The 1,153,433-nt window shown below is 42.0% G+C and overlaps 14 protein-coding genes, 1 long non-coding RNA gene and 2 other non-coding genes across 33 annotated transcripts; 8 read left to right on the forward strand and 9 right to left on the reverse strand.

Annotated features, from left to right (window-relative positions):
• Positions 1 to 3,198: 3,198 nt before the first annotated feature.
• Positions 3,199 to 260,237, forward strand: RAB26 (RAB26, member RAS oncogene family). Its single transcript, XM_063430498.1, has 9 exons — positions 3,199 to 4,254; positions 44,136 to 44,246; positions 181,238 to 181,279; positions 189,176 to 189,242; positions 195,771 to 195,823; positions 254,326 to 254,391; positions 256,851 to 256,907; positions 258,907 to 258,983; positions 259,596 to 260,237. The coding sequence occupies exons 1-9, from the start codon at positions 4,081 to 4,083 to the stop codon at positions 259,696 to 259,698; spliced, it is 750 nt and encodes a 249-aa protein (XP_063286568.1). The 5' UTR covers positions 3,199 to 4,080; the 3' UTR covers positions 259,699 to 260,237.
• Positions 260,238 to 261,769: 1,532 nt separating this feature from the next.
• On the reverse strand, positions 261,770 to 263,694 carry LOC134570941 (uncharacterized). Its single transcript, XR_010085173.1, has 4 exons — positions 263,526 to 263,694; positions 263,271 to 263,422; positions 262,849 to 262,885; positions 261,770 to 261,959 (listed from the first exon to the last, which is right to left on the reverse strand). It is a non-coding gene; the product is annotated as an uncharacterized LOC134570941 (long non-coding RNA).
• LOC134572132 (small nucleolar RNA SNORD60) lies at positions 262,713 to 262,794 on the reverse strand. Its single transcript, XR_010085245.1, has one exon. It is a non-coding gene; the product is annotated as a small nucleolar RNA SNORD60 (small nucleolar RNA).
• On the reverse strand, positions 262,971 to 263,056 carry LOC134572131 (small nucleolar RNA SNORD60). Its single transcript, XR_010085244.1, has one exon. It is a non-coding gene; the product is annotated as a small nucleolar RNA SNORD60 (small nucleolar RNA).
• Positions 263,695 to 265,301: 1,607 nt separating the features above from the next.
• Positions 265,302 to 314,714, forward strand: TRAF7 (TNF receptor associated factor 7). Of its 3 annotated transcripts, none has more exons than XM_063430486.1 (22): positions 265,302 to 265,359; positions 272,674 to 272,783; positions 283,018 to 283,137; positions 287,987 to 288,044; positions 291,657 to 291,748; positions 293,291 to 293,407; positions 294,090 to 294,182; positions 297,320 to 297,353; positions 302,990 to 303,173; positions 304,622 to 304,756; positions 305,491 to 305,708; positions 306,108 to 306,181; positions 306,287 to 306,335; positions 307,466 to 307,593; positions 307,693 to 307,775; positions 308,149 to 308,188; positions 308,286 to 308,402; positions 309,130 to 309,252; positions 309,521 to 309,640; positions 309,892 to 310,023; positions 312,595 to 312,714; positions 312,805 to 314,714. In XM_063430486.1, the coding sequence occupies exons 3-22, from the start codon at positions 283,060 to 283,062 to the stop codon at positions 312,817 to 312,819; spliced, it is 2,010 nt and encodes a 669-aa protein (XP_063286556.1). In that variant the 5' UTR covers positions 265,302 to 265,359; positions 272,674 to 272,783; positions 283,018 to 283,059; the 3' UTR covers positions 312,820 to 314,714. The 3 variants fall into 3 exon arrangements, with proteins under 3 accessions (XP_063286556.1, XP_063286557.1, XP_063286558.1); XM_063430487.1 differs by having other exon boundaries at positions 265,337 to 265,359; positions 272,677 to 272,783; XM_063430488.1 differs by lacking the exons at positions 265,302 to 265,359; positions 272,674 to 272,783 and having other exon boundaries at positions 283,051 to 283,137; positions 287,931 to 288,044.
• Positions 314,715 to 321,017: 6,303 nt separating this feature from the next.
• On the reverse strand, positions 321,018 to 492,521 carry CASKIN1 (CASK interacting protein 1). 5 transcript variants are annotated; one of them, XM_063430492.1, is made up of 22 exons: positions 491,969 to 492,521; positions 389,733 to 389,784; positions 379,769 to 379,866; positions 378,629 to 378,774; positions 378,432 to 378,527; positions 377,771 to 377,901; positions 369,514 to 369,622; positions 366,073 to 366,181; positions 365,150 to 365,244; positions 362,292 to 362,409; positions 357,306 to 357,497; positions 356,857 to 356,880; positions 353,380 to 353,478; positions 352,154 to 352,260; positions 351,492 to 351,561; positions 346,924 to 347,021; positions 337,632 to 337,742; positions 335,664 to 335,765; positions 334,651 to 334,789; positions 331,828 to 333,840; positions 325,738 to 326,122; positions 321,018 to 324,474 (listed from the first exon to the last, which is right to left on the reverse strand). In XM_063430492.1, exons 1-22 carry the CDS (start codon positions 492,060 to 492,062, stop codon positions 324,378 to 324,380), a joined length of 4,485 nt encoding a protein of 1,494 aa, XP_063286562.1. In that variant the 5' UTR covers positions 492,063 to 492,521; the 3' UTR covers positions 321,018 to 324,377. The 5 variants fall into 5 exon arrangements, with proteins under 5 accessions (XP_063286562.1, XP_063286563.1, XP_063286565.1 ...); XM_063430493.1 differs by lacking the exon at positions 356,857 to 356,880; XM_063430495.1 differs by lacking the exons at positions 356,857 to 356,880; positions 357,306 to 357,497.
• Positions 492,522 to 511,148: 18,627 nt separating this feature from the next.
• On the reverse strand, positions 511,149 to 546,670 carry LOC134571856 (hexosaminidase D-like). The gene is made up of 14 exons (XM_063430489.1): positions 546,551 to 546,670; positions 542,241 to 542,334; positions 539,538 to 539,772; positions 538,291 to 538,400; positions 537,023 to 537,110; positions 533,368 to 533,532; positions 532,034 to 532,217; positions 524,004 to 524,075; positions 519,607 to 519,814; positions 517,822 to 517,904; positions 517,663 to 517,741; positions 515,101 to 515,202; positions 513,673 to 513,762; positions 511,149 to 512,683 (listed from the first exon to the last, which is right to left on the reverse strand). The coding sequence occupies exons 2-14, from the start codon at positions 542,330 to 542,332 to the stop codon at positions 512,491 to 512,493; spliced, it is 1,701 nt and encodes a 566-aa protein (XP_063286559.1). The 5' UTR covers positions 542,333 to 542,334; positions 546,551 to 546,670; the 3' UTR covers positions 511,149 to 512,490.
• An 18,555-nt stretch (positions 546,671 to 565,225) lies between these two features.
• Positions 565,226 to 587,905, forward strand: MLST8 (MTOR associated protein, LST8 homolog). 2 transcript variants are annotated; one of them, XM_063430490.1, is made up of 9 exons: positions 565,226 to 565,330; positions 572,690 to 572,826; positions 575,254 to 575,305; positions 575,515 to 575,677; positions 579,201 to 579,276; positions 583,922 to 584,074; positions 584,163 to 584,287; positions 586,147 to 586,310; positions 587,189 to 587,905. In XM_063430490.1, exons 2-9 carry the CDS (start codon positions 572,695 to 572,697, stop codon positions 587,305 to 587,307), a joined length of 984 nt encoding a protein of 327 aa, XP_063286560.1. In that variant the 5' UTR covers positions 565,226 to 565,330; positions 572,690 to 572,694; the 3' UTR covers positions 587,308 to 587,905. The 2 variants fall into 2 exon arrangements, with proteins under 2 accessions (XP_063286560.1, XP_063286561.1); XM_063430491.1 differs by lacking the exon at positions 565,226 to 565,330 and adding an exon at positions 569,008 to 569,082.
• Positions 587,906 to 588,229: 324 nt separating this feature from the next.
• Positions 588,230 to 618,015, reverse strand: BRICD5 (BRICHOS domain containing 5). The gene is made up of 7 exons (XM_063429539.1): positions 617,965 to 618,015; positions 615,759 to 615,968; positions 612,418 to 612,558; positions 594,415 to 594,552; positions 593,855 to 593,962; positions 590,732 to 590,885; positions 588,230 to 588,724 (listed from the first exon to the last, which is right to left on the reverse strand). The coding sequence occupies exons 1-7, from the start codon at positions 618,013 to 618,015 to the stop codon at positions 588,630 to 588,632; spliced, it is 897 nt and encodes a 298-aa protein (XP_063285609.1). The 3' UTR covers positions 588,230 to 588,629.
• A 2,228-nt stretch (positions 618,016 to 620,243) lies between these two features.
• On the reverse strand, positions 620,244 to 623,621 carry PGP (phosphoglycolate phosphatase). Of its 2 annotated transcripts, none has more exons than XM_063428963.1 (2): positions 623,010 to 623,621; positions 620,244 to 622,347 (listed from the first exon to the last, which is right to left on the reverse strand). In XM_063428963.1, the coding sequence occupies exons 1-2, from the start codon at positions 623,602 to 623,604 to the stop codon at positions 622,022 to 622,024; spliced, it is 921 nt and encodes a 306-aa protein (XP_063285033.1). In that variant the 5' UTR covers positions 623,605 to 623,621; the 3' UTR covers positions 620,244 to 622,021. The 2 variants fall into 2 exon arrangements, with proteins under 2 accessions (XP_063285033.1, XP_063285034.1); XM_063428964.1 differs by having other exon boundaries at positions 620,244 to 622,343; positions 623,006 to 623,621.
• Positions 623,622 to 628,012: 4,391 nt separating this feature from the next.
• Positions 628,013 to 647,866, forward strand: E4F1 (E4F transcription factor 1). Of its 3 annotated transcripts, none has more exons than XM_063430499.1 (14): positions 628,013 to 628,192; positions 636,802 to 636,944; positions 637,464 to 637,560; positions 638,326 to 638,531; positions 638,857 to 638,977; positions 641,974 to 642,126; positions 642,339 to 642,514; positions 643,746 to 643,940; positions 644,506 to 644,611; positions 644,706 to 644,923; positions 645,115 to 645,313; positions 645,534 to 645,700; positions 646,354 to 646,416; positions 646,919 to 647,866. In XM_063430499.1, the coding sequence occupies exons 1-14, from the start codon at positions 628,093 to 628,095 to the stop codon at positions 647,261 to 647,263; spliced, it is 2,289 nt and encodes a 762-aa protein (XP_063286569.1). In that variant the 5' UTR covers positions 628,013 to 628,092; the 3' UTR covers positions 647,264 to 647,866. The 3 variants fall into 3 exon arrangements, with proteins under 3 accessions (XP_063286569.1, XP_063286570.1, XP_063286571.1); XM_063430500.1 differs by having other exon boundaries at positions 637,467 to 637,560; XM_063430501.1 differs by lacking the exons at positions 628,013 to 628,192; positions 636,802 to 636,944 and adding an exon at positions 637,313 to 637,362 and having other exon boundaries at positions 637,467 to 637,560.
• A 15,750-nt stretch (positions 647,867 to 663,616) lies between these two features.
• ZDHHC4 (zinc finger DHHC-type palmitoyltransferase 4) lies at positions 663,617 to 734,827 on the reverse strand. 2 transcript variants are annotated; one of them, XM_063430503.1, is made up of 7 exons: positions 734,616 to 734,827; positions 670,403 to 670,532; positions 669,726 to 669,775; positions 667,883 to 668,061; positions 667,654 to 667,779; positions 665,295 to 665,539; positions 663,617 to 664,761 (listed from the first exon to the last, which is right to left on the reverse strand). In XM_063430503.1, the coding sequence occupies exons 2-7, from the start codon at positions 670,523 to 670,525 to the stop codon at positions 664,510 to 664,512; spliced, it is 975 nt and encodes a 324-aa protein (XP_063286573.1). In that variant the 5' UTR covers positions 670,526 to 670,532; positions 734,616 to 734,827; the 3' UTR covers positions 663,617 to 664,509. The 2 variants fall into 2 exon arrangements, with proteins under 2 accessions (XP_063286573.1, XP_063286572.1); XM_063430502.1 differs by lacking the exon at positions 734,616 to 734,827 and adding an exon at positions 670,678 to 670,759.
• Positions 677,357 to 782,055, forward strand: GRID2IP (Grid2 interacting protein). Its single transcript, XM_063430504.1, has 23 exons — positions 677,357 to 677,494; positions 678,549 to 679,132; positions 683,996 to 684,150; positions 731,318 to 731,569; positions 732,903 to 732,988; positions 734,757 to 734,826; positions 736,227 to 736,321; positions 740,058 to 740,238; positions 741,062 to 741,210; positions 744,981 to 745,085; positions 747,487 to 747,587; positions 754,287 to 754,392; positions 764,218 to 764,486; positions 764,833 to 765,294; positions 765,920 to 766,007; positions 766,669 to 766,746; positions 766,874 to 767,070; positions 767,879 to 768,034; positions 777,623 to 777,709; positions 779,038 to 779,167; positions 780,116 to 780,234; positions 780,899 to 781,063; positions 781,943 to 782,055. Exons 1-23 carry the CDS (start codon positions 677,425 to 677,427, stop codon positions 782,009 to 782,011), a joined length of 3,774 nt encoding a protein of 1,257 aa, XP_063286574.1. The 5' UTR covers positions 677,357 to 677,424; the 3' UTR covers positions 782,012 to 782,055.
• A 6,401-nt stretch (positions 782,056 to 788,456) lies between these two features.
• Positions 788,457 to 813,101, forward strand: SLC5A11 (solute carrier family 5 member 11). The gene is made up of 16 exons (XM_063428965.1): positions 788,457 to 788,645; positions 792,273 to 792,458; positions 795,516 to 795,587; positions 795,963 to 796,067; positions 802,002 to 802,061; positions 802,470 to 802,574; positions 805,574 to 805,679; positions 806,105 to 806,185; positions 806,796 to 807,001; positions 808,192 to 808,327; positions 808,452 to 808,559; positions 809,059 to 809,209; positions 810,282 to 810,450; positions 810,880 to 811,095; positions 811,455 to 811,617; positions 812,349 to 813,101. Exons 2-16 carry the CDS (start codon positions 792,327 to 792,329, stop codon positions 812,564 to 812,566), a joined length of 2,028 nt encoding a protein of 675 aa, XP_063285035.1. The 5' UTR covers positions 788,457 to 788,645; positions 792,273 to 792,326; the 3' UTR covers positions 812,567 to 813,101.
• Positions 813,102 to 821,426: 8,325 nt separating this feature from the next.
• On the reverse strand, positions 821,427 to 916,427 carry ARHGAP17 (Rho GTPase activating protein 17). Of its 5 annotated transcripts, none has more exons than XM_063430508.1 (21): positions 916,194 to 916,427; positions 860,961 to 861,000; positions 847,118 to 847,222; positions 846,794 to 846,870; positions 844,196 to 844,307; positions 843,471 to 843,547; positions 841,588 to 841,699; positions 841,440 to 841,508; positions 840,906 to 840,987; positions 839,574 to 839,701; positions 838,350 to 838,461; positions 837,160 to 837,241; positions 835,494 to 835,574; positions 833,108 to 833,221; positions 831,384 to 831,475; positions 831,006 to 831,165; positions 828,906 to 829,115; positions 828,499 to 828,644; positions 826,893 to 827,474; positions 823,639 to 823,687; positions 822,026 to 822,113 (listed from the first exon to the last, which is right to left on the reverse strand). In XM_063430508.1, exons 1-20 carry the CDS (start codon positions 916,244 to 916,246, stop codon positions 823,680 to 823,682), a joined length of 2,442 nt encoding a protein of 813 aa, XP_063286578.1. In that variant the 5' UTR covers positions 916,247 to 916,427; the 3' UTR covers positions 822,026 to 822,113; positions 823,639 to 823,679. The 5 variants fall into 5 exon arrangements, 4 of the variants coding, with proteins under 4 accessions (XP_063286575.1, XP_063286578.1, XP_063286576.1 ...); XM_063430506.1 differs by lacking the exon at positions 823,639 to 823,687 and adding an exon at positions 826,073 to 826,096 and having other exon boundaries at positions 822,029 to 822,113; XR_010085211.1 differs by having other exon boundaries at positions 822,046 to 822,113; positions 823,335 to 823,687.
• A 52,189-nt stretch (positions 916,428 to 968,616) lies between these two features.
• LCMT1 (leucine carboxyl methyltransferase 1) lies at positions 968,617 to 1,011,820 on the forward strand. The gene is made up of 11 exons (XM_063428966.1): positions 968,617 to 968,794; positions 974,906 to 974,997; positions 976,302 to 976,423; positions 982,960 to 983,036; positions 989,383 to 989,444; positions 994,094 to 994,196; positions 1,003,180 to 1,003,300; positions 1,003,418 to 1,003,519; positions 1,005,579 to 1,005,670; positions 1,011,077 to 1,011,174; positions 1,011,574 to 1,011,820. The coding sequence occupies exons 1-11, from the start codon at positions 968,712 to 968,714 to the stop codon at positions 1,011,594 to 1,011,596; spliced, it is 975 nt and encodes a 324-aa protein (XP_063285036.1). The 5' UTR covers positions 968,617 to 968,711; the 3' UTR covers positions 1,011,597 to 1,011,820.
• A 90,748-nt stretch (positions 1,011,821 to 1,102,568) lies between these two features.
• Positions 1,102,569 to 1,119,215, forward strand: AQP8 (aquaporin 8). Of its 2 annotated transcripts, none has more exons than XM_063428968.1 (6): positions 1,102,569 to 1,102,697; positions 1,106,470 to 1,106,728; positions 1,110,115 to 1,110,241; positions 1,112,128 to 1,112,342; positions 1,117,630 to 1,117,764; positions 1,118,545 to 1,119,215. In XM_063428968.1, the coding sequence occupies exons 2-6, from the start codon at positions 1,106,478 to 1,106,480 to the stop codon at positions 1,118,585 to 1,118,587; spliced, it is 771 nt and encodes a 256-aa protein (XP_063285038.1). In that variant the 5' UTR covers positions 1,102,569 to 1,102,697; positions 1,106,470 to 1,106,477; the 3' UTR covers positions 1,118,588 to 1,119,215. The 2 variants fall into 2 exon arrangements, with proteins under 2 accessions (XP_063285038.1, XP_063285037.1); XM_063428967.1 differs by lacking the exon at positions 1,102,569 to 1,102,697 and adding an exon at positions 1,105,770 to 1,105,843.
• The last annotated feature ends 34,218 nt before the right edge of the window (positions 1,119,216 to 1,153,433 follow it).

A 1,153,433-nucleotide genomic window follows, 5' to 3' on the forward strand; every position in this document is an offset into this window, starting at 1 on the left:
TCTAAAATTCCCAGTAATGTTGTATTACATGGGTGCATAATTATCTCACTTTTTAAAAATTAATTTCTGATGGAAATTGGTGAATTAGTCACATATTGTCCTTCAGTGACCCTTGTCCTTAATATGGATCTCAATTCGACTTCATGTCTCCTTGTCTGTTGCTAATTTAAAGAAATGAACTAGGGTGAGGTTTTCCCTAAACTACATCCATTCTGATTAACCCTCTGGACCAGAGACTGGCCCTGCATCTTAATATATTAAATTAGCATAGACACGCAAGGCACATGGAACCCTCATCCTTCCTCATGCAAAGATAAGAAGAAAATTCCTGGCCAAGGATTTTTTTTTTTAATTCTTTATTTTTATTGTGCAAAAGCTTGACAGACATGCATATTTTGCCACGGCAACAAGTACAGGTTTTTCACATGGCATAATACTGTGGCATACAAAGGAACCGCACATGTTTATGTAACTAACAGATTAATACAGGTTGTGTCAGAGAATGGTATGGCTTTAAGCTTGATGAACAGAAGTGTAGGCTGACATTAACTCTGTCATATGAAAACAAATGGTATAACATGCTAAACTCTGATTAACGTTTGCGTGTGGGAGCCACTGGGTACTTATTTTCATACTATGTGGAGGTAACATATATTCATACAGGAGTAATTGCTAAGCATCTTATATTTTCAGTAATCATTTTTAAAAAATGAAAGTTTTCCTTTAAAAGCAAATCTGACAGCATCACAACTTATTTTTCTATTCTTTTTTTACCTCCTACCTGTCAACTGCCTATTCAAATTCCTTGCCTAGGAGAAAAAGCCTATCGATGCACGAATGTCGATCTCCGAATAGTGGCTTTTTCCAATTCAAATGCGTGCTTCCTGCACACCTGTTATTAAGATAAATTTGCATTTTACACAAGTTTATCGTTATCACATGCAAATTACAATTGCATATAATGTTATAACATGCTGCATTAAGCAATGGGAAAACCGACTTGTCTTTCCTGCAAACACGGTTAATTAAAAAGATGTTTAATATATTCTCTTAGCACGGTAAACTAAGGGGAAAGCTGTGAACTGGGTACATTTTTTGCAAAAGCTGATACATTTTTTTTGGTTTTTGTTTAATTACCAAAGCCATTTTAAATTTTTTTTAAAAAAAAAATATTTTATTATAATTCACATTGTATGTCTGGCTGTCCTGGCACAGAGAAAGGGTACTTGTAAATTAATTTAAACCCAGCAGTGTAATGCGTGAATACTGCACTACGTAAGGTATTCCAGAGCAGGTGCGTGCTGGTAAAGAATTTTTCCGTAGACGTCAGTGCGTACCCAGATCATTTTGAAGCGATAATGTCGTCATAAACAGAGGAGGTCTTTACAGGTAAGTGTGCACTTTGTTTTTTACTAACCCAGGAAGCTATCCAATTATGTTTACTGGGGTGACGGGAATGAAGAACTCTCACTTTTACTTTAAATATGTGACAATGTAACCAATTAACAGCATTGTTTGATACTGGAGGGTAATCTCATTGTGCACACATTAACACACACACCTCTATAAAAAAAAACTCATTTTATGCAACAACAGCAAAATAAAAAAAATCCCAACAACAAAAATGCAAAATAAATGCAAAACTAAACACTCGAACAATTAGATTTTGAACCATAGCAGGATATATATACAGTAATTATTATCTGCATTTTTATAGCGCATTTTTATAGCGCCAACTTATGCTTTACAGCGTTATAAAGAGTTAACAATGTTAATACTGGGCTGGCTCTAGAAAACATCAATAATATACACAGCTCATGTCTCAATAATGAAATAAAACAGCAGTTCGGTGGTTTAACTTTTTTATTTTATTTTTTTAGTCATTTTCATGATTTATTGTCATTTTTTGAGGTCTTATTGTCATTTTAAAGGTTGTATTGTAATTTTGATGATCTATTGTCATTTTGTTATTATTTTTGGTAATTTGGGGGATTTATTGTCATTTTGCTTTTGTTTTTTGTAATTTTGAGGATTTGTTGTCATTTTGTTAGTTTTTTGTTAATTTTGAGGATTTATTGTAATTTTGTTTTTTTTTGTTGTACTTTTGAGTAATTATTGTGATTTTGTTTGTTTTTGTGTAATTTTGAGGATTTATTGGCATTTTGTTATTTTTTCTGGTACTTTTGAGGATTTTGTGTAATGTTGAGGATTTATTGTGATTTTGTTTTGTTTTTTGTAATTTTGAAGAATTATTGTAATTTTGTTTGTTTTTTTGTAATTTTGAGTATTTATTGTGAGTTTGTTTTGTTTTTTGTAATGTTGAGGATTTATTGTCATTTTGTTTTGTTTTTTGTCATTTTGAGGATTTGTTCTAATTGTTTTGGTTTTCCTGTCATTGTGAGCTGCACCATTAGACAGAGAGGACCCAGAGATGATGAGAGAGGAGCAGGAGGAGGATGGGGAGGGATAATGAGATGAGAGATAGCTTGCTGTAGGTAGCTACTGGGTGAGATCAAGGCAACAACATCTGTCCTACCTCATTTACATAACCACACCCAAGATAGATTTCTATTGGCTATTCTCCGCCTCACTAGCCGGGACTGAAATGTTTAGAGAGCGGCGATTGGTTGCGAGCGCTGTCAGTGACGGCTGAAGTTCCGCCCAGTCGATAGGGCTGCTGCCGGTGCTGGAGAGGTGAGCAGTGAAGTAGCGGCGGGCGCACGGTGAGGATCGCTCCTGGGAGACAGACACCAGGCACTCAGTGCGGGACCAGCTCCAGCCGGGGGGCCTTACCAGAGGGGGAGTGCCAGGCTGCCAGGAGACTGTGTGAGAGGGGGCTGCTGGGTAACACAGGTATTGGGGTACAGGAAGGACTGGGGTACAGAGATTTGTTGTCTGAGAGAGACTGCAGAAAAAGAGGGAAAGGAGAGTGCTGGATAACACAGAGAGACACCCAGGCGAGTCTACAAAAGAGAGGGCAAGGAAAGGTGAGTGCTGGATAACACAGAGAGACACCCAGGGGAGTCTACAAAAGAGAGGGCAGGGAAAGGAGAGTGCTGGATAGCACAGAAAGACAGACACCCAGGGGAAGAGACATTGGGAGGAAATAAGAGACATACAGCACCAGGCAGGAGAGGCACAACTGGAAATAAAGAGACAGCAGGTGGGAGAGGAGTAAGAGGGAGAAAGCAGGAGGGAAAGATACAGCAGGCGGGAGAGGAGTAAGAGGGAGACAGCAAGTGGGAAATAGACAGCAAATAGGAGAGAGTAAAATAAAAGGCTACAGGAAGAATAGGGGGGTAGAGGAGAGAGGCAGCAGGCAGGAGAACAACATTAGGTAAGAGACTACAGGTAAAAGGGGACAGCAGGAAGGAGAGAGAGAGAGAGAGAGAGAGAGTAAAGAAAAATATAGGAGACACACAGGTGAGCTGGAAGCAGAAAGTGAAGTGTGCAAGAAAAGGGAGATTAAAAGACAGATCAGACTTCAAAGATAGAGGCATACCCTTGCGAGACATCAGACTGTACAGATCAAGAGAAAGCAGAGAGAGATTACTCTGCATAGAGAGCATTGAACAGAGAGAGACATCAGACTGCTGTGAGAGAGAGAGAGAGAGAGAGAGAGACAGTGATACAGAATAAGAAGGAAGGAAAAGAAAACGGCAGAAAAAGTTGATAGGATAGAGATCTAAGGGAAGGATTTACAGGAGAGAAGGTGAGAAAAAGAATCAGAGAGAAACAAGAAAGGGGGGAGCAGGGGGTTTTGAGACTGAAATTAGGAGCGCACAGACGGTACAAGATAACAGAAGAAGCAGCACACACAGACGTGTGGCAGCTCAGGGCGATCAGTGAGAGAGAGGGTCGGACATTAAGGTGGACCACACTGAAGAAGACCTTATAAAGTGCTGTGGATCCAGGGTGAGAGAATAGATATGGTGCCCGACTCAGAACTGCAATAATCTGGTGACCCTCTCTCCAATATCACAGCTCTCCCTGAACTCAATAACCCATTCCACCCCCTATATTCAGTGACTTACCTCACTGACCCACTCCGGAGAAACACTGCCACCCAAACGCCGCACCATGTCCAGGAAGAAGAGTCAGAGGAGTAAAGGCAATAGCTCCCCTTCTTCCTGCAGTATCCCACCCCCAAAGGAGAATGGCAAAGTTGGCAATGATTCACACACCAATGGCATGGTGATGGCAGGACGCCCGTCCCTCAGCAACAGTGGAGAGTTCTATGACATCTCTTTTAAGGTGAGAACCCCAACAGCGTGGCACCTAATAAATACTACCCCCCATCCTATATGTGCTCCTGAATCAATGTCCTTTATGAGAATGGTCCGTTTTAAAACCCTCTAAATTAATGTCCATTTAGCCATGGGCTTCCATCTATTGCTGGACTATATTTCCCATCATTAATTGGCAGAGAGTCATGGGATGTATAGTTTAAGAGTAGCAGGAGGACAAGAATTGACACCCCATTTTAAAATGTTAACCCTCCATTGGTTGGCTGGACAGATGTACCTTATTTATTTTTAGCCATTTCTTGTGTAAATTAATGAAAGTCCAGTGATTTACTTGCTCTTGTGTGTCACCAATACCCCTATTTCTGTCTGGCCACCAGAACTATGAGACAATTGAGTTAAAACCAAAAATATTATGGCAATTTCTCCATGTTCAGAAACGTCTCTATTTTTATTATCCCGACTTGTTTTTGGAACTTCTTCACAAGGATTATTCAGAAATCTAGCTGATATAATGTACTCTGCCTCTGCTGGGAGGCTACACCAGGGATCCACCGTGATTGGACAGTTTTTTTATATTTAAAAAAAAAAGAAAATAAACCCTTCTTCTGTAGAATTTGTGGTGCTGTTTCTGTGGTCTTGTCAATTATATCCTTGCTCTTGGATTACCAGATTACCTTGGGTGTGTAGTTCTCCAAAACCATTTGGGACTTACCAACTTTTGTTATTTTAGAATTCATATAATCCCCACACATTCTGTTTCTGAAAAAGTTACACTCCCAGAAACGTTGAGATCACCTGTCATTGTCCACAAGATGTCGAAGACTTATGGGACTCAACTTGACATTTTAGTTTAAGCATTAACCCTAGATTTAAATGCCATATCTTATACGTATTAAATCTCTAACAACTGCCATTTCCTCATGGTCACTCTTTGCATTTGACAAATTGAGTTTTGTTTTTCTTATTTACTCTTATCTCCCGTACTTAATTTATATGCATGAAACGTGCGATCTTACACCTTTCAAGTTTTTTCACCTTGAGCTGAGAGCCATGCAAATAATCACCGACGACTGCTTACAAATTTCCCATATATTGTGTATGCCATGGAATAATGTAAGAAGAATTCTTTGTTAGCGAACGCTTTGATATATGTCTTAATCCTTGAGATGTGGTCTTCAGAGAGGCATACATGGCGTAGCTGATGGGTCATATTTGTTTGATGGTTTGGAGGGTCTAGATCCTGTTTAAAGATCCAAAATGAGGACTTTCTCATCTTGCGTTGCTATTCACACTCGTGGTGTGAAATTATTGTTGCATGAAATCTGTCAGTGTCTTGTATACCCTTTCCTCTTTTTAATCCTTTCCTCCTTTTCATAAGCCGGGAGACGGATTTTACAATGCGACTTCTCAAATGTATTACTGTCTTAATTATGGATCTTGTGTTTGGTGCAAAGCTTTAACTCAAAAGCTCGTTTATGTGGCTTTCCTTACGAATAGTGTTAACATACATATAGAAAAAAATGTTCCATATTGGGGCAGATTTATCTGGACAACAGGTGCTATTCTGGGGGCAAATAACTCAATAAAAAGCATTCACCGTAGAAACTAACATAATTTCTCTCATCAACATTTAGCAATTTACAACCAAAATAACATCTATTTTTGCAGATACATTTTCCCCTTTGCGTAGTACCAGGTCATTTTTTTTAATGCAAGCCGGAAACTAGTTGCGTCACAGAGAGGTCCATCCCTTGTGCCATAATCTACGAAGGTTTTTCATACTGAGCAATTGTTTTATGATTGAGTTCTTGATTGTACATGAAGAAATACAAACTAATCTTTGGTCAAACTGTATTGCCATAAGATAACCATATGTTCAGTTTAATGGACTAAATAACATCTCTACCAGGTACCGGACTTTGACCTACTTTGCCCTCAACCAGCAAACTACCTGTCTCTCCGTAGTAGCATTGTAGCTGGTCAGATTTTGTAGCTGGTCCGATTTGTATATATCAACAATTCTTAGCAGGTTGTGTCGAGACTAGGCAGTGTCTTCTTAAATGCAAGAACATCATCAATAGTATGGCTGACTTCCTTACTGTCAAGAACAATAGATGCAATTATGAAGATAAATGATTCATCTGATTTTTGTGTTCACTTTTATTAGACAAGGAAAAATGATGCCGGCTTTGTAGACTAAAGAGAGCCTTCAATTTTGCTTCCTTGTAGGCTAAATTAGCACAGCATCTTCTCAAATCCTTATTTTTCAATCTTGAAACTTTTGATGATGAAGTGGGGATTGAGACCTCTTTTGTAATCTTCAAGTAAATGGCTGAGGGAGTTTTAACAATCGTCAGAGATGGAAAAATTATCTTACAATCTAGCTCAGACAGCATTTTGAGAACATTAGGTGCTGTTGGGATTTAACGGAGGGGTGGGGAGGGGGGATAAATCCCAAAAAGACATCTTGGCGAATTGAAAACAACATTTCTTACTGAGCTTATAAAGAGCCATTTTTTTTATGTGAGTTAGGAATGCAGCAAAAGCGAACTATATTTAAGATTGCATTATGGGGTGTTAATCTTAAAAGCATTTTCTGCCAACAGGACAATTACAAGACAATCAGCAGTAAAGATCTAACCCTCACCGGCTTAGAGAAAGTAAAAACAAAACACAAAAGGCAGATAGACCCGATTTACTAGAATTCTAAAAATATCTGTAACTTTTATAGAACAGCTGTCACTGTGAAATTCAATAAACATTACAGACAAAAGGAGGTGATTGAGTTATTAACTATTATTGTAGACCACAATTACATGTATCTATTATTATTTTGTATTTAATTTGACGGTTGAACACCAGTAAAGATTAAAACTTTGCTACTCCAGGGACAATTTGGTTATAGACCACTCTGGATCGACATGCATACCTATTTAACATGTTTTTGGGTCAAACTGTTATGTGTCATCATGTGAATGACATTAACGCATCGCAATGTTTGGAGAGAGGGTCATGTGGCCACTTGGATGCTCGATAAGAAGAAACATAATTTAATTTAACCAATCAATTATTAGGGAGAAAAAAGTCATATTACATGGATTCTGGAAAATTAAAAAACAAAATTGACTCTGGAGTCAAAACCAGTGGAGCTGGTTCATAGGGACATTTGGGCCCTGTCCCCCTCTGATAAATGTGTGTTAGAAAACCAAATGTGTCTGTCATGAATATATCTGCAGCTTCCATTCTCCTCCTGGAGATGCAGCTGGTTTATAACACGGCATGCCATCTGATGGAGTTTAGTGGGGGGAGCCCAACAAGTCCGAGAGGGCAATGTCCACCATCTTTAAACTTCAGCAACCAACACTTTTCTACCCTTTTCCAGCAAAGTTACGGTACTTTGATGAGTCCAGTTATATCTTTTTGTGTCTTTATGTAGCCCAGTGGTTCTGAATCTATTGGCCAGGGTCCAGCCAGAGTCCTTATTTTATTTTTGTGGTTCTTAATTGGTTGGAGTGAGCACATCATATTCATCAGCGCATAAGCAACTGCCTATACCAGGGGTAGGCAACCTATGGCACGTGTGCCATGCACGGCACTCGAGGTGTCTTTGCACGGCACTCAAGACTGCTAGAGCCAAACAAGTGAAACTTCAGATATCTGCTAATGTGAAAAGGTGGTAAAGGGCAATCTCCAATTTATTCATTGCAGCATATAGATGAAGTGAACTCAGATACCTTCATTCCAGCACTTGTGAATGGGAATCCACACTAGAGTACAGCAGCCCGCAGCTGCTGTAGCAGCTCCTGTCCTTGACATGTACCTGGCCAGCTTGGTCCCCACTGGAACCCAGGGAAGCTACCCACACTGTGTAGATCTACACAGAAATGCAGAATAACCCTCCTCACATACAAATAATACGAATAGCCAACACACAACCCCACACACAATCCGCACAAACTCAACACAACTGACAATCCAAAAAAATGCACACAACGCCAAATGCAATCTCTGACATGCAATAACCCAAACAGCCCCACACATACACACACAGTGGCGTACATACCGGGGTCGCAGGGGTCGCGGCTGCGACCGGGCCCGGCCCACCTGGGGGCCCGGCCGCCCTGCGACCCGGTATGTATGTCACTGGGCCAGCCTCTTCTCCTGGGGGGCCCAGGAGCCGGCCACCTCCGGGCCCCCCGAGGCTGGCCCTGCTGTCATCCGGCTGGCCGGTACTGCGGGCGCGCGAGGGAGCACTGTCTCCTGGGTGCTTCCTCTTCAGCTCCCTCGCGCACCGCACTGATACCGGAGCCGGAAGATGACGTCATCTTCCGGCTCCGGCATCAGTACGCGGCGCGCGAGGGAGCTGAAGAGGAAGCACTCAGGAGACAGTGCTCCCTCGCGCGCCCGCCAGCCTGCCTGCCCACCGGGTGACTGGCCCCCCAGGAGCCCAGCAGCACCACTGGACCCCAGGGAATCCCCTCAGCTCTCCCACAGGTAAGGAGGCTGGGGGGATTTTAAAAAAAATGTGTTTGTGAGTGTTAGTGTTAGTGAGTGTGTGTTAGAGTGTGAGTGTATGTTAGTGTGTGTTTGTGAGTGTATGTTAGTGTTAGTGAGTGTGTGTTAGAGTGTGAGTGTGTGTTTGTGAGTGTGAGTGTATGTTAGTGTTAGTGAGTATGTGTTAGAGTGTGAGTGTGTGTTAGAGTGTGTTAGTGTTAGTGAGTGTGTGTTAGGGTGTGAGTGTGTGTTTGTGAGTGTGAGTGTATGTTAGTGTTAGTGAGTGTGTGTTAGAGTGTGAGTGTGTGTGTGTTTGTGAGTGTGAGTGTATGTTAGTGAGTGTGTGTTTGTGAGTGTATGTTAGTGTTAGTGAGTGTATGTTAGTGTGTGTTTGTGAGTGTGAGTGTATGTTAGTGTTAGCGAGTGTGTGTTTATGAGTGTGAGTGTATGTTAGTGTGTGTGAGTGTATGTTAATGTGTGTGAGTGTATGTTAGTCTGTGTGAGTGTGTGTTAGCGTGTGTGTTAGTCTTAGAGTGTGTGTGTGAGTGTATGTTAGTGTGTGTGTGTGTGTGTGTGTGTTAGAGTGTGTGTTAGTGTGTGTGTCTGTTACTGAGTATGTTTGTGTGCATCTGTTAGTGAGTGTGTATGTATGTCTGTCACTGAGTGTGTGTCTGTCAGTAAATGTGTGCGTCTGTTCATGAGAGTCTGTGTGTGTGTCTCTTAAGCACTTACCTTTCTCCAGCGCCGGACTCCCTTGGCGCTGGGAATCTCTCCGCCTCTCAGCTCCGAATACGCATGCGTGGCAAGAGCCACGCGCGCATTCAAACCGCCCATAGGAAAGCATTATTCAATGCTTTCCTATGGACGTTCAGCGTCTTCTCACTGTGATTTTCACAGTGAGAATCGCAGAAAATCCTCTAGCGGCTGTCAATGAGACAGCCACTAGAGGCTGGATTAACCCTCAGTGAAACATAGCCGTTTCTCTGAAACGGCTATGTTTTCAGCTGCAGGGTTAAAACTAGAGACCTGGCACCCAGACCACTTCATTGAGCTGATGTGATCTGGGTGTCTGTAGTGTTCCTTAAAGTGTATGTGTTTATGCATGCACTGGCGTACATACCGCGGTCACACAGGTCGCAGCCCTGCGACCCGGTGCCCGCCGCCATGTGTTGCGGCCCCTGCCCGCGCAGCGTATGCGCGCGCGCGGGGGGGCCCACGGATCAGTTTTCGCACCGGGGCCCCATGGGTTGTGTGTACGCCACTGTACACACACACTACCAAACCAATGTGACATATTCATCCACATTAAAAATTCCACAAGCAGCCCCCCATACACAGCCCACATTCATAAGTATCATACACGATACCACAAACTGCTCATGAACATATACAATATAACAGCTCATATACGCACAAATACAATGATACAAAGCAACTATTGTATAAATAAATCAAGCAGAATACGGCAACATACACACCTCAATAAAAAAAAAAAAAGACCGGCACGCTACGGGCCATCACAATCTTATTTCGGCACAGTGCTGTTAAAAGGTTGCCTACCCCTGGCCTATACCGAGCTGTTTACTGTAGTGTCGCTGTTTTACCTAGTTAAGTGGAGGCTCTTTTGCCACTCGGAAGACATTAAGTTGTTTTGCAAAACATATTTTAATTTTAATTATATTACACTTGAAAAATGGATCACAGCGCAAATATTTGAAATGAAGAGTGGGTCGTTCTATTAATACCATCTATGATTTGACAAAACTGATAATTAACTAATTAACTTTTGACTAATTATCCAGTCCTATTTAAAATGACGGCTGTGTTATGAAATGTATCTTTAAATCTACTTAACCACTTAGAAAAATAGTATGCTTGTTAATGTGTTTATATATAGGCAGAGGCTTTTTATGGTATTGTGATTAACGTCAAGTTTATTTCAGTAGATACTTTTCACATTATCAATAAAAATAACATTCCCCCCTCCTCATTTATAATGCTTGAATATACAAAACATCGATTATCACCCTCTTTTCAGTCTGTTTTCTTTTACAAACTGCTAAGTAGACATATAGCTGTTGAGTAAAGGGCACTATTGCACCTTAGGCGCAATATGAAAGTTGGGTTATAATTTACTTATTTTTTTATTAAAGGAACACTATAGGGTCAGGAACACAAACGTCCCTGGCCCTCCTTATCCCCTTAAATATTACAAATATTTTTTTTATTTTTTTTAGCGTCGCGCGGGTCTGCCAGTGCTGGCTCTGCCCCTGATCCGCCTCCCTGCCTGACATCATCAGAATTTATGTTCTCAGCCAATAAAATGCTTTCCCTTAGAAAAGACAATGTTTAACTTAAAAAGCCTGCAGGGACTGACTATACTCATCAGAACAACTGCATTAAATCTCTAGTTGTTCTGATAACTATAGTGTCCCTTTAATTGTCTTTCTTTCCTTTTAAAACAATAATTAGCTTTGCTCCATTGTTCATTTTTACATTCCTGCCCCAATGTGTAGTGTTTTTCTTTTGCACAAGAAATACAGTCGGACAAATTTGCAAAAGCAAATTCAGCATTTAGTGAAGTACCCCAAAGTGAATTTAAAATTTTAGGGAAAAAATATCGCTGACTTGAGAGCTTCTCCAATTTGACATTTCTTTGGCCCCAAATGTAAAATCTACTTTAAAGAATAATTCTAATTAGAAGGGTTTTCAGTAAAATGCAATATATAGTTTGGCCAACCCTTGTATCTGTTGAATGGGTTAATACCCAGCTTAGTACTGTACACACAGTTTTTTTTGCCAATGAATGTGAGAATAAGGAATATAAAATGTGTCAGACAAGGAAGCTTTCTGGTGACTATCATTCTTGACGCTTTTTGTGTTGCATACAAAAGCTGCAATACAATCCATTGGACATATTTAACGCGTTCTATGCTGTGGCTGTTCCCATACTTTTCTTAGTACTTAAAGGGACATTTTAGGTGAGATAATAATGGGTGCTCATTACACAGGATATAGTGCAAGGAGCTCTCCTGTGCCTGACTCCTCCGTCAATTGCTGCAGCTTTAAGGCTGTCATCTTTTACTCTTAGCCTTTTAAGTCGTAAGTTAAAGGGAAAAGTTCTGCTTCACACTGTGATGATTGAAGTTGTGTGAACGCCTTGCAAATCTTATCTCCATTTAACTCATGGCTGCACTGCACACATGCGCGGTTGGAGGGTTGTAGAAAAACTGTTGTGTGCACAGCTCTGTACACAAATACTGTAAGTGTGTCTATAACTGTGTATCATGTTATGTTAAAGCTTTATGTGATAAGTGGAGCTATAATGGGGTGCTGCTGCACTAGATGTCCCATAAACCCGTGCTGCACTAGATGTCCATAAACCCGTGCTGCACAGCAGTTTATGTAACAAAAGCAGACCCCATAGTCCAGACTGAGAGTCTCCTGGTTGGTAGAAATTATTCCTGGTCTAGAGGGGGTCTCTCTGTTGTTTGTCTTTTGAATTAGCCGCAGCCTAGCCTAGTAAAAGCAGATGTGTCCATTCTATTCAGTCCAACTTATCTGACTTTTTATTCATACCCTGAGGTTTCTAATCCTATATAAATAAAAGAGATTCTAGCGTTGCTGTGGCAACAGGTTCTATTCATCTTTCAGTAAATTACACCATATATGACGTCACTACAAGCTGAACTGTAACGACCCAATCACTAGTAGGTTGGAGCATCATGTGACACAGCATTAGGGAGTCTGGACAGACAGAATAAAAGTGGCTTTAGGCAGAAATTAACTTATCTGCTCTTTAATACGTTTTATATACAATGCACTAAAATAAAATACGATACAGAATCATACTCACATCTGAATATGCTGTGTTTGCAATGCCTTCCCAGACGAGCAAGTGACCAGCAAGTCAGGTTGCTAGTCTATGGCACATTTTACTTTGCCTTTCTGGGAGTCGTAGTTTATCAGTTTTCTATAAGCCAATCTACAATTCTCAGAAAACTTTGCTATGCTTCCTGGTGGTATAAATAACACTGTAGGATAGAAGGTCTGGTCGGAAAGGGAGCTATGACATGATGTACACACGTACACTAACCAGCAAGAAGGAAGTATTTTAGAATGGAAAGCGTGCAGCAGAGGGGCGGGGTTAAAATATATATATATTTTTTGTTTTTTATCTTGTTTCTTTCTATGTGTTTCTTACATCACATTCGCTGAGAACAACAGATGCAGCTTCATAATGTTAAAACTACTTTCGATCATTTCCGTGCTTAGGCGGTGTTCAACCAAGGCCCTCGAGGTACTGACTGGCAAAGAATTCTGGGAGCTGTTGACCTCAGTTATAAGACTGCTCAATGGATACCCTCAATTTAAATCTTGTAGTAAATTGCAAAGTGAATGGTTAATAAACACACCCAGGATTATGTATTTTTTACTCAGAATCCTTTCTTTGGTTCTCAGTGCTGTTTTGGATCAGTGCCCCATAAGATGGTTCACTCCCTGAAACATAATGTATATAGTTAATCCAATCAAAGTTGTTCTGATTTAACTCACGAGTGTCCAATCACTAGGCAGTGAATTACACGGAGGTGAAATTGAAGGTGCAACATTTTGGTTGAAATAGCAGTTGATTTTTGTTTAACCGTTTTTACCCCAAGTTGGACTGTAAAATTGATGAAAGTAGCATTTTTATCGTCCTTAGAAATACGGCAATGTGTGTGGTGATTCCACACGGAAAAAGCAGAGAGCTGGATATTACAACATTAAATGGCTCCGTTCATGCCAGGGTAACTCGGTCTACAAGAAACTACTATAAAAGAAACCTGTATGCTATACTCTGTGTCTCTTTATAGTACATAACACTACTCTGACTTTAGAACTATGTAGCATAAAACCAGTTCTGTCCCTCTAACAGTTAGACCTCTTAATGATTTTGCTGGGGACCTGCAAATTTTGGCATTCTGCTTCCTTAACGTAAAAAGAAGTAACCGCTTTTTTTTTCTTCAGCTAATGCATTCATACCTTAAAGGGACACTATAGTCACCAGAACAACTACAGCTTATTGAATTTGTTCTGGTGAGTAGAATCATTACCTTCAGGCTTTTTGCTGTAAACACTGTCTTTTCAGAGAAAATGCAGTGTTTACATTACAGCCTAGTGATAACTTCACTGGATACTCCTCAGATGGCTGCTAGAGATCCTTCCTGGGTCATGGCTGCCAAAAATGCATCCAAACATTCTGTGTCTCCTCCCTCTGCATGCAGACACTGAACTTTCCTCATAGAGATTCATTGATTCAATACATCTCTATGAGGAGATGCTGATTGGCCAGGGCCAGGGCAACAGCATGCAGAGTTACAGCTTCAGGCTTGAATACAGTAAGATTTTGCTATATTTATGGAGGCATGAGGGGCCCAGGAGGGCTAGATGGTGGTTTTAACCCTATAGGGTCAGGAATACATGTGTGTGTTCCTGACCCTATAGTGATCCTTTAAAGTTTAAATGTTACCCACAATGCTATTAAATCTTTACATGCCAAAGCATTTAACCATAGATGTCCTCAATGCCTCATATCAACTGCTTTTTAAACTACGCCAGGACACATACATTATTTATTATTATTTTTTTAAATCTTTATTTTTGCATTGATGTAAGATGTGGCGTAAAGGATAACATTAGGCTTATGCAAACGCCATGTTATAATGCATGCAATCACGACATGTTATTACAGAAAGGAAGCTGTGGTTAGTTCGAGCAGATATTATGTCAATCATTGTTGTCTAGCTGAGGCACAATTCGTCAACATTTTTTAGTTATATATAAATATAAACATAAACAGTAACCGTAATCCATTCCAGTAGCGCTGTTTATTCATTGGGAGATGTGCTATTCATGAGTTTCCCCGTCAAGCCTGTCTTTTAGTTGTGTCACCAGTTGAGGGTGGGGACATCTCCATTCCTCCCCTCCGTCTGGAGAGTCGATTTACCCCCTCCTCTGAGCACCCCCTCCGGGAGCCCTCCACCGGGGCTCTCCTGTGCGCTGTACGCCACAGCCTGCTCAGCCGCCCTCCGAGAGAGTCTGTGAGGTTGTGACATGGTGGGCCCCCCACTTCTCTAAACATACCCTTTGTGATTCTGTCTCTCTGGGCGATTGGTTGTTTTGGCCTTTGGATTGGTTGTCAGGCTCAAGAGGGTTATGATCAGATAGATAATGTAAAGGGCAAATGTGACCCTCTTAAATATTTTTTTTTAAAATTCTTTATTTTTGTAGTGCAGGTGATTACATACAGCTTGTCATGCCACAATAGCATTTAACAAGAAAGTCTGGATACATAGCTTACATGGTATAAGGCATTGAGTTAGTCTTGCACTAATTTTTATAAGGGTATAATAACAGGTTTATAAACAAACTTGTGAGATCTATCTAGAATCCGATTACAACATCAACATTCCTGGTAGGTGAGGTTATCTAGATATTAGGTGAAGTGTGTTCATACAAAAAGGTTATCCTTAATCTATGGCATTTCAGTGAAACAGTGGCAGCAAAGAGCATTGCATATTTTTATGTTCTGAACAAGCTTAAACATTCTAACACGTTACAAGTTGAAGAGTCGGGTAACAAGATGTAGAGGGCATGCGTGCGTGTAGGTTTATGTTGGGTAAATGTAGTTAGGTCCGTCTAGCCATCCTTCCCGTTACAGGTTAGTTGCATATAGATTATGGTGTATTGGATGGCCAGGCGGCAGACTGGGTTAAATATTTTGGGGTTGACAGCTCGGTTAGATTAAAGTCACAGTAAATAGTTTGGAACAATCTTAGGTACCACTACACTGTGTAATGCTAGCTAGTAGTTTGCATGCATGTCTATTGGGTGTATAAAAATATTTAAGCTATGCCCAAAGGCTCAATGTATACGCATGCTAAGGCTAAACAGCATTCTACTTGTTAAGTATCACCCTGGTTGTTCTAAAGTTCGTGAGCTGGCACACGTTCCAGGGACCTTCCACAGGACGGGCCCGATGCTTCGCGGGTGGTAGTAGACACATGATTAGGCAATGCCTGTTCTGCTCTGTCGGCTTGACGGGGTACTAGTGTCCTTCATGGCTGGGGTTCGGGTGTTGTCTCTCCAGGCGCGTCTCTCGCTGGTTTCCTGTGGGCTTCTTCCCTGTCTGGTTAAGATTGCCTCTTCTGGGCAGCAGGAGGTGAGTGTTCTCCGGGCTTAGCGTTCGGGCGCTGATTATCCTGGCTTGCTGCTGGGAGTCATTGTTTGGCCCTCTTCTGGGCTGTCGCTTTGCAGGAAGTGCGTAGGGCAAGTGTGCGGTCGGCCCTGCTGTGGATGTGCTCCGCTCGGCATGGCTCGTTGCGTGGACGGGTATGATATCGCCTGTTGGGCTGCGATAACGGTTAGGAAGGCCATGAATTCCTTTAACTTGCTGGGCCCGTGTCTGGGGGCTTCGCTGGTTGCTCTGAGCTTCGCAGTAGAGCCTTCCCCCCCTGCCGACTCCGACGTACATGGCATCCGCCATCTTGTGTAGTGCGGTCGGGCCCTCGAGCGTGGCGGTGGCGCCTCCGTGTTCTGGCTGTCTAGCCTCTGGGTGAGGACCGGGATCACCCCCACCGGTCCATAGGGGGGGGGGACAGGGCCGGGTCCCTCCGGGTCTGGGCCTCTGGTCGGGAACCGTTGGGCAGCGGCCATCCGTCCCTCTCACCGCCGGCATAGGCCCCAACGTGGTCGTCGAAGGCCTCACCTCCAGGGGACTGAAGCTTGATGAGCCAGCCTCACCCTGGATCCAGTGTCCCCGTGGTACCGAGGACCGGTGCTGTCGGTCTGTATTCAGGTAGTTTTCCACATTTTTGACACTTAAATGTGTGTGAATTGCAGGAGCTGGTCTAGTTTGCGACCGTCAAGCTCGGCGGTCCGGCCCCGCCCCCCACCCTCTTAAATATTGTGTATTGTGTTGAATATTACTTTTACCCGTCACTATTTTAGAAAAATATGTATTTGGGAAGTGTGAAAAAAAAAAATGAATGTAAAAATCCACACCTCTTTATTATGCAGCTGGGTGCGTTCATCTTAGCTCACGATCAATCATTGTTACAAGCTGTCACCCAGCAGTCAGCATAGAGAAAGCATCGAGAGAAGACGAGAAATTAAACAACACTGTCTAAATTGGATTATGATGGCATTTGCTAAATCTTTAATATAAAATCACCTTCTGGGGTCTTGGCATATTTAGCAAAGTCCCCCGATGGTGCCCTTCCGCGCTTCCAGTGTGGTGGCTAAAGGGTGCGGGGAATGGTAAATTTGACTTACCTGAAGCAGTATCTTGCAGCAATCGTCATTTCCATGCGGTGCGTCCTCTTCGGCTACTGGTGCTTCATCAGACAGGTGCCTACGTCAGTGCTGTAATCTCACGCATGTATGAGAATACAACACTCGTGTCTATGTAGGATTCAGCAAAATCATGGGAGCCTTCATAGACAATTCCTTTTCCCCCATGTCCGGCACTAGTCATGGCTGAAAAAAGGTGACAAGATTTGACGGCAGTAGCTCCACATTTGTCAGGCGTAGGGAGAATATAGAAGGCAAAATAGTCTCTACTTTAACATATGATATATTTTGACAATCAGTGTGAGTGTTTTATGACAAATATTGCCTGTAACAATTTATTTATATCTGTGGAACAGTCAGTGGGGTAAATGCAAAGTTGAGAGCGCACCCTATATTTACCTCTGGTTTCTCAAAAGGTACTTTACACACTATATTCGGATAAATGCATCGCATTGCATCGATCAGATATGAGGGGGACAGCAGTGACTCCATCAAGTACATACTTGCTCATAGTTTACATTTATCATTTGTGTTTACCTTTTTTCAAGAGGTGCTCAATTTTCTTCCCCTCAATTTTTTTAAAATTTTGCTAAAACACTCACACTGATTGTGTTGGAATTCCAAGGCAGTCAAACTTTATCATAAGATAAAGTAAAGACTACTTTAACTTCTATATTCTCCCTACGCCTGGCAACACACGACAAAAGGCAGAGCTACTGTGGTCAAATTTTGTCATTTCCCCCAGCCATCACTAAAAAAAAAGGCATTGTTTATGAATGCTCCTGGGATCTTGCTGAACCCTCCATGGATATCAATATTGTATTCTCATGCATGCGCGAGACTACAGCAATGACATGGGCTCCGGTCGTATTAAGCACCAGGAACTTAAGAGGATGCGAGATAGGTACAGCTTCCGGTAAGTAAAAATTACCGTCCCCTGCACCACTGCGCCACCACCCTGCAAGCGGCGAACACACCATCGGGGGACTTAGCAAAATATGCCTAGACCCCAGAAGAAATTATATTAAGATTTAGCAAATGCCATCATAATTAGTTTAGACAGTATAGTTTAATTTCTCCTCTTCTCTCAATGCTTTCTCTATGCTGATTGCTGGGTGACAGAGCTTGTAACAATAATTGATAGGGAGCTAAGAATAACACACTTAACTGCATAATAAAGAGGTGTGGATTTTTATATTTAATTTTACAGATAAAAGTAATATTTAGCACAATACTTAACAGGGTCACATTTGCTCTTTAAATGATGTACGTGTGCTGGTGCAGTTTAAAAAGACTCGGATTGTATGGAAAATTGGTGAAAAGAAAGGGTAAACCTTTAAAATAAAGATTAAAAAAAAAAAAAAAAAGACTCGGATTCTTTAAGTTCACTTTTCCACGTCTGTGTTTTTGTGATAAACCAAATGTATTGATTTATTTATAAACTATTTTACCAGGATGGATACATTGAGATTTCTTTAGTTTTCAACTATGTCCTGGGTCCACAAAACATTGCATTGTTACAATAGGATACAATATTACAAAAATACAATATACAAACTAAATGTTTAATACATAAAAGGTAATAAATATATTCAAGCATGACAGATGCATTCTCTTAAAATATTTTAGATTGAATGAAGATTTGACTGTGTCCCTGAGGTTATTCCATAATTGCGGTGCTCTATAGGAAAATGAGGATCGAGCCACTTTATTTTTGTATTGCGGTATGCTAAATATCGTGCTCGTACTGGATCGGAGGTTATAGGAGGTGGGAACAGCTGGGGAGAGCATTCTACTCAGGTAGGGTGGGAGCTTCCCAGAAATGCTCTTATGCACAAGGCTGGAAAGATGAAGAGTGCGTCGGGATTCTAGCGACAGCCGGTTTAGCTCTTTTAACATGTCACAGTGGTGGGTAAAGTAATTACATTCTAGTACAAAGCGGCAGAACGAATTATGTAACGTATTAAGTTTATTAAGGTGGGTTTGCGGTGCGGGTGCATACACTACATTCCCATAATCAATGACAGGCATTAGCATTTGTTGCACTATCTGTTACTGTAGGGCTTAGGCAGGATTTGTTTCTGTACAGGGCACCTAGTTTTGTGTAAAGTTTTTGTAACGGATCAACGGGCACCCCGACTGGGTACCTCCGTTGATGGATGCTCCTAGCGCTCCCTGAGGGCTCCAAGCACTCTAGCAGATACCACAACCACCAAATCAGAGAAGCATACGAATGCTCTCAAGCACATGAATGCTGTAAACAGCTGAACAGGAAAAGCATACAATCAGCTTACACTCCTGGCATTCAGCATACAATCCAATTTCCCCAATAACGAGACGACACTTCGTTTTGAGGTCAAGCAGAACTGACTGTACTGGCACATACAGCCTCTTTTTTTTTACAATCCACCAACATAGTACTGCCCACAGGGTTTTGAAATACAACCAATCAATCCGTACAATACACACAGACACTCCCACACAAAATCCTCCCCTCTGCCTGTGATATGATTACTGAACACAATGGGTAATATAATTATCACAGGCAGAGAAATACAGTTTTATAAAACATATCACAGGGACCCCAAAACATGCAATAACCCCATAAAGTAAGTATATCATTGGAACTGGGGGATCTGGGTGAACCACATATCCAAAATTCACCCAGATCCGTTCAGTAGTTTGGAAGATACAGTTTAATGCAGATTCCGCAGAACATATACAGGCTATATGAAAAATATTTACTGTATAATGTGTCCCCTGTTGTATAGTCTAAAACTACTGCACGATGTCTTTGTGCACCAAACACCGGCGAGATGGCACCGTGTAGAAAAGTCCAAACTGTGTCTGTGAGTTAAAATGGCCACCATCCATTGTTCTCACCATGTGCTTCATCCATTGTTCTCACCATGTGCCTCTGATAAATGAAATGGTGGCCACCCAGTAACTCCACAGTATGTCCCCCAGATGGTCCTTAAAGGGCCAGTAGCGGCATAATAAAATACAACATGCCCAAATCAGTTCCTAGAAGGGCAATACATCCCAGGGCCATAGTTGCAGGGCAAGAGGCTGGCAAGCAGTCCTCTCCAGGCACAAGTGGCGGGGTTGGTTCCGCCACAGTTTTGAAGATATTTTTTTCAATGTGAAGGCCAAAGGATAGATTGGGGTCTAGCAACATACCTAGATATTTAAAAGAACAGACTGCTGTCAGTGTGCTATTTGAATTTGTTCTGATACACAATTGTTGATTTTGTAGTTTATGTGACTGGAAGAGGGAGGGAAGCGCTACCAGAAATGTCCACATATTGCAATTGGTCTGAAACATACGATCGAAACCAGGTTAGCGGATGATCACCAATGACTGAGTTTTTACGTTTTTGCTAAATAATGCCATGGTCTACTGTGTCAAAGGCCAAGAAAAAATCAAGGAAAATAACTCCAGTTAAGTCTCCTTGTTCCATGCCAATTTGGATGTCATTGCAAACTTTTAAGAGGGCAGTCGAAGTTGAGTGATTTGGACGAAAGCCTGATTGATCACGGGTCAGATAATTTGTGTTGATAATATTCATAGTTGCGTGTGGACACATTTTTCCAAGATTTATGACAATACCGGGAGCAATGATATTGGGCGATAGTTGGATATCAAAGTATTGTCACCACTTTTATGGATAGGTACAACTTTTGCAGTCTTCCAAAGTTTGGGTATGTATCCTGACACCAGGGATTCATTGATAAGGGTAGTGACAGGTTTAGCAATTGCTGGCGCACTGAGCCTCAGCAACATTGCTGGGATTTGATCAGGTCCACACTGGTTTTTCATTTTTTAATTATTAAGATGTTTATTAACAACACTAACAGGGACAGGTCTAAAACTGAATTTCTCTATAAAATGATTTTGAAGATTTGGCAGGGCCTGATTTTTATTTGTTGTCTGAAAATGAGTGTCATTTGTTATCTTAGCAACCAGGGTCCAACAAAAATCCAACAAAATAATTAATAAAGGCAATTGCTACATCTAGGGGGTGTTGCAGTGTTTGGTTGTCTATTTTGACAGTGGACGGTTGGGAGTAGATTGTGGGGGTTTGTATACTATTTATGATTTTCCAGAAGTTTCTCGGATTTGATAGGTTGTTGTTCAAATTTTCACTGAAATATTTGGCCTTTTGCCATTTTTGTTTGTTTTGTGCATGCATTTCTCCATTGTCTGTAAGTACAGTGATCGTTCATGAAGCCAGTACGCTTGAACTTTGATCACAGTGAATCTCTAAACTGGTACATTTGAATGAGGTCAGCTGTAACCCAGGGCAGGTGTGTCCCTTTTAGTCGCACTTTACTTAGAGGGGCATGCAAATTCCAAACACGCAAGAGCTCGGACTGAAAAAATGCAATTGCAGAGTCTAGATCTGGTATTAGACCTATTCTGTGCCATGGTATGTTCTTGAGATCATTTAAAAAGGATTCAAGATTACATTTTTTTGAAAGACCTGGTGATTAGAATCTTGGGAGGGGATTTGGTGGCCTTTATTCTGCGTATGCAGTACACTAGGCAGTGGTCACTGAAACTGTTACGGAGAACGCCCACCTCCTGGATTCTGCCAGGACAACTGGAGAGAATCCAATCGAGCAAGGTATGGTTCTAGATTAATTGAGGAAATTAATTGTGTTAGCTGCAAAGTCTTAAACAGCCTACATAATTTATTATTTTTAGGATTCAGCCAATCAATATTAAAATCTACAAAAACCAACAGTTCACTTTTTTTGGTTTTGACCTACAGTTTCACTTAGTATTTGGGCTATGTCAGAAAGGGGGTGCACCGGAGAGCTAGGTGGGCGGTAGATTCTAGCAACAATGATAGTTTTACTGAAAGGATTCTAAATTGTGCCATAAAGGAAATCAAAGTCAGAAGAGGAGTTATATTTTTTTTAAAGGAGTTCATTTTATGGACTTGTCAACATAAATAACAACGCCTCCTCCTCTCTTTGCTCTGTCATTTCTAAAACAGGAATACCCCTGTATTGCAATGGCGGTGTCTGGTATTTTAATCGTTAACCATGATTCTGAGAGCACAATGGTTTTTGGTTTGTAATGGGAACACCAGGCTTGCAGTGCATCCAGTTTAGGGAACAAGCTACGGATGTTGCAGTGCACAAAAGAGAGGCCTTTTTGAGTGGGGAGATTAGGACTAGAATTAGCTGGGGGACCAGAGTTAGACTCCACATCATCAGCAAGGGCAAGTAACATAAGGAATAGGAATTTGGACATAACTTTTGATTGGCCATATAGTGAATGTGATACTTTATAATTTAGTGAGGTGGGAGTAGGAGGGCTATTTTTTTTATAACTCCCCACCAGCACTCAGCAGATAAGTTACAGCAACAGAGCAGGCCATGGTGTATGATAATTTGTTTTCCAGTTTGTGTGTGCTTATGGCGGTAGTGATGTGAACAAAATTGGAGTGAGAAAAAGGTTATTAAGATTTACAGTATGGTCATACTTGGATTTATGTTAGTGGTATGAGATGTGTCACAAATAGGGAAAAACAAAAAAATTAAAAATTAATAAAAGTATATAGTATTGGTGTGTGATATATAGCTATTTGTAGGGAGAGAGGGTATGTATTCTATCTATAGGGTTAAGAGATTGGAAGGATGTGCTGTGCACCTGTCATTTCAGGAGAATGAAAGCTGTATGGGAGACTATATATAAATGAGGGGATGAGCTAAATATAATTAAATCACCTCTTTAGGCAGAAAATACCACGTATTTATTGTTTGTACTATAGAGAACCATTTCCTCTGCTGTAGGCAAAATCTCATTTTTTCAAGTATCTATGGATGGCCTCTTGTCCTCTTGTCCTTTGTCCAGTCCTGCTGATGAACAGGTTATCAGAAAACTCTTTGTTTTCTACCTTTTTCTCCTGTGTATATTTGTGCGATGTTATTATATCACTCCTAAGAAACTTGTTTTTCCAAAACTGAACAAATGCAGATTACCTGTTCTTTCTTGAAAGGTATAATCTTCTATTCCCCTTATTCATTTTGTAGATCCCCTTTGCACTTTTTGTTTACAATTTCCTTAGTACCTTTCTTTTAAAGCAGTTGACTCAAATTTCATAGCATATTTGAGGTGGTGGGGGTCTTCGAATTCATTTAAAAATAAGCAAATTTATATTTTGGTCACTTGAAATAATACCTTTTTTATGCATCACAGTTCTGTAAGTTGTACAGTTGAAGACTTGTCAACCTGCTTGTAAACATTTAGTATCTCGTCGCTAACCGCACACATTATAAAATCAAAATGACTAGCATGCTTTTTATTGACCACCATAAGTGATTGTAATTCATGCCATTTGCCATGTATTTTTTTTCATTGTACAACTACTACTCAAAGTGATGGTCCAACCACCAGATAGACACAGCTCAATCATTACTGGTCGAAAGGTCCAGTGTTCCAGTTAATACACTACTGCCTGTTAATCTTTCCCATGTAATAATGTGATGTGAGGGCTTTTGATAACCCGTACGACGCTGTCAATTCAAACCTGGTTATTTTATGTTTTACATAAAAGAAATAGACTGCATGAACTGTAATGTGTTATCTCATTTCTTTTGATAGCTTAATGCTACTTTATGATTTCGTATCCAAGTCTGTTACTATGTATTGCAATATTTCATGGCTTATTTCACTTATACTGCAATGTAACCTGATACAACCTCTTCTACGGTATTATATCCTAAATTATAGTAGATATTAATATCTAGTTCCCGTGCTGTATTATAGGCTATGCAATATGCTTTGTTAACATTATATCCACTATAACCCCCTTTCTGTACATTATCTAAAATGATATCCCCTATACTATATTCCCTTACTAAATTATATGTAACATTATACCCCCTTACTGTATTATATGTAACATTATATCCCATATAAACCTGTTACTATATTATATGTAACATTATACCCCCTTACTGTATTATATGTAACATTATATCCCATATAAACCTGTTACTATATTATATGTAACATTATATCCCCTATAGCCACCTTACTATATTATATGTAACATTATATCCCCTATAGCCACCTTACTATATTATATGTAACATTATACCCCGTTACTATATTATATGTAACATTATATCCTATATAACCCCCTTACTATATTATATGTAACATTATACCCCATATACCCGGTTACTATATTATATGTAACATTATATCCCATATAAACCTGTTACTATATTATATGTAACATTATATCCCCTATAGCCACCTTACTATATTATATGTAACATTATATCCCGTTACTATATTATATGTAACATTATACCCGGTTACTATATTATATGTAACATTATATCCCATATAAACCTGTTACTATATTATATGTAACATTATATCCCATATAACATCCTTACTATATTATATGTAACATTATATCCCATATAACTCCCTTACTATATTATATGTAACAATATATCCAATATGCAGCCTTACTATATTATATGTAACATTATATCCCATATACCCCGTTACTATATTATATGTAACATTATACCCCATATACCCTGTTACTATATTATATGTAACATTATACCCCATATACCCTGTTACTATATTATATGTAACATTCTATCCTATATACCCACTTACTGTATTATATGTAACATTATATCCTATATACCCTGTTACTATATTATATGTAACATTATATCCTATATACCCACTTACTGTATTATATGTAACATTATATCCTATATACCCCGTTACTATATTATATGTAACATTATATCCCATATACCCTGTTACTATATTATATGTAACATTATATCCCATATACCCACTTACTGTATTGTATGTAATATTATATCCCATATACCCAGTTTCTGTATTTTATGTAACATTATATCCCATATATCCCCTTACTATATTATATGTAACATTATATCCCATATACCCAGTTACTGTATTATATGTAACATTATATCCTATGTAACCTGTTACTATATTATATGTAACATTATATCCCATATACCCAGTTACTGTATTATATGTAACATTATATCCCATATACCCTGTTACTATATTATATGTGTAACATTATATCCCATATACCCTGTTACTATATTATATGTGTAACATTATATCCCATATACCCCCTTACTGTATTATATGTAACCTTATATCCCATATACCCTGTTACTATATTATATGTAACATTATAGCCTATATACAGCCTTACTATATTATATGTAACTTTATATCCTATATACCCTGTTACTATATTATATGTAACATTATATCCCATATACCCACTTACTGTATTATATGTAACATTATATCCTATATACCCCGTTCTATATTATATGTAACATTATATCCCATATACCCCGTTCTATATTATATGTAACATTATATCCCATATACCCCCTTACTGTATTAAATGTAACATTATATCCCATATACCACCTTACTATATTATATGTAACATATCCCATATACCCCCACACTATATTATATGTAACATTATATCCCATATACCCCCTTACTGTATTATATGTAACATTATATCCCATATACCCCCGTACTATATTATATGTAACATTATATCCTATATACCCGGTTACTATATTATATGTAACATTATATCCCATATACCCAGTTACTGTATTATATGTAACATTATATCCTATGTAACCTGTTACTGTATTATATGTAACATTATATCCCATATACCCAGTTACTGTATTATATGTAACATTATATCCCATATATCCTGTTACTATATTATATGTGTAACATTATATCCCATATACCCCCTTACTGTATTATATGTAACCTTATATCCCATATACCCTGTTACTATATTATATGTAACATTATAGCCTATATATAGCCTTACTATATTATATGTAACTTTATATCCTATATACCCTGTTACTATATTATATGTAACATTATACCCCATATACCCTGTTACTATATTATATGTAACATTATAGCCTATATATAGCCTTACTATATTATATGTAACTTTATATCCTATATACCCTGTTACTATATTATATGTAACATTATATCCCATATACCCACTTACTGTATTATATGTAACATTATATCCTATATACCCCGTTCTATATTATATGTAACATTATATCCCATATACCACCTTACTATATTATATGTAACATATCCCATATACCCCCGCACTATATTATATGTAACATTATATCCCATATACCCCCTTACTGTATTAAATGTAACATTATATCCCATATACCCAGTTACTGTATTATATGTAACATTATATCCCATATACCCTGTTACTATATTATATGTGTAACATTATATCCCATATACCCCCTTACTGTATTATATGTAACCTTATATCCCATATACCCTGTTACTATATTATATGTAACATTATATCCCATATACCCTGTTACTATATTATATGTAACATTATATCCCATATACCCACTTACTGTATTGTATGTAATATTATATCCCATATACCCAGTTTCTGTATTTTATGTAACATTATATCCCATATATCCCCTTACTATATTATATGTAACATTATATCCCATATACCCAGTTACTGTATTATATGTAACATTATATCCTATGTAACCTGTTACTGTATTATATGTAACATTATATCCCATATACCCTGTTACTATATTATATGTAACATTATATCCCATATACCCAGTTACTGTATTATATGTAACATTATATCCCATATACCCTGTTACTATATTATATGTGTAACATTATATCCCATATACCCCCTTACTGTATTATATGTAACATTATATCCCATATACCCAGTTACTGTATTATATGTAACATTATATCCTATATACCCCGTTACTATATTATATGTAACATTATATCCCATATACCCACTTACTGTATTATATGTAACATTATATCCTATATACCCCGTTCTATATTATATGTAACATTATATCCCATATACCTCCGTACTATATTATATGTAACATTATACCCCATATACCCTGTTACTATATTATATGTAACATTATATCCCATATACCCTGTTACTATATTATATGTAACATTATATCCTATATACCCCGTTCTATATTATATGTAACATTATATCCCATATACCCCCTTACTGTATTAAATGTAACATTATATCCCATATACCACCTTACTATATTATATGTAACATTATATCCCATATACCCCCGTACTATATTATATGTAACATTATACCCCATATACCCTGTTACTATATTATATGTAACATTATATCCCATATACCCTGTTACTATATTATATGTTACATTATACCCCATATACCCTGTTACTATATTATATGTAACATTATAGCCTATATATAGCCTTACTATATTATATGTAACTTTATATCCTATATACCCTGTTACTATATTATATGTAACATTATATCCCATATACCCACTTACTATATTATATGTAACATTATATCCTAGATACCCCGTTCTATATTATATGTAACATTATATCCCATATACCCCCTTACTGTATTAAATGTAACATTATATCCCATATACCACCTTACTATATTATATGTAACATTATATCCCATATACCCCCGTACTATATTATATGTAACATTATACCCCATATACCCTGTTACTATATTATATGTAACATTATATCCCATATACCCCCGTACTATATTATATGTAACATTATATCCTATATACCCTGTTACTATATTATATGTAACATTATATCCTATATACCCTGTTACTATATTATATGTAACATTATATCCCATATACCCTGTTACTATATTATATGTTACATTATATCCCATATACCCTGTTACTATATTATATGTAACATTATATCCCATATACCCACTTACTATATTATATGTAACATTATATCCTATATACCCCGTTCTATATTATATGTAACATTATATCCCATATACCCAGTTACTGTATTATATGTAACATTATATCCCATATACCCTGTTACTATATTATATGTTACATTATATCCCATATACCCACTTACTGTATTATATGTAACATTATATCCTATGTAACCTGTTACTGTATTATATGTAACATTATATCCCATATACCCTGTTACTATATTATATGTAACATTATACCCCATATACCCTGTTACTATATTATATGTGTAACATTATATCCCATATACCCCCTTACTGTATTATATGTAACATTATATCCCATATAACCCCTTACTGTATTATATGTAACATTATATCCCATATACCCTGTTACTATATTATATGTAACATTATATCCTATGTAACCTGTTACTATATTATATGTAACATTATATCCCATATACCCAGTTACTGTATTATATGTAACATTATATCCCATATACCCTGTTACTATATTATATGTGTAACATTATATCCCATATACCCCCTTACTGTATTATATGTAACCTTATATCCCATATACCCTGTTACTATATTATATGTAACATTATATCCCATATACCCTGTTACTATATTATATGTAACATTATATCCCATATACCCACTTACTGTATTGTATGTAATATTATATCCCATATACCCAGTTTCTGTATTTTATGTAACATTATATCCCATATATCCCCTTACTATATTATATGTAACATTATATCCCATATACCCAGTTACTGTATTATATGTAACATTATATCCTATGTAACCTGTTACTGTATTATATGTAACATTATATCCCATATACCCTGTTACTATATTATATGTAACATTATATCCCATATACCCAGTTACTGTATTATATGTAACATTATATCCCATATACCCTGTTACTATATTATATGTGTAACATTATATCCCATATACCCCCTTACTGTATTATATGTAACATTATATCCCATATACCCAGTTACTGTATTATATGTAACATTATATCCTATATACCCCGTTACTATATTATATGTAACATTATATCCCATATACCCACTTACTGTATTATATGTAACATTATATCCTATATACCCCGTTCTATATTATATGTAACATTATATCCCATATACCCCGTTCTATATTATATGTAACATTATATCCCATATACCCCCTTACTGTATTAAATGTAACATTATATCCCATATACCACCTTACTATATTATATGTAACATTATATCCCATATACCCCCGCACTATATTATATGTAACATTATATCCCATATACCCCCTTACTGTATTAAATGTAACATTATATCCCATATGCCACCTTACTATATTATATGTAACATTATATCCCATATACCCCCGTACTATATTATATGTAACATTATATCCCATATACCCACTTACTGTATTGTATGTAATATTATATCCCATATACCCAGTTTCTGTATTTTATGTAACATTATATCCCATATATCCCCTTACTATATTATATGTAACATTATATCCCATATACCCAGTTACTGTATTATATGTAACATTATATCCTATGTAACCTGGTACTGTATTATATGTAACATTATATCCCATATACCCTGTTACTATATTATATGTAACATTATATCCCATATACCCAGTTACTGTATTATATGTAACATTATATCCCATATACCCTGTTACTATATTATATGTGTAACATTATATCCCATATACCCCCTTACTGTATTATATGTAACCTTATATCCCATATACCCTGTTACTATATTATATGTAACCTTATATCCCATATACCCTGTTACTATATTATATGTAACATTATAGCCTATATACAGCCTTACTATATTATATGTAACTTTATATCCTATATACTGTATTACTATATTATATGTAACATTATATCCCATATACCCTGTTACTATATTATAGGTAACATTATAGCCTATATATAGCCTTACTATATTATATGTAACTTTATATCCTATATACCCTGTTACTATATTATATGTAACATTATATCCCATATACCCACTTACTGTATTATATGTAACATTATATCCTATATACCCCGTTCTATATTATATGTAACATTATATCCCATATACCCCCTTACTGTATTAAATGTAACATTATATCCCATATACCACCTTACTATATTATATGTAACATATCCCATATACCCCCGCACTATATTATATGTAACATTATATCCCATATACCCCCTTACTGTATTAAATGTAACATTATATCCCATATACCACCTTACTATATTATATGTAACATTATATCCCATATACCTCCGTACTATATTATATGTAACATTATACCCCATATACCCTGTTACTATATTATATGTAACATTATATCCCATATACCCACTTACTGTATTATATGTAACATTATATCCTATATACCCCGTTCTATATTATATGTAACATTATATCCCATATACCACCTTACTATATTATATGTAACATATCCCATATACCCCCGCACTATATTATATGTAACATTATATCCCATATACCCCCTTACTGTATTAAATGTAACATTATATCCCATATACCCAGTTACTGTATTATATGTAACATTATATCCCATATACCCTGTTACTATATTATATGTGTAACATTATATCCCATATACCCCCTTACTGTATTATATGTAACCTTATATCCCATATACCCTGTTACTATATTATATGTAACATTATATCCCATATACCCTGTTACTATATTATATGTAACATTATATCCCATATACCCACTTACTGTATTGTATGTAATATTATATCCCATATACCCAGTTTCTGTATTTTATGTAACATTATATCCCATATATCCCCTTACTATATTATATGTAACATTATATCCCATATACCCAGTTACTGTATTATATGTAACATTATATCCTATGTAACCTGTTACTGTATTATATGTAACATTATATCCCATATACCCTGTTACTATATTATATGTAACATTATATCCCATATACCCAGTTACTGTATTATATGTAACATTATATCCCATATACCCTGTTACTATATTATATGTGTAACATTATATCCCATATACCCCCTTACTGTATTATATGTAACATTATATCCCATATACCCAGTTACTGTATTATATGTAACATTATATCCTATATACCCCGTTACTATATTATATGTAACATTATATCCCATATACCCACTTACTGTATTATATGTAACATTATATCCTATATACCCCGTTCTATATTATATGTAACATTATATCCCATATACCTCCGTACTATATTATATGTAACATTATACCCCATATACCCTGTTACTATATTATATGTAACATTATATCCCATATACCCTGTTACTATATTATATGTAACATTATATCCTATATACCCCGTTCTATATTATATGTAACATTATATCCCATATACCCCCTTACTGTATTAAATGTAACATTATATCCCATATACCACCTTACTATATTATATGTAACATTATATCCCATATACCCCCGTACTATATTATATGTAACATTATACCCCATATACCCTGTTACTATATTATATGTAACATTATATCCCATATACCCTGTTACTATATTATATGTTACATTATACCCCATATACCCTGTTACTATATTATATGTAACATTATAGCCTATATATAGCCTTACTATATTATATGTAACTTTATATCCTATATACCCTGTTACTATATTATATGTAACATTATATCCCATATACCCACTTACTATATTATATGTAACATTATATCCTAGATACCCCGTTCTATATTATATGTAACATTATATCCCATATACCCCCTTACTGTATTAAATGTAACATTATATCCCATATACCACCTTACTATATTATATGTAACATTATATCCCATATACCCCCGTACTATATTATATGTAACATTATACCCCATATACCCTGTTACTATATTATATGTAACATTATATCCCATATACCCCCGTACTATATTATATGTAACATTATATCCTATATACCCTGTTACTATATTATATGTAACATTATATCCTATATACCCTGTTACTATATTATATGTAACATTATATCCCATATACCCTGTTACTATATTATATGTTACATTATATCCCATATACCCTGTTACTATATTATATGTAACATTATATCCCATATACCCACTTACTATATTATATGTAACATTATATCCTATATACCCCGTTCTATATTATATGTAACATTATATCCCATATACCCAGTTACTGTATTATATGTAACATTATATCCCATATACCCTGTTACTATATTATATGTTACATTATATCCCATATACCCACTTACTGTATTATATGTAACATTATATCCTATGTAACCTGTTACTGTATTATATGTAACATTATATCCCATATACCCTGTTACTATATTATATGTAACATTATACCCCATATACCCTGTTACTATATTATATGTGTAACATTATATCCCATATACCCCCTTACTGTATTATATGTAACATTATATCCCATATAACCCCTTACTGTATTATATGTAACATTATATCCCATATACCCTGTTACTATATTATATGTAACATTATATCCTATGTAACCTGTTACTATATTATATGTAACATTATATCCCATATACCCAGTTACTGTATTATATGTAACATTATATCCCATATACCCTGTTACTATATTATATGTGTAACATTATATCCCATATACCCCCTTACTGTATTATATGTAACATTATATCCCATATACCCAGTTACTGTATTATATGTAACATTATATCCTATATACCCCGTTACTATATTATATGTAACATTATATCCCATATACCCACTTACTGTATTATATGTAACATTATATCCTATATACCCCGTTCTATATTATATGTAACATTATATCCCATATACCCCGTTCTATATTATATGTAACATTATATCCCATATACCCCCTTACTGTATTAAATGTAACATTATATCCCATATACCACCTTACTATATTATATGTAACATTATATCCCATATACCCCCGCACTATATTATATGTAACATTATATCCCATATACCCCCTTACTGTATTAAATGTAACATTATATCCCATATGCCACCTTACTATATTATATGTAACATTATATCCCATATACCCCCGTACTATATTATATGTAACATTATATCCCATATACCCACTTACTGTATTGTATGTAATATTATATCCCATATACCCAGTTTCTGTATTTTATGTAACATTATATCCCATATATCCCCTTACTATATTATATGTAACATTATATCCCATATACCCAGTTACTGTATTATATGTAACATTATATCCTATGTAACCTGGTACTGTATTATATGTAACATTATATCCCATATACCCTGTTACTATATTATATGTAACATTATATCCCATATACCCAGTTACTGTATTATATGTAACATTATATCCCATATACCCTGTTACTATATTATATGTGTAACATTATATCCCATATACCCCCTTACTGTATTATATGTAACCTTATATCCCATATACCCTGTTACTATATTATATGTAACCTTATATCCCATATACCCTGTTACTATATTATATGTAACATTATAGCCTATATACAGCCTTACTATATTATATGTAACTTTATATCCTATATACTGTATTACTATATTATATGTAACATTATATCCCATATACCCTGTTACTATATTATAGGTAACATTATAGCCTATATATAGCCTTACTATATTATATGTAACTTTATATCCTATATACCCTGTTACTATATTATATGTAACATTATATCCCATATACCCACTTACTGTATTATATGTAACATTATATCCTATATACCCCGTTCTATATTATATGTAACATTATATCCCATATACCCCCTTACTGTATTAAATGTAACATTATATCCCATATACCACCTTACTATATTATATGTAACATATCCCATATACCCCCGCACTATATTATATGTAACATTATATCCCATATACCCCCTTACTGTATTAAATGTAACATTATATCCCATATACCACCTTACTATATTATATGTAACATTATATCCCATATACCTCCGTACTATATTATATGTAACATTATACCCCATATACCCTGTTACTATATTATATGTAACATTATATCCCATATACCCTGTTACTGTATTATATGTAACATTATAGCCTATATATAGCCTTACTATATTATATGTAACTTTATATCCTATATACCCTGTTACTATATTATATGTAACATTATATCCCATATACCCACTTACTGTATTAAATGTAACATTATATCCCATATACCACCTTACTATATTATATGTAACATATCCCATATACCCCCGCACTATATTATATGTAACATTATATCCCATATACCCCCTTACTGTATTAAATGTAACATTATATCCCATATACCACCTTACTATATTATATGTAACATTATATCCCATATACCCCCGTACTATATTATATGTAACATTATACCCCATATACCCTGTTACTATATTATATGTAACATTATATCCCATATACCCTGTTACTGTATTATATGTAACATTATATCCCATATACCCTGTTACTATATTATATGTAACATTATACCCCATATACCCTGTTACTATATTATATGTGTAACATTATATCCCATATACCCCCTTACTGTATTATATGTAACATTATATCCCATATAACCCCTTACTGTATTATATGTAACATTATATCCCATATACCCTGTTACTATATTATATGTAACATTATATCCCATATACCACCTTACTATATTATATGTAACTTTATATCCTATATACCCTGTTACTATATTATATGTAACATTATATCCCATATACCCACTTACTATATTATATGTAACATTATACCCCATATACCCTGTTACTATATTATATGTAACATTATATCCTATATACCCCGTTCTATATTATATGTAACATTATATCCCATATACCCCCTTACTGTATTAAATGTAACATTATATCCCATATACCACCTTACTATATTATATGTAACATTATATCCCATATACCCCCGTACTATATTATATGTAACATTATACCCCATATACCCTGTTACTATATTATATGTAACATTATATCCCATATACCCTGTTACTATATTATATGTTACATTATACCCCATATACCCTGTTACTATATTATATGTAACATTATAGCCTATATATAGCCTTACTATATTATATGTAACTTTATATCCTATATACCCTGTTACTATATTATATGTAACATTATATCCCATATACCCACTTACTATATTATATGTAACATTATATCCTAGATACCCCGTTCTATATTATATGTAACATTATATCCCATATACCCCCTTACTGTATTAAATGTAACATTATATCCCATATACCACCTTACTATATTATATGTAACATTATATCCCATATACCCCCGTACTATATTATATGTAACATTATACCCCATATACCCTGTTACTATATTATATGTAACATTATATCCCATATACCCCCGTACTATATTATATGTAACATTATATCCTATATACCCTGTTACTATATTATATGTAACATTATATCCTATATACCCTGTTACTATATTATATGTAACATTATATCCCATATACCCTGTTACTATATTATATGTTACATTATATCCCATATACCCTGTTACTATATTATATGTAACATTATATCCCATATACCCACTTACTATATTATATGTAACATTATATCCTATATACCCCGTTCTATATTATATGTAACATTATATCCCATATACCCAGTTACTGTATTATATGTAACATTATATCCCATATACCCTGTTACTATATTATATGTTACATTATATCCCATATACCCACTTACTGTATTATATGTAACATTATATCCTATGTAACCTGTTACTGTATTATATGTAACATTATATCCCATATACCCTGTTACTATATTATATGTAACATTATACCCCATATACCCTGTTACTATATTATATGTGTAACATTATATCCCATATACCCCCTTACTGTATTATATGTAACATTATATCCCATATAACCCCTTACTGTATTATATGTAACATTATATCCCATATACCCTGTTACTATATTATATGTAACATTATATCCCATATACCACCTTACTATATTATATGTAACTTTATATCCTATATACCCTGTTACTATATTATATGTAACATTATATCCCATATACCCACTTACTATATTATATGTAACATTATACCCCATATACCCTGTTACTATATTATATGTAACATTATACCCCATATACCCCGTTCTATATTATATGTAACATTATATCCCATATACCCCCTTACTGTATTAAATGTAACATTATATCCCATATACCACCTTACTATATTATATGTAACATTATATCCCATATACCCCCGTACTATATTATATGTAACATTATACCCCATATACCCTGTTACTATATTATATGTAACATTATATCCCATATACCCTGTTACTATATTATATGTTACATTATACCCCATATACCCTGTTACTATATTATATGTAACATTATAGCCTATATATAGCCTTACTATATTATATGTAACTTTATATCCTATATACCCTGTTACTATATTATATGTAACATTATATCCCATATACCCACTTACTATATTATATGTAACATTATATCCTATATACCCCGTTCTATATTATATGTAACATTATATCCCATATACCCCCTTACTGTATTAAATGTAACATTATATCCCATATACCACCTTACTATATTATATGTAACATTATATCCCATATACCCCCGTACTATATTATATGTAACATTATACCCCATATACCCTGTTACTATATTATATGTAACATTATATCCCATATACCCCCGTACTATATTATATGTAACATTATACCCCATATACCCACTTACTATATTATATGTAACATTATATCCTATATACCCTGTTACTATATTATATGTAACATTATATCCTATATACCCTGTTACTATATTATATGTAACATTATATCCCATATACCCTGTTACTATATTATATGTTACATTATATCCCATATACCCACTTACTATATTATATGTAACATTATACCCCATATACCCTGTTACTATATTATATGTAACATTATATCCCATATACCCACTTACTATATTATATGTAACATTATATCCTATATACCCCGTTCTATATTATATGTAACATTATATCCCATATACCCCCTTACTGTATTATATGTAACATTATATCCCATATACCCTGTTACTATATTATATGTAACATTATATCCCATATACCCACTTACTATATTATATGTAACATTATATCCTATATACCCCGTTCTATATTATATGTAACATTATATCCCATATACCCAGTTACTGTATTATATGTAACATTATATCCCATATACCCTGTTACTATATTATATGTTACATTATATCCCATATACCCACTTACTATATTATATGTAACATTATACCCCATATACCCTGTTACTATATTATATGTAACATTATATCCCATATACCCCCTTACTGTATTAAATGTAACATTATATCCCATATACCCTGTTACTATATTATATGTAACATTATACCCCATATACCCTGTTACTATATTATATGTAACATTATATCCCATATACCACCTTACTGTATTTAATGTAACTTTATATCCTATATACAGCCTTACTATATTATATGTAACATTATATCCCACATACCACCTTACTGTATTAAATGTAACTTTATATCCTATATAGAGCCTTCCTGTATTATGTGTACCATTATATCCCATATAGCCCCATTACTGTTTAATATGTAACATATGCCATATAGCCTATCTCTACCTTGGAAACATAGGTTTAATAAAGCTGCAGTGGAGGAGGGAGAGTGGATACTGTAATACTCTGCAGATTCCTAAACTGTAGATTGGTAGCCTTTACCTTATGTTAATCATGTCTAGTTCTGTTAAGATCAGTATGTACATTATCAGATAAACATGTTCTTGGCTATTAGTCTGTACATGGAGACACCTTGCTGCATAACAATTCAGAATTATGGAATTGTAATTCTACTAATCTGTGGATTATGTATTTAATGATTATCGTATCACAGCCTCAGAAGCACAAAATGCACTTTTTATACCTTTTTATTCTAGATATATATTCTTATTGCATACATGAATGCACGTCATATGACATCTTAAAAAAATGTACACCAAAAAATCCTTAATGGCTTGCTTTGAATTAAACTATTCTAAAGCTGCTGAAAAATAGATTTAATTTTTACTCCTCAATACTCCATTTACTGACCTCTACAGATCAGTGAACCCTACCAGGCCTTGAACCTGTGGCCCCGAGGTTTGAGCAGCTGGTCCACAAATGTAATTTTACAACAGCTTTCTATTGATGGGACTTGACGTAGCGAAGGTTGTTGCAATGGCTCAGACAAGTTAAAGGAGATTGTCTTTGTCTTCTATTAATAAAAATAAAATATAATATATTGTAAAGCATGTAAAACCCTTGTTTCAGTATAAAATGGTGGCCTGATTTAAGGATCATCAGCTCTTCAAATGTTTAACATTAAGCAAAAGACAATCTAGAGTTAACTGGAAACTTCACGATTTAAAATTTTCATGAGTTTTATATTAATGTACTGTGTAAGGATATATATTTTTTGTGTTGAGGCAAATTTTACATGTGCAGTTAGTTTTGTGGAATAATTGCTCAAATAATTGAAATCAGCTGACTAATTTTAAACATTTATTTTTATATAATTAATATATATTTTTTTAAATTAAATATTTTATTTAAATGGGGTCTGGCCCCTTTTATAAGATGGTTCCAGCAGAATATCAGAATTTGCATAAAGCATACTGATTTGAATAAGACCTTATGAATTTTTAAAGCTCAGATTAACTCTGTAACTCCTGGTTTGAATAATTATCTATATACATTCCTTGGTCTTAGGTAGAACATTATAACGCACTAGTTGGGGCATATGTCATTGTAGGCAGCACTTCCTCACCTGAGAAAGGTGAATAGCTGTCTATCCTAGTGGTAGTATTGACTATTTGAAGCATAACGTTTAATAAACTTATCTTTGATGTTGCAGGACATGTTCGATCAGATGATGACGGCCTGTGCAAAAAATAAATACTTAAAGGAACATTGTAGGGTAAGGAACACAAAAATGTGTTCCTGACACTATGGTGTTAAAACCACTATCTAGCCACCCTCCTTGCCCACCTAAATATAGGAAAATCTTACTTGTATTCAAGTCTACAGCTGCTGGCTCTGCCTCTGATCTGCCTGCTTGGCTGACATCATCAGAGCCATTCACAATGCTTTCCTATAGGATTGACTGAGACTGTCAAGCAGGCAGATCAGAGGCAGAGCCAGCAGAAGTCAAACTCAGCCTTGGCCATTCCGCATCTACTCATAGCATGGGCAGACACAGAGCCTGATTTCAGGAGGGGCACTTGTAGATTATTTAAAGTAGTGGTTATGGTGCCAGGAGTGCCGAGACTCCCTCCCAGAGTAAGTAGTCACACCGTTTAAGAACAGTTTGACAACTTACCTGGGGTCTACTGGGATCTGGCACTGTAGTAGGGCATCAGAGCAGTGGTGTGTGCGTGAGTGGTGCAATGTGTGAGGCGTGCAGTGTGAGTGTCGCAGTGTGAGTGTATGTGTGAAGAGTGCAGTGTGTGTATGTGCGGGACAGTGTGTGTGTTGGGTGTAGTGTGTGAGCGGTGCAGTGTGGATGTGGGAGGGTTGTAGTGTGTGAAGAGGACAGTGTGTGAGCGGTGCAGTATGTGTGTGTGTGAGGGGGCAGCGTATGTCAGGGGTGCAATGTTTGTAAGGGGCGCAGTGTATGTGTGGGGCAGTGTGTGTGTGAGAGTTGCAGTGTGTGTCTGAGGCTTGCAGTGTATGTGTGTGTGAGGGGGCAATGTGTGTAGGGAAGCAGTGGGGGGTGTAGTGTGTGTGTGGGGGGTGTGTAGTGTGTGTGTGAGTCAGGCAGTGTGTTTTTATGGGAGTGCAGTTAATCTGTATGGGGGCAGGGTGTGTGAGTGAGGGGTGCAGTGTGTTTGATGGGTGCAGAATGTGTGTATGAGGGGCATTGTTTGTGTGTATGGGGGCAGTTTATGTGTGTGTAAGGCAATGTGTGTATGGGGGGAGTGTGTGAATGTGTAGGGTGTTATTGTGTGTGTGGTGTGGAGGGAAGCAGATCAAAGAAAATATAACTTTTTATATGTTTTTTAATTTAAATAAATAAATAAATGTGTTGTATACCCCCCCCCCCTTTCCCCCTCTTCCTTACAATTGCCTAAGAGGGGGGTTCATTGCTTTCCATCCCTTTTGGTCCGGTGGAAAAGCACTGGCAGTCGTAGTAGTCCATGGTAACCGAGGCAAAGCTCTGCGATAGCACCAGCCCTGCATGTGCTGCTAGAGGAGAAAAATCAAGAAAGAGAGTAAGCGCGAAATAACAATAAGGCTGCAACCCTTAAAGGGGATCCCTCAAAAACCCTTCAAATACAATAAGGATAAAAAACAAACAAAGAAAAAGGTTGCGCCAAAATAGACAAATATAAATATGTGAATAAAAGTCTTAACCGAAAAGATCTTCTTTAGATCAAATAGTCTATAAAGTGCTTGATCAGGAACAATGTCCTCGCTGTCCTTCCCCAGGGGGATCCAATATTATGAAACGATAAAACAGATAAAAAGACCAAATAGTGTAGTACGTCCAATACGGTACAGGAAATAATAAAAGATAAGTAGTGCACTCACATGTATTAGAGCTATAGCTAGCTCTAGTATGAAAAGCGTACAGCGGTATGATTTCCGCTTATGGGATATGGTGCAGGCTTCTTCTTCCAAGGGTATGTTCCACACTCAAAATAAAAAGAGAGACGACCACGAGTGCTCACTGGGTAAAATAGTATAAATAAAATACATAAAAAGGTACTCACAAGTGTGGAGCAGACAAACTGATCCTTGACGACAGCGTTGGTGGTATGATCTCCACCTCAGGATTACTTGGAGTCCAGAAAGATAAAATGCCATGTAAAAATAATGAAAAATATATATAAGGTGTATTAAAAGATGATTGGCACAATAAAAAGTGACCAAAAAATCTTTAATAGCATAAAATACACAATATAAGTTTCCACAAACGCGTTTGTGGAAACTTATATTGTGTATTTTATGCTATTAAAGATCTTTTAATACACCTTATATATATTTTTTATTATTTTTACCTGGCATTTTATCTTTCTGGACTCCAATTGGATTACCAGACGGTGCTGACGGATACATCTTCCCACATCCCATAAGCGTGGATTATACCGCTGTATGCTATTCACACCAGAGCTGGTCATAGCTCTTTAAAATGTGAGTTCTCTACCTCTTGTTACTTATTGCATTTTTGGACTCTAGACGAACTGCACTATTGGTTGCTTTCTGCCTCTTCTCTGTTTCATATATGCGAACTAACACCCTGAGACGTATCCACTCCCATTGAAGAGAATACGTCTTATAAAATTTCCCTGATTATCTACTGCTACTCTAGTGAGACCTCCTACCCTCTCTAAGATTATTGTATTTGTATTGGCGCAGCCCTACTCCATCTTTTTTGTGTTGTAATGTAAACATTCAATTTTCTCTGAAAGACGGTGTTTACTGCAAAAAGCCTGAAGGTAATGATTCTACTCACCAGAACAAATTCAATAAGCTGTAGTTGTTCTGGTGACTATAGTGTCCCTTGAAGGATATCCAGTTCAGCAACCTTAGAAACTAATCAGCCAGCAATATACACAAGCCAGCTCACATACAAAGACTGTAGAGTCCCCTTTCCCTTCTTCTCCCTTCTTCTTTCTCTTTCCCGATGCTTGTCTTCTGACCTTTTCTGCCTCATTCCCTCAGACCTCTGACATCACAAATTCAGCTCAGGGCTGAGGATCTATCTTTTGGTCACCCCTGACGCAAGTGGCTCCAACATAATTCACCAACACGTGAAGTTGTAAGTGTGAAAACCCACTATTCACCAGATTGCACAACTATGCTACCATGCGAGATCTAGTTGGTCTCCCCAGAAACCGAACTGCCCTGCTACAATCTGTAATGAATGCTGCCGCTAGGCTGTTCTTCACCACCCCTCACTCCTCCCATACCTCGCCCCTATGTCGATCTTTACACTGGCTTCCTGTAGGTGTCAACTCAAAATACTAACCCATACCTATAAAGCTCTAACCAACTCTAGCCCCTCTTACATTTCTTCCCTGATTCATAGATATGCCCCTTCTCGGTCTCTTCGCTCTGCCGGTGACCACCTCCTATCCGCTGCTCGCACTCTTACTGCTAACTCGCGCTTGCAGGACTTCTCGCAGACGGCTCCCTTCTTTAGGAACAGCCTGCCTACCCCCATCAGACTCTCCCCTAGTCTTCAATTGTATAAAAAGTACCTCGAAATGCTTATGGACTCCCAGAGTAACTAAGCTTTACCTGTCTCTTGCTCTCCTAAAAGAGCCACACTCCACTCTCTCCACCAGCTCTGCTACTTTTCCACCTTGTTTGGTGGCTGTCACCCTTGCTGCCCTGTTGTGAATTTGTACCCCACCTTCTCTAGACTGTAAGCTCATTTGAGCAGGGCCCTCATCTATCTATTATTCCCATGTCACTGTGTAATTGTCTCATTTATTGTATCATAATATTGTAAAGCGCTGCGGAATTAGTTGGCGCTATATAAATACCAATAATAATAATAATACTAACAATAATAAAGGATAGCATCGCCACTTATCCAAACGGCACCTTGAAAAGTTCAAACCACTATGTACCTCCAAGAGAATTTAGTGTCTGTTTTTGCCTTGGATATCGACAGAGAAAATCTTGGCTGACAATCAGAAATGGAGCTTGATGAGGGAGGGAACAGAGATGAAGAATAAATGATTATTTCATATAAGCCAAGCATCTCTTCCATCTGCGCAGTTTACATAGAAACGGCTCCAATACCAGTTCAAAATTATGAATATTGGTGTTTGGTTCTAACATAATTGTTTGCATGTGATGTGTATACAGTGTGTGTAGAGGGAAATAAATGATGCAGGAGATCATTTGTATTTGCTAAGAAAAGGTTATTTAATTGCACTTCAAGTCATTTATAATAACTTAAGATTTGCTGAGGCAGGTCCCATAAGGATCTTTTATTATTTCGAGACTGCTGTATGATAAATTATTTGCGTGTGGTTAAAGGATGATGAATTCTTAAAACCAACGCCGTAATGATTTTTTTTTTTTCCCCACAACAACATGGTTTGGGTTTAACCACAACAGTACCAAATGATTGGTGTTTAGATGCTTGCACAACAGCTGTCATTGGAGAAAGAACTCGTGAATCCTCAGAGCGGGGGACAATTTGTTAACCTCTACCTCTGAACAGGTTAAATTATCATGAATACTTGCGAACCACGAAAAATCCATCATATCTTTTGCGATTAATAGAAACAAATATATCAATAAAATTGACAAGTTAAAAGAGTGATGTTTTCCGCAGAGAGGTGATTTTTTTTTCTAAGAAAGGTTGGTGGGTGCTTGGAATGGCCGTCCAGCAGAGGTGGTAGACTAGTGATTAATACAATTGAAGATAGAATGAATGCGTTAATTACACACATGCTGACCAAAATGTTATTAAAAAAAAAAAAAAAAGACATTTGGAAGCTTGACGGTCGAATCACAACTTTTAGACCAAAGCAGCCGAGTTAGAGATTTTTTCGCAATTTGACTATTTTGGCCTAATCTTTGTATTTTCCTTTACAGTTCGCAGTTTAGTAAATAACCACGACACCTAGAGTGAGCAATAACATCTTAAATGAGTAGTTTGTGTTTTACATGAGACAGTTGCATTTTATCTTACATTAATATTGATATTTATTTATATACCATTACCTTTCTAATGTGATTTAGCCTTTATATCATACAAGTAAAAAATATATATTTTTTAATTTGCAGGATCTATAAAACAAGGTATACTTGGAGTGTTTTATACCACCATGCATTGGTCTTGGCATTATTGCATTAATAAGAGCTCCGTTGTAATGTAACCATTATCTTGTTTTTTAGGTCATGCTCGTGGGCGATTCTGGTGTGGGAAAGACCTGCCTGCTTGTGAGATTTAAGGACGGCGCGTTTCTCGCCGGCAGCTTTATTTCGACCGTTGGGATTGATTTTCGGGTAAGAGGTCTCAGACAATATTGGATTCCTGTACACATGCTCGATGCGGAGTGGCTAATTATATCCCTATGAAAACTTGTGGCTTTACTAAACTTGCTATCGTGTATTAGTTTCATATTCATATTAAACACTCTAATTTGCTTTCTAATTTAGAGATTGTACCATGTTAAGATTCATTGTGTGGTGAGGTGAAAAATACCCAATGTATATTATAGTAACGAGTTAAAATCAAGATAAAGGACATAGATTACTCTTGGTATCAAGATCATTGCATCTAAAAAGAACATTCTGCTTTTGTGATTTTATTTTCTAAATCTATTCTGCCTATAGTAGAGGTAGGCAACTCCAGATGTTGTGGACTACATCGCCCATAATGCTCTTGCAGCCATAATTTTGGCAAAAGATCAGGGGAGATGTAGTTCTGTAACATCTGGAGTGCCGAAGGTTGCCCACCCCTGGTCTATAGGGTAACCGCTGCCATGATCACAGACACTGGCTGGCTGAATGTTTTGAGAATTGTAGTCAATCTGGACAGTTACAGGATATGCACCCCTTCTCTAGAGGTTCCCCTTGAATTTTCTGCATTACCATTTTATCCTTAACTTGGATCAATGTGCTGATGGCCTGCTAATGGGAAAATCTGCCCTGTAATATGTATAAGTCATATGCTGCAGGGGGGACGACGACTTTTCAGGAAAAAACTGCCTTGATAAGTAAATTGTTATTGTTTCATGTACAATATGAATTCTACGTATTGCAGAGAAGCACTTTTCATGTCCCGTACATCAGCGCGAAGAAGTGATGTGTGTTCTGAAAAAGTGTGCTGTATTTGGGGACTCTAGAGCACCTTAGCCATGTGCCTTACTGATCACATTCTATTATGTTAAGATAAAAAACAACAGATTTTTTTTTTATCTATCCCTGTTCTTTGAGCGCTGGCTGCGTCGGTACTTCGTAATGAAGGAGTTAAGTCAGAAAGTAGCAGACGTCTAGCATTATTGACTCAAGTGCCTCGGGCAGTCTGCATGACAAAGGCTCAGATACAAGCAAACACCAATCGCAATGAATGGAATATTGTGTCTGCCCTGTTATTAACATCTCCCTAGTGGGAAGAATCTTGCACAAAGATATATACAGGGATGGAATCGCAATGGGCCATCGCTGCAGTATATAGCAAGAAAAATACGACCGGCAGATACCCCTCTTCAAGCAGCCATGAGTGAATGAATATTAATAAAAGAGCGCTTTATATATATTATTTGGATGTAAAAAAACACAAGCGTTTTATTGTAGTGGCACTCTTTCTGTAGGGCACTCTCTTATAGTGTTTATTTAATTTTTTTAATTTTTTTTGTTATTTACGCACCACAATTAAAACCTTCTGCTATTTCCCAAGATGGATTCCAACGCCTATGGCTGGCAAGGCCTCATGGGAGATGTAGGTGTATAGCATCTGACAACCTTTTTATTGGTCACTATTACATTGATATTTCAAAGTATTCTGAGACACCACGTGTTACTGTGTTGCATCTAGTCCCAACGTGACCTTTTAATTTTTTTCTTTAATTTACATGGTAAACATCACATGCCTTATATTCAGCTTTATAAATGTTAGCACAATGCTGCAGGGTGTGCCAAAGCAGTTTACAGGTCTATTTACTGAAGTCGAGTCATTGGGAGTTGACAAGAAGCTGCCCCATCTGTTCCAGATCTGGTGGATAGTCCTGGTATTTTTTAATTTCTGGTGTTTCACATGTGGGACACAAGAGAAGTGTCCCCAAAAAGGCCAGAGCGAGCCTGTCATTCAGTGTGCTCACCCCAATGCTGGGGCATTTCTGCTTGTAAGAGAACACGTATACAGAAATCTCTGCATCGGCATCCCTGATTGGCTAGTTTGCATCCTTGCACTCCCCATTTTGTCTGTAATGTGTCACCACCCCTCCTATCTAGGGCTTGATTAACATGCTGCAGCTCTAGGCCTATGCCCATGGAATAGGCTCATTGTTAAACATTTAAAAAAAAATAAATGATTTTTTATTTTATTTTACTCTTCACATGCTCTTGCTTAACCCCTTAAGGACCAAACTTCTGGAATAAAAGGGAATCATGACATGTCACACATGTCATGTGTCCTTAAGGGGTTAAAGGATCACTCAACACTTAAAAAATAAAATAAATAAAAACACCCAAAAACTTAGTTTAGTAGATATACCCCAAATGAATACATACATGCATATTTTTATGCATGTATTCATTGGGAGTATAGTCTAAAAGAGATTACAAAAGCCGCAGGTTCTTATGACTGCAGCCTTTTTAAGTCCTTCCCTTTTTTGCCTGAAGACGCTTTCAGTCTCTTCACAAGGAAATAACCAATCAGAGGATTCTCTATGAGAAGCCTATGACTTGGTCCCCTAGCTGAGGAGGTGGTCTGAGGCCTGGGAGGGAGGCTAGCAAACTCAAGTAGAGAGTGCCTGCTACTTTTGTTAGCTCAGGGGAGCTAACGGAAGTAGGAAGGAATTCTCCCTGGCTGTTTGATTGACAGCCAGGGAGGAGTTCCCTAGTTAATTTAGAAAAGTGCTGATTTTTCACAGAAATTAACACTTTTATAAACTGGTGTTAAGCTAGGGTACACCTAACCCATAAAGCATTTCAGCACGCGGAAGTGCTTTTAGGGTGTGGAGTGGTCCTTTAAGTATGAAAACTTAAGAGGGATGTAGGGGAACAAAACCTGTGAGTCCTGGCTGACAATAAAATTAGTTAAGATAAAGCTGACTTTGCTCACTATACAAATGCTCTTGCTCCTTCAGGCTCTCTAACACTGTAGCATGTCCCCTTTCTTCTACACTCGCTACATACACCTTTCATCTGTCCCAGACTGTATAGCATAAGCTTCTGCCTGCTAGTAAGCAGCTTAGGAGAGGGGTGGACCAGCGACTGCTAGGGGACAGTTCTTAGAAAGTATGAGCTCAGGGGGGCGGAGCTCAGCCACCAGCCTGAACGGACGCCATACATGCAAGCTCCTCCAAGCGACAGAGAAAAAACCCTAAATAAACCCAAAACGAACACCCAGACGGAACCCAAAACCCGCCAGTCACGTTCCCCAATATCCCACAAGGCGATAGATGCCTTTTTTTCAGCCAAAGGCCCAACCCGGACGAAAACGGAAAACCGGGGCCTACCCCACGTTGTCCCTGCCAAGCCTAGAAGCACTCCTCCGGCAACGGGCGAACGACTGCTCTCCCCAGGCACCACCGGAGGCCTCACCCCACACGCCAGCGATGGGTCGCCGATCGCAAAAGACGGCAGTGGTGGAGCACAGAGACATCGGAACGATGTTCCAGAGGCCCATGCAGCTCCAATCCACACCCGCGGAGCCCGCGCGACAGGCCGCTGATACAAGGCCTGAAACCCACACTAACTCTCACGAACAAGAAGGAGCGGAGGGGGCGATGGACACTCACCTGCAGCCGTCAGAAGCTCCCACAGACACTTCACCAACGACCAGGCAAGATCTAAAGGTACTACTGATGGACTTTCACAAAATACTAGCTGCCGAACTAGCTCCAATTAAAAATAGCATGAAGGCCATCACAGACCGGGTACAGGCCTCGGAGAGGGACATAGCAGAAGTCCAGACACAGGTACATGAACTCCAGACCTCGGTCCAACAATTATGGTCTCACCAAAGGGCTGTCACCTCACACATCACAGCAATGGAAGATCGTCACCGCCGCACCAATGTTAAGATAAGGGGTGTTCCAACTGCAGTTACAGCAGATGAGCTCCCTCACTATGCCAGACGGTTGCTGACTTCCCTCTTGTCCCCTGCGGTAGCCAAAAAAATGATTCTTGAAGGAATATACCGCCTACCAGGACCCAGGGGGACACCGACAACGGCACCAAGAGATGTGATACTAAGGTGCTCTACAACACAAGATAAAATACTCATAATGTCATCTCTCAAGGGCAAAACCCCCCTGCAATTTGAGGAAGCCTCCCTGTCGTTTTACCAAGATCTCAGTAAAACTACCCTCCTGTGGCGAAAAACGTTCCAACCGGTGACCAGCCAGCTTCAATCAGCTAAAATAAGCTATAGATGGGGAGCAAACGGATCCCTGACGGTATCCAGGAACGATGGCGTACACACGCTCACCTCCATGGAAGACACTGCATCATTCCTAACGGCCCTGGGACTGGCACAGCTACCGGACACCACAAGACAAAGAGCCTGCACCTCAACGTCGACCTGGAACCCGGTGCATGCAACACCCTTCATCCCGAGAATGAGGAATGAGAGGACGGCAGAACCAGGAACAAGCACCAGTGAGGACCCAACATAAGACGACAGCCCGGCCGAAGACCAGCCAGCCACACCAGCCGGTCTCTAAGTTCACCTTGAGACTGTCTCAGGACATTATGTATATCCCATTGTTCTCCCAGTTCCCCCCCCCCCCACACACCCTATACCAAGGGCCGTGCAACTGTTTATTCACACCAATAATAGGGCACTGCAGATACATAGGCAACCACACCTAAGGTTGGGGACATCACCAGCACTCTACCCCCATAACGGGGAATAGCAGCACCCCACCACATTCACACATGTGGCAACCGCCACACTTCTCCCACACTCACCCCCCCCCCGCAGCTCCCATGGTCAGGAGCCACTACACACTACACTAGGCGTACTTTATATACTCAACACCCCCACGGGACTCACACAACTTACGCCTTGTACCGAAGAGGCTACAAAACACGCTACACCACAAGCCCATAAGCTGCACGAACAAACCATAGGACCCTCTACGAACAACCACAGCACACCGACTCTCACCCATAGATCAGCTAATACACAAACACCTCAGAACAGAGTGATGACACAATAGCGATCAAGGCTTACACAAACATGTTAAAAAAATAAAATAGTGCGAGAAAGTAATGTGACCCTGCTCAAACGCAAAATGTCTAAGTTCCTCTTACCGAATGCTGTAACGACCATACTTCGCACTGAAAAATAAAGAATTAAAAAAAAAAAAAAAAAGAAAGTATGAGCTCAGGGTGCTGTCTGCATGGTATGCCTTTTGTTGGCCAGTCTGCATGATTGGCAGGCAGCCTGTCATGCATTAACACCAGGTTGACCTAATTCTTCGGGCAGACTCTGACCCTTTTTGGGCAGTTCTGGTTAAGTGATTTGTGTCAGTGGCCCAGCCTTTTACTCTGCTGACCGACATTCTGCTTCACTGGACACTGCTGTTAGGGGGTGTAACGGATCACCTGGCACCCCGACTGGGTACCTCCGTTGAAGGATGCTCCTAGCGCTTCCTGAGGGCTCCAAGCACTCTAGCAGACACCACAACCACCGCAGGCCGAACGTCTCTTCCTTCAGAGCGAAGCAGGAACAAACTTTTAAAAGAGCTTAGGAGTGATTATAGCAAGGGAATATGCAGAGCACAGCAATCCCTTGTAGCAGATTCCCCCAATAAGAGACGGCACTCCAAATTGAGGGTGAAGTAGAACTGTTTAATGGAAGCAAGCACTCACAAGTTATACAATTCCTCAGGCCAGAGGCACACCCCCTGGACCTGATGGAACACTGGCACACAAAGGACACGAACCAATCAAAACAATACCCAGTCATTACAGCAAAATCCTCCCCTCTGCCTGTGATATAATTACTGAACACAATGGGTTAACGTAATTATCACAGGCAGGAAAATACACAGTTTTACACAATATTCATAACTTTAAAAGTATGCATCACCTTCACATAAAACTTACATTTTCAGAATCTGCATACTCCAAATACAAACATATGTCAAAATCATACAAATTGTCCAGTGGTTCAAAAGTTAGCTGGAAGTCCCTTTTTGACCGACTGCAAGCATGGCTTGGCTGTGGTTAGCCAATTATCTCCAGCATACAGAAAATATCTCTATTCACAACAACAGTAAAAACACATACAAATACATAATTCCTATTGTACTGAACAGAACCCCCACGCTCAATATACCCCAACAGCGCTCAGATCCCACGAACAGAATAAAATCGCCATGGGGTTAAAGTTTAGCAAGGGCCATACACAGTCCAATAGAAGTCCATAAGCCCCAAGGCTGTTGTTAAAGGGCACAATCTCCCAGGAGCCATAGTCAGAAGGTAGGAGGCAGGCAAACAGGCCCCTCCAAAAACCAGTGGCGAGGTCACAGGGGGTATGGATTTACATGAAAGATGAAAGTGATAGATTAGCATAGGGTATGTGTTTTCTAAAAGCTATATCCCGTGAGTTTCCCTCCAGCACCACTACCACCAGATACATGACCATTGGGAGGTATGACTGTTTTAGTGTTTTCTGTCGATAAGATTCTGTACTTAGAACCATCATTATTGTCAGCACCAGGCCCAATGGGCTCTTTATCTGACCCTGCTCCTATCCCAATTTAATATCTTTTTATGATGGAAAGTATGACAATAGCCAGGTAACAAAAATGTTTTACATTTATTTGTTTGCCATCTTGCCAGAACTCTCTGTCTGGCCATTAAACCTTTTCTTTCAATATAATTTTGGTTTGGAAAACATGGCCTGCACAATATAATTGCAAATTCCACTTGTTTTAGAGAAATGATTAAAACGATAGCTCTTAGAAGAGGCAGTTGATATCCAATATGTACTATATGGATTGTTGTTACATTCATTGTTGATTATTGCTGTATATTTATTTAGTGGTAAATATTACATTACAAGTATTTTATGGTGGTGGAGGGGATCATTGTAACAATTTCCACCGGCTGTTGAAAGTCACTAGTCTTACGATAGATCAACAATGTTTGTCTTATTCATGCAAATTAATGGCAGAAGTCTAATTAAAATATTTATCATCCTTAAATGCATGACTGGGATTGCTGTAGGATAGCTAATGAGTGCACATTAATATGTATAAAATTCATATGAGAGCAAATAGAAACTCACAAGATAAATTAGGTTTATTCAATAACTCTGAGTTCTGGCCAATTAAAGGAACATTCCAAGCTCCGTGACCGTTACCGCTTATTATAGCTTGGGAGGCCTCCGAGTGACCATTACAGTTTATTGTACCTAGGCAGACTCTGCATCCTCCCCAGCTCCCTCCTCGTCGTGCGTGCTTGCAGCCAAGAATCAGAAGATTCTAAGTGTGAAGCCTCTGATTGGTCGTTTGCCCAGCGTCTTTTCTGGGGGAAAAGTGGAGGATTTGCAAACGGCTACATGCAGAAGATATCCAGCTTTTGCAAGCTTTTTAAAGCTATACTCCCAATACTAACGTGGCTAAAAGAATGCAAGCATGTTTTCACTGGGGGTATTGTAGCGGAGCTCCAATATTCAGCATCAATATCTCCACTGTAGACTCCTTGTAGCTGAGGAAGCAATACAATATCCAAGGCACAATCCCCCCAGTAACTGGACGACACACAGTTCTGGGAGTCAACAGATTTTTATTCAGCCATAGCTGGCTTTTATGCAACTCCCCATGCAAGAGGTTTCTTAAATTACATTCCAGGGGTTTTCCATTGGTGGACCTTGTTGGGGACAGGGGACAAAGAAACATTTCCCAGACTCCTCCTCTGTACCTGGGAGATAATTGAGTAAGAACAACTCTTTAATTATATTATCTCCCAGGTACAGAAAATATACAATATTGTAAAGCCATATAAAATATATATTAATATCTCAGAACTCCACGAACGTTGGTTCACCGAATAGCAGGGATCTGAGCACCCACTTTGTCCAAATATCACTCAGATACGTTTAGTAGATTAGGAAAGCCATTCGAGTGAAGTTTAGATTGGTTGACCACGAGGTGAAGTCCCAAAATAGTTCCAGAGGATTTTAGGTTTTGACTGGTCTTCTTTCAGGAGTTCTTGCACAAATACCGATGGCTCCACCTGGCTGCTAGCATGCGAACGTTCCCCTTGTTCGGTAGTTTAGGTCTCCCGAACGCCGTTCTACTACTGGTTCGGGAAGGTGAGTGGGCAGCGGTCAGTACCGGGTGTTCGCGGAGTTCAGTAGCAAAATTAGTCGTCGACCATATACCGCTGCCCACGTTCAAGAGACAAGATGGCCGCCATTTGTTTGCACACGTGCGTTCGGTAATACACAGGGGATCCCTCTTTTAATGAGCAATTTTGAAGTTAACAGCCAGGGATGGTCAGTTGTTAAAATAACCGAACTGAGGGTAAACGAACGAGGGGTACGGACAGCCGAACAAAGGAAGGGAAAAGGAGCCATTCTGTTACAGGTATATCTGTTAAACAGATATCTCCCAACTGCGCCATTCAGAAAGCAAGGCACCTATGGGAGGAGGTAAATGGGGGGCGGGTCAGTGACATAATTGCATCAATGGCTCCTCCCCAGAGGAACACACAGATTTATTCATTAAACTTTGTATTGTAGCAAAGTGATAATTTTAAGGGAATTTCAACTATAAGGACAAAGTAACATTGCTGATTTAGAGAATGTTTCCTGTTTGACTGGTTTTACCTTGAATTTGAAATTCTCACTTTGTTAAATAATCATTGTTAGTGAACGTTCCTGTCGAGTGACTGATATTTCACATTTAGGCCAGAATAGGGAACTCAACATATAGCTGGGCACTTTGAATTCGCAATCCACACGTTAGTGAATAATCCTTTTAATTTTAATGAATAAACTCACATTTTAAAATCACTCTTCCATATCATCATTGTAATTTTTTGTGAATTTGGTGGAAGATACCAGAGCAAAGACAATGAAAGTAAAATTGTGTTTCTCAGATCTAGCACCTGTTTTTTATTCTTCTCCTTCCGCTGAAACTATACTGCCATGTCTTTGTGGATAAAGTGTAGTTTGATCCCGAGACCTGCGTCTCAGACACATGATTTTCAATGTTTAAGTGCTCAAACTGATCAGGCAGTTACTCAATATTTTCTCATCTAGAATGTGCATTGGGCTGAATATTTAATATATGCCTTTGATGGGTTTCCTAGACAGGATAGGTCATTGATGGCCGAGACCCATTGCTTCGTGATATAATAAATATGTAGATAGGCGTTCGGGAAAGACGACAAAGTAGAATGTTGCACATTTTGCAAGAATACAAGGTATACAGATTGCTCTAAATAGCCTCGACCCTTATGAGTAGGGTGTCAGAAGCCATTCGTAAGCAATCCGTTTCACTGCTAAAGAGCAATTCATAAGTATTTGGACATTGACAAGCTGTTTCTCGTTTTGGATCTGCACATTAATACATTGCATTTAAAATAAGATAATGACTAGGAGGATAAAATATGGACTGTCAACTTTAATGACTGGGTTTTCAAATCCATAAACAGTGCACTGTCGAAGAATTAGAATTCTGTTTATACATAAAGCGTCCATCATGATCTTTACCAAAATTGTCAGAGGCCCTTGTCCAGGCTCTGTGCTTTTTGAGAGTTTGTGGTTAGTGTTTTATCCATTTTTTCAAGTGGCTCTACTTAGAGATGTACAACCTCCATGGTGGTCTATACACCTTCTATGGCAGTAGCTAGGCCAAAAGTGACCAAATATTTGCTGCACATGGCGCGGTTAATGCCAGTGGCCAATCACGACTTTTAAACTTTGAGTGCTTAAAGGGACACTTTGGGCACCAAAACAACTTTATCTAAATTAAGTTGTTATGGTTCCAGGAGGCCCCTGTAGGAACTCTTACCTCAAGTTGCCTCCAGCGGCTTCAGAAAGTTCACATTCAGGAAGTGCTGAGTTCCACTGAACAATGGCGTGGCTGATAGCGGTCAGCTGACGCTCTCAGCCAATCTGTGACTCCCCATTCACAAAGCTTGCTTGCAAAAGGTACATTTCTTTCCAAGCCAATTTCTGTGAATGGGGAGTCACAAATTGGCTAAGAGCGTCAGCTGACCTCTCTCAGCCAATCAAGGAATCTAAAATTTAAACATTTGGAAGCTGGAAGCCTCCAGGAGGGAGGGGGCATCGCTGCAGGAGGCAACTTAGGGTTTAAACTGTTAGAGAACAGTTTAGCCCCATGAGGTGATCTGAGCAGATTCAATGTTTCTGTACATTTGAAAATCCTCCTGCTGCTGCAGTCAGCTGTCACTGTCAAATGAGCTCAGCACCTGCCAAGCACACAAGGATGCAAGGAATCCAATTTCGCCCAAACCAGAACATATTCAGAAAAGTATAACAATAAATTCCATAACACCCTTCTGAAAGTAGTGTACCTTTATTCAGGTGATCAAAGTGTACAACAGCAACACTTCGACCGCTGCAACGGTCTTCATCCAACTTGTTGTATTGTCACCTCCATCATGTTTCACAGATGAGGTGGCATGCTACGTTTGATGTTTCTAACTTGTCAAAATGAAGCTGAAACACTGGGGATCTTTTTTTTTGTAACAGGAGTGGTTGTCTGATTGACAGCCAGGGGGGGTGTAGCAATGTTAATTTATAAAAGTGCCAATTTCTACTGAAATTGCCTTTTTTTTTGTAAAATGAAAATAACATGTTTTCAGACATAAAGGAATTTAGTAAGCTAAAGCAGCGTGTTTTTTTCCAGTCTTTGTTTTCTATACTCTGACCACTGAATTGTTTGTCATTGTCATATTGAGATGTTTTAACCAGTACAGTAGATTTCCAATCTGTCTTTCTATTGGAGGGACCATGCCTACTGTTTTCTATTATAATGTCCTTGTTTTCTCCGTATTGCTGATGTGTCTGAATGTATTAGCCCAGTGAAGTTAAACTCAGGACGCAGCAATTGCCAAGAACACCTGCTTTGCAAAGACTTCTCATTAGGCTGCATTGGGAAGTCTGTGATTGGACAGCCACAGAAAGTCTGGGCGGGGTTAGAAGGGGAGGGCTTGCAAAGGCAGCAGACAAGAGAACTAAAGCTTTTGCAAGCTGTGTTTAGATATACCCCCAATAAAAAACCGCATAATTAAATACATACATATCTGCCCGAAAATGGGAGAGATAATTACTTTTAGGCTTAAACACTTCTTTGTAAATTTCAAATTTATGATTGGCATAGATGCATTTGAAAATAAAATCTGAAATACATCTATTTTTAACCCCTTAAGGACACATGACATGTGTAACATGTCATGATTCCCTTTTATTCCAGAAGTTTGGTCTTTAACCCCTTAAGGACCAAACTTCTGGAATAAAAGGGAATCATGACATGTCACACATGTCATGTGTCCTTAAGGGGTTAAGGGGTTAATCATCTAGTTAAATTTAAATTCTCCCCCAAAAATCAGTGTATGGTAGTAAATTAAACCCCATATCAAAACACTGCTCTTAGAGAAGAACCACATTTTTAAAGGATGTTACTTTCTTTGATAAGATTTAGCACCTCCCCCCTTAAGAAATAAATAAAATAAGTAAAAACAACGCCATTAAACTCACCGTTAATCCAGCTCTAAGACTATTTTCTCTTGACATCTTCTCTGCCCTGGACAAAACGGTGCACGTGCAGAAATGGCTGTGCACCACGAATCCGATGCATCTCAATTAAGATGAAGTGGTTTTGGTGCTTAGTGTGTCCCTTTAAATGACAGGTTTTATTGATCTTGTGTTTTATGCTATTTAAGTTTCCAGATTGTCCCCTTGTAGAATGTTCTTGTTAAACACAGTATCAGATCATGGAATGGTATTCAAAATGGACTTGGCATCGGAGAGCTCCTAAGAGACTCTCTTTCTTTTCCTCACCATTTACCAACCTCTGATTAGCTTCTTTTTTTTTTATACACACCATTTGTATCAATTAAGAGTGTAATTACTTTTCAGTCCTGCTTGTGTCAGAGGATAATATCCCGTAGGATCAGTGGTTGGCAGGGAGATATTATTGGAAAGTTACTTTGAGTTTTAATTTTTTTTTTTCTTGCTTTCATGAGATACAAGTCTCGGATATTCCCTAAACTATGAATTGTGGACCTTTTTGACAAGGGAATTTGGGGTCAGGCCAAAGTAGAAAATGCCCTCTTCATTTTTCCAGGTCGGCTGGTTTGCCCTAAATGGTGTAACTTCCTTCTCATTTTTCCACAGTTTCCCGTTCGGTTAATAAACTCATTGATGTTTAGAAATAGAAATATGTGACGAGACGATGATCTTACTTGAACCATTAAAACGGTGCTTCAGATAAAATCGTTTTGGAATCCAAGATGTTGGCATAACTATTACTCATTGCAATTATTATTTTTCATACTTGACATCATTTTTAAAAATGTTATTTTAGTACATTTTAATGACATTATGTCCTGGAGCGTATTTCACTTGTTTTCACAAATTTAACTTCATTATGTTGGGTACCATCGCTGAGATCATCATTAATGATTTGCATAACGCCAGATACACGACTTGCACAAAAAACAAAAAAGGGAAAAAAAATTGTTTTTCGTAATAGAACTACCTGCAGCTATATATATATTCCCGTAAACCCCTGCACAGGATTTGCATTGTCAGATAAATGAAAAATGTGCTCATGCTTGAAAATAATGGATGAGAATTGGTCATACAAATGAATGAATATGCAACTGTTCATCTTTTTTAAAAAAAGAAACTGTTACAATACTAGGATTTTTACACGATTGCTCCAAAAAGCAGTTCGGTGACTTGAAGTGGTCATGGTGTTTGGAGTCTGAATGTTCAGCGTTTCAATATGAACACTGCACATAGAGAGATAAATTCCTCTGCTGCTATAGGTGTACTGCATCATTGGGGCGCAATTACACATTGTGGAATAAGATGTGCAATATTGACCTCTTTCCCCCTCTAGTAAGGGGAAATGGTATCAAAGACGTTCAGACTGAAGGGAGAACGTGGACTCATGGAAAAGAGGTAAGTTCCACCATGGGAAGAATTACTTTAACCAAAACAAGTGTTTTATAATTGGACAGAGTCACCCTTTAATATGTTAATTATTTCTTCTAATTCAAAGAAATTACATATAAAAAACCAGAACGGTACATATATCTCTACACGGGGCGCGAGTGCCTTCCTTTTGGTGCCATGTCAATCATTTGTAGAAGGTCTTTCCTCTTATGCTATTGAGCATAATATGGTTAGGAGCACACATTATTATTATTACCGGTATTTATATAGCGCCAGCATATTCCATAGCGCTTTACAATATTATCAAAGGGGGAGATTTAACAATAAATGAGACAATTACAAAAACTTACAGGAACAATAGGTTAAAGAGGGCCCTGCTCAAATGAGCTAACAGTCTTACAGTCCAAACAATGCTTCTGTTCCTCTGCTTCCAATGCAAGGTATGCCTCGGCTGTGCCAGGACTGAACTTGATTGTGTTGGAATTTACGAAATCTGTAATCTAAATTTAAAAGAAAACGGAGCATCGCATTAAAAAAAGGTTTTTCCAAGTTATTGGTGATTTTCAGTGTTTTATTCAACGGCGTAATTTTCAGGTGCAATGCCTTTCTCGTTCTCTTCAATAAGAGATAACGGAATATGCCAGTCAGCGCGAGCACGCTTAGTAATTCTCCCACTGAAAGCAACGGGAAAACCGGGGTTACCCGAGGGAGCTCAACCAGTTCCTGGTTTAGTAAGATAGCGCTGGGGAAAGATCAGCGACAACAGATTTTCTACATAAATGGACATTTAGAGGTATATTTTTATTGATTGTATATATGTTACATAATACTTTTTTGTTATAATACATAGAAAATGAGTGGTAAATCATTCTAACTCTGACTAGCATTTTAATCTTTAATCACAGTAAACCGTATTTGACCCAGATATTGCAGTGTATTGTGTTTAGAGAGTTCGATAATCCACAATACAGCAGTTTTTTTTTGTTTTTTTTTAACATTTTTAATAAATCTGGACTGTTTTTACAAAGGTTGTAATACAACACAAACAGAGGATGTACTATATTGCAAAATTCAAGCTGAGATAGCCAAGCTGTGTCTTTAGTTTAATTGGAGAATTTTTCCAAAGCAGCTGTTTTGGGCCTAAATGTAAAAACCTCTGTTTTCAGATATTTACAATTCACTGTTTAGCAAATAAACCACTGTAATCCTCAGTTACAACATTAAAATTCAAGGTATCTTTGATCATGGTAATATATAAAAGAACAAACCAGCTACCAAGGCTAAAATAATTGTAGTGTGTAAGTACGAATGTATTGAATGTGGAGGTGGGGTGAGCCAGCAAGGGATACCATATGGGATGGTGTCACAACAGAAGTAGGACACAAGAAAGTAGAACTGCACAACAGGACCATAATATATGGACTGTGTCGTGGAATGTGGGACACTTGGGAGGTATGTAATTGGACAAATAAACAAGTTTGAGGTGCTTAGATTTATTTGAAAACATTCTAGTCTATTTCTTCCATGTGGCTTCTAAAACAAAATTAAGGCTCTCAGTTATGCATGATTGAGTCTCCGCTCTAAAAACATTTTCCAACCCCAGGGTTTTTCAGAAGTAATACAAAGCTCATCGGATACAGAAAACATTAGCAGGGACGTCCACTACAGTAAGAATGGCTGGGAGCTCAAAGTGAATTTAAAGTCAATTTCCAATGTAAGGTTAAAGTACCTGAAATGGAGGCATAGCTAGTTTGGAGAATTTTTTTAACTTTACATTAACTTTGAATTCCCAACAATTCACTATAGAAAATAACCCTGTAAGTTAGATTTATCAAAGTATTATGTCCATGAACATAAAGCAAACTTGTAAAAAATAGTGCAGTCACTATGGAAACCTGTTACTGGCAGAGCCAGTCAGATAGCTCATTTGGTTAATGCACCAATGTGGAACCTTGTCAGATCTTAAAAAGGCAAGTTTGATTTTTAAAAATGCCAAGTGAGCATTTCATCCATTGATTACAATTCATTTTCGTAATAGTGAGATTGATATGATATACTTGAAATTTAGATAAAAATCTGATTACTGTATTTTCCGGTGGATACGACGACTGGGCGTATACGACGACCCCCAACTTTTTCCAGTAAAAATATAGAGTTTGGGGTATACTCGCCGTGTAAGACTACCCCTCTTCCAACGCACACCAAATAAAAATTTAAAAAACATTGGGTGTCTGTGAGGGGTGCAGTGTGTATGTGAAGGGTGCAGTATATGTGTGTGATGGATGCGGTGTTTGAGGGGTGCTGTGTGTGATGTGAGGGTGATGTGTGTGAATTGTGTGTGAGGGTGCTGTGTGTAGAGGTGCTGAGTGTGACGTGTGTTAGAGTGCTGTGTGTGAGTGTGATGTGTGTGAGAGTACGGAGTATGATGTCTGTTAGAGTGCTGTGTGTGAGGGCGCTGTGTGTGATGTGTGTGAGAGTGTTGTGGGTGAATGTTAAAAGGGATTGTGTGTTGGGGGGGTAAAAAAATAAAATAAGCAGGCATTATATCCAAGTCAAATTCCCAGAATCCCACAGCAAGATACCACTGGTAGAGCATGCTGGGGTTTTTTATTTTTTCAATTGATCTGTGGGTGAAAGGTCGGTTACATTCATGGCTGCTTAAACCAGGGATCCTCAAACTCCGGCCCCCCAGTTGTTGCTGAACTTCAACTCCCATGATTCTCTGGCTATCTATGTAATTCAAAGAATCATGGGAGTTGTAGTTCAGCAACATCGGGGGGGCCGGAGGTTGAGGACCTCTGGCTTAGACAGTAATCCCAGCCCCAATTACGCATCAAACAATTAATAAAAATAATATATATTTCATGAAGCCGTGCATTGACAAAGCTATTGTACATTTTTTTCCTAATCTTTTTCCTTCACAATTACCCCATTAAAATTCATTAAACAACATTTCTCCAGTTATATACTTGTACGACATGCCCGGCATAGCAAACTTCATGTTCTAGTGATTTTAGTTAAGAATTCTAAAAGTGTTTTGGATCCAGCATTCACAGAGCTTCTGAGTGCCTCGGTATCCCCGTGGGCACTATCTCTCTTGGTATGTGACAGAACATTATTTTTCTGGGTTTCTTTACAAAGATGCCATATACTGTGCTCACTAGGAGAGTCACAATGTTAATTAGCAATGGCAGACTGTTTGATTTAAAAATGTAATCTCATTTTTTTTTTTTTTTAAATACATCAGTGTGTTTAACCCCTTAAGGACCAAACTTCTGGAATAAAAGGGAATCATGACATGTCACATATGTCATGTGTCCTTAAGGGGTTTTGCAGCATCCCTTCAAAAATAACCTTTTTTTCACTTACTGGACGTATTGAGTTTTTATGTTAGAATTCCCTGAACCGTAAATAGCAAAGGGTTAACTAATATGGTTTCTATTGTATTCTGCCCTGTTGTACAACACTACAGAATATGATGGTGCTTTTAAAAACAATATAACAATAATTAAAGGGACACTATTGTTAACAGAACAACTACAGCTTATTGAATTTGTTCTGGTGAGTGGAATCATCCCCTTCAGGCTTTTTGCAGTAAACACTGTCTTTTCAGAGAAAATGCAGTGTTTACATTACAGCCTAGGGATACTCCACTGGCCACCCTCACATGGCTACTAGAGGTAGCCAATTCTATGGGAAAGCATTGTAATTGGCCCAGAACAACACTTTGGATGATGTCATCCAAGCAGGCAGATCAGGTGCAGAGCAAGCAGCAGCAGATTTGAACAAAAGATTTTACTATATTTAGGGGGCAGGGGGGCTAGATGGTGGTTTTAACAATCTCGGGTCAGGAATACATGTTTGTGTTCCGACCCTATTGTGTTCGTTTTAAGGAACACTATAGTCACCTAAATTACTTTAGCTAAATAAAGCAGTTTTAGTGTATAGATCATTCCCCTGCAATTTCACTGCTCAATTCACTGTCATTTAGGAGTTAAATCACTTTGTTTCTGTTTATGCAGCCCTAGCCACATCTCCCCTGGCTATGATTGACAGAGCCTGCATGAAAAAACAACTGGTTTCACTTTCAAACAGATGTAATTTACCTTAAATAATTGTATCTCAATCTCTAAATTGAACTTTAATCACATACAGGAGGCTCTGGCGGGGTCTAGCAAGCTATTAACATAGCAGGGGATAAGACAATCTTAATTAAACAGAACTTGCAATAAAGAAAGCCTAAATAGGGCTCTCTTTACAGGAAGTGTTTATGGAAGGCTGTGCAAGTCACATGCAGGGAGTTGTGAATAGGGTTCATAAACAAAGGGATTTAACTCCTAAATGGCAGAGGATTGAGCAGTGAGGCTGCAGGGGCATGTTCTATACACCAAAACGGCTTCATTAACCTAAAGTTGTTCAGGTGACTATAGTGTCCCTTTAAGTATTGCGATTGATTCTATCATTAGAAAGTCCGATTTGGGATTGACAGTCAGCCTAGCATGCATTCTCGTCAGGTTGACACCAGGTGGTACCAGTGATAAGGTTTGCATCACTGGTATTCTTCTTGGATTTAAGGAGAGCAGCTGCTGCCACAGAGACCCAATGTCAGCTATTGGTGAGCACATTTCTGTAGGTTCTACTTTAAAAAGTAAGTGAATTTGGTAGGCGGAGCCTGCACGCTGAAGCGACTGGACGCATGCTAAGGGAGCTCCGAGCCCCAAATGACGAAAAACGAGCAAAATACCCCCCAATCCTCAATCTTGCTTACCAGCAAACACCCCAACACTCAATGGGGAGAAAGGGGAAGAAATCAGTGCCACACAGACCCACCCCGGGCCTCACAATAGGGGAGATGTGGATGCAGGCACGCGGTAACACTGAAGCCAACATGGCGGCCCAACACGGCGGGTGCTCGGATTTCTCTGAGGACCTATCCGATGCAGACGATGGGGTATATCAACGGCCCCCAGACCCACCACGGAAGGCACAACGCTGTGGTAAAGAGGTTGAAGCTGAACTGCTCACTGTGGCGGTCATGAAGGAGCTCATGGCGGACCTGAAGCATAGCTTTCACGAGGAAGTCCGAGTGCTCCGAGCAGGGCCTGACAGGCCGCATCTCCCAACTGGAGGGCTCTACACTGACCCAAGCCCAAGACATCTCCGTCTTACAACACACGGTACAGGGCCTGGAACAACACAACCGGCAACTTGAGCATCGCCTCGCGGCGCTGGAAGATGCCAAGAGGGCACCCAACATTAAAGTCAGGGGAGTCCGCGAGGACATTGCTGAGGCCGAACTACCTAAATTGATTGAACGCATGCTACACGCTATATTGCCACATGGAAAATGCACAACGATCGCCCCGGAAGGGATATTCAGAATCCCCAAACCAACAAACGCGCCTAATAATACCACAAGAGACATCATCCTGAAACTCAACAACAGCGGACATAAGGCGACGATTCTATCAGCCTTCCGACCCAAAACCCCCTTCCGATTTGAAAACATGGACATTTCGCTCTTTCCGGATCTGTCCAATAGCACCCTAGCTTGGCGCAGATCGCTAAAACCACTCACCTCGATCCTCCGTGAACACAAAGTGGATTACAGATGGCGACCTTCCAGGACACTCACAGTCACGAGGGGTACGGAATCACACAGCATTCAGGACATCCAAGCCGCCCCGGCCTTCTTGCAACTTCTGCACTTACCCCACAAACAGCTGACCCTGACGGGGCCTGTCAACACGAGCGACCACAGCCCTCCCAACCGCACCCATACATGGGACCCGGATAGGAGTGTCCCATTCGTCCCCCAAAGCTTCACACCGGAGGCATACGCAGCGATCACCACTTAGAGACATTGGGACTGTCGCAGCCTGCAGCTGGCTGAGCTCGCTGCCTGCCCATATACACATCACGGGGCAGTTGTGACCATACTCCCAGATAGCACCAGTGCATACCCCTTCGGCACTTAAATGCCTAGGACCCGGGTCGGCGCGGACAGCCTGTTACTTAAACTAATCTCTGAGTGAGAGACCCAACTCTCCTTACAGGCCGGTCCCGCAGGTCGGCAACATGTGTTACCATTACACACAGCTCACTCCCCTGTAATGCGGGCTCTACTGTTCATTGCCCTGTTGCACGTTATGTACTTTAAAATCGCCCGAATTGCCACAGACCATCTTCTTTCCACAGGGAGCACCCTAAACTCCACGAATCGACCATGGCTATCTAGCAAGAGGACCCATTAGTCCCTGTCCTCTAGGTCCCCTGCACAGACGTGCCACCCACCACGCTGCCCACATACTCATAACTAACAGCACTGAAAGGGCTGCCAATGACTCCCCCTTGCATACCCCTATGATATGACGTCTATGGGCTTTTACTATTCGTCCTCTAAGCTAGGTTTTCACATTGACTCTTACAGGAGCTCACAGAAGGGACTGACTAGGGGACTACAGCGCGACGCAGCTGCTAGTGATTGGCCCTACACATGTACACTAGGGAGTTAGAGCTAGGACTGATACTGCACTTGAGGCGGCCATCCCTTCACTCTAAATGCCCTTTCTAGGCATCCTTTCTTACTCTGATGTTGATGTTAGCCAACGTTGACTGAACCTGATTTTGTCTACATACTCCAGGTCGAATAGACCAAACATATGTGATTTCCTCGGGTTCTCCGCAGCTAAACTGTCAGGCTGGGTACCCAGTTTGAACGCTAAGACTGCTTACCCATCCACTGACATACCCTGTGTAGGCATGTCCCATTTATTTAGCAGTGTGCAGTCATAGCCAGTTATATTTTGCTATCATGATGCAATTTTATTCTATTAACTAATACGCACAGACCACCCAGCATGCTCCTGATATTTGTTGGCAATGTTTTGCCTAGTGTTTTCCTTTTTGTTTTTAACTCATGTACACAAAATGTGCCTTGGTTAACTAAGCTGATAACACTAACACCTTACTAGGTCAGTCTGTTAATCTGAACCAGAAATTCGTCTGCCTTACCCTACAACAGACGTGTTGATTACACCACTGAAACTACTATCTAACAAAAACGGTACTATGGTCATAAATAGCCACGACTTGCATATAACCCCACGTTTCACCTGCAATACCGTTCGCTCAGGTCTTGTACGGCCCATTTTAGATATGCACACGTACACCTAGCGCAACACTGAAGACACAATGAAACCTTTACCTGCTTGTTAAATTCTTAGCCTATTTTAACCGCATCATGAAACCACCTGAACGCTTCTCAGTAGCTTAGCCTGAGTGGCTATGAATGGTGGCACAACATAAGACGAGCCACACATAGCAGGGCAGCGCATAGTTGTGACGAAAGTAACACATCTTTATTCAGACTAGTTAGTCGTGCGAAGACTTATTTTGCAATCACAGCAATGGTTTTCCTATTCATGTCTCACTGCACCTCATGTTTTATTCTTACTGATGTTCACTTTAAATATAAAAACGTGCACATGTTACTGTATACCCCCATGTAAGAAATGTCATTTATGTAAGCGAGTGGACTGCCTTTGAGGTACCACGAGATTTTCTGTTGAACCTATATGCACGAAAAAATAAAGAATAGAAAAAAAAAAAAAAGTCCGATTTGGTATCCATTAACTGACTTTTCTTCATTATCCCGTAAAATAATGAGCATTTTAGGCTGAACCTTTCCAGAATTTTTTATTATTCTGTTTACTTATCTCTATATTTAACAAATCTATATTTGTGAGTTGTGAGAAATAAAATGAAATGTAGAAATATTGTTCGTTTTTTGACAGCCTTTCTTTATAAAATTTTGGATAATGCAAAAGTCAGAAAGAGGACAAGGTAGACAGTATCTCAAAGAACCATTACAACTGCAAGATAAACAAGAGGAAATGGAGCGCACAAAACAAACATGATACACCAAATCCATGTCAAAACAATGGCAGTTTGTGATGAGCTGCCACCACGTCATAGAAAATAGAGTGATTGGCTCAGATCATCACTTCTGATGATGTCAGCCAAAGAGACAGATCAGGGGCAGAGCCAGCAGCAGCAGACTGGAATAAAGGTAATATTTTACTATATTTAGAGGGGCCGGGGCAGGCCAGGGGGACTAGATGGTGTTTGTAACACTATAGGGTTATGAATAAGTTTGTTCTCAGTTGTTCTCACAACTCGGAAAACCAGTTAGTTTTAAAAGTAATTGGAGAGACATTGAGGAAAAAAGAGAGATTGAGAAGTAAAAAAAGAAAAAAAGCTCAGGGTGAAAGTGAAATATAAAAATGCCGAAGTTGGTAAGGCAGGAAACAATCTAAATAGGCCGTTTGCTAATTCCAGTAGGGAAAGCAAGCCGCCGTCAGAACATAGGGAGAAGAGGAGTAATGAGACAACAGGGGATATTTATCAAAGTCTTATGAAAAGTGTCTTTTATTTCTGGTCTGTAATCTATTTACATTAATTAAAATGGTCTAAAAGGTCTTGGCATTTTTCTTCCAAAATTCTGCGATTTTTGCACAGAAATATTCATATCAGACCGGCCAAAACAAAAGAGGATAGAAACAGAATAGTTTTTTTGGCAGAAAAAAAAGTGTTGGAAATAATTATACATTGTTGCATGAGTGAAAAAATGGCTTCAATTCAAATATAACATTTACGTCACAAAAAAAAAATCAACTGATTAAAAACAACCCACAACTCCTGTAATGCAATATGTGCCCTGCGATTTGAAAGAAAACGCTCACATAAAAAATACTAGTTGATAGGAAGTTATAGGTGATTTCAATGTTTTATTCAATGCTGTAACACAGACAATTCCTCTTTATATGTTTTTAATATTTTTTTCAAACTTTGCATTAAATTATTCTGTCGCTATACGCTCACCCGCTGAGTGTGGAGTAATGATTGAGACTTTTTTCTCATCTCGGTGGTAAATTACTAACCTTAAAAAAAAATAATAATAAGTTTAATCAAGGCAAACAAAGCAAGTTTTCTAAGCGAGTTCTGGGTAAAACAATAAGCCTTCCTACCTCGTATCCAGACGGTAGACTTGATTATAGGAGGATAAGTGTGTGGGTAGTCTGCAAGGCCTGAACCTCAACCTGGTGTCTTAATCATTTCCCATCTGGGATTGCTAATAGACCGGCTCTGTGAGTTAGATTCTGCTTATTGATTCTTGCTATATAAAAACACACATAGATTCATCAGCGGTAGGTCTCAAGATATGAGCACTGTTCTTTGATAAATTAATAAGAACTAAGAATAAGAGGTCAGTGTGTGAAGTACAGGTTAGTAATCTCCCCAGAGGGCAGTTCTAGGTTAGTAATCTCCCCAGAGGTCAGTACTAGGTTAGTAATCTCCCCAGAGGTCAGTACTAGGTTAGTAATCTCCCCAGAGGTCAGTACTAGTTTGGTAATCTCCCCAGAGGGCAGTTCTAGGTTAGTAATCTCCCCAGAGGTCAGTACTAGGTTAGTAATCTCCCCAGAGGTCAGTACTAGGTTAGTAATCTCCCCAGATGTCAGTGTGTGAAGTACAGGTTAGTAATCTCCCCAGAGGTCAGTACTAGTTTGGTAATCTCCCCAGAGGTCAGTTCTAGGTTAGTAACCTCCCCAGAGGTCAGTACTAGGTTAGTAATCTCCCCAGAGGTCAGTACTAGGTTAGTAATCTCCCCAGAGGTCAGTACTAGGTTAGTAATCTCCCCAGAGGTCAGTACTAGGTTAGTAATCTCCCCAGAGGTCAGTGTGTGAAGTACAGGTTAGTAATCTCCCCAGAGGGCAGTACTAGGCTAGTTATCTCTCCAGAGGTCAGTACTAGTTTAGTAATCTCCCCAGAGGGCAGTACTAGGTTAGTAATCTCCTCAGAGGTCAGTGTATCAAGTACAGGTTAGTAATATCCCCAGAGGGCAGTACTAGGTTAGTGATCTCCCCAGAGGGCAGTACTAGGTTAGTAATCTCCCCAGAGGTCAGTGTATCAAGTACAGGTTAGTAATATCCCCAGAGGGCAGTACTAGGTTAGTGATCTCCCCAGAGGGCAGTACTAGGTTAGTAATCTCCCCAGAGGTCAGTGTGTCAAGTACAGGTTAGTAATATCCCCAGAGGGCAGTACTAGGTTAGTGATCTCCCCAGAGGTCAGTGTGTCAAGTACAGGTTAGTAATCTCCCCATAGAGCAGTACTAGGTTAGTAATCTCCCCAGAGGTCAGTGTGTCAAGTACAGGTTAGTAATCTCCCCAGAGGGCAGTACTAGGTTAGTTAGTGTGAGGTACAGGTTACTAATCTCCCCAGAGGGCAGTACTAGGTTAGTAATCTCCCCAGAGGTCAGTGTGTGAAGTACAGGTTACTAATCTCCCCAGAAGTCAGTAGTAGCAGTACAGGTTAGTAATCTGGGAAGGTTAGTAATCTCCCCAGAGGTCAGTACTAGTTTAGTAATCTCCCCAGAGGTCAGTACTAGTTTAGTAATCTCCACAGAGGTCAGTGTGTGAAGTACAGGTTAGTAATCTGGGAAGGTTAGTAATCTCCCCAGTGGTCAGTGTGTGAAGTACATGTTTTTTAAATGGCACCATGTATGCAGGTTATTTTTTGGTACGAGTCGAATTATGATTTTTTTTTTTTTAAATATGTTCTTTTATTCTTTTGCCTAACCCACAATGGGACAGATTTATCAATGCAAGCCAGGTGCTATTTGGGTGCAAAATGCAAAATGTTTCCAAACATTGGGTCTCTATGGTGATTGCTCTTTATTAAGCAATTTACCCCAGAACTGCACCTTTTATTGCCTTGATATCCCCCCAGCGTTCTAAAGAGCTTACAATCCTTCTGTGTAGTAGGAATAACTACTGCACAAACCTTTTATTTTTTATTTATATGACCATAACCACTTCAGTATAAATGTTGTCATATTTCAGTTTCCCCATCTTACAATGAGGTGCTGAAATTACATTTCAAGAATTCCTGTAATATGCAACGGAAAACAGGTTTAGTAAATAGCTTCCAGTGCAGCAGGTTGTGTTGCGTAGGTTACTGTTTGATGACAGCAGCTCCCCACTCACTGTTGCTCGAAGTTATGCTGCAAACTATTCCTGAAAAGACACCCTGGCAGACAACACAGTTGATAAAACCTGCTTCGACAAGAAACAGTATTAAACATCCCAAATAACTACCTAGCACATCTCTTATTTCTTTAATCTCCAAATCAAACAACAGTAGTTGCACCTGTGCAAATAATTGCGAAGGATATTACGTTAAGAATATCCCATGCATGAATACTGTGTCAAGAGAAAAACTGATGTGTAGAGATGAACCCAACAAGCAAAAAATAAGACTTGCTTTTCTGTCAGTACATTATTAGCAAAAAAAATTCCTATGTAAAAAGCATATGTAGTATTTAGAGACGTGCCAACGAGCATTGTGGGTAATGTTTGGATACCCCTGAATCATACTAAATAGACCACGAGAAATATTATAACCTATACAGTTGCTTCCGTTATCACTTGCAAAATTGATGAATTGCTCAATATTTCCTGAAGCGAGTCAGCTTTCTAACTCATTAAAGACCTTGTTTGGTTTTTGGCCGAAAACTAAAATCAACTTTTTCTCCTGTGGCGTATTTAACTGGAAAGGGCACTCTAGTTACCATAACCACTGTAGTTATTTGTAGTGGGTATGGTGTAATTAGTCTGAGTGCCATTCCTTTCGTTTTTGAAGTGGTCTGACAAAAAAAACAGAGCCACTTCTGTTACATTGATAGAGTGCAAATCATATTTGCACATTATCAAATAGGATTCCATTCTTACCAGACAGCAGTGATACGATGAGAGCGCTAGGGGCGGAGCTTAGTGTGCCACTAATTTCTGATGACCCAGAAGGTGACTTATATGCAAAACGAATAAGGTTATCAAAAAAATTATGTTACAACGATTTCAGCTGTGCTTATTAAAAAAAACAGAACTAGACAAATATTCAGTTTTGTTTTAGTTTTGTCCCCTGCACGTTTCATTTTGTACAGGATTTTCACACCTTAAAGGACAGAATCCATCTGTTTAGTTTTTCTGTTCCAAGCACATATTGCCATATGCATATTTAAATGCCAGCATCTCCCCCCCCCCCCCCCCCATCTGAGCCTCAACCAAGTAAAAATATGAAAGGCACGACCTGTATTACTTTATCCATGATCCAATTGGTTCAATATAATACCGAAGGGTTAGAGAAGTTCACTAACATTGTTTCGCACACATAGACCTCAAAACAGTTTGACTATTGCCGGTAATTCAAGTTGAATTTAAGTGAATTTCAAATTTTAAACCAACATAGCCAAACTAAGTCAGTTATGGTTTCAGTTCAGCTATTATGGTCTAAAAATTGAATTTGTGACAATTCATGCATTAGGAAATAACCGTGTCAATCAGATTGCTGGAGGTTTTAACTGCATGCCCCCCCTTCCCCAGTCCCAATTCATAAAGGTCTCGACCTTTTCTGAGTTGATTGGCGGTCAGTATGGCTTCTGATTTAGTCTGCTTGAATTACCGTGAGCGCTTCTATAGGCATAGACCCATGACCTTAAAACCTCCCAATTATTGTACTTTTATACATAGTAATTCGCAAGATGGCTTGTGAGCTTACAAACTGGTTATGATGGGAATTTAAGACAGGAGGTTTAAACTTACCTCCCAACATTGTTAAATCGTGATGGGTGGACGGGCCTTTGGGGGTGGGGGTGTGTCATCTGTGGTGCGAATTGCACATTATGGATGGGCCTGCCTGAACAGTGGTCAATAAAAGGGTGTGTCAGCCTGGAGACAAAAACACCAGGCTGACCGACAGCCCCCACTATACAGGACTATGAAGGGAGCGCTGGTGAAGCTCTCTCTGCTTGATCCTCGTCCGCACTGTGTCTGATGCTGAGTTACCTGTGACTACACGGCTATCATTGTGTAAAGCTACGTGTGACTACACGGCTATCATTGTGTAAAGCTACGTGTGACTACACGGCTATCATTGTGTAAAGCTACGTGTGACTACACGGCTATCATTGTGTAAAGCTACCTGTGACTACACGGCTATCATTGTGTAAAGCTACGTGTGACTACACGGCTATCATTGTGTAAAGCTACGTGTGACTACACGGCTATCATTGTGTAAAGCTACGTGTGTCTACACGGCTATCATTGTGTAAAGCTACTTGTGACTACACAGCTATCATTGTGTAAAGCTACGTGTGACTGCACGGCTATCATTGTGTAAAGCTACGTGTGACTACACGGCTATCATTGTGTAAAGCTACGTGTGACTACACGGCTATCATAGTGTAAAGCTACGTGTGTCTACACGGCTATCATTGTGTAAAGCTACGTGTGACTACACGGCTATCATTGTGTAAAGCTACGTGTGACTACACGGCTATCATTGTGTAAAGCTACCTGTGACTACACGGCTATCATTGTGTAAAGCTACCTGTGACTACACTGCTATCATTGTGTAAAGCTACGTGTGACTACACGGCTATCATTGTGTAAAGCTACGTGTGACTACACGGCTATCATTGTGTAAAGCTACGTGTGACTACACGGCTATCATTGTGTAAAGCTACGTGTGACTACACGGCTATCATTGTGTAAAGCTACGTGTGACTACACGGCTATCATTGTGTAAAGCTACGTGTGACTACACGGCTATCATTGTGTAAAGCTACGTGTGACTACACGGCTATCATTGTGTAAAGCTACGTGTGACTACACGGCTATTATTGTGTAAAGCTACCTGTGACTACACGACTAACATTGTGTAAAGCTACGTGTGACTACACGGCTAGCATTGTGTAAAGCTACCTGTGACTACACGGCTATCATTGTGTAAATCTACGTGTGACTACACGTGTGATCATTGTGTAAAGCTACCTGTGACTACACGGCTATCATTGTGTAAAGCTACCTGTGACTACACGACTATCATTGTGTAAAGCTACCTGTGACTACACGACTATCATTGTGTAAAGCTACCTGTGACTACACGGCTATCATTGTGTAAAGCTACGTGTGACTACACGGCTATCATTGTGTAAAGCTACCTGTGACTACACGGCTATCATTGTGTAAAGCTACCTGTGACTACACGACTATCATTGTGTAAAGCTACGTGTGACTACACGGCTATCATTGTGTAAAGCTACGTGTGACTACACGGCTATCATTGTGTAAAGCTACGTGTGACTACACGGCTATCATTGTGTAAAGCTACGTGTGACTACACGGCTATCATTGTGTAAAGCTACGTGTGACTACACGGCTATCATTGTGTAAAGCTACGTGTGACTACACGGCTATCATTGTGTAAAGCTACCTGTGACTACACGACTATCATTGTGTAAAGCTACGTGTGACTACACGGCTATCATTGTGTAAAGCTACCTGTGACTACACGGCTATCATTGTGTAAAGCTACGTGTGACTACACGGCTATCATTGTGTAAAGCTACGTGTGTCTACACGGCTATCATTGTGTAAAGCTACGTGTGACTACACGGCTATCATTGTGTAAAGCTACGTGTGACTACACGGCTATCATTGTGTAAAGCTACGTGTGACTACACGGCTATCATTGTGTAAAGCTACCTGTGACTACACAGCTATCATTGTGTAAAGCTACCTGTGACTACACGGCTATCATTGTGTAAAGCTACGAGTGACTACACGACTATCATTGTGTAAAGCTACGTGTGACTACACGGCTATCATTGTGTAAAGCTACCTGTGACTACACGGCTATCATTGTGTAAAGCTACGTGTGTCTACACGGCTATCATTGTGTAAAGCTACGTGTGACTACACGGCTATCATTGTGTAAAGCTACGTGCGTCTACACGGCTATCATTGTGTAAAGCTACGTGTGACTACACGGCTATCATTGTGTAAAGCTACGTGTGACTACACAGCTATCATTGTGTAAAGCTACCTGTGACTACACGGCTATCATTGTGTAAAGCTACGTGTGACTACACAGCTATCATTGTGTAAAGCTACGTGTGACTACACGGCTATCATTGTGTAAAGCTACGTGTGACTACACAGCTATCATTGTGTAAAGCTACCTGTGACTACACGGCTATCATTGTGTAAAGCTACGTGTGACTACACGGCTATCATTGTGTAAAGCTACGTGTGTCTACACGGCTATCATTGTGTAAAGCTACGTGTGACTACACGGCTATCATTGTGTAAAGCTACGTGTGACTACACGGCTATCATTGTGTAAAGCTACGTGTGACTACACGGCTATCATTGTGTAAAGCTACGTGTGACTACACGGCTATCATTGTGTAAAGCTACCTGTGACTACACGGCTATCATTGTGTAAAGCTACGTGTGACTACACAGCTATCATTGTGTAAAGCTACGTGTGTCTACACGGCTATCATTGTGTAAAGCTACCTGTGACTACACGACTATCATTGTGTAAAGCTACGTGTGACTACACGGCTATCATTGTGTAAAGCTACGTGTGACTACACGGCTATCATTGTGTAAAGCTACCTGTGACTACACGGCTATCATTGTGTAAAGCTACGTGTGACTACACAGCTATCATTGTGTAAAGCTACCTGTGACTACACGGCTATCATTGTGTAAAGCTACCTGTGACTACACGGCTATCATTGTGTAAAGCTACGTGTGACTACACGACTATCATTGTGTAAAGCTACGTGTGACTACACGGCTATCATTGTGTAAAGCTACGTGTGACTACACGGCTATCATTGTGTAAAGCTACCTGTGACTACACGGCTATCATTGTGTAAAGCTACGTGTGACTACACAGCTATCATTGTGTAAAGCTACCTGTGACTACACGGCTATCATTGTGTAAAGCTACCTGTGACTACACGGCTATCATTGTGTAAAGCTACGTGTGACTACATGGCTATCATTGTGTAAAGCTACGTGTGACTACACGGCTATCATTGTGTAAAGCTACGTGTGACTACACGGCTATCATTGTGTAAAGCTACGTGTGACTACACGACTATCATTGTGTAAAGCTACGTGTGTCTACACGGCTATCATTGTGTAAAGCTACCTGTGACTACACGGCTATCATTGTGTAAAGCTACCTGTGACTACACGGCTATCATTGTGTGAAGTTAAGGGTAAATACCCAATGTAACTCCTCAGTTAGGATTATGTGTAGCCGTGGGCAAGCAGATGTTCTTCGATAAAGATATTCGACTACATTGTAGCAAAAGTGTCGCCATATTGTCTGAATGGTAAAGCTTTGCCGCACACATTTCTTTCCACCGTGGTGTGTTTTCACAGCAATACATTCCCTAGCTGGTAAAAATATAACTGTTCGGCAGTGCATAACAGAGCAGACATTATAAGAGGTGCTTGTGCGCCAAGTTGTAAAGGTGCATTTAATGGGCCTTCGAGTCAGCGGCATTGACATGCGTACCAACCATTGTCATTGTGTCATACTGTGTGAGAGATGACTGATTAACATGGTCGGCAGCCTTTCAGTGTGGATAGTTGTCACATTTCACTTCCTGGTCTGCACTTCCTAGCATGCCTGCTGTTTGCTGATCTCAAAATCCACAGGGTCCCCACAATACCGAGAGACAAAACATCCTCTCCAGTTAAAACAAGCAAAAAAATAATAATAAATAAAATATAGCAACTAGCCACTGAAAGGCAGCTGGCAGGTGGGTACATTTGAGGGCTTATTTACAAAAAAAAGTGATTATCAGATTATAAAATGTAGAATAAAATATACAGACTGTGACTTTACATGAGATGGAATTTTGCAGTTCAATTTTTATATCACTGCAATTCACTGTTTTGCGATACAGCGAAGCATAAAAACAGGTCTGAAACTCTGGATACATTTGCTATTAATGTGGTAATGCATTAATTTGCTTTAACTGGGCAACCAAGAATGCTTTGTAGACGTTTGATGACGTAGATTGAGGCCTTAGTATGTAACAACTGCTGTAAGTCGAAAGGAGATAACTGAGCTTCAACTTCCAAAGTCCTCTGCTCACCCTATAAAATAGTGGTTTATGGGATAATCTCCCATACTAAACTGTCAGAATATCCTGATTAGCTGAACACGTCGTCGTTTGGCTAGTATATTTAAAGCCAGGAAATGCATTGCGGATGCAACAACTTCAAATACGTGTATCTTTTTTTATTATTATTTTGTTTTAGTTGTTGTGCATATATTTTTAATGCATTATCACTACAATGCATTACAAAAACAAGTTAGTAACAGCCTGGAGCACCCATTTAACCCCTTAAGGACACATGACATGTGTGACATGTCATGATTCCCTTTTATTCCAGAAGTTTGGTCCTTAAGGGGTTAAATACTTACTACTGTGAGTTTTATTGCTGTAAAATCCCGTTATATACTCAGACACACAAACACTATGACGCTTGTAGAAAGAATGGATATGAGGAAGAAAAGAGGGAGGCAGTAAATAAGGGACTGTCTCTGCTAAATAGGGACTCTTGGGAGGTACTGCTACAAGGTAGTACTTAATGGCTTGTCACGTAACAGTAACAATGACACTGAGCGTCCAAGATCTACGTCCTAATGGACTAAACAAAGTTTAGCTCTATATATTGTGACTAATATGAGACAATCACTCTGTGGTGTGTAAGGCTTTTATGTAGCAATGCATCTACCTGATTACTCATCCTCATACAATACTTAGCCCAGGGGCTCTGCATGCCAGCTGTCTTGCTGATACTTTTTATATCCTTGGCAACTTTGCCGGTAATAAACTCTGAATTATCTGCGCCATTTTCTCATGAGTAGGTGTACAAAGTTGCTTAACATGCAGGTCTTTAAAGACACAGCCTCCAGAGTTCCCAGGGTCAGCTGTATATAATGTTTAAATTTGTTTAAAAAAAAAGATTTATTCTCGTGTGGTTCTTTCTACGTGAGCATGTGCCAAATTACTGCTGATGTCTGTGCAATTTATGTTTTCATGGCTAACGATTCAGGCATTCATTAAATTAGAAGAGAAAAAAAAGTCTCTTCCTGTCTATAATGTCACCAGTTCTCCTGGATTTAAGGTGATCACATTTCCCCTTTAACCCGTCAGTACATAGTATTATTTTTAATATAGTTGGCCTCCCGCACTCCGTACTTGCAAGAATGCCTTGATGTGTTTTGAGCCATATTGGATCCCAGACTTATAGAATGATAGAAGTAAGTATAAATATAGTTTTTCTTATCATCCTTCCCTTGCAAAGCTGGAATGCAATTTGCTCATAACTCAAAAGAGTTTATTAATTAAATATCAAATTGTGGTGAATTGAAAACTGAATTGCAAAACTTCAATATTAAAGGGTCACTTCATCCATCATAACCATTATTTCTTCCAATCCAATGTTTCCCCATAGGGGATTTGCATTTCAATCAATTTATCGCTATGGGGAGCGCTTAGTGTCTCCATGCAGAGCAGAGCATGGAGACACTGAACATAGGTCTTGAAAGATTGCAGGACCTCATCCAGGAAGTCCCTCTAGTAGCGGCTATGAAAAGGCGGTGCTTACACTTCTGAGTTTGTAGGAACAGGCTATCTGCCCTAGAAACACAACATTAAGTTGTAGTGGTTTGTAGTGGCTATAGTGTCCCTTTAATTTCTTCACTGAGTGAGGACCAGGTTTGGAGCCAAGGGGAAGCTATGAAGGATTTAATGTGCAAAAACTAATTTTGCATTGCAGAGCAAAAAGAAGCAGTAGGCGTGTCAAGCTAACATGTCCAGCTTTCCCCTTTTAATGTACTGTACCATAGCTCAATGATAGCCATAGGAAAGCCGTGATCATGTGTGCATGGGCTTACTGCTCCCGCCTCAACTGAGTGGACTGGCTGAAAAGAGGGGAGGGCTTACAAAGGCTGCAGACAGCAGCTCTGCAGCTTTTGTAAGCTGTGATTCATATACGCCCAATGAAAAAAAAAATGCTTGAAGCAATACATATGTTTTCTTTGGGGGTATATTGGCTACATTTTTGAATAAAACATTAGTGGAACTCTTATAGAAAATGCTCCATCGATCTTATCACAGCTCAGTATGCATCCGTTTTCCATATATGTGGACGGTGCCTTTCACTCTCGCTATAAATTATACAAACAGTGTGACAGATGTTTTTGGCTGTCAGAGCCATGTGTCAAGGTGGCAGAGGGAGGGCTGGGGAGTAGCTAACATAACTTGTAAAGGAAATATGTAGATCATTTATCTTTTTAGGAAATTACACGTCAATTTAGGGCACACAGTCCCTGTTTTGGGACTAGATCCCTCTGTCCATCTATCTATCCTAATGTACCTCTTTTCTAGGAGCTCCTTATTGTTGGTGTGTCTTTATACTACAATAAGTCAGTCTGTCTAAATAAGATACATTGTTCTTCTTATAAATTTCATTTTAATTGTAGAAATTGTATTGCTAAGTCATCTGAAATTCCTGAGAACAGCCCTGTCCCTGGCCAAATTCCTTACTCACACTCCTAAAATTAAAGTGGGCCTAGTTTTCCATTTTGGGATTTAAAAATTTCTTTTTTTTTTTAGGTTATTGTGCAACAAGCAATACATACAGATGCATCGTGTTTTGGGATTAGAACGTTCTAAAAAGGGGAACCAGATAGAATATGTATGCATTTATTCTATATCTCCTACAAGATAGTTGTTTTACCTGGAATTTGGCATTTATCACCTGTGACATCTGCAGATCACCGTTCAAGAATCCTAGGTGGGGATTATACGCCTGAATTATAGAGCAGCCTGTCTGCTCATTTTATTATGGATATCCCACAATGGGAGATTAAAAACCACTCTATGCGGTTTTTTTTTTTTTTAATTCTTTATTTTATTTGTGGATGTGCACATATAATGTAGCGTTACAGTAGTTTTGTAATCCACTTTTTTGTATTAAAGGTAAGAATATAGTAGCTAAAACATGCATAATCAACTTTACATCATAAAAATAGCGTAATTGCGGTGTTTGATCATATGGTAAATGGTATTCTTGTGTTATATGTGAGTTTGTCTCTATGGGGCCTGGTTAGAGATTCGGGAGGGTGTCCCTTGGTGAGGCAGACGTGGTCCTTTGGTCTGGGTAGGTGCTAGTGTGTATGCTGGTGTCTGCCCGCAAGTGTGAGTTGGGTGATAGCCTGGTTATTATGGCTCCGGGTTGTACGATGTGCGATTTGCTTATGCGTGTTTGTAGCTACCAGCGGGGGGCTCAGGTGTCACTGTCAAAAGGGGGTGTCACTGTCCAGTGGTGCCCTCCTGAGCCTTGGCTGGGGGTCGCCAGTGTTGTCGTGTGGAGGTGAACGGTTAGTCGGTGGGTGTGTGGGGGGCTTTAAGTTGGGTGGGGGACGTAAGTATGCTGGCTTACTGGTATGTGTCGCTATCGGGATGTGTTCCGGCCACAGGCGGTCCGCGCTTCGTGTGGGTAGTGCTCGATGTGAGCTCTGTCAGTGTGGTCTTGCATACATTCATATACATTAAACATTCCCATAGGCGTGCGCACGGGGTGTGCCGGGTGTGCCTGGGCACACCCTAATCCCCGCAGCACGCCTCTGGAGTGAGACCGGCAGGGGAGAGATCTCCCCTGTCGGCTCACTGTTCCCGGCAGCTGGGGCTCCACAGTGCAGCAGCAGCACACTCACGCTGGGGTCCTGGAACAGCCTTCACTGTGTTTCCACTCACAGCAGCTGAACATATGAAGCAGGCAGCCAGGAGGATCGATTCTGGAGAGAAACCACCCTGGTGATCCTGCTCCGTCTGACAGCCTTTACACACAGGAAGCATGTGACCTGTTATTCAGGCACAGACGGGCAGCCCAAGCGGGACTTAAAGGTCTGTTTCCTGTCTGTGTGAAAGGCTGTCAGGCAGGGAGGTGAGCAGGGAGTCCAGAGCTGCTGGCAGGGAGCAGGGAGTCCAGAGCTGCTGGGAGGGAGGAGGGAGGGTGAGCAGGGTGTCCAGAGCTGCTGGCAGTGAGGGGACTGGGGTGAGCAGGGAGTCTAGAGCTGCTGGCAGTGAGGAGAGGGGGGTGTGAGCAGGGAGTCTAGAGCTGCTGGCAGTGAGGGGAGGGGAGGGGAGGGGGGGGTGAGCAGGGAGTCCAGTGCTGCTGGCAGTGAGGGGAGGGGGGGGTGAGCAGGGAGTCCAGTGCTGCTGGCAGTGAGGGGAGGGGGGGAGGTGAGCAGGGAGTCCAGAGCTGCTGGCAGTGAGGGGAGGGGGGGGGGGGGAGTGAGCAGGGAGTCCAGAGCTGCTGGCAGTAAGGGGAGGGGGGGGGTGAGCAGGGAGTCCAGAGCTGCTGGCAGTGAGGGGAGGGGGGAGAGCAGGGAGTCCAGAGCTGCTGGCGGTGAGGGGAGGGGGGTGAGCAGGGAGTCCAGAGCTGCTGGCAGTGAGGGGAGGGGAGGGGGGTAGCAGGGAGTCCAGAGCTGCTGGCAGTAAGGGGAGGGGGGGGGGGGTGAGCAGGGAGTCCAGAGCTGCGGGGAGGGGGGGGGGGGGTGAGCAGGGAGTCCAGAGCTGCTGGCAGTGAGGGGAGGGGGGAGAGCAGGGAGTCCAGAGCTGCTGGCGGTGAGGGGAGGGGGGTGAGCAGGGAGTCCAGAGCTGCTGGCAGTGAGGGGAGGGGAGGGGGGTAGCAGGGAGTCCAGAGCTGCTGGCAGTGAGGGGTGGGGGGGGGTGAGCAGGGAGTCCAGAGCTGCTGGCAGTGAGGGGAGGGGGGAGAGCAGGGAGTCCAGAGCTGCTGGCGGTGAGGGGAGGGGAGGTGAGCAGGGAGTCCAGAGCTGCTGGCAGTGAGAGGATGGGGGGTGACCTTTGACCCACAGTGTACCATTTATCACTGTGCTCTTGATTTCTCCCCTTCTGTTGGAAGCAGGAAATTCAACTATTTAAGCAGAAGTTTCAGTCAGGAGCTGAGCGCAGAGCTTTCAAGGAGCAAAGTGGGCAGTGGCACCCAGGTATTCATGTTTATTTAACTGATTCTTAAGGTGTAATTGTATGTATGTTTGAGGATGTAATTGTGTGTGTGTGTGTGTTTGAGGATGTAATTGTGTGTGTGTGTGTGTATGTATGTTTGAGGATGTAATTGTGAATGTGTTTGGTGTGTAATTTTAAAGGTATTATGTGTGTGTTTGAGAGCGTAATTATGAGTGTGGTTTTTATGGCTGAATGAGTGATAGGTGCCCAATACCTTATGGATACACTATACACGCCTTGACACCCATGCTTTGACACTCACATTCCCAACTTTCCATGTACATACATACACACACACACACACAGTGATTGTGCTTTAGGGTGCACACCCTAATGCAATAGGCTGCGCACGCCTATGATTCCAACGTGTGAAAACTTTAAAGCACTGGATCTTTGTGGGTGTCCCCAACTGGGGTGTAAAGCTAGCCGCTGGTAAGGAGGAAGTGTAACTTGGGTGAATGTCCCGTGCCAATAGTCACTGGGTTTTAGTCCCCTGGGTCTGCTGTGGATGGGCATGGACCTCTTCGTGGTTCGAACGGGTTGATGTTGTCCACATCCCACTGCTGCCTCCGCGAGTCGCCCTTCCCTGGTTCCGTCTGTGTGGTGATGCCCTGCTGGGTCAGGAACAGTTGGCCCTCCGCTGGGGAGTGTAGCGTGTGGACATTCCCCTCCACAGTGACCTGCAGGGAGCGTGGTGTGCTCCAGCGGTACAGTGTCTTTCTCTGCCTCAGCATGCTCGTGATCGGGCGCATAGTTTGCCTCCATAGCATAGTAGGCTTTGAGAGGTCATTATAAAATGACGGTGTGCTGCTCAAAGGACAGGGAGGGTGAGTCCCTGACTGCTGCCATTATTGCCATTTTGTCCAAGTGTGTGACAAGTTGTAGGATGACATCGCTGTTCGGTTGTTGGGGCAGTCTGCCCTGCCTGCGGATTCTGTAGACATTATCTATCGGTATGTGTCTGGCCTGCCTGTGTGGAAGTATGTGCTGAATCAGGCGTCTCATGTATTGTGGCCTTTCCGGCTTTTCCACTGAGGTAGGGATACCTTTAATCTTAATATTCTTGCTGCGGTTGCGGTCTTCGTGTTCCGTCATTTTTGTGTGATTGTGGCTTGTGACTCTATGAGCCGCTTCTGCTCTGCGGCAAGTGTGGTTTGCTCGGCTTTGAGGTGAGTAGTTGTCTCCTCTGCGGCTTTGATTCGCCCTGTGTGTGAGAGCATATCTTCCCTCAGTATTGCTAGGTCCGCTTGGAACATCTTGCGGATGTCACGGAGGAGCAATTTGATGTCCCCTTTTGTGGCTGGGGTGTTGTTCTCTTCATCTGAAGATTCCATATGAAGGCCGCCAGTTTGGGGGATCTCATCCAGCGTGTCTAGAGAGGCTTCCTCCTCGGACGACGAGATCTCAGCATGTTGGTCCGCCATTTTGGGCGCCATGCGCGGGAGATTACCCTGCATGTATTCCTTGATATTTCGGGTTCCTGAGGCCAGGGCTGCTTTAGCCTTCTTGGCCCGCTTTCCCATTGTGGTATTGGGGTACTGGGCGATGTTCCGGGGTTTTTTCACCCGGTTAGCTGTGGTCTTTTAGGCTTATTAGCACGGAGCTACAGTTCTGCATGTCCGTTCAGTTTGCTGGCTTGGCTCCGCCCCCACTCTATGCTGTTTTATCTAGTGCTGGATTAAGCTCCATCAAATTGGAGCCCAATCCAAGAGCAACGTACAGAAATTTGTCACTAGAAGGACTAACAGTTTTGAACTGTGCCCTGAACTGTATCCAGATACCTGGTTACCACCATATTTTTCTTTAAGAATTTTGGCTACATTTGTTCCTTGTATCTGTTTTTATAATTTGGAAATTCTCATTACTTTATATCGACACACCCTTTACCTTTGTTTGTTTTTCTGTTTAATTGTTTTATTAGGGTTTTTAGAGGGATACCCTATCTTAAGAGTGCTGGCTCTTGTTATTTGATTAATTTTGGATCAGTTATCTAGCCCTGTCTCACCTGTGCTGTCTTTGTATTTCTTTAAACACGTACCTGATCAGTCTCCTTCTCCTCCGACATCAGTGCGACCCGAGAACCTAATGTGCTCAATTGGTTCCTATTTGGTTTTGAAGACGCTGGACGTCCTCATGCAACGTGTGAGAATGTCCATCATCGTTTCATGGAGTTAAACTCTGTGACACGGCAGGAAGTGACTCTAGTGGCTATCTGGGAGACAACCACTAGAGTCACATCTATAGGAACCTAGAGAACTTCAGGACGTAAAATAGCACTCTTCGTAATTTCAGGTGTAAATTCCACCTAAAACATAGCAAACCCCAAATTGTACTATTTTATTTAAAAAATAAATAAATAAAAAAAAACCAGTTTGTAAATTATAGACCCCTAAGCTTAACATCTGTGCTTGTAAATTACTATACTTGAAATTGATTAAAGGCTAGGATTCGGTAATCGTTTTGAGAAAAGAATGCAGTTCATGTGAGTCAGCGGGACATTATAAGTCATGGATCAGACTTAACTAATGTACTTGCTTTCTAGTAGTGAAGCAGACTAGGGCTTTTTGAAAAGCTTTTAATAGTATTGCACAGGGGGCGACTGTGTAATGACAAAAATATAAGCCTTGTAGAAATGATTTGTATGGGAATAAAATAAAATGGAAAAAATACACAGTTCAGAGAATGGCTAGAAATTAACACTTGCGAGCTGGAGAGGAGCTGGCTTCTCCATATAACACATTGTAAAATCCCTTGTTATTAATATTTCTATGCCATATTTTGCCAAGTACAAGCAGGGGATGGGCCATGCCACTGTTTGCACTACTAGGTGTGTGCCAGGTTGCCAGGTGGTATATAAGGCTCTCCAGGAGGATAGTACACACACCCAGCAAAGTCTGTATATGCACAGAGTGATTCTGAGGTGTCCGCACATGGCTCAATATGCCCTGGAATTGTTTTTTCCAGCTGTGAGCCTGTGCAATAATCATGTGCCTAAACCACACTTCCCCCTAGTCTCCCCAGAAGTGGAACTCAAGTGAACAAACCCAGAATGGTAGGACAAGACCTCAAAACAAAACCATGACTTCTGTTCTGGATTCAGGACTATTGGCATGTATGTGACAGACGCGAAACGAGTCGGATGGCTCACTGTTTTCTGTTGGCTCTCTGCTTTATATTTCTGCTATATTTCATGAGCAATAAATAGTTACATTTTATAAACCATTTTTACATGAAGTTACTTGTTCTGGATACATATTTCCCTAGGGTGAATCCAAATAAACCTTATCAAATTCACAAAATTCTCGAGTGAGGCACCAGTCATCACCTTGGTTAACCATGAAAAAACTCCTTGTATTTGTCTGTAAATATATGGAATTTTAACCTTTGTATTTCTTTACCCTGATATTAAAACCAAAAAGCCATAAAACGTACATTTACTCCATAATGGAGACAGACTCCTCTCTGCACAACTGCTCTGCCTTCAATAAGGTCGTCAACATTGTTAACATTTGTCCAATGCTTCTCATAGACAAACTACATAGTAAGAGCGGCAACTGCAGAATTCCACCAACTAAATGCTTCTCAATGAGAAGACTACAATCCAGTGCTTCTCAGTGAGAAGCATTAGCAGTATTTGTCATATTGAAAAAAGCAAAGAACAGAACGTTCTATGTCCCTGTGTATCCACCATCCACACCTCCCAAAGGGGGCAGTGGTGACCGGTGTTGCACAGAGACAGTAGTACCAGTATGAGATTCCAGAAATCTCAATGGGGCATAACCCCAAATATCAATATAACAAAAAACAAGAAAGTATGCAGTCAGTTTCAGTATGTAAATGAAGCTTACTGCAACATCTGGAAAGATATATATAGCGCTATTGTGTCTAAATATAGAACCTGGCTATCAAAAATAATATGGTCAGAGACCCCAAATAAATAAAGTATATACAAGTGATCCTGCAGTCCTATGCCAGCCCAGGATAGTAGAGATAAGGAGATAATAGACCTAATATTCACACTCACCCCTAATAGTACGCTTTATTGTGATCTGCCTTAGGGATGAGAGTATTGAGTAGCTGAATCTCCATAATCAAAACATCCTAGGGAATATCCTGTAAGCCTAGGAGCATATTTCAAAACAGAGAGAGATAGGAACTGAAATAGAAGTGTAAAGTCAGTCAAAATCAGACTGATATTTTAATTTTAAAAGCCTCTCTCCCTGTAAAGCTAACTAGACAGGCATAGGAAAGAAAAAAGAAAAACAAATAGAATTCAATTAAATTAAATAGTGATCATGGTGCTCCAACACCAGTGCCCAGTGCAGAAAAAACGCCCAACGTACGTTTCGGTGCTAAGGAGATGCACCTTCGTCAGGGCCCAACAAATAACTGAAATGGAGCCTCTTAAATACCTCTTAAATAATAAGATTCTTAGGGAATACACACTGTGATTTTGCCAGGACCTAATAGGGAGATGTGGGTGTCTAGCTACAATAGCGATAGTCTCGGCATTTCCTTGCACGGAGACTACTCAGCTCCGCCCGTATCGTCACATGGGGTCCGCCCACGTAAGCATGATGGACAGGAACGGATAGATGATGACGAACACTCCCATGTGAGGCTGAGGGGCGGTAGCATTTGGGGAGGATAAGCTACGCCCAGATAGGTTACTGCCGGATACGTCATGTGACACATGGCGTAATGAGTCAGGTGATCCCCCTCCATTCCCGCAATTAGTATTGGCGGCAATAGTCTTCTAGCCAAGATATCCCAGTCAGCTGTGGACACACACACCCCCACATCCTATTGGACATAAGGTAATCATGTCTTCTGATAGCTAGGGTATTTAAGAGGCTCCATTTCAGTTATTTGTTGGCCCCTGACGAAGGTGCATCTCCTTAGCACCGAAACGTACGTTGGGCGTTTTTTCTGCACTGGGCACTGGTGTTGGAGCACCATGATCACTATTTAATTTAATTGAATTCTATTTGTTTTTCTTTTTTCTTTCCTATGCCTGTCTAGTTAGCTTTACAGGGAGAGAGGCTTTTTAAATTAAAATATCAGTCTGATTTTGACTGACTTTACACTTCTATTTCAGTTCCTATCTCTCTCTGTTTTGAAATATGCTCCTAGGCTTACAGGATATTCCCTAGGATGTTTTGATTATGGAGATTCAGCTACTCAATACTCTCATCCCTAAGGCAGATCACAATAAAGCGTACTATTAGGGGTGAGTGTGAATATTAGGTCTATTATCTCCTTATCTCTACTATCCTGGGCTGGCATAGGACTGCAGGATCACTTGTATATACTTTATTTATTTGGGGTCTCTGACCATATTATTTTTGATAGCCAGGTTCTATATTTAGACACAATAGCGCTATATATATCTTTCCAGATGTTGCAGTAAGCTTCATTTACATACTGAAACTGACTGCATACTTTCTTGTTTTTTGTTATATTGATATTTGGGGTTATGCCCCATTGAGATTTCTGGAATCTCATACTGGTACTACTGTCTCTGTGCAACACCGGTCACCACTTCCCCCTTGTTTTTTGGTATTTGTCATATTGAATTAAAACACTATAGTCACCAGAACAACTACAGCTTAAAGGGACAGTATAGTCACCAGAACAACTACAGCTTATTGAATTTGTCCTGGTGAGTAGAATCATTACCTTCAGGCATTTTGCTGTAAACACTGTCTTTTCAGAGAAAATGCATTGTTTATATTACAGCCTAGTGATAACTTCACTGGCCACTCCTCAGATTGCTACTAGAGGTGTTTCCTGGAGCAGTGCTGCACAGTGTGACTGCCAGTCAGTGTCTCCACCCTCTGCATGGAGACACTGAACTTTCCTCAGAGAGATGCATTGATTCGGTGTATCTCTATGAGGAGATGCTTATTGGCCAGGGCTGTGTTTGACTTGTGTTGGCTCTGCCCCTGATCTGCATCCTTGACAGTCTCAGTCAATCCTATAGGGAAGCACTGTGATTGGTTCAGACCACCACTTCTGATGATGTCAGCATACAACAGGCAGGTCTGACAGGGGCAGAGCCAGCAGCTTCAGACTTGAATTCAAGTGTGGTTTTGCTATACTTAGGGAGGCATGGCATTCAAATGCTGTGTGTGCCTTGGCTGTGCCAGGACTGATCTGGATTGGGACCTAAATGACTAGATCCTTCATCTATATTCAAAAAGAAAGTAGAGCATCACATGAAGAAAAGGTTAACATAAATCATGGGTAATTTTGGAATATTTTATTCACTGGTTGATTTCTACAGAAGTGACGGGTCCTCTTTAAAAATGTCACCGTGAAGCATTGCATTCATATAAATCATTTGTGATGACAGCCGGCGTCCAATGAGAATTTTAAACAGATTTTCTCCTGTTTATGAAAGTACAATTTTGATGCACCAGTTACATTTTTTTTTTTTTTACATTTTTTATTAAATACTTTTTAGAGACGTGATCTTGGGGGAAATGTTTATTGCAGACCTCACCCATTTCCTGGTGTAGAAATGTGTAATTTGACAGCAGATAGAAACCATCTGTCTACGTTCTTGCCTGCGCCCTTTTATAAACAGCTCCTCTGGCTCTATGCTTGGCTTGCACGTTTTACTTGCTAACCTTGAGACTGACAGATGTGAGTTTGCAGTTGGTTGTGGTGCCTGGAGTGTTCTGTAAACCACTGCAAAATTCGTCATGTGGTGGTGCTTAGACATCGTAAAAATATGTTTAAAGTTTTACCTTTTTTTTCTTTTCTGCTGTCTCTTCTGTGCTTCCAGTCTATTTATCTAGAACCTCTTTAATGGAGCATCTGTGCCCAACCTTTACCCAAAAAGTCAGAAAGCGTTGTTTTCCAGCACTAGTGGTCGCTTGGGATTCACTGTGTTCTGGTTACGAGGAATAGAAAGAAGATCAGAGAATTGCCCACGCAGCAAGCATGGGTTATGTAATGTAAACACTTTGCTGATAGGAACATTATTTACAGAATGAACCATGAACTACGAGACAGATGTTGCTTATGGTAGTAGGAGTCTATACTGAGCAGGTGGCAAAGAATTTTAACCCACGAGGGGCATGCGTTTCCTCTAAGAGCAATTAGTGTGCATGGCTTAACAATGAAACAGAAAATAAATTATATCACAATGCAGTCTGCCAAGAACCACGGGATAGGTACTCAATGCAAACTACAGGATGTGTTGTAAAGATTATGTGTGAAAGTATCTCAGTGCTGGACCACACAACAAAATGTTGCTTTGTGAGGACATTGTGGAGATGCCCATTTGGATCTCTGTATTATAGTTTATGAGTTAGTTAGAGCAGTGGAAACGTCACTGCCTGAGATCGGGGAAACCCAAGGTTGAAATCCTAATCGTTTGAGGCTTTGAGCAGGGCTTCTTTACCACTCGTCTTTGTTGTCTAATATCCCCTTTTTAGAATAGAACCACCAGTACTTTATTCAGAGGGAAGAATAATTTCAGTGCCCCCTTATAGTCAAACGTTTTGCTACTATGATATTGCTAGCTGTGCCTTCAGGAGGGTGTCTGTGTTCTGTTGAGAAACTTCTGAATGTTGCGAAGAAATTCTAACCACTCTAGGAAAATGTGTGTGTGTGTGTGTATATATATATATACCGTATATACTCGAGTATAAGTTGACTTTTTCGGCACATTTTTTGTGCTGAAAAACCCCAACTCGACTTATACTCGAGTCAATGTCTGTATTATGGCAACTTACATTGCCATAATACAGACAAGGGGCTGTTGGGGGCTGGCAGGAAGCGTTTACTTACCTTTCCTGCAGCTCTTGTCAGCTCCCTCCTCCGCGCCGGTCTGGTCAGCTCCCTCTGCAAGTCCCAGTGTAAGTCTCGCGAGAGCCACGGGGTCACCAATGCTCCATGCGGCCGCGAGACTTACACTGGGACTTGCAGAGGGAGCTGACCGGACCGGCGCAGAGGAGGAGGGAGCTGACAGGAGCTGCAGGAAAGGTAAGTAAACGCTTCCTGCCAGCCCCCCTCCTACACAGCCCACCCACTGGACCATCAGGGAATGACAGCCCACCTCCCTGGCCATGTATCAAGCAGGGAGGGGGGACAAAAATAAATAACATAACAATTAAAATAATTAAATAAAATATTAATAATAAGATAAAATAAAATAAATATTAATAATAAAAAATAATAATATTAAAATAATAATAATTAAAAAATAATAATAAAAATGCCCACCCCCCCCACCAAGGCTCTGCATCACACTCTGCATCACACACATACACACACTGCACTCATACACACACACTGCACTCATACACACACACTGCATTCATACACACACTGCATTCATACACACACTGCATTCATACACACACACACATACACACACTGCATTCATAGACACACACTGCACTCATACACACACTGCACTCATACACACACTGCACTCATACACACACTGCATTCATACACACTGCATTCATACACCCACACTGCACTCATACACACACTGCATTCATACACACACACTGCATTCATACACACACTGCATTCATACACACACACTGCACTCATACACACACACTGCACTCATACACACACACTGCATTCATACACACACACTGCATTCATACACACACACTGCATTCATACACACACTGCATTCATACACACACACTGCATTCATACACACACACTGCATTCATACACACACACTGCATTTATACACACACACTGCACTCATACACACACACTGCACTCATACACACACACTGCACTCATACACACCCACTGCACTCATACACACCCACTGCACTCATACACACACTGCATTCATACACACACTGCATTCATACACACACTGCATTCATACACACACTGCATTCATACACACACTGCATTCATACACACACTGCACTCATACACACACTGCACTCATACACACACTGCACTCATACACACACACACACTGCATTCATTATATACACACACTGTAAATAAATATTCAATTAAAATAATTTTTTTAGGATCTAATTTTATTTAGAAATTTACCAGTAGCTGCTGCATTTCCCACCCTAGTCTTATAGTTGAGTCAATAAGTTTTCCCATTTTTGGGGGGTAAAATTAGGGGCCTCGGCTTATATTCGGGTCGGCTTATATTCGAGTATATACGGTATATTATATATATATATATATATATATATATATATATATATAAAGCAAAAATGATTTTCCTTGCACTCAGGCTAAACTCTCTTGTGCAAATGCCGGTTGCCAGTTCTGGGGTTTGCTGATACCAAAACAAATGAACATATGGGCTGCACTCACGGTCTTCCGTTATAGAGTTCCCTTTATTCCATAGAACAAATCGATTTAATAATAAATAAAGGGAACTCTATAACGGAAGACCATGAGTGCAGCCCATAAGTTCATTTGTTTTATTTATATATATATATATTGCTGCAATTTATGATAACAATTTTGTTTTGTTTGTTGCCCAATTCCCCAGAGTAATTGTACGTATTAAAACCTGCGGTAGTTCTGAAATTGTAGCATGTTTTTCTATGATAGTCTAAGAACAGTCATGTCTACTTATAGAATTTATGTAATTGAATTGGAATTCATTTTAACACAATGCTGAAAGTAAAAACATTAAAAAATTGTAGATTATTCCAGCTTTCGTGAAGAACTAATCTTAATTTTTATAATGACAGGAGGCTAACATATAGAATTCACTCTTTACTGCTCCTCTTTAGCCGCAAATTTACTGTAAATTAAATCACCAATCAGAGAAAAGCAACACCAATAAAAAGGGTCAAACCAAATTAGCACTTCTCTTTTCTTTGCCGCAAAATTATCCTTGGGAACTTTCAATCGTCCAATAAGACATAAGCAACAAGTACAGCTTCAAATCAGAATCCACAACCAAGACGAGACATGATAAATAAGAACGTTACAAAGCAAGAGAAGAAAGAAAAAACGTGCATGGTGTAATATCGTAGTGACATCTGCCGTTAACAAAATGATGTAGTAAAATACAAATAACTAGGCGCAATGAAAAACAGATATATAGTAAATTATAAGGAAGAACATATATATATAAAGTTGTAAACCGAATCAGACAAATTAAATAAACAAGGGTGGGAAAGTGAATGGCGAGCAGCACCCATATAGATCGGCCATCCGCCACCGGTATCCTAATATAATAAGGCGCAAGACAGTCGCGTATCAATTAAACTAGCTCCCGACTGATTCCTCTCTTGCAACTGGCATTAGTCTAATACTACCCTTACCTTTTTGTGTCTTTTTACCCCACTCCCTCTAGCATGTAAGCTCATTGAGCAGGGCCCTCAACCCCTCTGTTCCTGTGGGTCCAACTTGTCTGGTTACAACTACATGTCTGTTCGTCCACCCACTGTAAAGCGCTGCGAAATTTGTTGGCACTATATAAATAATAACATAATAATAATAATAATAATGACACAGGCGGTAAAAGGGAAAACAGGAACATATAAATTAACTGATTAGAGTGGAAATAAAGCACTCTAAGTGTAAGATAGAAACAAATATTATCAAATTGATAGCACGGTATAAATCAAAGCAGGGAGCAGCATCAAAGGAAGTGCATACTCCTAAAGTACTCTTGAGAACGAGAAAGTGCTAATTTGGTTGAACCCTTTTATTGATGTTATTTTTCTCTGATTAGTTGTTTACGGTTGTTTGCCTCTATGGAGGTGCTGTAATGTGGTAAAATTAAGAATACTGGTCCATATAAATATATATATATACATCCAAGGCACTACAATGAAGCATGTTTGCTGCTCAGCTTTTTATGCTGAGATGTAAGATGACGAAGAATTGGAGATCAATAAATTGATCTTAAAAAATAATGTTGTTTTGCAGCTGTTTTTTTTAATTTAATTGGCAGTGAATAAGTAAATAATAATTAGATCACTTTCCTGTTTTGTAGCTCAGCAATAAATTTATCCGATTTTTTTTTTTTTTTTTAGGCGTGAGGATAAACAGTAATTATGTTGTGATTGCACCACGTTACGGAAACTCTTTTTGTACATAACCCCCGTCCTCTCATGCACACAATGGAATGAATACAACCACCGGAATGCATCCAGTCCGAAAATAGTCAATAATAGAGTGAATAAACATTGAAAAGCCAGTCTTTGGGAACAAAAAAGCATTCATTCCACCATCCTAGATTGACAGATACAGCATCATTTTGACCTACATGCATAACTTGACAAGGATCTTGTGAAGGTCAAAAAAGTCGTTGTATGTACAAATTTATATTGGTGAGAGAAACCCCTTTTGTATCTAGAGTAGATTGGTGTTACATGTTACATATTTACTAATGGTACAGTAAGGTGACAGTCAGCAGCTATATGCCCCCTAAAATAAATATAGCCCTTTCACACGATGTATGGATTGTGGGTAGGATTATGCAAATAAGCCACTTTATGTCCCATGAATGCCTTTCACTTTAAGGATAGTTACGGTATGTTCCTTTTTCAGCGTGATACAGTGTTGGGATGGTTGCTATTTCAGACACAGAATGTCAGCTGTCTTCCTTACAGATGGACATTGTTCACATTCTAATAAATAAATTGCCATAGCGATGCTTAGATGCTCCCTTTAACCTTAACGGTTTCAGACTACAGTCTCTATAAGGTTTGAAATACAAAGCACATATCATAACATGGTCTGCGTGAGGGTGGGCGGGGTACGAGGGGTTGTAAAACATCAATTGCTAGATTAATGAGGGCTCTTTCATACTCCTATTATCTGATTGATGCTTTGATGTTCAGCGAAGTTGAAATTAATGTCTGAATTTTGTTCTCATTCCTCAGAGTGATGACTCTTCTCTCCCCCAACCCCCTGTTTGTCAGAAGACCTTTTTTTTTTTCTCTCATTGCATGCCTGCTGTCAGCATTCTGCCTAATTAATAAGCTTGCAGGCGAGTCTGTGCCACAGCAGCTCCTAAATAGGTGCAGCATTGGCCATAAATTATTTAGGAGCCAAGAGCCAACAAAATATGTTTTGCTTAGTTGCAGATAGAGAAATTGAACATGTTTTTTTTTTTTTATGGAAGTCCCACATGTAGAAATAAGGTACCAGTGATTCATCACCCAAGCCAGAGACACGTGGGGTTACTAAATGGAGATTTTTGGAATTGATAAATAAATGCAAATTTGAGGGCAAAACAGATTGGAAAGCTCTCCACGTGAATTGTTTCTTAAGCTCAAGCAGTTTGACCTAACATTTCCTATTCCTAACAGCTCCCTGTATAAAGTAGCTCTGTCACTGAGTGGGGTGCGGTGTAAAGAGTGGTGAGTTTTACTTACCTGAAACAGTCCCTCGTGGCTGCCGCCATCTTTATCTGGTTGTTCTTTTTCATCTCCTGGCTCTTAATCTGTCATTAGCCAATGTCAGTGCTGTACTCTCGTGCAAGCGCTAGAGTTCAACTCTGAGGTTTATGAGGTCATCCACATGGTGTATCTCCCTCCACCTGAAAATTAGCCAAAAGACTGCCCTCCATAGTCTGACACTCGGTAGAATTTGCCCTCGGCCTGTCAGCACTGGGTGGAAGGAATTGGCGCAGTATCAACAAAGAATCTCTCTGGAATAAGGGTCACCTGCTTCAGTCCCCTGTGAAAATCCTAATGCTTAGGGACGCTGCCCCATTTACCCTGTTTAAAGACTGTTTAAAATAGCAGGTTATTATTAAATATATTTTGTTGGAGGTACCAAAACCATTTCAGTGCACAGTAGTGGTTATGGTGCCTGGAGTCCATGGGCACCAGGTACCCCATCACTGCTATATGGCTTAATCTATGTTTAGCAAAGATTATTGGTTCATTTAAAGCCTGCAACCAGGCTTTCAATGACTATGTTCGACTTCACACCTTACCAGGTGTACCATGCAGTGATTGGATGAGATTGTCAGCTAAGTCCTCTCAGCCAATCACTGACACAGTTGTTGGTATAACTTGGTATGGCTTGAGGTGCAAACATAGCTCCTCCTATACCATATCTTCACTACACACCAGGCTGCATCCTGCCAGGGGCCGAACATCTCTGCAGTTAACCTTTTAGCAGTGATGCGGGACACAGCAACCACAGACTCCAGGCACCATAATCAATTCAATTTGTTAAAATGATTATGGTCCTTACAGTGTTCCTTTAACCCCTTAAGACATGTGTGACATGTCATGATTCCCTTTTATTCCAGAAGTTTGGTCCTTAAGGGGTTAAGGGAACGTATAGAAGTGTGAGCTGGTACACACATGAATTGTCCTAATTTGATTGTCTTGCGTGGTATTTTGTTTGCCTTTGTTTTCATTTAGAGTTGCATTTATTATATAGGACTTTGCACTGTTTATTGCGTCTTTTACTCAACATAGCCCTGAAACATGCATTTTTAATACATTTATATGATTGTAACAGAGATATAAAAATTGTTCTGCCGCCAAACTACAACTCATTAAAAAATGTTAGAAAGGTCAGATTTTACATATCTATGGAAAGAGAAGCAGCCACACACTCGATTTAGTAATCCTACTGAAAACATGACACTCGCAAGGACAGTTTTTTTTATTTTTTATATTTGTGCATTATAAATGCAGTATTGCATATATTAAAGAGGAACTGTCACTTTTCAGAATTTTTCACATTATGTTTATTTTACTTTTAACAAGTATGTGTTTATAAGGTCTGAAAAATAAAATAAAATTTACAAGTTCACACTTATACATATACCTCCGTCATGCAACTGACTGCCTCCATCTTGTGTCCTTGTTATAAGGTCTGCCATTTGAACATAATTTTCTGTCATTTAAACAAACTACAACCATTGCACCTACCAATCAGCATAGACCTTCTATATCTTGGAAGAATTCCATTGGCTTCACAAGGAGCTTTGGATTAAACCATCACCCTGAAGGTTACATCTCCGGGGGGGCCTAAAATTAACTAGCGAGAGGAAGACTATAGTGTAAGGAATACATGTTTATAATCCTAATGCTATAGGGTCCCTTTAATGGTCTGTAGGTGGCTTAGTATGTGGAGCAACAGAAACAGTGCAGGATATTTAGTAAAGTATCAAGTAATATAAAACATTTCAAAGTCCCAAAAGTTGGGAAATCGCAATTATACCAGTGCAACCAACAGGCATGTTGGATTGCCAGCTCCTCCTCTGTTACATTGTTGCACCACTTTCAAATCAAAACACTAGTGATTTCTCATTTATCCCCTGCAATGTAAGCTGTGCCTTGGCTGTGCCAGGACGGAACCGGATTGTGATGTTGTTTGCTAAATCTTTACGAGGCATTAAAAACACAACAGTCTCACAGGTGACGTACGTTATAAATGGTTTTAAATATATTATTCAAAAGTAATGGGATTTCCAGAGAAGTGATGGCTGCCCTTTAGCATCGTGGGGTAATAATTCTTGATTTTATCTGTGTGTGTCCTCTTAGCAGCGTGCCTGCCAGCTAACCATGTTATCTAGTGCCTTGCTAAACACAACACAAGCTTTTCCTATGGTAGCAGCAGGCATATAGTTTCCAGTGCCTTTTCAGAGCCCTGTACTCGGAATACATTGTATAACTGTAGAGAAACATTCTGATAAGTATCAGTTATTTCGAGGGGTATTAATACAATATAACCTCCCGATCCCTGAAACTCTTTCATAAGATAACATGGGCGGCTGGGAGAGCTCGGCCTGCAGTCAGGTTGAGAGATACCCACAATGCAATAGCTGAGAGCTAAGGTCGATGAATAGGCTGATGGCCGTAGTTCATAATTCCATGGGTTGGTATAACAAGGTCTGGGCACCATGGGAAATGGATGTGGTTTGATATGAGAGCACATGTTTCCTTACTTTATGTGTCTCCCACAGAGGGAGTGCTAAGTTCTTTGTCAAAGTTTTAACCCTTTTTTGTTCCATTAAACAGAGCTGTACTTTATACAACTACACATTTGTTTTGCAAATTGCTAATGCTTCAGCTAATGCTACAATGTTAAGTTATGGTGTGTTTTGCTTGTTTAGGGGTATACTACACATGGGATAAAAACATACCAACTGGCCATACTGTAACGGGAGATGTTAAGATTGGATGTTGTCTTGCGATCATGCCTAGAAAATCTTTAGAGAACTTTGGGTACTCCAAGCTATTTTTTACTTATTGGGATTGTACTGCTTTTTGCTTATTTTCGTGGCTGTTTACAATTATAGAATTTCTTGTGAGTGGTTGTGGTGTAAGTTGTCTTTTGTGCACAGTTCCTGGTTTTCTGTCACACAGTTTTGAATGGTTTTGCAGTAAGCGATCTTTGCCTAAGATCAGGCCTTTAGCTTCCACCAAGATACAGCAGTTTCACTTTTTTATTTATTTATTTTTTTAATTCTTTATTTTTGTTGTGCGTAAGCTTATAACAATCGCTCGAGAGGTACCCCAAAGGCAATCCTCCAGCGCATTAAAACAGTCAAACATAGAGGTACATAATAAAACAAGCACATTTTTATAAACAGTTATAAACAATCTGGTTTTAAGTTGCTTAGGTATTGTTAGGATATGACAGAACTTTGTTAGAAGGTTGACCATCAGATTTAACAACTAGTTAATGTTTGTACAGACTTAGACATTTCTATAGTAAGTTAAACTGGCTTAAACTTCGTTTGTTTTAGGTTCGCTATATTATAATATAATTTTTTTATTTTTTTTATTTTTTGATGATGAAATCAAAATAAGGCAAAGACAGTTGGTTGATATATCGTAGAGATGTAGGCATGCCTAACTGTCTGTGGTGATAATGTATGCTAACGGTCTAAGTGTGTGGTAGATGCTGACAGAGTTATACGTTCACACTTATCTGTATGAGCTTGTTAGGATATTTCCTTCACTTTTAAGATATGCTGGGTGTATTGATGATGTCCCTGCTAAATGTCTACCAGCTAGAACAAATAATACAGAGTTATCAGGCTAATAATGAAGGCGTCATCGTAAAGCTTAAAACATATGCAGGTTTTTCAACCCCCGGTTCATCCCCTATCAGTCAGGTGGGAGTCTGTGGCTGTGTGCTATGAAGCTCGCCCGTGAGTTATGGTGGAGAGTGGTGGCGGCAAAGGTGCGAAGGCTTACGTATTGCCAAGCTGAGCGCTGTCCAGGCAAGTGGTAGCGCAACAGTGCCCACATGGTTTACTTGCGGTATAGTCCAGTGTCTGTCCCAGGCGGGAGCTGGTTCCTCGCTGCCGTTCCGTGTCCGTGTGACCTTTATGATTGCGGGCTGTCGCAGCATTTTCCCGATGCTTTAAGATGGTTGTTGTGCAGGTCTTCGTCACTGGGGTTCTGTTTCTCCCTTCGAGGACACTTTTAGTAGGTCCACGTGGGTGTAGTAAGTCGCTGGTGTCGTCCTCCATTGCTGGCTTGTACCTGTGCCCGAAACGGCCCAGCGCGGTCCCGGCTTCTCCGCCGCCGTCTGTCGTGACCCGATTTGAATCTGAACAGGTACTTGCCGGTTTCTTCTTGGCCCCTGTCAGCTTCCCTTCAGTGTGAGGTATGTGCCTCTGACTTTCCGCCTACTTAGGTGCCTCGGCATGTGGTCTCCGCCATCTTGTTTGCGGCCTCCGGGTTTTAGAGCTCTGTCACAGCCCGCTGTGCAGGTGGTGCTGCACCTTGGCGGGCCCAGGGTGAGGACCGGGATCACCCCCCCAGTCCAGGGGGGGGGGGAACGGGGCCAGTCCCCCCTAAGCTCATGTGTCTCTCGCACCGCTGGTGAGCAGGATAGCGGGGCAGCGGCCGTCCACTCCACTCACCGCCCGAACACTCCCCATCGCGGGAGACGGATAGCACTCCTCCGAAGGACTAAAACTGAGCAGCAAGCCTCTCCTCGGGACCAGGGTGGCTGCTTACACAGGGTCGCCGTTTCTTATCGTCAAGTGGGTATTAAATCGATTTTTAGCGTTAAAATTCAGAGAAGTTGCAGGAGCTGCTCTGTATGGCGACCCTGCTTGCATGGCGGTCCGGCCCCTCCCCCAGCAGTTTCACTTGTAATAAATATACTATTATATAATTCTGACGTGGTAACAACTTTCCACCTTCATTCGGTTTACTAGACCCCCTCCAAGCCATTTCTGCTAAACATGTTTTTATTTTCCTTAATTATATCCCTAATTATTTTACCCCTTTTTCTCCTAATTTTGTCTTTTCTCCTACCTAGTCATCATCTTTATTTCTCTCTTTTTTTGTTATACAGAGGGCATAGGCTAGAAGATTTTTATACATTCTGACTACTTATTTATTGACCCCTGTACGGTCTTACAGGGGTCTTATTTGCTGTTATTCCTTGTGATACTGTTTTGTAATGTTGAAAAATAATAAAAAAACAAATTAAGTACAAATAAATCATACTTGATTTTAATAGCATTTGAAACAAAGTGTGTGTGTGTGTGTGTGTGTTCGTGCCTGCGTGTGTATGTACCTCTGGATGGCTCAACCAGAATTTACAGCTTTTAAGCCCTCTCGTTTACATCCCCTGTCAGTCACTGACAGCTCATGTGAAAGGAATTAATAGCCTATGGAAATATTTCACACATGAGCAAGAAGATCTGTCGCCATATATCTAGCAGTAGAGTGCCATTCAGCATTCTCATGTATGGATGAAAATCTAAGGATGATGAAGACTATGACAACTTCAACAGTTGCGTCAAATAGACAATGGCAAATATAGAGTAGGTCCAACCAGGAAATTTTGTCCCTAGAATTTAAAACATTTCTGGAGATGAATCTGCAGAATTCTGCTTTTAATGTGCTTGTAAAACTACCTCTAGTTTGTGTTTTGGGATTTTTAATCCCATTGGGGGTATTTTGTTTTTAGAGATATGGACTATTTTACCCGAGTGTATCAAAATTCCATGTCATGCGAGTCAAATCCGGAATAACACATTGCCTCCGTTCCCTTGTCTCTTCCTGTTTCCTTCTCCTAAGACTGCCAGAGCCAATTAGCTCTCTTAGAAACATCTTAACGGGAGGGATAATCTCTCAGGTTCATTGATAAGTAGCTAAGATGGCTGCTACCTCTGTCAAATACCAGTGTTATTTAGTAAAGTGAGAATTTCCGGGAATGCAAAGTGAATTTCAAAATGAACGCCAAAGTAGCCAAACTGAAAGCTGGCTGAGAGAATTCTTCCGGTTCAGCTGTTTTGAACTTAAATTTGAAATTCACTTTTAATTCCCTCTAAATTCCCTGCAATTCTCACGTTAGCGAATAACCCGGAAAGTATTGTTCTATTACAGACATATACCTTTTTCTAAACGCATGTGAACACTACTACACAGAATTAGTATATACCGATCTGAAAGTTCTAGAACTTCCGAGCTAAAGTGTTCCTTATTAATTTATTTTTTTATTCTTTTATTTTGGCATTTGAAAGTTTTATACAGGTATTCGGTATAAACGTACCGAGACATGTTGTGATTGAAGTTCACCTTTACATATAATATAATATACTTTAAAGCATAGAGTCACAGATATAATGCAGCGTACATTTGACTGTTTTCGTTATTGGCATGGACCAGTTTCATGACAACGGGTAAAACGAAACGTAACAAAACATTTCTTGTCGTCGAACAGACTGTTCCTGTTAAATTGCTAGTTGTTTAAAGGTTCACCACCAGTCAGGTGGAGAGAATTGCTGAATGATAAGTAGATAAGTGAGGAGGAGAGTCATATGGCCTTGTCTACCCTCATTAGAGAGGTGGCTAGGTGTTTTCCCAAACCTCCAGCCATCTCTGTGTCGACTCTAGTCAGATGGGCGCGTTCTGCTGTCATCAAACAAACTGAGATATAAAATCTAATTTTCTCATAATCTAAGGAGTCAGTCATATGGGCTGAAGTATTTTCAAACTGGCATGTACCTTTTCAATAAAAATATACTAACTTCCCTGTGTCAGGTACAGAGTACCGTAATACTTATAAAAACCTGCGTAGTGACTGATAGAAGCACCAAAACATTTATTACAAAATGCACGGTAGCAAAGCTTCGATCCCAAATCGGCTTCTAGTTAACGTTGTCATGATACATTAATAATACATTATGGTACATTTCCCAGCTCCACATTAATCATGGAGCAGTTCTTTGCATGGATACATATTGTTTGTTTTGAAGAATTCTTAGGAATCTCAACTAATGATCGCTGTTTATCAGCGAGTCCACGCATTATTCAGCTTAACAGAATCAAGAGCTTGATCCAAATTAACTCAATCCATATAAAAGGTAGAATTTGAAATCATTGAAATAATTTTTGGGACTTTCAGACAAATTTCTTGTGTTTTTCAGTATTTAAAGGGACACTATAGTCACCAAAACAACTTTAGCTTAATGCAGCAGTTTTAATGTATAGATCATGATCCTGCAGTCTCACTGCTCAATTCTCTGCAATTTTGGAGTTAAATCCCTTTTGTTTGTCCATGCAGCCCTAGCCACACCTGCCCTTGCTGTGACTCGCACACCATGCAAACAAAATGGTTTCACTTTCAATTAGATGTAACTTACTTTAAAAGTAATTTTTGCCTGCTCTCTAAAGCGAACGTTAATCATAGACAGAATGCTTCTGTTGGGTCTAGAAAGCTATCAACAGTTCAGGGGATAATACATTTTTATAGAGGATTTGCAAAGAAGGAAGTATAAACATTAGCTGACTCTTTACAGGAAGTGTTGAGGAAGGCTGTACAAGTCACATGCAGAGAGGTGTGACTAAGGTGAATAAACAAAGAGATGTAACTCCTAAATGGCAGAGAATTGAGCAATGACACTGCAGGGAAATGATTTATACACCAAAACTGCTTCATTAAGCTAAAGTTGTTTTGGTGACTATAGTGTCCCTTTAAACACTTCTTTGTTGTAAAGTGCAGTGGAATATCCTGGCATTCAATAAAAGCTATGAAGCAGTGATTGATAGGAGTTAGGCTTCTCCTTAATGGAGGAACCGGACTACCATCAGTTAATGTTAAAGGCGAATAGGCAAAGATAACATGTAATTCATTGAACTTCTAATTCCTTGGTTTGAAATATACAAAATAACAATGTAGCCCAGATTTAAGTCTGCCTTAACGGAAATTAACTTCTAAAATCCAGAACTGAATGGTGGAATTACGCAGCCAAACTTCAAATACAGTGATAATTAGCGAGGATTGGCAACTGTCTGACTACACATTTGGTCCCACTGAATTTCCACAATTCGATTGGACCATATTTGTAGGCGGATGCTGGTTGTAATACAAGCTAATGCATTGCAAAAATCTGTCATCAGCATCTTTTTTGATTGCTAACTAAATGGTAAAAAAGAGTTAACTCCATAAAGGCATCTAATACTCGACAATAATTAAAGAAATGTTCTAACTTTAAAAATTAATATGTTTTAAAGTTTGATGTGTTACAGTGTTTAGATTCAGGGCCCCTCTTTGTTTAAAGTAACACTCAAAGGAAAGCACGTCGTAGTGGTTATGGTGCCAGGAATACTAATTTAAGCAGTCAAACCATTTTAAATCAGGTGCCCCTCCCTGTCTCCTCACAGCCAGAAGCCTGAGATAAGCAACATACGGGGTCCTTACCCAGAACACAAAGTCAGGGGACACAGTGAGGGTGTCATTCCTCTGGATGTAAATATTACCATAATAAAGTCTTATAGTCTGATAAACTACAGCATTGCTCAGAGGGCACGACTATTAAAAACTTTTACTTAATGTAAAACGACGTCCAAAAAATACTTACGCAAACCCACGTGATTGATGGCTGTGTTCTAACGCAAACTCTGTAACGCAGACTGATGATAAAGTCTATCAATAGTCATCTCTCTGGCACTGACAGGGTTAAATGAGTGGCAGTGCCACTTGTGCTCGCTTGGGCAGAATGCGTGATCCGATGATCATGGCAGCCAATTATTGTTTCCGCAGTCGGATTTTTGGAATGCATTCCGCCAATTAATAACAAAGGCTGGTGGTGGCTGTACTCCCAAATGGGCCCAGGCTGATACCATGTGTTTTATGTTTAAGCCCAATTAAGAAGGGTGACAATAGTACCAGTGGAGTGGGACTTGTGCCACGTCGTCTCTATCTCCGTGGTTTGGGCGTTCATTATTAAACAGGAGGTTTTGCGATTTAATGTCAGAGCGTGTTTGTTTTATCGGCTTTAAATTAATCGGACATCTCTTGTTGGGAATGAAGACAGCAATTGCTAGACAAGTCCCTGCCACTTAACTCCGAAATTAAGACTAAAATAGATTCTAACTGACAAATAGAAGAATTGAAACATACAATTACGAGAGACAATATATACACTGTTTCTCATAATAATTTTTTATTCTCATCAACCAAATTGTTTCATATATCTTTATATCTATATCTAATATAGTATATAAACAAGCAGTGTACGCATACATACATATTTTGTTTTATAATTTATATCTTATAAAATAGCCAGCATACAGTTTGTTGTGTTAATTGGGGAATCATCACTTCCCTGGAAATTATACCATTAGATCAAGTATTGAAAATCGTCTATAACTTGTTAGAAGAACAATGCCACCACCATAACAACTTCAGCTCAGTGAGTGTCTGGGCTCCGGTTTACCTTCAGGGGTTAAATCACAGAACACTTTGATGAATCTCCTCCAATGTTACTGTTTCTCCTCCCCTCCCTGTGCTGAATTACAGGTGCAAAGGTCCGAACTTATAACAATGATTGACAGGGAGCCACAATGGAGACACCCAGTTCCAGGATAGAGCTAAATACAACTGTGAGGATTTCTATATTTATTAATTAATTTTTTTCGTTTTTATACTTTACAAAAACCTATTTGTTCAACATAGGGGTTAAGTAAACATAATCGTAAAAATCCTGGGACATCTGCCCTTTAAGTGTTTTTTCATGTATTAAATTCTCTTCAGTCTGTGTATACTTTTTGTTTAAAGAGAATTTTTATATTTGTGATTAGCTCAAGGGTAGTTATTGTGTTAAACAGCACCTGACACGACAGGTTCAACTAAACACAGAAAGCTACTACAGAAACATATACACTGTATATTTATCATCAAGATTAATGATCTGTGTCATTGCTTTATGAGCTGTTAATATCTGACCTCTGCCACCAGGACTGGAGGTCCATGGGTGTATAGATCAGTCCTCCGGTTCCACAAGGCTAACACCCTTTTTCCGAAATGGCTGGTCCTTCTTAGGAGAGTTTCCCCAAACGCTTCATTGCCAGTGTGTCAGTGACTGAATGGAATGTCCGTTCCTCGATTCCCCTTGAAAACACAAGATGTTTGCGTAGGGAATAGTATTACGACCAAGAGCAGGAAAACCACCAAGTTGACTTCTCCTGCTCTCCCATCACTTGTTGGAGTAGAGGTCGTTGATTTTCCAGAGACTAATTGACAGGTGGGGGAGGGATCACATTTTAAAGAATATTAAATTTAAATCAATACATTTCCAAGCATTTTGCTAGTTTAATGTATAGATACCATTGTCTCTTCTTTAATTTAAACATTACTTGCACAGCCATGGCATGTTCTCTTTAATTGTATTCTCAAAGTGCTGAATTCAGCCGTTATTGTCCTTTATTTAGCTGACTCGATATTAGGACAGTACGACTGTTAGACAATCTATTCTAGTCCTTTAGGCGAGTTACTTCCCTTTTATTTGCTGTCTGGTATCTCTTACATGGTGAAGTATTGGCTAATCTAATATAAATGAAACCTTAAGAGACCAGAAGACAGGAAGGAAAACCTCAACTCTGTCGCCGACTCAAAAGGTGAAAAGTGGTCACCTAGACTGGGTAAAGAGGGGATAACCCTCGGGAAAATGACACAAAATATAAAGAAGAGATCTCCTTAGGTTGTCTAACTAAGGGACAGCCATATGGAGAGGTACCCAGTCCAATTCCGTAAGTATAATAAGAAAAAAATAATAAATAACTTTATTTGATAGAAATTGTATATAAAAGTACAAATCTAAGTAGATAGAGAATTGCCTACCATCAGAACATAGACAAAGTGGCTAAAAATTAGCCTACTATGACTATATATATATAGACCTTCTAACTAGAAGGAAAAAATACTGAATAGTACTGGGGGTACTCCTGGAAAACCCACAGGGGTATATAACTCAGGACTCTATCTAACATAGAAAAAAGCACACAAAATTAAAACATAATAACTAATGGAAAACGATCTCAATTAAAGGAGCCAGAGAGAACAGTGGGGAGACCAGGCACAATACAAAGGGTGGCTAAAATAATAGCCTACCATAGAAAGTACTCACTTTCAAGACTCAAAAGGAAATGAGTACACTGGTGCTGGGGCTAAAAACGCAATGAGAGGGGAGGGGAGTATGAAAGGAGAGAGGTAATGTCAAAGTAATAAATGACTAATATAAAGCAATCATGAAACATTAAGCACAGAGATGGTTGTGTGGGATCTGGCAAGTGGGGGGAGAGGTATATATGTTTCATGATTGCTTTATATTAGTCATTTATTACTTTGACATTACCTCTCTCCTTTCATACTCCCCTCCCCTCTCATTGCGTTTTTAGCCCCAGCACCAGTGTACTCATTTCCTTTTGAGTCTTGAAAGTGAGTACTTTCTATGGTAGGCTATTATTTTAGCCACCCTTTGTATTGTGCCTGGTCTCCCCACTGTTCTCTCTGGCTCCTTTAATTGAGATCGTTTTCCATTAGTTATTATGTTTTAATTTTGTGTGCTTTTTTCTATGTTAGATAGAGTCCTGAGTTATATACCCCTGTGGGTTTTCCAGGAGTACCCCCAGTACTATTCAGTATTTTTTCCTTCTAGTTAGAAGGTCTATATATATATATAGTCATAGTAGGCTAATTTTTAGCCACTTTGTCTATGTTCTGATGGTAGGCAATTCTCTATCTACTTAGATTTGTACTTTTATATACAATTTCTATCAAATAAAGTTATTTATTATTTTTTTCTTATTATACTTACGGAATTGGACTGGGTACCTCTCCATATGGCTGTCCCTTAGTTAGACAACCTAAGGAGATCTCTTCTTTATATTTTGTATTGGCTAATCTATCACTGCATCACAGCCTTGTCTCTCAGTGTAAGTCGTGGTAATTGGTTCTAAGGCTGCAGACTCCAATGCTCCTTCTAATTCTAACCATTAATCAATACCGACCAAATGAGTGGTGTCTGTAAGTAACCTTCTCATCAAGAATGTGAATTTCTACGTCAACAGGCAACCAGCTCCAATGTTTCTCTTTCACTCTCTACAATATTGCAGCATTGTAAATAAGCATAGTGTACTTAATTTGGTTTGCTTGCCTCAAATCAATAACCAGGACGTGGCTATGAATCCTCAGCTATTATTGGCATTCTTTTTGTGCTGAATATATCTGCCTAGCGGTTGCAAGTAACGTCATAAACCTGTACAGGGCATAATATGGTATGTGGAGTGGTCACCTAAAGGTTTTTGTTAAAAGGACAAACAATTGTAATAACACATAAGATATTTCTTTTTACACAGATGTGTCTATAACACTATCCATTGTTCATTATCTTATGATTCTCAAAGAGTTATACAATGCTGTTCCATCATCAAAATGCCAGTCCACCCTTCTAGCTATATTTGGAGATCCTTTCCGCTCTACACAGGCGCAATCTGGTTTATTGGCTGAACTCAAAATTGTGATGAATTGAAAAGTGGAACCACTCACATGTAATAGAGCCCCATGAAGTTGGTTCTCAACTGTAACAGTGCATGACTCTGCCGACTTTACATGTGAGTGGTTCCAGTATTCCCTCTAAGTATACAGTTATACGCTATGAGATCTGTATTTGCAGCTTTGAAGAATTCTACACCAATAAGAACTGCCTCTATCAGTCCAGCTTCACTTCACTCTAGAGGCTGCTGTTTATTTTCTGTGGCTCTAAAATATGTGAGTTCTAACTTGTTATGTTCTGCCCCATATATTTTTGTGAAGTATTACACAAATAATGTTTTTTCCTTATTTTGTTTTATTATGCTGAAGGCTTGAAACAATAATTTATTGAACAACCAAGTATTAAAATAAAACTTCACAGCAGTAGATATTTTGAGAAATATGAATAGTAAAACAACGGAGAAAGGGACACTGGCTTAGCATGACGGAAAATGTGATCCAGAAACGTTTTTAAAAATGTAGGTTACCAATAACCAGCCTACAAACTATAAAGGGAACAGGTTATTACCAATTCCACCTTAAAAGGGACACTCCGGGCACCAAAACAACTTCATCTGAATTAAATTGTCATGGTGCTAGGAGACCCCAGAGGCACTCTTACAGCGGCATCAGGGTTTTGAGTTTTTAGATTCAGAAAGCGCAGAGTGCCGCTGGGCAAGGGCGCAGTTGATTGGCTGAGAGCGGTCAGATTATGCACCTAGACAATCAATGACCCCTATTCACAAAACTGCCTTAGAAATAAACATATATATTCCTAGGCCTCCGGGGGCCTCCTGGCACCATAAAAACGTCATTCAGATGACGTTTTGATGCCTGGAGTGTCTCTTTAAGTATCTTATGTGCTTTCATGGAGGAAATTTAAAATGGATCTGCTTTGTTATAACAAATAAATCCACTATACTTTTTGCCTGTGTTTTTTTTGGGGGGCTTTTATTTGTTTTAGTTTATTCAATCCACCCACTTTAATGTTTTTGCCACGGGGAAGTAATCACTACTTGATCTTAGCTTTTTACTCGAAGTTCAATAAAGCAGAATATTAAAGTGAATATTAGTTAATTACTGTTTACTTCTTGTTTGTTCATTACTAAAATTTTATGTCAACGTTAGCTGTCATGAGCCCTCAATCAAGATACCCAGTTGGAAAAATAAATACGGTAACCTTCTGATATTTCATTAAGGAAGAGGAGGCCATGATTCTAATTCATTACATTTAACATTAGTATCTTGTAAATTTGACATTTCAGAATGAAAAAAACAATACAACTGGTAGCATGCAGAAATAAGACAAGAATTCAATTATGTAAAAAATATAAATATACCCGCTTTAAACTGCCGCAGGTGCTATATTGAAAGCGTTTGTCAACCAGACGTTACTTTATAGCACAACACAGAGCTTGTCCATAAAAACAACATTTTGAATATCAATACACACTAGCATGTTACGTCGAGGTAAATCGTGAAGCCAAGAGCATGTATTTGTTTAAATTTCCTATTAAATGGTGGTATTTTTGATTTGCCGTGAAGGGCGCTTTGATTGAGCTGTCACAATTTGTATGCATAAACATAGTTACATTTTCAATTCTTCCTGTTTTTGTCTCCTGAGGTTATTTGTGTACCAGATGCTTAAGAGCATTGTTGGTTGAACAAATGAGAGGCAGGCTCCGTGACCGGGGCTCTGTTAATGTCCTTTGTCCAGAAACAGAATTATTCTAGCTCCGGGCGTAAGGGGTCAGGAGTTCTCTCACAAGGATAGGGAGGGACTTGTTATACACAAGCAGCAACAGTGTGTTGGCTTAGCGGAGCGGCTGTATGTTGTAAGGGCTTTAAGAGATCTACGCAAGGGGGCTACTTTAGGTTATATATATAATGCAGTACAATATGCATACTAAACAAAATGCAAAGTAATATCTCACAGCAGTCTTAGGACTGGCAAAACAGTGCTGGTATGGGATATCTGTCCTGTTTTTTTCCGTTATATTCAGAAGACTAAGAGGATGAATGAGGACTTGTTCAGGATATTACGACATGTTTCAAGACCACCTCCTTCTTTTAGAGCAATAGCATAAAAAAAAAAAAAAAAAATGTATATATTTTTTTAATGATTGACTTGTATCTTTCTACAACCTAGTTTACGATATGTGTAACCTACTACACATCTCACGAGTGTCCTTATTTAGGAAGGACAGTCTCTATTTTGGGCCCAAATCCCCGTTCCCTTCTTTTCTATCCTAATGTCCCATTTTTTCTAGAAACTCGATATTGTTGGTTTATCTGAGTGTACCACGGTAATAAAACTCACAGTAATGGGCCTTTAAATTACAATACATCTGTTTAGAAATCAGTCTGTTTAAATAAGAAACATTGTTTTTATTTTAAATTATATTTGAATTGCATAAATTGTTATTAGTAAGTCATCTACAGCTACAGCTTCTAAAAACAACATTTCCCCTAAAATGAAAGTGCCCCTCAACGTGCATATGGAATGGTGAGAGGTTTGTTACTATAAATAATCTATTTTTTTAATTGGAATATATACAGTGGAAACATTAGAATGTATCTTGATCTGTATCTCGATTCTAGAATGTGGTTCTTTAATCTTAACAAGGTTATCTGGGAAGGGTGTACCAATCGCATTTTGTCTAAATGCATCAGTCTGTCTGTCACATTTAGCCAGAACATAAAGAAGGATAAATTAATTTTGTGTGAAGTCTCTTGCTTTACACTGAGTTGAATGGGGGCACTTGATTCCCACAATGTCAACTTAATGTAGTGGTTCTGGTGTCTACAGCCTGTCCCTACAGTCTTAGCACTGTAAACACTAAATTTTTCAGAGAAAAGGCTGTGTTTATATTGCTGGCTAGTTACACATCTAAGTGCAGTCACTCAGACGGCCAATAGAGGTGTTTCCTAGTTCAGTGATGCACAGTGGATAATTGCCTGGGAACTGATAAATATTATATATTTGTACTATCATGTGAGGACATGAAGCATGGAACACCCAATTTTGGTCCAAATACAGGGGTTATGGAAGACTGCTTTACTCAACCCAGATATTAACATTATCATGGGTTGGACCCGGCAGAGATGGTAGCAGATGCCTAATAGCCCACGAATGGTGAAAAAATGAGCTTGGAGCGGGGGATCTAGCCTCCACTTCATGTTAAGCATTCAACTTAACAACAGCTTCCATCAAAGCTGGAATATCTGGAGTCGAAATTACAAATTCTACACATGCGCTGTTTGCAATTGTTTCCTGTGCCGGCACACACTGTAGGATCTGTATGTTCTGACTCACAATGTAGACACATTAAGACCAAGTATGTCCAATACTGAATGCATGTGGTGAAGCCAACTCTCACCAGAACAATTGGTTTTCTGTGTATCGAAAACTGGTCAAGGTAAGACACATTTGTGAAACCTTGCATACGAACAAGGTGAGTGTCCAACCTTGGACATATAGCTAATATCACACAATGTTTCCCAGAATTCTCTGCCACATAGCAAATTGTAGTTCCACCACAGTTTGAGTACCAAGGTTGGACAGCCACCCATTAGAATGCATCAGTCTAATTATCATATTGACAAGGCCTGTTGCGTGGAGGCATCTAGGGATTTGCAATGCTTTCTTTGGGCTCCTGAGGTCTTGCACGGCCTGCTTTCTGGCCTTGCATCGTTTCTCGCATTCGGAAATGTTTAAAGCGGAGAGGCCTTGAAACAAGGCTGAAAGCATTTCTGTGAAACTCATGAAAGGAGGATAATTCGAATCCCATTATTATTACACCTGCCTGTAGTTGTTGTTTATTTGCATTTTATTTTTTTCATTTTGTACAATAATAATCTCCATCAAGGACCAGCACTACCAGCCCTTGTTCTCTTGTCTTTGTAAAAATGTGGATCTGAAATAAGATATTATTTAGCGTGTGATACATTTTATTCTCTGCGTTTCTGTTTGTTCACATTTTGTTCCCCACACATTTTTTTATTGATCATTTTTAGAAGTCAGTAATAAGGAGTGATTCTCTGAACAGTGGTAAACAGAATGTTTGCAAAAATATATATGCAAGAATATGCAAAAACAATACTAGAATTTCAGAGAAAATCCAATAAAAAAATAATGATATCTCTAATGGAGAAAAAGAAGAAAGTGGCATGAATAAATTTAAAAATTGACAGATTAAAATTCTGCTTTTTCAGTTTTTTTCATACGTGTGATTTCCAGTTTGCTTTCTTAAAATATTTTGTTCAGCATCCAAATGCTGTTTTTGAACGTTTGCCCACTGACAAGGAAATGATCAGTCTATAATTTTAATGGTAGGTGTATTTTAACAGTGAGAGACAGAAAAAACTAAAAATCCAGAAAAACGCATGTCAAAAAAGTTATAAATTGATTTGCATGCCCATGAGGGAAATAAGTATTTGACCCCTTTGACTTAGTACTTAGTGGCAAAACCCTTGTTGGCAGTCACAGAGGTCAGGCGTTTCTTGTAGTTGGCTACCAGGTTTGCACACATCTCAGGAGGGATTTTGTCCCACTCCTCTTTGCAGATCCTCTCCAGTGACGTTTGGCAACTCGAACCTTCAGCTCCCTCCACAGATTTTCTATGGGATTAAGGTCTGGAGACTGGCTAGGCCACTCCAGGGCCTTAATGTGCTTCTTTTTGAGCCATTAGCAAACGGTTTGACTAGAACTTTAGTTGCACCAGGGCACTCCTGTTACCCTAACGCACTGTAGTAGTTGTGGTGCCTGGAGTGTTCCTTTTAGGTAATTTCAATAGAAATTTTAAATTTTGGACCAAAATGGAAAAGAAATCGCCAAATTTGTTACCAAGTTAGTTATTTTAGCATTAAAAAAAAACACTTTTATTTCCAACAATTCACACTTTGGGGAATAATCCTTCTATTTCAGAGATTCTATGGAAAAAGGGGCCCAAAACAGCTTGCAGAGGCCCGCTCTGTGGCATTCCAGTTAAAATAAAACAGCCTTTGTTAATGTTTAATATTTAATAATGATAATAATGAGGAAACAATAAAATGTTGGGGATTGTAAAGGGTTAAAGGCATTTTCAAAGCACCTGCGCCTTCTTTTTCCAATCTCCCACGCTTCATCTATATGGTGTCACAATGATTTCATTTTTCTGTTTTATCTTTAAGAAGGTGAAGGTTTGATGGAGTTCATCTTTGTGTTAACTGTTGACTTACCAGACCAGAGATCTCTAGTGTACCCTTTTTAGTTAGAGGTGAAGACCCTGGAATCTAGGAGGATTAGAGTTAGGCAGTTATATAAATATCATTAGGAGTACTTACTGGTAAGGTAGACTGACTGCGTTACAAACCTGGGTTTCCCAGCTCTAAACCTTATTACTGCTCTTACCAGTCCATTAGGACTCTAACCTCCCCTTTATCAACCACAGGTAATTTTCCTGGCGTAAGTAATAAATTACGGGAGAGATTGATCGTTCCACCAGACTTTCCTAAATACACATATACTGTATATCGTGTGATCTGCCTGTTATTTCAGTTCATATCATGTTTTCAAACCCGTAATGGTGACATCATCGCGCCATGCATTACGAGAGTACCCTTATCTCAGGGCAGAGGTTAGTGGGAGTCAGCAGCTATTTGGAGCTTAGACCATTTATTTCATTCATATCCATAATGATAAGGTGGGAGAGGAGCTGACATGATGAGGTCGAGTTTTTCACATCAGGTGTATTAGAGGAATATAATGCCATCTTGGGTTCTGGAGACATTTATAAACCACTTGACCCACCCAGCAGTAATACTTGGTTATACAAGGTACTATACAAATGCCCAAGGGGGGGGGGGGGAGATTGTAGCTGTCATAGCTGACCATTTACAACACAGACAATTAGTCTGGATTAGTAATTAGGTACTGGTCATTATTTATAAATAGCACAATTATCTCGTTATTTCAGTCGGCAAATCGTGTTCTCTAACTATTCACAGTGGGTGGTGATGTCACCCAGGCAAATATTTCCTGTAAAAATTGGGGAATGGTGAGACGATCACTTCCACGCAGTCATGGCCTCAATGTTTAACTTACCCCCCTTGGAACTTTCCCCCCTTTAAAGGACCACTCTAGTGCCAGGAAAACATACTCGTTTTCCTGGCACTAGAGTGCCCTGAGGGTGCCCCCACCCTCAGGGACCCACTCCCGCCCGGCTCTGGAAAGGGGAAAGTGTTTAAAACTTACCTTTTTCCAGCGGTGGGCGGAGAGCTCTCCTCCTCCGATCCTCCTCTTCTCCTCCCCGTCGGCTGAATGCGCACGCGCGGCACGAGCTGCGCGCGCATTCAGCCGGTCACATAGGAAAGCATTCATAATGCTTTCCTATGGACGCTTGCGTGCTCTCACTGTGAAAATCACAGTGAGAATCACGCAAGCGCCTCTAGCGGCTGTCAGTGAGACAGCCACTAGAGGAAATAGGGGAAGGCTTAACCCATTCACAAACATAGCAGTTTCTCTGAAACTGCTATGTTTATGAAAAAATGGGTTAACCCTAGAAGGACCTGGCACCCAGACCACTTCATTAAGCTGAAGTGGTCTGGGTGCCTAGAGTGGTCCTTTAACTTTCCCCCCTTAGGTTACTGAAAGTTCCAAGGGGGGTAAGTTATACATTGTCTTAAGCGCTCCACCTTACACTGGGATTGGTTTTGTATATCACTCAGTTTATCTAACTAACTTTGCAAGTGCCGGGTTGTGAGAGGACGGCACAGTGGTGGTAGCAGCTCCACTGATCTGACTATTTTTGCACTATCTTTGTAAGCGCCACTATACACATATTCCACTACTTCATGACCTCAATGTTAGCAGCCAAAATAAATTCCGCCCTTTTAGTGTAGCTCCCACTAATCTAGGGCAACACAGGGACATATATATCCCTAACAGTAAAGCTAATCTGTGCACTACATTAATAAACATTAACACTAACCATTAACCATTTCTCTGCCCTAACACTAACCCTTTACCCCAATATAACAATCCTATTACTTTCAGTGCCCCTAACTCTTAACTCCTTTTTTGCGCTAACATTCACCTTGGCCATAACCCTAACACTTGCCTAACTTTAGCCCTAACCATAACTTTAGGATTAACACATAAAACAGACACTATAGGCACCACATTGCGGTGGTCTGGATACATTATCCCTGTCCCCTTAATCCTGCAATGTAAAGCATGCAGTTTCGGTGAAAGGGTTAAGACTGCCTCTAATGGCTGTCTAACAGTCAGCACTAGAGGCTTCCTGGGTTTTCATGTAGTTTAACTCCCTGAAATGACGCTGGACGTCCTCACGCTTTGAGGACATCCAGCGTCTTGCAAAACCCCATAGGAAAGCACTGATTCAATTTCCTATGGGGAATGTGTAATGCATGCGCGTGAGGTTCCCCCTGACATCGGAGGAGGGGGAGATGGAGCCAGTGCCAAGGAACCACGGCGCTGGAGTAGGGTAAGCGTGTAAAGGATTTTTTAACTCTTTGATTGCTGCTTTGTGTTCCTAACACCATGGTGTTCCTTTAACCCTACCCTGTCATCTGTGTATTAGTCGAACAGCCTGAGTTATCATGGTTTGTTATGATGTCTGTCGTGGAAGGATGAGTCGCTGAATTATATAAAAGAAGCCTTAATGTTCGGAATTCTTCTTTGAAATCTATTCTTTGATGAAATGTCAGGTATGTATAAAACACAAAACCTAGTAGCATATGGTGAGTTACATCAAGGCTTCAGCGAGCGGCACAAGAAACCACAATGCTCGGAGTGTCTGTTCTTTGTAAGAGTCCTACTTGACATCAGGTGCAATGTTTGTGTACCCATGCCTTTAACATTTTAAAAAAAACTATTTTATTTTTTTTTACATTTAATTTTCAGGAATGTATTATTTTAAATATTTTCGGAAGAGAAAGAACAGAAAGTGTTCACCACAAAATATAACAAAAAGTACCTTTTACCAAGTTTTTCCAGGAATCCTAAATTTTACCTAAACTTTTATAAACAACTAGCGGCAACAATGTATCACTAAAAAAAATACAGATCTTGGCAAATACAAATTGTGAACATTTTACCCAACTTCTATATCGTTTTATAGACAAATGATTAAAAATAAATTTGCTGAAAAAAAACAAAGGAATTGATATAAAGCATATAGAACTAAAACACCCACAATGCTTTGCCAACCAATTAAGGGGCTCCCATTTGCCTTCTCCTCGACCTGTGTTTGTACATGTGTTTTTATCTCTGTGAGTGTGTTCACAATATACAAACATTTTGCTTATGTGTATTTAACATATGGTTTGTCACATAAGTGGTATATTTTGCTGGTAGGCTGGTGAGAAAATAACTATTAATAATGTTTGGGAAGCAAAAATGTCTGGTATTTGTCTTTTATTTTCCTGAACACAGGGAAACATAGTTTAACCTTTTTTTTATTTTTTTCTTAGCAAGCAGCACAGTGTGGTTCACTGGGAGTGAAGAGGTTAAAGTCCCCCTACTCCCAGACTGTACATGTGCCAGTCACACATTTCACTAACCCTCCATCTTTGTGTGTTTCAGCTTTGCTTGCGCACGTGTTTCTATAGTAACCACTTCGCTTCTTTCTGTTCCATCCAACCCCCCCTTTTCCTCCCCACTCTACCTAGTAAAACGCTCTAATACTGTTGCCGGGAGAGCATGTAGAAACCGTCTGTGTATAAAGGCCTGGTCCAAAGAGCTTGGCTGAGAGGCCTTTGTCATGTGTTAAAAACCCTTGACAAGGGTGGAAAGGTGAAATAGGGGGGTTTGTAAGTGCTAGGGTAGGAGGGTGTGGGAGAGCGCAATCAGCAAACACACAGGGGGTCTCGAAAGAAGAAAATTGGGGCAAACCTAGAAAAGGAAATGGCTTAATTGCACAATTGCAGTAATGGCTAACCTAGTCAGATGTTTTCAACTAAATCCCCCTTGATGCTCTGCCAACCATCACTCCTCTTTGTGAGTAATTGGGATTGAAAATGGGCCTGCTTTTTGTTGGTACCCCAGGCAACCACACAGTTTGCCTCAAGGATAGGCTAAACTTGGCCCTCAGCAGAGAACTACTTAAAAGCATTTTGCCGAGCAGTATACGTAAACCTGTACAGAGCTCACAGATGGCGCAGGAAGGGTTTAAAGGTTAATGAAAGGTTTCGCAAATGAGGCGCTGTCCCCAAAAAGGATTGACGCATTGCTAAATTGCAAAATGCTTAGCACTTTTTAAAACCTGTAACTTTACACTTGGCTGAAATTTTTTATGAGCGTGAATGTGCAAAATGGGGAAAAAAATGTATTAAAAACCAATAAGTCTGATTTATTCTCATAATTGATAACATTCATATGGCACCAACGTTGTCTGTAGCGTTTTCAAATTATACATTGGCAAAATATAACAGCAAGCCATAAACAGACAAAAATTATATTGACAGCTTCAGGACGTGCTTACAATCTAGGAGAAATATATTTTAACTTTTGAAAATTGCATTTATTTAACTTATTAAGTGATAACTTCATTAGCTCAGGAAAAAAAACAAACCACAAACTACTACCCCCCTACCGACCACCACAAAAGAAAATGTGATAAATTGAGGAATTCCAATGAGGTGGTCTAGGTGTGCAAATGTGAAGCGGAATAGGGATTTATTCTCTAAACAAACAAATGGAACAACCGATTTTTAAAATCTAGGATAAAATAGCCGTATTGGCATGAAAATGTAATACATGTCTTAGTCATACATGTCTACTTTGTCCAAGTCTCTTCTCTAAATAGCAAATTGTAGTAAGTCCAAAACTGATTTGCAAAATTAAAGGTACAATAGTGACTATAAAGGGAAATGGAGAATTTTTACAAATCCGTAGAAATGTTTAGTGAGTAAACCCCTTGAGGAGTAATGACCACTCACCAGGATTTTTATTGTCTGTTTACTTATCTCGCAACATTTAGAAAATATGTTTTGTTAAATAAAATGTCGAAATATACACTATTGTATTTACCTCTGGAGCCGGGCACTTCCATCCTGGCTTCCTCTCAACTATTGTTATAAATGTTGCCCTTTTCTGTCACTTAAAATTCTATGTTCTCATCATTTGCATCGTGTGCCCTGACTGTGCCAGGACTGGCCTGAATAGTGATGTCACATGCTAAATCTTTTATATATTCAATTTTAAATAAATCCAAGCTCTCCCATGCTCTTTAGTCTGTTTACATGAAAACATTGCTTATGCCACTGTAAAAGACCCTGTCATTTTCCTGTTATTTTCTGCTTGAAAATAAAATAAAGTTTTTTCCTTTCAAACACTTTTTCAGACTTTTCCTCCTCTGCGCTGAGATTTCAGAGGCACTGTGCCTAGTTCTAACTCATTACGTCCATATCCTGCTGCCCTGGCTGTAGTCCCAGTTTTGCAACCCTGTGTGCTGTGTAGTTGGAATACACCATGTACCTATCATTATTGAAAGGTTAATGGTCTATTCATTTCCTAACACGGTTCAGGGCTTTTAGATATTACATATATACCATTTTTATTTATTTCATTTTGCTGTGATTGTGCTGTATAGAAGCCGTATTAAGCAGGGCTAGGTTATGTATAAGCAATGCCTTACACTATGAGATAATTATACTGGGTTATCTATGAGGTGCAGTTGTGTAACCGAGTTCTAAAATGGAACAAACCATTGGTTTCTATGGTGATTGCTCCAATAAAAGTACCTCATAAAAAACGGTTAATGTCAAGGTTGCAAAAGGCTAAGTCTTCAACTGATGCAGTTCTGCCATGCATTGCCAGCATTAGGACCTTATGAAGAAAAGTTGGCTTTCGAGGGGAATAATGAGGAATTAAAAACTCATCAAAGTTCAACATGTGTAAAACTATATGATATATATATGTTAACTCCTGAAATTCCTGCTCTTGAATCATGGCAATACATTGCCTTAACTTAATAGAGAGTCACTATAAAATTATTAATAGATGGCACTACGTATCCTTCAACACAACACACATGCTGGAGATGTGGGTCGATCAGGGCTGACTGTCCATGTCTGGTGGTCTTGCCCGAAAATCAACCAACTCTGGATTAAAGTAGCAAAAGTCTGGAAAGACCTTAGAAGCAATCTTATATTTTTCATGTACATCAATGGTTTTGCACATAGATTGGCCCATGATAGCTATATAAAAAAGGTCTAGGGGTACATACCTTGGTAGAAACCAAAGCAGCATTAGCTAGACACTGGAAACTCCAAGATGCTCCCCCTTGGGACGTGATAAAACATCAAATCTTGAACCATTGCAAAATGGAGATGGGTATTTTAAGGCAGGAGAATTACCTTAATCCCAGAATAGAATTATGGAGAACGTGGCTAACTAAATTAGAGTCCACATGAGGAAGGACGTTTTTTCCACCTTTTTTCCTTTTCCTGTTCTTTGTCTTTTCTTTTTAATTTTTGGGCTTTTTAACTCGGCACAATGTGTGAATGTATGTCCAGTTTGTTAATCAAATTTTGTGAAAGTATTAAAAGGTATATAAATTCACAAAACATTTTTTTTAGATAAGAATGGATAAGCATCTGATGAATTAATAAGATAACCCAATAGATGGCATAATAGCCATTTTACGGCACTTCTAAAACCAGATGTATCTACCTGGATTACCGTTTATGTATGTACTTGTTACTTATTTTTATACCTATTTATTTAGGTTTTGTTGTTGTTGTCTTATGCCAATACCTGTATGTGATGATTTGTACTAAATACAAAAAAAACAAAACCTCGTCAAAGTAAATTTTACATTAACTGGATGACATTGATCGCCTGAGAGTGCTGGGGTGGGTAGCTTAGACCTATCAATGCTCTTGTCAGGATCCCTCGGGCGGCTGCGAGGGGAGGCTGCAGTCCGCTCACGGCACTCAACCCTCCAGCCGTCCGCGGTCCCCTTCCTGCCATGTGTTCGGCGGGCGGCATCCTCCCAGCCACGGATGCCGCCCGCGTCTTCCTCCAAGTCCCCCAGCGGCAGCATGCATGACGCTGCACGCTGGGAGACCGCCCAATTTGTTACACGCCGGGGTCAGTCACCTGACCCGGCGTTAAAGGCACAGTGCCTCAATCACAGTGGGAGGTTTAGATATCTCCCACGTGTGATTGTTAATTCTGATTGGAAATTATCCAATCAGAATTAACCTTCTGGTTTAAATACTTACCTTTCCTGTTCCTCCCTGCCCTGTTGTGGTCTTTGCTTTATAGTATTGATTCTGAACGTGTGCTTTCTGGTTACGTACTCTCTGGCTTGTTATACTGACTTTGTGACTTTCTCCTACCCTTTGACCTCGGCTTGTTTCTCGTTATTCTGTTTTCTGGTTCCCCTTACTCGGCTTGTCTCCTGACTATTCTGTGTGTGCTCAACCCGGCCACTCTAAGGACCGGTACTGCACACTTTCTGTGTGTGTGTTAGCGTGTTGGGTTCCCCGAATCATGACATTACAACAGGGCCATAATGGAACCTGCTGACATACCACAGCTCCTAGTTAATCAGGAGGCTAGAATGGATGGCTTGGACCACCGTATGGATCAGTTTGCTCAAGCTTTGCAAACCATACTGGCTCGTACTGCACACTTGCAGCCTGCCATTCAGGAGGCTGCTGCTGCTGTGCCCGAGCCCATTCCCAGTCCGGTACCCGTTCCTGCTCACATAGTGCATATGACACCGCCACAGCGCTACAGCGGTGACCCAGCATTGTGTCGTGGTTTCCTCAACTAAATCGACATCCATTTGGTGATGAATCCACGTTCCTATCCCACTGACAGATCTAAAATAGCCTTTTTGATAAACCACTTGTCAGGGAGAGCTTTAGCATGGGCTAATCCCATGTGGGAGAATGCTTCCCCAATGTCCTTTGCAGACTTTTTGACCGCTTTCAAACGCACATTTGATCAACCCGGTAGGGTTGCTTCTGCTGGCAAAGCTCGGCTTAGGGTACGACAGGGTAATAGATCTGTAGCAGATAACACTATCGAATTCCGCACTCAAGCAGCTGAAGTGGTTTGGAACAATGACGCCCTCGTAACAGCCTTTCAGGAGGGTTTGGCCGCTTACATACTGGATGAAATAGCATCCAGGGAATTGCCTGTTCTTTTAGATGATGTTATAGACTATGTGATCCTTATTGATAACCGTATTAGAGAGAGGCGTAGTCAAAGACGGCTGGATACACGGGTGTTACCTGCTCTACCTAGTACTGCACTACTAGCGTTACCCGCTCCTAGGCAACCACCCCCCGAACCCATGCAATTGGGTGCTTCGGGGTTAACTGAGGCTGAAAGAGCGTACCGTAGAAGGGAGGGGTTATGCCTTTATTGTGGAAAGAGGGGGCACCACTGTAATGCCTGCCCTAAGGTACAGGGAAACTACAGCACCTAAGGCCTAGAGAGGGGTCGGCCTCGGGTGTTATGACTTTGTCCCCTCATGTGTCCATCTCCAGACCGTTTATTACGGTTTCTCTTTTGGTCAATAAAACCACCATAACAACTAAAGCCTTGATCGATTCAGGTGCGGCAGACAACCTTATGGATGAGAACTTTGCCAAAACCGCAACCTTGACTTTGATCCAAAAGGCCACACACTTGGCTGTTGAGGCCATAGATGGTAGACCGCTTGAGAAACCTCTGGTAACCCATGAAACCAAAGAAATCATTATGTCTGTGGGTGCTTTGCACAAGGAAAGGTTAACCTTCCAAATAATTGACTCCCCTACTGCTTCCATCGTTCTGGGTTTTCCCTGGTTAGTTAAGCACAACCCGGTACTTGACTGGGGTTGTTTAGATATACTCTCCTGGGGGGAATCTTGTCAACGAGACTGTATGGCTCATGTGCGTCCTGTTTGTTCACTCAATGTGCCCACGGCTAAACCACTTTCTGTTTCTGTCCCTTCTGTATATGCAGACCTTGCATTGGTTTTTTGAAAAAAAGGGAGGCAGATAAGCTCCCCACATCGGGAGTATGACTGTGCCATAAACCTGTTACCTGTTACTATGCCTCCTAGGGGTAAGGTCTACCCTCTTTCTGAGAAAGAAAACCAGATCATTTGGTATACAATACGAAACAACACATGGTTCCCTTCCCCTATGGAAGATTCTCAATGGACACTGATCTTCAACAAAATGTTGAAATCACACTCTAGTATAACACTACAAGAAATAAATTACAAATTCTTGTCCCAATGGCACACCACCCCTGTGGATATCAACAAATTTGACCCAAGCACTTCCCCTAGTTGTTGGAGATGTACAAAAGCACAGGGCACCTATAAACACATCTGGTGGGAGTGCAGTAGGGTGGAGGGATTCTGGAGAGAAGTACAGAGAGTCACAGAACTTACCAGTGGTATCCGTTTACCTTATACCCCTGAGACACTTCTATTCTACCACACTCCTTTATCTATTTCCAAATTCAAAAACTCTCTGATATTTTATCTGCTGACCGCAGCTAAACTAGTTGTTGCAGGACTCTGGAAAACCAACACAAGACCATCTAGGAGAGAATGGTTTCAGAAAATTGAAACAATCCATAGAATGGAGGAATTGAGAATGTCCTCCTTAGGCAAGTCCAAAGTACATAAATCAATCTGGTACGCATGGAACTCCTTCTTATTAGGCCTAAAATAAATCAGAAACATACCAGGACTAGTGCTAAGTCAGGAAAACATAATGGTACACTCACCGTATAACGGTCAGGTACAAACACAACTCCTACTCAATTTCAACAACCTATACACAAAGGCACAAGCTGGAGAACCATGTTACTCCCTCGACAACAAGGAAATATTATATGCATGTGTAATGTGAAAAAAATTTAACCACAGTTGTATTGCAAACGAATTGTATGTAAGCAGTATGTATTATGTATAATGTTTATTCATATATTTATACTTTACCTTTATACCTATGTCTAACCAAAGTTTGTAACTCAATAAGCTTAAAATGCAAAACGAAATAAAAAATAAATAAAAAAGAAAACCAGATCATGGAGGAGTACATACGGGAATCCTTAAGTAAAGGTTTTATTAGAAGGTCCTCCTCTCCTGCTAGTGCTGGTTTCTTTTTTGTGGCAAAGAAGGAGGGCGACTTTAGGTCATGTATAGACTACAGGGATCTGAACAACATAACGATTAAAAACGCCTATCCTATCCCCCTCATCACTGAGTTGTTTGATCGTGTGAAAGGTTCTAAGTTCTTCACCAAATTAGACCTCAGGGGGGCTTATAACCTCATCCGTATAAAGGAGAATGACGAGTGGAAAACAGCGTTTAATACGCGCAGTGGGCATTACGAATATCTGGTCATGCCTTTTGGACTGTGTAATGCCCCTGCTGTGTTTCAGGACCTCATAAACTATGTCCTTAGGGATCTTTTGCATGTCTGTGCCGTGGTGTACCTTGACGACATACTTGTGTATTCCCCTGATTTGAAGTCACACCATAATCATGTTAGGATGGTGCTCAAGAAATTATTACAGAACGGACTCTACTGTAAGTTAGAGAAATGTTTGTTCGATCAAACCTCTGTGCAATTCCTTGGATATATAATTACTGAACAGGGTTTCAGTATGGATCCTGCTAAATTGGAAGCCATACTGTCCTGGCCACTTCCCCAAGGACTTAAGGCTATCCAGCGTTTTATAGGATTTGCCAACTATTATAGGAAATTTATAAAGAACTTTTCACCCCTTATCTCTCCTATAACGAAGCTGACTAAAAAAGGTCTACACCCTAGGGTTTGGACTCCCGAAGCCCTTAAGGCCTTCGAAACTCTCAAGAAGGCATTTGCCTCTGCTCCAGTACTGCACCACCCTAATCCTTCTCTTCCCTTTGTTATGGAAGTAGACGCTTCTGAATCGGGTGTGGGAGCAGTACTGTCACAGAGGTTATCGCATGACGAACCCCTCCATCCCTGTTGTTTCTTTTTAAAAAGGTTGTCCGATCCAGAAAATAATTACGATGTTGGGAACAGGGAACTATTAGCTATTGTGTTAGCTTTTAAGGAATGGAGGAACTTATTAGAGGGTTCTAGACACAAAATCATGGTTATTACTGATCATAAAAACCTCTCCTATATAGCTGACGCTAGAAGGTTATCTGCCCGGCAGGCTAGATGGTCTCTATTTCTTTCACGTTTCCAATATGTTATTACCTATAGACCTGGTTGCCGTAATGCCAAAGCTGACGCTATCTCCCGACAGCATTCCTTTAGAATTTGTTAACCCGACTCCTGTACCTAATGTTCCTGCGTCTCAGATAATAGCTGCTACCCGTTTGGTTCTTTCGTCTCCTTTTCTTGATAGTATTAAGACATACCAAACCCAAGCACCCCCTGAGACGCCGGCTGGTAAACTATATGTCAAAACAAAGGACAGAAAAAAGCTGTTAACTTTATTTCACACCGCCAAAACTGCTGGTCATCCGGGGGTAACCAAAACCTATAAGGGCCTCCTTCAACAGTTCTGGTGGCCTTCACTTAAGCAGGACGTAGTAGATTTTGTACAGGCTTGTCGGGTCTGTACGCAGTGTAAGTCCCCTAATGTGAGACCCCAGGGTCTACTCTTGCCTCTGTCTATACCAAAGAAACCATGGACCCACTTATCCATGGATTTCATTGTAGACCTTCCTCTTTCTGATGGTCAGACAGTTATATTGACTGTGACGGATAGGTTCTCTAAAATGGCGCACTTTATTCCGCTTAGAAAGCTCCCTTCTGCGGTTCAGTTGGCTCAGGTGTTTGCCAAAGAAGTGTTCCGCTTGCATGGGGTTCCTCAGGATATCGTGTCTGACAGGGGTCCTCAATTTGTCTCTCGGTTTTGGAGGGGCTTTTGTGCTGAGATGGGGGTCTCCTTGTCGTTCACTTCCTCCTATCACCCGCAATCTAATGGTGCAGCCGAACGTGCTAACCAGTCTGTGGAATTGTATTTGCGCTGCTTCACTAATGCGCACCAGGACGACTGGTCTCACCTCCTTCCGTGGGCTGAGTTTGCCAGGAATACGGTGTCTCACTCGTCTACTGGCTTAAGTCCTTTTGAGGTTGCTTATGGGTTTCGGCCTTCCCGGTGCGTTCTCTGACAAGGGAATGCCCGCCTTGGACCAGCACCTCGCCTCTTTGCGGAAGATGTGGGATCAGGTCCATGTTGCGCTGTCTCGTTCAGCAGCTGCTCAGAAGAGGTTTGCTGATCGCCGTAGGGTTGCGGCCCCTTCTTATGTTCCGGGTGATAGGGTATGGTTGTCCTCCAGGAACCTCCGTCTCAAGGTTCCCTTGATGAAATTTGCTCCCAGATTTCTTGGTCCCTACAAGGTGTTACGTAGGGTTAACCCCGTTTCCTACTCCCTTGACCTGCCTCCTTCCATGCGTATTCCGAACACGTTTCACGTCTCGCTTTTGAAACCCTTGCTGTGTAACCGGTTCTCTCGTCCCCTCAGGCGGCCCGTTTCCCCTTGCGCAGTCCCCAGTGACGTGTACGAGGTGGCTGCCCTTCTCGACTCTCGTGTTTCTAGGGGTCGGCTGCGATATCTGGTGGATTGGAAGGGGTACGGCCCTGAGGAGCGGTCTTGGGTTTCGAGCTCTGATTTGCACGCTCCCTCTTTGGTCCGCTCCTTTCATGCCCGGTTTCCTTTGAAGCCTTCTGCTTCCCGCCCTCCGGGCGGTCTTCGAAGGGGGGGTAATGTCAGGATCCCTCGGGCGGCTGCGAGGGGAGGCTGCAGTCCGATCGCGGCACTCACCCTCCAGCCGTCCGCGGTCCCCTTCCTGCCATGTGTTCGGCGGGCGGCATCCTCCCAGCCACGGATGCCGCCCGCGTCTTCCTCCAAGTCCCCCAGCGGCAGCATGCATGACGCTGCACGCTGGGAGACCGCCCAATTTGTTACACGCCGGGGTCAGTCACCTGACCCGGCGTTAAAGGCACAGTGCCTCAATCACAATGGGAGGTTTAGATATCTCCCACGTGTGATTGTTAATTCTGATTGGAAATTATCCAATCAGAATTAACCTTCTGGTTTAAATACTTACCTTTCCTGTTCCTCCCTGCCCTGTTGTGGTCTTTGCTTTATAGTATTGATTCTGAACGTGTGCTTTCTGGTTACGTACTCTCTGGCTTGTTATACTGACTTTGTGACTTTCTCCTACCCTTTGACCTCGGCTTGTTTCTCGTTATTCTGTTTTCTGGTTCCCCTTACTCGGCTTGTGTCCTGACTATTCTGTGTGTGCTCAACCCGGCCACTCTAAGGACCAGTACTGCCAGGGCCGGCCTTAGGCATTTGGGCGCCCTGTGCAAAAAATCTTCACAGCGCCCCCCCTTCCCTTCTCACCCTCCCCACTCCTTACCCCTTCCCACACACCCTGTCACACACACACACACACACAGGCAGACAGCCATACACACACACACACACACAAACACACTCAGGCAGTCATTCACAGACAGCCACACACAAACACACACACAGACATAGAATGTGACGGCAGATAAGAACCATTCGGCCCATCTAGTCTGCCCAGACAGTCACACATAGGCAGTCACACACAAACACACACACACACACAGGCAGACAGCCACAAACACACAGGCAGACAGCCAAACACACACAGGCAAACAGCCACACACACACACACAGACAAACAGTCAAACACACACTGTCAGACAGCCACACACACACAGTCACACACTGTCAGACAGCCACACACACACAGTCACACACAGACAGACAGACACACACACACACACTGGCAGACAGTCACACACACACACATAGGCAAACAGCCACACACACACACAGGCAGACAGCCACACACACACAGTCAGACACACACACACTAACATACACAGACACACACTAACATACACAGACACACACTAACATACACAGACACACACTAACAGACACACACTAACATACACACACACACTAACAGACACACACTAACATACACACACACTAACAGACACACACTAACAGACACACACTAACAGACACACACTAACAGACACACACACTCACCCACATTAACACATTTTTTTACATTTATTTAGACACCCCCCCCAGCCTCCTTACCTTTGGGAATGCTGGGGGGGGGTCTCTTCCTCCCTGGTGGTCCAGTGGCTGCTGGGCGGCGCTGGCGGGCGGCTTGCGAGGGAGCACTTTCTCTGAGCTGTATGCTCAGCTCCCTCGCGCGCCGCAGAGTGAGGCTGGGAGCCGGAATATGACGTCATATTCCGGCTCCCAGCCTCACTCTGCGGCGCGCGAGGGAGCTGAGCATACAGCTCAGAGGAAGTGCTCCCTCGCCAGCCGCCCGCCAGCGCCGCCCGACCGCCCAGCAGCCAGGCATGTCTGTTAGCCGCAATGCTAACAAGACATTTGCCTTCGGCATTTGGGGGCGGCTTTTTTTGCCGCCCCCTGGAAAATGCCGCCCAAGGCAAATGTCTTGTTAGCATTGCGGCTAACAGACATGCCGTGTGAGCTATGCGGCCGCAGGGCGCCCCCTGCACCATGGCGCCCTGTGCGGCCGCACAGCTCGCACACCCCTAAGGCCGGCCCTGAGTACTGCACACTTTCTGTGTGTGTGTCTGTGTGTGTGTTAGCGTGTTGGGTTCCCCGAATCGTGACAGCTCTCTCCTCCTCGAGGCAATCTCCAAGTGCCTGGTTTATATCTTAGTGTGCTCCTTTTATAAAATAAATAATAATATATACATATTTTAAAAAAATGGGGCCACAAATTGTAAAATAAATTATATGAATAATTGCAGCAATTGGAACTTATTATGAGCGCATTCCAAAAATACTCTTCTCAAACGTGACAGTTTGACACATTTAAAACAGATTAAAATAGATCATGATTTTCAAGATAAAACCTGCGTTCTACTTATTTTAGACTTTTCTAGATAGTCTGTAGATCAAATCAATAACCATCCGTTCAAGTTTTTTTTAGATTTATTTATATATTTTTTGCTCCACGAAAGTGGTTGAAGATTTAGATTGTGCCCTCTGGTTTTTCACTACAATTAGTGAAAATCAATTCGAGAACATTGAACATCAAAGATTCTCTCTGTCACTGAGCACAGCCAGCCCTATCGAAGCAAAAAAAATTTTTTTTAAACCTACGGTACTTTTTTTTCTTTTATTGGATCGGTGAAACACTTTGATGATTCATATCCTGCAAAAGATGTGCAAAAATAGCACTATATTTTGGGAATTAATTAATCATTAAAAAGTTTCCACTGAAGAATGAAAAGCTTTCTCTAACACCCTTTTAGCTGAAAAAAAAAAAAAGAAAGAAATGGCCGTGAATGTCGTTGCAACTGTGTCACAATTTACGATAGCTAAATATATTCCAAAGTAGCTATCATGGTAGTCAAATCTGGAAATAGGGCTAAATTAAAGTGAGGTTGATATATACATGTGAAAGGTCCTCGTGAACAGCATAACTGTTACTGCAATATTAATTTCCGCCCCAATTTGGATAGCATTAATTGGCTGAGGAGTGTCCACTGACGTTCTCAACCAATGCTCTCTGTCTAAAGATGAATGTAATTGATATGGATAATGTGGACATAGGAACCATAACTTTAGCAATATTACCTAACGCAGAAATCAACGAGTATCTACATACCCAACAACATTCTAAAGAGAAACCCTTTTTTTTTAGAGAGTTTGGCAGGAGGTCCTTTTCCAGGATGCTTTTAGAAGAATGAATTACCTACTAATTACCATTTATGCAAATATGTAAATATTTTATTTAAAGGAACGTGTCAAGTTGGCAATGATTCCCATTTGTTCAGACTTTTTATACTAAATGTATGCATTTTTTTTATTTTGCATGAAAACTAAATATATTTAAAAAAGTAAAATGAAAAGATACTTTTCTTTGAAGTTCATGTTTTTATTGTTAATCCATGAAGACATTGTGAGTAGGGCCTCAGGACAGGGTACTCTTATCTAAGCAAGCAATCAAATATAATGCTTGGAGTGTCGCTTTAAACAATGTACTCTCTGCATTACTGTTCTGATCATGCATTCACCATTGAAGAAAAGCACAACAAACCAGGGGTAGGGGGTTTGGATCAGTCCCAAAGAGGAACTGTCTTTCCTACAGTGGAAACACAAACATGTCCTGATATTTGTTCATGCTTTACCTTAGTAAATACAACTGACAGAATTCCACTCCCCCGCTGAGGTATATTAATGCTGTCATTGTCTGTGTCACCTATTAATAGACATAACCTGTAATCATTGTTTAAATATTATGTCCAGGATTCCACTGGAGTTGTTTTTTAATGGATCTTAAGTTAGAGCTCCGGTTAACCTATTGAGTACTAAATGGCAATCTCTATGCAAGTTTTGGATGGAAGGTTTATAAGTGATCAATCAAAATGCATTTTGCTAGGACTAACCCCCTAGCAAAATGACTAACTAAACAAACATGTTTTCCTGGCACTATAGTGTAAATAGGTCCCCCCCACCCTCATGGTCCCCCCTCCCGCCGGGCTCTTCGGGGAGGAAGGGGTTAAAGGCTTGCCTTTCTCCCTCGGCTCTGGGGACTCTCCACCCTCTTCCGCCAAATGCGCATGCTCGGCAAGAGCCGCACGCGCATTCAGTCAGTCTATAGGAAAACATTTTTAATGCTTTCCTATGGACGCTGGCGTCTTCTCACTGTACTGGTGGTTTATCAGCAAGGAAGAGTAGAAAGCACAAGTAGGCACTTCTTGAACAGTTTCTGAAGATTAGGTACTTTTGGCTCAGAAACATTTTCCATCCTCGGTAGGGTCCTAGATAATTAACAAAAAAAATCCTCTGCACAGCTCTGGATTTATTGAATCAATCTCTTGAGTGGAGATTTGGACTTTTGTGAACAGGCGTCAAACTTGACGATGTACCTCATCTTGTCAGCAGTGTTCCAAAACATGGTTTTCTATTATCTAAAAGGAGCAAATTATCATCGGCATACAAATGTCCACCTGCTGGCTGTTACGTATCCCAACAGATTTATGCATGGATAACCTCAGGCTTTCAGCTTGTCCGGCCTGTGAACATAATTTGGGTTTTTTAGTGATATATTCATAGCTTTTGAGAGCAAAGTACCTGAGGATGTAAATATCATCTGCACCCATATATAAAGGCTGTCCGCCTGTCTCTGCTCTTTAAAAGAATGTTCTCGGCAAAATGTATCCGTGGAGGATATAATTCTATAGGGAAAGTTTCTTCCTCTCCCCTGCTGGTGAGTGGAACGTGTTCTCTGCACTGGCAGGCGGAGATGTTAATCATTTCACAAGCCAGATGGAAGCAAGAAAGCATCATTACCTCCCAATAGGGAACTTGTTGATCTTGCCAACCTTAAGTCACTTTTGGAAAAGAGGAAAAAATAGACCAGAAACCACATGTTAGAGTGTGGTATCCTTAGTAAATAGCAGGATAGTGCCGAAGCAGAATTTTGTATGCACACAACACTGTTCTGTTTTGTTGCAAGCACATGGCTTTAACCATCACCTACTTCTTCGTTATCACGGTGCTTACCAGTATTTTTTGTCCAAATCACACTGGATACTTAAAGGGACACTCCAGGCACCCAGACCACTTCTACCCATTGGAGTGGTCTGGGTGCCAACTCCCACCACCCTTAACCCTGCAAGTGCAATTATTGCAGTTATTATTATTTATTTATTATTTACAAACTGCAATAATTACCTTGCAGGGTTAAGTCCTCTTCTAGTGGCTGTCTAATAGCATTGTATAATGCTTTTTTATTGGGAGTTCTAATGCGCGTGCGCTGCCATTGCCGCGCATGCGCACTAGGTCTCCCCCGCCGGCTGACGGCGAAGGAGGAGAGTAGGCGGAGCCTGACCCAGCGCCGAGGGACATCGACGCTGGACTCCGGTAAGTCACTGAAGGGGTTTTAACTGTAGGGTCCTGCAGTGCCAGGAAAACGAATATGTTTTCCTGTCACTGGAGATTCCCTTTAAAGAGTCTCTTCCATAAGAAATTGTCATTATCGCAAAGAGGTTAGATACAATGTTCATGGTGTGTCATTTTCTAAACTGTTAAAGCAGATCTGTCACTTTTGGGGTCTGTTCTTTTTTTTTTTTTTTTTTTTATCAAAAAATCACGTTTGCTTCAGTGTGGAACCCATACTTAGAGGTAAACCTTACCTGTACTTCCCACTCCTCTGTGCCATCAGTTTTGGCCTGATATCTTCATCTTGCAGGAGGGTAAAACTATGTGATCTTCCATTGATGATCCTCCACAAGTAGAATAAGTAGAGTGGCCCATCTTATGATATCCTATAATTGTGTTTGAATTTAAGGGAAATTAAAATTTGTTTGTGGGCTTTTTTTTCCCCTTGAAGATTCTGTTACACTTGGAAAAAACAGAGGTAAATGATATATTATGATATAATGGATTCCCATCGCCGTTTGCCACTACCCATAAAACATGCTATGATTTCCCCAAAATAGGATATTAACCTTTGTCATGAACCCTTGAATTTGTACTATTTCAAAGGCACTCAGGATGGGTGTCCGCTATTGTTTCCACTTTATGCTCTTTCTTTAGAGCCCCTCCTTCACCATATTAGATTGGCTTCAAATATTAAAGGGTCACCTTGACTTCAGACAAATTGAAATTCTCTGTTTATGCCAGTCATGTCTTATTTTCTGTTATCCATGTTCTCAATTTCATTCCTTCCTTATTGTGCATTTTGGATTCATTTTCCCTGTTAAAATTAGTCTATGTACATATTTATATATATATATCTCTTGCCGCTTATCCTTTTATCCGGCAGTTTTAATACCAGTAATTTACTGCAATCTAGTGCCTGATAGGTTGCTTAGTACCAATCTACATAAAAGAAAACATATAAAAAAAAGGAAACCGGCAGGTGGCTTCTAATATATCACAATAAAAATATTTTATGTATGTAGCACAGTCAAATAACATGGATAATTTCAACTTGGAAAATATGGAAAAATCTTCTGAATGTGATACATATATACAGGAATATATTAAGCACAACCAGCCAATTTTCTTTTATGTGTTTCAGTTTGCCTTGATAGCGGGTTACAAAGTGAATATAGATATAGCTAGGGCCCTTCCCCTTATGCGTTTCGCAGTGGGTTAAGATTTTTAAAAGCTTAACATTAGTTTGAGTTTTGACATGCTGAAATACTTCTAAGTGCAGATTGAGATAAGATCTATAATGCAGATCACTCTCCGTTTAGAACTCTGAAAGGGACACGTCTCATTTTGAGACAACTGTCTCATTAAAAAGCTTTATCTTTTAATACGATTCTGCAGGCTTGATGCTTTTTTGTTTCATATTTACCTGTTTCTTCTTTCTTATGCTTTCCACACTCACTCCAGGGGAGGCACTGATCTAACCAATCAGTGTCCTATCCCTAGGAATTCTGGAAAAATGCACTGGGCAACATCCTGACCCAGGGAGAAGAAAGGGCGTCTGAGCAGTGTAATTCATGCAGAACAGGCTCCACTGTCGGACTTCTCTTTCCTACTGCTGCATAATGGTGCCCTGTTTATGTTATTATTGGACTGGTCTGAACTGAGAATAGTAAGGGGGTGTTAAGGAAAAAAAAATTCCTCTATCTTAGAGGCTAGTCCAGCAATGCAATCTGGCCAAGTTTTTAATAGGTTTATAAACTTTTATGACATATTTTGCAACGTTTTTTTTTTTTCTTGCCTTATTTTGGTTTGTATATTTGTTTAAATGTGTTTGCTTGCTGGTTTAAAAAAATATTGTCAAGTGATGCATGTCCCTTTAAAAAACAACACCTAGATACATTGAAGCATTTGTATAATATAAAACTGTTCAGCTATCGCACATTCAAATTTTACATTCTCCTCGGGGACCAACACAGATGGCTAGAATCTGAATCTCTTTTAATGGCTTCTGGCCTCCTTCGGTGTTATTTTTGGTTAGCCAAACACCATCATTCTTTGCTTTCTTGCCCAGCATTCCTTTAGAGTATGGAATAAACTTTGTTTACATTTTGAATTGGCCTCTCTGTTCCTTCTCCTTTAAACCCCCCCAATTTAAAAGCTCTTTAGGTACCAAGACTTTTCTCCGTGCCTGTGGTCCCAGCCTTTTCCTGAGATTGAAGATGCTGGTTTGCAGAGATCTTGTCATTTGTACGATAACAATATATTGATTATATGCGACAAGGAGCTCATCTCGCACCTGCTGATTTTTTAAGACTTTTGCTGAGTTTAAGTTTTGTTTTCCCTAGATTTGGTCTTTTGACAGAACTTCATTGATCTTTTTTCGAGAGGTTGTACCTCCACCTTCATTTATCTCTCTTCTTTATTCTTGTCTCTGCTCCCATCTCCCAGATAAACCTCCATTTGGTAAATGGATATAGGAAAACTGCTGGAAGGATGCGTTTGGTGGTATCTCTGGGAGTCTCCTTCTATGATGTCCATCTATATTGGCTTTCAAAATAGTAAAATGTTTTTTTCTCTGTTATACTAATCCTTTTAAATTGTACAAGATTGGCTGCACCTCTGCCGATCTGTGCTCAACATAGTTGTTGTTTTTTTATCCCATATGTGGTGGAGCTACACTTAGATATTTCAATTGTGGGCTAAAAGTGGTAGTAACTTATCATCGACCAATAAAGACTGAACCTTGGGTTTTCCTTGTATTTCGCTCGCTTGAACAGCATATGAAAGCAGAAGTTACACTTGTCTTCAAAATTTTATTGGGGGCACATAGGGCTGTTGCTTCTCCATAGCCTAAAGATATCAAGTTAGAATTATGAATACCGGACTGATCGACAAACTATTAGTGGTGCTTCCCCACACAGATAGCATCTTTTAACAACTTGGGATCCTTGGTTTTTGATAAATGCTGTACTGTAAGCAGCTTGCGTTCATTTTTGTCTTTCTTTTTTCATATTTGAGATGTATATACATATATGTTTTTAATATCCTTAAAATCCTTATAAAAGTCTGGCAGCTGTCCTTTGCGATACATTGTGAGTTGATACATGGCTTTCTCAGTTTTTTTTGTTTTTTTAATTTGACCATTTTTATTTGTTTCGGGAGTAGGGTAAAGAAAAGAAGAGGCGAGGCAGGTAGGGGACGCATAGATCAGTAACTTTGTCAACACTTTAGTCTTGTTGTTTGTGGCATGTGAAATAATATTACTTTACAGTAAAATGTAATACAATAGAATAGAATAGTAGGCAGAGTCATCACCATCGCTCTTCAAAAATACTGTTCCTGTCTGGCTGCTCGCTACTGTGGGTTCACCACGGTTCTTATCCCATCCAGGGCGTACCCAGGATGTCAACTTCAACTGTGCGCTTATTTTGCACCTTGTACCTGTGTTGCTCACTTCACCCATTGTGTTTGAAACCTGCTGTGAGGGCCTTGAGTGCGCCCTGGGGTTGTGTGTGCAGCTTTACAGACCCTGTTATAGAGATTTGTATAATAGGTGTGGTTCATGTGGGCTGCCAATAATTTGTCCCAGGCCATTTTGCCTTGCCCGTTTGTCCCTTCCCCCACATTTGTTGTGCTTATGCCTTCTCTCGGCTGTATTTCAGGTTGCAAGGTGTGGGTATCGATACGCAGGGAGGGGTTGAGAGGAGGGGGGTGTAGTTAGGGTGGTCTTTTTGTGGGTTGCATGCCGTCTTTTTCAAAATAAAGAATTCTAAAACGTGAGAATGCTGCTTTTAGCATTTTCTTATCTTACAAAAACTGGATAAAAATGCTTAAAATAAATTGATCTTAATTTGGGTACGATGAGCATATTCCATCATAACCATTAAAAAAGGAAAAAAAGTTCCTTTTCACTTCATTGCAATCTCGAATGCTGGGCACTAACCAATTCAACTAAGAAAATATTGGGTCCTGATTGGCTGATAGTGAAGGAAGGGAAGAAATGGATTTAAGTTTCATAGAGAGGGACCGACTGCAAAAGAGGAACATATGGGAGGTGAAAAGTTAAACTGTCACTGTACTTAAGGGTATTTAAAAATGTTAAGGAATTAACCTTATTAAAAAAATGCAGGTTTCACATTTAGATAAATATATTTTTTAGTGCAAACTGCTTAATTGATAGTTTGTGCTTTATCTCGCATTGTATATGGAGCCTCCTAAGTACGAATTAGATTTGGTTTGATATTAATTAATATCCTGGTAAATTGCTGTGACCCTGTGTAACTTAATTAAATTATAGTTCAGCTTATTCCTTTGTGGATCACAGTAAATACTCTGACTGCTTATGCACATTTTAGAATGTAATATTTTTCCAAAAATATGGTTTTAGAATATAGAAAGTTGGGGTCCTCTAAACCGTGCAAAAAATCTCAAACTATGCTGTAGTCACAGTTTGTCTGTTTCAACCGTAATTTTGCTATTTGTTTTTTTTTTAATTTCTGGCAGTTCTCTGTTTATTGAATAAACTCTTGGGTTTCTCAACTTTTAATTGGCGAGCCGAGGAGAATAGTTTAAGGATCTGTGTTGTGAAGGTTATCCAGTCTGGGGAATGAATATCATGTGTATAGTGACATGCGCACACGGGTATTAAATGCCAATAATTTTCAGTGGCAAGCATGTGAGCAAGTGCTAGGCTGCTACAAGTGCTTTCATTGAATTACTTGAAAACTGTAGAAGAAATGAGCTGGTAGGATTATCTAGTTTAACAGTTCATTTCAACACCGTGTTTCCCATTTTGTTGTTTTTTTTCCCCCAGCGGTTTAGCAACAACCGGCATGCATTTGTAAGCACAAAGTTTTACTTTAAAGTTGAATATGCGTGAACGTTGTCCAGGTTCCTTGAGTGTTCCTTTAACATGCAGCGCTGTCTGCTTTCAATCTTAAAAGCTTCCCTTCTGTACAAACAGGATTGATCAGTATTCCTCCCTCGTCGCTAATGAGGTACGCGGGCAGGTTCTCTCAGTGATTTCACTAAGTATGAAGTGTCCAACTTTTATCATCAGAGCACAAGACGAACCTGGCTCCTTCTTCATTACCCAGACTCCAGATTTGATTTACTTAAAAACACAGTTCCTTCGACTTCTACTTGGCTCGCCATTTACAAGCTGAGAGATCCAAGTGGGCTTATTCACTAAACAGAGTTACATTTTTGGGAAAAAAATTGTGTGTAAAATAACCAAGCTATGACTATAGTGTAGGTGGAGAATTTTTCCAAGTTGGCTGTTTTGACCTACATTTTGTGAATCGTTTTTTAATTTACCGCATTTCGCTTTTGAGTGATAAAACCCCTGCATGATTCGGCCGTGATCTGTATCATGAAAGGGACAGTGTGAATCTAGGGTTGTAGAGCGTACAAATGAAGACCGCACACTAGAGGTCTATTCTTCAACTTCTACTTAATCTTGGACTACATTTCACAGAGTTCTCTGCCAGCTGATTTCGCCATGTTTTTGCCCTGTGAAACGTAAAGGTCACTTTCATTGTTTGAATGAATAAATTCTATGTGTTCTTTGGACATTTGCAATGATTTGCATTTTTTCTTTGCATAACGACCAGGTTATATTTTATGATTTTATTTAGATATTTCTATGAAACATGGAATGTTACAAGACTAAAATATTACTGAAAACATCACTATTTACTAAACAGTGAATGGAAAACAGATTTAACGCAACTCAACGCATTTTACTATTTAGTGAATGAACCCCATTTCTATATTTAATATAAAGTGCGCAGGGGCGTGGACAGAATGGAGTAAATAGTACGCATATTTCCCTCAAGTGTTCATTGTCGCCAATTGAATTTACATTTTGAGGACAAAATAGCCAAACTGTAAACTAAGAGAATTTTTAAACTTTTCCTATCTGTGGCCCTAAGTTGAAATTCACTTTGAATGAATGATTGAATACACTCTAGGTAATAATTCTCTAAACCTGTAGAAACTAACATATGGAGCCACAGAAGTTGTTGAACTGGGATATTTGCCATGACGCAAAAAGCCATATATGAAAAATACATTAAAGGCTGGTTAATGATGTGCAAATGCACAATAAGGGACTAATTACAAAAATTCAACAAAATCAATTATTATGAAGCAATAAGACATATCGAACAATTAGTTCACAATTTGCTGGATCTGACAATAACAAGAGAAAATTAATTACTATTCTATCTCTGGAATTCTAGTATTATCACCACCGAAGGACTGCAGAATGAGAAAGAGACTGCAGAAAGTCAAGTCACAATGATTCTATGAACTGGCATAAAAAATAAAAATTTGGGAGAGACACTCGAAGCACTATTACCACTACAGCGCACAGTAGTGATGACCATTCCAGGATTAAAACCATTTTCAAATAGTTTGACACCCATATTGCAGCTCCTCTTCACAGATATTATTGATTTCCCTAATTCTGCATTAGCTATATAGAATCCACCTCTTTAGATCAACTTGTTAGGCTGAGAGCAGTGGCATACACACCCCCCTCTACCCTGACCCTCCCCCCTCCCCTCTGCCCTGACCCTCTCCTCCCTGACCGTGGGCCCCCCGACACACATATACAGACACAAACACAGACAGACACACACCCGACAGACACATACATACACACACACACACACAGACACATACATATACACACATGCAGACACATACATACAGACACACACACATACAGAGACACAGAAACGCACACACATACAGAGACACAGACATAGACAGACACACACAAAACATACACACATGCAGACACATACACACACACACACACACACACATACAGAGACACACACACACATACATACAGAGACACACATACAGAGACACACACACACACACACACATACACACATACAGAGACACACACACATACATACAGATACACACACACACATACACACGTACAGAGACACAGACACACACACGTACAGAGACACAGACACACACACATACAGATACACACACACACACACACACATACAGAGACACAGACACATACACACACACATACAGAGACACAGATGCACATACATACAGAGACACACACATACATGTACACACACACACACACACACACACACATACATACACAAAATGTTTCCTACCTTTTGTGACTTTCCCTGGGGTCCAGTGGTGGCTCAGCCTGATGGGAGTCAGAGTTCCCACTCTGACTCCTACTTCCTCCTGCGCGGGCTCTGATAGCTTGGAGGAGTGACCGGGGAGTCACTTCCTCCCAGCAGTGATGTCATCACAGGGGGCCCGGTCGCGCTGTTAAAGCGCCCAGCGTAGACCTGGCTCCCCCTGACAATCCAAATCCATTGGTTGGCCCTGACAGCATGAGCCACCCAATGGACTCCTTAACATGCTGGTACCCGGTCGCAGGGGTCCGCAGGGCGGCCGGCCCCCTTGGAGTGATGGGTCAGGTCGCAGCTGCGACCCCTGCGACCGCGGTATGCACGCCGCTGGCTTAGAGTGTCTCTGTCAGCGGGACAAAACCGAGATTTGTACAACGGAAAGGGAATGTCTGCTATTTTTGTTGTTCTTATTTTTGTAGTGCATAGAAAGACAAACACAAATGAGCTACAATGTCAAGGCTGCAAGAGCCAATACAGCAAAACACACAGTGGGAATGGTACATGACATTGTGATAAACTGCACAATTTTATAATGTAATATAGGTAGGTGAGTGGGAGTCAGGTTAAAAAAACTGGAGAATCAAACAAAAGATATACAAGATATGTTATCTGATTCCACTAGGAGTAATATACCAGGATATGACCACCGAGCAACTGTCACGTCCTGTTCCGTTCTGGCCTTGTCTGGCCCTGGCTTCTGGTATCCAGTACTCTTTTTACAATTCTTCTTTAGTTTTTCTTGTTTTTTCTGATTCTCTATTCTATGTATAGTTTTCTTTATTCTGGGTTTTCTGGGTTCATTCCTTTATTCAGTTCCTGGAATTCCCAGTCTCCTGGATTCCTTTTAATGTTTGTTTTTTTTGTTGCCACACCCATTCCTTTGCCATTAATACTTTTTGTATCAGTCTGTTCCTGCAAGCAGTGGTCTAATTTCCTCTGCTCCTTTCTTTGCAGGTAAGTACTGTGTGTGTTGTATTGTTTATTTAGTCATGCATATCTAGTCAGTTTGGACCCACCATAATTGGAGTACTTTGGCGCAGTTGTGGGCTGCATTCATCTTGGCCATTTATGTATGTCTAAATCTCCAGTGTTTATTATATATATAGTAATTAGTTATGTCTCCTCTTGTTTTGCCTTGAATCTATTGTCTTGTCTCAGTTCATGTCCTGTCCATGTCCTGTTCTTGTTTCTCTCATGTATTGTGTACATGTTCTGGGTTCCGCTTTCTGTCCTGCTCCAGTTCTGGGTTCTTCTAGTCTTGTCTTGTTTTCTTGTTTGTTGCCTGTTCTAGTCTTACCTTGTTTCTAGTACTTGATACATATCAGCATATCATCTAGCTCCTGGCTTCCTCTAAGCTGCATCAGGGCTCCGGTATGTGGCCGCGCAAACCCTGGTGCTCAACACCAGGGGGCGTGTGGTTACCCTGCACCAGACCCTGATTGTCCATTTTCACGCATTATCCTCATCAGGAACACAGGGGTCCTGGTCTTCGGACCGCCACCCATGACAGCAACTTAGGTCGCTATTCATCCAGGAGCACGATGCAACCGTCCGGCATGGCATTCAAGCCCTGTCCCCGAACTGGCTCTTTTGTGATATCTGTGAGGAGGAACAGACCGTGGGCTCCCAGGGGACTTAGGTAAGTGTCAAACCTTTCGAAGAAGGGTTTGGCTCATAAACGTGTGATGGGGCCGGAGAATGGCTTGCACTATAGCCATTAAAGTGCGCCATAGTGGTTATGGTGCTTAGATTATAACTTTAACTCCGTGGCAGCTTCAGAAGTTCTGCTTTAGCTACACTGTAGCTGTAATGTCACAACTGTAATGTCACAACTGTAAGCAATGCTACAGCATTTACAAAAGGAAATTATTCTGTGTCCAGGTGTTAATAAGATGCTTCAGACAGGCAATGTCCAAATATTTATGCATCATGTAGGTAATGTATTGGAGAAATAAATTAAAAAATCAAAAGGAATAATAATAATAATAGTAATAAAAAGGGCTTTCTGTCAGTTAAATCCAGTTATCATCTTTCTATTGTCATAAATCATTGCTGTCCCATTTTTGTCCAATACTTTGGTCTACTGTCCTCGTAAAACATATTCCAGGACCTGTACCACATTCCACAAGCTGCCTGGCTGTTCTTTGCTCAGCATTGTAAGATTAAATTCTAAGTTGATTCTTCTGGTAATAAGTCCTTCATTGCTGAGGCTTGAACATATTGTATAGTAGCCAAGTAGAAGTAGCCAAGCGACCTCTGCAGACTATCATGTCTCCCGAATGTCCCAGATCTAGTGGCTTTCTGAGAACGTGAGATGTGTTCTGACCAATGTTAATTTTGTCAACTAACCATTTTAGTCGACTAAAATCTTTGAGATTTAGTCAACTAAAACTAACACAATTCAGATGACTAAAATACGACTAAAACTAAATGGAAATTTGCTTCCAAAATTAACACTGCACAGAGGGGCTGTGAAAGGGGCAAAAGAGACAGACCAGCGCTTGGAAGAGCACCTAGAGGGGCTGGGAGGACACAGAGGGGTGGTGGAAGGAGCAAAAGAGACTGACCAGGGCTTGGAAGAGCACCTAGAGGGGCTGGGAGGACACAGAGGGGTGGTGGAAGGGGCAAAAGAGACAGACCAGCGCTTGGAAGAGCACCTAGAGGGGCTGGGGGGACACAGAGGGGTGGTGGAAGGAGCAAAAGAGACTGACCAGGGCTTGGAAGAGAGACACCTTGAGGGGCTGGGAGGACACGAAGAGACACAGAGGGGCTGGGGAAGGGACCAAAGAGACAGACCAGGGCTTGGGAGAGAGACACCTAGAAGGGCTGGGAGGACACAAAGAGACACACAGAGGGGCTGGGGAAGGGGCCAAAGAGACAGACCAGGGCTTGGGAGAGAGACACCTAGAAGGGCTGGGAGGACACAAAGAGACACACAGAGGGGCTGGGGAAGGGGCCAAAGAGACAGACCAGGGCTTGGGAGAGAGACACCTAGAAGGGCTGGGAGGACACAAAGAGACACACAGAGGGGCTGGGGAAGGGGCCAAAGAGACAGACCAGGGCTTGGGAGAGAGACACCTAGAAGGGCTGGGAGGACACAAAGAGACACACAGAGGGGCTGGGGAAGGGGCAAAAGAGACAGAGGCCTTGACTAAACCCATTAGATTTTAGTTTTGTTGACTGGAGATTTAGTCGACTAAAATTAGACCAAAACTAAAACAGTTCAGATTACTAAAATACGACTAAAACTAAAATGTTTGTTTGTTTTTGCCAAAAGACTATGTCTAAATCTAAATAGAAATTTTCCTCCAAAATTAACACTGGTTCTGACATTTGCTCTATAAATCCTTCATGATATCAAAGAGTCAACGATTTGCCGTGTTGTTCTTCCAGGGTCAAACAATGCTTCAATCTCTCCGTTCCGTGTTTGCAAATCTATGAAAATTCACAGCTTAGTGTTCACGTGCCCACATGTTAATCAAATGTAACCGCTTTGTGAAAACCCGTAATTGGGTTAGATGCGCCAACAGTGAGATTTAACTACTGGAGGCCCAGGAGAGCTTGAACTACATTGTACTGTTTGTTTTCTGATGCATATATATATATAATTTTTTTTTTCACTAGCGAGAGTCAGTAGAAATGGGGAAATTAGAAACTGATTAGTTGTGCAATTAGTTAATCAAATAATTCATTTCTGCATGCGGAACGTTGAGAATCCCTGCCAGCATACAGCACTGGAGGGGGACGTATTAGTCTATTATACATAGGAAATTGCAATAAATTAAAGGAATAGGTTAGTCCCAGCAGACACTAGCAACGTATTTAATAATAGGGTACACAGGCGTTATTAACTGGACTCCCCACTGGCTCCAATTAGCACTGTTGTACATGTGATGGAAATCTGTCTGAGATGTGAACTTACGGTAACTATTTCAGTGCTAATTTGTAGGGTACTGATGTGCTCCTGGTGCAATGCCAGCGATCATTTTGCTACACACCATTCTGTGCTGAAAGGGTTACATACTAAGACTAATGTACAGCTTTAGGGTTGATTCCTTAAACCTGAAACCTAGGTGTAGGCTCGTTAGGGAGCAGGCAGGCAAATGCCCCTCCTCCTCCCCTAAAATCGAGTTCACTAGGCCAGCATCATAACCTCAAATATTACCAGGAGCTACGAGAGATGACACTTGCTAACGCAGCCGCCATTTTTTTCTACTTGATTATGATGTTCTGTTCCCTTAACAGTGTGCTGCGCTGGGTCTTATAATACATTCTATGAGTTGCCAGACCCACAGCTGTTAACTGGCAGAGACAGCCTGCATAAATGAATGTGAGTATGTATTATTGTCTGTGAAGTGTGTTGTCTGTATGTCTGTATCTCTATTTCACTGTATGTGTGTCTGCATGTATCTTTTTTGTGGATTTGTGTGTGTTGACATGACTGTGGATATGTGTGTATCAATGAGTTTGTATCCATGTGCTTGCCTCTCAAACTATATTTATGAGTATATGTGTGCTTATACATAATTATGTATGTATCTTGGTATGTATGTCTGTGTGACTGTACCTATGTGTCTGTATGTGAGACAGTGCCTGTGTGTCTCGATGCAAGTGCATCTATTCATTTTTTCTGTCTGTGTATCTGTGAATGTATGTCTGTATGTTCGTATGTGTGTCTGTGTGATAGTGTTTGTGTTTGTCTGTTTGTGGTAATCTGTGAAATTTATTTGGTAAGTCTGTGTGTCTGTGTCTATTTCTTGGTCCGTGTCTGTGGTTACCTGTTAACTCTCCAAATTATAAAGTCTAGAACCAGAGAGGCCTTGGTTCTCAGTGTATGTAGTTTTATTTGTGGGTAAGAACCAAACTCTTCTTGTGTGTTTTTAGTAAGCTAGTGTAGGTATTTGTTGTAAGTATTTTATGTCTAGGAAGATGTGAGAAAGTGTGAGAAACTGTGTTTGAATATTTGCTATTGTGTGGAAAAATGTGTGTGTATAGTTTTGTACAAATCAGTGTGTGTATAGGAGTGCCAATGTAAGAGAGTATGGATGCCTTTCTCTGCATGGAATTATATAATTTTGGACAAAGGGAAAGTATATATATTTCTATATCTCCAAAGTGAAAAAATATCTCCTTCTATATGTTAAATCAGCAAACTAGCTAGGTTATCCACTAAACAGTGAATTGTGCCAAAACTGAAACGCAAAGTTAATGCTAAAATAGCCAAACTACAAGAAGTGGAGAATTTTTCTCTGTCAGCTATCTTGGTCTAAATATTGTAATATTTGTTTGTATGTAACCTGTACTATGTGTGTGTGTGTGTGTGTACGTGTGTGTACATTTATACATATATATTCATTCAACAGGGCTTTCTGGTGACAGGTGTAAGAATTAAGATGGAGAGTAGAATCTGTTTGGCATTGAATAGGGTTAATTTTTGTCAAAGTACTCAGCAGCAATTGTCTTCGGAGGAGCTGTCAGACGCGTTTTCATTTCTTTGACAGTCACATTGTTCAACACCTACATCACAATGAAACGGTGTGCCTTAAATGCGACTGCACCCCCCCATGACTATACCCTGGGAGTAATTAGCAGCTCTCAGCTCGACTGTCAAACACTCCAACTCAGAGGGAAAGAAAGAAAAAAAAAAAAAGCAAGATTTATTTTGTTCTCAGTAACGGTGGCGCATTTTGAGAAGCTGGGGAAATGCACAGATATGGCAAATAGTTGGGGAATGGGAAGGTGAAACGTGCGGTCTGCAGTTTAGCTTGTGCCCTAAGCAGGGAATAATGGGGACTGAAATAGCATTTGCAAATTGTAAGCTAAAAAAAAAAGCAGAACAGGTTGGGGATTTTGAATTTTTATATATATATTTCTTAATTAACACTTTGAGCACCATAACCAATAAGCTCACTATGAGTCCCTGTGCACAATTCAGCTGAAATCCCACAAACTGTTTAAAAACATTTTTATATTTACCGTGGTGTGTCGGATGTCCGAGATCCTTTCTGTCTGAAAAGTGACAAATTGCTTGCTAACTCTGCCCCTAGTTTCCTGGTACCATAACCACTAAATCACACTGTAGGAGTACAAATAAAACCTACAAAACTGGTTAACTGTGACTTGACACTTACCTTGTGTCGGGCGGCCATGGTCCTTCTGGTCTGAGTTGCTGTGATAAAGCGGACGTTCATTTTTAAACTGTCTGTTTGTCTATCTGTGTCTCTGTCTTTATGTCTATCTCTGACAGCACAGACCAGAGTTGAACAAGCATTTCAATATCAATTGCATCAACTTACAATGCTAACATCATGACCAGCGCATCTCTTTCCTCTCACCGGACCATTCACCGCGATCGTGCAATAGTCATATTGCTTTGTTGCTGTAAATCTCATTTAGTAAGCATATTTAGAGATTATTCTTGACATCTGTAGTCCTTGTGTATGTCAAGCAACAATATTAACTCTCTGCCGATCACGGGCCCCTGATAGACAGTCAGACTGAAACACAGACGGACAAACAGATATAGACAGAGAGACATAGGCAAAGATACAGACATAGACAGAGAGACAGACAAACATATATAGATAGATAGATAAATAGAGATATAGATAGATAAATAGAGATACATATTGATAGAAAGATAGAGATACAGATAGATATATAGATAGATAGAGATACAGATTGGTAGAGATACAGATTGATAGATAGATAGAGATACAGATTGATAGATAGATAGAGATACAGATTGGTAGAGATACAGATTGATAGATAGGAAGAGCATAGGCTCTCTTAATGTTTTATTTTTTATTTTTCTATGTTATGGTTTATATTAGAGGAGACCTAGTCCAGATGTTTATGACTTATGACCCAGCCCGGTTAGACGGACTATGACAATTTTTAGGTCATCCCTACAACTGTTGTCATTGCAAGACTACCTCTTGGTAAATTCCAAGAAACCTGTGGTGCGCCTATCCCCATTATTTTACGCTAGAATACTATACAGCCAGCCCTGTGTTGACAACATATTGTGCCACATCATGTTAAATAGAGATCTTGCCATTCCAGAATACTGCTAAATAACGTCTGTGTAGATGTATTTACAGTGTTTTATAAGAAAGCTGAAATTCTGGCAGAAATCTAGTTTCTGTCGTGCCGAACAAAGGCTTTGAAGTCTTGTCTCAGTCCTTCCCTCATACTCAGCACCTCCAGAAACAGAACAAAGGTTTCGAATTGCTCTTGGAAGCTTCAAATCTTTTCCCGACATCTTGTATTGTTACTTTGTACGTAGCAGGAACGCCTTAACCCGTTCCCCCGAGATACATTGATTCTTCCATTGTACGACTCCACAGACGATGCGTGTTTTCAGGAATCCCTGAACATTAAGGATATTAATATAGCAGTTAACTGTTATGAATGTGGAAATTACTTATTGGATTTGCAGTTGACATCGTTACATTTCTCTTTAAGTTGCCTTTAAAGGGACACTATAGGCACCCAGGCTACGTCAGCTCATTCAAGTGGTGTGGGTGCTGTGACCCTTTTGCACTTAGTGCTGCAATGTAAAGCATTGCAGTTCCAGAGAACGTTTACATTGCACTAAGTCTACCCTCAGTGGCTGTCTACCAGACAGCCACTAGAGGGCTTTCGGAATCCAAACGGACTTTTGGTCTGTTATCTCACTCTGGACATCCTCACGCTCTGCATGAGGACCTCCAGCATCAGATTTCCCCCATAGGAAAGCATTGATTCAATGCTTTCCTATGAGGAGGTATAATGCGCGCGGCATTTGCTGCGCATGTGCATTAGACCTTGCTTTTCACGCCAGCGGAGGAGGGGGCAGAGCTTTGACATAGTGCCTAGGGACATCAGCCCTGGGATCAGGTAAGTAAATAAAGGGTTTTTAATCCTTTATTTACCGGGGAGGAGGGGGGGGGGGACTGATAGTGCCAGGAATACAGCTTTGTATTCCTGGCACTACAGTATCCCTTTAAGTGAAAGATCAGAAAATATCACCTATAGATTGCTAGTTAATGTATAGATTTTATTAAAAATCTATAGAAAAGTATGGTCACTTTTCGCCACTAGATGGCACCTTTAGTGTTCAGCCCAGTATACAAGACACCTTGCGTTTCCTATAGACTGCTGGCACAGAGCGGGTGTTCATGTTTGGGTGTTCTAACATCTGTCAGACAGCTGGCTTATTATAACACTGGACGACACCCTTATATGATTTATTTCTTGACAGCTGTTAGTATACAACATAAAAGCTAATTTTCTATTATAATTGGTTCCTTTCATTACACAAATCTGAATATTTTGAATAATATTGTTATTGTCGTTCACTAAACACCAATTACAGAGAATTGAAATCTGAATGGCAACATTTGGGCAAAAAAACCTCTCTAACTCAGCTCTAGTAACAGCTTGACTATTCCGGTATACATTTTGCAATTTAATTTTCAATATGTTATAATGTGTTGTATGTTTCATGAATAAACCCCTTTGCATTCGGCAGGCATATGCATCGCCGTCTGTTTCTTAATCGAGTTAATTATAGCAACATTAAACAGATACATTGCTCTAAAGTGATAAAATGTGAAACTGGCTGCCTGTGCGCATGTTCCCAGCAGTGAGGTGTCCGCACACCCCGTCTCACTTGCCCTTGCCATGGACGGATAGCCACAGGGTTGCATGACTCCTAACTTTTGAAATGGACAAAGAAGGACACTTTCTTTTTAGCGTTGTGTGAGGGGGGGGGGGTGTTGGCCAGGGGTGGGCTGTTCTGAGAAATTTTAGGTGAACGTCTTATAATTTGACAACTAAAATGTAATTCAGAACAAGAACAATGTATCTTAACCCCTTAAGGACACATGACATGTGTGACATGTCATGATTCCCTTTTATTCCAGAAGTTTGGTCCTCAAGGGGTTAAAGGGACACTATAGTCACCCAGACCACTTCAGCTCAATGAAGTGGTCTGGGTGCCAGGTCCCTCAGGTTTTAACTCATTCAGAGAAACTGCTATGTTTACATTTGAGGTTAATCCAGCCTCTAGTGGCTGTCTTCCGGACAGCCACTAGAGGCGCATCTGCGACGCTGGAGTCACATTTCACCTCCATCGCGTAGAGCGCCCATAGGAAAGCATTGAGAAATGCTTTCCTATGGACACTTTGAATGCACTTGCATTCGGCTCCGCTGACGTCAGACGGGGGAGCTGACGTCGGCGGGGGAGGAGAGGTCACCAGCGCCGAGAGAGCCCGGCGCTAGATTGTAAGCTGCTGAAGGGGTTTTAACACCTTCAGCGCCACGGGAGGGGGACCCTGAGGGTGGGGGCACACTCAGGGCACTATAATGTCAGGAAAATCGCTTTGTTTCCCTGACACTATAGTGATCCTTTAACTACACAGACTGATTTCTAAACACATTAACCCCTTATGGACCAAACTTCTGGAATAAAAGGGAATCATGACATGTCACACATGTCATGTGACCTTAAGGGGTTAAAGTTGTAATCAAAACAAATCCTGGAATTTGACTATATGTCTGTTTAACCCCTTAAGGACTGAGCCAAATGTACACGTTGTGAACAAAACAAAATGTAAACAAAACCTGGCATTTGCGCTATATGTCTGTCCAACCGTAATTCACCTCTTTCATATTAAATGCACCCCCCCTTATTATATATCATTTTATTCAGGGGAAACAGGGCTTTCATTTAATATCAAATATTTAGCTATGAAACATAATTTAAAATGAAAAAAATGGGAGAAATGTTTTTTAGTTCTACATGACATTTTAGCTGTCAGTGTCATAATACTGTTTGCTTTTACTGCAATAAAATACACATATCTGTATTCAGCAATGTCTCACGTGTAAAACAGTAACCCCTATGTACAGGTTTTATGGTGTTTTGGGAAGTTACAGGGTCAAATATAGCACGTTACATTTGAAATTAAAATTCGCCAGATTGGTTACATTGCCTTTGAGACTGTATAGTAGCCCAGGAATTAAATTTACACCCATAATGGCATACCATTTGCAGTAGTAGACAACCCAAGGTATTGCAAATGGGGTATGTCCAGTTTTTTTTAGTAGCCATTTGGTCACAAACACTGGCCAAAGTTAGCGTTAGTATTTGTTTGTGTGTGAAAAATGCACACACACCATCATAGGGGTAATTTTCATTCTTGGGCTACCATAGGGTCTCAAAGGCAACGTAACCAATCTGGCGAATTTTAATGTGAAAAAAATGAAACACAAGCATTATATTTGACGCTGTAACTTTTGAAAACACCATAAAACCTGTACATGAGGGGTACTGTTGTACTCGGGAGACTTCGCTGAACAGAAATATTTGTGTTTCAAAAAGTAAAAAGTATCACAGCAATAATATTGTCCGTGTAAGTGCTGTTTGTGCGTGAAAAATTCAGAAAAATTCACTTTTACTCACGATATCATCGTTGTAATACATTTTACTGTTTTGAAACACTAATATTTGTAGAACAGTACCCCCATGTACAGGTTTTATGGTGTCTTGGAAAGTTATAGGGTTAAATATAGTGCTAGCAAATTAAATTCCCTATACTTTCGGCATGGGTTGTCAGCCAGGTCCCGCTAATTGTAATTACTTAAGATACCCAATTAAGTAAAAATATTACATAAATATATATGTAGAATTAATATATATATATATATATATATATATATATATATATATAATTTTTTAAACATATTTGTATTTATATATAGGTATATATATAGTGATATATACGTATATATTTATTATTTCATTCTACGTGTATTTTGATATAATATATATATATATATTAATATCACAATACAGTTAGAACGAGATAACACACATCTATATATTTTTTAATAATTTTTTAAATTTTATTTTTTAACGTATTTACATATTTTTTTGATATTATATATAAATATATATATAACAATAATTATATATATATATTTAATCAGTATCAGTCTACGTGTAATTTGATATTAATATATATATATATATAATTATATATATATTAATAGTAAAATACACCTAGACAGTGTATGTGTGTGTATGTATTTGTGTATATTTATACTTACGGTAGATCATATATATATAATATATATATATGTGATCTAAGTATATATATATATTTTATTTTTTTACACTTATTTAATTTATTTTATTTTATTTCCAGCCAGCAGGGGGACTAACTGTCATTACAGTTAGTCCCCCTGCTGGCAATGCAGCAGGCAGCTAACCCGGCCATGTGATTGTGAGGTCCTCGCTGCAGGACGTCGGATGTGCTGCGGGGGGCTCCCTGGGAGTCCCCCCAACCGCGATCGCCGGCGTGGGATCGCCGGCGACCGGGTAAGTTAAAAAAAAAAAAACAGAGGGCGTACTATTACGCCATGCGGCGTTTAGAGACGCTTAGAATAGGGTTTTAAGGGGTTAACCATAATTTTCCTCTTATTATATATCACTTTGTTCAGTAGAAACAGGGATTTCATTTTGTATCAAATATATATGAAACATAATCTAATGTGAATAAAATAAAAAAAATAATAAAAGTGTGTTCTGAATGACATTTTAACTGTGAATGTCATAATACTGTTAGCTTTTGCTGCAATAGAATACTCATATTTGTGTTCAGCAATGTCTCACAGTACCCCCCATGTACAGGTTTTATGCGCTTTTGGAAAAGCACAGGGTCAAATATAAGGCTTTCCTCATTTCAGTTTTTACACATTGAAATTTGCCAGATTGGTTTGCTGCCATCACAGCCCAGGAATGAAAATGACCCCTATCGTGGCAGTATACCATTTGCAAAGGTAGACAAACCAGGGTATTTAAAATTGGGGATGTCCAGTCTTGTTAGTAGCCACTTAGTCACAATCCCTGGCCATATTTAGTGTTATTTTGCATTTTTTGCATTTTTCACAAATAAACTGCCCTTTCTCCGATGATATCATCAGCTCAATGCATTTCACTGCTCTAAAACTCTCATATTTGTGCTCAGTAATGTCTCATGACTACAACTAACCCCCTTCCCCCACTCCCCCATGTCCAGGTTTTATGGTGTTTTGGAAAGTTACACGGTCACATATAAGATAGGGATCGACCGATTATCGGTTTTACCGATATAATCGGCCGATATTCGGTATTTTCGGCAATATCGGTATCGGCCAATATAGATACCGATATTGCCGATAATACCTCCCAGGACCGCCAGGCTCATTACAAGCCCGGCGGTCCTGGAGGGGCGGGCAGCAAGCGTTTACTCACCTCCCAGCAGCTCCTCCAGCTCCCCAGTGTAAATCTCGCGAGACCCGCGGCCAGCTCTGACGGCCGCGGGTCTCGCGAGATTTACACTGGGGAGCTGGAGGAGCTGCATGGAGGTGAGTAAACGCTTGCTGCCCACCCCACTTCCCTCCCCTCCCCCAGCTAAGCCAATGCCACTGGACCACCAGGGATTAACATATCCCCCCTCCCTGGCAAGGCAACAAGCAGGGAGGGGGGACAACAACAAATAAATGATAATAATTCAATATATAAAAAATAAATAAATCATTTAATATAAAAATAAAAATAAAAATGTTTTAATAAAAAATGCCCCCTCACACACACACTATAATTATACACATACACTACACAAACACACTGTGTTTATAATTCAGTGTGTTTGTGTAGTGTGTGTGTATATATAATGCAGTGTGTGTATATATAATGCACACTACACAAACACACTGCATTATATACACACACACACTATACAAACACACACACTGCATTATATACACACACACACTGCATTATATACACACACACACTGCATTATATACACACACACTGCATTAATTACACACACACTGCATTATATACACACTGCATTATATACACACACACTGCATTATATACACACACTGCATTATATACACACACTATACAAACACACACACACTATACAAACACACACTGCATTATACAAACACACACTGCATTATACACACACTGCATTATATACACACTGCATCCACTACACGCACACACACTACATCCACTACACACACACACTGCATCCACTACACACACACACTGCATCCACTACACACACACTGCATCCACTACACACACACTGCATCCACTACACACACACTGCATCCACTACACACACACTGCATCCACTACACACACTGCATCCACTACACACACACTGCACAAACACTGCATCCACTACACACACACTGCACAAACACTGCATCCACTACACACACACTGCACAAACACTGCATCCACTACACACACATACACAGCTCCCCTGTCTAAACACACTGCATCCACTACACGTGGCATATATATTTTGTGCATTTACCTTTAGAAATAGTTTTTTATTTTCCAAAATGGTAAATGTACAGAATATCGGCAAATTATATCGGCTATCGGCCTGAAAGTTCACAGGATATCGGTATCGGCTCTAAAAAATCAATATCGGTCGATCCCTAATATAAGATGTAAAAACATAGTTGACTATTAAAAGCTATTTTGACCTAAAGTTGCAGTTCACAATGAATTCCATAAAATCAGCACTTCAGTGAATAAGATTGTCAGAGTGTGAGCCAGTTGTGAAAGCTCTGAGCTATTTGACGAATTTCATGAAGCTGTTGCAGAATAACAATTTTTTTGCCAAAATAACCCAGTGGGAATAGTACCTTCTAAGTAAGTTTTTTTAAAGATGAATTAACTCACTTTGGCTATTAAAAGGTGCAGTTCTCAATCAATTCTCCATAGTTCATTTAGCACTGGGCATTTTGATGTAGCTGGGCACAGGGGTATAAGACAAGAACGGTAATGTATGGGTTGCCTGCCCACTAAATCAACAAAATAAATCACTCTCTACAAATTAGGAATTTCTGGTCCACTTGTACACGTTGAAAATAAAACTAATTCCGACCTTATTAAGGACCAAACTTCTGGAATAATAGGGAATCATGGCATGTCACACGTCATGTGTCCTTAAGGGGTTTTTAAAGGACCACTCTAGGCACCCAGACCACTTCAGCTCAATGAAGTGGTCTGGGTGCCAGGTCCCTCTAGGGTTAACCCTTTCTGCTGTAAACATAGCAGTTTCAGAGTTAAAAACACTAATGTTTACATTAATGTTAATCCAGCCTCTAGTGGCTGTCTCATTGACAGCCGCTAGAGGCGCTTCCGCGCTTCTCACTGTGATTTTCAGTGAGAAGACGCCAGCGTCCACAGGAAAGCATTGAGAATGCTTTCCTATGGACTGACTGAATGCGTGCGCGTTCAGCCGATGACGGCAGAAAAAGGAGGCGAGTCCCCAGCGCCGAGGGAGCCCGGCGCTGGAAAAAAGGTAAGAGGTCATCGAAAAAAGCTAAGGGAGGAAGGATTAACCCCTTCCTCCCCCTAGAACCTGGCGGTAGGGAGGCCCAGAGGGTGGGATGGACCCAAGGACCCTATAGAGCCAGGAAAACGAGTATGTTTTCCTGGCACTATAGTGGTCCTTTAATCTTCTTAAAATATGCAATCCAATACATTAAAAAAATATGCAGAATATACTGACGGCAGTAGTTATAGGTTTTACGTACAGTAGCATTTTCGAACCAAATTTATGCAAGATTAAGAAGATAAATAAAATATTGAATTACTTTACATTAGCAGTATACTAACGGACCAGAAATGATCAGTTTGCCGGAAACTGGCTTTTAAAAATAAATAAATAAATATATATATATATATATAGTTTTTTTTTTTCTATCACATTTTGTAACAGGCCACCGCTGAGCTTGGGACACTTTAGGTGGGAGGGAAACGTATTATGACGTCTCTCCCCCCCCTCCCACCCCCCATCGCAGTCTTGTCTGTGCCAGTAACAAGGCAGAAGCGTATGCTTGGTTAATATCCAATTGCTGCCACTTTTCCACTCTTTACAGTTTAATGACTCCAAAAGGATAAAGGTCAGGAAGAGCGAGGGGCGCTTGAGGGGAGAAGATGGATTTCTGTCTAATTGCACTGAAGGTACATCTATCTGCAGTTACCAGGAATTAGCATTTCCAACACGTTGCAACCTAACTCAAGTGTCGAATGGATTTAAATTAAGCAGCTGGGAAGCAAGCTTGAGTACATATCGAATATATAATATACATATAAATACCCGAGAAAGTACGGGCACTTAAAATTCACGTAAACTTTGCTTGTGGAAATTGGGGTCATGGGGTTGCTTTGCTTGGTGTGATAAAGAAACAATATATCTGAAAACACTTACGACTTATCTTATAGTCATTTTTTTTTTTTTAATTATCACTTGCTCTCACGGTGCTACTGCTGCATGGCACAGTATTTTAATTTAATATGATATACGACTGTTAGCTGGACGCATGAACACTCACAGTAGTCTAGGCTCTTAACCACTTAAAGGACCACTATAGTGCCAGGAAAACAAACTTGTTCTCCTGACACTATAGGGTCTTTAGGTCCCCCCCACCCTCAGGGTCCCACTCCCGCTGGGCTGAAGGAGTTAAAACACTTACAATTCTCCAGTGCCGGGCTCTCTTGGCGCTGGGGAACTCTCCTCCTCCTGCCGACGTCAGCGCCGCATACGCGGCAAGAGCCGCGCGCACATTCAAACAGTCCATAGGAAAGCATTTATCAATGCTTTCCTATGGACGTCTAGCATCTTCTCACTGTGACTTTCACAGTGAGAATCGCGGAAGCGCCTCTAGCAGCTGTTAGTGAGACAGCCACTAGAGGCTGGATTAACCCTAGTGTAAACATAGCAGTTTCTCTGAATATAGTAATGACATTCTCTGAAACTGCTCTGTTTACAGCTGCAGGGTTAAAACTAGAGGGATCTGGCACCCAGACCACTTTATTAAGCTGAAGTGGTCTGGATGCCTATAGTGGTCCTTTAAGGACAAGTAATAATGGCTATCAGCCAGCCCAGAGTAATAGTTCCGGGCTGACTGTTGTCAATTCTGTACAGAGTTGCATTCATTTTCTGACAGTGGTCAGCTGAAGATCTCAGCAACGAGTGGCTGAGGGATCACCTTCCAACTTCTGTAGAATACAAATGTCTCTCGCCACAGTAGGACTGTCAGTGGCCAGTGGACACCAAAGTAAAAGGGCAAATTGAGGCAGAACTGTTTGCCCTATTACTAGGAAACGGGCCAGGGTACTCTTGGCATCTTGTCCTCTACAGCTTACTATTCGGACTATACTGAAAGCCAGTAGAATCACGACTTACTAAACATTCGAGGAGAAGGCCGTAACATTTTACAACAATTCACTACACTGCTTCATCTGCATGTTCTAAGAAAGTGATATTGCATACAGATAGGGTTCCCCTATTCATGGATGGTGGTACCTTGTGGTCACAATGTTTAGTGATATTGAGGCTCCTTCCTTCCTTTGATCACTTGGATTGTGTTTCCCAACCACGACGTTCCCGAGGGCGTCTGATCATGCCTTGGGATATATACGTCCATCAAAACCACAACGAATAACATCATAGCATTCTTGTAGATACTAATATTAACTGTGTTGAAGTATCTTGGGCTGCAAATTGCTTGCTTTTTGCTTATTTCAAAAGGTTTTTAGGGTTTATTGTTACAGCATAGATATGTATGTGCTTTATACATATTGCTACTTTGTCAAACAAAAACTATTTACAAAAACAGAATGGGTTGAAGAAAAATGCGTTTCAAAAGCATATGATCCCTCTTCATTTTCACTTTATCCTGTGCCGTTCCTATATTTAAATGGCAGATATATTTTTTTTTCACATCTAAAATAGATGTAATATCGTTCACTATGAACATGCCAGGGCAAACAACTAATATTTTAAAGGGACGCACTTATCTACCCAGGGATTTATAAAGTGACAAATCAAAGTGAATGTCAAATGTTAGTCCAAATTAGCTTCAAGTAAAAGCATAGCTGACTTAGAGAGTTGTTCCAGTTATGTTAGACTTTAATTTGAAAATCACTTTAAATTCTAAATACTGACCTCTGTTCTTCTGACACAAGTTGTACAGTAGCCAAAGATAGGAATCTTAGTGGCAAATGATGGCCCCATTTGTGTCTAGGTTTGCCAAACATCAATCTAAAGCCAAGTGGCTTTTGGCATATACAATGATTTTTTGTTGTTGTTGTAATTTTAACATGTTGGTACTCCAATTCATCACAAAGATAAGGATGAGGTATGAAAGAAATTGCTTCTATAATGCTGTATATTTCTGGACACGAAGCATCAGGAGGTGATTGTGGAAGAAGGGGACCTTGAGACGACGTTCCAGGAACGGCAAAGCTTTTAGCAAAGGATCGTTATGTAGATAGTGTTACCAGCTAAAGCCTTGGGTCCTACATTGTTTTCATTCAGATGCAATTCTATAGCACCATCTCCACACATTCAGTTTGTTGTCTTTCAAACGTTCTCTACACAGAGGTCACGGACATTCAGTGAGCGTATTTAAAAAGCAGTCATGCACATTTGCTCCCGAAAGATCTGCTCTCTCTGCTAATGTTGTATTGAACATACAATATTTCTTCGAACAGCTCAATGGAATTATATTGAGGCATTTAATCGAAGAACATACATTTTACCTTCCAAGGCCTTTTGCAAAAGACGAACATGCTTTCCATCTGCTAACGTTGTGGATGGATGCTAAATTTATGAAGTTAAAGCTGTTGTTATTGATCTATCTCTATGTTATTTAAATTTAATTTCCTGTGTCATGCTTGTTTCCCGAATATCTGTGCCTTTACCATGAGAAATTGGTAGTGGGTTTTGCGTGAAAAATTTGTGGCTTTTGTTTACCGTACCAATATAGGACTCTTGCAAACCAATTGGTCAAGAAAAAACCAAACACGTTATTGAAAAAGCGGTGAGAATATTGCTATAAATTGTACAGCAGGGCACAATGTTAAAAGAATTTGATTCTCTGGCAAGCAAAGCAACCGAGAGCACGGCTGAATGGTGTCATTTGTAAAGGCGGTGAGAAGGAACATGCTGTTGTGAATTTTAAAACACAACAACTTACTAGGCACAATAGTATAAGAATTGATTTCTCGGATACAATTCTTGACTTCCCTGCAGCTCTGAGCTGTAGGGGGTTGGATGTTGGATTTCCACAATTTGTGTTCATTTATGGCGATTAAATAGTCCGTGCATGGTACCTGTGCTTTCTGTGAGTAATCCGTCTGTTTTGCGTGCGAAATGTAAAGCAAGCGGGAGATAGAAATGACCCGTTGCATTTTTCATGACTATTGCATCCTATGGGAAGAAAATTATTAAAGGGACACTATAGTCACCTGAACAACATTAGCTTAATGAAGCAGTTTTGGTGTATAGAACATGCCCCTGCAGCCTCACTGCTCAATCACCTGCCATTTAGGAGTTAAATCCCTTTGTTTATGAACCCTAGTCACTCCTCCCTGCATGTGACTTGCACAGCCTTCCATAAACACTTCCTGTAAAGAGAGCCCTATTTAGGCTTTCTTTATTGCAAGTTCTGTTTAATTAAGATGTTCTTATCCCCTGCTATGTTAATAGCTTGCTAGACCCTGCAAGAGCCTCCTGTATGTGATGAAAGTTAAATTTAGAGATTGAGATACAATTATTTAAGGTAAATTACATCTGTTTGAAAGGGAAACCTGTTTATTTTTCATGCAGGCTCTGTCAATCATAGCCAGGGGAGGTGTGGCTAGGGCTGCATAAACAGAAACAAAGTGATTTAACTCCTAAATGGCAGTGAAATTGCAGGGGAATGATCTATACACTAAAACTGCTTTATTTAGCTAAAGTAATTTAGGTGACTATAGTGTTCCTTTAACTTTAAAAAAAAAAAAGCATAATCATATTTTGTGTAATTTGTGCTTTTCGCAGTCCGTTCTAAATCAGGCTGTTAATTCGTTTGCAGAAATCCAGTTCTCACCTCTGCCTTCTTCTCTTAAAAACCCCTTGGCAGCCTCGCTCATCAGGAGTTTTAGCACTACTGCATGGCCATGATTTTGACACTGATGCCTGTGTGAATCCTGATACTACTGGGATCTTCTCTGGCCTTATTTACTAAACAGTATATTGAAAACCAAATTGTGAAATCTGGGCCAAAATATCAGATCTGTAAAAATTCACCAACTCTCTATTAATCACGTCTTTATTATTATGGTGTAAATTATTCAATTTGAATTTCAGTTCACTGTTTAGTAAGTAACCCCTTTGCCTTCCATCGTCATAGTGAAAAAGATAAAACAGCACTGCTTTAAATGCTTACCCTCTGTGCTTCAATGCTACAAGACTGCAGAGTTTATTCCCACGTATTTTCCTATGCAGAATGTTTTTTCCAATATTGACTTATCGGCATAATAAATAGCCATCTTGCAGCAGGCCTGTTATCTGCTGTTTGGTGCCTACAATGTGTGAAAAGTCCAATGTGCAACATGATAAATTCATTCTCTGCTTTGTAGCTTCAACGAGCCGCGATCAAAAAATGTCACTTCAAAATGTGCTGCAGTCAGTCAAATTTGGGAACGTAAACTTAGTGTGAAATGTTTTCTTAAGCCTTAGCAAAGAGAAATGTCCTGGAAAAGACATAAATTGGATTTTACTTGTGATTGCAATTCTCTGTTATTCGTATTGGTATTCGGCCACAGAAATTGCCTTCGGTGAGTGTCCCTTCAATCTTGTGCCATTTGTATACCGCAGTCCCTTTTAAAAAAGTACTAGGTGCGCAAACTTTATTTGGTGTCCCAGAAGTTTATTCACAAAGAGATTGACCAACGTGAGAAATGTCTGAAATTCAAATGGAATTTCATATTTCAGACCAAAATATCCGAAATGGGAAAAATTCTCCAAGTCAGCCAGTTTGGCTATTTTGGTCTGAACTTTGAAATTCATGTTGAATCCCAGACATTTCTCCCGTTATTAAATAACCCTGTAGATTGAAAATAAAGCAAACGTGGAGAGTTTTTCTAACTGCCTACATTTGACTTTGCATCTACTTTGAATCCATTACAATTCACACTTCACAGTTAATAATCTTGGTTTAGCCACAGTTTGGCTATTGTAGCAGAAATATAGCAATTCTATTTCCAGTTCACCACGATTTTTGATGTTGAATGATGCATACAAAAATGATCTCCTAGGTAGGTACCTGTTGAGCAGATTAAAGTGGAATGTATTGTATAATATATTTATATATTGGATAAAAGATGAGTGCACTCTGGGGTTTGAAGTAGGTACAAATGTATGCTTTTATTCAGCGCAATAAATCATCAACGTTTCAGTCCTTCCAGACTTTTCTCAAGAGGTCTTGGGTTGTACCGGGGCACACTAAAGACCGTTAGACCGGGGAACTGGGGTCGTGGAAATTTATATATCTTTCACCAATACTGGTTGGGTTATCCATTAAATGAGGAATTTCTCCATACAAAATTTAGGAAAATCATTTTAGAAGTCGTTACTGATTTGCTACCCCTTTAAATGACCAAGCTGACTCTGAAATGATCATGTTAGATCCTCCAACACCTGTGTGATTCACACATGACCCCGGACATGCGCGGCTCGGGCTTGACTCTCTTCTATACAGACCAGCTCGTTAGTCCATTGTGACCATGCGCATGCAAAGCTCAATAACGAACCCGTGCATCTACACTAGTTTAACACCGGACATTCTCAGTTCAAGTGTGACACCACGTACCCAACTGACCACACATGCATATTCTGGGCATGGTCTCTGATTATTTTAAGCCCTTTTAAGGCAATGGTTTGCTAAATATGTTATCACTGGTGCTGAAGGGGTTATACTAATTAAGAGCCCTCCAGCAGGCTGAAGAAATAAATGTAACACTGACATTTATAGAATTTTACAAGTGTTGGTCATCTGATGCTAGAATAATTTTAAAGGTCATTGTTTGGACATGACATATCTTATAATGCCTCAAACTATGCAAACCAAGTATCTGTCTCTACAGCTCAAACTGGATTTTATTCCACTCCACAAAATATTTCATATTGTGATTTTTAGGCTGACCTGCTTGTTTGATTTTTCGACCCCTGAACCTTTCCCGTGTAAGAACCCATTTTCTAGCTCCGGAGATTCTTTAATATTCCTTCAATACTTCCTAGTACAATATTCTGTCTATGCACAAGAGACCTGCCCTTATATCCAGGCCGTCTAGAGCCCGATTCATGAAAATTAATCTACGCAGGGTATCTCTCATCATAATATCCCTCTTGGCAAATCATCACGGGTGTTGTAGTTTTAAAACAACTCGGGATCTATCTCTTAGCTACCTCTGATTGCATTGCTATAAAAAGCGTACTCCATTAATACAAAATATTCTTCTTCCTGTGGGAAACGTGGCCTTTTTAATTAAAGCTTTTATCCCCCTTCCCTGCCACGCTGTGCAGCTATCCAGCTTCCTAAATTACTGTGAAAGAGGAAATCAAAGTTTTTACTGTAATTTTGGTTCTCCGACCACTGCAAATATGCTAGTAAGGGAGGGACTGTTAAAAATTGAGTTTTTTTTGGCAGCTGAGCAGTTTAACGCGTGCGTGTGATTGCTGAGTACTGACATTCCCAATAAAGCAACACTAGCTTTTCAAATAACTATGATATTTGAAGTTTTGTGTGTTCCTTATTGTATTTAGGTTCAGAGTTTCCCTTGTTAAAAAAAAAATCTGTAACTGAGATCCAGTGCTGTGATAGTCTCCTCCATGTAGTATACTTTACAACAATTCTTATGGGGTAAATGGGCATGGGGTGTTTGCGGGGCACTGAGTGGCATTGCTGGTTACGTGAGCAGCATCACTAGTGCCTAATGGGCAGTCACACCTGGGAAGAGGGGAGCGGACCCACCCACTGATGGCTCCCGGCCTTCAGGACCCTGCAGAGAAGGTTGCGCAGCAGGAGTGCGTCTAATGATGCTCTCGTGATTTACTGCCAGGGGACAGTTTCCTAGTGTGTCCCTGATGCAGGACACCTGGGAACTAAAGTGGAACAGGAATCCGAAATCGGGTCTGTCCCGGAGAAAGCAGGACTGTTAGGAGGCTTGCCGTAGCCTTCTGTGAGATCACGGATCTCTGTCCAATGCAATGATTCTACTAGAGAAGCAAATGGCGCATGTCACAATCACTGCTCTCCACCAATCCAATGCTTCATCCATTGCATGATGACACTATACGTAAAAGATCTTTTTAGAGGTCTTAAAGCGGCACTCCACCTTCAAAATAACTTAATCTCAGCTAACACACTTAGCCAATCAGGTGCACAAGGCAGCAATTCCTCTTCTTTACAGAGGGGAGGTGTAAATGGGTGCCCAGGGGACAAACTTTGCTTTAAACAGTTTAACATCTTAGGGTAAGAACAACGTCCGTGAGAAGAAGTTGCTTTGAGGGTAGACAGTCTCTTGAAAAAAAGGAAGAGCCTCTAGAAGCCATCAGACAGGAATGTTCTCAGACAAATGTGAACATGTCGTTTCTCAGAAATTAAAATGCTTTATATTGCCAGAGAAGGGGCAGCATTCTATTCAAATATAGTGGTTTTGGTGATTAGTGTTTCTGTGTATATGCTGCACTGTTTGCTTATTGTTCAGGTATTTAAATGGTTAAAGTGGACTGTTCTCCATAAATATCTGTGTGGCTTTTGTAAACGTCATTGAGTTCAGCTGCATTCTGGGACTGCAAGTCGCAATAGGACTGTAAGTGTAAATTATATTTCTAATGATCTATTGCTAAGGCTCGTATTGATCTTTTGGTATCATTCATAGACATGTCCACATGCTCATTAGTCCAGATAATGGGACTAAGCAATTGCGTTATAATGATGAACATGTCACTCGCATGCAGTAAGGCGTACAGAATTTGTGAAAAATGATTTCCTCTGGAAGAGCAACACATCTGGAAAATGAAACGATCGAACGTCTTTCAGCTCTGGAAAATTATGATTTAAATGTATTAATGTATATTTCGCATGTACATTACTGCCGGTTATGTTGCAGAATTCAGAAAATGTGACTGTATCTTTCAAGGGGTCTTTGCCAAAAACATCAAAGCGTACATCCCTGAGTGCGGAGGCCAAGTGGGCGAACTAAGACTTAGATATACTTACCTGAAGTTCTCCCTTGTGGACACTGTTGTCCTCTTTCAACAGCTCCTGACTCTTCATCCATCAGGAGCTGCGTCATCACTGTACCCTCGTACATAAGAGAACCAAACAGAGATATATTGAGCATACGGCAATAGCGCAGGATCCTAGATAGACCAACCCCCGCGACACACAAAAACAAACCTGATATCAGTCATCACTAGCAATGTCAGTGGGAATTGACAGAAATTGATGGCAAGAGCTCTGCCTTTTGTCACTTTTTTTAACTACTATTTTTTACAATCTGGTAAAATAGACCCTACTTTTGCTTATGATATCTTTTGATAAGTTTACCGTTCAGGTATTGCGTACATGTGCGTTTCTTTTGTTATCAATTTTGTACTTTTGTAGCTACAGCTCTTATGTGTCCTTTAATTGGTTTAATTAACAAAGATTTGATAATTAACATTGGTTGTTTGCACAGTTTTTAATGTTAGGGGTTATTTGTGGAAGTCGTTATGCTCATGTCTAAACACTGTAACATATAATATTCAATCATTTTCTTGGGGTGTTGGTTAATTATTAGAAAAGGCGTTTTCAAGTCCTATTTAAAGCCTTTTAGGTGTTGAATTAGCTAAGTACTTGATGATTCTGTTGATCTTTGAAATATGAGTATTATCATAAGGTATAGGTCCTCTTTGCATCGGAATTCTGACCATTATCAGTTTTGTCAGAGTACGGGAATTGTGATCTCCTCAATGTTTTTAACAGATTGTCGGTAGCCATTAACATGTCAAAAATATATTGAAAACAAGATTGTATGTGCAAAGTCTCAATGAAGAAATTCCATGAATGTGCGTATTTCTGATTTCAAATGATGCTTGATGCAAGTTAGTAACGCGTTAATCAACCTTTTTTAACCAGATCTATTATTGCACATAATTATGTCTTCATGTATGTTTATCTCTAGAATAGGAATGTCACCTAGGAAATTATTGGAAATGGAGAGGGATGGCTGGACATCTTTGCGCAAGGTTTAGTATAAATTGTGCATAGCTAAGTTCGGAAAAGGTTTTAAAAGTGGACTAACCATGGCAACCATGATGGAGTGTGTTTACAGATTCATCTGGTTTCTACAGTAATTGCATCACTTTTAGGACTTCACTTTTCTTTTAGCAACCTTGTTATAATTCACACCCTGTGCTGAAGGGCACTTGCTGAGTGAGGACACTTGGAGTTGCAGTGCACTACAGCTAGAGTGCCAGTGGTTTTTCTATACTTCTGTGAAACGCGTTGCCATCTATCATTTCGGCATTGTATTGGTGAAAATAACCTTTATCTCAAAGAATGTTCAGATTGTTCAAAGGGTTGTCTAGAGACCAAAATACAGGATATATTTATGGTGCTTTAGTAAAAACAAACTTGGCTGGAGCCAACTGATGTTTTAGAAAGAAATGGGATTTTGTAAGCACTAGACTGTCAATCTTTGTATTTCACATAAAAAACGCAGAGAGAATTGTATCACGCGAGCCAGCTCTGGATTTTAAATCTCTCATCCATCACTGGTTGAGGCCAAGCTGACCTTAACATTGGCCTATTCTGCTAGTTTATTAAAGTAAAATTAGGGGGTCTGCACATTGCATTCCCTTTGCTACAAAAACGTGGCTCAAATGTCTCTGGATAAAAATATAACCTCCCTGGCTTGCTCTGGTCATCAATAAATGACACAATATACTAGAAAAAACTGCTATTACCTATGATTGAATGTCAAAATAGGTTGAAAGCAAAAACCAAGTAAATAACTGCTTGACCGAAATAAATTCAAAAGAACGATTTTGAATGCTGACTTTGGTTGTGGGTTAAAGGGGCACTCTAAGGAACATTAACCGTTATCTTCCCCTTGTGTTCTGCTACCCCTGGCACCCATACTAACGCACAGATAATACAGAATTAGTTATGGTGCTTAGTGTCTGTGTAACATAAGGGTTTAAAATTGTGGTTAGTGATTGGGATTACAATTTGAGATTAATGCTATAGTTTAAGGTTTAATAGTGCCTTTTTTGGGCTTGGGATAAGATTTAGGGTTTATGATACAAGGTAGCGTTTATATTTAGATCTAGGCATTTGAGCTAATGTTGAGGGATTTGAAATAAGGGATAGGTTCTGGAATTTGATTAGGGATAAAGGGTATGGATTGATGAGGTTCACAATTCTTGATAGGCGTTAGGGTTAAAGGGACACTATAATCACCCGAACAACTACAGCCTAAGGTAAGTTGTTCTGGTGAGTATAGTCTTTCCCTGGTGAGGATAATCTTTCCCTGCAGGCATTTGCATGCCCTAGGGACACCTCCAGTAGCCACTTCTCAAATGGCCACTGCAGGGGGCTAATTGAATTCATCTCTGTGAGGAGGTGCTGATTGGCCAAGCCGGCGTTTGGCCCTGTCCCCGCGCCGCCTTCTTGATGATTTCAGCCAACCCAGTGCTTTCCCTGTGGGTTGAAGTTTGGGATTGGATTTTGGGGTAAATGATGGGGTTTAGAATTACATTTAGAATTTATGATATGGGATAGAGATTCATATAACTCTAACCTTGAACTAGTCTTCAAAACGACACCTTTATTCATTTTAATAATCTTAGCAAAAAATGTATAAAAGTCATTATTTTGTTACTATTTTTTGCTTTCCACCGAACCACAATCTAGCTTTTTGGATGAAACCAAGCTTGCTGAATGGATCAAGAATATAAAGGGTTGTATTCACTAAACACTGAATTGGAAAAAAAGCTCAGCTACTGCCAAAAGTTCATAACTATTCTATTTCAGTTTGAATTTTACAGTTTGTTTTTATAATATAGAGTGTTTAGTTAATGAACTCTTAAAATAAGCAACAAAACTCTTCTACCCAAATTTTGTCTCATTGCAAAATGATTCCGCAGATGTCCCTGGATGGCTAGAATTTTGCAAGAATATCTCACATTCCAATTGAGAAGAATCCTTTAATCCAAGATAACTCTCATAGCACCTATTGATACAAAACAGGTGGGCGCACTGTGTACTTGCTCTCAGCGCCATAGCTAACCTGGAGGATAAATATCATGTTAGAGCCTTGTACAAAATACATGGGGTTATGGCAGTCCATCTGTGCTCAATCGCATATTGAGGTAAATACATTTTTGCAAACGTCTAGATTGGAAATTTGTGATCCAACCTACTATTTTAGGAGTTAATAGATAAAAAAATATTTGCACAAAGAAATTTAAACATGTGTGAAAAGAGTTTTTGAGGAATAGGTACTGGGTGTCTTCGGTAGTTTAATCCAACGAGTTTTATCGTTTTCTAACACATGACTATTTGTAGTATTTGGGTACCATCAATATTAAAGGAATATTTCATGCTGAACGCCTTATCAAGATGTGTTATTAATGATAATGTATTGGAAGGCAATCCCATGGGGCTTAATCACAAATCAGTAGACCAAACTTTGGTTATCGTTGAAGCAGAGAATGTATCCAAATCGACTGTGCTGCGACTCTATATAGGTTTCAAACCTTTACATAGAGGTCATGGCGGACGTTGGATTACGCTGGTACTGTTGGAGGGCCCAAAAAAGTAATACAAACTCACAGAATGAGTGAGCTGTGCTGAGTGATTGACAAGTGAAAACATCTCTGGCTGTATTCTTCTATCTGCTCTAGATCCCAGAATGTCAGTGATGGCTTTATGGCTTCTCTTCATACTCGCACAATTCCTAAAAATGATGGATGAATACAAGAAAAAATAATCTTCAAATTTATCTCATGTTTATACATATGTTTAGATACTTAGAAACATAGAATGTGACGGCAGATAAGAACCATTCGGCCCATCTAGTCTGCCCAACTTAACAATTGTTGTTTCATTTGTTTGCTGTGTATCTTGATTGTCATGTAGCTATTACGTCGTAAAAATATATATTTTTTTCCTAAGACGTGGTAGTGAACGCATTCAGGTGGGTCTGTCTCTATATCTGCTGGTACCCAGCCAACAACTGAACTTATGATCAACAACATTACTCAATAGATGTAGTTTTCTTCTTGGAAAAGGTGCATAGACTGGGATGTACAGAAGGCTCCGTCTGTGAATGTGGACAATGCCTACTGGTCCAAAGCTCATTGGAATGTGAGCTTATTAATTGTAGCTGGCACGGTATCCTAACCAATTTGTTGCTTTGCATTTAATTTAAGGACACTCCATAGCTTATTGTGTAGGAAACTGTTTTCAATTAGTTTGACAAAAACAGCAGGAATGTCCAACACCAAATACCTTACCTTGTGATAATGTGAGAATGGGGAAATATTACTTTGCCATTTCTGTCCAGGTTTTTGTACATAATACATGCCAGCATTGGCAAGAAAGTTAGGGTTGGGGTATGTAGGAGATGCAACTAATTTATTGGTCATCACTAGTGATGTCCACAGCCACCATTTTATTATGGTGGCCGACCAGAGTCAAAAAGTCCTGGGATTGTCTAGCATCACTACAAGCCTGTTAAACATACAGTGATGGTTTACTTTATGGAAATTCTCAGTGGAACAGACGCTCAAAATTAGGACGGTCCTGTTGACGTCAGGAGTGACCTCTGAGGTTCACAAAGCTTTGACAGAGGACAATTTACCCAATGCTTTATCAATGCAGGTATTGATATTGTGCAATTGTCCTACAAACACTCACAACTGCTCACTGCGCTACATGCAATACAAGAACTAGTATTGATAAAATAGATCTCCTCGTTATGACCTTACAAGATAAGGGGGTGGGCTTTGGGATCTGGGGACTCCTGTTTTTTGTCAGACGGATTAAAAACAATTTGACAAAAACCAAAGACCTGCTCCCTATTGCTCCCAGTAGCTTCAGTTTACCATAACCACCAAAGTAAACTGTAGAGGTTATAGGGATTGAAATGCTCCTTTAATTCCCACACTTCTAAGGCAGTCAGTGATTAATCCATAAAGATGGATTATCTAGTAAAGAGGTTGGTTTTCATTGATTTTCTTCTAATGATTTGTGTTTACTGCTGTCCAGATCCACTCCCTCCCTGTAATATCATCTTAGCTAATCGCGTGTTTCACTGCTCAATGGACCAAGGACGCTTGTCATGTCTGCCCCAAAGATCGATTAAACTCTCCTGCAAATATCAGCCTGTAATGTGATTGCAACCGAAATAACATCTGCTACCCTGATTGTTGCGATTCTTTCTCAGGTATTAGTCTTGTGAAATAGAATGGTAATATGGCGAATCGCTTGTATAAATTGTAAAGTCGGACAGTGTGTGGATATAAGTAAACAAACCATTTTCCTGTAATGTAGGCTGTAAAATATACTGATTCACTAAAGGGTGAATCAGAATAAGAGTTCCGATTTTACTCCACATTCATTAGATGAATTGAAAGAATTCTACAAATCAACTATATTTTCAGTTCATCTTTTTTTAGCTGAAAATTTGAAATTCACACATTCTCAGCAATTCTCAATTTAGTGAAAAACTTTTAAAGATATTGCACTGATGACACCATTGCAAAATGTTTCATAATAATGTATATCCACAGCAATAAAACCTATTAGAATGTTTAGTGTGTATGAATGTATTACAGAGCTCCACAGAAAAAAAAAATAGTAATGTGCAGGGGTGTCCAGAATGGGGGATGAGGCTGAGTGGGCCCCAGAAAAGCTTGGGTCGCAAAAATTTAACTATTAGCCCCGAGTCTCAAGTCCTAGGGCTGGCTGGCTCTCACCCTCTGCTGGTTACAGGCCCTGTGTAATGACTTCCGTGAGCCCCAGGCAGGTGGCACAACACTCTGATAACATGGGTTTGGAACTCACGAGAGCCATTACACAAGGTCTTCTACCAGCATAGGGTAAGAGTAAGAGGACGCGCTACGCACTGAGCCACCAGGGATCTGAATGATTTCCCCCTTCCCTGTCTTAAAGGAACACTATAGGGTCAGGAACACAAACATGTATTCCTGACCCTATAGTGTTAAAAATACAATCTAGCCCTCTGGCACCCCATATAGTATAATCTTAGCTTTACTCCAGTCTGCTGCTGCTAAAACCTGCTGGCTCTGCCCCTGATCTGCCTGCTTGGCTGACATCAGAAGTGGTGATCTCAGCCAATCACAATGCTTTCACAGAGGAAAGCATTGGATTGGCTGAGACTGTCAAGGAGGCAGATCAGGGGCAGAGCCAGCACAAGCCAAACACAGCCCTAGCCAATCAGCATCTTCTCATAGAGATACATTTAATCAATGCATCTCTGTGAGGGAAGTTCAGTGTCTCCATGCAAAGGGTGGAGACACTGAATGTCAGTTACACTGTGCAGCACTGCCCCAGGAAGCACCTCTAATAGCTATCTGAGGAGTGGCCAGTGGAGTTATCACTAGGCTGTAATGTAAACACTGCATTTTCTCTGAAAAGACGGTGTTTACAGCAAAAAGCCTGAAGGTAATGATTCCACTCACCAGAACAAATTAAATAAGCTGTAGTTGTTCTGGTGACTATAGTGTCCCTTTAAAAAAATGGAAAAACCCCATCTCACCCCCTCCGCACCAACAACAGCCCTTCTCCGATAATATATCCCCAGAAAAACACAATTATGCACACTGCATCCCCAGCACACACTGCATCTCCAGAAAAAAAACAATACTACATCCCATACACACTGCATCTACTACACACACTACATTGAACGCACTTGCTGTCTATGCCTGTGTCTGTCTGTGTCTATCTGTATGTTTCTGTGTATAAGTGTCTGTGCCTGTGTGTACCTGTCTCTGCCAGCATATACTTGCTTGTGTGCCTATGTATGCCTATCTGTGTATGTGTGTGTCTGTGACAGTATATGCTTTTGCATGTTTATGTGTGTGTGTGTGTCTGTAAGTAACTGTGAGTGTGCCAAAATACATGTTAAGTGGTAAAATTAGGGAGGGACAAAGGGTGGAGTTTGTAGATGGGGCAGGGGTGTGGTTTTAGGTTACAAATTATTTAGGCTCAGTCCCTGGGTGTTTTTTTGACCCTAGCAACACCTCTGGTAATGTGCACTGTGTTTAATATGTGTATAACGGCAGTCTACAAACAATGAGTGTTTAAACTTCAGGAAATGTATGTTCTTATTCTGAGTAACTGAATTACATTTCCAGCTATAACTGGCCATGGGAGCCATCCAGAAATGGTTAGTATGAGTTAACCATGCCACCTTGAAAGTCACATTTGATATATGACATGGTTTGAAAAGATGGCATCTGTTCTATTCAGTATATTATTGCTGTATCACGAGCCGATCCATCAAACATAGGGTTTCATCTTTTTTGCATCTGCGGAAGATGTATGATACAATTCCAATGCTAAGCACCAGCCTCTGGCCCTGAAATTTATATTTTCACATTAATTGGCACATCTGAATCTACATGTGTTTTTACAAACCTCCCCGTACCATCCCACCCAGGTAATGTCTCATTATCGGTCTGTGTCATGCAAAATATGACAGATTTATTATTTGTCTTCATGTAAGTTAAACTAGCGAAATACCTAACGTGTGTATTAACATCGGGGTTTATACAGTAAACTGAACTGCGAATTGAAAGCTGCATCGCAACTTCAATGGAAAAATTCTCCCAGCTCAGCAATAGTGACGGCCTGGCCATTTTTGCAGCCCAAAAAGTGTGCAATTCAGTTTCCAGATGATTATAGCATTTAAATGGACTTTTTGGTACAGCTTTCATTGTTGGCACTGTCCATGTGTCCACATTGTCAGTGTGCATATTTGTGTTGTTCTGGGGATATATTATTGGAGAAGGGCTGCTGTTGGTGAGTAGGGGGTGAGAAGGGGCATCAATTTTATTTTCAATTTGTCCACACTGCCAGTAGCTTTGCCAAACTACAAATATGGCCTCCGTTTCAGATACCTGCTCACATACATAGTATTCTTCAGGTGAGTTGGCTGAAACGTTGAAACATTTACATCAACACCTATTGCTTACCTCCCAACATTCCAAATGGACAAAGAGGGACACTTTAATTTTAGGGGTGTGGGCGTGGGCAGGGGCGGGTTGCTCTGATAAATTGTCAGAGACTTACAAATAAATTATATACAACTAAAATGTAATTTAGAACAAGAACAATGTATCTTATTCACACAGACTGATTTCTAAACACATTTATTTTAGTTTAAAGACACATCACTGGGAGTATTATGGCAGTGGAGCTCTGTTATACACGCAGACACACCAACAATACGGAGCTCCTAGAAAAGGACAATAAAAAGTGGCAGATAAATTTGAGCCCACAATAGCAACAGTCCCTCCTAAATGGGGAGGTGGGGAGTTAGGAGGAGACATCTATTGTGTATCGAAAATGTTACACATAAACAACCTGAAGAGTTTGATAGACCGCGCCATGTTGATAAAGAAGAATTGTATGGCACGTTCTATTTTATTTTAATTTTTACAGGGGTATGCAGTGGAGTCCTTTGCTGTTTTGATTTTGATTGGGTCACCTGGTATTTTCCATACGCTCGTGTAAAGGAAGCAGGCCCGATTGTTATCGTCAAGATAAACAATTCCAACTGTCTAGAACTCGTCCAGGGTTCTTCTCTAAATGGAGAGTTCAAACTGAATTTTACATTTAAGGCAAAAGCAGCCAAACTGGAATCATAGCTAAATTAGAGAATTTTTCCAGGTCAGCTATTTTGCCCTTAAATTTGGAATTCACTTTGAATTCTCAATTTAGTGAATAACCCTGACAATACAGTCTTCTGGAACATTGGTGCCAATCAGGCACTTTCTATTTTGTTCTAGAACATTAAGAACCCTGCAAATCCTGATTCAAACTCCCCAATCTTTGCATTCATTTTGAAATGATTTGCAGAAACTGACAGCCAGTTTTTGCTTACATAAAATCCAGATGATTTACCAAAATATCCAGTTGATTTTCTGTGAAATCCAGATGATTTTCTCCAAATGACTCGACTACATATGTATTATTGCACAAAGTGTGGCCCTCAGACTCATCGTTAATAGAAAGGGTTTTTTTTCTTTTTTTTTTTTTACTCCCAGAACCTAATTATATTAAAAATGATTGTGTGGGATAAATGGTACCTTGAGAGAAACTGGCAAGGCTTTGAAAATACGATCTACAACACCTTTGTTTTGCTGAGTACGGCCTTTTCTAAGACATGATAAATGACCCAATATATTGTATAATGCAGTGCGCACCTCTCTACAGAAACTACTGTGTATGTATCCAGTGCGTTACTGAACCTCCATCCAATGCTCTGCAATAACACATATCAGGCTGGGATATGCAAATAAATGGATGGATTTGTGTGCACCCAAAGTTGCTATTTTTAGGCGTTGGAGGAGGAGATATCTGGGGAACGTGGGGATTTTTGTTTATTTTTGCAGATCAGTTGATGTAATTGACTTCTATCTATATGTTTGCAGTTCTTTATCTACTTTGTTTTTTTTTGTTGTTTTTTTTATTCTTTGTTTTATTCAGGCATTACAGAGCCATAGTAAGTTTCATACAAGCTTGGTAAACAAAGATAGGAGATAACTCCTACCAAAATCTGCCTTTTTTTTTTTTTAAGAAGATAAACAAGAACAGTTGAGCATTGTATAGCAAACATGAGTTTAAAGACATTTCACATGAGTTTGGTCAGCAATAACAGGTGTTAGCATTAAATGAAAAGGCAGGAAGGACTGCTCTTTTCTTTTTGGGGAGAAACAGGCATTACAGAGCTGCAAGTTAGTTACCCCAGGAGGCCCCATAGTAAAAAGAGTAAATGAGACATGTGAGCAAGAAATTGATACCGGAGAAACTGACGGAAGCGAAGCACAGAGAGATGGACACAGGTTTCTTCAGGAAGGAAGAGATTCTTTATTGGATCACCGATCGGGACTCAGAGGGACTAACGTCACCAAAATACAGCAAGTTCTGAGCCCCGGACAATAGTGCAGGCTCCTTATATAGGCACATAACTCCTCCCATATTAAGCTCCACCCGCACATTCTCTTGACCAATCAATACAAATAAGAATTAACTTCCTGCTTGACCGCATGGCTTGTCCAGCACAATGGAGGAGGGGAATACTACATCCTGTATTCTTGCACATGCTCCGTACACTACTGATCGTATCTTGCCTCGTGCAACCAACTGATCGATACGTCAGCATATGCACGTACACATGCCACGTGGTAATCTCGGCCTACTAAATTTATTTTTACCGAGATTCCACCACATTCCCCCCTTTGATGCCTCTTGATATTTCACAATTACTTGAGGCATCACTTAACCTTAGTTTGCATACACCGCAAGTTACCTTGAACCAGACCAGACTTATCTTATGATGTGAATCTTCAACACTCATCTTCCTGCATTGGTTCTCCCTGATCTAGAGCCTCATATTTATAAATTGCCATTATCTGTGCAGCAGCCTTCCTCTCTGCTATATTTTCTATCAGGCTTTGCACAGACCTAACTACTAAAGGTATTAGACACGGCAGGAGTAGACACAACATTAAAATCAGTAGGACTCCACCTACCACTGCCTTAAGCCCTCCAAACCACTCATACCAGCTACCAAACCAACTACTTGGATTGTACCCTTTCCATACCTGAGTAGGCACATGCGCTAGTTTAACCATATGGCTAGTAAGCTCAGCTATTGCTTGCCCTTCGTCATCTATTTGAAGACAGCAATTGCTCAGGTTAAACTTCCCACATACACCTCCCTCTACTGCCAAAAGGTAATCCAAGGCTAATCTATTTTGGTAGACTGCTGTCCTCATCCTGGTATTATGCTTCGCTAGAAGATTGAGCGCTTGTGATGTCTCGTTAGTAATAATCTCAACCACCGCCTGTAATCTTATAATACGGTTGAGCATATAAATAGGGGTTCTATAACCAAAGGTACCATCTTCTGCCCATGTGGCTGGCCCATAATAATCTATAATACGCTGGGGAGGCCATTCATTATCTTCCCAGGCGCCTATCTCTATGGGTCCCCTTTTCTTCCTATGATTCACATCATATACTTTAACACCTAAAGTCTCACCTGTTTCAATAGGTAACAAGAAGAAGGATGGTTTGAGCATACCCAACACACATGCCCCTTCCCAGTCCTGTGGCAACTCCGAATAGGCTTTCTTACCACAGATCCAGTACAAATTTGCTGGGGCTCTCCAGATAGATGTGATGGATAAATCAAACCACACATCCTTTAAATTGGCGTATCTAGCAAACGGGTTAGATGGTTCTGAGACAGTTGAAGCCGACCACCAAGTTGTATTCTTTGTATCATCATCATAAGCTTTTTGCCCTAGACAAGTTAATTCTCCTACAGAAGTATTATACATTATTCCTTTCCTTGCTATGCAAACATAACCTATGATGGAGGTCTTTAATCTCCACTCAGATTTACCTCTAACACTCATATGATAATCCGCTTGTGTAGATATTAATTGGTCAACTGCCTCAGAACCGGACATTACCTCCTTTGCTTCCCAAGGCCATTGGTCTCCCATGTTAGTACCTCCACACACATAGCAGTTGGTAACATTAAGACTACCGGCAATACTTTCGGCTAAATCGATGAACAGGTTTTTAGCATTATGGGGGATCTTATTATCTATACTCATCTCTTCATAAAAGGAATGGTATACTTGATGAGTTTGGGAGGATACCGTATCAGTCTCTATCCCTATAAACAATACTGTCCCAGGATCTAAACCCGTCCCGTATATTTGAAACCCAAATAAATTGCCATACTTGTCTAAGAACTTGTCGGGGTTATTTATAAGTATATGGACTGGATTGCATTCCATAGACTTACAATATGGGCTGGTAGGCAACTTAGTCACTATCATGTCCTTGTCTACTGTCTGTCCCCAAGTTGCCCACCCCACACAAGACCAATATGGGCAAAAGTTATAATCTCTATTTGGGCATCTAGGACTCACATATTTATTTTTACTACTGGGACAAATATATTTATCATTAGACCCATACGTCCTCTCCCATCTAAGATCCCCACATACATTCCACGGCTTTCTACCACTTGATATCGCCTTACACGCATCAAATAGCAAAACACCCGAAGAATGTACGGATTCTAACACCGTCTTATTAATTAGGGTCCCCTGAGGATCTCCATTCCTGAGAGTCAACCAAATTGTACGAGGTTGATACTCCGGACTGAAGCACTTAGGTTCTCCTACTCCTAAATGGCACACACTATATTCTATATTTAGGTATCTACATCTCGATACATCTCCTTTACACTCGTATTGTGAATGCCAAATTAGGGTTTGGGAAATATGGTTACCTGTTCTTGTAGTCTTAATGCATACCTCACAGCTAGGAGTGTCGGTACCTCTGCCTTCCTGAATATAAAAATACACATAAATAAACATTATCATCAACACATCTTTCGCCGTCATCCTCAGTCTTTGTCCGTGCGAAGGCACCTCAGCTTCCAGGATGTAAGGGCTGCAGGGAATGGAGTTCTGCTCGTCTTCACAGGAGTCTCTTCGAGACTTTCCCTGGCTTATACACTATACGTCGGTGGGCGGACAGGCTTTATTATGGCCTTCTCACTCACGCACCAAATCCCTAAAATAATAAAATTTTGTAATCCACACAAGTTCCTCGTTACTCCGACTGAGTCGTGCGTTTTAACCGGATCTTGCAGGGATTCTCTGGATCTGCTGTAACTTGCCAAGAATCGACTGCTGCTGGTTTAACCCTGGAGTGATGTATCCACGGAGTCACTTCGGCTACTTTTATCGCTGTAGGGGTAGACAAAAGAACAACATAAGGACCTCTCCACTTGGGCCCTAACGGTACATTATTCCACTCTTTAATCCACACTTGGTCTCCTGGATGATAACTATGAACTGGGGGATAAATATTCACAGGTAATCTATCTTGTACCCATTTCTGTACCTCCTCCATAGTCTTACCCAACTCTACAACCTGCTGCCGGGTAATTCCTTCTCCCAACTGACTCAAGTCCCCCCTTAAGTTACCAAGTACGGGAGGTGGTCGCCCATACATGATTTCAAAAGGAGAGAGGCCCATCCTTCTGGTAGGGGTACTGCGGATTCGCAATAAAGCTATGGGTAAGAGAACGTTCCACTTAAGTTGGGTTTCCTGACACATTTTAGCCAACTGATTCTTAATAGTTCTATTCATTCTCTCTACCTTACCAGAACTCTGGGGTCTATATGCCGTATGAAGCCTCCACTTTATACCAAGCATATGAGTCAGTTGTTGTAGGCACTGATGAACAAAAGCTGGACCATTGTCCGATCCTATAGAGCAAGGTAGTCCATATCGGGGTATTATTTCTCGTAGCAGGAATCTCACAACTTCTCCTGCTTTCTCTGTACGAGTAGGACATGCTTCTACCCAGCCTGAATAGGTGCACACAATTACCAGCAGGTAACGATGTCCACCTGATTTAGGCATTACTGTAAAGTCAATTTGTAAATCGGACATGGGGAGTCCCCCCATAAACTGGACTCCTGGTGGCTTTACTGGTCCTTGTCTTGCATTATTCTTAGCACACGTTACACATCTTCGTACAATGGCCTGAGTCAAGTTGGACAATCTTGGTATGTAGAAATGTTTTCTGAGAGATTCTTCTGTGCTGTCTCTCCCAGAATGTGTCCCGTTGTGATAGTTTTGGACAATTTCTACCGCTAGTGATGCTGGAATGACTATTCTTCCATCTTCTAGCTGATACCATTTGTTCTCCAAATACTTTCCAGGTTCAGTCTTTAACCACTCCTCTTCTTGAGCTGTATAAACTGGAGTCCATTGAGACAGTGGAGTAGGTATAAGGGCAGCTATATGCCCCACATACTCCTGTCTTCCCGATTCAGCGGCACGCTTAGCTGTACTGTCTGCCATCCGATTTCCTTTGGTTACATCACCATCTCCTCTCAGATGCGCTCGACAATGTATGATACCGACTTCTTTCGGCTCCCACACTGCTTCCAATAGTTGTAGGATTTCAGCTGCGTACTTGATTTCTTTGCCTTCTGAATTCAATAGTCCTCTTTCTTTATACAAAGCTCCGTGGGCATGAGTGGTTAAAAACGCATACTTGGAGTCCGTGTAGATGTTCACTCTTAAACCTTCAGCCAATTGTAACGCTCGTGTCAGTGCTATCAATTCTGCCTTTTGTGCTGATGTTCCTTTCGCCAGTGGCCGAGCTTCTATCACCTTGTCTATTGTTGTTACTGCATATCCTGCATAGCGAATCCCTTCTTTCACATAACTACTGCCGTCGGTATAATATTGAACATCGGGGTTCTGGATGGGAAAATCACGAAGATCTGGTCTACTTGAGAATACTTCATCCATTACTTCCAAACAATCATGTTGACTTTCAGTAGGTTGTGGCAAAAGGGTAGCTGGATTTAAGGTGTTTACAGTCTCTAAATGCACTCTTGGGTTTTCACACAACATTGCTTGATACTTGGTCATACGGCTGTTACTAAACCAATGATTTCCTTTGTAATCCAACAACGTCTGTACTGCATGTGGGACTCGTACATAAAGGTCTTGACCCAGAGTGAGTTTATCGGCTTCAGCTACTAGCAGGGCGGCTGCAGCTACGGCTCTTAGACAAGGTGGAAGTCCGCTGGCCACTGCATCCAGTTGCTTAGACATGTAGGCAACAGGTCTTTGCCATGATCCCAAGTACTGTGTCAATACTCCCACAGCCATTCTTCTTTGCTCATGTACATACAGGTAGAATGGTCGTGTGTGATCAGGTAGACCTAATGCTGGGGCACTCATCAAAGCCTTCTTCACATCTTCAAATGCTGTTTGCTGTTCTTGAGTCCATAAGAAGGGGTCGTGCTCTGTACCTTTGATAGCTGCATACAGAGGTTTTGCCAGTATCGCGTAGCTGGGAATCCATATCCTACAGAAGCCTGCTGCCCCCAAGAATTCTCGCACTTGTCTTCTATTCTTGGGTATCGGTATTTGGCACACAGCTTCTTTTCTCTCTGGCCCCATAATTCTTTGACCTTCAGAGATATGGAATCCCAGATATTTGACAGTTGGCAAACACAACTGAGCCTTCTTTCTAGACACCTTGTATCCTGCTTTCCAGAGAATGTGTAGTAGATCGTGCGTTGCTTGCTGACATATTTCTTTTGTAACTGCTGCTATCAACAAGTCATCTACATACCGTAACAATACACACTCTCCTGGGATGGACTCGAAATCCATTAGATCTTGACTTAGAGCTGAACCAAATAGGGTAGGTGAATTTTTAAACCCTTGGGGCAGTCTTGTCCAGGTCATTTGGCGTTTTGAGCCCGTTACAGCGTTCTCCCATTGGAAAGCGAAAATACATTGACTTTCTGCGGCAATTCGGAGGCAAAAGAAGGCATCTTTGAGGTCTAAGACTGTAAAGTAAGTAGCCCCGCCCGGAATTAAAGCAAGCAGGTTATATGGATTGGGTACAACTGGATGTATACTAACAACCGCATCATTGACTGCTCTCAAGTCCTGCACAGGTCGATACTCATCTGTACCGGGCTTTTGAACAGGCAGCAATGGGGTGTTCCAGGGGGAAGTACAGAATTTTAGGATACCATACCGTATGAACTTATCCAGATAAGATTGGATGTTCTTCTTAGCCTTCTGCGGGATGTGATATTGTCTTAGGCTCACTGGATAAACCCCAAGTTTTAGTTCAATTTTAATAGGTGGAATATTGCGGGCCAGTCCTGGTGGGTTGTTCTCTGCCCAAATTCCTGGTATGTTGAATAAGGACTCATCACTCCTAGGGTTTTGGCTAGTCAACGCTGTATGAAGTCGCCACTCTTCTTCCTTTGGTACGGATAATGTCATAATACCTGAAGGTCCATTAAACTTTAAGGATGTTGTTCCATTTGGTAGGAACGTAATCTGCGCTTGTAATTTAGATAGCATATCACGTCCCAGCAATTGGACTGGACATTCAGGCATATAAAGGAATTGATGTTTTACTACGTGGCCTCCCAATGTACAGTCGACTTTTAAGAACCGGTTTTTCAGCACTTCTTCCAGTTGCTCCTATTACAGTAATAGTCCTTCCAGATGGAGGAGCAACTAGATTAGTCACCACTGAATGTTCAGCACCAGTGTCGATCATGAACGCACTCCTTTTTCCCCCTATTGATACATCGACCATAGGCTCCGCTCGACCAAGGGGGATGGAGCCCGGTCGGTATCAATAGTCCTCCATGACCGTGTCAGCCAATCCTACAAAGTCCCTACCTTCTCTATCGCGGGTCCTTTGCGCTGCTGGAAAATACCTATCTTCCCTAACACTTCCTCTGTTCCCATTGCTCCCTCTATTACCATTACTCCCTCCGGGGCCTCCTCTACCTCTCGCTCTGCCTCTAAAGTTTCCATAACCTGTCCTAGGTCTGTCTCTCTCAGACTGGTCTCTTCGCGGACACTCATTTCTCCAATGCCCTTCTTCCCTACAGTATGCGCACTGATTTCTACTTAGAGGTTCCTCATTCCACTTACTATCGCCTCTATCTGGGCCCCGTCTATCTACGCCTGCGATCGCTACCGCTAGCATGTCTGCCTTTCTACGCATCTTGCGCTCTTCCTCTTTCTTACTTTCTGTTTCCCTGTTCATATACACCTTATTCGCTACCTCCATTAGTTGGGTAATAGACATACCTGCAAACCCTTCTAACTTCTGTAGCTTGCGCTTAATATCTCCGTAAGCTTGGCTGACAAAGGCGGAGTTCACCATTCGGAAATTATCTGCGTCTTCCGGATTAAAGGGGGTATACAAGCGGTATGCCTCCAATAATCGGTCCTAAAAGACACTGGGCGCTTCATCACTTTTCTGAATCACCTCAACTGTCTTCGACATATTAATGGCTTTCTTTCCTCCGGCTTTCATGCCAGCAATTATAGCGTCTCTATAGGCTCTGAGTTGAACCATATCAGCACCATTTACATTCCAGTCGGGATCGGTGTTAGGATAATGTGTTGCGGCCCATGCTGCTGGATTAGCTTGATTCAAAGCACGGGCTCTATCCTCTAGCGCTTTAATGGCCGCTTGGTTAATCCTTGTCCTTTCCTCATTGTTAAACAAAGTCATTAATAACTGCTGGCAATCAGCCCATGTCGGGTTATGTGTCTGTACTATTGAGGTGAACAGATCAGTCATAGTTTGTGGTTTCTCAGTATACGAGGAATTGTGGGTCTTCCAATTTAAGAGATCGGTTGTCGTGAACGGGACATATACGAAGACTGGGTCAGCATGTGCCATTTGGCCTGCGGCATCGATATAGGCTGACCCGGGATTCAGACGAAGAGGCATCTGATAATGTTTTAATTGTTGGGTACCGGTCAGTTGTCGGGTTTGTATGGGGCTACGTAGAGGGGCGTCAGTTAGAGGTTCCAGTCGGGGAGAAATAGGGCATGAGGATGTGGGAGCTTGGTTTTGGGAAAAGGTAGTAAATAAAACACTTCGAGCCGAGCTAGAAGAAGCTTGACCGGAAGTCTGAAGTGGCGCCAAATCAGGATATTCGGATCTAATGGGGATTGGCTCTGGTTCCGGAAGGGGAGATTTAGTACGAGAGGGGGTGGATTCTGTACTAGAGGAGGAAGCGGAAGTGGATGAGGGCAATGAGGGAAGGGGTGCAGGACTTCCTGCATTTACGTCACTTCCTCTTAAAGGAAAGTAAGGGGGCGGCAAAGGGATCTCGGACTCAGGGGGCGTGTCCAAAATGGGCCTAACACCAGTCCTAGTGGACAAACAAGTCCTAGCCACCATGAGGCGACATTGCTCCTCGTGGCATGTCTGGATCCATTTTGGCGAGTCATTTACGGCCTGTCTCCAACAATCAATATAAGGAAACTGCCCGTAAAGTTCAGGCCTACCCGATACAGCCACGTGTAAGCGCTGTACCAGAGTTGGATCCAAACTGCCACGTGGCGGCCATGCCGCAACCAAAGTAGGCCACTCCCTAGTACACAAAGTGACCAAACGTACAGGAGACATTTTAACCCCAAAATCACAAGTTTTGAATCCCTTTTTAAAATTCTTCACCATACAACCTAAGGGATCCGGAATCGTTGACTGCGACGCGCCCATACTTATCATTGGAACGTCGTTGACAACGAATACTATGCACGCGTACTATTCAACAGTCACACCCGTTTCCTCTGGCAACAGCACCACGTGGTACGGTTACCAAGTGAAACGTATACAATAACACAATAAACACTCAGGGAATTCCCGTACACACACAGCTGTTACACCAGTCACTAAATAATCAATATTATGCCCTTTGGTGAAACTATACAGTCACCCACGCTATAATTCTCTATATATGAATTACCCGTCTATAACACACCCCAGTAACATCGTCTTTTACAAATAGCGGTTACAGTACGGTTAGCATAGGTCAAAGCACAATTTAAGGTCACAATACAATTATTAGTGGTTATGGTGTTAAACATGCAATAGACGACAATGATTAGTACTTATATACAGTGTCAGTAAATATACAGGGTTATGGTACCGTGCACTATAATACAGCAACACACTATTAACACTCTCGCTCGCGCTATCTAACAAGATATACACTTTACTAAACAATCTTTATCACATTTACAATTCCCAACTAAACTATTGGCCAGTACCTTGAATGGACTACCAGAAACAATCTACATACGTTTTGGTTAGCCACACTGCCCAAGCACCACATATAGCGAGCTAGAGGACCGAATTTACACAGACGCCTCTTAGTCGATTACTATCAAGAATCTAGTGGGTTCCAAATTTACACGCCTTCCCACTTAGCCAAGATAGGTTGAGAGCTAGCGAACCGAATTTACACAGACGCCGCTTAGTCTCCCGGTCCCTCCGACCTAGCGAACAAAATATACACCCTAGAACGCTAGTCTAGACAAGACACCGGTGTCCGGCTAGGGCTATTTACACCAGAGCCCCGCCTGACTAACCAAATCAAACGGTCTGACTAAAGAGCGTTCGATCGAGCGGTGCGCCTTCGCTCCTTCCCTCCGACAGAGGGGGCAGATTCCATACACAAATAACCCCTTATGGGCCTACCGCACAATCGGTATACCCCTAGTGGGTCTGCCGTCTAAAACAGCAGTTGTCTTACCTCCTCGTTCCTGAACCTGAGTTCACACTCATCGACGGGGACACCCCAGCACTTCTTACGTAGAGGCCGATGATCTCCTGGACAACAGACCAGTGGCGCCGAGACGAAGGGAGGTCCACGCAGAAGTTCAGGGGTGCAGCCGTAGAGAACGTGGGCAAAGATAGACCGTCTCACGCCTCTGCCTCTCAGCTACCGTTGAACGATGAGCTTCCCGGCCAATGCACCAAATGATACCGGAGAAACTGACGGAAGCGAAGCACAGAGAGATGGACACAGGTTTCTTCAGGAAGGAAGAGATTCTTTATTGGATCACCGATCGGGACTCAGAGGGACTAACGTCACCAAAATACAGCAAGTTCTGAGCCCCGGACAATAGTGCAGGCTCCTTATATAGGCACATAACTCCTCCCATATTAAGCTCCACCCGCACATTCTCTTGACCAATCAATACAAATAAGAATTAACTTCCTGCTTGACCGCATGGCTTGTCCAGCACAATGGAGGAGGGGAATACTACATCCTGTATTCTTGCACATGCTCCGTACACTACTGATCGTATCTTGCCTCGTGCAACCAACTGATCGATACGTCAGCATATGCACGTACACATGCCACGTGGTAATCTCGGCCTACTAAATTTATTTTTACCGAGATTCCACCACAAAATAACAGGCATAACTAAACTTTGGCAGCAGTAGGAGAATATGCCTCAAAATTAGGTAAATAACTGTTTCCCCACTACAACCATGCTGTGATCCCCAGTCACCCTATGCCTTTACTTGGCAAAGCACTGTTTCCCCACTACAACCATGCTGTGATCCCCAGTCACCCTATGCCTCTCCTTGGCAAAGGAGTGCTTCAGGCGTTTGGTGCGGTATGAATGTCGGCTGATCAGGACATACATCAGGAACAGGGTTCTCCGCTGCTTTTCAGGCTTGTCTCTGGGCTTGGGCTTGGTCTGAGTGGTCTTCAGCATATGTGCCCCTTTCAGTTTCGGTGAGCTCCGCTGCTTGTGTTGCTTGCGCCTCCGCCGTACTTGGGCTTTCTTCACTGGTAAGAGTGATTCACGATGGTGATCTGGAGCCTGCAGGTCTTGTGGGAGGTCCTTTGGCTGCGATGGTGCACGGTGGAGTTGTCTGCTTTCCAACCGCTGCCAGAATCTTTCGAAGAGGCTATCCAGCCTGGATTCCACGTCCAACCATAATGTGCTGGAGTTAGGTAAACACGCGGGTTCCGACATTTTGCGTTGGTCGTAGTGGTGTCTGTCAGCTTGGCTGGCTTCACCCTGCGTGTCTTCCTGTGCTGGGTTCCCTCCCAGGGGTGGACCGGGATCACCCCCACCGGTCCAAGAGGGGGGAGAACGGGCTGTTGCTGGCAAATAGCGTCCTCTGGGCCCCTCCGGTCCGGGAGATCGTCCGCCTCTCCCGCCCGGCGACACCACATGCAGGTACGAAAGCTCCGTGCGGCTCTTTATCCACTCCTACTCCTATCAGGTAGGTTGGAGGGCCACAGTGTTGCAGAATTTGCTTCTAATCAGGCTTATTAAGCTTGTCAGACGTGTGTTTAAGCTAGGTAATGGAGGAGCTCACTAGAGATGCATCTCACCTCCATGATGGTCAGGCCCCGCCCCCCTTTATCTACTTTATGTCATTACTTATATCACTTTTGTCTTCTTTATATCTTCTTATTTTGGTTTTCTTAAAAAACAAAACAAACAAAAAAAACTAATAATAATACATAGCAAACTGCACACTGTGCTGTAGTGGTTATAGTGCCTGGGGTACCCTGACCCACATTGTATATGGAACCAAACAGTTTTTTTTAATGTTTTGACTTCTTACCGGGGACTGCCGGGTGTCGCTTTCTGCCTCCACTACATCTCCCGATAGCAGAAAGTTCCTCAGCAGGAGCTTTTATTAGCTTATTGGTGCAATCAGTTGATGCGCTTAGCCAGTGAGCTAACGGAAGCTCCTGTTCAGGACTTTCCAGCCCTTGGGAGATGGTAGTAGATTCAGGTAGCAGAGCCAGGGAGACCACAGGTATCTAGTCAAACCTTTCAAAAAAATGGTTTGACTACTTCCGATGAGGGATGCTAGGGCACTCCTGACACCATAACCACTACACTGTACTGCATGCTGCTATGGTGTCATATATATTATTGTTTTAACTAAATAAATACGAATATAAGCACTGCAATCATTGTTTCTATTGCATGTTAGGTTGTATTAAAACCTTTTTGTTAGCGTTCTAAAATCTAAGTTTGCCCCCTGAATTTGTACTAGAAATGTTTAGATTGCTTAGCTAAGCACTTTAACACGTGCGGTTTATTTTTCCAAGTTAGCCCCTTTCTGTGAAGGATAGAGGAACACGCTGAGGTCACAAATAACAAGATGCACAGTAAGGTTAGTTGGAAAATGAGCAGATCCTCTTAGGCGAAAGCTAGTTTTCCTTCTAAATTAGCTTAATTATCGAGCTAGCTGGTAAATAATGCGCGGCCTATACTTTAAATAACATCCCTGGATCAAGTGGTGTGTAATAGGTCACCTTCCTAATTGGTATTTAATTAGTGTGGAGGACACAATATTATAAGCAGTCAATTAGGTTCCGTATAAAATGTAATTTTCTTTATTTTGTGCATTAATTGAATAATGCGCACACACAAAAATGATTTACTGAAACACTGATCATTATTATTTTATTATTTATATAGTGCCAGGAAGTTCCGTAGCGCTGGCATAATCTTCTTCTGTGTGCCAGTGTAGGATGGCAACTAACGCAGACTGTCAAATTCTAAATTCAAACTTGGAGGTATAGAGTAATCTCTGGGCAGTGGGAGCTGTCTACTAAAACGTGCTCTGAAACCCTCCATATACACACCGTAATTAAAATACGTCCTCAAAATTAAACTAGGAGCTGGTAAATAGAAAAAAAAACAAATAAAAACTTAGAAGCAATTTGTAAACCTAATGTAGCAATTTGGTTGAAAGGCTGATAAGTGTATAGACACTTCAGCTACGATAAAACACAAAAATGTGCTAAATATTCTATTACTTATAATAATGCAATCACTTTACTAAGTACATTGATTTACCAAAAATCTTCCAAATGGGTATTTCCTAGGTATGTATACACATCAGATTCTGACGTAAAGTTGATAATGCAGTGAGTACATCTATAAAGACAAGAAAAAAAGGAACATAGACTGTAAGCTCGTTTGAGCAGGGCCCTCTTCAACCTATCATTCCTGTAAGTTTGCTTGTAATTGTCCTATTTATGTTTAAATCCCCCCTCTCATAATATTGTAAAGCGCTACAGAATCTGTTGGCGCTATATAAATGGCGAGAATAATAACAATATTAGTGCTCTCTGTAAACATAAAAAATTATTGTAGAAAATAATTGAAAACACTCACAAGATTTCAAGATCAATAATTTATATCAGGGAACTTCTGATGATGATGTTCTGTTATCCCAGTCCCAACCACGTTCTCTCGGTTTTTGTAAAGCTTAGGATGACTGGTATATTTATTTCTGATTTATGGTTTATAGACGTTTGACATTTATTGATGTGATGTACCAATTTGCGACTGTCGATTTAAAGCAAGCTCAATGATCCGAAGGTGGCCTCTGAAGAAGTGAACCTTAGTTCACGAAACGTGCATAAGGCGATAACTTCAGTCAAAGACTGAGTTTAAGTCTTTAAGGTGGAACGCAGACTGTTGGCGAGCAGTGGAACGCACGCCGACCCATGGATAATAGACTTTATCTTTACAGCAAAATAGAGCTACCAGCTTTTCCATGTATGTGCCGGCTTAACATTGGGACTGGGATGACAGAACATCAATATCAATATGCATTCTTGATCTTGAAATCTTGTGTGTTTTTAATTCTTTTCTATAATATTTTTTTTTAGGTTTGCAGAGAGCACAGTATACCTCATTTTCTTGTCTTGATAGATCCACTGCATTTTCCAATTTGCCCTAAGAAAGTGATGTGTATATAGACATAGGGAATACCCCTTTAGATGATTTTTGGTGGATCTATGTAAAGAGGTGGTTACACTACAGAGGTAATAGTGGTTGCACTACAAAAGTGAATGAAGTGTTTATAATCTTATCAGCATTTCAACCAAATTGTTATAAATTGCAACACTTGGATTAACCCATATTTTCAACCAGCATGTGTGTATATAAAATACTGCATAAACGCGATACCTTATTGTGGAAGCTAAAAGATCTAGAGACCTATTGTGTTTCCTATTTATGTATCTGACTATTTTGTCATTTGCATATTTAATTCTTCTAAGTTTTTTTATTTATTTCTTCATTTGACTAATTCTATTTACCCGCTCCTTGTTTCATTCCCAGAGTTATAACCTGGGGTGTACTGAACACAGATTTTCATTGCCATACAGAGTTGCTAATTGATTAGTAGCGATTTTTGTCTCTTAGATGGTATCGTGCAGCACTCATCAAATCGATCGCAACATAAATTTCGCAAACCTTTTTCTGCCGTAACTCCACAAAGGCAGAATATTTCAGTTTCTTAAAACCCGGGTCTAAATTGTGATTTTACCTTAAATCTCAACATTGAGCTTAATAAGTAATGTTGCTTTTGCACATGAAGTCAGGAGTGTTTGTTCTGTTTATACTCTAACGTAGAAATCTTTTTTTTTTTTAAAGTCTTTTTCAATTATTAGAATCTTTGATGGTTTTGTTTAAAGTGTCACTAATTCCTCCCTGTGAGGATTGTATTGGCAGATGTAACACAAGGCATGGGACCCATGTCCACTGATCCAATGATAATAAAATTGTTGTTGAAATGTTTTGGAACGGTAAGATTGTGCTTACTTCGTTAATAGTCCATTCTCATCTCAAAAGAGCGTCATTTCTTTTGGTGTTCTATCGTGGGGAGACGAGAACTGACATATCAGCGCTTCGGCTCATTTTATCCTAAAAACACAACTGTAAAAAAATTGTAACCTGCTTATATTTTTTTGTGTTTCAGAACAAAGTGCTGAATGTCGATGGGGTGAAAGTCAAGCTACAGGTAACACCTTATGTTTTTTTTTTTTTGTAAATATGATTTTTATTTCAAAGTTATGTGGTTCATTCCGAGACGTGCAAGTCTCCACGCACAGTTATTAGCAATATTTAGGACTCAACGTGAGTCCAACCATAGAAAAACAGTAAAGCACAAATATAAACTTGTGGGCGCGCAGGCCCCATGGAGCAGTGGACTCGCAGGTCCTCGTTAGTGATCAAAACTTCTGTGTCATACTTCACATAACCATATTATCAGTAAACAAAGAACAATAACATAGTCTTGTGGGCGCGCAGGCCCTATGAAGCTCAGAGCTCACAGGTGTACTTCAGATGTCTACAAGCAACATTTGTCTGGCCAGATCCGTAGCTATCATGAGTTAGGTCTGGTGGCATATAGGATCGTAATGGGCATTGCGAGTTCGGCTACCGACCAGGTCTTCAGGTGTGCAGGTCGGTTAAGCCGATGGGCATAGTTGTGTACGTTAGTCGTCAGTGCCCAATGCTCGTGTTCATGCAGCCTAAAGTGTCTGCTTGCTCTTGGTTACGGGTTTCCGTCTCTCTAGTCGGTGCGAAGTAAGGGAGTCAGGGAAAAGGGGGGCAGGGTCCAGGTAGGGAAGGGGGGATAGGGTTAGTCTACTGTCTCTGCTTTTGTTGGTCTTGGGGTATCGGTCGTGTAGTCCGTTAGTATGGACTGGAATTCCGGTTTCGTTGTCGTCAGTATCCACTGCGTCCATATGTCTAGGTAAGTCTGCTGTTGTTTTTGCGGGCCAGCCGCGTACATGATAAGTTCCTCAACTGCTCTGAGGTCCTCCATTTGGGCAAACCACTGGGATAAGGGCGGGGCCGTTTTTTTCTTCCAAAACTGTGGGATTAATTGTTTTGCTACATTAATGATCCGGATCGTGAGTGTCTTTTTATATTTGGACGTGGGGGTGGGTGTGTGGTGGAGCAGCATAGCTGCTGGTTCAAGAGGTGGGGGGTTATCTGAGAAGCGGGCTATGACTTGGTGGATAGCGTGCCAGAACGGTTGGATCAGTTCACAGTTCCACCAAATGTGTAAGAGTGTGCCTATCTCCTTCTCACACCTCCAGCATAGGCGGGAGTCTTGAGAGTTTATGTGGTGCGCAGTAGCTGGTGTGTGGTACCATCTCGTGAGCAGTTTATAAGCAGTCTCCTGACTCTTGCTAAATGTTGAGCAGTGGTGAACAGTATTGCAGATCTTCTCCCATTCAGGGGCGCTAAACGTCTTATTTAGGGATACCTCCCATTTCCCCATAAAGTTAGGTGTCTCTACTGGAGTTTGCATTTGGAGAAGGGAGTAGAGGTGTGAAATTCCATGTGGTAGTGGGTCAGGGGCTGAGCATAGTCTCTCAAAGGTTGTGAGATCTCTGCCCAAAGCCTGTCCCTGTGGGAGGAGTTTTATGTAGTTGCGTACCTGTGCATAGCGAAAACGCGTCAGGAAGGGCTGAGGGGTCACCCCACGTAACTCTGTCAGGTCTTTCAGTCCCCGGTTGGAACAGACATGTCTCAGTCGGGGTAGGGGGTCGTCTACTAAAGTTCGCAAGGCTTTCGGGTCCAGGCCTGGTTGGAAGTCCGGATTATGGGTGAGAGGCAGTAAGGGGGAGGGGTACGTACTAAGAGCATGACGCCCTATACTCCTTCTCCATACCGTCAGAGTCGCTCTTGTGTAGGGTGTGTAACGGGCTTCCCTCCCTGAACCTCCCGCTGGGAGCCACGGGAGTAAGGCGGCGGGGACACCCGCTGCGTGTCCCTCTAAGGACTTCCACAGCTTGTGTACCCCTAGTTTGGACCATTCCACTACTCGTTGTAGGTGACACGCTTTGTAGTATAGCAGAAAGTCTGGGAGGGCTAGTCCTCCTTTGTCTTTGGGCCGTGTGAGCAGTGAGTATTTCAGTCTGGGTCTCCTCCCGTTCCACACATAGGACCCCAGTGCTCCCCGGAGTGTCGTGAAGAAAGATGTTGGGATCAGGATAGGCAAGGCCTGGAAGAGGTAGAGCAGTCGTGGCAAAAAATTCATCTTCACCACTTGCACCCTACCCAACCAGGATATGTGGGGGAAGGCCCATTCCCTCATCTCTTTCCGAAATTGGGTCAGTAATGGGGTGAAGTTTGTCGCGTACAGGTTGGTTGCGCTCACTGTCAGCCAAGTACCCAGGTAGCGTATCTTGTCCGAGGCCCATTGGAATTTGTAGCTCCTGCGCAGTTGGTCTGCGCGAGGTGTGGGTACACTAATGTTTAAGACATATGATTTCGAGAAATTAATTTTCAATCCCGAGAGGAGTCCGAATGTGTGGAAGGCCTGCACTAGGTTGGGCAGGGAGACCTCTGGATGTGTGAGGAAAAACAGTAGGTCATCCGCGTAAGCGGCAATTTTGTGGTGCGTGTCTCCTGTGTGAATGCCGGTAATGTCGGGGTGATGTCTGATGGTGTTCAGGAATGGCTCCAACGCTAGGACGAAAAGTAACGGGGAGAGGGGACATCCCTGACGCGTACCGTTATATATAGGGAACGGGTCTGTTAGGGCCCCGTTGACCAGTACGTGTGCTGACGGTTTGGAGTACAGGGCTTTAATCCAGCCCAAAAGGTGTGGTCCCATTCCCAGGTGTGTCAATGTCCGGAACATGTATTCCCAATTGACCCTATCAAAGGCCTTCTCCGCGTCTGTGGAGAGTAGGAGAAGGCCCGTGTTCGTCTCGGTGTTCCTATGCATTAGTGTCAGGGCCCTGATAGTATTGTCCCTAGCCTCTCGACCCAGTACAAACCCAACCTGGTCTGCGTGGACCAGGTCGGGAACGTGCGTCTGGAGTCTAGTCGCCAGGACTTTTGCCAGGAGTTTAATGTCTGTATTGATGAGGGATATGGGTCGGTAGCCGCCACAGTGCTCTCGATCCTTCCCTTCTTTGGGGATGATAGTAATGTGCGCCATTAGAGCCTGTCCGGGGAGTTCGTGTCCCTCTCTGATCGCATTGAACATGTCTGTCAATGGGGAGTAAAGTACGTCAGCGTATGTCCTGTAATATTTTAGTGGTAGCCCGTCGGGGCCCGGGCTTCTCCCTGATTTGGAGCTTTTAATCGCTAGCGCAAGTTCCTCCGTGGTGATGGGTTCTTCTAGTCGGTTTGATACGTCTGTCGCTAGGGCGGGGAGAGTATGGGCCGAGAGGTACTCATCTATAGAGTCGCGGAGTCTGAGAGTGTGCGTGTCCGTGTGCGGTCGTGGTAGGGAGTATAAGTCTGCATAATATGATCGGATGATCTCCTGTATCTTGGTGGGGTGTCTGTGGAGGTTCCCGTCCTTGTCCCGAATGCGGTCTATGTATGTGTCCCGCCTTCTTTTGTTGAGCATGCGTGCTAGGAGCTTCCCACTCTTGTTACCGTTTACATGAAAGAATGCCTTGTGTCGTAGGACTGCCCTATGGTGTTGGGACTGTATGAGTGTGGTCAGTTCCCTCCTCAGACCTAACAGCGTGGCTTGGTGTGTAGGGAGTTGGAGGCGTTTGTTGAGGGTATCTAGGCGGTGTATGTCTGCCAATAGTGTAGTCATGCGTGCCTCCCTCTGTCGTTTCAGGAGAGCGCCCTTTTGTATGAAATGTCCCCTGATAACACTTTTGTGTGCTTCCCATCGTATGGTGGGGGATGTCTGGTCGCCATTGTGTGTAAAGTAGTCCCGGAGTGTGGTGTCTATGTCTGCAGTCAGTTCTGGTATGGCAAGTAGGGCTTCGTTCAGCCTCCACTTAGAGACCTTAGGTCTGAAAAGGGGAGACTCCAGGGTGACCGACACCGGTGCATGGTCCGACCACGTTGCGGTGCCTTGGTCAACCCGGAGAGCCAGTGGGAGGTGGTATTGTGAAAGAAAAAGGTAGTCAATGCGAGTGTAGGAATTGTGCGGGTGAGAGTAGAAGGTATAGTCCCTTTCGTCAGGGTGTAGTGCTCTCCAGCAGTCCACTAGTCTCTCCCTCGTCAGTAAGGCCCTGATTGCCGCGATGTGTTGGGTAGGGACGGGTGAGCGTCCTGAGGAGGAGTCCCATTTGGGGTCTGGAGCTACGTTTAGGTCGCCCCCTAGGACCAATACCCCTTCTGCGAAGTGCCGCAGTGAGCGAAGTGTCCGGGCCAGGAAACGGTATTGTCTGCGGTTTGGGGCATAAACGTTAGCGAAGGTGTAAAGCGTGCCCGCTATCTCCCCCTTTAAAAAGGTATATCGACCCTCCGGGTCGGTTTGTACGTCTTTTTCTGTGAACGGAATGCGTCTATGAATGAGGATCGCAGTTCCTCTGGACTTTCCCCCCTGAAAATCGCTAAAGTATCCTACGGGGTAGGGGTGGTTCGTCAGTGTGGGACGTGACCCCTCCCTGAAATGTGTTTCTTGTACAAACACAATCGATGCTTTACGGGAGAGAAATTCCCTCACCGCTCCCGACCGTTTCTCGGGTTGATTAAGGCCTCTGGCGTTCAGGGATAGTATCGTGATGGGGGCCGGGGCAATGGACATGACCGGGGCTCTTCTAGCAGTCGTGTATCAGCGTAGGCTTGTCCGTCTGGCGGACAAGCGGGAGGGTAGGATAGGGAAAGGGGGGGGCACAGGAAGGCTTGGGTCAGGCGGGGAGGGAAAAAGTCAGGAGTCAAGAGTCACAGTCGGTAAGTCTGTACAAAATCGCTATAACCAGCGGTATCGGAAAAGAGCGAAGGGGGGCTGGAACCCCCCCGTCCGCTAGAGGGCGGAGGGGGACCGCTCACCTGATTCTGGTCGCTCACTCCAGTAGGGCAGTCGAAGGAGTTCCGGGAATCCCAAGTGAGTAGGGTCCAGGGGGTCAAGTGCGCTCTCAAAAAGGTCGTCACAGACCACTGTGACCTCTCGGGGCACCACCCAGTTAGGATCCATCGTCTCCCCGACTTACGGCACAATCTATATAAAATTCAGCATAAATGTCAACCTCACCATATAATACAGTAAAAAAACAGTAGCAATAGTATTAGCCATAACACAAAACATATCAACATTTCAAGATTACCCTCCCTCCCCCCCCCCCCCCCTGTGCGGCAGAACCTGGCAGGTCTACAGGCCTACTATGCCGCTTCCCTCCCCCCTCCCAAGTCCCCGTCACCTTCCCCCCTCCCACTCCCAAAGCTAGACACCCCCTTCTTCCCCAGCCTAATGTACCGATCTCAGCTAATATAGAGGGCCCTTAAGTGTTAGAGTGTGGGGGGCCTTGTAATGGGGCTGTGAGGTGCATTGCTCCTATTGTTTTTCCTCTCGGGCCTAGGCCCTTCGTGGGTCCCCTTCCTCTCTGTGGCAGTGTGGGTATAGTACCCCTTTCACCCCCCAGGGCAATCTTAGCTAGGCCTAATATTCCCCCCACGCCCAAAGTGGAGCTTCAGTTCCCATAATACTTGCTGTGATCAAATGATAGTCAAAGTTCACAATAGCGGTGAAGTGCCAAGGGTGGTCTGCTGTGGGTGGTACAGTTCATAGTCCGCTAGTGGAGTCAACATGGCGGTGTCGGGGGGGGGGGGTAACCTCCCAGGAATGGAGCGAGTTTCAGTTGGGTGTCCCCACTGGTCTGGTCGTTTGAGTACGGGGGGGACGAATTCTCTGAGGGCGAGGGCCCGTGTCCTGCGATCTGGGGGCAAAAGCGTAGAAATTGAGTGGGTTCGGCCATGTCAGAGTTTCCGGCGAAAGGTGCAGCTCTCTTTGCAGCGCCTGGGCGTCTTCTTCCCCTAGGATCGTGAAGGGGCCGTTGGGTGTTGCAACCTGTAGGCCCGTGGGAAAGCACCAGCGGTACCTTATTTGGGCTGCTTGTAGCTGCCTTGTAAGGGGTTTCAAAGCTCGTCTAAATGATAGCGTGGCTGGGGACAGGTCAGGAAACAGGTGGACTTCAGAGTTTTCCAGTATTATTTTATCCGTGCCCCTTGCTTTGCGGAGGATTTCCTCCTTCAGTGGAAAGTTTTCCAAACAGCAAATAATGTCACGGGGTGGTCCGTCTGGGGGGCCCGGAGGCCTCAGGGCGCGGTGCGCTCGTACAAAGCTAATGGGTGTCTGGAGAGGTCGCATCAGCAATTTGTTAAATAAGTCCAGCAAGGTGTCTTGGATTGGGCTTTTCCTGTCCAGCGCCTCTGGCACCCCTCTGATTCTGATATTTTGTCTCCTACCCCTGTTGTCCAGGTCCTCAATGTGAAGCGCCATTTGTTGCAGTATCTTGGTATGGGATTGCAGTCTGTCTGTGGTTGCTGCCTGAACCGCAGACATGTGGTCGCTGTCTGCTTCTAACTGAGTCACCTTTTGGCTGAGGCCTTGTATGTCCTCTCGCATGGCATGTAGCTCAGCGGTAATGGACGCGCGGAGTTCCGCGTTTGCAGTCTTCAAATCCGCTTTCGTGGGTAGTTGCTGCAGTATAGACATTATGTCGGGTAGGGAGGCTTGGGAGGTCGGTAGTGGATGGTCACCCTGTGGGGATCGCGGGTGGGAAAGGCCGGAGGCCGTGGAGTCGTTTGAGGCCTGGTCTAGGTCCGCCGGTGCCACGAGGTACGGCTTCACGGAGGGGGTCACGGTGCGTTTCGGGGTGTCCCCGGGTCTTTGGGCGCTCGATGCGCGGTGTGTTTTCCCCATGTTCGGCTATTGTTAGTGCAGTCGGTGAGGTTGAAAGTTAGGCCGGCGGGGAGCTCTCAGTTTATGCTGCCATCTTCGCGGACCTCCAAGCCACGCCCCACACCTTATGTTTTAACTATTTTCCTTGATTAAGCTGGCCACCTTGTAGTTGTGTATGTAAAAAGGTACTCCAGACTGAAAGTATCCCCTTTTTTTATTGCATTTAATAGTCAAGCTAAATAATAAAATATAAAAAGATTTGAGCTATTAAACACGCTAGGTAGTAGGTCAGGAGCGTCTCCTTCTGGTCCGCAGTTTCCGAAATGTTTAAAGGGAAGCCGTCACATTTCCGAATTTAACTCTGTCTTGGAACGGAGTGTCTACCTTTTAAAGGGACTCAATAAGGTTTGTGTTTTTAATCAAGGCACCTAGCCTAATACCTGTTTAGTTAATTCCAAAAAGGGTAATAGGATTAGTATTGGTCTTGTTTTTGCAAGTCTAGTCTAATCTTTCTCTGTGTCTCCATTTTAACTCGCTGTCGGTTATTGTCATAAGCTCTGCTCTTTTCTGTGATTAAGCTTAGTGAGTAGTATTTTTTTAAAACGTGCTTCCTCTCCCCCCCCCCCCCCCCCCCCCCCGTGCACTGGGTGCCCTGGCTATTCCGGGACTGAACTGTATTGTACCGTCATTTTTGTAAATCTTCAATGTACAAATAAACTGGAGCATCACATGAAAAAATTAACATGATTTATGGATCATTTTCAATGTTTTGTTAAATGGTATAATTTCCAGAGAAGTGTCAGTTCTCGTTTAGCCCAGCTCTACAAGGGTTAAACTGTATGGAGGAAGGATGATTGGCAGATTTTAAAGCCCTCTGTGCACATCCTTGCTATGCCTCCTATTGTCATTTAACACTATGTTACTGAACACTGCAAACCAGGAGGGACAGATATATAACTGTATGCAGGTGGAAGTATTTTAAGAGGAAGGAGCATGGTGAAAGTATTTTAGTTCAGAGGATACGGTACAGATGTGCAAAAAATCTTTTTTTACAAATTCTAAATTGTCTTAATTGTCGTATAACTGTTTAGTAATGTATAAATCCTCAGGTTTGCAGAGTTCTGTAGATGAACTATGACCCTCCTCATTTTATGGGTTAGGGTTGGGGTTGCAGGTGAGTGATAAATAATCACATTTACTGGTTTTATTAAATACCTTGTCTTCGCTATTGCTGACCGAGAGATAATGATTGTCAGCTCTTCTGTTCCTCTGTAACTCTGTACCTTTTCTTAATTCTAGATATGGGACACTGCTGGACAGGAAAGATTCCGCAGTGTTACCCACGCCTACTACAGAGATGCACATGGTGAGTTATCTGATTATTGGATTATTGTCTTATATATATATATACAAAATACTGAAATACTTTTGGTCGCATTTTACGGCCCTGATTGAACTTGGGCAGAAAATCTAATGGTCCATCCTTTGTCTGCTTGTAGTATGCCTGCAAATTGGTGGCACACATTAATAGGGAGCCCAACTGAAGAATATTTGTAGAACATCTTTACCCCTTATTTTTTCCGACCCACTTCTTATCGGCACCGCAAGCTTTTTTACACTTTCCACAATCATTTTATAAGATATATATGGGACCTGCCTCTTGGTTTTTTTTTTTTTTTTGTTTGTTTTTTTTATTGCTGGGACGTGAGCAGATGACATTGTAGAAACCCACGATGCTAAAATAAATATAAACCTTTAAGCAAAAATCAGTAACATCAGTTTGAAAGGGCTTATAAATACCTAGTTCATTCCATGTGTTTGTGTCCACAATGATATAGGTATAATGATATAGTTAGATCCAATGTCATGCATCAGAAATAAGCTTTAAGTGGAGCAATCATCATGACCACCGGGTTTCTGTGGTGACTGCCCACATTTAGAACTTTGCACCATCATCCTTGGCTTCCATCCATAATTAGCCTTCATCCCTTTATATATAAATGAATGATGTATAACACTCTTTGTTACAAAGTAATCAGCTCTGAATGAACTGCGTGACCCTGAGGGCTGCTGATTATAAAGTGATATATGGATAGATTGTCAAGGCAGATAGGAGTCAATCCCTCTCAAGTCGCCCATTATGACATCCCAGATCGATTTTGCTTGTTTGTTTCTAGATTAAGTAGAACTAAAGTAGAATTGAAGTTTTCGCCACCTAATAATACACCACTTTAGAAGGAGCTAAAATGCTGAATGCGTGGAATCACCATGGAAACCGATAGAATGGTGGAATGTTCCATTTTTAAAAATGTTTATTTAGCACTTTGCACCGTAGTGCTGCACATGGTCCAATGTCTTCTTTCACTGTATTAAAAAAGAAACAGGGCCCTGCAAATCTCAGATTTTGGTCTGATCTTGATCTAATCCAACGAAATTAAATATCAAATTAACTGGTATAAAAAATAAAGACAAAAGCAGAAGTTTACGAGAAATTTGAAAACAGATACTGTTTCTGTTCTCTCCTGTCTCAGTTTCTTGTACTCTCTGCTGCCATCGTATTACAAAACAAAAAAGAGAATTGTGAAACTGCATGTCTACAAAGTTACCGGTTTGGAAAATTTGACATGTGCCTTGTTCTAAGGCACTGCTCTGTTTGAATGTTGTGATTGCTGCCATGGGCATTGAATATAAAGGTAAAATCAGAGGATTCATTATATCTCGCTGTTGCCATTGAATTATGAAAGTCCACCTAGGGGAAATTCTACTTCGTCGCATTAAGTCATCCTCTCACATGGCATGTGTTGGTTAAGCAGCAAAGTTTTCTTGGCTTTTACGCAGTAAGTGTGGTAGAGAAAATGTTTATGAGACTATCCTGATTATCCTAAGTTACCAGAGTCCAAAGTTAATATCAAAGTTTGGAGGACTCTTGAACGATCCATACTGAATTCATCACACTTGCACTTATTTCCCGGGTGCTGTATCTGGGTTGCATTACGGTGATCAGGAGAAACATGATAAATATCCAGAACTTACTCGATTGTGGCATCTCTGAATCTTCCTTTTTTTTGAAGATCTAATCTTCTTTCCTCCCTTTTCTCCTGTAAAATCTTTTGAAGAATACGGTCATTGGGTTTTTGTGACCTGTAGGGAGTCCTTAAACTGATGTTTAAGATACATTCATTATGGAATACTGAGAGTTTCTATAGGATGTGTTGAACCATTCTCTTTATGATTTCTGCGTGAACATCTGTGATCTAAGTGGGAAAGTGCAGCAAACGCCCAACTCAATTCCAAGGTTGTAGCACAGCTTAAACTGAATTAAATATAATGTTTGATTCACTACAACCTGAATTGTAGTGAGTTGAAGACCAAATTGTTGAGCTTTGACTTTGAGGCAGATGGACTCAAAAATATAATAGTCCATCTCTCATCACAATCATGGTCCAATCATGGACCAGTGGTAACATTGGAGCCACAATGCTATATTATGTACAAATTAATCTCGATATTTACCCAACTGATAGACCACCAGATGTGGTCAGACTACTTCTGCCATGAGCACCACCTTGTTCTGCTACCCAAAAAGTGTCGTTGAGGAACATGTGGAGAAGATCTGGAAACAAACTAGCAAAATCGATCTGGGATGTCAGAATGGGCGACTTGAGAGGAATTGACTCTCAGATCTCCAGATGTTCCTCAAGGACACCTTTTGGGTAGCACAACAAGGTGGTGCTCAGGGCAGAAGTAGTCCAACCACATCTGGTGGTCTATCAGTTGGCTAAATATCAAGATTAATTTGTATGTAATCTCGCATTGTGGCTCCAAAAAAATGTATCCCCCGTATTTCTCTTAAAGGGAAACTCCAGTGCCAGAAAAACGATCCGTTTTTCTGGCACTGGAGGGTCCCTCTCCCTCCCACCCCCCAATGCCCGGTTACTGAAGGGGTGAAAACCCCTTCAGTCACTTACCTGAGGCAGTGGCGATGTCCCTCGCCGCTGTCTCCGCGACGCTCCTCCTGGTGATTACGTCGGCCGGTGGGCGAGACTAATCTCGCTCACCGGCCGAGGAGACCTAATGCGCATGCGCGGAAATGCCGCGCACGCGCATTACGTCTCCCCATAGGAAAGCATTGAAAAATCATTTCAATGCTTTCCTATGGGGAATAGAGCGACGCTGGAGGTCCTCACACAGCGTGAGGACGTCCAGCGACGCTCTAGCACAGGAAACCTGTGCTAGAAACTAGGAAGTGACCTCTAGTGGCTGTCTAGTAGACAGCAACTAGAGGTGGAGTTAACCCTGCAATGTAATTATTGCAGTTTATGAAAAACTGCAATAATTACACTTGCAGGGTTAAGGGTAGTGGGAGTTGGCACCCAGACCACTCCAATGGGCAGAAGTGGTCTGGGTGCCTACAGTGTCCCTTTAACGCTGTTCCTTTTCTGTCCGATCCTGCAGGTTTTAGGTTGCACAGATAATAAAAGCGCCGTAACAATAAAACACATTCTATTAATTGCAAATAAACAAACATAACATGCGTCTTTTACTGTGTGTTGTACTTTAATGAGGGAATACACAATAATGTATTGCTGTTTGTTTTTGAATTCTCATTTATGTTCAACTGCTATAAACCAAGAGAATCTAACCCTTATTGCTTACTGATTAGCGGGTTAATGTAGCTTCAGCACAATGTAATAAATACAACGCTTTAAAAGCGAGGGGGGTGGGTGGGACGGGTCACTGTCGGCCACATTCATGAACCACGTCTGCTAATTCCATTCTGTGGGTTATATGGTCCAGAACATCGAATTTTACACTCGAGGGAAAAAATAAATGTGTATTCATTGTCATGCCTGTTTTTAAAAGGAATATGTACCTAATCTTGATGATTTATGCTGTTTGTTTTAGTAAACGCTATTCATATGGATGATTTTTTTTAGTACCTAAAAAACAAATATTATTTTGCTAACTGTCAATGTGTGCCACCACGTTAAATATTTAAAGTTCACATTTTTACATTCTTTACGTAAATATATTTACTCTTAAAAGATTCCTTTGTTTGAGGAGTTTTCTTGAGATGTGATAGGAATCGTGAGAAATGTAAATTGTATTGCATTGAATGCCCTGTGCAGGAGGTATTTGTAAGAGCGCATTGACATATTGTTTCTGTATTGATAAAGATACATTAGCAAATAAAACACGTAATAGCTACATTTATTTGTTGAATTTAAAATTACTCTTATCTTAAAACGGAACTGCCTCTGGCAGAGACAGTACTTCATTCCCACAGTACACTAACTGCTATTGAAACGTACGCATGGTTTATATCATGATAGCCATGCATGCAATGTAAATTTAAAAAATTAAATAATGGAGGTCCAAAATAAGCAAGCCATAGCCAACGTTGGTGCAAAGCCTGACATGTAACAGGTCCACTTGGAATGTGCCATTCAGGGCCAGATTAGGAGACCAGTGAACCTGGTGCTAACAATTATGAGGGGCATAAGTACAGAATCTTATCGACCAAAAACACTAAAACAGTCATACCTGTCTAGCGTCATGTATCTGGTGGAGATATTGCCAGAGGGAAACTCATAGGATGTAGCTATAAGAAAACTCAGATTCTCTTAAAATATGCTAATCTCTCTCTAATTCATGCTTTCATCTTTCGAGTAAATCCATACCCCCTAACTGCAGTGTCCAGTGAAGCTGGAAGTCAATGGGCGGTGTAAAAGGGTGGGCCACTGACGCGGATCATGTAACCAGAACTCCCGAAAGGGACGAACATGCCCAAAGGAGGCATGTCTGCCCAAAGATTTGGAAGGCTAGCCTGGCATGAATGCATGTAAGGCTGCCTGCCAATCATGCATGCTGGCCAGCAGCATCCTGAGCTTGGCATAAATGCATCTAATGATGCACTCGCTCCATGCTTTCCCCTGGCACTCACATGTCCACTTGTCTCCTTACCTTCTTACTAGTAGGCAGAAGCTCTTGGTATACAGTCTGAGACAGAGAAAAGCTGTATGTAGTGAGCGTAGAAGAAAGGGAACATGCCACAGTGTTAGAGAGACCAAAGTCAGCATTACCTGAACTAATTTAATTTCAGCCAGTCCACACAAGTTTTGTTTCCATATACCCCTATTAAGTTTCCATTTTAAGCAAGAGTATGCGAAGAGTAGTTAGGGTTGCCACCTTTCTTGGAAAAAATAAAGGCCTTACTAATTTGCATAACTAATTATGTATGCGTGACATCACATGATGTAAATCACAAGACGTAAGAGAAAATTCTGTGAAATCACCTAAAAACTACTAACAGTTTGATTCTGCTGTATAGATGGATTGCTCCCAGTGACCCCATGTCTCCCAGTGTCCCCTAGTGTCTGGGTCCCCATGTCTCCCAGTGTCCCCATGTCACTAGGGGACACTGTGAGACATGGGGACACTGAGACACTTGGGAACACTGAGATACATGGAGACACTGAGACCCCAGGGACACTGGAAGACATGGGCACACAGACACTAGGGACACTGGGAGACATGGGGACACTGAGACGCTTTGAGACATTGGGTCCCTAGTGTTCCCATGTCCCCAAGTGTCTCAGTGTCCCCATGTGTCTGTTTCCCCATGTCTGTGTCCCCATGTCTCCCAGCGTCCCCTAGTGTCTCAGTGTCCCAATGTATGTGTCCCCATGTCTCCAAGAGTCCCCAAGTGTCTCATCATCCCCAAAGTTCTCTCTGTGTACCCATGCCTCACAGTGTCCCCTAGTGGCTCAGCGTCCCCATGTCTCCCTGCAGCCTTTACCCATCCCTCACTTCCCTGAGCTGTAGTCTGTCTCTGCAGGCTGGGAGCTGCTGTCTGGAGTCTCTGTGCTGTGTAGCTGCTCACCCGCGGATCAGTGAGTAGAGAGATGCAGGTATATGCTGTAACTTCCTATCCCTGCCTCTCTCGCCACACAAACAGCGACCCCTACTGGACGGTGCTGGTATTGCAGAGTAATCTCTGTTTATACTGATTAACCCCTTAAGGACACATGACATGTGTGACACGTCATGATTCCCTTTTATTCCAGAGGTTTGGTCCTTAAGGGGTTAAAACATCTGCATTTGTATTGCAATACTGCAATATCGACACCTGCCAGGCAGCCTCAAATAAATACCGGCCAGGGGGCAACCCTAAGAGTACAAGTACAAAAAAAAAAGATTTTTTGGGGGGGGCGGGAGAGAATCAATGGGACTGGGCCTGGGCCTGGGCCTGGAGCTGCAGCACCATCAGCCCCTATGTTAATCCGGCCCTGGGTGTATTACAAGAGTGATTCATACTTCTTTTGAAAGCATGACATACGATATTACCCGCTAGAGGTAAAATGTCTGAAAAGCTTGTGTTCTATGCAATAAAATGTATTACTTTGGTCTTCCTTGCTTTTTCACTCTGTAAGGGAGCCAAAGATCTAATCTGTCATATGATTAATATATTTATGAAATATATTTGCACAGAGGCAAGTTGTCCAGAGATATATCTAGAGATGAAAAATTGCAAAATATGAATGTTGTAATATTTAAATGTTCCGTTCACCTGGGGTGTGGGGCAGAGCAAGTCTCTGGGGTTCCTGCAAATTTTGGGTTATGGAGACATCATTCCAAAATACATTGAGACCTTCAACAACTTTTTCAAGTGTAACTAGAACTGTGGACCCCAAATGTTTTTCTAACTAATCTCTCATAATCCTCTGTCAGCCTTTAGATTTGCAGAACCTTGTGAGAGATGTAGTCCTGAGGGGAGGAATGGCAAAGATACATCAGGGATGGAGCAAAATAATGCACATGGACCAGGGTGGTGTTACGCCACCTTGCTCCTCTGACAAGTAATTTAAGACTGTTTTTCTTTGTGTTTCCCCAGCCCTGCTGTTACTTTATGACGTGACAAACAAGTCTTCATTTGACAATATCCAGGTAAGTGGTAACATTTTGAAAATTACTAGTATGAATATGAATGGATAAGACCTTGAAAAATGCTTGCCAGTACAGGTTACTCTTATTTTATAAAGAGAAATTCTACAGCAAAACAAAAGTGGAACAGTCATTGGAATGTTCTTTTTGTGTCCATGGTGACTGGTCCATATTTAGAACTTTACCTCCCAATTCCTGTAGGAGCAGGAATCCCTCATATTTGGACCACACTGGATGCATCCGCCAATACCCAATATGGTGTGGAGTAGGCTGAGCTAAAGTATGGTAGTAGTTTTGTTCTTATGATAATGTAAAAGTCTAGATTTCATTTGCATAAAAGGACAATCTCTCTCTCTAGAGTCCTTGCGTGCCTAAAGGTGTATGTACTGTTACTTGCAATGGGCAATCAATAATAGACTGAGGGTTCTCAGCCAGTCACCGGTGCCCAATGCTTCTCAGTATTTTCCTTCCGTGCTCATTATCGTGACGGGAGCAAAAAGGAGACGGGAGAAAAATCCTGTATTTTGAAATACTCATATCTTCAACTGTTGCAAATTTAGGGAGACAGTTCACATTATTATCCCCCCGTACCACTACCCCAAGATTTTTCTATGACGTCTTACTCCTGGGGACACATTACCATTCACACCCCACTTTTTCGTCCATTAATGTCACCAGTAACATGTATAGCATAATACACCCCTTCATCTTGGCTTCATACATGCCAGTTTTGGCATGTAGGTGTTTTATTGAAATGCAGAATTTCTTTAAGTCCCAAGAAATACATAATAATAAACAAAGGGAATAATTAAAAAAAAAAATCCAGATGGCTGTGATAGCTTTTAAATGTATTTTTAGCAACACAAAAGGAAATAAATGATTTAGTCATTGTGTATTTGAGCTGCCAAAGAACTCTCACTGTGTGAAAAATTCCAATAGTGTATACAGCTGTTGTAGCCATCAGATCTATATACTGCCATTGAAAGTCTGTAGGTTTATTGGTTCAAATTATAGCACACCGCAGGTATAGATAGATGGAGGTACTATAGAGAATTATGGTCTTTTTTTTTTTTAGGCTGGATAATTGCTGTGGTCTGTGGCTGACAGGAGCCTGTGTTGCCTTAGGGAATTTAAAAAAAAATAGACAGGTATTAAACTTAAAAAAAATGACAAGAAAAATAGTAGGGACATTTTTGTTTTGCAAGGCATGATTGGCAATAAAGTTGCACTCAATAAATTCAATAAAACCATTTGACATATTCTTATAAATTCTGTGTTAATAAAGTTTTATGATTTCTATTGTCTTCAAAGATACATTGTAAATATTGTTAAAACAAACCACTCACCTTGTTTTGTATTGCATGTGTATTATTTCTGATCAGGGAGTAGGGGCATGCTATAAAATGTGATTTGTTCACGTATATGTAGGTTACAGTGAAAATAAAATATATTCTTTTTCCTTAAAATATTTTATAACAAGTTTTTTGGGGGTTTTGTTTTTGGGGCGGGGAGTTGAAAAACAAATGAGCGCTTTCTTTGAATCATGGGTTCTATAGTGAGCTTGGTCAACGAGCTCAAACAGTAATCGCCAATCGAATGGTGGACCATCAGGACTTTGCTGAAATATGTCTCCTTTCTCTATTCGATGCTCCAGATGTCTATTTAAGGGAGTGTTTAAGTTTACCCCCATCTGAAGCTCAGTTGTGTATCATTTTACAATTTTCTACGCTTTTTATCTTTTGCCATATCCAGGCGTGCCCGTACATTTTTCAAGATCTGGTAAAAGTTCTCACCCCCTCTACCAGAGTCAACATGCACTTGTCACTCTTTTTTTATTCCCCTTTGCCTTCTTCTAACTTACTTTTTACTTTGAACCTTTTCCCATTTTTCTATATCTTCTCCGTATCCATGGTCCTTTTTTGTTTTACTCTTAAGTTACATACTTCCTGACAATATGCTCTGTACCATGGTTAAGGCCTCTCGATTTGTTTCCGTGTCCTACATTAAAAAAATTTCTCATTAAATACTGAATACAAATATAGTATGTGCTATTTCTCTCAGTGGATGTCCATTGATTGGCTGATAGGCTGAGACTGTCAGGCTATCACTGGCCACCTGCCTAGCCCTTCCTCATACTGCAGTGCCGAATGGGGAGAAGCTTGGAGGCAGACATCCCAAGGCTCCGGAGACCAAACTCCGGGGTTAAACCATTGCCTATTGGTTTAACCCCTGACACTCCTGCTCCCACTTAACAACCTAAATGGTGTTTGCAAAGAATCTTCTAACATTTATGGTAATCATTTTTTATTTTGTGTGGTAATTTTATAATATTTTTTTAACCATCTTTTGTGGCAATTTTATGATATTGTTTTTACCTTATCCTGTGGTCATTTTATTATAATTATGCCTAGAGGCTTTCATGACAGCCAGTCATGCAAATAACTGATGTGTGTTTGAGAACTCTTTAGGAAACCGGGCCAAAGGACCATTGGGATAATATAGCAATAGTCAGTACTTTAATGAGTTTGGGGGATAATAGGGGTCACTGTATATAACATGATTAGCCACGATTATAAGTTCTGGCTCGGCAGATACAGTTACATCATGATACTAAAAAAGAGTCTCCCAATTTCAGTGCTACACCTGATCTCTGTAAAGCTGTTACCTGTCCAAGATTAGCGCTCCAGCTATTGTCAGACCGATGTTCCCAGCAGTCTCTTCCACCTAGTAGCTCTATAACGTGCTATTTACTGCAGAAACGAGATATTTTCCCCTGGTGCTATTCTTTAGAAAGGATAAAGTCATAGAGTTTGAATGCCTGCGAACCCTTTTCAATCTAAATCAATTTAATGCTTCAGAAAAATAAAGGTGGTATATTAAACACCCACGCATATCCATAGAATGTTTTGCATCCATGATTTCATATCAGCCGAAAGACAAAATGTTCTTTGCAGAGTGAATTGATACAGGGGAAAACGCATTGTGTGTCTGGGCTTCGTAGAACAACTGGATTGTGTTCTGACGCTCAGGTTGTGAATCTAGGTATGAAGTTAACCCTTGCGGCAAAAACAGAGAATGTGAGAGCTGTGAGTGAAAACTTAGAGCAACCTCAATAGCTTCCCCTTTGGTGAGTCCCCACTCAGGTCCCAGCCTTCTACGGGGCTCATTAGCTAAGTGTAGCTGATACTCCTCTAGATAATAATAATAATAATTTGCGATTTTTATAGCGCTTTTCTCCCTGTGAGACTCAAAGCACTTTACAAATATACAAACATAAAGACATAAAAGTTAGGAGTTTCTGAAGGTCAGCTGAGCGGACTGAATGCCTGAAGGAAGAGGTGGGTCTTTAGCTTTTTTTTTTTTTTTTTTAAAGTCTGTAAGGACGGTGCCTCTCTGATTGAGCAAGGTAAAGAGTTCCAGAAGGTAGGGGCAGCGTGGCTGAATGCCCAGGAACCTTAGTCTGCCTTTATTCTTTGCACTGACAGGAAGGATTTTCTGGCTGACCGAAGTGAACGGGATGGAATGTAGTGTGGCAAGAGCTCTTTCAGGTACCATGGGCCGTGATTGTTTAAGGCTTTGAAGGTCAGCAGGCCAATTTTAAAATATGTTCGCCATTTAATTGGAAGCCAATGCAGGGAGTGGAGAACAGGTGTTGTGGCAGGAGCGAGTTTGATTGGTCAGTAGTCTGGCTGCTGCATTTTGTACAGTCTGAAGGCGATGGAGTTCTTTTTCTGGGAGGCCCAAGTAAAGTACATTGCCGTAATCTAGCAGAGAGGATACAAATGCATGGATTAATGTTGGCATATCATCCGTGGAATTAAATGTTGTTTCCTGGCTATGATTTTCAGATGGAAGTATGCAGATTTTATTACGGAGGAAATCTGCTGTTTAAATGTTAGTCCAGATTCAATCAGCACTCCGACATTTCATACCTGTGATGAACTGATGAGTTCAGAGCCTCCAAGCTCCAGGCCAGTTGGGTGATCATGGGATATTCTTGTTGCCCAGGGTCCCCTCACCAAGAGTAACTCTGTTTTGTCCGGGTTCACTTTAAGTCAACTAGCATTCATCATTTCTATGAGGTCTGCTAAGCAACTGCTGATGCGGCATGTTGGGTCTGTGTTATATGGAGCAAAGGAGAAGTAGCGTTGTGTGTCATCAGCGTAACAATGATACCTTAGGCCATGTCGCCTAATGATGTCCCCCAGTGGTAGCAAGTAAATTGCGAATAGCATGGGAGACAAGATGGATACTTGTGGAACTCCGCAGGCCAGTTCTGTTGGTGACGTTGAGCTACCAGTGAGGAAAGATTTAAACCAGGTAAGGACTGTGCCTCCTAGACCACAGATGTGCTGCAAGCACTCTATTAAAATCCTGTGGTCAATGGTTTCAAATGCAGCTGAGAGACCCAAGAGGATTAGGATGGAGTAATCACCTTTGTCTCTCGCCATAAGGAGATCATTTAGCACTCGGACTAGCACTGTTTCAGTGCATGACTGGAAAGGAGCAAAGATGTTCACGCTTGAGAGATGGGCCTCCAGTTGAGTTGCCACTACTTTTTAAAATTATTTCCCCCAGAAATAGAAGCTTGGTCTGTAATTAGCCATGCAGTCTGGGTCTAATAACGGTTTCTTTAGGAGTGTTTTTAACACAGCTTCTTTTAGAGGATCTGGCAAATCTCCAGTTTTTAGTGAACACTGCACTATTTCTGTGAGGGCTTGGGTGAGTGTTTCAATGCATGCAGATGTAAGCTGAGTTGGAGCAGGGTCTAAGTCACATGTAGTAAGGTGTAACTTTTGCATGGTTCTTTTAACTCCCTTTATATCCACATTTGTAAAAGTGGACCATAAACTGGGGCATTCTGGCATTTCATTGTAGTGGTTCTGGTGTGCAACTGTTTGGCCTGCTGTGATAGAGGCTCGGATTGAGGAAATCTTGTCTCTGACACTTATTCTGAGAAAAGTTGGTGGGGATATGCATGCATGCTGGTTTGCAGAGTCTTTATGTGGTGTTCAGCTAAAGGTATCTCCTCCTGGTAGTAAGATGGTCCAGTGGAAGTACATTTCAATCCGTTGTGTGTCTCAGTTTAGTAATGCCATCCGGTCAATTTTGGCAAATCCAGTTGTGTGAAATGTGGAGTCGATATTGGTTCTTGAAATATTTGTGATGAATGATGAGTGTAAGGAGATTAAAATTAAGATAATTCCTAGAGAGGTCAGGAGCCTGGGAAAAGTGTGGCAGCCAGCAGGGGCGCCTGGCAGTAATTACAGGGTCCATGATTGGGGATTATTACACTAAACTGGGGACCTAGTGTCCCACTCCGGCCTCTTACCCATTAGCGGTGGGTGGAGGCCCTAATTGACAAGGGGGGAGACCTTTTGCTCCCCTCCCACCCATGAGCTGTGGGTGGGGGCCCTAAGTGACAAAATGTGGCAATTTGTGACCATCTTTTGAAATTCTATATAAATTCACAAAGAGGGAGGGGGGAGCTACTGTCTCTCTTTATTTTGTAATACCTTTTACGTGACCCACAGTACCATAGCAAAAATGGTATCAGGATATTTTAAATAGTTAAAGACGGGGGGGAAATGCCCACAGTGCGTAGACTCTTACATAATGCAGGCATGTTCCAACTGCAAGGATTTGAAATATTTAGGTTCTAATTGTCTACAAATTTACTAAAGTGTTCTGCGGTAGAACAGACAGCGGGCATTTCTCGACTGTAAAATGTTTCAGTGTGTTTTTAATGCACCCAAGGAATTGTGACAAATAGCAATTACAGTCTAAACATGCCGGTGTGTGGCCGTGCGTGATGTAAGTTGACACATTTAAATGTGTGTCTGGGAAAATGACTTCACATTAAATCCTCAACACAGTGGGGTTTATTAACTAAACAGTGACGTTCTGCCATAATACACATTTAAAGAAAAATAGATACATTTGTTTTATTTTATTTTATTGTTAAGTAAATATACAGCTCACATGCTCTGTGGTAAACTGACCAGGGAACCTCAGAATTTAGACTGGGTTAATAGAGATTGAATAGAACAGTCGGGCATATTTAAAAAAAAAAAAAAAAAAAAAAGTGCAATTGTCAGAAATTTGAGTGATTTTAAAGAGAATTTTACATTTTAGGCCAAAATAATCGAATTGAACCCATCGCTGACGTAGAACTTTTTGCGTTCCTGACAAATGACACTCATGAAGATTCCTGATATATAGATCATGACCACGAGGTCTAGTTTAGGGCACTCTGCTGCTCCTCTCCTTTTATCTAACAACAAACTTTAGCAGGGTTATCAAGGTGAATGTCAAATTTAAAGTCAAAATAGCGGTAATGGAAAAAGCCTCAAAGTCAGCTATGCTTTCAGTTCGGATACTTTGGCCTTAAATTTTTAACCAGACCAGTTTTGTGTCACATTCTACAATTCTATGAAATTCTATTTCCTGTTAAATCATAAAGGCCTCTCGTTTTTCGTTGTGCTATGGGTGTGATCGCCCACCAATTTCCACCAAGGATATTTGAGAGAGGGATCAATACTAATCTACGTTTACTCTTGATTGTTTCAATCATATGCCATTTCAAGTCTTTATGGCCAGCTGGTTAAGCCAAATGGTCCACACTCAACACCAAAAACCTTGTTGTACAGATGTTCTAATAGTGTATATTGTTGGCTCCTGTTAGGTATATCCAGCAAGCCTGCAGGTGTTTGGCTTGTAGTTTAACCCCTTAAGGACAGAGCTTCAGAAGCTTGTCTTTCACTTAATGACAACAGCATTTTTTGCATTTTTTGCTATTTGCGTTCAACTGCAATTTGCTTTTTACTTATTCATTGCACCGACACATATTATATACCGTTTTTTAAAGGACAGAAAGGGCTTTAATTTGATGTAACACATATATATATAAATGCTTATTTATTATTAAAAAAATACAGAAATATGCAAAAAAATGATTTTTTTGTGTGTTTTTTTTACAGTTTTTGCAATAATAATGTGTACATAATTAGTGCAGGTTAAGGAAAGTAATTAAAAATAAATTCATTTAGTTGTTCTGAATTACAGAATATATAATGTGTCTGGGATTTTCAGTTTTTTTTGGTAGTTACAGGTCACAAAGCACAAGGAGTAAAATACACTTTTTATGTGGAGCGATTTTAGAATTTGGTATGTTTGTCTTGTAAGCCTAATAGCCATAAAAGAAAACAAAATTGCCACACAAAAGTATATATTTATATAAAGTAGACACCACAGGCTATTTACCTAAGGTTGTTTTGACACTTTCTACGTAGCCATTTTACCGCCAACCTCTGCTAAATATTGGAGTAAAATTGTGTTTTTTGGGGGTTTTCGCACACAAACTTATAACAAAGAACTTCTCATGTGTATTTTGTAAAGTTGGTGTGTGCTATTCCTGTACAAAGTTTTATTATGTGTTCAGTTACTTCTGCTGAGTACAACGGTACCCCCATTGTATGTCTTTGGCACTATTTCGTGAAGCTACAGTGCCATATAGGAGACCTGTCCTTTTCAGTATTCACAGTAGAATTTTGAGAGACGGATTTAATGAGCCTATGCTTCCATTTGGGGTATTATAACAGTCTGTCTGTTCGAAAAAAAACCCCAAAGGCCTACCATTTGTAAAAGTAGACACTCCAGGGTATCTCATAAGGTGCATATTGTGCCTTAACATGCCCCCATTTTTTTTACCAATACATGCCAAAGTATGTGGTAAAAAATAATTTTGTGCATTTTTTGCATATGGATTGCATTTGTGCTGGGCATTTTGTATATTTCACATGTGCCACTAAGTTCAAACCCCCCAAATTATGTTCAGCTAAGTCTTCTGAGTAAAATGACACCCCCATTGTATGTCTTTGGCACTAGTTCGTGAAGCTACAGTGCCATATAGGAGACCTGTCCTTTTCAGTACTCACAGTAGAATTTTGAGAGACGGATTTAATGAGCCTATGCTTCCATTTGGGGTATTATAACAGTTTGACTGTTCAAAAAAAACCCACAAAGGCCTACCATTTGTAAAAGTAGACACTCCAGGGTATCTCATAAGGTGCATATTGTGCCTTAACATGCCCCCATTTTTTCACCAATAGTTGCCAAAGTATGTGGTATAAAATAATTTTGTGCACTTTTTACATATGGATTGCATTTGTGCTGGGCATTTTGTATATTTCACATGTGCCACTAAGTTCAAACCCCCCAAATTATGTTCAGCTAAGTCTTCTGAGTAAAATGACACCCCCATTGTATGTCTTTGGCACTAGTTCGTGAAGCTACAGTGCCATAAAGGAGACCTGTCCTTTTCTGTACTCACAGTAGAATTTTGAGAGACGGATTTAATGAGCCTATGCTTCCATTTGGGGTATTATAACAGTTTGACTGTTCAAAAAAAACCCACAAAGGCCTACCATTTGTAAAAGTAGACACTCCAGGGTATCTCATAAGGTGCATATTGTGCCTTAACATGCCCCCATTTTTTCACCAATAGATGCCAAAGTATGTGGTAAAAAATAATTTTGTGCGTTTTTTACATATGGATTGCATTTGTGCTGGGCATTTTGTATATTTCACATGTGCCACTAAGTTCAAACCCCCCAAATTATGTTCAGCTAAGTCTTCTGAGTAAAATGACACCCCCATTGTATGTCTTTGGCACTAGTTCGTGAAGCTACAGTGCCATATAGGAGACCTGTCCTTTTCAGTACTCACAGTAGAATTTTGAGAGACGGATTTAATGAGCCTATGCTTCCATTTGGGGTATTATAACAGTTTGACTGTTCAAAAAAAACCCACAAAGGCCTACCATTTGTAAACGTAGACACTCCAGGGTATCTCATTAGGTGCATATTGTGCCTTAACATGCCCCCATTTTTTCACCAATAGATGCCAAAGTATGTGGTATAAAATTATTTTGTGCGTTTTTTACATATGGATTGCATTTGTGCTGGGCATTTTGTATATTTCACATGTGCCACTAAGTTCATACCCCCCAAATTATGTTCAGCTAAGTCTTCTGAGTAAAATGACACCCCTATTGTATGTCTTTGGGACTATTTTGTGAAGCTACAGTGCCATATAGGAGACCAAGCCATATCAGTTTTTACCGAACTTTGAATTTTGACGCTGGGCCTATGTGCAATTTCCAAGCATCTTAGCATGTTTTAAATTCAAACTACCCCACAAAGGCCTACCATTTCTTAAAGTAGACACTCCAGGGTATCTCATAAGGTGCATATTGTGCCTTAACATGCCCCCATTTTTTCACCAATAGATGCCAAAGTATGTGGTATAAAATTATTTTGTGCGTTTTTTACATATGGATTGCATTTGTGCTGGGCATTTTGTATATTTCACATGTGCCACTAAGTTCATACCCCCCAAATTATGTTCAGCTAAGTCTTCTGAGTAAAATGACACCCCTATTGTATGTCTTTGGGACTATTTTGTGAAGCTACAGTGCCATATAGGAGACCAAGCCATATCAGTTTTTACCGAACTTTGAATTTTGACGCTGGGCCTATGTGTAATTTCCAAGCATCTTAGCATGTTTTAAATTCAAACTACCCCACAAAGGCCTACCATTTCTTAAAGTAGACACTCCAGGGTATCTCATAAGGTGCATATTGTGCCTTAACATGCCCCCATTTTTTCACCAATAGATGCCAAAGTATGTGGTATAAAATTATTTTGTGCGTTTTTTACATATGGATTGCATTTGTGCTGGGCATTTTGTATATTTCACATGTGCCACTAAGTTCATACCCCCCAAATTATGTTCAGCTAAGTCTTATGAGTAAAATGACACCCCTATTGTATGTCTTTGGGACTATTTTGTGAAGCTACAGTGCCATATAGGAGACCAAGCCATATCAGTTTTTACCGAACTTTGAATTTTGACGCTGGGCCTATGTGCAATTTCCAAGCATCTTAGCAGGTATTAAATTCAAACTACCCCACAAAGGCCTACCATTTCTTAACCCCTTAAGGACCAAACTTCTGGAATAAAAGGGAATCATGACATGTCAGGCACGTCATGTGTCCTTAAGGGGTTAAAGTAGACACCCCAGGGTATTTCAAAAGGTATATTCTAAACCTTAGTGTAGGATCATTTTTTTGTTAGTTTGTACCAAGTCTAGTTGCAATTAGCATTTTTTCTGCCTTTTTGACACACACTTGGAGATGTTACTGTATATTTTGCTATCCTTATGTGTGCTACGGCAGTATAACACCTAATATGTTGCTCAGCTATGTCATCTTAGTGCAATGATACCCCCATATACAGAATAGTTGGGGTAAACTTATCCGGGGGTAGTACACAGTTATCTGCGTCCCGGGCAAAGCTGTCATGGATTCCGAAACCAAAACACAGACAGACCACAAAGAGAGAGAACACAGAGAGAGAAACTTGTAATACCGGTCCTTAGAATGGCCGGGCTATACAAGCAGAGAATTGTCAAGGTACAAGCCGAGGTCAAAGGAGTAAAGAGAAACGGAACAACGATAGGACAAGCCGAGGTCAAGGATCAGAGAAGACAGGATAAACGGTAGACAAAGCCAAGATTCGGTAACCAAAAATCACACCCCAAAACTGGTCTACTTATTCGGCCTGGGTGTGAAAAATTTTAAAACAATGGCTAATACATAGGCCGGGCTGAGAGGGGCAATCAGGGCAGTAATAGCTGTTCTCAACTCTTACGCCCCTCTTGTAACACACCCTGCACCTTTTCTGGGGGTTTTGTTTTTTAGGGGTTGGTGGAATCTTAAAGCAGAAGTGACCTGCCTCCATTCTTCTGCTAGGCTCCACTGATGGTCTCCTTGTGTGGCATTCTAGCAGCTTAGAAATTAGCTCAAACTGGAAAGAAAGAAAAGTGCTTTTCAGCCCAGCATTTGCCTTTTTAAAAATAACAAAGGCATTGTGGATTGCCATCTGCAAAAGGTATATGCCCACTTTTTTATACCATGCCCTGGTCTTTCTCATGATCAAATATGGCTGCATCAGTTGATCGGACAGGTCAACGCCCCCCATATGCCGATTATATTGCCTTATGCAGACTGGCACCCGTTTATATTCGTCTCTGCCACGAACTGCGACCCTCCGAGTGTTTTCACCATGGATGGTGGTTAAGATGAAAACATCCTTTTTATCCCTGTACTTGAGTGCCAGCAGTTCATTCTGGCAGAGAGCTGCTGTTTCCCCCCTTTTCATTTTTTTGTTCGCTAGAGCCTTTGGGAAACCTGTGCGACTCTTCCGAATAGTGCCACAGGCCACGGTCTCGAAGCAATACAACATTTGTAACAGTGGGATGCTATTATAAAAGTTATCGATGTATAGATGATAACCTTTATTAAGTAGTGGCATTATTAAGTCCCAGACAATTTTTCCACTTGTCCCTACTGTATCTGGGCAACCTGGGGGATCAAGGTGGCTATCCCTTCCTTCGTATACACGGAAGGTGTATACGTAGCCACTGCCACTTTCACATAGTTTATAAAATTTGATCCCATATCGGGATCTTTTGGATGGGATATATTGTCTAAACCCCAGTCTTCCCTTAAACTTCATTAGGGACTCGTCAATGGAAATGTTTTTATTGGGGGTATATATAGCGGCAAATTTACGGTTAAAGTGGGCAATTAAAGGGCGTAGTTTGTAAAGAAGATCATACTGCGGATCACCTTTTGGGGGGCACTTGTTGTTATCACTAAAGTGCATAAATCTTAGTATGTCTTCATATCTTTCCCTTGTCATTGTCTCGGCAAAAATAGGAGTATTGCAAATAGGATGTTTAGCCCAATACATCCTAATTGTGGGCTTTTTAATTAGCCCCATTAACATGGTCAGTGCCCAGAATTGTTTAAATTCTGGCACACTGGTTGGGTACCATCTCTCTTTCCTAGAGATAAGAGAGTCTGGATTGCGTGCCAGATATTGCTCCGCATAGAGATTAGTCTGGGTGACTATCTCCCCAAAAATCTCATCCCCCAAGAACAGCTGCATAACATCCAGCGCACTATAGGCAGACAGGTCCGCCTGTATGCCAGGATTGCCTGTAAACACTGGGATGTCTGGGGAAAAATTATTAGGGGGTACCCAGTCATCTGCGCCATGGTCAGCATTAGGGGAATCGTCGATTTCTCCTGATGGTCCTGCAGTATCTGGCACATAGTCCATGTCCCCTGCATCCCCTGCGTCACTCCCTGCTTCACTCTCTGAGGCAGTGTCAGTCGCCTCTGAGTCTGCCGCTAACAGGGCATAAGCCTCCTCCGCGCTATACTTTCTAAACATTGTTAATACAGCTAACACAGCTAACAAAACTCTAACCAAAAAAAAAAAATATTTTTTTTTTTTTTTTTATACCCCAATTCCCACTAAATTCCACCCACCAAAATAACTAAATCACAAATTAATAAAATCAAATAATAAAATTTAACCCCTTAGGGTTACAAAAAAACCTAAAAATTAACCCTTGAAAGTAAAAAAAAAAAAATAGATCACAGTAGAGTACTGTGACCTGTATATTGATCACTGCTAGCAGTGATCAAGCAGCAGGGAAAGGGTTAATTTTTTTTTTAACTCCACAAAGGTGAATTTTATACTTAAGTATAACTCTGCAATAAATCAGGGACACAATGTAGCACCGATCCGTCTCTCTCCACTTCACAAACCCACACGAGGTGGAGGGAGGCGGATCAGATATCCCAGCAGCATTGTGACCGCTGTGACTGGCTATCACAGCGATCACATGGGCTGGGATATCCGGATTTGCTGCTGCCGGTCTGCCCCTGACTCGGAGGGACCCAGCAACAGCATTAACCCCGCGATCGCCGGCACTGCGCGATCGCGGCGTTAATTTTAACGCGTGACGGACGAGGTCCGTCACTCGTCATTAACGCATTCCCCCGTGTGACGGACCTCGTCCGTCACTCGTCGTTAAGGGGTTAACACTGATCCAGATGTGTTTGCTTTCCCAGAATGCTAGATATTTAGAATATACTCTGTTTTTTCTCTCTAGATATCTACAATAGCTGAGGGAAGAAAAAACAAATTAGTGTTGATGGGATATATAATTATGTAAAAGATACAATGAAATACTGACACAAAGCATTATTGTACAATTCCGAACGAGAATGCCTGATGAGGAGGTGTATTCTATGAGCCTCTTATTCTGTGACTGCGTGTGATTGTATTATCACTATATAAATGGTCTTGATTAAGGGCACATAATTGCATTCAATAGAAGCACATTCTAATGAGCAGACTGACATTTTTGTATACCTTATTGTTCATTCGTGCAGCTCATCCTCTAAGGGGCAGGAAAACTGAAAACACAGATTTTAAATTTCGATTTTTGTTTCATTTTTTTTTTTTTCTAGCATGGAGTTATTGAAAAAGGAGACAAGAAGAAGAAAAAAAAAAATTAGCAATAATTTTGTTGAATAATTTGTCAATAATTTTGTCAAAATAATCTCCTAATATTTGCAGTGTCTTATATTTGCCACGATCCTTCGTCAATGAAAACATGCTGGCTCACTGCAATCTAAGTACCACAAGGATCCAATCTTTTCCCAAAAAGAACAGATGTTGCCGAAATTAAAGCATCCAGATGTTCTCTGTAAAAACTGATGGTTATAGAAAATGCAGTTGACGGGCTCCGTTAAAATAATTGTTAATTCACTATGGTCCATTCTATTTGTATTCAACCCACCAATAAAATACAATTATTATATCTAATTTTATTTTAAAAAGTAGCATTTTAATTTTTTCCTCCTAGATTGGGTTTAAGGTGTACGTTAAATTAGGATTAGGTTTACTTACGGTCCGGGATACTTTGTCACGGGAGTCGTACCCCAACACACAGGGAAGAGGAAAGATACACAAAAGGTGGATCCGAAAGGGTTATTACCGAGCCAGGGTCAGGATACCAGAAATCACGAGTTAAATACGAAGCCGGGGTCAGGATACCAGAAAACACGAGTCAAATACGAAGCTGGGGTCAGGATACCAGAAAACACGAGTTAAATACGAAGCCGGGGTCAGGATACCAGAAAACACGAGTCAAATACGAAGCTGGGGTCAGGATACCAGAAAACACGAGTTAAATACGAAGCCGGGGTCAGGATACCAGAAAACACGAGTCAAATACGAAGCCGGGGTTAGGATACCAGAAATCACGAGTCAAATACAAAGCCGAGGTCAAACACAGGAAATCACAAAGGAATCACCAGCAGCACTTAACGAGGATCCAAACAGAAACCAGGATAGTGCAAAGAATGGAGACTAAAACAAGCCTTAAATAGGCTCAGAAGAGTTCCCATTGGTCCACGTCATCTCTGCGAGCCCAAACAGCGTTGGGTCGCTTAGATGACGTGGTCCCTTTAAGGTAATGACGACATGGCTGTTACTTTTAGTTTTAGGGGTTGCAGTTCGTCCTGCTAACCAGCAGAGGGAGCCATTCATGGGACCGAAGGTAAGTACTGTATTCAGGCTGCGCGGCCACATGGTGTGTTCTGCCCGCGTGGCCGGAGGAGAGGAGCGGCGCGGACGCTGGGTATAGGTAAGTTTGTGACATACTTATAGTTAAGATTAGATATACATAGGGATAAGGGTACTTAGAGTTAGGATTATAGTTACTTAGGAATAGGTGTTCCTGGGTTATGACTGGGGGTGCATAGAGTTAGGTTATGGGGTACACAGTGTTAGGATTGGGAGTACAAAGAGTTAGTGTTTGGGGTATTCGGATTTGGATTGGAGGTACATAGAGTTAGGATTAAGGTATACAGGTTTAGTGAGGAATTTACTTAAGGAATGCTTATGGTTAGTGGTACTTAGAGTTAGGACTGGGCATACTTGGTGTTAGGCGTAGAGTTAGGATTGGGGTACAACTAGGGTTAGGTGTATTTAGAATTAGAGTTGGGCTTAACTATGATTAGGGGTATTTAGAGTTAGAAAAGGACATACTTAGGGTTAGGAGTATTTAGAATTAGGATTGGGGCATACCTATGGTTAGGGGTGTTTAAAATTAGAATTGGGGCATACCTAGGTTTAGGGACATTTAGAATAAGAACTGTGTATACGTAAAGTTCTGGGTATTTAGAGTTAGGTTTGGGGTATAGTTAACGTTGGAAGATTCTTAGGGGTAGCAGATAATATTTAAGATTGGAGTTAAACATGTGCCAGTGGGACATGAGTAAAATGTGTGTGCTAAAGAACCAAGAGTACCAAATGGGGTGTATTAAAGGACCACTATAGTGCCAGGAAAACATACTCGTTTTCCTGGCACTATAGTGCCCTGAGGGTGCCCCCACCAGTCAGGGTCCCCCTCTCGCCGGGCTCTGGAGAGAGGAAGGGGATAAAATCTTACCTTTCTCCAGCGCCGGGCGGGGAGCTTTCCTCCTCCTCTCTTCCTTCCTCGCGACGTCATCGGCTGAATGCGCATGCGCGGCAGGAGCCGCGCGCATTCAGCCGGTCTCATAGGAAAGCATTCGCAATGCTTTCCTATGGACGCTTGTGTGCTCTCACTATGATGATTTTCACAGTGAGAAGCACGCAAGTGCCTCTAGTGGCTGTCAATGAGACAGCCACTAAAGGCTCTGGAGGCTGGATTAACCCTCAGTATAAACATAGCAGTTTCTCTGAAACTGCTATGTCAGGGGTAGGCAACCTTCGGCTCTACAGATGTTTTGGACTACATCTCCCATAATGCTTTAACAGCCATATTGCTGGCAAAGCATCAAGGGAGATGTAGTCCACAACATCTGTAGAGCCGAAGGTTGCCTACCCCTGTGCTATGTTTATAAAAAAAAAGGGTTAACCCTAGCTGAACCTGGCACCCAGACCACTTCATTAAGCTGAAGTGGTCTGGGTGCCTATAGTGGTCCTTTAATAAAAATGTAATGTACGGACAGGCCATTAAAATACATTGCAGAGGTAATGGCTGCTCTGTGTTTACGAGTTTAGTGCCATTGTACCGTTTCCGTAATGATACATGACTTTTTAATATGAATCCTTCATAGCCTTTGGTGACATCTCAAATAGCCGTTTCAGTGCAGAATGGATCCTGCTGTAGACTTGTCTGCATGTTTTAAGCTGGGAGCGGTTTTGATTTGTGCTACAGAAATCATGGTATCCTGTATTATATAATTTTATGCATTTACTGATCCGAGACAAATTGAGCTGATTTGCAAGACTAATTTCAGTTGCAAGGGATTTATGCAGGTGTGAGATTTAGCAGAAACCCCTATCAATTCATGTTTTACCTTCATTACATCTTTTTATCTGTCCTAAATGTTCAACTAGTAACTATATTTTAGTGGTTGTAAAGAAATATAGGCTATATTTTATATGAGAAGAAAAAACAAGTTTTACATTAACTAGAAAAGGGTAAAATCTAGACATGTGCAATTTGTTTAGTTCCGAATGTACATTCTTACAAATTTCAATCCTTTCGGATGCTTACGGATGTTCGAAATGACGAAGTTCGGTAGTTCGGAAGAGCCGAAGTGATTCAGATTTCTGAAAAGTGACAAAACAAGAGAGAGGAAGGGGAAATTACGTGAATGATAGCAGGAATCTTGACCAATAAGCTAATTCCTTTTGTGCAATGTAATGCTTGTTGCCCAATCCGGTTTTACTATTCCCTGTCCAATGAGATGAGCAATAGACGTGTGCAGTTCGTTTCGTTCCGAATGTACATTCATACGAATTTCATTACATTCGGACATTCGGACATTCGGATACTTAGTTCCGAAGTAACGACGTTCGGCAGTTCTGAAGTGCCGAACCAAATGCCATTGGTCTGAGTTGCCGAAGCAGACTTTTTTTACTTACCCAAATTAAAAAACCGAACCAAAAATCTGCATTAATGGGCTTTTAATGGCGAAGCAGTCTACACACTTTAAAAGCAATCTATCTATACAATAAATTGACCTGTTGTAACCATTTCTTTAAGGAATAAAAGATAAATATGTTTGGATAATATTTATATTCATTTTTATTTGGAGCATTATAGAAAAGTATTATTATTATTATAAGTGTTATTTCTTAATTTAACATTAATTGAAAATATAAATAGAAACAATAAGCACAATTTTTATACTTCATTTTCTTTCATCCATTGATACGTTGATCCGTTTGAAATATTTAGAGCAGTTCGTATATATAAAATACTCAGTATGCTCAGTTTAACAATTGTTTATATTTTGAATGTATTCCCTTATTCCTGCAATGGGGGTGGTTTAGTCTAGCGCCCTCGGCCTATCAACACCGTCCAAGTTGGGAAAAATTGTAAACAACTGTAAGCTAGTGCTGAAGACCAAAACTAATCATAAAATGATATATAAAAGTGTAACTATTATATAGAAGCTATAAACCATAAAACATTTCTCATCAAATGCTAAAAAAAATGATTAATAATAAGACAATGTTAGCACTATTTTTGCAGGCTGTCTTCTTTGACGATACCAAGTAACAAAAGGGAAACTTTTTAAGTAAGAAACCAAAGTCTTTATTGTTGCAGGATTGTTATGCTATTTGCATGTTTCAAGTGAATTTATTTACAGTGTTTATAGGTAATTTATGTTATGTTTTAAGCATTTGGGCGAAACTGATATTTGAGTCATTTAAACAGGAGATGGTCTCTGGGTGCTGATTGAAGCCACAAAATTGGTCGACGCACTCCTGAATGGTTTGACAAAAGACAGGGATGTTGCCTAGAGACTCATAACACCATCACCACTACACTGAGATGTGCGTTGGATATGGTGCTTAGAGTGCTCTTATAAGGCAGAGGATATGAGCTGAAGATTGGGGAAGTGGAATTCACATTGTTACGGACGGTATAACATGTATAGATGATTTTGCAGCCGCTGATTAGGCAGCATGTTTCGCAGATTCCTCCAGAGATGTGCCTGGGGCACAGTCTGTTACCAGCTTCCTGTACTGCCTTGAAAATAATATACCCAAAGGCAAAATCTAAGAATACCCACTTTTTACCTGCTGCTTCCTCCAGTCCTCTCTGTTTGCTCAGCTGTCTGAGCATCCTTCTTTTCCAAGCCTGTTTCTCTAAGGGAAAGGATGACGTGTAACAGATCTACTAAGCACTGTTACGTGATAACTCTCGACAATAACTCTCCTACAGTATTATATGGATGGTGAGGCTCTGCAGGGCTTAAGTGGCAGAGCTAAGCTCTGCATGCATTAAGGAGAAAGTGCTAGGCTCTGCAAGTAGAAAGGAGGCAGAACCAGGCTGTGCATGGGGGCAGGAGGCAGAAATAGGCTTTGCATTGGGGAAAACAGGCAGAGCTGGGCTCTGCAAGGAGAAAGCAGGCCAACTAAGCTCTGTATGCGGGATGGAGGCAGAGCTAGCTGCTAGGCTCTGCAAAATGAAAGGAAGTCGGCTAAGCTCTCCATGAAGGAAGGAGGCAGCTAGGCTCTGCAAACAGAATAGAGGTCGGCTAAGTTCTGCATGTGGGCAGGAGGCAGAGCAAGGCTATGCAAAGATAAAGCAGGTCGGCTAAGCTCTGCATGTGGGAAGGAAGCAGAGCTAAACCCTGCAGGCTGAGCTGTTCATCCTCTATGGGCAGAAGCAATGGACTCTGCTGTGTAGAAGTAGGTAGCACAGGTTTCTATGTGGGTAAAAGGAGCCAGGGCTGGGCTCTGTCTATTAGGCTGGCATGGAAAGAGTTTGTAATCCATAGGGTAAATAGCAAGGGGTAAATTTCATTCCTGGAGAGGTGCACACTAGGTTCACAGCAGTTCGTATCAGAGCCCCGAATGCAAAGCAGACAGTATATGATCCCTGAGGGGCAATATATTAGCAGGCTGTATTTGAGTTCAGGATGGGTGCAGGAAGTGAAAACCTGGTTACTACAAAGTGTATTTTCATGTGTAGAATACGATTCTGCATTCTCATTTTCTGTAATGCCTTTACTTTCAGTTGAATTAACCGTATTCTATGTCTAAGCACATATCACAGAGACTGCCCAGTGCAGGGTCCCCCATGCGTCTCATTCCCCCTTCCCCCAGCCCCTCCATGTGTCTCATTCCCCCTTCCCCCAGCCCCTCCATGTGTCTCATTCCCCCTTCCCCCAGCCCCTCCCTGTGTCTCATTCCCCCTTCCCCCAGCCCCTCCATGTGTCTCATTCCCCCTTCCCCCAGCCCCTCCATGTGTCTCATTCCCTCCCCCCTTCAACCCCTACATGTGTCTCTTTACAAATCCCCCTCCTGTACCTGGTCACCACTGAGTGGATTGCTGTGCCTGGTCTGCTTGGCCATGCTACATACAGTGACAGGCAGGAAGGGAGTACTGTGCTGTTTGCTCCCCTCCTGCCGGTCTTTAGGCCACTGTGCTCCCCGAAGTGATGCCAGCCTATGGTCGCAGGGGTCGACAGGGCAACTGCGACCCCTGCGACCGTGGTAGTTACACCACTGCTCCTGGAGCAGACTCTGGAGCATGTAAATGTAATTATTTTATAACCTGATTTATATGTACACATCCTTATTCATATACAGTGGAATCTCGGAACTCGAACTTAATCCGTTCCAGAAGGCTGTTCGAGTATGTTCAGTGGAACCGAATCAACATTTCCCATAGGAATTAATGGAAATGTGATTAATCCTTTCCAGACATATCATGTACCAGATGTGATCATGTACATCCAATCCTTCCTGACTACTGTATCGCCAACATGCAGTCACTACAGTACTTGTGTTCACTTTTACAAAGAAACCTGCCAGCCACCTGAAAGCCTAACGTGGAACAGCGGTGTCCCAAAAGATTGCTCAAATGACACTCACCTTCGTCATGACCCCCGAGTTACTGCCACTCATGTGGACAGGACTCGTCCAGTCATATTTTCTACCTGTCAATGGCTGACCTGGCAGATAGATCCCCATCACTTACACAGAGTCCACTGCAGAGAGCGACCGCCACAGTAAGGGCACTGCCCATTGAAGTCAAAACCCCGACACGAGCAGCTCATCCACCGTATCCATCAACCTCTCCAGAATACAGCCTGACTACTGACACTCACGTAGAACCAGCAGGGGTCACTGCTTAAGATTACCAACGAGATTACCATAGAGGTTAATGGCGCGCGATGTGTTGGGTTATCAGTGTATGTTCACATCATTTATCCCTTACATACAAAATAACTCCAGATTCTGTCACTTTCCAGTCTGTATTTATTTTATCATGCAATGCGCTTGTCTTATGTTTTATGGTCATTTTTGTATTAATACTCATTATACACATTCTTTCAATGAATTTGTGATATTCCAGACAATAAGCTTATTTTAAATAAAAACTATTAAAAAAATAACATAAACATACTGGGCTGGATACTGAGAGCAGAGTAAGGGGTTAATCTACATACTGAATAGGAAATCATCCATTGAAGTCTATAGGAATATTGCTATTCTGTAAGTAGAGTATAAACTCTTCCTCTGCTCAGATCGTCCGACCATTGTATCTACAGCAAATATTGAAAATGTGTACAGTGAACATTTCCCAAGCACACACTGCTTGTATTTCTATTCTTTCTCATATACAGCTACAGATGTCCAGTGTTTGAAAAGGAAAAAATAACATTTTATTCCAATATAACTTTATTTATTAAATATTATAGAAATGATACATCACAATAGAATGCGAAAAATAAAAGGTTCAACGGAAGGTGCTTCGAAGAATGCAACAGTAATCCGTTCGGGTGACTTATATAATCACATTAAATTCGTTAGATCCCATGCGTCCGTAGCATACTGAAAACTGAAGTGTCAAGGCACCTGTTATTTCCTGTACGCGAGGCGGACTGGGGTTCTGTGGGTAACATTCTGCACTTTATAAACTAAATTTTTTTTTATATATTTTTTTTTTTTTAAGTTGTTAGCAGGAGCTATAATATTATAGAATCAGACAGTTAATACTCTGTTGCTGCGAGAGTCACAATGTTGAGAAGAATCCACAAGCGATAGACGCTGATAGGAAGCCAAACGGTCGGAAACCAGAAGCTGAGACAAAAGTCAGACTTGGAGAAATTTGTAACCTGTAACACGTCCATCTTAGCTGCATAATTCGGGATGAGATTAGTATCGATGATCGGTGCTGGAGTTCATATTTCAATTAACTGTAAAGAGAGAAATAAAGTATTAACAAACCCTTGCATGTAATGATAAATCTATAACACTGAAAGTGCAATGTAACTATGATGTCATGCATTTAATATGTCAGAGAGAACAGGAAAACGTCAAGGTTTTGGTAAAGGTCGACACATATAAGTAGAATAAAGAGAAAAAAAATATTAAAATAGCCGTATATACAATAATAGTAAATTAATAACGGGAGGTAAAAAAGACCTTAAATACTTTTGCTCTTTTATAAAAATATAATGTGTCACCACCTACATTCCTGACTTACATTACAGAGCCGGATGGGTGTCAGACAGGCTCTGTGTTACCCAAGGATAAGACAAACATAACGCTTTAGTAATAGCATAATATGATACTATGCAGAGAGCTGGAGAACTCTGCTTTAATGGGTTACTCCAACCACCAAGATCACTGCAGTGATTTAAAGTGGTTATGGTGTCTGGAGTCTGTTAGTGTAGAGTTGAAATGCTATGAAACGCTGCACATACATATGGGGTGTCATTAGCCAGCTGAGAACAATAGAATTGGGCTCGCTAATATCAATTCTGTGCAAAATTGGGGTCTGATGCCAGTGCGTACACCATGCTGGCACCAGACAGCCAATGGCATCATGTCCACATTCCATGCCACTCCAATGATGTCAGTCGAGGAAGATTGGGCTTAGAAAAAAGTTGCCCTAGGTGAAGGAAAAAGGTTAAGTTTATAGATTTATTTTTTATTTTTTTTTGACGTTTGGGGCAGTTGTGGACAACCACATAAAGAGTTACTCCAACTAAAATCAGTGCTTTATGAAAACACTGGATTTTGGTTGGAGTAACCCTTTATTAAATAAAAATGTTGCTATTGAAAATAAAAGCTTTTAAAAGATTAACCAAATAAAGTGAAAAGAAAAAGAAAATATGACGAAAAAATAAAATCTTACAGACTGATTATAAAAATAATATATGGCTACCTACCTTTTTACTGTCAGATGAAATTCTCTAATCCGCGGTTTGCAGGGTGGATACTTCATTTATCGACTTTCAACTAACTTCAATAGAGGCTCATCCATAGCAGTACTTTGGTCAGCGTCTCACCAATTTTTGTTGCAACAAAAATTATAAAAATCCAAACTGTTGGCAGTGGAGAGGACTACTGAGATGTTCATAGTTAGTTTTTAAAGTTGTTTGTTTGCAATTTTCAACAATAATACAAAAAGTGGGTAGTTTCGGCAAATGGGAAAAAAATCTGATTTCTGGGAAGTTTGACTGAAAAATGTTCATGAAAAAAAAACATAAATCTAGACTTGAGAAAAATGTGAGACTTTGAAAAAAAGCTGTGTAGTATCTCTGGAATGATAACAGTTTTCCAGCTTCCCCTGCCCTTGGCTGATGACAGTCTGGACAAGCTGTAAAGAACAACTGGGCATGTCAAGATCTTGTTGCAATTGCAAAAAGTGCCCCTTCTGATTCTACACCTCAGATGTGCCCTATCTGCTCCTAGAAGGGCTTTCTGATGTCACCTGTTCACTTTCCATAGGGACAGCTGATCCTGGACACCCAAGGAGAGAGGCATGGACATTGCTTTCTCTTCTAGAGGTCCCATTGACTCTCAGCATCAGGAGAGCAGGGTTACAGTACCTGGACGTCTCACAAACAAGGAAGAACTCTTGGAAGTAAAGCAAGCGGCATCGTTACTATCCGCAACACCTGCCTATAAAATTACTACCATTTTACCATCTAAACAAAACATCTGGTGGGAGGGAGTAGAGGACTCAGTGGCCTAAGTTTGTGGACTAATTGTGTATCTGTGTCAGTGAGTGAGATTTTTATTTATATTCACTGTTCAATTACTTGAGTTCTATACATTAAATTAAAGGAGCTATCTAAACACTGTAACCAGAGGGTTGGTTAGCCCAGCGCTCTGAGCAATTGATTGCCATTCAGCTTGTTTAGTTACATAGTAGTCTAGGTTGAAAAAGACTAAAGTACATTAAATTCAACCTTGAAACCCATTCTTTTATGATGTTGATCCAAAAGAAGGCAAAAAAATCAATTTGTAGCCATTTCCCCTAATGGCCAGACAATAAATGTCACCGGCATCTTGGGGAAGGCACTTGCCATGATCCTCCCTAGCCAACAAATCGCTTAATGGCTTCTCGGGTGTGTGGGGGAGGCATTTGTCCTGGTGCCCCCCCCTGGATCCACTGGTGACAGCTTGCAGGACTGGCTGCAGGTTCGCACAGCGCGGCAGCCAACCCCACCTGAACCACCGTGCGCTCGCTATCCAGCAAGCAACAGGGGGAGCAAGCAAAAACCCGCTTGAGCTTGGAAGATGCCAGCCGTGAGGCTGTGCTGGAGTCTGCTATATGGTTACGTAGATGGCAAGAGGAGGTGGGAATAGCTGCTCATGCTGCTAATTGTAGGACAGAGAGAAGCTATCCTAATATTAGTGTTAGGAAAGTGGTAAATCCCAATGGCGGTGGGATTGTTGTGATGCCTAATGGAGACTGATGTCTGGGGATGCCTAATGGTGATAGGAGTTAGCAGGGTGATGCCTTATGGTGATGTGAGAGTGAAGGGGTGATGCCTCATGATGATGTAAATACCACCATGAGGAATCACCCTCCTCCCTCTTCCAACACCACTTGGCATCACCCTCTCCCATCACCTCTAGGCACCACCCCACCTCCTTCTCACTTCGTCACTAGGCACCACCTCCACCACCATTAGCAATCATCCCTCTCCCACCACCATAGCGCATCTTGCCTCCCACTACCCTCACTATTAGGAATTATATTCCCTCCTACTCCCATCACTGTTAGGAATCACCCTCTCCCCCTTAAAAAACCCTAGTAAACCCAATTCTATTCCTACCTACAGCATTCTCCCTGAGCCTCGCTCTCTCCTCTGCTGGCAGATGGGAGATGGAGGGGGAAGATGCCGAGTTGTGGTGGCAAAGGGAAGGAGTTATGGTTGCCAAATAGTGGTGAGAGAAGTGTAGGGTGATGCCTAATGTTGATGGGAGGAAGAGGGGGTGACGACTATAACTGGGTATCATCCCCTCCCTCTAACACCACCATTAGGCATAATCCCTCTCCTATTAGCATTAGGAATAAACCTCTTCCCTCTCTCACCACCAGAAGGTACCAGCCCCCTCCTTCTCCCATGATGATTAGCCATCAATTACCGCTCCCATCACCATAAGGCAACCCCCTTCATCTAATCCCACCACCAGGATTAGTTTCTGTATTTCCTTAGTAACCCGCAAATGGTAGATATGAGATAGAGGGGTGAGTCTAATGGAGATGGGAAAGGGAGGGGGGCTGATGGATGCCTAATGGTGATGGGAGTGGGAGAGTGTGACACCTGATAGTGATGTAAGAGAGATGGAGGGTGTCACATAATGGATATGGGAGAGGAAGGGAGTGGTGCTAAGTGGTGATGGAAGAGGAGGGTGGTACCTTCCTTCTTCTCCCATCACCATTAAACAGCTCATTTCCTCTCCCATCATTCATCAGCATCTCATCTCTCTCCCATCACCACAAGGCATTACTCTCCTTCCCATCACCATTAGACATCGGCCCTCCCTATTCCATCGCCCCCTACTTCTCTCAGCACCATTAAGCATCAAGTCCTCCCTCTCCCATCACTATTAGGCAGCCTTCCCTCACGTACCGCTAACATTAGGCTCCATGAAACCCTTTCTTACTCCCATCACTAACGTATAGGAGAGGAGCCGGATAGTGAGTGGAGAGAAAGGGGTGATGGCTGATTAAAGAGAAACCATAGGTGGAAAATGTCCCTCCTTTTACTGCATTATATAAAACAGGGGTCTCAAACCACTGGCCCATGGACCATGTCTTGTGCCCAAGCTACTTCTTGCGGCCCGTGGTGTAGGAGATAAACTGCCGGCAACTCAATTTCCAGACTGTCTGGTTAGACACTGGACACTTGGTAACTGACAGTCTTTTAATTGAGCTGCTAATCTACTGACCAGCATTGGAGAGTGGTGCCCTGAGATCTGTGTGTATGTGAATGTCTGTGAGTGTTTGTGAGTGTGTGTCATTGGTAATCTGTGAATGTGTCCGGCAGTACGGATCTGCGTCTGTGTGTATCCATGAGTGTTTGTATGCATGAGTTTATCTGTGAGTGTGCGTCTATATGGTATGGCACCGATTATCTGTGTATCTGGGTGTGCGTCTGTTTGTCAGTCAGTGTGGATCTGTGTGTGTTTCTGGAAGTATGGATCTATATGTGTCTAGGAGGTTGGATCTGTGAGTAGAGATCAGCAGCACTCCATATGAGAAGGCACCTCTGCCATAGGTCCTCACGAAAATTTGCATTGACACCCCTGATATAGATAATGCAGTAAAAGGAAATAATATTACCAAAATTACCCCAACTTTTAATATTGTAAAAATAAACTCAGAAATAATTCATTATTATAATAAATTTAAATAAAAGCAATACTTACCATGAACGATCCCGGCAGAGGCTCGGTTTAGTGGGACTGACTGCAGTTACAGGCTGGACCCTATTTGAGCAGGAAGAGGCTCCAGTCAGGAGCATCTCATTTTGGACTATACCCAGCCTGGGAATATGGGATAAGAATATTATCAGTTCCAAACATCACATATGATGATCAGAACTGTTCTGTATACAGATAGCGGCCATACCACCATTGCTATCAGTTTATACACATTCCAGCTCACTGTTTAATGAATTGGGCTGTGTGCACATCTTGGCAGAGGAGAGAGATTCCAGTTCAAGTTCTGTGTGTCGTATGGATGTCACAGACACAAATTGGACAAATTTGATCTTCCTTACCAGGATGTCAATCAAACAGCCAGTGGAAGGTGGAGCTTCATACTCCAAATCTCAAAAGATAAGATCTGAAAACTGACATTGAAGGTGAGTCCCTGCACAAGAACTACTTCAACAAGATAAAATAGTTTTGATGCAAGGTACAGTGTACATGTTAGGACATATTTCTTCTCACCTCCAAACACTGTAATGAGAGCTTAGTCCAAGTTCTGCTTGCAGTTCATACATACACTCTACGTGCTTGTGGCTCGTACATGCCATATGCACAATGTAGACTACAATGATATCAGACGGACAGTATTGAGAATTCCAATTGCTGCAACTGACAGATCTGTGGGACTGGCTTATTGCAGATATAAGCCACTCACAGAGATCGACTCTATGCACCATCAATATTGCAGTGATGCAAAGTTGTGATGGTGCTTAGACTGATCCATTAATGACGGTGGGAGAGGAAGTTGGTGATGGTCAGTAGTGACGTGAGAGAGAGAGGTATTGATTAATGATGGGAGAGAGTGAAGTCTAATGGTGGTCGGAGAAGGCGTTGATACGTATGTTGACAATACTCTCCATTAGGCATCACCCCCACCCTCTCTGATCACCATTAGACATCACCCCTCCTTTCTCCCATCACCATCTGACATCAGACCCTCTCTCTCACAGTTTAATTAGACGTCTCCTGTGTCTGGGTGTGTCTGTCTGGGTGTGTCTCTGGCTGTGTGTATGTGTGTGTAATAGTGTGTATCTGCCAGTATTTATATGTATGTGTGTCTGGCAGTGTCTGTCTTTATGTAAGTCTGTGTATCTGTGTGTGATGTGGCAGTGTGTTTCTCTGTGCATTGCAATATGTATTTGTTGTTGCATGTGTCTCACGGTGTGTATGTCTGTGCATCTCACAGTGTGTACATGCGTGTGTCTCACATTGTGTAACTGTATTTGTGTGCCTGTGGATAGATATGTAAGTGTGTGTGTGTGTGTGTGTGTGTACATGGAAGGCTATATATCTATGTGTCTGGGAGAAAGTGTCCCAGTCAGTGGGGTTGTATGCATTCTGATGTCAGTCCTGATCATCCTATCCTTCTCCCGCTTTCATTAAGATTACTAAGTGCAGCAATTGGCTGAGCCATAGTCTGTGCATGGCAAGTTGGCTCTCAATCTCTGGGAAGAAGACAGAGCTCAGTCCGAATTCTGAACGCGACATAAGCAAGCCACACGCACAATGTGGACAAAATTGATATGAGGAAGTTGGGACAAACTGCTGATTGACAGCTCTGAGGGGCCCGCTTATAACTGTGTGATTTTTACAAATCTCTGCAGTTCTAAGTTACTCAAAGAGCTGAGAGCAAGTTCAGGGTAATCTATTCACCATTAACACTGCAATGATGCAAAGTTGTGATGGTGCTTAGACTGACCTTTTAATGGTGGTGGGAGAAGAAGTTGGTAATGACCGATAGTGATGTAAGAGGGGGTGGTGATGCCTAATGATGGTGAGAAAGGGAAGGGGTAATACACATTACCCCTGCATTCTCTCATCACCATTAGACATCACTTTCTCCCTTCCACACCTTCTCCAGGGCTGCCATCAGGAGCGTATCTGTCTGTTTCTTTATGAGTGTTTCTGGCAGTGTGTATCTGTCTGACAGTGTGTTTCTGTATGATTGTGTCTTTTAGTGTGTATCTATCTGGCAGTGTGTATCAGATTGTGCGTCTGTCAGAGTTCATGTCTGTGTGAGTTTGTGTGTAATGCAGTATTTTAGTGTGTATTTGTAATGGGCCGCCAATGGGCCGTCTGGGTATATTTGTATGTGTGTCTGTGAGTGTATATTTGTACGTGTGTCTGGCAGTGTATATTCGTGTATAAGAGTGTGTATGGCAGTGTTTAGATATGTATGTGACTGTCAGAGTGTTTCTTTTTTTTGTTAAATTCTTTATTTTTAGGTATGCAGGTAGGTACAACAGTGCCTGTGTCACCACAACAGCGTTAGCAGGCTCGTTTCACATATTTATATTAGTACAATAATGTGGCATGTTAGGTATGCATACATTTTTTAATTCTTAATTTTTCATCTGGACAAAGGTAACATGCAAAATGTGTGCATTTACGGCTTATGCAAAAGCCCAGTATTTTACATCATAGATGAATGTAGTTATACAGTTGCCTATACTATACATGTAACAACAAGCGCATCTGACATTAGGCTTATTTAGCTACTTGCCAAGGATTTTTAAAATTATATGAATTTTGTATTTTTCAATGTAATAAATTCGGCGCAAACAATAAGACAAACGTTATAACATTCCGGCGTGTGCAAACGCCTGTGATACAAGTTGGTCAATGGAACATCAGTATACGGTGGGTAGGTCAGTACCCAATCTCTTTTTACTCATCTCTTTTCTACCGTCAGCCAGTGGAAATACACAAAATATTGCTACGACCGACTGTCTATTTGCCTTTCCGTCATCCTTCCTTCCGAAAGGAAGGAAAAGAAAGGAAATTATAGACATATAAAAGGAAACGAGGGGCCCCTGTAGCGTGCGGCGGGGAATATGGGCGACCCGGACCATACCGTTTGTAACCACGTTGCATTCCTATAGGCACTTTCTATAGCGACTGCCTATCCTGCCATCTAACTTCCCATAGGGCTCCTCTCACTCACCTCCCTGTCCCAGTGGGCTGTTATCCCAGGGTTCCCAAATTTTTTGGAAAGCTGCTGTGGTGCCTTTCACCCTGGCTGTGAGGTCATCCATTAATCTACTATCCCTAACCGTAGAACATACTTCTGTAAAACTCGGTCCCTCAGGCACCAACCACGCTGTCGCTATCGTTCTACGTGCACTTAGAGTGATTTTGTGCAATAATTTTTGCTCCCTCCTAGTCCACCCCTCCACTGACCTATTCAGGAGGTATACTCACGGGTCCAGAGCTGGTGATCTAGAAAAGATCTGTCGCACTAAGTTCTCTACCGATTTCCAAAATCTATGCACGGTCGGGCATTCCCACCACATGTGAATGTACGTTCCTCTATTACCGCACCCCCTCCAGCAGTCATCAGTGGTTATTTTATGCATTCTTAATAGCTTCACTGGGGTGGTATACCATCGGAACATGGTTTCCACGCCTGTTCCTGAAGCGTCACGCATATTGATGTATTTTTGTTGGCCTCCCAGATCTCCTGCCATTCAACACTCTCCCACTGGTCCGTGTAAGTCAGTCTGCCCCACTCCGTGTTTTCAGAGCTAAGGTGGGCATACAGCAACGTTATTAAACCCTTCGGTGCTCTCTCTGCCGCGCACAGCCCCTCAAAGAAGGTCAGCTGTCTACAGACTGACGTTTTTATGTGGGGGCGGTTAGCAAAGTCTCTAAGTTGCGTGTATCTGAAAAAGTCGGACGGTGATAAGTGATGATGTTGCTGAAGGTCTGTGAACTGCACTATTTCTCCCCCCTGGAACATGTTGCCTATTCTCTGTAGACCGACCCTTTCTATGTTCCGAAATTCCCTCGCTGCCATACCCGGGGGGAAGGCTCTGTTTCGAAGCAACGGCGTTAGTGGGGACGGGAACGATGCCAGACCGTATTTGACGTTTGTTGCATCCCATATACGTATTGCGTTCAAGATTGCTGGGCACGTCGCCCTTATTATAGGTCTGTGTTCCCTCGGTACCCACATCGTAAACTGTGGAAGGTCCAATCCTGCCATGAGAGCCTCTATGTCTACCCATTTCCGTTCGTCCGGTGGGGAATGCCACATCACCACCTGTGCCAGTTGGGCCGCCAGGTAATAAAAATAAAGGTTTGGTAATCCCAGTCCCCCTCTATCCTTTCTCCTGTACAAGACCTGTCTGGAGATCCTATGTCTCCTGTTCTGCCATATGAAATTTCCAATTGCGCGTTGCAGGGGTACTAGTTGTGTTTTTGTAATGCATATGGGCAGCGTCTGAAACAAAAAGAGGATTCGTGGGAGAATATTCATCTTGACGGAATGAATTCTTCCTATCCACGAGATTGTTTTTTCCACTCTCTTTTCTAGATCCCCTATCAGAGTTCTGAACATCGGCGTATAGTTTGCAGCATATAACGTGCTAGGGTCCGCAGTCAAGTTTATTCCCAAATATTTTAGGGAGTCAGATTCCATTCGCACCTGATGTGTGTCCCGCAGCCTGGTCACCGCATCCAGAGACATCCCTACCGGTAGGGCACTAGACTTAGTGATGTTTCCCTTGTACCCTGAAATCGCCCCATATTCCTTTATCACTTCCCGTAGACCTCCCATCGAGTCCATCGGGTTTGTTAGGGTCAGGAGAACATCATCTGCGTAGGCGGAGACTTTGAACTCGCTCCCGCCCAGCATTACTCCCCGAATATTCGGGTGTCTACGTATCGCTTGTAAAAAGGGCTCCAAGGCCAGGACAAATAATAGGGGGGAGAGTGGACACCCCTGTCTAGTGCCATTGTGCAATTGAAAAGGGCGTAACCGAGCCCCTGTGATCCGTACCTGTGCCCTCACGTTGCTGTACATCGCTATATATTCTGCCGGGAATCCCATGTGTGTGAGCAGGGTGAATAGGTATGGCCACCTGACTCGATCAAAAGCCTTCTCGGCATCCATGGAAAAGACCAACGTGGGTGTCCTCGTGACCGTTTGTTTCCAGATAAGATCTATATTCCTCCTGGTGTTTTCATAATTTTGTCTACTGGGTATGAATCCAACCTGATCTGCGTTGGTCCAAAAGTGGGTTCAACCTGTCTGCCTGTATTTTGGCTAGTATTTTCATGTCATGGTTGATGAGAGAAATCCGTCTGTAATTTTCCGGTTGAAGCGGGTCCTTGCCAGGTTTTGGTAGCAGTACTATAGTGGCCAGTGACATTTCCTGGTCGGGGGCCGACGTCCTTCTCCACTCCGCGAACAGCTTCACCAATCTCGGCGTGAGTTCTTCTCGAAAAACCTTGTAATAAGCTCCGTCGCATGCGTCGGGCCCGGGCGCCTTATTCCCACTCAAACCCGAGATAGCTCTATCCACATCTTCCTCTGTTATATCTGCCGCGAGACTGTTTATAGCCTCCCTCGACAGTTTAATCAACTCCAGTCCCTCCAGGAATCTTAATATGTGTTCTTCTTCACGTCCGTCCTGTTGTGCATCTTCTGGGGTATGGTTGTATAATCGTTTGTAGAAGTCTTCAAATACAGAGGCGATATCTTGTGGGTTTGTTTTTATAGAGCCGTCTGGGTGTTTTATGGCCGTTATATGGGATCTGTCCTGTCTAGGTCTGAGCGTTCTGGCCAGGAGTATGTCCATTTTGTTGGCCTTCTCGTAATATGTCCTCCTTCCCCACAGCATTGATTTTGCCGTGTCGTCTAGCAGTAACTTGCGGATGGACTGTCGTACAGATTCTAATTGACGATATGTTCCTTCTTCCGGTGTCATTTGGTGCCGCTGTTCAAGATTTCTGAGTCGGGTCATGAGAGCTTCCAGCTGTTGGAATTTCAGTTTCTTTTTCCAAGTTGCAATTTTGATAAGGGCCCCCCTAATCACTGATTTATGGGCTGCCCATACCGTGCTCATCTGCATGTCAGGGGTATTGTTTAACCGAAAATATTCCCGTATCTCGGTCCTTATTTGTTCCGTTATCCGTTCATCCCTAAGTAGTTGTTAAGTCTCCACGTCCAAGGGGTTGCCGCGCATAGGTTTCCTAGAGTGATGAACACCTCAGCGTGGTCAGACCAGGAGATATTTCCCAGTGCCGTCCCCGTTATCCGAGCCATGCTGATTATATTTACAAGGAACAAATCTATTCTAGAATACGTCCCATGGGGCGCGGAATAGTAGGAATAGTCCCTTTCCCCTGGGTGTTGAGCACGCCACACGTCTATCAGGCCTGTTGCTGCTATAAAGTCCCGAAGCAGCTTATCCTGCTGTCAGAGTGTTTCTGTGTGTATGTGGCAGTATGTATTTTGTGTGTGTGTCTCACAGTGTGTTTTGTATTTGTGTCTCTGCAGGTATGTATGTATGTATACATTTGTGTGCGTGGAAGCTTGTGTATGTATTTGGTAGAGTGTGTGTTGTGTGGTTCTCAGTGTTTTGTATGAGTTCTGATGGCAGCCCTGATCACCCCATCCCTCTCTCAGTACCATTATGAATGTTGCATGCAGCAATCAGTGGAGCTACAGTCCATACATGTACGGTCTACAGCTCTTCTCTCAATCTCTCAGAAGGAGAGAGAGCTCAGTCCAAGTTGTGCGTGTGGCGATGGGGAAGAAATTGATATCAGACAGCTGGAACTCTCAATTCCAGTTTACAGATATCAATGTTGTCTGACAGTTCTAAGGAAAAAAACAAATAAGGAGCGCCTGCACACAAGTAGTGATGGTTAGGAGGAAGCAAGTAATGGAGTCGCAAAACCAGCAATTAAATAAAGAAGGAGTTCATTCACCAGCACGTGGACCCAGCAACGTTTCGACACACAGTAGGAGTGTTTGCCAAGTCTGGCTTGACAGACATCTTTTCCATGGGTTGAAATGTTGCCGAGTTCACGTGCTGGAGTAATAAACTCCTTCTTTATTTAATTGCTGGAGTTGTGAATCCATTACCCGTGTTTCTGTAGATAGTTCTGAGGATCCGGCTTATAGCTGTGTGATTTTTACAAATCGCTGCAGTTCTAAGCCACTCACACACCTGAGAGCAAGTACAGAATACTCTATTAACCATCGACTTTGCAATGATGCAAAGTTGTGATGGTGTTTACAATGACCCTTTAATGATGGTGGGAGAGGGAGTTGGTGATGGCCAATAGTGATGTGAGAGGGAGAGTACTGATGAAAAATGATGAGAGAGAGCGATGACTAATGGTGATGGGAGAGGGAGGGGGTGATGCTTATGTTGATAACAATCACCATTGAGCATCACCCCCTCCCTCTCCGATCTTCATTTACCATTAAACATCACCCACCCCTCTCCTATCACCAGTAGGCATCAGACCCACTCTCTTACATCTCCATTAGGCATCTCCAGGGCTGCCATCAGTGGGGTAACTGTGCGTGTCTGGCAGTGTGTATTTGACAGTGTGTATCTGTGTGGTGTGCTGTCTGTGTGTGCTTTTGGAATGTATCTCTGTTTGTGGCATGGCAGTGTGTATCTGTGTGCATGGTAGTGTGTTTATATGTATTTGTCTCACAATGTGTATCTGTGTGTGAGTATGTATGTCAGTTAAGCAGAGTGTGTGTATGTGAGGGAATGTAGGAGTATAGATGTCGGTATGTCTTTGAGATTGTGTTGGGTGTAGGGTGTATATGTCAGTGGTTTTATAAAAGACACCACAATATCTGATGGCAGCTCATGGTCAATCTCCCCATCTCTCTCCCACCACCATTATGCATTGACCCCACTCCCATCACTATAAGACAACCCATCTCTTCCTACCATCACTAGGCTAGGCATCTCCTTGAGCCTTTCTCTGTCTCACAAGCAGCAGCATGAGCTACCACCCCATCCCTCTCACCATCCATGTAACCACACTGCAGCCTCCACCAGCAGGCCCAGGCAAGGATTAGCCGCGCTCTGAAGGCCCCCACTTACCCCGCCCTGGTACTTAGTGAACAGGGAACGCAGAAGCAGCCCAGATGAAGTCAGCCGCCGCACCATGCGCCCGTGGCCGGCCCCACAAGCTGCTACCGGTGGCGGAGCTAAGGGGGGAGCAACAGGGCGGATGCCCCACCCCCCTCACCCGAGAAGCTAGGGACCAAATTAACCCTTGGACTAGATTTGAGGTTTTATTCTAAAGACTTTGAATTAGGCTGTCTGATATTCTAGTATTTCCTAATTAAATTAAGTTATTGAACAGTGAATATGCCTGATTGTTTAAATTAGTCCTACATACTAATCTAGTTGACTCTAGTTGTCCTACATACTAATCTAGGGGGGGGGGTGCGGGGGGGGGGGGGGTGCGGTGGGGGTGGGGGGGAATCCTTCTTGACTCCATAATAACAATCAGATTTCTCAGAGGATAAAGAATCTTGGATCATCAATTCAAGTACAGGTTACATACATATACACTCGACATATACTCTCAATCTTTATAGGCAGTGATGTGGACAGTAACTCTGACACTCAAAGTCCAGGGAGTAGTCCCTCCTCCACAAAAGGCAGTTGGTGGGAGTGGAGTACACTGTTTGCTTTATTTCATGTCTATACTGTTATCCTGATCCCCTGATGATAGCAATGCCTTTCTTCTACGGTGTACAGGCTCAGACATCCCAAAGAAAAGTGAATAGGTGATGTTAGAAAACCTTTCTAGGAGCAGACTGAGCATGTCTGAGATTTATCCTCAGATGGAGCAATTTCCTACACCGTTCCAAGATCTTGACATGCCCAGTTACCTCAACAGCTAATCCAGGCTACCATTAGCCAGGGGAGGGGAAAAGGTAGAACTGATATCATACAGTTAGATACAAAAGGCAAAGTCCTCCCTTTCCCCCTTCCCCAGGAAAAAAATCTCAATAGTCCAAATCACCGCTAATAGTTTTTGTGTTTTTTTGTTTTTGTTTTTACAGTTTGGGCCATTGCAACATTTATCCTTAAACAAATAGACCTGGGCTTCTTGAAGAACATCTGATGGTACATTGTCTGAAGTTAAAAAAAAAGTATAAAGTCACACTTGCTTCTATAATGGAGATACCACTGAGACTTTTAGTAAGAAATGCACACTATTAAAACACACCCATAATATAAATATACAGTTCGGATAAAAGCAATGATTTTTCGAAAGTAAGTAGAGCCAACTCCCATTCTGACAAAGCAAAAGATGTTTCTATTTTTTAAAGTCTCATTTAACCCCTTAAGGACCAAACTTCTGGAATAAAAGGGAATCATGACATGTCACACACGTCATGTGTCCTTAAGGGGTTAAAGAAACACTTTAGGGTCAGAAACACAAACCTGTGATCCTGACCCTATAGTGTTAAAACCACCATTTAAGTGGCTTGCCCCCTCTGCACCCCCATTAGCCCCCCTATAAAATAATAAAACCTTCGTCATTTCCGTGCTGCGCTGGCCACGCCCCTGACTCGCCTCTTTGCTGACATCATCAGAATTCGTGATTTTAGCCAATCCAATGCTTTTCAGTAGGGAAAGCATTGGATTGGCTGAAATTAGTAAGGAGGTGGGCAGGGCCAATCAGTACCTCCTCATAGAGATGCATTTAATCAGTGTATCTCTAAGAGGAAAGTTCAGCGTCTCTGAAAAGGCAGTGTTTACATGAAAATGCCGGCAGGGAATTATTATACTCACCAGAACAACTGCATTAAGCTGAAGTTGTTCTGGAGACTATAGTGGCCCTTTAAAACTCCCGGTATATGTCTCACCATCAGAATATGCTGCACGTTGCCATTTGTAACTAAATCCACTCACTGTATTCTGTAAGCGAGATCAAGAACGGCCTTCGTATCTTTACGAGTTTCCTCAATACCAGATTTTGATTGGTTTCATTTCTTTGTATGTTTTATTTCCATTGCAGAATATGTTAAAGGAACATTATAGTGTTAGGAATACAAAGCTTTACTCCTAACACTATAGTGTCCCTCTGCCCTCCCCCCTTGTGGCAATGTAAGGGTTAAATAACCCTTTAACCACTTACCTTATCCCAGCACTGAGGTCCCTCAGCGCCAGCTCTGATTGGCCCAAAATGTAAAATTGTCAAACTCTTACCTAGCTGTTCATATGTGTCTTCTTTCATCTTTCACTGGCTCCCAGATCCATCCATGGTCAGTCTCCAGGCTGGGAATACTTTTTTTTTTTTTTTTTTTTTTTATGTATATATTATTATTTTATTTATTTTTTTGTGCAGAATGCTATTGTGTATGATGTCTCTGCAATTCAAATATAAACATGTTTTACTGAGTGTTCTTTAGCCAATATGGTCCATGTTTGATTGACTTAATTAGCCCAAACCCTAAAAGCTTAAAATTCTTACTCAGTAAGTAGCTGTCAGACCCCAATGGTTACTCAGGTGATGGCTCCACATACATGTTTTCTTAGATCTTCAACCTGTTCCTGAATCCATCCATGGTCAGTCTCCAGGCTGTGTATCTTCCACTGCGGAAACTTATTGGGTCGATGACTCTGCAATTCAAATATAAACATGTTTTAGTGAGTGTTCTTTAGCCAATATGGTCCACGTGTGATTGAATTAATTAGCCCCAGACCATAAAAGCTTAAAATTCTTACTCAGTAGCTGTCAGACCCCAAAGTTTACTCAGGTGATGGTTCCACATACGTGTCTTTTTTCCATCTTAAACTGTCTCCTGGATCCATGCATGGTCAGTGACCAGGCTGTGTATCTTCATGTGGAGAAATTATTAGGTACAATGTATCTGTAATTCAAATATAATCACCATTCTCTGAGCATTATTCTACCAAAATGGTCCATGCATTACTGAATTATCTAGCCCCAATCCCTAAAAGCTTAAAATTCTTACTCATTAAGTGGCTTTTGGACGCCAAAGTTTAGTCAGGTTACGGCTCGAAATACATGCCTTCTTCCATCATCAACCGGCTCCTGGTTCCTTCCAAAGCCAATCACCAGGCTGAGCATTCTTCCGACCACCAGGTAGACACACCAGCAGAAGTTGGTTTTCATGGACTAAAAAAATATGGAAGTGAAAGTGAAAGAGTTAATTCATTTGGTCCTTTCCATGTGATGCCCGTTGCTAGATCCCTCCATGCACGTCGTACAATGCTAACATGGGGACGCACACTTACCCACTGCTTGGCATAGTTTGATTTTTATATCTGTATACTATAGGCACAGAAATACTGGCTGCAAACGTCACTAAGAGTGTAATTTTATCAGCACATTATAGATAGATACATTGCTATTATCTATAAATGGCACTATATTATACATGGCTGTAATGCCAAAGGTGAGAGAGCAGTTTCTCCATTGCAGAACCCCCAGATCAGCTCTGCTCACTGTCTGTAGAGATATTACGGTTTCTGTATAATGAAACGCTAAGATATGACTTAATACTTAGTTGCCGTCAGCCAATCAGATCATAGATCAGCCAGGGAGCGGAGAGTTTAGTGTCAGATTTAGAACAGATTTCCTCCCAGCCCACATTATACACTGTGTACAGGGCTGGTGTATAAACCCAGATCTCAGGTTAGAAGACGGGTTACAGAAATGAAGTTATTCTACAAATATGGTGTAAATCGCAGCTATCTGTGTGTAGGATATACTTACTTCTAGAATCGATGGTCTCAGATATCCAGAGGATGAAATTAATAATGAAAAGAAAAGAAAAAACAGGACAGTCTTCATGGCTGCACTGTCTTCCTCAAACCTTCTGAATGAATGAAGTGAAAAGGACAGACCTGGTGTGATGTCAGCTTTAGCATCATGACATCATAACTGCTGCACAAAGCAGACAATGAATGAAGTCACAATGCAAGGATAGAGGAATAAAGCTGCAGCTAATACAGAGTAAAGGGCTTTAACCCTTTCATGACCATGGCCTTCCCAGGATTCCGTGTTTGTGACAGAGCTTTCTAGAACCGTTTCTATATGTTAGTTCCACTGTAACATATCTGTTTCTATTTACATGTACCCATACAGTTTATATATCATTTTTAAAGGACAGATAGGGATTTCTTGCAATGCCCACTATGTATACGTAATAAGTCGGAATAAAATATTTATTGAGTGAATTCTTGTCAGCAGACCAAATATTGCAAAGGTTTAGCCTTAGATCCCTATCGGGTTATTCAATAAATCTTGAATTCACAGTGAATTTCCAAATTCAGGCCAAACTATACAAATTGGAAAAGGTGAGATATTTTTCCAGTTCGGCTACTTTGGCCTAAAAGTTAACTTTGAATTCTCACTTTAGTGAATGAACCTGCATAGTCCGAATATCAGTCACAGCATCCAAAACTGCTAAACAAAAGTATATATTTGTGCTAAGTAGATTCTCAATGTATTTAACTTTTTTTAAACTCATTTCGATTTTGTTTGTGATTTTCACACTAATGCTTCATTGTCATTAGGAATGTAACAGACCATGTGGGTCTCACTAATGTAAAGTCCCTACATTTGTATTCGCCTATTGCCCAAGAGTGCCCAAAAAGGATTCCATGTAGACCTTTAGCGGATTAATGAGAAGTTATACGGTCTAATTACAGACATGTCGATTTCAGTTTTTAAATTTCACCTATTGATTTATTGGGCCATGTCTTTTTCAGGACATTATAGCTCCCCAACTGCACATCATTCACATTATAGGGGTGCGGGGCCCGACAGCTAAGATGGCCAGACGTGTTCCTTGAGAGCTCGGGCACAGTTGTACATAATTACGGCTTTTACTGCCTACAGTCAAGTTACTTACAGCCTTGTAAGAAGGTGGTTTGATGCTGCACTGAGTGGAAAATCGTGGATGCACATACGATATCAATCTGCCTGAGATTCACACTGCCTGACCATATGGCCTAGCGTGAATGGCGGTCTGGTGTCCAGGGGAGGTGGCCGTTCTCCCGTCTCTATGCTCGCCCTGAGCAACAGCCTTTTTGCCCTTTTGAATCACCCCCTGTGGACCGTTGGGGGGTTATCCCGGTCCCCGCTGGGGAAAGCTACCAACTTGAACCAATGCCATCTTTTGCCGAGCCGACAACTGCATGGGGAGCCCAAGATGGCCACCGCACCACGACCTCCACCGCCTCAGGAGGTCTCAGAAAATCAACAATGGTGGAAATGCTTCGAGGAGCAATTTGACAAAACCTGACAAGCGTTCTGGAGGCGCGTTCAAAACAGGCCTCCCTCCCATACTCTACCTGCTATGCCAGATGTACTGCTATGGTGGCGGGTCACCGTTCCTGCTCAGGGCCAGAGGTCTGTTAAGAGGTACGTCCCACCAGCCGCCCAAATTACCAGGGGGCTTCACAGAGGCCGGTGCGTATAAGGGCCCGTGTTACTGCCCAGAGGAACTGGAGGGTCCTTGGATGTGCAGCGCTGACCCCCCTCAAGACCGGGGCTCAGGGAGAAGAAAACTCTGGGTACAAGAGACCTTCCATGGGTCCTATGGATGTAACTCGCTGTACTCAAGGGACTGTGGGAGGGCTGGAGGCACACTCAAAACTGGCTTGGAGAAGGACTGTGTCCTGAGGCCTCCTTGTGTCATTAAGTGGTTGCAAAAGTAAAAATGGAATGTGGTCACATTTTATTAATACCTGTAACAAATGGGTTATTTGTAGCAGTTATAGTCCAGCAAACACTGTAATTTAGCAGAATTAGCATATTTTTGTTTTACAGACATAACCCAGATCACAAGTGAAAAGCTGGAGCAGTCATTGTCCCAGAAATGTTGGCATTTTTGGTGTAATAAAGTTGGTCTTTGTGGCCTGTTGTGTACACGAGAGACACAGACAATGAGAAGATACCTGGGTTCCTGTCACTCTGACAGCTTGGACAAACAGCAGCTCATCTGTTCATATTTACACAGCAGACCTATCAGACTTCATCTCTTGTTTGACTTTCCAAATGGGTTTTACCGTGGCCCCAGAGAGCACGGGACAAACAGAGAGTTCTGTTTGTGTATGATTAATTCTGGAAATGGAGTGATTTATACAAGAATCCATTAAACAAGGGAGGTCTTAAAATGGAACTTGTGCAGTGCGACGTTTGTTTTAATAATCACAGTTTGTGGTTGTCACTGAAGACATTGTTGCTGGATCATAGCAGAGGATAGTGTTTTGGGCATCTGCGTCTTATAGAAGGACCCACTGGCATTCTGAGATGGACCTCCAGTGATTGTGTAAGCTCTCAACACCATGATAGCCAAGATGATGTACAATTGGCAAAAGACACGAAAGAGGTCAGGATGTTGCCAGTCAGGGAGTTATGCGAAGGTTAGATTGATCTCACGGAGGTCGAAGTAGAAGGTGTGTATCGATGCTCATGAGCTGGCTGGTCGTGTTCTGCAGGAACAAAGTCTATGGGGTTATGTGTGGTTGTCATTGGCGATAAAAAAAAAAACGGCAATATTGGCACACACAGATAGGCACAGTCTGGTAAATGTGGGGCTAAAGCTTCAGGCATAAACTAGTAGAAGAGGGGTGTAACCACAAGGTGACAGAGTATAGAGCCAAGGTTTCTTATAAGACAGACTAGAACTGGGAAACTAATGAACTGAGGCTACTGCCTAACCAGGCCGCAACTGTCTCTAAATGGACGGCAAATAAAGTCTATGACAAACCAGCTTGGGATTAGAAAAACAAGCTGGAACTGTGATGACACAGGTTTCAACTGGACAAACAAAGCTTGAAGGAAACAGTAGAATGTCAGTAGTGGGTACACGGAGAGGGATGTTTAAGGGGGAATTGCTGCTTTTCTGGAATTTACACCATAATAATAATAATAATAATAATAATAATAGTGATGTTTTTGTTTTCTTTTTGACTAATACAAAAGACTTCGCAAAATACATCACAATCCAGTTCAGTCCAGGCATAGACAAGGCACACAATGCAAATAAGGAGGGGAATAGAAACATTGTTTCATTTATCCTTTTCATCTGTCAGTTAGCATAGAGAGGGGATACAGAGAAAAGGACTGAGACCGGTAACACTGATTGGCAGAGAGGTGGAGGTCCAGATTGCAGGGTAAAAAGGAGTACATTTCTTCATTTAATTTAATTTTTCACACCTCACAAATACATATTTATTAAATATAGGGGATAAGTACCACCACCTAGTAGCCTTCTCTACAAAACATTGCTCAGCCTAAAGTCCCCCACCAGAGCTATCAAGAATAATTATCTTGGAGCTCACTAAATAATGACTGGGATCTGGGGGGATTTCAATATGTTCTTTCTCTTTAAGGGGCACACTGTTACATGGAATCTTGCCTTTCAAAATTCCTTGAAACAGTTCTCTCCGGTCTTGTTTTATATATATATATATCATTTTAAAAAGAGGGTGTCTCTAATTTTGGTTTTGAGGCATCATTTTAAAATAATAATACAGTGGATATAGTAATATTAAGGTTGGCTAAGGCTGAGCATCTAAGGAAATGTAGTTCACAGCAGAGCCAGATTTACATTTGAGGTGCCCGTGGCTGCAGAATTCTCAGATGACCTATATGCCCCCCAAAAATACAGTTCTCTGCTGCTGGCTCCATGATTTGGAGGATGCACAAAAAGTGCAGGAAATACATACCTCACTCAGTCAGGATTATTCACTAATGCCTTTTTTCCAAGGCTATTTTACATTTTTTTTAATTCTTTATTTTTCTTGTGCATTTGATTACATAACAGAGGTACCTGCAGTGCCACAACAGCAGTTACAGGCATTTCAATGGCATACATTGTAGTTTATTGTCATGGCAGAAATAAACAGCACATTTTTTATGAGAAAAATAACAGACTGGGAACACTTTAAAGATTTTAAACATGCTATATACAGGCTAGCTTTGTATGACTTTTACGGTGGGTCACGATGGGGGTTTCAAGCTTGAGACAGTAAACATACAGTGGTTCTAGCGTATATAGTAGTGGTTGGATATGATTAAACATTGCCTAACTAGCTAAGGATATCGGTCGATGCCATGACAGATTAGGTAAGTACTGCATCTTCACTGTAAATATTTTAACTTTAAAGGGAAACTTTAAATCACCAGAACAACTACAGCTTAATGTAGTTGTTCTCATAAGTATAGTCAGTCCCTGCATGTATTTTACTGTAAATATTGTCTTTTCATAGAAAAGGCAGTGTTTACAATACAGCCTAGGGACACCTCTAGTGGCAGTCACTCAAAAGGCCACTAAAGGTGCTTCCTGGGTCAGTGCTGCGCCCAATCAATACATGCAAGAAAAATTCATTCATGTAATTAATTGGGGTTTTTGGCTAAACAGTGATTTTATAGGGGGTGGTGGGGGCTTTGCCCATTTGGGCAGAGTGTTCCTTTGATTATTGTTACTAAAGCGCTTCAGTATATTTAACTTTTTATTGGTGTCAAAAGAAACAGGAGTGAAACGCAGCTTATTGAATTTAATTTTTTACCCATTTTAAAAATATATACTTTTATTTTTTGGGAGGGTGCAGGGACGGAGTGGGATCTGTGGAGGGAGGGGGATGGTGCAGGGGAGAAGGGATCTGTGCAGGGAAGGGAGGGGGACTGTCAGTGTGCTGGGGAGGCAGGGGGAGACTGGATCTGTACCGGGGAGGGAGGGGATCTGTACCGGGGAGGGAGGGGTTGTGTACTTGGGAGGGGATATGTACAGGAGAGACGGGATCTGTACCGGGGAGGGAGGGGATCTGTACAGGGGAGACGGGATCTGTACCGGCGAGGGAGGGGATCTGTACAGGGGAGACGGGATCTGTACAGGGGAGGGAGGGGATCTGTACAGGGGAGACGGGATCTGTACAGGGGAGGGAGGGGATCTGTACGGGGGAGACGGGATCTGTACAGGGGAGGGAGGGGATCTGTACAGGGGAGGGAGGGGATCTATACAGGGGAGACGGGATCTATACAGGGGAGGGAAGGGATCTGTATGGGGGAGAAGGGATCTGTACAGGGGAGGGAGGGGATCTGTACAGGGGAGGGAGGGGATCTATACAGGGGAGACGGGATCTATACAGGGGAGGGAGGGGATCTGTACGGGGGAGAAGGGATCTGTACAGGGGAGGGAGGGGATCTATACAGGGGAGGGAGGGGATCTATACAGGGGAGACGGGATCTATACAGGGGAGGGAGGGGATCTGTACAGGGGAGGGACGGGATCTGTACAGGGGAGGGAAGGGATCTGTACAGGCGAGGGAGGGGATCTGTACAGGGGAGGGAGGGGATCTGTACAGGGGAGGGAGGGGATCTGTACAGGGGAGGGAGGGGATCTGTACAGGGGAGGGAGGGGATCTATACAGGGGAGACGGGATCTATACAGGGGAGGGAGGGGATCTGTACGGGGGAGAAGGGATCTGTACAGGGGAGGGAGGGGATCTATACAGGGGAGACGGGATCTATACAGGGGAGGGACGGGATCTGTACAGGGGAGGGAGGGGATCTGTACGGGGGAGAAGGGATCTGTACAGGGGAGGGGATCTATACAGGGGAGGGAGGGGATCTATACAGGGGAGACGGGATCTATACAGGGGAGGGACGGGATCTGTACAGGGGATGGAGGGGATCTGTACCAGGGAGGGAGGGGATCTGTACAGGGAAGGGAGGCAATCTGTACAGGGGAGACGGGATCTGTACAGGCGAGGGAGGGGATCTGTACAGGGGAGGGAGGGGATCTGTACAGGGGAGGGAGGGGATCTGTACAGGGGAGGGAGGGGATCTGTACAGGGGAGGGAGGGGATCTATACAGGGGAGACGGGATCTATACAGGGGAGGGAGGGGATCTGTACGGGGGAGAAGGGATCTGTACAGGGGAGGGGATCTATACAGGGGAGGGAGGGGATCTGTACAGGGGAGACGGGATCTATACAGGGGAGGGACGGGATCTGTACAGGGGAGGGAGGGGATCTGTACGGGGGAGAAGGGATCTGTACAGGGGAGGGAGGGGATCTATACAGGGGAGGGAGGGGATCTATACAGGGGTGACGGGATCTATACAGGGGAGGGACGGGATCTGTACAGGGGATGGAGGGGATCTGTACCAGGGAGGGAGGGGATCTGTACAGGGAAGGGAGGCAACCTGTACAGGGGAGACGGGATCTGTACAGGCGAGGGAGGGGATCTGTACAGTGGAGGGGGGGGATCTGTACAGGGGAGGGGATCTGTACAGGGGAGGGGATCTGTACAGGGGAGGGAGGGGATCTGTACAGGGGAGATGGGATCTGTACAGGGGAGGGACGGGATCTGTACAGGGGAGGGAGGGGATCTGTACAGGGGAGACGGGATCTGTACAGGGGAGGGAGAGGATCTGTACAGGGGAAGGAGGGGATCTGTACAGGGGAGGGAGGGGATCTGTACAGGGGAGGGAGGGGATCTGTACAGGGGAGGGAGGGGATCTGTACAGGGGAGATGGGATCTGTACAGGGGAGGGACGGGATCTGTACAGGGGAGGGACGGGATCTGTACAGGGGAGGGACGGGATCTGTACAAGGGAGACGCGATCTGTACAGGGGAGGGAGGGGATCTGTACAGGGGAGGGAGGGGATCTGTACAGGGGAGACGGGATCTGTACAGGGGAGGGAGAGGATCTGTACACGGGAGACGGGATATGTACAGGGGAGGGAGGGGATCTGTACAGGGGAGACGGGATCTGTACAGGGAGGAAGATGGACTGTCAGAGTAGAGAGAGGAGTGGCTGTGCAGGGAGAGAGTGAATCTGGGCAGTGGAGGGAGGGCGGAGAGGGGATCTGTGCATATAGGGGAGCTGTCAGGGAGGGAGGGGGATCTGTGAGGGTGCAGTGAGGAGGGGGCTGTGCAGGGTAAAGCCTACCTGGTGTGTCTGCCAGGCTGCTCTTCCTTTACACTCCGCAGGACAGGAGAGCACAGGAGGTGACCTCACTCCCATCCTCCTCTTCCCCTCACTCACCGCACCGCACAGAGGAGACCTGGAAAGCAGAGCAGGATCGCCGCCAGGTCTTCCTAAGAAGGTGGGAGCAGGGACCTTGCCCCCCTCCCTTGCTACCCACTGACTAATTGGCTGTTTCGTTAATCAGCTGGCACTGACATATCATAATTATGATATTTTGTAACGCTCCAACATATAGTACAGTTCTCAGGGCCGTCAATAATATGAATAGGACCCTGGGCAAAGCATTTTCTTGGGCCCCCTAGGCCCTGCCCCTTCCCCCCCCAATTACGCCCAACCCCCAATCACACTGACAGACCTTCTGATACATACACACACAGACAGATATATTAAAACATTCGCAGATACATACTGACACACATACACTGACACACAAATATATACTTATATACATTCAGACATACTGACACACACACACATACATACATACAAACACACACAGACACATACACTGACAGATATACTGAAACACACACACACATACACTGACAGATGTATTGACACACACAGACATTCTGACACACAGGGGATACTGACACACACAGACATACTGACACACACAGGCATACCAACATACACACCGACAGGCATGCTGACACACACACACACACACACACACGGACATACACACAGACATAAAACACTCTGCTATAGTTGTGCAGAAACCAGGAGCTAACCTATAATGCTGGCTGAGTGTAGTGAACGGTGAGGGATTGTAGAATAAAAGGTGGACTGTGCCTTTAAGGTGTAAAAAATATGTACTGTGCCTTTAAATCTCACATAATGTGTGTGGTAAGTCTGCTGGTTAGAGAGACAAAATGAGACAAAACAAAAAATGGATAATCTAATAAATCACAAAAAGAAAAAAGGATGGGAAAAAAATGAGGAAGAGGGATGAAGAGAAGAAAAAAGTGAAATGGAATGGAATACGGAAAATGAAAAAAGGAGAAAAGTAGAGTCTGGAAAGGAAATATAAATAAAAAATGATAATAGTAAAGTGGATGGGTAGTGGAAAACGCAGCCGATGATATGTGCAGTGCAGATAACTCTATCCCTAATGGGGTATAGGGTAGATGGTATCTGCTCCAAATATTATACTTTGTATGTGTCAAAGATCTGGTTCAAATAATAATAGCAATACAGTATATGGAACTGGATGCTAAGGTGATAAAAAAGGGTCACTCGATATAGAAAGCAATGGTACAAACTGGATGTAAATAACAAAGCCAGTTTATTGGTAAAATTATAAAAATATAAAAATATATAATACAGGAACTGTTCATACAGAGGTTACCAGTCTAATGAGTGTCAGAAAAGTGCAGGAACCCTTGGATTTGGCTGGGATTGGTGTGGATTGACTCGGGCCGATGAGCTTCAGAAATCCTGCTGTCGGTAAGGACGGCGGGCTTTTCGGTGTGCGTCCCGATAAGGATCTCTCTCCAGGGGACGTGCTCTGTAAACGGCTCCACTCGGCAAATACACAAAAGGTCCTGTGCGAGTACTGTTCTCTGCTGGTAGGCGCTCTGCAAGTTGGAACTCGGTCCTGATGAATTGCTGTGCTTGTCTAACGCGTTTCGTAGGAGGTTGCCCTACTTCTTCAGAGACGGGATATCGACCATTGCTATCTAGTTGTTTAAATATACATTTTGTAATTGCTAATAAAAAACTTATAATCATGTACTGTTTTTTCATTATTGCGAGGATTTGTAAGATTCATCGCTCTATATGCAATACATAAACCTCACATAAATTTCATGTATGATATATATTAAAAATATAGATTATGACACAATTAAATGGGAATCCGGACTAAATTGGTAATTCAGACCGCATCATTGGTGGTACTTAATAGTCATACAGATATACAGAATGATGTTATTAATGACTCAATCTTGTTACAATGCGTAATTGCTCAGTGTACAAAAAATGTTACAGAAGGATTACAGTAGTGAGGTAGATTAAAATAAAATGAAATAAAACGAAAAGATTAATGGAAATATAATGGATGGAATGAATCTGAGGGTATATAAATATATGGCTACCTTATAATACAATTATATCGATAAAATATGACAGTAAATGTGACACAAAGTTGAAAAATGGCAATATCAGTTAGGCATAATGGAATAATGGGGCTGCCTAGTGTCGAATATTAGAAGGTTATGCAAAACAGAGACACAAACATTTGTCGTCCTATGTATACAATAAACTAGGAGAAGGAGTAAATTGCTATACAATAATATTAAGCAGATGGAGTATGGAGTATAATATGCATATTCTTCTTATCTAAAAGGGAAACACATTGGTTAGTAATCAATAAATATATATAAAAATATAAATATAAGGTCCAAGACTGGAGGTGGACTCATAAAAAGGTACATTAAGTAAGAAATACATTAAGTAAAAAATAATAATAATAATAGTAGTAAATTGGGTCCATTTCAGGGGCAATGATTAAGGTGCCATTAGTGAAGAAAGTGATACGTGCATAGTGTGGTGCATATTGAAAAAGGAATGACCAAGTGTATGGTATCAGATTGGGGGAATCAAATTATAGGAAAGCATGTAGCTCAAAATCAATGTTCAGTCCTTTAGGGGCTAGGGTGTCTAACTCAAAGATCCATTTTGCTTCAGTCTGATCTAATAGTTTATCAATACTGCCACCTCTCCAATGGACATTGACTTTTTCTATAGGTAGAAACTCTAGACCTGTGGGGTCTCCCCCATGTTTCTCTTTAAAATGCTTTGAAAGGTTGTGTGTTAGAAGTCCTTTTTTAATGTTTCTGATATGTTCAGCAGTGCGTACTTTCAGAGGTCTTTTCGTCCGTCCCACATATTGCTTTGGGCACGGGCAGGTGATGAGGTATATGACTCCTGAGGTGTTACAGTCCATTCTGCTTTTCAAGTCATATTCCTCTTGGCTGATCAGTGAAGTGAATCCAGTAGTAGTTTCTCTCACTATGAGAGAAACTACTACTGGATTCACTTCACTGATCAGCCAAGAGGAATATGACTTGAAAAGCAGAATGGACTGTAACACCTCAGGAGTCATATACCTCATCACCTGCCCGTGCCCAAAGCAATATGTGGGACGGACGAAAAGACCTCTGAAAGTACGCACTGCTGAACATATCAGAAACATTAAAAAAGGACTTCTAACACACAACCTTTCAAAGCATTTTAAAGAGAAACATGGGGGAGACCCCACAGGTCTAGAGTTTCTACCTATAGAAAAAGTCAATGTCCATTGGAGAGGTGGCAGTATTGATAAACTATTAGATCAGACTGAAGCAAAATGGATCTTTGAGTTAGACACCCTAGCCCCTAAAGGACTGAACATTGATTTTGAGCTACATGCTTTCCTATAATTTGATTCCCCCAATCTGATACCATACACTTGGTCATTCCTTTTTCAATATGCACCACACTATGCACGTATCACTTTCTTCACTAATGGCACCTTAATCATTGCCCCTGAAATGGACCCAATTTACTACTATTATTATTATTATTTTTTACTTAATGTATTTCTTACTTAATGTACCTTTTTATGAGTCCACCTCCAGTCTTGGACCTTATATTTATATTTTTATATATATTTATTGATTACTAACCAATGTGTTTCCCTTTTAGATAAGAAGAACATGCATATTATACTCCATACTCCATCTGCTTAATATTATTGTATAGCAATTTACTCCTTCTCCTAGTTTATTGTATACATAGGACGACAAATGTTTGTGTCTCTGTTTTGCATAACCTTCTAATATTCGACACTAGGCAGCCCCATTATTCCATTATGCCTAACTGATATTGCCATTTTTCAACTTTGTGTCACATTTACTGTCATATTTTATCGATATAATTGTATTATAAGGTAGCCATATATTTATATACCCTCAGATTCATTCCATCCATTATATTTCCATTAATCTTTTCGTTTTATTTCATTTTATTTTAATCTACCTCACTACTGTAATCCTTCTGTAACATTTTTTGTACACTGAGCAATTACGCATTGTAACAAGATTGAGTCATTAATAACATCATTCTGTATATCTGTATGACTATTAAGTACCACCAATGATGCGGTCTGAATTACCAATTTAGTCCGGATTCCCATTTAATTGTGTCATAATCTATATTTTTAATATATATCATACATGAAATTTATGTGAGGTTTATGTATTGCATATAGAGCGATGAATCTTACAAATCCTCGCAATAATGAAAAAACAGTACATGATTATAAGTTTTTTATTAGCAATTACAAAATGTATATTTAAACAACTAGATAGCAATGGTCGATATCCCGTCTCTGAAGAAGTAGGGCAACCTCCTACGAAACGCGTTAGACAAGCACAGCAATTCATCAGGACCGAGTTCCAACTTGCAGAGCGCCTACCAGCAGAGAACAGTACTCGCACAGGACCTTTTGTGTATTTGCCGAGTGGAGCCGTTTACAGAGCACGTCCCCTGGAGAGAGATCCTTATCGGGACGCACACCGAAAAGCCCGCCGTCCTTACCGACAGCAGGATTTCTGAAGCTCATCGGCCCGAGTCAATCCACACCAATCCCAGCCAAATCCAAGGGTTCCTGCACTTTTCTGACACTCATTAGACTGGTAACCTCTGTATGAACAGTTCCTGTATTATATATTTTTATATTTTTATAATTGTACCAATAAACTGGCTTTGTTATTTACATCCAGTTTGTACCATTGCTTTCTATATCGAGTGACCCTTTTTTATCACCTTAGCATCCAGTTCCATATACTGTATTGCTATTATTATTTGAACCAGATCTTTGACACATACAAAGTATAATATTTGGAGCAGATACCATCTACCCTATACCCCATTAGGGATAGAGTTATCTGCACTGCACATATCATCGGCTGCGTTTTCCACTACCCATCCACTTTACTATTATCATTTTTTATTTATATTTCCTTTCCAGACTCTACTTTTCTCCTTTTTTCATTTTCCGTATTCCATTCCATTTCACTTTTTTCTTCTCTTCATCCCTCTTCCTCATTTTTTTCCCATCCTTTTTTCTTTTTGTGATTTATTAGATTATCCATTTTTTGTTTTGTCTCATTTTGTCTCTCTAACCAGCAGACTTACCACACACATTATGTGAGATTTAAAGGCACAGTACATATTTTTTACACCTTAAAGGCACAGTCCACCTTTTATTCTACAATCCCTCACCGTTCACTACACTCAGCCAGCATTATAGGTTAGCTCCTGGTTTCTGCACAACTATAGCAGAGTGTTTTATTTTTCATATAGGTTTTAGTGAATCCCTATTTTTCCAGTTTTTGAGTGACCTATCGTTAGTCATACTCCCTCTCCCCTGGGTATTACATTAGGTATACCAGTACTATCCTTTTACATACACACAGACATACTGACATACACACACACACACACAAACATACTGACACACACACACACACGCACACAGACATACTGACACACACACACACACAGACATACTGACATACACACACACACACACACACAAACATACTGACACACACACACACACAGACATACTGACATACACACACACACTGACACACACACACACTGACACTGACATACACACACACAGACATAATGACACACACACAGAGACATACTGACACACACACACAGACATACTGACAAACACACACACAGACATACTGACATACACACACACAGACACTGACATACACACACAGACATACTGACACACACACACACACAGACATACTGACATACACACACACAGACATACTGACACACACACACACACACAGACATACTGACACACACACACACAGACATACTGACACACACACAGACATACTGACATACACACACAGACACTGACTGACACACACAGACATACTGACACACACACACAAACATACTGACATACACAGACATACATAGTTACATAGTTACATAGTTACATAGTTAGATAGCTGAAAAGAGACTTGCGTCCATCAAGTTCAGCCTTCCTCACACCTGTTTTTTGCTGTTGATCCAAAAGGCAAAAAAAAAAAAAAAAACCCAGTTTGAAGCACAATTTTGCAACAAGCTAGGACAAAAAAATCCTTCTTGACCCCAGAATGGCAGTCAGATTTATCCTTGAATCAAGCAGTTATTACCCTACATTGAAAGATTATATCCTTGAATATTCTGTCTTTGCAAGTATGCATCTAGTAGCTGTTTGAACATCTGTATGGACTCTGATAAAACCACTTCTTCAGGCAGAGAATTCCACATCCTGATTGTTCTTACAGTAAAAAAACCTTTCCTTTGCCTTAGACGAAATCTTCTTTCTTCTAGTCTAAACGCATGACCTCGTGTCCTATGTAAAGTCCGGTTTGTGAATAGATTTCCACACAATGGTTTGTATTGGCCCCGAATATATTTGTATAATGTTATCATATCCCCTCTCAGGCGACGTTTTTCTAAACTAAATAGGTTTAAATTTGTTAACCTTTCTTCATAGCTGATATGTTCCATTCCTTTTATTAATTTTGTAGCCCGCCTCTGCACTTTTTCTAGTGCCATGATATCCTTCTTTAGAACAGGTGCCCAAAATTGCACAGCATATTCAATATGTGGTCTTACCAGTGATTTATAGAGAGGCAAAGTGATATTCTCGTCCCGAGAATGAATGCCCTTTTTCATGCATGACAATACCTTACTGGCCTTGGCCACTGCTGATTGACATTGCACATTGTTGCATAGTATGTTGTCTATAACAATTCCCAAGTCCTTTTCGTGTGTTGTTATCCCTAATTCACTTCCATTAAGGATATACACATTTAGCCACCTTCCAGGTTCTTACCTTTTTCTGGAGGGTGGTTTCCCTGGGGTCCAGTGGCAGGCTGAGGCAGATGGGAGTTCTCCTCTGGAACACCCCTCCTCCTGCCTTTCTCCTCCCGCGCGGCTATTATCTCCGGTGGGAGGAAGTGACGCGCGGCACTCACTTCCTCCCAGCCGGTACAGGAAGGGGCCCGGTCGCGCTGTTTAAGCGTCACAGCGCCCGACCGGGCCCCTGCTCACACATGCTTACCGGGTGGCCCTTAGTGCATGGGCCACCCGGGGGGCCTCCTTAGTTGGCGGGCCTGCTCAAATCGCGGGGCCCACGGGGCAGCTGCTCTGGGCCCCCCAGGAGCAACTGGGCCCGGGGCAGCTGCCCCGTTTGCCCCGCGCTAAAGACGGCCCTGACAGTTCTGTAGATTGTCAAAAAGCAAATATTATAAAAAGCAACACAGTGCTGGAAAAAACAAGGAGATCTTATCTGTCTGAACCAACCCCAAATAAGTAACAAAAAATAGTTACATAATTATTTGTATTTATATAGAGACAGCATTTTCCTGGCATTGTACAATACTCGTATGACAGATATGTTTTACTAAATGCCCCCTGGTCCTGTGCACCTGACATTTGCAATCTTTAGAGATCAATAGATTGAGCCAGCTGAGTGTGATTAATCATTAATAAGAGGGTCTGTCAGTCTGCTGGCAGATCTGAGAGGTGGGGGGAGATGGGGGTCTGTGTCCTGTGGGATAAGCCAAGTGAAATGTCATAACAGATTATTAAAAGTGCAGAGGAATGACAGCTGCGCGTGGAGTAGTAGGTAATAATTGTGGCATATGGAAACGAAATGTGTCAGAACAATATCCACAGGCAGATGGACGGCCTAGGATAAAAAACAAAACAAACCTGTAGGTCTGGGGTTTCTAGAATAACGAATACTCTAGACTCTAGAGGTTCTGGAATAATGCAATCTTAAACTTCTAGAATAACAAATAGTTTGTAGCCTGGGGTTCTAGAATAGCACATTATCTCTGGGTCTGGAGGTTCTCGAGTAACATAATCATAGCTCTAGGTGTTCTAGAACAACAAATAATGTGTAGATCTGGAGGTTGTAGAATAATCTTTGGAGCTGGTGGATTTTAGAATACAACACGTGGAGCTGGAGGCTCTTGAAAAAGGGTGCCCAAAATGTAGATCCCCAAGTGTTTTAAAACTACAACTCCCATGGTACTTTGTTATTCTAAAGCATCAAGGAATGTGTAGTTCTACAACATCTGGAGACCTACCTTTTAGGCACCCCTGCTCTAGCAGGGCTTGAGAGGGGTATGTGTGTAGGTTCTTGAATATCGATTGGTTCTAGTACAACAAAAATATAGTGCTGGCGGTTCTAAAATAAAAACTTGTGGATCTGCATGAACTAGAATAACAAGGGGTGAGCTTGGAAGTACTAGAATAACAAACAGTGGGACTGGAAGCACTACAATAACAATCGATGGGGCTGGAGGCACTACAATATTAAGCGATGGGCTGGAGCCACTACAATATAAATTGATTGGGCTGGAGCCACTACAATATAAATTGATTGGGATGGAGGCACTACAATAACAAGCGATGGAGCTGGAGGCACTACAATGAATATCAATTCGGCTGGAGGCACTACAATATAAATTGATTGGGCTGGAGGCACTACAATAACAAGCAATGGAGCTGGAGGCACTACAATGAATATCAATTTGGCTGGAGGCACTACAATATAAATCGATTGGGCTGGAGGCACTACAATGAATATCAATTTGGCTGGAGGCACTACAATATAAATCGATTGGGCTGGAAGTACTACAAGAACAAGCGATGGACCTGGAGGCACTACAATGAATATCAATTCGGCTGGAGGCACTACAATAACAATTGATGGGTTTGGAGGCACTGGAATCAAAAGTGGTGGGGCTTGAGGAAGTAGAATAACAAGCGGTTGGTCTGGAGGCACTGGAATAACAAGTGGTGGGTCTGGACGCATTAAATAACACGTAGTGGAGCTGGAGAAAGTAGAATAACAAGTGGTGGGTCTAGAGGCATCAAATAATAAGTGGGGGGCCTAGAGCCAGTACAATAAAAACAGGTGAGGAAATAATACAGAGTTTATAAATGTAGTGGGCAAATAGGGCATTTGTTGTGTAATGTTTGCCTTGTTGAAACGTTGACTTCACTTGATGGCTACCAAAGCTTTCCATTTGCCAATGGTTTATTTTTGGAGTCAAATTGGCATATTCTCATAAAAATTTAATAAGTAGAAGACAAACGAAGCTGCAATACTGCCCTGTTCCTCTCTAAAATAAAGTGTTTTTATTCAATACAAGAGGCTGAAAAGCCGAAGCTAAACAGAGAGCCATAAAACTTATGTAGATTTTTTTTGTTTGTACTGTAATTAGACTTAACGCAGCATGCCTGTTTTCATTGCAGCCATATATTTTAATATATTGCTGCCACAGACCAAGAATAAGGTTTATTTGGTTGTCCATTCAGAGTTGCTCTGTGCAGTAAAATCAGGAACAATAAAAATGGCTCTGAGTACTTGTTTAAATCAGACACAAAATCGCTATTTTTTTTAAATCACAAAAATATTTTATTTTGGCATTTATTTATGTACACACATAAAAAAAATCTATTTATATATGCACAATATATATGTTAGCAAAGAGAAATGTGTGTATGTTCTATATAGCATAAATACGAAGCAAACTAATATAAAATATATACTAAATCTAATAAAACAAATAGCAAATGACTGCTTGGTGTTCATTTTACATAACCGTATACAACATTGCAGCATCTCTCGAAGCTAGACCATCACTTGCACCATTCCTTTAGTGGGGTTTATATGTTGAGGTCTAAGTGACTCACTAACATGTGAACAGGCATTTGTTAACTCTATTTTTGCACTATGCTCAGTTACCCAATCACCCCTTGCTTTTGTCTGTTTGCCTTGAGACTACGACTACCACTCTATCCTATTCTGATGTCTGGATTTCACCTCTGAAAGGCCCTTTTTCCGCTGTTGACAATTCTGCTTTTTTGGCCTAACATTTCAAATTCACTACAAATTTCCAGCAATTCAACCATTAGAAATAACCATGAATTCAAAGTGAATTCAAAGCGGATTACAAATGTAAGGCCAAAGTAGCCAGACTGGAAGCACAGCTGATTTAGAGAATGTTTACGTTTGGCTGTTTTTGCCTTGAATTTTAGATTTATTTAGAATTCTCACATTTAGTAAATAACCTTGTGTGTGTGTCCTATATTTTCACCAAGTTAGATATGGCAGTGATGGCTCACCTCGACACCAACATGTTTTGGGGCTGTTTATGAGCAACATGTGAAATGTAGTTCAGAAACCTCTGGAGTTTCCAAGTTAACTATCACTACCTTGTGGTATCTTTTTCAATAATTTCAATAAATATATAAACTTTTTTTTTTTTTAAAATTCTTTATTTTTATCGTGCTTTGAGTGGATAACAAACAAGCTCATGGAGCCCCAAAAGCATACCCCGAGCATATTTTTCAAGCTTAACATTTGGAACAAGGAACTTATCAGCACATTTTATAATGTTAAAATAATGTCGCTCAGAACAGGATGTTAGCAAAAACATGTTACATTAGCATGGGTTATGATCACAAAAGGTGTAATAACATGTCTATCTTAGGTAGATCAAGCGATATCTGCACTCAAGTGTCGGTTGTGTAAGCTTTGCCCTCCTACCCAGGGTGGCCTTTGTGCCTTTGTGATATATAAACTTAATAGTTAAGTGCCTGCAATCAGGTTAAGTCTGTCTCCTTTACAAAAAACAAAAACAAACGTAATACTCCTTGATTTAATATTTATGGATACATTTTAAAATTTATTTTTATTTATTTTTTAATATTAAAATATCAAAAATATCATATATATATATATATATATATATATATAAATAATGTATTAATATATATTTTTTAAAATCTTAATATTAATCATTTGAGAAGTTCATCCAAAAATATTGAATAATTTGCAAAGCTTTTTCAGAAATTAAATCATGGCCATTGATTGTTAGATATGTATTTATGCTGCATAACATTCACGTTTTCTTTCCTTGCTGACATGAATACCAGTCCAATGATGTAAATGTAAAAAACAGATCAAATTCTAATCTCATTTTTTTATTGACAAGCTTTCGGGAGAACCTCCCTTTCTCAAGTCTAAAGCATTTCTGAGTAAGGAGACATATAGAATTAAAAGTTGAGTTGTGATATAGGGGTTAAAGTGACATGAGTGCAGATACGACACAGGTTTGATAGAAAATAGACACCATTCTAGCAGAGGGTCGTAAATATCTTGTGTGAAGATCACAGAGTGAGGGGGGTTGTGTTCCAAAACGTATGTGCGCACCGATGGCGTGGTGACGCACGCACCTCTGCTTGAACCCCAGCGCTGCCAGAGGTGGGGCTACAAAGGACCGCGGTATTGCACCGGTCGGCGTCCATAGGAATGCTGTGCTCGCTGGGAAAGGACGCTCCGGTGGATCAGGCTGTGATCCGTCGCGTCTTAGGTGAGTGTTTAGGGCCTTTGTCACTTGCTTTCCCGTATCTAGAGCTGTGGCACCAGCTTCCCGTGTGCATTCTGCTTATTGACTGGTAGGTTCTGCTTGGAATCCTAATTTGCTTTATATAGTTTTTCTATTTATATATTTAGTTTGCAATATTTTTTTTAACTTGTTGTGTTTAGGGTTACTGTTTCCTTATGCATAAAAAAGTATAACGTTAAAATGACTGTATCTGTCTATAACATCGACTGTATAGTACTGGATCATGTTGTTTTACAAATGTGGACACTTTATTGGATAAAAGATTTTAAGGTTATCCGTATTTGCTCGTATCTTTTGCTGCTCAGCAAATTTTATTTTGGAGCGCCTCTCTGAATGTCCTTGAGTTGTTTAGAGCTGCCTTTTGACTTCCAAGAGGACTCGGCCATGGAGCTCAAATAAAGAACATCTCTCTGAAGTACAGTTACTGGTGGGTGTCTGAATACATTTATCATCAAGCTGGCCGCGGTTCACATTTGTGATGTTTTCTTCGATTATTTTCTCCCGCAGACACGCTTAAAGAAAACTAGGAAAAACCTTTGTAGATTCCATCTAAGGATGTATCTCGGGCCGACTCAGACCTTTTTGAATAGACTCCTCGGTGTGTTGGGTTGAGTGTTTTTGTGCCGCAAGGTTCTATTGAACTGAAGATATCTTCCTGCAAGATATATAAAACCTATTTGGACAAATAACACAAGAAGCAATTGAGATGGTGTGAAAACAGAGCAATTAACCATGATTTTTAATATCTTTGTTTGGAAGAGATATTTCCCAGTTGGAATATGGCTATATTTGTTCGAGCGTGAGCCTGTATGTGTCTGACACCTCACGGTGAGATCTTGTTCTCGTACAATGAGACATTTTTGTGACGTGCCTGTCACCTTTCATCCACTTAGAGACAGAGATTGAAACAGCTATGTGGACTGGGCAAACGGTTTGAATTAGACGACAAATCCCACTAGATTCAGGTAGCTTGTATTACAGTCAATTGGATCTGCATCAGCAGAATCATACAGGGCAGGAGTGGGAATAAAAATCACATCTCTCTGTGGCAACTGATTTATTAAAATGCAGCATGTTTTTCTCGTTATTTGCAATGGTATTGATGCAGTAAGCCATTTTTCTGGACTGCTCCATCAAGGCTCTCATGGGTCCCGAGGTCCTATGCCCCTAATCACAGGGCAGCACCAGGACATACACTAGGGGGATGGCAGCCGATATATACAGTTGCTGCTGTTTTAGTTTGACCCTCTCCTGATTGGGGCTGAATTAATATCAGCAACCATTCAACAGCCACTAGGACCATTGGGAGTCCAGGCCACCCATGTCTCCATGCTACCTTGAGAGTAGACCCCAGTACTAACGTGTGTGTGTGTAACTGTCTGCCTGTACGTGTGTGTGACTGTCTGCGCGCGTGTGTGTGTGTTGCACTGTATATATTATGCAGAGAGAGGGGGTGTGTGTATGTTTTTATCTTAATGACCAAAAGTGAAATAATTTAGAGGGGCCCAACTCTAAGAAAATCAGATGTAATTACTCACAGACTAAAGGACGGCTGTTCATGTCTTTACTAGTGTTTTATTTTAATATCACTTCCATTATAATGTGATAATGTCATACTCCTTGTATCATGGTGCCCTCTATGGATCATCGACATTTAAGCATGAAGTGTAAATCGGCAAAAAAAAAAAATGTTTCATGTTTAATACATTTAAACTGAATTATTGCGTGCTGTGATATTTTAACCCTTTGGTTGCTTTGCAATATATAGCACGGAATGCCTTCTGCACGTTATATCATCATAATTTGGCTTCATAAATCAGTTTGCAATATGTTATTGTAGTAAACAAAAAAAACAAAAATATAATACAAAATCATCTCCTCTGTAAGAAGCTATATTATTATAGACTAACTATATTGTTATATAGCTGTGTTTGACAGTGCCCACACAGGCATGAGGAAGGCTAATGATTGCTGCATGCCCACTGCCACCTAGTGGCAAAATGTAAAACTACAGACAGGCTGGAAAACAAGCTTTCATTGTGACCAATGAGTTCTATTCCACTAAACAGTGAACGTTGCCAAATAAAAAAAAAAAACACGTGCCAATTTTAGGCCAAAATAGTGGAGCCAATTCTATATAGTTCTGTGTTTATTCTATCATTTCATCCTGGTGTGATGCTTTTGCAAATCTTGTTACTAAAAATGATTTGTTGGTTAATATTTTATATTAAAATTATCTTATTTTTCTAATAGTTGTGATGTATAATAATATGCATGCTGCACAGTAAAGGGGTTATCTAAACACCATAACCACTATAGCTCATAGTAGGGGTTATGTTTCAGTTAGTCTTTGGGGAGTTTATGCCCAAATAAGGCAGTCTGGCAGTGTTTCCCAGATCTGACCGCTATGCCGATGCTTACTTACAACGATGGCTGAGAATGACGTGTCAGTTGTGTTGCTGAATGTATACAATGGGGTTCTAATATTTTCTCTCTTTGTTTCTGGAATTTGTATAGTGTGTCTGATATCCTTCTGCTGGTGATAATAACTGTGATTTATTCGTAGGCCTGGCTAACCGAAATCCATGAATATGCACAGAAAGATGTAGTCATCATGCTCCTGGGAAACAAGGTGAGCTCTGACTTTGATACCAAGTAAATAATATAGGGATTGATGTTATCATTACCCAGCAATACTAAATGTAAAGTAGCAGCCTAAGTACCATAACTACTACAAATCGATGTAGTGGTTATGGTCCCTTGGCGGACCACATGAAAGTATTCAAACCATTTTAGAATGGTCTGACTTCTTACCCAGGTTCTGTGGATCTTACAACTCTGCTTTATAACATAGTATAAAAAAAAAAAGCACTTTTCATTTTCGAGTGAGTTATTCATTAGTTGAAAGTTGTGGAAAAATAAAAAGGGAATTAGATGATATCGGCCAAAATAACACGGTGGAAAACGAGTAGAGAGGAAGAATTTTACACTTTGGCCTTTTCTGTCTAAAGTTAGCAATTCTCGGAGGTTCCACGCTCCTGTGTTCAGAAAGAAACAATGATTGCTGCAACCCTCTGAAGAATCTTCATCAGAAATCATATTAAAACTAAAATGAGAGAATATATAACAATCTAAATGCATCATGCCCACTGCCACCGTAACTAATATTATTTTGTAATATCCCAGTGAGCAGCTGATGGCACTGTGAGGGCACATGCATGCGCACAGCCGCTAGGAAGGAATGCCCAAACTCGCGTGCACACATGGATACTTTACTAGCACATAAATGAATTTTGACCATTGTGGCGTGATGATGTTACCCATATCTGAATGTACTGTATCGATACTTCAGTAGTATTTACCCTCAGAGAAGTGATACTACTCCTTTAAGCAAAAAAATAGTTTCACAGAAGCTTGTAACGATTTCAATTTAAAGTTTACAATTCCCTTTCAGTTCTTCGCAGTCCACTGTTTAATAAATAAACTCCAATAGTGGTTTCGAAATAAAAAATAGACTTTGTTTGACGACAAGAAACATGGCGTATCAACTTAAAAATCACATAGTTAGCGGATATCCCACTGCTTGGAAGAACAGTCAGATCCATTGTATTTATCCCATTAAGTTGTAGAGCGTGATTTAAGATGTTAAAGTAAAATCTCCCATCCTGTACTAAAAGGGTTAACAGAGAAATCTTCTGTCCGTGTTTTTCCTAACGCCGTAATAGATTTACCAGGCAGTCGTTGTAAAATACTTTAGCTTCTGTTAAATATTCATCATTTATTTGAAAGCTCGCTATGCATAAAACATGTGTTCACGCGTTACATCGAAGTGGAGACACTCGTGACTAGTCACTGAATTGCTGCTTTGGAGAGAGATCATCTATGTTTACAGCTTGCTGGGTCTGCAGACGCAGATTTTCTATTTTATGGTCTCCTGGAGTCCTGGCACAAAAGTCTTTTTAAAAAAAATAGTAATTTAAAAAAACTTATACCCATAAGACATAGATGTGGGTAGCCCCTTTTCAGCTGTTAAAGGACTATAACTCCCATGATGCTTTGCCAGTCCGTATGCCACTACTGTGAGCAAAATGATTTCTCTAAGTGCAAAAATGTTTTTAAATGGTTAAGAACGTGCAAAAATGGTTTTAAATGGTTAAGAACTAGTTGAGTAGCCTGGATTTGGGAAGTTGGACATTTGATGACGGGGTGATCAGTAGTTTTCTATTCTTTGCTGAGTTGGAGAGAGTGGAGATCTGTGTCTATTTATCTGGTACAGACTCTTTCCTTCTGTGCTCTTGTATAGTCATCCTGTTCCAGCTGCAGAACACATATTGTGAACATTATATTCCTTACTATTCAGGAGAACAAGATAGATCTGAGCCTCCTCTGGCATACACCTCCCTCCTCTGACACACATCTCCCTCCTCTGGCACACATCTCCCTCCTCTGGCACATATCTCCCTCCACTGGCACACATCCCCCTTCTCTGGCACACATCTCCCTCCTCTGACACACATCTCCCTCCTCTGGCACACATCTCCCTCCTCTGGCACATATCTCCCTCCTCTGGCACATATCTCCCTCCACTGGCACACATCCCCCTTCTCTGGTGCACATCTCCCTCCTCTGGCACAATCTCCCTCCTCTGGCACAATCTCCCTCCTCTGGAACATATCCCCCTCCTCTGGCACAATCTCCCTCCTCTGGCACACATCTCCCTCCTCTGGCACACATCTCCCTCCTCTGGCACACATCTCCCTCCTCTGGCACACATCTCCCTCCTCAGGCACAATCTCCCTCCTCTGGCACACATCACCCTCCTCGGGCACACATCTCCCTCTTCCCGTATACTGCACCAGGAGAGACAAACAAACAAACTCCTGTTGGCATTATTATAACTCTTCCAGTCTACCTGCAGAACATGACAATGGTTCTCATTCATCCATGACCACATCTGATCATACTTCTCCCACAAATTGCTAAAAAAAAAAAAAAAAAAAAGTTAACCTAAAATGTAGGCAGTGATTAATTATTGGATGTCAGACGCAGCTCAGTATTGACTTCACATTCCCTGAAATCTTCTTACCATAGGTCGATTCTGCTCATGAACGGGTGGTGAAGCTTGAAGATGGAGAGAGGTTAGCAAAGGTGAGTTCAAGGATATTGCTCTCTTTCCTGGAAGCTGGACTATTTTGGCTGATCCCTCCAGTTCAGTCTAGTTTTTGAGTGACCACCTTGATTCATTTTGCCACCTTATCTGGAAATGGCAGTCACACATAAAATCTCTGCCAAGTACGTGTATCATCTGGACATTGCAGTCACACATAAACTATTCCTACGTGTACAATTTCCACATACGTAATTAAAATAGACACTATTATGTCAAGGATAATAAATGTGGTTCTCCTGTCTAGGGCACTAAAAGATCCCCACCTGCAACCGTTAAAGGGACACTTTAGTCACCACAACAACTACAACTTAATGTAATTGTTCTAGTGAGTATAATCATTGCCTTCAGGCATTTTCTTGCAAACACTGCCTTTACTGGGCCACTGGAGGTGCTTCCTGTGGCAGTGCTGCACAATAAGCAGCTCTGCTGTTCAACGTCTCCGCGCTCTGCATGGGGACACTGGATTTTCCTCATAGAGATGCATTGATTCAATGCATCTCTATGAAGAAGTGCCCCCATCCTGCCTCCTCGCCGATTTTACCCAGGCCACCTTGCCGATTTTAGCCAATCCAATGCTTTCCCTATGGGAAATCATTGGATTGGTTAAAAATTGGCGATTCTGATGATGTCATCAAGGATACGGATTGGGGGCAGGGCCAGTGCCGGTGGACCCGTGCGGCACTGGAAATTAAGTGAGTTTTAATTCTTTTTAAGAGGGCTGAGGGGGGACAGGCCACCTAAATGGTGGGTTTAGCACTATAGGGTCAGGAATACATGTTTGTGTTCCTGACCCTATAGTGACCCTTTAATTAAGAAAATAGTTAAACCAGAAGGGAGATACCATACATGCCACTAACCTGGTAGCGAAAGCCTTTCAGGATTATTACTCTAGAGATTAAAACTCTAGATTAAGATTATTACTCTAGATTAAGGTTATTCCTCTAGAGCAGTGGTTAGACAACGTTTGGAAGTTTGGAAGAAGTTGTGGACTACATCTCCCAGAATGCTCTTACAGCCATAATGCTTAATGCAATTCCCATTCTTTACAAACATGTTTAGAAGCTCACCTTCAGCCCTCCCTTCCAGACAATATATTGGACATGCTAGATGCTCTGTTTATCCCCGGAGAAATTCCAAAGGCTCTCAAGTTAGCATCCAAGGGGAAAGGTCCAGATCCTGATGGTTCCACTGATAAATACTAAGTATTTCCCCCCGATATTCAGTATAGTATTTAATATGCCCTGAAATTTAGTAAGAAAATCAGATATTAAAGATAGAATGTTAGCTACGTATACAAAGCTGAAGTTGCCATCTTGCCTGTTCCACCTTTACCATTTGCCTGTCATGTACTCCTCTTTTATGGTTGGTGAGGGTGTTGGGTTTAACGCAGTAGTTCCCAAACCAGTTCTCATGACCCACCAACAGTCCAGGTTTTTTTCAGTATCTCATTGGAATTAAACAGGGAAAAACTTAAATCCGAGATTGTTGGTGGGCCACGAGGACTGGTTTGGGAACCACTGGTTTAAAGCATTTACTGACCACTAGATATATGAGACTGGGACTGGCGTACAGTACTGACCACTAGATATATGAGACTTAGACTAGCGTACAGTAATGACAACTAGATATATGAGACTGGGACTGGCATACAGTACTGACCACTAGATATATAAATACAGGGACTGGCATACAGTACTGATCAATAGGTATATGAGACTGGGACTGGCGTACAGTACTGACCACTAGATATATATATAAATACAGGGACTGATGTACAGTACTGACCACTAGGTATATAAGACTGGTACTGGCGTACAGTACTGACCACTAAATATATGAGACTGGGATTGGCGTACAGTACTGATCACTAGGTATATGAGACTGGGACTGACTTACAGTACTAAGTACTACATACATTAAGGTGGGGACTGGCGTACAATACTGACCACTAGATAACCAACATGCTGTGTTTTGAAGGAATATGGTGTGCCATTCATGGAGACGAGTGCCAAAAGTGGGCTGAACGTGGAGCTGGCTTTTACTGCTATAGCAAAGTAAGTTGATGCCGTTGTAGGTCTGATGGTAACAAGTATCAATCCGCTAAAACTGTCCAACCAACCGCCACACACTGGTGAAATGAAGAGGAATGTCACTAGAGCAGTTGGCAGGAGTGGATCTTGGACTGATAATTCTTGGTTTACTAAATTTAATTTCGAATTCTCCCTTTAGTGAATAACTCTGTAAATATTTGGGAAATTTAAACCGAATTTAACATTTTAGTTCAATATAGCTAAAAATATGTTCAGTTTGTCTTGAAATGTGAAATTCATTTAGAATTCCTGACAATTCACATTGGTGAAGTGAGCACCAAAGGGCAGTATTTAATGTTAGGCATGTTATCTTGGCATAGCTAAACTCAAAAACTGTCTTTAAGACACAGTGCTCATGACCTATTATGTGCCCATCCAGCCTCAGGGCTATAATATGCCAGTTGATTATAAATAATATTTTCCACAGCATTGTACAGTGGGTAAATAAAATGTACCAGTAATTGTGACGCAAGCTAGACATACAATAAGAGGTCACCATGTCTCTGCTGATAAACGTAATTTTTTTTTTTCCCCCTCTACTTTTGTCTTTATCTGGGATGATTCCACCTCTACCAGAGAACTGAAACACAGATCAATGAAGACCCCCAATGAGCCTAAATTCAAACTTCACGACTACGTTAAAAAGGAGGTGAAAGGTTCTGGTTGTTGTAAATCCTGATTGGATGATCTCCAGGGGAGCCGGAGCACCGAATTCTGTACAAAGACTGATTTGAACACGTGGCGTCTCCACCGGAGCCTACAAAAGGCCATCTTGCACAGCGTCTGTCCGAGTGGGAAGCATCTCTGTTTATATATCTGTGAGGGTAGCGATCTGATGTGTTGCATAAAAAGACATCTAAATCTGTTGTGGGCCTTAGGTCCAAACATGCACAGCCGACAAAATAGATCACGATGTCTAGAGCGGTGGCTTGTCTGTTGGGTTTAAACTTTCCGAAGAGGAACATTTTATCACGCTAACATTTTGCATGCAGCGGTATACTTGTTTAGATATGCCACAGGCATGAACGTGATGTGTTGCTTGCCTATCTGGCTCTCTGAAGGGTTTAAAGCATTTGTAGCTGATTGAATTGTAATCCAGCAACGAATACTGACCTAAAATAATCATTTTTAATGTAGGAGCATGAGAGGCCCAACTCTAGGAGAAATTTTGGCAAGCCCAGCACTTACTGAACTCAGTTCTGAATATGGAGATTTTTTTTTTTTTTATAAAGTAACCATCTTCAATTGCAGGCCTGTAACATCTTATTGTTTTGGGATGATGAGAGCCATGCTAAGTCAATAAGTGTTTCACAATTTAGGCTTTTCAATACCCATGAATGTACTAGTCTGCCTTGTCGTGTACTGACATGAGAATCAGGAACCGTAGTTGCAAACGTTCTCAGTTGCAGCCATATCTGCGCTTTTAACAGTACTTCCCACCATTGCTTGTTCTGTGTTTAGATGTCCTTTTGCCAGCACAAGTAGTGCATATTTGGCTTCTGTGTTCACAAAAGAAAAAGTTCTGGGCTTTAAAACAGACTGCTAAATAGCTTTTTTTGCTGCACACTTTTTTTAATGCAGTTCTGTTAAATCATTGTCTGTTGTAAATTTATCGTAGCTTCTGTTAGTGATCATGCTATTTACAATCAGCTGTAATAAAGTGTGTACACAATTAATACCTTGAAAAAAATCTGAGCCACCTCCCATCATGGCTGCAAATAGGTCTTAAAACCCCCAGTATGCATTTAAATGCACTTTTAAAACTAAAGTTTGCCCCAGATACTCAACATTCACACCACGGATGCACAGACTTAGCATTTGACTTCGTTTTAACAGCTACCCAGTTGGTTAAAATCCAACCAGTGAAGAACAGTAATTCAAAGCAAATTCTTGTTTAAAGGCCACATTGGAAGAGGTCTCCAAATCACAATTGCTTCCAGTGTGGCCATTTTATCTCACTGTAGTGAACAGCTCTGATAAGTCTTCACTTATGAAATTATCCGAGAAGGCATTTAGGCCACAGACTTCCTGTTAAGATATTCATTCTGAAATTACATTTTCAAGTGATGTGTACACTAGTTGAAGTTATATAAAGGACTTTTTATAAATATTTTGGCACACCTTCCCTGCAGAGGTCATTTTAATTTGGCTGCTGGGGCAAGAAAGAAGTGAAAAGGGGCAGATAAGCCCTTTACGAACCAGTTTTAACAAAAGCCACTGCACAGTTCCATCAAAACTAAAGGAAGCTTCACACTTTAGAATTGGCCCTGCTCCATCTTCAAGTACCAATTTCACATCTGTTCCCGCTACTGTCAAGTAACCCAACAATGCTATCCAGAAGACTAAACTTCTGCAGTTATTCTAATTAAATAGGTGTGAGTTTTAATAATGTTACAGAAAACCAGATATAAAGAGTAGATTCCCCAGTTTAATGAAATGTATATGGTTCCTTAGTGCAAAGTATTGCTGTGTCCATTTTAAGGAGCCACCACCAAGTAATGGATCACAACCACAGAAGGAAGTCAGATGACTGGATGCCTCTACCAAGATGCTAGTGTTTTAACAGTGCTCAATGTTCATACCATTGTACATATTTCAATAAATATTTAAAAATGTTGTGCTTAAAGAGAATGGATTTTGACTGATTTGTAAAGTGTCAGGGGGACCATGGATGGTGGCAAAGTCATATTGCTCATGAGTCATTAGAAATTAAGATTCAGCTAAGATAAAGGCAGCAATAAGCAGTTGGGAAATATGCAAGTTTAATGGAAGTCAATTACTTTTACACATTCTTAGGGAAACGTGTCCTAAAAGATTAAAAAAAAGTTATTTTTCTCTCCAAACATTGGGGTTCACTGGTACATCGGTTGAGTTCATAGATGCAGTTTCAGCAGTGTTCAAGCTTCAATTTCAGTATCAAATCTTCAAAAACCTCACTTCCTGAAATAAAATATATAGAAGTCATGTGCATGTTGGGAACAGTGATGCAGCCCTCTACAGAAGCAATAATGTCTGATCTAGTCAATGCTGCTTCATATAGTTACACAAGGGTCAATAAATAGAGAAACGGTGCAGGGTTTGCCATTTGTACAAATGATTACATTTACAGCAACATTGCCTGGATCTAGCATTTGCTCCCCTACGTATATTAAGAAGACATGAAATACATTATACACTTTTATGTATAGTAGTCAGGGAACAAAGACTTGTGCAAAAATCAATTTGAGCCACTTTGTCCATAACAAAATTCTTTTTATTCCACATATGAAGTAGATTTGTCCTGGCGAGGATTAAAGGATTGATTTGGACAGATCGGCTCAAACCGATTTTTGCACAAGTCAATTACAAAGTTAAAAAAAATATATATATATATATATATATAAAGTTATTTTACAACACTATCAGATCTTTCATAATTATTGCCCCAGTAAGAAAGTTTTACACAAGTGAGCAGATTGGGACGTGTCCAACAACCAGAAGGGGCCGAAATATTGTTTGAAGTTAAGTCAGAACTTTATTTGCTCTGGTGAATGCAGCAATTGGTACTGGGCAGTTTGGCATTCCCTGACAGCATATTTATCCTATGGACCAGAAGATCGGTTGTGACTCACTAAGACCACACTTATACATACAACATTAGACATTCTGTTGGAGTTTTAAGTTTTATAACAAAAGAAACAATGTTTTGTTTTAGAGCCTCAGATATAGGTCATCAGCAAATGCATAAAGCACTCAGATGAGGTGTCAGAAATTTAAAAAGGAATCATCAGTGGCTCACACGGGGAAGATAGAACAGTTTAAGCCCATGCACGGTCTTCAATATTCTTACCTCTGATCAGCCTGACTGTTAGATCTCCACTGGAAACCTTAAAAAAATATATATAAGAGAAAGGCTTTAAGTGGGCAAGTCCACATTGAAATCAGCATAAATACTAAAATGTAAGAGTGTGCAAGAACTTCAGATACAAAGAGAAATCAGGTACTGCTCAAGCAATACTCATACGAGGTGTCAGAAATTTTATATATCATCATAGTCTTGCAGATCAATAGTTCTCCCAGATATGTTTAACTGTACAGATACGGATTTAAAAATGTTTCTTTCCACGATATCTGCTCTAGCATTTTAGCCCAAAAGATCAATTCCTAAATGAAGCAGTAGCCAGTTACAGTTATGGTGCTAGGGAGACTTATGTCTAACACAATCCTGGCACCTTTTAAGAAAAAAAAAAAAAAAAAAATTAGCCTGCTTACCTCTAATTTCCACTCGACAGACTGCCCTCCGAAACCACGGATCTGAGCTCTCCATTTTTGTAATGGCAATGAAGTCCATTGGGATATCAGCTAAACCAGATGCACTGGCGTCTTTTGTCTGATGCCTCAGTCCAGTGCACAGAAGCAAGAATCTGTACATATATAAAAAAAAAAGTTTATATGAGGTTTTAGAATTTTGACTACATCAGTGGCAAGATACTTGCAGTGTGTAAGACTGCAATCAGATCACATTACTAACCTTAAGGTGGGTCACATCGGCCCCCATCCACATGGATGACTTCATGTTCCTTCAAAGAGGTCATGGTGAATACTAGAGTCTCTTGAATCACTAAAAATAAAGTTAATGGCTTTTTAATATTGCATACAATCAAACATGGCTCAAATTTCAGGCACTTTTATTACGGTATCAAATCTTACTTGATAACAAGAACAGTCTAAATTGTAAAAGTTTAAAGCACATCTAAGCTTTAGAGCAAAAGCAGCATGAGGGGGAGATCTAGATTGATATAGCTAGAGTTGGCTTAGCACACATTTGCTATTATGTAAAATAGTTGCATGCATAAAAGGGTAGTAAAAGAAATGTCATTTATACACCATCATTATTATTTTAATGTTTTAAAGCCTCCAGGATAAATCAATACATTTTGAAACGGTGTTTGTCAAGAACAGGGCAACAGTATCTATTCGTGCAGCTCCAGAGAACTAAGCTGAAAGCCAGCAGTGGGGAGACCCAGGTAAAGAGGACATTTGTGATATTTGCATCGAAATAAATAGGTTTCCTTGGCCTTAGTCCCTAGTTAGCCATCTTCCTGGTAAGAGATCAAGTAAAGCTTTGAGAAATCAGGAAAAAAAAAAAAAAAAAAAAGAGAAAGGAAACTGACAGCCCCCCACGTGGAATTAAAACTAGCATTTTTCTCCATGCTCAGAACGTTTTTAAAAGTACATTTAGAGGGTCTTTCATGCAACATTAGAGTTTAAAGTACTGGTGCAGGAATCAAATCAATCCGGATACAACTACAGCACAGTAGAGAATACCTGGAGTTTACATGACCATAGTACAAGGGGGGGAAATAAACCCGGACAGCTTCGAGTTTAAAATACATCAGTTAGCATGCTTAGATTTCATGTTTAGTTATTGCAGAGAAGGAGAATTTCCTATTCCTTATCACCCAGCACTTGCCCTATCTCTAGGTAGCATTGAGACCATAAAAGGTGTGCTGATACAGGGCATGCTTCCAGCCAAGTCAGGATGGATGCTTTATTTACACAACAGATAGCAAGGGCTTCCACAGTGAGGGGAAGGGGTCCCCGCTACCCACCCTGCACAGGGGATTGTAATGATATCAGGCTGGGACTCATTGCCCAGGAATTAAACAGCCATAAAACAAACCCTACAGCCAAACTGAAAGCTAGATTAGTACAGGGGTGGGGTAAGGGGTGCAGCAGGAGAATATTGGGTTAAAAAAACAAAACCATAATGAGGTTCAAGCAATAAAGCATATTAAAGCCACATCTAAAGAAAAATGAGGTATTATACATTAAAATTAATAGAACATGCATTTAATGCCTGCCACATGGTGAGCCCCCTCCAGCTGCCCTGGCCCCCACCACACATCCTACCTCATTATCAGCCAACGAGATAAAGGACTATAAAAATTGCACCCAGCACTAATAAAGGGACAGTGCTGCACTGTGATTGGATGGGAAGCATACACGTGACTTTTCATCCTATCACCAACGTTCCAAGTAAAGAACAATTCCTGAGTGCTGACTGTGTCTACAGGAATGGGCGTGGTTTGTGCTGGGCCCAGCCTCTTGGTGAACGTAACGTGACTGACAGGAGCAAAGAAGAAGCGCTGGATTGGCTGCTAAGGCTACATTGCGGTGCATGCCGGGAGTTGTAGTTCAAGTAGTGAAGCATGCTGTAAGTGCTTAGGCCAGCGTGGCAGGAAAAAGACCGCAATTCCCATAATGCCAAGCGGTGGGGAAAATTCTCGGAATGTAGGCTTTCTCGGTGGGTGGAGCTTGTGGTGGGAGAATGAAAGCCGGAAAACATGGCTGCTGGTTGGTGAGTTATTACTGGGAGGCAGACAAGGAGACTGGCAGGATGGGTGCAGGGGGTAGAATGTGTGCCAGGGAGACTGGCAGGATGGGTACAGGGGGTAGAATGTGTACCAGGGAGACTGGCAGGATGGGTACAGGGGGTAGAATGTGTACCAGGGAGACTGGCAGGATGGGTACAGGGGGTAGAATGTGTGCCAGGGAGACTGGCAGGATGGGTACAGGGGGTAGAATGTGTGCCAGGGAGACTGGCAGGATGGGTACAGGGGGTAGAATGTGTACCAGGGAGACTGGCAGGATGGGTACAGGGGGTAGACTGTGAGCCAGGGAGACTAGCAGGATGGGTACAGAGAGTCGAATGTGTAGCAGGGAGACTGGCAGGATGGGTACAGGGGGTAGAATGTGTACCCAGGAAACTGGCAGGATGGGCACAGGGGATAGAATGTGTACCAGGGAGACTGGCAGGATGGGTACAGGGGGTAGAATGTGTATCAGGGAGACTGGCAGGATGGGTACAGGGGGTAGAATGTGTATCAGGGAGACTGGCAGGATGGGCACAGGGGGATAGAATGTGTGCCATGGAGACTGGCAGGATGGGTACAGGGGGTAGAATGTGTGCCAGGGAGACTGGCAGGATGGGTACAGGGGGTAGAATGTGTACCAGGGAGACTGGCAGGATGGGTACAGGGGGTAGAATGTGTACCAGGGAGACTGGCAGGATGGGTACAGGGGGTAGACTGTGAGCCAGGGAGACTGGCAGGATGGGTACAGGGGGTAGACTGTGAGCCAGGGAGACTGGCAGGATGGGTACAGGGGGTAGACTGTGAGCCAGGGAGACTGGCAGGATGGGTACAGGGGGTAGACTGTGAGCCAGGGAGACTGGCAGGATGGGTACAGGGGTAAAATGTGTGCCAAGGAGACTGGCAGGATGGGTACAGGGGGTAGAATGTGTGGCAGGGAGACTGGCAGAGGCATAGGTTACAGAAAGTGACATGAAATGATGGAGTCGGAAGTGAGATGAGGGGTCAGACTAGATGAGGGAGTGACATTAAATGGGTGAGTCAGAGATAGTGACAGAATGTAAGCTTGTTTGAGCAGGGCCCTCAGCACCCTCTATTCCTTTGTGCACAACTTGTCTTGTTGCAAATACTTTCCTATTAGTCCACCTAATGTACAACGCTGCGGAATTAATAACTAATTAGAGGAAGGATGGTTAGGAAAATGATATAAGATTATGGTTACAAGTGACAAAAAGGGAGGTGAAGGGAAGTCAACTGGGAAGTCCGGCTAAGTGCAAAAAAGGAGGGCAATTCACATGGATGAAGGAAGGGAGTCCAGTGTGTGATCTAAGATGGGGCTTTAGAGAAGTGAGCTTAGGTGACAGGGAACAATGCTGAGCTGAAGAAGTCAGGGGAATCAACCTGGAATAAGTGGTAGTGACATGGGTCATGAGGTGGGCGACAAAGGAAGGAGTGAGGGACAGTGAAATACAGTCTGATAGAGGTTCATTGCCATTTCATGTGATTACAATGGGGTTTCTGAGTAATAGAGGAAGTAAAAGTTTAGAATAAATGACTGTCTCTCCCTACAATGCTTGACGGGAAGGGATGGCCACTGAACTAATTATATACATATGTGGACCCAATATAAATACCTAGACCACTTCAGTCTCCTTAGAGGCTGTCCGTCCTTTAAATGTATGAAGATCCCTGGTAACTGGTGATGGTGGGGTTGGAAGGTTTTTAGTAGGTGAATATATATATATATATATATATATATATATATATATATATATATATATATATATATATATTATTTTTATTTTTTTTTCACCTATCAAAACCTTCTAATGTCCCATCACCAGCTGCTACTGAGGAGTAATAGGAAGTTATACTAAACTAGAATGCATGATGGATTGGGAATCGATGTATGTATTCCTCAGTAAGTGAATGTGTTTTATGACTTGAATCTTACAATGCGCAACAAGATATGTAGCCTGTTATGACCTTGCGACTAATGCTAAGTGTGTCCTTTAACCCCTTAAGGACACATGACGTGTGTGACATGTCATGATTCCATTTTATTCCAGAAGGTTGGTCCTTAAGGGGTTAATGTCTAACATAATAAGCACCACTGGAACTCAAAGATGAGCCTTGAGTAGGTAAAGCCCCACATGGTGGCATAACTCTATATTTCAGTTGGTGTTAAGATACTGACATGGACAGTGGAGGGACACTATAACTATTTCTTCTCTTTGAATTGGTTATAGAGTCCTTTGACACTGTCTCTCAATTAACTTTTACATCATTTTTGAGAAGATTGATGCTAAATAAGGTCCCTGGCCACCCAAACCCCAGCCCCTACTGGAAATATGCCCAAAGCAGAGATTACTCACTACTTTTCGCTATATCAACTCATACCAGGAGTGGGACCTTTAGGTGACCAGCTGACACTCTCAGTCCGTCAAAGCCACCCATTGTTGCTTAGGTTAATAAGTCTTCATTAGCTCAAACATGTTTCTTTTTTGTATGAGGGCAACAGGTAACTCCAGACACTATATAACCATGAAATGAAGCATTTTCAGTGGTCTCTTTAACATGGTCCTTTCTCTTCTGTTATAGTAACTAGTATTTATATAGCACCTTTCTCCCATTGGACACTCAGTGTGCAAGCTCTTGGAGTTTTAGAAATGTGAAGCTAGTTTGTAAAAATTGTACAGTATTTTGATTTTAGGATTCACACGTTATATAAATGTATTATATACAGGCAGTAGTCCTAAAATGTACACTAGCGTATTACATGAATTGTTTTCCAAATAACTGTTCCCAATGAATTATTGGAATATTCTAAATAAAAGTTTAGGGGCACAATCATTCACCCTAATCGCAACAGTTGGTTATCCAAATTGAGACAAATCTATATTGCAGTTAATGTTCCAACCTTAATATGAGTGCAAACCTCCATGCTTCGTGTACTGTTCCCAGGTGTCATCATTGTGATATTAATTATATGTTTATCATTGAGCTTGTAATAGCATCCATACCTAAATCGGTATTAAAAAAAAAAAAAAAAACAACAAGAGAAAATCTTAATTTAGCTGTCTTGATTGGGTTTATGATTGCCATGTTTACCTTTCCTGAGTGTTTTGAAATTCTCGTTCTTTTCCTGTGTTATTGTATCATTATCCTTGTTTTACTAAGGATGGGCAGTGACGTATTCTATGGAACATATAGAATAACAGCGGAATATCTGTCTGAACTCTTGCTGTCTGGGAGTTAAACCTCTCCATATAACACTCTCCTGTGACAGCATTTTGAAGAGCTGACCATTACCTACTTTGTATATGCCCAGCGTGGACGTAGAGGCAGGCTTCAGGTGGTTTCTCTAATCGACTCTTCATTTAGGTTTTATTTGGGGGAGGAGAGTATACTACGAGCATTTTTGCATTCATATGAATGGGTTTGGAGTCTGCTCTGCTGGTGAAGAATAAGGGGAATGTTCACTAAACAGTGAATGATGGTGAATTGCAAACTAAACTGCAATCTTCAGGCTGAGTTCTGACTATAGCTGGGTTCATGGATTTCTCCATATCAGCTACTTAAGCTAAAACGTTTCTAGAATGCAATGTACCTATCAGAAATGTGGTATACCATACTTAATAGTAAAAGGTGTTGTGTCCTATTAATATGTGACGCTGCTACTTCCTCCTTGCTTTTATGTCAAAGTTAAAGGGACATTGTAGGCACCCAGACCACTTCAGCTTATTGAAGTGGTCTGGGTGCTGTGTCCCTACTGCCCTTAGTGCTGCAATGTTAAACATTGCACTTCCAGAGAAACTGCAATGTTTACATTGCAGCTCTAGGTCTGCCCACAGTGGCTGTCTACCAGAGAGCCATTAGAGGGCTTCTTGAATCGAAACGGACCTTTGGTCCTGTATCTGACGCTGGACATCCTAACGCTCTGGGTGAGGACATCCAGCGTCAGATTATTTCCCCGTAGGAAAGAACTGACTCAATGCGCATTAGCAGCCGCTCATGGTGGGACGTCGGAGGGGGCAGGGCATTGACATCGCCGCTGGGGAAATGTAAGTAAATAAAGGGTTTTTAACCATTTATTTACCCTGGCAGGGGGCACGAAGGGGGGGGGGGGAGTGGCAGAAGGAGCTATAGCGCCAGGAATACCTCTTTCCCTTTAAATGGTGTAAGCTACAGCTTCCGACCTGTTCATGCATAGTAAATAGTATATTATTTTTATTATTTAGAAAGCGCCAACAAATTCTTGCAGCGCTGTACAATGGGTGGACTAACAGACACGTATTTGTAACCAGATGAGTTGGACGCACAGGAACAGAGGGGGTGAGGGCCCCGCTTAAGTTTATATCTGCAGCTTCCCTCCTGTCAATATGTAAATACTGGGTGGTGTAAGGTTGGAGGTGCCCCTAACATGCTATGAATCATGATGCTGATCATATAATTTGTGAGTTGGTGGCTGCAGGCGCCGGTTCATATTGACACATCTCAACACAGCTATAAAAAGCTTGATTCATATGAAGGAAATGCTATGCAAATGCATCTTTTAATCATAATTCCCCTAGTTGGGCAATTAAAAACATGTTTGTTTAATTCTGATTCTAAGCTTTCACATCACAGTTTTGGCACTGAACCCTAAATAGTAACGAATTGAGAACCTCATTGCAAAATCCAGGCTACGGGAGCCAAAGTGTGATTAAACCAAATCGCTGTTTTAGCCTAAATGTTACAGTTTGATTGTCAATTCACTATAGTTCGGTGTTTTGGGAATTTTAGAAAGTTGTTTGTGTATTTAGCACAAGCATGTGATCCATAACTGCTGGCTGGTACAAAGACGGAACTGGCAACCAAAACTAAACGGATTCATTTGTGTTACAAGCACATTTTTTGGTTTTGTTGGGTTTTTAGTGTGTGTGTGTGTGTGTGTGTGTCTACGTCTACTCACTGAATTTCAGGTAGTCGTGAATTGAATTCCCAATGGACAAATATTCAAGATACGTTTGTATTTTGGCCTGCATTCTTTGATTTGAACGTTAATACACTACAATTCAGAGTTTAGTAAATAAACCTCTGAGTATTCTACAGGTCATTTACTAACGTGATAATTTAATGTGATTTCCAAATTAAAGGTCAGAAAAGTTCCGCTACTCTGGCTAATTTTAATTCTCACTTTAGAACATAACCCAGTTAGTTCTAAAAAACTAACAAAGAAACACAAAACAGAAAAGGGTGTGCCTTAGAAAAGATAATAAAAATAATAACAACAATCCAAATGACTTATCATAAGTCCAATATGGTGCAATCCACGCTCATAGGAAGAACTCTGGAAATACAGTAAATGGAATCGGTCTTCACGGGTGTGTACTTGAAATTCAGTGAAGCATATGGGGAAAGAAAACACAGAAACGGGACTCCAATGGTACAGTATGTAGGTAAAACGAGATAATGGTAATAAGTACTACTCCCAATCTCCAGAGCTAAAATCCAGCTCTGGTATGGAATGCGTGAAGTGGAATGATCCCCACTCAAGGATATGTGAAGTGGTACTGGTTGGCAGGTGTATAAGACGAATCAGTAGTCCAATATTGATGCGATCCAGCCCAAAATAAAAGGAATAAAATATAGTGCTCACTGTGTCTTTATGAATAAAGAGATATAAAATATATGAAATGTACTCACAATATGTAGAGCAGGCTATACTGCTCGATGTAAGCGTATGGGTGGTACAATCCCCACCTGCGGATTCTTTGTGCTTCTTTAATAAGCGGTGAACATCGAAGTAGTCAGGTAAAAATGTATAAATTAAAATAAGGATAATAAAAAGGAATATGGCAATCAAAGAATTTGGTGCCAAAAGAATTCCTTTATTAAAATATAGTAAAAAATAAAATCTAGACGCGTTTCGCCTAAAAAGGCTTCTTCAAGTAGATAATAATAAAAAGAACATAAACCTGACATACATGAGTTCTAAAAATAGTTTGTTTTGTTTTTGCATCATACTTTTGTGTTGCCTTTGACATCTGACGTGTCATATGAATCATGAGTGGGAGCGGGGTTATTACTGGTTAAAAAAATTGGAGAGATACTAATTTAATGTACATGTTGGTTTCCATAGTGATTCTCACACTTTTTACAACAGAACACTATGACAAATCTCCAGTGTCCTAAAAACTACAGTTCGATTATGCTCGCTAGATTTCAATCTAGGACGCTTTTACATAGACGTCTATTTATGCTAGTGTCGAGATTAGAAAAGAGCTTCGAAGTTGCAAAAGCAGAACAGTCACACTGCTGGTGGAAGACCATGTCACTCTAAGCCGGGGGTGCCCAGAAGTTATATCCCCAGATGTTGTAGAACTACAACGCCCATGATGCTTTGCATGCCTTTAGAATGACAAAGCATCATGGAAACTGTAGTTTTAAAACATCTGGGGGTCTACCTTTTGGGCCCCCGTGCTCTAAGCACTACAACCAGTACAGCGTACTCAAGTGGTTGTTGTAGTTGTTTTCAAGCAATTCCAGAACATAAAGCCCAGCCCCACCACCTACTGTTACTCACATAATGTGGACATTGCTCTTCTGATAGTATAGTGCGTAGAGGGTTCTCTCAACTTACATCGCTCATATGTCTTTAAGACCCCTGCCGAGTGCAACATACTTACTCCCTGGTTACTGTGTAACTTTTACGTAATCCAGGCCCCTGCATGTGTCTACAAACTAGCGCCTCTTTAAAGGCACATTCCAAGCACCATAACCAGGTCATGTTTGCGCACTCTGTGACGCTTGCCTCGCCGACACTATTGCGTCGGCTGGTGGGCGAGACTGATCTCGCCCACCGGCCGAGGAGACCTAATGCGCATGCGCGGCATTACGTCTCCCCATAGGAAAGCATTGAAAACGAATTTCAATGCTTTCCTATGGGGATTTGAGCGACGCTGGAGGTCCTCACACAGCGTGAGGACGTCCAGCGACGCTCTAGCACAGGTTTCCTGTGCTATAGAGCAGGACGTTCCCTTGAGTGGCTGTCTAATAGCTGTCTTCTTTTATTCCAGAAGTTTGGTCCTTAAGGGGTTAATAGTAGCCGAAGAAAAATCGAATATAAGCTAGCATTTTCAGACAGATGCCCGGTTTATATCCCCCTGTTCTTCCAACCCCTCTACTCAAAGGGTTAACCTGGTAGATCACTTCCTAGTCTGCTGATTGGACAGTATCAGGGATTTTCCAGTTTTAAAAAAATAAATAACTAATCGTCCTCTGCCTTACATGCCTTTCTGTTTACATCATTCCCCCAGCAGTACGAGCCAGCACGCAGGCATGGAACCATTGTGAAATCACCCTTGCTGCTCTCCAGACCACAGCTAACTGCAGCTTGCAGAACTGCCACTTCAGAGTCTAACACAAGGTAAGGCGTACTGTCTGGGGGTCCTATGCTTCCTGGGACTTTGACGAAGTCCACACGCCGTAATCTGTCTTGTGATGTTTAGATGAGTTTATGTACTAAACAGTGAGTTCGAATAAGATAAAAACAAACACATTTTAAAGCTTAGGCCAAAATAGTGGAGTTAATATATATATTTTAATTTTTAATTTTTTCTATTTCCATGAAATTGGAGATCTATTTTTTTTTTCCTTTCCCCTGATTTGACCTAGTTGTCAGTTCATCCCGATTCACAGTTTAGGTAATGAAACCCTAAGGCAGGGGTAGGCAACATTTCAGTAGCATTGTGCCAACAAAATATCTTGATGTCTCTTGGCGCGCCAGTACTATTTTTAAAAATTGAGGTGTGTATGTTGCCGCATTCTGCTTGTGTTATATATGGGTGCTGCAGTTGCTTTGTAGCGTATTTGCACATATGTGGGCTGTTATATTATATTAATATATATATATTATATGTATGTGTTCATGAATAGTTTGTGGTATTGTGTATAATACCTATAAATGTTGGCTGTATATGGGGGCTGATTGTGGAATTGTGTTGTGGATGATATGTCACAGTGTTTTTCGTGGAGTGTGTATGTGAGGGGCTATTTGTGGTATTGCATGTGAGGCTGCTTTTGGAGTTGTGTGCATGAATGTGAATGTCAGTGTTGCTGTGTTTGTGGGGACTGTGTGTGTGTGTGTGTGTATGATAGTTTGTGGGCTGTTTGTATTATTTGTATGACGAGGAGGCTACTTCTGCAGCTCTGTGTGTATCTAGCAGTGTTGGTGGCTTCCCTGGGGTCCAGTGGGGGCCAGGTAAAGGTCAAGGGCAGCGCTGCTCTTCTCCAGTGCGGATTCTCATTCACAAGTGCTGGGAGGAAGTGATGTAAGATCACTTCCTTTAAATGCTGCAATGAGTTAATTAAGGATTGTCCATCAATCACGGCTGGATTTGCAGTAGCAGATATCTGAAGGCCTACTAGGACTCCTGATAGTCCAAAGTCTGTTTGGCTCTAGCAGCCTTGAGTGCCGTGCATGCTGACCCCTGCCCTAAGGGTTTTCCCTAAATATTAAGTGAATTGACAGTTAAATAGCAAAAATTAAGCTGATATAGTCAAGCCGGGAGTCATAACTTTTGGCTAAATTTTGCAGTGTGTTTGTGTAATCCATCAAAATTCAGTGTTTAGTTTATACCTTACGGATTGAACTTGTACCAGTAGCATAGATATTAAAGTGTCATTAGTCCCAGATGTTCGACCATTCCTCCTCTTGGCTTCTTTCGTTTTGTTTTATATTTGTTTTGTTATCCGCAGTTTGACATTGTTAGAAGCAAGAATTGTGTATTTATCTATTTGAGGAAGTTTTAACCCCTTAAGGACCAAACTTCCGGAATAAAAGGGAATCATGACATGTCACACATGTCATGTGTCCTTAAGGGGTTAAAGGGGCAAGTAAGGGTTTCTGGTTGATAGAGTCTGTGTTGTAACTTCTATGGACACATTTTAAGCTCTTCCTGCAGTAGACAAACAGCACTAATATTGACACAGTAGCCTGTTGGCTTTCTTGCAAAATGCCCTCGTTGCAGCAAAGCCATGGAATGTATTGTCTAAGCCACGGGTAGGCAACCTTTTAGCAGCACTGTGCTGAAATAAGATTGTGATGTCCTATTTTTTTTAATTGAAGTGTGAATGCTGCCGTATTCTGTTTGTGTTATTTATACTGCAGTTTTATTTGTGTGTATATGAGCTATTATATTGTATATGTTCATGAGTAGTTTGTGGTAATGTGTATGATACTTATGAATGGGGGCTGCTTGTGGAATTGTGTGCGTGGATGGAAATGTCACATTGTGTGTTTGGTGCTGTGTGTTTGGGGTATTGCACGTGAGAGGCTGCATGTGGGGCTGTGTGCATGTATGTGGATTGTTAGTGGTGTTACGTTTGTGCGTATTGTGTGTTTGTGTGTAGGCTGTTCGTATTATTTGGATGAGGGGAGGGTTATTCTGCATTTCTGTGTATATCTAGCAGTGTAGGTGGGTTACAGTGGGGACCAGGCCGGCCAGTTATAGCTCAAGTACAGGAGCTGCAACAGCATCTGCAGGCTGCTATGCTCCAGTGTGGATTCCCATTCACAAGTGCTGGGAGGAAGTGATCCAAGATCACGTCCTCTACGTGCTGCAATGCATAAATTGAGGATTGTCCTTTACCACCCTGAGTGCTGTGCATGGCACACCTGCCATAAGTTGCCTACCCCTGGTCTAAGCTGTGAATTGAAGAACCAATTAGACCAGTGGTTCCCAAACATTTTAGGTTCAAGGCGCAACTTAATATTTCAATATTTTTCCAAGGCACCCAATAGTCAAAACAAAGTTCTAGGTTTTATACCTGTACAGCGCTGCGGCACATACTGGTGCTTTATGATATAATGTATAGTGTTTGATTGAAAGGGTGCTTTATATATAATGTTAGTGTTTTAATACTAAATAATAATAGTAGAGGTTGTCTTAACATTGCAGTTCCACTTACAAGATTAAGGGGACAGCGGCACTACACCCAGACGACTTCAATGATATTAAGTGGTCTGGGTGTCCCTTTAAGCAAGAGATCCCGCGGCTGGAAGCAATGGGATCTATCTAGTAACAAAATGTATCTGTATGACATGCTCTGGCTATGGGAAAGTCCATTAGATAAGTGTAAGGCAGGGGTGGGGAACCTTCGGCCCTCCAGATGTTTTGGACTACATCTCCCATAATGCTCTTACAGGCATAATGCTAGCAAAGCATTAAGGGAGATGTAGTCCAAAACATCTGGAGAGCCGAAGGTTCCCCACCCCTGGTGTAAGGGCCTAGTAGCTCTAATTGCCACTCCCATCCCTTACAGCTGTGCGGAGAAAAAGCATCCTGATGTGCCCAACACCCATAAAAAGAGACCGCTACCTGGTGAGCATAAAGATGGGCTGGTAGACTTTGCATCTCTTGTTCTTTGGAGGAGGCAGAGATTGGAAATTATGAATAACTTAAATGTAAAGACGGCTGTCTGTAGTTGGGATAGGAATGGACTATCATGCTGTACAGACAGAATGTGGTGATTTGTTTGCACACCTTGGCTGTGTCCAGGCAGATTCCTGGCAATGGTTTGTTGGGAAAGCGATTTGGGGACAATGCATTTTGTGTGTCTTCCTGTTGGCTCTGTAGATGGACCAGAGAGACCAGTAGATGGACCTGTAAGACTTTTATATAGTACTTTATTTATTTATTTTATGCTATTTTTGTGTAATAAATTTTCTCTTTATTTTACACATTTTGAATTTTTATTTTTTCCATCCTGGTTATCACCTTGCTCCTTGGTGGGGACTATACCACCTACGCTGCAAAAACTAGAGCAAGTTCTGCTCTGGTAAATGTGAGTACTGATTTTATAATATTTTATTCACCTAATGTTTTACCAAAAATATATTGCACTATCTGGAGTCTCCTGTCTCTCTACATATTCCACCTGAGACGATTGGGACCACCACTACTTCATTTATATCCTTAGACGGGGATTGTTCCGTCCAGGCGTACTAACAGCAGAGCTCTAGGTTAGCTCTGGGATATGTGAGTGGAAAATTATTAGTACAACTTATCCACATACCTACTGTACTTGGCATATTGCACTATTATCCCTTGTATGTTATTTTCATCTTTGAGGATTGGGACCACCACTACTTCATTTATATCCTTAGACGGGGATTGTTCCGTCCAGGCGTACTAACAGCAGAGCACTAAGTTAGCTCTGGGATATGTGAGTGGAAAATTCCTAATATAACTTATCCACATACCTACTGTACTTGGCATATTGCACTATTATCCTTTGTATGTTCTTTTTATCTTTGAGGTTATACTGTATAAGAGAACCATCACTCCTACCACCGTGTACGTATACACTTTTGTATATTTATTCAGTTCTTTATATTTAAGGCGCGGTCTCCTCCCTTTTTCTCTCATAATGCTAGCAAAGCATCAAGGGAGATGTAGTCCAAAACATCTGGAGAGCCGAAGGTTCCCCACCCCTGGTGTAAGGGCCTAGTAGCTCCAATTGCCACTCCCATCCCTTACAGCTGTGCGGAGAAAAAGCATCCTGATGTGCCCAACACCCATAAAAAGAGACCGCAACCTGGTGAGCATAAAGATGGGCTTTGCCCTCTGCAGCATCTCACAGGGTGGACAAAGTGACTGTGAGTCTGGTAGACTTTGCATCTCTTGTTCTCTGGAGGAGGCAGATATTGGAAATTATGAATAACTTAAATGTAAAGACGGCTGTCTGTAGTCGGGATAGGAATGGACTATCATGCTGTACAGACGGAATGTGGTGATTTGTTTGCACACCTTGGCTGTGTCCAGGCAGATTCCTGCCAATGGTTTGTTGGGAAAGCGATTTGGGGACAATGCATTTTGTGTGTCTTCCTGTTGGCTCTGTAGATGGACCAGAGAGACCAAACAATAATTTCACCTTGACTAAGGTTATAGGAACTTGCCTGTGGGTACTTGGAAGTAGCATAGCAGTAGGTCTAGTAATGTGCCACAATCAGTGGGGTTTCTAGATATAGAGTCAATCTGGGTAATGGGCAACGACTTACCAAACCAGGTACTCCATGAATGCAGGGTCCCAAGGAAGGAGCCTCTGAGACTAAACACACACTGACTGGGAGAAGGGCTGTGACGTGGACCCAAACCCAGATTTAGTGGGGGAGGTGGGTTTTTCTGTATGTAGACATTCCCGGGGAGTTGGCCAAGTAGATGGTGTTCCCGTGACTAATTTCCATGGAAGTAGGACAGAGGACAGGTCTAGAGACTGTGATATGGACTGGGCCCATAAGTGAGGTAGGTAGACAAGAGCCCAAATAGCAGGTCTCAGAACTCTCACACCTACTTGTGTATAAAATGGACGTCTGTGGAAGACCCTACATAGATCTTATCATAGAAATGTTTACACAATCACACAAAGGTGCATTTTCCAGAATGTGTCTGCAGAAGCTCTGCCTAGGCTCATTGCCTAACCTCCAAAAAAAAATATTTTTTTACATGTGAAAAAGTAACCCCTACTTCTAAATTCACTATACTAAATTTTTTCGGAACAGAAAAGTGTTGCGTTACACATGGCTTTTTCCCGCCACTATAAATTTGGCAGTCTTCTGAAATGAAAACTTCTGTAGAAAATTGATACATTTACTACAAAGAAAACCGTCACTTTTCAGATCACTTTTAGAACACTTTAATAAATATGGTCAGTATATAATGAAGAATGTAACTGCCATTCCTCATCAATAAATTAAATAATATGCATTGTATTTAACATTACAATAGATTTTGTCAAACACCTTCACTAGACTTTTCCCAGGATCAGTGGGGTCTCAATGACACTAGGGGAAAGCAATGCCAAAACAGCAATAAGATGTGTTGCTAAAATGACTTGAGACCCATATCTGAATAGCAACTCTGTGTGTGTTTGTGTAACTTGATACCAGATTGCACAATTTGCACTAACTTCTTGCCTGTTTGGTTGTTAAGACAATTTCTGTTTTGTACTATACCTCCTTATCAGCTGAATCTTAAAAAGCTAATATTAACAGGTGAATGGACTTTTTAAAAAACAAAAGCAGCTAGAGGCTGCTCAACTCTCTCCTAGTCTGAGTCACGGGGATTTCCTGGAGTTTGGGAAAAGAAACATTCTGTGTGAGATTTGCCAGCACTATGGTTGGCCACAGGGTGAACAGGGATATTAAAATAATATTTATAAATGTACATACACACAGGCACAAAAAGTAGAGCACACACAGGACTTGCCTCAAGTTTTTTCTTGGCTTTATTTTAAGACGATAAATGCAAATGACATCACCATCAACGTTTCAGTCCCCATTTGCGACTTTTATCAAGATCTTTATAGAAGGCGTAACGGTTGCGGCTCAAGTAATTTTATGAATGATTGAGGCCAGAATGACGCGAGCGCAGCCTGGTGAGATTGACGCTGCTTCAGGAACATGCTGGCAAGAATTTGACGAAGGTGCATCAAAATCAGTGAGCAGAGCCACAGACTGGCGCAAGTGCCTATTCGGTTGGGAGAATGTGAGGATGACGCTGGTGCGTCAGCATTAGAGAGTGCTCCTGAAAAATGACACGATTGTCTGAAGGGGCTTTGCAGTCCTATATCCATTTGCTCTGGGCACCATAACAACTTCAAAGCAATCAGTATTTTCTTTGCTGTCCGGTGACATGTCTTGCAGGGATTAACTGTCTCTTTAACACTTCTGCTTATCTGCATTGCTGCATCACAAACTTCCGTAGGGTTCATTCTTTTTCCAAACCTTGTTTTCATTACTTGGTATCAGACCGACCCGTTGCACCTTGAGGCTGTTAATTAATATTTATATTGCTGTAAACAAAATACAAAGCAAGGTCTCTAAATGTAGTTTGGAGATGTGCATTATGGTGGGTTGTATATGCTCTGTTGCACAGATTGCTTCTTTAAATCGTAGTAATTAACACTATGACTAAGTAAACACAACAGCGTAATATTTACTATAGATTTATATCATGTTTCTAACTTCCTTTACAACTGAAATGTAGTTCCTTTTTTAACTTTTTTTTCAAGGCAAACACAACTGTCATTGAAACTTTTGAATCCAAAAAAATGAGAAAATGGGGAATCTGACTAAGAAGGGATACAGAGGAAGGAAGGCATGTTTGCCATACGCATTACCCGTATTCATAATTCCCCAGTCAAGGTCCAGTTTGCAAACTAGGGTTGTTTTCAACACAGAATAGGATGGGTACCATGGGCAAGTAACAAGCTTTCCCTGCAATAAATTTCATGTAAGTGCATGTCTCAATGTGATTAAACATGCCTATAGACAAAAAGCCTCAACAATGTAATACACGTCCTGCGTGAAAAAAAGTTTGCATCAAAGGGGGCAAACTTAGTTCCCCTTAATGTTCCTCACCTCTGGTGATTGTAACTGCAAGTAAATTAAAAATAGATTACATCTGTATAAATCATTGCAGGGCTACTGTATACTCACTATTCTCATTTAATTAATCAATTGTTAGCAAGCCATGATGTTAATGGCTATAATGCTACCACACCAAGTGACCTAACAGAAACCGCAGACAAAAGGTGAGCAATTTGTAATGGTCTGTCATCCACTTGAAAGGTGGCTTTAAAAGGAAAAGTTAATATAGTCATCAGGTATACACTCAATATTGTGCATGTTGTGTATTGTGTAAAGGGACATTGGTAGTGGAAATCACTGATTTAAAGCAAAAATACACTTGTATCAGATAAAAGGCAGGGGTCGGCAACTGTTGGCACTCCAGATGTTATGGACAATATCTCCCATAAGGCTTTTACAGCTGAAATGCTGGTAAAGTATCAAGGGAGATGTAGGCCATAACACCTAGAGTGCCAATGGTTGCCGACCCCTGGTGTAGAGAGTAAAGCCATGTTCTAGCAGTTTGGCGGTTTATAGTGTAACCCCAAGTTGTATGCAATGCTACAAACAATTATCTTTCATTGGATTTATTACTCTCTTGAGATTAATGGAGTGCTCAAAAATATTTGGGGTAAATCAGAGGGACTGCACCCAAAGACTCCATGTGCCTCTACAATAAGCTGTGTTGGTAATTGCCTTATATTTAGCAAACTCGGTGTACCTCAAGTTCTGAATATTTCAATAAGCATTTTTTTACTTGCCAAATTGAAGGAGGAACACTTGGCTCCATGTTCTGCTATACTACGACTTTCCAAATGGCAAATGAACACGTGTTAACAATTTCTATTTATTTATTTATCACTGGCATTTATGAAGCGCCAACATATTCCGCAGCGCTGTACAATTAGGGGAGAACATACAATACACACAATGTAGAGAAGGCCCCGTCTGTAAGCTGAGATCTAGCAATTGAACCCCAAATAAAGAACTACTTTTAAATTCTATTGACAACTACAGGTGTTTGTTTCTTATCACATGGTAATGGTACAGTTTAGATACGATAAATTTGTAATATAGACTAACTATTTTCTTTTCAATTTTGTTGCATTTTTTTTCTGCATATTTTTATGTACAACATATGGGGATATCCTACTACTTGGTATTTAGTTTTGTCATGGAAACGGGCTTTATTTCTTACTTTCCTCTCCACGTGAACCTTGTTCCACTCCGCTTAATAAAAACAAGCTGTAAAAACAAAGCCTTCGCACATGTTTACTGCGGAAAGCACAGCTGTGTTCGTATGGGACCTGGCATGACATGCTTCAGAGCCCGGAACCGTCTTTCTGAAGGCAGAATGTGCAATGTTCATTTTTCTGTAGAACCAGTGAAATCATACGGTGCTGACCTTTTGGCGACCACATAGATGTCTACTAAGCATGCACAGCATTTAAAGATGGCGTCCTTATTCCCCTGTCTTTAGTAAGAACCCTAATGCCAATGATCGAGAAATAATGACACCAATTTTATGATTTTAAGTTAGGTTTGGGTATGGAGCAATCATGTGCTATATTTTAGGGGTTAGGAATCAGTATATACAGTTTGGTTTAGATGTACTGGAGTGAAAGCCGAAAGTACTCTCTAGTCTAGATAACCACTACAACTCGCTGTAGTCATTATGTTGATTAGAATGTCTTTGTGCCACCCCTCATTTTAATGGGAAACCAACCCTTTTGGAATGTTTTGATTTAAAATGGGACTTCCTTCTAGCACCTCGAGACCCCCCTCTTCTGTGCCGTATTAATAATGTGGCATTAACACTTTTACGATATTAATAGCAATTTTGCCCAACGTTCACAGCATTGATGGCTGAGGGTGCTCTGGCGGATTAGAATTGCTAAACAGTTTGATTTAAAACAAGGTGACAGCACTTTGACAACGTAACAAATTGAGCTGTAGTGATTATGGTGCTTAGAGTACTTCTTTAATGATAAGTGTTGGGGTACGAGCCATCTAAGAATTACAATTCTAGGGATAGGGTAAAACGGAATTCAATATTTAGATGTACCTAACGCATCAACTCAACACTTGCGTCTATTCACAAATCATGGCGTGTTTAAGTGCAATGATGAAAGTTCACTTGGTGTCAGTGACTGGCAGTGACGGTGATTTCTCTCTTGGTGAAGTCCCTGTAAGGATCCAATTAGCCTTGATGATAAGATGTTAATGGGACAAGTCTCCCTTACTGCACACATCTACAAGAGCATTGCTGGAGGTATATGGGGCTGTTTTGTATCTACAACTTGGTCCTTATTATAGGCTAGGCGTATGGATTACTGAGTAACTGAGGATAAATTCTATACATTGTGCTAGCAGTTTTACAGGTCTTTCTCCTAGCTGTCAATCAATTCTTCGGCATAGACTCTATGCCACAGTATTAAGTCACCTCCCACAGGTGTTTTTTCTGCTCTCCATACATAGCAACCACAGTGCATGCACTTTGGTTGCTAATGAAAGTCGCTAGCTAATGCTGCTAGCGCTGGCTAGGGAATATTGGAACAGAGTGACGTCACTCCATTCTGATGGTGGCAATGAGTGTCAGTGTCAACGAGGAGATTTGCCCTACTTCTTGACGTGTCCCCAGGCAGAGCAAATCAGTAAAGATAGCAGGAGGAGAGCGGGCGGACCGGAGGTGGGTATTATAGAAGGATAACACCCACTTCTATAAGGGTCAGGTTAGTCATGACGGTTTCCCTTTAAGAGGTTAAAGTTTTACAAAGTACCATATTTAAAGGAGCACAGCAAGCACCACAGCAAGCACCATAACCACTCCAGCTTACTGTAGTGGTTATGGTGCCAGGAGTGCTTTGGCGCCTCCTCATTGTAAGGAGCCAAACCGTGTTTGAACAGTTTGACTTGTTTCCTGGTGCCTGCGGGGTTAAGAAGCTAAACTGTTCAAAAACGGTTTGACGACTTCTTACGATAAGGGGGATTCCCTGGCATTATAGTCATTACAGCATGCTGTTGTGGTTATGGTGTTTAGAGCATTCCTTTAATGCTAATTGGGCAAGTAATGAGCAGAATTTACTTCTGGATGAAGTTAGTGATAAGACAGAAAATGATCAAACTCACAGATTTATTCTAAGTCATAAATTACTGTTGTGTTTCTGACCTGTTACCCCATTTGTATCACTGTCTGTAAGGGGCTTCCAGGCAGCAGATGCACTAATATCTCTCTCCTCTCTGCTTCCAGAGTCCTCTTGATGCATTCCGCTGCCGATGGTTGGTTTAGAGTATGACCTCTAGCAAGAATCCACGCTTCAACCATTTTCCTGCAGGTGCCACGAATATCCCACCAGAGAGCACTAACGGGGTAACTATTTTCTTAATCCATAGGGTTGATGTATATCTTTAGAGCTTGGTATTGAGAATGGCATTTACCATTTCCAACCAATGTCATCAGGAGAGAATGCCTGTTCAGTTCAGAGTTAAAATGTATCTCTGGCCTTAGAAATCCACCCCCATATATTCTGTTATATAGTCGCTGGATTTTAAACTTCCCCTGTACCATGCGTCTGGATTTATTCAAAAAAGTAAAATCTGAACAAGCACAGGCAGAATAAAACATAGATCTGAGAAGTGAGCTAGAAAATCATTACTTTAAAGGGACACTATAGTCACCTGAACAACTTCAGCTTAATGAGGTTGTTCAGGTGAGTGCTACAGCTACCCGGAGCCTTTTTCTTGTAAGCACTGTATTTTCTGAGAAAATGCAGTGTTTACATTGGAAGCTTGGAACACCTCTTGTTGCAGTCAATCAGACGGCCACCAGAGGGACTTCCGAGTTCAGAGGCCCTAAAAAGGCCTCCCGTCCGATGCATTCTGGGTGAATGCATCAGACGGGCTATCAGCACACAAAGCACTGTGAACGCGCTTTGTTTGCTGACAGCCTGTCAGCACTGCTGTGGGCGTGGCTTCAGCTGACAGCTGAAGCCCGAACCCACAGGGACGATTACTGTCCACAATAGTGGTTGAAGGGGGGGGGGGGGGGAGACCTACTCTCCTTCCCCCCCCCCCGGCCCCCACCGCTGTGCGGTGGGTGGGGGCCCTAAAATTATCAATAAGGGGGGGGACCTACTGTCCCCCCCCCCGGCCCCCACCCCTGTGCGGCGGGTGGGGGCCCTAAAATTATCAATAAGGGGGGGGACCTACTGTCCCCGGCCCCCACCCCTGTGCGGCGGGTGGGGGCCCTAAAATTATCCCCGGCCCCCACCCCTGTGCGGCGGGTGGGGGCCCTAAAATTATCAATAAGGGGGGGACCTACTGTCCCCCCCCGGCCCCCACCCCTGTGCGGCGGGTGGGGGCCCTAAAATTATCAATAAGGGGGGGACCTACTGTCCCCCCCTGGCCCCCACCCCTGTGCGGCGGGTGGGGGCCCTAAAATTATCGATAAGGGGGGGGACCTACTGTCCCCCCCCGGCCCCCACCCCTGTGCGGCGGGTGGGGGCCCTAAAATTATCAATAAGGGGGGGACCTACTGTCCCCCCCCGGCCCCCACCCCTGTGCGGCGGGTGGGGGCCCTAAAATTATCAATAAGGGGGGGACCTACTGTCCCCCCCGGCCCCCACCCCTGAGCGGCGGGTGGGGGCCCTAAAATTATCAATAAGGGGGGGACCTACTGTCCCCCCCTGGCCCCCACCCCTGTGCGGCGGGTGGGGGCCCTAAAATTATCGATAAGGGGGGGGACCTACTGTCCCCCCCCGGCCCCCACCCCTGTGCGGCGGGTGGGGGCCCTAAAATGATCAATAAGGGGGGGACCTACTGTCCCCCCCCGGCCCCCACCCCTGTGCGGCGGGTGGGGGCCCTAAAATTATCAATAAGGGGGGGACCTACTGTCCCCCCCCCCGGCCCCCACCCCTGTGCGGCGGGTGGGGGCCCTAAAATGATCAATAAGGGGGGGACCTACTGTCCCCCCCGGCCCCCACCCCTGAGCGGCGGGTGGGGGCCCTAAAATTATCAATAAGGGGGGGACCTACTGTCCCCCCCCCGGCCCCCACCCCTGTGCGGCGGGTGGGGGCCCTAAAATGATCAATAAGGGGGGGACCTACTGTCCCCCCCGGCCCCCACCCCTGAGCGGTGGGTGGGGGCCCTAAATACAAAGGGGGGGGGGACCCTAGTTAACCCTCCCCCCCCCCAAAAAAAAATTATCTCCCTACCTACCCCCCTCACCCTAAAAATAATGAGGGGGGGAACATTAACTAAAAACCTGTAAAAAAATAAATAAATAAAAAGAGATAAAAAAAACTTACCATTCGATGTTTTCTTTCTTCTAAAATCTTCTTTCTTCAGCCCAAAAAAGGCCAAATAAAAATCCATAATAACCGACGCAATTAAAAAAAAAAAAAAAAAAAAAAAACGAGCGCAAAAAAAATAATCCATCTTCACCCATGGAGGGCTCCGCGCAGACTGAGCTCCGCAGGGTGGGGAAGGCTTATAAAGCCTTGCCCCGCCCTGCAATTAGGCTAAGAACACTCTGATTGGTGGGTTTAAACCAATCAGAGTGCTCTTTGTCATTTTACAAGCGTGGGAAAGTTCTTTGGAATTTTCCCACGCTTGTAAAATGACACAGAGCACTGTGATTGGATGGATTTCAAGCCATCCAATCACAGTGCTCTGTGTCATTTTACAAGCGTGGGAAAGTTCTTTGGAATTTTCCCACGCTTGTAAAATGACACAGAGCACTGTGATTGGATGGCTTGAAACCCATCCAATCACAGTGCTCTGTGTCATTTTACAAGCGTGGGGAAATTCCAAAGAACTTTCCCACGCTTGTAAAATGACAAAGAGCACTGTGATTGGATGGCTTGAAATCCATCCAATCACAGTGCTCTGTGTCATTTTACAAGCGTGGGAAAATTCCAAAGAACTTTCCCACGCGTGTAAAATGACACAGAGCACTGTGATTGGATGGCTTGAAACCCATCCAATCACAGTGCTCTGTGTCATTTTACAAGCGTGGGGAAATTCCAAAGAACTTTCCCACGCTTGTAAAATGACAAAGAGCACTGTGATTGGATGGCTTGAAATCCATCCAATCACAGTGCTCTGTGTCATTTTACAAGCGTGGGAAAATTCCAAAGAACTTTCCCACGCTTGTAAAATGACACAGAGCACTGTGATTGGATGGCTTGAAATCCATCCAATCACAGTGCTCTGTGTCATTTTACAAGCGTGGGAAAATTCCAAAGAACTTTCCCACGCTTGTAAAATTACAAAGAGCACTCTGATTGGCTCAAACCCACCAATCAGAGTGTTCTTAGCCTAATTGCAGGGCGGGGCAAGGCTTTATAAGCCTTCCCCACCCTGCGGAGCTCAGTCTGCGCGGAGCCCTCCATGGGTGAAGATGGATTATTTTTTTTTGCGCTCGGTTTTTTTTTTTTTTTTAATTGCGTCGGTTATTATGGATTTTTATTTGGCCTTTTTTGGGGCTGAAGAAAGAAGATTTTAGAAGAAAGAAAACATCGAATGGTAAGTTGATTTTATCTCATTTTTTCTTTTTTACAGGTTTTTAGTTAATGGTCCCCCCTCATTATTTTTAGGGTGAGGGGGGTAGGTAGGGAGATATTTTTTTTGGGGGGGGGTGGAGGGTTAACTAGGGCCCCCACCCACCGCTCAGGGGTGGGGGCCGGGGGGGGACAATAGGTCCCCCCCTTATTGATAATTGTAGGGCCCCCACCCGCCGCTCCGGGGGGGGGACAGTAGGTCCCCCCCCTCATTGATCATTTTAGGGCCCCCACCCGCCACTCAGGGGTGGGGGGACAGTAGGTCCCCCCCCTCATTGATAATTTTAGGGCCCCCACCCGCCGCACAGGGGTGGGGGCCGGGGGGGGACAATAGGTCCCCCCCCTTATTGATAATTTAAGGGCCCCCACCCGCCGCACAGGGGTGGGGGCCGGGGGGGGGACAGTAGGTCCCCCCCTTATTGATAATTGTAGGGCCCCCACCCGCCGCTCAGGGGTGGGGGCCGGGGGGGGGGACAGTAGGTCCCCCCCTCATTGATAATTTTAGGGCCCCCACCCGCCGCACAGGGGTGGGGGCCGGGGGGGGACAGTAGGTCCCCCCTTATTGATAATTTTAGGGCCCCCACCCGCCGCACAGGGGTGGGGGCCGGGGGGGGACAGTAGGTCCCCCCCCTTATTGATAATTTTAGGGCCCCCACCCGCCGCACAGGGGTGGGGGCCGGGGGGGGGACAGTAGGTCCCCCCCTTATTGATAATTTTAGGGCCCCCACCCGCCGCACAGGGGTGGGGGCCGGGGGGGGGGACAGTAGGTCCCCCCCCTTATTGATAATTTTAGGGCCCCCACCCGCCGCTCAGGGGTGGGGGCCGGGGGGGGGCAGTAGGTATTATTAGTAGTATTTAAGAACTGGTGATAAAGCTGTCAATTATTGCTGTTATGCATGCCTTGTTTTGGGAGCAGTTTGAGCTGATGTTAACTGATGTTCCTTGTAAAAGCTGTTTAACAAAATTATGACCTCTGACCTGTGTCGGTATTTAGGCATCTCAAACTCTGGTCCCCACTGATGTTGCTGAACTACAACTCCCATGATTCTCTGGCCATCTATCGCATTCAAAGAATTGTAGGCCGTCAACATCTGGCTGGGGAGCAGAGTTTGAGATGCTTGCTTTAGAGATAACAGAGAGTAAAGCTTTAATCATCCCCTGGAGCCAGAGATCCCATGGCACACTCAACGGGGGGACAATCTTCTCGCTAGGTCTACATGTTAACTTGCCAGTGACTGGTGGGAATCTTGAGCCCTGTTCCAGAGTGACTGGGGGTTTAGTGGCTCCTCTCTGCCTCCACCTCATTGCAGCCTTGCAAACCGTGAATATGACACTGCAAACATACAGAAGGAGAATGGAAAGAGTGAGAGCTGATTGAACGTCAGTGTGTACCACCCATCTGCCAGAGCAGAGGTGCTTCTAGAGAGATATTAATTTAGTAAATCTACACATCGGCCTCTCTTTGTTTCCTTCTCACTGAATCTACCTCTTTGTCTTTCACCTGTTCCCCCCTCTCTCCCCTGTATTTGCATACTCCCCTTCCTTTGGTCTTTGTTTCGCTTACTGGTTTCCCCTGCCGTTTTCTCTCTTTTTCTCTTTTCAGGACAGTGATAAATTGTTTCTTTTTAGCATTCGCTCCCATTTCTTTTGTCCTCCCAGACCAGAATGGAGACCACGTTTGGTCCGGCCTTCTCTGCAGTTACGACTATAACTAAAGGTAAATGAAAGCCCTGAACTCCTTAGGACCATTCTAAAAAAAAACACGGAGGGATTTAGTCACTAAAGAGGATTTTAGGCAAAAATAGCCACATTAGAAGCTTTTTCCAAATGTATTTTTCCCCATCTTGGCTAATTCAACCTACAACTAGCTACTCCTTGATCCATTCAGCACAATTTAGTAAGCAACTGATTAATGGAAAACTGAAAACACGGTTTTGGTAAATGTATGACACCTGGATGGGGGGTAACCGCTAATGTGTGAAATACTGAAGACAAGCTAGTAAAATCAGGAGTGCAACTCTATGTATAATGTGACCATAGAGAGGGGAACTATACACAGTGTAATCAAAACGTAACCTTTAATAAAATCTGGTGAATGGTGCCACCGCCCTTAAAACAATGATATTTCTATATTTTAAGGATAGGGAGAGCCTACGTATAGGAAGTTAGATACTGGATAGTGTCCTCTGTTGTGTGAGCGGCACTAGTGAAAAGCTAAGGAGGGGACAAAATCATGCCTTCTAGTGGTCAAGCTGACGTTGGTATTTGGGAAACCCCCAAAGAAAATGAAAGATTTATCATAACTTCTGGGACCTTAGATAATGCTGTGCTATACACTGTTGGCACAAAAGTTAAATGAAACACATAACTCTATAGGCACGGGCAGCAATGAGTTAGCTGCTTTAACTCTGCCACGAGTTCAATGTAAGAAAGTGATAAAGCGAGAGCTGAATTGGTCACTTCAACTAAACAGGGCTTTCCAATGGTAACAGAAAACACACCCGTATCACTATGTAAACAGGAACAGCAGTAAGGTGTCTGCTTTAACTTTACCACCAGTTAGATTTCAGAAAATGGTTAGAGCCGAGGTGGACTGGTCTCCTATTCGTGATGAACAATCTCCTAGCGTGGGGCAGGGAGGAATTGTAGAGATGTTCAGCCGATGCTATGTATGGTAATGTTATTCTAATTGGTATCGTAGCCAACTGGATAAGATTAACAATAGAGCCATAAAACTAATGGAGCAACTAGGGAATGGTAGGGAAAATAGTTACATAGACAATATGAAACCTGACATGAATATCCTGCTGCTATCTAAGATCCCACTGTGCCTTCGAGGGCACCCCTTAACCACAATAAAGCTGACCCTTATCAGCTAGTTCTACATTCTTCCTCCCCCAGAAGGCAGTATAACATTAGACAGGAAGTTGTAAACTCAAAGTAGATCCTATTGTGCTAGTTGCGGTGGCTAATTAGTCTGATAAAATTGCAAAAGCATTCTGTAAAGATGAATGCTCTCTCCCAATAGACCAGGTGTGCCTGAATGCTAAAGGCACGCTCATAGTCCGGTAGCTGGAAAGTGCGCGTGTATGAGCCCCTGACGCGCGTTTCGCCACTAAGGCTCATCAGAGGGGAGCCGGACCATCCAGGGAGTCCAGTTAAAAAGGGGGACGCTTAATGTCTATTGGTTCATTTGAAAAGGGTGAGCACCAATTAGAGCTTCCCTGGTGGGTTCTGATTGGTTGATGCTAATAGACCGCTATTCATTCACGAATTGTTGGAAATGTAGAGCAAGATGGGTTAATGGTGTTGATGCCTGCATCCACAGCACTATAACAGATTCCTAAGTGTAATTGTTATGAAGATCTCTAGGTCATAAATACGTGGACACATTATGCCAACAAGTGATGGCTCTTATTAGTATTTGATTGCTATCTGTATTATTACACAAGGTAGAGGAAATATGGATTGGTGTCCACATTGTATATTAATAGGACTTCCATTTAAAGGACCACTATAGTGCCCTGAGGGTGCCCCTCCCGCCCGGCTCTGGAAAGGGGAAATGGGCTAAAACTTACCTTTTTCCAGCACTGGGCGGGGAGCTCTCCTCCTCCTCTCCGCCTCCTCTCCGCCCCGTCGGCTGAATGCGCACGTGCGGCAAGAGCTGCGCGCGCATTCAGCCGGTCGCATAGGAAAGCATTTACAATGCTTTCCTATGGATGCTTGCGTGCTCTCACTGTGATTTTCACAGTGAGAATCACGCAAGCGCCTCTAGCGGCTGTCAGTGAGACAGCCACTAGAGGATTAGGGGAAAGGCTTAACCCATTTATAAACATAGCAGTTTCTCAGACCACTTCATTAAGCTGAAGTGGTCTGGGTGCCTAGAGTGGTCCTTTAAGGGATAATATGGTTACACTATACACCCACAAGTGGCACTTCTGACTTTTCTTGCTTTTCTTTAGTATAAGTGATCGTGCACCAAGGTTCTATAAGGACAAACGTACAGTGACTCTACTCAATTCTACCTGCATAGTATTATGTATGCAATCACTGGTCTAAAGGGATACTGTTACCTACAATAATGACTGAGAGTACATTCATACAGCCGCCAACAGTTTAGGAACTAGTGATCAGTGAATGAATATGTACCATGTAAACCGCAAGGTCTTTTTATATGTTGAAAGACAAACCGTTTTAAAGAGACACCATAAACACCTCCATCTCAAAAAAAGTGGTCTGGGTGCAGCGCCCCTGTCCTTTTAACCTTGTAATGTAAAACATTGCTGTTTCCTAGATATGGCAATGTTTTTTTTTTTTTTATTGTCGGTTTTACAAACCTTTTCCTGACGGCCTTTTGAGACACTTTTGCTGCTATAACCGAAGCACTCCATTATAATATATTTCCTTATTATTACATATGTAATAATAAGGAAATATATAAAAAATCCTTGAAAGTGAATGTTCCCCTTTTAAAGTGTACATTCTCAGCTTACACCTGTCTTCCTCTCTTTGGCTGTTCTTAAGCCAGGAAATGTATAACTTGATGAGCGTGCACAAGAATGCAAAACGGGCTCCTGTGTCAGATCCCTTGTGGAGCCGTTATTGGAAATGGCCCATTTATTTAGCATGGTTAGTCTTGTACCTTGTGTGAAGATTCCACTGGATTCAGCTGTGCATGGTAATCAGCGCAGGCTGAAAAGGCATCCAAGCTAAACATAACGCAAAGTAACAAATATAATAGTAAAATAATTAGCTTTATAATATTGAGTTATATGTATATACCATTTCAACCATTTAGTAACTTTAGTATCCCCACAGTAAGCATGCATATTCTCTTTGAGGGTATGTGAACATACAGCTTGCAGAAGTGGCAGCCTTTCCAAGCCCCCACTCTCTTTCCCCAGCTCGGACTCTCCGTCTATGCCAGGGAATTGACAAAAAGCAGGCGCTCTCTAGCCCAGAAAGCCTGAAACTTCTGTTTGCTCTGTGGATCTAATAGAATCTAAAGAAAACCTTGTGACGCTCTGTCAGCCAGGGAGCTGTCCTTGCCCTCAGTTTAAAAAGAGCTGATTTCTATTAAAATCTGCACTTTTATAAACTGCCAGAAATATGACGGACTCCAGACACACAAAGCACTTCAGCAAGTGGTTTGGAGTGTTCCTTTAATAAAAAGTTTTATCATATACTAAATAATAAAAAACAACTCGAAAACATTAATGACGGGTCAGCTTCAAATTAAGGAAACCCTTCTAATGAGACCAGATAATGAGTGACATTTTAGTTATGGGTTCTAGATACAAAGTATTACCGTTATTCCTTTCTCTTGCAGCTGATGGGACAAACACGTTTAAACAGCACCGCCGGACCCCATCGTCTTCCAGCACCATGACATTCTCCTCCAGAGATGAAGACGATGTTATGGTAAGTTAAAGCACCAGTAATTTAAATAGCGGACATGATACAAAACAGGGGTTTCTTAAAGGTTTACCCCCAGCTGAAGGACTACAATGACCATGATGCTTTGAGAGCACTAAAGGTTTACTACAATCCTATTGTAGTGGTTTTGTTGCCAGTAGGACTCTGTCCCAGTTCTCCAATGTTTAGCAATATTTTTGCAGGGCTGCAGGAGCCAATCAAGTTGCACATGCTCATAATTGACATTAAATAGGCCAGAACTCTTGTTCTGGGCGGGCTAATGGTGCCCTGGTGGCACTGCTGAAGGTGGAGTTACACCGCCGACATTTAAGGGGCTATATTCTCTATGTTCAGGGTTTCAAAGTGAAATGCTGCACATACAGACTCCAGGCACCATGACCACTTCAAATCACTGAAGTGGTCATGGTGTTTTGAGTAACCCATTAAGAATGACACAGCATCAAGGGACCTTCAATTCTGCAACACCTCAGACTCTAACCTTTAGCCACCCTTATAGAACAAATATGTCCTACCTTTACCTAACAGCTGCTGTTAGACTACAATTCCCATCATTCTCGTGGATATTGTAGTGTAACAGTTGAAAAACGACAGTAAGACCCATTGTTATAGTATGATCATTTAAAGTTCCTGCTCAATGAAGTCCAATGATGAACTATGCTAATAACTTACATTGATCACTGATATTTTAAAAATAGTGCATGGTGTTTTTATATCACAATAAAGTCCTAGATATTAAAAAATTAAAACAGTAATCCAGTGAGTTAATTAACAGATGAGGTCAAACCTAAGCACCTCAGTGGTTCGTGAACTAAATTTCCCAGCCGGCTGAGAACTCTAGGAATTGTAGTTCACGGATAGCCGGGCTAGAGAAAACCAGTGTTCGTTTTCACGCTCTGCCCAGCGGAGCTATAGATCTTTTTCTACTAGTTGGGCCTCAGTGTTGCAGCTTATTTAGCAGCTTGGCAAAATAACCTGTATGCCATAAGATAAAGTTACTTTATGGGGTTAAAACATGCTGTCTCACCCCCCATACGCTCAATATAAACCCCCCTTCCTCTTGCCTCCTCATTTCTCTAGCAGGAAGCTGCTCGGCTCTCTGAATTCAATAGGAGGAAATGTGCACATATACACAGTAAGCAGACCTGGCAGGAGTCAGACTCAGAGAGTGGAGCAGCACATACTGAATAGACTCAGGGAGAGCCTACAGACTGCGTTCCTTCCAGCACAGAGCTGTATCATAGCCAGCCTAATTCTCACCTTACTATCAGAGATGGAGCAGTCCCCGGGGGTGCGGAGAAATTAGCCAAGTATTATCTCCGTAGTCCAGGAAAAAGGGAAGCTGAATGGTCAGCTAGGTGAAGATGAACGGGAAACAAAACGAGGATTTTTGGGACGGACGCTTGATTTTGTATCACGGATTATTGTAGGATCTCTCATTCTCTTATCTAATTCAAAGCAGAGCTTGTTGATGTTGTTATAGTAAGGATTTACCGACTTACGCACCTTATTTCCCTGATATTTCTTTAGCCTCCTATTAGCACTCCTAGACGCTCCGACTCGGCCATATCCGTTCGGTCCCTGCATTCGGAGTCCAGCATGTCTTTACGCTCCACCTTCTCTCTCCATGAAGATGAAGGAGAGCCGGTAAGGCCTAACACTTAAAGGGGAGGCAGAGCTGCAGAGAGCTGTAAGTAGCTGTGTGTTGGCGGGTTCCTATTAATTTGGGAACTATTTCACGGCCGTTCTCTATAGAGGAACTCATCACGGTGGAATGCTGCTATGTATAAAAAAAATACCCTGGGAAAACTTTTCTCTTTTATTTTTTTTTATTAAAAGTGAGCCTGTTGACTAAAACCAGTATTAGGCTAATCTATCGAGTTTCTGTTACAATTATCCACAGTGTGGCAGAGTTTTTTATAATATGTTTTAGTCTGTCTTTATTGGTAGATCCATACAGGGACACAGATTCATTTATTTTTGTCACTGTGCAAAAACGAGATCAGTGTTGCTGCTTCCCGCACCGGTTATAATGTTTTACGATATGGTGACAGATTCATTTTACTAGTGCTAGAGTGGCTGGTATATTTTGTGATCCTAAGAGCTTACAATCTGTAGGGTTTTTTTCCCCCCGACTTCCTTTCCTCTGGCTTGCAGCAGTTTGCTCCGCATTGAGGTATATTTGCTGCTAAAAGCAGTGTCTTAGCGCACTATCCCTGCGCTAAGGTGTGCTGTTTTGCGCCAATTCAGAGCATATGGAGTCCAAGGTGTCTGTCTGCAGAGATATTGTGATGGTAAAACCTGTCTCTTTTCGTTTCTTACCCCCCAGGATCCCCTAGTGTTTGCTGAGCAGCCATCTGTCAAACTCTGCTGTCAGCTTTGTTGCAGCGTCTTTAAAGACCCCGTCATCACCACATGTGGGGTAAGTGTGCATTCAGCAAAAACTGAAATTGTGCAATTTGCCCCCCCCAAAAAATAATTTGTCTTAAAATGCCTGTTCTATAAAGCTTGTCTTCTAATTAACATGCACTGTATTAATATTAAACAGTCCTTGATTATGGAGATATAAACAGAACAACAAAAAGAAGAGGGTAACGAGGGTCCTGCAAAAACAATTTAAAATCTTTTTAATGTTGCCTATGTTTTCCTGAGTGTGTATACTTCAAGAATATCTGTTCTTTTCAAGGAGTAAGATTCGTTTTACAATAACCTAGGGGCTAGTTGAAATGTTGGGCTGGTCTTTCTGGGGTCACGGTGAGAACGTTTTGTTTTCCTGGTCAGTGACCCTTTTGACGTCACTTAGGTCATTCCCCCCAGTGGCCAGCCTTTTCTGGTTAATCTGGGTTGACGTAATGTTTGTATTGAGGAAATTGAGTCACATATGGAATATTCTTAGCATGGGAGAGCTCCGTGTAAAAGCTGTGTGCAGAGCATGGTTTAATGAACTCCTGCAGAATATATATTACATGGTCCACGCGTACAGTAAATAAATGTGCCTGATTTCTAGCACACATTTAATATTAGCAGGTGGGCTCTGTACTCTACACCCAACACCTTTTGTATTAATATATTCTTATTGGCTACTTATCCTTTACTATTTTTATATAACTTGAAGTTATACAGTGTTGTTTTTGCTTTCACTGCACAGATTATTTACCTACTCGGTGTTGGCAGATAAATCACTCACCCGAAATGATCCACACCTCACCTAGGGCAGTGATATGTAAATGTGATTGTGTGTGTTGTTGTATGTCTATGTATGTGACCAAGTGTTTGATTGTATGTCTATGTATGTGACTGTGTTTGTGTGTGTATATTTGTATGTCTATGTATGTGACTGCCTGTGTGGTTGTATATCTATGTATGTGAGTCCCCTCACCTAGGGCAGTGATATATGTGTATGTGATTGTGTGTGTTGTTGTATTTCTATGTATGTGACCAAGTGTTTGATTGTATGTCTATTAGGGATCGACCGATTATCGGTCTGGCCGTTATCGGCTGATATTCTGTGTTTTCAGCAGTATCGGTATCGGCCAATAAATATACTGATATTGCTGATAATGCAGACCAGGGCCGCGGCGGTCCTGGAGGTCCCAGCACACTCTGACTTACCTTCCCAGCCGTTCCCTTCAGCTCCCCTGCCTCACTCTCGCGAGTCCCGCGACCGTCAGAGCATTGACGAAGGTAAGTAAGAGTGTGCTGGGTGCATATCCCCCCTCCCTGTTATCGGCTATAGGCCTGAAAGTTCACAGATCATCGGGATCCGTATCGGCTCTAAAAATCAATAACGGTCGATCCCTAATTGTCTATGTATGCGGCTGTGTTTGTGTAATTGTATGTGTATCTATGTGGCTGAATGTATGATTGTATGTGATTGTGTATGTGTGTGTATGTCTATGTATGTGTCTGCCTGTGTGGTTGTATATCTATGTATGTGACCTAGTGTGATTGTATGTCTGTGTGTGACTGAGTGCGATTGTATGTCTATGTATGTGACGTGTGTGCGGTTGTATGTGACTCTGTGTGAGATTGTATGTCTGTGACTGAGTGTGTGATTATATGATTGTATGTCTATTTATGTGACTGTGTGTGATTGTATGTCTATGTATGTGACTGTGTGTGATTGTGTGTCTATGTATGTGATTATGTGTGTGCGATTGTATGGGTATGTATGTGACTGTGTGTGATTTTGTGTCTATGTATGTGACTGAGTGTGTGATTGTGTTTGTGATTGTATGTCTATGTATGTGACTGTGTGTGATTATGTGTGTATGATTGTATATCTATGTATATATTTTGTGTGTGTGTGATTGTATGTCTATGTATATGCTTGTGTGTGTTTGATTGTGTGTCTATGTATGTGACTGTGTGTGGATCTATATATGTATTAATGATGGTGTTGCTAGATGCATGGTTGATTGAAGCAGAACATTAGCCTTGACTGGACTTTGTCAGACAAAAACCTGAATATACAACTGGAGACAATTCTCCAATGTGTTTTTTCTGTTCAGCTGTTTTGTCAGTTCCCTAGTTAAGTCCTGGTTTAGTGAATTTTTTGGCTCAGGTTTGAAAAGTTCTGCTCCTGGCAAGGAAGGAGTAGATGGGTCACAGTGCCCGGTCCCTCCTCCCCTGATCATTTTGATCAAATCGCAGGCTGAGCTGTGGAAAGAGTGTGCGGGAAGTTGTCAGTGTGGGAGAGCAGGCCTCGTTGGCAGTGTTCCCCTACCAGGAGCCAGAACACTGCAGCTGTGCTTCTCAGGAAGGGGGGGGGGGGCTAGAGGGCTGTGCTATCTGAAGCAAACTTTTATCAGGGGTTAGCTGTGCACAACCCAGTAAGCAACGTGCCAGCTGACCAAATCAAAGGCCAAAAGGGTTCTGGGAGAGCCCTGTGTAAATAAAGAAACATTCTGAAAAAAATCCCTGGCTCTTTTAATCCGATGTAAGGTAGGACAAATAACTGTATGCCCAGAACGTAGAATATATAGTGAATTTCCGTTTAAAATGGCAGAAGACACAGTAGGGATATTAAGGGGTTTGTTCACTAAACAGCTTGTTGCAGTTAAATTGACTTCCAAGTTATAGAATAGCCAACAATATCCCCCTCCCATAACCAGTATGACTAACATTTTCTTTGACTCGGTGGTTATGGTGAATAAAGAACAGAATAGAACTATAGTAGTCAGTCATAAGGCGAGCACTAGAACTGTCTCCTGTCTCCAACTACAAATTATTGTAGTGATTATGGTGCAAGGAGCCCCACCCTCTGCTCTAAGAATATAGGCTCTATCAGCTTTTGGCTGCCTGAAAGTGATGGGAGGTGTGATGGAGCTACAGCTGGAGTGTGGAAGATAGCTTTCTGTTTTGTATAAAACAGGTTCATTTTAGAGATTGCTGACCAGGGGAATTCAAAAGCTGAGGACTACATTCCCATTGTAAGCATTGTGAGAAACGTAGTGTACAGCTGGTGTTGGTTTATAGAGCGTTTCTAGCACCCAGCTGTTTAATTTCTGTTACAAGCTGGTATATCAGACTAACCCCTGTCTCCTATCTCTCCTATAGCACACATTCTGCAGGAGATGCGCCTTAACATCTGGTAGGTACATCCTCACACCCGCAGATCCTCTCTATGATAGATTGTCTTATGCTGGACAAGGGATTCTGTGCATTTCGTAAAGGTTTAGTGAGAACAATACAGGAAGCACACAACATGAAGGCAACTGGAAGGGGATGTGTGTCTGTCTTTACCTGTCTCTGTCACTCTCTTTCTGCGTATCTCTGTCTTTACCTGTCTCTGTCACTCTCTTTCTGCGTGTCTCTGCCTTTACCTGTCTCTGTCACTCTCTTTCTGCGTGTCTCTGCCTTTACCTGTCTCTGTCACTCTCTTTCTGCGTGTCTCTGCCTTTACCTGTCTCTGTCACTCTCTTTCTGTGTGTCTCTGTCTTTACCTGTCTCTGTCACTCTCTTTCTGCGTGTCTCTGCCTTTACCTGTCTCTGTCACTCTCTTTCTGTGTCTCTGCCTTTACCTGTCTCTGTCACTCTCTTTCTGCGTGTCTCTGCCTTTACCTGTCTCTGTCGCTCTCTTTCTGTGTCTCTGTCACTCTCTTTCTGTATCTCTGCCTTTACTTGTCTCTATCACTCTCTTTCTGTATGTCCCTGCCTTTACCTGTCTCTCTCTATCACTCTCTTTATGTGTCTCTGCCTTTACCTGTCTCTGTCACTCTCTTTCTGTGTGTCTTTGGCTTTACCTGTCTCTGTCACTCTCTTTCTGCGTGTCTCTGCCTTTACCTGTCTCTGTCGCTCTCTTTCTGTGTCTCTGTCACTCTCTTTCTGTATCTCTGCCTTTACTTGTCTCTATCACTCTCTTTCTGTATGTCTCTGCCTTTACCTGTCTCTCTCTATCACTCTCTTTATGTGTCTCTGCCTTTACTTGTCTCTATCACTCTCTTTCTGTATGTCTCTGCCTTTACCTGTCTCTCTCTATCACTCTCTTTATGTGTCTCTGCCTTTATCTGTCTCTGTCACTCTCTTTCTGCGTGTCTCTGCCTTTACCTGTCTCTGTCACTCTCTTTCTGCGTGTCTCTGCCTTTACCTGTCTCTGTCACTCTCTTTCTGTGTGTCTCTGTCTTTACCTGTCTCTGTCACTCTCTTACTGTGTGTCTCTGCCTTTACCTGTCTCTGTCACTCTCTTTCTGTGTGTCTCTGTCTTTACCTGTCTCTGTCACTCTCTTTCTGTGTGTCTCTGTCTTTACCTGTCTCTGTCACTCTCTTTCTGCGTGTCTCTGTCTTTACCTGTCTCTGTCACTCTCTTACTGTGTGTCTCTGTCTTTACCTGTCTCTCCCACACTTATCACCATTACTGTTTTATAGTGCCAAAACATTCCATGTGGTAGTTGTCAGACAAAAAATTGTTGACAGAACTAAGAGTTGAAGAGGAAGCGGGGTAAAGTACAGTGTGTCAGAGGGGAGAGTGCCGGGTATCACACCTGTATCTAGGTAAACGTGTTGTGTGGGAGAGCGATTGAATGTAATGTGAGAGAGTATTACAGACGGTGGACACCTCAGGTATGTGAGCAGGGACAAGATGTTCACCCAGGAAGATAAAGTCTCATAGAGTTGTCTCATAGTAAGAGCTAGGGCATACTTTGGTCACATCTTGCGTTAGATAGAACTGAATACGAGCAATGTTTTTAAGGTGGCAGTAACTCCATTTGGAGATAAAACACAAAGTCTGTAATGCAAAAATTAAGAGACTCATAGGATAATACTGTGTGAGTACCAAGGGTGTACTAGATGGTAAAAATGCACTCACAAACCGATCATTGATAGTAGGCACATCAGGTAAGTCTTACAAGCAGGCTGTTTGTCTCCTCAATATCGATGTATATACATTTTTATTCCCCCACTGTATTTACACATATATCGAGGTGTGTTTGACAACTTCTTCTATTGCCATTTGGAGATACACTGGGCAGAACGTCAGACCAGAGTTAATAGTGACATCAATGGGCATTTAACTGACCCATTCTGTTTCTGTGTGTCTCTGAATTCTGGCCATTCTCTCCCATTCTGTTTCTGTGTGTCTCTGAATTCTTGCCATTCTCTCCCATTCTGTTTCTGTGTGTCTCTGAATTCCGGCCATTATCTCCCATTCTGTTTCTGTGTGTCTCTGAATTCCTGACATTCTCTCTCATTCTGTTTCTGTGTGTCTCTGAATTCCTGCCATTCTTTCCCATTCTGTTTCTGTGTGTCTCTGAATTCTGGCCATTATCTCCCATTCTGTTTCTGTGTGTCTCTGAATTCTTGCCATTCTCTCCCATTCTGTTTCTGTGTGTCTCTGAATTCCTGCCATTCTCTCTCATTCTGTTTCTGTGTGTCTCTGAATTCCTGCCATTCTCTCCCATTCTGTTTCTGTGTGTCTCTGAATTCTGGCCATTCTCTCCCATTCTGTTTCTGTGTGTCTCTGAATTCTTGCCATTCTCTCCCATTCTGTTTCTGTGTGTCTCTGAATTCCTGCCATTCTCTCCCATTCTGTTTCTGTGTGTCTCTGAATTCTTGCCATTCTCTCCCATTCTGTTTCTGTGTGTCTCTGAATTCCTGCCATTCTTTCCCATTCTGTTTCTGTGTGTCTCTGAATTCCTGCCATTCTCTCCCATTCTGTTTCTGTGTGTCTCTGAACTCCTGCCATTATCTCCCATTCTGTTTCTGTGTGTCTCTGAATTCCTGCCATTCTATCCCATTCTATTTCTGTGTGTCTCTGAATTCCTGCCATTCTCTCCCATTCTGTTTCTGTGTGTCTCTGAATTCTGGCCATTCTCTCCCATTCTGTTTCTGTGTGTCTCTGAATTCTGGCCATTCTCTCCCATTCTGTTTCTGTGTGTCTCTTAATTCCTGCCATTCTCTCTCATTCTGTTTCTGTGTGTCTCTGAATTCCTGCCATTCTTTCCCATTCTGTTTCTGTGTGTCTCTGAATTCCTGCCATTCTCTCCCATTCTGTTTCTGTGTGTCTCTGAATTCCAGCCATTATCTCCCATTCTGTTTCTGTGTGTCTCTGAATTCCTCCCATTCTATCCCATTCTGTTTCTGTGTGTCTCTGAATTCCTCCCATTCTGTTTCTGTGTGTCTCTGAATTCCAGCCATTATCTCCTATTCTGTTTCTGTGTGTCTCTGAATTCCTGCCATTCTCTCCCATTCTGTTTCTGTGTGTCTCTGAATTCCTGCCATTCTCTCCCATTCTGTTTCTGTGTGTCTCTGAATTCCAGCCATTATCTCCCATTCTGTTTCTGTGTGTCTCTGAATTCCTGCCATTCTCTCCCATTCTGTTTCTGTGTGTCTCTGAATTCCTGCCATTCTATCCCATTCTGTTTCTGTGTGTCTCTGAATTCCTGCCTTTATTTCCCATTCTGTTTCTGTGTGTCTCTGAATTCCTGCCATTCTATCCCATTCTGTTTCTGTGTGTCTCTGAATTCTGGCCATTCTCTCCCATTCTGTTTCTGTGTGTCTCTGAATTCCTGCCATTCTCTCCCATTCTGTTTCTGTGTGTCTCTGAATTCCAGCCATTATCTCCCATTCTGTTTCTGTGTGTCTCTGAATTCCAGCCATTATCTCCCATTCTGTTTCTGTGTGTCTCTGAATTCCTGCCATTCTCTCCCATTCTGTTTCTGTGTGTCTCTGAATTCCAGCCATTATCTCCCATTCTGTTTCTGTGTGTCTCTGAATTCCAGCCATTATCTCCCATTCTGTTTCTGTGTGTCTCTGAATTCCGGCCATTCTATCCCATTCTGTTTCTGTGTGTCTCTGAATTCCTGCCTTTATTTCCCATTCTGTTTCTGTGTGTCTCTGAATTCCTGCCATTCTATCCCATTCTGTTTCTGTGTGTCTCTGAATTCCTGCCATTCTCTCCCATTCTGTTTCTGTGTGTCTCTGAATTCCTGCCATTCTTTCCCATTCTTTTTCTGTGTGTCTCTGAATTCCGGCCATTATCTCCCATTCTGTTTCTGTGTGTCTCTGAATTCCAGCCATTCTATCCCATTCTGTTTCTGTGTGTCTCTGAATTCCTGCCATTCTATCCCATTCTGTTTCTGTGTGTCTCTGAATTCCTGCCATTCTCTCCCATTCTGTTTCTGTGTGTCTCTGAATTCCTGCCATTCTTTCCCATTCTGTTTCTGTGTGTCTCTGAATTCCGGCCATTATCTCCCATTCTGTTTCTGTGTGTCTCTGAATTCCTGCCATTTTCTCCCATTCTGTTTCTGTGTGTCTCTGAATTCCTGCCATTATCTCCCATTCTGTTTCTGTGTGTCTCTGAATTCCTGCCATTCTCTCCTATTCTGTTTCTGTGTGTCTCTGAATTCCTGCCATTCTCTCCTATTCTGTTTCTGTGTGTCTCTGAATTCCTACCATTATCTCCTATTCTGTTTCTGTGTGTCTCTGAATTCCTGCCATTCTCTCCCATTCTGTTTCTGTGTGTCTCTGAATTCCTGCCATTCTGTTTCTGTGTGTCTCTGAATTCCTGCCATTCTCTCCCATTCTGTTTCTGCGTGTCTCTGAATTCCTGCCATTATCTCCCATTCTGATTCTGTGTGTCTCTGAATTCCTGCCATTCTCTCCCATTCTGTTTCTGTGTGTCTCTGAATTCCTGCCATTCTCTCCCATTCTGTTTCTGTGTGTCTCTGAATTCCTGCCATTATCTCCCATTCTGTTTCTGTGTGTCTCTGAATTCCTGGCAGTCCCTACTTTTGTGAATACCCCTGTAAGAGTGACAAAGTGAATTTCATAATTTAGTCAGTTAAGCTAAAATCCTCCAAGTCAATTTTGTTTTTAATTTGGAGATTTGGGCTTTAAATGTGAAATTCACTAAGAATTTCGTGCAATGCTCACTTTAGTCATGAACCCTGTCAGCGTGTCTCTGTCTTTGCCTGAGATTGAAGGTCTGCCAGCTGACAGTGATAGGAGTTAAATAAAAAATAAAAAAAAATAAAAACACATTCAACAGACCTTCAGCTGATAAAATGTCATGCCTTCTTTAAAATCGCAAGGCAAACAAATATAAAATTAATGGCGGCAAGCCTTATGATATGAATTGTGCAGCACCGGAAGAACTTCTAAGAATCCCCAGAACTCTGCGAATCCTGCTCTGTCAGAGTATCTTTATTTAAATATAGATCCATAACACTCCACAGATTATATGAGTTATTCCACAATGAGAGCTGCACAATTAACTCATTGTGTTGAAACCCATCTGAAATTTCTTGTAACTTAACCCCAGTTATTACCACGTTCTCTTACCAATGTTTCTTTTTTTAAATGAACAATACCTTGATTGAGCCGGATACACGACTTTATGTTGTCAGTACATCTCTTGTAACCGTAGGTAACAGGTTTATGTATCTGTATGCCAAAGGTCAGACATTTAAAGCCGAGTCAAAAAAATATATAATATGTCACCAAAATAAAGCTCTGTCATAACAGGCTCTCAGTATTGATCGGTAGAAATTAGAGAATTGTTGTTGGGGTGTTTTTTGGAGGGGGGTTCCATTACAGGCACCATCGTTTATCTGTTTAAATTCATGTAAAACACACATTTCCATGATCGCCTCTAAGTGGCACAGAGCCAGGTTCTATTGCTGTGTCACCATGGAAACCTGGATTTATTAAAACTGTAAAATAAATGCTGCTTTCCCAGATGGAGTCAATGATGATTTAATCTTGTCTGTTTTGTTGTTTTTTGCCTAGAAAAGTGCCCAGTGGATAATGCAAAACTGACCGTGGTGGTAAATAATATTGCTGTTGCTGAGCAAATAGGGGAGCTGTTTATTCACTGTAAATACGGGTGCCGTCAGTCTGCCAATGGGAAGCCGGCTACTTTTGAAGTGGATCCCCACGGCTGCCCCTTTACCGTAAAACTCAGTGCCAGGAAGTAAGTCCCTGATCTGCGTGGGGGTCTATAGCATGGTGCCATTCCTCTGCCTGCCTCGGAGGGTCTGGGTTTCAGTTCTACATTCACCCATTCAGAAGCTGGAATAAGTGGGACAAGTTAAGACAAAATGCTAAGAATATAGGGACAATGTGGCACTTTGGGGTGTATACTTGTGAGGGACATTGCAAAACAGCAAGGGAACCCACATATTAAGAGAAAAAGGGTTCTGCTGGGAGTAAAGGTTTGGATGAGAGTGACAAGAATATAGGGAAGCAAAGGTATGAATTGGAGTAATATGAGTATTGGGAGAGGAAGGAATGGATGAGAGTTATATGAGTATTGGTAGAGGAAGGAATGAATGAGAGTGATGCGTTTTGGGAGAGGAAGGAATGGGTTGGAGTGATATGAGTTTTGGATGAGGAAGGAATGGATGGGAGTGATATGAGTTTTGCGAGAGGAAGGAATGGATGGGAGTGATCTGAGTTTTGCGAGAGGAAGGAATGGATGGGAGTGATATGAGTTTTGGAAGAGGAAGGAATGAATGGAAGTGATCTGAGTTTTGCGAGAGGAAGGAATGGATGGGAGTGATATGAGTTTTGCGAGAGGAAGGAATGGATGGGAGTGATATGAGTTTTGCGAGAGGAAGGAATGGATGGGAGTGATATGAGTTTTGCGAGAGGAAGGAACGGATGGGAGTGATATGAGTTTTGGAAGAGGAAGGAATGGATGAGAGTGATGCGTTTTGGGAGAGGAAGGAATGGGTTGGAGTGATATGAGTTTTGGAAGAGGAAGGAATGGATGGGAGTGATATGAGTTTTGCGAGAGGAAGGAATGGATGGGAGTGATCTGAGTTTTGCGAGAGGAAGGAATGGATGGGAGTGATCTGAGTTTTGCGAGAGGAAGGAATGGATGGGAGTGATATGAGTTTTGGAAGAGGAAGGAATGAATGGAAGTGATCTGAGTTTTGCGAGAGGAAGGAATGGATGGGAGTGATATGAGTTTTGCGAGAGGAAGGAATGGATGGGAGTGATCTGAGTTTTGCGAGAGGAAGGAATGGATGGGAGTGATCTGAGTTTTGCGAGAGGAAGGAATGGATGGGAGTGATATGAGTTTTGGAAGAGGAAGGAATGAATGGAAGTGATCTGAGTTTTGCGAGAGGAAGGAATGGATGGGAGTGATATGAGTTTTGCGAGAGGAAGGAATGGATGGAAGTGATCTGAGTTTTGCGAGAGGAAGGAATGGATGTGACTAATAGGAGGATGCTAAGAGTAATGGTTCAGAAGAATTTATGGTAGGATGGGAAAAGGAAACATGTGGGGGGTCCCTGAATGCCTATTAAATTGCTGTTAATTATAACATAATTCATACGAAGGCACCGCTGCTACTGACTCATTCTGTTTTGGAGTTCACCTTCTTTACTATAACTCTCTCCTTGTCCATTCCCTCAGGGACCATGAAGCCACCTGTGATTACAGACCCGTGCGCTGTCCTAATAATCCCAATTGCCCCCCTCTGCTAAAGATGAATATGGAGGGCCACCTCAAGGAGTGTGAACACATAAAGTGCCCTCATTCCAAATATGGGTAGGTATAACCCCACACTGAACTGGGCTTCAAACACCAATAGGATTAATGTTCAACTATTTTCAGCTATGTGTATAGAGAAACTCATAGAAACATAGAATGTGATGACAGAGTTCTGTAAGTGGAGCAGTCAACAGGTTTCCACGGTGATTGCTCCGCTTTATAGTACGCTGCCCTAGGATTGCAAATTATACAGTACGTGTAATTGTTTAGATTGTGCCGTAATTGTTTGTCAGCGTCTTCCATTTTAATACCAGCGCACTTGCTAGTTTTATTGAAGAACATTGCAGGTAGCTGGACACCTTTCATACAGCTTATGGTGAGGCGACATACTTTGCTCGATATGCTTGTGAAATTCTTTAACACGTTTTCTTTGCAGAAAACATTTTGTGATGAACAAATCACCATCCATGTTTACCCCAAATTGTTTTATTTTTTTAAATGTTTTTTTTTATATCTTCTGAAAACCTTGGCAATTTGTAAGTCCTGTGTTATTTTAGATGTGACGGACACAATATAACTCTTTCCTTTTTCACTTTACTGGATTCGGGGACAGAAGAAGTTGATTCCAGTAATATCAGGGAGGCTCTGAAATCTTATCTTTTTTGGTTCGAAAGTACCACGTGCAGGAAACACACACACAAGCATTCTTATCATTAATTTGATCTCGTATGAGTTACTCACGTCCTGGTGAACTTGAACTGCTGGTAACCATCTTATTCTTTGACTTCCAGGTGTGCATTCATTGGGAACCAGGACACGTATGAGACACACCTAGAGATGTGTAAGTTTGAAGGGTTGAAGGAGTTTCTGCAACAGACAGATGACCGATTCCACGAGATGCAGGTAGCCATGACCCAGAAGGATCAGGAGATCGCATTTCTGCGCTCCATGCTAGGGAAGCTGTCTGAGAAGATTGACCAGCTGGAGAAGAACCTAGAGCTGAAATTTGGTAGGAAACCTCTTTCTTCTTCACCTTGTCTTCACATCCAGTTTATGGATAAACCTGTTCATAATTCTATTGCCCATCAGGCCATGTTACACCTGCTTTTTAAATAACCACTTAATTGACAATAGAACAGAATTTTAAAATCGAACAGCAAAGGGTTTCTAGACGTCCCTTGTACCTAAGTATATTTATTGGTCTACAACGGTATAGTCATACTAGTTCTCTCTTCACTCACCCTCTTCAGTTATGGTCACACTTATCTCCTCTGGGCTTTGAAGTGCCCTGACACATACCTGAATATTTGTTTATGTCTAGTCCTCCGGTTGTTCTCAATGATGTCTGTATTCTCTTGTTTTTAACTCCTGCATGGAAAACCCAACTGTCTAATATCTACTCTTGCAGATGTCTTGGATGAAAACCAAAGCAAATTGGGTGAAGACTTGATGGAGTTCCGCAGGGACGCGTCAATGCTGAATGTGAGTCCTCCCCTAATTATATGAATTTTTTGTTGCTGCCCAGCTCCCTTGACTCACATTTCAATACTGTGAGTTTTTTTTCTAAATATCTCTTCCATTTCACAGGATGAACTCTCTCATATCAACGCTCGATTGAACATGGGAATTCTGGGATGTAAGTTACTTAGCATTGTCATAATAAACCCATGGCATAGAAAGGCCTAAAGGGACACTATAGTCACCAGAACAACTACAGCCTATTGTATTTGTTCTGGTAAGTAGAATCATTCCCTTTATTGCTTTTTGCAAGAAAAGGCAGTGTTTACATTACAGCGTAGGGATACCTCCACCGGCCACTCCTCAGATGGCTACTAGAGGTGTTTCCTGAGGCAGTGTTGCACGGTGCGACTGACATTCAGTGTCTCCACCCTCTGCATGGAGACACTGAACATTCCTCAAAAAGATTGATTAAATTCGTCTCTATGAGGAGATTCTGATTGGCCAGGGCTGTGTTTTACTTGTGCTGGCTCAGCCCCATATCTGCCTTCTTGACAGTCTCAGCCAATCTTATGTGAAAGCATTATAATTGGTTCAGGGAATCAATTCTAATGATGACAGCCAAGCAGGCAGATCGGGTGGAGAGGCAGCAGCTGCAGACTTGAATAAAAGTTTTTGCTATATTTAGAGGGGATGGGGATCTAGATTGTGGTTTTAACACTGTATGATCAGGAAACATACATGTTTGTGTTCCTCGCCCTATAGTGTTCCTTTTAAGGGTTACTCCAATCATCATAACCACTACAGCTCGCTGTAATGGTTATGATGTCAGGAGTATCCTGGCCTGGTTCCCCGGTAATAGGGCAAACCGTTTAGCAAGCATTTGCCCCCTTGCATGGGTCCCTGCCGGGCTCCAACCCTCCCGTGTGGTCTGGTTGCCACTTCCGGCTCCTGAAATCAAAGTTGCATAAAATTTATAATAACCAGCCTGATACGCTGACATTTCTGGAGTTGGAGTTACATCTCCGGCAACAGAGTAGTTAATCTCCATTCGTGCAACATTTCAAAGCGAAACGCTGCACATACAGACTCCGGGTACCATAACTACTTTAAATCACTGAAGTGGTCATAATGCTTGGATTACCCTTTAATATGCAGTGAGAGATTTTGCACCCAAATTAGTCCATAATTATACATAATACAGAGTTACACTATTATATATGTCTTATACTCTTTCTATGATAACACGTTATTTTCAGTGGCTAATTTGTTCTAAAAACATTGTGAATTTTTGTGATTTATCCACAGCGTATGATCCTCAGCAGATATTTAAGTGTAAGGGTACTTTCGTAGGACACCAGGGTCCTGTGTGGTGCTTGTGTGTGTACTCCATTGGAGACCTGCTGTTCAGTGGTTCATCCGACAAAACCATCAAGGTAGGAGTCTGCGAATGCTCGTTTCTCTCAGTAATATGTGAATGACCACCTTCTAAGATCTGTGACACTCGGGCTTTCATTCCTGTTCCTTTGTTCCAGGTGTGGGATACCTGCACAACCTACAAGTGCCAAAAGACACTGGAAGGACATGATGGCATTGTACTGGCCCTCTGCATTCAAGGGTGAGTTTACACAACTAATATTTTTTCCTTGTTTGTGCTAGAAGCTCTTCTAGATTATCTCAAACCCCATGGTTAGAATGTGTGTGACTCTGCAATTATTTTTATGTGTTTCAAAATCCAGGTTTAGTGGCCATCCATGGCAGATTGCCAATACAGGGAAAGACAAAGTAGTTACTGTGAATTGGACAGGGAAAGCATGTATACACATGCTTGAATTCACATACTAGCCTACTCACACGGTCCTGTATTCAGACACACTGACACTCCTTTATTCTCTGATTCTGTGCTGGAGCATTGCCCATTTTTATGATCTGGATTGTGTGCACATTTCTTGTTTGTTCTGTTTATTATTTTCTTTCTCCTTGTTTTGCAGAAGCAAGTTGTACAGCGGCTCGGCAGACTGCACTATTATTGTAAGTAAAATAATTTTTCGTAGGTCTGGGGTGCGTAAGGTGTGATGTTGTGGAAATGTCTTGTAATCGAGAGCTATGCTGGTTCCCTTTCATTCAGGTCTGGGACATTCAGACGCTTCTAAAGGTCAACACCATCCGAGCTCATGACAACCCCGTGTGTACACTGGTTTCTTCTCACAATATGCTCTTCAGTGGGTCCTTGAAAGCAATTAAGGTTAGTTAATAGAATATTTGTGGAGTTTTGGGGGGGGCAGGTGTCTTGTTTGCTGTGCACATTGGATTTAGAGGTTGGAGGTGTAGGTTTAGAAATAAAAGCTAAAACGTTATACATTTCCCGTGAGTCTGTTCCATTCCTTTTCCAAATGTCATAGAGACATGCGGTTAGAAAGATGCTCTGTAATAGCCTCATGAATATATACAGATTCCTCATGAAATAAAAAGAGCACTTAGCCCAAAACCTTGGACACACACCAGTTGTGTAGCAAATACACAATTTGATTGGTCAGGAATTCAAGGAGGGTTTACATTTTAAGCAAAAATATCTGAAAACAAAACTGACTTGGATCATTTTTTTCCAGTACTGCCTAAACATTGAAATTCACTTTTAATTTCTGACCATTCAAATTTAGTAAATAATCCCAACTGTATAAATATGATGTGTTTCTGGAGCTTCCATAACTTGATCACATTTACTGTGTGAGACTCTGGACAGAGCATATCGCAGATGTGGGTATCTGAACACAACTTGGATCGTAAAGTATATGCTACGATAGCAAGACAAACCTTTGTAAAATACCTGTTTTTGTTTCATTCAATAAAGCACTATGAATGTAAGATCCAGTACCTAAAATAAATGCAGATGGAACTATTCCCCCGTCCACAGCAAGCCCTGTGTGATGCCTTTAATTGCTTTCTGTCTCGTTTTGCTTGTGATTATTCAGGTGTGGGACATTGTGGGTACAGACTTGAAGCTAAAGAAGGAACTTACTGGCCTCAACCATTGGGTACGGGCTCTGGTGGCCTCACAGAACTACCTGTACAGCGGATCATACCAGACCATCAAGGTGAGAGGGCAACAAACACAGCTTATGAACCTCAGTGCTAATTTCCATGTATGTAAGAAGCTTCAAATGTTCAAAAAAAACATTTTTAATGTTTATTTGGTGATCTAGCTTAGATTAACATCTAATGCCTATGTCAGGTTTGCTCAGTGGCTATTACTGGCCGCAGATATTTAGAAAGTAACCATTGAGCTTCAGAGTCAACATGCCTAATCTTGAATCTGAACTTGACTAGTATTCCTTCATTCCCTTTATTTCCTCGCTGATCTAGATCTGGGACATTCGCACCTTGGAGTGCATCCATGTGTTACAGACATCAGGTGGGAGTGTTTACTCCATAGCAGTTACCAACCATCATATAGTGTGCGGAACATATGAGAACCTTATACATGTAAGTCCATCACAAATGGTTATACTTATTACCTGGGTCCATGTACATGTATGATGTACAATGCAGGCTTCTTCTTCATATATTGTTTCTGCTTATCAAATGAGCGTTTGCCAATCTTACCCTTTTGTTGGTAATAATCCTCGATAACTGTTGATTTTTCTGGTTATTCTATCGTTTATTCAAAACTCACTGAACCTTCATGAAAAAGCTTGGAAATATACATTTTTTATTGTGAACTATCCTTGCCTCAGGTCTGGGACATCGACTCGAAGGAACAGGTCCGTACCCTGACTGGACATGTAGGAACAGTGTACGCTTTGGCCGTCATCTCAACGCCAGATCAGACCAAGGTTTTCAGTGCCTCATACGACCGCTCTTTACGGGTATGTCACAGCCTTATAACTAATCTTAAATTCCTGGTTCTATGAATCTATGGAGGATTTTGTGAGACTGCAATGTATTTTAGTGTGATCCTTAGGAAGATCTAAGTTGGGATTTTCATATTGTTTATTCAAGTTTTGATAATTCACACACATTAACAAGCCTACAAACACTTATTTAAGATATGATACTAATTCTATTTTAAGTATCGGAAAAAAATATATATATTGCATTGTGTTTTATAAAAAGATACACTACACAATACAATGAGTAAGGCGTTGGAAGAAAAAACAAACATAGTGTAATCCACAAATGGTCGTGGTCAATAAAAGGTCACAGCTGAGAGACAAACAATGTAAAATAAGTAGTGGAGAGAAGGGCTTTAACCCCTTAAGGACACATGACATGTGTTACATGTCATGATTCCCTTTTATTCCAGAAGTTTGGTCCTTAAGGGGTTAAGGGGAAGAAGAGGAAGGAAGAAAGAATTTTAATTAAAAAAAGCTAAAGAAGAGGAGTCCAGGAAGGAATTGTGTTAATGATTATTCATTCATAGATATGGTTCATATGTTGCCCCTGGAAGGTGGTGTGTAGCTTATTTAGGTACCTGGAGGGGGGGCATAGCATCCTTGAAAGTGAGACGAACCTAAAGAGCGTGAAGTCATGCTGGTACACAGCTTGCTCTCAACAAGGCATAGACCGAGCTACAATCTACTCTTGTTCTCAGAATTTAATCAGGATTTATTATTATTATTATAGTCATTTATTTAGCGCCAACATATTCCACAAGGCTTTCCAATATTATAAACGGGGAAATTTAGCAATAAAAACAAACTCTGACTCTACAAGGAGGTAGTTGGTGATACCATATAGTGCCTAAACAGAAAGCTGCTCAACACATAGAGTGGAATACCCTTATTTCCACAATCAATCTTAGATATACAGAAAATGTATGGTATAGAATATATACCAATTAGTGGAGTGCTATACAAATAGAAATTGGCAGGGGTTGACTTACCCCATCAATAGGGTGTAACAACAAACATGAAAGTACAAACTTCAAGGTATATATGGAAAAGAAAAATAACAGAAATATATAGTATAGATGGTCTTGGATGATAATCGATGGTAAATAAATAACTAGAATCACTCACATGGTCTGGAGCCAATATGGTATTGGCTCCGTAAAGTAGGCCTTTTTGCTCTTAGAGCAGCAACACACCACTAGCTCAATGATGTTCTTCCAAGAAGTTGCGTCCGCAATAGGCTGGCGGATGGGACGAGCGGCTTGATCCGCAGCGTCACTTCTGCCAGCCACTTGGGGAAGTGACGGGCTGTGTCCGGCGCCACATGTTCTTCCGCCAACCACAGACCGGATGTGACGCGTCGGGACAGAGATCACTCAACCATCAATGATAAATATACAAATTTCAAGCGGCAAATTCAATTACCTAATAGAAGTTCTCTAGATACAGGTGTGACTGATCACTTGTCATACATTTTGGACTTGGGATTGGCCAACGGAACATCGTGTGATCCCAAAAGGGAGGATCCAAAGGACTCACATGACATTTAAAAGACAAAGGATTCCTGAGGCTACATTACAGCTGACTGAGAAATCGCATATATGAGTGAAACGCGTTTTGGCAGTTCTGGACTTTTAATTGGATTTTTTTTATTCTATATACTTTTGCTATACGTGTTTTTATTTACAATACATTTGTATAACTTATTCCAAACCAAGTCCTTGAAGCCTCTAGGAATCTTTATTGGGGAAGTGCCATTCCCAGAAAATGGCACCCTGCTGATTATCCTTAGAGCCAGTAACTGAAGGCTCTTTTAAAGGTGAGCATAATACTTACCATGAGGTGTACTATCCGTTATTTGTATTGTACCACACAATTGGTCGCTTTTCTCTTTTATATTTCTCTTGGAGGAACATCATTGAGCGTTTGGTGTGTTACTGCCCTAAGAGCAAAATGCTTATTTTACGGAGCCAATACCATACAGGCTCCAGACCATGTGAGTGATTCTAGTTATTTATTTAACATCAGGTATCATCCAAGACCATCTATACTACTATATTACTATATTTCTGTTTTTTTCTTTTCCATATATACCTGGAAGTTTGTACTTTCAAGTTTGTTGTTACACCCTATTGATGGGGTAAGTCAACCCCTGCACAATTTCTATTTGTATAGCACTCCACTAATTGGTATATATTCTATACCATACATTTTCTGTATATCTAAGGGGAAATTTAACAGTAGATGATACAATTACAAACTGTTACAGGAGAAACCAGTCGGTGAGGACCCTGTTTATGATTAAACTTCAAATTATACATTAAAATCAAAGTGGAATATTTGTCACAAACCTAGCTGATTTAGAGAGATTCTCCAACTCGTTACACCGTGGCTGTTTTAGATTAAATTTTGCCTCTGAGATTCTAGCGAGGAACCCTGAATGTGCCTTAGTAGACAGCAATCACAAGACCCACTGGGGCACATCCCCCAAGCTCAGAACGAGTGCAGTAAGTTGGCTTTATTACTCTCCTCTCTGTGTTTCCTCAGGTATGGAGTATGGATAACATGATTTGCACCCAGACTTTACTGAGACATCAGGGTAGTGTTACCGCTCTTGCTGTGTCCCGAGGTCGGCTATTCTCTGGTGCAGTGGACAGTACGGTAAAGGTGGGTTCAGCCTCCATTTGTGTGTGTATTTTGCCAGTTACTGTCCTACGAGGAAATATCTCAATTTTATTTATCTGTGTTATTTTCCAGGTCTGGACTTGCTAACTGAGCCAAGCTGGCATACCCTTCCACCTCTGCCATCTGTATTGTATCACAGCCAGAAAAAGAATCCAGCCCAGCCACCTTTCCTTGATGGACACATTTAAACTTTGCCACGGACACTGCTATACTTGTGCTGTTGCAGTACAGACGCATTAAGAGATTCTGTGAAATCGGGACAACTTTACTATTGTTTTCAAGCTAGCTCTTCCTTTCTCCCAAATCACACACACCTCTAGCCCCAGTGATGCAGGAACTGTGACCTTTACAGCCCTTGTTACCTGTAAACGGTGTGTGAATAGTCTGCATCACCAGCACTTTCCAGTGTGAACAGGGAACAGGCTGCTACATTCATCCACACCTCCCCTCGAAAACACTCTTGTTCAGCTGCATACACGTTATCCCATTTCTGCCAGTGAATCCTTCAGTAAAGGGCATAAGATTGTATCTTAGCACTTTTGGAATCTGAAGCCCGGCCCAAGTAATACTTGTTGCCTTTTTCACTTTTCTACAAAGCAGTCTTCAGAACCTCGTGGTTTACCGTGCGACCGATCAAAAGCAATCTCAACCAATGCATTTCCCTACTCGGCTCTATGTGTACCAGCTTATTCCGATGTTACTTTTAACGTCTAAGACATTGTATTTTAAATAGCGTCAGGTTGTTGATAAAGTTTAAAATTGAGATGTAAACCTGGAGGAATGGACATTCCGCACTTAAAGGTGCACACCAGGAAACCACATGTGATGCGTGCAATGTATTGGTTTCAATGGACAGGCTAAGCACCAAAACCAGTTCATCTTAATGAAGTGGTTGTGTGGCAGAGATGATTCCTCTGCAGCCTTGCAGATAAAAACCGTGCCGTTTTTTTCATTTTGCGTTACCATGCCTTCTAGAGGCGCCAGACTGAAATACATTCAATAGCTGAATGTATCTGGTACCCAGCGTCAGTGTGCGAAATAATCTGACACGTTAAGATTTGTGCGTTTCTGCATGAGAAACATTGCTTCTCCTACAAAGGCGTATTAGGCTGCAGGAAGGAGTTTGTCCAGATTGTAGAAGATACGTTTAATGACGGTTTCAATATTAAAAAAAATACATTTAAAATGGTAGGTTTAAAGAAAACTTCTAATTATAAAAAATATTTTTTACTGGTGAGTTCCTTTAATGTTCACTTGAACTTTTGAGGGTTTTATTTTTTAATTTATTAAATTGAATTTATATATATAGCCCACACAAAAACCACCTGACTTGAATAAAAATAAAATGATGGTAAATTACGGTAGTTACAGAATACGATCACACATAACATGAGCCTGCCACAAGACTGACATGGGTCCTATTCTAACAACCTAATAATGCCTGCTCTTATGAGATGAATCCATTCACCTCTGACATCCATCCTCCGGGGAGTCCATTCTCCCATATTATCCGTGGCACCGAAAGGCTGCACACACTGGCAATTTGGATAATATGAACAGGTTTAAGGCACGGACAGGGCCAAAGCTCTCTTTTCATTTCACAGCAGCTGATTGCCAGGTACGCTTTCTCCAACCAGATCACGTCAAATGGCTTATCGTGCCACACTCCATGCTCTCCACACACTCCAGATGCAAGCCTGCATTTTTATTCCTTTTTTTTTTTGTTTATTTCCTTTTTTCTACTGTTTTTAAGGACTGTATAATAGAAATATAATTATTTCTTCATTTACAATAAAAAAAGGAAATCCAAATTGTGACTTGGGTTTGTTACTTATTTTCAGTAGCCAGGGCAACTATATTCTAACAATGCATCCTTACAATAATGTTTTAATTGAAATCCAAAATATATATAAAGAGAGAAAAAAAAACTATTATACGTTTGTCACGAAGTTGAAAGTTGCTGAATAAAAGCTCAGAATGAAGCGTTTTTGCACTTTACATTTCTAATTCTGATACAATTTTGCTTGTGTGCTTTTTCCGAGTTCTGCCAGTTTTAATCTGGTGGAGGGCTATTGAACCCGATGAGCTTTCTTTCCGGACACAGTCTGATCAGGATTTCGTTCTGCAACATCCGCTACCTAGGTGCACAAGAGGGAGCGTGAATTATAGCAGGAAGAGCAGACCATAGGCAAAACTAAAACCTACATTTGGAATATATATAAAAAAAAAAAAGAGAAATTAAGTTGGAAAATAGTAAAAAAAAAACAACACTTCAAGTATGTGAGCCCTGTTTTACCCGCTTCAGATTTCGATTCTGAATGAAATTAGAATTTTTCGACTTCCAGCATTTGCCCTAGGGGCTACCGAATGGCAAATTATTGCCTCCTCTTGGGCAGTTCACAAGTCTGTGGGTGAAGGGAGTGGCGTGCTGTCCCTTTAAATGATCACACTCCCCCCCCCCCCCTTTTGTTTTTATTGAGGAACACTGTCACCACCCCACATTTGTATAGGATCCCATCAGTGATAATGTTGGAATATTATCATGAGATAACGTGAAGTGGATGGAAATCTGATTTTATTATAGAGCTGGTACTTGTGCACATATTATATTGGGGCCACTAGAGGGCTCTAGTTTCTGATAATTCTTTACACTGAGCATCGAACACTAGCTGTTCTGTAGGATTTGTTAAATTAAGAGCAAATGGTTAATTTTACTCTGCTTCCTGAACCAGTTATTCTTTGATGCTCAGTTCATATAAGACCAAAAAAAAACTTATATTTCAGGAGGACAGTCAACCTAAAGATAATCCATCAGAACACAATATGCAATAAAATTCCAATACCTTTATTTCTTCATATAGATACAAAAATCTCGACTGGGACGAACCCGGGGGGGGGGGGGGGGGGGGGGGGCAATGATGAAGTGCTGCTGGGCACGTAACATGTAAAGCATTAGCTTTGTTCGGTGTATCTGTGTACAGGGCTCAGAATTCCTACCAGCCATTGGGGGGTGTAAATGTAGCCTCGGTGATTATGCTGTGTCTTGCAGTGACAAGTAACATTTAAAGGGACACTATAGTCACCTGAACAACTTCAGCTTAATGAGGTTGTTCAGGTGAGAACTATAGCTCCCTGCAGCCTCTCTCATGTAAACACTGTATTTTCTGAGAAATATGCCTCCATCAACTCAGATCTGCTGTCAGCAGAGCAAAGGGCAGCACTGTGCACAGCATCCTGTGATTCAGTGTCTCCTCCCTCTGCATGCAGACACTGAACTTTCCCCATAGAGATTCATTGATTCAATTCATCTCTATGAGGAGATGCTGGTTGGCCAGGGCTGTGTTTGAATCATGCTGGCTCTGCCCCTGATCTGCCTCCTTGTCAGTCTCAGCCAATCCTATGGGGAAGCATTGTGATTGGATCAGGCTACCACATGTCAGCAGACTGCTTGTTTTTTCTGAGTCTAACAGCATGCAGATTTACAGCTTCTGGCTTGAATACAGTAAGATTTTTACTATATTTATGGAGGCATGAGGGGCCCAGGGGGGCTAGATGGTCGTGTTAACACTATAGGGTCAGGAATATATATAGTTGCACTGATGACTCTAGTGTCCCTTTAAGGCCTGGCTGTGTGCAATGTTGTTATATTCCCTTTAAGTCATCATTTTATTAAAGATGAATCTAACTTTTCTGGTCATTCTTCATAGCTTGCATCTCACATTCGTCTTAAATTTGTAGCTCAGAAAATTATTTTTTCTCCTCCTCTAAATCTATAATACTGTCCTTGTGGAAACATTGAACTATTTCATGATTGCATTTATCCCTTTTAATACCCACACATATCAATCTAATCAATCTAGCCTTTGCAGCCTCAAACTGACATTGAACACTTTTCCCCCAACTCAAATCCAATTAGAATCTGATTTGTCCAATTTGTTCAGTTTTTGGCCAGAAAATGCTTAACAGTTTCTAAACTAAACTGCTTTGTCCTCCCGTTTACTATTATCTACCTAATAAGGGCTACTTAATTGTGCATCTTTTACACATACAGCCTTACTCAGACTGTACACCCCTTAAAGATAATGTATAAACAGATAAAAGTAAAGTTTAATCACTTCTAGACCTATAAAGGTGTTAGATTTCCCCTTTGTTTGCAAAACGAAAGATTTGTAATTAAACAGACCAAACAAACGTACCTTCCTCTAAGCTGCAGTGCTTATTGTAACTGATCAGAGGCGGCTCTAGACTTTATGAGGCCTTAGGCGAAACGCAAACATGAGGCCCCACAAACAAAAAAGTGTCACATATACACATTGATGCACTGTCTACCTGTGTATGTGCCTGAGAGTGTGTCTGACAGATAGTATCCTTGTGTGTGTGAATGTATGTCTCTGTGAGCATGTTTGCGTTTTTGTTTGAGACCCTATGTGTATGGGGTAGCTGCTTGAAGTGTGTTGTGTGTATGGGGGGAGGGGGTGATGGTGAGAGGGGGGTGATGGTGTGGGAGTGATGGTGTGAGGGTGATGGTGAGAGGGAGAGGGGAGGGTGATGGTGAGAAGGAGTGATGGTGTGGGGGTGATGGTGAGAGGGAGAGGGGAGGGTGATGGTGGGAGGGGTTGTGATGGTGAGAGGGTGTGTGACGGTGAAAGGGGGTGGGACGCTGAGAGGGAGAGGGAGAGGGGGTGTGATGGTGAGAGGGAGAGGGGTGTGATGGTGAGAGGGAGAGGGGGGTGATGGTGAGAGGGAGTGGGGGTGATGGTGAGAGGGAGCAGGGGGGTGATGGTAATGTGAGAGTGAGAGGGGGTGATGGTAATGTGAGAGTGAGAGGGGGGTAATGTGAGAGTGAGAGGGGGGTAATGTGAGAGTGAGAGGGGAGGTAATGTGAGAAGGAGGGGGTGATGGTGAGTGGGGTGAGGCTGAGGGTGGTGATGGAGGGTTATGCTGAGGGTGGGGGTGTTATGCTGAGGGTGGTGGGGGGGGTGAGGCTGAGGAGGGTGATGCTGAGGGTGGTAGGGGGTGGTGAGGCTGAGGGTGGTGGGGGTGGTGAGGCTGAAGGTGGTGGCTGTAAGGCTGTGGGTGATGAGGGTGGTGTGGGTGAGGCTGAGGGTGGTGAGGTTGAGGGTGGTGTGGGTGAGGCTGAGGTGGTGGGGGTGAGGGTGAGGGTGGTGGGGTTGAGGCTGAAGGTGGTGGGGGTGAGGCTGATGGTGGTTGGGGGTCATGGTGAGGGTGGTGGGGGTTGAGGCTGAGGGTGGTGGGGGTTGAGGCTGAGGGTGGTGGGGGTGGTGGTGGGTGATTGTGAGGGTGAAGGGGGGGTGAGGCTGAGTGTGGTGGGAGGTGATGGTGAGGGAGAGCCTACCTTAATTTCCCTGGTGGTCTAGTGAGCTCCCTGGTGGTCCGGTGGCCACTCCTTCCGGTCTGCAGCTCCGCAGAGCTGCAGACCATGTAATCTCGCAAGATTTCAGAGCGTTGCCATGGTAACCCGCGGCAACGCTCTGATTGGCCGGTTTTCGCGAGACACGTGGTCTGCAGCTCTGCTCACTGGCGAGCTGCAGACCAGTGTCTGCGGTTGCTGGCTGGGCAGCCAGGAGGGGCCTTGCACCCGGCGGCATACCGGGGAAGCCGCCGGGTCCCCTCCTGGTGTCAGGTCCTCGGTCACTGACCGAGGACCTGACACAGTCTGCCATCAGGCGGTTTAGGAGGCCGCGAGGCCCCAGCCAGCGCAAGGCCTTAGGCGGCCGCCTAAACCGCCTAATTAGAGAGCCGCCTCTGTAACTGATAAAGAGACTCATGTGTACACTGGTACTCTCACCTTCTCTGAGCCATATCCAGAAGATATGTAAAAGAATGTCTTCTGCCCTTTGCACTGGAGCCTATTTGGCTCACAATAACAGTGCTGCTAGATAGTGTGGGGGGATTTCTGGGTACACCGAGAGCCTATTTATGGGCTGCAATATCAGTATACCCTGCCTTATTTTTAACAGAGTATTCTTTTTACACTACGCAGGCTTTAGCTTCATAACCAATACAGTGTCTCTGAAAATGTTCATAAAGAGTTTGACTTTTAGTTATGGGGCGATGTTGGTATTTATGGGGCGATGTTGGTGATTATGGGACAGTGTTGGTAATTATGGGGCGATGTTGGTAATTATGGGACAGTGTTGGTAATTATGGGACAGTGTTGGTAATTATGGGGCGATGTTGGTAATTATGGGAGTGTTGGTATTTATGGGGCGATGTTGGTGATTATGGGACAATGTTGGCAATTATGGGGCGATGTTGGTAATTATGGGACAGTGTTGGTATTTATGGGGTGATGTTGGTAATTATGGGGCAGTGTTGGTATTTATGGGGCAATGTTGATAATTATGGGGCGATGTTGGTGATTATGGGACATTGTTGGTAATTATGGGGCGATGTTGGTGATTATGGGGCGATGTTGGTATTTATGGGGCGATGGTGATTATGGGACAGTGTTGGTGATTATGGGACAGTGTTGGTATTTATGGGGCGATGTTGGTAATTATGGGACAGTTGTGGCAATTATGAGGGCGATGTTGGAAGTGTTGATAAACTTCGGGCTCTATAACCAGTACTGTATGCCTGTGTTAGAGTCCATATTTAAAAGATAACATTCTTACAACATTCTTTAAATAAACCTGGCTCCCTTAGGAATTTGTACCTTGATTTTAATATTCTTTGATAAGGACTGCTAGTGTATACTTGAGCACCTGTTAGACCGTGCGCATACGTATTACCTGTTGACAGTTCATCCCATGTCAAGCCCATTTGGTTAAGCCCCTTCGAGTCTGACTAACTCCAACAGGGAATATATCTAATTAAATTAATAATCTATAGAATGGCTGTATTCCTGGAGTAGGTTAATGTGGGTAATACAGGAGTACTGCTGGTTTTGAGAAGTGTCTCTGGGTCTTATGATACCTTGAGTGGTTAAGAAGGGGGATACGTGATGGGACTGCAATGTGTTAGATGGTATATACTAAAAATAATTGTGAACCTCAGAATTCAATATTACTTCTCACCCCCCCAAAAGGATCCAACCAGCTACAACGTGAGAAATAAGGTCTTCTCCACCAGCGTTCACATAAGAAGTGCGTATGCATGTTTATATGATAAATGTGAATTTGTTCATTTTATTTACCCTTACTTACTATCCCAGGATATTGGAAAACCTATGGCTTTTCAGTAGCTGCTACTACGCCTCCTTCGGTCCTCTCCCATTTACCCGTTATGAATGTGAAATAGAGAAATACACTTATTTATTTCTTTTGCTATAAACCTGCACTTAAAACAAGATCTCTACTCTTCTTCTGAGAGATTCTATGTCCTGGCAGGCTTAGGGGGAATGAGAGCTGTGGACAGGTCATAGCTTCATCTTAAAGCATTTGCAAAAATACACACGTTAATGCAATATTTATATCAAAACAGTCCCTCGTTACTATATTTCTTTTCTTTTATTATGTAAATCTCTAATTAACGCCAATTTGCTATTATATCTTGAAAACTATTGCACTGTTTAGTTTCGCAAATAAAAGCCCCTAAAAAAAATAACATTGTAACAATTTATATTGGAAAAGAGACGCAAATATCAAAGGTGACAGATGCACTTTTAATTTTTTACCAGTTGACTCCTGAGAATTGTCTTCTAGCAAAAAAAAAAAATTATGGCCGCACTTAAGACAACCTCTCAAACATATATTAGCATATACAGGCGCACACATAATGAGTGACACTTTAACACAATGAGTGAGGCTGACCACAGAAGATTTATTCAATTTTGCTCAGCCGAGACCCAAACAAGAGGGGTGCGGGATAACTGTGCGGCGTTTATAGCCACGGCAGCAACACAGAAAAAACCTCTTCAATATCCCAGCAGTAAAAAATAACCGTGTGCTTCCGGGGTAGGCAATTACATAGCTCATTAAGAATATAATTTTTTTTTTTTTTTCACCGTTTAGATGTTTTATTTTTCTGTTTGGATATGCATGTGCGTATATATCTATACCGATATACATTCACACACAGATTAAAAATATATATATATCAGACATATCCATACGGCATCACAGACAAATTAAATGCAATATTAATTATCCGTAAAAGCACAACACTGCAGAAAGAAAATCAGAAATAAACACAACAAGATGCATAGCTTCCACAAAACGGGTATACAGTACATTTTTCTTCTTCATAACTTAATCATAAAAATATATATATTATATTATATATATATATGTTATATATGTATCAATCATGTAGACCTTTAATTTAAATTTAATATTTACCTTTTTTTTTTTTTTTTTAATCTGGCTGCCATCAATTTAAATACATTTTCTTTATCACAGTAACACTTATTTTTAAAATGTTATTTAATTTAATTTTTTTTTTCTTCAATATAAAACCGTTAACCGCTGCAGGGTTTTAGGGCGATTTGTCGATTGCCCCAGCGGAATGGTTCATTTAATATCATCTGCACCAGCACATTGAAACACGAAATCAAAGCACCATTAAAATGAGACATATCTGCTCAACATCCAACGACAAACACAGGTCGTGTGTTTTGTGGACAAATAAACCCTTCAAAACTTTGCAAGCTACACGTAACCTCCCCCACCCTCCCACGTCCGAGTACCCGAAATTCTCAGTACATAAAACATACACAGTATAGATTCACTGCTAAAACAAGAGGTGCGAAGGAGCAGGAAGCACAGCGGCCATTTTTATTTGTGGTTTTCGCTCCTTATTCAAATTAAGGCCAGCCCTATTGATTTGGGACATCTTAATGTAAAAGAATTGAGACAAAGAAATAAATTAAAAAAAAAAAAACAACGTAATTTTATCCACAAGATTCTTAACACTCAGAATGAAATTTTTTACATTTCTGTCCTATATGAGTAATATCTATTTATAGATAGATCTTTAACAACGGTTTACAAATACTTGTCATGTTTGATTAAGTGCTTTTGCAGTTGATTAACAAGGGCAAAAAATAGCTTTATGAGTAAAGTAAACAGATTAATATTCTCCACACTTTGCATGGACTGACTAGGCCTTAAAACGCTGGTAATTAGACAATTCTTGCCAGTAAGACCAAAACTGCGCCTACAGTCACTGCTTGTCGACTGGACAATGAACTTTTAAACAGCAATTGGGTACTGTCAATTTAGTAAAATTTTAAATGTTTCTTTATTTACTAATAAATTACTTTTTTAATTCCAACGCATTTCTCTGAACACTTTTTTTTATTATTATTATTTTTTTATTTTTTTTTACGGCAAATTTATAGTGGACTTGACATGGTCTAAGAGTATGTTAAATCTTTCTGTTTCACGTAACGTACCCACCTCCATTTTAAAGCAGTTGCTGTAGATGTTAGTACATCCTTGGTGGCGAAGAATGATGTGTGTTGGCATGCAGAGTCCCAGGAGATATTTATGTCCCCTAATACCTACACCTGCCCACTAAGTCAACACTGTACTAGCTGTATTTCAGCAGACCTCCCAGACAACAGGTTCAGCTTCCCATATCGGTCTGATAAGTGATCGGTTTGAAATTATTAAAGTAAATCATTTTAATCTGTTCCAGTCTCCTTCCTGCTTTGCTGACAGTAATATTGTACAGTTGAGAGATAAAGGCAGAAAGGCACAGCCTTTGCAGTTGGAAGCAAACAACATAAATTAATTCAAATGAAAACAAATATACATATATTTACAAATCAGCTAAGAGGGCCTTAAAAAGTCTGTCATTTGTGCTATATTTTGACTCTCTGTATCAATACGATTCTAGAATAGGCTTCTTCCAGACCCATTTACATGTTGTAAAGCTGTGAAATCCACTTTGTTTTTTTTTCTATATTTTATACATTTTTTTTTTCCATTTTTTGTTTTTAAAGTCCATGCGAACATCTTTCAAATCAGGGACGATTTCAATGGTTGGGTTTTTAGGTAATTAGCATTCAGCCTCCTTTTTTTTCCCTAATCTCTCTCCGGGTCATCTTGGCGTTCAGAGTCCTGAACCCTAAATTCTGTGCTTTCACTATGTTAAATCATTCTCAATACTCCAGGATGGAGAGACATTTGGTAATACAAAATGCAGCAGGAATGAGTCACGGTTCATTTGCAGAGCATTAGGCCAGCGTGACTTAGATCTATGGCCAAGGAATTCTAGATAAATGAATTGACATGATTCTTAATCAGAGGAGTTTCTAACGATCCCTGATATCCCAATAGCTAGACTCATCAAATAACATTTCAAGAAAATGCAGTGTTACGTATTACATTTTACCCAGTCTAATTTCCAGCCTGTCCACTATGCAGAACACAACCACATCATGGAAAGGAATAATTAAATGCAGGGGTCGCCAAAGGAAGATCCTCAGTCATTGTAGGACTACACCTCCCATGAAGCTTAGCTGGCCTAAGCTAGCTGACAAAGCATTATGGGAACGTAGTTCTACAATATCTGGGATTCTACCCCATAAATAGATCATCACATTGAATGCTGCGTAGGAAGTGTTACTGAGATTATTACTATAGATCATCTGGTGGCGGCTGTGTCGATGTCATATTTATCAGGGAAAAAGTGGAGCAATATTTGGAGCAATCACCTTAGAAACGAGCAAACAAAAACATGGCTCTTAATTACTTTGCGTTTGCTCCATGGTTTACTGGATCAATAATGCTCATAGATATTCCTGTTTGTCTAGCGAAGTGCCGTAAAATTAGTATTTTCTAAATGTAATCTGGGATCACAGAAATGCTTTCTGGTTAGTCACGGTGGTGGGAATAAAATTGCAATAGTGCTGTGTATGCCATGAGGTTTATTAGATATACCAGGCCCCAGACCTTGGTGGAGTTAATATGGTTGTACTGTTTGGGATTTTGTAATTCCTTTGAGCCTATAAATTATGTGCACCATAGTCTTAGTGTTCTGACAATGTGCCTGATGCTCTGCTTACGTATAATTTAACGCAGGAACGTGGTAGGTAAGCTTATGTTTTTAACAAAAGGTGGTTCGAGTCCACTTTCTTAAATAGACAAAGATGCAATAAAACATTCATTTGAACCCATTTCTTTCACCAACACAATGGGACAGAACTGAAAATTAAACTTAAAAAGGGACAAATTCAAACTATATCAGGAGCTTAATGTCAGGTTTTTTTTTTCTTTGTTGGTTCCATTTTGCTTCCCTGCGGTGGCATCTTCTGTTTCTCCCATAGTGCTTTGCACGTCGCCGTGTTTGCAATGCATTGTGGTCCTGCTCAATCCACATCACTCCGCACTGCAAACTATTTTGGAAAATGTAGCCAACGCAGGACTCGGCAAAGCCAGCAGTGTGTGCCAATGTCCACATGGCACTGCAGGAATGCCGTCATTTTAACAGTTCCAAGCTGCCCTCAAGAGTCTGAGCACAATCCTGAGGTATACGGCTATGCTTGTTTGTGCTAGGCTTCAAAATGTTTGTTTGTTGTTTCTCCAGGAACAAAGGGCTGACTGGAGAAATAAAAAGGGTTCAATGAGGAGAAACATGGCCTGTGCAGCACCCGGCACGGGGTCGGGGGAGAGGAGGCAGGAAGCAGTCACTGCAATCTAGCCGTGAGGGTACAGCCCAACAAACACATTGTATCCTCACTCCAACATGGCGTCCAACTGGTCTGCAAGCTCGTCAAACATGCTGCCAATGTCATCCAATATACTGACTGTGCTCTTCTCTTCTAGCGATGTCCTGGGAAGAATAAGATACATGGTGTCATCGGAAAGCAAGAAAAAACATACAGAAATAATCCTTGCGCTCAAACTCCCACTACCCTTGGCTATAGTATTCATCAGCCCAATTACAAAGAACTAAAACAAAAAACTAAACTAAAAAGTTACCTGCACTTTATCCTAAATCTATGTGCACATTTAAATAACAGAGGGTTTCAGTACTTGCACGTCTGAAGTCTGTCCTGTTTCAGCAGGTTTTGCACATGCCCAGTCTCCTTTACGAAGGAATTTCAGGAAATTCCATTAAGTTGCTATTTGGACAGCAGAGCTAGATGCCCATGAGAGGAAGCATGCTATTGGCCTCTCTATTCAGGGACCATCATTGGCCAATAGCACCAGGGGGTGGAGTTACAGAACCCACAGGAGAGGGAAGCTAGAAACCAGCTTGGAATTAACACAGAGAGAGCACAGCATCAGCAGATCCTGGCGCCTGACAAATGTAAGTGTAGAATATTATCTTTTTTTCCCCCCTAATAGCCCCAGTGACTGCCTGATTAAGCAAGGGAATTTACTCAAATATAATATATATATTTATATATTATGCTGCCTGTCACTAATAGTTTTAGTAACTCATACTGCACATACCCATCTTCTTTAAAGTGCTTAGTCACTCTACAGCCGAGACCTGAGACACTCATGCTGTGACTAGTTGAAAAGTTGTAAAGCTTCAACTGCAGGACTGGGGCTGTGACTCTGAGGACTGATCTGATTCTGATTTCAATCTATTTTAATCTGTAATAATTGTTAATTCTGTTAACCATGTCAGCTATGTCTTGTCTTTATATTACCACTGCAGATATTGCCAGTTGCAATTTAATACAGTGTATATCAGTATCTTGATGCTTTAACCATGAGTACACTGTGTGCTGAGAGATAATGGAGTAGCTGACATGTTAAATAACTTTGAATTTCTGGCAATGCTAACTAGTGAATAAACCTGAATATCTAAACACTCATACGTGCAGACTGTCCCGCACACACTTTCTAGACACACACACACAACAGACTGTCCTGACACACACTGTTTCTAGACACACACACACACAGGATTTCCTGAAACGCACATAATTTCTAGACACTCATACGTACAGGCTGTCCTGACACACACACACACCAGGCTGTCCTGACACACAAACACCATTTATAGACACATACATGCAGGCTTTCCTAACACACAAACACAGTTTGTCGACACTTATACACGCAGTCGCTGTCTACTCACTCTTTCTGTGCATCGTCCTGTTTGATCTTCTCTTCCACCGCTTGCAGTGCTGCAGCCAGGGAAGCACTGGTCTCTTCTAGCTTCTGTTGTGCAGCCTCACTGGTCCCCCCCTCTAAGGAAGAGCTGGTAATGGACAGTCTGGGGGGCTTGATGGGCACCTGCAGAGGGTGACCTGGAGCCTGGGGCTTGGCAGGGCTGGAGCACAGAGAGGGGGGAGTACTGGAAGGTTTGATGTTATTTGGCTGTTTGACTGGAGAAGGAGCTGGAGTAGAACTTGCACTGGAGGACTGGATCACAGCATGGGGTTTGATGGGTTTTGGTGCTGTTGGTGGAGGGGTAGGTTTGGGGGAGACAGGTGGCGGAGTCCCCATTAACTTCTTAACTTCTGGAATTACAAAAAGGAAAAAAACATATTACCCAATATGGAACAATTCCCATCCCATTGATTCCAGGTCCGTGTGACAATAATTTTGTTTTATTATTTACGATGAGCTTGAAGTACAATTTTAAATATGACTTTTTCACTTTTATTAATCTTCAGTGTACCCAGATATAATTATATGGTCTTACTTGTCTGTAAGAACCCACTAAAGTCTTACGATGGTGACTCAGAGCTTCCTGTTATGGTAATTTGCCTTTCACTATGTCCACAAATAGGAAAACGAGTTTGTCAAATAAGCCCATGTAATGTCTAAGCCTGAGTTTGTCTTTGTGGCTGTCAGCGTGTATAAAGATAGCTGTCAAGCAGAGATATCACAGAGATAATATGAATAATAGCAGGTTACGAGTGTCGAGAATGAGAACATATCATGTAATATTAGCAGAAGCCTCCTGAAGTTATTGTGACATGTTCATACAATCTGCCTGCTGTAAGATGGATCAACTGATGGAAAGAAGAAAGTGTTGGGAAACGAAATATAGAAATTTAGGAATGAGTACTATACACAGAATACAGAGTAGGCTTTATTCACTAAAATTGTGGTGAAGTACAATATTCAGAGTAAAATCTGGTTTTTTTTTTTTCAATTTATGTTTTTATTAGAATTGGATATTCATAATATAACTTTGTCATAATATGAGAGTAATACCAAGCATTAGGTAACATAAGATTATAACAATAATAAGAATTAGGTAGCACAGTATTATAGTGATGTCTCAGAGTTCACTATGCTGTAGTGTAACAGATATCAACATGACTATATCTACATTTAATGTCCGGTTACATTAACAAGTCGTCTGTTGGGGCTGTAATAGGTATATTTGAAGAGTAGGTGATGCCTAGGTGAGGTTTCAGGTGGTGACTGTTCTCGCGCTACTTGCGCCACAGCTGGTCAGCTATGCGGGATCCGAGGGTGTGTGTGCCGCCACTTAGTGGTGAGGCTTGTGAGTGTCTCTTGGGCATTTTTGCTATATACATGTTTTTCTTCGGACCCAGATTGCTTTTGGGCGTACTCTGCGCTGCGGTGTCATCTTCTTTGGATTCTGGCCCCCCGGGCTCCGGAAGGTGCAGTTGGTGTAGAAACTCCTTTTGGTCGTCCCTAGAAGTCAGGATGAGCGTCTGGTTTCCCCGTGGTACCTCCAGGGACCCGTCTGCTCCCCATCGGTATCTGACTCCTGCTCCTCGCAGTTGTTTGGCAGCTGGTGCAAGTTGCCTCCGTTCCGCAAGTGCTGCGAATGGTAGATCCCCATATAGGGCCACCGTGCTGCCTTCCATTTGCACAGTGCCCAGGTCTCTTGAGCGGGACATGATAGCGGCGCGGGTTGCCATGTCCTTTGTGACCACTATAGTGTCTCTAGTCGCGTTTTCCGGTGCCGTTTCCGCTTTCCGGATTCGAAACGCTGAAAGTATTGCGGCGGGGTCAGCGCCTCCTTTAAGACCCATTGAAGACAATAGGCGATGTATATAGGGTATTAATGCCTCTCCTTCCACGTTGTCTGGAATCCCTCTGAGGCGTATGTTCCGCCTCCTGTGTCGAGCTTCCATAGTGGTGACCGTCCGGGTTAGTTTCTGGACTTGTGAGGAGAGGGTCTGCATTGTGTCTTGGGAGTTCTGCATCTGGTGGTCTCTTGCATTTTCTCTAGTTTCCATTGCTGTGAGCCTTTGTTGGATGTCCCCCACTTCTTTCTGTGTGTTTAAAATATCTGCCCTCCATACTTCTCTCATTTCTTGTAAGAGATCCCTGATGTCTCTTTTCGTGACAGGGGATGATTCTGCCTCTGATTCTGTGTCAGGACATGGGGGGCTCAGACTCTGCTGTATGTGAGGTAAGGCTTTCCCTATCGTCCTGGGAGTCTTCCTCTGCACTGCTAACTGCGGCCGCCATCTTGGCGGCTGCCTGTGGATTAGGCCTTGTAAATGATAGCCGGATATCGGCTAATTTGGGTGTCTCTGGCTGGCGGTTTTTCTTATTTTGGCGCCCCATTAGTGTCTCTAGTCGGGAGGCGTGTGTGTGGCCGATTTTGGGAGCTGGATGTCGGGTGAGTGCTTACTTTTTTGTCCGCTGATACGGAGCTCCACACACTTGCGTCTTGATCGCTCGGCAGCCGGCCACGCCCCCCTAAAATCTGGTATTTTGGTCTAAAAGCTTGCAAACCAGGTTTTAATTCACTGTTTATGGAATAAACTCATGTGATACTACCATGACATATGCTCTTGTCTTATCTTACCTTTTTAACTCTATTTTGTTTATCTTTACCCTCCTCCATATTTTCCTCCTCCCCACCCCACTTTCCACTCCCCCCTCCAGGCTACTACTATCTATCTTTCAGAGTTCTCCACTAAACAGCAAACTTTAACAAATTAAATTAAATGGCCAAATTCAGATTAAAATAGCAGTGTTTTGACTAAAGAGGATTTTGAGAATATTTTACAAATCAGCTATTATACTCTCAATTTTACAAGATGGATTGAATTAGCTAACATTACTAGAGATTAATATTCATAACACTATGAAAAAATCTTGCTTTAATTTACATGGGGATATGAGTGTCAGAACTGGACCATGGAGCAATGGAAGAAGGTTGCCTGGTCTGATGTTTTCATTTAGATCAGATGGAGGGCCCAGTCATTTACCCGAGGAAGAGATGGCAGCAGTATGGTAAGAAGGCAGGCCTACAGAGGCAGTGTTATGCTCTGGGCAATGTTCTGTTGGTAAACCTTGGGTCCAGTCATTCATGTGAATGTTACATTGACACGTACCGCCTACCTAGAGATTGCTTTAGACCATGAAGGTGTGTACAGTGGTGTTCCCTGATGGCAGTGACCTCTTTCAGCAGGATAATGCACCCTGCCACACTGCAAAGATTGTTCAGGAATGGTTTGAGGAACATGAAACAGAGTTCAAGGTGTTACCTTGGCCTCCAAATTCCCCAGATCTCAATCTAATTGAGCATTTTGTGGAAAGTGCTGGAACAACAAATCTGATTCATGTAGGCCCCACCTCACAATGTGCAGGACTTAAAGGATCTGTTGATTATGTCTTGGTGCCAGATACCACAGGACACGTTCAGAGGTCTTATGGAGTCCATGTCTTGACGCATCAGAATTCAGAGGTCTTATGGAGTCCATACATTAACACATCAGATATTCAGAGTTCTCATGCCTTGATGCATCAGATCTGTTGTGGCAGCACGAGGAGGACCTACACGATATTAGGCTGGTGGTTTTCTTGTTGTGGCTGATCAGTGTATGCTGCATATTACTTTTTCAGAAAAAACGAGAAGGGTTCAAGCACCAGGAGCTAATTTACAGGGATAGTTTCTAAAGTGAGAATGCTTTTAGGTCAGAGTAGCTAAACTGGAAGGATACCTGACTTATTTAGCTACTGTGGCCAATTCTTCACCTTGAATTCTCACTTTCAAGTTTTGTGAATAACCCTGTTATACTTCTTTTAGGAAGAGAAGCTCATAAAATAATGAAACAACAACTATTTTTAAATGAAGAAGAACATGGAGACACATAGCGTCTCGCACCATTTCAAATTATGCCATGATCAAAACCCTAGGAATCTTTTCTTTTGTGCAATTAAGTTAGTCCAGAAAGACTAGAGAGGAGGTGATTTTGGTCAACAAAATACGGGAAGAAGAGATGAAATGTATTTTTAATTTTAAAACAATGATCGCCAAAGATCTGAACCCAGATTTTGAGCTGTGACATTTTTTTAAAATATAATATTTTTAAATGAAGAAGAACATATCTATTCTATATCTTTCACTGGTAGTTATCATTTACCACATTTATTTTCGTTTATATTTGTCAAAACATTAGACAACCTCTATATAAATACTATTTTGCATCGATTTTTTAGGAATATTCACTTATGTCCCGTAGACGCCGTTTTCAATTAAGATAAAATATGCATAGTTTTTATAATCAATTTGGTATATGTCCATCCTGGGAATTTATACTTATTTATTCCCATAAAAGTATTTCTTAAATGTAATTTTTAACTTACCCTTTTCATTTGTTTATATACTATATATCATATATAGTGCTTATATTGTGTGGAACACATTGGTATTTCTAACAAGAGGTTCCACTATGTGATACCGATCTCCCATGCAGTGGAACACACGTTGCGTTCCAAGAACACCAAATCCTAAGAAGGGCATCCCTATTATTCGGTCACGTCAGAGAAAATGACGCGCGAGCAAGAAAGAGAGAAGTGGGACACAGGGTGTGTTCCACGGCAGACGGACGGAAATTACGTCCATAAGAAGTACCAAGCGACGGACGCGTGGAGCACATGCTATGTTCCTCAAGACAAATAAAAACCCTGGAGAATCTGATTTTGGAGATACTACAGGTAATACAGAAGAGTTTCATACATCAACTGAGGAAGCCAGAAGTCAGCGAAACGCGTCTTGGTGATTTGGACTTTTACACTACTGCTTTTATAGACTTGAATTTTCATCTGATTTTATATTTTTATTTTTAAAAGGAAACTCCAGTGCCAGGAAAACAATCCGTTTTCCTGGCACTGCAGGTCCCTTCTCCCTCCCACCTCCCAATCCCCGGTTGCTGAAGGGGTGAAAACCCCTTCAGCAACTTACCAGAGGCAGCGACAATGTCCCACGTCGCTGCTTCTTCCTCCACCGCTGCTCCTCCCAGTGATTGCGTCGGCCGGTGGGCGGGATCAGTCTCGCCGCGGAGACCTAATGTCCCATCCTAACCACTCTCCTCCACCTTGAAGTGGGGTTTGTATCTCCCTAAGGATCCTATGGAGATACACAGTAGAGCCAGATGTCACTGTGCTCTATCTTTGTGAGTGTGCTCTTATCACATGATATATATTTATTGTCATATAAGGTTTAATCTGCACTATTGTATTTTCCTCTTTTGTATTTCAGCAAATATTGATATACAAAGAGAGGGAAGTATCTTTATATGTTTTAGCTCCACCTATTGTATATTCAACAACACGTTGAAATGTGAAAATATTTTAAAACATTCAAATGACTTTAGCTATTTCAAAAAAATTAATAACCTAGCAGTCATTTGTACGTTTATTCAATTTTGTTTTGACCAGTTAAATTGATCTAAATAACCAATTCATGCCAATTTAGGAGACAAAGAGCCACCCACGATACTTCATAACCACAGAAATCTAGACTGAAAATTAACGAATTCTGGTCCCAATGGCAATTATCAGATTTACTAAAGACAAAACGTTCAGAATTCTGTTCTGGCTGAGCAATTTGCATCAATCACCGAGATGCAATCGTGGTCTTCAACAAAATCATCATCGAAACCCATTACAAAGTATAGGAGTCGAAGGATTCACAAAGCACTGGTTTTAACTAAAATCGGAACCAAATGTATCCAGCAGGAGGCACACTAGCGCTAGCAGACAATAGGCATTGCTGAGGGTTTTTAAACTATGTGGTGGCTAGCCACATCAAAAATGTTAAATAAATGCACCCTATGTAAGACAATACGATTTTGCAGCACCAATGGCCCTATATGCAGCGGAATGGTTTTTCCCCGTTTGCTATGGGGCATTTGGACTTTAGAGAATATATAACCCTTTATCTGTTTTACGTCTAGTTACATCACATTTCTATGTATGTTTGTATTGCAGGTTCTCTTACCTCCAGGTCCAGGCTTCTTGGAAATTGTTGGGGTGCAGGGTGCATGACTCTTCTGAATGTTAGTAGGTTTTGGTGAGACAGGGGGCTTGTTGCTGCGTTCAAGGGTCTGTGCTATGTGTTCTGTGCTATCTTGCCGCATGGAACCTCCTCCTGCGCTCATTTCTGACACAGGACGACGTTTCACTGTACCCATTCCATTCTGGTACACTGTTAATGGCTCTATGCCAGCGCCCCCACCATCCTTGTCTCGAGCTTTTGGCCTCCGCTTGACTGTGTCTGACTCTGTTAGTAAGAATTTGACATCTCCAGGCTGACCCTGTCTGGCCTTCACCCTACGTTTCAGCGTCACACTGGACTCAACCGTTGACAAGTCTGCATGTTTACCAGATTCTGTCCCCTGTGCGTCAACTTGTTCTGTCCTGGCTGGCCTTGGACGGTGTTTGATGGTCTGCTTGCGTTCTTCTGCAAAGGGGATAACATCAGAGGGACTACGAGGGGAGTCTGGAGGCCTTCCAATCTCTTGCCGCTCCCTTCTAGCTGCAGATACAAGCCCAGTAACAGGCCCACTGATGGTCCTTCTGCGGTTCACCACTTCTCCATCTAGCCCAATAGCTTCACGGTGTTTGACTCCAGCCACAGTACCTGGTAGCCGGTGAAGTTCAGGGCTTCCTGGATGGGGTAAGAGGTGAAAACAATAACCTTCAGATCCTTTTGGTCTCTGGCCAGACAAAGCCCTTGGTCCCCCACCAATGGATGAGAGTTCTAGCATGGCAGCAATACTCTTTACACTACCTGCACTCCCAGTGTCTACAACCCCTCCAAAGTCACTGGCCCTCCGCTGTTCCCTATAACCCTCTCCTGTATCATCACCAGACAATCCATCTCCAAGGTTAGTACCAGAGATGGCTGAGCTGGATCGTTTAGGTGGTGGTGGTGGAGGCCCCTTCTTTCTGGGCCGCACTGCAAAAGACTGACTTCGGTTCACATTCTTGTCGTTCCCAGACTGTGCTCTCACTGAATGACTTCTACCCACTCGTCTTTGCCCAGTGCCATAGGGCCCCCCATCTATTACCAGATGTTCCTCTCTCTCCCCATCTGAGGCTGCATACCGATTCAGGCTGTGTGCACGTTTCTTTGGCCGACCATGGTCCCCACGTTCTCCCTCCCCTTCATCTTCATCTTCTCCTTCACTTCCTGCAGGCGGAAGGCACAACACAGGCACAGAAACTGGGAGCACTGGCACTGCTTGTGCCAAATGTGCTGGTACTCCCTCACCTTCAATAGGTTGTGGAAGAACATAAGCAAAACCTCTGTGTGTGGGAGACTGAGGAAGAGATCGAGGAGACATGGGACGGTCGGAAGGTGGAAGAAGTTGAGGTGTAGGTTTGACTTTTGCCGTTGCTTGTGGGACACCAAAAGCTTGTGGGGATGAAGGAGTGCCCTTGGTTGGAGTTTGTGGAGGAGTGTAGCTCTGACCGCCAGCAGGAGGGAATGACTGCCTCGGCTTTCCTGGCACAGGAGGAATACTTGCTTTTTTCACAGAATGTCCTTGTCTGAGAGGCCTGGGCTCACGACTCATCTCTTCTCTCCTTACTTCATCTGTTAAAAATTCCTGACTCTTGGACATAACTGCGCTTGGACCCTTGCTTCCATCACCCAAAAGTTCCTGGGAGCTGCTGATGTGCCTAGCTCGACCACTTAAGCTGCTTTCATGGTGTAGTCGAGCCCCCGAGGAAGCCCTGTAACTTTCTCTCTGGTGTGCTACATGATTGATCTGCTTCTCAGAGCCTTCAGGACCTTCTCCCGTCATGGCAGCTTGCAACTCATCGCTTAAGTCACTATCCTGAAAGGTCTTCATTTTGGGAGACTGGCACTCAGAGTCAGGTGGAGGAGAATCAATAGACTCTTTCTGGGGCCCTCTCCTTCGCATGCTCCCAGAATCATACTTCCCATACTCTGACTTTTGGATCTCAGCCAATTTCTTCACAGCCAACATCAGCTTTTTTTGGTGACCTTAAAAAGAAAGAAAAACCAGTGAACAAAATATTAGGAAAGAATACGAAAGAGAAGAGAGAAAGAAATAATTAATAAGTAATCAGAGAGGAACTGCAAAAAAGGGAGTGAGAAAGCAATGACAAGGGAGTGAGAGATGCAGAACTAGAAATCATGAGAGTATACAGATATAACAGAGGAAAGAGATATTTTGTGTGTATGAGAGAGATAACAGAGGAAAGAGACATCGGCAGAGATTAGAAAAATGTGGGCGACATACAGTAAGAATAATAAAAGATTATAAAGCTTTGTTAAAAGGCGAAAGCTAAGAGATAAAAAGTCAGGTGTTCAATTAATTAATAACTTTGCTACGACTACGTTTCTCTGAAATCTATGTGGAGGGAAGGAGAGAGGGGAACTTACTGATACATGTGTTTGCTTAGCTGAGAGATACTCAGACTGGAGTATTTGAAGAACTATCTGCAAGGTAGCCGAGTTAGGTTACGGCTGCTATATTACAGACACACTTCTACACGCTCTACAAACTTTGAACATACATAGCTGGTACCCTACTCTGTTGTGTTACTCTCTTTTGTGGAGACACAATAAACGGTAACAGACATTATAAGGAATATAGTGCATCGTACGTAATTTAGGTGATTTGTGACACTTGACTCAATGTGTGTGCACATGTATGTATATAACATTCCACTTTACTGAACTGAAAATTAATAATGAAAAGAAACAACTAACAGCAAACAATAAAAGGTAAGGGTTGCTTAATCCCATCAATATATTCCTATACAGTCAGTTTTTAATATAGCATTGTACCAAGTTTAGTGATTCCGATCTCCTGCAGGTCTTCCCAGGTGATGTCTGTGATGAAATCAATATTTTCATAGCCATTCTCCACCAGGACCTTATAGTACTGACCGAGTCCAATCATCGACAACCAGAGGGACAAATTAGCCTAAAAATAACACACCGTGGAATACTTAGTGTCGGGCATGTGCTGATGCCGATTGGGCTCATGGGTTGCTTATGATCAAAGCATCCTAAATAAATTGTTTAAAAGACCATACACAGTATCAACAAGTGCAATGTCCAATGGACAAAATACAATAGGACAAGGTTTTGGAGATACATTTACTCCAAATTTCAGCATATACTACAGCCCAAGGTAGGATAAGGTAAGAGGAGGCTTAAGCATCAAAGCCACCAGATTTGTGTGGTTTTGTTTGTTGTTAACCTCACAATAAGGGACATTCGTGCATAACTGCGAGAGTGACAAATAAATCATGAGTTAGGCCTTGTTAGGACTCAATGACATTTTCTGTCTTCATTAGCATTACTCGGGATACAGTAATATGGCCCATGAATTTAGAACTGTGAGCACTTTCAAAACATTCTGGTCCAGCTACAAACGCTGGATTGTAATATACGTCTTAAATATTCCAGCTTAAATTTTGGAGCTTGCTTTTAAAAAATCCCCCTCCCCACCAACATATTGCCTCTGTCAGGATCAACCCGACCCAGCGCATGCCCAGCCAGCTATGTGCCGCTATTTATAGTGTATCAGAAAGATTGCTAGTAATTTTCTCAGCAGGATGTCAAAGATGTGAAACGCCTAATAAACGCTCTGGTTTTCACATCGGATCAGTTGACATGTGCTTTTTACGAGAGGCGTTTCATTGTGTCTCTCCAGGCATGTCTTAAATTACAGATGTATTGTGCCTGAGAATGGTTTGTTGGGCATTACATACTTAATACAAACACCAAGAAACTTATTTAATAGACAAACCATGCAGTGTTCATTCTAGCAGTTACGAGTACTGAATACTCACTGGTTTATAGTCGGGCAGCCATTCTCCAATGTTCAGACTGTTAATTTCTGAGAAAATCTTCTTCCGGTGTCCAGGTTTAGTGACCCCTATTGCTGTAAGGTCCTAAAAGAAAGACAACAGGTAGTGTGTAACTTCTTCAACGATAGATAGTGTGGGGATATTTATGGGATGATAATAGTAAACAGTTGAGAATTGCCCACTATTTCAACTCTCTAGATCTCAAAGATCGTTATCATGTAAGTGAAATGTATTCCATATAAATAAAATCACAATTTGTTATAAAAATAGATATAATTTATTGTGACAAATAAAATAATAATAATATGTAACATGCGTGATAATAATCAATGAATATTTAGTATAATATAGTATGCAATACAATGGCAATACTATACATTCCAATGGTTAACAGCATCAATTGTCAAGACAAGATTTATGAGGGTACTTCAGAGACAAAGAAAAACTTTCGCACAGCGCAGCGAAAGGCCATAAAACTTTGGCTAGCAGTTAACTAATAACCCTTTCAATGCTGGCTAGATCCTCCTAGGCATATAAGATCTATTCTCATGTAATTTTAGTTAAAATAACATCTAAACCAGCTCATTAATCATTTCCTGGAACCATCCAATAAGAGTAATCTACCAGATTCTATAAGTCGAATTTTAATTTGCCTAAACAGATATCTTATCTTATTTTAGAGCAAATCAATACACCTGGATAAAAACATCGGTATGCTCACACGTGATAATATCACACTAATATATAATTATTCTTAATTCCACCTGCAGAATGGAATGTTTATAACTATATATTCTTTAGTTAACTAAGATTTCTCAATATTGAAATCTGACCGTGATTTATCCAGTCATATATCATGCTATTAGATTTTTAATTAATTTAGATTAATTAAATAAAACCAGTATAATTACCAGTTAAATAGATGTTTTCATCAGATGCTTTTAGATAGTCCTAGGAACTTGAATGCGTGTATGATTGATTGCATGGAAGTATGCAAGTGTTGCTTGAGTGTTAGTTCCAGGAGTATTTGTCTGTCATAGATCTTTCTGCATGTCCGAATCTGGAAGCCCAACTTTCTCTTTCAACTCCGACTGACTCTTCTCTGACTCACTTGCCTAGCTCACTTAGCCTGCGATCCTGACTTAGCCCCTCTCTTCCCTTTGTCCTAACTTTTAAAGGGCCAGACTCTCTGTATGTCATCAGTTGATAAGGCCAATAGGAAACTGAAGGTGTGGTCAACCTGCAGATTGCAATTTAGGTATTTGGTCTATAGAGGGCAGTCTCGCCTCACTAAACCTTCCTATCCAGGAAACAGTTAACTTTTCCTGATGACGATTTTGACGTCGTTTGGCTTATCTATATGACTACCTATAACTTAAATTTGCTGTCAGTTCAAAGCATTTCTTTGGATTTTCTCCAGACAGTGCGTCGACAATTCCTGTTGTAATTTCTAAAATGACAGTTAGAAACTAAATTTGACCCCTAACTTACAATGGGACCTTGTAAAATTTAGAAAGTAAAATTAAATTATTTAATCTTCTCTGTCACTAATGTCTGGGTTTAGAATTATTTCTATTCCATTAACATCTAGGCAGAGCATCCATCCCCCTGTCTCATTTCTTATCACTTGGTTTGTTTATACAAAGCATTCCTTAGCTCAGGCTATGTGGTTAGTGTTACAGAAAGGATAGAAATTTCATGTTTTTGTTAGCTTGAAGATAGCAAAATGGAGTCTGCTCTGTTCTGAGTGACTCTGGCAATATACACTTTTAACTTCTATCATAGCACAAAATGTCTGCCAATATAAATAGACAGACAGACAGACAGACAGAGAGACATACAGAGAGACAGACAGGTAGGTAGGTGCATGGATGGATAGATAGACAGACAGACAGACAGACAGACAGACACTATTCAGAAGAAATCTCCCCGTACAGAAGGCATGCTCACCTCAGGAGTCATACGACTGATGGTAGGGATATCGTACCCGGAGTTGATGAAGTTGGGAGCATATAATTGGAGCTGAAATTTGCACAGCCACTGAAACACAGCTTCTGAGCTCTGAAATGAGAGACGTTCTGTTAGAGATGTGGAGGATATGGGTTCTCGTTAAATTTACTCTAGCCCGCCAGCAGGAAGTTTCCTAATACAAACCAAACTGGCTTGAATCAGGATAGGAGCTATGGCCAATGCTTTGTTGGTTCATGGGAATACTAATACTGACTGATAGGAGGATAGTTAATAACAAGCATCAATGTAGCCTAGTGTATCACTACAAAACTGTGACTGATTTTACAATCTGTCAAAAAAATAAATAGTTTATTATTAATAACTTGACTGATATCTCCCACATAGTTTGTATGTACAATAAAATGCCGAAAATCTCTCCACAAAAAAAAAATATGGTCTAACAACTAAGATAGCAAGATACACTGTCTGTTAATGACCGGCCTCATATTACCTGGGGGTTCCTCAAACAACCTCCTAAATATCTTGCACCAAGAATCAGCCAATTGAGCTTGATACACCAGTGTTTTGTGTCCTGTCATGCATGAGCCACTCTACATTGTATGTTATCCTAACTACGGAGCATAGAGAGAAATAAAATGCCAAAGCCCTTTGTCAGATTTATGAGCCATTATCATACTTGCCCAGTGTCCCTGTTTAGAAGGGATAGTCTCTATTTTGGATCCAAACTCCTCTGTCTATCCTAATGTCCCTCTTTTCTAGGAGCTCCGTATTGTTGGTGTGTCTGAGTGTATAACATAGCTCCACGGCTATAATACTCCCAGTGATGTGTCTTTACACTACAATAAATGTGTTTAGCAATCAGTCTGTGTAAATAACATACATCGTTCTTTTAGCTGCATAAATTGTTATTAGTAAGCCACCTGAAAATTCGCAAAACCCTGCTCATAACCACTACCCAAAATTAAAGTTTCCCTCTTTGTCCATATGAAATTTCGGGGAGTATGCATTATTATATACTACAGCCGAACCTACTCTTTTAAAACCCCTTAAGGAGACATGATGGAAATATTCCGTCATGATTCCATGTTATTCCAGAAGTTGTGTCCTTAAGGGGTTAATAAGAGACACTTTCATATGTGACTGCTTGCACAGCTGAAAAAGACTCATAGTATTTTCTATTATTATTTATTTTATCTTACTGTACGTGGCGCAGCCCTTTCCTGTCTATTTTCTTCTTATTATTATAATATATCCACCACCAAGGTGACCTGGCAATATTTTGATCTTTGGGCTTTTTGCAGAGAAAGAGTCAGTGGTGCACATTGCCACATAAGCTTTTTCCTGCTAACTACAATTCATTGGTCTACATAGCAATATTGTATGTTATTCAAAGACACATCCTTTTTTATTCTTCTGGGTTCCTTCATAACACTTTTAATTATCTTTCATTTTTATTTTATATTTCTTTATTTTTCACAAGTTGCATCTTTACATACTGTCGTAATACTGTTGTACATACAATAAACATTATTAATATTCCAAAAGCTGTAGATATTACATTTCTTACAGACTAACTAGGTCCATAGTTGGGACAAATGATATATGAATACCAAGGCATAGTAAAAATATTTCTGATTATAAAAACAAATGCAATCCATTGACCTGATCATACAGCATCTGACCCATGTTTCTCAACTAGTAACCTACAAACACACCTCAGACGCGCCTGTCATATTAGAGGCAGAGGGGGGCACAGAAGGTAATACGTTTAATTATCCATTCTGTTCTCTTCTATCTTCTTTGCTGTTCTTTCTCAAGTGATCTGTCGATAGAGTGATCAATCAAACAGTATCTTCGTGGGATTGACCATCACATTCTTTCTTAGCCTTTATTGACAAGAGCCCAAACGTGGTATTAACGTAGCGATGCATTCTTAAAAAGCTCAATTATATATTCCTCAAGCGTAATATAAGGTATACCGAACAAAAATATTTAAAACCCATTTCTGACATGACGAGGGTAGACTGGTCCTCAGCTTGGAATGCAGACCACCACATTTCCCAAGCAAGTATTGACCACTCTGCCTGCCCTTCTACTTCCAGGCAAGTATCGCCCCATCTTCTTTCCAGGCAGGTATCACCCCTCAGCCCTCCACACAGGTATCGCCCCTCTGCACTCCACGCAGGTATTGCCCCATTGCCTTCCAGGCAGGTATCGCCCCTTGTCCTCCAGACAGGTATTGCTTCATCTTCCTTCAAGGTAGGTATAGCCCATCTGTCCTCCAGACAGGTATCGACCCATCTTCCTTCAAGGCAGGTATCGCCCCTCTGCCCATTCCATCTGCCTGGTATCAATCCTTCTGCCTGTGCTCCAAGTATCACCCACTCTGCCTGTCCTCCTCCTTCCAGACAAGTATTGACACCCCATGCCTGCACTGACTATAAATACTTCCTTTACAAAGGCACAGCTCTTTTTTTTGGAGGTCCCAGCTACAACGACATAGTGCCGCCAGAAATCAGATCCTAAAACTCTGCTACTGGAATCCGTGAAAGAAACGGGCTGGATACACAATTCCTAATGGAAATACCACACAGTACTCTATTTTAACCCAGTACTAGCCTCTACCATTACATATTGATTATAGTGACACATTCAATACAATACATAAAACATAATTATATGGGAAAACATACAGGCAACCACATACCACAATACAATATAACTACGCAAAGGAGGCTAAGTTAGGGGAACATAGACGATAACAATGATACCATTTTGTCAGCATTAACATAATATGCAAAATATATTCAAACATATTGGTAATTAGGAACATACAACCAATAGATGAAGCTGTGACGTTCCCATGGATACCTATGGTTCTATTACAACATTCTTTAGGCTCTTCTCAGCGTCTAACCCATTGAGTAAGGGCAGTTACCTGATAAATATGATGTGTCCGTTCTATTCAGTGAGGGTTCAACAAAATGTCCCAACCCAGAATTTAGGTTTAACCTAAGACATAGCAACCTCATGCTTTGTTAACTAATACCAAGCCTTGTATGTGCTACAACCATACCGAGTAGAGTCATCTCTCTCGTTCTGTGAACGAAGTCACCAAAAACACGCAATCCCCGTGTGTACACGCATGTAAGACGAAAGTATAAATTTTCTCATTATTTCTGTACTGTTTTGTTTGAACATCTTAACAATCTTAAAAATCTTTTTTCTAAAACCTCCAAAAACACATGGTAGAATTAGTAGCAACATAGTAATTGTGACTACCGTATATACTCGAGTATAAGCCGAGTTTTTTAGCACATTTTTTGTGCTAAAAAACCCCAACTCGGCTTATACTCGAGTCAATAGTCTGTATTATGGCAATTTGCATTGCCATAATACAGACTGGGGGCTGGCAGAGCTGTAACTTACCTGTCCTGCAGCTCCTGTCAGCTCTCTCCTCCTCCGCGCCGTCCGTTCAGCACCTCGGTCAGTTTCCAGTGTAAGTGACTTACAGTGTGAGCTGACAGAAGAGCTGAACGGACGGCGCGGAGGAGGAGGGAGCTGACAGGAGCTGCAGGACAGGTAAGTTACAGCTCTGACAGCCCCCTCTCCCCCCCACTGAACTGCCAATCCTGGACCACCAGGGAAGGAGAGCCCCCCTCCCTGCCATGTATCAAGCAGGGAGGGGGGACGAAAAAAAAATAATTAGTAATAAAAAAAAAAAAAAAAATTAAATAATAAATAATAATACAAAAATAATAATAATTAAATTAAATAAATAAAAATAATAATAAATAATAATAATTTTTTTTTAAAATAATAAAAAAAAAATAAAAAAATTGCCCACCCCCCACCAAGGCTCTGCAACACACACACACACACACCACTCATGCACACACCACTCATACACACACACACTGCATTCATATACACACGCTGCACTCATACACACGCTGCACTCATACACACGCTGCACTCATACACACGCTGCACTCATACACACGCTGCACTCATACACACGCTGCACTCATACACACGCTGCACTCATACACACACGCTGCACTCATACACACACGCTGCACTCATACACACACGCTGCACTCATACACACACGCTGCACTCATACACACACGTTGCATTCATACACTCACACTCCATTCATACACACACACTGCATTCACACACACACACTGCACTCATACACACGCTGCACTCATACACACGCTGCACTCATAAACACACACTGCACTCATACACACACGCTGCACTCATACACACATGCTGCATTCATACACAAACACTGCATTCATACACACGCTGCATTCATACACACGCTGCATTCATACACACGCTGCACTCATACACACGCTGCTCTCATACACACGCTGCACTCATACACACGCTGCACTCATACACACGCTGCACTCATACACACACGCTGCACTCATACACACACTGCATTCATACACTCACACTGCATTCATACACACACACTGCATTCATACACACACACTGCATTCATACACACACTGCATTCATTATACACACACTGTAAATAAATATTCAATTAATATATTTTTTTTAGGATCTAATTTTATTTAGAAATTTACCAGTAGCTGCTGCATTTCTCACCCTAGTCTTATACTCGAGTCAATAAGTTTTCCCAGTTTTTTTGGGTAAAATTAGGGGCCTCGGCTTATATTCGGGTCGGCTTATACTCGAGTATATACGGTAATTATCCAGGACCTTGTGTAACAAAAAGCTTAAAAAATAGACCCCAAAATCTAAGCAGGTCTGTATGAGAAAAAAAGCCTTTCATTTGATTAGGAATATAGCTTTAATTCCAAGGCTCTTTCCTGCTGACGGGTTAATATTTCACATCGACCCTAACGTCCTTTTCCCAATCAGTGGTTCATTGTGAATTTTTTTAAATTGTGTTAAGTTGTTTTTAGCGCTGGTGCAGGTTACAGGAAAGTGGTTAAGTTAATGAGTTTCACAGTAGGTAGACTGAAAATGAGAATTTATAGTAACACTAAACGTTGATTTGGCTTTTTCCACAAAAAAAAAATATGTATAACGTAACACTGCATATGTGAGTCGAATAATATATCTTCACAGATTCATGCTGTGCTACAAGGTTCTTCATTTTGACAATTTGTTAGGCTGAAAATAAACACCGACTACATCAGCCAAGAGTCCAGAAAACTATCTGGGACAGTAGGAAGCGAAGGATCGCGTTGTATTTTTGGATCTCCAGTGAATGCAGCAGATCTTCTGACATTTCTAGTGATCTGTGACTCTCCAGGGTACACACACATTACACGCATCTAGGTCACACTTGGCCAAGTGACAACGAATGCTGAATGTTGGATTGTACTTTACAGTGAAATGGTTTTGGCACTCGGCTCTGTACTGTCAGAACTTGTCACAAAGGGTCCCAGCATTGGCAAAAAGGCTGACTGAGTATGTTGTCACACGGCTGGTAATTGTAAACATGATAGGAGGGGCCCTCTGTTTTAGTTGTATTTTCTTTGGACACCTAATCATAAACATCCACCTAGCTCAAATCCTCACATTTCGTAACCTCGTTAGAGCAGGGCTTACTTTACCACTAATATTGGTGTTGGTGCTATATAAATATTAATAAATTGATCACTGGGTCAATGTTCCTTTTGTTCAATAAAGCTATTGAATACTGCAGGCCATTTTTGATGGAAAACTAGGAAAGATTCACACCAGTAGATAGAGCTATTTTGCGATTGTATCATTAACAAAACTACGAATACACAGAAAGACAAAGACAAAGGAAAACAAAAGCCAATATGATGCAACCCTAATGAATGAGAGAGAACAAAAGCAGACTGATCTAGGGGGAAAAGGGAAGCAGACAGATTATCTTACATATGACAATTAGTCATTGCCGACAAATCAATGCACAGATAGAAGACGAGAACATATAATCTTACTTCAAGGTGACACTCTTTACGTGACTACGACTGTTCCCTTCACTAAGCACAGGATTTAACTGTAACAGACTCCAGCACAGAGTGGAGGGTTAGGAGGGTGGAGGGGAATTTGGGAAGGGGATTTATCTGCTAGTGGTAGCTCATGGGTATAAAGTTAACATAAAGGGATACATGATACAAGTGCAGGGGTCTGTATCTGCACCTCCAGGTTCTATAGTGGAACATTGGGTATACCATGACTTGTGATTACATTCATGATCGATTGTGAAACCCCCTCTCACTAGCACAGTTATTAATTACACTGGAATGACATGAATAGGAGATTTTAAGCCAATATACCAGAAACTGAAAAAATATTTAATTCAGTAATTATTTTAGGTTTGACTGCAATTCCGTTGACGGAAAACTAAAGGCACCAAAACAACGTTAGCTTACTGAAACTGTTTTGGCGTAAAGATCATGCCCCTGCAGTCTCACTAAGCTAAAGTTGTTTTGATGAGTATAGTATCCCTTTACCAATAGGAGTGGTGTGCACACAGTTAAGGAACATGTAAGATATCCCAGATACACAATCAAGACAATTCAACAGGGAGAAAATAACTGGTCCAGCATATTTCAAATCAGTCACGCGCCTGGTTTAAGCTTACATCTTCATCCGGTCCATTGTGGCGCTGAGCATCATTCCAGCAATATTTTTGATACCAGATGCTTCCGCTTTGCGTATTTCACAAGCCTTATGTTATTTCAAAGATACACGTCCGACTACATAATTTGTGAGACAATACATGTAACGAACGCCTTGTATGTCGTATACTCCGTTCGTTCGTATACTCCCGAAATGATAGGGAGCTCATATACTCCCGTTCGCATAGTACGCTGATTCGTACTTTCCCGAAATCCAAGTTAGTCATGAGAATAAATCCAGCGGTTCTTTGTTCGCATACCCAAACATCAGTCGAGACTTGATGAAGGATACTACAGGAATGTTTTATTATGGCCAGATGACCCACTTTTATACACAGACCTCCAGCAAAGGGTCTCAACAAGGACACAGCATAACACTCCCACAACACACCCATGACACTCCAACAACATGCCCTGGAGTCTCTGTGTCTGGGAGATAATTTAGTGTACTTTGCTTAAATTAATTATCTCCCAGGCACTAGAGTTACAAATCATAAAACATAAAATCTAAAAAATACACACAATACAAAGAGGAACCAACATAAATATTATATCCCCAGATAGACTGGATCTGAGCGCTATTTGGACAAACAGCCGAATCACCACTGGGTAAAGTTTCAGTCAATTTTGCGAGTTCCAAAACGAACAAAAAGACAAACGGTTCTCCTGGCTCATAGGTAGCGATTGTTCGCCTTGTTAAGGCGAACAATCCTACCAATCAGTGCTCTCCTAGGTTTTCGTGGAAAGAAGCATGCGTTCGTGTGAATTTGACGGTGTTCACGAGGCCGAGTGCACGATCTAGTGTTCCAGACATTCGACAATCAAGTCCCACTGCCTGCTTTCGTGCAAAAAGATGGCCGCCGTTTTCTCCAGCACGTGTTGTTTGGTTATACGAATGTCGGCCACACAGAAAGAGCACTTAAGTTTCTGGTTTATTTGAAGTTAATGAGCCAGGGGGTGGTCCATCTACCGAACACAGGGAAAGTAACTGGGAGAATAAAGTACATAGTTTTGCCACAATACAAAACTCTCGCACATTCTAGTGTCATCATTCCTGCCCATATAAAAACATTGCTTGGAAAGCTCACTGCCCTGTTGTGGTTACTGTGAGAGTGCATTTATAGCTCTGTTAGTTTATTGGTATATTGACTTGGTTTGTATTTGGTTCTTCTGATCTCTGTTATCCTTGACCTTGGTCTGCTCCTTCATTTTACCTTCTGTAATCCTAGAAGCTTGTTCTCCACCACTCTTTGCTTGATCACCATTCGAAGGTTTGATAATACACTCCAATCCTGTCCTTCAATTTCTATCTCTTAGATAGCTAGATTAGAGTTAAATACCAAGTCTTAGCAGTTATATGTAATGCTGACACAGTCCTAAAGGGACACTGTAGTCACTGTAGTCAATATAACCATTTCATCTCATTGAATTGGTTATAGTACCTAGAATCCATTGGTGCTTTCCCTCCATTCAGTGTTAAACCATTTCCTAGCAGGTTAATACTAAATAAAGGTTCTTACCCAAGACAGTCCAGCCCCCACTGAAGGTGTGGCTAAGGCAGTGATTACACACTTCCTTGTAGCCATACCAATTCAAACCAGCAATGAGCACTGTGGTTGGCTGAGTGCAGTCAGCTGACACTCTCAGCCAATCACAGATACCCATTGCTTCTCAGGCTAATGCTTCCTCATCAGTCCAAATAGCACAGAGGGGATAGATTGCTAGGGACTCTCATTTTGCAAAACATGAAAACAGTTTAACACAGAATGGAAGGATGGCACCAGGGGACTCCAAACACTATAACAACTGATGAGACTAAGTAGTTACAGTGCCTACAGTGTCCCTTTAAGTGTTGATCATTTACTCCGGCATGTACCACGCTGATAATGTTTCGGCCATGTGCCTCATATCTAACCAGCCCTATTCTTTCCTCTGAAGCCAAAGGGCCATCTTTCCACACACACTATTTAGTGGTTGTGACCTCCACTTGCTCTCTCGGTTCATCAGCCACATGTTTAGTATGATGGCGGGCTCAGAAGCACAGCTTCCTTTCTAGCTGTGAATGCTGTCCCAGGATTGCCACTGTCACCAGGCAATAATTACCCATCAATGTGGGAGCCCAGCACACCACTTCAATCATGGCTTATAGAGCTGCTTCATGCTTCAGGTGCTCCTGGCACAAATAATACAGATATCCTACTGACCTCAAAAAGAACCCACATCAATATAACGGACATTATAATCTAAATAAGCAGGGGCAAGTGCAGTGCATGAATACAATAAGGCAGGGATGTTATCAAGATAGTTTACTATTCACAAAAACCTTGTGGTTCCCAGTATAACTAGTCTTTAAGTATCTATGATAGTCCAACGTGTAGGGATTTAACCAGTTTTGAAGAGGAGACTGATAAAACATAGTGTGATGGTGATAGCCTTTGGGACCTGGTTTGAGTACACATAGATACTGTATTTATGGGCAAATACATGCAGTCTTTCACATACATATAGGACCTTCAAACTGAACAGGAGAAGGCCGAGGTTGGCTATTGTAGAGCAAGCAGTGGGCGCAGTCACCCATTAAGTTTTGTAACCCCTGACCCCATTACAAGACATTTGATTACCTTGCCTTCTGACTGAACTTCTGTTTTCTTGTTGTGATCGACGCCATACGGCTGGTCATTGTAGGGGCTGCTTGCAACACTCTGAGGCCGAGAGGACCCTTAAAGTTAAATAAAAGCTTTTTTTAAAAACTGGACAGCAAAATATATATTCTCTGGAAAGACAGCTTGAAAAATAATTACATTAATCTACAGGTCTTCAGAGTACCCTGTAAGTGGAGCACTCCGGCATTGAAAAAGTAAAAAAAAAAACAAGTTGGAGAAGACACCTACTGCCTCTTTGCAAATACCTGCATGTAATTCATCTTTGGGGGAAAAGTACTTAAGTTTGATTAATATTACATAAAGACACCTTGCATTATTAGTCACTGTCCATCACAATTATTTATTGGGGGAGGGGGTTATTAACTAAAGTGTGACTTGCTAAGAAATTAAAGGGACACTATAGTCACCTGAACAACTTTAGCTTAATGAAGCAGTTTTGGTGTATAGAACATGCCCCTGCAGCCTCACTGCTCAATCACCTGCCATTTAGGAGTTAAATCCCTTTGTTTATGAACCCTAGTCACACCTCCCTGCTTGTGACTTGCACAGCCTTCCATAAACACTTCCTGTAAAGAGAGCCCTATTTAGGCTTTCTTTATTGCAAGTTCTGTTTAATTAAGATGTTCTTATCGTCTGCTATGTTAATAGCTTGCTAGACCCTGCAAGAGCCTCCTGTATGTGATTAAAGTTCAATTTAGAGATTGAGATACAATCATTTAAGGTAAATTACATCTGTTTGAAAGTGAAACCAGTTTTTTTTTTCATGCAGGCTCTGTCAATCATAGCCAGGGGAGGTGTGGCAATGGCTGCATAAACAGAAACAAAGTGATTTAACTCCTAAATGACAGTGAATTGAGCAGTGAAATTGCAGGGGAATGATCCATACACTAAAACTGCTTTATTTAGCTAAAGTGATTTAGGTGACTATAGTGTTCCTTTAATTCAATATTAATTTCAAATTTTATGCCAAAATAGCCAAACTAAAAACATAATGGAATTTGAGATTTTTTTTAATTATTTTTTTGTAAAATTTTGCAATTGTGGCCTTAAATGTCTAAATCACTTTATATTTCCTTTGAATTTAAAGTGAATATGAAGTTCAAGTTCAAAATAGCTGAACTAGAAAAATTCCTTAAGTTACTTTTCAGAATAGTTTTAAAAAAAATGTTAGTGCTACTATCAAATGATGTAAGTAAGGTCTGTCGCAACAGAAAAACTACAAAGCAAAGACTTCAACATACTACTATATACAGTTGGAAAAGATTTTACTACATAAGGTAAAGGAAGGCACGGAATAAGTCGGATACATGGCATGCAGGGAATTGGAGGTGGCATTGTGACAATACAGTTGTGAGGAGTTTAAAGGGATAGTTTAGTCATTAAAATAACTTTAGCTTAATGAAGCAGTTTGGGCGTATATATCATGCCCCTGCAGTCTCACTGCTCAATTCTTTGCAATTTAAGAGTTAAATCACTTTGTTTATGCCATCCTAGTCACACCTCCCTGCATGTGACTTGCACCGCCTTCCTAAACACTTCCTGTAAAAAGTCATATAATGTTTACACTTCCTTTTTTGAACAGTCTCTTTAAATAAGATCGTCTTAGACCCTGCAGGAGTCTCCTGTATGTAATTAAAGTTCAATTTAAAGGGCAGGAAATAAAACTTGTAAAGTAATTTACATCTGATTGAAAATGAAACCATTTTGTTTTCATGCAGGCCGTGTCAGTCACAGCCAGGGAAGGTGTAGCTAGGGCTCCATAAACAGAAACAAAAGTGATTTAAGTCCTAAATGACAGCGAATTGAGCAGTGAAATTTCAGAGGCATGATCTATACACACAAACTGCTTCATTAAGATAAACTTGTTTTGGTGACTATAGTGTCCTTTTAAAAACAACTTCACAACAATGTTTTGTAACCAAGCATTGCACACTCAGGCGAAGGCAAAATTGACAATGCATAACAATCTGGACATCGACACACAAATATAAAAATTCAGAAATAGGCTGAGAAAATACGGCCTAGCAGGATATTAGTGCAGTTATATAGGTTTAGTTATTATCTGCAGGAATGCAAAGCATTATCCCATCCATCCTAGAGGATTAAGCAAAACAATTGTAACGGTTAGTATTTGGTTAATAGGTACGCAGAGTCTTTACTGATTTAGTCAGGCAACTGCGAGGCGAAAATAAACATGTGCTTATTAATAGACAGTACACTTCGTACACTTCAAACCTTAAAAAAAATAAACTATTGTGATATTATTGCTTTTTAAATTGTATTTTTAGTCAAAGAATGCTTGCCGTCTGGGGAAAAAACTACTTTAGTCAAATGCTATAAAGAATTGTTTATATATTTTTCAACATTTAAAAAAAATAAATGTATTTCTTAATTAATTTGTGCATCTGTTACTTAATCTTGGAATTAACACATATTATTTGTTAGACTGACAATGGGAATCATAGCAAAATATTTCAACCTGTGTAAAAATATTTAAAAACAATAAAAAAGACATTACACTGCGCAAAGGCAAAACAAATAAATACAATTTTTTAAAAAATAATGTTTTGTAGACATACTCCCAATGAAAACACACACATTTAACTATGCATAGCTTCATTATGGGTTTACCTAAAACCAGCTTGGAAAAGCTGCAGATCTCTAGTCTACAGCCTTTGCAAGCCCTCCCCTTCTAACCCCGCCCAGCCTTTCTGTGGCTGTCCAATCACAGATTTCCCAATGCAGCTCAATGAGTCTTTGCAAGGCAGGTGCTCTGGGCTATTGCTGCCTCTTGAGTTTAGCTCCACTGAGCTAATCACACCAGGCAGTAAAAGGACCTGTTTGATTGACAGCCAGGGAATGTAACAAGGTTAATTTATAAAATGCAATTTCTATTCTATTCCAAATCTGCACCTTTTGTAAAATGAAAAAAAGAGAACACACTATTCAGACTTACCTTCCCTTAAAACGAGCATGCAACAAATCACTGAGAAAGTGAATACAGAGGGGGATGTAAAGGTGATCCAAGGTGAAATTTCCACACTAAAGAGTCTATCCTCCAACTACATCACACCCATTAAGTCCTCTCAATACAACTGTCAGCTGAAGAGGACAGGAACCGACGTAACCACATCAAAATCCGAGGCATACCGGCCTCTGTTGCCAAAGAGGAACTACCTCACTATGTGAGACGGTTCATGCAATCTATACTACCCCCCACGGTGACGAGGAAACTCACCTTTGTGGGGATATACCGTCTACCCACACTGACCAAACCTCCAACGCACCCTGCTAGAGATGTCATCATCCGATGCACTCTACTCCAAGACCAGGGTCACATTATGGCTGCGATAAAGGACAAGGACCCTCTCAATTTTGAAGAGTCCCAACTGACTTTGTATCAAGACCTAACTAAAGCTATGCTACAGTGGAAGAAGATACTCAGCCACCTCACCAATCAGCTACGTAGAGCAGGGGTGACATACAGATGGGGTACTCCACGATCCCTCATCGTCACTTATAAAAGGTGCCACACACAAAATCATCTTAGGAACTGAAGCCCCTGCGCTACTTTCAACTCTAGGTCTCTCGAATATGACAACCACACCCGGCCAGAACGCTTTCCCGATCTGGGATCCGGCGACAATTGAGCCATTCACACCAAGAACCAGACGATGAGACCCTCTGGCCACTTGACGGGTTTGGGAGGAGAAGTCTCCTATCCCAGCTATGCATCCGTTCTCAAGTTTATTTGTACCTTCTCTTTACTTTTCTACTTCACTACTGCTGACTACCATATTGACTGATGCGCTCTATTATTGCTACATTTATACGAACCAGGTCCACAAGCGTACCAAAGCGAGGCGTACTGCAACACAGTGCCCCCCTCCTGTACTATACCTCCACAAGGAGGAATAGCTTTTACACAGTCTAGTCTCACGCATCTCTAATCGAAACTACACCTACAAACCCACCCTATTGATCCACGAGTGGCATTTATCTAAATCGTTCCCCTTAGGTCTAAAAGTATGCACCTGTATACCGGACATAAAGCACCCACTCTGGATCATACCACCACTACCACTACACAACCTAGATAGCGGCATTTACAATCCAACAGATGTAGATTAACTCACTACTGTGTCCTGATACCGCCTAGGCACCAACGCATGTTAAGTTTAAATAAAAAACTATTTTTTTTTAGTGCTAAGCTGTAACACACAAATTGTTCAATGACTACTGTATAACACTGTAATGTCTTCTGCCCACAGCACGACAAAATAAAGAATTTTTAAAAAAATTGGTATGTCTGTATATTCCATGTGTTAAAAAGTATTATTCAAAAATAGAAATTCTCAATGAAACAAATAGTTATTAGTCAGCAGTGGTTGTGGTGCTTAGTGTGTCTCTTTAAGGATAATCGGATATTCATTTACATCTTTACTTTTATTACCATAAAATGCAACATGTTTATTTTCAGCTATGAATATTATTGCGCTGGTTAGAAGATTCCGTGTTCTACGCACCTGTGTGACTGTCACAGGCATCTCCCGGCTCCTGCCCCAATGCCTTCGGGGAAAGGACAGTGGCGAGCAGCTGGAATGGAAGGACGAGTGGAAAACACCAAAAAGAAAAGGATGCAGAGTGAAAAAGAAAAGAAATGAAGAAAAATATGGAAACAACGACGTCTTTGACTTAAGTTAATACTGGTTGCCCTAAGTCGCTCTTTACGGGTATTTCAGCAGGATTTATAAAACAAAGGCCATAATATAAGGCTGTTAACCATTTTGCTGCAGGGGCAGAGCGTGCAAAATGTTTCTCTTTTGACCCATTTGGATGCAAAAGATTTAAATCCTGTGCTGAAGATATATTTTACCGTAAGATCAATTTCCGGAAGTGGATGTCCAGCAGAATAATATTTTAAGTTTGTTGGATCAAAACCGCTGATTACACAATTTAGTTATATTTAGTTTCAGTTTTATCCTTTTATTTTCCCCTGAGGAATTTACTTTGCAGGTAGCAATGGTCGTACTTTTCCCACGTACAGAAAAAGTAAGATATTGCCCACATCGCAGACATTGGGCAGTGATAAAGGACCCTTGTAGATCTGATCTTGTGGCTAGTCAAATGCCCAGTTTTATTATAATATATCTGCTACGCAAGGCAGACAGAGCTCCCCTACATATACCTTGACCCCCTCTGCGCCAGCGTGTATAGCGTGAGCACTGCTCGCACTCTGCCCGCTCCCAGAACTCCGGCCACTTCCTGTGCTGCCCATGCTGCTGCGATCACCACCTGGCATGGGGGGTAAAAATAAGGTTTTATTAAACAGGTTGGTAAGGGGAGCTGTGTTGATCCAGCTCTGTCTGAACACAACGTTGGATGGTGTCTGTTTATATGTGTAGGGCTGGTGCTCACTTGATTATAACATAAGCTTGACTCCAGCCACAAGCAATCCCTCCACCTTCTATTGAAGCTGATTTAAGTAATATGTTGGCACCGATGCCCGCACACTGGGGGGAGGGGGAGGGGTTTAACTGGTCAAACCTGTAATCTTACCAGGCACTGTGGCAAAACAAATGGAGAGTTGATGGGAGACACACAGTGGGACAGCGAAAATGTATAATTCATGAGGAGAAATGCAGGAGATATGGGATATGTTGCTACCTATGGAAAGGTCCCACAATGGTAATGGGTAAGCAACTTCTTATCCATTAACCTTTTAACAGCAGATCGCCAGGCTGCAAAGGGTTAATGGCATTTGGAACAAAGAGCAATGTTCTACTGGATGAAGGCATAAGTGGGCACAGAATCGGAGGAGTAAGATAACGTTTCAGCTGTTTTAAAAGAAAATTCAAACAGTATCTCCGACTTAATCGCTACGGCAATCATTATTATTAAACGTTTACCTTGAAGTAACTAAGTTTTTCAAACCATCATCAAATCATAATCAAATGTCTTTTTCGCAAATATAAGGGTACAGACGGGGAATCCCATAAACAAGGGATTATGGAGAACAAACAAAGTTTGGGTAAATCGGAAAAATTCTTCATTTCAGTTCATTTTCCACTTCAACTATTGTAGCCCAACACACACAATTTAATTATTAATTCCACACAATTCCCTACTGATTAAACCATATTGCAAACTGGTTGGTGAGTTTTTTTTTTGTTTTTTTTTAAAGGAATGGATTGATAGGGGCTTATTCACTAAAAAGCACGCTTTGGTGAGTTGATCTATACTTTGCTACGTAGTTTTAAACTCACTTCAACTTAATGTTCAATCAACAAGCCCCCAAAAACTGTTCCACTATTTGTTTTTTGGCTTTGACGTCTGTGTATGAGTGCCTTCTGGAAATTCTTGCAAGGTGGCCACTGCAATGGACCATACTCATTTTATAGCACACGGCAGTACCTGCAAATGGTTTCCTTAATACCCAGATTTCCTCTGCCGGTGCTGCAGAGGTAGGTCCTGGAGACATATGAGAGGGGCTTGATTCAGATCCTCGCGAACCTTAAGGAACAAAAGACCCCACAATAAATAGCGTTAGTGAAGGCAGAGTACATTTCTGGTAAGAATTTATCAAACAGACAAAAAATATATAGCTATGTTAAATGACCTAGAAAAAAATACCAGTTATATTGATCGTTAAAAAATTATAATTACACAAAAGAGGGTAAACAAGGTCAAATCCAATTACACTGATATCTAAAACAAAAGCAAATTACAAAAAAGAGAACAAACAATTCTCAAATTCAAGGAAATAAATCACATAAATCAATTACACATCACTGGAAAACGGTAAAATGATAAAAGACCAAGAAATGCTAAATTATTGGGGCCATGAAATAGCCAAGATGCAGATTAAGGACACAATCCATCATGCACTACAATTCAACAACCAATTAAACAAATTATCAACTATACCAAGAAAACGAACAAAACACACACCAAAAACCATAGAAAATACAGCAGTTTCCCATGCTGCACTCTCCACTTCCTGTTGTGCATTACAACCGCCTCTAATACAGGAAGTGCTCAAGAATGTATTGAGTGCAACAGAACATTGGTTCCCCCATACAACTGGAAACCAGCATAGTCAAATCTAAGCATCTAAGTTCTGTCAAGGTATGGAAACACTGCACGTGTGAATGTTACAAAAGTAAACCAAAGTATGAAAAAAGGTACATTTGGGTTTTCGATTATTTCATTTTCCCTCTAAGTAACACATTGTGATGATTTAGTCTGTTATTCGGCAAGTCACATCCGCCAAAATGGAGTCAGCAGAGCCAAGACTAGATTCTTTGTGTAATCCTATCCGTAAAGCTGTGGAAAGTTAAAAAGGACATCACAATATGAAGTATATGCAGTACTACGGATAGCATAGTAATATGACAAATTGTGCAAATTGGTGTGGTTCCCATTTAAAATAAAATATATACATCTATAATAACTGAGGTGATGAATTCTTTGTTATGCTAGGGTAAATATCAACTTTTTCTCAGCATAATAACCGGCTCTGTGGAGAGTTAACAATTAAACAAGACCAAGAGATAATCACGATACATTAAAAAGCGGCTGTTTAGGGAGTTTACGCCCATGAGAGGCAATTATCTAGAACAGACAGTACACGCGGCCAGAACACCGAGAGACAGTCAAGGAAACGAGACCAGCATGACAAATCCAACACTCGAGATAACAAGATCACAGATACCTACACCGAAAAAACAACTGGTTACAAAGATTTGGAAAACAATATGGCATACATGCCTAAGCAACACCAACAACCAACAACACATATGAATTTCCATGTAAGATTCGGGTCTACCTACCAACAACACTGGCAGATATACACACAAGAAGACCACGGATGGAATATTATTATAGACATGATGTCAATTTTATTTCTGTAAGATGACCCATCAAAAAAAATACAAAGTATCTGTATTAATTCCAGCTATCTTTGGTGCTGTTTATGTTAATGAACTATATTTCCCATAATGCTCAATCAGGGGCAGTGCCAAGTTTAGACGTTACCTGATGATTATGATGATTTATTTTTTTAAATGTTAGGTAGAGGTTAACGCGTTTCACACTTACACGACCTGCTTATATTTCCCAGTTCAGATTGGATCATTTTAAAGCAGCACAACTGCTTCTGAGTTTTTGGTATAGATGGAAACTTTATTACAAAAACTCAAGTACATTTTGGTACTGCTCCATGATCCTGGAAACAAAAAAATTCCGGATTTGCTGTGCGCTGTGACGGAATTTCGCTAACATTCCAACGCAGTCAAATGTATACCTTAGACAAAATACGGACTTCATTTGTCCAACGTTTGCATTGGGTTATGGTTAAATAGGGCCAAAGCTGTAGATCCAACGATGGTTCACTTGGTGTATCTAAATTTTTCATTAGTAGGTTTAACATTAACACATTTTTTCACTAGCGTGAATAATTCGAAGTTAATTAAAAGTGAACTTCTTATTGTATTCTGTAGCTATGTCCACTACTACCAAACTCTAGGGGTTTGTTCACTTAATTTTTTTAATTATTCACTAAAGTGTGAATTGTCACCTATTCATAGTGAATTTCAAATATTAGGCGGCCATAGCCAAAATGAAAAAAACTAATCTCAAAGTTAGTTATGTTTGCAGTTTGGCTTTTTTGACTAAACTTTCAAATTCACTTTAAATTGCCCAAAATTCACCACTTTAGTGAAAAACCCTTCGCCAATTGCTGTGAATGGAATTGTAAACTTTGCTTCAAGATAGCGGAAATGGAAATCTAATTCAATTCAGCTTCTTTTTTCTACACACAGGTATTTTGGTGTAAAATTGCAAAAAAAAAAGAGAGAGAGATTCGATTTTTCCAGTTCACATCAACTCAGGGTGTAATCAACTAATCTCCTGAATTTAAAATACAAACATTTCAATAAACGGTGTACACGACATTTCACAGTAACAATGTACACAGACACAGCTAGTTTTACAGTTTAAGAAGATCCCCAGCTATATATCTGATATCTTAATTAGTCAAACGAGACATGTAAAGGGGTAGTTTAAGCACCGTAACAGTGCAGAACACTGTAGTAGTTATGGTGTCAGACGTGACCTGGCACAGTCTGGTTGTAAGTATTCCAACCGATTTTGAACGTTTCCCAGGCATCTTTGGTATGGACTACTCTACCGACAGCACTAAAGTAGAACTTCACATTTCCACATTAGTGACATCAATTTCTGCCGTCCATGGACTTAATTAATTGGCTGAGATCATTACAGTGCTTAGACTGCCCCTTCACAGGCAAAATATCATGAAACAATAATTTTGATATGCTGGAGCATATATCAATATATGTTATTTTGCAACGCTTTAATGGTCACACTACTTTAGTTTAAATGATAAAACACTGTTTATTAGTTTTCTCTTGATGACATCATTGTCTGTGAGCAAGGGTTAGTGCTCCTCCTGTAACCAGTGCTGCTGCTGATCCAAACAGATAGATAGGTCGATTACTGTCTCTAGAATATTCATGAAACACGGTAGTCTGCAGTAATGAGCGTAATTAACCGGAGCCAAATATCATGATAAAAAAATAAATAAAATGTTGATGTCTGTCACAATTTTGCATTGTATAATGTTTTCTGTTACAGTTTTGCATTGTATAATGTTAACACTTGTTAGATATCAAAAGATCCTTTTTCATGATAGTTCCCCTTTAAATAATTTAGTCTTTCGATACTGCTATCTACAAGGATGGGTATCAAGTTATACACCCATTGACCAGATTAAGAGCACCCAGCTCTATTCGTCCAAAAAACAGACCAATAACTAGACACACAGATCTAGAGGACACCCATACATAACGCTACAAAAAACATAACACATACCAAAAAAACAAGTCTTTCTGGAGTCTAAAAAAAGAGATACACGTACAATTATTCTTCAAGAACACAGCATAGTACAGCGTAATTATTAAATATTCCGAGAACTTAAAATGTTTAAATCTAAAAGGATAAATCTAAGCTATATACCATCCCTTCACTTTGTAAACAATGTTAACACAATTATGATCTTTAGAGAGGTCTTCTAAATAGGCAATAGGGTGGCTTCGTAGAGCATTTACTTTTTGTTAATCATGTTAGGATGTTAGGTAAAGGTGCCCAATATCAATGTATGGATCGATCAATATTAATATATATTTATGCCAGAAATAAAATAAAATTTAATGTAAAATAAAAAAATAAATAAAAGTAGAAATGCAAAGAAATGTTTAACAGATAGAAAAACAAAAGTGAAGAGGGAAAAATAAAAAATAAATTACATTTTAATGTGCTACCTGGTCCGCCACACGGCACCCCTGCGCTACGGCAAGGCTGGTGATAACCAAACGAACTGAAAAGAAGCTGATGTGAGTTAGGGGTTGGCATCAAACAATGGTAGATATAGTGTGAGTCACCATTAGCCAGCGGCGCACGGCGGGCCGTGTGCTGAGCGTTTGGGTTCTCTTGGTGAAATGAGCCCCAAGAACCTAATTGTAAGAGACAATGAGATCAAATAATAGGAAAATAATAAAACAAAAGAGTAAATTCAAACAAAGAAAATATGAAAATAAGCAGAAACGGTAACACAAATGATATGCTGATGGTGTGGAATGATATTCTTTATTTAAAGGAACACTATAGTCACCTAAATTACTTTAGCTAAATAAAGCAGTTTTAGTGTATAGATCATTCCCTTGCAATTTCACTGCTCAATTCACTGTCATTTAGGAAAAAGTGATTTAACTCCTAAATGGCAGAGGATTGAGCAGTGAGGCTGCAAGGGCATGTTCAATACACCAAAACTGCTTCATTAAGCTAAAGTTGTTCAGGTGACTATAGTGTCCCTTTAAGGTTTAAGAAGCCAAAATGGCCTGATTTTCCTCCCAGTGCCTGGATGTTTGAGGAAGACCCCATAATTAAAATTCTAGAATGTAGACCCAGGAGGTAGAATCTAGACTGAGGAGGTAGAAATACAACTCCCTGGATGTTTTATCACCCTTTCAAACGACAATGCATCATGGTAGATGTAGTTCTAAAACATTTGAGGATCTACTTTTTGGACAATCCTGTCCTAAACCATGGGACTTATTTATTATCCAGTATACTGATCAATGTGCCGCCTCCCTCTGCTTAGGCCAAAACTTCCATTCCCCTCTGCCATACAGTCTCATTGTCCAGTCCTGGGAGGGGCAGGGGCGGGGGGATTCAGTCCTATTTATATGTAACTTACTAGCACAAACATAGGGAGAGAGTGGCACAATACAGAGTTATTCAGTAAAGTAAGAGTAGCTGGAGATTTAAAGAAACTTCAAGGTCAAAATACCCGACCTAAAAACAGATATGACATAGTGGATTTTTCTAATTTGGCTATTTTGACCTTAAAGGGACACTATAGTCACCTAAACAACTTTAGCTTAATGAAGCAGTTTTAGTGTATAGATCATGCCTCTCATGTTTCACTGCTCAATTCACTGCCATTTAGGAGTTAAATCACTTTGTTTCTGTCTATGCAGCCATTGCCACACCTCCCCTGACTCTGATTGACACAGCCTGCATGAAATAAAACTGGTTTCACTTTCAATCAGATGTAATTTATCTCAAACAATTTTATCTCTTTCTCTGTAAATTGAACTTTAATCACATACAGGAGGCTCTTGCAGGGTCTAGCAAGATATTAACATTGCAGGGGATAAGAAAATCTAAATTAAACAGAACTTGCAATAAAGAAAGGATAAACTTTAGATGACTCTACAGGAAGTGTTTAGGAAGACTGTGCAAGTCACATGCAGGGAGGTGTGACTAGGGTTCACCTAGTTAAGTGATTTAACTCCTAAACGGAAGAGAATTGAGCAGTGAGACTGCAGGGGCATGATTTATACACTCAAACTGCTTCATTAAGCTAAAGTTGTACCTTTAAATTTTGAGATTCGCTGAAGTGAGAATTCAAAGTGATTTTCAAATTTAAGGTCAGAGTAACCGAACAGAGAGCACAGCTGATCAGTTTGGATATTTTGACCTTAATGTTTGAAATTCTCACTTTCGCAGATAACCCTGATTGAATTCACTTATAGCGAGTTATTAATTCGTCCTGTGGGGTTTATGAGATTTGTTAATACATCTCATGGGTGCAGGCACCATTTCTGGTAAAATATACCTTTGTACCCCCTAACCAAAGGCCACTCCAGATACTATGGACTGCGGCTAGAGAGTCTGGCTGGGAATGATGGTGGTTGAAGTCCTGGAATCCAGAAAACCCATAACCCTAACGCCAGCAGTATAAATAGCATTAAAATGTACAGGGTGGAGATGCAAACAGCATTATTTTAACATTTACATTCCAAACGATGCAGTTTTGTTGCTCAGTTCTTCTACAACCACCATCTTATCAGCATACCCCATATATAGATATTTTTGGTGCAATTGCAAATATCTGAATTCTTTTTTTTACCTTTAACTGGGGGGTACAGATTCATTAAAGTCATTCCAGAAATCTGGGTTTTTTGGGGTTGATTTTTGCAACTGAGCAGATGTACGTGTATCAAAAGTTTAAATACAGATCTTACTGACACTTGAAACACTCCCTCTTCTCAGTTAATTGTTCTCCAGCAAACGATTTGGCTTTAGCTAAAAGTGTGAACATTTCTTCCTACAATTAACAGCAGAGCATTTCTTTTATCAAACTGCCAGGCAGACATTACTATCAACAATTCAGTGCTCCGGGGCATGGAGAAATGGAAGATCAATAGGTTTAGATCTTCTCCATTATAGAGAGCACAAAGGAAATTAGATCTGTGCCTTTCAGACAGAGATCCTGTGTTCTGTCCGCCTCCTACTTAGCTGTCAAAGTGATTGCAGAGTGATTACCTTGTTCTCCTACTAGTCTATAGTATCGTATCGTATGGGACACAGGTGTTTTACAGGAGGCAACTATGCTCCCTCTATAGCCAATCAGCTATAAGTTCTCCTTTCACATCAAAAAAGTTCTATAAAGGACACAAATTTGCCATGTTCTGAGATAAAACCACTGTAACTAAGTAATCTATTCCCTAAATATCAGTTAGTAAAATGTGAACAAAAATTGTATCTTTCAGGGCATAACTAAAATTATTACATTGCAAAATACATATTTTACAAATTTGTATTCCAAAGGCGTCATGCGCCAACTGATGGAATCTCCGCACATTTTGTGATGGGGATGTTATAGGACGCTTTAAAATTATTTTTTAATACAATAATCGTTTCATCAAGGTTTGAAAGGAAATGGAGTTTTTTACATGAAGTATATGTAAAAAAATGAGAAAAACTCATCCCTACCTTTAGTATATGACAGAACCTTCAGCCATAAACATGCACTTTGGGTCGGACAGTGTTTGAAAACCGATGGTTAGTCTCTATGGTCTTCCCGGCTTCACTCCGTGCACAGAAACAGGGAAGACCATAGAGACCTGCTGTCTGTTTTCAAACACTGTCTGACCCGAGGTGTGTATATATGGCTGAAGGACCCTGTCGTATATTAGGTAGGGATGGGTATTTTGAATTTTTTTTACACATACTTCATTAGAAAAAAAAAATCTATTTCCTTCAAACCTTGATGAAAGGATTATTACAGTTTTCCTTTAAATCTTTCAAGAGAAACTAGGATGTCCAGTCATTGGTCACAAGTGGCCTAATGGATCCACATTCAATGCTACTAGATTTTCCGATAGCGTGGAAAGTGGAACAAGGGAATTGCGCATTTTAATAAAAAATAGCTGAGCTGAAAAAAAAGACTAGGAGGAATTTGGATATTTATTTTGTAATTAAATGAAATTACGTTGGCCTAAAATGTGCCATTTTTAAAACTATAAAATAAACAGCTAAAATAAAAATGTTTAGTAACTGCGCTGAAGGCATGAACCTCCAACTAAAATACACATGGACCACTTCCTGCTCTGACTACATCAAGGACGGTAAAGCAATTCCTATGAACTCACCAACTCTATACATCGCAGAGCTGGTATAATATAACCTGCAAACCGATGAGATACACATGTTTAAGGAAATTAAAAAGGAGTATTGGGTGAGACACGAGGGCTCCAGAACAGATTCCAGATTGTCCTCTATGACTACTTTAAAGTGTTGGTATTTTTTTTTTTTTTATGTTACACTGGGTATAAATTCCCATACTGCGCTATCAGGACACAGCCAAATATATTAAATGTTCTAAAAGAACGTACAAACTCACATAAACCAATGATTAAATCTAGCACTGTGATGTCTTTTACAAGGCGTTCTTCTGGAAACTACAAAAAGTGTTTTTTCTCTTTATAGGAATGCAATCAAAAGATGGTGGGTGGATGTAAAGCATCAGATACACTTAGTTTAAATCGAGGGGCACACAAAAGGTAGACTTCCAGATGTTGCAGAACTAAACACTATGGCAAAGCATCATGGGAGGTATAGTTTTACAACAACAGTCAATCTACCTGTTGGGGACACTTGGTTTAAATGGTTCCTTGGCTTGCTAAATCTCTTAGATTCCATCAGCAACCTCCTAGGTGGGCAATGTGCCACGGGGCAAGATTTTACACTTTTGTCTATTCTCATTGAGAACACTTTTTCGGTTGATTTAGACCTGCAACATTAAAGGACACTTTGGTCACCAGATCAGGTCTCATAAAGTTTCACTCCTCAATTCTCTGCCATTTAGGAGTTAAATCACTTTTGTCTCTGTTTATGCATCCTTTGTCACACCTTCTCTGGCTTTGACTCACACAGCCTGCATGAAGAAAAATGGTTTCACTTTCAATCAGATCTTAAGCTTACTTTAATTTTTATTTTATATCCTTTAACTTTAATTACATACAGAATGCTCCTGCAAGGTCTAACACGCAGATATGAGATTCTAAATTAAACATAATTTGCAATAAATTAAGTGTAAATATGAGATGATTCTTTACAGGAAGTATGTAGAAAGGATGTGTAGTCACGTGCAGGGAGGTGTGACTAGGGCTGCATTAACTCCTAAATGGCAGAGAATTGAGCAATGAAAACTGCTTCATTAAGCTAAACTTGTTTTGGTGTTTAAAGTGTCCCTTTAAGAAACAATATATTTATTATTATATGTTTCCTTAAATAGAAAATTTTATTAAACATTTAATAAGTTAGGTATTAAAAATATATATAAAGTTTGTCTGGTCCCCTCTCTGTGTCTTCCCTTGTTTATAGAACTAAAACTACTCCCAGAAGGGGGGGGGGGGATCAACCATAATAAAACAGTAGCAGAAGATTGGAGATTTTGCCTGTTCTTTTGCTGATGGCTTCCACCAAACTGGATGGGAAGTAGCCGACCCTATCGTTTCCCGTCCGGTTGTCATGGATACATCCTTTCCATCGGCCATCGGGATGTTGCTCCAGGACCTTGATGAGAAGAAGACAAGGGAAATTTAGAGGAGGTTGACAGACCACATCTGTGCATGGCTTCTATCTCCCAGATATGCTTTGCTTTAACACTGTAATTAGCATGTCTAATCTAATTTACGGTTATTAAATAAATGCATCTTCAGGAGATAGGACTATTACTGTCGCATTTCACCAACCACTCCTGGTGATAACCCCTTTTATTGTATGGTTTACTTACTCATCAATTTAAAGTTTACAAGTTTATTTTTGCATATAAAGTCGAATTATCGCAGACAGAAAAATATCCAGGGACCACTGCAACAGTGTTTATATCTTATGCTATGTTAAATCATTTGTTTATCATTGTGACAAGGAGATGTGGGGAAGCAGCGCCTGTGATGATATTCTCAAATTCGAAAGCAATGTAGTGCAGTCAGGGGAAAAAAAGTATGTGATCCCCTGCTGATTTTGAAAGTTTGCCAACTGACAAAGAAATTATCAGTGGGTATATTTTAACAGTGAGAGAGAATAACAAAAGAAAAATCCAGAAAATCCAGAAAAACGCATGTCAAAAAAGTTATAAATTGATTTGCATGATGAGTGCATGTCAATTGCATTAACTGTTGTCGCCTTCTCACCAAGCTGCTTGGCGATGGTCTTGTAGCCCATTACAGCTTTGTGTAGCTCTACAATCTTATCCATGACGTCCTTGGACAGCTCTTCGGTCTTGGCCATGGTGGAGAGTTTGGAATCTGATTGATTGCTTCTGTGGACAGGTGTCTTTTATCCAGGTAACGAGCTGAGATTAGGAGCACTCCCTTTAAGAGATTGCTCCTAATCTCAGCTCGTTACCTGGATAAAAGACACCTGGGAGCCAGAAATCTTGTTGATTGATTTCACTCATTGACATGCAAATCAATTTATAACTTTTTTTGACATGCGTTTTTCTGGATTTTTTTTTTTTGTTATTCTGTCTCTCACTGTTAAAATACACCGACCATTAAAATTATAGACTGATCATTTCTTTGTCAGTGGGCAAACGTTCAAAATCAGCAGGGGATCAAATACTTTTTTCCCCTCACTGTATGTATCAGATACCTAATAAATACGAAAAAAACGAAATGCACTTACAATTTTATGGAGCTTGTAATCAGCTCCAGATTTATGCACCTGGACGGTATGGGGATTGTACTGTCAAGGTGCATAAATCTGGAGCTGATTATAAACTCCAGAAAATTGTAAGTGCGTTTTGTTTTTTTGTATTTATTAGGTATCTGATACATACTACACTGTATTACGTTTCCCATCTTACCCCCTAGATTTCTTTCTAATTTGAGAATATCCTCACAGGCGCTGCTTCCCCGCATCTCCTTGTCACATCCATTCTACCACCAGAAGGAAGAGACTCTGGTTTGGGAAGCTCAAGCTGTCAACACACAATACACAAGCACCAACAATTCCATCTCTCTTTTTTTATTTCTTTATCATTACTACTAATTGTATTTATAATTTGTTAACATATTCTGTATATCTTTATAATGGACAAATAAGATTTACTAGTAATGGGGCCTACAGTACATTTACTACAAAACAACAATTATGCAGATGAGGACACCCACAATGCAACTGCATCCTCTCCTGGACTGCACTGAAATAAAATACCCAATGCATGCTGGGAAAGCAACAAATGTATTATGGGTGCGCATCTTTTCTAAATAACTTTATTTGAAAGTAATTCTGTACATTTGTTGGCAATTCGATTACCCGATTACCCGCAATATGCAGCATATATATATTTTTTAATCTTTACCTAAATAAAACTTTGTTATGCATAATTTTGTGGATAAAAGGTCAACTTTATAAACTATTGAACTTTTAAAATTAAATATTTCCCCAGACAGCTTTATTCTAAAGCAATGTTCCCTCTATGCGAACATTTTTGATAACAATCAAAGTCGCTACACCATGCAGTTTGCAAAATGGACTCATTACAAACTGCTGCAACATATGTTGGTGTGTTGTAAATTATGATAATTATTATGATTATTATAATTCCTTTCTTAATAAAACTATATGGTCCGAAACACAAACGTGTACACCTGACCCTATAGTGTTAAAAAAACACATGTAGGGTGTCTGGCACTTCCCTCTCCACCCTCCCCTTCTCCCCCCCCCCCCCCCCCAACCCCTTAAATCATAAGAAAACGTACCTTATTGTCCGCCCCAGAGCCACCTCCTTGGCTGAAATCAACAGAATTGATGAAAGTGTCAATTCTAATGATCTTAGTCAAGGAGGCGGGCGGGGGTTTTGCCAAACACTGCCCTAGTCAATTGGCATTAAATTAATGCATCTCTATGGGAAAAGTGTAGCGTCATACAGAGCATGGACGCTGACTCAGGAAGGACCTGTAGTAGCCGTCTGAGGAGTGGCCACTGTAGGTGTTCCTAGGCGGTAATATAAACACTGTTTTCTCTCTGAAAAGGCAGTGATTACATTAAAAGGCCTGCAGGGACTGACTATACTCACCAGGACAACTAAATTAAGCTGTAGTTGGTCTGGTGACTATAGTGTCCCTTTAACTATTTCAGTACCGGGGCAGAACACACACAAAAAAAGTGTTTATCCCAGAAAATTAAATTGAGGCCTCAGAAAGCAAGAAATGTACTAATTAATGATGGATTATAAAATCATCTTCAGGATGAAAGGAGGTATACCCAAACTTGCTGCTTTACTTAATAGGGTTAAAGAAGAACTTACCGTTATAACGTCCCCTGTTTTTATATTCAGACTGGTCAGATCGTAATTATTGCAATAATCCTTAAGAGCTCTGACTTGCAGAGCAGCAGACGCATCTACAATACAAAGAGACGCATACAAAAGACGTATGATGTAGGGGTGATTATATGAAATAGATGATCAAAAAATATGGTTTCACCACCGTCAAGTGTATGTTATAGCTTTGTAACATTCATATATACTTGTTCCAGTTTCCATACCTTGAGAGACCTTAAAAGAAAATTAATGGAGTATAAGACGAGCCTCCAGTCACAAACCTTTACAGCAGTGAATAGTACTAAACGGACAACGGAATAGTTGTATGGGGGCTTTTTCGGCCTAAATGTGATAATCCCATTGTCAGTTTATTAAATAGATTGTACAATTTGGTCATAAATGTACTGTTCAGCTAAAAAGACCGCTTGATGTGAGAAGCAGCAAGACGTAGATGTAAAAGAGAAACATGTTCCGTTAGAGCATTGCATTATCTCACGCAAGTATCGTTCATTAGACTTTTCTTCTGTTAAAAATACTATAGTTTAAGTCGGCCTGTGTGAGAGGGGATGTAAGTCGCGGGAAGGTTTTTCCGTTCGCTGGTAACGTGTTAGTAGATATGTTTAGAAACATTTATTTGGTCACGGCAGTGAGGTAGCCTCAGACGAGGTAAGCTAGAATTTCAAAATGGCCGCCCAAACAAACTCGTTTTATTAAATAAAAATCAGGAGACTGGCACTTCTCACATCAGATAGGCTGATATGTGCGTGTGTTAAAGGGACTATCATTTGAAGAGTTTTTGAGGTATGATTTTCCTTCTCACACAATTTTTTTTTACATATGCTTAACGCATGACATAACTAAAATAACATTAGTCAGACATTTTTTTAACGTAACATGATACCCCTCACCTCTTAGCATCTGTTTGATTTCTTTGCTGGCCTGGGTACCAGTAAACTGGTTTACAATGTCCAACGCTGATTGACTGTATGTATTCCTGACATGGGCATTGATTCCACTCTATACGGAAGAAGAGGGCATGAAGAACAGACAAAAGGAGACACTAGACATCAGAGAGCTTAACAAAAAATACATGTAATTACAGGGAGTGATGCCATTGACTGACAGTGAGAACATTCCGAGGCATCTTGATAGAGAACTAAAGGGTTAAGTTGATGTCCACACCCATTGAAGGATATATATACTACAGTAACCATGCGGATTCTTTAAAAATGGATGGTTTAGATCTGCGTTGGGTAATATGTAAAATGCAGACTCTTGTCTATAGTATGTTAATTGCAATTCTGAATAATGAAATCGTGATGGGGGTTATTCTAATGAACCTATATGCATAATTTGCAGTTTATCAGGTTTGATCTGGAGTATCTACTCTGTTTTAAAATTGTTTATCAGGGCACAGAACACACTACTAGACTGTACAATCAGTGTCAGAGAGCAGTAAGTTCCGAACATGGCCACTGGGGGCACCAGTGCAGTTATTTACATAGAACGGTATATTTATTTAATCTGAATAATCTTTTATGGAATATTCATGGTGCCAGCCTCCATATGGTATATGTCCTGGCATACTAAAAGGCCAAGGAGAGACGATTTGGATGACGGTTTAGGAGAAGGGGTACTGCGAAGGGGTCATCGTGGACACGTGTTTGTCCCTCCGTGTGTTATAGGACCACAGAATTTCTAGACGGACAGGACGGGAGTCGATTATACACATATAACATACAGTAAAAAACATAGGCAACAGAACCGCTCAGATCGCACCTAATCAATTATAGCAAATCTAATTTATCCTTTCATCCAATCTCTTTATTAGTAATATTAAAAATAAAAGGGAGCTATTAGTCACGGTTCCATTAAGAAAATGGAATATGCAATACATGCAATACAAAATTGCAAATTTCCCATGATTCACTGCAACCAGGCATAGAATGTGCAAGTATCTGTGCATGCAGGGAATCATGGGAAGATTATACTAGAGATACATAGTCCCAATACACTGGTAGAATTGTTAAAACCCATCATTCAGAAGAGGAGAGGAGTAAGTGTGCGTCTACTTACCTCAAGCGCACCTCCACCCCAGTAATGCATCAACAGCTTTTTGGGGGTTCAGTCACCAACAGAGAGATAACAGATTCTTTTAACCCCTTAAGGACACATGACATGTGGGACATGTCATGATTCCCTTTTATTCCAGAAGTTTGGTTCTTAAGGGGTTAAACAGCTCTGAAGATGCTTTAGCCTCCAGACATGAAAAGACAGCAACGGTTAACCGCGATATTTCCCTACATCCTCTCAAAGCATCATGGGAACTGTGGTTCACAGATATTTGCTGTGCCAAGGGTAGCCATCAATTTGTTGTAGTTTAGTGCTATAAGTGTTTGTTGAAAGGCCAATCAAGGGAAATAATAATTTCACCTGATGTAGCTGTTGTTTTAACCTTCAGAATGCCAGAAGTTTGTCTAACACTCTAAGCACTAAAAGAGTTAAGGTTTGTGAATCCCTGCGGTGTCTCTTTTGATGTGGAGAGTAACAGCCTGGCACCCAGAGATTCTCACACCCGCGGGATTAGCACATCAAATAAAACATATTTATTTATATATATTCTCTCGCTAGGATTTAAAATCCCTCTGGGTATTTTTTACAGACTGTAGGAATGTGTTTTGGATTTTTTTTCTGGTTTTAAATAACAAGAAGACAAACAAAAAAAAGCTAAAGCACATTTTACGACATTCTGTTTAATATAAGCAGTGTGTTCGTGTCTATGTTATGTCTGATCATGCAATAATTAATAGCTGCATACATCTGGATTGGCTGTGAACATTAGACATCTGTATCTCTTCCATGTCTGTTGTCCCATAATATCATTGATCATAATGGCATGATACAAGTTTAACAGAATATACCAATTATCAAAATGAAGTCCCAGGAAGAGATTTGATTATTTTTTGTTGCTTAACAATGAAAACGTCAATCAACTAAAGGGTTAGTCATATTTAGGAGGTCCTCATCCTTACTGTGGCCCTAACAAATCTTTAACACAGTGATGGCAAAATTTTATTTTTCCAGCTGTTGAACTACAATTCACATGATGCGTTGACAGCCTTAAAAGTACACTACAGACACCAAAACAACTTTCGCTTAATGAAGCAGTTTTAGTATATAGATTATGCTCCTGTAGTCTCACTGCTCAATTCTCTGCACTGCTTCATTAAGCTAAAGTATTTTTGTGCCTACAGTGTCTCTTTAAGGCATGTTGCTATAGTTTTATACTAGTCGGCCAACCATGCTTTAATTCCTTAAAGTGGCACAGTCACTTGTGGGGGGTTGTGCAATTTTGACCCTCCAAGACGACATGTCCACTTGCTTGAGGAAGGGTGAGATACGGGAGCTCTCACTCTTCATTGTCTCCATTTTTAAGTTCAGGGCAAACAAAGCATCCAATAGCCTCCAGAATACAAAATGGCAGTCTATAAAGAACCCATAAGAGTCTCCATAAATCTTCTTGCGCAGGACATCAAATGCATATTGAGCAAGAAGATGCATCTTACCGTCAATCATGGTGGCTGATGGTAAATTGGCAAGATGGTCTGATTCTGCATACGACTTTGCTTTATGATAGCTTTGGAATGTTTTGGAATTTCAGTAAAATCCCAGCACATTCTGTATGAGTATTTCATAAAGATTCCATGTTTGTGAAAAACTCTAATGTGAAATGGACACTTTAAGGACCAACGACATTGCTTGCCATCATCACAATCTAGTTCCTAAAGAGCTAGTTCCAGAATGGAATCTTCTACTTTATGGGATCTATATATATCTACTATATCAGTGTTTCCCAACCCAGTCCTCAAGGCACACCTACCAGTCCAGGATTTAGGGGTGACCCAGTTGTGTCTAAGGTGTTATATCGTTTTTTTTCTAAAAACACCTTAGACAAAACTGGGTAATCCTTAAATCCTGGACTGGTAGGTGTGCCTTGAGGACTGGGTTGGGAAACACTGTACTATATGATCTTCAGCTCAATGCAAGCTGAGAAATGAAAAGGCATTCCATTTTGGAACAGTAACTGTGAAGACCAGATAGGAATAGACCATTGTGGTTTCATGAAGGGTGCATTAAGGGTACTAACAACAGATTTAACCTGCAAGGTAGCAATGAAGCTCTATATGCCTTTTAAATACGTGTCCACGCTGAACTATAAAACATGGTTTCTCTGTCTCCCAACTTAGAAGCAACCAGTGAAATGTAGCATAGGGGAAGCTTTTTATCCTCCAACCGATGCTCTTTATGCTTTGAATGGAGTAACCTACAAAGGAATATGAAAATCTTACATCTAGAAGGAGCCGCACAACCTCTGTCTTTCCACATAGAGCTGCCTCGTGTAATGCCGTGCCCGATTTCGTTTGTCGGTTGATGTCTATGCCAGCCTGCAGCAGGAGCCTAAGGAGAGAGAAACAGGAGTACGGTGTACTGGGGTAATTTTAACTCCATGTAAAACCTCTTCTGGAGTTTGGGAATAGTACTACATACCAGCACTCCCTTTAAATCTGCAACAGGAAAGAGTGGAGCCTCGCCCATAGGGGCACTGGGGGCAGTGATACACCAGTTTTTATGTGGAGAAAAAATATTTGTAGTAGTTTAGAAACACTAAGATTCTTTTATTTTTAAGGAAAGAGTGGTAAGCCAAAAAAAAATGTGAAAAATTAGTGTCCTTAATTCTGTGATAGGTTTCAGTTCTGCAGACCTCTCCCCCCTCATTGGTAGCCATTTGGAGAAGCTTACTGGAGATATTACTCGAGGGCTAGTTTGAAATCAGCTGACTGTCCTTTAGAGTGTGCCTAGGCACATCTGTCCCTCACTTTAGCAAGCCTTTGACAACTGTATGATGCCAATACTGCCCATCAGTGGTACAGGAGAGTAACAGGAATGGTTCCTCCCCGAATCTATGGAATTTGAGAAAAACTCAAGCATTGTGTGCCCCACCTATTGGGTTAATTTGTAATACCAGGCTCACTCCAGAAGAAGGTAATGCATAGATTCATCTGGAGGCAAAGATTAGTAAAAATTTTAATTTTTTTGAAGTACAATGCAATTTTTGAAAGCAAATCATTTAATGGATGTTAGCCCAATATGGAAGAAGGGGCAACACAACTAAGTTTAACAGTAAAATAAAAAATCATGGATTTTCTTTAACCCCCATGGCTGGCTCCAGTGTGTCTGACAAGCATTCCCAGTAACTACATCACCTATTGCCTGGTATATAATGGGTATTGATAAGGTATTGATAAGAAGTATGGCAAAGTCTAGAGTTAGAATGTAGGACAGAAACGGACTGTCATGCCTGAAAGGAGGCAGAGATGCTGGAATTCAGTTATAACTATGGCACTACCCAGAAGGCAGGTATGGCAACTTCTAGCCTGGGGGGCTAGGGCGAAAGAATGGCCTATATTTTGTGCACAAAACTCCTGTATCTCAATCTGGATAGTCTGTATGAAGTGTAGCGTGCAATATATGGGTATGGCAGATGGAGGCTGCTGGAGCTGCAAGGTGTGCCATCATATATCCCAGCGACCCCCATGAGTACTGTCTGCACAGCAGCACGAAGCACAGACTCATCAAACACACATACAAATCTGGCAGCTTGGGCAACCCCAGGAACTACAATCCACTGTGAAATATCCTAGCAGGCCAGTGCAACAATGAGATTGCAGGCCACCAGCCCATGAACAAAACTGTGAAAGATCTTGCAAAAATCCAGCCATGTGCCTTATTACGGCAGTACTCTGCCAACAGAACATCCAAATACAGATCCTGCTATGTTAATCAGCAGAAGAGGGTGTGAGGCTCTGTTTGCTAGTGGCTCTTGGCCCACCTTGCCAGCCCTCCCACAGCTAACTATACGCTGTAAAAAATATTCTAATTACATGACCTCTTTCTGTTAGAAATTATATGTTTCCATTTAGTTTATTTTATATAACAGAGAGATTTATTCTATATAGCAGGGAGATCTATAACATGTAGTAGAGAGATTTATTACATATACCAGAGAGATTTATTCTATATGGCAGAGAGATCTATAATATATAGCAGGGAGATCTATAACATATAGCAGAGAGATTTATTCTATATAGCAGAGAGATCTATAATATATAGCAGAGATTTATTACATATAGCAGAGAGATTTATTACATATAGCAGAGAGATTTATTCTATATAGCAGATAGATCTATTACACATAGCAAAGAGATCTATTATATATAGCAGGGAGATCTATAACATATAGCAGAGAGATTTATTCTATATAGCAGGGAGATCTATTATATATAGCAGAGAGATTTATTACATATACCAGAGAGATGTATTCTATATAGCAGGGAGATCTATAACATATAGCAGAGAGATTCTATATAGCAGAGAGATTTATTCTATATAGCAGAGAGATTTATTCTATATAGCAGAGAGATTTATTCTATATAGCAGAGAGATTTATTCTATATAGCAGAGATTTATTCTATATAGCAGAGAGATCTATAACATATAGCAGAGAGATTTATTCTATATAGCAGAGAGATCTATAACATATAGCAGAGAGATTCTATATAGCAGAGAGATTTATTCTATATAGCAGAGCGATCTATAACATATAGCAGAGAGATTCTATATAGCAGAGAGATCTATAACATATAGCAGAGAGATTTATTCTATAAAGCAGGGAGATCTATAACATATAGCAGAGAGATTTATTCTATATAGCAGAGAGATCTATAACATATAGCAGAGATATTTATTCTATATAGCAGAGAGATCTATAACATATAGCAGAGAGATCTATAACATATAGCAGAGAGATTTATTCTATATAGCAGAGAGATTTATTACATATAGCAGAGAGATTTATTCTATATAGCAGAGAGATCTATAACATATAGCAGAGAGATTTATTCTATATAGCAGAGAGATTTATTCTGTATAGCAGAGAGATTTATTACATATAGCAGAGAGATTTATTCTATATAGCAGAGAGATTTATTCTATATAGCAGAGAGATCTATAACATATAGCAGAGAGATTCTATATAGCAGAGAGATTTATTCTATATAGCAGAGAGATTTATTACATATAGCAGAGAGATTTATTCTATATAGCAGAGAGATCTATAACATATAGCAGAGAGATCTATAACATATAGCAGAGAGATTCTATATAGCAGAGAGATTCTATATAGCAGAGAGATTTATTCTATATAGCAGAGCGATCTATAACATATAGCAGAGAGATTCTATATAGCAGAGAGATCTATAACATATAGCAGAGAGATTTATTCTATAAAGCAGGGAGATCTATAACATATAGCAGAGAGATTTATTCTATATAGCAGAGAGATCTATAACATATAGCAGAGAGATTCTATATAGCAGAGAGATTTATTCTATATAGCAGAGCGATCTATAACATATAGCAGAGAGATCTATAACATATAGCAGAGAGATTTATTCTATAAAGCAGGGAGATCTATAACATATAGCAGAGAGATTTATTCTATATAGCAGAGAGATCTATAACATATAGCAGAGATATTTATTCTATATAGCAGAGAGATCTATAACATATAGCAGAGAGATCTATAACATATAGCAGAGAGATTTATTCTATATAGCAGAGAGATTTATTACATATAGCAGAGAGATTTATTCTATATAGCAGAGAGATCTATAACATATAGCAGAGAGATTTATTCTATATAGCAGAGAGATTTATTCTATATAGCAGAGAGATTTATTACATATAGCAGAGAGATTTATTCTATATAGCAGAGAGATCTATAACATATAGCAGAGAGATTTATTCTATATAGCAGAGAGATTTATTCTATATAGCAGAGAGATTTATTACATATAGCAGAGAGATTTATTCTATATAGCAGAGAGATTTATTCTATATAGCAGAGAGATCTATAACATATAGCAGAGAGATTCTATATAGCAGAGAGATTTATTCTATATAGCAGAGAGATTTATTACATATAGCAGAGAGATTTATTCTATATAGCAGAGAGATCTATAACATATAGCAGAGAGATCTATAACATATAGCAGAGAGATTCTATATAGCAGAGAGATTCTATATAGCAGAGAGATTTATTCTATATAGCAGAGCGATCTATAACATATAGCAGAGAGATTCTATATAGCAGAGAGATCTATAACATATAGCAGAGAGATTTATTCTATAAAGCAGGGAGATCTATAACATATAGCAGAGAGATTTATTCTATATAGCAGAGAGATCTATAACATATAGCAGAGAGATTCTATATAGCAGAGAGATTTATTCTATATAGCAGAGCGATCTATAACATATAGCAGAGAGATTCTATATAGCAGAGAGATCTATAACATATAGCAGAGAGATTTATTCTATAAAGCAGGGAGATCTATAACATATAGCAGAGAGATTTATTCTATATAGCAGAGAGATCTATAACATATAGCAGAGATATTTATTCTATATAGCAGAGAGATCTATAACATATAGCAGAGAGATCTATAACATATAGCAGAGAGATTTATTCTATATAGCAGAGAGATTTATTACATATAGCAGAGAGATTTATTCTATATAGCAGAGAGATCTATAACATATAGCAGAGAGATTTATTCTATATAGCAGAGAGATTTATTCTATATAGCAGAGAGATTTATTACATATAGCAGAGAGATTTATTCTATATAGCAGAGAGATTTATTCTATATAGCAGAGAGATCTATAACATATAGCAGAGAGATTCTATATAGCAGAGAGATTTATTCTATATAGCAGAGAGATTTATTACATATAGCAGAGAGATTTATTCTATATAGCAGAGAGATCTATAACATATAGCAGAGAGATCTATAACATATAGCAGAGAGATTCTATATAGCAGAGAGATTCTATATAGCAGAGAGATTTATTCTATATAGCAGAGCGATCTATAACATATAGCAGAGAGATTCTATATAGCAGAGAGATCTATAACATATAGCAGAGAGATTTATTCTATAAAGCAGGGAGATCTATAACATATAGCAGAGAGATTTATTCTATATAGCAGAGAGATCTATAACATATAGCAGAGATATTTATTCTATATAGCAGAGAGATCTATAACATATAGCAGAGAGATCTATAACATATAGCAGAGAGATTTATTCTATATAGCAGAGAGATTTATTACATATAGCAGAGAGATTTATTACATATAGCAGAGAGATTTATTCTATATGGCAGAGAGATCTATAACATATAGCAGAGAGATTCTATATAGCAGAGAGATTTATTCTATATAGCAGAGAGATTTATTACATATAGCAGAGAGATTTATTCTATATAGCAGAGAGATCTATAACATATAGCAGAGAGATTTATTCTATATAGCAGAGAGATTTATTCTATATAGCAGAGAGATTTATTCTATATAGCAGAGAGATTTATTACATATAGCAGAGAGATTTATTCTATATAGCAGAGAGATGTATTCTATATAGCAGAGAGATCTATAACATATAGCAGAGAGATTTATTCTATATAGCAGAGAGATCTATAACATATAGCAGAGAGATTCTATATAGCAGAGAGATTTATTCTATATAGCAGAGAGATTTATTCTATATAGCAGAACGATCTATAACATATAGCAGAGAGATTCTATATAGCAGAGAGATCTATAACATAGCAGAGAGATTTATTCTATAAAGCAGGGAGATCTATAACATATAGCAGAGAGATTTATTCTATATAGCAGAGAGATTTATTCTATATAGCAGAGCGATCTATAACATATAGCAGAGAGATTCTATATAGCAGAGAGATCTATAACATAGCAGAGAGATTTATTCTATAAAGCAGGGAGATCTATAACATATAGCAGAGAGATTTATTCTATATAGCAGAGAGATCTATAACATATAGCAGAGATATTTATTCTATATAGCAGAGAGATCTATAACATATAGCAGAGAGATCTATAACATATAGCAGAGAGATTTATTCTATATAGCAGAGAGATCTATAACATATAGCAGAGAGATTTATTCTATATAGCAGAGAGATTTATTATATATAGCAGAGAGATCTATAACATATAGCAGAGAGATTCTATATAGCAGAGAGATTTATTCTATATAGCAGAGAGATTTATTCTATATAGCAGAGTGATCTATAACATATAGCAGAGAGAAGTATTCTATATAGCAGAGAGATTTATTACATATAGCAGAGAGATTTATTCTATATAGCAGAGAGATTTATTCTATATAGCAGAGAGATCTATAACATATAGCAGAGAGATTTATTATATATAGGGTCACATATTTGAAATAAATACAAAATGTTTTTAGAAAACATTAAAATGTAGGACAAGGAAAACAGCTATATGTTATAGATGTACCTAATATTATTCATGCATATATATTCAGTCAAAGCGTTCAATACTAAGTGTAGTTTTAATCCGTACAACTGTTTTCGTAACATATTTAACAAGTATTAAATGAAAACATAGGTATCAAAGCAATGTTCACAAACTATATGGTGATGTAAGAATGTGATGCCTAACCTGTTACCTGCCAGTCTCCTGGCCTTGGTTCTACAGGCCACGTGGGGGGCGAGCATTCAGGGGCAACCGGCTTGTACAACTTGGGAACGTGTTATTGTGCAGAAGCATTAAGGACTTCCTAACTAGCCTTACTTCTAAATGAATTCTATTCCTTTAACCCCTTAAGGACACATGACATGTGTGACATGTCATGATTCCATTTTATTCCAGACGTTTGGTCCTTAAGGGGTTAAAACCTATACTATGATACGCAAGCTGGCTGACCAACTTTGCCAACAGAAAAGTAACCACAGACAATGCTTTTGCAAATTTACTCAAACACAGACTTCCCAACAGTCATGACTTTGGTGGGACAGTCCCAATATTTTAAGTTTCTGATTTTGTTCCGTGGTGTCCCGCACCAGCATTGACTACCATGCCATGTACAAATCTAGTGATGAACCCTCTCTACATTACACAATGCAAAGGACAATTTCCCACCTAAACATGCAGTATACGAATTGAAAAATTTGATGGAATCCCAAAATTCTCAATGCTTGTAAACTACATTCCAACGGTGTGCAGACTAAACCCAGAGTCCACAATCTTGTACTCATTAGTCTGTTTTGCATAGATAAAAGTTGTGCTCTTTACTTTTCTTTTATGAATAAATAAAAAAAAAAAAAGAAACTTGGTCAGTTTTTAAGAGCAATATATTAAATCATGTTTACTGGCCGTCACTACCGGCAGTTACATTTTCACTGCCATTTCAGAACACGTTCTTTGATGCAGGAACACCTGTACTTAATAGAACAATTCTTAGATTTTTATTGCCAAATATCTATGTGATAAAAGTGGGGAAGATAGAGCTTTCACCTTTGCAGTATTTCGCTGCCCGATGATTTATTGTTTAGTGTGGCAAAATTACAAAATCCTTATTATTATGCACCAACATGGCATGCATAAACAACATGAGCTACTATGTCAGAGAAACAAAAAGACAATAACATAGAATGTGACGGCAGATAAGAACCATTCGGCCCATCTAGTCTGCCCAGTTTTCTAAATACTTTCATTAGTCCCTTATCTTATAGTTAGGATAGCCTTATGCCTATCCCACGCATGCTTAAACTCCTTTACTGTGTTAACCTCTACCACTTCAGCTGAAAGGCTATTCCATGCATCCACTACCCTCTCAGTAAAGTAATACTTCCTGATATTATTTTTAAACCTTTGTCCCTCTAATTTAAGACTATGTCCTCTTGTTGTGGTAGTTTTTCTTCTTTTAAAAATAAGCTATAATATGAATCAAAACTAATTCAAATTACTTTATTATAAAATCGTGGACCATAATTACCAAATGACAAGGATAATCAAAACGTATGGTGGTAACATTAGGTTCTAGTGAAGTACATCTCAGGCGTCTCGAGATCTTTAAATACCAGGATTTTGAGAGGATGGCACACCCACACATATAAACTCTAAAAACTTTAAGGGTGTTACTATACTATTTTTTTCCCTGTCAAGGTATAGCTTTGTTTAAACAAATTCTAAAGTTTTATAAGGTCATTTATAAAGCAATATAGATGTAGACTTTGAAGAAATAGTCAATTTTGAAATGTTGCTTACTTTTACATTCTTTTGACTTTAAAGCTTTTTATGTCGTCTCCACGTTCTGATGTGGAGCTGGCACTGAAGCAAATAGGTATCAAGTCCATGGAATACAAAAAATGATTTCATCCAATCAGCAGTGAATTCAACTGCGGTTGGCCAGTAGCTAAAGTCTGTCATCTAGTGAGTTGGCCTATAGGAAATAAGCTTAGGTTGCTTGAAGTGAGACATCTGTCAAAAGACCAGGGGTGTCCCATTTTCTTCTATTACCCACCCTGTGTCCTTCTATCTGTATATGGAGGTGGAGGGGGCTACCTTCTAAAGGGGGGGGTGTCAGCCATACCTTATACTAATTTAGGACTCAGACATACCTGCTAATATAGGGGTACGGTGCTCTGTCTTACCTGATTATATCAATATGTCCATTCTTCGCAGCCAGATGTAAGGGACTCGTGCCATTAGGGTCGGTGCTGTCCCCAGGTTTCGGCTCCAACAATGCAGCACACATGTTACTGTTCAACAACAGCTGGACAACCTGCAACAATGTATTCCCCATTTACAACGTTACAGTTACCAAGGAGCAGAGGCATAGCAGACATCTCAATATATTAATAACTAATTCAGATTTTGCTCCAAGCATTGAATTTAAATTGGGCAGGTCATTAAATTAAACTTTACATAAGGCAATGTGGCATTAGAAAAACCCAATTTAATCAGTCCAATTTATTTCCTAAAACTTACACAGGATGCACCTGGATACCTCTTCCTGCTTCTGTGTATCTGTTTAAGTCGCTGCGACTTGTTTTCCGACTAGGGAAACCAAAGAAGTAATTGGCACACGCCACACTGTAGCGGACCCATTTTAATGCATAATGAAAAAAAATGCATTAAATGGTGTAATAAAAAAAGAAATAGATAGACTTCTATCAGGTTGATATATCTTATCAACTACACTACACTTCAACTGTCAGTCACCCAAATTACTGTCTACACTACAGAACACGACCACAAATCTTTGTATCAAACCTGAAGAACGTGGTGATGTTACACCCAGACAGAACTCACCCCAACTCTTCCAAACTCACACGCCAAGTCCAGGGGTGTCTTCCCAGAGATGTCCATGATACAAGGGTTGGACTGGTGCTGGAGTAACATCTCGGACTGAATAAAGGTGAAGAACGAGAACGATGTAAGCTCACAGAAGGATAAGAGCTCTGTGATACATTGCAGGACATGTTTTGGATTACATCCATCTCACTTACCACGTCGTAGTGTCCATGCTGGGCTGCCTGGTGCAATGGGATTTGACCTTCATCCGATTGGATGTTCACAGCAGAGCCCGCCTTCAGAAGCAATTTCATTGGCTCTTTCTTACCTTGCCAAGCAGCATAATGTAGGGGTCGCATTCCTGTAAAGAAAAAAAAGAAATATTCTTAAAAATCAGGATAAAGGGAAAATCATATACAACTATTCTATGTATTAAAGACCCATTACTGGGAGTATTATTGCTGTGGGGCTCTGCTATTCACTCAGACACATTACTGGGAGTATTATGGCCATGGAGCTCTGCTATTCACTCAGACACATTACTGGGAGTATTATTGCTGTGGAGCTCTGCTATTCACTCAGACACATTACTGGGAGTATTATTGCTGTGGAGCTCTGCTATACACTCAGACACATTACTGGGAGTATTATTGCTGTGGAGCTCTGCTATACACTCAGACACATTACTGGGAGTATTATTGCTGTGGAGCTCTGCTATACACTCAGACACATTACTGGGAGTATTATTACTGTGGAGCTCTGTTATACACTCAGACACATTACTGGGAGTATTATTACTGTGGAGCTCTGTTATACACTCAGACACATTACTGGGAGTATTATTACTGTGGAGCTCTGTTATACACTCAGACCCATTACTGGGAGTATTATTGCTGTGGAGCTCTGTTATACACTCAGACACATTACTGGGAGTATTATCGCTGTGGAGCTCTGTTATACACTCAGACACATTACTGGGAGTATTATTGCTGTGGAGCTCTGTTATACACTCAGACACATTACTGGGAGTATTATTGCTGTGGAGCTCTGCTATTCACTCAGACACACCAACAATGTGGAGCTCATAGAAAACAGGGACTTTGGGATAGAAAAGTGGAACAGAGGGATTTGTGTTAAAAATAGGGACTGTCCCACCTAAATAGGGACACTGGGGGGTATTGATAGTGTGCTTTCTATTTTCAGGGATTTGGTCAGACGTGTCGTATAATTTACAGAGGATGTGCAAAGGGGGGACTATAGCATGCAGACACTTACACACTTAGTTTGAGATATTCACAAAGAATCAGACTAGCGGTTGGGGTATTGTGTCACCCCAAGCTGGTGTCTATACTTACCTTTGTTATCTTTAATGTCCACGGCAGCTTGGGCTTCCAGTAGCAGAGTAATGAGCTCCGTATTGCCAATAAGTGCAGCATGGTGAAGGGCTGAGAATCTGCACAAAGTGAAAATATTACTATTAATTTCTATTCAAAGGTTACCGAGCGACTCTACCAGCCGCGTCAGCTGCACTGTCTGAGATAAGGAGTATGTGAGCCACAAATAAAATCTTTTGCCAAGTGCATCAAACCCGCAGAGTCCCTTTAAACTTTGCCTTTTTTTTAAGTTGCAGGTGGCCTGATATCTACGTATTACAGCTACAAAGTTAACGTTACAAAGTTTACCGTAACTTGGAAGACAATTTTCTTTACAGGGGATATTATAACCCAAATAAATGAGGGTAAACTTGTCTTTTGGGCATTTGCATTTTGAGTTTTTTGAAACATGAACGTATTCAGCAATGAAATATATGGCTGCTGGAAGAAGACATGGGACTTTTGCAGTTGGCAAACAAATATGACCCATACAAAACATGATAATCCACAAAACATGGCACCAGGGAATCGAGTTAGTCAATACTTAAAAACAGAAATTTCCTGATTATCATGTTCAGAGCAAAGAAGCTGGATTTTGTGCCTCAGGAATCTTCTAGTTTTTTATTTTTTGTTTTTTTTTAACCAAGCTGCACGATTATGATTCGGCAAAGATCACAGGAGCTGGACACTTCTCTCTTTTTCTTGCACCATAACAGATACAATAAACTGTAGTGGTTATGGTGCTTGGAGTATCTCTTTAAATGAAACCAAACCATTATTACATATTATTATGTTGTGAAATATCTCATATAAACGGCTCTCACTTAAACAATTCTTGGAATGATAATCTTTAATATTAAAAGAAAAGAAAAAAAAGATTTTATAATCCAAGCAATCATTTGAGATAAACTGAAAATATAAATTGCAAATTTCGAAACATTTCAAATATAAAATAAAGGTAGTGGAATAATCAAAAATATAACATACTTTTTGTACCTTTATTAACTCTTCCTGCTGATATTCATTTTTTTTTTTTTATTAAACTGCATTTATATATGATTAAAGCATAAGATCGGTTTGCTCAAACAGGCTAATCAATCACTTCCTCTTAAACACACGTCTAAGAAAAAAAACAGACAAGCAAACAAAACTCCACTCCGACCAGGTATACACAACACAAAATATATCCCAGAAACTGGCACCTCAATTGCAGCTTACGGCCTCTCCAGTGACTGATAATGAACCATTAGTGGCTCTATAAAACCAGGCGGTTTGAAGTATGATCGTTTAAGAGGACGACAGAAATATTTGTAAAATGCTACACCCCGGGACAGTCCCTAATTTCGGTCCAAATCCCTCTACAATTTATGTGTCAAAATCAGTCTGTGTAAATAAGATACATTGCTCTGGTTCTAAATTACATTTTAGTTCCAGATATTTTTATTAAGTCACCTAAAATATTTATCAGAACAGCCCCGTCCCTGTCCCTGTCCCTGTTTGTCCATTTGAAATGTTGGGAGGCATGTCAGTGACGCTATCTTAACTCACTGTGACTTAGTATTTTTGTACTATATTTTGAAGATTGTTCTAGCAAATATTGTTGTTCTGTTTGTTCTATGCTACCTCTTGCATTTTTTCATTAGCAGTGTTATCAATGGGTGATGTGGTGCCGTTAGTCTGCGTTCCTAGCCCATAGGCAAGTTGCTATTGTCCCCTTGTTGACTTGCTGTAATTCTGGTTGGCTTTCTATATATTTGTATTGCCTTTGTATTGACTTTTTAACTTTACATATTCCTGACACACCGTACCCTCTGACCCCTTCAGCACTGAACTCCGGACTTAAACCCAAACTGTATATATGGCATTAATGAGTCACTCTTGGTGACTGGTGAAAGTTGGCTTTCTTCTTATTTCAAAGTCGTTCTCTTGATAATAAATGTATTATCAATTATTTTGTATTGATGTATTTAAAAATAATATTAATAAATGCAATGTACAATGCAAAAAGTAAAGAAAGAAATTATGTAAAAGTCATAAAAGCATAACATAGTGAAAAAACTGTCAGAAATGAACATTCACTCCACTAAAACATAATTACTTGGAAAAGTGAAGATTATTCAATACGTTGACTGATAACAATGATTGACAAGGTGCTATGGTGGAGTGATGGAGGCACACAGTTCCACAATAGAGCTAAATACAGAGGTGGATTTCTGCATTTATTTTTTTTTCCCCAATAATATTAAGAACATCAGAGTCACCGGATGGCTGCCCCCTGCCAGCGTTTCTTTTTTTTCCTGCTTCCCTACCTTCCCCTTGTAAGCGGTACTTAAAAATCTGATTTCTTAATGCCGCGCTCTGGCCATGGCATGAGTAGTCATAATTAGGTTACGAATCAGCCCACGGTAACCTGACTGCATTGTTTTGATGCTGATTAGAACATCAGGGAATATGTTAGTAAATCTAGCGCCACGGCTGAGTAACACTGAAAAGCTTATTCAAGCGGGAAATGTATATGGAAATTCCCCTGCACGCGTTTCGCCTGATGCTGCAATGTCAAGGCAAAAAACAAGCACAATACAGCCAGGAGGCAGAGTCTATCAAACTAGAATGCCAGGAGCAGGATGGCACGGGAGAGAAGGGGCATGTTGTCATGGATTATGGGGGACCCCTGTGAGCGGAATTCTGAATATTCCCATTCATGATGTGGTGATTACTGTCAGGGCCGGCGATCACAGAGGATGCATACTGCCAGGGAGCACCGTCTCACTGCCATCGAAGGCTATTTGGTGAGTTGCGGGAGACATGGTTGTCACGGTCAACATGCCCCACTCATGGATCAAGCTGCCCTTTATAAAGGAAAATCCGATCAGCTATAATTGATCAACTCCCCCCTTATCAACAGAGAGGGATTAAAACAGCACTGTCACCATCACCTCAAAAATGAATAGAGAATATGGAATATTTATGAAATACTCTGATTGACTGTGTTGGAACTTCACTGAGATTCCAACTCAGTCAATAGATATACTTAAGAAGAAAAGTTACTTACTCACTATTCCAGATCCCTATGCATATTTAGGTAAATGGAGGTTTTTAGTTCCACCCCAATGGCCGTTAGGTGTGAGCCCACCTGCCACGTTAAGGCAAACCTCTTAGGTGGGTCCTACACTAACAATTCACCTTGCTTCCTTCAGCTTCAGGCAAAATAGTCTCAAATGAGACAGAGAGGGGTATTTTTTGTTTAAAACCCCTACATACTTATTAACCCTTAATAGGAAGCATATAGTGTGAATGTAGTGTGTGTGTGTGTGTAGGTGGTGCGATTGTGTGTGTGTGTGTTTTGGATTTGTGCTGCCCTAGGCATGACTAAATTCGGGCACCCCCAAAATCTAAATTTGCCCCCCCCAATTTGTGTCTAGGCTACTTTTATGACTGAAAGACACATGCCCTCATTGATACATGCACTGATATACACTCACTGACAGATACACAGTCATTGGCACACACTGTTTAACCAACACACACTTTCACTGACAGACACACACTGACAGCTACACTCACTCACAGTAAGGTGGACAGCCCCAGAACATAAGGCAAACAAGGCATTTGTCTGGGAGCTTGGGGTGGCGCCCTCCCCTGAAAGTGCCGCCCTAGGCAAATGCCTTGTTTGCCTTGTGGTAAATACATCCCTGTGTGTGTGTGTGTAGGATCCAGATTTTTGTAGGGGGTCTAGTGTGTTTGTATAAGGGATGTAGTGTGTGTCTGAAATGTAATGTGTGTAGGAGTGCAGAGTTTGTGTGTGGGGGGGGGGGGGGGGCAGACTCAGGCAAATATATATTTATGTATTTTATATACCGTACTTAATATTCCCCTCTACCTTCTTGCCTTTGCTCATGGTGGGAGGACATTGCTACTAAACCCTGGTGGTCCTAGTGGTAAGTGAACTATAGCCTGCAGCTTCTGAGGCTGGAGTTAATTCTCGCGAGATCTGAGCGTTGCCATGGTAACCACAGCAACGCTGTGTGAGAGAAAGAACCGGTGGAGCTGCTGGCTTGACCTCCAGGGTCCTCTCCTTCCTCTGCCCAAATAGTTTTTAAAGGATTGGAGTAACCCTTTAAATACTACCCAATACTACAGGAATGTAAGTAGCATTCATGGTATTATCTCCCTTATGGGGAATAAATGTAATCATGCAAATGGGAGAAACAGGCCATACAGGAGTAATAAACACAATCCTCTAAGGTTGTCTTATTGCCACAGCGCTAGTATTGCTTTAATTAACATGCTATTAAAGAGTTAATATTATATCACACATAGCAATTAAGCTGTTCTCCAGTATTCGTGGTGTGGCGGCTGCTTCTACAGACTGAGGTTTTGACATTCTTGAGATATGGCGAGGATTGTACCGAGATTCAGAATAATGGATAAATATCCGCCCATAAGACAAGGATCAGCAGTAAGGCCAAGCAATATTGCCGTATTAGATGGATATACAGATCACTCGACAGAGACTATGGTTAACCCTTAAATTCACAGATATGCTGGCTCAGGCACATTTTCTGACAAATTTCGATGTTGCTTAAAAATAGAGGTCGCAAGAAGTGCGGTTGTTGCTGAACCCCTACACCCCAGGAGTAACAGGAGCTCCGTAGCCCCAAATCACTTTGCTGGTCTAGTGGAGGAGATGATCTGTGCATAGACACATACTAAATCTTAAAGAACACTGTAGCACTAAAACTCCAAACACGTTTTCCTAGTGCGTTTCCTACTAACTATATAGGCGTGTGTCTGTCCACCCATTTACAGTAGATACATTTTTTCATTTTTTTTTTAAAAGGCGGTTTACTCAACTTGTAGCCTTCACCGTTCTACCTCCATGGCTGAGATGATCAATTTTTTGACCAATCCAATGCTTCCCCATAGGGAGGCGCGTGTGTGCCAAATCTCCACGCTGGGCCAATCAAGTGATCTCTAGGAGCAAAATTTGACTCAGTTCTCAAAAGTTGAAGAACCTTTAGTGGCTGTGAGGAAGACAGCCATTAGAAGTGTGTTAACCCTGCAATCATAATACTGCCATATAGTATCTACTGAACGGCAATGTTTTAAATTGCAGGGTTAATATTACAGGAACACTGCACTAAGATCACTTCATTGAGATGAAGTGGTCTTGATGCCTTTAAGGGTCCTTTAAATACCATGGTTTTAGCCATAGAATATATATCAAAGTGTAGTAAATACAGATTAAATGTAAAAAGTGGATGCATTTTCTTATTTCATCCCAAAAATATATTCCAAGTCATTCATGTGCGAATAATAAATATTTCTTGAAAGAATAAATTATAATCGTCAAACCAAAGAAAAGTAACTTAATTTACATAAAAGTTTTCTCATGACTAAAAAAAAACCTAATATAAAAAAACAAAACAAAAAACCTTCACAATAATCTACTCACAAATTTAAAAAAAAAATTAAAAAAAAAAATCGCACAGTGAACGGTTTAGTCATGAATTACATTGCATAAAAAAAATATACATTTTTTTTTAATTAATTGATTTTTCTAATCATAATTTTTGCAATATAAACTAAACGGGAATAGAAAGCAAAAAAAAAAAAGACGCTCCGCATTGTTACAAACATATTTAGGACAAACACAGTAATTAAAAATATAATAATTTAGAGGTCTACAAATGAAAACAAAAATAACTGTGAATCTCGCAGTCAGCATTTCTGTGTGGTAATGTGGTAATTAGCATTGTGGCAGGGAGAAGAGGGGGCTCGCTAGATACCATATTCCGCAATGTTTTCCAATTAGTGGGCCAGATGTGCGTTTTTTAATCAACAGCTATTCATGGGAGCACATGCCACTAGGTGGCGCCTGCAGTGTGTTCACTTGAGGTTCTATCGGATGCATAATTACTTCTTTAGCAGGTCAGGAGTTTACTAACTAAATACTGATTTGTAGAAAACTGAAAAACAAAGCAAAATTTAAAGAAACACTCCAAAAATGTAAAGCACTTCTGAAGTGCTTTATGTGTGAAGAGTGTGTTCTTTTTTTTTATTTTACAAATAGTGCATATTTCAGTAGAATTTGACACTTTTATAAATTAACCTTGTTACACCCCCCTAGCTGTCAATTAGACAACTGATCATGTTACTTCCTGGTTTGTTCAGGTCAGTGGAGCTAAACTCAAGAGACAGCAGTTTCCCAGAGCACCTGCCTTGCATTGAGCTGCATTGGGAAGTCTGTGATTGGACAGTCACAGAAAGTCTGGGCGGGGTCAGAAGGGGAGGTCTTGCAAAAGGCTGCAGACAAGAGATCTGTAGCTTTTGTAAACAGTTTTTAGATATTTCCCCAATGGAAAGAAATGCATAATTAGATGCGTGCATGTTTTCATTGGGACTATATCTACTAAAAAGTGTTTTTTAAACCTTGTTTTATATTTGAGCAGGGGAGTTTCCCTTTAAGTAAAATAGTTAGGCTGTGACTCTTGCTGAGTTTGGAATTGTTTCATGAATCAGCTAATTTGACATTATATGTGCAATTTGTTTCTCGATTCACCACTATTTGCTGTTTAATGAATAAACCCGTAAATAAAGCTTTTTTTTTTAAGTTTTGTGTGGTTTAACTTCCATGTTCTTTTTTTCCTAATCAAAAATTGACAAACAATTGAGCTTTGTGCTTAAAGAGCAACATTTTGTGAAATAAGCCAGGCAGTCTGACATTTCAGATAATGGAAGTCTAATTAATATAATGGAAGGCTGCCATTGAGGGAATCAAAGAAAGATGAATGTCCACTTTTTATTTTCTGTGCTTTAATTGGATAGATCTGCTTTCCTGCAACATTATTGGTATCCAAATGTATCCAGCGACCGGTCTGTTTGGCACACTGACAGCATCTGATATACACTGCACAGTCAAAAGACCAGGGGTTTCAGCCCAAGGGCAAATTCTGGGGCCTTTTTTTAAAAATTATGTATATCACGCCCTATGCCCACCCATAAGTCACATGATGACACCAAATATTTAAATGAGCTCAAGAGTATTAAATAAATAAATAAACTCAACACCTGCTCTAGTAACCCCACACCTGCTACAACAGTCATTCCTGCACAATCTTGAAGGCTGGGAGACAGGCAGGGACCACCCATTATGGACATTATCAGTGACACAGGAGAGACCACCCATTATGGACATTATCAGTGACACAGGAGAGACCACCCATTATGTACATTATCAGTGACACAGGTTGCTTTGCTGGCGATGTCCCCTCAAGGCCCTGTCCACCATGTCCCGATTCTATAACTCCAATAGTTGGTCTGCACCCACCGCAATAACCCCACACAGTGCTGTACAATTAATTCCAAATATGGAGCACATTATATAATTGTAGGTGTTATTCCCCTCTCAGTATTACAAAGGAGTCTGAAATGATAATTAATTGGTGCATACTCAGTGCTTCAGCCCATTAGCCCTGCCCTAGCAACACCCCTGCAGGGTAATGACCAGTGTTCAGCTCATCTTTTTTTTCCAATGATGTCATCAAAAGTCGCCAAAATACATAAATCCACTTTAATAGCATTCTAATATCCACAATGGTTAGAGGGCACACTGCAGTAACCCCAGCACTCCAGGGATGGGTGGGGGGTACCAAGTCAAGCAAACGCATGTACCCCGGTCTGCAATGATGCACCCCATTATAACAGCGCTATAATAAGGCTGTGGTCCTCTGAATGTACCTCCGTTATAGCATTGCTTTAATTACGCTCTGGATTTTTAAAGGGAATCACCACCAATATTTTATAATCACTGTTCATTACCCTGGCATTGCTTTTACTGCACTAAAAATGCTAAATAATACATTAAATAAAGAATCGCAGATTTACAGCATATTATTCACCTCCAGTCATTGTATTTTCTAGAAAATGAAGGATTTGTCAGCTTGAGAATCCAATTTACATATTAACCTTTCTGAAAGTAATTATTTCAATTCAAAGCCTTGTATTATCCCCCAACCTCATTAACACCTCTGCTTTCGATGGGCCTCACAATACAGTTGTTTGCGAAACGTGTTGATAATTTGAATCTTTAAAAAAAAGCTGACCTACATTTAATCCCGAACAATCTATTCTCATACCAACGACTGCCAAAATAAAAGTTCAAGAAGATTTTATAAATAGATTTGCCAACCATGATCTAATAGCGCGTTCTTAGTATTTATTAATTTTTTTTATGCTCTCGCTCCTTGCCCAAAGAGCTTACAATCTAATGTGTCAACCAAAAAGTGAATCATTCACAAAACAGAGCAAAAAGCTGTCTAGTGAATAACCCGTAAATGTTTCTGGAATTTAAAAATTTCCTTCCACCTGGAATTAGGATTTGCCCTTTGAACACAGGGCAATATTACCGGCTGCTGCCATTGCATGTGTTGGTCGGTATGCAGACACATATTATATTTGACAGTTTTCTTTGTGCCGAATATAGATAATCCAATCCCTCCCTACACTCACATTAAGTAGATATCCATCTCTGTACCCTCAGCTTGCCCCCTTAATCATCTAACACATACACCTGCCATGACTAACCAGTTTTGGATTTTTTTTTCCAGCTTTAACCCCTTAAGGACCAAACTTCTGGAATAAAAGGGAATCATGACGTGTCACACATGTCATGTGTCCTTAAGGGGTTAAGAAAATTTCACGTCTCTGACGAGCATACAACAAGTGTGAACAAACATTATTGCGCCTTACTGAACAAAAAACATTTTTAATCTGTATGATGATGTCAGTGCTACTGGTTGAGCGTTCCCTATAAGCATTTTCGGAATACATTCCAGAACTAAAATTTGTTAAAAAATGTTTTTTTAAATAATCCTGACGCAACCACATCTTGTACCAAGTTCTTCATTTTCAAAATAAAAGCAAATTATAGCGATATATATATAGTGTAAATATAAAGATTACGCCTTAGAATCAACAACAGTTTCATCTGCAGGCCTCGCTCTCAGAGAAAGTACTTAGAGGGAACAATACAAAAGCGTTAATTTTTCCAATTAGATTGGCAGCACATTGTACCAACACGAAGTTATATATTCTGTTGTGCTTTGATTTTCTATCTTATTCTGGAATGTCTACTCTTAGACATTCCTTGGGAAAAAAACTATTCCCATCTTAGCGGTATAATTGATCATTACATAGTCTATTTAAAAATCAATATTAAGCTGTGTTTATGGGCTGTTATAAGGACAAAACCAATATTTTGTTTCTACCTGCTGGTTTTGCTCAATAAATTCATTTAAACGCCATAACTGCACCATCGCTTGGATTTTCAACATAGTTACACAGACCATCAGCACTGCATTTATGCATGTTATCTATAAATAGATAAATAAATTCTCCCCCTTTGATAATATTGTAAAGCGCTACGGAATATGCTGGCGCCATATAAATACCAGTATTAATATTTGTAATAAGAATAATAAATACTTGGATATAAATTATTACTATTATTATGATTATCATTGGGAAAGGGAAGAAAATAAAATGGTAGCAGATTGCAAACAGAAGCTGCATCTCACTAGTGCAACTCCCACTAATTTCAGCCAGGCCAGAAGATGTATGAAGAAGTCTTTGTTATGCAAGGTACCAGTCAAACTGTGCATTACAGAAAATATCACACATACGATGTCACGCATCATGTAGCATCACATTTAAAGGACCACTATAGTCAACCAGACCACTTCAGCTCAATGAATTGGTCTGGGTGCCAGGTCCCCCAGGTTTTAAACCTGTTTGTTTTCCTGGCACTATAGTGGTTCTTTAAAAACAAAATATGCCCACCGAATTACAAACACGCACACATCAGCGTCATTAACACACACTAGTAAACGCCATGTATATAGATTTGTTTAAACTCTTTATCTAGAGACAGGAAAAATGGACTTACCCATCCGTGTCTTGAAAATTTACATTCACTCTTTTTGCAGACCCCAGAAGCTCTGTTACAAAAAAAGAAGAAAAGTAATTAGGAAGACAGAACACTTGTAACACTCTGGGGTAGATATATTAAACATGATCTGCTAATGCACATCTGTAGGCCATCAATAGAATAACAGGTTCTAAAAACAATCTATAATGCAGTCATCGCTAAAACCAGAGGTGATACATTTACATTCAATGACCCCGGACAGAATCTAGTACGTAACGATGGAATACAGATACATAGGGATGGTTAATGGGGCAAAGCCAATTAATAGTTCTAACACATGGGCCCTAGGTGGCTTCCTAGCGTCGCAATATGGTGAATCCTGCTCTGACTCTTTGTAGAAAGAAACGAAGGAGAGAAAGATGGAGAGAAGGAGACAGACAGAGAGAAAGAACAAACAGACAGACAGAACGTACATACAGACACATATCTTTGGCATTTGCATTAGATTGGAACGTGGAGCACATTTCACACAGTTATTGTTTGGTACGAGACTATATTTAGAAAAAAAGTCTCCCGATCATACAGTGGTTTCCAACCCAGTCCTCAAGTACCCTCTACCAGTCCAGGATTTAGTGATTAGCCAGTTGTGTCTAAGGTGTTTTTAGAAAAAAAAAATACACTTTAGACATAACAGGGTAATCCCCAAATCCTGGACTGGTGGGGGGTACTTGAGGACTGGGTTGGGAACCCAGTATCTATAACAGTAGCTTGAGTTTGTTTTCTTCTACAGTAAATAAACGAATTGACCGTGGTTATTGATGGGCAAAAAGGATGGGGCGATTGACGTTTGTCTATCACCCAACATCCGTTCTCATATTACTGGTCCTATGTTAAATGCAATCACTGGATAAGAATTACCCTTGGGAAGATTTTCTCTTCTGACTCTCAAACTGCTGAGAGGCATAGGTAACGAGTCACAGTGGGTTGTATGTTAACGTCGCATATGCATCTGAGTGACGCACCACACAAAATAACAAATGTCCCTTCTCATTTGACTCTTGCACAAGCTGCCGCTCAGATCTGAAATTAATCTTTTACTAGAAGAGAAGCTGTCACTTTACTGGTTATTATGTCATTGATACAATACTAAAAATGACCTATGATTCGTGCTAACATTTTTTTCATGCAATGCTGTCTTTTTTTATATGTATATTAAAGAAACACTCAAGGCACCATAACAACATCATATAGATTAAGTTGTTATGGTGCCTAAAGGTGCCTAAATCTTTAAAAGGACTAAAGGTCCCTTTAAATATTGATCAATTGTGAACACAATGCAGTTCTGTCCTGGCACAGTCAGGGCACACAATGCAAAGGAGGAGGATAAGTCAATATTGTGTCATTTCTCCTCTTGTCCATATGCTTTCTCTATGCAAAGGACAGAGCTTATAACAGTGACTGACAGTCAGCTAGGATGGAGAGGATAGAAGTGAATACAGCAATGTAATTAACAATAATATTAAAAAGCCTGCGAAGTGACAGCTCCCCTTTAGTGAATTTGAGCTGTCAATAGAGAGTACGGTAAGTATCAAAAGCAGATCTTGTCTGTTACAGATTTTCCTTTTGTAAAACTGTGACGATTCGATTTGCGCATAAATGTCTAACATGACAAATGAATGAGCTCTTTAGCTGCCGAGCAATCTCCCACAAAAAAAGCCTCTTATGGAGATATTTCTCTTTAGTGTGACAATGTATGACGCACAAGTAGCCTGCGTGTGTGCTGTGATTACCAAGATCTTGAATCCGACAGATCTAACTGAATGTAAACTCTCCTAATCCATTATATTCTGGGCGACGCAGTAGGGTGCCTTTTAAAAATACTCTTTGATTCTACCTACCAGTCCAATACATTTGTGAGTCTCAGATAATTAGTTTAAGCTTTCTTCCACAAATGATAAGGACAACAGGTTCACATGCAGGTACATATCAATGTAATCTATGCACTGTGCTGGTCAAATGGTTGTATTTTATACAAATGTTGTAACAGTCTCTAAAAAAGATAACTGGACACTATTTTTTAGCACAGTAGAACATTCATGTCTATAATGATTAATTACAGACATTGTTAACGACTTGTTGATCTAAGGAGAAATCTGAAGTCGAGAGAAAATTGAAAGCCGATTCCACTTGGGTTTTTCACCTTCTTGAGATCAGCTGCAGATACAGGGATTTGTGAAAGACTGGCTTTGATGGATCCTTACAATCTATATGTGATGGATTTGGAGGCCAGCCCCTAAAGAATAAAACAGGAGCTATTATCACTGTGGGGAGTGGTTATGGAGGCCCTTGGTGCTTGCCCACAGATTGCATTGTAGGGCTCTGGGACACCTCTGCACACTGGGCAACTGACCGGGAGACATCATTGGTCCATCGTAACGGCCCTGCGATTTGCTGAAACTCTGATTGGGTGTCACCCGGTCCACCGGCCACCAATCACGGCATCATTTGGAGAGGATGTTGGGGAGCTGATGAAGCATCCTGGGATACCCAAGACTTGAGAGCGATCCTCTTCACAGAGCTCCAAGAATCACTTTTGTGAGGCCAATCAGCCGCATGCACGGAACTCTTAGCGGAGATTAGCTGCGACCCAGTGAAACTTCAACATGCTGCCACTGTCAAATCTGTGCACTATTTAAACAGTGGAAGCACAGGGCGAGAAGCTGTCTATAGACATATGATGTATGGGGGTGCTGTCCAAGGAAAGGGGGTTATGGGGGACTTTTTGCACATCATGCCTCTATGTGTGAAAGGACACAGAAGGGATTCTTCTCTATCTTGTTAGCTGGAACTAGCACAAATAAGACCCTAGACAAAGCTTCGGCGACTGGGTCTTTATTACTCCAGAGAACCCTGGTAGCAGCGAGGAAGCTGACCTGATGGAGGTACTCAGTCCGAGTACAGAAGCTCCATTACACTATACTACTACTTAAATATGTGGAAAATCACAGAAGTATCAACCCATTAACACCCACGTTTAGTAATCAGAAAAATAATATATCCATTTTAGATTTAGTGTCATGAAGATATTGGAATACATATATCAAAGTGTTCTGTTCTAAAGAAAATATATAGAGAACTAAATGTGACCTAATCACCACGGAAACCAATGGAACCAGCAGTCACATTCTATTGGTTAACATGTTCGCATCACTTTTTAGAATGGAACAATTTGTTAAATCTACATCCAATATGAATATACATTTTAACCGTATAATAGAATTCCAAAACTAAAATGGTGGCAGAAGTGGGATACTTTTTCACCCGTAGTACTTGTGCTTTTCAACCTTTGTAAGAAATGCACTGCATCCACTATCCACTCTCCCACGTTTGATAATTATAAAAAGCTCATCGATGTCACATGAATCTGGTACATGCTATGACAATAGTGAACCTGATTTTACATACAAAGTGACTCTGTCAAGATGCAGTCAGTGTGATGTGCTTATAATGGTCATCCCACTGTCATACATTCGACAGATTTTCATTATAGTGATTTATAGACCTAGTTAAACAAAACAATATATTTGGGAAGATAAAACACTTCGTAATTATCTGTCCTCCCACCAGCTCAGCACACAAATCTGTTGCCTTCTATTTTACTAGTAATTAGCAAGGAAAATTAGTACATCACAGAATCTGTCTTAATGACACATGGGACAGGATACAGAGATCAGTGCTGGAATAGGGGTAGCTTTATAGAGTAAATGACACAGCAAAAACTGCACATTAAATAAATCGGCCTTGCCTGCATCGGGGCCTAAAAACACCGAACTTAATTATAATTCCAATAATTTAATTTTATAATTAAAAATAATTCCAGGTAAGCAAGTAACAATCAGCACAGATTCAGTCTCCATAGGGTTTAATCACTAAACTCTGAGTTGTAGTGAATTAAAAGTCGCATTGCAAAATTCAGGCAAAAATAGCTCATCACGAAGAATTATCTGACAAAATTCTTCAGCCCCGAACAGCGTCACCCCATATTAAATAAATAGTAGAAATCGTACCAGGGGAGTAATTACAACCAACCAAGGGAGTAATTACACAAAAACAACAGAGAAACTGCCCACATACATAGGCCCACAATTCGAAAAGCAAAACCATGCGGAAAAGCAAAACTAAGGACTTCTGCCGGAATTTCAGGAAAGTGTGCATGTGTGTTAGACAATTACGAGCCAGTCATAATTTTGGGTAGGAAACAGAATAGTGATGTAATCTGTTAAATATGTAATAGCAATAAAAAAAAACCAAAAATAAGCTAAAGGTGATTTAAAGATTTTGCTTAGTGGTGTAATTTTCAGAGAAGTGACACTTTTTTTTGGATGCTGAATTAGTTCTGAGAAAAAAAATATAAACAGCGCACATCTGGTCCGAGATGTGAGTGGTTATTTAAAAAAACGACTCCAGGCTTTACCAGCGTGCACTTATGGGCACGGCAAGGGAGATGTTAGGGGAGGGATGGGGAGAATTGAGGAGAACATGAGAGATAATATTTAGCAATATGCACTATATACAATAAGTATGGTCTACACATTGTAATGTGTCAACAATATAAATCGATCACAGGATGATATTCTATTTTCTTGGTAGAAAAAAAAAAATCGGAAAACACACTGTGGAACAAAAAAAATAAAATGAAGTGAGAAATAGTAAGTCATTTTTGGTGTATATTAGTGTTTTTGATGAACACTCCCAGAGGATTTCAGAAGGTGGTATAAGCACAGATGTTGCAGTATAGATCAGGGGTAGTCAACCTTTTTCTACCTACCGCCCACTAATGCATCTTTCTTGATGGAAAAATTTCCTTACCGCCCACCAGTTTTCGCGCAAGTGCGGAATATTTTTTAGAAAGGAGGGTGTTTTTAAAAATAAAATAAATGTACGTACATTTATCTTTTTATTTCTACTTTATCCATGTTTATAATGTTTTTTTAACTTTATAAAGTTTAATGAGAAAACAATAAAGTAAATTGAAATTACCTTTACTAGTGATTAATGAGGTCCTTGAGGTTGATGCTGCGAGACTAAATATTATCTGGTTCAATTTTCGTAAGGTGGATGGGGGGGGCTGTAAGGTGGGTAGGTGTTCTGTAAGCTGGGTAGTGGTTCTGTATGGTGGGTAGGGGTTCTGTATGGTGGGTAGGGGGACTGTGAGTTGGTATGGGGGCTGTGAGGTGGGTAGAGAGGCTGTAAGGTGGGTAGAGAGGCTGTAAGGTGGGTAGAGGGGCTGTAAGGTAGGTAGGGGGACTGTGAGGTGGGTAGGGGGACTGCGAGGTGGGTAGGGGGACTGCGAGGTGGGTAGGGGGCTGCATAGTAGGTAGGGGGACTGTGAGGTGGATGGGGGACTGTGGGGTGAATAGGGGGGCAGTATAGTGGGTAGGAGAGCTGTGAGGTGGGTAGGGGGGCTCTATAGTGGGTAGGGGGTTGTATAGTGGGTAGGGGGGCTGTGAGGTGGGTAGGAGGGCAGTATAGTGGTTAGGGGAGCTGTGAGGTGGGTAGGGGGGCTCTATAGTGGGTAGGGGGGTTGTATAGTGGGTAGGGGGGCTGTGAGGTGGGTAGGAGGGCAGTATAGTGGTTAGGGGAGCTGTGAGGTGGGTAGGGGGGCTCTATAGTGGGTAGGGGGGTTGTGAGGTGGGTAGGAGGGCGGTATAGTGGTTAGGGGAGCTGTGAGGTGGGTAGGGGGGCTCTATAGTGGGTAGGGGGGCTGTGAGGTGGGTAGGAGAGCTGTGAGGTGGGTAGGGGGGCAGTATAGTGGGTAGGGGAGCTGTGAGGTGGGTAGGGGGCAGTATAGTGGGTAGGGGAGCTGTGATGTGAGTAGGGGGGCAGTATAGTGGGTAGGGGAGCTGTGAGGTGGGTAGGGGGGCTCTATAGTGGGTAGGGGGCTGTAAGGGGGGGTAGGGAGGCTCTATAGTGGGTAGGGGGGCTGTGAGGTGGGTAGGGGGACATTATAGTGGGTAGGGGGCATTATAGTGAGTAGGGGGTCAGTTTAGTGGGTAGGGGCAGTGAGATGGGTAGGGGGGCTGTGAGGTGGGTAGGGGGGCAGTATAGTGGGTAGGGGGCTGTGCGGTGGGTAGGGGGGCATTATAGTGGGTAGGGGGCATTATAGTGAGTAGGGGGTCAGTATAGTGGGTAGGGGGCTGTGAGGTGGGTAGGGGGGCATTATAGTGGGTAGGGGGCATTATAGTGAGTAGGGGGTCAGTATAGTGGGTAGGGGGGCAGTGAGGTGGGTAGGGGGGCAGTATAGTGGGTAGGGGGCTGTGAGGTGGGTAGAGGGACTGTCTGTGAGGTGGGGGCATTTGAATGGTGGGTAGGGGGCTGAAAAAGGTAAATACCTTTCAGTGTCCTCTTGGTACGGTGGGCAGCTTCCCAGTAACATGTGTGGGGGTGGAGCTTGTGGGCAGGAGGCAGAGCTTCTGTTTGGGGGCGGGGCATGCGACCGGAATGATTTTAGAGTGTGCAGGGAGACTGAGAGGTCTCCCTGCAGCTGCTGGCAGCCACACCAGCCCCCAGCTCCTCCCTCCTTCCTCCTTCCTCCCCTCGGACTGACAGGCTGGCACAGTCTGAGGGGAGGATTAATCAGAATGATTAGGTCTGTCAGCCCCAGCCACACCAGCCCAGCCACCCACTCTCTTAAACAGAGGATTTAGCCGCCGAAATCCCTACCGCCCACCTGGAATCCTGAAACGCCCACTAGTGGGCGGTAGGGACCAGGTTGACGACCCATGGTATAGATGGAGACTGAGTTGTGCGGCATACTTTGCAGGCCTATAACAGACCATATATTGAGTGCTCCAATTACAAGTCTGTTTTCATTGCTACTGAGAGAGGCCTCCCTGTGGGACAAACCTTGCTGATATCTTGTAAGCAACAGTCACAGGAAAATCCCCAAATAACAGCCAGAGAGGGCATTAGCTGGGGTAGGAAACTCTCCAGCTGTATTAGGGATTCAACTCCCATGAACCTCAGCCAACTGTAGCTAATTTGCTAACTCCTTTGAACAGGACTCTCACCGCCATTTGTTCCTATACATCCAAAATGACTTGATGCATGTAGTTGTTGGTCTTCCTATTGTACAGCGCTACAGAATATGTTGGCACTTTACAAATGATAACAAGGATTAGGATTTGTAGTCCTATGCTACCAGCCGGGCCTTAAAAGTTATTAATCTCTGCAAGCCATAGTAAACCTACCCGAGGTCAATTTCTACTCGCCAATGACTAGTGGCTAGTGGAAATGTTGATCCCTGATAATAACACACCTCCCAACATTGGGCGGCATGCGGCCAGGATGGGTGGGGGCATGCTAATGATGCAGCTGGTCAGAACAGGGCATGTCAGCATGGTATGATTGCATGCCAGGTTCGGACTGGCCACGGTGCTGGTAAGCCCCAGTCAGGACCACACATACCATAATGAAGTTGATCTCCCTGAAAGCAATGCTGGATTAAGAACCTAGCAGGCCTGGTGCTGACGATTATGACGGCCCTACTTATAAAATCTCAGAGACAGAAAACACTAAAACAGCCATCCCTCCCGAGGCCTTTGTATTTGATGGAGGTGGTGCTGGAGGAATTCACCCTATGGCAAACTAAATCTTCCATTTTGTAGCCCAATCTATCTGTTTATCTTACAACTCTCCTCTCTGTCACTAATAACAATCTCTGAATACTCTCCCTGCTGCGATGCCTACTACTCCACTTCCCGTCTTAAAAGCTGGAAGTAGCTCTGGGTCTGCAGCTTCGGACTCAGGAAGAGGTGGATGTAGTGAGTGTGGCAGAAAGGGGACATCCCACACTGCCACATGATGACAGGAGGATGTAGGGTGATTGGAGATATAGAAGCAGCAAAAGTATTTGCACAGTGCGCAAAGTCAGCTTAACCCATTGGCGACATGACTTCCATGCTGTTATGCAAGGAGTTAACTTTTGTTGACAGCATAGACTGTCTTGCATTGAAAGAACCAGCAGGGTTAAATCCCTGCTGGTACCAAGGAGACCTAGGTATCATTGGATACCCGACGGTCTTCATTGCCAATAGGGGCAACAATTAGGGGCCCAAGACTGACAGATAAGATATATGCAGTGCTCACATTGAGCTAGGCACATAGCCCTTTAAATCCATTTAAATACCTTGGCGGGTCTGCCCCCTGCATAACTCGCCAAGGTATTTAAATGGAGGTATTCCCGAACTCCGTTCCCCGTGGTTATGTCCGCATTCGGAAGTAAGCTCCTCCCACTTAAATGACGCAACACTCACCTGCCTTATAGGGGAGCCGCGACAAATTCAAACTACTGAGTGATTTTGTCTCAACCTTGAACACCACGCTGAGGTGTCATAATACCTCCTCGTGTACCGAACCAGACCTGTTTAAACGTTATTGCTGCCTTCTCCACTCCTTGAAACTCTGCTCGGACCTAGACCACGCTGCTATCTCCTTTCCCAGACCAGGACTGACACCGGAATTCCTCTATCACTATCAAATAAACTGACCCATCGTTCATATTACAGCTGGACCCTCCTAACACTCTGAGCCAACCAAAAACATCATTCGGAAAACCATAAGCACCAACTATTACCTACCTAATCCGGCTACTTGCTGTTAACAAAAGATACATTTACTTTATCTACATTGTAAATACTTTTTTTTCTCTTGAACTGTTGTTGCAAATCTTCAAGCAATTCAATTCATTTTTGTTTATTGCTGCATGCTAACTCCGATTACAGTAAATAAGGACTTTGTTACTTTCGTTTGCTACAACTGTTGCAACTATTCAATCAAGACCATTTTTTCTCTTTAATTCATTCTGCATGCAAAACTGCTATAAGAAGCAATTATAATTGTCTACAACTTATTTTCATTATAGAAGAGATTGAAGATAAGTAAAACTTCTCAAGGAATCCAAAGTGATTTCTTTGGTTTTCTTAAAGGTATAGTACCACCAATTAATTCTGCAGTTGTGTTCCTCTACCTAGTCTAATTTTCCCTGAAGCATAACAGAGCCCCAGGTATCTTTCGATACCTAAGGTTCTCCTCTGTCAGCTGGGGCAACAATTAGCACTCAGTGGTCTCTCTGGCCCTTTAAACCCCTTTAAAACACTGTGGCTGAGCCGGGCTTACCTCTCTTGCTGCATGGCTTAGCATAGGAGAGATAACAGTAGACCCAGTTTAGGATCGTAAAGATCTCTGGTGTTAGTGGTGTTGGCAGGAAGCGACATCCAGCGGACTCCAGGTAAGAAGTCAAACCATTCAAAAACTGTTTTGGGGAAGGGGGGCAGACGGGGGGTTGTAGTGGTTATGGTGCTTGTGTGTTCCTTTAACCGTGCACATTTTACTAAATAACAACAATGCGACCAATAGTCAGGTGTACCCCACAATACACCTATAGCAAACAATAAAATTCACTAAATATCACCAAAGAAACAACTATATGCTTTTGCCATGACTTTTGGGAGAGAAACGTTACATAGCTTAAAATAGACATGCATCAAGTGCAGCCTTCCTCACACCTGTTTTTGATGTTGATCCAAAAGAATTTAAAGGGACACTATAGTCACCTGAACAACTTCAGCTTAATGAGGTTGTTCAGGTGAGAACTATAGCTCCCTGCAGCCTTTCTCATGTAAACACTGTATTTTTTGCAAAAATACAGTGTTTACATTGACAGCTAGGAACACCTCCAGTTGCAGTCACTCAGAGTGAGCCAGAGGGACTTCGGCGTTGATGGAGGCATAATATGCCTCCATCCACTCAAATCTGCTGTCAGCTGAGCACATGGCAGCACTGTTCACAGCATCCTGGGATTCAGTATCTCCTCCCTCTGCATGCAGACACTGAACTTTCCTCATAGAGATTCATTGATTGAATTCAGATGCTGAGGAGATGCTGATTGGCCAGGGCTGTGTTTGAATCATGCTGGCTCTGCCCCTAATCTCCCTCTGTCAGTCCTATGGGGAAGCACTGTGATTGGATCAGGCTATCACATGTCAGCAGACTGCATGTTTTTCCTGAGTCTAACAGCATGCAGATTTACAGCTTCTGGCTTGAATCCAGTAAGATTTTTACTATATTAAGGAGGCATGAGGGGCCCAGGGTGGCTAGATGGTCGTGTTAACACTATAGGGTCAGGACTACATGTAGTTGCACTGGTGACTATAGTGTCCCTTTAAAAAACAAACACAGTTTGAAGCACTTTTTGCAACAACTAGGGAAAAAAACCTTCTTGACACCAGAAAGGCAGGCAGATCTCACGTTAGATCAAGAAGCTGCTATTTAATATTATATCCCTGAATATATTATGCTTAGTGGACAGAGCCTCAGATACACCACTTGATGAATGGCCCCATACAGGTAGCACACGGTATAGTCATGTGCTTGTATGCTCAGCACAAGTCTTCTAGAGCCTCATCAGTGGAACTGTCTACATTGCCTCGAATTACAGAATCCCCGTGGGGCTGATACAGCTCTCATACTGAGCACAGTTGGAGCACAGACTTAAAGATGTATGTTCCACATTTTAATTCAAAATCACTACGTTAAAAGTGCGAAGGGAGCGTCATACGTATAGGAAACCATTCCTATTATCCATCTGTCATTGCATTTTATTTTCCTGGTTACCCCTTCGATTGTACAAAACTCAAATGGATTTTTGGAGCATCTTAAGTGGGGTATTTGTTCCGCACAGTGGATACGGTCTAAATGCGTCCGGCCAAACAGAAATGTATTATTTACATTGTCATCTTCAAATCACCAGGAAAAGCGAAAATTTACGGTTGAATTGAATGTGGCCCGGGGATTGAGTCGGGACATACGAGACGTGAGCAGTGGCAGATGTACTACAGACACAGACAGTCTAGGACAACAAGGAGCTGTGGACGTCAGTTTGTCATGTGTATTTTGTGTACTATAACTTTAAAGTGATGCTCAACACTTGCAATAATTCCAATTGCAATACTTTAATTCCCGGTTTTTATGTGCTCATTAGTATTAAAAAAAAGTGATAAATAAAAAGAGGCTTTTATATAAGAAAAACTATTCATTAATAGTTCTATTCAAGCCTCCATTAATAATGACAATAAAAGCACTCAATAATAACAATTTGATTTATTATTCTTAAAGATTTCATTTGCAACACAATGAATCGCAATTAATTAAAGTAAAAAAAAAAAAAAAAGCAGAAACTTGTTCCTTTTCATTCGTAAATTGCAAACCATCTCAGCGTAATATGGGTAGCAGTCTACAGTTTCTAGCGTGGAAGGCCCAGTTGTAGTCTACAACTCATATCATGCTAAGCCTTCTGTTGACTATTTGTAGAGTATTAATCTGCCGTAGGTCTTGGGCAAGCTGCTTGTAACTGTATTGACCAACCTGGAAGTCATATCATGCTCAGCCAGATGGTGGCTGTCCTATTGTAATGAAAGTAGCTGGAGAACAGATTGGCACAAAAATAACGGCAACTCTTATCATGCTCAGCCTCCTGTTGGCTTCTAATCGTCATGGGAGTAGGAGACCACAAGTGCAAGTCTCTTGTATAGGTGTATAGGTGCAAACTAAGTCGTCAAATTATATTAGGTTCAGATATTGGTTGGCTGTCTCAGCACAATGGGAATTGGAGTCTACAGCAACTAGGGTGCCAGCAGTGACCTACCCCTCTGGCGAGCAGAGATAGCGGGAATGGCTCCCGAGCCAATATTTTTATAAAAAAAGATAAACAGCCTCAAAAATGGGATCTTGCAGTGAGCTGCATGTGAGTCGTGCCCAGCTTACGCTCCCTGCTGTAGTCATTGTAATATGCAGACAGGAACATTTGTTTTATATTGAGGAAATTTATGTCTGGACCTTGGCTGGTAAACGGCAGGAGGATAAGTGAGACGTTACACATCACACTCATCCCCCCCTCTTTCTCTCTCACTATTACCAGAGCTGCCATTAAAACCGAAGACGCAGCTGCCGTATAATTTAGATTTTCTTAGATTTACATATATTTAAAAAGGATAAGGATTAGAGTTTGAGAATTAAATTACTAAAGGGATTATCTACGAGTATTTTATACTTACAGTGTGTCTGTCTTATTAATTCTCTCCTCCGTAGAAGATTATATTATTAGTGTAATTATTAAAAGAATTTTATAGCGTCACCATATTAGGTAGGGTAGTACAATTATTCAGTGTGAATATTTAACAGCAAGTGATTGACAAACCATATAATGTTAAAAGATACAAACGCTCAGTGACTTCAAATTCGGGTGAAGGGGGAATGGCTGACAAACTGGGCGTGGCTAAAAATGTGGGTGTGTCAATCCAGAAAGGGTTAGTTACTAGGTAGACCAATCAGGCCTGCTCTTGCGCTAGGACGTATATGCACAACATACGGCAAATATTATTTCATGTGTGCAAGCAAATTCTATAACACGCTTACAGATGCTAACATATATGCCAGTGGACAAAGAGGGACACTTTAATTTTGGGGGTATGAGTGCAGGCACGGCCAGACGGGGCTGTTCATTTTTGGTGACTTTACCAACAACAATTTAGGCAAGGAAAGTGCAATTTAGAACAATGTATCTTATTGACACAGACTGATTTCTAAACGTATTTATTGTAATTTGTGGGGATATTTATGGGATAATAATAGTAAACAGTTGAGAATTGCCCACTATTTCAATTCTCAGATCCCAAAGATCGTTATCGTGTAAGTGAAATGTATTCCATATAAATAAAATCACAATTTGTTATAAAAAGATACAATTTATTGTGACAATTAAATAATAATAATAAGTAACATGTGTGACAATAATCAATGAATATTCACTATAACATGGTATGCAATAATATGGCAATGTAAAAACATATTCCAATGGCTAACAGCCTTAATTGTCAAGACAAGATTTATGACTGTCTTTCACAGAGACAAAGAAAAAGTTTCACACAGTTTGCAGCATAAAGCCATAAAACTTTAGCTGACAGTTAAAATAACCCTTTCAATGCTGGCTAGACCTCCTAAGTAATTAAGACCTATTCTCATGTGATTTTAAATAAAATAACATTTAAACCAGTTCATTAGTCATTTCCTGGAACCATCCAATAAGAGAAATCTACCATGTTCTATAAGCAGAATTTTATCTTGCCTAAACAGATATTTTATCTTTTTTTAGGGCAAATCAATACATCTGGATAAATATCACGATATGCTAACATGTGATATGTCACATTAAATACATAATTAATCTTTTCCCATCTGCAGATTGGGATGTCATAATCATATATTCTTTAGTAACTAAGATTTCTAAATACCGAAATCTAATCGTGATTTATCCAGTCATATATCATGCTATTAGAACATTTTAATTAATTTAGATTAATTAAATGAAACCAGTATATTTACCAGTTGAGTAGATATTTTCATCAGATTAGTAGGTAGTCTCAGGAACTTGTTTGGATTTCTCGCTCTGACTCTGCTTTTCTTTCTTAGCCTGCGATCCTGACTGCCTCCTTTTGCTTTCTCTGCCTCCTCTCTTCCCTTTGTCTTAACTTTTAAAGGAAAAATTCACTAGGTGAGAGACCAATAGAAACACTGGGGATGAGGTTAACTTCCAGATAACAATTTAAGTATTTGGTCTATAGAGGGCAGGCTCCTCCCACTAAACATACCTATACCTCCCCCTACCCCCTTCCCCCTTCTCATCTCTTATCAACAGGTTTGTATATACTAAGCATTCCTTAGCTTCTGGCAACGTGGTTAGTTTTACAGAAGGGATATAAATATTGTGTCTTTTGTTAACTTGAAAATACCAAAATGGAGTCTGGTCTGTTCAGAGTGACTCAGGCAGTATACACTTTTAATTTCTATCATAGCACAAAATGTCTGCCGATATAAATATCCTGACAAATTTAAAGACACATTAATGGGAGTATTATTGCTTTGAAGCTATATGTTATACACTCAGACACACCAACAATATGGAGCTCCTAGAAAAGAGGGACATAAGGATAGAAAAGAGGGACAGAGGGATTTGGATCCAAAATAGGGACTGTCCATCCTAAATAGGGACACTTGGGATGTGTATGCTAGCAATTTATATGATTTTTTTACATTTGCTCCACAAATTGCTAAAAAAAAATAAAAAATAAAAAATAAAAGCACATGTATGACGACTGTGGGATACAGTTATATATTTTTACTGGATCTGGGTCAGGCGGAGGACTGCTGTATTGACCAAAATATAGATTGCAAAGTTCAATCAACATTACACCCAATAAATCCCTAGAGGACGCGTTTTTCTGTGTTCCTCATTAATTCACAAACACTGCAGTCACACCCTCAAAGAAAAACACTGTACACCCACACACGTGCAGATTCAAAGACGCATATATGTGTGTTTTATATGTGTTTGAGCACCTGTGGAGCTGTATTTGTTTATCTCGTTTCTCTGGACAGATGAGACTTCACCCGGAGCTTACAAAGAATTGGAAGCTCAGAAATAGTATGTGCTGCTTAATGTACCAAATCACATAACAAACATATTTAGGATGCTTTTTAAGCACAACACATTTCATCTATAGTAAATAGGAATCATCAAAGTTGTGGCAAGTTTTGTCCCTGAGAATTAATTTGGGTTATATTCTCAACATGATTAAGGACATTTTAACCCCTTAGTGACCAGACCGTTTTTCAATTTTCTTACCGTTAAGGACCAGGGCTGTTTTTACATTTCTGCGGTGTTTGTGTTTAGCTGTAATTTTCCTCTTACTCATTTACTGTACCCACACATATTATATACCGTTTTTCCTGCCATTAAATGGTCTTACATTATTTTCATCATATCATATAATTTAATATGATGGAAAAAAACAAAACCCAAAAAACCACACTGTTTCTAACTAGCATGTCTGCGGTCGGGAAGGGCTTAAAGAACCACTAAAGTCACCCATACCACTTTAGCTCAATTAAAGGACCACTAGAATGCTAGAAAAACAAACAAGCATTAATAGGTCCCCACCCACCCTGCCGGGCTCAAGAGGGGTTAAGGGGTTAATCACTCTCAGGGCCGGCCTTAGGGGTGTGCGAGCTGTGCGGCCGCACAGGGCGCCATGGAGCAGGGGGCGCTGTGCGGTTGACACAGCTTACACATGGCCGGCCGGGAAAAAATAATAATAATAAATTGTGGTGGGGGCGGAGCTTAGTGTGCCGGGGGCGGGGCTATAAGTGCCGTGTAACTGCTGCAGGGGAAGCAGGAAGGAGTCCCTGTTTCCCCCAACTACTAGAACCCAGAAGCTGCACTGCCTGTCTGCCTCCACAAGGAACAAAGGTAACTATGTGTGATTGTCTGCCTGTGTGTGACTGTCTGCCCTTTTTTGTGTGTGTGGGTGTGTGACTGCCTGTATGTATGACTGTCTGCCTGTGTGTGTGTGTGTGTGTGTGACTGTCTGCATGTGTGTTTGTGTGTGGCTGTCTGCCTGTGTGTTTGTTTGTGTGTGGCTTTCTGCCTGTGTGTTTGTGTGTGGCCCTCTGCGTGTGTGTTTGTGTGTGGCTCTCTGCGTGTGTGTGTGTTTGTGTGTGGCTGTCTGCCTCTGTGTGTGTGACTGTCTGGTCAGAATGGCCGAATGGTTCTTATCTGCCGTCACATTCTATGTTTCTATGTCTGTGTGTGCATGTGGCTGTCTGTGTGTGTGTGTGTGTGTGTGACAGGGTGTGTGGGAAGGGGCGGGAAGGGGAGGGGGAGTTTGCTGTGAAGATTTTTTGCACAGGGCGCCCAAAGGCCTAAGGCTGGCCCTGATCACTCTCCTCCCACTTCCGACGTCATCCGCTGAATGCGCATGCGCGGCAAGAGCCGCACGCGCATTCAATCAGTCCATAGGAAAGCATTTCTCAATGCTTTCCTATGGACGCTGGCGTCTTCTCACTGTGAAAATCACAGCGAGAAGCGCCTCTAGCCGCTGTCAATGAGACAGCCACTAGAGGCCAGATTAACCCATATGTAAACATAGCAGTTTCTCTGAAACTGCCACGTTTACAGCTGCAGGGCTAACCCCAGATGGACCTGGAAACCAGTGTCAGGGTACCTGAAGCCTCTACCTTGGAGAGAGGTAGAGACTTAGAAGTTTATCCGTCCGGACGGCATGTCTCCTCGGTTCCTCGCGGTTCACCCGGTCTTGCAAACGCCGGCCGCGAGGGAGCCACTTCCTTTTATAGCAGGAGGTCCGGAGGTCGACGTCATGACGCCAACCCGGAACGCCCTGTCACTCAAATCTGTGGAGACGAATCAGGACTCGCCGGAGGCGTGTCTTCTCTCCCTAACCAGGATACTTAACAGTGGCTCTCTCATTTACTCATTGCCCTGTCGTGGTTCTAGTCTGCCTAGTCACACAGTGCTCTGTTATTTCTCTTGTCTTTTGGTTCTGACCCGGCTTTGGTATTTACTCTCCTGTCTTTCTGTTATCCTTGACCCGGCTTGTCTCTCGCTTACCTGTCTTCTCGTTCCCTCGACCTCGGCTTGTCTCTGACCATTCTATACGTAGTTTTACGTTAAGTCCGGCCATTCTAAGGTCCGGTATACGTATCTGCTACTCTTTGTACTCTGCGTGTTGGATCCCTGACCCGATCCTGACATTACGACAGGGCCATGGATCCTGCAGGTACAAATTGTCAGCTTGGTTCTCCTGATCCTAGGCTTGACGCCATGGATCATAGGATGGATCAGATGGCTCTAGCACTACAGGCGCTGCTATCACGTCCTATTAATCCACCTGAGGAGATGCGTAATACGTCTGCTTCTTCTGTGGGTTCAGGGCTAGAGGTAGTTACTGTAGGTGCTTCTTCCCAAGTTACCCCACCTGTACGTTATGCTGGTTCCCCTGAGAGGTGTCGTGGGTTTTTGAACCAGATCAGTATCCATTTCGAGCTACAGCCCCGTTCCTACCCTACGGATAGGGTAAAAGTGGGATTTATTATTACCTTACTCATTGAGAAAGCTCTGAGATGGGCTAATCCGTTGTGGGAGAATGATAATCCATTAGTCTATGACTATAATGCCTTTGTAGCTGCTTTTAAAAGAACTTTTGATCCTCCTGGCAGGAGGGTTAATGCAGCCAGATTACTGTTGCGCCTTAGACAAGACAACCAAACACTTGTGGATTACGCACTAGAGTTCAGGTCTTTGGCGGCAGAGGTAAAATGGAATGAACAGGCCTATATAGACGTATTTTTAAATGGATTATCCGATGTAATACTTGACGAGGTAGCGACAAGAGAGCTTCCCGAGAACTTGGAGGACTTAATTTCCTTTATCTCTCGTATTGACGAACGTCTAAGGGAGAGGCAGAATACTCGAGATAGAACCGGTAGATCTTCCTTTAGACTAGCACCATCATTTCAAATTTCTGAAACCAAAACTCCACAGTTTTCAGAACCTATGCAGTTAGGCCTTACTCGTCTGTCGGAGGAGGAGAGACAGTACAGGAGAAGGGAGGGACTGTGTATGTATTGTGGAGCCGAGGGTCATGTACGTTTGAGCTGTCCCAGTCATCCGGGAAACGCTCGCACCTAAGTTTCTCTAGAGGACAGACCTTGGGTGTTTCAATTTTGTCCTCTACTCATAACTACAAAGAACATAGACTTCTATTACCGGTCTCTTTAACTTGGGAAAAGGGAACTTTAGAGACTATGGCATTGATAGACTCCGGCGCTGCTGAGAGTTTTATCGACCAAAAGTTTCTCACCAAACACACTATCCCATCCCAGTTAAGGAAGACACCCTTGGCTGTTGAAGCCATTGATGGTAGACCTTTAGTTGAGCCTGTGATTTTCCGGGAGACCACACCTCTTAACTTAACTACTGGTATTCTACACAAGGAGGAAATATCCCTACTACTCATTTCATCTCCTTCTGTCCCCATAGTCCTGGGATACTCCTGGCTTAAGAAACATAACCCCGTTATAGATTGGAGATCAGGGGAAATAGTTTCGTGGGGTCAGGATTGTCAAGAGAATTGTTTAAAGAAAGTATCACCTCTCTGTAGTGTTAACGCACTTAATAACGCTACCGACTCTACCAAAGTACAGATACCGTCCTTGTAGCAAGATTTAAAGGCAGTGATTTACCACCACATAGGTCTTTTGATTGCAAAATTAATTTACTTTCTGGTACTATGCCTCCCAGGGGTCATGTATACCCTTTGTCTACGAATGAGAACTTAGTTCTGGAGGAGTATATTCGTGAAAACCTAGACAAGGGGTTCATTAGGAGATCCTCCTCTCCTGCTGGGGCTGGATTTTTTTTTGTTAAAAAGAAGGATGGTTCTTTAAGACCCTGCATTGACTACCGAGGTCTTAACAAGATAACCATTAGAAATGCATATCCGATTCCCTTGATCACCGAGCTTTTTGATCGATTAAAAAGTTCTAAGATTTTCACTAAGTTAGACCTTAGAGGTGCTTATAATTTGGTGAGAATTCATGACGGAGACGAGTGGAAAACTGCGTTCAATACTCGATGTGGGCACTATGAGTATACTGTCATGCCTTTTGGTCTCTGCAATGCCCCGGCGGTATTTCAGGATCTTATTAATGAGGTTCTTAGGGAGTTTCAAGATGACTGTGTGATTGTATACCTTGATGATATACTTATACATTCCAGGGATATTGAAACTCACCACGGACAAGTCAGAAGGGTTTTACACAAACTTCTTCAGCATGGCTTATACTGCAAATTAGAGAAATGCAGCTTTGACCAATCCCAAACTACCTTTCTTGGTTACGTGATTTCTGGAGAGGGGTTTGAAATGGATCCGGAGAAGCTCCAATCCATATTAGATTGGCCTTTACCTAAGGGTCTCAAGGCTATCCAGAGATTTATTGGTTTCTCCAATTACTACAGACGTTTCATTAAGGGATACTCCTCTATCATTGCTCCCATCACCAATATGACCAAACAAGGGGCTGATACTAAGAATTGGTCTACTGAAGCACTTCTGGCTTTTAAGACACTCAAGGAGCTGTTTGCTTCCGCACCAATTTTAGTTCACCCTGATACTACACTACCTTTCCTACTCGAGGTTGACGCTTCTGAGACAGGTATAGGTGCCGTTCTATCCCAAAGGTTGGGTGTAGATAAACCAGTACATCCTTGTGGATACTTTTCCAAAAAATTGTCAGGTACTGAAAGCAGATATGACATTGGTGACAGGGAACTCCTAGCGGTTATAATGGCCTTAAAGGAGTGGAGACATTTATTGGAGGGGACTTTGCATCCTGTTACTATTTTGACAGATCATAAAAACTTATCCTATATTGGAGAGGCTAAACGACTATCATCTAGACAGGCTCGTTGGTCCATATTCCTCACTCACTTCAACTACATACTCACATATAGGCCAGGTTCTAAGAATTCTAAAGCCGGTGCCTTGTCTCGCCAATATGAACCTGCTGCCATATCTGAGCCGGTTTTGTCCTCTATAGTACCCAAGTGTAACATTATCGCTAACACTACTCTCAAAATCCACTCTCCGCTGCTTGATCAGATAAGGAGCTTGCAGCATTTGGCACCTAGACTGACCCCTGCTTCCAGACATTTCGTTCCTCCTGAACTCCAACTGGAGCTCTTACAGTGTCTTCACGAGAGTAAGGTGGCTGGTCATCCGGGTGTTCGCAAGACGTATTCTTTGATCTCCAAAGATTTCTGGTGGCCTTCGTTACGGAGGGATATTAAGGATTTTATCGGAGTCTGTGAGGTCTGTACTAAAACTAAACTACCGCATTCGCTTCCTTGTGGTCTTCTACAACCTCTGGAAATTCCTGACAAACCTTGGTCCTGTGTGGCAATGGACTTTATTGTGGATTTGCCTGTTTCTAAAAGGCACACTGTTATCCTTACCGTAGTTGATAGGTTTACCAAGATGGCACATTTCGTACCTTTACCTAAACTTCCGACTTCTCCTGAATTGGCGGAGATATTTGCTAAAGAGATTTTTCGCTTGCATGGGATTCCTTCGGAGATCACTTCTGATAGAGGCTCCCAATTTGTTTCACGTTTCTGGAGATCATTCTGTTCTCAATTAGGCATCAAATTGAATTTTTCTTCCGCCTATCATCCTCAGTCTTGCCAATTTGAGGAAGTTGTGGGATCAGACTCGACAAATTCTTCTACACAATTCTATGCTGGTGAAGAAACATGCTGACAAACGTAGAAGGGCGGCTCCGAATTTTGTTCCAGGCGATAGAGTTTGGTTGAGTACTAGGAATATTCGCCTCAAAGTTCCTTCCATGAAATTCGCTCCTCGTTATATTGGTCCCTACAGGATCTTGACTCGAATTAACCCAGTGGCGTATCGTCTAGCTCTCCCAGCTACTTTACGCATCCCAAACTCCTTTCACGTGTCATTGCTTAAACCTCTAATCTGTAACAGATTCTCCTCCACAATCGCCCCTCCTCGCCCTGTTCAGGTGGAGGGTCAGGAGGAGTATGAGGTTAACTCCATTATTGATTCTCGTGTCTCCCGGGGGAGAGTACAATATTTGGTTGACTGGAAGGGTTATGGTCCTGAGGAGAGGAGTTGGGTACCACAAGAGGATGTTCATGCTCCTCGCCTTCGCAGGGCATTTCACTTCCGCTTTCCGTCTCGCCCCGGCTCCTTCCGCCCGGTGGGCGTATCTGAGAGGGGGGGTACTGTCAGGGTACCTGAAGCCTCTACCTCGGAGAGAGGTAGAGACTTAGAAGTTTATCTGTCCGGACGGCATGTCTCCTCGGTTCCTCGCGGTTCACCCGGTCTTGCAAACGCCGTCCGCGAGGGAGCCACTTCCTTTTATAGCAGGAGGTCCGGAGGTCGACGTCATGACGCCAACCCGGAACGCCCTGTCACTCAAATCTGTGGAGACGAATCAGGACTCGCCGGAGGCGTGTCTTCTCTCCCTAACCAGGATACTTAACAGTGGCTCTCTCATTTACTCATTGCCCTGTCATGGTTCTAGTCTGCCTAGTCACACAGTGCTCTGTTATTTCTCTTGTCTTTTGGTTCTGACCCGGCTTTGGTATTTACTCTCCTGTCTTTCTGTTATCCTTGACCCGGCTTGTCTCTCGCTTACCTGTCTTCTCGTTCCCTCGACCTCGGCTTGTCTCTGACCATTCTATACGTAGTTTTACGTTAAGTCCGGCCATTCTAAGGTCCGGTATACGTATCTGCTACTCTTTGTACTCTGCGTGTTGGATCCCTGACCCGATCCTGACACCCAGACCACTTCATTGAGCTGAAGTGGTCTGGGTGCCCACTGCCTATAGTGGTCCTTTAAGTGGTCTGGGTGCTGTGGACCCTTCGGTTTTTCATAAACTGTAATGTTTAAATCGCAGGGTTGAATCCACCTCTTGTGGATGTCTTCCTGAGAGCCACTAGATGCACTTCCTCCCCAAGACTGAGTAATCGCACAAAACCTTTTTCATTGAATTTAGATTTTTTTTTTAATACTGGACAGATATAAGGGGCGCAGTGTTGGAGAAGGCATAATTGGGATATACATTTTACCAAGCTCATTGCGGTTTTTGGACTCAGTCAAGTTTAGCGATCAACTTTTATGAGTCATTGAACTTATAGAAACTTGTAGCTAATTTGGGACTAATATTTTTCTAAGGAATTTAGGCAACCTCTTTATGGCATCAAAACCTGCGAGTTACCTAATTTAAGCTAAGTTAGGGAGTAAATTCCGCCGTGTTATGTATCCTTCCACTCTCATAAAGAAGAGTTATAGACGACTATCTTCATATCTGTAGTATAGTAAAATGAGTATTATCCCCCCAAGAACAGCAGTAAGTGAACTGCCACTTCATTAACTGTTAATCTGAAAAAATATTATTTGCTTTAAGGAATATCTGTTTTTATAGTTTGTAGGACAAAACATTGACAGCGGAACATGATTCTCCATGTCATTAATTATGCTTAAATGACATTTTATTGGTTTTGCACGTTTCCGCTAGGTGTGTGGTTACCTGGTCATTAACAGAACTGTACAAAGGACAAGAGATATTGCTAATCGCTCCCCTGCAACTTACAGTGTTTTATTGAAGGGCAATGGGATTCCTTACATCATATCCCAAAGCCCAGCAGTCAGGTGTAGTAGAAAATGAAGTCAGACAAACCGATCACTACAAGCCTCTAACAGGATGCTCCACCAGAACCAGTGCTGTTATAATATGGTAATTAAGAAAAATAAATAAGAAATATAATGTCTGCTTAATTTTCTTTTCCATTTCTCAGGGTAATATGCATATATACCCATGCTTACCAATATGTGTTTATTATATCAATATATTAACTATGTGTATATGTTTATTATATTATGCGAATAATACATATATTGATATACAAGTACATATGAATAATACACTCAGTAATTACATTAATGCAAAGCATCTAATTCATTTAATTAATTAGATGCTCAATTTCATAATTTTGATTAGTGTCTGAGGCTGATGGGAGTATGGGGCTGGCTCTCTCCTTACTCATCCCCACTGCTGTGCCACTTTCTCAGCCTTTCCACGCGGCTCTCTCTGTATATGGGAGGAAGTGACCTGCCTAGGCCAAAATCACGCTCAGCTAGCACTAACACACAATCACACGACTTCACATATACATATCACACTCAGCCATCGCAGACACCTTACCCCCATATATTGCAATGCTTAGGGGGTAGTGACGAGGGGTTGCTTCTTTTATTTTTGCACTGGGGCCCAATGGTTCCTAGTTACGCCTCTGCGATGTATATAAAGTTGGAGACATAATGCAATTCAATAGTGTGGCTATTTACAATATAAAATGAAACCGTAGGCCTCGTGGATCAATATTCTCTTGAAATTCTGCATTCAATCTATCCAATCAATAGGGGGGACGTGAAGCTACGTGCAGGCACAGTTCGCCTTTTTAACCCCTTAAGGACACATGACATGTGTGACATGTCATGATTCCCTTTTATTCCAGACGTTTGGTCCTTAAGGGGTTAAACAGCACTGAGTTGTCTAGACAATATGCGAAATCTTGCTGGGTTTTGAGGGGGGAAAAAATTGCAATTAAATAAAAAGGAAAATAATGCGTTTAATGAGAATTTCTTTTATCTGGTACTGAGGGAGAAAGGCTGGCCTTGCTTCCAGCTCTCCAGCATCTTGTATGATGTTGCTATGGAAGGACTCTGCCTATGCTGCTTGCAGTGAGCGGAGACAGGCTCCCAGCACCAGTTGCTAGGATACCAGCATCTCTCTATCCTCCCCATCCTAACACAAAGGAGAGGCACAGATCTGTAGTCAGCAAGCTCTTTCTGTGTAAGTCACCCTCTACATCTCACTTAGCAGCACAGACTGGAACATCACATTGGAATGCAAAGCAGGGACCGATCCCCTCCATCTGAAACACAACACAGTCAGCAAAGGTCCTAACGCATAGAAACAGGATAGGTCCACCGCTGCACCATATAATCAGAGACCAGCTGGCTCTAACTTCCTCATCTAACCCTAGTACTCAAATACTAGGGATCCTCATCTAACCCTAATACAGAGATATAATGGATCTTCATCTAACCCTAATACAGAGATATCATGGATCCTCACCTAACCCTAATACACAGATATCATGGATCCTCACCTAACCCTAATACAGAGATATCAGGGATCCTCATCTAACCCTAATACAGAGATATCAGGGATCCTCATCTAACCCTAATACAGAGATATCAGGGATCCTCATCTAACCCTAATACAGAGATATCAGGGATCCTCATCTAACCCTAATACAGAGATATCAGGGATCCTCATCTAACCCTAATACAGAGATATCAGGGATCCTCACCTAACCCTAATACAGAGATATCAGGGATCCTCACCTAACCCTAATACAGAGATATCAGGGATCCTCACCTAACCCTAATACAGAGATATCAGGGATCCTCACCTAACCCTAATACAGAGATATCAGGGATCCTCACCTAACCCTAATACAGAGATATCAGGGATCCTCATCTAACCCTAATACAGAGATATCAGGGATCCTCATCTAACCCTAATACAGAGATATCAGGGATCCTCATCTAACCCTAATACAGAGATATCAGGGATCCTCATCTAACCCTAATACAGAGATATCAGGGATCCTCATCTAACCCTAATACAGAGATATCAGGGATCCTCATCTAACCCTAATACAGAGATATCAGGGATCCTCATCTAACCCTAATACAGAGATATCAGGGATCCTCACCTAACCCTAATACAGAGATATCAGGGATCCTCACCTAACCCTAATACAGAGATATCAGGGATCCTCACCTAACCCTAATACAGAGATATCAGGGATCCTCACCTAACCCTAATACAGAGATATCAGGGATCCTCACCTAACCCTAATACAGAGATATCAGGGATCCTCATCTAACCCTAATACAGAGATATCAGGGATCCTCATCTAACCCTAATACAGAGATATCATGGATCTTCATCTAACCTTAATACAGAGATATCATGGATCCTCACCTAACCCTAATACAGAGATATCAGGGATCCTCATCTAACCATAATACAGAGATATCAGGGATTCTCACCTAACCATAATACAGAGATATCAGGGATCCTCATCTAACCCTAATACAGAGATATCAGGGATCCTCACCTAACCATAATACATAGATATCCGGGATTCTCATCTAACCTTAATACAGAGATGTCAGGGATCCTCATCTAACCCTAATACAGAGATATCAGGGATCCTCATCTAACCCTAATACAGAGATATCAGGGATCCTCACCTAACCCCAATACAGAGATATCAGGGATCCTCATCTAACCCCAATACAGATATATCATGGATCTTCATCTAACCCTTATACAGAGATATCATGGATCCTCACCTAACCCTAATACAGAGATATCATGGATCCTGATCTAACTCTTGTACACCGATATCATGGATCCTCACCTAACCCTAATACAGAGATATCAGGGATCCTCATCTAACCATAATACAGAGATATCAGGGATTCTCACCTAACCATAATACAGAGATATCAGGGATCCTCATCTAACCCTAATACAGAGATATCAGGGATCCTCACCTAACCATAATACATAGATATCCGGGATTCTCATTTAACCTTAATACAGAGATGTCAGGGATCCTCATCTAACCCTAATACAGAGATATCAGGGATCCTCATCTAACCCTAATACAGAGATATCAGGGATCCTCATCTAACCCTAATACAGAGATATCAGGGATCCTCACCTAACCCCAATACAGAGATATCAGGGATCCTCATCTAACCCCAATACAGAGATATCAGGGATCCTCATCTAACCCCAATACAGAGATATCATGGATCTTCATCTAACCCTTATACAGAGATATCATGGATCCTCACCTAACCCTAATACAGAGATATCAGGGATCCTGATCTAACTCTTATACACAGATATCAGGGATCCTCATCTAACCCTAATACAGAGATATCAGGGATCCCCATCTAACCCCAATACAGAGATATCAGGGATCCCCATCTAACCCTAATACATAGATATCAGGGATCCTCATCTAACCCTAATACAGAGATATCAGGGATCCTCATCTAACCCTAATACAGAGATATCAGGGATCCTCATCTAACCCCAATACAGAGATATCAAGGATCCCCATCTAACCCCAATACAGAGATATCAGGGATCCTCATCTAACCCTAATACAGAGATATGAGGGATCCCCATCTAACCCCAATACAGAGATATCAGGGATCCTCATCTAACCTTAATCCACAGACAACAGAACACACCTCTCTCACCTCCTCCTAATACAGAGACATTAAGACACATCCCTCTCACCTCCTAATACACAGACACAGGGACACATCCCTCTCACCTCCTCCTAATACACAGACACCGGGACACATCCCTCTCACCTCCTCCTAAAACACAGATGCCGGGACACATCCCTCTCACCTCCTAATACACAGACACCGGGACACATCCCTCTCACCTCCTAAAACACAGATACCGGGACACATCCCTCTTACCTCCTCCTAATACACAGACACCGGGACACATCCCTCTTACCTCCTCCTAATACACAGACACCGGGACACATCCCTCTTACCTCCTAATACACAGACACCGGGACACATCCCTCTCACCTCCTAATACACAGACACCGGGACACATCCCTCTCACCTCCTAATACACAGACACCGGGACACATCCCTCTCACCTCCTAATACACAGACACCGGGACACATCCCTCTCACCTCCTCCTAATACACAGACACCGGGACACATCCCTCTCACCTCCTCCTAATACACAGACACTGGGACACATCCCTCTCACCTCCTCCTAATACACAGACACCGAGACACAACCCTCTCACCTCCTAATACACAGACACCGGGACACAACCCTCTCACCTCCTCATAATACACAGACACCGGGACACATCCCTCTCACACTGACACCGGGACAAAGCCCTCTCACCTCGTCCTAATACACAGACACCGGGACACATCCCTCTCACCTCCTCCTAATACACAGACACCGGAACACATCCCTCTCGCCTCCTCCTAATACACAGACACCGGGACACATCCCTCTCACCTCCCCCTAATACACAGACACCGGGACACATCCCTCTCACCTCCCCCTAGTACACAGACACCGGGACACATTCCTCTCACCTCCCCCTAATACACAGACACCGGGACACATCCCTCTCACCTCCTAATACACAGACACCGGGACACATCCCTCTCACCTCCTAATACACAGACACCGGGACACATCCCTCTCACCTCCTAATACACAGACACCGGGACACATCCCTCTCACCTCCTCCTAATACACAGATAGGTTTGCAGCAATTGAGTAGAACTACGCATTCTTAGTGATATTACAGTCTGTGCTATAGGCTTTATTTAAACTCTGTGTATGTGTTTATGAAATTTTAAAACACAACATAGGCTAATCGTTCCTCTGCAGTTAAACCCATTCACTTCCTCTAACATACACCTCCACGCTGCATTGCCCATGACCCCAAATAACCGCACCATGACGCGAACAAGCTCCGTCCCAGATGGTCTTTCCTGAAGCTAACATATGACAGCTTAATAGCAATTAGGAAGGCAGTGCCACTGTGAGAGAACACGTAATGTTAACTTAAAAAAAGACTAGTATGCAACATTAAAATTTATATTTTCAATTTAATAGCGTTGAAAAGAAAAATAAGATAAATACATCACAGTGTGACACTGTTTACATATAAACTATTGGTATGCAGCCATAAATTATCTATCAACAGCTTGTGCACAAATAATGTAATTGTGCAAAAAGCACAAGGTGGCCCCTCAGGGACAATGCAGTGATTGCAGTGATAATGTCAGCAGTAAGGATTGCCTTGCTTGGAGGTAGTGGTTTAGAGAAGGGACGACAACAGTAGAAAGAGAGCGGCAAGTGAAGAATGGGTGTTAAAACAGTGTAACACCCACATACCCTCTGGGAACGGAGGTGCTGGAACAGGTAAATAACATTACAACAGCTCTTAAAGCACATAAATATATCATTTATCACGGTGACAAGTGATATTTAGGGCATTCTGAACTGTTACAGCTGGCATTATTATTATCGCCATTTATATAGCGCCAACAGATTCCGTAGCGCTTTACAATATTATGAGGGGGGGGGGGGGGATTTAACTATAAATAGGACAATTACAAGAAAACTTACAGGAATGATAGATTGAGGAGGACCCTGCTCAAACGAGCTTACAGTCTATAGGCATGACAGTCAGATTCACTTTATCGTTTGGCATACGATATATGGAGGAGTAATTCATTTTATTGGATGATTTCTGAATCCAAATACAGTGTTACATGGATAATACGGTGCCTATTGAGGAGGCCACCATTTTGTTGGTGATTTCTCTCAGAACTACTTCTGATATGTCAGAAATGACAAACATTGTTTGCAACCACAGGCATATGTCTAATGGATTTGAAACACCGTTTGGGCATATACTTTTTTTTTGTTAATTTAGACACTTGCCCTTTTAAGTTTTTTCTCACAGCTTGCTGTTTTTCTACGTGCGATTGTTGCATAAATACTTCAGGGAGTCTGCACTAGCCGTGCGTTGAGTTCTATGTTTCCGTTTTGATTTCTTTTGTCTGAGCGTAACATTTCACGCCCAGCGTTACAGATGCAAAGTCTACTTACGTGCAATTTTACTTCATTTTGTCCCCCCATAACTTAATGAATCATAGCAGCAAATAATATTTTCCAGACCCCTGACAATCTGGTACTTTTGGTATTTATCATGGCGTCACCGGAAAGTTAGAAGAAGTGTCAATCGACGAATGAATGACGCATCTATATCTGCTCTTGTGACCTGCTCCGTACAACACGCCATTAGTAACGATAATGTGATGCAGTTTCAGGCTACGCCGTACCCTGCAGTGACCAAATTACCAATTTCAAAGTGGTTTTATAACCTAACAGCCGCACACATTTTCATTACTATCATCTGAACCGGAACATACCGCGCTAGGTGGAATAGCATTTAAAATTAATGGAGCCCCTGGAACAAGGCAGTGCAGCAATTTAAGCAGTCGTGAAGATTCGTTCACATTTTGTTTCTGTAAAATCTTGCTTGCAAAGGGTATGTGTTCCTTTCAAGCTTTGAAGAACAGGAGGGGCAGCCACGGTCCCATCAAGATGGAGGTATTTCCTGAATCAGGTGGGGTAGCCTGTCCTGCAAACCCTGTCTAGCGTGTCATTAAATCTACTTGCGCTGTACAAGGGCAATGCAGAGTATATCTGGTGCCCTTTTAAGCTTAGCACCTTACCATTGCTGGCACGCCTCCGTACTGGCCTTTCATACACACCTTTCTTAAACTCATGCTTTCTAATGCTGGGAGGTATGTAGTATGGGTATGTACTACAGATCACGAGAGAGAAGCGTGGGTAACAGGAGTAGTTCATATCTTAACTAATGTTCGAAAAAAATCTCTTGTAGGTCAAATGGCATCTGAGAGGGGAGCCTTTGTGAGTAGGGACAGACTGGCGTTTCTAATCTTGATAATCCACCTGCAGAATTACCAATGAATAATAGTACCCATAAAATAGGGCACACTCACTTCATGCAAATATTAAATTATCACCCAACTTCCATAAGACCACTGGTGTCTGGAAACGAGTAGTAAGACCCAGAACTTCTAGATCAAATAAGGCACGTTTCTTTAGGATGTAAACCAGCCCAGGCTAACATGGACCCCTGACAATGAACAGGCCTGGAGACTCTGGATTAATCTTGGCAAATTTTCTCAGAGATAGGTAACCGAGTTAATGGTTAGATGTAACAATAATTCTGATTTAGGAATTAATTTGCTGCAACTCGGGTTTTATAAATACACAATGGGTTATTTTCACCCACCAGAAATGTTTTCATAAAAGAGATGGAATTAACCCTTTGAGTGACAGATGGGAGCATTGCAACACACAGCTATCCCCTTTTGTCACTAAGGCTTAAAGGGACACTCCAGGCACCCAGACCACTTCTGCCCATTGGAGTGATCTGGGTGCCAACTCCCAACTCCCATCACCCTTAACCCTGCACGTGTAATTATTGCAGTTTTTTTATAAACTGCAATAATTACCTTGCAGGTTTAAGTCCTCCCCTAGTGGCTGTCTATTAGACAGCCACTAGAGGGACTTCTGGGTTCTTAAGCGATTTTTTGGTCGCTTAACCCCTTAAGGACCAAGCTTCTGGAATAAAAGGGAATCATGACATGTCACACACGTCATGTGTCCTTAAGGGGTTAAACAACGCTGGACATCCTCATGCTATGCATGAGAACCTCCAGCATCGCCGGAATCCCCATAGGAAAGCATTGGATAATGCTTTCTTATGAGGAGGTCTAATGCGCGCAGCTGCGGAGGAGCGTGGGCGGAACCTAACCCAGCACCGAGGGACATCGGCGCTGGATTCAGGTAAGTGTCTGAAGGGGTTTTAACCCCTTCAACAACATGGGATGGGGGGCATGAGGGAGGGGGGGGCACTGCAGGATTCTCTAGTGCAAGGAAAGCGGGTTTGTTTTTCTGGCACTGGAGAGTCCTTTTAACCTTTTGTTTGCCAGTTATATCACACAACAGCTGTGCTGGGCTACACAATTTTTCCTCTACAGCAGAGCGGTTAATCATTTTCCGGCTCTTTTCTGTGACTATACTTGGTAAATATTCTGCTTGGTACACAGTCCCCGAGGCGCACTATGTGTATTTTTGGAATAAACACTTGTGCAGTATTGCTAAAAGCTAAATGTGGCTGCAAGGGATGTTCTCTTATTAACAAGGGGTCAGCGGCCTTTTTTTTTTTTGGTTTCTGCATGCCCCTCTCAGATTTACAGTTGCTCCTTTGAACAGAGGGGTGTGCCATGGATACATTTTGGCCGCTATGATCTATTTGTCAGAGACAATTTGTAGCAAATACAAAGTGAATGCAGGCTTTAAATGTTCCTGATTCCATTTTCCCATTGGCATATATTAGTAGATAGACAGCACATACCCAGGGACTAGGTTGGTATCTTCCAATAAGGAGATTCTGGGAGCAGCGGCAATGAAAAAAGGACAAAAATACCAGGGGCTTCAGCCCAAGGGTAAATGTTATGGCGCCTCCCAAAACCCCAGCGCATCCCACAAACTATTTCCAAAATGAATCACATCATGTCTGGTCGCCCCAATCTAAACTATTACTCGTTATCATGAACAGCATGCTACAGGTACTGTCCAGAATCTGGAGTTAAAGTATACCCAGAAGCCACGCTAGAGATGTCTGCAGGGAAGTTGTGTTTTTTCCAGCACCCTCTTCTGACAGTCACCTGGAAGGGATTCTCCCCCTTCTCCTAAACAGCCAGAGGAGCACTATACTACTCATCTTTCTTTTTTATATTGGAAACCTGCTTCTCCAATGAATGAGCTGCAGGCAGGGCTCACGTACAATCAAAGCATGGAACAATAAATGTTTTTTTTAATATAATTTATCTTCCTTTGTTACTTACTCACTAAGGGCTTTGTTCACTAAACAGTGAAGGAGAGGAGTGGATAACCGACTTGCAAAATATAGGCAGCCGCAGTCAAGACAAAAAAATGTGCATTGTCAGACATTCACAAGGAAATTGCATATTTAAAAACTATAAATATACCCCCAAAAAGGGCAGCTATGTTTCCAGCTATTATGGCCTCAAATATGCAATTCGTAGTGAATAGTCATTAATTCACAATTTGGTGAATAACCCTGTTAGTAAGAGATTTTATCAATATCTTTTGCTCTAAATTTTCTAAGCCGATTGTAAACTCAAACGGTTATTAAATAGATTTGTCTGTGCATGCTGATAGCATAAAAATGTGGTATATGGCAAAAATTGCACAAACCGATAATTTCCATAAAACATTTTGCATAGGGAGATGCCTAGTCATCTATTGTCTATTGGAAAAATGTCTGTTTCCAAAACCCTTCACAAGTAACGCTAACTTTCAGGGTTATTAATTAAACTCCAAACTGGCCAAATTCAGACTAAAATAAACAAGAAGTGGCTTTGGCTTAGTTGGATAATCTTTCCAGATTAGCTAGTTTTGTCTATATATTGCCATCTAGATTTTAATTTGTTATGATTCAGTGTTTACTGAATGCGGCCACTAGGATTACTTTAAATAAAAAGATTCTACCTTTAAGAACTCAAAAGTGACAGTAATACTTTAATAAACAACCATTGGGAGAGATGTATCAAAAGTGGTGTGGGCGATTTCACGCTTGCGCCCATTTTTTCCCAATGCGCCACATTCTACCGTATAACTCGCATAACTCTAACATGTTGCCTTCTTTTAGAAAAACGCAAAGATTGTCTGTAACTCTGCTACCCAGGGAGCGGCAGAGATTATCTGGAAGAAAAAAAAAAGTGCAGTGAATGTTAATCTGAAAATTAGTTCAGAAAAGCGACAAAAAAAAAAATGGCAGAAAAGGTGCAAAGTGGAATAGGTGTAAACAGCAAATGCACCAGAAAAGTGACGAGAAAATTACTGTGACATTTTTTTTTTACAAATCTCCCCCAATGTGCGGTACTCTTTCCAGGTTCAGAATAACAGCGAAAAGCAATAATACTGTTTTTAACATTAAAATATACATATATATATATTATATTATTATTAGGCATAATATTAAAATTTCATTTTCTTCCAGCAGCCATACTGTCACCCCAAATCACCAGCCAACAAATTGCCCATGTCACTTAGTAAAATGTTCTCCCAACAAACATTACCCCCTTCTCTGGTAGTGTTTATTGCTAGTACCCTTCCTCTCAGGGCCTCTCGGTTACAGCATGTATTAGGTGCATGTTTGGAGCTCAGGAGTGGTGGTGAGGGGGACATATTATTATTATTATTATTTTATTATTTATATAGCGCCATCAGATTCCGTAGCGCTGTTCAATGGGATATGTCCTCTATAGCCCAGCCAGCCTTTTATGTTTGATAGCAGAGCTGGAAGAACAGTTATAGAGGGTGTAAAACTCAGTGCGGTCTCAGCTCCTCAAGTGTCTGTGTGTGAGGCTGGACAGGAAGTGTAAGGGATCACTTCCCATCTGCCACTAACAGCCTCTCACACAGCGACACACTGTATATCATAGGACAGTACTGAGTGATACACGCTGTATATCATAGGACAGCACCGAGTGATACACACTGTATATCATAGGACAGCACCGAGTGATACACACTGTATATCATAGGACAGCACTCAGTGATACACTGTATATTCTAGGACAGCTCTGAGTGATAAACACTGTATATCATAGGACAGTACTGGGTGATACTCTGTATATCATAGGACAGCACTGAGCGATACACTCTATATCATAGGACAGCACCGAGTGATACACGCTGTATATCATAGGACAGCACTGAGTGATACACGCTGTATATCATAGGACAGCACCGAGTGATACACACTGTATATCATAGGACAGCACTCAGTGATACACTGTATATTCTAGGACAGCTCTGAGTGATAAACACTGTATATCATAGGACAGTACTGAGTGATACACACTGTATATCATAGGACAGCACTCAGTGATACACTGTATATTCTAGGACAGCTCTGAGTGACACACACTGTATATCATAGGACAGTACTGAGTGATACACACTGTATATCATAGGACAGCACTCAGTGATACACTGCATATTCTAGGACAGCTCTGAGTGATAAACACTGTATATCATAGGACAGTACTGAGTGATACACACTGTATATCATAGGACAGTACTGAGTGATACACACTGTATATCATAGGACAGCACTCAGTGATACACACTGTATATCATAGGACAGTACTGAGCGATACACTCCATATCATAGGACAACACCGAGTGATACACACTGTATATCATAGGACAGCACCAAGTGATACACACTGTATATCATAGGACAGCACTCAGTGATACACACTGTATATCATAGGACAGTACTGAGCGATACACTCCATATCATAGGACAACACCGAGTGATACACACTGTATATCATAGGACAGCACCGAGTGATACACACTGTATATCATAGGACAGCACTCAGTGATACACTGTATATTCTAGGACAGCTCTGAGTGATACACACTGTATATCATAGGACAGCACCGAGTGATACACACTGTATATCATAGGACAGCACTCAGTGATACACTGTATATTCTAGGACAGCTCTGAGTGATAAACACTGTATATCATAGGACAGTACTGGGTGATACTCTGTATATCATAGGACAGTACTGAGTGATACACACTGTATATCATAGGACAGCACTGAGCGATACACTCTATATCATAGGACAGCACCGAGTGATACACGCTGTATATCATAGGACAGCACCGAGTGATACACGCTGTATATCATAGGACAGCACCGAGTGATACACACTGTATATCATAGGACAGCACTCAGTGATACACTGTATATTCTAGGACAGCTCTGAGTGATAAACACTGTATATCATAGGACAGTACTGAGTGATACACACTGTATATCATAGGACAGCACTCAGTGATACACTGTATATTCTAGGACAGCTCTGAGTGACACACACTGTATATCATAGGACAGTACTGAGTGATACACACTGTATATCATAGGACAGTACTGAGTGATACACACTGTATATCATAGGACAGCACTCAGTGATACACACTGTATATCATAGGACAGTACTGAGCGATACACTCCATATCATAGGACAACACCGAGTGATACACACTGTATATCATAGGACAGCACCAAGTGATACACACTGTATATCATAGGACAGCACTCAGTGATACACACTGTATATCATAGGACAGTACTGAGCGATACACTCCATATCATAGGACAACACCGAGTGATACACACTGTATATCATAGGACAGCACCGAGTGATACACACTGTATATCATAGGACAGCACTCAGTGATACACTGTATATTCTAGGACAGCTCTGAGTGATACACACTGTATATCATAGGACAGTACTGAGCGATACACTCCATATCATAGGACAACACCGAGTGATACACACTGTATATCATAGGACAGCACCGAGTGATACACACTGTATATCATAGGACAGCCCTCAGTGATACACTGTATATTCTAGGACAGCTCTGAGTGATACACACTGTATATCATAGGACAGCACTCAGTGATACACTGTATATCATAGGACAGCTCTGAGTGATACACACTGTATATCATAGGACAGCACTCAGTGATACTCTGTATATCATAGGACAGCTCTGAGTGATACACACTGTATATCATAGGACAGCACTCAGTGATACTCTGTATATCATAGGGCAGCTCTGAGTGATACACACTGTATATCATAGGACAGCACTCAGTGATACTCTGTATATCATAGGACAGCTCTGAATGATAAACACTGTATATCATAGGACAGCACTCAGTGATACTCTGTATATCATAGGACAGCTCTGAGTGATACACACTGTATATCATAGGACAGCACTCAGTGATACTCTGTATATCATAGGACAGCTCTGAATGATAAACACTGTATATCATAGGACAGCACTCAGTGATACTCTGTATATCATAGGACAGCTCTGAGTGATACACACTGTATATCATAGGACAGCACTCCGTGATACACTGTATATTCTAGGACAGCTCTGAGTGATAAACACTGTATATCATAGGACAGCACTGAGTGATACTCTGTATATCATAGGACAGCACTCAGTGATACACTGTATATTCTAGGACAGCACTCAGTGATACACTGTATATTCTAGGACAGCACTCAGTGATACACTGTATATCATAGGACAGCACTCAGTGATACACTGTATATCATAGGACAGCACTCAGTGATACACTGTATATCATAGGACAGTACTGAGTGATACTCTGTATATCATAGGACAGCACCGAGTGATGCACACTTTATAACAGCTCCTGCAGCTCTACTATCAATTATAGGAGGGTGAAGACTTTGCAAATAATCCTTTAAACTTCACATGTCTGTACCTTAAACACTTCTTTTCCCAAAACCTAAACAAACTATTTCCTTAGTCCTAAATTTAAGCACTTAAAGCCTAAGCCTGAAACAAAACGTAATCCCGAGCTAACCCTAAACCCAATTATTCTAAACCCCACTAATACCAAAACTATAACCCCACTCAAGCTTTTTTATTTTATTTTTACATTTTATTTTATTTTAATTAAGAAATCAAGCAATATTAAGAAAAAGCTTTTTCCATTTGATGGATATAGCAGGACATTGCCAATTATGATTCATTTTCAAGATAGTAACACAAATACCTGTTTTTTTGGTTTTTGTTTTTTTTAGGTTTTAGTATAGAATCTAGTGGAGCCTGATATATACTGATAGACAATTAGTGGAGCAGCTGTGAAGGAGAGCTTTGTAAAACAGCCAAAACTCAGAGTCCACCAATTAAGAAAAAATAACAGGAAAGGGCAGAAAATAAAAGAGAGATAATTAACAGATTAGAACTTGTGCTATAACCTTCTCCGAGTCAGCCGATTCCCCGTTCAGGAAACATGCTTGCAGTGGAGATCTATGGGCCAGTATGAGTGGAGAGATAGGCCAGATAACAAACTCTGTTGGATCCAGGCATGGAACAGAGCCTGAGCTCAGAACACACTACACAGGTTGGTACTTGCATCAATGGAACTGTTCTGGAGGAGACTTGTGGTGTATCCAGGCAAGGATTGGCCGCATAAACCGAAAAACTTCCAAAAGTGCAGACAGGGCATAGTGATACAGTTCCTAAAGGCTTGTTGCCTAGGGGAGCGAGGATGAGTATTGATGGCTATAGGAATTTGAGCCTTGGTCTCCTAGCAGATGAGCCCCGTGGAAAGCTGAAGAGATGACTCCTCACCCGCTGGTCTAACTGAGCCCAGAACCTGAAGCGCAGGGCAACAAATGTGCAAAGGAAGGCAACCATCTGTAATGGTCATGTTTCACGCATTTGTGTGTGATCCAACAGCTATTCAATGGTCATCTTGGTAGTCAGCTACAATACAGCAGAGATCAGCTGAAGAAAGGAGCTGTTCCAGAGATTACTGGGATAACACCCACCGGTCCAAATGGGGGGAACAAGGGCCCGTAGGACAAGGCAGCAAAGGGCTGGTGTGCTGTAATGTAAGGGGGCGGCCATCTACCCTACTCTTGTGTATGCTAGGCCTTGAGAAATGCTGCAGTCTCCACGTGGAGAGTCCACAACCCAGGGTTAATATGGCCAGATAAGGGAGGGCGTGGCCTAACCACAGAAGCGGACGGTCGCAGGTCTGCTGAGCTCCAGGCCTGAAAACTGAAAAAAACTACTAAAAACCCCCACAATCGGGCCAAATCCAACCCGGATAGACCCAGCTGTTTAGACTAACGCGATGGGGCGAAAAACAAAGAAATTGAAGCCTGAAAAACTCAAACCGGGCACACATATTGGTGAGCTGTGGTGGAAGGCCCAAGAAGCCTCTACCCCTAACATGGCGTCCCTCCATGGTGGATGCTCAGACTTCTACAGTGATTCATCGGATGAAGCAGAAGGGGAGCTCATACAGACCACCCTCAAACCACCACCGACCCGAACACAGCCACCACCACCCGCCGCAACCCCTACACGGATCATGGAGGCGATCAGAGAATAAATGGCAGACCACCATAAAATAATATCGGCGGATGCGGCCTTGATTCGGGACACCCTGCAGGGCCTCAATGGATGACTCGGAGCTGTGGAACACACCACGCAAACCCAAGACACACAAATCAAGGAACTACAGCAGGAGGTACGGGCGCTGAGGAGCCTGTCTAAGCAGAATGACCTACGATATGCTGAGATGGAAGATAAACGTCGGCTGAAGCATCTCAAGATCAGAGGCATAGCAGATACTGGAACTGCCCCATTTTGTGCGACGGCTCCTCACGGTAATGCTCAACCCAAAGCAAGCCAAAGCGGTGACACTAGATGAAATGTTCCGCATCCCAAAACCTGCTAAGGCTCCAGAATCAGCCACCCGGGATGTAATCCTGCAGTTTCAAACCCAAAGAGACAGATCCGCAGTCCTGGCCGCGGCCAGGGTCCAGCCGACCTACCCCTTTGAAGACATGAACCTAACGTTTTATGCGGACCTCTCGGGAGCAATGTTGGCCTGGAGGAGATCCCTGCAACAATTGACATCACTCCTACGGGAGCAACATATTAAATGCCGCTGGGGCCCAGCTCACACCTTGATGGTAACAAAGGGCGATGATACGCACAAAATTCACTGCATACAAGAGGCACCGACGATCCTGGGGCTGCTCGGCCTCCCTCCGAACACACTGACTCAGCCAGCACCCAAGGAGAGGCATACGACCCCCCCCCAAGTTGGGAAACTGCCAGCGCTGTTGAATTTGTCCCCAGACGACAGAACGGAACACCCACTGTCATTGCCACAACCTGAAGGACAATTCGGGACTGTGTGAGTTACCAGGACATTGCCCCACCATAAGGGACTTCATTTAAGGAGACTGCCACACACAACCCCAATTCACACTGCCGACTAACCCAATTGCTTACACCTCACCATTATGTTTATGTTAGCAGTGTTTTAGGTGATGGTGGTGATGGTGTTGCCTTGTACTAACCACATATTCATAGTGAGCTTGTCGTTAATACCAGCCCGCGCCTCATTCTGACGCTAGACAAGCTCACTCACCCCCTGGTACAAACGGTATTCTCCTGCCAAATTATCACAATACACATTGTTCAAACCTGTCATGATAAGGTTTGCGACAATAGACCTGTTGCTGCTATTGGGGCACTATGAATTGTATATACCATACACTGCACAACTAAAGTGAAAAATCTAAGGTAAAGTAAAAGATATAACATAACAGGAGAAGAGGGAACGGAGAAAGGGGGAGGGGGGGGGAAATATCTAGGTTATAATGTGTCATAGACAGTTTAAACCATAGTTCTATTTTCTTGCTAGTTTATTTTATCATTTTATTTAATTTTAATACCTTAGTACATTGACTATCGAGCGTAGTTTCTGGTGCAGGCTTGAACATTAGTCACTGTCTATATTAAGCTCGACCTATGCGCTACAATAACTAAAAGAAACGAATACTAAGCACACACCTCGATATTCTTACGGGCGATTCTCCTATACGTAACTTAACCACCGCAAAGATTACGCTTTAAGAGCCCATTACCATAACGGCCACACATGCCGATGTACACAAGGTTGAGCATTGAATATCTGGTTTCAGTTTATTTTATTTATGTAAATTATTAATCATACCTTGACAACGTAACCGTTTAGGCAAGTATGGGACACGAAGCGAAAGCTGTCTCCCCTACCGACTACAATTTTAAGCGTCAGCAAACCTAACATTGTTCCAAGCACGTTCGACCTAGCTGGCTGCATATTTTCTATACTTATGTTTATATTAATCTATTGACTTCATGTTAATTATAAAAAAAAATGTCAAAAAAATGTGCTGTACTAACTGCCAAGACTTGAAATGTTATATATACTGCCTGCACATGCTGTTGTGGCTATGTATGTTTGTTACCACTCATCGCACAAGAAAAATAAAGAATTTAAAAACAAAATATGGCCAGATGAGACAGAGCACACCTCAGGGTAGGTGACCGCAGCAGGGCAGTGAATTCAAAGGAGAATCGAGTCTATAATTATCTTGGAAGATGGAAAGTCTTGAGAGTTGCACTACTAAACATCCTATGTAATATAACTCTGATGTAGACCCCTATCTTACCAAATCCCATCCCCTTACCCTAAGCATTTCTAATATTATTTTAGCCCTGCAAGTTTTGAAACACAATACACTACAAATAAACAATATAAACATACAGACATATATATATATATATATATATATATATATATATATACACACACACACATATGCAGTTGTCAAATTTCAATATGTTTTTTAGATTTTTTATTTTTTTTAATGCCTGCAATATCCAATTGATAAATGTATTGAACTCACTTTATACTTTTGGAGGGGTGAGCAGGAGGCACCTCAGATATCTATGCCTAGAGGCACCTGATATTTAAATCAGCACCGCTCCCCGTAATAAATCCATAGTTATTTCCATTCCAGTATCTTTTGGTCTATCTCTCGCTCACTCTCCAATAATTTTGCTAACCACTACATTCAGGAGTCCAGGTTCAGTGTAGGAGGGAATGACTCTCCTGGCACTCATTGGCAGAGTAACTAACTGACCATCGTAGCATTTATGGTAATAACCAGCCTAACGGGACCCAGATAAGTACACACATAGTACATATATTAGTTTATCCATTAAACTCTGAATTGTATCAAATTTTCTAAGTAGCAAAATTGAGGTAAAAATATCTCATCTGGAAAAATTCTCCAACCCAGCTATAGTGACAGTTTGGCTATTTTATTTATACTAAATTTTGTCATTTGGTTTAAAATGTGATGTGTATTGAATAAACCCCAGTTAGAGGAGAAAGGTTTTATATATATAAAAAAACAATTAAAGTAATGTAATACTGATATACCATATATACTCGAGTATAAGCCGAGTTTTTCAGCACATTTTTTGTGCTGAAAAACCCCAACTCGGCTTATACTCGAGTCAGTGTCTGTATTATGGCAATTTACATTGCCATAATACAGACAGGGGCTGGCAGAGAGTTTACTTACCTTTCCTGCAGCTCTCTCCTCCTCCGCGGCGGTCCGTTCAACACCTCGGTCAGCTCCCAGTGTAAGTATCGCGAGAGCCGCGGGGTCATAGTGCGGCTCTCGCAAGACTTTCAGTGTGAGCTGACAGAGGAGCTGCACGGACCGGCGCAGAGGAGAAGGGAGCTGCGGGAGCTGCAGGAGCTGCAGGAGAGGTAAGTAAACTCTCAGCCAGCCCCCCTCCTCCCCCCACTGAACTGCCAATGCCACTGGACCACCAGGGAAGGAGAGCCCCCCTCCCTGCCATGTATCAAGCAGGGAGGGGGGGGGGGGGCGAAAATAAATATATAAATAATAAAATAAAATAATAATGTAAAAAATTATAATAATATAACAAAAATAAAAATTATTAAAATAATAATAAAAAAAAAAATGAAAAATGCCCACCCCCCACCAAGGCTCTGCATCACACACACACACACACACACACACTGCACTCATACACACACACACTGCACTCATACACACACACACTGAATTCACTCATACACACTGCACTCATACACACACTGCACTCATACACACACACACTGCACTCATACACACACACTGCACTCATACACACACACACTGCATTCACACACACTGCATTCATACACACACACTGCACTCATACACACACACTGCACTCATACACACACACTGCATTCATACACACACACTGCAGTCATACATACACACTGCAGTCATACATACACACTGCAGTCATACACACACACACACACACACTGCTTTTATAGACACACACTGCACTCATACACACACACTGCACTCATACACACTGCACTCATACACACACACTGCACTCATACACACACACTGCATTCATACACACACACTGCATTCATACACACACACTGCATCCATACACACACTGCACTCATACACACACACTGCACTCATACACACTGCACTCATACACACTGCACTCACACACACTGCACTCATACACACACACACTGCACTCATACACACTGCACTCATACACACACACTCATACACACACACTGCACTCATACACACACACTGCACTCATACACACACACTGCACTCATACACACACACTGCATTCACACACACTGCATTCATACACACACTGCACTCATACACACACACTGCACTCATACAAACACACTGCATTCATACACACACACTGCAGTCATACATACACACTGCAGTCATACATACACACTGCAGTCATACACACACACACACACACTGCTTTTATAGACACACACTGCACTCATACACACACACTGCACTCATACACACACACTGCACTCATACACACACACTGCACTCATACACACACACTGCATTCATACACACACACTGCATTCATACATACACACTGCATTCATACACACACTGCACTCATACACACACACTGCACTCATACACACACACTGCACTCATACACACTGCACTCATACACACTGCACTCATACACACTGCACTCACACACACTGCACTCATACACACACACTGCACTCATACACACTGCACTCATACACACACACTGCAGTCATACACACTGCACTCATATACACACATTGCATTCATTATATACACACACTGTAAATAAATATTCAATTAATATAATTTTTTTAGGATCTAATTTTATTTAGAAGTTTACCAGTAGCTGCTGCATTTCCCACCCTAGTCTTATACTCGAGTCAATACGTTTTCCCAGTTTTTGGGGGTAAAATTAGGGGCCTCGGCTTATATTCGGGTCGGCTTATACTCGAGTATATACGGTATGTATCCAGCAATTTTGAGTGAGTCATTCTATTGAAAAGTAAATCACAAAAACAAAAATAAAACGGCATAGAAATTCCAAATATTAATTTTCCTTCAGATGGCAATTCCCTCGGTGGTTGGATGTTCCAGAATAAAAACAGAAATACTGGGATTCACGTTCCCATGGTAACAGATTGTCGACAAATATTTCCCTAGTTTTTTTATGGACAGACCTCAAGGGCCTTCAGCAAAACTAACCACATTCTCTTTTTCTTAGCTTGGAGAAAAAATATTCTGTAAGCTGCATATATATGTATTTTTTTTTTTATAAGAATTTTTTTGTCCCGTCATCTATTTGAACATTTCATATGTATATCACAGACAGGACCATTATCCCTCTCACTAAATGCACCTTAAATGGTAATTGAAAATTAAAAAACTGAATAGAACATTGAAATGTTAAGCAATGTTACCCCCTAAGACTTGCTAGTTATGTTTTCAATGGTGACCTGGAGTAGTCCCCTGATTTAATATCTCATAGTCCCATTCTACAATTTATGAGATTTAGTCGACAAAAACTAGACTAAAATTAAAACAATTCAAATGGCTAAAATACGACTAAAACTAAAATGGCTTTTTAGTCAAAAGACTACAACTAAAACTAAATAGAAATTGTGACGAACGCCCCTCTGCCTGGATGTTCACCACGTGCTCCTGGAGGAGTGTGGATGCTAGCCTCCTGCCCACTGACTATGGGACATATACAAAGACCCAATTTGGGAGTTAAATCTCCCCAACCGCCATTAGTGGCTTGCCCTGGGTGTCTCTGTTCAGCGTTCAGAGCTAGAAAAATAACAAACTTGACCAGGCATCCCCAAGCCAACTTGGGGTCTAGGCAGGTAAGCCGTCCCATGGAACTGGAGGGGAGCTATGTGACAAAACCCCTATTTTGTCTTCTCAGGAACCATTCTCTTCCTCGGTTTGGAAATCCGTTTAAACTTCGTTTTTATGTTACCAAAGTTGACTGACCGCTAGCTCTGATTTCACGTAACTGTTTTGGGCATAGGCCCATGTGCACGGTCAGTCAAAATTATGATTTCCATGGAAATCCAGAACCCCTGAACCGATCTGGGTGATTTTTGGATATGTTGATCACCCAGATCGGGGCTATCAGGGGATGTAACGTTTCTGGTGGTTTTATGTGTTTTGGGGGTGTTTTTGCTTTTTAAAGGCACGCTAAAGTGACACCAAATATGAGTGGCAAAGTGCACTTGCAGAGGTTTGTAGAGTACACTCTGAAGGCCTGACACCCACTTGAAGGACACTGACTGCTATTAGCTTACAGTGAAAAACTTTTTTGCTTTTTAAAGGCACGCTATTGTGACACCAGATATGAGTGGCAAAGTGCACTTGCAGAGGTTGGCAGAGTACACGCTGAAGGCCTGACACCCAGACGCTTGCAGACAACTAACTGCTATTCAATCTATTACAGTGAAAAAAAAATTTTTGTTTTTAAATGCAAGCTTAAGCTATTGTGACACCAGATATGAGTGGTGGCACTGGGCAAGTGGGCACAGTATCCACTGTGAGCCTGACACAGAAGCTGGCAGACAACTAAATGCTATTCAATCTATTACAGTGAAAACATTTTTTTTTGTTTTTAAATGCAAGCTTAAGCTATTGTGACACCACATATGAGTGGTGGCACTGGGCAAGTGGGCACAGTATCCACTGTGAGCCTGACACAGAAGCTGGCAGACAACTAAATGCTATTCAATCTATTACAGTGAAAACATTTTTTTTTGTTTTTAAATGCAAGCTTAAGCTATTGTGACACCAGATATGAGTGGTGGCACTGGGCAAGTGGGCACAGTATCCACTGTGAACCTGACACAGGAGCTGGCAGGCAGGCAACTGCAATTACATTACACAGAAAAAAAGAAAAAGCAGACTGATGTTCTAGCCCTAAAAAGGGCTTTTTGGGGTGCTGTCCTTACAGCAGAGATCAGATGAGTCCTTCAGGACTGTAGTGGACACTGAATACCCTAGCCTAGCTATCAATCTCCCTATCAAATGAGCAGCAGCTACACTTTCCCTCCTCTATCTAAGAATGCAGCTTCAGAATGAATCTAAAATGGATGCTGTACAGGAGGTGGGAGAGTCTGGAAGGGAGGGTCTGCTGCTAATTTGCTGGAATGTGTCTGCTGACCATGAGGCACAGGGTCAAAGTTTACTCAATGATGATGAATAGGGGGCGGATCGAACCGCGCATGTGTTCACCCGCCGTGGTGAACGCGAACACGCTATGTTCGCCGGGAACTATTCGCCGGCGAACAGTTCGGTACATCACTAATTACTTATATTTCCCCTTTAACATCTCACCATGTGATGCTCTATTTTTTATTTATATATACCTTAATTAAGTCTAGCAATTTATCTTCAAAATCCATTTTTCTAGTGGCACAAGCAGAAAGAATTGTTTTGGTGTCTTATCCAAATTCCACATACTATGTTAAATGACAGAAAATGGGAGAGCTTGTAAAAATGATTGTCAGGGAGCCAAGATGGAGGCACTCAGCTCTAGGATACATCTAAATATAGCATGAGTTTCTACATTTTATTTAAATTTTCAGACCTCATAAACACAATAATTGTTAAATATGGAGGATACGAAATCATAAAATTAAAAGTTTTTTGAATAGCTCCCCCTCTAACTGCGCCCTGTTTCTAGAAAAAAGAAAAAAACAATGCCACTCCAAAAATGAGATGTTATAAAGAGTACCATGTTTAGTATATTTAAAGTAGATAAGTATTTCCTGTTCTCTTAATATTTTGTAGCATTTTCTGCATTTGGTAGACACATACATTAAAAAAAAAAAGTGTGTGCAATTCAGCGATTCACCGCACTGCGCAATAATTGTGGGGACCAATAGAAAACTGCGTCTATCAGTGACAGAGTACTGAAAAGCCCTACATAAATTAAAGGGAGTCATTTATTGGCCTAGAAATACATAGATTTTTGTGAATATAGTTTAAATATATCCTTTAAATATATTCTGACGACAGCGCTCTTTAAATATGTCTTGATGACAACAATCTTAAAGGTTTAATAATTAAAACTAGTAAACACAAGACCTTAATCTCATTGTTTGCCTTCAGGCGGCACCTTTTTTAAATACAGAGTTTTTTCTTTTGTACATTGTCACAATTTCATGTTGTTGTAAGCTCTGAGCACATCTGATGTGGGTTAAATGGATAATATTACAAATGCTTGGCTTGGGAATAAAGAAAACACATTCTAAAAAAAAGGCTTAACAGACACAAAACATTATTATTTTGGGCTACACGACACCTGTGTGCGGATAGAGATTTAGAGGTTTAATATGAAAATAGAATCACAAACAGAAAATACAATAGCAATAGCAATCTGTCTACTTTTCTGGGAAAGACCAACTGGGAATTAGTGAGAATTGTGATACTTTAGAGAGAGTTCAGAGAAGGGCTACTAAACTGGTTCATGGATTGCAGGATAAAACTTACCAGGAAAGGTTAAAGGATCTTAACATGTATAGCTTGGAGGAAAGACGAGACAGGGGGGATATGATAGAAACATTTAAATACATAAAGGGAATCAACACAGTAAAGGAGGAGACTATATTTAAAAGAAGAAAAACTACCACAACAAGAGGTCATAGTCTTAAATTAGAGGGACAGAGGTTTAAAAATAATATCAGAAAGTATTACTTTACTGAGAGGGTAGTGGATGCATGGAATAGCCTTCCAGCTGAAGTGATAGAGGTTAACACAGTAAAGGAGTTTAAGCATGCGTGGGGTAGGCATAAGGTTATCCTAGCTATAAGAGAAGGCCAGGGACTAATGAAAGTGTTTAGAAAATTGGGCAGACTAGATGGGCCGAATGGTTCTTGCCTGCCGTCACATTCTCTGTTTCTATGTTTCTAACTGACCGTGCATTCAGAGAGTTCTGTTCAACCTGTCAGACAGATCTGTCGATTGTCCTGTCTTTAGGCTGAAAAGAGATAGAAAGGGAGTGGAGGGGCAATTGCCCCCACAACACAAGCATGCAAATGATGGGTTGCAGACTCACACAGCCAACCTTCTGCTGATTAAAGTGAGTCGGTCACCTTCAGGGGTCTTTGCATATTTTGCAAAGACTCCGATGGTGACATTGCGGCTTGGAGAGCTGTGGCCTGGGGATGCAGCAGAAGTTATACAGGAGTTGTCCTCTGTAGGTTCCACAATATTTTTTCTTCATCTCATGGCGATTCATCCACCAACAAAACTGATATCCGTGGATGATCCCGTGAGACCCCACAGGGTGGGAGCAGCCACAGATCACGTCTTGCAATGAGTGAGAGAACCCCTGACAAAACCTTCTGACGGAAGCTGTGCATTTTGTCCAATTAGGCCTTTACCATATCACCAAATAGTTGCATTAGTACATTGTTTTTAATTATATCATTTGACAGTATTTTAATTTCAATGGATTTCCAACACCGTAAGTATAAACATTTTATAAATCTTTTCATCATTCTGAATTCATTGTAATACCTTTTCTGGTGACTGAGACCCAACAGGATTATTTAATGTGGTAGGAGCAGTGCTGGGCTCTCTATTGGCACAGTACTGCAGTAGGGAGGTGGCAAGCACTTGTGTAAGAAGTGTATTTTTGTATCTGCTCTCTTGGCAGCAGTCTACAATATTATAAAAGACTGTCTATGAGTGCTGGGAGAACATAGACTCTGGTACTGTTACCTTCCTCTGCAATAAGAATATTTCATAAGGATACATACTAATATTGACTGTGTTGGAATTTCACTGACATTTTTAAACCCTGTCAAAAGATATACCGAGACAGATTAGGGACTACTTTATAGACACTGAGTGGAGCTACAGCCGTCTAGAAGTGTCAATCTCCCAGCCATCACTAGTTGCAAGGAATTGTCTCTGTCTATGAATGATCCTACAATCTCTCGGAACTCTTCACAGACCTCAATGCTGAACTCTCGTACATGCACGAGAACACATCCGTGACATCGGCTCCGGGCGGGCAGAAGAGGACCGGCCAGAAGAAGACTGTAGCGCCCTCGAGGGACAGGTTCAAGTAAGTAAAACTCATCTTTGCTGCCCTCTCCTCCCCCCCTGCCACCAGACCCCCATTGGCAATTCCACCGTCGGGGGGCTGGTCAAATTATGCAAAGTCCCCAGATGGTGAGAGTACCTTTTTAAGCAACGATATATAACTGTCTATTCCCTGAATGTGTATGAAAGGCTCCTGGAGATTTATTATGCTATATACTGATGCTGTGAATTTATTAAATGACATAACTTCTAATATTTACAAAACAAACGGCATGTTTCATTCTCTCTTTATATCTACTTTGGAATAGTATCGTTTGTCAGATTAATTAGGTTTCTTTTCTTTTTATATGGACATTAAAATAAGCATTTCATTTTTCTTTGCGGTCGCTTTAAAATATCAACTATCTATGTATTAAATGTGTGAAGGTTGAGTAGTTTTACTGCTATACTATTTCGATGAGCTGTTGTACTGCAGAATGTAAAGGTTATTTAAATACCTGAGTCACTCGACAAAGATCTACAAATACTCTGAGACCTCAAAATTAAGCAATCCCAAAAATATCTCCAGATTCTCTGAAAACTTGGGATGTAGTAAATTCAGAATATCTCCAGAAACACTAAGACATCAGGATTGAGTATACCCAAGAAGATCTTCAGATATCCTTAGAGATAATGGATGACTGGTCCTGGGTTGGTCTCCAGATAACCTTAGATCTCAGGACTGAGCCAATATGGGAAGATCTCCGGATATCCTTCGAGATAATGGATGACTGGTCCTGGGGTGGTCTCCAGTTAACTTGAGATCTCTGGACTGAGCCAATATGGGAAGATCTCCGGAAACCCTTAGAGGAGATGATGGATGACTGGTCCTGGGGTGTTCTTCAGATATCCGTAGATCTTGGAACTAAGTCAATATGGGGAGATCTGCAGATACCCTTAGAGATAATGGATGACTGGTCCTGGGGTGGTCTCCAGATAACCTTAGATCTTGGGACTGAGTCAATCTGGCAAGACCTCCACATACAAATAGACATAAAGGCCTGAGAGATCCTGGGAAGATCTCAGGACTGACTGAATTGGGGAAGATGTTCAGATACCCCAAAATGGGATCCAGATACCCTGAGCCATACGGTCAAGCCCTGAGACCTAAAAGGTTTGATAAATGATAAAACAATGTGTATAGGTCAGTAGATCCATAAAAAGACAAATGTCTCAAAATAACAAAACAGAACAAAGGACAAATAGAAGAATAACACGGACTGGAATGTATTGAAAGAACACAATTCCATGAATCCTCTGAACCTTACTGAAAATGTTCTATGTTTATAAATTCAATTTCTCCACAGGGGGGAAATAATGTTAGTACAGACACATCTTCTGCTTACGCAACTGAATGTTGGCAGAATGTTGGTTTTGTGCAGTTTGGCCCCTGACATTCTGTGATTACCCTATCTGAGAGGCAGCAAACACAGAACATTTTATTATTGCAGTGCAGCCTGTCCTTGCTTCTGTGTCGAACGCCAACTCTGCGTTTTACGTTACTATAATAAAGATCTGAATGATAAGTGGAATGAACACTGATATTTTGTAGCTACAGTTCGAAGGCACAAGGACATACAAAGCCTTTGTTTATGGCTGAACTTCACAGTAATCTACTATAATTTCCACTTACACTGAAGGCGAGAGAACAGAAGGAAAAAAACGTTTCTGTATTAAAAAAAACAAAAAAAAAAAGAACAACAACAAATTGTGCAGAACGCAGCATGAAATCGTATGAGATATGGCTAGGAAATCAAATGTCCAAAACTGAGGGCACACAGGAAACTTCAAAGAAAATATTTGTTTTTAGATTTAAAAAAAATAAATAAAAAAAATGTAAATACTCTAAACATTTCCCCGCTATGGAGAAGTAAGACGTAAACTTTTAATAAAAAATAGCGATAGATGGATAGATAGACAGACAGACAGACAGATAGATCAGCATTGAGGTAGATACACAGACAGACAGAAAACTGACAGACGTGGAGAAAAATGATTGTGGTGAATTTTAATATTCAGAGAATTATAATCAAATTGTGCAAATTCGCTACAAACTCGCCACAGTTCGATTTTAGACCGAACTTCAACTCACATCATCCTCGCTCAACACATGTTGGTCCGAAAGCCGGGCAGGCTGAGGATAATGGGAGTTGTGGTTGATCCGCTGGACAGCTACCTAAAGACTCACCGATGCCAAGTCCAATTTATTTTTTTTTTCCCAGGGAAATACAAGTAGTTATTGATAGCTCGTACACGGCTAGCTTTGAATAAATAGCTTATGAATATTACATACAGCATGGTATTAACATTTTTGCCCTGGGATTGCAATAAAAGTATCCTTAGATTTAGATGAGAATCTACTCATATAATTTTCAACTGCCTGGAGGGGGAATCCGAATACACCCAACGAAATAAACAAATACATTTACCACACTAAAAGCAGAAACCGTCCTCTCACGTGACATGTTTCTTCCCCAATCCCCTAAGGTGGCCACCATTATTATATAACTGGTTTTAACAGAAGGACAAACACCTCTACCCACACATTCCATGCCAATTCCAACATGCTTTCTGAATATCAACTGGCAATAGGGGGTGAAGTACAAATCAAAACACATTTAGTTAAACTGTTTATAAAAATTTTTAAAAATAAATACAATATTAAATAAATGAATCAGAGCAATGTATTTATATGATGTGGTTTCTTCACTTTATTAGAAGTCTTTGATCAGAAGAATCAGGAACCCATTGCCATGAGATCACAGAGTGGCCCACGCAGCGGAGGTTTGGAGATACATGTCTGGGCACATGGCGTGTAACATGATGACAAAAAACATCTTGTATGGGCTGAAAACATCCTGCCTTATGACATCATTTTCCAATCAGAGCACCTGTAACTTATTGATTATATGACACAAGATTATAATGAAAGTAAAGCTGAGGTGTGTAATGAATTTGTAGAGCTTTAAAAGGATATGCAATGTATACCTCCCATCTGTATTTGCAATGTATATCTCCCAAATGTCTCTGTTTAGAAGGACAGTCCATATTTTAGGCCCAATTACAAAGGGTCCTTCTTTACTATCCTAATGTCCCTCTTTTCTATCCTAATGTCCCTCTTTTTTAGGAGCTCCATATTGTTGGTGTGTCTGAGTGTATAACATAGCTCCATGGCCATAATACTCCCAGTAATGTGTCTTTAAACTACAATAAATGTGTTTAGAAATCAGTCTGTGTAATAAGGTACATTGTTCTTGTTCTAAATTACATTTTAGTTGTATATAAAATATTATCAGTAAGTCATATAAAACTTCTCAGAACTGCCCCGTCCCTGGCTACACACCCCACTCACACCACTCCATCTTTGTCCATTTGAAATGTTGGGATGGATGTGTTTTGAATTATTTGACCTCCTGAGTTTTGAAATAAGAGCAAGAAATACAAATATGTAATGCAGGGTCAGTTGCATAAATACAATGTGATGAAGTGGCAACTAAATTCGTGCACAAATGGGGTTTTGCTGTTTTGAACAAATCATATTCCTTTTAGTCTATGCCCGAACGAACTGATCCACCTGACAACAACGGTAAATCCCAGTTGGATCGTTTGTTTCTGGCGTAGATAAAAGGCATTTTATTCTATCGTACCAGCTGACATGGATTTGTGCGCAAGTCTCTAAGCATGCCCCCCACATGCTAGGAATTGTGGGATACAGTGGATCTCATTTGGCAGTGGACTTATCAGGGAGATGATACACTTTACTGGGGGGCCGTTGCTTCTCTGGAAATTACACTATCGAATGAAACATTAAAAATCACCAAGAACTTGTGTTAACCTTTTTTTGTGATACAAAAAATAAGGAAATGAGGGAGAAGCATCCCTAAACAGAAAGCAAATCACATCAAAACCAGTACCCCCAGTAGAGCACTATATAAAACCTTGCAAAAAAAGACTGTATCTCAGACAAGGTACAAAAATAATAAAGTTCTAATAGTAAAATATATTAAAAAACTAAACACCAAGTGTCTAAAATACACCAGACTGTTTAACCTATAGCGCCAGGTCTATTTAAGGAGAAGGGGGTAAGTGGATTTTCCTTGTCTACTCGTGCCCTTGAGAAAGGCGATTATTATCGCCGAAACGCGCGTCGGGCTGTGGGTATTTTGTCACGCTGTATTGACTGTTTTTATGTAGCCTGTTATAACTTAACACGCTACACCTATGCAGGGATTCTTTTTTGCCGGCTGAGTCTCTGTTTTCTGTCATATATACTTTATATGGAGTTGTGAGAACCCTCTATACCACTTCTTACTTTAATTTCATCTATCTACCTCTTTCTGTCCTTTCGATTTACTCATCTTTTGTGATATTTATAGGGCTATTACAGTCTGAGTGAGTTTAATAATCCATAGGATTTTGAAGTATGACATAGAAATTAGGTATATAGAAGATCTATGGGTTCTTTCATATCCATGACTCTATCTATCTGGATTAATCTGGGTATATTTCAGCTCATCTTTATCATATTATGATTTGATACTTTTGCTACTTATGTTGCTATATACTCTGTCACTTTGAGTGACTTATTTTCAAAGTATCAATTTACAACACAACTTCGCCACTAGTTTGTGTTGAACTGAGCTGGAGTATATTTCTCATTATTTTTCCATATCTATAGGTTAAACAGTCTGGTGTATTTTAGACACTTGGGTGTTTAGTTTTTTAATATATTTTACTATTAAAACTTTATTATTTGTGTACCTTGTCTGAGATACAGTCTTTTTTTTTTGCAAGGTTTTATATAGTGCTCTACTGGGGGTACTGGTTTTGATGGGATTTGCTTTCTGTTCAGGGATGCTTCTCCCTCATTTCCTTTTTTTTTTGTATTTTCTGTATGGTTTAGGGTTAAGCCCTTTTAGTACCCCTGTAACCCTCTTTGTACTTTTTGCCGGATGGTCTTCTGGCTGAGAGTACTGTGCTTATATTCTTTTTTTTGTGATGTTCTGTTTATGTGATGTACAAAAGACTTGGCAATTATCATCACAATCCGATTCGGTTCTGGCACATTTCATTGGTTGAGAAGAAACAGAAATATTGTTTCTGTTGCTTTTCCACTCGCAATACTCTCTCTATGTTGGTGCAAAATGTAGAGCTCATTACAATTATTATTATTGGTATTTACATAGCGCCAGCTTATTCCGCAGCACTTTACAATAAAAGGGGAATTTAGCAAATGAGACCATAACAAAATGTAACAGGAGCAATAGGTAGTTGAGGACAGGGCCACCATCAGGGGGTGACAACCATAACAGTTGTCACAGGCCCGGCGGTCCAGGGCCCCACAATTACTCTCTGCACCTATATATAGCGATGATCGCTATATATAGGTGCAGCCGCGGGCCCCCGGCTCCCTGTATTTGCAGAGGGGGCCCAGCGGACTGCATCTGTACTTTACAGAATTTCCCTGTCTCTAACTCCCGTGAGACGTGCGGATGTTAGAGCGTTGCCATGGGTTACCATGACAACGCTCCGCGCGGCGCGCACACCACATCGGGAGTGAGAGCGAGTGAAATTCTGTAAAGTACAGATGCAGTCCGCTGGGCCCCCTCTGCAAATACAGGGAGCCGGGGGGGCCCCACCATGCCTCGGACCACCATTGATGGATCATGGAATCTTCCCCCCTCCCTGAACCAGGTAAGAAACAGGGAGGGGGGAATAACAGTTATTACATTACATACATACACTAGTAAACACACACACACTGCATTCACTGCACTAACACACACACTGCATCCACTACACTGACACACACACTGCATTCACTACACTGACACACACACTGCATTCACAACACTAACACACACTCTGAATCCACTACACTAACACACACACTGCATTCACAACACTAACACACACACTGCACCCACAACACTAACACACACTCTGCATTCACTACACTAACACACACTCTGCATTCACTACACTAACACACACTCTGCATTCACTACACTGACACACACTCTGCTTTCACTACACTAACACACACTGCATTCATTACACTGACACACACTGCATTATTACACTGACACACACACTACATTCATTACACTAACACACACACTGCATTCACTACACTGACACACACACTGCATTATTACACTGACACACACTGCATTCACTACACTGACACACACACTGCATTCACTACACTGACACACACACTTCATTCACTACACTAACACACACTCTGCATTCACTACACTGACACACACTCTGCATTCATTACACTAACACACACTCTGCATTCACTACACTGACACACACTCTGCATTCATTACCCTGACACACACTCTGCATTTACTACACTGACACACACACTGCATTCATTACACTGACACACACACTGCATTCATTACACTAACACACACTGCATTCATTGCGGGGGGGGGGGGGGAGGCCGGCTGGCAGGGGGAGGGGCGGGGGCGCCCAGACCTAGTGCTTTGTCAGGGGACCCATAATTTCTGGTGGTGGCCCTGGTTGAGGGCCCTGCTCAAACGGGCTTACAGTCTAGAGATGACTGACACTGAGCCAAAATGGAGGCACTAATTTTTTCCGATAGATTTATTTTTCATACATCATAAATAAATTAAATAGAAGGGATAAGTAAACTATTAACTATTCTGGGAGATTACATAAGTCATGATAGTTGAGTTGCTCTAATAGTCCAATAATGAGACACTGCAGATTATTTTAATACCTATCCTCTCAACTAACACAGGCCTCTCAACTGTCCCGTTTTAGGAGGGTCAGTTCTTGTTTTAGGGTCTTGTTCTGCTATTCCGGGTCGCACTGTGCACGCACATTATTAGACGCCATCACGCCTTAGCAGTGCTCTCTGCATGGTCCAGTATGTTGGAGACCGGTCTGGAGGCTGTCAGTCATCGTGGCATGCTTGACACCAAGTACCCCTCCAACTTTCTGCGCAAGCTCGTCCATTCTGGGCTTCGCCAGTGTCGCAAGCTCCAAATTCCATATGAATATGGGTCATTTGCATATTGCCAAAACTAAATACTTGAAGGTTGCCTATGTCTCTGGCTTATACATTTAGTTTCCTTGCTGTGTGCTGTTTTATTTAAATTGTGTACAATTAAAGGGGCAGCCCTATAACCAAGATATGTCACATATTTATTTTTTGTAATACATTTTTTACATTTACTTAGCAGGGAAAATGCTTCACTGACCCCAGATGAAAGTAGACCTTTTGCTGTTCCTTTAAAACGATGTAACCCTGTGGAACACAGAGTTTGATTCTAAGCTATCTGCTCTTAAAGGGAAATCCACTCATCCCATATTGATTAGACCTAGTTCATGCTTAATTCTATTATTAGGTGGGTTTTTATACTGGCTGCTACAAAAAAATATATATGTGTATTTTTTCAAATGTGGCCTTTGTTGTTCTTTCTGCTCTCGCCTTCTCTTAGTAAATTATTCATTATAACAAGTATTTCTGAATTACGTCTGGCTCAGTTACTCTATGAAAACATTATTGAGCTTCCTTTCAACACCTCTCTTCTGCATTTATCAAACTTGTGCCAGAAATACCTGTGTTATCTGTAACAAAAAATGTATCAGCTTAGGATCCTTGCCAGCCTGCCCCACATGATTACCCCAATGACACCGGGTATACAGATACCTTAACTGAGAGCATGGCATGGACCATGTAGTCCACCAACAGAAGAGGTGCCAAAGGTTTGACAAATATTAAAGAGCTTGATATGTGTACAATGAATTAATTCATAGTCAGAGACATTGGAAAGTTCCTGCAGGTTGACACAACTGTCTTGGGTTGGTTATTTGTCTCACTCAGATCCTAACCCACATATCATTCCAGAAGCTATGTTTAAAATAGCTGGTCACTCAGAACATATAAAACATGACTCTCTCCATCCAGTGAGCCAACACATTCTGCCTGGAATTCTAGAATTCTTGATCTGCCAGAACTTACCAGGGCTATTCAATAAATGTCGGAATTCCAACTCAATTCAAAGTGAATTTCAGATTTGAAGTCAAAAGAGCCAAATTAAAAAATATAGCCTGCATGTTGAATTATTGCAATTGTTGGCTAAAATTTGAAACTAATTTTGAATTAATTTTGCATTCTCGGCAATTCACACCCTAGTCAATAATCCTCTTTGCAAATTGTATTTTTTTTTAAATTCAAATAAAATACATTAACTAATTAAGAGTGAAAAATAATCTAGACAGATAATGATTTATTTATTTTTTTGCATTTAGCACGAGTTTTTATTTACTAACCAAACAGAGAGTTGTTAGTAAATTTCATAACTACAGAAATACATTTGCGATTGTCTTTAAAATAAAAAATAAAAAAGTTATTATGGGGCATTGGCAGATTAAGGCAATAGTTGTATTTTTCCAGATCAACTTGCTTTCCGTGTTTTCCTGTTCCTTTAGCGCTCTCCAAGAGGTTCTGACTGCAGATAACCTTCAAAAAAAAAATATAAAAATCAAACCTTACATCAATCTACTCTAATTAGATTGCAAGCTCTTCTGGTAAGTGCTATTTATAAAGATAATGCTCTGAGTGGGTAGATGGATGGCACACACTAATATTGCTAAAACTATATTATCGCTTTATATGATATATAATTGAAACTGTTTCAGTGAATGATTCATTTATTATTCACTAGGGTTGATGTCTATGACTGATGGAAGCCGCAAGATCGAGCGCAGGCATGGCCCTGCCACAGAAGAGATTACGTTACTAAAAACTGGAGGTGTAATACAAAGAGAGACAGGAGGATGGGTCGGCATCAATATATATTTCACCTGAATGTTGTAGTACCACTAAAAAATGCATCTATCTAAAGGGGTGGCATGTTCAACAGAATACATCAAATGCACTGCTGCGATACACTCCGAGACATTTAAAATTAGATAAGAATCAAATGATAGACACCTGGTGTATTTACTAACATGTGAACTCTCTGGAATTCAAAGTAAATTTCAATTGTTGAATCAAAATACCTGAATCTAATTGGCACAACTCCCCATTGTTCCTCAAATTATTTGAGACCAAAAACATTTATGCACAGAACAAGAGAACCCGGGATACCACTACTGTGGGTGATCCGAGATTGTCTGTATGAATTTCGCGATTTTTTTTTAATAAATAAACAAAAGCTTTTTCTCTTAAAGGGGCACTCCCCTGGCGTCATCCCACTGTTAAAAGGACATTCAAAACAATACAATCACTTTGTCTTAATTAAGTGATTTTGAGGCATAGATGCCGGACCTGCAGGCTTACATGTGAAAACAGTGGCTTATCCAGAGAAATGCCACTGCTAACATTTTGTAGTGGCTGTTGGACAGGCAGACAGCTGCTAGGGGCTTGAGACAGTAAGATATTCATTTATTGAATCTGTTCGACATTATATAAGTCATATATGACTTTCAATGCTGCCGATGTGTGTACCCAATGCTTCTCTATTGGAAGAATCAGATTTAATGCATTTTATATATATATATTCATTCATAGTATATTTTGATATTGCTGTATATATAATTATTGATATATTAATATCAAAATACACTTACAATTAAATTATGTATATATTCCTCAATGATTCTTTATGGCCAAGAAGATAAATATCCAGGCACACCTAAGGTTTCTTCTAAAAGGCAGTCTTTTATTAGGAACAATAGAGTGGAGACAACGTTTCGGCTCCTCTCTGAGCCTTTATCAGGTGTGCCTGGATATTTATCGTTTCTTCCATTATATCTCTCAGGGATTGTCCTTCCCTTTCTGGAGCACCCTTTTTTTTTATCGCCTGCATTATACTCTTCTTTTCTTCCAAACAACTGATTCTCTATGGCGTGGCTTAAAGCCGCACTTCTACGCCTTCTAGTTAGTGAAATAAAGGGCTTTGGGTAGGACGGGGGGTCAGGCCTGCAGACACTTGTTGTTAGTGCTTACAGTGTTCCTTTAAGCACATATAAGTGTTACTGTAACTCTTTGCCCAACTTTCTTTATTCTAGCTTTTTCTACAAAAAACCTGTAAATAAACTTCTGTGAATCCCCAAATCTATCCACCCATCCTTTTACAACGCACATACAGATTGCTTGCACCATAAAACTTCTAAAAGCAGAGGAGGTCATGTTTAAATCACAAACAGACTGGGTATGGAGTTTCCACTGAGCCTTATGACAACTCTGGTTTTATCTTGGAAATAGATTCAACTTGGCAAGCAGCGTTAACGTGTACGACAAAAGACAAAATCTTTCCTCTCAGCCAACCGCCATATACCTGGTGCCATGTGGTGAATACAATCAGAAATAAACACTTTTACGGTCCCTCGTTTCTTCACTTATTTCAAGGAGCAAAAATGACAGTAATAAAGAACTATTGATTAACTGCCCTTGCACAGGACAAATGACTTTGTAATTGCATAATAAGCCAAGATATTAATGCTCGTTCTTTTACAACATTATTATTCTCTGTGCAATGGGTATTTATGGATTGCCATTTCATCTCAAACTGATGAGTGGGATATGAATAAAATATACTGGTTTAGAAAGATGGAACGGGTGCTAAGCGCTGAATATCTGCCCATTTCATCATGCTGTCGGAATCCAGACTCTACAACCTATTTTTTGCCAAGGGACTGCAAGATGTAATGTGCAAGCAATGGTCTGAGTTGACCTCCAAAGTGCTAAAAGCCTAGGTTCCCAATGAGGTGGACCTGTGTTCTACTTGGATGGGCTTTGAAGAACATCTCAACACCCCTGACCCTAGCGATTCATTCCAGTGAAAAGAACAGTCAGCTGCCATAACGTCCTGAACATAAAAGGAGTTTGTCGCTTTGGTCAGTTCTCTCCAAGCTACTGTTTTAATTGGAACTCTGTTACTTTTCCATTGGATTCATGCATTTGGTTGTTGTGAAGAATCACCCTCCATTCATTCGGTACTTTCCCTCCCTGCTACTTTATTAATGGATTTATTACTGTGACGAAGTGCCCTTCGCCACTTGTGCCTGGAGAGGACTGCTTGCCTGCCTCTTGCCCTGTGACTATGGACCCTGGGAGATTTGGCCTGTTCAATTCAGTATGATAGGAGTTATGTATTTTTGTATCCTTTTGTGTTTTACTGGTAACATGTGCTCAATGGAGTGTGCCTCTATCCCTGGATATAATTGGATTATTTTCCCCATTGTCTCCAGGATAGAGGGCTCTGTAAAACCGGTTTGGGCCAGATAGCCATGCTGCCAGCCAGGCCCCAAAATATACTTTACTAACTTCTGAACCCCTGGTCTGATTCATGTCATTTTTTTGATATGTTGTTCGCCTGAATGGATTGATTGTGAATATATAATTTTTATGTGAATGTGATGTATATTTTAGAAGTTATGAATATGCTGTAAAAACAGTATTTTCCCGTGCCTGTGATAATTGCATCTTCTATTGTATAAGATAATTGAATCACAGGCAGAGGGGAGGATTTTGTGTGGGCTGTAACCTCTGTTTTATTGGCTACTGTAGATAACGTGGTGTGTGTCCCTCCCCTGCATGGGAGCAGGGCATAAAAGAAACTGTAGCTTGAATACCTGTTGTTGTTTCTTCAAGCAAAGTCTTGTTCAAGCATTAAGCCTTGGCTCATGTGTGGATTATTCGGCGATACCAGCGATTTATTACTCTGTGGATTACTTGGTGATTTTATTTTATGGGAAGAAGGGAATGCTTGACGGAGTAACGGATTGTACCGTCACAGTTGTCATTTTAAAAGTATGCACAAGGCCCTCACGCCCAAAACTGGCCTATAAGACAATAGAGTACTAAAGCCATTTAGTCTAGCACAATGCCAAACCAATCCTGCAAGGAAAAGATCCTAAGTTGCCCCGGTGTAGACCATGCGAACGATTGATCTAGGTAATAAAAGATGCTTATATCCCTGACCACTAGATCTTTTCATTGTGTTTCTCTCGACCTCACCTCATATCTGCCTTCATTTGCAATCCAAAAAATCATCACAATCTGGTTTAATAATCCACTGAATGTTGGCAGCAACGTCCTGCTCACCCACCTGTCCCCAGCCGGTCTGTACAGCTGTCTTATGTTTACTAACGAGGACAATTCATACCATAGTTTGGTCACTAAAGACCAGAGTGTATAACTATATAGAAAGCTATTTCTAAGACTCAAACTTTTATGGAAGTGCTTGCAGAGTGAAAGAACAAGAAGTAGAATTCCACAGGCATCACAATGTAGGGTGAAAGCAAAAAATTATTTATTGGAGATCAAAAAAGGGCCGAAACTTTCTCTTTTTTTTGTCCTTTTTTGATCTCCAATAAATATTTTTTTTGCCTTCACCCTACATTGTGATGTCTATGGAACTCTACTTCTTCGTGTTCCTGGTGGGCTGCAGCCCCCCTTCACAGAGCTCCTACGTAAACTTACTTATGTGCAGTACTCCTTTGACTTTATGCAGAATAAAAGAAGTCCAAATCACAGGGAAAGGTCTAGAACTGTGTTTGCGTGGACTCCTCCATAACAAAACCATTATCAGAGGTGGCAACGACACTGACTGGCACTGTGGAATCTGCAATAACTCTGCAAACACCAAGAACTGGCCAATGGCAGAACAATACAGATGTCTTGATCAGGCCAAGGAGGTCTGCACCTTCTCAAATCCTCTTTTTAAATGGTGGTTGTGTTGAGCAAAACCTCACAATAGGCTCCTGGTGGTGCCTGCTTGCCAGCCTCCTGCCTCAGGACTATGGGCCCTGCAAGATACACTGTAAAATACACTTTAAATGGCTATGTTCGCGTGATCTGGGATTATCTTGTTTGGGAACTGAACAACCGCACGAACCAGAGACCACCCAGGTGCTTGCTAAGCCCAATTGACACTTTGTAGCAATTTCCACCGCAGTGTTCTAATTGTTTGTCCCTGTAATGTTGGATTAGAAACCCCTTGCAGGGGCTTTTGCATAAAAGGCCGTGTGTGGCCTCTAAAAAACAGACTACTCCCAGTATTCAGCCTTGGCTCATGTGTTGGGGAAACAGCTATACTGCTATAATCACTGCTATAACTGCTATACTCTCTTGGAAGAAAGGTCTTCCCACTGGGAGCTGGATCCAGGTGTTTGTCCAGGACGGGAAGGAACCGCGAGATGCCAGCTAAGCTGCGGCGGCTAAGGGGGGCTACAGTGCTTATGGTGTCTGGTGCGGTGCTTATGGTACTTGGCAACTACTAGGAAGCACATTTGGCGGAGGTACCCAAGTCCGCCACAGTGGTCTAGTGGGAAGAATGGGAAACATGAGCAACGGTGCCACCATCCCCTGGCTGTATAGCTCTGTCTCACGCACTGTCTCTACACATACCTTCCAGATTGATTTGTACAGTGATGTCCTATCAAAGTGTCTATTTATCTGCAGAAGAGAAGAGCACACTAGAGGGATCATCATCTAAACCAAGAGATCTATGTTACACAAGGCACATATGGCCTGCTTTCTCCATGCAGCTCACCCATAGAGCGCCCTAAACCATCAAAAGCGATAGAAGCAGTGACTTTGAGTAGCTCAGCTGTCCTTCCCAGGAGGCACACCCGATGAATTAAAAAGAGCTTTAAATCATTAAATCAGATGTTGGAGGCTAGATTTGTGGGCCTTCTGATCTACAATGTAACCAATAATATGAGCTTTAGTGGGTGAATCAGCCCAGTACACCTTCTAAAGTGCCTCCAACACCACCACGGCAAACAAAGTAATGTGGGCTTGACCCCTCTGATAAAACAGCAGATGTATCATTGCCCATTTCTATGAACTCTCTCTCTACGCAGGGTGTTCTCTAATAAACTCACTGGGCCTGCAAAGCGTTTGAAGGACTGTCTGGGTTTTTTTTTAGGCGTGGGAGAGATTACAGAAGGTGAATGAGATTCATTGCCATGAAAAATGACCGTCTCACTGCAGTATCAGCTAATTCTGTACCTTATTACTGCACGCCAAGGTGGGGGAGTGAGGGGGGGGGGGGGGGCAAGGGACGTCAGCACCGCAGCATTAACCCTGCCTTGTAATAATCTTATTTTACATATTATATGGGAACCGTGGCTAACCTGGAAAATATACCACTCAATCAAACATTGCAAATCATCTAGAATTGTGTTATCCTTATTTCATGTGATTCTCAGTTTTCTTATAAATATATGTTAAAGATTTAGGCATTGACATCATAATCCAGTTCAGTCCTGGCACAATCACGGCACACACTGCATTGGTGGAGTTAAAACAGAATCATTTGTTCTCTCTCTATTTTCCCTCTGTGCAGACTGCTATGTTCTAAGGGCAGAGCTTATTGATTGACAGAGAGCTAATATGGAGGAGCCCAGGTCCTGGATGGAGCTAAATACAGCAGTGTGGATGCTCTTTAAAATCTTCGATATTGTCCAATAGATCAGTAATGTAATGTAGTAATGTAGATTGTAAGCTCGTTCGAGCAGGGTCCTTATCAACATATTGTTCCTGTCAAAATCTTCAATAGTTTGGGTAATTTGTTGTTAAGTCCTCTGTCTCTGCACGGAGACGCTGAACACTCCCAATTGATTCAATGCATCTCTATTAGGACATGCTGATTGGCGCAGAACGTGTTTTACTGCGCATGTGCAATAGCCTTCCAATGCTTTCTTTTGGGAAAGCATTGGATTGGCTGAGATTATCAAGACTGATGATCTCAGCCATGGAGGCAGGGCCAGCTGTGGCGAGACCGACATGTAGATGGAGAAAAGCTCTGTTTAAACACCGTTTAACTCCACTCTGAGAGGGGTGGGTGACCTACACTGCTACTCCAGCACTATGGTGTTATAATAAATGCTTGTATACCTATAGGGTTCCATTAAAGTCAAAAGAGCCGAACAGGGAAAATGATCTAAGTCAGCAATGCTTCCAGTGCAGCTACTCCGGTCTCAGGTTTAAAATTCACTTTGAACTCACAAATAATTCTCACCTTCGTAAATAACCCTGTGGTTTTTTTTAAATTAGGGTAATTACTTTTGTTTACTATAAAATCTGTTCAACTTTCTACAGTTTTTATATGGCACAACCATTCCTGTGTGGTCCATCAGCACAATGAAGCGAAAGGATGTTAGCTCTAGTGTATACAGTATACCCTTGCAGTCTGGTGCTGTGAGCAGTGTGTGAGTTAAACAGACAGACATGGCTCAGCATGATCTGAGCAAGCAACCACTACTAAAGGCTGAAAAGACATCAGCAGCATCTGAGCAGGCATCTACCTTCTGGCTATCCCTGCTTCACAGTAAATCTATTCAGCAATCCGGCCAGAAACTCACAGCTAAAACAACTCCCACTATGCTTAGCCCTGGTTTTGTCTAGCAGACGCTCATGGGAATTCTGGTCTTCCGATAGCTGGGGCTTTGGTATTCCAATGCCCCTGCTTCAAAGAAATATGCGGGCATTCTTTAATAATTAAAAGTCTAGCACCTTTAAAAGCTCATTAAACTGATGCCTTGTGCTCTCTCATGGCTGGCGCAGTCATGCGCCGGTTTGCAGATGTGAAATCAGCCGTATTAACAGCATTCACGCCACAGGAGACATGCAGTTGGTTCTCGGGAAGACACATAGCATTCAGCGGAATTAATTTAGTCCAAGATGTGCGAGGGACCCCATGCTGGGAGCATCACAGGATTACTAAATGTTCACAAGACAGGACCACGTCTACAGCGTGAGATTCATCTCAAAAGAATGGCAGCCATTTATTATCAATCTATTAACCCCTTCTGCAACCAAAGTCTCCTAACAGGACAGTTTTATCAATAGAGCAAAGCAGGATTTGAATGTTTTTAACCCTCTAGATAAGTGGACACAATTAAGGTTATAAAAAGTAGGTAACAGTAGGTAAAAAAATAAGTATTTTCACCAGATAATTGCCGTAACATTCTTTGCCAAAAAACTAAAAAAAAACATAATTTTTTTGCTTACTGTCAGCGGGCAGATTTCTTGGCAGATTTGTAATTATATAGAAAAAAATTATTTTAAAAAAAGTTTAAGGAGACATAACTGTGAGAGAGCTCAAATTATTAAGAAAGTATGCATTCTATTTCTCTTTATTAGTCTCCTTTCCCAGCAAAGCACAGACCGCTAGCTAATTAACAATGAATGATGTTTGGGAAAAGGCAATACTGCTGTGAGTGCTACTGAGCATGTCAGAGTCTAGGGTCATCAGTGGAAAACGTCCAACCCCGTGTTTTGTTTTGCTTTTTAATTTACTAAATCTAACATGGTTAAATACCACCATCATAGCCTCATCATCTGCCCACTAAAACAGACATATTTAAAGGTTAAAAAAACACATGCAAAACAAATTATATGCATAATTTCTTTGGGGATATATCTACTAAGTTTATTTTGTTTGTTTGTTTTTTAATGGAGTGCAATTAATCACATTCAGACAATTCTATATGTAACCTATATGTTAAGGACTATACATTATAAAGGTCTATTTAATTTCTTTTGTATTGCCCCTTAATAGCAAAATGAAGGTATTCACAATTTGAGGTCAGACGAACTCTGAATGTGCTAGTTTAATAGGAAACAATTTAATGACTGCTGAAAAAGTATAAAAATGTGCTCATTCACCAAACAACAAATCGCAATCTGAGTTAATTCCAAACGGAACCATTCAGAGATAGAGATTGTCCTGCTTTCTACACATGGAAAGAAATACAAAACAAAATACAACCTCCAGCAACTAATGTTCCCAGCACACAAACCATTAATAAATGGACTGGATCTTTTTTTTCCCAGCGAAGCACACATATTATATCTAGCCCTAATGCACAGGGGTGAGTTTCTCGCCTCACAGCCGAATTGGCTGGAACTGCGCAGCCAATCACGTTGGGATTCTACCTATGATGTAGGAGTTTCACCTGTAATTACATTTCTAACGTGGAACTGTCACTTCTCAGGAAATTACACCACTGGGAAAAACATTGAATCACCTATAACTTGTGTTAACCTTTTTTTATTTGTGTAATTTTCCTCTTTTTTTATATGATATTTTTCTGCAGCTTTGCAGACGAGAACAGCGCCGTCTCCAAAAAAGGCCATTATTTACATTTTGCAGTTAACGTTTCTATCCGTGGTTGTTAGGCAGATAGCCACTAGGAGTTTCTGATACATGCCTTACGAGAAGCATTTTGATTGGACAAAAGTCACCAGGACTGATGTCATCAGCAAGAATAGATTTAGAAAGGGGTCTATCTCAGGGATGCATTATAGTTAAGCGTAATAGTGATATATATATATTTTTTTTATCTTATAAAGGAGAGCCCGGTAGTTTAAAATGATTAATGAACACAGGGTACAGCAAGTAAAAATAAAGATATGTTTAAATAGCATGTTTTTACAATTATTATTGTACAATTGAATAATTTCACAATAGTAGTATTAATAAAATAGTATTATAATAAAGATTTTAAAGTAACGCTAAAGGGAAACTAGGAACAAGCTTGCTTTAAGTATTTCTATATGTATTTTTCCAGGGCTCTGGAGGCCTCAGCAGACCATTCAAGCTCAGAGATTCTCTCATTTATCTCACCTGTGCCGATGCTCATTATAAAGCAAATACACTGGAAAATGTGCAGTGATGTTCGATTTCTCAAGGGAGCTTCCATAGAAGCCTGGCTTCTATTCTGGTAAAGGTAAAAGAATACGGAGGTGGCACAGACAGCAGCCAAGAATTAAGTGCATAGGATGGCAGTATCGAGAACTGTGCTTTCACTTTCCAATTTGTGGTACATATACAGACCTCTCAATCATCCCAATTTCAGCAGGAGTATCCCAATTCTAGGGTCCTGTCCCAGGTTTCCTAGATCCCCTAATGTCCCACTTTAGTGTTCAGAGAACCAAGACCATGCAGAGAGCACTGAATCAGTGCTCTCCGTATGGTCCACGCTTGGTAAGCTAGACTGCGAGATTAGCAGGCAACCTGCCATGCTTCACACCAGGCTGTCCTGCCAGTATTGCAGGAGGACGTGGACGGGGATCTGAGTCATGGGATGCAGATGTTGGGAGCGATGGGTATATACAAATTTCAGATTTCCCCATGTTTCTCATTGTATTCTCTTATGTTTAGGCATTTTACCTAAAATTTTGACTCGGCTTACAGAAAACCTTCAATACCAAATGCCTACAGAGAATTCCTTGACCATTAACCCCTTAAGGACCAAACTTCTGGAATAAAAGGGAATCATGACATGTCACACATGTCCTGTGTCCTTAAGGGGTTAAAGGCACATGCTTAGCACCAAAAACAACTTTAGCTCAATGAAGCGGTTTTGGTGTATAGATCATGCCCCTTCAGTCTCACTGCTCAATTATCTGCCATTTAGGAGTTAAATCACTTTGTTCAGTCAGTCCTAGCCACACCTCCCTGCATGTGACACACAGGCTCCCTACACATTTCCTGTAAAGCACTAGTACCCAAAAGGTAGATCCCCAGAAAGTTTAAAACTACAGCTTCCATGATGTTTTGTCATTCTGAAGGCATGGGAAGCATCATGGGAATTGTAGTTCTACAACATCTGGAGATCTACCTTTTGGGTACCCCTGCTGTAAAGAGATCTATTTTTTTTTTTTATTCTTTATTTTTGTGTGCTTTGTGAGACATAAAGGTTTAGTAAGATATTTCATGAGGGATATTCAACGGTCTATGATGCAGCATAGTTGAAAAGGTCATGAGACAACATTGCACATTTTTGTAATACATAAACAAGATGGTTTAACAAGCTAGATTCAGCGGTTTAAGTGTTTGAAAGCATGCTAGGTAAGGTAACGATGACGGGAGACTCTACGATCAGGCCAGATAGACCAGTTCACTGGTATGTGGAGGGTATATGTTAACATCTGAATACAGTGCTAGGTTGTTGTAAATATTTAGTTTTTGCTTGGAACGTGAGCCCTAGCCTGTGTGAGTGATTAGCTAGCTGTGAAGGATCAACCGGGTCACTGTCGTGCTGCCTCGGGGAAGAGCAATGCCTAGGGTGCATATGTAAAATGAAATTAAACAAAATAAGCCAGGCAAGTCTGTGTGCTTATGAGGGGTGTCTGCTTGTAACGAACCCAGTCCCAGTAATGGTGTCCCATGACCCATTGGACTCTGGGATCAGCCGATGCCAGATCTGCCTAGCCTCTGGAACTGGGTACTCCAGATCGTTGATGTTGGGGTCAGTACAGAGTCCCGCAAAGTCGAATCAATTGTGTCACGTTGGTTTGTTGTCTGTAGCCACTCGGCTGGGTGAGCCCCAGAGGGAGCCCAGTCCTAGTACAACTGCGGACGGTGCAACGCCTCAGGGCTTAGCGCGGGCCGGTTGTATCTCTCAAGGTTGGTGCTTTCTGGGTCAGCAGCTCCGTGTCTTTTCCCGCTGCTAGCCGCATGCGGTCCTTACGTGCTTTTGGAGACCCGGCCTTGGTTCGGGTTGTGTTTCGTCCGTGCGCCTGTTTTTGTTGGCGAGGTGAAGGCTTGTTTCGCCACCATTTTGGGACCTCTGCCGAGGCCACGGGTGTCTGCTGCGGGCGCAGGGCCCGCTGTGCAGGAGAGTGTGCTTTCAGCTGCTCAGAGGTGGTTTGATGCCTCCTTCTCTCCAGGTCTTGCCAGAATTTATTGAAGATTCTGTTGAGTTTGGCTGTTATGTCGCTTTGCTCGTTAACAGGGTCTTGGTGCCACGCGGTGTCGCCATACTTGGTTTCCCCACGGGCCCTGTGGTCTCGCTCTTCGTGTCCAGTATAGCAGGTGAGTCTCCCGCGGGTGGACCGGGATAACCCCCACCGGTTCAGGGGGGGGGGGGATTACTGGGCGCTTTCATGATCAGGGCTGTTGAACTGCTCCGGTCTGGGAGATCGTCCGCCTCTCCCGTCCATCGCGCTCTGGGCCACATGCGTTAGCTTTTGCTGCCGGTGTGCCTCTGTCCCGTTTCCAACCTCCGCTGTGTGCTGCAAGCAGGTCAGGGTGCAGATGAGTCGGTGGGTTACTGATATTTTCAGCTTAAACTTACTATTAACGGCTTGTATTGCCAGAGTACGAGAGGAGCTCAAGCAAGATGCGACTCTCCGCCATGGCAGTCAGGCCCCGCCCCAGAGATCTATTTTTTAAACTTCCTTTACTGCACAATGTGTTTCATTTAGAATTCTGTATCTCCTGCTCTGTTAATAACCTGCAAGAGAGAGAGCAGGAAGTAAGAATGTTTAAAGTAAACACATGACTGTGAGTGACAGCCAAGGTAGGTGTGGTTCGGGCTGCATAAACAGAAACAACATTGAATAAACTCCTAAATGGCAGATAATTGAGCAATGAGACTCTAGAGGCATGATCTACACACCAAAACTGCTTCACTAAGCTAAAGTTGTTTTGGTTTTTGGTGTCCCTTTAACACAGGGGATATTCCTCCAAGTAAAACATGATAAACAAACAGGACTATTCCTTAAACTGTCCACTTTAACTCAAATTTTACGCCAAAATGAAAACATGGCTGATTAGGAGAATATTTCCAGTTTCCCGATTTCAAATTCACTTTGAATTTCTGATAATTTATACTACAGTAAATAACCCTGTAAGAGTGCCAAATTACTGTAAATTCAAAGATTTTCACCTCAATCTCTCAAATAAGAGCTAAAGTCACACTCCCGGTTTCCCCCTCTCCTTCACCAGACACAGCCCGGAAGAGCACACTCACTTCAACCACCCTGTGACCGAATCTCACAGAGAAAGCTGTGAGTCTCCTAGGGGTCAAACTTGCCAGCCACATGGAACTCTCTATCGCATCAGAAATCAGCGTGTTTAGATATTAACCGGGTGGCCATTCAACACTGTGAGTGCGACAAGAGCGCTCTTTTGACCGAAGGAGATGCAGAGGGATAGTTATCTGGGGATATAAGACATGTTTGTAAAAATATTGTATGTTTTGGCATGTATTGTAAAGGCGCCCTGATTTCTGGGGGATAATTAGCTTAGCGGTTATTGATCTAGTTATCTCTCAGATTTAGAGGCGCCAGGGTGGGATTTAAATTGTTCCAGCCTTGGACCCCGTTTTGGGGTCTTGTGTATAAAAGTGTGCCTTGTCCTCAATAAACCAGTTCTTATTTTCCCTTTACTAAGTTTCGGCAAGTGTTTGGCTGAGAGTAAAATAACAACTATAATCACCTCAGGTATCCAGTGCTGAAATAGAGGGACCCTTGACGGAGACACTCAACCTGAGTACTGAGCTTCGTCACACCGGATATGATTTTGAAATAGCTACATAATTCAGGTGGGAGTAAGGGGGGTTTATGTGCAGCCACGGCTATGCAAGAACATAAAAAACTCGCTTCTCTGGCACCTCTTCAGTAACAACATGTGAAAGCTTTGCCACATTACGTTAAATCAAAAATTGTAACTTATTATAGGAGGCCTGAGGTTACCACCTATAGCTCTTACACAAAGATTAGTCCCTTATCCTGCAATTATATTAATAAAACCATAGTACTCTGAGATATGAAGCTATGGCTGGTACAAGGTAGTCGTCGTAAGTAGATTATCCCTTCATTCAAACACGGACAACGGCAGCGTTTAATGAAGGTAGCAGGCAAGGCATCGTCTCTGTGGTCGAGTCATTATATTTGCCTGCTACTCTATATACAGATATATATATATATATAGAGAGAGAGAGAGAGAGAGAGAGAGAGAGAGAGAGAATATTTAGATTTCAATTTATTTTTACAATGCAGCTTGGCAACATATTGGAAGGTATGCAATAATATTTTAAACAAATGCAGATGCTACCCAGAAAATTAATATCATAGTCATCATATCATAATTATATTGCACTGTTGATTTTTGGTGGTTAAAGTGAATATAAGAAAATATTAATCAGCACAATAAACCAAAGAATTTGTAGATCTTAGAGCACATAGTAGGACCAATGTAAGACAAATGGCTGTATCATAATAAAATATGCTCAGGAAGCTGATTCAAGAAAGGGTAACAAGAAATGTGAATGGAACACATCGGTTATGAAGGTTTTTTTCAATGCATACTGAATGTCTATAATAATACACCCCCATCCTTTTCTTTTTTTTGTATCGCCTTCTCTTTCCTATTGTTGTGAATAATTTCCTAAATAAAATGTCAAATTTTTTACACCTCCCTCATCTTTACAACGGGCTGTAAAACGATGAGGGGGGGGGGGGGGGGGGGAGGGGGATACAAAGAGGGGCTAGGAAAGTTTGGCCCTTTAGCGTCTTAGTAGATAGCTCCCTAATCCTTGCAGGATTGTCACAAGGATAGTAAAAAGGAGATATCTACTAAACAGCTCCCTAATTTGGTACCCTTAATTATGGCAATCCCACAAGGGTACCAGTTTAGGGAGTTACCTACAGCCGTGGCATGGATTGGAATTTCACACGTCCGTATAAAATTCCAAAACAAAAATAATGACACCATTTTACCCCAAAACAAATGAACAAATGGATGAATTCGGATTAGACGAAAATACATGTTTTTTTTTTTTTTGTTCGAATGTGTTTAAACGAAACAAAAAATTCAGTGGCGCCCAAGTCTGGTAGCCACCGCCTCATCAGCCACTGACATCATCTGATAATGAGGTAGTAAAATCGTGCATTAATTAGGTGGTAGCAGATGGGGTTGCTTTTTTTTGTCAAATGGATTGGCATAAAACACCTGCACAGGGAACTACACCCAAAGAGCTTGCGTACAATAACCACTGCTATATGCTATAGAGGTTATGATCTTTACATTGCTTACAATGTGCTCTTAAATGTAAATAACTGAAAGCGTATTGTTAGTATGAAGGTTAGGAAGATGAGATATGTTAAGGTCAAATCTCCATAGTAACACATGGCCTTCATACAACCACCACCCACCACATGAAACCACGCTGCCTCTTTGCACATGAATAAAATACACAAGAGATTTTGCATTAAAATTTCTTGTTAAATGCTTTGACACATTTTAACTTCGTTTCAATAACACATTCGCCCTCTCAGTTCCTACCTTAAAAGCTTTGAAGCGGAACATAATGTCTCCCAGCATGCAACATTCCTGCTCTTCAATATTGGATTTTGGTGTTTTGTCTCGTTTAGAACATTTGAGACTTGTATTACAAGACTTTGATGAGAACTCATTCAATTCCAGCGCAAAGATGATATGCATAAAATAAAGTAGGAACTATTATGATAACTGTACGCATAGGCTTACGCTCTAACGAGCTTCTGTTGATGAGAAATGAGAAAAAGTTAAAGCTCCAGGTAAGTATACCTTTTTTCTCTTTGCCCCATGAGCCACCAGGAAAGTAGACATGTCACCTCGGAAGCCGGACTTTGGTCAATACAGGGCCGTCTTTCCACATGGGCATGCATGGGACTTATCCGGGGGGCCCTACAAGCATGGGGGCCCCACAGCGTTGCCCATGTACCAGGCTAACAGGGGAGAGCCTTTGATTACCCCTGCCAGCCCACAGAGAACTGGCCCTGCTCGCTTGGTTTGGGACCTCTAAAAAAATCAAAAATCTCCCTCACCAGCCAAAATGCTCATTGTGAATCATTAGAGAAAAGGAGGGCCGGAGGGAGGGAGGACCTGGGAGGCAGTTCCTCCCACGAGCATGCTGGTCTGAGCGTTTCCGCGGCAACGCTCCGACACAGCATTCTGCTCATAGGAGGAGTTAAGACAGCCTGCAGCCAGAGGAGCTGCAGGCTATAGATCATTACTCACGACCACCGGACCCTCCTTTACCAAAGGTAAGAAGAAGGGTGGGGCACTGAGGGGGGAGATTAAGCTTTTTAAAAAAAAAAATTTTTTAAATAAAAATAATGAACAAAAAATAAATTTTCCCTATGCACCCCCCCACACACGGCACCTCTCTCTCACACACACACACACACACACACACACGCAGCACCTCTCTTACACACACAGCACCCCTTAAACACACTCAGCACCCTCACACAAACAGCATGTCTCTCACACACAGCACCCCTCACACACACACACACACACACACAGCACCTCTCCCACACACACATCACCTTTTTTACACACGTAGCACCCCTCAAACGCACGCAGCACCTTTAACCCACACAGCACCTTTCACACACAGCACCCCTCACACACACAGCACCCCTCTCAAACACACAGCACCCCTCTCACATACACAGCACCTCTCTCACATGCACAGCACCTCTCTCACACATACAGCACCCTTCACACAAAGCACTCCTCACACACATGCGGCACCACTAACACACAGACACAGCACCCCTCACACACAGCACCCCTCACACACCACCCTTCACACACACTGCACCTCTCACACACTGAGCACACCTCACACACACTGCACCCCTCACACAAACAGCTCCCCCCACACACACACGCAGCCCCTCTCTTACACACACAGCACCCCTTAAACAAACTCAGCACCCTCACACAAACAGCATGTCTCTCACACACAGCACCCCTCACACACACACACAGCACCTCTCTCACACACACAGCACCTCTCTCACACACGCAGCACCCCTCAAACGCACGCAGCAACTTTAACACACACAGCACCTTTCACACACACACAGCACCCCTCACACACACACAGCACCCCTCTTACACACACCACCCCTCACACACACATCACCCCTCTCACACACATAGCACCCCTCTCAAACACACAGCACCCCTCTCACATATACAGCACCTCTCTCACATACACAGCACCTCTCTCACACATACAGCACCCTTCACACAAAGCACTCCTCACACACAGCACCCCTCACACACATACGGCACCCCTAACACACAGACACAGCACCCCTCACACACACACACACACAGCACCCCTCTCACACATAGCACCCCTCACACACCACCCTTCACACACACTGCACCTCTCACACAATGAGCACACCTCACACACACTGCACCCCTCACACAAACAGCACCCCTCACACACACAGAACCCCTCACACACACACACACACACTGCACCCCTCACTGATGTATGTCTCACTGGTGTGTATTTAGCAGTTGTTGTGTGTGTATTCAGCCATCTGTTTGTGTATACAGCAGCCTGTGTGTATTCTGCATTTTGTGTGTGTGTATTCAGCTGTAATGGTCACTTATTGACAATATGGATCACAACTGTAGATAACTGAATTTGTTTATTAAATTGTTATAATTGAAATAAAGTAAAATTCAAGTTGAGCTGTCTCTTTAATTCCTTGTCAGAAAATTAAGCAGCAGCAGGATTTGCAGAGAAGATTAGGTTGAGGCAATTATTAGTCTGAACAGAGATGAGACTCCAATGTAGAATTGTTAAATGGCAGCAGAACAATTAGTTAGGTTGAAGCAAAAGAAGTTAAGCAGAGATGCAGGATATTAATACTCCTGTTTAGGCAGAAGAGTTCTACTTAGCTTTGTAGGGGTGGTAATCCGGTTTGCTGAGAGATGTTTCTCAGAGAGGATTAAGGTTGCTGCAGACAAAAGAGTATCCAAAGGCAAGTCCGTGGTCGAGGAGAGGAGAAGGCAGGTAAACGATAACAGTCCGGGTCCGATACACAGTAGAGGTAAACACAGATACACTTAGTTTGAAGTTTTCGCGGGAGGCTTTCAAATTGATCCAGCACTGAGGTGTTGCCGCGGTCTCCCTTTGTATCCTGGGAGTAACCGCGTCAGAGGAGGGGGAGTGGCCGCGCTCCGTCTACCCGGAAGTCCCCGGAGTACGGATGCCGGAAGGTCTGACAGAACCCCCCCCATAAGAAGCAGCCACCGGATGCTGTCAACGAGGTCTGGAAGGGTAGCGAGCATGGAACGCGTTGATGAGTCGACGAGCATGCACCGCGGAGGACGACACCCAGGAATCCTCGTCAACTCCGTAGCCTTTCCACCGGATAAGATACTGTAAGGAACCACGATGGATTCGCGAATCCAGGATCCTCTGGACCTCGTATTCTTCCTCACCTTGTACCAGAAGGGGATCAGGAGTGGTAAGAGCATCCCTTAGAAAAGGGTCGGAGCGGTGTGGTTTAAGCAGAGACACATGGAAGACAGGATGAAGTTTCATGGTAGGTGGAAGTTTCAATCTGACCACGTTTTCGTTGATAAGAGACAATATACGAAAAGGGCCAAGGAAGAGAGAACTCAGTTTCTTTGAGGGACGGTTTGTGACAATGTTCTTTGAAGAGAGCCATACGAGATCACCAACGTTGTAAGCAGGGGAAGGTCGTCTGCCAGTATCGAAAAACTTTTTTTGAGCAGAGGATGCATTTTTGAGGTTAGCACGCAACTTGAGGAAGAGGGCAGACATGAAAGCGTTGTGGTTGGAGACGTATGGATTAGAAGAAGGGAGTCCCTGATCAGGAATCGAAGAGGGATGGAATCCGTAATTTGAAAAGAATGGAGTCATTTTACTGCTAGCGTGTACAGAGTTGTTATATGAGAATTCTGCCATTGGTAACCATGTGATCCAATCATCTTGTAAGTGAGAGCAATAACACCTCAAGTATTGTTCAACACACTGGTTAACTCTCTCTGTTTGTCCGTTGGTTTGGGGATGATAGGCTGAAGACAATTTACGTTGAATACTGAGAGAGGAACACATCTCATTCCAGAACTTGGAGGTGAACTGTGTTCCCCTGTCTGAAATGATTTCCTCAGGAAGTCCATGGAGTTTCACTATGTTGTCGATGAATATTTTTGCAAGCTCCGATGAAGAGGGTAATTTCCTTAAAGGAATAAAATGAGACATTTTGGTGAAACGGTCTACCACTACTAGAATGGTGTTATGATGTTGCGAAGGAGGGAGTTCCACCAAGAAATCCATTGAAATGGACTGCCAAGGTCTTTCTGGGATCGGTAGGCTCAATAGTTGACCGAATGGTGGATGATGGTCAGATTTTGATCTCAGACAGGTTGGACAGGTTTTGACATAAGATTCTATGGTTCTGTCCTGGCGAGGCCACCAGTAATATCTTTTAGACAGCTCCAGTGTTTTCCTTGTACCAGGATGACCAGCCAGAGGGGAATCATGTATTAAGGTGAGAATTTTATTCCTAAACAAGGGAGGAATGTATAACCTGTTTTTGAAGTAGTAGAGACCGTCCTTTTTTGATAGTTTCTTTTGTTTGGGAAGCTCAAGATCTTCTTCTTTAAGATGTTTAATATCATCTATTAATGACGAAATGATACCTATGATTTTAGGTGGGGGAGTTCCAGTCACAGGAAGATCTTGTTGAATTCTGGACAGAGCATCTGCCTTTTTGTTTCTGGATCCAGGTCTGTAAATAATTTGAAAATTGAATCGGGCAAAGAAAAGATTCCATCTTACTTGTCTGGCAGAGAGAGTTTTGTTCGAATGAAGATATTCAAGGTTCCTGTGGTCAGTGTAAACAATCACAGGAGTGCGTGAGTCTTCAAGTATGTGTCGCCAGTTTTCGAATGCTGCTTTAATACTTAACAATTCTTTTTCTCCTATAGGATAATTTCGTTCAGCAGGAGACATAGATCGTGAGAAAAAAGCCACTGGATGGAGAGGATCTTGAGGGGATCGTTGCTGAGAAAGGACAGCCCCGATAGCGGCGTCAGAAGCATCTGTTTCCATGACGTAGAGAAAATCAGGATTAGGGAGTTGGAGAATGGGAGCACTTGTAAATCTCCGTTTTAATTCATCAAAGGCTGCTTGAGCCTCATCGTTCCAAGCAAAGGAACGTTTACTGCTGTTGAGCAGGTTAAGAGGATGAGCTACATTGGAGTAATTTTTAATGAACTTCCTGTAGAAGTTGGCAAATCCCAAAAAACTTTGTAAGTCCTTAATATTAGCAGGAGTAGACCAATTGACAATACAATCTATTTTTGAGGTATCCATACTTATGGAATGAGGGGAGATAACGTATCCCAAAAAAGTGATTTCATTGACTTCAAAAATACATTTTTCTGGTTTTGCATATAATTTGTGTGTTCTTAATCTGGATAATACCCATCTCACATGTTTTCTGTGTTCCTCAAGGTTGTTGGAGTAGATGAGAATATCATCTAAGTAGATGATGACACAAACATCTAGGAGATCTCTGAAGATATCGTTTATGAAATGCTGAAATGTTGCAGGGGCGTTACAGAGCCCGAAGGGCATGACAAGATATTCGTACAGGCCATATCGGGTCCTGAACGCCGTTTTCCATTCATCATTGGCCTTGATTCTAACAAGGTTATATGCCCCACGAAGGTCAAGTTTAGTGTAGATGGTAGCTGTTCTTAATCTTTCGATCAACTCATTGATCAGGGGAAGAGGGTAACGATTCTTGATAGTTATTTTATTTAATGACCTGTAGTCGATGATTGGGCGTATAGTCTGATCCTTGTTCCTTACGAAAAACATGCTGGAAGCGGCTGGTGAACAGGAAGGTCTAATGAACCCTTTACGGAGGTTCTCATCCAGGTATTCTTTGAGGGTTTTTAACTCTGATTCAGAGAGAGGGTAAATGTGTCCAAAAGGGATAGGAGCACCAGGAACAAGGTCAATCGGACAATCATAAGGTCGATGAGGAGGAAGTGTCTCCGCTTCCTTTTTACTGAATACATCGGAGAACTCAGAATAGATGGAAGGTATGGGGGTTTCTTCAGTAACTTGTAGAATGGGGATGTGTTGTAGACATGTTCCCTTACAATATGCAGAGTTAAAGGTGAGAGAGAAAGGAGCCCATGTGATATATGGGTTGTGAGTCCGCAACCAGTCGAGTCCTAATATAATTGGATAAAGAGGAGAATTTATAACATCAAAAACAAGAAATTCAGAATGGATATGATTGGTAGTAGTTCTTAAAGGGATAGTTTCAGAACGAATGGGCCCAGAGGATATTAAGGAGCCATCAATAACTCTGACAGAGACGGAATTACGTTTTTGAACACAAGGAATTTTATTTTTTGTAACGAAGGATGAGTCCAGGAAAACCCCATTAGCACCGGAATCGATAATGGCATCAGTGGTAATCCTTTCTTTGTCCCACTGTAATATGAGAGAAACAGAGGAGAGATGAGAGGTAGTTTTAGGAGGAAGTACACTCATTACATTTGTAGTAGAACCATGCTTACCGCCTCTAGGACGTTTCAATAGAGGACATTCTGGGACCACATGTTCTTGTGAAGCACAGTACATGCAGAGGTTCATTTGTCTTCTTCTGGTTCTCTCTTCTGGAGTAAGAGGACTTCTCAAAACCCCTATTTCCATAGGTTCTGTGGGAGTTACAGGTTTCTCTGGTGCTCGTGAAGAAGTGAAGGGTTTTTTCCATAGGGAGCTAGTGAGTGACTTCTCAGCTTTTCTTTCCCTGAGTCGTCTGTCAATGCTGATTGACAATTGGATAAGAGTATTCAGTGTAGTAGGTAGTTCTGTCCTGGAGAGCTCATCCTTGACAGCTTCAGATAACCCAATACGGAACTGGTTACGTAGAGTTATGTCATTCCACTGAGTTTCTGGTGCCCATCGTTTGAATTCAGCAATGTAATCTTCGACAGGCCTGTTTCTTTGCTGCAGTGTTCTAATGGTTAAGTCTGCAGTTGCTTGTTTATTAGGGTCCTCGTAAAGGAGAGACATGGCTTCGAAGAATTCATCCAGGGAATCCAATATGGGGTCATCATTCTCCAGGAAGGAATGAGCCCAGGCCATGGGTTCGCCTCTTAAAAATGAAATAACAGAACAAACCTTAGATCTTTCGGTGGGATAAGATCTAGGTTTCAAGGCAATCAACAATTTGCAAGAATTGATAAATTCCCGGTATTGGGACCTGTCTCCAGAAAACTTTTCGGGGTTGGAAACAGCAGGATCACTAGCCGAGTGTGTAACGGTATGAGGAGTGTGTGTTTGTAAGTCCCTTACATAAGTAAGGATTCGTTCATTGGTGACCTGTAGGTCTTGCATGCCTTGAGTAAGCGTATCCACTCTTTGGTTCAATCTTGTGATTTCAGAAGTGAGATCTACTGGATCCATTAAGAAGGCTGGATCAATCTGTAATGGTCACTTATTGACAATATGGATCACAACTGTAGATAACTGAATTTGTTTATTACATTGTTATAATTGAAATAAAGTAAAATTCAAGTTGAGCTGTCTCTTTAATTCCTTGTCAGAAAATTAAGCAGCAGCAGGATTTGCAGAGAAGATTAGGTTGAGGCAATTATTAGTCTGAACAGAGATGAGACTCCAATGTAGAATTGTTAAATGGCAGCAGAACAATTAGTTAGGTTGAAGCAAAAGAAGTTAAGCAGAGATGCAGGATATTAATACTCCTGTTTAGGCAGAAGAGTTCTACTTAGCTTTGTAGGGGTGGTAATCCGGTTTGCTGAGAGATGTTTCTCAGAGAGGATTAAGGTTGCTGCAGACAAAAGAGTATCCAAAGGCAAGTCCGTGGTCGAGGAGAGGAGAAGGCAGGTAAACGATAACAGTCCGGGTCCGATACACAGTAGAGGTAAACACAGATACACTTAGTTTGAAGTTTTCGCGGGAGGCTTTCAAATTGATCCAGCACTGAGGTGTTGCCGCGGTCTCCCTTTGTATCCTGGGAGTAACCGCGTCAGAGGAGGGGGAGTGGCCCCGCTCCGTCTACCCGGAAGTCCCCGGAGTACGGATGCCGGAAGGTCTGACATCAGCAGACCATGTGTGTGTATTCAGCAGTCCGTGTGTATTCACCTGTCTGTGTGTGTGTATTGTCCAGTCTGTGTGCGTGTATTCAGCAGTCTGTGTGTTTGTATTTTATGAATGTATTGCATTTGGAGGTACCAATAAATATAAGCTTAATTTTATCGATAATTTTAATTATTATGCCTGTGACTGGTTGTGTAGGCAGGGCCCCAGTGCACTGTTTTGCCCAGGGGCCATAATGTTGTTAAAATGGCACTGAATATATACAGTATTCAGCAGGTGAAGCCCGTAAGAGGATACAGTTACAGGCTCCAACCAAGTTTTCACACCAATTGTTACTCTCCCTGGTACAGATTCAGTATTCATTAATTCTCCAAAGCAAAACACAAAACGACCTGCGCTCACATCCTATTTCTTCATTCCCGGAGAATTAAGACCTGTCAGCGCTCGACCCTGGAACACAGATTTTAATTTTTTCACGGTATAAACCTTATGTATAAACGTTGATATAGTTATATTTCCCCAGTGATACAGGCAGTATATGCTTATTGTTATTACGTTACCCGGCTGTGCAGGATCGCAAGCCGTTCGGCACTAACAATACAATAGGCAGATTATGGATCACACAAATTACTTGCAAGATATATAGAGTACAAGAAGACTATTAGACGTTCCAATCTGTTCCAGGGATAGTCTATACAAAAGCTCTGCCGCTGCGTAGAAAACTGTCCTCGAGAGAAAACACGGTGCAAAAACAAACTATTTGATTCCATTAATGGAACGTTTTATATTGGTAGATAAACTAGCAAGTAAACAGCGGTTTACACATCACAAAAATCTTTTGTGTTTCCTTTAAACTTAGCTTTATTTCTTGATTTTTTTTGTGGATTTGTGAAATGGTGGTTCTCTGTAGCCATTTTAATTGGTGGTGGGAAAAAATCTTAAAAACAGGTTTATTTGCTGAAGTGGGAACTGTGGAAATTTAAAGTGATTTCAAAGCAAATGTAAAATTTTATGCCAAAATAGCTAAACTGTAAAAATTCTCCAAGTCAACTATGTTTACGTTTTGGGTACGTTGGCCTAAAAGCTCACACTCACTTTGACTTTACTTTTTATTTCCGACAATTGATTCTTTAGTGAATAATCCTGTTAGTAAAGTCTTCTCTAAACAAGACTTTAAAAAATAGATTATAGTTGTGTGCCACCAGCGAATATAGTTAGCAAGAAAAATGTTTATTTTTTTTTAAATAAATGGCTACTGGTACTGGGGGCGACATACAGACCAGGACTTCAGCCCACATTTATATTTATGACCCCAACCTGATGTCACAGGTGTCTTGCGCGGTCCAATCAGAGGCTTCTAGGCCAGCAAGGGGAGGGAGGCAGTGAGGAAGAGGAGGTTTATTTTTTTTTTTTCTAGCTGAATGGAACAGAGGGAGGCGGGAATGAGAACACAGTGGGAGGTAGTGAGAGAGAAACAATTTTCCCCTTGTTGGCAAAGCGACGATTATTATGTCTGTTGCCAGCTTGCAAGTTGAATCTATAAGGAAAATGATGGCTAACTTGGAAGCTCTAATTCAGGGATAGGCAACCCGTCGGCCCTCCAGATGTTGTGGACTACATCCCCCATAATGCTCTTACACCCATAACGCTGGCAAAGCATCATGGGAGGTGTAGTTAAAAACATCTGGAGTGCCGAAGGTTGCCTATGCCTTCTCTAGATAAAAGGGGTCTGACTTACCTCCGTACTAGAAAGAGATTACACTATACGAAGTGGAAATGTCTTATTAAAAATATCTCACAGAAATGACAAATGTTTTCTTTAACCTCAGCTCCATAAATAGAACACAGAATGTGGATAAACAACATGCACTTTTTATAGATGGCACATGTTGCTTCTTGCTGCCCTGCAGTATGTAAAATACTTGTACTGAAGAATGGAGATGAATTTGTTATTAATCAAGGTGGAAACACAAAGGAACTTCTTGCATAGTTAGGTGATTTTCTTTCTGTAATAAAAATATGGCAACCTACCTGGCTTGACAAAAGTCACACTGTAATGTAACAGAATCCTCAATTTCAGTTTACTTAACCCCTTAAGGACCAAACTTCTGGAATAAAAGGGAATCATGACATTTCACACATGTCATGTGTCCTTAAGGGGTTAAAGGGACACTATAGGCATAAAAAAAATGTAATGAAACAGTTTTGGTTTATAAATTGTGCCTCTGCTGTCTCATTGCTCAATGCTCTGCCATTTAGGAGTTAAATCACTTTGTATATGCAGCCCTTGGCACACCTCTGTGCATGTGATTTGCACAGTCTCCCTAAACACTTCCTGTAAAGTCATCTAATGTTTACACTTCCTTTATTGCACAGTCTGTTTAATCTAACATTTCTAATCTTCTGCCCTGTTAATGGCCTTCTAGAGCCCGCAGGAGCTTCCTGTGCGGTAACAACATTCAATTTACAGAGCAGAAGCTAAAAACGTCTAAAGCAAGTTAACATTTTTTATTTCATGCAGACTCACAGCCAAGGGAGGTGTGGCTAGGGCTGCATAAACAAAAAAAAAAGTGATTTAACTACTAAATGTCAGAGAATTGAGCAGTAAGACTGCTTCATCAAACTAAAGTTGTTTTGAAGCCTATAGTGTCTCTTTAATACCACAGGGTTCCAGTTTGTTCCATTTAATATCCCTAATTTTTAACAAATATAACAAAATATGGATACATAATAAGAATATTTCAAATCCTGGGAAGTAAAATTTCCCCTTTTAGTAAGTTTGAGAATTTATTACTAATGCCTATGAGTCTATATTGCTAACTCGCATAGTAGATGGAGTTAATTTGACCAGCCCCACTTTGGTGCACAGTACCCTTCTGTTCGCGTACTATGCACTTTGTTTTTCTCCCTAACTTGATCATCACCAATGCTGTGGGACCTCTGATGGATGGTCATGCCAGGATAAATGCAACTGCAGCTCCATCCCGTTTAACGTGCCAGGAATTTTCTGCTGACCGATCCAGAGCGCAGCGGAAGGCATCAGGGGAAACTGGTAATCTAATGACTGGACCCATACCTTCTCGCCATAAGCAGCTTAGAGGTACGCTGCACTTAATTCGGCATAACTTGAGCCTTTTCAAACTAATAAGACATCATTAGCTCATCATAAAAAATATTTTTGGACTCTATAAATGTCAGGTGGTTTTTAAAGTGAATTTTCATTTATTGAGATTTATTTAATAGGAGCAAATGCTACAGTACTTCATTTTACTCAGAGCAAGTCGCTCACCTCTGCGTGACAGCTGAAGAGGGTAGGGCACTGTGCTGCCGGCTTCGACCTGATCCTCATCCAATCAGTGGCAGCTGACAGCAACACAGCGGCAACTGGTCTAACAGTGTCTAAGTACTACTACACACACTTCAGTACTGGGTAGCAGCTAATCATAGCCCACTCTATCAATCTGATGTAAAATGAGTGAGTCACTCCAGTCCAATTGTTGGACTCCAATTCTTATAATTCTCAGCCAAGTTATAATCCTACAAGAACAGGAGAAGGGATTTCAGTTCAATATGTGATGTTCTCAGCTGTAAATGATTAAAGGTATTTGATGATCCTTTTATAACCCCTTTGTTTTTTCTCCTTATGTACCCTCATAGAGCAAGATAAGGCTCATTATCATTTTTTGTTGTAAATAAGCCTCATCACAAAGCTTATGGCACTCATTAACCCATCCATCAAATATATGCCGCACATTTTGAAATCATATATAATTATTATTATTATTATACTTTATTTATATAGAGCCAACACATTCCGTAGTGCTGTACATGGGTAAAATGAATGCTGCCGCCAGACTGATTTCCTCTCTAGTCGGTCCTCTCACACCTCACCCCTCTGTCAGTCCTTACATTGGCTTCCTGTATCCTATAGGAGTCAATTCAAAGTGCTAACCCACACCTATAAAGCACTAAACAATTCTAGCCCCTCTTATATCTCATCACAGATCCATAGGTATGCCCCTTCTCGGTCTCTCATAGGTATCCCCCCTCTCATAATATTGTTAAGCGCTACGGCATCTGTTGGCGCTATATAAATGCCATAAATAAATAATATAATACAACTGATACAATAAAAAAGGCAGAGGTACAATATATGTAAGAGACAATATGACAATTGGCAAATACAGGTCAAGTATTCCTATGGGAATGTCCAATCTTAGATACAATTTGTAACACATATCACTTGCATTTATTACCATTTTGTATCCACGGCCGATATAATTGCCATAGTAAATGTAACAATCATCACCAAATCAGCGCAAAATCAAGTTATTTACTAAACTGGGAATTGGAGTTGAATCGACAGGGGAATTGCACATTTTAGCTTAAAATAAACTTAGCGGGAAACAAAATTCACATTGTTTTATCTGGACTTATTTAAGATTTTTGCTCCATCTATATATATATATATATATATATGTGTGTGTTATAAAATGCTAATTGGGGAAAACATTCTACTAATAATTTAAATGAAAGATTTAGCTGGATTATTCACTAATCTATGAACTGTCAGAGGCTGACCGTGGACTTACAAATGCTAGATAATTTAGCTAATTTTTCCCTAAAATTTAAAATCCTCTTAGAAATTCTCTGTTTAGAGTCACCTGAACAACTTTAGCTTAATGAAGCAGTTTTGGTGTATAGAACATGCCCCTGCAGCCTCACTGCTCAATCCTCTGCCATTTAGGAGTTAAATCCCTTTGTTTATTAACCCTAGTCACACCTCCCTGCATGTGACTTGCACAGCCTTCCATTAACACTTCCTGTAAAGAGAGCCCTATTTAGGCTTTCTTTATTGCAAGTTCTGTTTAATTAAGATTTTCTTATCCCCTGCTATGTTAATAGCTTACTAGACCCTGCAAGAGCCTCCTGTATGTGATTAAAGTTCAATTTAGAGATCGAGATACAATTATCTAAGGTAAATTACATCTGTTTGAAAGTGAAACCAGTTTTTTTCCATGCAGGTTCTGTCAATCATAGCCAGGGGAGGTGTGGCTAGGGCTGCATAAACAGAAACAAAGTGATTTAACTCCTAAATGACAGTGAATTGAGCAGTGAAATTGCAGGGGAATGATCTATACACTAAAACTGCTTTATTTAGCTAAAGTAATTTAGGTGACTATAGTGTTCCTTTAACCCATACTAAAGGCACCATTTTATCAGAATAAACTGGTCTGGAGCTCACTGTCATGTTAGCCCTGCGATATAATACAGTGACGTTTAATAGATACAGCAACGTTTACATTGCAGGGTTAAGCCCACCTCGGATGGATGTCTTCCTCACAACCACTAGAGCAGGGATAGGCAACCTTTGGTCCTCCAGATGTTGTGGCCTACATCCCCCATAATGCTCTTACACACATAATGCTGGCAAAGCATCATGGGAGGTGTAGTCCAAAACATCTACAGTGCCGAAAGTTGCCTATGCCTGCATTAGAGGGTGCTTCCACGGCAACTACCGAGTTTTACTCCATGTGATGTTCAACGTTGAACGTCATCAAATGCTGATCATAGAGAGGCATTCATTTCAATGCTTCCCTTTAAGAAGCATTTTACTAGACGAGCTCCATACATGTGCTTCTATTCTTCTTGTCCCTGATGCTTCTCTATGAGAAGCATTCAATTGGACGAGAAGCCAAGAATAGGGACACCTACTGGATGACGATGCAGGAGGACGAGTGGGCAGCATCACCAATTGATACAGCGCTGGAAAAAAAACAAGTAATTTTTAATTAATTAAGGGGTCTCAGACATCCCACTAGACAAGAGAACTCTACAGCATTAGTAATACATGTTTGTATTCCTAACACTATAGTGTTCCTTTAGCTCAACAAAACAGCATATTACGTAATCAAAGCTGACGCAATAGTTGGAGAGAAAGACGATTGGCTAATTAGATTAGATTAGATTTGGACAAGGGACGTGCATCAAAGGGCTTTGGCCAAACCCCGGTAATTTCGCTTGGGAGTTTCTGGTGTGACACATCTAGTGCTAAAAATAAATTAATCAACACTAACTCATTCTAGGACAGAATTGCAATTCACACCAAGCAAAGAATTTAAAACCTAGTCTCCACAATGTCGTATTTATTTATAATAATTACAAATGTTTGTTTCTGAGTTAGAATTACTTGTTTACTAACCTCCCCCTCCCCCCCCCCCAAAAAAAAGGCCATTCATTATATTATTATTTTTTGGGACTAAGCGGCTCAATAAGCGACACATATGAACACAGCTTCCAAGCCTTTAGAACAATATAGCGTTACATTAGGCCAGAGCACTGAATAAGAGGGTATTGTTCAAACGTGATGCTTTCAGATAATCCGTCTAAATCTCAAGGGCACGGAAAGCTTCTGCTACCACAATGTGAAGGGTAACTACAAAATATGGGACTCCGCCTATAGAGATCAGGCCAGAAAAGCCTAATTGTATCAAATCCATCCCTTTGTAAGCAAGCCAGGTATTGACAGTATTCTGAGAGATCAAACTCGAGGTGACGCGGCGTGGCCTAGGGGGGATTATAGGGAGTGATCATAAAAAAAATAATTCTTTATTCTCTTTGCTTAAAAATACATGAGCGTGTATTGGACTTTATTATGTGTCATGGCATGTTAATTATCTCAGTGTTAGCGCCGAGATTAAATCTGCTTTCTAGTCACGCTCAAAATTTCCACTGTGCGGATGTAAGGATGGCCATTTGAGGTACAGAGAGGTGAGAGATGTGGGGGAGCCTGGTGCCTGACAAATCTGTGCCTATATGAGCTAGATATGAAAGTCTGGCCCTGCTTATTCTAGCACAAACGCATAGGAGTTTTTTTTTTTTTTGTGCAAATATGTGTTGCTTGGAGAAAGCAGAAATGCTTAACAGTCGTTGTAAATTGTGACCCTTTTGTTAGGTGCAGGGGCCTGATCACTGCATACCTCCCAACAGTCCTGTGTTTGGCAGTACAGTCCTGAGCTTCGAATCCTGGTCACTTGATCTCTGGGTTTTTGGTGTTCCACATCTGGCGAAACCACAAATAAGTCCACAATTTGCAAGCTCATGATTATACACAATAGCATTGTACAAAATAAACTCAGGGCATTGAGAACCTATGAGATAGCATGAATAATAGGAAGCACCTCTGGCCGTGTGACAGCAGCTAAAAGTGTTACTTTCCAGCATCGTAAACATTGCCTTTTCTCTGCAAAGGCAGTGTTTACAGTGCTAACACTGGAGGGACAGGCTATAGACACCGGAACCACCACATTAAGCTGTAGTGGTTCTGGTGACTATTCAGTCCCTTTAACAGACTTCCAAGGAACTGTACTTTCAATTCAATTCTGTGAAAAACAAATAAAAATGCACAATGACCTGAATGTTGAGCAATAATTACATTTTCACTGGCGCATGTGTTGATAACGTTTGTACGTGTACGACCCATTGCGGGGGAATAGTTATTAGACTTGTTTCAATTTGGACAAGTTAATTTACCCAGCCCCACACTGGCTGATTCGTGTTTCTCCTGAAATGTATAAATAGATCGTAGAACGTGCTGTTTCTACAATTCATGACAATAAGCTGAGTTATAGCTGTAAATGTAAAACAAGTATTATCTTGGCAGCAGTCGTAGTGCCCTCAGCTTTACCCGGTACAGTCAGGGCCTCGAACAAAGAAATGTGTTTGGGGGACAGCAGCAAGAGGACTAGGTGCTGGGCACGGAAACCAGGCCACACACACTGCTGTGCTGACAAGGCATACCTCTGCCGAAATCCATGTTATGGTCATCAAGGGCCTACTGCCAACATTAATGTTCCTACAGCCCAAGTGTCTCTATTTAAGGGGAATTTCACTTCCAAGGATTTTTTATATTATGGTTACTTGCTTGCTCTCTTTGGTTAACAAATGTGTGTTTGCGTGGGCCGAGAAATAAAATTCAAATGTAGAAATCCAATCCTCTTGGTACTGGGTGCCTCCATCTTAGCTCCCAGTCAATCATTGTTATAAGCCCTGCCCTTTGCACCTGTTTCTTCTCCTCCAGGACAATGTGTGCCCTGGCTATGCCAGGATTGAGACGGATGACAATGCTGATTGCTAAATCTTTAACACACAGTTAAAAGAAAATGGAGCTTCCCGTGAAAAAAAAGGAAAACACAAATTATAGGTGAGTTTCAATTTGTTATCCAATTATATAATTTTGACAGTTCACCTTAAGGAGAGATTGTCTATTTTCACCTGGGGAGCCAGCTTTAGCCATTTCTGGTTATGGATGTAACCCCCTGACACACCAAAAATGTCCGCTGCTCGCATTCCTGGCCTTTCTAACCCTGTGCCCAGAATGTCTTTTTTAATCAATGTCAAAAGAACGCGAAAAGCAGCTGATGTTAAATTTATATGATGTTCCATGAGGGCAGTGGATCTGTAATATAGCATGGTATCGTATTGGTCCTTAAGAGGTTAATGGCATCTCACTGTATCCCCTGCAGGCTAAAAATGCTAGCCAGAGACAGCAGAGTTAGTATGGCTGGATATATGTGACAGCTTGTGACCAATCAACATTCAGCTCTGCCAGGCAACATATTAAATACTAAAGGCATGTGGCATCAAGCATGACAAAAATACTATATATTTAGCTTCAACCAGTGTGAGCCCCGGCATCTGTGTTTCAGGAGGAGGTGAGAGGGATGTGTCCCGGTGTCTGTGTATTAGGAGGAGGTGAGAGGGATGTGTCCCGGTGTCTGTGTATTAGGAGGAGGTGAGAGGGATGTGTTCCGGTGTCTGTGTATTAGGAGGAGGTGAGAGGGATGTGCCCCAGTGTCTGTGTATTAGGAGGAGGTGAGAGGGATGTGTCCCGGTGTCTGTGTATTAGGAGGAGGTGAGAGGGATGTGTCCCGGTGTCTGTGTATTAGGAGGAGGTGAGAGGGATGTGTCCCGGTGTCTGTGTATTAGGAGGAGGTGAGAGGGACGTGTCCCGGTGTCTGTGTATTAGGAGGAGGTGAGAGGGTTGTGTCCCGGTGTCTGTGTATTAGGAGGAGGTGAGAGGGTTGTGTCCCGGTGTCTGTGTATTAGGAGGAGGTGAGAGGGATGTGTCCCGGTGTCTGTGTATTAGGAGAAGGTAAGAGGGATGTGTCCTGGTGTCTGTGTATTAGGAGGTGAGAGGGATGTGTCCCGGTGTCTGTGTATTAGGAGGAGGTGAGAGGGTTGTGTCCCGGTGTCTGTGTATTAGGAGGAGGTGAGAGGGATGTGTCCCGGTGTCTGTGTATTAGGAGGAGGTGAGAGGGATGTGTTCCGGTGTCTGTGTATTAGGAGAAGGTAAGAGGGATGTGTCCTGGTGTCTGTGTATTAGGAGGTGAGAGGGATGTGTCCTGGTGTCTGTGTATTAGGAGGTGAGAGGGATGTGTCCCGGTGTCTGTGTATTAGGAGGAGGTGAGAGGGATGTGTTCCGGTGTCTGTGTATTAGGAGGAGGTGAAAGGGATGTGTCCCGGTGTCTGTGTATTAGGAGGAGGTGAGAGGGATGTGTCCCGGTGTCTGTGTATTAGGAGGAGGTGAGAGGGATGTGTCCCGGTGTCTGTGTATTAGGAGAAGGTAAGAGGGATGTGTCCTGGTGTCTGTGTATTAGGAGGTGAGAGGGATGTGTCCTGGTGTCTGTGTATTAGGAGGTGAGAGGGATGTGTCCCGGTGTCTGTGTATTAGGAGGAGGTGAGAGGGATGTGTACCGGTGTCTGTGTATTAGGAGGAGAGGAGAGGGATGTGTTCCGGTGTCTGTGTATTAGGAGAAGGTAAGAGGGATGTGTCCTGGTGTCTGTGTATTAGGAGGTGAGAGGGATGTGTCCTGGTGTCTGTGTATTAGGAGGTGAGAGGGATGTGTCCCAGTGTCTGTGTATTAGGAGGAGGTGAGAGGGATGTGTCCCGATGTCTGTGTATTAGAAGGTGAGAGGGATGTGTTCCGGTGTCTGTGTATTAGGAGAAGGTAAGAGGGATGTGTCCTGGTGTCTGTGTATTAGGAGGTGAGAGGGATGTGTCCTGGTGTCTGTGTATTAGGAGGTGAGAGGGATGTGTCCCGGTGTCTGTGTATTAGGAGGAGGTGAGAGGGATGTGTTCCGGTGTCTGTGTATTAGGAGGAGGTGAGAGGGATGTGTCCCGGTGTCTGTGTATTAGGAGGAGGTGAGAGAGATGTGTCCCAGTGTCTGTGTATTAGGAGGAGGTGAGAGGGATGTGTCCCGGTGTCTGTGTATTAGGAGGAGGTGAGAGGGATGTGTCCCGGTGTCTGTGTATTAGGAGGAGGTGAGAGGGATGTGTCCCGGTGTCTGTGTATTAGGAGAAGGTAAGAGGGATGTGTCCCGGTGTCTGTGTATTAGGAGGAGGTGAGAGGGATGTGTCCCGGTGTCTGTGTATTAGGAGAAGGTAAGAGGGATGTGTCCTGGTGTCTGTGTATTAGGAGGTGAGAGGGATGTGTCCTGGTGTCTGTGTATTAGGAGGTGAGAGGGATGTGTCCCGGTGTCTGTGTATTAGGAGGAGGTGAGAGGGATGTGTCCCGGTGTCTGTGTATTAGGAGGAGGTGAGAGGGATGTGTTCCGGTGTCTGTGTATTAGGAGGAGGTGAGAGGGATGTGTCCCGGTGTCTGTGTATTAGGAGGAGGTGAGAGAGATGTGTCCCAGTGTCTGTGTATTAGGAGGAGGTGAGAGGGATGTGTCCCGGTGTCTGTGTATTAGGAGGAGGTGAGAGGGATGTGTCCCGGTGTCTGTGTATTAGGAGAAGGTAAGAGGGATGTGTCCTGGTGTCTGTGTATTAGGAGGTGAGAGGGATGTGTCCTGGTGTCTGTGTATTAGGAGGTGAGAGGGATGTGTCCCGGTGTCTGTGTATTAGGAGGAGGTGAGAGGGATGTGTCCCGGTGTCTGTGTATTAGGAGGAGGGGAGAGGGATGTGTTCCGGTGTCTGTGTATTAGGAGAAGGTAAGAGGGATGTGTCCTGGTGTCTGTGTATTAGGAGGTGAGAGGGATGTGTCCTGGTGTCTGTGTATTAGGAGGTGAGAGGGATGTGTCCCAGTGTCTGTGTATTAGGAGGAGGTGAGAGGGATGTGTTCCGGTGTCTGTGTATTAGGAGGAGGTGAGAGGGATGTGTTCCGGTGTCTGTGTATTAGGAGGAGGTGAGAGGGATGTGTCCCGGTGCGTGTCTGTGTATTAGGAGGAGGTGAGAGGGATGTGTCTCGGTGTCTGTGTGTTAGGAGGAGAGAGGGATGTGTCCCGGTGTCTGTGTATTAGGAGGAGGTGAGAGGGATGTGTCCCGGTGTTTGTGTATTAGGAGGAGGTGAGAGGGATGTGTTCCGGTGTCTGTGTATTAGGAGGAGGTGAGAGGGATGTGTCCCGGTGTCTGTGTATTAGGAGGAGGTGAGAGGGATGTGTCCCGGTGTCAGTGTATTATGAGGAGGTGAGAGCGATGTGTTTCGGTGTCTGTGTATTAGGACGAGGTGAGAGGGTTGTGTCCTGTTGTCTGTGTATTAGGAGGTGAGAGGGATGTGTCCCGGTGTCTGTGTATTAGGAGGAGGTGAGAAGGATGTGTCCCGGTGTCTGTGTATTCGGAGGTTGAGAGAGATATGTCCCGGTGTCAGTGTATTAGGAGGAGGTGAGAGGGATGTGTCCCGGTGTCTGTGTATTAGGAGGAGGTGAGAGGGATGTGTCCCGGTGCGTGTCTGTGTATTAGGAGGAGGTGAGAGGGATGTGTCTCGGTGTCTGTGTGTTAGGAGGAGAGAGGGATGTGTCCCGGTGTCTGTGTATTAGGAGGAGGTGAGAGGGATGTGTCCCGGTGTTTGTGTATTAGGAGGAGGTGAGAGGGATGTGTTCCGGTGTCTGTGTATTAGGAGGAGGTGAGAGGGATGTGTCCCGGTGTCTGTGTATTAGGAGGAGGTGAGAGGGATGTGTCCCGGTGTCAGTGTATTATGAGGAGGTGAGAGCGATGTGTTTCGGTGTCTGTGTATTAGGACGAGGTGAGAGGGTTGTGTCCTGTTGTCTGTGTATTAGGAGGTGAGAGGGATGTGTCCCGGTGTCTGTGTATTAGGAGGAGGTGAGAAGGATGTGTCCCGGTGTCTGTGTATTCGGAGGTTGAGAGAGATATGTCCCGGTGTCAGTGTATTAGGAGGAGGTGAGAGGGATGTGTCCCGGTGTCTGTGTATTAGGAGGAGGTGAGAGGGATGTGTCCCGGTGTCTGTGTATTAGGAGGAGGTGAGAGGGATGTGTCCCGGTGTCTGTGCATTAGGAGGTGAGAGGGATGTGTTCCGGTGTCTGTGTATTAGGAGGAGGGCGGAAGGGGTTGTCCTGGTGCGAAGTGACAGGTCTATGTCCTCTATTAGAATGCAGAGAGAGATAGAGATGATTTTAATAATTAAATCCCTGTATTTTGTGTGGGTGCATGGAATATATTTTGATTCTGATTTAATAAATGAAGAGGTTTATTAAATTAATCCCATTATTGGTTGTAGACACACAATCTGTACAGATCTTTCCTCTGTCCACATGAAGAGACACTTGGAGAATTGAATTAATTAATCACTCAGTATGCAGAACTAATCTTTCACTCTCTTTGGATCTTCTCCTCAAAACAGGACTAGGCGTCTACCATTCCTGCTTTGTGCAGTACAACTCCCATCAGGGACAACCACCCAATGGCTGCAAAAGCATAACTGGGATGGTAGTACTAAAGATGACTTTGTCAAAATTCCATACCCCTGGTTCCCTGGCTGTTAGTGACAGAGTTGTAATCCGTAATGGACGGAGTGCTAGAGGTTGCCTTTTCCAACCATGAGTTCAGAAAATTTTAACATTTTTGCACCACATACTAATTCCCGGCCAATGTCTCCATAGCAACTGGAAAAAAAGGAGGTACGTTCTGTTACACACAGTACACAGATTTTTTCGGAAGGGGCTGGGTCGTCAAAGAAGAAAGATGAACTTATAAAAAGTTGGCACATAACAGGGTAATCAAGCCTCGCGCAAGAATTGGGTAGTAACTGGGGCCATAATACCAAATGGTAACGACACGGGATTCTAAACATTACCTACGATAGATCTATTGATCACTTTATAGATATCAATAATAATTTATCTCACAAGCTTTGCCAGACTGACATTTTTCAGCACATTTATTAACTCCTGCAGGGGTATTACTCAACTTTACTCAAACTTTAAAAATAAATATATTGGTTTTGAAGTCCCATGTGTTCCCTTATCTATTCTGATTACTGTCTCTCTTGAAAACATAAGACAGGCAATTGAACTTAACTATAATCCAGCCCCTGACAGTCTCCTCTACAGCCGGATCCATCTACTGTGAGCTTATCAATCATGATGATCTCGGTGAGAATCAGGTACTTTTCAGAATAAGTTATTGAGGACACTTGAAGCATGCGCAGCAATCACTGCGATGTGAGAATAAAATGGCTCTCTATGTGACGTACTAGCCGCGTTTAGCATTGTTATGCTGTGAGTGTTGATACTGAAAGTACGCCTCCCAATCGTCCTGATTTTGGTCGGATAGTTCCTATTTTAGGGTCCTGTCCCAACTTGGGCCTCAATTTAATATTTTTGGATTACCTTTTCAAATAATTGAATAATTTTGGATAAACTTTTAAAATGATGAAATTTTTTGAAAAATGTTTCAATATCTAATTAGGACTGTAAGGACTGTATCACGTAGTATTAAACCTAAACAGACACAGAAACTCAAGTAGTTTTTTCGAATCCTTATAGACAAGATTTCAGGTCACTTGTCTCAGGTAATTTTTTTTGGTGATTGCTCATTATTTAGCACATTTCCTCAGAATAGCATGGAGGGGGTTAGGGTGACTGCAGCAAGAAAGTTACAAGAAAGTAATGGAGGGGGGCCCATATACCCTGTTTTTAGGTATCTCTGATTGGTCTTCTAATTATTGGGGCCCGTCATACAGGCTGGCTAAACATCCCTCTCAGGACATCCTCACCCGTCCCGAGTCCATACCTTGCAATCTTGGTGAGGTAAGCAAGTCAACTGTGTTCAGTTTATCTATGTTTGTCTAAAATTAGAAATTCACTATAAATTACCGACAATTCCCACTTTAGTCAATAACCGTGAAAATATCCAGTTTTTATTTGACAATATGGAAGTGAAAACACATATAAAATGCTTTTATATCAACACAATAACCTTGGCATTTTTCAGGTCTAGAATTTATAGAATATAAACAACTATTCAACCGAGTAATAGAAGAGGGAATAAACGCTTCAAAAACACAATACCGCGTTCGCAGAGAACCGCCAGCTGATAATTACATCTGGTGTATATTTTCTTGCTCTGAATTGTGGGGGATTGCAAAACAAATTTAAAAATTAAAGCAAATTTAGCTACATTGGAAAAATTCCCAAACTCAGCTGACAGCTTGGCTAATTCAGAGTAAATTTTGATTCAGTTTTCCAGTTCGCTACAAATTGATGGTTGGTAAATAAAACCCCATAGAATTCTGAAAGCAATGAACTGTTACTTAAAGGAACACTTTTGTGTTAGGAATAAAAAGATGGCGCAGAGCGGCACGGGAACGAAGGAGAGGTGAATCTCTATATTTTACATTGAATACATCATCTTTGTGATATACTGTGTATTCAATGTATATGGGAGCGATTTCAGGTAAGTTAGAACTGCACTGTCACCCTCCTATTATCCCCCCCCCCCCCCCCCCCGAAATATGAGTATTTCATAACGATAAAATCTTCATGTAAAACTCGTTATGACTGTGTGGAAATTTTACTGAAATTCCAACCCAGTCAAGAGATATACAGACACAGAGTAGGGACTACTTTGTCTCTGTATTTCTTCTCCACCTGACTTTCTTTGACACACGGAGGAGTCTAAGAGCCAATCCCTGCAGCCGTCATCAGTGACGGCTGTAGGAAACTGGCTGTTTCTATGGAGGATCATGCGACCCCCACAGACCTCAATGCTAATGTCAACGCCAAAGAGAACGCTGCCGGATCAAGATGGCGGCGCCCATGAGAGGCAGGTTCACATAAGTAAGCTCATCTTTACCTGTTACCCCCTGGACCACCAGTGGCAATCTGCGGATCATTAATGCTCGGTGGATCAAGAATAATTCTAGAACGTTGAACATTATATGTTAAAATGAGTGTCTCACATCCTTAACAGTGGCACAGCTGTGTACAGCTACAATTACTAAACAAACAGAATATTCTTCGCTAGATCGCATATTTAGGGACCAGGGATTTAGGGATTGTGATGAAATCATAAAATATTGCTCCTTAACAATCACTACTCTGGAAATTACGCCATTGAATAAAACCATGAAAATCACATATCACTTGTTTTAACCCTTTTTTATTTTTTTAAAGTGATATTCTCTTTTCTTTTAAACATGCATTAAATATTTAACAAATGCCATCACCTTCCAGTTCAGTCAAGGCACAGGCAGAGCACCCAATGCTACGAGAAAACATTATTTCATTTTTCATCTCTTCCACTATATTCAATGGTAGAAAAGGGTAACATATATAATAATGATGAACAGAGAGCCATGATGGAGGAGCCCTAGTCCACGATAGATGTGTGGATTTAAAAAATGTTAACGTTTTATTTTTCAGACCTCACAAAAACATAAAATGTCAAATATATGGATAGGTGAACATAATATGCCAAATCCTGGGAAGGGGCAGTTCCCCTTTAAGCGTTGCTTACTTATAGATGGAAACGCATCACGTATTCCTGTTGACTATATCTGCTCTGTTCTGCTGCCGGAGTCTGTGTAACCAAAGCCATCAATTACAACAGCCATGCCAATATACACGATGAGAAATCACTCAATGCAAATTACTGATGCTGACGATTCCGTTTTTTTACGACTTGCTGAACAGTTTTCACTGCGGCGCTTTATCTCACTATAAAATAACAAATAATTCATTTCTACTGTTCAAACTTACTCCAGACCCTTAATGCGTGTTTCTCAATATTTAATAACAAAAAAAAATGAAAAATAATTATTAAGAAGAACTTTGCAACATCAACTCAGATTCAAAACTACATCATAAAAAAACCACCATCCAATAACGTGCAGTTATGTAGCACTTTGCCAAATTATATTTATATGAACCTCTGTGTTCCTAATTAATATACCCAAGCTTTGGCTTACACAAAGAAGCTTTTGTCAGTGATCTAGTCCTCAAGCCTTAGCCATCAGATTGTGATCCACTCATCAAGCCTTGGCCATCAGACTGCAGTCTAGGCCTCAAAGATTGGCCATCAGACTGTGATCTAGTTCTTAAACCATGTCCATCAGACTGTGATCTTGTCCTCAAACCTTGGCCATCAGACTGTGATCTAGAAATCAAACCTTGGCCATCAGACTGTGATCTAGCCCTCAAACCTTGGCCATAAGGCTGTGATCTAGTCAATAAATCATGGCCATCAGGCCGTGATCTAGTACTCCAACCTTGGCCACCAGACTGTGATCTCTTCCTCAAACCTTGGCCATCAGACTGTGATCTAGTAATCAAACGTTGGCCATTAGACTGTAATCTAGACATCAAATCTTGGCCATCAGATTGTGACCTGGTCCTCAAATCTTGGCCATCAGATTGTGACCTGGTCCTCAAATATTGGCCATCAGATTGTGAGCTAGTAATCAAGCTTTAGACATCCGACTGTGATCTATTTCTTAAACATTAGTCATCAGCCTGTGATCTAGTCCCAAAGTCATAAGACTGTGATCTAGTCTTCAAGCCTTGGTTACCAGACAATGTTTTAGTCCTTAACATCAAGACCATAAAGACCAATGGAATCTTCCCCAGAATTACTTTTTATACGTACTCCTCTAATGTAATTATTTCTCTTCCTCCAATGTAATTTGTGCCCTGGTTATGCCTTGGCTGTGCCAGGACTGAACTGGAATGTGATGTCAATTGTTAAATCTTTACTATACAATTAGAATAAAAGGAAGCATCACACGAAAAGGGGTTAACACGGTGATATTGAATGGTGTAATTTTCATAAAAGTGACCGTTCCACTTTCTTTTTTAATTTTGATTAAATGTATGCTATTTTAACAAACATAGCAGATGATCAGCAAGACTTCCTGAAGCCCAGTGCTATAGATATCTCGTCACATGCTGAGCTATGACTTCCCAGGGGCAATGTGTTTCCAGAAATATTAGTAATATCGTTAAAAGTTGTAAAATATACAGATTTTTTTTTTTAAAGTTAAAAGATATATGAAAGCAGCTATGTCACCTTCGTGGGTCTCTGCATATTTTGCAAAGATCTCTGACAGCGACAGACACGTAGCAAATTATATTTGAAGTGGTCATGATACTTAGAGTCATTACGAACCGCTGCAATGCAGAGTTTAACCCCTTTGCTGCTGGATGCGTAACTTCACATTCATAAGCATCATTGGGACTTTGTTACCCAGACTGGAACAAGATTTGGCTAATGTCAGTTTTATGCATATTGCTCATCTGCTGTCAGCACAGACAGCATGCTGGTGACAGACAACAAATGGCGACATAGATTCCCTCCCCTCAGCCCATCGTCCAGGAGAATGACATCACTGGTGGATAAAAGGGCTGCTGGGAGAATTTGGCCTTTGAGCTTCCTTTGGCCATCACAACCGTAAACACTTATTCGCTAAACAGTGAGATGTAGTGAGTGGACAACTGATTGAAGCCAAATTAAAATGCTGGAATTAAAATCTGACTTTAGGATTATTTTTCCAAGATGTATTTTAAGAAAAAGTCAGTTGTCAATTAATTCTCAACTTCCTGCATGCCATACTGACAGACAGCCCCATCAGGGCAGAGTATGCCCAGAGCACTACTGAAGCGATGTCTCCATGGTCGTAGTGCCCTGACAACATTCGGCACAGCGCAAGCATGTGAAATGATGCGCATGCTGAGAATAGTTCCCTTGTGTCCCAAGATGTGAGTCACAAGGGAACAAACCCGGGGCCGGTAGGACAGATCTCAAAATTGTGACCGTATTGTCTGATCTGTGACTGTTGGTGGTATGCTTCGGTTTCAGCAGGTCAAATAATTCAAATCTAATGCAATGTTAAAATGTTACATTTATATTAAAACGCTTTGAGCACCAATTAATATTTAATGGCAGAAGAAATACATTTATTAGAGAATGTTTTTTTTTTTTTGGCAGTCAACAGAGCTTAATCGATACAGTCTCTAAGCACTGGAGACAGTGGACAGATTTTTAATATGTATGAACAGTTCTGGACAAAGTTCTTAAAATGGACCAATCAGCATGAACATTCTATTGGTAATTGGTGGTGATTGCTCCATTTTTACAATGAATATAAATGAACCGTCATACATCTGGCTCCAATGATGCTGGGCAAATCCACAGAAGTTGTCTAACACTACTGCTAATCTAGGGCTAAACCCAAATCTCGAACTCTAAAGCTCAGTACACAACAAGGAACATGACATTTGTTGTCAAGGCCTAGTTAGATCAAGATATTGTCTTCCTAGTGACTTTGTGATAAAAGTAATTTTTTAAATAAAATTGTATAGAACATTTCCAAGTCACATCCTGAATAGTACGTTATGACACAGATACGTGCCAAAGTATTAACAGGAAAAAGACACTTTCATGATAGAACTTACAGTAAAAAAAAAAAAACGATCTAAATGGAAAATTCTACAGGTCCTTTTACATTAAATACTGACTGCAATTTAAGGCGTCATACATATAAAAGAAGACACTAAACTGATAAGTGCATACATCAAAAGTTTTAAAAGTTACAAGCAATCAAGACTGGTGATTAAAGAGGAAATTATGTCCAAAATAACATGTTAAACTCACAGATGTGCTTTTTAAAATATATATTTAGCGAATAACCCTGTCTGTTTCTCCTGGCAGGCTGTGCCAGCATTGAACTGGATTGTCAATTACCAAATCTTTAATATACTTTTAAAAGAAAACAGAGCATCACATCAAAAAAGATTAACAAAAATTACAAGTGATTTTCGATGTTTAATTCAATTAGGCAGCAGTACCATTTTGAAGGCCATAAATAGCGGAGTAGAAACTATAGCTGAATTAAAAGGTTTTAATTTCTCTATGTTGCTTAAAATTTTAATTTTTTTACAGCTTAGTGAATAACCCAGCATTCCTCTCTTGAGCCTGAATGTTTACAAGCAGAGAACCTGCACAAAATATCATAGTCTTCAAAAAAAGATATAAACATTTTACATGGGTGTGCGTACAGGAAGGTAAATATATGGTACTGTAGTGGGTAACACATGAGATCTGTACTCTAACATATTAAATCTTTTCTTCCCAACTCATTTACCTTCCACTGGTAACTTTGTGGTATGACATCATGTGCGTTCTGTTTAAAAAAAACATGACAATAAGGTGCTACAGGAATATATAAGACCCTGGACACCCTAGTTCACATTGGCTGTTCTTCATAGGTCCAGGAGTCTCATCCTCTTTATGGATCTTCCTGTACCCTGCTTCTCAGAAACGTTAGAGAAAACACTCATAGTAAATGTGTCTGTGGGCATTCACAGCTGTATCACAAAGTTAGCATGAACGGAGGAAATGTACAGTGCACCTGTGCAAACATGTTGACACATTACTTGTCATCTCAGTGTGATGTGTGGTTGGTTGGCTTGTCACACTCCACAACGAAGAACACGAAAGTAGCACATACAGCAATAAAGAAATAATGGCCAAAGCATGGCCACATTGGAACATTGTCCACTTTCGAGAGATGGATGTTGTTAGATATGGGAAACCTCACTCCTAAATGAGAGCAGGTAGAACACATTTTTTAAAACATATTCCTCATTTAGAGTTACAAGAACAAGCGTACCACTGAATTGGACCAGAATGGACCTTACTTGTACTAAGAGCTTACCCTGCATATGGACTAGAGTCGACAATCTTAGGCAATCCCTACCAAAGCAAAATCATTAATATTTTATCCAATTTTTACATTTCATTTAAAAAAAAAACTCTACTCTTAGTCAATCATCTCTATTCCTATCCACTCTTGCCTCCTGTCATTCTATTCCCAGTCCTACTCACCTCTACTCTACGTAAATCACATTAAGTCTCCCCCAACCAGCTCTACTATCACCTATTCAAGTCTATTCTTGTATTTTTTCTCTTACTTTACCATTTCTATTCTCCTTCAAACAACTGCCCAACCATTTTTCTTTTACACCAAACCGTGCTTCTATCGTTAAATCTTTACCAGAATTCATTCAAGTCTGCTGTTAAAACATCTCGTCTCCCAATTAACCTTCTTCAAGCTCAACCAGCTACCTGTACTGTGACTCAATCATGACTCCTTGTTACAAATCTTTTCCAATGTCCCCAATCATGTAAACTTTCACTGATCCATTTCAGCTTTAACTCAGCCATCCCTACTCTGACCCAACCATACCAACTCAAACTCAAATATATCTAATGTCAACCAACCATACCAACTCAAACTCAAATATATCTAATGTCAACCAACCATACCAATTAACACTCAAATATACCTACTATCTATCACCCAATCATATCAACATGTCAATTTCTACTCAACATCCCTACTCCCATTTAAATGTACTGGCTCTCATCCAACCATCTTTACTTTCACCCAATCATACCAAATATCAGCCAACCACATCTCCTCTCACTCAATCATACCAACTTTCACTCAACCACCTCTACTCTTACCCAATCATATCGGCTTTCACCCAAACATCCCTACTAACACCAAATTATACTGGTTCTCACCCAAATATCCCCACTATCACCCAATCATACTGGCTTTCACCCAAATATCCCTACTATCACCCAATCATACCGGCTCTTACCCAAATATCCTTACTATCAACCAATCATACCGGCTCTCACCCAAACATCCCTGCTATCACCCAATCATACCGGCTCTCACCCAAATATCCCCACTATCACCCAATCATAGTGGCTTTCACCCAAATATCCCTACTTTCACGCAATCATACCAGCTCTCACCCACATATCCCTACTAACACCCAATTATACTGGCTCTCACCCAAATATCCTTACCATCACCCAATCATACCGGCTCTCACCCAAATATCCTTAGTATCACACAATCATACTGGCTTTTAAGCAAATATCCCTACTAACACCCAATCATACCGGCTCTCACCAAAATATCCCTACTATCCCCCAATCATACCGGCTCTCACCAAAATATCCCTACTATCACCCAATCATCCTGGCTTTCACCCAAACATGCCTACTATCACTTAATCCTACCGGCTTTCACCCAAATATGCTTACTATCACCCAATCATACCGTCTCTCACCCAGATATGCTTACTATCACCCAATCATACCGGTTCTCACCCAAATATGCTTACTGTCACCCAATCATACTGCTCTCACCCAATCATAACGGCTTTCAACCAAATATCCCTACTGTCAACTAATCATACTGGCTCTCACCCAAACATCCCTCCTTTCACCCAATCATACCGGCTCTCACCCAAATATACCTTCTAACACCCAATCGTACCAACTTTCACCCAAACATCCCTACTATCACCCAATCATACCGGCTCTAACCCAAACATTCCTACTATAACCCAATCATACTGGCTTTTACCCAAACATCCCTACTATCACCCAAACACACTGGCTTACACCCAAATATTCCTACTAACACCCAAACATCCCCATGCTCATTCAGTCTTATCAAATTTCACCCAACCAACTTTTCTCTGACACAATCTTTCCAACCTTTATCCAGTCAAACTGACTCCTATAATTTTTATTACCACTAAAACATTACCTTATTATCCCATCTTTATCACCCATACACTCGCCTATCCATCTCTATGCTTACTCAAAGTATTCTACTTTCATCCTGTCATGTTTACAAGCACTGAACCATCTTTGCTCTTACCCACGTATCCCTTCCCTCTCCCAAAGACCCATACTCTTACTCAACGATCTCCACACTTACTCAACCTTCTCTACAGTCATGAGCTACTTCTACGTTCCCCCAATAAAGCCTACTATCTCCAAATCACAACTAGTCCCAACTACTCATCTGTAATATCACTGAGTCGGGCATTCTCTCACTCAAACATACCTACTCTTACTCACCCATCTCCACTCTAACCTGATCATCTCAACTTATCCAGAACCATATCTACTTGTCCATACTGTTACTAACCCATCTGTAGCCTTGCACAACCATGCCTACTGTCACTGAACCATTTTTAGTTTTATTCATCTATTATTATTTTCATTGGTAAAGCTAAATAAAATACATCTGTAGTTTCACCTCTATCCAGCAGCCTCAGTTCTGTACATTCTGAAAGTCTGTAAAGGTAAATACACGCTAAACTTTACCTATATACATTACAGGCCTTCATTGCAGGAAATCTTAGTGTGGGAAATCATATATCAATTCTAATAACTCTTTAATTATGTTTTACTTCAATGGATGCTTCATTAAAAATAATAATAATAATAAAAGAACATCACGGAAAATGTAATTCATAATTGGGCATTTATTTCCCAGGGATCAGATCAGTAATGAGAAAACTAATGCAGTCCAGAGACTTAGTCATTGCGGCAAAGAAGTGATGCCAAAAAATGTACGGTGTTTATGGTTTGTCCTGAACAGCTATAGCCCTGGTGTGGAAGGATAGCACTAGAGTGCATAATGGTTTGGCAGGGTAAGTGTGAGCCTGCAAATGTTATGGATCAAACGAAAGCCTTGAAAATCAATAGAATTTGTTCAGGTTTGTTGAGCACCCATGACCCTGCCGTAGTGAAATGTTTATTAAAAACATATATTGGGACCTCCCGCTAGCTGTATTGTAATTGATTCGAACCCACCTTTCCTCACTAGTCTAATGCTGTGATCGCTTTAATTCCACAGCTTGCTCCAGGGAAAATCAGATTGCTCATGTAGCCAATACTGGAAATGCCTGGAGGATTTAAACTGAAGCATCACACCACTGTGTCCAGCTGGTCTCCTCTACCAACAGAATGCATGCCCTTCTGTGCAGGATGCTACAATTGGAGAGGGTTTGGGATAGATATTGGGTAAGGAAAGGGGGATTAACCTAGGACCACAGAGTTTGCAATGAAAGATGTTCAAATATACATGGGGTGCCTAAAAGGTAAACCCCCCAGATGTTTTAAAACTACAATGTCCATGATACTTTGTCATTCTAAATACACGCAAGGCATCATGGGAGTTGTAGTTCTGCAACATCTGAGGATCTACGTTTTGGGCACCCCTGAAACAGACTAACAATGAGACACGCATCCTTGGAACACAGAAATCACACAACTTAATGAAAGGTCCAAATATCCATAGAGATATGAAGGCAATGTTCCAGAGCAGAGAGAGAGATAGGTGGCCATTTAGGTGCCCTCTACAGGAGGGCAAATAACACACCCAAAAGAGGGTAATTAGGTGTTCCCAAAACCCATGCTTTCTCCATCCTGACTCAATCCCCTCCCACTCCTGCATCCTGCAGTATCTGTGTAGGGTGCCCCTCACCCATCCATCTCTGTGTACCATTTTGCAGATAGGGCTGTTCATTCTCTCCCTTTTATTTTGATTAAGAGGAACCAGCTGAGGTTTATCTACATAATATAAATGTCATTTAACCCTTCCAGGGGTCTGCAGTGATTTTTTTTTTTGCAAACACAGATACTAATAGCAGCCCATCAAACATTTGCTCTGTACAATAATGCAAAAAGACTCCCTCCCTCCCTCCCATCACTCTCAGCCACAATAAATACAAACATATAGATATTTGCTATATACTCAGCAAATCACAGATTACATGTACCACAAAAATGATGTCTATAATATCGTTCCCTCTAATTGCTTGGCCAAGGGACAGCCCATTGCTCCCCAGTCCCATCTGGCATGCAATGTGTTAATGCAATCAATGCCATGGCAGTTCAAATGCAATTTCACCTATAGATGCATGCAGGATCACAGTATATATGTGCAATGCAATAGGATCTAAGGATATGATTAAAAGAAGACACCATGGAATGTTTAGGCTCCTTAGGTTCTACAGAGCCCCTCAGTGATACATTGTAGCCCCCACCCCATCCTGAAGCCATAGCCACTGCTAGTGACAGGTTCTGTATGAGATGCAGATGGGTATTAGAGATCAGACACGGAGAGTGGGCCCTGCTAATTAATTCTTTGCTGATTTAATCCTTCTTAAATCATTTGAGCCAATTAAATGCATCACTGTGCCGCTACTCACTGGCTTTCCCTGCTTTGGGTCTTTGCAGAAGCTTGTGGACCATCCCCAAATCCTCAGTCTTCACAGCTTGGAGCAGCTCCTGGTCTTTCCCCATCCTGGTGCCTTGTGGGGGGATCAGGTTAGGATACAGGAGTGGAGGGGGTGCTACTGGAGCCAGGGGATGATTGGTCCTTATAACTGGAGCATCCTTCTGGAAGATTGTAGTGATGAGGAAGAGAAGGTGGAGAATGAGGGGTGATGGAGATCAGACATCCAGCAGGGGTGGGGAGAATGGGGGAGAGGGTGTCAGATGTGCTGGGGGGGAGCACAGACACCTCCAGCCGGGAGGAGCCAGTAGGTGGAGGCAGCAGTCAGCATCCTGGAGGGGTTTGGATGGTGGTCCTCAGGGTGGGATGTGCAGGGTCTGACTGGAAGCTTGGCTGGACCTGCTGAGTAGACAGGACGGGCTCCCACTGTCACCCCGGGTGATGGGATGCAGGCAGGGCGGGAGGAAGGGAGTGTGTATCTGGAGGGATGTGTGCTGTCTCTCTCCCCCTGTTCCCCTCTGTCTCTCTCTCTCTCTCTCCCGGTCTCCTGATCCCTCCCCCATCGCTCTCTGCCTGTATTGGCTGCACCGACTGTGAGCTGCATCCATAGGCGGATCCACAGCAGCAACAACACACAGCATAACACACACACACAACAACCACACACAACAACAACACACAGCATAACACACACACGCACCAACAACACACAGCATAACACACAACATAACACACACACACACACACACACACCAACAACACACAGCATAACACACACACAACAACCACACACAACAACAACACACAGCATAACACACACACACCAACAACACACAGCATAACACACAACATAACACACACACACACACACACCAACAACACACAGCATAACACACAACATAACACACACACAACAACACACAGCATAACACACACAATACACAGCATAAGAAACACACACACACACAACAACACACAGCATAACACACACAACAACACACATTATAACACACACAACACACATCATAACAAACACACACAACAACAACACACAGCATAACACACACACACACACCAACAACACACAGCATAACACACAACATAACACACACACACATACCAACAACACACAGCATAACACACAACACGCAAAATAACACACACACACAACAACAACACACAGCATAACACACACAACACACAGCATAAGAAACACAGCACAACACACACACACAAAACACACAGCATAAGAAACACACACAACACACAGCATAACACACACAACACATATCATAACACACACAACACACAGCATAACACAGACACACAACAACACACAGCATAACATACACACACACACACACACACAACATAACACATAAAGCACACAGAACTACACATAGAACACACAGCATAAGATAGAGCACACACAGCACAACACTAAACAACACACACATAACAACACATACAACAAAGCTATGGAATTTGTTGGCGCTATATAAATGCCAATAATAATAATAACAACACACAATCCAAAACATATAGAGCCCACACAGCGCAAAAATCATAACACAACACACAGAACAACACACACAGTACTACACATAAAGCAATCCATATAAAGCACACACAGCACGAAACTCATAACACAGCTTAACACAACAACACACACAGAACTACACATACAACACGCAATCCAAAACACTTAGAGCACACACAGCACAAAACTCATAATACAACACACAATCCAAAACACACACAGCACAAAACTCATAACACAACACACACAGCAAAACACTCACAATACTAAATATAAAACACATAGCATAATACAAAACAACACACAAAACTAAACATGAAATAAACACAGCACAATATACAAATCAAAACACATATTGCAACTTAAAAAACACTCATGACACATTGCCTTATTTGGCACACAATACATCAATCTAAACACAAACAGCAATCAATGACTGCACAAAACATAACACAAAATAATTCACCAAGCACTACAAATACAGTTCAAATACAGCACAACACACAAAAAACCCACATAAAACGCACATACAGAGCACAGCACAATACCACACACAACACACAGATCAAGACATAACACACATAGCACACAAATAAAAAATAGCACATACAACACAATACAAGACAACATGTCAACACGCAGCACTCATATATTGGCTGCACCGACTGTGAGCTGCATCCATAGGCGGATCCACAGCAGCAACAACACACAGCATAACACACACACACAACAACCACACACAACAACAACACACAGCATAACACACACACACCAACAACACACAGCATAACACACAACATAACACACACACACACACACCAACAACACACAGCATAACACACAACATAACACACACACACACAACAACACACAGCATAAGAAACACACACAACAACACACAGCATAACACACACACAACAACACACATTATAACACACACAACACACATCATAACAAACACACACAACAACAACACACAGCATAACACACACACACACACACCAACAACACACAGCATAACACACAACATAACACACACACACACACACCAACAACACACAGCATAACACACAACACACAAAATAACACACACACACAACACACAGCATAACACACACAACACACAGCATAAGAAACACAACACAGCACAACACACACATACAACACAAAGCATAAGAAACACACACACACACAACACACAGCATAACACACACACACACTCAACACATATCATAATACACACACAACACACAGCATAATACACACAACAACACACAGCATAACACACAACATAACACACACAACACAGCACAACACACACACACAACACACACAGCATAAGAAACACACGCACACAACACACAGCATAACACACACAACACATATCATAACACACACAACACACAGCATAACACAGACACACAACAACACACAGCATAACATACACACACACACACAACATAACACATAAAGCACACAGAACTACACATAGAACACACAGCATAAGATAGAGCACACACAGCACAACACACACATAACAACACATAAAACAAAGATCAAGACATAACACACAAAGCACACAAATAAAAAATAGCACATACAACACAATACAAGACAACGTGTCAACACGCAGCACTCATATCACAAAACAAAGTATAGCATAAGTATAAACTTCACAAAACCCACACCAAGCAAAGCACAGCATAACACAACACACATCAATACAAACAATCACAACACTACCTCACACAGCATATGAAACATCACATGCATCTCAACACACAGCAAACATACATGCAACACATCACAGGGAGCACAAACAATATATCAAAATTATAATTGCAAAACACTCATCACACATTGCATTATTCAGCATGTAAAATCACAACACACCCCAATACAAACAACAATCAATGACAACACATGCCTCACATGCCTCACATCACATCATATCAAAAGACATACACAACAACACATAGTGCAAACAATCACAATACACATTACATCACACAGCCTAATCATACCAAACGGATCATTAGACACAATAATACAAAAATACTTGCAACAAATAAACAGTCTAGCAACTCACTCTACACACATATACGTAGTCATTTCTAATCTTACAATTGGAAACATTTGTGTCTCTGCCTGCCTGTGGATTTATATTGTGCGTCAGTAGTACACTGTGTAACAAAGTAATCTGAATTACATACACTACCTATAACCAGGATATAAATGACATTAAAGGAACACTATAGTCACCTAAATTACTTTAGCTAAATAAAGCAGTTTTAGTGTATAGATCATTCCCCTGCAATTTCACTGCTCAATTCACTGTCATATAGGAGTTAAATCACTTTGTTTCTGTTTATGCAGCCCAAGCCACACCTCTCCTGGCTATGATTGACAGAGCCTGCATGAAAAAAAAAACTGGTTTCACTTTCAAACAGATGTAATTTACCTTAAATAATTGTATCTCAATCTCTAAATTGAACTTTAATCACATACAGGAGGCTCTTGCAGGGTCTAGCAAGCTATTAACATAGCAGGGGATAAGAAAATCTTAATTAAACAGAACTTGCAATAAAGAAAGCCTAAATAGGGCTCTCTTTACAGGAAGTGTTTATGGAAGGCTGTGCAAGTCACATGCAGGGAGGTGTGACTAGGGTTCATAAACAAAGGGATTTAACTCCTAAATGGCAGAGGATTGAGCAGTGAGGCTGCAGGGGCATGTTCTATACACCAAAACTGCTTCATTAAGCTAAAGTTGTTCAGGTGACTATAGTGTCCCTTTAATATGTTCAATAAATAATTCAACTAAAAAGTCTCTCTTGGTGGGGTGCATGCAGGACCCCTGATGTATTCGGGGAGAGCACTGCATATTTTTTTCCACTGACTGTGGACTTTCTATATAGTCATGAAATTCATAGAATGGCCTTTTTTTTGGCTTTTTCACATGAACGCTTGCAGGTACTACGGGACTTTAACATTGACGCCGTGTGGTCAACGGCACTGGATCCAACAGAGCAACTCTTTATAGGACATGTGTTTCGTTGTCCATTTTTTTTCCTCTGAAGTCCCCCTTCATTGAGACACCATGACAATTCACATGAACCTACAATGGTGAGCATGCGCGATATCATGAATGAACACCGTCACTCACACTCAAAGTAACTGCATAAACTGTAATACATGACGTTTATGGTTCTATGTCTGTGCGGAATGCAAGGTACACTGACACTGTCTTTCTTTAAAAACAGTCTTGTGGCCAATGTCAGCATTACACTATAACATAATGACAAACACACACCTTGCATGATAGCTCATCATATCACCTACGAAATAAGCCCAGCTATACAACACCAGTGCAGGGACAGTCGCAGTTATCGCCTACACTGATATTGTCTGTGTCTTAATAGACTCCTGGTTGCTGGAGAAGTCCCCTTTATTTTTCAGTTCTCTGTATCTGTTAAAAAAAAAAAAAGTATGCTAGGAGCAGCTGAATAAGCGAGCTTATCTCGTGGGCTGGAAGCACGAAGTCGACAGGTAATCATTACAGACGAGTCACAGAGGCCTGCCTGATCTCTACGCTATTGATCCCATCCAGCTGCAAGACTCCAAGAAACCCATTTAGGGAGGGTGAGAAATTAAAGCCCTGTAGCAGTTATTTCAGAGAAGGGTGCTATCTGACGGTCCAAAATACTAGCCTTAGAATGTTGGATTCTTTAAAACAGGGAGAGAGAGCTACAGCGAGCTAAACATTTAATGATGCTTTGAAACACGTTCATTAGTTATATATCAGAGCGGGAGGCTCACAGATCTCCTAATCCGGCAGTGCATGCAATATATAGTTTTGACAGATGGAGGCTGCTCAGTCTGGGAGGTGTGACATCATATGAATGACATCACGGATTTCTATATGCCTAAGAGATGCAGACTTTCCTTTACTTTAATGCCGTCAACAACAGCCTGCGGCTGTTAGGAAAGTCATGAGAACTGTCTCATTTCACCCTGCAGTCATTTGTAAACACGTCCAAATATAGTCTTGGGAGCCTGATCAGTCCCAGAAACTGCAGATCAGTGATATCCCGGAGAGAATATCCAGGCCGGGATAGCTTCAAGTGTGCGGCCACTATTTCCAAAAAGCACAGTTCCCTTTTTAATAAAAGTAAATGAGATTTACTATTATTAAAGGAACACTATAGTCACCAGAACAACTACAGCTTATTGAATTTGTTTTGGTGAGTAGAATCATTCCCTTCAGGCTATTTCATGCAAACACTGCCTTTTCAGAGAAAAAGCAGTGTTTACATTACAGCCTAGGGATACCTCCAGTGGTCACTCCACAGATGGCCAGTGGAGGTGCTTCCGGGGGCAGTGCTGCACAGTGTGACTGACACTCTGCATGGAGACACTGAACTTTCCTCATAGAGATGCATTGATTCAATGCATCGCTATCAGGAAGTGCTGATAGGCCAAGTTGGCTTTTGGCTGCATCCCCTTTCCGATCTCAGCCAATCTAATGCTTTCATTATGGGGGAAAATCATAAATTCTAATGATGTCAGGAAGAAGGTGCATTCTTACCTTTAAAGGGAGCTGGGGGGGGGGGGGGGGGGCAAGCCACCTTAATGGTGGTTTTAACACTATAGGGTCAGGAATACATGTTTGTGTTCTTGACCATATACTTAATAATTTATGCAAATATAATATTTAAATAGACAATATAGTCTCCAAAACAACTTTGCCGTAATGAAGCAGTTTTGGTGTATAGGTCAATACTCTGAAGTGTCACTGCTCAATTCTCTGCCATCCAGGAGTTAAATTACTTTTATTTCTGTTATGCAGCCCTAGCCACACCTCCTCTGGCTGTGACTGACACAGCCTGCATGGAAGCAAAATTGTTTCATTTTTAATCAGTGGTAAATTAATTTAAACGTTTTTATCTTCTGCTCTGTAATTTGAATTTGAATTACATACAGGAGGTTGCTGCAGGATCTAGCAAGTTATTAACAGAGCAGGAGATAATAAATTATAAATTAAACAGAAATTGCAATAAAGGGAGTGTTAACATTAGATGACTCTTTACAGGAAGTGTTTAGGAAGGCTATGCAAGTCACATGCAGGGAGGTGTGACTAGGGTGCATAAACAAAGTGATTTAACTCCTTAATGTCAGAAAATTGAGCAGTGAGACTTTAAAAAAAAAGCTTTAGGGCTAGGGGAATTGGGGTTATGTATGTTTAGGGGTAAAGAGGAATTAGGGTTAAGTAACTCTCCATTGTCTTTTATGTTTATTATTATTATTTTAACAATTTAGTGACATGCCCTCACGATAATATACATGTATTTTTTTCTGCTATTTTTATGGAGGTATTTGGGGGGAAAAACAGCTTGTAAATGCTGCAAACCTGCTATCTGCAGCCTATGCAAGCCCTCCCCCTTTTTTCAGTCTGTGCCACATAATTGACCAACCAGAGGCTTCTAAATGTTCTAAATGTCCTGGAGCATCGAGTGTGCGCATGATTGCTACTCTCCTATGTTCACAATGAGCTTTAGTCAATGTGTTTTGCTTCCACTCACGGTCTATACGAAGGGTTTCCACTAAACTCTCGTCCATATTTGTCTCTTTCTACTAGTCCATTCCTCCCTTTCTTTCTCCCCATCTTTCTTTTGTCTTCCTGCCTCTGAATTTCAAGTAGTCTTTAACTTCTTTTTTTTGCCAAGAGATGCTTTTCTTATCATTTCACTAATGCTTCAATTTCCAATTTCTTGTAATGTTTCTTTTTTTTTGTCGTTTTTTTTTACCTGCTGTATTTTTTCCGCCCCCCACTCCCGCCCTATTTATCCTCGCCTTTATCTATATTTCTCTGTTTTACGTCTCGCCTTCTTCCTGCCCCGTAGATTTCCCACCATTTTCTCTCCTAATAGAAGAATTCACATTGGCTTTATTTTGCATAAAACAGAGAATTCTGAATATAAACATGTAGAATTTATGGGACATGGCTTCTTTCCTGCTTTTACTACCATGGGACATTTCAAGCAGCCAATGGGGGGGGGGGCTGACATTGATAATGATATATTCTCATCTGTGCAGTCTGGTCGCTGACCACAGTTTGAATGCTACCTGTTTTCTGATGCATTCTGGATAAATCTAGGTCTCTTCAGAACATTAAAGGGACACTGCAGGCATCCAGACCACGTCAGCTCATTGAAGTGGTCTGGGTGCTGTGTCCCTATTGCACTCAGTGCTGCATTGTTAGGCATTACAGTTCCAGAGAAACTGCAATGTTAACATTGCAGCACGAAGTCTGCCTCCATTGGCTGTCTGGGCTTCCTGCATCCAAATGGACCTTTGGGCCAGTAAATTGCGCCGGATATCCTCACGCTCTGCATGAGGACATCCAGCGTCAGATTTTTCCCCATAAGAAAGCATTGATTCAATGCTTTACTGTGGGGAAGTCCCATTAGCACCCCCTCACGTAAGTAAAAAAAGGGTTTTTAACCCTTTATTCCATTTTGGGGGGTGGGGGGACGAGGGAGGGGGGAGACAGAGGGGCAATAGTGCCAGGAATACCGCATTGTATTCCTGGCACTTTTAGTATCCCTTTAAAAAGGCATTCCAGGAAATTCATATGACACTTTCATTCAAATTTTAACTTCTCAGTATGCTATTACATATAAACTCCTTATTACTGAGTCTTTAACCCCTTAAGGACACATGACATGTGTGACATGTCATGATTCCCTTTTATTCCAGAGGTTTGGTCCTTAAGGGGTTAAACGTTGCATTGCTCTAATAATCAGTTTGTGGAGGACACGATGTGTGGTTGCTTGTCTGTGAACCACTTTGTAATCAGAGGTAATGTGAACCCCTCCAGTGGCTGAAGTGGAATTCTGTGAGCGCCCAGAATCCGGAACTGATATTTTACCATTTCAGAGGGGAAAAGCCAAAATTCTGGAACATATCCCGTATTCTGCTTGTTAGAAAATATTCAGAGGGCTCTTTGTGTGAGAGAAAACTAGAAAATGCCACAGCCACATAGTATCGTAAAACACTCTTACTACATTGGCTGAAATGTTCTAAGCACTGGTATGCGTAGCACTTTGGGGATTATTAGCTAAATGGCTGGAGGTATCTATTCAATTGGGAATTGTGGAGAACCGAGAACGCAAGTGAAGATTTTAGGTAAAAATAGCAGATTTTCGAAGGTGGCTTTAAACTCACTGCAACTCACTATATAAAATTAAGCGCCTAAATCATTAAAACAGAAATGTGGGGGGGCGCAGCCAGCACCCGAGCGAGAGAGACGCGTCCTGCAGTAGCTCTGCTAAAGCAGCTAACCCAAACGCCAAATTTCTGGGATAACGGCAAAATTTACCGGCTATTCAACGTCCCAAGAGTGCCTAACAGCATGGGCAAGAAGGCTAAAAAATATAAAGCCGATCCTGGCTCGGGATCCAGAGACATCGGAGTCTTTACGCGCACGGCCACAAGGCCTGACCTCGGCAAGATGGCGCCGGCAGAGGCCTCCACCTCACCATCATCAGAGGACGCGAGCCAGACACCATACTCCACCAAAGGTACTTGTCAAGCCCGGGGCACCCTTGGAACCAGGAGACTCAGCTCCCGCCACGAAAGCCGACATCAAGGCGTTAGCCAAAGAAATACAGGCTATGTTCCACGCCGACATGGCACAAGTCAAGGAGGAGGTCTCGACACTCACAAGCCGGGTAATAACAGTAGAAGAAGGTCTCAAGGGTGCAGGGGTCGCCCAAACTGCCACTGACGCAGCCTTGGGAGCACTGCAAAGGCAATGCAGTGCCCTAACCACTCAACTAGCACATATGGAGGACAGGGCAAAGGCACGGAATGTGAGGATCCGAGGGGTTCTGTAAACAGGCACTGATGCAGAACTACCACACTACTGCCGATGGCTGTTGGCTACACTACTGCTGCCCAAGCAAATAAAGCAGATGGGCATAGATTCATGTTTTCGGCTTCCCAAAGCACCACAGGAGGCTCCCAGGGACGTACTTCTGAAATTTAATCGGGACTCCGACCGGGGGGCACTCATGAGTGCCACCAAAGACTCTCCCATGGTCCCCTTTGAGGGAGCACACCTAACCTTTTTCAGGGACATATCCAGATACACTCTGACATGGAGGAGGTCACTGGGAAAGATTACACAACAACTACGGGAGAAATCCATCACGTACAAGTGGGGGCAGCACTGACTGATGGCGGAGAAAGACGGCAAGCAACACATCTTAACGCACAAGTCTGAAGCGTCGACTTTCCTCCGAGCCCTAGGCCTACCAGTAGCAGCGACCCCGGCGGACACCAGCCCCTCATGGACTATAGCAAACATCAGCCCATTCGTGCCCAGAGGAACAAGAGCGAGAGCAGACGCTCTCCCTACCTGAACCCGGCAACGCCTGTTGTTAATGCTGCCACGCAAGGCTCTGTTTTCTGTTTTCTGTTGCATCTGTTTTATGTTGTATTATCCCAAAAGGTTGTCCCCCATCTCCCTCGGCTCAAATATGCATATATACATATGCTCCATGTACCTGGCTCTGCAAGCCATTAACCAGCCACTATGACCAGCCACCTACCCCCCACCTTAATTTACCATGCCCCTTCCTTATGTAAGCGCATGAGCACCCTCAGGGCACATATAACTGCCAATCTAGCTGGCGCGACTTCCTATGAGCAAACCACCTAGAAAGGACTAGGTTCTTGCCCTGCAGGTGACAACAGTCCACTTCTCAATACCCACGCGCCCTAAGCTCCACCAATCCCAGACATAGCTGTACTGGATAACACGAAGGGTGCAAAAGCTACTTCCCGGCAACCTCCGATACATGTTTGAGCTAACCGACTGTTTAGACAGGAGGAATCCACGCTAGAAAATACTTTAAATATAAAATTTTGGGTGTATACCTTGCATGTGATGCTGTTTATTACTACAAATTGTAACCTCTGCTGACTGCCTTTAATGCACGCAATGTAACACGGTGTTCACAAGTACCCGCAAAAAAAAACCAAAAACAGAAATGTGACTGTTATATTTAAAGTTAGTAGCTAACTATATTGATTTTTATTTGGTAAGTGATTCATAAATAAGCTAGAATTGCGTGCATTGTCCACGTGTACGTATAAAGCTTACAAACGCATTTTTTTATTTTCCTCATAAACAACAAAACAATTATGCTGGGGTCATGTGACTGCGGGATAATTATTCCACCACAAAAAAAATGCGGTATTAAAAAGAATGCTGCTAAGGTTAGATAATGGATGAAGGGGTAGACTTAAAGGGACACTCCAGGCACCCAGACCACTTCTGCTCATTGGAGTGGTCTGGGTGCCAACTCCCATTACCCTTAACCCTGCAACTGTAATTATTGCAGTTTTTCATAAACTGCAATAATTACATTGCAGGGTTAACTCCACCTCTAGTGGCTGTCTACTAGACAGCCACTAGAGGTCACTTCCTAGTTTCTATCACAGGTTTCCTATGCTAGAGCGTCGCTGGACGTCCTCACGCTGTGTGAGGACCTCCAGCGTCGCTCAAAACCCCATAGGAAAGCATTGAAATGATTTTTCAATGCTTTCCTATGGGGAGACATAATGCGCATGCGCGGCATTTCCGCGCATGCGCATTAGGTCTCCTCGGCCGGTGGGCGAGATTAGTCTCGCCCACCGGCCGACGTAATCACAAGGAGGAGCGTCGCGGAGGCGGAGACAGCGGCGAGGGACATCGCCGCTGTCCCAGGTAAGTGACTGAAGGGGTTTTCACCCCTTCAGTAACCGGGGATTGGGGAGTGGGAGGGAGAGGGGCCCTCCAGTGCCAGAAAAATTGATTGTTTTTCTGGCACTGGAGTTTCCCTTTAAGGTAACATTTTAAAGATTTAGGTTGTGATAGCATCAGAGCAGTGGTTTCAAACCCAGTCCTCAGGTACCCCCTAAAAGTCCAGGATTTATGGATTACCAAGTTGTGTCTAAGGTGTTTTTAGTAAAAAAAAACAACCAAAAACAACATTTTAGACACAAGAGGGTGATCCCTAAATCCTGGACTAGTAGGAGGTACTTGAGGACTGGGTTGGGAACCAATGCGTTAGAGGAACATTGTTAGGGGTAGAGGATTAGGCAATGTTAAGAGCCATAATTAACTTGTGGGGTTAATTAATAAAGAGAATATTCAATGTGAATTCAAAGTAAATTTCTCATTTAAGGCCAAAGTAGCCAAACTTAAAGCAGAGTTGACTAGTCTGACCTTGAATTTGAAACACACTTTGAATTCTCACTTCAGTTAGGGTTGGATGGATTTGGGATTAAGGTAGAATTAGAATTAGGGAAAAACTGCCTTTAATGTTCTGTGTACTGTAACTCCAGGGATGGATGAGAGTGCTAGGAGTTACAATCCACAGTTCTATGATAAGCATGCACCCTGCAAATATAACCCTAAATTCCCCATAAACCCTAAAAACCTGCAAGGTCTAAGCCTGCTAATCATGTCACCCTAAACCTACATTTTGAGGTACACTGCAGTACATGACTAGAACCTTTTAGGGGTAAAACCGTGATTAAAAAGTACCATACGATTGTTAGTTTTTCTGTTATTCCTTTAGACTGGTGAAGCAGCCGTTTCGTTTTGCTTAGGGCACTGTGGCATTGCAATGCACAGATTGCATGCTGGGATGTAATCGCAGCAAGATAATGAATTATATACTGGATAATTTATCACACAAGTGGTCACAGTAAGCAGTTCGGGTCAGTTCTGCTCAGGTCTGTCTGAGATTCCAATTCTGCCCAGGAAGAAATTGCTACAGAATGTAGATTTGCAATTACCTGAAATTGGAACGGCCAAAATAAACCCAAATTGTGAGCAATTATGGCAGAGAAAAAGTACTCGTGTTAGTTTTGATAAGCAGCCCAGAAACGCTAAATATGATGATAGGACAGTTAGGGTTTTCAGAGATAAACTGTGCTAAATGGTTGAGTACACCGTGATACTCCATGTAAATAGACTGTGAAGCTATCTGTTTGTGCCTCGAAGAGTCAAATAGTATAATACTAAAACAAACAGAAGTTTAAAGGGACACTGTAGGCACCCAGACCACTTCAGCTAATTAAGGTGGTCTGGTTGCTGTGACGTTTTTGCACTTAGTGCTGCAATGTTAAACATTGCAGGTCCAGAGAACTTTTAACCCCTTCAATCCCACGATAGGGGGGCCCTGAGGGAGGGGGGAAACCGATTAACCCTATAGTGCCAGGAAAACAGCTTTGTTTTCCCCGGAACTATAAGATCCCTTTTACTACCAAGGACATACTTGAAAACGAGAGAAATCTCAATGTATCTTTCCTGGTAAAATATTTTATCAATAAATAAAATTAATAAATAATAGAATAATGACTCTAATAATCCCATTGCTCTATAGAGAATAATGGAAGGCCTGGGATGGGCTGAAAATTCTCAGCCATTTCCTAGTGATTGCAGGGGCAGTCCTGAGGGTTTGCTGCAAACAAGGGACATTTAAAGCATTGGGAGTTTAAAGTAAGTATACCCTTGACAGGGTCGCTTTAAAAGGGCTTTGCGTAGTATAAGAAATATGTGACTTAGTCCAAACACAGCTGAGACAGTTTTGTCAGTATTTAAGAACCGTTTATTTTTGTTGATCCATGTTTCATCCTCTCAAGTTGAGTTATGTTTAATTTCATAGTGTAGATTAGACATGCGCATGGTGTAGTTGTTACAAGCAGTGGATACAGAGTTTATAGAGAACAGCAAGGTCCACAATAGATCTTTAGAGAAATAGTGTTAAACACTGCCATCAAATAGCAATGCCAGGCCGACAGTTTAAGAAAAGAAAAAACAAATTGTTAAACAATTTGATCATCATAGGAAATGCAATTTCATTGACCTGTCTACCCAATTATGGAGCTTGTGTGGGGAGGGGTGTTACTATCAGCTGCCAAAAAAAAACCTTAAAGGGCACCAATACACCAATGTGGTTTTGGCCTCATTAATATGCTCTGGGTTTTTTGTTTTTTTTGCATGCACAAATCTTTATAGTTTTTGCTCAGCAAAAATGAATGTTATGCAGAATCCTGGCCTGTAAGCCTGCCTCTTTAAGCCACGCCCCCTCACTCCAGAGAAAAAATTCCGTTTCAAACGTATGAACATAGCTCAGCCACTGACAGCACTGAATGATATGGACAACAAAATAACCTGCATCAGAAGGAGAGGACACCCAGCGAGGGATGATGTCACTTCCTGTTCATAGTTTCTCTGACAGTCTGCAGCCAGGTTGTGAATTAAGAGCAGCTCACAGTGCAATTGGGGCTGTGACTGTATGGACACCTTTGATAAGGAAGTCCACCTGGCCTGAGGGGGGCGTGGCTGAGGAGGCCGGCTTACGGCGCTGCATTCTGCAAAGCAATTTTTTTTTTGCCAAAAATTATAAATATTTGAGCACACAAAAATTATAACATATTAATTGAGGCAAAAACAAAATCAAAAGCACTTAATTTGTATTGATGCCTGGAGTGTCCCTTTAAATGTAAATTTGTCCCTATTCCCACCATTAATAAATACACATAGTTGTACCAATAGTACATGACCAACCACCAGAGTGGACCTCTACCATGCTACTTTCCCTAGCACCACCTCCAAGAGGATAACAGGCATGTGAGTCACACTCGGGTCTAGATTGAACTATGGCCAGTCTCCCTATTTAGGAGGGACAGTCCCTATTTTGGCAGGCCCATATTCCTCTGTCCCTCTTTTCTATCCTAATGTCCCTCTTTTCTAGGAGTTCCATATTGTTGGTGTGTCTGAGTGTATAACATAGCTCCATGGCCATAATACTCCCAGTAATGTGTCTTTAAACTACAATAAATGTGTTTAGAAATCAGTCTTTGTAATAAGATACATCGTTCTTGTTCTAAATTACATTTTAGTTCCATAAATTGTTATTAGTATGTCACCTAACATTTTTCATAACAGTCCTGCTCCTCAAGATATAACGTATATACTATGCATTACTCACATTTTGCCAAAAAGGAAAACGCTTTTAAAGTTGCACTGTCATTGTCAATTCACAAAGACCCCCAATGGTGACATCGCCGCTAGGGTTCCTGTGGCCGGTGGGTGGAGGGGGCAGATAAAGGGGAGTTCTACTTACCTGAACGTATCCATTGCAAGCAAGGCCATCTTCTTCAGTGGCTCCTGGAGCCAACAGAACTGTTGTACTCTGTGCATGCTCGAGAGAACAGCATTGAGTTCTATGGAGGATCCCACGAGATCTATATCCCTGCAGCTTTCACTGGTGACGTCTGGGGGGGGGGGGGATTGACACTTCTAGAGGGCAATAGCTATAAGTGTCAGGCATTGGAAATATTCAGGTAGGTATAGGGTAGTCCCTACATGGTCTCTGTATATCTCATGAATGGGTCGGAATTTCAGTGACAGTACCGTTTTAACTAAATGGCACAGTAAATTGCAGTCAAGGGAAAAAGAAAGTACACCCTCTTTACATGTTTGTATTCCTAATTACAATTAGTCTGCATTCCTAAAATATATTTTATTATCTTGTACAGCTGCACAAATGTGTATTCCTGACCCTCTAGTGTTAAAATAACTATTTAACCCCCTTAAAGCAATTTAAAAACTCACCTTGTTTCCAGTGCCTTGCTGCTCTGCCAGTACTGGCTCTGCCCCAGATCCGCCTCCTTGGCTGACAATCAGAATTGATGATCTCAGCCAATCACAATGCTTTTCCACATGAAAGCATTGGATTGGCTGAGAATGTCAATTCTGATGATCTCAGCCAAGGAGGTTGGCTGGGGGTGGAGCCTAACACCCCACTGGCCTATCAGCATCTCCTCATAGAGATGCATTGATCATATGGAGAAAGCTCAGTGTCTCCGTGCAGATATTGGATACAATGAATCTCAGTCACACTGTGCAGCACTGCCCCAGCAAGCACATCTAACAGCCATCTGAGGAGTGGCCAGTGAAGTTATCACTAGGCTGTAATGTAATCATTGCATTTTTTTTTTTTTTTTTTTTTTTAAAGACAGTGTTTACAGCAAAAAGCCTGAAGGGAATGATTATACTCACCAGAATAAATACAATAAGCTGTATATGTTCTGTTCTGATTTTTACACAGCCAATCACACATTGAAACTTTTGGGAATTTACAATAATAATAACAACAAAAAATAATACAGCACTATGAAATATGTTGGCGCTTATAAATAATAATTATGGTGATAACTTAGCCCATGGTTCTCTGGCATTTGCAGTTTAGATTCTCATAAAATGGCTGTACGGCACTCAAAATAAATTAGGGGGGAGGAGGGGACGAGACCTACAAGGAGAATGAGTATCCTCGTACTGCAAATTTATTACAATATTATAAACCTGTTTCCAGTTTCAATTAGTTGTTTTATTTTTTTGTATTTTTTCCCCCTGCCCCTCTCTTTTTGATGCCCAGAATAGAGATGTGTTACCGTAGTTACAATTCTTATCACTGCTGCTTATTATGGTGGGCATGCCCTGGTGGTAATATTGTAATAAATCTGCACTACATAGATACTCGTTCTCCACATATATTTTTTTTCCATTAAGTTCTTTTGAGTGCGGTACTGATATTTTGTTACAATTTTTTTAAATTGGAGGAACATTGCTGCCGGCACCGAGAACCTTGAGCACATCTACTGCTATGACGGAGAGAGTAATTTGAGTCCTGCTGTTTTTGTGATATTTTATATATCCATTTTCATTAGTTCTTATTAAACTTCATTCCCTTATTTGGGGCAGCGGCACATACTTTTCTTTGGTTTGCTTTATTTCATTTATCTGCTGTTTGGATACCTGTTCCGCCTCAGAAATCAATACAGCTCTGAGAGGCTGACAGCCATTTTGTAGATACAGGCCAGATAGACCGAACCAGTGATTACACAAAAAGATAGGCATCGAAGGTGAGGAAGTGGAGTCATTCAAAAGGGAACAAACATGAATGTTCATTGTCTCAGAGACATAGTGCAAATAGTTGCCACAAAGGGATAATATATATATAACATACATAAAGTGTCGATGTGCCTAAATGTATATATATAAAACCAAGAGGGCTGCACTCACCTGAACATGCATACATTATAGGGTGCTGTTGGGGCCAATATATACAACATACAAAATACACAATGCAGCGCATTCACTTATGCACTAAACAATGATTTAAAATCTCACAGATAAAAAACACCTCACCTAGGCAAAAAATAATGGGGTTTTAGTTACATTATATGATCATATATTGCATAAGCCTGCCACAACGTCAATGTACCCCATTCTTGGCAGGTCCTACCCTAACAGCTTAATGCCTGCCCTCATGCTTGCTCTTTTAATTTAGCACCCTATAATGTATGCATGTTCAGGTGAGTGCAGCCCTCTTGGTTTCATTTATTTATTTGGGAGTCCAGGCCAACTGGACTCTCCTGCTGTAAGGATGTGATTTGCACCTCGTGGGTATCGGAGGTGTTCTCCAGGGTGCTCAGCCTTCCTGACAGGCCTTGGATGTCTGTGCGCATACTGGCCACATCAGAGTGGATGTTAGCCTGCAGGTCTGCCAAAAGTTTATTTAGCACTTCTGCTGTGACAGGCGTAGTATCGGAGCTCAAGTGTTTCGGCTTATGTGCCCGCCCGGCTGGTAAGTTGTACGTTTCTTCCTCCAGTGAGGAGTCCTCTGATAGCTCTGAGTAGGCCTCTGGGTAGTCGGCCATCTTGGGCCCAGCAGCTCCCTGAGTTTTCCTCAGCAGCTCACCAATGTCCAGGCTTTGCCGTTGCCCGTCCGGTTTTTGTTTTTTGGTCTTTCAACCCATGCTGTATTCCCCTGCTCGTTGGGTGTTTGCAGTGGGTTTTGCTGGGTTTTTTTTGCCCCAATCGGGCATTTTTTAGTGTCCACCCCATCCTAGGCTATCTTTATGTAGAGCAACAATTCTTTTGTTCAGACCCTGAGAGAGTTCTTTGCCATAAGGTGCCATGTTGAACTTCCAGTGGCCAGTATGAGAGCGTGTGAGAGCGATAACACCAAATTTAACACACCTGCTCCCCATTCACACCTGAGACCTTGTAACACTAACGAGTCACATAACATGGGGGGGGGAGGGGATGGCTAACTGGGCCCAATTTAGACATTTGACATTTCCACTTCGGGGTGTACTCACTTTTGTTGCCAATGGTTTAGACATTAATGGCTGTGTTGTTATTTTTAGGGAAAAGCATATTATTTACACTGTTATACAGGCTGTACACTTACTACTTTACATTGTAGCAGAGTGTCATTTCTTCAGTGTTGAAAAGATATAAAATATTTACAAAAATGTGAGGGGTGTGTTCACTTTTGTGAGATACTGTATACCAAACTTTTCAGACCCTCTGTGAAATATTGAAAGATAAAAGAAATTGCATACTGTCTAAAGCTTTTCATGGTTATTTTTTTTTCTTTTATAAAAACTGGATGAATAATTGAAAATTAAAAATTGTGTAAATTGACATCATTTGAATTTTTAAGTTTGTCTAAAAAAGTGATCTACATGCAGAAAATGTTATGCTGTGTTTACATGCTAGCTATGCATCCCTTGCCTAAAATACATTGTATGTTAATATGGTTTCAATGAAAAAGTGCTTAGCAGTGAAGGGGTTAATAACCTTAGACTGTCAGAATGCGCGTCAGCTGACTCCCAGGAAGTTGTTGTGTTTTTGTAATTCTAATGCACAATCGCACACAATAGGGGAGTTTTATAAATGGCTGAACCGCCAGAGGTTAAGTTAAAGGAAACTTTGTACTCTCTGTGTTTTCATAATAATTATCATCAAAGTAAATTATACTTTGATTTGCAAGGTAATGGTTTGACAGTGAAGGTGTACGTTGCTCCATGCTGCTCTTGCCAGTCTCACTTTGATACTGTATATACTCTCGGCTTGTGGTCATTTATGAGATGCTGGTCGCCATAATGCATGACCTGCAACTTAAACGATCCAGTGCAGATGATACTTAATGGAGGGAGCAACAGCGCCACATAGTGGTTACATATGTTAATACATTCAATGCCGAAGGTTTTTTCGATGTGGTTGTTGACTATAGTATGAATTGTTGAGAATTATGAAAGTGAATTTCTCATTTTAGACCATATTTGCTGAATGGGAAACATACGTGACCTAAAATTTACTTTTATTTCCAGACAAGTCACCATTTAGTAACTCCACCCTTGGTGAAAGGGAATACTCTCCTTTTTCAAGGAGGAATGCCATATTAAATGTATTAGTGAGCACATAGATTTTCCTCTGGAGTACACGGTTGCTAAATATTACAGGTGACTAAATGATTTGTCTCCAAGAAAATAAGGTGAAATTCACAGCTCTACACAAGAGCGATTGCACTCTCAGATCCACAATCCCTTAAAACATGTGTGAACACCATTAACACCAGGGGCCCTGCAAATTGAATACTCAGGGCCCAATTCCATCATTTGCTCACAACCTCACTCAATGACACTGCCTGTTTTTCTTTTTAAAATCTGATGTTCCTACGAGAAACGGGACAAAAAGACCTTTAGGAAAATAGGATTTATTTACAAATTAAATAGAAACAAGAATGAACATGGTTTATCATTTTTAAACAATTCCGATATAAATTAAACCGAACGGCCCTATGCTGTCATACATAAAAAGAGTTATAGAATATCCCCATTCTAACAAGTTATGGATTTAAAAAAAAAAAAAAAAAAACATTGAAACTACTTTAGTTAATATGTATCAAACAATAGATATCCAATGAAATATCTGCTGAACATTAACAGGTTTGTGAATTCAAAATTAAAATGCTAATTTTAGCCGAGCTGTGACTATAGCAAAGTCAGAAAATTATTCCAGATGAGCTATTTTGTTAGCATTTTACAGTCTAGCTTTCCAATTCATTCCAATTTGGGGTTTAGTAAATAAGCCCTTATGAATAGATGATCTCTTCGTGGCTTCTCTTATGTGGATAGTGGTCATTATTTATACAGCAACAACATATTCCGCAGCACTGTACAAACAAAGTAGAGCTAAATACACTGTGACAAAACAAGGTGGGTCGGGATCTGCTCTAAAAAGCTAAAAATCCAGAGGACACTCAATCATATAAATCTAGATAACGACAGAGGCTCATCACATTGCAAACCATTTGGCACACGCACGTATATCTGGGATATAGTGGTAGCGTATTATTTTATTTTGTGTAATTAATGTGTATTTTTAAATATTAGGATTCTAATGCTGCCTGTAAGTAGAGGGCAAACACATGCAAAATCCAGAGGCAATTAAGTTCAAAATAATAATAATATTATTAAAGGGGCTGAATCTCCCCGTCCATTTTTTTCCATGAGGTTACTGTGATTACCCGTATAGGTGTGAAAAATGGTGTCTGGAAATTTTTGAATAGGTCAGTGAGACCCCTATTGTAGTAACAACAGCTTGAGTTCTATTATAATATTTCAGAGCTTTGGGCTGATCCTTGGAAAAATCATCTAGTATTTTCTAAACACGTTTGCCCCTTTCTAATACACCTCGAATAGAGAAGAGGAGAACTCTCTGTCTCATGTCAAGAAAAAGTATGTTAATACTCTGAATAGCATACAGACAGGGGCAGAACTTGGCCCCTTATGTGACACACAAAGACATAAGACTCGTCAGAGACAGAGTATTAGTAACAGTCCCTTTTTATCTGGACCCAAAGATGGCGTGTACACATCTTGCTGCAGATGTGCGCAGTTCTGCATAAGTATACTGTATTCACATTCTTCTATATCTATATGCACTGCTCAGATATTTACATTCACACGATCTTGTATCCCAAACTGTTCCACCCAAATAATGCCTTTTTTGACCTTTCCTGGAATATGTTGGTATCCGCTCAAAGCTTTGGAGCATCTTTTGGTTTTGCATAGAGGGGCAAGATATCCTGAAAGTCTTTTGCCATTCCACTCACGAGGTCAAACTGGGGATTCACATTCTCTTCCATCCATTCCTCCACTGTATCGGGGAAGTAGATAGACTCCAGCTGGGTGCGCAGGGCTTGAATAAGATTTTCCCAGTCTTCATGGGTCCTAGGAAAGATGGACAGCAATGATTACTCTAGAGTGTTTTAGATTAGATGAATATTCCTCACTGAAGTAGTAGTAGCTGTGTGTAGCTGTGAAACAGCAGAGTTCACCTCAGAACAAAAGGCAGAACTGCTTAATAATATGCTGTTGTATTTGGCTCTGCACGTCAATGAAAATTGCATTCTGGAATATATTAACAAAGAAATATGATTGGCTGGAACAGCTCAGCCAATTACACTGCTTTAATTCAGAGTAATGATGATGCAAAGAATATAAAATCATCTCCAGAGTGGTTCCTAATAAGGTTAATCTAAGCAACAGATTTATATACATTTTCCTATTTTATGGAAGATCCTTCTAATGTTCATATAGTAAGAGTATCAGGGTAAAATAATACTGACGTTCCCCAATTTCGGTGGATTACCGGTGGTCTGTGCACCTTCCTGGCACTGTGCTTCTGTAGGTTTAGTAGTGGGCATTCCCCTGGCACGTAGACATTATGACACAGAGTAATGGGGGAGATACAGGATATGGGCGAACGAAAGGCAGAATTACATAGAGGAGGGCAGAATCTCTCCTAGGTTGGATTCGCCTCTCACCCTATGAACGTAGTGAGGGATTTGTAGACTTTGTTAAATCAAAACGTTTCCAATCCAACAGGAAAATAATAAGGTACATGACTAGCAGCTGTGCTCCATTATATTAGCACTCATCAACGCATACACGGGATAAGGTAATATATTGGTCTTCCTGTCGGTGCTGCTGGTTATTTAGAGAACAAAGGATTTAGTAGATTTAGATCAGTAAACAGTGCAGCCAATGGTAGGTGGAATCTCTGTCCTGCTAATCTCCTATTGGCGAGAAGATGTTCTGATTTGGAGCAGTGGCTTGTACTTACAAACTTTATTCCACGCAGACAGACATAAAAAGAAGATTGCAAGGAACCTGTTAGAAGACAAACATTTAACAAAACAAAAACACACATCACTCACTTAGTCAACTTTGCACTGAATGTCTCCATCCTGTGTGGATTTCCAAACTTGTGTTTTCGATGGTAAGGTGAAAACCAGCCCCTGATCAAACTGTGCAAGGAAATTAAAAACACAAGGTAAGTACTAAATCCATCACTACTAGCCAGCTGCCTATAAACTTTACCTCTACAAAAATGTGTCAAAGCAGGTAAAGGAAATCAGAAAAGCTAAAATTCCCAAACATATACAGCTATACATTTACAAGCAATTTAGCACAAAGTATAGATAAAATTGTAATCACACAGTAAATTAATTAAAAGCTAATTGGGTTATAAGTGTAGGAAGAATAGGGTTTCACATTTTTTTTTTTTTTTTTTGTTATTGGGAGCCCTATACCCAGTCTCTGGATCCCCATTACAAGACTTATTCACAAAACCTTTCAATTCATTTGCAAATCCTTCGCAGGAGACCTCCCCTTTGAATAGTTTCCCCCTTTTATTTGCTTACGGGAAAATACGTATTACAATAGTTATTTGATACTGACCACGTCATGTTTAATTAGGATGCTAATTGTGATTGCTTGTGTCTTATAAGTGGCTAAAATTACACATACTTATTAGTGTTACCCTGACGTTCATCATTTCCTTTTCTTTCATTTAAAATAATAAAATGCATTTTTTTTTTAAATACATTATTAACTTGCTTATAATTAATGTTTGCCCCTTTTAACTGTCACTGAACATCTACATGTTTGAGGAAGAAAGAGGAACTTAATTGTGATCTCTCTCCCCTATCATTCTTCCCCTATCATTCTGTAAGCCTGTCAGGGAGGTATTCAGGCTGTTTATTGCAGCATTGTAAGCACTCCATGTATGTTGGAGGAGGACGGGTGGCTGATGGGTAGATTTCTGCTATCCCCTCGGATCTTTAAACTGTTTAACGTCACCGGTGATGACCACAGATACCTATCATTCGGTCAGTTACGATAAGCTGCAATTTTCAAACAGCACTGAGACCATTCATAGGCAGTGGAATGGATTAAAAACACACCAGGGTGAAGTTTACTCTTGTCAGTATTTGGTGGGCGATTGGAAATACTAAACCATGTTTATAGTGCAATCACAGGAAGCATATTCGCATTAAGAGAAATCTGACAACGGCAACAATGAGCATCTGACAAGAAGGACAAAGAGTTTGTGATTCATGCATATTTCCCAGGTCACTTGTGCTTATAAATAATTTAAAGAAAGAATAATTAGTGATTAATTAAACTAATTAGTAATTACTAAGACCTTTCGAACAGTAATTCTCACGTATAACCTCAAACTAGCCCAGGGTTCAAAGATTTATTAAAATCTAGTCCTTTAAAGACTATCAAACAAGTAAGGATTTAAAAAAGCCCACCATCTATGGAGCTACACGCAACACAGGAAGAGGCAGGTTACTCACTCGTTTCCATCCGTGAGTTCCCGGACATTCTGTTTCAATTCATTATGGATTTTTTGTACCATATTGTAAATATCAGATCCAGGGAACGCACCATTCCCTTCACTACACAAAACAAAAACAAGACAAGAATTAGAAGATTCATCAAATCCATCAAAAATGTATCCACACAATGAATGGATGGTTATTTAAATTCTACTGTGCATCCCAGGTCCCATTACTACTCAAAACAAATACACTGCTGAGCACCCTTACATGGTTCGCCTCTATCCAGCTGTGCTTGGCATCTTCAGCTGATCCTATTACTGAAGCCTTTAAGCAGATCTGTCACTTTAGGAGGCGTTTGCATATTTTGACATCTCCGGTACGGTACGGATCGAGTGGTGGTAAGGTGCAATGGAAGGTAGGTTTACTTACCTGAAGCTGCCCTTCACGGTCACAGTCTTCTTCTTACAGACGTTCTGTGGCTCCAGGCACTCCATCTTCAAGGAGCCTCATCAGTGTTATAATCTTACACACTGAGGGAGAATCCATAGATGATTTCTTGCAATGGGTAAGGTGACCCCTGAATCCCACAGCCATCACTTGATGACATGATGAGGATTGGAGACAGGCTGACAGTGGGGCAATCAATGCCTTTTGCAAACCTCATGCTTGCCTATAAGACAAAGTAATCTCAACTCTGTTTTGTGGTATTTTTCGAATATTTATGAAATACACCTGCTGACTGCGTTGGAATTTAATTGAAATTCACACATTCATTGTGCAGCCAGCATAAAGATGATAGCACTGTGAAATTCTCAGAAAAGGCAGAGCTGCATTAACCCTTTCACTACTGAGCATGTTTTTTTATTAAAAAGAATATTAGCGTAACGCTTATCTGATGCAATGGATACATAGCTTGCATATAGCAATTTTGTGTATAGCTTTGTTTGCAGACAAAGTTAAAATTATTTAAATTTACATGACTTTTCTTTTTCATTTTTTCGTTTATTTTTCATAAAAATATTTGGGAAATGAAAAGGTTTAGACAGTATACAGCAAGGGTTCCCAAACCTTTCAGATTCAAGGCGCTTTCAAGTACAATTCAATATTTTTCCAAGGCGCCCCAAGTCAAAAAAAATTCTAGGTTGTATATCTATACAGTGCTGCGGCATATACTGGGCCCCTAATCTCGGGAGGTGTACTGGTAGATTATATAAAGAAACAATCCAGGCACAATAACCACTACATTACGTTGTAGTGGTTATGGTGCCAGTAGTGCCATAGTGCCCTCCCAGGGTAAGTAGTCAAACTGTTTAATAACAGTTTGACAACTTACCTGGGGTTTGCCAGGATAGAGGCTTTAGTGTGTGTGTGTGTGTGGGGGGGATGCAATATGTGTGTGTGTACAAGGGTGCAGTGTGTGTGTGTGTGTGTGTACAGGGGTGCATGGTGTTTGTGAAGGATGTAATTTGTGAGAGGTGCATTGTGTGTGGTGCAGCTTGTGCATGAGGGGTACAGTGTGTGTGATGGGTGGCAGGTTATCTGAGGGGTACAGTGTGTGTGTGGGGGGGGGTGCCATGTGTGTGTGGGGGGGTGGGGCAGTGTGTATGTATGCGGGGCAGTGTGTGTGTATGGGGGCAGTGTGTGTGTGTATGGGGGGGGGCAGTGTGTGATTATGGGGGAGCTATTGTGTGGTGTGGGATCTGTGGTGGTAGGAGGGCCCCCTCTCCCTCCCTCCCTGCTGTCAGCAAAGTGCTGATCTCCCCTCTGGTCCTGCAGAGCCGGCAGGGGAGAGCACAGTTCCCGGTGCTTATCATCATAGCACCCGAAAAATAACTCACGGCTCCCCAGGGCAGCGCGGCACACAGTTTGGGAACCACTGGTATTCAGTGTCCTTTACCTTGCAATATTTCACACCGGGTCTGAAATGTTAGTATAAAAGCAAAAATGCTATTTTTCTCACATATAGTAGGTGTAACAAAATGAAGTAAATAAAAATGATTAAATACTTCGTTTATATGCATTTGTAAGGACCCTGAAGGCATGACTAGAAGTACAATGTACTAAAAATTGTACCAGAATGTAAAATGATTGTCTGCACTAAGCATAATCCCAGCATACAGGAAATACAGGTAAGTCATAAATCTAAATTAAAGGTATTTCAAACTGCTCTAGCAATCTTTATCAAATCAATCTCTGGACTACTAATGTAATGCTGACAGTGAAATGGTAGAGTCCATTCACTCCTCCCCCTCCGTGACTGTATGAATGCTATGACCCAGTAAAACTTTCTGTACTGTTTGGAAGCATGGTTAATTATATCACTCTACACACCAGTAATCATAACTAGAGTATAAATAAGGGTGAATTAAGCTATTTTGGTATTGAAGGGTTTAAGGCTAGTGTAATTTATATTTTTCTGATTTTTTTTTTTTTTTTTTTTTAATGGTTTTACTAGTAGTTATACAAAAAAACATGTGTTAGCTACTTTTTGTGCCAGAGTCAAAATGATGCCCATGCTAGTTTTGAGTTTTTAAGATGTACCTCACCATTAAAGGATCACCCCACAACATTACTCACCATATGTTCGTCTCAACATTGATAGTATTGAATCCCAGCATGCTAGTGATCTCTTTTTTGGCCTCTTCATTGAATTCACCTGTATGGAAGAAGAGACATGAGATGAAGTACCTATTCTGGGATATGAGGGTAATTGAGATATTTAGCAGAGATACCCACCACGCTGAAGGATCTGCAAGCACACAGCTAGGGACGGGATGCCTACAGGCAAAAGTTCACACAGAACCGAGTAATGATCATATCTGAAGGATAAAACAGAAAAATAGCATTCGGTTTCCATAACTGCACCTAATTTTCAAGCTGTGTGGTAGGATCTGCTATGTAACATGGGAAGTTTGATGGTTTTTAATCCATCTTATAATAGTAAAGCTTTTTTTTTTTGTCCAGACCAACATTTTTTTTTTCTTTAAATCAATTTCTGTTGTAACTGTGATGCAATTCTAGATGGTAGATGGCCCATACCCAGCAAAAACACAAATACGTAAAGAGACACTACGGACCTCTACAGCACTTTAACTTGCTGAAGTGCTGTATATGTCTTTTTTATTTTAGAACAATTGCACATTTCAATAGAAATTGTCACTTTTATAAATTAACCTGGTTACACCCCCCTGGCTGTCAATCAGTCAACAGGTCCTGTTACTTCCTGGCTTGGTTAGCTCAGTGGAGCTAAAATCAAGAGGCAGCAATTGCCCAGAGGTTTGATGAATTCTGTAGCCATTTACCACAATGGTGATCTTATCGTATTCAGCCCCTAAACCATCTCATCGAGTTCCCTTGTTTGATCTTCATCTATCTTTTTGATTTTTTAGTTTTGTTTTTTTAGGTACCTACATGGAATTTACTCAGTGGAGCGCAAAATAATTCCAACACAAGAATTCTCCATCTCCTTTGCAGCTCAGTAATCCTGAAGAACGTCTGTGCAATGTGGGAAGCATAGTTACCCAACTTTTCTAGTACCAAGGTAAATGGCCACTGCCCTGTACAGTGTGTTTAGTCTAAGAAGGTTTTCTCTGTAGGCCCAGGGATCTATACCAATTCTTTTTTTGTGGTTTTCGTCTTTTTTAGCTCATCTTACCAGAAAGACTACATTGACAGTTCTCTAAAAAAATGTCACATGTCCCAGAGATAAAAAATAAATAAATATATATATATATATATATATATATATATATATATACACATACATACACACACACAAAGAAAATGATTCCCTCTCTGGTTTTCTACAGTTAGTATATTACGCGGTTGGAATTAGTTGTGTGGACATCCAATGTCATGTATGCATATTTTCTATTGAGAAAATGTCAAGACGGTTGTTCTTATCTTGAGTAGTGTGTTTGGATTAAGCTGTGTCCATAACAATGTCACTGGAGGTATGCAAAGAATGACAATAAGTGGTACGTTTGGTTTTCTCGAAAATTAGGTGTATGTGTATAAAGGTGAAAGAGTGCGAGAATGAATTTGTCTATAAAAGGTTAAAAAGGACACTCTACTGCTGAAATCAAATAAAAATAAAAACCAAAAAAAATAATTGGGGGTATATTTAACAATAGTTTGCAATAGATGCAGATCTCTTATCTGCTGCCTTTGTAAGCTTTCCCCTTCTAACCCCACCCAGACTTTCTGTGTCCGTCCACAGTCCACTCAGTTAAGCAAACTGTCTAGTTGCCCGCAGAGTGCAGCATTGCTTTTCCCCCGACAACGCAATATAGTGGTTATAGTGTAAAGATTTTGTGAATGCAGTCCTACTTTTTTTCTGTCAGACAATTTGCAAGTGTTTTGAGAAATAACAGGGCTCTGCCATGCCCCAAGAGAATGCCCCAAGTCCTTGACCCCATTGATAATGCGGAACGTATACTTCTGAATTATCATTGTCAATGCCGTCCGTTAGTAATAGGGCAGTTTTGAAAGCCTGTTCCCGGTGATTAGCATCTCGCTTACCTTTGCCATCCAGTTAACGCGATGCCCGCATAGCGGATTTTGGAGAATTTGGAAGGCATGGTGTCTATAATTTGCTTCCACTGTATGTGGTTCTTTGCGTGCATATTAATGGGTGTCAACAGTTTGTCTACTCCTGATGCGCCTTTGAAAGCGCTTGCAAACCAGATGGATTTGAACCCAATTTCCTGATATTTGCTTATATGGGATTCTGTAAAAGAAGGGACATAAAGCATATCAATTACATTGTTAGCAGGTTTTCATCCCCCCACCCTCCATGACTCCTCCCCTGCAACTGTCAAAAATTACCTACTAAGCCCTCAATTAATACTTTTCTAACAACCTACTTCATACCCCTACTTGGTGCCACTATACCCCACTCCCTCTAGAATGTAAGCTCATGGAGCAGGACCCTCCACCCCTCTGTTCCTGTACGTCCAGTAGTCTGGTTACAATTACATGTCTGTTAGTCCACCCATTGTACAGCGCTACGGAGTCTGATGGCGCTATATAAATAATAAAATAATAATATTAATAATGGGGTTATAAAGGTATCCAAAGTTGAAATAAGCAGGTCCCAAATTTTGCAATACAAATTTCACAAACAAAACTCTCAAAGGGAAACCTGACAGACATTTCTCTACTCACTGCATTGCATCTAAATGGACACAATTTTGCAGATATTACTGCAGTACAACTAGTCAAGTTTACAAAATTTAGAGCAGAAATATTTTTTTTTTTACATATGTGTTATGAAATATAATTTAAAAAAAAAACCTTAAGCTAAAAGATTGGAAGAGACCAATAACAAAATGAAAAAGTTTTTAGCTTTGGAAATAAATGGACACCTTTTGGTGTATGACCTGTAACTGCCAAAAAAAATGTTAAAATCCTAGTCATATGAGGTATTCCCAAAATCAAGACAAAGTGATGAATCTATTAATATTATTTCCTTTAGCTGTACTGTTTTACAACAGATGGATAACAGGCAACACTGTAACAAACATTCCCCCTCAAATTTTTTTTAAATTTTCTTCTCATTAAACAAGGAGTTATATATAATTATTTAGGGTATAGAAAGCCCCGAGTGTTCTCTAGAAAAATTGTGTATAATGTGCGTTTGCGCAATAAATTAATGAATAGGAGGCAATTATGCATCTTGTCCTTAAGGTACAATATAATCCTCATTATGAAGGGGATAATTACAGATTTGTACAAATCATCACTGTAACAATAAATTAATTTACTTCTTCTATAAAGCAAGTAAATCCCTTTATGTTTCACTATTTGCGCAGATGAGCACGCTTAGAATGTTATTATAATCTAATCAGCAAAGATTCAGCGAAAACACAACCAAGTTACATACACACATCTAAGAATCCGTCCATTACTGATGGGAATCATCAGATAATTTGTGGCAGGCTGGCAAAAGTATAATTATTTGACAAAGCCAGAATCTTTGTGATTTTTCTCCCCCTGATTTCTCTGTGTATATCATTACGCTTTTATTTATTTAATAAGCGTTCCCTTTAATGCCTTTCCAAAATGTGAGAAGTCATTTATACTATTAATTCTGGGTCATACTTCCTGAAAGTCTGTTGCACAATCATAATTGTAGGTTATGATTAAAGGGACCCTCTAGGTGCTATAGCCACTTAATCTCATTAAAGTGGTTATGGTGCCTTGAGTCCCCCGTTCAATGTTAACCTGTTTTTTTAATGGTCTAACACTGTATGAGGGTCTACAGCAGCCTGTAGCCTGGTCCCTACTAGAGGTACGGCTAAGGTGGAGATTATGCAAAACAAAGTGATCCTCTAAATGAGAAAATGTGTCCGTTAGCGCTATATTTTTCTCTGTGTTTTTCATATATTCCATCGGTATATATCCCCCATTTAATCTGTGTAATTAGAGGGTAAGCTGTATTGCTTATTTTATCTTTTGTAAGTGCTACAATGTATATATATATATATATATATATATATATATATATATATATATATGTGTGTGTGTGTGTGTGTGTGTTTAAAAACCTATATTACACTATTTCACATAAGGTGGAGATTAGTTTACAATTCATCTTCGTCAAACCAATTCACACCAATGAGGGCAGCTGTGATGCACTGACAGAGGTTATCTGACTCTCTCAGCCTATCACTGGTGTCCACCACTGCTTGGGCACATGTGCAAGCATGATCCCGAGGAGGACAGAGGGGCTAAGCTTGGAGGACTGCACCAAGAGATCAGGCATCATAACAACGTCAAGGAGATGAAGTGGTTATAGTGCCGAGAGGCTGTGCCTTTAATAGCTATATGCTTAAAGAAGGACATGCGTTTTGCAACCCTCCATGCCATCAATGACACATATACATAGTTATTTTAGTTCTACCAAACTAGTCTGCATTCCTTGCCTTTTACCATTTCACTGCAAGTTCACTGCTCCAAACAACCCTTTGTTTCTTGACTGACACCTCTCACCTTGGCTTGCATTAAATGACTATTCCATTTTAGTTTTAACTGCCCTAGATTTGGGTAACCTTTGACTATACTTATTGGATTGTAGTACCAGACCCTGCTTGCAAACAACCATTCCCTACAGAGCTGTTTATTCAGACTTTGGTCATTTCAATGGACTGAAATACAGTGACACCAAGGTGTGAGAGGTTAGTGTGATAAAGTGCAGGTAAACGGAATCCGTTTAGTGACTGAGGCTTTGCCAAAATTCCATGCGTGTGCATGTCTTTTTGGTACTTTTGCCATGTTTTTTTTTTTTTTATGACAATTAGGGCTTTCTTCTGATACCCTATGTATAACACAACATTAATTATTGTATCAACATTAAAGTGTTGAAAAATAGGGTGGGCGGGGGGGAGATAAGAAAAAACAAACAAACATATTTTCCACTGTTTTGCTTATAATATTGTCTACACACAAACTAGTGCAACTAAAAAGGAAAATAGCTCAACAGTATGTACTATTTCTCTCAATGGGCGGTGGGAGGCAAACTCAGCCAATCATCAGCTGCCCCAGCAAAACCATCAACATACTGCGGCGGCAGAGGGGATGAAACGCAAGGGGCAACTGCGCCGAACGAAAGTGGACCCACTTTGGAAATAAACCATCGGCAGGCTTGGCGGGAAAAGAGCAGGTTAATTTTTTGTTGTATTTACCAGCTACCAGATTTGTTGAGAATGAATCTGGCTGAAATTTGGTTTGATAAAAAAAATAAATGTTATATGGAATTTGCGAAGGAAAATGACTGCTTTCAAAGCATATACTGCATGGTAAAGAATGAGATTTGTTCACGGTGTTGAAATTCGATCATGTTGACGAATTTTGCTAATCTAGCCTGTATTCAGACTTTAGTAAATAGCACGGTCTCTCAGTGTTTTGGTGGCGTCATCCATGCTCTCAGCTTTTTTAAAAACAAGGGTTTGGTAATTTAAGAAACTATCTTGGCTACGCCTTCTTTTTCTTTAAATACAAACAGATCATGCAAGCAACACTCTGAGTTTGATTAGCATTGTTTATTTTTGTCATAAACAAATATGAATACCGCACTCAATCAGTAGCATCAATAAATGTAAACCTATACTTAATTTCACAGTATTTATTGTAAAACTTATAATTATAATTCATAAAGATAATGGTATAATGGTATTTGTTTATGATATTGATTAGGAGGTTTTTGAGTAGGGTTATACCTCGAATACCGGCACCTAACACTTTATTGAGTGCCAGCACATATTGTTTTTTTGTTTATTTTTGTAGTGTTTGCTAAGTGGTGGCGTTGGCGTGAGCACACAAAGCAGTAAGCCTTTTTTTATGTTTACTCAATGAGAAATAAGTGCAGTTGGCCTGTGAGAATGTGCCTACAGTGTGCTGTAGTGGTTATAGTAACAGGAGTAACCTTGCGTTAACCCCACAGTTCAACACAAAACATTTTCACACGGTGTGACACTTACTGTAGACAAAGGCTACAATGGCTGAGGTTAACAATATTAGTGAAAAGGGGCCAGACTTTGGGCGCCCATGGGACCCTAGTAAGTGTCAAACTATTTAAAAACATTTTGATTCTTAACAGTGAGATAGCGCTGCAGTGATTATGGTGCTTACAGTGCACCTTTAATTAAAGAGAATCCAAAATAAACTTCTTAGATTTTCCTGCATTATATTAATATTATATAGTATAGGAGAGAATCTTTCACATGCTGCTTATCAGATTGTTGAAATAAATTGTATAAACCTGATAAACGTGGCAATCCTAACTGAGACATCTGCAATTTTTTTGTTTAGCAACAGCATAGGCAGCCAACATCTTGCCACCTCTGTCTTACAGGGTAAAAAGCTTGTATAATCAGTAAACCAGAAGAACTGGAATTGTCAAAACTTGTGCGACTCACCTGCTAAATCACTGCTGAAAGCTGAATTGTAGATCCACAGGACAGGAGACACATGTGTCGCGATTCCAGAAGCTGTGGGGGGGAACACATATGATTTTCTTTTTTTTTTTTTTAGACATTCTTTATTTATGAGAGATTTTTCAAGTAAGGAAGGGGTACAGAAAAAAGAAAAGGGAGGGGGAGGGGCAGGGGAAACAAACATCAAATTGCAAAGGATGACATACATCGGCTCAGTATATCGAGCCCGGCATGGATACATAATCGAGTATAATGTTTCAGCAATGATATTGTCACAATCAGTGTACAGCGTGTCCGCCTAAGCGGGTTGTGGTTGGTAATATGGGGCACCTTCCTCAGGTGTAAAATGTATTACAGGCGCGTCCATAGCTGTCAGGTGAGTCAAAGGTTGGGTATAGGAGGGGGGGTGACTAAGTCTGGGGACTACTCTCCGTCATAGGGATATGGATCGGGGTAGCAGGCGAGGGTATCAGGCGTCTCCTGGGTGGCCCGGAGTACGGGGTCAGGCCCGTCCCCGTGCAGTATAGGACGTCCAGGGGTACCATTGGAGGGCGCACTTGTCCGAGCGCTCCCGCAGGGACGCAGTTAGCATTTCCATCCCACGGATCTCCTCAACCTTGTCTACCCATTGCTTGTAAGTGGGTGCCGCCTGGCTTTTCCAAAGCAGCGGGATAAGGCTTTTCGCAGCAGAGAGCAGGTGTATTGTGAGGGATTTTTTGTACTGTTGAATGGGCATGGATGTGTGGTGGAGGAGCATTGCCAGAGGCAAGAATGGGAGGTCTGTGTCCGTGATTTCTTTAATTTTGTCGTGTATCATGTGCCAGTATGGAGCTATGCGTGGGCAAGACCACCAAATATGAAGGGTGGTGCCCAGGGCGGAGTGACATCTCCAGCAGTCGCCAGAGGTTGTACCATGCATGTGTCGGAGCACCTCAGGGGTTCTATACCATCGCGTGAGTAATTTGTAGCTCATCTCCTGGTATTTGGAGCTAATGGAGCATTTGTGGGTTAGGAGAAAGACTTTGTCCCACTCCTGGGCAGTCAAGTGCACGCCCGTCTCCCGCTCCCACCTGTCCGTGAACCCCAGTGTGCCCTCATTGTCCGGTGTCAGTAGGCGTACGTAGAGGTGGGATACAGCGTGATCAAGGTGTTTTCTGTCAGTGCACAATTGTTCGAAGTCGGTCAGTTGTCTGTGAATGTGGTCTTTGCCTTGAATATTTGTGTAGTATGTCTTCACCTGGTGATAGTGGAACGCGTCTATCAGGGTCGGTTGCTGAATCGATATGACATCGGGTAACGGTTTAAGGGCTCTGTCTGCGATCCACTGATGCAGGTAGAGCCAGTCCGTCTGGTGAAAATTTCGCATTGCCGCGGGGGTGAGACCGTCCGCGAGAGACGGGTTATGTGTGATCGGGGTCAGTGGGTTAGGTGATGTGGTGAGCCTGTGCGTGAAGCGTAGTGAACACCATACCCTAAGGGTGGCGTCTATGAGGGGATTGTGGAGTCGGAGCTCGGAATACGTAAGGGAGCCAAGCCAGAGTCTAGCAGGGATCGTACCGCGAGATTGCTGTACCTCCATAGACACCCATCTCCTGGCACCCGTGTTCGCGTGCCAGTCCACCACCCTTTGTAGATGTGTGGCCTGGTAGTATCGTTGCACGGAAGGTAGTCCGGCCCCCCCTGCTGACTTTGGGCGTTCCAGGGTGGCTCTGCGAATGCGGGAAGCGGAGCGGTTCCATACAAAGCTACGGATGTCTCTGGCCAGTGCACGGAAGAACGTTTGTGGGATCGCGACAGGTAATGTCGTGAAAAGATATAGTAGTCTGGGGAGGACATTCATTTTCAGGGCTTGTATGCGGCCGAACCAGGTGAGATACATTGGGGACCAACGTAATAGGTCCTTTTGGATAGTAGCGAGTAGGGGGGGAAAGTTCATCGGGTAGAGTTGTGCGAGATCCCTCGGCAGCCAAGTGCCCAGGTACCGTAGTCTATCTGGTCGCCAAGAGAAGGCGAACTCTGAGCTCAACCGATCAACCAGCTCGGTGTTATCGAGGAGAGGCAGGGCCTCTGACTTGGACATATTTAATTTCAAGTTGGAAACTCGATGAAAATCGCGGAACGCTTTGAGGAGGTTAGGGATGGAAATTAAGGGTTGCTCCAGGAAGAACAACATGTCATCAGCATAGGCGGCAAGTTTGTGTTCCTCCGCTTCCAGAGTCACCCCCGTAATACCCCCGTCCCGTCTGACCGCCTCCAGGAAAGGCTCTAGAGAGAGGGCAAACAGGAGGGGGGACAGGGGACAACCTTGCCGCGTGCCATTGCTGATGGGGAAAGGTTTCGTCAGTGCACCATTGACGCGAATGCGCGCTGTCGGGGTCGTGTACAAAGCCGCCACCCAGTTGCGCAGCTGTGGGCCAAATCTGAAGTGGTGGAGAGTGGACGCGAGGTATGACCAATCTACCCGGTCGAACGCCTTTTCGGCATCCGTCGATAACAGGACAACCTCGCGTTTTTTGGATTTAGCGATATGGATGACGTTAAGGGCCCGGATCGTGTCGTCACGGGCTTCCCTGCCCGGGATAAACCCGACCTGGTCTGGGTGAATCAGATCCGGGAGGAGCGGGGAGATCCGCAGTGCTAGCGCTTTAGCAAAGAGCTTAAGGTCCGAGTTTAGGAGCGAGATCGGGCGGTAACTCGAGCAATTAGACGGGTCTTTACCTTCCTTGGGGATTATTGTGATGGTGGCGGCTAGTGTGTCTGTCGGGAACTGCCCTCCTTCGCGAATCGAGTTCAGACCTGATAGAAGTTTAGGCAAGAGTGTGTCACTAAAAGTGCGAAGGTATGAGACCGGTAATCCGTCCGGGCCCGGTGCTTGTGAGGCTTCATGCACTTTAGAGCGCCTTTAAGTTCGTCAAGTGTCAGGGGTAGTTCTAGGTCCTCCGATTGTTCCTGGGTGAGCGTTTTGGCTATGTGCTGGGAGAGGTAATCGGTGATTTGACGTTGGTGTGTCTGAGATGTTTGTCCGTGTGCGGTCTGTGTCTGGTTGTATAAGTCAGCGTAGTAGGTCTGAAAGGCTTCAAGAATGCCTCCTGGGAGTCGTGTGCTACGTTGGCCAGGTGTGTTTATTTTATGAATGTGTTGCGTCCGTCTTTTTGTCTGGAGCATCCGTGCTAAGAGTCGACCACTCTTATTAGAGTGTTCATAAAAGTATCTGGCCGACTTCGACAGGGTGTGCAGCAGTCCCTGCGAAAGGTGATCCCTAAGTTCCCTCCTAGCTTCAGTCAGTTGTAGGTAGGTGTCGTCATCCAATGTCTGTTTGTGCTTGTTCTCCAAGTCAGTAACCCTGGTGGTGAGATTGGTGAAATGCTTGAGTCTATCTCTCTTACGCTGAGTGCAAATGGCGATGTAGTGGCCCCTCACAACACATTTGTGTGCCTCCCAGACCGTCAGGGGTGGTGTGTCCGGGTTTTCGTTAGTGTCGAAGTATTGTGTGAGCGTCTGATGTGTGGATGCGCGGGTGACAGGGTCAGTCAGTAGGGATACGTTCAGTTTCCATTGCCTGTCCTTTGGTTTGTAAAGTGGGGAGCTCGTGCAGACTGTAACCGGGGCGTGGTCCGAGTGGGTCGTGATTCCAATGTGCGCGTCGCGTAGGAGGGAGAGGTATTCCTGGGGCATGAAAATGTAGTCAATACGGCTATAATGGCGGTGGACGTGTGAGAAGTGTGTGTAGTCTCTGTCATCGGGGTGTGCGGTTCTCCAGCAGTCAACTAGTCCTAAGTTAGTCAGAGCCCTAGTAGCTGTCCGCAAGCAGTGCGGCGGGTGCGTGCATGTTCCCCGCGACGTGTCCAGGAGTGGGTCAAGTGGCATGTTCAGGTCACCAGCCACCAAAAGAAGCCCCTCCCTGAACCTGTTCAGCCTGTTTAAGGTGCGGGAAAGAAAGGTGTGCTGGCTGCGGTTAGGAGAGTATAAGCAAGCGAATGTGTACGTGTGGTCAGCTATTGTACCCTTGATAAAAATGTACCTGCCTCCCGGATCTCTTTGGGTCTCTACGTGGCAGAAGGGTGTGTTGTGTGCGAACAATATTGCTACGCCTGCTCTCTTAGAATCAGGGTGGTTGGCATAGTAAGCCAGGGGGAAACGTTTGTTTTCCAGTTTGGGAGCATTTGGACCCCGAAAGTGCGTCTCCTGCAGGAACGCCACGGACACCCTCTCCGCCCAAAGACGGCGGAGCAGGTGCGAACGTTTCTCCGGCTGGTTGAGGCCCCCAGTATTATTGGACCAGTATTTAAGCAGGGCCGGGCCGAATCCCGCTCCGGCCCCCGCACGGTGGACGCCTGGGGGATGGGAGTTCGCCATCCAGTAAGGGGGGGGGAGGGGGGGGGGAGGGAGAGTAAATGCAACGTGTGAACCTTGACCGGTTGACAGCGTTCGGGAGACTGTGGGTCTGGAAAGTCTCGTAGAACTACGGTCTTATTTACAAAAAAGTTCAGTTGCGTGAGGTGCGGGGAAGGCCACCCACGAAGTCTGTGTCACGTGAGGGGATGTAATCGGCACCCATGTCCCTCGGCTCCCAATCCGCCGCGGGAGATGGCTGTCTAGATCTTTGCGTGTCCGGGGGAGAGGGGGGGGGGGAGAAGAAGGGGGGGTTGCAAGTCCGTCGGTAACGTAGGGGCATCTGTCAGCACCGTGGGTTTACGTCCCTGTCCAGAGGGCGGGCGGAGGGGGAAGGCAAAGTGGGGGTGGGGGGGGGGGGGGGGAGGGGGCAGGCCCCCAGGGCAGGCCTGCGGGGAGTGGTAGTCAGAGCCGTGTGTCATTCAAAGATACGGTTAATACAGCACAGTGTAATACAATACAATGCAGGACAACACATGTGAACAGAACGTTATATTCTCATCATCGGCCTTGTAGCCCAAGTCATCAGCAAAACCATAACAGGGTTCGGGAAACCACAAACATTTTTCTACACAAATATAACAAGCACAGGGTATGGATCTCTTGGGTGTGCGTATGGTACTAGTTTTACGGAGAATAACTATAGGAGTGTTGGCCCACAGTACCTATAGTAGACGGTGTGCCTTGCATCCCATAAGGGCCTTGCTGCGCGTGCCTGAGGTATAGCGGGAACCTGGAAATGGGGCGCGACACGTGTGTATAGGGCGCTCAGGTGGGGTGTGGCAGTAAGGGGGGGGGGGTCGCCACGTGCGGCACCAAGCAATGTAGCATGTAGCTGGGTAAGAAGCGAGAGCAGTGCAGTACCAGCCACAGTAGCATATGATGCCGCAGGCGGCACGTGTGGTATAATTTAGGCGTATCGGCTATATATAAAGGGCATATGAATGGCGGTAGTGTACCCATTACGCAAGGGAGACCAGCACCCGTCACCCCGGCCCATGTGCGAGCTATCCTATTATACAGGGTGTGGCCGTGCAGTAGCGCAGCAGGGGGTGACGGCATAGTAGGCGTATTCAAGAACAACGTATGCCATGGAAAACGCAATGGCACCCATGCCAACTTTGAAATACACGTTATTAATTAAACATTTTCGAAATAAAGCATCACAAACCGTCAGACATACAAGAACAACAGACCAATTATCGAAGCCTCTCTGGGGAACACGTGAATGGAGGCAAAGGAAGTGGTCAACAATATAAGTATAATTTAACACGACCTACATCGGGCAGTGTGGTGCCACACCTACGTCAGCTGCTTAATCCTCGCTAGGTGGGCGGCAAGTACTGGGGCATTAAGTGCCGCGGGCAAAACACCACGACATCTCTAAGACGGGAAGCAATGGGGCGGGTCAACATGTGGAATACAGTGCAATGCATTACAAGATATATGAACCAGTGAGGTGGCACGTTAATTATCGTTAGCTATGGGATATGTGCCAGGGGTGTTGACTTAAAACAAGTTAAGCATGTCATGGGAAAACAAAGTTGAAGACAATGGATATAGGCAAGAAGCATTACACGTGAGGAGTCGTACCTCAATACCTTGTCCCCTGAGTGTGCCAACCTGCCAGGCCCGGGTACGACTAAGAGCCAGCACTACGTGAGGTTGAGCAGCCCAAACCCGCCTCCCAAACAGTCCAACGCATCACAGCCCACCCAGTACGGTCCGTGACCCCCCAAAAAACCCCCCCACCCAAAGTGCAGCTCTAAGTCTTAAGCCCTGCAATGAGCTAGCGATAATGTCCCACTAACCTGCGGTCAACTTCACAGTGTCCACCTTGTACAGGATGAGGTCGGCAATCTGCAAAGTCAGAGGGACAGGTGTGGTACCTTTATAAGGGCTAGGTAGCGTAGGGTGAGGTCCATGGTTCCAGGCAAAGGTGGTCGGTAGTGGCGTCACCGGGTGTTATTCTTCTGGGCCGGCAGGGCCTCCCCGTCGTTGCGGAAGGGGGGCAACACGGTCGCCCGACAGGTTCTCGGCCGCTGGGTGGGGTCCAGTCGGACGTGCAGGCGGATACTCAAGAATCCAGTTAGGAACGTGGACATGTGGCAGTCCAGCGGACTGGAGGAATCTGGTGACATCGTTGGGCCAGCGCAGCGAGTGCCAACGGTTCTCGATCTTGGCTTGTAGGCTGAATGGGAAGCCCCATTTATAGGGAATCCGCTTCTCCGTTAGCATGGTCGTGAGCGGTTTCAGCGCTCTGCGGGCATCTAGCGTGAGAGGCGACAGGTCTTGGAAGAGCATGACCTGGGAGTCCATATATGTGAGCGTGCGTCGGGCCCTGGCCGCTCTCATTATGGCGTCCTTGAGTTGGAACGAAGTGAGGCAGCAAATCAGGTCCCTGGGCTGGCCATCTCTTCTAGGGCCTCGGAGCGCTCTATGTGCGCGTTCCATGGATATATCAGGGGGTGCGTCTTCTCCTAGCAGGTACAAGAAAAGGCCCGTCAGCAGTTCCCGTGGGGACTCATTGTCGGCTTCAGGGAGGCCCCGTACTCGTATGTTATTGCGGCGGCCTCTGTTGTCCAGGTCCTCGACCTGTCTGCGCATCTCAAGAAGTATATTCCCCTGTCTCGCCGTAGCTAGGTCTGTGGCCTGCTGGTATTGCACAGTTTGGAGGCGAGTCTCTTCCAGGTCGTCCACCCTCTGCTCCAGGGCCGTCAGGTCCCTGCGCACCGCGGCTACCTCTTCCCGGATGACGGTACGCAGCTCCGCGACCAGGGCCGTCTTGTCACTTCGTGTGAGCATGTTGGCCGATATAGCCGCTATGTCCAGCGACATTTGGGACAGCGCAGCTGCGCCGGGTGTGTCACTCGCGGAGCCCGCCAGGCTGCTGGTGCTCGGGGAGGTGGGCGCCATCTTGTCCGTGCCGCGTGTGTCTCTGAGGTGCTGAGGTGTGGACAGAAATTCGTCCATCGGACCGGGTCTAAGGGTGGTGTGGGGTGTAGGAGGAGGTCTCGGGGTCGTCATACGTTTAGTTCTCCCCATGTGGACCGCAAATTTCGCTCAGGGTCTGGGTTTAGGCGGATCGGGGCCCGGGAGCAAGTGCAGCGTGCGACCTACTCCATGTGCAGTCAAGCCACGCCCCCCACACATATGATTTTCAACACGGATGCAGGCCATTCGAATTGATCTTTATATTGCTCCACCACAGAGGTGTCTAACCTTGCTGGACTACAATTCCTGGATAAAGGCCTGGGAATTTGATCACAACCACTCGAACCCCGACAGCTCCGACCTCTATAAATAACTAACCCGCTAAAACATTAACAAATAGGCGACCACAACAGAAACTAAATCGTTTGGCATCTGACTTCCTTTTCCTGATTGCATGATCTTTTGTAACTATTATAGGTTATCAGGAGAAAGGAGTAATGTGTGATCTGGTGCTCCCAGCTTGGGAAATGGAATGAGTTACTAAGCTTTTACTAAAAGCCAAAATAATCTTCAGCAGTCGTATGGATAAAATACCTGGCATTTATCTTTTAGAATACGGCACATGCCATTTTCTTTATTAAGTGACACTCACAGCATTTTAGCAGAAGGCGTGATGTCAGACTCACCCTGAATGACGTCCACTTTCAGCTTTCTAAGCATATCGTCCCACATTAGTTGCTCCTTCTCAGGGAAATGTTCATGGAGAAAACCGACCACCCCTTTGATGAAAGTGACAAACATTTTGCCCAGATTCCCCTGGTTGTCGTTAAGCCAGGCCTTAGAGTCCTGTCCTTCTCCAAGGTGATAAACCTACAAGGAGGGAAACATGTTTAGGAAAGCCTGCATTTAATTAATGTACACACCCAGAGCTAATCAATGTGTGATGTGTATGAGGTGAGTGACATTCACAGTTCAGACTGGCTTAGTAGAGTGGCATTCACAGCCCTGACTGGCTGAGATAAATGACAAAGGACACATGACTAACTAGTAAAGTATTACAGAAGAGATACCATGGCAGACAGATTATGAGTATTTGATATATATAGACAGGGTTACATATGACAGACAGCCAGGGCTATATAATATATAGTCCTGGCTGTCTAAACAGAGAGATACAAGTCAGACTGGTTACAGATAGTGATACGTGTGGTGCTGAGTGTCTATGGAGAGGGATGTTTACAGCTGTACTTGGATACTAGAGCTGTAACTCACTAAGGTACTCAATGGGTAAGGAGAGAGGTACCTACAGCTGTGATTGGCTGTGGAGAGAGGTACTTACAGCTGTGATTGGCTAAGGAGAGAGGTACCTACAGCTGTGATTGGCTGTGGAGAGAGGTACTTACAGCTGTGATTGGCTAAGGAGAGAGGTACCTACAGCTGTGATTGGCTGTGGAGAGAGGTACTTACAGCTGTGATTGGCTTATTGGAGAGGTACTTACAGCTGTGATTGACTAAGGAGAGAGACTCTTACAGCTGTGATTGGCTTATTACAGAGGTACTTACAGCTGTGATTGGCTTATAGGTAGGTACATTACCAAGAACAAGTCAGTCCAGGAATTCCATGTCAGCAACTGCTATGTGGAAATATTACCCAACCATCCATTAATAGAGATACCGGTATATACTAAAAAAATATTATTAAATAGTGGTTGAAACTAGTGGCTTTAACATTTACTAACACCCACATAACGCTAGTAGAAAGTAAATATAGTACAGTATAATCACTATAGAAAATATAAATCACTGGAAGAAAATAAAACCCACATCCAATGCAAACGGCCAGAAACCCTTGAGGCTCGAGCCTATTTAAATATTCAGATCTGCTTCATATTTATTAGCCAAACACGCTGAGTAATAAACACAATCTGCTGGCTGCTGGCCTGGTAGGCGGTTGCTGCAGTATGAACAGTGCACAAAGTGCTAACATTGGGATGTAAAGCCGGAATGTAAGAGTCTTCACCTCATCGGCCCCGATATGGATCCAGTTGCATGTGGGGTGCTTCTCTAGAACTTGAGTCAGGATGGATTTCACCAGCGGCAAGGACTCTGCGTGGTGAGGGTTCAGGCTGTTGGGATAACGTTCCACCTCTCTCAATCCCCTGAATTTGTCATGCTTCAGAACATACTGCAAAGGAAGGGGTTTGTGATTAATACGATCTACATGAAACATATTGACAAGGCAGTACTACATGATATATGGCTCAATAAATCTATTGCTGATAAAATAAGAAAAAGGAGGTCATGACCTAACTGGGGACGTGGTTTAACAGAAGTTTAAGTAGGTTCTAAAAGGCTGTGCTCTAAAACACTGACTTTTTAAGAGCAACCACCATTTTTGTTTACTATATGTTGGATTATAGCCTCATATACCCATATTCCTTAGCTTTCTGCTTCAGGTTTGGAAATCCGCATTCCCCAAATTAGATGTTAATTCCTTGAAAAAATGTGATCATGGTATTCAACTATTTTAAATTATTATGCTTTCATACTCGTTGTATAGATTGTTCACAATACTTTCTTGTTTTGATGATCTACTCAGAATGTAAGATCCCTTAAAATGCAAGCTCAGCAGGGCCCTCAGCACCTTCTGCTCCCGGATGTCCAATTTGTTTTGTTGCAAATATTTGCTTTAGTCCACCTATTGTACAGCGATGCAGAATTTGTTGTCGATTTATATAAATAATAATAGTATCCTTGACAGATAATCTCTCGGCATCGCAGTTATTTGTGCCCTCAATTTTAATTGTTATATGTCAATCACACTTGTGATTAACCAAACTAATACTACAGGTTTTCATAGTGATTTTGATCCAGTGTGTGCATGAGTGCTGTCCCTCCAAAGTTTGTCAAGCGTTTTTTGCCCTCGTTGGGGTTTTTTTCAGCTACGAAAACCTGGCCCCGCTGCCATTCTAATGCAGAAATGTCACTACTGTATAACATGCGCACAGTCATTTCTCCGACATGGGCACTTACCTTAACCCTAACCCTATTAAAACACAGACACCGATTTTACTGTTGGAAATATTAGTCAACAGTTTTATTAATTAAGGTATAACAAAATAGGGTCATTGCCAACAAATATTTTATTAAAACCAACCCCCCCCATACATAACATACCCCTGTCAATGACCCCACACCAATAATTACAATATAAATAACGGATAACACATAACCTGGCCGTCCAAACGTCCCCATTTGCACTGGATTAAATTGTAGGTGTGTACTGAGCCAACCCTACATTCCCAGGTTCGGAGCCACCAATGAGCTTGAACCTACAAACCAAGTGTAACACTACCTAGTCCACACTAAACCTAACCATGCCCACTTCCTACTCCATCTACCCCCCCCCCCCCCCCCATTTAACCTGGCCATTCCCCGCCGCTGTGAAGGAAACAGGAAAACACCCAACTATCAATCAATGGGAGGGTGGGAGGGACAACTAACAGGTAAGTTTAGGTTTAGTTAAGATGGCCACTTCATAAAATAGCCGATATATACTCCTAGTAAACTCCACTCCCAATTAATTTGAAACTGGTTGCTATGCCAACCTCATGGCTCTGTCAAAGCTTATTTCCCCTAGCTGTGCTGTTCCATGGGCTACATTATCCAGGCAAATCCAAACAAATCTGGATTGCAATGACACAAAGTTTAGAAGAAGAGTTCCCAAAGATATCTTGCACTATAACCGCTACAATAAACCGTATTAGTAATTATGGAGCTAGTTGTCCCTTTAAATCTCAAGATACGTTTTCCTTTTTACTTTAATTATAACAAAGAGGACTGTGTGTGTAAATATTGCTGAATTGGTTTGTAATAGCGCTCAGGAAGTATTTGAGAATCTACAAGGATATCTCTAAATAGCAGGAATCTGGATGCTAGCCATTTGCTCAACCACAATTACAAGAATTTGCATTGCAGTCATTGATTGAATCCTTTCCTTATTTAAAAATAAAAAGTAAACAAATGAAAAGGTCACTCCCGATCTTTTCCTTCTCACACCAATCCCTAATTTTAATTGTCTGCATTGTTCTGTTATTGAAATATTTTAAAGAATGAAGATTTTCAAACCAAAACTAAAAAGCCGAAATTAGAGAGAAAGTGAATAAAACGTAAATGCAGCGATTTCCTGCTTCGGCCATTTTTCCATTCAAATCATATATAAAGAAATACTGTTACGTATCACCTGCATATCTCATGTTGGACTTTAAATGGATTTTATAGCATTAGGAATAAAAATCTGTATTTCTAACACTAAAAGGCCTTCTGTCCGTCCATCCCCCTCCCTTGCAACCCTCTTCTTAGCAGATAAAGGGTTTAAAAAAAAATAAAAATAAAAGAATAAAAAACTTTATTTACTCACCCGATTCCAGTGCAGATGTCCCTCGGCACTGGGTTGGCACTCTGCCTCCTCCAACATTATCCGATGGGGTGGTGGGGGGTAGTGTGTATGGGTGGCGAGCTCTGAGAGCGCATTAGGCCCTCTCCATAGATTGCCTCAATACTTTCCTATGGGGATTTCACTGATGCTAAATATCCAGCGTCATGTAGTGGTCCTAGAGTCCATTAGAATCTGGAAGTGCCTCTAGTAGCTCTCTGATTGACAGCCAGTAGAGGCAGTCCTGCAAGGTAATCATTGCAGATTCTAAAAAACTACAATGATTTACATTGCAGGACTAACTGGGACAGGAACAAAGCACCCAGACCACTTGAATTAAATGAAGTGGTCAAGGTGACTATAGTATTCCTTTAAGGACACATCTTCTGAACATCAACTCGACAAATAGCGATTCCACAATCCCAGAGTTCCCAGCTTGAGATGCAAATGAGCACAGATAGGCAGTGTGTTTTGGACTTTATAGTGCATTTCTGCAAACACCATAAGCAATGGATACTGTTTTAAAAACACAGCTTTTTTTAAAGGAACACAAACCTGACCCTATAGTGTTTAAGCCCCCTTTACCCTTCCTATAAAAGTTTTATGCTCACCATATTTCCAGCACCGCACGGCTCTGTCTGCACTGGCTCTATGGGAGAGCATTGGGTTGGCTAAAATCAGCAAGGGGGTGGGCCAAATGCTGTTTTGGCTAATCAGGCCAATCAGCTTTTTCGGCAGCACTGACCCAGAAAGCACCTCCAGTGGCCATTTAAGGAGTGGCCACTTGGAGGTGTACCTAGAGGCAATGTAAACACTGCATTTTCTCTGAAAAGGCAGTGTTTGCATGAAAAAAAAAGCCTGAAGGGAACTATTATACTCACCAGAACAACTACATTCAGCTGGTTACTACAGTGTCCCTTTAAAGACCAAAGCATGGGCTATGCAACAAAGGGATCAGTGACCAGAAACCAGCCATGGACTACAGTTATGACCTTGTGGGTCTCGTCACCATGGAGCAGGTTTTAACTTGGAAGTTGAAGTATCCCCGACAGCATATAGCTAGGTACACAAAAAGATTTGTCATGAGACCAAACACAATAAAACTCCCCAGAGTGCAAGTACAAAGAATTACAAGTATGCATCACCTGTGTATCACATTTCAGACTGAGTAGTCCATCTTGGGCAAACACAGACAAACTAAACATTTTTGCAATGTAAACGGAAGGAACCATAAACTTGCCTCCATGTGCCCAAACGTTTGGACCAGTGGTACAACCTCTAGTTTATTCATTTTGGCGAGTTTCAAGATTTTGTCAATGTCTGCTTCACTGGAAAGGAAAGAGAGAGTGAAGAAAAACCGTAAGATACAAATTTGTTATTATCTTCTAATCATTAACCTGGTAATTGTGGGGGAAAGAAGAGAGGAATGCAAATATAAGGACAAAATACCCAAATCTTAAAATTAAAACACATTTTATAATTAAAACTTTTTCCAGATTAGGTAATTATGTCTATGACATATGATACTAATTGTATGATATAATGCCTTTATCACTTGTTATAACGACCCTATACCGGCTGTAAATTACTGTAAAAAAAGAAAAACCACATGGTTTATTCTCACACTAAAGTCTGGAAATGTAAACAGCTTTTTTGCAAGGCAATAAATTACTATTGACATTTTAAGGCTTAACATTGTGTTTAACATGAACTGCTTACAAAAGATTTAGATTATTACTCTTAAATTAAACAATGTGCTCCCCATTTTTTTCCCAGACTGCTGTTCCAACCCTGGGAACTGAAAGACACTAATTTCAATAAAATGTTATGCTGTAAACGGGTAAGAAGAAATTCACGTCAGGCTCACAGATCTTAAAATATATCATGTGCAGGTTGTGATTGTAATACCAATGACCCCAATGTCAAATAGCCAACTAATTTTAAGGAATTCAAAGTGAACCAAAATAGTCGAATTGCAAAGATCGCTGATTTGGAGAATTCTTCCAATTCGTCTGTTGTGGATAAAAGATTTTTAATTCACTTTGAACTCCTGACTTAACCTTGCGAATCAGTTTTGTTCAGAAAAGCTTATGGCCTCCCAGAGTAACTTCTATGTCACAAATATATATCCGTCTCGCTCCTAAAGAGACACACTCCACTCTCACCTCCAGTTCTGCTACTTTCCCACCTTGTTTGTCTGCTGCCTCTCTTGACTCCCTTCCTAGTGTGTCCTTATACTCCACTCCATAGACTATAAGCTGGTTTGAGTAGGGGCCTCATTATTATTTTTGTTATTATTTATATAGCGCCATCAGATTCTGTAGCGCTGTACAATCTCATAATCTAATCAACCTATTGTTCCTGTGTCAATTTGTAATTGTCTCATTTATTGTTAAATTCCCCCCTTTCATAAAATTGCAGCGTGCTGCGGAATAACTTGGCGCCATATAAATAACAATAATAATAGTAATAATCAAAAAGAATGTAGAAAAACTGGCCACCACTCACCTGTAAGCATACGCCGATTTCAGGACTTCTAATTCACCACTGAAAGGAAACATGTCCTCATATTCAATAAGCAATCCATTGGCGCCCAGTTTGGACAGAAGGGGGAATAGCTGGAAAATACCATCAGAGAGAATTACAATGTTGCTTGTGTATCATTACGGTCAGCAAATACAAATACAAACCTAGTAACTGTAATATTGACACTGAATGTCAGTGCAGCACTGCCCCAGGAAGCACCTCTAGTAGCCATCCGAGGAGTGGTCACTTGATGTGTCCCTAGGTTGTAATGTAAACACTCATTTCCTCTGAAAAGACAGTGTTTACTAAAAAAAAAAAAAGCCTACAGGAAAATCCTATACTCACCAGAACAACTACATTAAGCTGCAATTGTTTTGGTGACTATGGAGTCCCTTTACGTTTTATGTATGACCAGATAATAATGTGTAAGCAGGATTTGTGCTATCCTACCAATTATCTCTGTATTACTGGAAATATACTGATCAACAACTACAATTTGGGTATGGTATGTTCTATTAAATGTATCATTTACACTTTATGCTGCATGTCCTGGCTGGACTAGAGCATAACATGCAAATTAACTCTACTCCCAAGGTGCCATGTGGGTAAATAACACAATAAAAGGAAATGGCATTTCTTTGCAGATACGCAAGTAAGCATTATAACAAATTTAGCATCACAGGGTCAATCTGACAGGAAGCAGAAGCTTTGTGGAGGAAAGGGTTTTTTTGGTTTTTTTTATTAACTGCAAATTTTGTATTTTCAAGTATATACTATACTACAATATTACAATATTACTGTACAAAAAAAAAAAGATTTTTCAGAAAATGTCTTCACACAAGAAAACAAACTTCAGCTTTTCCAGAATGTAAAGTTTAACCCGTTAAGGACCAAACTTCTGGAATAAAAGGGAATCATGACATGTCACACACGTCATGTGTCCTTAAGGGGTTAAGTGAAATTTTAAAATGTTTCAAGCCGACAAATCAACCCCCCAATCCTTCTGTACCACCTAATGTAACACAGATATTATGGTTATTCAATCAAGAAGGAATTGTAAGGAATTCAAAGTGAATTTCTCATTATAGGAGGAACCGAAAGCATAGCTGAACTGTAGAATGTTTCTAATTGGACTATTTTAGCCTTTTTTAAATGAACTTAACTTTTGAATTCCTGACACTTTAGTGAATTATCCTGACTGGTTTAAAGATGGTGGGGATTCATCTTACCTGTTCAAAATAAGTAATCCTGGGGGCAGCTCCCTTGAGATCCAAATGGACAAGTTTCATCTGAATTAAATCTTTTTTTTCATCTTTTTTATTTATAGGATCCTTCTTAACAGTAATTTTGACCACTGGTTCCTGCGGGGGCTCCCTTTTTTCTTCTTTTTTGTTCGTGTCATCTTGCCCCCAAAACCATCCTGCCTCCATCTTATCTGCATAGACTATGCCCTCTTCATGATGGCTGCATGTAAAGAGAGAGAAAAAATATAGTCTTAAATGGGTTTATCATTGGTCCTGCATTCTGAAATCCTGGCTTTCTGATTGGTACAGTGTCAGATAGAACCCCTCCCATTAACAGGACACAAGGTATATTTTAATGGAAAATAACAACTACAAAGTTGTAAAAAATATTTTTAAAAAATTGCAGATCTAACTTGATGACCTTCTTCACTGGCTCTCAAACTAGTTTTCAAGAACCACAAATGGGCGACAGAGCGATAGATAGATAGATATCCTGAAATAGCTATTTTCCTAGAAAAACATATTCTTGGATGAGAGTGTTCCCTAGTTTTTAAATGGAAAGCTCCAAACACCATAACCACTACATTGCACTGAGAATTCTTTTACATACATAAAAAAAAAAAAAATACATTCAAAGTTTGTGAAGCTGCTGCTCTGGCACAATCAGGATCCAGCAAAAGACAAACCCCTCACAGAGCAGGAAGACGCTCACCAATGAGGAACCACTAATTCTAGTCTTTGGGGTCTTCATAAACACTGTAAAGCAGGGCTATTGGCAGCAACCCTTGGTGTGTGTGAGCCCAGTGTGTGCACACAACATGCAGAAGTTGGACGGGTCATGCATTGCAAACAAGGAAGTAAAATATCCCCTTTTTACATCACTGACCCAGGAGGGCTGTCTCCAGCTATTTTACAATTTGCTACAGTTTGCTTAAGTCATTGTGTGCACTAAACAGTGACACTAAAAAAAACTAATTAAAGTCAGAATGTGGAGCTGCAAGATTTTTAACGCTTCTGGGAAAAAAATACATGTTGTTCCACTTTGTTATTTATCTCCTGGCTAAACATGAATTAGCATTTTGGAGTACATCTCTAGGCTAATATACACCTAGAAAAATTAGAAAGGGGTTTCATGACAGCTGTACTATCCAACAGGTCTGTTTGTGTTAGGAGCAATTATTGACCTGGCTGAAGGTGCTTATAAATATTAGAAGTGTGAAGGGCACAGGAGTGCTTAATCTTCTGGATGGAGGTAGCAGAACAATCCCCTGCCTGGCCCTGTTGTAAAATGGCTGGCCAAGTGCAGGGAACTGGAGGTAAGTTCTGGGAAGACAGGTCTCATCCAGATTGAGGAAGAAATGGGGGTTATGAGCCCAATGAGATCAATTGGGGGAATTACCTTCTGCTTGTGATTTGCCACACAGCCACTGGGGTTATCCGTATGCGGACTCTATAATTATCAATAAAGGTGTGGCCTAGGCTCTTTACCTCTCTTGGCTGTCATTATTGGGGGTTAAAATTAGAGTTTTGTGGGTTAACATGGTCGTAGTACCAAGCAGTCAAGTGAAAACCATAAATATAACACATCTTAAGAATTAGAGGACTAGCCCATAGTGATTTTAAATCTGCCTATAGCCTGTCTGTACATCATGATAATAGCTCTTCACAAATATCTATTGTGTCATAACTTTCCTAATTAACGGGTGCAGTGCCGTATACAGAATGCTGATAACTAATGAAACAATTCCATAGCCAGAGCTCATTTATGTGGCTTGTTTTCAGTCACAAACACATGACTTGGAGAGTGTCCACCATTTTGGGTCTTGGAGACAGTGTCTGCCATTTTGGGTCTTGGAGACAGTGTCTGCCATTTTGGGTCTTGGAGACAGTGTCTGCCATTTTGGGTCTTTGTCAAACATTTTTATTCCAGTCACTATTGGTGCACACACAGTACCATGCACAAATTAAGTGATATATTACAGAAAGGGTGTGGGGAGATATGCATTATTTTTTTTTTATCAGCAGCCACTGGGTTAGCTCAGTTATTATATCAACTATAGAAAATGTTCAAATCTCAGGTTTGATTACCTGCAGGATCAATACAGCCTTTAAGCCATTAAAGGAGTACTCCCGCATTAGAGATAAATACATTTATTTATAACACTGGAGCACTTTGTTGCCTTTTTAGATGACAGCATGCCCCCTCCTATTTTCCCCTGAAATAAATAACTTATCTCTAATCCAGCAGTAAGGGGGTCTCTTAGTCACATTTTCGCTCTGACTGCCAGGGGATTATCGCCATTGATGATTTCACCGACAAACAGAATACTTCACATAGAGAAGCATTAAGAGGCAAGGCACATGCGCACACATCACAGTGCTGCTCCTACAATATGTCTCTAAGAAAGCCCTTGCGTCTGCTCTGCGGCCTGAGCACATGGTAGAGTCCCGTCCTGGCTGTCCAACAGCTATGAGAGTGCAACCTAGACATTTTATAAAACTGCTGTTTTCTCTTGAAATCAGAACTTTTATTAACTGACAAAGACGTGGCAATTTGTTAACACCTAAAGCATCTCAGCAAGCTGAATTGCTTTATGGCTGTGGAGTATTCCTTTAATAATAATCATGATGATTTGAGGAATAACCATAATTGTATTTCACTATATAGATATTTTCCGAGTGTCTTACCTGCTGCTTTTAGACTTATATTTGATGAAAACAACTCCAAGAATAATCAACACTCCGAGCCGAAGTAAGTAAATCCTTCTCTGGGGTGGCATCTCTGAGGAAATAAAAATAAAAAATCAAAAAAACATAAGTTTAGCAGAAAAAAAAAAATAATTAAAACAATTACATCTTAACGGGCAACATGTGCATCAAGATATGCCAGATGGTACTGCACAATTTTTGTTTCTTCTCATTACTGACCCCGCATGACCCAGCGTCAATCATCCCAATAACTGACAACGTGCTATAATTTACCTTTTTTTTTTCTCTCAAAATTTCACAAAGTTCTGAAACAATCAATCTTGTACCTGACAGCTAAAGAGGGCCGGGTGATTAGTGTCAGGGTTATTCTCTAAAATAAGAATTGAAAGTGAATTTTAACTTCATGGTCAAAGACTCGGAATGAGAAGCATAGTTGACTTAGAGATAGCTGCCATCTTGGCTATTTTGACCTTGATTTTGAAATTGACATTGAATTCACTTAAGTGATTAACCCTAAGAGTCCCATAACAACAACAACGAAAAAGAACGACACAATAATGTGTGACATGTAAACGTATATGAGATCCATGGCAATAAGTCTTCTTAAGGGGCAATCTAGGCATCATACTACATGTAAATATAGTAGTTGTGGTGCTAGTAGATTATGTACGTGGTCTCTCGATCTTGGTGAAATTTTTTTAAATACTGCACCAAAACGAGGCATCGAGGCACCTGCAGCAATATCAGTTTAATTCATAATTTAAAGCCATTGGTTGACAATAGACATGTGCAATTCGTTTCGGTCCGAATATGAATTCGGACAAATTTCGGGCAATTCGGGTACTTCCGAATGTCCGAATTGCCGAGGTCCCGAAGTTACTGAATTTCCGAAGTGCCGAAGTTCCGAAGTGCCAAAGTTCCAAAGCACAGTATTGCCTAAGTACTAATATACTTACCCAGTGAAAGAAGAAGAATGTTACATTGTATACAATTTTAAATAAAAAGTATACAAACATAGCCAGGATTCACCTGTAAGCATTTGCAACACTTACAACAATCAAGTAACATACATTCATATAAAGAGTAAGTTACTTGGCCAGTCAATGTAATGACAGGAATGAATAAGTAGATAACTCCCTAATTCCCACGGGATTAGGGAGCTATCTACTAAAAGGTTGAAAGACCTAAATTGGTCTTTCAGCCAAATTTACTAATACTAAGTAAAGATTACTTAGTATTAGTAAATTATGCCCCTACTCACTATACCGCGAGTAGGGGCATGTCTATTAAACAGTAAGCAGCCTCTGGCTGCTCACTGTTTATAAAAAAAAAAAAAAAATAGGGTCCCCCCTCCCAAGCCCCCACCACTTTTAAACTAAAGGGGGGACCAATTGCCCCCCCCCCCAGCCCCCACCCCTGAGCGGCAGGTGGGGGCCCTAATGTAAAATAATGGGGGGGAGGGACCTAATATCCTCCCCCCGGGCCCCCACCCCTGAGCGGCGGGTGGGTGCCCTAAATCAGAATGGGGGGGGACCTAATGTGCTCGCCCGGGCCCCCACCCCTGAGCGGTTGGTGGGGGCCCTAAATTATAATAAGGGGGGGGACCTAATGTCCTCCCCCCCAGCCCCCACAGCTGAGCGGTGGGTGGGGGCCCTAAATACTAATGTCCTCCCCCCTGGCCCCCACCCCTGAGCGGTGGGTGGGAGCCCTACAGTAAAATAAGGGGGGACCTAATGTCCCCCCCACTGGTCCCCCCCCCCCCCCCCCCCCCATCATTTTACTTTAGGGCCCCCACCCGCCACTCAGGGGTGGGTGCCGGGGGGGCAATAGGTCCCCCCTTTAGTTTAAAAGGGGTGGGGGCTCGGGAGGGGGGACCCTATTTTTATTTTTTTAAACAGTGAGCAGCCACAGGCTGCTCACTGTTTACTAGACATGCCCCTAGGGGCAAAATTTACTAATACTAAGTCATTTTTACTTAGTATTAGTAAATTTGTCTGAAAGACCAATTAAGGTCTTTCAGCCTTTTGGTAGATAACTCCCTAATACCGTGGGAATTAGGGAGTTATCTACTAAGCGGCTCCAAAGAAGTGTCGAAGTTCCGAAGTGTCGAATTGCGAAAATCCAGAATGCCAAACCGAACCGAAAATTTACCCCATGCACATGCCTAGTTGACAACCTCTGTTAAACTTCATAAAATGTATTTTAGAAATATATTTATGAAAACACATTGTCTACTATTAGATGATTAACCAAATTAAAATAAAATAAAACTCACAGTTTGCAGTCCTGACATATCTGCAGAAATGTATCGCGCTCCCGCCTGCTAAGGGCTGCAATCTTGCCTACATGATTATTTGTTCAGTTATGCTCACTTAGGACATGTTGTCTTATCACCTTAGCACTTTATTTTTTGTATGGCCTGGTAGACTCTCCCTAGGATCCGAGCCGCCTCCGGATGCCAGGGTGTAATCCAAACAAGGGAATCAGCTGACGGCTAGTCAACCACTGTTTCCTGCACTAGAAATAGCCGTGATCTGCTGAGGATTGGCTCTCACTAAGCCCCAAAAATATTGTTTTATTTTGATTTTGACACACCCTTTTACCTTTATGTTCTCTCACCAGCAGTGATACTACCGTCACAGATGCCAGCATTTTGCAATGTGAATAATCAGATATGCTTACTGCCATATTAGCATATTACTCCCATGATTCTCAGCCTTTCTATTTCATTCATATAATAAAGGGAGTTGCAGTTCAGCAACATCTGGAGGGCCGGAGTTTGGGGAAGCCTGGCGTAAAGCAATTGTTCTTAAACTCACTTACCTTTACTTGATACTACTTTTAAATCAGCCTGTTTATTAAGCCTTTTTTTCTCTTTAAAAAAAAAAAAAGTGCACTTCACTCATATGCCATGATACTGTATCCACATGCTATATTACAATTTGCTTATCTATGTTGTTGTGGCATCACAAGCGTACAAGTTTCTGTTTGCACTATGAAAATAAAGAATAATAAAAAAAAAAAACAAAAAAAAAAACACACACACCAAAAAGTAATGAAGCCATATAACAATTATTCAAATCATCTTGCCCCCAACACAATTCCAGCCCTTGCACCTAAAGCAACATTCAGTTTGAAATCTAGGAGACTGTTTGCATTCAAAAACGCACACATACATATAATGTCATTCACAGATAAAACTCACACACACACACAGTCATTAACAGATAAAGCACGCACACAGACACACAATGTAATTCACAGATAACGCACGCACACAAAATGTAATTCACATGTAACACACATTTTTCTAACTTACAAAATATTAAACATTTCCGTACTCATGTATACAGGCATTTATTATAGTAGGTGTAACCAGAATACTAGGTGTAGCAGAGCACCTACACACCCCTATGCTAAATATATTTTTACAAGCTGCAAACAAGCCCTTCATCAGATGACACATAAAAAGGGATATGGCCACTGACTCAACGGCAGCAGTAAAGTTTTATGTACACAAGATTAGGGTCACTCCATAAATAGAGAGATTATTCACTAAACGTCAAATTGAACTCCATTTTAGAACCACTGCAGGTGTGCCTTCTGATTGAGATGTGCCTGTGACACATACGCGGTTAACTCCATGCAAGACATTCTCAATACAAAATGTTAATTAAATAAATAATCGACCCTGTAAACTTCTCTCACTGCAATTCGCAAGTCAGAGTTTAGTGGATGGACCTCGCAGACTGTGGGTGAGCAAATTGCCTTGTACACATAATTCACATAAACATACAAAACTTCAGAGTGCATGTGTATATAAATTTAAACAAACAAACAAAAAAAACAAATGTAAATACCGTATATATATATATATATATATACACACACTGCACTGTTATTTTTTTTTCTGTACCATTAAAACAGTTTTCAGCATTAAATACAATATTGTTGAGCTATGTTGGACTATGACTTTTTTTTTTACACCCCCCCCCCACTTATCTTTTCCTGATTATAAATATATGCACACCCAGCATAAAACCACATGCAAAGTTATTTAATGTGAGAATTCAAAAATAAAATGTCACATTTAAGGCTAGAGTAGCAGAATAGGAAGCATAGATGAATTGAGAGAATTTTTCCAGTTTGATTACTTTGAACTCGAATTTCGAATGCTCACTCCAGTAAATGACCCCCTGATGGCAAGGCTGTCAAGACATCTAATGGTCAGTGCTGAGCTGCCATGCAGGACACAGATACAATGAGATCAGCTATACACAGTGCTTTACCTTGACCCCAGCCCTGAGCTCTCCTGTGCAGGTGGAATTAGAAGAACAGGTAGGTTTGCTGCAGGTTTCATTACATTCTATATAGAACTGTCACCCCAGTGGGAGGAACTCACAAGAATAAACCAGGAAGTGTCACAGAAAACAGAAGTCGTTATCTGGACTGGTATTTCCTGCTTAACTTGCAAGTTATTAGCGGGGATCACTTATAATTGAGCATTTTATGGGACAAACAACACAGTTAAAGTGATCTGTGGGTTTACAAAAAACATTTATTTTTTTTATTAAAAAAAATAAAAATTACTCACTCACTAAAACTAACAATAAAAGTCCAAAGTTCAGGGTACTGCTCATGCTCGCCACTAGGGGGAGCCATGGATTAGCCATTCAAATTGTATAATGAATCTGCTCTGTAAATTAATTCATGATTTTTTTTGTAAATAAAGGAATTGTATCTGATCATTTGGAAAGCAGCTCCGTAAGACTTTCTCACATAGTTGGATATTAGGCGGATAGGGAGAAAAGGAGGGTCAATGGGGTGGGCAGGTGGAGATTATTAAAGGGACACTATAGTCACCTGAACAACTTTAGCTTAATGAAGCAGTTTTGGTGTATAGAACATGCCCCTGCAGCCTCACTGCTCAATCCTCTGCCATTTAGGAGTTAAATCCCTTTGTTTATGAACCCTAGTCACACCTCCCTGCATGTGACTTGCACAGCCTTCCATAAACACTTCCTGTAAAGAGAGCCCTATTTAGGCTTTCTTTATTGCAAGTTCTGTTTAATTAAGATTTTCTTATCCCCTGCTATGTTAATAGCTTGCTAGACCTTGCAAGAGCCTCCTGTATGTGATTAAAGTTCAATTTAGAGATTGAGATACAATTATTTAAGGTAAATTACATCTGTTTGAAAGTGAAACCAGTTTTTTTTTCATGCAGGCTCTGTCAATCATAGCCAGGGGAGGTGTGGCTAGGGCTGCATAAACAGAAACAAAGTGATTTAACTCCTAAATGACAGTGAATTGAGCAGTGAAATTGCAGGGGAATGATCTATACACTAAAACTGCTTTATTTAGCTAAAGTAATTTAGGTGACTATAGTGTTCCTTTAAATTGTGACTTAAAACAAAAACAAAAAAAAAATATGAATTTTTATGGAGAATATATTACAATAGGGATAATATTGCACCTTAATCTGCGAGGGTGCCCGCGTGTGGTTTCAGAGGGTTGCTTTGCTAGATACATAATTCTTTAAGCTGGTGGACTGGACAAAAAAAAATAAGAATTCCTATGCTCAGCCGTATGAGGTAGATCATTTATCCAAGTATGAATCAAGGCAGAGGGGCATTGGTTGATTTTTGTTCCCGCAGAATATGAATTCTACAAACTGGAGCACTTTTCGCAGAATCGGTTGGGAACGCGCATGCATAATTACCAACGAGTAATTTGGTTCTTTCCTTTTAACACAACAGTCCTGCGTATTATATACATAAAACGAAAACAAATACTGACAGGGTTATACACTAGAGCAGGAGTGCCCAAAATGTAGATACCAAGGTGATTTTAAAGCCACAGCTTCCATGATGCTTTGCAATTCTATAGGCATTCCAAAGGCATGCAAAGCATCAGGGGGGGTTGTAATTCTACAATATCTGGGGATGTACCTTTTGGGCAGCCCTGCACTAAAGTGAGGATTTAAAGTGAATTTGAATTTCAAATTTAAAGGAACACTATAGTCTTAGGAATGCCAATGTGTATTGCTAGCTATATATTTCCCTGCTGGCCGTTTAGGTGACCGGCCCCTACCTGCAGGGAGAAAAAACGTAATCTTTCAATTGTTTAGTAGATAACTCACTTATTTGGTATAGAAGCAAAAAATAGTTAGAGAAACCCAGCAGAGTTTCACTACGAGATTACTATAAACGGGTAGAAGCCACTTCATTAGGATAAAAACATAGAACTTTATTGATTAAGATTAAAAAGGAAAAAACGTGTCTACAAACGTGAACAAGCTAGTGGGCTGAAAATATTGTAACAACAGATGTTCTTCGACAAAAAAAGGGAATCAACCACTGTTATATATGAGGTCAGTAAAGAACTGTACATTTAGATCAGATGGAAGAGGAGTGTCAGAAAAATGGACACACTGTGTCTAGGCAACGTTACCGCAATATATCAGATAGATTGTTACAAAATATTATTTAAGAGCTCTTGCTTAGGATAGGTTGAAATGAAGTAATCAATTTACTCATGTGGTAGTTTTCAGGGAGTAAGTATAGATATACACGTTAAACAAACTGCTTGAGCCATAATGGCATAATTAGATGGAGACTTAGAAAAAGGAGTAACGATACAGCAGCGCTAAGTTAGATGAACAGAACGTCAATATGTACTCTGCCTGTGACTCCTAATAAAATTAGATAGATTTTGAATAAATATTAATGCTAAATAAACTAATAACTCCCTTGAACTGCTTCGATTCAGTTCCCAGTACCCACTATATAGCCCTTTCCTAAAGCTGAAATAGCCAAACAACCTAGTGCAACAAACTAAGTGCACATCAGTGAATAGTGCTCTGGAGTGCCGTCAACTCGACGCGTGTTTCGGCACAGATCGCGCCTTTCTCTCTTGACACACAATCACATACATAAACACACATAATCACAGACATACACAAACACAAATAATTAGATGTACATACACAATCATCACATACATACACACACACATTTAATAAGAGGTCCACCCAACCTTCCTACCTTGCTCTGGGAGGGTTGGGATCTCTGTGCTCTTCTTGCACAGGTCCCTCGCGTGCACTGTAATGACCCCAATGCGGGGATGACTTTCTTATCCCAGCCACCGACTCACTGCAGGTCAGACACAGTTATACACATATACTGTCAAATACAGCCACATGCACACAGTCCCAGGTACATAGTCACTCGCACACAGTCACACACACAGTTACAGGCAGTAGCACACATAATTATAGGCAGACTGTAACACAGTTAGAGGCAGCATCACACAGTCACACACACTCAGTGACATGCAGACAGTCACACACACAGTTACAGGCTGACAGTCACAGGTAGACAGTTACACACACAGTTGTATATGCAGTCACAGGCAGACAGTTAAACACACTGTCACAGTCATAGGCAGACAGTCAAACACACTGTAACAGTTACAGGCAGACAGTCACACACACAGTCATACAGTCACAGGCAGACAATAACACACAGTCACAGGCAGGCACACACACACACACACACACACACAGTTACAGGCAGGCAGTCACACACACACACACACACACACAGTCACAGGCAGACACAATCACGGTTACACACACACAGCACACATACAGTCACAGACAGACACAGTCACACACCCACAATCACAGATTACACACAGTTACACACACATCACACACTCTCTCTCTCACCTACTGGAGAAGGAGTGGAGTCATTGAAGTGTGCAGCAGTCGGTGGACACCCTCTTTAGCTCTGCCCCCGCTGCCAATTTGGCTGCACCCCCACAGCAGATTAGGCTCCACCCCCAGCTCTCCAGGAAGTTCTCCTGCTCCTAGCCCCTGCTTGTGATCTGTGTCGGCTGCCCGCGCCCCTACTACCATGGTGCCCTGTGCAGCCACACAGCTCACACCTCCACAAGGCCTGCTCTGGTGGCACCCGGGGCAGACCACCCCACTTAGTACGCCACTGCATTGCGGCACTAAGACAGCCACTAGAGGCACTTCCTGCTGTTTATACTAGAGCTAGTTTTCAGCTCTCAAAAACGTGAGTAGGACACTGTTTGTTTATACTAGAGCTAGTTTTTAGCTCTCAAAATTGTGAGTAGGACCATATAGACCTCTTCTATCGGCTGCTACCTATTTGTATTTTATTGCACTATTAGATTTTCTTTTCTCTTTCATACGGATCCCATGAACCCCTCAATTTCAATACTCCATAGACATCTCTACCTCAGATAGAACTGTGATTGTTCTCTCATCCAAAGGTTTTACTGCACTCTTTTTGGACTGTTCTTTATATTATATAAATATACACACACACACCTATTATTATTGTTATTGTTTCTCTCTGTATTATATGTCATTGTCTATTTCTATATTACTACTTATATTTCATTTTATATTTTATCTCTGTGGCGCCACCTTTCTCTCCTTCCTTACTTCCAGCTTGCTAGGCAACTTTGGATCTCCTAACTGACGCTGGGCATCCTCACGCTCAGCATAGGGATGTCCAGGGTCAGTTGAATCCCCATAGGAAACCACTAAAGCAATGCTTTCCTTTGGGGAGGGCCTAATGCACTTGACAGGGGTGGGGTTACATTGGAGCAGGCGGGGTGCTGGCCTGGGACCATGCTGGAAGCAGGTGAGTAAATAAAGGGTTTTTAACCCATTATTGGCCGGGGGCTCAAGGGAGCAGGAAAACAGAGGGAGCGATAGTGTTAGGACTACATGCTTATATTCCTATCACTATAGTATCCCTTTAAACCCTGCAATGAAAACATTGGCGTTCTGCAGAATGGCAATGTTTTGAGATGCAGAGTTAATATAGGGGGGTGCTCTAAATTTACTACATTAAATCGTAATTGTGTTGTTCTTTCATAAAAGCGCCATTTTCTAGAAACTGTCATCTAGCATTTTTTTTTAATTTAACACTGAAAAGCACAAAGATGTGATTTATATCCAGAAAAACAAGGTGGACGTGACGTCTCCTGCTCTCAGGGAATACATGTGGTAGTGGGCCATTCCCAATAGCAGGCTAAAGCCTACCATCACTGCCCCCCTTTTAATAACATCATTAATTGCATTTCAATCCAAAAATTAACTAGGTCATTTTCCAAAGTGAGAATTTAAAGTGAATTCCAAATTTAAGGCCAGAGTAGCCGAGCTGGAAGCATAGCTGACTTTGAGAATTTTTTCAGTTCGGCTATTTTGATCTTGAATTTTCAATTTGGCGGATAACTGTGTAAAACTATCAACATGGTTGTTTTTTTCCCACTCTTGCCTTTACAAGAGTCGTTTCATTCCATTTATTGACAATGAAAGGGTGTGTCTGTATTCTAACAACAATATAAAGAGAAACACAACAGACAACATTCATGTGGGACAATACACTTGTATCAGCTGTTTATTCTAAGTCTTTCTCTATTTAGCACAAACATATTTCATAGTGCTGTACTATTAGAGGGGCACCCTAAGCAACATGACCAGTATAGTGTGGTTACAGTACAAACAGCTAGTGGGTGCCTCTCTCCAACGGCACTGGCTCTTGCGTACTAAAAGGCTCATAGATGTGTGGCCTTCCACCTTATCCAGCCGGAGCTGGAATGATAGCTTGAGCGTGCCGGGCTAACCTGCCTCCGTGGTGCAGAAGGAAAAAAAACCCTACCCAGAAGTTAAAAAGCCCTTCAGTCACTTGCCTGGGTCTAGTGCCAAAGTCTAACGTCAGCAGGCGGTAGGGACCTAAAGCACATGCAAGGCAATTGCCACGCAGTGGCAATTTTTGCAGTGCCTATAATTTTTGCAGTGCCTATAGTGTCCCAACCCAGTTAAAAGATATAGAGACTAAGCAGGGAACTTGTCTCTGTATATTTCCTACCCTGACTTTTTTTAGACACTGGGCAGGCCGTCTAGAGGTGTCAACGCCCCCTCCCCCCTTCCCCCGACATTACCAGTGACACTGCCGTGAATAAGCTCAATCTCTGGAGGATTCTCCATAGACTTCAATGCTTTATTCTTGTGCACGCATTATATTTCAGCAGTGATGTTGATGCTAAAAGGGACCTGTCAGAGGAAGATGGCGGCACCCACAAGGGACAGGTTCAAGTAAGTTAAACTCAGCTTTGCTTCCCCCCCCCCCCCCCACCTCAACCATGGGATCCAATGTCGATGACAGCAATGTCACTGTTGCAGGTCTTTTCAAATTATGCAAAGTCCCCAGGCGGTAACAGTGACTCTTTTAGGGGACACATTGTGTGGATGTTCGGCTGAAGGTGTCCTCATGGGGTGAAGCTATTACAGAACATTTTAAAACACGTAATGTAAATTCCACCAAGCACCAGATTCTGGCTGCACCGATGCCCCAATTCCCAAAACACATGACATGCGCATAGTCGACCTTTTGGGCATATGTTCCAAAACATTACCTTACACCTCCCCCAATAAGACACGGACACAGATTTAAAGTGGAGAAAAACTTTGCCACGGCTTTATTAAATATAATAAATATATAAATAATAATTTGGGTCATTGCCAAACATTCCCAAGATCACATAATCTGTACTTTACCCCAATTATTAACAGTAGTAGACCCACCGGCAATGACCCCTAACCTATAATACAATAACACATAACCATACATAATTGACATAACCAACATGGCCACAACATGCCTCATACCAATTGATTTTCGTAGTAGGGGCATACCGAGACACCCCTACCCCACCAGGTTGAGAACCACCTCCGGGTTCCAACCTCCAAATTTAGATAGTAGGGGCATACCGACGACGCCCCTACCCCACCAGGCTGAGAACCACCTACGGGTTCCAACCTACCAATTTTTCTTGCAGGGGCATACCGAGACACCCCCTACACCACCAGGTTGAGAACCACCTACGGGCTCCAACCTACCAAATACCAAATTCAACCATGTAAACATTGTTAACCAACCAAGCTTCCAGCTAGCAAAACTACCTAGCCTCCAATATCTTCCGCCAATGTCTTCACCAACCCCCGTCACCGTGGCCCAACGGGAGAAACAAAACCAAATCCAAACTAAAGGGAGGGAGGGTGGGACAACAACAGGTAAGTGTGATTACTTAAAATGGCTCCTGATCTAAGATACTGGTTATTAATATCTGGCATCCTGTTAATAGCCACACCCCTTGTGACCACCTGACCATAACTCCCCTTTCCACATATGCCCTCCTCCTAGCTCTGTCAAGGCCCACTCCCCTTAGCTGCGCTGTTCCATGGGCTACATGACATGCGCATAGTCGACCTTTTGGGCATATGTTCCAAAACATTACCTTACACCTCCCCCAATAAGACACGGACACAGATTTAAAGTGGAGAAAAACTTTGCCACGGCTTTATTAAATATAATAAATATATAAATAATAATTTGGGTCATTGCCAAACATTCCCAAGATCACATAATCTGTACTTTACCCCAATTATTAACAGTACTAGACCCACCGGCAATGACCCCTAACATATAATACAATAACACATAACCATACATAATTGACATAACCAACATGGCCACAACATGCCTCATACCAATTGATTTTCGTAGTAGGGGCATACCGAGACACCCCTACCCCACCAGGTTGAGAACCACCTCCGGGTTCCAACCTCCAAATTTAGATAGTAGGGGCATACCGCCGACACCCCTACCCCACCAGGCTGAGAACCACCTACGGGATCCAACCTACCAATTTTTCTTGCAGGGGCATACCGAGACACCCCCTACACCACCAGGTTGAGAACCACCTACGGTCTCCAACCTACCAAATTCAACCATGTAAACATTGTTAACCAACCAAGCTTCCAGCTAGCAAAACTACCTAGCCTTCAATATCTTCCGCCACAGCTCAGTGCTTGACCCCTCAAGCCATCTGAGCGCCCCCCCCCCCCCCAGCAGAAACAACGCCCGCTGCAGGCCTTCTTGAACCAAAATTAAGAAACTCATTACCGACATCGGAAAGGTGCACCCCATCATATCTATAATAACCATGGAGCCTAGCTTCCAGATCTATATGTCGCACAACCACTCCCCCTATACGTCTCACGAAAATGGACAACCGCTTATTAACTTGTCCCCTGCTCCCAGACACTGCCATCAGATCCCTAGCGTGACGCCCAAGGAACCGGGGCACCCATTCCGACCAAATCGAGATTACACCTGGCACCCGAGCCCTCAATCCGTCTAAATCCTGTTACCTACGGTGCACTAGCTCCCTCTGGGGTACCCCCCCAAAATCATTACCAACTGCATAAAGCAGCAGAAAATCTTGTAACTGCCCTGCACCTAAACGCCTCCAAAGTTCTGAGCAGACTTCTGTCCAACAAAATCCCTATAGCCAAACCACAATAACTTGACCAAGCGCTGTGGAAAGTCCAGCTGTCCTCCTTGGGGTCGAACTGCAGCTTTCTTGCGCGCCCAATGGATGAATGAGTTGCCCACCAACCAGGCGACCGAACCTACAGAGGAAAAGAACCAGGTTAACCACATGTAACCACAACCCATAAGCGTAACTGTACCATTTACATGCAACATTGTTTTTCCATTTCATTTATTTTTTTATTTTTTTTAAATACGGTCTAACCTTACATATGACCGGAACCTGACGGACTCCCACCGTCCAATCCGCTTAACCGACTCGTTACCAAGGCCCAACCTGGCTGCTTCTGCAGCAGCCCCAATTCTGAGCGAATGTGTACCAAACTGCCGAGGACTCAACCCCTACTGAAAACACTGAAAACTGGTACTCCGATAATGACGATCCATCCTCATGAGTGAGAAGGGAGCCCGTCCCGCCCTTGGGCGGGCCCGCACATATGCAGTTGCACAGGCAACCGGACACACTGACGACCACGGAAACTCATGAGGTGTGACCAAGCCCCCAAACCAAACATGTTTTTTTTTTTGAGCGCCTCAAACTCGCGACAAATGTGATCCTGCTGCACGTCAACATCCTCCACCTGGATTCTTCCACTGCCCGCTCGCCAACCACTCACTAAATCACTTACCCGGAACGCCCCAAAGAACGCTAACGCAAACGCAAGAGAGATTAAAAGTACTTTATGGCGAGAGTAACAGGGGCCCGGGAGCACCCCTACCAGCTGCCTCAGAATCCCTATCGACACCGGCCTCCTGGGATCAGGCATCCTCCGACAGATTGGCGGATAAGGAAACTCTTATTAATATCCTGCCTGCCACTCAACTGAAACAGAAAAGCCAAGGCAGCCATGTGTCTATCCACCATGAGATGAAAGGCCCCAGCAGCAAACAACCTGCGCAAATACCACAATAGTGTATCCGCCCGTACCTCAGCAGAATGGTGGCCACCCGCGCATCCGCACACCTCCTCCCACTCCCTCCTGACCTTAACATACGCCTTCCAAATACTCGGGGTTAACGATTCCTTGATTAGGCGTCCCAACCGGAGGTCCCTAGCTGCCACATGTCGTCTGGACAGAGCAGACCCTCCAACTGAATTTCTTCCAGCAACGAGACGGCGTGTCAGCGACAACATTCAAGAAACCGGGCCCATGACGTGCCCTAAAAACTATGTTAAAATTGCATGCAAAACAACCCAAAATGACGCAACAAGCGAATAACCGGAGTAGACAAGGCCAACAGATGAGTAACCACGGACACGACCGCCATGTCGTCTGAAAGAAAGCTCACTTTAGTATCCCGTAACCTAGGATCCCCAGTGCACATGCAACTACCAAGGGAGACGATTCCAAAATTCCAGATTACGAATTATAGGGTCCGCCCTCCACTCCTCCAGCCACGGATCCGCGCCCAAGTGTTGCGCAAAATACGCTCCAAACCCCTCACACCCCGAGGCGTCTGTAAAAAGTACCAATTCCTTAGCTTGACCCGTGGGCTCCCGGAAGAGACCCTGCCAATAAAGTCCCTAAGGAACACATCCCGCACAGCCAAATCCTCCCACATCGGGATCGTAACCCAAATAAATGATGAGAGGAACTAACCCCACATGCCTTTGCTAACAACCTATTGAAAAACCCGCCCCACTGGCACGATGCTACAAGCAAGTTCTAACCCGAAGACTCACCAAGGGCGGGACGGTGAAGGGGGGTCCCGCCATCCTACCTCGCACTACCTCTGGAAATTCCACCACCGATTTCTCTTCATGCAACCGACATTCCAGATGGCGATCCAGAAAAAAAGGGGGGGAACAAAACCGAGTGGAAAACCCTCCCGCAGGCTACACCCCCATACTTTCTATGAGCCTCCCAACTACCGCCTAAATAACAAAAGTGCTGTGAGCACTTCTCTGGACACTTCTTGCCAATCACGCCGGCCCAAATGCAGAACGCTCGCAACCAATTGCCAAAGGACTTCAGGATTATCCTATACTTATCCCTCCCCCTCCTTGTTAGCGTCCTTGTCCTTCAAATCAAATGCATCTCCCCAATGGGAGAAGCACAAAATTTCAAGGAACTCACCCTACCAAATCCTTCCCTTCAAGTCCAATGTTTTAATTGGCAACCAAGCAGCCCCGCAAAGGATATGTGCACATCCTGCCTTGCAGCATCAGGGTTGCTACCCGCCAGTTCCGCGCGTTCATTTCCGCCCTCCGTACACATCGATGTTGATGCCCCAGCCGTGACTACCAACTTTCCTGCCTCTGCCTGCGCTAACTTAAACCCCTAAAACCCCGGGGTGGTTCCCAGACACGCCCAAAAATTTAATCCCTGGCTGATCCTGCCCAGAGCCCCAACTATCTAAAAATGACCGCAAACCCTGTAAAATTGCCAGACTTATCTGTATTAGCAGATTCACCAGTCGCTCCTTTGGTCGAGAGCGTGGGGGGATCCGTCGAGATTCCGCCGTCCAAGGACCAGGAGTACTTGCCAATCAGCCCTTGTAGCCCCCCGCCTACCAACTGCCACCCCGCCGTCACCAGCCTGACCCTTACCGGGGCCGACCACCGGGGCTACCCTTGGCATGGCAACCGGAGGGGCAATGGTGTCAGAGATCGACTCACCCGGGCGATGAACTCCCGCTGTCCTATCTCCGCTACTGCCAACAGCACTTCCAGCGCTCCCAAGTCCTGCTGCCAAGCCTGAGGTACCGATCCTCCCTTCCTTGTAGATCCCCTTCTGCACTGGCCGTTTGCCCGAACTCCTGTCTCCATCCGCCACCTCTCCTGCTGTACCTGCAACAGAGGAAGCAAAAAAACGAACGTTCTGCAGTTTTCTTACTTCCCCGTTCGGCAAACGAACGGTCGGCAGTATGGCTACCTCCACGTTCAACTACCGAACGTTCGACAGTTTTCTTACCTCCCCGTTCGGCAAACGAACGGTAGGCAGTATGGCTACCTCCACATTCAACTACCGAACGTTCGGCAGTTTTATTACCTCCCCGTTCGGCAAACGAACGGTCGGCAGTATGGCTACCTCCACGTTTACCTCCCGAACGTTCGGCAGTCTCAGCCGCTTCGCTACTTCCCCTACCTCCACGTTCACTTCCCGAACGTTCGGCAGTTCCAGATTCTGTTCCCGAACCAGCAGCCTGCAACTCCTACCTCACTCGACGCCGTGTTCGTACGGCCGCCCTGCGACACCTCCCGCGCCCTCATTCCACTTGCGGCCTTCCTGCCCACCGCCTCCAGAAGGGTTCCTTGGATGCCGGGAGCCTGTAACCGCGCTGAGCTCAACCTCTGAAAGGGAGGGGGTGCTTTGTCCTCCTGACCGGCCTCTGTCCCAGGGAGCTCCCAGAGCCGGACGGCAAGGCCTCACCAAGGCGGTCTCTCAGCCACTCGACGCCCCTCTCTTGCACTGTTGCCCAGACTCCTGTCAGCTAATCCTCCATCTAGCTGCAAACCCGCAGAGGAGGCAAAGAAAAGCCACACAAATCCTGTCACAACAACAGGTAAGTGTGATTACATAAAATGTCAGCTAATCCTCCATCTTGCTGCAAACCTGCAGAGGAGGCAAAGAAAAACCACACACAGCCTGCCACAACAACAGGTAAGTGTGATTACTTAAAATGGCTCCTGATCTAAGATGCTGGTTATTAATATCTGGCATCCTGTTAATGGCCACACCCCTTGGGACCACCTGACCATAACTCCCCTTTCCACATATGCCCGCCTCCTAGCTCTGTCAAGGTCCACTCCCCTTAGCTGCGCTGTTCCATGGGCTATATTTCACTCATGCAGGAATACTTTATGTGGACAACAGCAGAAAGGGTGACAGTGGGGGCAAGACCGGATTAACCACATGTTGAACCATGAATTTGTGAATTATGAAGGTCTAAGGCAAAGTGTTGTGGAGGAGTTTGTTGTCAATAGTAAGAGGTGTGTTGTCAGTATAAGGCAGTTTCAGTGTTTTGTTACATTAGGATGAAGTGTGTTGTCAGGGTGCAGTGACAGTGTGTTGTTGCTAGGTGGCAGTGTCAGTGTGTTGTGTTGTCAGGGTGCTGTATCAGTGTGTTGTTGCTAGGTGGCAGTGCCAGTGTGTTGTGTTGTCAGGGTGCAGTGTCTGTGTGTTGTTGCTAGTTGGCAGTGTGTAGTGTTGTCAGGGTGCAGTGTCAGTTTCTTGTGTTGTCAGGGTGCAGTGTCAGTGTGTTGTTGCTAGGTGGCAGTGTCAGTGTGTTGTGTTGTCAGGGTGCTGTGTCCATGTGTTGTTGCTAGGTGGCAGTGGCAGTATGTTGTGTTGTCAGGATGCAGTGTCTGTGTTGTCAGGGTGCTGTGTCCATGTGTTGTTGCTAGGTGTCAGTGTCAGTGTGTTGTGTTGTCAGGGTGCTGTGTCAGTGTGTTGTTGCTAGGTGGCAATGTCAGTGTGTTGTGTTGTCAGGGTGCAGTGTCTGTGTGTTGTTGCTAGGTGTTAGTGTCAGTGTGTTGTCAGGGTGCTGTGTCAGTGTGTTGTTGCTAGGTGGCAGTGTCAGTGTGTTGTGTTGTCAGGGTGCAGTGTCAGTGTGTTGTAGCTAAGTGTCAGAGTGTTGTGTTGTCAGGGTGCAGTGTCAGTGTGTTGTTGCTAGGGGTCAGTGTCAGTGTGTTGTCAGGGTGCTGTGTCAGTGTGTTCTTGCTAGGTGGCAGTGGCAGTGTGTTGTCAGGGTGCAGTGTCAGTGTGTTGTTGCTAGGTGGCAGTGTCAGTGTGTTGTGTTGTCAGGGTGCAGTGTCAGTGTGTCAGGGTGCAGTGTCAGTGTGTTGTGTTGTCAGGGTGCAGTGTCAGTGTGTTGTTGCTAGGTGTCAGTGTGTTCTGTTGTCAGGATGCAGTGTCTGTGTTGTCAGGGTGCTGTGTCCATGTGTTGTTGCTAGGTGTCAGTGTCAGTGTGTTGTGTTGTCAGGGTGCTGTGTCAGTGTGTTGTTGCTAGGTGGCAATGTCAGTGTGTTGTGTTGTCAGGGTGCAGTGTCTGTGTGTTGTTGCTAGGTGTTAGTGTCAGTGTGTTGTCAGGGTGCTGTGTCAGTGTGTTGTTGCTAGGTGGCAGTGTCAGTGTGTTGTGTTGTCAGGGTGCAGTGTCAGTGTGTTGTAGCTAAGTGTCAGAGTGTTGTGTTGTCAGGGTGCAGTGTCAGTGTGTTGTTGCTAGGGGTCAGTGTCAGTGTGTTGTCAGGGTGCTGTGTCAGTGTGTTCTTGCTAGGTGGCAGTGGCAGTGTGTTGTCAGGGTGCAGTGTCAGTGTGTTGTTGCTAGGTGGCAGTGTCAGTGTGTTGTGTTGTCAGGGTGCAGTGTCAGTGTGTCAGGGTGCAGTGTCAGTGTGTTGTGTTGTCAGGGTGCAGTGTCAGTGTGTCAGGGTGCAGTGTCAGTGTGTTGTGTTGTCAGGGTGCAGTGTCAGTGTGTTGTTGCTAGGTGTCAGTGTGTTCTGTTGTCAGGGTGCAGTGTCAGTGTGTTGTCAGGGTGCAGTGTCTGTGTGTTGTTGCTAGGTGTCAGTGTCGGTGTGTTGTCAGGGTGCAGTGTCAGTGTGTTGTGTTATCAGGGTGTAGTGTCAGTGTGTTGTTGCTAGGTGGCAGTGGCAGTATGTTGTGTTGTCAGGGTGCAGTGTATGTGTGTTGTTGCTAGGTGGCAGTGTCAGTGTGTTGTGTTGTCAGGGTGCAGTGTCTGTGTGTTGTTGCTAGGTGTCAGTGGCAGTGTGTTGTTTTGTCAGGGTGCTGTGTCAGTGTGTTGTTGCTAGGTGGCAGTGTCAGTGTGTTGTCAGGGTGTAGTGTCAGTGTGTTGTAGCTAGGTGTCAGTGTGTTGTGTTGTCAGGGTGCAATGTCAGTGTATTGTTGCTAGGTGTCAGTGTCAGTGTGTTGTGTTGTCAGCCTGCAATGTCAGTGTGTTGTTGTCAGGGTGCAGTGTCAGTGTGTTGTCAGGGTGCAGTGTCAGTGTGTTGTTGCTAGGTGGCAGTGTAAGTGTGTTGTGTTGTCAGGGTGCAGTGTCAGTGTGTTGTGTTGTCAGGGTGCAGTGTCAGTGTGTTGTGTTGTCAGGGTGCAGTGTCAGTTTGCTGTGTTGTCAGGGTGCAGTGTCAGTGTGTTGTTGCGAGGTGTCAGTGTCAGTGTGTTGTCAGGGTGCAGTGTATAGGTGTTGTTGCTAGGTGTCAGTGTCAGTGTGTTGTGTTGTCAGGATGCAGTGTCAGTGTGTTGTAGTTAGGTGTCAGTGTGTTGTGTTGTCAGGGTGCAGTGTCAGTGTGTTATGTTGTGTTATCAGGGTGTAGTGTCAGTGTGTTGTTGCTAGGTGTCAGTGTCAGTGTGTTGTTTTGTCAGGGTGCTGTGTCAGTGTGTTGTTGCTAGGTGGCAGTGTGTTGTGTTGTCAGGGTGCAGTGTCAGTGTGTTGTAGCTAGGTGTCAGTGTGTTGTGTTGTCAGCCTGCAATGTCAGTGTGTTGTTTTGTCAGGGTGCTGTGTCAGTGTGTTGTTGCTAGGTGGCAGTGTGTTGTGTTGTCAGGGTGCAGTGTCAGTGTGTTGTAGCTAGGTGTCAGTGTGTTGTGTTGTCAGCCTGCAATGTCAGTGTTGTTTTGTCAGGGTGCAGTGTCAGTGTGTTGTGTTGTCAGGGTACAGTGTCATTGTGTTGTGTTGTCAGGGTGCAGTGTTGTGTTGTCAGGGTGCAGTGTCAGTGTGTTGTCAGGGTACAGTGTCAGTGTGTTGTGTTGTCAGGGTGCAGTGTCAGTGTGTTGTCAGTAGGAGGCAGTGTCAGTGTGTTGTGTTGTCAGGGTGCAGTGTCAGTGTGTTGTAGTGTCAGTGTGTGAAGTGTCAGTGTGTTGTGTTGTCAGGGTGCAGTGGTATTAGGAGGCAGTGTCAGTGTGTTGTATTCTCAGAGTGCAGTGTCAGTGTGTTGTCAGTAGGAGGCAGTGTAAGTGTGTTGTGTTGTCAGGGTGCAGTGTCAGTGTGTTGTCAGGGTGCAGTGTCAGTGTGTTGTGTTGTCAGGGTGCAGTGTCAGTGTGTTGTCAGTAGGAGGCAGTGTCAGTGTGTTGTGTTGTCAGGGTGCAGTGTCAGTGTGTTGTAGTGTCAGTGTGTGAAGTGTCAGTGTGTTGTGTTGTCAGGGTGCAGTGGTATTAGGAGGCAGTGTCAGTGTGTTGTATTCTCAGAGTGCAGTGTCAGTGTGTTGTCAGTAGGAGGCAGTGTAAGTGTGTTGTGTTGTCAGGGTGCAGTGTCAGTGTGTTGTCAGGGTGCAGTGTCAGTGTGTTGTCAGTAGGAGGCAGTGTCAGTGTGTTGTCAGGGTGCAGTGTCAGTGTGTTGTCAGTAGGAGGCAGTGTCAGTGTGTTGTCAGGGTGCATTGTCTTGTCAGTAGGAAGCAGTGTCAATGTGTTGTGTTGTCAGGGTGCAGTGTCAGTGTGTTGTCATGGTGCAGTGTCAGTGTGTTGTCAGTAGGAGCAGTGTCAGTGTGTTATGTTGTCAGGGTGCAGTGTCAGTGTGTTTTTAGGGTGCAGTGTCAGTGTGTTGTCAGTAGGAGGCAGTGTCAGTGTGTTGTCAGGGTGCAGTGTCAGTGTGTTGTGTTGTCAGGGTGCAATGTCAGTGTATTGTTGCTAGTGGGCAGTGTCAGCGTGTTGTGTTGTCAGGGTGCAGTGTCAGTAGGAGGCAGTGTCAGTGTGTTGTGTTGTCAGGGTGCAGTGTCAGTGTGTTGTGTTGTCAGGGTGCAATGTCAGTGTATTGTTGCTAGTGGGCAGTGTCAGTGTGTTGTGTTGTCAGCCTGCAATGTCAGTGTGTTGTTGATAGGTGGCAGTGTCAGTGTGTTGTGTTGTCAAGGTGCATTGTCAGTGTGTTGTCAGGGTGCAGTGTCAGTGTCTTGTCAGTAGAAGGCAGTGTCAGTGTGTTGTTGCTAGGTGGTAGTGTCAGTGTGTTGTGTTGTCAGGGTGCTGTGTCAGTGTGTTGTTGCTAGGTGGCAGTGTCAGTGTGTTGTGTTGTCAGGGTGCAGTGTCAGTGTGTTGTGTTGTCAGGGTACAGTGTCATTGTGTTGTGTTGTCAGGGTGCAGTGTCAGTGTGTTGTAGCTAGGTGTCAGTGTGTTGTGTTGTGTTGTCAGGGTGCAGTGTCAGTGTGTTGTTGCTAGGTGGTAGTGTAAGTGTGTTGTGTTGTGAGGGTGCAGTGTCAGTGTGTTGTGTTGTCAGGGTGCAGTGTCAGTGTGTTGTCAGTAGGAGGCAGTGTCAGTGTGCTGTGTTGTCAGGATGCTGTGTCCATGTGTTGTTGCTAGGTGTCAGTGTGTTGTGTTGTCAGGGTGCTGTGTCTGTGTATTGTTGCTAGTTGGCAGTGTGTAGTGTTGTCAGGGTGCAGTGTCAGTTTGTTGTGTTGTCAGGGTGCAGTGTCAGTGTGTTGTTGCTAGGTGGCAGTGTCAGTGTGTTGTGTTGTCAGGGTGCTGTGTAAGTGTGTTGTTGCTAGGTGGCAGTGTAAGTGTGTTGTTGCTAGGTGGCAGTGGCAGTATGTTGTGTTGTCAGGATGCATTGTCTGTGTTGTCAGGGTGCAGTGTCAGTGTGTTGTTGCTAGGTTCAGTGTCAGTGTGTTGTGTTGTCAGGGTGCTGTGTCCATGTGTTGTTGCTAGGTGGCAGTGTGTTGTGTTGTGTTGTCAGGGTGCAGTGTCAGTGTGTTGTTGCTAGGTGGCAGTGTGTTGTGTTGTCAGTAGGAGGCAGTGTCAGTGTGTTGTCAGGGTACAGTAGCAGTGTGTTGTCAGTAGGAAGCAGTGTCAGTGTGTTTTCAGGGTGCAGTGTCAGTAGGAGGCAGTGTCAGTGTGTTGTGTTGTCAGGGTGCAATGTCAGTGTGTTGACATTAGCAGGCAGTGTCAGTGTGTTGTGTTGTCAGGGTGCAGTGTCAGTGTGTTGTCAGTAGGAGGAAGTGTCAGTGTGTTGTGTTGTCAGGGTGGAGTGTCAGTGTGTTGTAGCTAGGTGTCAGTGTCAGTGTGTTGTCAGGGTGCTGTGTCCATGTGTTGTTGCTAGGTGTCAGTGTCAGTGTGTTGTGTTGTCAGGGTGCTGTGTCCATGTGTTGTTGCTAGGTGTCAGTGTCAGTGTGTTGTGTTGTCAGGGTGCAGTGTCAGTGTGTTGTAGCTAGGTGTCAGTGTGTTGTGTTGTCAGGGTGCAGTGTCAGTGTGTTGTTGCTAGGTGGCAGTGTGTTGTGTTGTCAGGGTGCAATGTCAGTGTATTGTTGATAGGTGGCAGTGTCAGTGTGTTGTGTTGTCAGGGTGCAGTGTCAGTGTGTTGTCAGTAGGAGGAAGTGTCAGTGTGTTGTGTTGTCAGGGTGGAGTGTCAGTGTGTTGTAGCTAGGTGTCAGTGTGTTGTGTTGTCAGGGTGCAATGTCAGTGTATTGTTGATAGGTGGCAGTGTCAGTGTGTTGTGTTATCAAGGTGCAGTGTCAGTGTGTTGTCAGTAGGAGGCAGTGTCAGTGTGTTGTGTTGTCAGGGTGCAATGTCAGTGTATTATTGCTAGTGGGCAGTGTCAGTGTGTTGTGTTGTCAGCCTGCAATGTCAGTGTGTTGTTGCTAGGTGGCAGTGTCAGTGTGTTGTGTTGTCAGGGTGCAGTGTCAGTGTGTTGTCAGGGTGCAGTGTCAGTGTCTTGTCAGTAGAAGGCAGTGTCAGTGTGTTGTGTTGTCAGGGTGCAGTGTCAGTGTGTTGTCAGTAGGAGGCAGTGTCAGTGTGTTGTCAGGGTGCATTGTCTTGTCAGTAGGAGACAGTGTCAATGTGTTGTGTTGTCAGGGTGCAGTGTCAGTGTGTTGTCAGTAGGAGGCAGTGTCAGTGTGTTGTCAGTAGGAGGCAGTGTCAGTGTGTTGTGTTGTCAGTAGGAGGCAGTGTCAGTGTGTTGTCAGTAGGAGGCAGTGTCAGTGTGTTGTGTTGTCAGTAGGAGGCAGTGTCAGTGTGTTGTCAGGGCGCAGTGTCAGTGTGTTGTAGTGTCAGTGTGTGCAATGTCAGTGTGTTGTGTTGTCAGGGTGCAGTGTCAGTAGGAGGCAGTGTCAGTGTGTTGTGTTGTCAGGGTGCAATGTCAGTGTGTTGTCATTAGCAGGCAGTGTCAGTGTGTTGTGTTGTCAGGGTCCAGTGTCAGTGTGTTGTCAGTAGGAGGTAGTGTCAGTGTGTTGTGTTGTCAGGGTGCAGTGTCAGTGTGTTGTAGCTAGGTGTCAGTGTGTTGTGTTGTCCCATGTTAAATCCCTTCTCATAATATTGTAAAGCGCTACGGAATCTGTTGGCGCTATATAAATTGCAATAATAATAATAATAATAATAATAATAATAAATTGTCAGGGTGCAATGTCAGTGTATTGTTGCTAGTGGGCAGTGTCAGTGTGTTGTGTTGTCAGCCTGCAATGTCAGTGTGTTGTTGATAGGTGGCAGTGTCAGTGTGTTGTGTTGTCAGGGTGCAGTGTCAGTGTGTTGTCAGGGTGCAGTGTCAGTGTCTTGTCAGTAGAAGGCAGTGTCAGTGTGTTGTGTTGTCAGGGTGCAGTGTCAGTGTGTTGTCAGTAGTTACCCCGCCCCTCTCCAAGCTCCGCCCATGTGAGGTTTTGTCGCGGCTCTCTTTCAGATCCCGGAGCCTCCGTCTCCCTCCCGTGACGTCATTATGAATGGCCAGTGACGTATTAGGAAGTGGCCGGGAGCGGAGGATAGTTAGAAGGTAAGCTCGGTAACCCGAGATACAACTATTTATCATCCAGTGGGCAGCCCGCGGGACCGGGACATCCCCGCAACTACCACCCGCCAGCATCCCCGCAACTACCACCCGCCAGCATCCCCGCAACTACCACCCGCCAGCATCCCCGCAACTACCACCCGCCAGCATCCCCGCAACTACCACCTGCCAGCATCCCCGCAACTACCACCTGCCAGCATCCCCGCAACTACCAACTGCATCCCCGCAACTACCACCTGCCAGCATCCCCGCAACTACCACCTGCCAGCATCCCCGCAACTACCAACTGCATCCCCGCAACTACCACCTGCCAGCATCCCCGCAACTACCACCCGCCAGCATCCCCGCAACTACCACCTGCCAGCATCCCCGCAACTACCACCCGCCAGCATCCCCGCAACTACCACCCGCCAGCATCCCCGCAACTACCACCCGCCAGCATCCCCGCAACTACCACCCGCCAGCATCCCCGCAACTACCACCCGCCAGCATCCCCGCAACTACCACCCGCCAGCATCCCCGCAACTACCACCCGCCTGCATCCCCGCAACTACCACCCGCCTGCATCCCCGCAACTACCACCCGCCTGCATCCCCGCAACTACCACCCGCCTGCATCCCCGCAACTACCACCCGCCTGCATCCCCGCAACTACCACCCGCCTGCATCCCCGCAACTACCACCCGCCTGCATCCCCGCAACTACCACCTGCGTCCCCGCAACTACCACCTGCGTCCCCGCAACTACCACCTGCGTCCCCGCAACTACCACCTGCGTCCCCGCAACTACCACCTGCCAGCGTCCCCGCAACTACCACCTGCCAGCGTCCCCGCAACTACCAACTGCCAGCGTCCCCGCAACTACCAACTGCCTGCGTCCCCGCAACTACCACCTGCCAGCGTCCCCGCAACTACCACCTGCCAGCGTCCCCGCAACTACCACCTGCCAGCGTCCCCGCAACTACCACCTGCCAGCGTCCCCGCAACTACCACCTGCCAGCGTCCCCGCAACTACCACCTGCCAGCGTCCCCGCAACTACCACCTGCCAGCGTCCCCGCAACTACCACCTGCCAGCGTCCCCGCAACTACCACCTGCCTGCGTCCCCGCAACTACCAACTGCCTGCGTCCCCGCAACTACCAACTGCCTGCGTCCCCGCAACTACCAACTGCCTGCGTCCCCGCAACTACCAACTGCCTGCGTCCCCGCAACTACCAACTGCCTGCGTCCCCGCAACTACCAACTGCCTGCGTCCCCGCAACTACCAACTGCCTGCGTCCCCGCAACTACCAACTGCCTGCGTCCCCGCAACTACCAACTGCCTGCGTCCCCGCAACTACCAACTGCCTGCGTCCCCGCAACTACCAACTGCCTGCGTCCCCGCAACTAGCACCTGCCTGCGTCCCCGCAACTAGCACCTGCCTGCGTCCCCGCAACTAGCACCTGCCTGCGTCCCCGCAACTAGCACCTGCCTGCGTCCCCGCAACTAGCACCTGCCTGCGTCCCCGCAACTAGCACCTGCCTGCGTCCCCGCAACTAGCACCTGCCTGCGTCCCCGCAACTAGCACCTGCCTGCGTCCCCGCAACTAGCACCTGCCTGCGTCCCCGCAACTAGCACCTGCCTGCGTCCCCGCAACTAGCACCTGCCTGCGTCCCCGCAACTAGCACCTGCCTGCGTCCCCGCAACTAGCACCTGCCTGCGTCCCCGCAACTAGCACCTGCCTGCGTCCCCGCAACTAGCACCTGCCTGCGTCCCCGCAACTAGCACCTGCCTGCGTCCCCGCAACTAGCACCTGCCTGCGTCCCCGCAACTAGCACCTGCCTGCGTCCCCGCAACTAGCACCTGCCTGCATCCCCGCAACTGCCTGCATCCCCGCAACTGCCTGCATCCACCAACTGCCTTCATCTCCCCAACTGCCTGCATCTCCGCAACTACCATCTGCCTGCATCCCCCAACCACCAACTGCCTGCATCCCCCCAACTGCCTGCATCCCCCCAACTGCCTGCATCCCCCCAACTGCCTGCATCCCCCCAACTGCCTGCATCCCCCCACTGCCTGCATCTCTGCAACTGCCACCTGCCTGCATCTCTGCAACTGCCACCTGCCTGCATCTCTGCAACTGCCACCTGCCTGCATCTCTGCAACTGCCACCTGCCTGCATCTCTGCAACTGCCACCTGCCTGCATCTCTGCAACTACCACCTGCCTGCATCTCTGCAACTACCACCTGCCTGCATCTCTGCAACTACCACCTGCCTGCATCCCCCCCGCAACTACCAATTGCCTGCACCCCATCTCCCACAATCCACCACATCCCCCACAATGCACCGCTCTGCACCCCATCACCCACAATCCCCCACAATGCACCGCTCAGCACCCCATCACCCACAATCCCAGACAATGCACTGCTCTGCACCCCATCACCCACAATGCACTGCTCTGCACCCCATCACCCACAATCCCCCACAATGCACCTGTCTACACCCTATCTCCCACAATCCATCACATCCCCCACAATGCACTGCTCTGCACCCCATCACACATAATACACCACATCCCCCACAATGCACCGCTCTGCACCCCATAACCCACAATGCACCGTTTTGCACCCCATCACCCACACACCACCACATCCTCCACAAGGAGGCATTGTCAGTGTGCTCTGCACCCCATCACCCACAATCCCCCACATCCCCCACAATGCACTGCTCTGCACCCCATCACCCACAATCCCCCACAATGCACTGCTCTGCACCCCATCACCCACAATCCCCCACAGCCCCCACAAGGAGGCATTGTCAGTGTGCTCTGCACCCCATCACCCACAATCTCCCATATCCCCCACAATGCACTGCTCTGCACCCCATCACCCACAATCCCCCACATCCCCCACAATGCACTGCTCTGCACCCCATCCCCCACAATGCACTGCTCTGCACCCCATCACCCACAATACACCACATCCCCCACAATGCACTGCTCTGCACCCCATCACCCACAATACACCACATCCCCTACAATGCACCGCTCTGCGCCCCATCACCCACAATGCACTGCTCTGCACCCCATCCCCCGTAATGCACAGCTCTGCACCCCATCACCCACAATCCACCACATCCCTCACAATGCACCGCTCTGCACCCCATCACCCACAATACACCACTCTGCACCCCGTCACCCACAATACACCCCATCCCCCACAATGCACCGCTCTGCACCCCATCCCCCACAATGCACCGCTCTGCACCCCATTCCCCCACAATGCACTGCGCTGCACCCCATCCCCCACAATCCACCCCATCCCCCACAATGCACCGCTTTGCACCCCATCCCCCACAATGCACCGCTCTGCACCCCATCCCCCACAATGCACTGCTCTGCACCCCATCACCCACAATTCACCATTCTGCACCCCATAACCCACAATTCACCATTCTGCACCCCAGGACCCCACCTCATAGTCAGGAACCCAGAAATCTCTACTACCCCTATCCCAGGATCCACCAATCTCCTCCCCAGGACCCCAGCTTATAGTCCGGATCCTCCACTCTCCTTCCCAGGACTCCACCTACTTTACACCCCAAGACCTCACCTCATAATAACCCCCCACCCCCTCCTCTACGCTTATCCCCAGGATCCCAGTGATCCCCACTACCTTTATCTCCAGAACTTTAGCAGTCACCAGCACTCCATCCAGCCCTGGTGCCTGAGTGATCACCACCACTACCCACATCTCTAGGTCATGTTTAATACTTACTACAATTATTTACATTCAACACAACATCTTTTCCAGGACCACAAAACTCTTATCCACTTGGGCAATCACATCTATCTATCTGTCTGTCTATCTCTCTATCTAGGCTTTGCTAGGGGGGTGCTGCATGTGTTGTAGCTCTGAGTTGGCTCCTGGTGGTGTTATTTCTCTCAATATCCCAGTTTGTTATATAGAGAGAGAATCAACATCTGTTGTACATTTTGTAATCAACTTGGTTATGTAATTTTGTAATTTAACGTACAAGAGGTCATAAATATAGAGCAGGGGTCCTCAAACTTTTTAAACAGGGGGCCAGTTCACTGTCCCTCAGACACTGTTGGGGGCCGGACTATAGTTTGAAAAAAAATGGAACTAATTCCTATACATACTGAAACAGACACATAGACATACACAGACACATACTAACATACATACAGACACAAACACGCATAAGGACATACATACTGACAGACATATACATACATACACACACAGACATACACATACTGACATGGTTATATAGTTGAAAAGAGACTTGCGTCCATCAAGTTTAACCTTCCTCACATATGTTTTTGCTGTTGATCCAAAAGAAGGCACAAAACCTAGTCTGAAACAGTTTTGCAAAAAACTAGGAAAAAATTCCTTCTTGATCCCAAAATAGCAGTCAGATGTCTCCTTGGATCAAGCAGCTATTACCCCACTAATTAGAAATTATATCCCTGTATGTTATGTTTTTGCAAGTATTTATCCAATTGCAGTTTAAACATCTGTATGGACTCTGCCAAAACCACCTCTTCAGGCAGAGAATTCCATATCCTTATTGCTCTTACTGTAAAAAAAACTTTTGTCTTAGATGAAATCTCCTTTCTTCCAGCCTAAATGTGTGACCTTGTGTCCTTTGTATAGCCCTGTTTATGAATAGATTTCCAGATAATGGTTTGTACTGGTCCCGAATATATTTGTATACTGTTATCATATCCCCTCTGAGGTGCCAAACTAAAGAGATTAAAACATTTTAACCTTGCTTCGTAAGTAAAATGCTCCATTCCTTTTATCAGTTTTGTAGCTCGTCTCTGCACTTTTTCTAGTGCCATGATATCCTTCTTTAGAACTGGTGCCCAAAATTGCACAGCATATTCAAGGTGTGGTCTTACCAGCGATTTATAAAGAGGCAAAATTATATTTTCATCCCGAGAATTTATGCCCCTATTTATACATGACAAAACCTTGACTGGCCTTAGCAACGGCAGATTGACATTGCATATTGCTGCCTAATTTGTTGTCTATAACAATTCACAAATCCTTCTCGTGTGTGGTTATCCCTAATTCACTACCATTTAGGGTGTAAGTTGCTTGTGCATTCATGACCCCGACGTGCATAACTTTGCATTTCTCTACTTTAAATTCCATCTGTCATTTTAGTGCCCAGGCCCCCAATCTATCCAAATCCCTCTGCAGCAAATAAATATCCTGCTCACATTTTATTACTTTATATATACATACACACACACACAGACATGCATTCTGACTCACAGACATACATACACACACACACACACACACACACACATACTGACAGACATACATACTGAAATACATACACACACTGGCATACATACTGCATTCATACAGACACATACATACTGAAATACATACATACAGATACTGACATACACACACACACACACACAGCTAATTTTTCCTTTTTTTTTTTTTGCAGGAGGGTGGCTCTTCCATCCTCGCGGCCTGTCTCTCTTCCTTCCCGCGCGGAGGGAGCTGGGAGGAAGGGACCAGTCGTCACTTCCTCCCAGCACTACTTACGGCTGCCATTTTTAAAGGGGCTCAGTCACGCTATTGCACGGCCGCAGCGCTGACCGGGCCCCTGAAGATATAGGGCCCATCTGGTGGCCCTAAATGCTCGGGCCGGGTTCAGGACCCTGGGGGAGATTTGGTCCGTAGTTTGAGGACCCTTAATACAGAGCTTGGTCTTTCTTCCACCTACCAGTGCTTCTAACCACCATATGTCCCAGGACATACCTCACACAATGTTACCTAATTTCCTAACCCAGGCCAGATTACTATCATGGGTGCCCCTTACATCATAGAGCTCTACATCCATAAAACTCAATGTGCTGTGTAGAAACGTATACTAGGCATTCTCAGGATCAAGAAACCTTGTTTGCTGTGAATAAGGGTATCATGGTGTGTATGTAGTGTATGTACACCACAGTAAGTGTATAAAACATTCAAAACGTGGGTATTATGTAGGATTCTTGCGAAACATAATACTCTGGGATATAATTTTTAATTAGTGGGGTAACAGCTTCTTGATCCAAACTGTTTTATTTTTGTTTTTTTTTGCCTTCCTTGGGTTGAACAGCAAAAACTAGCCTATGTAACTATAATAACCAATTTTTTCTAAGCAACTTTGGGAATTTGGTGGCTCCCAAGACTGAACAGAGGTGTATCTTTAATGAGGACGGATCTGGCAATAAATTCTGTACTTATCTTAATGCTTCCAGGCTGGACCATGGACGTCTGTGGTCTAGAAACCAAAACCATTATACCAATAATATATACCAAAACCATTTTTTTTTGGAGTGGTTTGACTAAAACGGCACATTCTGGCTCCGAGACACTGGTGCCACTGCATTCGGTAAAAGATTTGCTACCATATCTCTCTAAAGACTCATCATTATTCAGCCTTTATACATTACACATACAGTGAGCTGTTATGGTATTTGGTGCCCAATTAAAGGGACTCTACACTGCATAAACACTGTTTAGTTCATACACCTCCAGTGAAAACATGCAGCATTTAATTCTGCAATTTATTTCATTTGGGCATATCTAAACGAGCATGCAAAAGCTTTGGTTCATCGTATCTGCTGCCTTTACAAGCCCTCCCCTTCTAACCCAGCACAGACTTCCCAATGCAGCTCAATGACAAGTCTTTGCAAGGCAGGAGCTCTGGGCAATTGCTGCCTCTTGAGTTTAGCTCCACTGACCTGAACAATCAAAAAGTAGCAGAACTGGTTATCATATGAGCAAAGAGGGTGTGTAACGAGGTTAACTTATAAAACGAGAGATCTGCACTTTTCTGTAAAATAAAAAAAGAACACTCTTCACTCCAATGGCAGTTTAGCAAGCTAAAGTGCTTTGGGAGTCTGGAGTGTCCCTTTAAAACTTTGATATGAAGGAAAACAAAAACACTCTACTTTGAAGGCTTCTTAACCCCCCTTCCTGTGCCACACTCTGCATTCTCTCACTGCTTTAGGGAAACAAATTCCCCGGTTCATGAAAATAGTTGGTGTTTTTCTCACATTCCACAGATCACTATATTTTCTTTTTTTTTTTTTTTTTTATATATATTTTCATTTTTAGTGACATTTTTAAGTTTGGCATTTCTTTTGTAGTTTTGCACAATTTAGGGCTTTACTCTGCTCTTTGTATCTGTATTGATTATTTTTGGGTTAGGCTTGTTACTCTGCCAATTATCAACCATTTGCTTGACATCAGGTTTAGTCCCACGCTCCGTTCCATATTGCTACAATTTCACTGTATCTAATGTCCCTTTCTTTCCTCCCTAAAGGCACCATGATGAGCTCCTCGCAAAGCACAGTTGGCAGTGATCCTGTCATTCTCGCTACAGCCGGTTACGACCACACCGTACGCTTCTGGCAAGCCCATAGTGGTATCTGTACTCGCACAGTGCAGCACCAAGACTCTGTATCCTTTCCTTGCACTCCATACCGAGTGTATACTCTCTGTTTGGGGGAATATTAGACACGATCAGTTTTCATAACACGGCAAGCATAATTGCTAAGGGTCAGAGCCCTGCAGTTTTGTGAATCATAAAAAGCTGATAATGTGCTGAAAATGAAACTCATTCAGGACTAGTGTTCAAAAAGGTTTTTCTATAAAATGATATAATTTAATTAAAGGTAATTTCATGGTTACAAAATACATATTTTGTAATGCAATTGGAAGAAAATATGCATTTGTTAGTTTTTCGGACTAACTGCCTAAAATCTTTCAGCACAAGCTCCCTTATTTGTGCTGGGCAGTGTCCAATTAAATGCTTCTTGTTGACACCAACTTAAATAGTTTGGCGAATATACTCTAATTATATATGAAAGCTACATAAAGATACAGGCAGAATAGAATTGAGCAGTGAGATTGCGGGGGCAAAATCTATACACCAAACCTGTTTCATTAAAGGAACACTATAGTCGTCTAAACAACTTTAGCTTAATGCAGTTTTAGTGTATAGATCATGCCTCTCGGGTTTCACTGCTCAATTCACTGCCATTTAGGAGTTAAATCACTTTGTTTCTGTTTATGCAGCCCTTGTCACACCTCCCCTGGCTCTGATTGACACAGCCTGCATGAAAAAAAAAACTGGTTTTACTTTCAGAGGTAAATGACCTTAAACAATTTTATCCCTTGCTCTGTAAATTTAACTTTACTCACAGGATCTAGCAAGCTATTAACATAGCACGGGATAAGAACATCTAAATGAAACAGAACTTGCAATAAAGGAAGGATAGACATTAGATGACTCTTTACAGGAAGTGTTTATGAAGGCTGTGGAGGTGTGACTTGGGTTCATAAACAAAGTGATTTAACTCCTAAATGGCAGAGAATTGAGCAGTGGGACTGCAGGGGCATGATCTATACACCAAAACTGCTTCATTAAGCTAAAGTTGTTTTGGTGACTATAGTGTCCCTTAAAGCTAACTGGGTTTTAATACTTAGAGTGTCCCTTAAAAGCCCCTTCATTTTTTTTTTATTGAATATACTGTTTAAAGTAAATACTTGTTTTTGAGCTCTTTTTTTCTTTCAATATTTAACAGAAGTTAACAGAATTGTTATTTTTTCAGGCCTAAGCTTAAAGCAACACTCTATGCACTATAGAATGACTGCTGCACTTCTACATTATCCATCCCCGGCTAACCAAGCTTAGCTGCTGTTAACAGACTGCAAGTACCTACCTGCGGAGGAGACAGCACCTCTGGGTGTCACCTCATGGTTAGGGTACTTCCTTCAAATCCCATTTTAATGTAATTAGAATTGAGCATGTACCTCAATATACCGTATATTTTGTCCAATATGTGTTTTCACATTGGAGCCCTGTGACGGCTAACTGTGACACCATGGTTTTATCTGATCTGCATTTCCTGTGATGCTGTACTGCCGATAAAATGTCCCTTTGGGTGTTGGATCTAAGCAGAACTGTACCTTTTCTGAAATCCTCACATATTTAGCCTCTTATGTAGGGTGGACTTCTGCAAAATAAATGCTGTTTAAGTGTGTGTCATTCACTGTGGGGGTTAGATTAATTTACATGGAATGCCCTGGCTGTGCCAAGACACAGCCCATTTCATATAGTAAAGAAGCAGAAAAGTAAGTGAATAAAATCCCTCACTCACGAAAGAAGCATGGATATACTGGTTTTCATAATACCGTACTTATAGCAGTTCAATAGGTGCAATAACCGGGTTACTCTCTTAATCAAATGATATTTCACACAGAACAAGTGTGTTGATCCGCACTCATAGGGAATCCCCAAAAATACATCAGGATAAAATCGTAGAAAAAGAATGCACATTTATTGAAGTCAAAAAAGAAAATCCATATGGCAAGAAACTAGAACAGCAGACCTTGTGTATGCCGTATTGGTCCAAGCATGTGAAAAATGAAAAAAAGGTTGTTCATGCACAATGTATAAAAAGTCCAAAACCTGAGCATGGGACCACCGGCAGCAGCTGTACAGGGGAGAGACCACTAAAGAAAGATTAGAGAACCCCTGGACGGACACGTTTTGCACCACTCTGGGTGCTTTCTCACATCCCATTTCATATAGCCCAACTTACCATAAAACATGCTCATATTTTCACAGAATATTTATGTGAGCAAAGCTGGAAGTCATAATAAGAAATGTATTGCTACCTATGCTGATCTATGAGTGCAATGTATAAATTGCCTTTCCCATTTAAAGACATTGTATAGAAAACTTAGAAGTGTTCTCATAAAGGAAAGGGCCATTGATACAAGTGTTGACTGGGTCCCTCTAGTGGCCATATGTGCTACTGCAAAGAAGTAAATGTAATTACTATCTTCACATCCACTTTTAGCCTTAACTAAAACCTTTAGCAAGTGAATGCCCTTGAAGTTACCCCTGATCGGTGCCTGATTGCAGCAGCAGGTAAGCATGTGATGGTTTTTATTTTTTTTTATTTTTAGCTTGCACTTGTTTTGCAACAACAAAGGCTTTTGACCATGTCTGCATGACTTATGTATCATGTCTTTACAAGTGTAATCATTGTTTGCGTTTTCATAATGAGTGTTAGAACGAGCGCACAGATAGGCAGTACTGCCAGAAAACGCATTTCACTCCCTTCTGTTTGCCCGCAGGATATCAGCATATCCGCATGTATGATCTGAACTCCAACAACCCAAACCCTGTGATTAATTACGATGGAGTGAGCAAAAACATCACCTCCGTTGGGTTTCATGAAGATGGACGTTGGATGTACACCGGAGGAGAAGACTGCATGGCTAGAATCTGGGATTTGAGGTAACCTACACCAAAAAATTACATTAATAGAATTGCTAGCACCTTAAATATTGTAACTTAATAGACTGTCAGACTGTTTTTTTTTTTTTTTAAATTCTTTATTTTGTCGTGCAGAAATGGTACATAGGTACCTATCCTGCCACAACAGCAGAAATAGGCTATAGACAGGTATACAGTTTTGTGACATAGAGTTATCAACGATTATACAGCACATTTTTGTGAGTTTTTGCATTTGATAGGACATGGCCGAGGTTAACTGAGATCTTCCTAAAGTTTGCAAGGCATGTCGTTACTCATGAGTTATATCCTGCTTGGGATTGAGGTTGTGATTGTGGTTCTGTGGCTATGTGCATAAAGAAGGTGCTTGTTTATGGGTAGGTGTCATTAATGTCTCAGAACCATGCTTGCCTCCAACAGTACCGTGTAGGTCCTATGACTGTGCTTAATTCCGGTACGGGGTGTTACCGATCTGTACTTTGATATCTTATTGATCGTGCATGTGTTTGCCATCCCTCCGGGTGCCTTTCTATCTCAGTGTGGTGTTCAGTGATAGGTGTGTACTGTGTGGACTGAGTGGTACCCCTAGCGGGGGGGGGGGGGGGTGTCATCTCGTCTATTGGGAGTGTATGTGCTGGCTTGTCGGTAGGTGTCTGTGGTGGATTCGGGGCCAATGGGGGGGGTCCCCGTGTGTCAGGCAGGGGTAAGTAAGAGACCCTATCGATCGTGCCAGGAATTGAGCTGCGGTAAGCTGTGCAACTTGGGAGCAGGGAAACTGGGGTATAACAATCTTTGCTTAAACATGGGTATAAGTCTTCAACACTCGCTCTCTAACTTGAGCTGCGCTATGCTGAGTAGCATTTAAACAGGTAAATAAACATTCAGTTCGTTAGTGTCCGAAGGACCCGGTTGTCCATAGTCTCTATGCAGTGTCCTACGGATTGTTTTTCTCGGTTACCTTCATATCGGCTGTTGGTGTGTCAGGTCGGGGCGTGACATGGAGGGGCCGCTGTTATCTGGGTCCCAGGTGCCCTCTAAGGTTTGTGCGTCTGCCGCTTTCAGTCCCAGCGTTTCAAGAAAAGTCTGGGCTTCTGCAAGAGAGGTAAGCGTATGGGTAGTCCCATTATGTGTGGCCAGTAGCGATCCTGGTGCTGCCCACCTGTAGCTCATGTTGGCTGCTCGCAGCTGTTGGGTCACTGGGTGGAGTGATCGGCGCCATTGAAGGGTTGCCCTCGTTAGATCCTGGTAGAAGGTGAGGTTAGAATTCTCAAATGATAGCGGGGTCTTGTCCCTTAGTGCAGCCATGATCTGTCCCTTGTCTTGTGAGGACATACAGCGGAGGATGACGTCCCGTGCTGTTTGCGAGGGAGCCCTTGGGGGGCCTGCGACCCGATATATTCCATCGGTCACTATTTTCCTTGCCATCGCTGGAGGTAGTATTGTTGCCAGCAGCCTTCTTATATAGTGTGGCAGCTCGTCTGACGTGACACTTGATGGGATGCCACGGATTTTGATATTATTGCGTCTGTGGCTGTTCTCGAGGGCATTCAGGTGTAGGGTCAGGTTATGATGGGACTTTTGGAGCTGTTGCACCGAGGCCTGTGTGTTTGTTAAATTTGTTGTGACTTCTGTCATGTCAGCCTCTGTGGCGCGCACCCGGTCATTTGTGGCCTGTAGGTCAGCTCTGAGTCCTGCAAGCTCCTTCGCCAGCAGTTTGTGAAAATCATGCAGGAGTATCTGCAGGTCATGTTTGGTCGCTGGTGGCGATCCCTCTGGGGGAGCTGGTGGTATGGTGCCGAAATCGGCGCTCCCTGACTGCTCAGCATGGTCCTGTTGTGCAGTTGCTGTCTGGGTTTCTCCTGTGGCCGGTTTGGGCCTAGCGGGCCGTTGTAGCATTGCCCCTATGTCTCTCCCTTCTGTCTGGGTGTTGGCTTTCTGGGAACGGCGTCCCATGGCTGGCATGTGATCCCCCAGGCTGGGATGGGGTTCCGGATACAAGGTGGGTGCAAGGCCTTGGTATACTCCGCCGAGGAGCGCCGTCAGGTCGGGCAGTGGCTGCGCCGAGTAGGCCGCGGTTTTTCGTTGCCGTTTCAGCTGCGTCTTTTTTACAAAGAAGGGCATCTATCGATGCAGCTCGGCTTCCCAAGTCGGGGTGTAGGTCGGGGATGATGGGCTTTATGGCGATTCTCCAGATTTAGACGAGATAAATAGGATTTAGGCCGGAGCTGTCTGCAATGGCGTCTGATCAGCTCGGTGGTTAGCTCCGCCGTCAGACTGGTTTAAAGCTCAACTTATCGAAAGCTGTCTAGAGCAAATTCTGTGGATGTGTCAAGACAAAAAATTAGATTGCAAGCTCTTTAGATAAACTGGGACTGTGTAAGGAGAACACTAACAGATTGCATGTGTTCAATGCCAGCTGGGATCATGTCAAGAATAAGCAGCAAACGGATCACAAGCTTTTTGGAACATACTATGGGACTCAATCATAGCAGGCGATTTCTGTTTTTATAAATACCTGTTGCAGAGCATCTAGTCATGTTCATGTTTAGGTAGATCGGGTGACTTTTTTCTTTTATCATTCCAATATTCTCTCTGAGTGTGCTGGACAAGGCCAGCCACCACACGCAGCCATAAAGACTAGCTTACTCTTACTCTGAGCACACCATCCTTAGAATATTTCACATGTACCCGACTTCCTCTTAATTGACTGCATGTCATCTATAAATTCAGGATACAAATGCATAGAACCAAATGCACACCACTTGTATATAGAAATTACACCTTTATTAAATATAATATAAAATAGTATATGCAAAACTATTTTTACAGTGCGTCTAAACATGTACAGAGAATATTATCTGTGAAAATAGCACACACATAAGAAGGAAGGACACATTGTACACACCAAAAACCAAACACAAAACAAGAACCCACAAGAAAAAAGGGTGAAAAAGCACAATTTGCGGTTCAGAACTGATCTAATGAGTGTTATCTTCAATTGATAACCAGGAAGAATTCCACCCCAACGTTTCAACCTAGTGTTCTTCAAGTAGAAATTCTCTCTGTCCCTGACAAAGCCTTTTTTATTCTCTAAATAGTAATCTGTTTGTTGATTGTATCGGTCTCATCCCCTTTAGGAAAAAAACCCAGTTTGTATGAGAAAAGTGTAGGTGAATGCTCGGTATTCCCTGAATAGCTGTTCTATGTGATTGAGTTGATATTTTTGGAATCAGTCTGCATTAAATATTATATCTCTGTGCTTTTGAGGTGACCAGGCCACGTAAACTCTCAAATCTGTTTATAAGAAAGTATGTAGTTTGCATATGTGCATTGTGAGCTCAGTGCAGTTTTCCAGAAAACCTCTTTCTGATATTAGTCTTCAATAACAACCAGTAATTCAAGTTTAAGAGATCTTAATGGAGTTATTAATTAAAAGCAAGATTTCTTTTGTTCTCCCCAAGAAGGACTAATTTAGTGAGTTTTTGTTTAATTTGTTTTTGAAAACGCACTGTTTCTCTGTTTGCAGGTCTCGTAATCTCCAGTGCCAGCGAATATTCCAGGTGAACGCTCCAATCAACTGTGTCTTCTTACATCCCAACCAGGTATTCTATGGACAAGATGCGTCCCCCCACAGCTCCTCCAGTTATTATTTTTAAAATTGTCTGCACCTCAAGATGTGTCTCACGTAGTAGTTCAGTACAAACTGGCTACTTAAAGGGACTATCTGGACCCCTAAAGCACTTTAGCTTACTGAAGTGCTGTATGTGTGTGCAGAATATGTCCTCTTTTTTTTTTTTTTTTTTTACAAAAAGTGTAGATTTCAATATAAATTGGCACTTTTCTAAATTAACCTTGTTACACTCCTTTTGGTGTTCAAGCAGAGAACTGTTCCTGTTACTTCCTGGTTTGGTTAGCTCGGTGGAGCTACACTCCGGAGCACCTGCCTTGCAAAAACTTCTTATTGAGCTGCATTTGGAAGTCTGTGATTGGACAGCCACAGAAAGTCTGGGCGGGGTTAGAAGGAGAGGGATTGCAAAGGCAGCAGACATGAGAACTGCAGCCTTTGCAAGATGTTATTAGATATAACTCAATGGAAAAATACATAATCAAAAGCATGCTTATTTTCATTTTGGGTATATCTACTAAACAGTGATTTAAAAAAAAAAATTGGGTAGTGGAGTGTTGATGTTTTTTAATGTGTTGAGTCAAAAAAAAGTTTTACTGTTTTTTTGTTTTTTTTGTGTTTTTTTTTCATAATCTTTCCATATATTTGTTATATGGCATCCACAAAAGACTATTTTCTCAGTGCATGGCCTATCACGGACCACCCAGCTAAACCTTCCTCATACTGTGGAGGCAGAGAGGAAGGAAGCAGGAATTCCAACTTTGGAATTAAACTGTTGCAAAGTGGTGTGACACTCCTGCCCCCCTAATAACTTCAATGAGCTGCAGTTGTTACAGGGTAGGAATCTTCCTGTAACCCTTTAAGGACACATGACGTGTGACATGTCATGATTCCCTTTTATTCCAGAAGTTTGGTCCTTAAAGGGTTAAAAGGGCACTATAGGCACCCAGACCACTTCAGCTGATAGAAGTAGTCTGGGTAGTCTGAGTCCCCTTAACCTGCAATAGCAATTATTGCAGTTATTGAGAAACTGCAATAATTGCTATCAAGGGTTAATTCTACCACTAGTGGCCATCTTCCAGAAAGGCACTAGAGGGACTTCTGGGTGGGTAGGTGACACTCTGGCTGCCTAACTGATGCTGGACGTCCTCACGCTATGTATGAGGACATCCAGCATCACCCAAAACTCGATGGAAAAGTATACCATGCTTTACTATGGGGCTGTCCTAATGTGCTTGTGGCGCTCCCTGGAAGAGCCAAGTAGGAGCCTGATCCAGCGCAGAGGATTTGTATTCCTAGCCTATAGTTTCCCTTTAATTTTATTTCAATAGCAGGCCCCTTTTAAAGTGATCTGTCATTTACAAAGCATGTGTATGACAAGTTCAATCTGCGGTAGGTATAGAGTCAGTCTATTCTGCAAGTCTCGCCAGCAAAATACTAATCTAAAAGATATACTTGCATGATCGCATATTCCTCCTCAACCATGTGGCCTCCAGATAACAAGTGTGGCCCCTAGCAGTGTGAGAAGGGGCTGTGAAATGCCTCAGCAAGAGGTATGGCCGAGTGCATTGCAGCTTGTGGCTAGCATGTTTGTAAAACAAATTCTATATATATTTATAGCTTCAGCTATACATGGAACTTGCTTTTCTATAAAGTACAGCTCATGCCGATCGTGGGGGAACCCTCTTTTCAACAATTACATTTAAATGTCGCACTAGGAAAGGACCGTTAACCTGCAGGTTTAAATTACTGCTGATGGAGAATCATGGGAGTTATAGTTCAGCACCTGGTGTTTTGTGGTTTGTCAAGAGATTGGCATTTAAACAAAGCATCTTGGTGTCTCCAGTAAGCTACAGCAAAAAAAGAAAAAAGAGCAAAAACTCTGAATTTCAAGCAATCTTGTTGATTCCAACTTGGATACAAATCATTTTCATTCTTGTGGAGAACGGCACATTTGTCTTTGGTTCTGCACTTTCTGTTCCCCTGTGACCTCCTGAGCCTCCCATTTCCTCCGTTCATGTCAAGTATGATCCTGCGATTCGGTCTAATGTGACAGATAAACTTGTGATCACAATGGTACCTTGTTACTGGGGCGACTCTCCCTACACAAAGCTCCATTGTTCCCTAGTATAGCATGTGTGCTTTGCTCTCTTCCTACCCCTGAGCGGGCAAAAACGTGTTCTCTGTGCCGGTTTGATTTTTAACCCTTGGGTGCGTGAAATTTAAACAACTAACTTGGCATTTCTATTAGAGTGGCGCATCATCCACAGCACTTCATTGTAGCCGTGATTGCACAGAGTCTTTGGATTTTGTCAGATTGTTTTTTAGAGGTTTAATATATAACATAACTCCTCAGCACCTAAAGCATGTCAACCCATTTTCTGAGTTCAAAAAGAAGAATTAACTGTAAGTTCTGGGAGTGGCTTAGTCCAACTGATGGAACTGCACCCGAAGACTCCTTGCGCTGGAACTAATACAATAAACTGTAGTTGTTATGGTGTTTAAAGTTTTTATTTCTTTATTTTTTTTTATAAAAAAAAAATCTAAACTGTTGTACACCCCTTAAAATAGACGTTTGGAGGGGGCGGAGCTAGCGCCCAACGGCTTCGGACGCACAGTTTCTGAGCTCCGACAAACGGGAGCGAAAAAAGCCTGAAAACGGCGGAAAAAACGGGGTGGTCGCCCCCCAATAAGCAGCAGACAGCCGTGCAAATGATGGGGAGAAAAAACAAGAAGCCCCGTCCGGACCGACCCCGGTTCTGTGCCGATATCGGCGAACTCCTGAGAGGGCCGCAAGGCGTGGGGAGAACAGAAATGGCGGCAGACCTGGAAGATTTCTCTGACGACTCAGAGGACTACTCCCTCCTCACTGCAGAGGGGCCAAGCAGGAAACCTCTGAAGCCTGCCCAGCCTGCCCAGCCTACCCAGTCAGCAGCCACAGGGTCAGAACCACTCACCACAGGCATACTTACCAGCCTCCTGGCGGACCTCCGTCAAAGCCTGTCCTCCGAAATCTCACAGGTGAGAGAAGACCTCAAGGGGTTCAATGGGCGCCTAAGCACAATAGAACAGACCACTACAACACATGAGCCCACATCCAGGAGCTGCAGAATCAAATAGACACCCTCACTACAGCTCACACCACTCTGAGCCACCAGATTGCAGCAATGGAGGACAAGAGAAGGTGGAAACACCTGAAAATAAGAGGCCTCTCAGATACTATTACACAGGCAGAACTACCACACTGCCTGCGCAGACTCTTCACAACCCTGCTCTCTACCAAACAAGCGAAGGGCATTATCCTAGAGGGGGTGTTTCGGCTCCCTAAGCCTCCTGCAGCAGCAGCGGTTACCACTAGTGACCTACTGGTCAAGTTCCAAAATGGCCAAGATAAAGCAGCCATCATGAATGCAGTGAGTGGGAAACCACCGCTCCGCTTCGAAGAAATGGACATTACATTCTACTCAGATCTCTCCCGTCCGACCCTACAGTGGCGGAGAACACTACGACCACTCACATCTATACTATCAGCAAAAGGCATCAAATATCGCTGGGGCCCACCACGAGCACTGATAATACAGCACCAGAACATGGAGATCAAAGTGGCGGAGTCATCGGAGATAGCGGCAACCCTGACCACCCTGGGCCTGGACCCTACCGCAACGCCGGCATCGACAACTTGGGACCCGGCTAACACTGTCCCGTTTATCCCGGCAACCCGGAGCACACACAGCCGGGCAACTACCTGACTCTAGCAATTCACAAGTTCCTTTTCTTTTATATTTTTTCTTATGTTTTGTCTTATGCGAAAATTTGCTTCTCCTTTTCTCAAGGCACGGCACCACACAGGGCCAGCCTCACGCAAATATTTCGCTGACGAAGTATATGTTATATATATCTAACACTGTTCTAGTGTACCATCGTTTATATGACACACTCGTATGTTTATGTTTCACACACCACGTAGACAACATACTATATACCACGCAGGACACCGACAATGAAAAAACATGCGCATCGACACCACCTCCCAGGCCTCTATGGGCCAAGACCGGGAACACTAGCTCATTAAGGACCACCTACCCCCCCCCCCAGCTCCATGCGAGTAACCACATACACCCACTCCAATATGGGGAGCTGAAATTTCACAGCATCCAGTCCGCTCTTGACATACACCACAACACGTCTCATCCTCTGACGACACACAGCCATACCTGACCTTAACACTCACACCTACTACAACCACCACCCGAGGCAGGATTATGGCGGTAGCAAGCCACACCACTTTAAATAATAAAAAATTGCAGTCAACATCGATCACTTGCCAAATGCTAGCAAATTGTTAACTGTAATCATCTGCCTTATCGAATGTATTTTGTCTATACCATGTTGACTGCCAAAATAAAGAATTAAAAAAAAAAAAAAGACGTTTGGTCACCTAAACTCAGAGATTTAATTTTCTTTTAAAAAGTAAATAAAAACGTAGATATTTAATGTACCGTGTAAGGTAGTGTTTCAGTTTTGAAATGTTATGTCACACATTCACTTTATTGATTTGATGGTGAAAAAGTTGACTTTCAGATTCCACAAACCTAATTTAATGGCATTAAATCTCCCCACAGGCTGAGCTTATTGTTGGCGACCAAAGTGGGGCAATTCACATCTGGGACCTAAAAACTGACCATAACGAGCAAATTATTCCGGAGAACGAAGCCGCTGTCAACGCAGTCCACATCGATCCGGACGCCAGTTATATGGCCGCCGTAAACAGCGCTGTGAGTATCAAAAATATTAGTAAGGAGAGCGTGTGAGAGGCTGTGTTTTTTTTTGTTTGTTTTTTTATAAATATCTCTTTCATTCTAGGGCACCTGCTTTGTTTGGAACCTGACAGGCGGACTCGGAGAGGATATAACTCAGCTCATCCCGAAAACCAAAATACCAGCTCACAAACGTTGTGCTTTGAGGTGTAAATTTAGTCCAGATTCCACGTAAGTATAAGCACATGTAACATAAAATATTACTGCATTCTAAAAGCACATGGTCTTTTTTTGTTTAATCCTTTGTTCCTTTTAGTATTCAAGTTTTCACAATATCTGCGTGTGTCTTGTGTTTAGAAGATGCTTTCAAAAAGAGAAAACAAGCACAGTGGGGGAAAGAGGAGCTGAATTATGATACACATACACTGAACAGCCACAACAGTATAAAACCACCTGGTTAAATGGGTACTATAAGTGCCAGGAATAGCACTATAGCTCCCTCTGTATCCCCAATCCCTCACCTCCCACTCCCCCTTCTGCGGTGAATAAATGTACTTCCCTTATACCAGCACAGATGTCCCTCGGCGCTGGGTCACGGCTCTGCCTCCTCATCTGTCCCAAAGTGAGTGGTAAATCAATGCTTTCCTGTGAGGACGTTCAGTGTCCGATACCGGACCAAAGGTTTATTTGGATGAAGGAAGCATCTCCAGTGGAGGCAGGCTTACATTGCTGTTTAACATTGCAGCACTAAGGGCAATAGGGACACTGCACCCAGACCACTTCAGTGGTCAGGGTGCCTATAGTGTCCTTTAATACTGTGTAGGTTCACCTTGTTCTGCCAAAACAGCTCTGATGCATCGAGGCATGAACTCCACAAGACCTCTGAACATGTGCTGTGGTATCTGGCACCAAGACATTAGCAGCAGATCCTGCAAGCTGTGAGATGGGGCCTCTATGGATTGGAATTATTGTTCCAACACCTCCTACAGGTGCCCAATCTGATTACGATCTGGGGAATTTGGAGGCCAAAGCAAAAGTCACTCAGATCTTTTCGTTTGCCCAGTTTTCCTGCTTCGAACACATGAACTTCAAGAACTGACTGTTCTCTTGCTGCCTAATATATCCCACCCCTTCACAGGTTGACATTGTAACAATATAATCAATGTTATTCACTTCACCCGTCAGTGGTTTTAATGTTGTGGCTGATTTAGGGTAAAATACACACTCAGCCTTGTAAGTCGTGCTTTTAATTTTACCGTTGCAGGTGATATGGTTACAATTACGTGTTTGTTAGTCCACCCATTGTACAGCGCTACGGAATTTGCTGGCGCTGTATAAGTAATGTAATAATAATAATATGTAAACTCCTCTCTAACTTTTATCCCATTCCTCCCTTTATTTCCTGCTCTTCCATTTTGCTCTCTTGTGTACACTCTGTTATATATATTTTGTTTATGATACATGTTGAGATTGTTGTTGGATGTCTACATTACGGAGCGATTGCAATACTTAAAGTGGTAGTGTCACTTATGGGTTATTGAATGTTTGGGGTGGGAAATCTGCCAGGGTTACATGTCTTCTTGCATGGTGGTGTCTGGGCAAGAGGCGCTGCCTTCTTGTTTAAATGCTTGCAGCTTTATCTGTAGGAGTTGTGTGTAAAATGATACAAAGATCTTTTTAGGATCCTGCAGGATCTAACCCATGCCCAGTGACATGCAATAGAGAGACAAAATATATTGAAATAGCCAGTTAAAGCTGCTTGAAGCTTTACTAAAAATCAGCTTGCACATGTGATGCAGTTGCTAATTATCTTTGTGATATCTTCTGATCGCTTTGGAATTTTAATAAAATATTCTGTCATTATTAGAATAGAAAAAAACACACCTTTCCTTTATGCATTCTCTAGATGTAAAATGTGTTTACAAAGTAAACCTGTAAATTCAATGTCCTCACTTATTTCTTGTATTGTCTAAACCTCAATAAAACATTGTTTATAAAATAAAAAACAACCATTTTCAGAACAAAATACAGAAAAGCAAGCATGTCAGGTAAAAATTCTCTTCAAACACGTCTCTGTTTCATTATTCTAGCCTGCTTGCCACGTGCTCTGCTGACCAAACTTGTAAAATCTGGAGAACGTCAAACTTTTCCCTAATGACTGAACTGAGCATCAAAAGCAATAACCCTGGGGAGACGTCACGCGGCTGGATGTGGGACTGCGCATTCTCTGGCGACTCTCAGTACATCGTCACAGGTAAAGTCCTCCACAGTTCATATCCTATATTTCAATATTTTTTGCGGATTTATTTTGAAACAATTTCCATCTGTGTCTATCTTGGCTTGAAATAGTTACACCATGCACCATGGCCATATCATTAAGTGGTCCTAATGCAAGGATCTGTATATGCAGCTTTCTGTCTGAAACACTGAACATACTGAGTTCATAAGCTTCCTGGAGATGTAACTCCACTAGCCAGCCCAGAATGGGTAACATCAATGCTGTGCTTACTTATATGCAGTGAGGTTCATTCATTGGCTGAGAGAGGTCAGCTGATTCTCTTAGCCAATGAATGATCGTGCGGCCGGCGGGAGCAAGGTAAGAGTTAAATCTTTGCAAACTGGTTTGCCCCGTTGCCATGGAATGGTGCCAGGGTGCTCCTGGCATTAAACCACTACAGTATGCTGTATTGGTTATATTGCTCGGGGTAAGCCATACTTTTAAACACATTGTACAAATAAAAACCCTTTTAATCCACACCTGAATGCATCGACTCCTGCAAATTTAATAGTTTTGGAGAAAGCAAATTTTTGAGCAAGTCTAGAGTAAACTAAAAAGTTTGTAAGACTTTTCCCACCTCACAAACTGAGTGCCTTTCTGTATTATAAAGATATTTGCAGTGTACATATTTTTTATTTTTTTATCCCAGCCCTCTTACTGGCAATAGCTATAAGATGGAAGATAGCTTACCTATAGCCTTGCATTAGTTCTCGGATTACAACCCCTATAACCCTCAGATAGCAAGTGCTGCAAGTTTGTTACCTGTGGTGTCATGAAAGTGAAATGTGTTTAATTTTTGAAAATGTAAGCATGAAACTGGCTCACTAAATGAACCTGTTGGTTTTTATCCCCAGCCTCTTCTGATAATCTGGCACGGCTGTGGTGCGTTGAAACCGGCGAGATCAAGCGGGAGTACAGTGGACATCAGAAAGCAGTGGTGTGCCTTGCCTTCAATGACAGTGTGTTGGGATAAATATCTTGGGTGTTCCGTGACATTTCCGTGACAACCCTGCTAGAAGAAAAGGTTTAAGCCTTCAACTAGTGGTGTACCGCGGCAGTCCAACACTAGTCCTCGTGTAAATAAGAACAATATGTCATCAAAGCACTGGGAACTGAAATTGTGCATTATGCTGTCACGTTGTATAACATCACTTAACAAGTCAGAAAGAGTAAACCGTGCCCAGTGCTAGATCTCTGCCTGCGGCTAGCAAAGCATCATGGGAGACTGAGTTCCTCTACAGCTGGAGAGCGTTTCCTGTTACACATTACCCAACCTCTGCTGGGCATTGGAAATCTGTCTCAGGTGGAGAGCCACCTGTTGCTTCCACAAGACCTCAGCTCTGCTGGCAAAGCATATTGGCAGCAATCTTCTGGCTATCCCTGACATGCCTTCTGGCTGGCAAAGCATTATGGGAGTTGTAGTTACCCAAAAGCTGTAGCGCTACCTCTCCTCTGCCCTACTTCAGCACACTGCTGCTCAGTCTGTAATATATATGTGTGTGAGTATCAAGAGGATTTTGTAAGATCTCTCAGCTTTTGAAACCGGTGTCTAAAGCTAGTCAATAAAAAAACATTGAAAAAAACGTTCTTGGATTAATCTGTTTGTATATCTATGCTCTCCATTCCATTTGGATAACCGTCCTCTCCCCACCTACCACACTGTGCGGTTTGCTTTACAGCAAAGATCTTTGTATGTTTCCTTTTCCAAATACTATTCCTGATCTACTGGTTCCTTCTGGGTTTGTCATAATGCAGCCTCCACAATACTCCCTACAAATAGAAAATACTAATTAAAGGTTCGAGGCTTTTTCTTTTGCTGATTAACTCCAAGAGTTTCTGGCAAAGGACACTTTCCAAATGATCTGCACATACTCCACAGGAAAGACAACAGAAACCATCAATATGATTTATTGTATTCATTGATACCCATTTACCCTTCCTCCTTTTAAAAAATGCAAAACTATATGGGAGACTTGTGGGGAAAGCGGCAATTTATTATAGCCTATACAAGCACCACCAATAATTCTCTCCAACCCCACAATACTGGAAACCCTTCAATACTCTGTTTTTATTATTATAGTACAATTATTGACCAATGCTATTAATCTGATCGTACATTGACTGCTGGTAATCTGATAGTGTTTGAGGAGCAACTTAATTTTTCCAGGAGGAGAGGCAGTCAAATATTCAATTCAACACTTATTTTAAACCCAGTTATTTTCTCCAGTAGTGTGCAATGCCTGCCCCAAAGCAGAGCGGAGTTAGTGAGGCGCCAGGATCCCTGTGAAGGAGGCTTCAGTCAGGCAGGTAGTAAAAACAGACAGACACACAGATGTTGTTTGGAAAGCAGATGTCAATGCAGAGGTAAATCAGACGCTGCCGTGCTGGGCCTATATTTGGAGAGAATAGAGACTTTAGCAGCTCAATAAACCCAAGGATAATATCTGCATTGTTGTGCATGCCTTTAACACTGTATACCCAATAACGTAATAGCTTAACCCCTTAAGGACCAAACATGTCATGTGTCCTTAAGGGGGTAAAGGACAATCCAATCATTGGTTCCACATTCACAGAACGGCTTGAGAAACACGTACGTTCCCAAATCATTTTGTAAAAGGGAAGCTAGAACGTAGCTCTTAGCCTATCAATGTCGCCCCTGTCTGGGGCTTCCTGATTCAAGCATTGGATTGCGGCGAATGTTGTTGGGCAGAGCCAATAGGCACCAGATTTAAGATTTGGGGGTTAAACTACTTGTTAACCGTTTAAGTCCTTGAGGTAAGCCATTGCCCAGGGACCTCCTCACACCATAACAACTTAAAGGGACATTATAGGCACCCAGAACACTTCAGCTTATTGTTAAACACTGCAGAGAACTGTAATGTTTACATTGTAACACTAAGTCTGGTAGACAGCCACTGGAGATGCTTCCTGTATCCAAACGGACCTTTGGTCCAGGAATCTGACGCTGCACGTCCTCACGCTCAGCGTGAGGACATCCAGCACCAGATTTTTCCCCATAGGAAAGCATTGATTTAGTGCAGGGGTAGGCAACCTTCGGCTCTACAGATGTTGTGGACTACATCTCCCTTGATGCTTTGCCAGCAATATGGCTGTAAAAGCATTATGGGAGATGTAGTCCAAAACATCTGTAGAGCCGAAGGTTGCCTACCCCTGATTTAGTGACTTCCTATGGGGGAGGTCTAATGCGTGTGCGGCATTTGCATGCATGCACATTAGCACCCGCTCGTCGCAGGACTGAGGTGGAGCCATGACCCAGCGTAGAGGGACATCATTGCTAGAGTAAGGTAAGTAAATTGCTTATGGTATCCTTTTAATTTATGCTCCTTTAAAATGGTATTTGAGATTATCAGGGACAGGCGGAGTCAAACAATCACCATAGGAAAACAATTAGAATTTACTGCTGATTCCTACACTTCCAGAACTCTAGAATTGCTCTTTCTAAACGATCCCCATTTTTCCATGGATGCCATCTGTTTCAGTTGGCCAAAGGAAGGAGACCTATTTTAGGGTCGTGTTTAGACACATGGTGATATTAGTTTAGTTGTTCGTTTTTCTTTCTTTCTTCAATTCTTCAACCGCTGTCTTCAATGTATTAATTAGAGCCCTGAACCTTCCTTATTAAAACAATGTGGTCACCCCAACATGTAAAAACCTTCTGAGCTGTCTAAGATGGTACATCATGGATTTAGGTTGTTTAGGTCTTATAGAGGCACTGTCCATCTAATTAGGGAATCGTTTGGATACTAGATGAATTTCTAGGTAACAAAATCGAAAGTACTAGCTAGTTAAAACTCCATAACACTTACAGAATAACCATGGAGGTACTGATAATTATCCAGTCTGGGAAATGATTCAACAGATTATTGAAGTGGTTATGGTGCCAATGAACCACCCTGGCATATTTTTATTCTTTTATATGTAAGCTGATAAAACATCCTAAAAGAAGAGCTCATAGCTCCACCCACAAGCTCTGTCCATCACCGAGCAGAAATTACACTTCCTAGTTTACATACCAACTCTGGAGTGAGTTGGTATGTAACTTCTGAAGTGTAGTGACTTGTAGGAACTGTTCCCTAGGCTGCTTGTAGCATCAGTCATCACAGACAGGTCACTTTTTGAACTTGCAGGTGCTCACTTCTTGGGAAGTGCTGATGTACCATCTCATTTTTATGCGAGCAAGGAAATGTTAAATTCCAGATTTCTGGACTTGCAAGTGGATCTATTCTCTCTGTTTTAAAGTCCTGTTTTATCAGTTTGACAAATGATAAACTACAGGGACCGTCTTCAATAAGCTGAAGTGGTTATGGTACATTGAGTGTTCCTTTAATCTGCACATACCGGCTTTCCGTTTTGTCTAGGAAGCAAGTCCTACTTACCCTCACCCTTCTTAGCCCAGTAGATAGGAAGATGTTCACACATTTTTTGCACCGGTTCTCCCAGAAGCTCGTGGCTGACTTTCCGACCTCCCATGACTCCCAGAAACTCTCTATAGTAACGTGTCCTGTTGTTCTGTAGGAGAATTAGCTCATCCTATTTAAACAAGCACAAAACCACATCATCCTCCAAACCATCATTTTTTTTATATCAATAGTCACTTATTTTCTTAAAAAACAAACAAACTAAGAATTCAAGATTTATATGTTAAAAATAAATTCAAATCCTATAGACAGCTCCAACAGGATTATGAATGTACAGTGAAGGATAATTATTTTCCTCATTACAATGAAATATTATCTTAGCTCCAATTTGATCACAAGTTTAGAAAAAACAATAAAACATCAATTTGATAAGCTAATGTGTAATAACCTGAATAAAAAAATAGGAAGAGCATGGTATGACTTATTAGAATTCAGCCTACCTACAACAAAATGTAAAGCTTAAGAGTCATGGGGCAAGGAAATCTCATCTCAAATAAAAAAAGGAATAATGGAGGGATAGCTAGATTCAAATAGGAAAGATAACTCACTGTCTATCATTTCAGGAACTTCATTTTAGAATAGTATATAGATGGCATGTATACCCAGAGAATTGATATCAATTTAAAGCTATGGAAAATCCAATATGTTAAAAATGTAATAAAAAATCTGGTAACTTGATTCACATGGGGTGGTCCTGTGAAAAAATTGAGAGTATTTGGCGGAAAATATTTGCACTGATTTTAGAATTGACGGACATAATAATTCCAATGTCACCTGAAACTGCCCTATTCCTTCTAGGTCTGGATAACCTTAGCTTTTACAATACAAATATTACTCGCCACGAAAATTATAATAGCAAGGCAGTGGAAAAGTCAAGATCAAATACACTATAGTCACCTAAATTACTTTAGCTAAATAAAGCCGTTTTAGTGTATAGATCATTCCCCTGCAATTTCACTGCTCAATTCACTGTCATTTAGGAGTTAAATCACTTTGTTTCTGTTTATGCAGCCCTAGCCACGCCTCCCCTGGCTATGATTGACACAGCCTGCATGAAAAAAATACTGGTTTCACTTTCAAACAGATGTAATTTACCTTAAATAATTGTATCTCAATCTCTAAATTGAACTTTAATCACATATAGGGGGCTCTTGCAGGGTCTAGCAAGCTATTAACATAGCAGGGGATAAGAAAATCTTAATTAAACAGAACTTGCAATAAAGAAAGCCTAAATAGGGCTCTCTTTACAGGAAGTGTTTGGAAGGCTGTGCAAGTCACATGCCGGGAGGTGTGACTAGGGTTCATGAACAAAGGGATTTAACTCCTAAATGGCAGAGGATTGAGCAGTGAGGCTGCAGGGGCATGTTCTATACACCAAAACTGCTTCATTAAGCAAAAGATGTTCAGGTGACTATAGTGTCCCTTTAAGGGTCATAAACCAGATCTCTCATCAATGTTTAATGGGAAAAAAGGGTACTATTTAAGAAGACATTAACTGTCTGTATAACATAATTTGGGATAAATGGTTAACTAAACAAGATTAAGGTAATAAGCAAAACTATATTGTTTAAAGTATATGATGCCCGTAACTGATTACTACTTAAAGGGACACTGTACTCACTATAATTATTTCATCTCTTTGAATTGGTTAGAATGTCTGGAATCTCCTGGCACTGTCTCTCCATACAATGTTAAACCATTTTAGAGCAGTTTAACACTAAATAAGGGATCAAGGCCACCCACAGTCTGGCCTTTTCTGGAGGTGTGGCCAAGGCAGAGATTACACACTTCCTTGAAGTCATACTCTTCATACCGTTAGTTGGACCTCTGATAGGCTAAAAATAGACAGCAGACACTCTCAGCTAGTACTTCCTCATTCGCCAAAGCAGCACAGAGGGGAGGGGCTGCTGGGAATTAAATTTAGCATTGAAACATAAAAATATGAAAAACTGTTTAATGCTGAATTAAATTATGGAACTTGGGAACTCTGGATACTATAATCAGCTTAATGAAATGAAGTGTGCCTTTAAGGAGGGTCTCCATGCCAAAATACTTATTCATTTTAAATGTTTGTCCTTTTTGCGCGGCTGAATTTATTTATAAGAACATGGTCAAGGATAAGGGTTAACAGCAATATTAATAGTCTGTTATATTTAATTTATATATGTGCATAATTTGAGATATTTATTCTGTGAGGTAACCTTAATGCATATATTGTTTGTATTTTTTCTAATAAAAAATAAATAAAAATAGTCACTTGTTTACCTTTATCCCCAGATGTTATTTCTTCTTGTAATTTACCTAATAATATAACCGTAACGATACGCTTTTGAAAGCAACATCCTTTGTAGCTTCACAATATGGATGTCCTATTTTGAAGATTACTTTATTTTTAAATGTATCGCCTGCCAAAGGATAAGAGGTCAATAGTGGTCAAATTCAGGAACCAAAATAGCTCTTAATCCATGTGCAGGGATAAACATCAACTGCTAAACCTAAAATACCAGGCTGAGTGGAAGTACTTTATAGAACTATCACGCACCGAAGGTCAGAGTTCCATGGTGCATCTCTCTGGTATTATATCATTAAGGTTATTCACTTGGGTGTGAATTTCAAATTTTATGCCAAACTGGGGAAAATCTAACTCATCTTTCGGCTGCTATTTTGTCCTAAGATTTTTGAAAAACCTCACATTGATTACATTGTAAGTTTATTGAAATGGAACTAAATCAATAGATATGATAAAACAAAGTAGGGATTAGTTTGTCTACTGGTGAAACCTAAAGTTTACAAAAGGCAGATCTTCCACCATCAGTTTTTGTCGATTCCTACAGCCATCAGGCTTTTTCTTGCACATTGCGAGAGTTGGTCTATGGAGGATATCGTGGGGTCTCAATATTAGTCTCGAAGCTCTGTTTCTTCCTCCAATCTCTATTTACTAAAGTGGGAATTCAAAGTGAATTTCAAATTTAAGGTCACTGCTCACTGTAGAACCTCTGTAGATCTGCAGTCTGCGTATTTTATATGTCCAATAGTCTGATTAGCAAACACGAACTTTGCCCCTCTGTATATGGTACCCACCTTGGGTTCTGAAACATTTAAAATGGACTGTATGTTTTCAAAGTCTCGCGATTCCATCTTTCGCAGGAAGCAGGACCGCTCTCCCGCAGCCTTGTAGCAAACCAGCCCCTGTGGAGGAGACAAGGGAAAAGCACGTTCCTTCTTTTGGGATCATTGTACCTGCAGCCCCCGCCTCCTCCGTTCCCATAGCTGTGTTTGATCCATTTATTGCTCATTATGCTTGCTTCCCCTTACAAATCAGGGTGTCTGCTCCCCTGTTCGATCATGGTGTGTGTTCCTCCTTCCTTATAGTGATTGCTAGCCCCCGACTGATCACTGCTTCTGCTCCCCCCTGACTGATCACAGGGCCTGCTCCTGCTCCCCCCTGACTGATCATAGTGCCGGCTCCCCACCTGAGTCTGACTGATCGTAGTGCCTTCTCCCCCTGACCGATCACTGCTCCTCCTCCCCCTGTTCACAGTGTCTGCTCCCCTTGACTGATCACAGTGCCTGCCTTACACATGCCTATAGTGAGTGGTTTTCCTGTATTAGTCTCTAGTATGTAACCAATGTGAACTCACATGTTTACTGTCAAACAGTACGACTGAGGTCTGGTTCCTGGAGGTAACTCTGTAGGTAACTGTACTCCTTCTCTTGTCGGTGACAGCAGATTGGTTCACTGGGGATCCCTGCGGATTTTTATACGTCAGGCGAACAACCTGTAATAGAGGCTGAATATAAAGATTAGCTTAAAGGAAAACTCCATAAAAAAAAACAAGTTAGTAGATATACATGCATAGCTAATATAGTTTACATGTTTTATTTGGTGTATATGAAATCTTGGTTTGCAATAACTGCAGATCTCTTGTCTGCAGCCTTTACAAGCCCTCCCCACCTAACCCTGCCCAGACTTTCTGTGGCTGTCCAATCACAGACTTCCCAATGCAGTTCAATGAGAAGTCTTTGTACAGCAAGTGCTCTGAACATTCATTTATGAACAGGTAAAAGTTTGTTTTAGGGGCGAGCCTAACTGCCGAACTGACCAGACGGGTCTAGCGAGAGCTCCCGCGCCTGGCTTTCGATTATCGGGGAATACACCCAGGTACATTGCTCGTTCTGGCTGCAGCTTGTTCTAATCTTGTAGGGGAAACAACGCTGCACCCGGTGATCCCTTCCACGGGTTTCCTGGACTCTGACCTGACTCACACAAAGCCTGCGGCCTAGGCTGGACTGGCAGCTGCTCTCCTGGCTCTCCAGCCACGGAGTGACTCACTCCTGTCTATTGCTGTCCCTTCCCCCCCCCTCCCCTTTGGACTGGTGGGGGCTATCCCGGACCCCACTGAGCAGCTCTACTCACCCTAGCCGACCACAAGTGGCAGAAAGTACTCAGGCTCCAAACACAGAGCTCTCCCTCAAAATGGCTGATGCTCCTTCATCTTCCGAGCATCAGATGCAGCCATCTACACCAGGTAGGCATGCTGTGATGGAGGGAAATCTTTGCCCGGTTCTGGGCACAACTGGAGGCTCGAGTGGCAGCCACACCAGCTCAGAGCTGGAAAACTTTTCGTAGAAGAGAGGGGAGTGTGGGGCTCATGGGTCCCCTCCCGGCGCAATTTCCTCCCAGGATATGGAATCTCCTAAACTTCGCCCGCCTGGGCTGAGAGCCACCGGAGATACCCTCCCATTGCATCCACCAAAGAGGCGGAAGACCCTGCGCCGCAGGCGACGACTTAACAACCCGAGCTTCTGACACATCCCGTTGGAGAGGGACTTGGACTCGGCTGCGAGACCCGGAGTCCATGGTACAAATGATGCAGGCCCTCAACATGGCCTGAGGCTGGAGGGTCATCACGGCTCACCCCCCCGCCTTGCATCAACATCGGGCGGCCTCTACATCTCTACATCACCACCCATTTCATTGCCTCTATTTTAATTTCTACTGAGCTCTAATTTACTGTTTAGTTTACCTATTTGATTTATGCAATACTGGTGGGAACTAGATTAATTTGAAATGTCTGTTCTACCTGTATTACTGTTCTCTCTAGTACTTATTCTTGTTTTACTCCTATGTATGCCATGGTCGTATTCATCCTGGCTCTCTGCCTAATGTACGCTAACTTTAACAGTATGCAAACTGAGGTTGGCGACATTTTTCAGACATGATGTGTCACCATGTTTCAGCAATTCACCTTGCATAACATATTCCTTGCCACGCTCTACGTCTAGTGCTCATTTGTAAAGGAGATTAGACCCAGACTACTCTTTCATGCACACGCTAGTAGAATTAACATGAGACCCAATTAAATACCTGCCATAGCTCTAATCACTCAGTGGTTCATACCCTCGTTGCCACCTACAGTTCTAGGCTCCAGCTATCATAACCCTATATATGTTCACTCTACTAGAATTGTATTTATGAAGCCTGTATTACAACAAACAATTAATGCACAGTGTAACGTGATTGTTTTTTCTGATTATTGTTTTTTATCAATTTGGTCCCTGAGGAAGTTCATTCAGAACGAAACGCGTAGGACCTGTGGACTTTTATAATTTAATGTTTTTTATATAACCCTTCATTTCTTGTTTTATCAATTAAACCGATTTATGGGAGCTGTTTTTGGTGTGGCTGGATCATTGAATTATCCTAGCAACCGGGACACCCTGCGGTCATTATTGAAGGTGGATTCTTATTCAACCCCCCTTTTTTACATTGTGGGGAGGCACATCTAACACGCTCTTTATCCTTTGGAATCTGTGAGTGTAATGGAATTCTATGTTTAATAACTGGTTCCAAACTATATTGCACTATGTTTTTTGTCCTTTATTTTTAGGCACATCAGCAAGATCCCAAAATTTCCTATCTTGTATATACAGTGTAACGTGATGCCTGAATTGCCTTGAGATTCCTTACAACTAGATACACATCATTGCTAACACTAGTAGTTTAACCTGCATTGTTATCTTATGTGATATATAAAAAGAGGCTGTTCCATGCTGGAGTTTAAGTACCTTGTATACCAGGGGTCCTCAAACTCCGGCCCCCCCAGATGTTGCTGAACTACAACTCCCATGATTCTTTGAATTACATAGATAGCCAGAGAATCATGGGAGTTGTAGTTCAGCAACATCTGGGGGGCCGTAGTTTGAGGACCCCTGTTATATACCATGTGTTTATATGCTCTAACTCCCTGTTTTACATTCTGTACTGTCTTATCCAATGCATCAATAAAAACAAAGATTGACAAAGGAATTATGTTTTGATCACATGAATCGATACCTTTTTCTTTTTTTAAAAAATAAATAACAGCACCTTCCTGGTTGGCCTTTAACTCAACCTAATTTAATGAGTATGTTGCTAAGAATAAGTAGGTTCCTTATTCATAACTTTACATTTATCTGTATTTAATCTAATCTGCCATGTGATTCACAGTGATTGGATTGGGCTGCGAGACGAGACTGTCCAAGCACTGAATTACATGTAAGTGTAGCTTTTTATTTTTTATTTTCTGAGCATTTGGCACTATTTTCACCCTCTGTGGGGTTTAAAATCCCGACTTGGGCGACCTGAGTGGCTTACATAAAGCACGATTGGTCCAAAGACTAAAAAACTGAAACTGGAAATCCGCGGATGGTTTTAACATCGGGCGAGCACATGGTGAGGATGGGCCCAAAATGGCCACCTACCCAGAGGCCTATTAGAAAATTTTCCACGACTTGTCCATTGAGGAGGAGGTGGATAACATACAGATATCCAGGGCCTGCCAGGCAGACTGGAAGTCTTGAAGAATGCAACAAACAAAATATATGACCGCCGCTTTGCAGCAACATAAGATACGAGGCGCAGAAATAATGTTAAGATTCGGGACATTAGGGAGGATACCCCGGCAGTGGAATTAACCAATCTCCTGAGACGCCTTATAGTTGCACTATTGTCTCCAAGGCAAGGCAAGGCAGTGGGGCAGGACGGATTCTTCTGTCTAAGGTTCTGGCTGCAGTACCTAGAGACCTGGTGGTACTTTTCCAGCGTGTCAGGGATAAGGCCAGGGTTCTCACTGCCATTAGGGAACGCACGCCCTATGACTTTGAAGCACTGTCACTCACCTTTTATGCAGACCTCTTGGAAGGCACTCTGGCATGGAGAAGATCACCTCTGACATTCTCATCCCTACTCAGAAAGCACAACATACAGTACAGATGGCGATTGTCGCACACACTCATGGTCCTCAAGGGCGAAGACAAGCACATGATACACTATCTTAAAGAGGCATTATTGGGCACTCGGAGTCTCTCCCTGGACTCTCTGACTCCCACGGGACCCCGTGCGGCAGACCATGCACCTCACCGATGGAATCCAGCTACTGCGATCCCGTATACCCCTAGACAGTCCACACCAGACTTATATGCAGCAGTCACTACCTAACTCATCTTGTTAAGCAGCTTATCCTAACTTATTGCAGCCTTACCTCATTTGATTTAGTTTTATGATGTGTCCACACTTTAAGATTTATTCCAATATCTTAGATTAGTTATACCTTGCGACATGAGATCTATATAGAGTTAAGCTATAGTAGAGTTCTTTCAGATGTAACTTGTAAGGATATATTATAGTTAAAATTTCAATTCATAGCTTGTTGTGCTGGTATATGCACTGGTTCCCTGATCTGTTTACTCGTTCTCGTACGAATGTACCATTCAAGCCTGTATGTATTGATATGCCTTAACTGTGAATTAAAAACCAAAACAAATGTTTTTTTATTTTTAATGTGATAGTTTTCCTTTAATTAGTGAAGAAAGGAGTTTGATTGCGTAGGGAGCCAATGATTCTCTGTGTATGCTGACAGGCTAACTGTGTGCAGTAGTTCGATAAATAAATAAAGCAGAATTAAAAAGTACTGTGCAAACAACTGCAGGGAGCAGTCCTTTTACTTCTGTAGCAAATATCACGTGACATCCAGCATTGTGATTGCTGTAATGTGAAATAGTTCAAACATAAAATCACGGGGAAAGCTCTACTAAAAAATGGGTAATAAGTGTGTGGTTTATAAGGTACAGGGTGCTCTTAAAGGAAGATAATCTGAACCCATACCAGATATATACATGTAATAAAAAATAAGAAATGATCCCAAGGCACACCACGGTCTTGCACATAAAAAGAGAATTTATTCATGCATAGAAAATGTAACAAGATATCATTATAGCAGAGAGAAAGTGCATAGTATATTGCTAAACCAGTATATAGTACCAAAACCACAATGTAAGTAAAGTGCTCAATGCAAAAACCCAAAATGGGGTTTCATTTCTCCTGCTCTTGGTCAGTATACCTTTTTTAATGGGTTTTTGCATTTTACTTACATTGTGGTTTTGGTACTATATACTGCTTCAGCACTATACTATGCACTTTCTCTCTGCTATAATGATATCTTGTTACATTTTCTATGCATGAATAAATTCTCTTTTTATGTGCAAAACCGTGGTGTGCCTAAGGATTATTTCTCATTTTTTATTACATGTGAAATAGTTCATCCTATTTATTGAGCACTTACAAGAAGTGTGTGAGTCACCTTATAGCCAAGTTCTTGGTACAAGTGTTACCACGTGAGGAGCTGTAGTGGTTGTAAAAGAATAATATATATATATGAGAACACAACCGTAACAAAGGACGACCCACGTGGGTATTGTAATTGGATCACTACGTGTGTATTAATTTCACTTTTACTAGTAAAATGGCACAGGAAAAAATTAAAAAGGCAGATTTGTAATGGCTCTGTATTCAAAGTAGAAATATTAAATGAGTTACAGAGCACATAATGCCAGGGTGTAATTTTGGTTTTATTTAGGAATACATAGTATTACGGGGTACACAATTGTTAGTTGAGGGGTACGTATAGATAGGTAATATATGCAACTCTGGATACATCATGAGCAGGAAGCATTAATTTTATTCTGTGTACATAAGGTTACATAGAGTTTGGGTATTCCAAAAACAAAGTGTTTAGGGTTAGGGGACTATCTATGTTGGTTAGGGGTACACCTTCAGCTGAGATGCTGTGTTTAACATCAACACAAAACCTGTCTAAAGGTGATGGGACTTTCAATTATCAGAATATCCTTTTTCCATAAAGTATCCACAGGTAATAGGGGGGACCACTGTGCCCCACTCTCTGAGGACACGTGGTTACATTACAGAGAATACCTCTATACCCCACTCAGTAATAAATCTCCGTTATAGCCTGCACAGTATCGACACTGCGCACTAGTAAATGTATAACAATCATACCATCTCACTAATGAAGCACAACATGTCAAACTGCCCGTTTAAACGGGTTTGACAGTGATGGATGTCAGGATCAGTTGTTTAAAGATGTTCAGGTACGAGAAGAGTTACAGGTTAAAGTTGTCTAGTGACATGACCTCTGTGGATAGAATTCCTATTTAGTGCCAAGTAATTAATTCCACACGCCAGTAGGTGAAAGGAAGGACATTCTCGTACTTATCAATTGCCCATTGTCCTTTTTTTTTTTTAGAACCAACGCTTGGAATGTGAGAACGCTGGATGGTACAATCAATGAATCTACTTCTGACTGTCGTGGCCTACAACTCCCAAAACTTGATGGGAGATAAAGCACCCTCAGCCAGCATCAAGCTCAGGCAGCTAATGACTGGCTGAGAATGATAGGATTGATTTCACAGCAGCTGCTCCAACAATAGACGAGGGTCACTGGCCTAGGCCACTGTTCCCCACCACCCCTACATTTATACCATTACAGAGTTAGTCACTAAAGTGAGGACTGATGGGATTTCAAAGTGATTTTTAAATTTAATTCAAAATTAGCTGAACTGAAAAAATGCTATGCTTTCAGTTTGGCTCCTTGGGCCTTAAATTTGAAATTCACCTTCAATTCACCTTGAATTTCCAACAAATGGCACTTTAGTAAATAAAGTTTTATTCAAGATAGGACCAAATTGGGGGGCGGGGCCGGGCGGCCATGCTAGCAGGCTGCAAGTCACTATGGCTCCTGAGGAATCCAGCGAATTTTGGGCAAATACCAACCTTATTCTGCTTGGAATACCCTGGAAGTTCGTGGCATCAGGTCCTGGAGTGTCCTGGTGCAGCTGGAGCACCTGATACAGGTGATTCTGGGTCCTGGAGAGATGCTCTGGGGCTTGGGGACTGAGGCCTACCCAGGAGGGGAGTGGGGCGGACGGCCGCTGCCCCGTTTTCTGCCACAGCTAATGCGAAACTACACTATAGCTGATGCCCTCCCGGCCTCGTTCACCCCACCCCCCCCTTTGGACCGGCGGGGGTCATCCCGGTCGCCACCAGGCAAGCTAACATCTCTGCATCGCTACTGGGCGACTCGACACCGAAAGTAAGCGGCTCCCACGCGGCCTCCTTAAAATGGCCAACGGCGGCGCAATCACCCTAATGGCAGAGAAGGAGAGGATGAACCCCTTATGGCGCGCTGAAGCAGAGCCAGTAAACTACATAACCTGAGCTGTAAACACATCTGGAATACGACCGCAGACAGGCACTTACACTGCAGTGGCAATCCCCTGAAACAGGCACAGTACCTGCTCCATCTAAGCACGCCTTACCAGCGCTTTCCACAACTGAGGCTCAAGATCAACACTGGAGGAGTGCCCAGAGAGGCCATCTTCAAACGCCAACTCCACTAAATGCAGCCCGCACCTGGACACTGTGGCTTGAAAAATACCGAGCTCATACCCACCTAATGGCTGGAAAGCCTGTCAACGGCAATCTGCAGACCCTGTGCGGGACTGAGAGACTCAGTGAACCTCGTGAATACCCTACAGGGAAGCTCCCCATGCGTGGGAATAAGCTACCTTTTAACACCTTCCACATTGTCAAAGCCAGCGGCGACCCCAGCTTCTCACGACGGATTTCATCAAAGGCACACACCGCGGAATCTGCCACCGACAGCCTCAATAAGAGGTTACTTTGGCTGCATTTACTGTCACGCGGACATCCCTGCTGTTAATACCACAGTTACTGTTATAGTAAATATTATTTTTATTTTTATTTTTCTGCCTATTGTTGATGACAGCCCAGTATGCTAAAATATGCCTGGTGGTACTCTATCTAAGTACCTATCTTAGCTAAGCCTGAGAATTATCACCTCACAAAAATGTCAGTATGTAATTCTATATTAGTACCTCATATGCTGTAACGTTCACCTGACACATAAGATTAACTCTCAACTAAACTACTATATTGTCAGATCGCACAGGCAGTTAATTATCAGGCTCCACACTGTTGAAATGCTACACATATTCTAACTCTCGCTTCAGTAATCCAACTGTGATCTTGAACCACAAAATAAATAAAATGTGCAAGTTGTAACCATGCCATACTCATGTTACCCTATATATCTTACCATCGAGCTTGTGAATGCTGCTGTGGCAATACAAGCACCGCTGTAACTTTCTGCACAACAAAAATAAAGATTTTTTCTTTATTTTAGATGATAACTTACAGGAACATGTTGTTTATATCTTTATCAAAAACCTCAAAGGGTCAGTTCTTACATAGGCACCAGTTCCCACAGAGGATCTCTTGGCTCCAGCGATTCTAGAGAATATGTTTGAACTTGTGAAGAACATTCATACCTTCTTTAATGCAGACCTAGCTGTACTCAGGGAAGAGCTCCTTTGCCATAACTGACCGAATCGAGGCTACAAAGGAGAATACGCCTACAAATGGCCAACAACAGGCCTTTCAGGTACAGCGTACCTCTCACTTCCAACAGAACAAAAAGCTCCAAGGGGTAGCAGATGTTGTTGTGGTGGGGGAACTACCACACTTTGGTGCTTATTCGCTTCCCTCTATCCAGAGGCAGGCAAAGAGCATTCACCTAGATAGCACTACCAGGCTTCCTACATCTCTTAGGCCCCAGCAGCATCTCCTCATGATGAGGAGTTGTGTATCTGCAGTGAGAGATAAGACTCCTCATCAGTTTGAAGCCATGCAACTAACCTTCCTTCAGGATTGTGCCAATCTTTTCTGTTTTGGAGATGCTCCCTATCCTTTATTACCAAGCTGTTATTGAACTTAAATGTCCGGTACAGGTGGGGGCCAAATTGAACCCTCATTGCTGATGCCAAAGGAGCGCAACACAAGTTGTCATCCGAAGATAACTCAGCAGCATTCCTGCAGACTTGTAGGCTGCACCCGGGTTCCAAAGTTGGCTGTTCCTCACACTTAGGACTCCTCCAACCGTTTGATCCATGGCAATCCGGTGGAGTTTGATGAAATGTTGAACGTTATGTTTGCTTACTTTTACATTTGTACTAATTGTGGTTTCATCTATCTAGGGTACAAGGCTTGTACCTCAGTCTATCTATATTTTTCTGTGGAGTATATTATATTGTCTCCTACCCAGCACTCCTTCTCCTCCCACACATACATACCTTCTGAGGTTACTGAGTGTTTTAATTGAGCCCCAGATCTCCATTATTTTAAGCTTATATGTGCTTTTAGTCTTCACTGGGGTGTGCCCTCACTAGTTAGGTACGATCTCTTTTTTGATACACTTTTTGTTTTTGTTTTTTTTGTTTTTTGGAAATCTTTTTATTATGATATTTTCATGTTGAGAAAGGCACTCAATTGGTAAACAGTAAGAAACTCGCAGGTTTCTGTTCTCTGTAGGCAATGTTAAGATAGTGAAGCAAGTAGAATTCAACATACATTTCAATAGAGAGACCCGCGGGTCTCCGGGTATGATAAGAATAGCTATCCAGCATAACATTTACAGCGTGAGTATTATATATTGCGAGACGGTAGCTTTATACAGAATAACATGTATGTATCATATTAAAAGTTTCGATCAACAGGATTATATGCAGTAAACAAACATTGGTTGCATACGGGGTAAACCGCTCCCAACACAGAAACATGAGAGTCACCTAGCACTGTATTACACGAACAGTAGGGTACGGTGTCAAGGAAGGTATAGGAAAGATGGGTTCAGACTCCCAGTGAGTTCTGATTTGTGGGTCAGTTAAGTTCTCACAAAGTAAACCTAACACGTCGCGTTGGCGGGTGTAGTCACGTATCGTGGTTAGCGTCACTGTAAGGTAAGAATCCGGTCGTATAGGGATACATTATTGAGGTATGAGTGGCCCTCATATAAGGTCGGCACGGATTGGTTCCCACGGTTTGGCTGCGTATTGCCGCGGGAGGGTGTCCTACAGTCCTTGTCAATAGTGTGCTAATCTATGGTTGTTGCTCCTCTTGGCAGAGCCCGCAGTGCGCGGATATCCCAGGATGTGAATTACATAAGTTTGTTGAGTACAACGCAATTGTCAGGCATGAGCTGTGGAACCATGTCATTACAGTGTGTTTCAGCGTTAGCGTGAAGTTAGTTTGAAGTGGGTCTACGTGGTACAGGACTTTCAGCTGCGGACGTGTGAGGTCCCAGATATTTATTCGTGTGGTAACAGTGTGTGCGTCTGGGCGCGTCTCTCGCGCCCCAGAAACCTAAGCAGGTGAGCGGGTCCCGTGTGGGTCAGGAGCCCATATCGTGTTAAGGTGGGGTGGATTTGCGTGCGTCAATAACACTTCATAATGATCTCGGCCCCCCTCCCACAGGCCCCGGGACCCTTGAACTCAGCAATCATAGAGGTGGGAAAGGGGACAGGAGGATGTGAGTGTAGTAGGAAGGGATATAGGGTGAGGTGCTCTGCGTCAAGCAGAGCCCACGCCAGCCGCCCCCCGGTTAGCGGGCCCAAGGGAATCAGTTGTCTGTCTATACTGGGTAATGTATGTGAACCACGGAAGCCACAATTCCATATGTTTTGTTTCACGGCCAGTCAGGGAGGCGTGAATGTCTTCCGCTCCATGTATGTCCTCCACCCTGCGGATCCATTCTTTCTTTGTCGGCGTGTCGCTCGTTTTCCAGTGTGCAGGTATATTGGCTTTGGCTGCGTTAAGCAAGTGGCGTAGTATAGATCTTTTATAGGTCCGAATGGATTGCGTTGAGATGTGTAGTAGGGCCAGTTCTGCGTTCCATTCTGGGATATCTCCTAAAATGTCGGTTATGGCTCCTTTAATCATCGCCCAGTATGGGACGATATCCCTACAGTCCCACCAAATGTGTATCAGCGTGCCGCGTGCTGCTTGGCATCTCCAGCACAATGGGGTGATCGATGGAAAGATCCGGTGCAGCAAGGTTGGGGTCCTATACCACAATGAGAGCAATTTGTAGTTGACCTCCTGGTAGTATGAACTCATAGAGCTTTTCTGTTGCCATAGCAATGCCGTTTCCCATTGTGCGGGTGTAAGTACTTTTCCAAGTTGTTCTTCCCATTGACGGCGAAAGGTGGATGCCTGAGGTTTGTCCCCGATAAGTAAGTGTTGATATAAAGCCGAGATTGTGTGGCTAAGTGGGACGCCCTGGTTGCAGAGGTCTTCAAACCAGGTGAGGTCCCGATGCAAGCGATCTTTATGTGGTATCGAGTTGTAATAATGTTGCATTTGTAGATATCTGAGGACCGTGAGGGGAGTCCTGGTATTTGTTCCCAATAGCGTGGTCAGGTCCCGCATTCCGCCCCCTTCGAGAATTTGGTAGATGGGAATGTATTTCCCAGCGCTCGCGATGGGCCATGCGCCCGATGGTAGTCCGCCCCCCAGAGACGCGTTATGCGTCAGCGGTATCATGGGGCTGGGGGTAGGCGAGATATGGCCCATGTTCCTCAGTGACCGCCATCCGAGCAGCGTTTGTTGTATCGGACCTCCGTTGTCTTCGTTGGACATCCGTCCCCGTGCTGTCCCCCATATCTCCATTTCGAGCGATGGTCCGAGTAGGCCTTTATCCAGCGCTACCCATTGTTTCGACGAAGGGTCTAGGTGCCAGTCCAGTATCCGCTGTAATATCGTGGCTTGGTGATACTTCTTGATGTCCGGGAGTGCCAGTCCCCCGTGGTTCCGCGGCCGGCAAAGTATGTCGTGACGGATTCTGGAACGGCCTCCGCGCCACACAAATTTAATTATCGCCGTTTTCAGTGAGGAGAAGAAGGTGCTCGGTATGGCCAGAGGAATTGTTTGCATGAGGTAGAGAACTCTCGGTAAGATATTCATTTTTAGTACAGCTACTCTGCCGTGCCATGTTATGTGCGGGTGTGACCATCTATTCAGATCGGCCGCTATTGACTTCAAGAGGGGAACAAAGTTGATTTGATAAGTGTCGTCCAGTGCTGTGGCCACCCAGACCCCCAGGTACTTCATTTTGCCATAGCACCACCGGAATGGGAACTGCGAATCAAGTGATTTGTAGTCTTCCGTAGGGATCGTGATATTCAGGACCTCACATTTGGAGAGATTAAGTCTGAAGCCCGAGATCTTACCAAATGTGTCGAATTCTGCGAGTAGGCAAGGTAGCGTTGTCCTCGGGTTCCTAACGAAGAACATGAGGTCATCCGCGTAAGCGGCTACCTTATGGTGTGTGTCTTGCCACTCATATCCTTGTATGTTCGGGTTTAAGCGAATCGCCTGGAGGAGCGGTTCCAATGTCATTGCGAACAGAAGTGGCGAGAGAGGGCAGCCCTGCCGGGTGCCATTGCCAATCCCAAAGGCAGCAGTCGTAGACCCGTTGACTCTTACAGTTGCATGCGGTTTACTATAGAGGGCTGATATCCACGTGAGGAACCTCTGCCCACATCCCATCTGTTGTAAAGTGGCCATCATGTACGTCCAGTCGACCCTATCAAATGCCTTTTCGGCATCAGTCGATAACAGGAGTAGTTGGGCCTTCGTCATCCTGGCGTGTTGTTGGATGGAGAATAGCCTCAGTGTGCTATCCCTAGCCTCTCGTCCCGGGATGAAGCCTGTCTGGTCTACGTGGATCAGGTCCGGTAGGAGGTGGTTAAGTCTGCTTGCTATGACCTTCGTAAACAATTTGGCATCTGTGTTTAACAAGGAGATGGGACGATAACTTCCGCAGAGCAGAGGGTCCTTTCCTGGCTTGAGCAAAACTGTAATGGTCGCCGCTAAGGATTCCGCGCCCAGGCTCCCTCCTTCACCCACCGCATTAATCGCTTTAGTCAGCCATGGCAGCAGGAGGTTGGAGTAGTTCTTATAATAGCCAGTCGAGAAGCCATCCGGGCCCGGGGCTTTGCCTGATTTGGATATTTTGAGGGCCGCCGTCAGCTCTTCCAAGCTAATCGGTGCATCCAGCACGGATGCTGAATCCTGGTCAATCTTGTTGGTGACTGTGTTGATTAAATAGTCCGATATTTGCGTGCGTCGGCTTTCGTCTCGTGTCGTCCGAAGGGGAGGACGCAGGTTGTAAAGATTCTGGTAGAAAGTCCGGAACTCATCAGCTATCTTCTGCGGAAAGGGGGTCACCTCGCCTGAGGCCAGTCTGAGTTTCCGTATTTGCCTGCGGGGCATGGGGCCCTTTAGCAGCCTAGCCAGGTATTTCCCCCCCTTATTAGCGTGGGCGTAGTAAAACCCTTTTGTACGCTGTAAGGTGCGAAGATGTTTTCGTGCGATGAGGTCCCTAAGTTTTCTCCTGTGTTCCATCAGTTCCCCATAGACTTCGTTCAGCTGTGACCGTTTGTGTCGGCTTTCCAGTGAAGTTATCTTCCGGTATAAGTCGGTCATCTCGGCCATGGTTGCTTTTCGCTTTTGTGACGCGATGCGGATGAAAGAGCCGCGGATGACACTTTTGTGGGCTTCCCACACAGATATTGGTGACGTTTCAGGTACATTGTTTTCGCGAAAGTAAAGTTCCAACTCCTGGTTTATTTGATCTGTAGTGGCGGGATCCAGTAGTAGAGCCTCATTGAGTCTCCAGGTCCAGGACGATGGGCGGAACAGGGGAGACTCCAATTCCATCCAGACCGAGCTGTGATCCGACCATGTGGCAGGGTCTATGTCTGACCTAAGTAGACGGGAGAGACCTTCTTGTGTTATGAAGAGATAGTCAATGCGCGAGTAGCGATTGTGAAGGGCGGAATAGTAGGTATAATCCTTCACCGAAGGGTTAAGCGTCCTCCAGCAATCAACCAATCTCAGGTCCTCCAGTGATCTGCGTATAGATCGGATACTGCTCTGTGGGATGCAACTGTGTCCCGAAGAGGAATCCAGCATTGGGTCTAGGGGGACATTGAAGTCTCCCCCCACAATTAGGATGCCGTCTGTAAAGTCCTCCAGAATGTGTAAGGCATTCCGGAGAAAAGGGGCTTGGCGTCGGTTGGGAGCGTAGATGTTGGCCAGTGTGTATATCTTATCTGCTATGACCCCTTTTAAAAAGAGGTATCGACCTTGGGAGTCTTGAGTACGTTCGAGTTCCTTAAATTCGAGCTCAGCGGCTAGTATTATGGCCGTGCCAGCTTTGTGGGCCGTCGAATGGTTAGAGAAAAAATTGTTCGGATAGTGTCTATTTTTTAGCTGGGGCATTGCGCCCTCTTTAAAGTGGGTTTCCTGGATCATGGCCACTGTTACGTGTTTTTTCTGCAGTTCCCTCAGGAGGTGAGTCCTGCGTTCAGGTATGTTGAGGCCCCTACAATTCTGCGTGAGTACCCTCAGGGGTGTATTTTGGTAAGCCATACCCGTAGCGTGTTATCGGTGCTACCCTAGTTCACCGATGTCCCAGAGAGCCCGCGATCCCAGGGGGCAACCGGTAGAGTAGCCAAGCTCGACACAGATCACCGTAGGAAGGGAAGAGGAGGTAGAGTGGGGAAGAGATAAGTAAAAGGGATGAGAGGCAGGTAGCAAAGGCTCTAGGGTTCGAGATCAGGGTCCAGGTGCCCGGGAATCGTAGCCTGTCAGCGTCCCTCTAGTGTGACAAAAAATGGAAACTTGTGTCCCTGGTGGTCACTCCGGGATTGTAGGTATCTCGAGTGTAACCCCGTATAGAGTGATATTAATGGTAGGTCTCGTGCTGCAACCAGTGCTAGTGGTACCTCGCCTTGGTTCCAGCCCAGAAGGCGAGAGCAACCACAGCCCAGTTGCCCAACTCGTAGCACGAGTGTGTGGTGTGGGGAATGCGCGTCAGGCTCTGCCCAAGAGAATTGATTTACCTAACAGTGGGTTCGTCCGCCCCACCGGACCCCCTAGAGCTATTGTCAAGCCAGACAGATCGGTCTGTGTGTGGAGGGCGGTCATAGTGTCTCAGGAGCGTCGGGGGTGGTATAAATGGATTGTATATTGGCTATTGTCTACGTCTCAGACCCCCAGTGTCCCCTTCGAATCCCCCGGACGGGGGGGTACCTTCCCAGTCGTCGTCTGAACATCTTCCCTGTCTATGTATTTAGTCATGTGACTTCGTACTAGTGGGACGGGGGTTCAGAGCGCCACTCACGGGCAACGGTGGCTCCACCAGTCTATCCACCCGGAGGGAAAAGTCTGCTCTCTCTCATGGGAGTGCTAGTCAGTGTCACAGATTCGGTGTTTGGGCCATGAAATATACATTAACAAGAGGAGTGCAACAGCTTAAAAAAAAAAGAAAAAAAGACAGAATATAACAGTGTATCAACATTGACCCCCGGTGTCTCCAAACCCGCCCCTCAGCCAGCCGGGTTCCGGCACAACCCCGTTGTCGTCCAAGTCGTATGTGGTCGGTAGGGGAAGGAGAGAGAGAAAAAATAAATAAATAAATAAATAAATAATAAAAAAAGGGGGGGGGGGGGAAAGGAAAAGAAAAAGGGGGGGGTGGAGGGCTCCCCCGGTCTAGACATCGTTACCACCTTTCCCTATAGGCGTGTCTTTGAGTTCCCTCCCGGTCAGCGATAGGGGGCGGTGGGTGGTAGCGGGATACCGTAAAACTACGTCTCCAGTCAGTGTCACACCCAGCACATCCCAGTAATACACCAATCAGGAAGTAGAGGCATGACAGCAATTGCATATTTAACCCACATATGTGTCCCCCACCCCACACCCCCTACATATAGGTACATGCTGATACTTGCGTAATTAGGTGATATGAAGTAAAATATAATACCAATAAAATAATAATAATAAATAAAATAAAATAAAGTAGACTGAAATAAATATTCTCCCCTTTCCTTCCCTTTGCCCTTTCACTTCTCCCTCCTTATATTGTATACATACAAGGACTCATCAGCTTGACTGAGCGGAGGCCAGGAATTTCGGTGTGCAGTTCAGGGCACGAGTCAATGCGGTGGATGTCTGCTCCCTCGCCCAAAGGGTCCCCCCCCCCCAAAAAAAAACCATGCGTGCCCAGGTCCCTGAAGAGAAGCCTCCCCCAAGGTGAGAAAGGTGGTAGGGCAGCCGCAGAGAGAGTCACCCGAAGAGGCCCGCAGGGCCATGCCCCGAGTCCACAGACCCCCCCATTCCCCGCCCAAATGCGGCTCACCATACCTGTAGGCGTGCTCCGTCCCGTCAAGGCCCAAACGAACTGTGGGGGTAGATGGCAGCAGCTACAGGTGAAGTCCGGGGGACAGGTCGGTGGGGCACCCGGGTTAGGGCCTCGGGGCGCCGGCTCCCATCCCGGCAGATCGGTATTCATTCTTCAGGGGATGCCGGGTTCCTACGTCGTATTGCAGGCCGAGCAGAAGGGGAGCGGGCGTCTCTCCGCCGGGATGCTCTTTGCGGTCTCGACATAGGAGCCGTTGGTCCCAGGATCCAGTTGGGAACGGTAGGAGTTGGAAGGCCCAGGTCATCCATGAATCTCGGGACATCTTCAGGCCAGCGGATAGATATCCAGTTGTTGCGGTGCCTGGTCAGCAAAGCGAAGGGGAACCCCCACTTGTAGGATATGTTGTTGTCTCTTAGCGCTGCTGTCACAGGGCGGAGGGCCCGCCGGGCCTCTAGCGTGAGTGGGGACAAGTCGTTGTATAGGGCAACCTGTGCCCCTCTATAGGGCCACGTCGGTCTATCCCTGGCCTTCTTCATAATGTTGTCTTTAATGGGGAAGGAATGTAGGCAGCATATGAGATCCCTCGGACCGTCTTCCAGGGATCTGGGTCTCGCAATTCTATGTGCCCTTTCGAACTCAATATGCTCCGGCGATGTTGGTTGCAGGATAGTCTGGAAGAGCTCAGTGAGTATGTCCACCACATTCTCATCCGTACCCTCAGCCTCAGGCACCCCCCGGATGCGAATATTACACCTCCGACCTCTGTTGTCCAGGTCCTCGAGGTGTCTCCTCGCTGATAGGAGCATAGAGCCCTGGCGGGCAATTGCCGTGTCGGCAGACGTCTGGCGTGCTGTGAGGGCCTCAATTGCCTCCTCCGTCCGTGCGATACGGCCTGCATGGGATGTGACCTCGGAGCGGATCCCCGCTATTTCAGCCCTGAGGGTGTCTTGGATGGCGGAGGTAAGTGACTTTAGGTCGTCTTTTGTGGCCATAGATGCGGTCAGGCTCTCCAGCCTATCCTCAATCCTCTCTAGGGCGGTGCCGCCTGACCCCGGCGGGGTGGTCGGCGCCATTTTGGGGCTTCCCGTCTCTCCGCTGGCTCCCGGCTGCGGGAGCAGGTAGCCGTCCAGGGGGCCCTGTTGGAGATTCCTGGGGGTCTGGGGTTGCTCCGGGCGCTTAGTGCGACCCATTTGGCTGAGTTAAACGCTTAGAAGGCGGCTTGTCAGGGTCCGGTGGAGCGGAGCTGTCTCTCTATGCGGCCATCTTGGTCAGAGCCGTAACCACGCCCCGATACACTTTTTGTTGTGTCTGCTTAGTATGGGTCTCCCAGGGGTCTTTCCCACAACTGTTCTACAAAAACGTACAAAGCATGTGTCATTTTGTTTCAGTTTTTTTTACTTAAACCGTGTGTCTGTCAAAAAAAGAGTGCCTGTTAACTTTGTATGGAAGACTCCTACGCGTAGTGTTTCTCTGTCTGATGTCTACACCATGCATGATATATTACCTGGGTTCAATTTATGTCCACTCGATAAAAAATGTAATTGACGATACCAAAATATACGATACCACCAATTTTAAATGATTGTTCCATACTCATATCAGGTCGTCGCTATATTCATCCAGATCATAATATATGATATAATATATGTATAATATCGACAAGAGACATATATGCAGAAATTAATGTTCATCTAATTGGTACAATTTATGGAATCAATCTATCTCTCTTCCCAAAAGGCACTTTAATCTATATCTGCCTCTGCAACTATGCGGAGGGACAGAATAAAATCCTAGGATAAATATTCTTCTCTCTCCGAAGGCTAAAAAATAAATAAATATTGCGGTGGAGTAAAGGGGAAATTACACAGGGCGGTATGGGCTGAATTTATAATGTAAAACTTAAGTATATACTCTTTGGAAAAAAGGGGATGATATGACGGAGATTTATTATCTGGTCATTAAGAGCACAAAACTCAAAATGAAATTCTTGCCACAAATAACTAACCATGTTTTAATATTTATTGTTTCTACCCCTTTGGTGTCCAATTTTAGCTCAACCTTTGGAATGCCAGCTGTCTGCTCAATGTTTTAACACAGGGGTTAAGCCGCACCATGGAATTTGAAGTGACCAAGCCTTTTTGGCAGTGCATGGATTAAATCTTTACTTTGCCGCGCCCTTTACCACGTACATGAGACAGACTTGTTCGACCTAGTGTTATCTGATTTCAGAGTTAGACTAAGCACCTTTGTTTTATTGTCCTTCCAGCCCAGGATACCAACAACACAGATTCCCACAATAGAGAAGAGCAACGCTGCGGCCAGGAAACCCCAGAAGATTCGCGAGGGCGCTTTAGATCTCTCAGTGGGTCTTCTTTCTGTGGGGGGCTGAAGAAAGCTTAGAACTAGTATTAGGCATCAATGAACATATATAAAAAATACTATTTACTTCTATAATTGACATAAACAGACAGACACACAGATAGATTCATCAACAAATAAACAGACAGACGGTAGAGCAAAGGCAGGTGTAAAAGACACAATGTATCCAAATACAACCATTCTCCTAACAAGCATTCTGTTGTACACCAAAATCAGATGGCGATGAATAGATGGATAGATGGACGGACAAATGAACTGATGGATGGATAATTGGATTTATGAATGGGTGGGCAGGTGGGTCTCAAAAAGTCCGTCCAGATTTTTTTTAAACAGTTTTTCCAGGGGTTTGAAAAGAAACAAGACTCACCCGGAACGTAAAGTCCAGATGCTCAGCTACTGCAGACCATTTGCTACTGGAAGAGTCCTGATCATTGTCAAACCACTCACAAACTATTTGTCATTAACCAGATGTATGCAACCAAGAACTCGTTGCACCATAACCACCACAATATGCTGTAGCTACTGGGGTATTTAGAGTGCCCCTTAAACCTTTGAAATCTTCTTGACCCATAAATATTAACAGTTTCTGTATTGAGAAAACACGTATTTGTTCATTCACTTTTTACATACCAGCTAATGTCTGCTTCATGCTATTATTATTATTATCTGCTTCATCTCATTAAACAGGTTATAGTGTCTGAAATTCTATGGTGCCATAACATAATTCAGCATTAAACAGTTTTTAAAGGTTTTATGTTTTAATGCTAAACGACAGTCCCCAGTAGCCCATCCCTTGTGTTGCTTGGTTTAACGAAGAAGTATTAGCCTGGGCATCAATGGGCATCTGTGATTGGCTGAGAGTGTCAGCTGACTGCTTTTATCCTATCAGAGCTCCAACTGATGGTATGAAAGGTATGACTACAAGGAAGTGTGTAATCTCTGCCTTAGCCACGCCTCCAGAAGCGGCCGGCTGTGGGTAGCCAGGGACTCTTATTTAGTGTTAAATTGTTCGAAAATGTTTTAAACCTGAAACAAGTATTTAAAAATAAATAAATATTGCAGTTAGAATAGTAGAACACAATAGCACGCACATTTTGAGATACATAGCATGTTATCCCCTGCCAGAGTCTCTCTGATTCACTGTTATGCATGCAGGTTTTCCGGTAGCATTTGTCAAATACCAGCCCTCAAATGTCTCCATCAATTAGAGAAACTATAAGAATTAATTTTAAAAAAGAGAAGTGTAATATTATCACCGTTTATAATAGCCCTGGGTAGTGTGCTGTATCTGGGACTGTAATGATGGAAGGTACAGCAGTGTACTCAGTATAGCTGTGCTTGGCTAAGAATCATGTGAGTTACAATCCACAGCATCTGGCTGGCAACCCCCATCACTAAGAGCACTTTAAACCCAACTACCCCGGTCCGCTAATGATGCCAATCAATTAAACATCCCCTAACCTTTCCTTAACTTTCCACCTAACCTTACACAAATGGATTCATTACAAATGGAGCAGTTATTAACAGCAGTGTTATGCTGATGTGTTCTGCATTACCATAACATCAGAATTTTGCCGTGCTGATGGAAACTTGCCGTGCTGATGGACAGCACAAGGCTGTGACATAAACAGATGTATTTCTACAATGAGAAACTGTTTATATGAATTGACAGAGGAGATCCTAACTACACCTCTGCACCAAATGTACGGAGAGAACTTGTATTATGAAGGACTTTGGGCAGGGCATCCTCCCAGGACCCCACACCCTCCCAGGACCCCACACCCTCCCAGGGACAGAGCTAGTATAAGGCTGGACAGATGGGTGCCTTTGGCCACACCGGTCGGAAGAAACTCTGTCCCTTCATGTTCGCCCAGAGCTGTGGAGGGGTGCTCAAATAGCTAATTTTAAAAATTACGTTTTGTTTTTTTATATAGTTAATTCCATCAGTTTCTGCAGAAATTTCCATTTCAGAAGACCACCGAAAGAAGAAATCAAACAACAGTTTTCTGATGGGGAAAAAAAAAGATGGAAAGATTTAAAAATGTTTTGTAAAAATTGCATATTTTCAAAAATTATGGTTAGGGTGCAAAGTACTAAAGAAGTAACAGATTTAATAAATTGCATCCAAAATTTGGCAAAAAAATTGCAAAAGTGTTGTTGACACTTTGATAAATCTCCATGCGACCACTTTCTAACCTTGGGCTAATGAAGCAAACACTGTGCCACTTTCTAATCCAAGGCTCCAAGAAGTAAGCGCTGTATGCACCATTTTCCAATCCAGTGCTACTGAAAGGAATCACTACCTGCTTAATATTCTATTCCAATACTATTCAAACCATGCACTCCATGTACAGCCATTTAGTTGAAAGTTAATGAAAACACACATGGCATTCACCACTTTCTAATCCAAGGCTAATGGAAGCAACCATGCACTTGCTAATCTAAGTCTGTTGGAAGCAAACAGTTTAAGAACCTAACCAGTTGGGTGGTTTTGGACATTTCATTTAAAATATCCAATTGTCTCCCCATGGTGATATGTGCATGGTGATATGTGCCACACAATGCAAAAAATAAAAAACCAAAAAAATACAAATACAATTTTTACATCTGTGCCACCTGTTGCATCCTTGCTGAGGGCTAAGAGATCATGGTACTAGGTGGGAGAAATGTAATATTCACTTAAAAAGCTTTAAATAAGTGGTGGACCGCCTGCCTCGCAATTCTAAGTATTTTTGCAATTATAGTTTAGTAAAGAATTAATTAAATACCTGTAAATAAAATTAGTCTAAGTCCCTTTTTGGTGTTTCTTGTAAATCAAGGCTGAGTCAAGGAGTACCGAACTCAAAATGTAACAAATGTGAGTCTGAAATACAACTCTCACCAACCCAGCCAGCCCCAGTTTGCTTGGGACAGTTAGGGGTTGAGTGAGCACATTTTGCTGCTTACAATAAGTTAATTGGACACCTTGTAGATGTCCAGGTCAGGCTGTAAGCCTGAGGAATGTCCAATTATCTTATTGTTAGTAAGGACCAGATTAGTTTTAGAATCCAACATAAAACAGTTCAGCAGATTTTCCCCGAGCTAGAATCCCTGCAGCTAAATATCATGTGAATCACTGTTCCCAGCAGCCGGAGCATTGGATCTCACCTAGGTTTCTAGATAAGAGTTTGCATGTTCCCCCTCCAGTGCCAGAACTACTTTCTTACCATTAGGTCTCTGCTCCCCTCCATACTGTGCATCAGTCCCGGTCGCAGTAAATGCTTGTAATGTGCAGACTCTTCATGGTCTAGGAACAGCGCAGGATGAAGGACGCATCCATCATCGCCCCATGTGAGGGCAACACTGTACCCAACCTTTCCAGTCAGTCTCCACCTGAGCCAGGAAACCCGAGAACAAGGAATGAAACAATTGCAGGTCTGTGGGAGGACAAAAAAAAGTAGAAAAAAAAAGTTCTCCTTAGATCTGGTGCTAGTGAGATGGAAAGACAGACCTGGGCTTTGTACGAAGAAGAGAAAAGGGTCTAGCTCTGACTAACTGGAAAGGGAACCATGTGCAGGAATTCCAACAAATCACAAAGAATACAGCCCTTCCATGAAACCTGTCACTCCATACCCCGTGTCACTTAACAAAATGAAGACAATCAGGACACCGATGTTACATAGTAAAATAGGCAGAAAAAAAATACTCAAATCCATCAAGTTCAGCTTTTCATTCATCACGGTTATTGCCACTGAACCAACAGAGGACCCCCCCCCCCCCTCAATTTGAGGACACATTTATAATTTTGAACAGTTTAGCACTGAACGACTCCTTCTGGTGCCCACACCAGGCTGCTCGAGTGGATGCTTCTGCACACTCCAGGAACTAAGCTGAACTTTTAGACATTACTAACCCACTCCTGCAAGGGTTATAGGAACGTTTCAAGCACCAGATTCACTACAGCTCACTTTAGTGGTTATGGTGCCGGGGTGTCCAGGTACCACCCATCATAAGATATTAAACTACTTTAGAATGGTTTGACTTCTTACCTGGTGTCCACCGAGTCCACTCCCCACCATCACTACTTCTGACTGAAAGCAAGAAGTTCCTACTTAGGAGCTTCCATTATCTCTAAGATAAGAGTGCAGGGCTAAATCATTGTCTGAGGTTATCAGTTGATTGCTCTCAGCCAATGAGCTAAGCCCTGCACAGCCGCGCTTAGCACAGATAGAGAGTTTCTTTCGGAAATAGTGGGGGCGAGGAACGGTGCCTGGCAAACCCTAGGTAAAAAGTCAAACTGTTCTAAACAATGGGTTGGCTCCAGGGCGCTCCTGGCACCATAACCACTACAACACACAGCTTTTTATCCTGTTAGGTTTTGTGGATAGAAGACCCTACACATGCATGGAAATAGGAGCACCGTTAGGTACTTTATGTTACAAGGACCAAAAAAGTAGAAAGAGAGGGGATGGGTAAAGCAAGCATTTGTTTTATTCAATGGATTCAATGGAATATTAAAAAAAAAAAAAAAAAAAAAAAACATGAATTAAAAAAATTCTAGCAGCTACATTATTAATAACTATATAAACAGGTACAATACAGGTAAATATTTAAACATTATAGTTATAACGTTTCAGTAAAAATAATATGGCGATAGTAAGAGAGTAGAATAAAAGAGATTTGATATCTTTCAAGCTTTAGTTAGTGAAAGACTGCTGGGTGAAAAGGAAGTTGATTTGCTTTTTATTCTGTTTTGTGTTGTGTTCATTTTTGCTGCTGAAGCCGTGAGTGATTTATATTAATAAAAAAAAAGCAAAAAACACTAAAGACCTTTGCCATTAAAGCTCATTGTAGTAGTTATGGTGCCATAAACCTATAGGAACCACCCCCAAACCATTTTGACAAAAACAGGGCACCCCCAGAACTCCGGGCCATCAGCAGATGCACTGATAATGCATCTGTATCATCTAGTGTGAATCCATCCAACTTTTCATGCAATGATATGCTGAGCGTATTGAAGGCACAATTACCACTAAATGATCTGTAGTGGTTATGGTAGCACTGACCTTTCATTGTTCTACACATAACTAGTTAACCAGATAAAATCTGTATTAAATGTTCATAAAACGCAGACAAAAGAGAACATAAGGGACTACTTTGTCTTGTGTCTTTTCCCTGTGGTTGACAATAAAACAGAGCTACTGCTGTCAACTCCCAGCCGTCAAAAGTGACCGCTACGGAGAAAAGGCGTTGTGTATGGAGGCTCCTGCAGTCTCGCGGGTTCGTCCATGAACCTCAATGCTAAGCTCAAGCACATGCACAAGAGTACAGCACTGACAACAGCTCCTTGAAGAGCCAGAAGCTGTAGAGAATCCCACAGAAGATGATGGTGGCTGCAGCCTAGAGGAACAGATTCAGATAAGTAAAACTCACCTTTCCCTGCACTCTGTGCCCACTGCACACCAAGTGATAAAAAGCCACCATCGTCAGTCCAAGCAAAATGGAAATACTCCAAAACGTAAGAGAGCCGCATTAAAATAGAGAAGTCCTTTAACCCCCTTTCCCTCTCAAATAAATGTCAACATTTTGAACAAACAATAACTTTTTATTTTTTTCAGATTAGATTTCGTACAGAAGCCAGTAACTATAATCACAAGGTAGTTCTTACAAAGAATTACCATTGGTAACATCTATTTTATTAATGCCCCAAACAGTTTGGGGTATATGCGCTAATTTACTAAACAGGGAATGAGGGGTGAATTGAAAGCGATGCTTAAGGAAATTTAGCTCATTTCGGGAAAATAGTACAATTTTGGCCTATACGGCTTTATTTATTTCAGTCCACAGTTTAGTTAAAGTCACACAGACATAGGAGAGAAGACCAAACAATGCCGTGGATTGTGATTGATGGCACGTGGATTATAAGGTGTCTCTCTCCTTATACCAGTTGATATTTCCGCTATAAAGAGATTACATATGTCATTATGCCTACTTCAATACAAATTAGGAGCCACTAGACATCACCTTAAAATCATTGGGCTAATCTAGTTCGAATGTTGGCATGGACCCCCCCATGAAGTCAATGAGTCTCCACTGTAAGCCATTCAGTAAAGTCAGTAAGCATCTGAACAGTAGCGATAAGCAGGCAGGGCTGGTAATAAACGATCATCGCAGTTGGCATTCCAAATGGAACCCCTGCTTACTAGAGGGGACCATTAGCTTGCAATCTAGGCATATCAGATTAGACGAAAACATTAACTAAAATATAGATAAAACCTTTGATACAATGTTTTAACACTGACATGCGTTTATGTAATAATTTCATTCCCTTGAAAGAAAGGATTTTATTTCAATTTATATCGCTGTCTGGGGGACCCAGTTTTTTGTTGCACTTGCTTTCACAAGCACTTCCTGTGTAAACGTGTGCAGGAAAACACTGCACAATGTAAACAACGTACAGTAAACTTCAAGCTCTCGGTTAAAAAAAAACCAAAAAAAAAAACGCACAGGAAAATAGAAGATATAGTTAAACATTTATAAATATCTCAGATTTTCTCTTCAAGTAAAACAAACTTGGATTTGGCCAACAGTTTTATTAAATTAAATTGTATTTCATTAAAGGGACACTCTAGCATCATTCCACTGCTCAGAGTCTATTGGATTAACACCAAATGAGGTTCCCCTGGTGCCCAGTGCTTCACCCTATGCTGGCAGCATGACTAAATCGGAGTTACAGCTGGGCATTAATGTAAAAATGGAATTCCAAGCAGCAGCGAGGGGCCAGACCCTCATTTTGCATCAAATCGGTCAAAAATAATTTAACACTGAACCATGACTCCATGCACCATCCGAACTTCTTCAATGAGATGAAGTGTATCCACTGACTTCAGTGTAACTGTAAGCGGAGTGAAAATACTGCATCTTAGGCCTAGTTTGGGGACAAAACAGTTTAAAGAGTCACAGTCAGAGCGGTTTTAAAAAGAAAATCCATGAGCTTTTTCCGTTTCATTATTTAACCCCTTAAGGACACATGACGTGTCTGACACGTCATGATTCCCTTTTATTCCAGAAGTTTGGTCCTTAAGGGGTTAAGGAGGAGAAAATGGGGAAATGTTGGGTACATCAGAGGTACGTTTATCAGTACTCTACAATAAATTTATATTAGCAGCTGAGATAATTACACTCAGTTTCATTGTCTTGGAGTTCAATACCGCCATAGGTAGTAAATAAGCCATCGACATGGACATTCCCAGCATTATTTATTAAAGAAATTGGTGGGAATGGTTTAAAATAAGGAACAGAAACCCTCTTAGCTTCTGTGCTGATTACGCCAATTTGCATTAAAAGAAAAGAAAGAAAAAATAGTGCACATTACATAAAGCAAAAAACCTGCAAATTTTGAGATATTGTTATTAGACATCAATACAAATCTTTAGATTCTGGTAAGTGATTATATAAGACAGGAGATGTTGCCCATCATTGTATAACTATACAGAATATGCTGGAAATGTATAAATTAGAATTCTCACTCTCTCTCTATATCAATATATCTATCTATATATATATATATTATAGTTCAGTGCACACAGACCTGCAGAACATCTGGTTTGTACAATGTAATAAATATGTTTCATTCCAGGAAATCGTATAATGTAATAAATAGGTTACATTACAGTAAATTTAAACTGTTTTAACATTTAAAATGTGGTATGTATGTGTAGACTAAGAATTAACGGCTAAAGAAAAGTCAAATAAAAAAACTATTCAAAAAAAAGTGGGGGGGAGGGAATCCAATAATGAGATATAGAGCACTTATAGCATCAAAACTATTCTTTTTTTGTTAACGAATACTTATGAATATTAACATCAATGGTATGTTTTCTGGAGTGGTACACATTTGGAGCAGACTGGCTGTTAAAATATATCATTCAAAGGGTTACTCCAACCAGGGTTTTAAGAAAACTGGGTCAGAGCAACTCATACTGTAGAAAAAAAAAAAAGTTACCTTCGCTTTTCCCAAATCCCTATGTATATTTAAACAAAGGGAGGTAATTTAGTTTCTCCAATGGCCATGAGAGAGTTTAGCACACCTGCCACGTCAAGGGAAACCTCTCAGGTGGGTCCTACACTAACCTTTCACCTTGCTTCCTTGAGCTTCTGGCAAAGACATCTGTAATGAGACGGAAAGGGGTATGGAGTGATTGGAGTTTGAGCGCAGGACTTGTTTTGTTGTATTCACTGTTTGTATAACACAGCTATGTTACAATGCTGCTGCCCATCCCATGTGTTCCTTATCAGGGGTTAATAAGCATGTAGGGGTGAAAACCCGTTCCGGTCTCATTAGAGATATCTTTGCCAGAAGCAAGGTGAAAGGTTAGTGTAGGACTGAGAGGTTTGCCTTGATGTGGCAGATGGGCTAAAAGCCTCTCCTGGGCATTGGAGAAACTAAATTACCTCCATTTGTAAGCCTTCCTCTTTTAACCCCGCCCAGTGTTTCTGTGGCTGTCCAATCAAACTTCCAAGTGCAGCTCAATGAGAAGTCTTTGCAAAGCAGGTGCCATGGGTTTAGCTCCACAACCAGGAAGAAACCGGTTGTCCAACAGCCAGGTGAGAGTAAAAAGTATAATTTATAAAAGTACAAATTTCTATTAAAATTTGCAATTTTTGTAAAATGGAGGGGGAAAAGAGGAAGAGAAAGGACAAAATCTTCACATATAAAGCACTTCAGCAAGTTAAAGTGCTTCAGGTGTGTGTAATGTTCCTTTAAGAGTGTAAACACAGAATTGAATCAACAATGAGGTGTGAGAGGAGGGCCACCCCAACACAAGGCACAGTGAGTGTTATTAGTAATACTCTGCTGCTGGGTCCTTGGAATACCTGTTTTATTGGTTTACCATCTGCACACGGTGAAGGAATAGAAGGGACTGGCCCTCTACCCACCATTGTGCTTTTGGGGTTCTATAAACCCCATGCATATGATTATTACACATTTAACAGTTTGCTAATTATTTCAGTTAACAAAAAAAAATACAAATTAAATTATTGCTAAGATTTCAGTCAGTAACATGTTCAGATACCGGTACTTTACATGGAATTGTAACATGACTACATGCCATCCAACAAACGCTTATGTTTAAAGACCGGCTGAATAATTCTTAAAACTTTGAGTACCTGATTAGGCATGTGCGAACCACTAATAAATTAATTTGAAGCGAAAAAGGGCCCGACTATTCATAGATTTAAGAAACAATTTGGTATTGGACTCAGTCATAAAATAATTATATACTAAGTCAGACAACAGGATAAAATTAATCTCTTGACATTTTAGAAAACGTTCATGGATGGCAGGCTATAGCTTGTAGAGATAGTATACAGCTGCACTGAGAACAGAAGATAGGTGCGTTGGGTTCTTCCAGGACAATTATTTGCATAATTTAATTATGGTGCATTATCAGTGTGGTGAGCGACAGTCCTGCGGTGCCAAACAGGCTTATTGATCCTGCTCAGATAGAGCTGGCAGCAAGTCGGCAACAGAGTCCACATAATAATCAGGAACCATGGAGTCAGAACCACTCTTCTGGTATGATTTTGCATCTTCCAGGCTGGAGAACCCAGTGAGGGTCAGGAGGGTGCGGATTCCACAAGATGAACCCATCAGGATGTCAGTGTCTAGACGATCTCCCACCATCACGGTCCTAGAAGGCTCTAATCCGCATTCCTTAACCACACAGTCATAAATGAAGGAATTGGGCTTACCAATGACTTGGGCTTTTCGGTGGGCTGCAGTCTCCACTGCCCTCACCAGACAACCTGTCCCTGTGAATGCAAATATAGAAAGGCTTAGTAACAAGACACGTTAATTATGCAAATAAAATATTTATTTTTCCTATTAAAATGAAGACAAAAGAAGGTCTTCTCTATAAACAGAAAGAGAGCTTCATGCTCTGCCTTGCACAGCGGCATACAGCAGACCCCAAGTAAGAAGTCAAGCCTTTCTAAAACGGTTTATTTAGCCAAATTGTAAAAAAAAAAAAAAAAAATCCCAACAGTTAGATTTTGAGTTTGGCTATTTTGCATTAAAATTTTACATTAATTTTTACATTCTAAGCGTTCATCTATATAAAAAAAAAATATAACGGGCACAATTTAATTGTAGCAGGGATGGGACCACAGGAAGAGCAACACTTCCCCCTTATAGATGTCATCATGGAGATTCAGCAATGACTCTTTCCAAATCTTCAGCAATGTTGCTTTCCCAATCCTCCGCTTCCTCCATCCCCACTGACCTTGGGGTGTGCCTTTTAACCCATTAAGGACACATGACATGTGTTTATTCCAGAAGTTTGGTCCTTAAGGGGTTAATAATTATTTGAATTGCATAAAAATGTCTCTCCCCCCCCTAATCTTTCAGTACTTTTCCAGTCTAACCTCCCCCACCCACCATAATGGTTTGCTGGAAAGTTTTGTCATTCAGGTACCTGGGACAGCCCTGCCCCCCTCCAAGGGCAGTCTGGTGTCAGTGTTGGTGGCAATGAAGAGGCAGGAGGGGTCCTGTAGATACTGAAGAGCCCGGTTGAGCTTCATGTAGTTGAAGTGTTCATCAAAGCCAACCACTACAGCTTTGACCTGGGGGTCCTTGTCCACCCCGGCCCAGTCACTGAAGCCCCCTGTGATTGGGTCTGGCCCCTGCCCCAGGTGAGGGATGCCAGCTGCCCCCAGCTCCTGGCTCAGAGCCTGGCCCCCTATCAGGTACACCTTCCCTGCCAGCCGGGCCACGTCCCTCAGATACACGGCCGTGCAGTAAGCGGTACCGAACACCTCGCTGGGCTCAGCCCCGAACCCCAGCCGCCCCAGCTTCTCGGCGTACATGGCCCGGGTCTTGGTGCTGTTATTAGTCAGGTAAAACACCCGCTTCCCTCTAAGCTTCAACTCGTTAACCAGCTCCGGGGCCCCGGGGACGGCCTCGTCACCCCGCCACAGGACGCCATCGCAGTCAAAAAGCACCGTGTCCACCGACGCCACGAAACGGCGAGCGAGCTCTCCGCCAAGACGCGTGCACTTGGAGGCCGCCATGTTTAATGTGCGTGGCGCAACCCAGCATGCTCCTAACGGGCAGCGACATACTGCGCTCTGATTGGCTGGCAGGGTATTTCCCACACGTCATACTGCGCTCTGATTGGCTGGCAAGGAATGTGGCAACCAACAGGATAAGCAGTCCCTGAACAGCTGGACAGGTGCATGCTCAAGATTCATGCTAAAAGGGCAGATCGCACTGTAGCCATGCATGGCAGGGGTACTCCCTTATATTAGCTGGCTTAAATATATATATATATATATATTATTATTAATTATTTTTTTTTAATGTATTTATTTTAGTTGGGTTAATTTTTTTTATTTTTTTTTAGCATTTTGGAACACATTTTTCTATATTTTAGAAAATGATTTTTATATTTTATAGGGAAACCAAAAACCTACCATCTACCTATCTATCATCAATTCTGCACAATGGTGCACACTGATCCTTCCTAATCTTTCCCAGGATTACAATTGCCCTCTCAATTGAGGGGAACTCAATATACCAGGAATTTTGGAAAAACTGATTAGGGGGAATACTGTTTCCAGTGTTTAGACTATGTTGGCTTAAAATGTGTAATTCCTTCTGAATTCTGCACAGTTAGTGAAAAAAAAAAAAAACATTTACGATTTACTATTTGCCAATTTACATTTACTATTTGCCAAAGTGGGAATTGTGAGACATTCAACCCTGTTTGATGTGTGCAAGCAAAGAATTCTGGTAAAATGTGTGAAATGGGTAAACTGTGATCACCTTCCCATTGCTGCTTTTGATTAGCTATTACATGTGATGGATGATGGGAACTTTTATCTTTGACTGCAGAGTGCTTTTAGTAGTCTGTGTTATCTAGCTGGACTTATTCAAGCTGATTTGAGCAGGCCCTCATCACCTACCTTTCCTATAAACCCATGTTGTATAGTTAAAAATATGTGTTTGTCAGTACACATTGTACAGCGCTACAGAGTATGTTGGTTTCATATACATATCAATAATATGGAAAAAGATTAGTGAAGGATCCCATATAAGGAAAGATCATTTGACTCCTGGTTGGGTGGCTTCATCTTTTAGAAGATGAATTGCGAATGGCAGAGGTAAATCTTCAGGAAAGCATATCTTCCTTCCCACTTCTCCACCAAGGCACCTCCATTTCATTTGTTGGGGTTCTTGCCGAATAATGTTAAGACCCTACAAATGGCTGCTTTCTGGGTAGTTCAGAGGGAGGCATACTTCCAAACCAAGGCAGGCACATTTTTGTCCTTCCAGACTGGAAGTGAGTTTCTGCAGAGAGAGGCAGATTATTCTTATAGGAAAATTTAAAATAGAGTAAATGACTTGAAAAGTTCTCAAACACCATCATGTGTCATTAAGTGCAGAAGGTAAAAGCGCACACGGTGATTATATTTTACCTTTGATTAATGACAAACAGGTAATAGCGCCACCTATACCTTAAAAAATGTTTTTGGTTTTGTGTACCATTGTGGGTCATAGTGAGATATTCTGATTGCTTCCGAGCTAAACAATGCATGTCCTGTCTTAAATAGGAGAGTCTTGATGGCGCTATAAAAGTATCTACTGTGGTGTAAAGCGAACAGGTGCTCTCTTAAACAATAGATGTCATAGAAAAGTCAACAATATTATAAATAAATGAAAAAATCTCAGGGACTCACTGTGATGTGTTCAAGATCCAGTAAAAACTGCCTTGAACACATCACAGTGACTGCCTGAGATGTTTTCATTTATGTAGATTGTATGGGGTTTGCTGACCCATGCTCAGTGCACTCTGTGGTAATTTTTGTGAATGAGTGCAACCCTCCTTTTTTTCTTATAACAGTATTCTAAATGGCATAAAAACAAAACAATACATGTTTGTCTTGAACAGTAAAGGCAACTGTGCTGTAAATAAAATGTATTGTTTTATCCTAAAAAAAGCAAAATAATACTTACCTTCTATGGAAGCTCCCACTACTCCATAGACATCAGTCTACACATGTCCAAGAGGACAGCATTTACACAGGCTCCCAGCACCAGGAGCTGAAGAGGAGCCCCCCGTAAGATGTTTACATTATTGCTGCAGTGTTTACATTACTGCCAAGGAACACCTCTAGTGGCAGACATTCAGATGGCCACTAGAGGTACTTCCTGGATCAGTACTGTACATTGTGTAGCACTGATGTTCAACAGCTCCGCGCTCTGCATGGAGATGCTAAACTTTCCTCATAAAGATTCATTGATTCAAGGAGAGGAGATGCTGATTGGCACAGCGTGACGTTTTGCCGCGCATGCACAATATCCTCTCAATACATTCCGAAGTTAAAGCATCGGATTGGCTGAGAACATTAATTTTGATGCTCTCAGCAAAGGTGGTGGAAGGCAAGGCCCGCACGGTGCTTGAAAAAAGTTTTACCTTTCTAACAGGGGGGACAGAGGCCTAAACTATATTTTTACAGCTATTGTGTCAGGAATAGACATTTGTGTTCCTGACACTATAGTGTTCCTTTAACAAGGTTTTTCACTGAAATTTTAATTAAGGAATTTAAAGTAAAATTCAGATTCTGGGTGAAAAGCGATGAACTGAAAATATAGCTTCCTCCCAGGGGCCCCGTCGGGGACCCCTGACAAACACACACTACAGGCCTCCAGTGACGGACCCCCAGACACGCACCACAAAATGACCTACTACCCGAGGACCTCCAAGCCCACTCCCGCATGCGCCAAGCTAAAGCGACTGGAGGGATACCTCGACCCACATCTCCCTGCTGCCCACAGGCCGCCCCCCATTCGTTTTAGATGGAACTCACATTTTCGCCACAACTAGAACTGGCATACATAATGACATCACCTGACTAAATTTGGTGCTGTGAGCTTAGGGTATTCTCTGTTCTACAGTCATTTAATATGCTTGACCATGGAAATGTAAACCTACACATTATCCCTGAAGCACATATCTGCCTTCACTAATGTATGTACAAATACGCAACCAGGGCACTGTTCCCCACGGCTCACACTCGCTAGAACCTCATTCGACCTTAGGCTGCTGTCTCTTTAATGATATAAGGCTACAGTTAAACCTGTTAACAATACTAGGAAACGTTTATATGACTAAAACATACGTAAGTTGTTTTCATGCCATAATTTTGTTCAAAACTCTGCGACCATCGCACCTGTTGAAGCTGTTGTGGCTATACAGGCAAAGTTGTAATCCTTTATGCACAACAAAATAAAGGAAAATTTGAGTAAAAAAAAAAAAAAAAGAAAATATAGCTTCCTTTTCACCTATTTTGGCTTAAAATGAAAATGTGCAATTTAGTTTGAATTCCTGACGATTCATACCTAAGCGAAGGTTCCTGGCACATTTCTGATGTCACATGAGCCGCGTAGAGGTCCAATCAAAGGCTTCCCTTAGTGAAGCCTTTAATTCGACCATTTTACTGTCTCAGAGCACATGCGTGAGCTCTAAATTAGGGGAAGTAGATGTTTTAAAAACAAAGAAATGGGCATAGGGAGGCTTCACTCAGTATGCCTAATTCAATATGCCGGGGTGCAACTAGCCCCCAGCACACAAATGCCAATAGCTCTGGATCTGTGAAACACTTCACATCCAGATTCCTACCACCATAACCACTTCAATAAGCAGACATGGTCATAGTTGGAATAATCCTTTAAGTATATTTAAAGGACCACTATAGGCACCCAGACCACTTCAGCTCAATGAGGTGGTCTGGGTGCCAGGCCCCTCTAGGATTAACCCTGCCTGCTGTTTACAATAGGGTTTATCCAACCTCTAGGGGCTGTCTCACTGAAAGCCGCTAGAGGCGCTTCCGCGATTCTCACTGTGAAAATCACAGTGAGAAGCGCCAGCGTCCACAGGAAAGCATTGAGAAGGCTTTCCTATGGACTGACTGAATGCGCGCGTGGCTCTTGCCAGACATGCGCATTCAGCCGATGACGACCGAAGGAGGAGGAGAGTCCCCAGCGCCGAGGGAGCCCGGCGCTGGAGAAAGGTGAGTGTTTAACCCCCTTCAGCCCGGCGGGAGTGGATCCCTGAGGGTGGGGGCACCCTCAGGGCACTATAGTGCCAGGAAAACGAGTATGTTTTCATGGCACCATAGTGGTCCTTTTAAAAAACAAATCTCATCCCTACTTTTAGTATATGAGAGGATAATTCAGCCATATACATGCACCTTGGGTCAGACATCTACTCCATTTTAAAACTTTATAAAAAGGATTTATGATATTAAAATATACAATTTTTATTTATTTATTTTTGAGGTAACAGTTGTCTGTTTGAGGGAAGTCTTTGCCCTCACTAGACATGTCCGCCGAGCGGCTCCAGGGCGCGCTGACGTCACCGACGCATGCGTGCCATCCATCCATCCACCTTGTTGTTATGACGACACGGTCGTAAAGCCGCCATTTTGCCTGGTGTTGCAGCCAGCCGCTGCGCGGGGCCGTTCGTTGCGACAGAGGAGGAGAGAGTCCTGGCTGGGATGAACACGGAGCCGGCAGGAGTGGGAGAGGCAGCTCCCAGTACTCTGATCAGCCTGGGCTTCCCAGCCGCCACTCACATCACACACTTCAAGGAGGAAGGTAACTGTACACAGGGGGGTTCTGGGGACCCCCATTTACACTGAGCATGCTGGGAGTGAGTGCCTGGCCCCATGGACACCCAGTAACAAGGATCTACTGCCAGCCCACCCTGTGCGAGGGCATAGCACCCCCATAATGTCTTATCATTGGAAATAAAGATATCAAAAACATAACAAACACTCTAACCCCCATACCCCTCACTCGAATTATTCTCATTATTATGTGTTCTGCAGATACACTGGCTTTCCTGATGTCCTCTCTGCTTCCCCAAAATGTGTGACAGGTCTTTATCCATGGGGATCCCCTGTTTGAATTCAAAGTTAATTATTATGGGGTAGGAAATTAGAGACACACTATAGGCACCCAGGCCATTGCAGCTGATTGAAGTGGTCCCTGGCCCCCCTTAGTCCTGCAATGTAAACCAATGCAGTTTTTGAGAAACTGCAATAATTATATTGCAGGACTAAGACTGCCTGCTGCCTCTAGTGGCTGTCAATCAGACAGCCACTAGAGGCGCTTCCTGGTGGCTAAGTGACTTTTGGTTGCCTGACGCTGGATGCCTTCGTGGTGCATGAGGACATCCAGCTTCTGTAAAATACCCATAGGAATGCTTCCATATGGGGAGGGGCTAACGTGCTACACCTTTGTATCCCATTCGCTATAGAATCCCTTTAACCCTTTAAGGACACATGACGTGTGACATGTCATGATTCCCTTTTGTTCCAGAAGTTTGGTCCTTAAGGGGGTTAAGGCGGCATATACATATCATGCAGTCAAATAGACTTTTTTCCCCCTCAATTTAAAGTTAGTGTAAGCAGTATAGTCCCTAATGCTCAGAATGTATTCCATTGTGCTGATGATTCAAAATTGGCAAGATCATCACCATACATTACTTGTCACAGTGGTTATTTTTTATTTATTTTGGCATTTATATTACGCCAGCGTATTCCACGGATCTTTACAATATTATAAAATGAGGACATTTAACAATAACCATTATAAAATGGTACAGGAACAATAGCTGATGAGGACCCTGCTCAAACAAGCTTACAGTCTAGAGCAGGCATAGGCAACCTTCAGCACTCCAGATGTTTTGGACTACACCTCCCCTGATGCTTTGCCAGCATTATGGGAGATGTAGTCCAAAACATCTGGAGTGCTGAAGGTTGCCTATCCCTGGTCTAGAGGATGTGAGGTATAAAACAAGTATGTACATCATTGCTTAGTGTTAATATGATGCTGGCTGAGTATGTTTGATATTTGGCATCCTGTAGACTAAATGGGCTTCGTGTTATTAGCTGCAATGTAGATAAAACATTTTTTTTTTAAAAATACTTATACTGTTATGGATGACTTTTTAATTTTTATTAACCCCTTAAGGACCAAACTTCTGGAATAAAAGGGAATCATGACATGTCACACATGTCATGTGTCCTTAAGGGGTTAAAGAAAGCATGCTTGGCAAAAGTAATTTTTATTTAATTGGTTAATTATAAACTCATATCGGGGAGTGACTGAGAAAAAATAAACTGGAAATGGAATACAGGAGTTCTTTAACGGAAAACTGCAAGCTTCATAACGCGCTATAGCGTTTTTTTGCCATGAGTGCCTTGGCACCTACCCCTATTGTAAGTAATCAAGTGGTTTTACTTCTTACATGGAGTCCACTGGGCTCAGCTCCCTGCGTCCATTACAACGTACAGGAGAGCTGAAAGCTCTCTGTCTCAGTTAACTCTGCACTGTAACATTACAGGCTTGGCTCAGGATAGCAAATTGCAACTCTTAAAGGGACAATTTAGTCACCAAAACAGCTACAGCTTAATGTAGTTCTGGTGTCTATAGTATGTCCCTGCAGGCTTTCTTCAGTTAACACTGCCTTTTCAGACAAGATGCAGTGTTTACATTACAGCCCAGGAACACCAATGTGCAGCACTGACGTTCAGCATCTCCACACTCTGCACAGAGATGCTGAGCTTTCCCCATAGGGGACGCTGAGCTTTCCCCATAGGGGACGCTGAGCTTTCCCCATAGGGGACGCTGAGCTTTCCCCATAGGGGACGCTGAGCTTTCCCCATAGGGGACGCTGAGCTTTCCCCATAGGGGACGCTGAGCTTTCCCCATAGGGGACGCTGAGCTTTCCCCATAGGGGACGCTGAGCTTTCCCCATAGGGGACGCTGAGCTTTCCCCATAGGGGACGCTGAGCTTTCCCCATAGGAGACGCTGAGCAGTGGCATTTGGCTCCGCAATCACCTCTTTGGCTGAGATCATCAGAATTGGCAATCTCAGCAAATCCAATGCTTTCCTATGAGAAAGCATTCTGACTGGCTGAGATAATTAATTCTGATGGTGTCAGCCAAAAAGGCAGATCGGAGCACCGCCAGTGACGGCGGATTCGCGCAGCGCTGGAATAAAGGTAAGATTTGACTATATTCAGGGGGGAGCTAAATGGTGTTTTTAACAATATAAGGTCAAGAATACATGTTTGTGTGCCTGACCCTATATTGTTTCTTTAAGCAATAGCTTCCAACTCTTTTTATTTTTTTATTTATTTTTTTCCCAACTCGCTTTTAAGAAGAGGTTGTAGCACATCTGGCAAATAAAAAGATAAAATCCTTCTAAAACATTTTCATTACTTTCAAGAGAGGGCACTCTGGATACCATAACCACTACAGTGTTTATAGTGTAAGATATTTTAAGTGCATTGTCCAACTGCAATGAATTCTATAAATTAATCTTGGAGAGTTACGCTTTCTCTGAGACACCTTGCTTTTGATGTCTTATGGTGTCTTCCCTTGAAATAATGAACGTCTCTTTACTCAGTCTTATGTATGTTTTTCAAGAAAATGTGGTCCGCTGTTGATCTTATTTGTATAATTTCCATAAGTCAAAGTAACTCCTGACACTGGTGCACCATGTATGAGCGTTGATGTTTATGCTTTTTTTTTTTTACTATTAAGATTTTAATATTTCAATAAAGATTTTATTTGCTTAATATTTTAATGTCCTGTTTTCTCTGTATGTAGTTTAGTAAGTTACCTTAATATTTTGGCATAAACAACGGAAAGCTTGATTTCAGTCAACAAAGTTAAGTGCCACATAGATTTCCTCCTGTAAGTGTACAACAGGCATGTCAAACATGCTGTCCATGGGCCGCATGCGGCCCACAATTAATGTATTTTCAGCCCGCCTGCCCTGGGGCCACTTTGTGCTGTGGCTGAGACCAGCCGCAAGAAAGGAAATATCTTTTCTGATTGATTCTTGTCTTCCTTCACACGGCCACAAGAGTGCAGAGTGGCGGTCTGTCTGCAGAGCAGGCCAGCCACTCCCCCTTCGTTCCAGCTTGCAGTACCAGAGGAGTGTCTGGCCTGCTTGAGAAGAGCTGGAGGATGGGCAGCTCATCTTAAAGGGATACTGTAGTGCCAGGAATACAAAGCTGTATTCCTGGCACTACCGATCTCTATGCCTCCCCCTCACTGGTAATTAAAGGGTTAAAAACCCTTTATATACTTACCTTATACCAGCGCCGATGTTACTCGGTACTTTGTCAGAGCTCTGCCCCCTCCTCCGTCCCGCGATGAGCGGGTCTAATGCGCATGCGTGGCAAATGCTGCGCACACATTAGACCACCCCATAGGAAAGCAGTGATTCAATGCTTTCCTACGGTGAAAAATCTGACGCTGGAGGTCAATTAGCTGAGGTCTGGTTGCCTACAGTGTCCCTTTAAGGTAGGGGAAGAGGGGCTTGGGCGACCTTCCTGTGTTGTGTGTTAAATTAGGGAGGGGCGCACTGTATTTGAGGGAGGGACCAGTGTATTAGAGCGGTGGTTGGGGGAGTGGGGCAGTGTATTGGAGTGGTGGGGGGGGGGGGCAGTGTATTGGAGTGGTGGGGGGGCAGTGTGTTAAATTGAAGGAGAGTATTGTATTAGTTTGGGGGGGGATTGGGTATTGTATTAATTTAAAAGCAGGGAGGGGGCAGTGTATTAATTTGGGGGAGGGAGCAGTGTATTAAACTGGGGGTAGGACAATTTATTCAATTAGAGTGGAGGGAGAAGGGGCAGTGAATTAGATTGGGTGAAGGGGGCAGTATATTAGAGTGGAGGGAGGGGTGGCAGTGTATAAGATTTGTGGGCAGTGTATTGGAATGGGGGAGGGGGCAGTGTGTTAGATTTGCATCTCCCCATGGAGATGCTGATTGGCCGCGCAGCTTTCCTATGGGAAAGCATTGGATCGGCTGAGATCATCAAGTTTGATGATCTCAGCCAAAGTGAAGAACACACTCATAGAACTTCAAAATAAACAAGATAACGTCATTTGTTTTTTACAGCTGTGCAACAGCATACATTCACCATTTCAGTCCCATTACCAAACTTTTCTTAATATGTCAAAGTAGTTTGACCGAAACATTGGTTATATGCAAATGCACTTCTCCTTAAAATAAATTGGCTCTTTTGTTTATTTTAAAGCACTACAAGCGTGAGGATGTCCAGTGTCAGGCAACTTTTTTTTTTTTTATACTGTGCTTTTTGAAATAAACCAACTTTGTACGAAAACTGAAGTTTTTGTTTTTTGCTGACCACATAAATTTAAACCTTGTTTATTTGGCCCGTGTTAGCCTTTTGAGTTTGACATGCGTGTGTGGTTGTCAAAGTGAAGAGGCAGGCGTTATTTCAATGATTAATTGGGCCGCATGGTGAAGATTGCAATATAAACAAATGCTTCAGGGGTAGGCAGGCTGTTTTTTTCCCCAGGTGCTGTTTCTCCATCTCCTTTGTCATGTAGAATACATGATTACATTCCACCCACCTTGCAAGGAGTACATATTGAAGCTTATTCTGTAATTTAAGGTGAGCAGGCCTGTAATTAGAAAATATATAAATAAGAGCCCAATCCAGGCAAGTTAAAACTTTCAGAGAATAGAAAGTGTTCTACTTCAAAATGACTCCAAACCGATCATGATGGGGTTAAATGATTAGGAGAAATGTAAAAACCTTACATCCTAAATTCATGATACAGTGTTTAGTGTTTACTGATGGATGACAATGTAACAACATTGTTGCATCTCCGACACAATAACAGAATTGTAACGTTTTGCCTGACCGGTTTGACAGAATGGCATCATAAATTGGACAGTCAAACGTCAATAAATCTTTGAACAAAACCATGTATTATTATTATTACTTTCAACATCTGTGGGACTCTGAAGTGTCCCTTACACATCTAATCGTCTTTGTAGTGGCAGCAAATGAGTAGTGCCTTGGGATGGGGCTGATAGGATTAAAAGGGAACTTATGGCCACTTACCTTGGCCTCTAATTACATAGGTTTGCCTGTACTCCTCCTCTGCTGCTCTCTGGACAGCTCATACTCCTCCCCTACTATTCACTGATTTGCCCTGCTACATTTTCTCCCAGTGATACCAGCACGCTGGCTTCAGGGTTGACTCCGCTTTATATCCTTCCGAGTTAGATTAAATGAGTACCATTAAGTTGGGTAATAGTAATAACCCCTGGATGTTGGGCAAACATAACATCCCCAGGACTTACTTGAAAACCAGAGTATTCAGGATATGTACCTTTCCTGGTTAAATACTTTATTATTATTATTAGCTTTGTCTAAACAAAGTAATGTAATGTCACTGTTCATATACTCGCAGTTGATGCCGGCAGCACCGGATAGGGAATTTCCATAGCAACTAAAGTACATGCGCTGTGGGTGGAGTGCAGAAGGACCTCACAATCTATACATTTTCTAGGAAGTTAAGGCTCTTTTTAAAGAGCTAGAGTTGTTTTGGGCACTACAGGTACCCTTTAAGAATGTCTGTTTGTTTTACTCTTTTGATATTATTCACATAAACATTTAAAATGATTCATAGAATTAGGGTTTGCTTGCTTAAGAGTTAGTAGGGAGGATTTTCCTAATTGGGCAGCAATCATTCAATGCACACATGTAATGCTCAACTTTGCTAATGAACAGTTCCTCGTTATTGAGACTAATACACAGCATTGCCAGGAGTTTAAAGGAACACTGTTTACCCGTCCCAAGACAAAGTGCATTATTCTGTTAATATCTTTCATTAAGAAATGGATCACAATATTTTGTATTAAAGAATACTGCGTATTTCATTCTTTCCCGAGTTTCCTGCACTAGCAGATCCTGGCTCCATATGGTAACCACTTTTGTGACTGTGATAAGATTACAAATCACACAATGACTCTTTGCTTGTGTTTGAAAGGGTCGCTGCAGTGATCAGCTTCCTGTGCTGGATTATGTGTCTGGGGTTTACAAGCAGAGAGGGGGGGGGGTTGCAGGTAATAAATCTAGATGGATTTCCAGTCTCTAAACCTGAGTGTAATATTGCCTTTAAATACTAGCTATCAACCATGATGCTGCTTATAATCAACATATAGAATTTTTGTACACAATGTGGATGTACATAAATTCCTGTCTCTAAACCCACAGCCTGAATTCCACCACAGCCATTGCTGTATTTACTGCCAATCAGGTGAACGGGTAGGAAAAATAGTGGTGATAAAGCATTCTCCTGTGTGTAACTTTGTGATGTTAGGTCTGAGTGTCACTATGTTAATCTCCATGGCAACAAGCTCTTCTGTGGGTAATTGTACACATGGACTGAAAAATGTTATGTCTTAAAGGGACATTCTAGGCACCATAACAACTTAATCGCAATGGTCACTACAATTCCCATAATTCTCTTTGTCTCTGTATATCTCTTGAGTGGGTTGGAATTTCAGTGAAATATTATGAATTACTCATTTTTTTTGGAGGGACGACTTTAAGAAAAGCAGTTTTTAATAAAGCATAATATTTCTCTAAATTGTCACATTTATTTTTATTTGTTGAGCCTTCTTAAAGAGACTGAAAGCAGGCATCACAAGTTTTGTCATCATCTTCCAAATATAACACATTCTGTACAATAAATGATGCATTATATACACCTAAAAACACTGTATTGAGTGAATTGCAGCCAAATCTTGCAAATTAAGCTGCAAGAACTCAAATGTAGCCTCACAAGGCTTTATAAAGAATCCTCTGAAAACCACTGTGATATCTCTTCCTCCTAGCATAAACAACTTGTCATACTTTATGGCTGTTGGTGCCTTTAACACTCCAGACAGTAAACCGTAGCAAACTGGACAGTGTCTGCCTCCCATCGGCAGCAAGAGGATGATGGCAGGACAGGGGTAGTCTTTTTGCTTTGGAGCTAAAACTAATATTTATTTAAAAATAAAAAATAAAATAAAAAAAAAAGAGTTGAAGTGGTTGGCACAAGGAACTGAAAACCGAAAATCTGTATATTGAATTTTTTTTTTTTTAATTGCCATTTTTTCCCCCTGAAGCTTTCCATTTCAAAGTTAAAAGGGCATTAAACATGTTTAGTGACTGTCCTTTTACAGGTGTTCATTTTTTTTGGTCTAATTTGGTAAAATCTTTTTTTTTTTTTGTAGCTCGAATATTATGTTATATTTTCCCACCTCTGACTAGCCTCTGCTAGTTTATATACTTGTAGCATTCATGGAGTTTGCCATGTCCACTAGCCATTGGCGAGTACATTTTGCTCTGGTGAGCATACTATGGTTTGCAGTGGCAAGTATGTTTTAAATTGACTCTAGTGTTGGGAATACAATATTACTGACACTATAGTTCTAATAGTGCCGTTTAGGTCATCGGCCCTTCAATGCCATTCAATTCATTTGTTGACTGAGAGCAGTCAACGGATGTTCTCTGCCAATGAATTGCCAGCAGGATCGGCATCCATCTTCTGCAGAAGCCAGATGCACATTGCTGGCCATTAGAGGACATTCAGCAAGTGGCGCCCATGTAAGAGTGTTTGCATTATTAATGGTACCAAGAAACTGGACAAGGGAACTCCTCACATTATAACCAGAACAGCTGCAGTAGTGGTTATGATGCTTGGAGTAACGCTTAATATATAGGATGTTTGTCTAGTTAATTACAATAGAGTGCCTCTCTATGATATAGATTCTGTTACAAGCGATGAGTATATAACTGGTAACTAATAGTATTTTCCTGGGAGTAGACAACTTTGTTAAAACGTATACAAAGCAGAAGGCTTCTGCTACAGGAACGGAGAATAGGACGATCCTGTTCTGTTAACCCCTTAAGGACACATGACATGTGACATGTCATGATTCCCTTTTATTCCAGAAGTTTGGTCCTTAAGGGGTTAACGTGCATGCATTGTTTATGACCCCAAATATGTGTGTGTTCTCTGGCTAAGTGAATCAACAGGCACCTGAACAACCTAAATCATTTTCCTGTTAGGTGTTGATTTGTGTTTTTGTGTAATATCTTGAGATAAGCCCATTACTCTGTGAGTACACAATTGAGCCATATTTTAACAGAGGGGAAAATTAACCCTCTCACAGAACCGTGCTGCTGTAGACAAATGAGTCGGGTCTCATGAGCCCCCAAATCCCCTTTCCACTCAGCATCCACAGAGTGCTGTGACACATCTCTAGAAAGCGTGCAGTGTTTTGTTTTTTGAGGTGGGGTGGAATTATTTACTAGTGCAATGAATAGATCTGTTGAGGATGCCATGCGTTGATGGTATTGTTCATTGTTTTACAGATGATGACGATGTGCACAAATGTGGTCGCTGTCAGGCTGAATTCACGAGCTTGGAAGAGTTTGTCCACCACAAAATTCAAAAGATTTGCCAGAAACCTCAGGGTCCCAGCTTGTCATCCACCGCAGCTGCAGCTAGCCAGGAGGTATGCCAACTGTCCTCCTCCATTCATTGGCCCACCAAGTGATTTTCTAAAATATTTACAACTATTTATAACTTACACGTAGATTTATAGTAATATGTATTATATAGAAACAAATTCTTAGTACCATTGCATGGGGATACAACGATACCTGACGAATGGTCATGGAGTTCCAGTCGTGAAGTCTGATATCCCCTAAATCCACTTCTAACTCTCTTATCTATACTCCCAAGCAAACCCTAATCCCATGTTTAATCACAGAGGGAATCCCCCTTTATGCAAAGTAAAGAGCCCTTCTCACTGTGCTACAGCTTCTCTGCTGCTCATCGTGCGACACCTATCAAGATATAATTTCCCCCAATAATCCACAGACCACGATTGTCCCTGTGTTCAGTACAGCGCTCAGAGCAGATCCAACCGTGTAGGTCTTCCATATGTGGTAATACTTAGTGGCATTGGCTACTGCATGTAGAAATGGATTGGACACACATTCTACTCCTATTAAAACTTTGTCTGTAACAGCAGGTGGTCCCATCCATAGAAGATTCTGTGACGGTCTCACATGTCATTGTGGAAACTTCGCCGATACCTGAAGAAATTAGCAATGCCCCAGATTTAGGTATGGTTTCTTCCTCTTTATGCATGCGATCCTCTCTATATTTGTGTCAGTCTTTTTTTCTGGGCTCTGCTGTCTTATTATCAAACTGTGACTTAATTTCCCAGCTCAGAGGAGGCAGTCGTTACCCAACAGGCCCAAAATCCTGCTCCCTTCTTGCTGGCGATGTAGCTAAAGATGACCGTTAAATCTGATTATCTGATTTTCTCTGCTTCCTTGACTGTCCTTGATTATCTAAAACCACTAGAAGAAAGCGTCTTAAAGCAGCTCTGTCATCTGAACTGTTTTTAACTTGTGTATGATTTTTGGGGGTTTAGGGAGAGAGTTGTATTATGGCAGATGTTTTTTAGGAGTAAAAAACAAAACGCAAAACAAATGATGCTCTGCCATCTTTCATATTTAAAAATTAATGTGCACCTGCATCATATACAAATAAGATCCACGCGTGAATAGCTAACAGTCATCAGAGCCTTCCTTGCAAGTTGCTTGTAGGTGTATACTCACATAGAAAATGCTTCCTATTCATTGGTCCAGTTAAAGCACTTTGTGACAAAAGGGCATGTTCTGTAATTCTCCAGTATAAATGAACAGGAATTACTGGGATAATTCAGCCGCTTCCTAGTTAGAAGATGAGAAAAGGCCTATCTCGGGAAACTAGAAATTTGCAAGGAAAGTATTTATGCCTGTGGTGTAGTAATATATGTATATGTTCCTTGTGATTGGATGGCGACTCCCTTTAGGTATAACATTTTAACTTGCTCCAAGCAGTATCTGAGAACATGAAAGACATTCTCACCAGTGAAGAGTGTGTGCTGGGGAATGAAAGAAGAGATGTCGAGGAGCTGGAAGTTGAATGGCATGAAAGTCGGGAAGAGCTGGTACAGGAAAGTCCCAGTGAGATTGCATTGGTGAAAATGGTTCTCGATGAGAGAGGTCGCTACATCTGTCAGTTGTGTGAGAAGACCTTTAAGACGGTATGTTCTACAGTGTCTTTGAAATTTTTTCTTTCTTTGGCTTTTTTGCCACCTCCCCACACACTCTTTGATAAAATCCAAAGTTCCTCAGCCAGGTGCTTCATTATACTCCACTATTCCTGTCCACTTATGTAGATGCTCCCACGTACCACCTTAGCTGGGTACTCCTATGTACCGCCCTCCATCCTCTTCTGGATACTCCAACCTACCGCACCATCAAATGGTCCAGCATCCTCTTCAAGTCCTCTAAGACTTTCCCAAGCACACTCTCCATCCTTTTACAGATGATTATGAATTGCTTAATGTGATCTCCTCTCCGTCCTAGGCCAACATTTTGAAAGCTCACATGGTCACGCACAGCTCAAAGAAAGAATTTGTGTGCACACTGTGTGGAAATGCATTCAGAACAAAAGGGTCCTTGATCAGACATAACAGAAGGCACACAGGTAAAGGTGATGTTTTAATCTTGAGAGACCTAAAATTGGGGGCAATGTCCTATTTCTAATAAAGTGGGGTGAGTTTGAGTATCCTCTTGCAAGGATCGCTAACCTGGGGCCCTCCAACTCAGTAGGCTGTTATCCTTTAATCACAAGAAACCTAGTCCACCACAGCTGGCTAGTGATTACACGCTACCCATCACCTGGTTTGTACATCTTTTGTTTAGTAGGATATCACATGATTCCAATAAACCAGGGGCATTTTAAAGATAACAGTGGGAAAATTTTAAAAAAGGAATCACACTAGGGGGGAAAAAATATATATATTTTTATATATTTCTTTCCCTGTGTGAATGATTTTCAGCGGGCCCAGAATTTATCATACTCAAGCAACCTATTATTTATGTACTGCTAATTAGCATACCTCTATGAGACAGGGTACAGTCGATCAAATGATAATTTCATCTAGCCGGTACATCACTCCTTCAATGCAAGCTTCACTATATTATTGCACTAATTATGAATAACTCTGATAATGAGCTTGTTGTGATATACAGTAAACCTTACTGGGAATGCATTATGTACTTATGATGTTTGCCTATGAAATCTTGTTATCCTGATCTCTTAAAGAAAATAAAATAAATAGGTGCATTAATTGGCAGAGTGTGGTCAGCTGACACACTCGGCCAATGAATGGGTGGCAGGTTCAGCATCTGCTCTGATGCTGTGCAGAAGCTGTATGCGATTAAGCAGTTATCATGGGAACCTTGACACCTAGCAGGTCCCAAACCTCCCAGAACTTTTTAAAAGAAAAAAATCAAATGACCTAAAACAGCTGAGGGTTTATCCATTGACCGCATTTCTTTAAGTCTCAGCTTATAGAAGTAACAGAAGGGAAAGAGTCACATTGCAAATGTTAAGCATTTGCCTTTTGAGCAGGCAGCAGTATTTTAAAAGCAAGTTTATATTCTACAAAATTAAGTCCAGCGCTCAGACTCCCACTACTCACGGGCAGCAGTAACAACCATAGTACACGTGAACACTAATACATCCAATACAAACCAAACAAAAAAGCTACTTGCTCACTATTCCAAATCCCTATGCATATTTAGGTAAATGGAGGTTTTTAGTGCCACTTCAATGGCCGTTAGATGTAAGCCCACCTGTCATGTCCAGGCAAACCTTTGTGTTGGGTCCTAAACTAACAATTCACCTTGCTTGCTTCAGCTTCAGGCAAAAAAATCTCTGATGGTGGGTAAGTAACAGTAGATGGTATAATCACCTCCTTACATGAAATTTGAGACCAAACAATGACCACCACCACCACTGTATCACTGTCCCCAAAAAAACTCACCGCCTGGGGTTAGAATAGAAATTACTGGGTGTCTATTGGAATAAACCAATAGTATGGACAGGACTCAGTGGAAATGGAAATAAAGTACGTAATAGCAATTAAAAAATGGATAGATAATATCAATTGCGCATGTATCAGCTAGTGAGGTCCTACCTCCCACAATATTCGGTAGGGGGAATCCAAAACTAGATGAAATGTATATTATAGTAATGGTTCTACACCTTATATAGTGGTGAACCAGTTATTCCTAATGTGTACTGGTTCCCCACTATATAAGGTGTAGAACTAGTTTTGGATTCCCCCTACCGAATATTGTGGGAGGTAGGACCTCACTAGCTGATACATGCACAATTGATATTATCTATCCATTTTTTAATTGCTATTACGTACTTTATTTCCATTTCCATTGAGTCCTGTCCATACTATTGGTTTATGCCAATAGACACCCAGTAAAAAAATCTCTGAGACAGAGAGGGGCATTTTTCTAAATCACTACATATTTATGAACCCTTAATAGGGAACACATAGGGTGGATGGCAGCATTGTAACATGGCTGTGTGATACAAAAGCAAATACACAAAATTAACTTCTGCTCTCAGACTCCCACTACTCCTGGGCGGCAGCAATGACCGTAGTACACATCAGACGCAATACATACAATAAAAACCAAAGAAGATGGTTACTTGCGCACAGTTTATATTCCAGTTTAGAGAGAGAATCCATCTGAGCTGAAAGTAGAATGAACCAAGAGTCCATTTCTGTCACTCTGTGGAAAAGATTGCCAAGAAAGCTGATACTATAGACTTCCAAATGGGGGAGTGTATTGGGGTACGACCACCACATGTCCAAATGTTTGTGTCTTTTATCCAGGAACCTCACTGGTCAAGATGTCTTCTCCCATAGGAAAACTTTTCTCTACTCCATACTGTATTTAAACTACACACTTCCATATGAAAACACAGCTACACATGATATGGATTCACTCCTAGCACCTACAGCGTGGCTAAGATTTTGGTGGGGGCTACTTCCCTTCACTGTGTACCAGCTGGACTCATCACTGACATTTCAGCAGAAGACTGCAAAATGCCAGAACCTTAATGAGCAGAAGCAAACAGCAGCCAAACACTGGTAGCCGGTCTATACAAACACATCAAATAACTGCCTGAATAAGGACCTGATGCAGACAAAATCACCTGCAATCTGGGGTATAGAGAGGCATGCCCAGGACTCTGACATACCTCTCTATTCCAGGACTGTCCTGTCAAACCAGGAAGGGTGACACAGGATGCATGAAATCATTGCCCGCACACCCATACTTTGTATATCTAGTCTAATTACATGCATGATGAACAATATCGTAAATGATGGTGTTGATTGAGTAACTGATGAATAAGATTCTGACCAAATGGGGATTTGCGGTGAGCAGACCAGCAGGATTTGATTAGATTGAGTGTACAGTGATGCTTGATCCTCTTGGCATAAGATGACGACTGAGAAAGAAACCATGTTATTTTTATTCTCTCCAGCTTGTGTCATTGTTACCGGTTAGCAGGTTGAATTTGATAGGATTTTTAAACCAGTAATGGTTGAATAGCCAGTCTTCTACCCACGATCCAACTAGTTTCTGTTTTTTTATCTTTCTTCTGATCAGATGAGCGACCGTACATTTGCTCGAAGTGTGGAAAGAGTTTCAGAGAGTCGGGTGCCTTGACGCGACATATGAAGTCTATTACACCATGCACAGAAAAAATCCGACTCAACATGGAGAAGGAGCTTTTAATCACTAGAGAAGACTACTCATCAGGTCTCAACTAGGGAAACACAATAAAATTGGCAGCTGGCAAGAGTAGTTTGCACTTGGCTTTATAGAGAGTCAGGTTTTAGTAACAGAATAATGACTGGTTTTAAAAAGTTACAGAAACTGAGCATCTCATTAAACTAAAGAGGGAAAAACACAGGGCAGAACCCTGACTGATTTGACTTCTTGAATATTTTTTTTTTTCTCTCCTTCTTCAGAGGAAGTTGTTACCAGTGAAGATGCATATAACAAGATGTCTGATACGTCTTCCCAGCTGGCCAGCGATGATATGGATGGTTCCCCTGTAATCCGTTTGGTGACAGACGCCAAGGGTAATATTCTACACGAGGTTCATGTACAAGTGCAATCACTCGCAATCCAAACTACGTCCCAGGTGAGCACGCATTCTGTGCATAGGAATAAATAAATACCATTATTTTATCATCATATTACGGTTTGCCTTTAATCAACCAGTAAGAAACATATGTTGGTTTCATCCTACACATGGTGCAACCAAATTTACAGGCATTTAGATTCAGTTAGATACTCGCCTAAAGGTTTCTTCTCGATCTGTGCTTTGGATGAGGAGCATTCTGTAATGCTGACTATTGCCAATATTTGGGTATTATGGCTGTATATGAATCTATCTACAGCTGTCATTAACCAGTTGCATGGATCAGTGAATTCTCTTTCCCATGATTTCGCATGACATGCTGTGCCAAGTTTAGTTCTCAATGTCAGCGAAGTATATGCTACTCTTAATTGTGTCTATACTTTTGCTATCATCTTGTGGTGCACATGAGTAGTTATACAGAACTGCGAGGCAGTTGACTTTTTAAAGTGCTTGTTATATATATATATTATATATACATCATACATGCAGAAAACTTTTCCACAAATGTTTTAAAGCCAAGAAAAAGTGAATTGGTTTATACTTAATAAGTTCACACAATAGGTCAGCATCTTTCTGCAAATTCTAGCAGACTGTGGTCATATTAGCAGTTAATACACAACAACTTTATATTTATATATATATATATATATATATATATATATATATATATATATATAAATAATTTTTTTGTTTGTGTATGTGTAAAAATTTGAGTAAAGGGTGCAATCACAGAGACCTAATAAATTCACTTGTAATTTATTGTTCCAAAAAACAAACCTTTGCCACGCAATTTTTCGAGATCTTGAAAAAGACCTGTTTAGGGTTGAAACATTGATTGCATTGCAGATGTAGCTTCTCAGAGTGCCATTTCAAAATTCAATCAACATAACCACATAATTTAAATTAATTTAAAGTATAAAATGGATAGATTCCCTCCATCCATTTGATGAAACACCCCTATAAATATTGTCAGAGGGTACTTGAAAGCATGAGATAACTGTCATGGTCACAAACTGTGAACCACTTATTATATAATATAATAATATAAATATAATTATTTCAGTATTGCCAAGGTTGGCAGTTTCTAACCTAGGCTTTTTTAAATGAATCTTCTCCTCTAGATTTATAGCTCCATTAGGAATGTTTCTGTGCTTCTCACTGTTCTGCTGTAGAACATAATGAAATTTTTTGCCTGAAGAATAGCTACACATTTTCTTGTCTCATACTTCAGGCTGCCGCTGATGAGCAATGTGCAGGAGAGGGGGAGCTGAGTTGTGACCGCTTCCTGCACCAAACCATGAGCAGCTCTGGCATTGTGATTGAGACTGTGGCCATGCAGGATGTTGAGAGCGAAGACAGATGTATAATCTTATCAAAGGAATTACAGAATGGGGAATTGAAGCTACAAGTTGATGAGCAGGATACGGTATGTGTGTGCGCTGAAATCGAGGCACCACTAAAAGGCCACTAGCACCCAAATATGAAAAACTGTCTCCTACTTTGCTTAGATCTCTTGTACTTTTCAACTGTTTTGTGGCAATTTCCTCCATTCCAAAAGCATAAAATATTGTCTTATTCTTGATAATCTGATACTTATATAGACATCCATATTTGGCCTAGGACAAGATTGTAAGACTAATTAGTGGTTTTCAGTTTTTCCCTAACTGTTTGCATTTTATCATCACAATAATGGTAATTAACACAAGGCATGATAGGTGTGCTTGGGAACCTGTCAATTGATGCCATTACAAGGCTTTGGGAAAAGGTATGCTCCGCTTTTCAATTTGGTAATATGTTTATGATGAGTCCAGAAGCAATGTATAGTTTGTATAGATTAAGACTCTTGAGATATATTGTCTAGATATCTGATACACATTCATTTGTATGTGCAAGTCTGCCATAATTGTAGGATAATGCCACTTCTGAACAAATATGAAGACTGCAAATGTTTGTGAAAACACCATTGATTTCCCTTCCCCTCTCTCAAATAGACAGATGGTACAGTAGGAAATGAAGATGAGAATTTCAGCTGTCCACATTGTGGGGAAAACTGCCACAGCAGCAACGGGCTCAAAGTGCACCTAAAGGGGCATGAAGGTAAATGGTTTCCATGGTAAAAGTATAATTTGTTACACATAGCCCATCATTTAAAACAATAATAATAATAATTTTTATGTATATATGTCCACAGGATGCAAGCTGTACCGCTGTGTGGTCTGCAACAGGGATTTCCTGAAAGCTCACTTGCTTAGGAAACACCAGGAGTCCCACTGCGACGACAGAAAGTACAAGTGCGGAGAGTGTGGGAAGACCTACAAGACCGTTGCCCATGTGAAGGGTCACATGCGGGTGCATTCAGATGATAGGCCGTATCCATGCTCAAAGTGTGGAAAAAGATACAAAACAAAGGTAGGCTGTCAGCTGGCATATGCTAACTCAGGGGATTATTCATTGAATGTGGAAATTGCAGTAAATGTGTGTTTTGGACCAAAGTAACTGAGCTGAAAAAATAGTGTAGTTAGAAAATTGATCGAGATCGAAAATTCTAAAACAGGCAGCGTTTTCAGTCTATTGACTCAATTCCCTGTTCTTCTTTGCAGAATGCACAGCAAGTCCATTTCCGTACTCACCTTGCAGACAAGCCTTACACCTGCCATTTTTGCACAAATAGTTTTCGGGAGAAAGGATCCTTGGTTCGGCACATTAGGCATCACACGGGAGAAAAGCCTTTTAAGTGTCATAAATGTGGCCGAGGGTTTGCTGAACATGGGACCCTAAATCGTCACTTAAGGACCAAAGGTAAGTTCAGTCTACAACCATGTGTGCCCTTCTCTATCCAGCAGCTACTGAATTCATTGTCACTATTATGTCATCTGTTAAGGCCAACTGCTTACTATTGACTCGTCATTATCCATGATGCATTGTGTGGCAATGCTAAATATTCGTCCTTGTATATCTACAATTATATGTTCAGTGTTTTAAATATTGTTTGTAACTTTCCCCATTTTTTTTTTGCCAGGGGGCTGCATGCTTACATTGAATATGAATAAGGCGGACGACTCTTCCACTGCAATAGACAGCACTAATTCTGACACAATGGATGCTCCTGTTTCCTCAGAGGAACCACACACTGTTCTTGTAGAATTTTCTTCAGTTGTTGCAGACACTCAGGAATATATTATAGAGGTGAGAGCATGTTGACTAAAGTCAGACCCAATCAATAGGACAGTTAGATGCACTCACAAACAGACAAAATATTATGATTGGTTACCTCTCAGGCAACCTTAGATATGTTTTAACTTCCTTGTGCCACACATCAATCTAAAATGGCATTGCTGAAAGCGTTTCAGATTTAGTGGTTTTTCCAACTTCAGTGTTTTAGCCTAAATCTTTGCAATCACTATTTATTGGGTAAATACTTTTTAAAGGAAGCAGATATAGAAGAACCATGCTTGATTTAAAAACAAAACAAAAACAAACTGTCCTGGTTCGGTATATTTCTTATAAGGTGTGCATGCTTTTTGCCTGTCAAGTTTTATTTTGACACAGTGCTTTCATTATTGAAGTATATAATACATCTTGTTGTAGTGCACGTATAGCGTTTTTGAGAGTTGCATGCTTCTCGCTATACAGGTCAGAAAGCAAACAGCCGGTAAATATATCTTTTACTCTGTAAATGGGCTTGTGATTTTGCATTGGCAGCACTTAGATTCAGTGTTACTTCCTTACGATATCCTTTATCACAAGTATATTTTGTGGATTACTGGTTTATTTTAATTTGTCCTTGTTTCTTGAGATTTTAATCCTCTGTGTAAGAACATCTGGTACTTGTTTTGCAGGCTACTGAAGATTTGGAAACAAGTGAAGCGACTGAACTTATCCAGGGGACAGAGACTCATGAGGTGAGTAGTCTGCTTTCAGTTCAAGGATCATTCATATTTCTTATTACGTTATTAGTAAATGTAACGGTTTTAATTTCGTTTGTAGTAGATTATTGCCGTTTTCTCCTTGTTTAATGCATTAAAGGTACACTAATCACCAAAGTAACTTTAGCTTAATTAGTCCGTTTTGGTGTATAGCATATGCCCCTGCAGTCTCACTGCTCAATTCCCTGCCATTTCAGTGTTAAATCACTTTGTTAGCCCTGGCCACACCTTTCCTGGCTGTGACTTTCACAGTCTCCCTACATACTTCCAGAAAAATGTCTTGACTTCCATTATTGCACAATGAGTTTAATTTTACATTTCTTCATTAATTGCTTATTAGAGCCTGCAACAGCCCCCTGTGTGTGATTAAAGTTTAATTAACAAAGCAGGATATAAGAACTCCTAAAGTTAACCCTGTGCTGTAAGATCTTTAACGGATTTTAAAAAATAAATTGAGAACTGTGTGTTTTTCTTGCAGGTGGACAGCCATATTTTGGAGGTGGTACAGCAAATTGTTAGTACAGCCAGCCCAGGACAGCAGATCATTGTCCGAAATGTAACTTTAGATGAGAGCAGCGATGCTGCCATGGAGGAAGTTTCCACTGCAGACACAATAACCATAGCGACACCAGAATCCCTTACCGAACAGGTTGCCATGACCCTGGCCTCTGCCATTGTAGAACATCCGGTGCTAGAAAATGATCTCCCCAGCGAGGAAAAGGAAGATGTAGTAGCAGAAGACATGGAGATGGTGGAGCAAGTTGCAGAGTTTGTGATTACATCACACGATGGTGAACTAGAGGTCCAAACTGTTATTGTCTGACCTGATAAAGAGCAGGAGATATGAGAAGCCCATTGAACCTTACTAATGATATCATCTGGTGTGATTCACTGGAAAGCATGTTACATTAGAAGCCAATGGAGATTACCAGTGAGGAATCCCTAAGTTGACTTCTGACTTACCAGAATTGTATTGTGTAAACACCAGATGGAGATGTGACCCGATTATCTATCTGGCGTTACACTATGATGGAACATCTTGCCTCTTTACGGAAAGTGGAATAAGGTTCCGATTCCACTGGTGCTGAACTCCATTTAAAGCCTTAGGGAGATCCCAGACTGGTTCAGCAAAGGCTCAATAAAGAGATTTTTCTATGACCTTTTAAACTTCTGGTTTAGAAATAGTATTGTTTTATTAACATGACCACTGAAAGAAGCATTTGGACATTGTGACCTCTACGAGTGTTAATCTTGTACCTGTGCCTTGAAGCCTCGCTTCTGAAGATCCCTGCCTGTCCTGTATGGAGGCTTGATTTCTACATTGCTGTTTTAGTGTTGACTGTACTGAAGAGTTCCTGCACACATATCCTTCTCACATTGAGAAAACCGGATCTCTGAAATCACTAATGAAAACTATTAATGACTATGCTATGCATTGTGAGTATAGTATATTCCAACCGTGCGTCAGCCACACGGGAATGTGTTATTTTTTGTTTTTGTTTTTTAGTTTTGTCTGAACCCTGTAATTTTCAGCTTTTAATTACAATATCAGCCATTCTGGTGTATAGGACAAACTGCTATTTCTTGCTGCTGACCAAGCTCTATAAATACATACATCTGTGTTGGTCAAACAGAGGCAAAACGTGATGACTCAATTTTGGTTCTTTTCCAAACAATCATCCACTACACGGTCTGTAATTAAGCTCTACTATCCCCCAACTATGAAGCCTGGCACCCTTGTTACCCCAGCAAAACAAAGAATATATGGATCACCTTCCACACTTCACAGGTGTTCATTTTTAATACTAAAATGCAACCTATATATTGTTTAAAAAATAAAGCCTTAAACGTCAGTCTGACGACATTAGGATTTCAAATCTCTTGTGCACAACTTCAAAATGGAACTAATGTAAAAATTAAAAAAAATGTGTTTTTCAGAGCAAAGCAACCAGCATTTGTAATTAACTCCTCACAGGTTTTGTGTCGTTCTTGACAAATTCAAGTTAAGACTGTATTTTTTTTAAACCAGGCAAAGCTGAATAGAGCATGCACATGTTCGATGAACTGCAGTTGTTATAGGGACATCCCACTACCCAAATACAAAATAAATAAAGCACTGTTTAGCAGATATACCCCAAATGAAAACATGCATGTGTTTAATTCTGCATTTTTTTAATTGGAGTTATATCTAAAAACAGCTTGCAAAAAATGTAGTTCTCTTGCATGCTGCCTTTTCAAGCCCTAATGTGCTAACTCCACCCAGACTTTCTGTGGCTGTCCAATCACAGACTTGCCAATGAGAAGTCATTGTAAGACAGGTGCTCTGTGCAATTGCTGCCTTTTGAGATCCGTGCAAATAAGCTAATCAAACCAGGAAGTAATAGGACCTGTTGTCTGCTTGAAAAGCCATGGGGTGTAAAAGTGTACGTTTCTACTGAAATGAAAAATGAAAAAAAATAGGACACACTTCGCAAAGCAAGCTTTTTAGCACACTAAAGTGTTTTAACTCCTTAAGGACCAAACTTCTGGAATAAAAGGGAATCATGACATGTCACACATGTCGTGTCCTTAAGGGGTTAAAGGGCTGGAGTGTCCCTTTAAGTGGTATAAGGAAATCTAGCACAGTAATAGCTCAGAATCTAACAGAGGCAACAAAGCACTGGAAGTGAAAAGACTTGAATTTCACAATTTAGGCCACCATGACTAAATTGGAAATATTCTCCGAGTTAGGTGTGTTTTTGTTTTTAGTGAACAATCCTGAATATGTAAATTGGCTACTGAGCTAACACTCAGTGCAGCATTTACACACAGTACTGTTACTGTCCTGTTCATTAGATGGCTTTGTAACATTGTCCATAACTTTTAAACTAAACGTCGCTTAAACAATCACAAACTACTTGAAAAGCATGAGCTATTGCTAATTTATTACCAAATTTACAGAACCTGTGGGTTGTGTAGGTAACAAGTCTGTTTTATCACAAGCTGGGGCACAAAACCACTGTTTTTTGAAAAATATGATTTTACAAAATGAAAAATGTAAGAATCTATTCTATGATTGGGGGGGCTATTTATGTCTCAGAGCTCCTTTTACACCTGGTGTATAAATGGGCTTCATGAATGATTCACAATTTGGGTTGATTGGCACTCAGATGACCATCTTGCTCTGAATGGGGAGATAAATTCCACATTGCAATCCATTAATATCCTTGGAAAATTGGCAAAATGTGAAAATTTCTTTGAATTCTCTTGTTGCTAAATAAATATCTTGCTTACTAAATGTGAATTGATGGGAATTCAAAGTAATTTTCAAAGTTAAGGCCAGAGTATCCGAAGTGAAAGCAGACTTTTTAAAAAAATTGTTTGGGTATTTTTATCTTTAATTTGAAATTCATCAAGTTTATTTACTCAATACAGAACAGTTGTAAATGAGAATCTATATTATGTAACATTTTGTGTCTTGGTGGAGTTGGATAATTTGTTTTTCCAAAATCCACTATTTTACTTTAAATCATGCAATTTGGTGTTTGGTGTTCAGTTTGGTGATGTTTTGGACTAGAACCAAAAAGTATATGGTACAAAAATGCCTCCGCTAATTGGAAAAAAGGAGTTCTGGCATAAGAATGCATTCATGTTTTTATATAAATGGCACTCCTATGCAACATGTAGCCTGGTCTACAATTCTAAAGGAGCTATTATAAACCCATGATCGCTGGGAATGTCATTAATAAAAGGCTGAAAATCCAAGCTCTCCCTCCATCTTCCCTGATCTTGGCTAATTTATTGTTGTGGCATTGTGTGGGGGTGCACACTGTGTTGGGTGTGTAGCTGTTGTGACACCACTTTTCTTACACTGATCCAGAAGAAGGTACAACAGCCTATTTGCACATATGGATTATTGGATCGGCTTAGTTGGTTCATTGTGGGATAGAAGTTCTATAGTTGCTATTCTGTCTATATAAAAATTATATATATTATAATACACAAAATGCAGCACACTCCTTCATCCACTAAGCAGCAACTTCAAAGCTAACAAATGTAATTACTTTTTTTTTTTTTTTTTTTAATATGTCAAATTATTTATTTTTTGTTCTTCATTTAACCGTATGGACAACTTGAAACTTTCATGTACAAGGTGGCTGTAGCCTGTAACTAGTTTTCCTTATGTACATGCCATAGCTATGCACCATACATTGTAGAAACTCTCACTTCCAGCAAATATGTATTGTTTCTGTATGGTTAAAGGGTTACGCCAACCACTATGACCACTTTAGTGATTTGAAGTGGTCATGGTGGTATGAGTATGTATGTGCAGGACTTCTGCTTGAAACACAGCACCTCCTGAGATTTTTTATTTTTTTATTATTCATTTATTTATTTTGTTGTGCATATTATAGGTAACAACCAACATATCGCTCCGCTGCGCCCCAACAGCTGTAGCGGGGTTTGACCAACATAAAGTATTAGCATGGTTAAAACAGTTATAACCGTAATCGTCTTGCACAGTTTTTTTAAATTGTTTGAAAGTGTGTGTTGTAGTGTATCAAGGATGGTTTGTAGAGGTGGCTGCGAGCGTGTAGTTTAGGATTGCGTGGTATTTAAATCTAGATCGGTGTTAGGGATGTGTCGGTTCGGGCTGTTTAGTTTAGAGCTATCCTATGATAGTGTGGAGGGTGGGTGAACTGGCCCGCCTTAGGTAGTACCCCTTACCTATGGGGTGGCGGGTGGGGGGGAGAGCTGGCCGGTGTGGAGCCGAGCACCTGCCATGTAATGCCCATTTTCCAGGTGTTGTTAGTCGTGGGGTGGCGGGTCCTCCATGGGGGACTCTCGTGTGTGTAGTGCGGTGCCATATATTTAAATATAACTAATTATGAGCAACTTGTAACAGTTTCTGGCATCATACTTTGCAAGCGGGTATGCAGTCTCTCAGGAGTTCAGGTTCCTGGGTGGGCAGCCGCGCCGGTGGCAGGCACGAACGGGTCTGCTCGGGAGGGGTTCAGAGTATGAGTGTTCGCCCGTCTGTCGTCGGTCCTTTCGTGGGGCGGTAGACCCAGTGCCGTGAGGAGAGTCGGGGCTTCTGACAGCGATGATATTTTGTGTACTGTCCCATTGTGGTTTACCACTAGTAGCCTGGGGGACATCCAACGGTATTTGATGCCTGCTGATCTTAACTTGGTTGTGAGAGGTTGTAGGGATCTCCGCCACTGCAGGGTGGACCTTGTGAGGTCCTGGTAGAAGGTGAGGTTAGAGTCTTCGAAGATGAGCGGCGTCTTGCCCTGTAGCGCAGACCAGATGGTGATTTTGTCTTGGGAGTGTGAGTATCGCACTACGGCGTCTTGTACTGCCGTCGCTGGGGCCCTGCAGGACTTAGGCAGGCGGTAGGTTCCGTCCAGCCTGTGTGGCCGGCAAGATGGTGGCCACCAGTCGCTTCACATAGTGGGGGAGTTCTGCTGGGGTTACTGAATCCGGTATTCCCCTTATTTTAAGATTATTTCTCCTTGACCTGTCATCCAGTGTGGCTAGATGTATGGAGAGTGATTGTTGCATGGTTTGTAGGTGGTGGATGGTTTCTTGTACAGTGTGCATACTGTTTGAGGTCGGCAATGTCCCCCTCCGCTGTGTTCACTGTCATTGACTCTCTGCATATCTGCCTTGATGGCTGCCACATTAGCTGCCAGTAGGTTTTTGATCTCTCCCACCAAGTTTTGGAAGTCCCTCTGAGTGACTGGAGCTGATCCGTCCCCTGCCGCCAGTGTGGTGGGCCCTGTGTGAGGCTGGACGGGTTGTGTATGAGTCTCGGTCTGTGGAGGGCTCTCTGGTGTTTCCGCGGCTCTGTTGTTTCCAGACGGCGCCATTTTAGTAGGTGGCTGCCGCTAGAGCATATGTTCAATGCTCTGTGCCCCTGATGGTGTGTGTTGGGGTGATTTTTGGGATCTGCATCCCATCTCGGCAGCTGTTGTAGCCTGTCGTGCCGGCCCCTGCTCTCCAGACGTACCCGGTGTTGTGAAGGCGCCAAACAGAGCTGCCAAGTCCAGGCTTTGGGTAGTGTGGTAGGCCCCGGTCTTCGCTTTTTCTTTGGCGCTTTGGCCGCTTGGAAGAACGGCATATGGCGTGTCGGGTTCGTGTCTTCTGTGCTTTCGGGTGAGTCGCTTGTTTGGGTATTTTGGGGTATTTTTTAGCGATTTTTCTGCTCGTTTGCATCGGAGCTGATGCGACTTGCGTCCGCTCCGGTTCAGGCGCAGGCTCTGCCCCTCCCTTAGAACTGTAGCCATCCCTAGCTTTGAATTTGTGTGTGTCTATCCAATAAATCTTGTCCAGTACAGTTGACTGACTAGCAAATTTCAAATCTCCAGGTACAACCTCCATTCAGCTCAGAAAAGGGATTTTAACGATTTGTAGTTATGTGACTTACACTTGAGAAAGCTGTTAAACTTTAACTGTTCTGCCTGATGACCCGCAGAATTATATTATTGGAAACAACTGCAGGTTAGGAGGAAGGTATAGATAGAAAGGGTAATGGGATTATGGAGAGGTTACGATATCTGATCACTAATAATAGCATAGTCTCCACCGGGCACATTACCTATAATGTGTTTAATATAATATTACCGCTTTAGCTGCACTGTAAAGAGTAATATAGTTGTCTGAAGTGGACTAGTTTTATGACTGAATTCCCTTTAAATGTTCCTCGCCATGACACTCACCCTGACCATTGTCTAGTCTTCATTCTGTCTCATCCCACATGGCAGGTTTGTGTGGGTGTGTGCCGCCTCTTCTCTTTGTTCTAAAAGAGCAGTGATGAATTGCAACCAAGTACTGACACAAGCAATCTTGCATGACATTTTAAACCTTACTAAAATAACTCTGTATGCATGTGCATCTTAACTCATTGAAGGCTGGAGTTAAGAAAATTCATGTTACTGTTAAAACCAAGAGATTGTCATGTCTGAGACTTACATTTGCACATGAAAAAAAAAATCCTATTAAATAGGATGGGTTTCTGGCAACTGTGAGCTTTCTAATTTTTTTTTTTTTTTTAAATTCTTTATTTTTGGTTTGACGAAGCAGATGGTAAACATTGTAAGTGGTTACATTTATGCAAGTGACAGCGCAGTGTCATATAATGGTTTACAGAATGCAGATGACAGTTGTTAGTTTAGGCATGTTATATACATCCTATGTTTTGTTGGTGTCTTCGTCTGAGATTTTCTAATTTGGTGGCAAGCTATATTAACTATATACAATAGCATTGATGTGGAAAGTTAGGCTTAGGGAGTAGAGTGTCAGTCCCCCGCCTCTTGGGCCGTGCGACTGCGCACCCGCTCCCCTCTGTATTCCGCGGAATGTTAGCCTGTTGTAATCCGCCTTCCCCTCCTGCCCACTTGCAGGTCTAGAGTGCTTGCCTTTAGTAGATGGATAGAAAGGAAAAGTAGAGAGTTAGAGACAAGTACCTGTGTGTAATTATCAGTTTGGTATGGTGTCCGGGTGAATTAAGGATGGGGGTTGCCAGTCCCCTCGAGTTGCTCTTTTATGTTCTGGGTTTTCTCCCTTCACTCGTCCGGTAGTGGTGCCGCTACCACCTGTCCGAGTGTTGGTGTGGTATTTGGTGTGTGGTGTGACTCATTTTCGCCTGTTTCGGATCGCGTGGATGCTGCCCTGCGCCCCGAGACATCGTTCTAAGTATCATACTGCTCCCACAGGGCCCAGACTTTTTGGAACTTAGTCATTGTGCTTCGTACTTGGGAGGTCAATTTATCCATTATATAATTGTCCCTCATTTTCGTCTTAACCAGGGATATCTGTGGGAGGTCTGGACATGACCACTGTTGCGCTAGGGACCTTCGGGCCGCTAAATAGAGCATGTTAAGGAGTCTTTGTTCGTGTCTGGTGAGGCCCTCTGTGGGTCTTGAGAGTAAGCACGCCCATGGGTCTAAACCCATTCGCTTTTGTAGGATTTGGGAGCTGAGTTCTACAATGTTGCGCCAGTATTCTGTGACCTTCGGGCATCCCCACCACATGTGTATATACGTGCCTCGACCCCCGCACCCGTGCCAGCAATCGTCTGTGGGGCTCAATCTCATGTGTTTCTGTTTCACTGGGGTCATGTACCAACGAAATAATGTTTTATAAGATTGTTCTTGGAGTGTTACACATATTGTGGTTTTGCTGCATGCTTCCCATATATCTTGCCACTCCGTTCCCTCTAGTACCTCCCCCAGGTCGGCTTCCCATTGGTCGGTGTATCGTAGTACGCCCTCCCTGTCCGGAGTCCCGTTTAGGTGGTCGTATAGTAGTGTGATAAGTTTGGTTTGTGTTGTCTCGTTGTAACATAGTTTTTCAAAGAAGGTCAGTGGTGTCAGGGCCGCCTTTCGTATTTCTGGTTTTTGTGCGAAGTCTCGGATCTGTATGTACCTAAAGTAATCTCTCGTGTGTAAGGTGGCTTTGGTGGTTAGGTGTTCGTAAGTGACTACGTTTTGGTTCACGTATAGGTGGACGTATCTTTGGAGCCCCGTGGCCTCTATCCCCTTATAGTCTCTTGCCTGCATTCCGGGGGGGAAAGCCCTGTTCCGAAGAACTGGTGTCATGGGGGATGATTGGGGGCTGAGGGCGTACTTCGTTTTGGTTTGGTCCCATATCTGTATGGAGTTGAGTATGGCTGGATTCGCTGTTCGTAATATGGCTCTTTGTGTTCTGGGTGCCCATATGAAAAATTGTGGGAGATCCTGACCCGTCATCAATGACTCCAGATCTACCCATCGCCTCTTGCCTGGAGGTGTGTGCCACTGTATCACCTGTGTCAGCTGTGCGGCTAGATAATAGGCGTATATGTTGGGTAGTCCCAGTCCCCCCCTGGGTTTTGGTCTGTACATGAGGGTGCGTGCTATTCTTGGGCGTTTGTTGTGCCAGATGAAGGCATCTATTGCTCTTTGTATGCCTGTCAGGTCCCCCCGGGTTACTCTTATGGGGAGTGCTTGAAAGAGGAACAGTATCCTCGGTAGCACATTCATTTTTATAGAGTTTACTCGCCCCATCCAGGAGATGGGCCTGTCTGTCCACTGCTCTAGTTCTGTGAGAAGGGTTTGGAACAGGGGTGTATAGTTGCGGGCAAATAAGGAGGATGTGTTCGCTGTTAATCGTACCCCTAAATACATGAATTCGTCAGTGGTTATTTTAAAGTGATACGTGTCGCGTATGTGAGTAAGTGCCGGGGGCTCTAGGTGGAAGGGCATTGCCACGGATTTGGTGTAGTTGATTTTATACCCTGCTATATTTCCAAATCGCTCTAGTACGAGCGTTAAATGGTGGAGAGAGTGCAGCGGTTCTCGGAGTGTCAGCATGACGTCATCGGCATATGCCGAGACCGTGAATGGGGTGCCCCCTATCTCGATGCCCTGGATGTGCGGGTGCTGCCTAATGGCTTGTAATAGTGGCTCTAAGGTTAATGCGAAGAGTAGGGGGGATAATGGGCATCCCTGTCTGGTGCCGTTTCCCATGGTGAAGGGTGTTTTTTGTGCCCCTGTGATGAGTATTTGTGCCCTCAGGTCAGTGTATAATGCTTGTATTGCTGTTACAAAGGTCTCTGGGAACCCTTGGAATCGGAGTAGCTCGAATAAGTAAGGCCATAACACCCTGTCGAACGCCTTCTCCGCATCCAGTGAGAGTGCCAGAGAAGGCGCCCCGGATGCTCCCATGTGCCAGACTGTGCTGACCCCTCGTCGCGTGTTTTCGTATAATTGGCGGCCTGGCATAAAGCCCACCTGGTCCGGGTGGACCAATCGCGGGAGTAGGGGGGTGAGTCTGGACGCCAATATTTTAGCAAATATTTTAAGGTCAGTATTGATAAGTGAGATTGGCCTGTAGCTCGGGGCTAGTGTGTCGTCTTTCCCTGGTTTTGGTAGAAGGATAATGTTAGCCGTTGCCATGTCGCTATCAGGTGTCCCGCCCTGCAGAAAGTGGTTACTAAGGGTCGTGAGTGGGGGGGCTAGTACGTCCTTGAATTGTTTGTAATAACTGATGTCATAGCCATCTGGTCCTGGTGCCTTATTGCCTTTCAGGGATGCTATGGCTGCCTCTACCTCGATTTGTGTAATTGGTTCTTGCAGTGCGTCAGCCTCTGCTCCGTTCACTTTTGGAATTGCGAGCTCGGAGAGAAATTGGCGTATGTCTGACATATATGTCGCGTTGGTGGTCCGGAGTTGGGGGGAGTGATTGTATAGATCTGAGAAGTAAGATGTGAATACTTCGTTGATCGTTTCAGGTGTTCTGGCTAGTGTGTTTGCTGTTGTGCGTATTTTTGTTATGGTTTTGCCTTGCGGTCTTGGGCGAAGCGCCCTGGCCAAGAGTGTATCTGTCTTGTTTGCCTTCTCATAGAACAGTCGTTTGGACCAAAGTATGGAGCGTGATACCGTCTCCAGGGTGAGGTCTCTGATAGAGTGTCTGAGGTTGTTGAGTTCCCTAAGGTTCGTGTCTGTCGGGTTCGTTTTGTGTTGTTGTTCTTTTTTACGCAGGGTGGACTGTAGGTCGAGTAGCTGTTTTGTTTTGGCTCGTTTTTTCTGGGTGGCTAGTTTTATAAAATGGCCGCGTATGACTGCTTTATGCGCTGCCCAGGTCGTGGTAGGGCTAGTTTCGGGGGTTGTGTTTAACTCAAAGTATTCTGTGATGGCTTGTCGGGTCGTGGCTTGTGTTATGTCGTCATTTAAGAGGCTAGTATTAAGCCTCCATGACCAGTTGGCTTTGTAGCATAGGTTGCCTAATGTAAGTGTTATGTCTGCGTGATCTGACCATGTGATGCTGTTTATGTCTGTGTGTAGAACCTTGGCCATCCCTGCTCCATTGAGAAACATGTTATCTATTCTGGAGTAGGTGTTGTGTGGTGCAGAGTAAAACGTGTAGTCTATTGTGGTTGGGTGTTGTAGCCGCCAGGCGTCTAGGAGGCCTGTGTGTGTTAGGAATGTGTGTAGTTGCTTGTCTTGGCTCCCTCTGCCCTGTGATCGCACTGTGCCTGGTTTTGAGCTTCTGTCGACTGCCGGGCTTGGCACTGCGTTGAAGTCGCCTCCAACAAGAAGGACTCCCCCTCCCACCCGGCCACCAACATCTCCAGATTTGCCCAGAACAGTTGGTCTGGTTCGTTGGGGGCATATACATTAATGATATGCACCTTGGTGGTGTAGAGGGTGCCCCCTATGTACACGAATCTCCCCTCTGGGTCGGTGTGAATGGTCGTAACGTGCAGTGGGCAACTCCTACGCAGGAGTATCGCCACTCCTGCCCGCTTACGTTGTGAGCGTGCTTCGTACACTGTCGTGTAAGTTCTGTCCGTTAGTCTGGTGGTCGCCGACCTGGGGAGGTGTGTCTCCTGTATTAGTGCAATGTCTACTTTCTTGGTCTTTAGGTCTCTCACCAGTAACCTACGCTTGTTGGGCGAGTTGAGGCCCTTGACATTGAAAGATAGTACCTTAAGTGCCATGTGATGGCGTAATCGGTGCAATGGGTGTGGTGTGGTCCCCAGTCCTCCGGGAACCGCAGATGGCAGTGTGTGCGGGATCGGTCGTGGGACCCTTCCCCGGCGGCGCGGACAGCATCCAGGCAGGGAGGCGTGACTGTGAGGTAGTACTTGTCTTAAAATATAGTGTAAGAGAAAGAAAGAAAAGTTGAGTATCAAAAAACATTGTCAATAAACATTTACATATACATAGAAAATAAACAGTTGATAACCATCTGGTCTTAACCTGTGCCAGATTAGAGTGGGGGTGTGCACCCCCTCCGAGTGGCGTGTGAAAGGTCACCCCTCAGAGTTGGTGAGTGCCCCGCGCCTGTCCACTGTAGTGTGGGTGGCAACCCGCTGTGTGTTATGGCCCTTGTACTAGGGTCTTGCGATGTGACCGAGGGTATTATTACCTGTTATGTTGTCTTTCCTGGGTTTCTATTGTTTCATGTCTACTGGGTGTTCGCCTTGGTGTGGTTTCCATTTTTGTCTATAGCGTGTATGTTTTGATGGAGTGTGGGGGAGTGACTTATGGCCTCCACTGTGCTGTCATTGGATGTGGTGGGTCAGAGCCCAAGCCCCTCGTCCGCTGTCTAAGTGTTTATGCTTTTTGCAGTATGTCAGCCTGTCCTTTACCCCCACCCCCACCCCCGTCCCCCCCCCGTCACATTAATAACGTTTCTAGCGTTGGTTACCCAGTCTAGCAGAGTTGTGACGGATAATGGCGAAAAAGTGTTTCCCTCAGTGTGTGCGTTCTCCATGTGTTTTAGTCCCCCAGGGGCCATCTTGCGTCCTTGGTACCGTGCTGTCATATTTTTTATGTTTGTAGTAATTTTTTTTTTTTTTTTTTTTTTTTGGGTACCATGCAGTGTGTCATCTAGCCCTTCCCCCCCCCCCACCTCCCCCCAATAACGTGCTACCGCCATGTCCTGCTGTAGTTACATAGCATGTAATAGGCATGTAGAAAACAAAGGCTGAGCCAATAAAAGTGAAATAAAGTTCGGTTTGGTATAGCATGCTGCGTCCCTGTGTGAAGGGCCTTCCAGGCCCAGCCCACGACTTTGGTACTGTACCGTCTAGGTTTGTGTGCAGTTTACAGGGCGTAGTACCATGCCAACGACAGTTCCATCCTTGTCCATTAAGCGTACAAGAGAAAAGGAATGATGGGAAAGTCAAGTAAAAGCAAAATAGAGTATGGTGCGACATGTCGCGGGGTCAGCATCTGGAAGAACTTAACTGTCCGGTGTGTAGAGCTTGCTGCTTCGAACATTGTGGTCGTGCGGTCATGCTTCAGGTTTCAGTGTTCTTTATCCGCTTGTGCTGCGACCGTGTACCAGTCCCTTGGGAGGGGTGTGAGAGTCGGTCGAGCAGGTCCTGGCAGGGCGAAGTCTCGCTGTGCTGCGATGTCGAGGTCCTTGAGGAATTTTCTCGGGTCTCCTCCCGGTTGGTAGGCGAATGTCTTCCCAGCTTTGAAGGCCACAATTTTAAATGGGTGGCCCCAGGTGAAGCGGATTTCATTCTGCCGTAGTATATCTGTCAACGGCCTCCACTCCCTCCTTCTTTGCAATGTGCTCGGGTCCAGATCCTGATATAGGGCTATGGATTTACCCTTGTAGGTGAATTCATGGTGTCTATTGTGTCTCAGGAGGGCTTCCTTAGTTGTAAAATAGTGGAAGCATATTATGATGTCTCGCGGCGTATCTGTGTTCGGGCGCCGAGCACGCAGAGCCCTGTGTGCCCGTTCCATTGCCCACTGAGCCTTGGGTATGTCCGGCAATAAGTTGCTGAAGTATGCCTCCATGATGGGTGCCAGGGGGCCTTCCTGTGTTGTTTCTGGCCAGCCCCTGACTCGGAGGTTGTTCCGCCGGGTGCGGTTGGAGAGGTCCTCTACTTGTCTCTCTAGTTCGCTGAGGTGTTGATTTAGGGATGTGGAGTGTTGTATTACTGTGTTGTGGCCTTGTACTAGTGTTTCCATGCGCTGCTCGAGTTCTGCTGTGCGGGCGCCTAGGGCCTGGATCTCTGCCTTAATATCTAGGGCACTGCGTGTGATCTCTCCCGCCAGGAACGTTTTTACCTCTGTTAATTGCTGTAGGATTTGTGCGGTGGTATCCCCAGTCTGTCCGGGCAGTCCCCTGTCTGTGTCTGCAGTTGGGGATTGGGAGCCTTGTGTGCACGTCCGGCGGCCATCTTGTGCGGCCTGTGTGGATTTGGAGGCCGCGAACATGTCTGCCACTGTAGGGGAGGAATTGAGCAGTTCCCCTCTTTTTTTCCTGCGTGGGGTGGCACCGGGACCCTTGTGGGGCATGTAGGTGCCGGTTTGCGGTTGCGATGCGGTTTACTGGTGCTGGATTCAGCGTGGATGCGCGGGAGCTCTCTGATTAAGCTGCCATCTCTGTCGGCTGCTAGGCCACGCCCCCGAGCTTTCTAATTTTTATCTATTTTTTTTTCTCCCACCATAGAGTTACAATCTAGCTTCGATAAACTGAGGATTTTAGCCAAACAGAGACAGGAATTTTATTTTGATGAATTGCTTTGCCTGGAGTCTATTTGTTACATTTCGATAGGAATTGGCACCTTTTATATTTAAGGTTGTCGCACAGCCAGGGAGTTTGCTTCTGTTAGCTAATCTAAGCTATTCGTACACTAAGCTGTAAGGCGCCTGCATTGCGCCCTACTTCAGCTCATGGAGAAGCCTAGGAAAGCTGTGACCGGGTGAAGTATTCCTGGAACATATTTGGGAAAGGGGGCTTGCAAAGACTGCTGAAGTTTATAACCCCAAATAAATAATGCATGTTTTCTTTGGGGCTATATCTCCACAAAATTGTTTTTACTAATTAAATAGTGTTCTTTTAGACTATAGCACAGGAAGCTCCTCCATAGCCTTCCAGTCTGAAGAATCAACTGCCTAGAATTTCATCTGGTAGAGCATTCTGGTAAATGTTGTTAAATAATTACCATTTTGTTGGCAAGAAGGAAACTGAGAAGACGACTGAAGTAATGTATAATTGCTATAGAAGATACCATATTTATTTGTCTATCACCCACAAGGAGAATTACTTTGATAATCTAGTTGGGATGTTTATATAGAACTTTTGATACACCCTTCTATATAGTGCATTGGTCAGAATTATTCCAATTCTCTTACCCTTTTTACCTTATTTACGTTTGACACTTACGTGCAACTCACTCTTGGGTTGTTATATAATGGAAGCTCCTGCGTAAGAAGCTCTAGATCATCGGTAATAATAATAAGCGGCATTGGTACCGGATTTAGGAAGCTAAGCCTGGTGGGTTCCAGGTAAGAAGTCAAACTGTTTTAAAAAATGGTTTTACTCCTTACAATGTGGAAGTGCCGTGCGTTCCAGACACCATAACAAGTTCAGGAAGCTGTAGTGGTTATTTTGCTTTGAAAGTTTTCTTAAAGGGAATTTTTGTATATGTATTTCTGAAAGATTGCATATTTTGAATTATTTTGCAAAATACATAAGTTAATAACTCTATTACAGCTTCTAGCTTACTCTTGCTTCATGGAGGCAGCCATCTTTAGCCCATGCACAATTTGAACGTCTGACAATATCACAGAGTACATGGTCGAAATGTTTTTGATTTGTGCTTGATAAGATTTATACATGTGCTAGGTGTTGATGACCTGAAAGATTTGTGGTCGGACGATCTGTGTTTCTAAACAGATGCTTGTAGGTAGCTACCATGGAGCCAGGAGATGCACTGAGAAATTGTGTATATACCTGTATGTATTCATTACAAAATACTATACACACACACGCTATAATGCATGTATTTTTTTTTTTATTTTAAATTAAAAAAAAATTCCTTTTAAACAGCTTGTACCAATAAGGGTGTAGTGTGCAGACTACCTGAATAAATTCTTATGCTATTACGTCTGCTTCGTATACTCCGGTCCCAACATCCTAAGCGTTAGTGATGGTATATGGTTTATAAATCAGTACTTGTAAGAAGGTAAACTACAAAAGGCAGTAGTTTAGCCTACCTTTTTCATCGCACAACACATCTGACAATTAGAAAATATGCAATGGAAACCCCTCTATACAAAGCCATCCCCATATAATAAGGGAAGCCATTTTTCTTCTACTCCCTTGGTTTCTTGTCCTCCACTTTGCTTTTACAAAAATATATTTCAAACATTTTTATTTTAGCATGTTTTTCTTTCTTTTTTTATTATTTGTGCAAATAATTAACAGGCAAGTTTGTTCTGCCACAATAGCTGGAGCAAACCAGATGACATACAGAGAGAAACAGCATTATGGCATGGAAGGCAGTGCACATTTTTAGGGTTAAGTGAACAAGATAAACAGATAATAAAGATTGACATTATAAGCTGCATGGTTGTCGCTTGGAGCCGTTAGTAATTATAAATGTATGGTGGACATCATGAAAAAACATAACTTTGCAATAGAGTTTTGTTGTCGTCTCTTAACGTAAGTGGAGGCACCGTATGTGATATCATGCTACTATGGATATAATACAATTCTTAACAGTTAACACTATATGTGTGCTATAAGAGTAGCTGTTAACAAGGCAGTTCTCACGTGTAAATGTCGCTAAACAAGCCACCTACATACACAAGGGGAGATGAGACGTCCCGGTTATAATATTTAAGCTTTCCACAAGTTAAATACAGTTGGCAGCAAGCTACAGGCTATGCGTTGGGGGGGATATTCCCCTGGGATTAATTATGGGCTAGGGGCATACTGTGAGCGTTAAAGTTAAGCATAACCCAAGCATTACGTGAGTGAAACATATGTGAGTGTGGAAGCAGGTTAAGAGTATTCAGCAGGTAATATGCCTAGCTAAGCGTGGTAGGAGTCATTGTCATTAGTAACAAAGTGTAGGCAAGCTGCCTGGCAGATTGTGGGGTGAGTAGTGAAACAATAACAATGATATTTAGGCATTAAGCTTGCTGTTCAGGTCGGGTAGGCCCCGACCCTTCGGTACCATCAGGGTAGCAAAGGAAGTCCAAGGAGGTCTAATTAGCAAGTAAAACAATATATGCTTGGCTTACTGACTACATTGCCACATTTGGCATTAATATCTGAAGATGCAAGTGAATTAAGCTAACCAGGAGAAGTATAACAGGAGGAGTTCAACAGTCCACTGGTACCTGCTTCACTCTGCTAAGGCTGAGGTGAGTAAGGCTGGTACTTGAGTAGTCGGGTGAGGAGCACCTCAGTGAGTGATTTAGGTACTTTGCAAAACAAAAAGAAACAGAGTCCTCGGCAGTCCAGTGGTGCTCACGACCACCTTGTAGGTAGGAGCAACAGGTATCCCTGCAAAATGACAGGTAGGTATGGGATACATGCAGCCAGTCCGCCTTAGGCCCTCAACCTACGCCAGTCCTTGAGGCCCGCCGCCCGGCAGCAAGAATCCGCTCGGCAATATGCTGTGGCCAGTCGGTGTCGCGGGGGGCATTGGAGCAGGACAGGTTTGGTGGTGTGAGGCTGTACCGTTCTCCGGGTTGCCGTGCGGGTCTTCATATGCCAGGTTGCGCTTTGGTGGTCGGAAGGGTCAGATTCCTCTGAGTGGGGAGTGTGTCGGGCGGGTTCGATTGTGTCGGTCTGGTAGTCGTAGGACCGTCTGCTAGTTTCGGAGGGATGTCGTCCGCTCTCGCCGCTTCGGTCCCCGATTCTGTTTCTGACCTGAGACCGCTCCGGTGGCTGTAGGTAAGTATCTGACTAATTGGCGCCGGGTCGCTGGTCGTATCCATGCCGCCAGTGCACATATTGCTAAGTGGAGGGACCGGCCTCTGATATGGAGTTTGGTCCATAAGTGATTGCTGAGCCGTTCAAGAAATTCCCAGATGCTTTCAGGTGGCTTAGTGAGGGAGCGTTTTGGCGCCGTTCGTGCTTTGGCCGCCATCTTGACTGGACCCTTGTAGTCCTGTTTAGCCTCATGTTTCGTCGCTTTTTGGAGCTGTGTAGGGGGGGTAATCGTCCCCTGCGAGGACCGGGATATCCCCCGCCGGTCCAGAGGGGGGGGGGCAGCGGGGCAGTCGTCAGGTTGCGCTTGGGAGCAGGTCCTATGCCGGGGGATCGGCCGCCTCCCCCAGGCCTCGGGCTCCGCTCCAGTTTAGGCCGCATGGTCGGAGCTTGTGCTCGCAGTGTGACGCGGTGCAAGTCGGGTGTCATTCTGTTCCCGGTAAGGTCCTGCACTTGTTTTTGGATCCCGTGTGGTGCTGGCATTGTTAATGTAGCCGGGATTGCCAAGTTTCTGCCCGTTTTTGCTGGAGCTCTCATAGAGCACGTCCTGCCATGTTGGCTGTCAGGCCCCGCCCCCGTTTTCTTGCTTTCTTGAAGAGGGTCTTCATGATTACTGGTAGACTCCGTGTTACTCAAACGGAGTTCAAGAGAATTCTAAAAAACGTTTAGACCAAAATAGCTTATTAAGCAAAAATCCTGAAACAATATTGTCAGTTTCATTATATTGGTCTAAAATGAGAATTCCATTTCCTAGTTTAGTGAATAACTCTGAACCCTTTCCACATTCGTTTGTATAAGTAAACCCCCATGGTCCTCATGATATTGGCTTTGTAGATTGGGAAATTGAGTGGTTTATCTGCCCTTCTTGTAGAATGAATGGGGGAGGAATATTTCTTGTATATTTGTCTTAAGTCCTTTCGAGTAGCCTTTATCAGTTAGTGACCTATTGGCAGAAGCGTGCCTCCTTGTCTTGTACCACTCATTGGTAGTTTGGTTGGTGAGGCACAGGTAGAACACAAAGCATCCATAGCCTCCCACGAGAAGCACCAGAACAATGAGGAATCCCAGTGTGAAGACTATACGAGGAAATGTTAGGAAAAGGTGCTGCAGGGACAAAAAAAATAAGTAAAAAATAAATTAGTGTTTAAATGCAGACTAACAAGGAAAGGGAAATAAATGCAGAGCAAATCACAACATAATCTCTAGATCATAAGTCAGCCACTGGTCTTTACAGGAACTTGTTGCTACAAAGTTTGCACTTATTGCATACAGACGCCTATCAGGACAGTGAGCAATTCTCAGTTTAGTTGTTTTACATGAAAGTGTTGCAACAGCATAGGTTGGACTATGTCATGTCAAACCACAATTTACAGGTAGCACCAAGAAACATACTCCAAACACAATAGTATATAAATAAGAAAAACCCACAGGATATAAAGAGAGTCCACAATAAAACTGTTTTTATTTGGCGCTACCTGTATATTGTTGTTTGACTTGTTCTAGGTTTCTTATGGGTTGGAGGGATTCCCCTATTATCAGTTGTGCTGCCTCCCATCCTAGTGTCCATAGTTTGTTCAGCATAGGTTGGACTATAACTGAATCGCACGGTCAATCTATCACAGCGCCACAAACGATACCTGAATTATGACGGCAATGTTCATCACATGTTCCTGTCCATCAATATTAACATAGGCTGCAGTCATCATGTGAGAGAGCAGCACCACCTGCAGGAGGAATGCTGTAATGACCCAGGCCAAGGAGAGGACAGTGAGCGTCAAACTGAAGAGGTAGAGCAGAAAGTATCTGATGTTTAAAGCTCCAATACAGTTATTTACCCAGACGCAGTGATGGTCAAAGCGTTGTACACAGCAGCCACACACACCTAGGGCAGAGAGAAACCAATTTATAGGAATAGCATTGCTAAAATACTGACATTGCCAGGGTTATTCATGAAAGTGAGCCATGTCGGGAATTTAAAGGAAATTGAAAGTGCGTTTTTAATTCACGACACAAATCGCAGAATTGGAAAAGAAAAATGCCAAGTTAACTATGCTTCCAGTTTGGCTACTTTGGCCTTAAATGTTTATTTCCTCTCAATTCACCCTTGGTGACTCCCCTGTCTCTGTGTTCCAGGTCTGAGTTTGTTGAATGCATTTCTATGCCGGAGGACAGGTGTGAATGTGAAAATGATAATTGCCTGACCCACCGCACACTTTTTGTTCATTATTTTTATTGGAGATCGTGGTTACCATACCCAGAGATGTATTCTGGTTTTGTGCTGCCCTAGGCATGACAAAACTCAGCAGCACTCTACCCTCTTCCAAACTTCTCTTCCTGACAGACACACACCTTCACTAATGCATACACGGACATACATTCACGGACTGATACACAGTCATTGTCACACACACTGTTTAACCAAACACACACACGCATTTGCTGACAGACATATGTGCACTGTGTAAGACACACATTAACTGACACACACACTGACTAACACACTTAAAGAGAATACCTTTGGGAGTGCTCAAGTGGATTATTCTCTGGCGTCCAGGGGAGGGGGGGGGGGGGGCAGCTGCTGGCTGTCCTGGCAGGCTCATATTGGAGGCGGCGAGGGAGCTCTGATCCTTCTGCTCCGTTCCCTTGCGCGCATCTCAGTAATGCTGGGGCTGGAGTGACGTCATATTCTGGCTCCGGCATCAGTGCGGTGTGCGCGAGGAAGCTGAGCAGAGGAGAGCTCAGGGGAGCTGGCTGCCCACCTATTGCATCAGTGCATGCCAGCCTCGGGAGGCCCTGAGGTGGCCTGCTCGTGGGCCCCCCAGGACAAGAGGCTGGCAGGGCATTTGGGGGGGTTGCTTTTTTTTTTTGCCGCCCCCTGAAAGTGCCACCCCCAAGGTAAATGCCTTGTCAGCTTTGCTGTAGATACAGCACTGACTTTACCTTAAGTGGTTAAGCTACTTAACGAATTGTTTAACCCAAAAGTTTGAGGTAAGACACCTTCTGCCACGATCACAACTTAATGGACCTGAATTTGTAATGGTTCCCGGTGTGGTCCTTTAATACAAAGATGTCAAACTGTGTCACTAAAACACTCACAACTCAGGTTGGTGTGTGTGGTTTGACAACCCTGGTGTGATGTTTATAAACAGATTCACAAGGCTGGGATATTTCTACCTCCAAAACAACGAGGCATTTTTCATAAAATATAAGGCACTGATTTGAACTTAAAATTATAACAAGAATAGAATACACAATGCATGTTTACCAACCTGAGAATCAATTAATTAGTGCCGCCACATACCAACCCAAATATCTACATCTATCCAAGAACTTGATTTTGGCATCCAATCTGCTGAGATAGATGTGTGACTCATGCAGTGTCCATCTGTGCTTGTGAGCCTTCATTTTCTTTTCCCCAATTACTTGTTAAAACTAGTCAAAACAAAATAATTCTGATATGTTTCTAAAACAGAATACCAAATAGTAGGGATGGGCATTAAAAGACCACTACAGCCCGCTGGACTGGTTAAGGATGGTGCCAGGAGTGACCCAGTGCCATCCCCAATCTTCGTAAAGTTTGAAAACGTACTCAAGTCCCACTTGGAGCCCACAGAACCTGCATCTGTTACTCTCCGGGTAGAAGAATCTACAGAGCTAATCAGGGCAATGAAGGAGCGCACTCACTGGCTGAGATGGTCAGCTGAGTGCATTCAGCCAAAGAGAACAGTACTGCACGGCCCTGCTTGGCACTGTCGAGCTAGCTGGGTTCTCCTACGTGCGTAGAATTAAAAGTTAAGATTTTTAGCCCATTTCCTTTTACTCGTATAGTTACCTGCTATTACCCTGTTTTGATTTATTAGCTCTGCATGGAAAAGGCAAGATTTGGAAATTTAGAGTGCAATTCCTGTTCACCCCTTCCAATGGATGATAGGAGTTGCAGTGTAAGTAAAGCTGTATGAATACAGATTCGCCATGCTAGTAGTTAGAAGTTCTCACCGCAGTGTTTGGATCTGGCTGGCTTGCACAGGTGACAGGTCTTACACACATTGCCAATGTGGTACAAGATCTCATCATATCCATATACTTGTGTGAACAAGGTTACATTTTGCTTGGTTATGACACCTGTAAGAGATGAGACAATATTAATAAATTAACTCGCCGTCGCTTATTTACAGCAGAGCTTTGTACATTTTATTAAAGTGTCCTTCAGGATATTCTATAATACCTGGGTCCGTAACACAGCACTTGTAGAAGAAATAAAGGTTGACGGATATTAAAATATATGGCAATAAAAGAAACCGCAAATGCATTTCCAGTTCCACACAGTAGCCAAACACTTCCCAGGTGTACTCTGCAAAAACCAAAGCATCCAGGATGAGATGTAGAACAACAAAGGCTCCACTCCTACAGGGAAGAGAGGATTGGCAATGAGAAAAAATTATTGTGGTCCCTCGGAATTGGTAATTATCAATAATTATGGTAATGATACACGCAGGAGACAAAACATATTATGACGTAGGAAAAACTTGCATTATTACTACATCATCACATAAAGCTGTTTAACGCCTTAAGGACCAAACTTCTGGAATAAAAGGGAATCATGACATGTCACACATGTCATGTGTCCTTAAGGGGTTAAATGAGATATACATTGTGTTAGAGATTAATGACAGCAAATGTATGCGTCAAGACACCAGTGGGTATACACAGGGTTCTTTAGTAAAACTTGAAATGCCCTTTGCATTTTCACTAAAGGTAAAAGTAGTCGAAATGGAAAAATTCTCTAGGTCTGCTATACATCCAGTTCAGCTTCTTTGGCCTTAGATTTGAAATTCACTTTAGTGAATAACCTTGTTAATTTTCTGGCTTCTTCCCTCCTTTATGACATACGTGAATCTTTTTTAACTTTTAAGGGGGAACCCGTGAATATAAACAGATAGTAAAACACGCTAACATTAGAAATATGTATTTCTAACAGAATGTTCCTTCAAAGAGTTACTCCAACTTTTTTTTATTTTTTTTTTACACTATTCCTTTTCCCCCTCTGTTTACAACGCACTATTGGGTACTAGTAACTTTCTCCCCCCCCCCCCCCCCCCTTATTTTAATTTAAAAAACTAAATTGTACAATAAAATTAACTCCGAAAATGATCTCTGAGCAAAGCTCTCCTCGATGCTTTTGACGTCCTGTCTGTCATCACACAGCATCACTGCTTCCCTTATAAATGATATATATATATTTTTTTAAAGCATATGATTGGACTGATCTCACAGGCTCAGGGTACATGCATAAACTCTGAACCAAGGAAGGGAGTGTGGGGTTGGCAAGGGGTGGGGACTACAAGAGAAAAATAATAAAAGACAAATTTAGACAAAGTAAGGAGGCAGGGTTAAGGGGACATTCCTGGTAGCCGCTCTTACATTGTGCCAGACAGCCACTGGGGGGTGATTCCGGAATCAAAACGGAATTTTGATCCTTTATCTGATGCTGGACGTCCTCACAATCTGCATGAGGACCTCCAGCGTCAGATTTTCCCCATGGGAAAGCATTGGCTCTATGCTTTCCTATGTGGAGGTCTAGTGCGCATGCGCATTAGACCACGCTCGACACAGGATGAAGGAGGGGGCGGAGCTTCGACCCAGCACCTAGGGACATCGGTCCTGGGATAAGGTAAGTAAATAAAGGGTTTTTAACCCTTTACTTACTGGGTAGGAGGGGGCGTGTGGTAGGGGGGAGGCAGAGGGATTGGTAGTGCCAGGAATACAGCTTTGTATTCCTGACACTACAATATCCCTTTAAAATTAGTAGAAAACAAAGTTCCAGGCTGCCTAAGTCATGTGTGCCAGGGGTGCAAGTAAACCCGGCACAAAAGTTTAGATTGCTCTGTATAGGAGAAACGATAATACAGATTGCTTGCTCTACGACCCCTTCCAAAAGCTGAATTGGTCATGGCAGGTGGAGTAACATTTCAATCTCTCTGAACTATGACGGCTGTAGGACCCAATGTGGAAGTCACATTCTGGGAAGTCATGGCATAATTATTCCTGTATCACTTTATCTTATTCACCTCGTCTGGAACCAGCTCTGCAGCCATGTAGGGAGCACAAGGGACAGCATCTGACGAAATAAACACTTGTTAATAAACTGCATGACTATGAAAATACAATTTTGTAGAGTTAAATAAATAGGACAAATAGGGATATTCACGCGCTTTCAAGTTACAGGGTCACTCCATTTGATACACGATTTTTCCTCAGTTCTCACACTTTCCTACACACTTACACACTGGACTCTGTGACCTGATAGTGCAAGTGCCTAATTTTGTACTTTGTATTTTGAGTAATTAACTATGGTTGTTTTGCATTTCTTATGTGTTTCATGGCATTTAAGCCCATACATAAGTGTTTTACATATGGGCACCCCTGACTGACATGTGACAGGTCTCCTTTAAGGACAGCAAATGCACAGGCATATTTTCCATTATGTCAAATGTGTCAGGACACTCCTGTCTACTGGCTGTGCCCAGCCCTCCTTACCCCCACTGCTAAAATTAGATAATTACTAAATAGGAACTGTATAGAACTGATGAAGAATGTGCCCGTTTTTGGACAGTAAAATTGAAATAATTCTGGGAAAAGGCTATTTCCCCCCCAAACTTGATAAACACAAGTGTTTCTTAAAATGTGAAATGTATTTGGGTCATGTCACAGAAAACTAAAGCCTTGTTTATGGGGGCAATCTCACCTCCTCTGCTCTCCCAAATATTCTGTCCAATCTACTCCTGGATCTTCCAGACACAAAGCAGAAAATGGAAACGAGCATAATGATGGAAAGGAGATAGAAGGTGAAGAGCCAGAGGAAGTCCATTTTAACCCTAGACCAAAAGAAATTGATGAAACACTTTACAATATTGTTCTAAAATCTGGCAATACACGTTAATGGCCAGTTAGTATCTTATAAATTATACATATTACTATATTATTTAAAATAACTGCATAGTATCAGAATCCAATGCTTACACTCTATGTATATACACACTCGTCTCCTTAAAAATCAAGCAGCAGTCTTTATTAACATGATTTGATCAAGTGGAAGTTGCCATGTTAGTACACCCGGAAGTCTGCACAAGCGTGTTTTGCAAGGCAATGTCCGCTTTGAGAACGTCTTCGGAGCAGCAAGATGGCCGACATCCCATAGCGCTTAGAGCCTGCAGGATCGCCAGATAAATCGATCTTGGTCCAGGTTTTTGAATAGAGTTTAGAGAAATAAATGGGATGGTGGTTATAATGTGTTATCAGCTTCTCAAAGATTTTGCAGTACACTTGCTGTCAAATGTCCCCACTGTAAAATTTACATACAGCGCTACGACATATGTTGGCGCTATTATGATAATAATATAAATCCATAGCTAAAAGCTCTCTGTACTGAGCTAACCTGGGGGAGCAGGACTGGCTAAGATTGAGCCACTAAGACATTCGGTCAAAAACACAGCAGGGCTTCAGTAAGAAGAGCTAACGAGGCACCATCCAGCCCAGGTTTGACTATTTACTATTGGCTCTGTAGTGGTTATGGTACTTGGAGTATTCTTTTAAGCTAGCATTAATCAGTGGGTTGTATTCACTCTGTAAATGTTTACATGAAAACATAGCTGACTTGGAAGATCTTTCAAGTTTTTATATTCTTTACAGAAATGTGAAATTCAACTGTTCTAAACAGTTCAGGGTTTAGTAAATAACTCTCCATATGAGCTTTCTGGGAAGATACCGGTATCTAAATTCTTCCGTCTGTATGACTCCGTAGAGCGGGGAAGAGAATACAATTATTTATAATTATTACTATTATTATCATCGCCATTTATATAGCGCCAGCAGATTCTGTAGCGCTTTACAATAATATGAGAGGAGGGATTTAACTATAAATAGGACAATTACAAGCAAACTTACAGGAACAATAGGTTAAAGAGGGCCTTGCTCAAACGAGCTTACAGTCTATAGGAGATGGGGTATAAAACACATTCCGAAAGGAAAAAGCAATCAAATAAGGTGGGAGTGAAGCAGAGGTGGAGGAGAGAGTAGAGTGCTGCTCTTTAGGAGAGAGCAAGAGACAGGTATGTGAGGTAGAGGTTAGTCTGGGAGGCCATAAGCTTTCCTAAAGAGAAGGGTTTTAAGGCACTTCTTAAAGGACCACTATAGTGCCAGGAAAACATACTCGTTTTCCTGGCACTATAGTGCCCTGAGGGTGCCCCCACCCTCAGAGTCCCCCTCCCGCCGGGGTTTAGGCGGAGGAAGGGGTTAAACTTACCTCTTTCTCCAGCGCCGGGCGGGGGACTCTCCTCCTCCTCGGCTGAATGCGCATGTGCGGCAGGAGCCGCAAGCGCATTCAGCCAGTCCATAGGAAAGCATTGACAATGCTTTCCTATGGACGCTGGCTTCTTCTCACTGTGAAAATCACAGTGAGAAGCTTGAAAGCGCCTCTAGCGGCTGTCAACGAGACAGCCACTAGAGGCTGGATTAACCCATTTGTAAACATAGCAGTTTCTCTGAAACTGCTATGTTTATAGAAAAAAGAGTTAAACCTAGCTGGACCTGGCACCCAGACCACTTCATTAAGCTGAAGTGGTCTGGGTGCCTATAGTGGTCCTTTAAATGATTGAAGACTAAGGGAGAGTCTGATGGCGGTAGGCAGGCTATTCCATAGAAAGGGAGCCGCCCGCGAGAAGTCCTGCAAGCGTGAGTTGGACGTACGGGTGCGAACAGCGGACAGGAGAAGGTCACGGGCAGAGCAGAGGAAGGAGGTGATTTATAAATTTATTGTCATGGAAACCTGTCAAACCAGGAGACGTTCTATTAGTGATTACTGCACTTTTACAACTTGGCACTACTTTTTAGTTACAGCGTTTTGATAAATGTATCTATAGCTTCCTATTACTATAACCTTCAAAGAACAATGTATCCTATACGGCATGTAAAGTGCAAGGACATAAAATAAAACATCTTCCTTATATCACTATTTCAGAAGGGAGGTAAGAGAAGGGCAGAGATGAAGGATGCCTCCGTTTTCCTTGACTCTGAAGACTGCTTAGCTTTATACTATAGGAACATGTCTGGTACATCTCCAACGAATCCATGAAGGTCCTTGACAACTCCCTATTCATTGTTGCTCTGAATTTTTACATTGATTTGAATCTTCCTTGAATGAGATGGATCCTCCATGTTAGTAGTTGTGACAGGTTTCTTGAAGAAAGACAGAATTTAAACTAAACGAAATGGAGATTTAGTTAAAATGGCAGCACTTTGGCTCATGGTATGCTTCAGATAAGCCGCTGAATGTTAGACTAAATGGATGGCTCCAGCCTACAGGTCCTCCATTTACCTTCATTGTATTTCTCTCAAATAAGCCACACATAAACAAAATAACTGTGTTGGTTCACATAGGCTTCTAGATAGTTATTGTGATTTTGAACTTCCCAGCCAAAGACAACCTATTGTAAATGATATCTGAATATAGAGCATCATTATAGTAATACTGTTACAAAAGTGCCCCACCATTACACCACTGTTCATAACACCTCATGTTATTAAAACCAGGGGTGCAGCAGTGCAGTGTACTATGTAGCAATTGTGTATTGGCCCCTATCCTAACATGGACACTATGAAAGCTATGGAATATAAGTCCCATTACTCTGAGCCAATCTTTGGGAAACCGTGGTGGCAGTTATGTGTAGTTTTTAGCCCTAAGCACCAACTAATGACATTGAAACCTATACTGTTATGAACAACACTATAATGACAATATTTATGGTGAACGTGGCTCCTTTAAGGTATCGTTCAGATTAGTCATTTGGACATGTCCATTTTAAATGGACGCTCAATGGCACACTTATTATTAGATTCACATGCATCTGTGATAACGGCTATCCTTTTTCACACACATGTACATTGCCGTTTATAAAGATTATAATTTGGGGGGATGGCGGGGGTTCTCTGATAAATACTGGTGTCTTCCTCCTCGAAAGTGCAATTAAGTTCAGCACCAGATGATAATGACACAATGGCTCTGTCTGCATGTATCTCAGGATACCTGAGCTCTGTATCTAAGAGTGTCATCTTCCAAATCTCACGTTACATGCTGCCCCTGTGAGAGGTGCGCAGAGAAACACACACAGGCAGGAAAACAATAAAGTCCCCACTCTTGTCACTGACAATACAACCAGCAAACAAAAACCTGCCCAGCCCAGCGCGGGCTACATATCACTTGGCTGTTTAATTATTACTTCCAAACCATCGCTGACATGTCTGGCACACAATGTGGGTAATTTAGAGTTGGTAGCAGCAGACAAGCTACCGTGTTATTATTATATATATATTTTTTTTTACTACGCTGGGTCACGGCCCTTCTGTCAACGTGAAAACAAATGGGTTGATATTATACCAGATGAGGCAGGAACAGATTTGTCACCATTACTGTATTTTACAGGGTTCATTGACAAAATGACACGTTCTAATGAATTGACAAGCAGCTGGCAAAATATATAGGCCAAAGTAGCCCATTTTATTTAAACTCAGCTATTTTACATTATACAACTCTGTTCTCGGCCCAGCTAATGGGGCAATTTACCCAGTCTGGAAATGTGAACTATTGACTAGGGAACTGCAAATTTTGGAAAACAGCTGAAATGAAAGCATTCTCCAACTCGGCTGTTTTTCCAAGAATACTATTTGTATTTAACATTTGCAGTTTCTTAGTTAAATGTTCACAGTTCACAGTTTAACCATCTCTCTGTATATTTATTTTGGAAAAACCCTTATTCCCCTATTTAGTGGGGCTGCCAAATTGTTTTGGGACAATAAAGTTTAGTTTGGCATCCATTGTTTTGAAGCCAAAGAGGTATCCCTGTCATCTCTGTGAATGAATCTCTATCATTACTGTTTGTCATCACTCTTTCTGAAACTCTATGATTAATTCTGTCTATCATATCTGTGCCCGAGACTCTGTCTATCATCTCTGTTCCTGAAACTCTATCATCATCTCTAGGCTTGAAACTCTATCAGCATCTGTCTATCTATCGACTGTATGCCTGAAACTCTATCATCACCTCTGTCTATCATCTCCAAGCTTGAAACTCTCTCATCGTCTTCTCTATCATTTAACAGACTGAGGTCTTCCAGTGGCTGTCAGTCTGACGGCCATTATTGATAGGTTCTCTGGCAAATGTAAATATATCAATTTCTCTGAAAGATCAATGTTTTACATTGCCAGATACAATGGGCAGCAACTACGCACTAAAACCACTATATTAAGATGTGCTGGTTTTAATACTTAGACTGTCCCTTTAAATAGAAACAATAATAATAAATCTAATTTATGTAGATAACGCAATGCAAAAATATGCAAAACAAAATGTAAAAAAAAAAAAATGGAATTAGGAATATATGCTCACATTAACACAATTACAGAGATATTAGGTTTTTATAGGACCACTCTTTTCACCCAGCTTGAATACGCGCAGCACATGTGTGCAGTAGATCCCCAATGCTCCTCTGTGAGGAGTATTAGATTGGACCATCGTGGAGTAGGATATGCCTAATGCCTCCTCTGTGATGTCATGGGGGTCAGCAGCGCTAAGGAAGCCTCAGCACTGGAAAAAAATAAGTAAAATGTTTAATTTTCAAATTTTTATTGCACAGGGTGCTGGGACCTTAATCCAAGTAGGGACAGGGACAATATAGCGTTGGGAATAAACATATCTATTCCTAATGGTATAGTGTTTCTTTAATACGGGTGACTAGCCGCCCACATGAAAATTTCAGGCAAAATCAAATCTTCAAATACCTCTGTAATTATGTGAAATGTAACATAGATATTGCTGGATCTTACCCGATAAAACAAAAATCAGCTAGCATTTTTTTTTTGCCTAAACCTTTATGTTGGGGTGCTACCCCTACATGAAATACCTAATACCTCTGTAATTTTGTGAAATCTCATTTTGTGAGATCTAACTTAAAAATCACTTGATCTTACCAGATCTACCAAAAGATCTATTAGCCTGAATGTTTTGAAGTGTTTGGGCCCATCTAACTTGCCTGTTGTTGTTATGTCAAGTGCAAAATATTTAATACACATTTAAAAGAAAATGGACCATCCAAAAAGTTATGTTTAAAAAAAAAATGGACCATCATAAAAAAAATGGTTAATTCATATTATAGGCAATTTTTGTTTTATACAATTTAGTAACTTCCAACTAAGTGTTGATTACCTCTTCATGAATAATAGTTACATTTGTATATTGTTTCTATTAGACCCATGACATAGTAACTTCAGTAAAATAGTATAGTATTCAGTAAAATACTTTGAAGTTATTTTCTTTTTTAACCTGGTAACCTGGTAATCGTCCCTTATTCATTTCACCACGACCTGGAGTAATCTCCAAAGTATACAGTTTTACAGGGTGGTCGACACTAGTTTTTTGCTCACAAAGAATTAATTGATTTTCCCGGGGGCCCAATGTGTAACCTCTAGAATAACGCAGTGTGCATACATTCATCTGATATCACTGTACCTCATCCCTTGGGGTCTGAATCATCTGCCCTTTGATGGGTGGTCTACAACCATTTCGCATGTGGAACTTTTTTTTTTTGTGTGTAAGTGAATGCACGACACAGGCTTTTTTTCTAATGAATGGCTGATTAGGTTACAGAACGCACAACAGCACTTGCTATAGAGACTACTTTTCTCTACCGCTCCAAGGTAACTGATACAAAAAGACAGAAGCTCTTGCACTCTTTGGTCTCTCTCGATCACCTTCATCTCGAAGCTTGGAGAAGGGCAGGTAAGCAATGAGGGGAGAGAGGATTTGGGGTGGAGGATGGGATTAAAAGCACACATGCTCATATATACACTATATATATATATATAATAAGACCTATATTCCGTGCTACTACAGTCTTTTGGGGATCTGATAATGGTGAATTCAAGAAATATCACTGAACTTTAAAGGGTTCAGAGTTATCTCTGGAGACCAGGGGTCGTGTCCCCTAAGCAATTAGTTTAAGATTGAAGTTGTTGTTTTTTGTTTTTTTCTCCTTGACTTGCCTATATAATACTATTCTACTATTCTGTAAAATAAAAAAAACGCCCTCGGGTGTTCCAGCTGCAGGACGAGATATCTGTGAAAATAATGTGTAAAAATAATGACTTATCGATATAAAGTGGCGCCATGTTACTCGGTGCTGTACCGTGTGGTAGCATAAGAAATCATGCAATGTAAATAAAAACAGAAACATTTACATAGATATAAATATAAATAGTATATTTACAGAAACGGTAAAATGCAATGTATTGAAAGGATACTCTAAGCACCATAACTACTACAGCACTGTAATAGTGACGCTAAACCCTAAATTATGTTGTGTGGTTTACCTATTCCGTTAATTATAATTACTTATTTTAACGTTTCCAGAAAGTTGACAAATATCTTGTTTCAGGACAGTTGATGCAGCTTGTTTACGGTTGTATGTCCTCGCTGACATGTTTTCAGTCTCTCCCTATGAACGCTTCCTTTTCACGTATTTATCCCATTAGGTGTCCAGCTCCTAATTCCCTTCTGAGCTCTTTAAGTCCTGGAACCTGTCACTGTAAGAATCTGGCCATGTTTACTTGGCGTCTTTGTGTCACAGTCTTTGTACTGCTGTTTGAGGCCTTTCAGCCCATACCCATTTGTGGCTCCATCGTAGGACGTGACGTATGTAGTGCTGGTTACCCATCTCATGGAGGTGAATAGCAGGTTTTCCGTACAGCGCTTCCTCATGGATTCAAGAGATCAGTCTAGACAATTCTGTGAGTTTTCCGTTGTCCGCGGAGAGTTGTATGTAGAAAGGGACTTACTGGACAGTCACTGTCAGGCGTTATCACCAATCTGTGAATTGTTAAAAATTCCCAACAATTCCCAGCTTAATGATTAACCCTGTGTGGTTTATTCAGTAAACTCTCTATTGTAGGAAATTGAAATACACATTAAGACATTTAGGCTGTAATAAAGGCCAAGCTCTCAGTCGTGTAGTTGAAGAATGTTTACAAATTAGCAATATTTGCCAACATTTTTCCATTCAGACTGTAAGTCTCTGCGTTTTGAAGTTTAGAATAATCCTCTCTGTATGTCTAATTCTGTTGTCGGTCTCATCCTAGTTTATGTATAGCCTTTTTGGTTTATTTTCTATTTATAAGAGTTATAGAACTAGATTCTATTAGAATACCTAAGCTTATCTCTTGTAATAGAATAGTAATTTTCTTCTTGAGGTCTTTGGGGAAAATGCTATTTAATCACAAGAGATACGTTAATGCCATTTAATAAAATCTAGCACATAGGGTGATACTGACTGAGCACTAACACTGTGGTTAAAGAATAGTGACTAGAATTTCATTGGAAAATGTAGTGGTTTTTGCTGCCCCCTTTTCTTTAATTTTTTTTTTTTTTATAATTCTTTATTTAATGTTTATTTAATGTTATATGATAACAAGAAAGGAAAGAAAAAAACAAAACAAACCATTGGAAGTAGGTGTGGTGAAGTCACCAAAATAATGCAGGAGAGGAGGTAGAGACAATGGCATGCTGCCCCTTTTTCTGTAAATCATTGCATTTTTGTTGGAAAAGGTCAGATTTTGAAATGCACAACAGGTTCTATTTTTGCTGGGATAGTACCACAAAATGCAGGAAGTGTCCCGATAAATCCAGGACTGTTGGCACCTATGGCAAGTATTTATTTTTTCTGAATATAATTCTGGATCATTTAAACATATGTAAATGATAAAGGATTAAGGCCCAAGAGCTGGCAGTCATGGAGACGTATTTGTACACGCAATGAATGCTTACCAACTTCTTCTTTCTTTGCAGTCCTATCCATGCCGGTCACCAATCAAGGCTGGCCAGAAGCATTTGGCTTTGGATTAGTAGGCGCAGGACCCTGTTACATACTGTGGGTGGAACCTGGTAGCTGTGCCCATTTGGCTGGTCTACAGCCTGGTGACCAGATTTTGGAGGTGGAAGGAAGGCCTGTGTCCTCACTGAACTGTGAGTCTTTGATACAACTAGGTCGAGAATGCCTTAGTGTTCCGCCCAGCATCGGGGTAATTTCCAGAATCCAGCATTTGGTGCTAAGACGCAAATCTCAGGAGGAGTTTGGTCTCAGATTGACCGGTGGGAGGACTCTGCAAGTATCCAGTGTTAATCTTGGTTCCCCTGCATCTCACGCAGGGGTTCGTATGGGAGATTATGTTCTAGAGGTCAATGGGATTCCGATAACTGATATTTCTGACGCTACCCAGCTCATTTCGTCTTCGTCAGAGGATACACTACAACTGGGACTCCTGTGTGTCAGTCGGAGGCAGCGACACAGCAGGGCATATAGTGCTAGCGGTAAAGGATCAGAAAATGCATGCCAAACGCAGAGGCTTAAAGCTCAGGAGTTCAAGCGAAAAGTAAGTCATAGTCACCTAAGCGCCAGGTTCATCTGTGGGGTTTATTCATGTTAATTGACAAGGAAATTGCAAATTTTAGGCCAAAATAGTAAGTATTTTCCAATATTCCTAACATTATCTTGTGCTATATAGCTGTTACATATATATGTAAAGGTTCTTATGCCGTAATAATGCATTACGAGGAATATCCTGAAAAACCCCTGTGTAATAACCCTGGTTACTAGGATTATATGTGCAGAAAGATACTGCTGTCACATTCTGGGTGTTCTCACTTTATAACACTGCAGATAAAAGTTTGCTTCGTTTGGGTTGCACTCTAATCTCAGGACTTGCACGCTGGTAATCCGTTTCCTTGTGTTGGCACCGCTCAGTAATAGACTGGCAAATGCACTACTCTGGGTATCTCTACTGCCAGCCTGACTTCTCATGCAATACAAATTGCACACATTTAATAGGGTTTATTCAATAGGTGGCAAATGGGAATGAATAGAAAACAGAATTGCTAAATTTAAGCAAAACCATGACTGGAGTTAACAATTTGTTCCATATCACCTATTTTGGCCTAAGGTTAGCAGTTTGGTTTTGTGTTCAGTACAATTTTTCGATTACTGAATAAACCCCAACGCATTTTACTGCACACATTGACAATCAGATTCAGAATCATCGGATGTCTGACGCAGGTCACAGGACATTTGCCATTTGTCGTTTGGCTAATAGTGGCCTTATCTCTATACCTATAGCACAAGTTATTGATTTTTAAGTGCTTTAATCAGTGGCACCATGTCCAGAAAATGTATGGTTTCCATTAATACCTCGCAAACTTAATATGAATACAACATTGTAATAGAATACACATGACAACAAGCAATGGCAGATAGCATAACCAAATCAGTATTAAATGCATGAATCTGGATCTCCTTGGCTTTCCTGAATATGGAACTGTCTAATATTAGAGATATACAGGTTTTGGCTTATTTTTACAGAGTGAGCGTTATTGCATGTTTTCACATTAATTCAGAAGGAATGTGACACAGCTCTTACACAGCTTGAGACATTTAGTGGCATTTGGAGTATTAGTATCAAATATTGAAATTATTTTAAACAGATGACTTATTGACGTGCTTGCTTCCTTCGAACCTTGGTGAGCTTTTAATATGATTCCCTATAGCAGAATTTCTGCTAGGCCCCTTGGTAAGTCAGCTCATTCCTCGGGGGGCCTCAAATGAAGTATCTCTTGGAGCTGTGACCAAAGGATTTCTCGCTTATTAGCAGAATACTAACAGTGTCACACGTGTGGGTACTAGAACCAGCTGGTTAAATGCTCCACTGCCTAAAATAGTAGTGAGAGATAAATGTTGTTATCCCAATAGGTGCCAAAGAAGCGAACAAATTGGTGTTACTTGTTCTTTCTTTTGTTTCCCTAAGTGGCAATATTTTGGAGAAATCTGCATGCCTCCTAACATTTCACATGGACAAAGAAGGACACTTTAAATTTAGGGGTTAGAGGGGCGGTGTGTGGCCAGGGAAGGGCCTGTTCTGAGACATTTTAGGTGACTTACTAATAACAAGTTATGCAAGTAAAATTTAATTTAGAACAAGAACGATGTATCTTATTCACACAGACTGATTTCTAAACACATTTATTGTAGTTTAAAGACACATTACTGGGAGTATGATTGCTGTGGAGCTCTGTTATACACTCAGACACATTACTGGGAGTATTATTGCTGTGGAGCTCTGTTATACACTCAGACACATTACTGGGAGTATTATTGCTGTGGAGCTCTGTTATACACTCAGACACATTACTGGGAGTATTATTGCTGTGGATCTCTGTTATACACTCAGACACATTACTGGGAGTATTATTGCTGTGGAGCTCTGTTATACACGCAGACACATTACTGGGAGTATTATTGCTGTGGAGCTCTGTTATACACTCAGACACATTACTGGGAGTATGATTGCTGTGGAGCTCTGTTATACACTCAGACACATTACTGGGAGTATTATTGCTGTGGATCTCTGTTATACACTCAGACACATTATTGGGAGTATTATTGCTGTGGAGCTCTGTTATACAATCAGACACATTACTGGGAGTATTATTGCTGTGGAGCTCTGTTATACACTCAGACACATTACTGGGAGTATTATTGCTGTGGAGCTCTGTTATACAATCAGACACATTACTGGGAGTATTATTGCTGTGGGGCTCTGTTATACACTCAGACACATTACTGGGAGTATTATTGCTGTGGGGCTCTGTTATACACTCAGACACATTATTGGGAGTATTATTGCTGTGGAGCTCTGTTATACACTCAGACACATTATTGGGAGTATTATTGCTGTGGAGCTCTGTTATACACTCAGACACACCAACAATATGGAACTCCTAGAAAGAGGGACATTAGGATAGAAAAGAGGGAGAGAGGGATTTGGGGTCAAATTATGGACTGTCCTTCCTAAACAGGGCCAGTTGGCTTGGGAGGTATGATGTCTGTCTCTTGCCTGCAGAGGTATTTCTGGCGATGTAGATGGGATCAGTGCTCCCCTTGACCTGACCTCCTGCACATGCTAATTACAGAATGCAATACAGGTAGTATTTCAGTTCCACTGTAATGGGAAATAAATTATTATTTATAAAGCGCCAACAAGTTCCGTAGCGCTGTACAATGGCTGGACTAACAGACCCGTTTTTGTAACCAGACGAGTTGGACGCACAGGAACAGAGGGATTGAGGGCCCTGCTCAATGAGCTTACACGCTAGAGGGAGTGGGGTATAGTGACACAAAAGGTAAAGGTAGGGTAGAAAAGTAGGTTGCTAGGATAGTGTTGTTTTGATGACAGTTTCAGGAGAGGAATCAGGGTGCGGGGAGGGAAAGCTGTTCACAGTTTAATTGATATTCTTTCCTAAAAAAGTAAGTTTTCACAGATTGTTTGAAGGAATGGAGATTAGGTGAAGGTTTAACAGAGAGGGGAAGGACGTTCCATAGAAACGTTACTGCCCTAGAGAAATCTTTAAGGCGAGCATCAGAGGTAGGAGTATGAACAGAGGTTAGACGTAGGTCTCCGGCAGAGCGTAGGGGCCTAGGCAGGACATATTTTTGTATTAGTGAGGATAACACTGTATATGATTGGGCTGGATCATTAACCCTGTAATAGCTGGGTTCCTAGATAAAGAACTGTACGTGCATGGGATGGGCTATTAACCCTGTAATGGCTGGGTTCCTAGATTAAACACTGTACATGAATGGGATGGGCCATTAACCCTGTAATGGCTGGGTTCCTAGATTAAACACTGTACATGAATGGGATGGGTCATTAACCCTGTCATTGCTGGGTTCCTAGATTAAACACTGTATATGAATGGGATGGGCCATTAACCCTGTAATGGCTGGGTTCCTAGATTAAACACTGTACATGAATGGGATGGGTCATTAACCCTGTCATTGCTGGGTTCCTAGATTAAACACTGTATATGAATGGGATGGGCCATTAACCCTGTAATGGCTGGGTTCCTAGATTAAACACTGTACATGAATGGGATGGGTCATTAACCCTGTCATTGCTGGGTTCCTAGATTAAACCCTGTACGTGCATGGGATGGGCCATTAACCCTGTAATGGCTGGGTTCCTAGATTAAACACTGTACAAGATTGGGCTGGATCATTAACCCTGTAATAGCAGGGTTCCTAGATTAAACACTGTATATGAATGGGATGGATCATTAACCCTGTAATGGTTGGCTTCCTAGATTAAACACTGTATAAGAATGGGCTGGATCATTAACCCTGTAATGCCTGGGTTCCTAGATTAAACACTGTACGTGCATGGGATGGTTAATTAACCCTGTAATGGCTGGGTCCCTAGATTAAACACTGTATATGAATGGGATAAGTCATTAACCCTGTAATGGTTGGGTTCCTAGAGTAAACACTGTACATGCATGGAATGGACCATTAACCCAGTAAATGCTGGGTTCCTAGATTAAATACTGTACATGAATGGGATGGATCATTAACCCTGTAAATGCTGTTCTGGACTATATCCCCCTGATGCTTTTCCAGCATTATACGCAGTAAGAGCATTATGAGAGATGTAGTCCACAACATCTGGAGTGTCGAAGGTTGCCTACCACTGGCTTAGGCCATAAATAAGTCTTGCTCTAGTCTATGGAGTCCTTTTTGCAGAGAGTTTAAACCATACCTTTCAGCACAGCAAGGTGGCCAAAGAGGTAAACTTTCATTACTGTGCCACATGTGCCTGGATTTAGAGTCAGGGTGTGAAGCTATTATGTGAATTACCAGCCTTCTGATAGCTGTTAATGTAACAGAAAATTTACAATAAAACCAAGATTTTGCTATGTCTGTGCTATGATAGATGTATATCCAGTTAGCCCACAAGGTGCAGACACGGATGCTCAGGAAGTAGACTCATTGACCCCATCACAATGACACTGTCTTCTCTCTCTATAGCACTGGTTCCTAAACCAGTTGTCTTGGCCTGGCAACAGTCCAGGATTTACGTAACGTATTTCCCTTTTCTATTCCAATGGAGATACTGAAAATATCTGGATTTTTTCTAGATTGTAAGGACTGGTTTGGGAATCACTGCTCTATAGTCTTTGTGATTCAAGTAGTGTACTATATATTGAAAACTTTGTGAGTTAAAGTTTACTTAAAATTTTCTAAAAAATCACCGTTCCTCATTCTTCAAGGTATGACAAATTTAACTGTGGACTGAGAATTTTTTCTTCTTCTCATCCACTTTAAGACATCTCCTCTTATTCTGACCTTGCCTCTGGATTTAAACCTTAGCTTGATCTGTGCTGATTTGTCCTCCGGCATTTTCCCGTAGCTTGATGAGGTCCTTGGAGATCAGCCGGCCTTGAAGGAGAAGGTGTTTTCTCTGCTGAAGCAGTACGCACAGGAAAAGAAAGTTGACCATTTGGCATATACACTTCCCTTGATCCTTACTGAAGAATCCCAGCGCCGTCTGATCGACAGCATCAGGTACAGTGGAAGGCCACTCTTTATACATTATTAATAATAGGATTGTGTCTGTCTGTCCATCTAGTGCTTTCTGTCTGTGTTCTATCTATAAAGCCTGCAATTCAGCTCATCTCCGGTATAATTATTGCTACAAGAATCACAAACTATCCCAAATTTGATACGGCTGCCTAGCCTTCCTGTTTTTATTTAATTCTTTTGATATTATTATTTTGGCCTGATTCTAGATACACCTGAGAAAAGTCCTCATAAAGGCCATCATTTTTGTAGAGTTCTGCACATCACTGGCCTTAGGGGGGCTGGCAAATAAGGCTGCCTATCAAACTGCCAGTCCCCACACCAGCCTCCTCTCCTCCAGGTGCCACCCTGTTTTAAAAATGAATATTTTATATATTATTATTTTATATAGATATATAATCTCTATTTGTGAAGGATACCCCGTTCTCTCAGGGTCCTCCATAGCCTCTTTGCTGTGCTCTTGCGCAGCTGAAGAACTAGAAGCAGAAGAGGACAGGCTGGCGCCGCGAGGGACGGGTTCAGGTAAGTAGAACTCATCTTTGTCTGCCCCCCCAGCCACTGGACCCTCAGTAGTGATGTCAATGTGGGGGGTCTTTGCAAATTATGAAAAGGTCCCAGACGGTGACAGTGCCACTTTAAAGTATTAGTTCAAGCACCATAAACACTAAAATGCACTGTATTAGTTATAATGCCAGGAGTTTCGTAGCACCCCCTCCTCCCTCCACCCCCCCCCCCCTCCACCCCCTTTGTAACTAGTTAAACTGTTTTATAATGGTTTGGGGTCCCTTGGAGTGCCACTTCTTGCCTCTCCTGTTCTGCTCTGGAGAGCTGGAAGTTCTTGCTTAGTGCAGGTCAATGCTAGCTCAATTGCTGAGAGCGTTAACTAATGCACCACAGAGCTTAGCTCAGGCAGAGAACCAGCTATTTAAAGGCTGTAGTGGAGGTAGGGAGAGATCTAAATAGGCTTCACTACTGAAAGGGACACTATAGGCACCCAGACTACTTCAGCTCTTTGAAGTGGTCTAGGTGCAGTGTCCCTATTGCACTCAGTGCTGCAATGTTAAACATTGCAGTTTAAGAGAAACTGCAATGTTTTTACATTGCAGCACTAAGTCTGCTTGTTGAGAGACGTCAGAGGAGGTGAAGCCCAGACCCAGCTCTGGGATCAGGGGGAGGGCTATAGTGCCAAGAATGCTGCTTTGCTTTGTTGGTGGTGGGCATTCCTCTAGTGCTCTAGAGTGGTTATGGTGCTTGGCATGATGATCATTAAATACATACCTTAAGGGCATATTTAAGTAGTTAAGTATATATGGAGCAGTAGTACACATTTACTTGAGACCAGAGCTACACAAAAATAACAAATCCATGATTTTCAGTATTGGGTAAGGTGCAGAGATAATTAGCAGCTGATGGCAATATGTCTCCTTGTTTATGTTGTAATATAATATTATTTTGGTTTCAGACTGAAGACTACAGTTCCCCAGGATTAATATAGAGCTAAACAGAGAATCTGGGTCTGCTGCATCACCCCATTTAGGTTTAGGTGCCCCTTGTCTCGTGCCTTCTTTTCCTAGTGGAAATCGATGTCCTGATTACCTGCATTCCTCTTACAAGAGCAGACTGGAATGACCTATATAACATTATATTCTGCTCACAAAAATTGTTTTATAAGCGGATGCACTGCAGCTGAAATGCATTTGCTGGCGCTCGTGTCTTTTGAAGCATTTTATTGGATTGTGTAGGGCTGTTAAGGGAGGACTTTAAAAGGTTTAGATACGTATGGGATTGTTTTACTTGCTGCTATACTTGTGTTATATAAGTGCACATGTTGGTTGTATAGTTCCATATAGCAGTGTTTTATTGAATGGGACATGTCCATGTGCGAGTAGTTTATTGGATGGGATAAATCCATATAGGATTATTTTATTCAGGGCCTGATTTATATCTCAGGCGCACAGAGACTCAAAGTTTTCAGGTGACTGCCCCCTTACATCCCCTGCAATAAAGGTAAAAATAAAAACGCGGGCACAATTTGAATGTGGTGTTAGCATGTGAATGGTGAATGCTGCATGTAGATTGTGAATGTTGTGTACAGGATGTAAATGCTATGCACAGGGTGTAAATGTTGTGTTAGAGTATGAATGCTGCATGCAGGGTGTCAATGCTGTGTGAATAAAATGCAGGGTGGGAGTACAGGGTTGTGAAGGACCACCTGGTACCCCGGCTGGGTACCTCCGCCAACCTCGCTTCCTAGCTGTAACTGGGACACCCGAAGCGCTTCAGACCTAGTTGCCGCAGCTTGACTGAGGTCTATCCAGAACCTTCCCATCCTATTGTGCTATAGTTGCAAAGTGATCAAGCTCTCCTGCAGAATGTATAGCTGTATAGCTGTCCCACCTAAAGACTAGCCGAGACTTTGTGAAGGGTGAATAAGAACCGAACTTTATTGAACACAACACAGGTATATACAGGAGTAATCATAACAGGGGTCATCAAACAAAACAATGCAAGTCACTTCCTGGACTCTTGGTGTCTAGGACTTAATTAGGTTAATATTCAGTAATTTAAATACCTGCCTGACACCAAGACCCATTGCACAATAGCTATTACCTATCATACCCACAGACACGCTAACAGAATTATTTCCCATGGTACAAGAAACACATCTAATACTATACAGCAACCCCAAACATATAGCCCCTGTCTGAGTGCCTCTTTTGGGGATAGTGAGTTTATTCACATGCACCCCGTACCTATAATGGGCACAGGGTACTAAAACATAAGCGGTATCTGGGGACCTACATGAAGTGTCTGTCTTCAAACCCCAATGATGGCGACTACCATGACAAGGGTGTTAATGTTCTATATATTGTGTGATAAATATGGATGGGGTCTGACTGTTGTGTGCAGGGAGTGGCTGAAGAGTGCAGGGTGTGAATGCTGTGTGTGAATGGTGCAGAGTGCAGGGTGTGAATGCTGTGTGTGAATGGTGCAGAGTGCAGGGTGTGAATGCTGTGTGTGAATGGTGCAGAGTGCAGGGTGTGAATGCTGTGTGTGAATGGTGCAGAGTGCAGGGTGTGAATGCTGTGTGCAGGGAGTGGCTGAAGAGTGCAGGGTGTGAATGCTGTGTGTGAATGGTGAAGAATGCAGGGTGTGAATGTTGTGTGTAGTGTCTGAAGGAATGTTGAGTTTGAATGCTGTGTGTGGGGTTTAAAGGCTATGTGTGGGGTTTGAATGCTGTTGTGGGGTTTGACTACTGTGTGTGTGGAGTCTAAATACTGTGTGTGGGGTTTAAATGCTGTATGCGGGGTTTGAATACTTTGAGTAGGAGGTGATTGCTGTATGCAAGGTGTGAGTGCATGATGTAAGTGCAGAATTTATCAAAGAGAAATGTGAATATCCACAGAATTGGCACTCCAGCAAATCTGGCCCTTGTTTGTTTTAAGAACATGCATTAGTCAGAGATGTGTGTGTGTTGTAGGTAATGCAGTACTCTCTTGGTCATCCCAGTAATAGAATAATGGAATTGGTTACACGAGTTATGGTGCAATCATGAGATCACATTTATTGGATAGCACACTACCCACAAATATTTTTCTATTTCGAGGACGTGTGCTCTCCAATAAACGTTATCTCATGATTGCACCATATCTCGTGTAGTCTGTTACTTAGATTGAGGACCGACCGTGATATCCCTTGGGACGGAGCACAGTGTTGGTGAGTGAGCGGTAACATGGGGGAACTCGTGAGCAGTGTGATCTGTTGCTTTCGGATGTCCTTATTTAATTCTTCCCTAATTTTAATGCTATCCCGTCGTATGGCCTCTAATAGTCAGCTTGTGGCCTTCTGTGAGCATTTTTTTTTCGTCCCTGTTTGTCTTTGTTTCTCTTTTTATTTCCTACTCCTCGATGGACCACTGTATGAAGTATAGGCTTATATTGGAGTATTTTATTGCAGGAATATGTCACTGAGTTTATTGGACAGGACAGATCCATATACAAATGATTGGATTTTAGATTATTTTTTAATTCTAAGGCCTACTCCAGGTCCATAATTTATATTGTGGAAGACAGTCTGGACGAAGATACGTTATTTGGTGGTTTCAGGATGTGAATAGATCAATTTAGGAGAATATGTTTGAATAATATTGACCCATATATGGAATTGGTCCATATAGGGACATTTTATTAGATACACATGGCCATATATGTTTCTGTTCCCTTGTATGTGGCCTTAGTCCATGTTGGAGCATTATATTGAATTTATTGATGTCCATATAGGAGTGTTTTACTGGATGCTATAGATGCAGCTAATGGATGCGTTTTATTCCACAGTACAGGTCTACATAGCTGCACTCTGATAGACGTTCCTGTCCGCAGGACATCCACGGCTTCTTTCACACTGGGAGAATTAACGCTGCATAGATTTTCTCTCTCTCAGACTATTTTTGCTTCGTGTTGATCACAAGACCTTTTTTTTATTTTATTTCTTAAGCTGGAATTACAAGCGAGCCTGAGAAACACAAAAAGGTTTTAGCCAGATGTGGTCAGCATCTAATGCATCACAGACCCGGGTAGAGGATTATCGTAAGATCTCTGGGAGAATGATAATACATTAAAAAGACACTTTTCTTCCTCACTTAAACCCTCACACTCCATTCATCTCTACGATCTATTGATAAGGCAGTTTATCTGAAGGACATGATTGCAAGGAGATTTATTTATCTATAAATTTCTGTATATATAGTGAGAATGATTGCAAAATATGTTATAATTAATGGGGAGTCATCCTTCCTCTGGAAACCACAACTTAACATTAACAGGGTTATTCAATAATATGAGAATTTGAAGTGAATTTCACAGTTAAAGTCAAAGCAGGCAAACTGAATTGTTCCAGCTTGGCTATTTTGACCTAGAGTATTTTGACCTCGAGTCACTAAAACAACTTAAAAAGTATAAACACAGTGGTGTGGATATACACATCTAAACCAGAGAATCAATTAGCTCAATTCATAATGGTACACAAACAGGGTATTTAAAAAATTAGAATTGTTGTGATTTCAATTAAATTCTAAATTTAAAGGGACACTATAGTCACCAGAATAACTAAAGCTTATTGTATTTGTTTTGGTTAGTGTAACCATTCCCTTCAGGGTTTTTACAGTAAACACTGTCTTTTCAGAAAAAAATGCAGTGTTTACATTACAGCTTAGGGATACCTCCACTGGCCACTCCTCAGATGGCTGCTAGAGGTGCTTCCTGGGGCAGTGCTGCACAGTGTGACTGACATTCAGTGGCTCCTCCCTCTGCATGCAGACACTGAACTTTCCTCATAGAGATACATTGATTCAATTAATCTCTATGAGGAGATGCTGATTGGCCAGGGCTGTGTTTGGCTTGTGCTGGCTCTGCCCCTGATCTGCCTCATTGACAGTCTTAGCCAATCCAATGTTTTCCCATGTGAAAGTATTGTGATTGGCTGAGATCACAGCTTCTGATAATGCCAGCCAAGCAGGCAGATCAGGGGCTGAGCTAGCAGCAGCAGCAGGCTGCAATAAAGGTAAGATTTTACTTTATTTACAGGGAATGGGTGTGTGTTTCTGACCCTATAGTGATCCTGTAAGACAAAAGTAGAAGAAATTAAAATTTCTCCCAGTCCTCTATGCTTTCATTTGAGCCAAGTTGACTTTAAATTTCAAATCCATTATGAATTCCTGAAAATTCTTATTTAAAGTAAATAAATCCGAAAGTTGACGTAGGAGTTTATTTGCTACACATTGATTTGTAGTGAACGGACGAGAGAATTGTGGCCCACTCTGTTGGATAATTTAGCTCAACTCAATTATTTTTCTTCACATTTTCTTGTCTTAGCTTAGTAAATCCATCTTACAGAGTTCACGGTTTGGTGTATAAACCTGTAAATGTTAATTTCAGAATCCTGAAAAGTGTAATATTGGACCTGGTTTCCACAACTAAGCAATACTTGGTACTTTTCACACCTCAAAACCTCATACCTGACAAGTGTGAAAACGCCAAGCTAAAAATGGAGACATCATTCGAAATGATTCTGTGTTGGAAAATGTGCAGTATTGGCCATTGCACCACTCAGGCTGAGGTTAGGGTCAGTGTTTGGTGTTAGTACGGTTTTAGGATTAGGAGTTGTTTAGGGTTAATGTTTGGTGTTAGTAGGGTTTTAGGATTAGGAGTTGTTTAGGGTTAGTGTCTGGTGTTAGTAGGGTTTTAGGATTTGGAGTGGTTTAGGGTTAGTGTTTGGTGTTAGTAAGGTTTTAGGATTAGGAGTGGTTTAGGGTTAGTGTTTGGTGTTAGTAGGGTTTTAGGATTAGGAGTAGTTTAGGGTTAGTGTTTGGTGTTAGTAAGGTTTTAGGATTAGGAGTGGTTTAGGGTTAGTGTTTGGTGTTAGTAGGGTTTTAGGATTAGGAGTAGTTTAGGGTTAGTGTTTGGTGTTAGTAAGGTTTTAGGATTAGGAGTGGTTTAGGGTTAGTGTTTGGTGTTAGTAGGGTTTTAGGATTAGGAGTTGTTTAGGGTCAGTGTTTGGTGTTAGTAAGGTTTTAGGATTAGGAGTGGTTTAGGGTTAGTGTTTGGTGTTAGGGTTTTAGGATTAGGAGTAGTTTAGGGTTAGTGTTTGGTGTTAGTAGGGTTTTAGGATTAGGAGTAGTTTAGGGTTAGTGTTTGGTGTTAGTAGGGTTTTAGGATTAGGAGTAGTTTAGGGTTAGTGTTTGGTGTTAGTAGGGTTTTAGGATTAGGAGTTGTTTAGCGTTAGTGTTTGGTGTTAGTAGGGTTTTAGGATTAGGAGTTGTTTAGGGTCAGTGTTTGGTGTTAGTACGGTTTTAGGATTAGGAGTTGTTTAGGGTTAGTGTTTTGTGTTAGTATGGATTTAGGATTAGGAGTTGTTTAGGGTTAGTGTGGACCTTTATTTCAATGACTGACAGTCAAGTATACCCTAAAAAAAAAACCCTTAGGCCATGTACAGTGTTTTGTCTCCTCCAACGTCACATAACCAGGTGCAGCAATGCACGCACCTCTCACCTTTTAATTACATTATAAATAGTACTTTAATTGTGTGATGGTCTTTTAAATGCAGTGGAAAAATTAACATTATAAATACTTAGGCAAGTCAGATCTTTTTATTTATGACTTGTTCTAAAAGTGTATTACGATGTTCAAAATGACATGTCGTGGCAAAAGTAGTTAACATACATGACAGAGCAGTAATATGATGGGAAACAAGGCAAGGCTTTTTGTTGTTGTTGAAGAATCAGATGAGAATAAACTAAATGCTTAAGGCGCAAAACACAACTAAAACAACGGTGTAAATCATAAGCATATCTGGGTTACGTGGAAATTGTTAGGTGTCAATAGCTGTCCAGACAGACAGAGACGTTGAGAGAGACTCACATATTGTGGTAACTGCGGTAGATTTGAAGCCATGACCTTCTGAAACGTGGTGCTCTGCAGTCACATGTGGAAGGGACAATGATTTATGTGGCCCCATGGTCATGAAGAGTTATAAACAATCGCCATTACGTGGGTGAGCGTACTGTGGAAGGAACCTCTGGTGGCATATTCCAAGGTGGGGTAGGTATCTGCTGCTCAATTGTGATTAGGGTGAAGTTGTTGGTGGAGCTTGGACCAGAAATCTGCAAACCACTGGCCCAGTCTGGCCAGAGTAAGGGACAGCTGGCCTTGAGTCGAATGTGCACTTGGTGTCCACCATTATATAGAGGATGCTACAACTGCAGCTTGCCCGGCCACAGTAACACTAGTGGTAAATGCCGGGATAATCATGACTGACAGGGGTGGACTGGGGACCCAGACAGACACTGCGGATATGGAAGAGTTTAATGGCAGAGTGCTCGGGCAGCCCCCGCTCACGCTCATTGAGTAGGCGTCTCGTAAGCCTCAGATCTGACGTGATCGAGACCTGCCAAACGAGATCGGAATTGATTCAAAAATCTAAATCTTTAGCCCACAAGAGTGCAAGGTATCTGCAATCGGGAGAAGATCAATAAATGTGAAAAATAATTTGTTAAAAGCGCTTCTCTCGGAGCCCTCTTGAGATTCTTTAAGGACAGTTGATTTTTAATATACTTTTTAAGAACTATAATTAATGAATTCTTTATTTGTGGTCACTCCACCATAGCAATTGTTACAAAATCAAGTAGAATACAGCTCAACTACGTTTCAAAAAATGTAAATATATATTGACATAAACGTATAAACAACTAATAATTGATTTACCGTATATAAAATACATATATAAGATGCTTTGGGGGTTCTGACAAAAAAAAAATCTCACTCCTCCATACAGTTGTTAGATTTAGTCTGGAACAAATAGTCCACAGAACAGTCCCAGCGGTATATCAAAATCTACATCGTATAAGAGATGAACTGGATAAAATGTGAATCAGTCACTGGGCTAAAAGCAGTCAAGAAAGTAAAATGTAGTTAACCCAGTAATCCCAACCTAAAAATCACTAAAGGTCAACTAATGAAGAGAGGGAAACAGTCCCCTGTTCCTTGGAGGAATCGATATGGGACATCCCATCATGTGGCCATTGCCGGGGCTGGATGGCAATGCCCGAGAGACTCTCGATGAAAGAGTACTACAGTAGCAACATCCCAGATAGTTCTTATGTGGTTCTTTACCTTCACTGGGGAACCTGGTAGAGTACCAAAGCCTTTAGTAAGGTAGAAGAGACATCAGAGAGGTTTGATTTTTTTAAAATGTGTTTTATTGAAAGAGGAACAAATTACAATAATCAACAGCGAAAATAAAAATACACATATAAATATACTCTACATATTTACTGTGCTTGGTATGAAAACATCGCAAACTAATATTATGGGAAGACTAAATACCTTAAAAAAACAAGGAAAGAAAGAGATGAGCACACAGAATTTGATGAGGATGACATATGAATTAGGAATCTGATGGAGAAACACTAAAACACACATCTGAGAGTTTTTATTTTTGCTGTGCATAATAATAATACAAATAATAACACCAACGAGCTTGGGGTGCCCTAACAGCAGTCCTCAAGCATATCTTCATGTACAACATTTTGGGTAAATGCGAAAACATGCACATTTTTTTTAAATATGATTTAAACAACATATTTATGACATGAGTGAACTTTTGAGTACAGACATGTGGTAAGAGTACTAATAAGAGCAGAGCGTGCAGAGTAACCTGTCTGTAGTTAAAGATAAATGAAAACAATAATGGTAGCATGTTTTAAATTTATAACAGGCTTATCTTAACAGGAGAACTAATGGCATGCTTCCCCCAGGAGGCTTCAAGCAGATTACTTAGGTAGGGAGGAAGTGTGGAGGTATACATGATTACGATAATTGCTTAATAGGTGAGTGAGTGCAATGGGACTTAAGCTGTATGTGTGAGAAGCAGACCGAGTAATGGGGAATAAGTCCACAGTCACCCGATACCAGCAACTGGTAGATCCATGGATGTACAGGAACCCTTCAGGCTTTGGGACCCAGGATCCGACCTCCGTGCTGCTGTCAGTGCATGTGAGTTCCGCCGCTTGCGTCTCCGCCATTTTGTTGCCCTCACCGCCGGTACCGTTGTGGATACCCGGTGGGGCTTTGAAGCCCGGAGATAGCATGGAAGAACCCACGGGTGCGATGGCATAGCAGGTCGTGTGGGAGTTCCAGCGCTGGGCTGTGTTAGTGCCCTTGTGTGTGCAGCTCTATGCTGGAGCAGTGTGTGCTTCCCACTTCGCTGCCATGTTGGGGCACCTTGCGCTGTTGGAGCCAGAGTCTCCTGTTCCAGGCAAGGAGTCTGCTCTTGCGGTGAGTAGGCACTCGATTGTCTGGGTAGAGGTTGCTGCATTCTCAGCTCCAGTTTGCGCCAGATGGTTGCAAATGATCTGTCCAGTCTGGACATGATATCTTGCGTGTCCCTTGGGTTGTCAGGGGTCCATCTTAAGGAAGTTGGAAAATTTTGCCTCAGCCGACGTGGTTTTGACCCGTGGTCTTTTTTGAGCAAGGTGGAACGGGATCACCTCCGCCAGTCCAAGGTGGGGGTGGTTATGGGGCATCTGTATAGTGCTGGTTGCCGTCAGGCAACTCCAGGCCAGGAGATCGTCCGCCTCTCCCACCTGGTGTGCTCTAGGCCGCATGTTCCGAGTCGTGTAATAGATGAGCTCTTGTCGAGTTTTGGACCCCTGCAGGGATTGTCAGCTTGGGCAAACAGCAGGTAAGTTGCAGGATGCCAGCCAAATCACACTTATTAAGGCTAAAAACAGCTTTTTAATTAGTAGAGGAGAGGAGCTATCAAAACACTTCTCTCCACCATGCCAGTCAGGCCCCGCCCCCACATCTAAGCGTTTTAACAGCACCCTATCTTGTTTTAACACTAAACTGTATGGAGAACCCCACCTGTAGCTGAACGTTTGGGCCTGTAATAGTGACATCTTTTCTTATAGTGATTGCCACCATATTACGGAGAACTTTTGCTTTTCAAACAAAAGAGTGGGTGCGTTTCTCACCACTTATATTAGTACCCCTTGGGCCGACAAAGTAATAAAACAGACTTTAGCACCCCTTGGGTCGGAGGGTGTTTTTGAGGATTTGGTTATGCAGAATGTTAAATAAAGAAAGCGTGGTAGATAAAAGATCATGCAGAATCTTTCCCCCCCCACATTTTCTGATGGCTGTTTTGTGACTTTAACTCCTTAGCTTAGAGGCTGATGGCAGTCCCAACATGATGTGAATGGATTTGGTTTTTAATGGGTTAGAGTTAGCATGCCTTCCCTCTTTATGTTAGTTATGTAAGAAGACATTTTCTGATTAAATGAGTTTGCTGCAGTTTGCCAAGTACGTGTGTTATATGCCTGACATGTGATAGACAGAAGATGGTTCACTTTGTCTGCACACCTCGACCTGCACTCAACTAGTAAATATTTCATTAGCCAGGGGCCACGCGGTGGTAAAAATAGCTCGTTCTGCTCCAGTGGACAATATAACAGTATATCATATAAAAAGGATAATATTGCAGGCAGATTGTGTATAGAATGCGGGTTACCTGTCAGGTTCTATATAATCTTTAGATCAGGCATTGCCCAAGGATAGATCCCCCAACTGTGGAAAGACTACAAATCTTATCATGCTTTGCCAGTCTTAAGGTGTACCTCTAAGCCAAGCATGCTCTAGTCTAGATCTTTGCCAAGCTATACTGGATGCAGACCCTCTGGCTCGCTGAAGGGTTAATGGAAATTTAATTCTAAGCTCATAGAGGAGATTTACCAGCTAATCTCTGCAAATGAATTGTTTCTGAGTGCTCAAGAGTATTAGCAGCCAACGTGTGTGTCAGTTACACAGACTGACCTTATTGGTGAGATGTCACTAAAAAATACCCAGGAAGTTATTTAATATTACCTTTAGCATGCCACCACTGAATATAACATTAATATATACATACTGCACCCGGCCTCCACCACTGAATATAACATTAATATATACATACTGCTCCCAGCCTCCACCACTGAATATAACATTAATATATACATACTGCACCCAGCCTCCACCACTGAATATAACATTAATATATACATACTGCACCCGGCCTCCACCACTGAATATAACATTAATATATACATACTGCACCCGGCCTCCACCACTGAATATAACATTAATATATACATACTGCTCCCAGCCTCCACCACTGAATATAACATTAATATATACATACTGCACCCAGCCTCCACCACTGAATATAACATTAATATATACATACTGCACCCAGCCTCCACCACTGAATATAACATTAATATATACATACTGCTCCCAGCCTCCACCACTGAATATAACATTAATATATACATACTGCACCCGGCCTCCACCACTGAATATAACATTAATATATACATACTGCTCCCAGCCTCCACCACTGAATATAACATTAATATATACATACTGCTCCCAGCCTCCACCACTGAATATAACATTAATATATACATACTGCTCCCAGCCTCCACCACTGAATATAACATTAATATATACATACTGCACCCGGCCTCCACCACTGAATATAACATTAATATATACATACTGCACCCAGCCTCCACCACTGAATATAACATTAATATATACATACTGCACCCGGCCTCCACCACTGAATATAACATTAATATATACATACTGCTCCCAGCCTCCACCACTGAATATAACATTAATATATACATACTGCTCCCATCCTCCACCACTGAATATAACATTAATATATACATACTGCTCCCAGCCTCCACCACTGAATATAACATTAATATATACATACTGCTCCCAGCCTCCACCACTGAATATAACATTAATATATACATACAGGACCCGGCCTCCACCACTGAATATAACATTAATATAAACATACTGCTCCCAGCCTCCACCACTGAATATAACATTAATATATACATACTGCTCCCAGCCTCCACCACTGAATATAACATTAATATATACATACTGCTCCCAGCCTCCACCACTGAATATAACATTAATATATACATACAGGACCCGGCCTCCACCACTGAATATAACATTAATATATACATACTGCACCCGGCCTCCACCACTGAATATAACATTAATATATACATACTGCACCCAGCCTCCACCACTGAATATAACATTAATATATACATACTGCTCCCAGCCTCCACCACTGAATATAACATTAATATATACATACAGGACCCGGCCTCCACCACTGAATATAACATTAATATATACATACTGCACCCGGCCTCCACCACTGAATATAACATTAATATATACATACTGCACCCAGCCTCCACCACTGAATATAACATTAATATATACATACTGCACCCAGCCTCCACCACTGAAAATAACATTAATATATACATACAGCACCCAGCCTCCACCACTGAATATAACATTAATATAAACATACTGCACCCAGCCTCCACCACTGAATATAACATTAATATATACATACTGCTCCCAGCCTCCACCACTGAATATAACATTAATATATACATACAGGACCCGGCCTCCACCACTGAATATAACATTAATATAAACATACTGCTCCCAGCCTCCACCACTGAATATAACATTAATATATACATACTGCTCCCAGCCTCCACCACTGAATATAACATTAATATATACATACTGCTCCCAGCCTCCACCACTGAATATAACATTAATATATACATACAGGACCCGGCCTCCACCACTGAATATAACATTAATATAAACATACTGCACCCAGCCTCCACCACTGAATATAACATTAATATATACATACTGCACCCAGCCTCCGCCACTGAATATAACATTAATATATACATACTGCACCCGGCCTCCACCACTGAATATATCATTAATATATACATACTGCTCCCGGCCTCCACCACTGAATATAACATTAATATAAACATACTGCTCCCGGCCTCCACCACTGAATATAACATTAATATATACATACTGCACCCGGCCTCCACCACTGAATATAACATTAATATATACATACTGCTCCCGGCCTCCACCACTGAATATAACATTAATATAAACATACTGCTCCTGGCCTCCACCACTGAATATAACATTAATATATACATACTGCTCCCAGCCTCCACCACTGAATATAACATTAATATATACATACTGCTCCCAGCCTCCACCACTGAATATAACATTAATATATACATACTGCTCCCAGCCTCCACCACTGAATATAACATTAATATATACATACTGCTCCCAGCCTCCACCACTGAATATAACATTAATATATACATACTGCTCCCGGCCTCCACCACTGAATATAACATTAATATATACATACTGCTCCCAGCCTCCACCACTGAATATAACATTAATATATACATACAGCTCCCAGCCTCCACCACTGAATATAACATTAATATATACATACTGCACCCGGCCTCCACCACTGAATATAACATTAATATATACATACTGCTCCCAGCCTCCACCACTGAATATAACATTAATATATTCATACTGCACCCTGCCTCCACCACTGAATATAACATTAATATATACATACTGCTCCCAGCCTCCACCACTGAATATAACATTAATATATACATACTGCTCCCAGCCTTCACCACTGAATATAACATTAATATATACATACTGCACCCGGCCTCCACCACTGAATATAACATTAATATATACATACTGCTCCCAGCCTCCACCACTGAATATAACATTAATATATACATACTGCTCCCAGCCTCCACCACTGAATATAACATTAATATATACATACTGCTCCCATCCTCCACCACTGAATATAACATTAATATATACATACTGCACCCGGCCTCCACCACTGAATATAACATTAATATATACATACTGCTCCCATCCTCCACCACTGAATATAACATTAATATATACATACTGCACCCGGCCTCCACCACTGAATATAACATTAATATATACATACTGCTCCCGGCCTCCACCACTGAATATAACATTAATATATACATACTGCACCCAGCCTCCACCACTGAATATAACATTAATATATACATACTGCTCCCAGCCTCCACCACTGAATATAACATTAATATATACATACTGCTCCCATCCTCCACCACTGAATATAACATTAATATATACATACTGCACCCGGCCTCCACCACTGAATATAACATTAATATATACATACTGCTCCCATCCTCCACCACTGAATATAACATTAATATATACATACTGCACCCGGCCTCCACCACTGAATATAACATTAATATATACATACTGCTCCCGGCCTCCACCACTGAATATAACATTAATATATACATACTGCACCCAGCCTCCACCACTGAATATAACATTAATATATACATACTGCACCCAGCCTCCACCACTGAATATAACATTAATATATACATACTGCTCCCGGCCTCCACCACTGAATATAACATTAATATAAACATACTGCTCCCAGCCTCCACCACTGAATATAACATTAATATATACATACTGCTCCCGGCCTCCACCACTGAATATAACATTAATATATACATACTGCACCCGGCCTCCACCACTGAATATAACATTAATATATACATACTGCTCCCAGCCTCCACCACTGAATATAACATTAATATATACATACTGCTCCCAGCCTCCACCACTGAATATAACATTAATATATACATACTGCTCCCATCCTCCACCACTGAATATAACATTAATATATACATACTGCACCCGGCCTCCACCACTGAATATAACATTAATATATACATACTGCTCCCAGCCTCCACCACTGAATATAACATTAATATATACATACAGCACCCAGCCTCCACCACTGAATATAACATTAATATATACATACTGCTCCCAGCCTCCACCACTGAATATAACATTAATATATACATACTGCTCCCATCCTCCACCACTGAATATAACATTAATATATACATACTGCACCCGGCCTCCACCACTGAATATAACATTAATATATACATACTGCACCCGGCCTCCACCACTGAATATAACATTAATATATACATACTGCTCCCAGCCTCCACCACTGAATATAACATTAATATATACATACTGCTCCCAGCCTCCACCACTGAATATAACATTAATATATACATACTGCACCCAGCCTCCACCACTGAATATAACATTAATATAAACATACTGCACCCAGCCTCCACCACTGAATATAACATTAATATATACATACTGCACCCGGCCTCCACCACTGAATATAACATTAATATATACATACAGCACCCGGCCTCCACCACTGAATATAACATTAATATATACATACTGCACCCGGCCTCCAACACTGAATATAACATTAATATATACATACTGCTCCCATCCTCCACCACTGAATATAACATTAATATATACATACTGCTCCCGGCCTCCACCACTGAATATAACATTAATATATACATACTGCTCCCAGCCTCCACCACTGAATATAACATTAATATATACATACTGCTCCCGGCCTCCACCACTGAATATAACATTAATATATACATACTGCACCCGGCCTCCACCACTGAATATAACATTAATATATACATACCGCTCCCAGCCTCCACCACTGAATATAACATTAATATATACATACTGCACCCGGCCTCCACCACTGAATATAACATTAATATATACATACCGCTCCCAGCCTCCACCACTGAATATAACATTAATATATACATACTGCTCCCAGCCTCCACCACTGAATATAACATTAATATATACATACTGCACCCAGCCTCCACCACTGAATATAACATTAATATATACATACTGCACCCGGCCTCCACCACTGAATATAACATTAATATATACATACTGCACCCAGCCTCCACCACTGAATATAACATTAATATATACATACTGCTCCCAGCCTCCACCACTGAATATAACATTAATATATACATACTGCACCCGGCCTCCACCACTGAATATAACATTAATATATACATACTGCTCCCATCCTCCACCACTGAATATAACATTAATATATACATACTGCTCCCATCCTCCACCACTGAATATAACATTAATATATACATACTGCTCCCAGCCTCCACCACTGAATATAACATTAATATATACATACAGGACCTGGCCTCCACCACTGAATATAACATTAATATATACATACTGCTCCCATCCTCCACCACTGAATATAACATTAATATATACATACTGCTCCCAGCCTCCACCACTGAATATAACATTAATATATACATACTGCTCCCATCCTCCACCACTGAATATAACATTAATATATACATACTGCTCCCATCCTCCACCACTGAATATAACATTAATATATACATACTGCTCCCAGCCTCCACCACTGAATATAACATTAATATATACATACTGCTCCCAGCCTCCACCACTGAATATAACATTAATATATACTGAATATAACATTAATATATACATACTGCACCCAGCCTCCACCACTGAATATAACATTAATATATACATACTGCTCCCAGCCTCCACCACTGAATATAACATTAATATATACTGAATATAACATTAATATATACATACTGCTCCCATCCTCCACCACTGAATATAACATTAATATATACATACTGCTCCCATCCTCCACCACTGAATATAACATTAATATATACATACTGCACCCAGCCTCCACCACTGAATATAACATTAATATATACATACTGCACCCAGCCTCCACCACTGAATATAACATTAATATATACATACTGCTCCCAGCCTCCACCACTGAATATAACATTAATATATACATACTGCACCCGGCCTCCACCACTGAATATAACATTAATATATACATACTGCACCCAGCCTCCACCACTGAATATAACATTAATATATACATACTGCACCCGGCCTCCACCACTGAATATAACATTAATATATACATACTGCTCCCAGCCTCCACCACTGAATATAACATTAATATATACATACTGCTCCCATCCTCCACCACTGAATATAACATTAATATATACATACTGCTCCCATCCTCCACCACTGAATATAACATTAATATATACATACTGCACCCGGCCTCCACCACTGAATATAACATTAATATATACATACTGCACCCGGCCTCCACCACTGAATATAACATTAATATATACATACTGCACCCGGCCTCCACCACTGAATATAACATTAATATATACATACTGCACCCAGCCTCCACCACTGAATATAACATTAATATAAACATACTGCACCCAGCCTCCACCACTGAATATAACATTAATATATACATACTGCACCCAGCCTCCACCACTGAATATAACATTAATATATACATACTGCACCCAGCCTCCACCACTGAATATAACATTAATATATACATACTGCTCCCAGCCTCCACCACTGAATATAACATTAATATATACATACTGCTCCCATCCTCCACCACTGAATATAAGATTAATATATACATACTGCTCCCATCCTCCACCACTGAATATAACATTAATATATACATACTGCTCCCAGTCTCCACCACTGAATATAACATTAATATATACATACTGCTCCCGGCCTCCACCACTGAATATAACATTAATATATACATACTGCTCCCAGCCTCCACCACTGAATATAACATTAATATATACATACTGCACCCAGCCTCCACCACTGAATATAACATTAATATATACATACTGCACCCGGCCTCCACCACTGAATATAACATTAATATATACATACTGCACCCAGCCTCCACCACTGAATATAACATTAATATATACATACTGCACCCGGCCTCCACCACTGAATATAACATTAATATATACATACTGCTCCCAGCCTCCACCACTGAATATAACATTAATATATACATACTGCACCCGGCCTCCACCACTGAATATAACATTAATATATACATACTGCACCCAGCCTCCACCACTGAATATAACATTAATATATACATACTGCACCCGGCCTCCACCACTGAATATAACATTAATATATACATACTGCTCCCAGCCTCCACCACTGAATATAACATTAATATATACATACTGCACCCGGCCTCCACCACTGAATATAACATTAATATATACATACTGCTCCCAGCCTCCACCACTGAATATAACATTAATATATACATACTGCACCCAGCCTCCGCCACTGAATATAACATTAATATATACATACAAAACATTATCCCAGCTTGTTGCAGTTTCTGACAAGTGATAATATGATTTTACTCTTGAGAGAGAGGAACGTGTACAAACAGGATTACTCTCTAAATCCATTTAAATTACAGACACATAGATCTATTCCCTGTGAAATTATATCTACATCCATTCGTTTACAGGGAACGAAAGCAGATTTCCCCTGCTGACAGATCGCATTCCTTCGCTAGCTCTCTGACAATTCTTTAATTAAGCCTCAATAAACCAGAATGGTCCCAGTATAATTCCCCCTGTACTCTGATCTGATCAATCCGTCGCACTCCTGCATCTATAAGTTCAGCATCACTATATACTGTGTGTCTTCTTAATGACTAAGGATGTAAATTCCTTCACTGAATTAATAATATTTTTCTATTTAGCAAATAAAGGAGTCTTGTGATTAATACATATGTTGTGATGCTGTCCGTAGGGTGCGGATGCTCTGAACCTCTGCAAAATGCCTGCATCAGTTTTTAAGGTCTGAGAACCAAACATGGGCTAAATCTCTCCCTACAGATATCCTCTGCTCCTCCCTCGCCGTCTCTCCTATCCCCCCACCCAACATTCATACACAGACTGGCAGATTTTTCCCAGCTCATGTGGGTTGCCGTCAGCTCATGCAGACACTGGCAGATGCTCGTCTGTCTTGCACTGTAGGGGAAAAGGGTGATAGTACTTGGGTACCACTCACTGACAGATGAGCCTAGAGGATGAACATTCTTGAAACATAATGAGCTGCTGGGGGTAAGTACTCAAAATTTAACTTTCAATCCATTTGTTGCCAAAAGGGATTCAGCCCAAGCATTACACAAACTAGTAACGCTGGCACATCTGTTTGCCAAAATGTTTAATCACAGAGCTTGCAGATGTTACTTTGCAATTAAAGTGCTTCGTTGCAGCTGTCTTCATGCGGATAAATTGCAAGCTCTGCGGGACAGGTATTCCATTTCTCAAAATTCTCTTGTGCTTCTTGAAAATCCGTTAGAGCTCAGTGTAAAATCCTAAACGAATGGTGGTCACGCTACGTTCTGACCAGTTGCGCAAACCGGACAAATAGTTTTCACGCTGCCAAAGATGTCTAATAAAAATTAAGAAATTATTTAATGGGGCTTGTTATTGTAACTCAGTGTGAAGATTTTAAAATTCCGCAGCCCAGCTGATATCCCCTTTATTTGTAGCTAAAGATCTTTAATTTTCATAGCAGGTAGCAGAGTCTCACTAATCTCAGATTACAGCTTTTTTTTACCGTAATCCAGTGAAATAATTTGCCATAAAGTCTTTATCAATGCTTGGTTGGTGCGCTGCCATTTAGGCTTTGTATTTATTTTTTCGTGTTGTTTTGAGTTGTTATCGTATGTTTTTAATGTTGGTAAGAGGCCAGTTCCGCAAAGAGGGAAAACCGGGGCTCGTGCACTAATCTGTATATCTTTAGAAAAGTGGAATTCATTTTGCACAATAATGGATCGCAAAGTGATCCACCATTATTGTTACACTGCCAAATATATTTGACTGCATTTTGTAGAAAATACTGAAGATTGAGTAGGTTCTGTGGCAGCTAAATTTTTGACCATAGTTTGGTTGGTTAAGGATAATGGGAGATAGATTACACAGCAGCTGGTGTGATTTACCATCACTGCTTTATGAATTGATTCTAGGTGAGAGTGTATTAGTGGCAGATGGCACCAACATTTATTGGCAATTGTGCAACCATTACCAGTTCATAGACAGCAAATCCTATCACCCACAGCCAGTATCTCATGACATTGCACTGTAAAAGTGCACTTTCCCATACATTCATAATTAAATAGTGACACTTCCACGTGCATTATGCAACATCATTACACGCTAAATATCTTATAATTAAAATTATATCTTTAGTTGTATGTGTACAGACAGACGAAGAATAGGCACCGACAAATTTTGGTCGCCCACCTGCTGAGCACTACAACTCACATCATGCTCATTTGGCAGTTATGATAGGAATTGGAGTCCACAGCTGCTGTGGGTCCAAAGGTTGCCTGTCTGTTAAAATGAGCGTGGAAGGGCAATTACCTCTAAAAGGTGGCCCTGCATGATAGGTGTTTGCCCCTCACTGAATCAGCAGACAAGGATGATATTTTTAAAAAGCAAGCAGACTTAGCATGATGGGGGTTGCAGTTTACAGTTGCTTGAGTCTCCGTGCCTATCTATACCAGTACGTATGGGGGTGGAAGAGGATTTCATTAACTCCTTGGCTTTCAAACAGGTCTGCATAGGAGAAACGTCTGCTGCGTCAGCCCTGCAGTCATGTGTTAATGGAAAGTACTGAGGAATCGCTCGAGAAACCTGTTCAATAATAAAGGAAAAATAGTTCCAGGAAATCCAATATAGAAGAATAAAAACATAAAATAACTTCTTATTGGGTTCCCGGGCACCGTTAACTTAACAGTGCTGCTAATGGACTTCCTGTTGCCAGCAGCCCAATTACAGTTTGTTGAATTGAATGAGCCAAAAAGCTGTCACATTGTGTTGGAAGGTGTAATAGTTTTTGGCCAGAAACCAGTGTTTTCCTCTAGACCAATGCTGTGAGTGTGTAGAGCTTAATGATTGCAAGTCGCTGGCTGGTAACTTAATGGAATCCCACACAGACGGCCTGACTTCCCTGCTGGCTGGTTTTTATTGCAGATATATCTGGTTGTTTAATTCTTTTTTATCATTCCTTTTTTTTCTTTCACGAGTCCGCATTGATCCGCTTCCCCCATTAACTGGAGAAACGGATAATAACAAATGCTCCGTGCAGGGTACCAGGGGTTTTTAAGGTGGTCCCGCAACGTACAATTTTCAGAAGCTTTCTCGGCTATAGAAGACATATTGAAGACATAACCTTATATTATTCTGTAGAGAGGTCCGTAAAACACTTCGTAACATTAAAACAGTACACCTGGCCTTTGTCTGAACCAGTAGGAAAGCAGTTCATGAAGCCCCGCTAAGAACATTTTCCAGAAATTTACCAAAAGAAGCCATTTTTGTAGCAGACATCTTTTTGTGTATGGAGTGATTGGTTAGCAAGGACATCGATATGCTGGCCCGGCCACTCGTCTAGTGTCATTCCAAAAGCTTAATGTTACTGAAGTCGTAGGTATGTGTGTTCTAACCAGATGTGAGATAAATCAGATTGCACATTTATATCTAGGCTTCTAGCCCTCAGACCATTTGCCCAACTTGCTCAGTGGCCAGTCAAGGCATGATGTGTCTGCAGTCAGACAGGTAGTTTGACCAGCAAAATGTAGACAGAACTCTCTATGGTCACTGTTGGACTAGATGATTGGGGTGTCCACATTTGTTGAGGATGGGGGTCTGTGAATTGATGTCAAGGTTCGGAGGTAGGGATGAGGGTTAGATGTTGGGTTAAACAGTTGGAGTTGGATGTTTAGGTTATGAGTTTGTGGTTAGTTACTGTGGTTTGGAGCTAGGGATTAGGTTAGATCTTGAGGTAAAAAGGCAGGATATAAAGTAACTCTCGATGCACTATAACCACTACAGCCAACTGTACCGGTATGGTGCCAGAGGTGCCCTGATACCAGCATATGGTATGTAATCAAGCCGTTTTAGTGTGGTTGACAAATTACATGGTTCTCACCAGACACCCACGGCTGCAGCCCCTACTTGTAGTTTTATCCTGCAGGCAAATCCAGTTAGTTATACAGCGCTAAACAGGACTTTGCAGTACTGCGCTCATTGGCAGGGAGCATCAGCTGACCACTGTCAGCCAATGAGTGCAGCTGCGCAGTCCCGGATCAGATGTACCTTATTCTATAAACACATCTGGCTTCTCTTGCTGTAGAAGACGACACGTTGAGAAGACACAGGTAAGTTGTCAGACTGTACTAAAATGGCTTGACTTCTTACTGTGGAACAGGGCTCATCTGGCACCACAACCACAACAGTGTGTTGTAGTGGTTATGGTGCTTTGAATGTTCATTTAATTCTAGTGGTGTTGAATTTGGAGTTAGATACTATTTTTAGGAGTTAGATGTTGGGCCTACAGGTTAAAAATAAGTATTGGGCTTAAGTTAAGTATTAGGTTTTTGACGTTAGATGTTGGGATTCAAGCCTTTAAATGATGTTCATGTTAGTTAGATAATGCTTGGGGTTAGATGTTGTTTTACATAATTTGATATAGTGTGATTACAGAATATCCGAGGGGCCACAGACAGTTGTTCTTAAAGCAGTAGCCCTCATCTGGCTATATTTAAAACATAATGTTTCTTTTATAAATATGCTAAGAAACTGAAATTCTCATTACAAGGTGGGGGCCTACCGTGTTCCATATGTGGTACCCATACGTAGCTATTAGGGTTAGGAATCGGTGGATGAATTTTGGAGTTACATGTTTAGGAGTTCTGGTTAGAATCTTGGATTAGATTCTAGAGGTCAGATGTTGGGGTTAGGAATTACGTATAGCGTTTAAAAGTAAAAATTAAGATGCAGGGGTTAAATCTAGGGTTTAGGCGTTAATAGATGATAGAAGTTAGGCTAGAGGTTTATGGTTTATTTTTTTGAGGTTTAGAAATTTGATGTTGAAGTTAGAAATTACACTCATGTCACTTAACATACTTACTTAACTAATTCTCTATCAATGAGCATTCTGTCAATTTGGCTATTATATATTATTTACTAGTTTAAAGCTAAGGGGCAGTCATCCTTTTTTTAATAGATACCAGATGACCCCGTCTTTATTTTTTATGGCTTTGTTGATTCCGCTTGGGTCTTTACTGTTGGCTGAGGGTGATGGGACAGCAATCACAATTGCATTTTTGCCTGTGTATGTAAAATGACATTAAAAAATGAGACCGATGCCTGGTGCCTGGTGTGTCATTTCTTTTAAATATAAGAAAGAAAAAAAAAATCCAACTTGCTAATAATCCTTCATTAAAATAAGGGCATTATCGTCAACATGATGCATGCAGCGTAGGTGGACTTATCTTGCATCATGGGGTGTATTAACCCCTGCAGCTGCGGGAGAAACCTGCTGAGAGCCATATGTCTGTTTCATCACAGAAAGCTTAAGGTTGTCATTGCAACAAGATGATACGCGTTATTTCATTAACACCGTTTGCCTGAGCTTGCTCGCAATCCACAAGCAGAGGCAGAATTATTTTGGCAACCATAGAATACTGGGATTTTATACCTCTTAATAAATGGTCGAACGTGGGCCCCCGAACGCACTCTCACTGCTGTGGTTTTTCTCAAAGGTCATTAAATGTTTTTTATGTTCTTTAATTTATCAGATGATCATTTTTTTTTTTTTTTTTTTTCCCAAATTGTTTTTATTGGACTGAATCATCATCAGTGTAGCACAGATAACTCTTTGCTTGATGAATCAGCCTTGTAAAATAACAGAACGTGATGTGGTATTGGAGAAGATAACAAAAAAAAAAAAATACAGATTGATTTCTGTAGAAACTTAAATAATGTGCTTCATTTATAGGCAGTGTGGTCTATTTAAAAATAAATTCAGGTTTTCTTAGAAAACTACAGGCAACATAGTGGGTAACATGCAAGACGTGGCGTGTGGTCAATTTTTGTGAATCATGGTCAATTGGTGGTGATAGTGTGCCATCAATATATACATCACTCAGCTTGTATACCAGGTCCAACCGCCATTAACTAGCTGCCTGTGTGAACTTGCTCACTGTCGGTTTTCTTTGACACAGAATCCCAGATGAAGCAAGTGGTACTGGAGAATGTGGGTCACAAAAATGTATTAATTTATTTTTATAACCATGTTAGGGCTGTTTTTGGATGGAATAGATAGTTATAAAAAGGCATATTTCATGGCTGTACTGGGTAAAATGCAGATTGCAGGCTAGGTTTATCTGGTCAAATCCACAGTGGCAGGCTGCTCAGTAGCGTCTACCAATTATGGCAAGGCCCACTGTCCACTGTAGTGATCTGATTTAAAACCAGGTCGTTAATAGAACATGCGTAGTGTAGTACTGTTAATGGCGATATCCGGATCCCGTTTGCCAAACCCTAGCAGCAAAGCGCTAAATGTGTGCGAATAACTAGTTTATTTGTGTGAAGAGGGATAAAAAAATTTGACTTTTTCTATTTCTACTTTGGTCTAATCTCCGCTTTCTGCAGCAGCGTCCTAGGGTATGACATCATAAATCTGCGCCTTCCCTCACTGCTACAAGGAGCAATGGGGAAAGAGATTGTGTCATCTCAGGCAGACATCTACAAGACTGCCCTTGTTTGAAGACACCACTGTGTGACAGGTTCAGAAGGAAATGGAGGAAGCCAAAAACAAGCAATGAGACTTGGGAAGAAAATATCCAAATACATGAACCCATTCTGTCTCGTTTATGCTACTGTCTGTCTATAATTCCACAGATATTTTAGTGAAATTCTACTTGCTGTCTTTTTACGTGTGTGTAATCAGAAATGAATATATATGGGACCTTTCCCATTTGTTAAAATAATTCAGTTACCGTACTTCCATTCAGCTCAATTCTCCAGCATTCTCTTAGATTTCCTCTATAACAGCTGCATATTTCTTTTCTGAAGCCTTTACAGGTCCTCCCCCTCTAACCCCACCCCGACTTTCTGTGTCTGTCCAATCACAGACTTCCCAATGCAGCTCAATGAGAAGACTTGCTAAGCAGGTGCTCTGGGCAACTGCTGCCTATTGAGTTTAGCTTCACTGAGCAAACCAAACCAGGAAGTAACAACACCAGCTGTCTGACATCCAGGAGGGTGTAAACAGAGTTCGTTTATAAGTGTGCTAATTTCAATTAAAATCTGCATTTTTTTTGCACACTTCACATATAAAGCACTTCAGGAAGCCAAACTGCTCCAGGTGTGTGAAGTGTCCCTTTAATTGTAGCATTCCCATAGTGTGTGTCAGGCTGACAAGGAAACATTTATTTGTCCCTATTAGAATTGTGGGAAATACAGCAGTCACCATGGAAACCAGTGGAACATTTCTTCTGATTCCATTGGTTTCCATGGTGATTGCCCTACTCAGATCCTATGCTAGTGACACTTTTTATATAGTCCCCCCTCCCCAATATTATCATTCCAAAGTACCAAAGGAAAAACATTTAAAAAGTGTCATGACATCTTCAAACATGAACGAAAAAATAAAATGTCTGAATGACTATTTATCTGAGAGATTTTGTTATTTAGTTATGAAATATTGATCGTTCAGCTTTCTCTATGAAAAAAAATAAAAAATTTCTCGATCCAATTCAAGGTATAATTAGAGAAGAAAAAAATCGATCACAATCGTTTTTGAGCTATATCTCCTCTCAGATAAAACACAGAGCAGAATCACAAATGTGACCTTGTATGTTATGCAGTGTTTGGCCCTGGGGAGTCTCCAATTACTGGATTCTATGTACCATCTCCTGTACCACCCCCATATTTTAAATACAAGATAGAAAAAACCTGCATCCCCCGGCTCTTGGACTTCAACTTCCATGACCCTCAGCCTTCTAACCAAAGGTTGTGGCAGTTCAATAAAAAAGTTGTTTTGCATAAACAGTTACTCAAAATGCCAAAATATCACATGTATACCTAATTAACTGAAAATCAGTGAAGGTTTTCGATTGGAGCAGTATGTATGCTAATAGTTGTTTGTTAAAGGACCACTATAGGCACCCAGATCACTTCAGCTCAATGAAGTGGTCTGGGTGCCAGGTCCCACTAGTTTTAACCCTGCAACTGAAAGTATAGCAGTTTTAGAGAAACTGCTATGTTTACACTGCAAGGTTAATTCAGCCTCTAGTGGCTGTCTCTCTAACAGCCACTAGAGGCTGCTTCTGCGATTTACACTGAGTAAATCGCACTTAGTTGATGCTGGACGTCCTCACAGAGTCCAGCGTCAAAATAGATCCCCATAGGAAAGCATTGAGTAATGCTTTCCTTTGGGCAGGTTTGAATGCGCGCGCATCTCTGGCCGCACATGCGCATTCGGCTGCACTCGGGAGCTGACGTCGATGGAGGAGGAGAGGTCACCTGTGCCGAGGGAGCCCAGCGCTGTATTAAGATAAGCAAATAAATGGTTAATTAACACTTTATTTGCTGCGGAACGGGGCCCAAGTCATCTAAACGGTGACTTGGGCTCTAAGGCGTTAGGAATACATATTTGTATTACTAACGCTATAGTGTTCCTTTAATTACATTTGACAAATTAGGAGGTTTTTTTTCCGACTTGTTAATATGTATATATATTTTTTCAATCAATGGTTTTAGGGTAAATGTTATACGTTTGCAACAAAAATAATGAGCTATACAAGGCAACATTATGAAACAATTAAAGAGAGAAAGTGCTTAAAGGACCATTATAGTGCCAGGAAAACAAACTCGTTTTCCTAGCACTAAAGGGTCTTTAGGTCCCCCCCACCCTCAGGCTCCCACTCTCGCCGGGCTGAAGGGGTTAAACTCTTACCCGGCGCTGGAGACTTTCCTCCCTCTTCTGACGTCAGCGCTGAATGCGCATGCGCAGCAAGAGCCGTGCGCGCATTCAATCAGTCCATAGGAAAGCATTACTCAATGCATTCATATGGACGCTGGCGTCTTCTCACTGTGATTTTCACGGTGAGAAGCGCGGAAGAGACAGCCACTAGAGGCTGGATTAACCCATAGGTAAACATAGCAGTTTCTCTGAAACTGCTATGTTTACTGCAAAAAGGATTAAACCTAGCTGGACCTGGCACCCAGACCACTTAATTGAGCTGAAGTGGTCTAGGTGCCTATAGTGGTCCTTTAATATAGATGTGGAGAGGGTAGAAAGAATGAAAACAAGGGAGAGAAACAGAAAAGAATGATAACGAAGGACATTGGTATTAAGGCCAAAATAAAGTAGGTCCAATGTAGTGATATTATGGTTATCTAGCCAAGACCTTATAAAAATGGAAACTGTTAGGGTTATTTACTAAATTGAGAATTCAGAGTGACTTTAAAATTTAAAGGACCACTATAATGCCAGGAAAACATACTCGTTTTCCTGGCACTAAAGTGCTCTGAGGGTGCCCCCACCCTCAAGGACCCCCTCCCGCCGGGCTGGATGGAGAGGAAGGGGTTAAAATTACCTCTTTCTCCAGCGCTGGGTGGGGAGCTCTCCTCCTCCTCTCCGCCTCCTCTCCTCCTCTTTGGCTGAATGCTCATGCGCGGCAAGAGCCGCGTGTGCATTCAGCCAGTCTCATAGGAAAGCATTTACAATGTTTTCCTCTGGACGCTGGCGTCTTCTCACTGTGATTTTCACAGGGAGAAGCACGCAAGCGCCTCTAGCGGCTGTCAATGAGACAGCCACTAGAGGCTGGATTAACCCTAATATAAACATAGCAGTTTCTCTGAACTGCTATGTTTATAGAAAAAAGGGTTAATCTTAGCTGGACCTGGCACCCAGACCACTTCATTGAGCTGAAGTGGTCTGGGTGCCTATAGTGGTCCTTTAAGGCAAAAGTGGCTGAGCTGATTTATATATTTTTTGATTTATTAATGAATAACCCGGTGTAAGATTTGTTTTGTATGAAGTGTGTTCCAGACAGGAGTTCAATTCAGGTTAGTATGGATGGGGAGACTGCCAGTGCTCAGCAATACATGAACGTGTCAAAGCACAGACCCTAAAAACCAGTGTATTGACCTGAGACTGTTTGGTTGCCCGATATTCTTTGCTGAGTGTGGCAGTCCGGGAATCGGTGTCAGAATTAGCCGGAGACAATAGCTATGTTTTTTGCTGCTACATAGTGTTGACAATGTACTGAGTTATCACACACTGATATTTCACACATTGATGTTTCGCTATGAGCTTGCAATCTTTGGCGTTTCAGGCATGGGGAGACGAGTCGCGTTGCAGATTTTTAGGTACATTACCTCAATTGCGTTTTTAAAGAAGGGCCAACTTTCACAAGATGTGTCCCTTTTAAATCTAGCATGTTGTAAATGAAATGCATTAGATTGTCCTAAATAACTAACTATGGTGGAGCTATACATAAAAACCTAGTGCAACTAGGTCTGTGGACTACATATCCCATAATTCGCTTACAGACATAATACTGACAGAGCATCATGGGAGGTGAAGTCCAAAACATCTGAAGTGCCGAAGGTTGCCCACCCCTGACTTAGTGTATAGATTGCATCTAGTGGCGTTTTGATAAGATGTTCTAAGGGTTATGTCCACTGAATGTAGACACTAGGATGACATTAATGTCGATTGTGCTTCTTGTACATGTTTGAGAAGGGTTACAAGAAGTTGAATGAGCTTTTAAATTCTGGATTCAGCCGAGGGATTGATATAGATGCTCAGCCTGATTGGGTCTGCTGTATCTCCGATCTGGGCCTGAGTCCAGGTTTCATTTTACGCTGGTATAATCTCCCTAGAGAAGTGGCATTGGAAGCAGAATCGAGGTCAACCAGGAGGGCTTGTTATTTTGGGTAACACATTACCTTTTACAGTTATGTTATCATTCGACACTGTTTCCCCTTCATCTAAGGAGTCAGACTCCCCACCTGTAGTTTTAAAAGGCATCAGGAGACTATTTTTAAGGGTTAAAGAGTATTTGACCCAGTAGAGGTTGACATCTAATTATCTATAATGGAACTGTAAAAATCTAACTAAGTATTGTCATTACAGAATGGGCTGCCATATGTCTGATATGACGGTGACTGTAATAATACATTGAGATTTACAAAACTAGGCATTACTGCCTTTTGTCAACCATGCCATGTAAGGTATGGCCAGTGATCGTATTAATGATTTATTTGGATCAACAGAAGACACCTTAACAGGGTTATTCACTAACGTGAGCATTCAAAGTTCATTTCAAAATTCAGGCCAAAAGAGCCGAATTAGAAAAATTATCCAAGTTGTTTCTGTTTTCATTTTGTCTATATTCCAATTACCCTGTAAGGTTCATTGTTGTTCTTAAACGTTTACAGTAAAGTCAGTTTTTAAGCGATAGAGATGGTGGTAGCTCAGGAGATCGAGCAGGAATAAACGATATTAAAACATAGTTTGGGGGATCCAGTTCTGAGGGGGGATGACGTAGGACGCGTGTGCGCGAGCGCTACGTAAGGGGGGTGGAGGGAGTGAAGCCCGCCGAGAGTGCCGTGGGAGTCGGATGGCGGACGGAGGAGATTTGAATGAAACGCGAGATCTATGATCCAGGATTCAGGTTTAGCCCGGGCGTGCCTTCGACCCGAGTGGATACATGTACTGCGGGAGAAATAGAGGCGCCCTATTATTGCTGAGGTCGGGGCAGAGACCTGTGAGCATTGGACTTCTTACTCATAACTACACGCTTAAGCTGCTGGCTGTAACTTAAGGCTGATTGGCGGTTGCAGTTTAAGGAAGACGGGTGAGAATTATACCAATTACAACAATTATACATATTGGTACTCAGCACTCAGCACCCGACAAAGCAATACAATATCTTGGAATTTTTTTTTTTCTTGTTTTCCCCGCTGCAGTAATTCCCCCCAGGTCTAGTTAAACGTGGGGTGGTAAAAATAATTCAACGGAAAGTGAAAGCGGAAGAAAAGTAAGACAGAGAAAGTGACATTTTAGTTTACTTTTCTTTTTTTTACATTTACATGCCTTCATAAATATAGAAGGTATTGGGAAACGGTGTATTGGAAGCGAAGGAGGGGGAAAACCCATGATTTCCCATAATTTATCCTAAAACTGAACAGAGTTAAACACCATAGCTTGGAAAAAGTAAAGAGTGCATATAAAGAACCTCCACCTATGAATGCATACTCTTAAAGGAAAAAGGGAAAAAATAAAAAAAAAGGAGTTATGAAGATGAAGTAGAAAGAAGGAAAACTAATTTTAATCAACCAATTATCTAAGGGTGTAATGTGATACATAAATTAAAACGTCAAAATGTCACTAAAGTTGAAGAAATACGTTTACATTGACTAAACGGACTCACGCTGATATATTTTTGGTGATTTTTCTTTTTTGTTGTTTTGTTTTGTTCTTTTTTGTGCTGCACGATATCACTAAAAATTACGTCAACTAGAAGAATTCAAGAATAAAAATGCCATGAAGATGAAGTAGAGAGAAGAAAAACTAATTCTAATCAATCAAACAATTATCTAAGGGCGTAACGTGATACATAAATCAAAACGTTATTAAAGCTGCAGAAACACGTTTTCGCTGATTAACTATCTCACACAAGGAATTAAGCTGATATACTTTTGGTGATTTTTTTTTTTTTTTTTTCTCTGTGCTGCATGATATCTCTGGGATTATGTCAACCAGAAGAAATCAAGAAAATAAAGTGTCCCTTGGCAAAGATAAAGATAAAGAACATAAAGAGAAGGTTGAAAGAAAAGAGAACAAGACGGAGAAAAGACTCTCTAATTTCTTTTCCCCCCAAACAGATAGATCATTCCCAGAGAGTTCTGTGAAAGAAATTAATTTGACAGCGGGAGAGAAAAAAATATCCCAATTAGAAACATCTCAAATGGAAAACTCGATGGTTACGCCAGAATTTTTAAAAATCTGCCTAGACCAGCAACTATTAGCAATAAAACAAGAAATTCTCAGCAATAATGAGGATTTAAAAAAGGAAATTAAAGAGATAGGCCTCAGAATTAACCAAGTCGAAAGAAAAATGGATCTTATTGACTCACTAATTAAAGACCAACAGCAGCAACAGGGAGAAATAAACCAGAAAATCCAACAGCTACAATCAAAGATAAATGATCTTGAAGACAGATCAAGACAAAACAACTTAAGATTAAGGAACATCCCGGAGAGTATCACACAAGAAAAAATAAAAGCATTCTTGGATTCATACTTCCTGGAACTGGGCATTCAGAAGGATGATAATCATAAATTTCTAGAGAGATATCATAGAATTCCAAAACCTAAAAATCTCCCAATGGAAGTTCCCAGAGATATTATGGTTTGCTGCAACTCATACTTATTTAGAGAAGAAATAAGAAAAACCTCAAGGCAAGGCAGTAAAAAAGAAGAATACGCGAACATAAAAGTTCTCCCAGACTTATCATATGAAACGAGGAAGAAAAGGCGATCATTCGCTTCGGTTCTGGAGACACTAAGGAAAAATGATGTTAGACACTTCTGGGCTTTCCCAGCAAAATTAATTATCACTCATGAAGCAAAAACTCTGGTATTTGCCAACTCAGATTTAGCCAGGAAATGGCTACAGGAGGTCCACATGCAAAATTAATCAATAAGTTTGGACATGCCAGCGGATCGACTAAGGGATGAAATTTTTTTTTTTTTTTTTTTTTTCTCTCTCCTCTGATGTAAATATAATAACCAGACATACTATACTGTAAATGGCTGACAAGGTATTGATCTGATCGGGTTACTTACAGCTTATAAAGGCGTATAATCTAGCAGTTGGTACATGGGAAATTGCAATATCTATACTGAAAATTGTTTACATAATTTATATAATTTTTACATAACAGGGGAACAGGTTATGGTATATATAAATGACACGTGAAAGTATATCCTCTCAGAGGAGAACGAGATTACCCACAGATAATGATAGATATGGACACTTTTGGGTGTAATTTGATTAGTTAAATTGATAGGAACACTGCTTCAAAATAATCTCTAAAGCACAAATATTGAAATCACTAATATAAACTTACTAGGTAGTAGTGAAGAGTAGGAGAATGTACACATATCTTTTTTTTTTTTTTTTTTTTTTTTTTTTTTTTTGTGTTTACTGTATTTTTGGGGCTAAATTTAAGGGTTAAATTGGCTATCTGGTCCACAAGATATTGTATGGATAACACTTTAGACTGTAAAGACAGATTTTAGTAATATAAAACTGTTATAAAGAAATTGAAATAATCACACTTAAAGGCACTTTTGGCCAAAGGGAAATGGGATAATATATATATAAGTACATTTATTGGAGTAAATTGAATAGTAAGATGAATACACGAGATGTTATTGGTCTAGAGTAATTTTTAGACCATAAGGAAAGTACGATGTATGATAGGAAATTGAAATTATATTGAAAGTAGTTTTCACAACGTGGTTTAGGATTGATATGTACATAAAAGGTTTTTTTTTTTTTTTTTTTTTTTTTTTTTTTCTCTCTTCCCTTCTCCTTCCCGCTGGGTATATATGGACACCAGCGGCACTCTCGGGGAGGGTTTTCTCATGCTCCCCCAAGTAACTCCATATTTCGTTGTGGAGTTGTGGATGTATTCCCAGAGTTCTGGGATGCATTTTCTGTCTTCCACTAAGTGGGAGTGGAGACGGAATTTTTTACAACAAATGTGGGTATGTGTGGCCTTATGTTCGTCTTACATGAGGTCATATGAATGTAATTGTTATGTGCTTTCCTCCCCCCCCTCTTTTTCTTTTTTTTTTCTCTCCCTCCCGCCGGGGGGTACGGTCTCGAGTTTCAAAGGCTTAGACTATGGTTAAGTTTATGACGCTGAATGTACAGGGCCTGAATAACCCAACTAAAAGAGCCATGGTGTATCAATATATTAAAAAGGAAGGTGCAAAAGTTGTATTACTACAAGAAACTCATTGGCTAAGGAAAGATATAAAACGTTTCATCCCCAAAAATTTTAAAATCCAAATCTGCTCATCATTAGAGGATAAAAAGAAATGTGGAGTAGCTTTACTAGCGACAGATGATTTAGATATTCAAGTCACATACCAGGATATAGATAAAAATGGCAGGTTCATCTTAGCCATATGTAAAGTACAGGATGAAGAATTCACTATTGTAAATATCTATGCTCCTAATACTAATTCAGTTCAGTTTATACAAATGGTGCTGAGTAAATTAGAAAAAATTAAAAAGGGTAAAATCATTATAGGAGGAGATTTTAATTGTATTCTGGATGGCACGGTGGATAGGAACTCATTGGCAGGGGTAACGCAAGATAAAAGGGGAAAGAAATCCTCAATGCAATTTTCAATGTTGATAAATAACTATGAATTATTAGATCTTTGGAGGATAAACCATCCATCAGAAAAAGACTATACCTGCTTTTCGAAAGCACACTGTACCTATTCTAGACTAGATCTGTTTTTGGGTTCGTTAGAGGTCTCATACAAGACTAAAAAGGTTCTGATTCATGACGTAACCTGGTCAGATCATAACCCAGTAATACTTGATCTCACTATCTCACCAGATATTAAAATTAGAAATAGTTGGAGACTAAATGAATTCCTTCTTAGGGAGGCTCAAGATATAAATACCATAAAAGAATTAACAAACAATTTTTTTGAGGAGAATAAGAATAAAGGAACTTCAGATGCCATAGTTTGGTGTACATATAAGGCCGTGTTGAGGGGACAGTTTATTAAATTAGGTACAATCAAGAAAAAACAAAAAGAAGCTTCCCTGACAGAATTATATGTGTCTCTCTATAAACTAACAAAACTTAACAAAAATAATCCAAATATAGAGATAAGTGAGAAAATAGGATTAATAAAAGATAAAATCAATAAAATTCTACTTTTACAAACCTCAAAAAAACTCGAATATCTAAAAATAAAATGGTACTATAAAGGAAATCGAGCAAATAAAATGCTCACAAATCGAGTTAAAGGTGCAAAATTAAACAAATTAATACAAAAAATTATTACAGATGATGGCATCCAATTAACGCCTGAAAATATAGGTAAAGCATTTAACTCATTTTACCAAAAATTGTATAATCTACCTGAACCCCCTTATAAACCAGAAACATACTTTCAAAATAAAACCCTAAAAAAATTATCAAGGGAACAACTGAATTCTATTAATGAACCCTTTTCAAAACTAGAAATAATAAATGCAATAGAGTCTTTAAAAAAAAACAAAACCCCGGGGCCGGACGGCTTTCCAAATATATTTTACCAACAGTTCCAGGACGTGTTGGTAACACACCTTGAAGATCTTTTCAATAGCATAGCTAGAGAAAAAGATTTGCCCAACGAATTACTATATGCTAATATAATTCCCATACAAAAGCCAGATAAATCGACGGAATCAGTGGGGAATTATCGTCCTATATCCTTACTAAATTCCGATATAAAAATATATGCAAGTATTTTGGCAAAGAGATTACAAAGAGTACTCCCGTCCATAATCCATGGAGACCAGGTTGGATTTATGAAGGACAGACAATCAAATAATAGTATAAGGACAGTGATTGACATTTTGGAACACGTTCAAGAATCGGGCACTCCATTGCTGGCCCTGTCATTGGACGCGGAGAAGGCCTTTGACAGGGTCAGATGGGACTTCCTTTGGGAGGCATTAAAGGCCTTTGGTTTCGAAGGCTGGATTCTGAGCGCTATCATGGCCCTGTATAGCTCCCCAATGGCAAGAACAATCGGTAGGGGAATAACCTCTGAGTGGTTTAACATAAGAAATGGGACAAGACAGGGGTGTCCTCTGTCCCCGCTGCTATATTTGATATATATAGAACCCTTGATTTGTGACATCAGGTCTAACGAGAAAATAAAGGGAATAACAATAGGTCAAGAGGAACTTAAAACTTTACTTTATGCAGATGATGTCCTAATCACTATATCAGACCCTATATTATCAATAGACGAATTGTTAAAGGCGATTTATGAATTTGGGTACTATTCCAACTTTAAGTTAAATGTAGATAAGACAACTATTCTTGCCAAAAATATAAAGAAGGAAGAGAAAATATATATTAAAGCGAAATATAGTTTCGAATGGGCAAAAAAATGTATTACCTATCTAGGCATTAAGATTTCCAGTAATCCTTTTAGGATTATGGAATATAATGTTCTACCTCTAATGATGCAAATTAATAAGCAACTAAAGGACTTGAGAACAGCAGAGATATCATGGACAGGTAGAATTAACATTGTAAAGTCTTATTTGGTTCCTAGATGGAGTTATATATTCCGTATGTTACCATTGAAAATGCCTAAATCATGGCTCATGATGATTCAAGCTGCTTTAGACAAATATATATGGCTGGGGGAAAAACCCAGAGTTAATAAAAAAATTCTGAATTTAAAGCCTAAATTGGGAGGGATGGGAATCCCTGATATTATGGACATATATGAAGCTTGTTCATTTGCGCATGTTATTTCCTCTATGAAAGAGAGTTCTTGTGGTGAAACATGGGAAAAAATTGAGGCTAGGAAAGCGGCAGTTCCGGACTTAACGACTTTATTCTGGAGTATAGATAAGTTTGAGAAAGATGATATGGGTATAATCCTAGCTAACCTATTGGGTCAATGGAGAATCTGGAAAAAAAGACTCAAGATTGAAGATAAAATTATCATTGATCTACCACTGCACGTATTGGCCAGTAATATGGAGGACTTAAATCTAGAGCCATGGTTAAGCAAAGGTATTAATAGAATAGATCAGTTATTCCAACAGCAACAAATTAGACCTTTTGAGGAGATTAAACAAATTTTTTTGCTTTCTTATAGAGAAAGTTTTGCGTATTTAAGGATAAAACATTTTCTAATGAGACACAGAATAACTGAGATTTCCGAGGGATTACAACTTTTTGTAGACTTGATAAACATCAGACATAATAAAAATCTAGTTTCTAAAAGCTTAAAACTTTTTAGTAAGTATAAGGCAATCCCTGAATTTCCAGCCCTAAAAGCATGGGAAAGAGACTTACAAATTATAATTACGAGAAAGGAATGGCTTAAGGCCAATAAAGCGGTACTGAAAGCTTCACATTGCCTAAACCTAACGGAAAGTCATTATAAAGTCATCAATAGATGGCATTATGTTCCAACTAAATTAACAAAAATATATCCAGGATCTCAATATCTCTGCTGGCGTTGCGCTTCATTGAGAGCAGACTACGTCCATATATGGTGGTCATGCCCGATTATATCTTCATTGTGGCAAAAGGTAGCGAAATTCTGCAGGGAAGTAATAGAGGTAGATCTTGATTACACCTGTAGCTCTATGATATTGCACTTGGGCTGGCCTATAATTCCAAAGGATAAAAAAGAGTTAATAATCCACATTCTCATAGAAACTAAAGCTACTCTTGCAAGATTCTGGAAAATTCCAGACTCCCCGACTTGGGAGCTGATAAAACAGCAGGTCTTGAATAACTGTAAAATGGAAATAGGGATATTAAGACAAGAACACTACTTTAATCCGAGAATTGAACAATGGCAGAAATGGATTATAAAATTAGGTAGAAGAAATGATTCTTAATTTACACTAAGATGTATATGCTATGGATCTGTGGCTGGGGGTGAACCCTGTGCATTCACCTTTAAGATACTTGTGGTTATGAGAAACCTGATTAGTAGTTAGAAGGATGTGTGTTGCCCTTCGGGTTCTTAAGACTGACTCGGGACTGACCCTCGGCGGGAGTGTGATTTTCTTTTTTTTTCTTTTTTCCTTTTTTTTTCTCCCCCTAGGTTTTGTTAATAGAGGGCCAGGGCAATAGGGAAATCTAGGGCAAGGTAGAAACATCTAAGAAAGGGATTTATAACCAAGAGGAAGGAGGAAAGGGGAATTAGAAAAGGAAAGGGCCTTAACAAATTATTAAACATACTTAATACCATCCTCTTCAGAATGAAAATTGCCAAATTATGACTGAAACGTAATACGTTTCATAGAGTCTTCCCCAGTCTTTCTCTCCATGACTCTTGCAACAACACATGATGTGGGTCTTAAGGTTATGGGAAAATAAGAACGATAGACCGATAGGTATACAAATATAAGGCTCTGTAGTATAAAAAGACGGTTGGAGACAAGCATCTCTTGAACCCTGGTTATTGTGCTCTATAGCGCTTGAAAAAGTTTGTTCCCCCTAACCCTCTCCCCCTCGAATCTTGGTATAGCGAAAGGTGTGTGTGTGAGTATTGTTGTTTTATTGGGAAAAAATTGACATAGAGAGCTTGGTGCTTTTTAGTACAGGCAGATGGAGTCTGACCACCTCATTAAGATAGGCTGTGCAAGTTTACAGAAAATAATTTTTATTCTTATAAACTGGACATTTGGGGATGGGGAATGATGGTAGAAAACGGAACCGAATACCTAAAAATCCATAGGTAATGTCAACATCGGAGAATAAATGTTTTGATTTTTTGTATTTGTCTGTTGCATGATATGGAATTATTGTTAGAAAAGAAGGGGAAAACACAAAAAGACTGGTTCTGAATAATAGAATTTGTACTGCAATTGAAAGAACTTTAATATGCAATTTTTGTACCATATCTCTTTGTAAAATGACAATGTCTTTGTATGAATGTTTATATATATCTATGTTAAAAATTTAATAAAATATTATAAATAAAAAAAAAACATAGTTTGGGAAAATTGTGCAAATTTACACTGCAAATGTGGGTCTTATTACTGTTTTGCACAGTATAGGGAAAAGGCCTACAACACGCACACGCATTGCTCTGCTCTGTTGAATGTTGAGAACATGTCGTGAACTTGAAATTATCAAAATTTTGCATTAGGTTGACCTAACCTAACCTTTATCCTAGTTCTGATAGTTTATCTTGTAAAATGAAACAAGGAACTTAAATAAGTATGTTTTATGTTTTCACGTTGAACTCATTGATCTAGGATTCAGTGTCTCTCATGATAATTATATGTGAACCTGTAGAATACTTTATGCAGCTTTATTTAGGAAGTAATCTGAGTCGGGTAATCTGATCAATGATTTTATTCTCATGTTAGAGTTTTTTTTCCTATAAAACAGCTGCAAGAATTAATTTCCAAGATCTGATCTTATTCCATAAACCTTCGTCCAACATTGTTCTTGAGATATACATTCCAGCCCCAGCACCGGTTCGGTCCATCATATCTGATGAGTGAAACCGTTGAACATACTGTGGTGACTATTAACTTGACAGCACTATCCCCTTTTGTAAATGCACAGCATTCCAGTGAGCCACTGGACAGGGGAGGTGTGGACTTGCACAATGTGTAATCTCAAAGTATGCGCACAGTGTACAAATATTTGTACAATCAAAGGAGGAAGTGTTTATTCCTTCTTTGACACTACAGGAAGGGGGCCGGTTTGTGGCAGCAGCACTTATTGGTTACTGGAGACCTCCTCGCACCATAATTTGTGAAGTGAGCAAAGGTATTTATGGCACTTGACGTGTCCTATAGCCATTTGAAATATTGCTACATAAGCTGAAAAGAGTAGTTAATGTAAGACATACCACAAATAACAATAAATAAGCCAAAATACCTCCAAGTTTATAGACCGGAAATTGCTGCTGACGCAAACCGTCCCCCTTCTCTGCAATGTCAAAAGAGGAATCAACACTTCCTCCTTGATAGTACCAATATTTGTACACTGTGTGAATGCTTTGTGAGCACACATTGTGCAAGTAAACAATAGACATGTTCAGCAGAAGTTGTTTTCTGCTAAAAAGGTGCCATTCATTAGTAAATTAAATGGTTCACAAAGACATTTGCGTTTATTTACTAAACACCAAATCATAGTGAGTTGAAGGCGAGTTTGCATTTTAAATTCTAAAATAGTTCATTTGGAAAAATTCTCCTAAACTGTTGTAGTTATTTGATTTTCAGTCCATACGTTATAGCCATTAGTTTTTTGGTGAACAGAACCCCATTTTAAAGATGGGGATGGGTTAATTTTTCTTTTTTCTTTTTTTCGCATCTCTGTAAACTCCCTCTCTCTCCGCTTCCCACATTTTTATTGAAATTAGAGAACTGAGATCCTGTGGGCATTCTTTTCTGATTGATAATTTGCAGCCAGCTCATTAATAGCTGCTTCCCAAGGGTTTGGGAGGGGAGTGGGGATGGACTCACAAAATCTGTAACAGATACGCTGGAACTTGGAGGCAAGAACCATTCTTCCAGCACCAAGGACAGCAGCCTAAGATCAGCTTTGGATGATGAGTAAATCGGAGACAAATCGCGGAAGTCTAAATCTGGGATCCTCTAATCCTAAAAGAATTTAAAAGATCAGTCCCTACAAATTAATATGGGAAAGCACAAGAGTTTTGCCAGGCGATTCCGGTAGGTTTTATGTACTGTTGGACATACTTGATGTCTCATTTTTAGCCCGTTTGAGCAGAATCCGCCATGCCCCTGTTAACATTTATAGTCTGTTGTTATAGTCTCTTTGTAAAAATATGATGCACTGTGGAATATGTTGGCGCTATTTAAATGCTAATAATAATAATCTAAGAATTTTTTTTTACTTCACTACGCTTTACATAGGAAACACAAGAGATACCACAAAGGGTTAAAAGAAACTACGTGTTCATTTAATGCTCACCGACAAATTTTAGTTATTTCGTTATTTGTAGGCAGTCAAATAATGCAGCTGGGAGGAATTTAAAGTCATAATTTCTGTTGTTAAACAAAATCCATCTGGTATCATTTATTTCCTCTTTTCTAAAGATGAAAAGATTTAAGGTATATATTTATATATATATATATATATATATATATATATATATATAATTAAACAAATTTAAAGTGGTGCGAACGTGTTGTAAAACCATCACTTTTTATAAATCATTTATAGATAAAAAATCTGAGATAAGGAGAAATCATTACTTTGTGTCATTATGTTTGTACAGGTATTGCCCCTGTATTGTCACTGTAATTGTCTACATACACAGAGTCAATATTGTTTGAGTGACTGTGCTGCCTTATTTGTAGTGATCATTTTCTACATCATCCAATTATGTATGGAGCTGTCAATTATTTGAAAATTGGCATATTCTTTTTTTAATGCTATTGATTATTCGCTGTAATCAATAGAATGACGTTTACGAGCACCATTCTCGTACAGGGTAATTTGCCAAAGTGAGAAATGTCAGGGATTTAAAGCAAATAGAAATTTAAGGCCAAAATAGCTGATTGGGGGAGCATATTAAATAATCCTGATAGGTGAGAGCAGAACACCATCACCACAACGGTGATTAGTCCTATAATGATTTCAGCGCCACTCTCTGGTGTGCTAGTTACATAAACTGTGATCTGGATACTGTACATTTTGTGTTAAATTACTGAAATAATGGAACCAGGGTGCCACTAAACCTGAGACAGCTTTAGTGCCCAGGGTATGTATCACTGGTGTAACAGTGTGTAGTAAAGGGTCACTATAATGTTAGGAATACAAACGTGTATTCGTAATGCTATAGTAGCCTTCTAACTACATAGTTATCTTGCTCCCCCCCCCCCCACAAAATAAAGCCATTCTACTTACCTTCTCTCCAGCACCACGATAGTCTCCGATCTGCTGTCCCACCTCCTTCAAGGCTGAGATCATCAAGACTGGTGATCTCAGCCAATCCAACGCTTTCCCATAGGAGAGCATTGGGGAGCTACTGTACATGCGCGGCAGTGCACCATGCTGCACCATTTAGATGGTTTTCTCTATGAGAACATCTGATTGAAATAAATTAGTTTCACTCCTCTACGAGGATGGAAGGGCCTTTGGTGGCATTTAAACCACCCTGCAGAGCATCAATGTTTTACATGACAGAATTAAAGCAAGGGGGGCATAGCACCCAGACCTCTTCATTGAGATGAAATGGTCTGGGAGCCATGGTGTCCCTTTAATACTGTGCCCTCTGGTATAAACATACTATAAAAGTCAGTACTTTAGATTTTCTCCCTCGATTTCACATGGTCGGTTCTCTGATGTACCATACAGTGCCAGATCCTGTTTATACAGAGATCAGTTGACCTTCTTACCCGTTCTTGCTGCTAATGGTATATTAATGTTTTAAACTTTGTAAGTGCATTCTCTTAGCAAACAGAGGAACACAGCTTACGCATTATTCCAAGTTGCCAGAATCAATTCCTATTATCTTTGCTTATAATCCAAGCATATTTTTTTTTTTTTAATGTTTCACAAATGAAGAGTCAGCTGCTCAAGAGTAATAATAGCACCATGCTAATTTGTCGAAAGAGGTGTCGAACGCCAGAGGAATATGTTACATTTGCAACACCCTGCATAATCCTTTGGTGCTCACATTTAAAGCGGCAATGCCACAATTCTCCTTCAAGGGCTGTAAGCTCTGCCCTTTCCCCGTTTTGGCTCACTTCTGTCCTCAGGGGCTCAATGGAGATTGTTTCTGCATCTAATTCCCTGTAGGGGGCATTTTAAAAAATGCTCCCATCCTAACGGTGTACCCCAGTCTCACAACTTTAACATAAAAGTATGGTTTTATTTTACTTTACAGGAAATTATGCCATTGAAGAAGACTTTAAAAAGCATCTTTCTTTAAATGTTTATTACATTTTTATCAGTTGCAATCACAATCCTGTTCAGTCCCGGCACAACCAGGGCACAGACTGCACTCAATGTTTCAATGACTCCTCAATGCTTCTCCTCTCTGTATGCTATCTCTATGCTGACTGACAGGTGCAAAGGGAAGACCTTAGAACAGTGACTGACAGGGACCCAAGATGGAGGCGCCCAGTCTCAGGATAGACCTAAATTCATCTTTGTTTATTTCTGCATTTAATTCTATTTTTCAGACCCTCGCAAACTCATATTTCTCAAATATAGCAAGTACGTATACATAATATTAAAATATTGGGGGACAATGTTTCCCTTTAAATAAATCTAGTCCAATTAACTTTAAACTAGGATAGACACATGGAGAATCTATTTTCGGTATAACCCAAAGGAACGCAAAAGATTAAAATGACGTAGTGTTTATTCGCTAAACAATGTACAGTAACTAAAGTTTAGACCAGACAAACTAAACTACGGTATATATATGTTTTTGTTCCGCTAATTCTAAGTGTCTAGGGTTTGCTACATCCTTAACTGTCACTGAGCTGTTTGTGAATGAAGCACACAGAGTGTTTAGAATTCTATTCTGTAACCATATTTGAATTTGTGTTAAAGCTGACAGCCTGTCAGAGCTGCATCAGAGCCGCTGCTAGCTTTTGTACTTCGCCTGAACCCTACAGTATCTAAGGTAGACATGCTTTATCCTTTGATCTTAAAATACCAAAGTGGCACAGACAACTCGCAGGAGATGCGCTCTCATTGAGTGATAATGCGTGCATGCACAGGGGCTGATTTTTATATAACTGCTGGGATAATTATATGATGGATCTTACACTGCTACATCTTCAGAGGAGCTTTCTTCATCTCCCTGTGGAGAATATGTTACATTCTCCTGGGAAGAAGAAAAGAGAAGAGATAAGTTTAAAGTTATGACTGGAAAGGGCAGAATGGAGGGGAGGAGGGTGTGCAGAGAACTGACGATCAGAAGAGTGACAGAGGTCTGGGTCTTCTGTTAATGATGAAGGATGTGCTAGATCGCTCGGGAGATAAAAAAAATGAAAGCTTACATGCCTAGATATTTTTTTTTTTTATAATTCTTTATTTTTTGTTGTGCAAGTTTTAACAATAAGCTTACTCAGCCACGACAGCAGTCGTAAGCAATAACAGGCATGACAGTCAAAACATGGCATAGGAATAGACAGCACAATTTTTGGTTATGTTGAAAGAAGGTATAGACAGTGGATAGACGTGACATATAAAAGAAAATTTTAGCTTTCTTGTCCGTGGTGAACATGTTAGGTATTGGTCTTTATCTCTCGCTTTAGTGTGTGTGTGACAGGTTATCTCTCGCTTTAGTGTGTGTGTGACAGGTTATCTCTCGCTTTAGTGTGTGTGTGACAGGTTATCTCTCGCTTTAGTGTGTGTGTGACAGGTTATCTCTCGCTTTAGTGTGTGTGTGACAGGTTATCTCTCGCTTTAGTGTGTGTGTGACAGGTTATCTCTCGCTTTAGTGTGTGTGTGACAGGTTGTCTCTCGCTTTAGTGTGTGTGTGACAGGTTGTCTCTCGCTTTAGTGTGTGTGTGTGACAGGTTGTCTCTCGCTTTAGAGTGTGTGTGACACATATTTTAGTTTTAAATCAAGCTTAAACATTTGGCTTTAAACACAGATTGGAATTATAAGTACGTTAGAACGGTGCTATAATCACGCTATAAACAATTCAAGTAACGTAAATGCATATCATTTTAGCTATATCTGCATAGGTGCAGAGTGGTAATGCGTGGAGTCGTTTAGCTAGTAATAATTTTTCTACCAGCTATCCTAGCTGTCCTTATCATGAGTGACTAAGCATAAAACATAATGCATGACATGATGGTATATAGTTATGTATTTTAAGATTAAGGACATGCAAGCTAAGCCCTAGAATAAACAAAAACAACAATTAAATGGGTGGAAATCAAAATAAGAAAATCACATAAGCTGCTAAGAGTAAGCAAGTGATATCCATGAGATGGCTACCGCCTTTGTGTCTAGCATATTGGGCAAGAGAGTTAAGTAGTAGTAGGCTGGCTAGAGGAAAAATGTAAAGGACCAAATTAAACAGTCAAACAGGAGCAGTACCGAGATACGGCTTAGTAAGTTCGGCAGTGGCATGTCGGTGACCTCTAGCGTTAGGGGACTTGCAGCGTGGATAGCAGAGCTGCAGTGAGGCATTCAGACGCCATCAGCCGATGCCCTCGCAGTGGTCTGGCTCTGGTCTCAGAAGCGAGGTGAGGCTTGGGAGCTGTTGGTAATCTGTTAGGCAGTCCCTCAGGGTCTTGAACACATGTGGGGGCCAGTGGGACCGAGTGGTCACAGGTGGTCTAACGGGCCTGGTCGGTACCTTCCTCTGTTTCGGCCTGCGTTTTGCTGTGTCCCGTAGTCTGCTTGAGCGCCACTGTGTAGGCCTCCCCGCCTTCAACGCTGGCCTCCCAAGGTGGCGGCTGGTAAGTGTGGGTGGTTTGTTCTGCGCGCCTGGTCGCTTTTGGCGAGCCATTCTCTTTGTAGGTCTCGGCCCATGGGGGTGATTGCCACTCATGGCTGGTGCTGGGCCCCGTGGGATGCCGCTGTGTGATCCGCGGCCATTTTGGGCTGCCCTCCACTGGGCTGTTGCTGGGGGGTCTCGTTGGGGACCTTTCGCTTTTGCCGCCAATTTCGCCCAGAAGGCTTCCAGGATGGCATCAAGCTTAGCCTCTAGGCTCCCTTGGGGCACCTGCTTACTGTGAGCTGTTGGTCTCTGTGTTTGGCTGCGACAGGCGCGTGAATCCGCCACCTCGTGTGTCTGGGAATATTTCGCGGCTCCGCTGGGTCGTCCGCTGGGGGCCATCTGCACTGTGAGCGGTGGGGTACGGACCGGGATATCCCCCCCGGTCCAGAGGGGGGGAAGCTGAGCTCTGTGGAGTCCCGCTGGGAGAGAAGATCCGGGACGGGTGGTCGGCCGCCTCACCCGCCCGTAATCCCCACTAGGCCGCAACCGCTCTGCAAGGACCCTGGCAGCCGGCATCCCGGTTTTTCGGACCGGAACACTCGGGCCGTTGTCTGTGTTGGGTGAGTCGCTTTTGGGGTCCATTAGTGAGCGGCAGGAGGTTCGGTTTGTCGCTTGGGCAGGTAGTTTACTGAGGAGCTCCTGCAAGTTGCGACCGTCCGCCATGCTCTACATGCCTAGATATTTAATATTTTCTTCTCTTATTTTGAAGAAAAAAAACTAAACAAAACCGTGTTTATGCGGTCTGAAATAAAGCTTAAATGTAGAATTTGACCCGCTGTATTTGCCTTTATCTAAGAATTGAGCAAGTCCATCTTTTTCCCTTCAATGCTATAAAAATAAAACAACGCGTTTTATGCTTTTCATTCAGCACAGTGAGAAGAAGGAACAATGTTTCTCCTACAATGCAATGTGTGCCCTGGCTGTACCATGACTGACCTGGATTGCAATGACACTTAAAGATCAAACCGAGCATAATTTTACACACAAACCGTTTTGGATAATTAGAGCATCTTTCTCTCCCATTATCTGGTAGGACATGCCTTATCAAAACCGGAGTGACTCCTAATATGCTGTATGCCCTCCAGATGGTGCCATTGTCAGGGAAGGATTAAGATCCCACAAGGGTTTAGGCAGGTTACCAGTCCCCCCTTAAATTCTTTACATAGGGTGGTGAATAGGGTGAAGCAAAAATCTTGTTTCCTGGGGCCTAAACCGTTGTCTTAGATCACGTTATATCATGATAATCATTTTCGGTCTCTAATCACAAAAAGGAGCAAAAAAATGCAAATTAATTCCTTATTACATTTCTTACTGTTGAACCCCCTCTCCCCCATTTCTCTCCAAACTCAACTTCAATATTAGAATTCCATTTGGGCATGTCTGGATTAGATCCATTACTCCATCCATAGCTTGGGTCTGTTCACCTCAGTCATCGTAGATAGCCGATTCTCCCTCAAATAGCTATTAAGAAATTGTGGTGTTTTTGCCTATTTGTTAAGCGGGATGCTCCGTTTCAGCATCCTTATGTTTGATGGTAAAGTGAGCTCTAGACAAGATTGGTGATTATTTTGTCTGTGGCATACAAACGTATCCTTTCTTTTATTCAAATCAAACTCTGACCTTGGCATTTCATTCTTGGCCTTTTTACAAACACACAGTTTAATTCATAAAATTATCTCCAACGATGTGGATTGGTCCAATCTAACTGATACCCCATTGGACACTTCCATTAGATTCCAAAATCCCATAGTTCCATCTGTAATCTCCTCGTGTTACACCACCACCACCATTCACAGTCAGCTTCTGGTCTGACAAAGCGGCTCATCTCACGATTGATAATCTCCTCACAGCCAAACTTAAATGGCTCAACCTGCTACTTTCAGTATCCTTTCACAAGATTCACTTGAAAATCATGTACTTTGCCCATTATTCCATGTTAAAAAAGCATTGACTAGGAACGTGCACATGAAACAACGGTTCTAAGGAAGGTGAAGGAGGATCAGATCTGGGCTATTCCTTTAGACGTGTGTCAGCATTCAGGTGTTTTGGAGATTGATATGTGACTATCTCATATTTGCTTTTATTATGTACTGGGGTTACCTTTGAGACTGGCCCCACTTGTGGGGTCTCACCGTCCCGACCGTCTCAGTCATTCAAGGCTGGTGACAATTTGTAGGTTTGATGGAAATGGTAGATTACAGCCTGAAGGACTGAATGGAAGAGATGGTTTAATTGATATAGAAACAATGGTCTCATTCAGAGCAGTGAGGGTTGGAGAATTAGCATTCTTGTTCTGTTTTTTTACATTTATTTTTTTTGGTAGTTAATAAAGTTTATTGAATGCTTGAGTATAAATTTAACTGTCAACCATTATTCCTTACGGCCACAATAAGAAGCAGAGAGAGGTGTTCTCTTTTAAGCCCAGAGCTCAAGGAATTTGAGCTCTGATATACATATATATATATAATCAGGACTCAAAATGTCCACTGTCCTCATAGATATTGGTATGTGAAAGTTTGGCGCTGACAAGTAGAATTTCACACCTGGTTAGTGTGCCGTGGTGCAATGTACCCTCCTGGTTTGCTGTGGTGAGTAACCCTTTGGCTTGTCTAGTAGGCCCTCTATACACATGTATATATCAATGTATAGGTTTACATTTTATTCTTGATACAAGTCTCTGCATTAATATGTTTCAGGATCTTTATTCCAAAGAAGCACAGGCAGCGATTTGATCATGTGGTGTCTCAAAGCCTCATCAGTAAGATCTGCCGTTCAAGGAGCGAACGCAGCAATCGCTTGCGGAGAAGCCGTAGCGAGGATCACCATGAGAGATTGCTGGTGTCTACACGAGCTGCTCCCTTACCACACAGTCAGGACGAAGTGGGCAGGGGACTGAAGAAGAGCCCCTCTCTGGTCGCTGGCAGCGTTGGCACAGGGAAACCCCACAGGTGAAGGGAGGACGTTTACATCATTAATATATTCTTCCACTTCCCGAATACTTCTGGTTCCATTAGTTAGTGAAAAAGGAGCAGTACTGCTTGTTACATTCAGTTTATATAAAATAGCACATGTGGAGGCTTAAACATATATATCACAGAACACATAACATTTTACTTTGGCTGCTGATGAGAGAAGAGTTTTAAAGGAACACTCCTGGCACCATAACTTCAACAACCTTTTTCAAGCCGGTTTTATGAATTGGGAGCTACTGATTGGCTTAGAGCGTCAGCAGACTGCTTAAAACCAATCAGCAGCACACCTGCCCTGCAACAGTCCGAGACCTCCTTAAGAAGAATTTCTGTAATAGGATGTGGACAGGGTCAGAGAGAAACGGCGCACCATCACAACTTTATTTCAATTATGTTGTTATGGCGTCTAGAGTGTTCCTTTAAGAAAGTGGTCCTGCTGTTACAATCCTGCCCTCTCTGCATTTCTGACTAATAGCCATGAGCAGAAATGTATCTGTAATCTGCTGAAAATATGTAAGGTTCATTTACCAAACACCAAATGGTAGGGACTTGAAAACTGAGTTGCATTATGTAGGGAAAAAGTGCTGATGTCGGGGTAATCCTCAACTCAGCTGTAGTCAGAGTTTGGCAAATTTTTACTAAATTTTCCAATGAGGTGTTCAATTCGCTACGTTTCACAGACGTATTTCCTAAAGTTGGATTTCAAAGGAATTGAAAGTGAATCTTCAAATTTAGGATGAAAAAGCCAAACCACAAATATTGCTAATTCAGCTATTGTGGCCTGAAATGTACAATTCATGTTGAATTCCCAATAATTCACATTAAAACGTTGATTTTAGGGGATAAACCCCACTAAAGTCGATGTTGTTTTACGTTATCTGTCTGAGACTCTTTCTCTAAACGCATTACAAAAAGGCACCATACGGAAATCCCATAACATTATATATATATATATATATTTATTTTTATTCTGTTTTAATGTACAATACAAAAAATATAACATTTAAACTTCTTTTTATATTATAAAATGTATTAAGTCATTACTATGAGGCTTGTTTACTAAATGGTTATTTATGGAGGAGTGAGAAAGGAATTGCAAATTTCAGACCACAATTTTCAAATTGGAAAAAATCTCAGACTTCACTATTTTGACCGAAAACCTGCAGTTCTTTTTTCATTTCACCATAAATCCCATGTTATTGAGTGAAACCGCCTGTCATATAAATGTGGTGTTCTGATATCTCAGCCATTTCCCCTCCTTTTTGCTCCCCCTTCTGCCTAACTTCTATTAACAGTCTGGCTCCCCCTGCAGGACGGTGCGGGTCTGTAAGGGCAGCAGCAGTTTTGGCTTCACTCTTCGAGGAAATGCTCCCGTGTGGATTGAATCTGTCGTTCCAGGTACAAAACATGGCTACCAATAATACAAAATGCCAGTTATTTCCTGTAGTAAAATGCGCTAGGTGACCAGTTGTTCTCGTAAGGGTGAACAATACTGAAAATGATAGAATGGGACTGCATTAAAGTCATTCTTCCGTGGTAATGCATACCTCCCAACATTAAACATGGACAAAGAGAGACACTATAATTTTAGGGGTGCGCGTGGGGCTGTGGCCGGGGGGGGGGGGGGGGGGGCGCTGTTGTAAGAAATTTTAGTTGACTTACTAAGAACAATTAATGCAACTAAAATGTAATTTAGAACAAGAACGATGTATCTTATTAAACAGACTGATTTCTAAACACATTTATTGTAGTTTGAAGACACATTACTGGGAGTATTATTCTGTTATACACTCTAGCTCCTAGAAAAGAGGGTTAATTAGCATGGAAATGAAGGACAGAGTGATTTGGCCTGAAAATAGGGACTTTCCCTTGTAAATAGGGACACTTGGGATGTATAGTACCATGACCACCTTCAAAGTGGAAATGTAGTAGGCCTACCATCGGTGGTCTTGTTGTGAAAAAGCAGCCGTTACCTATTGTTAATTCCAACATCTGGTAGAGGTGTTTTATGTCTACGCTATTAATGTACGCTTATGCTGATACCTATTACGATGTAGCATTTACCATTTAAAAAATTGGACAAAGTCAAGTTTTCCTGTTTATTGCCGTAGCAACTCCATCTGGACAATATAAAATATTAGCTCAGCTTAGGCGCAGTTTACATGTAATCATCTGAATAAATAACTGTTTTAGCTGCAATTTCGCAATTTGTTTTTTTCAATTAATTCCAATTGTTTAGTAAATAATCCCTAGTTATTTTTTGAAAACTATGCATGTCATGCTTATAGATAGTTTTTAATTTAACCGGGCTTAAACAAAGTATGAATGTATATCTTTTCCTGTAGAATGTATATCTTTCTGTAGAATGTATATTTTCCTGTAGAATGTATTGATAATAGACTTGTGCACAAATCACTTTCAGCAAATTCTTTTTAATCTGAACAAATCGATCCGTCCAGGATTTACATGCGGAGTCTTATTCAATGAACAAGACTCCAGAGGTAATCAAAGATGAATCGATTCCTTTGGACGCAGATTAAAAGACATTTGATTTTTTTTTATACCAGCTGAAACTGATTTGTGCAGAAATCTAATTGAAAAATTGAACATTTCCAATAATGAACTTGTCTTGTATTGTTTACACCTAGATGAGGCCTAGGTGTATGATACCTTGTCAGATAGTGACAGGTCTAGAATGGAAATCAGGTGTTATTTACAGCTTTAATCAGTGAAGTGAGAATTCAAAGTGAATTCAAATTTCAGATCAGGATAGCCAAACCGGTAACATTCTCTAAGTCAGCTATGCATTCAGTTCGACTTCTTTACCTTTAAATTTGAAATTCACTTTGAATTCTCACTTTATTGAATAACCCTGTTAGTGTTTAAAGTCTTATTATCTATAAGAAAAGTAAAATTTACAGCAGCCAGGAATTGCCAGTCATTCACAGTTCGTTCTTGTAGCTTGGAAACAACCGGCGTATGTTGACATTAGAACAGCCGTTACAGATTATGGACTGGTCAGTACCTGATTTTTAGTAGCAAAGTCACAATCCCAACCGGAGTACCAGATCCTTTCTTTATATTGCCAGAGCATGCTATATTGCTGTTGTCTTGGAAGCTCTCACTGGGATATATTCACTGTTTTACTATGACTGTTCTTTTCCAGGAAGTCCTGCTGAGGTGTCTGGACTCAGAGCTGGAGACAGAATTCTGTTTCTCAATGGCCTGGACATGAGGTAAGGATCAATGTGCACATTTGCTTTGTCTTGACACCTCTCTCTGCCAGCAAGCGACGTGGGCCCCATCTGTATGGAACCTTAGCCTCCCATAATAACTTTGTAGTAGAGCGAAGTGACTGCCTCCATTGCATACTCGATCTTGAGAGATCTCTGTGAGAGGGATGCTCTTGTGGCCTCCAATACTGCAGATTAATCAGTGTGTCTCTGAAATCGTAGAGTACGCGCCTGGAGGCCTCCGAGGGTGCCCTTGTGGCTTTAGGCAGACGAAAGCAGTGGTCAGTAGCAGTAGCTTGTTTGGGTGACAACAATATTGACAGTAGTCACCTTACGTAGTGGAGTAGCTCTTCAGGGCAAATTGTCTCAGGCATCTTCTGATCCTGACATTGCGGGCCTTGGCCCTGTCCTTCAGGCTCACCAACCGCAGGCCCAAGTCTCCATATTTCTTCTGCAGGGTGTAAATGCAGTGTCTATAGCAGACTGTGCCACTTGCATGCCCCCCAAACCTTCTTCAAGAGCTAGTATGTAGCGTGTCAGTGTTGCAACCATCTTCCTCACCGCAGCCATTGTTTTAATATCTTATAATAGGGCCTTTTATTTTTATACCAGCCTTGGAGGAGGGAGATTCATCCTCCAGCCTTAATGGCAGTGAAACCTGCAGGACGGCAGGAAAGTCCTCCTCCGGCAAACTCTCAGCCTCAGTAGAAGCTGTGGCGTAGGCCCCAGTCGGCGCCACCTTTGAGGGTGCGGTTGTTGCGGCTGTCAGAGCAAGGTCCCAATATCTCGGAAGCCAGGCACGAGATCTGCTCAGTGGTTTTTTTTGAGCGTCACCTCATAGTCTGCAGCCAGTCATGTCCCCCTGGTAGAGTCAGTGAGAGCGCTCTAAATCGCCAGCAAAGCCTCCTATTTATTCTGCATCCCAGGGCTCACTAATAGTACAACCCTTTAGTTTGGCTATTTTGATCTAACATTTCATATTCACTTACCTTTTCCTACAATTCACACATTAGTTATAACTCTGTTATAGTGAACAAAAATGCAAAATGGCACCAGTAGTGATGTTTTCCTACCCAGGCACAGATTTGCGATATGACTAATCCAAACCATTGGACTTACTTAGGGGGTCTAAACACTATCTCTTGAATTGTAATCATTAAATACCCAATTTGGTGATATCTAAGCTGGAAATATCTAGGGGTTTTCCTAAACTTATAGTTTGGAATTTCAGCTTTCTGCTACTTGGTGTTTAGTGAATAAATCCCTTGGTATAATTCTTTATGCTTCTCATTTAAGAATCAGTGAATTTAAAAGATCTGCTGCCAACACAATACAGAGTCATTATAATGTGTTTTTATTAAATTGGTTTTAGCCAAAATAAAGTAGACGTTTTTTACTTGCAGAAATTGCTGCCATGAGAAGGTGGTCTGTATGCTGCAGGGCAGTGGTGCCATGCCCACTCTGGTCGTAGAGGAGGGCAGCGTAATGTACTGCACAGGTGAGAGACTAGGTGATGACTTACTGCATTCAGTAAAAGCGACGCTGTCAATCCCCATTCACAATGAGTATTGTCACAAACGCACCCAGCGAAACGCGCATCGGGGCTCTGCTCTGCACTATCCTCTACAATTATTACTTGAAGATATATTTTTTTCGTTTGCAATTAGATCATAGACATAGACTTTGCAATAGGGCCCAATTCAAAATGCTGGCGCTTGCTTACAAATCCCTACATAATGCTGCTCCAACATACCTATCCTCCCTCATACACAAGTATGTCCCGTCGAGACCCCTGCGCTCAGCCCAAGACCTACGCCTATCCTCTGCCCGGATCCCCACCTCTGACGCTCGCCTTCAAGACTTCTCTAGGGCTGCACCTCTTCTGTGGAACTCCCTTCCCTCCTCAATCAGACTTTCACCCAGCCCACTCCTTCAAAAAATCTCTGAAAACTCACTTCTTTATTAAAGCGTATCAATTAAACTGTCAGCAGGCTTCTCATCCCCCACCCCATGACTCCTTTCCTGCAACTGTCAAAAATGACCTACCAAGCACTCAATAAACCCTTCTCTAACAAACTATTTTATTCCCCTACTTTAACCCTTTGTGTCTCTATACCCCACTCCCTCTAGCATGTAAGCTCATCGAGCAGGGCCCTCAACCCCCTCTGTTCCTGTACGTCCAGTTGTCTGATCTCAATTATGTGTCTGTTAGTCCACCCATTGTACAGCGCTATGGAATTTGTTGGCGCTATATAAATAATAAAATAATAATAATAATAATAATAGGTATTGGCAGGGCATGTCTGTGTATGACTTCGTTTTTGCTAAATCAGTGCTTACCTTAGATTAGCAGATAGTTTCTTATACAGAACAGGTGCCCTTGAAGGCACAGCTTAGCAATTCACAGGACGATTGGTAAAAGCACTATTTGGGAAAGCAGTCATACATTGAATAATTTGATCTTTGTATCTGGTACTAGAGACTGTTAGGCTGAGTTCCTTGTTTTATAGAGTTTATAACCAAAGCACAGTGATACTGATAGTTCCCTTCAAGTAAAACTGATACAATAGTATACTAAACTATAGCTCTGATTTAGTGGTTATATTTACTCTTCTGACACTTTGTGTCTCTTGGGATTGCCAGTTTCACTTTAACTGGCATCTTTAAATCAACACTATTATTATTATTATTATTATGATGTTATTTATATAGTGCCATCAAATCCGCAGCGCTTTACAATGGGTGGACGAGCAGACATATTTCTTATTCTTGGACTCATGCTGCAATTCCAGATACCACTGATAGACTATTAAATCATTTCACATATCTCTTATATTGGATAATTCGATATCAGTCTTTTTGCTTTAAGAATGATATTTTTTCGTTTTCTTTAAACATTTGTTTTTTTTAGTTTTTTGGTCTATACTGTCGATAGTCTTAGAATTAAGTAATATCTTTTCGTTTATTTGTTGATTTTAAACACTAAGATTTTAAACAAATGTATTAGATGTTATGTTTTAAATTAAACTGACACCAGTAGGCAAGTACCTCTCTATTCAATTACTTTTTACCTAGGGTTATCCCCTTTCTTCTTGCCAAAGCCTTTCTGATATTCTTAGTTCCTATCCCTTCCCCCATTAAACTACTCCAAGTGTGCACGAGACTTGGTTATGGCAGTGTAAAGGTTAAACTTCACTCCTTGTGTGCAGCCGACCAAGAATATTGATTAAAATCCCACTTAACACCACTAACACTTAATTATAATCATATAAGTGATATCATAACGCTGCCACCACCAAGACAATTTATAAAGGCATGCCTTGACCTACAAGCAGATTAGACTAAAACCCACAGAATACGATTTAACACAAAATCTATGGGATTTCAAATGACTAATAAATTGATCTAATCAGGTAACGTCTTTATCAGACAAAGGCAGAACTTTATAAAGGAATATTTGTTACGAACAAAAGAATAATCACAGTGCAGTACAAATTATTTACACCAAGAAAAGACACAAATAAAAATGAGAAATTAACAAAAAAAAATCGAACTACTCACTTAGTTGGTCCAGTAAGTGTTTTCTGTCCTGGGGGGTCTTTCAAGGAAAGATGGCCACTCACTCAAAATTAGATCTTGGCCCCTAGTAAGCACACTAGACATTTTGCACATCATTGGATTTATACCTTCTGTATTTATCTCCAGTTTCCAAGCCTTCCTGGAGGTGATATAGGTGGAGGGAAGGCGTACCTATAGGAACAATAAGTGGCCTCCCCCTTGTTTTTGAGACCAACACCAATACAAATAGAAACATTTATTTTATTTTTTTGTGCTTGCCACATAAATAATGAATCAATTCAATAGATGTGTTACATTTCCGACTTATAACCTAATATTGTGGACTTCACAATCGGCTTAAGTTGTGCTAGTCATATTTATAATCCTTTTGTAGGATTATTAAAGCTCCCTTGGATCTGACACTGGAAGACAATGGTCTCCTGAGTGCTAATGGTGACTTAGCATATTAGAAGGATCCACTACCTATGAGGGTGTACAGGTATCTGGTAGATTAGCATGTTAGTTTACATTGAAGCTAGACTTAGAGGCAACTCATGTGTAACAGTTCACACATTGCAGAGGGGCTCTGGAGTGACAGCTTCATAAGAGGCTTCTGCCATCTATCACATTCCTATACTATCACGTTAACCCTTCTCATGGCCATACCACCTCTACCAGGTAGCCAATTCATGTATGCACTACACAAATCCCATTTAATAGTGATATTCTACAGTGCAACAATGCATTAGGCACTCTGGCATGACAGGTATTTCATAAAGATAGGATCTTCATGAAATACTCACATTGACTGCACCATAAGATATACTAAGACAAAGTGGGAACTACTACGTCTGAGAAAAGGTGGAAGAAAGAGGCTGTGTCTATGGAGGATCCCGCAGTCATGCAGGAATCCTCCATAGACCTAATTGATGTGCTCTCTGACATGTGTGAGAGTACAGCATTGACGTCAGGAGCTGAAGAGAACCAGCAAGAGGTAGATAGCAGTGGCTGCACGGGAGAGGTTCCGATAAGAACCCTTGGCTGCTGCATTGCCGGCAGAGTAATCACTGTTGACGTTCTTGGCAAATTATGCAAAGATGATGACGGAGCCACTTTAAAATTATATATATATATATATATAAAATGCTTCCTAATAATAGGTTATCATCTAAATAATTGGGGATAACTAAAATGTTTATTATATAAAATTTGCATAGATAGTTTATTTTTCATTTGGTCAAGTATTCCCCAGAGCTGACAGAATCCTTAGATACCGATCGTTTCCCTTTTAACTCTGATATTTTGCAAATATATATTTTTTTAAATTCTAGAACAGTACATCTGTAAAAATGGCTTATGTTGAAAGAACACGTGGTGTGCTAAAATGGAAGCTGTTGCAAGCAATTCTACCTGGAAAAAATAAATAAAAATATATATAGTTATATTTTTTGCAGTGTGCTTTAGGTAGTACTGATATTTGACCTTTCAATTAGATTAAGGTGAAATAATAGACAAGAAAATGATTGCGAGCTCTCTAGGGCAGAGCTTAAAAATTAAGTCAGAAAATGATAAAATATGACTTGGAGGCTCCTGTGTAGAGTAGAAAATAATAGAGGGTTGGCTGTGCGTCTGGATGGATAAAATTAGCTCACTTAAAATTCTTTTTTTTTTCTCAGACACAGATTCAGACACTCCTGCTCCCCCCTCCGCCCTAACGTCCCTGCAGTGGGTGGCAGAAATACTGCCGTCCAACATCCGAATACAAGGTCGGAGCTTCAGCCAACAGCTGGACCATCTGCTGACTCCCACTGAGAGATACACAGTTTGCAAAGGACTGGAGAGCTTCTTCCAGCACAGGTATATCCTGCATCTATCCGAGCGTGGATTTTATATGTTTCCAGATAGCTGCAGGCAGTGACAATATGTGCTACTAGTAAAATAAACAGTGAGGTCATGTTTGTGTACATGGCACACACCGCTCACGAATAGGTATGGCTGCTATGCACAAGATACAGGAATGGATCTAAGTGATAGCTGGGAGAACTATTCTCATAACTCTTTGCCAGCAATTGCTGAAAGACAATTATGGCAGATTGTAACTAGTCTATGTTCATAACTAGTCTATTATCACTATTATTATTATCGCCATTTCTATAGCACCAACAGATTCCGTAGTGCTTTACAATATTATGAGAGGGGAGATTTAACTATAAATAGGACAATTACAGTCTGAGCATAGTTAGGAATCAGTGACCGAAAAACTGAATCTGGATTGGAATCAGTAACCGAATAACTGAATCTAGATTGGAATCGGTAGCCAAAAAAAATAATAATTTAGATTGGAATCACTAACCAAATTTTTTAAATCTAGATTGGAATCAGTAACCAAAAAACTGAATCTAGATTGGAATTAGTAAATAAAAATTGACTCTAGATTAGAATCGGTAACCAAAAACGCAATCTAGATTGGAATCTGTAGCCATAAAACTGAATCTAGATTGGAATCAGTGACCAAAAAACTGAATCTAGATTAGAAGTGGTAACAAAAAAAACAGAATCTAGATTGGAATCGGTAACCAAAACACTGAATCTTGATAGTTATCAGTAACCAAAACACTGAATCTTGATAGTATTTGGGAACCAAACAACTGGACAACTGGCTGTTTTTATGTCCCCGTAGGAACATTGACACTCTGATAGTGGACGTTTACCCGGTGTTGGATACTCCAGCCAAACAGATCATCTGGCAGTTCATCTTCCAGCTGCTGACGTACGAAGAGCAGGAGCAGTGCCAGCACAAGATCGCCCGCTTCCTGGGGTACAAGGCAGGTCAGAGAGCTCCATAACCGATGACCCCGCTTCACTGTCTGATCGTGTTCCTGGCTGGGAGTGATATGTTATACACAAACCTTAACCATACTATATTGCACAGTGCATCCTCGAACACGCAGATAGACCTGATTGTAGAATAGAATGGTCCAGTGTTACTGTGACTTTCATTTAAATGAGTCAACCTTCGCATCAAAATATGAATGTACCTGAAACCAGTGACGGAGAACCAGCCATAGTTAAAAGGTTACTCTCCCCTCACAGCCCCAATATAAAGTAAAAAGGGGGTGATACGTCTGTAATGACAGCTGTACGACAGAGATTAAACCATTTAATAAAATAAGCTCAATGTAATCATGTTTGACTGTAGTCCCCACAACCAGAATTGTGATGTTGTAACATAGCGTGGAATTAGGGCATTCTCCCGGCCTGAGATTCACTGGGGGCTGATAGGATGCTTATGTCACGTGTTAGTTTTCTGTAGTCAGAGTTTAGTATGTGGTCAGCATTATGCTGCTTAAAGGGGCACACTATGCACCAAAACCAATGTATCTAAATGTACTGGTTTTGCTGCATACATTCTGGCCCTTGTTTCTGGCCCTTGTTTCAAGATCATACCTGTTTGGTACAACGAGGCGTTCATTTTAAACTTTATTGTTATCTGTTATTCTTTCATTCTAATGTTGGCGAGTTTTCGAGTATGCCCAAGGATGTAGAATCCCTAGTTCATGCATCTCGGTTGTACTCATGAAACATTGGCATTTATTGCTCCCATGACCTCTATCCCAACCCACTTAAAGTGACGGTACAGAGAAGGTCATGACTTATAAAAAATATTTCATAGTGAATCATCTATCTTTTCTACTACACTGCATAGATGATTCACAAACCGTGAATTCTTCACCATAGAATCTCATACAGTAATACCTGCTCAATAGTTCTGTTACCCAGGGCCGCCTTGCCACATTGTAACAATAGGACCACAAACTCTGCAACATGGCTCACTATTTCCATACCTGGTAATACCCTAAAAGACCAGTCCGTACTATCAGCAGTCACAATGCATGTTAACCTTATAGCTGTGCGTGAAGGGGTAATTGTTAATACAGTTATGGTGTCATTGGATGTAGCTTTTCTCCTCCCCCCTTTATATGCTTATCACCAGAAACAAACATCTGTTGTCTGCCGCACATCTGTTCTGCAGCTTGTATCCCTTGTTACTATAGAAACCAGGGTTAGGATGTGGGGATTAACACTCTAAATCCAGTTACAGAGATGGACAATGTTTTATGGACACACTATTAACTCCAGTGTTGCTGGAAGGTATTATGAGATTTGTGCAGCTTGCTGTATCAGGTATTGGTTATTTCGTACATTGCATTTTTATTTCCACTACTTTAGTGTAACCTTGTTACCCTAATAACTAGTGTTGGGGTGGATGGGTTAATATGGGTATTAACATTTTAAAGCCTAATAAAGAGAGTGATCTTTATGGACAGGCTTTATAACAACTTAAACAGTCACCAGAACCACTGCAGCTGGTTATAGCATGTCCCTGCAGGCTGAGCGCTGTAAACACTGCCGTTTCAGAGAACTAGCCACAGCAAATATGGCACGGTGTGGGAGAAAAGGTGAGTAAAAACACTCTTTCAAAGTGATGCAAGAGAAGGCCGGGGCCTAAATAGTTAGTTTAACACTATAGTGTCAGAAATACGTGTTTGTGTTCCCCACACTATAGTGTTCCTGTAATAACGCTAAACAATAGAAACAGCAGCTACCAAAAGAATAATCCTACCTACAATAGATCACAGTAAAAAAATGAGATTAGGAAGAGTGTATCCTATGTGGTAATATACAAAGAGCATGCCGGAGATTCCTAAATAGACAAAAAAAAAGTAGCTAATTTATACTTAAAGGGACACTATAGGCAAGCAGACCACTTCAGCTCATTGAGGTGGTCTGGGCGCAGTATCCCTGTTCCCTTAACCCTGCAGTTGTAATTAGTGCAGTTTTTGACAAACTGCAATAATTACCTTGGAGGGTTAACTCCACCTCTACCAGACAGCCACTAAAGGGACTTCTGGGTGGTTAGGTGACTTTTGGTCGCCTAACTGATGCTGGACGTTCTCATGCTATGGATGAGGATACCCAGCATTACCCCAAACCCCATAGGAAAGCATTATAGAATGCTTTCCTATGGGGGAAGTCGTAATGCAATCGCCGCGCTGCACATCTCCCCCCCCCTCCGTCGGCTGACATAGGCAATGGAGGAGTGGTGGAGTGTTGACCAGTGCCAAGGGAAATTGGCGGTAGAATAACATAAGTGACAGGGTTGTTAACCCCTTCTGCATCTGGGGGAGGGGAACTAGGGGGGAGGGGAGCTAGGGCGGGGGGGGAGGGGAGTTAGCTCGGGGGGAGGGGAGTTAGGGCGGGGGGGAGGGGAGCTAGGGCGGGGGGGGAGGGGAGGTAGGGCGGGGGGGACAAGGGTCACTGCAGGGACCTATAGTGCTACGAAAACAACTTTGTTTTCCAAGCACTATGCAGTAGTTTCCCTTTATATAGACTCATAGGACCTTTAGCTGTACTGAAAGGATACATTGGATGCCTGCCATACCAAAATACAATGTAACAGCTATCTTAGTTACTATAAATATACATACATATACATTAGGAAGCCAAACTATAACTCAGTGTCTAAAATTAGTGACGCCCGCTAGTGACACCCGATGACAGTGTCGGAGATAGAGTTCTGGGCTGGCTATAATGCATTCTGTGGGTATTACTATTCACATTGTTGCATTCATTGCCTGAGAGCGGTCAGTTCATGGCAGGGACTAAGGTAAACGGGACCAGGGTACTCTTCACACCATAACCACTACAGCAGGTAACCTAGTAACCCTTTAACTGCAGATAATTAAAACCACTGAAGTGGTCATGGTACTTGGAGCTACCATTTAATACAGACACTAGTTGACAAGGAACCAGCTTCACGGCTGCTGCTATTGAAATTATACACCTGCTCAAACTGGCCTTCTATCTTAGGGTTGCTTGTGCACAGTGTGTGCGACTCTGTTCAGATTACAGAAACACTATAGTATTAGGAATACAAGTAAATCTATTGAGATTCAGGCCCCCTAAATGAAATAAAACAAAAGGTAAAGAAACATTTTATTCACCTTGTTTCCAGCACTGAGACGCACTCCATGCAGCTGCCTGCTCCTTTTCCTGTGTCGGCTTCCTGCAGGTGTCTCTTCTTCGTTTTCTCACCAGTCGTCCAATCCAGTGCTTCCCATAGGGAAGCATTGAGGATGAGAAACACTTCTCATAGAGAAGCATCTAATACAGTAAATCCATATGACAAGCATCAGAGGAGGTTCAACATGCTCATGCAATGCACAAGGGCGTTGAAGGTCACAGAACCAAGTCTGGCTGTTGTTGGAGCAGAAGCACCCTCTAGTGGCTGTCAGGAAGACTGTGTTTAGCCCTGCAATGTAAACATTGCCTTATCTACAAAATGACAATGTTTACATTGCAGGACGAAAACAACAGGAAAATCATTTCCATGAGATGAAGTGATCTAGGTGCCTCAATTTAGGTCAGAAGAGACAATTTGGAAAATGTATACAAGTCAAATATGTTTTCCTTTGTCTATTTTTGCCTAAAATTTGAAATTTACTGTTAATTCTCCATGAATACTTTACAATTCACACTTTGTACAATTTCCATGTGAGACATAAGTAATAGTTCTTTTCTTTCTTGACTATGTACAGCTGCCATGGATGCTGAGACCGGGCCCCCTCATCGAGGGTCTGTACATGTTCAAGCAGGGTGTCAGGGCAATATACGTGCTGCCGCCCTGGAAGAAGGGAAAACAGGTGAGTCCGGTTTGTAAAAACAGGAAGAGAGACAAGAAAAAACGATATGGGCACCTCCAAAATCTATTTGGCCAATCTGGTCACTCTTCGTTCACATGCTCACACAGAGAGATGGAATTCATTGTCTTTGATGGAGGTTGAAGGGCATATTGTGATGTGTTGTTCAGAGCAGGCAATATAGGGATGTTATTGCAAACTTGTCACCTTAGAACAATTTCCATAACTTATAGAATGTACCTGCTTGCTTGCTTGGACTTGTGGAATGCAGTTTTTAAGTTAATTAAGTAAGAGGTGGTGATTTCCCCTTCCAGACCAGGGCGCCATGTCTGCAGAGCGAAATCTTCACATATGTCTAAGTTTTCATCTATAAGTTTTCATATTCTCCATCAAGTTTTCATCTATAAGCTTGCTGACAGTTCTATCTACACAGTGTGTCAATTATATGTACACTGATCAGCCACAACATTAAAACCAACAGCCTTATATCGTGTTGGTCCCCCTTGTGCTGCCAAAACAGCTCTGATGCATCGAGGCATAGTCTCCACTACACGTGTCCTGTGGTATCTGGCACCAAGACATTAGCAGCAGATCCTCTAAGTCCTGCAAGTTGCGAGCTGGAGCCTCCATGGTTCGGATTTGTTGTTCCAGCTCATCCAACAGATCCTCAATTGGATTGAGTTCTGGGGAATTTGGATGCCAAGGCAACACCTTGAACTCTTTGTCATGTTCCTCAAACCATTCCAGAACAACTTTTGTAGTGTGACAGGGTGTATTATTCTTCTGAAAGAGATCAAACCATCAGGGAACCCCATTGCCATGAAGGGGTGCATGTGAGCTGAAAGAATCTCTAGGTAGGTGGTACGTGTCAAAATAACAGTAAAAATAGAAATCCAGCGCACTCCCTTATCTACTAAACAGCTACTTTGATGCTGACAGATTTAACTAGTTTTGTTAAGAACACCTAATCTAGGCAAAAAATAATGGGGGTTTAGTTACACTATATGATCATACATTGCATAAGCCTGCCACAAACGTCAATGTACCCCATCTTTGGCAGGTCCTACTCTCACTGCCAACTGTCTACTAAATGAGCTACTCACTTGGGGAAATCCTTCCATCTCGAGTTCTCTGCAGTACAAGGCTTAAATAGGGTCCTGAGATGAGACACCTGTGACAGGGGGCGGTGCAAAGCTCAGTTAGTAGACAGTTGGAAGTGAGAGTAGGACCTGCCAAAGATGGGGTACATTGACGTTTGTGGCAGGCTTATGCAATGTATGATCATATAGTGTAACTAAACCCCCATTATTTTTTGCCTAGTTTAGGGGTTTTTAATAAAACTAGTCAAATCTGTCAGCATCAAAGTAGCTGTTTAGTTGATATGGGAGTGCGCTGGATTTCTATTTTTACTGTACTTATTGGCCCCCAGCAGCCCCCCATTTAAGCATGTTTTGGTGAGTGCAGCCAGACCCTTGTTTTTCCACGTGTCAAAATAACATCCACATGAATGCCAGGACCCAAGGTTTCCAAGCAGAATATTGGCCAGAATAATAGCACTGCATCTCCCGGCCTACCATCTTCCCATAGTACATCCTGCTGCCATCTCTTCCCCAGGTAAATATCGCACACGCACCTGGCCATCCATCAGATCTAAAAAAATAAAAAAACGTGATTCATCAGACCAGGCGACCTTCTTCCATTGCTCCATTGTCCAGTTCTGATGATGCCATCACTATTGAAGGCACTTTCTGCGTTGGCCAGGGATCGTCTTGGGCACTTTGACCTGGGGTTGTCACACAGCAAACTGCTTTGGAGATGCCCTGACCCAGTCGTCTCGCCATCACTATTTAACCCTTGTCAAAGTCACTCAGATCTTTTCCCTTGCCCATTTTTCCTGCTTTCAACACATGAAATTCAAGAACTGACTGTTCACTTGTTGCCTAATATACCCCACCCCTTGACAGATGCCATTGTAACAATATAATCATTGTTATTCACTTCACCCGTAAGTGGTCTTAATGTTGTGGCTGACCTACCTGAATGGGAATCTTTCATCCACGTAATTTGCTTGGAACTAATTTTTTTCCATATAAATAAATTTACTGATATTACAAAAAACTTGTAATTGAACTTGACCACGAGGAGACATTTGGGAACTATTTAGTTTGCCTGCTTTTTTGAGATCATAAAATGGTAGAAATCTGTTCAATATGCAGAGATAAATAAAATAATTAAGAAACCCTCTAGTGGAGGTCAGTAAAAACCCATCATAAGCAGGTGGGAGCAGAGCCTGGCTCCTCTGACATAAAGCAGGTGGCCTGGAATCACCAAATATACTGCGCTTTGGAATAGGTTGGTGTTTTTGAAGTATTCATTATAATTCTGGCCTTTTTTCTTCTTCCAGGAATTCCGTGTGAGTTTGTGGAAGTTGTACCTCGCCTGACCTCCGGAGAAAGACAAGCCGGAGATGGAACCTCTCTTCCAGAGACCCCCAACCCTAAAATGGTCTGAATTGCATTGTTACTCTTACTGTGCGTATATACATAAATATACATGTGTTTTATCTAGATATTTATTAACGTAATGTGACCTTTTGTTATGTGGTTGTATAAACCAGATTTATTGTAACGATATCATGTATAGTATTCATATACCTCAAGGAGTTAATTCATAAAGCAGTCTGCAGGAATAAGGCAAAGTGAACATAAATCACACCATCTAGGAGAAGTAAAAGGTGTCGATTTTCACATTTTGCAAAAGAATATGTGAAAATCCTCAGTATGTCAGCTTCTTTACACTTGTATCACAAAATTATATTTTTTCTGTGTTTTTATTGGAATTTCATATTTGCAGATTTTTGGCGTGTTTCTCCACTTTAACAGAACATTTTAACATCTAGTTAAAATAGAAATAGATTATGTTTTGATTGGTAGAGCAGGATATTAAGTGGTTTATTAATTAAGCAGTTCATTGTAGTGAATTGGACATTACATTTCTAAATTTAGGTAAAATAGCTTATATTGAAAAATGTCTCCAGGTCATCCAGAGGCCATATATTGGGTATTCATTTTTAATTCACCACTAATTATTGTTTAGTAAATAAATCGTTCAATATGGTTATCTAAATTAAACACAAGAATTCTGGTGAACTGATAATAAACTATGGAAATCATAATTTGTGTTGACCTAAATTCTGCAAAATTTATTTTAAATATACTGTTTAGTCAACATTATCCACTTTTTTTTATTTATTTTCTTTTAAGGACTAGGGCTTTGAGCTCTAAAAGCTTTAACACCAACAAAAAATCTCATGGAGAATTACCAGATTTTACTAATTTCATGACGTAAAGTCATGATTTTATAAAGGACACGGAGGCGAGTATTATGCTATTCTCTTTCTTTTATTCCTCAGCAGCAAAAGAGAGAAATACTGTAAATATTCAACAAAATTTAAATAATAACATCATTTACCCCAAAGGGTTAACCATATATAACACATTAGAGTGAGAGTGTCCCTATCCTAATAATGTCCCCAGTGACCTTAAGCCACTCCTCTTTCTTTTGATGTTGTCGATGAACACTTCCTCAAACAGAAAAACGATGTAGTCAATAAAGTGAAGAACCGTGATTTCCAGAAACTTATAGCAACGGGCTCCAGATGAAACAGGCAGATGCTTGAACTTGTATGGGCAGGCATGGACCAGAATGACAACCCAATTAGGAGGCTGTAAAACAAAGAAATGAAATGGTAAAATACGTTCTTGGATCTTATTTCCATATTACATTACGATCCTATCTACCAAAAAACAATTTGTCATTTCAGTACTAGTCATCAGGTGAAAGAATAAATCACATTATTACACAACTTGTGCCCCATTACATGACAGTATATTCACAGGGAGGGCGTAACTTACCTGGATTGGGTGGGATAATACTCGCCTCCGTGTCCTTTATAAAATCATGACTTTATGTCATGAAATTAGTCAAATCTGGTAATTTTATTAAAGGACACGGAGGCTCCTATTATGCTAGTTCAAAGCTGCATGATCACTGAAGTGGAAAAATGAGAAATTGGTCGGAAATAAAATTCTCGGAACATTCTCTGGACCTATCAGCTGCACGGAGGAGGTCTTCTAGCCTACCACCTAGAGAAACGGCTTTTGATGCCATAGCACCCCTTACAGAATGTGCTCCGTATGTGGAGGTATCAATGCCCGCCGACTCCATGATCCATTTAACCCAGCGAGATATGGTGATAGTAGAAACCGGATGGTGAGGTTGTCAAAGTGCCAGAAACAGATCTGGATACCGGGAATCACGAATCAAGACGGTCCTTGCCTCATATTCCTTGAGGCAGGCTACTGGACATAACTTAACGTTATGTGGAAGGGCTGGGTAGAAGACTGATGTAATGGATGTCTTCGTACGTCTCGATATGTTGAAGGAGACTCCTTCTGGTGTAAACGAGCGTGCCGTGAGGTCCAGTGCTCGACATCTGAGACACGTTTACAGGAGATTAGACAATAGTGTAACCAACTTAGTAGTGAGTTGCTTGATCGAGAGTTCCTCATTTCTTTGCCAATTTTCGAAAAGTCTGAGAACTAGGCCAACATCCCATAAGGCTGCATATTTAGGTCTTGGTGGGCGTGCAAACTTGATTCCACGTAGAAGTCGACACACCACTGGGTGCTTTCCTGCTTGGAGTCCATTACAGCCCATCAAGGCTGTATGTCCATTACAGCCCGAGATCGCTGATCTATACAAGTTAATTGTCCTGACCAGTTGTCTCAAGGTAAGAATGGGACATGCTAAAGTCCGCCTGATTTCCTTTTTGATAGATTCGACTTTGGCTGTCGGGAGTAGGGGTGCTCCGTTCACAGCATCTATAGTGAATCCCAGGAGTTCTATTGACTGAGAGGGTTTGGTGATCGACTTCTCCCAGTTGATTAGAAACCCCAAGGTTTCTAGTAGAGTCCTCGTCCACGAGAAATGTTCGTGGAGCAGATGAGGGTCTTGCGCCATTATGAGGATATCATCCAGGTATATTATGAGTCGAACTCCTCTGCTGCGTAGGAGGGCGACCACTGGTTTCATGAGCTTCGTGAAGCACCATGGTGCCGACGATAGGCCGAACGGTATGCATTTGAATCGCCATAAGGTCTCTTCCCATTGGAATTGTAGGAAGTTTTGGCACTCTTCGGCCATCGGAACCGTGAGGTACGCATCCTTCAAGTCGAGCTTGACCATCCAGTCCCCTGTAAGCAGGAGATCTCTTAGAGAGTGGATGCCTTCCATCTTGAAGTGGTGGTATGTGACAAACATGTTTAGGGGTCGTAGGTTGATGACTGGACGGACGCCTCTGCCCTTTTTGGGAACCAGGAAGAGGTTGCTTAAGAAAACCGGTGTGAGAGGGAAGACTTCTGCAATAGCATCCTTGGAGGCTAAGGCTTGCACTTCTTGAGATATTAGGTATTGGTCGTGAGTGGGAAACACCATGCGGTTGGGGGGTTGTATTTGAACAGGGTAGTGTACAAAATCTATAGAGTATCCCTGAACAGTGTGAAGGATCCATGCATCTGCAGTGAGCTTGCGCCATGCAGTGACAAAATGGCACAGTCTGCCCCCCTACCATAGTTAGTGAAGCCAGATGTCGAGCTATAGAACTTACCATAAGGTCGTCGGCCATAGGAAGAACCTCTGGGTCTCCGAGACTGCCATGGTCTGCCCCGGACTGGGAAGAACGGTGTGGTAGTTCTGGGTTCAGGTGTTGTAAGCCTGGACTGTATGGGGCCTCGGTAGCCCCGGTATGAACCCCGGGGTTGCTCGGCCGGGCTGACGGCCCCGATATCTGCCGGCCCCGCCAAAAACTCTCTGGTGGAACACTCGTTTCATGTTAGCCTGAGCTTTATGTGCCGTAAAGGTGCCTACATATGTGCCTAGCTCTTTAACAAAAGTATCTCCAAATAGGAGGGCTTTTGCCTGGGGTCCAGGCTCTGAAATAGCTAGGTTCACTAGCTTAGGTTCTATTTTTCTCAAGATTGCCTTGCGCCGTTCTGTAGCTACCGCCGTATTGGCGTTGCCCAGCAGGCATACGGCTCGCTGTATCCACCCCCTGAGTGCCTCTAAATCCACCGGGGTACCACCTGTTATTGCGCCTTCGACCATGTCGAACATTTTTGCAATTGGCCCTAGGATATCTAGGACCTTGTCCTGGCAATTCCGCCAGGCAAAATCCAGGCCCTTCTTGGCTTTCCAGCCTGATTTCCCCAAGAATTGGGCAATTTTGGGGTCTACGTCCGGGGTGGCGCATGCCATATCCGGAATAGTGGGGCGTGGGCTTTCCGCCCGGAGTTTGCTCCGTGCCACCTTGTCGAGTGGTTTTCTAATACGAGCAGCGATATATTTTGCAATGTGCTCTAGGGGATACCACTCCGAGGATCTTGGGTGTTGCAAGGTGTTGGGGTCAAAAGGTGGTTCGCCTTGCGGATCAACGAGGGCGGAGTCGTCTACTCCATCTTTGGAGTCTTCTCCCGCTCCTGTCATGGAGCTGTGCTCAGGGAGATAAAAAACTGGGGTCATAAGAGTCCTCCTCATCAGACTCGCTCTGTGCCTCCTCTTGCTCCGACTCAGATTCGGAGGATTCAATGAGGGCTCTAGCCCTTTTCCAATTCCTCACCGATTTTGCCCGGTGGGGGGCTCCTTGTTGTGGTTCAACCACATGATCTGTGACAGGACGTACCCTGTCCGTCTGTATTGTTTTGGAGGCATTTTCGTCCAGGTGGTGGGACTTTGTGACGGCCTTACGCCCACTAGGGGCTACCGGATCATCCTCTGGGGGGTTAGAAGTGGAGGATTTCAGTGCCTTGGTAATTGACAGTGAGATATTGTCTGACATGGCCCCCATTGCGATAAATATGGCCTGTGTCACGGACTTCATCATAGCCGCGTCCAGGAGGGAATGCAACTCTTCAGAGTCCATTTGCTCCTGTGGCCCTTCAATCATTGCGTGGCCAGGAGGAAAGGATTAAATGACCGACAGATAAATATTTTTAGCCTTAACTGGGCACTACTATCTGTGGAGTAGGAGTGTGACAGTTTAGCAGCTAGCTAAAGAAGCCAACAGCGGAAGAGGCACCAGCTATTTAAGTAATACAGCTTTAAGAGGCACCAGCTATTTAAGCAATACAGCTTTAAGAGGCACCAGCTATTTAAGCAATACAGCTTTAAGAGGCACCAGCTATTTAAGTAATACAGCTTTAAGAGGCAACAGCTATTTAAGCAATACAGCTTTAAGAAGCACCAGCTATTTAAGTTATACAGCTTTAAGAGGCACAAGTAAAACAATATGCAAAGCTTAGTAACAAGAAAAAACTAGGCACAGTTAGAGCAGTAGAGAAGGCTAGTAACACAGACACGTTCCCGCCCCCAGGTGAGCGTATTGGCCGCGTTAGGAAAAAGCACGGCAAAACCGCCAATCAAAAAATGGCCGCCGCGATGCGCACTCGCTATGTGCGCATGCGCGAGCGGCACTTAGCCGCGGCTAATGCAGAGAACCGCCGGGACCGCGGGAAACGATACCCGGTGCGAGGAGGGAGCCCCAGACTGAGGTCCCCTCAAAGCAGGATGGTAGAAAAGCCTGGTCGGAAGATAATCAAACTGACCAGGTGACTGAGGGAGGGGAGGGAAAAGGGAGCAACAAACACAGCAATAAAACAGTGATAAAAAAAAAAAATTGACCACAGAAAAAAAGGACAAATAAGGCATAGGTAATGCAACAAGGTTAAATTAAGGCAAATGTACCAAACTAAACAGAGATAAATAGATAATTTTCCAGATATGTAGAGAGATGTAAAATTGTACTTAGCTGAGGAGGAAGCAGCAAAAGAAAGAGGAGTGGCTTAAGGTCACATGGGACATTATTAGGATAGGAACACTCTCATTGGTTAATGTGTTATATATGGTTAACCCTTTGGGGTAAATGATGTTATTATTTCAATTCTGTTGAATATTTACAGTATTTCTCTCTTTTGCTGCTGAGGAATAAAAGAAAGAGAATAGCATAATAGGAGCCTCTGTGTCCTTTAATAAAAGTATGTTTATAAACATGTGAGGTGCAAGGTTAGCCATCATTGCCGTAAGGATGTCTCCAATGAACAAAACCGCTTGTGCATTCTCTTCATGGTGCTGAGAACAAACATGTACCTTCACGAGGCTGCTTGCACAGCACCATGGGGGATATGATTTTATTTGCATAGTATGCCCTGGCTGTGCCAAGACAGCCTTGCATGTAATGTAAATGAGAAAAAAAAAACCTTTGCTACTGAGAAGAACACAATTCATACCTAGCTTTCAGTTATTGTGTTTTTTGAGAAAATAGGAGGTTAGGTGAGACTGCTTTAATTTAAATATGGTATTTTATATCAATATAAACTGATTTATAAGTACATAATAAAATGTTCATACAACACATAAATGGGTTCTTTTTTATGTTCTATAGATAAATGTAAAAATCTTCAGATAACTGGTGTGCCTTAGGAAAACTTATTGTATTTGAGCATTTAATACGGTGGGAGGGTGGGGGCGGTGGGGAGCGACCACTATTTAAATGTCTTTTTTCCCCTCCTTTCTATTTATTGCTAGTTGCATAATGTGTCAATCATTTTATGCTGCACACGTGCAACAAACGTGGCCAAATATTGTTTTGAGGGACAGACTCCTCCTAATGTGTTCTTAGGGCAGGTCCCTATCTATAAAGCTGATTATTATTGCATTTAAGTCATACTTTTAGATATTTTGTAGCTTGGTAACCTATTTTCCAGTTGTAAAATTTGTTTATTGACTCCTTATTCTTTTGTGATATAATATATCCCAGAAGTAAAACATTTCTTTTCTTGGCAATTACCTAGAACCCGACAAACACAATTTGCTCTTACAAACCTAGCACAGGGGCAGTTTTGGGCAGGGTAGATTCCCCTAGATGGTTGTGTCTGTGAGAGTGTGACTATTTAATCTCATAAGTGTCTTTCACAACTATTATAACATTAAATGATGGATGGGTGGACACAACACAAGTTATCTGACGGTCTGGGTTCCCACCTAGAGTTAATGCACCCATGTTGTAGATTCTGTCTTTGTCTTTGTCTCTGTCCTTGTTTTTCTTGTTCAATCTGTTTGTCTTTCTTATATTTTCTTTGCTGTTCCTAGATGTCTGCTGTTTATGCCGAGTTAGAAAATCGGTTCATCAACAACTTCTCTGGAAAAGTTAGCAGCATGAAATCCCGTGGCTCGTGCAACCTCACATACACGGCAGGTACATGGAAATCTTCTTTAAATCTCCCTTTGTGATTTTAGTCTCCATGTAGAAACTGGCAGAGCTCTAACATATTGGGATCTCTAGGTAGAAATAGGCAGAGCTATAACAGATTGGGATCTCTAGGTAGAAATTGGCAGAGCTCTAACATATTGGGATCTCTAGGTAGAAATAGGCAGAGCTATAACAGATTGGGATCTCTAGGTAGAAATTGGCAGAGCTCTAACAGATTGGGATCTCTAGGTAGAAATTGGCAGAGCTATAACAGATTGGGATCTCTAGGTAGAAATTGGCAGAGCTCTAACATATTGGGATCTCTAGGTAGAAATAGGCAGAGCTATAACAGATTGAAATCTATAGGTAGAAATTGGCAGAGCTCTAACAGATTGGGATCTCTAGGTAGAAATAGGCAGAGCTATAACATATTGGGATCTCTAGGTAGAAACTGGCAGAGCTCTAACATATTGGGATCTCTAGGTAGAAATAGGCAGAGCTATAACAGATTGAAATCTATAGGTAGAAATTGGCAGAGCTCTAACAGATTGGGATCTCTAGGTAGAAATTGGCAGAGCTCTAACAGATTGGGATCTCTAGGTAGAAATTGGCAGAGCTCTAACATATTGGGATCTCTAGGTAGAAATTGGCAGAGCTATAACAGATTGGGATCTCTAGGTAGAAATAGGCAGAGCTCTAACATATTGGGATCTCTAGGTAGAAATAGGCAGAGCTATAACAGATTGAAATCTATAGGTAGAAATTGGCAGAGCTATAACATATTGGGATCTCTAGGTAGAAATTGGCAGAGCTCTAACAGATTGGGATCTCTAGGTAGAAATAGGCAGAGCTCTAACATATTGGGATCTCTAGGTAGAAATCGGCAGAGCTCTAACATATTGGGATCTCTAGGTAGAAATCGGCAGAGCTCTAACATATTGGGATCTCTAGGTAGAAATCGGCAGAGCTCTAACATATTGGGATCTCTAGGTAGAAATAGGCAGAGCTCTAACATATTGGGATCTCTAGGTAGAAATTGGCAGAGCTCTAACATATTGGGATCTCTAGGTAGAAATAGGCAGAGCTATAACAGATTGGGATCTCTAGGTAGAAATTGGCAGAGCTCTAACATATTGGGATCTCTAGGTAGAAATTGGCAGAGCTCTAACATATTGGGATCTCTAGGTAGAAATAGGCAGAGCTCTAACAGATTGGGATCTCTAGGTAGAAATTGCCAGAGCTATAATATATTGGGATCTCTAGGTAGAAATCGGCAGAGCTATAACAGATTGGGATCTCTAGGTAGAAATTGGCAGAGCTCTAACATATTGGGATCTCTAGGTAGAAATCGGCAGAGCTATAACAGATTGGGATCTCTAAGTAGAAATTGGCAGAGCTCTAACATATTGGGATCTCTAGGTAGAAATTGGCAGAGCTCTAACATATTGGGATCTCTAGGTAGAAATAGGCAGAGCTATAACATATTGGGATCTCTAGGTAGAAATAGGCAGAGCTATAATATATTGGGATCTCTAGGTAGAAATAGGCAGAGCTCTAACAGATTGGGATCTCTAGGTAGAAATAGGCAGAGCTCTAACAGATTGGGATCTCTAGGTAGAAATTGCCAGAGCTATAACATATTGGGATCTCTAGGTAGAAATAGGCAGAGCTATAATATATTGGGATCTCTAGGTAGAAATCGGCAGAGCTATAACAGATTGGGATCTCTAGGTAGAAATTGGCAGAGCTCTAACATATTGGGATCTCTAGGTAGAAATAGGCAGAGCTATAATATATTGGGATCTCTAGGTAGAAATCGGCAGAGCTATAACAGATTGGGATCTCTAGGTAGAAATTGGCAGAGCTCTAACATATTGGGATCTCTAGGTAGAAATCGGCAGAGCTATAACAGATTGGGATCTCTAAGTAGAAATCGGCAGAGCTCTAACATATTGGGATCTCTAGGTAGAAATTGGCAGAGCTCTAACATATTGGGATCTCTAGGTAGAAATAGGCAGAGCTCTAACATATTGGGATCTCTAGGTAGAAATAGGCAGAGCTATAACAGATTGGGATCTCTAAGTAGAAATTGGCAGAGCTATAACATATTGGGATCTCTAGGTAGAAATAGGCAGAGCTATAATATATTGGGATCTCTAGGTAGAAATTGGCAGAGCTCTAACATATTGGGATCTCTAGGTAGAAATAGGCAGAGCTATAACAGATTGAAATCTATAGGTAGAAATTGGCAGAGCTCTAACAGATTGGGATCTCTAGGTAGAAATTGGCAGAGCTCTAACATATTGGGATCTCTAGGTAGAAATTGGCAGAGCTATAATATATTGGGATCTCTAGGTAGAAATAGGCAGAGCTCTAACATATTGGGATCTCTAGGTAGAAATAGGCAGAGCTATAACAGATTGAAATCTATAGGTAGAAATTGGCAGAGCTATAACAGATTGGGATCTCTAGGTAGAAATTGGCAGAGCTATAACAGATTGGGATCTCTAGGTAGAAATTGGCAGAGCTCTAACAGATTGGGATCTCTAGGTAGAAATAGGCAGAGCTCTAACATATTGGGATCTCTAGGTAGAAATCGGCAGAGCTCTAACATATTGGGATCTCTAGGTAGAAATCGGCAGAGCTCTAACATATTGGGATCTCTAGGTAGAAATAGGCAGAGCTCTAACATATTGGGATCTCTAGGTAGAAATTGGCAGAGCTCTAACATATTGGGATCTCTAGGTAGAAATAGGCAGAGCTATAACAGATTGGGATCTCTAGGTAGAAATAGGCAGAGCTATAACAGATTGGGATCTCTAGGTAGAAATTGGCAGAGCTCTAACATATTGAGATCTCTAGGTAGAAATAGGCAGAGCTCTAACATATTGGGATCTCTAGGTAGAAATAGGCAGAGCTATAACAGATTGGGATCTCTAAGTAGAAATTGGCAGAGCTATAACATATTGGGATCTCTAGGTAGAAATAGGCAGAGCTATAATATATTGGGATCTCTAGGTAGAAATCGGCAGAGCTCTAACATATTGGGATCTCTAGGTAGAAATAGGCAGAGCTATAACAGATTGAAATCTATAGGTAGAAATTGGCAGAGCTCTAACAGATTGGGATCTCTAGGTAGAAATTGGCAGAGATCTAACATATTGGGATCTCTAGGTAGAAATTGGCAGAGCTATAATATATTGGGATCTCTAGGTAGAAATAGGCAGAGCTCTAACATATTGGGATCTCTAGGTAGAAATAGGCAGAGCTATAACAGATTGAAATCTATAGGTAGAAATTGGCAGAGCTATAACAGATTGGGATCTCTAGGTAGAAATAGGCAGAGCTATAACAGATTGGGATCTCTAGGTAGAAATTGGCAGAGCTCTAACAGATTGGGATCTCTAGGTAGAAATAGGCAGAGCTCTAACATATTGGGATCTCTAGGTAGAAATCGGCAGAGCTCTAACATATTGGGATCTCTAGGTAGAAATCGGCAGAGCTCTAACATATTGGGATCTCTAGGTAGAAATAGGCAGAGCTCTAACATATTGGGATCTCTAGGTAGAAATTGGCAGAGCTCTAACATATTGGGATCTCTAGGTAGAAATAGGCAGAGCTATAACAGATTGGGATCTCTAGGTAGAAATAGGCAGAGCTATAACAGATTGGGATCTCTAGGTAGAAATTGGCAGAGCTCTAACATATTGGGATCTCTAGGTAGAAATTGGCAGAGCTCTAACATATTGGGATCTCTAGGTAGAAATCGGCAGAGCTATAACAGATTGGGATCTCTAAGTAGAAATTGGCAGAGCTATAACATATTGGGATCTCTAGGTAGAAATAGGCAGAGCTATAATATATTGGGATCTCTAGGTAGAAATCGGCAGAGCTATAACAGATTGGGATATCTAGGTAGAAATTGGCAGAGCTCTAACATATTGGGATCTCTAGGTAGAAATTGGCAGAGCTCTAACATATTGGGATCTCTAGGTAGAAATCGGCAGAGCTCTAACATATTGGGATCTCTAGGTAGAAATAGGCAGAGCTATAACATATTGGGATCTCTAGGTAGAAATCGGCAGAGCTATAACAGATTGGGATCTCTAGGTAGAAATAGGCAGAGCTATAACAGATTGGGATCTCTAGGTAGAAATTGGCAGAGCTCTAACATATTGGGATCTCTAGGTAGAAATCGGCAGAGCTCTAACAGATTGGGATCTCTAAGTAGAAATTGGCAGAGCTATAACATATTGGGATCTCTAGGTAGAAATAGGCAGAGCTATAATATATTGGGATCTCTAGGTAGAAATCGGCAGAGCTATAACAGATTGGGATCTCTAGGTAGAAATTGGCAGAGCTCTAACATATTGGGATCTCTAGGTAGAAATCGGCAGAGCTATAACAGATTGGGATCTCTAAGTAGAAATTGGCAGAGCTCTAACATATTGGGATCTCTAGGTAGAAATTGGCAGAGCTCTAACATATTGGGATCTCTAGGTAGAAATAGGCAGAGCTCTAACAGATTGGGATCTCTAGGTAGAAATTGCCAGAGCTATAATATATTGGGATCTCTAGGTAGAAATCGGCAGAGCTATAACAGATTGGGATCTCTAGGTAGAAATTGGCAGAGCTCTAACATATTGGGATCTCTAGGTAGAAATCGGCAGAGCTATAACAGATTGGGATCTCTAAGTAGAAATTGGCAGAGCTCTAACATATTGGGATCTCTAGGTAGAAATTGGCAGAGCTCTAACATATTGGGATCTCTAGGTAGAAATAGGCAGAGCTATAACATATTGGGATCTCTAGGTAGAAATAGGCAGAGCTATAATATATTGGGATCTCTAGGTAGAAATAGGCAGAGCTCTAACAGATTGGGATCTCTAGGTAGAAATAGGCAGAGCTCTAACAGATTGGGATCTCTAGGTAGAAATTGCCAGAGCTATAACATATTGGGATCTCTAGGTAGAAATAGGCAGAGCTATAATATATTGGGATCTCTAGGTAGAAATCGGCAGAGCTATAACAGATTGGGATCTCTAGGTAGAAATTGGCAGAGCTCTAACATATTGGGATCTCTAGGTAGAAATAGGCAGAGCTATAATATATTGGGATCTCTAGGTAGAAATCGGCAGAGCTATAACAGATTGGGATCTCTAGGTAGAAATTGGCAGAGCTCTAACATATTGGGATCTCTAGGTAGAAATCGGCAGAGCTATAACAGATTGGGATCTCTAAGTAGAAATCGGCAGAGCTCTAACATATTGGGATCTCTAGGTAGAAATTGGCAGAGCTCTAACATATTGGGATCTCTAGGTAGAAATAGGCAGAGCTCTAACATATTGGGATCTCTAGGTAGAAATAGGCAGAGCTATAACAGATTGGGATCTCGAAGTAGAAATTGGCAGAGCTCTAACATATTGGGATCTCTAGGTAGAAATCGGCAGAGCTATAATATATTGGGATCTCTAGGTAGAAATCGGCAGAGCTATAACAGATTGGGATCTCTAGGTAGAAATTGGCAGAGCTCTAACATATTGGGATCTCTAGGTAGAAATCGGCAGAGCTATAACAGATTGGGATCTCTAAGTAGAAATTGGCAGAGCTCTAACATATTGGGATCTCTAGGTAGAAATTGGCAGAGCTCTAACATATTGGGATCTCTAGGTAGAAATAGGCAGAGCTATAACATATTGGGATCTCTAGGTAGAAATAGGCAGAGCTATAATATATTGGGATCTCTAGGTAGAAATAGGCAGAGCTCTAACAGATTGGGATCTCTAGGTAGAAATAGGCAGAGCTCTAACAGATTGGGATCTCTAGGTAGAAATTGCCAGAGCTATAACATATTGGGATCTCTAGGTAGAAATAGGCAGAGCTATAACAGATTGGGATCTCTAGGTAGAAATAGGCAGAGCTATAACAGATTGGGATCTCTAGGTAGAAATAGGCAGAGCTATAATATATTGGGATCTCTAGGTAGAAATCGGCAGAGCTATAACAGATTGGGATCTCTAGGTAGAAATTGGCAGAGCTCTAACATATTGGGATCTCTAGGTAGAAATAGGCAGAGCTATAACAGATTGGGATCTCTAGGTAGAAATAGGCAGAGCTATAACAGATTGGGATCTCTAGGTAGAAATAGGCAGAGCTATAATATATTGGGATCTCTAGGTAGAAATCGGCAGAGCTCTAACATATTGGGATCTCTAGGTAGAAATAGGCAGAGCTATAACATATTGGGATCTCTAGGTAGAAATAGGCAGAGCTATAACAGATTGGGATCTCTAGGTAGAAATAGGCAGAGCTATAACAGATTGGGATCTCTAGGTAGAAATTGGCAGAGCTCTAACATATTGGGATCTCTAGGTAGAAATCGGCAGAGCTATAACAGATTGGGATCTCTAAGTAGAAATTGGCAGAGCTATAACATATTGGGATCTCTAGGTAGAAATAGGCAGAGCTATAATATATTGGGATCTCTAGGTAGAAATCGGCAGAGCTATAACAGATTGGGATCTCTAGGTAGAAATTGGCAGAGCTATAACAGATTGGGATCTCTAGGTAGAAATAGGCAGAGCTATAACAGATTGGGATCTCTAGGTAGAAATAGGCAGAGCTATAACAGATTGGGATCTCTAGGTAGAAATAGGCAGAGCTATAACAGATTGGGATCTCTAGGTAGAAATCGGCAGAGCTATAACAGATTGGGATCTCTAGGTAGAAATCGGCAGAGCTATAACAGATTGGGATCTCTAGGTAGAAATCGGCAGAGCTATAACAGATTGGGATCTCTAAGTAGAAATTGGCAGAGCTCTAACAGATTGGGATCTCTAGGTAGAAATAGGCAGAGCTATAACAGATTGGGATCTCTAGGTAGAAATTGGCAGAGCTATAACATATTGGGATCTCTAGGTAGAAATCGGCAGAGCTATAACAGATTGGGATCTCTAGGTAGAAATTGGCAGAGCTCTAACATATTGGGATCTCTAGGTAGAAATTGGCAGAGCTCTAACATATTGGGATCTCTAGGTAGAAATCGGCAGAGCTATAACAGATTGGGATCTCTAGGTAGAAATCGGCAGAGCTATAACAGATTGGGATCTCTAGGTAGAAATCGGCAGAGCTATAACAGATTGGGATCTCTAAGTAGAAATTGGCAGAGCTCTAACAGATTGGGATCTCTAGGTAGAAATAGGCAGAGCTATAACAGATTGGGATCTCTAGGTAGAAATAGGCAGAGCTATAACATATTGGGATCTCTAGGTAGAAATCGGCAGAGCTATAACAGATTGGGATCTCTAGGTAGAAATCGGCAGAGCTATAACAGATTGGGATCTCTAAGTAGAAATTGGCAGAGCTCTAACAGATTGGGATCTCTAGGTAGAAATAGGCAGAGCTATAATATATTGGGATCTCTAGGTAGAAATAGGCAGAGCTATAACAGATTGGGATCTCTAGGTAGAAATTGGCAGAGCTATAACATATTGGGATCTCTAGGTAGAAATCGGCAGAGCTATAACAGATTGGGATCTCTAGGTAGAAATTGGCAGAGCTCTAACCTATTGGGATCTCTAGGTAGAAATTGGCAGAGCTCTAACATATTGGGATCTCTAGGTAGAAATAGGCAGAGCTATAACAGATTGGGATCTCTAGGTAGAAATAGGCAGAGCTATAACAGATTGGGATCTCTAGGTAGAAATCGGCAGAGCTATAACAGATTGGGATCTCTAGGTAGAAATCGGCAGAGCTATAACAGATTGGGATCTCTAGGTAGAAATCGGCAGAGCTATAACAGATTGGGATCTCTAAGTAGAAATTGGCAGAGCTCTAACAGATTGGGATCTCTAGGTAGAAATAGGCAGAGCTATAACAGATTGGGATCTCTAGGTAGAAATTGGCAGAGCTATAACATATTGGGATCTCTAGGTAGAAATCGGCAGAGCTATAACAGATTGGGATCTCTAGGTAGAAATAGGCAGAGCTATAATATATTGGGATCTCTAGGTAGAAATCGGCAGAGCTATAACAGATTGGGATCTCTAGGTAGAAATTGGCAGAGCTCTAACATATTGGGATCTCTAGGTAGAAATAGGCAGAGCTATAACAGATTGGGATCTCTAGGTAGAAATAGGCAGAGCTATAACAGATTGGGATCTCTAGGTAGAAATAGGCAGAGCTATAATATATTGGGATCTCTAGGTAGAAATCGGCAGAGCTCTAACATATTGGGATCTCTAGGTAGAAATAGGCAGAGCTATAACATATTGGGATCTCTAGGTAGAAATAGGCAGAGCTATAACAGATTGGGATCTCTAGGTAGAAATAGGCAGAGCTATAACAGATTGGGATCTCTAGGTAGAAATTGGCAGAGCTCTAACATATTGGGATCTCTAGGTAGAAATCGGCAGAGCTATAACAGATTGGGATCTCTAAGTAGAAATTGGCAGAGCTATAAGATATTGGGATCTCTAGGTAGAAATAGGCAGAGCTATAATATATTGGGATCTCTAGGTAGAAATCGGCAGAGCTATAACAGATTGGGATCTCTAGGTAGAAATTGGCAGAGCTATAACAGATTGGGATCTCTAGGTAGAAATAGGCAGAGCTATAACAGATTGGGATCTCTAGGTAGAAATAGGCAGAGCTATAACAGATTGGGATCTCTAGGTAGAAATAGGCAGAGCTATAACAGATTGGGATCTCTAGGTAGAAATCGGCAGAGCTATAACAGATTGGGATCTCTAGGTAGAAATCGACAGAGCTATAACAGATTGGGATCTCTAGGTAGAAATCGGCAGAGCTATAACAGATTGGGATCTCTAAGTAGAAATTGGCAGAGCTCTAACAGATTGGGATCTCTAGGTAGAAATAGGCAGAGCTATAACAGATTGGGATCTCTATGTAGAAATTGGCAGAGCTATAACATATTGGGATCTCTAGGTAGAAATCGGCAGAGCTATAACAGATTGGGATCTCTAGGTAGAAATCGGCAGAGCTATAACAGATTGGGATCTCTAAGTAGAAATTGGCAGAGCTCTAACAGATTGGGATCTCTAGGTAGAAATAGGCAGAGCTATAATATATTGGGATCTCTAGGTAGAAATAGGCAGAGCTATAACAGATTGGGATCTCTAGGTAGAAATTGGCAGAGCTCTAACATATTGGGATCTCTAGGTAGAAATTGGCAGAGCTCTAACATATTGGGATCTCTAGGTAGAAATCGGCAGAGCTCTAACAGATTGGGATCTCTAGGTAGAAATAGGCAGAGCTATAACAGATTGGGATCTCTAGGTAGAAATTGGCAGAGCTATAACATATTGGGATCTCTAGGTAGAAATAGGCAGAGCTCTAACATATTGGGATCTCTAGGTAGAAATAGGCAGAGCTATAACAGATTGGGATCTCTAGGTAGAAATAGGCAGAGCTCTAACAGATTGGGATCTCTAGGTAGAAATCGGCAGAGCTCTAACAGATTGGGATCTCTAGGTAGAAATTGGTAGATAAGATTGGAAGATCAGATTGCAATTTCTTTAGTGTTGATATTATTATTATTATTTATATAGCACCAACAAATTCCGTAGCGCTGTACAATGGGATATAAAATGTATTGGAGTCTGTTAAGAGAAACCTGGCGCTTGTTTGTTGTTATTGCGTTTCTTTTGTTTCTCTCAATCTCTGTGTGAGCTTGTGAGGGGTGTGTACAAAACTGTGTTAATTACAAATCATTTTATTGTATTAGTCCTATGAATGAAATGTGGCTATAGCTCAGACATGTATAAAATAAAAAGTACAATAAACTATACGCAAACTTCCTTCTTTTTCTAGGAGAACGAAAGTTGGCACAAGTTCCTCTGTCTGACAAGTGCCTGCCACGACCACCTAGTGCCCCATCTCCCAGCAGTTCAGAGTCCAATCCATATGTGAGCTTGGATGGTAGCCTACCTCCGTCTCCCACTCACAGGAAGATTTTCACCTTCTCGAGGCCCAGCCGCTCTAGGGACACAGACCGCTTCCTGGATGTTCTCAGTCGGCAGCTGGGTCATAATCTGACAATCACTGACCAGTTCCTGACCTCAGAGAATGACTATGAGGAGGTATTGGGCAAAATGAGGACAGATTTTGTCCATTCATTTCAAGCTAGGAAATAAACAGTTTTTTAGAATGCATGTTATTATGATGGTGGAGGGCGGAGGTTGTCCATATTTAGATTCTTTAGAGTACTTTTAACCTAAGTGCGAGAAAACATGTTAAGTGGAGCTTCTGGGTAGACAATCTTATTACATTGGTCTGGTAATGAGTTTTATTAATATGTCATTTGTTAAATTATATAATTTTTTCTAAAATGAAGTGTGTTTATTAATCTTTGAGATATTGGTACAAAAATACACTGATTTTTGATCATCATGTTCCTTATATCCCTGTCTCATGATGTTGTTGCAGATGACTTTTCAAGATGACCAGTTCAGCTGTCCTCGGCGTGAAGTTAGCAGTGCTAGTGAATCCATGAGTAGCAGTGAGGATGGAAGCTCCCTCACCTACTCCTCAGTGTCCGACTTTATTCCACCTCCACCTCACAGCCCACCCCCTCCACCACCTCCCCAAAATCTGCAACCCAGGGGAAACCCAACTTCAAAACCAGATACGCCTAAAGAACCCCTAACATCTCTGTCTCGGGGAGCAGTAAGCTGCATGTATCCATTACCCCCTGCTCCTCCTCCTCTCCCAAATGCTCCAGTACCTCCCGCTCCTCCTCTGGCTCCCCTGACTTACCGCGGAATGCATCGTCGGAGTGAGTCGAGTCACATGAGTGTGAAAAGGCTCCGCTGGGAACAGGTGGAAAATTCAGAAGGAACCATATGGGGACAGGCAAGTATGGCCGAACTGATACCATTTACTATGCCAGTCACTGTTCTGGTTCAGTCTACGTACAATCTTGTTTTTCTTATGGGCTGAGGTGGACAGTGTGCTTTTAATCCATGGTAGTAAGCTACGCTCCTGATAATTAGATTGTGTGAAAGCTTGTTCCTGGTAATCATCATTATATCATAGGCCAGTGATAAAGTATTTTCACAAATGATGTCATTTTTCAAGCCTTAGTACTGACAACTATTGATATTGCTGGGTTTAAATTGAATGGTGAATACAGTGTGTTCTGGTTTAATGATTACCCCTTACTAGGTTCAGGTTCCCACACATAATGCCATTATCAAGCTCAGATAGTTTGTCTGCCAGGAGCCCAGCAGTCAGAATTCCAACTGTGTCTGAGCACCGCTGATCTGAACGCTCAGACTTCAGTATTCCAATAAAGATCTTACCAGTTACATCTCCCAATCTAATCTGTTTTAGAACTAAATGTGTCACAAAATGAGGCAAATGAGAATTTTCCATTTTAATCAATGGATTTGTTTTTTTAGCCCTTTTTTAAATGGTTCCGTTTTATGTTATATTCATTCTTTCTGAGTTTAGCGTTATGTTATCACTATTTGTTTATTTATCTTTTTGCACGTTTTATCCCATCTTACTTCAGCTGGGTGAGGATTCAGATTATGAAAAATTGAGTGATATGGTTAAATACCTCGATTTGGAACTGCACTTTGGCACCCAGAAACCATCACGTAAGAAAAGAGCCGTTATTTATTTATTTGCTAGTTTTTTTTATCAATATAAATATTCTCCAATTCACTTTTTGCCATTGGGTCCACCAGATCTTATAACATTTTAAGTTCAGGTACTTAAAGGATCAACACCAAGCAGGGACAGATCCAAGAGAGGACAAGAATGATTGTCAAGCTTTTGTCATTTTTTAAATTAACATTTTAATTTAGTGCTTATCACAGACTACAGATGTGTTGTTCATTAAACACGTTGCCACAGTCTCACATTACACGGCTACATGCTCTTTTACCACCTCTTAAGTAACTCTGCACCAACCCTCTCAAGCTCTGGTGCTTGTCCTGCTCCTGCCAACTTCAGGTAAAAATCTTAAGTATTTTAGTCTTATTAACATTCAGGACTACCAGCAGCAAACCAGAGCAAAATCAGAGTTCTAATTGGCTCTTTCACACTTTAATTTAAACTTTCATGAAGTGGTTGATTTATACCAGGCAAATCACAAAGAACCTCTTTTGCTACTTGTTGCTCAACAGGTCTTTGGGTTGACCTTAATAGATTTTCCCATGTTATCAATTCTCCACTTACACATCACTCCTTTCTTCATTACGTAAACATCTGCCCTTTCTTCACCAGGGATATAAATCTGTCCTTTTTATTTTTCAGTCATCCCAGTTTTACCCGAATCCTTGAAAAAGAAAGGTGCCGTGGAGATTCTGTCTCACAAGAAGGCCTACAACACAGGTATTTCAGAATGTAGACTACAATCTCATGCTTGGGGCAATCATAGCTTCTTGTAGAGGTTGGAGAAGGTGGGTGGAGGTTAATAGAGGATGGACAGAGTATGAACCTAAAATTGTATTGTTGCCAGCTATCCTCATTGCGCACCTGAAGCTTACACACCTGGAACTGCGCCATATCCTCACGACCATGGAGAACGAGCGCTTGGAGCCCCCACATATAAAGCAGCTCTTGCTATATGCTCCAGATGAGGAGGAAAGGAAACGTTTCCAAGAATATGCAGGAAGTCCCAGCAAGCTGAGCGAACCAGACCAGTTTGCATTGCAGGTACAGCAGAATATAACCTGTATACCGTACCAGTACTCCCTCTGAGGCAAGGGTAGGTGACCTTCGACACTCCAGAAGTTTTGGACTACCTCTGGCCTGATGCTTTGACCGTATAATGTCTGTAAGAGCATTATGTGAGAAGTGGTCCACAATATTTGGAGTGCCAAAGGTTGACTATCCTGCTTTAAGGTGACCCAATTGGCAAACCATTTAGATATAGGAACTGTATGCCCCATCGTCGGTGCTAGTGTTGGAGTGTTCACCTCTGATGGAGCGCTACTGGTAATTCCACTGTAGTCAGAAACTGTTAGAAACTTTAACAAGTCTGAGACTGAAGCTCGATAGCCCGTGTTTGAGTAATACAACTATGGAAATACTTGCAGCCTCTGTTGAATGCATGGCTGGTGTACAAACTTTCTTATAGTGAGAGACCTTGTACAAGTCACTTTGTAGCTGTATAGTGTACGTATATCGTGCATGCACAAACATTATTGCATTGGTCGGGGAGTTATGTGTCCCTTGCCATCTTACATAGTGCGTAGAGAGGGTATAAAGGGAATAATAAACAGGACAGCATATGAAGGAAACTTCGTACGTTATAACATTGACTAAATCATAAGTGGTTTTAGCGTTTGAAGTGTCCTTTTACTATAAATAACATGACAAATAGAACCGATTAAATATATATATTGTAGGGTGGTAAAAACCTTAGCCAGCTCTACATTTTGGGTAACGTAGCTCCTCATTACTTGCTGTGCCAAAGTTAGTCATCACTGATCTAATGCGTCCTGTGTGGGCTGCTTTCCAGATGCTTTCAATCCCGGAATATAGGACGCGCTTGCGAAGTCTGCTTTTTAAGAGCACCCTCCAGGAGAAGACTGACGAGATCCGAGCCAGCTGTGATTGTGTTCTCAAAGCTTCTGCTGAGCTCAAGAATAGCAAGAAACTGGCCAAGATCCTCGAGGTGAGACCTTCCTATCATTCATGGTGCAGGTGGTGGGGCAAAAGATATGGAAAGTGATCATTACAAGCAGCTGTAAAATACAAGGAAGTAGTTAATGCTATATAAAATTTAATGCCGAGCGTGGCTATTTAAGAGTTCTACCAAACACCATGAATTGATTGGGCAACTGGTCATATCATAGGTCATAATGGCCTGAGTTTTGTCAAGTTATCTCAAGTTACAGAGAAAGAATTAGGGGCACTCCCGGGACCTGCATTTTGCATGAAAGGTGCTGCCGCAGTGACCAAACTTACAAAAATACAATACAAAAATACTAATATGCCTATCTAAGAATAAATATGGGGATTTGGTTCCACCATATGGCCATATGTTGTTAAGCCCACCCAGGGCCGGCCTTAGGCAAATAGGCGCCCTGTGCGGAAAGTCTTCATGGCGCCCCCCCACCACCCACCAAGTTGCCTGAATACAGTAACACACACAGGCACCAGGGACGTGTATATCGTGAGGCAAACAAGGCATCTGCCTTAGGTGGCACTTTGCAGGGGGTGGCAAAAAAAGCCGCCCCCAAACCCCCAGATCCCTTGCTTGCCTCACGTCCTGGGGGGCTCAAGAGCTGGCCGGCTGGCCATGTTTGAGCCCCCCCCCTCCCCCCTCCCCCCCGAGGCTGGCAGCGGGCAGCGAAGGAGCATACTCACCTGAGCTCTTCCTGCTCAGCTCCCTCTGCGCCGCTTAATGAAGCCGGGATCCGGAATATGACGTCAGTCCGGCTCCTGGCATCACTAAGAGCCGCCTACTCAGTCTGTGCGCCACCTGCCTGCCCGCCCAGCAGCCACACTGGACTGCAGGCAAGAAATCCACTCCAGCTCTCCCATGGAGGCTGGGTGGATTTAAAATAAAATTAAAAAAATATTAGTTTGTGACTGTTAGTGGAAATGTCTGTGTGTGTGTCTGTGAGTGTGTATGTCTAAGTGAATGTGTGTGTGTGTCTGTGAGTGAATGTGTGTGTGTGTGTCTGTAGGTGTCTGTAAGTGTGTGTGTGTGTGTCTGTGAGTGAATGTGTGTGTCAGTCAGTGAGTGTGTATGTGTCAGTGAGTGAGTGTGTATGTGTCGGTCAGTGGGGGCGTGCGTCTTTCAGTGAGTGCATGCGTCTGTCAGTGAGAGTGTGCATCTGTCAGTGTGTGTCCAAGTAATAGTGTGTGTGTGTATGTCATTGTTTGTCAGTGTATATGAGAGTGTGTGTCTGTCAGTGAGTGTGCGTCTGTCAGTGAGTGAGCGTCTGTCAGTCAAAGTGCGGCCTTGACAGGAAGGGGTGGGGGAAATTTAAACTTGGTTACAGGCATGTACACACACACACACACTCAGTTAAAGGCAGTCACACATACAGGCACAGGCACACACAATGGCACAGCTACAGCGACACACACAATTAGAGTCACACACAGACAGTCACACACACACACAGCCAGTCACACACACAGACAGACAGTTATATACACACACAGGCAGTCACACACACACACAGGCAGTCACACACACACAGGCAGGCAATCACACACAGACAGTTACAGACAGACAGACAGTTACAAACAGACAGACACACACAGGCAGGCAGACAGTCACACACACAGGCAGGCAGTCACACACAGGCAGTCACACACACACACACACACACACAGGCAGTCACACACACAGGCAGTCACACAGACAGACAGTCACACACACACACACACACAGGCAGTCACACACACAGACAGGCAGTCACACACACACACACAGACAGGTAGTCACACACAGACAGGCAGTCACACACACACACACACACACACACAGACAGGTAGTCACACACAGACAGACAGTCACACACAGGCAGTCACACAGACAGACAGTCACACACACACACACACACACAGGCAGTCACACACACAGACAGGCAGTAAGTAACACACACACACAGACAGGCAGTCACACACACACACACAGTCACACAGCCACATGGGACATGTGGGGGGGCTATAGGGACACATGGGGGCTATAATGAGACACATGGGGCTGGGGAGGGGGCTACACATGGGGCTATAAGGACATATGAAGGGCTGGGAGGGGGTACAGGGACACATGGAGGGCTGGGGGGGCTATAGGGACACATGAAGGGCTGGAGGGGGGGTATAGGAGCATATGAAGGGCTGGGAGGGGGGAATAGTGGGACACATAGAGGGCTGGAAAAGAGGGCTAACAGGCAAACAGTCACACTTACCTCTATCCAGTGGATGCAGCTGGCTGATGGGGAAGCAGGGACTCCTTCCCTCTTCCTGTGCAGCAGGGGCTTCGGGAGGTATTAGCCCCGCCTCTGCCTCACGATAAGCCCCGCCCCCGCAGCTCGGTAAGCCCCGCCCCCTCTGCCGCGATTTTTTTTTTTTTTTTTTTTTTAAATAGACCCTGACACCGGCCATGTGCGGGCTGTGTCGGCTGTCAGGGCGCCCCCTGCTCCATGGCGCCCTGTGCGGCCGCACAGCTCGCACACCCCTAAGGCCGGCCCTGAGCCCACCACTTCTTTCAAAGTACCCCAATATCGGTGGGTCCTACGCTAAAATGTGGGGGACAAATTAAATAGTACTAGTGTTAAAAATAAAGTGTTAAATTAAATCCTAGTAAGAGCATAGTGAGTATAAGCACCCGCCCAGGCCCCCCAGCTTCAGAGGCTCCTTTAGTGGTGGCCACAGGTGTATATATAGGAGGAGTTTCTCAATAGTCAGGTCACTTTTATTATTTTTCAGTCAGCACAGATATCTCTGCAATAGTGAGTATACTCATTTTAGCACCAACACGTTAATTGTTTAGTTTTAACACTGTTTTTAATTGCTTTCATTACTTATTTTTGTATACTCACTATGCTCTTACTAGGATTTAATTTAACACTTTATTTTTAACACTAGTACTATTTAATTTGTCCCCCACATTTTAGCGTAGGACCCACCGATATTGGGGTACTTTGAAAGTAGTGGTGGGCTTAACAACATATGGCCATATGGTGGAACCAAATCCCCATATTTATTCTTAGATAGGCATTTTAGTAGCCTTCTTTGTGTTATATTTTTTGCAGTCTGAGTGCGCCGCAACTATTTATTTTTTCATTTATGAAGTTATCTCAAGTTAGTCATGTTAATACTCTATTGTTCCTTAGATTTTTATAACACATTTGATTATATTAGAAGTGTTGAAGGTAAATTTTAAACTCTGTAACCTGTGGGAAAGTTTAATAGAAAGAAGATTCAGGAGAGTCGAATGGAAAGAGAATGTTTTGTAATCTGATGAAACAAGGAGGCTGGAAGTGTGATGGAGGGAGGCTGTGAGAGAGGGTGATGGAGGGAGGCTGTGAGAGAGGGTGATGGAGGGAGGCTGGGAGAGAGGGTGATGGAGGGAGGCTGGGAGAGAGGGTGATGGAGGGAGGCTGTGATGGAGGGAGGCTGTGAAAGAGGGTGATGGAGGGAGGCTGGGAGAGAGGGTGATGGAGGGAGGCTGGGAGAGAGGGTGATGGAGGGAGGCTGTGATGGAGGGAGACTGGGAGAGAGGGTGATGGAGGGAGGCTGAGGGAGACTGTGATGGAGGATGTCTGTGGACGATCTAGTTGTGTGAGAGCAGTGCCTGGTGTAACACATTTGATTATATTAGAAGTGTTGAAGGTAAATTTTAAACTCTGTAACCTGTGGGAAAGTTTAATAGAAAGAAGATTCAGGAGAGTCGAATGGAAAGAGAATGTTTTGTAATCTGATGAAACAAGGAGGCTGGAAGTGTGATGGAGGGAGGCTGTGAGAGAGGGTGATGGAGGGAGGCTGGGAGAGAGGGTGATGGAGGGAGGCTGGGAGAGAGGGTGATGGAGGGAGGCTGTGATGGAGGGAGACTGTGAAAGAGGGTGATGGAGGGAGGCTGAGGGAGACTGTGATGGAGGATGTCTGTGGACGATCTAGTTGTGTGAGAGCAGTGCCTGGTGTAGCAGTGAGAGCGCAATGTGTATGATCTAGTTGTGTGAGAGCAGTGCCTGGTGTAGCAGTGAGAGCGCAATGTGTATGATCTAGTTGTGTGAGAGCAGTGCCTGGTGTAGTAGTGAGAGCGCAATGTGTATGATCTAGTTGTGTGAGAGCAGTGCCTGGTGTAGCAGTGAGAGCGCAATGTGTATGATCTAGTTGTGTGAGAGCAGTGCCTGGTGTAGTAGTGAGAGCGCAATGTGTATGATCTAGTTGTGTGAGAGCAGTGTCTGGTGTAGTAGTGAGAGCGCAATGTGTATGATCTAGTTGTGTGAGAGCAGTGCCTGGTGTAGCAGTGAGAGCGCAATGTGTATGATCTAGTTGTGTGAGAGCAGTGCCTGGTGTAGCAGTGAGAGCGCAATGTGTATGATCTAGTTGTGTGAGCAGTGCCTGGTGTAGTAGTGAGAGCGCAATGTGTATGATCTAGTTGTGTGAGAGCAGTGCCTGGTGTAGTAGTGAGAGCGCAATGTGTATGATCTAGTTGTGTGAGAGCAGTGTCTGGTGTAGTAGTGAGAGCGCAATGTGTATGATCTAGTTGTGTGAGAGCAGTGCCTGGTGTAGCAGTGAGAGCGCAATGTGTATGATCTAGTTGTGTGAGAGCAGTGCCTGGTGTAGTAGTGAGAGCGCAATGTGTATGATCTAGTTGTGTGAGAGCAGTGCCTGGTGTAGCAGTGAGAGCGCAATGTGTATGATCTAGTTGTGTGAGAGCAGTGTCTGGTGTAGTAGTGAGAGCGCAATGTGTATGATCTAGTTGTGTGAGCAGTGCCTGGTGTAGTAGTGAGAGCGCAATGTGTATGATCTAGTTTGTGTGAGAGCAGTACCTGGTGTAGCAGTGAGAGCGCAATGTGTATGATCTAGTTGTGAGAGCAGTGTCTGGTGTAGTAGTGAGAGCGCAATGTGTATGATCTAGTTGTGTGAGCAGTGCCTGGTGTAGTAGTGAGAGCGCAATGTGTATGATCTAGTTTGTGTGAGAGCAGTGTCTGGTGTAGTAGTGAGAGCGCAATGTGTATGATCTAGTTGTGTGAGAGCAGTGCCTGGTGTAGCAGTGAGAGCGCAATGTGTATGATCTAGTTGTGAGAGCAGTGTCTGGTGTAGTAGTGAGAGCGCAATGTGTATGATCTAGTTGTGTGAGACCAGTGCCTGGTGTAGTAGTGAGAGCGCAATGTGTATGATCTAGTTGTGTGAGAGCAGTGCCTGGTGTAGTAGTGAGAGCGCAATGTGTATGATCTAGTTTGTGTGAGAGCAGTGCCTGGTGTAGCAGTGAGAGCGCAATGTGTATGATCTAGTTGTGTGAGAGCAGTGCCTGGTGTAGTAGTGAGAGCGCAATGTGTATGATCTAGTTGTGTGAGAGCAGTGCCTGGTGTAGCAGTGAGAGCGCAATCTGTATGATCTAGTTGTGTGAGAGCAGTGTCTGGTGTAGTAGTGAGAGCGCAATGTGTATGATCTAGTTGTGTGAGCAGTGCCTGGTGTAGTAGTGAGAGCGCAATGTGTATGATCTAGTTTGTGTGAGAGCAGTGCCTGGTGTAGCAGTGAGAGCGCAATGTGTATGATCTAGTTGTGAGAGCAGTGTCTGGTGTAGTAGTGAGAGCGCAATGTGTATGATCTAGTTTGTGTGAGAGCAGTGCCTGGTGTAGCAGTGAGAGCGCAATGTGTATGATCTAGTTGTGTGAGCAGTGCCTGGTGTAGTAGTGAGAGCGCAATGTGTATGATCTAGTTTGTGTGAGAGCAGTGTCTGGTGTAGTAGTGAGAGCGCAATGTGTATGATCTAGTTGTGTGAGCGCAGTGCCTGGTGTAGCAGTGAGAGCGCAATGTGTATGATCTAGTTGTGAGAGCAGTGTCTGGTGTAGTAGTGAGAGCGCAATGTGTATGATCTAGTTGTGTGAGACCAGTGCCTGGTGTAGTAGTGAGAGCGCAATGTGTATGATCTAGTTGTGTGAGAGCAGTGCCTGGTGTAGTAGTGAGAGCGCAATGTGTATGATCTAGTTTGTGTGAGAGCAGTGCCTGGTGTAGCAGTGAGAGCGCAATGTGTATGATCTAGTTGTGTGAGAGCAGTGCCTGGTGTAGTAGTGAGAGCGCAATGTGTATGATCTAGTTGTGTGAGAGCAGTGCCTGGTGTAGCAGTGAGAGCGCAATCTGTATGATCTAGTTGTGTGAGAGCAGTGTCTGGTGTAGTAGTGAGAGCGCAATGTGTATGATCTAGTTGTGTGAGCAGTGCCTGGTGTAGTAGTGAGAGCGCAATGTGTATGATCTAGTTTGTGTGAGAGCAGTGCCTGGTGTAGCAGTGAGAGCGCAATGTGTATGATCTAGTTGTGAGAGCAGTGTCTGGTGTAGTAGTGAGAGCGCAATGTGTATGATCTAGTTTGTGTGAGAGCAGTGCCTGGTGTAGCAGTGAGAGCGCAATGTGTATGATCTATTTGTGTGAGAGCAGTGTCTGGTGTAGTAGTGAGAGCGCAATGTGTATGATCTAGTTGTGTGAGCAGTGCCTGGTGTAGCAGTGAGAGCGCAATGTGTATGATCTAGTTGTGTGAGAGTAGTGTCTGGTGTAGTAGTGAGAGCGCAATGTGTATGATCTAGTTGTGTGAGAGCAGTGTCTGGTGTAGTAGTGAGAGCGCAATGTGTATGATCTAGTTGTGTGAGAGCAGTGCCTGGTGTAGTAGTGAGAGCGCAATGTGTATGATCTAGTTGTGTGAGAGTAGTGTCTGGTGTAGTAGTGAGAGCGCAATGTGTATGATCTAGTTGTGTGAGAGCAGTGTCTGGTGTAGTAGTGAGAGCGCAATGTGTATGATCTAGTTGTGTGAGAGCAGTGCCTGGTGTAGTAGTGAGAGCGCAATGTGTATGATCTAGTTGTGTGAGAGTAGTGTCTGGTGTAGCAGTGAGAGCGCAATGTGTATGATCTAGTTGTGTGAGAGCAGTGTCTGGTGTAGCAGTGAGAGCGCAATGTGTATGATCTATTTGAGTGAGAGCAGGGCCTGGTGTAGTAGTGAGAGCGCAATGTGTATGATCTAGTTGTGTGAGAGCAGTGTCTGGTGTAGTAGTGAGAGCGCAATGTGTATGATCTAGTTGTGTGAGCAGTGCCTGGTGTAGTAGTGAGAGCGCAATGTGTATGATCTAGTTTGTGTGAGAGCAGTGTCTGGTGTAGTAGTGAGAGCGCAATGTGTATGATCTAGTTGTGTGAGAGCAGTGCCTGGTGTAGTAGTGAGAGCAATGTGTATGATCTAGTTGTGTGTGAGCAGTGCCTGGTGTAGTAGTGAGAGCGCAATGTGTATGATCTAGTTGTGTGAGAGCAGTGCCTGGTGTAGCAGTGAGAGCGCAATGTGTATGATCTAGTTGTGTGAGAGCAGTGCCTGGTGTAGCAGTGAGAGCAATGTGTATGATCTAGTTGTGAGAGCAGTGCCTGGTGTAGTAGTGAGAGCGCAATGTGTATGATCTAGTTGTGTGAGAGCAGGGGGCTGGGTAGCTGCTATATCCTCGCTCTGATGTCTCTCTCCCACTGTCTCTGGATGATATATTACATCATTAAACAGATCGCCCCATGCTGTGCTGGGAGGCAGTTGTATCTGAATACAGGGAGACTTGTTATTAAAGCACTCTGTCATTACCAGGCCCTAAAAAAATGTGGATTAACCCTAACTCCACCAGAAGGGACTGAAACACTCCAAAATATAATGCAAGTCATGTAAACAAAATAACCAATGAATCATATTATCCCCCAGTTCACCTATTACACCCGGCTCAGCTTAATACCTGCACCTTCTGTCACTCTCCATTATTGTTATATTCTAACTCTGCTAATAGATTTCAAGTAAAACTGTGCATTCACTTTGAGAATCTGCTAATTCATCCTGAGAATCTCCCAAATTGCCAGGTACTCTGAAAATCTCCCCATTCATCTACATAATGTACCCATTCGGCATTAGAATCCACCTATTTAAACACAGGAATCCTAAAACACATACAACCTGTTTTTGAATTATACATATTCAGCAAACCCATCCAGACAAATAATATGTGCTCAGATTCCGGCAAAGCAGCGGTGGTATGCCGGCGGCAGAAAATACGTTAGTGAGTACTGTAGTAACGAGAGAGACAGGAAATAATGTAATCAGGAGGGGGCACAATTAGCACAAATCTATTGGATAACAGTTATAAACAACCTAACAATGTAAAAACAGCAACTTCATTATTCTTTATTAACATGTATATAACTGGGATACAAATCACATTATATCAGGCTCCTACAGTCAGGCCTGCTAATAGTGATCAGTGGTACTTAACCCCTTAAGGACCAAACTTCTGGAATAAAAGGGAATCATGACATGTCACACACGTCATGTGTCCTTAAGGGGTTAATCACAGGCCTGCCTGCCAATAGTGACCAGTGGTACTTAATCATAGGCTTATCACCAAGGAGGTGGATGAGCGACCCCTGACACGCATGCCAGGTATAAAACAAAACAAATCATCTTGCTAAGACCCTGATATTTGAATTATTTTTTATAAAGCACAGAGCTGTATTATATATATATTTCTCATCTTAAACATATAGTGGCAGGACTACCAAGATTAAAAAAAATGCAGAATTACTGTAAGGAGCATGAGAATGGAAAGTGGGGATACAGTAATGTGTGATCAAGGTGGTAAAAGACATAATGAAGGTGTCAGAGGATGCATTTACAGGAAGACTTTGGACATCACCAATCCATCGCATTTGTCTGCAAACATTTCTTTAATGCCTTATTTTATGTTGTAGGTTTGATGTGACAGTGGCTTCAGAGTGTGTCAATCTCCAAGCTGATCCACTGTATCAGTCGTTTGTGTGGCTGTGCTGACACTGCACTAGTTAGAGAACCTTGTCATCCACTTCATTGCAGTGTGGCTGCTGTGAATTACGCTGCCTGAGAATTTCATGGGAGTCGTGTAGATGGAAAACACACATAACTGAATTACAAATCGTATACACAGCGGTCGGATTGGTGGTGGAGGGTGGCTTCCACTCCCGACCGTGCAAGTTTGTCATGCTGTGTGCATCTATTTGTGCAACTTGCCAAATGAATTACTACAAGGGCACAAATCTTGCTGAGCTGACATACAGGGGGGTGAGTGCACAGAGGTAACAATTAACTGGCTGGTGTGAAAGGACAGTGGAAGTTTTATTTAATGAGTCCAAGCTCAGCACATTCCCGCAAGCCACCACCTTGTCCTCTCACCTGGCATTGCTGATTCTGTCAACATATGATATTCTAAACTTAACTTGGAGGGATTAGAAACCGGCCTGCTATAAGTTTATAGTTTGAAGGTTCAAAACATTGGTCTGTGGTTCACAAAAAAAAACTGGTATATGTATTAGTCTGTATTTCAAATTTTAAAGGGCTGTTGTTTTTGTAGTGTATTGATGTCTGTTAATGGACACTCCAAGCACCGTAACCCCTTAGCTTGCGTGATTGGCCATGGTGTCAAGGAGTGTTTGGGTACAGTCAGTCTAGCAGAGGGTGTTGGGGTGTACAGGATGAGACTGATTTTTTGGCTGTGATTTTCACCAATACACATATATCTCTGTATGTTGCAGTTTGTTCTTGCCATGGGAAACTATCTAAATGACGGACAGCCAAAAACCAACAGGACCACAGGATTCAAGATCAACTTTCTGACAGAGGTACATCCTGCACCCCAATAACGTGTGCTTTGAAACCCGTTTGTTTAGTTAGATCTCTTCATAGCTAGAAAGCAAGCGGTGTGTTTGAGAATTAAATTATAGCAACAATAGTGTCACAAGCTCAAAGCTCACTAGGACACTCCGTGTATCCACAATGCTTTCACTAACATAGCTCTGGAATGGTGGAAACCTACCTGCGGAGATGGGCAGCTCTAGAATGTAAAATACTCAATGACAACTGTACCCCAATGCTGCTCATACTTTGCTGAAGAAAGAGGATACACCTGGAGAAATCCCCACCTTTTACATTATCCCCTCAGGATGTTCTCATAAGACCTCTAGAGGTAGATGCTGAGCATCCTGGTTTCTCACCTACACTCAGATTAGGGGGACCTAACTTGGTGGGATCAAATCACCTTTTTAATGAGTAACACTACTGACAAACGCATGGTTCGAGGCTGATTTAGATTAGATGAAGACTTTTGGCAATATTCTTACTGATGATATAGCCCTGAAGAATGCATTTTTAATACATGTGATTGAGTAACATCGATGTGAATGGCAGAGTGACTGGATGAGTGAGCACTCTGTTCAGAGCTTATATAGGAAACAGAGGACCAGGCAGCTCTGTTCTTTATTTTAGATCCAGAAAGGCATTGTGGACAGAGGTACTCTGTGCTCCATTAAACAAATTCACAGCATCTTAAACAGGACTTGATTTGTCAGTGTAGTAGGCAGCAGCCTGGCTGCTAGGAGTGCCTACCCTGGCTACCAATATGCTTAGATATATTATTTTCATATATATTTATTTTTTATTTGAAGAGTTAATGTGATCTATGCACTTTCTGGCTGTCTTGTTGATTCCCCAAATCGTGTAATCAGCGACAGATAACTGGTGGATTTATGGGCACTTGAAAATTCTATGCCAAGGGTAGGCAACCTTCGTCACTCCAGATGTTGTGGACTACATCTCCCCTGATGCTTTGCCACCATATAGCAGTAAGAGCATTATGGGAGATGTAGTCCATAGCATCCGGAGTGCTGAAGGTTACCTTCCCCTGTTATGGCTGCAAGCACATAAAATGTAAACCTGGCCCGGGTCCAGTATAGCAGATGAGTAAAGACATATATAGACATAGGCAGTGTCTTTTGCTTCAGCTGCCCTCAGCTTGTTGAGCGAGATGGGAATGGTGACCCAGAGCAGCCTGGGTACTGACCTGTCTATTGTGCATGCTGTTGGTGGATATGCCACCTCTATTTCATGCTCTATAGTGACCGGTCTATTATTTGCTATTCCAGTTATATAATCACCTTATTGTTCCTTTCAGCTCAATACCACAAAGACGGTGGATGGGAAGTCCACGTTTCTGCACATTCTCGCCAAATCACTCAGCCAGCACTTTCCTGAGTTGCTGAGCTTTGCCAAGGATCTCCAAACTGTGCCTCTCGCTGCCAAAGGTACCGTCTGTTCTAGAGACCATGCGAAATGTCTTATAACTAGTAAGTAAACAAGCTGCTTGCAGTACATTTACCTACAGCCTGATGGGAGTTACAGTCCATGCCACAATAGGACGGATGCCAAAGGTTGTTTGTTCCAGCCTCTCTCAATATGAATACCAGCTAGAAAGTACATCCCACTTATATGAGTTAAAGGCAATATATTGTTAACAAAGTCTCCTCGTATTTTAAAACATTAGACTTATGGTACAGGTTTAAAGCGAAGAAACATATCCAGGGTCACACTGATTATATCAACAACCTAGCCAACAGTCCTGGCAAACCAGTCTGCAGGGGGCGCTGTGCATTCTTTTAATGTTCCTATTAAGAAAATAGTGGAATTAGTTTGAGCTGAAGGTGATCGCATGTTCTGTCTCCTATTAGGATAGGGTAGTTATTTAATGTTGCACACGGCATGTTTTGGACAGTGAGAGGAGTGTTGTGTGTGCAGAAAAATGATTTAACTTATCTGTGGAATAACAGATCCTGATAGGTCAATAATTATTATATATTAGTAATATATATATAGTATATTATATATAGTAATTCTTAATAATTCATTAATATATACATACATAAATACTAATAACTTGCTGGAGTGTGTGATCATTATCCCTATAATTTATTCCTAGTATTTTGTTTAATTGAGTGAGTGCACTATATTCTGCGTGTTGTATCAATATGCCCCAGCAGGATCCTTATAATGTTTACCTGTTCAGTTGAGTGAGTGCCGCCTGCCTTGTTATTTATATATGTGTGTATATAATATGTCAAGAAGGGAGTTTTTCTGACATTTTTACCATATCTGTGAATAATAATACATTCTCTATTGCTGTATACGTGATATTGTTTAATACTTTGTTATGGTCTGTGAAGTGGTCTGTTTTGTACAAACTGTTTCTCCTCCAGTGAATCAGAGGTCGCTGACTGCTGATTTGAGCGACCTTCACGTGACTATTCAGGAAATAAAAAGCGCCTGCGGTCGGATACCCAGCTCCATGGAAGACCGATTCTCTCTCACCATGAGTGTATCCTCTTTGATATGAAGGAAAATAGTAATCGTGTACACATGTACAGTGCAGAGTATGTGAACATGAACAGTACATATGTAATGGGCAAAACCGCTGCTAATCTTCACTGATGGTATTGTACATGGCGTGATGCCCAAACTACACTTTGTAGGCGGAATTTGAAAAAAATGACCTAACTCAGCTGTTTAATTGTTTGCCCACTTACAAGCCAACAAACTTTTTTCTAAATTGGGGCTATTTTGGGATTTCATTCCTGAGCAGTAACAGCAATGGTTAGTGCTACTGGTATTTCAAATAAATTTTTTCCCTTTTTAAAATTTACTCTGAACTACTCAGAGCTTGGTAAATAAATCCTCGTTGGGCTTGTTTGGCTTTGAGAAATAGGGGGCTTTTGTGTGTGTCTAGCGACAGCCTGGTGAGTCGTGTCTGGACTTAGACAACATCACTGAATTCTCATGGGCTTTACAAATGGAAATAAAGGGTTCTAACTCTGTCTAACTTTCGGAACACAGTCTTTAGTGTTCTATCTGGTTCTTAGTTTATGTCCAGCTATTGAATTGTCTTCTGTTGGGTTCTGACAGGTTAAAATGTCCCCTTTGCAATGCCGTCATTTGGAAATTCAGCTCTTGTCATCTATATCTTTAACCCACATGTATATCAGACATTTCTAGAGAACACGTTCCCCTGTATGCAGAGTCTGGACACACTTCAGCACCGAGCCCTGGAGGAATTCTTTAAAATCTGCTCCTTCTTCGGAGAAGATCCCAAAGGCTCCAGCACAGAGACCTTTTTTGGGATATTTGCTGAATTCATCAGCAAGTTTGAGGTGAGGTTATTCTTCTCATTTACATGTGTTAGCATGGACAGGTTAATTGCTCTGTACACATTTTAGTGGTTTTTAAACTCTAGGAGCATTTTTAATTTCATGTTGGGGTCACTAAACATGGAATTGTAGTGAATTATTAACCGATTTGCAATTTTTTTACCTGGAAAAGCTTTGCTATGATCACAGCTTAGTTATTTTAGTCTGAGTAGGGACTAGCCTGGCCCAATAATGAGTATTGGGTCAGGAGATGAGTAGGGACTAGTCTGGTCCAAAGTGTAGTTTAGATGGATCAATGTGAGGGGAAGGTTGGCATCTTTCAGATGGTGGAGCCTAAACTATATTAATCCAATATGTTAGATATGGTGATATTGGAGAGTACCACCGAACCCTGGGTCCACAGCTCAGTAAACCACATTAAAGTCCAGTACTCCTCTTCAGCTAAGCTCTCTTAAACAGTTTACACACAAATAATGATAATGTTTAAGTCATACGAGGCCTTGGTCAATCAAACAATACAATCACCAGAATCAAATATATGGTAGTTAAGCTAAATTGCCCAACATCTCACGTGACTCTTGCATCATGTGATATCTAGAAGGTCATGTGACTGTAGGAGGTTATAGGAGTTTTATAACATCTAACATAATCAGAAATTCACAACACTATTTCATTGAATTAAAAAAATAGAAACAAACTGGGAAAGTCTAGTTCTTATTGTGCCGTTCTATCATATACTGTAATAATGTGATCATCCAGCACAATGTTTTATTAAAGAAGGGAATGTCAACTGAAGATGAGTGCAGCTGGACAATTAGCTATGTGTAATTATTTGGATGTCAGTTTGTATTTTCTTACCCCTGTATCATTCCTGTCTCATAGAAAGCGTTTAGTGATCTTCAAGGAGGTGAGACATTGCCGGCTGGTAATCCTTCAACACCGGTTTGGTAGCATTTCTCTTCACTTGCTCAGGGCAGCTAGCTCACCTTGGAACATGGGCCGGTTTTGAATGAAGACCGAGAGATGTGCAGAAAGCTTTAGAACAACCAAGGTCGTACTTCAACCCCTTTGGTGCCAGAAAGACTGGAAGCACGTTAAATCATAGCTGTAATATCATTTTTATTTTATTTATTTTTTAGAAGAAAGATTATCATATCCTAAAGGTTATTCACTTTAAGAACTAAAAAGGAACTAATTTTTATTTATTTATTTTTTACACATTTTACATTGATCTTCCCTTTGTTCTTTGGGTTTTTTTTTGGTATCCAAATATTCCAAATATACAAGCCTCGTGGCCCCTTTGTGTTACCGTTTTCTCATCCAATCAAGCTTTTCTAACTCGTTATCAAAAGCCTTCCACAGCTTAACCCCACGGACACTGCATTAGTTTATAAGGCAATTAATATCTGGCCTTCATTAATACGTCCTTAAAAATACATGTATAATCTGTTATTTCACACAGAAACCTTTAATGCTATCATGTAAATTGCAATAAAGAGATGTGTATTTAATACATTTTAAGTCTATTTGCATTTTATGTCGAGGGTTTTTTTCATGGTTGTAGAAAATGTAATTCTCAATGGCTTGTACTTAGCTGAATCTTCTATTCATTTATAGTTTATGAATGTTCTATATAACCTATATACCCTAATGCAGTATTGTTATGTTACAAGCCCTCTTAGAATTTCTGTTTTAGTATAATCTTTATGGATGATAATTATGCATAGAGGGAATCTGCCACTTTTTGTTTTGAAACTGGCTATACTATCTACTTTTACATTTTAAAAAAAATATTAGGAATATTAACTGACGTGTAAATTGTCCAGAATTCAGAGCGAATTCAAAGTAAATTTCTAATTTTGACTTCAATGTATTTCTCTTGGATAAGGTTTTCAAACCAGCACAATATGTTACAATAAACTGTTCAAATTATGGATCTACAAAACCTCCTATAAACTTTAATATCGACTCCTGCAGATAAATTATTTGGAAGGTTTTTGTAACAGATTTTGATAATTTGAAAAGTGTATCCAAAAAGAGTTAAATCAAGAGACTTTGGATTCACCTTAAATTCCGTCCAATCCAGTCTTTAGCAAATAAACATGTGAGTATAGATTTCGAGTTTAGCTTTATAGGTGGGGATTACGTGAGAAGGACTGTGCCTTGTTATGCCTTTAGTGGCAATTCTTGCATTTGTATTTACTCACTCATTATCTCCTCTGAATCCATCAGGATACGTACAGTTACATTAAGGACTTGAAATAAATGATAAAGGATTATTGTGCATTCTGCCAAGGATCAGAACAGTTGCGGGTGCACTTTACATTTCCTTTAATCCACACCCATTTAATTGCTCACTCATTTGAAAGTCAGCAGGATCACACAACATGGGAGCTGTGACGTGGATCAGGTCGTAGCTTAGAAGGAGTATACCAATTGTATAAAACAGATGTCCAGGCACACACAGGATGGCAAACATGCAGACTTTATGGAGTGGAAGGGCAACATCATGAGTAGCAACTATCCTGACCCAATGAAGAGTATTGGGTCAGGAAATGAGTAGGGACTAGCTGTAACGGCTACCCAGGTAGAGAGAGGGTATCTGCCGTTGAAGACGTCCTTTTTCCCTGCAAGCTGCTGTGGAGAAGTAAGCTGGTGTAATCCCATCCACGATATCCAGAGCGAGAGTCAGGTTCAGCTGTAACAGGAGCAGAATAACATCCCCAAATAATCCCCTTTCAAGAACGAGACGAGGCTACGTTTTGAAGGGTCAAGATGAACTGAGGACTGGAACACCCAGCTTGCTTTTTATTAGGAAAAGGCACACACAGGACACTCCCAGGGGGAGGATGAAAACAACCAATCATACACAGGGTAACACCCCCACGTCTCCTCCCCTCAGATTAACACATAACACAATTATAACGTACAATACTTTACCCCAGTTCTGGATGTACCCCAAAAACAGGGGGTACACCTTTAAGTCCAGCACCGCTTGAAAGGTCTTGGTTAGGAGAACAATATGTCCAAATTTCAGCCCATTCGGTTGAGGGGTTCGGGAGTTATGGATGTTTGAAGTTTTGACCGACCGCACGGATTTTCTAGCCGAAAAGAGTTCCACAAGTTTTGGCCCTGCAGTCGGTCTCCGTTCGCCTGTTAAAACTATACGAAATTCTTGTCATCCACAACTATCTCCGGGTTCGCTGGATTCCCCATAGCCGATTAAGTGTAACTACCAAACAGCCCGTCGTTCGGTAGTTCCAGCGCGAAGTTCTAGGCGCATGGAGGTCTCAGCGGTGTTCGCCTGTTTGTGTATCCGTTTTTAGTTCCATGCGTTCACAGGCAAACACCGCTGTTCGTATGCAAGATGGCCGCGAACACGTGTAAGTCCCGAAATGGCGGCCACCTATATGTTATACACGGAGTTCGTGCGAAATGATGCGAACGGCTGGAAACAAGCTGGAAAGGTAAAACATGCTTTATAATATATCAAATCAGTCCGGTGTTCGGTAGAAATCTGCCGAAAAGGAACGAATTAAACTACCGAACAGATGCTTTATCAGGCATTTCACTGTTTTATTCCACAGGGCTTAGGTGATGATGAAGTTCTGTTACACTAGCCTGGGCCAATGATGAGTATTGGGTCAGGAGATGAGTAGTGACTAGCCTGGGCCAATGAGGAGTATTGGGTTTCGGAGATGAGTAGGGACTAGCTTTGGCCAAGGAGAAGCATTGGGTCAGGAGATGAGTAGGGACTAGCCTGGGCCAATGAGGAGTATTGGGTCAGGAGATGAGTAGGGTATAGCCTGGGCCAATGATGAGTGTTGGGTCAGGAGACGAGTAGGGACTAGCCTGGGCCAATGAGGAGTATTGGGTCAAGAGATGAGTAGGGACTAGCCTGGGCCAATGAGGAGTATTGGGTCAGGAGATGAGTAGGGTATAGCCTGGGCCAATGAGGAGTGTTGGGTCAGGAGACGAGTAGGGACTAGCCTGGGCCAATGAGGAGTGTTGGGTCAGGAGATGAGTATGGACTAGCCTGGGCCAATGAGGCGTATTGGGTCAGGAGATGAGTAGGGTATAGCCTGGGCCAATGAGGAGTGTTGGGTCAGGAGACGAGTAGGGACTAGCCTGGGCCAATGAGGAGTATTGGGTCAGGAGATGAGTAGGGACTAGCCTGGGCCAATGATGAGTATTGGGTCAGGAGATGAGTAGGGACTAGCCTGGGCCAATGATGATTGTTAGGTCAGGAGATGAGTAGGGACTAGCCTGGGCCAATGAGGAGTATTGGGTCAGGAGATGAGTAGGGACTAGCCTGGGCCAATGATGAGTGTTGGGTCAGGAGATGAGTAGGGTCTAGCCTGGGCCAATGATGAGTGTTGGGTCAGGAGATGAGTAGAGACTAGCCTGGACCGATCAGGAGTATTGGGTCATCAAGGTGTAAGCAGGGACTAATCAGACCAGGAGCTATGCTGAAAAGATAATTCTGAGTATGTTGTGGTGTTATGATACAGCTCCACATATACACTACAGATATACATTAACTTTACTATGAGCTGATTCTTTAAAATATTAACCCTAAAGAGTTCAAATTACATTTGTTTATTTGCTTGTTTCCCTCCTTCTCTCCATTCTTTAGAAGACTACAAATCTTAGCTGTTCAGCCATTGCGTGTGTCCTAGCATTCCAGGAATCTCGGGTACTAATACTTTGACTTTTGTTATTGATTACTGGAATCTAACTTACAAACCTTGGATACATAGCATCAATCAGTAAAGAGTACACCCTAGTCACTAGAACTATCATGTAAATCCACAAATTGCTTATTTACTAAACTGGGAATAGTCAAGGGAACTGAACATTTTAAGATAAATTAACCCCTTTACTATGCCAACTGTATCCGCAATTCTCAGGGTTTGTGCCCATACCCCAAAATCGTGTATACACTATTTTACCGATTGTAAATTACATTGGTTTATTGCAAAGGAATGTTGTTTGCAGTTGCTGTGCTGAAGCAGGAGGGAGGAGGTGCAAAAGAAAAAGAATAAAAATAATTTTCCACACTCACCCCCCCTGCATTCACCAAATAAAGTCACTCTGTCACAGTCATATTGCAACAGTTATCCTGTCACAGTCCCTTTCATACATACACAGTCACCCCTCACATGCACTACACAGCCTCGCCATAAACACGATGCACGCATCAAGACCACAAGCAGCCCTGCATACACACAGCACACTGCAAGCAGCTCCCACACACCTTCCCAGACACACATGCTCACAGACACAGAAATACACAGAGACAGATATGCATTCCAGACTCGGTCACGGATACACACGCCTCTATATTCACTCACACAACGGATTGTGTATGATATAATGTATATGAGGATTGTACATACCTGGAGAAAAAAAAAAGTTTTGCATAGTCAGAATGTTCTTTATTTACAACACACTTTTCTTATTTGTAACTTCATTATTTGTTGTATGATTTTTTTGTCCAGAGTTTTAGTTTTTTATTAAATAATGTGCTATTTCTGCATTCTGAAATAGAAAAATAAATTAAAACATTACTTTCCAGGACACCCATAAAACTCTGAGGGTGTTTTTTTTGCAAACCGCTTAGTAGTGAAGGAGTTAATCAAGCTGGATGGAATGTCGGGAATCTCAACCACTGAGTACGTGTTCAGATAGGTGGGTCCATGGCTTTAAAATCTTATTGCTGTCATATATAAATATACCTTTCCTACAGTTACGGAACTCAATAAGGAAATTCTAAAAAGTTAATAAGAACAATCCTTTGGATTCCATACGTAACAGGGTCTTTCATGTTAATTTGAACGGAGTGTACCTACCTGCTCAGTAGAACCAACTCAGATCTCCTGTGTGTCAGTTTATCTCCAGGTAAGAACACGTTACAGGGTTAAAATGGGATTTCTCTGGAAATGACTATAGTGAATCGGACATTGAAAATCATGTATTTCTGGTTTTTTTTTTTTTGTTTTTTTTTATTTAACCCCTTTAAGGACCAAACTTCTGGAATAAAAGGGAATCATGACATGTCACACATGTCATGTGTCCTTAAGGGGTTAAACATTTTGCAAAATACTTCACAATCTAGTTAGGTTTAGGCACTGCCAGGGCACACAATACAAATGAAGAGGGGGATCAGAAACACTGGTGGTCATACAAGTGTCGTAACTACGTTTTGCCTCTTTTTGAGTGTTTCTATTTCCTTTTAGGTGTCATAATTAAAAAAATTTTGAAGGTTCCAATTTTAACAATTGCTATAAAAATTCATAATGTAGAAAATAATGGTTGAAAAGAGGCGCCTTTATTTCTGTCTCAGTTTGTTAAACGCTTATTTTGACAGATTGTTATTTTGACAATGTTTTGCGCAATCCACAGGTAATGGAGAGAAAGTTGACCATATATTATAATAACACTCTAGCAATCGGAATACAAATATGTATTGTCTACCCTCCACTATTTAAATGAAGGCCTCCTTACATTTAAAAAAAAATACGTTTTACTCAACTTATACCTCGGTGCTCTGGTTTCACCACAGCTGCCCCTCCTCCTCTGGCTGAGATCAATATTACTGATAATCACGGCCAATTCAATGGTTCCCTATATCTACGAGGAGCGCTTGAAACACCATAGAACGTGGAGAAGGCAAACATGAGCCCTGCAAAAATTGCAGGACCACAACCAGGAAGGCCCTCTAGTGACTATCTGTTGATCTCCTGTAGGAAAACATTGGGACGCTATTGCGCATGCGTGGCAAAACGATGTGCTGTGCCAATCAGCATCTCCTCATAGATATGCATTGAATCAATTCATCTAATGGGGAGTGTTCAGCACCTCTGTGAAGAGGGTGGAGACGCTCTACGCCAGTGCTGCACACTGCGCAGCACTTGACTGGGAAGCACCTCTAGGGGCCGTCTGAGTGACTGTCACTGAAGGTGTTACTAGGCAGCAATGTAAACACTGCCAAAAAGAAAGTTATTCTTTTTATGTCCACTTCTCATAACTTTTTGTGTTAATTAAACAGACAGTTGTCAGTCTTTGCAGCCGCTGTGAAGCATTGCTGTCAATGCAGGAGTTGAGATCATAGACCTTTAACTCGCTGAATTTACAGCAACAATCAAAGCAGGGTGGACGTCGGCCAACCTGTTCTAACATGGTATTTAGATGAAACATTGTAGATGTTCCTCGTATGCCTGCCAACAGCCGGTGTCATATTCTTACTAATCTCCATGTAAACAGTGACACAGGAGTGTAATGCACCTCCTCCCTCCGGGATGCTGAATATGTGGAATAGGTACGGAACCTGGCAGGTGTTGACAGTGCAGTATTGAAGACGAACAGATAACTTTGTTCCAATTGTTAATGTGTCAGCGCTGGGACACAGCTAGGGAAGTACACGATATCCACATGTATCGCCTTTCTTACAGTTTAACCAAGGCTCATACTTTGGAGTTTGACCCATGATGTAGAAATTGATCTCAGCCTCAAACCACAGACCCTGCGTTAATAATTTGGCTATCTCTGTGCTGCTGGGAGACGAGCAGGATTTAAGAACTGGGTAAGCCGGATTTACAGACTTGAAGGTTTTTTTGTATTGTGATAAGAGAGCGGCCAAATGAGCTACTCTCCAGTTGTTGGAGAACTACAACTACCATGATGCTTTGCCAGCCTAAAAGAGGGAGCTGCACATTTGCACTGCCGTATCTGGAGATATCACTGCCACTAACTGTGCCGTAAGGTGTATTTTTCTTGCAGGCTTATTAGGTGAAGTGTGAATTGTTGGAAACTCAAAGGGAATTTCACGTGTTAGACCAAAATAGACTCAGTGAAACACGGCTTACTTGGAGAATGTTTCTAGTTTGGCTTTCAAATTTATTTTGAATTCAGTCTAAATTCCAGAAAGGTTCATCAGTTAACCACGTGTAGTCCCTGGGTGTTTAAAGCATGGAGAATTCAAGCTTCATGTCTTTTGCCATCAGCGTGTTGGTCAATGTTTGGGCAAAGGACACGCAGTGTAGCTGTACCAGCACTAAACTATACAGTGGGATAATGGCCTTTTAATGTTTATGTTTTTCTGTTGTCATTGCTTGTATGATGCAGTGTAAGCAGTGGTAGAGGAGTCCGTGTCGGGAGTGTATTTCACATGATTATTGTCTATTATAGCCAAGCCACAAAAACAAGGCAAGTGCTGAGATTAGTGAGAGTTGTGTTGCAACAACAGCTGATAGATAATGTAATTGGTCCACACCTCTGCAGCACTGGGGGGTGTGCACTGATCTGAAGAGCTTACTGTCTTATTGGAGGAATAATTGCACAAGGTAGTTCTGGGTGTCATCTGAAATAACGTTCAATATTGGTTCTGCATTGTAACTCCTTTCCAATACCAGATGTAAGCATTTATTCACTTAACAGTGAGTTATTGGTAGTTTAACATGAGCACAGTCAGGAAATCTGCAGTTCAGCCATGCTGGAGATGGCTTCAGTACTCAAAAATTTGGGTCTAACTTTTCCAGGTTACTTGTCAGGTATGGATAACTCGCTGTTAAGGGAATAAAGTACTGGTTATAAATAAAGAAAATCCCATGGTATTTCCATATTTAAGGATAATCACATTGGCTTGTATCGGTATAAAGAAGAAGTTTTTCGATTATATATGATAATACTTTCAAATGAATCCGAAACACCACTATTCTGTGGCATTGCCATTCTTTGAGATACATATTGACATATTGGTTTATATTTAAGGAACATCCTTTCTAATTTCTCCTAACAATTTTCCTGTCGGTCCCCTTCCCACACTATGTGAACCACTCAAAGAAATAGGATGAATAGTTAAAGCTCACACAAATTCCATAGTATCGTTAATAACAAGGTCTTGAATAGAAATGTGGAGATGGCATCATTTAAAGCATGTGGAATATAGAGGAAGATGGAATGATGGCTGGAGGTGGGATGGATAGAACTGTATGGGAAGTGTGATGGAATGAGATGTAGGAGGTGGAATGAAGGTAGTGGGTGGGATGGATAGAACTGGATGGGAAGTGTGATGGAATGAGATGAAGGAGGTGGAATGAAGGTAGTGGGTGGGATGGATAGAACTGGATGGGAAGTGTGATGGAATGAGATGAAGGAGGTGGAATGAAGGTAGTGGGTGGGATGATTAGAGCTGGATGGGAAGTGTGATGGAATAAGATGAAGGAGGTGGAATGAAGGTAGTGGGTGGGATGATTAAAGCTGGATGGGAAGTGTGATGGAATGAGATGAAGGAGGTGGAATGAAGGTAGTGGGTGGGATGATTAGAGCTGGATGGGAAGTGTGATGGAATAAGATGAAGGAGGTGGAATGAAGGTAGTGGGTGGGATGATTAAAGCTGGATGGGAAGTGTGATGGAATGAGATGAAGGAGGTGGAATGAAGGTAGTGGGTGGGATGATTAGAGCTGGATGGAAAGTGTGATGGAATGAGATGAAGGAGGTGGAATGAAGGTAGTGGGTGGGATGATTAAAGCTGGATGGAATGTGTGATGGAATGAGATGAGGAAATTGGAATGAAGGAGATTGGATGAATAGAAATGGAAGAAAAGTGTGATGGAATGAGATGAGGGAGGTGGAATGAATGTGGGAGATGGGATGGATAGAACTGGATGAGAAGTGTGATGGAATGAGATGATGAAGATGGAATGAAGGCAGGAGGTGGAATCTTTAGAGCTGGATGGGAAGTGTGATGGAATGAGATGAGAGAGGTGGAATAAAGGTGGGAAGTGGAATGTTTAGAGCTGGATGGGACGTGTGCTGGAATGAGATTAGAGAGGTGAAATGACGGGTTAGAGCTGGATGAGAAGTATGGTTCGAGCTGGATGAGAAGTGTGATGGAATGAGATGAGAGAGGTGGAATGTTTAAAGCTGGATGAAAAGTGTGATGGAATGAAATGAGAGAGGTGGAATGTTTAGAGCTGGATGAAAAGTGTGATGGAATGAGATGAGAGAGGTGGAATAAAGGCAGGAAGTGGAATGTTTAGAGCTGGATAGGACGTGTGATTGAATGAGATGAGAGAGGTGGAATGAAGGGGATGGTATGGTTAGAGCTGGATGGGAAGTATGATGGAATGAGATGAAGGAGCTGGAATGTTTAGAGCTGGATGAAAAGTGTGATGGAAGCAGAAGAGGGAGATAGAATGGCGGGATTGTTATATGTCAGGACAGGCTGAATGAAGAGGAGAGATGGAATGAGAAGGATATGAGGGGAACTGGCCAGAAGGGCTGTTAGATGAATAAAAATATAATGTATGTGATGAGACAGGGAAGGCGTTGGGTTAAAGCCAAAGTTAGTGGCTGTTAGACTAGTTTTGGGTGAAGAATGGCATATTCCACATGATGATATTCAATGGCAATCTCCACAGATCAGCCAGCTAAAGTTTTGTTTACAATCCTTGTAAACTTCACGCTCTGCTTCATTCTCTCGCCTTCCGCTCCACAGCTCTCCCACACATTTCTTTTTTGCGTCACAAGTTTAACGAGATACAGGCACCATACCTGGTGTCCTCTCCTGCCCTCCGACACATGTCCTTTACTGTAAGCTCTTCACCTCTCGTTTATTCTAACATTATCTTATTTGTCATTTATTTGCTGTTTTATAGCGTCATTGTAATTAATGTCCACTGCCTCTATATAAACATAAAAAACTGTAAACAAACATAAATAGTAAAACTATCTTCACAAAAAGTGCTTGTTTTACATATGTATCTATGGAAAATATCCCACAACTATTATTTCAATTATTGTGTTACTATTACATTCTTTATGAGTTTTTTTATTATAAGTTTGTGTTTGTGTCAATTATAAGTATTATTTCACTTTAATTTACACTAATAAATAATACTATGACATAAGTATGCGAACATATAAAAAAGCTAAGTAAAGCAGATTCTTACAGATTTTCGTGATTAGTATATACTTAAATAAATTGCTTAACTTATAGTTGCTTAACTTTGAACCCAGTGAAAGTGTTAAACTTTAAGAGTCTCTCCAAGATTCGCACGTCCCGCCTAATGACCTACTTTAAACCATTGCGACATTACAGAAAAAACATTTCTGTTGAGTTTTGGCCTCTGAAAGTGATGGTGACATTTACCTAGTGTACTTATCATAGTATTTACTTATTATTCAGCTCTGGATTGTTTCCTGCAGATATCTCTCATCCAAGATCTTGGAACATCATTAGTTGGACAGAGACTGGAAGACATGGAAACCAGCAGCGAGACTCCGTCCCAAAGCACGCCGACCACAGGTGCTTTTAGAACCAAGTCTCTGGAAGTGGCTGACATTGTGGTCCTGGTTTTGTACTTTGTCTTCGTACTGGTAGTGGGATTATGGGTAAGCAGTACTATTGACCAAGAACCTCAATAATCCGATGGTTTGACTATATTATTTGTAAATTAAAAAGAATAGATGTGTTCCTTAGCATGACATCAACCTTACTCCTGGCACCTGCAAAAGTGGTCAACTGAAAGATGCACATCAAAGTAAAAAAATAAATCAAGAAAAACAGTTGATGGCTTTCTGTGATGGGAGTTACCTACCGAATGACATCTTGCTTGGTGTTCATACCAGGATGGTGCCGTTTAACCCTTTAAGGACTGGCATTATGCCTTGATTACAATCTGGCCAATGGAGGCTTCTTGCCAAATTTCCTGTAATTTTTTTATCAGCCGTTTTATAGAGTCCTGCGGTCATTAAATTAGTAGATTATTTAATGTCGGTGCAGCTTATTTCAAGGTTTGGTTATCGTGATGACTTAAATGGCCCTTGGCCCATATCGGTTGCCTCCACATATGTACTAACTGCGCCCACAAAATATTGCTGAAAGCACTCTGTCTGTCGTAGAAGAAATAGCCTTCACAGTTAAAAATAAATTGTTATTCTTTATTCCCACCCCCCTCCCCCTTTTTTTTATTGTTTCCGCCAGAATTGATATTCACATAATAATTCATGCTTTTTATCCACTAAGCTTTGACAAAACTGAAAGAACAAGTTCCCTTGGTGACAGCCAGCGTGCATGAATGAAATGATATTTGGTGGTTTCAGTTCGGAGTCAAAGTTCCATCTTCCATGTTCCTTTGTGGAATGTTGCTATTCATTCTTTGGTGCTTTATCAGATTGGATGAATGTGTTGGCACTGCAGAGCTGCATTCACTCACATTCATGTTATATATACTACAGGTTATATTAAAATATAAATGTTTTTTATACACGCTCCAATTAAAATGATTGGTGGCCAGGGGACAGCCTCTAAATGTTTATTTTATTCCCAGATTAGGAGGAAGAGACCAATAGAGGGGGAAAAGAGGGACGGTAAGAAAAAACAACATACTTTATTCATTTATTTATACATTAAATATTTAATAAATGTATAATATATAAATAGAGATTTATTTTTCTTTCTGCTCCTCTTTTTTTTTTACTCTCTGTTGGTTACTTTACATCACTTGATCTGTGAACCAAATAGTGTGAAAATGCACCTATCAGTGTACACACATGGAGCATCGCAGTTTGCTGCGCATGGGGCTGTGTAGCCGCAGACCGGTCAGATTACCCATGGTGACCCCTGTCCACCGCACAAAAATGGCTTCAATGGGGAAGTGAGCGTTTGAACTGGACCACGGAGCAATGGAAGAAGGTTGCCTGGTCTGATTAAAGGATCACTATAGGGTCAGGAACACAAACATGTATTCCTGACCCTATAGTGCTAAATACACCATTTAGGTGGCTTTTCCCCCGTTAGCCCCCTATAAAAGTTTAAAACCCACCTTATTTCTAGCGCCGCGCAGGTCCGATTTGTGACATCATCAAAATTGCCGATTTTTTTTGCCAATCCAATGCTTGCCAATAGGGAATCTATTTCCCATAGGGAAAGCACTGGATTGGCTAAAATTGGCACGGGGGTGGGCCCAAATGCCATTTTGGCCAATCAGCACCTCCTCATAGAGATGCATTGAATCAGTGCATCTCTATGAGGAAAATTCAGTGTCTCCATGCAGAGCGTGGAGACGCTGAACGGCAGGGCTGCCTATTGTGCAACCCTGAGCCAGGAAGCCCCTCCAGTGGCCATCTGAGGAGAGGCCACTTGGAGGTTTCTCTGAAAAGGTAGTGTTTACATAAAAATGCCTGAAGGCAATGATTATACTCACCAGAACAATTACATTAAGCTGTAGTTATTCTGGTGACTATAGTGTCCCTTCAATCAAGTTTTCTTTTAGATCAGGTGGATGTCCAGGTGTGTGTGCATTATTTACCTGGATAAGAGATGGCAGCAGGGTGCACTATGGGAAGAAGGCAGGCTGGCGGAGGCAGTACTATGCTCTGGGCAATGTTCTGCTGGGAAACCTTGGGTCCTGGCATTCATGTGGATGTTCCTTTGACACGTACCACCTACCTAGAGATTGTTGCAGACCACGTACATCCCATCATGGCAGTGGTGTTCCCTGATGGAAGTGGCCTAATTCAGCAGGACAATTCACCCTGCCACACTGCAAAAATATCATGCAGTATAACTGTGTTCATCAGATTAGCTCACGGCAGCCAGAGAGAAACGAAAACATGTGCCGAATCAAAATCGGGCAGCTACTCCAGAGATTGCAATGTTAAAATACAAATCATTTATATAGAAAAAAAAATGATTTAAAAATATACACATACTGCTTGGAATAAGTCACAGACCCACAGAATGGGAGGGCAATGAGAGAAGGAAAGTTAAATTATTATATAACATATTTTAAAGGACACGCTAGAAATTATTTGGGGGCAGTGCCCAGTCATTTTTCTGTAAAACATTGCTGTATAGTAAATACAGCAATGTTTTCATTACACGGCTAAATACACCACTTGTGGTTGTCTTCCTGACGGCGATGCGAGGCGCTTCCACTGTGAGAACCGAGTCCGACTTCGCTCTCACACACTATGCTTGTCATAAAGAGAATATAAGGTGAGAAGCACAGCACTCTATAAGAAGCATTGGATTGGACGAGAAGGCGAAGAGTCAGAGTGGCTGAGAAGGGGAGTAATAGCCTTTTCTCCTTTTTTTAAACTCATGTTTAGGGGGCCCTGAATCTAAATGGTGAGGAGAACTCTATAGCGTTAGGAATACAGGTCCTATAGAATGTAAGCTCGTTTGAGCAGGGTCCTCTTCAACCTATTGTTCCTGTAAGTTTTCGTGTAATTGTACTATTTATAGTTAAATCCCCGCTCTCATAATATTGTAAAGCGCTACAGAATCTGTTGGCGCTATATAAATGGCAATAATAATAATAATGGCACTATTGCGTTCCTTAAAGCTAAGTAACCATGTTATTATTTTTTTGCCCATGAACAGAGAAGGCGTCACCCGGTGTAAAATCATCTCTAAAAATAATCTCCTATTTCCTTTGATTTAAGTCCATGTGGCGCACTAAAAGAAACACTGTGACGGGTTACTTCCTGGCCGGGAAAAGCATGGTATGGTGGCCTGTAAGTATCACACCTGCAAGGTGATCTTCAGTGCATTAACCCCTTCAGTAACAAGTTGTCTTTGTTTTGTTTTTTTATTAAATTGCATAATTTATGTTATTACGTAACATTTTTATATTTTGAATGAAATAGCAGTTTTGTGTATAGATTGCTGTTTGAGGATACTTGAAAATAATGTAATTTTATATAAATGTTACTTATTTTTTTACAAAAATGTCCTTTGCTTGTAGTAATATTAGTGGGGTGGGGGAGAAAAAGGTTTAGAGACTATATATTATGTGGATAATACTTCACATATCATACAGAGGACAGCTATTGTGTTTATTGGATGTCTTCGATTCCCTCTGAGGGTCTCACTCCCCTCTTGTCCTGCAGGTTGGAGCCTCGTTGTTTTCCAGTAACGTTGGGAGCGGACACTTTATTGGCTTGGCCGGTTCAGGAGCAGCGTCTGGGATTGCAGTCACTGCCTACGAATGGAATGTGGGTATTTCCCAGCAGCAAAACTGTATCACTTGGCAGATATTCCTTGTACACACAGCAACACTAAACATTTCTTAGAACATCTCAGCGGTGGTGAATGCAGCTATTGTTGAGATGTCTGGAGGTGGCATGTTCAATCTTCTCAAATCTGATCTTCCTGGTGAGAAGGAGGAGTCTGCACATCCTGACAATACATTATTATCTCTTTCTAAAGGGATTTATAAAATAAGAGCATAGATGCCGATAATTAAAATCTTTGGGGAAACATATTTTAACAGATCTCTTCCATCTTCCTTGCTCTTGACATGTTTTCTATTGCTGTCCACCCGCCACTTTCTCCTTCCGACTTTTCACCCCCTGTTGGCGTTGGTGGAGGTTGTCAACAGCAATGCAGTTGTACGGGAGCTTCCCACCAGCCATCAAACTTCTCCATTACTTACAGCAATGGGTGTGCCTGTACATCGTCCTAGACATTTGCACTACCACCCAAGTTGCAGACAGAGCTCAGAAAGCAGACATTTTGCTAGGAAGACCCAGGCTTCCTGAGCCGTGTCCAACTCCTGGACATTGGGGTTTGGTTCAGGAAGTGCAACAAACCTGGGTACATCCAGGAAATTTACCAAAGGAGGGGAGAACAATGGATGGGTTAGAAAGAGAAATGAGAAACAAGGGGGCACGGAGAGAGTGAGCTTGAGGGAAGGATAGAAACAGCAGAAAAAGAGAAAGTAATAAAGTATATTTGTATCTTCACTCTAAAAGAGTGCGTGTATGATAGTAGTAAGTATATGTTGCTTTAAATGATTGCCCCTTTAAATGTCTCTATGGTACATGGAAGAGATAATTCCAATATGACAATGGAGAGATGTTTAAGAATAAAATCTGTAATGTCTTGGACACTAGGCTTATTCATGAAACTAGGAATTGTGGAGAATTAACGAGGATATTGTAAAATTTAGGTTGAAGATAATTAACGCATACCTCCAATGTGTCCCTGTTTAGGAGGGACAGTTCCTATTTTAGGCTCAAATCCCTTTGTCTCTTCTTCCTATCCTAATGTCCCTCTTTTCTCGCTGCTCCGCATACTCCCAGTAATGTGTCTTTATACTCCAATAAATGTGTTTAGAAATCAGTCTGTGTGAATTAGATACATTGTTTTTGTTCTAAATTAAGTTTTAGTTTCATAAATTGTTATCAGTGTCACCTAAAATTTCTCCCCCATCACACCCCTAAAATGTAAGTGCCCTTCTTTGTCAATTTGAAATGTTGGGAGGTGTGCTTACTCTGTAGAGTGGCTCCCAGTAGACCCCACAGGAGATTCCCTCCAGGTACTATAATCACTGCAGTGCTGCTACCTGCCTCGGGACAGGGCTCTACTCATTGACTGAAAGGGGTCAGCAGGGGCGGACTGAGAACCCTCAGGGCCCCCGGGCAAAATAAATCAAGGGCCCCCTTACAGGCCCCACCCATACTCCGCAGCAAGCGCCACCCATGTCCCGCCTCCATGCACCGCCTCCAGCCACACCCTACACAATCTTTAGACACAAGGAACAAAAGTGCAATAATCCCTTCAAGGCCCCAGTAGAGACTACAATTGAGGGCTAATGGGCCATGGAGGGGGGTCTTTCTAGCAGAGGCTATCTCAGTGTCCTTTAGAGAGTGTGTTAGAAAGAATAGCCTCCAGGCCCTATTAGAGACTACAATGGAGTCTAATAGGCTTGGAAGGGGGCCTTTCTAACAGAGGCCATCTCAGTGTCCCTGCTGGAAACAGTCGCCTCCAGGCCCCAGTAGAGACTACAATTGAGGGCTAATGGGCCATGGAGGGGGGGGGGGGGAGCATTCTAGCAGAGGCTATCTCAGTGTCCTTTAGAGAGTGTGTTAGAAAGAATTTCCTCCAGGTCCCATTAGAGACTACAATGGAGTCTAATGGGGCCTGGAGGGGCGTCTCTCCAGCACTCTGGTTCCTATTCACAATATAGCAACACAACATAGCTCGCTGATACCTAGGCCAAGTTGGCTCCTCTTACCTTAATTACTGTTGCTGGCTGGCAGTCTGTGGGCTTGCTGGAAGGCTGTGGGCTTACTGGCTGCGGCTGGCAGGCTGTGGGCTTGCTGGCAGGCTGTGGGCTTGCTGGCTACTGCCGGCAGGCTGTGGGCTTGCTCGCTGCGGCTGGCAGGCTGTGGCTTGCTGGCTGTGGCTTGCTGGCTGGCAGGCTGTGGCTTGCTGGCTTTAAGCCTAACTGGTGGCCTGTGGGCTGGCTGGCTGGCTACTGGCCAGCCTGTGGGCTGGCTGGCTGGCTGGCTGGCCGGCCTGTGGGCTGGCTGGCTTGCTGGCTACTGGGGCACTCGTAGATTATTTAAAGAAATAATCCATGCACAATAACCACTACTGCTCTGTGTAGTCGTTATGGTGCCAGGAGGGCCGGGCCCCCCTCCTAGAGTAAGTAGTCAAACCGTTTAAGAACAGTTTGACAACTTACCTGGGGTCTGCTGGGATATGAGGCTGTAGTAGGGTATAGGAGCAGTGGTGCAATGTGTAAGGGGTGCAGTGTGTGTGTGAAAGGTTCAGTGTGTGTGAGGGGGTGTAGTGTGTGTGAGGGGGTGTGGGGCAATGTGTGTACGAGGGGGCTGTGTATGTGTGTGGCAATGTTAGTATGGGGGGCTGTGTGTGTATGGGTGGGCAGTGTATGACAGGGAAGGGGGCAATTGCCCTCCTCTTACTCCCCCCTCCCCCTCTTCTTACCCCCCCCCTCTTCTTACCCCCTTCTTACTCCCCCCTCCCCCTCTTCTTACCCCCTTCTTACTCCCCCCTCCCTTCTTAACCCCCTCTCTCTTCTTAACCCCCTCCCCCTCTTTTTACCCTCCCTCTCTTCTTACCCCCTCCCTCTCTTCTTACCCCCCCTCCCTCCTCTTACCCCTCCCTCTCTCTTCTTACCCCCCTCCCTCTCTTCTTACCCCCCTCCCTCTCTTCTTACCTCTCCTCCCTCCTCTTACCCCCCCTCTCCCTCCTCTTACCCCCCCTCCCTCCTCTTACCCTCTCCCTCTCTTCATACCCCCCTCCCTCCTCTTACCCCCTATCCCTCTCTCTTCTTACCCCCTCCCTCTCTTTTAACCCCCCCTCTCTTTTAACCCCCCTCTCTTTTAACCCCCCTCTCTCTTTTAACCCCCCTCTCTCTTTTAACCCCCCTCTCTTTTAACCCCCCTCTCTCTTTTAACCCCCTCTCTTTTAACCCCCCCTCTCTCTTTTAACCCCCCTCCCTCTCTCTTTTAACCCCTCCCTCCCTCTTTTAACCCCCCCTCCCTCTCTCTTTTAACCCCCCCCTCCCTCTCTCTTTTAACCCCCCCTCCCTCTCTTTTAACCCACCCTCCCTCTCTTTTAACCCCCCTCTCTTTTAACCCCCTCTCTATCTTTTAACCCCCTCTCTCTCTTTTATCCCCCCCTCTCTCTTTTAACCCACCCTCCCTCTCTCTTTTAACCCACCCTCCCTCTCTCTTTTAACCCCCCCCTCTCTCTTTTAACCCCCCCTCCCTCTCTCTTTTAACCCCACCCTCCCTCTCTTTTAACCCCCCCTCCCGCTCTCTTTTAACCCCCCCTCCCTCTCTCTTTTAACCCCACCCTCCCTCTCTTTTAACCCCCCCTCCCGCTCTCTTTTAACCCCCCCTCCCTCTCTCTTTTAACCCCCCCTCCCTCTCTCTTTTAACCCCCCCCTCCCTCTCTCTTTTAACCCCCCCTCCCTCTCTCTTTTAACCCCCCCTCCCTCCCTCTTTTAACCCCCCCCTCCCTCCCTCTTTTAACCCCCCCTCCCTCTCTCTTTTAACCCCCCCCTCCCTCTCTCTTTTAACCCCCCCTCCCTCTCTTTTAACCCACCCTCCCTCTCTCTTTTAACCCCCCCTCTCTTTTAACCCCCTCTCTATCTTTTAACCCCCTCTCTCTCTTTTATCCCCCCTCTCTCTTTTAACCCACCCTCCCTCTCTCTTTTAACCCACCCTCCCTCTCTCTTTTAACCCCCCCCTCTCTCTTTTAACCCCCCCTCCCTCTCTCTTTTAACCCCACCCTCCCTCTCTTTTAACCCCCCCTCCCGCTCTCTTTTAACCCCCCCTCCCTCTCTCTTTTAACCCCCCCTCCCTCTCTCTTTTAACCCCCCCCTCCCTCTCTCTTTTAACCCCCCCTCCCTCTCTCTTTTAACCCCCCCTCCCTCCCTCTTTTAACCCCCCCTCCCTCCCTCTTTTAACCCCCCCCTCCCTCTCTCTTTTAACCCCCCCTCCCTCCCTCTTTTAACCCCCCCTCCCTCCCTCCCTCTCTCTTTTAACCCCCCCTCCCTCTTTTAACCCCCCTCCCTCTCTCTTTTAACCCCCCCTCCCTCTCTCTTTTAACCCCCCCCTCTCCCTCTCTCTTTTACCCCCCCTCCCTCTCTCTTTTACCCCCCCCTCCCTCTCTCTTTTAACCCCCCCCCACCTCTCTCTTTTAACCCCCCCCCTCCCTCTCTCTTTTAACCCCCCCCCTCCCTCTCTCTTTTAACCCCCCCCCTCCCTCTCTCTTTTAACCCCCCCCCCTCCCTCTCTCTTTTAACCCCCCCCCTCCCTCTTTTAACCCCCCTCCCCTCTCTTTTAACCCCCCCTCCCTCTCTCTTTTAACCCCCCCCCTCTCTCTTTTAACCCCCCCTCCCTCTCTCTTTTAACCCCCCCTCCCTCTCTCTTTTAACCCCCCCTCCCTCTCTCTTTTAACCCCCCCTCCCTCTCTCTTTTAACCCCCCCTCCCTCTCTCTTTTAACCCCCCCCCCCCCTCTCTCTTTTAACCCCCCCCCCCCTCTCTCTTTTAACCCCCCCCCCCTCTCTCTTTTAACCCCCCCCCCCTCTCTCTTTTAACCCCCCCCCCCTCTCTCTTTTAACCCCCCCCCCCCTCTCTCTTTTAACCCCCCCCCCCCCCTCTCTCTTTTAACCCCCCCCCCCCCTCTCTCTTTTAACCCCCCCCCCTCCCTCTCTCTTTTAACCCCCCCCCTCCCTCTCTCTTTTAACCCCCCCCCCTCCCTCTCTCTTTTAACCCCCCCCCTCCCTCTCTCTTTTAACCCCCCCCCTCCCTCTCTCTTTTAACCCCCCCCCCCCCCTCTCTCTTTTAACCCCCCCCCCCCCTCTCTCTTTTAACCCCCCCCCCTCCCTCTCTCTTTTAACCCCCCTCCCTCTCTCTTTTAACCCCCCCTCCCCTCCCCTCCCCTGTAGCGTAGCCGAGCGGCTTTCCGGTCCGCGGTGCCCGGCCGGAGTGATAGGAAGGTGCACACTGTGCACCTTCCTGTCAGTCCGGCCGGGTACAGGAAACAGAAACTTCTGTTCCGCGCGGAGTTTCTGTTTCCTGTACCCGGCCGGACTGACAGGAAGGTGCACACTCAGTGTGCACCTTCCTATCACTCCGGCCGGGCACCGCGGACCGGAAAGCCGCTCGGCCACGCTACAGGGGAGGGGAGGTGAGGTGAGGTGAGAAGCTGCAGCCGCCTGAGAGCGCTCAGGCGGCTGCAGCATTTAAAGGGGCGGCCGGGCCCCCTGATGGCGGGCCCCCCTCCCGGCCGGGCCCTCGGACCATGTCCGAAGTGCCCGACCGGTCAGTCCGCCCCTGGGGGTCAGGGATTGGCTCAGGAGAGCTAATGGAGTAGTAACTCAGGCTCTCCAGAGCAGAAGAGGATGGTGGGGAGCTCTGCCTGACAGACCCCAAGTAAGTAGTCAAATCATTCTCCAGTGGTTTGGCTACATAGGGGGCATCAGGTAACTCCTGACACCATAACCACTACAGTGCCCTGTATTGGTCATGGTGCCTGGACTGTTCATTTAAAGATGTTACACAAGATAGAAAAAAAAAATACCAGTAAGTGATTTTTGCTAATATAGAATTTTTGTCTTTGTGGAATTGTTTGTAACCACTGTTTTTTTTTTTGGTTTTTTTTTCAGGGCTTGTTCTGCGTCCTTGCTTTGGCCTGGTTCTTTTTACCTATATACATATCAGCTGGGGTAAGAAACATAGACTCACAGAATTTATCTAAGTTCTACCACCTGCAATGGGTGGCTGCTCCATGCATCTACAACTCTTTAAAAATGATAAAGGATTGGCATTCCAGTGACGCACTCTGTAACCAGTAGCATACAGGGGGCATTTAACTAGTATCACATGTTACCAGCCAACCAACTCAATGCTCACACTGCTATTTGGAGGGACATTTTTTATCTGATGGCTCCTGGAAGCCGGACACCAGTGCAGCAGCCTGAGAACAGGACAGGTGTCCGAGATCAGGACTGTCCCTGGGGACCCAGGACATTTGGGAGTTATATATTGAAGTATTTTTGTAATATTCTGTCCTTAGACATTGGTTGTGGTCTTTAATCTTTCCTAGTTTATAATGATCTATTTATCTGTTGCAGGTCACTACAATGCCGGAATATTTACAGAAACGATTCGGTGGGAAAAGGATCCAGATCTTCCTGTCCATCTTATACCTGTTTATCTACATTTTTACCAAAATCTCTGTAAGATACGAACTAGTGACAGATTTTCTTTTCAGGGATTAGCACAGATCAGTGTATTACAATGAAATAAAAAATCTAATTACAAAATGAAGGCTCAGATATTGGAGGAGTTATTTAAAGGACCACTATAGCTTAATGAAGTGGTCTGGGTGCCTGGTCCAGCTAGGGTTAACCCTTTTTTTTTTTTTATAAACATAGCAGTTTCAGTTTATACTGAGGGTTAATCCAGCCTCCAGAGCCTCTAGTAGCTGTCTCATTGGCAGCCGCTAGAGGCGCTTGCGTACTTCTCACTGTGAAAATCACAGTGAGAAGACGCCAGCGTCCATAGGAAAGCATTGTAAATGCTTTTCTATGAGACCGGCTGAATGCGCGCGCGGCTCCTGCCGCTCATGCGCATTCAGCCGATGACGACTCGAGGAAGGAGGAGAGGAGGAGGAAAGCTCCCCGCCCGGCGCTGGAGAAAGGTAAGATTTTAACACCTTCCTCTCTCCGGAGCCCGGCGGGAGGGGGACCCTGAGGGTGGGGGCAACCTCAGGGCACTATAGTGCCAGGAAAACGAGTATGTTTTCCTGGCACTATAGTGGTCCTTTAAGCCAACATTCTGCCATTTGAATTTGCTACAGTTATTTTAGCGAATAACTCGGTGACTGATTACATGGCCATATTAAGATTAGAATGATAAACACCTCGATTAGATGGATGGATTGATTGCTGGATAGATAGATAGATAGAGATAGATAGATAGATTGATAGATAGATACAGGGCTGATGCAAGGATTTTTCCGCACTCCCTCCTCCCCCTCCAAAAAAAATAACATCTTCACCTGTGTGCTTCTTAACCTCCCTTTTGTGTTTCTTATCCCCTCTTTTAAATGTCTTACTCCCTTCAGTGTGTCTCTTATCTCCCCTCTTTGTTTGACTCTTACATCTTCCCAGATTTTGTGTCTTACTCTTCCAAGCCCCTTTGTGTGACTCCTTCTCTCCTAGCCCCTTTGTGTCTTTTACTCTTCCCAGCTCCTTTGTGTGTGTCTCTTCACCCCCAGCCCATCAGTCTCCCCCCCAGCCCCTCTGTGTGTCACTTTTTCCCCTTCTCAAACCCAACTGTGTGTTTCTTTCACATCCAGCCCCTCTTCCCTCCCATCACTTAGTGGTCCCCTACCTTTCCTGTCCCTTAGTGTTTCTCTCCCCTCCCTGTCCCTTGGTGCACCCTCCACCCCGTTAGTAGTCCCCTCCCCTTCCTGGTGTGCCTCCTACCTCTCTTGTGGCTGAGCAGAGCGGATCCCGGTACAGGAGCTTCAGTTTCCTGTTCACGGCTGTACTGACAGGAAGTGCTCTCTCAGTGAGCACTTCCTGTCAGTCCGGCCGGGCACAGGAAACAGAAGCTCCTGTACCGGGATCCGCTCCGCTCGGCCACGCCACACTCAGTGGTGTATATACACTGACAGTCACACACTCAATGACAAACACACAGACTCACTGATTTGACACACACACATTCCCCAACAGACACTGGCAGATACGCACTGATAGTCACACACACTTAAAGGACCACTATAGGCACCCAGACCACTTCAGCTTAATGAAGTGGTCTGGGTGCCAGGTCCAGCTAGGGTTAACCCATTTTTTTTTTTATAAACATAGCAGTTTCAGAGAAACTGCTATGTTTATAAATGGGTTAATCCAGCCCTCAAATCCTCTAGTGGCTGTCTCACTGACAGCAGCTAGAGGCGCTTCCGTGATTCTCACTGTGAAAATCACAGTGAGAGCACGCAAGCGTCCATAGAAAAGCATTGATAATGCTTTCCTATGAGACCGGCTGAATGCACGCGCAGCTCTTGCCGCGCGTGCGCAATCAGCCAAATGGGAGGAGAGGAGGAGGATTGGAGGAGGAGAGCTGCCCGCCCGTCGCTGGAGAAAGGTAAGTTTTAACCCCTTTCCTCTCCCCAGAGCCCGGCGGGAGGGGGACCTTGAGGGTGGGGGCACCCTCAGGGCACTATAGTGCCAGGAAAACGAGTGTTTTCCTGGCACTATAGTGGTCCTTTAATGACAAACACACAGACATCACTGACAGACACAGACTCAGTGATCTGACACACACTAATTCATTGACAGACACACACACGCACACGCACACTGACAGACATACACACTGACAGACTCTTTGACAGACACACAGTGATAGTCACACACAGATTCAATGACAGACTCTCACTGTTTTGATAGACACTCACAAAAACAGACTGACACACACACACACACACACATTGACAGACACACTCATACACTCACAGACAAAGACACATACTCACACACATGCACTCACAGACACAAGCATACACTCATACACTCACACAACCACACACACACTCACTAATTATTAATATTATTATAGTGAAACATTTTCTACCCAGCCTACCTACCTGGAGAGCTGGCGTGGGTCTGCCGTTGGGGGTCCAGTGGGGCTGCTGTGAGGCGTGCAGCTGTATTGGCATCTGAGGCGGCGAGGGAGCTCTGATTTCCCTGCTCTGTTCCCTCGCACCTTGCGGGCCGCCTACTGATGCCGGGAGCTGGAATTACGTGATATTCTGGCTCCCGCGGCATGAGCAAACGGCACGCAAGGGAGTAGAGCAGAGATCAGAGCTCGCTCGCCGCCGCGGATGCCAATAAAGCCGCACGCCAGGAGGTCCAGAAGGTGGCCTGGTAAGAGGGAGCGCTTCCCTTCTGCCGGTCACTGGAATCTTGCTCCCCCAGAGCCGGTGCTTCCTAAGGTGGCCGCCTGCGCCTCTTTATGCACGCGCCGCCCCTGGATAGATAGATAGAGCGATAGATAGAAAGACAGACAGACAGATAGGGTGGTTTTTAAATAAAATAGTTTTCTTCTTATTTATGCCTGACCGGAAATTTCTATCTAGTTTATGTCTCCCCAACATCATCAAATGAGGCCATGTATTGTGTAAATATTAATTTAAACACTTCATGGTATTTCTGACCCTCGGCAGGTGGATATCTATGCGGGAGCCCTGTTTATCCAGCAGGCGCTGCAGTGGGATCTGTACGTTGCTGTGTGTGGATTACTTGCAATCACTGCCATCTATACCGTTGCTGGTGAGAATTGATTTCCAAAATGAAGGGTTTGTCTATTTTATTTTAAAATGACTGTTACCATAACAACTGCTAGATGACCACAGACATTTGTTCGCTGTTTCCTCTCAAACAACAGAAGCAGATTTTCTCATATATTAAAATTTACCTGAAGAATTTACCCTGTCACCCGAGCAAATGGTGATTGTTTTTCGTGCTTGTGCATTCGTACATTACACACCTGTTTCCTTGTCACAGCACACATTATATTAGCTTCATGTCTGCACCTGCTGTGCTGTGTGCTTAGTAATGCTCATTAATAGAGGCTGTCTGTAAATTATCATCGTTAGTGGTAAAATACCCGATGAACATAGCTCAGCTCAAATGGCCATTTTTGCCTTTCTTTTTACAATCTCTGACCATAAAGACATATGCTGTTTCTATTCCAGGTGGGTTGGCAGCGGTTATTTACACGGACACTCTGCAGACGGTGATCATGATTCTGGGCGCTTTTATTCTCATGGGTTACAGTGAGTATCACTAAATTATCGCACTGTCGGCTTGCAACGTCCGGCGCTAATAGGAAACTAATGTTCTCCGAGGAAGTGTTGGCCCAAACTTAGAAGAAGTCATGAAGGCAGAACTGTCACTTCTAAGGATTTGTAATACTGACAGGGTTATTCCCAGCAATACTAGGTTTAGTAAATAACTCTCCCAGGGTATTAACTAAAATGAGAATTGCCAGGAATTCAAAGGAAATTACTAAATAGTCCAACGGAAAACAGTATCTGCTCCTCATTTGCATTGTGTGCCCTGACTGTGCCATGACTGTATTGTGAAATCATTTGCTAAATCTTTGATATAAATTGTAAAAGAAAACAGTGTCACATGATAAAAAGATTAGCCCAGTTTATGGGGTGACTTTCAATTTTTTATTGAAATGATGTGATATCCCGAAACGTGACAGGTTCCCGAAACGTGACAGGTTCCCCTTCCCGATAGTACCAAGCTGATTTCACCATATTCATGTTGTTGCTAAGTGTTTAAACGGTGGTAGTTGCAGCACCAATAATTGTTAATAATTTTGAATATAATGGAGATGCCTAAGCAGATATTTCCTATGACCGTTTTTTATTTTAGGTTTTGTCGAGATAGGAGGTTACGAGGCTTTGACAGAGAAGTATTTTAATGCGATTCCAAAAACCAACTTAGGGAATAGCAGTTGTGGTCTTCCGAGAGAGGATGCCTTCCATATATTCAGAGATCCCATCACATCAGACCTTCCGTGGCCCGGTGTTTTGGTGGGAATGACCATTCCGTCTCTCTGGTACTGGTGCACTGACCAAGTAAGTATGGAAGAGTCTATAATAGTCAAAATCCAGGGCAAACTGGACAGTGTAGTGAACGAGTGGTCCTGATTTCCACCAGATTGAGCTGTTGCCATACGAATGATGCTGTTCTTGCACCAGATGGCTAACAGGTTCACCTATGGTCCAGTCAATAAACCCTTGGTAAGCTTTGTAAACGCACTATAGTGTTTATGGTGCCAGAAGTACCCTGGTGCCTCCCAATCTAAGTAGTCAAAGTGTTCAGTAACTTTTCTTACCTGATATCCAAAGAGAGCCGCTTGCCGCATCCTGTCTTCTTGTTGAGAGGAGAGTGGCGCCTGATGGGACCTTAGCTAAAAATTCAAACGATTACTAAACAGCTTGAATAGTTAAAATTGGGTTCCCACCAGAACACATCTAGCATCATTACCACTACAGTGTGGTGTAGTAGTTATGGTGTTTGGGGTGTTCTCTTAACATACGTTTTAGGGTTGCCGACATGATAGTGGTAAAACAAGATTAATGTCTCTTCGGCAGCCGTTAACATGACCCTAAATCTCTTACAATAGAATGCAATCGACCCAAAGTCTAACGAGCTTGTGAAAAACAGCTCTGTAGAAAGCACCAGCAATTGGAATGAGTGTATATCAGTTCCCTCTAGTGGCTATTGTTAAAACTGCAGATTAAAAAAAACAAAAAAACATCTTACATCATGTTTCTGCTTGTTTTTATTTAAAGTAGACCTATTATTATCCACTAAACATAATTTAATCTATACATGGTGGAGAAAAAAAAACCGACAGCAAATGTATAGAATAAAAGTGGTGTGTGTTTGAAGTTACTCATGGACTCTATATTTGGTCTCTCAAATAAAATAAAATGATATGTGTGCATTTTCAAGAAATTTGTAGCTAATCGGTAGCTAAATATATGGATCAAATGTTAATCTTTATAAAGAACATCGAGTTCGTGTTTTCCACAGAGTTTCCCCTTTATGATATATTCTACATATCTAACTTTCCCGTTGTTTGAAATGCATAACAAAGCCCGAAAGCTGACCACTTGTTTTGCAAAGAAGTTTGCTTTAAAAAAAAGAAAAAATGAATAACCTATATAAATGCCAGACTTCCCATTTCTAACCTCTAATGTAAAAACATTGGCCAAACATTCAGCTCTTCCTAACCATCCCAATGGTTTTATGTTGACAGGTCATTGTGCAGAGATCACTTTCTGCTAAAAATCTGTCCCATGCTAAAGGTGGCTCTCTATTGGCTGCTTTTCTGAAGGTCTTGCCCCTCTTCGTGATGGTTCTACCTGGAATGATAAGCAGAGTTCTGTTCACAGGTAAGGAAGAATTCCACCCTTTGTCAATAGAATGTGCAGTAATTCCAGGTGACATACTACAAGACAGCATTTTAGATAAAAAATGTTTGCTGTGCCAGATTAACGTCTCTCTTTGTCCCAACAGATCAGGTGGCCTGTGCAGATCCCGTGATTTGCAAGCAGATTTGTGGAAATCCCTCAGGGTGCTCAGATATTGCCTACCCTAAATTGGTCATTGAATTACTACCAACTGGTAAGAAATAACAAGGAACCAAGGTTGACTAATTGACGCAACTGTTTAAGAGCAGATGGCCACACTTGGCAGTCAATATTCTAAGTGGCAGGTAGGGTATGAGGCTTCTCTTGTGATGTGTGCTATGACTTTTCATCTATTTAATTTACTAAAATGCCTGCTGGACAACACACAAGTTAACTTCACCAAAAATTGCTGCATCCTACTTAAGTACGTCTCAAAGCCCCCATCACTTGTATGCTCAAGGACTGGCTAACCATTTAGGTACCGACCTTTGAGAAAGTTGTGAGTTACTCAAAGTTTAATAATTGGTCCAGTTTTGAGTTTGCTCTACATGTCTGGAGTTGAACAACATTTTTAACTTTGAAGGTAGTTTGGTTTACACCAGTTTAGATCAGATGGCCAGAGAACGTAGTTTGGAAAGTTGGACGAGGGACGTTTGTAGTAGAATATTTATTAATCTGTAACTCCCTAACTCTTCGTCTGCCTTTACTTTTAGGATTAAGAGGTCTTATGATGTCAGTTATGATTGCTGCTCTCATGTCTTCACTGACTTCCATTTTTAATAGTGCCAGTACCATCTTCACCATGGACCTCTGGCGCCACATTCGTCCACGCGCTTTGGAGTGGGAGCTCATGATAGTGGGGAGGTACGTGATCAGCAATCCAGTGTTCTTCTCGAAATTACTTGAATTTTTAAACTGTGATTAGGGGTCTAAACACAAAACACTAAATTGTAGGAAATTGAAAGTCGGTTTGCAAAATCAGGTAACAATAGCAAGATTCTGAAAGGATCGATTTGGCTGTTTTTAGTCTAAACTTTACTCTTCTCTGTGTTTCGGTGTTTAGTAAATAAAACCTGTAATTTTTCTTCATGCATAATAAGACTATACATGCCTATTTAACCTCTCATCATCTTCCGATGTCCAATGCAACGTGTGCCCTGGCTAGTCCAGAATTGATCTGGATAGTAATGTAATTTGCTTAATTGTCAATATATATTTAATAGCAACAGAGCATTACATGGAGAAAGGTTAAAGAGTTACTCCAATCACCATTACCACTTTAGTGATTTGAAGTGGTTATGGTGGCGGGAGTCTGGATCTGCACTGTTTCTGCTTGAAATGTAGCAAATGTATATAGAGAAATCTGCACTTGTATGAGGGTGGCGAGTTCCCCCCCAGACACACTCTGTTCCGAGCTTCCAAATGTCAATTCTGTGCATAAAATATGTCTGTCGTCAGCACGCGGGCAACAGGCGTATTGAGCTTCTTCTTTGTCTGCACAGGCATGCATTTTTCTCCCTACCCTCCTACCAATAAAATTGCTCATTTAAAAAATGAAAATAAAAAACGTTTCCCAAGTCCCTTTTGTCTACCTCCTCACTGCCTCCCTTTGCTGACTCAGAATACGCGCACACGCTCCAAGCTTGCAAAACGGTCCAATCACATCGCTATGGACCATGGAAGGCCATGACTGATGTCAAGAAGGGATGTGGAAGGCAGCGCCGGGTGCTTCACCTGGTGCTGGAATCCAATAATTAATAATCTTTTATTGCAGGATTTACTCCCCAACTAGAAGGGTTGGAATGACCCTTTAATACAAACTTTACACCAATCTCAATATTTCACCCAATAGTAAATACCAGAGAAGTGGCTTTTCCCCTTTAAGTAACCAGTGTCCCTTAGAAATGTTTCGTGACTGTATCTCTTTCCATTCCAGGGTCTTTGTCTTGGTTCTGGTGGTTGTGTCGATATTATGGATCCCCTTGGTTCAGGCCAGTCAAGGTGGACAACTGTTTATTTACATTCAATCCATCAGTTCGTACCTCCAGCCTCCGGTGGCCGTGGTCTTCATGGCTGGCTGCTTTTGGAAGAGAACTAATGAAAAGGTAAAGAAATTGTTTATACTTGCCAGACAACATCTCGCTGGTTTCTGGTATTAAATCTCAATGATTTCTGGTTAGAAGATGCCAACCTTTACATTTTTCCTATGGGAAAGCATTGGATTGGCTGAGATCATCAATTCTGATGATGTCAGCCAAGGAGGCGGATCGGGGAAAGACCAGCGGTGGCAGAACCGCATGGCACTGGATATAAGGTGAGTTTTTAACTTATTTAAAGGGGGCTAAATAGTATTTTTAACACTATAGGGTCAGGAATATACATTTGTGTTCCTGACCCTGTAGTGTTCCCATAAAGAATGACATGGAGTTGGGCATTCCACCACCATTTCACTTTGAATTTTGTCAAACTCCTAACAGAGATAAGATAAACATTGTCTCATTCGTGTTATTAACCTTTGCTATCTCTTATTTTAGGGTGCCTTCTGGGGAATGACAGCAGGTTTGGTTGTTGGAGTCACTCGAATGGTGCTAGATTTTATTTATGTTGCACCCCAATGTGATCAGCCTGACACTCGGCCGGGAGTAGTGAAATACGTTCATTATTTATACCTCTCCATGATCCTCGGAGCGCTGACGCTAATAACCGTGGTAGTGGTTAGCTTGTTTACAGAACCTCCTTCCAAAGAGAATGTAAGATGGATTTCCTTGTTATTTCAAACAAATCTAAAATATTATTACTATGAGATACATTTATATACTTGTTCGTTTTGCATTTTACTGCTGTTACTGCTGGATGTCATGAGAATCTTATCATAGCGCACACGTGTGTTTGGCAGTTATCAATTCTTTATTCTGGAAAGCAATGAGGCCTGCACAGAAGCATTGAAAGAACTTGCGCTAAAAACCGATTAAGAAGTTCTACGGTTTTCAGGTCACGTTTCCAATTGAAACTTGACGCTGAGACGCATGACCCTACGTTTTGTACATCTTCCTGAATGTGAAAACGTAAAACAAATATTGCTGCTTAATCCGCGTATATTAATCCTCAGGTCAGCCGGCTGACATGGTTCACGAGGTTCGACGCGGGAGTGGAAAGTCTTGAGCAAGTAACGGAGGAGAAGAACTTGCAGAATGGAGTTAGCTCTCTAGAAAGCATTCCAGAGAAGATCGAAAGTACAAGTTCCAGAGAAGTACTTAGTGAAAATGCAACAGGTAATTAGCTATAATCTCTGATTTTATCTTTATCCAAAAAATACTAGTTATCACCTGCCCAATATTACATAGAAGCCATCAAATATGACATTTTGTTTCTCTGCGCAATCTGTAAAATTAATATTTAAATCCACAAAGAAATGCTCTAAATTGTGTTCAGAATCAAGTCACCTTCCATGTGTGCATGATGTTATATCTAAACATTTCATCAATTTAATTGTAAATGACACAGAAAATCTTTCTTTTCATGCTGTTCCTGAGACACTATTCACCCCCATTCCTCAGAACGTTCTCATTTATCTAGAAAACCTCAGACTGCCCTTTCACCCTGAGAAACAGGCAATCTGCTCACAAACAAATAAAAGAGAGTTTTCACAAAAACTATATTCTAAGATGATATACCATATACCGTAACTTAAAAAAATTATTTCAAGAAATAGATTTCCTTGATAAGACCCTCAGAATTCACCCTGAGACCCTGAAAATGTGCCTGTTTTCCCTAATGCAGAGGGATAAGTAAAACTTGTGTGTTCAAAGTCAGATCCTGAAAATGTGCCTGTTTTCCCTAAGGCAGAGGGATAAGTAAAACTTGTGGGTTCAAGGTCAGATCCAACGTACCCCCAAGGTCAATTAAACTTTTGTAGACCTCGACGATGCCAGCTGCTATTTTATCTGGCAGTGGCATTTTTAGAGACTGTGCTAAAATCTAATTACTAACAAATATCTTGCAGACGAACACTCCTCCTTTTTGTCACGTTTGAAGAAGGCCACTCTCTGGTTATGTGGGATGGACAGACGTGAAGAAGACGGACTTAGCCCTGCCGCTCCTCCACCTCTAGAACCAGCTGACAAGTTATTATACGAGCGTCCCGTGATAAGGCACATTTTAAATAGCAGCGTGATCATCTGTATAAGTGGCGCTGTTTTTCTGTGGGCTTATTTTGCTTAAAAAAAACCCAAAAAAACTGGACTTTTGGTCTTGCAAATTATTTAACCTTTCACGATGGTTTCCCCACTCTTTGTTGGTGAACGGTTTATATATTTATGGCAGTCCAAGTGACAAATTTTAAAATAAGTAAAAATATTCATGTAAACGTTATTAAGTAGCGTTAAAAGCCAGCAAAAGTACTGCACTAGCAGGTAAATGGACATATTTTACCTACACCGATACTGCAGGCAGTAATATTGCAGTACGGGCTGATTAACAAATTGTCCCTTTAAGAGGGATATTTGATTATCTATCAAGTCCTTTGTTGTTCTGTATTTATTTGAGATTTTATAGTTTTCGTTGTCTCATTCCATTCCTGCGTAGATCACGGAGAGGGCGGTCTGCTTTTGTGATAGTATTATGTGTCATCTAATCAGAGAGACAAATCATTTATCATGGGTTGCCATAATTACTGGAGCATTGTGTATTAAAGGAAATATTGCTACAGTTCCAGTCATGGTAAATTCTGTTCCTTGTCAAGTTTAATGCATAGAACTAAGAACAATAGATTATTATCTTTGACACACAGTGTATTCATTTCAATGCCAAATCATTTTATATTGTTCTGAAATTTAGCTGTAAATTGAAAAACTCGGTCAATGTTAAAAATAAAATAAAATAAAAATACATATACATAAAATATCTATATCATGGGAGGCAAGACCCAATTATTGGCCATCCATTCTTTTGGTCTACACTTATACATAAAGCCGTACATACTTTTCTAATCATTTTTTTTTTTTTTTTTTTTTAATCTGGCAAGCAGAATTGAATCCTAGATTTATTTATAACATTTACCATCAACCCGCCTTGCTTACAGTACCCCATTAACCCCTTAAGGACACATGACATGTGTGACATGTCATGATTCCCTTTTATTCCAGAAGTTTGGTCCTTAAGGGGTTAAGGAGTATTAAAATGTCCATTTTTATGGTAGATAAAATTATTACTATGGCAATAAAACACCAAGATTTAGAAAGGGCATCACTGAGAGCTGAGGTGCACAATGTGTTAAAAAGACTAATAAAAATACAATAGTAACAATATGATAAAAGAAAGTGCTCAATCACCTTTGTGAATCACTCTAAAAGCACACAAAACAGTGACCGTATAAAAGTGAGATCACACAATAATAAATAAATACTACAGATAAACCATTGATGTGGAATTTAAAAATACAAATATAAAAAAAAGACCATAGGGTAATAAAGTTAACACAGTTTCTATATATATATATATATATATATATATATATATATATATATATATATATATATATATATTACAGCATCTCACAAAAGTGAGTACACCCCTAACATTTTTGTAAATATTTTATTATATCTTTTCATGTGACAACACTGAAGAAATTACACTCTGCTACAATGTAAAGTAGTAAGTGTACAGCCTGTATAACCGTGTAAATGTGCTGTCCCCTCAAAATAACTCCACACACAGCCATTAATGTCTAAACCGTTGGCAACAAAAGTGAATACACACCTAAGTGGAAATGTCCAAATTGGGCCCAAAGTGTCAATATTTTGTGTGGCCACCATTATTTTCCAGCACTGCCTTAACCCTCATGGTCATGGAGTTCACCAGAGCTTCACAGGTTGCCACTGGAGTCCTCTTCCACTCCTCCATGATAACATCACAGAGCTGGTGGATGTTAGAGACCTTGCACTCCACCACCTTCCGTTTGAGGATGCCCCACAGATGCTCAATAAGGTCTAGGTCTGGAGACATGCTTGGCCAGTCCATCACCTTTACCTTCAGCTTCTTTAGCAAGGCAGTGGTCGTCTTGGTGGTGTGTTTGGGGTCGTTATCATGTTGGAATACTAACCTGCGGCCCAGTACATGTTGGCATTCATGGTTCCCTCAATGAACTGTAGCTCCCCAGTGCCAGCAGCACTCATGCAGGCCCAGACCATGACACTCCCACCACAATGCTTGACTGTAGGCAAGACACACTTGTCTTTGTTCTCCTCACCTGGTTGCCGCCACACACGCTTGACACCATCTGAACCAAATAAGTTTATCTTGGTCTCATCGGTCCACAGGACATGGTTCCAGTAACACATGTCCTTAGTCTGCTTGTCTTCAGCAAACTGTTTGCAGGCTTTCTTGTGCATCATCTTTAGAAGAGGTTTCCTTCTGGGACGACAGCCATGCAGACCAATTTGATGCAGTGTGCGGCGTATGGTTTGAGTACTGACAGGCTGACCCCCCCACCCCTTCAACCTCTGCAGCAATGCTGGCAGCACTCATACGTCTATTTCCCAAAGGCAACCTTGGCATATGACGCCGAGTATGTGCACCCAACTTCTTTGGTCGACCATGGCGAGGCCTGTTCTGAGTGGAACCTGTCCTGTGAAACTGCTGTATGGTCTTGCCCACCATGCTGCAGCTCAGTTTCAGGGTCTTGGCAATCTTCTTATATCCTAGGCCATCTTTATGTAGAGCAACAATTCTTTTTTTTTTTTAGATCCTCAGAGAGTTCTTTGCCCTGAGGTGCCATGTTGAACTTCCAGTGACCAGTATGAGTGTGTAAGAGCGATAACACCAAATTTAACACACCTGCTCCCCATTCACACCTGAGACCTTGTAACACTAACGAATCACATGACATAAGGGAGGGAAAATGGATAATTAGGCCCAATTTGGACATTTCCACTCACTTTTGTTGCCAACGGTTTAGACATCAATGGCTGTGTGTTGAGTTATTTTAAGGGGACAGCAAATTTACCCTGTTATACAGGCTGTACACTTACTACTTTACATTGTAGCAGAGTGTCATTTCTTCAGCGTTGTCACATGAAAATAAGTAAAATATTTTCAAAAATATGAGGGGTGTGCTCACTTTTGTGAGATACTGCATATTAATATATAAACTATTACCCTATGGGTTTTTATTTATTTATTTTTTTAGATTTGTATTTTTAGATTCCACATCAATCGTTCATCTGTGGTATTTATTATTGTGTGCTGTCACTTTTGTTAAAAAGACTGTTTGGAAGAAATGGTAAATGCAGCCCAAGAAAGAACTCTTTGCCGGCACAGACATATTTTAATTCTTCAAAACATGACAGGTTGTTACTAGTGTTTTATCCAATATCCTCTCTGTAAAGCCAACCGATAGCAGGAATCACTAGCCGTAGGTTATATCTGTGTCATGTACTGTATGTCTATTTATATGTCTAGAGCAGTGGTCCCCAAACTTTTTAGGTTTAAGGCGCCCTTAATATTTCAGTATTTTTCCAAGGCACCCCAAGTCAAGATTTCTAGGTTGTATATCTGTACAGCGTGCTGCATTAACTGGCGCTATAGTGTAATGTACAGTGTTGGTGGTTGAAGGGATGCTTGTATATAGTAATTTTAATACAGGGGTGTGTTTGTATGTAATGTTTGCGTTTGATTGCAGGGGTATGTTTGAATGTTATGTTCACTTTTAAATGTTGAAGCATGCATACGTTTCTATGGTATCTTAGATTACATTAGACATTTACTAGTAGTCAGACTGAGGTGCTTTGTCACTGAATAGGTGTTGTCTAAAACAAAAATTAATCAAGTGAGCTAAAGGGCTATTCAGATTAAACTAATAACCTTATAGCAAACTGTGTATGTTCGCTGATTAAATCTGAGCTACTGCAAAATAAACGTGAGAGTCACAAATAAGCAAACTGTTTGAGTCCACTGGGTCCTTGCACACGGGTCGCTCGGTTCCCCTTGTCCTGCTCCGTCGGGTTGCCAGAGACAGTGGGCTGAGAGGTATGCCTGATCTCTGGGTTAGAGTGTGTCCGCTTGCTCATGCAACAATGCAGGGCAGGCGGTCGAGTGACTTTGTGTGGCAATGTAGTGTGTCGGTGAGCCGATCATCAATGCCCAGTGCTGGTCGTGTTGTGCACTCCTGTCTCGCCTCACGCCGGCAGCCACACCTGCCTCTCCTGTTCTGGATGTATTGCAGTAGGTGGGTAGCTGGGGACTGGGTAGCCCTACCCTGTGGGGTGCCATGTCTCCTTGGTTGTGGGTTGGGTAGGTGGGGAAGGAGGAAAGGGCCTGTGAGGTGTGCCCCAGAGCTGCCGTGTGACTGCCCGATAAGCAAGCGGGCAGGGTGGCGGCCGTCCATCCCGCCTCTCTCTCGTGGAGGCCGCAAGCTCCAAAGCCTTGTTTGGTCCGTGGGGCCCCAAAACTCCCGATCTCGGAGCCTGCTGTTGCGCCAGCTTCAGCTCCGGCACCTTGCTGTTTCTCTCCGGCTCAGATATAGGCTGTAAGCCCAGTTTAACGGTCGAGAAGGCCATAGTTCTGCAGGAGCCTCTCCCCTATGCGACCGGTCAGCATGGTGGGCAAGTCCCGCCCCCCAAGGTGTGTATCTTTTAATGTGTGTGTACGTGTCGGTGCCTGTATGAATTTGTGTGTATGTATGTGGTAGTTACAAAAGTATCAAACAGCGCTCTCCTAGCTGTTCGGGAAACAAAGATCCAGCGTTCGTATGTTTGGGACCGGTGTTCGGGAAGTCGAGTGTCCGATTGTAGTTGCAGACACTCGATGACTAAGACCTTTGTTCGCACAAGGAGGGTGGTCTCTGTTCGGTAGTTACAGTTACCGAATGGAAAAAGAAGAAATAAACGAACAGTGATTTCTTCACAAGCCTCATTACATAAATTGTAAATATTGAATGTAAATGGAAAATATCTGATCAGGGCCAGAACTCCTCTGTGTGTACAATATACATTAATATTACAAGACTATAGCGTCCCCCTGGGAGCAATACAAATTTTTTAAAAAAATTAAGTTTTACTGTTCAGTTAGGTAGCCGAGATCCGTGCACACATTCAAAGCTTTAAGCCGATATGGGCTTCTGCGTCATGTCACAAGAGTTTTACTCCGTCAGTGTAACCGGCACTGGAAGGGTGTTTAACCACCCATGTTGTGCATTGCAGGGTTAAGAAGACAGGGCCGCTGCACCTAGATTACATTATTGAGATGAAGTAGCCTGGGTGACTACATTGCTCCTTTAACCCCTTAAGGACCAAACTTCTGGAATAAAAGGGAATCATGACGTGTCACACATGTCATGTGTCCTTAAGGGGTTAAGTTAATTTTCCAGATTGATACATTCTGAACCAAGACTGGGCTCTGGAGTAATGGTTCAGAAAGTGGGGGAAACGTTTGGCTGACATTATAACGTGTATTCAATCAACTTCTCCTTGTGAATTGTTAGGCTTTTAATAGAGGGTTCCAAATGTTATGCCTCGGTACCCAAACTGAAAGTCATTTTCCTTTTCACAGGCGCTATTTCGTCTTAACATTTGAAATGCACTTTCAAATTCAGCAAGGGATAATTGGATAAGTGGTTAATCTCAAAGAACAATTCAGATCATCACACAGGATGGTCTAAACAGCTCTGGAAAATGAAAGCTTCCATAACGCGACTGCCATCAGTTTGTACACAGCCCAATTCACTGCTTAGTAAACTGAGAAGTGTCCGAGCTTCATCTGAACAGAGGACTGTACCAGACTTGGCTTTTCATCTCGACAGGAGAGAGCCCTCCTTAACATCTCGAATGAGATAAAATTGATAGCAACATGGATACAAGATCTCTCTCATATATATATATATATATATATATATATATATATATATATATATATATATATATATATATATATATATATATATATATATATATATATATATATATATATATATATATATATATATATATATATATATATATATATATATATATATATATATATATATATTCTGTGAAAGTAACAATATAAAAATATGGAGAGCAGCACTGCAGGTGAGGATAGATTTTTGATAGAACAAATGGGGTTAAAATATCTGCTCTGCAATCCATACTGGTTTGTGATCATAAACTGAACACAGAGAATAGTAAAGATATCAAACATGAGGGGGCATTTATCAAGACAAATATAAGGGCTATTCTAGAGCAAAGTGCACAACATGGAGCAATCACTATGGAAACCAAGATTGTTTAAAGGGACACTATAGTCACCAAAACAACTACAGCTTAATGTAATTTTTCCGGTGAATATAATCATTGCCTTCAGGCATTTTCAGAGAAAAGTCTGTGTTTACATTGCTCCTAGGGACACCTCCAAGTGGCCACTCCTCAGATGGCCACTGGAGGTGCTTCCTGGCTCAGTGCTGCACAGTAGGAAGTTCTGCCATACAGTGTCTCCATGTTTTTTCCATGAATTTTCCTCATACAGATGCATTGATTCAATGCATATCTATGAGGAGGTGCTGATTGGCCAAACAGTGTTTGGCCCCGCCCCCTTGCCAATTTTAGCCAACATTAAATTGGCTACAATTCAGCAATTGTGATGTCACCAAGGGGGCAGGGGCAGTGCCGACAGACTCCCCCTGGCATTGGACATAAGGTTTTTTTTTCCATTGCTTTTAAAGGAGGGGGCGGGGGGGAGGAGAGGCAAGCAAGGTATTTGCTTGAGGCAAGGTATTTGTTCCACTTCAAAGAACTTTTCCCCATTCTGGAACATTTACAGAATGGGTAGCTGAATTTGGCCTTAAAATTTGTAATTTCTTTGAATTTGTGACAATTCTCAATTTAGTGAATAACCCTAAGTCTCTCTCAGACAGTCCAACGTAATTTTTAAAAAATGCTTAATAAGTGTCGCTAAGCTACAAGAATTAGGGCAGTACGCTGGTTTTTCTCATTTCAGATCACGCATGACTGACATTTGGAATTTGTATTTTTCAGAATTCCAAGCCAAATATCACAGTCTCTCAAACGTCACAGTCTGTTCCAAGCTGTACTTCCTTTCGCACATATGTCAGCACCATTCCTTCAAAAAGCACAAAACCTAAATGATATAGTCTGAAAAATTAAACACTAACACTCTTTATCCATTTATTGGGTTACTAATAAATACATATTTTTGATCATGAGTTTCTACAGAAATATTTAACAAAATACAAAAAGACACAAACAAGAATAATTTTTTACCTTACAACCATTTTATTTCCTAGGTAACAGGAAATGTACTTTAACAGAAAAGGTTTTTATTTTATGTGCCAAAATATATAATTTACATCACATAGTTTCAACTCTACAAAGCATGTCAAAATCGCTTTGCTTCAGCTCCAAGTCCAAAATTTTTTTTAAAATAAAACTCTAAATTCTAACTAAAGGCTTGAACTTTATACATTTTGTATATAGAATATATATATATATATATATATATATATATATAAACTGGTGCAATAGCCGTTAACAAAAAATGTGTTTTTTACAACCCGCTGAAAATCCAAAATCGCTAACATATTTCGCGTACTTTTGAGAAATAAACAAAAATCGGATCATGACAACAATTGTAGAAAATTACCCTTTAAAGACCAATAGAGATTAGCTTTCTAAAGGTCAGTAAGGTGAGATGCAACAGAAAAACTAATGAACAGGTTATTCCACCCTCCACGGAAATGGATAATTCACTAAGCAGTAAATTGTGGCGACTTTTGCAAAGGGGCTATATTGGGATAAACGCTTTAAGTTGCTGTACAGTTTGCAATTCACGGTCTCATAAATAAACTTCATGGACCTGTTTAAACCACAGTTTAAGAACGTGATGGCTGTCCTTTGAGCTAGAAATCTTTGCAAACTTCAAATCCTACGATGTTCAGAAAGTCTAAAGCAAGGATCTCAAAGTAGAAATACCTCGGGGGCATGTGCCTAATTTTCCTTTGCCATGGGGGCAGTACACGAAAACTCGTACACATCCAAATCCTACCTTACACACACACGCACACACACAATATATGCTCCTTCCCAGACCCTGTAGCATGGCTGAGCGGCCACATTAAAGTATTAAGGGAGATGGCAATGGCCTCCAGGTTGGTACTTTGAGATCAGTGGTCTAAAGACTAAAAGCTGTGCTTCATGAACATCTGCAGGGCCAAGATAGGCCATCAATGATTTAATATATTCAATACATAATAGATGTCAAAATGCTGTCTGAAACTCTCTCAAATAAATGGCCTTATCTGCTCAGACCTTTACCACAGCACAGTATTATTGTATAGATCTACAGAAAGATTTGGTGTGTGTGTGTATATATTTATTTAATATACAATATATTTCAAATGCTTGGGATGGAATGGGATATAAATTGTCAAGCAAATCAACTAAACCGGTTTATACCGTTACATAAAAAAATATGTCATTTTTGTTTGCAAACTATTGGCTATAACATCTTTGTCTTCAACCATTTTTTTCTGCCAAGATAATGCAGGTCAGGAGTATTGGCGAGATAGCGAAAAATAAGCCACTGGAAGCGCACTTCTGTTCTAGCAATTGTGAAATAAAACAGCTATAAAGGTTGAAACACAGCTGAAACCATTGTTTTTATTTTTAAATCCAAGATAACTGTTCAGAAAAAAAAAGAAAAGACAAAACACAAACATTAATATGGACATAAAAAATGACCAGTTTAAGGATTATGACCGTGTATAAATAGTTATTACATCTGCGTGTGTGGTGACATTAAGTTGATGCTTTACTCGCTGAGACGCAATGCGCCCAGATCCAGAATTAAGGCTACACTGGTTTACATCCGCTGAAACCACCAGGGTCACAGCGTAGAGACGTGATAATAAGACACAGAGTTTGTGTTGCGGCTACGTCTTAACATAAGCTCAGCAACTTATACAGAACTTAGAAAGGGCACTTTAAGAGAAAGAGGAGGCAACCTGGATTTGCCCTTTACTTATGGATTTGAAGCCATCGCATGTAAGTGATTTAAAAAAAAAAGAAAAAAAAAAATATGTTTTATATCAAACTACAGACAGTAACAGAAAATTATAAATTTTCAACAGGTGCCTCTTCTGCAGAATTCATTGTAAATAAAGTCCACTGCTCAAGTAGGCAAGTCATTTACTGCCCAGTGACCTTGCCAGCTATCAATTATCACTTCAATATTAAAGCCTGTGGTTTATACCTTTACATTGCTTTTTAAATTAGGATGGTGCTGAGTGATTGTTTGGTTGGGAGAAGAGGGATATAAATGAAACCTTGACCAAAAAAAGAAAAAAGAAAAAGGTTTTTCAGTGGAATGTCATCCTAGGTAGGTCTTTTTAAATAGTGGTGTAGACTGAATATAAAATGGCAGCTTTGAAGACCTATAGGTAAATAATGTGTCCACAGGGTTTCTAGCCCACTTGGTGTCTTTAATGTGCAAGAGTCAAACAGGTCATTCAAACTTTGAGAGTTGTATCCATTCCCATAAAAAAAAAAAAAAAAAAAAAAAAAAAAAAAAAGTTTTTCACTGTTGCGTCTTGACAAGATGACCATAGTGGGACTGTAGGAGGGTCCGTGAGCTGGAGTGTGGATTATACCCTCGCCTTATAGCGCAGTACTTTCAATGTCATTATCGCTAATGGTTGCAGGTTGAGGTGGACCTTCCAAAGCTGGAACCGGGGTCGTCGAGTCAGGATTTAGCTGACATTGAATAGGTAGGACAGGATCTGAGAGAGTGGAGATAATACAAGAGAGCAGGAAGAGAAAGATAAATAAATAATAACAAAAATATACAAGATTTAAAAAAAAAAAAAAATCACCACGTACAGATTAAAACTGATAACAGAGACAAAAGCCCACAAACTGACCCTAGGCTCTCTCTGTAACTACTAACTCCCCCTCAGGTAAATATGCGGGCAAGTATTTCACTGTAGACGTTAAAGAGACCGGGACTTCACGCTATTAGAATAATTTTATTTTACCTGCTTTTGCATATATTTTAATGTAATATATATATAAATAACACTAGAGGTAATAAAAACAACAGACAGAGGTGAAACAAGAACGTGTTGTCTTTTCTGTCTATATAAATTTCTATTTACTTACAAAAGTTATTCACTAAAGTCAAAATTGTTAGGAATTCGAAGTGATTTTGAAAATTTTTAGACCATAACAGCCTAATTAAAAACAAAGTTGACAGATTTTTTTGAGACTTTTTCAAATTCAACAGCTGCGGTCTAACATGAAATTCACTCTGAAATTCTAGCAGTTCACACTCTAATGAAACGCTCTGCCAGAAATACACTGGGCTTACTATTGCAGGACTGACAAAACCATCGCCAAAAAAATAAATTGCAAAAAAGAAATTGCACCAGAACTGAAACCAGTGAGTTTTTGTGAGATACCAGTCGATTTAAGCTGAAGATTATATTTGTTGTTTCGTAAATTAATCCCCATGAAAACACAAGTCAAAGTCTGGAGCAAAGAAATATAAGAGCCGACAGGTGGAGTTTAGCGTCACTTACAATCCACACATCTCTTTCAGCTCACAGTTGAAGAAGAAAAATGCTTATAACTTGAAGTTACAAAAATACAATAAAAATAATACTGACTTCTTGTTAAGAAGTAAAAGCCATTTCAAAAAGTATAACATTCTATTCACTATGAGTGAATTGTCTTTAATGTAAAGTGAATTCAACTGGAATTTAAAATTTTAGGTTAAAAATAAATAAATATAAAAAAGCCAAACAGGAATCTTTCTCCAAACCTATGTATTCAGCTTGGCTATTTGGACCTACTCAAAACAAGTCACACTAACCCGGTTAGCATTACAATGGCGTTCTAGAATCTAGATCAGCTGCCTTCGTTATATTGAACCCAATACAAAGCATTTATTTCGTACATTTCCTACCAGGTAACATGAAAAGCTCTACACAAAGCAATCTTACCCTACGAGCTGACGTGTAAAATTGGGACATAACATTGTGCAGGTCATTGACAAAATGTCAGACATTTCAACCAACAGTATGATGGTATATAGGCTTGTGTTTCACGAATAAACCCAATCCAGAGAAGAAAAAAAAAAAAAAAAAGAAGAGGTTAACCCACCCCCACATGCCATATTAGTGAGTGCAAACAAGCCTGGTTAGGATCACACACAGTTAGTAGTCAGCACATGTGAATAGAAGCATGATTGAGAGTAGTGTCAGTATGTTTTTTGTTTTTGTGGCCAATCAAATGCCGTGTCCTTACCATCAAACCTTCCAATGTCAGTGTCTACTGCTAAACGCACATCAAACATCTGAATTGTTCAATAAAATGGTTTAAAATTAGAATTTTGCTACACGGGGTGTCATATTCAAATCAGTAAAGTTTTAGCCTCTTTATCTTAACCTTTTGGCCATTTTGTACAGGTAAATTGCACAGGGAAAATATAGACAAGACTTCCCGATTTTAAAACAATTCACGGCCACAGGAAAGTGGTGGAATTAAAGCTGTGATGTGGTAATAAAATATACTGTCACACTGTCTTGAATTAAGTGTCAATAAATCTAGATCATTTGATGTCACCGTGCTTCAATAAGGAATTCCACCAAAGTTATACCCAATGTCCCAACCTGGCAGCAAGTATCCTAGGCCAGTCGTGATCTGCAGGATTCAATGCTGGAGTGCTGCAGAGCTCACGGTTAAACTTGTTCTTCTGCAGTATTTAACTTTAAAGTAATCAATACACAATATATTAAAATGATCAGATTGACCGAGCTTAAAGACAAAAATAAATAATGTCTGCATTAATATATAACTCCAGGACCGTAGAAATTAAATCAGGGATATAGATTCAGTAATGTGGTTTGTATAAACTGAATTTGGATCCTGTATATTTAATTTCCTACACGCCTCATTCATATAATTTGATAAACATTTCCCTAGTGCCCCCCGATGCAGTTTTTTTACCCCCAAAGTGACAGTATTACATGTATTGTGCTCTACCCAAAGGCGTTTTTAGGGTTCAAACCCACCCTCCCATTCAACAGGCGTTAACATTAATTAGTGATGCTTCTGCCATTTACAAACACGTAAACACACCGTTTGTCTTGCATAGTCTTAAGAATATCTTTAAAGTGGCTCTGTCATCAAATCATGCAGTACATTAGAAGGTGCCTTTAACCTATGTTGATATATTTTAATCTGTATTATTAAAATGGATAGAATAAAACATTTATAAACAAGCTTAGAAATGTTGGATCAAACATGGCATTTCTCAGCTCCTGCATGAGAGAGGGCTGGCAAAGAATTAGCTTAACGCATGAAAGTCAGTGTTCCGATTGGCTGCTGGCTGTGTAATTTATTGTCAGAAGCCTTTTGTTGTTCTGATTTTTATTGGTCTTTGATGAGCTCAGCCCTGAATGCTGGAAACCATTTGTATTTCCAAATGGTAAATACAGCGAAGCGAATACCTTGAGAACCAAGAGAATCTGTTTTTTAAAGGACCTATATAACAGAATATTCACATGACCGAGCCACTTTAAACAATCCTGCAGAAACGTGGCTAGCTCCTAATGCACCTGGAAGAGTACTGACCACGCATGCTCAGGAACAGCAGTTTGGGAGTGCTACTAGCAGGGGACATCACATGCAAATCTTCTCACAAGCCTTTCTAGCAGGTAGAAGTGTGTGAACACAGTACGTGCCAGTGTCACGGGATATCAAGCTCCCATCTAACCTTTGCAAATTAGCATCGCACAAGATTAAACAAAGTTAAGCTTACTAGCTCCCTAGCAACCAGCACAATCCATCTGCATGCATTGCATAAAATGAGACTTTCCCCCATCCCTCTCCTGTTACAAAACGGTCACTATTACAGAGCTGCAGGTTGGTTGATTGCTACAGCCAGCTCCCACATCAGCATATGAGCCACACTTCAGCTATCCCACTGCATATTACATGCTCCGAGGAAGCTGCCCTGCAAGGATGCCAAAAGAGTAGATCTACAGCTGTTGCAGAACTACAAAACATATGATGCTTTGCCAGGCTTGAATCTGAAAAAGCACCATAGGAACTGTAGTTCAAAAGCTGCAGGTCGACTTCTTTGGTCATTGCTAGCATAGTACACTGATGGCTAACTTTGGCAGTTGAGGTTACATATGACATGACTCTCAGCAGTTTTTGGACCTGCCTTAGGCCAGGGGAAACAAAAAGCTGGGCTGCCAAGGTTAGCAATCACAGCTTAAAAAGTTCACACCTTTGTAATAAATTGAATCAATGGACGCGCACTCTGCTGCTTCCACTGGCTAAGGCCTCTCAGTAGCTATCGGAATAGAAAATGATTCAATAATTTTGATACACTTTTACAAATAATGTACAATGGGCCAAATGCCTTTAGAAGTGTGTTTTAGCAGTCTGAATAACGAATCATTAACAGAGTAAAATGATTTGGGCTTTAGATGGATCTCGGTTAGTAATAATTTCCTCAGTAATGAACTGAATACGCCTGTATCAGATTTATACTTTGATTAGGAGATAGTGCAGGTAACGGTTGATGGAAGAGATTGGTGATGGGATCTGGTGTCGGGAGAGGGTGGATGGGTAATATGGTGGGAATGATATGACAATGAAGTGCACGGTATACAAGGCAAAGCCATTAGCACAACAACAAGGCAGCGCACGGCATCGGAATGTTACAAACCTTAAAACCGGTAATTTTCCCAACCTGTTGGAGGCACCACAGATAAATCTATTAGGCAGGGAAGGCATGCTGCAGACCCCCAAAATTCCTTCCCATTTCCCCCCGTTATCTAAAGCAGGGAAGTTACCCCCTTAAGAGCTTAAGGTTAGCAAAAAAAAAAAAAACACTTTCTGTTGATCTATAGTGTCATGCTTTGCAGAGTGATTGACAGCAGTCAGATACCACCAGTGAACAAATATCTATAAAACTACTAGAGAGACCCCCGCCAGTAGCGCCTGCACCACAGCCACAAGCCAGTGTGTTATTTAAACAAACGCTCAATGCAGGAGTAAGTGAGGTGACTTGCTAGTCAAAATACACAAATCTTAAGAAGCCACATCCACCTACATTAAATGGCAAGCAAGCAGTACACTAACAAAACAGCAAATGCTAGATGTTTATAGGTAAATGTAAACGCTGCGCTGTAACAGGAAAGTCAAAAATACTTAAAGATGCTTTAATTCCACAGAAAGCGAAATGTAAAAATATTAAACCTAGCAGCCTATATTTCAGATCAGCTATACTTAGCATCATGGGAAATGGAGCGGACCAATGTTTCAATGCAAGGTCTAGCTAGAACTGGGGTTGCAAATGTAACTGTAGTTGTAAAACCCATGGTTAATGATTAATTATGGCTTGGTACAAGGGTCAGAATCGGACTGTGAGACTTCCCTTTTCTTTTTCTCGTGCAGTAATAAAAATAATTAAAAGTTTATTTTGTTTCCCCACTGGCACAAGGTGAGCGGATATTTTAAAGAGATTTGAATCTTCCTTTACCCACCTGTGATGATCTTTGAAGCAGACTGTGACTGTGTTTCACTTGCTCCATGCGAGCTGGGGGGCTGAGGTGGAGGGGGTACGGTAGGGCGGACTCTAGGTTTAGGGACTGGACGAGGTCGGGGAAGTGTTCCACTACCCGTCCACGGTGGCTGTGTCTGAGTGCCCTCTTGAGCAGGAAGCTGGGAAGCGGACTGTTCCATACCCAGAGGTGGAGTATCTGGGGGTGATGGAGAGTGTGGAGGGCTGGGGGACTGTTCGGTTGGAAGCTCTACAGCAGGTACCACGGATTTAGACAGTGGTGCAGCTGCTGGCTGTGTGGGGGGTTGTGGGGGAGGGTGGCTGGGCGCATGTATTAAGGGCTGGCTTCCTGAATGCCTTCGTGGGAGAGAACCATATGCAATAGGGGCAGCTGTACTTCCTTGATTAGTGGTACTGGCTGGAGAAGAAGAGTTGTGGGTTGTGGTGGCAGGTTTGGGAGAGACGGATGGAGGTGTATTTGATGGAATTGGGGAACCCTGATTTCCAGGTTGTCCAGGTGGAGGTATCACTGGCTTAGGGGGAGCCGGGGCAGGTTTCTTGGTAGCTGTAAACAAAGAAACAAAATATACTAGGTATCTTGTAATAAGTTCTTGGAGATCGAGATAAACACAGGACACAATGTAACATTTCACAATCTAGAGTCTGTAAATATCTGCATAATTTGCATTCAATGGTTTCCAGCAGTTTTGCATAAAAAGCAAGGAGATATTGGGGGGTTCCGTATCAGGAGCAACTGGCTCTAGAATAGGACAATCACCATGTAAAAGCTCCACATTCAGAACATTGCTATTTGTATCGAACTCTCACTCTGTCTGTCTCTCTATCTGCTACTGCTTGTGTATCCATCATTAAAAAGGCCAAATTAAGAACAGATTGGAAAATTACAGTCAAAGGGCTTAAGATTTTAACAAGGTCAGATGTCCCTAAATACATACATGGTAAATATTCCCTCTGACACAGCTGCCTTAACGGCATTGGCGAGCATTGGAGAAAAAGTGCAATTAACAGAGTTTGCAGAAAATAATTCTCCAAACTTTAGTAACTTTTTTCCTACGACTTCCTGCAAAAAAACATCATCCAGCTTTTGATTTAGGGAACGGGCTGAAGACCAGTTAGTGACGTCCATGATTAAACTGCTTGAGAACCTCTTTAAAAATGCCCAAAAATATTATTATTAATCTAAAGTGTAGTTTGAGATCTGCACTGAAGTAATCATTACCCAGCTTTACGGCATTAACTGTTTGAACCTCAGAAAGATGGAAGGCTGGGCTGACCTGTGGTGGATGGAACCTCTAATATTCTGCTGCTGGAGCTCTATCTACTGAGTTATCTCACATGAATTAAATAGATCACTGGTTTCTGCATTGTAAATACTTATATTGGCTGTGCTTAAATCAATTCTGCATGCATATACATGCCACTCTTTAAGGTGCATCTGTTTATAGAAATACTGAACTCTGGAAACAAATACGACATCTTAATAAATGATGACATATTTGCCTTTGATAAAATGTTCTGCATTGTGTAAACTAACAGAAATGCATTCACTCTGTGTAAAATAGGTTTACCTCGTCTTATGGAGTGAGGGCTGGGGGCAGTGACTGGTACAGGAACAACAGCCATTTGGTTTGCGTATCCTCCAGAGGGCTGGTGGGTCCCATTGCGCAAAGATGGAGGAGTGGTTGCAGTAGGGAGGTCTTTGGTCTTGAATGTACTGTACAAAAACACAATACCAAACCTTAAATATTTGCAAAGGCTGAAAAGAGACCTGCGTCCAAGTTCAGCCGGTCTCATCTGTTTTTGCGGTTGATCCAAAGAAGGAAAAAAAGCTCAGTTTGAAGAGCTTTCCAATTTTGCAAGAAACTAGAAAAAAAAAAAAAAAAACACTTTCCTTTGCCTTAGACTCTTCTAAATCCTAATTCTGTATTGTAAAACTATTAGGTGTTATGTGCAGATTAACCTTTCATATAGTTACCTTGCCTCTTCGGTGACGTGTGCCGTCACAGGATCTGTAGACGATGCAGAGACTGAATTGTTGACCTCTAGTGTGGTTGAATGTGGATCCCCTGGTGTTGCTCCATCAGTTGGGGGCAGAGGTGGCTGGAATGCTGGAGAGGCATGCTTCCTAGTTAGGGTTCCACCTCGTTTAGAGTGGAAATCCTGAACTTTCATAGTTATGGTCATGCTGCACAGAGGGGAAAGGAACATAATCATTCAAAGTAACCATGCCTTTTTTAGGACTCATGCTTGTTCCTCAAGTTTGATCAAGACCCATTTTCCTTTTCTAACAGAACAGGTATCCCTCACAAGAACAATTGAGGGAGAATAAGTCTTCTACAGATATTCGCCACTGCTGAAGATCAAGAAACTTTGTAATAAGGTTTAGATCTCATGTCCAAGTAACATTGGTCACTCAGAATGGTGACTTCATATCCCAGTAACATTGGTCACTCAGAATGGTGACTTCATATCCCAGTAACATTGGTCTCTCAGAGACGTGACTTCATATCCCATGTATTTATCACGAGGCTGACAAGGCATTTGCCATGGGCGGCAAAAAAAGCCGCCCCCCAATCGCCCTGGCAAATGCCTTACCAGCCTCTTGTCCTTGGAGGCCCAGGAGTGGGCCGGGTGCCAACCTCAGGGCCCCCGAGGCTAGCAGCAGCGTCCCTTTCCGGGCGGGAGGCGAGGGAGCACTGATCCTCCTGCTCAGCTCCCTCACACCGCAGTGATGCCGGAGCCGGAATATGACGTCACTCCGGCCCCGGCATCATTACGCGGCACGCAAGGGAGCTGAACAGGAGGATCAGTGCTCCCTCGCCGATGGCAGTGACCGGCGGCCGCCCAGCAGCCCCACTAGACCCCAGGAAAAGAGAGAATCCACCCCAGCACTCACAAAAGTAGGGTGACTGGGGGGGGCTTGAATTTAAAAAAGGTTTTTAAAAAATGTGAGTTTGTGTGTATGCATGCATGTTAGTGACTGTGTGTGTCTGTGAGTGAGTGTGTATGCATGTCTGTTAGTGAGAGTGTATGCTAGTGACTGTGTGTGCGTGCGCGTCTGTCTGTCTGTTAGTGAGTGAGTGTGTATGTTGTCTGTTTGTGAGTGTGTATGCCTGTTAGCTAGTGTATGTGTGTCTGTCAGTGAATGTGTGTGTCTGATAGAGTGTATATGTGTATTTAGAAGGCGGCCCTGGGGGGGGGGGGGAGGTGCCTGAGTTTTGTCATGCCTAGGGCAGCACAAAACCAGGATACACCACTTATCCCAGTAACATTGGTCTCTCAGAGTGATTGGGAAACATCCGAGAAGGTTAAAATGTGCACTACTGAATAGAACGTATCCAGTCTGTAGCACACTTCCTCACACCAAGCTGTAAAGGGGCAACAGTGAGATCAGAGATGTAATGATGCTGCACTCTTATGATTGCAGCGACATGATTAAGTCACGGTGCCACTTCCTCTAACCATCTGAATGGCACCAACCCAGCCTAAACTAATTTATTTCAAATATCAGAATCAGACCACATAAAACAGACCAAGAGGGTCATGGTTAACTTTTTTTTTGTTACATAGTTACATAGGCTGAAAAAAGTGTCTTCAGCCTTCCTCACATTGGTTTTTGCTGTTGATCCAAAATAAAGTAAAAACCCCAGTTTGAAGCATTTCTAAAATGGCAGTCAGATTTATCCTTGGATCAAGAAGCTATTACCCTACAACTGAGAAATTATATCATTGAATATTATGATTTTGCAAGTATGCATCTAGTTGCTGTTTAAACATCTGTATATACTCTGATAAAACCACTTTTTTCAGGCAGATAATTGTGTACTTGCATTTTCACTTTTGTCCACTGGGGGGCAATTGAAGCAAAATACAGTGAGGTTTTATATCTTACTTTTAACCTGGCTAATAGGTTGTATTTTCTCTACGATTATTCTGTTGCACAGGTCTCAGCAATGAATATTTAAATGTGCCTTTACTGATCCGCTATATTGCAGGTCCACATAACTAAGCATCCGCACACGTTAAATTACCAGCCACACTACATTTCAAATGAATGTCAGTCTGTCATGCCAACCTCTCCTTCTTCAGCAGATCTCCATCCATCACTGCCATACTAATTGGCCTCTTACGCTCAAATATTCCAAACTCATATGAGATGTCATTACTACCGAAAGACACATTATTTGTGTTGGCCGAGGCTGGGACGAAGGCACCGGTAACGTTGAAGTCGATCTCTGGTAAAAGGAAGCAGAGAAAGAAATGGGAAGGATTATGAATGCAATGAAACTTTATAGCTATGATATCAATTTAAATCCTACCGCTAAGTGCCAGAGAGGCAAACAACACTGGCAATCAAGTATCTATTTAAGTGTTTTCCTAAAATATTTATTTCTTTAAGATTTCTCCAATTACGTCCCCCCCCCACAAAAATATGAACAAACCCCCCCCCTACCATCAGGGAAGAAATAATTTGCATGCTGAATGATTGGTTCAATGATCGTCACTACGTGGACAGATGTTGCTGCTGCCATTTCTGCCAGTGTTCTGTAAAATGAGAGAGTTTTTAAATTTAGAACAACTAGAGAAGGTTCTAGAACAATAGGATGGAAGAAAAACAGAGCTTTTGAAACATTTATTATCACATGGATGCTTAAGTCCTCCCATCGTCCCATTTTAGAGACTCCAATAAGGGATGGTTTCTTAGCATGACTTCTCTAATGAGGTGTCTCCAGCCGAGACCGGCAATAATATCCTAAACTGGGAAGGGAGAGAAGTCTGATAGATATCACATGAGCTGACTCTGGAGGGTGAAATGGACACTGTGCCAGCTCTAGAAGGTGAACATCCAGGACCTCCAAGTTGGGTCATATAGGTCTTTAATTTGCAAATGCTCTACAGAGTAGGCCCTTTTCTTCTCCAGAGTTGGCTCTGACTACAGAAGAAGAAGAAAGTTGGCCATGTCCGTGATTATTGATGACAAGCTGAGCATGCCGAACCGATAATTTCACCATAATTTCAGTTACATCCAATTCTAATAAACGTTCCTACAGGTCTAAAGACCTACGTTTAACCTATTCATTTGGCTATATAGAGTTAAAATGCTGACCATTTGCCCAGAACCACTTTGACAACTACAAACTCATTTTAGAAGGAGCTGAGATGCAAAAACACAGAGAGAGGTGCAACTATTTCATAGTTTACTTTAAACCTAAATACTAGATGTAGGGAAGTTATGTAACTAAACCATCATTTCATAGCCCACTGCACAAGCACAAAAAAAAAAAAAAAAAGGGTTTGAGAGTCAATTAGAAATAACCATAAAGGAAAGGACACACACAAAGTAATTATAGGCATCCAAATATATGTGGGCTCTGAGAAAGGTTTAGCTAGCTAAAATGATAGAGAGTGTAAGTAATGGAGGCTGGAATTAAAGCCACAAGCATGGGAATTTCAAACTAACACCCTAACCACAGAACCACACATTCCTCAGACACCCACGGCGGGACCTTGATCTCCTTCCAGAGAGAGAGTACATTTCAAACTTTTACAGCAGAGAACAAGGGAATCTTAGCATTCTCTAAATCAAGGTCTGGCAGTAAGTGGCTCACCTGAGGCAAGTGCATTACATTTCCCATGGATTTCTGAACACCTGATCAAACCGCCTACTATTCCTCTATATGATGTGAGGACAAGGTACAAAAACAATGGTTGCTGCACAGTGTGGCTCCGTTCAGTCTCAGGAAGGCCAGAACACATACACATTGAGGAGTTCTGAATACAATATAAACCCACAATGCCGTTTGCTCTCACCGTTTATTATGGATGTCTCCAGAATCCCTCAATGACATTACTTTCCTATAATTCACTAAACACTTGTTCTATCTATATTTGAATGAGGACTTGTCTGGACAGATCAGGTTTTCGAACATACTACCGCACAGTTCTCTACAGTAATAATCACTCCACAAGCCTATAATACTTGTTTCACCATAATTAATCCATCCCCTCCCATGCCTTGAATCTCACAACTTTTTTCGACCGACACTTTAACTTCGTCCTGCCCACCACAATTCCTCATCGTGAAGAGGAGGAAGGAGGAATACTCAGAATAAACAATATTACCAGGAAATGTACCTACAGGAGGATGGAGAGTAAAACCGATCTGGCAGGACTCACCCTTCATGCTTCGCCCAAAGCAAGTTGGGACCCAACACAATTGCGATATTGCTTGGAGTCATCTTGTTAATGTCACTGCTGTGACTCAGCTTGGCCAAGAATTTGACTAGATACCTAAAAAAGAAAAGTTGTAACGTTTTAATGTGATGAACGCTACATTTAAAACTAGAACCCCTGATCCCTATTCTATATGAGGTAAACAATCCATCATTAAACTTTTGAAAGGGTAACTGTGTGTGTGCTAGTGGCACCACGTGTCACCCATGTGGAACCTGGATACTACTAAGCAGCGGAACCATTACAGCCTGCTGTAGTGGTTATGGTGCCATAAGTACCCTGGCGCCCTTCCAGTGTAAGTAGTCAGATTATTTACAATTAACGGACAACTTTCCTGGTTCCGCCAGGCGCCCATTACTGCCTACTCTGAAGAGAGAAACTTCTGTAGGGAACTTCCTTTAGCTCCACTGAGCTAAGCCCTACCGTGCTGGGTCAGCTCAATGGCAGAAAGTGTCAAGATGCTGTAGTGGTTATGGTGTTTGAAGTGTTCCTTTTAACCAAAAAGTGTCACTTTTTGATATTCATATATTTAATACCAAGTTTATTTCTATACGCTCTTCCTTTAAGTGCACCCATACATACTGTATGGAATTTCTAAAGGGCAGATATGACTGTCTTCTCATATGTTAAATCTATACATGACACTATATCAAGTATGACTAAAACATTTTTAAAAAATAGGGAATAAAAAAAAACACACATCATGCTCTCACTGGTTTGCTTACAATAACTTCAATACTAGTGCATCAAAACAAACTCAGAATAGATGCATTAATGCGTCATGATTGGCAAACTCCCCGATCTGCCAAGGGTTTATTCGGAAGCTATAGGACAAATATTGCAGGGAATTTTCTTTTTAAATAAATCTGTGTAAAATTAGGTTTGATGAGTTTATAAATGCAATCGCTGCCATAGAACCTAAATCCCAATTGTAGGTTTAAATATAAAACCCGCCAATTTCAGTTTTCAAATTTCCAATTTTAAAAGATTGATTTACGGAGATCATGACCAGCTTGGGACAAAAAGGCCCACCAATGCAAAATGCACTTAACTCCCATCATGGCACACCAAATTCAAAGGGAGACAACAAGCAGTATTTAAAGCGGGTTATTTTTGGTATTTCATCATGAATTATATACAATTTTATTTTCTTACATACATATGCATCCTTTGCTTCAGAAACCCCAGACCTGTGTTCTGCTGCACACTCAGAGAGTACAATAATATGACTCATAAATACAGTTTTCATGTTTTGGGGGAAGTTATAGGTCCAATCTGGACACATGCCTTAATGATGACATTTCTCTTTGCTTTCTTCCCAAAGGAAGTATTTGTTGAAGTGACATTTATATGTGTCATCATAGTGGCCAGCGTCACACTTCGACATTATTTCTAACCTTGTGAAATCCTAACTAACCCAAGTTAAACCCAATTCTAAGTAATCTTAACTATGTACTGTTCAGTATATCGACTCCCAGGCTCAGTGATCACTGTGAGATTCACAGCTGCAGCGTGATTGGCTCCAACAGACAATCTGTGACACATTCTGCGAGACATTCTGTCACTACAGGTGGTTATCTCGCTAGCAAGGCATCCAGCAATGGCTCGGTACATGCAGATCTCAGCTCTAAGGCTGTCACAGTCCAAGCACTGTGACAGCCTTACTATGATGCTGTTTCTTAATTGCAGTAAATGTGCCAATTCCCTCAATATTCAAACAACCTCAAAGCATAAAAAAGTCTATAAAGAAAATAATGCATTTGTATTTTGATTATGTAAGTTACTTGCTGCACAAGGCAGAGAATGGCTACCCAACCTTTCCAGCTGTTTTTAGCCTCAACTTTTGAGAATTCTTTGCCAGCCAACAACAGAGAAGGGAAGATGCCAGGAAACCTAGTCCAGCTGAGACGACAATGGTTTGACAGAAAGAGGCACTCTCAGCACCATAACCACTTCAGCTAAGTTTATTGGTATGGAGCAAAAGGGCCATCAGTGCTCTTTACTTTGCCAAACCATCTGGGAGCAGTTTCACAAAAACTGGGGGTGCCATCAGTATCTGGAGATAGGCCGGTTAGCAACGGCCTTAATAATGCGGAATGTTTATTTAATTCCTGAATGGCGATCATAACATGAGAACACTCAGACAGTGGTTATGGTGCTTGGTGTGCTACTTTAATCACTGCACAATACAAAACTTTTTTGTACAAGTCACCGACTCGGACACTATTAATTTGTATTATGCTGCACTATAGAGAGGCAAAAGCTCAAAGCAAATCTGGCTACAGAAAAAAAGACCTTATATCTAAATTACAGTAAATGTAACATTTACCTGAAGTTGTCCAGATTAGGCTTCGGCAGTTTCTGGCAAATGCACCATAACGATTGCATCTTGGAGTCATGGTCCAGCATGCTGAGGGTGAAATGGTAGCAGAGTATTACGTGTTTTGATTTTTTTTTCATGATTTATTGCAAGTCAGAAAAAACATTAGTATCAAAAAATAATAATTTGACTTTCCCCCAAACTTTACACACAAATAAAACTATATTGTATAGCCCGACATGTTCTGGAATAGCTCGGTTTAAGTCAAATTCGGCTTATTGTGCTAGAAGTTAACAGAGATTAGAAATAGACAATCTCATCATCCTTTGACTTGTAGAGTTGGAGGCTGTGGACCTCCGGCCCCTTATTTGCATGAGGAAGTGGTTTAAAAACCTGCACGTGCATCAAGGTGTCATCCCCATCATTTTTCATGAAATAATTTACTCCAGCAACAACATTGTACGAGAATTCGCAGTTCCACTTTTATCAAGTCACAGAGCTCCTGGATCCCAGGGATGGCAGGTTTGGCCTCTCCCAGTCCGCCACACAGTGGCATGGTGACAGTATTACAGGACGTTAGAGCAGGACAGGTTATTGGAGGTAACACAGCCAACACTATTATTACGTTTTGTGTTCTTTCTAGATATATGTATGTGATAAACAGTATGAAGGAGCTGCCATCGGTACATGATGTAAATTACATCCAAACACATTAAAAAAGTAGGCAGGTTTTAATGTGTTTATACGGTTTATCACATACATATATCTGGAAATAACACCAAACGTAATAATAGAGTTGACTGAGTGGCATCGCTGTGTTACCTACTTTCAATCCAGTTTGTTAACCTGTTCCTCAGTTTCTTAAACCGCAGAGAGCTGCTTCTGTGAATATACAGCAACAGGACATTCTAGGTGTACCACTGAGGTGCTCGAGAATGTGCGAGTGTGTGTAACCTTCAGTTGAAGAACTGACTGAGAATGTTTGTTATAGAGTTTCTGTGGATTTTTCTTTACGGATCAGACTGCTCTCGTATCAGATTTATCACTGCACATTTCTAACTAAATGTAGGAAAGCAATGTCTGAACTTTGCATTGCAGCATCTTGTGAGATCCGTTCCTGTAATACTGGAGATATTCTGCAGTGTCAAGTTTGGACAGCCTTATTGAAGAACTGGTGCAATAGCAGGATATTGAAAGATTGGAATGTTCACGTAATATTTCTAAACTTAACTGATTTAATATTATAGCTCCATGACTTTGGTAAAAAACAGAAAAACAAATAAAGGCCATATATAAAACGCCAAGTAATTTTTTCTGCCTACTGGTTTGAATTTTGACTGATCTATTAAACACCCAAATGTTGCACACTGAAGACTGGTAGTTACACTTGGTAAAGAGGTAATATCGTCTATCTTAACTCCGCCTCACATAGTAAATATTGTAAAATAACATAAGGGTTTTATGCAGAGAGTATCCTGCTGATAGCAGCCTAAAACTAAAACGATAGGAAGCTATAAGCCCTAATCAGACTTTCTCCTTCACTGTGAGTGCCCAGCCAGTGTGTCCATTCTGCGCATGCACAGCTAGGACAGTCCTATTTCTCTAACTCGGAAGCAGCATTGATAGTCTGAGTGTGCTGGTGACATGTTAGCAGCTTCATAGCAAGTCTCCTTACGTTCCAGCCTTGATCCACTCATCGTAAAGGTTGAAGGTCATCAGAGGTTCTGGCAGTTCCCGAAGGTAGGACTTCAAAGCACCTTCAGAGGAGAAAGGACACCACAGTTAGAGAACTATCTGATGGTAAGCTAAGTAAGCAGTGACATTAGCAAGCACATACAATTCACACCAAGGTCCTTCTGATCTCAACCATCTAACAATGTACTGATGAGAAGACATTCCTGGGAAAATTCAACTAAACCAACAGGAGTTAAGTATAACCAGGTTCTTTTGATGCTCACTGTAAATTCGGCCTAAACTACCAAGAACATCACAAAAAAATCTAATCAATGAGGTTTTCAGCTCTCTATAGCAGATCATTAGAAAAGTCAAAAAGCTGGACAACTTCTATAATCATTTAGAAAGACCGGTCACCAGAAAGAAAAAAGAAAAAAACATACAAAAATCAAACGTTTACTTTATCAAAAAGAGTAAAACCGGTTTACCTTGATTGAACATATTTTAAATGGTTTAGCAATAGAGTTATAATTAGATTTCAATCCACATATGTTGGATTTCATTACTCTGGCCTTAGGGAATTACCAAAACCCCCTCCTCCATGATATCTGGTCCAATTTAGAAAATTACTTATTGACATTAATTTACAAAAACAGATTTCCCCGAGCAGATGAGTGTTATCACTTTCATATTGGTATCTAGAAAAAGTAACATATCTTTACTAGCACTACTGTAAATAGACCCTAATCTAGTGATTAAATCCAACTATTTTTGTAAAATAGCTGGTGTCGAGCTGATTATTAAGTTATATTATCAGCATCATCATTAGGGAACCAAGAGACCCACAGCTTCATGGCTTTGTAGCCATGATCAAAATGTTACTATATCCACAGCTGATGTTATATAATATAAAAAAAAAAAAAAAAAAACCTTGATGAGGAAATTAATTTTAATTCAATCTTTTGGTTTTCAGGTTTTTTTTTTTCTTTAGTTTTTTTAACATTTGCAGGGTTAGAGATGGTCGGGAATTCAAAGTGATTTTACATCAAATTAGCCCATTTGAAAACATAGCACTTCTCAGATTTAGCTATTTTGGCTCAAAATATAAAATGTTATTTGAATTCACGACACATTTTGGACAAGTCACTTCAGCGAGTAACCCTGGCAAGTCTTTCTAAATTACACGCTCACCGGCCACGGCGTGGGGGTCAGAGTAGAATTCGTCCAGCTGTGAAGAGGAACAGTCCAGTGCGGCTTTTAGCTTTTTAAGTTTAGAGGCTCCAGCTGCGATTCTGAACAAACCCTGAAACGGGAAGATTAGAGCAGTGCGGGCTGAGTATCGGCACCCAGGCAGTCGTGGACCAAACTTCCCTTGTTTACTAGAGAAAGGAACAGGGTTCTCTATACCTTACAAATACCCCCATATTCACCTCCACGCAGTTCAAGGACCCTAATAGCTGGCATAACAGGAGCAAACATGTCCCAAATAACCCCTAACACACCAAACCTAGCCTAGAATTATACCATACAAAAGACACATACCAGTGATTCAGCAGGAATCTGGAGATATTTATAAACCATTCCACCTTCTGGCTTATGGCTTAGTTTGAGGTCTCCTTAACCCCTTGAATGCATTATTTTATCATAATAAACATTTCAACAATTTTTATATTTGCTTCTCTCTAGTAATAACGATTATAATTTGTTGCTTAATTAATACTCCATTTTTCTCCAGCGTGCAAAGGGCACCATGTTCTAGATCCTGCCCACCCAGAATGTGCTTGGCCCTACTTGGGGGGGGAGGGGCAGTTCAGCCCCATCTACTCTCATGCTGGCTTCACTGTCAACACATCTTCTTTATAACAGTGACTTATCACTCATTTCTTATAGTCTACCAGCAAGCTTAAAAGCAAACACTGGGCACCATAACAACTTAATTAAAATGTAGTGGTTATAATGCGAGGAGATCCACAGCACTGGCTTAAGTCAGGGGTTAAACTTTTAATGAACGGGTTAACAACAAAGTCTTCATTCTGGCACGTCAGCGATCCCTGTACTTCTGTTTGGGCGCCGCTGATAGCCTGCAAGCATCAGTAGCTCACCATTCACAAAAGGTATGTATCTTTTACACTGAGTTTTGTGAATGGGGAACTACTGGGGACACAGTCTGAAGCTTCCTGATTGAAGCAGCGTACTCAAACAGAAAAGGATAGGCAGAGCAGGCAGGTGGTGGACTGCAGACTTTGGGATAAAACCGTGCGTTAATGGTTTAACCACTGCAGGTAGGTCGGTGCCTGGTATTTCCTCGTACAAAACAAGTTTTTCTGAAATTCAGGCATTCTGAATGATGCCTTGCTCTTACATTTTGCCTAGGTTAGAAAACATATAAATATATAATGACAGGGCATTAAATACCTCTTCCTTCATGCCAGTCTCTAAAAGCATCATTACGCAGGCTTCAAGGGGCAGTGCAATCTCTCGTCCACTGCGCTTCAAATGCTCTTCAAGTGCAGTGCCAAAAGCCGGCTTTTCAGTCCACTTATCTAAAAGGGAGAACAAGAGGATATATGGAGCGAGCGCCACTGGCTAATGATTAAGGAAAGACTCAACATGGAAACAGAGACAGCACCCAGAGGACAAGGAAAGTGAAATGGAGAAAGCAGACAAATTAGGTAATTGAATTGAATAAGGGGGAATAAATGTGAGCAGAACCAGTGCAGGGAGAATGAATAACAAGGGAAAAGGAAGAAACAGAACAAATAACACATAAACGGTAAAAGGGAAATAGAGGAACAAAGGTGGTCATAAAGAGGAACAAGGGGGAAAGAAATGTAAGCAGAGCCAGTGAAAGGAGAAAGAAGGGAAATGGAGAAAGGAACGGGGTTTTGTTGGGAAGAAGATAATCGCAGGGCCCAAAATATCTGCTTGCCACCAGCTATTGGTGAGTAAACATTTTGTCCTGTCGAGTGAAAATTCACCCTGGTCAGTAGACTATGGCTTGCAGTGAGAGTGACTTTTCAGATCTAGCTAGCAGCGCGTGACTTCAAACTTTAGCCCTCATGATCGTAAACTGAAAAGGATAGTAACAGTAATAAAAAACATTGAGAAAACTTAAGAGAAGGAGTCCATGAATATCATGGAGGCAGGTAAGGCAAGTACTGCAGTCAGAGTCCTCCCTTCCAGGGGAACCCCATGCTGATCAGTTTATACATGTTTAAAAGTGCCGGCAGTAGTTATGGTCAGGCTCCATAGCACGACCAGGAAGCTTACAATTGGCTTCACAATGATACAATGAGTGCGAGAAGAATCATATAAAAAGTGGGGAATAAAAAACAAACACAAGGGGAAAATATATAAATAAGCTGGGGATGGAGAGCCAGTGGGGGAGAAGAAATAAAATAAAAGAGGTGGGCGGGGGGGGGAATAGAGAAGCACTGGCGAGTGTGGGATGGAGAAAGAGTCTGGGAGGATGGAGAGTGGATAATGATGTTAGAGAGTAACACATGCATTTTAAAAACAGACTATTAAACAGAAGATGAAATCCAGAGACATGAGCAGTAAGATAGGAACCGGGAACCATTAAATAAAGGGGAAGTTAGTCTAGTGGAGTGGAAAGCTGGGCAGCAGTAGGACAGGATGCTAAGTTGCACTCCAGGCGTTAGTCAGATCCCGAAGGTTAGAAGCAGATACAGGACAGAGACATCGCAAGCCTTGGCGGGCAGGAGTGCGAGCTGTGGGGAACGTTACCTTGCTGAGCTTGGATTTCGGGCAGTGCCTTTTCTAAGACAGATAGTGCTTTTCTATGGTAATCTGCTTGTGCCTCTAATAACTGAGGACAGAATCCACACAGAGAACAGAACACAATGAGTACAAGTGGGAGGCGAGACACAAAACATGTCATCAATGAGAACCATGAAGTCATGACTATGGTAGTGATCTAAACATACTGACAAAAGGGAACACATGTTCACATGCATTTTATTGAAATTTATTTTACTATCTATCCCTTCAGCATGAGATGTAAGCAAAGCAATGAGCAGACCTGATACTGAAAGGGTTAACATCAATGAACCAAATTCTATGCATATGAGATTTAACCCTCTTCCACTCCATTCTTCCATTACACCTCCAAAAGAAGACGTAACAATGTATTTCTATATTCAGTGCAGATATCAAATAATAAAAGGCTGCAGACGCACTTAACCCCACAAGTGCCCCAGAAAACAAGGATTTCTTGTTCCCTCCAGAAGCTGGGAATATCAACATTTACATGGAACTCACCGCTACAAAGTATTGTCCATATTCCCCTTCCTTAGACACAAAGTTGTACAAATCAGCTGCGAGCTGGTCCTGCATGGAGGGGAGTCACAATTAGTGAATGCGCGCACTAGTGAGCAGACTAACTAAAACAGAGCTTTAATTCTTATACCTTGCACTGTTCTACTTTATTGGCCGCTTCATCCACCTCCTCCTTCAGAGAGTCCAGCTTCCCTGGTTGCATCTGGAAGTTTGTACCCAAAGACTTCTGGGCCTGGTGATACCTGCAAAACAATATCAAGCCATCACCCCTCTCATCAACTATCAGTCTATTCACTGAGATGTCAAGAAGCCACAAGGAGGGGGCAGAGCCTGACTGCCAAGGGAACCAGACGTGCTTAACACAAGCTCCTGCATCTGGCCCCAATAAAGCGAGATTTACACCCAGGTCACTCATCTAGCAGACCGCTTTAGGCACTTATCTTACCGAGGGAGTTGCAGTACACCGGAGGATACTCGTTGTGAGCAGATCCGGCCCCGGTACGTCCTGAAAGCAGTCAGCGGCCTACAAAAGCCTGAGCTCTGGAGAGACGGCCGCTCTCCAGGCTCCTTTGTTGCCTGAATGGCCCTGGTGACCGAAGATATGCTCCTTCCCCCCCCCTCTGGACCGGCGGGGGTTATCCCGGTATCCACTAGCTGGTGCCCCTATCAACCCTGCACAGCTACCACCTCCCGACGCATGATCGCGGCTGACCCACCTAAGATGGCGGCCGGGCCTATGCATCACCAGCAGGGCCCGCTGCAACCCATGGAGACACGAGGAAGTGCGGCAGAACATGTGCTGGAGCGACTGGATGCCGCCTTTGCTGACTTCTGGGCCAAATTCGAGGCTCTAATTGCAGCGACACCAAATCAGCCTCCAGAGGGAGATCAACCCAACAAGCTATCCTGCATACCTGCAGACAACCGAGCAGTTCCAGGGGGATATCCTACTACACGAAGCATCAAGCATAAACAGCCCCCCCGTACAGCTTCCAAACAGAAGAAGAGCAAGAAACCACAGTGGCGAATAACAGTCCGCCGGTCAGGCCAACAGCATGGACGCTACTACTCACCTCGACCACGGAGCTCCAGACGCCCACAGCAGGGGCAACATAACCCAGAGGCAATCATCTTAAGCTACATGGCGCACAAAAATGCCAACCCCTGGAGGTCACATTCTTCACTGGCTCGACGCCGCACATGGAAAGCGCAAGGAGGGGGAGCAGAGCCCGGCTCCAAGCCACCTCATCAGGTCTGGACTCTAAGCGGCATAGGCTGAATGTCCTGAGCAGAACTATATTAACCATTTGTAACCAAGGGACATACCAGCTATACCATATTGCATGTTATACTCTCGATTGTCTTCACTTTTACTCTTATTGCCTTTGTTTATGCAGCACTCAGTAAGCATATGTTTTAACAGACAACAACAGATGTGTTGCATGCTCCAACCAAACTAGCACAGTCAAACCATTAGACCGGGCTGTCAGTTAAAGCATCTAGAACCTAGCATTTGTAGAATTACCGGTTACAGACATAGTTTAAAATATCATCTATTTTAATTTTGTTAGCATGTATACTACCGTTACCTTAAGCTAACCTCTGCTATGACCTCGCAATGTAAATACATAATGCGTACCTATACTAACGCATTGTTTAACATTTCTCATATAACAGCCTACCCAGATAGGCATCGTTATCGGAATAGCTTGCTTCTTTTGTTTTTTCTCCTACAAAACTAAAAATGTGCTGTATACTCATATGCCACGCTATGTTTTACCTGTTCGTTACATTACTGCTTGTGACTGCTATTGTGGCTGAACAAGCCTGTTGTTATACCATGCACAACAAAAATAAAGAATTACAAAAAAAAAAAAAAAAAAGAAGCCACAAGGAAAATAGCATGGCAGAACAACATTCACACAGCCTGTGATGTGAATAAGGGCAAACAAAGGGCACAACACCAACGCTATATCCCATTTATCTGACATCTGCAAGCAAACGCATTCTCACCTTGTCCGTGCAGAATCCCAATCCAACACCAACTTAGCCAACTGCTTCCTCTGTTTCTGTATGTTGGGGATGTCCACCTGTGTTGGGAAATATGGAAAACAAGACAATACATTTTGAGATACTGTGGCAGATTTACAGAGAATCCAGAGTGCACTGCCCCTTGCTGTCATGGACTCTCCAACCGAATAACAGTCAGTCAGCGGCCTACAGAGAGCATGTCTGTTAGAGAACCAATGTCCTTTAGTCACGTTCCATCAAACTAGCCCTCTGGAAGACCACAGGGGGACATTTATTAAAGAGTTGCTTTCTGAAAAGACAAAGATGAATAACGGGAGGGGTCACCAATGGAATTGTGCCCGTTTGTTCCTCTGGTGTCCATGGTAATTGTGCAAGTTCTACTGCTTTGTACAATTTTTCAGATCATGACACTTTGATAAATATCCATCCTATTTTTTTTTCATGGTCTTGAGTCAAAAATGAAAATGTTTGGTCTTGACCTTCACTTAACAACCAAAATTATTATACATCTGCCTTCTTTCAATATTATGAGGAAACAAAATTGCCTTCACGATAGACCTCTGATAGAGGCCATGGCAGCTAATGGTTTTCTGTAAATAGCATATACAAAAATAAATCAAGAAAGCCTTGTAACTGATATTGTTCAGTCATCTTCCTAGATACATCTCTAGAGCTCATTGTTGGAGGGTGAGGGGTGAATCTCTTACCTCTGTCAGCTGGTTTAAAGGTTCAAGTATGTCCTTCTCTATTTGTATCTCATGTTGGGAGAGCTCCTGGGCCAGCCTTTGTTCTGCTTCCCCACATGATGACAAAGTCTTTCTGCAAAACAACAGAACATGAGACCTTCAAACATACAACAGGAGTAACCCTGATTCTACCATGCAAGTTACAATAAACAGTATTTATATTACATGATGGGTGTGTTATTAACAGGTGGGTCCTAGTTTCATACACTAATAAACAAATCCTTGAAATTCACTCCATCCAAGTGTTTCTACTCCAAACGTTCTTTTGATTTAAATCAGACGTTGGCCTTGATTTAATATTCTTGGATAAGCTTTTCAAATGATTTCATATTTTGAAAAATATTTCAATATTTTGTCTTTTTTATATATTAATTTTTGATATTTTAATTTACATAGTTACATAGTTACATAGTTAGATAGCTGAAAAGAGACTTGCGTCCATCAAGTTCAGCCTTCCTCACACCTGTTTTTTGCTGTTGATCCAAAAGGCAAAAAAAAAACCAAAAAAAAAAAACCCAGTTTGAAGCACAATTTTGCAACAAGCTAGGACAAAAAATTCCTTCTTGACCCTAGAATGGCAGTCAGATTTATCCTTGAATCAAGCAGTTATTACCCTACATTGAAAGATTATATCCTTGAATATTCTGTCTTTGCAAGTATGCATCTAGTAGCTGTTTGAACATCTGTATGGACTCTGATAAAACCACTTCTTCAGGCAGAGAATTCCACATCCTGATTGTTCTTACAGTAAAAAAACCTTTCCTTTGCCTTAGACGAAATCTTCTTTCTTCCAGTCTAAACGCATGGCCTCGTGTCCTATGTAAAGTCCGGTTTGTGAATAGATTTCCACACAATGGTTTGTATTGGCCCCGAATATATTTGTATAATGTTATATCCCCTCTCAGGCGACGTTTTTCTAAACTAAATAGGTTTAAATTTGTTAACCTTTCTTCATAGCTGATATGTCCCATTCCTTTTATTAATTTTGTAGCCCGCCTCTGCACTTTTTCTAGTGCCATGATATCCTTCTTTAGAACAGGTGACCAAAATTGCACAGCATATTCAATATGTGGTCTTACCAGTGATTTATAGAGAGGCAAAATGATATTCTCGTCCCGAGAATGAATGCCCTTTTTCATGCATGACAATACCTTACTGGCCTTGGCCACTGCTGATTGACATTGCACATTGTTGCATAGTTTGTTGTCTATAACAATTCCCAAGTCCTTTTCGTGTGTTGTTATCCCTAATTCACTTCCATTAAGGGTATACGTTGCTTGTGTATTCTTTACGCCGAAGTGCATAACTTTGCATTTTTCAACATTAAATTTCATCTGCCATTTGAGTGCCCAGTCCTCCAGTCTATCTAAATCCTTCTGCAGCAAAGTAATATCTTGCTCACATTGTATTATTTTACAAAGTTTTGTGTCATCTGCAAACACTGAAACATGACTTTCAATGCTGTCTTCAAGATCATTTATAAAAATGTTAAATAGAAGGGGTCCCAGAACAGACCCCATGAGGGACACCACTTGCCACCTCTGTCCAGCTTGAAAATTTACCATTAACGACAACTCTTTGTATTCTGTTTTTAAGCCAATGTTCTACCCAAGAACAAGCATTTTCATCGAGACCGATTTCCTTGAGTTTGAACACTAATCTATTGTGTGGAACTGTATCAAATGCCTTGGCAAAATCCAAATAGATCACATCCACTGCAACACCCTGATCTATACTTCTACTTACTTCTTCGTAGAACGCAATCAAGTTAATTTGTTGAAAAAGATTTGTAAAAGTATATCCAAAATTATTAAATCACTTCAAAAGCTAACCATAAAATAAAATATGGTTTAGTAGATATACCCCAATGACAACTTTCATGCATTTCATTATGCATTATTTCATTGGAAGTATATCTGAAAACAGCTCGCAAAGGCTGTAGTTCTCTTGTCTGCAGCCTTTGCAATCCCTCCCCTTCCAACCCCGCCCAGACTTTCTGTGACTGTCCAATCACAGACTTCCCAATGCAGCTCAATGAGAAGTCTGTGCAAGGCAGGTGCTCTGGTCAATTGCTGCCTTTGGAGTTTAGCTCCACTGAGCTAAGTAAACCAGGAAGTAACAGGACCGGTTGTCTGATTAACAGCCATGAGGTGTAACCAGGTTAATTTATAAAAGTGCCTATTTCTTTTAAAACCTGCACTTTTTGTAAAATGAAAAAGAGAACAAACTATTTACACATAAAGCATTTCGACAAGCTAAAGTGCTGTAGGGGTCTGGAGTGTCTCTTTAACTAACAGATGTTAGGATGTCCTCTTAAATCGTAATATGTAGATTCACCTTCACTGGAAGCAACAGAACTGCTGGACAGTGTAAATCATAGGTAATTTAAGCCCAAAGAATGTAAAAAAATAGAACGCAAGCTACAGCCACAGTGTGTGACTAAATGCTAATATTTAAAAAATGTCATGCATCCTTCAAGGGATTTTCATGTATCCACTGTATATGGCACTCGCCTAAGTTCAGAGGGGCAATAAAGTCACCAAAGTAAAGTCACCTTACCCCAGAAGAGTTTCGTCGCTGAGTTGAATGCAACCTTCCTGCATTGACTGCGACACTCCCATGAGAGGCAGTTTTCTCTGCAAAAGAGCATATAACCATCTCAAATAATGTAATAAACATCACACCAAGTGCAACAGATTTGGTGAATTCCTCCAGTATGTTTCCAGAAAACAAAAGTGCACACTGCATCCCATCAAATATTGTAAGTTATTGCAATTCCTACTCGTAATATTACCACAACTGATTGCTATATTTTATCTTCAACTCAATCTCTTTAATTACATATACTACAAATCATTCTAAAAGACATACACCAAAACGTACATATCTCTTATCCGTGTCGGTGCCCGGCTGCCCTTGCAAACAGCCCAGAAGCTTTTTGTGTGAATTGTGACAAACCATTCGAACCAAGTCCAGACGCCTTTCGATCTGTAAGACATAAAAACATAAATGTTTAAGACATTAAGGACACACACACACACACACCTAGATCAGACAGGAAGGACTCACACACACCTAGATCAGACAGGAAGGACTCACACACACCTAGATCAGACAGGAAGGACTCACACACACCTAGATCAGACAGGAAGGACTCACACACACCTAGATCAGACAGGAAGGACTCACACACACCTAGATCAGACAGGAAGGACTCACACACACCTAGATCAGACAGGAAGGACTCACACACACCTAGATCAGACAGGAAGGACTCACACACACCTAGATCAGACAGGAAGGACTCACACACACACCTAGATAAGACAGGAAGGACTCACACACACCTAGATCAGACAGGAAGGACTCACACACACACCTAGATAAGACAGGAAGGACTCACACTCAATTGGATAAGACAGGAAGGACTCACACACACCTAGATCAGACAGGAAGGACTCACACACACACCTAGATAAGACAGGAAGGACTCACACACACACCTAGATAAGACAGGAAGGACTCACACACACACCTAGATCAGACAGGAAGGACTCACACACACCTAGATCAGACAGGAAGGACTCACACACACCTAGATCAGACAGGAAGGACTCACACACACCTAGATCAGACAGGAAGGACTCACACACACCTAGATCAGACAGGAAGGACTCACACACACCTAGATCAGACAGGAAGGACTCACACACACCTAGATCAGACAGGAAGGACTCACACACACCTAGATCAGACAGGAAGGACTCACACACACCTAGATCCGACAGGAAAGACTCACACACACCTAGATCAGACAGGAAGGACTCACACACACCTAGATCAGACAGGAAGGACTCACACACACACCTAGATAAGACAGGAAGGACTCACACTCAATTGGATAAGACAGGAAGGACTCACACACACCTAGATCAGACAGGAAGGACTCACACACACCTAGATCAGACAGGAAGGACACACACACACACCTAGATCAGACAGGAAGGACACACACACACACACCTATATCAGACAGGAAGGACTCACACTCAATTGGATAAGACAGGAAGGACTCACACTCACCTGGATCAAACGTGGATTCCCACACACCTGGATCAGACAGGAAGGACTCACAAACACTGAGAACCGTCAGAAAGGACTCACACACACCTGGAACAGACAGGAAGGACTCACACTCACCTGGATCAAACGTGGACTCACACACACCTGGATCAGACAGGAAGGACTCACTCACACCTGGATCAGACAGGAAGGACTCACTCACACCTGGATCAGACAGGAAGGACTCACAAACCCCGAGAACCGTCAGAAAGGACTCACACACACCTGGAACAGACAGGAAGGACTCACAAACACCTATAACCGTCAGAAAGGACTCTCACACACCTGGATCAGACAGGAAGGAGTCACTCACACCTAAAACCGTCAGAAAGGACTCTCACACACCTGGATCAGACAGGAAGGACTCACACACACCTAGATCAGACAGGAAGGACTCACACACACCTAGATCAGACAGGAAGGACTCACACACACCTAGATCAGACAGGAAGGACTCACACACACCTAGATCAGACAGGAAGGACTCACACACACCTAGATCAGACAGGAAGGACTCACACACACCTAGATCAGACAGGAAGGACTCACACACACCTAGATCAGACAGGAAGGAGTCACTCACACCTAAAACCGTCAGAAAGGACTCACACACACCTAGATCAGACAGGAAGGACTCACACACACCTAGATCAGACAGGAAGGACTCACACACACCTAGATCAGACAGGAAGGACTCACACACACCTAGATCAGACAGGAAGGACTCACACACACCTAGATCAGACAGGAAGGACTCACACACACACCTAGATCAGACAGGAAGGACTCACACACACACCTAGATCAGACAGGAAGGACTCACACACACACACCTAGATCAGACAGGAAGGACTCACACACACACACCTAGATCAGACAGGAAGGACTCACACACACACACCTAGATCAGACAGGAAGGACTCACACACACCTAGATCAGACAGGAAGGACTCACACACACCTAGATCAGACAGGAAGGACTCACACACACCTAGATCAGACAGGAAGGACTCACACACACCTAGATCAGACAGGAAGGACTCACACACACCTAGATCAGACAGGAAGGACTCACACACACCTAGATCAGACAGGAAGGACTCACACACACCTAGATCAGACAGGAAGGACTCACACACACCTAGATCAGACAGGAAGGACTCACACACACCTAGATCAGACAGGAAGGACTCACACACACCTAGATCAGACAGGAAGGACTCACACACACCTAGATCAGACAGGAAGGACTCACACACACCTAGATCAGACAGGAAGGACTCACACACACCTAGATCAGACAGGAAGGACACACACACCTAGATCAGACAGGAAGGACTCACACACACCTAGATCAGACAGGAAGGACTCACACACACCTAGATCAGACAGGAAGGACACACACACACACACACCTAGATCAGACAGGAAGGACACACACACACACACCTATATCAGACAGGAAGGACTCACACTCAATTGGATAAGACAGGAAGGACTCACACTCACCTGGATCAAACGTGGATTCCCACACACCTGGATCAGACAGGAAGGACTCACAAACACTGAGAACCGTCAGAAAGGACTCACACACACCTGGAACAGACAGGAAGGACTCACACTCACCTGGATCAAACGTGGACTCACACACACCTGGATCAGACAGGAAGGACTCACTCACACCTGGATCAGACAGGAAGGACTCACAAACCCCGAGAACCGTCAGAAAGGACTCACACACACCTATAACCGTCAGAAAGGACTCTCACACACCTATAACCGTCAGAAAGGACTCTCACACACCTGGATCAGACAGGAAGGAGTCACTCACACCTAAAACCGTCAGAAAGGACTCACACACCTGGATCAGACAGGAAGGACTCACAAACACCTAGAACTGACAGAAAGGAAACACACCAACCTAGATCAAGCAATAGATCGCCTATATCTACTGCATGACTTGAAGATTTCTAGAGCACACAGGTCGCAAACACTTTGTCCTGGAATGCAGACGCCATCACCATGACAATACCAATGATAACTGAATGTCTGGCACATTCTAGCTTGCCTAAAACCTGAAGAACTTTCCATAAAATACTGGCTGCCCATTGTACAGGGCCCTATCTATAGCTTTAGATTGTGAGCGTGTTTGCCCAGGGCCCTCTTTACCTACTATTTGTCAAACATGTTATTTTACAATTTGACGTTTGTCTTGTTTACCTATTGACCATTGCTGTGTTATACGTTGATGTTATATAAATAATTGTAATTGTATTAATTTATATCAGATAGAAGCAGAGATAACGCTTTTGTTTAAGATAAACTAAATCAAGTCATAGAAAAAGCACGAAACCCAAGCACCAACTGGATAATTCCTCAAAGCCAGCGTTCAGCAGAACAAGGAGAAATAAATTCCATGTGAAATTCCAGCACAAATACACATCACATGACGCAGGCTCCTTGTACAAGAAATCCTGGCTAATCCGCTGGATTCCGGACAAACACCGAGTCACGGGCAGCTTTCATTATAGGGACTCACACTACCCCCCCAGTAATTCCCCTCACTCTCCTTGCATGGCGTCTTGCAGCGGTCCTGGTTTGCTTGTTTTATGGAGGAGCTACCGTATAATTTCCTTGATTGTATCATCAAAATGTTAGTTACTGAATGGTTTTTTTGTTGTTTTGTTTTTATTCTTTACAGATTCTATTTTAATTTGCCTTCTTTGCTAGGCAACACTGGGCAAAGCATGCAAATAGTTCATCCATACTCCACAATCCATACATACAGTTATTATTGCAATGCATTTACTTGGGCTCTCCCTAAGTTAAAAGGGTAATCCAGACGTGCTTACTGTGCCTAGAGAGGTACCAGACACACCTCACTGATGAGGCCCAAAGAGGGTTGAAACAATCATCCAGGGTTGCTGTATCTCTCGTGCAGAGAGAACTTGCCCCCATTACGGTTCTGTACTGCCCTTATGGGTGGGATCAGTCTGATATGCAAATGGTTTAGGTTCTCTCTTTAGGGCACAAGTGGGCACTTTTGAGACCTGAGTGGGGACTAACTTAACGGCAAGCTATTGCATTTCTCTAAGCTTTTGCCCGTTCTCAGAGTTCTATATTCTCTGTTTTAGTTGCAAATAGTTAATCCAAGCAGTGTCAAACACCACACATTCGCATGCAATTTTTTTTTTATGTTTAAGTGCACTTCCACAGCTTTATTCATGCCAGTAAATGATACATCGTTGCTTTTTAATAGAGGTTGAAAAAAGACACTGGCATCATACAACTTGTGACTGGCACTGTTTAGACACTGGCATCATACAAAAACCTGGGATAAAAAGGCCTGGATTTCCACTGTACAGACACTTAGACTTGGCAAAGCATACAGTTACACAGAATTCCAGCTAAGCGCCTTAGAGGGATACTACAAACCGTTTTCCTGGCACTGCAGGTACCCTCTCCCACCACCCATCACATGTTGCTGAAGGGGTGGAAACCCCTTCAGTGACTTACCTGAGACCCCTGCCGATGTCCCTCGGCGGTGGTATCGGGTCCGCCCACGTCATCCGGCGGGGGAGACCTAATGCAGCGCACGTGCGCATTACATCTCTATAGGAAAGCATTGAAAATGCTTTCCTATGGGGGGTTGAGCGACGCTGGAGGTCCTCACACAGCGTGAGGACGTCCAGCGACGCTCTAGCACAGAAAACCTGTGCTAGAAACCAGGAAGTGCCCTCTAGTGGCTGTCTTGTAGACAGCCACTAGGGGAGGAGTTATCCCTGCAATGTAATTATTGCAGTTTATGAAAAACTGCAATAATTACAGTTGCAGGGTTAAGGGTAGTGGGAGTTGGCACCCAGACCACTCCAATGGGCAGAAGTGGTCTGGGTGCCTGCAGTGCCCCTTTAAGGGAACACCATCCTTTCCCAGGAATATTTCTCTATTCCTTTCACAGAAATATTTCTACTTCAGGCAAACAGTTACAGAAGCCTGTGCAACAACAGGGATTTTCTGATGTCTTGGGAAAGGTATAAGCTTTAAAGTCTCCTATAAGAATCTTCAATATAAAATATTGTAAAAAAAAAAATATAGTAACCCCCAATAGTAAAATGACAATGTACCTTTATTTCTTCATCACCAAAATACAGCTAATATATATATATATATGGTAGGGTTGCATTGTCATTCAGCCAAACAGACCACAACTTAAACTGTACATAGCACCTGACAGGTGTGGGTGGCTTGAATGTCCCTTCAACAACGGATGTAAATATGTGAATAGCATTTTATAGGAAACGTTCTTAATCTAATTTTATACCATGCTTATTTTCTAAAGTAAGCTCAATGAACTTTACTCACACATTCTCCTAAAATATTAAATGTGACTATTACCTAATTTAATGAATCCCATTGGATTTACCTCCGAACTATGGAAGGCTGAGATATCAGTGTTATGAATGGAGCCGGAGATCTTTAATTTGTTAGGGAAGACATGCATTTTGTTTTCACGTGTCCAAAAGTAAAGGAACACTATAGCGTTCGGAATACAAATATATACTCCTAACACCATAGTGTTTTTCTTCCCACGTTGTTTCAGGGCCCCCCACTAAAATGTAAATAAAATTAAATAAAAAGAAGGTTTTTTTTTTTAACGTAGCTTTTTATCAGAGCTGGGATGTACGAGGTGCTACTGCTCACTCTACTTCTGGCATCACTTCCGTTTGCACCTTGTTCAATCAAATGCTTCCCCTATGATGACGTTGAACGTTACAAAACTGAGTCACTGGAAGCACCCTCTAGTGGCGGTCAGGAAGACGTCCACCAGAGGTGTGTTTAGTAGATGAAGCAATTTTTTATTTCAGGGCTAAACAACAATGTTTTAGACTGCAGGACTAAAAAGACTAGGGCTCTGCAGCCAGACCACTTAATTCAGATAAAATAGTCTGGGTGCCTTTATTGTCCCTTTAATCTCCTTCAGGATGGAGAGACATATGGGATGAAGTCCTCCCATTCTAAGGAACGGAATTAGTAAGGTAAGACACAAATTTGGTTTTCCATGTTTGGATAATAAGAACCCATGCAGGACTAGTAGCCAATACACATTACCATTTCACTTTCTGCAACCTTTTACTGCCAAGAACCCCACATTCCTTCATGGTCTCCATGACACTGTTCTATCTGGTTCTCATCTCGACACAGTTTGCCTTTAACCACCATTTCTCTATGGTTGTAAGTCCGTTTCTATTGTCACTTTGTAATGTCTCTCTCCTGGCCATGTAATAATTAGAATGGATTTCTTATCACCTACATAACGATTAGACCTTGCAAAATTTGTTTTGGTGAAACATCAAAATCAATCCCTTTTAATCCACACCAGAACAAACCACTTCATCTTGGACTTACCGGTGGAGCCTTACTCTTTGAATGATTCCTTACTTAGATGAACGGATTAATTTGTGTGTATATTAAAGGGAAATTGTTTCAGATGAGCCCACGAAAACAAAGGTCTGCTCAAGTCTAACAATGATGGCCTTCATTCTTGTTCCTTTTATCGCTCTTCTTACTTCATGGATTGTGTCACTATCTCCCTCGTCTCTTGGATGACATTCTACTCTTTGAAGGACCCTTGTTACTTCTTGTCCCTCTATGGCAACTTGTATTATCTTTTACCCTCTTTACACTGATGGATATATTTCTTCTTTATATTTACCAATTTGAACATCTATTATATCAAACTAATTATGCAATAGAGTTATTATGCAAAAACTTACATGTAATGAAATAATTGAAGGATCTCAAATTAAGCCCATGGGATGTTACTGCTTCCCTTGATATATTTTGTTTTTAGAAATCCTTATATATTTTATATTGGTGTTTATGTCTCCTATAAATCCATTGTTACTCTTGAGAAGTGTGTATACTTTATTTTGGTTCTCTTTTTCTAGTCTTGATATTAATTTGTTCACTGGCATTCTGGCACCAAAAGCTACTCAGTGTATATAGCACAGCTCCAAAACCTTTCCTTCCAAACACACTTCACATATTTAAGCAGTTTATTTTCTTCCCAAGCAGGTTAGTTTATACAAAATCTGTTATCTGGCACGAGGAGGTACCAGGCTGCACCAGTGGAATGTAACCTTGATCTAATCATCTTACCAGAGTCAGACAGTGCGCGTAGAGGGATAAACAAGGAGCCCCCAGCTCTCTCATCATACTCAGCCTGAGGGCTGCAGTAGCTTAGTGCTGGTTTTATAGGGCGACACTATATTCATAATGTCTTATAATACAGACAATTCAAAATAAACAGATTGAGGCAGCAACTGTTGAGTTACCTGCTGATTAAATTAAATCTAAAAGTAACTTGATTTATATATTCCTCTAACATGGGTATGACGATAAGGCCAAAATGCATGCACATTAATGAAATTATATTTTAAAGATTATAACAGTAAATAAAGATATCAATTTAAGTGTCCTAGGGATGTGAGAAAATAATGGGCACTGCAGACTAGTACAAGGAGGTTCTAATGCCGAGATCCCAGCCAAGTGTGTCTGAAAGGAACACACGTTGTGGATTGTGCTGATGAATCAGTCGTGCCGGTTCCACACCCTGCTCGGAACATGAATTGTAGGAAAAGCTGCACCATTGTTTCTCTCCATCTCACTGCTCCCATTTGTCACCAGCCTGGAAAGAACTCAGTGGAAAAGAGGTCTTACCTTCCCAAAAACAACACAGAGGGCTGAGGTTTGTCCCCAAACACACACAGAAGGGGATCTGAGCCAAATCCTAAATTACAGCTTTCCACATTACTTGCACACAAACACCTGTCTTTAAAGGAAAACAAACCCTCATGCTCAGCCGTTACACCATTAGAACACAGAGTGCCAGGATCACACAAAATAAAAAAAAATAATATAAATAGTTCCAGAGTAGAGCAGATTAAAAAGTGCTGGGCTCCAGAGCCCTCCCCCCCCCCCCCCCCCGAAAGTGCAATTCAAGCACTAATACCACATTTGAAATAAAAATGAGGTAGGATACAACGTACACAGTTATTTAAAAGATACAGGTGACATTTTGAGGCATATAAACCAACTAGTGTCGAATGAAAATTGTTTCCTAGTAACCGCAGACGTTGGTTCCCTCTACACCATTATTGAACATGATAGAGGTTGCACTGCTACGAGACACTTTTTAGAGCAGTCTAACGATTTCTCAATTGATCAAATTGATTTTATTATGGAAGGGATCCTTCTAATTTTGACAAGCAACTATTTTTGGTACGATGGCAACTTTTATCTCCAGGCATGTGGAACGCCGATGGGAACGAGATTCGCGCCTAGCTAGTCCAATTTATTTATGACATACTGGGAGCTCCAGTTTGTCCATTATGGGGCCGGCTGGGCAGCGGGTCTTGTTACCTATCGCCGTTATATAGATGATCTATTCTTTATTTGGGAAGGCACGGAGGAATCTTTAACTAGTTTTATAAACTCACTTAACTCCAATAATTGGGGTATAATTTTATCCACAGATATTAGTGAACTTAAAGTTAATTTTTTGGATCTTAATATTTATATAGAAGACAATAAGATAAAAACAAGCACACATTTTAAACGGGTAGATGTTAATAGTTTTATTTACACCACAAGCTGTCACTTTACACCCTGGTTAAAGGGGATCCCTAAATCACAATTTATTAGAATTAAAAGAAATTGCACTGAGGAAGTAGAATTCATTCAACAGGCACAAACATTGGAAAATAATTTCCTTTAAAAAGGCTATAAACAAGATGATTTGTCAAATGCACTTAACAAAATATCAATAATAAAAAGAGATAACTTATTGAAGAATGGAAAAAATAATAAGATAGAATCTAATGCCACAATACCAATTATTTGTAATTATAGCCATGGAAACGATCAACTCAGAAGAATAATTAATAAGCATTGGACAATTCTAAGGGAAGACCCTGCTCTAACAGTCATTCTGCCAGAAAAACCTAAACTAATCTTTAGAGGAGCTCCCAATATGAAAAAATTACTTGTGAGAAATCACATTCGAAAAGATTGTAATATAAAACCGACTGACTGTAGAAAAGGTTTCTTTGGATGTGGTATATGCCTAGCATGTAAGAATACTGGAAATAAGAAAAGACACATAGAAAATTTCAATAATGCAAAAAACAATGAGGAGTTCCATATAAAAAGTTTAATTACTTGTTACTCTAAAAATGTAATTTATATGTTGGAATGTCCATGCAGCCTAAAATATGTGGGCCGCACGAAACGTAACTTACATTCAAGGGTAGAGGAACATGTTAGAAACATCAATAAAGGATATGAGGGACATAGAGGATGGAGATGGTTGGCAATATCACTTAGTGATGTCACTTCCGCCAACCATTCACACCATTGGATATTTAAAATTATGTTACCATATAAAATGGAGGATGGAGATGGTTGGCAATATCACTTAGTGATGTCACTGCCGCCAACCATTCACAACATTGGATATTTAAAATTATGTTACTACCAATGAACATTACGTAACTAAACATCACTGATGATTGACAATTTTGTCAACAAATGAAAATTCTCTACCACAGATGTTTTCTCTTGTAACATATAATGTAGAGTGTAACCTGTTTTCCAATTTGTGATGAATTCCACACCATGTGACTTCAAGAGGAGGATCCACAAGGACTTTAAAACATTTAAAAAGAAGGATTCCTGAGGCCATCATGCAGCTACTGTGGAAGCTCATAGAGTGAAACGCGTTTAGCTGATTATTCTGGACTTTTTACTTTCTAAGTACCCATTTATTTTGTTTTTAATGCATTGTTAATAAATGTATATTTACTATTTTATACTTTAGTCCAAAGTCCTTTCTAGCCATCAGGAACTCCATTGGGGAGAGTGCTATTCCCCCTCTAAAGTAGCACATTGTTTATCAACCTCAGAGCCGGGATTTCAGGGCTCTACAGAAGGTGAGCACAACTATTTATATCTCATAATACCATTATAGTATGTGCAATTCTACACAGTTGTTTTTCTGCTTTTTCTTCTCGTTGTATACTCCTGGAGGGATACTACCTGGGATAAAGGGGTGTGTTGTTGCCCTAAGAGCATAAAGGATCCTTTTACGGAGCCAATACCATATAGGCTCCTGTCCATGTGAGTGGTTTCAGTCATTACTTACTACCAATTATCCATTTTTGGAACATCTGCACTATATCTTTTTGTTTCTTGTTTTTTTGTTTCCTTTTATATGTACCGGTACATTCAAGTTTTTCAAGACTGTCACTGTACCAAAGGGGCGAGTAAACCCCTCTACTGTTTAGAGCGCTCCACTTGTTTGGTATAATTTGTATACCTTATTTCTGTAAAAATAAGGTAGAGGTTAGCAAAGTGTGACATAAAAACAGATCTGCTGCCTAAAATAATTCATCACCAGAGCATGAAACCATTTAATGTTTTTGTATTCTAGAATATACTTTTTTTAATGGTTCAGTAGTTTACCAACACCTTTGCTCTGACATTTCCTGTCTTTGTTCTTCTGCAAGTTGTTACAAATATTAAAATAAAAAATTAACATGTTTTAAGAATAGAGAGATTTTTACATGTCTGCATTAATCTGTCCTGATATATAAAATTGGACTGTATATATTAAATTATTTTTTTCCCCTCAAACATGTGCCCAGTTTTAAAAAGGACCCGCGCGGAGCGTTGCCACGATAACCCGTGGCAACACCCTGACCCTGCGGCTCTCGCGAGACTTGCAGGGGAGCTGACAGAGGAGCTTACCGGAAGAGAGAGACGGGAGCTGACAGGAGCTGCAGGAAAGGTAAGTAAACGTTTCCTGCCAGCCCCCAACAGGACCGCCGGGTTTGTAATTTAAATGAAGGTCATGTTAATAAGCAAACGGTTCAGGCAGCAGTCCTTTTTTAAAAGGGACACTATAGTCACCAAAACAACTTTATCTTAATTAAACAATTTTGGTGTATAGATCATGCCCATGAAGTCTCACTGCTCAATTCTCTGCTATTTTTGAGTTATATTGCCTTTGTTTCTGTTTATGCAGCCCTAGCCACACCTCCTCTTGTTGTGACTGACACAGCCTGAATGAAAACAAAATGGCTTCACTTTCATTTAGATGTAACTTACTTTTACAGTTTTTATCTCCTGCTCTGTAAATGTAACTTTAATTACATACAGGAGGCCCCTGCAGGGTCTAGCAAGCTATTAGCAGGGCAGGAGATCAATTATAAATTGAACAAAATTTGCAATAAAGGAAGTTTAAAAATTAGAGGACTCTTTACCGGAAGTGTTTAGGAAGGCTGTGTCAGTTACATGCAGGGAAGTGTGACCAGGGCTGCATAAATAATGTGATTTAACTCCTAAATGGCAAATAATTGAGCAGTGAGACAGCAGGGGCATGATTTGTACACCAAAACTGCTTCATTAAGCTAAAGTTGTTTTGGTGACTATAGTGCACTGACAAAGGGCTGTGGCCTGAAACATTCACTGCCTTCTACTGATTACAAATTTAATACATTTAAGGGTCATGCTAAAGTCATGATGCAGAGAGTACTCCACAACCTGTGATTTGAAGTGGTCATGGTGTCCAGAGTAAGAGATTAACCCCAAACCCCACCACTAGCAGACTCATAGCGGTGTCAGCCAGCCTGAAACTAGAGTTCTGGGCTGGCCAAAGTCAATACTGTGCAACGTTTGTCAGCTGACGCTCTCAGCCAATGAACATAGACTGCCGCAGGTCCAGCTTTTGCAACCCTGCAGATGCTAGAGCCGCATCACTGGACCACAAGGGAGGATCAGAACCCAGCGGGGATAAACTGTTGCTAAAAGATGCTAAGAGCTGAAGAAAATCCATCGGTATGCAGATGGCGGGACTATGAGGGACAGATTCAGGTAAGTGAAACTTACCTTCTCCTGCACTTTGTGGCCACCGCACGCTAAGCAGTGGATTCACCATTGGGGGTCTTTACAAAATATGCAAAGACCTGAGAAGGTGACAGAGAAGCTTTAAGTGTGGCTTATGCCTGCATTAATTTGAAAAAATCACTACAGGTATAGGTCTGCTCATCATGCATTCAAACACAATTGTGATCTGGGTTGTGTATAACCAGAGAGCAGCTGTGATATGGCACTGCTGTGTATGTGAGGCAGGCAGCACAGGTGTTATAGAAAAAGATCAGACCCCATAGACCATACTTTAAGTGACACCATTGTCACCAAAACAACTTTTAGCTTAATGAAGCAGTTTTGGTGTAGATCACGACCCTGCAATTCACTGCCACTTAGGAGTTATATTGCCTTTGTTTCTGTTTATGCAGCCCTAGCCACACCTCCCCTGACTGTGACTGACACAGCCTGCATGGAAACTAAATGGTTTAATTTGTCAATCAGATGTAACTTTAAAAAAGTTTTTATCTCCTGCTCTGTAAATTGAACTTTAATCACATAGAGGAGGCTCCTGCAAGGTCTAACAAGCTATTAACAGTGCAAAAGATATGACATTCCAAATTAAACAGAATTTACCATAAAAGAAGTGTCAACATTAGAGCTCTCTAAGTGTTTAGGAAGGCTGTGCCGGTTACATGCAGGGAGGTGTGACTAGGGCTGCATATACAAAGTGATTTAACTCCTAAATGGCATAGAATTAAGCAGTGAGACTACAGGGGCGTGATCTATACACCAAAACTGCTTTATCAAGCTAAAAGTCGATCCTTTCAAAATAGGCAAACACCAAAATCCCTTATTTTCCCTAGAAACGGCAATGTCTGGAAATGTAAAACACTGCCATTTCTGAGAAAGGGCAATGCTTGCATATTACTTAAAGGAACACAAAGCTATATTCCTAACACTATAGTGTCCCTCTGCCCCAGTAAATCAATGCTTTCCTGTGGGAGATTTAGAAGACACTGGATATTCTCATGCAAAGTGTGAGGACATTCAGACAAAGATAAACTCCATGAAACAGCAGGAAGCGCCTCTGGTGTTTGTCTAGAAGACAGCCACTAGAGGCAGCCTTAACCCTGCAATAAATACATGTCAGTTTCTCTAAAACTGCGATGTTTTCAGCTGCAGGGATAAGAGGACAGGGACCGTGCACCCAGACCACTTCAATAAGATGAAGTGATCTAGGTGCCTATAGTTTCCCTTTAACCCCTTAAGGACACATGACGTGTGTGACACGTCATGATTCCCTTTTATTCCAGAAGTTTGGTCCTTAAGGGGTTAATCTACACCCGTAGTTGCTTTTAGGCTAATAGGCACAATAGGCGATTCTTCATTGAAGACCTTCTGTTTTCAAAATCTTCACCTTTGATGTCATTACACACATAGCAGGGGATTCAATGCCTCTGTAGAAGAAGCACTTGATTTGCAGAGAATGGTTACTGCTGCGTAAATGTAAAATAGAGCCTCAAAGAAAGGAAAACTATATATATATATATATATATATATATATATATTTATATATATATATATATATATATATATATATATATATATATATTTATAACAGACCTGTAATTTATATTAAATATTACATATTTGAGACCATATCCATAATTCTTACCTGCAGCAGATCTTCATTTAAAACTTCAGTTTTCTCCGCTCTGCAAAAGACAGAAAATTATGGTCAATTAACACGTTTAATAAAAACCCTGGCAGAAGCCTGGAAAATAACATGTTTATTTAAATTCCCCCATTCAGTACATGCAATTGTATATATTCTGGAACCATAGGGGATAAATATTGAGTCCCAAGGCAAAGGATTGGTCAACAGAAAGCAGACAGATTCTATTAGTGACAAACACACATTTATTTTTCCTATCACGTCACAGAGAACGGAAGACACACAAGACTAAAGGAACACGAGCACCAAAACCACTACATCTTAATGTATGTCCATGAACTGTGACAATGTAAAACAATGTTTACATTTGTCTAAAAACATGCTTCTAGTAAGATAACGTGTGCACAACTGTGTCATATGCACAAGGCAATTTTTTAGCAGAGCTTTAAGCAGTTTCTGCTGCAGCCCAGGATTATCCATAGACCCTATGCAGGCCAGGATAGAAGAACTGAAACAAGCCTCTACCGCTGCTCGGCTACTTTGGCCTACCTATAATTCGGCATTTCCTGTATATATCTTGCGGTGTCCATTAAAGCTCCAAGCATCCTAAGAATTGTAGCCCACTGAGGTTGGAGTGTCAGTGTTCATATTTCCTTGGTCAGGTGAGACAATCTGACACTGAATCAAATAACAGCTCCACAGACCTGTCATTCTCCCCCCCCCCCCCCCCCCCACCCCACCCCATCATGGCCTACAATCTGAGTTACCATTCCTTGCTACCTAGTCATGCAGTGAATCTCCAAATTGTTCCTACAGTGGAAACAGAAAGTGCCCTGCGGGTGTAATATGTGACAGCTCAGTTACAAATTGTAGTCCAAACTAGATTTTGTCTATTAAAGAGGCCATGTCTTTTATTTTATTTTGTTGTATTCCTTTGCTTATGACCCCTGCATCTTAAGGACTATGCTACCCTCCTTACCATTTGTCTTTATATTTATTATTGTTACATCCTTGTTCTGGCTTCGTATCTGGGAGCTGCCATCTTGCCCTCCTCTGTGAATAATGTCTACTGTTCTACTGATATTACAGAGGATTGTGGGTAAATCGGATTGGTAACTTAACAGAACATTGCTTTAGGCTTCATCCATTGTCAAGTTTCGTCAACGTGAATATATATATATATATATATATATATATATATATATATAGATAGAAGTCCTACATTTCTGTATGCATTTTATAAAAACTACAGCACTAAGAACAAAAATAAAAACCGTATTCAGCCACAGGGAACTACGTGCCGCACATGTATAGTAGAAAACCTAAAGATCAAATAAATAAATTGTGAAGACTGAGAGGTTGGAGAAAACATAGGTGAAATAAAAATCAACTTTTATCCAATAACTAGTAAACACAAAAACCTGGAAAATTTACAATGGAATCTTCATCTGGCACACTGACACACAACCAATGAATGTTTGATTTAAAGGCACTCCAAGCTTTATATTAACTTACATGGCAAGAAGTTTAGAGAGGTCAATGCGTGGCAAAAGTCTTGGAGCAGGAAAGAGGGATTTGGGTTTTTAGAGCACTGGGACGACTTTGCGATTGGGTACAACCTTTATAGTAGTGATGGATTGCACCTAAACGGGAGAGGGTCTGCATTGCTAGGGGATAGGATGGCTAGAAGGTTGGAGGAGATTTTAAACTAGTAGTAAGGGGGGAGGGTCATAGCAATCTACAAAATGGAGATAGGACAGATAGGAGATGGGCTTTAGCACAGTATAAGGGGGGTGGAGACGGGGGGGAGAGGGCAGCTTAGAACAGAGAAGCTATGTAATGTTGATAATTCACAAAATATACAAACTTACTAATGCAAGGAGCCTAAATAACAAAATGGGGGAACTAGAGGCATTAGCATACACTAAACAATATGATAATAATAGGCATAACTGAAACATGGTGGGATGAGACATATGACTGGGCAGTTAACGTAAATGGGTACATGTTATTTAGGAAGGATAGGAAAAACAAGAAGAGTGGTGGGGTATGTTTGTATGTCAACCATGATTTAAAGCCAAATCTTAAGCAAATGGAATGCGATGAGGAAAATGTGGAAGCTTTATGGGTAAATATCTGCTTGGGGGAAAAGAAGGGAAACCAACTATTGGTTGGGATATGTTATAAACCACCTAATGTTAATATTGACGAGGAACAACAGCTGTTTGAGCAAATTGAGAAAGCGGCAGATCTAGGTAACACTTTAATTATGGGAGATTTTAATTACCCGGATATAAATTGGGACAGAGGGACTAGTAGCTCAGCAAAGGGAATTAGGTTTTTAAACTTGTTAAATGACACCTTCACGTCATAACTTGTACAAGCACCAACTAGAATGGACGCTTGTCTGGACCTGGTTTTAACAGACAACATTGATCTTTTTTTTTTTTTTGTCAATCTTTCTTTTATTGAGACATATTGTAAATGGGATACAGAATAGAATGAAGGGGATGCACGTTTTTCATACAGATTGGGGTCATGCTAACATAATGCAGCCTCTCCCATGAGCGTCTGCCTCTTTTTATATTTTTGTAATGTTCTATATTATGGCATTTGTGTCTCAAGATACAGAATAAGAAGTTATTACAAGGTAAAACAAGATAAAATTATCAGCATTGTTTAGAATACCTTCTCAAGAAAGACTGCCACATTTTCGTAGTATATTAACAGGTTAATACAGGCTAGGTTTAGTTATTACGTGAGAATAATTAAAGATTACGTAAACTGTGCTTTTCGCGTGAAAAATATAGTAGAGTAGACATGCTAGGTAAGATGTAGGCTGAGTGCAGTCTGAAATAGTGTGTCTAATGTGCTGGCACTATTAAACATAGAAGCCTGCTCGTGTGTAAATGCAGGGTTTCAAGAATAGTACAAACAAGAATGAACAGTCGTAATTCAACTGTGTTAGCTTAATTTGACAGGCTAATGGCAACCTCAGGACTCACATGCTTCGCTATGTTTGGGGTACCTATGCATTATAGTAGTAGCTGGAGAAAGTGTGGTTATCACCCTGGTGGGTCGGGGTTCCCCGAGCTGCCCCCGTGGGAGAGAGTCGGCCTCCAAGTGAGTCCAAGACCTTACATAGATGGACAGTCCAGTTTTACCCCGATACCTGCTCTGTGGTGTCTGTGTAGTGGTGTGCAAGTGTCCTTCAGAGCAGGATTCGGGTTTGTCGGAGTGTTACTTTGCTTGTTCACTGCGGTCCTCTGGGGTGTAGCTTGAGCAGGGTGGGCTTGCCGCTCTCAGTCATCTGCAGGTTGGTGGCCGCCATGTTCAGGCTCTGGGGGTATCCGTGGAGATCTGTAGCTCTCCAGGGTATCCCGTCAAAGGCAGAGTTGGGAGCGGGTACAGGGTTGGGTTGTTAGTAGAGGCGTCTCGCTGGGCAGATGTTACCCCTGACTGGAATGGTTGATGCTTGGTGACCTATCTCCGTGGTGCCGCCGCTGTTACCCTCACCCTCAAAGCTCACATTTCTTGCGTTGGTGGCATGCATGGTTGCTGGGATTAGTACGATCATTTCTGCTTCCCTGTGTAGCGGGATCGTCTCTGTCGAGCTGTCGAGCCGTTTTGTGGGACACCAGGAGGGGGGTTTTACCTTCATGAAGTCGGCGCACGTGGCGCCCGCCATCTTGGAGGCAGCGATCAGGTTCCCCCGGCCTCAGATGCAGGATCTCGCCTGTGGTCACCGGGTGAGGACCGGGATCACCCCCCCGGTCCACAAGGGGGGGGGGGGGAACGGAGCCGGGTCTGAGCCGATCAGTGCTTTTGGCCGGGCTCAGTGGTGCAGGACAGCGAGGCAGCGGCCGTCTGCCTCGCTCCCGCCGGAGAAGGCCCGGGTTATGGCACCGCGTTTCTCTCCCCTGGGGGACTGTAGCTCAGCGAGCCAGCCTCTCCCCAGGTCCATCTGTACCGCGGCACTGGGCGTTGGTGCTGTCGGTTCGCTTGTGATGAAAATTATTCGATGTTTTAGCATGTTTTCCGTTGTGTTTGGCCGGAGCCGCTCCGACTTGCGACCGTTCAGGTCGGCGGCCCGGCCCCGCCCCCCCACAACGTTGATCTTTTGACCAACATTCAAGTAGGTGAGCACTTGGGAAATAGTGATCACAATATAGTGTCCTTTGAAATAAACTCAAAAAAACAAAAGCACATGGGGTATACTAAAACATATAATTTTAAAAAGGCCAATTTCAATAAGTTAAGGGAAGCTTTACAATAGATTGACTGGCATAAACTCTTTAGTGAAAAGAACACTGAGGTTAAATGGATCATCTTCCAACAAATATTAGAAAGGTACATTTCTCAGTATGTACCATTGGGAAATAAATAGAAAAGAAAAAAATTAAAACCAATGTGGCTTAGTAGAGAAGTAAAACAAGCGATTAAAAATAAGAAAAGGGCATTTAAAGCTTTTAAATCTGACAAATCAGATGCATCTTATAAAAGATATAAGGAAGCAAATAATGCGTGCAAAAAGGCAATAAGACTTGCTAAACTTCAAAATGAAAAAATGATAGCTAAAGAGAGCAAAACCAACCCCAAAGCATTTAAGTACATAAATTCTAAAAAAAATAAAAATGAAAGTGTAGGTACATTAAAAACTGAAATGGGGGTGTTAGTTAATGAAGACCAGGAAAAGGTAGGAATTTTAAAAAACTATTTCGCCTCCGTATATATTAAGGAAGAACCCATGGCAATAGATGTGCAAATGATTGCTACTTAAAACTTGCAGAATAATTGTAATTGGTTAACTCAAGACAAGGTGCTGCAGCAACCAAAGAAAGTTAATATAAACAAAGCTCCAGGGCCTGACGGTATCCATCCAAGTGTACTTAAGGAACTAAGTGGAGAAATAAGTGAACCTCTGTTTTTAATCTTTCAAGATTCTTTTCTTTCAGGAAGTGTTCCGGAGGATTGGAAGAAGGCAGATGTGGTTCCTATATTCAAAAAGGGTTCAAAATCCTTGCCTGGAAATTATAGACCTGTGAGCTTAACTTCTGTGGCTAGTAAAATATTTGAAAGGTTATTAAGGGATAATATTCAAGAATTCCTTGAGAAGAAGGTTATCAGCAAAAATCAGCTTGGTTCTTGATTGCGTTCTACGACGAAGTAAGTAGAAGTATAGACCAGGGTGTTGCAGTGGATGTGATCTATTTGGATTTTGCCAAGGCATTTGATACAGTTCCACACAATAGATTAGTGTTCAAACTCAAGGAAATCGGTCTAGATGAAAATGCTTGTTCTTGGGTAGAACATTGGCTTAAAAACAGAGTACAAAGAGTTGTCTTTAATGGTAAATTTTCAAGCTGGACAGAGGTGGCAAGTGGTGTCCATCAGGAGTCTGTTCTGGGACCCCTTCTATTTAACATGTTTATAAATGATCTTGAAGACAGCATTGAAAGTCATGTTTCAGTGTTTGCAGATGACACAAAACTTTGTAAAATAATACAATGTGAGCAAGATATTACTTTGCTGCAGAGGGATTTAGATAGACTGCGGGACTGGGCACTCAAATGGCAGATGATTTTTTTTTTTTTTAATTCTTTATTTTATTTGTGCATGAGGAGTTACAAGCATATATCAAGTGCCACAACAGCACACATGGATTAAGCACCAGTATTGACAATGTGGTACTCAAAAACTGCACTTTTTTTTTATTTTTTGGTACGTTGTAACAATTTAATAACAATTCTATGTTAGAACATCAAGCGCATCTGTTTTGCAAGCTAAATTCAAACACAATTTTTATGAGGCGCAATAAAAAGATGATCGCAGGCGTGTTATATTGGCTTATAGTCTCCTACATGAGTGAACATATAGTGGAGCGATCACCTGAAATGGCAGATGAAATTTAATGTTGAAAAATGCAAAGTTATGCACTTCGGTGTAAAGAATACACAAGCAACGTATACCCTTAATGGAAGCAAATTAGGGATAACAACACACGAAAATGACTTGGGAATTGTTATAGACAACAAACTATGCAACAATGTGCAATGTCAATCAGTAAGGTATTGTCATGCATGAAAAAGAGCATTCATTCTCGGGACGAGAATATCATTTTGCCTCTTTATATATCACTGGTAAGACCACATATTGAATATGCTGTGCAATTTTGGGCACCTGTTCTAAAGAAGGATATTATGTTACAAGAAAAAGTGCAGAGGCGGGCTACAAAATTAATAAAAGGAATGGAACATATCAGCTATGAAGAAAGGTTAACAAATTTAAACCTATTTAGTTTAGAAAAACGTCGCCTGAGAGGGGATATGATAACATTATACAAATATATTCGAGGCCAATACAAACCATTGTGTGGAAATCTATTCACAAACCAGACTTTACATAGGACACGAGGCCATGCGTTTAGACTGTAAGAAAGAAGATTTCGTCTAAGGCAAAGGAAAGGTTTTTTACTGTAAGAACAATCAGGATGTGGAATTATCTGCCTGAAGAAGTGGTTTTATCAGAGTCCATAGAGATGTTCAAACAGCTACTAGATGCATACTTGCAAAAACAGAATATTCAAGGATATAATCTTTTAATGTAGGGTAATAACTGCTTGATCCAAGGATAAATCTGACTGCCATTCTGGGGTCAAGAAGGAATTTTTTTTCCTAGCTTGTTGCAAAATTGTGCTTCAGACTGGGGTTTTTTTTGCCTTCTTTTGGATCAACAGCAAAAACCAAATGTGAGGAAGGCTGAACTTGATGGACGCAAGTCTCTTTTCAGCTGTGTAACTATGTAAGTAAGTCTCCCTGTACGCAACCACTTATAATTGCACCGATTTGGAGTAAATCCTGGCCCAGGTCCCTCCCTACCCTGGCAAACTCTGTTAAAGAGCCTGAAGCACCACAGCATGCACGCAACGCTTCCACAAGAGGTTATGGTTGTTTTAAAAAGGCACAGTCAGCTATGCCTGGGAAACTATTGTAAGGAAACCATTGGGAGGTCAATACAGCGTTTGGGATACTCAGAGCAGCCTCCGGCTTTGATATCAGGTTTCTGGGCAGCCGGGCAGGGCTGATGAACCTTGGTGCTGTACATTATGTATGAGCCTGATCCATGCTGCTAAGCGAGGCACTCAGGTGTAGCTTGTGAGGAACACACAGAGTGCTGAATCCAGAGGCAGGAAAGACAAGCATGGAATGCGCGGTATTTATTACAAGCTATGGGAACATGTCCAGACATCAAGAGCAATGTCTTCCCTCTCCTTGGCACAGAAAACAAACATCAGGATTGTTTTAAAGGACAAGTAGCATTATTTTTAAAAGAGAAAAAATAAATACACGTCCTCTTGCAAAAAAAAAACCAAATAGTTCCAACTGCTACAGTGAGCTTAGCACTCTCTCCTTCCATTTTTATTATCTGCATAGCCCCAACATATTCCAGAGCACTGTACAATTCGCAAGCATTCATGCTGCTGGCTTGCCGTGTGCTCTCCAGGTTAAAATTCTGATCAAGGGTGGCCAAATGCACTACTTACATGATAAAAACATACGCAATTTGAAGGTCTAAAACTGTCCCAGAGCACATGACTTCAATACGCATTAACACGCAATAGCTTTTGCTTACCTGCACAGCTTTTGGCTGGATAAGCAGTGCGTATGATTTAATAGAATTTAAAGATGTCTACCCCCACAAAGAAAGATAAAGTCAGGACATGCTCTGAATAGAGGTAATAACTTATATGCATGTATTTTCAAATAATGCATAGAGGGTCAAAACTCAAAAACCTGTAATCATTTATTTTAAAGAAAATGATAAAAACAAATACAGTTTTCCTTTAGCTTACTGAGTGCAAATCCAATGACTGGAAAGAAGGGCTAAGGCAGGCAAAGAATTTTCTCACGGAATCAATGAACAGCACTTGCCAACATAAATGCTAGCACGTGAAGCTTATGGTAACCTCGACTGACGTCCTTTTCCTACTTACAATTACCTGATCACTATTCAAAAGCACAGTTTGCATATTGCACAGGAATAGAAGGTGCTCAAAGTAGCCATTCACATATCTATTTCAGAAGGCTCCCAACACTCATTTCAAACAATTCTCCAACATACATAAAACAGGTCTTCATTGCATAGCTGGCCTACCACCTCAGCCACACAGCGGTTTACTGCATCCACTACATCTTTGTGGACAACGTGACCAAGTGACCATCGACCTGTACTACAAATATTTTTATATGTTTGTAAAGCAACAAAACATCCTGCAATGCTGTAACTAAAAACAAAAGTAAAGTAAATGATCGCAAACACATTCATCCCAGCAGAAGCATGAAAGGGTTAAAGGTTGTAATTGTAGAAAAAGGTGATGGCAGTCTGCAGCATTGAATGGGTTAATGTGCTCGCTTTACCTCCCTCCCATTTTAAAGTCATGACTCAATAGGAAGGCATGTTTCCCTCCCTCCTTCTCAGTTCAAGCTCCAATAGCAAGTCTGGTTCAGGAAATGAAGTTTCCAGTTTAAGAGAGAGACTTCCTAAGAGTCATGTACTGGGCCTTCATATACAGCCGGCAATATACACAGTGGGAATACAGGGAGGAGAGGGGCGGGACGCTGGATAATTTCATGGTACATTCCCAACACTTGGTTATGAAGGGTTTCACAATATAATATTCCGATTTTTAAATATATTTAAACATAGAATATACCGTATGCATGTAATGAGACTTATCGAGCCTGCATATTGAGAAGTTTAAAAACCATAATACTAGAGGTCATTCTAGTGACTACCGTCCAAAATGCCGGTAAACTTGTTTGAGCAAGGCCCCCTCTCCAGCCTATTGTTACTGTAACATTTGGTCATGGTCTCATTTATGGTTTTGTAAAGCGCTACAGAGTAAGTTGGCGCTATATAAATGGCAATAATAATAATAATAATAATAATGAGATTTTGGGTGCAGTCCCTCAGGATTTTATCTATTTTCAAGCACTGCCACCACTCCAGGTGTGACATGAGCCTGTGTCAGCTTTGCAATGGTAACAGAGTTATCAGCGATAAAATGCAGACATTCCACGCCGGAGAAATATTACAGTTCATGCCCCTCGAGTCCTCAAAGAACGAAACTAGGTGAGGACAGACCCGCTCAGGAGCTTACAATCTAGAGTACCTGTGAATAATTACAGTAGCAATAAAGAGCGAAGTTACAAGAAGGAAAACGTGTTTAATCTATACCTAGCTAAACAAACATAAGAGACGTAACACGTGTGAGAAAGTGGTAATGCATAACACGCAAGCTGTGTGCAAAGAGACCGGTGGAGATAAGAGTAAGACCCTTCATAAACAAGTGTTTTTTTATGGATGTGGACACAGTCATCACACCTTAACACTTCAGCTTTAGGGGTCTGGAGTAAGAGAATGAAGGCTTTAAAATGCATAAAAGGATAGTACGAACTTTGTAACTTGTAGCATTACCACCCATTTTTTACATTTTAAAATGAACTCAATGACATACAGGTTAAATAAATCTTTTACTCCTCCTTATCAACCATCAATCAAAATGCACTGTCAGAAGAGATAATTTGTATCAAATAAGAAAAGTTAGTAATGGCACTGCTTGGCATACAATGCAAATTACTAATGTCTCCGGATTCACTACAGTAAACACAAATGCATGTAGGCACAAAGCATTTTCCATGTACTCATGAGGCACTCTTGGGGGGGGATAATGTGTCACCCACATGCATAGTCGAGTACATGCCTGTACTATATGTCTCAGCCTAGTAAATAACTGAATAGCTTAAAAAAAATAAAAAAAAATAAAAATTTATATAGATGTATAAACAGGAAGTGGTGTCCATAAGGTTAAACAGCTTACCCAACCCTATCCTGCAAATGGCGCACACTGGGGAAAAAAGGCACAAGACACGGATTATTATGCATGAGCCTCTAATAACTACTATGAAATAAAATAATTCAATGGGAGGAGGGGTTATATAAAAAATGAATTCCGGAGTGCCAATTGCAGATGTGTATGAACAAACAGAATCTAGCACTTCACTGTTTACTGTTTATACGTCAGATCAGAAACGTTTGCAGAATGCCATTCCTTTCCCCATCTGGATTGGCTGCGGAGTTCTAGCAGATTTACAGCTCCGGTGGGTATTTATTGTACAGTATAACACATGCAAGGCCTGTGTGTCAGGAAAGCAGGAATGCAGCATTTTAGCAGCAGGTTCAGCCCTTATCACTATGACCTTTGAACGCCAGCGTTAACCTTATAACTGCAACATATTTACACTCAGTCTAGTTACTATGAGAGTGATGGCTAATAAATGATTTATACTGTGCAGCCAGTCATCTCCTGAAAAAACTAAAAGGGCTGCAGTCACTAAACAGCGAGTTGTAGCTGAATAGGAGAACCAAATGGGCAAATTTAGGCCAAATTATCCATTTCTTTCATCATTACTAATTATACAGACTGCAGGGCAGAACATTTCATGTACAGACACACACACATGGATCTATCACAATTTACAGGAATCCAAATGGTGGATCTGGCAAGCTTATTGGCAGGGTGAAAAGTGAACCCTTTGCTTGCCTCAAACAACGTAACGATCTTATTACCTGGCTTACTATAACTAATTTTGTTATATATGAAAGGGGGGACTGATCCTGTAGAGTCAGATGTGATTAGGTCATGCTGCAATACTGCCTAGAAGAGGAATAAGCTCTTAACGTTTAGCCGTGATTACTCTTCACATTGTGGTGAAAAGGAAAGTGATAGGTAGTTACCACTGATGGAATAAGCAGCAGGTCTATTGGATTAGGATCTCTTTGCGGTATTATGTACAGAGAAGACATAGCCTCTGAAACTTGGGAAAAGGCTATTATTCCAATGGAGCAGTCTGCACACATCGATCGCTGTGTGAATATGAATGAATATGTAGCTATGGGATTATGTTATGGGTAAACTGATTTGGATGTAAGCAATAGTTGCCTAGCACCATAACCACTACAATAATGCGTAAAGATTGCAGTGTTTGGCAATCTCTTTACAATACAAACATTTTAAACATGTAAATATCTGATAACGCCAAGGCAGCACACTCTGTGTTTATTACACATTAAACAGTTACATTTACATTTTCAAACACAGGAACAAACATGCATTCATCAAAAAGGAATGTTTTTCAGTTTGTAAATATATATAGCACATATTTAGAGTGACCTGCTCTAACAAAGCAGAGTTACATTAAACAGAACAAACATTGCAACTAAGATTTTTATTTAGGAATATTTTATTAGAAGGGTTTAAGGGTCTTCTTTTTCCAAAAAAAATAAAGCACACAGCAGAAGAAGGAAATAAAGTAGTCCAGACCAAGGACAACGAGAAAACTAAAAAAAAATGTGGGGGGGGGGGGGGGGGGGAATTGCAATTGCATGAATTGCGCATATAACCTGAAGTTATTTGCTACTAGCCAGGCCTCAAAAGTTAGTTCCCACTGCAAGCCTGGAGAGCCCAAGGCACACTCCCTAATTTTTTATTTTTTTTACTTGCCAAGGCTATGTTTTCAGCTGCCAGTAGCAAGTAGACATTTTGAGCCCTTAGTGAAGGATAGGAATTATGTGATGGGTTTAATCCAGCAAACTGTGGATAAACAATACATCTTGCGAGTGGTTTGGCAAAACTGGAACTTCTCCAGGACAACCAATGCCCGACCCCAGTGCAAAAACCATCATGGGTCGGTCATTTTCAGTTTTATCCATCCTACTTTGGACTGCAAAGATAGGCGGTAAGAAGTCCACTTTGGCCAGCACGGCAGTGGAAGTTAGTCTTCACTAGTGGAAAGTGCAACGGTGTCCACAGCAATCCCACTGTTTAGCAATAACTCCTCCACTCAGAACTGCAGTCTGAAGAATAGCAATTTATTCGATAATCAACCCCCGACCCCAGCACTCACAGTCTATTACTACTGTCAAAGGTTTGTGAACACAGACATCATCTTCTCTTAGAACAACTCAAAATAGACTAGGCTACATAAAGTTTACTTGTAATAGTATCTTTAATAAGAGAGCTCTAAACGTGATTCAATTTCCATATAAACCAAAGAAATAAACAGGATTATGTCTCTGGGTTCCGTGACGATAGCTCTACGTTTATAAAACAGTCTCCATGTGTAGAAACGTTTAATATTTAAATGCTCTATACTTTTAAACACATTTTATTGTGTCTACAGAACAAAAACAAATCGTTCAACAGGTATTGCTTTTCTATAAAAGCCGCTAAAAAGCAAAAATGGTTATCCCAAAATAGAGATAGGTTTTCCCGTTCCTCTGATTAAACCTGTAAAGTTTGTTTTTGCTGAGCCTGGTCCACCAAAAAGCAAATGCTACTGAGGTCAGTCCACTGCAAAAAGGGTTGTGCATGTAAAATAATGAATATAAATGTAGTAAATCAAAAAGCATTATTCACATTCCACGCATAATATTAACCTGCGCAGAGAGCACGAGCCAAAGGCTAGTGATACCAAGACTGGTTTTGCAGATTCTTACTTCATAAACAAACCAGATGGAAATGCTATGGTTTGATGATAGTACCACATATATAAAAAAAACAAAAAACAGCTGTAAATGAGGAAAAATGTTTCTATCCTATGGTAAAATATCCATCTACTGCTATTACTCCAACGAAGAAACATTGTTAATACTTATATAAAATATATCAATGTTCGTAAAAGAAAAAGAAAAATCACAGACTATTTTTCTTCTCTTTAACATTCAATATACATTTTTATGTATAACAAATATGACAGTTACAGAAGCAGAAGTGAAAGCAAGGATACAAAACTCGGAAAAAAAACCAACATTAATCCAGACAGCAGTTCCAATATTCCCGATTTTGGCATGACAGTCCTGATGTCCTGACATTGCCCCCCTTTATCCTCCTGCCCATTGGTATCCACTGCCCAGGATGGCAATATGGGGTTGTATGCAGCATACCAGTTTAGAATTGTACAAAATAATAATACCAGTCATAGCTTCCACTGATTATTATTATCAGCATTCCATATAGCGCCAACATACTCCGCAGCGCCTTACAATTATAGAAAGGGATCCAAAGTGCGCAGGAAGATGTGGGCAAAGAGGTCTGAACTGGGCACCAAGAATCACAAGAGGGTTGAGACTTGGGTAGAGTGATCCCCCACCGCCCAAAAAAAGTTTTTAAAACTATTTTGTCACCAAGATGTCACACAGTCGCAAGCACCGCCTCTCCATGATGAGCAATTTCAAATTCACCGTCAACAAAATGCTCTGCCTTCATCTTGCCAATCAGTAAATGAGTTACTGTTTAAAGGTTCTCGCTTTGTCTAAAATACTAAGAGTGCTTCCCATTATATAATCTCTTAATGACCTTAAACATCTTAATGGAACAATGCACTGTTTGAAATGCAGGCAACAGAGCATTAACCTCAATTCACACTGCTTAATTACCGTATATTATACGAAGAGAACAAAGGAGTGAGCAAGTGAAATAAAATTCAGAATCAAGAAATCAATTTAAGATACGAATATGAGCATCTCTGCTACGTAACATATAAACTTGGTTACTTTTAATGTGGAATTCAGAGTAACTTTTAATTATTCCTATTGTGATAGTTTGAGATGATCATAAACATCTATAAGAGCCAAGGATATCAATTAGTGCATTTAAGAAGCCAAACTTAGCAATGGTTTGAGCAAAACAAACAAAAAAAAAGTTATAAGAATGCCTTCAACTTGGCGGTTTTGCAAATATGTTAATGTACCATAACCCATAAACTCAGGGAATAATCTCTGAAGTTCTTGCAACAAATATAGTACAGTGGAACCCCAGAACTCAAACTTAATCAGTTCCAGAAGGCTGTTTGAGAACCGATTTGTTCGAAACACAAATCCAAATTTTTCCATAAGAATTCATGTAAATTAGATTAATCCGTTCCAGACCCCCAAAATTATAGCATTTTAACACAGATTTTACAGTTTGATAATATCTTACATGCATAAAATACAGAAAAACAATGTGAAGAAAATGAAAATTTAATTTCACTTCAGAATGGAGCGGTTTGCTGACTGAATGGAGCTCTGCTTGCTTTGTCTAGTGCTAGGAGGCCGATGTGTCATACCAACGAGGCTAATGCCGTGTGATTTTGTAATAATACCGAGTTTTCTTTAGGTACAAACACATTTTTTTCTCAAATTTTATTTGTGAACACTGACTTTTTCAAGTAAGGGAGCATTCTATTTGCAAGGTACCACTATTGTTTATAAAAAAAAAAAAAAAAATATGAGAGCTGGGATGGACTGACAGAACTATGGGACCCTGGGCAAAATGAAATTCTGCAAAAATCCCCAGACAGTGCAGGTGCCATTTTAAGTAGTGGGCCCCTTAAAGGGCACTGTATCCCCAACTACTTCTTTTCAGAGTATCTCTCCTCAAAACTGCCTTCTTCCACACAACTGATGTCACTCTGGTCAGGCACCAATGCACTGGCAAGGAAAGGAAAGGTATGTCAGCATCATGGGGGAGTACTGTCCTGTTAGGACAAGTGTCTTTAACCCCTTAAGGACACATGACATGTGTCACATGTCATGATTCCCTTTTATTCCAGAAGTTTGGTCCTTAAGGGGTTAAGCTTATGATTTTTTTTAATTTTTTTTTAAATGGAGAGCAACAAGGTGGGATCGGAGAATGGGTGTAGCAGCAGACTGGACAGAAGTAAGGTCATAATAGCTTACAAAGATAATATAAAGATCATTGATTATAAGTGATTAAATGATATCTTTAATTCTTTAGAAGCTGCTCAGTTTACATCAAACATGTAAAAACAGGCGCGCTTTGATTTTAGAGTTTAGATTTTATTTAAATAACAGTAAAAAAAAAAAAAGAGGTCTATGACAAAAATGCTGATATTAAAGAATAAAGATAAAGTAAAGTTGTATGAGAAATAATAATGTTGTAATACTTGATTTTTATCATACTGCGTGTGTGTCGGAGAGAAGAATTACCCCTGGGAGTTTAGGAAATAAGCCAAGAGGTTAAAGCTCAATCCTACGGAATTTGAAGCTTTAACGCAAGTTTGAGTGTCTTCTATCCAGTACATGTAAGCACTAACATGTATTTAGGTTTACAGGCAGAATCTATTGGTTTGGTTTTTTTTTTTGGTTTTTTTTTACTACATAAAAACGGTTATCTTTTTGGATTTGTTTAGGTTTTAGGTTCTTAAAAATATAAAAGCAGTATTTTTATCAAATTAATGATGTGAGTTTGTGATGTTCCTTTTTTTTAATCATGCTGGATTACTGTAAAAGCTAGCGGACACTTCTTTTAATATTAATACTTGTATTGAAATCTCAGGAACGCCTTTAGTCAGGACAGACTGTACCGGACAAATCTAGCAGAGTCTTCGGAAGCTTTTAGAGTCTAAAAATAAGTCTTTGCCGGTCACATACGTTTTAATAGTCTCCAAGGAGGTGAGGAAGTTTTGATACATATTTATAGCTCAAAAAAAAAGTACTAAATACTTATGAAGGGCAAAGAGTAAGGGAAGTCTGAGATTTATACATATTTTATTTCCATGGACGATTATGTTTTAATGTTTTAGAACCTGTATTATTATTTCCCATAATAAATGGGTAAAATACATGGATCAGCTCTGTGCAGTCCTAATGTTCGGCACAACGGAGACATATGTGCAAATCTGGCTGCAGTTAGTTGGGGTTTGAAGTGGTATTCGTGGTCTTTTTTAAAAAAAAAAAAAATAGATATATTTTTTTTTTACATTCTTTAAGATATTTTTCAAGTTATACCAAACATACCAAATAAAATACCAGTCTAAATAACCAGAACACTTCCTCAAAGAAAAGCTTCAGGGTATATAAATCCTACCTCCCCCCTCACCCCTTCACACCCTGCCTCAAAAAAAGACATACTGGAGACAGACAGACAGGTGTGTACACACACACACATCCCCAAAAGTAGGGAGGAAATAAAACAACAACTGCCCCTTTTAATGAAAACAAGTAAATTAGCTGCCCAGGAATATAACCCCCTCTTATCACAAGGAAGTAATGAGGCATGTATGGTTCAGTTATGCTCTAGACCACAAGCGGGTGATACATGATTTAGTCCTCCCTTAACCATATATTACTGCAATACAATACACTAACCCTTATATTACACCAACACTACACTATGCATTTACTCCTCTGGCCTTGACAAATCTCAGGATTTGTTGGCCCATTCAGCTCAAGGTGGTCATAAAGAGCATGGGCATGGGGTCTGCCGACCGGCTAAAGTGAGAGCAATTGCAGTCGGTCGGCCAGCCATCTGACAGAGAGCGTGGGGTGTTTGCACGGGCCATAGGCTCCTAGAGGATTGAGACAGACTGGCAGGCGCGCAAGGGAGCTGTAATCTCCCTCCCTGCTATGCTCCCTCGCGCGTCCTCCAGTGATGCCCTGGCATCACTAAACAGCGCTCTGCGGGGCAGAACAGGGAGAGAACTAGCGCTCTGTGGAGCAGACACACTCTCTAGAGGCCGTCTGAGTGACTTTCACTAGAAATGTTACTAGGCAACAATGTAAATACTGCCTTTTCTCTGAAAAGGCAGGGTTTACATTGAAAAGCTACATTAAGCTGTAGTGGTTCTGGCGACTATAGTGTCCCTTTAAGAATTGTATTTTTGACATTGAAAAACCTGGCTCCTAACTTTTTTTGCTGGGCCTGCCAGGGCTTGACAAATCCATTTGTCGAAATTTGTCTTGGCACATGGGATTTGTGAGCCTGTTTAGCCCCCCGAGGTGACCGGCTGCCTGACAGCAGAGGCGGGCAGTCGGATCACGGAGGGCTGAGGAAGGCTGCTGACTGAGGGAGGCGGCCGGCCAGCTCATTGAGACCTAAGTGACTGTCGCTAGAGGTGTTACCAAGCAGCAATGTAAACACTGCTTTTTGTCTGAAAAGTCAGTGTTTACATTGAAAAGCGTTCAGGGACAGGATGTAGACTTCAGAACAACTGCATTAAGCTGTAGTGGTTCTGGTGACTATAGTGTCCCTTTAAGAATTGTATTTTTGCCGTTGATTTCTCTGGCTTCTAACTTTATTAGCTGGCTCCTAGATTTATCAAGCCCTGCATTAACCCCTATATTACACCAACACACTGCATCAACCTCTATATTGCACCAACACACTACACTATGCATTAACCCCTATATTACTACACTATATTCACTTTCCTAAATATCAATTTCAATTTGCATTTGTATTGTTTGTTTTTGCTTTTTTATGACTGACAATTAGTAGGTGACCAAAATAATTCTTCATTAAGTAAATATGCAACTCATTTTAACAGGCTGGATAGTCTATAATTTTGTCCAATATATCTTGTCCTGGAAAAGAATGTATCAATGTCGTTCAATCAAGTAACACATTTGTTTTATCAACCATAAAGTATGCCGTTGAGCCTGTTGGAAAACACTATTAAAAACAAATGCTATGTAGCTGCCGGGAAAATTGTAAAATTTAGGACTGTTCCCCACACCCCAGAAAAACCCTCCCAGAATGACATCAGTGAGAAGTGCTTCTGTCCTAGTTATACACACACACATACTTTATTGACACACAGGGTGGAGATATATAGCAACACTTGACGAAATTAACTAGGCCGTAACCCGTGCCTGTAACCATTAGCAACAGTACCCAATACACAGAAAGACTAATGCTCCTGTGTGGATTTGTTTACTAGGCCTCTTTCCTGCTTACTAAATTAAAAATACATCTGAACGAGTCATCTCATCCCACAATATCCACATGACAGGAACTCTGAATTATTCCAATGTTTTAGAGGGCACTTAACTCTGTCACTACTAGGTGGCCTACACAAACACACCAATCATATTGTACAGCTCTACAGAATTTGTTGGTGCTATATCAATAATATTACAAGTAATACACAGTTTGAGATCTAGGTTGTAATCTAATGGCTGGTAGAGAGCTATGGGCAATGTACTATATAAAAATTTCCTGACGAAAACGAAGTGATTTAAACTAAAGATTTGAGGGTTTTTTTTTTGTTTAGTTTTTTTGACTGGACACATCACTTCTTTGCACTCACAGATAACATATGAAAAGCGCGGTCCTGTAAAATGACGCAGTATCGCAGCAAAATAGAAAAAAAGTGACCTAGTTCAGTCAGTTCCTTCTAAGATTCATCCTTAATTGATTAATGAATTGATGTCATCGCTACAGTATGTAAATTATACATACACAGTTTTTGAGCCACCCATATGCATCTAGAAGCTGCACGTGTCAGCAAATCTATTAGTAATAAAATCATTCCACTGTCCTGTTTTCTCAGAATAGCCGCTTTCCTAAATAACAAATTTTAATCTCCAAGAAATATTTACGAGAGAGAGAGAGAGAGAGAGAGAGAGAGAGAGAGAGAGAGAGAGAGAGAGAGAGAATATTAAAGGAAATGAAATGCCTTATTTGAAAGTTTGTCAGTTGTAAGAAAATATGAAATAATAATAAAAATAATATAAAAAACAAATCTTTTTGTATAGAAACTTCATTATATATAACAACATATGATGAATTGGTATTTATTCTATTATTAAGAGATAATGGTACAAACTTATGGGATAAATACCTTTCTGATGTTTAAAGAAAAAATAAATAAAATTATGAAATAAAACTGAATGAACTTGAATCTGGGTTCTCACAAATTAACTGAATCAAATATTCATATTTATTCAAACTAAACAAATAGTTGAGAAAAAAAAAATTAAACCACGCAACTTTCTAACATTTTAATTTAGGGGATAAACATGCCCAACGATACACAAACCAGTTGTATTTTAGCAAGTGTTCTTGTTAACCCTTTTTTTCATGCATGAGGATGGCAAAAACCCTCCCAAAACACACCAAGGGATGTCTGCAATCTTGGAGAGTGATGAGAGTTGCAGTTCAGCAACAGAAGGAAGCTGAAACTCAGTTCTGCTATTTGGTCACATACTTATTACTCAAATGAGCCACCGATTGGAAAGATGTCCAATAATGCAATACCTGAATTAGACAGCAGCCCAAAATGAAATATCAAAATGGCTTATAGCACTAACTGCACACTGTCCCCTCTGAGGCGAAATGGTTAACACAGAATTAGTGTAACGACAAAAAAGATTTTCCTAGATTTGTTATTAAAATATACTATGATAACTGGACAGTCAAAAACGTACGCCTGATGTTATGCTCTTGCAGAAAAAAAAACCAAAAAAAAAACCATCTAAATACAGTACAACAAAAAGAAGAAAATGGGAGACTGGAAGAAAAAGGGATGTGAGACGGGACGTTCTATTTCGGGGTGTGAATTACTGCTGAAACTGCTGAATTACTGCTGAAACTCTGAGGACTAAAAAAAACAAACCTTCGAATTTTAAAAGACTCATCATATTTTCACTTACTTTTGTAAAAGTTTATTATAAGGAATGAAACTTTAAATGATGTACACGGATTTGTTTTGAGAACACCTTATTTATTTATTTTTTTCCATTTAATCTGGTGCTCCAAAGTCACATTGGTTCAGACTTTGCTTTTATTTGACCAAGTGCTGCTCAACCAAACTTGTCTGCTGCTGTAGTTTCACGTATTACAACAGAAGACAATTGAGGTTTCGAGGCAGTTGGTCAGATAACAGTATAGTGCGAGCCAACAAGGCTACTCTCGACACTGTATCAGGCTCCTCTTCCGCTGACATTGGCGCTATCCGGGAACCTAATGTACATGTGCAGCAAGAGCTGTGTGCTTATTAGGGATTTCCCATAGGAAATAATTGCCTCAGTGCTTTCCTGTGGGGATTTTCTACATGCCCCTTATACAGGGGGGCTATAGGCACCCAGAGCAACGCATCTCTTTGAAGTGGTTAACCCTGCAATGTAAAGCATAGCAGGTTTAGAGAAACTGCAATGTTTACATTGCAGTGTTAAGACTACCCCTGGTGGCTTACTACCACTGTCTGACAGTGGCCCTAGTGCTTACCGTAAATACGCATTAGGTTCCCCCATTGGCTGACGGAGGAGGCGGAGCCTGATCCTGCGCCGATATCCCTGGAATCAGGTAAGTGTTTAAAAGTTTTTTGTAACCCTTTACATTCCTAACACTACAGTTTCTTAAAGCAAAATACAATCATTGTCCTTTCTCAGAAACAGCTGTGTTTTTACATTTAAGGAAACAGGGACACTGCACCCAGGCCACTCTAATGAGATTTAGTGGTCTGGGTGCCTATAGTGTCCCTTTGAAAAAAAACTATTAAACTTTTTTTTAAAAACAAGAAGTTAACATTTAATGGCCATTCTCCTTTAACCCTTCCTAAAAGTCCACAGTTGTATCTACAAACAGAAGGTAATTAATGGTTCATTAAAGGACCACTCTAGGCACCCAGACCACTTCAGCTTAATGAAGTGGTCTGGGTGCCAGGTCCTTCTAGGGTTAACCCATTTTTTCATAAACATAGCAGTTTCAGAGAAACTGCTATGTTTGTGAATGGGTTAAGCCTTCCCCTATCTCACCGCTAGAGGCGCTTGCGTGACTCTCACTGTGAAAAATCCTATGTGCCCGGCTGAATGCGCGCGCAGCTCTTGCCGTGCGTGCGCACTCAGCCGACTGGGAGGAGAAGAGGAGGATCGGAGGAGGAGAGCTCTCCGCCCACCGCTGGAAAAAGGTAAGTTTTTACCCCTTTCCAGAGCCGGGAGGGAGGGGGACCCTGAGGGTGGGGGCACCCTCAGGGCACTCTAGTGCCAGGAAAACGAGTATGTTTTCCTGGCACTAGAGTGGTCCTTTAAGAGAGGTCGTCTTGAAGTGTGAATCCAAACAACAGGTCTTGGAACAAAATGTGGTACAGAAATACAGACTTTGCAAAAAATTATAATAATGAAACGATAGATCTGTTTTTACCATACTCTTCTTACTTATAAGATAGACCAAACCAATTAACACGTTTATAACAAGTAACAAGGGCAGACAATAAAATGTGTTCTGTGTAATAAAATACCCCCACCCCCTCCGAGACCAGTGATTTTTCTTCACTGCCCAGGCTTACAGAGTTTTGAGCAACACAGCAGCTAAAGTGAAAATGTTAACCCATTAAACAATATCAGCTGAGAAAGTATTACTATATTAACCTTCATCTGCTGCCAAAACGATCCACACACTCATTTGAGCCAGCAAAGATAACCAATAACCCCACAGCTGTTAAACCATTCTTTCACAATGTTCACTCAACCAACTGATAGGTTAAGTTAGACAAGGCAGATATCCTTATATCAGCTGATATCTCTGTTTCCCTGGAAATTTAGGTTGTCAACATGCAGTAGTGTGGTGTAGTGGTTATGGTGCGTAGACGGACCCTTTACTGTCCTCTGTGTGTAAACGTTTGTGTGTGTGTGTGTTCCAGTGTCCCTTATTATGTAGTGTATTATATTTTTATTTTGCGACTTTTATATGTACAGATTAATAGTTCATACACTCCTCCTTACATACACAATATTCACATTATGTCACATTTATTTTAAACATTCTTTATTACCTTTAATCAGGCCGGTTCTCCAATACGTGATAAACTTAAATGTCAGTGTACACGTTTCATTTAGAATTTAAAATCAATAGAAATTATTTTATCAAGGCAGAGGACTTTAGGAAATTATTTTTAGACCTGCAGACCCGGGGTACTTCTCTGTAAAAAGTTGTTAAACAGTGGTCTAGAGGATTGCCCCCTCTATCAAATCACACCAATGGTTAACAGGTCAAATAAACACACACAAAATTAACACACACAAAAAACAAACACACAATAATATTAAATACTGCAAAAAAAATTATTAAAAATGAGCCCACTGTCAGTAAAGTTACGATGAGAAACATAAAAGAGACCACCAGTTTATTTAAAGTCAAGAGAAAAATAAAACGTCAGGCATTAGATGGCCATCGTGTTTTAAGGTGGAAATAGCAGGCCAGACATAACAGAGGTTAATACGTTAATGTCGGGTTGTAATGTTTTTGTTTGGAGTAGATGGTACTAAGAGGCACACCCGGATCTATGTACGTAATGAGCTGAAACTTAGGCTCAGAGCCACAATCTTTCTGAGCAAACCCCAGGGACCTGCCTGCTAAATATAGCTGGCCCTTTCCAGCCGAATTATGGTACACACACACACACACACACACACAGAGTTAGTCTAACAAGCTCTATGATTTGCCTTCCCAATGACACACACACTCCCACATTGGTATTTACTGAAGTGTGAATTGTCTGGGATTCAAATTGATTTAAAATGTACGGCCAAGAAAGCGGAACTGAAAGCATAGTTGACTTGGGGAATATTTTTAATACAGCTATTGTGGCCAAAAAATCCTAATCCATTTAGGGGTTTATTTACTTAACTCTGAATTGTAGCTAAAGGGACACTATAGTCACTAGAACAACTACAGCTTAATGCAGTTGTTCTGGTGACTATAATAGCTCCCTTCAGGCATTTCATTGTAAACACTGCCTTTTCAGAGAAACGGCATTTGGCCCACCCCAAATGTGCCATTTTGATGATGTCAAAAAGGGGGCGGGGCTGCAAGGCGCTGGAAATAAGGTGAGTTTTACATTTTTATAGGGAAGCCAAAGGGGGCAAGCCACCTAAATGTTTGTGTTCCTGACCCTATAGTGATCCTTTAACTGAAATTCAAATGAAAATAAAAGACTAAGCTTTGATTACAGCCGAGTTGGCGATTTTTGCAGTTCTAAATTCAATTTACAGCGATTTGGAGAATAGTGAATAATTCAATTAACTTTCAATTCCGGACGATTCACACTTCAGTGAAAGATTCGGACACTGGTTAATTAAAAACTCTAGATTACCGAGGGGCGGAGCCTAGCAGCCAAGCCAAACGGCCGCACATCAGACGTGCTCCTCACTAAAATCGACTGAATCTAACTTAAAAACTAAACTAAACACTAAATTTACCTGCCTTCTGACCTGTGAGACGGGAGCTTACCACGGAGGTTAGGTAGAAACGAGCAAGCGGCCAAAAAAGGCAAAGACATCCCGGGGATCGACCTGAGGCCTACAAGCGGCCTACTCAGACGGCATGGGGGAAGCGGCCGATCCCTCTGCTACCTGCAGCCAACTAAGTTGGAGGTCTCCCAGATGCACTCTCTCCCCCCCCCCCTGCCGGAGAGGGATATCCCGGCACACAGCTTACGACTCAGGGCCACGACCCCAAACCAAGCGTGCCAGCAATGAAGGTCCGGCGCAGCACAACATGGCGGATGCCACGTGCCAGCCAGAACGCGGTCTCCCACTGCCACCACTCTCTGAACGACTGGAACGCCTAATAGCCGAATTCTGGGCCAAGCTCTCAGCCCACGAGAGTACTCAAGCAGTAGCACCATCGGCAACAACCCCTCAGGTCACCACGCTACAGCCTGCTACCCCAGGAAGGGGCTCAACTACAGCATGGAAAGCGGGGAGGAGAAGGCGGGAGACCAAACGCAAGCCCCAACGGGTCAGCATCAGACCACCAGCTGTGAGTACACCGACGGCACAGCGTCATACCCTGGGACAATCAGCCCAAAGCCCCCCTCCCATCACGAAGCTCGACATCCCTCCTGAGCGACGGCACCATAGCCCTCCGACTCCAGGGCACAAACCAGCCCGATACATCCACTCACAGGGGGGACTTCCCTATACTCACCCAGTCACTTCAGCAGAGGCCTCCACCCACAACGAACGGCAAGCACCTGACGCAATCACCACGAACCAGGGGACTTGGCCCGTTGCGCACCCAGACCCCCACCGGCTGCCACGCCAGGCACCGGCGCTGAGACGGATGGGGATTGGCTAAACCGCATAGCCTGGACTGTGCCCGGCACATAAAATGGACGCTACACCATGTGCCCAACACAAGGTGTACACCCAACCAGTGCCTGCCCCTGAGATAGCCTTCTTGCTAGTTGGCTTACCGTTATGCTGTTTGAGCACTGTGCTCTTATTATTATTTCTTCACTATAGGCACGCACAGCGCATATACTTTCTTCATTACAGTTAAGCAGTTTAAATAGTCTATCATACACTGTGGAATTTTTATATTTGCCTCTATCAATCGGCTCTAAGCATACAGAGCATATAACTTTCATCACACTCGTCAAGCTGCTCCTGCTGCATAACATACACTGCACTACTGACAGCGAGGTTAGCCTACCCCCCACTACTGAATCTACCTGTAACTTCTTAAACGTATACTCGCACCTAGGTAGAACAGCGACTTGCACAACCTCAGTATTATGCTAACCCACTCTTGGTGGTAGAATGACACAGCTTATAATTGTTGTTTATTATTTACTAACATGTTTAGCACTAGCGCCACTACGTATAATCTTTTCCTGATGACCATACGTATGTTACCTGTTTAAAAAGAAAAATGTGCAACACAACACTGTCATGACAATGTAAACTTTGATATGCCTGACGACGCTGTTATGGCACCGCAGGCGTGTGTGTATTAACCCTATTGCACGAAAAAAATAAAGAATTATAAAAAAAAACAACAAAAAAAAAACTCTAGATTACCAATTATTTTAAGGAACTGAAATGGTTCTAACATTGCCTATTCTTCACTAGACTGGCTGTCAGCACGTTAAATGACAGCATATATATGACTAAACTGCATTTAAAGGACAGTATGACTTTCTTTTACAACCCCATAAATTTTCAAACTCAAATTTTTCAAGTTGTAAAACAATAACTCAGCAACAGGAATTAGTTTGAATCTCATTTTTCTCTTTTTGAAAGGTTTATATTTGTAGAAACCATTTTATTGCATCATACACATTATATACTTCACTCCTTTACAGAGACCGGTAGAACGGAGAGTTCAGAATTCTAAGAAAATGGACACGTATACACAAAAACAGTCACATATGTTGTATATAACACTATACTATATAACAACAGACAAAAAGAAACAATCCTTCAACTGTACCGAATTGTAAAAAGCAAACAAAAACAAAACAAAAACAGAAAAAATAGTCTCACAGAGTTACAAAGGTAAGTTCAAAGTAAATTCCAAATTTTTTGTTCCGATTTTCTAATTCTTTTTTTTTTTTTAAACATTCTGTGTTTATTACGTTTTTCACCTTCTAGAAAGAATTTTACAGAGAAGAAGCATATGTTATGCAAGCCATCATATATATGTATGTTATGCGTCTAGTCCACGTACATGTTGCGCATAGCAGGTTTCTTGCATAGTTTCCATTTGCGGTGTGGAATTGAGCGCAATTCTGGTTTGCGTAGGTTCTGTCAGTCGGAGCATTGACTCGGGTAGCATATTAGAAGGTACATTGTATAATAATGGTAATAAACAAAAACTGTGTAACACAAGTACTATGTATATTTACATATAAGTACCAAACATAAAACTTTTTAACCATTGGTCTCTAGTGTATGATGGTATGTCTCTGGGGGTCATTGGGGGTTCCTAGTTGGTGTGTCCACGACATGCTTGGGGTTGTTGTGAGTCTGCCCTTTGAGGGCCGGGAGTGTGGGCCAGGAAGAGGTTTTTAGCCTTTGGTGTGTGGGTGTGTTGCCGGTCCAGGCTCCTTTGGGGCTCGAGCCAGTTGACCTTTGTTTTTAGAGCGGATGTGCTCCGGGGTGCGTTTATGATAGGGAGGGTTAGTTCAGCCACGGGTCCCATATTTTGTAGAAGTGGTGAGATGTTTCATGAACCTGCGCTGAAAGTCTGTCCATCTCCACTGCTTCCCTTGTTTTGCGGATGACTGTGGTTAGTGTGGGGATGTTAGGGGTACCCCAGAGTTCCGCAACTGCCCTTCTAGCTGCAAGGGCCGTTCTATTTGTTAGTTTATTTTGTGCTCTGGTTAAGGGTTCCCAGAGTTTGGAGAGTAGCCATATCCAGGGGTCTAGGGGTATGTCGATTTGGAGAAGATTGGAGACTAGTCGCGCCACCTCTGCCCATAGTGGTGCCAGCTTGGGGCATTGCCACCATTGGTGTATGTATGTACCCCTGTGTCCACATTGCTTCCAGCATAAGTCTGAGTCAGTCCTACCCATGTGGTATAGCCATGTGGGAGTTAGGTACCATCTTAGTAGTGTTTTGTAGGCCTGTTCCTTGTGGTTTACGCAAATAGATATGGATGCAGTGGCCTCCCATATGTCCTGCCAGTTTGTCTGGTCCTCTGGTGGTCCCAGGTCCCTCTCCCAAGCCGCCACATAGGCCATTGCTCCCGGGGGTAGGGTGGTGATTAGTAATTGGTAGTTATCTGTGATCTAGCCCTTGCGGGTTGGGTTGTGTAAGCATGCACGTTCGAAGGTCGTGGGTCTGGTGGTTGCAGCAGTCGTGTTTTCTGGGAGTTCTAGGAAGCTTTTTAGCTGTATATATCTAAAAAAAAATCATGAGTGTTGTACGGTGAGTGCTGTTGGGGTAGGTCGTTGTACTGGAGCAGTTTCCCTCCGGCAAAGAAGTGGTAGAGCCTATAAAGGTCGTTATATTCATAGTGCGTGAAATCTTTGGGGTTCATGCCAGGGCTGAAGGCTTTGTTGCGCAGTATGGGGGTCAGTGGTGTCGGGTTGTTGATGATAGGGTATTTTCCAGTGAGTTTGTCCCATGTGAGTATCGAGTTCGCCAGTGTTGGGGGTACGGGTGGGGGCGTGGGTCGATGTTTCCGCGGGACCCATAGGTATAGGGAGGGGAAGTCGTGGCCAAATACATAGTGTTCCAATTCTACCCAGGGTTTGATTCCTGGTGGGGTGTGTAGGTTTTGTATGTGGGTGAGTTGGGTCGCATGGTAGTAGTGTTGGAAATGGGGCAGGCCCAGGCCTCCTAGTCTGTTGGGGATGTACATTGTTGACCTTTTCACTCTGGGTCGGTTATTCAGCCAGATGAACTTGTTGATTTGTGTCTAAGTATTTAAAGTCTGAAATGGTTATTGGGATGGGGAGGGTTTGGAATAGGTAGAGAAAGCGTGGTGGTAGATTCATCTTTATCGAGGCTAGGCGTCCCAGCCATGAAAAAGAGTCCCTCCAGCAGGTCATCCGTTGCTTTTTGTATCGTCGGTGTGTAGTTTAGCGCGTACGTGCGGTGTAGTTCCGCTGGTAGTGCTACCGATTTTCTAATTCTTAAAGGAACAATCTGGGCACCATAACGTACCTTCTTCAAGCCAGTTTTATGAATGGGGAGTCTGATTGGGTGAGAACATCTGCTGACCACTCTCAGCCAATCATCTGAACCGCTACCTTCCGGTTTACAGATTTCGGGCAAATGGAAGAATAGAGGGACAGAGAGATTGGGCACTAGAGCACAAACTTTGGGATTTAATCATTCCAGAACAGTATAACCCCTAAGCGTGAGCCAGCACCAGGGACATCCTGGCACCATAACTTAATTTTGATTAAGTAGTTATAGTGCGCAAACCAGTCCTATAAACAACATCACCCGCCTTTTGGGGCAGGGCCAGTCACATGATTGCTCCTCAGGACACCAGAGTTGGGAGGTATGATTAAATCCCAGCTCGCTGACTGACCGGGCTTGTGGATGGATCTACAAGTTCCTCTTTAAAACCCTCTTTTGAGCGTTCATAACAAATCAATTAAAAGAAAGGGACCATAACAGGCACCATAACCACTTCAATAAACTGCTGTGGTTATGTTGCTATAGAATCAATAAGAGAAAAGGAAGAAATATTTTTTTTAAAAATAAGGATTCCTCTCTATATGTCCTTGAAAAGTAAATTTACTCAACAAAACAGTGACTTGCCGTGAATTTAAAAAAATATATTGGACTAAAATAGCCCGGCTGTAACTACAGAAGAGCAGAAGAATTTATTTATTTTTTTATACACCATGAAGTTTTGCCTAAACTTTGCAATTTGGTTTTAATTTGCCATTTAGAAAATAATCAATAACTAACAAAATAACTAAGTCCACCTAAATGCTGTTACCACGTCCGGAAGACTAGCAATTTAAAAAAAGGTTTTAAAAAAAAAAAAAAAATTAAAAAATAAAATAGCAAGTTAACAAAATCTACCTTAGCCGTCACTTTTCATTGTAGTCTATGTACATCGGATCTCACTTAACTGGGAAATTTAACTAACAAAAAAAAAAAAAAGCAAATTCAAGGCAAAAAGTATCCAGCTAAAAAAAACATTAAAATAATTTTTTACTCCATGGTCTATTTTAGCTCAAAATTTGCTAATCTTTTGACAATTCCCCACACTTCTTCAAATCAATATCCACATCTAGACACCGGACACATTTCCAAACAATGACAGATATAATTGCATATGACAGCAACATCCTTGTGGGAGGCTTCAAAATTGTTATGGCGCGTCCGAGTCACATGATGCATTGAATTATGGGTAAAATAAAACCAGTCACATGTAAAAGTCAGACACATTTATCCAAATTATAGTAAACAGTTCCTTCGTCACCCCACCACAATGCATTTACACTTCTACAGGAAATTATACGAAATGGGTTTTAAATTGGTTTAGTTCCTAAGTGGCTGGAAACAATATAGTTGAAATCTAAACCCCTGCAGGGGTATAAAATAAAAATAAAAAACTTGAAGAATGAGGAAAGCTTGGTTTGAATGGGTGGAAATCAGATTCTCTAATGTTGCCCACCTAACATTTGCAGGATAGATCTGAGACATGTTTATTCAGAAACAAAACCTTACATTCCTGAAAAGCAATTCAAGAAATAATTTACCTATTGTCGAGGAGGGTCACTGAAAAATGATGAAGGGGGGAAAAAAAACTGTCATTTTTGAGATTTCGGGTGCAGTACATTTCAAGACCTATTTTTTTTGTTTGTTTGTTTTATTTAAAGGGCGCTGTTTGCCATTGCACCCTATAAAATGATTGTGTTTTTAGTTCTTTTTTGGGTTAATTGTAGCTTTCTTTATTTTCAGGATCTACTGTAATAATTAGCATAAGTAATTCTCAGGATTGTATTGTGGGAAAGACTGCTCAAACTAAGCCACAGTGACTAATTATTAGTAAGCATGTATTCTGATCTGTACTGACTGATGAAAACAGATTGAAACACCAAGTAGGCAGCTAGGACACACAAACATGCTTATTCATATAAGACAGGGCAGAAAATTAGCCCATGGAGGGACATGACCTCATCCTGACCTCATGTTAACTGTCTTAGGCAGTCATATAATGCTAGGCCTAAAGGCAACAGCTTGGTTCAAATCACAATGAATCATACAGTAACCAGCATCAAAGGTCAAAGGTTGGAACCAAAATGATATCTGTTACCTCTAGATGCCATCATGATATATTGCCAAGATGGCCGCATGTTTGGCTACGAAGATTGACATTTTTGTTGTTCAAAAGTAGAAATGACGCATTGAAACTACAAAAAAAAAAAAAAAAAAAAAGTGTAACTTCCCAGGATTTATTTATTTAAATATATATATATCCCATATATATATATCCTACTTATTTCCTATATTTAAGAAATGTGTTTGTAAGATTTAAAATAAATAAATAAAACAACCAACTGTAGAAATCTACACAGTTGAATTTCGGTCTATCCTGGAACTGGATGTCTCCATCTTAGCTTTTTATCAAACGTTGTTATAAGTTCTGCCCTTTTCTGTTATTGAACGTAATAAGTGAAGGCAGAGAAACAGGTACAATGTTTCGGTTTGTCCTCCAGTAAAATGTGTGCCCTGGATGTGCCAGGACTGAGTAATTACTAAATCTTTCACATACATTTAAAAGAAAATGGAGTAACAAACAAGTAAAAAAGCAATAGATGATTCTCAACCCAAGTGAAAGCTCCCCTTTTAACGAGTGAGATTTCTAATACGACAGTAGTCCCCATGTGACAGTGATTGATTTTAGTTTTCTAACTGGATGCCCATTTGGAAGGCACGGGCTGGGAAAATATAGAAAATTATTAATTGTGATAAACCGGCAGGTGGGTTCTAACACTAAATGCTCATTAACCGATGTATCACAGAGAATCTATAAATCTATGACGACCGATCTGTTCATTATTGCATTAACTCTTTAAATGCCGTGGGAAAGGCTTTTTACCGTCTGTCTGATTCGCGGTAAGTTTTGCATGTGTCAGCTTCTGGGAAAGGCTCAAAGCCAAGTGATCAGCATGTTTCTAGTCTACAGAGCTTCCTAGTTCAGACCAAGAAAGATCTAAGAAGGGAAGCAGCAAATTTGCACACAAACTTCCTAACGAGAAGTGAAGCCAAAGAAGAGTTTCAATGCACAGGCCCAAGTCACTTAAGGAAAGACAATCACCACAATACAATATAGAAACATTTAAGGTATTGTTCACTAAACATTTAGTCGTAGAGATCAATCCCCAACAAGGCAGGAATGAATATTTTTTACTCGTTAATGTTTAAACCAGAAGCTTGCTGTAAACTTGTCATAATTAACATTTTAGTTAATAAGTCTCTACAGGGCTCCAAGCAGGACAGCGATTAAAAATTAAACTTTTAGTCCATATTAAAGGGACAAGCTTTATATAAATAAAACGAGGACACTCAATGCTCAAACACTCCAAGGACCATAACATAAAACTAAAGTGGTTATGGTGCTTAGCGTGTCCCTTTAAAAGGTGACCTGATGCTTCATAGAAAGATTTGGTAGTGGCAGTGAGTTAGTGACAACTGTGAAGTTAGCTTGCTGTGACTGTATGCTTTTTTTTGGCCATTTGCCTTTTACAATAAACATATGATATGTCACTGACTAACATGTACCACCATGTCAGATCTTACATGATTGACAAACTCATACAAAGATTGGATTCCAAAGAGCAGTTAATTGTACTTTAGATTCCAGGGCCGGCAGATAATACTGCTATATATCTGGAATTCCAGGAAATAACTACCGGATCTCCCTTGAGTATAGTATTACATGCAGGAATTTCGTTCAATACACATAGAACAAAAATTGATATTAAACTGAAGTGTGGGAAGGGGGTCACTGCTGTCCATTTAAAAAAAAAAAAAAAAAGGGAGTATGACGAGAACTGCTGCAATTTCCCTAATGAAACCTGTGGAATCTGTACTTATTTTCTGGCCAACCCTGGGATAAAATATTTATTATAAATAAAAACAAGCCTCTTCGTTTATGCACAATTTTACAAGCAAACTGAATTCCTGACAGCTTAATGTATGTGAAGTTAATACTGTTCTTGCACGGAATTTAAACCAATTAAGAAAAGTTATAGCTTTAATAAATTGTACAGCTGGAATTCAAGACAAATAACTGAATTATCTATGCAGACTTAACCCATTTTACTCCCCCAACAGTGTTCATTTTGGCGGCAAATGTAAATTTAGCGTCTCTTTGTGTCCTCACAGCCCCTCTAGGTGTCTCTCTCCCAAGTCCTGGTCTGTCTCTTTGGCCCCTTCCCCAGCCCCTTTGTGTCATCACAGCCCCTCTAGGTGTCTCTCCCATCCCTGGTCTGCCTCTTTGGTCCCTTCCACCGCCCCTCTGTGTCATCACAGCCCCTCTAGGTGTCTCTCTTCCATCCCTGGTCTGTCTCTTTTGCCCCTTCCCCAGCCCCTCTGTGTCATCACAGCCCCTCTAGGTGTCTCTCTCCCATCCCTGGTCTGCCTCTTTGGTCCCTTCCACCGCCCCTCTGTGCAGTGTTAATTTTGGCAGCAAGTTTCAATTTAGTTTTAGTCATAGTCTTTTGACTAAAAAGCCATTTTAGTTTTAGTCGTATTTTAGTCATCTGAATTGTTTCAATTTTAGTCAACTAGAATTTGATTAAAATTGTTAGTGGACAAAATTAACACTGTCCTCCAACAAATAATTTAACAACAAATAAGTATAGCTTGGTGCGCCTAGTTTGATCATGGTTATTAAAGGAAAAAACGTATTTTTCATTATTTTTTTAAAATAAATAAATACAGTGTGTGTGTGTGTGAGAGTGTGAGTGTGTTTATAAATATATTAATTCTGTGCAAAATTGGCATCTAATGCCAGCACGATCATGTTGGCGTCAGGACAGGCAATGGCATTCTACCCCCTTGTGCCACCCCTGTCCTCCATGACCACCATACCCTTCAGGTGAGTGGGAGTGACATCAGACAACAGGATTAGTGGTTATGTTTTAGCGTTTGTTTGTTTTTTAGTTGGGGGATGGGGCTAGAATGGTTACTTCAAGCATAACCAGTCTTCTCTTAAAACACTGTTTTATGGTTAAAGTTTACCTTTCAACCTTCACTTGAATGTGGCCCTTTACATAGAGTCATATAGAGCATATCCTTGTATCCATTTCAAAGATCTATTAATTCATTTACTCCCAAATACAACTTCTACTGCAAGATCCAGCCATGGTTTCTGTATTTTTTTCAATTAAACATTTGTCAAACAACAGATTGCCTCAACCTTCTCACAACCATGTTCTTATTAAACATATACACAAGCGTAAGATTTTAAATAACAGATGATACACAGTATGTAGACTTTGGACAGAAAAGCCATTTAGTTTGTAGCATAGAATTGTCACAGAAATACTGCGGGTGCATAAAAGCTTGAAATCATTATTTCTTAAGTAGAAACCCTTCCGCTTCAGAAAAATAGCCATTGAATTAACCATTTCAATTTGGCAATTAAAGTAGGGGAGAAACTGAAATAAATATAACTAGCCAAAATCCTGCCCTCGGACATTGTTGCTGCTGCATTTATTGTACATTTCAGGGAGTTGTATTGTATTTGTCCGCATTCTATGCATTTTACTGAAGTCCTGTTATTTATTTATTATTTTAGCAAATTACGGTAAGTGTGGTGTCCTCCATGCTCAGTGGTTGGATGTGCTCTCTCAAACTTAGGAACTTCACAAATCTTACTCTACCACGACCGTAGACAATCGGGGAAATGAATCTGCTATATTAGTGCTTCGAGTCTCAGAAGTGGAAAAACCATGTCAAGCCGGGCTTTCTCAGGACACCCAACACTACTAGTGCGTCACCATTGCTTAGGTGGGAGCAATCCAGCTCTCGGGAAGAATGCGGCCTGAACTCTGATCATGGAGCAGAAAAATGTATGCATCAGTGTTAAATTACAGCACATGCCAGAAATACTGGAATTACGTTAACTGGGGAAACCTCCTAATGCCTAATATGGTATTACTGATTCAGCACACATTTCCACGCAAAAAAACACTGCCTTATGTTAAAAGATGGAAGTCACGGACACTGCCGTTTTAAAAAGGTAGAAGAAATAATGTGGGAGGTGAATCGAAGGGAAACTAACAAAATTCTCAACAAGCAATTAAAGGAAAAAAATATCATACCAGCTGTGTGAAGCTAGAACTGCAGATATTTTTTTTCCACCAGTTTATTGGTTTTAATAAAAGAAAAATTTAGAAAGTTCCCAAACAAGAAGCTTGAGCTAAAACAGGATTTCCAGCTGATGGCTAACAATGCCAAACTGAATGGTATTTATTGTATTGATCTCAGAAGAATTAAAGGCTGAATCAGCCCTGCTAGGCTCCAAATCTGTAAACTGATGGTTTTAACAGGTAGTATAGTGGTACTATCCCTCTACACATAAAAAAAAAAAAAATTAACAAAACCCTTAGGGTTCCTAAAGTGATATTTGTTGTTAAAGGACACCATAATCAGATCCTCTGTACTAATTTCAAGATATAAGGCTCTCTCAACCCCAATCACATCGCTACCTTTGTTAAGATTATCTGTGGGTCGAACTGATTCTGTCGCCTCCCCCTTAAGTGGTACTATCACTACATAAACCAACAGCTAACGCAAAGTTAGCTGTGGGGTTGGATTTTATTTTATTAAAATGGTCAATACTTTTCATAATACTTTTCATAGTTAAGCCCGGTGCTTGTTGGCAATAATAATAGAAAAATGGTGAATATAGCACTCCAAGGACTTCATAAATATCGTGAAAAAATAACTTCGCTTTTATTCCGCAACTGCCACAAAGTATCAACGTTTCATATATATATATATATATATATATATATATATATATATATATATATATATATATATATACACATACATATACATATTTGTTATCTTTACTGGTGTGTGCAGTACAGCATTTACATGGGTGAGGGGACATGTCCACTTTAAGGTGTGAGGCGGTGGTCAGAGTACATGTATCTCAAATATACATTTCCAATCGACCAACGTGCAATTTGGTTGTCATTTTCTGCTAATCCACGTGTACAATGCCCTTACTGGAAAATAAAGATTCCAAGGCTGTTTCTAGCCCAAATAAACAATTCTAATTTATGAGAATTATGTAGGCCCTTGGCATAGTTACAGAGATGCAATAAGCCAGGATTCACAGTTCAGCATTTCATATTATCCAATTGTTCGTTGCCGATGTTAAATTCACCTACTAAATTACCCGGAAACTGCACAAACATAATGTTATTTATTATTTAATGTTAATACTGTTATATTATCAGTTATTATTGCAGGAGCAGATTCAACTTATTCATTAGCTGAGAGTGTGCAGCTGACCCAGAATATCTATTAGCACCCAGCTTACCCTGCTAAAGAAGACCAGCTACAGAATGGGCACGTTGCGGGACTCCAGTAAGTGTCAAACTTTACTAATGGTACCATAACCACTACCTTGGGTTGTAGTGATTTTGTCGCTGGTAGCGTACCTTTAAAATCTAGTAAAAAAATTGTCCCAGTTAAAATCCAAAGGCAACAATTCTGAGGCAGGAGTGCTGAAGATACCTTTGACTAAGAGACTTTTATTTTATCTGTGATTGAATTCTGTAAACTGTATCCGTTTACAGGAAAGAAACACTAAGAAAAATGAGGAAAAAATAAAAAAATAAAAACTTCCTCTTTCGTTTAGTGTTTTTTTTTTTTGGTTTGTTTTTTTAAACCTTAGGTGTTTATTCGTTTAATATTTTACTGAAAAGCGTAACTGAAAAAGTCTAAAACGGTTAAGTTAGGAACAATAAATCTCTGGTTCAGTAAGATACAGACAGTAATCTCATTTGAACACAGCCTTCCTCTATTGTACAGCAGGGAGCAGACAAATGAACTACCACTCCCAGAAACCCTTGCTGTTCACATAGAGCACTGCTTATGGTAAAAGCTTGGCACTGCTATAAAGAAAGTCCTTTCTTAGTTTGGAGAGAAGTAACTGGAAATCCTACACAGGCTGGAGTTTTGCAGGAAATCTAAGAATGGCAAATGTAATATATTTATAGATTTTATTTAAATAATTGTCTTTTCATTTATATTTTTAAGCATTCCCATTAGAACACATTATAAGGAAGCTGTAGGACAAAAGGAGCCAACTATGATATAAAAAAAAAAAATACAAAAAAATAAATAAAGAAATACAACTAAGTTTCTGCCATCTCACTGTTCGGGGGTCTGCCTGCAGTTACAGGAAAACCCCACACTCATCAGGAAAATACTCATCCCATAAAACCCTGCACAGCAAAGATTAAAGGACCCCTTAAAGTCACCCAAACCACTTCTTAAATGAACACTATAGCGTTAGGAATACAAATACGTATTCCTAATGATATAGAGCCCTATTCATGTAATCCACGGCGAATAAATGGTTAATTAACCATTTATTTGTTTACCTTAATCCAGCCCCAGGCTCCCTCGGCACTGGTGACGTCTCCTACTCCATCGATGTCAGCTCCCGAGTGGAGTCCGAATGCGCATGCGCAGCTAGAGGCCCGCACGCAATCAAACCCATTGAGTAATGCTTTCCTATGGGGAACTTTTTTGACGTCTGTGACTACGTCCAGCGTCAAATAAGTGCGATATACTCCATGTAAATCGCGGAAGCACCTCTAGTGGCTGTCAGGGAGAGCCACTAGAGACTGGATTAACCCTCAATGTAAACATAGCAGTGTCTCTAAAACTGCTATGTTTTCAGCTGCAGGGTTAAAACTAGGGGGACCTGGCACCCAGACCACTTAATTGAGCTGAAGTGGTCTGGGTGCCTTTAGTGGTCATTTAATGAAATGGTCTGGGACTGGGTGCTGTTTTCCTTTAGTTTTGTTTAAGAAACTTAAACACTAAATGGTTAAATTCCCCTAGTGGCTGGCTTCCTGACACATGACGCAATTCAACAAGAAACCCTGCACACAGGTTCCACACTACGGCTCGGCCATCCAAACAAGAGGTGCTCCATACCAAAATACCAACTCCAAATAATCACAAGAGAAAAATAAAAGGGAAGTATAAGCAACACTCCTGTATACTAATGGAGCAAGCTTTATTCAAGGGTAAGTTACCGTATTTATCGGCGTATAACACGCACAGGCGTATAACACGCACCTCATTTTTAGAAAGAAATTCCAGGAAATTTCCCCCCTCATGCCATAGTATTCCCCCCCCATGCCATAGTATTCCCCCCCCTCATGCCATAGTATTCCCCCCTCATCCCATAGTATTCCCCCCTTTCCATAGTATTCCCCCCCTCCCCTCCCATAGTATTCTCCCCCCCCTCCCATAGTATTCCCCCCTCCTCCCATAGTATTCCCCCCCTCCTCCCATAGTATTCCCCCCCTCCTCCCATAGTATTCTCCCCCCTCCTCCCATAGTATTCTCCCCCCTCCTCCCATAGTATTCTCCCCCCTCCCATAGTATTCTCCCCCCCTCCCCTCCCATAGTATTTCCCCCTCCTCCCCTCCCATAGTATTTCCCCCTCCTCCCCTCCCATAGTGTACTTCCCCCCCTCCCCTCCCATAGTGTACTTTCCCCCCCCTCCCCTCCCATAGTGTACTTTCCTCCCCCTCCCATAGTGTACTTCCCCCATTACCCTCCCATAGTGTACTTCCCCCATTACCCTCCCATAGTGTACTTCCCCCATTACCCTCCCATAGTGTACTTCCCCCATTACCCTCCCATAGTGTACTTTCCTCCCCCTCCCCTCCCATAGTGTACTTTCCTCCCCCTCCCCTCCCATAGTGTACTTTCCTCCCCCTCCCCTCCCATAGTGTACTTTCCTCCCCCTCCCCTCCCCTCCCATAGTGTACTTTCCTCCCCTCCCATAATTACTTACCTGCCCTGAAGCGTGGGCCGGCTTCACAGCGCGCACCGCGGTACAGGAACTTTAATTTAAGGTTCCGGTTTCCGGCGGGACTGAAAGGAAGTGTGCACAATAGTGTGCACACTTCCTTTCAGTCCCGCCGGAAACCGGAACCTTAAATTAAAGTTCCTGTACCGCGGTGCGCGCTGTGAAGCCGGCCCACGCTTCAGGACAGGTAAGTAATTATGGGATATCGGCGTATAACACGCACCCACGATTTTTCCCCTATTTTCAGGGGAAAAAAGTGCGTGTTATACGCCGATAAATACGGGTATTTAAAAAATGCGACATTTCGACTCAAATGAGCCTTAATCATGCATGACACAATGCTGTCCTACGGGGAAGCTTGGATGCGTGCACAGCACACGCAGTTCCTAATGCTAATTCTCTATGGATTGGGTCATGCCTCCTCAATGGCGCCTCGGTAGGCTGAGAGCTAAGTCACCCAACCAATCTGGCATGGGCTCAGTAACCTGAGATTACTCTGAGCAACACAATTGCCGCTGTTGCAGGTTCATGATGCATTTCCCAGACAAACAAATTATATATACACGCCAATCAATGTCACAATCTTCACAAAATTACTCATACTAAGAGCTGCCCCTTTTTCCTTCTATCCGATCTCTGTACTCCATATCAGCTCTCCATTCATTGTTGTATGCGACAATACCAGAGACATTGCTATACTGCGTGCAAGGAATATGTAGAATATTACGGAACGCTCATCTTGTTTTATGGTAACCAACTCACAGATGTTCGTGGCTCTTCTTTTATTGTCATACTAAAAATCATAAAATATTTATGATAAACATGACAAAATCTCTTAAAAACTTAACCCTTTATAATCCTAATACTTTTAGAATTCTAGCATTCATGAGATTAACCACAAAAAAAAGCTTTTGTGCCGTTGTATAAATTCGCTGGATCACCAGTAGATTTTTACTATATACATCATGGAAAAGTACTCCTCTTAAAGGGACACTATAGTCACCTGAACAACTACAGCTTAATGTAGTTGTTCAGGTATGATCTATAGCTGCCTGCAGGCAATCTAATGTAAACACTGTATTTTCAGAGAAAATACAGTGTTTACATTGATTGATAGGAATACCTCCAGTGGCCGTCACTCAGACGGCCACCAGAGGGACTTCCTATCATGCAGGGCCCTAAAAAGGCCCTGTACACGTCAGACGTATTAAAATACGTCTGACGTGTGCAGGAGAGAGAAGGCACTGTGTGAGCGCCTTCTCTCTCCAGCCTGTCAGCAGAGGAGGGGGGCAGGCAAAGACTGCGAGCTGAGCTGTCACTCAGCTCGAGTCCGCGCACACCGCGCACATGCGCGGTAGTGCGCTCAGGACTTCAGAGGGCGGCATGAATGAAGTATGTGGTATGTGCGCATGTGCGGCGAAGCTGCGCAAGCGCACAAGGGAGCAATGATGCTTCCAAATGGAAGCGTCTGTTTGCTCCCTGCTCGCGCCCGTCTATTTAGTCATTTTGACGAAATAGGGGGCGCGGCTTCACGAGGCTCCCGGCGCTGGAACCAGGTAAGTAAAGAGGCTTGGCTGGACAGTCCCTTTAAAGGATACTACTACAGGCAGGTGTCAAAACAATTTTAGAAGTAGTTTTGGTGTATAGATCATGCCCCTGCAATCTCACTGATCAATTCTATGCCATTTAGGAGTTAAAGGGACGCTTCAGACCCCTAAAGCACTTTAGCTTACTGAAAATCTTTACGTGTGAAGAGTGTGTGTTGGAAATAGTGCCGATTGCAATAAAAATTGACACACTTAAAATATACTGGTTACATCCCCCCCTGGCTTTTCAATCAGACAACAGGTCCTGTTACTTCCTTGTTTGGTTAGATTATTTGCACTGAACTCAAGAGGCAGCAATTGCCCACAGCACCAGCCTTGCAAAGACTTCTCATTGAGCTGCATAGATATGTCTGTGATTGAACTGCTACGTTAAGTCTGGGCGGGATTTGAAGGGGAGGGCTACCAAATGCAGCAATCAAAAGACCTGCAGATTTTTCAAGCTGTTTTTAGATATATCCCCCAATGTGATTTTCATAGTGAGAAGACGCCAACGTCAATAGGAAATGCTTTCCTATGGACTCATTGAATGCGCACACAGCACTTGCCGCGCATGCGGCGGATGACGTTGGAAGAGGGAGGAGAGTCCCCAGCGCCGAGGGAGCCCAGCGTTGGAGAATGGTAAGCATTGAACCCCTTCCTCCCTCTTCAGTCCGGCGGGAGTGGGACCCAGAGGGTGGGGGGACCCAAAGACCCTATAGTGCCAGGAAAATCCGAAATGACAGTTTTGCACAGTGAGACTGCAGGGGCATGATATATACACCAAAACTCCAGCGTAAAGCTCAAATTAGTTTTATTAACATCTCATGCAATTGGCCATACATAGACTGAAAATTCTACATCTACAAATTACGTACATCAGTGGGTACCGCCAACTTCACCCCTTTTTCCTGAGCAATTACAGACCTTGGGGCCTGATACGACTTCTCCCAATCAAGTAAAATATACTACAAAATATATTTTTCTATTCATTTACATTGCTGCAGAATAAAATAAATACACACACACACACACACACACACACACACCCTTACACCATATACATTTATACACACTCATCATTGTTCTCACTAGCACCTCTTTTTATTGCGTTTGTTAGAGATAAATAAAGATAATTAACATTCATGGCCTTGATGGAGGATTGGTCTAGTCAGCATGAACTTCCTCCCTGAGTCTAATCTTCCCGGTTAAAAGCCAATAAATAAGTCAATATGTTGGATGCCGCTTTACATCCTTTACAGTCCATAACGTACACAAAAAGGTCAGGAACTAAAATTCCTTCCTGGAATGATACTTTCCTTTCCTGTCCCCTCCCAAGCGTTTGTCCCTTGCAGTCTCTTGGGCTGCAATAAATATACGCCCTCCCACTCAATAGGAATGAATTCTACAAAAGCTAGAAATGGTTGGCATTTTTTTTATTTTTTTACCATTAGTTGTATTGACAGCGCTGTACAGTAAAACCCTCTGTGCAATGAATGGTCATGTTAAAATGTTAGCAATACAGTTTTGTATTCCTAACACGTTACAGTTCCTGTCTCTAGTGTATAGGTCCCCTCGGTGTGTCCCATAATTTTTTTTACTTACCTTTTCTCCCCTTAGAGCTGCTTACTTATCTGCCTCCCGTAACATAATGGAGGAGGCATGTTGCTCATGTATCAAAGCTTCCCCACAGGACAGCTTTGAATGAATGCTTTCCTGTGAGGGGAGTCCACCGACAACCTGTTCTTCTGAATATGAGAGATCAGCGCTCATTATTGTAGGTATACTAGGTGGACCTCTATGAACAGATAGCAAGGACCATTCACAGCTTAAGGAGGAGATGGCCAAGGCCTAAAATGCTTAATACTTTTGAGACAATTAACATTTCCTTATAATAAAGTCCTACGGCAAGGAGTAATCCATATCGGACAATTAAAATGGATGCAGTATTGGACCAAGGTTGCAAGATTGATAACCTCTTTTGGTTCTGGACCACCTCTGTTAAGATTCCAAAAACATTTTAAAACATATGGAACTCGAACAAAACCATTACACTTTTCCGCCAAATACTTCAACAACATCAATTACCTAAAGTCTTTCCTGTATGCGGTACTGTATAACCCCAATCACAAGTGTTTTGTAGCTTGGAATTTTTAACCGTTCGGAATCTAGTATTCTATGAACTCAGCTCAGTTATTGCCCTTGTTGGGTCATTTTTCCTTTAACAGATCAAATTCAACTTTATGATCACTGTGCAGTGTACATACAAAGACACACAGTCGGCCTCTGATCAGAAATACAGTATCGATTAAGGAAATATACAAAAAATTATTATATATACTAAAAATTAATTTTAAAAATTATCTTGGTGTAAACTTTAGGAATCCTTACCTAATGCCATAATAGATCTAATACCTAAAAAATATAAACCCTCCATCCAAAAAAAATAAATAAAACACTTTAACAGCCTAATAAAACATATAGACATTACATAATGCCACCAACCTTATACAATTCAGCGATATAGCCTATTGCTCCCAATCCAAACGAAAAATATCTATTCAATAACAACCATACCTCGTGCAAATAAAGTGTTTTAAATACAGTTAGCACAATCTGCAAATAAAGTACATAATCTCAACAATATAACTATCATTTGAGAATAAGCGCATATCACGATTCAACCAATCACATCCATCACAATTCAACCAATCACATCCATCATACGGACAGAACACAAACTGCTACAACTTGACCAATAAACTGCTAATTGTGGACACATAGGCCGTATGCATGAAGTGCAAGATGTGAGCAAGTAAACCATGTGCGTAAAGTGTTTTTTTCTATGTTGATGGCCCACAGGTTTACCCTCCCCCGCACCACTGGAGTTTACTTCATTTTTATATAGTGTTATAACAACCCTGTAGTAGGCTTTTGCCCCAAGAGACTAAAGGGCAATTTGTTGGAAATGCACTCTGAGTTTTACATTTTAGACCGAAACGTCCAAACTAAAAAAAATATAATTCCTAAAGTCATCTATGTTTTAATCTGGTCTATTTTGCTTTAAATTTTAAATGGGTTCTGTCAAGCCTGGGTTAAACAGGAACACAGGAGGATACAGAAACAGCGTATTGCCTGGAACTATACTAGTTACTGTTTAAGCAGAAAAAAGGCCTTAGTCAGCGTTCCTAAAATGGCAACAAACACAGAGGCCAAACTTGTTTGTGCATTAAAAGAATTCTATTGTGGCAGAGCAGAAAAATGCAAGCGGGATTCATCATGAGGATTTTTAAAGGCACAGAATATTGACAACATCAGCGTCCACATCTGACAACACAGATAAACGTTGACTTTTATTTGGGAAAATTTTAAAAAGACTATCTGATACTTATCCAAATTTAGTGCACAGGACCATGGCAAGAAAAATCTGAAGAATATGTAATAGCCACATATGTGTGGATTTTTTTTCCTAAAGCAATAAATGTATAATTTTACAATGAGCATAAAATATATTTCATTGCTTTCAGAGTTATTGATATAATTAAAGGATCACTATAGTGTCAGGAAAACAAACTCGTTTTCCTGACACTATATACTCCTTAGGACCCCCACACTTAACGCTGAAGTGGTTAAAACCTAGGGGAACATGGCACTATAGTCACCCAGACCATTGAGCTGAAGTGGGGTGGGGGACTATAGTGTCCCTTTAAATATTTCTCTGTTGGGTTTGTAGGTGTTAAACTAGTGGTTACATTCTTTACCTCCAAACTCTCTACCTATCTCCTCTCTGATTGGCCGTGGTTGGGGAACACATGCACTCTCCTCAAAGCAGGAAGTACCTCTTCTACAACGCCAACATGGTCTTAATTGCTCCTTTTCTCCCACATTCTTCAGGTAGCGCAAACGCAGTTACCAAAAAGAAACCAGTAACAATAACAGGACTTAAAATTCCAAGTCTTGTGCTACCACATATGCCTTAATAATTACCGGTACTTGCCACCATATACCTGTAGAGTCCATGGTACATTCACCAGGGCTAAATTTTCACCCACCAATAACTAGGCTTGTGGCGAGTGGAAATTTTGATAATGAAATAAAATGTAAAAATATATTAGTCACAGCAACTAGTCATGTGATTTTCTGACTAAGAACAGCAGAACCACCTGTAACAGTGGTTCTCCTGTCTATTGTGTCAATCAGTTCCCAGCAAGGTTGTGAATGCCAAGCATAGCTTTTTTTATTAAACATTTCACACCTTAGCAAAACATCAGAGTAGGGTTTTACTGGTTTACCTAAAGGAAAACCGTCAAACACAAAAAGAGTTGGGTTTCTTTCTAACAAATCATACTCTCACATCTTGGCAATTACAAGGAGGGTGACATCTGCTTCTTCACCTCTCTGGGGTTGATTTCGCCATGCAACTCATGTTGCTAAGCTTTCTATACACTCCAGGAACATCCGATAACTCCCTGGGGAGGAGGGCATATACAGCGTCCAGTTACCAGTAGCTCAGGTTAGCAAAAATGAAGTAAAATATAGAGAAAATTTATTATAATTCAGTTTCTTATTGGCGAGTAGAACCCAGTCATCTTAAAAGCAAAGTCATCTTGTTTATTAATATATATTTTTTTTTAATCTCCTATACGTATGGATATGTGTGTATTGTTTTGTAAAGCATGCATATAAGAGAATAACTTTTTTTTTTCAGTTCATTTCCTCACTAAACTTGCTCATGCGGGCAGCCATCTTTAATCCCACTTTGCCCAGAAGCACTAATTCTCCAACAAAATCTTGTGCTGAAGAGATGGTGGACTTCTCAAAAAGCACTGAGCTGGCTTCAGGTATTAAAAATCCTAGGTCCTAGGCAGTGGTGTATTCTGGTTTTGTGCTGCTCTAGGCATGGCAAAACTTGGGCACTGCCCCCTCCAGATTTCTCTTCCTGACAGACACACGCCTTCACTGATGCATGCACTGACATACACTCACTTACAGATACGCAGTCATTGTCACACACACTGTTTAACCAACACACACTAACATTCACCGACACACAAACACACACACTCACTGACAAGACACGCATGCATACACACTCAGTGTCAGACACACACTGGGACACAATCACTGAAACACATATACAACACTCATTGACAGACATGTGCACTTAGTGTCAGACACACACTGACACACTGACACACACTCTCAGTGACAGACACACACTCAATTTTAAAAAAATCAAGTTTAATCCACCCAGCCTCCCTAACTTTGGGAGTGCTGGAGTGGATTCTTCCCTGGGATCCATGGGGCTGCTGCTGGCAGGCACGTGGGCAGTTGGGAGGATGGGCGGGGGGGGGGGGGGGGGGGCTGCTTTTTTTTTCCACCCCCCTGAAAGTGCCATCCAATGCAAATGCCATGTCAGCCTTGCAGAAAATACACCGCTGGTCCTAGGGGCTTCTGATCAGAGGACATGTAAAGATGGCTGCCCACTCATAGCAAGGATAAACAAGTAGATACACTAAAAGCATGTATTACAATATAATACAAACTGAGCCGCTATTACATGTAACCTTTAAATTCTAAAAATAAACATTTTTAATCTATCACAATTAGCTTATATAAAACTCCCTTAAAATGAATTTTATACACATGCATACATGATCGAGCTATGCTGCATCAAAACTTTACATTTTGCGTCCTAGAACCATATCTCGAGTAGCGCTTTCTGCTCTTAGAGGGTTAACTGGAGAAGTAATGTTTCCTTCTCATTTTTCCCTCACTCATTTATTCAAACCAGGTCGTCTTCTAAAGCGGATTCATGGTCCATTGAAAACATATGGCATTCAGTTCGTTCCCTATTTTAGTGTCAAATTCACATCACTGGGAGACGGCGATTGTGGCGCGTGGAGTTACTGATCGTTACGGCAACCCTGACTTTGTAGCTTTGTGTCCGTGTGCACATTTTGTGTGATATCAAGTTATAAAAGCATCACAAATAATACTTAAAACATACCTGTAACTTTTGAAATTACCATTTTTAAACCATTTTTGAATGAACAAATTAGGTTTAAATTTATTTTTATCTTTTTCCCTGGAGTTCTTTAAGCAGTACTGAATAGACATAGGGAATAAATGGAAAAGGATCAAAAGCGTGCTTATCCGGAATAAAAATAAATCAACCAAAAACAGGTGGAAACCGATAACACGATTCATACTTTGCTTTACAACCAATTCATGTTACATAGTGAGAAATCTGCATTTCATTTTTAATTATAACTAATTAACGCATGTGTTGCTAGATGCAGAAACCACGTAATGAGAGGGTAACCAGGGTAAAGGGTTGCCTTTCACATACCTGGCGTCTTAATGACCAGGTATGGAGAAAGAGAATGTCAGCCATTCTTGGCTACAACTTCAGCGTAAAAAGCGAAACCACGTTTTTCTGTTGTGAACACAGCTGCAGATGGGTCAATCTATTCCCAGAGCCGTGGTAATACGTGATTTAAGGGAACTTCTGTGATTCAATCAGCAGTGTTGATTTTCCTACCATAACTCACTCCATGCATTTATAGGCTCTGAGCAGTGGTATACTGGTGCAGCCAAATTAACCCTTGCATTCAATCCTTTTTAGTCATTCCAGGACGAAGGACAACGAATTAGGTAAACTTTGCAGTTAAAAAGGACCTTGAACAACAGCGAACCATGCAACATCTCTGCTCCCGAGTTAGAACCAGGGCACAGCACTACAGTGACAAACACTAGGGTATGGAGATCGACAGCCAGCAAGGAATCATTACACATAGCCTGCTACACATAATTCTATATCACAGCGATAATACCAAAAAATTTAAAATGTGCTATGAATATGCAATTTATGCCAATGTTGTTCTTTGAATGTTCCTCAAACGTTTGGTATAGCTATTGTGGCATACCGAATTTATCTGTTAATATGTGCACAACATAAATAAAGAATTAAAAAAAAAAAAAAAAAAAAAAAAAAGGACCTTGAAGCCCAAATGTTAAGGACACCATATCCGGTGCTAGGCAGAAAGAAGTCAGATGACTTAATACCAAGGATTCCTGTAAATTGTACCTGAGGATTTTATAATGGCCTACTTAAGACAAAGTGGCTGCCATTAAAAACCCATCTATTATCAATAATTCATAGAGTGCTAAGAAGCAAGGATTCTAAAAAGCATCTGAATACGTGAGAATAAATACATGTTTGACTTCTATTGCTGTGGCCCACACTAATTTATTAGACTATTTTCATACAATTTTAAAGGGACACTATAGTCACCTGAACAACTTTAGCTTAATGAAGCAGTTTTGGTGTATAGAACATGCCCCTGCAGCCTCACTGCTCAATCCTCTGCCATTTAGGAGTTAAATCCCTTTGTTTATTAACCCTAGTCACACCTCCCTGCATGTGACTTGCACAGCCTTCCATAAACACTTCCTGTAAAGAGAGCCCTATTTAGGCTTTCTTTATTGCAAGTTCTGTTTAATTAAGATTTTCTTATCCCCTGCTATGTTAATAGCTTGCTAGACCCTGCAAGAGCCTCCTGTATGTGATTAAAGTTCAATTTAGAGATTGAGATACAATTATTTAAGGTAAATTATATCTGTTTGAAAGTGAAACCAGTTTTTTTCATGCAGGCTCTGTCAATCATAGCCAGGGGAGGTGTGGCTAGGGCTGCATAATCAGAAACAAAGTGATTTAACTCCTATATGACAGTGAATTGAGCAGTGAAATTGCAGGGGAATGATCTATACACTAAAACTGCTTTATTTAGCTAAAGTAATTTAGGTGACTATAGTCTTCCTTTAACCCCTTAAGGACACATGACATGTGTGACATGTCATGATTCCCTTTTATTCCAGAAGTTTGGTCCTTAAGGGGTTAAGGACTATTAAAAGGCAACATACATTGTTTCTAGTAGTTAAGTATAGCATGGATTTTATCGGTGTACACACACACACACACACAAAAAAAAAGCTTATTTGAACAGGGTCCTTTTCAACCTACTGTTCCTGTAACATTTTATTGCAGCCTCCACTGGATACAGCCATGCTGTACAGTGCCAGCACACTGGTGGCATGAATGGAACTACAGGAGCTAAACTACATAGTCCATAAAACTCTACTAGGTTAATGGGATAAGATTACTCCCATATCTGTCAAGCTTTTCTGATCTGGCTTAAAGGGTAAAAACAAAGATCACTTCCTGTACGGAGGAACCCTTGAAGAAGAACACTTTCAGGACAAGTACGGTAACTGTAACCCAACCAAACATGCGGGTGCCTGGGAGACCCTTCAATCTGCTTCCATCGCCTCGCAGAGAGTGACCCATGATAACAGACACTGAGTGCACACCCTCTTTGCAAGCTTTAGTGTCACATTAGCAATAATTAACTGCAGCACATTCCAGCTCTATGCTAAGTAACTGTGATGGGTTAAATGACAGGAAAACAAGCTGTTTATCTACTTTTTCAAAGTTTACTATTTTGGGTGAAATTCTGCAACAGGATAACAACTCAACAGCTTAAAATAGTGAATGTAACATTTTAATTATACCCCTGGGTTGATGACCAATAAAGGCCCTGCAATTCTAGTGGACTTCATTTCCCACAATACACTGTCAAAAAGAAATTCTAGTCCTCCCTGTTTCAGACTAAGGCACTACAAGATGACAATTTGTTTTTTTGTTTTTTGTTTTTTTTAATCGCTTTAACCCCTTAAGGACACATGACGTGTCTGACATGTCATGATTCCCTTTTATTTCAGAAGTTTGGTCCTTAAGGGGTTAAGGTACAGTCTATGCAACACTATGGTAGGGAAGCCCCCTGTCTCCCTACCTGCAGAGATTTACAGCTATATAAGAACTGCCCATTCTAACTCTGGTAACAATGTAGAGAGGTTTACTTTCTGTCCAACCTGTGCATATGGCACAGGAGAAAGCTGTAGACATCCAGTGATAACCCTGCTATCAGTTTATTCATCAGTTCCACTCCTCAGACCTTGTGAACGAAATGCAGCTGTGGGATGTACTAAATTTGAAGAAAAATAAAACAAAAATATGTTGGGCAAGTTTCCTGCGTAAGATCGGATCACATGGACCTGAATGAGAGACTCCTGATTGGTGGAGCTTCTTCCTGCTCTGGGAGGAGATCTCTGCTGACGCAGTGCATATCGTTTTATGTACCTTCTTTTGTCTATTTTATTTTCGCATTTCTAAAGCTTTAAGTTAGACTTCATTAAAACAAACGGGACAGATCCAGACCCATGGTTCCACTGTGTGCTTTCTGTATTTTTTTATATCTGTAGATTTCCGTTTTGTTTCTTTTGATTAATAGAAGATTCGGAGGAATCCCGAGATTTCTACAGATTAAAGTGTACAGGAGGGTATTATACATAGTTTCACTTCACTGGCATTTTATTATAAGGTGTTGGATATCTATAGATTTCTTTTCCAACTTTAAAACTTGCCTGGAACAATGTGGTAAATTTTCATCTGACATCGGTGTGGAGAACACTGGCAACAACTGACATGTATTGCAGCAGCTATGTCACACACAAACCCAAAAATAATAAACTATAAAAAAGAACAAACATCCTGGGTCTAATCCCTCTAATAAAAACATATGGATAATGAAAGTCTATGGAGATCTTCTAATCTCTCCAACAAGCAAAATAGTGCGATAGTATATAGTATTTAGTCATAGTATATACACTATACTAGTATATACTACACTATATCACCTGCTTAGTTAATGGGACCCTGTAGGCACCAAAACAACTTTACGTAATTAAACAGTTTTGGTGTATAGATCAAGCCCCTGCAGTTTCGCTGCTCAATGCTCCATTTAGTAGTTAAATCACTTTGTTCAATTTACACAGTGGGAGCTGGCCCGGACTTGCCATCGGGCAAACGCGATGGCCAAAGGCCGAGGCTGACCGGGGAGATCTAGGGATCTCCCCGACCGACCGGTCCCTTTAGGGCTGGTGCTGCCTGACCTGCCTGGCTCATAGAGGGAGCTCTGTGCGGTGGGGAGATCAAAGATCTCTCTCACCAGCCTGCATACTGACGCACAGTGCCCTGTGCACATGGTCTACACCTGTCAAGGGGTATAGACCAAAAACTTATTCCACTGGACCAGCCGGGAAATAATTACTCCTGAGTATCCTCTCATGCCAAGGATCAAGGTAAGAAAGAGGGATGGGGGAGTAAACTGTACTTTTTTATTTTTTTTAGTAATGAATTATAAATACAAGTTGTTTTTTTGCCTCATGTCCTCCTATCACCCTGCAACCCCACGTCTCCTATCATACCCAGAATCCCCTGTCACCCCCTCTCACACAGCAGCATCTGCCCCCCCAACCCAGCAGCCACTGTCTACCCCGCAGCATCCCCCACGAAACAAACAATCTCTCACCCAACAGCCCGTGTCCCCACAGCAGCCCCATGTCCCCCTTCCCACACCAGGCAACCCCATGTCCCCCTTCCCACACCAGGCAACCCCATGTCCCCCTTCCCACACCAGGCAACCCCATGTCCCCCTTCCCACACCAGGCAACCCCATGTCCCCCTTCCCACACCAGGCAACCCCATGTCCCCCTTCCCACACCAGGCAACCCCATGTCCCCCTTCCCACACCAGGCAACCCCATGTCCCCCTTCCCACACCAGGCAGCCCCATGCCCCCCCCCTCCCCACACCAAGCAGCCCCATGCCCCCCCCCTCCCCACACCAAGCAGCCCCATGCCCCCCCCCCCTCCCCACACCAAGCAGCCCCATGCCCCCCCCCTCCCCACACCAAGCAGCCCCATGGCCCCCCCATCCCCACACCAAGCAGCCCCATGGCCCCCCCATCCCCACACCAAGCAGCCCCATGGCCCCCCCATCCCCACACCAAGCAGCCCCATGGCCCCCCCATCCCCACACCAAGCAGCCCCATGGCCCCCCCATCCCCACACCAAGCAGCCCCATGGCCCCCCCATCCCCACACCAAGCAGCCCCATGGCCCCCCCATCCCCACACCAAGCAGCCCCATGGCCCCCCCATCCCCACACCAAGCAGCCCCATGGCCCCCCCATCCCCACACCAAGCAGCCCCATGCCCCCCTCCCCACACCAAGCAGCCCCATGCCCCCCTCCCCACACCAAGCAGCCCCATGCCCCCCCTCCCCACACCAAGCAGCCCCATGCCCCCCCTCCCCACACCAAGCAGCCCCATGCCCCCCTCCCCACACCAAGCAGCCCCATGCCCCCCCCTCCCCACACCAAGCAGCCCCATGCCCCCCCTCCCCACACCAAGCAGCCCCATGCCCCCCCCTCCCCACACCAAGCAGCCCCATGCCCCCCCCCCTCCCCACACCAAGCAGCCCCATGCCCCCCCCTCCCCACACCAAGCAGCCCCATGCCCCCCCCTCCCCACACCAAGCAGCCCCATGCCCCCCCCTCCCCACACCAAGCAGCCCCATGCCCCCCCCTCCCCACACCAAGCAGCCCCATGCCCCCCCCTCCCCACACCAAGCAGCCCCATGCCCCCCCCTCCCCACACCAAGCAGCCCCATGCCCCCCCCTCCCCACACCAAGCAGCCCCATGCCCCCCCCTCCCCACACCAAGCAGCCCCATGCCCCCCCCTCCCCACACCAAGCAGCCCCATGCCCCCCCTCCCCACACCAAGCAGCCCCATGCCCCCCCCTCCCCACACCAAGCAGCCCCATGCCCCCCCCTCCCCACACCAAGCAGCCCCATGCCCCCCCCCTCCCCACACCAAGCAGCCCCATGCCCCCCCCTCCCCACACCAAGCAGCCCCATGCCCCCCCCTCCCCACACCAAGCAGCCCCATGCCCCCCCCTCCCCACACCAAGCAGCCCCAAGGCACGAATGTCACTGGTTATGACACAATATGAACCCTCTTGGGCCATTGCAGTCTCTAAATGCCTGGACTGAATTTTGTCCCAGTCCGGCCCTTAGTAGGAGAAAAACGCTTCTAAAGCAAGTTAACATTTTAAGCCGTGAAAGAAGTAACCATAGTATACGTAAAAATATATTATATATATATATTGTCAATTAAAGGTTGGATTTTATAAAGCCTCAATATTGAAGTTATTCATTGAGATTAAATTTCCCATGAATGCTATCATTAACCTCAGGTGGAACAACGGTAGAATTAGAACAGGCATCTCTAAGGTTTAAACATGTATTTATCAGACAGCTTTATATGATTATTTAAACTACAATAAACTGGATTCTCTATGTACATGGTGTATGTCGAACTCAAGAGTGATCCAAGTCAGCTGGGGTTGAACCTGGAATATTCAGAATTGGGTCTAAACAGAGTCTCTATGGCCAAATGGATCAAGAATTACCTTGGTTTATTTATAGAGGGACTGTGACCTATCATGCCTACTTTAGGAACCAAGGCTAAAATTAGTTTCTTTTAAACTTTTTCTCAAGAAAAGAAACAGGGATAGACAGAAACCTTTGTAGCAAGACATCTACTGCGAAGGACAAAAAGGACCATGCTTTGGGAATCTGCAAGAGGGCTGGCTGTAAACAAAATGGAGCCGGTTCACAGATGGACGCGCAAGTCCAGCAGCAAGCTCACAGCCTACACATCTCCTCACTGTATTGCGATAAGAATTAATGAGTGGACTACAGGAGACAACTGGTGACATGTTCATAGATAAAATATGTAAACACCAGTTCTGTTATAAAATAACCAGTCAATTACCGGTAAATTTAACACACAAAGAGTAATATATAAATCTAAAATACTAAAATATAAACTGGCCACTGAAGCACCCATACCAATATTATTATACCATCTTTGAATGGTTTAACAAAAAAACAACGCTTTGTTCTCTATTTATTAAAACAGTGACTTGTGAGGAGTCGGCAAACAATGTGAAAAATGCAAGCCAATTAGCAGAGCTGTGACAAAATGCAAAACTCAGCAGGGCGGCTGGTTATTTTCCTAACTTGGATATTTAACACCTAAATTTTATGAATCATTTGCAGTCAACACAGACCATTGTTTAGTTGCTAAACTTCATCAAGCGCTCCCGTGTTTATAGAGACAAAATAAACATTTAATTAACATTCCATAAATTGCATTTCTAGCCTACACTGATAAGAGGCCAATAGTCTCTGTACAGAGTTGATAACAGCTGGCACAATCATTATATATATTTCTAAATAAACATAAGGAAAATAACTGTTACATCTCTTTTTCTAACTAAAATTTTTCAGATATGAAGTTTTTTTTTATTATAGGCAATCTGAAAAGAAGTGCTGAACAATAAAGTTAAATTAATCCCCAATGGAATGCACCTTCTGATACCACTGGTGTCTATGGTTATTGCACTTGTTTTCAGAGCCCAAACACACTGAAAGTATCGCCCCATTGCATGCTATAAAGTCCTGCCCAGCAAAAAAGAGGTTAACAAATCATTGTTTGGTGTAGCTAAAAATGTCTCTCCTTTTAAAATAGCCTGCACCATGCATGAGCCAATCAGTGCAGCAAAACAAAATATTTTCCCAGGGTTTAAAAACTTTAGTATAGTGGGATTCTGGGAGCTGTGGTTTTCCAAATAGCTGGTTACATGACAGAAGTGGTTTCTAACTTGCTTACACAGGTGAATACAAGTCAGTGCTTCTCAATAGAAGTCCATACCACTTCTGCATAAAAACGGTAAGCTTGCACAAACAGAAACGTTGTTAGTTGATGCTACATTGCTTTATATAAATATACAGACTATTATTTTATTATTTATATAGCGCCAGCAAATTCCATAGCGCTGTACAATGGGTTACATACATTTTTGGGCTGGGGTATCATGGGGACATAAACAATTTCCAGTGCCAAGCCAAGGTGGGCAACCAATGAACTATACTCTCAATTTATTAAAAAAAAAGTGACACACCGCATTTACTTTACAGCGAAAGCATTGGTGTCAACGTTGCAGTACAGAGGGGCATATTTACCAAACAATATACTGTACCAAAATAAAAACTAGGCTAAACTAATCGATCTGTGAGTATAGCGGGGCTGGATAATTTCTCTATATCGGCTATTTTGGGCTAAATTTAGGAATGGGTATTTCAATACACTACAATTCGCTATTTGGTGAATGAATCGCACAGTCATACTTTACCATATGTAAAGCCTAGTTCTCCAAAAAGTATTTGTTATAAAAACATTTTAGATTTATAGACGGTTCCATGTTTGGGCATACGTTATACAGTTCGTTATGGTATATTACACTGAGCAACCAATACATGGCAAGATTATAATACACTAAAATATAAAGGTTTATGTACAACATTTAGAAAAACACAGAAGCGGAGAGCTAGCACTTTCCTAGGACGTATTTACTAAACTGCTATGTATGCTGCGTCAACAGCTAGGGTTCTATATTTAGGCCAAAACAGATGACTAATCTGACCTAACGTTTGCAAACTCAGCAATCCACAGGGGTATTCACCAATGTTAATGTTGTCGAGATTTTAAAGTGAATTTCTCATTTGAGGCCACAAAGTGAAACTGGAAAAATTCTCCAAGTAAGCCATGTCTTCAGTTCAGCTATGTTGGCCTAGAAATTGATGTTTACATTTTAGTGAACAACCTTTTTAACTTTTATTGTTTAAAATTGGAATTGTGGGGAAGTTACCAAATAATTCCAAACTTTAGAGCACAATGACTGAATTAGCAGAATATTTTTAGCCCTGTTTTTTAGTATTAAATTGTACAAGCCCTGTATGACTGCTCTACAATTATACACACAGAAATTAGATTTGTCGAAGACATGTAGCATGCATGAGAATAGTGGGTTGCTTAAAAATCATGATCAGGGTAGTGGATCTTACAAACAGGACACTTGTAATGATTTATCTTGTCAAATGTAGTTTTACCAGTATGAATTAGGGGCCGAGACAGGTAAAGAAGCAAGATGATCTAATGAGCCAATGTGTGCAGGAACAAGGAAGAGGTGGGATAGGAAAGGAGAGGCTGTATTGTGGGAAACAAACTAAAACGCAAGGAGAGAGGAATTGGGAAAATAAGTGAGAGACGCGTGTGGAGGGGAATATGGATAATTAGAAGGGGATTGAAGGGGTAAGAGAGGATTGGGGAATAAAAGGGAGTGAAGACATAGACAGAGAAAATGAATTAATAAAGAGGGGTGGAGAGAAGCTTGGATAAAGAAGAGGAATATATTGTACAAAGATTCGGGGGTTAATAGAAGGATGATCCCTACAGACAGATGGCCAGAGCAGGAAAGGACTGCAGAGGTGGTAAGATAGTGTAATAGCACAGTAACAATGACACAAAGTATAACTAGTTAGATGAAGTATAAAAGGAGGACTGGAAACACTGGATCTGTGACAGTGAATGAGAAAAAAAAAAAAAAAAGCAGAGGTGAAGGATTTATGGAGAATAAAACTCTGTAAGAGGCCCTGGGACAGGATAGCAGAAAGGTAGGTCCCTACGACTGGGCTGTATGTAGGGGTCACCAGGTAGGTCCCCAGGACTGGGCTGTATGTGGGGGTCACCAGGTTGGTCCCCTGTATGGGGCTGTATGTGGGGGTCACCAGGTAGGTCCCCTGTATGGGGCTGTGTGGGGGTCACCAGGTAGGTCCCCTGTATGGGGCTGTGTGTGGGGGTCACCAGGTAGGTCCCCTGTATGGGGCTGTGTGTGGGGGTCACCAGGTAGGTCCCCTGTATGGGGCTGTGTGTGGGGGTCACCAGGTAGGTCCCCTGTATGGGGCTGTGTGTGGGGGTCACCAGGTAGGTCCCCTGTATGGGGCTGTGTGTGGGGGTCACCAGGTAGGTCCCCTGTATGGGGCTGTGTGTGGGGGTCACCAGGTAGGTCCCCTGTATGGGGCTGTGTGTGGGGGTCACCAGGTAGGTCCCCTGTATGGGGCTGTGTGTGGGGGTCACCAGGTAGGTCCCCTGTATGGGGCTGTGTGTGGGGGTCACCAGGTAGGTCCCCTGTATGGGGCTGTGTGGGGGGGGTCACCAGGTAGGTCCCCTGTATGGGGCTGTGTGGGGGGGGGGTCACCAGGTAGGTCCCATGTATGGGGCTGTATGTGGGGGGTCACCAGGTAGGTCCCCTGTATGGGGCTGTGTGGGGGGGTCACCAGGTAGGTCCCCTGTATGGGGCTGTGTGTGGGGGTCACCAGGTAGGTCCCCTGTATGGGGCTGTATGTGGGGGTCACCAGGTAGGTCCCCTGTATGGGGCTGTATGTGGGGGTCACCAGGTAGGTCCCCTGTATGGGGCAGTATGTGGGGGGTCACCAGGTAGGTCCCCTGTATGGGGCAGTATGTGGGGGTCACCAGGTAGGTCCCCTGTATGGGGCAGTATGTGGGGGTCACCAGGTAGGTCCCCTGTATGGGGCTGTGTGTGGGGGTCCCCCTGCCAGACTCTGTGAAGGAGTAGTGCAGACAGGGAGGGTGTGCCCAGTAAGCGGTGGTAATACAGAGAGTTGCTGAAGCCAGCTGTGTTCCCGGCAGCTCTCACCTCCCCACGGTCTGGTTGGCCAGCTGCCTCATGCGATTAAACTGCTTCTTCATGGTGACTCCTGAGGGGTCCGCGCTCCCAGGGAAACACACTTCCTGTCCCGACCTCCTCCTCCGGTACTCAGCTCCCTGTAACTCCGACTAATCCATGGGGAGCGCGGGCGGTGTGATCCCGGGAGCGACCCGTCACTGTGTGACCGACTGACTGGGAGAAACACGGCCCCGCCCAGCCAGCGACACGGCCACGCCCACAGCCAGCGACATGGCCCCGCCCACAGCCAGCGACACGGCCCCGCCCACTTCCACAGCCAGGCAGCGGCACCGCCCATAATTCCAGTCTGGTAACGGCACCGCCCATCACTAATACGACCACACCCCTCCTCCAAGTCAGACACACGGCCCCGCCTCTCCTTTAACAAGCAATAACTGCCACGCCTGTACTCCCTGGCACCAACGCGCCTTTCCGCCCATCTGATAACAGTGCCCCGCCCCCCTCTTCCTCCCAGCTACTAATATAAACACGCCCACTCCTTACAACCTTAACATGGCCCCGCCCCCTCCGCTCAGCCACCAGCACTGCCCCGCCCACCCTGCCTCCATCTTCTGCTAATTTACTCAGCCCCTCCCCCTCCACTCTGTGCTTCCTGTACTTCATTCTCACTGCTCCCTGCACTCAGTGAGTGTCTTCTCCACTGAGGGAGTCCCTCCTCCACTCACTGAGTCCCTCCTCTACTCACTGCCCCCTGCACTGAGTGAGTCCCTCCTCCACTTACTGTCCCCTGCACTGAGTGAGTCCCTCCTCCACTCACTGTCTGCCCCCTGCACTGAGTGAGTCCCTCCTCCACTTACTGTCCCCTGCACTGAGTGAGTCCCTCCTCCACTCACTGTCTGCCCCCTGCACTGAGTGAGTCCCTCCTCCACTTACTGTCCCCTGCACTGAGTGAGTCCCTCCTCCACTCACTGTCTGCCCCCTGCACTGAGTGAGTCCCTCCTCCACTTACTGTCCCCTGCACTGAGTGCCCCCTCCACTGAGTGAGTCCCTCCTCCACTTACTGTCCCCTGCACTGAGTGCCTCCTCCACTTACTGTCCCCTGCACTGAGTGCCCCCTGCACTGAGTGAGTCCCTCCTCCACTTACTGCCCCCTCCACTGAGTGAGTCCCTCCTCCACTCACTGTCCCCTGCACTGAGTGAATCCTTTCATCCACTTACTAAATCCCTTCTGCACTCAGTCTTCTCTACCTACACTTAGTGCCACATTACTTCACTTCTCCTACACTACTCACTAACCACCACGTCCTATACTCATATCTCCCAAGTCTCCCTATTTAGTTAGGACAGTCCATACTTTGCACCCATCTGTCTGACTTTTCTATCCAAATGTCCCTGTTTTCTAGGAGTTCCATATTGTTGGTGTGTCTGAGTGTATAACAGAGCTCCATGGCCATAATACTCCCAGTAATATGTCTTTATACTAAAATAAATGTGTTTAGAAATCAGTCTGTGTAAATAAGGTACATTGTTCTTTTTCTAAATTACATTTGAGAAGCATATATTATTAGTAAGTCGCCTAAAATGTGTAATTGAAGTGTTCTTCTCTGTTTGAAATGCTGGGAGGTACGCTCATTGCCTCCTAGTCCTACCTCCACTCACATATATTTTTCGCTCTCTGGTCCCCTCTTCCTATATATACTAAGTCAGTCCTACCTCACTAATCCTTCAATTCAATTTCTTTTCAAATATTTTTTTATTAACACATTTTCAATAATTTTTCAAAACAATCAATTCATAAATTAAAAAATAACTTATTGACAAAATAAGAACAATAACATTATTTCGATAATAGATGATATATATGTACATATTGAAAATATATATAATAAATTATGTGTCGATAAATATATCTCTCATTTCTTCTTTGCTTTGGTTTTTCAATCAATATTCTACCTATAATTTATTAACACTCACCTGATCAGGTAAAGGTCATGATTGTATATTCAAATTTCGTCTGACGTTTTCCTCCCATATCGACCACTCATGTTTTTCAAAATATACTGTGCACACACACACACTGCACCCCCCACGTATACTAACTGTTTTTTCTTTCTGGCTGACGCCGGTCCGCAAAATATTTCTCTTATTTTTGACGGTCAGCGGGTGTTAAAAGGTTGCTCTAAAGCATGGACTCCACGTATGAAGGGGAGAAAGGAGCTTGTGATTTATTTTCCCTGTTAACCGATTACCCTGTCTCTGAGGTATGCAGGCTTTAAATACCAACTAAATAGTGCCAGCATTGGATCACTGGCAGTTTTCTACACCACAATTTAGTGTTTAGTAAATAAGTTCCTACAATCACAGAAAGGGGGGGACAGTAACTAAATCAGGCTTAGTTCAGTGCAATAACTGTTGATATTATTACCGTAATTAGGAAAGTGAATCAATCTCAAAGAATGACATCATTAATCAGGTTATATTTACCAACAGACTTAATTACAGCAGTTAATTAAATGTAGGGCAATCCTTTCAGCAAATTGTTCTCCAAGTATGAATTGTTCTAAACAGAAGTGTACCTATGTCACCCAGGGCACTTGTGGATGTTGGCATTCTGCCACCTGTAGAATGTTTTGAGTGTGTCACTCTGCACTGCCCTGAAAACCCTTTTGTTAGAGAAATGACATATACACATTTATACGCACATTCTTATACTCGCACACAGACATCAAAGACACAAACGCTCAAATTTATATATACACAAACATTTTGTTAGGGAAATTACATAAACACATTTATACACACACATATTCGTATACACACAGACATCATACACGCACACGCTTCAATCTATACATTAACAAACATTCATGCTCACACCTGGATATCCACACAAACACACACACATTTGATTTTTACTTAGATGTTTATATCTCGTGTGCAATGGTTTGTTGCTGGGAACAGCATGTGCACTGACTGCCCAGGGTCCCGGGCTGCCTAAGTCACGTGTGCCATGGGTGTAACTATTCCCAGGCACACAAGTGCGTGCAAATCACTTAAAGGACCACTATAGGCACCCAGACCACTTCAGCTTAATGGTGCCAGGTCCCTCTAGGATTAACCCTTTCTGCTGTAAACATAGCAGTTTCAGAGAAACTGCTATGTTTACAAATGGGTTAACCAGCCTCTAGTGGCTGTCTCATTGACAGCCGCTAGAGGCGCTTCCGCGCTTCTCACTGTGATTTTCACAGTGAGAAGACGCCAGCGTCCATAGGAAAGCATTGAGAATGCTTTCCTATGAGACTGGCTGAATGCGCGCGGCTCGTGCCGCGCATGCGCATTCAGTCGATGACAGGAAAGGAGGAGGAGAGTCCCCAGCGCTGAGGGAGCCCGGCGCTGGAAAAAAGGTAAGGGATTAACCCTTTCCTCCCCCTAGAGCCCGGCGGGAGGGGGACCCAGAGGGTGAGGGGGACCCAAGGACCCTATAGAGCCAGGAAAACGAGTATGTTTTCCTGGCACTATAGTGGTCCTTTAACCCCTTAAGGACCAAACTTCTGGAATAAAAGGGAATCATGACGTGTCACACACGTCATGTGTCCTTAAGGGGTTAAAGGACCACTCTAGTGCCAGGAAAACCTACTCGTTTTCCTGGCACTAGAGTACCCTGAGGGTGCCCCCACCCTCAGGGACCCCCTCCCGCCGGGCTCTGGAGAGAGGAAGGGGTTAAACTTACCTCTTTTTCCAGCGCCGGGCGGGGAGCTTTCCTCCTCCTCTCCATCTTGATCGCGACGTCATCGGCTGAATGCGCATGCGCGGCAGGAGCCGCGCTCGCATTCAGCCGGTCACATAGGAAAGCATTTACAATGCTTTCCTATGGACGCTTGCGTGCTCTCACTGTGATTTTCACAGTGAGAAGCACGCAAGCGCCTCTAGCGGCTGTCAATGAGACAGCCACTAGAGGATTTGGAGGCTGGATTAACCCTCATTATAAACATAGCAGTTTCTCTGAAACTGCTATGTTTATAAAAAAAAAGGGTTAATCCTAGAGCAGGGGTAGGCAACCTACGGCACTAGTGCCATGCGCGGCACTCGAGGTGTCTTTGCACGGCACTCAAGGCTGCTAGAGCCAAACAGGCTCTGGCCTATCAGGAGTCCCAGTAAAACTTCAGATATCTGCTAATCCGAAAAGGTGGTGAAGGACAATGCTCAATTTATGTATTGCAGCACGTAGAGGTAGTTATCTCAGATCACTTCCTCCCAGCACTTGTGAATAGGAATCCACACTGTAGTAGAGCAGCTCGCAGTTGCTGTTGCAGTTGTCCTTGACCTGTACCTGGCCGGCCTAGTCCCCACTGGAAGCCACCCACACTGCTAGATATACACAGAAATGCAGAATAACCCTCCCCTGATACAAATAATACGGACAGCCCACACACAATCCGCACAAATGAAACACCACTAACAATCCACATACATGCACACAAGCCCAAATGCAATACCCCAAACAGCCCCCCCCCACACACTGTGACATATCCATCCACACACACACACACACACAATTCCACAAGCAGCCCCCATACACTGCCCAAATTCATATGTATCATACACAATACCATAAACTACTCATGAACATATACAATGTAATAGCTCATATACGCAGGGCCGTCTTTAACGCGGGGCAAACTGGCCAGCTGCACCGGGAGCCCTGCTGGCCTCAACTATTTCTAACTCTCTGGCCGGTAACCCACACACTAAGGAGGCCCACCGGGTGGCCCATGCACAAAGGACCACCCGGTGGGCTTCTGTCAGCAGGGGCCCGGTCGCACGCTGAGGCGCTTTAACAGCGCAAGCGGGCACCTTGCTTTTCGGCAGCAGGCTGGGAGGAAGTGACGGCCACGCATCACTTCCTCCTACAAAGAGAGGAGCGCACGGGAAAGAAGAGTAGGCAGATTGGAGAGGGGCTTATGTCTTTGTGTGTCAGTATATCTGTGTGTGTGTGTGTGTGTGTGTGTCAGCATCTCTCTGTGTCAGGATGTGTGTCAGTATATCTGTGTCAGTATATCTGTGTGTGTGTCAGTATGTTTGTATGTCAGCATGTCTGTGTGTGTCAGTATATCTGTGTGTATATCTGTGTGTGTGTGCGCGCATTTCAGTGTGTATATATCTGTGTGTGTGTGTATATGTGCATACATCTCAGCATACACACACTAACACTACACACAAATACACCCCTGCATTCAAATTTCAACACTACGTACAAACACGTCTGTGTTACACACCAAAATTATATGTAAATACACCCCTGCATTCAAAAACCAACACTACACAAATACATGCTTGCAATCACGCCAACACCACATACAAACATATTCCATACAAAAACCTGTTTACATTCTAACACACAAAAACTGCTTAGTGCAAAGTACAGACCTGTAAACATGGGTAAATGGTAGAGCCCCAGCTGTCAATGCATTCTGGAGTTGCACGACAGATGGGGATCTACCTTTTAATCACCCGTGCAACAGGGAGACCCCAAAAAATTCTTGCACCTCTCTACTTTAGGTCCGCCACTGCGCTGAGGTGGAGGACGTGATTGCATGCCTGGGGAGGGGGAGCAGGGACCAGGGGGCCCCAAGCAAATGATTTGCCCAGGGTCCAGTCAATATTAAAGAAGGCCCTGCAAATATGCACAAATACAACGATACAAAGCAATTACAGTAAAAATAACAAGCAGAATACGGCAGCATACACACCTCGATTTAAAAAAAAAAAAAATTAAATAGGACCGGCATGCCTAGGGACATCACAATCCTATAACGGCACAGTGTTGCTAAAAGGTTGCCTACCCCTGTCCTAGAGGTACCTGGCACCCAGACCACTTCATTAAGCTGAAGTGGTCTGGGTGCCTAGAGTGGTCCTTTAAGTTAAGTTGTCATGGTGGTTGGAGTAATTAAACGCCAAATTGTAATGAATTGAAAACTGAATTAAGGCTAAAATAGACATGCTGTGACTATTTGTTAGTTTTTTACAGATGGCTATTTTAGAATTTTTTTTCAATTCCATTTTAACGTACTGCAATTCAATATTTAATGAATAAGCCACTATATCTAAAATAAAAGTTGCTCATGTATATTCTGTAAATAACCCTGAAATATATATATATATATATAAACAATAATAAGAAAATAATAAGTAATAACATATAGCAAAAATGCAAGTCTCCAATAATATATATCTTTTATTTTTACTAAAATGAAGAGCAGTGGTCACTAAACAGTAACACCAGCAAATAAGCACAAAAATAACACAATACAATACTAGAAAATACAATTAAAATGACACTAAATAGCAGCAAGATAAGAGTAAGCAACTGAGATGTAACTATAATTCTCTAAGTGGCAATTCAGCAACTGTTGCATCAAATGGGGGATACAGGCTGCGGTGGGGTTATAAGGGCTGTAATAGGGGCGGATAGAGGCTGTTATAGGGGCTTAGGGCTGTAGTAAAGCATAGGGGCGACAATTGGGGGAATAATGACCTGGTGGTCCTGTGGGAGATGTGCTGCATTGTCTGCACCCCCAGTGGGTGCAGAATGCTTCTTCCGCCTGTGGCCTGGAAAAGATATCCCCTGGACTGCAAGGAAGGGGAGGCATGACTGCTGCCCTGCAGTTAGGGGGTGGGCATATAAAAGATACATTGTTGCCTATATGGTGGGATATAAGAAGGAGAGCAGAGGGGTGGGACTCACCAGTGCAGAAGGAGCAGTCTGGAACAGTTTCCTGCCCGCCCTCCCCAATTTTCCCATGCTATGTGTTGTTTTTTGGCTTGTGGTGTTGTTTGTTTCTGTTCTTGTTTTGTCACAGCTATGGCGGAGTTCCTGGCCAGCGCACGTAATGCACGGAAAGGATTTGGGGAGTCGCAGCCTGCTAGGGCTGATGGCCGAAGGCAGGCTGTACGAACTCTGGATAAAGACTTGAAGTATCTGTCTGTTGGGTAGTCACCCCAACAGCTGACAGGTGGAAATGCTGGCTGTGTAAAAGTTTAATAAAGCTGTGGCCGTTGCCCTTACCCAACAATCAGGTGTCATGTCGTTATTGGGTTTTGGTATTTGGGTCAGTAGTCAAGTACCAGATCATTTCCGTGGTAATCTGTGGTAATGCTCTGACACTGTTAGAGGAGGGAGAGCGTGGTACAGCCCTCATTCTCAGGAGGCCTGGCAGGTGAAGGAAATATTTGATCTCCCCACCAGCTGGCCATGCAGCCCCCTCTTTGGGCCAGCGCTTGAGTAGCTCCAAGGGCCAGGTGGGAGGAGATTCTGACAGCCTTGGCTTGGCTTTTGGGGAGGGAGGGCACTTGCCCTGGTGCCCCCCCCCCCCCATTGGATCCACCCCTTTCTTGACCATAACAACGTCAATCTGATTAAGTTGTTATGGTGCCAAGAGTGTTTCTTTAAGTGGGTAGCTTTCTTCATAGTCTTCCGTTCCTTAATGTACTAATTTGTAGGCATAAATAATTCATTATAAAAAGCCTTACAATAATAAAAAAAACCGACTTATTTTATCCTTCTATCAATTAGCCAGTAACATGATTACTAATGTTCTGTGTGAGGTATTTGCTGTGTTCCCCTCCCATCCGGGAAGTAAACAGACTGCCTAGTCAGGTAGGTGTGTGACACCTTAGGTGTTATGGCTGTGACATCAGCATTATATATGAAATGATAACATGAATCACTGGGTGATACATGAAAGGGCCTTAGTCATGAAAAAGAATGCCTTTTATCACCGAAACAAAACATTCTTTAGTTTGTGTAACAGGATATCAATGTACAAAAACGTGTCTTTGTTTATTGTTACCAAGCAGGGAAATGTTTTGCGACAAAGTTCCTATCTGCCTATCTAATGTGAATACAGTAGATTACAGTATGTATCTTGCTGTCTGGTCTGGAACAGTTAGTGATATTCCTCCTGTGGGCACAGATCTGTCTTGCGAGGGAAAAACACATGAGATTTTGACCAGTCCCTGTTTTTTAATTGAAGTGGTACTGTCACTTAAAGATACAATATTTATCAAAAAAAGTCATTATGACACTGGTGAGCTTTCAACGAAATTCGGAGACAATCAGAATATAGACATGATACTTTGTCCCATGAAGGACTGATCACAATGACTGATGGGAAAATGCATGATTATTATTCTTCATATTGATATTTAACAGCGCCAACAAATTCTGTAGCACGTGATGTGTAAGTAATGCTCGTGGCAAGATCATGTACGGAACATTTGTAATCTTTGTAGTAGATCCCCGCTTGGTATTCTTACTCTTTCGCTGATGACCGATGATGTTACCAGGTGTTAAAGACCTGAATGAGGAAGATATTAACACTGGGGAGTAAGAGGTCCATGTGAATATATCTACCTCTTCCTTCTTCTCCTGGACTTGTGACTGGGGAATCGCTGTAAAAGATGTAAAGACCCCAAAAGTGAAAGTTCTGCCCTGATAGTTACCCAGACTCAAAGTTTCTCATCTTGTCCATGCACATTAGGCCACAGCGTAAATGAGGTCTGGTTTTAAACAAGTCTTTTACTGGTCCTCCAATGGCTCCCCACCCCTAGTGATGTATTTAGCATCTGTGCTGCCCTAGGCATGACGGAAGTCGGGGACCCCCTTATTTACATTTGCCCCACCCCTTCCTGTCAATGCCAGACCTCTTCCTGTTAAACGACTAACACACACTTTGACTGACAGACACACTCTCAGATACACTGACATACACACACTGATTTGACACAAACAATCACTGACTCACTGACATACACACAATCACTGACATACACACACAATGACGCAGGCACACACACTAAGAGGCATACACAATCACTCAGACACACACACACACACATTCACTGACAGACACTCACTCACAGACACACACTGATAGACAGACACACACACACTCATTCAGACACACAGGTGCCCTCACAGACACTAATCACATATTCACTGACAAAACACACACACACGGGGGGGCGGGGCCGGGCCGCCGAGCCGCATGGCGGCAAACTAACAGGGCTCCGAGCCAAAGCCACAAAGAAAGGCATTAAAACTGATTGAACATGGCCCATAGGGCCGGGCATTCACCCAGAATCGAGAAGAGAACTACCTCAGCTCCGGATCGATACCAAACATGTACCGAGCGCACCGGGAGCGAGGAAACAGACATACCCGGCCTACCTGCCTCCATAAGCAACGACACTGCATACACGAGTCCCGGCAAATTGGGAGGATTGCACCAAGAGGCACACATGCCGGAGACACACACTGCCATGGAGGGCAGCACCGGCTCGGGGCACGGCCCCGTTTCCCCCCCCCGGCCGGTGGGGGTAATCCCGGCCACATGGGGACCGCACACGCCGAGGCAGGAGCTTCCAACCGGCACATGTGCTGCTCCCCTACACTGGCAGAGGCTGTTAAGATGGGACCCGCCAGCAGTGTGAAGAGGGAGACGGCGGTCCCGTGTTTGTGGGGAGACCCGACGCCCGCCGCTTGACCTGTGGGGGTCGGGGCCGCGGGTGGACCGCCCGGGCGGCCCAGGAGCCGCTGCCATGATCGCTCCACCTCCGGATGAGTTGGGCACCCGGAGGAACATGTCCCCACCACTGTGAGCCCGGCGGAGCTGGTGGTGCGCGCCTCCGGCGGACCGGTGGCTGAGGGGCTGTGCAGCCCCTGCTCAGCAGAAGTGGCCGGAGATGGGAGAGACATATGGAGTGGGTTGTGGACCCACCGGGGCATTGGAGGTACGGGGGAGGTGCAGGGGACACTGGGAGTGTGGACTCTTTGGGTGGGGGGACCGCAACCGCCCATGTTGCCCCCGAGTGCCCACTGGACTGAGATGCTACCGGGGGGTGGCCTGGGCCGAGCTGGGGTCCGGCCGGGACCTGACAGCCAGGGAGGCGGGGAGCGCTGGGAGATCCCTGACCTGCATGGGCGACCCGACTGCTTTGCACGCTCACAAGGGCCATGCATGACATCACTCCCACACAGTCGGCCAGACACAGTAACCTCAGGAGGGGTTTTATAGGCCTCAGACATCAAGCCTGGAACTTATCTAACGAGCTATACCTAGGAGGCGCGCCCTGGACGCCAACCATAAGGCGACACAGAGAAATCACGTTGGGAGACACGTATAAACTCCCACAATGGTCCACGACGAGTGTCAATCTCCATGGTTTAGATATACAGCATTACCATCTATGAGGACATAATTCACATAGTTCTGATTCATGTGCCTGTTAGATATAGACCATTCGCTTTTTATGTCACACAGTTTCTAACAATATGAGTGCTAGACGCAGCCTTTAGATATGCATACCGATACAGAAAATGAATGCCTAGTTATCAGCAGAAAATGCATAAATTGTTTTGCTTAGTAATGTTAAAATGCATTGACGGAGGCTAAAGTTTACTGTTACTAGCTTATAAACTAACAGCTAGCGTAACATACTAGTTAATATGTTTGATTGGATTGTAACTACGCATAATAGATTGACAAGACCCGGACCAGGCAGCCAGGACCTAATGCTAAGTTTATGGTCCTTACTAATTGCATACTGGATCCTGCAAGCATGCATTTTTTAACTGTTGCCTGAATAATTAACCAGATAAAAGCTACTACTGGCCTACGTATAGTTACAATGGTCGACATGCAGCGCCAATATACACCTCTCTCACGCTTGGTCTGAGACCTAGATAACTTACTATAAGTTACTATAAGTTTAACCTACAATATGACATGATAGCTGAGAATTATTGGCCCCTACACAGGCAACCATAGGATACCTTCAATACCATATGCCATAGGAGCCTCACACGACCAGGCATGATTAGGAGGAATTTACGGTTAGCAAAATGCGTAAAAATACTGATTGACAGCGTATGGCATTTTTTTTTTTTTCTTTTTCTTTCTCTCGCAAAGTTTAGAAACAATACATTTACTTTAATGCCTGTCTATTCTGATATTTATGCCTCTGCGCAGGCAAACGAATGTTATTTCTATGAATCCGTAATATGCCTGCTCACAATTAATTGCGACTTTAATAAAAATATTTAAAACAGAAAAAAAAAAAAAAAAAAAAAAAAAAAACACACACACACACACTCACTCTCACTCACTGACAGACAGCCACACAGTGACAGACACACTGACAGTCATACACCCCCCAAAAATACTATTTAAACTCCCTTTCGGGTGCTGGTAGCAAAGGACCTCAAAAGCTTCTTTCTGTACTTGACTGTCAAATTTAATAATGTTGCGTGTGCACAAATTCTATTTGCACATTGAGAAAAAATAACTTTCTTTTACAATTAGTGGAATTTATAGAGAAATCTGTAGCAGCAGCTCCCTCTGGAGCTTGGGATGAGAACTAATTTTACTTTCACAAAAATGGCCTTTCCCACCACAAAGTGAAACAGAAAATAAGTGAAGGCTAAATGACCCTCGCCTAAAGCCTCTTGCAGGGTTATTCACAAGAAAAGGGGTAGGCGCCGGTTGACACTCCAGATATTGTGGACTACAACTTGCTGATGCTTTGGCAGCATTGTGTTTGTAAGAGCATTCTGGGAGATGTAGTCCACACGACCTATGGAGTGCCAAAGATCGCCTACTCCTGTGTGACTAGAATGTGAATTGTTGTAAATTCAAAGTGAATTTCAAATTTTAGCCCAAAATGGCCAAACTGAAAATAGAGCTGGCTCTGAAAGGGTTATTTACTATCGTGAGAATTGTCCAGACTTCGAGTGAATTTCACATTTAAACGCTAAATAGTCGAAATGGAATAATTCTCTGAATCAGCCATTCTTCCAAATTTGTCCTTAAAGCGGCACTGTCCTGCCGAACTTACCTTTCCCCAATCAATTCTTCTTCTCTCCCTCTGTCAGGATCTGTTCTTCATTTCTTCCTGTCTGCTCTAGTTTTCTTTAAAAATTAAGACCTCTTCTGGAGGTTTCCTACGCCATGACCAGTTTTGACCAGCGGAGGAGTGTACTTTATTTCCGGTGGTCAGAGAAATTTTCCCACAATTCTCACCTTTGATCCGTGATCTTGCGATGCTTCATGTCAGTATTCCCGAACGTCCTGTCACTTAGACAGAACACCGGCGAAACTACAGAATTTCCTCCTAACAGAATGGATGAGAACAGTTTGTTCATTCGTGTTAGGATGCAATTTGGGACTTTGTTCTAAATTTTATTAGAATGAATGAAACTCTGATCCTATTTGAGCTACGACTGCATCTTGCAGCCTCTTAGTAGATAGCACCCTAATCCCCATGGTATCAGGGAGCTATCTACCAAAAGGCTGAAAGACCTAAATTGGTCTTTCAGACAACTTTTCTAATACTAAGTAAACATTACTTAGTATTAGTAAATTCTGCCCCTACTCGCTATACCGCGAGTAGGGACATGCCTACTAAAAAGTGTGCAGCCTATGGCTGCTCACTGTTAAAAAACAAAACAAAAACCCTAGTATCCCCCCTCCCGAGCCCACACCTGTGCCGAGCAAGTGGGGGCTATTAAACTGAAGTGGGGACCTATTGTTCTCCCCCCCAGCCCCCACTCTTGAGCGGTGGATGAGGGTCCTAAATAACAATAAGAGGGGGAACCTATTGACCTCCCCCCGGCCCCCACCCCTGAGCGGCGAGTGGGGGTCCTAACAAATAATAGGGGGGGACCTATTGCCCCCAACGGCCCCAACCCCATAGCAGCAGGTGGGGGCCCTAAATGAAAATGTTACCATGCTGTGTAATTTGACTCATAACTCTCTGATTGGTTGATTGAAAGCAACCAATCTGAGTATTGTTATGAGTCAAATTACACAGCATGGGAAAATTCTAAAGAACTTTCCCACGCTGTGTAAAATTACACAGAAAACTCTGGTTGGATTTCAATCCAACCAATTAGAGTGCTGTGACAGGTAAATGTAGAGACTTACCTGTCAGTCTCTTCATTTACCTGTCAGAGCACTCTGATTGGTTGGCTTAAACAAACCAGAGTGCTCTGAGCCTAATTGCAGGGGATGGAAGGCTTTATATTAAGGTCCCCCACCCGCCGCTCATGGGTGTGGGGCCAGGGAGGGGGGCAATGGGTCCCCCCTTAATTTTAATAGCCCCCACTTGTGCGGCACAGGTGGGGACTCGGGAGGGGAGGTACTAGAGGTTTTTGGTTTTTTCAAAGTGAGCAGCCACTGGCTGCTCACTGTTTAGTAGACATGCCCCTACTTATGGCATAGCTAGTAGGGGCAGAATTTACTAATACTAAGTCATCTTTACTTAGTATTAGTACATTTGGCTGAAAGACCAATTTAGGATCGGAGTTTCATTCATTCGAATGTAATTCCGATCCAAACAAAGTCCTGAATTGCGTCCTAACACGAATGGAGAATCTGCTCTCTTCGGTAGTTTCGCTGCTCTGTCTAAGTGACAGGACGTTCAGGAAAAGTTAAAGGAGCCTTCTCTGTAACACAGAGGAAAGATGAGAATTGTGGGAAAATTGCTCTGACCAGTGGAAATGAAGCACACTTTGCTCCTCCGCTGGTCAAAACTGATCAAGTGCAGGAAACCTCCATAAGTCCATATTGTCTTATGTTTTAAAGATAACTAGAGCAGACAGGAAGAAATGAAGAACATATCCTGACAGAGGAAGAGACGAGGAATTGATTAAAGAAAGGTAAGTTTGACATGACAGTGCCGCTTTAAAGGAACACTGTAGGCACTTTAATAACTCCATCTTATTGAAGTTGTTATAGTGCCTGCAGTCCTACCCCCTGTCATTGAGTGCAACGATTTTCTATGAAGGAATTATAGGCGCTTTGGGTTGAGCTCCACGACGCTGGCCCCGCCCCGGCCCTTGGTGACATCATCAGAATTTTTAGCCACTCCAATGCTTTCCCATAGGAAAATAATTAGATTGACTGAAATCAGCACAGAGGCGGGATGGGGCAGGGCCAAATGCCGTTTTAGCCAATCAGCACCTCCTCATAGGGATGCATTGAATGAGGAAAATTCAGCGTACCCATGCAGAGCGCGGAGACGCTGAACGACAGTGCTGCCTACTATGCAGCACTGCCCCAGGAAGCTCCTCCAGTGGCCATCTGAGGAGTGGCCACTTGGAGGTGTCCCTAGGGGGAATGTAAACACTGCCTTTTCAGTGAAAAGGCAGTGTGCATGAAAATGCCTGAAGGCAATGATTATACTCACCAGAACAACTACATTAAGCTGCTAGTGTCCCTTTAATAATAATTAATAATAATTTTTACCAGAGTGAATAACCCTATGAGAATTGTTCCTCTTGGGCTATTTTGGCCTAAAATTTTAAATTTAATTTGAATTCACTTTAATTCCATCTCAAGTTAATGATTAACCATGTCGGCAGATTCATACACATCTTACAACACAAAACATGAAAAGGAGTGGCAAACACCTATAAAATATATGACATTATAAACTAATAAAACATTATATTTAGTAAAACATTACAAAATTCTTCAGTAAAGACAGATTCATATATCATCCTATCTGGAAACTCCAATCGGGTGTGACCTAAACAAGATTCTAGAAGCTACTGCCCTATATCGCTTACTAATATAGATTTTGAAACCCTTCCACAGACAACACCTCCAAAATCCTGATTCTACTGTATTCAGCAGGGACGGTGAAAAGGCTTTTTCTCATGGTGGACAGCTCTTCCCTTTTTGCAACTCTTGCATGCCCTAACTTCGAAATACAATGCTCTCCTAGATACTCATATATGGACAGTCCGCCGATGCTTTCTCTATTACCAACAGGACCCAGCAGGACTGCCCACTTTTCCCGCTTCTCTTTGTCTTAACAATGGAACCCGTTCTCCAGGCAGTCACATTAAACCCTGATAGAGGGGGTCAAGGCCCACCATTTAGAAAGCAAAGCAGGAGCTTTCACAGATGACCTGCTTTTCACCCATAGCAATCCCACATGATCCTTATGAATTGACCACGTTCAGATCCCTCTCTGGATTCAAGGTCGATGGTAACAATACCTCCTGGAGAGTTAGCCACTCTCAAAATTCACTTTCCCTATACCTGGAGTACAAAATCAATAAAATATCTAGGAACAAGAGTCTCTTCCACCCTCTCACAGTTCTACGAGCTTTGCTCTGCTTCTTACTGCCCTTACTAAAGACCTATCAGCATAGAATTTGTCACATTTTAACCTGTGGGGCAGAGTCCAAATACCGTACTTAAAACGAATGCACTCCCCAGATTGCTACGAACATTGCCAATCTGTCGGCTTTCTTCAGCACGGTGCGAGCAACTTTTACTAGATTTATTTGGACAAATAAGCAACCACACCCGTTTCAAACAGCCTGGCTCCAAACAAAGGCACATACATCAAACTTTCAGAGGTGGTAGAGGATGCTGATATAATGCCTCTGGTCTGGAACCCAGACACCCTTGGTTGATTCTCAATACCAATACCACCAAATGTGTAATTTCATCAAACCTTTCCACAAATTGTCATCTAAGTGGACACTAACCAAATTTGAACATATATGCACATCCCAGAAACCAATCTTTAGGCGCCTTCCTGTATTATACTCCATGATTAGGGGGGTGGCAGATGGGGTTTCCTCTTCCCCCTTTTCTAGATACCTGGATGGCTGAATTAAAGAAATACTATAGGCACAAAACCGCTTTAGCTTAATGAAGCTGTTATGGTCTATAGATCATGTCTCTGCAGTCTCACTTCTCAATTCTCTGCCATTTAGGAGTTAAATCACTTTGTTTATACAGTCCTAGCCATGCCTGCGTGTGAGAGGCTTCCCAATTACTTCCTGTAAAGAGAGATCTAATGTTTAAACTTAATTTATTTCACGTTTATTTAGAATCTCCCGCTCTATTAATAGTCTTCTAGACACTGCAGGAGCCTCCTGTATGTGATTAAAGATCAATTTACAGAGCAGGAGTTAAAAACTTCTAAAGCAAGTTAACATCCGATTGAAAACAAATGTTTCATGCAAGCTGTGTGAGTTACAGCCAGGGTCCAGAGCTGCATAAACTTAACATAAGTGATTTAACTCCTTAATGGCAGAGAATTTATGAGTAAGACTGTCTGCAGGTGAAAGATCTATACACCCAAAGTGCTTTATTAAGCTAAAGCTGCCTATAGTATCCCATTAAACACTCATCTTACTATGGAGGAATGGGGAAAATCATATAGACACATACCTCCTCCATTAACTCCTCAATGCAGTTAGTCAAGTACAAACTATTAAAGCGGTGTATAATTGGTGTGGATTGTTCATGTTTAGCCTGATCTCCTCCATCGCCTGAATCTTTTCTACCTTAGATATCCAATCCTGCACAGGACTTTAAAGGGACACTATGGGCACCCAAACCACTTCAACTCATTGAAGTGGTCTGGGTACAGTGTCCCAGCATCCTTAGCCCAAAAAGGTAATTATAAAAAATTGCAATAATTACCTTTATCGGTTAACTCCTATTCTAGTGGCTGTCTATCAGATAGTCCCTAGAGGGACTTTTGTATCGTTAGGCGACTTTGGTCACCTAACTGATGCTGGACGTCCTCCCGCTTTGCATGAGGATTTCCAGCACCGAATAATGCTTTTCTATGGAAAAATCCTAAGGCGAGCGCGGCCATTGCCAATCATGCACATTAGGTCTCCAAAAAGGCGTAACCGAGCCAGCGCCAAGAGACCCAGGTAAGTGACAGTAGGGGTTTTTAACCCAATCTGCACATTTTGAATTTACTTTGAAATGACATTTTTTATTGAATAACCCTGATAGGGATCTAAAGCTAAACATTTGCAATATTTGGTCTGCTTACACTAATTCACTCCTTGAAATATCGTCTTAGACCTTCTAAAAATTAACTAAAATCCTAGACCAATAATCAGGACTAAATTACCAATTGCGAGTTATTTTTCTTTAGTTGCATAGAAATGATGTATAATCAAAACTGCGAAAAAAAAACATTATTTATAATTTTAAAAATATGTTATTCCTAGTTATTGTGTTACATATACATAGTGGGCATTGCAAGAAATCCCTATCTGTCCTTTAAAAATGATATATAAACTGTATGGGTACATGTAAATAGAAACAGATATGTTACAGTGGAACTAACCGATAGAAACGGTTCTAGAAAGCTCTGTCACAAACACGGAATCCTGGGAAGGCCATGGTCATGAAAGGGTTAAACCCCTTTACTCTGTGTTAGCTGCAGCTTTATTCCTCTATCCTTGTTTTGTGACTTCATTGATTGTCTGCTTTGTGCAGCAGTTATGATGTCATGATGCTACAGCTGACATCACACCAGGTCTGTCCTTTTCACTTCATTCATTCAGAAGGTTTGAGGAAGACAGTGCAGCCATGAAGACTGTCCTGTTTTTTCTTTTCTTTTCATTATTAATTTCATCCTCTGGATATCTGAGACCATCGATTCTAGAAGTAAGTATATCCTACACACAGATAGCTGCGATTTACACCATATTTGTAGAATAACTTCATTTCTATAACCCGTCTTCTAACCTGAGATCTGGGTTTATACACCAGCCCTGTACACAGTGTATAATGTGGGCTGGGAGGAAATCTGTTCTAAATCTGACACTAAACTCTCCGCTCCCTGGCTGATCTATGATCTGATTGGCTGACGGCAACTAAGTATTAAGTCATATCTTAGCGTTTCATTATACAGAAACCGTAATATCTCTACAGACAGTGAGCAGAGCTGATCTGGGGGTTCTGCAATGGAGAAACTGCTCTCTCACCTTTGGCATTACAGCCATGTATAATATAGTGCCATTTATAGATACTAGCAATGTATCTATATATAATGTGCTGATAAAATGACATTCTTAGTGACGTTTGCAGACGGTATTTCTGTGCCTATAGTATACAGATATAAAAATCAAACTATGCCAAGCAGTGGGTAAGTGTGCGTCCCCATGGTAGCATTGTACGACGTGCATGGAGGGATCTAGCAATAAGCATCACATGGAAAGGACCGAATGAATTAACTCTATAGAATTTCTGGTAAAAGCACATATATTAATTAGTCATGGGCTTATACTCCCAGCATGGTTCGTAAATACCTTTTAATGGGCCTACCATTACTTTATATGGATTTATAAATGACATATTTTTGTCTCAGTAGATACTTTGCCTTTGAGCTGAAAGCAGCCAAAATTAAGTGTTATACTAGGACTCACCTAATAGATTTGCCACTATGTTGGCAGGTGAGCTAACACTTTATGGACATTCAGTTCTATTAAAACTCTGTTTAAAAGTGAACATTGGGATTTGGGTAAATGTTCTCGCTTTGCTTTATTGATGCTGATTTTAGTAAAACAACATAATGATTGTATTATAAGTTAATGAAGTGGGCATTAATAACAGGTCTTAACAACCCTAATTAAATTCCCTTGTAGAACCGATCACAGTTTTTCAATTGGGACTGTACTATACTTACTTCATCACCAAGGAAGGTGTGGTAATGGTATAAAACCCTTCCATAGACTTTGCACATAGTATATTGCAAACACAGTATATGTTCTATTGTCTGAGAAGCTAAGTGTGCATCAAAATCTGCATGGGAACTTTGTGGTTTTTTTTGTGTGACAGATTATTAACAACACACTTTAAGAAATTTTCACTACCATATTTTTTTTAGTCCATGAAAACCAACTTCTGCCGGTGGTTCTACCTGGTGATCGGAAAAATGCTCAGCCTGGTGATTGGCTTTGGAAGGAACCAGGAGCCGGTTGATGAAGGAAGAAGACGTGTATGTCAAGCCGTAACCTGACTAAACTTTGGAGTCTAAAAGCTACTTAGTGAGTAAGAATTTTAAGCTTTTAGGGATTGAGGCTAGATAATTCAGTAATGCATGAACCATTTTGGCAGAATAATGCTCAGAGAATGGTGAATATGTTTGAATTACAGAGACATTGTACCCAATAAATTTCTCCACATGAAGATACACAGCCTGGTGACTGATCATGGATGGATCCAGGAGCCAGTTTAAGATGGAAAAATACACATATCTGACAGCTACTTACTGAGTAAGAATTTTAAGCTTTTATGGTCTGCAGCTAATTAATTCAATCACACATGGACCATATTGGCTAAAGAACACTCACTAAAACGTGTTTGTATTTGAATTGCAGAGTCATCATACACAATAGCCTTCTGCTCTAAAAAAAAATAAATAAAAAATAAAAAATTCTAATTTAAAAAAAAATATTTGAATACAAAATTTAAATAAAAAAAATCTAATTTGGAAAGAAAAAAGTATTCCTACCCTGGAGACTGGCCATGGATGGATCTGGGAGCCAGTGAAAGATGGAAGAAGGCACGCATGTGGAACCATCACCAAAGTAAACTTTGGGGTTTAAAAGCTACTTATTGAGTAAGAATTTTAAGCTTTTAGGGATTGGGGCTAGATAATTCAGTAATGCATGGACCATTTTGGTAGAATAATGCTCAGAGAATGGTGAATATATTTGAATTACAGAGACATTGTACCCAATAAATGAAGATACACAGCCTGGTGACTGACCATGGATGGATCCAGGAGCCAGTTTAAGATGGAAAAAGAGACATATGTGGAACCATCACCTGAGTAACCATTGGGGTCTGACAGCTACTGAGTAAGAATTTTAAGCTTTGGGCTAATTAAGTCAATCAAACATGGACCTTATTGGCTAACGAACACTCAGTAAAACATGTTCATATTTGAATTGCAGGGTCATCATACACAATAGCATTCTGCACAAAAAAAAAAAAAAATCAAACAAGAAAACAAATCGAATTTGAATACAAAATTTAAATACAAAAATTCTAATTTGGAAAAAAAAAAGTATTCCCAGCCTGGAGACTGACCATGGATGGATCTGGGAGCCAGTGAAAGATGAAAGAAGACACAAATGAACAACTAGGTAAGAGTTTGACCATTTTACATTTTGGGCCAATCAGAGCTGGCGCTGAGGGACCTCAGTGCTGGGATAAGGTAATTGGTTAAAGGGTTATTTAACCCTTACATTGCCGCAAGGGGAGGGGGGCAGAGGGACACTATAGTGTTAGGAGTAAAGCTTTGTATTCCTAACACTATAATGTTCCTTTAACATATTCTGCAATGGAAATAAAACATACAAGGAAATGAAACCAATCAAAATCTGGTATTGAGGAAACTCGTAAAGATACGAAGGCCGTTCTTGATCTAGCTTACAGAATACAGTGAGTGGATTTAGTTACAAATGGCAACGTGCAGTATATTCTGATGGTGAGACATATACCGGGAGTTTCAAATGAGACCTTAAAAAAATAGAAACATGTTTTGCTTTGTCAGAATGGGAGTTGGCTCTACTTATTTTCGAAAAATCATTGCTTTTATCCGAACTGTATATTTATATTATGGGTGTGTTTTAATAGTGTGCATTTCTTACTAAAAGTCTCAGTGGTATCTCCATTATAGAAGCATGTGTGACTTTGTACTTTTTTTTTTTTACTTCAGACAATGTACCATCAGATGTCCTTCAAGAAGCCCAAGTCTATTTGTTTAAGGATAAATGTTGCAATGGCCCAAACTGTACAAAAAAAACCCACAAAAACTATTAGCGGTGATTTGGACTATTGAAATTTTTTTTCTTGGGGAAGGGAAAAAGGGAGGATTTACTAGATTAGTATGTACAACTATTTAAGAAATCAGTCATATTAACTGTTCATTAACTTAATTTAATTATGCAATACTAGAATATCAGACAGCCTAATTCAAAGTCTTCATAATAAAACCTCAAATCTAGTCCAAGGGTCTTTTTGGTCCCTAGTTTCTCGGGTGGGGGGGCATCCGCCCTGGTGCTCCCCCCCTTGGCTCCGCCACCGGTAGCAGCTTGTGGGGCCGGCCACGGGCGCATGGTGCGGCGGCTGACTTCATCTGGGCTGCTTCTGCGTTCCCTGTTCACTAAGTACCAGGGCGGGGTAAGTGGGGGCCTTCAGAGCGCGGCTAATCCTTGCCTGGGCCTGCTGGTGGAGGCTGCAGTGTGGTTACATGGATGGTGAGAGGGATGGGGTGGTAGCTCATGCTGCTGCTTGTGAGACAGAGAAAGGCTCAAGGAGATGCCTAGCCTAGTGATGGTAGGAGGAGATGGGTTGTCTTATAGTGATGGTAGGAGGAGATGGGTTGTCTTATAGTGATGGTAGGAGGAGATGGGTTGTCTTATAGTGGTGGCAGGAGGAGATGGGTTGTCTTATAGTGATGGGAGTGGGGCCTGTGCATAATGGTGGTGGGAGAGAGAATGGGAGATTGACCATGAGCTGCCATCAGATATTGTGGTGACTTTTATAAAACCACTGACAGATACACCCTCAACACAATCTCCAAGGCATACCGACATATATACTCCTACATTCCCTCACATACACACACTCTGCTTAACTGACATACATACTCACACACACACATACAGATACACATTGTGAGACAAATACATATAAACACACTACCACGCACACAGATACACACTGCCATGTCACAAACAGAGATGCACTGCAAAAGCACACACAGACAGCACACAACACAGATACACACTGTCAAATACACACTGCCAGACACGCACAGTTACTCCACTGATGGCAGCCCTGGAGATGCCTAACGGAGATGTAAGAGAGTGGGTGGGGGAGATGCCCAGTGGTGATTGTTATCAACATAAGCATCACTCCCTCCCCCTCCCATCACCATTAGTCATCGCTCTCTCTCATCATTAATCATCAGTACCCTCCCTCTCACATCACTATTGGCCATCACCAACTCCCTCTCCCACCATCATTAAAGGGTCATTGTAAACACCATCACAACTTTGCATCATTGCAAAGTTGATGGTTAATAGAGTATTCTGTACTTGCTCTCAGGTGTGTGAGTGGCTTAGAACTACAGTGATTTGTAAAAATCACACAGATATAAGCCAGATACTTAGAACTATCTACAGAAACACAGGTAATGGATTCACAACTCCAGCAATTAAATAAAGAAGGAGTTTATTACCCCAGCACGTGAACTCGGCAACATTTCAACCCATGGAAAAGATGTCTGTCAAGCCAGACTTGGCAAACACTCCTTCTGTGTGTCGAAACGTTGCTGGGTCCACGTGCTGGTGAATGAACTCCTTCTTTATTTAATTGCTGGTGTTGCGACTCCATTACTTGCTTCCTCCTAACCATCACTACTTGTGTGCAGGCGCTCCTTATTTGTTTTTTTCCTTAGAACTGTCAGACAACATTGATATCTGTAAACTGGAATTGAGAGTTCCAGCTGTCTGATATCAATTTCCTCCCCATCGGCACACGCACGACTTGGACTGAGCTCTCTCTCCTTCTGAGAGATTGAGAGAAGAGCTGTAGACCGTACATGTATGGACTGTAGCTCCACTGATTGCTGCATGCAACATTCATAATGGTACTGAGAGAGGGATGGGGTGATCAGGGCTGCCATCAGAACTCATACAAAATACTGAGTGAACTCCCACACAACACACACTCTACCAAATACATACACAAGCTTCCACGCACACAAACGTATACATACATACATACCTGCAGAGACACAAATACAAAACACACTGTGAGACACACACACAAAATTCATACTGCCACATACACACAGAAACACTGCCATACACACTCATACACAAATACATACCGCCAGACACACGTACAAATATACACTAACAGACGCACATACAAATACACCCAGACAGTCCACTGATGGCAGCCCTGGAGATGTCGAATGAAAATGTGAGAGAGATGGTCTGATGTCAGATGGTGATGGAGAAAGGAGGGGTGATGTCTAATGGTGATCGTAGACGATGGGGGTGATGCCTAATGGTGATTATTATCAACATACGTATCACCCCCTCCTCCTATTACCATTAGACTTCACTCTCTACCATCATCATTAATCAACACCCCTCCCTCTCACATCCCTATTGCCCATCACCCACTCCTTCTCCTACTACCAGTAAAGGGACAGTTTAGGAACCATCGCAACTTTGCAACATAGATGGTGCCTAGAGATCTGTGAGTGGCTTAGAACTGCAGTGATTTCTAAAATCACACAGCTAATAGCCGGCCCCTCAGAGCTGCCAGTCGCCAGCTGGAACTCTAAATTCTGGCCGCCTGATATAAAATTTGTCCATATTGGGCATATATAGACTTAGCTCTGTCTCCTACCCAAAGATTGGGCTCACCTGTGCACTGCACATGCTCAGGCCATGGCTCAGCCAATCGCTGCATGCAGCAATCATAATGAAGGTGGGAGAGGGATGAGGATATCTGGGCTGCCATCAGAGTGTATACAACATCACTGACTGGACTCCCTTGGACACATTCTCCTAGACACATCATGCATACATAACTTCCCACATACACATACATACATACTCGCAGACACACACAAGCAGAGATACACACTGGGAGACACACACAAATACACAATGTGATACAAATACACACTAAAATACTGCCATACGGGGGCGGAGCCAAGCAGCCGAGCGAGACGGACGCACATCGCATGAGCTCCGTAATACATAGTGATATTTCCAGCTTCCAAATACCTCCGGTGACCCGAAACCGGGAAAGACAAGCACCCACACTCACAATGGGTCGCAAAACAAAAAAGCAAAAACCCGACAAGCGGGGGCGGAGCCAGCGCCTGTACGAGCCGGACGCACACGGAGACTGCTCCGTGCATCGCGCTCGATAAACGGAGAAAATTGCCGTCCCATATCCTGCACTACCACCCCAAAAGGCACCGGATCGATTGCTGAAACCATGGGGAAAAAAACTAAAAAACATCGAGCGGACCCGGGCTCGGGCACCCGCGATATTGGTGATTTCCTCCGCACACCCTCGAGGACTGACACTGCCAAGATGGCACCGGCTGAGGCCTATACACCAACGTCGTTGGACGATGACAGTGCTGCTGCCGACGTTCTACCTCCCTCCCGACCACGCTCAGGTCCACAAACAGCTACCGAGCTAGCAGAGCTGCACCATCAGGGCACTAATGGGTGAAATCAAAGCAATGTTTAATGCTGACATGGCCCCGATCAGAGAAGCCGTCACAAAGCTAACTGATAAGGTACAAGCACTGGAGGAGGGAATGGAGGGCACTAAACTGGCGCAATCAGCCACTGACGCAGCTATAGCCACGCTCCAGAAACAATGTGCAGACCAACAAGCGCAAATAGCCTCCATGGTGGACAGAGCCAGAGCCCGCAACATAAGAATCCGGGGGGCCCCGGAGTCGATTGCAGGGGCGGAACTCCCCCACTATTGCCGGAGGCTGTTCGCCTCACTGCTCATGCCAAAACAGGCGAAGCAGGTGGTGGTGGACTCCTGTTTCTGCCTCAACAAGGCCAACAACGCTGCTCCAGAAGCGCCCAGAGACATCCTGCTGAAGCTCACCCGAGACTCCGACCGCGGAGCGATCATGGGGGCAGTAAGAGGCTACCCCACAGTATCGTTTGAGGGGGCACAACTAACTTTCTTCCGAGATTTCTCAAGGCACACACTTACCTGGAGGATGTCCCTCAAGCAAGTCACCCAGGCACTACAGGAACACTCTATCCCCTACAGATGGGGCCCACACCGCATTATAGCGGATAAAGCAGGCAAGATGCACGCATTGTCATGCCTCACAGAAGCACCCTTCTTCCTCCAACGCCTAGGCATACCAACGGAGAAAGCAACGCAAGCAGAGCGACCATCATGGACAGTAGCTGAAATCACTCCCTTTGTTCCTGGAAGGGGAAGACGCGAGAGGGATACTTCACCCACCTGAGAGAGGACTTTCAGACACCCATGTTGACTGTTCACACTGTTGGTGGACCGTTAGTCTGCCTATCGCCTATACTGCAGACTTTATCCCCATATCCCTCCCCCACCCCCACCCCCCAAGTTCTACACTGGCTCCGTAAGCGGACGGACTAGCCCTATAATACGACACACTCCCCCCCCCCTACAACGAGCAATGGCCTGCTGTTTCTACCGTTTTAAGCTAAGCACACCATGCTCGTACGAGCCACTCCTCAGACCTTCCACCCTAGCGTTTGTATACCAAGCACAAACCCACAACAAATGAAGGCTAGCAGGCTAAATATATACCACACTGACGGCCTCAGTGAAGCTGACTTCTCACAGCCATATCACGATCAGACCTAAGAGGCACTACGAGATCTAAGGCCAGTCGCCTCTATAATCATAGCTTGCCATAGAACACCCTGTCCACAATAGAGAATCCCAGTTACTAAAACCTAAAAATGAGTGGACTACAGAAATGAGACCTAACAAATCGAAATTGTACCATGTTTGACTGTCATATTTTGAAATGTTTCATATGCCATGTTACCATTAAGCGATCACTCGCATAAAATAAAGAATTAAAAAAAAATAAAAATACCCGACAAGCCCAGGATGAGCATGAATATCGGGGACCTCCTGAGACAAGTGCACGCAGTGAGCGGGCCCAAGATGGCCGCCAAATACGACTTTTCAGATTCCTCTGAGGAAATGCTGCCAGACAGGGGATCTACTATACCACCTTTACCTCCTCGAGGAGATGACTCCCAACCAGTGATAATGGCTGTCCTGAAGGACCTGCTCGCCATCGAGCAGAAAACCATTCAGGCCGATGTGGCATCCCTCCGCTTGGACCTCTCAGGCCTTGTGGGTCGTATAGAGACCGTGGAAACAACATCCACGCAACAATCCCAACGGCTCGCATCCCTGGAAGATGAAGTGTGATGCCTTAAAAAACACCAACTTACCTTTGAGCAACGCTTTGCACTCCTGGAAGACGCTTGGCACCGCAATAACATTAAGGTCCGTGGTGTCCCAGACGACCTGCCAATGGCAGAACTCCCACACCTGGCACGGAGACTGATCGGGGCCTTGCTAAATCCCAAAAGGGCCAGAGGCATCATCGACGGGACCTTCCGAATCCCAAAACCACAGAGAGCACCGGAATCCGCCACAAGCGACATCGTGATACGTTTTTCCTGCAACGGGGAAAAGGTGGCAGTCATGGCGGCACTGAAGGGAACGTCACCATACGAGTTTGAAGGCATGGCGCTTAACTTTCTGGAGACACACTTATATGGAGAAATCCCCGCAACCCTTCACGACATTGCTCCGCAACAGAGACACTCGATATCGATGGCGCTTCCACGAATGCTACTAGTCCTGCAGGGCGATGTTACCCATGTGGTTCGAGATCTGACGGAGGCAGCCGCTCTCCTAGAGGTCCTAGGCCTCCCGCGGGACTCTTTATCCAGGCCCGGCGCGCGCGGCCTTTAAGCGCTACAACATACCTGGGACAGGGAGAAAGTTTCCCCTTTTGTCCCGCCGGCCACCTACAAGGCAGCCGCAACCTGAACAGTCGCAATGATTTAAGTTTTTATTGTTCGATTTGTTACCTATCACTTTTTAAGTTTGACACGCTCTCAGGCACTTGACTTACATAAGTCCATACACCTCAGCAAAGGGCCACTAAGGCTCGAATTCAGCTCCTCAACCCCCTCGCCCCTACAACCCAGACGACCAACCAACAGCCCAAGCAACACCCAGGGGCGTAAAATTACCGCAGCTATCAGTCTACCATCCCACAGCCCAAGACAAATGCCATGCCCATAAGGCCAGGCTCCGGAGGCTAGACCAAACACCAATACTACTCTAATTGTAATCGTTTTGGTTTCCTTCTAACCATCAAACACACATTTTTTTAATTTTTATTATACTTTTAATGGCCCCCACATACAACCTCTAGCCACAGAACACCTAGAGTCACACGCTCACTGTAGCACCTTGCACCTTGCAATTGACAACGTGACATACGGCCACCCCACACGGAGGCCACTTAACAGATTATATATGACGTACCGACCCCAGCCTTCTAATAACCTAAAAATTCTCACCTCAGTGTATAAGACACATCGGACACAATCTCTGTAATGTTGTATGCAAACCGTGTATTAATATTGTTTGTAAGATTTTGGCAACTTACTGCTTATCTCCCAACATTGAGGTGAGCAAAAATAAAGAATTACAAAAAAAAAAAATACTGCCATACACACAAACTCACACAGACATAAACTCTGACAGATACACCCATACAGAAACACACTGACAGACAGATACACACTAACAGACACACCCACACAGAAACACACTGCCAGACAGATACGCACTGCCAAACACACCCATACAGAAACACACTGCCAGACAGATACGCACTGCCAAACACACCCATACAGAAACACACTGCCAGACAGATACACACTGCCAAACACACCCATACAGAAACACACTGCCAGACAGATACGCACTGCCAAACACACCCATACAGAAACAAACTGACAGACAGATACACACTAACAGACACACCCACACAGAAACACACTGCCAGACAGATACGCACTGCCAAACACACCCATACAGAAACACACTGCCAGACAGATACGCACTGCCAAACACACCCATACAGAAACACACTGCCAGACAGATACGCACTGCCAAACACACCCATACAGAAACACACTGCCAGACAGATACGCACTGCCAAACACACCCATACAGAAACACACTGCCAGACAGATACACACTGTCAGACACACCCATAGAGAAACACACTGCCAGACAGATAGACACTAACAGACACACTCATACAGAAACACACAGATACGCTCCTGATGGCAGCCCTGGAGATGGAGATGTGGAAGTGAGAGAGTGATGCCTACTGGTGATGGGAGAAAGGACGGGTGATGTCTAATCGTGATCAGAGAATTCAGGGGTGATGTGCATCACCTTATCCCTATCTCACCATCACTAGGCATCAACCCCCCTCACATCACTATCGGTCATTACCAACTTCCTCTCCCACCACCATTAAAAGGTCAGTCTAAGCACCATCACAACTTTGCATCATTGCAGTGTTAATGGTGAATAGATTACCCTGAACTTGCTCTCAGATCTTTGAGTAATTTAGAACTGCAGAGATTTGTAAAAATCACACAGTTATATCCAATTTGTGTCTGTGACGTCCATACGACACACAGAACTTGAACTGGGATCTCTCTCCTCTGCCAAGATGTGCACACAGCCCAATTCATTAAACAGTGAGCTGGACTGTGTATAAACTGATAGCAATGGTGGTATGGCCGCTATCTGTATACAGAACAGTTCTGATCATCATATGTGATGTTTGGAACTGATAATATTCTTAGCCCATATTCCCAGGCTGGGTATAGTCCAAAATGAGATGCTCCTGACTGGAGCCTCTTCCTGCTGAAATAGGGTCCAGCCTGTAACTGCAGTCAGCCCCACTAAATCGAGCCTCTCCTGGGATCGTTAATGGTAAGTATTGCTTTTATTGAAATTGATTATAATAATTATTTATTTGGGAGTTTATTTGAATGCATTGAAAATGGGGGTAATTTTGATTGTATTATTTCCTTTTACTGCATTATCTATATCAGGGGTGTCAACTCAAATTTACCTTAGGACCTGTGGCAGAGTCGTCTTCTCATATGGAGTGCTGCTGATCTCTACTTACAGATCCAACCTCCGAGACACATATAGATCCATACTTCCAGAAACACACACACACACACACAAACACACACACACACATATGTACACACAGACCTATATTCCAGACACACGTAGGTCTGTACACACTCCCCAACACACACAGATCCACACTGACTGACACACGGACGCACACCCAGATACACAGATAATCAGTGCCATACCATATAGACGCACACTCACAGATAAACTCATACATACAAACACTCATGGATACACACAGATCCAGATCCGTACTCCCGGAAACATTCGCAGATTCCCAATGACACACACTCACAGACACTCACAGACATTCACATACACACAGATCTCAGGGCACCACTCTTCAATGCTGGTCAGTGGATTAGCAGCTCAATTAAAAGACTGTCAGTTGCCAGGTGTCCAGTGTCTAACCAGACAGTCTGGAAATTGAGTTACCGGCAGTTTATCTCCTACACCACGGGCCGCAAGAAGTAGCTTGGGGACAACACATGGTCCATGGGCCAGTGGTTTGGAACCCCTGTTTTATATAATGCAGTAAAAAGAGGGACATTTTCCGCCTATGGTTTCTCTCTAATCAGCCATCACCCCTTTCTCTCCACTCACTATCCGGCTCCTCTCCTATACGTTAGTGATGGGAGTAAGAAAGGGTTTCATGGAGCCTAATGTTAGCGGTGTGAGAGGTAAGGCTGCCTAATAGTGATGGGAGAGGGAGGGCTTAATGCTTAATGGTGCTGGGTGAAGGAGGGGGATGTTTAATCATAATGGAATAGGGAGGGTTGATGCCAAATGGCGATGGGAAGGAGAGTGATGCCTTGTGGTGATGGGAGAGGGAATTCATGGCTAATAATCATAGGAGAGGAAAGGGATTGGTATCTTCTGGTAATGAGAGAGGAAAGAGGTTTACGCCTAATGGTGGTGTTAAAGGGAGGGGATGATACCCAGTTATAGTCGACGAGGGCCCTCCTTTTTGTATCATCCCACTCCCTCTTCCATCACCATCAAGCATCACCCCCTCTCTCTCCCATCAACATTAGGCATCACCCTACACTTCTCTCACCACTATTTGGCAGCCATTACTCCTTCCCTTTGCCACCACAACTCGGCATCTTCCCCCTCCATCTCCCATCTGCCAGCAGAGGAGAAAGCGAGGCTCAGGGAGAATGCTGTAGGTAGGAATAGAAATTGGTTTACTAGGGGTTTTAAAGGGGGAGAGGGTGATTCCTAACAGTGATGGGAGTGGGAGGGAATATAATTCCTAATAGTGAGGCTAGTGGGAGGCGAGATGCGCTATGGTGTTGGGAGAGGGATGATTGCTAATGGTGGTGGAGGTGGTGCCTAGTGATGAAGTGAGAAGGAGGTGGGGTGGTGCCTAGAGGTGATGGGAGAGGGTGATGCCAAGTGGTGTTAGAAGAGGGAGGAGGGTGATTCCTCATGGTGGTGTTTAATCATCATGAGGCATCACCCCTTCACTCTCACATCACCATAAGGCATCACCCTGCTAACTCCTATCACCATTAGGCATCCCCAAACATCAGTCTCCATTAGGCATCACAACAATCCCACCGCCATTGGGATTTACCACTTTCCTAACACTAATATTAGGATAGCTTCTCTCTGTCCTACAATTAGCAGCATGAGCAGCTATTCCCATCTCCTCTTGCCATCTACGTAACCATATAGCAGACTCCAGCACAGCCTCACGGCTGGCATCTTCCAAGCTCAAGCGGGTTTTTGCTTGCTCCCCCTGTTGCTTGCTGGATAGCGAGCGCACGGGTGGTTCAGGTGGGGTTGGCTGCCGCGCTGTGCGAACCTGCAGCCAGTCCTGCAAGCTGTCACCAGTGGATCCAAGGGGGGGGGGCACCAGGACAAATGCCCCCCCACCCGAGAAGCCATTGAGTGATTTGTTGGCTAGGGAGGATCATGGCAAGTGCCTCCCCTTCCCCCATCAACCAGGGGAAGGAGAAGCTGGAAAACTGTTATCATTCCAGAGATACAACACAGCTGTTTTCCTAACTCACATTTTTCTCAAAAGTCTTGATTTATGTGTTTTTTTTAATGAAAATGTTTCAGTAAGCTTCCCCAGAAACGTTTTTGTATCCTTTCCTGCTGCCCAAACTACCCTCGCCTCACCATCTTTTTTTTTTTAATATTGTTAGAAATCGCAAATAAACTACTTTGAAAAAAAAATAAAAAATAATCTCAGTAGTCCTCTCCACTGCCAACAGTTTGGTTTTTTGGGGGTTTTTTTTTGCAACAAAAATTGGTGAGACGCTGACCAAAGTACTGCTATGGATGAGCCTCTATTGGAGTTAGTTGAAAGTCGATAAATGAAGTATCCACCCTGCAAACCGCGGATCAGGGAATTTCACCTGACAGTAAAAAGGTAGGTAGCCATATATTATTTTTATAATCAGTCTGTAAGATTTTATTTTTACGTAATATTTTATTTTTATTTTCACTTTATTTGGTTAATCTTTTAATAGCTTTTATTTTCAATAGCAAATAAATGTGACATTTTTATTTAATAAAGGGTTGCTCCAACCAAAATCCAGTGTTTTCATAAAGTACTGGTTTAGTTTGCAGTAACCCTTTATGTGGTTGTCCTCAACCGCCCCAAATGCAAAAAAAAGAAAATTAATTAAAAATCCATGAAAAAATGTTCCTTCACTGAGGGAAACTTTTCCCTCAGCCCAATTTTAATCGACTGACATTACTCCACCTTGGGGAGGGAGAGCTGGGTGGACAGACTGAGGGGACCACTGGGGTGGCATGTAAGGTGGACATGATGCCATTGGCTGTCTGGCGCCAGCATGGTGTACCTACTGCCATCAGATGCCAATTTTTCACAGAATTGATATTAGCAAGCCCAATTCCAGGCTGGCTAATGAGACCCCATATGTATGTGCAGCATTTCATAGTATTTTCAACTCTACACTAACAGACTCCAGACACCATGACCACTTTAAATCACTGCAGTGATCTTGGTGGTTGGAGTAGTTAAAGCAGAGTTCTCCAGCTCTCTGCATAGTATCATATTATGCTATTACTAAAGCGTTATGTTTGTCTTATCCTTGTGATGTGGGATTATTTAAAATCCTTATTGTACTTGTATTCAATTATTGCACTAACTCCATTTTAACTTTATACTGTGACAATCCTCCATTTTGTCCTCCTAACCTGACTTCTTCAATCCTTCATTTTGTCCTCATAACCTAACTTGTTCATTTTAAAACTACCTTACACGACAGAATTTCCCAGCACATCTAATACAATAGAACAAAGACTGTATTTTCTATAAAGACATGATTAACACAGGAATTGCTGACTTTTCCTTAAGATTTGCAACATAGTATAGTTTGAAGGCCATGAGAACACAGTAGTAATGAAATGTTCTATTCATAAGAGACCTTGCACCTGGCCACGAGGCCTGAGATCACCGACCGTGTAAAATGACGCTCAAGACCCCTTGTCCCCCACCCGTGTCCAGAACAATCCCACCTCTTGGTGGGTGGACACGGGATTAACCACTTAGTCTTTTGAGCCAATTAATAATATTGATAGGTGGACACTAATCCCGACACTTGACAATTAATCCAATTAATGATGTTTATTTACTGATATTCTAATAATCAATGATGACGTAAAATGTCTCTTAAAAGGACCTGCGCGTCCACTTTTTAATCACTTGCCAATAAATTTTCTCGAAGTTATTTTAACCTGAACCTTGTGTGTCAGACTTAATTACTTCAGCGTATATACGCAATTTATTTTATTTAATTTGGACAGGAACAGATAGATATTTAAACATTTTGGTTTACTGCTAAAAAGTACCATAACAACTTGGCGCCCAACGTGGGGCACCGGGCTATGTCTGGCCGGTGAGCCGTCCTAAGGAAGACGCTGTTGGACGGAGGAATCCAGGGGGAAGGAAAGGAGATTGATCACCTCCAGGTACACGGTAGAGACTTCTGCAGAGCCACCGGTATGTTCCGGCCCCTTTGATTGACCCGTCCACGTGTCTGTGACTGCTTCCCGGGAGGACATCAAAGACAGGTAATATCTTGCCCGGTGTCTCGTTACCCATTTGTTTACCTGCATTTTAGTCTATCTGTTGCCTGGGTGTGTTTGAAGTGTGTTTGAATTGTTTGCCTGTTTCCCCATTTTGAGATAAAGGGGGGGTGGACCTGCAGGGGATTTGCCTGGGGTTCTGTCTTGCTTGTTTTCCCCTTTTTGGGATAAAGGGGGGTGGACCTGGGGGGACTTGCCTGGGTCTTCGGTTTGTCTGTTTATCTGTTTGTATTTTTACCCCTTTTGGGATAAAGGGGGGTGGACCTGTGGATGCGTTCCTGGGGGTCTTCTTTGCCTGTTTACCTCTTTTAGGAGCCTCGTGGCTGTGGCTGTAAGGAAAAAGGGGATTGTTGGAACTGTGGATTTTGTGTAGACTCATAATTTCCTGTGATCCTTCTAGTGACACTCTGAGAGCTCAGCTAGCCTCATTGTGCACGTGGTAACCCACAGTTTCGAGTACTGGGGCTGGTGGAATTCCAAGTTTGGTAACCACTGTCTCGAGTACCGAGGTTGGGGGGATTCCAGTTTTGGTAAACCTCAGCTTCGGTTGGGGGGATTCCAGTTTTGGTAAACCTCAGCTTCGGCTGGGGGGATTCCAGTTTTCTTTTGGTAACCACAACCCTGAGCGCTGGGGCTGGTGGAATTCCAGTTTTCTGTTTATTTGTGGTAGGGGACTCTGTTTCCTGGGGGGATTCAAGTAGGCATTGCTTGTTTTCCGCATCACGTAGTAGTGAGACTTATAAGTGGGTTTTATAGGGGCACTACGGGGTTGAGGGAGGTGACTTTGGAGTAAGCACACGAGTAAAGGAAAGGTATTACTGTTGATTTCATTTGAACTGTGATGCATGTACTGTATTTCAACTGTATTGTTGTCTTGTTTGATTAATGAGGAGTCTCATGTACTCCTGTGTCTGTCTCTAAGGATTTTCCTTGCCTTTCATCTTTTCTACACTTCCTATATTATTATACTATCCACTCCCATTCCTCTTAAAAGAGAAGTGATTGGTCACACACTTCTCGCCTCGCTCCAATCCGTGTCTACCACCCCGGGTAGGCGGATTCAGTGACTGGTCTACGTTTTGGGAAGACGCACCTGAGAAAGTCCCACGATTCTCGGGTGGCAGTCGAGCATTGTAGACGTTCCTGTTCAATTTTCCTTCTCTCTCTCTATATCTAGGACGCTGGTATAGGGGTAAAGGGACTATGGGACAGGATTTAGATAAGCCCAGCAAGGGCTGGTTAGCATGTGATTTAGTAGAGAACAGAGAGGGTGAAGAGATGGTTAAAGGTGTTGAAAAGATTGCAAAAGTATGTAAAATTGCGGTACCGATATGTGGAAGATTGCAACCAGAAAGTTGGCGCAAGTTACTAGCAGAAATGAAAGGCAAGCTTACAGATAATGGTTTATTAAAGACTGCTGAAGCATGGTACAGAGTAGCGAAGGCTATTCAGTTGGAAGGTTGGGTTGAGGAAGAAGTAAATCACAAAGGTGTGAAATTGTTTGTATATCATAAAAATTGTGTTGCTGGGGTTTTCCCTCAGCCAGCGCCCCAAAATGGCGCCCAGGGGATGTCCGTCCCCAAGGTTCAGTCAGCCATAGGTGATAGCCAGCTGACTATGTTCCCCACTCCCGATCTTCCCGAATCCCATCCCATCACCTCCCCTGTCTGCCCGGTCCTGAATTCTGATGGATCTTTCTTTACCCCTTCCCCTTCTCTAACGGTCCCATCATCCTCAGCCATCCCCACGCTCCCTTCCATGCCTAATCCTAACATCTCATCTTCCGCCTCCTCTCTGCAATCCCTCTCTATGGTTAATCCCCTTCCCTCCCATGCTACGACTCCTCTTTCTGCATCCATCCCTACTAATCCCGTCCTGTCTCCTCCGATAACCAGCTCCGCCCCAGTCCAATATCCTACCTCCTTAACCGTACCTGCCCACCCTACTCTTTTGCCCTCCCCTGCCTGGCCCTACCCCTTCCCATATCCCATGGCCCTGCCCTACCCCGGTTACCCTCCCTTTCCCCAAGCCACTCCCCAGGTTCCGGTCATGCCCAGTCCGGCCCAGTCTGCCCCGGAAGTGCCCATATCAAATATGGCCGCCGCTTCTTCCCTTAATCCCGCGGCAACCCCTTTCCCCGCCTCCAATATGGCGGCCCCCAGTTCGGCCCTGATGCCGGTAATTCCCGGTGATTACCTATCCCCAGGTTACGACTCACTGGCCACCCCTGCATCTGGGGCTCTTTCCCAACCACCAATCCTTTCACCTCACGCGGGACCTGCACCGCGTAGAAGAGTCAATATCATAGAATTCGATGATGACGAGATGGACAGGGTGTCCCACGTCTCATCGGAGCTTGCTGCGGGAGCCCCAACTCATCGTTCTATCGATGATCCCTTCGGCCACAAGGGTCGGGGAGAACAGGCCCCTCCTAAATATGTAGCTTTTAACCCCACTCAAGCTAGTGCTCTGATGAAATCACTCCCTGACCCAGAAAAGCAGCCTATGCCCTTCTACCGAGGGATAGTTCAAATTCAAAAGACTTATTCAGCTGCATGGCGTGATCTATTGAGCATTTGTGCTATTAAAGCAGGGGATGCATATTGGCCAAGTATGGCCCGACACCTCAGTACAGATTTGCTCAACACTGATGTTGACTACCCCTCTGGAGTAACTTTTTGCACCCAATTAAGAGAATGGGCTAAGGACAAACTTGCAGATCAGGCTGCTGGCCTTACTGATGTTATTCAAGATAAAGGAGAATCAGTAGAAAGGTTTCATGCAAGACTGTATCAAATGTTTACAGATTTGGGGTTTGATCTTACTGACAAGATTCATTCACAAATGCTGTCAGGCGCGTTTGTCCAAGGTGTTAAAGACTCAATACGCAAGGGAATCATTGCTGCACGCCCTGAATATAAGGTTGTTCCCCTGGACACCCTACTTTTAGTTGCTAGAGGTTTGGAATCCGCTCAGACCCCAAGAAGATCCACTTCAGCTCCTCTCATGGTATCCCGCTCCACCCCAGTCCCAAAAGGTACTAGACCGGAGGAGGGGGGACATTGTTTTAATTGTGGAGCCAAGGGGCACTTTAGAAGTGACTGCCCAGAACCTAAAAAGGAGCCAAGGGAGCCCAGAAAGCCCTCCAAACCTGCCCCGGCTCCCAAAGCCACCAAACAGGTTCCGATAATTGAGGAACCGGATGATTAGGAAATTGGCAAGCCTGTGTCTGTAACCCCTGTAATGGCAGTGTCTACAGGGGATAGGGGGGGGCCACTTGCCACAGTGACTTTGCCCATTGAAGGCCACCCTACCACATTTCTGGTTGACACAGGTGCAGCCCGTAGCGTTCTGCGAGAACAAGACCTGCCAGACCCATCCTTTCTGTCAAATATTGATGTCTCTTGTGTTGGAGTGGATGGCCAGCCAAGACATAGCCCTTTAACAACTCCATTACGAGTTGGCTCTAGCCTGCTTGCTCGCTTTGTGGTATCCTCCACATGCCCAATTAACCTGTTAGGTGCTGATGTTCTCTCACGCCTGCAAGCATCCATCACCTTTACACCGGATGGGCAGGTAGAAATGTCCACACCTCTATCTGAATCAGACACCTCAGCCTTGTGCTCCTTGCCTCTAATGCTGCATTTAGAAAAGCCCCGTGAGAAAGCAGCAGAATTAAGGTCCAATTTCCCAGAGGCATTAAAAATACAGGTGCCCGCCAAGTTATGGTCCTCAGGCCCAGAGGACATAGGTCACCTAAATGTTCCCCCTGTGGTGGTAAAACTCATTCCAGGAGCTAAATTACCAAGAAAACCACAATATCCATTAAAACCAGCACAGGCCGCTGCCATTTCTACCCACATCAAGGCACTCTTGGAGAAGGGTGCCCTGGTGAAATGTAAATCTGAATGCAACACCCCATTATTCCCTGTGAAAAAGAAAACTCCAAAAGGTGAGCCAGAGAAGTACAGGATGGTTCAGGATCTCCGTGCCGTCAATGAAGCTACCGTCCTGGACACCCCTCTTGTACCAAACCCCCATACTCTGCTCTCTGGAGTCCCACCATCTGCAAAATTTTTCACAGTCATTGACCTAGCAAATGCTTTCTTCAGTGTCCCACTGGACCCATCCTGCCAATACCTGTTTGCTTTCACCCATGAGATGCAACAGTATACCTGGACTGTCATGCCCCAAGGGGCACAAAATTCACCAAGTCAATTTGCAAAGGCCATGGCCACCATCCTTGACCCATGGCAAGCTGAGCACCCAGAAGTTGTTCTGCTCCAGTATGTGGATGATTTGCTGCTCTGTGGAGATGATATACCCACTACTGAAAAGTGCTCAATTAGTCTGCTTTGTTATTTGGCAGAACAAGGATGCAAAGCTTCGCTCATCAAGCTACAGTTCTGCCAACCCTCAGTAATTTTCCTCGGACATTGCCTATCTCAAGGTACCAGACATCTTACCCGGGACCGGGTGAGAGCTGTACTGGATATTCCAACTCCAAGGACTTCAAAATCTCTCCATGCCTTCCTAGGCCTCATTTCCTACTGCAGAGCATGGATCCCAGAAGCCTCTCTGCTTATGCAACCTCTCTATGATGCACTCAAGTCTGACCCATTCTGTTTGACTAATGAAGCTCTGGACAATTTCAATGCTCTCAAACGTGCCATTGCATCTGCTCCTGCCCTGGGCCTACCTGACTACTCCAAACCTTTCAAATTATTTGTCTCTGAAAGACAAGGCCATGCAACAGGAGTTCTCACCCAAACTAATGACTTAAGAGGCCGCCAGAGGCCTATTGGATATTTCTCATGTCAACTGGACATTGTGGCCAGAGGGACTCCTTCCTGTCTCAGGGCTGTTTTTGCTGCAAGAGAGCTCATAGAAAGAACCTCAGACCTGGTCCTTGGCCACCCTCTGGTTGTCTTGGCCCCTCATGACATTTCTGCCATCATCAACCAAGTCCAGCTCAAGCACGTGTCTCCAGCCAGACACCTACGCCTACAGTGTCATCTTCTTCTACCTGACAACATTTCCATCCAAAGATGTCAAGTTCTTAACCCATCCACTCTTCTTCCACTCCCTGAGGGGGGTATCTATTATGGATTTATCACGGATGAAACCTACATTTACCTGCTCTGTGGATGTATCAAGAAAGTCATGCATCCACATTTGACATTTTATGAAGATGAAAAGCCTCTCTGTGAAGGCCCAGATTACGCCTTCTGTACCATGTGGTACAAACCAGACATTACTCCCGAACCTTGCTATGAAGATGAGCTTTACCACTGGACTGATGTGAAGCTCACTGCTCAAGATTTCTATTGCGACTCTGAAGGCAATAGTATGGTCTTGGTCCAACTACCTCAACAACTTAACTACCTCTACCGCCATTGGGATACTGCTATCCCACATATTCCTGTTACCAAATTGAAGACAAGGTCATGGAATGATCTCGGGCCCATGGCAAAGCTATGGGCCACCATGGATGAAGAACAGCTACAGGAAAATGGTATTGTCAAATACCCAACAACTGACCTTCTGGAAGCATGGCCACGCCACTTCCTAGAAAAGGAATTTCAAGATCTGGTCATAGTGAATGATTATGACCCCGAAACACCTCATGACTGTTTTGAACAGATGAAAATGGAGACAGTGCACCTACCAACTGTGCATGAGAATCCATTACTAGATCCAGATTTTACCCTGTTTGTGGACGGCTCAAGATATGCTGATGAAGAAGGAAGATATCACACAGGATATGCCGTAACCACAACAGATGAAGTTATCAAATCATCATCCTTACCGCCAGCAATGTCTGCGCAAGAAGCTGAATTACAGGCTCTGACTTCAGCATGCAAAATTTCCGAAGGAAAACGTGCCAACATCTATACAGATTCAAGATATGCTCTGGGTGTGGCACATGACTTCGGCCTAATTTGGAAGACAAGAGGATTTCTTACCACCGCCGGTACACCAGTCAAGCATAGTACTGCAATCAAAGAGCTAATGGATGCCCTCCTACTCCCTAAAGAAGTGGCCGTTTTGAAGGTAAAGGCCCATGGGAAATTGGATACAGATGAAGCAAAGGGCAACCATTTGGCTGATCAGGCTGCTAAGCTAGCAGCCAGGGATCTGCAGGAAGTGGATGAAGAAGTGTCCGGACAAGAAGAAGAAGAAGAAGAAGTTCCTATTTTTGCTCTGCAAACTCTTCCTACTGATTTGCGAATTTTGCGAGAACAGCAAGCTGCAGTCACTCCTGAAGAAACCCAAAAATGGAAAAATAAAGGAGCTGTCCAAAAGGACGGAGTATATTACAACAACTTCAAATTTTGTCTCCCAAAAAATTTATATCCAGCAGTTGTCCAATGGGCACATGGGCCTGCACACCTGTCAAAGGAATTGATGGCCGCCCTCATACAGAAGTATTATGAAGCACCCGGAATCACAACATTGATCAGCAGCTTCTGTAAGGCCTGTGTTATTTGTGCAAAATGCAATCCAGGAAGACCGATCAAGGTGCCTGCAAAACACCTGGCAAAGCCCATGTACCCCTTCCAGCGAATTCAAATTGACCACATCCAAATGCCCAAGAGTGGGCCCCATGAATATGCACTAGTCATAGTGGACATGTTCTCAGGATGGCCAGAGGCCTACCCAGTGGCCAACATCACTGCGAAAACAACCGCAAGACGCCTGCTTACAGAGATAGTATGTAGGTTTGGACTCCCAGAAGTCATTGAAAGTGATCAAGGCCCAGCCTTCACAGCAACAGTGACTAAAGAAATTTGGACTGCTCTAGGGGTGACCCTAGCCTTCCACACCCCTTACCACCCACAAAGTAGTGGTAAAGTAGAGCGCATGAATGGCACTCTAAAAGCCAGAATGTTAAAAATGTCGCAAGAAACAAAGATGCCCTGGCCAGAAAGCCTGTCAATAGCTTTATTTAGTGTTAGGCACACACCTAGAGGGAAGCATTCACTGTCCCCATACGAAATTCTATTTGGGACAGCACCCAGACTAGGTTGTTATTATCCGCAGCAGTTACAGCTCCAATCAGATGTTTTAGTAGATTATGTAACAGAACTTGCAAGTGCCTTGAACTAAATACATGCCCAAGTTTTCTCTTCAATTCCAGATCCCGATTTGGACACAGGTACCCATAACCTGCTTCCCGGAGATTGGGTTCTGGTCAAGAAGTTTGTGCGGAAAAATACCCTGGAACCAAGATTTGACGGTCCATTCCAAGTTCTCCTGATTACCGCAACCTCCGTCAAACTGGCCGGCAGGCCAAATTGGATCCACGCTTCCCACTGCAAGAAATCTCCAGCCCCTGAGGAAGCAGATACCGCACAAGCATGTACCTCTGGTACACCTTCTCCTTAATCAGCCTTATAAAGGCCCAACAAGTAGCCATCACCAAAGATATTAGTGGGTATACCTTCTGGTACAATTCATCATGCACCCATGTGGCTACTTACACCTTTGACTATTGTGACATTGTAGAATGCCCATTCCCCACATCACAAATCCAGAGTATTTACAGAGATATCCCTCATTCAAAAGACCCATATGTTTGTGTAGTTGACAAACAATGGGGGCACAATTGTAATCATTGGGGGGCGGCGGGATGGAATGCCGGGCCTGCCTGGGGTTACAAACCAAAAAGTGCCTTATCTAAAGTAGATGAACAAGGTAGGTCCCTTCTCCAGAGAATGACTTTGAGAAAGCCTGGGGGAGGTACACCAATGAAATTAATCCTTAACATTGAGCATCCAAGCCCAACGGATGCAGACCAGTATGTGATGGGAATGTATTGGAAAAAGGGTTCCTACCGTAAATTAGGGCATTTCTTCCTAAAAGATATGTGCCCCGGGCCTCCCGCGTGGCAGGCGAGAATTCTAAAAGATATGTGCAACTCTTCCGAGTGGCAAGGGGCCACCCATATGGTCCCTAACCCATTAAAACCTCACATCCAGACCTTTCAAGACATGATGGCCATTGCTAACCCCACCTTTGAAGATACCATGGCCGCTGAAACAGGTTTTAATGATGTAAATTTATGGTTAGAATGGATGAAATATAATGCTAATAAGCATAATAAGACTGCATGCTATGTGTGTGGTGGTGCCCGGCCTCACCTGGGTACTGTACCTCTAATCCTGCCAGTAGATATAGAGGAATGTGTTTTAAGCCTTTTTGCCTATCACTATGACTTTAACAGGTCCATATGTAGTGCATGGACAAAGGAGTATCCTCTCCTAACCAAGGATGTCAAACCCCCAGACGGTATTACCGTGTATAAAGGTAATTACACTTGTTATGCTAATTATGATGGAATTGGTAGATTCTTGGGTAACTTCTCCAAGGGGTATTGTGCTACCTACAGGAGTGTCTCTATGAACTTGTTGCAGTTTCACACCAGGTCATTAGGAGATATCTACTGGTTGTGTGGAGATTTACAGCTGAGATCCAGAATGGACAAGGAGTGGTGGGGGGAGTGTACTTTGGCTAAAGCTATTATGCCTATACATATCATCTCTGATACACACCTCGTCACCCATGAGTCCAGGCACACTAAGGTTAAGCGTGACGCCCCAGTGAAAGGAAGTTTTGATCCTCATGTTTATATTGATGCTATTGGGGTGCCTAGGGGGGTGCCCAATGAATTTAAAGCAAGAGATGAAGTTGCTGCAGGATTTGAATCACTTTTTGCCATAGTTACCACAAACAAGAATTTAAATTGGATAAATTACATTTATTATAATCAACAGCGTTTTGTTAATTATACCAGAGACGCCCTCCAGGGATTGGCCGAACAGTTGCAGGCCACATCCCAAATGGCTTTCCAGAATAGAATGGCCCTAGATATGATCTTAGCCGAAAAAGGAGGGGTTTGTAAAATTTTGCCCGACACCTTGACATGTTGTACCTATATCCCAGAAAACACAGGCCCCAATGGTAAAGTTACATTAGCCATAGAAAAATTAAATGACCTGTCTATAGAGTTAAAAAGGAATTCTGGGATACAAGATCCCTGGGAAAGATGGTTTGGTTGGATGACAGGATGGCAAAAGGCTTTAATGCATATTGGTATGGCTATACTAATTTTTCTTTTTATCTTTGCTCTTCTCTTTTGTTGTATCCTCCCATGTCTGAGAAAATCCCTCCTGAAGACTGTTGACCAAGCGGCACCCACTTTCACCCATCTCGAAGTTGATGACCAAGAGCTCCAGGACATCAACTCACCCTGTCTGCCGCTGCAAACAATCCCTTTTGTTGATAAAGTGCAGGAATTCTAGGAAGGGACTAACTTAGGGACAGCATCTGTCAGTGAATGGTAAAGGCCCCGTGTTGGAGAAGTGGTGGGTTAGCTACCATGGGATACCCATGGGTGTGAAGTGTTCGAGAGCCATACTGACGGATGAGTTAGCCTATTAGGGTCAGATTTAGGGACAGTCTTGCACTTTGCATTAACACCTAGCTAGCGGCCACGGGGTTTCTGTGCCTTTGGGTTAACACGTCTTCCTGGTACTAACTTAATAAAGTTTTATCTCTTAGAATCTAACATTTCATAGGGGGGACTGATGTGGGATTATTTAAAATCCTTATTGTACTTGTATTCAATTATTGCACTAACTCCATTTTAACTTTATACTGTGACAATCCTCCATTTTGTCCTCCTAACCTGACTTCTTCAATCCTTCATTTTGTCCTCATAACCTAACTTGTTCATTTTAAAACTACCTTACACGACAGAATTTCCCAGCACATCTAATACAATAGAACAAAGACTGTATTTTCTATAAAGACATGATTAACACAGGAATTGCTGACTTTTCCTTAAGATTTGCAACATAGTATAGTTTGAAGGCCATGAGAACACAGTAGTAATGAAATGTTCTATTCATAAGAGACCTTGCACCTGGCCACGAGGCCTGAGATCACCGACCGTGTAAAATGACGCTCAAGACCCCTTGTCCCCCACCCGTGTCCAGAACAATCCCACCTCTTGGTGGGTGGACACGGGATTAACCACTTAGTCTTTTGAGCCAATTAATAATATTGATAGGTGGACACTAATCCCGACACTTGACAATTAATCCAATTAATGATGTTTATTTACTGATATTCTAATAATCAATGATGACGTAAAATGTCTCTTAAAAGGACCTGCGCGTCCACTTTTTAATCACTTGCCAATAAATTTTCTCGAAGTTATTTTAACCTGAACCTTGTGTGTCAGACTTAATTACTTCAGCGTATATACGCAATTTATTTTATTTAATTTGGACAGGAACAGATAGATTTTTAAACATTTTGGTTTACTGCTAAAAAGTACCATAACACTTGGGTAACACAGAGCCTGTCTGACACCTATCCGGCTCTGTAATGTAAGTGGAATGTAGGTGGTGACACATTATATATATATATATATTTTTTTAATTCTTTATTTTTGGTATGCAGGTAGTTACAACAGTGCCTGTGTCGCCACAACAGCATTGACAGGCTCGATTTTTGTAGACAAATGATAGCATTATTGTGGCAAGTTTGGTATGCATACTTTTTTTTTTTAGGTGAAAGGGGTTAAACAATAGCGTCATTCAAAGTTATGGCGGAGTAAACAGCTCATTTAGATTTTAGATATAACAGGTTTGGTATACGTTGATAAAACTTTATAGCTGAGCTATACATGCTTATTTTTCTCTTTTCCTCTTTCCTTCTTTTTTCCTTTTTTCCCTTCCTCCCTTTCCTTTCTTTTTTATTCTTTATTTTATTGAGGCATGAGAGTATTGTGGTACAGAGAAAAAAAAATGAATTATACAGGTTGGGGGTCATCATAACAGACTGACACATTATATTTTTATAAAAGAGCAGAAGTATTTAAGGTATTTACCTCCCGTTATTAATTTACTATTATTGTATATATGGCTATTTTAATATTTTTTTCTCTTTATTCTACTTATACGTGTCGACCTTTACCAAAACCTTGATGTTTTCCTGTACTCTCTGACATTTTAAATGCATGACATCATAGTTACATTGCACTTTCAGTGTTATAGATTTAGCATTACACGCATGGGTTTGTTTATACTTTATTTCTCTTTACAGTTAATTGAAATATGAACCCCAGCACCGATCATCGATACTAATCTCATCCCGAATTATTCAGCTAAGATGGACGTGTTACAGGTTACAAATTTCTCCAAGTCTGACTTTTGTCTCAGCTTCTGGTTTCCGACCGTTGGCTTCCTATCAGCGTCTGGTTTTGTACCCCCAATTCTGTACTGTGATTGCAGATTACCCATGTACGAACTCTGGCTTAATCCAAGAATTTCTCTTAATACATCGACTGGATTTAGTAGTAACAACTCGAACTAGGCTGAAAGACTAGCTTCTATCTATTCCATGGACATAGTTACATAGTTTTATTTTCGCTTTCTATTGTGATGTATCATTTCTTTAATATTTAATTAATAAAAAAAGTTATATTGGAATAAAATGTAAGTTAATTTTTCCTTTTCAAACACTGGACATCTGTAGCTGTATATGAGAAAGAATAGAAATACAAGCAGAGGGGCGGAGCCTGACCACGAGCCGGAGCGGTCGCACCTCAGCGAGGCTCCCGACCGCAACCCGAATAAAAGCCTGACAAGTGGGGAATTAAACCCCCAACTTACCCACTCCTGACCAGGGGCACCATCGACACTCTCCCCTACAGCCTCCCATGCCGTTTGTGTGTCCGGCACGGGTTAACCGCCGGAAGCGCAGACCCGCGGCCTACAAGCCGGCTGCAGCCCTCGATTGGACGGCATTCCTCGACGGCCTCGATCAGCCAGAGGATTCAACAGGGGACGATCCCTACATAGCACCCTCACCCACTCGGGCAGAAATGGGCCGCCGGTCCCAGAAACCCCCACCGGAGACGGCCTCAGGGTCCAGAGACATCAGCACCATGCTGCAGCAACACAGGCCGCCAGCCAAAATGGCGGGAGCGGCGGAGCAGGACACCATGAAGGTACTCAGGGGTCCCAGCCCACATGCCCAACCCCCAGAACAGGTACCTACACCAGGGGGAACCACGGATGGGTCTGCCCCAGTCACCCAGCGGGACTTCCAGCACCTAATTGGGGAAATAAAAAACCTCCTGGCGACCAGCATAGCAGCCATTAAATCTGATGTGCAGGCTATAGATGTCAGGGTGCAGGCCACAGAGAACGATGTTGCTAACATCAAACAGGGACTGACAACCATGCAGGACACAGTACTGGCACTCCAGACTCAACAGCAAGCACTCTCCCTACACTATATCGCCCTCGATGACAGGACAAGGCGAAACCACATAAAAATAAGAGGAGTACCAGACGACGTCTCCTCAGACGAATTACCTCACTACCTGAGACGCCTCGTGGCCGCCATCCTGCCACCCACACAGGCCAAGAAATTCAACACGGATGGGATATACCGCCTGCCACCTTCGGGTAGGACAGCCCCAAGATTGGCCCGAGACGTGATTGTCCGCTGTGCCGCCTCCCAAGACAAAAGAATCCTGATGACCGCTCTCCGGGGCAAGACGCCACTCACATTTGAAGGCGCACAGCTTAACATCTACCAAGACCTCACCAGAGCCACGCTACAATGGCGCAGATCGCTGAACCAAGTCACCAGCACCCTCAGAGAAGCGGGGATAGAATACCACTGGAGGTCGCCCAGATTCCTGGTGGTCACTAGACACGGAACTGTCCACAAACTCTCCACTCTTGAAGAGTTCCCGACATTCTGTCACGCTTTGGGCATACCCGCACCTAACCAGGCCACTGACAAGTGACCTACTCCTGAGGCCTGACTCCAACAACAGAGACTTTACCACACATGTTTTACGTTGCTCAGTTATGACTACCCATATTCTGCTGACCTTGAACTACTCCTAGCTCACCTCATCCCCCCCCACTGACAAGAGGGAGCGACCGCTCCAAACATACGTACCCCCCCCAGACCCCCCTGGGCTCTGGTATACATAGAAGAAGGCCATAACTCAGAACCCGATAGGGTCACTACACACATACTATGGTTACTCACCCATTCTCCCGAGGCAATACACACACTCACGATAACACACCATTGCGGACCCACACTCTCTAGTACATAATTTTGTTTAACTGCTATTGTTCATGCCGTACTATGTTTTCATGATTATGTTTGATGTACAGTTCAAATACTCTTGACCCGCAAGGGTGTGAAAAAAAAAAAACAAATTTCAATAAAAAGAGATTGACAAAAAAAAAAAAAAGAAATACAAGCAGTGTGTGCTTGGGAAATGTTCACTGTACACATTTTCAATATTTGCTGTAGATACAATGGTCGGACGATCTGAGCAGAGGAAGAGTTTATACTCTACTTACAGAATAGCAATATTCCTATAGACTTCAATGGAGGATTTCCTATTCAGTATGTAGATTAAACCCTTACTCTGCTATCAGTATCCAGCCCAGTATGTTTATGTTATTTTTTAATAGTTTTTATTTAAAATAAGCTTATTGTCAGGTATAACAATATAGTGGAATTATATATAATTATGTCAGAAACTCCTATTTGGAATATCACGAATTCATTGAAAGAATGCGTATAATGAGTATTAATACAAAAATGGCCATAAAACATAAGACAACCGCATTTCATGATAAAATAAATACAGTCCAGAATGTTGTTTTTAAAGGCAAAAGTGATAGAAATCAGAGTTATTTTGTATATAAGGGGTAAAGAATGTGAACATACACTGATCAGCCACCATATTAAAAAAACATAATATTTGTGGGGATATTTATGGGATAATAATAGTAAACAGTTGAGAATTGCCCACTATTTCAATTCTCAGATCCCAAAGATCATTATTGTGTAAGTGAAATGTATTCCATATAAATAAAATCACAATTTGTTATAAAAATAGATACAATTTATTGTGACAATTTAAATAATAATAATAATATGTAACATGCGTGATAATAATCAATGAAAATTCAGTATAACATGGTATGCAATACAATGGCAATACACATTCCAATGGTTAATACAGCCAATTGTCAAGAGAAGATTTATGACGGTAGTTCACAGAAAAACAAAAGTGAAACTTACACACACAGAGCTTGCAGCTTAAGGCCATAAAACTTTAGCTGACAGAATAACCCTTTCAATGCTGGCTAGACCTCCTAAGTAATTAAGACCTATACTCATGTGATTTTAAATAAAATAACATTTATACCAGCTCATTAGTCATTTCCTGGAACCATCCAATAAGAGTAATCAACCATGTTCTATAAGCAGAATTTTAACTTGCCTAAACAGATATTTTATGTTATTTTAGAGCAAATCAATACACCTGGATAAATATCACGATATGCTAACATGTGATATGTCACATTAATATATATAATTATTCCTTTCTATCTGCAGAATAGAATATTATAACTATATATTCTTTAGTAACTAAGATTTCTAAATATCGAAATCTGATCGTGATTTATCCAGTCATATATCATGCTATTAGAAAATGTCAATTAATTTAGATTAATTAAATGAAACCAGTATAATTACCAGTTAGGTAGATTTTCTCCTCATATGAGTAGGTAGTCTCAGGAACTGAATGGATGTGTGATTGGTGTGTAAGAAATTCTGAGTGCCCTGGAGTGGATATCTGTCATGGATTTCTCTGCATTGCCCCCGACTGATCACCTCTTTGCTTCTTTGCTTCCTTTGCATCCCCTGCATACCTCTCTTCTCTTTGTCTTAACTTTTAAAGGGAAAAAATCACTAGGTGATAGACCAATAGAAAACTGGAGGTGTGGTTACCTTCCAGATAGCAATTTAAGTATTTGGTCTATAGAGGGCAGTCTCGTCCCACTAAACATTCCTATCCAGGAAAGAGTTAACTTTTCCTGGTGGCTATTTTGACGTCATTTACCTTATCTTTATGGTTGTCTATAACTTAAGTTTACTGTCAGTTCAAAGAGTTTCTTTGGGCTTTCTTCAGACTATGTGTCTGTCAATTCTCCTATAATTTCTAAAACTGACAGTTTCTTACAATGGGACCTTATACAATATTGAAAGTAAAATTAAATTATTTAATCTTCTCTGTCACAAATGTCTGGGTTTAGAATTTATTATATTCCATTAGCATTTAGACAGTCTGTCCATCCCCCGTTCTCATCTCTTATCAACAGGTTTGTATATACTAAGCATTCCTTTAGCTCTGGCAAAGTGGTTAGTTTTACAGAAGGGATAGAAATCTTGTGTCTTTTGTTAGCTTGAAGATAACAAAATGGAGTCTTCTCTGTTCAGAATGATTCAGGCAATATACACTTTAATTTCTATCATAGCACAAAATGTCTGCCGATATAAATACCCTGACATATTATAACGATATAATCATTGTTATTTACTACATCTGTCAGTGGTTTAAATGTTGTGGCTGATCAGTGGTTATGGATAAAGATGTTATTATTATATATTATAGCACCAACTTATATCAGCGCTTTACAATATTACGAATGGGGGAAATTTAACAATAAACAAGACAATTACAAAATAGATGAGGACTCTGCTCATACGAGCTTACAGTCGAACTAGGGGATGTGTACATAAATATCTGGTTATGAATTAATCACATTTACATACTTTTGCACCCTGGTACTTTTTCTACTTTAATACTTTGGATAGGTAGTGTGCCAAACTTATTTTGAATTTATCTATATCTATATATCAAGAAATAGTAATGGTAGCACTCACGGTCTTCAGTTTTAAATATCTTCTTTATTTTGCAAGAATTAAAACATAACTTCCAGGATCAACGTTTCAGTCCTCTCTCAGGACTTTCATCAGGATCCTGATGGACCAAAGGATATATATATATATATATATACACACATACATAAACAAAACAAAATATGTATAATGCCACAAATATATAAATATATACAAGAAATCAATATAAATACAATAGAGCAGGCATAGTACACGTGATAGTCCTTAGGCAAAAGTAAAGGCCTTAGGCAGGATAGTGCAGCCACCACAGAATATAAGTGGGGCACGGATCCTAAGCCTCCAAGCACTAAATAAACACCAAGGAGCCAAGCCCGAAGCAGGTCACACAAAAATAAGGCAGCAAGGTCAGAATCACTGGAAATGGAGTATAGGCAGGAACACTGCAGGCGAACACTGGAACAGGAGGCACAGGACCAGGCAGAGACGAGAACACAGGACCATAAGGACATCGGAACAGGAACACAGGATCAAGAACACAGGATCAGGATACACGACACAGGAGCAAGGAGTCAGAATCACGGGAACCAGGAGACAGCAGGTACAGGATGGAGGATAGAGGATAATGATCTGACAGGGAGTCAGGGGAGAAACCAGAATATATAGGTGCTAAACAAGGGCCAGGTGTAGTGCTTAACGAAAAGAAATGAGAAACAGTGCCAAACAGAAACAGTGGTGAGTGTGAGTACTGCACGAGGGCATATTAACTAAGGAGTGTCGTGACAAAGTCCCAGGGTGAGCACCCGGCAAGTACCCGTTAAATTTAAAGCCTGTGTGCAAGGATTTTCCATTGTTTTCATATATATATATATACAAAATACAAATAGCTTGGCACTCTCCTTATTGTATAATAGGATACCTGCCTGGGTGCAAACCACGATGCGTTCCAAATATAGACAAAAATAGAGAATGTAGGATGCACACTCAGGTCTTTGTAAAAAAATGTGTAGTTTTATTCAATCCAGGTACAAACCAAACCAACGTTTCGACCTCTGCAGGTCTTTTTCAAGGAGTGTCGTGACAAAGTCCCAGGGTGAGCACCCGGCAAGTACCCGTTAAATTTAAAGCCTGTGTGCAAGGATTTTCCATTGTTTTCATATATATATATATATATATATATATATATATATATATATATATATATATATATATATATGTGCAGTTGCAAGAAAAAGTATGTGAACCCTTTGGAATGATATGGATTTCTGCACAAATTGGTCATAAAATGTGATCTGATCATCATCTAAGTCACAACAATAGACAATCACAGTCTGCTTAAACTAATAACACACAAAGAATGAAATGTTGCCATGTTTTTATTGAACACACCATGTAAACATTTAAAGTGCAGGTGGAAAAAGTATGTGAACCCTTGGATTTAATAACTGGTTGAACCTCCTTTGGCAGCAATAACTTCAACCAAACGTTTCCTGTGGTTGCAGATTAGAGGTGCACAACGGTCAGGAGTAATTCTTGACCATTCCTCTTTACAGAACTGTTTCAGTTCAGCAATATTCTTGGGATGTCTGGTGTGAATCGCTTTCTTGAGGTCATGCCACAGCATCTCAATTGGGTTGAGGTCAGGACTCTGACTGGGCCACTTCAGAAGGCGTATTTTCTTCTGTTTAAGCCATTTTGTTGTTGATTTACTTCTATGCTTTGGGTCATTGTCCTATTGCAACACCCATATTCTGTTGAGCTTCAGCTGGTAGACAGATGGCCTTAAGTTCTCCTGCAAAATGTCTTCATAAACTTGGGAATTCATTTTTCCTTCGATGATAGCAATCCGTCCAGGCCCTGACGCAGCAAAGCAGCCCCAAACCATGATGCCCCCACGACCATACTTCACAGTTGGGATGAGGTTTTGATGTTGGTGTGCTGTGCCTTTTTTTCGCCACACATAGCGTTGTGTGTTTCTTCCAAACAACTCAACTTTGGTTTTGTCTGTCCACAGAATATTTTGCCAGTACTGCTGGGGAACATCCAGGTGCTCTTGTGCAAACTGTAAACGTGCAGCAATTTTTTTTTTGGACAGCAGTGGCTTCCTCTGTGGTATCCTCCCATGAAATCCATTCTTGTTTATTGTTTTACGTATTGTAGATTCGCTAACAGGGATGTTAGCATTTGCCAGTGACTTTTGTAAGTCTTTAGCTGACACTCTAGGATTCTTCTTCACCTCATTGAGCAGTCTGCGCTGTGCACTTGCAGTCATCTTTACAGGACAACCACTCATAGGGGAGAGTAGCAGCAGTGCCGAACTTTCTCCATTTATAGACAATTTGTCTTATGGTGGACTGATGAACAGCAAGGCTTTTGGAGATACTTTTATAACCCTTTCCGGCTTTATGCAAGTCAACAATTCTTAATCGCTGGTCTTCTGAGAGCTCTTTTGTGTGAGGCATCATTCACATCAGGCAATGCTTCTTGTGAAAAGCAAACCCAGAACTGGTGTGTGGTTTTTTTATAGGGCAGGGCAGCTGTAACCAACACCTCCAATCTCATCTCATTGATTGGACTCCAGTTGGCTGACATCTCACTCCAATTAGCTCTTCGAGATGTCATTAGTCTAGGGGTTCACATACTTTTTCCACCTGCACTGTGAATGTTTACATGGTGTGTTCAATAAGAACATGGCAACATTTCATTCTTTGTGTGTTATTAGTTTAAGCAGACTGATTGTCTATTGTTGTGACTTAGATGATGATCAGATCACATTTTATGACCAATTTGTGCAGAAATCCATATCATTCTAAATGGTTCACATACTTTTTCTTGCTACTGTATATGTATATATATATGAACAATTGATCAGGGTGCACTCACAGGGCTTTTTCTGGTGGTATTTAATTAGCGAAAAAATATACAATTACATCTGTACAAAAGATTGACGTTTCAACACTGACGGATCTTTTTTTAAGGTGCACCCGGGCAAGTTATTTATTATTTATTCCAGATAGGAGAGTGCCAAGCTTTTGAATTATTTATATATACTCGGTACTCGCTATATATATGCCAATAGGTGGCCCAGGCCCCATACTGCAGACTAGTCACAGTGTACATAGGCAGCAAAATGGTACCCCTGTCAAAGTGTCGCCTGGGTCTATGGTCCACCGGGACCTATGTTCGGGCTGGCCCGACCATTAATACATCTTGACTGGATCTGGGAGCCTTATTTCTGTATGGGGTACTTTGTTGTTGCTATCATTATTTACTGCCTTCTTCAGATAGTTGAAGCCAGTAACAAAGTACCAAAACATCTCTCGTTGCTTGTTGTCCTGCGTTGGCATCTGATACACTATTACGGGGTTTGTCAATAAAACCCAGATGTTATAGAATTAAATCCAAATGGCAAAATTGGGGGCAAAAATAGCAAAAAAAGTCGTGTCTGAGGCTAATTTGGAGAATTTTGCCAGATCAGTTATTTCTTGCTCGGTTTTGCTAATCGGAATTCATTTGAAAAACAAGGTTGTTTAGTAAATAAACTTTTTTAGGTAAATTCAAGACAAGCGTAATCGTCAGGAATTAAAAATAAATTACAAATTTAAGGCCAAAATAGCCTAACTGGAAGAATTCTCCAAGTCAGTTCGGCTACTTTAGCCTTATATTTGAAATTCACTTTGAGTAGATAATTCTAACTTTGGTGAATAACCCTGAGGCCAGCAGCTGCCCTTTCATAAAGCCTGGAATTACTGGCTGCTATTGCTATAGTTCCCAAGACAAAGATGGCCGACATAATGCCACTTCAAATCAAACCAGCTTTATTGGCAGTCAGAGTAGTGATCAGAATGACACTTCCTATCCGTCACACCCCAGCCAATAGTAGAGCGCGTTGAGAGCAGGGAGGGCGTGGCTGACGATCCAGCCAGTAGCCGCGCTGCACCCTGGAGCCGCGGACCAATGGCAGAGCTGCTGCAGAACCGTCCACAGAGCTGGTCAGTGCGGTAACATCGCACGAGAAACCCTGACATCGGCCGACATGTCCCGGGGAGCCCAGTCTGACTCGGACACGGCGGACGAAGCGGTGAGAGGAACCTGCGACGATGCTTCAATCTGCAAGAGGTGAGAGACTGTCACTTTATAATATAGAGACTGTCATAATATAGAGACTGTCACTATATAATATATAGACTGTCACTTTATAATATAGAGACTGTCATAATATAGAGACTGTCACTTTATAATATAGAGACTGTCATAATATAGAGACTGTCACTTTATAATATAGAGACTGTCATAATATAGAGACTGTCACTTTATAATATAGAGACTGTCATAATATAGAGACTGTCACTTTATAATATAGAGACTGTCATAATATAGAGACTGTCACTTTATAATATAGAGACTGTCATAATATAGAGACTGTCACTTTATAATATAGAGACTGTCATAATATAGAGACTGTCACTTTATAATATAGAGACTGTCATAATATAGAGACTGTCACTTTATAATATAGAGACTGTCATAATATAGAGACTGTCATAATATAGAGACTGTCACTTTATAATATAGAGACTGTCATAATATAGAGACTGTCACTTTATAATATAGAGACTGTCATAATATAGAGACTGTCACTTTATAATATAGAGACTGTCATAATATAGAGACTGTCACTTTATAATATAGAGACTGTCATAATATAGAGACTGTCACTTTATAATATAGAGACTGTCATAATATAGAGACTGTCACTTTATAATATAGAGACTGTCATAATATAGAGACTGTCACTTTATAATATAGAGACTGTCATAATATAGAGACTGTCACTTTATAATATAGAGACTGTCATAATATAGAGACTGTCACTTTATAATATAGAGACTGTCATAATATAGAGACTGTCACTTTATAATATAGAGACTGTCATAATATAGAGACTGTCACTTTATAATATAGAGACTGTCATAATATAGAGACTGTCACTTTATAATATAGAGACTGTCATAATATAGAGACTGTCACTTTATAATATAGAGACTGTCATAATATAGAGACTGTCACTTTATAATATAGAGACTGTCATAATATAGAGACTGTCACTTTATAATATAGAGACTGTCATAATATAGAGACTGTCACTTTATAATATAGAGACTGTCATAATATAGAGACTGTCACTTTATAATATAGAGACTGTCATAATATAGAGACTGTCACTTTATAATATAGAGACTGTCATAATATAGAGACTGTCACTTTATAATATAGAGACTGTCATAATATAGAGACTGTCACTTTATAATATAGAGACTGTCATAATATAGAGACTGTCACTTTATAATATAGAGACTGTCATAATATAGAGACTGTCACTTTATAATATAGAGACTGTCATAATATAGAGACTGTCACTTTATAATATAGAGACTGTCATAATATAGAGACTGTCACTTTATAATATAGAGACTGTCATAATATAGAGACTGTCACTTTATAATATAGAGACTGTCATAATATAGAGACTGTCACTTTATAATATAGAGACTGTCATAATATAGAGACTGTCACTTTATAATATAGAGACTGTCATAATATAGAGACTGTCACTTTATAATATAGAGACTGTCATAATATAGAGACTGTCACTTTATAATATAGAGACTGTCATAATATAGAGACTGTCATAATATAGAGACTGTCATAATATAGAGACTGTCATAATATAGAGACTGTCATAATATAGAGACTGTCATAATATAGAGACTGTCACTTTATAATATAGAGACTGTCATAATATAGAGACTGTCACTTTATAATATAGAGACTGTCATAATATAGAGACTGTCACTTTATAATATAGAGACTGTCATAATATAGAGACTGTCACTTTATAATATAGAGACTGTCATAATATAGAGACTGTCACTTTATAATATAGAGACTGTCATAATATAGAGACTGTCACTTTATAATATAGAGACTGTCATAATATAGAGACTGTCACTTTATAATATAGAGACTGTCATAATATAGAGACTGTCACTTTATAATATAGAGACTGTCATAATATAGAGACTGTCACTTTATAATATAGAGACTGTCATAATATAGAGACTGTCACTTTATAATATAGAGACTGTCACTTTATAATATAGAGACTGTCATAATATAGAGACTGTCACTTTATAATATAGAGACTGTCATAATATAGAGACTGTCACTTTATAATATAGAGACTGTCACTTTATAATATAGAGACTGTCATAATATAGAGACTGTCACTTTATAATATAGAGACTGTCATAATATAGAGACTGTCACTTTATAATATAGAGACTGTCACTTTATAATATAGAGACTGTCATAATATAGAGACTGTCACTTTATAATATAGAGACTGTCATAATATAGAGACTGTCACTTTATAATATAGAGACTGTCATAATATAGAGACTGTCACTTTATAATATAGAGACTGTCATAATATAGAGACTGTCACTTTATAATATAGAGACTGTCATAATATAGAGACTGTCACTTTATAATATAGAGACTGTCATAATATAGAGACTGTCATAATATAGAGACTGTCACTTTATAATATAGAGACTGTCATAATATAGAGACTGTCACTTTATAATATAGAGACTGTCATAATATAGAGACTGTCACTTTATAATATAGAGACTGTCATAATATAGAGACTGTCACTTTATAATATAGAGACTGTCATAATATAGAGACTGTCACTTTATAATATAGAGACTGTCACTTTATAATATAGAGACTGTCACTTTATAATATAGAGACTGTCACTTTATAATATAGAGACTGTCACTTTATAATATAGAGACTGTCATAATATAGAGACTGTCACTTTATAATATAGAGACTGTCATAATATAGAGACTGTCACTTTATAATATAGAGACTGTCATAATATCATATATAGACTGGCATAGTATATAGACTGTCACTTTATAATATATAGACTGTCACTTTATAATAGAGACTGTCACTTTATCATATATAGACTGTCATAATATCATATAGACTGTCACTTTATCAAATATAGACTGTCATAATATTATATAGAGACTGTCATAATATCATATAGACTGTCACTTTATATAGAGACTGTCATAATATATAGAGACTGTCACTTTATCATATATAGACTGTCATAATATATAGACTGTCACTTTATCATATATAGACTGTCATAATATATAGAGACTGTCACTTTATATATAGACTGTCATAATATAGAGACTGTCACTATATAATATATAGACTGTCATAATATAGAGACTTTCACTTTATAATATATAGACTGTCATAATATCATATAGACTGTCACTTTATATAGAGACTGTCACTTTATCATATATAGACTGTCATAATATCATAGAGACTGTCACTATATAATATATAGACTGTCATAATATCATAGAGACTGTCACTTTATATAGAGACTGTCACTTTATCATATATAGACTGTCATAATATATAGAGACTGTCACTTTATCATATATAGACTGTCACTTTATCATATATAGACTGTCACTTTATCATATATAGACTGTCATATCATATAGACTGTCACTTTATATAGAGACTGTCACTTTATCATATATAGACTGTCATAATATATAGAGACTGTCACTTTATCATATATAGACTGTCATAATATATAGAGACTGTCACTATATAATATATAGACTGTCATAATATCATATAGACTGTCACTTTATATAGAGACTGTCACTTTATCATATATAGACTGTCATAATATATAGAGACTGTCACTTTATCATATATAGACTGTCACTTTATCATATATAGACTGTCACTTTATCATATATAGACTGTCATAATATCATATAGACTGTCACTTTATCAAATATAGACTGTCATAATATTATATAGAGACTGTCATAATATTATATAGAGACTGTCATAATATCATATAGACTGTCACTTTATATAGAGACTGTCACTTTATCATATATAGACTGTCATAATATATAGAGACTGTCACTTTATCATATATAGACTGTCATAATATATAGAGACTGTCACTTTATCATATATAGACTGTCATAATATATAGAGACTGTCACTTTATATATAGACTGTCATAATATAGAGACTGTCACTATATAATATATAGACTGTCATAATATAGAGACTTTCACTTTATAATATATAGACTGTCATAATATCATATAGACTGTCACTTTATATATAGACTGTCATAATATCATATAGAGACTGTCACTTTATATATAGACTGTCATAATATCATATAGAGACTGTCACTTTATATATAGACTGTCATAATATCATATAGAGACTGTCACTTTATATATAGACTGTCATAATATCATATAGAGACTGTCACTTTATATATAGACTGTCATAATATCATATAGAGACTGTCACTTTATATAGAGACTGTCATAATATCATATAGAGACTGTCACTTTATATAGAGACTGTCACTATATGGCACTTTATATATATACTGTCACTATATGGCCCTGTATGGAGACTGTCACGGTATGGCCCTGTATGGAGACTGTCACGGTATGGCCCTGTATGGAGACTGTCACGGTATGGCCCTGTATAGAGACTGTCACTATATGGCCCTCTATAGATACTGGACCATATAGTCACAGGGCCATAGCCCTGTATAGAGACTGTCACGGTATGGCCCTGTATGGAGACTGTCATTATATGGCCCTGTATACAGTCTGGGCCATATAGTCACAGGGCCATAGCCCTGTATGGAGACTGTCACTATATGGCCCTGTATGGAGACTGTCACTATATGGCCCTGTATGGAGACTGTCACTATATGGCCCTGTATGGAGACTGTCACTATATGGCCCTGTATGGAGACTGTCACTATATGGCCCTGGATGGAGACTGTCACTATATGGCCCTGGATGGAGACTGTCACTATATGGCCCTGGATGGAGACTGTCACTATATGGCCCTGGATGGAGACTGTCACTATATGGCCCTGGATGGAGACTGTCACTATATGGCCCTGGATGGAGACTGTCACTATATGGCCCTGGATGGAGACTGTCACTATATGGCCCTGGATGGAGACTGTCACTATATGGCCCTGGATGGAGACTGTCACTATATGGCCCTGGATGGAGACTGTCACTATATGGCCCTGGATGGAGACTGTCACTATATGGCCCTGGATGGAGACTGTCACTATATGGCCCTGGATGGAGACTGTCACTATATGGCCCTGGATGGAGACTGTCACTATATGGCCCTGGATGGAGACTGTCACTATATGGCCCTGGATGGAGACTGTCACTATATGGCCCTGGATGGAGACTGTCACTATATGGCCCTGGATGGAGACTGTCACTATATGGCCCTGGATGGAGACTGTCACTATATGGCCCTGGATGGAGACTGTCACTATATGGCCCTGGATGGAGACTGTCACTATATGGCCCTGGATGGAGACTGTCACTATATGGCCCTGGATGGAGACTGTCACTATATGGCCCTGGATGGAGACTGTCACTATATGGCCCTGGATGGAGACTGGCATTATATAACCCTCTATAGAGACTGTCACTATATGGCCCTGAATGGAGACTGTCACTATATGGCCCTGAATGGAGACTGGCCCTCTATAGAGACTGTCACTATATGGCCCTGTATGGAGACTGGCTTTATACTGTGCTGTCATTATATGGCCTTGTAAAGAGACTGGGCTTAGACTAGGTCTGTTGTTATGTGATGTAGTGTACAGACTGGATGTAGTCAGGGTGGTCATATATGACCCTGTAGGGTATACAATAGGGTTGTGATTATATTGCCCTACATATCGACTTGGTATAGACTGCGGTTGTCATATAGGGCCTTGCATACTGTCTGAGTATAGACCTGGGCAGTTGTACTGCTACTTGTATAAAGATTTGGTATAGATATATTTAAGGAGATCTTATATTGGTTGGAGATACAGTCTGGGAATATAGATTCTTGTGTATAGTGTGGGTATATACGAGTATTAAATTGGCTTGGACATACAAGGGTCTATATATAAGCTTGATGTATATGCTGTTTAGGGAACCAGGAAAGTATTCTTTACCAATTCCCACATTTATTGATTGTTTAATGTAGTCTCATGTAAAACATTTGAATCCTGTGTTCTGATGGCCATTATTGCATTATATGTTTCAGGTTTGCAGTAAGCGTTGGATACTGGAAAGACCCTTATATCCAGTATTTTGTCAGGCAAGCAAAGGAAAGAAAGGCACCAGAAATTAACAGAGGTAGGTTATCATAAACAGGATCACTCTCCGTACAAAAGGGATAAAAATAAAGGTGCTATCCATTACAACAAATGATATGATCTTTATGTAAAACACAGAAAGACTGCTGGTATATCATTATATTGCAAAGTAGGGATGATCTTTCCCCTTAGAGATGCATTGATTCAATCAGTATCTATGAGGAGATGCCAATTGGCACATCACTGCGTTTAGCTCCGCCCCCCACCTCATTGACTGAGAGATCAGATAATCTCAGCCAGTCCAATGCTTTCCGATGGGATCATTTCAGCCAAGGAGGTGGATTGGGGGCAGACCTGCGCGGTTCTGAAATAAACGTGAGTTTTTATCATATTTGAGGGCACAAGGGATGCGGCCATCTAAATTGTGTTTTTAACACCGTAGGGTCAGGAACACGTTTGTATTTCTGACCCTATAGTGTTCCTTTAATGTATACGTCGACTGGCTGCTATTTCAGCCTAAACATTGCAGTTATCTTATTAGTTCTCTATAGTTTCTAGTTTAACAGGTGTGTGAATTTTTGGTTTTCTATATATTTACTTATTAAAGGAACTCTATAGTCCCCTAAATTACTTTAGCTAAATAAAGCAGTTTTAGTGTATAGATCATTCCCTTGCAATTTCACTGCTCAATTCACTGTCATTTAGGAGTTAAATCACTTTGTTTCTGTTTATGCAGCCCTAGCCACGCCTCCCCTGGCTATGATTGACAGAGCCTGCATGGAAAAAACTGGTTTCACTTTCAAACAGATGTAATTTACCTTAAATAATTGTATCTCAATCTCTAAATTGAACTTTAATCACATACAGGAGGCTCTTGCAGGGTCTAGCAAGCTATTAACATAGCAGGGTTTAAGAAAATCTTAATTAAACAGAACTTGCAATAAAGAAAGCCTAAATTGGGCTCTCGTTACAGGAAGTGTTTATGGAAGGCTGTGCAAGTCACATGCAGGGAGGTGTGACTAGGCTTCATAAACAAAGGGATTTAACTCCTAAATGGCAGAGGATTGAGCAGTGAGGCTGCAGGGGCATGTTCTGTACACCAAAACTGCTTCATTAAGCTAAAGTTGTTCAAGTAACTATAGTGTCCCTTTAATGGGTCTTTAGACAGTGTTTCTATGCCTGGAAATAGTAAATTGAATCATTATTGTCTAGTTTCATTGTTCTGGGATTTCCCCAACATTTCCAGAACTTACCACATGTAGTGAACAATCATGTGTTTCCAGAACCATCAAACAGTGTGATCATTGCGCACACAGAGACTTCCTCTGTTCTTTGATTTATTAGGGTACTATGCTCGTGTGCAGGGGGTTCATCATCTGCTCAAAGCCTTCTTGAGGAAGACAGAGTGCAAATGTCAGATTATCAACCTTGGGGCTGGACTGGACACAACATTTTGGAAGCTGAAGGTATGTTCCTTATACGTGTGTTTCAAAGTAACAATAAATGTGCTTATATATTTAATTTAACTATTTTATGTTTATGTATATAAGTATATAAGCCCTATATATAATGTTTTATTTTTTTTTGCTAGAAAAACCACATACCAAACTTAGCTAAAATATAGCAAGTAGTAAAGTGTAATGCCACTGTTATTAGCCAAGGGGGGCGCACAGGGCTTAATACCTATCTAGCCTGAACGTGTTACACGTCTGAGTGCCGCTGTCTCAGCAACCCTTCAACATCTCGACTTTCCTCCTTCAAGCACAACTACTTCCGTGACCGTCTCTCACTAGGTCAATGGCACTACCATCAGCTCTACCTCACAGGCTTGTCGATTTCATCCTTTACTGCAGCCCTCACATCCTGTTAATTACCAAATCTTGTCACTTTCATCGGAAAAACATAGCTCACTGGTGCCACGAGTCACCTCCTGCCAAGCCTAATGCAATCTGCTTACTGGACTTACACATCCCCAGCTTGCGCTGCTCTAGTCTTTAATGATAACAAATGCTGCAGCAAGACTCATTTTCCTGTCCTCTTCAGAGAGACAGAAACATATGGAACAAGAAATGCATTCAACAAGCATTCAGAGGAGATGACGCGTGAACTGACCCTTATGCTTTTGTCACAGCGCCTCTAGTGGCTGTTAGGAAGATGACCTCTAGAGGTGTGTTTATCCCTTTTAGAGGAAACCCTGGCATATCTAGGAAACACAATGTTTTACATTGCAGGACTAAAATCACAGGAGGCACTGCACCCAGACCACTTGATTGAGATGATGAGGCCAGGGTGCCTATAGTGTCTATTTACACTGTTCGCTTTCCCTCCCTTTAACTCACTAACCCACCGTGGTTCTTATACTGCAATTGTGTCATTTACAAAAAGAGTTCATTGAAAACTATTCTAGCAAACTACTTTTCCCATACATGAAATCCATCTTACCCTTACCTCTTGTGTCATTTTACTCCACTCCCTCTAGAATGCAAGCTCGTTTACCCCACTTGCATGTTAGATCTCCCGTTGAAGATGCAAAGCGTGAGGACGTCCAACGTCACTTCACAGAGTTAAACTCCATGAGGCACCAGGAAGCACCTTTGGTGGCTGTCTAACAAACAGCCACTAGAGGGTGTCTTAACCCTGCAATGCAAACTGCAATGTTTTACAATGCCAGGACTAAGGAGAAAGGGACACTGAATCTACACCAGTTCAATGAGATGAAACGGTCTGGGAGTCTATAGTGTCTCTTTAACAAAGTGCCTATCAAATACTGATTTTGCAGATTAGGGTAAAGTAGGGGCATTTTGACACTAAATAAATGAATCAGAAAAAAAATATGAAAGCTTACATTTTTACACACAGCTCTAAATAATGACCAAAAATGCACTAACTAAATTTAAACTCTGACGCAGAACACATAATTTATATGCAGTGTTTCTAACAAATGTTTCATAGCTACAAAACAGAATAGAAACACCTGTGTAATATTGCTGATAATAATCTCAAAAATAAATATTATGTTGGCTTGACTCGCTTGTTGTAAAGGTGTTCCAAGGGTTTTATTAGACTAACGTTTATTAAATGGGTCTCCAACGCAAGGCCGGGATGCTGCAGTACACATAATAAGAATATGTTGGATATCTTTCAGACCGTGATCTGTAAATAAAAGTGTGTAGCTCTCCCTGATTTGCTCACGCTTCAAGAGCTGCGTTGAGGCCCTGTAGAGAGAGACTTCGAGTTGTAATCTCTGGTAGTTTAGCATTGCACACCAGCTCTTGAATATCATAACATTAAACTGTAAGCAAACAAGCGGAGCAGTACACTATTCTAAAATATCTGTATTTATTCAGATACAAATATGGAAATGCAAGAAAAAGGCTGACCTACAGACATGGTGGCAGAGGCAGAAGTCCATAAAATAGTGATAATTCACTTTTTCAGCGTTTCTCCTTTGATCAGCCTTTGCTTCAAAGTCACAAGGGGTTATCAGCTTCTCACCCCTCTCCGGTTCTTGTTAGAACCCATGTAGTGTGCACATTCATTTTTGTTTATTACCAACGTATCAAATCCTGTAAAGCAAGATATGTGTAGAATGATCACAATATGAGAGGTGCAGGCATTGATAACAAAACAGTACTAGAATAGTACAGAATGTACCTAGTCAATCGACTAGGTACACATGTGCGTTGCGGGGTTATTCAGGGGTCAAGGTGCGGCGCACATAGCTTCTAGTCGCGAGGGCATTCTGCAAAGGCTGTTGCGATGCCCTCGTGAACTTTCCATACAGGGGTCCGCGCGGACAGTGCTCTGATTGGAGCGCTTGTCTGCGAGGGTGCTCCGGAGCGGGGGAAAAAAATTATATATATATATATATATATATATATATATATATATATATATATATATAAAATCTATAGCGCCCTGAGGTGATATTTGGCGCCAAGAAAAATGAAGTAAAAGTCAATTGTGGAGCTGTTTTCCCCTCCCTCCCTATAGTTCAATTGTCGTGGTCTTTTATTGGGGTCACCTGCCTAATGTAAAGGGGGGCAGGGGGGGGGGAGAGTGGACTAGCTGAGTTTCATTATCATTTTGTTTAAGTTCTGGCTAATAGGGCGGAACTCTGGTGAGTTATGTGTTAAATTTCTGGGGGTTTAAAGACTGGAGATGTTCGGTTACAAATTACGTGTTTTAAAGTAAATAAGTTACGTTTGTATAATTTGTAAACTAAATAAAAGACCACGGCCTTTTCAGCACACATCTGAGTCTGTGTTTTATTACTATATTTCTGTGCCTTACTATGTCATGTATTACTTGCTGTTATTATTTGTCGGTCTGATTTAACCCCTGCTAAGCACATGTTATGGGAAAAAAAAAGTTCACACATACATTCTTTCCCCCTGTCAAATCTTGACCACTACAGCAGACAGATGGACATGTTTGAAATGCCTTTGCTTTGGCTTGGATGACACATGCATTACTTCTAAGCACCAATAGATGGCACCAAAGCCAACCTGTCTGAATTAAAGGACCACTATAGGCACCCAGACCATTTCAGCTCAATGAAGTGATCTGGGTGCCAGGTCCCCCAGGTTTTAACCCCGCAGCTGTATACATAGCAGTTTCAGAGAAACTGCTATGTTTACACTAGGGTTAATCCAGCCTCTAGTGGCTGTCTCACTGACAGCCGCTAGAGGCGCTTCCGCGATTCTCACTGTGAAAATCACAGTAAGAAGACGCTGGACGTCCATAGAAAAGCATTGAGAAATGCTTTCCTATGGACTGTCTGAATGCGCGTGCAACTCCTCCGTGGAAAATTTTCGTATAGTTTAGAAGGCTCTCGGGGACGATGCAATGAGTGTGGAACAAATAAAAGTGTGGCACAAAACGCTTCAAAGATGGTCAAAAATCTGTTGAAAGATTTGGGGAACCACCGTGACTTCTGGCTTATCCCAAAACTAGAATCACATTTGAGTGGTTTGAATAATGGAAGAGATGCTGGGAGAACTGTGTGAGGTCACAAGGTGCCTATTTTGAAGGGGACTGAGGGTCATTATCCTACGTACCATCCTATGTCTCTATTTTTCATATTACATGGCTGGATAGTTTCCGGACAGACTATGTATGTGTACACATATATAAGTAGATATATACAGAACCCACAGCTAACTACCTAACTTTTATTTAAGGGCGAAATCACTTCCCTGGATTTTTTATATTATGTTTACTTATCCCTATAATATAACAAATATGTATTTGTGAGGTGTGAACAATTGTAGAAATCCACTCTTTTTATTCTGCAGCTGGGAGGCCTCCCAACTGTCCCACTTTCGGGGTTCTGTCATGCCGTCCCTCTTCGGTTTAATGTTGTCTCCCTCAAGGCTCCACCTGATTTGTAATTTTTTTTTCTTCTAATGTTTAACCCCTTAAGGACCGGCCTGTTTTTGCGATGTTTGTACGTTAAGGACCAGAGCAGTTTTAACACTTTTGTGGTGTTTGTGTTTAGCTGTAATTTTCCGCTCTCTCATTTACGGTTCCCATACAAGTTATATATTGTTTTTTCACGACAAGAAGGGCTTTCTTTACATACCAGTATTTATATTATGTCATATATTGTATTTAAAAAAAAAAAAAAAAATATGGTGAAAAATAAAAAAAAAAACATGTTTTTGGACTTTTACTTGAAAAATCTTTTACTTATCTACAAAAGCTAATGAAAAAAACTGCTAAATAGATTCAAAATTTTGTCCCGAGTTTAAAAACACCCAGTGTTTACATGCTTTATTGCTTTTTTTTGCAAGTTATAGGCCTATAAATACAAGTAGGAAATTGCTGTTTCAATATATATATATTTTAAATGTATCAATAGTGACATTGTTACACCGTTATCTGTCATAAATCCCCGAAACACACCTAACATGTACATATTTTTTAAAGTAGACAACCCAGGGTATTCAAAATGGGGTATGTCCAGTCTTTTTTAGTAGCCACCTAGTCACAAACACTGGCCAAAGTTAGCATTTATATTTGTTTGTGTGTTAAAAATGCAAAAAACGCTAACTTTGGCCGGTGTTTGTGACTAAGTGGCTACTAAAAAAGGCTGAACATACCCCATTTGCAATACCTTGGGTTGTCTTCTTTTGCAAATGGTATGCCATCATGGGGCTAATTCTCATTCCTTGGCTACCATACGCTCTCAAAGGCAACCTAACCAATCTGACAAATTTCAATAAAAAAAAAAAGAGTAAAATCAAGCCTTATATTTGACCCTGTAACTTTCACAAACACTATAAAACCTCTACATGTGGGGTACTGTTATACTCAGGAGACTTCGCTGAACACAAATATTAGTGTATCAGAACAGTAAAATATATCACAGCAATAATATCCTCAGGGAAAGAGCTGTTTGTGTGTGAAAAATGCAAAAAACTTCACTTTCACTGACAATATCATCGCTGTGATATGTTTTACTGTTTTGAAACACTAATATTTGTGTTTAGCGAAGTCTCCCGAGTAAAACAGGACCCCCATGTACAGGATTTAGGGTGTCATAGAAAGTTACAGGGTTAAACACAGTGCTAGCAAATTAAATTATCTGGACTTTTGGCCTGGGTTGGCAGGCAGGTCCCTCAAATTGCAATCATTAAAATTACTTAATTAGGTAAAAATATTACATAAATATGCACGTAGAATTTTAATATATATACATATTTATATATTTGACGTCTATGTGTATATTTATGAAATTATTTATGTAATTATGTATGTGGACATATGTATATTTCGTATTATTTTTATTTATTTATTTATACATAGATATATATATCATTACATTCTAAGTGTATTTTGATATAAATATATATATATCAATATCAAAATACTGTTAGAATAAAATTGAATATATATATATAATTTTTTTTAATTATTAAAAATTATTTTTATTTTTTGTTATTTATTTTTATTAACATATTATTTGTATTTTATAATAATATATATATACCATATATATAGTTATTATATATATTGTATATATTCGTGTGTAATTTAAATATAAGTGTATTTTTATATTAATATACGTATATATAAATATAAAAATACACTTAGTGTGACATTATATATATGATATATATACATATATTATATATAGGTATATATAGATATAATAAATGTATATATAGCATATATATATATATATACACATATTATTATTTTTTTTACACTGATTTTTTTTTTTTTTTACACTTTATTTTATGATTTTACAGATGCAGGGAGACTGCCTGTCAGCACAGACAGTCCCCCTGCAGGCAGATACACAGACCCCTATTGCGGTCATGTGATCGAGTGATCACATGGCCGTGGGGTCCTGATCTGCCGAGGGGGGACTGCCCGGGCAGACAGGCAGTCCCCCTGGACCGGGAGGAGAGCTGATCGCCGCCGTGGGACCGACGGCGATCAGGTAAGTTGCCCAAAACCGTTATGACGGTTCAGGACCGTCAGCGGTCCAAACGCACGTTTTACCGCTGACGGTCCTGAACCGTCAGCGGTCCTTAAGGGGTTAATGTAAATGTTAAAGAAAATGGAGCATCGCATCTAAAAATTTCAACACAAAAAAAAATAATCAAAGGTGATTTTTGCTGTTTTATTAAACGCAGTAAATTCAAAAAGTGAGTTAAAAAAACAACTAACAAACATAATACCTATCAACAGTTCTGCTTTGAAAAAGGTCCACATGCACATGCCAAGTGTACTGAAATAATAATACCGCCTGACCCAATTTGTTTTTCTACGTCTATCTTGCTGTGTTTACTTTTACCATTTATACTGGCTTTAATGTTGTGTCTAGTTGGCTGTATTTTACCATGTGGGCTTCTTTCCCCTAATGTACTGTGCCACCATTGTTTTGACAAAACTAATGGATTGGATATTTTTTTTTCTTTGCAATATATTTTTGGTTGGGCAAATTCTTGTCGTAGAATTATGTACAAATGACTTTAATATTCTCTTTCAGGATGAAAATCTGCTCCCCACTAAGTATTTTGAAGTGGACTTTCCCGCAATAGTTGCAAGAAAGTTGTATCATATTAAGTAAGTAAATTGTATCCCCTGTAATTGTTATTGTCATGCTGTGTTCTGAACAACAAAAATGCCAATCCCCACCTACTCTGTAAACTGTGCGGGAGTCTGACTGCGGTCACATGTACGGTGTATGTGACTGACCGCTCCACTCACAAAGCGGTGATTGGAAATTTCTGTAAACCAACATACAGCTGCTTTCAGGTTAGGCAGCAATTCTGTTCATTGAGGGATGAATAATGTGATGCTAATTGCTTAAAGGGACACTATAGTCACCGGAACAACTTTAGCTTAATGAAGCAGTTTTGGTGTATAGAACATGCCCCTGCAGCCTCACTGCTCAATCCTCTGCCATTTAGGAGTTAAATCCCTTTGTTTATGAACCCTAGTCACGCCTCCCTGCATGTGACTTGCACAGCCTTCCATAAACACTTCCTGTAAAGAGAGCCCTATTTAGGCTTTCTTTATTGCAAGTTCTGTTTAATTACGATTTTCTTATCCCCTGCTATGTTTATAGCTTGCTAGACCCTGCAAGAGCCTCCTGTACGTGATTAAAGTTCAATTTAGAGATTGAGATACAATTATTTAAGGTAAATTACATCTGTTTGAAAGTGAAACCAGTTTTTTTTCCATGCAGGCTCTGTCAATCATAGCCAGGGGAGGTGTGGCTAGGGCTGCATAAACATAAACAAAGTGATTTAACTCCTAAATGACAGTGAATTGAGCAGTGAAATTGCAGGGGAATGATCTATACACTAAAACGGCTTTATTTAGCTAAAGTAATTTAGGTGACTATAGTGTTCCTTTAATTACACGTTTGTAACCTCTATGGGGACAGGCTTTTAATTCCATTAAACATAATGGGAACATGCTGATTGGCTGAAACTCTGCCTCCAGCATTATGGGACAATGGCATCACACTGAACACAACAGTGCTGTTAAGCAAAGTGTGGTTGTGGGTGGAGGGAGAGATTGTTTAGAGTTTTAAAACAATGCTAAGATTTTACTGGGAGAAAAGGGCTGCTTAGATTATGTGCTACTGCAACTAGCCAGAACCTAATTTCAGCACAATAAATATGTCTGACTAAGTGGAAGCCCAGATTTGCTAGAAATCTTTCACTTTTTATAACAAAAAAAATACATACCAGAGGAGTCTGACCCAATATGGCTGTTCAGCCGGATGAAAAATGAAGTTTTCTCTCTAAAAATAAAAAATTAACATACATAATATTTGAAAAAAATCTCACGTTTCATTAAATGTAAAAACAAACAAACAAATGAGAAGTGAAACTTTGATTACAGTTGTCCTTTCGAGGTCAATTGTAGATGGGATTTCTTTAACCAAGTAAGCTGTTAACACACCTCTGTTGCTTCTAATTCCTACTTTTCCTGCCAACAAGCTTAGCTTTTGGTTAAGTTATTTCAGATTGTTCAATTTCCACATCTGGAAGAAATATTCTTCTTGTGATGGCATGTTTTTGGTTATCGGGGAAGTTGGTGTCTTACGTCTTTGAAAATGCTATAGATTTATTGTACATTGTTTTACTGAAAATTGTGCTCTATTATTATGTATCTCTCATTGTACAATTTGCACGTCTTCACTAAAAACTATAGCTTAAAGGGACACTGTAGTCACTAACCATTTCATCTCTTTCAATTGGTTCTAGTGCCTGGGGTTCCCTGGCACTGCCCCTCAATTCAGTGATATACCCCTTTAGAGCAGTTTAGCCATAAGTAAGGATCCCTGGCCACCCACAGTCTGGCCCTGTATGGAGGTGTGGCTAAGGCAGAGCTTTCACACTTCCTTGTAATCATACCCATTAATACCGTCAGCTGGAGCTCTGATAGGCTAAAACAGTTAACTTACACTCTCTTAGCCAATCACAGCTCCACACTGCTGCTCATGCTAATACATCCTTATTAGCCAAAGCACCACAGAGAGGATGGGGTGTTGGGGGCTCACATTTAGCATTAAAACATAATAACATTAAAATGTAAAAAGGGTACAAGTGGGGCGCTTCCAATAAAATACAGAGTATGAGAAGGTTGTAAATAGGTGTATCCCCAACACCTTAATAATCAGATAAAAAAACAACAACCAAGTGTATGAAACACAGAGTAGAAGTGCACCCTTCAAAAGAAATACAAGTATATAGTCAAATAATTTATACTTATATGTATACACAGATGGCAAGCGGATCTCAGCAGTGCCTAAAAAACAGTAACATAATACATAGTGTGTACTGTAAGATAGAAGTGAGTAATAGATGATGAATGGTTACACTCACAAATTTCAGAGCCGTAACAGGCTCTGTGTAGCAAGCCCAATGGTGCCTATACAGGCTAATGATGAATGCCTATGGACCACTGGTAACAGATGGATCACGGGGGTGAGGATAACAGTAACAGTAGATTAAAATCTAAAGGGTGCACTTTTACTCTGTGTTTCATACACTTTGTTTTTGTTTTTTTTATAAAAACATTAAAAATTGTTTAACCCCTTCAGGACGGAGTCAATAGGGCACGTTCTGATCAAAACAAAACGTAAACAAAAACTAGAATTTGCGCTATAATGTCTGTTCACCCGTAGTTCCCCTCTTTCAAATTATATGCACCCACACTTGTTATATATCATTTTGTTCAGGAGAAACAGGGCTTTAATTTATCATTAACTATTCATATATGGAACATAATTTATTATGAATAAAAATTTTAAAAAAATGTGAGAAAATAAGATTTTTTTTTTTTTTAAATTTGCATTTCCGTCTGACCTTTTAACTGTGAATGTCATAATACTGTTTTTTACTGCAAAAAAATGCACATATTTGTCATCAGCGATGTGTCACGAGTACAACAGTACCCCCCATGAACAGGTTTTATGTTGTTTTGGAAAGTTACAGGGTCAAATATAGAACATTCCATTTTCAAATTAAAATTTTCCAGATTAGTAATGTTACCTTTGAGACTGTGTGGTAGCCAGGAATGAGATTTACCCCCATAATGGCATAGCATTTGAAAAAGTAGACAAGCCAAGGTATTGAAAGTGGGGTATGTTTAGTCTTTTTTAGTAGCCACTTAGTCACAAACACTGGCCAAAGTAAGCGTTCATATTTGTTTTTGTGTGAAAAAAGCAAAAAACAAATATTTGGCCAGTGTTTGTGACTAAGTGGCTACTAAGAAAGACTGGACATACCCCACTTGCAATACCTCAGGTTGTCTACTTTTGCAAATGGTATGCCATCATGGGGGTAATTCTCATTCCTGGGCTACCATACGCTCTCAAAGGCAACATAACCAATCTGGCAAATTTCCATGTGAAAAAAATGAAATGCAAGCCTTATATGTGACTCTCTAACTTTCCAAAACACCATAAAACCTGTACATGGGGGGTACTGTTATTCTCGGGAGACTTCACTAAACACAAATATTAGTGTTTTAAAACAGTAGAACATATTACAACAATAATATAGACCATAAAAGTGCAGTTCGCTTGTAAAAAAATGCGAAAAACGTCACTTTTACTTAAAATATCATCGTTGTAATACAATTTACCAGTTTGAAACACTAATATCTGAGTTCAGCGAAGTCTCCCGAGTAAAATAGTACCCCCTATGTACAGGTTTTATGGTGTCTTGGAGAGTTACAGGGTCAAATATAGTGCTTGCGAATTAAATTCTCTGCACTTTCTCCCTGTGTTGTCAGGCATGTCAATCAAATTTTAATTAATGAAATCACATAATTACGTTAAAAGATTATTTAAATATACACGTAGAATTTTAATATATATGCATTTATAGGTATTTAAATTCTACGTGTATACTAATGTAATCTTTTATGTAATTATATGTATATATATATATATATATATATAATTTTTTTTGCGGTTATTTGTATTTTATATATATATAGAATGTCATTCTAAGTGTATTTTGTTACTGATATATATATATTAATAACAAAATACAGTTAGAATGAAATTACATATGCATATATAATTTATATAAAATTTTGTTTCAATATTTTATTTATTTATTTATTTTAATTATACGTATTTATATATACATATTATATATATGTAACGTCATTCTAAGTGTATTTTAATATTAATACAGGGAGTGCAGAATTATTAGGCAAGTTGTATTTTTGAGGATTAATTTTATTATTGAACAACAACCATGTTCTCAATGAACCCAAAAAACTCATTAATATCAAAGCTGAATATTTTTGGAAGTAGTTTTTAGTTTGTTTTTAGTTTTAGCTATTTTAGGGGGATATCTGTGTGTGCAGGTGACTATTACTGTGCATAATTATTAGGCAACGTAACAAAAAACAAATATATACCCATTTCAATTACCGTATTTATTTTTACCAGTGAAACCAATATAACATCTCAACATTCACAAATATACATTTCTGACATTCAAAAACAAAACAAAAACAAATCAGTGACCAATATAGCCACCTTTCTTTGCAAGGACACTCAAAAGCCTGCCATCCATGGATTCTGTCAGTGTTTTGATCTGTTCACCATCAACATTGCGTGCAGAAGCAACCACAGCCTCCCAGACACTGTTCAGAGAGGTGTACTGTTTTCCCTCCTTGTAAATCTCACATTTGATGATGGACCACAGGTTCTCAATGGGGTTCAGATCAGGTGAACATGGAGGCCATGTCATTAGATTTTCTTCTTTTATACCCTTTCTTGCCAGCCACGCTGTGGAGTACTTGGACGCGTGTGATGGAGCATTGTCCTGCATGAAAATCATGTTTTTCTTGAAGGATGCAGACTTCTTCCTGTATCACTGCTTGAAGAAGGTGTCTTCCAGAAACTGGCAGTAGGACTGGGAGTTGAGCTTGACTCCATCCTCAACCCGAAAAGGCCCCACAAGCTCATCTTTGATGATACCAGCCCAAACCAACACTCCACCTCCACTTTGCTGGCGTCTGAGTCGGACTGGAGCTCTCTGCCCTTTACCAATCCAGCCACGGGCCCATCCATCTGGCCCATCAAGACTCACTCTCATTTCATCAGTCCATAAAACCTTAGAAAAATCAGTCTTGAGATATTTCTTGGCCCAGTCTTGACGTTTCAGCTTGTGTGTCTTGTTCAGTGGTGGTCGTCTTTCAGCCTTTCTTACCATGGCCATGTCTCTGAGTATTGCACACCTTGTGCTTTTGGGCACTCCAGTGATGTTGCAGCTCTGAAATATGGCCAAACTGGTGGCAAGTGGCATCTTGGCAGCTGCACGCTTGACTTTTCTCAGTTCATGGGCAGTTATTTTGCGCCTTGGTTTTTCCACACGCTTCTTGCGACCCTGTTGACTATTTTGAATGAAACGCTTGATTGTTCGATGATCACGCTTCAGAAGCTTTGCAATTTTAAGAGTGCTGCATCCCTCTGCAAGATATCTCACTATTTTTGACTTTTCTGAGCCTGTCAAGTCCTTCTTTTGACCCATTTTGCCAAAGGAAAGGAAGTTGCCTAATAATTATGCACACCTGATATAGGGTGTTGATGTCATTAGACCACACCCCTTCTCATTACAGAGATGCACATCACCTAATATGCTTAATTGGTAGTAGGCTTTCGAGCCTATACAGCTTGGATTAAGACAACATGCATAAAGAGGATGATGTGGTCAAAATACTAATTTGCCTAATAATTCTGCACTCCCTGTATATATACTTATATTAATATTAAAATACACTTTGTATGACGTTACATATATATAATATGTGTATATATATTTTATATATATATATATATATATATATATATATATATATATATATATATATATATAAAATTTAATTTTACACATGTCTAATTTATTTATTTTTACTTTCCCACCAGCAGGGGGACTGTCTGATATTTTAGACAGTCCCCCTGCTGGCAGATCCATAGCCAGCTATAGGGGGCCATGTGATCGCTCTTTGAGAGCGATCACATGGCCCCCGGGGGCCTCATTTGCCAGAGGGGGGCTGTCAGGCAGCCCCCCAGAAGAGGATTGCGGCGGAGGTGAGTACACCTCTTTTCCAGGGGCTTAAAGCCGTTACGATGTACCATGCCGCCGCAACGGCTTTAAAGCCCACTTAAAGCGTGACGGCATGGTACGTCGTAACGGCGTTAAGGGGTTAATGCTGAATGAAATTATGGTAACCGTGAACTCCAGACATTATAACTAGTTTAACGAGCTGAAGCAGATACAGTGCCTACAGTGTCAGCTTAATACCAATCGTATACTCTAGTCCTGCCATCCTCGGTTTTCTGGTCAGAGAATTGCCAGTTAGAAGGGAGTTAAAACCAAGCCAAAAAATAAAACATTTTGTTGTAACATTTTAAACTTATAACCAACAGGTCCAAACCTCCGTTATCAAAGCCAATAATGGAAACCCATGGCTCAGAGTCGCTTTTAATAGGTAAGTGTGAAATTCACTCCAAGAACCATTTCTAAGAACATCTAGATCTAAACAGTGCAAACATTTGTATCGTTGGTGGTCTAGGTGGCACTCGTAATTATGTAATGACTGAGTCTACTGGACCAAAAGATTTCATGAAAAGTTAATGCGTTGAGTGTCTCACAAGCTTGTCCCAGCTCGTGTCTTCTGTGTAAACATGGCGAGCTCTCTTTAGAACAGTGAGTGTACGTTGGCAGCCAGAGCAATCATTAGCGTAAAATCTAGAGTACTATTTAGTGTCCCATGCAAAATTAACCAGTGGAGACATCTTAGAAGGGAAATTCTTTATAATTAAAAGGAAAAAAAAATAAAAAAAATTACAGGGTTATTTACTAAAGTGAGAATTCAATGTGAATTCCAAATTTAAGGTGAAAATAATCAAACTGGAAATAATCTTTCAATCGGGTATGATTTCAGTTCCGCTACACTGGCCTTGAATGTGAAAATCACGTTGAATTCTCATGTTGTAAAATAACCGGGTTCCTGTTCAGTATAGAACAGAATCTTCATTTATTTGGCTACACTCAACCATAAACACGAACGTCAGGCTGTGCATCATGGGAAACACATCCCGCTAGATTATTCACCACCGTGCTGGAACGCTTGGTTAATGCTGTCAAGGCAGAACATCATGTTTGTCTTTACAGCCAAGTCTCAAATAAAAAATAAATAAATATATATATATATATATATATATATATATTCTTTTCACCCCTATGGACCAAGGACATATTGTATTAATAACAATCTAGCCGGTAAAGCACCTTTATTTAATGGGACACTATAGTCACCCTGACCACTTCATCTCATTGAAGTGGTCTGGGTGCAGTGTCCCTGTCCCACTTAGTCCTGCAATATGGAGAATTTAGAAAAACTGCAATAAAACTACCTTAAGTGACTGTCAATCAGGCAACCACTAGAGGCACTTCCTGGTAGCTAATGGACTTTTGGTCGCCTAACTGCTGGATGTCCTCATGCTCTGCATAAAGACTTCCAGTGTCAGAGATCCCCATAGAAAAGCAATGATTTCCTATGGGAAAGGCCTAATGTGCTTGTGGCGCTTGGCGTTCGTGCACATTAGCCACCTGTCACTCATAGGAGGAGGCGGAATGCCGACCCTGCGCCGAGAGACATCAGCACTGGAATCGGGTACATGACTAATGTTTTTTTGGTTTTTTTTCTACCTTTTAGCTGCTGGAGAGGAGAGCAGCTCCGAAGAAGAGGGGATCAGAGGGCTCACTAGTGTTAGAAATACAGATTTGTATTCCTACCACTGTATAATCCCTTTAAATATAGTATCTTCCCATCATATTTTAATGACTGTATAGGGTGGTCAATGCTAAAAAGGCAGGGGCCAGTTTTTAATGGTTCTTAAAGTTGAACTATGAGGTAACAATGGCATCCTATTTTAGACTGTATTATAAATAAAATACTTTAACATAATGCAAATTTTGAAAAGTTAGATCAACACTCAGATCACGAGGGGGCGGAGCCTAGCATCCAGACCGAGCGGACGTGTCGGGTCTGTCCTCCGACATGAACCAAAGATTTTGGGGGTTAATACCCCACTACCTGGCGTAAATTTGCTCGGGTGAGGCATAGCCGTAAGGGGGACGTCCGGACATATCTTCCGACACCCAAATCACTCGCCTGACGACCCGGATACCCACACTGCGGCTACCGAGGCCTGTGAGACAGCGGGAGAGGGAGAGACGGCCGCTCTCCTCACTGCCAGCCTGCTACAGCACCTCGACCCTCTAACCTCCTACCCCCCGCCCCCCCTGGACCGGTGGGGGATATCCCGGTCCTCGCTGTGAGCCCGGAGTGACATACCTACACAGACAGCCAAGAAGTAGTGCAACTCCAGGGCCAGCGAAACACGAGGCACACACAAGATAGTGGCTGAGTATTCACCACGACAGCGGTTCCAGCCTGCAACCCCAAAGCAGAGTCTAGACAGAAGCATTGACCTTAATAGGCGCATTGATGAGCTGTTTGCCCAGTTCTGGGAGAAACTGCAGCTCCGAGCACAGAAAAGTCAGAAAACCCTCAAGAGTGCAGGTGAGAGGGGCCACGGGCAGCCAACCGTGAAGGGGACTCCCTTGGGCACTGCACTGGATCACTCACTACCGTGCACCTTCCACAGCCCAATACAATCCTCCAAACACTCACCTCAAACTAGCAGAAATCCTGGGACACGGCCTCACAGACAGCCTAACAAAAAGGCAGCGACTCAGCGTCGACCTAAGAGGGACAAACCGTACTATGGCAGACTACGCGGACGGCGGAGAGTAAAACCCAAGCTGACCGCGACCACGACATCACCACCTCGAATCGGCAGCAGCCAGCGTCCACGCAGACCCACAAAAATCCCAGCCGGGAACACAGGCTGCTCGTCAGGTGTATCTGCGCCCAGCACTGAGCTACTGACAGCGCGAGGGGAGCATAACCTCCAGACTGATACCAATCGACGACAGCAGAAACCAAGCCACACATCCCTCCACCTGACTTACCATCAAGGTATCCTCTTACCGGGACTTACCTCACTGGGCAGGCTGAGCCATGATCCTTGGCCCACCAGCCAGACCTCCAGAGCAGGCGTTGGCTGATCGGAACAAACTTACTCAGAGGCGGACTATGCTCCTGCAAGCCCACATGCAGTAATACCGCACGAGACCGCTGCATTATTCATACCCATTGTAGTGTTTTTTTTATTTTTTATTATTTATTTTTTGATTTTCTTGCTTTAATGTTAATCAGACTAATGTAATTATAAGCCTGCGCATGATCTCTTGTGTGCCCAAATAGCAATCTGGATCCACATACTTAGCGCGTAATGTCTCTCTTCTTTTGTTAACTAAACAGTTGTTAAACATAGCGTTACCATAATTTCTCGTGGTTTGTTAACTTGTTATCTAGCATCATTTGTCCCTAGCATCATGAGGGCTATCCCCAGTCACCGTAAAGTTACGTACCCAGCGGCAACCAAGCATTAGACCTCACCTAGCCTGCTTATTTTGTTTAACATCTTTCATGTCTGTCTCTCTACACTTGAACCTCCAGCCTTGTCTCTCAGGCAGATGTGTATACTCCAGCATTCAATTTACGGTAGTAGTCTCCTGCGAAGGACACCTAACCCACTCACATACTCAACTACTGCGCATTTACTCTCCGCTAATGTTAAATGTTGTATTAAGCTTGTTAATACTTAAAAAAAAAAAAAAAAAAATGTGCACGCACTCATGCCATTGTCAAACCTGTATATGACTATATAAGTACGCTGTTGTGGCGTTTGTAAATGACATGTACCTACCTGCACAACAAAAATAAAGAATTATCAAAAAAAAAAAAAAAAAACACTCAGATCACCATAATGATAATAGCATTCTGTTGTGGTTATGGTGCCAGGAGTGCCCTGGTTTCCCCCCCGCCAGTGTAAGTAGTCAAAATTTAGCAAATGGTTTGACTTCTTACTTGGAGTCAGCTGTGTGCCGCTTCCTGCCTCTCCTGTTTCAGTATGAGAGCTGGAGGTTCCTGCTAGGAGCTTTAATTAGCTCTCCTGAACGAAGCCGTGCAGCGCCAGCTCATTGTGAAACGCTTGGACTACTTATACTGGGGCACCATGGCATTCCTTACCATAACCACCGTAGCACACTGAAATTCTACATCAGCAGATAAAAGTTAATGCGAGAACCGTGAAATGTGCTATGCAGGTTAACCTTTCCTAACCATATATTTTGGCTCATCCAACCGATTTTGTTTGATGTCTGTGTTAAGAAATCTTATGTGTTTATATCAGATTACTTAAATTTGTATAAAGTTTAATTGTGGCCATTAAAATATCTGCTTTGGCTTATACTTTCCTCTGTGAAATTCCTTCACTATCAAACTGCTGTTCACCTATAATTTCATAACCTGGACTTATAACTGCTTGTAAACCACAAGATTTTATTTTTATTTATCTTCCTAAATTGACACGTCGTAAACGCTGTTATCAATGTGAAAGGTGCAAGTAACTGTAAAGAGTGTGCACTTTGTCCAGTCACTTCTACAACCTGCTGCCCCCCCCGGCCCCCACCCTCCCCCCTGTTTGCGTTCTCCCATATCCAACTTTGGAATGTGGCTTCAAAAAAGCATTGCGGCCTATTTACTGCAAATGCTTTTTGTTTATTCCAGCCAAAACACCCTCAATCTGGTACATGGTTATCATGTGATTAATTCCTTTCTCCCCAGTTCTACATTCTTATTGAAAAAAAATTATTTGTAGGAAATTGCAGTTTTTATTCAAATTGACTGCCTCTTTAACATTTTACTTGCTGAGTTCTTGGTTGGCATGCATATGGGATATAAAGGTTCAATTAGCCCTAAAATGTGAATTCCAACCAGTTGACATCTGTTCTTCCTTGTCAGAATCCTGCCATCTCACTTTGCTGATTACTCAATAGTTTAGCCGATGCCAGTTACTCAGGTTCTTTCAAACTCTATTGAGTGTCAAACATGTTTTAACAATTGCTGGTCACTTATCTTTATGTGCAGTATTACAAGGTGACTGTTATTTAATCTGTGTGTCTGTGAGCCATTTAATTTTTAATGTTTTTCATTTTTCTTAGATGCTCATAGTCTGGATTCTTCTCGTTATTCAGTCATCGGGGCAGATCTAAGAAACCTGAAAGATATGGAAGAAAGGTTGAAGAAATTCAGTATGGACACACAGTAAGGTGTCTGTTTTGAATTAATCATTGGATAATTGCATTCAGTGTTTGTCCAATTTGTAATTTAGGGATCATGCTCTACACGGTACCATAGCCACAACAGTTTAGTGCAGTGGTTATATTGCTAATAATATCAGAGCACAAAGCCCTGGACCTTTTTATCAGACCTTTTAGGAGCAGTTCGACAAGAATCAAGATTCAACATGTCCCCTAGAAAAAGTCCCCTCCTCAGCCTTATTGATGAGAAATGTAACCTCCATCAGTGCCAACCAACCTGGAGAGCAGTGATAGGCTGAGAGTGCTGAGCTAAGGCCCACCTAGCACTCAGCCATTCACCACTATACAGCTTGGGCAGAATTGACAGCTATGATCTATACATTTCAATTCTGCATTTTTATTTTTCAGTGTGGATAAGGAGGGGTCTCAAAGTGTTGGAGGAAGTGTTTTGTGTTTTAAAAAGCGGTGAAGTGCAATTCTAACATGGCCACATCCTTACGGCGGGCGTAAATTCGCTTTAAAAAATGATTCTGGTGTGATTACGGCTTTAAACTAATTTGTGGTAATATTTCAGATGGTAGAATGATGCTGCAAGGGATCCACACCAATTATCAGAGTAGTGATGTGGAATTATTAAAAATTATTATTGTACTTGTATTGAATTATTGTACTAACTCCATTTTAACCTTATATTGTGACAATCCTCCATTTTGTCCTCCTAACCTGACTTCTTCAAATCCTCCATTTTGTCCTCATGACTTAACTTGTTCATTTTAAAACTACCTTACGTGACTGAACTTCTCAACCCAATTAATACAGTAGACAAAGACCGTGTTTCCTACAAGGACAAGTACCAGGAGGTGCTGGCTACTCCTTAAGACTTGCCGGCTACTCCTTAGGACTTGTAAGATAGTATAGTTTGAAGGCCACGAGAACACAGTAGTAATGAAATGTTCTATTCATAAGAGACCTTGCACCTGGACATGAGGCCTGATATCACTGACTGTGTAAAATGACGCTCAAGCCCCCCTTTCCACCGAGTAAACCTCATGCTGGGAAAGATGGCGCCTGAGCCTTCTGTCCACACCCTTGTCCAGAACAATACCACCTCCCGGTGGGAGGACACCTAGCTGGTCACTCAAACCCCTGAGCCAATTAATAATATTGGTGGGTGGACACGAAGTTAGTCACATAATGTTTAATCCAATCAATGATGTTTATTTGTTATTATCTGATATTCAATGATGATGTCATTTTGCTTTTAAAAAGATCTGCACAACTGTTTTCCAACCAGATTGTATTAAATTTTCTGAAGTGCTTTTAACCTGAACTCCATGTGTCAGTGTGAGCTTACTTCTGCGTATACGCAATTTAATCATCTCAGATTTGGACAGGAACAGATAGACATTTAAACATATTTGTTTATTTCTAAATTAATCCACATCAATTTGGCGCATCCAACGTGGGGCATCGGGCTATGTCTGGCCGGTGAGCCGTCCTAAGGAAGATGCTGTTGGACGGGGGAATCCTGGGGGTAGGAAGGGAGACTGATCACCTCCAAGTACACGGTAGAGACTTCTGCAGAGCCACCGGTATGTTCCGGCCCCTTTGATTGACCCGTCCACGTGTCTGTGACTGCTTCCCGGGAGGACATCAAAGACAGGTAATATCTTGCCCGGTGTCTCGTTACTCACTTGTTTACCTGCAATTTTAGTCTATCTGTTGCCTGGGTGTGTTTGAATTGTGTTTGAATTGTTTGCCTGTTTCCCCATTTTGAGATAAAGGGGGGGTGGACCTGCAGGGGATTTGCCTGGGGTTCTGTCTTGCTTGTTTTCCCCTTTTTGGGATAAAGGGGGGTGGACCTGAGGGGATTTGCCTGGGTCTTCAGTGTGTCTGTCTATCTGTTTGTATTTTACCCCTTTTGGGATAAAGGGGGGTGGACCTGTGGATTCGTTCCTGGGGGTCTTCTGTTGCCTGTTTTACCTCTTTTAGGAACCACGGTGCTGTGGTTGTAGGGAAAAAGGGGGGTTGACCTGTGGATGCGTTCCTGGGGGTCTTCTTTGCCTGTTTACCTCTTTTAGGAGCCTCGTGGCTGTGGCTGTAAGGAAAAAGGGGATTGTTGGAACTGTGGATTTTGTGTAGACTCATAATTTCCTGTGATCCTTCTTGTGACACTTTGAGAGCCCAGCTAGCCTCATTGTGCACGTGGTAACCCACAGTTTCGAGTACTGGGGCTAGTGGAATTCCAAGTTTGGTAACCATTGCCCCGAGTGCTGAGGCTGGGGGGTATTCCAGTTTTGGTAAACCTCAGCTTCGGCTGGGGGGATTCCAGTTTTCTTTTGGTAACCACAACCCTGAGCGCTGGGGCTGGTGGAATTCCAGTTTTCTGTTTATTTGTGGTAGGGGACTTAGTCTTGTGGCAGGGGACTCTGTTTCCTGGGGGGATTCAAGTAGGCATTGCTTGTTTTCCGCATCACGTGGTAGTGAGACTTATAAGTGGGTTTTATAGGGGCACTACGGGAGTGAGGATAGAGGTGGCCACATTCTTGTGGACTGCTGTGCAGAGGGAGGCTGACGGAACTCGGACCGGTGTCAGTTGTTTTCCGTGGCCGCTGGTAGTGAGACTTATGAAAGTCATTCTCCGAGCGGGGACACTACGAGGTTGAGGGAGGTGACTTTGGAGTAAGCACACGAGTAAAGGAAAGGGATTACTGTTGATTTCATTTGAACTGTGATGCATGCACTGTATTTCAACTGTATTGTTGTCTTGTCTGTTTAATTAGGAGTCTCATGAACTCCTGTGTCTGTCCCTAAGGATTTTTCCTTACTCTTTACCTTTTCTATACTTCCTATATTATTATTCTATCCTCTCCTATTTCTATTGTGAGAGAAGTGATTGGTCACACACTTCTCACCTCCAATTAGTGACTAGTCTACGTTTTGGGAAGACGCACTGGGGGGGGACCCACCCCTCTCGAGTGTCAGTCCACCATTGTAGACACTGTTTAAAACCTTTTCCCCCTATATCTGGGACGCCTGTATAGGAGGGGAATGGAACAGGGTTAGAAAAGCCCAATAAGGGCTGGCTAGCGCGTGTGATCTAGTTGAAGATAGAGATTGCTAAAGTGTGTAAAATTGCTGTGCCTTCATGTGGTAGATTACTGACAGAGAAGAAAGCAAGCTTACTGGTACAGAGTAACAATGCTATTCAGCAGGAAGGTAGGGTTGAGGAAGAACTAGATCACAAAGGGTTAAGAATGTATGTATATTATAATAATTGTTTTTGTATTTTGTGTTAGCCATTACCCTGGTAGAGGGTGGGGGTTTTGTATTGAGTTTCACTGAAGAGTATTAAATGTTGTGTTTTTGTGTCTCTTTGCTTGCAATAATTGTAACGTAACTGTCCTTCCAGCGCTGACATGGTTAAAAAAACTTCATGCTGGCTCTCTCTCCTCACCCCTCCCTCCTTGCCTTCTGTGAGAGGCTAGGGGGGAGAGGGAGGGGTGACATTCCTGGTTTTTCAGTTCTGCGTTCAGTAAAATTATTCAGAGGCTGCTGTTAAGACTTAACAATGGAATTTTTTGCTAGAAAATATTCTAATTGTGTAGTTTGTTATTTTAATTGAAGTTGATAGGATCGTGTTGGAGTACAGCTCAGTGTTTATTACGAAGGTTAGGAAAGTGAATCTGATGCAGGGATAGAGAATTATTTGGACGAGTTAAAAATGTAAAGGCAAGTGTGATTTGTTGCAATACTATGCAATGTGGATAGAGGGAATATGCAAAGTTGTTACGTTAGATTATAAAAAAAAAAAAAAAAAAAAAATTGGTAACATGATGGAAGAGGGGTTATCTTAAAGAATATTTACTAAAAGAAAGTTCTAATAAACCAAGATTTCTTGAACAAATGGTAATACAATTAGGGATTGGTTTCAAAATGTTTTTACTGGATAATGTTTGCCTCCAGATTAAAAGACTGACTAACATAATTTTTGTTGTAAGCCCAGATATTTTATTATTGCATATGCATAGGAATTGAGACTTTGGGCATTATAGTATATTAATTCTAGATCTGTTACTAGCAGCAAGTGCTTAGCCTTATGCCTATCCCACGCATGCTTAAACACTTCTACTGAGTTAACCTCTACCACTACAGTTGGAAGGCTATTCCATGTATCCACTACCCTCTCAGTAATGTAATGCTTCCTGATATCATTTTTAAACCTTTGTCCCTCTATTTTTGAGACTATGCCCTCTTGTTATGGTAGTTTTCCTTCTTTTAAATATAGTCTCCACTTTTACTGTGTTGTTTCCCTTTATGTATTTAAAATGCTTTTATCATCTTTTCACCAAGCTATACCTGTCAAGATCCTTTCACCTTTCCTGGTGAATTTTACCCTGCAATCCATGAACCAGTTTAATAGCCCTTCTTTGAACTCTCTCTAAGGTATCCATATCCTTCTGAAGATATGGTCTCCAGTACTGTATCCAGTACTCTGCACTTCCCTCTTCCTACTGCTAATACCTCTCCCTATGCAACCAAGCATTCTGCTAGCATTCCCTGCTGCTCTATTACATTGTACATTGTCATTAACAGCCAGAAACTGGAGAACAAGAAATGTGAATTAATGTATAGCCATTTATAAGCTTAACAAAATCTCCATTATCTTTTCCATTTATTTTGCAGAAGGCAATGTTATTTGTCTATTTTGTATGTTTTAAAAATACATTATCAGTGAAGAGTAGAATAAATTTTATCCCATTTACGAGACATAAAATTGTGATAACGTATATTTGTGATATAGGTGGGAATTACATTTTGAGATGTTAGATATAAATTATTAAATTAAGAACGAGAGTTAGGGATAGCGTCTGTCTCCGCGGGCACAAGGCCCCGTGTGGAGAAGTGGTGGGCAAGCCATCATGGGCCACCCATGGGAGTGAAACGTTCGAGGCTTGTGGAGACAAGATGAGCATGTTAGCCTTTTATTATTTTTCTCTAGGGAAAGCTTAGGGCCAGTTAATAGTTGTTGTACATGGGCTATTTGCAGCCTCCATTGCATTTCTACCTAGTCTTGATTTCTGATGTATCCTCCATTGCTACATCACCTGTCTGCTCCCTTACCTGCCCACCCCCGCTTATTCCTCCCACCGATCCCTCCCCTTCATCTACAGTCCCCCACTTTCCCCTACTGCCCCTCCCTCTACTCCACCTTCTCCTCCTCCTACTCCTTCTTCCTGCTCTTACTCCTCCCTCCTCTTCCTACTCCTCCCTCTACTCCACTTTCTCCTCCTACTCCTTCCTCTACTCCACCTTCTCCTCCTCCTACTCCTTCTTCCTGCTCTTACTCCTCCCTCCTCTTCCTACTCCTCCCTCTACTCCACTTTCTCCTCCTACTCCTTCCTCTACTCCACCTTCTCCTCCTCCTACTCCTTCTTCCTGCTCTTACTCCTCCCTCCTCTTCCTACTCCTCCCTCTACTCCGCTTTCTCCTCCTACTCCTTCCTCTACTCCACCTTCTCCTCCTCCTACTCCTTCTTCCTGCTCTTACTCCTCCCTCCTCTTCCTACTCCTCCCTCTACTCCACTTTCTCCTCCTACTCCTTCCTCTACTCCACCTTCTCCTCCTCCTACTCCTTCTTCCTGCTCTTACTCCTCCCTCTACTCCACTTTCTCCTTCTACTCCACCTTCTCCTCTCTCCCCCTACTTCTCCTCTATTCCTCCTTCTCCTCCTCCTACTCCGCCTTCTCCTCCTCCTACTCCACCTTCTTCCCTCTCACTCTATCCACTACTCATTCTTCCATCTCCCCACCACCATATCTATATCCTTTATATGCTTCCTCCCTTCTTATTCCTTACCAATTTCCTCCACTCATAGACGACTCTGCCTCTACCTGACAACATTATATTTTGAAGAAAAGTTGCTCTGGCCACTCTTCCGCCACTTCCCAGGGGGGAATACCACACTAACGAAAAATTTAAATTATTCAGACATGAAAGAACTGTTTTGGGCACTCTCAAGGAAATAGTGCGGTCCTGACCCAGATTCCCATGGAAGTAAGACACCTGTAAGGGAGGTGGCTGTCCCTCATGTTTTTTCTACACTAAGTCCCCAGAAATCTCATGAAAGGAACCTGACTCATTAGAACAAAACATGAACATTCAATTTACAGGTCTCTACAGAGGGGGGTCAGCAAGAGAACTGTGAATAGAAAGACAAATACCCCCCAATCTCACACAGAAATAGGTGAGGAAACCTCTTCTACTGCTCCTCATGGTTGCTTTGAACAGATGAAAGAAGAAACAAGACACCTTTCAACAGAGCATGCAGTAGCTTTACCAGATCCTGACTCCACTCTGTTTGCGGATAAAGAGGAAAGGTACCATACTGGATTTGCTGTTGCTACAGAAGATCAGGTACGTCAAGCACCTTCACTTTCCTCACTCACATCTGCTCAAGACGCTGAATTGACAGCCTTCTCAGTGGCATACAAAATGCCTGAAGGAAGACATGCCAATATCTACACTGACTCAAGACATGCCCTGGGTGCAGCACATTATTTTGGATCAATCTGGAAGATAAGAAGCACCACTCAGCTGACTAAAAGCTGCCAACCAAGCCACAAGTGCACCAAGGGAAGTGGACAGAATGGTGTCCGCTAAAGAAACTTCTATACTCACCATGTAGATCCTACCTACAGATCTCAAGCTTCTGAAAGAATGACAAGCAGCTACTGACCCTGAAGAAATACAAAGCTGGAAAAACAGAAAGGGGCAACCCTTGAATACGGGCTGTACTCCAACGCTCTTAAGCTCTGTTTACCCAAAAACATGTACTGGGCAGTGAGCCCATGGAACTTTATACCTATCCAAGACCCTCATGAACTCTTTGATCTCTAAAATACTCCTAAGCACCTAGCTAACTCTTAATATCCCTTTCAAGAATCCAGATGACAAAGAGCTACTGGGTCAAATATGCACTAGTTATCATAGACATTTTGTCAGGATGGCCAGAAGTCTAGCCGGTCATCAATGTGACATCCAAGACCATATACCCAGTAGTGCATTGTGAAAGTTGCAGAGATCACTCAGTGGATTCATTGTTCCAGATTCAAGACTCTCTCTGCAACATGAGAAGTGACATTTGTTGATTTTGACACACTTTTGACTCTAAAGAAAAAATGACTTGTTAAATAAAAAGATACCAGCAAGTAGGTGTTTGATGGCCATAATAATGCCTGACCACCTGCCATCGATGGAAAGCCGAGGACCCCAAAAGGAGACCTCGTGAAGCTAAAAAGATCCAAACGCCAAGCTCCCTCAGGATTATTTGCCCATCCTGAGTTTGTGGTGATATTAATATTGACTAAATGATCCGAGTCCACCTACGCTGATGTAGCGTGGGACAGGTTTAATACTACAATGCATAAGCAAATGCGCCCTAGCCAAGGTTATTATGTCCATACACATAATACATGACAAGGTACTCTTGACACACCACATTCATGCTTCAGAACATAAAGAGGAGCACCCCTCTAAAGGGAAAGTTTGATTGATATATATATATTGATGCCATAGGTGTGCCAAGGGGGGTACCAGATGATTTTGCAGTAAAAGGAAAGTTTGAGTCCATTTTCCCAACCGTCACTGCTAATAATAATAATAATATTTTGATTTGCATTTATTATACCTATTGCAACCAACAACGTTTACCTGTCACCATGACTACTTGTGCCTATATTCCAGATAACACAAGTCCATATGGTAATGTAAGCTTGTCTATTTATGATGTCCCTCTGAAGAACTAAGAAGACTTTGAGAACCGTTACTCCAGTCATTTTTGTGCCTTTGGGTTAACACGTCTTCTGATACTAACATAATAAAGTTTTATCTCTTAGAATCTAACATTTCATAGGGGGGACTGATGTGGAATTATTAAAAATTATTATTGTACTTGTATTGAATTATTGTACTAACTCCATTTTAACCTTATATTGTGACAATCCTCCATTTTGTCCTCCTAACCTGACTTCTTCAAATCCTCCATTTTGTCCTCATGACTTAACTTGTTCATTTTAAAACTACCTTACGTGACTGAACTTCTCAACCCAATTAATACAGTAGACAAAGACCGTGTTTCCTACAAGGACAAGTACCAGGAGGTGCTGGCTACTCCTTAAGACTTGCCGGCTACTCCTTAGGACTTGTAAGATAGTATAGTTTGAAGGCCACGAGAACACAGTAGTAATGAAATGTTCTATTCATAAGAGACCTTGCACCTGGACATGAGGCCTGATATCACTGACTGTGTAAAATGACGCTCAAGCCCCCCTTTCCACCGAGTAAACCTCATGCTGGGAAAGATGGCGCCTGAGCCTTCTGTCCACACCCTTGTCCAGAACAATACCACCTCCCGGTGGGAGGACACCTAGCTGGTCACTCAAACCCCTGAGCCAATTAATAATATTGGTGGGTGGACACGAAGTTAGTCACATAATGTTTAATCCAATCAATGATGTTTATTTGTTATTATCTGATATTCAATGATGATGTCATTTTGCTTTTAAAAAGATCTGCACAACTGTTTTCCAACCAGATTGTATTAAATTTTCTGAAGTGCTTTTAACCTGAACTCCATGTGTCAGTGTGAGCTTACTTCTGCGTATACGCAATTTAATCATCTCAGATTTGGACAGGAACAGATAGACATTTAAACATATTTGTTTATTTCTAAATTAATCCACATCAGTAGTACTTTACTGAGAATAACATTTCATCCATATGTTGCTTTTACCGTGTGTATTTATTTGCTAATAATTGGAGTAAAGCATGTTTAAAGAGAGTGCAGCTTCAGGTGAGTGTAGTCTGCCAATGAACTGGAGTATTTTGACTTGTATATTGGAGGTATGAGGATTGCATTGCGCCTGGGCGGTCAGAGGCATACAAATAATCTCGCTGTTTCCCTGCTTTATCGTCATCTTTTTGCAGGTTACCTACAGTTCTAGTTGCAGAATGTGTCTTGGTCTACATGACACCCGAGCAGTCTTCGCGCTTATTGAAGTGGGCAGCAGACACATTTCCGACAGCCATGTTTATCAACTACGAACAGGTGGGCGTTATTATATTTGGCGATTACCTGCAGTGAACAATCCCTGCACCTTCTATTGTCCTTTACCTGAAAGAGTCAATCCTGCTACAGAACTGTCTTCTGTTCCTGTTTTGTTAGGTGAACATGGGAGACCGTTTTGGGCAGATAATGATCGAGAACCTTCAGAGAAGACAGTGTCACCTGACTGGAGTGGAAGCCTGCCAGTCGCTGGAGTCTCAGGTAAGACTGCTTACTGTAATCACTTAAGGTCAAATGAAGGATGGCAACCAAGAAAATGTATGTAATCCTGGTTATATTTTAAGTCAATAGTCTTTAGCTTCCTCTTTAGAGCACTTGGATTGCCTTACACGCAGAGCCTAACCCCCTCTGCATCCATATTTGTATCCAAATTTGGATGGCACCGATAGTAGCTTTCTAGTTTAAACCTCAGTTTGTTACATTGCTGTACAAAACTTTGAGAAATACCATAGAAACTGCATTCAGTGACCCTGTGATTCTTACATAAACCTGTATTCCTGACCTGAACACATGTACCTGAACACAAACCTGTATTCCTGACCTTTTAGTGTTAAAAACACTATTTAGCTCCCCATACCCCCCTGAAGTATAGTAAAAACTCTCCTTAATTCCAGTTCCACACGGGTCTGCCAGTGGTGACTCCACCCCTGATCCGCCTCATTGGCTGACGTAATCAGAATGGATTATTTCAGCCAATAACAATGCTTTCCCCAGGAAGCACCACTAATGCCGTCTGAGGAGTGGCTACAGGAGGTGTAGTTGTTCTGGTGACTATAGTGTCCCTTTAAGGGAAAACTGTAATTCCTTTAGTATTCCCACCCTGAGCGCTGCCACGAATGTGATAGTCAGTGAAGACTAGTGCTTACCCAACCAGACATCAAACCCTTCCCCCGTCGGCAGCAAGTTCTAATGTGGCTGATAACATCGCAGTGTGAACATAAGAGAAAACTAGTGTGAGCACTAAGCTCTGCTCCGCACTACAGATTACTTAAAATGGCGGCACTTAGTTCTAGAACACCACAAGAGTTCCCACTTTTTCCTCTGATTCCTGCAGTATTATGTAATGATCAGGATTCTTTTTGAACTCCTATTTGGTTCAGGGATGTTCACAGTTTTTTTTGTGTTTCCGTATCGTCTTTGAACACCTAGCAACATTAATTGACATTAATTGTTAATGTGAATATGTAACTTTCCCCATTGATCCGTTAGGATGACCTTCTCTGGTTCACTTTACTGTGTACAAAATTCTCGATCAATAGGCAAGATGACCTTTTTTATTCACTATACATGGAGAGTGCATTGTTTTGATAAGGTATCAGCAAGCCTGAAGTCAAACAATAATTACCAATCGCACTAAGGATGTGTAAGCCTGGTGCAGTGTAACTGGGGCCCATTCACCTCTAGTTGAACCTGCTTCTTTTGTGATTCCACATATTACACCAGTCCTTCTGACATGGATGAATATTGATCGAAAAGAACTGCAAAAGGTTTATCATTGTAAACAATGCATCGAATGACTTGTTACTTCGCTTTCTCGTATCTCAGAGCAGATTACTTTCTAATAGTGCAGCCAGGATCAGTGCAAGGATTTTTACTGCATTCACGTGTCTAGCATGTTCCCTTCTGTAACTTCTCTGTCTTTTTCCTTGTCGCCAAAATTTTCTCCTCCTCCCCCCCCCCCCCCCCATGTTATTTACCTGCCAGACTCACACACCTCTTGTTTCTGGCCTTTCCTCCCTCCTGTGAGTCCCTTTTGGCCTCCTATCTCCTTTGTTTTGGTTCCTGAAAAACTCCAGATTCCTCTTCCATGTTTTTCTCGCTCTCTTCCTCTTTTCCTACTTCTGTTCACTGGACTCTACATCCTCATGTTCTTTCTCTGTTCCCAGCCGGGTCCCATTCCACCATGAACCGTCACGTGGTCTGACCAGCCTCCCACCACTACTATAGTTTAAATCTACTGTTATATCCTTATCTATCATGCTTTGGTTTTTTATCATGTCCCCCCTTCCTCTTGCTTCAGTTCTTTTTCATTTATCTGCTTCCTCATAACCATTTGTTATTTGTGTAGTTTATTGAGCACAGTAGTTCTTATGTTTTATTTTCTATATTTTGTCTGTTTGTTTTGTTTCTTTGTAGAAGTAGTTGTGTAGAAAAAATAGATAAGTGCAATTCCATTGTTTTGGTGCCAAAGCCTCACATCTCATTACAGCTTGGCCCCTGTATCCGTGCTATGTGATCTTTCAAGCTGCTTTCTTTGCAGATGGAGAGAATGCTGTCTAACGGTTGGGAAGCAGCGGATGCCTGGAACATGAACACAGTTTACAGCTGCCTCCCGCGGGTGGACTTAGAAAGGTAAGCACCGGTTTCTATGGAGGATTGTACAACACTTCCTGCACTTTATTCTGGCAATCCAAGTAAGTAATGGGACGATGCAAGTAAATAAAGTACCCTCTTCCCCAGGTCAGTCTGCATGGGGTAGGATGTGGAATGTTAGGGAATCCCCCTATAAACTCAACGTTTAACTTTAACTAGTGTTTCTCAAGTTTGAGTTATGTTTCTTTAAGATGAATATGGCACAGTTTATTAGTTTAATTATTGTTGTTACACAATACACACCAAGGTTGAATTTAAAAAAAAAAAAAAATATATATATATATATATATATATTTTTTTTTTATCCCATTGGGCCTTTTCCATTTTCCCAGTCTGAATTGGGTAGTCAATGCCTATGGCACTCCTGCATTTAGCATTCCTTTTGTATAATATTTTATTTTCTAGAAAATTTTAAAGTATGAAGTGCCTGTTAGTTAACATGCTGATTTTGTCTTCTCATAGTAAAATGTAAAAATATATATTTTTAAATATGAATTTACCTTTTTTTTTCCTAGAAATTTTGAAGGGACACTAGTCATCAGAACAAGTACAGCTTATTGAATTTGTTCTGGTGAGTATAATCAGTCCCTTCAGGCTTTTTGCAGTAAGCACTGTCTTTTCAGAGACAATGCACTGTTTACATTACAGCCTGGCCACTCCTCAGATGACTGCTAGAGGTGCTTCCTGGGACAGTGCTGCACAGTGTGACTGACATTCAGTGTTTCCACCCCCTGCATGCAGACACTGAACTTTCCTCATAGAAATATATTGATTCAATGCATCTCCACGAGGAGATGCTGATTGGCCAGGACTGTGTTAGACTTGTGCTTGCTCTGCCCCTGACCTGCCTCCCTGATAGTCTCAGCCAAACCTATGGGAAAGCTTGGCTCAGAGAATCACTTCTGATGATGTCAGCCTAGCAGGCAGATCAGAGTCAGCAGCTGCAAACTGGAATAAAGGTAAGATTTTACGGTATTTAGGGAGGCATGAGAGGCTGTTGGTGGTTTTAACACTAGGGTCAGGAATACATGTTTGTGTTCCTGACCTTATAGTGTTCCTTTAATATTAAATTTAGCTATCTTCGGATTTATTCTGATTTTCAATCTTCATTTTCTTAGATTTTTTTTTTATTCTTAATTTTTGTACAATCCATTGATGTACAAAGCATATAGGCATTAAACAGGGATTGAACACAGACTGAAGTGGAGACATGTAATAATTTCGTATGAGAGGTAAAGCATGCAATGGATTAAATTTTTTTTCCATTGAACAATTGAATTACAATGCTATCAGATAAAATATATCAGTAGTAAGAGAAGCTATGAGATGTCGTGAATTTTATATAGGGCATTCGCTATATAGACAGAGAACATAAATACTCGCCATAATTCAGTTGGGGCTTGAATGTACCCTTACTGATTAATTAACGCCCCATTATGGCTCACTATATTTCGCTGCTTTTTGTAACCGCAATGAGGCGGGTGGAGGGTATTGGTTTGGTCTGGTGACCAGTCGGCTGAGATATGTTATACAGAGCGTTTTTTCTGGGGAATGCATAGAACAACACAACTTAAACAGAACCATTAAGATAAATCTTTTGTTATGCTACATAGAGCCAAGGCAAGGACACTACCACCTCTCCTGGGGCTTAGGTGGTAACAGATGCAGTTGAGGCCTTTGCAGCTTGACCCGGGGTAAATTCAGTCACTGAATCTGGATTCCAAGCGTGGGTGGGTTTTGTGGCTGCACGGTGTCCTGTGCGGTTCACACCTGTGCAGTTCAGAGAGTTCTGCGGAAGGCCCAAAACTGCGAGGAGCTCTGCTGCTGGTACCACTGCCGGGGCTTTGGGCGATTTGGGGATTCTGAAATATTCATCCAGCTCCACAGTTTTGGCTTGTCTCGAGGACAGTAAAGCTGCCAGGAGGCACTGCAGGACATGCGGCAGCTCTGCTGTCGGAACTTTCTTTGGGATACCTTCAATTTTCAGGTTATTGTTGCGTCTCATATCATCCATCGCCGCAAAGCGCCTCTCGTAGGTGTCTTGTTGCCGTCGTAGCCCCTTGACCTCCTGTTGCAGTGATGCAATTCGATGAGTATGGTCGCCGGAGGTCGACTCCACAACTCCCAATCTGCTTGTCAGGCTCTGCAGATCTGTGCAGAGTTTTGCCACATCCTCGAGGATATTCCTCTGGAGGTCCGCCAGGAACAGTTTTAAGACTGCCGTACTGACAGGCGAGTCATCTGGGCTCGGCTGTTTTGGTGGTGCAGGTTGTAGTGCTGGGGTGTCGTCCTCCACTTCCGCAAGGGAGAAGTCATCCGATAACTCGGAGTAGGCCTCGGGGTAAGCGGCCATCTTGGGCCCAGCTGCACTGTGTGCCTGCCGCAGGATAGTCCCTGATATTCAGGCCTGCACGTGGCATATCCGGCTTCTGTTTTTTGGTCTTTCGACCCATGTTGTAGTTGCTGGCTCTTGCGTGTCTCAGTGGCTGATGAAGCTGGGTCTCAGCTCTCAAACTAGGGTTTATAGGTCCCTGTAATGGATGCGTTCGATCAGCACGGCGGTTCGACTCCGCCTTCTTTGATTTTTAAATTTACTGTGTGCACCCAATTTTTGTTTAACTTTTGAAATATTGTTCCGAGTTTGTGCTGCTCTTAAAGAACCATAGAGGTAGATTTGCATCTCTGTTGAGGCTATATTTATATTATTTCTTAAAAACATAAGGAAACTTGAAAGAAAACTATTTTATGTGTTTGAAGTCACATGGCATATTTGTTGTGACTGATTCACAACCAATCTAGAAGCCATTTGCCTGTCGGTTACGGCTTCTACTGAAATTACCGGTATATGTCAAATCTATGTATCCTCTTTGAAAATGCTGTTAGACTAAATGCCACGTGCCTCATGTTTTCATTTCAAAACACATTTTAACTTTGGTTACTGTTTTATTTTTCATAGAAAGTATTTGTGGCTCTTAGATTGTTACAGAGAAAGGGAGAACCTATTCACAGATCTCCTGTACATGGATGAAGACCAGAATACCTACCGTATATACTCGAGTATAAGACGAGTTTTTCAGCACATTTTTTGTGCTGAAAAACACTCACTCGTCTTATACTCGAGTCAGTTGTCTGTATTATGGCAATTTACATTGCCATAATACAGACAAGGACCGGGGGCTGTCAGGAAGCTGTAACTTACCTTCACCGCAGCTCCTGTCAGCTCCCTTCTCTCTCCTCCGTCCGTGCAGCTCCCAGGTCAGCTTCCTCTGCAACTCTCGCGAGAGCCGCGGGGTCAGAGCGTTGCCACGGGTTACCGTGGCAACGCTCCGCGCGGCCGCGAGAGTTGCAGAGGGAGCTGACCTGGGAGCTGCACAGACGGAGGAGAGAGAAGGGAGCTGCGGTGAAGGTAAGTTACAGCTTCCTGACAGCCCCCCTCCTACAGCCCATCCACTGGACCACCAGGGAGTGAGAGCCCCCCTCCCTGGCCAGCTAACAAGCAGGGAGGGGGGACGAAAAAATAAAAATATTAATAATAAAACAAATAATAATAAGAAAATAAATATTAAAATAATAACATAAAAAAATAATACAATTAATAATGAAAGAAAAAAAATAGTTACCTAAAAAAAATAATAAGATTAAAAAAATATTAAAATAATAATTAATTAATAAAATGCCCACCCCCACCAATGCTCTGCACTCACACACACACACTGCACTCACTCACACACACACTGCACTCACACATACACACACTGCATTCATACACACACTGCACTGCATTCATTCTAAACACACTGCATTCATACATACACACTGCATTCATTATATACACACTGCACTCATACACACTGCACTCATACACACACTGCACTGCATTCATCATACACACACTGCATTCATACACACACTCACACACACTGCACTCACACACACTGCACTCATACATGCACTGCATTCATTATATACACACTGCATTCATTATATACACACTGCATTCACACACACACACTGCACTCACACACACACACTGCACTCACACACACACTGCACTCACACACACACTGCACTCATACACACACTGCACTCATACACACACTGCACTCATACACACACACTGCACTCATACACACACACTGCACTCATACACACACTGCACTCATACACACACACTGCACTCCATTCATTATATACACACTGCACTCATACACACTGCACTCCATTCATTATATACACACTGCACTCATACACACACTGCACTCCATTCATTATATACACACTGCACTCATACACACACTGCATACACACACACTGCATTCATATACACACTGAATTCATTTACACACTGCATTCATTATATACACACACTGTAAATAAATATTCAGTTAATATAATTTTTTTAGGATCTAATTTTATTTAGAAATGTACCAGTAGCTGCTGCATTTCCCACCCTAGTCTTATACTCGAGTCAATAAGTTTTCCCAGTTTTTTGGGGTAAAATTAGGGGCCTCGGCTTATATTTGGGTCGGCTTATACTCGAGTATATACGGTACTTTTTGGGGGGAGCCAGTACTCTTATTCACTTTGCAGTAATGTAGCAATTAGTGGCTTTACTTTTTTTTTTTTTATTGAAATGAAATTACTGGATTCAGTTTGTGTGCATTTTCAAACCCAGAAACTCTGCAAACCGTATTGAAATTATGACAGTATAAATTATTAGCCAAGTTTTTAATAATTGGGTTGCACTGCAAACCTTGTTAAATGGACACTATAGTCACCAAAACAACTTTAGCTTAATAAAGCAGTTTTGGTGTATAGATCATGCCTCTGCAGTCTCACTGCTCATTTCTCTGCCATTTGAGAGTCAAATCATATCTGCTTCTGTCTATGTAGCCCTAGTCACACCTCCCCTAGCTGTGACTCACACAGCCTACATGTAAAAATTGTTTTATTTTCAATCACATGTTAACTTGCCTTAGAAATTCTTATCTCCTGCTCTGTAAAGTGATATTTAGTCACATACATGAGTCTCTTGCAGGGTCTAGCAAGCTATTAACAGAGCAGGAGGTAAGAAATGTTAAATTAAGTACAATTTGCAATAAAGGAAGTGTAAACATTAGATCACACTTTACAGGAAGTGTTTAGTAAGGCTGTGTAAGTCATGTACATGGAGGTGTGGCTAGGGTGCATAAACAAAATGATTTAACTCCTAAATAGCAGAGAACTGAGAAGTGAGACTGCACGGGGCATGATCTATACACCAAAACTGCTTTATTAAGCTAAAGTTGTTTTGTTGACTATAGTGTCCCTTTAAATATCACTAAAAGATAATATAGCTAGTTCTAATGAAAAGGAAGTGACTGTCTGTGTTTGCTTTCTCCCCAGAATCGAAAAGCTTGAGTTTTTGGATGAAAAGGAGTTACTGGAGCAGTTACTGATACATTACTGTATTAGCTGGGCCAGTAAAGATGCTCTAAGCTTGGGTAAGGCATCCAGAGATTTGCTTCAACATCTTGCACGAAACACAAGCTATTGTCCAGAAGTTAATTGTAATCGCTAATCTAATGTTTACATATGTTGTCGACTCCTTAAATGCTATTAGCTGTACAATACACCATTATTAAAGTACCATTAGAAAATAAATTAAACTGACCTAATGCATTCTTGCAGATTGTGGTTCAGATTCTTACATCACTCTTGTGCAAGCAAAACACAGACATTATTATATATCGTATCAGTCCACATGGACAACATTGCTTAAAGTAGCAATTATACAATGCCATCACTTGTTGGAAACATCCTGATTTAACCAGATGTTAAATATTTGCTTATTGGAATCCATGACATATGGCACATTACATCTTGATTTTTCTCCTTATCAGGCTTGGCACAAACTACCTTTTGAAGAACTTGAATAGCGAAGGCAGACAGACGTTGGCAGTGTGAAGTCTGAAATTTCTGGATCGATTTTATCCTGTTGCGCAGTGTGGCTAAATCCGAGACCTTGTGGTTTCCTGCAACTCTTCCTACAGATTGATCCGAGATGTGGTCTAATCGAATGGGTACACGGCAATATGTTGATTGCTTGTAGCTGTGGTAATTTAAATAAAAATTCAAGAACTTTTTTTTTGAACTTGTAACTTTTATCGTTTTTGTTTCCAAAATGCGAAAGACTAAATCTGCTGACTGAATCTAATATGCTATCAAATAGCAATTTTTGAAAGCTTAAAAATGTTTTTGCTGGTGAATATAATGCGCATTTGTACAAGAAAATACTACTATACAACATTGTGCTACAATAAAAATTTTGTTGCCATATACCATAGAAACATTGATAGGATTCCAATTTGAGTGTTACATGTTAAGTGTATTCTTTTTTTAGCCCTCTTTCAGGAAAAAAAATTGCCGGTTTTAATTCGCCCATTTTAATTTGCCAGTCTGAATTCGTCTGTTTAAATTCACCAGTTTTAATTTGCCTGTGGAAACTTGCAGATATGCAATTAGCTGGATAATTTAGAATTTTGTCCTGAATGTAATACGCCATCGAATCTAATGCGTATTCACATTTTGTAAACCTAATTTTCCAAAAAAAGGTGCGCATTAGATTAGAATAAATACAGTTTGTTTATTTAAACGCCTCTATCATAACAATAGGGGATTACGGTTCAAACAGAGTTGTTTTTAAGTAGGTCTGATTGTAGGAGAACACTAGATCTGTCTCACCGTTGGTACAAATCAGTCATCGCTACTCTGAGCTAAGTGTGCAAGTGAGAGTACGGACGGGGTGATCGCAAACTACTTGTTACACTCGAAGTACGGCTAAACACTAGTAGGGTTCAATACATTCAGGGATGAACTCCAGCCACCATCTATACATTCCCCTGACATTGTATTGCCACCCAAACCCAAATGCATTAAATAAAGTACATATTAACAGACGGCACTCATCAGTTGCAAGTTTCATTTCAATACTTTAATAAAAATATTTTTACTGCATGGACTAGTGGGCTAGTGATAACTGGTCTGTATTTTAATAGAGGCTTCTAGTTCATTAAAAATGTGGTTACATTATTAGCTTTCCTCTGTACTTTGACTACAAAACACAAATAAAAAACACAGTAACAAATTCCTTTTACATATTGTTTTAATTGTATGCATAGTCTAAACCTGGACATTAAACCCGGACACTGCACATTGCTCAGTCAGCATCAGAGAAGCTTAGCATGCACAGCTAAAGTTTATTCTAATACTTAAAGGACCACCAAAGGCACCCAGACCACTTCAGCTCAATGAAGTGGTCTGGGTGCCAGGTCCATCTAGGGTTAACCCTGCAGCTGTAAACATAGCAGTTTCAGAGAAACTGCTTTGTTTACATTAGGGTTAATCCAGCCTCTAGTGGCTGTCTCATTGACAGCCGCTAGAGGCGCTTCTCACTGTGATTTTCACAGTGAGAAGACGCCAACGTCCGTAGGAAAGCATTGAGAAATGTTTTCCTACGGACTGATTGAATGTGCGCACGTTCAGCGGATGACGTCGGAAGAGGGAGGAGAGTCCCCAGCGCCGAGAGAGCCCGGCGCTGGAGAAAGGTAAGAATTTAACCCCTTAACCCCTCTTCAGCACAACAAGGGTGGGGGGACCCAAAGACCCCTATAGTGCCAGGAAAACAAGTTTGTTTTCCTGGCACTATAGTGGTCCTTTAACATTTTATCAAAAAAAGAGAAACCCCAAAATACAGAGAAAATGTAAAGCGTTACGTGTGTAAAAAAAACAAAACACATGAATCAGTACTTTGGCTCACACACCTTCTCTGCAAAACACAGTGTTAAAATGCAGGCATTAAAAAAAATTATTATTATTTTTTTTTTTTTTTTTAAAAAGCAAAACATTTTCCCCCTGTGTTTTTCTCTTTTTGATAATCACTTGTTTTGCCAAAATTATTTAAAAAACTATAAAAGGTGGTGAGACATGACTTTTCATTTTACAGTTGGCATTTTTTTTTTAGCTATTGGTCTTGGGAAATAGTTAAGTAATATTTTTTATTCCTATACTTAGACCTTGACTAAACATAATTTATTTTATTGGCATTTTTAGTTCACTATAAATTTAGAATACTGTGGTTTGATTGCACAGTTAAAATCCAAGTGGTATTGGCTTGGGCACATTGCCACAAGTATTTCACTTGTCTGCAGAGTTCGAAGCTTAGTCAATTGTAGGGAATCGTTGCTTGTATATTAAGTATGTCTCTGTAGTTGTACTTTTTATATAAATTTCGGTTAAATACAATTCATACCCAACATTGGATATTTGCTAACATGAAAGTACTAGACACATTTTTTAAATTCCAAAAACCTTATTTTTAAATTATATTATTGTCTATTGTATTTCGCCATGTGCATATATTCCAGGACAGTGGTGTAAAAAAACATAATTGTTGCAGTTTTTCATAATTTAATATTTCTTTTTATTTATTTAATATATGTATTCACTACTAGATTATATGTTTTGACATGTAACCTTCTTTGAAATCTGGTCTACCCCATTTATAGGCAGAAGGGAAGACCTTTAAGTAATATCGCTCTCCTCTAAACACAAGGCCAAAATTTACAACGAATTTAACCTCACATCGTTCAAAGGACTATACATTGCAATAAACTTGCTGCCCTTTTCCCAACTTGTATATGAAGTCCTAATTTTCAGTGGGCATTACAGACCATGGAGTGGGATTTTAAGCCCCCAACATCATCGGGGGTGGCACCCTTGAGCACAACCAACATTTCTGTCTTGTGAGTGCATTCAATGATAGCGTGCGTTTATACTGTATAACGTTGTTATACTATTATTTGTTTTTGTTCTTTTTAGATCATTTTCATATTTTTGTTGTCTATAGGGCATACAAAACTAGTGTTTTGTTACTGTAACCAGCAAACATCCTGTTCATTTGGACAGGGGAAATACATTTTGTGTTTCTCCACTCACTTTGTTTCTTTATCAGAGCATGGCTCATAAGGTAATTGCTCACCTCAGTACAAGGTTCCACACTAGCTTTTACATTGAAGCAAAGCTTCTGCATAATATATCCCTCAATTTCATGAGTATTAGTGTTTCGTCACGTAGCACCTAAAGACTTCTGTAATTGCACCAATTATTCTGCACTGATAAACTGTCCTCACTTTTTTGTTTAATGGTTTGTAGATGTTTGTAGACTTGATAAATTGGTATACTAATTCTTCGTGCTGGTAACGGGTCAAAATGGGGCGACAATCTTCATGACCGATTTAGCCATCACTTGCTTCTTTGTCCCTTCCTTCTTGTAGACCTCATTACATTCTCTCTGTCTTACCATTACATTTCTTCCACTATCTCAAGTCTCCTCTACCCCACCTTTTTCCTTCCAACTCTCATCTAAGAAGGTCCTCTACTTGCGAACCTATATGCCAAGTTTATTCTTTCAGTTTACTTATTGCAAAATTGAAAATTATATGATTTTGCCACCTTGGCGTTCTTTAAAACAGTTTGTACATTTTGACTTTATTATACTCATAAAAACTGATTTACAAAATATTCACATGAATACTTATAAAAATTAGGTCACACGAGTACAATGAGAAGGGTCGGTCTGATCTAGTTTCATTTGGAATCCATGTGAAATGACCCAACTTGTATGTATATTATTTTTTACGAACACATATAAAAGGTAACTAAAATTTGCTTGTCATCATGAATATATATTTTGTAAATTATATCTCCCCCATTTTTATCTGAAATGTCTATTTGGTATTTATATTCCGATTATTTTCTATACCATCTAGGAACAGAGAAAAAAATTCCAAGGGTAGAACCAGACCGTACATTACTTAATAGTGGTGCTGCTATCACCTTTGTTAAGCCCCCCATTAATCCAGTTACGGACCACAGTGGTGCATTTTTATCTATTAATCAGGCTATACGGAGACTATGTGGCATGAACTTATTGTATTGCACGTGCTAGTGAAACCGCTGCCCTGACCTTGACCTTTACCTTGTATAAAGATACAAGATATTTCATTCATAGATTGTGCAACTAAGCGGCAATGTTTATAATTCCTGATACAGGTGAACTTTGCTGTTTAAACGATGCCAGCATGATGTAACAATAGTGAAAGGCTAGTGGTATTCGTGATTGAAAGTAAACTACATGTTTGGGGAAACTGACGGAACAAATGTAAGTTTATGTAAACCGTTACTGAAGATAGAGGGTGCAAAACCACGTTTGGCCTGTTAGTTACAATGTTTTTTTTGCACTTGTGGTTTAAATCTTGGCCCATCTGTCTCTGTATGCAATTATAAATGATGAGCAGTAAATGTAATGGGGAGGGGAATGTCTGGGTCCCTGATTAGAACACCTCCCTCTTCCACTGCCACACAAAGGGGAACTAAGAAGTGACCCAATATAAATTGTAAAATGGGAGGAACAACTTAGTCAACAGCTGACCTCCACGGCAGGTGGGTAATCAGCCGGCATCATTCCTTGCGGTACAGATCTGGTATAGAAATAATAGATCTATTTTATCAGGGCTACTCATTCTAAGAATTGTGTGGAATTCAAAGTGAAAAATTCAAGCTAAATTGCTAATTCTTTGGGGACACGGCTGGTCTGCAGATTGAGCAGGACAGTTTGCAGGAGCTCCTCAGATACTAGGGATTATTGAGCCTATAATTTAAGATTTCTGTTGCTGTCTGACGATTTTACCTTAATTCACATTAACCACCCGGTTAATGGTCTGGACGGAGTTCTCTTGGAATTGCTAAGGTTTTTCACCATTGCTTTGACTGAGGATTACTAGTTTGCTTGAGTCGGAGGAAGTGACCGATTTCCTGCTGTCACACAGCTCCGGTCCATGAATGGCCCTTTCAACCCCCCCCCCCCCCCTTTCTACTGCACAACACACGCAAGGTACAAGCCTTCAACAATGTATGCTCTCGCTTTTGGGCCAAGTCTGACCAGCGTGCAATTGCAAACAATGCTGTTTCACTTCTACCTCTGTGGGTGTGGATCCCAGGAAAAATAGTCACCTACCAGTTTCTAGCGCTTCTATTACTCACCTTCCATTTCCCCCATGCATGGCTCACACCGTCAGAGGGTTTCCTGTTGCCACCATAATGGGTGCTTTGTCAGATACTTTGAAGTTACCGATTTGGGCATCAGAATATGCTTGATCAATGGGCAACAAGTACAGGCTTTTGCCTGGCACCAATGGAGTGTTTTTTTTCTTTCTTTTGGCCATACCTGGGCTGCTGCGGACCTGGTCTCTATTTAAAAATAAAATAAAAATCCTAATCTGGGAATAGGCTGATCGTTTATGTTAGTGGCCTATATACTCCAAGAACTTGTTCTGTTGGTTTTGCTTTATTTTTGTTTATCTTTGAGTTGTTGCATGTTATCATTTTATTTAAAACATTTTTTTATTTTGTGGCTTGCATTTATGGGCCCAACTTTGAATTTGAATTCCCTACTGTTCACTCTTTAGTGAATAACATTGGAAGATATTTCAGACCTGGCTGGATTCTATTAGAAATGATACAGTTAATTCTAACTGAATAATGGTTTTCCCATTGGCCCTAAGAAGGTAAACTGCTCATTAATGTTTGAGGAATACATTTCTGTTACCGAAGATGTTATCGCCAATGCAATTTGAGTGTTGTTTGTGTTTGCGTGTGGGCTTTTTAAGTATTTGCCAAGTAGCCCAACAAATCTTGGATGGGTTGGGTTGTCTGTTGGCTAACTTGAGTGGCCACTTAACACTAGCTCCCATTAGTGGTAGTCAATTGAGGTTCATTTTGGAGCTCCTAATACATCAGGCAAGCTGCCAGATGGCATAAGACCTCATTGAATCTGTCAGGTCATGCTGAGTTTGGCCATGTTGGATTTATTGAATGCACCAGTGTAGCGGAGCTCCCTGTACCCCTGCTGGTGACCTCCGCCAAGGATCACTTCCTAGCTGGAACCAGGGAAAACCTCAGCGCTTCTACCCCAGTCGCCGTGGCTTGAATGAGGTCCTCCTGGAGCCTTTCAATCCTGGAACAGGATAGGGGAGACTAGCTCTATTTCCTCCCAGGGACTGGACGACACACAGTCCTGGGAACTATAGTCCTTACAAGGACTTTCCCAGTGGAATCCTCCACGAGCTGGAACAAAATGCTGAGCAGTTAATAGCCCTTTCTGCTCCCAGTAACTAGACAACACATAGTTCTGGGAGTACAACTGGTTTAAATGAGCCAAACTCGACCTTTTATGCACAGACCCCAGCAGGTCTCCAAACAATATAGTACAAGCCCCACCCAGAGATCTCTGTGTCTGAGTTAAAGGCCAGTAAGCTAATTATCTCCCAGGAACAGAAAGCCAAACACAAACACATAAAAGTACCTCAAAACATAATAAAAACGTACAGTAACTCCACAGCCTTGATCTGAGCACCCCAGTTGTCCAAATTGTGCTCAGTTCCATGCAGTGTAGGAGAATCGCCACTGAGGCAAAGTTCTGACCTGCGGCACATGTGGTCCCATGCCCAAAATAGTTCAATAACGGTCGTGGCTGAGGACCGTTTGTGGGTTTGTTCGATTCAATTCATTAGAAGGGAAAGTGTTGAGGGACCGAGGAAAAACTGCTAAGGGCGGCTGGGCAGGGTAACTCCTGAACGGGGTCTCAGACCTGGACCGTAGTCGGTGGGCAGGAGGCCATCATTTTCTGATTGCTTAACTAATAATTATCACTTTCATGGTCATCTTTAGACCGTTAGTGGAATCCCTCCTTCCAATGACTTATGTTTGCAAATATCATTTAATATAATGTATAAATCTTGATGTATTACAGAACCACATGGCCTTACTGCGCCTTCATCAATACAGAACACAAACTTGTTCTAGATTGTCTTTAGATTTTCTGGATCCTTTAAACATTCTTTCGCACTATTCACACACCCTGCAGATTCCCTTTAGATTCATAAATACCTTTCCCTCCACCCTGGTTATTTATTTTATGGTCCCAACTTTCTTTCTCAACTTTTGCTTGACCTGTGACTCAGTATAGCCAAGAACAAAGACGTTTTCGGCAGTGGCCACCCCTTTACACACACACCCTATAATAATATATGCTTCCTATCTGTTACAGCCTATATGCCAATGACCTACAGTCCATGGGAAATAATAAGATTTTCACCGCCCTCTCAAATTCTCACTCATTGTTTATCAGATTGGATATTTACAAAAGACGTGGAGACCCAGAGATGTACATATGTCTAAAAACGTGAGGATTGAGGTTTGTATTGACTGGCAGTGGTTAGGATCATTCTATGTCCATCCATGTCTTCACTAACCAGTAAGAGTAGGGGTGTGAAGTCATGGTGATCCCATATGGACTAAACACCCAGAGTATCATACACCCCACTTACAGCCATAAAGGTAAGTACTAAGAAGTAATTCATAACAGATAAGATAAGTATGTGGGATAATTATTGGAACTGTTATAAAACAGGATATTCTGCGTCAATATTGGAGAAGTGAAAATGGATGCTCTGAGTATTAGAATTAGTGTGGTAGATATAGGAAATTGTCCTAGTAAGAAGTCTAATTTGGGTTTCAAGGCAATGTAATAGTAAAGGGGCACTTTAAACACCATAACCACTGCAGAATTTAATGTCCGTTATAGTACTGTCCTCCTGCATTTTTTCAAACCATTTGACAAAAAAACAAAACGGCTCTCCTGCTACCCAAAACATAGATACTGTGTAGCTGCTCAGATAACACAAAAACTCTTCTTCTTATCAACCTGTCCAATTACTGGCCAATAATGGCAGTCTGAACATCCTTAACCCGCTATAGCCTACCTCTCACCCAGTTCAAGATTACTGACCTGGCTGAAGGCATTAAAGGCTGACCAGAATCCAAGTAAACGTGGTTCAGAAATGTCTACAGTTTGCTATCACTGTCCTAGTCCTTACAGGTGTGAAAGCAACCTGTGGTCCAGAAAATAATTCTTTTTTTCTACAGTTTTAGAAGTTTCCTTCCTTCTGTTGCTTTGACCTCTGTTCACCCCTTTGATGTTAAAAAAAAGTTCAGTTAAATATATTTTACTTAACAAAAACTCAGTTGCAGCTGCCTGCTCCGTCTTTATCAGCAATCCTGCTGACATCTTCCGTGTTCTCGTCCAATCCAATGCTTCTCATAGAGAAGCATTGGGATGAGATATGCATGCCGGCAAAATACAAGCACTAGAGGTGTTTTTAACCCTGTAATATAAACATTGCCATTTCTACAAAACTGCTATGTTTTACATTGCAGAGTTAAAAGGACAAAAGCACTGCACCCAGACAACTTCACTCTGATGATGTGGGCTGGGCGGCTATAGTAAAAACCAAAGGAAAAAAAAAGGTTACCTGCGCTCTCTCCACAATCCCTATGTATATTTAAACAAATGGAGGTCATTTAGTTACTCCAATGGCCATTGGAGGGATGCCCGCCTGCCAACGTCAAGGCAGACCCCCCCTAGACAGGTCCTACTCTGACCCTTCACCTTGCTTCCTTGAGCATCTGGCAAATATATCTCTAATGAGACAGAAAGGGGTATATTTTATATACACCCCTATTTACTTATTCACCCTTAATAGGGAACACATGGGATGGGCGGCAGCATTGTAACAAAGCTGTGTGATACAAAAAGTAAATACAAAAAGAAAAGTCCTGCGCTCACTCCCATCACTCCTGGGCGGTAGCAACGACCACAGTACACATCAGCTCCAATACTTACAGTAAAAACCAAAGAAAAAAAGTTACCTGCGCTCTCTCCTCAATCCCTATGTATATTTAAACAAATGGAGGTCATTTAGTTACTCCAATGGCCACTGGAGGGAATGCAGAAGGCGGCTATAGTGTTCTTTTAATTAACATAAAGCACACAATTCTTACCTAACCTCACACTTTTTAGAGATCAGAAACCCATGCACCCCCAATCTGTAACGCGTCTGTCCATTCCCTCTCCTTTAGTAAGCATTGATAGTTAAAATATACTATTGGTATCTCCGCAATGGGACAGGCATCATGGGACTTATAGTCTGCAGCTGCCAAAGTGTCCTGAGTAGCTTCTACCTAGAAGTGACATTCATCCAAGGAATTAATTTTCTTCGACATTAGGAATGAGAAAAGTACGCCCTACGATTCTCAAAATAAAAATATATAATAAAAGTCTTGCAAGATTTTGGAACTCAGAATCATGAGTCAATATTTAAATGTTCGCTTGTTAAATAAAGGCAAATCGCTAGCCACACACTTTAGCAATGTTTGCTGTCATCTCACAGTGGGGTTCTCTCCAGCACAGCAGTGATCCTCGAATGAAAGAGCTGGCACCAAACAGCAACTGAACAGCTAAAGTGCCCCTTTTCTTACAAGATAGAAGAATCTTAAAAATGAAGACAAATAGCAAGCGGTAGCGTGTAATTGCTACGCTCCATTTTGGCAGCACTTACCAAAGCATAAAGGCCAAATTTAATACATATAGGTTATTTCTGTGGGTAAATAAAAGGCCCTTCTACTTCTCAGCAAAGGGCACTTAGCTTGCAAAACAGAATGAAGTCCCTCATTTCAGCTGAATGATGGATGGTTGATGTAAGAAGATCATGTGACCTAATGCCCACCGTTGTGTAAATAGAACATTCGCTATGTTTTCTGCGCTGCTTCGTGGTTTTTCAATAGCTTGATCCTTCAGTATTGCGGGGCGGGTAATCTATTTCTCATTGCCATTTGAGGTCTCGTGATGTACAAATACGCAATACAATATTTTCCTTATATCTGGCCTTAAAGGAACACTGCAGGCACCATAATAATTTCAACTTAGTGAAGTGGTTTTGGTACGCGGCGTCCACGGGCGTCAGGTCACGCAGCACCGCTAAATTGTATTAATTACTGTTTAGCAGAGATACTCTTTTCCTGATATGACAGAGGCGGAGCTATGCTTCCGTCTAGCGCCATATCAATTCATACCAGGGATTAGGGCGATGATTGTCCGAGAGTGCTCAGCTGACCCTATCAGCCTATCACCGCCAGCTATGCCTGGGGCTGCAAAATTCAGGCAAAAATAGTTGATTTGACAGTCAGTAGTTGGCGATTTTATCTGGAATTTTTGCATTTCAGTTTTCCATCCTCTATTTTTCATTGTTTAGTGAGAACATTTCTTGATGACACATTCATTTTCTTGTGATCTGTTACTTTTTCTCTGAGGAATGCGTGTTTTATCGCAGTCCGTTTCATTAGAGGTACAATATATCTGATCAGGAATGTATTTACCACAAGGCAAACAAGGCATTTGCCTAGGGCGGCACTTTCAGGGGGGTGCCAAAAAATGCCACCCCAAGCTCCCAGACAAATGCCTTGCTTGCCTTGTGTTCTGGGGCTGTCCACCTTACTGTGAGTGAGTGAGTGTAGCTGTGAGTGAGTGTAGCTGTCAGTGTGTGTCTGTGAGTGAGTGAAAGTCTGTGTGATTTTCAGTGAGAATGGCTGTGCCTGTGAGTGTATGTAATTTTATGTGTATCTGAGAGTGTGTGCCTGTCAGTGAGTGGGTGTGTCAGTGTGTGTCTGTCAGTGAAAGTGTGTGTTGGTTAAACAGTGTGTGCCAGTGACTGTGTATCTGTCAGTGAGTGTATATCAGCGCATGTATCAATGAGGGCATGTGTCTGTCAGTCAAAAAAGTGGCCTTGACACAAATTGGGGGGTCATATTTAGATTTTGGGGGTGCCCGAATTTAGTCGTGCCTAGGGCAGCACAAATCCAAAATACACCACTGTATCTGATTTATCTTACATTGTATATATATCATTCACATCACCTATCTAAAGACACCCGACTGAACATTCTATTGTTAAGTAGGAAAGGGATTATCTGCAAATATGCCTGTAATCTTTCCTGATCGGTGTCAAACACAGTGTATCGCTGGCTTCTTACTTTTTTTTTTTTTTTAATTCTTTATTTTGGTCGTGCATATATGAGAATTACAAACAAGCTTTCCATAAGTCACAGCATCATGAACAAGCTTCAGTACAATATGTTTAAAACGTAAAGTGACTTTTGAGGATCATGCACATTTTTTATATATATATATAACAGGTTTGAACCATTTAGTTGCAACTGGAGAGTTCCGCTAGGCATAAAATAAGGGTGAGCAACATAAAATGTTAACATGGAGCTCCGTTAAATGATAAGTACAATATAGTAGCTGATACTATGCAGTTGTAGACAGTAGGCTTGCTAAACATTGCTGTGGGCATCAGGAGGGAGACAGCCTGGTAAATAATAAAGTGGGACACACTAAGAGCAAGGTATATCGAGTAGCCGGTGATGGCTGACATTTTGCACATTCATGTGTGATTATAAGGTAAGATAACTACTAGGTAGCATTTTTATACATTAGGTTTGCAGCAAGCCTGTTTCAATAATCAGTAGGCCGCCAGTAAGATCTAACAGAGTACCTAGCCCATGTCCAAAGGTGCAAAGACCCAGCTTTCCCTGCACTTAGTCTGGGATCGAGAGTCCTGGATGTCGAGGGTTAGGGAGGCAGCAATTATATATGCGGGTCATGGAAGCGGTTAACGGTGGTGTCTGGCAACAGTCTATCAGTCCTGGGCTTGGGTTAGTCTGCTTCAGCCGATACCTTGCACATTGAAGGGTGTTCGGGATGGTTGAGAGTCCTGGTGAGGCACCGCGAGGTGCAGCTTCGTGGGCTCCAGCTGCTGTCTCGTCCGTTCGTCGCTGTGGAAGCCCGCTCTGACGGTGCAGGCAAGTGGAGTCACCTTCTGGTGCTTTGGGGCCTTCCGTGGCGTCATGTGGGGTCGTGGCTGGCTTGTTGCTGCGTGCTGTTTGTCTGTGCGGTGTTTGTTGCTGTTTCGGCCCTTAGTCGGCACTTGAGTTGGGTCTGTCCTGCTATGTACATAGTGACTGCCAGGCTGGGGACGTATGCTGGAATTACAGCCCGATCGTGGTGATGCGTGGCGTCTGGGTATCGGGTCTCCTCTCCTGCCCCGGAGCTTTTTGAGAGCTGGTGCCATCCTGCCACGAGCCTGGGACCTCTCTCGGTCCAGGGTCGTCCCTTTCGGGATGGTGCGGTGAGCCTTGGTAGTGAAGCTGGGGCATCGTTGTGCTGCTCGCCGCCTGTGTGGCCGGCACCTTTGGGTCCTGCGCCCTGTTGCTCTCTGCCCGGGAAGGCGCGTAATGTAGGGAACAGTAGTTTGGGGCTTAGTGGTGCCCTGGAGAGGAGTTCCAAACCTCCGTTTGCCAGCGGTCACCTCCCGCTCGGGTAATGCACGGCGAGGTGTTTTCGGCTGTAAGCATGCTAGCAGCTTGGCCCAGAAGCGGTCGAAGGTTGCTTCCAGGGGGTCCCTTGGATGTCCATCGGTACTTGTTGTGTCTTTTTGCTGCAGCCGCTTGTTTCGCTTCTCCGCGTGCAGATCTGCCATTTTGGAGGCCCTCGGGTCCCCTTCATACCATACAGGCGCTGTGCCCGTCGTGTAGCGTGGCGTTTGGGGCACTCCATTTGGCAGAGACCGGGATAACCCCCACCGGTCCATAGGGGGAGGTGGTTCGTAGTCGCTTGAGACGTGCAGCCTCGGGTAGGAAGGCGGCCGCCCTTCCTCCCTATCTCCTCCGTTAGGCCGCATTTTGCCACTGCGGTTCCCGGTCATGCCGGTTGTCAAGAGAGGTATCTGCAGGTTCGTGCCCTCTTCCCCCGTCCAGGGGGTTGATTGGTAGGCAGCTGTCGTCGCTGTACCCTATGTTTTTGGCAAAATTTGATCCCTGACAGCAGGAGCTCGTGCTGAGTGCGTCTTGTTAGTTTGGCAGTCAGGCCCCGCCCCTGGCTTCTTACTTTAAGTTCATGGGTCCCTGTTCTCCGTCTGTTGTCAGAACCATAGAATCCAATATGACTTGGGTCTCTTAAAGTGGAGTGTCTATAAACAGTGAATATGAGTGCGGGATTTATTTAGAGGTGAGGAAATCATTTTATTTTGAATGTACTAAGATATATGACACAGTAGATTATGCACAAAACTGGGACAGATGGAGGACATTTAAGACCAAACTATTTCAGCTGGAAAAATAGCCGAGTTTCAGAAATACCCCAGCTTGGCTAATTTGGCATGGAATGTACAATTCTCCTGTCAGTTTTCTGCTATTTCTGGTCTAGTGGATAATTCTCTCAGAATTTCCAGAACATTATTTAACCCCGTAAGGACCAAACTTCTGTAATAAAAGGGAATCATGACATGTCACACATGTCATGTGTCCTTAAGGGGTTAAAGGCATCAAAGTAAGAGACGTTATGCAATAAATGGGCATTATGCATTAAGTGCTATAACCAAATCTGGGCTGTTCATACTGTTGTAGTGGTTATGGTGCTAGGAATGTATCGGTGTTTGACCTCTGTAGGTCTTCAGATAATGTGAAAATTACACAATCTAATTATAAAGTGAGAATCAGTTCGACTGACTGCAGTGCTAGGTTGAGAGCGTGGGGGGAGGGACAGGCTAGAAATTAAATATGGAAATTGCAGGTGTGTGAACAGACCTGTTTAATTTAAAAACAAAATATTAAGTTTTGATACCATATTTTTAGATAATGATAACATTATTCTTTTACACCGTATTCTGTTAACGAGTGTCTTAAACCACAAACTCTGGAATTATTAAATACTAATATCTACTACTAAATACTAATACCGTTTTCAGAGCGGATTAATGCAGTACAGAAAGAGTTAATGTGGGCCTGTGTGATGGAATCACTCTCTCTATATAAAGGTATTTAATAACTTGCATGTCATACGTTCCTTGTTTGGGTAATGTACCCTAAACCCTAGTTTTCCAGACACATTTGGGAAGGTAGGGTCGAACGACCTCACTCAATAAATATATATATTTTGCGGCTTTAAAAAGTGATCATCGGCACACACAAGTTGGATACTAATCAATAAAAAATGATTTGTGAAAGAAACCACATTCAACAAACATTTGAAGCATGACGTCCTTGGAAAGTTGGCAAAACCATATCATATAGATAATCTGCTTCCCTCGCCCGGTACACTAACATAATTTGCCCTCTTTGTATGGTTTTCACTAGAGAAATGTGTTTACAATTCCGCTTGCCTTATCGTGGAGGCGTTTGGAAAGACATTCCGAGTGACCTTCCAAGGTTATCTTTAAATAAAGTCTGGCAACAAATTGGAATTTATCATTTGACATAAGCATTGTGATCTTTCTACATCCGATTTAACTTATGGTGACGTTGGAAAAGTTCTGATGTGAACCTGCGCTATCTAGAACTGGGTGTGGGTTTAACATTCAAAGACAAAATATATGATCGTTACCTTTGCCTTAGATTGATAAGTGCTCTGATTGGGCCAAAATTAGTTTTATGACGTCATCAGCCTTTTTGTCATATCTGCATATGTGCCAATTGTAGAAAACTGATTGAGTTAGGTTGGGCAAAACTTCAGTCCACTCAAACCCAATGTGTCCTTCAACAATGAGTAAATTCAATGTTGAACTGACTCCCGATCTGACCATGAAATTAGAAGACCTGGTCCTTGTGTATTCAACAAATGGACTACCTAAAAGGGTTACTCCTACAGCCTGCCATATGGGTTATGATCATGGTTTAAATGTTTGCCCTCTTACTTGGGTCCCTGGTAGGTGCCGAGGATTTTTCTGGCTTTTGTCTAGCTAGTCACCATTCATTGTCTGAAAGCGTTAGCCGATCGCTCTCAACCAATGAATGGCACACTGTACATGGAAATATGCACAGTATTGACCATAGCCAACCAGGAACTCTTGTTCTGATGGAGGTGACGTTACACCAAAGGGGTTAAACTTGACATATGTGTATCAAAGCAAAAAGCTGCACTTACAGTCTGAAACCTTGGCTTTGGGGTTCAGTGCAGGTGTTGGGTTGATAGCTGTGGTAGGCTGTTGAGAGACTTCTATAACTGCTTGTCTCCGCACCCTTTCCTTAACCTTGGCCCAGAATTGCGACCAGAAGTCTTTAAATGCTTTGTCAATATGGTCGTTGTGGCAAGCCCAGAGATCAGGTCCCTGTGTGGCGTCCATCTTTGTTGCTAGCATGCGGCTTTGCAGATTTTGTTGTTTGGTACTGCTATGCACCCCACACCATGCTGTTTACTGGCGGGCACTTAGTGGGGACCAGAATATCCTCCAAAGGAGGGGGAAACAGGTCCAAAGGAGGGGGAAACAGGGCTGTGAGCAGCTTGTGGTGAGATGGAAACCCAGAGAAGGGAGATAGACCACCTCTCCCAGCTACCAGGCCGACAAGCTCAGGAGGCTTCAGAGTCAGGTTTCGTGAGTATCCAATGCACTCGGGCTCTCCAAATCTGTCAGGATATGTTGCTGATGGCAGCAAGAATTGTTTGGTGACGTTGCTCAGAGTCCTGTGGTAGGATTAAAGTGGATTGTGCTCGATGTAAATTAGAGTTATCAGGAGCTACTATGAAGTGCGTGCGGCCATCTTGGGTGCCTGATCCCTGTCATCGACAATTTGATGATGGGTGGTAATTTCAACCAATGTGAAACAGCCACTATTTGTCCACGCTTACACTAACATCTGATTCTAAAGGGTGACTATGAGTTAAGAGGACTGGGATAAGATACCTTTAGAGAAAACTGTTTCATAATAAGTATCACATTCAATGGTATTTTAAGACATCTTACTGGAACCACTTATTTGGTTTTGAAATAAATGGTAGAAGAGGCTATTGAAAAGATCAACTCTGGAATACGGACTACCCTCAAACCCAAGTATAAAGGGAGCCATCAGAGGTTTGTAAAGGAACGTTTAATAACTTTAGTGAGTGTGACGGACTGCCTGGCACCCGACTGGGTACCTCCGTCAATCGCTGCTTCCTAGTACTTGCGAGCACCATAAGCACCGCACTGGAACACCATAGCCACCCCAGTAAACCCCACAGCTTGGTTGGGGTCTCGCTGTCCTCCACACACCCAGGACTCAAGACCAGGATCCAGCTTCCAGTGGCTCTTACAAGACCAAGTGTTGTGATCCAAGGGAGCATAGTGATTATATCCCCAGAGTGAATATAGCTCTCCAATCCCCCAGACATGAGCCTAGACTTCATGAAGGGTAAAGCGAATCTCTTTAATGGCAGCCACAACTGGCCTTATATGCAGGTCCCCATGCAAGGGGCACTCCCCACTGGACCTGAGAGTAGACTACAGTAAAAACATATACACAATTACATTGGCTCTCAGATCCAGGAAACTCCCATACAAAATAGGTCAATCCCTCCTCTATGCCTGGGAGATAATTGAGTCAAGCACTGTATGAAACTCAATTCTCTTCTGGCACAGAAAATATACATTTTTACAAAACCCCCAAAACACCTTAAAACACACAACATCCCCACAAGCTCTGATCTGGGTGACCAACATATCCAAAAATCACCCAGATCAGTTCAGGAGTTCAGGAATTTCCTGGAAGTCATAATTTGACCAACCGCCCATATGGTCCTATGCCCAAAACAGTTCTAGAGAATCAGGGCTTGCGGTCGGTCTAGTTCGGTAGTTTAAAAAAAACAAAAACAAACAAACTACCGAACAGAGTCAATAGTCTTACCCTGGAGCTTGATCCCCTTGTTCATGGGAACGTTTACACCTAAGTGTTGTAGAAGTAAACGCAGGCGCTGCGTTCGCGGGAATATGGCCGCCAATTTGTGGTTGTCCATATGAATTGCGGCCACCAAGACGAACGCTTAGAACACTGTGGTGGAAATTGCTACAAAGTAGCAATTAGGCTTAACAAGCTCCAGGGTGATCTCCGGTTCGTGCAGCTGTTCGGTTCCTGAACCAAATATAAAATCCCAAGAACCAAGTCTGTTCACATTTTTAAAGGGCCCATAGTCTTTTGGTAAGAGGCTGGCCAGGAGGCCCCTCCAAGAACACGGAACGAGGCTCAGTTCGTCACAGTGAGCCTATAAAGAGAAGGGCAAATTTTGGACAGGGTATCCCTTGATCTAATTTTGTGGGTGTTCAAAGCTAAAAAGGATCAATATTTACCCAACAAAATATGTCTTCTGGTAAAACAGTCAGTGTGATAAAAGAGACGCTCTGTAATAAGATATGAGAGATTCACAGGCCTCCTACGGAGCTATGAAGATACAGAAAAGACCTCAACATTCTTTCTGGTGTAATTAAAATTTATAAATCTTTTAAGGATCTTGTTTGGTAAGATGGAGCGTGGAAAAGGAATCGGAATGATATATTCGGCAGTGTGGGTTGGATAGTTAGAATACAAGAACGTAGAATAGGAACGTTCAGAAATATATTGTGTTTTATTTGGGTTTTCATTGTTTTACAGCATGTGCTACAGTAGTAGGATACAGTTGTTTATTATATAGCTTGAGATTACGCAGTTTTACAGCAGATGTTGAAGAAGGCGATTTAATAAATTGATTATGACATTTTACAAAATAATTTTAAAAGGTAGTGTACGGAGATGTATCACAGAGACGGATATCACCTTGTTCTTCAGGAGAAACTAATGTAGGGGTGTACAGAAATGTAATAATGAGACCGGGATCCGTGTTTTTCAGTAGAACATAAAGTATTGGTGTTGAGACATTTATTAATGAGTTTGGCATCACACTGTTTTACAGCAGGGAGCGAATGCAGGAATGTAAAGAAATGTATCAATGAGGCGAATCACACAATTTAACAGCACAGGGTGAAGTAGGAGAAGGAGTTAATTAAGGATTAATCATTGCTTGGCCTCAGTTACCATCCCCATGTGGAAAACAAACAGGAGTTCCAAAGTAGTGTTCTGCGTAGGGCCCATTGGGATCCTGATCCTTCTCTGATTAAGGAGGCTGGGAGAATGCTGTGTAAAGAGTTACTCCAAGTACCATGACTACTTCAGTGATTTGAAGTGGTTATGGTGCCTGGAGCCTGTATGTGTAGCGTTTTGCTTTGAATTGCTGCACATACAGATATTCACTTATCTTCTCTAATCTGAGGTATAACTTTACCACCAGCGCCATAGGGACGTCACCACCAACTAACATTGCACAGAATGGACACTTTCAGACAATGTATATTCATCATTGCGGGGTACTCCTGGGATCATAACCTCTACAGTGGGCTGTAGTGCTTGTGATGCTCTGATTAACGTTAAAGTGGACAAGAGTCCAACTTGACTCCCTCCTGGCTTTGGTTGGGGAGATGGTTGATTCTGGAGGAATTCAGTTTTGTTTTTTTACAGCAGCCAACGAATCCCCTGGTCAGATTGCAGGTGAACAAAAATGTATTTATTTTGTATGCGTATGGAATAATAATAAATATTCAGTCTGTTTACCAATGTTTACTCTGTAGTTTGTGATTGATAAAGTGTTATACATAACTTTTATTATACACAGTGCTATAAAATTTTATTAGTGACAATGTATGCAGACTGCCTCCCGCACCTCCAACCTTATTATTATTATTTTTTTTTGACAATCTTTATTTATTGGATTATTCAAAAGAAGATGTAACAATAGTCAGTCAGGTAGAGTACAAGTAGTCTGGAAAAACAACTGTGTGCTTACAAGGTTTTGTGCCAGCAACAATATAGTCCCATCAATAGTTTCTTTTAATTGGACACTCAAACTGTTTAGGCTAGTTCCTGCGGTTATAGAGTGCTCTTACGAATCTAGACCGGAATCCCAGGCCTTTGCGGAGATCGCCGCCTTGAGCTCTTTCTAGTTTAGACTGTGCATTTCTAGCTGTCTGCGTTTGGTACGCTGTCGCTGGTACACTCTCCTAGCTTATTCCGTAGCCTTAGAGGGTTATCACTTGGAGTGCTATATATATGGTAGCCCCTGATTGTCTAATTCCCGGTTCCCTGGTTTGGGTCTGTCGCCCTAAGGAGTATCTTCCCTACTGCAGCTTGCAGTTCGAAGTGATGGGTTGGTCGTATGGGAGGTCGCCTGTGCGTCTCTGATTCGGGGGGTGCCCCCGTTTCACTTTGTGTCTGTCTACCTACTGCAGATGCGTTAATCGGGGCTGTTCGCATTTGCTTTGGGTTCTTACTATTTACCGGGAGTCGAGTGATCTCGATTCTCAAACCTTTCTGTGTGCTACCATCTGACTCAAGTTATCTGTCCTGGTTAGCTCCAGGTCCTGGTGGTGTGGGAAGTTTGTCCGAGTGGATGTTACGTCTTTCTGTTGTCAGTTCTGGTCGAGGGGGAAACTGTCTGTAGTCTGTGTGTGAGTAGCTGGTAGGGCATGTCTGTGCTTATGGGAAGTAAGGTATGTGTCATGATGCACTGCTTGTTTCAGCTATGTTGGCTCGGGGGTTGCAATCCTGTCAGCCACGTATGTGGTCCACGGATACCAGGTCAATGCACACCGCTCCGGTCTCCCGTGTAGGTCGGCCGTCAGGGTTTCCATTGAGTGTATGTCCTCCACTGCCGCCACCCACTACCTCAAGGTGGGCGCACTTGGCTGTTTCCACATCTTTGGGATGAAGGATTTGGCAGCATTGAGCAGCGGCAGCGGCAGGGATTTTTTGTATACTTTCAGTGGGCTACGGGTGTGGTGCAAAAGCATCGTTAAGGGTGCCAGGGGGGTATCGGAGCCTGTGATTTTGTTGATCTCTCATCTAATCTGTTCCCAGTATGGTGCGATTACAGGGCATGTCCACCACATGTGGATATAAGTGGCGGGTTGTGTGCCCCATCGCCAGCATACGTCTGACGTAGTACCGTGCATGCGGTGTAATGTGTCGGGCGTTCTATACCAGCGTGTTAGTACTTTATAGTTTAATTCTTGAAATTTCGAGCTAATAGAGCATTTATGAGTGAGGGTGTAGATCTTATCCCATTCTTGTGCTGTGAGTGTCTCTCCCGCGTCCCTCTCCCAGTGGTCCTTGAACCTAAGCTCTACGTCCCTGTTAGTCTGGGTCATGAGTAGTCTGTACAGAGTTGAGATACCCCTGGTGATGTGTGTGCAGTGCACGCATAGGTTAAGGGTCTGTGTAAGTGCCCCTTACCCAACAGGGATGAGTAGTATGATTTTATTTGGCGGTATCTGAACTGTTCAAGGAATGTAGACGTTCTGTCGGGGCATAGTTCTCAGAGTGTTTTGAGGCCGTTGGGACTGAGCCACTGGTGTATATACAGCCAGTCCGTCGGTTGGAGTCCGGCGAAGTCACCGCGTGTTAGTGTATCTGCCAAGTCCGGGTTATGTATGATGGGGGTCAGGGGACTGGGTGAAGTGGTGAGTTGCAGACGGTATAGGGTTGCCATCCAGACCCGTAGGGTGGCGTCTATCAAGGGATTTTTGGTTTGTAGATCTGCGTGTGTGGCCGTGTGTAGCCACAATTTGGGGGGTATGTGCCCTCCCGACTGTTCTAATTCCAGTGTAACCCAATGTTTTGTGGGGTGTTGTGCATGCCAGTCCGTGAGCCTGTGTAAATGTGCGGCCCGGTAGTATGTCTCAATTGAGGGCAGGCCGGCTCCCCCCAACGGTTTCGGTAGTTCTCTTGGTGCGTGTTGGACGCGAATTCCAGACAAATCTGCAGATGGCGGCCGTCAGGGAGCTTAAGAACGCTCTGGGGACCGCGATCGGCACTGTCTCGGATAGGTAGAGCAGTCTGGGTAGTAGGTTCATTTTGATGCGTTAATGCGTCCAAACCAAGATATATATTGAGGGGCCCATTTTTATTATTTTGTTTTAACATTTTTATTGCAGAGGGAAAATATTCAATAATCACAAGCAGACACTGGTAAACAAAGTTGCCACCTTCAATTTCTGCAAACCTACAGCATTTTCAAGACAAACGGACTGGCTGAAATCTGTCAGCCAATCCTGGATTTCCTATTGTTATCCCTGGGAGCTCTGTGCATATCATTCAAGACATGCTCAGAATCATGTAGTTCCATTCATAAAAAGCAATGAATGAAACTACTGAGCAAGCTAACAGAACCCACATCACTGCATGATCTTTTCTATTTATTACGTATCATGCATGTCACATCATAACCTGTGCAAGGAGACTACTGAATTACAGATATCGGAGAATCCCACTAAGCTCTACCTTGACATAAACATGTCTAACCATGTCTACCTAGAGCAAGGGCTGTCCTAGGCATACCTCCTAGCATCGGGAGACATGTAAAATGGGATGCAGGTGGGTGCGCCTTAAGGTGGCATACCGTTGAATGCATGCCTGGCTGACAACCAATAACGTTGGCAACTCCATTATGGACAGACTGTGCACAGGGCAGGGCGCTGTGTTTTCTGCACGGTCGTAGTGCACTTAGTATAGTGCGTGCACGTCGAATGATTTGCTTGTGCTATGCTTTTTATTTTTTTTCTCTGACAGTTTTTATTCGTATAACTTTTTTTCAGTTAAGTAATAAAGATAGATTAAATCACGAGAAAGAAAATGTAGTGTGCATCGCAGTTTGTAAGCAACAATGGCTACATATTACAGTGGTTATCAAGTGCAATTTTCAGTGAAAAAGATCTGAACCTTTTAGACGCATGCGTACGATGGTAAGAAAAGAAAAGGGGTAGATGTGCCTTCTTAGCACGAGATACTGTCTTCAGCGCGGAAGAAGCACCTACTCTGCTCACGACATCAGGCCCAGAGGCCCGCCCCGAGTATTTGGAGACATAGGGTTGTTTATTTCAGCTTGTATAGTTGTACCATCCAAGCTTTAGCTGTGTACTTAGTTCTTGGCTTGAGTTTATAGCCTGCTGGAATTAACCTTCCAGAACCCCTGCTCCACGTCACAAAATTAGATTTGCCATTTTCCGCTTCTGCTATTGGCCAACAGCACCCCAGGAGGCTCCCCCCCCCACTGTCTAAGTTATAATGAGGATACACAAAACAACCAGGGCCTCCATATTTCTAGGAATAATAGCAGCAGTTTGTTCTTCCATGGATCGAATAGCCTCAACTTGCTCTACCCAACTCTTGAACATGGGGCCGCACACTGCTTCCAGAGGACAGTGATCAATGGCCATGCTTCTGTCAGTAGGTGTCTAGTTAGGGATATTTTAAACTTGGAAATGGAAAGTGTACGGGAGAAGTATTTTCAAAGGACCAAATTCTACCATTTCATCAGTCACCCCCGCCATAGCCTTTTGTACCTGCCTCCAAAAACATCTCACACTCCCACCATATGTGTATCGTTGTTCGCCCTGCTTTCTCACAGCGCCAACATCTATCTGAGCATTCTGGGGATATGTTGTGGATATGGTCTGGTGTTAGGTACCATCTAGTAAGGATTTTGTAATTGGTTTCCTGGTGCCTAGAATTTTGGAGTGTCAAAACCATAATCTTGTTTCATTGTGTGTCAGATAGGGACATTCTAAGGTCTTTATCTCAACCAGCCTGGAAAGTAGTGGGGGAGGTCCAAGGGCCCATCAGGAGCTATCTGTAGAGGAGTGATATGCCGCTGTGCAGAGACTTCCAACTAGCGCAGTAAAACTCAAATTGTGTGGGAGGTCTGGTTAGGCTCTTCTTATGTGGAATAGAGTGGTGGAAGTGTGTTCATTGGAGGTGTGCTACTCTGTGTAACAAAATGTCCCCACTATTGGACACCAGTAAACATACCCCTATTGGCAGCCAGAAGCCTGAAATCAGTGCTGTTCCACCAGATTCAGGACAGTTGGGAGGTCTGGATTATGGTAAGGAACTAATGTCTATCGGATGAGAATTGTCTACAACTATGCCGACTGGCATTGGTATACATAAGACTATAATTGTCAGGATCCCGCGGGCGGCTGCGAGGGGAGGCTGCTGTCCGCTCGCGGCACTCACCCTCCAGCCGTCCACGGTCCCCTTCTTGTCGTACGCTCGGCGAGCGGCATCCTCCCAGCCTCGGATGCCGCCCGCGTCTTCCTCTTCGTCCCCCAGCGGCAGCATGCATGACGCTGCACGCTGGGAGACCGCCCATTTTTGTAAACGCCGGGGTCAGCCACCTGACCCGGCATTAAAGGCACAGTGCCTCAATCACAGTGGGAGGTATAGATATCTCCCACGTGTGATTGTTAATTCTGATTGGAAATTATCCAATCAGAATTAATCAATGGGTTTAAATACTTACCTTTCCTATCTCTCTCTGCCATGTTGTGGTCTTTGCTTTCTAGCATTGCTGTTCTACTTGTGTTTCTCTCTGGTTACGTACTCTCTGGCTTGTTTATCCGACCTTGCGACTTTCTCCTACCCTTTGACCTCGGCTTGTCTCTCGTTATTCTGTCTTCTGGTTCCCCTTAGTCGGCTTGTCTCCTGACTATTCTTTGTGTGCTTAGCCCTGCCACTCTAAGGTCCGGTACTGCACCTTTTCTGTGTGTGTGTTAGCGTGTTTGGTTCCCAGAATCGTGCCAGTAATACCATCTTGTTAAAGGGCAAATGCACTGTTTTTGCTCTGAGACCGTGAATACTCCTAAATTTCTATAGAATTGATTTTTAGCCAAGGTTTGAAATTAAAGTAAAGTCTAACAATTCAGAAAACACTCAACAGCATTTTAAATTGCAGAATTTGCTGCAAAATCCTGTATCGTACGTATTAACCACCGGGTCATACTCCACGCCAACATTTTCATTTTTTTATGGATTTATTCACTAAATCCGAATTATAGTAAATTGAAAATGAATTTGGCCAAAGTACCGTAGCTTACTTCTAAAAAATTCTCCAACTAAGCTCCAGTTACAGCTTAAGTATTTTAGCCTTGTTTAATTCCGTTTTTCGGTTCATCGCCCCTTGCTTTGCTTGCACGCAAAATATCAAAAAGGTAAAAAAATTCCACAAACCTATAAAGGTAAAACAATAGCTTTTTTCAAACATGATTATTTTATTTTACATTTTGCAGGTATATAAAGACGTTGCATGAGGAGTTGACCTCTATATTTTTTAAATTTATTTTACAATTTGTTTTTTTACAAAACTCCGCTCTTACTTTTACAGCTATGTTTCCCAAATCCTTTATAATGCTTGCATAGTGTCTGTAGCAATCAGCATTACTTCCAACGGAAGCAGATTGTGGGCAAATATTAGCTGTATGATAGGATTCATAGACACGGTTTAAGTGTTTATTTGTGAAAACTGAAGAAGTGAAATATGACTGGTTATTCCATAGCTGCAGAGTTCCACCAGAACACAAACTACTTTTCAAAAACAAGGACTCGGGGTTAAATTCCTTTGGACTTCGCAAGGGAACAAATGTAGAATTTCTTCCTAGTTCATAATTCTGCCAAGTGCAATGGTTAATGCTAGGCTTATTTCCCCACTCATTACAATAGGTATCAGGTTTGTTCAGAACTAAGCAGTGGAGCAAATTTACACTGATCCGCCAAAATATTAAAACCACCTGCATACTATTACGTAGGTCCCCCTCATGCTGCCAAAACAGCTCTGACATTTGGAGACATAGACTCCACAAAATGGCTCTTTTGACGTCTGCCATTTTGGACCATGGCCAGCACTACCTGTTAGGCGGACTAGGCAGCCACCTAGGGCGCCGGCCCCCCTCATGCTGCAACCGCCTGAGCGCTCTGTAGAGAGCCTCAGGCGGCTGCAGCTTTGCCCGGCAGCTTTGCCATGAGGGCGCACCGCGAGGAGAGGGGCTGACAGGAGGGAAGCGCTCAGCGCTCCCTCCTGTCACTCCCTCACTGTAGCGTGGCCCAGCCCTGTATGGTCCGCGGGTACAGGGAGCACCTGTCTCCTGTACCCGGCCGGACTAACAGGAAGTGCACACTGAGTGTGCACTTCCTGTTAGTCCGGCCGGGTACAGGAAACAAAAGCTCCCTGTACCCGCGGACCATACAGAGCTCGGCCACGCTACAACACAGGTAGGGGAGGGGGGACAAATAAATTGACAGGGGGCTGGGAGAAATTGACGTGGGGGAGAAGAAATTGACAGGGAGGGGAAGAAATTGACGGCGGGGGAAAGAAATTGACAGGGGGGGAAAGAAATTGACAGGGGGGGGAAATTGACAGGGGGGGGGGGGAGAAAGAAATTGACCGTGAATAAATTGCTATAGAATTGATTTTTAATTGACGGGGGGGAGAAAGAAATTGACAGGGAGGGGGGGGGGAGAAAGAAATTGACAGGGAGGGGGGGGGGAGAAAGAAATTGACAGGGAGGGGGGGGGGAGAAAGAAATTGACAGGGAGGGGGGGGAGAAAGAAATTGAAAAGGGAGGGGGGGGAGAAAGAAATTGACAGGGAGGGGGGGGGAGAAAGAAATTGACAGGGAGGGGGGGGAAGAAAGAAATTGACAGGGAGGGGGGGAAGAAAGAAATTGACAGGGGGGGGGAGAAAGAAATTGACAGGGGGGGGGAGAAAGAAATTGACAGGGGGGGGGGAGAAAGGAATTGACAGGGAGGGGGGGGGAGAAAGGAATTGACAGGGAGGGGGGGGAGAAAGGAATTGACAGGGAGGGGGGGGAGAAAGGAATTGACAGGGAGGGGGGGGGAGAAAGGAATTGACAGGGGGGGGGAGAAAGGAATTGACAGGGGGGGGGGAGAAAGGAATTGACAGGGGGGGGGGAGAAAGGAATTGACAGGGAGGGGGGAGAAAGGAATTGACAGGGGGGGGGGAGAAAGGAATTGACAGGGAGGGGGGGAGAAAGGAATTGACAGGGAGGGGGGGAGAAAGGAATTGACAGGGAGGGGGGGGAGAAAGGAATTGACAGGGAGGGGGGGGAGAAAGGAATTGACAGGGAGGGGGGGGAGAAAGGAATTGACAGGGAGGGGGGGGAGAAAGGAATTGACAGGGAGGGGGGGGAGAAAGGAATTGACAGGGAGGGGGGGAGAAAGGAATTGACAGGGAGGGGGGGGAGAAAGGAATTGACAGGGGGGGGGAGAAAGGAATTGACAGGGAGGGGGGGGAGAAAGGAATTGACAGGGAGGGGGGGGAGAAAGGAATTGACAGGGAGGGGGGGGGAGAAAGGAATTGACAATGAATTTTTTTACTTACACACACTCAATGCACCCCTTACAGATGCACACCTTGCAGCCCTTACACATACAAACACAATGCATTCCTTACACACATATCAGGACATCCCCTACACACTCCACCCCCTGTGAACAAACTCATTGGTGGAACATGGGACCCAGACCTTGAGCTGTGTAAGGGGCCCCAAAAAATGGAGCTGCTTCCCGTTCTCCCAGAACATTGATTTTTGTGACCACAGTTACAAACAGCCTCCAGAGATCCTGTTCTACACCAGACCAGTGGAGCCAGACTGCAGCTAGAGCCCATCACCATCCTCATCTGGTTGTAAGTAGGCAATCTAGTATATTATTCGTGGCACTAATCTCTAATTTACCTCACATTAAAGAAACACTGTAGTCCCCAGAACCACTGCAGCTTAATGTAGTGGTGCTGGTGTCTATAGCCTGTCCCTGCAGGCCTTTTATTGTAAAACACTGCAGCACTGGCGTTAGTTAACATGGCAGATCATATGGGTGGGGCATTGTGATGTCACATGGGGGAGGGCGAGTGGGGGAAACTTTACTTTTGCCTAGGGCGGCAAATCCTTGCACCGGCCCTGACCATGGCGATTGGTTTATTGACTTGTCTGGTTTATTGCCCTGTCTAAATTTAAACTAAAGTTGTAGTCCTTTATAAACATTTATAAACATTCAAAGCAAGTTAATATTTTGACTAAATCATTTAAGACAAATTCCTAACTAAGGTAATCTATATGGGTGGAGTTGTAATAATAGTTTATCTAAGTGTTAGTAAGGCCACTGACGCTTATTCACACGGATTACTGGTTAACAAGTGACAGTGTGTAGGATTACACATTGTAAGATTTGGCAGAAAAAATATATATAATATAAAAAAAACAAGCGCACTCACTCCCTAAACATCAGAGCTCACAATGTAATAGTTTAAAAAAGAAAACATCTGACTTATAATAATAATAATAATAATAATAATAGGGATTTAGCTACAGTAAAATATCATACATTGCATAAGCCTGCCACAATGCCAATGTACCTCAGTTGCAGTGGTAGAAATAACATAGAGAGGGCCCTGGTGCAGGAATGTTTTTAGGCAAAGTATCCCAAGGGTGGCCAAGACCCCCATCTGTCATACAACTCCAACAATACTTTGCCTGCTGGGGCTTGGACATTTCCCCATGTTTTCAGGGTTGTATTTAGCACTGAGCAGTGTTTGAATGTAAGCATGTTTTTGTATGGAGTATGTTTTCTCTGAATGTAGGGGTGTGCTTGTATGTAGGGTTGACATTTGAATGCAAGTATGTACTTATGTGTAGTGTTGGTTTTTGAATGCAAGGGTGTGTTTATATATTATTTTGGTGTTTAATACAAAGGTGTGTTTATATGTAGTGTGGACAATTGTGTGTAGTGTTGGTGTTTGAATGCCGAGATGTATGCACATATACACACACACACGGCCACACACACACTGTGATACATATACACACACATATACACTGACTGACACACATGTAGATATACAAACGGACACACATACAAATACAGACACATAGATGCACACACTGACAAACACAGACAGACACACAGATACATAAACTTAAATGCATGCAGTTACACAGATACACATACTGACAACCTACAGATTCACACACACACACACACACACACACACACACACACACACACAGATATACACACACATATATATATATACACAGACACACACAGATACACAATGACACCTATCCAGATACACGCTAACACACATACAGATACACACACTGACAACATACAGATATACAGAGACACACACTGACACACATACTGACACACAGACACACGGATACACAAATACACACACTGAGAGACATACAGATTCACATACACAGACAAACATGCTGGTCAAAATTTACACTTTTATAGCCATCCTCCAGTTTCCTGGGTGCAGGAAGGTGTGGCAAACGCTCCTTTGTCATGAACTCCTGAGGAGTGTGGAAGCTGACCACCTGCCCACTTACTATGGTCCGGGTCTGGAGACCCCGTTCGGGAGATAACCTGCCCGGCCTCCCCCAGAGGCTTATCCCCGGTACTCCTAGTTCGGCACCTTCCCTCTCCCGAATTCACCCGAACGCTTGCTTTCTGGTGGTCATTCGCTCAAACTAAGCCACAAAAGGTCTTTAGCCGCGACTACTATGGAACCCTTTTCGGCTAGAGGACTTCGTTGTTCCTGGTCATCTTTTTCCAGTATTATGACCCCTTTGCCGACCTGCCAGGAGAGCACTTTTTGGAGGGATGGTGCCCGAGACAGAGGAGCAATCGCTCCCTTAGAGCCAGGAGGAATATCCAGTTTTTCAGGCAGTTAACCGGCCAAAACACTAATCACTCTGAAACTATTTGGGCGATTCCCTTACACTGCATGGATCTGAACGCTATTTGGACAACTTGGGTGCTCAGATCAGGGCTATTTGGAGATATAGGACATGTATGGTTCCTGTTTGTTTTAACTGTTTTGGGGTACTTTTATGTTTTTTTAAGTTTGGCTCTGTGTATCTGGGAGATAATTAACTTACCGGTCCATGACTCAATGATCTCCCAGACACAGAGTCACCTGGGTGGGGCCTACATTGTATTGTATTGCATAAAAGGCAGCGTTTGGGTCAATAAAGTCAGTTGTGCTCCCAGAACTATGGGTCGTCTAGTTACTGGGGGGAATAGAGCTATTTCACTACCCTGTTCCAGAAAGGAGAACTTCGAGGAGGACCCCAGTCAAGCAACAGCGACTGGGGCAGAAGCGCTAGAGTTTCCCCGGATCCAGCTAGGAAATGATCCTTGGCGGAAGGTAACCAGCCGGGGTACAGGGAGCTCCGCCACAGAAGATGTCTTTCCTGGGGTCCAGTCTGCAGAGGGTGGACTAGCTCTCCCAGTCCACACTCTTTTCTCTGCCTTGTCCTCCTCTTCCCTGCATGGCTCCAGTCTCTCTGGAGGGAAGTAACAGGCTCTCACTTCCTACCAGGCTGCCGATAAGAAGGAGGCCCGATTGCACTGTTAAAGGGCCACAGCACCCGACTGGGCCCCAGCTGGCACATGCCCACCAGGTCGTCCTATGTGCATGGACGACCTGATGGACCCCCACAGTGTGCAGGCATGGTGTAGCTGCACTGGCTGTAGTTTACGCCCCAACTCAGTTGTGTCAGATCCTATCCTAGCAACCAAATGCCTGCTCTTATGAGATTAACCCATTTACTTGGGAAATCCTTACTCCCGGGGCTCTCTGCAGTGCAAGATAAAATAGGACCCTGGAATGAGACACCTTTAACAAGAAGGGGTGTAAAGCCACAGGACTTCCAAATATATTTACATATTAAACCTAGTGCAGTAACTCCTCATGGCTGTGGAAAAGGTGAGTACAAAGTTTTTTTTTCATTTTCATGGCAAACAGGGAGGAGGGTGGCAGAATCTATATAGACAGAAACAAAAGTTTGCATTCCTAACGCAGGGTGGACAAATCCCAAGTGCGAGTTAACCATGGCGATTAAGATCATTGTCCTGGCATCTGGGATTAGTCCGCTGTTACCTCCTCAATCCATGCGCAGTTCTCTGTGCCCAGTGTGTACTGGGAGGAAGTGAACTTGAATTTCTTCCTCCTGGCACTGTGGCTGGGCATGGAGATGCCAAGCTTGCAGAGCATTAGGTAAAGACTGCTCTGCTTGCCGCCCACCTCTTTTCCTCAGAGCTTGCCCGCCCCCATAGCGCAGAGCCAAACTCTAGCCGCCCCATTCTGCAGAATCAATTCCCCCTGTGTGCCTGAAGGAAGTAATTACAGTTCCCTTCACTTCCTCTCGGCGCACAGAGATCTGCGCGGGACTGGAGAGACAGGAAGAGGGCAGTATGGTCCAGCAGCAGCCTACTCTCATCAGCCGCAGCCAGCCCCACTAACCTAATATCACCTGCTGCTGCCAAGTCCCACTGGACCTGATGATCTCAGCCAATCCAATGCTCTGCTATGGGATTGGATGATAAACGCTACACCAATCAGCATCTCGTCATAGAGATGCATTGAATAAATTCCTGAATGTAGGTGCTGCACACTGTGCAGCACTGACACAGGAAGCACCTCTAGTGACCGTCTGAGTGACTGTCACTAGAGGTGTCACTAGGAAGCAATGTAAACACTGCCTTTTCTCTAAAAAGTCAGTGTTTACATTGGAAAGCCTGCAAGGACAGGCTATAGACACCAGAACCACTACATTAAGCTGTGTCTGTGTGCGCCTGCTAGTGAGTGAGCTTGCTTGCATGTGTGTGTGCGCCTGCTAGTGAGTGAGCTTGTGTTTTTATGTCAATGAGCTTATGTATATCAGTGAGATTGTTTGTCTATGAGGCTGTGTATCAATAAGCTTGTGTGTGTCATTGAGATTGTCTGTGTCTGCATGTGAGTATGCTTACTGTATAATTAAATGTTTTACTCTGAAAGGACCAATATTTTGTATTAGAAAAACCAATATATATTTGAGATATATATATATTACTCAATCATCTGGGGTGGCAAGACATAGCCTTAAATGCGACAATATATGGCGCAATGACTTATGGGGCTGGCATATATTTTTTCTCCAGGGCTGCTTTGTAGCCCCAGTCCGGCCCTGCTCACAGACTCACACAATTTTATTTTTTGAGGCTCATCCAGCCTCCCTACCTCCCTGGGGTCCAGTGTGGGGCAGTTCCTCACTACTCCCGCCGGCTGTTTAGTATGCCGGGGATATAATTACGTCATATTCTGGCTACCGGCATCACAGAGGGCACGTGAAGGAGGAGTGGGAAGCTGCAAAAACAGCCTCCCTCGTCGCCTGCCTTCGCTGACACCCTCTCCTCCGGTCACCAGCATTTCGTGGCAGAGTAGGCACCTGCCATCAAGGTGAGCAGGTGTCTGCTCTGCCTTATCTAGCAGAGCTTCGAGGGTGCCCCAAGGTAGCCAAATGGCCACCTCCTGGACCCCCTGTGACAGGGCGGCTCAAGACAAGACCATATGGTTCCTTTATTTTCTATTACCACTTGCCATTGTTTATGTTGATGCTATATAAATGATAATAATTGGACAAATATAGATGATGAGTATAAAGCCGTAATTGCTAAATCAATTGACATTAATGCTTAGTAAACTTAAAGCTGTCAGTAAAAAGTTGAGTATGGATTTGGCTACTTAAAGGGTCACTATAGGGTTTCATTAAAGGGACACTATAGTCACCAAAACAACTTTAGCTTAATGAAGCCGTGTTGGTGTATAGATTGTGTCCCTGCAGTTTCACTGCTCAATTCTCTGCCATTTAGGAGTTAAATCCCTTTGTTTATGGGGGGCGGAGCCTGCTTGCTAAGGAGAGCGGACGCCATTTCTCAGAGCTCCGATCAACCGCCTGAAATTTCCCAAAATAAACGGTAACGGACTTACCTCTCAGCAGCACAACACCCGGCATCAACCTCCTGAGGTCACCCGGATAAGCCCCATGCCATTTTTTCACACGCCAAAGGTCACCCGATCGAAACGAAAGCCTGCGGCCTACTACGCACCTCCTGGGGCCGTGCTCAGCGCATTATTCAGCGACTCCCACGGAGTGAGATCCCTCAGCTCGGAGCTCCACAGCCCGATAGGGCAGAAAAGCAACGAACCGGCTATGGGACGCCGCACCCAGAAGCAGATGGCTGAGGCCGCAGCAGACACCAGGGATATTGAATCCATGCTACAACGGCCGCCCCAAGCTAAAAGGGCAACAGAGGCCCACCATGATGCCTCACCCAGCCAGAGTGAGCTGTCCACCTATACCTCACAGCCCCCAGAACCGGCAACACAGGCCTCTCTAGATCTGCCTCGAGAAGGGACTGACCTGGCCACAAAGCTGGACATACAAAACTTCCTGCATGAAATTAAACAAATGCTGAAAGCAGACATAGCAGTGGTAAAAACAGAGGTACAGGCTGTGACAGACCGAGTCCGGGTTACTGAAGAGGACATCTTGGATTTGCGCAGGGACCTTACAGCTACCCGGGAACAACTCACACAAGTCCAATCCTCCCACAAAGCGTTCAACACACAACTCACCTCTATGGAGGACAGGTACAGGAGGAACCACATTAAGATACGCGGCATACCTGATACGGTCCCCGCAGAGGAGATACCCCAATATGTAAGACGCCTGATAGCTGCGATACTCCCTCCGAATGTGGCCAGGAAATTCACACTGGATGGGGCATATCACTTTAAAAAAAAAAAAAAAAAAAATCCCTTTGTTTATGAACCCTAGTCACACCTCCCTGCATGTGACTTGCACAGCCTTCCTAAACAATTCCTGTAAAGAGCCATCTAAAGTTTATCCTTCCTTTATTGCAAGTTCTGTTTCATTTAGATTTTCTTATCCTCTGCTCTGTTAATAGCTTGCTAGACCCTGCAAGAGCCTCCTGTATGTCAAACTTCAATTTACAGAGAAAGAGATACAATTGTTTAAGGTAAATTACATCTGATTGAAAGTGAACCCTGTTTTTTCATGCAGACTGTGTCAATCATAACCAGGGGAGATAAACAGAAACAAAGTGATCTCACTCCTAAATTGCAGTGAATGGAGCAGTGAAACCTGAGAGGCATGATACACTAAAACTGCTTCATTAAGCTAAAGATGTTTAGGTGACTATAGTGTTCCTTTAACAATTTGGTTAAAATTATAAACAGCCTGAAATACTGTTACACAGATCTAAAGCTATGGTATATAATGTAATCTAGTTAAAACATATAGAGAAAATAGTAATCCAGATGATTATTTAAGTCTAAGGGAATAGTTTATTCTTTGAATTAAAGGGACACTAGTCACCAGAACAGCTACAGCTTCATGGATTTGTTCTGGTGGGTATAGTCAGTCCTTGCAGGTATTTAATTGCAGAGAAAAGGCAATGCTTACATCACTGCCTTGGGACAGCCCAAGTCGTTCAGACAGCCACTAGAGGTTCTTCCTGGGTCAGTGCTGCAAAATGTGCAGCACTGGGGTTCTGCGTCTCCGCGCTCTGCATGGCGGCGCTAAATGTTCTCCATAGAGATGCACTAATTCAATGTATCTCTATTAGTAGATGCTGATTGGGGCAGCGTGGCGTTTTGTAACACATGCACAATAGCCTCCCAATGCTTTACTGTGGAAAAGCATTGGATTGGCTGAGATCATCAAATGTAACAATCTCAGCCAACTAGGCAGAGTGGGGGCAGAGCCAGATGCGTGGAGACCCACGCAGTGTTTGAAAAAGGTAAGAAAATCACCTTTTTAACGGGGGACAAGGGGGCCAGAAACCTAAACTGTTTTTTGTTTTTTCGATCTATAGTGTCAGGAATACATGCTTGTATTCCTAACACTATAGTGTACCATTAACCCCTTAAGGACCAAACTTCTGGAATAAAAGGGAATCATGACATGTCACACATGTCATGTGTCCTTAAGGGGTTAAAGGAACACTATTAAATTAGGAATAGAAACATGTATTCCTGACACTATATTGTCCTACTGAATTAAGTAACATGGTAAGATTTACTTATCTTTCTTCACTTCCCTTGGTGCACAGGACTCTCCTCGTCCACCCTGCATCAATGGCTGTGATTATCAATCTAGATGATCTCAGCCAACCCAATGCTTCCCTAAGCATTGGGGGGGTACTGCACATATGCGGTAAATCGCCGCACTGTGCCAATCAGCATCTCTTCAATGTATCTTTAAGGAGACTATGTAACGTCTGCATACAGAGCGTGAAGTCACTGAACATACTTTGCGTCCTAAAAGATTACAGAACCTCGTTCCCTTACAATGTCCCTTATTGTGGCTTTCACAAGAGGTAGAGCTTGGTAGCATTCTCTGAAAAGGCATTTGATAGACTCTGCTTGCCAGGCTGCTTTGATTAACGTGCATCCTACTTTTAATTATGTTTCTTATTTATGTGACCAATATGTGCATACAGAAGATTGCACTGCACCAGGAAATTTGATATATACTTCTAGAGTTAAGGTCACCATGTGGTGTGCATGGAAATGGATCTTTGATTAAATATATAAAGATTCTCATGTATTTTTTTTTTTTATAATTTTTTATTTTTGCAATGCATATAATGATTACAAACTGGCTCCAGGTACCCCAGCGGCATTCCTCGAGATTCTCATGTATTAACAGGGGACTGTTATCAGGCCCCCCAACCATCCTGATTGTGGCAGGACCTCCCTGATTTGTAGGTCCTGTCCCACCATCCTGACTTAGTTCCCTAGTGCGCCAGGAACTGTCGCCATCAAACATGACGAGAGCACATCATCAGACGTGCTTGTCAGTGGAGGAACTAAAGTAGACAGGAGGGCTTGGAGGGCTAAAAGGTAAACTCTATGTGTCGTACAACTCAGACAATGCTTTGCCAGCTGGGGATCTACCATTTGCCCATTCTTGCACTGAGCAGTGTTTGTTGTTTGAATGTAAGAATATTTTTATTTGGAGTATGTGTGTGTCAAAGTAGTGTGTATTTGTGTGTAGTGTTGCGTGTTTTTATGTACTGTTGCCATTTGAAAGCAGTGGTTTACTTGTGCGTAGTATTTGACTTTGAATGTAGGGTTGTGTCTGTATGTAGTGTTGACATTTGAATGCAAGGGTGAATTTGTGTGTAGTGTTGGTGCTTGAATGCTGAGATGAATGAACAGACACACACACTTACACACATACACAGATACACAGACACACAGATACACAGACCGACACATAAAAAAACACACTGCATCTAACCCCTCTCAGGCGGGTCCAAGGGAATAACGACATGTCCATACCAGCTCAGGATGGACTGGTGAGGGTGGGGTGCCTAAACTATTTAAGCTTATCACTAACCAGTACAACTTCAAACCTGAAACATGGAAGGAGGACATAGTACCACACTATACTAGACATTCTTAAATCGTTCACTATGGACCTGCGCGTCCTGACAAGTTGGTTATGTTGGTCCTACGCGACCTATAAATAGTTGCTGATTTGGACCTGCGTGTCCACGAGTGTTGCATCGAATGCTTGCCTTTATGATAAATAAAAAATCTTATTTAAAAACTGACACACATGCAGATTCCCAGATACACAGAATGACACACATTCAGATACACAGAATGACAGATACAAACACTGACACACACAGATACACACTGACACACACAGATACACAGGGACACACACTGACACACATGCAGATACACAGACACAGATATACACATTCAGACAAATGCAGATACACAGACATGCATACATGCATACAAACACAAAGATATACGCATGCAGATACACATACAGACAAACTGATAGATGCACAGACACACAGATACACAAACAAACACTTAGTTACACAGGTTCACAGATTAACATACAGACAAACAGACACACGTACAGACACATAAGTAGGCACACATACATTCAAACAGATACACATACAGACACACATGCAAAATTGACATTTTTAGCTACCCTTTTGGGTGCAGCATGATGGGTTCCCTGGGGTACGGTCAGCTTGTTGAGGTTATTGGCAGTCAGAGGCTCTTCCAGTTTGTGCTCCCCGCTTCACTGTCTCTCCCGCAATGCTCTGTGTTGGTTGGGAGGAAGTGACCAGCTGTCACTTCCTCCCAGCACTGGCTGCCATCAATAAAGAGCCCGTTCATGCTGTTAAGGGGCCACAACACTGGGCTCCGGAAGACCCATTACCATCGGTTGGTCCTAAGTCCATGGGCCACCTGATGGGCCCCCTCAGCGTGCGTATCTCAGTGCAGTCGCACCAGCTGCACCGGCGATGGTTCCGCCACTGGTCCTTGTCCTATGTTCAGGGCACTAGGATCCTGGAGAGAACTAAAATAGGATCTCAGTGGACTGGTCTTACATGATTGGCAGCCAGCCTGGTGCATTGCTGCTTTCCAGTTGGACCCCCTCTCCCAAGTCTCTGGACACCAATGTTGGGAGGTATGTGAGCAATTGGGGATAAATTGGTTAATTTAAGTATGACTTGCATTAGTTCTCTGTAATTTTCCTTTCTCTGTAAGCTAAATACTTGCAGTGATGACATATATAAACATTTGCAATTATGTTTGCAAGGTCAGTCAGTTCAGAGAATCTTCCCTAGGTGCCTGAATGGGCCATCTAAACAGCATTATAGGCCCCAAAGCAGTGCACTGGGGCCCTGCCTACACAACCACTCACAGGAATAAAAATATAAATTATCGATAAAATGAAGCTTATATTTATTGTTACATCCAATAAATTCAGTACATACATACAATACACATACACACACACACAGACTGCTAAATACATTCAAAGACTGCTGTACACACACATACATAGACTGCTGAATACATATACAAACAGTCTGCTTAATACACGCAGACATACTGCTGAGTACAAACACACAGACTGCTGAACACACACAGGCAGACTGTTGAATACATGCACACACACTGCTACATATACACACAGACTGCTGAGTATACACAGAGTGCTAAATACATACACAAACACACAGACTGTGGAATACACAAACACACAGACTGTGGAATACACACAGACTGTGGAATACACAGACACACAGACTGGTGAACACACACTCACACATACTGCTGAATACACAGACACACACATAGAATACTGAACACACACACTAATTTATATGTGAAGGTTTACTTTTAGTGATGTCGCAAACATAAAATTTCCCGTTCGCGAACAGCGAACGCGAACTTCCGCAAATTTTTCGCGAACCGGGCGAACCGCCATAGACTTCAATAGGCAGGCGAATTTTAAAACCCACAGGGACTCTTTCTGGCCACAATAGTGATGGAAAAGTTGTTTCAAGGGGACTAACACCTGGACTGTGGCATGCCGGAGGGGGATCCATGGCAAAACTCCCATGGAAAATTACATAGTTGATGCAGAGTCTGGTTTCAATCCATAAAGGGCATAAATCACCTAACATTCCTAAATTGTTTGGAATAACGTGCTTTAAAACATCAGGTATGTTGTTGTATCGATCAGGTAGTGTATGGGTTACGCCCGCTTCACAGGGGCAGACCAAACTCCCCGTTTAACGCACCGCAAACAGTCCATTTGCACAACCGCAAACTCCCCATTTGCACAAGGTTGGATACCAAGCTAGCCATGTCCCGTTCCTTGTCCTCACTGATGTCATTGAAGGTCTCTTACTCCACCCAGCCACGTACAACACCAAGGGTCCCCGAAAGGTGACAACAAGCCCCCTGTATTTTTTTTTTTTTAAATGTACACTACTGTTACACCAGATATGGTCTTACATGATTGGCAGCCAGCCTGGTGCATTGCTGCTTTCCAGGTGGACCCCCTCTCCTAAGTCTCTGGACACCAATGTTGGGAGGTATGTGAGCAATTGGGGATAAATTGGTTATTTTAAGTATGACTTGTATTAGTTCTCTGTAATTTTCCTTTCTCTGTAAGCTAAATACTTGCAGTGATGACATATATAAACATTTGCAATTATATTTGCAAGGTCAGTCAGTTCAGAGAATCTTCCCTAGGTGCTTGAATGGGCCATCTAAACAGCATTATAGGCCCCAAAGCACTGCACTGGGGCCCTGCCTACACAACCACTCACAGGAATAAAAATATAAATTATCGATAAAATTAAGCTTATATTTATTGTTACATCCAATAAATTCAGTACATACATACAATACACACACACACACACACACACAGACTGCTAAATACATTCAAAGACTGCTGTACACACACACACATAGACTTCTGAATACATATACAAACAGTCTGCTTAATATACACAGACATACTGCTGAGTACAAACACACAGACTGCTGAACACACACAGGCAGACTGTTGAATACATGCACACACACTGCTACATATACACACAGACTGCTGAGTATACACAGAGTGCTAAATACATACACAGACACACAGACTGTGGAATACACAGACACACAGACTGTGGAATACACAGACACACAGACTGTGGAATACACAGACACACAGACTGGTGAACACACACTCACACAGACTGCTGAATACACAGACACACACATAGAATACTGAACACACACACTAATTTATATGTGAAGGTTTACTTTTAGTGATGTCGCGAACATAAAATTTTCCGTTCGCAAACGCGAACTTCCGCAAATGTTTGCGAACGGGCGAACCGCCATAGACTTCAATAGGCAGGCGAATTTTAAAACCCACAGGAACTCTTTCTGGCCACAATAGTGATGGAAAAGTTGTTTCAAGGGGACTAACACCTGGACTGTGGCATGCCGGAGGGGGATCCATGGCAAAACTCCCATGGAAAATTACACAGTTGATGCAGAGTCTGGTTTCAATCCATAAAGGGCATAAATCACCTAACATTCCTAAATTGTTTGGAATAACGTGCGTTAAAACATCAGGTATGTTGTTGTATCGATCAGGTAGTGTAAGGGTTACGCCCGCTTCACAGTGGCAGACCAAACTCCCCGTTTAACGCACCGCAAACAGTCCATTTGCACAACCGCAAACTCCCCATTTGCACAAGGTTGGATACCAAGCTAGCCATGTCCCGTTCCTTGTCCTCACTGATGTCATTGAAGGTCTCTTACTCCACCCAGCCACGTACAACACCAAGGGTCCCCGAAAGGTGACAACAAGCCCCCTGTATTTTTGTTTTTTTAAAATGTACACTACTGTTACACACGATATGAGTTGCACTGGTGTGACACTGTGCCCTGGCAGGCCCTGAAACACACACGTGTGAAGGAAACTGACGGCTATTATTTCACAGTCAAATTTCTAGTTTTTTTGTTTTTTTTTATGTACACTACTGTTACACCAGATATGAGTTGCACTGGTGTGACACTGTGCCCTGGCAGGCCCTAAAACGCACACGTGTGAAGGAAACTGACTGCTATTATATTACAGTCAAAAAGTTTTTTTTTTGTTTTTTTTTAATGCAAGCTATTGTGACACCAGATATGAGTGGTGGCACTGGGACCACCTTAAAAATATTCGATATCGCTAAAAATCATGATCACTATATACTTTCTCTACAAACCTCTAAAACGCACCAAACTACTCATCCATCCGCTATACCACGTTATCCCACCTAGAACTAGTGCCCAGTTAAAATACTTGACTCTTACTTACCCACACTCAGTCATGCCACACACATTTCACCACTACTCTCACTGAATCCCTCTGACTACGGCTAAATTCATCTTCTATATCAGAACACTACTCCTAAGATTGGGTTGTATCCATGTCTCGGGTCTTTCATTTAGAATAGGGGCAGCTTCGGTCTCCTTCAACACTGACACTCCAGTGCATATTATTAAAAGATTGGGCAGATGGAAATCCTCAGTCTACAACCGATATATTCCTCATCCCGAGAAAGAAATGAGGAAAGCTTTGAAAAGTTTGGCTTTGTAAATTTGATGCAATAAGTGTGTTTTTCTTTAGTACCTTTTCACCCTCTTTGCATGAACCCGATTTACATATATTACTAATATGTTTCTGAACATATATATTATGTTATTCACTCACTCACTCACTCTCTGGGCTGGCCTAAGACATCATGCTGCCTAGGTCCAACGATAAATGACTATGGGGGATAATGTATAATAAACACAGGTTACTGGCTATGGGGGGATAATGTATAATAAACACAGGTTACTGGCTATGGATGGATAATGTATAATAAACGCAGGTTACTGGCTATGGGGGGATAATGTATAATTAACACAGGTTACTGGCTATGGGGGGATAATGTATAATAAACACAGGTTGCTGGCTATGGGAGGATAATGTATAATAAACACAGGTTACTGGCTATGGGGGGATAATGTATAATAAACAAAGGTTACTGGCTATGGGAGGATAATGTATAATAAACACAGGTTACTGGCTATGGGGGGATAATGTATAATACGCACAGGTTACTGGCTATGGGAGGGATAATGTATAATAAACACAGGTTACTGGCTATGGGGGGATAATGTATAATAAACACAGGTTACTGGCTATGGGGAGGATAATGTATAATAAACACAGGTTACTGGCTATGGGGGGATAATGTATAATAAACACAGGTTACTGGTTGTGGAGGATAATGTATAATAAACACAGGTTACTGGCTATGGAGGGATAATGTATAATAAACACAGGTTACTGGCTATGGAGGATAATGTATAATAAACACAAACACACACAAAAAAAAAATTAATGCAGCTTCCGAATGAATTTAAAATGGATGCTGTCTAGGAGGTGGGAGGATCTGGGAGGGAGGGTCTGCTGCTGATTGGCTGGAATGTGTCTGCTGACTGTGAGGTACAGGGTCAAAGTTTACTCAATGATGACGAATAGGGGGCGGACCGAACATCGCATATGTTCGCCATCCGTGGCGAACGCAAACACGCTATGTTCGCCAGGAACTATTCGCCAGCGAACCGTTCAGGACATCACTATTTACTTTAAATTTTAGATTTTACTTTAGTCAATGAGTAGATCATTACGTGTTTATGCAGAAACGCTCTGTTTGACATTGGTTGGGGCAGGAAAAGTGAACACATTACAATTGGCACCCAACGCGTGGCAAAGAAAATAATTCACACACTTACTTTTTATATCCAGGTCCCATTCAGGTAATGAATGGTACATTTCATATCATGACTAAAAATTAATGCTCTGCATGGCAGAGACTTGGTGCATTATGATGGCATTATATTGGAAATCCAGTACAGGACATAGGGTCAAGGAGCTGGATACACTACTATACAAGTACAAGTAATTATTGACAATGGACAAAGCCAAGGCAGTAAAACATGCAGTAAAACATGCTAGTACAGAATCCTATTGTTAACATGACAAGAGATTGTACTGTTAGAGTGTTTGGGGACCTCCCTACCTAACATTCCATAGAACATAAGGAGACACCGACCATTAGTGAGAACTGACAGATGGTGGTCACCATGGTGGTCACCACGTTCCCAATGATACAGTCCTGTATTACAGGAGGAAATCCCAGGACAGGGACAGGCTTTTACAGGCGCAGAGGAGAATAGACTACTTCAGGAAGAGACAGCTGTTCTTAGAGACATACTGAAACAGACACTGGAAACCTCTGGAATTCCCATGTCCACGGTAAGAGAACTCTCTGCTATCCTCAAACGCATGCCACTATGGTCTAATGACAGCATACACTCATTAGACAGGGTCTACCCAACACCAGGAGCAACAATGAAACAAGCACAAACGACTGCATTGTTACCACCAGGACTTTCAATATTTTTGACAAATGCTAGAGATTAGTTCTCTTTATGAAAAAAAATCTCTCACTGAACCTCTTTCATCGCTTTCCGGCACACATACCCAAGGTAATAAACCAATTGGTATTTTAGTTGCATATTCATTAGGACTTAGATTTAGAGGGAATAATAATGATATAGCATGGGGATCATTTAAACCCTAAGTAAAAGGTCAGGGTTTAAATCGTGACATAAAAAGGCAGTTTAAAGCATTGCGAGTGCTAGAGAGACCGTTACGAATGCCAGACATACTAAAACAGACTTAGACTCTCATAGGGAATGCTATAACGCGAGAGAATTATAATTATAATTCCAAAAGCAGATAGGAGGATAGAAAGACCGACAGAGACAAAGCTTCTCGTTGAAGAGGAGAAGATTCTAATCAATATAGGACATCTTCCTCATTACGATGCAATAATCAGGGATTTGATAGTGGAATGTTTGACAGACCCTCTACGCTTTATCGGGAACAGACCAGTGATAGGAGAGACAATGAGCCGAGGATGCAACGCAACTTAAACCAAACTAAATGAAGGAAAAATAAATCAGGAATCTCAGGAAAGATAAGGTCTTCGACCAGCAATAAAGACTCCCGAGCGTTCTGGGAAGGCCAGAGGAGAAACTAAATACTGAGGCAGGGGCGGACTGAGAACCCTCAGGGCCCACGGGCAAAATAAATCAAGGGCCCCCTTACAGGCCCCACCCATGCTCCGTAGCAAGCCCCACCCTTGTCCCGCCTCCAGCCACACCCTACACAATCTTTAGACACAAGGAACAAAAGTGCAATAATCCCCTCAAGGCCCCAGTAGAGACTACAATTGAGGGCTAATGGGCCATGGAGGGGGGGGGGTCTTTCTAGCAGAGGCTATCTCAGTGTTATTTAGAGAGTGTTAGAAAGAATCTACTCGAGCCCCATTAGAGACTACAATGGAGTCTAATGGGGGCCTGGAGGGGGGTCTCTCCAACACTCTGGTTCCTATTTACAATATAGCAACACAACATAGCTTGCTGATACCTAGGCCAAGTTGGCTCATCCTACCTTAATTACTGTTGCTGGAAGGCTGTGGGCTTGCTGGCTGCGGCTGGCAGGCTGTGGCTTCCCGGCAGGCTGTGGACTTGCTGGCTACTGCCGGCAGGCTGTGGGCTTGCTGGCTGTAAGCCTGTGGCTTGTTGTAAGTCTGTGGGCTGGCTACTGGCCTGTGGCTGGCTGCTGGCCTGGCTGGCCTGTGGGCTGGCTAACTGGTGGCTTGGTTGGCTTGTGGGCTGGCTGGCTGGCTACGGGGGCACTTGTAGATTATTTAAAGAAATAATCCATGCACAATAACCACTGCTGCTCTGTGTAGTGGTTATGGTGCCAGGAGGGCCAGGACCCCCTCCCAGAGTAAGTAGTCAAACCGTTTAAGAACAGTTTGAAAACTTACCTGGGGTCTGCTGGGATATGGGGCTGTAGTAGGGTATAGGAGCAGTGGTGCAATGTGTGAGGGGTGCAGTGTGTGTGAAAGGTTCAGTGTGTGTGTGTGTGTGTGTGTGTGTGAACATATAGGGTGTGTGTGGCAATGTTAGTATGGGGGGCTGTGTATGGGGGTCTGTGTATGTGTGTGTGTGAGGCAATGTGTGTAAATGTGTAGGGTGTGTGTGGGGACAGTGTGTGTGTATGGGGGGCAGTGAGTGAATGTGTATGGTGTGTGTGTGGGGGGGCAGTGTTTGTATGGGGCTAGAGTTCACTCTCACTACTACGACCACCAGGAATCCCTGGTGGTCGCAGTGTTGAGAGTGAACTCTAGCCCGTAGCTCCAGGGCTAGAGTTCACTCTTGCGAGAGCCGGAGCGTTGCCGTGGTAACTGCGGCAACGCTCTGTGCTTGCGTGAGAAGGACCCAGAGAAGCTGCAGGCTAAGCTCCCGGGTCCTCTCTTCTTCCCTCCCTGCCAGCTGCCCGCACGGTGCCTGCAGACCGGGGAGAGAGATCGGCTGGGGCGATCCACCAATTATATATACAGCCCTACTGTGTGCCTTTTTGTCTCCCCCAGTCCCTCTGTATGTTTCTTTCTCCCCCTCACTGCTCCTCTGTGTCCATGTCTCCCCTCTCCTTCCCAGTCTCTCTTCCCCCTCTGCCTCTTTCTCCCCCTCCCCTTGTGGGTCTCTCTCCTTTCTCCCTGTGTCTCTCGTCCCCTCTGTCTCTTTCTCCCCCCTTTCCCTGTGTCTCTCTCTACCCCACATCTCTAGTCCCCTCTGTCTCTTTCTCCTCCCTTTCCCTGTGTCTCTCTCTACCCCACATCTCTCGTCCCTTCTGTCTCTTTCTCCCCCCCTTTCCCTGTGTCTCTCTCTACCCCACATCTCTCATCCCCTCTCTCTTTCTCCCCCTTTCCCTGTGTCTCTCTCTACCCCACATCTCTCGTCCCCTCTGTCTCTTTCTCCCCCTTTCCCTGTGTCTCTCTCTACCCCACATCTCCTATCCCCTCTCTCTTTCTCCCCCTTTCCCTGTGTCTCTCTCTACCCCACATCTCTCGTCCCCTCTGTCTCTTTCTCCCCCCCTTTCCCTGTGTCTCTCTCTACCCCACATCTCTCATCCCCTCTCTCTTTCTCCCCCTTTCCCTGTGTCTCTCTCTACCCCACATCTCTCGTCCCCTCTGTCTCTTTCTCCCCCTTTCCCTGTGTCTCTCTCTACCCCACATCTCTCGTCCCCTGTCTCTTTCTCTCCCCTTTCCCTGTGTCTCTCTCTACCCCACATCTCTCGTCCCCTGTCTCTTTCTCCCCCTTTCCCTGTGTCTCTCTCTACCCCACATATCTCTTCCCCTCTGTCTCTTTCTCCCCCCTTTCCCTGTGGCTCTCTCTACCCCACATCTCTCATCCCCTGTCTTTTTCTCCCCCCTTTCCCTGTGTCTCTCTCTACCCCACATCTCTCTTCCCCTCTGTCTCTTTCTCCCCCCTCCACCATCTCTCTATTCCCCTTCTTTCTCCCCCTGTGTCTCACTCTCCCCCCTATCTATTTCTCCCTCCTTTCCCTGTGTCACTCTCTCCCCCCCTCTGTCTCTTTCCTTCCCCTCCCCCTGTCTCTCTATTTCCCCACTGTCTGTTTCTTCCCCTGCCTCTATCTTTTCCCCCTCTCTGTTTTATTTTTCCCCCTCCCATTTACCAAGAGAAGACTGAAGGGGCCGGGTACATGCTGGAGCCGCCGGGCCGGGTGGCAGCCTCGCCGGTCCGGCGGCACTCCTGTCGGGCTGTCAGTAACGCTGAGGACGGAAGGAGGGGAGGAGCATGTCTCTCTCACATGCTCCTTTGCGGTTCCCACATCCTGTGCTTGGAATTGTGGGAACCGCAAAGGAGCATGTGAGAGAGACATGCTCCTCCCCTCCTTCCGTCCTCAGCGTTACTGACAGCCCGACAGGAGTGCCGCCGGACCGGCGAGGCTGCCACCCGGCCCGGCGGCTCCAGCATGTACCCGGCCCCTTCAGTGTGCCACCGGACCGGCCACCCGGTGGCACTTACATGCACAGATGCCGAGGCCGCGGTGGGGCAATCCGGCCCTGCCGCCGGGCCCCCTGATGGCGGCTCTGGCGGCGGGCCCCCCTCCCAGCCGGGCCCTCGGACCATGTCCGAAGTGCCCGACTGGTCAGTCCGCCCCTGTACTGAGGCAAGGGAGCCACAGGTGTCCAAATTACACATAGTGAAGAGGCAGCACCCACCATGATTTCAGCTGATACAAAGCCAGTAAGGAAGGTGAAATGTGTAGGTTCAGTCTAAGAAGCAAAGGCGACATTGTCAAAAGAATATACAACTTTGAAAATTAAGTTAAACTGAATTCTTAGAATTAGTTGAACATCCTCACTTAGTTTTAGCTTTTCTTATTTCTTATAAATATGTAGCACCTTTTCTTAACCTTTTGTTAAAATCTCTCATAATGCGCACCTTGAAATGACTATAAACAAATATGTAGATGTTTTATTGCAAAAACAACTCAGAGACTACACAGCAGATGTATTTTGACCGCTGTCAGAAATTCCGAACGTTGAAGTTTACGTAAGTGACATTTATTTCTCATGTGATGATGAGGATGATCATGTGGAAGTGTTAGATAAAGTATTATCAATCCTCTCCAATGCAAGTTACATACATTCTTCTAGGAAATCACAAATTGCTAGTCACATGGCAATATTTTGACTGTTCTGCAATCACGAGACTTGGCACAAAGTCATGACATTCACATAGGCGCTTCGATGGCCTTGTTTACACCTTGACAGACACAGACTCTGCCCAACAGAAAGACTTTGAACGACAGATGGTTAAAATGCTTTTCTTTACTGGAAGATCCATACTTTGTACATAACAACACTTTACTGACGCTAGATGACTAACCTGTTCTACAGGCAGGCAGCACATGGGAACGCAGGGAACATTCTATAGATTATTATTCTTTTTTATATGGGTGGTTTAGCTGGGGCTGCAAATAGTCCAGAGAGTTTAATTTGTTTAAATCTTGGCAGCTTCTCAGGGGTGGTGCAGGGATTTCTGCCACCCTAGGCAAAGATCCATTTTGCCGCCCCCCTCATGTCACTCACTCATAGAAACATAGAATGTGACGGCAGATAAGAACCAGTCGGACCATCTAGTCTGCCCAATATTTCAAAATACTTTTAATTAGTCCCTGGCTTTATCTTAAGTCTAGGATAGCCGTATGCCTATCCCATGCATACTTAAACTCCCTCACTGTGGTAATGTCTACCATTTTCAGTTGGAAGGATATTCCATGCATCCACTACCCTCTCATCAGTGGCGTAAACACAATCCATGGGGTCCCGGTGCGAAAACAGATCTGTGGCCCTCCTCCCGCGCGCTTACACTGCGCGGGCCGGGGCCGCAACACATGGAGGGGCTGCAACCGCGGTATGTACGCCAGTGCGTGCAGATACACATACACTTAAAGGACCACTATAGGCACCCAGACCACTTCAGCTCAATGCAGTGGTCTGGGTGCCAGGTCCCTCTAGTGTTAACCCTACAGCTGAAAACATAGCAGTTTCAGATAAACTGCTATGTTTACACTAGGGTTAATCCAGCCTCTAGTGGCTGTCTCACTGACAGCCGCTAGAGGCGCTTCCGTGATTCTCACTGTGAAAGTCACAGTGAAAAGACGCAGGACGTCCACAGGAAAGCATTGAGTAATGCTTTCCTATGGGCGGTTTGAATGTGCGCGCGGCTCTTGCCGCACATGCGCATTCGGAGCTGAGAGGCGAATCTTGGCGGAGAGATCCCCAGCACCAAAGGAGCCCGACGCTGGAGAAAGGTAAGTGCTGAAGGGGTTTTAACCTCTTCAGCCTAGCGGGAGGGGGGACCTAAGGACTATATAGTGTCAGGAAAATGAGTTTGTTTTCCTGGCATTATAGTGGTCCTTTAATGACAAACATTCAGATACACATACAGACAAACAGATACCCATGCAGATACACATACAGAACCAGACCCACATACAGGCACACACACATGCAGACACACAGAGATACACACACACACACACTCATAGTGACAGACCCACATACACACTCACTGACAAACACATATACACTTTCACTAACAAACAGACGCATACACACTAGCTAACAGATACACACATTTACTGACAGACACATTCACTGACAGACAGACACACATACACACTCACTTACAAAACATACATTGTCACTGACAAACACACACTCACTAACAGACACCAAACAGACACACACTCAATAACAGACACACTAACAGACATACACAACCTAACACACAACTAACACTCAGTAACAGACACACACACAGTAACACACTCACTGACACACACACACACACACTTTTTTTATTTTTTATTTAATCCCCCAGCCTCCCTACCTTTGGGAGTGCTGAGGGGATTCCAGCTTTCCCTGGGGTACAGTGGGGCTGCTGGATGGCAGATACTTGTTTCATTGTGATAGTATTATATTGGAAATCCAGTACAGGGCATAGGGTCAAGGAGCTGGATACACTACTATACAAATGCAAGTGATTATTGACAATGGACAAAGCCAAGGCAGACCAAGGTTTATTTACAGTGACACTGACTAGTACAGAATCCTATTGTTAACATGACAAGAGATTATACTGTTAAGAGTTTTTGGGGACCTACCTAACATTCCATAGGACATAAGAAGACATGGACCATTAGTGAGGACTGACAAGAGCGAGTCTCGGTTATATAGCAAGTTGAGATAAAGTAAGTGGTGTAACTTTGCCTATGCCCCCTAGCGCTGGCCGGTGAGTATACAGGGTTATGTTAGCAACCGTTCCTGTCCTCCGTGTTATGAGGTCAGGGCTGGGGACATGCAGCTCGTCACCGGGTGTATCCATACTCTGGGTACGTGTGTGAGCTGTGGTGGCTAATGACAATAGTGTTATGTGACATGGTGTTAAGGCTCCTTAACCCCAGAGTCTGGGGAGTTGTTTACTTTCACAGTGTAGGTGCGTGTTACTTGCGACTTTAGCGTTTTAGTGTCGCCTGAGTGTTCTACAGGTCGCGGACGGTTGAGGGGTCCAACGTATAAGGGCGGGAAAAAATTTGTCGCTGCGTAACGCAGTATAAACCAAAAAGATGGCCGCCCCGGCTGGCCTAAAAAATGCTGAAGCATGCATTCGGGAGCCGAACAAGGAGTAATGAGAACCACCGAAGCAAGCACTACGGGATCTTGGTTTGAAACTAACAGGTCTATGAGCAAATGCAATTGCAATTTTATTAAAGACACGGAGGCGAGTATTATGCTGCACTCTTTCTTTAATTCCCTCAGCAGCAAATAAATAACAAATGCAAATCAATAGAAAAAACAGGTATAAACATCACAATGACAATATCCGCCTAGTACCATGAACATCCAATCAGCGACATCCTGATTGAATGGTTATTAGTAAATCACCTAAAATTAGTCAGAACAGTCCCACAGCTGACCACACCTAAAGTTATAGTGTAAATTTTGGCCATTTGGAATGTTGATAGGCATGCTTATTTCCCGCCACCCCCATCTATTATCCTCTTGCTCTTTTTGGTTCCACAACAAACACAGTGACATACATACATACATAGACATGCATTCACACACAAACATGTATATACCTAGACACATGCCAGGTTATTCGATAAAGTGAGAATTCAACGTTAATTTTAGATTTAGACTGTCAGGTGCAAAAAGTAACATGCACACAGACACACGGTCACAAAATCATACACATACAGTTATACTGTCAGGTACAAAATGTAACATGCACACCGACACACGGTCACAAAATCATACACACAGTTATACTGTCAGGTACAAAATGTGACATGCACACAGACACGCGGTCACAAAATCATACACATACAGTTATACTGTCAGGTACAAAAAGTAACATGCACACAGACACACGGTCACAAAATCATACACATACAGTTATACTGTCAGGTACAAAAAGTAACATGCACACAGACACACGGTCACAAAATCATACACATACAGTTATACTGTCAGGTGCAAAAAGTAACATGCACACAGACACACGGTCACAAAATCATACACATACAGTTATACTGTCAGGTGCAAAAAGTAACATGCACACAGACACACGGTCACAAAATCATACACATACAGTTATACTGTCAGGTACAAAAAGTAACATGCACACAGACACACGGTCACAAAATCATACACATACAGTTATACTGTCAGGTACAAAATGTAACATGCACACAGACACACGGTCACAAAATCAGACGCATGCCTCCCAACTGTTCCTATTTTGGGGGACTGTCCCTCCGTCATGCTGTCCCGGCAGCACAGCGCAAGCTGTATAATCTTGATAGCTGGGGTCGGACAGGCTGCCTGTCAGATGGTGGGCCTGCCCCTTTTTTGGGGGGCAAAGTGTTGTCCTGTACAAAGTGTGGATCTTCCAGTAAAGAAAACCGTTTTAACCATCTGTTTTACAAAGTCTGGCGGCCAGTAATAGTCTGTTTCTGTTGTGACTTTGTGCCAGGTCTCGTGATTTGATAACAGGTAAAATATTAGTGTGTAAACAGTAATTTGTGTTTTTTCTCTAAGAAATTATGTAACCCGTCTTGGAGAGGATTGATAATACTTTATCTGACAGTTCTACATGTTCATCCTCATCATCACGTGAGAAAAAAAAGTCACTTACATAAACTTCAACATTTGGAATTTCCGACAGCCGTCAAACTACATCTGCTGTGAAATGTGCTGGTGGTTTAAGAAAACTTTGTGATATGCGTTTCCAGGCATTCTGTGTACCCTGTCGTGTAAATACAGTAAGCCCATAACTTTCAGGAGGATTGTATGAACCCAATAACCATTTCCCAAATCAAGTGTTGTCTTAAACTTCTTACTTTGTAAATTGTGACAGATGGTGAGTGAGAGAAGGTGTAATTTTATACTGTAAAAGGAGAGGAAGGTTGCGCCAATAAAATTGTAACAAAAGATACAAAAGAATAAAGCCAATAGTAAAAAAAAAAAAAAAGGCTAAAAATAACCAGTAAAATGTCCAATGCAAAGTTGCAAATCTTGTAGGAAAGTGTCTTTTCTATGGAGGTGCCAAATCAGGAAATGCGTGGGATCCATATCAATATACAAAAAACACGAAGGAAAACACAATAGTGTAGTATATCACAGTAATAAATAGTACTAATAATTTGTAGATCTTCTGTAGTCCTACTCACGTTTTCTAGAGCTAGAATCAGCTCTAGTATGAATGGCGCACAGTGGTATCCCCACTATTTATAGGATACGTGCGATGATGTAGTCAGCAGATAACACAGCGTTATGGGGACCATGAAAGCCAAACAAAATAGAAAACAACAATAGTGCTCTCTGTGTAAACTGAACCAGGAGTAATAAATAAAAAATTTTTACTCACATTGGGGTGGGGTTTTCTGTGACCGCCGTACCATTGTAGAGTGCCGGTCTGGCGAGGAGCAGTGTGTGGGGTCTGGCTCCGGTGTGTTCCAGGGTGTGAGAGGCCCCAGTAGCTCCGACAGTCTGAGTGATGTGAAATGGTAGGCCGCAGGCCCCTTCCTCCATCTTATCGGCCTGGATTTGTGGAATAAAGGCATGAACCGGTGCCTGGAGGTGTGCCAAGCAATCTCTCTAGTACTGGCCATCAGATGGGGGAGGTAGCTCAAGATATTGAGCGGATTAAGCTGAGCCCCGGTGGAGGTGAGGGAAATGGCATCTGCTCCTTCTGAGGTTAAGCCCTGCCCCCATGGTGCCATTTTTATTTTCTCATAAAGATAACTAATCTCCAGTATCTGTCAAAGATATTGAAAGTCCTGCTGGTAACCATGCATTAATTAGTGCCTGTTTCTTTATTGGTCCTGGTGTTGCATAGATCCCAGCTAATGAGTGTATGCTGTCATTAGACCATAGTGGCATACCTTTCATGTTATCACGGAGTTCTCCTATCGTGGACATAAGAATTCCAGCACTTTCAGGAGTTCCTTGTCCATAAGATGTTACAGTGATAACATTACCAGCAAAAAACATATGTGAGGAAGGCTGAACTTGATGGACGGAAGTCTCTTTTCAGCTATGTAACTATGTAACTATGTAGTGTCTGTTTTCATGTGTCACTAAGAACAGCTGTCTCTTTTTGGAGTAGTCTTTTCTCCTCTGCGCCTGTAAAAGCCTGTCCCTGTCCTGGGATTTTCTCCTGTAATACGGGACTGTATCATTGGGAACGTGGTGACCACCATCTGTAAGTCCTCAGCAATGGTCCATGTCTCCTTATGTTCTGTGGAATGTTAAGTAGGTCCCCCAAATTACTAACAGTATCATCTCGTGTCATGTTAACAATAAACCTTGGTCTGTGTAGTGCTAGGCCTGGCCATTGTCTGTTTGTCATTGTCAATCGTCATTGTCAGTTGTATTTGTATAGTAGTGTATCCAGCTCCTTAACCCCATGTCTCGTACTGGATTTCTGAAACAACAACATCATAATGCACCACGTGTCTGCCGTGCAGAGCATTAAACATTCATTAAATAAACATCAGTCATGACATGAAATGTACCTTCACTTACATGAATGAGACCCAGGTATAAAAGCAATATTAACTTTGACACATGTTAAACTTTGCTAAATTTCATGCTAACCTTCGTATGTAAGTACATGTCCAAAATCCTAAGCTATTATGAAGACAAAACATGCTCAGTAAAATAAAATATTTGGGATTCTTTATGTCATGTGTGACAGTATTCAGCTTACAGAAAAAGGAAAATTACAGAGAACTAATGCACGTCATTAACCTGTTTATACCCAAAATGTCCATAACAATTACAGCGTTGAAGTTATATGTTTATATGTTTTTATGTTTCTGAGCGAGCACTTTTTTTGTTTTGCAGTAGGTATTGGGACTTTTTCCTAGATGTGACTCTTCTCAGGAGTCGGGGTGTTTCTACTGCTATAAGATGTGGTCATGGTGGTAGGAGTCTGTTCGTGTCGCATTTCTGCTTGAAACACTGCACGTCCAGACATATTCATGTGACTTCGGCCGCCCAGAACTCTTCACGGACTGCCTAATGTTAATTCTGTGCCAAAAATACATCTGTAAACAGGAAGCCCGTACACTACCCACCTTTTTTTGAACAAATATGTGATGCTGAAACCCATCGACAGAGCTTAATTGCTATCCTGTACTCACTCTTATGTTCTACCACAAATAACCGGGGTCGGCTACATTACACCGACCAATAAGAGAGGTGAACCTAGGAGAGGTGCTCGAGGGAACAGATGGGCAAGATATCTGGAAAGCAAACATCAAGACCTCCACATGCATAACACTACAGGAACAATTGGACAAAACTATGTTCAGATGGTATACTACCCCAGTAAAACTATTTCATATGCGTAAGACCACAACAGATTTGTGCTGGAGACTATGTGGGAATAGGGGGACATATGTCCATATGTGGTGGAACTGCTCACAGGTAACCAAGGCGTCCCAAGCACTACACAGAAATTTTGTAAAACAAAGAATGCAGGTAGCGCCAAGGGTAAGATACTGTAAACACAAGAGTATGAAAATAGGAACAGTAAAATATAAAATAAAGAGTTTAAAAGTAGAAACTAAAAGAATAAAAATACCAAATGGTAAGGCACAGTCTCAAATGTAGCAGTAGATATTCTAATTGAAGAATGGAGCTTTATGGGTAGTTTCGCTTAGTATCAGCATATGAAACAAAAGCAAGAACTGCTCACACACTCCAGCCACATGAGGTCTAGCATTGTCTTGCATTAGGAGGAGCCCAGGGCCAACCGCACCAGCATATGGTCTCACAAGGGGTCTGAGGATCTCATCTCGGTACCTAATGGCAGTCAGGCTACCTCTGGCGAGCACATAGAGGGCTGTGCGGCCCCCCCAAAGAAATGCCACCCCACACCATTACTGACCCACTGCCAAACAGGTCATGCTAGAGGATATTGCAGGCAGCAGAACGTCCTCCACGACGTCTTCAGACTCTGTCACGTCTGTCACATGTGCTCAGTGTGAACCTGCTTTCATCTGTGAAGAGCACAGGGCGCCAGTGGTGAATTTGCCAACCTTGGTGTTCTCTGGCAAATGCCAAACATCCTGCACGGTGTTGGGCTGTAAGCACGACCTCCACCTGTGGACTTCGGGCCCTCATACCACCCTCCTGGAGTCTGTTTCTGACCGTTTGAGCAGACACATGCACATTTGTGGCCTGCTGGAGGTCAATTTGCAGGGCTCTGGCAGTGCTCCTCCTGTTCCTCCTTGCAGAAAGGCGGAGGTAGCGGTCCTGCTGCTGGGTTGTTGCCCTCCTACGGCCTCCTACCCGTCTCCTTATGTACTGGCCTGTCTCCTGGTAGCGCCTCCATGCTCTGGACACTACGCTGACAGGCACAGCAAACCTTCTTGCCACAGCTCGCATTGATGTGCCATCCTGGATGAGCTGCACTACCTGAACCACTTGTGTGGGTTGTAGACTCTGTCTCATGCTACCACTAACGTGAAAGCACCGCCAGCATTCAAAAGTGACCAAAACATCAGCCAGGAAGCATAGGAACTGAGAAGTGGTCTGGTCACCACCTGCAGAACCAGTCCTTTATTGGGGGTCTCTTGCTAATTGCCTATAATTTCTACCTGTTGTCTATCTCATTTGCACAACAGCATGTGAAATTGTGTGAAATTGAGTGTCACTCAGTGTTGCTTCCTAAGTGGACAGTTTGATTTCATAGAAGTGTGATTGACTTGGAGTTACATTGTGTTGTTTAAGTGTTCCCTTTATATTTTTGAGCAGTGTATATGGCTAGAAACAAGTGATACGATAGCCAAAAATACTTTATTTAATAACAGAGATAAAAACCACAACGTGTTTCTGATGTGGAATTATTAAAAATTATTATTGTACTTGTATTGAATTATTGTACTAACTCCATTTTAACCTTATATTGTGACAATCCTCCATTTTGTCCTCCTAACCTGACTTCTTCAAATCCTCCATTTTGTCCTCATGACTTAACTTGTTCATTTTAAAACTACCTTACGTGACTGAATTTCCCAACCCAATTAATACAGTAGACAAAGACCGTGTTTCCTTCAAGGACAAGTACCAGGAGGTGCTGGCTACTCCTTAAGACTTGCTGGCTACTCCTTAGAGCTTGTAAGATAGTACAGTTTGAAGGCCACAGAACACAGTAGTAATGAAATGTTCTATTCATAAGAGACCTTGCACCTGGACATAAAGCCTGATATCATTGACCGTGTAAAATGACGCTTAGGACCCCCTTGTCCCCCACCCGTGTCCAGAATAATCCCACCTCTGATGGGTGGGCACGGGACTAACCTCTTAATTTTACGAACCAATAGGTAAGACACTAACCCCGTCACTTAACAATTAATCCAATTGATGATGTTTATTTGCTGATATTCTAATAATCAATGATGACGCAAAATGCCTCTTAAAAGGGCCTGCGCGCCCGCTTTTACTGCACTTGCCAATAAACTTTCTCGAAGTTATTTTAACCTGAACCTCGTGTGTCAGACTTAATTACTTCAGCGTATATACGCAATTTAATTTTATTGATTTGGACAGGAACAGATAGACTTTGAACATTTTGGTTTACTTTCAAAAAGTACCATAACAACTTGGCGCCCAACGTGGGGCATCGGGCTATGTCCGGCCGGTGAGCCGTCCTAAGGAAGACAAGGGTGGACGGAGGAATCCAGGGGGAAGGAAGGGAGATTGATCACCTCCAGATACACGGTAGAGACTTCTGCAGAGCCACCGGTACGTTCCGGCCCCTTTGATTGACCCGTCCACGTGTCTGTGACTGCTTCCCGGGAGGACATCAAAGACAGGTAATATCTTGCCCGGTGTCTCGTTACTCACTTGTTTACCTGCATTTTAGTCTATCTGTTGCCTGGGCGTGTTTGAATTGTGTTTGAATTGTTTGCCTGTTTCCCCATTTTGAGATAAAGGGGGGGTGGACCTGCAGGGGATTTGCCTGGGGTTCTGTCTTGCTTGTTTTCCCCTTTTTGGGATAAAGGGGGGTGGACCTGAGGGGATTTGCCTGGGTCTTCTGTGTGTCTGTCTATCTGTTTGTATTTTACCCCTTTTGGGATAAAGGGGGGTTGACCCGTGGATGTGTTCCTGGGGGGTCTTCTGTTGCCTGTTTTACCTCTTTTAGGAACCACGGTGCTGTGGTTGTAAGGAAAAAGAGGGGTTGACCCGTGGATGTGTTCCTGGGGGGTCTTCTTTGCCTGTTTACTTCTTTTAGGAGCCTCGTGGCTGTGGCTGTAAGGAAAAAGAAGTTTGTGGAACTGTGGGATCTGTGTAGAATCATAGTTTCCTGTGATCCAAGTTTGTGTCACTTTGATAGCCTAGCTAGCTTCACTGTGCGCGTTCGGACTATCCAGCTCTAGTTGAGTTGGGGACGTCCTGACCCGGACCATCCAGCTCTAGTTGAGTTGGGGACGTCCTGACCCGGACCCTTCGGCTCTAGTTGAGCTGAAGGTCCACTGATTATTTAATCGTGGTAGGAGACTTAGCCTTGTGGCAGGGGACTTTGTTTCCTGGGGGAATTCAGGCAGGTATTGCTTGTTTTTCGCATCACGTGGTAGTGAGACTTATAAGTGGGTTTTATAGGGGCACTACGGGAGTGAGGATAGACGTGGCCACATTCTTGTGGACTGCAGAGTAGAGGGAGGCTGGAAAGGATTTCGGACCGGTGTTAGCTGTTATCCTTGGCCGCTGGTAGTGAGACTTACGAAAGTCGTTCTCCGAGCGGGGACACTACGAGGTTGAGAAAGGTGACTTTGGAGTAAGCACATGTAGAAGGAAAGGGATTATTGTTGATTTTATTTGAACTGTAATGCATGCACTGTATTTCAATTGTATTGTTGTCTTGTCTGTTTTATTAGGAGTCTCATGAACTCCTGTGTCTGTCTCTAAGGATTTTTCCTTGCCTTTCATCTTTTCTAAACTTCCTATATTATTATACTATCCACTCCCATTTCTCTTGAAAGAGAAGTGATTGGTCACACACTTCTCACCTCGCTCCAATCCGTGTCTACCACCCCGGGTAGGCGGATTCAGTGACTAGTCTACGTTTTGGGAAGACGCACCTGAGAAAGTCCCACGATTCTCGGGTGGCAGTCGAGCATTGTAGACGTTCTTGTTCAGTTTTCCTTCTCTCTCCCTATATCTAGGACGCTGGTATAGGGGTAAAGGGATTATGGGACAGGATTTAAGCAAGCCCAGTAAGGGCTGGTTAGCATGTGATTTAGTCGAAGACAGAGAGGGTGAGGAAATGGTTAAAGGTGTTGAAAAGATTGCGAAAGTATGTAGAATTGCTGTACCGACATGTGGAAGATTGCAACCAGAAAGTTGGCGTAGGTTACTGACAGAAAAGAAAGGCAAACTTACAGATAATGGTTTATTAAAGACTGCTGAAGCATGGTATAGAGTAGCGAAGGCTATTCAGCTAGAAGGTTGGGTTGAGGAAGAGATAAATCACAAAGGTGTGAAATTGTTTGTGTATCATAATAATTGTGTTGCTGGGGTCTATCCTCAGCCAGCGCCCAAAACCGGCGCCCAGGGAATGTCTATCCCCAAGGTTCAGTCAGCAATAAGTGATAGCCAGCTGACTATGTTCCCCACTCCCAATACCCATCCCATCACCTCCCCTGTCTGCCCGGTCCTGAATTCTGATGGATCTTTCTTTTCCCCTGCCCCATCTTTAACATTCCCATCATCCTCATCCATCCCTACGCTACCTGCTATACCTTCCCCTAACATTTCATCTGCCATTCCTGCCCTACACTCTCTCTCTGTTCATGACCCCCTCCCCTCTTCTTCCACCCAACTAACCACCTCCTCCGCCCTTGCCCCGGCTCCTCCCTCTACACCCACCCCTACCAATCCCTCTCCGTTCCCTCCCATCTCCACCCCAGCTCAATACCCCACCTCCTTCCCCTCCCCAGCCTGGCCCTACCCCTTCCCATATCCCATGGCCCTGCCCTATCCCGGATATCCACTCCCCACTCCCCAAGCCACGCCCCAGGTTCCGGTCATGCCCAGTCCGGCACAGTCTGCCCCGGATGTGCCCTCTTCCAACATGGCCGCCACTTCTTCCCTTAACCCTAATGTAGTACCTTCTCCGGCCACCAATATGGCGGCCCCCAGTTCGGCCCTGATGCCGGTAATTCCCGGTGACTACCTATCCCCAGGTTATGACTCGCTAGCCACCCCTGCATCTGGGGCTCGTTCCCAACCACCGATCCTTTCACCTCATTCAGGCCCTGCACCACGCAAAAGAGCCAATATCATAGAATTCGATGATGACGAGATGGACAGGGTGTCCCATGTCTCATCGGAGCTTGCCGCGGGAGCCCCAACTCATCGTTCTATCGATGACCCCTTTGGCCACAAGGGTCGGGGAGAACAGGCCCCTCCTAAATATGTTGCTTTCAATCCCACTCAAGCTAGTGCTCTAATGAAATCACTCCCTGACCCAGAAAAACAGCCTATGCCCTTCTACCGAGGGATAGTTCAAATTCAAAAGACTTATTCCGCAGCATGGCGTGATCTACTGAGCATTTGTGCTATCAAAGCAGGGGATGCATATTGGCCAAGTATGGCCCGACACCTCAGTACAGATCTGCTCAGCAGTGATGTTGATTACCCCTCTGGAGTAACTTTTTGCACCCAATTAAGAGAATGGGCTAAGGACAAACTTGCGGATCAGGCTGCTGGCCTTACTGATGTTATTCAAGATAAAGGAGAATCAGTGGAAAGGTTTCATGCAAGGCTGTATCAAATGTTCACAGATTTGGGGTTTGATCTTACTGACAAGATTCATTCACAAATGCTGTCAGGTGCGTTTGTCCAAGGTGTTAAAGACTCTATACGCAAGGGAATCATTGCTGCACGTCCTGAATACAAGGTTGTTCCCTTGGATACCCTGCTTTTAGTTGCTAGAGGTCTGGAATCTGTTCAGACCCCAAGAAGACCCAATCCAGCTCCACTCATGGTGGCCCGCGCTACCCCCATCACCTCTGGCACCAAGGGTGCCAAGCTAGAGGATGTAACTTGTTTTAATTGTGGGGCTCAGGGACACTACAGAAGTGATTGTCCGGAACCTAAAAAGGAACCTGGGGCACCCAGAAAGTTCTCTAAACCTGCCCCAGGCCCCAAGACCGAGAAAAAGATTCCAATTATTGAAGAACCAGATGATTAGGAAACTGGCAAGCCTGTGTCTGTAACCCCTGTAATGGCAGCGTCTACAGGGGATAAGGGAGGGCCACTTGCCACAGTGACTTTGCCCATTGAAGACCATCCTACTACATTTCTAGTTGACACAGGTGCAGCCCGTAGTGTTCTACGAGAACAAGACCTGCCAGACCCATCCTTCCTGTCCAGTATTGATGTCTCTTGTGTTGGAGTGGATGGCCAGCCAAGACGTAGCCCTTTAACAACTCCACTACGAGTTGGCTCTAGCCTGCTTGCTCGCTTTGTAGTATCCTCCACATGCCCCATTAACCTGTTAGGTGCTGATGTTCTCTCACGCCTGCAAGCATCCATCACCTTTACCCCGGATGGGCAGGTAGAAATGTTTACACCTCTGTCTGTATCAGACACTTCAGCCCTATGCTCTTTGCCTCTGATGCTGCATATAGAAAAGCCCCGTGAGGAGGCAGCAGAATTAAGGTCCAATTTCCCAGAGAAATTAAAAACACAGGTGCCCGCTAAGTTATGGTCCTCAGGCCCAGAGGACATAGGTCACCTAAATGTTCCCCCTGTGGTGGTAAAGCTTATTTCAGGAGCTAAGTTACCAAGAAAACCACAATATCCATTAAAACCAGCACAGTCTGCTGCAATTTCTGTCCACATCAAGGCACTCTTGGGGAAGGGTGCCCTTGTCAAATGTAAATCTGAATGCAACACCCCGTTATTTCCTGTGAAAAAGAAAACTCCAAAGGGTGAGCCAGAGAAGTACAGGATGGTTCAGGATCTCCGTGCTGTTAATGAAGCTACCGTCCTGGACACCCCTCTTGTACCAAATCCTCATACTCTGCTCTCCGGAGTCCCACCATCTGCAAAATTCTTCACAGTTATTGACCTGGCCAATGCCTTTTTCAGTGTCCCACTGGACCCATCCTGTCAATACCTGTTTGCTTTCACTCATGAAATGCAACAGTATACCTGGACTGTCATGCCCCAAGGGGCACAAAATTCTCCAAGTCAATTTGCTAAGGCCATGGGCACCATCCTTGACCCATGGCAAGCTGAGCACCCAGAAGTTGTCCTACTTCAGTATGTGGATGATCTACTGCTGTGTGGAGATGATATTCCCACTACTGAAAGGTGTTCAATCAGTCTTCTTTCCTATTTGGCAGAACAGGGATGCAAAGCTTCACTCATCAAGCTACAATTCTGTCAATCTTCAGTGATCTTCCTTGGACATTGCCTATCTCAAGGTACCAGACATCTTACTCGGGACCGGGTAAGAGCTGTTCTGGACATTCCACCTCCAAGGACTTCAAAGTCTCTTCATGCCTTCCTAGGCCTCATTTCCTACTGCAGAGCATGGATCCCAGAAGCCTCTCTGCTTATGCAACCTCTCTATGACGCTCTTAAGTCTGACCCGTTTTGTCTGACCAATGACGCCCTGGACAATTTCGATGCTTTAAAACGTGCCATTGCTTCAGCTCCTGCCTTGGGCCTACCTGACTACTCCAAACCTTTCAAATTATTCGTCTCTGAAAGACAAGGCCATGCTACAGGAGTCCTCACCCAAACTAATGACTCAAGAGGCCGCCAGAGGCCTATTGGATATTTCTCATGTCAACTGGACATTGTGGCCAGAGGGACTCCTTCCTGTCTCAGGGCTGTTTTTGCTGCAAGAGAACTCATAGAAAGAACCTCAGACCTGGTCCTTGGCCACCCTCTGGTTGTTTTGGCCCCTCATGACATTTCTGCCATCATCAACCAAGTCCAGCTCAAGCACGTGTCTCCAGCCAGACATCTGCGCTTACAGTGTCATCTTCTTTTGCCTGACAACATTTCCATTCAAAGATGTCAAGTGCTTAATCCGTCCACTCTTCTTCCACTCCCTGAGGGGGGTATCTATTATGGATTTATCACGGATGAAACCTACATTCACCTGCTCTGTGGATGTATTAAGAAAGTCATGCATCCACATTTGACATTTTATGAAGGCGAAAAACCTCTCTGTGAAGGCCCAGATCACGCCTTCTGCACCATGTGGTACAAACCGAACATTACTCCTGAACCTTGCTATGAAGATGAGCTTTACCACCGGACCGATGTAAAGCTCACTGCACAAGACTTCTATTGTGACTCTGAAGGCAATAGCATGGTCTTGATCCAGCTACCTCAACAACTTAACTACCTTTACCGTCATTGGGATACTGCTATCCCACATATTCCTGTTACCAAGTTGAAGACAAGGTCATGGAATGATCTTGGGCCCATGGCAAAACTATGGGCCACCATGAACGAAGAACAGCTACAGGAAAATGGTATTGTCAAATACCCAACAACTGACCTTCTAGAAGCATGGCCACGCCATTTCCTGGAAAAGGAATTCCAAGATCTGGTCATAAAGAATGATTATGACCCAGAAACACCTCATGACTGTTTTGAACAGATGAAAATGGAAACAGTGCACTTACCAACTGTGCATGAGAACCCATTACCAGATCCGGATTTTACCCTGTTTGTGGACGGATCGAGATATGCCGATGAAGGAGGAACATATCACACAGGATATGCCGTAACCACAACAGATGAAGTCATTAAATCATCATCCTTACCGCCAGCAATGTCTGCGCAAGAAGCTGAATTACAGGCTCAGACTTCAGCATGCAAAATTTCCGAAGGAAAACGTGCCAACATCTATACAGATTCAAGATATGCTCTGGGTGTGGCACATGACTTCGGCCTAATTTGGAAGACTAGAGGATTTCTTACCACCGCCGGTACACCAGTCAAACACAGCACTGCAATCAAGGAGCTAATGGATGCCCTCCTACTCCCCAAAGAAGTGGCCGTTTTGAAAGTCAAGGCCCATGGGAAATTGGATACAGATGAAGCAAAGGGCAACCATTTGGCTGATCAAGCTGCTAAGTTAGCGGCTAGGGATCTGCAGGAAGTGGATGAAGAAGTGTCCGGACAAGAAGAAGAAGAAGAAGAAGTCCCTATTTTTGCTTTGCAAACTCTTCCTACTGATTTGCGAATTTTACAAGAACAACAAGCTGCAGTCACTCCTGAGGAAATCCAGAAATGGAAAAAGAAAGGAGCTGTCCAAAAGGACGGAATATATTACAACAACTTCAAATTTTGTCTTCCCAGAAATTTATACCCAGCAGTGGTCCAATGGGCACATGGGCCTGCACACCTGTCAAAAGAACTGATGGCCGCCCTCATACAGAAGTATTATGAAGCACCCGGAATCACAACATTGATAAGCAACTTCTGCAAAGCCTGTGTTATTTGTGCAAAATGCAACCCGGGAAGACCAGTCAAGGTGCCTGCAAAGAACCTGGCAAAGCCCATGTACCCCTTCCAACGAATTCAAATTGACCACATCCAAATGCCCAAGAGTGGGCCCCATGAATATGCACTAGTAATAGTGGACATGTTCTCAGGCTGGCCAGAAGCCTACCCAGTGGCCAATATCACTGCAAAGACAACCGCAAAGCGCCTAATTACAGATATTGTATGCAGATTCGGACTCCCAGAAGTCATTGAGAGTGATCAAGGCCCAGCCTTTACAGCAACTGTGACTAAAGAAATTTGGACTGCTCTAGGGGTGACTCTAGCCTTCCATACCCCTTACCACCCACAAAGTAGTGGTAAAGTGGAGCGCATGAATGGCACTCTAAAAACCAGAATGTTAAAAATGTCACAAGAAACAAAGATGCCCTGGCCAGAAAGCCTACCAATAGCTCTATTTAGTGTTAGGCACACACCTAGAGGGAAGCATTCACTGTCCCCATATGAGGTTCTATTTGGGACAGCACCCAGACTAGGTTGTTATTATCCGCAGCAGTTGCAACTCCAATCAGATGTTTTAGTAGACTATGTAACTGAACTTGCAAATGTCCTAAACAAAATACATGCCCAAGTTTTCTCTTCAATTCCAGATCCCGAATTGGATACAGGTTCCCATAACCTACTCCCCGGAGATTGGGTCCTGGTTAAGAAGTTTGTGCGGAAAAATACCCTAGAACCGAGATTTGACGGTCCATTCCAAGTTCTCCTGATTACCGCAACCTCCGTCAAATTGGCCGGTAGGCCAAATTGGATCCACGCTTCCCACTGCAAGAAATCTCCTGCCCCAGAGGAGGCGAATATCGCACAAACATGTATCTCTGGTACATCTTCTCCTTAATCAGCCTTATGAAGGCCCAGCAAGTAGCCATTACCAAAGACATTAGTGGGTACACCTTCTGGTATAATTCATCATGCACCCAGGTGGCTACTTATACCTTTGACTACTGTGATATTGTAGAATGCCCATTTCCCACACCACAAATCCAGAGCATCTATAGAGATATCCCTCATTCGAAAGACCCATATGTTTGTGTAGTTGACAAGCAATGGGGGCACAATTGTGACCATTGGGGGGCGGCGGGGTGGAATGCCGGGCCTGCCTGGGGTTACAAACCAAAAAGTGCCGTAGCTAAAGTAGATGATCATGGTAGATCGCTTCTCCAGAGAATGACTTTAAGAAAGCCTGGGGGGAGCACACCAATGAAATTAATCCTTAACATTGAGCGCCCAAGCCCAACAGATGCAGACCAGTATGTGATGGGAATGTACTGGAAAAAGGGTTCCTACCAGAAATTAGGGCATTTCTACCTCAAAGATATGTGCAACTCTTCTGAGTGGCAAGGGGCCACCCATATGGTCCCTAACCCATTAAAACCCCATATCCAGACCTTTCAGGACATGATGGCCATTGCTAACCCCACTTTTGAAGATACCATGGCCGCTGAAACAGGTTTTAATGATGTAAATTTATGGTTAGAATGGATGAAATATAATGCTAATAAGCATAATAGAACCGCATGTTATGTGTGTGGAGGTGCCCGGCCTCACCTGGGTACCGTACCTTTAATCCTACCCGTAGATATAGAAGAATGTGTTTTAAGCCTTTTTGCCTATCACTATAATTTTAACAGGTCCATATGTATTGCATGGACAAAGGAGTATCCTCTTCTAGCCAAAGACGTCAAACCCCCTGATGGTATTACCGTATATAAAGGTAATTACACTTGCTATGCCATGTACGATGGTATTGGTAAATTTGTAGGTAACTTTTCCAAAGGCTATTGTGCTACATACAGAACTGTCCCTGTACGTTTGCTGCAACATCACACTAGGTCACTAGGAGACATTTATTGGTTGTGTGGGGATTTACAGCTAAGATCCAGAATGGACACAGAATGGTGGGGAGAGTGTACTTTGACTAAGGCCATTATGCCTATACATATTATTTCTGACACACACCTCAACACCCATGAGTTCAGCCACACTAAGGTTAAACGTGACGCCCCAGTGAAAGGAAGTTTTGATCCTCATGTATATATTGATGCCATTGGAGTGCCCAGGGGGGTGCCCAATGAGTTTAAAGCTAGGGATGAAGTTGCTGCAGGATTTGAATCAATTTTTACCATAGTTACCGCAAACAAGAATCTAAATTGGATAAATTACATTTATTATAATCAACAGCGTTTTGTCAATTACACCAGAGACGCCCTCCAGGGGTTGGCCGAACAGTTGCAGGCCACATCCCAAATGACTTTCCAGAATAGAATGGCCCTAGATATGATCTTAGCCGAAAAAGGAGGGGTTTGTAAGATTTTGCCCGACACTATGACATGTTGTACCTACATCCCAGAAAACACAGGCCCTAATGGTAAAGTCACACTAGCTATAGAAAAATTAAATGACCTGTCTGAAGAGTTAAAAAGGAATTCTGGGATAAAAGATCCCTGGGAAAGATGGTTTGGTTGGATGACAGGATGGCAAAAGGCTTTAATGCAGATTGGTATGGCTATACTAATTTTTCTTTTTATTTTTGCTCTTCTCTTTTGTTGTGTCCTCCCATGTCTGAGAAAATCCCTCATGAAGACTGTTGACCAAGCAGCACCCACTTTGACCCATCTCGAAGTTGATGACCAAGAATTCCAAGACATCAACTCACCCTGTCTGCCGCTGCAAACATTCCCTTTTGTTGATAAAGTGCAGGAATTCTAGGAAGGGACTAGCTCAGGGACAGCATCTGTCAGTGAATGGTAAAGGCCCCATGTGGAGAAGTGGTGGGTTAGCTGCCATGGGATACCCTTGGGTGTGAAGCGTTCGAGAGCCATACTGACGGATGGTTAGCCTATTAGGGTCAGATCTAGGGACAGCCTTGCACTTTGCATTAACACCTAGCTAGCGGCCACGGGGTTTCTGTGCCTTTGGGTTAACACGTCTTCTGATACTAATATAATAAAGTTTTTGTCACGTTTAAACATTTGTTATGAAGGAACACAACTGCAGATTTCGTATAGTTGAATATTTATTAAAGAAAGTAAAAGGTAAAAACTTTAATTCCAAATTACAGGCACTGTAGCTTAAGTAGTAAATGATAACTAAAGTCCACAGTTAAAGGCACTGTAGCTTTAAGTAGCAAATGATAACTGAAGTCCACAATTACAGGCACTGTAGCTTTAAGGAGTAAACGATAGAAAATTGCAGACACTGAATCAATAAAGAGTCTCTTAATAGAGTTAACGGTTTAGGTGAGCAGTAATTACAATAGCTGTTCCATACTTTAACTTAAGCAAGCCAGATGCAGATAACTGATATGAAGTATGAGTTGAGTTTAGCTGTAACAGGATTGTTTTTACCGAAGGACTTTTGGAGACAGGTAATAACAGCTTTTAGATGCAACTCTTATCACATTGGTTTTACTTAGCTTCCTGCACATAGAACACTGGTTCCCGAGATATCCTCAGAGGCGTATGAAGATTGTTTAATCTTTAGTCTTGGATGAGGAGAGGTGAAGGGAACTTTGCAGAGTCTTTCAGTCCGGTTTGGTAGCAGAGGCTTTCACAATGAAGTTGTAGCCTGGTTGTGAGTAAGGAACGTAGTTCAATAATCCAGCCCTGATCAGCTGGTGCAGTCAGATTAAATAGGCAGACCGTGTCATAAAGGGGTGTGGCTAGGCTCCGTGGAACCAGGAAGTAAGAGGATACCATAGTTAAGGCATGACAGTACCCCCTCTTTAATGAGCAACCTCTGGGTGCTATTGACTTGGTTTAGAAGGGTAACGCTTGTGAAATTTGGAAATCAATTTGTCAGCATGAACGACAGAGGAGTTTTCCCATGTATCTTCATCAATTCCATATCCTTTCCATCTGATGAGGTATTGTAAGGAGCCACGATGGATCCTTGAATCCAGTATACTTTGAATTACGTATTCTTCTTCACCCTGGACCAATATGGGATCAGGAGAAGTAGTGACATTTCTTTGGAAAGGGTCAGGATGATGAGGCTTCAACAAGGACAATTGATTGGATCTTTGGCCTACAGAACAAGATTTGACATAAGATTCGATAGTTTGGTCTTGACGAGGCCACCAACAGTATCTTTTAGACAATTCAAGGGTCCTTTTCATACCTGGATGACCTGCCAGAGGAGAATCATGAATAAATTCAAGTACTTTAATTCTGAAAGAGGGAGGTACATAAATCCGGTCTTTAAAATAGTAGAGACCGTTTTTCTTGGATAATTTCATTGATTTAGGAAGTTCAAGAGCATCTTCACTGAGACTTTTAATGTCGTCAATAAGAGAAGATAAGATTCCAATGACTTTAGGCAAAGGAGGTTCTTGAGGAGTTTTGTGTTGAGAAAGGACAGCTCCAATTGCAAATTCCGAAGCATCCGTTTCAAGGACATAAGGATATGAAGGATTTGGAAGTTGAAGGATAGGAGCTGTTGTAAACTTTCTCTTTAATTCACCAATGACTGTAGGAGGAGGAGACTCCAGTTCGGTGTCAGAACAACATGAGGTTTTAGCTGGTTCTTTCGCAGACTGAAGAATTGGAATTTGCTTTAAACATGTTTCTTTACAATAATGTGAGTTAAAGGTGAGAGAGAAAGGAAACCATGAGATTTGAGGGTTGTGGTTCCTTAACCAGTTGATCCCTAATATAATAGGAAAAAATGGTGATGAGATAACATCAAATATAAGACTTTCCGTATGAGTATGATTGATGGTTACTTTTAGAGGGACGGATTCATGAAGTATTGGTCCCGATGAGATGAGGGACCCGTCAATCACTTTAACAGGTACAGAAGTTCTTTTACGAACACAAGGAATTTTATTCTTTGTTACAAAGGCTGAGTCGATGAATACTCCATTTGCACCGGAATCGATAACAGCCTTGGTTATGATTCTTTTATTGTCCCACTGTAATACAAGAACGATAGGGGACATTTGAGTATTTGCTGTAGAGGGAAGTACACTTAGGATGGAAGAGGCATGAGACTGCCTTCTGCCTTTTATCCGTTTTAATGAAGGACAATCAGAGACTAAATGAACTTGAGAGGCACAATACATGCAGAGGTTTAACATACGTCTTCGATTTTTCTCTTCAGGAGTGAGGGGACTTCTTATTATCCCTATTTCCATAGGTTCGATTGGTTCAGATGGGTTGTCAGGAGGCTTTGGAGCCCCTATTTCCATAGGTTCACGTGGTATGGAATTCTTATCTGGAGCTTTTGAGGTAGTGAAAGGTTTGCGGTCTTTTGAATGTGAAAGGGCTTTTTCGGCCTTTCTTTCTCTTAATCTTCTGTCAATGCTGATTGATAGGCGAATTAGAGCGTTCAAATTAGTAGGGAGTTCTGTTCTAGACAATTCATCTTTTACAGCTTCCGATAAACCAATTCGAAACTGGTTGCGCAATGTGATGTCATTCCATTGCGTTTCTATAGCCCATCTTTTGAATTCAGCAATGTAATCTTCAACGGGTCTATTTCTTTGCTGTAGTGTTCTGATTGTTAAATCAGCTGTAGCTTGTTTGTTAGGATCTTCATAGAGAAGAGACATGGCTTCAAAAAATTCATCTAGTGAATTTAAAATGGGGTCATCGTTTTCCAGAAAGGAATGAGCCCATGACATAGGTTCACCTCTTAGAAAGGAAATAACTGAACAAACTTTAGTTCTTTCTGTAGGATAGGATCTAGGTTTCAAAGCAATTAAAAGTTTGCAAGAGTTGAGGAACTCCCTGTATTTTGAACGATCTCCATAGAACTTTTCAGGGTTACACACAGCAGGATCACTAGCCGAGTGCAGAGTAGTATGAGGAGTATGAGTTTGTAAATCTCTGATATAAGTGAGAAGTCTTTCGTTAGTAACTTGCAGGTCTTGAACACTTTGGGCTAGTGCATTAACTCTTTGATTCAGCGTAGTTATAGTAGAATCGAAATCTGCTGGATCCATTACAATGGCTGGATTATTCTGTCACGTTTAAACATTTGTTATGAAGGAACACAACTGCAGATTTCGTATAGTTGAATATTTATTAAAGAAAGTAAAAGGTAAAAACTTTAATTCCAAATTACAGGCACTGTAGCTTAAGTAGTAAATGATAACTAAAGTCCACAGTTAAAGGCACTGTAGCTTTAAGTAGCAAATGATAACTGAAGTCCACAATTACAGGCACTGTAGCTTTAAGGAGTAAACGATAGAAAATTGCAGACACTGAATCAATAAAGAGTCTCTTAATAGAGTTAACGGTTTAGGTGAGCAGTAATTACAATAGCTGTTCCATACTTTAACTTAAGCAAGCCAGATGCAGATAACTGATATGAAGTATGAGTTGAGTTTAGCTGTAACAGGATTGTTTTTACCGAAGGACTTTTGGAGACAGGTAATAACAGCTTTTAGATGCAACTCTTATCACATTGGTTTTACTTAGCTTCCTGCACATAGAACACTGGTTCCCGAGATATCCTCAGAGGCGTATGAAGATTGTTTAATCTTTAGTCTTGGATGAGGAGAGGTGAAGGGAACTTTGCAGAGTCTTTCAGTCCGGTTTGGTAGCAGAGGCTTTCACAATGAAGTTGTAGCCTGGTTGTGAGTAAGGAACGTAGTTCAATAATCCAGCCCTGATCAGCTGGTGCAGTCAGATTAAATAGGCAGACCGTGTCATAAAGGGGTGTGGCTAGGCTCCGTGGAACCAGGAAGTAAGAGGATACCATAGTTAAGGCATGACAGTTTTATCTCTTAGAATCTAACATTTCATAGGGGGGACTGATGTGGAATTATTAAAAATTATTATTGTACTTGTATTGAATTATTGTACTAACTCCATTTTAACCTTATATTGTGACAATCCTCCATTTTGTCCTCCTAACCTGACTTCTTCAAATCCTCCATTTTGTCCTCATGACTTAACTTGTTCATTTTAAAACTACCTTACGTGACTGAATTTCCCAACCCAATTAATACAGTAGACAAAGACCGTGTTTCCTTCAAGGACAAGTACCAGGAGGTGCTGGCTACTCCTTAAGACTTGCTGGCTACTCCTTAGAGCTTGTAAGATAGTACAGTTTGAAGGCCACAGAACACAGTAGTAATGAAATGTTCTATTCATAAGAGACCTTGCACCTGGACATAAAGCCTGATATCATTGACCGTGTAAAATGACGCTTAGGACCCCCTTGTCCCCCACCCGTGTCCAGAATAATCCCACCTCTGATGGGTGGGCACGGGACTAACCTCTTAATTTTACGAACCAATAGGTAAGACACTAACCCCGTCACTTAACAATTAATCCAATTGATGATGTTTATTTGCTGATATTCTAATAATCAATGATGACGCAAAATGCCTCTTAAAAGGGCCTGCGCGCCCGCTTTTACTGCACTTGCCAATAAACTTTCTCGAAGTTATTTTAACCTGAACCTCGTGTGTCAGACTTAATTACTTCAGCGTATATACGCAATTTAATTTTATTGATTTGGACAGGAACAGATAGACTTTGAACATTTTGGTTTACTTTCAAAAAGTACCATAACATTTCTCCCCTTAGGGCTTTCTCAAGTGGTAATTTTTTTTTTACCCAGATCCATGGGTCTGTCTGCTATCCAAACCACTAGACAATTGGACGAGAGCAGAACAAGCACTACTTAACAAACTCACACTGGCGGCCAGGAGGGCCCTAATGGACAAATTGACCGCTCAGATACGGGGGACTATGACGACCTTTGCAAAAGTTTGGTAACCCTGGAAGGAATGTTTGGAGATCGACTAAATGGTAGGGATTGCTGGAGCATCAGCACTCCCAGACACATTTTGTCAGTTCCTGTGGTGTCTCCTTCCCTTCTGTCCCAGTATTCTAGCTCTCTAACTGGTCAGATATATGGATGCCTGCTTGGGGGTCTCTGATCCTAGTTTTCATTCAGGATCACCATGTGTTTGCTGCCTGCCCAGACCTGTCATTGGCATGTTTCAGTAGCTCTAAATGTAGCCGTACTAAAGACGGAACAAGAGACACCGCACATTTACACATTTTTATTTGCTTTTGCTATCCCATGCTAAAAAACCCTGACAAACGTGCTCAGTAGGTATAAGCATGGGCTGTATTCTGTAAGGAACCCCAAAATTCCATAGCTGAAAAGAGACATTCAGCCATCAAGTTCAGCCTTTTTCACATCTGTTTTTACTGTTGATGTAAAAGAAGTTAAAAAAAAAACCAGTATGGGGCACTTCCAATTTTGCAACAAACTAGGAAACATTAATTCTTGACCCCAGAATGGCAGTCAGATATCTCCTTGGATCAAGAAGCTGTTACCCGACAATTTAAAAATGATATCCCTGAATATGATGTTTTTGCAAATATTCATCCAATTGCTGTTTAAACAGTACAGACTCTGATTAAACCACCTCTTTAGGCAGATAATTCCACATCCTTATTGTCTTACTGTAAAAAACCCTGTCCTTTGCCTTAGACTAAATCTCCTTTCTTCCAGTCTAAATGCGTGACCTCCATCAAGGTAAGTAACTGACTGTATGGACAATACTATCAACTATAGTAAAAGGAGCTGTTTTAATGGCACCAAAACTGGCGTGCCCAAACTGGCCGGTGAAAGGCAGTGTGGCAGTTTTTGCACCATAAACTTGGCAGAATGAAGACTATGACTACAAGATAAAAATAATAATAAAGATCAGTGTAAATCAGGGAGGAGCAGTAATTACAGTTTATATTACATGTTAGGAAGGTCAGTGACTGTTCATATAAAATACTGATTAACAAGCTAAGGTGTTCATTTCTGGAGACAGGGACAAAATCAGAATTTCAGAAAAGAAGCAGATTGTGTATGTGTCCTATTTAGGGTTAATTACTGTGTATAAAATGTCAGACGAGAGCAGTAATTTAAATTGTTAGTGAAGGAGTCACCTAAGAGGCTTGCCATGATGGGGCAGATGAATTACCTACAGAAGAAGCCCTAAATATATCCTGTTTAAAGGAACATTCTAAACACCATAAGCACTACATTAAGCTGTAGTGGTTATGGTGCCTGGAGTGCCCCCCAGTGTAAATAATGTCAGCTGATTTGCTATCACCCCATGAGTTCATCCCCACACCCAATAGAGGCAGCTAGCGGCATCAAACGGTATGACCACTTACAATGTGGGGGAGCCTGGGCACTCCTGGCACCATAACCACCACAGCAGAAGTGTACCTTTAAGTTTACTGTCTGCTGTAATGCCACGCCCATTTAACGACATGCTATCCATTGTGAAACGGTCATTGCTAATTACTCTGCAGCCTCCATGTTCCTTGTTCACTCTGCTCTGGGTCTGCTCTCTCATTCTGAGGCACACTCGGACAATCCAGTGGTTTTAGATGGCCGACACCATGTAAACAACAATATCCTTAATATATACTTAAAGTGTTATTCCATACTCTAACCACATGCAATTAGTGCCACATTTTGGGCTCCGGTTCTGACAAAATTGCAATATTATGACCAGTATTTTATTTTGGGGGGACATATAGGAAGAGGCATGAGAGAAATACATAGTGATACAAGATTTGGGTACAGCAAAATGAGTGACATGGTTAGGAGGTCCACACCATAACCACAACAGGTCATTGTAGTGGTTATGGTGCTGTGAGTCTTTGGCTTTCCTACTGCAGAGGTCTTTAACCCCTTAAGGACACATGACATGTCTGACATGTCATGATTCCATTTTATTCCAGAAGCTTGGTCCTTAAGGGGTTAAACCATTTTGTAAGGTTTTGTCAAAACCAGAGCTCAGTCCAGGATTAAGTATGAATTACTAATTTTCACTCCAAACCATCTAATTTAAGTGAGCAGGGAGCACATCTTCTTATAACATTAAAAGTCTCACTTTGGTGCTGTCCATAAACATAGGCCCTAATTCGCTAGCTGGCTGTAAAGACCAGAATCTGCTGGAGACAGGTGTAGCCAATACCATCCATGTCAGTCTTAGCCAAGTCCAAGCTCTGTCCAAGGATTAATCTCAGGCAGTTAAAGGAACACTGCAAGCACCATCACCACTACGGAACACTGTAGTGGTTATGGTGCCAGGATTGCCCTAGATTAGTATGGTTTGAGAGTTTACCAGAGATCTGCTCGGTGCCAGTGACCTCATCATGTTGTCTTCTCCAGCAGAGTATCCAGATTGCTCTTTAGAACCAAGCAGAACCACACAATGCTGCGCTCATTGGCTGAAAGTGTCAGCCATGCTTTATTCTACAAGGACTTCTTCTGCATTAGAATACCAGGTGCAGAACATGTGAGCCCCAGGTAAGTTGTCAAACCATAATAAAATATTGTCCCCTGGCACCATAACCACTACAGTAGACGGTAGTCTACAAATAGGTTCTGATGCTTGGATAGATTTTTTATTTTATTTACTTTGATCTCAGGGTTCATTTTTGCAAATATTTATGGTTACAAGAATTATTATTTAGAATGTTTTTATTTGACATTTGATTCAATTCCGTACAAGAATTTCCATTAACCCTTTTATGACGGATCACAAGAGGACTATCATGATATAAAGGGATTTGTTAAAGGCTTTGTCATGCAGGGGTTAAACATATTTCCTTCCTATCTTACAGAAGTTGTAGTCTCACCCTAACATTAGCTAACACTAAGAGCTGGGCTTTCATGCCAGACTGATGAACCTGCTTTTAACTGATTGCTGGGAACCAGAAGGACCCGCAGATTAAATTCTTTCTATATCCCTGCTACATTATTATATATAATGCTTCTCCGCTGCAGACAGGGTGCGTCATCCAATCACTCAGCAATACACAGCCCTCATTGTTCCCAAATTTTAAAAAAAATAAAATAAAAATATTAACGTACAGCAGTTCGAGTGCAATCTTTTCCCACTGCGCAAAGTGATCTTGAAAAGTATTAACCTTCTCCCTGCCGGGCTGCTGTATACAAAGAACATATTTAGCAAATAAATTGCAAACATGATGTCAGCCTCTCTCATAAAAGCATTCTGTTTACATACTGTGTTACAAGTGTCAGCCTCTCAGACAGAGGGCTAGTAGCTGTTTATACGGAGTGGAGAATGCATCAAATATCTAACACTGGAAACTTAAATAAAAATTAAATAAATCCAACTTATATAGAATAGTCTTCACCATCACCCGCTGATTCAGAATATAAATTGGAATTGGAAACTTGCAGAGGTTCCAATATGGTAGCCATCAGGAAGTCAAGGAATTGTAGTAAAAGCTACAGTCTTGAGCAAACCAACATGTACCAGAAGATGATTGGATCTATTTTGTTTTGCCATCAGACAATATTGTCTTCTGGTTTATTTATTTTTTAACAAGGGATTCAGTGCCCACATTCACAAGTAGAATCAAATTAAATGCCATGTGCCATGTGTGTTTGGCATTGATGGCATGGTAATATAACCCGAGGCACAATTTCACCAAAGGCCGGGGTAGGCAACCTTCGTCAATCCAGATGTTGTAGAATACATCTCTCATAATGCTCGTCCAGCCGTAACGCTGCAAAAGGATCATGGGAGAGGTAGTCCACAACATCTGGAGTGCTGAGGGTTGTCCGGTCTACCCCGGACACGGGAAACTCTAAATAAAACTGTGTTTTATTCCCTCTCAACAAACTACAATAAATTTATGTATTGGGAACTATAGGATCCTGCTTTGTAGTCAGATGAAACCAGCAATTAGTCCCCCTAAAAAAAGACGACCCACAGATGTGATCTCCCAAAACCCCTTGATTAATCCTGCTTGGTAACAACCCAACTGGCTGTAAAGACCAGAATCTGCTAGAGACAGGCGTAGCCAATACCATTCACGTGCTTTACTGACAACCTGATATTACAGTATTGTGAATGGTCTTAGAATAACATAGTAGGGGGTAGACAATGTAACAGTTTGTGCTTCTAGCATGTAAGAAATTTATGTTTATGCATACTAAATAAAAACAAACATAACACAAGGGCATTGACAATAGTTCCCTGCTCAGCAGAGCTTACAATCTAAAGGCGATGCTAAAATGCTTTCATAGCCGTGCACATGGTGCCCTGGTCCATTGGATCCCAGCCCATTCCAGTGGTACACCACTGCTCTTGTCTGTCGGTCTCGGCAGAAACATTAACGTCTATAAGAAAATTATTTGCACATTTTGAAGGAGTGAGGACGGAGGTCAAGTATTACCACCAAACGGTAAATAAAACGGCGAATATCAGACGACAGATAGGTGTATCTTGATTCTGTTTACCCTAGATACGAGCTACTGTGATCAATTTCCATACATGCTTTGATACATTCAGTGATTTGCATCAGCTCACATTTACTAGAAATCTGTCACTTATCTTCAGATTACGCCAATAATAGCTTCTAGTTTCCTTGTCACCGTGATTTGAAATTTTCCGCAGCTTTCCCAGCTGGTTTTGAAAGCTTCCTGAACATCTCTGGCAGAATTTCTTCGAGAGTGGTCAAGCGTCACCAGGTTCTGGCTATGTTGGCTCCCTTGACAAAGGCTTTTCAGCCGAAACTTTTTTTTTTTTTTTTTTTGACTCTGTCCCTGCTTCTCACTGATTTTGGTATGGTTTTTTGCATTTTTTATGTCTGGGTTTTGTTTATACTTAGTATTATAGTGGTCTGTTTGTGTGATATTTATTTCATTTACATACCACGCATTGCGTGTTTATATGTGTCTTAATACATATGCATTTTTTGTAAATGCTTTATCATAGCATGACTTTGTATTTCTGTGGATAATATTTAAAGAGACAGACCTAGAGTATATACCCATGTAATAAAGTTTTTTCATGTGTATAAAGATTTGGTTGTGCTCCTTACTCTCTCTATAGTCTCATGTTTTTTGGGTTCTTCAGGGGATAGAGCCTTATGTGGGTGAGCACCCAACATATATTGTTTTAGCCTTTTCCTGGGGCTAATTTAACGTTTAGTCGAGTGTGCCCACCTTGTCTCATTTTCATTATGTTGGCCCTGTACACAGGAGATCCAGAGTTATTTCACTGCGCCAGTGGTCCACGGTACCACAATGCGTTCTGCGTGGTGAGTCATTTTGGTTCTGCTGTATAGTTTTTTCCCGAAGACAACATATTTTTCGGGACACCTGCATTTTAGTCAAATGTCTTTTTGGAAACCAAATCCGGATAACAAACAAAAAATGGAGTAAAAAAGGCCCAATCAGTGCGCTGCAAAATATACACATAATATAATAATATGTATACATCTTGCAGTACACCGATAGGAGCATTGACATATTGACAATATAAGTATAGATTTTTTTTCAGATTTTTCTGTTTTCCAATTCCCATTTCTCATTCACTTCTTACTTGATCTTTGAACAAAATAAACACTTAGTGACTGTCCTCAAGCCATTAATCATCTTTTTTTCCCCCCCATCAATCATTTATTTATTTAGCGCCATGGGTAGAATTTAGAATATTGCCTGAGTTGCCTCCATCTGAACTTGCATGTTTCAGGTGGTCTATAATTTGGGGAAATTTTAGCTTGCCCCAGATTTAACCAAATGTGGGGACGGGATAGTGGCCCCACAAGCAGAATTAAGTAACACATGGAGAAAAACACAATAGATAAACGTATTACCGGGCCTTAGAATGTCCGGCTTTAACGTAAATGAATAAGCTGAGGTCAGGAATACAGAATAACACTATAAGAACGCGCTGTCGGATAACCAGACAAGTAGAAACCACGACAGGGCACTGAAGAATAGGAGAAAGGAGATTAAATACGTATTAGAGTGCTGTGATAGGTAGGATCATGTCACATGAACGTGCGTGACGGAAACGTGATGACGCACGCACGTCCGCATCATTTTCCTGATTGGGACCCCACTGTCCCTTTAAATACTGGCGCCATGCACCATTGGGACCAGAAGCACAACAGAAGGAGGCTGAGAAGCCGCTGGAATATCCAACCGCCGCGTAGGTACCTGCCACAAGTAAGCCCAACCCGCGGGCGGCGTTACGCTGAATTGCAGTCAAACCCAATGTATGATTGAGCTTGTATAAGTCCCATTTAAAATCCGTCTCACATGGTTTTGTTTATCTTGCAGAGTGGGCTTATTCTGCTTATGCTTTGTGGGTGCACTGCAGACAAGACTGCAGTGTGAGGGTCATGTATATTGTTAAAGGGAAACTATTGGCATCAGAATAACTTTAGCTTTAAGTTGTTTTGGTGTATAGATCCTGCCCTGCAGTCTCACTGCTCAATGTACTGCCATTTAGGAGTTAAATCCCTTTTATTTCTGTTTAAGCAGCCCCAGCTACACCCCCTGTCTGTAACACACACAGCCTCCATGAAATAAAAAAATACACAAAATTAAGTCCTGCATTCAGACTCTACTCCTGGGCGGCAGCAATGACTATGGTACACATAAGTCCCAATACATACAATATAAAAAATAAAAATAAAATAAAAAAAGAATAGTTACTTTTGCGCAACTAACTCTTTTCTTTGGTTTTAAAAAAAGGTTTAATTTTTAGTCAGATGTTAATTTGCTTTAGACGTTTGGATGTACCTTCTGCCCTGTAAATTAAACTTTATATACTCAGAGGAGGCTCCTGTAAGGTCTTGAATGTTATTAATGGAGCAGGGAATAATATATTCTAACTTAACCCTTTAAGGACATAACTTCTGAAATAAAAGTTAATCATGACTGAATATTTCCATCATGTGTCCTTAAAGGGACACTCCAGGCACCCAGACCACTTCTGCTCATTGGAGTGGTCTGGGTGCCAACTCCCACTACCCTCTGCAAGTGTAATTATTGCAGTTTTTCATAAACTGCAATAATTACATTGCAGGGTTAACCCCACCTCTAGTGGCTGTCTACTAGACAGCCACTATAGGTCACTTCCTAGTTTCTAGCACAGGAAACATGTACTAGAGCGTCGCTCAAAACCCCATAGGAAAGCATTGAAATGATTTTTCAATGCTTTCCTATGGGGATCAGTCTCGCCCACCGGCCGACGCAATCACAAGGAGGATAACCTAACGTTGTTTTGGTGCCTATAGGGTCCCTTTTACTTGGTAACAACTTGTTCAGTGAAAGTCAGATGGGAAAGGGCAGATATAATAGGGAAACTAATGTAGAGAGGGTCCTTGTGTAAGAACTATTTTGGGGCCCCCTCTAGAGAAAGGATGGCCAAAAGGTAGACCTTTACTGTTGTGCGACTGCCACAATGCTTTGCCAGCTGGAGATCTACTGTTTTACCAATCTTGCAGGGTCATATTTGTATGTTTGAATGTACTTTTGGCATTCACAAGCAGTCGTGCATTTCTGTGTAGTGTTGACTTTGAATACAGGTGTGCATTTGTATATTGTGTTGGTGTTTGAGTGAAGGGATGTATAGATTTATACACATACACACTGACACACACACACACACAATACATACACACTGACACACACAGATACACACATATACTGACATAAATACAATGAAACACTGGCACACAAACCGACACAAACAAATACGGACACAGATACACATACACACTGCGACACACAGATACGCACACACACTGCCACACACAGATAGACACACACACTGCGACACACAGATACGCACACACACTGCGACACACAGATACACACACACACTGCCACACACAGATACACACACACACTGCGACACACAGATACGCACACACACTGCCACACACAGATACGCACACACACTGCCACACACAGATACGCACACACACTGCGACACACAGATACGCACACACACTGCGACACACAGATACGCACACACACTGCGACACACAGATACGCACACACACTGCGACACACAGATACACATACACACTGCCACACACAGATACGCACACACACTGCCACACACAGATACACACACACATTCAAAAACAAGAGATATTGGCGCGCATCACTGTTTCCTAGTTGTTACTTAAATATAATGCATTCATTTACATCGCTCCCAAATCAATTTATCTGTTTGCCTGCTGCATATCCCCACTCTCATGTTTTACTTTGCCCTAAGTATTCTACAATAATCAGATTAATTTGCTAAACGGAGAATTTTGAATTGCAAGTTTGTAAGTGAAAATAGCAGAGCTGAAAGAATAGTTGAATTAGATTTTTTTTATAAATCATATTTGGCTTGAAACCTCCAAATGCCTTGACAGTTATGTCATTGTTGAGACACATTCTATAAAATGGCAATGATACAATAATAAAAATGAATGTGGCCACTTGCATTGTGATACGATTGGATTTGCATTCACGTGGCAGACTTTTTCCCATGTTCCAGAAAGGACTAGGGGGCTGCATAGCTGCAGAATGGTCAGAGTGCCAATGATGACCCGTGTCCACTGCCGACAGTGCCTTCAATGGGGATGTGAGTGTCAGAACTGGACCATGAAGCAATGGAAGAAGGTCGTCTGGTCTGATGAATCCCGTTTTCTTTTAGATCAGGTGGATGGCTGGGTGCGTGTGCGATATTTACCTGGGGAAGAGATGGCAGCAGGATGCATTGTGGGAAGTGGCTGGCGGAGGCAGTGCTATACTCTGGGCAATGATCTGCTGGGAAACCTTGGGTCACGGCATTCATGTACATGTTACTTTGACACATATCACCTACCTAGAGATTGTTGCAGACCACGTACACCCCTTCATGGCAATGGTGTTCCCTGATGGTTTGGCCTCTTTTAGCAGGATAATGCACCCTGCCACACTGCACAAATCATTCAGGAATGGTTTAAGGAACATGACAAAGGGTTAAGGGTGCCTTGACCTCCAAATTCCCCAGATCTCCATCCGATTGAACAGCTGGAACAGCAAATCCGATTCATAGAGGCGCCTACTCACAATGTGCAAGACTTAAGGGATCTGCTGCCAATGTCTTGGTGCCAGATACCACAGGACACGTTTAGAGGTCTTGTTGTGCCCATGCCTGGACGCATCAAAGGACCTACACAATATTAGGCAGGTGGTTTTAATGATGTGGCTGATAATGGATTATTTGTATTTTCTGAATCTCTCCCAGGATAGCGCTCACATTAGATGGACTTTGTAAAAACAAGATATATCGGTCACAGTCTTGCTCTCATAAACCTGTTTACTGCCTTTTTCGCTTACTTGCTGAGCGCTGTCATTTTCTGTGAATTACTCTGTATTTTTCCATCCTGATCTCACACTTTCTCTCTGTGAGTTGCAGCGCTGCTATAGTGGGTCCCGTGAAAACTTTCCCTGTGTAAGGCTATTGCGAAAGACCCAGATACACAATGTAATTTGTCTGCAACTTGATTTATTAGGTCTTAGAACAATTATGTGCAAACAGAGTGTGTCCGGTGTGAGTGTGTAGACATGGTATTGTGAAATAGAGAGGAATGTGTGAATGGCCTATAAGTGGAGAATATGTCATTCTTTCGCCGGGACTCTGTCCAAAAACACTCCATCTGACCATCTCTGACATTCAACACCCTGCACTCCAGCATCTAACAGTCAGACAGCTACCTGCATATAAGAATTACCAGCATATTCAGGTGTTCTCTCTGAATCACACGCATGGTACAGGGCTTATTGTTAGGAAACAGGAATACTATACCGCTATTGGTTGTGGTACATTTATGGTACACTAGTAATGGTTGAGCTACAGTTAGGGTATACTGTCAATGGTTAGGGTACCGTTATAATACACTGCTAATAGTTGGGGTATAGTTAGCGTATACTGTTAATTGTTGGGGTACAGTTAGGGTATACTGCTAATGGTTGGGGTGCAGTTATGGTAAACTGCTAATAGTTGGGGTGCAGTTATGGTAAACTGCTAATGGTTGGGGTGCAGTTATGGTAAACTGCTAATTGTTGGGGTACAGGTATGGTACATACATGGTATATGGCAAATGATTTGTGTGAGCTCATGATATAGTGCTAATGGTTTGTGTATCATCCCATTATATGCTGTACTGCACTATTCATATCAACACATGACGAACTGTAGCGTACCGCTCAGACAAACCCCACGTGTGTATGTATATGTGTGTATGTATATGTGTGTAAGCATATGTGTGTGTCTATGTGTGTTTGCAAGGACCCTCATTACACCAAAAGTATGGTAAATCTGAAATAAAGCATGCATCATTTTTACATTACGGAGTCCTAAGGTGTGCTTTTGACTTTACGTTGGTGACTATGATTGCCTATTTCAAAATTACATGTGTGTCAATAATTAGAAAGGTCCCTTTCACAGATATAAAATATCAGTCCAAATTCTGGACATGGACAGTCAACATTTGTTACCCATCTGCTGTAACACCCATCATACTTGAATAAAAAGCAAGAAAATAATCTTGGAGAAATGGACGACCACTAGATCGAGGTAAGGTTGGCTCTGCCTAGGAATTTGCAATAGTCATCACCACAGTTGCTTTCTATATAAATTTAAATTGCACATCATTAAAAGGAACCTAAATGGTAGTGAACTAGGGATAACCACACACGAGAAGGATTTGGGAATTGTTAGAGACAACAAATTAGGTAGCAATATGCAATGCCAATCTGCCGTTGCTAAGGCCAGTAAGGTTTTGTCATGTATAAATAGGGGCATAAATTCTCGAGATGAAAATATAATTTTGCCTCTTTATAAATCGCTGGTAAGACCACACCTTGAATATGCTGTGCAATTTTGGGCACCTGTTCTAAAGAAAGATATTATGGCACTAGAAAAAGTGCAGAGATGAGCTACAAAATTGATAAAAGGAATGGAGCATTTTAGTTATGAAGAAAGGTTAAAAAATTTAAATCTCTTCAGTTTGGAAGAGGCCAGTACAAACCATTATCTGGGAATCTATTCATAAACAGGGCTATACATAGGACACAAGGTCACACATTTAGGCTGGAAGAAAGGAGATTTCATCTAAGGCAAAGAAAGGTTTTTTTTACAGTAACAGCAATAAGGATATGGAATTCTTTGCCTGAAGAGGTGGTTTTGTCAGAGTCTATACAGATATTTAAACTGCAATTGGATAAATACTTGCAAAAACATAACATACAGGGATAGAATTTCTAATTAGTGGGGTAATAGCTGCTTGATCCAAGGAGACATCTGACTGCAATTTTGGGGTCAAGAAGGAATTTATTCATAGTTTGTTGCAAAATTGGAAGCGCTTGAGACTGGGTTTTTTTGCCTTCTTTTGGATCAACAGCAAAAGCATATGTGAGGAAGGCTGAACTTGATGGACGCAAGTCTCTTTTCAGCTATGTAACTATGTAACTGTGTAACGATGTAACTATGTAACTATGCAACTATGTAACTATGTAACCTTTCAAGCATGGCATGTTTGCGGAAAATGATCACTGAAATGGGCCAACACTTAAAATTGTGTATTTGTAGAATTGTGTTTTTTAAAATTATTACGGTTTGTGCCATCCAATGAATCAATATAGACACAAATTCTTGTCAAGACTCTGATTAGGAAAAAATAATCCAAATGTAACTTATCATTGAGTGGAGCTGGGTTTGTCAGAAATTTGCATTGCCCAAAGAGCATCAATGGTGACTTTGAATTAACCCAAAATATCTTTTTAGCACTTCTAGATATTATTTGGGCCAATGCTGGATTTGATGAGTGATAAGTAAGTCCCACAGTAAGAAAACCTTTGTCGTAAAAACGAACACCGTAGTTGTGAACATCTCAAAAAAATAAATCCAGGGACACTTTGTAGCAAGTAGGCACACAGACACACTCAAAGAGATACATACACAATGACGTATGCACACAGATACACACAAATTGTCACACACAGGGCCCTTGATCAGAGATCGGCCCCCATATGCCTCTGGATCCAGAGTTGGCTAAACCAGCTGCACCCCTAGTAGTTCCACCACTAAAATGCGGAGCAGGTCCGTAGAGGGGCTTCTCTCCCAGGTCCTGCTGGGAGAGGAACCCCAAAAATTGGGACTGTCCTTGGAAAAATGTCAACTATGTAGCACTCCTTCCTCTCATAGCACTAACAATGAATTTTAAGGAGTCCAAGGCGCCAACGTATGATTCCATATTCTACTGCAACTTCTATCAAACTGAAGTCATGTACGTGTTGTAATGATCACCATAGCAAATCACTTATGTATGAGAACTGTATTTCAATGTACATTGGCATTTCTATGGGACATTTAGCAACTTGAATGTATCAGGAATTGCCCTAATCAGCTGTTAAATGTGTGTTATGGATGGGGGCTTTCAAAACGAAAGCTATTTCCCACTCTTTTCCAAGGCTTATTTTTAGGGAGAGTTCAGATTTAAGGAAATTTAGAGTTCTCCTACCTCACACAGTCCAGAACAGGATTTGAAAGGTACATTTGCCCAGTAATAAAAGCACGACAAATGTCTAAAACACTAGAAAACATGAGTACAAGCGTTGCGTAACAAGCTGGTGCTTTATACCGGTAAATACCAATAATAATAACAATAACCAAATTATAAAGTACTGACTCTATGGTACCAAACACCGGACGACCTCAGACGCATGCGAGTCACCGACACAGGGGAATGCTGGAGATGTGGGACCAAACTGGGTACCCACATACACATATGGTGGGCATGCCGGCACATCAAGCCATACTGGCAGATGATCCACTCAAAGATCTGAAGCCCATGGAGCAGCGCAGCTAAGGGGAATGGGCCTTGACATTGCCAGGAGGCAGGCAGCTAGTTGTCAGTAGTTGGGGGCTGGTCTAAGGACATGGAGTGGGGAGGAGTTACTAAGGGGGTATAAGTAGCGGCCATTTTAGGTCTAACGGCACTTTTAATCCAAAGTTACACTTACCTGCTCGTTGTAGCAGGATTTGTGTGGCTTTGTTTTCTTTTGTCTCCTCTGCAGGTTGTCAGGACGATGGAAGATTGGCTGGAAGGAGTCCGGGCTGCTGTGCAGGAGAGGGGTCTCGAGTGGCTGAGGGACCGTCTTGGTGATGCTCTGCCGTCCGGATCTGGTAGCTCCCAGGGTCAGAGGCCGGTGAGGAGAACGAGGCCTCCGCAGAGGCTGAGCCCCAGCGTGGTTCCAGCTTCCCGGCGTCCGAGGAGCCCCTCCAGAGGCCGTCGGGGCGGCAGTGAGGCGATTGGCGGGCAGGCCGCAGGTGGAACCGCGGTGTGGCAGCTCGAAACGGCCGTCAGGCGAGGCCGGAGTCGCAGGCCGCGGGTTCAGGAACCGAGTCGGAAACTGCCGAACGTTCAGGGAGCGAACGTGGAGGTGGGCGGATCGCTGTTCGGACGGAAACTGCCGAACGTTCGGGAGATGAACGTGGAGGTAGGAGATCTGGCGAATGGGCCGAAACTGCCGAACGTTCGGGAGACGAAGGTGGAGGTGCTAATACTGCCGAACAGTCGTTTCCCGAACGGGGAGGCAAGTCCACTGCCGAACGTTCGGGGGTTGAGCATGGAGGTAGCTCTACTGCCGGCCGTTCGGCTGGCGAACGTGGGGGCAGCAAAACTGCCGAACGTTCGGTTTTTGTGTCCTCTTTTACAGGAAGGGACGGAGAAGTGTCTGATGTTGCCAGGAGTTCGAGGAAGCGGCCATTGCAGGCGCAGGCCAGCGGACGGAAGAGGAGCGGTATGGCAGGCTTGACAGCTGGTTCCGGGGGTGCTGGAAGTGCTGCTGGAGGAGCAGGAGCCACGGTTGCAAATCGCCCGGGTGAGTCGCCCTCCAACGCTACTGCCCCCTCAGTTGCTAGCCCACGGGCTACCCCGGGGGTGGGTCCCGGTACTGGCATGGTTGGTGACGGTAGGGTGGCAGGTGGTAAGCGGGGGACTGCTAGGGCCCGGAGGGAGCAGGACAGATTCACCGCTGCGAGACGCCATGGGGGGTCCCCAGTCAGAGGGCAGGAGCGCAGCGCTTCGCCAGGGTCTCCCGTGCGACTAGGCCGGGGGCGTAGTCAGGCTGGTCGGGAAAGCGGAGACTTGACGGACGGTAGCGCCAGCGAGGGACTGCGCTGGAGATCGGCGCCCGCTAAAGGGCAGGCCCGCAGGGCCGGAGCGCAAGCAGCGAGGAGACACAGGTCGCGGAGCGACCACCGGAGGGGATCAGAGTCGGACGGCAGGGGCCCCTGCGGGGAGGTCCACACCCGGGGGCGGCGTGGGTTGCCCCCCGCCAGGCGTAGGGGGCGGACGCTGCGGGACGATAGTTCCAGGAGTGGGAGTTCCTCGGAGGGAGTGCGGACTGCGGCGCAGGCTCTTACCCCTCGAAGGCGGACGAATAGAAGGGAGTTGGGTGACTGGTCCCAGGAGGAGGGAGGACGGGGCAGGGTTCCTACGACCAGCCTACCCAAGATGTCGTCTTCTCCTTGCAGGTCTCGCAGACGGTCACCCGCCAAGGGGGCGCGACCCTACGCAGCGAGGACTTCCAGACGGTCGCCGGCGGGCGAGGCGGACCGGGCAGCAGGACAGGAGTCGTCAAGGTCGCCCGTGGACCGGGTGAGACCCAGCGCCACAGGCCCACGGCCCGGAGCAGCTGAACGCTTGGGGCAGGTCGCACAGAGCCGGATGACAACTCCACGGCCCTCGGCGGCAAGGAGTTCGGAAGGTGAGACACTGTCATTTCAGCAGTCGGGGGAGCTTTTAGCAGGCATTAGACAGTTGATTGATTCCTGGGGTGAGGGGAATAGGAAGGGAGGGGATTTTAGTCAGGTTTGGGCTCCACAAGGGAAGGTCCTCGGGTCTAGTCCAGCCGGGATTTCCGGGGCCGGGGGCGGTGTAGACGGAGGCGGGGGCGCGACCCCCGCGGCGGAGGCTTCCAGTGTAGGGACCGAGGGTGAGAATCTGTTTGGGGGGGTCCCGGAGGCGGCGAGACAGAACGTCCACGTTTCGTTTGCGGGTCCTTTAGGCTGTCACCTCAGGCCCGAGGTGAAGGAGAGGATCTGGAAAGGTGAATTTGTGGAGCTCTTTTCGCTTCTCCCCCTTGAGGAATACATTGACCTCAAGGAGGAGGATAAAAAAGACGCAAAAAAGGAGGAGGAAGAAAAGAAACGGAGGTACAGGAAGATTCCCAAAACATTTGGGAACTGGCTCAGAGCCTTTTGCATCTTGGCCAGCGTAATGGGCGAGAAGGCGGCGGAGCGCTGTTCGCAGCTCTTCTGTTACCTGGACGGGGTTTGGGAAGCGTATAGGACGTACAGGGGCCTAGCATGGTGGCGGTACGACGAGCAATTTCGTCAGCACCTGGCCGCTAATCCGGGGATGCGGTGGGACCAGATGGACCTACCGCTCTGGATTAAATTGATGATGGCGCAAAAAGCGTCCCCCTTTCAGTCCGGGGCCGGCACGGGCGCTTCTACCGCCGTGTCGGCCAACCAAAAACGGGGCTACTGTTGGTCATTCAACGAGGGGCAGTGCAAGTGGGGGGCCACCTGTCGCTTTAAGCACGAGTGCTCAGGGTGCGGAGGGACTCACGGCCTCCACAGATGCTTTAAGAAGGGGAAGCCCGCTCCCGCAGCGGGCAGAGGTTCGGCCGCGTCCCCTGCCACTGGGAGCAACGCCAGTGAAAGTCGGCGCGATGCTGCCCTGGCTAAAGCAATACGCTAACAGGGCGGATGCTGGGTTGTTGGAAGAGGGGTTCTCTAAGGGGTTTGTAATCCCGTTTCGGGATCGGGACGGGGTGCCACGGCTTCGCAATCTGAAGTCAGCCGGGGAATTTCCCGGGGTGGTTAGGGAAAAGTTGCTTAAGGAGGTGCAGTTGGGAAGGGTAGCGGGGCCGTTCAGCGAGCCCCCCTTACCTAATTTGCGGGTTTCACCGTTGGGGGTGGTTCCTAAGAAGGAGCCTGGCAAGTACCGCTTGATACATCACCTGTCTTACCCCAAGGGGTCGTCGGTCAACGACGACATCGACAAGGCCCTCTGTTCGGTTTCGTACGCTTCGTTCGATCAGGCGGTGAGTCTGGTGCAGCGAGCGGGACGGGGGGCGTTGTTGGCTAAGGCGGACATTGAGGCGGCTTTCCGCCTTTTACCAATCCATCCGCAGTGCCATCACCTGCTGGGTTGTCATTTTGAGGGGGCTTACTATGTGGACTTGTGTTTACCCATGGGGTGCTCGATATCGTGCGCATACTTTGAGAAGTTTAGCACGTTCCTGGAATGGGTGGTGAAATTGGAAGCGGGCACTAGGATGGTGGTCCATTACCTGGATGACTTCCTGTGCGTCGGGCCTCCCGGTTCGGAGGAGTGCAGGAGGGGATTGAGGACTCTGGAATGGGTGGCGCATGTTATTGGAGTCCCCCTGGCGGGTGACAAAACGGTGGGTCCCACGACGTGCTTGAGCTTCTTGGGCTTGGAGATCGACTCGATCAAAGGGGAGTGTAGGCTGCCGCAGGATAAGTTGGTGGCGCTGCGGCAGGCAGTGGCGGAGGTGCGAGGAGCAAAGAAGGTCACGCTCCGGGCGCTTCAGTCGCTGCTAGGCCGGCTTAACTTCGCCTGTCGGGTGATCCCAGTCGGCAGGGTATTTAACAGGTTCCTGGCCCGGGCGACAGCGGGGGTGGCGTTCCCGCACCACCTTATCCGGGTCTCGGCGGCCATGAAGGCCGACCTGGAGGTCTGGGGTGAATTCTTGCGGGAGTTTAATGGGAAGGTGTTTTTTCGGGAGCCGGTGGCTTCGTCTCAGGAACTGGAGCTGTTCACGGACGCTTCAGGTAGCGTTGGGTTTGGGGCCTACTTCTCCGGGCAATGGTGCGCGGGGACTTGGCCAATGGAGTGGAGGGTCAGCCCGCTGATCCGCAACTTGGCGTTCCTCGAGTTATTCCCGCTGGTCGTAGCACTGTCACTATGGGGTCCGCAGTTGAGGGACAAGAAGGTCGTTTTCTTTTCGGACAATATGGCAGTGGTGGACGCAGTGAATGGGCTGTCAGCGTCCTCTATCCCGGTGGTTCGGCTTCTCCGCCGTTTTGTATTATTGTGTATGCGTTTCAATATTGTTTTTAGGGCCCGGCATGTGCCCGGTCTGTTGAATGTGATTGCCGATGCGTTATCTCGTTCGCAGTGGGAGAGGTTTCGGCAGGCGGCGCCGGGCGCACAGGAGGAGGGGATGTCTTGCCCGGAAGAGATGTGGCGGCTCGGGACATCATGCTTGGTGGACTGATACGGGACTCCCTGGCCCCCGCTACATGGACGGCTTACAGTAAGGTGTGGGGGGAATGGGAGGACTTGGTGCAACAGTCGGGGGGCCAGCCCTCGCGGGAGGGCCGGTTGGACACGCTGTTGTGGCTTGTGTGTAGATCGGTTACCAAAGGATCTTCAGCAGCGGTGATAGGGCGCAAGCTGGCGGCGTTAGCTTTCTTGTTTAAATTCAATGGTTGGGAGGACGCCACGAAACACTTTCTGGTGAGGCAGGCACTGAAAGGGTTAAGGAGGGGGAAAGTGTCGGTGGACTCCAGGAGGCCGGTGTCGTTTGCGCTGCTGCAACGGATTGTGGGGGCCTTGCCCGGTGTGTGTTTTTCGAGTTACGAAGTTCTGTTGTTCTCAGTGGTTTTTAGTTTCGCCTTTTTCGGGGCGTTTCGGATCAGCGAGCTGGTCAGCAGCAACCGCCAAGGGGCGGGGGGGCTTCAGGCAGCGGATGTGGAGGTGTGGAGTGACAAGGTGGTGATCAATTTGAGGCGGTCCAAAACGGACATGATGGGTAAGGGGACCTTGGTTACGCTGCGGGAGCTCCCGGGTGGGGGCACGTGCCCGGTCAAGTGCGCCACGGCCTTCCACGGAGTCCGGGCAACGGCCGGAGGTTCGTATTTTCGACACGAGGATGGTTCTTCGCTGTCGAAGTTCCAGTTCCTCAAGGTGATGCGGAAGGTTTTGGACAAGTTGGGAGTGGACCCAAGGCAGTTTGGGACCCATTCCTTCAGGATTGGTGCGGCTACGGAAGCGGCGAGGCTGGGGTTGGGTGATGATAGGGTGAAAAGGATCGGCAGGTGGGAGTCCCTGCGGTTCAGGTCGTATGTTAGGCCAGACAAGTTAGTGTGAGGCCTATGGGTGGTTCAGAGGGTTTGTTATGTTAATGTTGTGTCACGGTTGGAATTGTGTTTTATGTTTTACAGGTTGGACGGCATGGGTGGTTGGCCACTCATATATTTACTGGGCACATCGGAGAGCTGCAGTTCGACATCGGGGTCTACAGCTGGGCTTTCCAAGATCCGTGGTGCAACTCCGGTGGTTTGGATACCGGGGTTGGGGTTGGAATGCTATTTGTGGGGAGGTATTTCAAAAAATTTTGTTGGGCCAGGTCCCGGACATTGTGGTACTGCATGCAGGAGGCAATGATGTGGGGGCATTGCCGCAGAAAGTTTTGATAGAAAGTATGAAGAGGGATGTAGACAAGTTGCAGGAGTTAGTGCCAGGGGTTATAGTGGTGTGGTCGGAAATGGTTCCGAGGTTTTATTGGCGGCACGCGCGGAACCCCTCCGCGGTGGCGAAAATTAAGGGTAAGGTCAACAAAATCATGGCGGCATATGTGAGGCGAGTGGGGGGGGTTGTAATTAGGCACAGAGAGTTGGAGGATATGCTGCCAGGCTATTTCAGGCGGGATGGGGTTCACCTCTCAGACGTGGGCTTAGATTTTCTCCTGCTAGGTTTCCAGGAGGGCCTCCAGCGGGCAATCTTTTCCCTGGGGGGGGGGGGTGTCGCTCAGGAACTCGAGGAGTCGAGCTCAGAGCTGTGGCGGGGGATGGAGAGTAAAGTTGGGGGGAGAAAAGAGTGAGAGGGGGGACAGTTTGGAGTTCAGGGCTAATAGGTAGGCCTTTGGACTGGTTTGGTAGGTTCGAGCTCGTAGGTAGCTCCGAACCAGGGTGTGTAGGGGTGTCTCGGTATGCCCCTACACTGGTGGTGCCCTTTGGTGGCAATGGATGGTGCCCTTGGTGGCAATGGTTGATGCCCTTCGGTGGCAATGGTCATGTTTCAGGTTAAGCTAATGTGTTACAATGTTGGTGTATTATGTTATGATGTTACGTTGGGGTGGGTCATTGTCAAGGGGTTAAATTGTAAAATAATGTGGTAAACTGTGCAGGCCAACGTGGGCCTGTTGTGTGACAATGACCTTTATAATTCTATGTTAATTAATAAATAAAAGCTGTGATATAATTTTGCCAAAACCCAGGTGTCAGTGTCATTATTATAACTAAGTATGTGGTGGGGGGTTTTGTGCATATGCCGACAAGGACGACTGTGCACATGTCATGAAGCCCATGGAGCAGCGCAGCTAAGGGGAATGGGCCTTGACATTGCCAGGAGGCAGGCAGCTAGTTGTCAGTAGTTGGGGGCTGGTCTAAGGACATGGAGTGGGGAGGAGTTACTAAGGGGGTATAAGTAGCGGCCATTTTAGGTCTAACGGCACTTTTAATCCAAAGTTACACTTACCTGTTCGTTGTCCCACCCACCCTCCCTTTGCTTTCAGGTGTTTCCCGTTTGGTCACGGCGGCGGGGGATGGAGAGTAAAGTTGGGGGGAGAAAAGAGTGAGAGGGGGGACAGTTTGGAGTTCAGGGCTAATAGGTAGGCCTTTGGACTGGTTTGGTAGGTTCGAGCTCGTAGGTAGCTCCGAACCAGGGTGTGTAGGGGTGTCTCGGTATGCCCCTACACTGGTGGTGCCCTTTGGTGGCAATGGATGGTGCCCTTGGTGGCAATGGTTGATGCCCTTCGGTGGCAATGGTCATGTTTCAGGTTAAGCTAATGTGTTACAATGTTGGTGTATTATGTTATGATGTTACGTTGGGGTGGGTCATTGTCAAGGGGTTAAATTGTAAAATAATGTGGTAAACTGTGCAGGCCAACGTGGGCCTGTTGTGTGACAATGACCTTTATAATTCTATGTTAATTAATAAATAAAAGCTGTGATATAATTTTGCCAAAACCCAGGTGTCAGTGTCATTATTATAACTAAGTATGTGGTGGGGGGTTTTGTGCATATGCCGACAAGGACGACTGTGCACATGTCAAGGGAGATCACAGGTTCGGACATTCCCCTACAACCCCTACAGATGCTCCTACACCACACACTCACACCAGTACGCACATACAAACATTCACTCACCATTCATTTACTTACAGCAGCGAAAGCCCTTATACCACTACATTGGAAACGCACAACGGTCCCCACATTCCAACAATGGGTAGATAGAGTCGAAACCATCTATGACATGGAGATCATGACCGCCTCCCTGCAGGGGCGCTCCGACAAGTGTGCTCTTAGGTGGTTCCCCTGGAAATCATATCTGTCAAACAGGACGGCATAAGCCGCCATTAGAAGTCACACAAGGGTGAGACACCCGAGACGTGGCCACCTGCGGCCCACGAGTTGACCGCTGTTGGGGGGTGCTGTTGACGTGGTCGCGCGGGCCGAGGGGTCTAAGGCCGGACACCCCCGCCCCCCGTTCCCCTTGCCTACCCATCCTGATCCCCGAAACCCCCCCAAAAGAAAATTACTTGGACTAAAAAACTGTAGAGACATCCCTACTTACCCTGTCCTACACCCCATCCTACGACTGCACCCACTAGCCCCTGGGACTGACGGGACCACGACCCACCCATTATAAGCCCCGACATAAGGAGCTTCTCTACTAAGCCCCACAGTTCCACATACAAAGATGGGAACTGGTTACGCAAACCCCAGACCTCAATACCGCTCTCTTAAATTACCCACAGTTTTAACCTACCCTGTTGGAATTACCTATTTAGTTATATAAAAATTGGATAGAATGGTAACACGACTTATGCCTGGAACTAGACACTGATAGAACTCAGCTATTATGTATAAACTCAGCTATACACGAATATACTGTTGTAATACTTGAGACGCGGCTCTTGCATGAGCCTACAAATTGTCTATATTTCAAATACTTGTATTAATTGACTTTACCATTCGAAAAATAAAGAATTACAAAAAAAAAAAAAAATAATAATAACAATAACACATGGGCAACCAAATGCAGTGGAACGTGCAGTGTCCAAACGATATCCACCAGCAGGGGTTTATAAGACCTTACTGGAGTAACGTCCACCACCATTAACTATGTCCTTGGCATAAAGACTGGGTTACAGGGTTTCCAAAAGAAAAAAGGTTTCCACTCCCAGTATGTTTTGTATTAAGAATTTTCTTGAAGTATGACAAGGTCGATACCACGAAATGTGACAATGGAATATGTCGGCCACCAACATCTATTGTCTAAAGGAATTCGCTTGCTTTTTCATCCTCTGACCCTGGTCTTGTCTTTTATAATGTTGCACATATTGAGATTCACATATCAAAATTCTATCATGAGTTACTGAGTTAGAGGTGTGATGCAGTGGGAGTGGAGTTTGACTTCTTGGCAGGAATGTAATATTGACCGAGATAAGGCACTTTTTTTTCGAGATGTGATTGGACAATCCCCTCCTTCAGTCTACTTTTTATTGCGATCTTTTTTTTTTTGTCATTAAGATGTACTTGAGGAGACCGTCCCAATGCCACTTAGTCTCAATTCACATCTCTGACCTATCCAACAGGAGTCTCTTGTGACAAGTGAAGGTTTATGAATAACAGGTTGTGAAAGAATTCAAACACACAGGTGTTGCCTGGCCCTTGGATCACAGTAAGTAATTCACACAGGCATGCATCACTTCTTCACTATTCTGTTGTCATTTAAATTATTTGCATTATTATTTTCTATTACTTTATTATATAAAATTTAAATATGAAACTACACATTTCATGCCACTTCTTTTGATTTTTTTTTCAACTCGTAACATATGGAGTAATGCGGGTTTTAAAAAACAGTTTTTCTATAATGTAATCTATGTTTATATATTTTGTATTTATGTAAGATTCTAAAACTATTTTTAGATAGCATTCTTTTCTCTGTAAGAACTTTTAAACTGCTTGTTTTTGTTTTTTTAACCAAATCAACAGATATTAATTATTATTACTATTATACTATTACACAATAAAATGCTATTTATTGTTCCTGCACAGTAAGTGCTTTAAAAAACTGAGCTATCTCACAAGATAAGAGCTAATTATTTAAAGAAAGCAGGTTCTCTGAATTTCCGACACCCTGTTGCACTGATGGGGAATCTTTGACACTCCAGTTTTGGGGGATTATATGTCCCATTGCCATTGGGCGGTTTGATCATAATAACAATAGATTATAATGTTATTGTAGTGCAAATCATGGGCTATCGAAAACCATAGAAATAGATTGACATTTCTCTTGTACACAAACCTGCCATTAAACATTTGTTTGAAGTAGAACATTGTAGAAATGATTACATACAGAGTTGAACTACTATAAATAGGTTTTACACTTTTCCTTTTTAATGAGGTGTGAGATTGCTGTCGATTTTATTACATTAGATAAACTATTGCATACTTGTCATAGAGAAATACATTTTAGTGTTTGCCAGCTGTCGTGATATAAAATGACATGCTTTGCACCATCACCATAAACTGGGTGTAAACTAGGGGTTCATCCACTCAACAGTGGTTGTGGTGAACAGACACATACATTATAAAACAAAATCCCACATAGCCAAACTGAAAGAATTTTATAATTCAGTTCTTTTTCTTATTTTGGGGTTAAAACGTTGCAGTTTGCCTGTCGTTGCATCACAAATCACTGTTTAGTAAATAAACCCAGGTTGGCAAAGAATTGCTAGCATTGATGAGCAGCGAAGGAAGGAAATTGTCGTAGATCCGTGGTAGATTTCTGAATTGAGTTTAATCAAGTCAATTATTTTAATGTGACTGGTGTCCTTTAATCTTTCAAGTGCCTATTCAGAGTGCAATACTGTACACGGCATTTGGATCCAGCATTTAAAGAGTCAGAGAATACACTCTTTAGATTGTAAATTTGGTTTTAGTGTGTACGGACTCTAGACAGATATTAGGGGTGTCTTTGAACTCGTAATTGCTTGTTTGATTCCACTGCGGCACAATTAATCTCAGGGAAAATGATGGCCATTTGAGTAGTTTGATACATTATTGTAATATGGATGATTGACAGTATATAAGTAATCATGTCATATCTATCACACAAGCGAAATTAAAGAACAAAGATTATACAGTAATCCGGTTAAAGTTTCAGATTAAGATTATGTCTTCAATAAATGACATGGTGTTTTTGTTTAATATGAACCCTAATTTATTTTTATATATTTCACATATTTTAGACCCATGCTGGGATATCAATCGGAATGAATACTTCTTAAAATAACAATTAATTGATAAAAGATTACAAAGTACTTTATGGCGGCCAATTTTCTCAGAAATATATAATTCTCCACTAAAATGTGTTGAATATGTTGCCAATTGCTTTGATCTGTGGCTGTCTAGGTATTTGGATGTAATAGTTGTAGAAACATCCGTACATTTTCAAAGAAAGTGTGGAGGGTCTTATTAAGGGAAGATAGCTATAGATCCAGTATACTAAGGGTGGCATATGGAGAGGTTTATAAAGGTTCCATCAGGTTCTAAATGTGAAGTTATCACCATGGAAACCATGGGATGTATAGAAAACGTCCTCTACTTCCAGGATAATTTCTCCACATTTATGACTTCTGCTTTTTTCGTGTTTATTTGAAATATTTTCAGAAATCTCCCTCTTTTTCTTCTGAAACCAAATGAAAGGTGATATTGTATGGATTTACAATATGAAAGGCGACATAGTGAATGTTTGCTATCTTCAAAAAATAGAAAACATTCCGTTTGAGAATCTCCAGTGTAATATCCACGTAGGTTATTGGGCAATGCTGCCTGATTCGTGGGAACTTTGCACCTGTTCTCCCCAAATAATCGCACGTTCAGGGACAGACACCTGCAGGCTCATTCAGATACTCTGGAGAACGTTTATTGTCCTTGTGACACGTCACATTGGAAAAACTGTTTATTCCATGTCCATGCACTATCATACAATAAGGTTTGGAATGCTTGATATGAGATAAGCCTTGGGTCAAGGTTAGATATTATCCAACTGCCTGCTGACGGAACACATTTCTCATCATTCTGGGTCAAACACAGATTCAGTAACAAGTAGCTCTATAGCAGGAGTTGATTTAAGAGTTCTATTGTGCTCGGTCAAAAAAAAAAAAGAGGTTTGTAAAAAAAAAAGGCCCTCCACGTTTAACCTAAAGCATTGGTAGCTGATCTTGACACCACAGCATCCTGAGAAATGTAGGTTTCTAATATCTACCTGTCTGTTGCCAAGAACCGTATCACTAGTCTGAAGAACGAAAAGAACATGTAAAATTTTCTGCCAATCGGCGTACTGAGACTAGCTAGGTCATCGTAAATCTGGGCATTAGAATTGAAATCACCAAATGCTCTAACAGAGTCTTCCGTATGATACCTCATGGTGGATATTGAAACTCAACGCATTTTCTGATGTTTTTCTAACCAAAGCTGGATTACCCCAAATTACCATCAGGGGTAAAGGGAGGAAGGATGGAGGGTGAGAATAAAAGATAAGGGGGCGGAGATAAAGGAGAGACAGAGGAGAGGGGCCAAGTTAGGCAATCATTTTTTGGCACTCTATGCTGTTGTTGGAGTGCCACCCCTTCTCAGGTAACGAAGACATTGGCCCTCGTCAGTGGCATTTAAGGGGGTGGCGCTTCACCCTACCTGTGCTAATTGTTTCAGGAGTTGCCACATATAAACTGATAGACCGTGTCAAACATTTGACAATGGTTGTGCATAATGGCATAGCTGGCAATATCTCACCAGAACAATTGCGCTTTCTACCAGGTAAATTGATGACGAACTTCCATGTTAACGTCCAGGTCTTTTGGGAATTTTTTTTGTTTGTTTGTTTTTTTTTTAGCTCAGTGTAGTTCATTGTTTAGTATGTAAACCTCGGTGTGAGTATACATAGTCACAAAGGAAAGTATCAGATCTGCAAGCTCGATAACGAAATCTTAACTGCCCAAAACCTTGCACCTTTAGTCTCTGTAATCTCTCTGTGTTTATTGCCGGCTGTGAAATTATACATCTCCTGATTCTAATTATACCGTTAATCTCTGTGTGTTGATGTACCTGCAGTTAATCTCTAATGCCATAGGTGACTTTCTATATATGCATTTAATCTGAGTTTTAGGCATTGATAATAGTGCTTTACAGAGTTGCTTAGGATAATCCAAAATGCTTATATTTAACATTTTATTGTATATAATTTACATAATAATAATAATATATTTTATTATTATATACTTCTTGTTTTCACTTGTACCCTGTATACTAACATTTAAAAAAAATCTGCCATGCATATTGATATAAAAAAGATGTAACAAGAAGACTGACCGTGCTCACAGTAAATTGATATAATTTATTTTAAATGATAATGTATTTTTAAATCATTTTTCCTCCGTTTGTAGATAATAACATGTCAGACGCAGACATGACTGAGATACAATTCAAGGAATTTGAAATTGACAACAAGTCGCAGACGCCCAAAACACACTGGTACGAAAAATATGTCCAACCCTGTGTAGCGGAGCTGGTGGGCACAGCATTGTTTGTCTTTGCGGGCTGTGTCTCGGTCATTGAGAATGGAGACACGACAGGCAGACTGCAGCCAGCGTTGGCACATGGACTTGCACTTGGACTTACCATCGCCATCCTTGGAGGAATAAGGTTAGATTTGCATTAAATAAATACGCATTCATTATTTATTATAGATTTTTGTAGCCGAAGTTACTCCCTAAATCAGTAATGGTTCTTTAAGTGTGCTGTGCATCATGGGAAATATTCTGCACAAACATAGGCCATCCCTCGGTTATCTATCACTGTTCTTAAAGGACACTTTGCGATGTTTCTATCTTCTACAAGCATATTTATCTGTTATAGAAGTTTGGTTCCCAGTTTGATAACGCCAATCGTTGGGAGATATGTAATCAATCTGCCCTTGCTGTTACACATACGGGTATCATATTTATTTTTTATAATTTTTCATTTATGATTACTACATATATTTATATACATTATGTAAGAAAATAATGAGTCCGTTTCATCCTGGAGTGTCACTTTAAAAATAGACAAAATAAGCAGTTATCCCAAGGTCAGTTGAATGCTGGGAAATGTGCTTAAAGAGACAGGCCATGCAAGTGAAAATGTATTAGAAAATGATTTAAAGCACATTAATATGACATACAGGCAGTTTAATACAGCCTTGCGATTAATGGTAATAGAATGACAGATTAATTTTGAAATGCAAAATATATAAATATATCAATAAATTAAATATATATTTGGTGCAATATGTTTAAAGTATAATTATCTTTCTATTCGTGCTCTGCAATCCCAAATATAAGAGAATGTAAGCTAGGTTGAAGAAAAGCTTCAATAACAGTCTGAATGTAGAGATTGCTAGGTTTGATTTAAAGGTACACTCGAAGCACCATAACCACTGCACCGGATTGTCCGTAGGTGCTACACTCCCCAAGGTATGTCAAACCATTTGCCCATCAATCTCAAACTGAGAGTCAGGAAAGGGCTTTATGACGACTACAATGCACTTTGTTAGTTATAGTGCGTACAGTGCCCCTTTAACCCCTTAAGGACACATGATGTGTGTGACACGTCATGATTCCCTTTTATTCCAGAAGTTTGGTCCTTAAGGGGTTAAGGGATTTTATGTACTATTTTGTATTAGCTCTAGCCCAGGGTACGCCAAACTCTGGTCCTGAACTACAGTTCCCATGATTCTCTGACTATCTATTTCATTGAAAGAATCATGGGCGTTGTAGTTCAGCAACATCTGGAGGACCAGATTCTATAGAACCCTGCTAACCCATTATAGACTGAGTCCTGCCTGTCTGTGTTTTATTTCATTCTTTTCATGTTTTGCATCCAAAAACCCAGCAAGGCTGAACTGATAGAATCACTGCTCTCATGCAGAAAGCTCCTTTTTTAAATGGTGTCAGCCAAGCAGAAAACGATACAGTCCGTCACATCTAGCAACCTCTAGCAAGTCCAGCTGCTTCGCATTTTAATATCTCATGTCAATCGGGGGCGCTGGGAGACTCTGGACTGCAACTCCTATTAGAGCCAGCCAGCCTCTAGGTTTTGGATGACCTATGGCCGGCTCAGATTCATGAGAGCATATGTATACAGCATCTATAGCAGTAAAGGCTAAAGTTTGGCACTTCAGCTGTTGTGGACTACTTATCTCTAAACACTTAGCCATCCAGATATTCTACCACCCACGTAGGCATTGAGCTTTGTTTTCATAGTAGTGGAGATTGAGAAATGGGACAGGCCTGTCTAACCTGTTATGCTAAGGTGACCGAGTGCATTAAAGGCTGCCAGTCCCACTATGCTTTGCGGGATACATACTTCTTATTAATGCTGATGGGCAGCACACGAAAAGTGCTGACCTATAGTATGCAGCATTCATATGTAACATTCACGTGAAAAATGTTGCCCTGTAAGGACCCAGTTTATTAATCAAAGAGGAATCCTAAAGGTACTGCCTTAATTAGTAAACTGTTCTATCCCAGCAGCACTTGAATGCCCTATACCTACGGTGACTGTCCCACTTTTTTAGAACTTCGACCCAGAACTGCTCATTATGCAGGACTCCCCTATAACATCACATGCAGAGCAAGAGGAAGGTGTTAAATCTAAGAATTGTTGAATGAGGATTTCGCTGTGGGTCAAAAAGAAATATTTAGGGTTATTTACAAAAAAGAAAATGCAGAGTGAGTTTAAAGCGAATTTAATTTTTTTCTTTGTATTTCATCATTTTTATTGAGTATATATCAATAAAACAAATACTCAATAAAGTGAAATTAATTTCAAATTAAAAGTTAGAGTAGTTGGACTGAAAGGAAATCTTTCCATTTTGGCTATTTTGACCCTTTTAATTCTCACTTTATTGAATAAACGTTGTCCCACTAAGAATATAGAGGGGTGTATTCACTAAACACAAGATTTTAGTGAGTTGAAAGGCAAATTGCTAAATTCAGGCTAAAACAGCCAAGTTGTGATTATTATAGAGAACTTTTCCAGATCTGCACTTTTTGTCTAAACTTCGCAATTCTGTTAATCGCCGTAAAATGTTTAGTGACAGAGTTGGACACAGGTGGTCATTTTTCACTAGAATAGACGAATTGGAAAAAAATAACCAAATAGTCTACTTTTGGCTTAAAATGTATTTGCTTTTATTTTTGTTTAGTAATTAACCCCTTAAGGACACATGACGTGTGACATGTCATGATTCCCTTTTATTCCAGAAGTTTGGTCCTTAAGGGGTTAACCCCATTTTGTCTACTGATAGCAAAGTGATGCAAAAAAAAAAAAAAAATACAATTCTACAGGGCATATCTTAATAGCGCAAACATGAAATCAGTTTTATACCCCACATCGTGCACTAGAGATCGTGCACTCTGTTGGCTTTTAAAGTTTGTTTATGGCTACAGAAAACGCTAAATTCTGCAAAATCAGGAGTCTGCGGTAACCATTAACTGACATTTACGCTAAGAAAAGTAAATTGTTTTGGCTTAGAATCTTGGACAAGATAAGAAGCAACAATATTGCCTTTTTGCACTCAGTAAACTGTTTGTCACTTTGTACTTAAGAACAGGGTTCTCTGGTGACACTGAGTGTGCAGGAGACCCATACTGTACGTAGTATAATATTCGGAAGCCTCCTATCAGCACCTGCTCCCTGGAGAGCTTTATGGGGTATAATCACTAAACAACAAATTGGAGTGAAATGAAAACTGAATTGCCAAATGTAGACAAAAATAGTTGCTTTGGAAAAATTCTCCTACTCAGTCATGGCTCGGCTATTTCGGCCTACATTTCGCAATTTGATTTTCCGTTCAAAGCAATTTGGTGTTTCCACATGCCCTCTAAAATATCATTCAGGACAGCACAAAAAGTCTTAGTTAAGTCTTTATAAAAAATACACATTTAAAGTGTCATACCAGAGAAGACAGCCAAGCTCACGCAGTTACACCAAACTATGATGCCATCTTAAGATTCCACCCCTCACCTACACTGTTTCTGTTTTTACAGCGGTGGCCATTTCAACCCTGCAGTGTCTCTTGGTGCGTGGATTATTGGAGGACTCAACCTCATATTGGTTATTCCTTACTGGATTTCCCAGCTCTTTGGTGGGATGATCGGGGCAGCACTGGCCAAGGTAAGTTTGCATCCATTTATCAAATACTTCATGGGCAGAAAAACAACGTAATATACAGTGTGTGTGTGAGTGTATCACAGAGCTCCACAGCAATAAAACTCACAGTAATATACAGTGTGTGAGTGTATCACAGAGCTCCACAGCAATAAAACTCACAGTAATATACAGTGTGTGAGTGTATCACAGAGCTCCACAGCAATAAAACTCACAGTAATATACAGTGTGTGAGTGTATCACAGAGCTCCACAGCAATAAAACTCACAGTAATATACAGTGTGTGTGAGCGTATCACAGAGCTCCACAGCAATAAAACTCACAGTAATATACAGTGTGTAAGCGGATCACAGAGCTCCACAGCAATAACACTCACAGTAATATACAGTGTGTGTGAGTGTATAACAGAGCTCCACAGCAATAAAACTCACAGTAATATACAGTGTGTGAGTGTATCACAGAGCTCCACAGCAATAAAACTCACAGTAATATACAGTGTGTAAGCGTATCACAGAGCTCCACAGCAATAAAACTCACAGTAATATACAGTGTGTGAGGGTATCACAGAGCTCCAGAGCAAGAAAACTCACAGTAATATACAGTGTGTGAGCTTATCACAGAGCTCCACAGCAATACAACTCACAGTAATATACAGTGTGTGAGTGTATGACAGAGCTCCACAGCAATACAACTCACAGTAATATACAGTGTGTAAGCGTATCACAGAGCTCCACAGCAATAAAACTCACAGTAATATACAGTGTGTGAGTGTATGACAGAGCTCCACAGCAATAAAAATCACAGTAATATACAGTGTGTGAGCGTATCAGAGCTCCACAGCAATAAAACTCACAGTAATATACAGTGTGTGAGTGTATGACAGAGCTCCACAGCAATAAAACTCACAGTAATATACAGTGTGCAAGCGTATCACAGAGCTCCACAGCAATAAAACTCACAGTAATATACAGTGTGTGAGTGTATGACAGAGCTCCACAGCAATAAAACTCACAGTAATATACAGTGTGTGAGTGTATCACAGAGCTCCACAGCAATAAAACTCACAGTAATATACAGTGTGTGAGCGTATCACAGAGCTCCACAGCAATAAACTCACAGTAATATACAGTGTGCAAGCGTATCACAGAGCTCCACAGCAATAAAACTCACAGCAATATACAGTGTGTAAGCGTATCACAGAGCTCCACAGCAATAAAACTCACAGTAATATACAGTGTGTGAGGGTATCACAGAGCTCCACAGCAATAAAACTCACAGTAATATACAGTGTGTGTGAGGGTATCACAGAGCTCCACAGCAATACAACTCACAGTAATATACAGTGTGTGAGCGTATCACAGAGCTCCGCAGCAATAAAACTCACAGTAATATACAGTGTGTAAGCGTATCACAGAGCTCCACAGCAATAAAACTCACAGTAATATACAGTGTGTAAGCGTATCACAGAGCTCCACAGCAATACAACTCACAGTAATATATAGTGTGTGAGGGTATCACAGAGCTCCACAACAATAAAACTTACAGTAATATACAGTGTAAGCTCCTCAGTCATAAAATTCAACAATATGCACCAAATTTAATTGCATTTTTTTCCGATTAAAGAAAGTAAGAAAAAAGCAAATGAATGTGATTTGTCTTTAATGGTTTTACATGAATAGCTCTCAGTACAAGGATGAAGAACTCAGGGTAGTTCCCCACTGCCAGCCACGATCCAGCCACTCCACCATAATCTAAAGCCTCTGACATATAGCTATAATACAGAGCCCCCTGGGTATCCATAACATGCCATGCCCCCCTGGTAGGATATACCACATGCTGCTTGTGTCACGGTAAGTGTCTGGATTAATGGGACTCTCCTCTCTGGTTATTAGGCCATAACACTGGGCAGCGTTTATAATGCGTCCACGGGAGCAGCTTTCACAACGGTGACCAGAGACAGTGAACTCCCCCGGGCGATCGGCGCCGAAATCATCATGACATTCTTCCTGGTCATGGCGGTCTGCATGGGCGCTATCAACAAACAGACAAGCACGCCACTGGCACCATTCTGCATTGGGTTCACTGTCACCGTAGACATTTTGGCTGGGTAAGTTAACATGACCTTAATATACTGACTTCACGTACACAGCGAATACTCAGTACTATCCCGTACTAACCTCTGTATGTACACAGCAAATACTTAACACTACCCTGTACTAACCTCTGTATGTACACAGCGAATACTCAGTACTACCCCGTACTAACCTCTGTATGTACACAGCGAATACTCAGTACTACCCCGTACTAAGCTCTGTATGTACACAGCAAATACTCAGTACTACCCCGTACTAAGCTCTGTATGTACACCGCGAATACTCAGTACTACCCCGTACTAACCTCTGTATGTACACAGCGAATACTCAGTACTACCCCGTACTAACCTCTGTATGTACACAGCGAAAACTCAGTACTAACCTGCACTAAGCTCTGTATGTACACAGCGAATACTCAGTACTACCCCGTACTAACCTCTGTATGTACACAGCGAATACTCAGTACCACCCCGTACTAACCTCTGTATGTACACAGCGAATACTCAGTACTACCCCGTACTAACCTCTGTATGTACACAGCGAATACTCAGTACTACCCCGTACTAAGCTCTGTATGTACACAGCGAATACTCAGTACTACCCCGTACTAACCTCTGTATGTACACAGCGAATACTCAGTACTACCCCGTACTAAGCTCTGTATGTACACAGCGAATACTCAGTACTACCCCGTACTAACCTCTGTATGTACACAGCGAATACTCAGTACCACCCCGTACTAAGCTATGTATGTACACAGCGAATACTCAGTACTACCCCGTACTAACCTCTGTATGTACACCGCGAATACTCACTACTACCCCGTACTAAGCTCTGTATGTACAGCGCGAATACTCAGTACTACCCCGTACTAAGCTCTGTATGTACAGCGCGAATACTCAGTACTACACCGTACTAAGCTCTGTATGTACAGCGCGAATACTCAGTACTACACCGTACTAAGCTCTGTATGTACAGCGCGAATACTCAGTACTACCCCGTACTAAGCTCTTTATGTACACCGCAAATACTTAACACTACCCCGTACTAACCTCTGTATGTACACTGCAAATACTTAACACTACCCTGTACTAACCTCTGTATGTACACAGCGAATACTCAGTACTACCCCGTACTAAGCTCTGTATGTACACAGCGAATACTCAGTACTACACCGTACTAAGCTCTGTATGTACAGCGCGAATACTCAGTACTACCCCGTACTAACCTCTGTATGTACACAGCGAATACTCAGTACTACCCCGTACTAACCTCTGTATGTACACAGTGAATACTCAGTACTACCCCGTACTAAGCTCTGTATGTACAGCGCGAATACTCAGTACTACACCGTACTAAGCTATGTATGTACAGCGCGATTACTCAGTACTACCCCGTACTAACCTCTGTATGTACAGCGCGAATACTCAGTATTACCCCGTACTAACCTCTGTATGTACACAGCGAATACTCAGTACTACCCCGTACTAACCTCTGTATGTACACCGCAAATACTTAACACTACCCCGTACTAACCTCTGTATGTACACAGCGAATACTCAGTACTACCCCGTACTAAGCTCTGTATGTACAGCGCGAATATTCAGTACTACCCCGTACTAACCTCTGTATGTACACCGCAAATACTTAACACTACCCCGTACTAACCTCTGTATGTACACAGCGAATACTCAGTACTACCCCGTACTAAGCTCTGTATGTACAGCGTGAATACTCAGTACTACCCCGTACTAACCTCTGTATGTACACAGCGAATACTCAGTACTACCCTGTACTAACCTCTGTATGTACACCGCAAATACTTAACACTACCCCGTACTAACCTCTGTATGTACACAGCGAATACTCAGTACTACCCCGTACTAAGCTCTGTATGTACAGCGCGAATACTCAGTACTACCCCGTACTAACCTCTGTATGTACACAGCGAATACTCAGTACTACCCCGTACTAACCTCTGTATGTACACAGCGAATACTCAGTACTACCCCGTACTAACCTCTGTATGTACACAGCAAATACTCAGTACTACCCCGTACTAACCTCTGTATGTACACCGCGAATACTTAACACTATCCCGTACTAACCTATAATGTACACTGCAAATATTTAATACTACCCCCTACTAACCCCACATGTACACAGCGAATACTCAGTACTACCCCGTACTAAGCTCTGTATGTACACAGCGAATACTCAGTACTACCCCGTACTAACCTCTGTATGTACACAGCGAATACTCAGTACTACCCCGTACTAAGCTCTGTATGTACACAGCGAATACTCAGTACTACCCCGTACTAACCTCTGTATGTACACAGCGAATACTCAGTACCACCCCGTACTAAGCTATGTATGTACACAGCGAATACTCAGTACTACCCCGTACTAACCTCTGTATGTACACCGCGAATACTCACTACTACCCCGTACTAAGCTCTGTATGTACAGCGCGAATACTCAGTACTACCCCGTACTAAGCTCTGTATGTACAGCGCGAATACTCAGTACTACACCGTACTAAGCTCTGTATGTACAGCGCGAATACTCAGTACTACACCGTACTAAGCTCTGTATGTACAGCGCGAATACTCAGTACTACCCCGTACTAAGCTCTTTATGTACACCGCAAATACTTAACACTACCCCGTACTAACCTCTGTATGTACACTGCAAATACTTAACACTACCCTGTACTAACCTCTGTATGTACACAGCGAATACTCAGTACTACCCCGTACTAAGCTCTGTATGTACACAGCGAATACTCAGTACTACACCGTACTAAGCTCTGTATGTACAGCGCGAATACTCAGTACTACCCCGTACTAACCTCTGTATGTACACAGCGAATACTCAGTACTACCCCGTACTAACCTCTGTATGTACACAGTGAATACTCAGTACTACCCCGTACTAAGCTCTGTATGTACAGCGCGAATACTCAGTACTACACCGTACTAAGCTATGTATGTACAGCGCGATTACTCAGTACTACCCCGTACTAACCTCTGTATGTACAGCGCGAATACTCAGTATTACCCCGTACTAACCTCTGTATGTACACAGCGAATACTCAGTACTACCCCGTACTAACCTCTGTATGTACACCGCAAATACTTAACACTACCCCGTACTAACCTCTGTATGTACACAGCGAATACTCAGTACTACCCCGTACTAAGCTCTGTATGTACAGCGCGAATATTCAGTACTACCCCGTACTAACCTCTGTATGTACACCGCAAATACTTAACACTACCCCGTACTAACCTCTGTATGTACACAGCGAATACTCAGTACTACCCCGTACTAAGCTCTGTATGTACAGCGTGAATACTCAGTACTACCCCGTACTAACCTCTGTATGTACACAGCGAATACTCAGTACTACCCTGTACTAACCTCTGTATGTACACCGCAAATACTTAACACTACCCCGTACTAACCTCTGTATGTACACAGCGAATACTCAGTACTACCCCGTACTAAGCTCTGTATGTACAGCGCGAATACTCAGTACTACCCCGTACTAACCTCTGTATGTACACAGCGAATACTCAGTACTACCCCGTACTAACCTCTGTATGTACACAGCGAATACTCAGTACTACCCCGTACTAACCTCTGTATGTACACCGCAAATACTTAACACTACCCCGTACTAACCTCTGTATGTACACAGCGAATACTCAGTACTACCCCGTACTAAGCTCTGTATGTACAGCGCGAATATTCAGTACTACCCCGTACTAACCTCTGTATGTACACCGCAAATACTTAACACTACCCCGTACTAACCTCTGTATGTACACAGCGAATACTCAGTACTACCCCGTACTAAGCTCTGTATGTACAGCGTGAATACTCAGTACTACCCCGTACTAACCTCTGTATGTACACAGCGAATACTCAGTACTACCCTGTACTAACCTCTGTATGTACACCGCAAATACTTAACACTACCCCGTACTAACCTCTGTATGTACACAGCGAATACTCAGTACTACCCCGTACTAAGCTCTGTATGTACAGCGCGAATACTCAGTACTACCCCGTACTAACCTCTGTATGTACACAGCGAATACTCAGTACTACCCCGTACTAACCTCTGTATGTACACAGCGAATACTCAGTACTACCCCGTACTAACCTCTGTATGTACACAGCGAATACTCAGTACTACCCCGTACTAACCTCTGTATGTACACAGCGAATACTCAGTACTACCCCGTACTAACCTCTGTATGTACACCGCGAATACTTAACACTATCCCGTACTAACCTATAATGTACACTGCAAATATTTAATACTACCCCCTACTAACCCCACATGTACACAGCGAATACTCAGTACTACCCCGTACTAACCTCTGTATGTACACAGCGAATACTCAGTACTACCCTGTACTAACCTCTGTATGTACACCGCAAATACTTAACACTACCCCGTACTAACCTCTGTATGTACACAGCGAATACTCAGTACTACCCCGTACTAAGCTCTGTATGTACAGCGCGAATACTCAGTACTACCCCGTACTAACCTCTGTATGTACACAGCGAATACTCAGTACTACCCCGTACTAACCTCTGTATGTACACAGCGAATACTCAGTACTACCCCGTACTAACCTCTGTATGTACACAGCGAATACTCAGTACTACCCCGTACTAACCTCTGTATGTACACCGCGAATACTTAACACTATCCCGTACTAACCTATAATGTACACTGCAAATATTTAATACTACCCCCTACTAACCCCACATGTACACAGCGAATACTCAGTACTACCCCGTACTAAGCTCTGTATGTACACCGCGAATACTTAACACTATCCCGTACTAACCTATAATGTACACTGCAAATATTTAATACTACCCCCTACTAACCCCACATGTACACTGCAAATGCTCAGTACTACCCCGTACTAACCTCAAATGTACACTGTGAATACTACCCCATACTAACCTCACGTGTACACAGCGAATACTTAGTACTACCCGTACTAACCTCACGTGTACACAGTACTGCTACATACTGACTTTATGTATACTGCGAATATTCAATACTACTATTCATACTAACTTCACATGTACACTAGGAATACCCACTGGTACAAGGAATGCCCAGTACTAACCCATTATCCCATTCTAATCTTACACAGACTTTGGAAATAGCCAACATCAAATGCAAACATTGCTATAATAGATCATTCCTTTGCCCCTTCCTCATTTGCGGGGTGTATCTTTCTCTGCCTCTTATAATTATTGCAGGGGTGCGATCTCTGGAGCCTGTATGAATCCTGCCCGGGCTTTCGGTCCAGCCGTGGTGGCCAACTACTGGGATTATCACTGGTTGTATTGGGTTGGACCCATGGTAGGAGGTCTGTTGGTTGGAGGAATCATAAGGTAGGTTGATGCGGAAAGCAAGAGAGTCAGTGTTGCTGGTCTGTGTATGAATTATGTGCATGTATATATATATATATATATAATGTTGATATAAATGACAAAAAGACAAAACCTTTTTGTTGGGGGTAATAATGAAGAACAGACTGATTTGTATTACTATGTAGCTAATGTAAAGTTAGGACTTTATTTTTGTACAAATTGTCTGTATTTAAATGACAGTTTAAGTACCTTGCAAAAATTTTACATTACAAATACTTTGTCACGGAATAACTTTGCTGACACTACAGGTTACATTTCCCATGACGCTAAGGCAGCTTTTAAACTGCCCTTTTGTCATTCCGGGAATAATACAGGGTAGTCCACATCAGCTGGAGTCCCAAACAATAGTCATCATTCCTATTTTCCATTTTTTTGTGAAAAACAAGGAGTAGCCTAGACTCACTAGACTAGATGGTGCCACAGCTGCTGTGAATGTTGATTCCATGATACTTAGCAAGCTAGATGGATTGTGGTTAGATGGTGGCCAGACAACCATAAGTAACATAGCCTGATCATTCAGCCTGATGACCACTCAGAGGTCCTAACATTTATATTGTGGTTATACTGTGGTTTGCCAGCACTCAGGACATTGATTAGCAGTTGTTTTAATAATTGCTTCAAAATGTCCCATCTTCTGGAATTAATTTCCCTGTGCCAGCTACTTCGATGAATCAGTCTGAGACTAACTCTATTATAAACCAGCTGTGAAGCTTTCTAACAATGATCTTATCTCTTTCATAGGCTTCTGCTGGGAGACCAGAAAATACGCCTATTTCTGAAGTGACATCACTAAAAAGGTTATGTCCGCTCAGAATATATACCAGGACATTGTATCTTAACCTCAACTCATGAACCTTCAACAGAGTCCAAGAGAACTTGGCATGACCAAGATTTGGTGACCACTTAGCGTTCTGTCAACTATCGTACCATGGACAACTTACAGAGCTTTGGATAGGAGAACAACATACATTTTAAGGAATTACAAGCCTCCCTATTATCACAAGGCTTGTAACTGGACTACAAAATCGTAATCTTATCACTGTATAACCTGCGCAAATAGTTCAAGATCTAGTTTTGCTCCTACCCCAGAGCATTCTTTGATATGTCAGCCATTTTGCCGATTTTCTTTGTCAACATTATATTTCAGAAACGTAGATCCCTTCGAAACAATAATGTTGATTTTACAGTCATGTTGCTGACAGAAATCTTAATACCCCTAAGACATTTGACCACTGTGTGGTTAGGTCCTAAAACTCTTTAATTTCAAATATTTGTAAAACTTGTTCTAATTTTTTATTATTACAAATTGCATGACCCTGGGAACTGACCTGGTTGAAAAATATTATTGCATAATAATCAGATCTTTAATTGAATGTTTACGTACAATAGAATCCCTCCTTTCACCATACCGTATGATGCAGTAGCTTAATAGAGAGTAAATAAAATAAAAGTCAATATAATGCTAGAAAGGACAGCCTTTTTTTAGTGTAGCATACATGAACAACACACCATTTGTGAATTCAAGGCTTCTGATTTGTTACTGGACTTAACATTATTTGTGACAATGCATTACAAGTGTGACACAAAAATAAGTATGGTGACTTGAGTATGCAGCATTTTATCAAAATGAATATGTTGTAAATATATATATTTTTATAGTATTATAGACTGTAGCGGGTACGCTAACAGGGCCATATATGCCGTAATGACTACTAGAGTTGAACTAACAATGTTTGTATGGGCATGGTGGGAACAGTAATACGAGCTGTTTAAATACGATATTTGGAATGGGGGCACAATGGAAATTAAATGAACAATTTTGCAAACAGTTTAGTTTTCATACTGATGTATAATTTGTAAAGAAATTATTATGATATATTAATAACAATTGGCACTGTTTCCCAGGAAGTGCCTTTGAATAATTGAAAGAAAGAAATAAAACTCAAATGTGTGTCTGTCTTCCATACTCAACAAATATTTACCAAGTGTCCCTTTAAGTGCTACAAGGTAATCCATTTTGTTTCTGATACAGTAGACGGTGCCTTACAATGCACCAGAGTTTGGATTCAAAACCTGCTCCATTCACCAGCTGAAGAGTAAGGTAGATATGTGAAGCCATTTTACCCCACTCCCTCTAGCATGTAAGCTCATTGAGCAGGGCCCTCAACCCTTCTGTTCCTGTGTGTCCAACTTGTCTGGTTACAACTACATGTCTGTTCGTCCACCCATTGTAAAGCGCTGCGGAATTTGACTAGCTCTATAAATATCATATTAACAATAATAATAATGGGTGAAATGTAAAACTGTATATTAATTTTGTATGTAAAAGTAACAATCGTGGCCAGGGTTCAACTGAAGCTTCTGGGTTTGAGAGACAAGCTCCACATGACACAAGTCCACCAGAATAGGAAGTGGTATGGAGCTCTGTCTTCCCCTAAATTGAGAAGATCTCAGAGATGGACCTTCCTGTTTTAGCCAGTTATATGCCCTTTGTGGGTTTGTTATTTTAAACATCCTGGTCCATGTCCCATTCAGAATTCAGCCAGATGATTCCCAGGAGGATATAGAACATGTAGATCTATGGAATTCACAATGGCATACAAGATGAAACCTATCACCTTTTAGTAAAATGTGTCTAAAACGTGAAAGTGATATTGCTTCCTAATAGTAGACTTTGCTTGGACAACTGTGATCTTTGATATTCAAGGATGAATTGTTTGTACTAAAATAAACAGTATGCAACAGTAGGATAGTTCATTGTTGGCCATAAGCGTGTAAAAATATATATATATTATTATTTATAAAGTGCCTACAAATCCTGGCACTAGTTAGGTTGACTAACAGACATGTTTTTGCAACAAGGCAAGCTGGACACACAGGAACAGAGTGTGCTGAGGGCCCTACTCAAACAAGCCTACATTCTAGAGGGAGTGGGGTAAGTGGTACAAGTGGTAAGGCAGGGCTTGACAAATATGTTTGGAATCTAGGAGCTAAAAAAGTTAGGAGCCAGTTTTCTTTTAAACTAGCAGAGAAAAGGCAGTGTTTACATTGCTGCCCAGTAACACCTCTAGTGACAGTCACTCAGGCGGCCACTAGAGAGTCCTGTGTCAGTGCTCTGCATGGAGGCGCTGAATGTTACTGATACCGGAGAAACTGACGGAAGCCAAGCACAGAGAGATGGACACAGGTTTCTTCAGGAAGGAAGATCACTGCTCCCTCGCGCGCTGCTCCAGCCTGCCGCCTCCATGCAGCCCAGGGAAGCCGTCTGCACGATATCCAGGGCGGCCACCTCCACAAAACCCAGAGTGGCCAACTCCACGCTCCCTGAGCTGGCCACCTGCACGACTCCCAGGGTGGCCGCCTCCACACTCCCCGAGCCTCCACAAAACCCAGGGTTGCCACTTGCACGCTCCCTGAGCTGGCTGCCTGCACGACTCCCAGGTTGGCCGCCTCCACACTCCCCGAGCCTCCACAAAACCCAGGGTTGCCACTTGCACGCTCCCTGAGCCTCAATGAAACCTGAGCTGGCCGCCTGCATGCTCTATTGTTCCCCCATCTTGTCGCTTTAGCTAAAGGGCTTCAAATTAAAGACGCCAGGGCATAATTTCTAGTCAGCATGGCAACCTGGCGCCTGGGATTTGTCGAGCCCTGAGGTAAGGTGAGGATATATTTTGTACATATACACATACATCATGTATATATTCCATCTAATTTCAGTTATATTCCAAAGTCCAGATGGGAGATAGCACAACGTGTAGTTGAGAATAACACAGCTAAAATCCTGTGGGACTTCCAGATCCAGACAGACAAGCAAGTAGTGGCCAACCAACCTGACATCATGGTGGTAGACAAGGAATGGAAGATTGCAGTGGTGGTGGATGTGGCAATACCTAGTGACTATACCATCAGGAAGAAAGAACATGAGACGGTGGACAAATACCAAGGACTGAGAGAGGAGCTAGAAAGGATGTGAAAAGTGATGGCAGTAGTAGTCCCAGTTGTGATAGGAGCACTTGGGGCTGTAACCCATGAGTTGAGAGACTGCTTTCAGTAGATCCAGGTCCAAGACATCTGAGATCGCTGTCCAGAAGAGTCCAGTTCTAGGAACAGATACTGCACAGAACCCTCCGACTCCCAGGCCTCTGGTAGAGGACCTGAGAATGAGGAATAAATATACCCCTCTGGAAGGGTGCTAAAGTCTTTTTTTTGCATATACAAGTGCAGCTCCAATGTCCACACAGAACATGTGATCTTAGCTTTCAAACTTTTACTGACTGGAAATGTCTCTATGTTGCTATGTACAATTATTTTCATTGTTAAATTAGTATAAAAGATTCATGTGATAGGATCGATCACACCCAAAATGGATAATTCTTTTTTTTTTTTTTTTGTCTTTTTTTTTTATATTCTTTATTTTTTCTGTGCAAGATATAACAAGCATGCCTGCGATGCCACGACGGCAGTTCCAGGCAATTTGAATACAAACATAGTTGAACATTTGCATGGCATTTAGAGAAAAGGCACAATTTTATAACGTTTATAGTGCAAGCTGAATATAGGCTAGATAAGACCGCCTTATATGGTGGGTCGCATTGAGGTCAACAAGCTTGAATCATTATACATATTTTGATTCTGGAATACATAAGAGTCAGCTTTCAAACATGCATGGGTACTCTTAGCTGAGGGGGTCAGGTTCGCTTAACTATACAGGAACAAACAATTAGGTCATATTGAGCAGAGACTTCGTATGAGTGTGCAGTCTAGCTGTACTATACAATAGGCTCAGGTATATGGACATTTCACATTCTATGTTAACTGTTCACTAAGTGCTACTGCTGGTTTGTGAAGGATTAACAGGGTGAAACTGAAAATTAAGCACGGTTTGCATAAAATTGAGTAGAAGAATGGCCCTGTGCCCATGTTTTCAGGCTTGTGAACGATGCTAATGTATGCTGAGAGAATAGGGCCACTAAGCTATGCAAAGATTGTATGTGATGTGTAGATAGATTGCACTGTATGCATATAGGCTATGGGGCAACAGAGAACAGGTAACAGTACCACGTCTTGCCTACAACATAGTGTAACATAGCCGTACAGCCTAAGCATAAGAATTGACTGCTTTATCAAAAGTTAACTGGGTATTGAACCACTAGGAGTCTGTCTTGTATCTATGCCAGTGATAAGCGCCACTGTCGCCCCTTGAGTGAGAAAAAATGTACTGAGGGTTTTGCAGCTTTCACTCTGGATGAGTCCGCTGGTCGGTAGGTCCATGCTGTATGAGAAGCGTGTGGAGCCGTGTAGCGCAGAGAGTCGGTCAGGGTTCGGTAGGTTGCGGTCTCGGTGGGGGTGGCATTATACATCCGGGTCATGGTAGCGGTTAACAGTGGTGTCTGGCAACAGTCCTTCAGTCCTGGGCTTGGGTTGGTCTGCTCACCCCACCCCGATGCTCGGGAATCAATAGGCGTAGTCCTGCGGTGATGTCGGGCCAGTGCACCATGGATCAATCCTCCAGGCCTTGCGAGGGGCCCGCCATGCGCTTGTCAGAGCCCAAATCTTCCCCGTGTGGGGTATGGCAGTGGCGCCGGGTGTTTTCACGTCGCTTGTGGCGGGGGGTTGTCTTTCGTGGCGGGCGATGCGCTGGGTTTCTGAGTTTTGGCCCTCGGCCCAGGAGGGCTGTGTTTGCGTGTGCTTGTGGCTGTGTTTGCGTGTGCTTGTGGTGTGAGTGCCCTGAGGGTGTACCTGCATTACTTGCTCCTTTCCCCCTCTTGGTCTCCTCCTGCTCCGAGCTTGGATGGCCTCGGCTCGGGATTCCAGCTGTGCCCAGAAGCGGGCAAAGAGCTCATCCAGCCTCTGTTCCAGGCTTGTGTTTGTCGCTTGTTGAGGCTGCTCATTCAGCTTTGGCTCGAGGTGTGCGTCCGCCATTTTGGTGAACCGCATGGCTGTTTAGGCCCTCTCAGCGGTCGCCACTTGTTGGTGTTGAGGGTAAGTAGGGCAGCCGGGGGGGACCGGGATAACCCCCACCGGTCCAAAGGGGGGGGGGGAGATCAGGTCCTGCAGCAGCCTTCTCCTGCTTGCGAGAGTTCGGTCTGTGGCAGTAAGACAGGGCGGCGGCCGTCCACCCCGTCCTCCGCTCTGCTAGGCCGCACTCCGCAGAGTGTCTCAAATTCTACCGGAGCGTCAGGATGCTGTTAACGGAGTAGGTCTGCAGCTCCTCTAGTGTCCCTTGTCCAGGTTATAAATCAGTTTGCCGTGTATTTTAGCGGTATTAGTCGAGTTTCAAGCTTTGTGTTGCAGGAGCTCTGCAGGCGTGCGACCAATCGGCTCAGCGGTACAGCCCCGCCTCCCGGATCATTCTTTTTGAGGGCCAGAAATGCAGTGATCAGATTATTTTTATATATGTGAAGTGCATAAAATCTTGACATTGTGCCTGCATAAGTTACAGTCAGAGTCCATGTTATTAGCATGTTTGTTTGCTGTGTAATTACATTTGTGTCAATACATTTTTACCATGCCTCCATCATTAAAGACTATATTGTGTATTATATACAAGCTGCTGCTATCATAGATAGGTAAACACAGCCAGAAATTGTGAGTGATCCCCTACTAAACCTAGATACATTTGCTTTAGAAGGAGCAAACGTGGTCTCCCACACAGTACCCTGTATTTGGCCATACTAAATCCCAGTAGGTTATAAACAGATTTGTAGGGGGGCGGGGCCTGACAGCCAAGATGGCCGGTCGTGCTCTCTAAGAGCTCTTGCACTGGAGGGCATAAAACTCGACAATCCTGTAAAATCCTACCAAGCCAACAGCCCACGGTGCTCAGAAAACGACACAGAACCACATGAGGAACAAAACGGTACCTGTCATGCACCGCAACGATACACGAGCACACGAGCCGACCATGCGGCCTATCTTGCAGCGGAGCCTGAAGCCTGGGGGAAGCGGCCGATCGCCCGGCACGGGACCCGCTGCCAAGCGAGAAACACATGTTGCCCAGCTTACCCCCCCCCTGGACCGGCGGGGGATATCCCGGTCCTCGCAGGGGACGATTACCCCCACAATAAGGCACGAACAAGCGATAATATTTACCAAAAAACGAGGCTGTTAAGGCCCAAACAAGATGGCGCCACGGGTGCGACCAGTGTCAAACAGCTCCCCTGTAAAACCTCCTGATAGCACACTGGACTTCTTTGACCAGCTCTGCACTAACCTGTGGGCTAAGCTGTACAATAGGGGTCGGATCTTCAAGCTGGCGAGGAAAGAGGCGGCGGCATGGATTCGCCCTGCCACCCGACGCCTCCTGTGCGGATGCCCGCCCTGAGACCTCAGAGCGGCCCTTAAACAGAGACAAGGTGGGAAACTGGAGTGGCGGGGAGCGGAGACGGACCTCCCGGGCCCTAACACCAGCCCTCGCACAAGGCGGCACAGGACCACCGGGTTCACCCGACCCGCTCAATGCTCAGCGGTAACCGAAGCCACCGACCAACAGAGAACGACCCAGCACATTCGGACTCACGCTGTAAGCCCATATCACACACCCATTATATCTGGGGCAACCCAACATCAGCAACAAGGTACGACCAACCAACCCCATCAACCCACTTACCGATCCCGAACGGGGACCCAGAGACACTCTAAAGGGGCATCAGGACTTTACCTGACTGGCGTGGGCTGAACAAAGAATGCCTTACAAACTGTCTGCCTTGAGGACAATCATAATAATAACAATAACATTTTAAAGTCATTGCCCACCCCAAATCCTCCGCCATCCAACATTATCACTTCCCCACATATCGAATCACAAGGCAAACCCATAATATATAATATAACATGGTATAACAACACGTAAATATAACATAAACAAGATCCAACCTTTTCCACACGATCCTGGCAGGGGTATACCTCGATACCCCTACACCACCCGGGTTCTGAGCTACCAACAAGCTCGAAACCCACCAACATCTTACCAACAGGTAACCAGTCCATATTAACCAGCCAAATAACTACTCTTGCTCTTCTCTTCCCTAAGCAGGCCCGTTACCCCCTTAACCTTCCTTATACCAGCCCGCCGCTGTGACCAAACGGGCAACACTTAACCCACGCCTAAACGGAGGTAGGGAGGGACAATATAGACAGTGGTGTATCCTGGTTTTGTGCTGCCCTAGGCATGACAAAACACAGGCGCCCCCCCACGCCAGCCCCCTTTCCCCCCTACCCCACCTTCTAAATACACACACATTCACTGACAGACACGCATACACTAGCTAACAGACATACACACTCACTAACAGACACATTCACTAACAGACACGTATACACTCTCACTAACAGACACACACATAGTAGCACACTCCCTAACAGACACACTCCCTGACATACACAGACTAACAGACACACACACACTAACAGACACACACACACACACTAACATACACACACTCACTAACAGACACACACTCACTAACACACTCACTCACTAACAGACACACACACACACACACACACACTAACAGACACACTCACTCACTGACACACACACACTCACTCACTCACTCACTAACAGTCACACACACACTAACAGACACACACACACACATTAATACACTCACTTTTTTTTTTAATTCAATCCCCTGAGCCTCCTTTGGGAATGCTGGAGGGGGGTTCTCCCTTTCCAGGGGGGCTGCTGGGCGGTCGGGCGGACAGGCGGGCGGCACTGGCGAGGGAGCACTGATTAGTGAGCTCTCTGCTCAGCTCCCTTGCGCGCTGCAGAGTGATGCCGGGAGCCGGAATATGACGTCATATTCCAGCTCCAGGTGACCGACATCACTCTGCGGCACGCGAGGGAGCTGAGCAGGGAGCTCACTAATCAGTGCTCCTATACCAGCGCCACTCGCCCGACCAGATTTTTAGTTAGCCGTCAGGCTAACAAGACATTTGCCTGGGCATTTGGGGGGGTGCTTTTTTTTCCTCCCCCTGGAAAGTGCCACCCAAGGCAAATGCCTTGTTTGTCTCATACGACCCTGAATATAGATCCACGTCCCGAAGCCACTGAGCGCTCCCCAGAGGAACCACTGGCGTCCAATGAAGCCCTGGCCATGTATCCAACACCTTTGGGGACCCTGCCCTCAGGCCCAGCTGTGACCTGCTCAACGCCAGCAGCCGAACTCGACGCGTGCCTCCTCCAGGCACCCAGGGATCTGTTACTCTGTGACCTGCCTGGCACCGTGCGTGACCCTGTGCGATCCCTGCACCCAGTTGCCCCAGGACCCTTAATCAAAGTGCGACCCTGAAGGTCCGCCTGCCTGTGTCGCCTCCCAACAGCAGGCCCTGCGCCCCTCAAGGTGCAGTCAGAAAGACCCACCTGCTGCCCACTAGCCCGGGCCAAGGTGACATCGGCCACGGCAGCCCGAATGTGCCGTACCAGCACCTGTCCAGTACTGCCCAACGGTGCACCCTGCACATCCACCCCAGGGGACACCTGATGGGAAGGACCCTGTGGCCTGCACCCAGTAGCCACCCCGCTGCCAGCCTTAGCCCTCACACGGGAAGGCCCAGCTGTGCCTCCAAGACCCAGTGGAACCAAGGGACCCTGAACAATCAAGGTGGGGGCTGATGTCAACCCCAGGGACACCCCCAACACCCAAGGGGCCCACTGCGCCTCCATCTACCCTGGCATCAGGCCAGGAAGGAAATGACGCCCTGGCAGACATGCTATGCCCCCGTGGGGCCTGTCGCCTCCTGCTCAGAGCTCCCACTTGCCTGCACACTGTCGGGCCCTCCAAGGGCCAGGTCAGGTGTCCCACCAGCTCCAGCCTCCGCCTGATATTTATCCCAACCTCGGGGGCCTGCAATCCAAGCGCGGCTCCCACCGCACTGGGAGTTGCGCTGCCTGGCAGTGAAGGGCCTGCCGGTCTGCCTAAGCTCCGCTCCCACTGTCGGGCATGTGAGGCGGCCGGCGGGGCCTGCTCAACGCCGCCAGTGTCGGTCCCAGCACACACTCGGCAAGCCGCAGCTATACCTGTCCCAGTCCCGGCACCATCCAAAACCGCAGGACCCAGGCTCAATCATTGCGGAGGTCTCCGCTGCCGCGCCGGACCCTGGCCCCCTCGGCCATCTTGACCCGCCAGCTCCAGGACTACTCCTACTACTACTACTACTACTTCTAAAATGGCTGACATTTATATCAGCCCAACCCCTAAATCCTAACCCACCAATCACCATCAGGCTCCCCCTAAGCCTGCCTCCAAGCCCTGTCAAGGCCCCCTCTGCTAAGCTGCGCTTTTCTTCTTGGGTTTACATCACTGTCATGTGACAACAGACACCAGACTCTTCAAGTGTGTGATGCACATCAGAGGGTTTATTCTATAAACATTGAATTGTAAACTGAATGGAAAATTATACCTCCCAAGTGACCCTACTTAGGAGTGGGAGTCCCTATTTTGGGTTTAATTCTTTACATCCCTCTTTTCTCTACTAATGTACCACTTTTCTAGGAGCTCCATATTGTTGGTGTGGCTAAGTGTATCTTTCATGGTCTTTAAGCCAAGGTTAAAATTATAATATGAATTGTCACTATTTTACAGGGAATCTAAAATTTTTGGCAAAAATTGTGGAAATGTAGCTATAAGTGACTAAAATCTGCAAAATCCTCTTTAACAGCATTTTTTAGCTTTCCCTGCTACAGAGGACAACCTTGGAATGTTTTAGAAAGACAACATGTAGAGACCTTTTCCTTGGCTTTATAATTTAGTTTGAATGATATTGTAAACTAAGGATGGTCAAAAGGTACATTCGTGTCCAATGGCTGCTTAGAAGTACAATGCCCAGAATGCATTTCCTGCCTTAAAGAGGAACTGCTTCTTATGAGACCCTAGGTAGACAAGACAATTGTACTGAGGAAGGAGGTTCAGTTCCAAAACATTTGTCACTCATGTAGGCTTTTCAAATCAACTCTGAACCCAACTGATCTCCTGTGACAAGCAGTTTCCTGTCTTTGACTTTATGTGATCATAGTGCTGATGGGGAACAGTAACACTGTTTCACAATGTCATTGTTGAAACTTGTAGTTTTGTCGTTACCTCCTCTGTCCATATTTTGTGCTTGTTTTATTTAGAGAGAGAAAAAGCAGGAGTTTCAAACTGTTTCATCCACCATATTTCGCAATGTATCCCTTCCATATCTCCCCCTAGGTGCCCACCGCAGAAGTAAACAGGTCAACTTGAAGAGTCCGTGTAAAAATGCAAAGACCCCACAAGAGAGGCTGTAGCTTTAAGGGTGACAAAGCATCATGGGAACTAAACACTTCGCTGCCAGTAAAACATTCAGGAGAGGTCAGACCAGAACCCCGATCTCCAACAATTCTCTTATATTGTCTGCTTTCACAAAAGGAGATGCAGATAAACTACCCAACCATCTGCAAAATTAACACAAGCACAAGTCTCCCCCTGCTGGCTTCCTCCTCTTCTCATTGCCTTTGGGTACCTCTCGATAAGAAAACAGTGTATACATTTTTCTGGTAGGACTGCATGCGGATAGGATACATTCATTTTCTGAATACAGATATTGCAAATAAAGAGAAAAATCCTTTTTTATCAAATGCGAGGATGGAAACGATTCATAACGTGTGTACACCCACCATACGGTTAAAAAGAAAACATGGTATGGATATGAGCTGCAGGTACAAGCAGAAAGAGAGGGAAAGCAATGATATAGAAAAAAAAAATCGATGAACAATGTATTCTCCAGTAATGTCAGCTGTCCGATGGTTGAGAGAAGTTTATATCATTGTTGTCACGACACTCCTTAGTCAATATGCCCTCGTGCAGTACTCACACTCACCACTCTTTCTGTTTGGCACTGTTTCTCATTTCCTTTCGTTAGGCACTACACCTGGCCCTTGTTTAGCACCTATATATTCTGGTTTCTTCCCTCACTCCCTGTCAGATCATTATCCTCTATCCTTGACCCTGTACCTGCTGTTTCCTGGTTCCCGTGATTCTGGCTCCTTGCTCCTGTGTCTTGTTTCCTGTGTATCCCGAGTATCCCGAGTATCCCGAGTATCCCGAGTATCCCGAGTATCCCGAGTATCCCGAGTATCCCGAGTATCCCGAGTATCCCGAGTATCCCGAGTATCCCGAGTATCCCGAGTATCCTGAGTATCCTGTGTTTCCTGATCCGGTGTTCCGATGTCCTTATGGTCCTGTGTCCTGTGCTCCCTGTTCCAGTGTTCGCCTGCAGTGTTCCTGTCTAGACTCCTTCTCCAGTGATTCTGACCTTGCTGCATTATTTCTGTGTGACCTGCTTAGGACTTTGCCCCTTGATGTTCATTTTGTACTTGGTGGCTGCACTAACCTGACTAAGCCTTTACCTTTGCCTAGGACTATCGTGGACTCTGCCTGCTCTATTGTATATATTGGGTTATTGTATATATTTATATATTTGTGGCATTGTCATATTTTGTTTTGTATATATTATATATATCTATATCCTTTTGGTTTGCCTTAATACATTTTCTTTATTACTCCATTTATCGTGTCCTAGAATTATTTCTCTGCTAAGTTGGTTCCCACACTTAAAGGGACAGTGCTGTTGCAGGGCAGCACCCCTTCATGTCATGACAGAATGATCTGACCTCTTGGAACCGGCAGAGTATAATGTCTAGGATCACAATGAAGAACCTTGTTGGTATTCACGCTGATTCACAGCAAGAGTGTGCTCTCATTGAGACTTGTTGTAATCAGTTAGGAAAAATTCAGCGGCAGATTGGAAAGGCCTCTAATTTATGCTTATCTATTATAGATGTCTCCTGTCAAATCCAGAAATCTGTATTATGTGGATTTATCTATGAACTTCAAACTTTTCACAAAAACATATGTGATTCATTGCTTTTTCAGTTACCTAATTGCGATATATGGTTGAGAGAACCTCCTGTGATAAGTAGGGTGTATACACTTATCCGTGTGTCTCTTAAAGAGATATCACATAAAAAATCTTTATCATATTTGCAGAGACAAGTGAGAGTAATGCACAATAATCTTGTTGCCTTGTTACCTGAAGTGCAATTTATTATTGATCTTGTACAAGAAAGAATGACTGTCTTTATGCCTGATAATAATGATGGTATTCCTTTTTCTGATGTACATAGCATAACAAATCCTCCTGACTCTGACTTGGGAAAATGGCTTGTTGGTCCTCCCGACTGCAAAACCGAAGTCCCTCTGGAAATTAAAGCTGAATGCCTTCCTGCCCAAACAAAAGACGAAGATGTTGAGGGGTTATACAGCACTGGCGATCCCCTCATGGACCAAGTCTTTGATGAACTGGGTGCTCGTTGCATAGCAGCTTTAGAGGACGAGCAGTCTGAATGGGAAGGTAGTACCAGTACGCAGTTTCCTAATGTTGTCTCAGTACCAGAGACCCATAGTACCCATATATTACCGTCTCTTTTCTGCAAGATCCACTCGCCTATTCCCAAGGTGAAGCTACCGGCTACCAAGATGAACGATCTCAACACCGTTCAAGAGGGTACATGTCTGGTCAGAGAAAGTCTCAAGCAAACTCTGCCCAACCACGAAGCAGAAACAGACTCCCCTGAGTCTGCAACTAGAGATACGAATTCCTACCTCACCGTGCCAATTGAGGAGACCACCAGTGACCTTAACCAGGTAACGGGATCTGATCTGAAGGCCTGTCCCACAAAGGACAATGCATCCGAACTAGAAGAGTCACCTATAAAATGTGCTCCGGGTGATGCAAGTGACGACAAGGTTGGACCATTGAAATTGGGGACCAATCTCGTTGAAGGTGAATCTCCTGTCAAAAAGTCACCACGTAGGAGACGTGGTAAACGACCTACTTCTTTCAAGACACTGGCTGAGAAGGCTGAAGAACCAAAGGTGAAAACTTCAGAACAACCAGTGGAAGAAGAGGCTATTGTGCCAAAGGCAGCTCATGACTTTGATGTGGGGAGGCTTGATGATTCCAATTTTAACCCTTCTACCTCTGGGGGTTTGAAGATTGGCACCCCTCTCAGAACCGCAACTGTGGAAAATGAGTTGTCGCCAAGTAAAAAAGACTCAGACTGCGTGCAACGTGACAAACCCGTGATGGATCAAGCCCAAGAGAAGAATTTAAATGAGACCAGGTTTGTTCTAAACCCACAGCCTGAAGAAGACTCTACAGTTCTTCAAGTTACATGCTCTGGTAGAACAATTTCTCTGCTGCAAGAGGAAACCCCAACTACCAAGCTTGTACCTGAACCAAGCGCCGAAGATTATTCTAATCAGCCGCTTAACCAAACGCCAAAGGAAGGGAGTGAAACCGAACAAGGAGGTACCTGTTCCCATGATGAAGGAAGCTCCTTCTATGACATTTCAGTTACCATGATGTCTATCACTCCACCTAAACTCCAGCAAGTATTACATGAAGACTTGCCTTCAGTTGAAAGTCTATCTACGACAAATAAAGAACTACCTCAAGCTGAGTTCACAAGGGAAGAAGAGAATGATTTCATTAATCAGGTATCTCTAGCCGCTACAGAAAAATGTCAATTTGAGAGAGAGTCGTCTCTGCTTCGGTTAGCCCCGTGCTCGGAGAAATTTGGGGAACCGTTCCTTGATGCATATCTGCGGTCTGTGGAGGAAGGCTCGCAGAAAGTTCTTGATCCTGTACCTATTAATTTAGGGGATTCTCCTTATTTGGTTCCAGTGGTACCTACCCAAGATTACGCAGAGACTGTTCTCCCTTTGACTGAAGTTGCTTCGCAGTCTTTGTTCCGAGGATCCCACAAGCCAGAAACCAAGTCAGACCCAGGACTTCTGAGTGATGAACCTGTTACTAGCAATAGTCCCAGATCTAGTGGGTTAGCACATTTGTCGGTCACTGGTAAGGAGTGTTTCTTATCTTATGTGCCTTTACCTTCTGTTTCTGTGTCTGCACTTCTATTGCTAAATGTTACTCTACAGTCCTTGCTTTTATATGTTTCTATTCTGCCTCGTTGGTTTCTCCCATGGGATTGTCCACCTCTCATTCCTCCTAAGCCTCCTCCTTGTTTTCCTCTACTGGTTGGGTGGCCCTGATTTTCTTCTGTCACCCGTGGGGGATCTTTGGGTTTTGGAGCGCCGGGAGTCGCTCCTTAAGGGGGGGGTACTGTCACGACACTCCTTAGTCAATATGCCCTCGTGCAGTACTCACACTCACCACTCTTTCTGTTTGGCACTGTTTCTCATTTCCTTTCGTTAGGCACTACACCTGGCCCTTGTTTAGCACCTATATATTCTGGTTTCTCCCCTCACTCCCTGTCAGATCATTATCCTCTATCCTTGACCCTGTACCTGCTGTTTCCTGGTTCCCGTGATTCTGGCTCCTTGCTCCTGTGTCTTGTTTCCTGTGTTTCCTGATCCGGTGTTCCGATGTCCTTATGGTCCTGTGTCCTGTGCTCCCTGTTCCAGTGTTCGCCTGCAGTGTTCCTGTCTAGACTCCTTCTCCAGTGATTCTGACCTTGCTGCATTATTTCTGTGTGACCTGCTTAGGACTTTGCCCCTTGATGTTCATTTTGTACTTGGTGGCTGCACTAACCTGACTAAGCCTTTACCTTTGCCTAGGACTATCGTGGACTCTGCCTGCTCTATTGTATATATTGGGTTATTGTATATATTTGTGGCATTGTCATATTTTGTTTTGTATATATTATATATATCTATATCCTTTTGGTTTGCCTTAATACATTTTCTTTATTACTCCATTTATCGTGTCCTAGAATTATTTCTCTGCTAAGTTGGTTCCCACACTTAAAGGGACAGTGCTGTTGCAGGGCAGCACCCCTTCATGTCATGACAATTGTGACACATTAGTAAGACATTTTTGTGGTCACAGGTTTTTTTTTATTTCTCGTCTCTCTAAATAATAAATATAAGGATTCTGCATAATGACTACGATTGCTTTGGGACCAAATATGAAAGATTCGGAAAGTGGCAGAGTGTAGCTATGAATTAGTAAGTATCCTCAGTCAACCAGTGAGATAATCAGTACTATACATAACATCTTTCTGCTATAAAACATATAGTATCAATAAACCAAGAGTCTACTCGCAGATGCATTGTTAGAGCAGAAAACGAGCATGTTTATCTTGCAGTTCTAGATAAAGAATAATCAATATTGTGACAAAAGGGCTTGCAGTCTTAATGGTCACGACTTTGCAAACCTTTCACCTCTGTCCCCTTGGACTTTGTTGGGAGGACGTACAGTTCTTGCTCTGTTTCCTCGGTGAATAGATGAAGCCACTCGATAAAATATTTATTATTTGGAACCTTAATTCATGGCCATATATTGCTTCAGGTCCCTCGAGGACTTGGACACACAGCAAACTGCCAAATCGTAAAGAAATTGCACAATTTGTTTGAGAGGGTTTGTGTTGGCTGTTTTTGGCCCAATTCAACGTATTTGCTAAAAGCCAAGCACGTGAAGCCCTTATACCCTAAAATCACAATCTGACAAATTAATTAATCTTACTTTCTCCTCTCTCCCTAATTCTTCCTCAACCTTTTTCTTTGTTTGGGCTCCCTCGTCTTCCTCTTGACTAGTTCCTCCTTATCCCAGAGAGTCTCGTACCCCCTGCATGCTCCTTGTGGCGATAGCTCTGAGCGTTTGTTCTGTGATTAACTTGAAGTCAAATCTTTCCTTTCTCTCTTTTATCATTCGTATACATTTCATGAATATATTGATATTTTTTAATACAGAAGTGTATTACATTTTAGAATTACTATTAAATAAAGACCATATTAGTATTATTAATATGGATTTAATAAGTGCCACTGTTCACAGAATCACCTATTAACAGGAAGGAGCTGTGTTAGATCTTTTTATTCCCTCACCGAAAATACGATGGAGATGGTTTAGAAGTACAAAGTAGTGGTCCGAGGTTCACTTGACGCTCACTGGCTGTCATACGTTGCTCCTTGGCAGACGACTTGAGAAAAAGAATTAGACGACGGTAAAAAACAAACAAACACTCACTGGCAGCTTGGTGTGAACAACATACATATACAGAAATAAAGAATTAAAAAACAAAATAAAAAAGCAAGACGTGCCCAGAAGCCAATTGAAATGGATGAAAGCCACCAAATCTGTTTTTTATTTGTTTGTGTTTGAAGGATGCCTATTTCTAAGAGATGAAAACATGATGGTATAATTTGACTGCACAGAATAAAAAAAACAAACTATTTATTAAATGATATTATATAAGATACTCAGCCATATATATTTAGAGAATTGGGAGTGTCAGGTACTTAAAGGTGAAATGAAATGAATTTCTGAAATTTATACGATTGAATAAAACACCAAAAATCACCTATAACACGTGTTAACCACTTTTTTTTCTTTCAAGAGATGTTCCATTTTCTGTTCCATTTACAGATTTAGCAAATGATATCACAATCCACATCAGAAAAGGCACAGCCAGGGCACGCATTGCAACTGGAAAAGTATATATAGAAACGTTGTTTCATTTCTCCTATTATCTGTATGCTTTCTCTATGCTGGCTGCGAGGTTCAAAGTTTGAAACAATGACTGACAGGGAGCTAAGATGGAGGCGCCCAGTTTAAGGATCACATGACCTGGATTTCCGTAAACGTAACATTTAAACTCCTGGGACCTTTTAACAATTGATTTGTATTTCAAGCATTTATTCTTGGGAGACTGAACTTCCTCCTGGAATTCTAATGTTGGTGTAGAAGCTTTACTGCCAGGTGAATAATGTATCCCTCGGCAATCTATTAAGTAGGGGTTGGAACTATTTAGCCTTCGAGGAACTAAACGTCCCTATGTCGCACAGAGTAAGGGGAAAGGGTTGGCGCTTTAAACAACCTGCAGATTTCCACTCACTGTCTACAATACTTCTGAACAACTATAAAACGTTGTGATGGAGGGTTGCATATTTGCTTCCTGGTTTGTTTGGGGTTCTCCTGTTCTGATTTGTCTTGGGTTCTCCTGTTTCACATACATGCTACACCGCCAGGTGATCTCCTTCTGCTATTATCTAAAATCTTTCCAAAGTTACATTAGACCCGAGACAGGGGAACATTAGCAGAAGGGTCAAGCAGAGGGGTCTTAAATTGAACACTTAGAGAGCAATCTTCATCATGGATTTTGGGCCTGTGTCTACCCAGCTCAAAGCAATCGTACTATCAAACATATGATATATCCTTCTTTTTGAATTATTCTGGTTAAAATGATCTTATCTTTGGCGGTCCAAAGAAAACGCAAAACTATTTTATTATATTTTTTTTTTACGTGAGGTTAAAATGGCTTTGTAGGAAAACTACGGTGATAATTTTACCACTCTTCAGATGTCTTTAAGGCCTCATCTGTCACTGTTTTCCGGGCTGCAATTTGTAAGGAAATGACCACCAATTGAAATGAAAGAGTCTTTTTTTTTTCAGTCAAACGGCACTGAACCAGAATATAAGGAGTTAATTTCTTCTTCCTTCTCTGTCTGTTAAATGCAGACCGTCTCCAGCTCCTTTTTTTCTCTAGTAAAAGTGTGAGGAAAGAGCAGGATCTATTTTTAAGAATAATGAGCATGTTGTGAGCCCCAGTATTTGATTACGCAGATTCTGGGCGGTCTCACCCTGCAGAATGTGCGATAAAGACTCTTTGAAAGGCAGAAGACACATATTTAGCCCTTTTGAAACTTGTAACACAAAGGAAGGGTTAACCATTTCATCTCCAGGTGCATGCAGCAATTCACGCCTGGCCCATCGCAGGTTTAATGCCAGACATTCACGCTCTGTTTTTTTAACACATTCTGCACACACTAACATATGGTGTTATGGCTTTTTTTTAGGAATCGTTATTAAAATGAAAGAGAATATGTAACAGATGACAAAGTCGCTGATAATGTCTTCTTGTACCAAATATCAAGATATCCATAACTTATCGCAACCTGGGGTCATAAGTCAGCTGTTCTCAGTATGGTTACTTTGACCTAAGAAATTTCAATGTACTTTTTACCAGACAGATTTGTTTTTTTGGCATGGGTGCCTCTCAAAGGTTTTGTAGTTTGACCAGAGCCAATTGCTGAATAAATTTCACTGCGTGATTTTCTATTCCAGGTAGCAGTCAGATCGTGCTCAGTATTTCGATTTGCACAAGCTGCATAAATCCATGCGATTCTAATTTATTGTATGCCTTAAAGGAGCACTCCACACACCTAAAGCACTTTCGTGTGTCCTCTTTTTTTCATTTTACATAAAGGGCAGATTTCAACAGAGATTGACACTTTTATAAATTAACGTTGTTACACACGCCGCCCCTGACTGTCAATCAGACAACCAGTCATGTTCCTGGTAGCTTAGCTCAGTGGAGCTCAGATCACCTGGCTTGCAAAGACTTCTTATTGAGCTGTATTAGGAAGTCTGTAAATGGTCAGCCACAGAATGTCTGGGAGGGGTTAGTAGGGGAAGGCTTGTAAATACTGCAGACAAGACATCTGTCGCTTTTGCAAGCTGTTTTTATATATACCCCAATGATCAAATAAATGCATTATTTAATTTGGGGTATACATACTAAATAGTGATTTTTATTTTTCTATATGGGCTGTGTTCCTTTATATGCATGTTTTTACTGACAAATGGGCTTTAAGTGGTTCTGATGATTTTGCTCACAATGCCCAAGCTTTTTCTATGACAAGAATGCTTAAAAAATATACACACATTTTCCTCCTGACTCCAACTCCCATGATTCACAGCTATGCCAAACAGTACATTAGCCACCCACAGCTAATTGACTAATTGTTGTCTCACTCTCAATGTTCAGCATTCCGAGATTTTCTAACCAGTGTAGTTTAATGCTGCTCTCTCTCTTCCATGTGATCACATGTTTGTCAATCGCAGGTTTGGTTGTGCCGGAAGCGCTTTTGTGTCAGTGCTCAGTTTTTGCAGACTGAGAAAGTCGCCAAGCCTGCTACCATTGGTACTCAGTGCCCTCTGTACTTGGCACCAGCCAGCAGAGGTGAGGTCCATATTATCACACTAAGGTTCTGATGAATAAATCTGTAAACGCTTGGCAGCTGCTGTCTGCGCATGAATGCCTAGTTTGGAGGCAAAAAAGTGCTGCGTGGCTGCATGTAGCACAACTTATTTTATATTTGCATGAAACACATAGCCTAAAAACTTAGCATAGTGTAGGTATGTATCCACTCAGAGCCATGCACGTGGCATGTGAGAGGGGGGTCAGTTGGCCACAAAGAGGGTGGAAATGAGGGTCCATCCACTCTGAACGTGGGCTTGAAAGTGTGAAACCAAACACGTCGACAGACCGCTCTTCTAAAACACAAGTGCATGGGTTTAGGGCCCCACGTTCATTCTTTTTGGGGATATTTCCCTCGTTTACCCAGAATTGGAACAGCAAAGAATGAACTTAGAACAATGGCACAAGAGTCCAAAATCATGACTGTCCCACTGACTGCTGGGAGGCATACTCTAGTGTTTAATGAAATTAGTAAAGGATCCTCTGTCATAAACAAAAAAGGTACAATTACTTTTTAAACCATCAAATCTGTCTCTCAGCATATCAAATTATTAGCATAGAAACAAAAGTGTAAATAAAATGGTAACATTGGATTTTCTTGTCATTTACATTTTTACACAGTTTAGTTATGTTTTCCAGTTGCTCTTTGACACAGAGCTGGGTGAGGGAAATTCGGAATAGATTTGGGGTACTTTTCTATACGCTATTATACCAGATAGAGGAAAAATAACAACGATCATCTACCATTGTCCGCAAGGCCATGCTACACAAGAGTGAGTTCCGGAGGGGGTGCTCTGTGCTCCCCATCCCGCCTGTCATCTGGCACAGACTGCCCTATTTAGTACACCAATGGGGAAAAGCAGCATGCTCGGACAATGTGCCCTGCTGACAGTGTACCTTAAGATGGACACTTGTGCCGCTTTATGGTAGTGCAAACCCTGAGCCCATGCACACAGCACTTCACAGCATTCAGCCCATGTGCTTCCCTGAATGGGACTGGTTAACATGTTAATAAGCCTGACATCTGTTGAAATCAGAAATATTTTTTTTTGGGGGGGGGGGGTTTACTGTATGTAAGGTGACTGATGTGTACTGTGGTCGTTGCTGCCGCCCAGGAGTGATGGGAGTGAGTGCAGGACTTATATTTTTTGTGTTTGTATTCACTTTTTGTATCACACAATTACAATGCTGCCGCTCATCCCATGTGTTCCCTATTAAGGGTTAATAAATATATATAGGGGTGTATATAAAAAATACCCCTCTCTGTCTCATTAGAGATATCTTTGCCAGAAGCTCAAGCAAGGTGAAGGGTCTGTGTAGGACCCGCCTAAGGGGGTCTGCCTTGACATTGGCAGGCGGGCATTCCCTCCAGTGGCTATTGGAGTAACTAAATGACCTCCATTTGTTTAAATATACATAGGGATTAAGGAGAGAGAGCGCAGGTAACTTTTTTTTCTTTGGTTTTTACTGTCTGCAAGCTGGTTGATGTGTACTGTGGTCGTTGCTGCCGCCCAGGAGTGATGGGAGTGAGCGCAGGACTTATCTTTTTGTATTTGTGTTGAAATCTGTTTGACATGCCACTTTTAATGGACAGGGAAGACCTATCCTGCTTAGGCATCACTTGTAAAGCAAACTACATAACTGGCATGCTCTCTATAGGTGCCCAACCTGTCATAGCAATCATACCTGCCAATGATGAGGTGTTTCGTTAAAAAACAAACCTTGATGATCACCTCAAAATACCAAATAAAAACCTGAGACTGAATGCTTTGAATACCCGAATGGCAATACAACAAAGAGATGCTAACCCAGCATACAAAGAGGTGATCACGATGACAGCATCTCCTATTCAAACTTAACCTGCAAAATAAAACTGAGAAAATATGCGCAGAAAAGATAACGTTGGCATGTTTTTATTTAAACTCACTTAGATACTGAAAAGCCAATAGGTTGGATGAGCTGGGAGCAGCCTTTGCTTATGTAATGTTATCACAGCTTTTTAGAGTAGAGTTAACACATTCAGGGGGATATGTGACACAGGAAGTAACAACACATCCCCTTTGATAGATTAAAAGAACAATTTATTTATTTAAATTGAAACAAAATGAAGCACAGGTTTACTCTATACAAACACTGATGACATACATATGTACATTTTAAGTCACTGCGGTTTATGCACACATTGATCTGGCATATACAGTGACCTAAAAAATTGAAAAATTACTACATTTTGCATTCACTGTAGTAGTTATGTTGTTAAGATGCTACGGGCGCTACGGGCACCAGTGCCCATCCCCCCCCCCCCCCACCCCAAACAAATGGGAGTGTTTGACAAGGCCATCTTTATAACGTGGAATTTACACTGTAAACTCTGTGACAGGATAGCCCTTAAAAGGAAGTGGTCTCTAGGTGTCTGTGAGAGCCCCATTTTGTCAAAGCACTCTCAAGCAGTTTGACAAAATAATGCTGGTGGGTGGCAACGTACAGTATATCTCTCTCAGCGGTTCCCAACTGTGTGCCACGGCGCCCCAGGGCGCTGCGGCGGGCACACAGGGGCGCCGCAAAATATTTCACACAAAACCCATAAAAAAGGGGAGGGAATGTGGGACAACAACAAGTAAGTCAGGATTAGTTAAAATGGCCCCTTCACTAAAATGTCCATTATTAATATTCCTGCAGACCCCGACCCCTACCCATTCCCAGTGGTGTCTCCAGCATTCATATTTGGGGGGCACATGGGGGGCCAGGGATAGAAGTAGGGGGGCAATTACAAAACGTGTGTATATATATATATATATATATATACATACATACATACACATACACACACACACACACACACACACACACAAACAAACGTGGAGAACATTTAAAAGTTAACAAAATTCAGATTTCCAGCACCTTGTTAAATATGCTAAAGTCTGCTTTAGATATGCAATTGTATTAATATCTCATGATGCCAGAATTGTTACAAAACTACCATGTATACTTGAGTATAAGACGAGTTTTTCAGCAAATTTTTTGTGCTGAAAAACCCCCACTCGTCTTATACTCGAGTTAATGTCTGTATTATGGCAACTTACATTGCCATAATACAGACCAGGACCGCCGGGCTCATTACAAGCCCGGCGGTCCTGTTGGGGGCTGGCAGCGAGCTGTAACTTACCTTTCCTGCAGCTTCTCTCACCTCCGTTCCGGTCAGCTCCCCTGTCAGCTCCACTGCAAGTCTCGCAAGAGCCGCAGGGTCAGAGTGTTGCCACGGGTTACCGTGGCAATGCTCCGCGGGGCACTCACACCGCGAGACTTGGTGACAGGGGAGGTGACCGGACCGGAGGTGAGAGAAGGGAGCTGACAGGAGCTGCAGGAAAGGTAAGTAACAGCTCTCTGCCAGCCTCCTCCTACACAGCCCATCCACTGGACCACCAGGGAATGAGAGCCCCCCTCCCTGGCCATGTATCAAGCAGGGAGGGAGGACGAAAAAAATATAAATAAAAAATTAAATAATAATAAAATAAAAATAATATATTAATAATATTAAAAAAATAATAATATAAAAATAAAATATAATATATATATATATATAAAAAAATAATATTAAAATAATAATAATAATTTTGTAAAAATAATAAAAATGCCCACCCCCACCAAGGCTCTGCATCACACACACAAACACACTCTGCATCACACACACACACTGCATTCATACACACACACACACACACACTGCATTCATACACACACACTACACACACTGCATTCATACACACACACTGCATTCATACACACACACTGCATTATATACACACACTGCATTCATACACACACACTGCATTCATACACACACACTGCATTCATACACACACACTACACACACTGCATTCATACACACACACACTGCATTCATACACACACACACACACCGCATTCATACACACACACTGCACTCACACACACACACTGCATTCATACACACACACACACTGCACTAATACACACACACACTGCACTAATACACACACACTGCATTCATACACACACTGCACTCATACACACACACACACACCGCATTCATACAAACACACTGCATTATATATACACACACACACACTGCATTCATTATATACACACACAGTAAATAAATATTAAATTTATATAATTTTGGGGGGATATAATTTTATTTAGAAATTTACCGGTAGCTGCTGCATTTCCCACCCTAGTCTTATACTCAAGTCAATAAGTTTTTCCAGTTTTTTGGGGTAAAATTAGGGGTCTCGACTTATATTCGGGTCGACTTATACTCGAGTATATACGGTAGTTGTTGTTTTTTTAAATATTTATTTTTAAAATAATTTACAACATGCAATTTGAAGGAAATTTAAATTAACACTTCTATATAAATATTTCACATACATAGAAATGGTCACTTAACAGTGTATTCTCTACACTACAGTTTAAGCATTTTAAAGTGACATAAAGTTGTATTTTGAAATGCTAACTCAAATGAATTTTTCCTGTAAGAAGAGCAGATTTAGCTCTACTTCCATGAACAACTAAAAATGGATGGCACTAAAGTTTGTGCGCTGACCTATAGTTGGTGAATACTATACCAACACAAACTAAAATGACTTGTTTCATTCTCACGCTCGCAATATGGAATCCTGGGTACATACAAATAATTTACTCAAAAGCTGCAATTAAAGTTCACGTTACTTACAGTAGTAGTGCCACTGTCTGGAGTGTCCGCTCCGTTCACTCAGTCCCTCTGCAAATTGCACTCTCAGGTAGGTAAGGTTTCACACCTCACGTGGGGCCGCACTGCAAACTGTCTACAATCTCTGGTAAGTAAGGTGACACTGTCACAACCCTGTCTGCAATCTCAGGAGTAAGTGCCACTGTCATACCACTCACTGTTTGACACAAAGGTTACTTACCCCTGATTGCACTCACACCACTCGCTGTAATCACTGCAATTAATTCACTTTTCTCAGAACCTAGATGTGGCAGAGGCCGCGGCTCACAATACCTGCTCCTCTCTGCTTGCTCTGTTCTGCCTCATTTGCTCTTGCTCCTCTATGCTTGCTCTGCTCCTCTCTGCTTGCTCTGCTCCTCTCTGCTTGCTCTGCTCTGCCTCCTCTCTGCATGCTGTGCTTCTATTTGCATGCTCTGCTTTGGCTCATCTCTGCTTGCTCTGCTCCGCAACTCTCGACTTGCTCTGCTTCTCTCTGCTTGCTCTGTGGTGCTGCTCTCTACTCTGCCTCCTCTCTGCTTGCTCTGCTGTGCCTCCTCTCTGCATGCTGTGTTTCTATTTGCATGGTCTGCTTGCTCTGCTCCGCTATTCTCGGCTTGCTCTGCTCCCCTTTACTAGCTCTGCTCCTCTCTGCTTGCTCTGCTCCACTACTCTCGATTTGCTCTGCTTTTCTCTACTTGCTCTGCTTCTCTCTGTTCCTCTCTGCTCTTGTCCTCTCTGCTTGCTCTGCTCCGCTCCTCTCGACTTGCTCTGCTCCTCTCTGCTTGCTCTGCTCCGCTCCTCTCGACTTGCTCTGCTTTTCTCTACTTGCTCTGCTTCTCTGTGCTCCTCTCTGCTTGTTCTGCTCCTGTCTGTTTGCTCTGCTCCTGCACACATATTGCCTAATACATACACACCCATACACGCACACTGCCTAATACATCCATCCATACATTTATACACACATATTGCCTAATACATAGACCCATAAACGCACACTGCCTAACACATGCTCACTGATTAATACTTACATCCATACACACATACTGCCTAATACATCCATCTGCACACACATATTGCACAATACATATATTGCCTAATACATACACCCATACACGCACACTGCCTAATACATACATCCATACACACATACTGCCTAATACCAGACATCCCAAGTCACTCTCACATGTTGAATGCGGCTCCCTGACACCCGCAGATCATACACAATATCCCGGAAATCACACTCACAATCAAATCTATAAAGTATGACTTCTGTGCATGTCAATATATGTGTGTGTATCTGTGTTTTAGTGTCTGGTCTCACCTTTGAGCCTCACATCCAGCATGTTGCCAAATCCTGTAGATTCCATCTTAAAAACATAGCCCGCATCCGCCCCTTTCTTGCACCAGATACTACCAAGGAGCTTGTCCATGCTCTAGTAATTTCCCGCATGGATTATTGTAACCCTCTCCTGATTGGTCTTCCCAAAAGCCGTACTGCACCCCTACAGTTCGTAATGAACACTGCTGCTAGACTGATTTTACTCTCTAGTCGTTTCTCTCACACCTCACCCCTCTGCCAGTCCTTACATTGGCTTCCTGTATGCTATAGGAGTCAATTCAAGGTACTAACTCACACCTATAAAGCACTGAACAACTCTAGCCCCTCTTATATCTCCTCACAGATCCATAGGCATGTCCCTTCTCGGTCTCTCCGCTCTGCCCGTGACCACCTCCTGTCCATTGTCCGCACCCGTATGGCCAACTCGCGCTTGCAGGACTTCTCGCGGGCGGCTCCCTTCCTATGGAATAGCCTGCCTACCGCCATCAGACTCTCCCCTAGTCTTGCATCTTTTAAGAAGTGCCTTAAAACCCATCTCTTTAGGAAAGCTTATGGCCTCCCAGACTAACCCCTACCTCACATACCTGTCTCTTGCCCTCTCCTAAAGGGCAGCCCACCTTATTTGATTGCAAATTCCTGTCCTAATGTGTTTTACACCCCACCTCCTATAGAATGTAAGCTCGATTGAGCAGGGTCCTCTTCAACCTACTGTTCCTGTAAGTTTATTTGTAATTGTCCTATTCATAGTTAAATCCCCTCTCATAATAGTGTAAAGCGCTACGGAATCTGTTGGCGCTATATAAATGGCAATAATAATAATAATAATAATAATAATAATAATAATAATAGTGTGTGTATCTGAGTGTATGCATCAATGTGTGTGTATCTGAATGTATGTGCTAGTGTGCGTTTCAATGTGTGTCAGAGTGTGTGTGCCAGTACCTGTATCTGTGTTGGTGGGGGGGGGGGGGATTAGTGCAAGCATGTCAGGGGGAGGTGGAGTGAGCGCACATGTGCACGGGGGTGGCGTAGTAATACATACATTTTACATGAAATATATACTTTATAGCTGTGATAATAATATTTTCATTAATTTGGTGTGATTTTATTTATAATATTGTGGGATTTAATTTATAGTAATGGGTTTGCGTTAATTAATGTTACAGTGAACCTGTCTGACAGGTTCACTGTAAGAAACATTTTTTTCATTATAATCTATAAAATGTATTATGGATATAATTGGTCGCATGGTCCCTCACACAGTCTTCAGTAAGCACACAATGTCACTTACACACTCTAACACACACTCTGCTGAAGTATACACTAACACACACTTATTAAGTATATACACGTCACTGACACACTCTCACTAACACTCACTATTATTAAGTATACACACAATGTCATACACTCTCACTTACACACACTGTTAAGTATACACACAATGTCACTGACACTATTAATTACACACACAATGTCAAACACACACTATTAAGTATACACACAATGTCACACACTCTCACTAACACACACTCTTACTGAACTATACACACACAATGTCACACACTCTCACTAACACACACTCTTACTGAACTATACACACACACAATGTCACTCACACCAGTTTAGTCAAACTTTATACACACACAAACATACACAAAATCAGCCCCCTTGGGCTCCATCTGGGCCATACCTGTGCTTGTGCTGTGGAGGAGGATCCATTCTGTACTTACTGCTCACTGGGCTCCCTCCAGGTTACTGAGAGCCCAGCCCCTGAGCAGATGGATCCTGCAGGCAGGGGAATCCCCCTACCTGTAAACACACCAGACATTGGAGGGAGGAGGGAGCAGGGAGATGGGAGATGAGAGATGGGAGCAGGGAGCAGGGAGATGGGAGATGGGAGATGGGAGATGGGAGATGGGAGCAGGGAGCAGGGAGATGGGAGATGGGAGATGGGAGCAGGAAGCAGGCTGTGCTCACTGTGCACTGCTCTCCTGCTCCCCCAGCAGAAACAAAGGGGAGACTTCCTGCAACCTGGAGTATGGTTCCTCCTCCACAGCACTAGAAGTCTCCCATTCAGCCTGCTTCCTGCTTCCTGCTCCCTCCAGTGTCTTTACAGGCAGGGGGATTCCCCTGCCTGCAGGATCCATCTGCTCATGGGCTGGGCTCTCAGTAACCTGGAGGGAGCCCAGCGAGCAGTAACTTCACTTTCAATTGGGGGGGCACAGCCTGATCTAGGGGGGCCATGGCCCCCTCTGGGCCCCCCCCTAGTGACGCACTGCCCATTCCAAACCAATCAAATCCTATCCCCCTGTACGCCTGCCTCCTAGCAATGTCGAGGCCAATTCCCTTAATTTCACTGCTCCACGTGCTACACGCAGGGCCGCACTTGGCAGAAGGCAGAATAGACAGCTGCCTATAGGCACCTTACTGCCAGATAATGGCTTTCCTTGTGTGCACAGCTCTAAGATCTATTTTCACAAAGAAAACACGGGGAAATTAAGCTTCGTCTTTAACCTTTCACCCTATAAACTAGCAGAGCATCTTGGAAAATTGCCTTCTTACACTATTTTTGGTTTACTTAAACAATGATACAAAAAGAGAACTTAACAAACCAACATGTTATGTAAATTATGGAGGTTTAATAGGTGCCGAGAGCAGTCTGCATTTTTCATACAGTATGTTTTTAGTGTTGATATGAACTCCGTACGAGCATAGGCGGCAGATAGAGACAGCTCTATCACTGCATACAGTAGAATACAGTGTTTACACATTACTTACAGCTGCCCGTGGCCACATCCTGTAGCAGAGTTTTCTGGTCCCTACTACATGTCCCAAGTTTCCGGCCAAAAACGAGAAGTGAAAGACAAATAGAGCAGAGACAGGCCTCAGAAGAGTTTTGTATCATAGCTGGTTAAGTTAGTGCGTGGCAGACAGGGTACACTTTTATTGGGTATAGAGAAGAAATTGTATAAATAAAAGCAATACTTGATGCTCGCACGTGTGAAGTGGGGACAGGCAAATATTTTTTTCACTGTGGCCAAGTGACGTGAATAATGGTGACATTAATTTGACCTTGAATTGAGGAGAATTTAATGAAATAGAAAGGGATTATAATGTAAGAGTATGACTGTTCTGCAATTTAATTCGGAGAGGAGAGTGTTACTTAAAGGACAACTGTCATCAAATTTTCACTTCTCTTTTTTTTTTTAAGTTTATTTAAAAAAATAGCGCGTTTTCTCTGGCTGAGCGGCCATGTTGGCAACTGCTGCTCAACTTAACTTGTCTGCGCTTTGTGAAGCTGTAGCAGACGGTTAGTTAGGCTGAGCAGATGTTGGTTAGATAGCAGTAGAGGCTGACCAAACATGGCTGCTCATACAGACAAAAAGTTAAATTTTCTCTTTAAAAAAAATCAATATTTATATTTTAAAAATATTATTGCATTTTAATAAATGCAATAAATTTGTCAAAAAAAAGAGTGAAAATTTAATGACAGTTGTTCTTTTAAAAAGCACTCTAAGCTCAACATATGTTATGTTGCTAGACCAGTTGTCCCCAACACAGTCCTCATGGACCACCAACAGTCCCGGATTTATGTATTTCCCTTTTTTTTGTTTAATTGGATATACTGACAAAACTTGGACCGTTGGTGGTCCATGATGGCTGGATTTGGGACCGCTGGCCTACACAGTCCTGTTTCCATGCCTCAGTTTGATTTCATAACATTTAGGAATATTTTACCGTAAAATATGGCTATCCAATTGGTGGTGGTTCGCTCCTGAGACAACTGGGGTCCGTTAGCCTAACATTCTCTACCAAGCAATACCAGCTAAACAATAAACCGGGAGATTGCATGCAAGCTGCAGTGGTTAAGTAACTTTAATGAAGGTTATCCATTTTTAAAAAATTATTATTATTCATGAAGATGTTATTAAAGGGACACTATAGGTACCTAGGTAGCTTCATCTCATTGAAGTGGTTTGGGTGCAGTGGCCCTGTCACCTTTACCCTGCAATGTAAAACATGGAATTTTCTGAGAACCTGTAATGTTTATATTACAGGGATAAGACTACCTCTGGCCATTCACAGAGCTTAACTCTATGAAACAAAGCTGGCCGCCCTCACGCTTTGTATGATTCAATGCTTTCCTATGGGGAAGGCCTAATGCACGTGCGGAGCTCGTCTCACAAGCGCATCAGGATCCCCCTCGCGATGACGTTGGAGGAGGTGAAGATGGAGCCAGCTCCAAGAGACCTCAGGGCTGAAATAAGGTAAATGGAAAAAAAGGTTTTCTAACCCTTTCATTTGCAGCGAGAGGGAGTGGGGTGCAGGGAACTTTGGGGCAGAGGAACACTATAGCGTGCCGAGATTATTTAAAGGAGCTCTCCAAGTATTGTGATTATGGTTGGAAATTTTACAACGATTCTATATACAGGCAAACAGATCCAAACCCTACGACCTCTTGAGGTTCTCCAGCTCTCTCCCTTTAGCCCATCATCTAATCACCTAATCACATTACACCGGGCACAGGATGCTTGTTGAAATTCTATGTCTGATGCGTGCACGGATTATATTTTCTTATTTTAAGTCAGTGTATTTACACTGGAGGAGCAAAATTGCTGATTTTTCATTTTCAGGTTTTCAAGGGCATCAAGATACGCAGCAATTTAATGATAACATAATGAGGAGATATGGCAAAAAGGTACAGCTGCAAATTTGAGGGAGCATGTCTTATTCTATCCTTTATTTGACTTTAATAGTGTAATTTGATTTATTTATTTTCGGCTTGACACATAGCAATGTTATGTTACATCTGAAACTAGAAACATATTCTTAACAGACAAATTGTGACAAATGAGTTAGGAGACAGTGTCCCAATATAATAAGGAATTCACAGATCACGATGAGATGTCGGGTCTGTCCGGGCTGTTCACTAACGCATGAAAGAAGGGATATTCATTAACGTGTCGGGAATTCAAAACTAATTGCCCTGATATTTGAATTTTACTTTGAATTCACCTTGATACACACTTCGGCAAATACCCTTTTACGGGCATTCAACAAAACTGAGACTCCTTTTATTACAGAGAAACCTATAATAAAATGCCTTTTTTTTTAAACGCTTTTACTTTTTTTTTGTGTTTTTTCTCTCCCTTTTTTTCTTTGATATTTTGTTAATGAATGAAATGAAGAATATATATTGTGTTCTATTTCTGAATTGCACTGAGTGCTGTCCACGTTAATGGCATTTCCCTGGCTTCACGCCATCTTACTAAAATGGATTACTTCTCGTCTGATTTCATCACACGCCTCACTAATTTCCAGCTCTCCCTGCAGAAAACACATCAATCACTTAGCTCGCCATTCCTTAACACGTCCTCCTGCTTATTAGCAGGGAAACCCTTCCACGAGGAAACATATTCTGCAGATTGCAACACATGAACACTGTGCGACGGGTCCTGTTGAGACAAGGCAAGTTACCCAGATCCCCGTGGGGCGGCAGGCTGAGACGTGGGACAAGGCCTGCATACTTGAGTACATGCTAAGTGGCGATCACAATCAAACGGTTGTACCATTAACCCCGATTTGTTGGCAGCGAGAGAATATTGCTGCTGCTGAGGAAGAGCGTTGGCATATTACAAGAGTATTGTATAAGAGAACGGATTAGAAAAGGAGAGAAGATTCCTCTTTTTATGCCTAGCTATTTATGGAAATTAAAAAATAAAATAACGAGACATACAAGCTGTCTATATTGGTGCATAAGTGGTAGTACTGGCACTACTGGGATCATGTAAAAATATAACAAAATAATATCTAGGGATGTACTTTTCTATAATTTTTTAAAAATATATTTTTTATATGTTGTAATTTAATAAATCAAACTAAGCAATAATAAAAGTTTTTTTGTTTTGTTTTGTGTTTGTTTTTTTATCATTGCAGGGGATGAACTTGGCTCGTGGGCTTGAAGTCCTGGACCCAGGTGCTATGGTTTCATATCTATATATATATGATCAATTTCTTGAATTTATTGAATGTCAGTACATTTGATTGCACAGAGACAGAATTAAGACGCTATAGAGCCCAAGGTGAGGAACCATTTTTAAGGGTGCTGTCCGTTAACCCCTTTCCTGTTATGGTACTGGCTTCTGGATTCAGATGACCTGTCACTTGTGGGGTCATTTCTATACGTAAAGATAATATATAACATATAGAAAGAGAGAAATACGAGAGCGGGAATCTTAGTTTGGAAGAAGAGTAAGCATTTAACAGACAAATATCTTTCAAATTTAAAGCCAAAATAGCTATCCATGTAGCATTGAAAGTTCGTTTTATTTTTTTTTATTCATTTGAAACGGAGCGGCATGTAGATAACGGATGGTGTTGTTCATATATAGGATAACTTCTAATAAATCTCGCAGAAGGGAGCCAATCACTCATTTCATTGTAGGAGGTAACATAAGTTTAACCATAGGTTTCTTTGAAAGGACAGTTAAAACACCATAACCACTACAGCAGACCAGGTGTCCATGGCTCTATTTTGCAGTAAGTAGTCAAACCGAGCACTTTAGTGGTTATGGTTCTTAAAATGTTCCTTTAAATAGGGTATTCTCAAAATATTCAGCTTACTGGTGGCACCCATATTCACCTGATTTGCATGATCTGCCTTACCCATGTTTTAAACGCACCCCCTGATTGATGCTGTCATGTAATAACTGTTGTTTTGTCCAAACAGGTGCAGACTGTAGCACATCGGCAAATAACAGGTACAAAGAGGCATGAAAAGCCGAGAGGCAGAGCTGTTCAGTGTAAAAGGGATCCATTCCCAATCTCAATGTGCTTAGACTTTTCATGCTGTTCAAATAAACAAAAGTAAATTTAAATTCTAATAGCTTTGACATTGAAAAAAAAAAAAACACATAACGGCAAGAAGAAAGTGAGATCATCTCTTTCGGAAATATAATTTTTCTCTTTTAGCTTTTCATTATAAGGCAAGTGCTTCTCTGTTGCCTTTGAACAGATTTCTTAAAATGTGCTGCTGGCCTGCTCCAATAGATGGTAACAGATCATGAATAAAGTACATATTGTCCGTGCTCCAGAATAGCAGCTACTTATACGTTTCACAATGCAGTTAAAGTGGCTCTGTCACCTTCTGTGGTCTTTGCATCATTTCTAGAAACCCCCAAAGGAGACTTTGACGCTGGAAGTGCGGTGACTGCTGGGTGCAGGGACAGGTGAGGTAGACATGTCTGAAGTTGTCCCTGGTGGCCACCGCCATTTTCTTCCTTGGGATCTTCTTCAGCACCTCATGCTTTATCGTCCTGGAGCCGACATCAGTGCTGGACTCTCGAGCATGTGCGAGAAGGCAACACTGATGTCTATAGAGGATACTCTGTAGACAAAGCATTTTTCTTCTCAGTTGTCATTAGTGACAGCTAGGGGCTTGCCAAACATGGACAGCGGGAACGCTGTCTTTTTGTCAAATGTAGGAAAAATACACAAGTCACCAAAACTCCAGCACCGTCTTTATAAGATCTTTAGGATGTGCTTCTTTGGAGAGGGGGAGGGAAGGGCATGGGTGACAGTCACTTTATCACAAAAAAGGTTTAATCGCTAAGCAGTTAATTGCTAACCAGCTTGAAAACTTTAGACTAAATAAATAATTTGGAAAAAACAACAACTCTGCATTAGTAATAGCAAGGCCAATTTGATGTTTAATGAATACAATACCCAACTTTTGTTTTACACTGATCAGCCAAAAACATTAAAACCACCAGCCTAATATTGTGTAATTTCCCTTGTGCTGCCAAAACAGCTCTTGTGCATTAAGGCATGGACTGCTCAAGACCTCTGAATGTGTCCTGTGGTATCTGGTACCAAGACATTAGCAGCAGATCCCTTAAGTCCTGCAAGTTGCGAGGTGAGGCCTCCATGGATTGTATTTGTTGTTCCAGCACATCCCACAGATGCTCCATCTGATTGAGATCTGGGGCATTTGGAGGCCAAGGCAACACTTTGAACTCTTTGTCTTGATCCTGTACCATGTTCAGCCTCACCTTGCGGTATTTGCAATAGTTGCCATCCTGATAAATGCGGAAGTGCCGTTCAGCGATCATGCGGCAATATATCTGACTCCTGCGACATCTTGGTGGACACCGGCCACTGCGGATCCACACCAATATGTAGCCCCACATCCACCCACGCCACTGACAACGTCGACGTGCGTGTGACGTCACGTAAAGGACACGCACTCACGTTCTGAGGTCAAAGGCCGGGTACGGCCAATCGGATCTGAAGGAGGCTTACATAAACTCCTTTTTTCATTTTACTCATTGCCCTGTCATGGTTTCCCTTAGTGGTTGTCCGAGAGTGTGTTCCTGAGCCTTTATTTCTGGTTATTGACTTTGGCTTTCTCTTGTCGTTGTGTCCCATTCTGTGTCCCCGAACTCAGCAAGTATTCGTACTATTCTCTGGAACATTAAGTCTGGCCATTCTAAGGCCTGGTTAGATGTTATCTTCTAGTCCTAGGTGAGATACAGTTCTACGTGCGGGATCAATTAGTAATCCTGACAGTTCCACAAACCATTCCTGAACAATCTTTGCAGTGTGGCAGGGTGCATTATCCTGATGAAAGAGGTCACTGCCATCAGGGAACACCATTGCCATGAAGGGGTGTACGTGGTCAGCAATAATCTCTAGGTAGGTGGTACGTATCAAAGTAACATCCACATAAATGCCAGGACCCAAGGTTTCCCAGCAGAACATTGCCTAGAGCATAACACTGCCTCCGCAAGCCTTCCTACTTCCCATAGTGTATCCTGATGCCATCTCTCCTCAGGTAAACAACTCACACACACCTGTCCATCCACCTGATTTCAAAGAAAATGTGATTCATCTCACCAGGCAACATTCTTCCATGGTTCAGTTCTGATGCTCACTTTCCCATTGAAGGCGCTTTCTTTGGTAGACAGGGGTCATTATGTGCACTCGGACCGGTCAGCGGCTACGCAGCTCCATAGTCAGCAAACTGTGATGCACTGTGTGTTCTGACACCTTTCTATCATGGCTGTCGTTTTTCAGCAATCTGAGCTACCCTACCTGAATCAATGAGACTTGGGCACCCATGATGCTGACACTAGTTCTTCCTTATACAACTTTTGGAAGGTATTATAACCACTGCATAATGGGAACATCCCAGAAGACTTGCAGTTTTGGATTTGGTCTGACGTCTAGCCATCACTATTTGGCCCTTGTAAAAGTCACTCACATCTTATCGCTTGCCCATTCTTCCTACTTTAAAAACATGACATTCAAGAATGGACTGTTCACCTACTGCCTAATATATCTCACCCCTTGACAGGTACCATTTTAACAATATAAATGTTATTCACTTCACCTGTCAGTCGTTTTAATGTTGTGGCTGATCAGTATATTGTACAGGACAGAGAAGAACCAAAACTGGTGAAGTTATCTAAATAAATTGATATAGTTTTTGCCTACTTTTCTTTTTTTTTTATTCTTTATTTTTGGTATGA

The sequence above is a fragment of the Pelobates fuscus genome, chromosome 8, assembly GCF_036172605.1.
Source record: "Pelobates fuscus isolate aPelFus1 chromosome 8, aPelFus1.pri, whole genome shotgun sequence".
NCBI lineage: Eukaryota > Metazoa > Chordata > Amphibia > Anura > Pelobatidae > Pelobates > Pelobates fuscus.

Excerpts from the sequence above, each read along its gene's own strand:
- RAB26 (XM_063430498.1), top strand. The coding sequence starts at position 4,081 with ATGTCCAGGAAGAAGAGTCAGAGGAGTAAAGGCAATAGCTCCCCTTCT. Across the intron at positions 181,280-189,175 it reads GGGTGAAAGTCAAGCTACAG|ATATGGGACACTGCTGGACA; the intron begins GTAACACCTTAT and ends TCTTAATTCTAG. Across the intron at positions 256,908-258,906 it reads ATGGAGAGAGGTTAGCAAAG|GAATATGGTGTGCCATTCAT; the intron begins GTGAGTTCAAGG and ends TGTGTTTTGAAG.
- TRAF7 (XM_063430486.1), top strand. The coding sequence starts at position 283,060 with ATGACCTCTAGCAAGAATCCACGCTTCAACCATTTTCCTGCAGGTGCC. Across the intron at positions 283,138-287,986 it reads CACCAGAGAGCACTAACGGG|ACCAGAATGGAGACCACGTT; the intron begins GTAACTATTTTC and ends TTGTCCTCCCAG. Across the intron at positions 306,336-307,465 it reads GAACATGGGAATTCTGGGAT|CGTATGATCCTCAGCAGATA; the intron begins GTAAGTTACTTA and ends ATTTATCCACAG.
- CASKIN1 (XM_063430492.1), bottom strand. The coding sequence starts at position 492,062 with ATGGGGAAAGACCAGGAGCTGCTCCAAGCTGTGAAGACTGAGGATTTG. Across the intron at positions 378,528-378,628 it reads AGCATGGACACTACGACGTG|TCCGAGATGTTACTCCAGCA; the intron begins GTAAGTGAGATG and ends ACCTTTATTCAG. Across the intron at positions 347,022-351,491 it reads TGCCTGTGACAGTCACACAG|GGTCCTCTCGGCCTCAGAGT; the intron begins GTGCGTAGAACA and ends TTTAACTTTAAG.
- LOC134571856 (XM_063430489.1), bottom strand. The coding sequence starts at position 542,332 with ATGCCACCCCAGAGAAGGATTTACTTACTTCGGCTCGGAGTGTTGATT. Across the intron at positions 524,076-532,033 it reads GAAAGTGGACGTCATTCAGG|CTTCTGGAATCGCGACACAT; the intron begins GTGAGTCTGACA and ends TCCCCCCCACAG. Across the intron at positions 517,905-519,606 it reads GCGTTAACTGGATGGCAAAG|ATATGATCATTACTCGGTTC; the intron begins GTAAGCGAGATG and ends TTTATCCTTCAG.
- MLST8 (XM_063430490.1), top strand. The coding sequence starts at position 572,695 with ATGATGAGCTCCTCGCAAAGCACAGTTGGCAGTGATCCTGTCATTCTC. Across the intron at positions 572,827-575,253 it reads CAGTGCAGCACCAAGACTCT|CAAGTGAATGCCCTTGAAGT; the intron begins GTATCCTTTCCT and ends TAAAACCTTTAG. Across the intron at positions 584,288-586,146 it reads AAATTTAGTCCAGATTCCAC|CCTGCTTGCCACGTGCTCTG; the intron begins GTAAGTATAAGC and ends TCATTATTCTAG.
- BRICD5 (XM_063429539.1), bottom strand. The coding sequence starts at position 618,015 with ATGGTGGCTTTTTATCACTTGGTGTGCAGTGGGCACAGAGTGCAGGGA. Across the intron at positions 615,969-617,964 it reads GGCACAGAGTGCAGGGAAAG|ACCTGCAATTGTTTCATTCC; the intron begins GTGAGTTTTACT and ends GTCCTCCCACAG. Across the intron at positions 588,725-590,731 it reads CTGGGCTAAGAAGGGTGAGG|GCCCAGCACGGCAGCGTCTG; the intron begins GTAAGTAGGACT and ends CTCCAAATATAG.
- PGP (XM_063428963.1), bottom strand. The coding sequence starts at position 623,604 with ATGGCGGCCTCCAAGTGCACGCGTCTTGGCGGAGAGCTCGCTCGCCGT. Across the intron at positions 622,348-623,009 it reads GGGGGGCAGGGCTGTCCCAG|GGACAGGTTGTCTGGTGAGG; the intron begins GTACCTGAATGA and ends TTGCATTCACAG.
- E4F1 (XM_063430499.1), top strand. The coding sequence starts at position 628,093 with ATGAACACGGAGCCGGCAGGAGTGGGAGAGGCAGCTCCCAGTACTCTG. Across the intron at positions 636,945-637,463 it reads CAGCTGCAGCTAGCCAGGAG|CAGGTGGTCCCATCCATAGA; the intron begins GTATGCCAACTG and ends TGTCTGTAACAG. Across the intron at positions 646,417-646,918 it reads AGGGGACAGAGACTCATGAG|GTGGACAGCCATATTTTGGA; the intron begins GTGAGTAGTCTG and ends TTTTTCTTGCAG.
- ZDHHC4 (XM_063430503.1), bottom strand. The coding sequence starts at position 670,525 with ATGGACTTCCTCTGGCTCTTCACCTTCTATCTCCTTTCCATCATTATG. Across the intron at positions 667,780-667,882 it reads GTGCTGTGTTACGGACCCAG|GTGTCATAACCAAGCAAAAT; the intron begins GTATTATAGAAT and ends CATCTCTTACAG. Across the intron at positions 664,762-665,294 it reads ACATTGCCGTCATAATTCAG|CACCTTTTCCTAACATTTCC; the intron begins GTATCGTTTGTG and ends TTGTCCCTGCAG.
- GRID2IP (XM_063430504.1), top strand. The coding sequence starts at position 677,425 with ATGGAGGTGAATAGCAGGTTTTCCGTACAGCGCTTCCTCATGGATTCA. Across the intron at positions 736,322-740,057 it reads CAGCGTAATGTACTGCACAG|ACACAGATTCAGACACTCCT; the intron begins GTGAGAGACTAG and ends TTTTTTTCTCAG. Across the intron at positions 765,295-765,919 it reads TGATACCATTTACTATGCCA|CTGGGTGAGGATTCAGATTA; the intron begins GTCACTGTTCTG and ends ATCTTACTTCAG.
- SLC5A11 (XM_063428965.1), top strand. The coding sequence starts at position 792,327 with ATGGAAACCAGCAGCGAGACTCCGTCCCAAAGCACGCCGACCACAGGT. Across the intron at positions 802,575-805,573 it reads ACATTTTTACCAAAATCTCT|GTGGATATCTATGCGGGAGC; the intron begins GTAAGATACGAA and ends GACCCTCGGCAG. Across the intron at positions 808,560-809,058 it reads CATTGAATTACTACCAACTG|GATTAAGAGGTCTTATGATG; the intron begins GTAAGAAATAAC and ends CTTTACTTTTAG.
- ARHGAP17 (XM_063430505.1), bottom strand. The coding sequence starts at position 916,246 with ATGAAGAAGCAGTTTAATCGCATGAGGCAGCTGGCCAACCAGACCGTG. Across the intron at positions 847,223-860,960 it reads TAAATGAAGATCTGCTGCAG|ATCGAAAGGCGTCTGGACTT; the intron begins GTAAGAATTATG and ends TATGTCTTACAG. Across the intron at positions 831,166-831,383 it reads AAATTATTTCTTCCCTGATG|AGATCGACTTCAACGTTACC; the intron begins GTAGGGGGGGGG and ends TCCTTTTACCAG.
- LCMT1 (XM_063428966.1), top strand. The coding sequence starts at position 968,712 with ATGTCCCGGGGAGCCCAGTCTGACTCGGACACGGCGGACGAAGCGGTG. Across the intron at positions 968,795-974,905 it reads GATGCTTCAATCTGCAAGAG|GTTTGCAGTAAGCGTTGGAT; the intron begins GTGAGAGACTGT and ends TATATGTTTCAG. Across the intron at positions 989,445-994,093 it reads CTCAGAGTCGCTTTTAATAG|ATGCTCATAGTCTGGATTCT; the intron begins GTAAGTGTGAAA and ends CATTTTTCTTAG.
- AQP8 (XM_063428967.1), top strand. The coding sequence starts at position 1,105,783 with ATGGTTGTGCATAATGGCATAGCTGGCAATATCTCACCAGAACAATTG. Across the intron at positions 1,110,242-1,112,127 it reads TCGGGGCAGCACTGGCCAAG|GCCATAACACTGGGCAGCGT; the intron begins GTAAGTTTGCAT and ends TCTGGTTATTAG. Across the intron at positions 1,117,765-1,118,544 it reads TTGGTTGGAGGAATCATAAG|GCTTCTGCTGGGAGACCAGA; the intron begins GTAGGTTGATGC and ends TCTCTTTCATAG.